Source organism: Anolis carolinensis, chromosome 5 (genome assembly GCF_035594765.1).
Source record: "Anolis carolinensis isolate JA03-04 chromosome 5, rAnoCar3.1.pri, whole genome shotgun sequence".
Taxonomy (NCBI): Eukaryota; Metazoa; Chordata; class Lepidosauria; order Squamata; family Dactyloidae; genus Anolis; species Anolis carolinensis.
Window position 1 is genome coordinate 127,642,528 of NC_085845.1, and position 1,153,433 is coordinate 128,795,960.

At 38.9% G+C, this 1,153,433-nt stretch overlaps 1 protein-coding gene and 6 long non-coding RNA genes across 15 annotated transcripts; 5 read left to right on the top strand and 2 right to left on the bottom strand.

Annotated features, from left to right (window-relative positions):
- Positions 1-20,032: 20,032 nt before the first annotated feature.
- LOC134299438 (uncharacterized) lies at positions 20,033-30,141 on the bottom strand. The gene is made up of 2 exons (XR_010006653.1): positions 29,765-30,141; positions 20,033-20,285 (listed from the first exon to the last, which is right to left on the bottom strand). It is a non-coding gene; the product is annotated as an uncharacterized LOC134299438 (long non-coding RNA).
- Positions 30,142-149,749: 119,608 nt separating this feature from the next.
- On the top strand, positions 149,750-152,179 carry LOC134299201 (uncharacterized). The gene is made up of 2 exons (XR_010006368.1): positions 149,750-149,847; positions 152,051-152,179. It is a non-coding gene; the product is annotated as an uncharacterized LOC134299201 (long non-coding RNA).
- A 48,308-nt stretch (positions 152,180-200,487) lies between these two features.
- On the bottom strand, positions 200,488-203,192 carry LOC134299440 (uncharacterized). The gene is made up of 2 exons (XR_010006655.1): positions 202,743-203,192; positions 200,488-200,974 (listed from the first exon to the last, which is right to left on the bottom strand). It is a non-coding gene; the product is annotated as an uncharacterized LOC134299440 (long non-coding RNA).
- Positions 203,193-203,301: 109 nt separating this feature from the next.
- LOC134299441 (uncharacterized) lies at positions 203,302-211,502 on the top strand. Its single transcript, XR_010006656.1, has 3 exons — positions 203,302-204,171; positions 209,163-209,221; positions 210,820-211,502. It is a non-coding gene; the product is annotated as an uncharacterized LOC134299441 (long non-coding RNA).
- Positions 211,503-366,238: 154,736 nt separating this feature from the next.
- Positions 366,239-871,109, top strand: tafa5 (TAFA chemokine like family member 5). 9 transcript variants are annotated; one of them, XR_506421.3, is made up of 6 exons: positions 366,239-367,202; positions 593,294-593,443; positions 711,853-711,980; positions 772,687-772,733; positions 795,633-795,724; positions 796,708-799,047. XR_506421.3 is itself a non-coding variant. In XM_062982243.1 (5 exons), exons 1-4 carry the CDS (start codon positions 367,091-367,093, stop codon positions 858,982-858,984), a joined length of 459 nt encoding a protein of 152 aa, XP_062838313.1. In that variant the 5' UTR covers positions 366,242-367,090; the 3' UTR covers position 858,985; positions 870,382-871,109. The 9 variants fall into 9 exon arrangements, 6 of the variants coding, with proteins under 6 accessions (XP_062838313.1, XP_008109470.2, XP_062838314.1 ...); XR_010006657.1 differs by lacking the exons at positions 772,687-772,733; positions 795,633-795,724; positions 796,708-799,047 and adding exons at positions 858,916-858,985; positions 863,549-863,779; positions 870,382-871,109 and having other exon boundaries at positions 366,241-367,202; XM_062982243.1 differs by lacking the exons at positions 772,687-772,733; positions 795,633-795,724; positions 796,708-799,047 and adding exons at positions 858,916-858,985; positions 870,382-871,109 and having other exon boundaries at positions 366,242-367,202.
- LOC134299442 (uncharacterized) lies at positions 428,310-433,843 on the top strand. The gene is made up of 2 exons (XR_010006659.1): positions 428,310-433,183; positions 433,266-433,843. It is a non-coding gene; the product is annotated as an uncharacterized LOC134299442 (long non-coding RNA).
- A 112,520-nt stretch (positions 871,110-983,629) lies between the features above and the next one.
- LOC134299443 (uncharacterized) lies at positions 983,630-1,018,081 on the top strand. Its single transcript, XR_010006660.1, has 2 exons — positions 983,630-988,498; positions 1,016,362-1,018,081. It is a non-coding gene; the product is annotated as an uncharacterized LOC134299443 (long non-coding RNA).
- Positions 1,018,082-1,153,433: the final 135,352 nt, after the last annotated feature.

Sequence of the window (1,153,433 nt, forward strand, 5' to 3'; positions counted from 1 at the left end):
AATAAAGAGTTGTTGTTGTTGTCAAATAACCGAGGGTTTGGAGAGCAAGTAAGAACAACTGGTTTAAGCCATCCCCATTCTTTGCATGATCCAAAACTAGGGGTGTGAGACTGGGGGAAAAAATCATGCAATTTTTGGTCCTGTGTTTGCCCACTGTCACGTTTACTGAGAAATTCCTGAAATCAGGAGGGAGTTCTGTTTTTGTGCTGGTAAGATTTGATCCCTTGGTGCCAATGGGGAAACTTTGGAGGCTCATTTCTCCATCATTTTTAGGTCTATCAGCAGGAAACATGCCTCACTGTAGGCCACATTTCCACCTACAAGCCTGCCAAGGTTTAGAAAATTTAACCAATTCAATTATTTTGGGGAATTTTTAAAAGCTTTTACCATAACATTTTTTTAAAAAACGAACAAACACAAAGAGGTGGTTCTGGGAACTTATATCCCAAGTGCTCACCAGAAGAGGGGAGGAGAATGAACATAGTCAACCAGGCTTCTGACTGACTGAGAAAGAAAATGAGAAAACAGAAAGAGAAAAACCTCAATTCTCATCATGCCCTGGGAGGGAGCACAGAAGCTCCTTCAATGCCCGGATCTCGTAAAATGCTACTGGGAAATTGAGTTCCCAGTGGGGTCCTCTATAGAGGAGAGGCCTAGGGAAGCCTCTCTCTCTTTCTGGCCTTATTTATCTCAAACGGGTACTCCATGGAGGGGAGGGGCCTTCAGGAAAAGATGGAGGAGGCTACCGGCAAAGAAAGAAGACGAAGAGTTGCTACTGCCAGGCGCCTGCTCTTGCCTGATTTGTGATGAAATCCACATGCCATGGCTTCCACCTCAGGTAGAGTGCTGCTCGGCCCCATTAGCCCCCATTAACCAAAATATCTAGCTGCTGTAGTCTGTATTAGTTAAGGCTTCGGCTGCCCCCCACCAGGCTCATTTTTGGGGATCTGGCAGCCAGATCCCCAAATTTCCCTGAATTCAGTATTGCCAAACAGAATCGTGCACACCCCTATCCGAAACCCAAGCACAGTATGTAATATCTAGGCTACAATGTATAACAAGAAGAGGAGATAAATAAATATGGATTTCACTTATTTACCAAAAAAATATGTATAGATCAGGGAATAGACAATGTAACAAGATAATTGCAAGCTGTTAAATGTTTTGAAATAAATAATGAATAAAATAAAACAAAACTTTTTTTTAAAAAAAAAAAAACAATAAATAATTCTTCTGAATAAAGATCTGGAATAAAACCAAATAATTTGTGGTCAACATGCATAGAAGATTATAATAAAAGATTCCAAAGCATGTATTTTTGTGGATGGATTGGATTTTTTTTACTTTGATGACAGAATTTGATTTTAGTAAGAAGAAATTACATCATAGGAAAGTGAATGCACTATCTTCTTGGAGCTGATAAGACCGGCTGTAATCATGTGGTGGTATAGGAATCAATTGATTGTTAACTGTCTGATTGTGGGACTGAAGAAAGATGGAACTTTCACCTGATTTTCTATCAAAGTTGCTCATGCAGATTCATCCATTGAGGGACCATGAATTTCCAAATACAATGAAGGTATTGGAAAAGCATATGCCAGAGGATCTGAGACAGGAGACTGCTAGAAGCAAGGCAGAAGGGTTTGGGATTCAATTGGGAAGGAAAGATGTAGAACTAATCTGGAAATGATGGATAGGGGCAAATAAATTAAAGTATGGCTAAATAAATTAAAGTAAATCAAATGGAAGTACCTATAAAACTGACAACAAGGGGGTTTGAGAAGTTCTGGATTATAAAATGGAAATTACATGGCAAAAGTGGAGGAGAAGGGGCCTACTTTGATTAATGGGTAAGGAATGTACACAAATGGAAGAACAAACCCAAGTTGATTTAATGTAAGGATTTGACTCTAAGAGAAGCAGTGTGAGAGAAAGATGAAACAGGAAAATACCCTACATCAGGAAAATTACTTTAAAATAGAAAATTGGAAGAAGATGAAAAAACAAAAAAGATGTAAACAAAGAAATCTGAGAAGATTGTGGTGTGGAGGTCTTGGTTAGGAAAGATGAAGTGGAAACCAAGAGTTAAATTCAAAACAAAATAGAAGCAATAATGTTTATTTGAAATCAGATTGTGTGCTTGGTTATAGACACAAAACAATAAGAATTAGATGCAGATATGATTTTGAAAAAGATTTTATAAAAGAGAGAAAGGATGAAGTTCAAATATATATTTGGGAGTAATAAAATAATTTAAGATATAATGGTCTTAATGATCTCACATAATATGTAAGAGATTTATAATTTTAATTAGTAAAGATTAGTACTATGTAACTATGTCACTAAGTTGCTGTTAGAGTTAAAGATAATAAAATTGAATACTGTTTATGATATAGTATCATGTAATGACTTTTATGTCTGACAGGACTATAGAAAGGTTGATTGATTGCTAGATATGTTAGCCATAGGAAGAAGGGAATTTTTTTTGGTTCTTGTGAAATAATGAAATAGGGGAGGGAAAAAAGATAATTGCTGGATTTTTATGTTCAGAGGCTTGAAATAATTATATACTATTGAAAGGAAGAAAGGGAGTCATTGTTTTCTTCATTTCTTAACCTTTATATGTTGTGTTTAGCTTTTCATGTCCTTTCCCCTTCTTCATTCTTTTCTTTTTTTTCTTGTGTCTTTGTAGAATATAAGTATAGTGGAATAATTTCTTTAAAAATATTGTAAAAAAGTGTTATGACCATTAGGAAACCCCAATGGTAATAATAAAAGACAAGTGAGAAGTTTGTGAAATTTTCTCCTGGTATTCAAATATTGTACACAATTATTATGTGGCTAAAAAACATGTGGGATGTTTTGATAAAACATTGGTTATCTGCTCAGAAAACATTTTTCTTTTGGTTCTGTCTCACAAGAGCAGGAGGCAGACTACATAACAGCCTGCTGTGAAAAATCTACATGACATTTGTAAAAAACATGGCTCAGATCCATTTTGACTTAAATACTATAGTTGATAGAGTTTTCAGAGATATATCTTTGTCATTGAATAAATTTCCACGTGTGCGGCCTGGGAATATGAACAAGACCTTTGGAGAGATGAGAACCACTAATGTCAGACTAATGCCATTCCTCACTTATAAAATAAGTGAGGTTGATAAGAATATTGATGAATGCTTTGATGCTGTAGGACAAGGTTCCATCCTGTCTGAAAAACAAGGAGCACTTTATTGTTTCCAATATTCCCTCTTTGATCAATGTTTTAGAATGTGTGGTAGCCTCTCAGATCCTGGCTGAAATGCATTTCAATTTGCCTTGAGATCTGGTCATGGAATGAAAACAACTTTGGTCACCTCAGTGGAGATTGCAAATTGGGAACTAAACAGCAAAAATGTATTGATTCTGTTAGATTTCTGTGACTTTTGATACGATGACCATGTATTCCAAAGGACACATTTCTGGAATGGGACTTGGAATGGGGCTCATTCCTGGAGAGTTGTTCTCAAAAAGTAGTGCTGTGCATTCCTGTTCCTCAGTGTCTGCTGGTCCATAGTATCTTTCAGTGATCTGTTTTGTTTTGCATGCTGCTTCGGAGTCTCCCATTCCCTCTCCTCCCATTTTATTTAGACCTTTCTGTTCTGTCACGCGCTGGGCCTGTAACTATTGTCTTTTGTATAGGATGTATACTTTATGCCTAGCGGGAAGCCAGGGCACCTCAAAGAGAGGTTCTTGAGGATTTTCCTGTGAGGGATAGTCTTTTGAGTCTTTAATGAAATAACAAAGTCTTTATTGTTGAACAAATAATAAATCTTCAAGGAGTCAAATAACACTTCAAGGTTTCCTTAATAAACTGTTGGCTTTTCAATCTTGTCCCCAGGGGACGGGCAATTGGCTTTGGATAACTGTACTTTCTCTGTAAGAAGAAAACCCCCTTATAACCTCTCCCAGGCTGTCTATCATATGGGCCTAGCTGATGTGGGACCTACTACCGATTCCAAATGCGTCTGGGCATCGAGTAGACCTACCAACCAAGGCTTGCAGATGTTTCAGCTGGGGTTCCGTGGATCTGTGATGCTGTTCTCTCACCGAGATTTCTTTGGAAACTTTAGGGCTGTGAGCTTTTGGGACCTTTCCCCTGGAATTTCTGTTTCTGTTTTCTCGGATGTTCTATATCCCCGGATGTTCTTGAGAAATGAAGCTTTTCTACGGGACGAGCTGGTCTACGTCCTATAACTTAGCTTCCGTAAGTGAGACTGACCTAAAAATGGCTCCTTCCCTCCCAGAGCCCTGAACAAGGGGCGGAACAAAACTTAATGATAATGGACAGGCGGCCTGCCCTATGACGGCAAACATTAGCAGAAAGAAAATAAAGTTGGAGCTTCTGGTACAGCTGTACCAGCACACTTTCATTTAAACGAATCTTAGATTTTTAATTGATTGGACTCATTGGGCTTTTATTTTTATCATGCTTTGCACATGTTTTTAAATATTTCAAAACAGGTTAATAGAATTGCCTATTTGTGTCTGTTTTTTAAATTGTATTATTACATGCTTGAGTTATATTTTATTTCATTATACCTAGTAAGCTGCCTAGACCCCCATTTTGGAATATAAATTAACTAAATAAATCACACTATATACTGAACTTGGCCTGTTCTTTTTGTCACAAAGAAACCTCATGGTCTACAATAGCCTTTTAAAGAACTTAGAGCTAATGCTTCTGTTTTATTATTCCCCTGAGAACAAAAATAAAAAATAAAAAGCCAGTCTCTGCAATCATTATTCTACACATTCTCCAATCTTCCTAACCTCAAAATACCCATAATGATGAATGCACCCTTATCACACTCTGTCATCAAAGAATTGTGCCAGGAGGGGACTCTTATGGAAACAATAAAAATGTACCTGGCTTTCTAATTCTCTACTGCACTCTACCCCAATGAATGGAAAAAGAGAAAGATGAGCACAAGTACCTATAAAAATCAATATAGCCTCCTGAAGTGGAACTTGCTAATCCTACCCGTTCCCTCCCCTTTCTTTGTCACACCACTGTATAATGTAACTATTCCTGCTGTGGCAACAAAAGAGACATAAACCCATTGTAAATATAACCACTTTCACAGCTATCTTGAAATAATCACATCAGAAAATACTAATGACAAATGTGGAAAGACTCCATGGAGAGAATACCCCAAGGTTCTTTTATCTTCTCTGATGCCAAAGGTATAAACCTAATTGGACAGAGCTTTTCACTTATTGGTAGTGATTGCCTTAGGAATTTCAAAGCTAATCACAACGTATACACACAGAAGGAAATAGAGAAACACACACACACAATCTCTGGAAATAAATGTGATGCTCATTCTTTGTGTTGCTACCTAAGGAACATAGAGTGTTAGCCTCTATGAGGTTAAGCTATATTAAGAAGATATTCAATAAAACATGTTGAACAACATTCTTTTAAAAAAAAGTTCATGTGAGGCTATTTCATAATATAATAGTCACCCCCTCTTTTTGGTTTCCAATATTGGTTTCTTGATTTTCCTTGCAGTTGAGAAACTGCAAGTTGCTTCTGATGTGAGCCCCCTATGGCGCAGTGGGTTAAACCCTTGTGCTGGCATGACTGATGACTTGAAGGTTGGGTTGCTGACCTGAAGATTGCTGGTTCGAATCCAACCCAAGGAGATCGTGGATAAGCTCCCTCTATTGGCTCCAACTCCATGCGGGGACATGAGAGAAGCCTCCCACAAGGATGATAAAACATCAAAACATTTGTGTGTCCCCTGGGCAACGTCCTTGCAGATGGCCAATTCTCTCACATCAGAAGCGACTCTTCCAATTGTCCCATGCTTTGAATCATCACACCTTGTGAGCTATGCCAATGTATTGCTGAAGACAAACTATATACTCAAGCTAACATGGAAAGAATCCACTCTCTTCAGCCACTGCTTTTGGACTCAACCCAGTGAAGAGAGCAACAACACCAACTTTCAGATTCAACTCAGTGAAGGGCCATAGTTGCAAGCAGAGCTATCATTGATACAGTAAGTCATGCGATGTGGAAAGCCTGGATTCTTCCTAGACTAGCTAGATTGTATACAGGAGGCAAAGCTCATGGGTAGAATAAGTCATGATTTTTAAAAATACTAACACATTTTTTCTTCATGTAATGGCCCTTCCAAAAAAAAGAATTAAAAATTTGGCTATTAAGAAGTGAAATACGGTACTGTGTGGCACGGGTTTCATTTTCCCCACTAAATAATCTTAGAAAATCATGTACATATACTTTCACAGTATTTCAGAAAACATGATATAATGGTTAGAATGCTTCACTAGGGCATCAGAGGACCAGGGTCTGAATATCTGCTCAGCTACAGAAACTAACTGTATGACTTTGCGTAAATCATACTCTCCCAGCTTGAGAGGAAGGCAAGAAGAAACCTCCTCTGAATAAATTATGTCCCCATACAGAAAGGCTGACTATAAACCAGAGATGACCTGAAGTCCTTAACAATAACAATTAAACTTGCTAGCCTTCTGTAGAGGTGATTACGTCAGCTAAACAATGTTCAGTTTAGTATGCATGCAACTTCAACACGAAAGACTCTGGAGTAATAAAATTTCCAATGTACGTTGGTTCAAAACTGTGGAGAGAAAAATATTAATCACAAAGTAATATTTTATAGTAATATTTGTTGTTATGTGGCTATAAAAGGTTAAGGTTTTCCCCTGCCATAAAGTCCAGTCGTGACCGACTCTGTGGGTTGGTGCTCATCTCCATTTCTAAGCCGAAGAGCCGGTGTTGTCCGTAGACACCTCAAAGGTCATGTGGCTGGCATGACTGCATGTAGCACCGTTACCTTCACGCCGGAGCGGTACCTATTGATCTACTCACATTTGCATGTTTTCAAACTGCTAGGTTGGCAGGAGCTGGGGCTAACAGCGGGCGCTCATTCCGCTCCCTGGATTTGAACCTGGGACCTTTTGGTCCGCAAGTTCAGCAGCTCACCACTTTAATACACTGTGCCACCACTGTGCTATATACGCAGTGAACCTTTACATTTCCCTCCTCAACCACAGTTTAATTCTGGCATGTTTCCCTGCCTCAACTGTTAAAATGATATTAATTATTATTGAATAAAGATGAAATAAACATATTTCCAGAACAATTCTGCATTGCCCAGTAATCTCTATGTTGGTTTTATTCCCCATAGAGTTCTAATCCACCCAATTTCTTTATAACTCTATATCTCAAAATAGTTTGAAGGTTGTGTCACTAAATTTAACAGATTGTAATGAATTAGAGATTTTTAATGACCGTAAAAAGAAGTCACACTAGTAAATTGATCCATTTGTTGTTGTCACCTGACCTTTATAACTGAGACATGAAGGAGTGAAGCTGGGACTTTCTGCCTGTACCCTATCACTGATCTTGCCAAAGAGAATGGAGCCCATGGGGAAAAGGCGATAAGTACAGTAAGAACTACTTATATGGCTGGTCTTTCTCATAAATCTTTATCACCAGTCTAACAGAAATTAAGCTGGTTAAGCTTTTCCCATACCATGAAAAAACTGTACTCACGAACATTCTGTGTAAGCTTTCTATTACAAATTATAGGGCTTTAAAGACAGATAACAATAATCTTGGGTGCTTCGGAACACTTTTTGATGGTAACATTCCATATATGTCTGCTTAGAAGTATGACCCCATTGAGTTCGCTGAAGCTTAGCTTATATCCAGACAATTGATTTTGGGATTGCATTTTAAGATAGTAGTATGTTAGAGTTTATACTTTCATTTGGAATCATCATTTTATTGGCTACAATATACAGAAATGATGTGACATAAGTGAATAATAATAATAATAATAATAATAATAATAATAATAATAATAATAATAATAACAACTTGACAAAATTGAAGGAAAAGCTGATAAGGAGAAGACCTGGCTCTGGCTCACGAATGGGACCCTGAAGAAGGAGACAGAAGGCCTGATCCTTGCAGCCCAGGAGCAAGCCATCAGAACAAATGCAATTAAGGCCAAGATCGAAAAATCAGCTGATGACCCAAAATGCAGACTGTGCAAGGAAACCAACAAAACCATTGATCATATCCTCAGCTGCTGTAAGAAAATTGCACAGACAGACTACAAACAGGCACAACTACGTGGCCCAAATGATTCATTGGAACTTATGCCTCAAGTACCACCTTCCAGCAGCAAAGAACTGGTGGGATCACAAACCTGCAAAAGTATTGGAAAATGAGCACGCAAAGATACTGTGGGACTTCCGAATCCAGACTGACAAAGTTCTTGAACACAACACACCAAACATCACAGTTGTGGAAAAGAAAAAGGTTTGGGTCATTGATGTTGCCATCCCAGGTGGCAGCCGCATTGACGAAAAACAACAGGAAAAACTCAGCCACTATCAGGACCTCAAGATTGAACTTCAAAGACTCTGGCAGAAACCAGTACATTTGGTCCCGGTGGTGATGGGCACACTGGGTACTGTGCCAAAAGATCTCAGCCGGCATTTGGAAAAAATAGACATTGACAAAATTACAATCTGCCAACTGCAAAAGGCCACCCTACTGGGATTTGCGCACATCATCCGAAAATATATCACACAGTCCTAGACACTTGGGAAGTGTTCGACTTGTGATTTTGTGATACAAAATCCAGCATGTCTATCTCGTTTGCTGTGTCATACAATAATAATAATAGCTTTATTTTTATATCCCTCTTCATCTCTCCGGAAGGACTCGGGGCAGCTCACATGGAATTATGCAACTCACTTTGTGGCCAATTATTCCCTGCATACCCATACGACACTGTGGTAGTGACAGATTTATGATGCCACAATGATCGACATTTGTCACATTGGCCCATCCTGCTATTTGAATGCAGCTCTTGAACTGGGTTTTAGGCAAGTAATCTCTCATGCAGGACATTTGGCACCTCTTATTTGGGGAACCATAAAATGGGTCCTAATCAATATCTCCAATTCCCATAGAAATGCCGATAAGCAAGAACACAAGAAAATACAAACTGCTATGAGGACGACAAAAATTCCTATTAGAATCGTTTGTGAGTAGGTAAATGTTTTCTTTAGTCAATGAAATAGAGGCCAATATCATCTATAAAATTTGTCCTTAAACTATAGCATAGGTGGAAAGCCAGCAAAAACAGAATGGCTAGGCCATGCGGTCAGCTGTGGACCAGACAGGATGTTTTATCATGATAGCCTATGGTGATCCAACAAATGCTTTGCTGCATTTGTTGGATTTAAAATTAGTAGGGTTTATATTAGTATGCTGTTTTATGTAAATATATGTTGATTTTATGTAAACGTATGTTGTTTATGCAAATGTATACTGTTTTGTCTCGGCACTATAGTATGCTTTTTGAGAGCCACCCAGAGTCCCTTCAGGGAGATGGTGGTGGGGTAGAAATAAAGTTTATTATTATTTTACTGACACAGAAACACAGAATGACACAGCAAACAAGTTGTATATACTGGCTTTCGTATCACAAAATCACAAATCAAACCATTCCCAAGTGTTAACAACTGTGTGATGTATTTTTGAATCATGCGCACAGATCCAAGTAAGGTGGCCTTTTGCAGTTGACAGATTGTGATTTTGTCAATGTCTTTTGGCATGGCACCCAGTGTGCTGATTACTACTGGGACCACCTGTACTGATTTATGTCAGAGACTTTGCAGTTCCATTTTGAGGTTCTGATAATGATTGAGTTTTTCCTGTTGTTTTTTTTTGTCAATACATTTATTATTGTTAAGGTGGGTGCCACCTTGCCGTGTGGTGGTGGGGGGGGGGGCTTAACTGCTCCAAGGATACTGAGACCTGTGCTTGCAGTAGTGTAACTACCAGCAGGACCAACCAAGTTAGAGAGGTCTCAGCTGAGGATTAAAACTAAGAGCACCTAACCCATTAACACTATGAAGAAACAAACCAAAATGAAGTCTATTCTGGCTTGGTCATGGTGGATGCTTGTTTCTGGACATCCATCGACAAATGGGCTACAGAATCAAAATACAAATTAACAGTCACAGAAGTGGCAGAAATATACAATGCCAGAAAACCACAAAGATCATCATCCTCCTCCTCATCATCATCATCCTCATCCTCATCATCATAATCTCCCAAGACAAAAATGAGTCAACTGAGTGGTCTTCAAGACACTGTGTCTGCCACATAACAATCAACACTGTCAAAACTCCTGGCCTTCCTTACCCTACACCAGCACGGCTGTCAATGTGTACCTCACAAACAGGGCCATAGCATTTTGGAATGTAGCCTCCATATTTTTATTGGTTTTGTTGTTAACTTCTGCTATTATACATTTTATTTAAATTTATTTCTGAACCCTTTCCTTGCCTCCTATTCATTTTATTAGAGACTAAGAATTGTTTTATAATGAATAACATTATGTACTGCCAACTCCCTATGCAGAACAAAGCTAAAACAACTTGGGTGTTCACACTAGACAATTGTAGAACTATGATTTCACTTTAAATGCCACAGTGACCACCTATAGACAGAGGCGGTCCAACATTAAGGCCAATTAAGCCATCACTTGTAGTACAGACCATGTGGGGGTGCTGTCAAGGCAGCAGTGGTGGAAGGCCCAGTCACCCATCTGTGTGGCCGCCCTTCTCTCCCTCACTGTCACCCACCGCCCGACGGTCGATGGTCCTGTGTGTGTGTGCAGGCCTTTCAATAGACCATGGGGTCGATTGGAAGTCCTGCGCATGCGTGCAGGACCATCAACCATCATCCTCAGCCTCCTTCCCCGGAGCCCACCCCTGCCCCCTCCCATTGGCTGAGCCAATGACGCCCCGCCCACTGGAGGCCCCCCATTGGCTGCGTGCCGCTCTCTGACCTTGATTGATGGGTGGCAAGGAGGTGCTTGTGTGGACAGAGAGAAAGAGAGAGAGGGAGGGAGAGAAAGATGGAGGCCTCAGAGAGAAGAGAACGAGAAGCCCTGAGGAAGGGGGGAGGGAGGGAGGGAGGGAGGTTGGGAACATGCCTTCCTTGTTTGTGGGTCTCTCTGCCTTCTCGCATGGGGTCATGAGGAGGAGGAGGAGGAGGCATACCCTGTGTTGGGAGGCAAGGGCAAGGCCCGTCTTTGGCTGGGTGCAGGGTTCTCTGGGGAAGGGAGAACTACAACTCCCAGGTTGACGGGTGGGCGGCAGGTGACAGCGAGGGAGAGCAGAAGGGCAGCTGCGCGGACAGTTGGCTGAGTCTTCGCCGCCAGCGCCGGTATTTATCAACAATTTTTTTGGGGTGGGGCAGCAAAATTCAGGAGGGGCGCCAAAATTCCAGTAATCTACTCCCAAAAATTACCTCAGAACGGCTCTGCCTATAGAACAATGGGATTTGCAGTTTAGGGGGTGCTAGAGCTCTTTGGCAGAGAATGAAAGTACAAATCCAAGGATTGCATAGGATGGAACTATGGCAGTTGTGGTGAAATGAAGTGCTATAATTTTGAAGAATGAAAGGCTTGAGAAGAAGAAAGACTATATCCCGGATGCCTCTCTGACATGCTAGCTTTGTATGCAACTCAGGTTTCTATGTAAAAAGGCAGAAGCCTACCAGAATTTGATTCCAGGTATCTGATGTAATGATAGCGGAAACACTTACAGCTGCACTGAGGTTGAGACTTGATGCCATGGATATCATTGAGGAATGCTTGGAAAAATGTCCCGTATAAACTCTTTACCCTCCAAATCATGTAACTGTCTTTCCTGAGTTTTTCACTCTGCTCACAGGTTTCTTTATAATCCCTCCCTTGCAAATAAGTCCAATTGTGGCTTTTCTTGGTGACTATAGTTCATTGCTAGCCTCTAGGAGCAGTAGTAAGTGTGAAAAGGTATTGGCACAAATCCTCTCTGTGTAAGCTAAAGGGAGAAAACAGCCTGTGGGGTAAGGGGGAAGGGTAACCTATTTATATAACACACACGACATAGATTTTAAAGCACATACACATAAATCAGAATACCCACTCAAATAGTGATGTGTATGCAGAACTGTAAGCAGAACATGTGCCTTAAGGAATCAAACAGAATTCATAGGATTTTGTTCCTGCAGTGATAGAATGTAAAGCACTGTTCAGGCAACCTTTCCAGGCAAGGATGGAGGAAGGTTCATATGTAACTTTGACATTTTGAGAATGGAAAATCTTTGTATGCCAAACACATTCATGGCTCTGCTGTATGTATTGCTGAAATAAAGACATGCAGAAGGATGGGGACCTCTAGAAAAACACAATGCCTTTGCATTAGTCATTGAATTAATGCTATAGTCACAGACTTGATGTTAATGTTGTAACCCAAACAAGGACGAGCAGTCCATTCTTTCTCTTTAGCAGTTTTAGTCCAATTATTTACATGCTTCAGCTTTAACTCCATTGACAGCAATCATGATTCCTTGTGACATTTACATTCACCTGCTGCCATAAGGCAGAATAGCAAATGACCTTTCAAATAGGGAATTAAAAAAAAAACAAATTTGTATATTTACTATAATTAATCATATTTTGCATTAGGAAAGATCGCACAACATGCTTAATGGATAACTATGGCCACTTTTAAGCAGATAATGAAATGAAAATGAATTGTAAATATAACAGCAAAATGTAAGAGTGGCTGCATTGCTCCTTTCCAGGCAGAGAAAACACAGTGCAATAGTTTCTGCCAAACCCTTCAAGAATTTAAAGACAATTAACCTTTCAATCTTTTTTTCTCTAGCTAAAACTTATCCCCAAGCATTCAGCATGGGAGATCAACTTCCAGAACTTTGTTGTCTTCCTCGGGACACTTTGTACTTTTCAATGTTCTTCTTAAACTCTTGTTTAGAACTGGGCATCTTATTTCAGATCAAACCACAATCAAGTGGTACTATTACCTTCCATGATATAGATAGTAACTGGTGCAGCCACAAATTACATTCACTTTGTTTGTTACTGCATTTCACTGTTTGTTCAAGCTTACTTTGTGGTCTATGAAGACCACTGGGTTCTTTTCATATGTATTATTATTATTATTATTATTATTATTATTATTATTATTATTATTATATGACACAGCAAACAAGATAGATATGCTGGATTTCTTATCACAAAATCACAAGTCGAACACTTCCCAAGTGTTTTCCAATCCAATTTTTCCTTGTTGAAATTCATTCTGTTATTTCAGACACAGATCTTCAACCTGTTAAGAATGTCTTACATCCAGTTCTTTCTTCCGAAGTACTAGCTACCATTCTAACTCTGATTTAATTCACGTGCCCTCTAGTCATTCATCTGAGTCATGTATGAAGATGTTGAACAGCTGTAGCTCTCCCATTGCCATTTTCTCCCTCAGGATAAAGCAAATTATTGAATATCTTTAAATTTAGTCTGTACTACTAACCAGCTGCGCCGGGCTATGGTGCAGCTGGTTAGTAGCCAGCTGCAATAAATCACTACTGACCAAGAGGTCATGAAATCAAAGCCCAGGTCAGATTGAGCTCCTGACCATTAATAGCCTAGCTCACTGTTGAACTAAGCAGCTCGAAAGACAGTTGCATCTGTCAAGTAGAAAATTTATGTACTTCTTTATGTGAGAAGGCTATTTTAACTAATTTACAACACCATAAAAAACTTCCAGCAGCATGCGGAAAAGGAATGAGGAAGTACTCCATCAAGGACTCAGTGTCACAAGTGGACGATAAAGTGGCAGCTCCCCCTGTGGCTAGAATCGAGCATACACTCGTGAAGCCGGAATCTGGAAAATGTTAAATTGCCTCTGTGTCTTGTCTATATGTTGTATGTCTAATGGCACCGAATGTTTGCCATGTATATGTGCATTGTGATCCACCATGAGTCCCCTTCGGGGTGAGAAGGGTGGAATATAAATAATACTGTAAATAAATAAATAAAACCCGCTTAAAATGTCTAACTGCAACATTGTCCAGCTGCATTTTGCCATCATGTGTACAAGAAAAATATGGGGATTTGGTCAAAAAGCCTTGCTGCAATCAAGATACATTACATCAACAGCACTCCCCCATACCCATTTCCTAAACTTATAATGCTATTTTAAAACGGGAGATTTGTCTGGCATGACTTTTCCTAAGAAAACTTATAGTAGCTTCTGGTAATTGCAAGATTTTTTTCTAAGTGCTCATGGATAAACTATTAAATTATATGTCTTAGAATCTTTCCTGGAATCACTGAAAGTTTAGTACGTTCGCTGCTGACATTGTTGTTTACCCATTTTTGTTGTCTCATGTGCAGTTTTCAGGGACTTCCCCTGCTCCCAATGAATTTTCAAAGATTATAAGTAGAAGCTCTGAGATCATATATTCAAGTTTAGTTCATTTGTATTCAGTTCAGATATTGTCAGCCTCCAGTCCCCATCTAACTTTCTCAGGCTGCCATCAATGAGAGTAGTAGTTTATTTGGAGAAGTCCCAGCAGATTGGAGGAGGGCGAATGTGGTCCCTATCTTCAAGAAGGGAAAAAAGAACGACCCAATTACCATCCGGTCAGCGTCACGTCGATACCAGGCAAGATTCTGGAAAAGATCATTAAGGAAGTGGTCTGCGAACATTTAGAAACAAATGCGGTCATTGCTAATAGTCAACACGGATTTACCAAAAACAAGTCATGCCAGACTAATCTGATCTCTTTTTTCAATAGAGTTACGAGTTGGGTCGATAAAGGGAATGCTGTGGATGTAGCGTACCTGGATTTCAGTAAGGCCTTCGACAAAGTCCTCCATGACCTTCTGGCAAACAAACTAGTAAAATGTGGGCTAGACAAAACTATGGTTAGGTGGATCTGTAATTGGCTAAGCGAACGAACCCAAAGGGTGCTCACCAATGCGTTGTCTTCATCTTGGAAAGAAGTGACAAGTGGAGTGCCGCAGGGTTCTGTCCTGGGCCCGGTTCTCTTCAACATCTTTATTAACAACTTAGACGAAGGGTTAGAAGGCACGATCATCAAGTTTGCAGATGACACCAAATTGGGAGGGATAGCTAACACTCCAGAAGACAGGAACAGAATTCAAAATGATCTTGACAGACTAGAGAGATGGGACGAAAATAACAAAATGAAGTTCAACAGGGACAAATGCAAGATACTTCACTCCAGCAGAAAAAATGGAATGTAATGATACAGAATGGGGGACACCTGGCTCAACAGCAGTACATGTGAAAAAGACCTTGGAATCCTCGTGGACAACAAGTTAAACTTGAGCCTACAATGTGATGCGGCTGCTAAAAAAGCCAACGGGATTCTGGCCTGCATAAATAGGGGTATAGCATCTAGATCCAGGGAAGTCATGCTACCCCTCTATTCTGCCTTGGTCAGACCACACCTGGAATACTGTGTCCAATTCTGGGCACCTCAATTGAAGGGAGATGTTGACAAGCTGGAAAGCGTCCAGAGGAGGGCAATTAGAATGATCAAAGGTTTGGAGAACAAGCCCTGTGAGGAGCGGCTTAAAGAACTGGGCATGTTTAGCCTGCAGAAGAGAAGGCTGAGAGGAGACATGATAGCCATGTACAAATATGTGAGGGGAAGTCATAGGGAGGAGGGAGCAAGCTTGTTTTCTGCTGCCCTGCAGACTAGGACACGGAACAATGGCTTCAAACTACAGGAAAGGAGATTCCACCTGAACATCAGGAAGAACTTCCTCACTGTGAGGGCTGTTCAGCAGTGGAACTCTCTCCCCCAGACTGTGGTGGAGGCTCCTTCTTTGGAGGCTTTTAAGCAGAGGCTGGATGGCCATCTGTTGGGGGTGCTTTGAATGAGATTTCCTGCTACTTGGCAGGGGGTTGGACTGGATGGCCCATGGGGTCTCTTCCAACACTACTATTCTATGATTCTACTGTATCTGGAGAATAAGTTCCCTGTCCCTTTCCTACAGGTTAGAGCTAAATACTGAAAATTGAGATATAAGGCTTTAGTTAAAACTCAGGTCACTTTTTTTTCCATTTGCTTAAAAGTCGTGATCTCCATATGTGGCTGCCACCCAGGTGGTTGTGACTTTCATCTACTGTTTCCTGTGGCGTTAGAGTACATTTCAAGGAAGCTGCTGGCAAGCTGATGAATGTGCTTATGTGACACCAACGTTGGTGTTTCGTTACGAACATATTTGAAATGTCAGCACAGATTAGCACCAGCGGTTCTCACCACTGAACATTTGCCAAAGTTTGGATCATAGCAGGAGGTCTACCTCCAATGCTCATAGTTCCTAGTCCTAATTCTTCTCATCATGTTTATTCACCTGCCCTTTTAAAGTACTGTATGTGAATAATACAAAAAGTCAGGAGAAAGAGCTGCAGCCTGCAGCTAGCTTGCCTACTTCTTCTGGCCAGACAGGATCCTGAGAGGTAGGGAGAAGCCAGGCAAGAAAGATGCAACAAAGGGTCCTTCCACACAGTCCTATACCCCAGAATATCATGGAAGAAATTCCCACAATATCTGCTTTGAACTGGTTTATCTGAGTCCACACTCTGATAATGTGGGATTTTCTACCTTGATATTCTGGGATATAGGGCTGTGTGGAAGGGCCCAAAGGATAAGACTACTTGGGCCTCTTGCCCAGGTTCCCCATCTCCCGGGCTGTGGCGCAGGAGAACCAAGAGGTCATGAGTTCGAGGCCAGCTCGGAGCCTATGTTTGTCTTGTCTTTGTTCTATGTTAAAGGCATTGAATGTTTGCTTTATATGTGTAATGTGATCCACCCTGAGTCCCCTTCGGGGTGAAAAGGGTGGAATATAAATACTGTAAATAAATAAATAAATAAAAACTCCCAAATCTAGCCATTTGATAGATCTAGCCTGGAAAACATCAACACATGAACAGCTGCCTCACCTGACAGAATTCAGTTAGGAAAGAAGTCTAAATGGAGTTTGTTGTAGTACAAAGAACAAAACCCCAGGCTTTACTCTCATGTGTTTAATTTAAAAGGTGCAACTTGCTATGTTTTAGCATTTCTTTTCTGTTGTCAATTAATAGCATGACATGTTTGGTAATGAGATAACAATTGCTCATTTTTTTCACACTTGAAACACTTTGTGTACTTGGTATAACTTTTGTATCCTATTAAACACGCTGGAAATCATAATGTCAACAGGTTGCATTGTTCTGCCTTTGAACATGAAGAAAAGATTTCATTGGCACTCTTAGGACTGACAATTTTGATCTTCATTTCAGTTATGCTTAGGACAGATTCACGCATGCATGCACATCTCCTGATATGTCGGTCGGCACTGGCTTATCAGTTGATAGCTAGGAGCCAGCTGAATTATATGATTGCATCTATTGAAATGTGTTGTACTTTTAAAAATGAGATTGAGGACCAGAACTAGACAGTGCTACCAGAATGCCTTGTCTCTCTGAACAGGCTGGGAAGCAATAACATACATTGTGGAGGGAGTTTAGCTTTCCATGTCCATACTTTTTTGATTTTAAGATCACCCAGTGGTTTCTATGGATTTGAACCCTGATCTTCAGCATCATAGCTCAATTCTTAAAGCACTACACTGGCTCTCATATGGAGCAACTGCTTTATTGGCTTCTAAACCATTTCTGTACACAATTCTAAGTGCTATTTGTGATGAATAAAACCACAGACAGTTGAGATTCAAAGATATATGAAGTTTGGTATATTCTCATACGAGCCTATCAGTATTTTAAGAACTGCAGAAGGAGCACTTATCTCAGTTCCACAACCAGAAATACACTTTTTAGAGATATGCCAGTATCTCTTTGGTAGCTATTCCTGCATGAGAAATGTCCTTCTTTAGGGCCCTTCCACACAGCCCTTTATCCCAGAATATCAAGGCAGAAAATCCCACATTATCTGAGTGTGGGCTTAGATAACCCAGTTCAAAGCAGATATTGTGGGATTTTCTGCCTTGATATTCTGGAATACAGGGCTGTGTGGAAGGGCCCCTGGAGCATTATGCTAGCTTTCCCTCAATAGGCAGGGACCTTTCATTAAGTCGGACCTTCCAAAATTAACTGGGTTTAAATGCTGCATTTATAAGGTTTTGATATACGCACATGATCGTCATCGTCTCACTCATTCAGCCGTTTTAGACTCTTCGTGACCTCATGAACCAGTCCATGCCAGAGCTCCCTGTTGGCTGTTGCCGCCCCCAGTTCCTTCAAGGACGAGCCAGTCACTTCAAGGATACCGTCCATCCATCTCGCCCTTGGTCGGCCTCTCTTCCTTTTTCCTTCCATTTTCCCCAGCATCATGATCTTCTCCAAGCTTTTTTGTCTTCTCATGATGTGGCCAAAATACTTCAACTTTGCCTCTAATATCCTTCCCTCCAGTGAGCAGCCGGACATTATTTCCTGGAGGATGGACTGGTTGGATCTTCTTGTGGTCCAAGGCACTCTCAGGATTTTCCTCCAGCACCAGAGTTCAAAAGCATCTATCTTCCTTCACTCAGCCTTCCTTATGATCCAGTTCTCGCATCCATAGGTTACTATAGGGAATACCATTGCTTTGACTATGCGGACCTTCGTTGCCAGTGTGATGTCTCTGCTCTTCACTATTTTGTCAAGGTTGGCCATTGCTCTCCTCCCATATTTGAAGTATTTTGATTATTGTTTTACATTAATATTTAATATTATATGTATTATTTACTGTGTTATATTAATTATTTTATTAGGCTATAACCTGTGTTGCATCTCAAACCTTGGAGCAAGGTGAGATCCAAATAACATAGTTCCCCTTGTTGTGACCTGGATTTATGAAGGTACATCCTGAATCATGGAGCCCCCAGTGGCACAGTAAGGCAGGAAGGTAATGGCTTTCTATGCAGTCATGCCGGCCACATGACCTTGGAGGTGTCTATGGACAACACCGGCTCTTTGGCTTAGAAATGGAGATGAGCACCAACCCAAAGAGTTGGACACGACTGGACTTAACGTCATCCTGAATCATGAATGTCAAAATCTAGCAGTGGAGACACTGGAGAAGTCTGTAAACTGTATAAACTTGTACATTTTATAAATTTGGTAGGATCCAAATTAAATCAAGATTTTAAGAATGAAAGCATATGGGTTCTTTTGCATTCCCTTAAAGAAAAAAGAACACCTACTTGTTTGCTATAGTGGCTGCTCTAATGACTGAATGGTATGATATAAATATGTAAGAGCCACCAGTTGCATATTCACCTGTTAATAGCATAACGTTTGGAACAGTCAACCTAGGAATTCAGTGTTGCTCTCCAGCATAATTTCCAAATATATCTGCTTCTTCTTGACATGAAAGACCAGGGGAGAAAAATGCCCTGATCCAGCTTTATATCTCGCATCAGTTCTAGATTATTAAATATGGTTTTCTGTGGGTGAGCAGATGGCAACTAGTGGATGGCATATGTTGTGTATCAGAAACTAGAGCTGATGTGGTCTATCCAATGCTATTTTTTTCTAATCAGCATCCCAAATAACCAAACCAAAACTAAAGTTGACAAAAACCAATTCATAATCCTTTTGGTACTCATGTTGGAGAGTGGTCCCTGGTCAAGTGGTTCCTGCTTTAAAAAGGTTGGGAACCACTGCTCTAGAATCTAGGACATGGAGCAATGGATTCAAATTTCAGGAAAAGAGATTTCATCTAATATTAGGAAGAACTTCCTGGCAGTAGGAGCTGTTTGGCAGTGGAATATGCTGCCTTGGGGTGTGATGGAATCTCCTTCCCTGAAGGTTTTTAAGCATCAGTTCAGGAGTGCTTTGGTTATGTTTTTCTGCATAGCAAGGGGTTGGACTGAACTACTGTTGTGGTTTGGTTTCTTTCAACTCTATGATTCTATGCTCCTTTGGTGTATTTGCATTGAACTGAGATAGATTTGTACCCTTGATTCAAATTGTCTTCCTTCTGATGGATTCAGCCAAGGCTTCTGCTATTAAAACTATGTTTCCACTACTCCACGTTTGGGTTATCTAATATTATTGTGAGCTGTTCAAAGAACAATAAGCCACCTGTAAAAGGATAATCATATATTTTTCACAATCTGACTTTTGTATTTTTGATCATCATGAAAAAACAGTTGAACAAGGAGACAGCCTTCTGAGATTTTATGTAGATCTGGTGAGTAAGAAAGAGGCCATTCCATAGACATCTGTGCAGAAGTTCAGGCCAGCATTGGTCTGGTATGAATGAGATAGCTAGTTTGATCTCACAGCAGCAGCGATGTGTTTCAACTCTTTTGGTGTGCTTCTGCTTTGAAAGGAGCCAGCGTACATTCTGGTAGCTGAAATACCGAAACAAGCAGCATATTTTAAAGAGAAAATCTGAACCCATCCTTGAGCTGTTAAGAAGATTATAGACTATAGTGCTAATAACCTCATACTCTTTGGAATGCGCTCTTCCTGAGCCACTGTTGAAACAGTCTCTTAACATGAGTTAGGAAAATGAGATTTCTGTAGCTTCGTATTGACTGAGGATCAGATCTCTCCAATAGTGTCAATCACTGTGTCCTGGACTCAAGACGGTGCCTCAGACTCAGCCTGCGGTTGAGAGGATTAATGTCTGCTCTTCTGTTTTCTGAAATGTGGAGCAACTGTAAGACTAAATAGTGGGTATTAAAGCATATTTCAAAGCTCTCTGAAATCATATGAGGTGAAATGTGAAAGCAGGAGCAGATGTCAGAAACAAAGAGATGAGCTGAACAGCCAGTTGGCAATTCTTATACAATCATGTATGAAATGATAATGGGACTGAGCCATAGTTAGCCTTATATACCAGTAAAGGGTATTTCATCCCACAAGAGTCATGTTTCATTGCAAAATCATCACAAAACAACAAAATAAAGCATTCTACAATATTGTTATTGTACAACTGTAATCCATGCAATCAAATTTCAACTTATGTGTGTGTATTTTTTACAAACAAAAAGTGTCTAGAACAAAAGTTGTAAAATGTGTTTTGTTACAATAAGTAATACACAAAATGTTAGAGGATAAAAACTGACATACTTTTTTTTAAATCAAGGTCCAGGGATTTGTGCTTAGCCCTTATTTCTTTCATTCCTTTCTCTTAGATTTTTTTTTTCAAACCTGGAATTGAGATCTAAGGGTTTTTGTGATTTTTTTTTTTGGAAGATCTCACACAATTCAAGCTGACTGCTCTTGCTAACTCTGTTGAATTGCCTAAGGCAAGTCCCCTTTCAAAATACTATAGGTGTTCAGACAAAGGTATAAAAACATGGACGCTGACAGAAGGTACTCCTGCGTAAAATGATAAAGTAGGGTCTGACTTCACAAAGGAGGAAAAAGCTGGAAAAGTCAGTTTGTTACAGGCTCAATGTTCCAGGAAGATCTACAAAAGCGTCAGCCATAACAGAAAGTCTGAACAGGAAAGCAAATGACATACCACATCATGTCCTTACTTTACTACATCTGCTGTTGCATCTTGGAGGAAGAGCAGCATGAAAAGCCCATAACAATTTCCAGAGCTAGGGACATGTTTCTTTCAAGATTATCTCTACCTTCTTCTCTATGTAAGAGAAAAAAAGGAAGGAAGGAAGGAAGGAAAGCAGCAAACAGAATCCCATTGGTGACTCAACATAAATAGCATTAAGCAAGCAGCTACATTTTTAGAAGGATGCACACAAGTAGTATCTCAATTGGTAGCACTGTATACATTGTGTAGCAAAAAAGCATGAGATTTTCACCACATGCACAATTGATTACGTTCTACTGTGATGCAGGAGATCCTTGGTTTAACATAATTTCAGTGTAAGTTTGTAGCTTCTCCCTCCCCACCAAATTAGGGTAGGGCAAAAAAGTCGAATCCATCGTATGTCAGATCCAATTCGTTTTTTTGTCACTCTTCAACCGAGTTTCGAAGCGGGTTATCCCGCCGTGTGTATCCCGTGATATTGAACTGGGGTAGCCAATTTTTCTAATGGCATCATATGTTTTTCGGTACTTAAACCAATAAGCCATGCATTTTTAAAGCATCCAAACTTAGTTTGAGGGAGGTGCAGGTTAGCCTGGGCTTGCCTTGCCTCCCTGTGGCCAATCGCAGAAGGGAGGAAGTCTCGTTTTCTGGCTGCGGTTGCTATTTAGGAGAGAAATTTATTTATTATTTATTTATTACATCACTTCTACCCCGCCCTTCTCACCCATCAGGGGACTCAGGGCGGCTTATAATATAAACATACACATTAAAAACAGTTGTCGTCAAATTTAAAACTCCATCAAGATTAAAAATTACAATAAAATTAAAAATATCCATTAAAATATACATAATTAAACATTTAAATATACATTTAAGGCACTTTCCATGTTCATGTGGGGTCTGTCAGTAGGTCATATATTCTTATCTCATTTTTGCTGCTACTCATGCTCAAATGCCTGGTCCCATAACCACGTTTTTGTCCTCTTTCGGAAAGACAGGATGGAGGGAGCCTGCCTGATTTCAATGGGGAGGGCGTTCCATAGGCGGGGAGCCACCACTGAAAAGGCCCTGTCTCTCGTCCCCGCCAGCCGCACCTGTGAGGCTGACGGGACCGCGAGCAGGGCCTCACCTGACGATCTTAAGCTTCGAGGTGGGTCGTAGCGGGAGACACGTTCAGACAGATAAGCTGGGCCGGAACCCTTTAGAGCTTTATAGGCTAAAGCCAGCACCTTGAATTGTGCTCGGTAGCTAATTGGCAGCCAGTGGAGCTGGCGTAACAGAGGAGTAGTACGCTCCCTGAACGCCGCTCCAGTTATTAACCTGGCAGCCTCCCGTTGGACTAATTGAAGCTTCCGAACAGTCTTCAAAGGCAGCCCCACGTAGAGTGCGTTGCAGTAGTCTAAACGGGATGTAACAAGAGCGTGGACCACCGTGGCCAAGTCCGGCTTCCCAAGGTATGGTCGCAGCTGGCGCACAAGTTTTAGTTGTGCAAAGGCTCCCCTAGCCACCGCCAAGACCTGGGGCTCCAGGCTCAACGATGAGTCTAGGATCACCCCCAGACTGCGCACCTGCGCCTTCAGGGGGAGTGTGACCCCATCCAGCACAGGCTGTAACCCAGTACCCTGTTCGGCCTTCCGACTGACCAGGAGGACCTCTGTCTTGTCTGGATTCAATTTCAATTTGTTGGCCCTCATCCAGTCCGACACAGCGGCCAAGCACCGGTTCAGGACCCAGACAGCCTCCTTAGTGACAGGTGGGAAGGAGTGACAGAGCTGGACATCATCTGCGTACAGATGACACCGGACCCCGAAACTCCTGATGATCTCTCCCAGCGACTTCATATAGATGTTAAACAACATGGGAGATAACACAGAGCCCTGCAGGACCCCACAAGTCAACGGTTGTGGGGCCAAGCAGGCATCCCCCAATGACACCATCTGGGACCGACCCTCCAGGAATGAGTGGAGCCACTGCAAAACAGTACCTCCAAGTCCCATTCCCGCGAGGCGTCCCAGAAGGATACCGTGATCGACGGTATCGAAGGCCGCTGAGAGGTCCAGCAGAACCAGCAGGGACACACTCCCCCTGTCCAGTTCCCGGCGAAGATCATCGACTAAGGCGACCAAGGCTGTCTCAGTACCATGCCCCGGCCTAAAGCCAGACTGTGCCGGATCCAGAAAATCAGTGTCAACCAAGAATCCCTGGAGCTGCGAAGCAACCACATGTTCCAAGACCTTGCCCAAATAGGGGAGATTGGAAATAGGCCGAAAGTTTCCGAATTGAGTGGGATCCAATGATGGCTTTTTCAACAGCGGCTTGATCACAGCCGTTTTTAGGCTCGCTGGAAACTTGCCCTCCGTACAGAGGCATTCACCACCACCTTCACCCACTCGGCCAAACCCCCTCTGGCTTCTCTCACCAGCCAGGATGAGCAGGGGTCTAGGATGCATGTGGTCGGTCTTGCCTCTCCAAGGATCTTGTCCACATCCTCGAGCTCAACCAATTGAAATGAATCCAACAAAACTGGACAAGCAGGTGCACTCGTTACATCCTCAGAGACTGCCGTTAATATGGTGTCAAAGTCGGAACGGATCAGAGCGACTTTGTCCGCAAAGAACCGAGCAAATGCTTCACAGCGGGCTGCCGAGTTATCAGGGCTCCCACCTTGATTGGTGGGAGTTAACAACCCTCTGATGACACGGAACAGCGCCGCCGGACGGTTCTGTGCGGACGCAATGTTGGCCGCAAGGTGGACTCTCCTTGCAGCTTTGATTGCCGCAGCATATGCCCTAAGATAGGAGCCTAGCCGTGTTCGGTCTGACTCATTATACCCTGATCGCCACACGCACTCTAGTTCCCTCTCCTTTCGCTTCATCGCTGCCAGCTCCTCAGTAAACCAAGGAGCTGGTTTAGCTCGGTTACTCGAGAGGGGACGCTCCGGAGCGATCGTGTCTATTGCCCTAGTCATCTCTCCATTCCAGAGAGAGACCAGAGCATCAACAGGATCACCTGCCGAGGAGGCGGGAAATTCCCCAAGAGCCGTCAGGAATCCTTCTGGATCCATAAGTCTCCTGGGGCTGACCATTTTAGGTCCACCACCCCTGCAGAGGTAGGGGGGCGCAGTAAGTCTAAACCTGATCAGGTGATGGTCGGTCCATGGCAACGGAGCGATGGTGAGCTCCTCCACACCGCCACCTTCCTCCCATCCCTGACAGAAGATCAAGTCCAGTGTGTGTCCCGCACTGTGGGTGGGGCCTGTTACTAATTGGGACAGCCCCATGGTTGCCATGGCGGCCATGAAGTCCTGAGCTGCACCTGAGAGGTTGGTCTCGGCATGGACATTGAAGTCCCCCAGCACTATGAGCCGCCGGGACTCCAACGCCAGGCCCGAGACCACCTCAGCTAGCTCAGGCAGGGAGACTGTAGTGCAGCGGGGTGGTCGGTACACTAACAGAATCCCTAATCTGTCCCGGTCTCCCACCCTCAGGTGGACACATTCAAACATGGTCGACTGTGGGACGGGGCACCTGGTCAGGGGGATGGAATCCTTATAGACCACCGCAACCCCACCTCCCCTCCCTCCAGATCTCAGCTGGTGCTGTACGGAATAACCCGGTGGGCAGAGCTGGGTGAGATTAACTCCTTCCATCTCGTCCAGCCAGGTCTCCGTAATACATGCCAGGTCTACATGCTTGGATGAAAGATGTTTTCCCGTTCACTGACCTGGCATTAAACAGCACCACCTTTAACCTGGAGGGACCGCCATCCTGGCTACCCAGATTAGCTATGTCAGGAGACCGTTTTGGAACTATTAATGTCCTACCAAAAACCCTAGGCCGAATTAAATGATTTGGTCTCCCTTTTCCCGTATCTCCCCCTCCCAGACACCACCTCTATAGGGGCTCCCCACCCATCAGAACACCCTCCTCCCCTATCACGCTGTCCTTTCCCTTTCTCTTCCCCTGGTCCAAACAATGTTATTTGGTTTACTAGTTTTCTGTTATAGATTGGCATCCTTTCACACCCATTCCCTTCCCCCACCCTGCAGTCCCCATAACCCTCCAGCCTCCCCCACCCCCCTCCAACAATACAAAGTGCAAATGCAGTTGTAAAGTGCAGAGGGTGCATGAGCAGCATAGGTATAGGGGTCTGAGCTGACTAAAGTGCAAGGCAGGCAGTGGGGATTATGATGGTGAACTAATTCAATATGGTGCAATATGGTATTATAAGGTGCCAGGGCAGGACCAATTAGAGATGATAGACTTAGTAAACTAGTCAGGGGGACCAGGCTTCACAGTGCATAATAGTTATTATAACAGCATTTAAAGGTTGTTATAGCAGCAATATATAAATAATGAGTGGACCTCAGTAAGACAGACTCTCAGTTCAATAGCCAATGCTGGGGAAAGCGAGGAGGGCAATAGGCCTGCAGCAGGAGACAGAATGATTTTAAAGTCAGTTCCTCTGCCTTCTTCTTCCTCCGGATGGCTTTGGAGTTTTAAAAGTCTTCCCTCCCTTCTTATGTCCACTCACCAGAGCTGGGAGAAAGGGAGGGGGGCAGTAGGCAAGGAGTCCAGAGGCAGCAACAGGCAGGCTGGCTGGAGATGTTTCTGGCCTCTTCTGCAGCACAACAGCAGGCTTCTCAGCCCTGCCAGGGCCTTGTGGACTCAGGCTTCATAGATGGACCTTCCTAGGAAGTGCTGAGTCACACCCAGATGGAACGGGCCTGGGTCTGCAGTCTACTCACAAGGAGTCCCAGAGGCAGCAACAGGCAGGCTGGCTGGAGATGTTTCTGGCCTCTTCTGCAGCACAACAGCAGGCTTCTCAGCCCTTTCCCCTTTCCCCGTCCTGAAAGAAATCCCCTTTCCCCTTTCCCTGTCCTGGAGTGGTTGCTTAAACTGAGTTGCAAGAGGATGGAGTCTCATTTTCAAAGGGCATTGTTGGCTGGCTGTGGTTGCTATTCAGGAGAGAAATCCCCTTTCCCCTTTTCCCATCTTGGAGTGGTTGCTTTCTATGGGCCTCTTAAACCGGGTTGTAAGAAAACTGGATTGCAAGGGGAGGGAGTCTCATTTGCAAAGGGCATTTGTTTGGCTGGCTGTGGTTGCTATTCAGGAGAGAAATCCCCTTTCCCCTTTCCCCATCTTGGAGTGGTTGCTTTCTATGGGCCTCTTAAACCGGGTTGCAAGAGAACCGGGTTGCAAAAAGAGGGAGTCTCATTTGCAAAGGGCACGCTCGGCAGGATCTCCCTTGCAAACCACTTGCTCTTCCCCTTCGCAGCCTTCCCTCCTGCTTTTGCCAGAAGCTTTAAGTAAGGAAAGGGGGGGAAAGGAGAGGGTATCAATCCCAATCTGGTAGCTGGTAGCTAGAAACATTGTAGAATTGTATATAAACAGACTACACATTCTTTGGAAAAATATCTCGACAGTTATTTTTTCTTCCATGTGTAAGTTTCACGTATATTATGCAATTTCTCACCTTCCATCTCAAAGACACTGAAATGTCAAAGTAGTCCACAATCATACTATATATAGTATCTCCTTTTCTATCCTCTAATTTCATTAATATTTTACTATCCTTCAAATCCCTCAAGTATCTTCACATTTTGTTTCTTTTAATATAAGAATTAAAATATGTTCCCAATCATTTTAAAAGTAGTCTCTTGATTTATCATTTATAAAAGAAGATAGTCTTCAGGAACATCGAAGGGAGCAGCAAGCAAGGTATAGATCAGTAAGGATTACTGAAAGGTGTGCAGCAATCAGACCACTCCCTAAAGACACTTCTGCTATCAGATGTAGGGGAATAGCCTGCTGCTGCCAGCAACTGATCCCTCACCTAGACTTTGTTCCTGATTTGCTCCCAGTTTTGCGTCTTGTCCGTGTAAGTGGATTTGCCTTATTCAGGAAACTCTATAAGTCTATAAGTCTTGCTTTATTTTTATGGACTTGTTCCTGTTGCTTTGATTTTGCTGGAGTAAAGCTTTCTTATTTACCTCAAACTTGGTTTCAAGGCCATTCTTTGGCAAAATAGGACAGGCAGGTCTATATTCTTTCATTTTTGGGCATAAAGTATTTCTGCTGTGTCAATATGACAAAATATCAACTCTTTTGTCGCACAACAGGGCTCCCAAGATCTACTCACTTTGGGAGCTAATCTTTCACCTTTTTTGGTTTTGATATGAGGCAATGTTTTTTTTACATTTTTAAAATGTCTAGAAAATGTATATAAGTAAGTTAATAAAAGGAAATTATCATAGAAGATAACAGTTCTTGTCTAATGCAAAGATGTAACAGCATTATTTTCAAATATTAAATCTTAGCTAACACTATCTTTTCTTCTCACTGAAGTCTTTCCATTAATTAACATAAAGAGAAACAAATTAGAAAATAAAATTTCTTTGGGAATGTCACAAATATCTAAAATATAATTGTTTAATGATTGAATCTACCTGTTAATTTTTCTCAACTGTTTATCCAAATAAGGAAAAAAAACAAAAGCTTTTGTACTTTCTTCTTTAACCCTTTCAGTAATTAGTCTAAGACCTTCAGTATTTTCTGCTAGTAATACTGTGTCATTTGTATATCTTAAAATTGTTGCTGTAACTTCTTTCAATTTTCACACCTTCTTCCTCACAATTTGTCCACTTCAAAAGGAAAAAAGGGGAAAAAAATCACCACGTTTGTTTATCATTACCTTGATAACATTCTGCCCTTGTGGCACTACTAGTAGCAACAATCTGACTGTGGCCACACTGACTATGTGCTTATTTTATAGCACATAGAATAAGTTTTCTGAATTCGCTTCTTGTTCATTCAGAAAAAAAGCCTTGATTAGTACTCTGGGATTTATTCTCAGGATGGGAATTGGGTTCCTGGTTTGAAGTCAAGAGAGATGAACATAAAATATCCTATTCTTAACTGTAAATGTGATGGCCCTACCAGATGGCCTTTGCATTGGAGTGAACTTCACAGAGAAAGAACAAGATTCCGAATTCACCATAAAGCCTATTTATTATGAATTATTCACTCAGCTCTTTTAATAATGTGCTGCCCTAAGCAAAAGAGACATAATGTCAAACTACTCCTTACAACTGCTTTCCCAAATTCAAATGATGTGTGTATACCTAGAAATGCTTACACCAATATTTCTGCAACCACCATGGAAATTTTTTGACAGGGCTTTGCAACCTCTATGCACTTTTGGTGGGCTATTTTGAGGATAGAATACTGCTCTATTTATATTTTGAATGAAACATGACCTTTTAATGATATTGAACCCTTTCAAAATGGGATATATTTCAAGAGCAAAAATGAAAAATTGTGCACATTTTTGTAAAAATCATGATAAATTAATTGTAACTCATGAAGCAGTTTAACAAGAAAATACTAGCAGCTGTCATGTAAAAATAACTTGATATACAGTATAAAATTCCCCTCTTCTACCCAGTTATATGACCTCCAGTCTCTATTATGCCATTTCTCCAGAAATAGTTGGTAACAGTAACAAGTCAACATTTTGAATACTAAAATACCAAACAAAGTGCTGAAAGCATTTTGTGAAAATATTAGTAAGGACAGAAATCATAAAAATGAGGAAATTTGGTTGTCACGCTAAATTTCTCACAGTGCCACTGAACTCTCCCATCATGTTTACTATGTTCAGATTACTCTTGTTTTCAATTTATATGTTACTATTGATCATGTTTTAGACTATATTACTGAATTTTCTCTTTACAAACAATAGTTAAATTTGTTTGATTAAATAGCCGATAAGTTAAAGATGTGTTGCCATCAGTAGTCTAATTCATGTTCTGAGTGTTACACAAAAAAACTCTACATTTGTCAGTATGAAAAGTGTCCATGTGGATAGAAATGAAATGAACATGAACATGATTGTAAATACAGTAGAGTCTCGCTTATCCAACCTTCACTTATCCAACGTTCTGTATTATCCAACGCAGTCTGCCTTTTAGGAGTCAATGTTTTTGTAGTCAATGTTTTCAATACATTGCGATATTTTGGTGCTAAATTTGTAAATACAGTAATTATTACATAACGTTATCATGTATTGCACTGCTTTTTCTGTTGATTTGTTTTAAAACATGATGTTTTGGTGCTTAATTTGTAAAATCGTAACATAATTTATCCTTATTATCCAACATTTTCGCTTATCCAACGTTCTGCCGGCCTGTTTATGTTGGATAAGCGAGACTTTACTGTAAGACCAATCCAAGCCGGAAACTTGGCTTTCTAAAATTGTACATAGACTGGATATTCAAGTAAGTTTGAAGTCCTTCATATAAGAAGATTGCCCTTCTCCCTCACTCACCTCAAAGCCAATAGTGCACCTGAAAGTTTTTTTTTTAGAGATATAGGAATCCTCCCTGAAAGATGGAACATCAGGGAATCCACCATTGGCAGTCTTCATAATGTACTGAAACAGCCAGTCAGTATCCAGAATTTTTTGCTCTAAACCCAAAATTGCTCTGCACTCGGGGGATACTCAAGAGTCTCCACAAGATTTGTAGCCACCAGCCTGATCTGTTGTCCGCATGCAGATTGCGACCACAAACATGCATATCCCTAAACGCAGAGAAAGGGATGGGTTATCTGCATGCAGCTGCTGCCATGCTTTGCCAATCATGGAAGTCATCTTCTGAGGTCAGAATGAGGCACCCACATGATTGGCACAAAAGATGGGGTTACTCTTTCCCTTCTTGCCAATCACACATGTGTCTCATTATGACCTCAACAGATGCGACAAGGGATGGCTAGAGAGCTTCATGACTAGTGAGATGTGGCAGTGGTGACATACAGATAAGATTACAGGCCAGCAAGGGGCACATGGCCCCTGAATCACCAGCTACATGTTGAAAGTGGGATATCTCCAGGGCACAAATGCTTTGGATTAACATACTCCATGTAGATGTACCCAAAAGCAGCCCTGCACAGAGTACACTGTTGAAGTCGAAATGGAAAATCATTTGTGCAATTGATAATAAAAGACAAATGAGTATTGCACCAGTATTATTTATGATTTCTTAGCAGAAATCTACTTTCCATAACTGTTCATGTTAAGTCACCCCTGTGTTTTCTTGTTTGGCATTGATACAATACAGGTATGCACAGAGCAGCAATGTGGTCTATAGATAGATGGATAGATAGATAGATAGATAGATAGGCAGATGATAGATTTGCTAACAGAATCTATAGGCAGAGCCGGTCACTTGGGGCGCAAAACATACGGGGGCGCAGTCGGGACTGCTTTTTCTGTTGATTTGTTGTAAAACATGTTTTGGTGCTTAATTTGTAAAATCTTAATGTAATTTGATGTTTAATAGGCTTTTCCTTAATCCCTCCTTATTATCCAACATTTTCGCTTATCCAATGCTTTTATTTTTCAGTGATTGGTTTGGGGGGGGGGGCAAAATTCTGTTCGCCTACACTTGAAAAATACCTAGGGCCGGCTCTGTCTATAGGCAACCTGCATAAAGGTTTTGTAATAACACAACTCAACATTCAATAACAATGAGAGAATATATAAAAATAAAAATGTAACAGACATTAAAAACATAATGGAGAGTACAAGTTTAAAGCTAAAACAGGTTTAAAAGGCCAAACAAAACCAACAATAAGCGAATAAACAACTATTCCAATCAATGTTATATGAACTGCAAAGTATTTAATTAAATCTCCCTTCAAAGTTACTATATGTGTTTAAACAACCTAATATCCCTCAGGCCAACTTTTCTATGCAAAATGTTCCGAGACAGAGAGTGTGATTTGCCCAAGGTCACACAGTGGGTTTCCATGACCGAGAAGAGAATCAAACCAAGGCCTCCAGAGTTGTAGTCCAACAATGAAAACACTCTCACTCTCTCTGTAAAATATAGCTGTGTTAATATTGCTCTAATTTGTGTGATTTGTTGTTTAAAAATTATCATGTGAAGTGTTTTGACTGTTTTAATTTTGTGGAGGACAGAGATTTAGGCATATTTAGACCAGAGGCACCAAAAATCCACAGGTCTCCAGCTTATCCCTATCCATTCATTTCAACTGAGCTGCTCTAAATATGGAGAAATCTATTGAAACCGTTATAAAGTACAATCCCATCACACAGACCTCCACTCCACCTTCAACTTATTTGCTTCATATACACAAGAATTACTGGTGCCACTGTGTCTTACTTTATTACAATAACAATGCTTTCACTTTGCAGCCTGGAATAGAAAATGTAATTACATTTAATACAAGGTCTTGTTTCTAAATGAAGATATATAGTACTTCGGCTCTGTGTTTTCCCCCGCAGAACATTCCATACTCCTCCCCTGAAATGTCTTTCTGCTTTTCAGTTGTCAATAGACTAACTGCTTTTTTACCTCATAGACTTCAGTGAAAACTTAATTAGAGCAGTAGCTTACCATAGCTAAAACAGATGCCTGCCTTTCGTTCCATAATGTAACTCTTTGTGGATGTACACGCTTTCTTGACAAGTGTTCAAGTGCAGGCACTTGACAGAATTAACATAAAATGCAAAGATCTATATAAATGGGTTATCTCCTTCTCTCCTTCTCTCCTTCTCTCCTACACATCAAGCCTAGTTTTTTTTTCCCTTTCCTCTTCTATAGAGAAATGATTGCTAAAGAGAATTCATATTCTCATTTTTTACTATAAATGAGACTGGGTATGAATCTATCACTACATTTGTGTTGTTAAATTTCTACCTAACAATGATGATGTTGGGAATTCAATGGCCTTCTGAAGTAGTATATAAAATTGTAATTATGAATAGGTGAAAGGGTTATCCCTGTTTCTATAAAAAGTGAGTCGTAGCTCAGCATTGAGGCTACACCATACTTGTCACTCATGAGAAATGATGTCAAATGCTTCTGAACCATTACAACCTTGACTACAGAAAGATGCCTAATAGCATCTATACAACAGGCAATGTAACAATGAGTGTACAGCATTTCTTCTTATGACAATGCATTGCAGTTTTACAGTACTGGAAGCTACCACTTACCTGAATTGTCCGAAAGTGAAATTGGTTGAAACATTGAACAACCTTATTTTTTTTAGCTTGTAAATGCATGACGGACCATTAGAAGGCACCATGTGAACTTATAGGTGGAAAACAGTCCACTGAGTACAAAAAACCCAGCATACTTAGAGAGGAAAGAAAAGTTCATCCCAAATACTATCCACTTGGGCTTAAAGAGCAGGAATTGTCGAAAGGGGCAAAAATAATGCTTTAGGTTATAATGTTGATATATGGAAGCATCAGAAATTTAAAAAAACAAGCTGTCAAAAAGCAAACTGTAAGTGTTCAGCCTTCAGATGCTATTAGATTGCAGCCCACATTAGACCTGGTCAGCATGGGCAATAACATTGGCTTAGTGGTATACTACTCCAACATGTTAAAAACCTGTTGTCACTCCAGAGAATTTGGCAAATACTTACTGAACCCACTGATGAAGGGTTTGATGGGGATGATGGATTTGGTAATGAAGCAGTTTCTATGAGAAGTGTTGGGAATGACACTGATGGGTTTGGGGATGAGCTGGATTGGACAAAAGTAGCAGAAGTGAGAGAAGTGTGCGAGGAGCCTACAAGTAGTGGCACATTCAGAGGGTTTGTTGGGAATTGGAGGGAGGATGATCTGTCTACTGTTGGGGAGATGGAAGTAGAAGCAAGAGAAGGACCTCTTGGAAGGCAAGGCAGTACAACTGGCAGCTGAGCGTGGGGTGTTGTCTGATTCTAGTTTGGAGGAGAATGCTGGAGCGGCTGAGGGCGGGGTGTTGTCTCATTGCAGCTCAGAGGAAGGTTTGTAATATAAGGAGGGTTGGTTGCAATGGGGACTTTGAGACTGGCAAAGTGTATGCTGTGTTGCCTTGCTACGCTGGATCGTGGTTCCTGTGAGTCCTGGAATCCCTGACCTTCGTGGATCTTTTTGGGACTTTGTTACTGTTTTGGCTGGAACCTTGGACCGCTTCTGGACATTGTTTTCGCTCTCTTGCCTTGACCTTGGATTGGACGTTTGACGTTGCTGCTGTATCCTGTTTGCTGTGGATGAACCCTGGCCTGGCTTGACTACGATCTTGCCACACCCTGGAACGTGTTTGCTGAAACAATAGCATGTGTCTTTCCTTTGCCTTGTATTTTGGCTAGTGGGTTGGGATTTTTAGGATTTTGGGACTCTTTTTTTGCCTCCGTTTTGACCAGTTGGTCTGTGTTTTGTTTTGGAATACTATTTTATAGCTGTCAGGCATTTTTTTATTCTTTTGAGCTGTACCTTCAATAAACTGTTGTGACTTTGCACTTGGGACTGATTTCATGGCATCTGTATCTTGACATCACCACCCCCATGGCATACCTAACAAAACTGGAGGTGCCCAAACACTGAAGGACTTTCACCCTGGGAAGATGCCATGCCCTCCCATCAGCTGTATTGGAGGGGAGGTATTGGAAGACCCTCTTCAAGGAGATACTATGCTCATGTGAGTCCAGACTACAGAAACAACTGAACACGTGCTCCTTCAATGCATGTTCTACAGAGAGATATTAGAACTAATTTCATTACTCCATGGCTTCTTAAATACCCAGGGTGCGCCAGAAAATTTTATACTACCCTGCTACTCTCGGACTCTAGAATTACAATAACTTACAGTGTTGCTAGGTTCTGCACTGCAGCACTTAAAATTCAACAGACTATGATTGACCCTGCAGAGCAGCACCCTGACAAGAGAGTGGCTGGAGCAACCTGTTGAAGCTGAGGTGTTGCTGGACTTGCAATGTGCCCCTTCCTCTAGGGCTCCCCTATTGTTTTGACTCCTATCAGACTTCCACCCCCCTCCTCTCGGTACCATAGCTGCTTTGTTAAACATGTCTTTAAACAGCACTGTTTTTTTTTTTTAAAAAAAAAGAAATGTTTTCTAATCTTTTTTATGACTGCCTCCCTAGGGAACTGTATTTCCCCATCCCAGGACATTTGTGCCCCTCTCTGTGCTGGTCATGGACCGTAATAAATCTTGATTGATATATACCATACTATATTTAGAACTATAAATATTACTACCATCCCAGTGCCTCAGACCAGAATATCTATCACTCCTAAATTTTCATAGTTTTTGGAACCCTATTGCAAAGAAATCCTGACTTATATTTTGTTCATGCTGCTATTTCCATGTTGTACTAGCTTTTTTCCCTAAGTACTTTTCAAAAAGCTGCTTTGGAATAACATAATACTGCAAGCACCTGCACTACCTCTTGTTTGTGAGAGGTTCAAGGATGTTCATTCACTGGTGAGAAGATGATTTCGTCTTGTGTTTGAAAAGGACTCATTTAGATGTTAAGAAGCCAAAATGTTTGCCATCCTGTTTGGTTAACTAAACTTAATTGAGCTATGGCCAATTTTCTGTATAAAGCTGAGCATATTTTTTTCCTCTTCTGTCTTCTTGGATCCTCTATTTTGTCCCTGCTGATAATATGGACTCGTGTATTTCTTTATTAGGAGTTCCATGGTAACACATCAAAGTAACTATGCAACCAAGATATTTAGCATCTTATTTTTCTCTGTGGTATGAATTCTTGAATGGTTCTCTGTTTTCTAGTTGTGTTGTTTGCACAAGTAATCCTCTCAACATACCTATACTGTAAATATAATTTCATACTATATGTCTGTGCATTGTTTGAAACTGCATTATACAATCAATGTAGACTCATGTGATGCAGTTCAATGCAGTTAAACTGCATTATATGAGTCTACACTCACCATATAATGTAGTTTCGATCAATGTAGATGGGACTAAGTTATTGCTATGAAATCCTGAAGGTTATTTTAGCTTCATATACCTTGAAACAGACTGCACCTCTTTATTCTCAAGGGTGTCTTATAACACTGTGGGTTCCTAGTGGTTCATTCTAGGTGTAAATGTCTTTACTTATTTTGATCTTGCAATTTTGTGCAGAGGAAAAAAAAAACATTTGCACAATACTGCACAGGAGTTTCATCTGCAGGGGTGAAATGAAGGACAGCTATGTGTGTTTTATCCACACACACAAACATTAACTCTTACACAAGAATATTGCTTTACACACAGGAAATAAATTCAGGAAGATTCCATCTGGTTTTCTGGTTTTGTTTTTGTTTTTTTGCTGAGGAATACACAAATTGTATAGCTCTTAGACAATTTGCATAAACACATAAATTTCTGCATAGAACTGCCACTTGCAGTCTTTCTACAAACTTTTTTCTCCTTTAGAATCTCCGCACTGTTATTTTTGCAAAGGAATGCATATATTTCATTGTAAATATGTGTTTTCTACTCCCAAATATGTTTTTGCATAGGGAAAAATCCTTTTACAGGCAATGTATTTTCTTAACCGTCTTTTAGTGCAAAGAACCTTGCACCTGTTCCTCTGTTCCTCAAGATTTGTTTTGACATTTCATGCTTACTTTTTCTTCTTGTGGCTGTAAATATTAACTAGTATTTTCACATCTCTAGTTGGAGAGAAAGGCTGGTAGTGGCTCAACTTTGCAAGGCTATTGTTAAGACGGGCCAGTAAATGGCTAGCAGTCATAATATAGGTGAACCGTAAAGTTTGGTGAACTTCTTTGTGATGTGGTTGCTGAACATTTTAGATAATCCCTAAATGCAATACAGGCTCCCGTACTCATGGAAATGTCTTTTACTCATGGGATGACTTGACTAGCCCCTTAAAGTTCTCTTTGCATTTCAGTGGAATTTGCACTAGAAAACTTGAAAACAGTGCCCAGGGGATTGATTCATTTGTTCATCCACCCCATTATCCTTTTCTTATGAAGAAACCCTCCCACCATGCTTTCAGCAGTAGGTATCTATCTCCCAACTGAGGTACCATATATATTCGAGTATAAGCCGACCCGAATATAAGCCGAGGCGCCTAATTTTACCACAAAAACTGGGAAAACTTATTGACTTGAGTATAAGATGAGGGTGGGAAATGCAGCAGCTACGGGTCAAATTCAAAAATAAAAATAGATATTAACAAAATTGCATTATTTGAGGCATCAGTAGGTTAAATGCTTTTGAATATTTATATAAAACTGTAATTTAAGATAATAAAAAGACTTTTTAATAAGATAAGATTGCCCAACTCTGAATACCTATATACTCAAGTATAAGCCGACCTGAATAGAAGCCGGCCAGGACCCTCACTCGAGTATAAGCCGAGGGGAGCTTTTTCAGCCCTAAAAAAGGCTGAAAAACTAGGCTTATACTCGAGTATATACAGTATTTTACATAAGCTAATGCATGTGTCACAATTTGACCCAGATAGTCACAGATATTCTTCTCTTCTTCATTCACATAGTCGCTTCCGACTCTTTGTGACCACATGGACCAGTCCACACCAGAGCTCCCTGTCGGCCGTCGCTGCCCCCAGTTCTTTCAAGTTCATGCCAGTCACTGATATTTATTGATATGTTTTTATGTGCCCAAATTGAGGAAAATCAAGATGCATGCAGAGATTGTTCCATATCAATGCACATCTCATATGCCAGTTGTCACACTTCTCATTTCATTGCTCTTATGAATAAATCTGTTGGGCATTTGCACATTTTAATGTGTGTTCTCAATGTAAACAAATCCTGAATCCTGATCTGGACAGATAAAGAAGATGTCTGAATCAGTGCAGAATTCTTTCCAAGTGAACTCTATGTGAACCTGAATAATCCTGAAGACTTGTTAGTAATGTTGAATTAGAAGGATGAAGCAGGGCATACATTCCGCCTCCAAAAAAAGAAGAGAAAACCGTTTTGTTGCTAGTTGCTCAAAGTGAATGTTATTACCAGAATTCGTTAATCACACCGTGTTTGGTGAAAAGGATGTTAGATTAAAATATATCACAAAACTTATCAAGATACTGCTTTTTGAATGGTACAGTGTGTTATACTTATTTTGCACAAGTTGCCATTTGAATACAGATCTAGACACATTTTATTATTTTTGAATGTATATTTTCTGACTGTATATTAGATTGTTTGTGTCAAATAATTAATAAAAAAAGATTTTGCTTTTTGTTGGCTGCTTCTCATCATCACAATGGGGACAGAGACTATTGGGCAAAGGAGCTTAGCCAGTGTCAGCTTTTCAAATGCCCGTAGTATCCTAAGCTAGTTTTGCATCTTTTGTGAAAATGGAGCAAAGCAGACATCCACATTCCCAAGAGAAGTGTAAGAAGATTTGAACTGTGTCCTGAGAGCACTTCTGTCCATATTCTTCCCTGAGAAGGGAAAGAGAGTTAATCCAACTGATCCATTGTCTTGAGGTGACAGCTCATTTACTCTCTCATTACCTTCTAAGGGTCGATACTTCAGAGAGAGGGGCTTTAGAGAAGGAGATACCTTATCCCATAACTCTGAGCCAAATTGGGCCTATGAGATTAACATTCTTTATGTCTGCATTAAATTATGAGTTCCTATTCTAAATGTTTGACTTTCGCTGTCCTGCCAGCTTATCCATGATTGGTTCCAGGCTCATCATTGTGAATTTACTTCATTCATGATCTGGTAAAATGTCAGGCAAGTGTTCTTATCTGATGATGTTGCTGTTATTTTAAAATCTTCCCAAAATAAAATAATAGTTCCTGGAAGTTGTTGTATCCAAGGCAGTCTATCAAAGCAAAATTGGGAATGACAACAGAAAAGTCTGCCTTGCTTCTGTAACAGGTGCATCCAGATGGCAGCATCCTAGTACAGTGCTTGAATGCCAAACTAGAAACAGAAGAACTTGGCAGAGTACATTGTTTCCTGAAGTGCCATGGTATGCATGGGGTCTACATAACCTAAGTTAGTTCTGTGCTCACAGTAACTTGTGCTATGAATGAACCAAGTAAGTCAGATAACTAGCACCTGATACTTGTCATGTGGACTCTGCAAGGGTTTACTGTATTCAGGAAGAACATTTTCCCCTCTTTCAATTCTCTCTTATGAATGTACTTTTCAAATGGCTTTTTATATCTGTACACCAACTCTCATTTGCATTTTCTGGAGCATTGATGTCAATAATGGGCAAATACATATTTTCCAAGTTGCTACTCTTTCTAAATTCTGATCAACATAAACCATCATAGAGGAATTTCATTTCCAATCATATACTGGTACATGGCAATATTTTGTATAGGGAAAGCCTATTATCCAACCCTAAGAACTTCTGAATTTGCAGAAGTAATTTGACACCATATCACATTAAGTTAAAGGTTAATTTAATAATAATAAGAATAAGAATAAGAATAAGAATAAGAATAAGTTTATTTATATCCCACCTCCATCTCCCCCAAAGGGGACACTTCCCAAGTGTCTAGGACTGTGTGATGTATTTTCAGATGATGCGTGCAGATCCCAGTAGGGTGGCCTTTTGCAGTTGGCAGATCGTAATTTTGTCAATGTCTATTGTTTCCAAATGCCAGCTGAGATCTTTTGGCACGGCACCCAGTGTGCCCATCACCACCGGGACCACCTGCACTGGTTTCTGCCAGAGTCTTTGAAGTTCAATCTTGAGGCCCTGATAGCGGCTGAGTTTTTCCTGTTGTTTTTCGTCAATGCGACTGTCACCTGGGATGGCAACATCAATGACCCAAACCTTTTTCTTTTCCACAACTGTGATGTCTGGTGTGTTGTGTTCCAGAACTTTGTCAGTATCTTTGCGTGATAATAATAATTTTATTTATATGCCACCTCCATCTGCCCCAAAGGGGACTCGGGGCGGCTTACAGCAAAATCAAAATACAAGCAATGGTAAAATATAAAACATCAAAGGACAAAAACAAAAACCAATAATAAAATATACACAATAGGTGAAAAAACACAACACAGAATTAAAACATCAAATGAAAAACAATGAGGTTGCAATAGTGGATAAGCAAGGTGCACATTATGAGTAATAAATTCGTAAATAGATAATGTGCATTAGAATCATTTAAGGTCACATTAGGTAGGGAGGATTCCTGAATAATATCAAGCAATCAAGAATCAGGGGAAGAGCGATCAGTGCAAAAGGTCGAGGAGCATAATAATTGTGATTTATCCTCTAACCTATCCTTTAAATTTCAGGTTTTCTCCTATCATCTCTACCTTTGAAGATACAGAACATATGCCATCTTCCAGTCTTCATCTGCTCATCCATAGAAAATCATGATAACCATATCTAAGAAACTAGAGCTGATGTAGTTGTTCCAATATAGTTGTCTGAATCAGGGCCCCATATAACCCCAGAAAAAGGCCTAAAAACCAACAAATCATGATTTTTTTTGGGGGGGGGGGGAGATCGGGCTGTGTTCTCCATGGTTTCAGGCATCCACAGGCAATTGGAAAATATCCCATACAGATCCTATAAAAACATTTTAAAATTTTGTATCCTCAGTTTTATCTTTGTTTGTTTTAACTGTTGTAAGTCACATTGAGTTCTAAAATGAGAAAAAGCTAGGATATTATTATTATTATTATTATTATTATTATTATTATTATTATTATTATTATATATTGTATTATTATAATATATTGTATGTATATATACTTGTAAACTGCCCTGAGTCCCCTTCGGGGTGAGAAGGGTGGGAAATAAATGTCGCTAATAAATAAATATATAATATTACTGCTTCTTTTGCTGCTACTACTATTATTATTTTATACCAGTAACCTGGTTACACTACTTTTGCATTTTTATTATATTTCACACTCACACAACCTGTCATATAAGAGTAAATGTTTATCATGCACCTGAACATACTATACAAATAGCTGCCAAATAAAACATGTGAGATCTAATGTGCCACAAGACTCATTATTGATTTTGTTGCCTTGACTCTCCTTTGGGCAATTTCCATTGTACTGAGTTACTTGAATTACTTAAAGTGCTTCTCATATTCAAAACTTAACAGCTTCATTACATTTACCATATCTTTTCTTAAATTCTACTTTGCTTTCTGGCAATCACAGATTGGGGGCATGGAGGGAAGGGGCGTTATAAAGTATGGACTTGGCTATGCTTGGGGGATTGTGAAAGTAACTGACTGGAAAATAAAGGGTGGTTAAAAATGACTGAGAACAGGATAGCAGAAAACAAAAGAAAAGCAAAAGAGCCAACAAAGCTTGATGAGAGAAAATTATGGCTATTTCCTATTGGATGGAGATGAGAAAATCTGCAGGAGAAGAAGTAATTGCTAGCAAAGTGAACACAAAAAAATTGAAAACATCTCTGGTTCTGATTTTCCTGGTTCAGCCCACTGTTTTTCTCTTTTCTACAAACACCTGGCCACAGTGGGCAGCCAAGGCAGTTCATGAAATTGCCAGCTTTCTTTGTTTTATCATCATCATCTTTGCCATTTGAGAACTCTGACGAATCCTCAAATAGCTCAATCTGTTGTAAAGATAGGGATTTGAGGGGCACGGGCACAGAGAGTTATTAACCATGCGGGAAAGCAATCTCTTACAATTGAGTACATTGCCTGATCCAATGTAGTGATCCAATTACTCAGCCTACAATCCAGTTACCAGTTACTCATGAACAAAACCCATTAAAATCAGGAAGTGTTCTCAAAGCACAACTGATAATAGGATGTGTACTCCTTGGAGGCTAAAACAGATTAAAATGAAAAGGAATAGGTACTCTACAAGCATTTTTACTGGCATCAGTAAAATGTAAGTGTCTGCAAATGCTATTGGTCTTTCTCAGAAGGCTCCAAATTAACTCTGGTGAAATGCAATATTAAAGAAATTATTATGAATATTTCTTCAGTATTGATTACTGAATGGCTCCAGCCAATATCTTACAAGCAAACAGCAAGCAATGTCATTGGTCCCCCCCCCCCCAGTCCCTGCTCCTCAATCTAATGGGACAGATTTTAAGGATTCACAGAATCTGTATTTGTTAAGCTCTTAGATCCAAACCATTATCTTGAACATCAAATGTACAAAGAATCCCTGATGGATAATTATACCACCAAGTTATGCACATATTTAAGATGATACTTTAACAATGATGAAGGCACATTTCAACTTTTGCCTTACACCGCTTGATAAACATGGTATAAATGTGCAACTGAAATTCTATAAAAGAATACACAAAAAAGTATAGACTTCCTACAAAAGAAACAAAACTTCAGTTCCTGAGTATACGAAAGCTATGAAATATTAAAAGAATTGGGGAAGGCAAACTTTTGCAGCATAAGATTTGTGGGCATTTTCTTTCCATATGTTGCTTTTATTTTGGAACTGGGTTTTTTGGAGACCCACTTGTGTTCCCATCATGCCATTCATTGATTTAATCACCTAAGCAACTGATGCAATTAGTTTTTTCAGCCACTAGATGGAACTATATTCAATAGCATTATTTGTATTGCAAATATATTAATATTCTACTTGTCTAAAAAATTCAAAGAAAAATGTGCACTGCTTTTACATTATTACATTTCTACCATATAAATGGCATCGTGCAAGAAAAGTATATCCCAACTAAAGTAAAAGTTGCATGATTGTCATGGAATTTGGCTGTAGGATATTACTGGAATTCTGTCTGGTTTTTTTTATTTCTTAAAAATTCTGTGTTCTACAATACAGAAGTAGTATTCATAACACTGCAAATATAATGAACTCAAGGTCCATTTCTTTCTCCTGAAAACAACAGAAAGGCAAGGCAGTTGAATCTAAATTATAAAGAAAACAATGAAACTCAGCAAGGATACAGATGCAACTAGAGTTTGGCTAAAATGTTCCTTCATTATAGTAACTTAGCTCAAATTAAACAGTTATAGATTCCATTTAGAAATTATAAAGAAATTTTGAGCTTTCTTCTGCTTTGTGCACAAAGGATGCAGAATCCCCTGCAGCTACTGTGAAAGAAGACTACCACAACACCTTTAACCTGTTGAAATTGAGGAGGAGAGGAAGATCAGAAAGCTGGCCAAATTCTGGAAGATTGACTAAAGCGGTGCAGAAATTTGGGTCTCAGTACCTAGTCCTCCATTCTTTTGAATGCCAGTCCTTCAGATGATGAGATGGACATGGTCAAGATGGAAGAATGTGTCTGATCCATTCAGATGGACGATTTTAGTTTGGGGAGCTCCAGACTGGTCCCAGGGAGCTATGGAATCAAGAGGTTCCAAATCCAGTGCATAGCGGAAAACAAGAAAGTTGGGACAGCTATACTGGAAGAAGAAATTGCCAAGTTTGAGGATTACATTCAGAGATGTGACATAATTGCTTGCAGAAAGATCTAACAGCAAAACTGTACATTTTCTAATTTGCAAAGTTAGAATTAGAAGGCGCATGTGTGTGTGTGTATATGTATGTATATGTATATTTATATGTAAATATATAAATATACATATTCATATACATACACACACTGTATTTCACTGTGTAATAGCCACACTGCCAGCCATAGCTGCACAGGGGGCAGGCACACTGATAAGTTGCACCCTTCATTCATTGACCCAGATAGGAGCATGGGTGAGTACATAAAGAGTGCGACTATTATATGAGGAATAGCAAAATATCAATTTTGCCACCCCATAAATGGAGGTGCGACTATTATGTGGTAGCGACTATTATACGAGGAAATATGGTATATATTTATTTCAAGAAACATTCTTGAAAATTGGCTGTTTTCTGGTTTTCTGCCCCCCTCTCTTTATTGAAAGCCAAGAAAACTTAAATGATTCAAACACGTAGCTGAGTTAGTCCAGTTTAATATACAAGGGATCTTGTAGTACCTTTGAGAAAATAACCTGAATCGTGTAAACTTCGGGATAGCTACTCTACAAAACATTAGCAAGGTAGTGATGATAGTAGTACTTGAACCTGGACAGTATATCCAAACTGTCAAGACATAAATCATCCTGATGGTATTATCTTCAAGCAACCAATGCAGTTCCCATCCTAGTTACTTCTTGGAGTCTTCCTTCTTGAAAGTGTAGATTACATTACAAAGCACCACAATGTCTATGCAAAAGAGTGTACACTTCCAAATCCAGAGGTTGTGATATACTTAGCAAAGACAGGCCTTCCATTTTTGTAGATAGCTATAAGGACAAACGTGGGGCATGTCACAGCTTAACTATTGGCCTGCAGCTCCCTGCATGGCAGTGTTGTTGACACCAGCTGTCCCCTCTCTGTTGTACTTCTGCCAAAAAGCAAAGAGCTTTTTATTGAGATGGGTCTTTGGCATCTAGCTGGGTTTTAATTGATAGGGACTGCTGTTATTAATCTATTTTTAATTGTGCTTTTAACTTGCTTTTCTTTTTAAAACTGTTTTGCTTATTATTTGAATTTATATTGTTATCAGGTGCCTTGTCACAGTTTTTTTTTTTTGGCAGAAAAGGCAGGATATAAATATATTAAATACATGAATAACATACATTTCATGAAAAGAGGAGAAACCACATCAAGTTAGGAATTTCATAGCCTAGGTAGGTCAAAGGAAACTTGTTATGCCAATTCTTTCTCCCATATGCTTACTTCCTCTTAGTTTTAAGTTCATGTTGTTCCCTTAAAAGTGCTAACTATCCTACATGTTGCTCCTATCAATATATAGTTTCCTGAATGTTAATATCTACACATGTAGCCTTGTCCGCCTTTGAAATTTGTTCTACTAGGACATGATTACTTGGAACAAGGCATTTTCAGTAGTGAGCAAAATACTCCTTTGGAGATTATCCATAGGGCTGTGGCTAGCACAGCAGGTTAAACTGCCAGCTACTGAAAATCTTGTTGACTGGAAGATCGACCGTTCAACGTAACAGGGTGAGCTCTTGCTATCAGCCCTAGCTTCTGCTCACCTAGCAAACAGCAATATAAGTAGACAAATAGGTACCGCTTCAGTGGGGAGGTAAAAGGTGCCCCTGAAAAACATGCCGATAATTTGATCAGGAAGATATTCATGGAAATCAGCCTCCTTGGCGTGGAAGATGGAACAATACCACCTCTCCATGGCCAAATCGAGCACAGCCTCCAGACGCCGGAGATGAAAAAACACGGGAAGCTTGCCTATTTATTGTCTGTCTTTGTTATTGTGATGGCACTGAATATTTGCCTTATATGTATTCTGTAATCCGCTCTGAGTCCCTTTGGGGAACTAGAGCAGAATATAGATGATGATGATGATGATGATGATGATGATGATGATGATGATGATGATGATGATGATGATATAATCCTAATCTTGTTCTGTTTTTCACATCTATAAATTGTAAAAATAAATCTGTTAGGCATCATCACTTTGAAACAAATAGTATGAATTTAATATTATTAGGTGGGATGATATTGAGCAAAATTCATCAAAAATCTGTTTCTTGATTTTGTAGGATATGTGAGATTAATCCTCATAATTCTTCTAGTGTTTCTTTCTACATGTTCTTTTAAATACTGTGGGTGACCATTCCAATAGCTGAAGTATCTTCCATGACACTTAGCTCAAATCCATTCTTTGACTTCTGACAGGGTCAACCTGAAGCTTTTTCCCAAGCTTTATAGAATTTATTTATATATTTTGCACTGCTTGACCTATCAAAAGAATGATTATTTTGCATTCTAGAATTCCTGTGGATGAGCTTTCTCCACAAGAAACTTGTGTGTGAATTCACTCTTCTCAGTGCTGCTGACAATCCAGAATTTTTACAAGTGCCATTATGTTTGCATAGATCGCCTAAAGCATTTTGGATTGTACTACAAGGTTCTTTCCTTCTCAGTATTTAGGCTAACAATTATACAGAATAATACATATTTTAGTCTGTGGCAGAAACAAACACATTCAAATTGGTATCTTGGCAACCCAATGGCTATATATAAAATTAAACCCTTAAAAATAAAATGTTATAGTCCCAATTAAAAATAACAAATTGAGGTTGTATCAAACATTAGAACTGTTTGAATATGCTTGCATGTCAGTAGTCAAAAGTTTTTATTTTTTTTATTTTTGTATGAGTATATGTATTCTGCAAAGAAATAATCTTTTACAGTTCAGCACATAAGAATCCGCTTCTATTCCCATCCATTCTTTTTAGATTTTAGTGAATTTATGTTGGAAAGATGTTCCCCCTTTAAATGTGAAAAACATCACACTGATGATCGGCAAGTATAAGAACAATAATGTTGTTCACATCAAGATAGAAGTGCAACCTGTTCGTCACATCCGAGAAAAGCTTATAACAATATTGTATACCAAAACTTTTGTTACCAAAATTACAAAATGTGATGATCATAAGGGACCTGAGAGTGAACAGGAAACTAGTGTTGGATGGGAACATGAAGTAGTTAGCCATTAAAGCAATATTCCTGCTTAACCATCTTCGATCCATGTGAGAACTGAACTGAAGACATAGGCCCTAACTACGCTGCTATATAATGCCATTTGAAACCACATTATATGGTCAGAGTAGACTCATTTAACTGATTAGAATGAGATTTTAATGTTTCTGTATTTATAGTTTATTTATGTTTCAGCATTGAATGTTTGTCGTATATATGTTGTGTTTCGTCCTGAGTCCCCTTCAGAGTGAGAAGGGTGGAATATAAATGCTATAAAAAAATAAATACATACATACATACATACATACATACATATAGACACAGTCAGTAAGCTACAAACAAGCTTTGGATAGCATAGGGAATTGTTACAACCCGTGGTGTTTGTTACACTGTGCCCCTGTTCAGAAGATTTCACCTCATTTTCTGTCCCTGCGACAATTGGATTTTTTAAAAATTGGCTTATTGTGGAAACAAGGATTGGTGAGAGAGCTTCAGTAGAGATACCTTTTCCCCATGATAACCTTTCAGACATGTATTTCCCTTCCAAGCAGTATACAGTGTTCCCTCACTACTTCATGGTCCACTTTTTGCAAATTTGCTGTTTCGTGGATTTTCATCAAATTCTAAAAGCATATTATAAATCATAAAAAATTGCAATTTAAAGCCTAAGGAATGGAGGAAGGAGAAGCTGAAGGGAGAGAAAAGGAGCCCAAGCAGCAACGAGAGGAGGAGGAGGAGATTTATCAACACACCATTGGTTGATAAAGACTTAAAATAGTGTGTAACTACTAAAATCTATATATAAAAAAGGGAAATGAAATTTCGGCCTAGGACAAAACAACAAAACTACACATCTCAGAAAAACTAAACTTGGCAGCACAACTCCTCACCCATGCCTCTACGTTCATACAACAAAAAGCTCCAGCTACTCCATAAAATGGCCAGGCTTTGAGACTGCAAGGCTATTCACTGCTATTCCACCTGGCCAACAAAGGATTCCCATAAGCCGCAGCAACGCGTGGCCGGGCAAAGCTAATAATGTATAAATATATAGCATCCCTACTTCGCGGATTTTCACTTATTGCAGGTGGTCCTGGAACCTAATCTCCATGATAAGTGAGGGAACACTGCATTTCTCCCACTTCCCATTGTGTCACCCCCATTCGTAACTGTAAGTCAGATGTTTGTAACTCGGGGACTGCCTGTAAAGTGGTTCAATGCAGTTGAACTTCATTATATGAATCTACATTGGGCATATAATGCAGTTTCAAACTGCATTACATGGCATCGTAAATGGGGCCATAGATTGTGAATCCCATGGTATCCAACAAGTCTTGCTTCATGACTATTTATTACAATGGGAGGCAGTGTGTAAGTTTTTATACATTTTACTGATCAACACATCTATCTCCCTTCCAGATTTTAAGTTATTCTTGTTCCATTGAGAAGGAAACTCCTATCTGAGAATCTGTTGTGAGGAAGTTTATCTTGATTGTTGGGAAAAATTGCAATATAAAATCAATCAATCAATCAATTATATCAGGGCGGGTAAGCATGTCATTGAGTAACATTATCACATTTTTGTCTGTTTATTGAGGATGCCCAGCTTTCATGAAGCCAGATGTTCTAGTCAATATTTTTGAGGTAGATTCTTATGAAAACGTATTTGCCAACCAACGTCAGTCTTCTCCCCATGGTTTAGCCTTTTAAAGAGAGAAGAATATTTTCAACAATACTTCCAAGATCTAACCTTTGTTGCTTTCTGAAAAGCTTTCACTGCCCTCTTATTTCAAACAATGCCTCCAGCTTATTTGGAGGGAAGGTATAAAGGATTTATAAAGCACAGCAGTTATGTATTTGTGCCTCTGGAGAGCTGGAAAATGTAGTCCATTATTTGCCATGATGTCCATTATACTGTGATTCTGGGAATCATTTCTTCGGAAACCTGTTGAAAGAAAGAGCAGCTTGGGTGCTGGTAGACATTGTTTGTGACCTGTTAGCAGATCACACTAAACCCATTACACTCACTGTTGCCACCTTTGCAGTAGCAGTCAAAAGGTCCACTGCAAATTTCTAAAGATAGCACCACTAGGCTATAAAGAAAATCAGTTGTCTTGGTTGCCATGGTCTCTCTGTTGTCCAGACTGATATATCACCAGTATAAACTTTGGGCCTCATTGTTTCATTTTCTATTTCATATGATTTCTTGGCTACATACTGCATTTCTGGTTGCCAGTGATTTGTTTTAGCAATTATATATAATTTGCATAGTGCCTTATAATCGACATTGTGAAATAGATAAAACATAACCTGAAATATAGATGTTTATAGGGAGAGTGTCTACTGGCATAAAGGCTAGCTTACTGTAATATGACATTCATCTGAGAGAGGCTAGGATGGAAATTTAATTCATTGATTGTTTATCTGTCTGTGAGCTGATCATGGTAAAAAGACGGTTGCTGTGTTTTTGCAATATCAAGAAAGATTGTATCTGTCAAGAAAAAAATATAAAATATAAAATACATTTATATTTTATAATAAAATTATTATATTTATTATTATTATTTCTTACCTACCTCTTCTACCCACTATATTTGCATTATGTAAATGCAATAGTGGTGTGAAAAAATGTAGGTTCTTTAGATGATTCAACCTCCAACTCCCATTGGTCCCACAATATGAGCAATTATACAGAATATGGGAACTACAAGAGCCAGTACAATATGAAATCCAGTGTGATGTAATAATTTGAGTGTTAGACTAGAATGCCAGGATAGCAAGGTTTAAAACTCTGCATGCCCATAGAAACTATAGTAACTAGGGGTGCGCAATCAACAAAAAAATGTTTCAATGCTCATTACTAAATTAGGGGTGGCGGAGATTCATTTCTAAAGTGTTTTAAAAATATTTTAAGGGGTCCGTGTCGTAACTATTATGAAGTAACTAAATTCTTGTTATTATTTCGTTAGGCAATTGTGCAAGTGGGGAAGCTTCTGGAGATCCTTTATCTCTAATTTTTAGAGCTATCAGGGTGATACTTGCTACAATTGTAGAACACATTTACTATGGTTACCCCCCCCCCCCCCAAGTTGCGAAGCATATTACTCATCCACTGATTTTTTGGGACTTTTTAAAAGCTTTTACAAACAACATTTTGAAAACACTACAAGAGGTATCTCTTTTAATTTCTGTACAATGACACAACATAACCAGGGCATTATTCCCAAGTTTCAGAAAAATTCTCACATCTACTGAGTTTTGGAAAAAAATTAAATGTTTTTCCAAAAAAGAAAAGTTTTTAAATCCATAAAAGCTATCCCATTGAATTTCTCTATGATGTACTTTCATTTCTATGGCTGGCTAGAGTGAGGTCAGGTGGAGTGGTTGGCTGGTGGCCAAAAAGGGTAATCACAAGAGTGTAAAATTCAGGTAAACACAGAATGGTTTTGGGAAACTACTACATTTACATTACAATTCTTTATTGATTAGTCACTTTTGACCAAATCAAAACATGTAAAACATACAATATGTACACACTTACACATACATACAATAAAACCATGTAAAGATACAAAACATCCCGACCTGCGGCCTAATAACCCGCTCCTAGACAAATACAGAGTAAAAAGGTTAAAATTAGTAATTTCCTAAGGTAAGGTTTGAACGAGGACAGGGGTAAGTAAAACAAGTGTCTTGTCCATAGTAAATTTTAAGTTTAGATTTTGTTAATGGCAATAATGTATCAGCTCTCAGCTTCCATCTTCTCACAAATGGCCAGCGCTTTTTGCATAAAAAGGGCCAGTTTTAAAATAGAGTTTTTATCTGAACCCTGTAGAAGGATATGCAATTTCTCCTTATTCTCTAAGTGAGTATGATTCTCCAGCAGAGGATCTAAATAGAGAGATCGAATCCTGGTGTAGTAGGGGCATTTTAAGAAAAAATGTTCTGAGTCCTCCACTTCTGCATCTACCTCACGACACCCACAGGTTCTCTTCGTATAGGGGATATTCTGATGTCTACCTAGCTTAGACTTAATGTTGAGCTGCTCGAATCTAGCCCGGGTAAAAAGTTTTCTAATATATAATGGAAGAGTCAAGAAGAGATAGGCTTCCATGCCCACGTTGCATTTAAATTTGGCCAGGTATGGAGTGGCTCTAGCTTGCGCTATGATCATAAGATCATTTTGTGCAGCAATGTCGAGGGCTCTTTGGTATACAATTGAGCACACTTTAGCCCCAAAATTTATTAGATTGCGTGGGGCAAAACCTATCTTACTGACCGTGTGACCGAGTCTGCTTAGCCATGATGACCACTCTTTGTAGTTTTCTTGTTCTAATAGGCATATGGCTGGGAGTCTATGTGGTTGCATTTGTCTTATTTTGTACCACCAACTGATCTTCCTCTTCAGGATTACTGTGGAAATTGGGGGTACTCCCATCTCTGCTCTCACTGCAGCTGACAGGGATGATCTCTCCACACCTACCCTGTTTCCCCTAAAATAAGACATCCCCAGAAAATAAGACCTAGTAGAGGTTTTGCTGAATTGCTAAAAATAAGGCCTCCCCCGAAAGTAAGACCTAGCAAAGTTTTTGTGTGGAAGCATGCCCGCCAAACAGAACACCAGAGCATGCAGGATTGGTAAATGTACACACCATAGAGTGTTGTACATGGAAATAATGGTAGTAACAAGAAATTCTTGATAGGATTCACAGTTTGTCTGGTTGTGCTGGTTTGTGATGACAACCACTGTACAGTATATAATAAATGTTCATTTTTTTGTTCAACAATAAATGTGAATTCTTCTTCATGGAAAAATAAGACATCCCCTGAAAATAAAACCTAGAGCATCTTTGGGGTCAAAAATTAATATAAGACACTGTCTTATTTTTGGGGAAACACGGTAAGCCAATTTTCAAGTGGCGAAGTTGGAATCTTTCTACCAATGCCAGATCTTGATCCCCCCATATTTCAGCTCCATACAAAGCAATGGGGAACACCTTGGCCTTGAGAACCTTCAAAAAGGGACATAAAGATCCCGGGTAATTATGATTACATAATTTATGAATTGCCTGCGTGGCAAAACTACTAGTTTTGGGACTGTTTCCACAGTCACTCCAGAAGATTCAATATCAGATTAAATCAGAGAAGAGTTTCCTACCCACATAATGTTTTTGCAAAAATTAAAAATTTCTCACAGCAGTCTTTCCTTAGCAAAATCAATAAATCAATAATAAATTAAATTATAGAAGTAAAATAAAATAAATATAGAAGACTCCCAGCAGTCTGGATTCTTCCTAATAGCAGTCAGTCACTCAATACTCCTAGCCTCTTTCAATGTAGTCTACTGCATGCCTAGCCTTAGCCTAGCCTGCTGCTCTGCTGTTTTGTGCTCTCTCCCTCTCTCTCTCCTCCCAGTTTGCAATGGAGGAAGCCTCATGGCATTTCTTAATTTAAAGGGGAATGGCTGTGGCTCTGCCTCGTCCCCGCTCCCAACCCTGATAGGCTGAGAGATATAACAAGTTTGGCTTTGCCTCCCAGTACAGTTTGCTTCCTCTGGAAATAAAAACTGCATCACTGAGAGAGTTACAACACATATGCAACTTACAAAAAAAAGTACTGAGTGAGAGTATGGATTCTTAAGTTTTTGTGTGGGCAGCGCCCGCGTTTCTTAATATGGCATCCAATGTATGAATCTTACAAAATAGATCCAACATACAATGCTGATACAACTTTCTGCATAGCCCTAAGAGTCACCCTCAACAAGTTAGTCTTTCCACTTAAGAGAAAGGCAATGGCAAACCTCCTCTCAATAAAGCTTGTTCAAAAAACTATAATAGGGTGGCAATAAATCAAAGTCCACCTTCAGATGGAAACAGCAATCCAAAATACCTGAATGGTGAGAGATTGTCCCTCCAGTGTCCTCACTGAAATAGCCAGTGTTAATTTGTTGCTATACCTAGGGTGCATCTACACTGCAGAATTAATGCAGTTTGACATCACTTCAACTACCATAGCCAGTGCTATAGACTCATGAGAGTTTTAGATTTACAAGGTCTACTCTGTAGCCTTTTCTGTGATAGTCAAAATATCAGTGAATGTGAGAAAGGCAGAATAACTTTACTCTGTCTTCTGATTGATAGCAGTAGGAGCTGTCCATCTGGAGGCATGACATGTCTTTATATATCATTTTATAATGGGATGACTTTTTATCAGAACCAAGTCAAAATAATTAATGGTGATAAATGGTCAAGAATAAGGTTATTCTCTATTATCTACATATTGCAAATTCTGGCATATGTTGGAATTAGAAATCCAGATAAATGGAACCTACATTATGCATCTATTAATGGGAATTCTATTAATGGGAATGGTATGTATGGCAGGGTTCAGCTTCCAAATGGAAAGGTATGAAGCCAGATTTCTAACGGGAGCCGGCTATAGGGAGCACACAATGCCCCTATTAAAGCAGCTCCACTGGCTGCCGATAAACTGCCGGGCCCAATTCAAGGTGCAGGTTTTGACCTATAAAGCCCTACACGGCTCAGGCCCTACCTATTTCCGTGATCGCATCTCCTCCTATGAGCCAGTGCGGACCTTGAGTTCTTCCGGGGAGGCTCTTCTCACACTCCCACCACCGTCTCAAGTGCAGCTGGTGGGGACAAGGGAACGAGCCTTCTCGGCAATGGCCCCCCGGCTCTGGAATGCATTGCAAAAAGAGATCAGGCAATCCCCTACATTATCCAATTTCCGTAAGGAACTGAAGACCTGGTGGTGTCGGCAGGTTTTTGAGTAATTATATTGGACTACCGCCGATTTCTGAGCCTGAATATATTGCACAAGATTTCCCTAGCCTAAAATGATACATTTTAATATATTGGGTTTATGGTTCCCATCCCCTTGATCTGGTCATGTAAGTGTGATTTATTGTTATAATTGTATTATTTTACTTTGTTTAATAATGTGTATTATGTTGTTATGTAATGTTTGTGTTGGTTTTATGATTGGAAACCGCCCTGAGTCCCATCCGGGAGATAGGGCGGTATATAAATAAAGTTTTTATTATTATTATTATTATTATTATTATTATTATTATTATTATTATTATTATTATTTTCATTATTTTCCTGTTCAGTAAGATAACCATGCTTTCCTTAGAAGCAGCCTCAAACATTAGGTGTGACCAATGAAGATAACAGTCATCACAAATTTTACTCTGGCATAAGGATATCACTCTTTGCTAATTTTCCTCTCAAAATAAGCAATGATAAATTTTTAGCAAACTTCTTGATACAAGGAAGTCTTCAGAGACTGCACAATTTTCAGTGATTACTTTCAGTTCAGAACTTATTCTGTGCAAAATTTAAATGTGTTTTTGTTGCGAAAACAGCATTTTTTATTCAGGAACTCTTTTTTGTCCAGAAAATGATGTGTTCTCTGTAAAACAATCATGTGAGTATGTAAAATAATTCCCTCATTATGTATTTATTTGTTTACCTCATTTATATCCCACCTTTCTCACCCTGAAGGGGACTCAAGGCAGCCTTACAGATAGGCAACAATTCAATGCCATTTAAAACAACAGTCAATTAAAATAAGCAATTACGTTAAAAAAAATGGAGTTAAAACAGATTAGTAGCCACATTTAAAAACCACAGCATCCATACATTCTGTGCAAAAAAAGAGCATTTTCTGCACCAAAAATAAATTTTTGAATTTTGTATGTAATTTTGTCCTGAACCCCAAGTATTCTTATCAGTCCAGGGTTTTTTTTGGTTTGTTTTTGAATATGTTTAAATAGGCGTCTTATCCCTTTTCTGGCATAAAGGGGTGAAATTGCAGAAGTGTGTGTGTGTATTCACTTTGGGATTTTATGTCCAAAATTAATTAATTAAAAAAACAACATTTTGATATAAAAAGTCCTAAGTTATGAAAACAATATACCATCATTTAATATAATGCATCAATGCAGAATGATACCCTGTCCTCCCAACACCCAAACCACTGCATTTTTATATTTATATAACATCTTCTGTATACTACTTTCATGCAGCAGGCCTTTCTTGTTTGTCGAATTCCATCACCTTAGAAGTCCAGTGGGCACTAATGTTGCTGTGTTTGAAGCTACATAGAAAAAAAAGAGTTGTTTACCTAAATCCTCCTAATTGATTTCATCCAAATCTGTACCTGTACATGATTTTAAACTATTTTAATTTTTTGTCTGATTTTAAACAATCTTGCTTTAACTTCTCAAATTGTTTAATGCATGATTTGTTTAAATTTCCTCTTTTAAAATATTTCAAACTGTTGTTGATTTTATTGTATACAGCCCTAAGATCCTTAGGTATAGAGAAGGATCAAAATACTGTATGGAGGAGGAATGGAATGAAGAGGACAAGGGTATTATGGTTCCATAATAACGGATGTACAAGTGATATATACTCTGCATATCTCCCTAATGCATGTTTTCCCATGTTTTAGGCCTGAATTGAATAGGCCCATTTAAATCATTAAATCAGGTTTTCACTGACATTAAGTCCAGTCATGTCTGACTCTGGGGGTTGGTGCTCATCTCCATTTCTAAGCCGAAGAGCCGGCGTTGTCCATAGACACCTCCAAGGTCATGTGGCCGGCATGACTGCATGGAGCGCCATTACCTTCCCGCTGGAGCGGTACCTATTGATCTACTCACATTGGCATGTTTTCGAACTGCTAGATTGGCAGAAGCTGGAGCTAACAGCGGGCACTCACTCCACTCCCGGGATTTGAATCTGGGATCTTTCGGTCTGCAAGTTCAGCAGCTCAGTGCTTTAACACACTTTAACACACTTCGCCACTAAGCCTCCCTTAAATCAGTTGGATTTACCTATATGTTGGGGCATCACTCAGCAACTGATTTAATGGGGTTGTTCTTGTTATGACTAATCAACAGGATTCCATTTCAAAATTGTCATCATCATCAATGATAACGCAACAATGCAAAGCAGCACCAAAAGCATGAGAATATCATGCATCCACTTGTCAGCATATTTTCATATAGTGCGAAAGAGCTCTGAGTTTCACATCAACAGACATTTTGCTTGTCTTGACAACATGCCTCTCTAGAAGTCATCCATCCATTTCTCCTTCTACTGCTTCTTTGTCTCTCTGTCCATTTCAACATGTCAAGGGCATGTCCACAAGGCTCCAACAACCAAATAGTGTATACATACACCTCATTCATAGACTCACTGTTTTAGTACATTCTCTCATTTCATTTTGACATTGAATATTATGAGAGAGACAAACACACCAACTGTTATCTCTCTCTTTTACTCATATTTTGTGAAATCCCAATTCCATGAACTTTAACCATACTAGTGCTTTCTCCTTACATTTCTTGAGGTTTTCATAATGAGCTGCTCCTGTCCTTGCCATATTGCTGGGTTCCTTTGTTTTCCATCCACTTTAATTCTACAGATGGCTCAATTATCTTGTATTGCAATGTACAATGGCCCAATTTGTATGTTCTGCACCTTCTATTACAAGAGAATTTCTAGTTAACTACTGAAATGCACTGGAGGCTGAATGTAGTATGAATAGTACTGTATTAATTCTAAAATTACTTTGTGTTTATGTGTCATACCCCAGCCACCTTTGGTTTCTGAACCTGATCCAGAAATGAACTTTGACCAGGATGAAGCTTATTCTGACTTTTTACCCAGTCCACAGAGTTCTTTTCAATTACAGCTTCCGGCTATTGATAGCTCGGGTGATTCCTTAATTGGGAGAGAAAGTGAAAATATTACTCCCATGGCTGAACCAGATGTTCTTAGTTCCCTACAGAACATGTCCTTCAACAGAAGGGAGTTTCTGCATCGCCAGAGATCTGAAAAACGAGTAACTGCTTGGCATCTCGAGGGGATAATGGATAGAAGGTTTTCCCTTGAGAACGTTTAGGGAGTTTGGCTTCCCTTGTTTTTGATCAATTTGGGTTCCATAAAAGTGTTTTACACCGTGGACACTTTGCGGTGTCAACATTGCTATTTCCTGAGAAAGGTTCACCGACTCTAGCTCCTGCTTTTTCCAAGCCAAGTTTCCAGATCTTGGCAGCCAAGCCAAGCCGAGCCGTGACTCCCGAGTAGACTCTGAGTAAGTCTACTTCCTTGCCTTGTTCCTGTACCAAGTTTGCCAACAGCTTCATCATGTTCTTGCTTCGATATCAAGAACTTTTTAGTGACTTTGTTATTCAGTCTTGCTTCCTTGTTATTCCCCACTCAAGAACTTTCCAACAGTTTTGAGCATGTTTCAGTTTCTGGACTTTGGACAATAATATTGGACAATTTCCTTCAGTTCTTTGGACTAATTCATACCTTTCCTTAAAGGACTATTATATGCTCAAACTTTCCACCTTTTCATTCCTGAATTTATAATTGTTTTAATAAAGATATTATATGATTATTGGTCTCTGTCTGGTTTCCAGTGCTCACGCTGCCTGGGGGTGCAAGACTATGTATCTTTGACAATCAAATCATATTTCTGTCTGTGTGTTTGCTATCACAACAGGCAAAAATGGCTGTATGGAGTTTCATATCTTCAAAAATTCAAAAATGTTTAGTATAATTTTAATTTACAACTCAGACTATGTGGTACATACAGAACCCATATAGTGGGACAACCTATTAATTTCCTCAGAAGCAACTTGAAAGGTTTGTACCAATTTTGGAAGATAGGTCTCAGGTCATCTGATTCAAAGTCTATTTAACACACATAAAATTCACTTTATCAAGGTCTCCAGCAAAGGGAACAGTATTAGTAAATATATGAAGACTGAGTGACAATTATGGATTGTATGGTGGTGAATGAATTTGGATTTAATGATATAGTAACTGAGTGAAAGGATGAAAGGAAGAAGGTGGCATTGAAATTATATAATGAGAATGAGGTTAGATGGGGACTAACTTTTGTGCAGTGCAGGGCAGAGCAGACTTCTGGAAGAGGGGAGAATCTGGTCTACATAATTTTTTCCTGTGCAAACTATGAGCAGTGTTGTGTCATCATTTATACTAGCAGTAAGAATGATGTGGCTTTTCAGCTCTTGTTGGATGACATGATTCAGCAACCCCAGCCTACATAGACAGTGATGAGGTATCCTGGGAGTTGCAGCCAATAACATCTTGAAGACTACATCTTTCTAAGCCTTGGTGCACAAAAGCAAACAAAATCTCAACTTGACATTGACTTTGGAATGGTGCGAGCAACTGGATTGATGCAAAACAGTGGATGGTATTGTTTTGTTACTTTATATTTAAAAATTTCTTATAATATTTCTTCTACCCACAGAACAGATGTGGCCCTTTTTCTTAATTCTGAACCAGCAAAATAAGGTAGTAGGCACTCATGAAGCTCCATAATGCACAATCTGGATAAAATACTGTGGTTATAGTCTATCTTTGCAACAAGCCATCTGTTATGGATATGTTCTGCCAATTAATAAAGATGAAATGGCTGCAAACGTCTCAAACAGTAAATATTTCATGCTAATCCTTTAGCGTAATTTATCAGGTCTATTTCCTACCTTAAGGTTTCCACACAAACTTCTGTGAGTTGGTTAGTAACAACTGATGAGGCTATTATATGAAATGGTGGCATTAAATGGTCCTGTGAGACAAGAGGCTATACTGACAGTAGTTTTGCTGCTGGTAGGATTTTATATGTCAGACAGACTTTTGCTGAAGGGTCAGAGTAAATGGAGTAAACAGGGCTACCGGTTAGCAGTGGTAGTTGGAGGGGAAGAACCCAACTGGACCACTGGGCAGCAGTGTAAATTGGGAGGAAGGGTGGCACTGATGGAAAATCTCTCAGATCTCTCAGAGACAGTGTCAGTGGCACCAGCAAGCACCTGTTAGAACCGCACAAAAGGAAGCATAGTAAACCATTTTTTAATGTCTTTTTGCATGATAACACTATGATGAAGCAATTCTAAATAAACAAGTGATGGTGCCAGATAATGACACTCCAAAAACAGATGGCGCTCAACAAGCTATTGGGGTACAGCAAAGGACAACTGCAGGTACTGTTGTGGCTAATTATGCAATGGATTAAAAGATGATCAGTTTTCAACATGCTCAGATGTGAAAGGAAAGAACAAAGCTGCACAACACATATTAAAGGAACATGAAATGTGAATAGCAAGAATCAATGGAAGCTAGACAATAAAACTATGTAATAATTGAGATGACTGCTAAAGTGGACAGAAATTGGATATTGTGAGTTAGATCATTGCACAGTGTCCTACAGAAAATCAAGTCTGAACTTCCCTAGAAGAGAAGCTGACTGAACTGGACTGTATTTTGGACACATCATGAAAAGATATTATCCACTAGAAAAGATGATGCTTAGTAAGAATGAACCACATTACAAATGGGTAGACTCAGTCAAGGAAGCCACAACCTTGAGTCTGCAATACGTGGGCAGGGTTGGTGATGATAGGATGATTTGAAAATCTCACATTCATGGGATCACAGGAAGTTGAAGTTGACTTGATGGGTGGAACTGGTACTAACAACAGTAGCAGTTCAACCCATCAAAAGCAGATCTTTCAGTATGTTATGTTGAAAGTAATATTTCAAGGACAGAGCGCTTTTCCAAAGTAATAAAACTATCAATAGAATTTGTGACTTTTTTTAGTGTTGCTTCTGTCATGAAAGTTCAAACTAGGAAGGCAAAGGATAGCCATAATAATTAATTCCTAGGTTGAAGGACAGGCTTACTGACAGTTGAAAAACTCTGTCAGGAATAATATATCAGTGAAATTTTCCAGTTTTTCCCTATATTCAAATGCCTTGAAGTACCGCAGCAGAATTGTTTTATGGAGAAAAAGCTCAGACTATTTATTTATTTATTGCGTAAAATATTTTTATGTGCTAAAAGAATGGGATCGTCTGTTTTCTGCACAATTTGTTTTTGTGCACATACAAACGCCATGATTCTTCTCTGCAGAATAATTCTTTTTTAACCCTTCAGAACATATAGTCAATTATTAAAAATGAAATGGCTTTAAACTTCAGTTTTTAAAAATGTACATACAAACAAGACATATGGTAGAAAGAAAGAAAGAAAGAAAGAAAGAAAGAAAGAAAGAAAGAAAGAAAGAAAGAAAGAAAGAAACTATAACTCTATCCTGAATTTTATTAGGTCCCTTTTATTCTGGTATTTTAAGCAATGATGTTATTTTATATTGCTGCTGCAGTCTCCCCTACCAATGAAGTCGACCGAATTGTACTTGGTGGTTGATTGATTTACTGCTGTATTGACTCTTCTTTTAATGTCTTACTGTGTTTTATTATTTTTTGTATATTGTTCAATGTATTTATGCTGTTGTTTCTGTAAATTGTGCTAGTTGGGCCTTGCCCCGTGTGAGCCGCCCCGAGTCCCCGTGGGGAGATGGTGGTGGGATATAAATAAAGTTTTATTATTATTATTATTATTATTATTATTATTATAAAGGAAGGAAGGAAGGAAGGAAGGAAGGAAGGAAGGAAGGAAGGAAGGAAGGAAGGAAGGAAGGAAGGGTCGGTCTCTATAAACATGCTATGCCTAAAACTTCTGGAAAATAAAATGTGAGTATAAACATGCAGAGATTGTTAAATCCAATAATTTTAAAATGGGTTGAAGGAAATATATACATTTGAAACAGTGTATTAGAATAGCCAGTGGAGCAATTATAGCCAGTTCTTCAGACCAGTGTCAGAATCTCCAAGACATTTAAATTCTTGCCAGCATAAGTCTGGGCAAAAGACAGGAAAAAGTAAATTGCTCACTTTTTATTTTTTGTTTGCTGTTAAATTGTTTTATTCCCGTTGTAAGTGATGAAAGAAATTTTTAGACCAGATTCAGGATGTATATAAATTATGAGTCCAAAACGTTCTTGCAGCATTCTCAGAGATTTCCCAGTAATTGGCATACTTTGATTAAATGCTCTGTTCTTGAAAAGTCAAGATCTGTAAAATATTCTGCAGGAGGACTTTCTAAGAATGTGAATGTTTCACATTGAGACTACTATCTCTGCTCTTATAGGATGAGGTCCAATGTAACATGGATCATAAGACTGCATTGCATTTCTCTGAATTTGGGGCATAGTATGAAGGCATAAAGACAATGAGCAAGTCCGGTTTAATGATTAAGGTGCTGGACTAAGATTTTGGAAAAACAGAATTCAAATTCCCGCTAAGTCATATGGGTAACTAACGAAATGATTAACCTTGGAAAGTTGCATTCTCTCAACCTCAGAGGGAGGCAATGGCAAAACTCTGAATATATTTCAGAATAAAAAACTAAGATGGCACCATAAGCTGGAGTTGACACATATGTATTACATATATACATCTACAAGCTTATGGAATTTGTGTAGGTGTATATAAATGAGGACAGATGAAGGAGGAACTCACTTACTGATGATTCCACTAGCATGGAACTGAATTTAAACAAAGTAAAATATCTGCATCTATATTTAAGACCTTTTAGATGACATTTGCAATATCCAGTATCCTATGACTTCTATTTGCCTTCAAGTGTCTGCTCTAATTCAGGTGAGATATTCAGCGCTTTTTCTGTTTATACACAGTGGTCGTTCTCAGTGCCTGAACACAAAAAATAAAGATTAGGAGGGTTTTTTTAATAAAAAGAAATACACAATTATTTTGTTTACTCGTGTGTAAAATGAGGATAATAATTGTTACCTTACAAGCAGAGACTTAATCAATTAAACCTCAAATTAATATGCTGGGGAATTCAGCAGTGTGTTCATGATAAATTCTCAAATAATTTGGAATTATTCATCACGTATTTTCTATTTCAAGACCTACATTGAGGACATTTATTTCTCATTTATTGTTTTTAAAATTATTGCTTATATGATTCTCTCATTGGTTGCCATGATACTATTAGAACACCTTTAATATATTTATTTATTAATGGTAGAAAATACTTGTCCTTTGCTTTTCTTTCAGAGGGAAAGAATCTGCATTTTGAATGCCAGGAAATTACAGTGATATGTAATACCCATAAAAAAAATCCCATCTGTTGTGCTTACACAATACTACAATACAGTTAAGCTTTAATTGTGCAGTGATTATAAGGCCAATTTCATTAGATCTGCACTAAGTTTGGATATCAAGGCAGATAATGTAGACTATGTTTAAATAGGTTTAGAACAAAGATGTGTTTTTTTGCACAGGACCCAGGACTACATTTCAGTGCTGGATAACAACAACAACAACAACAACAACAGTAGTAGTAATAATAATAATAATACTTTATTTATACCCCGCCACCATCTCCCCGTGGGGACTCGGGGCGGCTCACAATGTTACAAAAGTAACAGCGCAAATACATTAACAATATACAGAGTTTAAAACACATGAAGATGATAAAACAGAAGTTAAAACAAAGGTTTATACAACAGTAATAATATCAAACAACCACCAATGCAATTCAGTCAACCTTTATGGGCTAGCCCTTTATGGGCTACTTCAGACCCTCAAAATTAAACTCAGAAGTGAGAAGGTTAGTTCTGTGTGTGTGTGTCTAGGTAAAAGTTTTCTCCTGACATTAAGTCTAGTCGTGTCCAATTCTGGGGGTTGGTGCTCATCTCCATTTCTAAGCCGAAGAGCTGGCATTTTCCATAGATACCTCCAAGGTCATGTGGCCAGCATGACTGCATGGAGCGCCGTTACCTTCCTGCCAGAGCAGTACCTATTGATCTACTCACATTCGCATGTTTTCAAACTGCTAGGTTGACAGAAGCTGGGGCTAACAGTGGGAGCTCACTCCACTCTCCAGATTTGAACCACCGATCGTTCGGTCAGCAAAGTTCAGCAGCTCAGCAGTTTAACCTGCTGTACCACCAGGGGGCTCTCTCCTCTCTCTCTCTCTCTCTCTCTCTCTCTCATATATATATATATACTCGGGGTTTTAAACTGGATTTTTTGGGCTAAATTGTGATATGAAAGTACACTTTATTTTCAGAAGGAATTGCCTATTTTAAATTATCTCTTTTTCCTCTTTTTTCCTTTGTTTTCTCTGTCTCTGTCTTTCTTTTGTCTTTCCATTTCCCTTTCTTCTCTTTCTTGAAAATAAATAATATGAAAACAAGTTTTTCTTCTTTGGGGTTATTGCTATGGGGTCAGTATTAGTTAGGAAACTGATACAAAACATTGATGAATTGAACTGGTATGCTCCAAAAGGAAACTGAAGTAGACACCCAAAATGTGCCAACTAGGAATGAATTTGAGAGTTGTATGGTTTACTTGTTTCTGCCTTCAAACAAGATATCTGGTTTAGCCTTAAGATTCTAAGTCAACAAAAGAAACTTTCAATTTCATTATGAACAATTATTTTGTAAAGATAGGTAAAGAGAGTTACCATTCAGAATAAATAGACCATTTTGCATTACCTATCAGGCAAGGTTCATATCATGATAATGCAGGCGTAAACCCAAGAGTGCCACAATGCAAGTTTTCTATAAGTGCCAATAAACTAGTCCATAGATTTGACTTGCATTTTTAAAAAATGCTTTAGAAAATTTTAACAGAATCAAAGAGTTGCAGTTTTAGCAACTATCATGTAGTCACAAAGTATAGTGGTGCTTAATGACAATTCAATATGATATAGCAAGAAGAGAGACTAATCATATTCATGTGCAAAAGCAAATACAGAGCACTCTGCGAATAGACATTTATATATAAAATTCATTTTGGAATGTAAATTGCATTATCACTATGTATTACATCTGTAACTCATGGAACAATGCATACTGATAGCAATGAAATGAATATCTAAATGCACATCTTGAAACAGAAAAAGTTATTAAGCCCAATGGTAAATTTAAGAAAAAGGAATCTAATAATCATTCTCTTTCCTACTTTGTAGATTACTTTAGAAATAAAGCTGTGCAAAAGACAATTGAGATAGATGGCAGTAGCTGGTAGAAGTACTGTTTAAAAAATTTCAACGAATTAAACAGCCCATTAAACTCAAAGAAAGTTCTCTATCAAGTATACAGTCTAAGATCGCTGAGCTGGCATAGCACCAAGTAGTATGAGTAACTGAGCTTAGTCTACTAGCCAGTCTCATCTTAGTTCTAATTTTGGTTCCAAGTGGATAGTATGTATATGTGTGTGTATATATATTCAAGTTGTAGCCATATATTCACATCCATTAGGAGTGGTTTGAGCAAAGCAAAGGGTTTCTTGGCTCATTTCATATAGTAAAGCACTGGTCTTCAGCACCGATAAACACACAAAAAGATTACTATGCCTACTTACAAAATTAATAAATATATTTAAGTGCTTATTCGAATTTTCATTCAAACATGGTTTCCTTTTAGCTACTCTGTACAATTCTCATTGATACTTATCACCAATTCAAGACAGTTTCCATACATCCTGCCATTTGTATAAATGTCTCTCCATACATGTTTCCCAACATAAGTCAGACAAAATGGAATCTAATAAAAAAAAAGCTTCTGATAGAAAGTTGTTCTTCTCAGTTGCAACTGGATTCCTTTATGCCAAAACAGACTTACTGTGACTATACAATCATAAGACACACCTGTTTCGGCAGGCTTATGATTTCTGTTATTGATATTTTTAAAATATGCTTTTAGGATGTGTTTAAGATGTATTTAAAGGTATTTTTAAGATGTTTTTAAATTGTTAGATGTTAGCCTGTTCTTGTAAGCCTCCTCGAGCCCTAGGGGTATGGCGGCATATAACTTTGAATAATAAATAAATAAAGCTCATTGCATGAACCCAAATATACAGATTTCTGCTGTCAAATTGTCAATTATTCTGTCTTCAATGTACAAGGGAGGAAGTACAGAATCAAGTAATGTCATTTATAAAAGCCGATAGACTGAATTTATCACATATCTTTAAGTAATACCCCTAAGGTAATTGACTACCTGGAGGCCAATATTAAGAGCTCTACTAGGAATGTGCAATCCATGGAAAAAATGATTCAAAACTCACTTCTAAAGTAGGGGTTGCTGATGCTTCGTTTGTGAAACTGCTTCCCAATTTTGTCCTCAAAATTTTCAGAACTTAACGAATATTTGGAATATTTGTTATGAATTTGTTAATGGCGGATGCGCCTGTGCAGTGGCCAAAAACAGCTCGGGGGGGGGGGCCTTTACAGGACTGTCCCTCCCTCATTTTTGAGTTATCCTCTTCAAACTTGGTAGAATGCTAGAACACATTTAACCCTGCTAGCTCACCAAAATTCAGAACCTTTCCCATATCCACTGATTTTTGGTGAATTTTCTTAACTTATATAAGAAACCATTTTTTAACAATTCCAGAATTCTGTTCCTGTTTTAAAGTCATATTTCCTGTTTCTTTGGGTTGTCTTTACTTTGAAAGTCCCTGTTCTACTTTGGAATCTTTGTTTTTGTGGCCAAAACTCCATGAAATTGGTGGACTCACTGCCGCCGCAATGTGTAATATGCTGCCGCAGGCATCCGATCCGCCCCACCCCCCCCTGCCGGCCACAGTTGGATGGCCCCCACCTCCCCCCGTTTCACGTCGCTGTTGGCTAAAATTCCCCCTCCCTTTCTCGCTACCCCACAAAGTACAGACAGTGGCTTGGCCACGGCCAGAAGACATGAAACAAAATCTGGCCGACAGTGATGGACAGAGCACCGAAACGACTGTCAGTGGTCCCACACTGTGAATGAACGGCATATGTGACACAGCCTTAGAAGTACTGCGTGCTTTTAAAGCAAATATTGGTTCCTCCCAAAAAAAGCAGCAGATAAAATGTAATTTTGCAAATGACAAAGGACAGAAGCAACCTGAAACTGAAGGCCGTGCTGAAGGACCAGCGTCTGGCACATGGTGCAACTCCACCATGTTACTGCCAGAGCCTCCGGTGGCCTGGGGGATAAAAGCCTCGTGACTTGAAGGTTGGGTTGCTGACCATGAGAGAAGCCTCCCACAAGGATGGTAAAAACATTAAAAATAGCCGGGCGGCCCTTGGGCAACGTCCTTGCAGACGGCTAATTCTCTCACTCCAGAAGCAACTCCGATTGCTCCTGATACGGAAAAAAAATGTTACTGCCAGGCAAAAAGCCATTCCCCACCCCCCGCTGGCCACTGTTGGCCAGCCACAGCCCCCGGGAAGAGCCAGGCGAGCATTCAGGTACATAAAGTTCCAGAAAGGAAGCAGGATTTGGGGAAAAGAAATTGCTCCCATTAAGAAAATAATGAAACCGGGGGGGGGGGGGCTCTTCCCATCTTATGCTTGAAACCAGGGGGGGATAAGCAAAAGCATGCCAAAATCCCTGAGCATCATGGGTATCTGCAAAATATTGGATTTCTTCAGCCTTCTTTGTCCACCAGATGTTCTTGAGTTCTCTGGTCCTTCTTTGCATTAGCATAGATCTTTCTCTTAGTAGCACAGTTGTTGTCTCTCTGCTATGTTTGGAAAGTTTTCCTTTTCTTATCAATTAACTGTTGGATCTCTTTGTCATTTTCATCAAACCATAACAACAACAACAACAACAACTTCTTTATTTTTCTATCCCACCTCCATCTCTCCAAAGGGACTCGGGGCAGCTAACATGGGGCCAAGCCCAGAAAGCAAACATAAGCAGCATTAAAACATGAATCAACAATATCAGCAGAGATATAGAACTGATTTAAAAACACAGTAATACAATAAACACAATCATAGAAAAAAAATGGTAAAATGGTATAAAACAGACATCACTAGTGTATAAAATGGGGGTGATCAGGTCAAAGGTCCACAAGTATAAATTCGAAGGCAATTTAGTAAAGTGCCTGGACAAAGTGCCGAAGAAGTCTCTAGGAGAATTTTGGGTAGAATAGAAAGTCAAGTTATTTCCAGTACAGGGGCAGAATAAAGTGCAGACCAATATTCTTTAGAAGGGGTCTGTCATGGGGTTAATTATTTAAAGGCACACTAAAAAAGCCATATTTTAAACTGTTTTCTAAAGGCAGGCAGGGTTGGCACTTGTCTAATCTCCCTAGGGATGGAATTCCAAAGCCCGGGGGCCACCATGGAGAAGGCCCACTCCCTCCTTCCAGTTTTGATATCCCATGCTTTCTTCACAGGCAGTGATGATGGAAGTCTTCAGTTTGTTCCAATGTTCCTCAACATTTTCAGGGTGTTCTATGGGTAGATGGTCCTTGAGTGTTGTTTGGAGAAGAACCTGTTTGGAGGGCTCCTGAAAGCCTTGGGTGTTCATTTTGCGCTTCATCTTTTTTCCTTGGAGTCTGTGTTTGGGGGTGATCTTGATTAGCCTGTGGTCTGTCCAGCGATCATCAGCGCCTGTCATGGCTCTTGTGAGAAGCACAACACGGCGGTCTCTGGCACGTGTAATTACATAGTTCAAGAGGTGCCAATGCTTTTACCGGGGATGCTTCCATGATGTCTTGAGCTTGTTTTTCTGGCAGAAGAGCGTGTTGGTGATGACAAAGTTGTGTTCCGCACATTTGGTGAAAAGGAGGATGCTATTCGAATTGCTGTTTCCAACCCCGTCTTTTCCCATGTTCCCTGGCCACAGGTCGGAGACTTGTCTGATTCTTGCATTAAAATCTCCCTGGAGAATGATTTTGTCCTCCTTAGGTATCTTCGATAAGATGTTGTCCAGCTGACAATAAAAATTTTCCTTGATGTTTTCACCAGCATCTAGTGTTGGTGCATAGACAGTTATGATGGCTGCATATTGGTTTTTGCCAAGGTTAATTTGGAGGGTTGAGAGTCGTTCGTTAATGCCAATGAGTGCTTCGGACAGGGGCTTCAACAGGTCGTTACTGATAGGAAAGTCAACTCCGTGTATTCTTGAGGGGGGAGCTGCGCATGCGTCAATGAGAGTAGACGTGCCTAATTGCTCTCCTAACTATAAAGGCAATTAAAGCCTCAAAAAGCCCATAAAGAGTCATAAATCTCTCCTTAACTGGAGTCCGGATCAAAGGAGAAAAGAGAGAAGGCTGGGAGATCACAATCAAAGGTGACTGAAGCCATAAATCTCAGAATCCAAACAGAAGTCCGGACAACTGTGAGTATGGCGGACAGAAAGGAGAAGAAAGGGGAGGAAGAAAAATTGAACAAAATTATAACTACACTGGAACATCTTAAATTAAACATGGAGATTTTAAGACAGGGAAATGAGCAGACAAAAGAGCAAATCACACAAATTAATAGCAAACTCGGGCTGATAGAGAATAAAGTGGAAGAATGCCAAGAAAAGTTTAAGGAGGCAGCAGCAGAGTTCAGAAGACAAAAAGGTGAATTAATCATTCTGAAAGACATTAATAGAAAACTTCTAGATAAAGTTGCTGACCTCGAGGACAGATCCCGAAGAGCCAATCTGCGTTTGAGAGCAGCAGGAGAGAATCTTCAGATAAAGGAGAATCTGAAGGGAGTTATAACTGAATGGCTTACAACACATGCTCAAGTCCCATCGCAGGAAATTGAGAGAATACATTGGGCTTTCAGAGGAGACAGGAAACCCAAGGATATTTTGATACGGTTCACAAGGGAGGCTGAAAGGGACATTGTTTATCGAAAATTGAGGAAAATGAAGAACCTGACCTTGGCTGGCAGTAAAGTATGGCCACTCCTGGATTTATCTTCAGAGACATTGGGAAAGAGAGCAGAAATGAGGGAAATTACAGGAACTTTGGAAAGGAAAGGACAACGTTATACCTGGGCTTTTCCAGCCACCCTAATTGTATATAAAGCTTCCGACTTGAAAAGGGAGGAAAATGCTTAAACAGTTAAAACTGGATACAGATGGAAAAGAAACAGACGGTCTGGAGGAGGAATCAGATAAGACCAAGGACAAGCCGATTGGACAAGAAGCATCGAGAGAGCTGGAGACTGCAGAGAGAGGCAGACCAACAGAGACAGACTTACTTCAGAGTCTATTTGCAATGGGAGATCCAAAGGACAGGGAAGAAAAGAGAACTTTAAGGAATTTGAAGGACCTGGATTTAGAACAAATTAAATCTATAGAAAAACAATTAAGAGATCTTAAAAAAACAGAAAATTAGAGAGGAGAATAGAAGAATTGAAACGAGATCTTGTACAGAGACTTAAGAATGAACAGCCTAACATTTGTGGAATAATGAAATTTGGACAAATGGGGTTAAAGGGGTAAATGAAGATGCAGGAGGGGAGAGCAGTGGATGGCAACACAGTCACCGGTGGGAGGGAGTCTGGGAATGGAAGAGAACAAAGGGAAAACTCTTTCAGGTCTCCCTCTGATGGGAGGAGGGAGAGGTCTGAATTCTGGGGGGCATGGGGGAGGATGGGAAGACAAGCAGACAGGGGAAAGAAACTACAGGAGGGTAAATGCAAATAATACCTGGTTATGGGTGAAGTAGTAATAATGTCTCATAATGTTAATGATTTATCAACTCCACAAAGAAGGGCAAAAGTTATGAAAATGGTAAAGGATTATAAAGTTGGCATTCTGCTTTTACAAGAATGTCATAAGAGAAAGGACCATACTCCATTATTTAATGATAGGATTTGGGGACAGGTGTATGAATCGAGAGGTTCAAATAGAGCACGGGGTGTGGCAATTTTAATTAAAAATACAATAGACTTCCAAGTGGAAATGGTAAAAAGGGATTCAGATGGGAGATGGGTAATGATTAAAGGGAAAATTGAAAAAACTTAGAATCACTTTAGTGTGTATATATGCCCAAAACAAAAATCAAAAAAAGTATTTAAAAAAGCTATTTGGGGAAATTGATAAGTTTGCACAAGGAGAAGTGTATTGTGCAGGAGATTATAACCTGGAATTGGTAACAACAAGGCAAAATAGTAATAGAAAGTTAAATATAAGGGAATACAACATGAATGATTTATTAGAAGGGGAACCAGAGAATAATAGATGGACATATTATTCGGGAAGACATGACACATATAGCAAAATAGATTATATTCTGGGGAAAAATACAAACCAATCAGTGATTCTAGAGGCAAAAACACTTCCAATACGTTTATCGGATCATGCACCATTAAGAGTAAAAGTAAAATTACAAATAGAAAGAAAAGAAAGAACCTGGAGATATAACACAGTTTTAAACAGTAGAGAGGAAGAATATGAAACAATTAGGAAAGAACTAAGTAAGTATTTCGAGACCAATGCCAATGGACAAGTAACTAAAGATATAATTTGGGATGCAAGTAAGGCAGTGATAAGGGGTCACTGTATAAGTTTAGAGGTAAATCTTAGAAGGAGATGGAGGAATGAATAGGATAAGAGAATAAAAGAAATAGAAACCCTGCAAGACAAACATAAAAGGACTAAGGATAGACAGATTTGGAGAGAGCTAAAGGAGAAAAAAAAACAATTAGAAGCATTTGAGGAAAGGAATATAATAAATAAATATCTATACGTTAAAAGCTATTCCCAAAGTTGGAATATAAAATCAATGAAGAGAATGGCTTACTATTTGAAAAAGAAAAAAGAAAAAACATGGATAAAGAGATTGAAAGACGAAAATGGGAAAGAACAAGAGGAGCAAAGTAAGATTAGGGAGATAATGGCAAAATATTATAAAGATCTATATAAGGAAGAGAGGGTAATGCAAGGGAACTTAAATATCAGAGAAAAAATTGCAGAGGAAGACAGAGAGTTATTAAACCAACCAATAATGCAAGAGGAAACAATAAGGGCAATTAAAGGGTTAAAGGGAGTCAAGTCACCAGGGCCAGATGGATTTCCAGCAGAATATTATAAAGCATTTATGGAAGAGTTGGCACCACACCTAACAGAGTTGTTTAATGAAATATACACTAAGCAAAAAATCCCCCTAACATGGAAAGTATCAGAAATTATAACTATACCCAAAAAGGGGAGAGATTTAACACAACCAGGGTCATACAGACCCATTAGTCTACGCAATCAAGATTATAAAATATTTACAAAAATTTTAGCAAAAAGATTGGAAACAATAATGCCAAAAATAATCAAAGAGGATCAATATGGATTTGTGAAGGGAAGAAAAATTGGGGATCCAATAAAAAATGTAGTAATTGCAATTAATCATGCAAATTCGAATAAGAAAAAAATGGGAATTCTCTAATTGGATGTTTACAAAGCATTTGATAAAGTCATTCACAATTATCTGTTAAGATTATGTCAACAGTTGAATATGGGGGAAAACTTTTGCAAAACACTGCAACAATTGTACAGCAACTGTAAAGCAAAAATAAGGGTGAATAATGCAAGGACAGGAGAGATACCAATTTTAAATGGTACAAAACAAGGTTGTCCATTATCCCCCACTTTATTTGTAATAGCGATAGAAATGCTAGCTGAAAGTATCAGGAATAGCACCAATTGGACAGGGTACAAATGGTTAAATGCAAAAGAGGAAGAGGGAGGCTGGGGGATTCCAATTTTAGAAGTCTATCACGATGCGTTTCAAATCCAAAGATTATTGGAAATACAGTATACTAAAAAAATGGGGAGAAGATAATAAATAATACTAAAGAAAAAGAAATAATATTTAGGGAATGGAGTAGGAGAGAAGAAGCAGAATTTAAGGAACCTTTTAAAGGAACAATAAAAGTGTGGAAAAAAAGAAAGAAGAAGCTAAGTCCAGGCAATGAGAATAAGATGGCAACTATATGGCAAATTAATTACAATAACAACGAAATTATAGGCAGAACATTGAGATCAATTGAAAGTAGAGGGAAAAGGTTAGTGGAGGATTTGTATACAATAGATGGAGACCCTGTAGAACAAAAAGAAATTCAGAATTGGATAGGATCAGGGAATTGGATTCAAAGCTGGGCTATAAGACAGGAAATTTTTAGATCGAGAGAAAAAATTAGAGAACAGGACAGTCCATTTGAGAAGGTGATTAGGAAATGTTTGAGAGAGGAAAAGAAGGTGGCAGGAGATCTGTATGAACAAATTATAACGGTAAAAGAAGAAATAGTAGAGGAAATTTTCCAAACATGGAGAATGGACATGGAAATTGAGAGGGAAGATATACAGAGGGAAATAAGTAATATAGCAAAAGAAAAGTACAGTGTATTAAGGGAAGCAAGAAGGAAAATATTACAAAAATGGTACAGAACTCCTGCACAACTTTCACGGTTTTTACCAGGGATGAAAGATAGGTGTTGGCACGGTTGTGAACAAAGAGGGGTGTTTAATCATATGATATGGGAGTGTGATCGGGTACAAGAATACTGGAGAATGATTGAAGGAGAAATCAATAGAATGCTAAATCTACAAATAGTAATAGATAATAGAAAAGTGCTACATGCAAGGATAACAGAAGTGAAGAATATACAAAAAGAAAAAATGATTGACAAATTAATAGCATGTGCACAAATTGTTTTAGTGAGCGGTTGGAAAGATAAAACAAAATGGACTTTGACGAATTGGTTGATATGTTAAATGTAGAAATCACAAATTGCAGATGGAATAATATAGATAAAATTGAAAATATTGCAATAATCAAGGGGATGTGGGAACCAGTTAAGAACTATTTAGAGAATGTACTAAGATGTGGAGTGGAAAAATTAAGATTGAGATTGATATTTCAAATGTAACTTCTGTAGTTTGTTGTATAAAGTGTATGTACAAGGAGGGGAGGGTGGGAGGGTGGGAGTGGGATAAAATGACAAAACAACAACAATAAAAAAACTCCTTGTATTCTTCGCTTTTCTTCAGGCAGTCCCTTCCAGAAGAAGGTGTAGCCTCCTTTTTCTTCCTTCAGCTGTCCCTCTCCTGTTCTCTGGGTCTGCTGAAGTGCTGCTATGTCGATGTTAAAGCGTCCCAGTTCCCTTGCAATAATAGCAGTCCTGAGTTCAGGGTGTTGTCCAGTGTTGTCCAACAGTGTTCGTACGTTCCATGTTCCAAAGTTTATTTTTCTTTTCTGGCCACAGGGTGGTGACCCCTCTGGATGCGGCAGTCCAGTCAGGGATAAGAGAGGCAGACAATGTTTAGGGCACCTTTTCTAGCCCCTTCTCCATGTGGGGTGAGCAAAGCTGATCCTAAAAAGGGCTGCTTAGCCATGGATACAGCTGCCGGACTTTTCAACTACCTTAGTCCTTGAGGCAGAACGACTGAATCCATATCCACCACCCATGTGCCAGTCTGTGACTAGGGGCTTCCAGATTTTACAGTCCTGCCCCTGTCACCACTCGCAAATCGCCATGGGACTTTTATTGTTTTGTTTTTTTTAATATTTCTTGGAAGATTCCTGTGAATGATTTTTTTTAATGTGTGGAGGTCAATGCAGTGGCATGATTAACATGACGGTGGCTTATTAGTTTGTTGCAGCTTTCTTCTGCCTTCACAGCCGTTGTAACATGTGCAATGTTACCCTTCGTCTTCTTTGCTGTTGAGGTCTTAGGGTCTTCAAATTGTTCTTGGTCTGGATCCTCCCTTGCGTCCCCTCCTGGAAGTGCATGACTCCAGTGGATGTGCCAGCAGGCTCATTGGAACATGCAAGCCTGCTCACCACTACAAGGTGACAATCCTGGAAAGAAGTGAGGAGTGGAGGGCCAGAGGCAGTGTTCCATCCTGAGCCCGGTTCTGTTCAAGATCTTTATTCATGACTTAGATGAAGGGTTAGAAGCCACGATCACTAAGTTTGCAGACAGGACCAAACTAGGGGGCAGAGCCACAACTCCAGAAGAGAGGATCAGAATTCACAATGATCTTAACAGATTAGAGAGATGATTGGCCAAAGTTCAATAGGGACAAATGCAAGAGACTCCACTTAGGCAGAAAAAAGGAAATACAAAGAGACAGAATGGGGGATGATACCTGGCTCAAAGGAGTACATGTGAAAAAGATCTTGGAGTCCTCATGGGAAGGAAGGGGAACATGAGCCAACATTGCCATGCTGTGGCTCAAAAAGTCATTGTGATTTTGGACTGCATCAATAGAAGTCTAGATCTAGGGAAATCATGCTCCTCCTCTATTCTGCCTTGCTCTTTGGATAGAGAACAATAGTAAATGCAATGACAGGATTTTATGTCCTAATTGAAAATATGTTATCTAGGAGATTGTCTAATCAGAAGCAGTGCTGTGGGCCTAGTCTGGTTAGATGGGAAAGAAATGGTAAAGAACCTGCACGGCACAGCACACGGCACGGCACGGCACTCAGCACGGCACGGCACTCGGCACGGCACTCGGCACAGCGCTTGGCACGGTGCTCGGCTCGGCACGGCACCCGGCACGACTCGGCATGGCACTCGGCATGGCACGGCACTTGGCTCGGCACTCGGCTTGGCACAGCCTTTGGCTCGGCACTCGGCTCGGCACGGCACTCGGCTTGGCACAGCACTCGGCTCGGCACGGCACTCGGCTTGGCACAGCACTCGGCTCGGCTCGGCACTCGGCACATGGCACTCTGCTCGAAGCTTGGCCCGATGCTCGACTTGGCACGGCACTGGGCACAGCGCTTGGCATGGGGCTCAGCACGGGGCATGGCACGGTGTGGCGCTTGGCTGCGGCACGGCGCTTGGCTCGGCTCGGCTCTCCAGAAAGAAAGTGAGGAAAGGCTGGTTTGCAGCAAGGAGAGATACATGATGGCTGGGAAACATACATTATAATAAGAAAAGGCAAGATAAGCAGAATGGAGTGATTTCAAGCCAGGTGTTAGCCATCTTGTATCTTTGCATTATATTTGTATTACCTAAGTGGAGTACCATACATTTCTCCCTGTTAAAATTCATTTTATCAGTTTTGGCCCAGTTCTTTAACCTGTTACTTCGTTTTGGATCCTCTAACAGAAAATCTAATTATAATGGAGTTTTTGTCTATGTTTATTAAAGTTGATGTATGGCAAGGGCAGGCAGGAGTGGGCTACATCTGATTGATTGGTCGATACATCACCATGGTTATGTAGTTGTGCAGTAGAAATATATCCAGTTTACAGTGGCTAGCTAGAGAAGGGCAGAGCTAGCTGAGAAGAAAAAGAGGGAACTGTTTGAAAATTATTCAGTATCTAGCCGGGGAGGTAGAGCGAAGAGGATCCATTGTAGTGGTGAAGTAAAAAAGAGACTAATTTCAGTCTAAGTCCTCAGTCAGGTGAAGCTGAGAGACAGAGAGTCCTTTGAGACTAAGTTTTCAGTTCAAATATTGATGGAAAAGTGTGCCTTTAAGATATGTTATCCAGTCAGAAAGGCTGAGGAGAAAAATATATTATAAAGAGAAAAAAGTTGCCTAACAAAATTGAAATAAATCAGACTGTTCTGAAGGTTGCATAATATCAGCCTTATGTATCCAAATTGTGGATGATAATAACAATAACATCCAAGTGGAACTGAAGTAAAGGGCTTTGTAACAAATATGCTTTATGTGCAAAAGAATTCATGAATAAACATTTCTTTGATTCAACTTATATATGGGAGTCTCGTGTCAAGTTACAGGACTGGGGCTACATATCTGAAAGCCAGCTGGAGATTGTATTGATGTAACCTCTGAGGAGAAGTTGGAAGCTACATATTGGCTCCAGGACTGGGTTGCACATCAAAGGGATATATATATATATATAGACATTTAAAAGTGAATCATGTAACAAACACACAAAGAAAGGTGACACTGAGACAGGGATAATGTATTTTTAGGTGAGAACTGCGAGTCACTGAGTTTGTGGAAGTTACTTCTTTCTTCCTTTATCGGCCTCATTGCCTCACACACACATGTATACATATATGTTCATCGGCAGAAGAGTGTGGGATATCAAAATAATAAAGTCCCCCCCACTGCCTGAAAGACCTTCTCGTATACCTCTCTCTCATGCCTCTTGTGTGTATCATGTGCGTATCTCCTCGCATCCTTAAGTTGCAATTGGTGGCAGCTGAGGAATATGAAGTAATAAAATCTAGACCAGTGCTAAAATTTACCTCAGAAAAAGAGTAATGGCACCTCCTAAGACAAGGCAGATGAGTGCCGAAAATGTTACTGAAAAGGGAGATGTACAGACTGGAGATGAGGAAGAAGAACCACAAGAACAGTAAGTTGAAATCTTGAGGTTGAAATTAGAGGTGAAAAGGATGAAAATTGAGAGAAATTCAACTAAACAAAATGGAAGCTGAGTGGGAGAGAGAAAGAGAGCAAAGAGAACATGAAAGAATGATAAAGGAAATGAAAGAAGATAAACAACAAATAGAAAAGACCCATGAAAAATTCCAAATCAAATTGGAGAAGTTGGAATCAATGAATAGAAAGCTAGAAGTGAGGCAGGAAGAGATAGAACAAAAGGAATTAGAATATCACTTAAGAATAAGAAACTTTCAGGAAGATCCAAAAGAGAATTTAAGACAAAAGGTGGCCCAACTGCTAGCAGATTTAACACAATCTATGGAGGATGAGTTGGAGGAAAATATGGACAGAATCTATAGGATAACAACAAACTTTTCAAAAAAAATGTGACAAGGGATGTGATTGTTCAATTTACAAAAAGAAAGACAAGAGATGAAGTACTGAAATATAACAGCAAGAATCTTATTGTCTACAAAGGAAAGAAGATTGCTATTCTTAAGGAATACCCAACAAGCAACCTCCAGAAAAGAAGGAAATATATATTCCTAACAGATAATTTTTGAAAAGGCAGATATGCTTCAGATGGGAGTGAAATGAAGGTTTGATGACGACATACAAACAAGAAAAGTTCAGGATAACATCCGAGGAAAAAGAAAAGGAATTTTACAAAAAAAAAAAATTATGAAAGAAACTGAAAGACCAGAACCTTCCGACCAAGAAAGGGAAAGAAAAAGAGCTAGAACCATCTCACCAGAAAAAAATGACATACCCTCCAGATCCCAACCAATGGATTTAATCAATCTGGATGAAGAGGAAGAAACCCAAGGATAAATTCATGGAGTTAAAATATTATATGAATTTTGTTAATGGGCTAAATTCCCCTGATAAAGGAAAACGAATATTTAATCAAATAAAAAAGAGTAAATTTGATGTTGTGGGTCTCCAGGGAACACAAAGAAATGTTACACATTTAATACAAAAAAGCATCGGAAAAGAATTCTATTTCTCATCAATTGAAAAAAAGAGGGGTAATCCTTTATGTCAACCCCAAATTAGACCCAGAAATGACATTTAAGGATGAAGATGGGAGGATTGTAGGGGTTAAGATAAAAAATGGGAATCAGAACTTATTAATTTGTAATATATATGTTCCAAACAGGCCCAAAAGCACCTTTGTAAAAAAAAAACTAGAGGAAAGGTATTGTCACAAGAATTCCAAGATTTAAATATCATGGGAGATTTCAACAGGGTCTTAGATCTGAATATTGACAAGACTGATAACAAAAAGACAAAAAGGGAAAACTATACATGGAATTTACCAGAAAATTTCTTGAAGGCCCTGCTGGACCTAGATTTAAAAGATGCGTGGAGAACATACCACTTAAAAGAAAAAAGATTACACATTTTATTCAAATAGACACATGACATGGTCAAGAATAGATACGGTCTGGATGTCAACCGTGATAGTACCAAGGTTAGGGAAAATTACAATTCCTCCTAGAAACAACTCAGATCATTGCCCACTTGAATTCAAAATAAACAAATCACAAAAGCTATATAAATGGAGGATGGTAGTAAAGTGCTAACATTTTATTCAGCAAAGTGCTAAGAAAAATAAACTTAAAAACATAGCCATGGCCAAAGTCAAATAAGAAATCAGAATAAGAGATAAAATTAAAGGAAGATCCAAAAATAGGAACGTGAAACAAGAAATAGAAGTACTAGGGAACCAAAAAATGTATTTAGAAATGGAAAAATTGGCAAACCAATTAAGGTTCATAAAACAACAAGACTTCCAAAATGCAAATAAACAGGCAGATGGTTGGCCTGGAAGATCAGGAAGAAAGCAAGTCCAATACATAACAGGAATCACTTCAGAAGGTAAAAGTTATTTAACAGAATAAGAAATAGCAAACCAATTCAATAAATTCTACACCAAGTTATACACTAAAGCCAAAAAAAAGATATATCAATATTTCTCAGCAAACAAAAGTTGCAAAATATAATAGACCAACAAAGAGATTAGTGAACAAGAAATTTAAAAAGCAATTAGGAAACTAGATGGAAATAAGGCCCTAGACCTGGATGGGTTAACAGCAATATACCGTAAAGAGCTCGAGGAAGAAACTGCCGTATTTAAAGAAACTGATGAATGCGATACTAGACAATCAAGACATGCTGGAATTGTGGAGATCCGCCACTATAATTATGTTACAGAAGGAAGGACAAGACCCGTCCAATGTGAGAAATTATAGGCCGATATCGTCACTAAATTCGGATTACAAAATTTTCATGAATGTTTTAGCAGATAGGATGAAAAAAATTCTTAACGAATGGATAAAGGAGGAACAAACAGGTTTTCTATCCAAGAGACAATAAAGAGACATGAGAGAGATCATTAATATAATTGAACATTACAAATTAAATAGTCAAGATGAAATGGCACTCCTGGCACTTGACATGGAAAAGGCTTTTGATAGTCTGAATTGGGACTTCTTAAAATTGCTTTTAAAGAAATAGATATAGGATTTAAATTCATGAATGCGATAAATAAGATCTATGATCAACAAGAGGCAAAAATTAAAATAAATACATTAGAATTTAAAAATGTCAAAATATCCAGGGGAGCAAGACAGGGATGTTCACTTTCACCTCTGATTTTTATTTTTGCATTAGAAATATTATTGAGTAATATAAGAAAAGATCCAAAATTAAATGGGGTGAAAATAAAGAAAATAGCACATAAAATTAGGGCCTTCACAGATGACTTGATCTGTATTATAGAAGAACCATTAAAAACAGTAAGAGATTGGCTCTATAGAATCAAGGAATTTGGGAAGCTCTCCGGGCTCAAGATAAATAAAGACAAAATTATGTTCCTCACAAAAATATGATGAAGAATAGACAGGAAGAACTTACTGAAATAACGGGTATTCAGGAAATGAAGAAAATAAAATATTTAGGAATATTTTTAATGGTAAAAATTGTCACTTGTTGGGACTTCCGGTGAGCCAACGATGGCGGCGGGTTGGACTTGCTGAAGCTCCTCCAGCAAGCCACTGACTTTTAGCAGTTGGGTAGAGCTTTCAGCTCCCCTCTCCCCGGGGATAGAACCGGGGGGGGGGGGGACGCAAGCCTCCGAGTGGTGATCGTGGGTCTGGAGTGCGCTTTGGATGCAAGGTAAACCCCATTGCCCCACCAAGCCGCGGAGGTCCGCGAACCGCAAGTCAGGAAGCGGGCGAAAGCCTCGCATTTACTGCCGACTGGGCTCATTTTAAACTAAAAAGAAAGGAAGATTGCAAGAAAACAATTCTTCGGGATCGTGAGTGCTATACAAAGAAATTCCTACCTGATTGGGATACAAATCTGGTTGAAAAGATTTAATTAGCTTGGAATTTATATTGGACAATCTGAACAATTGGATAAGCCTGAAGATCTAGGACATATACTCTCCTGGATAATAAGATATCTCCAGCAGACTACAAACAAACGGACTGAAATGGACTGAAAAAACAACAACAACAAAAACAAACTTTGGAACTTTGGAACATTTAATTTGATTAATATATAAATCTTATAAGTTGGTCGGGTTGAGATTTGAATCTCCCCTCTCCCAAGGAAAGCAAGGGAGGAATGCAGGTACCCCACTGTGCCAAACTCTTTGATTGTTCAACTCTTGGGAAAGGGTGCGTGAAGTTCGGGTAAGGCCGGGGGGATTCGTGGACCGTGAAGAAACTGAAGCAATTGAATGTAATTGAATGCATATTGAAAATACATACCCACAAGAAGGGAAAATCAGACGACCTTGACGCCATATTGTTGTGTCTATGGTGGGTGCTTCTTGTAAACAAAAGAAGGAAGCACTGAAGATGGCGGGAAATAAGAGGATGTGAGAAGAACGGAAGCAGAAGGTCATATCCAGGCGGCGGAAGAAGAGGACGACTGGGATGGACTTGTGTAAGGAAGGACGGCATGGAGTGAGAAGCGGGAGAAGAGTGAACGTGCGCCCCCAAGTGGGAAGAAGACGGAGAGGACGTAGCAGACATTCATGGAAAGACAGAAATAAAGGCTCATACAGAAGAAGATAACCAGAAGGAATTGCTAAAATTTAACACTAGAGATTATAAACAATAATAATAATATACCCCCATTGTAAAGGACTGATTGAGACTGATTGGGAGAAGAGGAGGAGAAGATTAACTCTAGATAGTGGAGTACAGATAGTATATCTTTAATTTTAACCAACTTAATTTAGAAGATGGCTGGACCTAAATTTAAACAGGATAAGGATCTAAAAGACACAAAAGGAACAATGAGAAGGCCATCCCAAACGGAAGATCTAGTTTTAAAAGATATTTTGAAAGAAATTCAGAAACTTTCAGACAAGCAGGATAAAAATGCAGAAGATCAAAAGAGATTTCAGAGAGAAATGCACCAAGAGATGTTAGAAATGGAGAAGGAAATAAAAGAGGATATAACACATATAAAAAATGAAATCAAAGCAATGCATGAAGAGATTTTAGATTTAAAAAAAGCGAGGGAGAAAATGGAAAAATCACAAATTAAACTTCAAAAAAATGTGGATGAATCTCAAAAGAAGTCTTTGAAATTGGAAAAAACACAAGAATTAATGGAACAAAAAGAAATGGAATTTCAACTCAGATTTAGGAATTTAGAAGAGGAAACTAATGAGAATATAAGACAAAAAATTACACAGATTACGGCAAAAATATTACAAAGACCAGAACAGGAAATGGGGAATGAGTTAGACAGGATATATAGAATACAAACCAACTTTTCAAAACGGAATAAAGTGACCAGAGATGTCATAGTTAATTTTGTGAAAAAGAGAACCAGAGATGAAATATTGATGATTAACAGTAGGAAACCTACCTTCTACAAAGAAAACAAAGTTATTATACTGAAGGAATTCCCCGTTGCAACACTGAATAGAAGAAATTATTTCTTCCTCACGGATGAACTTAAGAAACGCAAAATTAGATTTCGTTGGGAAAAGCTAGAAGGAATCATGGTTACCTTCAAAAATGAGAAGTATTGGCTGACCTCAATAGATAAAGCGAAAGATTTTTATAAAGATCTTATGAAAAGAAATCACGAAGATACTTCAGAGATACCATTACCACAGAGGAAAAAGAAGAGATACCATTCACCACAAATTGGAGATTCAACCACTATGACTAATACAATGGAAGGTATAGCCAAAATGAATTTACTTGATTTGGACTCTGATGAAAAAGGGGAAGAAAGTGAGGAAGAAGAACCTGCAACCTCACTCACAGAACCAAAAAAGACTGATCTAATGGGTGAATTTTTAAGGGAAATAAAATGCTATTCAAACAATGTGAATGGCTGGAATTCTCCAAGTAAAAGAAAAATGATTATGAGACAAATTAGGAAAGGGAAATTTGACATTATATCACTTCAGGAAACACATATTTCTCAGAGACATGGAGCACATCTGGTCAACAAAAGTTTGGGGAATGAATTCTACTCATCAGACATTAAAAAAGAGGGGTGGTTACTTATGTAAATAGTAATATCCCTGCAGAATTGAGATTCAAAGACACAAAAGGGAGGGTTGTTGGAGTGGAAATTATGATAGACAATCAAAAAATATTAATTTGTAATATATACGCTCCAAATGGGCCAAAGATCAAATTTGTAAAATACCTTCGGGAACAAATATTGAATACACAATTCATGGAATTTACCAGAAAATTTCTTGAAGGCCCTGCTGGACCTAGATTTAAAAGATGCATGGAGAACACACCACTTAAAAGAAAAAGATTACACATTTTATTCAAATCGACACGACATGGTCAAGAATAGATATGGTCTGGATCTCAACTGTGATAGTATTCCTTTTTGAACTTATTTGATGAATTCAACAAAAGATGTGTGGAGACTATACAAAGGAAGTGAGAAATATTACACTTTCTACTCAAATAGACATAGATCCTGGTTAAGAATAGACATGATATGGTCTACAAATACAATAGCAACAAAAGTCAATCAAATAGAAATTTTACCAAGGATTAACTCCGACCATTGCCCAATAGAGATGACCCTGAACCACCAGGAAAGATTGAGGTGGAAATTGAACAATAACATATTGAAAGAGAAAACGCATATAAAGAAAAGTAGAGAAATACTATTAGACTACTTTAAATGGAATGACTTGCCAGAGACATCAATCCAAATAATCTGGGATGCAAGTAAAACTGTGATGAGGGGCTATTTTATACAATAAAATGCTCTAAAAATAAAAAAGGAATTCAAAATTGAAGGAAATAATGGACAAAATCATAAAACTGAAGAAGGATTAAAGAGAAACCCCTAAGATGTCAAATTAATACAAAGAAGGGAACTACTACAAAAGCAAAGAAATAATTTGGAAACAGAACAATTGGTAAATAAGTTAAAGTTTATAATACAACATTTTCAAAATGCAAATAGGACTGGCAAACGGCTGTCAAGAAAAATAAGAAAGAAAAACAGATTATATTGTAAAAATGAAAGCTGAAGGTACAGAATATACTACTGACCAACAGATAGCTACCCAGTTTTAAAAGTTCTATTGAAATTTGTACACCAAAGAGCAAATAAACGAGGAAGTAAATCAATATTTACTGGCAACAAAACAGGATGAGTATCAACAGGAAGCCCAGACAAAATTGGACAAACAAACCTTTCAACAAAGGGAAATATGCGAGGAACTTCTAGAAATGAAAAAAGAATTTAGAGAAGAGATGGGATTGTTGAAAAAGGAAATGATGAAGACAAATAAGGAGATTAATAATTTAAAAATGGAAAATATGAAATTAGTCAAACAACAAAATACCCTACAAAAAAAGATGGATGACTTTGAACAAAAAAATGAAAAAATTGAGAAATTAGAAAAACTACAGGAGAAACTTGAACAAAATGAGAGGGAGTTTCAGCTACGTTTCCGAAATGTGCAGGAGGAAGCAAAAGAAGATACTCGCCAGTTGATAACCAAGATGTTAGCTAATCTCTTAAAACGGACAGAAGAAAACATGGACAATGAGATTGACAAAACTTATCGAGCTCAAACTAATTTTTCCAGAAGAAACAAAGTGGCGAGAGATATTATTGTCCATTTTGTAAAAAAAAGGATAAGGGATGAGATCCTAATTCAAAACAGTCGAAACCCAATGTATCACAAGGGCAAAAAAGTAATCGTATTAAAAGAATTCCCTCAGGCAACATGAAACAGAAGAAGGAAGTTCTTTTTCCTGACCGATGAATTGAAACGGTTGAAAATAAGATTCCGTTGGGAGAAAAAAGAAGGTATAATGGTCACATATAAAGAGGAAAAACACTGGTTAACTTCAGAAGATAAGGCTAAAGATTTTTACAAGAGGTACATAAAGGGAAAAAGTGAAATACCCTCAGAAACTACTCCCCCCCTCAGTCAAAAGAAAGAAAGCTAAAAGAGCGAGACACCACTCGGAGGAAAAACAGGAATTTAAAACGGACTCATTCTATAAATTAGTAAACGTGACAGATGAGGGAGAAGAAGAGGGATCTGAAGAAGAAGAAGAAAGAGATGAGAAGGAAGCGGAAGAAGAAGAAGAGGGAATCGTGTTGGAAAAAGAACAGGAATCGGAGGAAGACAAAGCGCGGACGACACCAGATAATCCCCATGAAAATGATGATGAGTAAGAATGTAGTTCTAAACCATTTAAGAATCTATTCTAACAATATAAACGGCTTGAATTCCCCAATTAAAAGAAGAAATTTAATGTCCCAATTGGGAAAAAAGAATTATGACATTGCGGCTTTACAAGAGACCCACATTGCAGCTAAACATAGTATACATTTGGTGAATAGGAAAATTGGAAGAGAATTCATTTCATGTGATTCAACTAAAAAGAGGGGTGTGGTATTATACATCAAGGAAAAAAATTTCACCTACACTCCAATTTAAAGATATGGAGGGCAGATATATAGCAGTAACAATAGTAATTGATCACCAGATTATTCTTGTTTGTAATATATACGCCCCGAATGGTCCTAAAACAAAATTTATAAGAGAATTGAGGAAACACATTTCAGAGGTAAAATTCGATCATCTGATTCTTTTAGGAGATTTTAATGGAATTTTGGACTCTGACTTAGACACTAGTAAGAAAATTAAGAGTAGGAATTACGAAAAAGCGAGACTTATCCCAAATAACTTTATAAAATTGAAAGAGGAATTTGACCTACATGATGCCTGGCGCTATCATAACCAAAATGAACGTGATTATACATTTTATTCGGACAGACACAAAACCTGGGCAAGAATCGACATGATTTGGCTTTCTAATTCACTATGCACCAGAATAGAAGAGATAAAAATACAACCTCGTGACAAATCAGACCATTGTCCTGTTACCATTAGTATAAACAAAAGAAGAAACAGTTACAAATGGAGAATGGATGAAAACTTATTAAAACTGGAGGCAGATATAAATAAGAATAAGAAATTAGTGAAAGAGTTTTTTGAACTGAACAATACACCAGATATAAAAGAACAAATAATGTGGGACGCTTTTAAAGCCGTATTGAGAGGACATTTGATTCAACAAAAAGTGGAGAAAAATAGAAAGAAGTATAAAAAATTAGAAGACATTATGAAAGTAATAGGGGGATTGGAAGACCAACTGAAAAAACACCCGTCAAATACAGAAAAAATAAAGGAGTTAAAACTTTGGAGAAACAAGAAAACAACACTAGAACTAGAGGATATGGCAAAACAATTAAAATATATAAAACAATACAATTTTGAAAATGCGAACAAACCGGGAATCTGGCTTGCAAGAAAACTAAGGAAAAATAAACAGCAACAATACATATCTAAGATAATCAGGGATGGGAAAACATATGTAACGGATGAGGAAATTCTAGGGGTATTTAGAGAATTTTTTGTGGAACTGTACAAAAAAGAGGAGATAAATCCAGATAAAATATCCCAATATTTAGGTGAGTTGCAACTCCCCAAAATAACAGAGCAACAGAGAGAAAGTTTAAATAGAGAGATAACAACAGAAGAAATTAGAAAAGTGTTAAAAACAATGAAACTAAACAAGGCACCGGGACCAGATGGTTTTCCAGTATGCTTTTACAAGATTTTACAGGAGGAGTCTATACCGCATTTACAGGAAATTATGAACAAGGTGTTAGTAGAGGGGGAGATCCCGGACTCTTGGTCCCAAGCAGATATAGTCGCTATCCCAAAAGAAAATGGAACCTTAACCGACCTGAGAAATTTCAGACCAATTTCCCTACTTAATTCAGACTATAAAATTTTTACAACAATACTCGCAAACAGATTTAAAGAATTCTTACAAAACTGGATTGGCCCTGAACAAAAAGGCTTTTTACCAGGTAGAAATGTTAGTGAAAATCTAAGATGTATAGTTGATATTATTGAGTATTATGAGTGCCACCATGAGAAAGAAGTGGCTTTATTAGCCATAGACGCGGAAAAAGCGTTTGATAATTTGAATTGGACTTTTTTTAAATTAGTGCTGAAAGAAGTAGATATAGGATACCAATTTTCGAACGCTATTGAAGCAATTTATAACAAACAGGAGGCGAGCCTATTGATCAATGGACAACAGACAAGGCCCTTTAAGATAGAAAAGGGGACAAGACAAGGGTGCCCTCTGTCACCACTTATTTTCATCTTTGCATTGAATACCCTAATTATCAACATTCGTAAAGACCATGGGTTAAAAGGCACAAAAATAAGAGGCCAAGAGTATAAGATCCGTGCCTTTGCGGACGATATAATTTGTATAATTTAAGAACCAAAATATCAAATAAACAATTGGATTACCAAAATAGAAGAATTTGGAAAATTAGCAGGACTAAAAATAACTAAATTAAAATCAACAATCTTGACTAAGAATATCACTAAGCAAAACCAAGAAAAATTACAAGAGACTACAGGTATAAATGTAACATCGAAACTTAAATACCTGGGCATTACGTTAACAGCAAAGAATTCTCAATTATTAAAGAACAATTACCAAGTAAAATGGAAGGCTATCCAAAAGGACCTGGAACAGTGGAAGTTTATGAACATTTCTTTATTAGGTCGAATAGCAGTCATCAAAATGAATGTTTTGCCAAAACTATTGTATTTATTCCAAAATCTACCAATTATCAGGAATACAAAAATTTTTACTGAATGGAATAGAGACATATCTAAATTTATATGGAAAAACAAAAGACCAAGGATTAGATACACAGTGCTGACAGATGCAAACAACAGAGGGGGTTTTGGAATGCCGAACCTAAAATTATATTATGAAGCGTGCACCCTAAAATGGGTTAAAGATTGGATAAATTTGACAGACGAAAACATCTTGACATTGGAAGGGTTTGACCTCCGTAGGGGCTGGCACGCTTATTTATGGCAAGATAAGAGACTAGTAGAAAAGAATTTCGGCCATCATTTTATTAGGGCCTCACTAATAAAAATATGGGAAAGATACAAAAATCTTTGCTACAGTAAAACACCCCTGTGGGTTTCATCACTGGAAGCGAGTCAAAGATATATTTTAGGTTGGAAAGTCTGGCCAAGATACAAGGATATATTAAAAAAATCTGAAGGTATATACATAATGAAAAATATAGAAGAATTGAGAGTTAAATTTAGGAACTTAACTTGGTTTCAGTATGCCCAACTTAAAGAACAGTTTAAAAAGGATAGTCATAAGGGATTTTGTGAAAAGGAAGAAACATGGGATAGAATACTACAAATTAGAAGGAATGAGATATCGAAGATCTATGACCTTTTATTGGAATGGTCCACAGAAACCGAATCAGTTAAGCAATGTATGATTAACTGGGCAAGGAACATCGGTCGTCCAATAAAATTTGACGAATGGGAACTAATTTGGAATAAGAAATTAAAATATACATATGCTTGGGACTTAAAGGAGAATTGGCTAAAAATTTTTCACAGGTGGTATATGACTCCTAAAAAATTGGCAATGATGTACAAAAATTATGGGAATAGATGTTGGAAATGTAAAACACATGAAGGTTCTTTTTACCATCAATGGTGGTCCTGTGAAAAAGTCCAAAAGTTTTGGAGAACAATTCATGAAGAGTCTCAAAAAATATTGGACAAAAAATTTCTTATAAAGCCGGAATTATACTTATTAGGTATTGTAGACACCTCAATAGGGTGGAGTACAAACGATGACAAACTTTTTACATATATTTCAACAGCGGCCAGAATAACTCTAGCAAAGCAATGGAAGTCTGAACAGATTCCAGAGCTAGAGCAGTGGATGGAGAAGATAGTCGAAATAAAAAATATGGACAAACTAACCTGGCATTTGAAAGAAACCAGAGGAAAACCAATAAAGAAGACAAACTGGGGAAAAGTGGATATGTATTTTCAACAGAGATATACGTAGAAACGAACCGGGACATTGAAAGAAAGTTAATTGAAAGTTAAAAGCATAATGCCGATATAAGAGGAAAGAACGGAAGTTTTGTACTGCAACAGCCCCTCCCTCCCCTCCCCTCTCCCTAACCCTGATTACCCTTTCTTTTTTCTTTTCTTTTTCTCTTCCCTCCCCTCCCACACCATTTATCCTCACTGGAATTCCTCGTTTTTAACTTGTCTTGTATGTTTCACTATTTGCAAATTATTCAATAAAAATTATTAATTAAATATTTGGGAAAATTAAATCTGCAGAAAGTCTCAGAGTCACATAGAGAAAATTTAAATAAAGAGATAACACAAGATGAAATCAAGAAAGCTATCAGAAAATTAAATCAATTAAAAGCACCTGGACCAGATGGATTCACTGCCATATACTACAAAACCTTTGAAATGGAAATAACACCCTTCTTAAAGAAACGTATGAACCAACCAATACAGGAACAAATAATTCCAGAGTCTTGGAAACAGCAAATATTGCAATGATACACAAAGAGGACCCAAGTGAAGGAAAGAAGTATAAACCAATTTCACTTTTAAACATAGATTACAATACTCATGCCAATATACTAGCTGAAAGACTGAAGATTTTCTTTCAAGAGAGAATACAGGAAGAACAAGCAGGGTTTCTTCCAAGACACCATATCAAGGACAATGTTAGAACTATAGTTAATGTAACTGAATATTATGAAAGGCACAATCAAAAGGAATGTGCTTCGATAGCATTAGGTGCTGAAAAGACATTTGATAATGTGAAATGGGATTTTTCTTCTACTTATGCAAGAATTAGATATGGAATACTATTTTACAAAAGCTGTGAAATCAATATACAATTAACAAGAAGCAAGACTTATAATAAATGCTACAGAAACAGGAAACGTTAAAATTGGCAAAGGAACAAGACAAGGATGTCCGTTTTCCCCACTATTATTCATAATGTCTTTGGAAATATTATTGAAGAATATAAGATAAGACAAGGAACCAATTGGTGTCCAGATAAGGAAAGAATCATACAAGATTCGAGCATTTGCAGATGACTTAATGTATACAGTAGAAAACCCAATGGATACTATACAAAAACAGTTAATAAAAATAGAAGATTTTGGGAAAGTTTCGGGATTTAAGATAAATAAAAATAAAACAATAATCTTGACAAAAAATATAACAAAAAGAGACAAAAGGATCTACCAGAGAAAACAGGAATACAAGTTACAAGTAAGATAAAATACTTGGGAATAACTCTTAACAGCTTAAAATGTCCAATTGTTAAAAAACAATTACAATGAACAATGGAAGAAGATAATAAAGGACTTTAAAAATTGGAAAAATTTGCAACTCTCCCTGATGGGAAGAATATCAATTATAAAAAGGAATGTTCTTCCAAAAGTGCTGTTTCAAACAATTTCTATAATAAGAAATAAGGAAACCTTCAGGAAATGGAATATGGTCATAAAGAAATTTATATGGCACGGAAAAAAAGCATAGACTAAAGTTCTTAAATTTAACAGATAAGAAAAGAGGTGGTTTCACTCTTCCAGACTTGAAATTATATCATGATTCATGCGGATTAGTTTGACTTACAGACTAGTGCAATTTGTCAAAGACAAAAGTATTACCTTTGGAAGGTTTCGAATTAAGAAGTGGATGGCATGGATACTTATGGTATGACAAGAGAAAAGTGGAAAAGAATTTTGGAAATCAGCCATCCAATTAGGAGCTTGCTTAATATTATTGCACAGAAAAGTAAGAAAAAATAGCATTTATTAAATTGGATGTATACAAAGCATTTGACACAGTGAATCATAACTTTTTATTTAAAAGGATGGAGAATTTGGGATCGGGACAAAAATTCATAGAGGTTATAAGAGAAATGTATAAAAAAGGAGTAGCAAAATTAAAGTTAATGAAGGATATTCCAGAAAATAGACATTGAAACAGGTGTTAAACAGGGATGTCCTATATCATCAATGTTATTCACAATGGCTATAGAATATTTAGCAGATAGAGTTAAAAACAATGGTAGAATAACAGGATTTAGGACAGGAAAGGAGGAAGTGAAAGTGAATTGTTTGTGGACAATTTTTTAATAATCACAGAAAATCCACTGGATGCCTTGAAAGAACTGGAAATAATATTGGAAGATTATTATAAAATCTCAGGTTTACGGATAAATATGAAAAAATCAGAGCTGTTGTGGTTCAACCTGGGGAAAGGAATTTTAGAAGAGATCCGGAAAAGATATATAGATTGTAAAAAACAAAATTAAATATCTAACTAATAAGCCAACAAGGATCTGGGATTATAACTATAAGAACACATGGAATATAACATGGAACACATGGGATATAGCTACAAATGATTAATTGGAAGGATAAGAACTTAAGTATTTCAATGAGAATTAGATCAATTAAAATGTGTATACTCCCCAAATCATTGTATTTGTTTCGAACTCTACCATTGGAGATTTCACAACAAAAATTCAAAAAATGGGATGAAGAAATAAGGAAGTGGATATTTGGAAGGAAAAAATCAAGAATAAGTAATAAGCTATATAGATCCAATAAAGAAATAGGATGGGAAATACAAAAGTTACAAGAATACTACGAAGCATTCCAGCTGAAAGCATTGTTGGAATTGGTAGAGGAGAAGCAAGAGAAGTGGATAAGAATAGAGAATGAAGTAAATAAAAATAAAGGAGAGTATGAAATATTTATAAAAAATTTAAAAGATGGAATAGAAAAAACAATAGGCCCAAGGAAAATAGCATTAAAAATATGGGGGAAATGGATGCCATACTTATCAAAAGAATCCCCGATAGGTAGTTTAAGAAATAATGAGGACAGGAGTATTATAAAAAAATTGAGACAGATGGGATATAGTAAAATTAAAGATTTATATAATGAAAATAAGGAATTAATGGAATGGAAACAATTGAAAAGATTAGGGGGTGGGATAAATTGGTTAACACAAAGAGGAATTTGGGAAGAAATCAAGAAGGAAGAAAGTAATGAGGGAGAAAATATAATATATAAGATATTAAAAGAGACTTGGTGGTTAAAAAGGATTAAATAAATATATGGAAGAATGAGAGAAGATAAGGAATCTATGTATAGAATAATGGAAAACAAGTGGGAAAAGGAAGGGGGCCTAGGAAAAGAAAAGATAGAAAAGATAGTCAATGGTTTAAATAAAATAAAAATAGACAAATATAAGGAATTAGAACTGAAAATAATTACGAAATGATATAGAACACCAATTCAGCTGGCACACATGATTCAGGGATTAAATCCCAAATGTTGGCATTGTGGGAGAAGGGAGTCATGGTACTCTCATCTATGGTGGGAATGTGAAGAGATAAAAAACATTTGGAACCAAATTCTATCCCAGGTTGAATTACATACTAAAACCAAATTTGATATAAATATGCAAATTCTGTTAATAGGGATATATGGGGACAGAAGTATGAAAGACCAAGAATTAATGATGATAATGTTTAGAGCCGCACACGCAGTAATAGCATGGAAGTGGAAGGATAAAAAGAAATGGACACTTGAAAAATGGTATGAATATATGTGGGATCAAATACAACTGGATATTATGGACATTATAAGAAACAAAAAAACATGGTCAGATAAAAAGAAAATTAAAGAAATATGGACTCCATTTAGCAGATGGCTACAGATTGTTAACCCATATGACGAAAGCTGGAAGAAAAATTGGAAAGAAGGCTCATGTAACAAGAAAATAAGGTTTAAGTTGTCAACAGGGAAGTGGGTGTGGTGGGTGTGTGGAGGAAGAAGGGAATGGTAAAGGAATATGTAACTATGATTATGTATTATAGATACTATATGGGATATATGGGACAAAATACTAAAGACAAATACGAAATTACAAAAATATATTAAATCTTGTTACAATGGTCGACAGAAACTGAGCAAGGTCAAATGGGCCACCAACATTGGACATAATATAAGAATGGAAGAATGGGAAAAATGTTGGAACAAGAAATTAAGCTACACATACTCCTATGAGTTAAAGGAAAATTGGTACAAGATGCTGTACCGGTGGTATATGGAATAAAAAAAAATAGTGAAATGTTATAAAAATGTACAACAGAATTGTTAGAAATGTGAAAATCATATAGGCACGTTCTATCATATGTGGTGGACCTGTAATGAAGCAAATAGTTTTTGGAGGAACATACATGAAAGAATCCAAAAAATACTAAAATTAAAGTTTTCAATGAAACCAGAATGCTTTCTACTAGATATAACAGGTTCCATACAAAAAGGTGGGACCATGACGGAAGTTTTCACCTGTTTCTGTTCAGGACTAACACAGATTGAAACATTCTTCAAATCCAAAAACTTATGTGGAATCTCCACCTTGGCTAAATCTTGACCTGACCATCCAACCTGGGCACAGGTCTCCATGCAGGTGTCCATATTAATCTGCCCTACCTTGCATGAGAAATTTGGTGAAATTCTCAGGAGGCTGAGGCTGCAGAAACGTGGCACAGATAGTGTGGGCACAGCTGCTGTGGGAGGAGTGTTTGATGTCTCCAACGGCGACCGTCTTGGATTCTCCAAGGTGCAGCTGGTACAGATGGTGGTTGACGGGGTGAAACTGCTGATCGAAATGGAGAAATGCCTTGAGAAGGGGCAGTCCATTGACAACCTCATGCCCACTCAGAAATGAAAAGCACTTTAACATCCCAGCACCCCCTTGCTTCTTCCTAACTTATTGGGAGAAGAGAAATCATTTACATACTTTACTACAGCAGCCAGATTAGAATATGAAAAAGAGAAGAAAATCAAAGATATACCCAACAGTTCCTTCCTTGGAAACTTTTAAACAGAGGCTGGATAGGCATCCGTCATGGATACTTTGATTGTGCTTTTCCTGCATGGTAGGGGATTGGACTCGATGGCCCATGTGGTCTCTTCCATCTATTATTCTATGGAGGGGATCTGGGATTCTTAAATAGACCGTAAACTGAACAATACCATGCAGAAGTGAACAAAAAGCCAGTGCTATTCTAGGCTGCATCAAGGCAGGTATAGCGTCGAGATTGAGGGAAGACATGGTCCCATTGTAGTCTCCTTTGGTCAGACCTCGCCTGGAACACTGCATCTGCAATTCAAGGAAGATATTGACAAGTTGGAAGGTGTCCAGAGAAAGGTGATATAACAACAACAACAACTTTATTTTTGTACCTGCCTTCATCTCCACGCAGGGATTGAGGGTTAAAACACAACAAAACAGGATAAAATACATACAGAATAAAACAAGCATCATCAACAAGAAAATTTAAACAGACTAAAACACCATTTTGAGCAATAATGTAGTAATTACAGTAGAGTCTCACTTATCCAACATAAACGGGCCGGCAGAACATTGGATAATAAGGAGGGATTATGGAAAAGCCTATTGAATGTCAAATTACATTATGATTTTACAAATTAAGCACCAAAAACATTATGTTTTACAGAAAAGCAGTGCAAAACACGGTAATGTTAAGTAGTAATTACTGTATTTATGAATTTAGCACCAAAACTTCACAATACATTGAAAACATTGATTACAAAACATTGGCTACTAACAAATTGACTACAAATAAAGATAGAATTGCATAAAATGTACTTACAGTAGCAACATTGTTGCAAATTAAATCCATAAAAAGTTCAATCCTGTTTGCCTAGAAAAACAGCTGTGGATCAGGGCAGGAGACAAACTGTGTTGGATAATCCAGAACGTTGGATAAGTGAATGTTGGATAAGTGAGATTCTACTGTAATTAAAAACCACCATATAAAAGTGAATCAGCAAATTAAAAAAATAAGAGAACTGGGCAAAGGTGCTTCCAAACGAATCAGAAGTCTAGAAGCTAAGCCATCAGTAGACATAGCATAATGAGTTGGCAATGTTTAGCTTGGAGAAAAGGAGGTTGAGAAAAGAAGACACAAGAGCCAGGGTTAAATAAAAAGCAGACCTAGATTTTGCTGTGAAGGGAGGGATGACCTGGAATCAAATGTCAGTGGATACCAAGGGCTTGCTATATTATTGCATGTGTTGGGAGTGCCATTGGATTATGCCCGTATTTGGGAGATTACCATCATGCACATGGAGAGCCAGCACAGATGTTTGAGGATTGGAAGAGGTTCAAACCAGCAGGAAATTCCCCTGTGGGATCTTGGGCACCTCACCCCCTTTCAGCTTTAGCAGAAGACCAGGGCAACAAATGTACTGGGAGTAAATCTGCCCAAGAAAAAGAATTGGATAAATATCTAACAATAGCAACCACAACATTTATCTGAGGACATAGACTACACCAGGCACCATTTTCTAACCTTTAAGTACTTTAACAAACTTCAGGCTCTGCAGTGGAAGTGAGTGCTGACAATCTCAGGATTAGAAGCATTAAACATTCCAACCACAAAGGCTTATCTCTTTATAGTTTCCATAATCCAAAATATACAGTTTCTAAACTATATATATAGCCTCTCCTTCTACTTACAGTATTCTCTTTCACAGTATCTTCAGTTCACACCAAACTCTCTATCATTATGAAGCCCAAAACCATGGTTTCCTGCTTAATTTATATTCCCTTTCACCAATCACCTGCTGCAGCCTATTCTTTATTGCTCACAGGTTCCATTCATTAGCTAATCTGTGATTTACTCAGACTTTAGGTTCTGGCATCATTAGCCAAGGGGAGCAAAAGGCAGAGCTGATGCATCATCTTTCCTCTGACCTCCAAGCCAGTGCAGACCTCCAAACTTGGGCCCTTCCTCCAGGTGTTTTGGACTTCAACTCCCATCATTCCTCACAGCCTCAGGCTCTTTCCTTTTCCCTCTCAGCCACTTAAGTGGATAGGAAAGAAAGGAAGGGCCCTGAGGCTGCGAGGAATGGTGGGAGTTGAAGTCCAAAACACCTGGAGGAAGGGCCCAAGTTTGCCCATGCCTGGTCTAGGTAGTGAGCCTAGTTGCTTCCTTCTTCCATGCCCACTGCCCATTTTTTCTCTCTATGCCCCCTAAAAAGCCTTAAAGGGTTAAAATGATCAATTGAGGCAGGAGTGTCCAGTTCATTCCCATCAATGCCACATCAGCCAATGGTTTGTCAGAGTTTTATATTATTTAGGTCATTTCTTATGTGAAAATGGATAAGTGTTTGTAAGAATCATGTCCTATCCATGTATGACCAGCAGCAATCAAGACACCTGCTAAAGACTGAAGGCTATTAATAGAGACTGAGTAAATCTTGAGTTAGTGAATGTGAAGATGAGGATGCTGGTGACGATGATGGTGTTGCTGTTGGAAAGCTGTTGAAGTGGAGCTGAAGAAAGCTTGAAGATAACATTTTGTTTCGCCGGTTGAAAGCTGCTGATAAAAGCCAAGGACTGTTATATTTGTATATATTTTCATATAAATCTTTCTTTACTAAAAGACAGTTTGTTTTGGGGTTTTCTCCTTGGACGAAGGGTGCAACTTCCGCAGAAGGGGTTGAATGTTTGGAACCCCAGTTTGATAGCTGCGACATGGTTGCCTTCAAAGCGTTGTTTCTTCCATGGATGGAGAATCTGTGGCTATTGAGGGCCAACTATAACACTAGGTAAGAAAATTTGGAAAAAAAATTGTTCCTGGTTTGCAATTGTTATTTCCTGTTTAATTGCATGGTTCTGACTTTGAAAGTACAGTAAAGTCTCACTTATCCAACATAAATGGGCCAGCAGAACGTTGGATAAGCGAAAATGTTGGATAATAAGGAGGGATTAAGGAAAAGCCTATTCAATGTCAAACTATGTTATGATTTTACAAATTAAGCACCAAATCATCATGTTTTACAACAAATCAACAGAAAAAGCAGTTCAATACACAGTAACATTATGTAGCAATTACTGTATTTATGAATATGGCACCAAGATATCACAATGTATTGAAAACATTGACTACAAAAACATTGATTACTAAAAGGCAGACTGCGTTGGATAATCCAGAATGTTGGATAAGCGAACATTGGATAAGCGAGACTCTACTGTAGTTTTACTCCAGAAACTTTGTTTTCGTGCTGCAAACTTATGTTGCCTTGGTTGAGACGCTATGAGGGATTCATTGAAAAGCTATTGCAAAATGAGCTGCAGGATGTCCCTCCCGCAAAGACAGTTTTTGCAACTTTCCCCATGTTTTTATGAAAAAAACAATTAGGAAATGACATTTATCACCCAAGAACAAAAATCAGGTAACATAGTGTAATTTTTATTTACATAGTTGTTGTTGCTTTTTAATTTTCACCCAGTTTGGGTCCCCAGATGTTATTGACCAAGAACTCCCATCCCTTTTGATTATCCGCCATGCAGACTGGGGATGATGGGAATTGTAATTTCATATTTTTCCACCCAAGGAACTTTATATTTTGGGGGACTTGATGTCCACTTCATTTTGTAATATTCATGTTTTTCCACAGGAGGAAGACTTAATATAGTCGAAACCGGTCTGGAAATCCTCAATGTGGAAATTTTCCACAAGGAAGTGAGAGTTCCACACAATAGTATTATTAGAGAATTATCTTTTCATAGACATTTGAGTTTATAAACTTTTACTTACAAGAGAGTAAGGAATTTAATGCCCTTAAGGAGAAGTCGGCTCTAAAGTATTCATGCTTGATAACTCCACCTTATAAGAAAAAAATATGCAGTAAAGCGAATGTTATAAACGTTTAGAGCCAAACAACTACTGCTTCAAATTGTTTGTGTTTGATACCTTCATCCCAGGCAAGAAAGAACATCCAATACAACATGTTATAAACTCTTGACATCCTTTGAAGATCTTTACACAGTTCTCCAGAAGGAAATTATTGTGAGAAGATTCTTTGGTAGAATTCTCTACTGTGTATATAACAGTCCTATGTTCTCTGTATACATGTTCATTGTTGTTGTATATCAAGTTGCAAAAAATTTACCTCTGTGATTGGTTTACTACTGCTTGTAGTGGATTTGTGTCTTTGTGTGATGACTCATGGGCCTTGTAGTCCTGTTCCTAGTACTATTGTGGCAGATGAAGATGAAAACATGGGTTTTTTGCCGGTTCAACAAGAACTGGAGTCTCTTCACCTGCCGGATGTTGATGTTTGCCCTCAAGAATTCAGTAAACCAGGCCTTGGGCAGTACTCCCCTCCGTTTCCCAGGAAGGAATTTTATTCTAAAGACAGGGGAGTCAGAGAAGCTAATCGGAGAAGTCTAAGAATCGCTGCCAAACAAATGGCTGATTAGGTCTGCTTCCCTTGGGAAATTCTAAGGAGTCTTGCATCTGGACAGAGTTGGGTTTCGCTTCTCGTTCTCTAGGGAAAGAGTTCTGTTGGCGGGAAAACGAGACCCAATATAGGTGTTTGGCGTGAGGGATTCTTTGCGGAGTCAATTGATCAGCTTCAGGAGAGAGATCGTGTGTGGACTTCGTAATCCCAGTTCCTTGCTTCCCGGATCAAGCTTCAAGCCTTGCCCTGCCTCGCGGTTTTACCACGGACTCTGCTTCTTGCTTCATGTTTTGCCTTGTCTCCAGTCACGGATCTAGTCAAGAATCAAGTTTATTTCCAGCCTTGTTGTCAAGCTTCATTGGACTCTAAGACTCTGTTATTTCCCCACACTATTGCTTGGCAAAGTGTGTGTTTCGGTCAAGTGGATTAAAACTTTGAACTCTAATATCATTTATTGGACAATACAATTTTGGACTATATTTGACCTCATTTGAAAGGTCTGCTTCTGAACTATATTCTTCACTTGTTTTTATTGATTTTATATATTTCTTTAATAAAGATATTAGATAGAGACTGGCCTCTGTGTACGGTTATTGGTGCCCAGCAGCCAGGGACCTGACACTTTGTGATTTTGGGAATCCATTTTCATTTTAGAATTATTGATTTGCCGTGTCAAAACACTGGGGAAAACTGGTGTGAACAATTAAGACATTATTCTAAGCAGCTCGTAACCCTTGGCTTTAGCAAGGAATACAAACCTGTACATCTCTGCCAATGCTGAACCTTGACACAGGCTGAGACTGGGAAGGCAGGTCAAAGACGACGGTCTTCCTCATTGTTCTCCCAGCGGATCGCAACAACAGATTGAGGAAGAATGTGCTTGGTTTGTATTTCTTTCTTATTCCTTTGTCATATCACCTGCTTCTTTAATACCTTTCTTTCTGGAATCATAACCACTCCCTTGCTCTCTTCTGCACAATATTAACAAGGAAACAGGGTGTCCTCCATCTCACCCCGAATTCCCTTCTCTCATCCTCCAGGGTTCCTCCTCATGGGTCTGAATGGCACCAAAGCACAATGAAGCCTCAAACTCTGTTTCTATGTGCCCACAGCTTCTCTCAGAGGGATATAAAAATCATATTTGTTCTTTACAACCTTAATATGAATGGCATATTTTTCATGGGTATGGTATGGTTCCTCTCGCAGTTGAGTTGCACATATTAAAGGATGGCTCTGCATCAGAGAAGCAATGCAGCTTGACCCCACTTTAACTGCTATTTCTCAGTGCTATGAGGAGCCCCGGTGGTGAAGTGCATTAAAGCACTGAGCTGCAGACCAAAAGGTCCCAGGTTCAAGCCCTGGGAGCAGCGTGAGTGGCCGCTGTTAGCTCCAGCTCCTGCCAACCTAGCAGTTCGAAAAACATGCAAATGTGAGTAGATCAATAGGTACTGCTCTGGCAGGAAGGTAACGGCGCTCCATGCAGTCATGCCGGCCACATGAGCTTGGAGGTGTCTACGGACAACGCCGGCTCTTCGGCTAAGAAATGGAGATGAGCACCACACCCCAGAGTCAGACATGACTGGACTTAACGTCAGGGGAAACCTTCACCTTTACTATGGTGGAGCAATGGGTTAAACCAGGGGTCCCCAAACTAAGGCTCGGGGGCCGGATGCGGCCCTCCAAGGTCATTTACCTGGCCCCCGCCCTCATTTATAATAGAATATTTTTATATCATTTTAAATAATATAATATATTGTATATACATATACAATAATAATATTATCATTTCATACAATATAATACTAATAATACCATATAATAATATTAATTATATGTTATATATTACATATAATATTACAGTATAGTGGTATAGTTCAATATAGTAATATATAATGCTAATATTGTCCTATGCTAATAATATAATATATTGTATGTACATACAGTTGCTCTGGAGTGAGAAGGTGAGAAGGGCAGGATATAAATGTAATAAATAATGTAGTAAATGAATAAATAAATTATTTTAGACTTAGGCTCGCCCAAAGTCTGAAATGACTTGAAGTCACACAACAACAACAATCCTAATTAACTTGACTATCTCATTGGCCAGAAGCAGGCCCACATTTCCCATTGAAATCCTGATAGGTTTATGTTGTTTACTATTGTTTTCATTTTTAAATATTGTATTGTTCTTTTGTTGTTGTTGTTTTGCACTACAAATAAGACATGTACAGTGTGCATCAGAATTTGTTTGTATTTTTTTTTCAAATGATAATCCGGCCCCTCCACAGTCTGAAGGATTGTGGACCGGCCCTCGGCTTAAAAAGTTTGAGGACCCCTGGGTTAAACCCTTGTGCTGGCAGGCCAGGGAGCAGGCGGTGAGCTCCCGTCTGTCAGCTCCAGCTTCCCATGTAGGGACATGAGAGAAGCCTCCCACAGGTTGTTAAAACATCTGGGCGTCCCCTGGGCAACATCCTTCCAGATGGTCAATTCTCTCACACCAGAAGCAACTTGCAGTTTCTCAAATTAAACCTGACACAAAATAGTGCTATGGTGTCATGGGATTTGTAGTTTGGTGAGCCCCCAGCGGTCTTTGGAAGAGAAGGCTGAAGGTTAGATGGAGAAGGTAACTATTGTCTTCCTCTGAGGCTGAGAGAATGTGTCTCACTGAAGGTCACCTGGATCTCTAAAACTGAGTAGGGATTTGTACTCAGGTCTCTTGGAGCATCTAAGCAAGGCCACCAGGCCTCTAAAAGTAATTTGAGGTAATCCACTTCTAGGATTTCCTTGCTCAGATTTTTTCAGAGGGAGTTTGCCTTCAGAGCTTTACTCCCATCTTTACAACTGAAAAACAGGTGGGATGGGAACTATCAGTTTCCCATCCTGTTTCATTGCCCAACCATCAGTAGTCTCTTGTATCCTAAAGGGTTTGGTGCAGAACATGATCCCATGGAAAGCAGTAGTTTTAAACGGTTGCCAGTCTCCTTTTATGAAAGGGACTTTGGGCAGGGCAAGGAATCTCTTGGCTTTTGGATATTGTTATTTCTCCTTTTTTTTTTTTTTTAAAAAAAAGCAATACTGATCTTGTGATGAATGTAAGATGAATGTATTGCCAGCTCTTAAATTTTCAGATGTGAGTGTGATGGGGAGGCAGAACGCAAAATGGGACTGCTGCAAATATAAGAGGGGCGATTCTCTACCTTAAATAGATGGTCACCCGTGCTCCCCCCCCCCCCTCAGTGTGATGAGGTTGTAAAGTTGAATCAACCCTATGGAATTAATGCAGCCTGGCATCACTTTAGTGGCATTGGCTCAATGGCTGAGGGTTAAAGGTAAAGGTTTTCCCCTGACATCAAGTTAAAAAAGGTAAAGGTAAAGGTTTCCCCTGATATTAAGTTCAGTCATGTCTGACTCTGGAGTGTGGTGCTCATCTCCATTTCTAAGCTGAAGAGCCGACGTTGTCCATAGACACCTCCAGGGTCATGTGGCCAGCATGGCCTCATAGAGTGCCATTACCTTCCTGCCAGAGCGGTACCTATTGATCTACTCTCATTTGCATGTTTTCGATCTGCTAGGTTGGCAGAAGCTGGGGTTAACAGTGGGAGCTCACCCCACTCCCCGGATTTGAACCGCCGACCTTTAGGTCAGCAAGTTCAGCAGTTCAGTGGTTTAATCCTCTGTGCCATCGGGGGCCCAGCTCAATGGCTACATACATCTATAGTACAGAATGAATGCAGTCGGATGCCACTTTAACTGCCATGGCTCCATGCAGTGGAATCCTGGAAGTTGTAGCGTTACAAGGCCTCTTGGCTTCTCTATACCAAATAGCAGAACAACAAGTAGAAACAACTAGAAAAAACCCTGCATTTTTGGGTATTGTACCATTATATATCTTTGCTCAGTTATTCGTTTCTAAATTAAATTGTTTCACATATTTTAGTACTGTATAACTCTGTTGTGTATAACAGTTGACTACTTGTTGTTTTGCTATTTGGTATTATAGATATCTGTGTTTCTTGGACACTCCTGCCTTCTCTGCCAGAGAGGAATGGTGCCGCACCTAACTACATCTTCCATGATTCCACGGCGCTGAGCTATGGCTGCCTGTTGGAGATTTAGCAATCTCACATGTCTGTTTTCTGACCCCCAATTTCCATTTGCACGCCCCTCAGACATTGCCCATTGCCTCCATGACCAAGATACATGCTCCGTTTCCCTTTGAAGTAGGTGAGTAAAAATTGTTTCTTTTGTTCTCAGTCAGCATTAGTCTGTATCTGTGCATGATACTCTAACCAGCCACATGGTCGATTTCTCTTTGTCCAATCATGAGAGAGAAAACCCTATTTACTCCTCATTTTGTTGGATTTATTTTTTTTTCTACATGGATTTGATTGACCTAATCAAGTTTTGAACCTGCGTGATGATTTGCACAAATATGTTAAGTAAAGTTCTTTTTAAAATCTTATCATTTTGGCCTCTGATATATGACGAGCGCATATTACATGTTGCTATTTTTTATCAATGGGAGCAAAAGGGGACCTTGGAACCCTTTTAAAGCTTGTGGTTCTCCACTCACTGGACCAAACTTGAGACTCCCCATGACCAACAGAAAGTAGTAGAGGGTTTGTGGGGCAACTGACCTCAGATAGTGGGAGTTATAGTTCACCTCCTATCCAGTGAACCCCGCAATTCCTGCCAACAACAGATCTCGACCAGACTAGGCATAATAATAATGATGATGATACTTTATTTATAACCTGCTCTATCTCCCCGAGGGGACTCAGGGCAGTTTACAAACATTCAAATGCCATAATTTAAACCTACCCTTTCACTCCCTACCATTCCCAGTTAGATAACCCTTACCCTGGGGTATTAGACCCCAAGACTTTCCTGCCCCCATTACTACTGTTTTTATATGTTTAAATATTCTTATTTGGGGGGTAATAAATATAATTTATGAAAAAACCCCAAATCAAACCAATGAATGAAACAACATCAATATAAACTTATAATAACTAACCAAAAGTAAGTAAATGAAAACTAAATAATTAAAAAGCATAATAAAATCTCATCAATGACATTTACATAGTAATAAAATCTGACTGCTAAGGTAAATGTCTTATATGGGACCTGAGTGTATGGGAGAAGATTATGTGGAAAAAGCAGTATGATGGGTTATTTCTTTGCAGGGTGGACAGCAATCTAAGGGAGCTTCTAGACAGCACTAAATCACAGGCTTTAAATGGGCAAAAAAATCAGAGGACTTGAGAACAGGTCCACATACAGACCTGTTAGTCCTAGGATTTCTGACTCCATTCTCCAGATTTGCTGGTTTATTCCCAGATTTAGAAACTCCCAAAATGGCCACAGTGAGATTTTCACCGGAAACCTCTGCAGCTTTTTTAAAGAAGTAACCCTGGGATGCGGATATACAAATATGCAGATATACGGATATGCTGATCTCTGCAAAGGTCCAGTTCTTTGTCCTGGCCAGAAAAACTGTGCCCTCCAGACATTTCATGAAGTATCTGCCACACAAACAAACCTAATGGGGTAGGACCACTTCTGCCCAAGTCAGCACTGCACAATGAAACAGGAACACACACTCTCAAGCCAGGAACAGAACTTTGTCATTATTGACACTTTTTAGAGCCTGGCTGCCTGGCCATCTCTCCAGACAGATTTGGTTGTGTACTTGTAGCATGAAACAATGGGGTGCTGTTCTTCGGTTATACATGGCTGTTCCTATTAGCCTCCTGCATGACCTTGGCTCTCAGTATTTAGATTCCTCTCCAGCACATCTGTGTCCCAACAGCCAGTAGTAAGTTTTTGCCATTTACAAAACTGTACCCATGTTGTCAACATACCCCCAATGAGAAACCAACATGTATAACCTGGCAACATCATCCTGTTGTTCCCTGGCACAAGTACACCATGAAACCTGACTGCACAGATGGCCATACAACAAGGTCTGACTAACTACAGTAATGATGGCATTCTATTCCTGGTTTGAAAGTGTCTGTTCCTGTTTCATTTGTACTACTTAGTGTAAAGTACTTGTTGCACCCCAGGAACTTCATTTTTGTGCTACAAAATTCATTAAACAGGTGAAGGACAAAGTTCCTCTTCCCAGGACAAAGTGTTTGCTTTCTACTTAAGTGTCACCTTCTTTTTAGAAACTGACCAATCAGAAACAAACATCTAAAACCCGGGAACAAACCCAGATAAAAAATCCCATGATTTCCAATTGCAGGGACATACAGACATGCAAGGATCTGGATATTCGGCTCAAAAACCGGGATATTCTCATACCTGGAAATCGTGCGGGTTTTTTTGCCTTTTGTAGCGATTGCTTCCAGGTTTACAGGGAACAGCATCTGGCCACCCTCCTGATTGCTGTGGGAGCTCCTGGGATAAAGGGATTATCTGGACGGGTCCTAAGAGTTGACCACATGCTTCTCTGAAAAATGAGAGAAATATACAGTGTTCCCTCACTACTTTGTGGTTCGCTTTTCGCAGACTCGCTGTTTCTCAGTTTTTAAATAAACAGTAAAATAATAATATAAATAATAAATTAATATTATAAATCCCTCTTTCTACTTCCGTTCTAAAGATAAGCCTAGGGAAGGAAGGAAGGAGAAGCCAAAGGGAGAGAAAAGGAGGCTGAAGCAGCTTTGTTTTCACCTCATAAGGTACCGGTGGCAGTGGGAGTGTGAGAAGGGGACAGAGACGCTACTTGCCAGTGAGATTGTAAACAGCACAACTATAACGACCCTACTTTGTGGATTTTCACTCTTCGCAGGTTGTCCTGGAACGTAACCCCCATGATAAGTGAAGGAACACTGTATTAGTGATGCTCAACTGTTTCTTCTTTTTGACCTATTTGCTTGAAAACCTGTTCGAACTTTACCAAAATTAAGTGGTAAAAACCAATCTTTTGCTTTTACTGGAAATGTTCCAAGCCATAGATGGTTGAATCTGTGGGTACACAGAGCCCAGCATAAAATAATATTTTTAATTAATATATCCAACATCCTTATCCTTTATGTCCTTTTCCTCCCAATAATGAGACACCTGGCAACGAACAGCCTCCTGAAAGCACTATGGATTCTGAGACTTGGATGGAGCGCCAGGGATTGTGGGGTCCCGCTACCCTGCTTTGCAGTGGTCTTCAAGGGCTTTGGCCACAATGGCTACAGCCTTCTCATTCATCAGGGAGGTGTAGAAGCCTTCTTGGATGGCGTAGCAAGCATGAACAGTGATCCATGTGTGATCCATGAAAAAAATTATTCAAAACTCGCTTCTAAAGTAGGGGGCGCTGGCGCTTCATTTCTGAAACTCATTTTTGAGCTACCCTCTTAAAACTTGGTACAGTGGTAGAACACATTTAATACTGATAGCTCACAAAACTTCAGAACATTTCCCATATCCTCTGACTTTTGGTGAATTTTCATAGCTTTTATAATAAACAATTTTTTAATAATTGCAGAAATCTGTTCCTGGTTTGAAAGTCTTATTTCCTGATTTATTGGTTTGTCTTTACTTTCAAAGTCATTGTTCTACTGCAGAAACTCTGTGTTTGTGGCTGAAACTTTGTTAAATTGGTGGACAGTATCCCAGGAAACCATAATGTGCTATTATAATACCATGTCCCTTGCACAAAGACAGAGTTCAGGCAGTGTCATAAAATTTTGCCATGTTTCTATGACAGAACCAATTAGGAAATAACATTTATCACCCAGGAACAGAAATCATAGTACACCATCAAATCACTCCTGACAGATGGCCATCAGCCTCTGAATAAGGAAATCTGTTCCTGGTTTGAAACTGATTCATTAGGTTTTCTGGGGCTGAGAGTGTGTGACTTGCCAGTGGGTTTCCATGGCTGAGTGGGGAATGAAGCCAGAATCATAGTCCTGCTCTCAAACCACTACACTACACCATGCTGTCCCAAAAGGGGGGCAGCTGTTTCTTCCTATGAGGCTGAAAACCTCAGTCTTATTTTTTATGAATACTCCCATGAGGGTGCGGGTGAACCCTCCTAAAACTCCCCCAGTATTCACAGCTGGCCATATTGGGTCTGTGTGCCAAGCTTGGTCCAGATCAATCACTTTTCTTCTTATACCAGATTATATGGCGTGGGGACTCATATAATCCAGTTTAAATCAGATAATCTGGAATCAGATCCTGGGAATTAGGACAGTGTAGATTCACCTGAGGCCTTGTCCCTATATCCCAGGATCTTATCCCAGATTATATGCAGTGGGGACATATTATCTTCCTCATCCTCCTCCTCCCCCTCCTCCTCTTCTTCCTCCTCCTCTTCTTCCTCCTCCTCCTTTCGGAGGAGAAGGTTTGCAAAGCTTTGGAGAACCTTTGTGCAAAAGAGGGAGAGAGAAAGGGAAGCCAAGGGAAACTTCTCCTTTCCCCCCTCCTTATCCTTTCTTCCTTCCTTCCTTTTCTTCTTATCCCAGATTATATGCAGTGGGGACTCATATAATCCAGTTTAAATCAGATAATCTGGAATCAGATCCTGGGATATAAGGCAGTGTAGATCTTCAACACTCTATCCCAGGATCTGATCCCAGATTATCTGCTTTGAACTGGATTATATGTCCACACTGCCAGATAATCTGGGATAAGAAGATAATCCAGGAGTAGATTTCTTCCGATGGGGCTTAGCCTGCTTCTAAACAGGAGGGGAGGGAACAAGCTCAGGAGTGGGGCTTACAAATATAGAGCAAATTTTAAAAGGAAAACTACTAAAACATAGATTTAAAATGCAACCTTTTCCCTTCCCAGAATGATACTATTAATATTATATATATTTTAGCTTTCCCTGCCCATTTCTAATTTTCTTCTCCCCCTGAAGAAAAAACCAGTCACACATCAATGTGGGTGGAGAGTTCTAGTTTGGGGTTTTGCCAGCACAAAACCGGAGTGAAGTGATCTGGATTGTGGATTGGGATTGATCCCCCTCCTTTTCCCACTTTCCTCAGTTAAAGCTTCTGGCAAAAGCAGGAGGGAAGGCTGCAAAGGGGAAGAGCAAGTGGTTTGTAAAGGAGATCTTGCAGAGCAAGCAAACGAGACTCCCTCCTCCTCTTGCAACTCGGTTCTCTTGCAACCCGGTTTAAGAAGCCCATAGAAAGCAACCACTCCCAGGAAGGGGAAAGGGGAAAGGGGATTTTTCTCCTGAATAGCAACCGCAGCCAGCCACCAATGCACTTTGCAAACAGGGAGGCAAGGCAAGCCCAGGTGAACCTGCACCTCCCTCAAACTAAGTTTGGATGCTTAAAAATCCATGGTTCATTGGCTTAAGTAATGAAAAACATACGACTCCATTAGAAAAATTGGCTATTCCAGTTCGATAACGCAAGATACACACGGAGGGATAACCCACTTTGAAAAGCGATTCAAAAGTGACAAATGAATTGGATCCAACATATGAGGGATTTGACTTTTTTGCCCAACTCTAATCTCTACATACACTGCCATTTTAAAATCTGTAATACCTTCCAGCTAGCAAGGACTGTTTCATTTGAGAATAAAGTAATCATATCCTAAGCTCTTGCTAATAGTAGCTGTTGGCCATTCCAATTAATGAGCAATGCACAAGGGCAAGAGAGCAACACAGATTTTCATAATATATCTTGGTTATATTACAGAAAGAAAGAAAAATGTTTGCGACACAATTGCAATCCAGGGGAAACATCTACTTCATTTTGGGGGGTACAAAGGTCCCCCACATAGTTTAGGTTCAGACTATTTGAAAGCCCTTGTACTCCCAACATCAAATATGATCTTGAGAGAAGACTTTTACTCCATCCCTGCACCCCCTAAGAATTGGTCGGTGGAAATGTGAGAGAGAACACTGGTGGAGACTTAATCCAACCCCTTTCTCTTGTCTTTTTGCTGGCATGCAAGGAGCTTCTTGTTTAAAGAGGCCTTCTGCCTTGGCTGACCAAGATGAAGTGATGTGTAACTAAGCATACTGTTTAATGCGCATTGTGTTTTTCAGGTGTTTTAATGGTGTTAAAATTCTGATGTTGTAAAATAGTGTTTTAATTGAATGTACTATTTAATGCTCCCTTTTAACTGTTTTACTTCATACTGTTTTAACTACTCTGTTTTAATCTGTGCTGTAAGCTGCTTTGAATCCCATTTGGGAGAAAAGTGGGATATGAATAAATGAATAAACAAACAAACAAACAAACAAACAAAAACAAGGAAGTACTGCCCACAAATTTGAAAAGTGTTTTCTTCTTTTTCTTACTTGAATTGATACCTTTCATCTTTACTTTTTCATGGTAGTAGCAAACCTCCTTCATCAGAAACTATCACTTTATATCTAAATCCACACTACTTCTACTTCCTTCTATTTTTAAACAATATGTGATGAAATTAAACACTACTCAGATTGTGATTCATATTTTGACTCAATAACAAAAATAATTGATGTTGTAAATTCGCCATAACCCAAATTCCTGTACAGTGTTCCCTTACTTATCACTGGGGTTAGGTTCCAGGACCACCTGCAATAAGTGAAAATCTGCGAAGTAGAGATACTATATTTATTTTAATGTTTATACATTATTTTAGTAGTTATACACTATTTTAAGTCTTTATCAACAAATCCTGTGTTGATAAATCGCCTCCTTTTCCTCCCGTTGCCGCTTGGGCTCCTTTTCTCTCCCTTCAGCTTCTCATTCCTCCCTTCCTTAGGCTGTAAATTGTATTTTTTTATGATTTATAATAGTCTTTTAGAGTTTATTGAAAAAACGCGATACAGCGAATCCGCGAAAAGTGAACCACGAAGTAGTGAGGGAACACTGTATAGTATTACCAGGACTTGTGACAGTTACTTTCTGGATCCCCCCAGTTGGCACAACTATTGGCCATGCTGGCTGGGGAGTTCTGGGACTTATAGTCTTTGAAAAGATATACTGTATTTCAAGCCTTGTAATACAAGGGAAAATGCTAGACAGAGTGTTTTTCACTAAAAAAATAATAATGCCAGAGTCTGATTCAGATTAGAAGATCTATAGGACAGAATTTGCACACACAACATCCAAATGCTTCTTCATAAAGGAAGGAAGGAGGGAGGGAGAGAGAGAAGGAAAGGCAAAAGAACCAAGAGAAAACAAAAAGTATGAAGATTGGGGAAGGGAGGAAACAAACTAACTTTAATATTTCCGCCCTGCATCCACTCCTATTAATATGCCACGAGGTGGATGAAACTACAGTACACTTGGGTGGTAATTGTCTGCCTCTCTGGGCTACACGGATGGTCAAAAAATTGAAAAGACAAACCTTGGAAAGGAAATAATGTGTACTTCTGGTTCAGAAAAAAATGAAATTTTTAAATGTTAAACTGAGCAGTAATCTCTATTTCTGGCTATCTGTTTAAGGGATGATTTTTTTCTATCATCTCACCAGCTCATCCTTTTTTTTCTTTTTTAAGAGTCTGAAGCAATGTTTTCATGTATAATCACTGAAATGATGATATAAATTTGTATAAAAATTGAAAATAAAGCAAGGAATAGATAAGTCAACCTTATCGTAATCAACTATTGGACAATAAGGAAAAGTTATCTGTGCATTTAAAAAAGGGAGGTTAATTGCTGTTTTTGGGAAATTCCAACAGTTGCAATTTTCCTTCCCTCCCTCCCCAAAATAGTATGGTCTGCTGAGTCTGAAGGGATCAAAAGCCAACAAACATCTTTAGGGGCACATATATTATAGCAGGACTAGAGGAATTAGTGTTGAATTCCAGTTCCAATATGTCAAAGCCATCTTGGAAAAAGAAGAAACATGAAGGGAACTCGAGCCTTTAGCCTTTGGATGCTACTACCCTGTTTCCCCAAAAATAAGACATCCCCGAAAAATAAGACCTAGTAGAAGTTTTGTTGAACATAGAGTGCTGTACATGGAAATAATGGTAGTAACAAGAAATTCTTGATAGGATTCACAGTTTGTCTGGTTATGCTGGTTTGTTATGACAACTACTGTACAGTATATAATAAATGTTCATTTTTTTGTTCAACAATAAATGTGAATTCTTCTTCATGGAAAAATAAGACATCCCCTGAAAATAAGACCTAGCACATCTCTGGGAGCAAAACTTAATATAAGACACTGTCTTATTTTCGGGGAAACACAGTAGATGTTGACAAAGTGCATTCTTCAAATTAATATGAAACACTGGTTGTTGTAGTAGTTAGGAGAATGCAGCTTGCAGAAGTGAAATACTCTGCATAGAATTTAAAAGGAGATTTGCAGTGTTTTGCACAAAATCATTGCTACTGCTCCCCCTGTTCCCCCTCTCTTGTTTATGGTATAGCTCAATGGTGTTTATGTATTTTGCAATACCTCCTTTTCTCTCTCTTCTCAGTGGACCTGTGTAAATCTGCTTTCTTCCCAATGTGGTTTCTCCAAATGAATATTTTATGAGAATACATGTGTTGGTAACTAGAGCTAAAGAGCTTACGAAATCTAACAAAGTAGTTTGCATGCGCTGCAAAGGAAACGGTAAACCAAGCAATCTATTATTCTCTTTCAGCTAAATATAAAAGGGATATTATCAGCATCAGCAATTTATTTGAGTGCACAGGCTGAGAATATGTTTTAGAGAGTAACTGCTTTCAAAGAGGTTATGTTATTTTTAATGGAGAGATATACTCTTGGCTTGTTTATGTTTCTTCCTCCACCTCTAAATAGACACAGGAAATTCAAAGAATATTGACAGTGGCAAAAATTGGGAAGAAGGGAGCATTATACAAGAGGATTTACAAAGAAAAGAATGGAGTAAAAGAAACCTAATATTCACCCAGTATGGTAAAATTTATGGAAAAGTTTAGTAACCTGCCGACAACCACCTAGAATTTTGAATGTAACAGATGAGGCAGAAAGCAATTTCAACCCAGAAAAGTTGACTTTTAATAAACGATTTTAAGCTTTTTTACATCAACACTTGGGGACTATTGTAAAGATCTGAAATAACTTTATAACATGATTCAGCCTTTCGAAAATTTAAAGCAAGGGACACAATTTGTATCCTTCTGGATCCTATAATATTATATCCCATTATTACTACAACTGTATAAATATTCTTTATAACCTGAGGCTTTAATATCAATTAGAACTGTATCTGAAGAAGAGGGTATATAACTATAAATGCTAATGGTAAAATAGAAACTACCCTGTTTCCCCAAAAATAAGACAGGGTCTCATATTATTTTTGCTCCCAAAGATGATTTAGAGCTTGTTTTCAGGGGGAGTCTTATTTTTTCAAATTGACTTTTTAAATGAACTATATCTAAGGCTTATTTTTGAAATGGTGCTTATCTTTTGAGCATCCTCAGAAATGCTGAAAAATTATGATAGGTCTTATTTTTGGGGAAACAGGGTAGTTCATTTTAGTAGTGCTGCCACATTCCATTTTCCCCATCCTCTCCCTTTCTCCTTAATAATGCAAACATGTAACTGGTGGTCCTAAACCCTATCTATCTTTCTCGAAACAGGGTTGGTGTTGCATCCCAAGGCAGCGTGAGCACTGGAAACCAAACAGAGCGGGGAAACAACAAGAAAGCAGGAGTGAATAACAAGGTCCAAAGTCACTAGGAAGTCTTGGATATCAAGGCAGGCAGAAGATGAAGCTAAAAGCAATCTGGTTTCAGGAACAAGGCAAGGAAGTGAATTTACTCCGGTTTAAATCGGTAGTCGCGGCTCGGCTTGGCTGCCAGGAACAGGAGATTTGGCTTGGTGAAATCAAGGAACTAGAAACGGTGAGGTGTTCTCAGAAGTCGCTACGTTGACACCATGAATTGTTCACAGTGCAAGACACTTTTATGGAACTTAGATCTAATCACAGTGGAGGGAAACCAACTCCCCAAAGGTTCCCAAGGAAATCTCCTATCCATTATCCCCTCTAGATGCCAAACATCGACTCCTTCGAAGCTCCTCTTTCTCTGATCTCTGGCGATGCAAAAACTCCCTCTGTTAAAGAATACATTCCCTGGGGAACTTGGGACATCTGGTTCTACATCTGGGAGTAATGTTTTCAGTATCTCCCCCAATTAAGGAAGCATCGGAGCTATCCACAGCTGCGGTCTGTAATTGGAAGGAGCTCGGAGAACTGGGCAAAAGGTCAGAGTAAGCTTCATCCTGGTCAAAGTTTATTTCTGAACCAGGTTCAGAACCCAAAGGTGGCTGGGGTATAACAGTCGGGGACACTGCTGGTATCAAAGTCTTTTTTACAGTGTTTGAGAAACTACATACACAATCATTAACATCTTAAATGATTGTTTATGTAGTTAAAACAACCAGACTAACAGATGGTCCCATTACACTTTGTTTTGAAGTGAAAGAGTTTTGCAATCAGTATGGGATGAACCTAGTTTTCTGATCATTGTTAAGGACTTGAGTCAGTCTGGTACTTTCCTTTTCATTACCAGAAGAAAGCATGGAGTGACAACTTGGGCAAAAACCTATGTGGAGAAATGGATCATAAACTTCCTTCCAGGCTGAGCTACAATACATTTCCTTTCTCTCCGCCTGCAGCTATCATTTCTTCTGTAGACCCTTTCAGTCCATTTAGTTATGTCAATTTTCACAAAAAGGCCATAGAAGTATAAATGAGGCAATGGATGTCTAAAAATGGATTGAAATAAAGAGTAATAATCCCCATACACACACATGGAAAGCTTTGGTGTATTACTATTGACTCCTTTTAGGGAAGGGGATTGATTAAAATAAGTAGAAGAGGAGATTTAAAAAGGGCAGTCCTTTGGGGGTCCACAGTAGACCAGTGCATCTTCTACAACTCTTATCAGTTGCTCACCCATATTTTAAACTCATGCTGACCTAGTTTTCTGTGACATTAGGTTTACAAATCAGATTGTGACCTAAGAAGAACTCAGTCATTTCACAAAGCCAGTTTTTCAATCAAAGAACATTCTCTTCACAATTCAAGTCCCAACATAGGACGGAAAAATGTTTAATTACATACTTCATTGCACTTCAGAATAGCAACAGGCCTTTGTTAATCACTATTGCATGCCCTCAAATACCACTGAGATCCACGATTGTCATCTTAAGATGAATTAAATGTGGAAAGAAAGGATTTCAATTCACACAGGGCCTCCAGGGTTTAGGAAAAGCCACTAAAAGAGAGGGTGGGGGAAAATCAAAACAAAAGTAACAAATAGTCTTGTAGAACCATAAGGAAAACAATTTCATCTCACCTCCCAGCACAAACCTCAGGGAAGGTACAAAAATGAAGGGTTATGGTCAGTTGCCAGAGGCACATAGAAATATAAATGATTCAACCAAAGGACCATGCTGTCATGGATAGCAATATATCTGACATTTTTATGCAGACTTTGACTGTATTCAAGATGATACTGACCTGCAAGAGCAGATAATACTTCTTTCTAGCTGTGGTAGGTTAATTTAACATCTGTAGCAGGAGAGAAACCCACAGTTTTGATTAACCCTAAATTGAATAGAATTGAATGTACTGATAACTTCAAATTCAGCAATTTCATGGTGGAGCTTTCCTTTGAAGTCTGGTGACTCAGAAACCTGTAGGTGAACATTTTTTCCAGGACATGCTGCTTCTGACCTCAACTTTCTCCTGCCTGCATGAAACAGCTGAATGAGAACTAATCTCAAAGTTGCAATTTAATTATTCAGGCATGAATAGAAAAAATGGTTTCCGGTCACACTACCGGTGTTACAATAGCAAAACTAGGATGATAAGGTTATCATCACCACCTATTAGTACTGTTGTGAATAGTCATTCAGTTATTTTAATCTTTTCAAGAATTGCCACAGGCAAGCCTTCTTCCTTTTTTTGTTCCTATCTCACTTTCTCTCTTTCTACTCCTTTATTTAATTTGTGTGTCTTCAAGATCTCATGTAGAGAGTGACCTACTTGTCCAATGTAGGCAGCTTCTGATGTCTTTAGATGTCATTGGTGACAAGTGATGGCACAGATCAAATTGGAAAATGAGGAGGTCAAATACAAAGCAGTTCCTATTAAAAATAACAGTTCTTAAAAAGTAGAATCACAGACTGGCTTAGGCTGAGTAAAACCTTGATCCCTCACTTTTAGATAAGCACTTAGGAAAGTGAAGCATATTATCTCAAGTGATTTTTTAAATCAAGGATCACTATCATTGCAAGTAGACAGACAAAACAATAAGATGGGAAGGAAGGAATACCAAAGAAAACATGATATCTGCTTCTCAATCCCCTTTCCATTTTTCTATTGAGCTCCGAATCCATTTGCACCCAGCTATTCCTCTATCTGGTTTGCTACTCCAATGATACTAACATTAGGATAAAGAAAAATCAATTCTTCCTCTCACTCTCTTATCTGATATGCTGCTATGGTTATGAATCAAGTTTCAGGAATGCTAAAATGTGTTTAACAAGCACTTCCAGCTGCTATAGTCATGAAAGTACCAAGGAAAGTGAGTAGGTGGCTAGAGCGGAAAAGAGCATTTGAAGGTATTAGGGTAGGGATTGGACCATGACAAATGCTTAATGTTATTGTACGTAGAACCTGGCCTTGAACAAATAAGGAACTTTTACTTTCAAAATATCAGCCTCCCTTTCCTGCAAACAAGCAAACATATTAATATAAAATGTATTTCACTCTTTGATGGTGAAACTCCCAGGCAATGAATATATTACAGTCATTCAAAAGTTGAAGAATGCAATGCTTTACCTCTAAACAAATGGTTTCCTACATGAAGACCCAAATATTCACAATTTAGGACTTTCCACGTAGAGCAATGCTGGCCCGATCCCTTAAAACTTTAATCTTCTATAGTTTACTAGCAATTTTATTTTAGCAATGCATTTTACCGATTTTGTTCTTATGCCCCTTCAAGTCATTTCCAAATTTGAGGAGCTCCCGGTGGCATAGTGGACTAAAGCCTCGTAACTTGAAGGTTGGGTTGCTGGCCTGAAAGCTGCCAGGTTCGAATCTCACCCGGGGAGAGTGCAGCTTCAGCTCCATGTGGGGACATGAGAGAAGCCTCCCACAAGGATGGTAAACACATCAAAACATCTGGCCGTCCCCTGGGCATCGTCCTTGCAGACGGCCAATTCTCTCACTCCAGAAGCGACTCAAGTTGCTCCTGACACGAAAAAAAATATCCAAATTATGGAAATTTTGATGCTTTTAAGTTGCTTTGAGTCTCCTTTGGGAGAGATAAAGTGGATAATAATAATAATAATAATAATAATAATAATAATAATAATAATAATAATAATAATCTGGCAGAAACCAGTACAGGTGGTCCCGGTGGTGATCGGCATACTGGATGCCGTGTCAAAAGATCTCAGCCGACATTTGGAAACAATAGACATTGACAAAATTATGATCTGCCAACTGCAAAAGGCCACCCTACTGGGATCTGCACACATCATCCGAAAATACATCACACAGTCCTAGACACTTGGGAAGTGTTCGACTTGTGATTTTGTGATACGAAATCCAGCATATCTATCTTGTTTGTTGTGCCATAATAAAATAATAATAATAATAATAATAATAATAATAATAATAATAATAATAATAATAATAATAATAATAGGATTTCCTGGCAAGGTTTGTTCAGATGGCATTTGCCATTGACTTTCTCGGAGGCTGAGATAATATGACTTCACCGATTCACCTTGAAGAAATATTAACTAAGTAGCTTACCATTTCATGGCTGCCTCAAATTCATGTTAAAATTGTTATCACTTTCCAGCATTCCAGTAAGCTTATTTTTAGTGACAATTTGCATTTTTGTTATTGTTGTTGTAATTAGAAAATCAGAAGTGTGCAGCAAGAAAGGTTCAGTAGATTTCAGTTAGACACAAGTGTGTGTCTTCTCTTCCTGGTTGGGTTTAATTCTTCAGTTTGCTTCCCCCTCTCTCCATTCAACTCAATGTAAAATATCTGTCCAGTAGAACTCATCCCCTAAAATAAAGACATATCTATAATTCATTCATCTTGCACTCAGGTCTCATCTATATGGGTCTGTTAAACTGGGATCACCCGGGAGCAGAAATGTCCCTGGCGTGTACAAACACATCATTTTGCACCCATGATGGGAGTAGGTTCGGGATAAATCCATTCCAGCCAGATCAATTATCTTGTAAAGCTGCCAAGTTCGAATCCCACCCAGGGAGAGCGTGGATGAGCTCCCTCTATCAGCTCCAGCTCCATGCAGGGACATGAGAGAAGCCTTCCATAAGGATGGTAAAATATCAAAACATCCGGGCATCCCCTGGGCAACGTCCTTGCAGACGGCCAATTCTGTCACACCAGAAGCAACTCCGGTTGCTCCTGACACACACACAAAAAACTATCTTGTAGTAAACATGCATTTGTTTGTGATCTAGGGATAAATTTGTTCTGGGAATAATGGTCAACTAGAGGTTGTTCCCAGTGGGATTTGAGTAACTTTCTTAAAAGGCAAATGTTCAGGTCATTATTAGCCTAGAAAGCATAACGTGCCAACACATTCCCTTGATTTAATAGATCTACTCTGACTGTAAGCAGTGACTGGGTTTACGGCTTTCAAAAACAGTGTTATAGCAGTAGGTAACAAACAAATCAACTGATCTGTATGAAACAGCAGTTAGAAGTTGTCAATCAGGCAGAAGGAAAAAAGATATTTTGTGAAAGATTAAAGGGTTTAATAACCTAACATAAGATTTTGCATGCATTCATCTCAGTGGGATTTTTAACCCTGACTTTGATGAAACCAGATTTTTACTTCTGGTAAAAAAATAAATCTTTACCATGTTCTGAAAGCTTCTTTGGCTTCGGGCTGTAAAAATATAAATACTATGTCAAATAAATCAAATGTTGCAAAGAAATCATAGTAAAAGAATATCCATATAAAATATGTTAAGTTTACTCTTTGTTGGCCTTGAGCTCATTACTCTTGAGTATGACCAAAAGCTTGTGACATAAACAGTGATATTTAGCAAAAAAGTAAAGTATAATGTATAGGTAACATATGGTATTCACATAATTGGACAGATCCTGAGAAAGAATTATAAAGATCAGTAGAACAGGCATATTGACTGGCTATAGCTCACCCTAACAAGATTTTTCAGTCAAATTCAAAGTAAAAGCTTTGATTAAGATGAATTGATTTGCTTTATGTGGAATAGTCTAGCTAGCTACCATTTCTCCCAGACCAGTTAATTTATATGAAGGGTTTACATCTCCCATTCTCAAATCTTTTTTAAAATATTTTTTATTGAATTTTTGCAATGTTACAGTTGAGGGAGATAGTCTAAGGGAAAACTGTGGGGGAGAGGGGGTTGGGGAGGGAAGGGGGGAATTGATGGAGGTAAGAGAGGTAAAATTCTCGGGAAAGAGAACCCTAACCGGGGGAGGGGGGGTAAGGGGGGGGATATAGACTTCCGATCTTCTAACTTCCGTTCTTCTTCTTAATTATTTCAACGAGTTGTCTCTTCTTGCAGGTATTCTTCTAAAGGTAGCCAGTTCGTTTCTCTCATAGGTCTTCCAGTGGCTTTTTTTTGTCAAGAAAGTCAATCTGTCCATGTTTTTAATGTCCATTAACTTCTCCAGCCACTGCTCTTTAGTGAGTTCTTTCCCGCCTTTCCAATTCCTTGCTAGTACTATTCTAGCTGCTGTAATGGCGTAGGTGAATATTTTCTCTTTGTTTTCTTTTTCAATTTCCAAATTTGGTTCACTATCTTTTTTAAAGTTACATAATCCTAACAAATAATTGTCTGGTTTACAGTCAAATTCCATTTTAAGAATCCTTTTACATTCCTTATGTATTGTCCTCCAATATTTTTTTATTACCATTCTCAAATCTTTTTGCAGGGAGTGTGGGCAGGAAAAAGGAATACATTAACAGTATTGGATATCATTTAAAAAAAAGGATTGCTCACATCCTGTCTCTCTTGTCTTTTGCATGCAAACTGAAACTTCTGGGTTTTTCCTCATTAATCTGTCCTTTTTAGATTGATGGCAAATTTTCAGATATTTGAGAGTTAAAAAACAAAGTCATGCTTAATTAAAAACATTCCTTTTTTCTCCTGCACTTGAAATTTCTAATGAGGTTAGTTATTACTATTACATTTATTTGTACCACACTTTTTTCCCAGGTTGAGACACAAAGTGGATAATAATGTGATTTGTAATCCTGGTGTTATCACAACGAGGGTTGCTACCTACATTAAAAACTACAATTATCTCTAATTCATTTCCTATATTCTGTCTTGTACCATCTTAAAAAGCAGCCATATGCCCCTTTAGCTTAAAGATAAAGTGGGAGAACTATAGTTCCCCTATGAGTTCTTCATCATTGGTTTAGAAAGAATATCTCCATACTTGAAATTCTTGATGAGCTAGAATCTATTGACACATCAAGACACCTCAATAAAAAGACTGTCAACTATTATTAGCTTCTTTTGTTTCCGAAGAACAGGGAAAATCAGAGATTTTTTTGTAAAAAAAAAAAAGAAGACAGAGAAATAAATGGAGGAAAGGAAAAAGAAAAGAGAGAGCAAGAGAGGAAGGAAAAGAAAAGAAATGCCTTTTCACATAACATTTTCTACAAATTAATTTTGCTCCCAAACCTGTTTTTGTTTTTTTAAATATTCATGAAATTTTCACAAAGAAGTCCTGAAATGCAATGAATCCATCCACCCATAAATAAAACATGGACAGCCTCTCACAATCTTTTCTAGTAGGGATCTTTTTTTTCATTTCTGCATGTGACATTGCAGTTAGCAAAGACTGGCAACAGTACCATCTTGTGACATAGTTGTATATAAACACTATGCATGATTGTCCATTTATATGTATGTACTAGAGATAACATGTCCACATGCCACTCAGAGAGAGGCATGAACATGCAATGTTTTTCAGAGAATATATATTATGTATGTGTATATATATATATATATATATATATATATATATATATATACTCAGACTGAATATGTGAACTGTTTCTGGCCGTAAAATTCACATGCATTTCACCCACTACTGAGTACCCATACCCCTGTTCTGTGGGTCTGATAACACATTTTTCTCAACCAGGGATGAAAGTGAGACAACTAGAGATGTAATTCTTCAATACTTTCATTCTCAAAGGAAGCAATGACTAATCATAGTAATTTTACCCTGCAATGTGAAGGTCTCAAAAAGTATTTATTTATTACTTATTTACAGTATTTATATTCCGCCTTTCTAACCCTGAAGGGGATTCAGGGCGGATCACAATGTACACATACAAGGCAAACATTCAATGCCATATGAACATAGAGACAGACACAGAGGCAATTTAACCTTCCAGCTTCCTGAGGATATGCTTGATTCCGGCCACAGGGGGAGCAGCTGCTTCATCATCCACTGTAACTTCCTCATTCCAAATGGCAGCTGGACGATTTTTATGGGGTTGTAAATTAGTTAAATTAGCCTCCCCACATATAAGTGCTACCTAAATTTCCTACTTGATAGATGCAACTATCCTTTGGGTTGCTTAGGTCAATAACGAGCAGGACTATTTTTTATTTTTTTAATGGTCGGGTGCTCACTCCTCCATGGGCTGGCCTCGAACTCATGACCTCTTGGTCATAGTGATTTATTGCAGCTGGCTACTAACCAGCCTGAGCCATAGCTTTTGAATACTGATACTTATTCTGCACACAATTTTCACATAGCATTATTTTGCAAAGTAAACATTTTCTATGAAAAAACCAGCTTTTGCTGGAATGGAATAGTGCTCTCTGTCACAAAAGAGGCTTTGTGGGAGTTCTGCATTGTGTGGGTAGACACCTCTGCCCTCCAATGATAGGAAATTGCCAAAGAAACCAGGATGACTTGCAAAGAGTCTTCCACCAGTATGTGCTATTTTAGGCAATCACTTCATTCTGCCAAATTCTAGTGCCGATCTTGGTTTTCTCATGTTTTTGCAAATTCATAGGCCATGGTTACAGGGGAAAAAGGATTTACCCCTGGGGGGTAAGGGGGGGAAAGGATTTAGCAAGAGGTATTTTGTTCACTAGTCTCTTGTTTAAAGACTCATGATAAATCTTTTTGCTCAGGAATTTATCTCATAGGGATCTTCAAAGAACCTGACTCCTACTGATGCTAACAAAATCCAAGGCCACTACAGGGACAAACTGGGGATAGCTGTCATTCAGAGGCAGTTTCCATTAGCAGATACTGTTCCTTTTTAAGAAGTGATGGTTTCATTATTCTGACATTCTAGCCAGAGAGTCACTAGGTTTGATCAACAATTTCAAGATGACAGTCTCAAGGAATCCAGTGCACAGAATTGGCTGAGAACCAAAATGTAAGTTGTATAATATTTTGCATTATTTGTCTTCATTTTTTATCCTTTATCTAATTCAGTGGCTCTCAACCTGTGGGTCCCCAGGTGTTTTGGCCTACAACTTCCAGAAATTACAGCCATTTATCAGCTGTTAAGATTTCTGGGAGTTGAAGGCCAAAAACATCTGGGAACCCCAGGTTGTGAACCACTGTTCTACAGCATAAATGCATCCCGAGGTTTTCTTTTCCATTGCTGAAATTTGGTGCTCTTGTTTTTAAAGAAGAAATTCCAAGTAGGCAGCAACAGTAATGTGCCCCTTTTTGGCCAAATGACAAAGAGTTCACTTTTCACCACTGTGCATCATATGCCACAGCAAATCCTTTTTTCTTTTTTTTTGGTTTCAGGGTTTTGAAAATTGACTCAAGTAAATATGATAGTTCCTTTTTGGAGTGCATTTCCCAAATTACCACTAATGATTTCCATTGGAGGGCACTGGCAAACGCTTTTGTACAGTTTGGTTTCAATCTCCTACGATCTACCTACTTCTTCCCATATTCACATGGACTCTGAATGAGGCTGCTATAGCAGCACCCAGAAATGTCTAGAATTATAATGTCCCATGAAGACAACAGACTGTGACTAACATATTTCCCAACCTTCCACATTTGAAACAGAATGTGCAAACAAACCATCTATGCATCAAGTTGCAAATAAGTTTGTCATACCTGAGTGATCCCATTGAATATACAAACAAGCTGAGGGAGGTGAGATAAAGAAGGCAGCAACAGCCACAAACAAGTGTATATCACTAAGGGAAAACTTTGAAAAACAAAGGACTAGCAATCTAGTGCTTGGAGGGATTGTGGAATTATTTTATTTTCTAGTCTATAGCACTGAACCCAACTGTTCAAAGTTAATACCCTTTAAAGTAAAGTAAACATCTCCTGTGGTTGAATCGTCGCACTTGTGTTTTTCAACTTGTGCTTTAAATCAAAGTTCAGTTTAATTTTTTTATAGAAAGTATTTAAAGTTATGGTGTTTATAAAGTATGCATGCCACCTTAGAGCCCATACTGGGAAAAAGGTGAGGTATAAATAAATAAATAAATAAATAAATAATGACAACAATCCCAATAACAATTTGTTCAATGCTTTGGGACTGCTTTGAGCATAAATAGGGGAGAAAACAGCATCAAACATCATAAGATCTAAACTGACCTGAAATCTTACAATGTGCAATCTTAAGAGGTACATGTGTGATTTTAAAAATTATTCTAAGCAAATGTTTGCTAGCTACAGGAAATCACAATGAATCATTTTAAAATATGTGCTTTAAAGAATGCTTGAAATGAACAGTACTCTCATATTCTGTTTACCCAAAGCTTTCATAAAGTGCAAATCTCATGTTTTGGCATATTGCAGTCCACCTATGCAGGAAACAAGCTGAATATAACCTAAAATGTTGTTTTCGACCTATTTCTCATAATAGGTTGCTCTATCTCATGCTCTCTCCCTAATAAAGGCAATCATGGTTTTTTGTACAAGGATCATTCAAATCTTCTAGCTGGTCTCAGCAAAAAAAAAGCCAATCGCCACTTCAGTAAGAAACAACTCTTTGAAAACGACAACAGTGGGAATGACTTTCATGTTATGCTGCCATTCTGAGTTGATGCCAAAAAGTCCAGGTGAGTGCTGTTGAATCCGTCGTTCCTACCTGTACAAGAAGTGATACAGCAATGTGCTGCACAGCTGTTGCACGGCATGAGATTGTACGAAGATAGGCTATGAAAGGGATGAGTTGATGATGACTCACCTGCACACCGTCCTAAAGTTAGTTCTGCCACTGGGACGACAGAGACATTGGCACAACTCTACATACAGGTGTTTTTATGACATCCATCATGTCATTGAGAATGACACATACTAGGTAACAGATTCACCTCTTAAGCATAGCCTGTCAGTGGAGATAACATCAAAGCATATCATCCAAGATTTTTTACAATTATATATAGCTATGGAATTATAATGGAAGAGTCATGCTTGCACTATCTACCTCTCATGATAGACAAAATAGCATAAATTCAATCAATGTTTGCTGCATTTTGCTGCCACTGAAATGAATTGGAATCATGACTGCTTTTTTATATGGTAATCAAATGCAACTAGTGGGCAGAATATACTTCCAGAGCAGTGGATCTGATCACACTGATGAGGTCCAGTGTCATGTTAGAATTGGGGCAGCATTGAGGCAATCCCAGCTCCCCGGCTGCCAGTTGATGCTTTCCCATCCCATGTGTATGGGAAAGAGATTAGCCCCCACTCTTCAAGCCTTTTGGGTGAGTTGAAAACATGGTTGTTCAGACAGGCCTTTGATCCCAAGTAATCAATGAACCTGCTATTGTATTGCTCCACATTTTGATTGTTATCTGGCTTATTTGCAGGTTCTACTGCATTTTAGGAATTTTAATAATTTTATACTTTGACAATTTTATTAGTTGGATTTTAGATGTGCTGATGGTTATATTTATGTCATTTTTATACTTGTGTATTGTTGTTTATAAATGGCACTTGGAGTGCTTTTGTGAGCCTTCACCAATGTCCCCCATGACCTTCTGGCAAACTAACTAGTCAAATGTGGGCTAGGCAAAACTATGTTTAGTTGGATCTGTAATTGGTTAAGTGAACAAACCCAAAGGGTGCTCACCAATGTTTCCTCTTCATCGTGGAAAGAAGTGATGAGTGGAGTGCTGCAGGGTTCTGTCCTAGACCTGGTTCTGTTCAACATCTTTATTAATTACTTAGATGAAGGGTTAGAAAGCATGATCATCAAGTTGGCTCAACAGCAGCACATGTGAAGATCTTGGAGTCCTAATGGACAACAAGTTAAACATGAGCCAACAATGTGATGCAGCGGCAAAAAAAGCCAATGGGATTTTGACCTGTACAAATAGGAGTATAGTGTCTAGATCCAGGGAAGTCATGCTGCCCCTCTATTCTGCCTTGGTCAGACCATACCTGGAATACTGTGTCCAGTTCTGGGCATCACAATTGAAGGGAGATGTTGACAAACTTAAAAGTGTCCAGAGGAGGGCTACTAAAATGATTAAGAGTCTGGAGAACAAGCCCTATAAGGAACGGCTTAAAGACTAGGCATGCTTAGCATGCAGAAGAGAAGGTTGAGAAGAGACATGATAGCTATGTATAAATGAGGGGAAGTCATAGGGAGGAGGGAGCAAGCTTGTTCTCTGCTGCCCTGCAGACTAGGACGCGGAACAATGGCTTCCAACTACAGGAAAGGAGATTCCACCTGAACATTAGGAAGAACTTCCTAACTGTCAGAGGTGTTCAGCAGTGAAACTCTGCCCCGGAGTGTGGTGGAGCCTCCTTATTTGGAGGCTTTTAAGCAGAGGCTGGATGGCCATCTGTTGGGGGTGCTTTAAATGTGATTTCCTGCTTCTTGGCAGGGGGTTGGACTGGATGGCCCATGAGGTCTCTTCCAACTCTTTGATTCTATGATTCTAGGAGCTGCCCCGAGTCCCTTCGCAAAGATGGTGGCAGGGTACAATTTTTTTTTTAAATTTTTATTATTATTCTGCTGAAGCCCTGTCATCCCTAATAGAACACGGAGCAGGTTCTGTTTTGGCAGCAGCAGCATCCCACCACGCTGACACCCCAGTTCATCCACGGAGCCCCACCGGAAGTTGCCCTATGTTACATGATGTGTGATGTGTGGCTCCATAGGTGAACTGGGGCAGAAGTATTCTGCTCATTGTGGTGATGCTTTCCACATCACACGTGGGAAGCATCACCCTCCCAGCAAGGACCTATGCTGACTCCATTTAAGCCAGCACAATATGAGCAGGGTCCCATGTTGTTGGGTAAGCATCCAAGGTCACTTCCACCCCAGTTGGAGGTGGGGTCTCTGTCGGAAGTCACACAAGGTTGTGTGATGGCTGGTGTCTGACTCCATCTGAACCATAGGATGGAAATGTCCTAGAATGCTAAAATTATCTCATTTGATGAGGCCCCAAGATACTGCAAAATTCTTTTTCATACTGATATTCCAAACTAATATAGTTGTGACTTTGAATTTGCACACCTTGTGAGGTATGCGAGAAAATATTTTCATCACTTAAAGCAATCATATATTTGTAAGACTTACAGGGTATTTCCAAAAAATAATATATTCACAGAAAATTGTGCAAATTCCAGTGTGAATATATATATATATATATATATATATATATATATATATATATATATATATGGGCCCTGGTGGTGATGCAGTGTGTTAAAGTGCTGAGCTGCTGAACATGCAGAGCAAAATGTCCCAGGTTCAAATCCCAGCAGCGGAATGAGCACCTGCTGTTAGCCCCAGCTCCTGCCAACCTAGCAGTTCGAAAACATGCAAATGTGAGTAGATGAATAGGTACCGCTCTGGCAGGAAGTTAACAGCTCTCCATGCAGTCATGCCAGCCACATGACCTTGGAGATGTCTACGGACAATGCTGGCTCTTCGGCTTAGAAATGGAGATGAGCACCAACCCCCAGAGTCAGTCACGACTGGACTTAACATCAGGGGAAAACCTTTACCTTTACCTATACAAGGAGTGGAATAAAATTGTGAGGAGGGGAAATTCTTAATAGTTTTGTGCATGAAAAAAAGTCTGTGGACACCAAAATGCAAAAAATTCTCATTATCTCATCTATCCATGTAGAGCCTTTGGAAGATTTTGAAATTTTCAAATGAGTAATAGTCAATTTGTAGTATGTTATGTCACATAATGAGATTCAGCATCAAGAAGATGCCCCTAAGAATGTAAACAAACAAACAAATAAATAAATACATTGGAAATTTTGATCTCTAACCCCTCAATTAAACAGGAAAGTCATATCCCCATTCTCTTCCTGAAAAGAGCATGGCTACATTTTGGGAGAAGGGCCGAATTTCTTCATGCTTTCCAAAGATACACTTCTGCCATTTAAAGTCTGACCTCTTTCATTTTTCATCAATCACTGCTGTCCTTTCAAGACTGTCAGTTTTAGCATTGCTGCCATGTCTCTTCAGACTGCCCAGTTCCACTTCAGTGCTATTATTTTTTTTAAACAGCAGAGAGACAGGAGCCTTAGAGGAAGGCAAAACCAAACCTCCCCTGAACAAATCTTGCCAAGAAAAACCACATGATAAGTTCACATTAGGGTTGCCAGAAGGCATAAAAGGCTTGAATGCTCACAATAACAAAAGCAACTTGTTCAATGCAATGCAATACAAGTTCACCTTGGATTAGAAATTGAAAAAAATACATTTTTTCTGCATTCATTAAAAGAAAAAGATGAAGCCATTTTCATCCTGGATATGAAGAACTGAACTCTATTGAAATGAATAACTTGCACATTTCAGTAGATGTTTGTTTCTCATCATTTCAGTAGATGTTTGTTTCTCATCATTTGGTCACCCAGAACTGCAGTTAGACGGGCTTCAAGTTGCTTTTGACCATGTAGCCAGGTAAAAGGAAAAGCACAGTGACAGCCAAGCATGGGGCAGCAGCCTAGGCTTGTCCTTAAATGTAGAGGAAAGTTGTTCTGCTCTTAACTTCAAACATGGTTCAGAGTTCCAAACTAAGTAAGACATAGAAGCATAGTCAACTTTCAAGAAAGCCATACATTGGAATCAGGACTCTAGAAAGTCCAGAGGACATAAATCTGATAAACACTCTTTCACAAACCAAGCTGTCAAGAAGATATTGAAAAGTTAGAATGTATCCAGCAAACAGCTCCTATGAGGAACAGTTGAGGGAGTTGGGTATGTTTAGCTTGGAGAAAAGAAGGCTGAAATGGGACGTGATAGCTATGTTTAAATATTTGAAGGACATCATAAGGAAGAGGGACCAGACCTGTTTTCTGCAGCCCTGTAAAGTAGTACTTGGAGCAGTGGGTTCAAATTACAAGAAAGGAGATTCCAACCGAACATTAGGAAAAACTTCCTGACTTAAGAGCAGTTTGGCAATTGAATATGCTGTTTGGGGGTGTGGTGGAGTCTCCTTCTCTTGAAGTTTTAAAGCAGAGGCTGGATAGGAGCCTCCGGTGGCCTAAGGGATAAAAGCCTCGTGACTTGAAGGTTGGTTTGCTGACCTGAAGGCTGCCAGGTTCGAATCCCACCCAGGGAGAGCGCGGATAAGCTCCCTCTATCAGCTCCAGTTCCATGTGGGAACACGAGAGAAGCCTCCCACAAGGATGGTAAAACATCAAAACATCCAGGCGTCCCCTGGGCAACGTTCTTGCAGACAGCCAATTCTCTCACTCCAGAAGCAACTCCGGTTGCTCCTGACACGAAAAAAAAGAGTCTGGATACCATTCATTGGGAGGGCTTTTGTTGGGTGTGCCTGCATGGCAGGAGGTTGGCCTGGATGACCAATGTAGTCTCTTCCAACTCTATTATTCTATTATTCTAAAACTGAAATTATATATAGCAAGGTAGCTGGTGGCTGCAATTTTCTTTTATGGACATCATGTTCTGGCTATATTAAGATTCCAAGTGGAAATTAAGAAAAATGTCACATAATAATAATAATAATAATAATAATAATAATAATAATAATAATAATAACCTCTGTTTATATATCACCCTATCTCCCCAAGAGGACTCAGGGCGGTTTCCAACATAAGGCAAAACATTCAATTGCCAAAAAGGAAAACCATACAACAAAATTAAACATCATAAAACAAAAACATACAATCTTACTAAAACAACCACAAAAATTTAAAATCCAGTTTGAATTTACTCCATCAGACGGGTTCAAAATACCAATGGCCAGAATTTCAGAACGGACATGGCCAAATATGAAAGCCTAGGCAAAGGCTGGTGCGACAGAGTATCATAGGGTCAGGGAAGTGAATAAAGTGCAGAGCAGGGTTCTAGTTGACAACCTGCTGGAGCCACTAGGTTTTCAGGTCCCTACGGAAGGAGGACAGTGTAGGAGCTTGCCTGATCTCTCTGAGGAGGGCATTCCAAAGTCAGTGGGCCACCACAGAAAAGTCCCTCTCCATCGTCCCCACCAATAGCGCTTATGACAGTGGTGGGAGCAAGAGGAGAGCCTCCTCGGCAGACCTTAGACCCCTCGCCAGTTCATAGGAGGAAATGCGATCACGAAGATAGGCAGGGCTTGAACTGTTTAGGGCTTTGCTGGTCTGTGCTCCTCCTCAGCCTTTACCACCACTTATTGATTGCAACAAATGGTCTAGACCCAGATTCCTGAACCTTTCTTTAGGTCTGTGAGGGTGTATGTGTGTGTCTCCACTACCACCTTTAAAACTGACCTCAAATGATGAACCAAAGGAGGACCTGGTTGGTTAACATGCATCTGCTGTGGTTCCTTCAGTGCCAGTCTGGTTCATCTTCTTGTTCTAATGAATTTTCAAGGGGGGGGGGGGGAGAGATGACAGGCAGGACAGGAAGAGATCCTCAGCTTCATCCATATCTCTGCATTTAGGAGAGGTCCCAATTAGAAGAGCATTTATTTATTTATTTAGGATATTTCTATTCCACCTTTCTTCATGATGCGGACCCAAGATAGTTTACAGTAACAGTATACCAATCAATAAAATCCTTCCATCAGGAATATATAAAAAATAATGCCATAATAAAACGTGAATCAGTAAAACCCATAACACAAATGTATACTCCAAGTTTGAGCCCATCAGAAGTACCTTGCCTCTTTATTTCAAAGTGGGTATGCAGTCTCTATTGTTATGAAACCTTTTTTATAATGTGACCAGTGATATAATATCCATACCAAAAATGCATATACAATATGAAATGTCTAAATAAATATCAAAACTGGTAATGCACCATATAGTGTTTAAGATTGAAAGCCTGGGGATACATTACTTTGTAAAGTTTTTAAAGAATTTGGTTAGATTCCTCTTGGTGACACATTCTGAAATACCTGTAATTATGAGTTATGCCAGTATAAGTACTTTTTAGGGACACTGTGCAAGCCGGTATCCATTTCCTCTTGGTATAATATTTTTTCCTGGTCCAACACAGCAGCTACAGGGTACTTGAGGTCAGCTCCACTATTGGCCTACATGGCCACTGATTTGCTATATGGGATGCTCCCAGGTTCCCTTAGCTGCTCTTACATAGGCAAGGGGGAAAGAGTTTATAAAGCTCTAGATTGCATTAAGGTTATTAGCATATTGATCACATCATAAATTAATCTAGTATTTCTACATTTTAATTTTGTTTTTTAAATGTATCTGTTTAGTTCTATGTGTGGATTTAAGTATGAAATCATCATCAAAACTGGTTTTGCCTGTTTGATCTTTGCTATAATTGGGGATAAATTAGCCTTTTAATGTAAGTGGGTGCATGTGTGATTTATGTATTTTATATAAATATTAACATTGGGAAAGAAGGAAACTTGATAGTGATGCAGTTCTTGGTGTTGGCACTTGGGATTGCTTATAAATTCATTCTCTGCGGCCTTGTTTCAGAGTGGGATTTGCTCAATGCATTCATATGTGCCTTAAGCATTTGACGGTGAAAATATTATCGAGCTTTTTGTATAATCATTCTTAATAGTTGATGTTTAATTATACTTTCCTGACACTGCATGAACTCAGCTTTGGAAATCTTTTTATCCTGAAGATCACACAAAAGAGGCTGCTAGATGCAATGCGTCTTTCAAAAAATCCAACACACTGTTTTATATCTTTTGTAGCTGTCTTCATAGCACTTACCTATCATCATGACTCTCTTTTGTGTTCTGTTACTGCCTATGTTGGAGGTGTGTGTGTGTGTGTGTGGGGGGGGTTAATACAAGGGTTTTATTTTTCTTCATATTTTCCCATAGAAATAACACAATCCTGAAAGGCCTCAAATTACACAAAGACAATGTCGGTAGTCAATTTAAGCAGATTTGGTCTTCACTTTCCAGGTGCAGCAAATAATGTGCTGTTCTTTCTTTTCCCTGATGGATAAGTCATCCTTTAATCACATTTAGCAGGGTGCTGCATTACAAAGACTCCTTTCTCATTGAGAATTTTCATTTATGTAACCTCACATAATGCAGTGCAATGGCACAGACTCCTAATGATCTGGAAGATTAATAGCTGGAGATATAAAGCAATAATAATTAAAGCATGTTCAGCTTCAGAATGATGGGCTTTTAGTCATTCTGCAGTCATTTTGGCCAAATTACCTGCTGGCATTCGGGTGAGGGTGGTGGAGCAATGTCCTCCAAGTTCTGTGGAAGCAAACATTTCATCTTCTACCGAAAACCTGGCTGCCAATTCTTACTGCTTATGAATGAGGACATTTCTAAGAAATGCCTACAATCTATGGAGACCTTTTTTATCAGCAAGGCTCTGACTAATTTTAAACAGACATTTGCAAAATATTTTTTGCATTATGTATGAGGAAGAAATCACACATACAGACATGTAATTACTTAGGGCATGTCTGTAGAGCATCCATTCTCTGCTCCCGGTTTTGTGCGGCAAAGCAACGCTGCAATATTGAAATCAAATATTAAAGTCACACATCAAATATCACTGGGTGCAAAACAAGAATATTAACTATTCGATATCTGCACTGAAATTCATTTCATCTCTGAAGTGAAAATCACATAATTAAGGGATAGCCCAAAGCAGCCTTGCTGGCATCTATAAGGGCACCTGCCTTGGCAATCAGTGAAGATTTGTGAGGAAGAAAATGAAAACATTGTATATTAAGGTAGACTGAATGAAGGTTTTCTACCAATGTTAAAAAAGGTAAAGGCAAAGGTTTCCCCTGACGTTAAGTCCAGTCATGTCTGACTCTGGGGGTTGGTGGTCATCTCCATTTCTAAGCTGAAGAGCCGGCGTTGTCTGTAGACACCTCCAAGGTCATCTGGCCGGCATGACTGCATGGAGCGCCGTTACCTTCCCGCCAGAGCGGTACCTATTGATCTACTCACATTTGCACATTTTCGAACTGCTAGGTTGGCAGAAGCTGGAGCTAACAGCGGTGCTCATTCCGCCCCCAGGATTTGAACTTGGGACCTTTTGGTCTGCAAGTTCAGCAGCTTAGTGCTTTAACTCACTTCGCCACCAGGGCTCCTAACCAATGTTAACCCATATAGAAATTATTGGAAATTTGAAAGTTGGGCAAATGATTTTACTCCATGTGAGTAGGATTTTATGCGCAAAGGGCCATTTTCGGACATGTGTCAATAGTCAAAGATAGTGGGAACGAGGTTAGTACACAATAAGAGTGGGTTATTGTGAGGGGGGAAATTTTGGAATACTTGAATACAAAATGAGATATCTTGGACATAGGATCCAATTCTAAGCACAAAACTCATTTATATTTCACATGCATCTTATATATATATAGCCTGAAGGTACATGATCTTTTTAACACCTTTTGTGCATGAAACAAAGTTTATGTATGTTTTGTCAAAGGCTTTCATGCCCAGAATCACTGGGTTGCTGTGAGTTTTTAGGCTGTATGGCCATTTTCCAGTAGTATTCTCACTCAGGAGCCTCCGGTGGCTCAGTGTGTTAAAGCGCTGATCTGCTGAACTTGCAGACCGAAAGGTCCCAGGTTCAAATCCGGGGAGCGGAGAAGAAACCCCTGTCTGTTTAAGGAAATGTGAATGTTGCAATTAGTAAGTTAAATTAGCATTTGAGTAGCCATGAAGTTTGCAAAGTCAATCAGTGGGGGTATCACTATCTACATAGAGGTAGCCTGGCCTTTGTTGCCTCAATACATTCTCTGTTTGGGAGGTGTTAGCTGGCCCTTGATTGCTTATTGTCTGGAGTTCTCCTGTTTCTGAGTGGTGTTCATTATTTATTGTCTTGATTCTGGTGTTTTTTAATACTGGTAATCCGACTTTGCTCATTTTCATGGTTTCCTCCTTTCAATTGTCCCCGTGCTTGTGGTTTCCACTGACTTCTTTGTGTAGTCTGACATAATGGTTGTCAGAGTGATCCAGAATGTCTGTGTTCTCAAATAATAATCTGTGTCCAGGTTAGCTGATTTCTCTGCTTGAAGTAGTCTGCAGTGCCTTTCATGTTCGTGTCTGATTTGTGAACAAAACGCAGTGCCCAGACATATGTTAAGGGAGAATGCTACTGGAACATGGCCATACAGCCCTAAAAACTCACAGCTTAACATACATAAACTCAAAGTTTATGTACGCTAAAGCAGCAGAAAGCAAAGGTTTTACTATCTCATCCATCATTTGAGGTGAACAGTTTGGTATTTTGGATTTTTTTTTGGATTTCAGAATTCTGGATAAGGGATGCTCAACCTGTAAAGGAGCCCCAGTGGTGAAGTGTGTTAAAGCACTGAGCTGCTGAACTTGCAGACCGAAAGGTCCCAGGTTCAAATCCCGGGAGCGGAGTGAGCGCCCACTGTTAGCTCCAGCTTCTGCCAACCTAGCAGTTCAAAAACATGCCAATGTGAGTAGATCAATAGGTACTGCTCCGGCGGGAAGGTAACGGCGCTCCATGCAGTCATGCCAGCCACATGACCTTGGAGGGGTCTACAGACAACGCTGGCTCTTTGGCTTAGAAATGGAGATGAGCACCAACCCCCAGAGTCAGACATGACTGGACTTAACGTCAGGGGAAACCTTTACCTTTACCTTTACATGTATTAACAAGTTACGGAACATGGTGCATTTCTTATGAGGTCTTTTAAACACAGCTGATACTAACAACATTGAAAACCTATTGGAAATCTGGATATGATACCTTTGGTGTGTAAATTTTGAGTAATATAGGGAAGACCATTTAATCAACCCTTATGTCAGTACCATTGATTCAACGGATTCACACTAGTTGTGACTAATGATTGGATTTTGATCAGTGTAACTTTTATCATTTGTCTCCCACATTGGATGACCACTGAGGATTGGGGCATCACTGTCACCCCCTTTCCTTGTGCTAAAAAAGGTACAGTTCAAGCTCGTGTCACCACCACCACTGCTCCAGATGGATACAGAGCTCTGTGTCAACTCAACATATCTTAGTTTACAATAGTTAATGATTATTGTCTTCTCTAACAACTTTTTCAGATGGTCTGCCAGCTTCCTTAATAATAATACTTCCCTCTGTGTAATCCTTATAATTGAAGATTAAAGAAAACATCACTGATTAGTGGATTATTAATACATCTTCATGAATTTGCATATGACTAACACAGCTCTGGGGAAATGGTATTATTTCTGTCTCTTTCAATGATGCAAACTATGTGTTACAGATGGCACTATTTTAGAAATGGAATTGCTACATCTTTTTAAGTAAAATAGGTTTATCTCAAGTCAAATAGCACCTGCCTCCTTTCGTTTTTGTAAATACAAATGCTGAGCTGAAATTTCTCAAAAGGCATTTGTCTGAGGCATTCCTTTTTTCTTAGTTGTGAATATGGCATTCAGCCATTAACTTGTATTTATTAAGAGCTGTTTCGTGCTACACAGTTATAGTTTAATTATTCCACTTTAACTGCCATGGAATCTTGGGGTTTGTAGTTTGATGAGGCAATAGAGGTACTCTTTCAAAATTCCAAATAACCTGCCATAAACTGACAAGCTCAAAAATTCCAGAGGATGTTGCCATGATAGTTAAAGTGGATTCAGTTGATCTTCCAGTTAATCTTCGTGTCATTCTACTTTGTCAGCAGTTTTTAACATATCACATTTTCTCTCTCCTTCATTCATGTTTCCTCTATGTCTTCATCTTATTTAATTTGGTGCAAAAACTGAGTTTGCAAAAATAGTTGGCACTCAATTAACAGGACAGAAAGGAGAAAAAAGTGGCATTTCTTCCTTTCCAGCAGACTCCAGTAAAAGAAAACGCCAACTCCCTCATTAATAACTTTGATCACATTGAGCACATTCTGTTGGGGGTTTGCCACACATGTCCCTGTTTTTGTTTGTGAAATATTGGAGGAAAATATTGGAGCAGCATGTGAAAGATCTTCCGAGAATCTCAAGAAACAACATCTCTGCAACTTCTTTTAGGGTACCTGGAAAATATGTATGTGCATATGTGTATTATGCCTTTTCAAGGTTATATAACTTTCATATTTAGAATTAAAGCTTTCATCTATAAACTCCCTGTTATCTTTCCTCATGCCTTGTTTGCCTGATCTGCTGGCTACACTTCTCAGGGAAGGCAAAAGCTTTGCAGAAACAAATTATCAGGCTCTCCAGTGACACAGGATGAGTGCAAAGAAGAGAGAGGATCATGGTGATTTACTCAATAGAAACCCCCTAAAACACAGGTACTCTCTTTTAATCAACAGTTTAAGGCATGGAACAGTTGTTAACATTAGCCCTATATAAGTGGAACATGGAAAACTCAAGACCCATTGGTCCTCCCCGCCGCCACCAAAAAAATAATATGGTCATTTAGTGAGCAGTGGAGAGCAGGGAACAGAGTAGGAACATTAAGCTAGATTTGTATAGTCAAATGCACAGCAACATGATCCTCTGGAACCTCATCAATGTAAGATGACAAATGATATTCCAACAACTATCATGTCAGACTACACAGAGAAGCCATTGAAATCCACAAGCATGTGGACAATTTCAACAGAAAGGAGGAAACCATGAAAATGAACAAAATCTGGCTACCAGTATTAAAAAACTCAAAAATCAGAACAGTAGACGGGAAGCAACACTCTGAGGGCAGAGGAGCTCCAGGGATGGCTAATGACGCTGAACAAAGGATGCCCCCCAGGCAGGAGAGGAACCTTTCCAATGCTAATTAAGGTGATTAACTGCAACATTCACACTGGCTTCCAACTGACAAAGAACTCTTCTCACACCCTGGACTTTCCACAGATATATATTAACCTTCCTTGCTTAGTTGCTCCATGCCTCACAACCTCTGAGGATGCCTGCCATAGATGTGGGCGAAATGTCAGGAACATGGCCATACAGCCCAGAATACATACAACAACCCTGTGATCCCGGCCATGAAAGCCTTCAACAACACGATATTCTTGTTGCTGTGCATCTAGCCATAATGTAGCCTAATGTTTTTTTCTACAATTCTTAATTATCCATTAAAAGACTATGTTGGTGAAGCCCAGCATGGAATTGCTGTTTTAAGGAAGTTGTGGAGGGAGCGCTGTGCATTTCATCATTCACAATAACTTTAAAAATGGCACAAGTCAGTGTTATGTTGACATATGTCACAAATGGGATGTGAGATATGATCTCCATACTGCACAGCCTTGAAACTAGTCACAAAAACAACTGACCTATAACAATATTATTAGCCTAATTCATGTGTGTATCTGTGTATGTAGCCATAAAGATATATCATCAGCTAATAAGAACTACCTATTGTTAATAAAAACATCATCTTTATTCAGCTGGAAATTGTGATCTATGATCACACAGACAAGTAGTGTTTACAAAGCAAAGGTATCTGAATCCGAAACTTATTGCTTCACAGATCATCTTGATAATGGGGTTGTTGTGCGTTTTCTGGGCTGTATGGCCATGTTCCAGAAGTAGTCTCTCCTGACGTTTCGCCCACATCTATGGCAGGCATCCTCAGAGGTTGTGAGGTATATGGAGAAACTAAGCAAGGAAGGCTTATCTATCTGTTGAAGTTCCAGGGTGGGGGAAAGAACTTTCATCAATTGGAGGGCAGTGTGAATGTTGTAATTAATCACCTTGATTAGCATTAAATGGCCTTCCAAGCTTCATATCCTGGCCTGGGGGAATCCTTTGCTCAGAGTCATTAGCTGTCCTTGATTGATAATAATATTGATAATAATGAGGACAAATATTAGCCCTCCTCTTTTGTGACTAAGGGAGGTTCTACAAATAATGTAGGCTAGAATCTGCATAAAAATGCTGGTTCCTGCTCATATCGCAGTCCAACATCTTGGCAGTGGGAGGGCAACCTACTACCCAAATATGCCAAAGTTGATTTGGTGCTGCTGGATAGGGGCTGGACTGCCCCACAAACACACACACCATGTCACTGCTGTCTACAGCAGTGACACTGTGGCCTACCTTGCCCTGGGAATTCAATTGTCTTCCTTCCATGTCTTGTGACTTGTGAAAGAGGATGGGAGGAAGGAAAAGTGAAAATTGGGCTTACCCCCTAAATCATATTAACACAGCGTAAAACTGCATTAATCCAGATTAGTCCCTGTTTTGGGGCCACACATAAGCAGATCGAAGCCCACGACAACTCAGTCTGTGTAGATGGGGGTCTAGATTTCACTTCCTCTGACATTATATTGCCCATGGAAAAAGATTGTTATGTTAGCAACCATTTGTGTAAAGAAACTACTTCATAAATCACATGGAAAGGTCCCCAGTGGATTTCCATAACCAACCAGGGACTAGAACCTTGTTCTCCAGAGTTCTAGGGTGCATCCGCACTGTAGAATTAACACAGTTTGAAACCACTTGAAGATTTAGAAAGTCTTTAGCCTTTTCTACCAAAGTGTTCAGGTACGTCACAATTCTAGAGCTCCCATGATTCCACAACATTGCATCATGGCAGTTAAAATAGTTTCAAAGTGCATCAGTTCTACAGTGCAAATGCACCTTTAGTCTAAGGACTTCATCACATTGAAGTCCACAAGCCAGGCGATAGCGGGGGGATTCGCCATGCAGCTTGCCAAATCCGGTGGGCAGCAGGAGAAATCTGCTACCCCGCACCCTCAATCGCCCGCATCGCCACTTACCCATCTCACAAGGGGGGTGTGCCGTCATGCCTGGGGCTATAACTCTTAGCGAAAGAGGCATGGACGTGACATCTTTCCCCAGGGGATTGCTTCTTGCCCTCCTTTAGGGAAACTGGAACTCCTAAGGACCAAAACACTGGAGATAACTCAAAACTGGTTTTATTGTTCACAAAAGGTTATCCCTTTAAGGCAATAAGCTGGAAGTTTCAAAGGGGTAAAGGAAAATATACATTACAGTCTTTGGTTGTCTTAAGTCCAAGGAGCTCTGCAGCTGAGAAGCTTTTCCAGGTCCCTCTTTCTCAATGGCTGTGAATGCCGGAGAAATCCTCAACCTTGGTCCAAATGGCCTATGTTTGAAGACACAGTCTTCCTTTGGTGCCAAAGAACTGATTTGAAGGCGCTTGAGACTCCTCAATGTCATCCAGGTTGGCCCTGAACATGAAGCATAAGTCTCAAGGGTAAGAACCTCAGAATTGATGCTGAGAGGTAACTTAATCAAGGGCTTTTAGAGCCAAGTCTCTCTCTCACGTCCATCTGGTAGAAAGCTTGATGGTGGAATGAAAAAAGGAAACACTGTCCTACTCCAGGAAGAGGTGGAGCCAAACAATTGAGCTGAGGAAGCAATATAACTGGTGCAAACAGCATTGATTGACAGCTATAAATAACCAATCAATCCAACTACATTTATAGGGTAAAGGCAAAATCAGGCATGATACAACAATTCAAATCTTGCAACTTTCAGTTCGACATATAGATGGCACCACTCGCGTCGTCACAGGGGGAAAGCATCATCGCCTGGCTTCCTCCCCCCCCCCCCCCCCCCATGCTCACCCTGTTCTTCTCAATGAGAACACAAGAAGCTTAACGTGTTCTCTTTTCAGTGTCCTAGAATGCTTGCAGATGCTGGAAGCATGGATCTTCACTGGAGGTAGCCCTACATTGTCTGATGGGCTCCGGTAGGCTTTGTGCTTCCAGTATCCTGCAAACATTCTAGGACACTGAAAATTTTCAATTTGATAAGGCTCTAATAGAAATGGAACAATGACAACTGTCGTATAGTTTAGCATATATTATTGTGCGGAGTGAGGACAAGAATCCAGATGTTTGATTTTTAAACACACATACAGGCATCTATATCTATATTTTTCACTATATTTTTACTACCATATTTGTATTATATATCTTAACATTATGTTTTTATCACCCTGCTTTTCATTGATTTCAGCAGTGAATATTTCAGTCAGTTTGATTTCAGCTCATTCATTCATGTCTGAACATCAGTGGAAAGTAGTATTTCATATTCCAAGTCTTTTTCTTTTTCTTGTGCATTGTAAATATTCAATATTTTATTTGACATTTCTGCATGTAAGTATTGATTCCCCCTCTGTGATAAATAGCTTTCTGCTCTAAAATACCATTCTAAAAGGCCAGCTTTCCTTTACATTCTAACCCTCTCTCTTCCTTCATGCTCAAATTGCTGCTTAAAATAAAAATAAAATAAGCTTTTGATCTCACCTAGACCAAAGTGCTCTTGATCACATATTATTTGAAAATGTATAATTTCGCCTTCCAATAATATGTTCTATGTGATAGGTCTTGGACAACTGAATATGAAATTCAGTGAACTGGTAATCTTCAGTAGAATCTCTTTTTTTTTCATTAGTAGTAGTGGTGGTAGTAACACTAGTAGAAGGACTATTTCCTCAAATTCCTAAGTGGCTTCTTCTTTGAAATAAACTAACAATAATATTTTATTGTTCACCAACAATAAAGGAAATATATTTGACTAAGCTATTGTTTCCACAACTGAAGTGAGCCAGTGTGAGCACTGATATGATGCCATTTCCTCTATTTCCATTATCATGTGTGATTTCATTTCCTCTATTATTGTTCAGAGCCAAGTGTCATTGCATAGGTAACCGAAATGGTAACAACTGCAGAGGGAAGTATCAAAAGGTTTGAGAAAATGCTAAAATTTGTACTGTTACACAATAGACAAACAAATAAGCAAATTCCAAAATCTATATTAGTTGGGCAACATGCTCAGAAAAGTACACAATAGACACCTGAATAGCTAAAACTAATGGAACATTGCACAGTGCATTCTTTTTCTGGTAGATTATCTGAAGATACTATTTTATATAATCATTCTTGTTTGTTGCTGCTGAATGTCAAATATCTACTGAAAAGTAGAGAAAGATGAATTAAACATATCACATCTACTGTTTGGTAGACAACTTCAGAACAGATTGGGGAAAATTCAGGTTTCACATTTTAATGAAAAGTGTCTACATGTTTATATGTGTTCACGTACATGCCCTTTTGATCTATAGATTAGAACAGTGATACATGATAGATAGATAAATGGATGTCTTTGTTATGCTCAAGCATAGTGATCTGACTAAGGAAGCAATAAATTCCTTTCATTTCTCAGCTTGTCTTCTTCAGTGAGGTCAGTAAGTTAAGGGCAAGGGTGGAGGAGAAGTCTCTGTTTATTTGGTGCTGATGATATGTTATCTTTTTTCTGATATACAAAAATAGAGAGAAACAGGAGTCATAAAATTCATCTCCTTTGAAACACTTTTTATTCCATTTTGACTCATTGTAATTGATGCATCTTCAGTAGTGCTTTTAATTTGTTTGCTTTCATGCTTCAAATGCCCATTTTATGATTGGGCTAAATCTATTTTACTCCAATTTGAGGAAGGTTCATCAAAATGAGTAGGACTTGTTCATCACTACAAGATTTTAATGGATACATTCTAGGGCTAATAGGGATGTGTAAGTATCCATTTTACCTTAGGAAGTGCAGCTAATTTGGCATTCAGAACAGCCAAAACGAGGAGGACCACCCAAAGCCCTAACCCAAAATGGGTTATAGTTAGCCAAATCTTTCGGCTAATGAAGGCTGAGCAATACTAAAAATGTAATCTAATAATATAAACTATAAGACAGTATTTCCTATATATGCTATTGTCATAGAACATTCAATGTACAAACAAGGATGATAGAGATTCAAAATATACTCAATGCTTCCAAAAACAGTCTCTAAACCAAAATATAATCAATGTGTTACAAACACACTTACATTCATAGAAAGCAGAACTCTTATATTAAGGATTTATGAGTCCAATGACAACCACAGTTCATGTTCCACATGGAGGACTGTATAAATCACTAATTGTAAGTCCAAATCTATATGTCCAAGTTAATGAATCCTTATTTTCAAATCCAATGTTTTAAACAAATCCAAGGTTTGTCACCATCCATGACCGGTTTCGACTGTATAGTCTTCCTCAGGTGGTAGTTTATGATGGTATGGAAAACCTAGAATATTGGTTGATATTGATATATTGTCTTGACTTACTCGAAGAACGTGTTACATTGAAAAATGGACTATTCTAGGAATGTTGCATTTCGGGGAATCCCTTCTCTGTATTGGCTGAGCAATACTAGCAGCACTCGACCTCCTCTCCTCTCCTTTTCCTTCTTTAATTAATGGGTTTTAGCTCCTTTCTCTCCTTTTCCCTTCATTTCTTTAGAAGATGAAGCTGAATGCTTCTCAGTCTTCTTCCTAAAGGCCCTTCCCTGGCAGAGAGCATGATGGAGATTCGATTTCTTTCTCTGTTTCTCAAGTTTCTTTCTCAGCCAATCAGCACTGGTTGTGCCCATTCTCTGATTAGCTGAGAATGGACACAGTCAGCAGTGATCTCTTATTGTCTGAGAATGGGCACAACCAGCAGTGACTACAATTTCCAGAAACCTTTTGTGGCTATGGTAAAAAAAAAAATTAAAACTCCCCCAAATTAGTGGATTGGTGAAACATTCTGAAAGTTGGCAGGTACTTTGCAGTCATACAAGTAGCCTATGAAAGAGAAAAGTCTCCTCCTGATAGGCCTAAAAATGACTGAGAAATAAGCTTCTAAATTCTTCCCATTGTTTCCAATGGGCCAAATCTTTCCAGAATGAAAACGGCACACCCCTCCCTATTTTGGCAATAGCTCAAAAACAGAATGGGAGAGGGGAGGCAGATAAAAACAGATTTGAAAATTGTAAGGTTATGGGGTGTTGTGAACACCCCAAGGGGCTAATGTTGAATTTGGCCAGTTTGAAAACTGTCCAAGGTTCTGTACAACATACGTAGCTATGATGTTGTAGCTGCAGTCTGTCTCCTCATCTATGTTCCTAAATCTGACCATAAAAGTCAGCAAACCATATGAAGTAAAAGAATTATGTATCACCTTTCCTGTGTTATCAGTAGAGGTCCTTGTGTGGGTGGTGAGCATAAAGAAGAACTTTCTCGGAAGAGCTCTGAAGATGGACAGGTTCATATCCACTGACAAGCTGACCCTAAGACACTAAAGCTTAGATCATTTTAATTATTTCTCCTCTTATCCTTCAAAGAGGACACATAGAAATGTTCCTGTCAAAGAGGGGACTTAGATAAGCCTAGACTTCTTCTGCTCAGATGATTTTACCAGAAATTTACTGCCATGGAAAATCAATAGGGCAAAGATGAATTCAGGATGCCTTCTCCATAAGAAAAGGCCCCTGGATTCCTTCCTTATATACCTGAGGCAAAAAAGAGAGCAAAATTATGCATTGTGTCCATTAATCTTTCAGAGATGAGTCAAAGTGTTGGTTAGATTCTTCCAAATAACTTACAACCTCTCTTTTTATTAAGAATTTCTTATAAGGACAAAAACTATACACTCAGTGTGTACTTTCCCCCCAGGGAACTACAGAGTCATTTGCTCCTCTGCAGATAGGCAGGTGGATAAATGCATCACTTTCAAGTCATCTCTTCCATAGAATAGAATCAGTGAACATTTACTTGACTAGATGAAACAGGTACATTATTTTGATAGAAGAGCCGTTAGTTAATGTCACAGATGATGTATGGCACACGAACACTTAGGAGGGAAATAATGATGATAATTTGTCAAAGAAGCTAAGAACTAGAATGGTAGGGAAGTGGAAGAAGAATGATGGAGTATGCAGTTGGAATAATATGATATCATACTGCTGAAAGAAAAGGAGCGACACAACAGGGCAATATACAAGTGCGGCAGAATAATGGTCAAGAAGATACGGATGTCCACTTGATGAAATATGAATTTGTGTAATGATGAGGAAAGAATAAAATTTAGGCCAATTACACTTCTATTGGAAATAAGAGATAGCACTAGATTTTAGGCGAATCAAGGGTACTTTATCAGCTATGCATAGTTATTTATAGGGATTTAATATAGTGGAGATTTAAAATAAAGATCTTGCAGAACTCCTTCTCAACCATGCCACTCCTGGCTATGTTAACAATATCTTGATCCTATCTAGACAATATCTATCCTATCTTTCCACAGACATTATTCTGAGCCAAATACTGCACAGACATACACACCAGGCACAAGACTCAAAAGGAGGCTATAACAAAGTAACCCCAATGATTATCCCTGCTTCATTGTGCCAGCAGGACTGATGACTTGAAGGTTGGGTTGCTGATCTGAAGGTTGCTGGTTTGAATCCAACCCGGGGAGAGCGTGGATGAGCTCCCTCTATCAGCTCCAGTTCCATGTGGGGATATGATACAAGCCTCCTACAAGGATAGTAAAAACATCAAAAAAACAAAACCACCTCTGGGCAACATCCTTGTAGATGGCCAATTCTCTCACATCAGAAGCAACTTGCAATTTCTCAAGTTGCTCCTGACATGAAAAAAAAGTTTGAACCTCAAATATAACGGGAATATCAGAGAAGCTTAATTCATAATAAAGGAAACTTTGAGCATTCTATATTGTTCCCAAATGTAGATGTAGGCCATTAACACTTTCCTACCTACAGGATCATGTGTTTAAAGGCTTCACCCTGTTCAATTTCCCCATAGTTTATTCCAAGAATTAGCATAGGAAAGCAAATCTGAACCCCTGGCCCCATCTGAAACATCTACTTGATCTTGAAGCCATCTGCCAGCAAGACTAGATATGCTCACAGGAGGACCAAAAGGGAAGAGAAGATGGTAGCATTGACCTTTATTTTAATGCTTCATCCTGCAAACTCCACTGCCATGATGGCTGTGCTATGGCATGATTGTTTCCTTTGCCCTCATTTGGAGAACAAAATGGAGCTCTGGACCAGAACTGCCCCAAATATTATATATTACTAGGGCTAAATAATGGTACAAAACAAAAATCACCCATGAAGTTGTATAGATTATTATAGAAGGCAAAGCCTCTTTTAAAAATAAAAAACATTTCTCAAATGAACTATATGGAAAACGAAGGATTTATGGCTGAGATTCACAATCAGCTATTTAGTTTGTTGTCGAAGGCTTTCATGGCCGGGATCACAGGGTTGTTGTATGTTTTCCGGGCTGTATGGCCATGTTCTAGAAGTATTCTCTCCTGACGTTTCGCCCACATCTATGGCAGGCATCCTCAGAGGTTGTGAGGTATGGAGAAACTAAGCAAGGAATGTTTATATATATCTGTGGGAAATCCAGGGTGAGGGAAGAACTCTTGTTAGTTAATTATATTTTCCTTTATATACCCCTTCCCCCATTCTAGATCATTGGGCAACAGTCACTAAGAGTGATGGGAGTCTGTTTTCCTGCTAACCAAAACATTGCAGACTCCTTCTCTCACTAGCGATCCCCAGTGCAACAACCCAAAGCAGAATCAATGTTGCAATTCCTCCTTGCAATGAGATTGCTCTTGCAGTTTGGATGGAAATAGTTTGTTGTGTTCCAGTTAACAGGAGAACTTGCTCCCATGACTCTCAGTTATTGCTGTTCAGGAGATCAAGATTGAGGAGACTTTTATAACTACAGCTTTCCCCCTAAATTTTGAATGTGTATGAATGATTAGTATAGATCAGTAAAGATAAGAATGCTTAATTCTGGGTTATTCATGCATAGTATCTTCAGCTACTGCTAAACTGTGGGTCCGTGAGCTTGGCATGTCATGCAGCCAGGTGAAATGAGGCCCAGACAAGAGTGAAGGCAAGACCAGAGGTATTTAAACTCATTGGCCAAAGAGGATATTAGAAGAGATAGTGCTCAAAGTATTTACATAAAGCATTGGAAAATACAGAGCATGTTTATTTACTTTGACAGCTATTCAGAATCCTCACACCTTCTTACAAGTCCACCACATGTGGAAAAATGATCCTGTTGCTTGTTTACATTTCCAGCAAGTGTTTTTTAATTGTGGCTGCATTTTGGCTAATTTAGTGTCATATAGGATTGATAAAACATTTTGTAGAAATTTTCTAGAAGCTTCTGAACATTTTTATTTTACTTTCCAGAGGTATTCCCATTCATCTAAGCTGATCGAGCAGCCAATGTTTTTGGCCCATTTTACCACACACTCCTTTATATATTTATCTTCTGTGTGTAATTTTAACAGGAGAATGTAGAGCTTAGATAGTTGTTTATTTCTTGATTGAAGTATCTTATCAAGGTCTGTCTTTTCTTCTTCAAATCCTGTATGCACATATTTTTGATATTGTTGGTGTATTTGTGCATATTCAAACCAGTTCATGATTTCAGTTGGAGGTTATCTTGTGTTTTCTTGAGTATTTCCACATATGTTGGCCATCTTTTACTACCCTTTGAATTTCCATTTTGTTTGAAAGCTTCCTGGATCGAGGTCCAATGAATCACTAAACTACACCTCTCCCCTTCCTCACCATGTCCTACTCTTTTCAAAAGTGTTGAGGAGTGGTGAGGAGAAGATAAGCATTTTTGTCAAGACAGTTGCCAAATCTCCAAAGATGAGGAGAGAGAGGATTGAGAAGGAGCCTGGTCTATTTCCAGTTGTTTTAGAGAAGGCATTTGTTACCTTGAACAAAATCCAAATCCCCCAATGGAGTCCACTTTTATACTAGATGCAATCATCTTGCAAAGCAGATATAATAAAGTACAGTAGAGTCCCACTTATCCAACATAAATGGGCCAGCAGAACACTGGATAAGCAAAAATGTTGGATAATAATGAGGGATTAAGGAAAGCCTATGAAACATCAAATTACGTTATGATTTTACAAATTAAGCACCAAAACATCATGTTTTACAACTAATCGAGAGAGAAAGCTGTTCAATACACAGTAACGTTATGTAGTAATTACTGTATTTACGAATTTAGCACCAAAATATCGCAATGTATTGAAAACATTGATTACAAAAACAATGACTACTAAAAGGCAGAGTGCATTGGATAATCCAGAACATTGGATAAGCGGAGGTTGGATAAGCGAGACTCTACTGTAACATGAAATGAGTCACACTGGCTCACAAAATGTTGCTCAATACAAGAAGATCATGAGGGAACTGGTGGGGATTTTGCCCTTTGTGTTGTGTGGCTGATTCAAGACTTATCTTGAACAAAGAATCAAATTTGCTGCCCAACAAATGGTCCATCAAACACACACTACACATACACATCAAATAATTGCTTTCTTGAATGATCCATTCTTTAAATGGCTTATGCATAAAATTGCATTTGCCATGGATACAGAACCAATTCGGTTTAGTGCAGGTGCAACTAATTCAGAATTTAATAATTTAAACGTGGCATGGGTAGCAGCCCTCGCAATTAAGTCTACCTGAGACTCTCACAACTGCAATAGGCAATTATCATTCATAGAAGCCGATCCTAGGAGAATGAGGAGAGAGAGCTGTGTGTGACGTGCCAGTGCAATAATAATGACAATCTACTGTGTTTCACCAGTATTGTAGATAAAAGTAATCATGTAAAACAAAATGGTGGGTGGGCGGGCTTGAAAGTCTGTACTTGTCTGAATTCGTTTCCCCCTGGATTTCCAATTGTTTCAGCACTGTTCTGGGTTCAAAACATAAATCAAAGATTCTGAATGTGTGTGTGTGCCTGCATGCTTATGTGTGAGAAAGCGAGGAACTAATAACACTGTTTGCAGGTAGAACCTGTGACCAAAGGCAGTGCAAAATTTGAAGTTGATTTAATAGAATGCAGTGAAATTTTTGAAAACAGCTGTGTAGGAAAAGCATCTAACATTTTCGCTTCTTCCTTTCATGCTGATGCCCATTGGAATGGAAAAGAAAAACAGCAACCAGTGGCAGGTAGGGAATCTCTAGGGTGTACAAATGGAATCGTGTGGATGGTACTGAAAGCAAGAGTAATTGTGTCTTTCACATTAAAGCATCAAGGTGTCAAATTTGCAAAGGTCAAGTATTTTTTTTCTCTTTTCTCTATTAGATTAGGCGAGTTCTCTATTGGAAATGCAACCAAGTTGGCAAGGTGTTATATTAACAGTATTGTCTTGGGGGATCCCAAGGATGTCATCTCAGTGATCAAAGGGGGGGGATATCTCCAAAACTGGAGATACTGTTCTCCATACAATGATAATCTTACGTTCCCAAGTCAAAATTTCAATACTAGAGATTTGGGATAGGACAAGAATTTAGTTTCTAATATGTTTAGTTCCAGATCCACATGATAAAAAGCCCTTACAACCCTTGATCATTCTCCCCAAAGGGCTTATTATTTTATTATATTATTTATAATCTTCCTTCCTGCCAAGAATAGGTGCTCAAGGCAGCTAGCTAGTAACAGCAGGTTCTTGGATCTATCATTCCTTTAGGGCATTCAAGCTGATCTAAATTCATTCCCCTCTGATTACAAGCTTTTTTAAAAGAAGAGTTTTAATAAAGAAATAAATACACGAAGAAGAGCCCAGCAAAAATAGCATTGGTTATATCATGCACTCCAATTCACAGCACCATGGCTACAGGGTCTGAAAAAATATCTATTTAAATACATATTTAAATTCATACTGTTGCTCTGTGTTTCCTTAAATGAAGGTTGATGTGAAAGAGAATAGGAAGGATTGATATGAGTGAACAGGTGCAAGGGTGATGGAGACAAGAAATAGATTCATTTGACTATTCCTGCATCAAATGTGCCACAGATTGCTGAAAACTGTTTTGTGATTCAAAACAAGACAGTTATTCATAGCAACAGGAAATACTTTAGTGTGCGTCTGACCAAAAGTTTGTTAAAAATACAGGCCAAAAGTACAGTCACAATTATAATAACATAAACTTTATTTTCACTAGGTATGTAAATCTGCATAAATTTCACAAGGTCTTGGAAGGGCAGACCATGTACTTGATTCCATTGAAGTCAATCGTCTTGATAAAAAGCTGGTTTTTGCATCGTTTCAGAAATGCTGCAATGGATAAAATGCAGCTTGCCATAAAAGATGCATGGTTGGAGACATAAATGGTACAGAATCAATGTAAACCTTTTAAACTTTGGCCACAAATGTAAATAATTGTTAAAATATGTGAAACACACTTTAGTCAATAGGGGAGCATTTAATCATGGTGTAGTGGTTTACACATTAGACTTGAAGTGCATCTGCACTGTAGAATTAATGCACTTTGATACTTTTATTGCCATGGCTCACTGCTGTTGAATCTTGGGAGCTGCAGTTTTGACAAGGTCTTTAGCTTTCTCTCCCAAAGAGTGCTGGTGCCTAACCAAACTACAACTCATAGGATTCCTTAGTATTGAGTAATGGCATACAAAGTTGTGTTAAAGGTAAAGGTTTCCCATGACGTTAAGTCCAGTCGTGACCGACTCTGGGGGTTGGTAGTCATCTCCATTTCTAAGCCAAAGACCACCTCCAAGGTCATGTGGCCGGCATGACTGTATGAAGCACCGTTAAGTTGTGTTAAGCTGCATTAATTCTACAGTGTAGATGCAGCCTAGGACTCTGGAGAACAAAGTTCGAATCCCTACTTGGTCATGGAAACCTGCTGGGTTACCTTAAGCAAGTGACATTCTTTCAGCCTGTGAACAAATCTCTCCAAGAAAATCCTGTGATAAGCAAGTAAATCCCACAAGTCAAAAACGACTATTAGGCACACAAAAACAACAATTGAGAAACAGTGGCTAAAAAATTTCAGAAAAACCAGTGTGAACTCTTTTCCATAAGGTCTCAAAACCTGATTTTTTGGTCATATTTATATCCCGTCCTTCTTACCCCGAAGGGGACTCAGAGCGGTATATAGGCGACAATTCAATGCCACACAAATATATTCAGCAAATAAACATATACATTAAAACCAATCGTTAAAACATCTCAAACATTAAAACCAATTATTAAAACCACACAATCCAGTATAGCATTCTTTTCTGCTATTTTATTGTTAGAAAGCAAAAAAATCTTTATGAGGCTGTTTCCTCAGATTTGGATTCTACAGCTTCAAAAGGATTCATTGTAAGTCATCTTGATACTTGATTTCATTTGGTACAGGGGACATCTCAGCACTTGGATTTCCTGTTACACTTTCCTCCAAAGTTTTGGCCAGATCTATGAGGCTCTATACACATCCCATTTGATTTTGCCATCCTGTTGAGAAGGAAGCTTCCAGTAGTGTAACTGGCTGGCTGCTGGGAGTAGCTGGGATATGATGACTGCTGCCCATAAAATGTCTGAGAAGTTTGGCTGCTGTCATATCCTGCTGATGAGCCATAGGCCTGTGGTGTTTACTAAGTGCCATAGACAGAGCTTTGAGTCTGTCCGTGAGAAGAGCTGTAACTACTTTGACCATATCTTGAAGTATCTGCTGATTGTTCATATCTGCCATAGCTCTGCTGCCCATACAGCTGGCTAGTCAGCTGAGAATAACCCTGTGTGGGTGGAGTTGGGTAGGCCCCATAACTCTGTGTTGCTGACTGACCATAATTGTTAGATGCCATTGCTATAAACCCCTTCAAGTCCCCCCCCCTCAATAAAGTGGTCAAAAGCAAACTTCCTTCCCGTCTTCTTGTCTTCGATTAATACAAAACAATGACAAGAAAATGTAAATGTAGTTCAGAGAAACTTAATACAATTAAAAGTCAAAGATTTCCACATTCCTAATTAGAATTAGGGATTTAGGTATAGCATTGGGTTTATTTTATTGGTAACTTACATGTAATATCTTCCTCTTCAAAATGCATAATACAATGACTGTTAAAACTATCAAGTGCCAATTTCAGTAAAGTGTCAAAATATTATTTTTATAGAACTGAGTTGCAAATAGCAAGCTCCAAAGTTACTGACTGACTCCCACTGTAACTCAATAACATTTCCGTGCAAATGAATTAATTATGGAGGCTTCATTTGATTTTACCATTTCCCAGTTGAACCATTTTTTTTTAAATGTATTGCCTGGTGAATCACCATAGGCAAACTAGGAGTGTGATAAGAAACCAAATGCTTTCCTCTCAACCGCACATCCTTTACTATTAAATGAAAATATGCTGCTGAACAAGATTAGGTGTAAATGAGTCACTTTCTTCTGTGGGATATAGGATTGGTATCCCGTGGGTAATAATAGGGTATAAATAAACCAATTGACACTCAGAACTGACAGAAACATATCACTCTTTTGGAAAAGGCAGATGCAAGGTAAAGCAAATGAAGGCTTGTTAAAATTATTGCAGTTCTTGCACTGCATATTTCAATCAGTTCCTCTAATAACAAATCCAGACATTGCGTGCCAATAGGATTGAAGCCAAAGGGGGCAACTAAGTAATAAGAAGATATCAGCATGCATGGTGGAGTCCACAGAGGTGAAGGCTTGCCAGTATTCCAATAAGGTAACATGAAACAACCACTGGTTGATAAAAGGGTATTATTTTCTGGTCGCATACCTCCATTTTTACTCAAATTAAATTCCTTGTGTTGGGGAATGCATTAAATTTACTATTAATTGGACCATCAACAATAGTGAGATGTGAACATATAAAAGAGAAGTAAAATAATCAATATCAGACTGACGTGTAGACTTACACCTTTGTTGGAGACAACAGAGATAATTTTGGAAGCTATGCATACAAGCAAAACACAGTTATTTTAAAGGTTGACATATAATGGCTAGTATCATTGGTCCTTTTAGTTCTTTGTTAATGACCCTGTGGTTTTCCAGGGTTTCAAACAAATGATGTTAAATACAGAAATCATAGTCTTCATGGTGAGGGATTCTAGACATTTTTACACAAGAAAATCTGGAGACTTTGACACTCGGTCAGAGTGTACTAACTGAGCATAAGCCAGCTTCAAACATCCTTATGTTTATGAAACCTATCTGCGATGGAACACAAAGGTGACAGAGACCAGAAAGACTGATTTCCCCATCTCTCTCACACACAAAGAGACATTTTAGTTCCCAGGGAAAATAATTGTCAAAATGTATCTGGACAGGGTTTTATAGAATAATATGTAACGGCAGTTAGATTTTTTCCCCCATCCTGTCAGACTAAGACACAGTTCATCATATTCACAGCTACTAAACCTAGACAAACAAGTCACAAATCCTATGTCCATGAAAAATATAGAAAATTTAAGACTCACTGTCAATCAAATAAACAAGACACTCTAGAATTCTTTCACATTAGAATGATTGAGAACTAACAGCGGGCATTTCCATAGTGATCAAACACAGTTTTATATCTGTTGGTGTAGGAGAGTACTCATGGACAATTACTCATGTAGTCTTATTGTCAGTGATTCAATACACAGAACAATGTCTGCAAAGCTGACTTATCTTGGTATATAGCCAATGGTAGAGCCTGATCACAGATATACATTTTCATTGAGGAACACCAATGTAAGCTGCTAGGGGTATCTTAATTGGATGCCATAAAACTGTAAAGCATCAAGTTGAGCTTTGTATTTAATTATTTAACAATTTTACTGATAAACATTGAATTACAGCGCAAAATAACATTTTCTTCTAACATTGTTTTCAAAATAGCTCTTCCTTTTGTCTTTGTATTTGTTTCAGTTAGTTTTGGATTTCTGCAAACCTGTACATCGCCTTCAATGTGTCTTTCCAAAAGGCAGGGCTGGCCCAAGGTAATTTTCAAGTGTAGGCGAACAGAATTTTGGCACCCCCCCCCCCCCCAAAAAAAAAAACAGTCACTGAGAAATAAAAGGTAGAAGGTAGAGGTTTCTTTAATCCTGATGTTTTTGTTATATTTTTGGAATGTCAGTTCTGTCTCAGGTGATGATGTTTTTCTAATACCTCCTTTAGAAAGTATTCTCTTTATTCTGTGTATGCTCTTACACTTCTTAACTATTCTAACTTGTTAAATTAATAGATTTTTGTTAGGTCAGAATATGCATGACTGAACATCATGATTAAGCAAGAGATAGGAACTCCATAGCTGGACGGAAGACTGGAGCAAATTTCTTAAGCAACTACTTACGTTTTTTTTTAATAATAAAGGCAAATATTTTAAAATTGGGGAGGGAAATACGTATTTATTCATGTTTTATTGCAGCATGTTTGATTTTTTTCTCTATGAGTTAAAGTGTAAAATCATAAACATTTTTTATCTGACCTCATTTCTCAAAGAAAGTGATTATTAATTCATAGTACCCATTTTGCAGTAATGCTTATATTGAAAAAATAATCCTGTACTTTAAGATATGTGAGAAAAGTAGGAATGGATTTTAAAGTCCACAATGAAAGGTATAAATGATTTGCTATTAACAGCATTTCTGACTGCATTTTCAATGTTGAATTAAACATGTGCTTCATGTTCACCCCACTGTTTCTTGATGTACCTATTGAAATAATGCAGATATTTGTGGGCTCATCTACACAGACTACTTGGTTCTGTGTGTAATTAGATTAGACCTACTGTAAGCAATCAATATAAAAATAAAAGGCAGAAGGTAGAGTTGAATAGAATATATGGGGATTAATGCAAGATACTCCACTTAGGCAGAAAAAATGAAGTGCATTATTAGAGGCTGGGATGCCACTTTTGATTGTGGTGATCCTACATGAAAGCAGGAGGAGGTTGGGCTATATGGCCTTTGGGGGTCTCTTCCTACATGTTATTGTTGTTGTTGGCTGGGTTGCCACTTGCTGGGGCTTTTCCTGCATGGGAACAGGAGGGGGTTGGACTACATGGCCTTTTTGGGTCTCTTCCTACTCTAATACCTCCGTAGAGCATGCCTTCTCTTGGTTTCTCTTGAAATCCACAATCATGTGGACAATTTAAACAGAAAGGGGGAAACCATGAAAATGAACAAAATCTGAAAACCAGTATTTGAAAAACTCTAAAATCAGAACAGTAAATAAAGAGTAAGATTCAAAAAGCAGGGGAATTCCAGACAAGAATCAATCAGTAAGTGAGATTTATTTATCTGTAGAATGTCCAAGGTGGGAGAAAGAACTCTTGTCTACTTGAGGTACTGTGAATGTTGCAGTTTGCCACCTTGATTAGCATTTTATGGCCAGCAGTTTCAAGGCCTAGCTGGTAGCTGCCTGGGGGAATCCTTTGTTAACACCTCCCAACAAAGGATTCCCTCAGGCAGCTACCAGACAGGCTTTGAAGCTGCAAGCCCATTCAATGCTAATCAAGGTGGCCAATTGCACCTCAAACAGACAAGAGTTCTTTCCCCCACCCTGGATATTCCACAGATATATAACCTCACTAATTTCCTCACTAGGATTTCTTACCTAGGATTTCTCTTTTGCAGCCAGGCAGCAGAACTAGAAATAGAGGGAAAGGGAAGGGGGAAAGGAGGAGGAGGGAGCACAAGCAGCCTCTGTGGAGCATGCCTTCACTCCCTCGCACCCAGTATGGCAGGCACAAGCACAACACAGGAGAGGAAACAAGAGAAAGAAGGTGAAGAGCCTTGTGATTTTGGGAGTGTGCAAGAGAGAAAGAGAAGAGTGGCACGCGAGGGAGGAGGAGAAGGGCAGCACTTGATTGTTGTGCGAGAGGAAAGGAGAGGCCTTCCTCTCCTCCTCTCCCCAGTGGAGGGTCCTGATCTTTAGATTTGCTCCTTTTAATTTTCCCGCACTGCGAGGCTACAGATAGCTGCTCCTCCTTGGATAGGCAGTGAGAGGGGGGAAGAGCCACACAGCTGCTCTTTAGGTTTCTTTACTGGCGTGGCTCCTTTGCTCTTCCCCTCCCTCCCAGCTTTGCGGGGAGGGGCACCCCAAAAGCCTGCTTCTTCTGCCTTCCCTCCACCTTCTCGGGGCTCCGAAGGCAGCAGGATGAGGGAGAAATGGAAGTGGGGGAAAAGGGGGACCCGTCTTAAGCAGCGACCCCCAGGACGCACTTTCCTACCGTCTTCTCCGCTTTGGTCTTCTCCTCCAGCACTTGCAGGTAGAGCAGAGGATCACTTCGTTCACAAGCGACCCTGGGAGGAGAAGGCAGGGTGTGTGTGTGCATGGGGGGAGGTGCGTGCATGCGGGAGCACCTCAACTGCGCCCCCTAGAGGATGGTGCCACAGGCAACTGCCTGATTTGCCTCGCTGTTGAACCGCCCCTGCCAAAAGGTAATGTATTGATTCATCCCTTAAAATGGTCTTTGGATCAATGAAACAGTACAACCACGTGGACACAAACAGCTAGGATGACAAGAAAGAAGTTCAAACACTGAAAGTCATATTCCTCATGACAGTTGCTTTAAAGACTTGTGTTTTGATGGTTTCCACCATCAATACATGCAGAAACCATATTTGCATTTTGGAAGAAAACGACAATTGAACTAAGAGCACAACAATATTCATTACAGCAAAGTTCCTAAATTACTGTAAAACATATTTGATTGGAAGAACTGGATTGCAATGTCCCACTTGATTGCTGTTTAAAGTATGTTAGTAAAGGGCAGTTCTGTCAATTTTAATTTTCTGCCACATTTACTTATTTTTCCCCGTAATTCTATCCCACTTTGTGAACATGCCTCTGCAAAAATAGTAAGATCTTCTGAGCATTGAATAATGGATAATGAATCGCCATTTACCTTGAAATTGACATATTTTAACCCCCATAAGATAAGTTGTTAGGTAATATGCCATTTTACAGAAGAGACCACATGAAATTTGATTGAGTAGTGGATCCCAATTCCAGTTGAACATCATGTTCTATAGACAACCTAATACTGAATCTCCTGACTGATAGCAGGCTCATAGAGGAGAACGAGACCTGCTATTGTAGTTGTTGTCTACTAGCTTGCTAGAACTAATTACAGTTCCTGAAAGAGCTTTCCTGAAAATATTAAGTTTAGAAGCTGACACCATTTCCAGTTGAGGAAAGCAGTTCCATCCCAAATTTCAGCATTCATTGAAGCTTCGGGCTGCTGGCAGACAGATGGAGACAATTGGGAGGGGGACATTCAAGGTGGCAATGGTCTCACCCTTTCACTTGCTGCTAGGGCACCTGTCTCCTAGTGAAATTTACATACCACTTAGTGCTCGGGCAAATTGCCATCTCAACAGATGGGAGTGAGTATAGGCAGCCAAGAGACCATGTCTGAACATCACACACATTTGTGGAGGGCAGGATTTCCAGCATGGAATGTCAAAAAAGCTGTTTGTTTCTAAGGCTGGTGTTCATGCCGGCAAGGCAGGCTATTGTTTAGACAATTCATCACTCAATTCAATTTCTGTAGAAACCATTTTCTGCCTGATTCTGCATGAGTCTCAAAGCTGCATCCGAATGGACCTGTTGCTTAGTGACAAAATTGTGCATTGTGTGCAATGTAAGCAGTCCCTATTTGTACCATGTATTGATGAACCGTGAGGCTATATATGCACATAACTGTAGGTTTGTACTTTTAGAGTTTTCAGTGTCCAGGATTTGTTCAGCTAGTAAAAAAATGTGTGATAAATCAATCCCAGAAAAACCCCATCACTAGATAGAGTCAGGCAGCCTTCTCAGACAAATGATTTGGGATCTCATGAAAGGGCAGTAAATAGTTCCTCAATTATGTACTTTGTTGTACGTATTTTTAACACTAAAGATGGAAAAGAAATCCTTGGTCAGTGTAGAGCATGGCACTGTATAGGAAGGACAGCTTTTTGATTTTTTGTCCCTTATCAGTCGTCAATGTTGGTCTGTCACTTCCAAGTCCTTGCAGAGCCTGTTACTCCATGGAGCTAAGTTTGACACTCATGCATTTAGGATTAGGACTATCTCCATGGCTTCTGCCATGAGCCTTGGTCCACAATGTATCAAACAGATGGGGTGTTGGAATGCAACTTCCATCAACCTAACCAATGTAGTCAACAGCAAAGTCCATCAATATTGGAAGCCTGCATTTTGGCCAGCTCTTAAAGTACCCTATGTTGTAGTGTATAGAAGAGGTTTTATATCCCTCTTGGTATACTATGAATATGCTTGTAAACTGCCTCCCTGCAGGCCTATCAAGAGACCTTTGTTCCCAGGTTAGTTTTTCCCAAAGAAGTAGGCCACTCTTGAGACAGAATTGCAAATGATATAACATTTTTTAAAAGGAGTGGGGGAAGAAAAAGGAAAGACGCACTGTGCTGATCTAGCTGCGGGTATTTGCTCAGTCTGCTGCTAGCATAAGTGCCAGTGATTACCCACAAGTGACATTTATAGATGTGACTGAATGGATGGGAAACATTACATCCAAAAGTGTGAATGAGGAATGTCAAAGATGACAGCGAGTGAGACATCAAGAAAATCTGCATCTGTGTGGCTTAATCTCCTATACAAAGATACTTCCTTTGACAGCACTTTAGAGGCCCTGGCATCAAGAAAAAACTGAGGAAAAGTCAGACTGTCAAATATGGATGGTTGACTGCCAAAAGGAAAACATCAGCTTAAATATCGCACATAGTGGAAATAAAATGTATCTGCTTCTTTCATTTTTCACCACTTTTTCATATTGTGCTTGCTGGCACCACTGTCCAAAGGTCATGTGAGTAGAGCTTTTGTGACTATTTTAGCCAAGTTGAAAAGCACCTTCCATCTTCAGCAATCTCTGATGCTCCTTGCAAAATAGTAGGCTTTTGCATTGCTATTTGTCTCAATTTTTCTTGCACTCATTGACCCTCACTCACCTTCAGAGAAGTCATTACTTAACAAAATCAGACTGGCTGTGTAGACCATGGCAATATTCTACCATCATTAAAAAAGACATTTCAGAAGTTTATGCAAGAAGATTAATAGGTCACTAGGTCATCTGACCCTTTCATGGATATGTCAAACATGATGCACCTTATCTGAGTGTTTGTTGCATATATAATTCACATGCAAATCTCCTCCATGGAAGGGGGAACCCCTCATCAACCAGGAAGCATGTATATGTTTACCGTGTTTCCCCGAAAATAAGACAGTGTCTTATATTAATTTTGCTCCCAAAGATGCGCTAGGTCTTATTTTCAGGTGATGTCTTATTTTTCCATGAAGAAGAATTAACATTAATTGTTGAACAAAAAAAATGAACATTTATTATATACTAGTTTATTATATACTATACAGTAGTTGTCATCAGAAATCAACATAACCAGACTGTGAATCCTATCAAGAATTTCTTGTTACTACCATTATTTCCATGTACAACAATCTATGGTACGTACATTTACCGATCCTGCAAGCTCTGGCATTCTGTTTGGCAGGCATGCTTCCAAATAAAAACTTTGCTAGGTCTTACTTTTGGGGGAGGCCTTATATTTAGCAATTCAGCAAAACCCCTACTAGGTCTTATTTTCTGGGGATGTCTTATTTTCAGGGAAACAGGGTAGCTACCATATTTATTCAAATGTAATGTACAGTGTTCCCTCACTACTTCACGGTTCACTTTTCGTGGATTCGCTGTTTTGCGGTTTTTCAGTAAACTCTAAAAGACTATTATAAATCATAAAAAATACAATTTACAGCCTAAGGAAGGGAGAAAGGAGAAGCCAAAGGAAGAGAAAAGGAGCCCAAGTGGCAACAGGAAGAGAAGGAGGCAATTTATCAACACACAATTAGTTGATAAAGACTTAAAATAATGTATAACTACTAAAATAATGTATAAATATTAAAATAAATAAAGTGTCCCTACTTCGCGGATTTTCAATTATTGCGGGTGGTCCTGGAACCAAACCCCAGTGATAAGTGAGGGAACACTGTACACCTTTTCTTGGCCAAATTCTGTTGCACACTTAGGGTGCACATTAGATTTGATGGTGCATTAGATTCAATTGCAAACTTGAAAAACACTGCTGATCCTGCTAGTATTTCCCCCTCTAAAGAACCCTTGTTGTGTTGGTGTCTTTCATTCAGTTTACAAATGCTACTCTATGGAAAAGAGGAGGATCCATAATAGTGCTCATCAATTTCACCCTAAATCTGAGGATTCTCTATAAGACCTGTGTTGAATGGCTGAATGGCTCACGGGTATTACATTATTTAATGTTACCTTTGAATACCACTAATTGCTCTAGATTGAGAGACCTTGTCTTAATTAATTAATATTATATTAATATTATAATATATTGTATATACATGTAATATTAATAATAATATTATGATGTAATACAATGTAATAATAATTATAATTCACTATTATAATTGTATATTTATATTACATGCAATATTACTAATAATATTGCAATATAGTCGTATAATATAATATATTGTATGTATATATACTTGTAAACCACCCTGAGTCCCATTCGGGGTGAGAAGGGCGGGATTTAAATGTCACTAATAAATAAATAAATAAATGTCATGAGGTGAAATAGCATAGTGGTAGAGCATCTGCCTGTCCTTCTGTAGATGAGGTGATCGAATTCTGCTGGATCTGCTTTTTTGGGGCCATATCAAAACAGTAAACCCCACGAGGGTGAATGACACAGATAAGAACATAAACAAACAAGTAAAGATAAGAATTTTAAAAAGCAGACTCAACGTGACTTAGTTTCCCCATCTACAAAATGACACTCAGATGCTCTGCCACTATGCTACTTTGCCAGACTATCCAATGGAATAGCATTCAGAGTTAAATATCTCAATATTTAAACAATGTTTTATTGTTTGCGTTTGCTTTTATATTGTTGTTCCTGGCTTGGCCCCATGTAAGCCGCCCTGAGTCCCTTCGGGGAGATGGGGCAGGGTATAAGAATAAAGTTATTATTATTATATTATTATTATAGCCATTATCTAGTCAATGAAAGTATTAAACACAGTTCTAATAATTTATTATAGAGAACACATTCTTAAATTTGGGGCAAAATCAGTGATTTGTAAAGTTTGCACCTTTTGTCGTACTTTTTGGTCCCAAGGTTTTGAAAATTGAGGTGCATATTATTTGATAGTGCATTAGATTCACATAAATATGGTATTATTTGCCTTACAATGCTACCAAACAGGTGGTCAGTAGGTACTAGTGGAAATATGAGGAGAAGAAGAGCTAGCCAATTAATTCAGATTTATCTTTGACATGTGAAAAGAATGGTAAAAAAAACCCTTTAAAGTAATCTTCAGTTGGATTTCATAGATTTGTGGAATTAAGCCAAAACACCAGGAAAAAAATGGCAATGCAAGTGTCATCATTATGCAAAGAAAATTGCAAGAGAGAACAGTGGAACAAAGTTGTCTTTCAGGGAAAATAAATAAAATCATTTAAATTTGCCAGTTTCTACCCAGAAGTTACAACAGTTGTAGTTGTAGTTACTGTTATAAGTCTTCATGGTTACAATATAAAAGATATAACACTCATAGGAATAGGAAGCGAGAAACCAAACTTGTACACCATTTTGTAAAGTGTCAATTCATATAATGATCAGCTGCTATGGAAACAGGCCAGCAAGCATTTTGGAATAATTGCTACCAGATGAGAGAGAGAGAGAGATGGCCTTCTAGCCAAGAGCCATTGGCTTATCAACAAAAAAAAAATGGAATTATGCTATTTTCCCCTTGGTCTCCCAGTGATATGTGCATATCTTGTGTTTCTTGAACTTTTGTGTTGTAACCTGAATCTCAGTTAACCTGAATCAGTGGCCAATCTCCTAATTCTGTTCATACCACCAAGCCTCTTTTTTCTTACAAAATACCAGTTAATTTCTATCTAGATCTCCTGAAATAATTTGTTTTTAAAATAATGAATCCTTATAAACACCTCCCCCTTCTGCTTTTATTGAAAACCATGTACAGTTGGATCTGCTGTGTGGATACCATAACATGCAGATGGTCAAACCCCTGATATGAAAGGATTTTATGTAAACATTGTGATTTCGAGTAAAGATGTATCCCTTCCACACCCTCAAACCCTGAAGGCAACTGCCATATGGGCATGTGATCCCCAGAGCTGTTCTTAGGTAATTTTTGAGAGTAGGCAATCAGGATTTTGGCACCCCCCCCCCCAAACCGTGTGTGTGTGTGTGTGTGTGTGTGTGTGTGTGTGTGTGTGAGCAGCAGGGAGGGGAGGGGTCTGCAAAGTGCCAAGGAACGAGAAAGAAACGAGAAAGAAGGCGTTCCTTGGCACTTTGCAGATCAAAGAAGCAGGCACAAGATGGCGCCACAGGCAAATGCGTAAGTTTACCTGGCGGGTGAACCGCCCCTGGTGATCCCCAGGCTTCTCCCACCCCACCCCAACAACCTGTTTTCTTTTTCTCCCTCTTTCTCTCTCCATCATTCTATCTCCGCAGTTTCTTCAGCCTCAGCTTCCACCATAGATTTGACATGAAACCATTGGGTAGGGCAGGGGAGAGATGAGATGTCCCATGCTGCTTTTATTGAATATTTTTGAACACTGTATTGAAGGTATACCTAAAATACATTCATCCCCTTCATAGCTCGTTTAGACTAACACCAGGAATGAATACACCACCCAATGTTATGAGAAGCAGTACTAGCTGCAAGCAACCCGAAATCATCATAGCTTTTCCCCCCTGTTCTTCATGGAGCCAAAATTTCTGCAACTGTTAATAGAGGACTAAGGAGGAAGAATGCCCATGTCATTCCCACTGTCTTCTGATTGCGGTATCTTACTCATTAAGCTTTTAGCCTAACCCGTCAGCTCTACTCCCATCTGCTGTACTCTTGCATCTGCAACAATTGTACCATTGGCCTGACTGCTTTTCTTCCAGAAGCGATGCAAGTGCTCAGTAAACAAATGTGTAATTTTGTGTTGACTTTAACAAAAGTCCATAACAAATTAATTTTATAAAACAAATTTACAGCTAAGATAAAATGTGTTGAAAAAAAATATTTTCAATGCACTGAAATGCATTCTACCATTCCCTTATTTTATTAATAGATCAATACAGATTCTTTGCTTCACTGGGATGTTGAAAACCCTTTTTGATCATTTAAAGCAGGGGTCCTCAAACTTTTTAAGCCGAGGGCCGGTCCACAATCCTTCAGACTGTTGAGGGGCCGGATTATCATTTGAAAAAAAAATACGAACAAATTCCGATGCACACTGCACATGTCTTATTTGTAGTGCAAAAACAACAACAACAACAACAATAACAACAACGAAAGAACAATACAATATTTAAAAATAAAAACAATTTTAACCAACATACATTTATCAGGATTTCAATGGGAAGTGTGCCCCTGCTTCTGGCCAATGAGATAGTCAAGTTAATTAGGATTGTTGTTGTTGTTGTTGTTGTTGTTGTTGTTGTTGTTGTTGTTGTTATGTGCCTTCAAGACATTTCAGACTTTGGGCAAGCCTAAGTCTAAAATGTATTTATTTATTATTTATTTATTTACTGCATTTATTTACTACATTTGTATCACACCCTTCTCACCCCAAAGGGGACTCAGAGTGGCTTACAAATTATATGTACATATGTTCTGTCACACGCTGGGCCTGTGACTGACTGTCTGTTATATAGGACATACGCTTTACGCCCAGCGGGAAGCCAGGGGCCTAAAGAAGGGTCGTTGAGGAATTTTCCTGAAAAGATGGCCTTGAAGTCTTTAAAGAAATAACAAAGTCTTTACTGACGAACAAATAATAAATCTTCAAGGAGTCTAGTCCCACAGGACAGGCAATAGGCTTTGAATAACGGTGAAAACCCTCTTATAACCCCTCCCAGGCTATCTATTATCTGGGCCTAGCTGGTCTGGGACCCACTGCCAACTCCCAAGTGCATCTGGTTGTCGAGTGGACCTACCAGCTGAGGCTTTCAGATGTCTCTGTGCTGTTGTTCTGTATCCTGGGACGGTCAATATCCCTGGTATACTTTAACCCTGGTGCTCTTTATCCCCGGTGGTCTTGAAATAGGAAGCCTTTTACGGGACGGGCTGGTCTATGTCCTACAGCTGAACTTCCCAAGAGAGACTAACTTAAAAATGGCTCCTTCCCTCCCAGAGCCCTGAACAGGGGGCGGAACCAAACTTAATGGTGATTGACAGGTGGCCTGTCCTATGGCTGCAAACATTTGTGGCAAGAAAGTAAAATAGAAGGTTCTGGTACAGCTGTACCAGCACAACATACAATATATTATATTATTAGCATAGCACAATATTAGCATTATATATTGCTATATTGAACTATACCACTATACTGTAATATTATTAGCAATATTATATGTAATATAGAATATATAATTAATATTATTATATGGTATTATTATTAGTGTTATATTGTATTACATTATAATATTATTATCAATATTATATGTATATACAATATATTATATTATAAAACTGAGGGCGGGGGCCAGGTAAATGACCTCGGAGGGCCGCATCCGGCCCCCAGGCCTTAGTTTGGGGACCCCTGATTTAAAGTATCTCAGGAAACAAATGCTTCCAGATAATACTCTTCCAGTACCAGAACTCACACCCTTTCGCATGAGGATAAACACACATGCACACGCACACACACATACACAGCTTTTGAAAGCATTTGCTTAAATCAGAATTTCAATTTCCTATTTAATGTTCATACTCTCCCTTTCTAGCCTCCTCTATTGCAACCCACAAACCTCTTTAAATTTAATACTACTCCCACAAGCAGCAGGTCGCTGTAAACTATAATTCTGTTTTAGCAGCAACAGAAGAAACAGTTGTTTGGGTTGCCCAGCTGAATATTAGTGAATGTTAGAGAATAGCTACAACTTTCCAGTCCTCAATCATAATTGTATATTTGCTATTGCTGTTTAAGTGTTTAATCTGTTCCGGAGGCACAGCCAGTAAAAGGGGTGGGGGTGGGGTGGGTAATACAAAGGCTGCTTACTTACACAAGCTATTGTGTTACTACACAACATTGATTCATCCAGATTTCTTGAATAGGAGAATGTTGAGTACCTAGTCAATGGTTCAGTGGGGATTAAATAATGAGCAACAACCCATCATGATTCCAAACAATGCTATTATTAAAGCTATTTATAGGGAAACATGGTTATTTTGTGATTGATCACAAAGCTATGAAAATTTCTGTAGTTTTAGCCTAATTCTATTCCAAACATTTTTCCCTCAGCATACAACCCAATTCTAGGCTTGTCTGTTGGCTGAGGACCTTCTTCTCTTGGACAGAAGAACTCCATTTACCTTCTTTCCCTGGGTAGTAAACCTCCACTCAAAGTTTTGGGGTTTAGGAAGATTTGATTCCCCCAGTATTATAACTAACTTCACAACTCCTCCTCTTGGGCTGAATGGCTGTCCTGGAGAAGCTGAGGTGGGGAATTTTACTTCAACCATCCCACCAGTAACATGCGCCTAAATCTGCATCCATCCTATTGAATTCCATTAATCATACTCCCCGGTAAATTAGTTTTTCACTGTAATCATAATTCATTATAAATCTAACACAATAACAAGGAAAAATTGTTTATTTTTATTTTGACCTTTCTGACCGTTGTGCTTTTTCTGATCCAAGGCTCTTTTTTACATTAGTAATCAAATATTGGAGTGGAGGCCATAATCAATGGCTATGGCACATAGCAAACCAGAAGCTGTTGGACTCCAACTGCCATCAATCCTAGCCAATGGTCAATGCCAATATCTGGAGAGCCATTGCTTTACTGCCTTATAGTATATGGTCAGCATGGTATTTCATTAGTTTAAATGTGAGATCTGGTGAATCTCTTTAGCAGACTTTATAATGCACTGTAATGCAGAAGTTAGAACAGAAGACCAGCTTACTCCAGGGCTGGTTCGTAATTTAAACCGTTGAAGCTGCCGCTTGGGGCTCAGCTCTTGCTGGGCGCTCTCGCGGTGGCGGTGGCGACCATTGGGTCACTCGCCGCGGAACAAGGAAGTCCTTGCTATTCACGTGAGATTTCGTGAGATTTCTGCGAGATCTTGCGAAATCTCGCGAGAATAACAAGGACTTCCTGGAGTTCCGCGGCTGGAGAGCGTGCCGCCGCTGCTGGTAAGTTGGGGGGGGGGGTGTAATTTCGGGGGGGGGAGGGGCGCGGCCCTAGGTTTGCTTACATCAGTGATGGCCAACCTATGACATGCGTGTCAGCACTGACACGCCTAGCCATTTTTGATGACACACTGCCGCATGCAGATTGATTGAATGACTAATGTCTTTTGTGGCCAAATTTGGTCCAGTGGTTTTGTTGTTTACTCCATGGGAATTATGCACATTACATATATATATATATATATATATATATATATATATATATATATATATACATACACACACACACACACACACACTCTATCATTATTCTATTATTTTTGTAGTATATTATTATATTATTACTATAATATTATTATTATATTATTCATTATTCATGACTACATTGAAACTACAATAGAGAGAAATCAGCGTGGGAACTGCAAGAGGTACCATAGATTGTTGTACATGGAAATAATGGTAGTAAATAGTTTTTGATTTATTAAATACAGTTATGTATTACAATTATATATTTTGTTATTTAAACTATATATATTGTGAAATTATGGGGGTTTTTTTCTCGAAGTGAAACGCCACCCAAGTCATGCTAGGTTTTTTGGTGAATTTTGACACACCAAGTGCAAAAGGTTGCCCATCATTGGCTTACATAGTGAAAAAACCTAGGGCCACTGCTGGCTTACACCCACATATATTAGCCAAAGTAATAACAAATCAAACTTAGGGTGAATCTACACTAAGGAATTAATGTAGTTTGTCCTCACTTTAACTGTCATGATTCAATATTTTGAAATCATGGGAGTTACAGCTTTACAAAGTCTTTATCCTTCCCAGACAGAGAGTCCTGGTGTTTCACCAAACTATAAATCCCAGGATTCCATAGTATTGAGTTGAGGGTCAAACTGTAATAAGTCTACAATATAGACACACCCTAAGTCTTATTTAAAATAGTATAAAAAGTGTCTTACTAAAAACACTTGCTTGTGCATGATCAAATCCACAGGTTCAGTTGCATAAGATAGGTATAAAAAAAAATCTACATGTTAGATGGAGAAATTGAGCAGGAGATGCTTCTTCAGCACATGCTTAATGGCCAAGGCCTGAGAGAGAAGAGCACCAAGCATATTAAACCCAGAGAAAGCAAAGGATGTCTATACAATTCAGAAATAGAGAACATATGAACAAGCAAACAAGAAGCAAAAGCATAATGTCACTCTTGAAAGTGAGTTGCCAGAACTGACAAGAATATCAATAAAGTTGTTACTATTGCGCACCAAGCCAGTCTTGGGCTGTCATTGCAGTGCATACGGTGTTTCAATGCCTTGAGGAACAGCCAATCAAAGGATGAAGACAAAAACCCATAGAGGTGTTCTTTTCACATGCTGTGACCTTCAGACACCTTTTTGCAAGTAATGAATCTCTTTCATTTACTCTGCTCTCACATTATGAGTGGCACGGCGGTTCATTTTTGAACTTGGCACTGGCATAATTTCAACACAGAGTCTCATTAGTGGGCACCTTATTCATGCAAACATCCCAAGGCAGCGTAAACTTTAAAGGGGATTAGACAGGAGCTCAGCAAAAAAGCAATATTAAAAAGAAGAGCCTTAATCTTACTCTTAAAAACATTTAGTGCCGGAGAATCTCTTGAGCCTGAAGGGTAGCAAGTTCCAAATTCAAGAAGGACAATTGTGCAAATGCAGAATGTCAGTGAATATATGAATATGTTATTGGCCCTAACAAGCTCTATCTTACTAATCAAACTTTCATAAGACACTTTTAAAATGGTTCCATTGGACTTTATTGCATTACGTTGTAGGTCAAGACCTGATGCTTTTTGTCATGTAAACTTCTCAACAAATAGCTTTCTTTTTCTAAATAAAATCAAACCTGGTTTCCGACTGAGTGCAGTGGCTTTCTTCAGTTTAGAACTTTTATTTTGACACTTTATTATTATTTTTTATAATCAAACAGTAGCATTACTCAGAGGGTATGAGGGTATGAACCATACTGGGTGACACCATGTGGGCCTGACACCAAAATGAATGGCTATATTTTTTTTCTGAAGTTTTAGCAGAGATTGATTATCTTTTATTTAAAAAATAATTGCGGTTAGGTAAGACCAGCTTACTTGTACCTTATTAGAATAACTAAAAGAACTCTTGAGAATCTTTGCAATTTGGGACTTATTCTGCACAACCTTTGCACTTTTCTATACAGAAAACCACATTTTCTACAGAGGAAACAACATTCTCTGCATGGAAAACACAATTCTGGATGGATTTTTTTCCATGCATAGGAAATATAGTTTTGTGCCCAAAAGCTACCATGTGCAATGGTTGCACAAAACAAGTCCTAAATTAAAGGGTTTCCTGCAGAGAAAATATTTTCTGCACCTAGCATACTGTCTTCTATACACTCACACACACATGTATATAGCTTTAGCTTCATGGAGTAAATGGAAGAAGGCAGATATTTACTGGAGATATACATGTAATTATACGTATATCTAATTTTACTTCCACAAATGCATAAATTAATTTTGGTTACACAAATACATCCTTATTTAAGATAGATGTGTGCATACACATATTGTTTTGATACTTGCAGTTTTTATTACGTTATATATTTGATTTTTAAAAAAATAAATAAATGAAAAACAAATTATATTCTATTTAGTTCTCAGCACGATATTTAATCAAATTGGGGTTAAGAATGGTGAATATCCCTTTTCTTTGCTTCTCCTTTCTAAAATACAACCAAGAGAGAATAGAAGGAACAAAACAAAAAGTGCAGATACAGTACAATAAGAAAACCTCCTTTCATAGGTCTCACACATTTTATAGAGAGTAATTTACTTAGAAATAGGTCTTGCCGTGAATTTTTACAACCGCAGCTTAGGCAGTGCTTCTGAGGATAAATAGTTAAGAGCTATTTTTCCATAAATTAGTGAGAGAGAAAGCCCATAAAATTTGTCAGCAGGCTTCAGAAGTATGCTATTTTCAAGCAGTACAAATTGTGACTGGCTCAGCACCATATGCTATTTAATTTTCTCTAATGTATGCATGTGCACAAATTGCATTTAGGTAACTGGAAGGCTGTCAGTTTGAAGATAAGTCTGCATACACTCTAACAGGTAGAAGGCAAAAGCTCTTAGAAAGATAGTCTCTCCCCCCTCTCTTTTAATTCATGCACTAGTATAAGTAAACATGTTGGGTGGTGGGTGAAAAAGGGACTGGTTTTGAATAGAAATCAAGGTTTCACACAATTTCCTAAGCTGTACTTAGAAATGCTTGACAAAACAAGGCTAGCCTTACCAAGATTCAGAGTGAATCAACAACCACAGGTGGCAGATGCTGAGCGCTACAGGCAGCAGCTCTATAGCTGATCTTTCTGAGCCCTGCCCATTGCTTTCTCAGGGGTTACATACAAGTGTGTCCTACTGATCATGCTCTGAACATCTTAAATAAGCCTGTTTCACTAAACTGGCCTACTGAGGACTCCATCATATCCCTAGTGCTGAAGCTTCAATTGCCAACCCAGGTGATTTCTTGTAGAATGGACAGAGTTATGACCTATCACAATAGAATGGTCTTCACATTTCTGAAGAATGATAATAAAGAGGCTGCCAGTTTAATTTTTCTGGTAAAGGAATTCCAAAGTATGATGGAAGCCACTGAAAAAGTCTTCTTCTGGGTTTTCACCAGATGTATTCCTGAGAATCATTGCATTGTTGTGTAAGCCGCCCTGAGTCCCCTCGGGGAGAAGGGCAGGGTAGAAATATCGGAAATAAATAAATAATCATGGAACAGAGAGATAGAATATCATCCTTCAAATAACCTGGACCTAAGCCATACAGGTGACACATATCTGTGCTATGATACATCATACCAGAGAGGAGGGTTCATCTAGTTTAATTCCACTATTAAAAAGTGCATTAGACTTGTGGATAGACCTAACTTAGTAACAAAACTCCATAATCAACTCATTATAGTTTCCTTGGCCTTTCCCCACATTCTTAAGGTATAAAAACATGAAAATGAAATAAAAACACAGTAGAGTCTCACTTATCCAACATAAATGGGCCAGCAGAACATTGGATAAGAGAAAATGTTGGATAATAAGGAGGGATTAAGGAAAAGCCTATTAAACATCAAATTAGGTTATGATTTTACAAGTTAAGCACCGAAACATCATGCTATACAACAAATTTGACAGAAAAAGTAGTTCAATACGCAGTAATGCTATGTAGTAATTAAGGTATTTATCAATTTAGCGCCAAAATATCACAATGTATTGAAAACATTGACTACAAAAACACTGACTACTAAAAGGCAGACTGCGTTGGATAATCCAGAACGTTGGATAAGCAAATGCTGGATAAGTGAGACTCTACTGCATTTATAATTTTTTAAGTCTTTCAACTCTTACAGAAAATAGATGGGTTCAAATCCACCCTTCTTCTAGCCAAAATGCAAGAGTTTTGAAAGTGGGGTGGTATTATGATTACTGACCCTATCCTCTGCCTCCCCATATACACAATACTCTTCAGACCCAGGTCACAGTGTTGAGTAGCAAAATCTGAAGATAGGTTCTATTCTTACTTGAATAAGGTAAATTTTTTATCTTGATCAGAGGGGGTTAGGTTAGCATAAGTGGGGACTGGAGGGTTTGGATCTGCACACATAGCCTCACCTTTAATTTTCCCAATTGGATTAGGAAGTGTACATGAATAGACTTTAAATGTCCACCTGGAGTGAGAGTAGGCATTTTTTTAAATAGCTGATTCTACCACCTCATCATCTTCAATTTTCCACCTTAGGAAGAGCTGGCCCCTAATAACAATGTAAAGAAAAACAATGCAATTAAAATCAGAACTGGAATTTGCGATGATCCATCCCTTCATCCTCAAAGTTGGACAACTAAGCCTTTGAAATTGCTAAAGGATGTGACAGTTTGACTCTTACTTTGTACTAACTTTAGTTCCTCATTGAAAGTTGAGCATGTTCTGCCACAGCAGTGAGAGATCTTCCAATATTAGATATGGACCATGAAAACTTAACAAAATAAGGAGTAGCTTAGTGCTCAGTGGTGAGAAGTACTTTGGCCCAGAAGGTCAGCCTGTTGGAGACACCCAAGGGACCAGAGGGGCTCACCTACTGCTGCTGAAACAAGAAATGTAGGAGGGAGGTGATAACATCAGGGGAAAAAAGCCACATCCAGAGTAATGGCAGAGCTAAAATGAGCCAGTGTGATGAGTAGCAGTAATGGAATCATGGATATATAAAAAAACGAAGCAGATGCCACCAAGAAGTCTCCATTGGCTTACAGTCTTCTGGGCACTGCCCTGCCCTGCCCAGTGGAGCATAGTTATAACCCTGATAATAATGATAGTAAAGAATGTCAGATAATGAGGCAGAAAGTCATCAGTTTCAACATGTCACTCTGGAACATTTTCTCCATCTATAATTCTTTCTGACCTCAAGCATCGATAAAACCTGATAGATTGACATTTTTATTGTGAAGTATTAAAACATTTCTTGACATTTTAAAGCTAATAAGCAAAGTATTCCAAGCACTGACCACAATCGCATTATTCAGGAAAATTAACCCACTATGACTGGAGTAAATTATAGCATTTGTTTAATAGGTTAAGTGTTTATATTCTGCAACCTTTTTGATTAATGCTACATTTAACCAGAAGGGAAAGGGAGAAGTTGAAATAGGTATAGTGCTCTTTGGAAAACTGGAATTTTGAATGGAACAATGAATAGAAATCTTGCCTTTATTTCTCATTCTTGATGTTTAAGAAAGAGCAACTATTCTCAGAAGAGATGTCTCAATGTTACAGTATCCAAATAGACTTTTAAATTGAAAATCTTTTTGGTACTCAGTTCATTTCACTGCAAATATACAGTGTCACAGCTGAGGAGTCATAAGGAAATATTGGATATTCAAATAGAACCTTATTTATATAAGGCTAATCCTGCCCTTGCAGCAGAAGTCATGGTAATTCTGGTGCAGAAATCTGCCAGGTTAGCATTTCACACTGGCAACGAAGGTCCGCATAGTGAAAGCAATGGTATTCCCCATAGTAACCTATGGCTGCGAGAGCTGGACCATGAGGAAGGCTGAGCGAAGGAAGATAGATGCTTTTGAACTTTGCTGCTGGAGGAAAATCCTGAGAGTGCCTTGGACCGCAAGAAGATCCAACCAGTTCATCCTCCAAGAAATAATGCCCGGCTGCTCACTGGAGGGAGGGATAGTAGAGGCAAAGCTGAAGTATTTTGGCCACATAATGAGAAGACAGGAAAGCTTGGAGAAGATCAGGATGCTGGGGAAAATGGAAGGAAAAAGGAAGAGAGGCCGACCAAGGGCGAGATGGATGGATGGTATCCTTGAAGTGACTGGGTTCGACCTTGAAGGAGCTGGGGGCAGCGACGGCTGACAGGGAGCTTTGGCGTGAACTGGTCTATGAGGTCACGAAGGGTCGAAAGAGGAGAGGAGAGGCACTCGTGTTATGAATAACTTTTCAATAACTTTAAAGCATAGGTTCTTTTTATTGCAAGTTCAGTCTGAGAGGTATAGCAAAACTTTTATAGAACAAGAATGACATTAGACATACAGACATACAGATTCTATGCATCTATATTGGATTCACAAACAACCTATTACATTGGCTAACAAACAAAGGGGGGGGGTAGAATTTCACTCAGCATTCACACACAACATGCATCCATCTTCATGCACACAAATATTACCATATCCTTTCTCCCTCCTTGGAGAAGCACCTACTTAGGTCAGATCCACCTTCCACTGCTGCCTTCCAACACATAGTTCCAAAATGCCAAAACGCCAAAACCTCAAAACTCCAAAAAGATCATGACTTCAAAATGCACTCCTTCCTCTTTCCCTGAGAAAAGGAGGCCCCAAAAAGTGAACAGAATCCTGCTTTCCCATAGCAGATCTGCCACTCCCAAGTACACCATCTCCATTGAGCATGGCGGGTGAACAGCGTTGCTGTCTGTCACACTTTCTGGACTGTCATAAGGTAACTTATATAGCAATCATTTGCAGATGTTGTCCCAAAGTTGTAAATGAATGATAGACGTCTTCCTTCCTGGAATATCATCAGTTTCCTGGACCAGATGTTGAGTCTCCTTGATTGGTGTTGGCAAACACAAGCAGTTTTGAGTTGACTTCCTTCTTAACAGTTGTAAACATGTCTTTTATCAGTCACAGTTCTTATCACAGTTTGCCGGGCAGGTCAACTATTTCAGATTTCATTAGCAGGTTTTAATTACAATTCCTGAGCAGGTAGTTATTGGTTTGCAGGTTTACTAACTCACTCATTCTTCCATTCATACCACATATAATAAATCCATATTTTGGTCACACTCGTGGCTGCAGGCAGGCGCACAGCACCAGCACACCAAGCAGCTTTCCAAGAGGCATTTTAAGGAGGCACAGAAAGAAGAGATATGACCTGTAGCCCAGCAGAGCAATCCTCCCTGGATTACCTTTAAAATCCCGTTTTCGGTGCCTGCAATCTCATTTCTGCTTGCCAGTTTTACTTCCTTAAGGCTGTTTCTACTCTAGAGGAGAGGTAGGCTTCTCTTTTTATTTGTTGGGTTTACTATTATTAATAATTAATTATTATTTTTAGAAGTTTTTTTTCTGAAGGAGAGGAAATGAAGAAAAAGAAAGTAAAGGGGTTACTCTCCAAGCCCCCGAACGCAGGTGCACACTCCACATCCACTGTCCCTCAGGTCCCTAACTCCCAGTCAGTCACACTAAATAAAAATAATCAGGAAAATAACGGAAAACCAAAAAAATTAAACTATAATGTCAAATAGGGGAGGAGGAGCCAAGATCAGTTCCTGCTTGCTTTTGTGTCGTACCAGGAGGGCCTTTACCGTTACTTGTTCCCAAACTACCAAAGGTACTGAAGGAAATGGATGAAGCAGGGGAAATAAAATCCACGCACAACCCTAATTGGAAGTGCTGTTTTTATGCTATTGTATGTCAATTCAGTTGACTTAATAAATAATTAATGTTTATAAATAATAAATAATTAATGATTCCTCCCAATTCTGATTGTAGAAGAATTGTGTGATGATATGCCAATGTAAGTTTCATTCAGGATTTTATTTACCTGGCTTCCATTGACAATTGTCCACCCCATCTATTCCACCCCACTTGCTAAGATGAAAAGCATAGTCTAAAAAAAGGGCCTCTGGTGGCACAGTGTGTTAAAACGCTGAGCTGCTGAACTTGCGGACCAAAAGGTGCCAGGTTCAAATCCTGGGAGCGGAATGAGCGCCCGCTGTTAGCCCCAGCTCCTGCCAACCTAGCAGTTCGAAAACATGCAAATGTGAGTAGATCAATAGGTACCGCTCCGGCGGGAAGGTAACGGCACTCCATGCAGTCATGCCAGCCACATGACCTTGGAGGTGTCTACGGACAACGCCGGCTCTTCGGCTTAGAAATGGAAATGAGCACCAACCCCCAGAGTCGGTCACGACTGGACTTAATTATTATCAGGGGAAAACCTTTTACCTTTAAAAAAAGGCTCATGTGAGGCTCTCCATATGAACAAGAGCCACATGAAATCAGAATTCTTGCTCATGTGGAGTTTCTTCATGTGATCAAGAAGTTCTGCTCTCCAAACTTGTTGCTTTCTCCATGTGGAACACAATAATGCAGCAGGGGAAACCTAGGCATTGCCTAGGGACCATATAAATAACTATCAACGGCAGACCTTGGCTATCTCTAAAATAAGTCCAACCTGAAGATAGAAGAGCTTTATTGGAAAAATACAGTACATGTTACTACAAACTATTGTTGTCAGAACTATGGGTTGTCCCAAGAATACACAATTTATAGGCCAGACATTCAATCATTTGGTCTATATATATATATATATATCTAATTGTTTTAGGGACACCTTCCTTTTCATAGCTTATCCTTTATTGGTCAGTCAGTCTAAGCATTGCATCACCCCTCTATGTTCTTGGTTCATATGGAAACAGCCTTGGATCTCTCCAGCTAAAATTTAACTCCCTTCTCCTCCAGGTTTCTTTCATTGAAATATCCTGTACTGGTCTCTGGTTGTTAATTTCAGCTGGTTATTATCTAACTCTAATTCCTATTACTCGAGGGTTTTGAGTGCATATTACTTACAATGAATAGTATCAATATGGTATCACAGTGTGGATATAACAGTAAAGGATTATAGCATGAATACATCATAATCCCAAACATGACAGGTCCTAAACATAGGATAATAATAATCCTTAAATAAGGTTACAGAAAAGATTTGATATAGACTATGTGACTTCCCATAGAAATCATGGTAAGTAAATTATGGCTTGGTTAAATATAAGTTTCTTGCCAAAAGCAAATAATGTATTACACAAAACATACATATACTGCCCAGTCTTTGAAAGCATCTGAATGAATATGAGGACACAAAACAGGGCAAATGCAGTTGGTCAGGAGATGGCAGTTTTAGGTAAGTTGGCTCTCCAGAAATAGTTCAAACCCCCTAAAAAAATAGAAAAGTCAGAATAAAACTGGTAGTGTCTAAAAAATTATTTATATAATTTCTTTCACACCTTTTTTCCTAACACAGGATCCAAGCCGATTTACAAATAATTCTCACAAAATGCAACTAAAATCTTTTTATACAAAAGTTGAAAAGGAAGTAACATTATTAAAAACTATATAAAACAATGTAAAACACATTTACAGCATAGTAACAACAAGCTGAGAGATAAATATTTGAAGGAAGGAACTTCTTCTGTCTTATTTCCCTCTAAATTCCAATTAAAATTGCGAGGTTATTTATTTAAAGCCACCACCTATGTTTTAGCATACTTAATTACAAGCTGTTCCATTTGACAAAAATCATCAAGATTATTCAGACTTCTCTTCAGCCCAGTTTTATTCATAGAGAACAATACCATGTCATTAACATAAATATCTTACAGTTACCTGTTCTTGGAAGAGAAGTGGTCTGAACAGTTGATGCCTGTCACTTTCACCAAAAGTTAATTCGTTCTGAGGTGTGGGTTTTGGGCTAAGATTGGCACTCTCCATTGTTTGCTTGCATAAAAAAACACAAGTAGAAACTTCATTTTTAAAACTTGGATGGTTTGAGTAGTTAGAATTGCAGCACCAATGAATAATAATCATAATTAGTTACCCAGGAGGGCGGGGGTATATGATGTACCATTCTTTTCTGTGAAAATGATAATGGGAAAACATATGATCAGGCATTACTGTATGATGACTAGCACCTGTGTATCATCAGCTAAAAGACTTGGAGTTGAACATATTTTCAACACCTTGGATAGCTCTTTTAAAGTCTATAATAAAAGTCTTCTGATGTACTTGTAAATGTCTTCAAGTTGCATGTCAATTTATGGAGATGCTATTAGGGTTTTTAAATGCAAGGTATACACTGAGTTGGAGACCCTGGTGGCACAGCAGATAAAGCGCTGAGCTGCTGAACTTGCTGACTGAAAGGTCAGCAGTTTGAATCCAGGGAGTTGAGTGAGCTCTCACTATTAGCCTCAGGTTCTGCCAACCTAGCAGTTTGAAAACATGCAAATGTGAGTAGATCAAAAGGTACCACTCTGGCGGGAAGTTAATGGTGCTCCATGCAGTCATGCCAGCCACATGTCCTTGGAGGTGTCTACGGGCAATGCCAGCTCTTCGACTTAGAAATGGAGATGAGCACCAACCCCCAGAGTCAGACATGACTAGACTTAATGTCAGGGGAAAACCTTTACCTTTATACTTTGATTTGGTAGTTATAATAAAAGACTGCCAAAAAAGGGTGAGGGGAGAGTTGATCATTCAAGTATACTATCCAAACTTTGACCAAATACATAGAAATTAAAACAAATCCTAAAGTTCCCTGTCCTTCACAATGGCAGCAAATCAATCAGTAGTTGATGGGGCATGATGGATTCAGGGTATGATCTAGCTGCAGTTTTTATCAAGGACAATAAGCATTACCCCCTGACACCCTATATGAGTTTTCTTTATTCTCATCTGCGAGACTTTAACCAGGTTTGCCAAGAACCTTCTCTATCCACACCACACACATATTGGCGTATGTGGTCTGGAACCATCAACTGGGGACAGAGTCACTGTTGCACCAAGTCATATTGGATATTTCCTTCCAAAGTGACCTTAAAAAAGCTTGGTTGGTAGGTTTTCCCTGACATTGTCCAGTCGTGTCCAACTCTGGGGGTTGGTGCTCATCTCCATTTCTAAGCCGAAGAGCCGGCGTTGTCCATAAATACCTCCAAGGTCATATGGCCAACATGACTGCATAGAGCACCGTTACCTTCCTGCCGGAGTGGTACCTATTGATCTACTCACATTTGCATGTTTTCGAACTGCTAGGTTGGCAGAAGCTGAGGCTAACAGTGGGTGCTCACTCCGCTCCCTGGATTCAAACCTGTCACCTTTTGGTCCGCAAGTTCAGCAGCTCAACGCTTTAACATGCTGTGGATATTTCCTTCCACAGTGGCCTTAAAAGGACCTACATCACAATGACTGTATGCTAAAGACAGAACTGCTACCACAAAGAACAGCCTTAATTTCCCCTACAGCCATGCTGATGTTGTTATTTTAAATATCACATGCTTTCCATCATATTCATGAAGAAATTTATAAACATATAAAAAAGTCTTATCAAACAGTGAAATACTGTTCCTGAAAATTCTGCGCTAATGTCTGGGGGCCAAGAGATGCAAAGGTTTCTACATAGGCTAGAAAGAAAGATTTGGGGGTGGATTTTCCCCTTCAAGATGTATCTCTCTTCCTTTAGAGAAAGACTGAACAATCGCATGCACCACGGGATGATAAGATTTTAGCTTTAAACACATATCAAGAAGAAACAAATAAAAAGGCATTTTTAAATAAATGACAACAGTGTCTAGATTAGAACAAAGTAAGCAAAACATGGTTTCCAGTAGCAATGGCATGTGAGAGAATTTTTGCTGAGAAAGAAATGAGAGCAGTCTGTCTTATGACGAAAGGTGATACACATTTGAACATGAATTTTTCTCCCTTTATATACACACACTCATCTTCCCAAACACTATTCTGTATGCAAATGGGAAACATCTACTGGAAATCTCAGGACATTTGGAATACTTAAATGAATGGTGAAATCAATAATGTATGCATCATTTTATTAACATGATTTTTTTTTTACTCTCTGTAGCTCCCAAAATCAATGGAAATAAAGATAAATAGCAGTTTTGAAAGCATATACATTCAAGCATGGTTTAATGACAGAGAGTGTGTTTGTCACCCGGGGATGGGGGATGAATGCTTCTCCAGGAAACATTAAAATTTATCTTGACTGTGTAACTCTCATGCAGAAAGCTCTGTAATATATTGGGGATCCTGCACTTGAATTCATTTCCCACTGGCAATTTGTGCTCTGTTATATTAACGAAGCATTCAAAATACCAAACCTCTGGGGCTTTAAAAGCCCTGGGCAGTTCCCAACAGGCACAGAAGACAAAGCTAGGGGAAAACTGCTCAAGTAGCAAATGTCTGCATACTAAGCATACACACTGGTCAGCCGCGGGGTGAGGAAGTCTTTTGTTTCCAAAACACAATTTTAACATGGCACACCTTTTTTTTTAAAAGGTGTGCCTTAGTTGCCAGCATATGCTAAAAATACTTCTACATAGTTCCCATCTGTTCTGCTGGATTTACCTATAACAGAAATAAAACATTAAAGAAATCTGCAACTTGCTGTTGAAATAGTACACTCAAGAATAAGACAAGTCCTGCCTGAGGCAGAGTAGAATTTGGAGCTCATGCCATGGAAGCAGCTAAGACCACCCATCCAAAGCTAGTCACGTTATTTTGTCACCTGGCAGAAAATCCATCATGCACCTTTCCCCCATCCTTTTTCTCCTCATTGTAAAATAAATCAATTGACTAATTATTCTACATTGGTAAATACCTCTGACTGCATAGATCCATGTCTCCCCACCACTCATCAGCTATCAATCTATGGGATAGGGTTCCTCATTTCATTGTTTACAATGGGGGACAGAGGGACAGGGAGGTGATCACACCATGGAAAAGTAGCTCTTTCCTGATCAAAAACAGGAGTGAGCTCTCAAATATAATATACTGTATATACTTGAGTATAAGATAATAATAATAATAATAATAATAATAATAATAATAATAATAATAATAATAATAATTTTATTTTTATATCCTGCTCCCATCTCCCCAGAGGGGACTCAGGGTGGCTCACATGGGGACACGCCCTGTTTCAACATACAATAAAATACAGCATAATTAAACCAAGGAAAAACAAGTAAAATAGTATAAACATACAAACCAGCATAAAACATCAACATCAAAACATTAGAACATTAGAGTCTGAACATAATATACAAACTGTAAGGTAAAATTCAGCAGACTCTACAAGAGGGAATTAAGGATCTCATTACAGAGTTCAATCAATAAGAGTGGAGTGTGATAAGGTGCAGTAGTTGTGGCAACTAATAACTAAACGGAACTATTTATTTGAATGCACATCGAAATAACTATGTTTTAGGGTCCTTTCGAAAGATGGATAGTGAGGGTGGCAATCTCATCTCCCTGGGAGGGAATTCCAGAGCTGAGGGGCCACCACCGAGAAGGCCCTCTCTCTCTCGTCCCCACAACCGCGCCAGAGATGGGGGTGGGAGCGAGAGGAGGGCCTCCCCAGAAGATCTCAAGGCCCGTGTGGGTTCATAGGGGAGGAGGCAGTCACGGGGACAAGCAGGCCCTGAACCCAAATATAAGCCGGCCAGGACCCTCACTCGAGTATAAGCCAATGGGGGCTTTTTCAGGGAGCCCCCAGATGGCGTAGTGGACTAAGTGACTTGAAGGTTGGGTTGCTGACCTGAAAGCTGCCAGGTTCGAATCCCACCTGGGGAGAGTGTGGATGAGCTCCCTCTATCAGCTCCAGCTCCATGTGGGGACATGAGAGAAGCTTCCCACAAGGATGGTAAAAACATCAAAACATCCGGGCATCCCCTGGGCAATGTCCTTGCAGACGGCCAATTCTCTCACTCCAGAAGCAACTCCGGTTGCTCCTGACACGAAAAAAAGCCCTAAAAAGAGCTGAAAAACTTGGCTTATACTTGAGTATATATGGTATGCACTTTTTCCTTCCTTCTCAGGAGCTATGGGGATTCAGATCTTTATGGTCAAATTGCCTTCCCTCTCCTTCTCTTCTGGAACTGACAGCAGCTGGCCCTTCACAGCTACTAGGAATTTGAAGGTTTTTGATCAAAGTGCAAGGGCAAGTGGAATATTCACACATTGTAATATGCACTTGTATATGTACAAGTCACTAACAGGAAGCCAGCCAATACATTCCATTTTATTATAGTCTAAATCTGTGCCTGAAACAGTTACCACTCTCCACCTTAAAACAGGATTGGAAGCTCTGATCAGGAAATGTATCCTATCATATAAGTAACCTTTTATCTTTAAAAATTTAGGGATAATATCTCATTTCATCCTCATTACATCCTTCTGACAAGCACTGACTTTCCAAATCATCACTTTGGAGATCTGAAACTGAAAATGTTCAGTATACACATGTACGTGTGAGCACACAGACAAACGCACACAAACTTGAAGAGTCAATTTAAAAAGTGAACAAAACAAAGATAGGGTTGTTGTATGTCTTTCGGGCTGTGTGGCCATGTTCCAGAAGTATTCTCTCCTGACGTTTCGCCCACATCTATGGCAGGCATCCTCAGAGGTTGTGAGACATGGAGAAACTAGGCAAGGAAAGTTAATATATATCTGTGGAGAGTCCAGGGTGTGAGAAGAGTTCTTTGTCAGTTGGAAGTCAGCGTGAATGTTGCAGTTAATCACCTTAATTAGCATTGGAAATGTTTGTCTCTTGCCTGGAGGGCATTCTTTGTTCAGAGTCATTAGCTGTCCCTGGAGCTCCTCTGCCCTCAGAGTGTTGCTTCCCATCTACTGTTCTGATTTTTGAGTTTTTTTTAATACTGGTAGCCAGATTTTGTTCATTTTCATGGTTTCCTCCTTTCTGTTGAAGTTGTCCACATGCTTGTGGATTTCAATGGCTTCTCTGTGTAGTCTGACATGATAGTTGTTGGAGTGGTCAAGCATTTCTGTGTTCTCAAATAATATACTGTGTCCAGGTTGGTTCATCAAGTGCTCTGCTATGGCTGATTTCTCTGGCTGAGTTAGTCTGCAAAGATATATTAAACAAAACAAAGATATATTACTGTAATTCTATTTGACCTTTCCACCAGGGCAATGAACATCATTAATAATAAAACATTAAAATGATCACCACAAAAACAAGTTAATAATAAGGCCCAGAGCTGATGACTAATAAAGAGCATCTTAAAATGGTTTCCAGGTTCATTAATATTGGGTAAAGCTAGATGACTAGATGATAGCCCAGGACACCCCCCCTTCACAGGAGGCAGACTTATTTAAGGTTGTTTCCAATGCAGCACCCTTTTTGGGAGATTTCCAGGCTACCGAGAGATCTCAGATATTTTGCAAAGAAACAAGGGAAGTATTTTGCTTTGTTGATCCTACTAACCAGCCCGAGATGTGAAGAGGATCATGACATCAAACTATCCATCCTCTCAGAATAGACAGAATCCAAACAATTGCTATGTAAGAAGCCGATTTACTGCATACCATATGGTTGAAGGACAGTTTCACAGAAGTGTGGGTGATGCATGGTGTCAAAAAACATACAGGGAAAGGCTATTATCTAATTACCTTTTTGCCTCTCAGTCTGCTATTGAGATGTTGAGGTTAGTTATTCAGGTTTCTTGAATAACTATCTTTATTTTTAAACCAGAATCAAACAAGATAGTCCTCCAAATCAAGAGCATCTTCATATAGACTGGGCTACTCCTGTTATTAACCAAATTGAGGAAGGTGGTTCAGACAACAGACTGCCCGGAGTGGTGACTTCCCTTTCATCCACTATCCTGAGAGGGACTTCTGACTTAATATAGTACAGGCACTTTCCAAACAATAGCCCAACAATAGAATTGTTTCTGAAGGATCTTCAGAGAATGGGATCTGGAAAATACTTAGCTCTGTGTTTCACTCTTAGGCTTTGAAGTGAGACAGGCCAGCAACATGGCATTAGGTACAGTTGGCAGGCAGAAGCAGGAGTCCTCGGAAAGGTCTTCCCAGCTTAACTGATGTATCCACAGAGCAATATATGGTTGACAATGTTTCACTAACATATTGGGGTTTTAAGAGGCCCACATGAGTTGTAGTTCCTCACACTCCCAGTCACCACTGTCACCATATTTGGTATTACACCAAGGGTTGCTATGGAAGAAAATACAATTGTGTCTTGTGTTTTTGCACAAAAAAAACATAGCTGCCTAGAGAGGGAAGTCTGAGTCTTTTATAAGAGAATCCCAGATTTTTGTCATGGAGGATGGAATAATAGATGGCACCCCTCCCACATGTAAATGAAAGTGTAAACGTAATTATTTTGGTTCCTGAGTTTTAAAAATATCCCTGAAGTATCTTTTCCTTTCATGTCAGCAAAAATATATTATTTATAAATTTAAAAAATCAGTGATTGGCTGCCCTTTCATGATATCCCATATCCTCTCCCTGGGGAGAGTACTTCCTTTGACTAATTGGAGAGCTAGTGCTATCTGGAACCCTCTCAACAAAACATGACAGAGAAAAAAAAAAAAGAAGAAGAAGAAGAAGAAGAAAGGAGCCAAAGCAGTTTGAGCAAGGAAAGATGAAACCAGAATAGAACAAGGGCCAATGAAATTGTTGTCAAAGGAAGCCTGACTATTGTTTTCCCAAGTGTCTTATCATTCCTGAGCAAGATAGCCACTCAGGGACTGAGATGTGACAGTGGCCTTGGCAATGACCATAGCGTCTTATTATGTCAACTTCTGGCAAGTGTCTGATTAACTCAAAACAGGTAAGATAAAGACACTTCACCAGAACATAAAATGTTCAGGCCAAGGCTTGGAGCCTCTTCATTCTTCAGAGAGATTTAGGTAATAGGATAATGTATGCTAGAATGCTGTTAAAGTTTTATATATATGTTCACAGTATTAAAGAAAAATAAAAAAACACTCAGAATTGAGCTTCTTTTCAAGTTGACTGTTGGATTCTTTTGCAATATTCATGTGTTTAAATTGAATATTACATTTTCTTCATCCCGGATTTTATACTGAGCCATAACAAGTATAATAACCTTAGATAATGTCCTTAATTTAGCCAAGAATGGAATGACCTCACCTGGGTAAATGTTAAACATAAAATGTTTTGTAGTACAGAACAATGTATACCATTTACTAATATTTTCTCTCCAAACTGAAATATCTGAACTTGCTACACTAGCCTCACTTTCTTTAGGGGAAAACTAAGCAAAATTATCAATTTCAATATGGATTTGGAAACATTGCTAGTGGGGGAAGGGAAATGAAAATATAGAGTGGCATATGAAAGAATTGACTTACAGCTTTCAAATGATAAGAAACAGAGGTTTTCTGTGAACAGTAGTTAGCATGCCACATTTTGATGCTGATATGTTGGGGAAGGCTGGGCATTTTGACATTGGCAGGAATAGACAGTGGAACCAAAAAAAGAAATAGTCCTCATAACTGGCAGCTGAAGAGAGAAGAGCATAGGTTTTCCTCATCACATATGTATCATTTTGTCTGAGACTTAAGCTCATTCTTCATTTTATAGCCCAATGGTAGTCTAATAATATAGAAAAGTGACAGTGTGGCCAGATGCTAGTTGAATTCCCATGAAAGAGAAACCAGGATTTGGGGCAAGCAATATGTTGACATTCACACTCCTTTTACTCTTGACCGGCTCATCCTACTAATACAAACAAGGTCACAAACCAGAACTGGTTTTCTTAACATGCCATCTAAACCCAAGATTCGACGTATTGCTCAATTTACAAACCAACATTATCAAGCAAGGCTAAATTTTGGTTATAAATTCCAGAGCTCAGATGTGTAACATGGTAAGTGAGATATTTCTGGCTTGCACACTTGCTCCTCATATTTGTAGGAGAAGCCAGAGTGATTGGTCTACAGCTTGCTGTTCATTCACAATTTACACAGATTGTTCTGTTGAATCCTGTTGAAACTGGACTGAGTAAATATATGTGATTTCAAAGTTGTGTAAGACCATCTGCACTCCTAGTTAATCATACTACATGCCACATTTGGTGTGTAAAATCTAAGCTTTTTTCCATCATGCAGACAGATTCTTCTTTAATATTTTAGTTAATTTAATGCCATGTGGTAGAGTGCCTCAAGGCAATGAATAGAGTTCTCTTTTCCCTTTGATTTAACTTACTTGCACAGTTTGCTTAAAGCCTGTGTGATCACAGGACACTTGTAGCCTCTGAGCATAAGGCCATTGGGGTGGTCTCATCAACATATTGGTTCACGTTCAACTTTATAGAAGTTATGTAAGAAAAAAGAATCATGGAACATCAGAAAAATTTTGTACCTGAAATTTTGCAGACTACAAAGTTCATGCTGATCTTTTCATTGCCTTCATCTCACAACTAGAGAAGCAAAAGGATGGCCTGGAAAACTTGGTGTAGATCTCTTGTTCTATGATGTCAGATTGACACAAGTACATCCTCTGAGCTTTAGTGTGTCTCCAGAAAGGTCCAAAATATGGATACATAGTGCACAGCACACATGCTCAAAGAACAGGTAACTTCCCAACTTGTACAGACATAACAATTGGACTTTCATATAGCCCTTTCTCCACGTGTTCAAATAATATTTGAGGGGGAAGCAAAGCCATGTGTGATCATTCTGGTATCAACATTCTCATACACACATGTCAAATGCAAGGTCTAAGGTCCAAATCCACCCTACCACACCATTTTTTGTGGCCCACGAGGCTTTCAATGCCAGGGCAACACAGTTATATAGTCTTAAAATTACAAAGAGCCCTTTGAAGGCAACCATAGGGCTGATGTGACTCTCGGTGAAAATGAGTTTGACACCTCTGCTGTAGTAGATGCCCCTTCCTTTGATTTGCCACATCCTGCTGTAAACAGGATTCTTTTCTTGAACTCATGGAGGGCATCTATATCATGACTGCTTTAGAAGTCTTGTAAACTAATCATGCTTACAAGATATGGTTAATTTTGCTAGTAATTCAATCCCAATCAAATGGGATTGAATATACAGAAAAATGAGAAACAAAACAATTGCCAATCTTACCTTGGGGATAATACCAAAAATGCCTAATTAGATCATGATTATCAATAAAAACCAGTCACCAAGTTATCCCAAAGGTAATTTAATAAAATGTATTTCTCTGACATCCAACATCTGGTCCCTGGTTGTAACAGTTGCAGATGTCCCAGATGGAATGACAGAAACAGAATTCTCACTCCCCTGGGTCTCAAAAGAGGCATCATGTGGGAAAAAGAAAGCAGTAATTCTGTGTAATTTTGGTATTTATTTATTTACACTTCAAATACATGAAATCCATTTTCTTTGTTCTAATTTTATGATTAACCAATTCCACAATAATATAATACTTGCTAACAGGTTTTTCAAAAACTGGAAGAAATCTAAACCTCAAAAGCTTGTAATTTATTGGTTTTACCTTGGAGATTTTTATTTTCAATTGGTATTACATTTTAGTCCAATGAAGCAGATATCACTGATAAATTGCATATTTTAGTGGAAATAGCAACAATACATGCTCATACTCCTGGGAAAAAATTCTTTTTGTCCTTCCACTATTCACCCCACCCACCAACATATTAATATTGAATTAACAATTATTGCAGTTTGGATAACATAGTCAGTCAAATAAAATTCCAGGGGGGTGTCTTGGAACTAAATCTTCTACACAGGCCCTAAAATCCGAGAGAAACTGGGATAAAAGTTGGGGGGTGGCAGCTAAGATGACGCTTGCCAAAAATGCATGCCAAATCATATTATCAGCTGAAAAACACAGGATCAAATGGAAAAGCTGCATATTCAAATCACTTTATATACCAAGAAAACATGTGACTTCTTTGCTATACACTGGTGTGGATTGCTCCAGAGCATGTCCACATTTTAAAATCCTGAAAGAGCTAATGAGGGCTGTAAATAGATGGAGCCATAGACACAGAAGTAGCTAAATAGAAGAAGAAATGGAAAGCAATTTCAATGAAAACTCTCTGCAACCATTACTTTCTTCACATGTTTATGAAATTAAACAGAGCTTGAATTTATACAGGGGGCACCAGCATAGCAGGTGAGTGACCCCAAAGGGAAGCAAGGGTTAAGAGTGCAAACATAAAGGCAGCATGGGGGTGAGAAGAGATAATGACAAGAAATCTGCTTGTGTGCACGTTTGTATATCTGCATCAGCACGTATGAGGTCCAGTGCACCTTGGAGAATCAATAAAAAAAATTACAAGAAAATTTCCAGAGGATGTCCCATGTCCATTTTGCAAAATCTGATATAACCAAGCCTTACAGGATGACAGGACTAAGAGTTCAGTGTCTGCACTTTCCTTAAGGTACCACAATTTTTGTCCCACTTCTTTGTCCCGGATTAAGAGGCTGTCTGAAAGGAACCTCAGAAGATACCAAGGGCTCACTGCAATTGCACTTCATAACCATCTCCCTAAACCTCCATAAGTTAAAATTTCTCAACATGACATGCTCAAATTCCATTATATACAATGCATAGTAAAATTGTTTGTCTCATATAAAAAGGCAAAATCAGGGCTGCTTTTGGAATTTTTTTTAAAATTATTTTCACTACATCTTCTTGTAGTGATTATATAATCTAGATTGAAACCCATAATTTGCCTTCATATCATCATTCCATTATTTAATAGTTCAGGTTTAACTATCTGGAAAGATTATAATCCAGTTTATCATTATTTCCCTTCTGGAATATAGATTCAATATTTCCTTTTTACTTTTAAAATGAAAGTCTATTATTTCTTTTATTATTAGAAAGACATTTGTTATGAGCCCAAATCATACAGAAAACACTAACTTAGAACAGCTTTTCAAAGTGGTGCTCCATGAGCTAATGCCCATTACTTGTGCATGCCTGGCAAGTTTCCAGAAAAGAAAGAAACAATTATGCATAATGGGCACAAACATGGTGCCAATCATAGTCTGAGAAGTACTGATGTAGGTGAAAGTGAGTGAATCTGGATATATAATAATATTCATATATTGCTCCCCCATCATTATGAGACCCATAATGTTGTCAGATTGAAATCTGGAATGTACTTCTGTTCCTTTAATGGTTGTGTAGAAGAGGGATTTTCAGCAGGTCGCTTTTTGCTATTTAATCAGGTAAGAAGTAACATCTGCTGAAATTCCATCTTCTGCCCAACCATTAGGAGACCGTTCCAGTTTTGATTCTGGCATACCTAGTCTCCTTTTCCTGGAGACTAGTAGTCAGAGTATTATGTGTTGATTCAGATGTGAAAGTATAAAAGGTTTTTAAATAGGGTTAATATACAGTTTCCTGATAGAGACCTGCAGCAGCATTTCTTTTACTTGAAAAGAGGAGCAAGTGACACTCTCTACATTGGGCTAGTAAACTCTCTGTACCTGATCACAATTCATCCTCTATTCAGAGATATTAGTTTCCATCACCTCACATCCCTACAGTTCATATATTGCAGAGAGATAACCAATATTTCATTATCTTTTGAATGAGAGCTAAACCTGCTTTTCCAGGAATCCTTTATTAGCTATATTTCAAACTAATCAGTTCAAGTCTGCATGGACGTCATATTGCAGGCAAGTTTGTGTGATACCCACACCAAGGAACAGTTATCCTTTATTAAGGTTGAAATTTCCTCCAAGGAGTGTCTTGTAGCTACTCCAGGCAGAAATTCTGTCTAGGGAAGCTAGTAGGGTTTGAAGGGTTGCTGACTTGAAAACCAAATTGAGAGGGAAAAATGTTTAATCTAGGAATAGCCGCAACAGCAATCCAGTTCTTCACCAAATAAGATATGTTACTGGTGAGCATGGGCTAGGGAGATAGAAAAAGTGTTGGATTATGATCAATCATCCACTCTAAAACAGTTCAGAAACTATGCCAGTTGAACATCACAAATCCAATATGAATCCATTGGAACTCCATTATAAGCTTTCACTATATAAACTTCCCATGTGGAATAAAAGAGTGCACAGTAGCATAAAATACCATCTGCTGGTTCTGTACTTAGTATGCATAACTTAGAGAGGAATCCATTTGTGGTTGGCCATGATCTACATAGGGCAGTCATGTCCTCAAATGGCTGTCAGAGGACAGTCTCCTGTTCAAAGGTGTCCTGCATTTGAAGGATGGCCATATGGAAATCCAGTTAAAGATACAAAAAAAGAAGGGGGCATTGTGAAACTTGTCACCAACAATCAGCACATACACACTAAATACAGCAGACATTCAGCTTTTCAGAGTCTCATCCATTATGCTGAGGTATAATATATTTCTATTTAAATAACAGTATATATTTATACATCTATATTTATGAATCTACAAAAATTTCATGCAAATCTGCACCTTCTTTGAGTGAGTGGTAATGTACAAGTGCCATACTATACAGCAAACACAATGAGGGTGAGAAGTCCTATTGGTATACTCTTTCCTTTTCTCTTCATATTTCACACTGGATCTAAGTGGCATTCATATTACATAATTATAGTACTTTTCCCTCTTCAGGATGAGGCCTGCCGAGCACTATCAATCAATATGATTGATTGATATTATTAACTCTTGTTTTATTGTCTTACTGTGTTTCATTTTTTTTTTGTATATTGTTCAATGTATTTATGCTGTTGTTTTTGTAAATTGTGTTAGTCGGGCCTTGCCCCATGTGAGCCGCCCCGAGTCCCCACGGGGAGATGGTGGCGGGGTATAAATAAAGTATCATCATCATCATCATCATCATCATCATCATCATCATCATCATCATCATATCATCAGACAAAGCTGGCTTAGCCCCACTCCCAGTCCTCCTGAAGTGGAGGTGAAGAATTGCAAGATGTTTCCTCTGCCACGATAGAGAGGAATCTGTGTTTCGGGTAACTCCGGCAGAGCTAGCCAATTTTTTTTACCGTTTACTCCATATGATGGGGGAAAGGGCAATACAATCATGGGGGAAACGACAGGAATGCAATGTGCCTCTTTGTGCCCCACGTGCCCATCCTTCTGACGGAGACAGGGACAGGAAGGGAGACAGGGCACCAGTGGCTGTATGAAGATGTTATTAGTGTCCCATCACACAGCAAACACCAAGGTTCCATAGGAACCAAGGTTCTTGTCACCATCATGTGATGGAGAAAGGAGGGAAAGCTCACAGGATGCCACGAGGCACCCTGCACACTTGCTGTTTCCCCAGAAACTGTGTTTCCCTTTCCCCCATTATAGGGAGGAAAGGTCAAAAAATTATTATAGAAGATAAGAAAAACAACACAATCTTTTGAAAATCACAAGAATTAAAAAAAAAACACCTTCGTCATTGTCCCCAGCCCAAGTTGTAGTACCCTCCCTTTGCTATCAGAACCATAAAATATTTGCAATAAATACCAAGAATTGGGAAGTCCTGGCCCTCAAATGTTCCAATTGGAGATCAGCTATTACCAACAGTTCTATGGATTTTGTAGAGACATAAATAGAGAGTAAAAGGAAGAAACATGCCAAGAGGAAGACACATCAAACAAACTCTTGTCATGATCGCCTTCCATTTGGAAATGTATGTCCTCAATGTGAAAGACCATGTGGATCCAGAATATGTCGCTACAGTCACTTATGGATCCAAAGCTAAGACTCTACCCTTGGAAGATAATCATACTCAGCCATGAGCAATCATCTATAGATAGACTCTATTCTCTTAGGAAAAGAAGGCTATGATTTTCTTTGTTGGTTTCTTTCTCTGTTCTTTCTTTTGTTCCTCTTTTTATTCTTCTCTCTTTTATTTGTATTCATAGTTTTTCTTCCATGCACTCCCCCTAGCCCATAAACTGACCAACTAGAGGTCTTTATGGTAGCAGTTGTGAAATGATACTCAGAAGACAGCAGCTGTGACCACTGGAAATTAAGACCTGGAAGGTAGCAGTTCACTAAACTGTATTTTAAAAAAAATAGTGACCGACAAAATAGCCTAATGTATATTCAGACAAGAACTCTCACTTTTAGAGAGACTAATACCTTTTCACAAAGGGTCCTCACACAACTCATTCATAATCCACTTGTTGTTCTTTGAACCAATACCTTTGCTGTTTCTTATGGCTTCCCAAACAAAGCACTGTGTAATATACTGTAACTCATTTCATTACCCTCATAAAATAGCCAGTCTCATTTTTTCAGAGAATATGCTCTTTATGATTCCTTGTGAGAAGGGAAAAGAAGGCCATTGTTTTTTCAGTTCCATTGACTCTTCTCCTTGTTACTGTTTTGAAAAACTGAAAATGCCTACTTTCACCTCCCTTTTAGGACACTGTTCTTTTGAGAAGCTTATCCTTGACAAAAGTTGTGAATTTTTGTAAACTTTCATTAAAAATGGACTGAAGAAAATTCTCATCCAGATGTACTGGCCATTATGTAATGGTTGCATTTTCCCCCAACGTGAGAGGACTATACCATACCTGTTTGCCATATATGTGTTAACAATGAGGCCCAGAATGCTGTTGAAGCATTACAATAACATACATCTAATTTGTACTGCAACATCCAAATTTCCCACAAATATTTCAAGGCTGTATTCACCCCAAAATATAGGCGTTTCCATGTCAGGGAGTATGAGGTTAGGGAGTATGAGGAGTCAGCAGTGATGTGTGCAACTACTTTGGTTTAGCTGGAGATGCTGGAAGAATGTCATCTGCAGGGACCTATGGAAGACCACCAAAAGATTTATGGGTATCTCTTTCAGTGCCTCCAGCTGAGAAAAAATAGCTGCACACAGTGCCACAAATACATAATAGTGGGCAGGAACTATAGGGCTTCATAGAGGAATTTTCATCATTCTGCATGCAGAACATTTATGCTCTGTTTTCTTAATGCAGGCTTCTGGCTGATGAAACCGCACAAAGAGAGAAAAAGAGTTGTTAATCCTAATTTAGTACTAAATACATTGTTGAATCCACAGAGAATCAAAACTACATTTGAAATTAGATGTTTAATAGTGATAGCTTACATAAAGATAGACAGCTAAATTTAAATCTGCATTTTGGACTCAGTGGACTTTATCACATTAAGTCCCTGATTAATCATGCATTGTGAGGGACCTGATGGGGCCCAGTGGGGTGTGTGAGGAATCTGTTGCCCCATGCCATGCATTGCCCGCCTTCTCCTTCACCTCATCCTATGGGAGGAAGTGTCCACCACTGAGCTATCTCCTGTTGTTTTCAATGCAACACAAGAAGCCTTCCATGTTACTGCCACTGCCAGGCATGTAGCCGGAGGGGGCGGGGGCTTGAGGGGCTTTGCCCCCCCCCCAAAATTCTGAGGGTGGTCTGCGAGAAGGCCTTACATTTATTATTTAAACTGTTATGTTTATTCATATCATGATCTTATCACCATGCTCAATATATCCCATATGCATGGGGGTATTGGGATAACAATACAAAAGGTTTGCTAGAGTAGACCCTCTCCCACTCAGACTCACCTCCCCCCCCCACCGAACCAAAACCCCAGCCCCTCCCGAAACAAAATCCTGGCTACGGGCCTGGCTACTGCCACCTATGCTGATTTCAAACCCCTCCATGAACAGTCCTGCCGGAAATAGATCATGACTGTGTGATGAGAACTGGTGGGCTCTGTGCCGGAAAGGGGGTGAAATTGGCATAGGGAAGGCAATTTTGCCCTTCTGATTGAGATTGCAGATAGGCATATATTTCCATCTTTCTTTGTCCTATATACATATTTGTTTTTTTAAGTAATGGCAAAACCTCCAACTGTTCAATACCATTAAAAGAAATTCTCCCCCAGCTCTTGTAATAAACACTATATCATTAGTGACATCTCTATTCCAAACTTGCTTGTGCATAACAGTTCTGAAAATCTTCCTGCTTCAGGTCCAGGTTTGAAGATACCATTGGTGAAATAGCAGGTATATGGAAATGCCCTTTCTCCATCTTTTTACTGGTTAAAATATTACATATTATAAAATGAAAATTGGGCATACAGCACATCAGTGATACAAGTAAGTAAGACTGTTTTGTTCATGAAAACAGGCAGGCAGGGGAATTGCTGTTTGTACCCACACAAAAGCTAGAACCTTTTTTTAAATACCTCCCTGGAGCCATATGCCACACAACTGGTGAAAGAATACACAAATCTGTAGAGATAATTGCATTCTCTGTTGCTCTAAAATAATCATTGTAAATTCTAAAGTACTTTCTTTGAGTATAACCCAGAGTAAACAGCTCTAATAAAATGTTTGATCTCAAACTTGAAGGGGCTGTTGTGCGATTCTTTGTTTTATTGTTGTTGTTTTGAAAATGGTCTCTGTCTTTTCAAACAATAAAACAAAGATATGACAGGGTAGAAGGGAAGCCCTCTCTTAAACTACATCACATATAAATCAATTTTCATAGGAATGTTGGTTTTAAGTAGAAACACGTGTGGTTTACTTTTCATGTGATTATAGCTGCTTATGTTTGTATAGAATAATGGGTTTCTTTTTAAAAAAATGGATCCAGTGCTTTTGTCAAAGAATTAGATACCTACTTAAATCTGCAGATCAGCACACAACAAAAAATCCCATCCCCTATCCCCTTCATTACCAACACAGGGCAGCTTTGTAAATTACTGTATTATTCTGAAAGTAGCTCTTCCCTCCAACAAGTCTTGCATACAAGTTTATTATCTACTCCCTTTCACTGTTAACAAGCCTAAACAGCATCCTGAGGCAGAATATGAGCTGCATGTTAATTTGGCATGTCTTGTCAGGGATAACTTACAAACTGCAACAGAAAAAGGGCTGCTCTGATAAATATGAAAGGAGGGGATTAAAAGCTCTATAAGCTGCTGGGTAGTCCTCCAAGACTAAGTGCGAGATGTGGCATGTGTGAAAACCTACCCATCAATTCAACATTTCTGTCTATTTTTTATGTGCACCCAATCGATGACCCAGTCACCTCTTCACTATAAAACCTTCCCTACCTTTAGAAAGAATGATGCAAACATTTGAAGAAGTAGGTGCTAAAATTGAAGGGCAAGAGATGGAAGTGTTGGGAAACAAGAACATGTGTCTTACCTTGAAGTAAAGTGTAAAATGAAAATGATGGAAAAGAATATTCATAACAATTCAATTCAGGGTTGAAAAATGGGTTTCCAAGCAATGAGTAAACTTTTTTGAAAAGAATAGACAAGTAGGAATTGTGTACAATGTTCTGATACGATATGATGTAGTGGTTTGAACGTTAGACCAAGATTCTGGGACTCCCCGCTCAGATATCGGTACCTACTTGTTGACCTTGATTAAATTTTTCTTTCATGTGATCTTGCCAAGAAACCCCTTAGCATACTGAAAACTTGCCAAAACCCTCAAATCCATTAGTATCATCATAAGTTAAAAATGACTTGAAGATACATAACAACAAATTCAGTATTTCATGGGTTGTTGTGCCTTCAGGGTGTTTAAACAGATATATCTACTACTAACTGAAGGTTACCACAGCAGAAAGTTATTTATGATACCAAAACCCACTGGACCATACTCAACTAGCCCAGCATCAGTTGTTGATACAAAAAGGGCTACAAGGTGTTCACCCCTGCTATAAATAATTTAATTTTCTCATGCAAGAGACTCAAATCCTTTCTTGTAGAAGGTAACTCTTTAACCTACAGTGATGTTGATATAACTATGAGCTATAAAAATAAAATAACAAAATAGACAGCTTTAGTTTTAAATAAGACTTTGGGTTCCCTCAGGTTGGCTGGTGGCTTCTATGGCCAAGGCCATATGACCAACACAAAATAGACACACTGTTCTGCTGCTGCAGGAAGTCCCAATTATGTATGGCTGGATTTGCAGTATAATTGCTGCATCCAGCTATTAATCTGCATTCATGGAATATGGGATTTACTTTGGAGCTTTCAAGAAGTTCTGGAATGATACCATAGTTTTGAAAGTGAAGGTGGGTGAGGCTGGATCTTAACCGATCCACTGTCCAAACCACAGACATACCAAGCGCTGCATCACCAGCAGCAATTAACTCTCTCCTAGAAGTTTGCTGGCAATGTTACATTCATACTGGTGTCATTTCAGACACCAAACCATGTGACCAGAAATATGCCAAATATGCAAGTGTCTTGGAGGGAGCTGCTGTCTGTCATGTAGCAGCAATGACCTGGTGTGCCCTCATCCCAACCAGTTGTGTGGGCAGTCAAGGGGCTCTGGGAATAGGGTTGTTGTATGTCTTTCGGGCTGTGTGGCCATGTTCCAGAAGTATTCTCTCCTGACGTTTCGCCCACATCTATGGCAGGCATCCTCAGAGGTTGTGAGGTATGGATGCCTGCCATAGATGTGGGCGAAACGTCAGGAGAGAATACTTCTGGAACATGGCCACACAGCCCGAAAGACTTACAACAACCCTATGATCCCGGCCATGAAAGCTTTCGACAACACACAGCTCTGGGAATGTTCCTGGGCTGCATCGAGGCAGCTCTGGAGCTCTTTACACCAGTTTTATCTGGTAGGTGTAGATGTGACCCATGTCAGTGGAGCTTTGGTCCAGATTTCAAAGTCCCTATACAAAGTGCTGAAGTATATTACCCAAATTGGTTCAGTAAATTGATTGTTCCTTTACAGTTAGGACCAAAATATCAGTCACATTCAACACCACTGCATTATACGGAGTTAAGAAGACACCTTCTCTAAAGTGAAGTTAGTTATGCATTACTGCTAATAAGCTGTAAAAAGTCCAGAGGACCTATGGATATGAACATTTAGAGAAAATGAATTAGCGGCTATATACAATAGACTCTCACTTATCCAAACCTCGCTTATCCAAGTTTCTGGATTATCCAGGTTTTCAATATATCATGATATTTTGGTGCTAAATTTGTAAATACAGTAATTACAACATAACATTACTGTGTACTGAACTGCTTTTTCTGTCAAATTTGTTGTAAAATATGATGTTTTGGTGCTTAATTTGTAAAATCATAACCTAATTTGATGTTTAATAGGTTTTTCCTTAATCCCTCCTTATTATCCAAGATATTCGCTTATCCAAGCTTCTGCTGGCCCGTTTAGCTTGGATAAGTGAACTCTACTGTACCAGTAACATAGCTCCAGCACAGCCCCTCATTTTCATTGAGGCTTATTCTGAGGTACTGGGAACATGTGTTCCTTAAACAACATCAAATGTGTTCTTTAAATATATTTGCAATACAGCTTCCTCAATTCTACCCAGAGGTTTTTGTTCTGTTATTGTGTCTTGCCCAATGAAGGTTAAAAATGACATTTGGGCAACACTTTATGTTAAGGTGTCATTTGCTTCCCCCACTCCACCCCTCATGCCCTGTAGACACATAATGAATTCTTCAGGAGGTGAAATAAAAAATCCTTGAAACTGAAGAGATGCCTGGAAGGGCAGAGGGTGAACAATGAGACGTTGCGTTCTCAATGGGATATAGAAACATTGCCGGATGCAAATTCATTTGCCCTGATTTAAATAAGATATTAGCATATTAGTCTTCTATTAGATCTAACACATAAATCAAATGAGAATGACCCTTTGTTTTACTTAGCTGAAGTGAAGGAAACATATGCCCGTACCACTTCTGCCTCCTTCACCTCTTCTCCAAAAATAGTAGACTTTCATAAAGTAGTCAAATGAAAGAACAATATTTCAGAGCTCTGCTTCCTGGGGCTAGGTTCTGTCAGGTTGGAAAATTAAGCTCATTAGACTGCTTATAAAAACTTTTTTCTGAGAAGATGGTGATGAATGACTATGTCTGAGTAGCTGCAGGTGTCTTGATGGACAACCTGATGCAAATGTAGTACTGTCCCTTGAATTTCTCTTTTTCTCTTCCTTTGACTTAACACGTTGTCACAAAAACTCAAGCTTCTCAGCCTTGAATAGTTGTGGAATACAGATACCAATGATAGCCATGACACTAATCTGAAGACATGGCAGCTACCAACTTACGAAACCCAATCTTTTTCAATTTATAACTATCACATTTGGTAGCAGTTTGGTTTCTGCTTTCCTCATCATGTTCTGTTCTCAAGGCCAATATGTTGTATTGAATATGCTGGAGATGTAAAAACATATTCACAGAGTTTCTTGTCCTTGGTGAAAAAGGATATTTCAACTCATTGCCACACCATGGCCAAAACTGTCAGCCATCATGAGATATTTTAAATCCTTTGGCAGGAACAGAAAATACCATTTTTAATCCTGTATTATTTTCATGCTGAAATCCTACTATTGTGTGTTGTTGGAAGATCCCAATGTCTTACACAAGACAGTTGTAATACAAAATGCTGCATTTTCAGTGCAAAACTCTGTTTTTCTTGGAGTAAAAAAACCCATACATTTTCAGGCAAATGATTTTTTTTAGAAAAACAGTGTCTAAATATTTATAAGAATAAGTGAAACTGCAAAGATTTTCAATCTTCACCCAATATGGATAAAACTTTTAAAATGTTTATTCTTAAATGAAGAGTAACATAAATTAATACTTTCATCTCTAGTACAGTGGCCCTGTGTATCTGCTGGGTTTTTTTTTCCAGAACCCCCTTTGGATACTAAAATATGTAGATGTTCAAGTTCCATTATATACAATAGCTTATTAAAATGTCCCTTATATAAAATGGCAAAATCCAGGTTCAATTCTCAGAATTGTTAAACAATATTTTCAAACCATAAATGATTGCATCTATGGATTTAGACTCCATGTATACTGAGGGCTGGTTGAAACCTTGGCATGGATATAAAATTCTGGCCGCATATACAATTTCAAGCAGACCATGACAGCTGCATTCCTTCTGTGTTATCAGATCATTTTATTTCAGAATGATATTATATGGTTCTTAGAAACATTGAAGCAATTGACTATTTTTGGAAGCACTCTTAATGCTTACAAATGTGGAAGTCTATGCAAATCAGTCAAGAGCAGACTTTTGGATCTTGACTTTCATAATCTGACTCTTGTAGCAAAGACAACTTGTTCCCCTACCACATCATTAATTCCATGCAAACATGAAGTCATTGGCAGCCTATCTCTGCATTTTGATTAAACCTACCCAGAGGAGAGCTTTGGCAACTTCAAGATGTAATGTGTTGCCATCAGTTCTTTTGGACGGGAGATATAAAAAACATGGAATGTTCCAAAAGGGTTAGTTTTTGTGACTTGGTTCTGTTGAAACACTTCACCCTTCTCTGTTTGTATGCCCCAAATATGATAATATATGGTTGAAATACAGAAATTTCATTTTTTCCCACAGTGTTCCCAATGGCAAGGGTGTTATAAAATTCCATATCCTCTGAACAACTCTGATGAATTCTTTTGTGAGACTCTTGCAAATTGTATTCTTGAAATTAGTAACTTTTAGGTATGTTTTCCTTATTTCTGACTTCCTCTTGTTGTATATGCATGTGCTGTGATTTTGCTGTTTATTTATTTTGTGTCAAAAGCATTGCATAATAAAAAGGTTTAAAACTGATAAAATCAAGGGATCACAAGCTAATAGTGCTAAATAGTTCTAGGCCAAAAGCGGGCAACAGTGACTGCATTGTCTGTAGCTGTTGTATGATTGTATGCTGTATACAAATAAAGGCCATGTGTGTATGGCTGATTGTAATTAAAGGATGTTCTTGAGATTTTCCTTTTAAAACCCCTCGAATAAAATGTCATTATAAAGAAAGAATTGAGGGAGTGTAGTCAACAAACACATGCAAAGAGATTTCGAAATTAAATTTAGAAGTCACACGAGCTAAGTTGCATGTTGTCTGTTTAGAGCATACGCTTGGATTTCAACACATATACAGAATTAATTGCAGAAGATACTCTGTGAAGTAAAACCTTCGTGTCCAATGAGAAGTTATTAGCAAGATGACAAGGGAGTTAGAAAAATCTCAGAAATCAGTTAAACAGCAGGGATTACTTTGTTTTGTTCAATAATGTGATGACAGTGATCTAGCTAGAAAATCATAGCAGAAATAAATTTGTTTTGTTCAATAATGTGATATCAGTGGTCTAGCCAGCAAATCAGAAAACATTTAGTGGCTGCAGTGGCCTGTTTAAGACCCTTAAGCCTACATCTCAAATGAGCAAGCCAGTTTAAACTAGGCAAAATCTCTCAAATCTTAGATACATATTAGAAAAGAAAAAGCTGTCAGAAACCTATTCCGATTTCCCAATATAATGTTAATTTCCCATGAAGAGTGCAATGGAGTCTACTATAAGATACACCACTGGAGAAACCAGGATCTTTAAAAAAAAAAGATTAAATTAATGCATATGGGAGTGGCACCATGGTGTGTAAAGCTTCTCCATCAATCTATATGACATGAAGAGTCCTTTGTGTTATATTCTCATGAAAGTCAAAGCAGAGCCTATTGGTACAAGACTCCAGTCTTGAAAGGAAACACAGCTTTACCACATTTTGGTGAAGTGACCTTTCTAGGCAATCATGAAAATATTATAATTGTGCATCTTATATTCAAAAATTTTACATGGAAAGAAGGAAAAATCATGAAAAACTATGTTTGAGTGGAATTTGTTTAAGATGTTTGTTTTGAGCAGAATCATGTTTTGTACCCCACAAAAAAATCCAGCCAAAGGTTTCATTTCAAAATCCACAAACCATCCGCTGACATTTGGAGAGCAATTTCTCTTAACTCCTTTATACATATTTTGAATGCAGGCAATATTTATTTGTCAAAACATTGATTACTCCAGATTTGTCTGGAATAGATAATGATCTGCTTTATATTTGTAGGCAAGCCACTGCAAAATGGAAATGAACATGGGGATACATTTAATGCCGTGAAAAATGTTTCTGCTAAAAAACAAATGACATCTTTAAAAAGAAAATCGGAAAATATTTGAATCTTGACCTACCTGAGAAAGTGTACAGTGGGCTTTGTTGGGTTACACGTTAATAGTGGTTTTAGATAATCTGCATCACTGAACAGAATGAAGCAAGATAGCACAATATGATCCTTTTGGTGAAATTTGAAGTGGGGGTGGGGAAAATGAGATTAATTTTGTAATTCAGTGAAAATATTATATCAAAAGATGTAAGCAGATGGAAGAGCAGAATCCAATAACTACCTGAATGATAATGATGATGATGATGATGATGACGACGATGATGACGACGACGATGATTATGATGATGTCTTGTCTCACAATGCACTTCTGTTGAGTTGCTCTTGGTTTTAACATAAAGACCTTCACAGATTCTGGTGATATATAATTTATGTAAGTCCTTTTAGTGTCCTTATCTTTGTTCACTTGAGTATCTACAAGCAAGCTTTGCTTTCAGCTTAGATTGCTGATTAATTAATTTTGGCTTTCCACGTCTCTAGACTGCAGCCTTGGGTTAGTGGTTTAAAATGATAAATTCACTGCAGATATCATTTGTCAAACTAAGTATTGTATATTTATGAAAAGTTCCAAGGTGTAGTCGACAGTGTCCCCTAAAACCTTTCCTGCTTTTGAAGCCAGTCTTTCTTGCTTGAATCTAAGTGTAAGTGGCCCAGTTGTTTAAGTCAGTCAGTACGAAGAAGCAAAATTCCACCTGTTATTCTGTTGTTTACTTGAATAATTTTTACATTCAGCATTGTAAACATGCATATCTGAATATCAAAAGCAGCAAGATGACACAATTACATAAAATCTAGTGGTATATTAGCAGAAACAACACCACTTGACCCAAAATTCAAATGGCTCTGAACATTTTCATTATCTGTTTGTGTAAACTTTTCAGACAAAGACAAGATCATGTTTTTAATAACAGCTAACCAAATAACATCTCAGATTTGCCCTGAATATGGGACTGATCTATTTCATTTCATGTCTCATTGGCATATTTTTAGTCACATTGAACATCAGATATTTTATTCATCAAAATAATCATTTTTAGCCTGTAGTTTGGGGGTTTGGGGGAGGATATTGCATTTAATTCCTGATTTATCAGATCTTCTGGTATTGTTCCTTCACTAGACAATGTAAGTCTTGTCTGGGATTTTACATATCTGAAGATATCTCTGCACTATTTAGAATACAGTAGAGTCTCACTTATCCAAGACTCGCTTATCCAAGATTCTAGATTATTCAAATGCATTTTTGTAGTCAATGTTTTCAATATATCGTGATATTTTGGTGCTAAATTTGTAAATACAGTAATTACAACATAACATTACTGCGTATTGAACTACTTTTTCTATTATTATTATCATCATTTATGTAGCACCACTAATGTACATGGTTCTTTACAAGTAAAACAACTAAACACAGTGAGCTCTGCCAACGGCATACAGATTGAAATACAGTAGAGTCTCACTTATCCAACATTCGCTTATCCAACGTTCTGGATTATCCAACGCATTTTTATAGTAAATGTTTTCAATATATCATGATATTTTGGTGCTAAATTCGTAAATACAGCCATTACTATGTAGAATTACTGTATATTGAACTACTTTTTCTGTCAAATTTGTTGTATAACATGATGTTTCGGTGCTTAATTTGTAAAATCATAACCTATTTTGATGTTTAATAGGCTTTTCCTTAATCCCTCCTTATTATCCAAGATATTCGCTTATCCAAGGTTCTGCCGGCCCGTTTAGCTTGGATAAGTGAGACTCTACTGTATTACTTTTTCCATAGCAAACTGGGCAAACTGAAAGAAAAGGTATTCCAAGTGACTGAAGCTAGAAATAATTTTCTTGACCAAAAAAAAATATTGGAACACTTTGGAAAATGGTACATGTGTTCAGCTCTTCTATTATTTTTAGTTCTTTATATAGATGTTTTTATAATCTCTAGCAGACATTTCTCTGAATTTCCATTATAACTATCTTGTTTTCCCTTTCCCATTAAACTTCATTTTCTTGCACTTTGTGATGCTCTTTAGGGATGTCAGGAGAAAGAGGTGGGCCTTTGTTTAAGCATAATTCCTTTGCTTGACTACAGAATCCACATGGTTCTTGTTAATCATTTCTAATTTCTCCTCATCAAGTAGTCCAAAAAGAAAACACACCCCATAGCATATAGCTGTAGCCTAAATATTCATATTTATGGTCAGAAGACTCATGTTCACACAAACATAAATGAACACGAATGATACAAATGACAGAGAAGAAAGACTGTGTCTACTACTTGCTTTGAAATACTGTTTGGTTAGTGCATTAGTATTTGGAGGCACAACCAGATGGCATGATCCAACTATACCCCAACCCCATTTATGTGAAGGTGAAATTATAATTCTTATCCCTCCTTTGAGCTGTTGGGGAGGAATAGATTGCATAATGCATTTTTCCCCAAAATCCCATGTCACATCTACCCATTCTTTCAGACTCCATTATTATGTCCCTTTTTCCAGAATCAGCTCTCTGCTTAGAATGCACGCACAAATAGTATCTGAGGCAAAGGTTAGAAAAATTATTTGTGTGACTATAGCTTCTGGCATTCCTCAACCAACACAATCCCCATGATGGCTAGAAGTTTCTTGGAGCTGTAGCCATAAAGGACATTTCAAAGGTCTAAATTCAATTGAGCCATGGCTGGCCTCACCGACACTTCTGAAAATCCATTCCTGACCAGTGCCACCTACTCAGTTCTTCCCACTTCTCTTCTTGTTGCCAGGGGACATCAGCAGCTTAGTTCCTGGCATTCATGTGAAGCTGTATTATTCATTTTACAAGTATGTGGAGCTGAAAATATCCCACATTGCTGTTTTAACTTTACAGGTTTTGGAGTATGCTTCTTTGTTAGTGAACAAAATTGGATTGGTGGGAGGTGACATTTTAAGAGCATATTTTAGTGCACAATTTTTAAATTTCACATAAAGTTTGTATGCAGCCATCTACAGTAGAGTCTCACTTATCCAACATAAACGGGCCGGCAAAATGTTGGATAAGCGAATATGTTGGATAATAAGGAGGGGTTAAGGAAAAGCCTATTAAACATCAAATTAGGTTATGATTTTACAAATTAAGCACCAAAACATCATGTTATACAACAAATTTGTCAGAAAAAGTAGTTCAATACGCAGTAATGCTATGGAGTAATTACTGAATTTACAAATTTAGCACCTAACTATCACGATGTATTGAAAACATTGACTACAAAAATGCGTTGGATAATCCAGAACATTGAATAAATGAGTGTTGGATAAGTGAGAGACTACTGTATTGACTAAATATGGTTGTTTTGCATTTTTGACATGTATATCATTTTCAAATAAGCATATTGATTCAGATATATTTTTCAGGTTGCTGGGGTAAAGTCTATTTAGCTAGTGTTTATTTTGGGATGGGCAAACCCATATCCAAAACACACCTTACAACTGTCGCAGCCACCTTCTATACTGCCATATAATCCAGGTTATCAAAGCAGATAATCCACATTATCTGCTTTGAATTGGATTATATGAGTCTACACTGCCATATAATCCAGTTCAAAGCAAATAATCTGGATTTTAAATGGCAGTGTAAAGGGGTCTCAATTAGTCAGGGATAGACCCAATTAGGTTTAGGTTGCTCTCAGTTAACTCAGGGAAGACAGTAGAAGGAGAAATCTTTCCCGTCACAGTAGGCTTCCGTCAAAGCAAATTGCTACAACTTTTCCCAGCTTTTGTGTTCTTGCTCAGTAATGACTTTTTGCCATCTTGTCCTCACTTTGATGTTGCTGGGTCACATAGTTCCCAGTTATCATCTATGAAATGTTGCAGGGTATGACAATTAAATGAAGTACATTTTTTACACTTTTTTGAATATTTTATTGAAATTTTATATAGGTAAACATCAAAAGAAAGAAAAATGAATTGAGGGGAAAAACAATGGAAAAAATGAAAGGGAAAAAAGGGACAAAAGAAAAAAAGGTAGAATTTGTACTTCCATTCTTCTTCTTTGCTGGGTTTAGTGTTTGTCTTATCATATATAAAAATATAAATGTTTCCTCCCAGTCTCCCCGCCCCCCCTCCGATAGTCCATAGGTGTGTCCTTTTCCATATCTGTTATATCATTAAAGTCTTATTTTCTTTCTCCATATAAGATCTGAATAGTTCCCAATCTGTTATCTTCTTAGGTTTTCCTTGGTGTCTTGTTAGGAGTTGGATCAGTCTGTCCATGCTCATCACTTCAAAAATTTTGTTCTGTCATTCTTCTTTTGTGGGTAGTTCTTGTAGTCTCCACTTTCTGACATATACTATTCTCGCTGTTGTGAATAAGTTATTGAAAAGAATATCTTTGTTTAGTTCCAGCTTTTATGTCTCTGTACTTAAAGTCATTTCCCAAACTAATCATTGAGTAAATTCAGGTTCAAGTCAGAACACAAAAAACCAACTTTCCTGAATGGATAAACATTTTCTCCTATTTCCTTTTTTTTTTTTGGGGGGGGGGGGGTCCAAAGTGGGAGCTCTATTGCCAAAATATTGACAACCATTTTTTAGCTATACAGTTCATCATTCATTAGCTTTATGTCTTCTCAACATCTATGCTTCTGCACAATTCAGTTCTCAAATTACCTCTCCTCTACATTTACATGAAGGAAACATTTTTCATTTTAGTGATACCATCTTATATACGTATAGGTGAACTTCCATGCTCTTTTTACCTTTGTAAAGCTTATTAATTGGTTTGTGGAATTTTAACCTTCTGGGGTTTTATATAGTCCCATTTTAATAAAAATAGTCTTTTAACCTGTTAGCCCCTACCTTTCGCTCATGGATCCTTTTAATTACAATTTCAATATGTTTGACTTAACATGGCCTTAATACTCCAGTGCCTCAAAATCTTACTAACATTTCATGGGCTTATTCATAAGTAGATCTCCTGAGGCAACAGTGTTAAGGCTACTATCAAAGAATGCCTTTTGAAGGGCCAAGGTAAGGGAAGTGTGGTAGATGCTTATTGGTGAATTTTCCTTATATACATGTACATGTTCTTTTTTTATCACAACTCCTATTTGACATATTGATCTGGGGATTTGGGGTATTGTAATTTTCCAAGCTTTTCCAAGTTGTGTATCACATATGGGGTAGTGTCTCCTCAACTGAAATAGCTAGATAGCATCATTTCTCTCTGCTTACTGACTATACACCATTCAATGTGAATTGTGATTATAAGATGATTGTCTGTAGCCTTTGCATGTTTCCCTTACTTCATCAATTTTCAAATACAAGTCCCTATATTCTATATAAAATTTTATTGATCAGTTAATAATTAACCATCTCCTGAGATGGGATTAAAGAATGGGATTTCAGAGTTCAGGCTGAGAAACAGTGCAAGAGCCATAATCCTTGGGAAGTCTTGCTATATATAATGAGAAAGTCAGTGAATTCTTTTTGAAGTGAGATTACTGCAGATCGGTGGTTCTCAACCTGGGGTCCCTCCCAGAAATCCTAACATCTGGTAAACTGGCTCACATTTCTGGGAGTTATAGGCCAAAAACATCTGGGGACCCCAAGTTGAGAACCATTGCTGTAGATGTAGATGTAAATCAGGGGTCCTCAAACTTTTAAAGCAGAGAGCTGTTCCACAATCTTTCAGACTGTTGAGGGGCCAAATTATCATGTGAAAATAAATACGAACAAATTACTATCCACTCTGCACATGTCTTATTTGTAGTGCAAAAAACAACAATAACAACAATGAAAGAACAATACAATATTTAAAAATAAAAACAATTTTAACCAAATGGTTCTGGCCCAATCTACTTGTCTGAACGTATCTTCTCCTACAAACCAGTAAGATCACTAAGATAATCTGGAGAGGCCCTGATCTCGGTCCCACCTGCCTCACAGGTGCGGCTGGTGGGAATGAGGGACAGGGCCTTCTCAGTGGTGACTCCCCGGCTGTGGAACACCCTACCTGGAGATATCTGACAGGCTCCTACCTTGCTGGGATTCAGAAGGGCCGTGAAAACATGGTTATGTGCCCAAGCTTTTGATGAGTAAATGATAAAGTTGACATGGCCTGATTTAAGGATGAAACATGAGGATCTCGGATGAATGGAATTAATTATATATACGTTTTTAAGGTTTTTATAATGTATTTTAACAATGTTATTAATGGATCTGTACATATTGGTTTGTTTTTATGATTGCATTTTGGGCATTACATTTTTCCAATTTTTGGAAGCCGCCCTGAGTCCCCTCGGGTGAGAAGAGCAGGGTATAAATGTTGTAAATAAATAAATAAACATAAACCTATCAGGATTTCAATGGAAAGTGTGGGCCTGCTTCTGGCCAATGAGATAGTCAGGTTAATTAGGATTGTTGTTGTGTACCTTCAAGTAATTTCAGACTTGGGGCAAGCCTAAGTCTAAAACTGAGAGCAGTCTTCCTCATACAGGGATTCAGCATCTGCAATGTAGAATGGACTGATATGATACAAGAAGACTCAATATCAACAGTTGCATCACAATAACTATTGGTCTGCTACCAATGGTTGGATTCTGATGGTTAATAAACACTAGGTCCAACTTGCGTGGTTCACCAAAAGAACCAAGAAATCACTATTTAGGGGTGGGTGCATCAAGGGTGATGTGGAGGTAATGAGACTGTGTCTACCCCACCAAAATAATGAAACTCCGCAGAAGCAAAGAAACAAAACCATTTAGTACAGTTCAGGCCCGTAGCCAGGATTTTGATTCGGGAGGGGGGCAGCTGAGTCTGGACGAGAGAGGATCTACCCTAGCAAAAGTTTTGTATTGTTATCCCAATACCACCATGCATATAGGATATATTGAGTATGGTGATCAGATCATGATATGAATGAACATAACAGTTTAAATAATAAATGTAAGGCTTTCTCGCGGACCACCTTGAGAATTTCAGGGGGAGGGCTGAAGCCCCTCAAGCTTCTGTACATGCCTGGTACAGTTCAACAACTGTCATTTGTAAATTAAATATAGCAAAACAACCATTAGAAGATGAATGAAATGGGTCAGTTTTCCTAAAACAGAAAAGGTGAACAACCAGTTTTCCTTCCCTTATAACCTCCCCCCACTCCAACAGCAAAAACTAAAAGGGCTTTCAGCAGCAACCACAAATATTTATTTTTAAGAGAGATTATTTCAAACCAAGACCAGATTCCAATGTGAAGGGAAATTGTGATGAATAAAGACATTTGTTGCTTGCACCATATGCCTTGCGTAAGTGTTCCAACTCATTACTCATTATTTCCCTGCTGAGAGAGGTCATCTGGAGATTTTGTATGATGTACCACCTGTTTATCCTTGTAAGGTAAACTTTTTAAGGTTGTGTGAATCTGTACTGCATGTATGCCTAAAACAGGTTATATCACTAAGAAGACTAACAGTATAAATATAATTAATATGAGGGTGTTGATGGATTTTAACTGATGAAAGTGTAATATGTACCAAAAAATGTGGATAAGTTTTCATGCATCTGATAAAGTGAGCTGCAGCCCATGAATGCTTGTAGTACTTCAGTACACCTTTGCTTACAGTGCATCTCATGGAAATAAAATAGGCACAAAGGTCATTTGTTTTTTTATTGTTGTTAATTTAAGCTGAAACTATTTTAGGATGATTTCTGGTAGAATTTATTCAGAGGAGGTTTCCCATTGCTTTTTTCTTGAGCTGAAAATACTTGGCTTGCTCAAGGTTATTATTATCATCATTTATTTATGTAGCACCACCAATGTACATGGTTCTTTACAAGTAAAACAACCAAACACAGTGAGCTCTGCCAACGGCATACAGATTGAAATATATGTATACTAGTGTATATGCCCAGCTACTTACTCCCTTCTCCAGCTCTGAGAAGGCCTACCTCATAATGTCTCCAAGGCAACACTTTTGGCACTAATAAGCAGACTTTGTGGCTCTTTCTTTCCTTCTTCGATTGACTCACACACTTGCTCCCTCTCTCTCTTTTCCTTTATTTCCCTCTTCCCTTGCTTTCCCTCATACATCTTCTTCCTCTTTTTTCTTTCCTTTCTCTTTTTTTCTTTTTCTTCTTTTCTCTTCTGTTCTTTTTCTTTGCTTCTTCCCTTCCTTTCCCCCATACTGTCAAGAAGTTATACAGGGAATCCCTGCCAAGGCAGTCACTCATGTTGCCATGGGGAGATGTGAGGTAGGACTTCTCAGAGCTGGAGAAGGGAGAAAGGAAAAAAAAGAATGATTAAAAGAAGGGTAATAAAGGAAATATTATGCCCCCGGTGGCACTGCGGGTTAGACTGCTGAGCTTGCTGATCGAAAGGTCAGCAGTTCGAATCCAGGGAGCGGAGTGAGCTCCCGCTGTTAGCCCCAGCTTCTGCCAACCTAGTAGTTTGAAAACATGCAAATGTGAGTAGATCAATAGGTACCGCTCCAGTGGTAAAGTAACGGTGCTCCATGCAGTCATTCCGGCCACATGACCGTGGAGGTATTTATAGACAACACCGGCTCTTCGGCTTTGAAATGGAGATGAGCACCAACCCCCAGAGTCTAGACTTAATGTCAGGGGAAAACATTTATCTTTGCCTAATAAAGGAATGGAGAGGAAGGCAGAGAGGCAGAAAGAAATAAAAAGGAGGGAAGTAAGGAACAGAAAGGAAAGGGGGAAAGGATGAGGGGAAGGAAAGAGAAAGAAGGGATGAAAGCAGGGTACAGTGGGCTCTCCAACATAGTGTATATGCTGGACTTTATATTATACTCTACTATAATATAAAGCAAATGGATAAATATAGGTAATCAAACTGTACAAGGTCATAAATCAATATTAAACTAAAATTACAAAAGGTTTAGATAACAAGGAATTTTTAATTGAGATTTTGAAATAATGAGGGAAGGAGCAGCCTGTAAAAGTTACCCAGGAAGTTTCTATAGCTGTGCATGGATTCAAACACTGATCAAACCTTGAAATACTAATCCAATCACTCCATCTCAGAAATAAAAGCTGCTAAAATGTAGACAATACAAACTGTGCACAAACATGTTTTAATCAATGGAGTAAATGTGTACAAAATGGGGAAAAAGCATAAACATTCGGGGAAAATGCATATAAAATCTCATAATGCCCATATGGTAAGAAAAGCAAAGTTCTACAGCCTGGTATAAACAGCTGTTACTTCAAATTACATTTTTAACGCTTCAGTCCAATGCACACTTAATGAGAAGTATGTTCCACTGAACTCGATGGGATTCACAATTGAGTAAACATGTGTAGGATTACACATTTAAAGAGGAAAATTGGTTTCAGAGCAAAAGCCTACATTTATTTATATATCAACTGAAATATTTATGTTTTGCCTTTCTGTTCATCTTGTCTCCCAGGAGAATATGAATGCAGTACAAAACAAATATCTACATTGCAATGACTTTACTGTACTTATTTTAAGCTATAACTGTTTGTATTCTTCAAACAAAGTCTATAATGGGCCAGCCTGATATATTCCAAACCATAATAGGTCTGAATCCCATTGGTCTAAAGGGTTTCTGAAGCTGGTTTTGACATCTTGACATTTACCAGTAATTCTGGAATGCTTCAAAGAAAAGAACTTTTTTCATGAGGAGCAGGAAATGTTGGTTTGCCTCCATTGCTGAATGCTTTGTAATGTAATAGAAATCACAAAATTTCCATTCTGGGCTGTGGTGTGCTTCATGCTGCTGTTTTGTTCTCTGTTGTAGAGGATGTGGCAATAACAAGGTGGACAAGAGGAGAGTAACGTTTTGTATCATAGGTCTGCAGCCTTGTAGTTTTCCATTTTTACAGAAAAGCTAAAAAAATCAGATGGTGGAACAATCCAAGCTGCATAATCTGCATACCCTTAGTATAATGGGAAAATGGGGATTCCAACACACACAAAAAGCTCCCACCAGTAGAGGATTTAGGGAAGAAAGGCATTTGTTGATAATGTGAAATCATTATCTACTCACCCTGAATCCAGTGCTGGCAGTCTTTATGATGGTTTTAGTCCTTAACCTTACTACTACTTCTACTTCTACTTCTTCTATTTATACTTTATCTTTCCCAAATGAGACTCAAAGCAGCCCCACGACTTTGCTCCATGATAAGCAAAGTTGGGACACAATCTGGATTTTTCAGTGAACTCCAAAGTATCTGTGGGCTTCACAGTCATCTGAACAGCTGGATAGGGTTTGTTTCCTACTGGTCTATTGTCCATATGGACACAGTGACTATCAACCTTTCACCACTGGCCATCACTACTTCTCATTCTTTGTCATTTGTGTTTCTGCCACTGCTCCTCACTGGTCATAGAGCTTCCTGTTGAGCACCTGGACATTGTGATCACATCAACTGAGGTCAGAATGGTGTATCCATGTGATCAACATGAAGGAGGAGATTACTGACATATGAACACTCCATTATGATTCAGCAATATAACTGTGACAGCCAGACACTCTCAAGGAGCTCAGTGAGGAGCAACAATGGAAACTCAGATGACAAGGAGAGAGCCCAGAGCAGTTGATGCTTCAGATTGCCCCAGATTAAACAGCTGATCTAGATGCGGTCTTAGCTGCCAAGAAAAAATGTTCAGTTATGATATGCTTTGGGCTCTTTCTAAAAATAATTAATTGCTGTTCCTGGTGTGTATTTTTTAAAAGAGCAATGTACTCTTCTATTTGTTTTCCAACCTGTTTCCTACTTGCTGACCAAAAGGTCGGCCATTCAAATCCAGGGAGTGGGGTGAGCTCCCACTGTTAGCTCCAGCTTCTGCCAGCCTAACAGTTCAATAACATGCAAATGTGAGTAGATCAATAGGTACCGCTCCGGTGGGAAGGTAATGGCACGCCATGCAGTCCTGCCAGCCACATGACCTTGGAGGTGTCTGCAAACAATGCCGGCTCTTCAACTTAGAAATGGAGATAAGCACCAACCCCCAGAATTGGACACAACTAGACTTAATGTCAGGAAAAATCCTTTACCTTTAACTAAAGGCCTGCTTGACTGCTTGCTTGCTTTTTCCTCTAGATACTAGAAATCTGGTTCATAGCTCACCACAAAAAAGGATTCATTTTGTCAAGTCTTGCCATTTTCTTTTCAATTAATATTTATACTTTTACTTTTGTTATCAATAAATGCTAGTACAATTTGCATCTATGAGCTTATTAATTCTCTTGTCTACAACAACATTCTTGTTAGCACACTTGGCTATGTTGTAACATGCTAGACTTAGTAAATGAGAAGACATCAAAATGTCATATCATTCTACAGACATACAACATTCTAATCAGAAAAGTAAAACATTGGAATTTTTGTCTCTTCTTTTGAAGGGCAATGTCCAAGGCATTATGAAAAAATGAAATGGTGGCAAACGGTAAGAGTTGCTGTTGTCACAACAAGGTATGCTCCTCTCTACCCATATCTATAAATAAAAAATGACCCAGGTACAAACAGGCATATGTCTGATTAATGATAAAAAAAGCTCGGCGTGCACTAGATTTGTTCTGCAAATAACTTTGTCTCTATATTAATAACTTGTTAATATTAATTTGCTATTTGATTTTACAAATATAAGCAGCTGGACTATTTATGGTTAGGAACCTACCCTGACCCGGGCTGGCTTCAAACCATGACCTCTTGGTCAGTAGTGATTTATTGCAGCTGGCTACTAACCAGCTGCGCCACAGCCCAGTCCCATTTTGTTTGATTTTTGTAACAAAAAGCTAGTCTCCTCCTTTTTCAAGAGTTGGGAGGAATATGCTGGGCTGGACTGTGGTGCAGCTGGTTAGTAGCCATCTGTAATAAATCACTTCTGACTGAGAGATCATGAGTTCAAAGCCAGCTCAGGTTGGATTGAGCTCCCGACTCTTATTAACCTTGCTCGCTGTTGACCTATGCAGCTTGGAAGACAGTTGCATTTGTTGAGTAGAAAATTTAGGTACCGCTTTATATGGGGAGGCTAATTTAACTAATTTAAGACACCATGAAAACCTCCAGCAGAAAGAATGAGGAAGTAGTCCATAAAGGATTTGGTGTCATAAGTGGACAATGAAACGGCAGCTCTCCCTGTGGCCAGAATCAAACATACTGTCCTGAAGCCAGAAGCTGGAAAATGTTAAATTGCCTCTGTCTGTCTATGTGTTGTAGGCTTGTCCGATCGATGGAAAAAATGTTTCAATTCTCGTTTCTAAAGTAGGGGGTGCCGGCGCTTCGATATAGAAATTATTTCTGAATTTTTCACCCAAAATTTTTGGATATTTCCAAAAATTCATAATAATTCTTAATGTTTCTAAAATGGCGGGCACGCATGGGCAATCGCCCCCAAAGAAAGGAAACCGGGGGGACTTTTACAGGGCTCTCCCACCCTCATTTCTTGAGCTATCCTCATCAAATTTGGTACAGTGGGAGATCACATTCAACACTCTTTGCTCAACAAATTGCAGAACGTTTCCTGTCTCCTATGACTTTTGGCGAATTTTCATAACTTTTTATAATACACTATTTTTCAATATTTGAAGAAACCTGTTCCTGGTTTGAAAGTCTTATTTCCTGTTCAATTGGGTTCTTAGCACTGTAAAAGTCCCTCTTCTACTTGTGTAGACTTTGGATTAGAAACGCAGCACACGCCAAGCAATGCCTTGGCAGGAGTGCCACTGTCCTTTGGAAACTATAAATTGTCTTTGAACCTTTTGATCAATGGTGCCACTGGCTGACCTTGTGATTGCAAAAATGAAACTCTGGCCGAGGACTTTGGATTAGAAATGCAGCACACGCCAAGCAATGCCTTGACAGGATTGGCAATGTCCTTTGGAAACTATAAATTGCTGTAGACCCTCTATTGAATCAAATCAATGTCTGACTTTGTGATTGCAGAAATAAAACTCAGCCCAAGGCTTGGGAATAGAAATGGAGCATGAGGGAAGCAATGCCTTAGCAGAAGTGCCCACGTCCTTTGGAAACTATAAATTGCTGTGGGCCCTCTATTGAATCAAATCAATGTCTGACTTTGTGATTGCAGAAATAAAACTCAGCCCAAGGCTTGGGAATAGAAATGGAGCGTGAGGGAAGCAATGCCTTGGCAGGAGTGCCCACGTCCTTTGGAAACTATAAATTGCTGTGGACCCTCTATTGCAGGGGTCCTCAAACTTTTTAAGCCGAGGGCCGGTCCACAATCCTTCAGATTGTTGAGGGGCCGGATTATCATTTGAAAAAAAAATACAAACAAATTCCGATGCACACTGCACATGTCTTATTTGTAGTGCAACAACAACAACAACAACAACAACAACAAGAACTATGAAAGAACAATACATTATTTAAAAATAAAAACAATTTTAACAAACATACATTTATCAGGATTTCAATGGGAAGTGTGGTCCTGCTTCTGGCCAATGAGATAGTCAAGTTAATTAGGGTTGTTGTTGTTGTTGTTGTTGTTGTTGTTGTGGTTGTGTGCCTTCAAGTCATTTCAGACTTTGGGCGAGCCTAAGTCTAAAATGTATGTATTTATTTATTTATTATTTACTTCATTTATTTACTACATTTGTATCACACCCTTCTCACCCCAAAGGGGACTCAGAGTGGCTTACAAATTATATGTACATACAATATATTATATTATTAGCATAGCACAATATTAGCATTATATATTACTATATTGAACTATGCCACTATACTGTAATATTATTAGTAATATTATATGTAATATAGAATATATAATTAATATTATTATATGGTATTAGTGTTATATTGTATTACATTATAATATTATCAATATTATATGTATATACAATATATTATATTATAAAACTGAGGGCGGGGGCCAGGTAAATGACCTTGGAGGGCCGCATCCGGCCCCCGGGCCTTAGTTTGGGGACCCCTGCTCTATTGAATCAAATCAATGTCTGACTTTGTGATTGCAGAAATAAAACTCAGCCCAAGGCTTGGGAATAGAAATGGAGCATGAGGGAAGCAATGCCTTGGCAGGTGCCCCACGTCCTTTGTATTAGTCCTGGAAGGGCACTTTAACTCAGTTCATATCCGAATTTGCAAAGATCCAATTCCTTAATCAGAGGTTTGGCTGCTCCCATTTTGATTCTGGAAATATCACATGCAGTGCCGATACAGATATATTGAAGAAGGCAGCTGTTTTATAAGAATGCAATCAACAATAATTTGGACAAGTCCTACACATTGTATTTCATTAAAAAATGGAGGTGGGAAAAGTAAGGCCTTCTAGATGCTGCTGACAGCATTTACTATCAGACTTAATCAGAATTGACTACAGTGAAGAATGCTGAAATTTGTAACAGAACAAAATCTGGGAAAATTGACAATTCCCATCCATGCTTTCAGATATCCCATACCAGTTTAATCATAGCTTGAGTAAAGAACTATTTCGTGCTAAGTCTAGGATATGAATGTATTGATCTTTAAAATAGAGCCACATATCAACTTGTAAAAGAAGACTGCACACCTGATGCAATCTTGAAGGTTCTTCACTATCACTACAATAAAAAAAACATGATGACAACGGGTGAGAAGACAATAGCTTGGATCTTCTAAATGAACATGTAGGCTGTTCTTAATGCTCTTTATGCCTCAATGCATTTTAGTTATTTTTCAAAATATTATAATGTACATTTAAATTGAATCACTGATTTCCTTCACCACATCCTCATTTAATTGTTTACAATCATTCTTGTTTTCCTTCCCCCGCATTTCTTGGCTGTTGGGCCATCGTGGTGAGAAGTAGAAACCAAAATCCCTGAAATTGCTCCTACAATATTGGTTACTTTTTTACTGAAATGTCCTGAAAGTATTCAATGCCCAAGGCATTATGGAAAAATTAAATTATGACAAGCAAGAACAGTTACAATTCTCAGAAAGAAATATGCCCACCAGCTATGAATAAATGTATGAGTGGATATGAACCTGCTTAATCAATTGTTTACTTGTGAAATTAATTTAGAATCAAAATTTAACTAAATAAAGCCCATTCAATTCATCATTTAAATGTTTTATACATTTTGAAATGAATACACCTCCTTGAAGATTACTTGGTCCAAACTTGGATTCAACTGTTATAGGCCATGACAACTGACAACTATTTCAAATTTATATATGTTGTAGATACAATTGGAATTTCAATTGGTTCTAATCTTCTTCATCCTCATGAAGAGAGTAATTCACTACTTACTTCCTGAATATACAAATCCTATTTGTGTGACCATTGTCCCAATTATTCAATCTGCAAAGACTCATACATTGTGTTTTTTGGTTGGCTTGTTCATTTGTTCAGTTTGTCAGATTCCTTGGCACTATTCAGAAGACAGGTTGACTATATATTCTACTTACAAACTAGCTAACAAATAAAATATTTGTGCAGCTGGGAGTTCATTGTCAGCAAGACATAATCCGTTACTCAGTGGTTGAAGTAGATCTGGTATTGATTGCCCCACTGCCACAGCACATATATTTAACTAGAAGAAGAAAAAGTATTTTTGTTGTATGTTCAAGCAATTTATTTAACATATTTTTTTCTTTTCTTTGGTCCAAAAACAACAAATTAAGCTGTCTACTCCCCATTTGTACTAAACTCCTACATAGTCTAAAATCCCTAGTGATCATAATATCAGTGTCTTATTCGAAGGAGAAAAGTGATCCCAAGATATTATTTGAGAGGAGATACATGAATTCAATTCTAATATCATTCTGAAGCACAAAAAGGGATAATAAAGTATGATAAGCCAGAAGCATAAATCGGGCTTAAGTTCATTCCCTTCAGCAGAAGCATTGCACTCTCTTATACCCCCCCTTTTTTTTTTTACTCCAGAAAATATCACGAATGATGACAGATATTCCTGTACTAAAAAAGAAAAGAGGCAGAGGTAGAATGTAGCCAACATGAGCCACTTGGAAGAAAACATAGAAAGGTGGCTGGTCAATTTCTGTCTTTCAACTCGCTTAAGTCCAAAACTTTGAAACGTTAGTGTGAAAATTAACATAGTAATATTAACATTACTTTAAATATTAATTATTTAATATTAAACATTGAACTGAGTAATATTAATTTATGACATTTAAAGCATGAATTTTTGAACTAAATTTTGAATGTCAAAAATCAATTAAAGTGGGTCTAAATTATGCAAAATTAACCTTAAAAAGAACAAATTTAATTTCATGAAATGCTAACAGATGTTCAAACAGCTAACATGATAACTGTTAAAATTATTGAAATCATTCTTTTAAAAATCAAATATTTAAAATTAAAAAGAACCGTGGGCAATGAGCAACACATTCAACAATTTAGAAATCTATCTTGCTCAATATCAGCTACCCTGACTGCTAGGTACAAACTATTTCCTAACTACATTTTTTGCCTATGTTAGTGCAGAACTAGAAATGGATAGTGGTGACCAACAGAGATCTACTTTTACAATGTATAAAGGTAAGTAAAAAGCTTGCTAAGGTATCCCATGCTTGCCTTTTAATATTTAGTGTTCAAAGCTCCTTTACAAAATTGTCATTATAGCTAGTTTTATGGTACTATATATGATTTTGATTGTAGGAGGAGGAGAATGACTTAATTGGCAAAAAAAAAAAAAAACCAACCCATATATGCCTTTTCCATTTGACAAAATACATGAAATTTCCCACACTTCAACTTGGTCCTTACATCACTTGCAAAAGAATAAGTGAAGGGCCCATGATCCCTCTCTACCAATTTGTCAGGGTGTGAAAGCCCAATACTCATAACAGCTGAACGTGGGAGATAATCTAAATGATAAGAGCCATCTGGCCAGGAGGATGGGTTTTATGGCCTGCTCTGGTTTTTCAAGTCTGGGAAAGGACTACATAACAGATACGTGTGAATATGGAAAGGGGGGAGGTAGGAGGTGGATATACTCGGGGTTTGGTGGGAATATGTTAGCTCTAGCTTCGTTTTCATCTTGTAAAGAAGGTCTTCAATAAAGCGTTTCCACGGAACTGCCTGTGTGAGCCTGCTTTAAGTCCTATAGCTTTCAAGAGCTGACACAATTGCTGCTTTGGCTCCATCATCTAGTTTCCTTTGTTACCTATGTGGGACACACTTGGACACTTGTTCACAACATTAAAAATTGCAACTCCAACAGAGTCATCATATCTCAGGAGTTTCAACTGGACACCACATTTATTTGCATCCAATCGGTTTTCCCAGCTTTGACCTGTGTATCGTTAGCATTAGTAAATTTCAGCTACTACTGTGGAGAAATATGACTTCTTGCTGTTTTTTTCTAACCAGATTTATTGAACAGTAAAATAAAAAGTCACACACAAACACACTTGTTCACTCAAAAGAACAGAGGGCTCTTATTCCTAATGTAACTGCAAGATGTGCCTATGAGTACCCTGTTTTATACTGTTTCCATTTGTGATGGTATGTACTGAAAGGAACATTGCCTACACCTTGATTAAAACCCAAGGAAGACAACACAAGATAACTTCTCCCATTAGGCTTTCTCCCAAGGGCTCTAAACTTGACTGTCTCATGTTCACAATTAAATCTATAGCAAGTGGCTCTTATGCAGTTCTTCTTTCAGCATCAAGATGCATCACATCATAGTTCAATGAGAAGAACACAAAGCAATTAGCAAAGCATGAAGAATGAAAATGGAAATAGCTGAAGTTTTTAAATAGAGAGTAAACTATTCAATAAAAGATACACATTTTCATTATTCTTTTCATAGCTGGTGCTTGACACCATCACTTAAGATTCAAAGGAAACATCTTGCCCTTTCAGAGCTTTAGCATCTCATCGTGATTCACAACTTACAATCACACAAAGTTTCTGCTTACCTCATTCCAGTAAGACATGTGTGCAGACAAGTGTTATTAACACATGAGAGGTCAAAGGGATAAACTCGCAAGAGGCTCTATTTCATTGTCTTTGAAATATACCAGATGGCAGCACTGGGCAATTGTTAATTTGATCAATGTGTTGTTTCCTTTCTACCCAGGAAACCTGAAGTTGATGACCTAAAAACTATGTCTCTGCTTGTTAAACAGGTGTAAAGAATGCCACCAGACTTCTCCCAGACACCATTCTTGCAACCAAATAATATTTGGCCTTTTCCAAACAGGCATAGCTGAACTCTTAAATAAACACCATCTGAGCCACTGAACGAAATATATTGCTGGAATATGTTCAACTCCCAATTCCAGTTGCACTACATGACTGATAACAAGGATGAAAATATTATTAAATATTAAAATTTGATGTAAATTAATTGGCATGAGATTATGCCGGCAGCAGTGCAAGGCCACAGAACACAAGACAGTTGGGAAGCTCCAGGGAAGGAGATGATGCAGGACTGTGAGTTGTATGTGTGAGATCTGGATTCAAACCATCATCCCACAAACCCATGAGGTTTTTAGTGAGGTACTGTTAAAAATACTGTATCTTGTTGCTAAACCAGGGGTTCTCAAATATTTTCAGTTACAGAAGCAAAGGTTTCTCATGGAGCCGCAGTAAATTTTTATATATTATATTATCTATGATGTATCTATATCAGGCATGGGGCAGGCCAGTGGCAGATGGATGGAGTGTTTGTGTGTGAACTAATTTACACAGTTCAAAAAAAGGAAGGAAAATAAGAAAGAACAATTTTAACCAGCTTATCAGTATTTCAATGGAAGACCCCCGGGCCATCCAGTTCACTCACCTTCTGCCATACTGAAAAACCACAATCAAACACCCCAACAGATGGCCACCCAGCTTGTGTACTAATAATAATAATAATAATAATAATAATAATAATTGCAGAAACTCCAGAGGCCATCCAACCCAACCCTTTCTGCCATGCAGGAAAAACACAATCAAAGCCCCCATGAGCAGTGGGAGGGAAATAGGGTTTTACACACAGCAAGCATATTTTGGTTTTCTTACTCTATTACAATAATAGATGACATTGGTAGCACTGAAGTGCTTATACCAATGAAAATAATAAACTTTATAGCCCTTGCATAAGAGTTACGTTGGTCACTGAGGACAAGATACAAAGTCTGCTTGTCCTCTACAGCTGGAAATCAAGTGATTTATTTCCTGTTGTAGCTCCCAAACACTGCATGTTTCAATTTTCATAAATACTTCATATGATTTTCTTGGAAACAGATTCCTTTTCTCATTAAACTCATATTCCTTCAACAACTCCTCACAGCTTTCTCCCTCTTAAAATGTGATTTATCTGTCCAGTGAGTTATGAATTAAAAATGGACCTTTGATAAACTGACCAAATGCTGTTCTCACTTTGATATTGTACCCCTGAAACAGAAAGAGCTGCTGGGAAGAAGGGCATGCCTTCACTTGCTTAAATGTTTGATGACTATGCATATATAATGATTTTACCATTTACAATAAGGAGAAAAACCTACACTTAGTCCACTAAGTCTGCAAATATTTTATAGAAATTTTTTCTTATGACATTAGGAAGAACTTTCTAATGCTAAGGCATACTCGCCACACTTCCCTTCAATGGTACAAGTGTTTATGGCTTCTTTCTAAATGCATTTACCTGGAAGAAAGTCCTATTAAACTCAAACTTACTTCTGAGCAGAGAAATATAGAATTATACTATAAAATTCCCACAATTTTTCTCATTGCATAACAGAATGGAATACAGTTGGTAATTTCTCATCATTCTGGGCATTTTAGAGATCTTCCTGAATTTTCCACAATGCATTTGCCAGAAATTAATTGACACCCTACATAACCACTTTGAAAAAGTCATAGATTTGTTTAACTATATCTCATGCTTTCAAGAATTTGGATTAACAGACAGTAGATATGTACAAGAAAAAATATATCACCAACTGTATAATCATATCTGAAATTGAACATATTGCTGCATATTCAGCACAAAAAGCTGACATATTCTGTAGAGTAGTTGTCAGGTTTTCGAAAGAGCAATATGGGATCAATTTCATAATATACAGGGTTAAAAGTCAGGAAGCAGCAATTAGCAAGTTTTTGTTCTATTAGATACCAAATAAAAGCACGATTTCAGTTGACTTTACCAATATGTTAATTTTCTGTAAAATTAACATATTGTATTGTCGAAGGCTTTCATGGCCGGAATCACAGGGTTATTGAGTGTTTTCCGGACTCCAAGGCCATGTTCCAGAAGTATTTTCTCCTGACGTTTTGTCCACATCTATGGCAGGCATCCTCAGAGGTTCCTTTGTCCACATTCATATATTATATCATGCACATATTTCTGTCTTTATGAAAGGCTTGTACTCAGAAATATAAGCTGGGGGCATCTTACTCAGTTTAGATGAAAATAAATGCTTTCCCTCATAACAATAATCCCTATTGCTAGTTCTCTAAAGGGCAAACATTCCAAGTCTCAAATAAGAGATATCCCTTATATAAAGGAAGACTTGGTAGCTCTACTGTGAAGCAAGATGTGTGAAATCAAAATATCAGTTTGTCTCCAGAGAAACATGTGGAAGGCATTTTTCTGCTTAAGGAAAATGACAAAATAGTGTCCTATTGCTTTACACTACATGGCAGGCAGTTGAAGCAATACTAGTATTTTAGGGTAGACATTGGGCAAAGTGCAACCGATAGGGCATATTGTTGTTCTTTTGTATGTTCTTGATGTTGTTGCTACTTTTGAATGCCTTCATGTTATTTCTAACCGATGGTGACCCTAAGGTAAACTTATAAAGTTTGTACAAAAGGAGGTTGATTTTGCCTTCCTCTGAGGGTTAAAGAGTATGATTTGCCCAGTGTCAGTCAGTGGGATTCCATGGCTGAGTACATAGTCTCACTCAATTTTATTCATCCTCAACACACATGTGTGCACGCACACACACATATAGTATATCTCTTAATTCTCAGGACACTCTAAAATTGATCAAACCACAATGTATGCAGTTTGGCTTTATTTTAGCCCAAGTCAGACCTCTGCCCAAATGCTGACACAGTTGAAGGTTGGCCGGCTTTTGAACAAATGAAAACCAGAAGTGACTCTGGGATTTGTTTAAGCTTTCTTTTCCACTCTAGTGCAGTCTGCTAAGAGGGGAAGGTAAAGGTAAAGGTTTTGCCTGACGTTAAGTCCAGTCATGTCTGACTCTGGGGGTTGGTGCTCATCTCCATTTCTAAGCCGAAGAGCCAGTGTTGTCCATAGACAACTCCAAGGTCATGTGGCCGGCATGATTGTATGGAGCACCGTTACCTTCCTGCCGGAGCGGTACCTATTGATCTACTCACATTTGCATGTTTTTGAACTGCTAGGTTGGCAGAAATTGGAGCTGACAGCGGGCTCTCACACCGCTCCTGGGATTTGAACCTGGGACCTTTCGGTCTGCAAGTTCAGCAGCTCAGTGCTTTAACACACTTCGCCACCGGGGCTCCTTAAAGAGGGGAATAAGTGTGAAAATTGGCACACCTAGCACAATTATCTAGTCCTGTTTTAGGACATTGAACTAAGCTCTTGGGAAGCCAGATACATTGTATGGCACACAAAACTCTATCAACCACATTGTTACTATATTTGAAGAATATTTGAAAAATGGTTAAAATGGGTTGAGTTTTTTTAAACTATAGGGAAACGATCTCAAAGAATAATGAAGTGATGAGAATTTCCACATGACTGTTTTGCACAGACATCAGGGTTTTCTGCAGAGAAGACATATTTCTTGGTGTGAAAGAGAATATTTCAACAAAGAAATATAAAAGCCTACGATGCGAATCAACCATGTGTGAATTTTCTGCAAAATAAATCTACAGTTACTGCTTTTGCTGTGTAAAAATTATTTTCCATACAGAAAAGTTTCTATCCTGCAGAGAAAATGCTGATTTCTGCACAAAATAACCACATGAATTTTTTTTCATAGAATTACCAATAGTTCCAAATAGCCTTCAAAAATTGTGTGGGAAGAAAATTACTTGGAAATAAATGTAGTGAATAATTGCATCGATACTTCACTCTCGTTAATGGCAAAAACTCTTGTCTATACCTACTTAAACCTAGCCCAAAAAAATAAAATAAAATAGGGCAGGAATTTGAGAGGGCTTCAGTAGGACAGAATGAAATGAGCAACATCGTAGAGCAGGCACAAAAATCCCTTGAACAAAACAGCAGGTGTGCTTTTATAATTCGGTGTCCTTTAGTTTAGGAGATAGAAACAACTCCAATATTAAGGGCAAAATTGGAGCCAGAGCTTGGAAAGTAGAAGTTCTAACTGATCATTATTCTTCCCACCTCAAGAGAATGTAGTGGCTTTATTTTGCTGGTGAACACTAGTCAATTTTTCAACATTCTTCAGTGTATTATTAGTGCATGAGTGTATAAAAAGTGAGTGGGAAGGGGCAGGAGAGAAAAAGAGAATACCTGTCATGTTGTTATTCCACATAATAATTAGTAGCCATTTTTATCCTCTTATATACAAATATCTACTTTGAACAAGTCATAGATTTTATTGGACAACCAACTGAGGGCACAAAATGGAACACATTTAACTCTCATATTATTTAAACTACAGTTGTGTGATCATTAGCTTGTACATTTTTTAAATGACAGTGTTTAAGGATTGTTCACAACATAAGACATTGTCATATATCAGCCTTTACTGTAGAGGAAAGCACATGGTTGAAATGCTAGTTATTTAAGGATATATTCTTATATACACTGGTCCCAGAGGCTTGTTTTTATATCTCTAGCTTGTTTCAAAGTCTACCTCTACCACTTTTGGATTTCTTTTAGCATCTCTGACACTCTCATGGGGTTGTTCTAGTACAGTGTTTCTCAACCTATGGGTCCCCAAGTCTTTTGGCCTTCAACTCCCAGATTTCCTAAAAACGGGTAAACTGGTTGGGATTTCTGGGAGCTGTAGGCCAAAACACCTGGGGTTTTTATTAATATTTGACATTTTAATGGTGTTAAATACCATTTCCAAATTATCTTATAATATTATTGGCAAATTTTTCAAATGCCTTTGTTTCCACAATTGCGACCATTCCATTCCTGCTTTGCTTTCACCAGCAGACAAAGACATTTTGTTTGAGCAGGCTTTAAAAACACTAGCAGGGTTTTTGTTATTGGGGATACTCTATTGATCTTTTAAACTTTGGTGTGTTTTCAATTGATTTTAAAATGTTTTATGAATGTGATTGGAATTGTAAGAAAGTCTTTAACATAGCAGAAATGGACAAATTAGCAATTGTAAACAAAGAAAAAAACCAAATACTTTATAAAGGACTCGGAACCATTTCTAAATTTGGTTTAAAAAAGAAAGAAAGAAGGAAAAGGTTTTTTTAGAACGCTTCATACGTAATTTAACCTGTTAGAATCAGTGTAGGGAATTTATAAATAATAAATATCAGGCCAGAAGGAAGAATAGAAAAACAATGTAATAGGAAGGAAAAATGGAATTGTAGATAAATGTCTCCGACCCAAGGGATGGAAAGTCACTAAATTGGGAGGGGTGGGAGGAGGGGAGAGTATAATCAAATACAAATATTGTATAGATGTTAGGAAGTGTTGTATTGGTTCATGCATATATACATGTAAATAGATTTGTTTCACTATTTATGAATATATAAATAAAAAAAAACATTAATCCAAATAGTAATTAGACAAAAGCATAAAAAAGATTTTACTGTAAACTGTCTTTTATTTACTATACCTGGAAGCTTCCTTGCATCACAGAGAAAGGCAGCACTGAAATGAAAGGTGGTGGAGGAGAAAGAGGAACAGGAGTAATAGTTATAGCAGTTTAAGAGGAGGAGGTAAAAACAGAATCTGGAATGTGTCAAGAGCCAGACTACAACAACGATTAAGGATTTGAAAATGAAGTCTTATCGAAAATAAGTTATGGCCCTGAGTATGTTTCGTTGCCCAAGGCAGTAATCAGGCTTCATATAGGTCCAGCTTCAGTCCTTGCATACTTTGATTGGTAGTTTACTTCTGTTTGGAGGGAATGTTCCAAATGATTGCATTGGCTTGGGATCTGGGATTCAGCTAAAACTATGGACATACTTATCCTTATGATTGTAATATTTCACATCAGTCTATGTATGGTGTTAACAAGAAGAAGAGCAAGAGGAAAAGTAACACGATCAGTGTGATTCTGCTCTAACTCAGGATGTTATCACATGAGGTTTCTAAAGCAGGTTCAGCCATCACAAAGCTACCTTGCTTGAGACCGGAGTACACCTGCCTATTCCCTCTTTTTATCACACCAAGACTTATTGAAAGCAGTTTAAGAAAACTCAAACCATGTTTTACTTACCACAGCTGCGGGGATGTAACTCTGCTTAAACCATGCATTCCCCATCTTTGTACGTGTCCCCTTTTTATGTTTTTTCTCGCTGTTATATTGTGCAACAGTTTTCAACCTTGTGAGATCCCCCTTTCCCTTTCTTAGAGTTTTGCAGCTGTACAGGTTTGCATCTGTGCAGTGTAATTGATATAAATATAGTTATAATGTATTTTTTAAAAAACATACAAAGTTAAAAACTTGACATTATATTAGATTTCCTTTGACCAGAAACTGGCCACTTGGAGTGCCTCTGGTGTCACTGTGAGAAGTTCCTCCATTGTTCATATGGCAGGGCTCAGGCTGCATTGTAGTAAGTGGTCTGTGGTTTGCTCTTCTCCACACTTGCATGTCATGGATTCCACTTTGTAGCTCCATTTCTTAATATTATCTCTGCATCTCGTGGTGCCAGATCATAGTCTATTTAGCACTTTCCATGTTGCCCAGTCTTCTGTGTTCCCAGTGGAGAGTTTTTCATCCAGTATCAGCCACTGATTAAGGTTCTGAGTTTTAACCTGCCACTTTTGGACTCTTGCTTGCTAGCTGTGAGTGGCTCTGTAGATCTCGGGAAGCTATTTCTCGATTTAAGGCATTGGCTTGCTTGCTGATATCCAAAAAGAGGATGAGCAAGAGATGTCAATGCCTTGGTTCTTTCATTACAGGCTGCTACTTCCGGAAGGATGTCAAGTGGTGCAATACCGGCTAAGCAGTATAATTTCTCCAGTGGTGTAGGGTGTAGACATCCTGTGATGGTGCAGCATGTCTGATTAAGAGCCACATCCATTGTATTTATACCAAAGTATTATCCCCACAAAAACTTAAAAAATTATTAACAAAAAAGTATTTTGGGATTAAAAAACTATTTTGTGTATTCCACAAGGGATAGGTGTAATTTTGACTTTGAAACCCTTTTGGAGGTGAAAACCATGCATAAGCAGGAAGTTTTGTAAAACTGAGAAATCCATGTCAGTTGCTTGGTGAAGCTACAGAGTTGCACAGTTACTTGATTTTTTTTAAAGGAAGCAATCAGGGGGAAAGTGAAAATTTCTTGCTTTGCAGCCAGAGTTCATCTCTGTCTGTGTACCAGAGTGGCAATTGCAGTACACTGAGAATCAGCAACAGCAGTGGGTATCACAATGGCCACAACATGCCCACAATCTACTTGACTGGCTCCAAACTCACTACAGAAGTGGCATCACATTACTGCATGGCTGAAAATGCTTTGAAAGATTCTCAGAATGTGTGTTCCTTGAACAGCTCTAAAATGTGTTTTGCCCAATTTCAAAAACAACTGCTCCAAAAAGACTTGAAGTTTGGTCTTCAGTGAGTTTATAGCAATGTCATGCAATGTACGTTTCTCACTAGGGAGCCTCCAATACAGCTTATTCTAGCCTGCAGTACTGGGAATGTCTCATAAGAAATCTGGATTTGTTGCAATCTCAATAATAATAATAATAATAAAACTTTATTTATACCCCACCACCATCTCCCCAATGGGGACTCGGGGCGGCTTACATGGGGCCACGCCCAAAACAATACAATGTAAACAGCATATAAAAGAACAGCACAACACAATACAGTAAACAATACAGTAAATAATATCCATTACAAAATAAAACAAGGAGACAATAAAAACAAGGGCAGACCACATGAACTTTAAGTTAAAACTCGGGGTGAGAAAGACATAAAAATAAAAACCACAGTGAACAGAGTCATAAGGGAGTGGGGTATTCTGGAGGATAGATATTAGGGGGAGCAACGGAAAAGAAATATAAAATGGTTACTCTCCAAAAGCGCAGCGAAAGAGCCATGTTTTCAAGTCTTTCTTGAAGGCTGCTAGTATGGGGGCTTGCCTAATCTCCGCGGGCAGAGAATTCCACAATCGGGGGCCACAGCAGAAAAGGCCCTCTCCCTTGTTCCCACAAGGCGGGTCTGGGATATCGGGAGTGGGGACAGGAGAGCTTCCCCTGATGAGCGAAGGGATCGTGTAGGCTTGTGGTAGGAGATACGGTCACGAAGGTAGATGGGTCCCAAACCGTTTAGGGCTTTATATGTGATGGTATACACCTTGAATTGGGACCGGAAAATAAAAGGCAGCCAGTGGAGCTCCTTGAACAGGGGAGTAGATCTCTCCCTATAACTCACCCCCGTAATTAACCTGGCAGCCGAGCGCTGGACCAATTGTAGTTTCCGGGCCGTCTTCAAGGGAAGCCCCACGTAGAGTGCATTACAGTAGTCCAGTCTAGAGGTAACTAAGGCATGCACCACCGTGGTCAAGTCAGACTTCACGAGGTATGGTCGCAGTTGGCACACAAGTTTGAGTTGTGCGAAGGCCCTCCCGGCCACCGCCGACACCTGAGCCTCAAGCGTCAACGATCAATCCAGGAGGACCCCCAAACTGCGGACCTGTGATTTCAGGGGGAGTGCGACCCCGTCCAGCACAGGTTGCCACCCAATACCCCGATCCGACGCGCGACTGACCAGGAGGGCCTCTGTCTTGTCAGGATTGATCCTCAGCTTGTTCCTCCTCATCCAGTCCGCCACAGCGGCCAGGCACTGGTTCAGCATCCGAGGGGCTTCCTTGGAGTCAGATGGGAACGAGTAGTGGATTTGCGTGTCATCTGCGTAGAGATGGCAACACCCTCCAAAACTCCGGATGACCTCTCCCAGCGGTTTCATGTAGATGTTAAATAGCATGGGGGATAGAATAGACCCTTGCGGGACCCCACAGGTCAATGGCCAGGGGTCCGAGCAGGTGTCCCCCAGCTTCACCATCTGGGAACGGCCCTCCAGGAAGGACTGGAGCCACAGCAGAACCGTGCCACCGAGCCCCATCCCAGAGAGCCTCCCCAGAAGGATACCATGGTCGATGGTATCGAAAGCCGCTGAGATGTCCAAGAGAACCAGCAGGGTCACATTCCCCCTGTCCAGTTCCCTGTGGAGGTCATCCACCAAGGCGACCAAAGCCGTCTCGGTGCTGTGCCCAGGCCTGAAGCCAGACTGCGAGCGGTCCAGAAAATCAGTGTCATCGAGGAACTCCTGGAGCTGCGTGGCAACCACCCGCTCCAGAACCTTGCCCAAAAATGGGAGGTTGGAAATTGGTCTGTAGTTGTTACATACAGATGGGTCTAAAGAGGTCTTTTTTAGTAATGGTTTTACTACTGCCTGCTTAAAGCAGGATGGAACTGACCCCTGACCCAAGGAGGCATTTATAATAGCCACAAACCAATCCAACAACCCATCTTTGGCCAGCTTAACCAGCCAAGAAGGACAAGGATCCAGAGCGCAAGTGGTCGCCCTCACAGACCCAAGAATCCCCTCCACGTCATCAGGAAGAACAAGCCGGAAAGAATCCCACAAGATCGGACAGACAGGCAATCTCAAGATCTTATGCTGATGCTTCACACAAAAAATAGCAATATGTGTTTTGAGGTCTCTCTGGAATTGTTTGCATTCATGGTTAAAAGAAATTTGTCATGTATCTTTTTCATGTTCCAAGTTCAACTTACAGTGACTTTTCAAAAACAAAGTTCAACACCCTTAATCTTCCATTATCTCTTGTTTATTTCCCATTCAATTCCATATCTTCATGGCAACATCTCAAACACTGGGATATCACAAACTGCAGTGACTGGAGGCCAAATCAAAATAAACAGGAGTCATTCTTGATGAACTCCTCCAGCAGTATAGAGAGTTGCTAGGTTAGTCATATAATGCAGCTTGCCACAGACTGAATTCCCATGACAATTGTGGGAATATATTCTCCAACCTAAATGACAAATTCTAAAAATAGATATCAGGAACACTACCCACAAAAGATAATTTTCAAAACAAAATAGAGAAATAAATACACAGCCCTGTGGGTTAAAAAAAATAAATATCATTGTTATGTTGTAGTACTTAGAACTGATTCATTAATTAACCCAAAGTAAAACAACAGCAAGGGACAGTATTCTAGCTTCATAAATTGAAAAGATTTGAAGGGGGGGGCAGGGGAGAAAAAAGGAAAGCTAAACCCACAATGAAAAGAAAGGTGGAATTTAATTTGTAATGACTAAATGAAATAAATACATTCACAAAGAGTAACAAATATATCTGCCATTTTCTCCCAAAAGTAAAGATTGTTCTAAAAAGTATCAGAAACAAAAAAGCTTAAATCCAATTGTTAGTTACAGCTACAGTAACAGAAGACTCATTGAACCAAACATAACTTGTTAAGTCAACAGTTATGTAACTTATGTTGATGCAATGTATCTGCTCTAGTTAAGACTAACAATTAGTTTTAGGCTATAATTCCCAGAACAAGACACAAATACATCATTCTCTAGTTTCACTTTCCAGGGATGAATGCTGAATGAAAAATTAAATGGTGAGAATACACATAAAGAGGACAATGTCAGGAATATTCCCACCACACAGAAAATGTATTGAAAGTGGAGGGCAAACTTAGATGATGGCTGAGTGGATGCAGACAGACCTTCTCCCATACGTTTATTGTTGCTGTTATTAACTGCCATCAAGTCAGATTTGACTTATGACAACTAATTCTATTATTCAGCAACTTTATAAATGAAAGTCCTCCAAAGCACTCTATCAACAATCCTGCTCAGCCCTTGCAACTCAGGACTTTACTAAGGACATAATCATCTGACTTACAAATGACTCATAGTTACAAATGGAGGTGAGACAACAGGAAGTGAGAGAAACCTACCTGTTGCAGCCCAACTGCCTACTTGATCATCCTTTTCACCCAGTTACCACACTGATGAACAAGAATAGCAAGTTTATTAAGAAATGTAAAACAGATTCAAAATACATTCATGAGCTAGATTTCTGGAATCTTAAAAAAAAGAATAACCAACTCTTAATAGGAATTCCAAAAATCACTTAAGGCAAAAGCAAGAAACTGTAATCCAAGGGTTGTTGCACTTAAACTAGAATTAAATCCAAAAGCTTGAAAGCATGAACATGACCTTAATTTAAAGGCTTGATACTTGAACTTGACTATAATCCCAAAGGCTTGAAACTTGAAACAAGATTTGTAATCCAAACAGGAGGCAAAGCTTGAAAGCATGAACATGTCCATAATCCAAAGACTTGAAATTTGAATCAAGAGTTGTAATCCAAACAAGGTGCATGGAACTTAAACAGGAGAACAAGATACAGACCCAAGAACAGAACTCGGAGTTCCCATGACCCATGAAAATCCAACATTGATCTTCCCAGCTAACATTGACTCCAATTTCTTAGGAATCCATGACATTATGCTTTATCACACCTGAGTTCCCTTTGTTTATCTTTCAGTCTCCGGGAACACCGGATTTGTCTCTGTTTCATACTATCCTGTGTGATCTGTAAACGCTGGGTTACATATAACCCTCCTGTCTCCTTCACATTCCTTTCAGAGTCAATGTCTGGCTGATTCTCATGAGAATCACTGCCTGTTTCCCTGAAAACACATCTACGCAAAACATACCCATTGTTTTCCCCCACAGAAACATCAGGCTCAACCAGAAAATCCTTGTCCTTATCCTCAGAGGCTTCACAGGCCTCAACACTACCCCTAGGAAGGCAAATTGTCTCCTGAAAAAGTTATAATGGGGAAAGTGTCTCCACTGAAGCTGTATCACCAATCCTTGTTTCCACAACAAACCAACATTTTCAAAATCCAATTAACACAGGAACAGAAAGTGAGGTGAAAATTTTCTGATTAGGGGCACAGACAGCAAAACAAAACAAACACCACAGGGGTGTTAATCCTTCCATATGCCATCCAAAGTGCTCTCTCTCTCTCTCTCTCTCTCATTCATATATATATATATATATATATATATATATATATATATATATATATATGGAATTACACTTTAAAATTTACCTCTTCTGACTTATATACAAATTCAATTTAAGAACAAACCTACAGAATCTATTTTGTTCGTAACTTGGGGACTGCCTATGTACACTTGGGTACATTTGACTATCCTCAGGAAATTATTTTTCATACTGTCAAATTGGAAATCCTGGTTCATACCTCATATAAAACACTGGAAAATTAAAGATGTCCTTTTCATTTTCCTTCTCCACTACAATTTTTCTAGTGAATATGAGAACCCACAATGGCTGTATATACATGCTAGTAAAACATACAGAGTTCAAATGTACATAATTGTGAACAGGCAGTAGTTGCTGTTTGCTAGCATCTGACATTATCACTCTCTCATCCTTTCTCTCAAGTGAGTTGCATTGATCTTTCAGAGGGCACTTCAGCAAGCATATAAATATTGATCTTCAGGAGTGAGTAATTCATGGGCAAGGGTTGTTAGCAACAACTTTCTTGGATGCAAATTGAAGGGAAAGAAACCTCTGTGCTTGTATGCAACCTTTCATATAAGTTGGAACAAGACAAAGCATTGATTCCTATAAAAACAAGTTTGAATTCAGTACACTGGCAAATAATTCAGTAATAGGTGGTGTTCCCTTCTACAGTCATTTTGTATATCCTCTTTATTGTGTCAAGAGACTAGATGTAATTCATAATGAGTTCTGCAACTTTACACTTTGCCTATTCTTCATTGAGTTGCAGTTCTACCAAGGAAGCAAGTGCTATGCGCAAAAGAGACATTGTGAATTTAGGTCAGCAGTGGGTTGAAGGGCTGCATTGCAAATCCTTTCCCCATTATCATATCCCATAGTCCACTGAAAATAATTTGGTGAGATAAATTTTTCATAATCACAATTGGTGCTCACAGACATCTGAAGTGACGTCACTGTGCATTTTTCCACATCTGGGAGAACCTGGCATGCCTGTAGATGCCTTTTTTCATACCAGGGCATGATTGATCTTCCTGTTCCAGTTACTTCCATTTAGAAGAAATATATTTATAATCCAAAGGAAATAGCTCAGGAGACCTGTTGACCATTTGGGAGTATTTTCAATTGTTTTTGCTGTATAGGGAAACTTTTAGGAGGTGCAAAATTAGCCATAGGGCAAATGTAACCTACAGGCCACACTGTGCTCATGCCTGATTAAGATATGCAAGCTAATTTAAGTCATCACATTCTAAACTAGACAGAGAAGTGGGAAGAAATCTGTTACCACTGTTTTGATATATACAGGTCTAGGAGAACTCTGAATGTCAAATTCAAGTGTTGTGAAGACCACATCAATTGAATGTTTATATCTGGGAGTTCCAGCAATCCTGAGAAGGTACAACCTGAGTGGGAAACATGTGTATAGATGTCATTGAAAGAGAGGCCCTGAATAAATATGTGACAGACCTGTATTTAAAAATATACTCTGCCCTATATGAGCTTTCAATTTGTAACTGGGGAAAATTTACTATAACAACTCACACATAACACGAGTTATAACAGCAACAATAACACAACCTAGCAATCTAAAACTCATTTAAACCCCATTGATTTCCCCTCTCCCCCTCCCCCCCCCTTTTTCTCCTCTTTAGTGTCATAAAGCTGTTAAATTCCAAAAGAGACTCTCTGATGCATTGCTGGACATTTCTGGCAACTCATTCAGACCATATGTTGCCAGTACTTTGGTATCTGTAGTTGTATATCAAAGTATGGCTTTTTAAGTATATATGATTCATATGAATATGCTTGTCCTACATAGATGCCTTCGTCTGCATTTTGCACCTACTTCTTTACTTTTATAAAGTGAAATATGTGAAAGAGACAGAGAGAGAGAAAGGAAAGGAAATGACCAAGAACATTCATCCATGCGAGCATTTAATTCCCCACCTGGAGTCTGAAATGATAGTTTAGCAATGGCCTCACCACCTGGAGATTCTGTTCACCGTTTTGAGCTCATAGTTTAATATTATAAAGGGTGGCAGAAAGTCCAGCAAGGAGAACCTGAGACCCAAAGATATATTGCATAGAACTTTCACAACTCCAAAAAATGCGCTGTTGATTTGTATTATGCTTATTCTAAAACAGACATTTAATTTCAGAATAATCTTGGCAAAATATTTATTGCTCAAAAGACTAATTTTCTGACTCAGTTATCTCTTTTTCAGAACATTTAATAGCCATCTGACTTGTTCGGAGAAAGAGAATTAGCTCTCAGGTTTCATTTATCAACCATTTTCTTCAAGAGACCACCTGGGCATGAGGATCTAAACTAGTGGTAGTATTCATATGTGTACGTGTGTGTTTGAATAATGGTTCCTAGAAAATGACATTCATTTGAATCATAGGGCAATACTGTGTGTTCAATAAATGCTTCAAAATTAAACTGATAAATGTAACATTTTATATCATCTCATATTCCAGAGATTTAATTAAAAGTTAAATGTGAGCTTCACAGTATGACTCGAAGTGAAAGAGCAATCGCAAAAATTGGCTTTGTAAGTGAGACTGATGTGTGTCCTGCAGATTTACATTGGCCCTATGAATCTGATCATGGCAGGGGTGGATGTCATGTGAACTGATGCTGAAAGAGACTTTCCTACTTCTTAGAGATATGGTCTCTTTCAGTGTCTCTTTTCTATCCCTCTCTTCATCAGTCAGCAGAATAAATCACATGTAAAATAGAGGGTAATACATTTCAGGCTATTCTAGTTTCAATACCTTACCTGCACAATACATTTCTACCCGATTTAACTCCCTGAATGATAATTAAATGATAATTTACATTTGGAGTGAGATAATCTACATTTGGATGTGACCCCAACTCCTTTTGCAACCCCCAAACCCTCAAAACCTCTAACAGCTAAGAATGGTAAATCATGGCTAAACACATCTCCAAAAGGTTTTCTTTTTCAAAGAAATAAAATTCCACCCTCACCAAAACTCTTGTTAAATGGTATATTTTTCAAGTGGAATTAATGTCTGACTGTAATTTGAGCTTGTTTTGGGCCCAGTGTGGACTCCCATGGTTGCAGAAGAATGAAAATCAGCTTCCAACACAGTTACCAGCACTTGATTTATAAATGCATCACAGTTAAATACTTGACCATGACAAAGAGTGGAACAGCATCCACCAGAGGGGTACAAACACATTTTTTTTTATTTTTGTGGCTTAGGTTGGCATAGGTCATCCTTTACCAAACTGGTGATATTCAGATGCTTTAGACTACAGTGTCCATCATTATTGACCACTGTCAGTGATGACTAAAGAAGCTCAGAATTATAGCCCAGAACACCTAGACAGAACTAAATTTGGGCAAGCTGAATTGGTGGACCTTAAAATAGTAAAAGATAAAGGTAAAGGTTTTCCCTGATGTTAAATCCAGTCTTGACTGACTCTGCGGGTTGGTGCTCATCTCCATTTCTAAACCGAAGAGCCGGTGTTGTCCATAGACACCTCCAAGGTCATGTAGCCAGCATGACTGCATGGAGCACCGTTACCTTCCCGCCAGATCGGTACCTATTGATCTACTCACATTTGCATGTTTTCGAACTGCTAGGTTGGCAGAAGCTGGAGTTAACAGCGTGTGCTCATTCCGCTCCTGGGATTTGAACCTAGGACCTTTTGGTACGCAAGTTCAGCAGCTCAGCACTTTAACACAATGTGCCACCAGGGACCCCTAAAATAGTATAACAAATCAAAAAAGAAGGAAGTAGGTCATATCAGAATAGTGGGGTGCATAGTTAGGTCCGAATATCACCAGAAAGAGACAAAACCATTCAGCCATATTTGCTCACAAGATGGCCCTTCACACTCTCCTTAACTAAAGCTAACTAAAAAGATTATTGTGAAGATGAAATGAAGAGGGAACTGCCATCCTGAGATCCTCAGAGCAAGATTCATATGAAATACAGAATAAATTAATAAGAATGATGTCAGCCAGCCTCTACTCTGGCTGCATATTTTAGCTACTGTGCCTCTGAAAGGCTATAATTTCTGTCAATCCACCCACATGCATCAGTTATACATAACTGTGTTTCTCATGTTTATTTTATTTCCTTTTGATTTATTTTATTTATATTCCACCTTTCTCTCAATGTGGGACTTGCAGGTATGTTATCAAGGGATTTGCCAGTACCTAATTTTGAAGAATGGTAAAACAGATTTGGCGCCTGCATGGGGCAGTGGCTTGAATGTTGGACTAGAACTCCAGGAAATCTCAGTTTGATTCTCTGTTCATTACAGAAAGTCTGTATGAAAGTGGCAAATAGCATGGAGGTAGCCCCAGAATAGGAAACTGCTATTTTCATGACTGTATAGAGGTTTTTTTAAAAAAAAAATAGCAAAATGTTATGGGGTAGGAAAGATGTCCATCTGGCATCTGTAGCCTATCATTGACTCATCTCAGTTCACTTACAATATATACTGGTCCATTGCACTTAACTGCCATGTGTCATCTATAATTCCAGAGCAGTGTTGTCTTGCAAGGAGAAAAGTAACATGTTGGCTATTCAGATCATTTTCCTAGAGCCAGGGCACACATAAAGGTAACATACTTTTCTGGCTTACCACTACTTTTGAGTCGGAAGCCATGCAGGGCAAAGGTGGGAAGCAGTGATAGTAAAGATGAGAACAAAAGTGGAATGCACAGTGTTGCCTAGGAAACTGGCAGGCAGAACGAGCCAAAAAGATGCTGGGAATGGAGGAAGCAGGTAAATGTAAGCCCCTTTTAGAAATTTGCTTATTTCACACACATGTATGGTTGAAACAGGGTCAGGAAAGTGAGTTTAAATGTAAGCCCATTCCCAATGTCTCTGAGCATTTGAAAATAAGCTAAAGCTTCACATTGAGTTAGAGTTAGTTATCTGAGTTAGATCTGAGTTAGAATTAGTTGAGTTAGAAAGTCTGAGGACCCCTCTGTAACCAGGTTTGGCTAAGCAGCTCTCACAAGCAGGAACCCAATCATGTAGTAGTGTTGTGCTTTTGTATGGAATTGCTGTTCGTTTTTGTAGTCTCATTCATTTCATCTCATTTTTGTATTTGTTCCCGCTAACTAAAATAGGGCACCTATATGAACAGAATTTTCGTCTAGCTTACAAATTTTTTGTCTATCTTCTGACATTTGGCTGCAATGGGAGGGCTTCCAAGGCTCCCCTCCCCCTGCTCAGTTTTTGGGCTAGAGGGGTGAATATCACCACACACGAAGAACATTTCGACCCCTTTATCCCACCAACTTTTAAAACGTTTGGGTCTTCACCAGAGTACTATTGATTTTATTGTATGACACAGCAAACCAGATAGACAAGCTAGATTTCATATCACAAAATCACAAGTCGAACACTTCCCAAGTGTCTCTAGGACTGTGTGATGTATTTTCGGATGATGCGTGCAGATCCCAGTAGGGTGGCCTTTTGCAGTTGGCAGATCGTAATTTTGTCAATGTCTATTGTTTCCAAATGCTGGCTGAAATCTTTTGGCACGGCACCCAGTGTGCCCATCACCACCAGGACCACCTGCACTGGTTTCTGGATTTCTTCAAGTTCAACTTCACTGAACACTTTGTTTCTGATTATGAATCTTTGTTGGTCAGCCAGTCGGGGTTCTGTTATCTGTGAGTCAGGGTACACTTGTTTCCACAGTTGATGCATCCTTTTTTGGTAGCCACGCCTTTGAGGTTCAGATTTGTAGTAGCATTTCATAATTGTGCGGTTTTCTGGCATTGTATATTTCTGCCGCTTCTGTGACTGTTCATTTGTATTTTGATTCCGTAGCTCATTTGTCGATGGATGTCCAGAATCAGCATTATTATTATTATTATTATTATTATTATTATTATTATTATTATTATTATTAACAGCCATTGGCACACATCAGCTGTCATGGGGAAGCAGCCCTCTCTCAGACTCAGCTGAGGGTCCCAGAATAACTGTTGTTAGAAATATTAATATTAATATTTTTATTAACACCCATGGGTACACATCAGATTTAATGGGGAAGCACTCCTCTCTCAGACTCAGCTAAGGGTCCAGAATAACTATTGTTATTAATATTAATATTATTAACACCCATGGGTAATGGGAAAGCAGCCCTCTGTCAATACCTGCTTATTGTTATGGGGCCGAAACAATAGGAAAATGAAAGCAAGCACGATGACTGTGCAGCTTTCATTTTCGTGTTGCCTCTTGTTTCCTACGAAAATATTTTCATTCATTTTGTGTAGACAAATGGTCAAAACAAAACAATAGCATGAAGGAAACAAAGGAAATTTTTCACACACATCTCTACCATGTACATCTTAGGTCCATCTACAGTGAGTATTTAATGCAGTTTGAAGCTAGCTTTGAACTGTGGTGGCCAAACAAAAAACTCCCACAACAGTGCATGAAATTAAGCTCTTCATGTGCAGCAACACTTTGTAGTTTGTGTAATCACCATCCAGACTTCAAACTGGATCTGGGATTTCCTATGTAATCATCTGCTCTGTGAAATCACTTTATTCAATACTTGTTTGTAACTGCACTGGTCTCCGTTCACCATGGTCTGTCCAGGTGGTCCAGGTAAATGAAGAAGAGAGAGAAAAAGGGAACCATTAGGCAGGAATCCACATGTCACTCATCATTAAGAAAATCCTTTGCAGCCAGACATGTTTCCAAAAATGCTGGCTGTATAGATGGGGCCGTAGAACGTCAGTCAGTCATTCCTCCCACCTCTCTCTCTTTTCCACCCTTCTGTCCTCTCTGCTACTTTCAGAGAATCAAAACTTTAAAAAATGTCATTTTCCATATACTGTCTGCTTTTTAAAAACAGGTGTTTAGAGGATAGAACAAGCTTATTTTCTGCTGCTCTAGAGACTAGGACCTGAAATAATGTGCTCAAATTGCAACAAACAACTTCCTGGAGAAGTTCAACAGTGGAATAAATGATGTGTTGTCGAAGGCTTTCATGGCTGGACTCACTGGGTTGCTGTGAGTTTTCCAGGTTGTATGGCCATGATCCAGAAGCATTCTCTCCTGACATTTTGCCCACATCTATGGCAAGCATCCTCAGGAGTTGAGAGATCTGTCGGAAACTAGGCAAGTGGGATTTATATATCTGTGGAATGTTCAAAGTGGGAGAAAGAACTCTTGTTAGCTTGAGGAAAGTGTGAATGTTGCAATTGGCTACTTTGATTAGCATTGAATGGCCTTGCAGCTTCAAAGCCTGGCTGCTTCCTGCCTGGGGGAATCCTTTGTTGGGAGGTATTAGCTGACCCTGATTGATTCTTGTCTGAAATTCCACTGCTTTTTGAATGTTGCTCTTTATATACTGTCCCGATTTTAGAGGTTTTTTTTTTAATACTGGTAGCCAGATTTTGTTCATTTTCATAGTTTTCTTCTTTCTGTTGAAATTGTCCACATGCTTGGACAATTTCAATGGCTTCTCTGTGTAATCTGACATGGTAGTTGTGAGAGGGGTTCAGCATTTTTGTATTCTCAAGTAATATGCTGTGTCCAGGTTGGTTCATCAGGCACTCTGTTATGGTTGACCTTCCAGGTTGAATTAGTCTGCAGTGCCTTTCATGTTCCTTGATTCATGTTTGGACCATGCTGCATTTAATGGTCTATATGTAGACTTGTCCACAGCTGCATGGTATATAGTAGACTTCTGCAGAAGTGAGAGAATCCCTTTTGTCCTTTGCTGAATGTAGCATTTTCTTAGTGGGTCTGTAGATAGTTTCTATGTTGTGGTTTTTCATCATTCCCTATGCAGTCAGTGGTTCCCTTGATGAATGGAAAGAAGACTTTCCAACAGATCTCTCAACCTCTGAGGATATCTGCCATAAATGTGGGTGAAACATCAGGAGAGATTGCTTCTGGAACATGGCCCTACAGCCCGGAAGACTCAGAGCAACCCAGTGGAATAAACTCCCTCAGAAAATATTGGACTGTACATCCTTTGAGTTTTTTGAATAGATGTTGGATGGACATTTCTTAGGAGTGTTTAGTCTAGATTCCTGCAGGGCAGGGGACTGGACTAGACAGACCTTAAATTTCCATCCAACTCTATTATACTATGAGTCTATGAAAATTTTGACACTTGTCAAAACATGCACGCTCTCTATATGAGCGAAATGTTTTAGATCAGTGGTTCTAAACCTGTGTCCCCAGACATTTGTGGCCTTCAACTCCCAGAAATCCTAACAGCTGGTAAACTGGCTGGGATTTCTGGGAGTTGTAGGCCAAAAACATCTGGTGACCCCAGGTTGAGAACCACTGTTCTAGATGCTTTGTTGGCCTCCTGTAAGCAGAACATGTCTGTTTATGTAAGCTTTTTAAATCAACAGATCCTCTTAGCACAGTAAAGGGAAAGATTATTTTTGAACAATTACACCTTCTTCCAATAGTTCTTTGTGAGTATTATTAGACTATGTCATGTAGCAATCTGAAGGCAGGTTTTCAAGTGTTCCAGGCAATAGTAATGGGCAGAAAGAACCAGTCAAACCCCTTCAATATATTTCTTAAAGGAGTAACATTCCATGAGCAGAGCACTGATCATGGGAATTTTGAGACACTATTGGATAAATACAACTCCAGCAATAATGCTACAGAATTAGGTTCAAGATTATCTCAAATTGGGTCTAAAGTTGTTCTTTAATTCTAAGAATTCTCAAAGTACTAAAGATTGTTACTCGTACATTGACTTTAACAGCATATCTAAAGATCTGAATCTTCTATAAAGATGGTTTGGTTAAAGATTGTCACAGATATCTATATTCAAATAAAGGATAATATCTGCTTCATTGGCGCTCTTGAACATTGATCTTACAATCAGTGCTAAGCTATGTGCAAACATTATTTGACAGGACACACATCATCTCCCATTCATATTATAATATTATATTCAGAAGATTTAAATGTTTAATGTTATGGAGTGCATTCAAATATGTTCAAAGCAACAAAAAAGCAATAAAAAGCGCCCTCCCCCAAAAATCCCAAAAAATCATGTGTGCAATATATACCATATTAAAATGAGTACTATGAAAAGGCCTCCTGTATTATCAAGCTCAGTATCATTTGCTTTCCAATCTAAATAATAAAATGTTACTGCTGCTATAGAGAAAGAAAAAAACAGGGTGGGTGATAAATTCTTACTAATTTTTAATAGTTTACCATATTTTTGTGGGAAAAAATAATTTAATAATGCTTTCCTGCCAGAACCAGTCATGGCAATGTGAAGAAGAGAATCCTAAAGAACACAATTCCACATCATAACATTACTTTTTTAATATATATAAAAAGAAATGGTTGGTAGCAATCTACCATATTTTAGTGAAGAGTCTATAAATAATAGTTCTGCTTTCCTGTGTTTTCTCTTTCCATTACCAGAATAAAGAAATGAAATGATACTCATGGACATCTTCATCATGTTTTATTGTATTATTCTATTTTGTTGTTTGCTATGGCTTTGTGCTGAAGCGATAAAACTACCTAACAGCTTGGGAGTAAATACTTTTATTTTCCCTTTTATTATAATACCTGTGCAAGGCTAGGAGGTGGAGCATTCCAGATTAAGGCTTAGAGATTCAGACTTCATCTTAAAATGGCTTGAGACCATCTTCTTTCTGTTTCCCTGTGCTGCCACCACTGAGTCCATGGAGGCCATCACATGATGAAAGATCATGGCAGCACAGGGAAATGGAAGGAAGACTCTGTTTTCAGGAAACATGTTCTGCCTGACTCCCAACTGCAGAAGACTCAGAGAAGGCAGGGAAAGGCAGAGAAAGGATGTAGGATGGCTGGCCATCCCAGAAGAAGGAAAAGATGGGAGCAAATGGGGTACTACGGTTTCCTCCGCTTTCCCCCAATTTCACGCAGCTCATGAGATGAGGTCCTTTATCAGCCAAATCAAATGGTTTGATTAATCCAGTGGTAGTAAATAAGGGTGGAGTCAAGAACACATGGCCCTTGGGAAGACTTCAGTGCAGTACAGTGAAGATATGAAGAAACACAAACTTTCATCTTCCATCTTCATCTACTTTTGTAGTGAAGTAAGTGAAGTTTTTATTTCTTTTTCTTTTTGCAGTAGGAAAGCTGGTGGCTAGGATAAAAAGGACAACCCATGTACTGGATACAAAGTTGTATCCAGTCTCTGTGATGGAGGCTCCTTACTGATGATCTAAGGTTAATTGTTTGCATGCTTCTGCATAAGAAGGCAGTTCTCCACATACTATTTTCATAAGTTGGATTCTATTCTGTGAATCCTTATCTGCTGTCTCTAGTGGTACAAATCCAATGTTGGTTTACTATGTTTCCTCCTGTTTGGTGATTTTGGGCCGATAATAAAAGAAGATAAACAATAAGAAGACGAAATAACTCCTAATAAAATATAACCCTATCACTGTCACATGGATGGAATGAAGAGAGGGAGAAATCAATTTCAAGGACAGAACTGGGAATAATATCAGGGAGCTTATATTGTTTTTATTGGGGATAATGTTTAGATTGAACTTATTAAAATCATTATGAGGTTCTGAAAAACAGTGCTAACAGTATTCTGTAAAGCTCTCACACAGACAAAGAAGACTAAATTTAGAGTGCATCCAAGGAAGCTGAAAATGACAAGCCATTGTAAGCCACACTGTGATACCTTTTAGCATGAGCTAAGCTATGTGAAGTATAATTGAAGTTCCTTAGGTTAGAGTCAAATGCATGTAATAATGTGTTTTGGGTGATATGTGGTCAGAACAACAAATGAATTTGCAACTTAACTGACTTTCAAACTCTGTTCCCCCAAACCCTCTCAGTAACCCCTTTTTCATCTTTTATCTCTTGTTATTGGGCAATATAGCAGAAATTCTAATTGCAACATTGTAAGAGTGAGGATAATTGTATGTACAGCTGGTGTATCAGCGCAAAAGTCCTGGTAACCCATGAGAGTTGAGATAAATGCTAGCAGAAAACAGTTTGTTTATGAGATTAATGGTGATGTCTACTCCTTATTCCTTATACAGAAGTCAAGTTAATTGTTGGCTAGCAGGATACTAACCTGTATGTGAAGCAGCAGTCTACACTGGATCCAAGAGAAAATTAAGGCTGAATATTCCCTTTAATCTCAGATGCCTAAGATGAATGTGTTATACTTTGAACATATAATGACAAGACATGACTAATTACAAATTACTCTAAAACTTGATAATGTAGAAGATAATTGAAAAAGAGGAAAACAACACTATAAGTACATAGTCTCAATTAAGAAAGCCACAGTCCTAAGTTTGCAAGACCTGAGCAGTGTTAATGAGAACAGGATGACTTGAAGGTCTGTCATTCACTGGTCTGCTATAAGTTGAAGTCAACTTGACCGCAGTTTAAAATAACAAGAAGAAGCATGGGGATAGTGTCATTCTGGGCCCAAACCCTTCTCCTCCACTCAGCCATCACATAACCCCAACATTCACTTTCAAAACCCATGTTGATTGGAGGACATACCGACATTCCCCTCCTCATGTGTGAACCCACCATTTACATTTTTACCCAGGGTCACCCTTGAGCGTGAAATCAGAGATATACAATGTACAAACCTCTTCAGAAATGCAGTGTTCTCTGCATAAGAAAGAGGCAGCTAGATTCCCAAACAATTGGAAAGTTGCTTTTGTGTTGCTCATGAAGAAGAAATTGTATTCCCTATATCTTTTACTGTCATTGATCCCCTCTCCCCACATGGTAAAGAAGAAGAGTGGTATTAACATGCATTGAAATCCCTCTGTGATAACTTCATAATAACTTTATTTTTGTACCCTGCCTCCATCTCCCTGAAGGGACTCGGGGAGGCTTACCTATGGTGTAAAGTGCCTAAAACAACATATTGTGTAAAGTGCCTAAAACATAAAATAAACACACAGCACAATACAAAATAATGCCAAAAGCATATAAAACAACAATTAAAATTCAGAACAAATTTACTCTAGACCTACTTAAATGACAACAAAAATTATATCTGACACAAAATGTAGATCTGTGACTCTACATCATCACTCTTTATCTCCTGTATGATTTGTAACATCTTTGCCTCACAAAGAAGTCAGTGAAATTTCAAAAACTTGCATGACATATTTTAAGCATTTTGGTTGGCTACTAGAGATATCATTATTTTGTGGATTTCAAAGAACTGCATATTTGTGTTTTATTCTGGAGAATCTAGCCTAACACCCAGTGTTCGTTCCAACTAGAGCAGATATATTGCGTCAACAGAACTTACATAACTATTGACCTAACAAGTTTCCTTTGATTCAATGAGTCTTCTGCTACTGTAGCTGTAACTAACAATTGGATTTAAGCTTTTCTGTTTCTGACACTTTTTAGAACAATCTCCCTCAGGAGAAAATGGTAGCAAACCAGAAACATGATAGATGTGTTACTTTTTATGAAAGTATTCATTTCATTTAGCAGTTACAAATCTCATCTTACTATAACTGGAAATCAAACTGATGGCAGTAACAACCTCAGCTACCACTGAATTTAGCTAATGTAAAAGAATGATAATGTAATTGCAATGCATGTTGTGCATTTTGAAAGAATTTACTAAATAATCAGTAACTTTTTATATTGAAGATGAAAAGATCAGTTTTAAAAATACAAGTTGATGAGAAAGCAAATTTTCCCCTGTTGCTGGATGCTGATGTTTCTCATTTTGCCAAATTGTAGGGTTGGTTCTGGTGAAATCTTTGAATTCTACTCAAATCTTTGTGAGTACTCAGTTTGATTTTTTAAAAAATGAGAGGGATGATTTTGAATCTTTTTCATTATAACTCAGTCATGGGCAAACTTCGGCCCTTCAGGTGTTTTGGACATCAACTTCCAGAAATCCCAGCCAGCTTACTGGCTGTTGGGAATTGTGGGATTTGAAGTCCAAAACACATGGAGGACTGAAGTTTGCCCATGTCTGTTATAACTCCCCATCTTGCCATCATAATTACAAGAGATGAAATAACCCATAAGCAATTGAATTTTTTCACACTGTTTGTACATCAATGGTTTCCATAGTATACTCTAAGTCTAAGCTGTGGAAAAAAATTAAGACTTCTGTGCATTTTTCAAGACATCTTCACATTTTGCTAAGTCTCTCAGGAAGTTATGCTATACAGAAACACTTGCATATTTCTGTGCAGAAAAATTCAGAGTGGTTTTCTTTACTATTGAGGAAACTCTTTTCTGCACAAAACACACTTTCTGTAAAGGAAACACATTTTCTGCTCAAAAATACCTCTTTTTAACTTTGTTTTTACTTTTATAGAATCCCCATGTGTATTTCTACACAAAATAATTCACTGAGGATCTTCACAATGTGCAAATAATCTCATTGCTGGAGTAGTCTACATAGCAGGGTTTACCCAAATATCAGGAAGCTCATTAGTCTCCTGCCAACCTAGCAGTTTGAAAATATGCAAATGTGAGTAGATCAATAGGCGGTGTGCTCAGACTTTCACACCAACAACCTTTTTGTGCTAGATAAATTTTTGAATAAGGTTTCTGTAAAAATTGTCTTGGATACAAAGCCCATTCAGTCAGCTATGAAATGGGACTCTATTCTACATCTACTACAATGATCCTGCGATTGTAGTACAATAGCAAGTTTGTGCAAGTCCTAAATCTCTGATAAACTGTGAGCTCTAGGAGTATTCAGAACTAACAGTTTATCAGAGATTTAGGACTTTATTGCAAAAACTTGCTATTCTACTACAATTGCAGGATCATTGTAGTAGATGTATACCAGGTTGAATACTTTGGATATCACATCATTTTTAAATTGCATAAGTTCAGCAATTCATAGTCTCGAGATCTTATTCCTACACACCTTCATAGCCCTACCTTCCTTCACTATCACTTCTTTAATTTTTTTTATTTTGGAGCACTTTAGCAATTTCAGCTTTGAAAAACCAAAAAGACAAATATAACCATAAAATAGAAAATAAATAGAAAATTGACAGTTCTGGAATAGTGAGGCGGAGAACCTCATTCCCTGAAATCACTCAACTGCTAGTGTACCAAAATAGAAGCAGTTGAGACCAAGGTCGGTGACAGGAACATTGCAGGATTGGAAAAGGAATGGAAAAATCACAGGGAGGAAGTATACCAGAAGTGGGATATGCATGAACTTGTGCAATAGGCACCATCAACAAAAATGATGTTTCAACTGCAATGACTGTTTGTCTATATCATGCCGTAAAGTCCTTAGAATGGTTTCATTTAGAGCTTCACCAAGTACAAAACTAAAAATCACTATTAACATATATTAATTGGTTAAGATCATACAATCTAGAAAAGACTAGCATAGAACAAAGCATGTTGGGCTGCACGGAGCCAATGAGTGGGCAAAGGATATAGCCTTGATACTAGTCATCTATTTGTACACAACAGACACATTGGAATCTGCAAAAAGAGTGGAGAATGACACATTTTGTTGCATAAAGAGCAATGATGGGGCTTAAGGCTGCCTAAAAACTACACTCCTTTCCTATGTCTGATAGCTGCCTATGAACCTACAGACATATTCAGAGGTTTCTTTTGATTATTTTCATTTCTAAAAAAGAGAAAGTTCTCAGGTCTTGAAATGAATTCATTTATTTGGGTACAAAGAACTTGTGCAAAGTTTGGTCAGAGCCGGCCCTAGGTATTTTTCAAGTGTAGGCGAACAGAATTTTGGCACCCCCCCCCAAACTAATCACTGAAAAATAAAAGTGTTGTATAAGCGAAAATGTTGGATAATAAGGAGGGATTAAGGAAAAGCCTAGTAAACATCAAATTACATTAAGATTTTACAAATTAAGCACCAAAACATCATGTTTTACAACAAATCAACAGAAAAAGCAGTTCAATACGTGTTAATGTTATTTAGGAATTACTATATTTGCGAATTTAGCACCAAATATTGAACAGGGATATTGGGCAGTGTAGATAACCCAGATAGCCCCTGGTATTAAAAAAAACCCTCTAAAATCAGGACAATAAATAAAGAACAACACTCTGAAAACAGGAGAAAGCCAGACAGTAAACAATCAGGGACAGCTAACACCTCCCAAAAAAGATTCTCCCAGGCAAGAAGAAGTCAGGCCTTGAAGCCATAGGACCATTAAATGCTAATCAAGGTGATTCATTAGACTTCTTTCTCCCACCCTGGACCTTCTACAGATATATAAACCCCACTTACCTCACATTTTCTGAAGGCCCCAAAGGCAGGCCCGGCGCAGGCACCCGGGCAGCACTGGTTCACCCGGTGAGTGCTGGGCCGCCCGGTGCTCGCCGGAGCGCTGGGCAGAAGGGGAAGGCCTCGCCAGGAAGGCCTCGCCAGGAAGGATTTGGCGGCTTCTCTACTCTGCAAAGCCCTGAACGCCTTCCTGGCGAGAAGGAAGGTGCTTGGGGCTTTGCGGAGCAGAAAAGCGCCACTTCTCTGCTCCCCAAAGTGGCGACCTCGGCTCCTTCCTTGCAGAGGGAAGCACAGCGACAGAGGCAGGCCACAGGAGACAGGAGTTGCCTCGATGGTGCCCCCAACAAGATGGCACCACAGGCAACTGCCTAGTTGGCCTGGTGGTTGAATCGCCTCTGAGTTTGGTATCCCTGTCTCCATAAATACAGCTGCAATTTGAATATGAAAGTTTTTGTTCACCTTAGAAAGAATTTTGAACTGCCTCTGTTTTATGACCTTTATCTATACCTTAGAGATTCTAAAGCAGTGGTTTAGCAGTGGGGTCCCCAGATGTTTTTGGCCTTCAACTCCCAGAAATCCTAACAGCTCATAAAGTGGCTGGAATTTCTGGGAGTTGTAGGCCAAAAACATCTGGGGACCACAGGTTGAGAACCTTAACTGGTCTCATCCTTGAGGTCTTGAGTAAAGCATTACCTTTGTTTAAAATGCAATATAGCACTTCAATATATTTAGCTGTCGCCTTATTGTTAATTCATTCCAAAAAATACTAATTAAAAAGACCCAATTAATAAGACTACAGAAAGCGAATTATACTGAATTAGACAATTGGCCTACTTGCCCATCTATAACCAACACTGCCCATCTATCAATGTTCCATGTACTAGCAGCATGATCGGTAGAAGCTGTTTAGCTTCTAGTAAAAATTATCTCCTTGCTGCATGGGGAGATGTCATGCATTATGTATTTTACTTTCTGCGTAAAGAACATATGTGCAGAGCTACGTTATTGATAGGAGAAGCTCACACTATTAGGTGGAATGGCTGCCCATTAGAAAGATCGAACAGCTCTATTCTCTTGACTCCTTTGGAATGTGTGGGGACTCTGGGAGCAGCTACATTCAGCAGCCTCAGATGGAAAGAAAAATGAAAGTAATCAAAGGATTCCTCTGAATATGTCTGTAGGCTCATAGGCAGCTATCAGACATAGGGGAGGAGTATAGTTTTCTGGCAGGCTTAAGCCCCATCACCACTCTTTATGCAGACTTAGCCTTTAGTCTTCACATTTAACGACAATATCAGACACAGCCAGGTGATGGCTTGTTTTTCTGTGAAACTTTTAGAAATTTTAATGTTTGTCACTTTTTTTCAGCTGGCTAAACAAACCATTGTCATGAACACCTTACACAGCATCAACTTAAAATAATTTGCTTATTTTCAGTTCTGGGAATGCTCTAAAAGAAAAAAGAAAAACAGACTAAATCTGGTACCCAGGTTTTCAAAAACACCCCATTGTTACTACCCAATTAATTTATAATAAAATGGCTTGTCAAAAATATGAGAAGCCTACTGACAATTTGTGTTTTGTGAAAGTAATTCACACCTTTGAATGTTCAGATAATTTGCAAGCAGACTGTTTTTTGGGTGGGGGGGGGGAGGAGAGAAACCCACAGTATGATGCAGACACATTAAACATTAAAGAATGAAATGTAATTAGCCCTAAAGTTAGCTCTCTCTGAAATACAACTGGAATAATTCCCCTTATTTTTTCTGTTTAATGGATAATATGAGTCTAAGTCCACCATGAGACCAGTATTTTGCTTTCCAAATATGAATCTGTACAATGGGAGGCACTTAAGCAGATATAATCTCAGTTGAAGTCCTGTCTCAGCATTATTCGAAATAAGGATGAAATATGTATCGTTGAAGGCTTTCACGGCCAGAATCACTGCAGTGTTGTGTGGTTTCCAGGCTATCTGGCCGTGTTCTACCAACATTTTCTCCTGACATTTTGCCTGCATCTGTGGCTGGTATCTTCAGAGGATCCTTCAGAGGATTTAGATGATCCTCTTAAAATGATGCACGTAAAACATCAGGAGAAAATGCTGCTAGAACATGGCCATACAGCCCGGAAACCACACGACACCTCAAGGATAAAATAATTATTATTGCTAGTGTCAGATACATCCAACCCTGTTTGATCAGATATCAGGTTCAGATATCAGAGGCATTGATCTGTACCCCCCCCTTTCTCTCAGCTCCTCTCCTTCCTCCCAATCTCACCAGCTAGCTGTAGCACAGTTTCTAAAGCTAAGATTACTATGAAGGTAAAATGATAGGAAAAATAAAGTGGTGATATTTTGACATTTTGGTATATTTAATGATTAAATTGATTTTTTTTAAAAAACTACCATGCCAGGATCAGGAAGCAGGATTTTGGGGGATAAAATGTCAATGCTTGGTAGGAGATCTGCCATAGAAATTTCCCTTCCGCCTCGTCAATTCAATTCAATGGGGGAAATCTGACAAAATCCATGCTATGTTTTCTCCAATTGTATAGCAATTGCTGTGCTCAGAATATGATCTCTGCCATCTTCTCTCTCCCCCCTTTCTGTATTTAATCAACAGTAATAATTTCAACAAAATTATTGTGGCTAGAGTGGAAAAATACAAGGTGAGGCAGAGACAAAGTTAAATCATGCAGATCTTGCTTATTTTAATGGTAGCGTCTATGACAGTGCTCATTCTTAAATTTAGATTTCAATTCTAAATGTTGTATTTATTAGTAAGACTAGGAATGGTTACACTGATTTCTCTTTAGATCCTATAAATCTTTTACCTTTAATCTGTTAGACACCTGCTTCCAGTTGAACTGAGATGTACTTAAGTATGCCTAGGGTGTAAGTTCTCCATGTATGTTCAGACAGAATTCCCACTGACTGAAGAAGAAGCAGATAAGCTATTAGCAGAAAACATCTGCTTTTTCTCAATGGATTCTGATTTTTTCATTTGATGAACCTGCTCTATAAAACTGAATTCTCAGAATTTATTTGCTTAAATTCTGATCTTGTTTTCCTCTCCACTCCCCATTTACCTAGAATACTCAGGCCCTATCTACACTGCCATATAACACATGTTGAAACTGCATTGTATGGTCATTGTAAATATATATAATGCTGTTCAATACAGTTCAATTATAGGATTCTACTCTGACCATATAATGCAGTTTCAAACTGCATTATATGGCAGTGTAGCTAGGGCCAAAATTCCAAAGATTAGAAATAGAAACCTCTTATATAATGATGCCACAAAGGTAATCAATGAGTGTTTATTTAAAGGAAATACGCACTAGAAACTCCCTCCGAAAAACAAATAGTATTTCTCCTTAGTTATGTTACAAAAGTCAAAATCTCCATTTAACCAAAGATATTCCAAAAGCACATCACACAGCATGATGTAAGCATTGATTATATTCTACAAATAACTGGAGACTTTGTTGCTCTTGAACAATTTCCACATGGCTTCACTTATATGCGTTTTCATGTTGTTAGGAATCTTGTACTGCTGGCTGACTTTCCAAAAAAGAGTTGCCTGATGCTCTTGGCGTATTAGTCGACAGGTTCCCTTGATGCTTAAGTATGCAGGCAATTTTACCTACACACTTCTTGAGCAGAAATGAAACATGATTTTTAAATGCAGAGAGACAGGCATCAACTGGAGCCTTTAAACATCCCTTCACTATAGGCTTTCAGATAAATGTCAAATTTGCTTTTGCCAATTCAATAAAGATATCCACATATAGATTTGCCTTTATGTGTCCTATTTTTATATAAGTCAGAGATCCATTGTTTAATCCTGCAGTCTGGCTGAATAACGTTGCCACTGTTTACAAACTGGTGGCGGAAAACTAATTTAATTCAGTACACTGGAGGGACTGAGCTCATTTTTGCTCTCTGCTCTGAGATGATTTTGATTATGGCTCCAAATATATCACCTGAATTCGTAATGTGGCTAACGCATTGAATCAGGAACCCAGGAAGGGGAATCAGCATGTCATAGCTATCATGCAATTTATTTCATAATGCGTTCTTCTAATCTGTAAATGAATTATATATTAGAGGGGTTGTGGAAAAGAGAGGGAGAACATGATGAGGATAAAACAGGCAAGAGTTTCAGGCTCTGTAAACAGGAAAGTGGCTGAACCGAATTAATGATGAGGATAAATGCAGTCTGGATCCCTGAATGTGAACTCCAGGGTTCATTAACCAGGGTGCATCTACATTGTAGAATGAATGCAATCTGACACCACTTTGTCTCAATGCTCCAGAATCATGGGAGTTGATGGTGCCTCACCAAACTACAAATTAGGGTTGTGCACAGATCCATTTTTCAACATGGGCTTCGGCTGTTTCAGCACTTTCAGACAGTCATAACAGCATGGGCTCTGACACCATTTCCCCCCGGCTGCAACAAACCACGTGGCTGCTGAAAATGGCTGCTTTCAGTTTCTTTTGGCTACACGTGGAATGTGGAGAAGGAGGCGGCCCTGTGTGCACAGGTTTCCCTTTAAGGCTGTGAGCCCTGTTGCCTGCCTGAACCAGTCAGAAGAAGAAAGCCACCTACATGCTATCTAGCTCCGTGTTCAATCTCAATGCCATTGCTGCTCTTAGGATCTTGCTTTTGAACTCAATTCCAATCTTTTCCTTTGGCAATTTCATTTGGGCTGTGAGAGGGCATTTGGGGGATGTTTATATAAATATTGGGGTGGTTTACTGAAGGGAAAGGAGTCTGACTCCCATGGGGAAAATTTAATTCCTCTCCAGCTCTCATTGGAGGATATAAGTGTTTTAGCACAAGGCTTGAAAGGAAAGCAGCCCAAAGAAATGTTTTAACACTGGGTTTGAGAAGGAAAGCAGCCCATAGAAGTTTTAATACAGGTCTTAGAAGGAAAGCATGGGAATTGGAAGGCATGCTGGAAGCCATTTATCTCATTGAAGGATATAAGTGGTAAGGATAGCAGAAAGGGTGGTTTCTTAAGCCTGTTGCCTTAAACCAGGACTCATTTTAGGATATAAGGGGAAAGGATCCCAGAAAGGGTGGTTTCTTTAGTCCAATGCCCTAAAAATGATGAAAAGGGCAGATCTGTAATTTCCCCATTGCTGCCAATGGGCTAGATATTCCCGGATCTTTCAGTTGCCGAACCAAAAAAATAACTTTTTCCCATTAACCAGTTTTGGGAGGCTCCTGAAAACCTATCTGGATACCTACCAAAATTCAGATCCTGAAAAGGATCACGGTCCAGCTGAATTGTACCACTCTATGTCAAATCCAAATGCTGCATAGCACTGAGCCATGGCACTTAAGGTGGTGTCAAACTACATTCATTATACCAAATAGATGCACCCACAGATGTCCATTAGCAGGTCATTTCCATTTTATGAAGACTAGTGTTAAAACATATCTATAAGAATGGCATTCACGTGACAAAATGTGTGTGGTCCCCATGTATTCCATATGGTTTTATTAGGCAAGGAATAGTCAAAAGTGGTTTTGCCAGTACCATAAGCTTATTAAAAGTGGGAAATCATTCCAGTCACTCCAAATTCTCAAATGGCATATAACAGATGGAGTGATTCCAAGGCAGAGTGATCTTGTTTCCCTTGGGGAGTGACCTTCTTGGGTATATTTTTGATGTGGTGCTTGAGTTTGGAACTTCTATTCCATTGAGCCACCCGAGGTAAATTTTATGGACCTATGTTAAGTATTATATCAGAAATTAAGGCTTACATCTACAGCATGTATTCAGCTTATAATATAACTACAAGGGTGTAAAAAAATAGTCAAACAAACATTTTTTTTAAAAGCACCCAGTTTCCAGTGTTAGAAAACATGAGGAAGAGATAGCTAGGTGTGTGAGAATTTTCACAGTTTAGGAATTACTCTACACTCAGAAAAGGTATGTTTGTTTGCAGAAAACAACACAAAAAAATGTGCAAAATTCCATTAATGGAAATAACATTTCTGCAGAAAGCATGTTTCTTTTTCAGAAAACAGCATTTTTCTGCATAGATAACATTTTTGCATAGAGAAATGTTCTCCACAGAGAACAGTTCTGTCCAAAAGCAAAATCATGTATAAATGTCTTTGAAAACTTCATCATTTTCAACATATTCATTGTGGTGAGCAGAAAAATGGTCACATGATACATTCTTCCTTGAGGTAACTTTTTTTTTATTGAGATTAGCATCCCTAAAATTGAAATGCTTGGATGTTAAGCCATGGAAACTCAGGCTTGCTAACAAATTAATCGGTGCTTTATTTAATATTTAATGTAATGCAATTGAATTGAATTCAAATGAAGATTGTGATATAATTTTGGACATCATCCATCAATTATTTTAGATATCTCATGTGGGGAGTGGGGGGGAGGCTTTGATTTTCTGTGTTTATTTTCTAGAATTGATCGATCTCGATTATTTGTTCATTTACTTGAGTTATACCAATTGACTTTCTGATGGCACGCCCGAGCCTTTGGGAGAACTATAGTGTTTGGCTTTACTTGGGGGCTGTCTGTATACCTTATGTTAAGATCAAGACCCTTAACATACAGAGGCACTTTAGGCAAAATGGAAGTTAACCAAAACAAGTTTACTAAAAACAGGAATAACAAAGGGCTAACTCCACCCAGGATTACTGTAAAATAGCTTAAAACAATACATTACAAATGGAGAATTTGCTGAATGCAGTCATCTTTCTGGAATCCTGGAAAGTCTTTTGCCTCTGATGCAAAGTGATGGATTTGGTCTTCTACTTTGTGAAACTTGGGCTGACCACAAGCTTCTGTTGTTACTGGGACTGATGGCATATGAAGAGTTTATAAGTGCTAAGGATGCCTGTTTGAATTGCTAGGGCCTAAGATTTCCAGACAATATCCAGGCCTCTAAACTCTGTAGCTCTAATGCAGAAAGAAAAGAGGGCCATGCAAGAAAGCTCTGTGTAGGCAAATGGACTGAACCAACTAAGGCTGGCCTCTAGAGGGTTTTTAAAGCTTCACCCAAATGGAGGCATCTACACCATTGGGGAACCTAAACAGAGGGAACTGAAGCAAAGGAGAGGAAAGGCAGAACCAAGATTTCACAGACTTGCCTTTCCTCGGAAAAGAAATCTGTTATCCATTCATTTTCAATGAAACTTGATATGAAATTAATTTTAAAGACTGGAGAGGCAACTTATCATTCAAATTATATATGACCTCAATAACATCAACTCAAATGACATCCAAACAAGTTTGCTTGTTAATATACCTAGATTGCCAGTTTGTCACTTAGCAACCTTTGCTATGAGATGTTTACTATGATAATTAATAAAAAACCTTTTTTGTTTTTCTGCTTCTCTGACCTTATTGACCTTCTAATGTTTTTAATTACAACTACTACAACTCTTATCATCCATGACCACTCATTTCCAGTTGATGGAATTTTGTGGTTCTAGAGATCTAGGGATGGCCAGTTTGGGAAAGTCTATATGACAAGGACAACTCCCTATTCCTTTTTTTAAAGTTAATTGATTCCTTGGAAGTACAAAGTTTTAACACTATTTGTACATAAAATCAGAATACAAAGGAGGTTCTGTTTTTTATAAAGAAAAATACAGCTACAGCCTTAAAGAAATTGTGTCATGCGAAAGATAGGCTATATTTAAACCCTTTCAAGATATGAAATCAGTATTTGACATGTCCTTAAATTGCAGATTCTCTTTCTCTTCTTCTCTTGTAAAAACATGCAGAATGACACTGTGAAACATCATAACATCATTGCTGTCATGTCATTCAAGGATTAGGGAGGGAAACACCAGCTCATTTTCTCATATGTGTGAAAGCATATATGCCATTACCAAGTCTTTGTAGATTTTTCTTTGTTCTTCCCTGACTTTCCTGTCGCTTGTCTCTGTATAATGGCAACATTAGCAGCTAACAAGTTTTTTCCCCCCAATCTGACTAATGCTGTATTTGGCAGTGCTCCCAAAAACCACATTGTCATCTTTCCTCCAAGCCACATGTGAACACCAAAACACAATCCTCCATCTCTTCCCCCCTCCCCTCCCCACACAGCCATCAATGAGATGGGTTGATTGTTTGTTTATGTAAGATGAAAGAGTCAGTAAGTGAGTTTTTCAAATCTGTGAATGGAGATATTTGTCATTTGAACAGCAACTTCTATGCCTGTAGCAAAACACAATTTGAACTGCTTAGGATTTTTTATATAAAAAACCCTAACCAATTTGATTAAATATTCTGCTGAGGATGTGCAGTACCTCAGCAGACGGAAATAATTAAAACAAGATATACTCCTCAGCTCATCCAAAAATACAGGAAAATTTTAGGGTATATTTTTCACATCTGTCATGAGTTTTTATGTTGCTTTTTTCCTTTTAGGACCAGCATGATGTGTTAGACTAGGACAATAGAAGACCAGGGATCCCCGCTTATCCATGGAAATTCACTGGGTCAAATCACACTCTCTCAGCCTTAAAAGAAAGCACTTGCAACCCTCCTCCATAAGTATTTGATAGGTATGCCTTGTGGTTGTCAAAAATCAGTAAGAACTTGAAGGAACACAACAACAAACTTTTAAAAATCATATTCCACGGGAAATGTTGCAGAACTGTCCATTAACACATAGAAAATTTTCTTTTCAGAAACTGCAAAAATATACAAATGCACATGTGTGATGGACATATTTTCTCGATGTTGTTGTGAAATGCCTTCAGGTTGTTTCTGACATGGCAGGAAATGTTCAGAGGGAATTCGCCATCATCTTCCTCTGGGTTTTTGAGATTGTGACTTGTGGAGGGCATGACCAAGAAGAGTTCCAACATTGGTCTCAAGTCTAGTCTAACACTCAAACCACTCCACCACATGATGTACTTGGAAAACTAAGGGTTGCACATATTTGCTTGCTTCATGGGGGTTTCTTCCAAAATTTCTGTTGGGCAGAGTTAGGAAGAGTTGCTCTTTGATTAGTGCAACAAATGTCATATGATGCACTGATATGTTTGACTTAAATACCATCCTACACGGCATTGGCAATACATCTTCCTTCGTCCCCAAGAAAGCAAAATAACTGGAGAAAATATATCTGTTCTTCACAATGTATCCTTTGTGTTCAAATGCTTCATTTTGTGTCATCATTCATCGCAAAGCAGGGGGCTGAGATATGAAGGTGGATCTCAATGACTCTAAAGGTCTTTGCTGGCTTCCAGCTGTTTGCCCACAGACCACACTGTGGGAGCGAAATCCTGGCATCAACAGATGCATTTGTCATGCATCCTTGACTTATTTTGACATGTGGAGCAAAGTTCAGCAATGTAGAACACAAAGGCAACAAAAACAAATGCAGGCAGGATGCGAAAATAAAGTAGTAAATGACTACTGTTACAAAAGGGGAACTTGGGTTTCTTTGGGTTGCTTGATTTAAAATCATTTGGGAAATCTTCCTTAAGTGCAAGAAATGTCACAGCACTTTCAGAAAATACATGAAGGCTTAGGGTGAGATTGTGGGAAGGAAAAGAGATCCATAATACTAGCAGTGGCAACAAATGCTTCTCATAGCAATGAGAAGGAGCCCTTCTACACTGCCATATAATCCAGATTATCAAATCAGATAATACACTTTTTCTGCTTTGAACTGGATTATATGAGTCTAAAAAGGTAAAGGTAAAAGTTTCCCCTGATGTTAAGTCCAGCCATGTCTGACTCTAGGGGTTGGTGCTCATCTCCATTTGTAAGCCGAAGAGCCAGTGTGGTCCGTAGACACCCCCAAGGTCATGTGGCCGGCATGACTGCATTGAGCGCCGTTACCTTCCCGCCGGAGCGGTACCTATTGATCTACTCACATTGGCATGTTTTCAAACTGCTAGGTTGGCAGGAGCTGGAGCTTACAGCGGGCGCTCAAGCCACTCCTGGGATTTGAACCTGGGACCTTTCGGTCTGCAAGTTCAGCAGCTCAGCACTTTAATGCACTTCGCCACCGGGGCTCATTATATGAGTCTACACTGCCATATAATCCAGTTCAAAGCAAATAATCTGGATTTTATATGGCAGTGTAGAGGGCCAAGATTGATCTTTTAAGAAGATCCTAGACCCAATCCCCTGAATGGATTCAGTACCTTGAAGATCTCCTTTAACATTCAAACCCCAAAAGAAACAGATTAGTTGTTATGTGGAGATAGGAGCTACCTGCTGCCACAGATGGCTGATACTTCCTCAGCCCAAATTAGTTCACACAATTGAGTCAGGCTGGATCCACACTGTCATATAATGCAAATTATTGTATCAAAGCAGATAATCTACGTTAACTGCTTTGACTTGGATTCTGCTATATAATCCAGTTCAAATCAGATAATCCGGATTGTATATGGCAGTAGAGAATATAAAGAGGAATCATAGCCCACATTGTAGCACAAATGTTTTTAGTGATGGAATATATGCTTTACATACAAGACATTCTAGCTAGAGTGCTTGGGATTGCCAATTAGAAAAATATCCTGGATAGCATAATAGGAAAGACTTCATATTGCCAAAGACCATGGAGAGTTGCCGTCAGAAGGGTTTTTCTTCTCTCTTTCGATCCACACAGCCCTATATCCCAGGATCTGATCCCAGATTATCTTCTTATTCCAGATTACCTGGCAATGTAAATTTATATAATCCAGTTCAAATCAGATCCTGGGATATTTGGCAGTGTAGATCCAGTCTAAGAGGGATCAAAAATGGAAGTGCAATGCCTGGTTTTACTGGAGATCAGAAGAAGGGCAGAAGGATCAACGAGTGTCTCAAGTTAGTATGTACTGATAGGATTGATCTGGTTATGCTTGGAGGAGAAGTTTAATTCATAAATTGTCCAGCTGGGATTGAATTTGGAATTTCTAACCCCTCAAGGAACTTTTGTAGGAAACAAAATAATACAGCAACAGTTTGCATACCTTGTGGGCAATGTGTTTGTTTATTTGTTTCTTCCATGACATAAAGTTCACAGTGTTTTGAAAAAGTCTCCAGAGTTTGACAAATTGTGCAGCTTTGTGGTAAAACCTCCTTTTCACTATGCATAGAAAACTGCAGCTGTCTAAGCAAAAGAAGAAGCAGCAACTTTGCTTGTTTTTCACTATGTATTTTGGAAAGGAGCAATTTACATGGCAAAGGGTTGAACAATGTGTCTGCAGTTTTTGCCAGTTTAAATGTTGTGCTAACCAAATATTATACAGGAGGGAAAGAACCTTCGGCTGACTGAGGCTGATTTTTTTGCTAGTTGTATGGTGTTTAATTTTTTTTCATGAGGAAACCTCACAATTTTCAGTTTTTGTGCTAAAAGCTGTGAGGTTTCCTGTTCTTGTGGGTGTCTCAAAGCTATGAGATAACACTATTTCATTATTCTCAGCATCTGTCAGGAACAGTGTTCTCAACATCTGCCAGGAAGTAGTTGAATATAGCTCCAACCATAACTTTTTTGCTTTAATCTAAAGTGTGCTTTACTTTCTTGGAAATGTGTACTTTACTTGCTCTTTGCCAAGCAGCAAAATCACAGTAATAGTGTAATTCCATAACCTTGCTATGTTCTTCAAAATATGTAAAAAATACTGTATGAATGCATTCATTCTTTCATCCATTTATTAATTCATATATTTAGATCCCACCTTTCTCAACATCAGATAATAAATAAATCTAGAAAAGGTAAATGGGCAAAATACGCCCTCCCCATTGAAGTCAGGCAGGCTCCCTCCCTCCTATCCTTCCGTAGGAAGGTTAAAACTTGGTTGTGGGGCCAGGCCTTTGAATAAGAATCATCAGCATTAATTACTATTATGTACGCTGGAACTCAATTGACAGACCCAGTCTTTTAAACTTGAACACGCCTATCTGTATTTTATAATGTGTTTTATAAATGTTTTATGTAAGTTAATTTTTGACTGATTTATAATGTATTGTACAGGTTTTATATGTGTGTTTTATTGTAAGCCACCCTGAGTCCCCTGTTGGGTGAGAAGGGCGGGATATACATGTTATAATAAATAAATAAATAATCAAATAGGAGCATGTTAACTTTACCCAACAGTATCATTGCTTTCCACTAGTTATGGGCCCTAAATTGGTCTTATTTGTTTCATCCGTGGTTTTGTTTCATGCTTTTCATTCATTTGGCACGATATGGGAGACCTCTCACCAAATGGAAAAAGCAGGGAAATGAAAGTAAAGTGTGAATGGTAACTGGTTGCCTGATTTTCGTCCCATTGGCAGAAATAGGTGGGCTTCCCATGCTTCCCTTCCCATTCAGTTTTAGGGCTAGAGTGTTTCACCATTTCACTGATCCTCAGGCTCTCTCCAACATTCATTTGAGTTGTTAGGGTTGGTGGGATAAACCCCTGTCTCTGAATCCAGATAGGCAAATTTCAGTCTGTGGCTCATTGAAGCTGTTTTTGCAGCCCTTGGCTCTTCTTCAGGCTTTATTGTCTTTTTTAAATGCATAGCAAGCCCCCCCCCCCATACTTTTCAACACACAGTAACTTGGAAAGAGACTTGACTCTCGGAGCTCAGCTGTAAGCCCTGGTAGTCTCTGGTTCTTTGGGTCTGCAGGCCACATGCACATTTAAAGAGTCCACGACTGCCAGGGCTTGCAGCTGAGCTCTGACTGCCAAGTGCCCAGTAAGAGTCGCTCTGTGCTCCACTTTGTATTGGGTGCTCAGCTGAAAGCCATGGCAGTCACGAGCACTTTGGGCCTGCAGGCCACATACACTCTCTCTTAAAGAGAGTCTCTTTCCAAGTTACTGTGTGTTGAAAAGGGGAGCTATGCTACTTGTTTAAAAAGATAATGGAGCCTGAGGAAGAGTCAAGGGTGCCAAAAACAGCATCAATGAGCCACAGACTGCATTTGACCCATCCGAATTCAGGGACAGGGGTTTATCCCACCAATCCTAAAAACTCAGATGAATGCTGGAGAGAGCCTGAAGATCATTGAAATGGTGAGATCCTCTAGCCCTAAAACCGAGGGGAAAGGGAGTGTGGGAAGCCCTCCCATATTGACCAATGGGACAAAAAATTGGTCATTTGGATGAAAGAACAAAACAGCTCATTCAGAAAGGCCCCAGTCAAAAAGCAGCACTAATTCAGGGCACAACTACATGGGCAACAAAATCCAGGCTTTGTCTGAAGCACCTACAAAAAGAACTCTTTACCTAGACCAAGATTGTAAGGGATTCATAGCTGATCATGGCTGATGACCTGTGCTTGAAGCAAATAGGCAACCAGCTAGAACTTCAAAAAAATCTCTAGCATAAGTGGTATAATTTAAAGTACAACATGTTTTTGTATTATATCTTCAGTGGGAATGCAAAATATAAACAGCAGTACTGGTGCATATTAAAAATCACTTCTAGCATATATTTATATTTTTAAAATCCAATAAAAACAGTAGGACTTTAATTACCCTTTCAGAACTAAGCTACTCCCTTTCATTACAATAGAAATAGCATTTCATAACAAATTATTGCTGAGATAATCCTTGCAAGAAAACTTTTTCAAGATGATTAAAGCACAAATGACTGTAACAAAAATCCTAATCTCCCAGCCCACTCCTCATGACATTATCAAAACATCTCTGTATTTCTCAAATGAGGAAGCTACACTTTTGGATATTTTCAAAAGAATTCTGCCAACATTGTTCCTGTAACAGTTATATACTCAGTTGTTCCAGGGCAAATAAATCCAGACATTCACATTCTTTGATATACACTCTCACAGCCCTTATGTCATATTGTTATTCTTATGTTATCTCTCTGTGTCTCCTATATAAAATTTTGGAAAGTAGCCAAATCACAAAGTTATTGTTACTCACGGGGGACATGAAAAAGGGACAGAGTGGATGCAGTGTGTTTCAATGATCTTTCTCCATGAGCCAATTTCTGTTCTAGTAGACTCGTAACATAAATGACAATAAAATATTATTGCGCTCTTGGAAGAATCTCTTGTCTGCCAGAGTTTGCAATGAAAAATGTGCCCTTGGCTCTAATTACTGACAGGTATTTATTACCTCCACTTCACTGCATTTATTCAGAATGAATTGTTCATGTTAAGGACCAGACTAAACTTTTCCATGGCACTTAATGGGAAAAGCGGGGGGGGGGGGTGTCTCATCTTAATGTCATAGCTATGGGATTTTCAATCAAACACAGTAAGATTACTAGAATCCATTCTATAGCAATATGGTTTCCAGGTTTTTCAAATACATGCACATGACTAAGATAGTTTTTGGATGGGCAGAAATGGTATGTGCCTAAGGAAACCATGATCATATTTACACAGACTCATCCTGTGTTTTCTTGGCTCAAGAGGTCCAGGGACATGGGATGGCAGTCACCATTCCCTCCTGCCCTCTGTGTCACAAAGCATTAACATAAGAAGGGAGGGGAAGGGTGGAGAAGAAGAATCCTCTCCTTTTTTTCTGAGAGCACCCCATTGTCCCAGCCATTGTCAGTGCAGGTGATAGTTGCCAGGAAAGACCTATGTCATACCAGGAGACCGCCACAGTAAGAAAGGCAGGAGGTGTCAAATGCCATCATGTGTTCCAAGGCAACCCAACCCAAGGAAACACAGAATGGCATTGAAGACAATTGTGGGCAGTTCCATTTCAGAACTGGCCCAACTCTTCCAACAGGCCCAAAGTTGGGGGATAGCTCAAAATTAGGCCCAAAATTCAGACAATCCCAACTTTGGCTATGTGAAGGTGGCCTTGCCCCACATTACCCCGGATCAGCTGTGTGCAGTTTTGGGAAACATGGAGCTGATCCAGCCCTCCATCGACCTAGGTGGTCAATGCAGATGTGCCCCATAATTCCAAAATACATTTTCTTGAAGTATTGTCTATAAAATACATTTAATGCCTGGCAATGGCAATGAGCTTTTCAATATTAATAATATTAATATTATCTTTACAGCTTTGGTAAAAAGTACAAGTCCTTTTCTGCAATAGTAAAATATATAGGACACGGTTTTGCAAGCCCTCAATTACATTTCACATTACCAGAACATATTTTAAAAAATGAATATTGGACATAACACTGGAGTATCAGGGAACAAGAGAGAGAGTAATATATCTCACAACTAGAAGAGTTACTATGTGCAGGTAGATGGTGAGCAATAACCAGTCCTACACCACTAATAACAACATACAGGGTCTAGCAGAGAAATAAAACAGACCTAGTCTTCAATATGTTTTAAAGCATGAAAAGTTAAAGGGAGATTGGCAATAGAAGCATGTGGATTAGTATATATACCTACACATTTCAGTCTATTTACAGTGATTTGAACAGGCACAATGATTTCCAAGCACACAATGCACATTAAAAGACTAACTGTTATCCCAGATACTGTGTAAGCTTCTCACTTTGGTACTTCATTGAGATGGGATGGGCAGATAATCAGTAAAGTGTCAATGAAACATTTTACTGATCTTGTGCCCATCCCATCTAGACCAAACACTTCATCTCTCTTTGTCTTAGTTTATATGTAAAACCTATATTTATTTCCAATATTTATTTCCAATATTTCTATCCCGCCCTTCTCACCCGAAGGGACTCAGGGCAGCGTACAATTGGCAACAATTTGATGCCGACACATCATTAAAACAACAACATATAAAAATGTATTACAACCAGTTAAATACTGTATAAAATATAAAACATAAAACATCCCATTTTTGCTTTCTTTGAGACTGAATTTGTCACCGTACCATAGAGCTGATAGAGTAAAAATTGTAGAGGGCTTGTATAGAATTAAGGAGGAAGATAAAAGTTGACAGAATATTCCATTCCAGTTTGGGGGGGGGTAGTCTCAGGGGGACACTGTTGCATTTTCCCCCTTAAGTCAAATTATCAGAAGCAATTCTCAAAGGGTATTACTTTTACTTCAGAAATGATAAGAAATACGTTTTGTGGGCTAAATACATATCATGTTTTGTTATGGATACTCACACTTGTCCTGTTCATTATTTCTGAAACGGAGTTACTGTTGTGTTGTTTTTTTTATTTTAAAAAATATCTTTTTAGGTACCGTGAAGTTATTCCAGGTGGATGAAAGGAGTGGATGCAGCCACCACTTGTGTGCAGCTGCTCTTGATGTCTCTTGACAGAGACACTGATGAGTGGCATGTAATGTCAGTTAAATATGAGAGGCTGCAAAGTCAAAAGGATCCTGCTGAACATGACTCCCATGACACTACAAAAGTACTTAAAAGCTCTGACTTTCCAGGCCACCAAAAAATATTCCTGACTGAGGTTTAAAGTATGAATAAATAGCATGAACCGCAATACTAGCTGAATCCCACCTGGTGAAACTTAGGGTTTCCACTGTAAAGAGGGTCAGTCTCTGTTCTGTATATGAACAAAGCTTTCATTGATGTCTCTAGATGGTTGTAGAGAATTAAAAATATATAACTATGTTTGAAGACCTGATTGGAAAAAATGAAGGTGAACAAACTAGGAGACAGAATTCTGCCAATTATTTGGTCCTTAGCAAAGCTGGGAAATGTTACTTTTTAAGACCACACATCCTGAATTCCTCAGCTAATGTGGGTATTCTGAGAGTTGTGGTCTAAACAATTTAATAGTCTGATTCTAGACCTGACCAGAGTGGCTGGCAACCTTCAGCCATGTGTATGGTGAATCCTCTCTTTATTTTAACATATATTTCCAATACCTGCTCTGGGTTTAACAGGATTTCTTGGAGGACAAACCGCTGGTCCAGGACCTTGAGACCCCTCATTAAGATTGGAGCAGTTGCTGGAAGAGGAGTGGTAATGTTAAGATAATTTTATGTGTATAAAAGCCACCCCTGGCCCTGACCACCCTTCCCAAACAGGAACCATTTAGACTTACTATTAAGTACTCACAATTAAGTAGTCTTAAATAATTCACCCACCAGATCAGGGGTAGGCAATATATGACCCTTAGAAATATTTTCTGACATCCACTAAACTGAAGGGAACAGAGTGATTTTGTTCTCTCTTGGTGCTAGTGAGGCTTTTTTGTGGGGGGGGGGCAGACTTGAGGTCCTTTTAACCAACATAATGAGTGGATCTATACTTATTGATAATCTAGAGCCAATCCAGAATGTCCCGTGATAGATCGGCCTCAGTATGGGACACACAGACACTCCTCCACCTTCTGCAGATGGCCTCCCTAACAGTCCCCATCTGCCGTCCATGTCACAGAAATCTCTGCAGTAACATCAGCTTGGGCTGAGAGGCAAGAAGGGAAAGGTAGGATCACCCCTCCTTGCTCACTTTTCAGAGCACACATCATCTCATCCAACCTCACTGCAGGTGACAGATGACAGGGACTGTAGGTTCTGTGTTGTAGATGGAAACCACCGCAAAACAGAACACAAGGGAATCGTGTGTTTCCAGGCTTTCCTCATATTTTGGCTATCCCACAACTTTCATTAATGTGTGGCAGGGCCTCATTAAGGTGACTTTACCCCATGTTACCCTAGATCACTTTCATGTAGCATTTGGCCACCACATAGATCTTTTGGCGTTACACTGACCTGGTCAAGATAGGGCTGAATCGCCTCCATGGTGACCAAATGGTCAGGACTTGAGGAAACGAATAAATGTTATGGTGTTCTTAGACAATCTTCTAGAATATGAGGATCACTGTTCAAGAACAATCCATAATGCTCTTTCAATATTTGTAATAATTTGAATGGAAGATCTATTCTTTATTAATGTGAAATTCACCACAGAGAAAAATGTTGATCATAGTGATATACCATATTCTGTTTATACACTGTTAGCTAATAGGGGTAAGAGTTCATTTAATTAGACAGCTCATTTTTGACAGGCCTGCAACATAATAATTGTTTTGATAAAGTTAATTATGTCTCACCTTTGATGACCAACTATGGAATAACAAGACCAAAATACAGAATTTTTTATCTATTTCCTTTTCATGTTGATTAAACCTGAAAAAGAACAAAGGGGGAAACAACCTAATGAGGGCTCAACTGAAACCAGGTGTCTACCCTAAACTACACCCTTAGCCCTCATTTGAGAAAAAATCAGAGCCCCAAGGGGAATTAAATAGTTGCCAGTGGGCTGTTCAGTAACTAGGAGGTAGACTCAAGATATTGCCACCTAAGTCCCAAGACTCTTTAAGTAAGAGAAAAAAAAAATCCTGGGCCACCCTCAAGGGTGGACTCCTGCACCACTTTCTATGTCTCAGGATCCGTGAACGCCTTTCCAGAGCTCTTCCCTTCATCTAAAATGGTGCCAAGGCATACACCAAACTGTCAAATTATCCTCCCAGTACTTGTCAAATGATAGCCTACTTACAGACACTAACATTACTCAGTCATCAAACCCCCTCAGATAGGTATGTGATAGACAAAAAAATCACCCACAGGTAAAAGGGAGAACATTCCAGCCTGGACCCAAAATGACCAGTAAAACTCACATTGCACTGAATTAATTCCTAGAGGCATATGAGGGAGAAGCTCAGCCTTAAGTGGCTACTGAATCTTCCCTGTCACATCCTAGCACACTGAAGCAAAGGCAACAACACTTGATTTCATTCCTTGGGGCCCATAAAAATGATATCCTCCCCCACAAGTCCAGGTATATATTGCCAGAGTATGGGTTCTGGAAAAGGAATACAGATTTTTCTCCCTTTTCTGGCCCAAAGGCCACAGATAGAAAGCTTTCTCAATGTCACATCACAGCTCCCTGTAAACCATTCTTTTAAAATGTAAAAATTGTGCAGAATGTTCCTTTCCGGCCTAATTAAAAACTCTTGGTCACTCTTCTTATAATCTCTCATTGCTTTGATTTACAGAAATATTTCCCTCAGAGGTCTTTTAAAAAAAAAGCCAGCATTGAAAAGATCTTAAATTTGGCTCATATACTTCATGCAGGGCAAGAGAGCCTCCCACACCAGGTCAACTGAAGAAAGGATGAAAGAATCGGAAAGCTGATCCTAATGGATGAGAAATCAGTCAAGCTTCAAAGGCTGTGAAACTGGTTACACTTCTTTCCTTCTTCTGGGTGGCATGGAGCCAATATGATAAACTAACAGAAAACCTCTAGGGGGAAAAAATCATCAGTGTATAAGATACTTTCTTATTCTGAATATGAAAGAGGATCCAAAGTATCTGTCAACAGAAAATAGCATCAATTAAGATCACTTGTAATGGATAAGTATGTTTTGTCTGTTCAAATCAGTAGCCTGAGATCTTAGGTCCTCTTATTGGAACCATTTAAAATTCTGTCCTTGTTCATTCTCCACACCACTCTGCAACTACTAAATGAAGGTGGCTTTGATAACATTCTCCATAAAATATTAATGCCCTCATTAAACTTTGTGAAAATGTTTCAGATCCCCCAAAGGGAAAAAAGGGTTAAAAGAGTATCTCAGATCTTCCCAGCAGAAGTGCCATGCTTTCTCACAGCTGAAAGGTCTACAGGGTACAATCCCAAAAAGTTCTAAGGAGCAAAATAAAACATCTTGGGCAATAAATGTAGGCACATCCAGCATCTCAACCTGTTAAGTAGAACTGCTGGGTTATGAAACCTTTGTGTAGCTCAAAAAGCCATGGGTAATGTCAGGTCAATTGTGGCCTCTGATTCAGAAGCCAGAAGGCAGAATGACTATATGCCACACAAGGGAACAGATCTGAACAGTTACTTTGGAGAAAGAAAACAAGGGAAGGGTAGATATAGAGCATAACTATTATAATCCCAAAAGGTTGTTAAAGGTTTTCATTAAGAACATTGCACAAGCTTCTGCTGCACTTTTGGATGACCCAGTTGCAATAATTAGATCTATTAAAACTTTGGAGAAAAAATAATTAAAAACAGAGTTAAATGTAGCCAGTGGAATGTGGTTTTTGAGCATCATTTCAAAGCAGGAGGAAAACATTTATTTCAAAGAAACACCTATGCCTACCCACCTTCTGTAAATCAGCACCACAGCAGTTGCTAATCATTGTCATTAGGAATCCAGCTAGCAACCACTAAGGAAGTTCTTCTCAACTTTCCTTATAAAAGTCTGAAATTACAAAAATAGAAGCAAAATAAAATATGGATTTTCCATTACAAAAAGAACAATTCCTTAATAAAGTATCTCTTACAGAGCAAAGCACTATCTTATATTTCAAGCTGGCATGCCCACTGATTAATTATAACCATATGTAAGAGCTACATGTGGTGCTAACGGAGGGACTCGGAAGAACTTCAGGGAGTTGTTCTCAAATGTACTACAAAATCCCTTTGTGCATGTAGGATCTGTAGAAGAAAATGTTCCATAAAAGTTCAATGAAAGAGTAAGATTTTATGGAACATTTTCTTCTACAGAACATGTAATGGAGTCCATTTCCTCTTCTACATCATTATTGGAAATATAATAGTATGGATTCCTTTGGAATCTGCCCACCGTACCTTTCAAAAGAAATCCTTCTGTACAAGATCATCAAGCAAGTCATTCTACATCCCACTCCCATTTCTTTATTCAGTAGGCACTCAACATTTTCTGGCAACTAAATATACTCAACATTCAGTGAGATGTTGGGGGAGGGATGTTCCCATCACTTAAGGGTTGTTTTTTTCTCTCCTAATGTTTTTTTTTTTTTGGAGTTCTTCTAAGCATATAGATTATTATCTCCTATTTCACTCTGAAATGTTTAGATATGACTAAAAACTCCAGGAGACTAGATTTTAAATTCTTGCTCAGCTATGGGTGACTCTCTCTCAACTTCAATGAATACCTTTTTTTAACAAAGAAGAACTTTTTTAGACTATAGAGAGGAGGAGGACTGGGACTCTTTAACCCATTGAAACACTGGCTAACCCACTTGTATTATATGGCTACTCCGATATATCTTAAATGAACACCGGTGTTAGCCATTTTAATATAATTGTATCTTAATTGCTTTTAGGGTATACATTGTAATGTTTACTAATGTTTTAGTTTTATTACGTCTTATTGGATTGATTCTGTTTTATTTTCATTTCGTTGCTTACTTCATTGGCTGTAAGTTTATTGTTCTTACTGTGTATTATCCTGTATTTTTTATGTGTTTATACTCATTTGAGGCATTGAATGTTTGTCTTTTTCTGTGTGTGTAAACCACCGAATCCCTTCAGGGAGAGAGGGTGGTCTAGAAATAAAGTGTTATTATTATTTATTATTATTATATTACATGGAGAAAAGTACGTAATACCACGCACTAAGAAAAGGCAGTATTATGCAATTCCTTTTGTTGCTCTTTGGTCTCTCAGGGCCCTTCCAGACAGGCCCTATATTTCAGGATCTGATCCCAGGTTTTCTGCTTTAAACTGGATTATATGAGTCCACACTGCCAGATAACCTGGGAAAAACAGAAATCCTGGGATCAGATCCTGTGATAGAGAGCGTGTCTTGAAGGGCCCTCAGCTTACATTGGAGAAAGTTAGAGCCTACCATGCAGATCATATTTTGAAGATTTAATTTGGAATGATGGGTAAAATACATTTTCTTGGAAAACAAAAGAAGATTGGAATAGATTTGTGTACAATATGATTTGTACCACATAGCACTACATCATTTAATTACACTTCGTCATGTTTGACCATTTTTGAAAGTTTGTTTAAAAGTGACAGAGTTTGCAAACTCTTCCCTATTGCTATATTCTGGATGTATTTATCAAAAAAAAATTGAGCTGGGCTGTCACCCAAGGTCAATTCTAACCCATGATATCATGATGCCAGTCTGCTTCCTCCCCAATCCTACAATTTTTTCATTACCTACCTTAGTGTGAGTGTCTCTTTTGCTTCTGTGCCAGCATGCCAGTAGTGAAGTGATGCAATGAGGAAGGATTATGCACCTCTCCCCCTGCCCCTCCACTTCCCAAGCTGTTTTCATTTTATTTTATATTGTATAGTTAGATGTCCTTTTTATTTTTAAAAGATGGAATTGTGAAATTACTCTAAAATTAAAAGTAAAATATTTAAGAGTTTAGGGAGATCGGTTAAAAAGGATATGTGGAGACATGATCACAGGACTAAAATAGGTGAATTGGTGTAGTTGTGCAATTGAAGAGCGGTGTAATATCAAAGGTGCTCAACTCGCTATGTATGTAGAAAACTGCAGTGGAATAGCAGCTTCATGTGACAAAGAATTCACACTCCACAATATAGACGTCTGATCTTATTGGAATTGTCTTGGCTCAATTTATTGTTGTTGTTGTTGTTGTTGTTGTTATGTGTATTTATACCCCACTTTTTATCTTCACAGATCTGTACTGTGATTATTACACAAGTACAATACTTTCCTATACTACCTTGAAATGTAGCACTAGAGCTATGTGCTAAAAAAAGAAAAAGTCTAAGTGCACCACTACAGTGATCATTTAGGTCAATGTGAAGCCAGATCAACTCCATGGCCATCTTAACATGACCTTAATCCCACTGAAATGACCAACTTGTCTCACTATTTCATTTTGGCTAAATACTATGACTATTTTCTTCCTAAACAATCACATTAATTAAAAAAAATAAAATGATGGAATGATATTTTGGAACTGGTTAACATAGAATTAAATTAAAGATTATTTATATAAAAGTTGTGTAAAAGTACCAGACATTTGTCTCATATATGGACTTACTTGGGATCCAAATTATGTGAATCAAGTCTGAATACAAATATGGAATGGCTGTGGGTTTGATTTCCTGTTGACAGAATTTGCTGAAATCAGCAAAAAAAAGTCAACTATTTTCATGAAATGGAGTGCATTGGTAAAATTGTATCCGTTTTGGAGATATCCTGTCTGTGCTTCTCCAAATATAAATTACTAGCAACATATATTATCATGTAATGTGGGTCCATATTCAGTCAACTTCAGAGGAGTCTGATTCAGATATTTCTTAGATCTCTTAGAAATGGCATGACTTAGCCTGGGGTTTATCCAAAACCCATCATATTTTAAAACAAAAAATAGATAAAGAAATCTCAAACATTTTAAAGATATTTTATAGATTAAAAGAACAATCCTACATATACTTGGAACAAAAAGTACATTTACAGTATAAAATTAATGAAGTTTGATACCTTTTTAATTGTCAAGACTCAGTGCTATGAAATTCTGGGATTTGGCAGAGTAGACTAAAAGCCTTCAACCCCCATGATTTCATGGCATTGAGCCATGGCGTTAAAGTGGTGTCAAACTACATTAATTCTATACTGTTGATGCACCCTAAATTCCTTTGATTGGAAATGATGGGATTTACCTCTGAGAAAACAACCATTGGAGCATTAGAAGACATATCCATTAATGTCTGGCAACTGGCTTTTGTTTGTTAGATACTCTGTAATTTGCATCTCACTATATTGTCTTGAAGTGTCCTTTTATATTGCTGAAATATATCCATTTCTCATCCCCGCCGCCCTCCCCCTTTTAGAGGGGGTGGGGATAAAGTACCACTTTATCACTGCATTTATTTATCTGGAAGCAAAACAAAGCAATTTTATTCTTTATTAAAACTAACTTGGCAGAAAAATTTGAGATTAGGAAGAAATTGCAACTACAAGCATCATTTGGGTGGAAAGATAAACAATGCAAGCTGTTTGATGCAATAAGTTCATTAGCTAATTCTGTGAGAAACTGCCTGAACTAAATAAACAAGGTCTCATTTGTCTCTATTGTATTTGAAAAAATCATGACTACCTCAATCTGCTAATTGCTAATCATCCCTCATGCTGTTTTAATAAATTTGTCTTCCAAGTCTATTCTGTCAATATTCAATTAATGGGTCTTGATATAATAACTCTTCCGATTAACATCTGTTCTTCCAAAATGTGAAATCTCAACCATATGCATTTCAGTAATATTTTCCTATACATCCTATACTGAATTAACAACTGTTTTAAAGCATTTATGTTAAACTTACAATAGGTGTTGCATGCACTGATGAATCAATAGGGGGTGAGTGTGAAATAGGGGGTGAGTCTTCTTAAATTTGGCCAAGTATGGCAGGATCTTGCTATGCTACATGTTGCATTTTGATCTGAGCAATTTCAGAAAATAATTTGAAAGGCTTCCATCTAATTATCAACAAGTGGACAAGGCCACCATACAGACAATGTTGTGGCTGAAAATGACACTGCTTCTTATGATGTATCTTCTATTCAATACAATTTGATTTCTCATTCAGATTTTTCTTCTTCTTGTGATTTACTGATCTAAAAAATAATCTGTTTTGTTTCTATCCAGTCTGCAGTGGGCTGCCCCACAATATTTTGTTGGACTGGGTGGGAGAAAGGACTCCAAATGTAAATGGTTCTCTTTGGTATTTGCATATCAAAGGCCATAGTGGACATGGAAATTTGGACTTCTGAGTGAACAACTATTTACCTGGCTGAAACTCAGCCAGGTAAAGAATGAATGCAGGAGGGAGGAGCAAACAGGGCTCTCGCTTCTTTTGCAAGCCCTGGCCGATTCTGGCTGCTCCTCCTTGGTAGGAGAGATAAACCCATGCCTTTTCCTTGAGCTGACAGGAAGGGAAAGCCTCAATGTTTTGATTCTTGAGGTCTTGCAAAAGAAGTGAGAGCGGGTGATTTTTTTGCTCCTCCCTCCTGCATTCATTCTTCAGCTGGCTGAGTTTCAGGACGCGGCAGGAAACTGCAGAGGGTAGGAACTTTCTAAACTCATTAATAGTTCTGAAAAGGGCCTAATTTTGAATGGGGACTATGTTTAAAGGTACTATTGAAGTATAACTTTTAACTGCATATAATAAATATTTTATCCTATACTTCATTAATTTTTAATTCCAAAACGTAACATACTTTCTGGATAGCCCTCGTATTTCACCCTAAAAATTGCCCTTAAGAGATTACTTCTGGTTCTGAACCTTATTAAGTTAGATTTCCTGACTGTTTACCATTCTTTGGATTGGTTCAACTTAAATAAAATCAATCTTGTTTTATAAATCCAATTGTCTTTTCTTGCTCCAAATTCTTGGTTGGTTTCAATCTCCTATTGAAATTCAATCATCATTAATGTGCTGAATGGAACATTAGGATTCAATTCACTGAATACATTTTTTTTGAAGGAATGAGTTCCATTGAGCTCAGAAGACCTTTACATAGATATGCATATGATTCCACAACAATAGAGAATACTCCTTGAATTATTATGATTTTTAATACCATGAATACTGTGGAATACTATGAACATTTCCTTGCATGCTTTTGAGTCCTACCTTTATAGAAAGAGAAGAGTATCAATAAAGCAACACAACAAAATGCAATAGGGATTAACTGAATTATGGCCATAGTGTTCCATGAGATAAATTCAATTTTAGTCCCAACTAAGGCAGAGTAGAATAAACACATTCAAAACAAACTTGACTAACTAGATCCTTTCATCTGAATGTGTCTATTCTACCTGGGGCTAAAATTTTATTTCTTTCAATTATCAGTGCATGGTTCTGTTTGCAAATAAGTGGACCCTTATATGAAAAACATATTTTTCATTAAATATACAGTAACTACCTTTTCTTACCTTTTGGTAAGATAATAAATAAACACAAGTCAGCGGGCTCTTTCCTATACTAAAAATTCTTGGAAATCTGAGTAGGATTTCAACAAGTCCCCCATGACCTTCTGGCAAACAAACTAGTAAAATGTGGGCTAGACAAAACTACAGTTAGATGGATCTGTAATTGGCTAAGCGAACGAACCCAAAGGGTGCTCACCAATGCGTCATCTTCATCATGGAAAGAAGTGACAAGTGGAGTGCCGCAGGGCTCCATCCTGGGCCCAGTTCTGTTCAACATCTTTATTAACGACTTAGACGAAGGGTTAGAAGGCACGATCATCAAGTTTGCAGATGACACCAAACTGGGAGGGATAGCTAACACTCCAGAATTCAAAACGATCTTGACAGACTAGAGAGATGGGTTGAAACTAATAAAATGAAGTTCAACAGTGACAAATGCAAGATACTTCACTTCGGCAGAAAAAATGGAATGCAAAGATACAGAATGGGGGACGCCTGGCTTGACAGCAGTGTGTGCGAAAAAGACCTTGGAGTCCTCGTGGACAACAAGTTAAACATGAGCCAACAATGTGATGCGGCAGCTAAAAAAGCCAACGGGATTCTGGCCTGCATCAATAGGGGTATAGCGTCTAGATCCAGGGAAGTCATGCTCCCCCTCTATTCTGCCTTGGTCAGACCACACCTGGAATACTGTGTCCAATTTTGGGGACCGCAGTTAAAGGGAGATGTTGTCAAGCTGGAAAGCATCCAGAGGAGGGCGACTAAAATGATTAAGGGTCTGGAGAACAAGCCCTATGAGGAGCGGCTTAAAGAGCTGGGCATGTTTAGCCTGCAAAAGAGAAGGCTGAGAGGAGACATGATAGCCATGTACAAATATATGAGGGGAAATCATAGGGAGGAGGGAGCAAGCTTGTTTTCTGCTGCCCTGCAGACTAGGACACGGAACAATGGCTTCAAACTACAAAAAAGGAGATTCCACCTGATCATCAGGAAGAACTTCCTCACTGTGAGAGCTGTTCAGCAGTGGAACTCTCTTCCCCGGGCTGTGGTGGAGGCTCCTTCTTTGGAGGCTTTTAAGCAGAGGCTGGATGGCCATATGTCGGGGGTGCTTTGAATGTGATTTTCCTGCTTCTTAGTGGGGGGGTTGGACTGGATGGCCCATGAGGTCTCTTCCAACTCTACTATTCTATGATTCTATGATTCTAAGTTGTTTCCTACATTGAATTGAACATTTGTGTGTTGTGGTGGAAATGCTGCTTTGGCTATTTTACAGTTGTTTCTGAATTAAAATGAGAATGCAAATGACTTCAGCATATCCATTGCTGTACAGATGTAATATAAACATTCTAATTCAACAGACAAGTAAAAGTAAACTTTATACTATGCAAACTCTTTTAATTGTCATTGGATTTGCTACAATTTACAGTGATAAAACGTTAATTTTAATTAAGTTTCATGGCGTTTCTTTCATTGTCTGTCTTTTAAAGTGCAATTATACAGTATCTAAGACCCTAAGAGTTCATGTGCATATTGACCACATTTGTTCTCCACGATATTTTAAGATCTTTATGATTTTATTCATTACAATGCAAATTGGCTGGCAAGTCAGCAGCTAAAAGCATCAGACATACTTCATTTAAAGCATATAAATGCAATTAATAGCACTTTTATTCAAACAAAAGATAAGTGGAATAAATCTTCAACTCTGAATGGAAAGAAAGCACAATTATTCCTTAGCAGACGAAGGGTTTACCATATCTCTCAATTCCACAGTTCATCATAACCCTCGCTCCACAGTAGTTTCAGAAGAGGTAAAGGGTAAACAATTTATTTGTGCATGTGTGTGTGTATAGTTAAACATTCTGGACTGCAAAGCCCTTATAACAAAAAAAGAGTCTTAAATCAACAGTAGAATGTAAAAAGTGTATGCCAGATTAAGTCTGGGGGTTGGAGTAGATGTCCCATGTGATCTCTTCCAACTCTGTTATTCTATGATTCTATATGTAAACTAAGAAGAAAAGGAAAGAATTTCCACATTACACAGTTATAGTGCTATATTCCACTTTAACTGCCATTGCAACATTCTGGGGTTTGGGGGTCTGTAGTTTAGAGGCCCAAGAAGTCTGGGAATTCTAAATGCTCCTCCCTACACTGCAAATCCAAAGTTTCAGAACAATGTTGCTATGGCAATTAAAGTGGAATATAGCAGGGTGTAGTATGATAGGGACCTTACACCGGCTAAGCATTCCTTATCCAGAATTCCAAAATTGGAAATACTTCAGAATCCAAAATTGTCCTCATGGATGTGTTGTCCGAAATTTTGGGTCCTCCAATAAATTCCAGTAAGGACATGCAAAGATGTCAGCAGGAACAGAAGTTGTTTATTCAGTTATGCCCAAGTGGCTGCCAAGGGACACAGTGTAATCTCAAAAGTGACCTGTCTTACAATCGAAAAGATTTTATAGACATTTTACATACACTGAGAAAATTTTTAAACAGTTATGATTAATGAGGTTTCCAGATCCAAGACCCTATTAATTTAAAGGGCAATTTGTTCCTGGCTGCTGATTAGCTCAGAAGAGGTCTGGTAGGAATTTCAATAAACTATCATTGGTTGAATCTGATGCTGCCTGCTGTCTGGTGTGTCCACCTACTCTGAAGTGGGAGAGTCTGGGAATGAAATGTAGGTTGGGTTTTGGGGAAATTGTTGCTTGATAGGTTTATCTTGGGGAAGAACAAGAAAACCCTGAGACAGTTTCACCGTAAAGTCTCTATAAATCAGAAATGGCATTGAAGACACATAACAACAGGTTACTTATATTCCATCTTTCCCCCGAAGCTTTGAATCAAAGTAATAATAATAATAATAAAACTTTATTTATACCCCGCCACCATCTCCCCAACGGGGACTCGGGGCGGCTTACATGGGGCCATGCCCAGACACCATACAATATAACAAAATAAAACAACATATCATAACACAATATAACAGTGCAAAAATAATCATATACATTACAGCACAAATCAGAGAAAACAGTAAAAAACAGGGCGGGCCACATGGACACTTAATTAAAAACTCGGGAGAGAGAGACATAGGAATAGGGGGAAACAGGGAAATAAAATGGTGGAGCAGTCTAAAGGATAAAAACCAAGGGGAATGGCCAGAGCAATATATTACATTTACTCCCCAAAGGCACATCGGAAAAGCCATGTTTTTAGATCTTTCTTAAAGGCTAACAAGGTGGGGGCTTGCCTAATCTCAGTGGGCAATGAATTCCACAGTCGGGGGGCCACAGCAGAAAAAGCCCTCTCCCTCGTTCCCACAAGACGGGCCTGGGACAGAGGCAGTGGCGAAAGGAAGGCCTCCTCGGATGAACGAAGGGAACGAGCAGGTTTATGGTAGGAGATACGGTCCCTAAGGTAGGTGGGTCCCAAACCGTTTAGGGCTTTATAGATGATGGTCTGCACCTTGAATTGGGACCGGAAAGTGAACGGCAGCCAGTGGAGCTCTTTAAACAGGGGAGTAGATCGTTCCCTGTAGCTCGCCCCTGTTATTAATCTGGCAGCCGAGCGCTGGACCAATTGTAGTTTCCGGGCCGTCTTCAAGGGAAGCCCCACGTAGAGCGCATTACAGTAGTCCAGTCTAGAGGTAACTAAGGCATGCACCACCGTGGTCAAGTCAGACTTCACGAGGTATGGTCGCAGTTGGCGCACAAGTTTGAGTTGTGCGAAAGCCCTCCCGGCCACCGCCGACACCTGAGCCTCAAGCGTCAACGCTGAATCCAGGAGGACCCCCAAACTGCGGACCTGTGATTTCAGGGGGAGTGCAACCCCGTCCAGCACAGGTTGCCACCCAATACCCCGATCAGATGGGCGACTGACCAGGAGGGCCTCTGTCTTGTCAGGATTGATCCTCAGCTTGTTCCTCCTCATCCAGTCCGCCACAGCGGCCAGGCACTGGTTCAGAATCCGAGGGGCTTCCTTGGAGTTAGATGGAAATGAGTAGTGGATTTGCGTGTCATCTGCGTAGAGATGGCAACACCCTCCAAAACTCCGGATGACCTCTCCCAACGGTTTCATGTAGATGTTAAATAGCATGGGGGATAAAATAGACCCTTGCGGGACCCCACAGGTCAATGGCCAGGGGTCCGAGCAGGTGTCCCCCAGCTTCACCATCTGGGAACGACCCTCCAGGAAGGACCGGAGCCACTGCAGAACCGTGCCACCGAGCCCCATCCTGGCGAGCCTCCCCAGAAGGATACCATGGTCAATGGTATCGAAAGCCGCTGAGATGTCCAAGAGAACCAGCAGGGTCACACTCCCCCTGTCCAGCTCCCTGCGGAGGTCATCCACCAAGGCGACCAGAGCCGTCTCGGTACTGTACCCAGGCCTGAAGCCAGACTGCGAGCGGTCCAGAAAATCAGTAGCTTTCACTTCACTCAAGAAACAACTATTGTAAAGTCTTGGCTCTGCCTTTTCCTCTCCTTTGCTTTAGTTCCCTCTGTTTAGATTTTCCCAATAGTGTAGATGCCTCCATTTGTATTAGTTTTTGGGTGGAGTATGAAATCCACCTAGAGGCTAGCCTTATTTGATTTAGACCATCTGCCTGTTCAGAGCTCTATTGCCAGACTCTCCTTTTTTTGCAGTAGGGCTATAGAGACTACAGAGTCCTAGTTTTTGTCTGAAAATCCTAGGCCTAGAAATCCAAAACAGGCATCCTTAGCACTAAACACTGCATTTAGCAGCATTCATCATTCCCAGTGACAAAAGAAGCCTTTGACCAGCTTAGGCTTCACAAAAAAAGAAGATTAAGACAGCCATTGGGCTCCAGCTTCTGAGCCATTGCTTTACACCAGAGACAGAGGGCTTTCAAAGACTCCAGAAAGATGACTGCAATCAGCAAAACCTTCCTTTGTAATGTATTGTTTTAAGCTACCTTTCAATAGCCCCGGGTGGAGTTTACCCTTTATTCATCTTGTTTTCAGTAAACCTATTTTGGTTATCTTTTCACCTTGCCTAAAGTGCCTCTGTATGTTAAGAGTCTTGATCTTAATAGAAGGTATAGAGATAGCCCCCAAGTAAAGCCAGACACTATAGTTTTCCCAAAGGCTTAGGCCATCACAATTGTTTTACCAAAAACGTATGATTTTTTATCTTGTAAGCTGGGAAAGAATGTTTCTGAGAACTTACTTCACTTACATTTATTGCACTGGATGACTTTTTTTCCTACTAATCAATAAATAAACACTGAGAGAAGAGTATGAATACTTATAAGCTATCATCTTGCCTAACCTATAGCTTTTGTCTTTGCTCCCTTTCATGTATTATTTTCAGATGTACAGTCATTGTACTTTAGTTATCATACTACTTTAGCTGTCATAGCTAGGTTACAAAACCTATTGACATGAGTTTTCTCAATGAATTGTGCATATGAGCTCCCTTTCAAAGCAGTTTAAAAAGGCAGCCAGTCTGAAAAATTGGCACAAATCTAAGGAGAGAAATAAGGTGTAAATCAGTGGTGCGCCACTATGTCTTTTATTAATTGACAGATCTCAATGTCTTATTTTCTCTTATAATACAGAATGATTCAAGGATGCCAACATCTTGAAGATATTGTCGGAGAGTTAAAAAAATTACTGGAATTCTCTATACAGTGTACCCTCGCTACTTCATGGTTCACTTTTTGTGGATTCACTATTTTGTAGTTTTTTAATAAATGCTAAAATAATATTATAAATCATAAAAAAATTATGATTTACAGTGGTGATGGTCTCAATTGGGTGCAGGCGGCAGGGCGGAGAAGGAGCCCAAATGGCAGTGGGAGGAGAAGGAGGCGACGCCATGTACCCCTGCCTCTTTCTTCCTTTCTTCTCTTCCTCCCTCCCTCACTCCCTCCCTTCCTCTTTCTAATTCCTTCCTGGGAGGAAGCCTAGTGCCCCTACTTCGTGGATTTTCACTTATTGTGGGTGGTCCTGAAATGTAACCCCCATGATAAGGGAGGGAACACTGTAATCTGTTATTTTATGTAACTATGTAGAAGTGCTAAAATCCCTTCACTGAATTGCAAAGATACATAATAGTCCACTTAGAATAGTCCACTTAGAAAGACATAGAATTCCCAACAGGATTCTAGTGTTGCTTTTAGGACAATAGTTTGAGTACCTCTGCCAGTACGGCTAGTGGTTTTATCTTCTTCTGGAACTTTGATACCAGAAAGCAACTTTCTGAACATGGAATTGAACCCTGGCCTCTACAGTTGTGGTCTAATGATCAAACCACTATGGTATGTTGACTCTCTCCTTTCCTCCAAAATAATAATTGTATCTTAACAGCTGGCTATAATCAAGACCACCAATTTCCCACATTCTTCTTTCTCAAAATATGCTAACACATTTTTTCTCAAGTTTTGTGTCAATGTTGACATGTTGACATGGTTATTTCTGCAAGTTTTATGTGTAGTGTAACTTTTTCTCATGTACATAAATATATTTAATTGTCAGAACCCTGCTACTAGAGCCTGGATGTGGCTCTGAGTTTCAGGGTCACTGACATTGATAAGACACCTGCGGCTCAGGACTTGGAGAAGAAACGGCTGCTGGACTTGGCGGGGAATTTGCGCGGGGTTTTACTGAGCGGGAAGAGACTGTTCAAATGAGGGGGAGGGTATATAAAGGAGGGTTGGCCGGAGTCTCCCATTCTTGGCTTTTCTGATGTTCATGTTTCCTACAGTAAAAGTTTCTGGTGATATCACAGAGAGTCTTGTGTGTTCATTCAGGAGCGGCTGTGGTGAGCTGACACAAAGCCAAGAATAAGGACACCATCCCGCTGTAGCGGTGAGGTGTAACATGCAAGTGGAGGATGAAGAGCTCTTGGGCGCAGGAGGAGGAAGGTCGGAAAGGGCCACTCCCGAGCCGGACGCTGAGTTCCACCAGCTGGCGGCCCTGGCGTCATCCACCGCTTATGCCCAGCCAAATGGGGTAACCCAGAGGCGTGGAGTGGTGCGGGGAGACAGCACCGGAGGAGAGGAAGGTTCACCTTCCCCAGGCCCACAAAGGATGGTGTTTCTGGAGGAGAGGATGTCGGCGATGGAGACCACCCTGGCAGTGATGTCGAGGGCGATGGAGCGCCTGGCGGTTTTGGCGGAGCCGGAGAGAGGAAGGGAACTTCGGGCTAGCTCAATGTGGGACGTGAGCATGGGAAGCAGCCAGGGCTTTGCAGACCTCCCAGCACCGAAGGGAAGGGAAATGCGAAAGGAGCCCGGTGCCCGGCCCAAGATCCAAACAAGCCTGACGCGGGTGGAGGAGAGTGACGACGAAGGGGAAAAGCCTCCGAGAATCCCGGCTACGCTCCCAACTGAGACCCTGGTGCCCCTGGCGAATGCCGGGCGTGGCACAGGGCCAAGAGAAGCAGCAGCGGGGCCCACTGGTCCGCAAGGGGGCTTGCGACGGGCGGAGAATTGGGGATTGCCACCACAGGGACCCCTACCAAGACGAGAGGAACTAAGGATCGAGTTTGGGGGAGAGTCCTCTGAACTGGATTTTTTCCTGACCACGGTGAGGGGCTATATGGAGGACAATGCTCACACTTTTAGAACGGAATCCAGCCGGATACGGGCCATTGGTGCAGTGTTGAAGAGGGGAGCGGCCAGCTGGTACGTTCAGCTGCACGCGCGGCGCGACCCATGTCTGGGGTCACTCCGACGCTTTATGGGGGCCCTGGAGACCCGTTTCCGAGATCCACTGGAACAGATCCGGGCGAGGGAGAAGTTGAAGACCGTCTCCCAGGGGCAGAGATCGGTATCTGAGTATGCGGAGGAGTTCCAATGCCTCGCTGAAAAGGTGCCGGAATGGTCTGCAGTGACAAAGATAGAACTCTTCAAAGAGGGGCTCAGGCGGGAGATCCTCTCCTGGGCGGTGCATCGTGATGAGCCTGACACACTGCGCGGATGGATTCAGCTGGCGGGGCGCGTCGAGACATCGCTGGCCCAGGCGAGGAGGCACCGAGGAGGGCTACAGCAGCGGCCGCAGATGAAAGAGGGGAGCCGGAAGGAGGGATCAACCCCAGCCGGGAGGAGAACGGAGCCGACAGGGAACGTGAGCACCAGCAGGAGGGGCTGCTTCGTGTGCGGCCGTTTGGGCCACAGGGCTGCCGAGTGCTGGCAGAGAAAAGGGGAAGGCGGAGGCCCGCCCAAACCAAGAGCCGTGGCAGGGAAACGCGCCGAGGAAGAACCACCGATGAGGCACCACTCGGGGGGGTTGGTAAGTCAGGACAAAGCCATGATAGTGGTCCCCATTCAGCTTGAAAATGGCAGCAAACAAGCAACCTGCAAAGCATTTGTGGATTGTGGATGTTCCAGGAACATCATCTCCCCTGAATTAGCCGAGGGATTGGGATGCGAAAGAACGAACCTAGAATCCCCAATAGCTTTTTCGCAGTTGGACGGATCCACAGCATCGGGATCATTAGCTAAGTACAGTGCCGAAGATGTAAAGTGTAAGATAGGGAGTTGGGAAGGAAAGGTGTCATTTGTGATATCACAAATAGCCAGCTATAATGTTATACTAGGCATGCCATGGCTGGGGCAGGCCAACCCGCAAATCAACTGGGAGGATAAGAGCATGATCTTCAGGATGAAGTTGGAAGAAGGGAGCCAGGAAGTGGAGAGGGAGCCGGGGAAAAGGGGGGAGGAAGACTCTATCAGGATAGCAGAACTGGCAGATAAATTACCCCCAGAGTATCGGGATTTTGTGGACGTATTTGATGAGAAGGAAGCAGACAGTTTCCCACCGAAGCGGAGAGTTGAAGTGAAGATAGAGCTAGTCCCAGGAGCAGAGCTTCCCAAGGCAAAAATATACCCAATGTCGGCTAGGGAAAAGGAGGAACTGAGAAAATACATTGATAAAAACCTAGCGAGGGGTTTCATAGAGCCTTCAAATTCCCCTTTAGGGGCGCCTGTGTTGTTCAGGCGGAAAAAGGACCAAACGCTGAGGCTCTGCATTGACTACAGGGGCCTGAATGCAATCAGTTCTGTAAATAAATACCCCCTACCCTTGGTGAAGGACTTGATCGCCCAGTTATCGGAGGGACAGATATTCACTAAATTGGACTTAATTGAAGCGTACCATAAATTGCAGATCAAACCAGAGGACAGGTGGAAGACGGCCTTCTCCTGTGCATTCGGATTATTCAATTATCGTGTGCTCCCCTTCGGTTTGTGCGGCGGAGGGGCCGCGTTCATGCAATTAATCAACGAAGTGTTGCATCCATTGTTGTACAAGGGAGTCTTTGTTTTTTTAGATGACATATTGATAATATCTCGGACTAAGGAGCAACACATAGAACTAGTCAGGGGAGTCCTGCAAAAGTTGAGAGAAGCAAAACTGTATGCGAAGCTTGCCAAGTGCGAGTTCAATAAAGACCAGATAGACTTTCTGGGGTATAGGATTTCCTCCCAGGGAGTGGCGATGGACCCTGCGAAGGTAGAAGACGTGAGGGGGTGGGAAGCCCCCAAAACACGGAAGCAGCTGCAATCCTTCCTAGGGTTCGCAAACTTCTATAGAACATTTATCAAGGACTTTGCGCGCCTCACTTTGCCATTAACGGATTTGTTAAAGACTAAAGGCAGGGGAGAAACAGCCAAAGTGAAGGCCCCAGGGGCCAAACTGACCTGGACAATAGAATGCCAGGAAGCTTTCGAAGCCCTTAAAAAGCGTTTTACTGAGGAGCCTGTCCTACAGCACCCTGATATGTCTAAAGCCTTTGTATTACATTGCGATGCGTCAGACCGGGCATATGGGGCAGTTCTGCTACAGAAAGACGAGGGGGGGAACCTGAAGCCATGTGGCTATCTGTCAAAAAAGTTTAGCGATACAGAAAAAAACTGGCCAATTTGGGAGAGAGAAGCCTTAGCTATTCTAAAAGCACTAGAGTGCTGGAGACACTTTCTGGAAGGAAGTGGAACACCGTTTGAGGTGTGGACTGATCATAGAAATTTACAGTATCTAAGATCCCCTCGTAAACTATCGGCGAAGCAAATTAGATGGGCCCAATATTTCAGCCGTTTTGATTTCAGACTCAGATTCTTCCAGGGGAAACATAACATACTCGCTGACGCTCTCTCTCGGATGCCTCAGCACGGGGGAGGAATTCAGGAATCTGAAGGGAGCCTGTTCCTAGATAAGCAGTGGGGCCTGGCAGTACTAACTCGAGCACAAGCGGCCAAAGAAAACAAACGTACTGCCATTTCCACGGGGGGAGGAGAAATATGGGAGGAAGAGTTGAAGCGAGCGTATGGAATGGACAAATGGTTACAAACTAACAAAGAAAAGGGAGAATTGTGTGGGGATTTGGTGTTTGTAAATAAGAAATTGTATATCCCTGAATGTTTAAGACGAGAAATGTTAAGGAAGTACCATGATAACAAAGGTGCGGGTCATCTAGGCCCCACCAGGACTATTAAACTGTTGGCCAAACAATGCTGGTGGCCCGGAATGAGGAAAGACGCCAGGGGGTACGTCACGCAGTGTGAATTATGTGCAGAGGGAAAAACACCACCGGGGAAGCCCCAGGGGCTATTGCAGAAGGTGGTGGAGCCCATGAGGCCATGGGAATGCGTGGCCATGGATTTTGTAGGCGAACTACCCCCCAGCAGAGGCCACAGATACATTTGGACAATATTGGACCTATTCTCAAAACAGGCACACTTTGTGGCCCTGCCAAAACTCCCCTCAGCTGAAAAACTTGCTGATTTGTATGTGAAGCATGTATATCGCCTACATGGGTGTCCCGACAAAATAATTAGCGACCGGGGAGTCCAATTTACTGCAAAATTTTGGGGAAAATTCTTACAGCTGTTAGGAGCAGAAAGGAACCTGAGCTCGGCCTTTCATCCCGCAACCAACGGGGGGGTCGAACGTACCCAACAGACACTGTGCCAATTCTTGAGGATGTACACCAATTATAGACAGGATGATTGGGCGGACCTTCTACCGTTTGCTGAGATGGCTTTTAACGGGGCCGTACATTCGGCCACAGGTCGTGCCCCATTCGAAATAGTATACGGACAGGAGGTGGCACCTTTCCCCAGGCTACCCGAGTGGAAGGAAGGGGAGGGCCAGACCGACGAGGAATGGCCGGCCAAAATCAAGCAAGGGTGGCAAACCGTGGTAGAGGCATTGCGGGAAACACAAAAGAAGTACAAGCTCTTTGCGGATCGTAGGCGCCGAGAGGGGGACAAATTGGGCGAAGGAGATCTGGTTTGGCTGAGCACAAAAAACCTAAAATTGGGATTCCCATCCAAGAAATTGGCTCCACGCTATATAGGACCATTCAGGGTAGCAAAAAGAATAAACGAAGTGACCTATGAGCTGAGGCTACCCAAGGACCTAGGAAAGGTACACCCGGTATTCCATTGCAGCCTGTTAAAAAAGTATAAAGGAACTCTGGACGGCGGAGAACAATAGTTGTGTTTAATCTTTTCCTTCCAGGATGAAGGGGAGGAGGACGCCATGTCAGAACCCTGCTACTAGAGCCTGGATGTGGCTCTGAGTTTCAGGGTCACTGACATTGATAAGACACCTGCGGCTCAGGACTTGGAGAAGAAACGGCTGCTGGACTTGGCGGGGAATTTGCGCGGGGTTTTACTGAGCGGGAAGAGACTGTTCAAATGAGGGGGAGGGTATATAAAGGAGGGTTGGCCGGAGTCTCCCATTCTTGGCTTTTCTGATGTTCATGTTTCCTACAGTAAAAGTTTCTGGTGATATCACAGAGAGTCTTGTGTGTTCATTCAGGAGCGGCTGTGGTGAGCTGACATTTAATCATAGGGTTTCTCCATGATAATTAGACTGAAAGGGCCTAAATATTATAATGTCATGAGATCTTGTCTGATCTTGGAAGCTAAAAGGATTGGCCCTGGTTAGTACTTGGATGGGGGACAACTAACAAATACCAGGTTGTGTAGACTCTATTTCAGAGGAAGTCACTTACAAAACAATATCTATTTCTTGCCTAAGAAGCCCTATCAATTTCATGAGGTTGCCCTAGATTGAGGGCAACTTGAAGGTACATACATACGTATTAATTACAATAATGTCATATTAATTCACATAATGGACTAAGTTTTCATTTGTGTTCCATGATTTCCAATCCCAGATGTATACCCATTTCACCTGGAGACAACTCACAAAGGAAAAATACTGTATAGAAAACACATTCAACAAGATAATTGTCATTTTGTTATGCTGTAGGAAACATATGTTTAAATTTATCAGACAAACTAATTTTGTCTTTGTCTGTCATGAAAAAGGGTACTTCAGATCTATCTTTCAACCTATCCATTCATGCACCCATCCATCATGTAAAGTGCATAAATTGCTGACCATCAAGAGTATGATAACATTATTTTTTTCTATAATTTAAAATCTGTATGGCACACCTAAGGGCAAAAGGAACAATGTGCTGTTGGCAATGTTTTTCCACCATTATTTGATTTTTCTGTGTAGAACGAAATGAGTGCATAACCTCTCATGTTATCTCATTTACATGTTGTAACAAGGGGGAAAGAGAAACCAGTGAGGGAATGTTTGAAGACACTGGCAATCAATAATGAAAAGCTTAATCTTATGAACAGTACATTTTTATTATTTTGTCTCTGCATGAACTTGTTTTTCCATAGTTTTTGACAATAATTGACTGTTCAAGAGCTAAAACCTAAAATGGAAAGAAAGAAGCTAAAAAGTTCTACCATTACCTCAGAACTCAGGGGAACTCAGATTAGTTTAAATTCTGCTTAGTTCAAACTGCTTGCTTTAGAAAAGCAGGATCAAAAGCAAGAGCACCTAAAAGTATCAAATTAGGACCAAGGAGACCTAGATTCGAACTCCTGATAAGCCTTGAACTTTATTGGATGAACTTTGAGCTGCAGAATCTCATTCAATCTAAGTGAACTCAGAATAAAGTGTGGGTAGTTCATTGAGAAGAACCACCTATACCACTCTTAAAATAAGAGCTGGGTTGTAAAAATAAATAATTTTTAAAATTCTGTTTGCATAAGCGTGATTTAAAGATTGCGGGGAAAGGTAATTTGTTGATGGACTTTATGGTCAGAGACCAGGAAGCTTTGTGTAGTGCAAGCCACCAGAACGTATCACATGATGCAGTGGGTTCACAGCAGGGCCGTAGCCAGAAAAAAAGTTCGGGGGGGGGGGGGAGAGAGTTTGAAAATTTCAGGAGGGTTGAACCCCTAGCACCCCCCACCCCCGCTACAAACCTGTCAATATCTGCTTGAGATAGTGCCTGGAGGGACTCTTAATGTTTTGCGTCTCATAGATTTAGCATGGGGATTTGGTTAACCAGTTAAAATTCATGAGTAAACCAGGTTTTTTTTATAACCTGAAAAATTTGGGGGGGGGGGGGGTTGAACCCCTTAAAAAAAAACCCTCACTACAGGCCTGGTTCACAGGCTATTTGAGGTCTGAATGCCTCCTGCCATGCCTCTTTGGATTATTGCAATGCAACCTGTCCTTCCACACTCAATGCTGTGTCAGTTTTCTGGTCATTTTTGGGATCAGATAGGAATTTTCTCCCCTTTACGTATTTGAAGGACTTTGACAATTGGCTCTGGTGGTATCTGCAACAAGGCTGTCATTTGATAGGTAGTGGGAGCAGAATTTAAGACTTTTCTACCTACCTTGGCATTCTGGGCAAACATTAGGGCCTACTATACAAGTAACTAAACACACAAATAATCAGCTGGTTTGATCCAAAATTATTTATTCTAAAATCCTCCAGTTATTAAAAAAATCAACAATGTATCCATTTGATTCCCCTGTGTCAAAGGATAATTTTAAAAATAAAAATAAGAGAACAAATGTGAGTGCCTATGTATATCAGTCATAATATGGGTATCTACAAATAAAATTAATGTTTAAAACTTCCCAGTTGATCAAGAGAACTCCTATGTATGCTGGTGGTAATCTGAAGACTGGATTTCTGCAATGTGCTGTACCTCTGTAACAAATTTGGAAACTCCAATTAATTCAAAATATGGTGACCAGATTGGTTATGAAAAAATCTAGGAGTAAGCATATCACACCAGTACTAAAACATTCCACTGGTTGCCAATTAGATTCTGAGCAAAGTAAAAAGCGTTGGTTGTTATCTGTCAAGCCCTACATGGATTTATCCCAGGTTACCTAGAAGATTGCCTTCTCCCATACAATCCACCCCATACACTTAGATGCCCTGGGAGATGTTTACTTCAATTAGCCAGGACTTAACTGGTAACTGTCACCCAGAAAATGTTTTCATTAGCTGCTCCTAGACTGTGGAAGGACTTGCTGGAAGAGATTCAACAGCTAAATGAGCTGTCTGTATTTAAAACAGAATTAAAGACCTATATCTTCAAATAGGTCTACTCAGTGAATTTTAAACTATTAATTTTAAATGTACATTAATTGGTATGCATGTTTTTTTAATGTATTTTAATAATCTTATGTTTCACATATGTATATTATTATTATGGTTATTGTTATGTTTATTATGTTTATTATTATATTTATTTATATACCATTTTATCTCCCCATACGGAGACCCAAAGCGGCTCACAACTAAAAACATTTCAATACAACTTAAAATATACAAACATCCAAATATTAAAACAGTATTAAACAACATTAGTATTAAAACAATCCAGGTTAAAACCACAAAAGCATATAAAAGCAAATCACAAAATCACAGCAGCCCTTGATGGTCTTAGAAACACTTTCATCTTTAAAAGCCTCCCTGAATAAAAAGGTTTTAGCCTACCAACAGAAGGACAGCAGAGAGGGGGCCATTTTGGCTTCCCTGGGTAGAGTTGAGGGGCAGCCACAGAGAAGGAAGGCCCACTCTCTCATTCCCACCAATCGTGTTTGAGATGGAGGTGAGACTGAGAGAAGGGCCTCTCCTGAAGATCTCAGGGCCCGGGCAGGTTTGTACAAGGAGATGCGGCTGGCTAAATAGCCTGAACCTGAACCATCTAGGGCTTTAAAGGTCATACTCAGCACTTTGAATTGTGCCCAGAAACAGACTGGCAGCCAGTGGAACTGCTGCAACAGGGGTGTTATTCGCTCCCTATAGCCAGTCCCAATGAGTAATCTGGCTGCAGCCCTTTGGATCAGCTGAAGTTTCTGAGCACTTTTCAGAGGCAGCCCCATGTAGAGTGCGTTACAGTAATCAAGATAGGATGTAACTAGGAACGGACACAGTTGGCACACAAGGAATGGACACAGTTGGCGCACAAGCTTTAATGGTGCAAAGGCCCTCCCAGCCATCTCTCACGCCTGGGCCTCCAGATTCAGTGTTGAGTCCTAACCCCCAAACTGCCAACTGTGTCTTCAGGGGAGTGTGACCCCATCCATTACAGGCTGGATTTCTATTCCATGACCTGCTTTACATCTGACCAGGAGCACCTCTATCTTGTAGAGATGTTCAATGTGTTGTCGAAGGTTTTCACGGCCGGGATCACAGGGTTGTTGTATGTATTCATACAACCCCACCTCTATCTTGTTTGGATTAAATTTTAATTTATTTATCCTCATCTAGTTCATTACTGATGACAGACACTGGTTTAGGGTCAGAACATCTTCCTTGGCTTTAGGTGGAAAAAGAGTAGTAGAGTTGGGTGTCATCTGCATATAGGTGGCAAGGAACTCTAAAACTTTGTATGACCTCTCCCAGTGTTTTCATGTATACGTTGAACAGCATGGGGGACAAAATGGAACCCTGAGGAACCCCACAGAACAACGGCTAAAGGTTCAAATAGGAGTCCCCTAGCACCACCTTCTGGTATGGCCCTCCAGGAAGTACTAGAGCCACTGTAAAACAGTACCTTCCAGTCCCATCCTAGCGAGATGACCCAGAAAGATACCATGGTCAATGGTATCAAAAGCCGCTGAGAGATATAGGAGAACCATCAGGAACACACTCCCCCTGTCTAGCTCTACACACTCCCCCATCTAACTCTATTTTAATTATGTGGTGCCACACCTCAAAACACGAGGAACTCTGAGTAACAAATAAAATGTGTTGTTGTTGTTGTTGTTGATTATGAGCAGAGCCGGCCCTAGGTATTTTTCAAGTGTAGGCGAACAGAATTTTGGCGCCCCCCCAAACCAATCACTGAAAAATAAAAGCGTTGGATAAGCGAAAATGTTGGATAATAAGGAAGTATAAAGGAAAAGCCTATAAAACATCAAATTACATTATGATTTTAAAAATTAAGCACCAAAACATCATGTTTTACAACAAATCAATAGAAAAAGCAGTTCAACACATGGTAATGTTATGTAGGAATTACTATATTTGCAAATTTAGCACTAAACATTGAACAGGGATATAGGGCAGTGTGGACTTAGATAACCCAGATAGCCCTCAGTATTAAAAAAACCCTCTAAAATCAGGACAATAAATAAAGAACAACACTCTGAAAACAGAAGAAATCCAGACAGTAAACAATCAGGGACAGCTAACTCCTCCCAAAAAAAGATTCTCCCAGGCAAGAAGAAGCCAGGCCTTGAAGCCACAGGGCCATTAAATGCTAATCAAGGTGATTAATTACAACATTCACACCTGCTTCAAAGAAATGTTCTTTCTCCCACCCTGGACCTTCTACAGATATATAAACCCCACATACCTAGCTTCCAAGTTCCTACAGACCTCACAATCTCTGAAGGCCCCAAAGGTGGGCTTGCGTGGTGCGAAGGTGGGTCTGCGCTGGCCGGAAGGCCCAGCGCGGCCGCTGGAAGGCCCGAAAGAGAAGGAGGTGGAGAGTGGTGCCCTCCTCCCAGGACGATGGTGCCCCCGGGACGATGGCGCCACAGGCAAATGCCTATTTCGCCTTATGGTTGGACCGCTTCTGATTATGAGGTTATTTGCTTTATGTCCAGCTTTCCCTGGTAAGAATAACTCCTGAATTCAGTACCAAGGTTTACTTGACTACTTTGCCTGCTTTCTATCTGTGAGTATATATGCCCAGTGCACATGATCAGATAGATAAGCCAGATCCAAAAATGGAGGTTCAGAACAGGGAAAGATTCACTGTTGGAAAAATACATCAGGAAGCATGATAGATGCTTGGTATATCCTACACAAGTAAGTGTGCTCACAGTGTATGTAGGGGGAGGGAGGGAATGATTTGTCACTTATATTACATTAACATATCCTCTGATCAATGGTAAGTACTATTGAGTGCAATTGCACTTAAGGATAAGGTAAGGTTGTGTAAAATAACTTCATCTTTATAGTCAAATACTATGAACATGCTTAAAGGATAACCCTGCTATGTTCAAGAAATCCCAAGAGTATAGGCATCCTTATTTTAATGACATATTGTTTTCAAGCTAACGCATGAATTAATAAATTAAAGAAGCAGTATTTACTACTGAAGATCTGTGCAATCTTGTAATAAAAAGTAATATATTATCATTCACACAGTGGGAGCTTTAAAAGGGTTACCAAAACTGTTCAGTAGTTAACAGGAAGAAGTTGGCTAGAAGGGCAAGTAATAGACTCTCCTAATAACCATGGAAACAAAAAAGGGAAGTGTTGTGAACCCATTAACTTGCAGACGATAATTGAAAAAGTAGATTCAAATCATTGCATTCAGCTAAAATAACATTTGATGTAATTTCAGGATTACAAGTGTTGCACTCCACCACATTTGTAGAGTCAAAATAGCATTTCTCAAATTAAATGGGACTCACTTTTCTTTCCTTATTCCATTTCTGCTTAACTGGGGCACTTCCCGGGGGAATCAATGTTGTCAACTAAAGGAGAAAAGGGAAAAACGGATGTTGATTCATTGCTTGTCACCAAGGCTTTTCATTCTTTTTTTTCCATATTAGTAGATTTTCCAGCCTTACTAATTCTTATAAATGTACACATACAAGTCTGGAATCAAAAATAAAAGATATTACTTTCTTATCTATTTATTTTAAAAAAATCAGGTGATTTAAGAAAACAAACAACATTGACCTGAATCATGTTGGTAATCAAAAGTAAAATAAATCCAAGAATATTGCTGAATAATGTGTAGGCATATCCCATTGATTCAATGCATTTAATTTCGTTGGGACTACTAATAGGATTTATACCATAATTTTATGTTGTCCTTTTAATCAACATGTTTTTTTTTTTCAAACAGGTTTGGGCTTGAGGGAACTATCCAGGATCAATGTGCCAGAAATGCAAGCTAGTCTAATTTTCAGACATTATTAAAGACCATAAAATTAAAATAAAAAGTTGAAGAATTTACAGAGCCAGCTGGTTGAAGTCGACAACATGAAAAGCTCTCCTTCCTTCATCCTGACAAGCTTGTAATATACCAAATACTGATATACTTACCTCTACCATTTTGATGGGTCATTTCCCACCACACATGAGAGCAGTAATCTGGTTTAAGGAATAAAATATTAAAATATAATACCTTTTTCTTTCAACAACATGTGGTTTCTCTTCACTCCAAACATCTGTCAGCTAAACTGGCCACCTCTGTCGGACACATGTGGAAGCAAATGCTGAAAAAAATTCTGATAAGGAAGGTTTGTAGGTATATGGAAATACCTTAATGAAATTCATAATATTGAATTTCACTGGAATAATTTAATGAATGTTTTGTTGTTGGGAAATGGTACAAAGATAATAAAATGTAGACTGTACAATGCTACTGTTACATAGATTGGGAACTGTTTGACTGGCCGAATCAATGGCCATTTCTCATTCCAGAGAGAAGTGGCCAGTGGGGTGCCACAGGGTTCAGTCCTGGGCCTAGTTCTTTTCAACATCTGTTTTGATGTCTTAGAAGAAAGTTTAGAGGGCATGCTTATTAAGTTTGCTGATTACACCAAATTGAGAGGGATAGCTAATACACTAGAAGGATCAGAATCCAAAATGACCTTAACAGATGAGAGAGCTGGGCCAAAATAAACAAGGTCAATTTCACAAGGGAGAAATGTATGGTAATACAATCTGGCAATAATAATGAAATGCACAGATATAAGATGGGTGACCCCTGGCTTGAAAACAATATGTTTGCAAGGGGTCTAGGAGTCTTTGTAGACTACAAGTTGAGTCTAAAGTGTGATGCAGCACCTTAAAAGGCCAATGTGATTCTAGACTGCAGCAATAGAAGTATAGTATCTACATCAAGAGACCTCATACTACCTCATCAGACAGGGTAATTTTAGTGTCCTAGAATGCTTTCACCCTGTCTGGGGATGAAAGCCGATGGCAGAGATTACACAAGGTTGTGTGACTTCTGGCATAGGCCACACCCCCAGCCAGGGTGAAGGATTGCCGGATGCTTTTCTCAGCAACATGGGAGTCTTCCCATGTTGTGCTGCCTCAAATGGAGCCAGCACGGGGCCATGTGAAAGTGTTGCCAAGAGGGAGCTGTGCATAGGGCAACAGATTTGCCCTGCTGCTCCCCCTTTCCTCCTCAGAAACTTGGCAAAGTCATGCAAAGCCAAGCAAAGCAAAGCCAAGTAAAATAGTGAAGCTTTGATGGTCTCATTTTATTTTGATGTGGTCAGATCTCATCTAGAATACTGTGTCTAGTTTTGTGCACCAAAATTCAAGAAGGATATTGACAAACTCAAACATGTCCAGAGAAGGATGAACAAAATGGTCAAGGGTTTGGAAACCAAACTCTATGAGGAACTGCTAAGGGAGTTGGGTATGTTTGGCTTGGAGAAAAGAAGGCCGAGAGGGAACATGATAGCCATCTTTAAATATTTGAAAGGTTGTCACATTGAGGAGGGGGCAAGCTTGTTTTCTGATGCTCTCAAAACTAGAACATGGAGCAATGATTCACATAGCACCAAAAGAGATTCCACCTAAACATTAAAAAGTACTTAATGGTAAGAGCTGTTTGACAGTGGCCCAAAGCATGTTGGAGTGTCATTCTCTGGAGATTTTTAAGTAGAGGTTGGATGGCCATATGTTAGGAGTGCTTTAACTGTGTGTTCCTGAATGGCATGGAGTGGGACTGGATGGTCCTTGGGGTCTCTTCTAACTTTATGCATACCTGATTCAATGCAGCTCCCCGAGGTTCCTCAAGGCCACATGGTTTAAAATGATATACAGTTGGTCCCTATAACCATATTCACAGATTCTATGACCATAGAGTCATCATTTGCAGATTGAAAATTTTGCCACTCACCACAAAAACATCCAAAAAGCAATCTGTGATTTTATATATCATTTTACTGTACTATTCTATGAAATAGGATTTGAGCATTCATTGATTTTAGTATCTGAGAGAAGTCCTGAAATGAAACCTCAGTGGATACTAGGGTTGTGCGTTTTGTTTGGAATTTCTTTAAATTTGGATCTAATTCAGAAGTTTAGCACTTTTGAAGCAAGTTCTGACCCATCTGCTCACCGCCCCCCCCCCCAATATTAAGAATTTGAATCAAAAGGAGCCTTTGATTCTTAAGTCTCTGATGTCTTCGAATGTAGCTGTGACCAAGCCCTGCTGAGAAATGAAGCCAAACCTGTCGACATGCCTCTCAGCCAATCATGGCTGACAGAGGAGGGAGGGGGAGGGGGAGGCATCATTTCTGTAGTCTTTTTTTAAAAAAATGTTGTTTTAAAAACTTTGAACATTTCCAAAAAATCTGTGAATGTGTGAAATGTTATGAAATTTGATAGGCAAAGAGTGATAAATGTGTTCTACCATTGTAGCAAGTTTCACCCCAATAACTTTAAAAATGAGGGAGATAGCAGCCTCTGAAGTTTCCCCAATTGTAACCATGGAGCCATATGCCTGCATTAAAACTACATTTCCCAGATGCATTAGCATCGGAAGGCAGACACCAATCAAGATAGAGGACAGAGAGGTTTGCCCTTCCCTAGCTCCAGTCACGGAATCTGCAAAGGGGAGGACTGTGACTGATCTATTTTCTTTATTGCAAACAGATGAGGACAAACACAAAATTGAGCATTTTATTTTATGGGGCTCCTGCACTAAACTTTCAGGATTAAGGGATAAACCTTTGTCTTTACACAAGGGACATCATCCTATAAATAGCACATTTTGCTTTGTCCCATCCAATTTAACAAAGTTTCTGCCAAAAAAGAAAGTTTCTGGAGTATAACAATGACTTTCAAAGTAAAGACAACCCAATGAAACAGGAAATAATACTTTCAAACCAGGAACAGATATTTGTTATTATTTAAAAGGGGTTTTTTTTTTGTAAAACTTTGAAAGTTCACCAAAAATCTGTGGATAAGCCAAATGTTCTGAAATTTGGTGAGCTAACAGTGGTAAATGTGCTCTACCACTGTACGAAGTTTCATCAGGATAGCTCAAAAATGAGGGGGAGAGAAGCCTCTCAATTTTCCTCATTAACAGGGGAATGCGCGACCGACATTAACAAGGTACTTATGAAGATTCAGAAGTTTTGTAAAGTTTCAAAATTTTTACCCCCAAAATTCAGAAAGTTCTTTAGAAATGAAACGCCAGCGCCCCCTACTTTTAAACACAGTTTAAAACCTTTTTTTTTGGATCACGCATGCCTAGTGGATATAAAGGGCTCAGTATACAGCTTTAAAATCAATTGTTTTAATAGAAATAATTTAAACTAATTGTATCCTATTAAAAATATACCAATTTGAAGCCCTTTAAAACAGTTGGAATTTGAAGAACAAAGGGAATAAAAGTATACCATTCCTCCTTCAGTAAAAAAGGCCTCCTCTATTCCAATGAGGTATGAGAAAAAAAATCCCGATTAAAGGGTTTGCTTATGGAGAAAGAAGAAAAGAGAGGGCTCAAGCTTGGTCTCCCATGGAGGGAATTCCACAATTTGAGAAAGTCACTGAGAAGGCCTCCTGCAATGTTTGTAATAAAGCGTGCTGCAACCAGTAGCAGAACAGGGGGTAAAAAGCTGTGTCCTGAGTATCCTAAATTATAGATAGGTCCATAGAGCAAGATACAGTCTTTCAGATCATTTCTCTATTTCCACTTACTTACAACTATGTATCACACAGCTTTCTGAGCTTCAGGATTTTGAACCAATCTGATAGCAATGAAGTCTGTATTTCTGAGAGAACGCACTTGTGAGTTTTTAATTAATATAATGCTGTTATAATGCAATTTATAGGGATATTACAATTATAATATTTGTGCATGTCATAATTTATAATAATTTCAACCACTGTTTTCAATTACTGAGTAATTGGCATCTGCTGATTTTTCCATTCACAATTTACTTACTGTACAGAATAATTATCAAGATTTTATGTAGCTAATTAATTTATTATGGCTGTATCCTCCCTTCTGTTTAGAAAGCAAAGATCAGATTTAACCCTCTCTCCTCCCTATCATATGTTTCCACTCAAAATCACATGGGAAGCACTTGCAAGGCAAATGTCTTTTATTTTTTGGGAAGAAAAATTGGGATGAGTTTTTTTCTGAATAAGTAGTAGAAAAGAAAGGGTCAGTTGTCTGTATAGTTCAAAGAAAATGTTTCATAATTTTTACCTGATGAAGATCCTAGCTGTTTCCTTTCCTGTAAAATGTCAAAAGCTGCCTTCAAAATGGGTAGACCCAAGTGCCATTCAGTGCTCTGTGTTTCCATTTTGTGAAAACAAAGATGCAATATCTGCAGGAGTTGGTTTTATTCTTTAAAATGAACCAATGCATTTCTGTTGCTTTCCAAGAGCATTTCGCAAAATCTTAGGAGAGGATGTTTCAACTAATTGTTTTTAATGTTTTTTTTCTGACCTACAGGAAACTGCTTTTTTCATTTGGCTAAGATACATTTACCCAAGTTAAAGTCCTTCCAATTGCTTCTAAATTTGGACAAGAAACTTGTTTTTACACAGGCATTTTCACATGAGTTTCATAAGCCAACTATGAAAAAACAAGTTTCTTGTTGCCCAAATTTAGAATCAATTGTAAGGACATTTTACTTGGGTAAATCTATCTTAAGCAAATGGGAAAAAACAAAGTTTCCCTATTTTGTTTTTTTTTTCTATACATTTTCATATTCTTAGTGAACTTTAACCTTGATTTTTTTTTGTGGCCTCGTCTTTCTTACTCTCCCAATCCCCTTCCTCTTTATTTCTCCATTAGTTCTGCCCCTCCACCATTGTGCAATGAAGACTGGTGACTTACCGTATATACTCAAATATAAGCTGACCTGAATATAAGCCGAGGCATCTAATTTTTCCACAAAAACTGGGAAAACTTATTGACTTGAGTATAAGACGAGGGTGGGAAATGCAGCAGCTATGGGTCAATTTCAAAAATAAAAATAGATATTAATAAAATTGCATTATTTGAGGCATCAGTAGGTTAAATGTTTCTGAATATTTATATAAAAATGTAATTTAAGAAAATTATAATAATAATAATAATAATAATAATAATAATAATAATAATAAAACTTTAATAAGACTGTCCAACTCTGAATACCTATATACTCAAGCATAAGCCAACCTGAATAGAAGCTGACCAGGACCCTCACTTGAGTATAAGCCGAGGGGAGCTTTTTCAGCCCTAAAAAAGGGCTGAAAAACTAGGCTTATATTCGAGTATATACAGTACTTCCATATATTTTCTGCTATTAAAGGAGCTATTCAAAATGCTAAACCCTAGCTATCAGTACATGTTTATCACTTTAGACAGGAAATTTAAAGTGCAAACCTGGTGCAATGACCACCCTTATTTCTATGTCTTTTTGTTTCCTTCTTGACATGCTATGTCTCCAAACTTTATGCCATCTTCTATCTCTTCCCCACTTCCATTTGAAGTTCATTTACTCTCATTTTCTCCTGCCTCACTGTAAGCTACCCTTGTGCAGTTTATTTTCAATCTTTTATTTCACACAAGGTTGGTATTCTAGTTCCTACTGCTGTTGCTTTTTTCTGTGGTAGGTCTTTCATTATTCACATTCTCATACATTTACCTTTTCTCTTTTATGACACTTCTACTTTTTTCCTTTTTTGTTTCCTACCTTTAGTATTTTACTTTTTATTCACATCACACAGTCAATCTGTTCTATCCCATGGATGCAGTTTTTGGAATTATAATTGCTGATCATCATTTCAGTTCTGAATATTCTTGACCTGACAGTTATTATTCCAAAATTAATACAGTTTAGTCATCCCAATTTTCTTTAACATTTAATGAATGGTGCTCAGTTCATGATGCAGTTTGATGCAGAATTGGAAGCCCTCGGGGTCAATGTACATCAACTTAAGTGTATTTTTTTCAGTTCTTTGAAAGTTGGACCTATAACACTGGTAATTTATTTAAGTATTGAAAATGCTTGCCCAATAGCCAAAACTCAACATTTCTGTTCCAGTTTGTGTAAAAGGTAGGATATAAGGTAGGGTGGTGGAAGGTGTATGGTGAAAAGAGCAGTTAGAATAGGCTGGGGAGCACCATGAAATGATGGAGGTGTCAGGGACATGAGGAGCTAGCCAAGGAGACAGTCCATCTAAGCCTAGGGAATGTGGGATGGCAGTCAAGACAGCTATGACTGGGTTCACTTGGGAACTGGCTCAACTGTCTTCACTGCACCTAAGATAGGAGAAAACCCAAATCCTGATTCAATATTGGGATTTCCCCTGACTTAAATTTACCCAGGGCAAAGCCACATAAAGATCACAATACCTGTGAAGCATTTAGTCATCATAAGGCTGATACCAGGCTATATAAATTGAAGTAGGCAGTGTAGATGTGCTCTTTGATTTAGCCATTTTATAGAAGAGATGTGCGACGGGACATTGCTGCTAACTGTGAGAGAAATAAGGTTGAACATTGTGAAAGCCATCCACTGCATGACTATCAACCTCCTCCCAGTAGACTCAAATCAAGGAAAAGCTTCATAAGAACTACCATTCCTCTTAATGTTCCTCCAGCAACAGCAAGATTATCCCTTTGGACAGCTAAACCAGGCACTCCTAACTGTGTGCCCCCCCCCCATGAGGGTCTGCCTCCAGGGGCAAACCAAGAATGGGCAACTTGGAAGTCCCTAAACAGACTCAGAAGCAGAGTGGGCAGATCAAAAAACAACTTGGCAAGATGGCACCACCTGGAGGAATCCTTCACCTTGTGTGACTGTGGAGCAGAACAAACAACTCCACATATGTATGCTTGCCCACAATGTCCTGCCTCATGTACGGAGGAGGAGTTGTTTTAAGCTATGGACAATGCGGTCACTGTTGCCCACTTTTAGTCTAAAACTATTTAGCTGCTTGTGATTCCTTTATTTTATCACTTTTAAACTTATTTATTATGCAATGTTTTTGACACAAAATAAATAAGAGATACCATGTTGCTGTGCTAATGTATATAATAGGACTTGAGTATTCATGGATTGTGGCATGCACAGGGTCCTGGAACTAAGCTACAGTGGACATTAAAGGTTCACATTACTTCTAAACTGTGGTGTGTAACAATAACGTTCTTGTAACCCTCACCAGGACTCTCACAAACCTGTCAATTAATTTGTTATGGTAACAAAAATGTCATTTTTCCTCTTGTAAATAAAGCTTGCAGACAACATACCTTGTTTGAAGGTTTATATTGCTCCAATAAACATTCAGCAACTGTGATCCTCCTTAAAGTGTACACCTATCTGTCCACCTTGTTTACAGAAATAAATCATGGACTTGACCAACAAGGGATTCAACAACAAAATGGATGCAATATGCTGTACAGCATTTCACCACAGTATCATTAGACAGAGTGAGGTTGCTGGCTCAGGATAATTTGACAGACCAGCAAACTGCCCAAAGTTTTGTCTCCACGGAAGGGCAGAGGTAATTATGTGATATACTGCCTCAGCTGTCAAAAATAACATGGCTTCCCACGAGTGTTGCTGTTTCATTTTAGGAAGCAAAAATGTCTTAGGATGATATCTTTGGACTGCCATCTCTTAATCATATTAATAATTTTCCCCATTTTAATCAACTGATTCACTTTCAAAAGGTACTGTAGGGCAACAAGAAATCAGAGAAGATGAGGAATATTTTTACTCCTTTAAAGTGCCATAACATTACATGGTAGATCTCATTTCAAAAAGAATGAGGTTTTGCATATAACACTCTCATGGCTTTTGTTTAAATTAATCATTTGAAAAGAAGGGTTAAAACAATGTATAGAGTGGGGGAAATGAAGTAGTGTTTAAACTGAAGAGGTGTTTAAACTGCTATTTTTTTTTGTTATTGCAACAGGGAGTGTTACAGAAATGGCCGAGCCTATCAAGACAAATTGTGAATTGTGTAACAGACTCATGCCCAGAGGTTGTTATGCTTCTGGAGATGAATCATAGCAAAAGAGAAGAAAGCAGAAACATGGATATTATGGGTTGTATTACTCTTCCCCAAGGCATTCTAAGTCAAGAGAGCTAGCATAATATTTTTCAGCTGCATTCCTATTTCTAAAAAAGGAAAATAATTTGACGACATTGTTTGTGACTAAGAAATAAGATTCTAAATAAGCTACTTTAAAAATTAGGTAATCATAGGTAAAGGTAAAGGTTTTCCCCTGACGTTAAGTCCAGTCATGACTGACTCTGGGGGTTGGTGCTCATCTCCATTTCTAAGCCGAAGAGCTGGCGTTGTCCGTAGACACCTCCAAGGTCATGTGGCTGGCATGACTGCATGGAGCGCCGTTACCTTCCCGCTGGAGAGGTACCTATTTATCTACTCACATTTGCATGTTTTCGAACTGCTAGGTTGGCAGGAGCTGGAGCGAACAGCGGGTGCTCATTCTGCTCCCGGGATTTGAACCTGGGACCTTTTGGTCTGCAAGTTCAGCAGCTCAGCGCTTTAACACACTGCGCCACCACCAGGGGCCCTGGTAATCATAATTAAGGCCAAATGTATTTATTTCATATCAAAAGCATTGCATAAATAAGTATAAAACTGATAAAAATAGAGAGAACGCAAGCAGCTAAATAATTTTTGACCAAAACGGGTAACAGTGACGACATTGTAGCTTTCAATAAGGCCAAATTGAAATAGGAAAACTAAATTTCATTCATAAACTATTTTAGACAAAAGAAGTAAAAAAATGCAACACAGAAAATAAAATGGTTTTCATCTGTGCCTACAACAGATGATATTTAATATCATTTCTTTATGAAAAATATTGTAAAATCAGGTTTTGTGAAAATATCTGACCATGGGTGGTTCTACATGAATAAAATATCTCAGAACTGATCTAGAGTGTTGAACTACAGATTTGTCCTGAGATAGTCCTTACTGCCACTTCCTAATGCCATTGCGGTGGTGGAAAGGAGTCCTGACATCCAGCAACACAAAATGTGTTTCAGGGTTCCTGGACAGCCACCCTTACCAATCCTTGTTCTTGCCATAGCTATAACCACTGGGCAACAAATGTCATCTGAAGTTACATTGATCAGGTGGGCAAAGTGATATGGGAGAGGGGAGAGGAGAGGGATAATTGTCCTCTCCTTCCCCCTTTTTTTTGATCTCCCTTGTGTCTCAGACAGCATCACTCTAATGGATAAGCAAAGCCATCAGCCATTGTGTCCCTGGTGGTTTCCATTACAAGAACAGGAGAGGCATTTTAAAAGTCCCTGGGCCACCTGAACCCAAGGAATATGGGATGGCCATACAAACATTTGCAGCCGGTTCTATATTGGAACTGACACAATTGCTTACATGGGGCCAGAGTCCTGGTTTGCTCCCAAGTTTAGGGGAAACTCCAGAGGAACCCAAAACATTTGTAACATGGTTCAAGGTCGCATATACTCAAATCAACTCTGTTCACCATGGAGCTACCACAGAGCTGATTCACCTCCTCCCTTTGGGGTTAAGTGTCTGTGTAGATGTGCCCCATATAACAGTTTCAATAGATCTTAGAACAGCTATCAAATATTTATACATAAAGTATCAGCACCATTCTGTCTAAAGTAAAAAAAAAAAAAAGTAAAGGTTTTCCCCTGACGTTAAGTGACCGACTCTGGGGGTTGGTGCTCATCTCCATTTCTAAGCCAAAGAGCCGGTGTTGTCCATAGACACCTCCAAGGTCATGTGGCCGGCATGACTGCATGGAGCACCGTTACCTTCCCACCGGAACGGTACCTATTGATCTACTCACATTGGCATGTTTTCGAACTGCTAGGTTGGCAGGAGCTGGGGCTAACAGTGTGTCAGAGCGCGCGGTTTGGATAAACACACATGCAGCGGAAGATCAACGAAGAATCACTGGCACCAATAACGAGGCTGAAGCCTGTTTGGCTATCTACAAAAGGTTTACTAACAAACGGAAAACTCTCAAGATGATATATACAGACAGAGTGCAGAGAGGCAGAGAGCAGAGGGCAGAGGGATAACACAAGGAGCTATTTATAACCACCTCTGCTGTCTGATGCAATACACAGTTAACTCTTTACACACTCGCATAGTGGACAGCAGACAGTGCATGATGCAATCTCCAGCTCACATTGCAACACTATAACTCAATTACATTTAAACAACTCTATATACAATCTTCCCACTTCAACACAGCGGGCGCTCATTCCACTCCCGGGATTTGAACCTGGCACCTTTTGGTCCGCAAGCTCAGCAGCTCATTGCTTTAATGCACTGTGCCACCAAGGCTCTAAAGGGTCTAAAGTAGGACCTCCTAAAAGTTTTTGAGAAGGTATATATTATTTTAGATAGAATAAATCAAAGGGAATGTCTAATTAATGTGGCACATAGTGTAGTGCAATATGTGCTGAGAGGTCACTCTATACAAGAGAATGAAAAATAATCCCAACCTTGAAAAAAATCTTCAAAAGATGAAACAATTAGATGTTGCTTGTTATACTGACTATATATAATGTTTCTGCTATATATGAAACAAGAAAAGAGCAGCTTTTCCTAAGAATAAGGACATTCAGCATGGCAGAGGGAGGAACCTGCTGTCTCTCTGAGAATAACATAAAATAACTCATTTAAATTCTAGGCAACACATCTGAATTAGATCATATTTTGTGTTTGGATAGCTTCATGGGTTTTGATTGAGGCAGGAATATCAATACTAGTCTATTTAGCTAAAACACAACTGTCCATTCTGGTGAGCATTGGGTATATTATACATAATGTATGTATCTCTTTTTCCAAATCTCTATAAATTACATTTAAAAACACTCTTAGCTTTGAAGTGCACTATTTACATTAGCAGTTTATTTTAGTTTTGTTCTTTAAACAGTTGAAGTAGGACCTGGATATTTGCTATAGTTTTGCCTGACCAGTGTGCCCTAGGTGACATTAAAACCATAATCATCACACCATTTCATTGAATTCCACATCAAAAAATATAATACAAGCTCATCTTCTCAGTGGAAATGATTTAAAGCCCTGGGTAGATTTTTTTTACTGTTTTGAACCAGAACAGCTATATACCTTCCTATAAAAGACCTGTGCAAAAAGAGAACTTCATTTTTACTGCAATGCCCTTCTGTCTAGAGGGAGTCCTATTTCTGCTTTATATATTTCCAGAAACTCTGCTGTTTTCTAAATTTATGGACCAAAGAGAATACCACTACCTGAATATATACACACAGATTTATCACCACCTGAGTTTTTTATACCATACTAGACAAAGGAAACACACAGTTTCTACACATTAGCAGTGAAATGTATTGGCGGGAGGGGCAAAAGAACTTCACTATAAATTACCTAACCAGTCTTTCTGATTTATAGGCAATATACAACTGCATCTTTTCCTCCTTTCATGACACTGTGATTGATGTCACCGGCAATACCATACTTGGGTTGCCTATCATGCTCAAACAATAAAGTTATAAGTATAAGGGGTTTTTATTGTTAATTATGTATGCCACAATAATAAAAGGAAAATGCAATCCCGCTGACAACAATGTGTTCAGAATCTAAAGTGCCAGTCGATCCCTAATGAATCAGGATGCAAGAACAGGATCGTGTTTTGCTTGCTTATTTATTTCATTTAGATGCCCTATAGCCACAAGATTTGAAGAGAACTGTGGTGCAGCTATGGCATCAGCGATGTAGTAGTAAACTTTTGAAGTGCCAGATCTTGTCATAATCTCATCAGCTACTGTCCCCAAGAAAGCTCCTCATATATAGGCTGTTGCACAGATCTTTGGTGGAAAACAGGGTGGCTCTACTCAGATTCTTTATCCTAGGCTGAATCATAGTGGTGAATGCCAGATCAGCCCTGGTTTTGACCAGAAACCCTCAGCCACTGTGGAGGTGGGAAGGTGGGTTTTGACCAGAAACCCTCAGCCATGTGCATGGTCTGGTCTGTAAGTGACCATCTTCAGGCCATGAATTTAAAGGAGATCACACTAAAGTATCAATCTACTTTACATCCTGTGGCTGCCTACTGCAGAATTATGGGGTTTGTAGTTTAATGAGGCTGTGGACCTTTCTGGCTGAGCAGTTTAAAGACCCCGCTCTAAAGGGTTGCAACAAATTTGTAGCAGCATGGTGTCAGTCTAGCAAATATACAAAAATGGATAATATATATTAAACAAAATAATCAAATCAACAAATTTATAGCAGCATGGTGTCACTCTAGCAAATATTCAAAAATGGATAATATATATATTAAACAAAATAATCAATTATTTATTATCGGTCAATGAAACTTTTCTCGTGTACAAAGGCTGTCCCATGTCACTTTTTCTCCTTGTCCTCTGTCTAGATAGAAAATGTAGCAGCATCAGCATTTGGAGGGTTGTGTAGTAAGACTGGTGAAACACTGACATTCAGTATTGGGTTGCAGCAGTATTGTCTGCAATAAACACTGCAATATTTATTTATTTATTTGTCTACCACACTTATACCCCACCCTTCTCAACCCCGAAAGGGGATTCAGAGTGGCCTTACAAAGGCAAGAATTTGATACCACATATACATGTACAGTACATATCAATAAATAAACAAATGCATTAAAATCAGAACAATTAAAGCATCAATTAAAATCACACAATCCAAATCATACTCTAGGGCCGTTCCACATCATCATTATGACATTTTTCTAGTCTCTGATTGCACTGCTGTAATTTAAACCTGAAGTGAAGGAAAAATGACTAACCTGACTTGGTTGTTTCATTTCATGTATGCAGATTATTAGTTATGAATTAAAAGTTTATAGAAAATAGTGAACATCTCTTTCTTTTTTTCTCTTCTTCCTCCTCTCCTCCTCTTCATCTCTGCCTTTCTCTTCCTCCTCCCTCCTCCTCCTCTTCTTCTTCCTCCTCTTCTTCCTTGGCTTGTGCCTGGAAGCCTAAGGGAAGATCCCATAAACCCCATCCCTTTCTTCAATACAGGTGTGAATCTTGAGCCAGTCGCAGAGGCAGAAATGAGGAATGAGGTAGGGGACAAGGAACCCTACTCTTTTCAGACACGGAGCCCCACCAGAAGTAGATTGACAGCATGTGATGGGATCTGGTGGGTTCCATACCTGAAGAGAGGTCCAAGCATCAATGGAGGCAGCATCTGTCTGATGAAGTCCCAAGACTGTACTCCTTAATATAAGGGAGAAACAGTAGAATATCATGGGAGCCAGGAGGATCCCAAAAAAAATAGTTGAAATACAGGGGTTCCTGGAATATACAAGAGAGATTGTAACTTTACTGTTATGATGTACTTTGCTAAGCTTTAAATGATTTTTCATCATTTTCCTTTCTATAGGCATCATACATTTCTTCAATTTTTAATATTCTTTGTGTGCATTTATTGGCACATTCTGTATATATATATATATATATATATATATATATATATATATATATAAATAATACAAAGAATGAATATATTTTAATAAAACTTACATGGAGTATAAACCTTAGCACAGGTATTACATTATTTTTCCACATAATCACCATTCAATTCAATACATTTTGTCATCTGTGGGATGAGTTTTTGATGCCTGCGTCATAGAAGTCTCCCACCCGAGTAAGCAGCAGCAGCAACAAAGCTGGAGCTGGGAGTGGGCGGCTAGCATTGTGTGAATGGGGTATATTGATAACTCTTCATGTGAAGTTTCCAAAGGCAACAAGTTGGCCACTGTGTGCACTGAATGTTCTTAATCCCCTTCTTAATGCTACTCTCTCCTCTAACGGATTGTGTACTTCAATCTTCGTAGGCATCAACAACTGATCAGGGAAGGATCATGCAAAAGCAAGGATTCACTATACTTCCTAGAAGGAGAATAGAAGGAAAGCAATGCTAAAACCAACCTGGTGAAACTTGTACTAACATCAGTCAGAAAGACTGCAATTTTTTGGCATCCTTTAATTCACAACTAAGAAGAAAGGTCTTTGAACCCACTTCTTGTATTTTAAAAGAGCTACTTGTCTTTTACAAAAGTGCCACAAAGAGGCTCCTAAAATAGCATGAATAAGAAGCACCAAAATAAGATCATATTATGTACATAACTGGAGCCATCAAATGAATGAAACAAAAAATTGCAAGGTGGATAAATGACTTCCAAACATGAGGAGAAAGAACTTTCAAGAGGGGCTGTAACATGAATTATGAATTCTTCAATTCTTTTTATTTTGGCATTTGTCAGCAACTCATCTCTAAGGATGTTGCTATTTGTAAATAAATATGGACTTGAGGGTACAAATTTCAAAAAACAGAATCCTAATTCAATAAATATAGCATTTTTCTGGCACGGTTTAAATCCCCCTAAAAGCAGTACATGACTATATTCTTCCAGCTAGTGCTTATCAGAAATGATACTGTGAAGTCACCAACAACCATAACCAGAAATTTATTCTTATTTATACTGTTTTTACTTTTCACCAAATATTTCTTTCTGTACTTATCCACATTAGAAATTGCATTCTTAGGTATGCAGATATATTCCCTGTGATGTCCTATAACACTATGTGTGTGCCTCTATTGACTCTACCTTTCAAAACTACTTTCTATATCTTTGAAGACTACTATCTCAGCAGTTTATTAACTGTATTTATGTCAGCTGTAGAAATATTCTAAAGACTATGTGGGATATTTAGTAAGCTAATTAGTTTTTATTCCTGGAGTAGAGATGGTACCATACCATAATTTAATAAACAATTTTTCCTTTTAGATTTTTTGATAAAAAAGAGCACAAAAGTGCCAGGACATTATGTATGGCATATTATGTGAACACACAGGGTTTCTTAATATCTCTATGACAGCAAACTACAAGGTATTGTCAGCATAATATCTGGGAATTAATTTTAAATACAGTAAGCCTGCTGTACGCATGGTAAAGGATCCCCGCAAAATTAAAAAAACTTAGTTTTTTTTAATCCGCCCCCCCCCCCCGCCCCCAGAAATAACATCTCTGCAGAAATCTTTAGGTCTTCAAACATTAGTATGGTCAACTTTCACCAGACGCTGACCACAAAATCACTCTGGAGATCATAAAAATTTATCAAGAGGTCCTGCAGCATGACGATATGGCAATTGTACTGGAAGTCTTGGATTTTCCTAGAGAGCATTTTCATCAAATCTGCAAAAGTCAAATGTTGAGCATCGACTGCAGTTTATTATTTCTAAGCAAAGTTTCCTAGACAGTATCACATTTTGATGACACCGCTCATTCTGGAATAAAAACCCAACCAATTATTAGTTTAATCCATGCTAAATGAACATATCAAGTAGTTCAACAACTACATGGACTGCTGACACATCAAAGTAATTAGTAGTAGACTTCATGGGTAGAGTGTTATATTTGAAATGTCACTTGCAGCTAATTAAAAACTCAAATTCAGAAGGGCTCTAGGGAGAAGCTGTTACTCAGTGGTAAAGCACATGCTTTGAAAGTAAAAGGTCCCTTGCTTCAGCTCTGATTTTCTCATCTTGCCACCACTAGGATTTGCGAAATATATTTTTACTACAACTCCCAGAACCCTGTAACTAGTGTAACATGCAACCCAACTGATTGGGTTATTTGGAAGGTTGTAATCCATAGAGTGTGAACTCGACTCCTACCTTCAACCCAAGATAACAACTTCCATTCACTGTAAAGAGGACTCATTAAAATAGACTTATGATCTGACTTGGAATAAAGCAGCATCCTATGTTTTTCATTCATAATAACCAGTTCTGCTGTATTACCTCTGAAGAGGAGTTGCCTAACAATTGTAAAATAAAAAACACAGTGAAACAGCAAATGGTACCACTTATCTCTTAATGAATATGGTTTACCTAAGGGAAAGTACGTTTTGATTCCTTGTATTGCTTGCAAGGTGGATACAGAAGGTTTTCTATGCCAGATTAAACTGACAAAGAGGGAAGATTTGTTTGTATTCTCCTGATATGTAGAGGCATGTAGGAAGGTGTATATGTTATGTTGAATAATAATGGCAGCAGCTTAATGAGAATCTGAAAAACAAGTCTATGCCAATTTGTTTGTATAAGAGCTTTGCATTACAAATAGCTCCAAATAAATACCCAGTTAGAGTCATGCAATTTATGTATTAGATGAGAGCTGGAAAAACCAACTACCTTGTTCTCAAAGAGATTATACCTCATTACATAAATTCATTTAAGACCCCAAATCACCTTTCTATAAATGATTTATGGTGTCAGCAATCGGGATACTTGGGTGGCATCTTTAACTCATAAGTAAAGTTTGGAAAATTACTTTTAAGAAGAATGAATAAAATGACATGTTGAAACCATTCATAGTAGAGCAGTGGTGGCTTCCAGAAATCCTGAGAGTTGTAGTCCAGAAAAGTCATCTATCTATCTATCTATCTATCTATCTATCTATCTATCTATCTATCTATCTATCTATCTATCTATCTATCTATCTATCTATCCATCCATCCATCCATCCATCCATCCATCCATCTATCTATCTACTATATTTCTACCCCACTCTATCTCACCCTGAAGGGGACTCAGAGCAGCTTACAATTTTGGCAATCATTCGATGCCAGATTGCAATACAAACATACATATACCATATATCAGGCATTAAAATCAAAATAAAACATATAAATACTATTAAAACTATTAAAACATAGCACCTAATCCCACAGTTGTCATCCATGCTGCCTCATTTATGTCAATTCCGTAAAAGTATACTGAATTGTGGTTATGGTTCTCCCCAAATGCCTGGTTCCACAACCAGGTCTTGCCTTTTTTTCTGAAAGTCAGGAGGGAGGAAGCCGATCTAATATTGCTGTTTCAAGTTCCCTTTCTTATATCTAAGTGTGTGTATATGTGTGTGTGTGTGTGTGTATGTATGTATGTGTGTATATATATATATATATATATATATATATATATATATATATATATTCCAAATACAGTAGAGTCTCACTTATCCAACATAAACGGGCCGGCAGAATGTTAGATAAGCGAATATGTTGGATAAAAAGGAGGCATTAAGGAAAAGCCTATTAAACATCAAATTAGGTTATGATTTTACAAATGAAGCACCAAAACATCATGTTAGACAACAAATTTGGCAGAAAAAGTAGCTCAATACGTAGTAATACTATGTAGTAATTACTGTATTTATGAATTTAGCACCAAAATATCACAATATATTGAAAACATTTACTACAAAAATGCGTTGGATAATCCAGAACATTGGATAAGTGAGACTCTACTGTATCTAATACAATATAATATTTATATTTTGTTTATATATGTGAACTGCTCCGAGTCCCCTCAGGGAGATGGAAGCGGGTTATAAATAAAGTTTATTGACACAACGACGTTGTATGACACAGCAAACAAGATAGATATGCTGGATTTCGTTTCACAAAACCACAAGTCGAACACTTCCCAAGTGTCTAGGACTGTGTGATGTATTTTCGGATGATGCGTGCAGATCCCAGCAGGGTGGCCTTTTGCAGTTGGCAGATCTTAATTTTGTCAATGTCTATTGTTTCCAAATGCCGGCTGAGATCTTTTGGCACGGCACCCAGTGTGCCCATCACCACCGGGACCACCTGCACTGGTTTCTGCCGGAGTCTTTGAAGTTCAATCTTGAGGTCCTGATAGCGGCTGAGTTTTTCCTGTTGTTTTTCATCAATGCAACTGTCACCTGGGATGGCGACATCAATTATCCAAACCTTGTTCTTTTCCACAACTGTGATATCTGGTGTGTTGTGTTCCAGAACTTTGTCAGTCTGGATTCGGAAGTCCCACAGTATCTTTGCGTGTTCATTTTCCACGACCTTTGCTGGTTTGTGATCCCACCAGTTCTTTGCTGCTGGCAGGCGGTACTTGAGGCATAAGTTCCAATGGATCATTTGGGCCACGTAGTTGTGCCTCTGTTTGTAGTCTGTCTGTGCAATTTTCTTACAGCAGCTGAGGAGATGATCAATGGTTTCATCAGCTTCCTTGCACAGTCTGCATTTTGGGTCATCAGCTGATTTTTCGATCTTGGCCTTCATTGCATTTGTCCTGATGGCTTGCTCCTGGGCTGCAAGGATCAGGCCTTCTGTCTCCTTCTTCAGGGTCCCATTCGTGAGCCAGAGCCAGGTCTTCTCCTTGTCAGCTTTTCCTTCAATTTTGTCAAGGAACTTTCCATGCAGTGTTTTGTTGTGCCAGCTGTCAGCTCTAGTTTGTAGTGTGGCTTTCTTGTACTGGTTTTTTGTCTGCTGTGCTTTGAGGAGTTTATTATTATTATTATTATTATTATTATTATTATTATTATTATTATAATATTTGGAACATATCTAATTTATGAACATGATAATACAGAGTCAGGTGATTTCCAAGTGGTGTTATGCTCTCTCTCTCTCTTACACATACATACATACATACATACACACACACGCACACACACACACACTACTCTGACCTATATGGCTGAGTATTCAGCTCAGATGATCATCTGATATTAGAATAATATGAGTCCCTCCTTCTCTCTCTCTTTTCTGTCTCAGTTTGGCTGGACACTATCATTAAGCATATGGAGAGAGCAAAAGAATAATGCTATTACCATGGAAACAAAACACCAAAGCATGTTTAAATCTTAAAATACCATATTTTGAGAACTAGGTCCAAATAGCTAATTTACAATTCAGGAGACTTCTAAAGGGTCTAAAGAGAAAGAATACTGCAGAACTTTGTACAGGATTTGAAAAAGTAATTTGGTTCTTTGCTCATTGAGTAAGTGGGAGTTTTCCACCTCATCAAATGTATCAACTTGAAAGCAGTGTTTTGCTTTTCATTGTGTTATTCATTATATTGCCATTAGTGGTGTTGAGAGGGAAAGCAGCTTATCTTCAAAGTCCAGAATTCTGTTCCTGTTACTAGGATCAATCGCCACTGGTCGGCATCCAGTTGGTTAGTTCCAACTAGAGTAGATCTGTTCAACAAATAGTTAAATGGTGAGTCAAAAAAATAACTGAATATTAATCCAATATTGATCCAATAGGGCCCCATCTGCATTGCCATTTAATACAGCTTGAAACTGCATAATATGGCCAGTGTAGACTCATATAATGTAGTTTAATGCATTATATGGAAATATAATTATATGTGCCTAGGTCCTCTCTAGTTAGGAGTGACAAATTTAGGACACGCTCAAAAATGCAAGACCTATGACATTTCACACAGGGTTTTTTGGCCACTTTTTCCATTTGTTGACAGGGCCTGCCGATCACCATCAGACGACATTGGCTTGGACCTGCCCACATTCCTCCCGAAGTGGAGGGGAATTGTCCTTTTCCCCATATGATGGGGAAAAGGGCAATGAGGCAACACGTTGCTGCCCTTTCTCCCAGCTGATGGGTATTGGCGCCCTGACCCATCCCCACCATATGATGGGGGAAGGAGGGACTGCCCCGCTCACCTTCCCTTTTGCCGGCAATTGCAGGCAAAATGACACACCATGTGAAGAGATCCCTGCTCTCCCCCCGTGTTCTTCCTTCCTTCTTTCTCAGCATGGAACTAGGTAGCTTGTGTTCAGTATTATTTTAAAGAAATCTAGCACTTCTGTTCACGAATGCTCATATCATATCTCAGAGCAGTGAAGGGTTCATCCCAAGCCAATGTCTATTGAAACAAGAACAACACACTTTTCCTTAATCAAAGCTGTCATGATTAGTAAAATGATATTCACTGCAGGAAGAAAGTAAGATTTTCCCAATCATTCTACCAGTCAATCAAAAGTCTGTTGTTTTGTTCTCCTTGAACACAAAGTATCTTGTTATAGGTAACTATGCTACTGGGAATCTATTACACTAAGCTCTGAGAAACAGCAGAGCATACATTTACTATACTTTCCACCTCATGTTTCTCTTATAACAGGTATAGAAACTGCAACAACCATAGGTCTTTAGCAATATAAATACCAAAGGTCCAGGAACAAGCAGTTCTTTCAAGTTCTAGAAGTGTTTCACCAGTGGTCCAGACAGTTGCTCACAAACTCACTCTCTAAGCAATCTTCTCAACCTTCTTATTTATTTATTTATTTCGTGTCAAAAGCATTGGTACAGCAAATACATTTCAAATAATGGAAATAAAATAGAAAAGAAAAGAAATCACAAGCAACTAAATAGTTTTGGACCAAAAGCGGGCAACAGCAACCGCATTGTCTGTAGCTTTAAACAACTCCTCCTCCGTACATGAGGCAGGGCATTGTGGGCAAGCATACATATGCTGAGTTGTTTGTTCAGCTCCACAGTCACACAAGGTGGAGGATTCCTCCAGGTAGTGCCACCTTGCCAAGTTGTCTTTTGATCTGCCCACTTCACTTCTGAGTCTGTTCAGGGACTTCCAAGTTGCCCATTCCTGGTTTGCCCCTGGAGGAAGACCCTCTTGGGGGGCCATCCAGTTAGAATTGCCAGGTTTAGCTGCCCAGAGAGACACCCTTGCTGTTGCTGGAGGAACATCAAGAGGAGTGGTGGTTCTCATGAAGCCCTTCCTTGATTTGAGTCTGGTGGGAGGAAGGTGATAGCCATGCAGTGGGTGGCTTTCACAATGTTCAACCTTTTTTCTCTCACCGTTAGCAGCAACTTCCCGTCGCACGTCAGGAGGGGCAATGCCAGCTAACTTGTAGAGTTTATCAACAGGTGTAGGTTTAAGGCATCCCGTGATGATTCTGCATGTTTCATTCAGTGCTATGTCCACCTGCTTTGCATGGGCAGACTTGTGCCAAACAGGACAGGCATACTCTGCAGTTGAGAAAGACAAGGCCAGGGCTGATGTTCTTATTACTTGTGGGTCTGCTCCCCATGCACTGCCAGTCAGTTTCCGCAGGATGTTATTGCGTGCAGCTACTTTGTGCTTGGTGTTCATGCAGTGTTTCCTATATGTTAGTGTTCGGTCTAAGGTGACACCAAGGTATTTAGGATGGAAACAGTGTTCGAGCTCTTGGCCTTCCCAAGTAACTTTCAGTTTCCTGTTGGCTTCGCGGTTACGTAGGTGGAAAGCACACACTTGTGTCTTGGCAGGATTTTCAACCTTCTTATGAAAAGAGATTATTCTCAATGTAATCATGCTTTAACTGTTGAAATCACTTGTTGAATTGATACTAAGATCATAGTCATAAACCAGACAAGAATCTAGTTATTGCATTCTCTTAGACCCAAATATCTAATCAATTGGGTTCAGTTGGGTGTGTGTTGTTTTGGGTTTTTAAAATTTCACTTGGAATTTCAAGCAGTTGTTCAACATTGTTCTTACTTGGAAACACCGGAGGAAAAACTGGGTCCTTATCTGCCATAAAACTAACAGAAGACTTTAGGCTAAGCAATATCACATATTATAGTAAGTTATGAGGCTATATATAAGCAAATGCCAACTATGTAATTATCGTAACAGCAAATAAACAAATGACAACAACAATTTATTTCAAAAACAAAGTGTAAGTAATCCAGTATGTAACAACAGCAGCAGCCTACACGCAGTACAATATAACTCTAACCTAAATTCAACATAGTGTAGTGAATCAACACAGTATAGTGTTAAGAGCTTTGTTTGGACCTTATTTGACATTGACTTATATAATTCCCATATAAATTACATTAATGCCCCAAAGCTACCTCATACATGCTTCAATGTGAGCAAGTAGGACTTGAGAACTTCTGGTTACCCTTCACACACACACACCTCCCACTTCCTTGCTGGCCATGCAACAATATCAGCACTGAGATCTGTACGGGTTCCACTTCTGTAATTATGGTACATCTAGCCTGAGGCAGGTTGCCAAACAATTCTTGGATCTACTCATGTTCAAGTAGAGAATGGCTGTATGAGGCTGTTTTAGGACTTTAAAGTAAGTTAGGGTGGCTTTGGGCACTGTGAAGATAGGATAAAACTCACATTGCCCTCAAAAATCCCTTTCATATGTGTAAGGAACAACACATAAGCATGTCAATGTACCAACTTAAATTTGACCAATGTGTAAAAACTTGTAAAGATATATACAGTCAGGCAACAATTCAATACTAATAAATAGTCCTAAAATAGACATGGAATTCCACAAGGAAAATTATAATCATATGCACATCCCAGAATGAGGCACACTCCCCTAATGCATTATGTTTTAACAGTAGTAGGTATATGTAGATTTTTTTTCATTTACTAGATAAGTGGGAAAGTGCCTACTAGATCCAGTTTTATTGCTCTTATGCTATTATTACTTGTAACTACATCACTTTAGCCAAGCATTATTTTGCTTATCTGAAACACTTCACAGAAGCTTCTGTGTCTTCAACTAAAATCTGATATCACCTATTTAAAAAGCCTCAAATGCCATTGCTGAAGGACCTATCTTATAGGCCTGTTAAATCAATGAAAAAAAATGTTTCAATACTCATTACTAAATTAGGGGCAGCAGTGAATCATTTCTAAAGTGTTTCTAAAATATCGTAAGGGGTCCGTATTGTAACTATAAAAATATAATTAAATTTTTGATACTTTTTTGTTATGTAGTTGTCCAAGCAAGAGAGCTTCCAGGGCTCCTTTCTCCCTTATTTTTAGAGCTATCGGGATGAAACTTGCTACAATGGTAGAACACATTTACCAGTGTTACCTCCCAGTTTCAGAACATTTCACACATCCACTAAAAAGCTAAAGGAGTTATCTCCCTAAATTTCTATTTTTAATTATACAACATAACCAGGGGGTCATTTCCGCAAGTTTCAGAAAGGTTTGCGCATCCACTGATTTTTAAGGTAATTTTAATCAACACAACTTTAACAGTACTATTTCACTGAAAAACCCCATGGGCCATCCAATCCATTCCCTTCTGCGAGGCACGAAAAGCACAGTCAAAGCACCCCCAACAGATTCCTATCCATCCTTTGAAATATTAATATTAATAATAACAAGTTTAATAATAAGTTTATTTGTATCCCGCCTCCATCTCCCCTGAAGGGGACTCAGAGCGGCTCACAGAAATATCAGATACAAGAACAATTACAATATACAATATATCAACAAACAATAACATGAACCAGTAATAGCATTTACACATTAACCAGAAAATTAAAAACACTTATTAAAAACATAGAATTAAAAACAGTGAGGCCATAATAGTAGATCAGCAAAGTGCACTGTAAAAGTTGTGAATTAAAACTTAGATAAAGTGCTACAAGTTCATTTGGGGTCAATTTGGGAAGAGAGGAGCCCTGAGACCAATGTCAAGTACTCAGGAGAAGAGCAACCAATATAAAGACCAAGGAATATAATTATTATTATAATGGGGATATTATGATTATAATGGGTTTAATATTAATTGAAACCTACTAAATGAACTTTGAAGTTACTGCTTCTTAACTTTGTCTACCTCAGAAGGTTGATTCAACTTCCAACAATCTCCTTCAATCTTGAAATCCCTTTAGAGAATGTACATAGGTACAAGCCAGTAAGTAGAATTTTGGGGAATGTAGTTTGGGAAGGCAAGGACCCTGTGGCAGAGAATTCAAAAGGCCCCACCCTAAACTACATTTCCCAAAACTTTTAGGGAGGAGGAGGAAACAGCACAAGGTTGTAAGCTGAATTCTGGGAAATATAGCTTGGGAAGGTGAGGACCCATGTGGCAGAGAATTCAAGAGGCCCTGACCTAAACTACATTTCCCAGAATTCTGCTCACTTCACTTCTCACATTAAAGCCGCAATGTAAGTGTGGTCTCTGCCTGGCTCTCTCTCTCTCTCTCTGGCCTGGCCATGTGCTGGAGGGGCTTCTTCCTTGTTCGGCCATCCAGCCAGGCATTCCTTCTCCCCCTCACTTCCCCCTATGGGGTGGGGCTTCTGCTTCCACTTCAGCTTCGCCATCCTCCTTGGGGCCCTTTGGAGGAATCAAACCCAGCCCCATTTTGGGGGAAATCTGATCCTAGATTATCTTCTTATCCCATATTATATGCCAGAAGACTATGTAACATGGATAAAGCTACTATACAACAAGTATGGTTCTCTGTCCTGCAGGGATTTCACCACCCTTCAACATCACTGTTGGCTTTCATCAGGGATCAGCACTCTCACCATTGCTACTCATACTCTGCATGGACATTGCTACAGCAGATTTGCAAAATATGCATCCCTGGACACTCCTATATGCAGATGACATAGCACTTGGCCACCAAAAATGTGCAGCCCTTCAACAACATCTGTAGACATGGAGTAAGAGACTCAGTGAAGAGGAACTTCAGCTGAACATACCCAAAACATATATCTGGAATGTGGCCTTCAAACTGGAAAAAACAATTCAAATTAATGGACAAGCACTAAAGAAGACAACATAATTGAAATACATAGGGTCATTGGTCAAATAGAAAGCAATATAATACCAGATGTACAGTCACGAATAAATATAGCCTTGTTGAAATGGTGGCAAACTACTGGCATTCTGTGTGACTCAAAAATGTCTGAACAACTGAAGACTAAGATCTATGCTACAGTTGTCCACCCAGTAGCCCTCTATGGGGCAGAGTGCTGGCCATCAAAAAAGAAACATGAACAAGCCCTTAACTCAATGGAAATAAAAATGTTGAGATGTACACTTGGCTTAATACTTCTTGACCATGTGCCAAATTATGACATCCGTCAAAGACTAGAAATAAAAGCGATCAGCAAAAAAATGCAGGAAGCAAGACTATGATGATACAGCCATGTCATGAGAAGAGAACCAACATCAGTAGCACAAATAGCATTACATATGGAGATTACACAACAACAACCATGTGGATGGCCAAAGAAAAGATGGACTGACACCATCAGCTAAGACATGTGTGCTATCAACATGATACCTGAGGATGCCCTAAACAAAGCCCTGTGGAAATGACAGTCACAATGCTAACTCCTCCATTGGGAAAGAAGATGATGATCTTGGATTCCTTTATAAAGACCTTCCTAGGCAATAGTATACAGTGTCAGTTTAGCATAACATGAAACTGGCAGTTTTCTAATTTAAACATCTAAACCATAGTTGTCATTGGGAAAATGATTTTGAGCAAATACACTCGGGAAATGCAACATACAAAGAATCAACATTTTAAATAAGATTATCATTGCATCAGTTACATTCTCTATAGAAGCTATTCAAGTTTTCAATAGAATATCAGGCAAACACTGATGCTTACAGTTCTGCTGTGCAACTCATCAGTCTCTCACTATTGTTCGTGATTTTCTCCTGAGGACATTTAGTGGTTCCACAAGCAAATATGTTATTTAGTAATTTTTTGATCAGTGAATTTCTTCATTCCCTTAGTGAACTCGTTGCTTTGATAGGTACATTTTGGGCAATATTTTTAGCTAAATTAAAAATTATAATTCCATTATAAAATATTTTATTGTGTATGCAGTGTTCAGAAAAGTTTGGATATCCTTAAGGTACTCCACAAATCGAATCCACTGAAGCCACAGAATTTTAGTGAAACCAACCATCTGTTAGAAGGGTTGTAAAAGCAGTCCCTAGGCATGCCATCACTACTGCTAATTCTAAGTACAATGAGGGCTCAGCCTAGTTTCTTCTGAACTTTTGGGAATGTGCTATGTTATAAAAGAAAAGGGGAAACGGAAAAATTGAAACTTTCTAGGTTATGTACATCTGCTACTCTATAGATCTAACTCACTTTGACCTAACTTTTCTTCCATGTAAACTTCCAGTCTAAAGCAATCCGCAGGACAATTAGTCATTAGCCTCCAGTGAATTCAGGGTGGTCAGGGCATTAGCTTAGATTTTTTTAACATCATTTAGTTATCTCCTAAGGCAGACTTTTAAGGTAAAATAATATGATCAAGCTGAATGGGCCTAGAACAACATAATTTCTATGGAGTTTCATCATTAATAAAAAATGAAATATTTTTCTCATTAATCTGGAACAACCCAAACAAGTTTTTTCCAGGGAATAGAAGTACTTTTGGACAAGAAAATAAAGAAACCTGATGAAGAAATGGTTCTATAAAATATGCATCGTGACTTTACAAAAAAAAATCTCTTTTTAATTTCCTTTTTTTACATCTAGATGTGTGATGATTTTATCAACTGTGACTGGATTCACATGGCCAACTATTTCACTTGATAAGTGAAATGGTCAGTTATGAGGTTATGTTATGAAGTTATGTGATAACAAACACTTTGGAGTATACAAGGGGAGGATTCAAATCATGTCCACACCAATTTCTATAATTAATATATATTGCAAGTATGATTTATCTGTCCATAGGGTTAATTCTGAGGCCTTTTCACACTACACAGGTGTAGTGTTATGATCCCTCTTTACTGCTCTTGTTCATTCCTAGGGAATTCTCAGATTTCATGGGCGAGCATCAAGAATCCTTAACCAGACAGTTCTAGTAGTTCACTGAACTGCAAACCCAATGAGTTCTGTAGACTATATTTCAGAGCAAAAAACTGACAAAACCAACTCTAAGTATTCTTTGCCCATGGGATCACCATAATTCAACAGCAACTCAAAGTCTAGTTCACAAAATGTAATGAAATGCCCAGATAAAATTAATGTGTGATAGCCACTACTTTTCAAAGCAAATCTAATTAACATTTGGGGTGGGGTGGGGGGTTGTCTGGTCATGGCATTTTTTCATTAACTTTCCTATAATTCAAGCAATGATGCAAAGACATGACAGCAATCATGATTTGTGTTTTTTTGGGCAGGTTACAGCCCCAGCCCAATTTTGATTTCTTTTTTTCCTATGTAGAGTAGACTTTTTCTGATGTACACAACAAAATAAACCTAAGGAACAATGTTTTTACAGCATTTATTGCTTTTCCACATGAAATGAAGATCTGCTCATAGAGCAATGGTTCTCAACCTGTGGGTCCCCATGTTGTACCTCAGCACTGGCTCACCTTGCTCTTAACACACAGTCCACCATAACAGGCTTGGTTAAAACAGTTTATCGATAAAAGATAGTAAAATCTAAATAAAAAGCAGTAGACTTACCCAGTCTACTTTTACAACCTCTCCATTTTAATCCATGTTTTTATTAGCTCTTGTCATTTGTTTTTACTGGCTAATGTTTAAATTTTTATAATTGTGCATGTTTTTTGTCTATTGTTGTGTTTTATATTGCTATTGTTTTTATTCGGGCTTGGCCCCATGTAAGCCGCCCTGAGTCCCCTTTGGGGAGATAGAGGCAGGGTATAAAAATAAAGTTATTATTATTATTATTATTATTATTATTATTATTATTATTATTATTATTATTAAAGAAAGCAATAATCCAATTGCAAAGACAGTCAGTAGAAAGCAATAATCCAAATGCAAAGGCAGACAATAGAAGGCAATAATCCAAATGCAAGGCAGTCTGTAGAATAAAGTTCAAAGTCTTCAATATAGCTAATCAATCCTGAAAACAAGGCAGCAGGAACTTCAAAACACAATCCAAAATACAAGATCCAGGCAGGAACAAAAGCAAGAATTCTTTTCCATGAGCATAGACAAGACAGGAACTCTGCTTCCAAAACCAACGTTGCTTCATCTGAAATCTTTCCCTGTTTCTCCCTTATTTAACCATGCTTATAGGCCAAGAAAGCATTCCTTTGTCCTTGGGTTCCCACACGCTTACCAGCTATCCTAAGAGAACATCTGGGATGATGAACTTTTAACCTTAACCTTGTATCCCTATCTAAGGAAGACTCCTTTGACTTGCTGCCAGAGACACCTGGGACTTTTTGATGTTCTGAATCCTCTAAAAGATCACCCTTATCACTGGCTTCTGCTTCACTGCTAGTCTGTTTATCACAAACTTCTGCTTCACTGCTAGTCTGCGACCTTTCTAACAATTCACAGCCTTCAACATTTCCCTCATCAACATTTCCATGGTCAGCCTACATAGACCCAAATCCCTCTTCATCATCAGAATGAACCACAACACCCCAGTTGTTTTGGCCTACAACTCCTAGAAATCCCAGCCAGTTTTCCAGCTGTTAGGATTTCTGGGAGTTGAAGGCCAAACATCTGGGGACCCACAGGTTAAGAACCACCGTCATAGAGGTTTCTTTCCATCTGCAGAAATCAGTCACTGAAACATTTTAATGCAACACTTTTAATACATAATAATTGCATTTTTAAAATTTTCTTTGCTGCACATTTGAAGTGCCCTTTCTGAATGTGAAGATTGTAAAATATTATTAAGCACTGGTCTCTCTTTGTTTTTTTTTTTAACAAAAAGTTTCCCTACTCTAACATAGTACTTATTGTCACTCTTTTCTTTTTGCCTCATTTGCTTGTCCTTATCCCTGAGAGGATAATAACAATATCTTAATTGAATTGCCATTATTTGAAGTGAAAAACTGCTCATCATTAATCTTTTAGTGACAGGCATTTTGCAATTAAACTCCAATATAAAATTTCTTATTAAGTAAGATTCTTTTATTACACAAATCACAAGTCAAATTTATCTGTTCTTAGAGGCACTTCATGGTTGTAAATTTATATCTAATTTTATTTGAGTGTTTCAAATGTGTAGGTTTTCTGATTCATACTTGTTTCTAAAATTGCCATGATTAAATTATTTGCTCTTACTAATGAATTAATAACAAAAAAGAAAAGTTGGTAGCTATATTTCTAAATACACCAGTAATAACACCAAGAAGCAACAAGTGATAGACAATTTTCTCCCCAAAATATTTTGATCTTGCCAAGATATGAAATTGTGTAATCTGCACAAAATTACAGAAGTTTATATATGCCTTTTATAGTTGCATTTTTATACAAGGATAGTGGACTCTCCCAAGAGGCTGCTTCATGGGAAGAGTGGCCCATATTGTGAACGTATTGAAACATGAAGCAATCACATCCTGGCTCTGTTTGTTATATTTGTTTGTAATTAGCACAATATCACAGCATTCATCATGACCATTCATCTCTGAAAAGTTATCAAACAATCATTGTTGCCTTGGGGCCCATGTATTTCATCCGAGGGAAGACTGAAGAGGTAGGATAAGGTTGATACCTAGCTTCAGCTCAATCTACATCAAGTTTCTCTTCACTCACATACACACATACCATTGCTTCTTTCAAATTCTATTTATGAAAATAGAATGTAAACCAATTCAAGTTGCCCTTGTTTAACCCGAATCTCATATCGTATCTCATTATTCTATGATTGATCATTAAATGACCTGCCAATCAGGTTGGGTTGCAATAATTCTAGTTACACATTTTTTGCTTAAGTTTTTTGGTTTGCCACAGGGAGTCCAGATAATAGTGAATGGACAGTGACAAACAATAAATTTGTGGGGCATTGCTTTACTTTAAATACCAAAATGAATTTAGAAAACGTAATAAAACACCTTACTGAAATGACATGTGAATCTTTTCAGCCATCCTGGCATGCATTGTATTAATCTAAGAAAGGCTAGGAACCTGAGTCATTGTAGCATACTGAATCAAAGACAGAACTGTACAAGGCAACACTATTCCTATTGTATTAAGTGATTCAGGATTCTAGTCGGAGAGGAGAAAATGAACAATGTAATCTGTGATACATATCACTGTAATATTTTCTTCTTCTTCTAAGGTTATCATAGCTTTCAGCCAGCTTGATTTTTCACATTACAAAAACAAAGGGACAATACAGCCTTTTCTTTTCTTTTCCTCTTTCTCTCATGGATTGGAAGGACAGAGAAAGTAAAAGATCTTGTGAGCCTTTGTTTCTAACAGGTATTTTCATGTGTCAAACATGAATTAATAGGTTCACCAGTCTATTCATTATCTGATAAGACTGCACATGCGGAAATTCCCAAGTTCTCCCATCGACATCTGGAGATAAGTCTGGTTAAGAATCCTTCTTGAAGCACTGGAGAGTCACTGCAGTACTGATGTAGATGAAGCAAAGGTTTAGTATGATATAAAGCAGCTTGCTATGATTCAGTTCAGAATTCCTAGAAAAGAAGATCTCAAGATTTTTCCACTTACATGACCCTCCCATTGGGCAGAGTGAGCCAAATTTCTTATGATACAGGTGATAGGTGTGGCAATTCTGTATTCCAACCCCATATGATTGTTCTTCTTGAACCCTAGATTCTCTAGTAGGACAGAGTTGTCTTCACCTTAGCCTGCAGATCTAGATTTTATTATAGAAGTCAATATTGAAATACAATCCATCTGCTAATTCAGTACATGGAATTGAAAGGAGGCACCATTTTCTTCAACATCTCAGGCTGCAAAATATCATTGGATGGCCCTATTTGTGCATTATAAATATCTTAATGTGAAACTCTATGTGCATACAAAGAAATACAGACACAGAACTAAGCAGTAGCACCGTTAAAATATCAGATGCATTCCATTAACTATATTTCACATAAAATATTGCCACAGATATTTCAGAAAGGTAATCCTCACTTTGTATTAATCCATAATTTATAGCTGAATTACATGAGAAAAAAGTCTTGTGTTAGAATGATTGGATGGAAAAGTAGAGGAGAAGAGACACTGCAAGTTGAAAAAGGATGCAAGAAACATGTAATAACAGTCTTTGTAACTCACCTTGACCAGTGGTATTCTCTGAAGAAATGAGCATGATTTTCAAGGGCTTTTATGATTTATAGTACTGGAAAAGAAGTGGCATAAGAAATCATATCTTATACTGTTATATGTGAGGATGTTATATGTGAGGGTTTTCATAAGAACTAATTCTAGGACACCTGGAGAAAATGGTTTGCAAGATAATTCAGCAGAACAGACTTTTTCTCAAATCCAAAGTAGTCCCGGAAACAGTAGGACTAAAATGCTTTACCAAGTTAGAATTTTATATATTTCATTTATTTCATTTATACACCACTTTTCTCACGCCTATGGGAACTCAAAGTGGTATAACACCATTGTAAATGGCAAAGATTCAATGCCCCACAATCATATAAAATAAAATGTTACAAGTCTAAAATCATTAGATATAACCATAAATAAGCTAATTAAAAACTATATAAATCATCAGACATTTAAACAAATGAAGTTTGAGGAGTGCAATATGCAGTTAGAGCTAGCTCTGGTGGAATGCTCGTATAACAGATTTCTCTTGAGCCTTCCTTCAAGACTGAGTGTTCAAAGAAGCAGTTGGTTCCTTCCTAGATTGAATGTTGTATAACTAGTTTACACATATATGTACACAAAAGTAACTAATGAAGTGGATGTAAAATCCAGAACTATATGTATAATTCTGGACTTTACATCCCTCTTTTTTAGTTTGTGTTTCCTAGCAGGAAAACTCTTAAATCACTCCTCCCAATCTTGTGTCATTCTTCAGATGTGTTGTTACACAACAGCTTCCTCCACTTCTAGAAAGCATCTGGCTAATGAAGATAATCTGAAATGTATCTGCTCTATAGATAGAGGGACAGCTCAAAAAATGCCTGCTACTACTAGTAACATTTCCTGAAGAGATTCCTATAGAAACATTTGGCATTTATGTCAAGCAGAGTGCAGAAAAAATGAATTGGCACAATATATTGGGCCAATAACCTGTAAGAATGTTTAATGTCTATATCAAGCCAAGTCCAGTGTGGCCAGTGCAATAAGAGCTCTTGGTGGAAAAGAGAAAATATTCAGGATGCCCTTTTAAACTTATCAAAGAAAGTAAAACGTACATTTGTTGTTTCAGGAAAACTTAGGGTATGAAAGGAGATGGACAAAAGTAGATAACTTCATTTTAACTAGAAGAACCTTAAAAGCAGGCTCTCATGTATGGATATGAATCATCCTAAAGAAGGAGCCTCAAGTATGCTTCCTTCCAAGACCAAGGGAGACAAAGCACTGACTTTTGGAAGAAGAGGGAAATGACCACTGGAGGCAAGGAGGAAGCGAAAAAAAACCCCTTGAATACAGAGATCAAAGAAAGAGAAAAATGAAACAGAAGGGCAGCCATGCTGCCCACAATTCCTTCTCATGTATCACTGCCAACAAATCACACCAAGAATATTCCCCATTGAAGGAAGAATGGGAAGTGACCCTTGGGAATTCCTCCTCTCTTTCCCACAGCACCAGGCTCACAGGTAGATTTAATGTCACCTGAACAGTGAATACACTCTGACTTTTAGTTCATCAATTAAATCATGGGTGGGCAATTGCAGACAGGGTAAAGTTCAGAGATCATGTCCACACACACACAGCAGTCCACACCAGGGCACTAAAGTCCCCAAGTCCTCTTTTAAAAAATAAATAATATATTTTTTCAAGTGATTTTCTACCAGCCCTCCTCTCCAGCTGCTCAAAACATCTGAAAAATCTAGCGATGTTTCTCCCTCAAGCCCCCACACACCTTGGCAATCTACAGAAGCAGTCTACTGGTCAAATTGAAATATGAAGAGATGGGGGGTGTTCCTTAGGCTTTAAGGAAGGTTTAGGAGATTTACTTTGGCACCCTAAGGATCTCTTGTGACCCACATACAGCATTTTGCCCACCTCTGCTTTAAAGAAACTACTCAGTGGCCATACTGTATCTAGTAGGTAGGATTCAGCACCTCAGATAGCTCCTTTAAACTGAAGCTCAGATTATTTTCATATTCTCCTTACAATAAAGCAATCATAGCATCACTCCTGGTGTACAGCCCAAGACCATCACACAGCACAGGACTCCAGTACAAAGGGGGAGCCTCCCCCATTCTATCTGAAAAAGTGCTTGTGGGTCTTCAGTGGAGATGGAGGGCACTTAAAGAAGCAAATTCTTATTCGGTCAGTCGTTTCCGACTCTTCGTGACCTCATGGACCAGTCTGCGCCAGAGCTCCCTGTCGTCCGTCGCCACCCCCAGTTCCTTCAAGTTCATGCCAGTAACTTCAAGGATACCATCCATCCACCTTGCCCTTGGTCTGCCTCTCTTCCTTTTGCCTTCCATTTTCCCCAGCATCGTGATCTTTTCCAAGCTTTCCTGTCTTCTCATGATGTGGCCAAAATATTTTAACTTTGCCTACAATATCCTTCCCTCCAGTGAGCAGCCGGGCATTATTTCCTGGAGGATGGACTGGTTGGATCTTCTTGCGGTCCAAGGCACTCTCAGGACCCAAATACAGGACCCAATCTAGACTTTTTGTGCTCTGTGGCTTTTTGTAGCTGTTTTTCAAAGAACTTAGTCTTCCTCAACTACCAATAAATAACCCAGAACCTGTTTAAATATAAAGGTCACTGCTTGCCAGTATAAAGAGAGCAGAGAGGGGTCAGCTTAGCTTTCCATGAAAGGGAATGTCCCTCAAGAATGCCCTCTTTTGCATCCTCACTAAATGTGCCTGTGATGGCAATAGGATTGAGAGAAGACCTCCCTGAGAATTTCAAAATTCAAGCAATCTTTTAAGGAAATATTAGAATGTTCAAATAGTTTGGAGCCAAGCTATATAGGGTCTTTATAACCAGCTTTGATGTACTACTTTGGACAAAGCTGATTATGTGCAAAAAGCCCCAAATATATAAAAAGGGGAGCATAGTAAATGACTATTATGGAGAGTGGATGTAATGTTTGCTGAATTGATCCATAACTGATCAATGATAGAAAGATGCTCTGACAGCTAGAGCATCTGTGATGTCTCAGGGACCTTTGGCCTATGACCCCGCAGCCATCATAGATCAAACTGAAGAGGATTTGGGCTTTCTTCCATCTCAGCAAGATTCTGTCCCTTTTCAGATGTCTCCTGTTGACATTTTCGTGCCAGAACCAATTAGAGACGCCCTTGAAACGGAGCCTGTTTCTCCAGAAAGTTTGGTCTTTGATAGAAGGGCTTTTCTCAAAACAGATCGCTCCAAAAGGCAGATTTTAAGGAGAAGCGCGAGATTAGCGGAGAGAGGCGATTGTGGTTAAACCGTTTCCCTTGGGAAGTTTCAGGGAGGCAAGCATCTGGTGCGGTGTTGAAACAGCTCCGTTTCTCTGGGAAGATTTGGGGAGTCAAACACCTGCTTGGGGAGAGCTCTTGAACTTCCATAAAAGTTCTGCACTGAGTTTTCCCTATTGTGGTGTCAATGTGACTATTGAATGAAGAACATCGTCTCTTGTTCCTGAACTTCCAAGTGGCCCTCCGGTGCGCTTACTCATGAGTAGACTGGGAGTTGCGTCCCACTCCTTGCAAAGTTTGGACTGCGTTTCAGATCCACCACGAAATACCTTGCCTAAGCCTTGAATCCTTGTTCTGGACTTTACTTCAAGAATCTTCCTGCGGAACCTTGCTCTTTCCCCACTCAAACTTCCAAAGAGTTTGAGTGTGTTTCAGTTATTTGGATTATAGACTTTGGACTCTAATACTGGACATATAACTTCATTTTATTGGACTAATTTTGATCTTCTCTAAAAGGTCAACTGCTGGACTATATACTCTGCTTATTTTTGTTTAGAACTTTTAATGCTTTAATAAAGATATTAGATTGTTTATTGGCCTCCGTGTTGGTTTCCAGTGTTCAAGCTGCTTAGGGGTGTTACAGCATCATCTTACCTCTGCTCAGTTATGGATGGCTTTGGCATAACATTATATTCATTGTTCTTAAAATAAAGTTCCAGTCTTCATCACATTTATCATTTACTGATTTTATCTGCATTGTCAGATTTCAATTTTAACTGTACATCTTTGAAAATAAGGCCTTTGATTTCAATACCCAATTAGAGAAAAACCTGGGGATGCAATTAGGTAGCAAAAGCCAATCTGTGCTGAACTATTCAGAGGTAAACACATGATGACTGAAAACAGCTAGCATAGGCATATACAGTTACCGAGATAAATCATAAATAAATGACATTTCTTTCCCCCAATTTCTCTTTTCAAATCCATTCTCCAAAATACTGAATTGTTGGAAACTCTGAAATTATGCTCTAGGATTAATACTCAGTTCATGGCCATGTATTTGTTCTCTTTTTTAAGACCAGCTTCTGATTCAAGTGCCTGTTTTTTCTTTGTCAGTATTCTCTCCATCTGTGGCATGTCAACACCCTGCAGCTTCTGAGGCAATCGACTATATAACAGCGGTAGGGCTGTTTGTTAGCACCCTTGGTGTCATACAAAAATTCAAAAGCAAACATTGTGTTTTCGAGGCATGACACCAGGAGCATGAAGTGAACATCCTGTTAAAACAGCAAAGCTGATGAAAAAAGTGACATTCCCACAGAGACGAATCGGCAGGATTCCATTAGAAGCCTGTTCGGTTTTTGGAAATGATGATGTCCCAACTCTTCAAAGCCCTTGAAGTAAAAAACTTGGAGATCATGAATACGATGCTGTTGATTAACCACACTAGTGTCTCTACACCAGGGTAAATGGTAGTGGCAAGTGGAAATAGGTCATAGGCACAATATCCATGGAAGGAAGGAAAGGAATAGAAGAGTATATTGTTCAAAGCCAACAGACATTGTTTGCTTTCTAACACTACTGGTGGGTGAGCCTTAAAAAAAAAACACCAGACTTCAGGCCCATATGCTCAATTCAGAAGTTATCCTTCTCAATATGGTTCTCAAATTTATAATGCCTAATTCAGTATATGAAATTGTCCTGCTCATAACAGTAAGTTGTATTATGAGTACACCACTGTTTTCTCCATAAGTTCTTTTAGAACTTGGCATTTAAAGCACAATTCTGTACCCACATGAGCAACAGATTACAAACTATGGACAGTATACTGTTGAAGCATGCACAGAAGTTCCGTAATGAGAACGTTATTTAATTTCAAGTACTGTGATATTTTCATTACTTTATGTAATGCTGAGAGTATGCCACCAAAGAAAACATGGTTTTACTTCAGCAAATGTATTTTTCTATATGCACTGTCAATTATCTTGATTTTTTTAACCAAACACTTATGTGTTTGTTGTCCCACTTCTGAGGTCCTAGGGTATTAGTTTCAATTTCTGATTGGCTCTCTGCCATGGTTGATACAGTGTATGGGAGTCAAGGAACTCTTCTGTCTCCAGTGGACAGTAAAATGACAATACATTGCATGCATGCACTGAAAGTATACATCACATCAGAAATAAAACCAAAAAAGGCACAAATGTATTCCACAGGTTTGCTGAGAAATGTCACAAATATTGAACCATTGAGGGGAATTCACTGTTGGTCAATTGCATTATGAAACTGGAGAGCATGTAGAATTGCGCAAAGATGCCCTTTTCCATGATCCTTTACAAGAGAGGCTCGTGTAGTTCCATTTAAGAAGAGCCAAAGCCATCTAGATATGTGGGTTTTCTAATGTTTATTTGTTGATGTACATTAATATATCCAAAAAGGAGGTGGCAATGGAGTACATATTTTGTGATTCTGTGCTATGGAATACAGAATTAAGCATCTGGAGAATGTACATATACCCACACATTTTTAAAAAGGTTTCTAGCTATTAAACAATGTAATTAGAGACCTTTCCAAACTTTAAGTTGATTCTTTTTTAACTGCCATGCATCCTTTAGATCAGGGGTCCCTAAACTAAGGCCCGGGGGCCGGATGCGGCCCTCCAAGGTCATTTATCTGGCCCCCGCCCTCAGTATTATAATATATTTTATATCATTTTAATAATATAATATATTGTATATACATATAATATTGATAATAATATTATAATGTTATACAATATAATAGTAATAATAATACCATATAATAATATTAATATAGTTCAGTATAGTGGTATAGTTCAATATAGTAATATATAATGCTAATATTGTGCTATGCTAATAATATATATTGTATGTATATACAGCTGCTCTGAGTCCCCTTCGGGGTGAGAAGGGTGGGATATAAATGTAATAAATAAATGTAGTAAATGAATAAATAAATAATTTTAGACTTAGGCTCGCCCAAAGTCTGAAATGACTTGAAGGCACACAACAACAATCCTAATTAACTTGATTATCTCATTGGCCAGCAGCAGGCCCACACTACTGACAGGTTTATGTTGGTTACAAGTGTTTTCATTTTTAAATATTGTATTGTTCTTTCATTGTTGTTGTTGTTTTGCACTACAAATAAGACATATGCAGTGTGCATAAGAATTTGTTGGTTTTTTCTTCAAATGATAATTTGGCCCCTCCACAGTCTGAAGGATTGTGGACCGGCCCTCTGCTTTAAAAGTTTGAGGACCCCTGCTTTAGATTCTTGGAGATTGTAGCTTATTGAGGCGCTAGAGTTTTCTTACTGAGAATTTCAAGTATCCCTCTTTAAATTAGAGTTCTCAGGTTTCCATAAAATGGATAAAGTTAAAATGATATGAAAATATTGTAATCATACGGGGCGAAAGGGCAAAGTGCTGTAACCGAGTACGATGAACTGTGCAATGAGAATCTCAGAAAAGAGTAGATAACACAATCCAGATTTTTTTCCCCTAGTGGTCAAACAGTACTGCCAATACACACGCACACACACACACACACACACATTCACGGTTAATTTTTGCCTACATGACTGCGAGTGCATAGAATAAGTCAATGATTTGTTTTTATTATAGCATGTTTTTAACTTGTTCTTTTATCTGACTTTTATGGGAACTGTGATTCCCCTTTTCGGGCACCTGTGCCCATTTCTATATATTCTGGTCATAGACCGTAATAAATTGCTGAAGTCAATGAATGAAAAACTGCTTAAATAAATACTATGCACATATTACATCATTCAAGTACTTTTTAAAATACCTTAAAAAACCCAACAGGACTGGCTATAAGCCATAGAATTAAGGGGCTGAAATCAAATTATATATTATACAATGGTTTCTTTTAGAACAGATGAAGGGGAGGTGTAAGAACTACTAGACAGACAGTATTCAAGAAAACATTAAACTGTAATGATTTAGTATAATGACCTCTGCAATAGTTGGTTACATCCCACACACTCTTAAAATCTCATGTATGTTACCATTTCTGACATAAATAGAGCTTTTTAATTCTCACCAGGTTTTGCATCAGAGAATACTAATGGTTACAAATGACTTTAAAACATAATAAAGCTACTAATGGGATAGATGATAGTCATTTTCAGTACTGGTAATTCAAATGTAGCCAATATAATTTTCATGAAAAAAAAATTCATTGAGCCTCTCCTCTGTGAATAACAAATAAGTTCAAGAGTTCCCATCTAGCTCCTAATTTATGGTACCGCTACTGTAGAGAAATGTAGATGGGAGGAAAAGCTGATATTCCCATTTTGTTGTGTGCCGTAGAATACATCCATCAGAAGACTGAATAAATGCATAAAACTGATTGAGTGGGTGAGAAGAGTGGTGAATGCCTCACTACAGCAAAGGCAATTCCCATTGAGGCCATTACTAAAAAAATAAAAAATAAAAAGGCGTCCCTAGGTTCTGAATAATTATGGACATGTCTCTAACTTTATAATCTGGGGCAAGGTTTTGGAATGTGTGGTGGCATCTCAGTCCTGGGTTTCTGGATGAAAGAGATTATCCCAGTTCATTTCGATATAGCTTCAAGATGAGTTAAAAAAACAGGAGAACTTGATGGATGACCTATGTAGGGAACTGGACAAGGGGAGTATATCTCTTGATACAAACCATCATGAGGGGAAGGCTTTTTCTCGGTCCCTCCACTTGGTGAGGACACAAAAGAGATGTGGCTGCTCTCACAGTCTGGAACATTATTTCGCAGAATGCTTGGATGGCCCCCTCCTGCTTTGCTTTTGCTGGTAGGCAAAGATCATGTTGTTCAAGCAGGCTTTTAACATGTAAGTGGATGGGTTTTTCATTTACTTTTTTAAATTTACTATTTTTGGAAGACACCTTGGGTCCTATCCTGGGATAAGGTGCCATATAAATAAAATAAAATAAAATAAAATAAAATAATAAAATATGACAGCACAATTGCAACTCTGCATGTTTGCAAAAATAATTTAACATGAAAGAATTTGGAGTTGGGGTGACAGAGAGGAGACTACAGTCATCTGAATTCCATAAGGGTCAAATAATCCAAGTTATTTTTTTTTTACAATGGAAAATAACTTACATTTTTTTCAGGTTCCATTTCAAAATGTAGGCTCTTTGGCTTCCTCGATCCACAGAATTTAAGTAATGCAAGCAAACAAGCAGCTTAACCAGAGAATCAGCTAAAAAATCAACAATTCTTTTACTTTTTTTTAGAAGCTGAAAGAGTTGTATTAATTCTTTCAATAATGATAGTAATGCTTTATTTCAATTAGTTTTGTAGGTTCTACAGTATTATCTAAAAGACTCTAAAGCAGTGGTTCCCAACCTTTTTTAATCAGGGACCACTTGACCAGGGACCAATTTGACCAGGGACCACTCTCCAACCAAAAGGATTACAAATCAGTTTTTGGTCTACTTTAGATTCAATTTAGTTATTTGTTGGGGTTGATTCAGAAAGGAGTGGAAATAAAATAAAGAGGAAGGAAGTTCGCGGAGTGGATTTTTGTTCTCACGGCCCAGAGGGTTGGGAACCACTGCTCTAAAGTCTTATGTTAGATATTGCTTGGCATAATTCTTTGGTTTCTTTTATTAATTCTTTAAAATGTTCTTGATTATTTCTTTTTATGATCTGTTGTTGTTGTTGTTGTTGTTGTTGTTAACTTTATTTATACCCTGCCTTTCTTCTTGTGGGGACTCAAGACAACTAACAAACCCTCTTTCCTTTTATTTTCATGAGTTACTATATGCCATTAAAATAATATTTCTCATCCTAATGCTGAAATAGATATGCTGTAGGATGAGTGTATATAATGCCCTTTAGATCCATACCTGTTTATATAGGTTTAAGTATGTAAATACAATACTAAGCATAGCTTTATAAAGAATCTTCACACATGTTGCCTTTGTTCATTGAGTGTTATGAATGAATTGGGCATAGTTTATACACCTTGGGCCAGGAATCCATTTTGTTCTGGAAGACTCTGTTGTAAAGCCTATATCATTATCTGGCTAACTAACCTACAAAGATATATTTGCCAATTAAAAATATAATACATAAAAAAGAGTCCAACCCTGGAAGATTCTCATCTAAGCATCAGCTCACTGAAGTCAACATTAACCCAAACTACTCCTAGCATCCTTCAAGTCTTGCTATTGTCTTCAGTATTGGGTGAAACTACCCTGAATAGTTTCCTGGATGTAACATTGAGACAAGGATCTGCCAAATTTTCTACTCTATAGTCAGAATTAATCATTCATTTTATTTATTTTGCCTCCTCCTAATTTGGCCTCTGAGATACACAGCTCTGAGTATGATGTCCTTGATTCCTAATAACTGCTTTGGAATCAAAGCAAAAGGAATACATGATACCATGGTCAATATCTTTGCTAGGATCAAATATACAATGTGCAGGTTTTTTATATCTTAGGAACCCTGCATCAGGCTGGATGGTTTTAAAATATGAAAAGTGTGTGGTGAGCAGAGAACTCTAAAAGAGTTTTTGGTCACTGAAGCCTGAAATTATGATAAATTCCAAGATAGGAATAAGGAGACTTGATGAGGCAAAGAGTCATGGGGCTATAGCATAACTTTTATATTTAAAAAATTGTGATGGAGTCAGTATAATGGTCCTCTAATCTGAATAAAATTGCTATTAAAGGACAAAGACACTATAATCCTTATGTAAACAAAGCTGGAGATTACATTTTGAGTCCAAGACTAGGTAAAAGATTTTACTTATGTTGTTTGAATCCTAACTGAACTGTTTCTCTCAGATGGTAGAAAAAAAATGTCAAGTAGTTGGTCCTGCCACAAATTGTCATTCTACAAAGAAATTTTAAAAATAAAAAATGTTGTGTTCATCTTATTGGATAAAACCGAGTTGAAAATCCACAGAGGAACATGTTTTCATTAGGATTAATTGTCAATTCACAAAATGTGCATTTGATAAAAGTGTTGCTCCACTCTCTTTGAGCTTGGTTAGTGTTTGTTATTTCTTATGACACTTTACTAACAGAGCACCACACACTACTCTGTGTGATACTCTCATTTAGCAGGAGAGATTTCCCTTTATTCTTTCCTATTGAGCTGATTTATTACCCAGAGAGACCTTGCACAACCAGAGGGAATGATTTACCAAGTCTGGTAAACTGCCCATAGAGTCCTTGGATATGGTTGTTTATGAAAAAAAAACACTTTGACTTCTGAGACTAAGCAAGCAACCTGTGACATCGATTTAATTTCTCAGCTCTTTGTGCAGGGAATCAGTCAAGAAATGGCCTTAAGGTTTGGGAAACATTTTTTTAAAGGAGAACATACTAAGTGAAGTTGGAGACTCTGAGGATAAGGTCCATATAATGTTTTCTGTCCAAATCTGTTTTTAACCAAAATTATTATGGCTCCATAGCCGTTAATAGTGACTTTGCCTCCATTTGACTTCCTCATCACACCTGAGATAATTGAATAATACACTTGTCCAGTCATTTGGCTCCACCAGGATGACATACTTCTCAAGCATGCATAAAGCATCATTAATCTCATTATCTAGCAGAGATCCTGTGCGAAGCAGCATTCTAGCCAAATTCCAGTGGTGTTTCAAATTCATTCCAGTAGTCATTCCATAATTTGGGGTGGGGAGCCTTCATGAGGACCACTCTTGCACAACCAACCAGATGGCTTGCTGTATAGCAGGAGTACAGGGGACAATTTGCATAGGGGGTGTTTAATATCACCTTACTGAAGCATAAATAGACTGTAACCAGGGACTACACTAGTGTATATCCCACCAGGATTCTGCTCTGAATTATTTTGTGTATTTGGGATCAAACCTGAGAACCTGGGGATAATTTTTGTCCATGGCATTTTTTGGGATATGTATCATCTGAATCAGGTAAACAGCCAACTCAGCTCCATTTCTTTTCCTTCCGTCTAAATCTCTCAGGCCATGCGTACACAGCTCTACATTTCATAGTTATGTATTCTCCTGAGTCTGTCATTGCCCTAGGACCTCAACACAAATGCTCTTGTATCTAAACTCCTATTCTATCCTGGTTATATTGTCTTCTGTGGTAAATCTTCATATGTAAACCAGAAATGTAACTGTATGTCCAGAGAAAAGTGACCAAGTTGATAAAGGTATGGAAACCAATATGAAGAATGACTTAGAGAGTTGGATATATTATATTTTATGCATAAAGTACTTGTTAACTATGAAGAAAATACTAATTCATATGTGAATTTTGAAATGCTATCGTTATTTTTCATACATGTCACATGTGAACCTTTACATAGTAAGAGCATTTTTGTTACAGAGGCAATACTGTCTTCTGTGCAACAACAGCATGTGCAAGTTTTGCAAAGAATATATCCTCAACTACAGCATTTTCTGGGCATAAAATTGCATTGTTTATCCATAAAGCAATATTTCTGCACAGGGATCCAAATTTATGTGCAAAAATGGGAAAATATCTGAATTTTGCCTAAAATAAAGGCTGACCTTTGATTAAATCAGAATTTGTCTTTTCAGTATTTCTCAACAGTTGAGAAATATTTTTGACAATTTTTCAAATATTTTATAGTCTTTTCATCCCAAATGTACATTTGTATAATGAAATAACTTTTGGATGACCATTTACCATGCTGCCTAGGTCTGTTGAAATTTATATTTAACATCTGGAAAGGCCAGAGATTCTGCAATCCTGATGTAGACAGTAAAACAGGCAAAGAAGAGACAGTGAGGAATTAATCCCTAATCTTTGTACTCCTACATAAAAGTGACAAAACTAAAGGCCTCTAAGTGATTTTCTCTGAAACTATTCATCCAGATGTGATGATATTACACCATCATAGAGTGTAATTCTTACTGAATTACTGAAATTATTTTTTATATTTCTGATTTTCACATAACCATGGATATGAAACTGAGACAAAGAGCAGCCATGAGGTTCTTGACCAAGAAAGAATTTATTCATTAATTAGAGTAATGTGCAAAAATCAGTGAAAAGGTTTAAGGAAGACAAAAACAGGGTTGAAGAAAAACCTCATACTGAAAGGTCATTAGCAACAGTCACAGATTAAAACCGAAATAAGATGACTTGATTCATGCAGACTTGAATATGACTGTCTAAGTCAGAGATTGTTGAGGAACTTCGCTTTGACCACAGCAATGTCAAGCAGATTAGACACAGCTTTGGTTACAGGATAGTGTAAGCCAAGTGGGTTCCTCATCAGTTAATAGCCGATTTGAAAGAAAAGAGATTGTATGTGCATCATTTTAAGCCCATAAGGACACTTTTTAAGGGAATGCTTATACCAGCAATGAAACCTAAGTATACCCGAATGACTCCAAGATCAAGAATCAACCTGTGGAGTAGTAGCATTCTACCTCTGCTAAACCTAAGACATTAAAAAACAAATACTTAGTACAAAGGATGGTGGTGAATGCCTTCTGGGATGACAAGGGGGTTATTTGTCTTAATTTCTTTGAGTGTGGGTGAATAATGAACAGCAACCATTACCTTACATCATTTCAGAAACCTGGAGAAGACATCAATAAGAAAAAAAACCTACATAAATAGTAGGGTTGTCCATATTGTCATAAAAATATCCCTACCGTAATTATTTCGTATTGTTCCCGTTTTTTGACACGAGTATTGAAACGTTTTCCCTGGGCGCAACTGGCAATGTAATACGATCCATCGTTGGCCCATTTTGTAATTGTGTCTTAAAATTTTCGTTAATTTTTGTCCTTCCAAAAAAATTTTTTAAAATATTTTTTTTAAAAAAATTTGTTTTGTTTCTGCAGCCTAACATGAACGGGAGCCTAGCGCAGCCTAACATGGCTCCCGCTCCCTGCCAATCAGAGTCTTCCACGATGGCTAAAAAAGGTGGGGGCTAGCATCCTCACGTCGACGTGTAGAATCGCTATAAAAATCGCCTCCGCACGGAGCCAAGCCATTCTAGGTTGGAATACCGAAGAGAGATTCGCGCGCGCCGTGAAGCAGAGAGGGCAAAGTGGGGGTAGAGGGTTGTTGCCAGTTAGATATTGTGTTGGGGGGAAATTGGCTTGGGGCAGAGTCCTTGCTGTGGATGTTGGGAATTTTTATTTTCCAAAGGAGTCTGCGTCCCTCCCTGTAACCGCTAAACTTTGGGGCTCTTTTTACTTTCTGAGGGAGACGTTTTGCCTTTCCTTTTCAAAGTTTTCTGGAATAAAGCAATCAAGCCATATAAGGCTTTCCAAGCCTGCAATGGAGGGTGCACTGCTTGCGTCCCTGTAACCACAGAGATTTGGGGTTCTTTTTACTTTCTGAGGGAGACGTTTTGCCTTTCCTTTTCAAAGTTTTCTGGAATAAAGCAATCAAGCCATATAAGGCTTTCCAAGACTGCAAAGGAGGGAGCTTGAAAATTATAGTTTTCTAAGCACGTCTGCATCCCTGTAAGCGCTGAGCTTCCCTCACGCTTCGTTTATAATCCCAAGCCCCCGGGCTGAGTGTTATTGCATCAATTACAAAGACACACATTGTTTTCAAACCTTGGAATAAATAGTTTCCAAAGGACGTGGGGCACCCGCCAAGGCATTGCTTCCCTCACGCTCCATTTCTATTCCCAAGCCTTTGGCTGAGTTTTATTTCTGCAGTCACAAAGTCAGACATTGATTTGATTCAATAGAGGGTCCACAGCAATTTATAGTTTCCAAAGGACGTTGCCAATCCTGTCAAGGCATTGCTTGGCGTGTGCTGCATTTCTAATCCAAAGTCCTCAGCCAGAGTTTCATTTTTGCAATCACAAGGTCAGCCAGTGGCACCATTGATCAAAAGGTTCAAAGGCAATATAGTTTCCAAAGGACGTTGCCAATCCTATCAAGGCATTGCTTGCCGTGTGCTGCATTTCTAATCCAAAGTCTACACAAGTAGAAGAGGGACTTTTACAGTGATAAGAACCCAATAAGATAAGAACAGGAAATAAGACTTTCAAACCAGGAACAGGTTTCTTCAAATATTGAAAAATAGTGTATTATAAAAAGTTATGAAAATTCGCCAAAAATAATAGGAGACAGGAAACATTCTGCAATTTGTTGAGCAAAGAGTGTGGAATGTGTTCTCCCACTGTACCAAATTTGATGAGAATAGCTCAAGAAATGAGGGCGGGAGACCCCCAGAAAAGCCCCCCCCCCAGTTTCCTGTTTTTTGGCGATTGCGCATGCGCGTCCACCATTTTAGAAACATTTTAGAAACATTACGAATTTTCGTAAATATCCAAAAATTTTGGGTGAAACATTTAGAAATAATTTCTACATCGAAGAGCCGGCACCCCCTACTTTAGAAACGAGAATTGAAACAATTTTTCCATCGATCGGACAACCCTAATAAATAGTTCAATGCAACCCAGTTACACCACAATGTAGACCCCACACTTCGTTGGTAATATTATAAGTTCTTGAACAGATGAGATGGTCAACAGTCTGATATCCTTGGGAATTCACTTGCTCAGTCAAATGAACAAAACCTTTAGGGACATCACTGCAATGATCTAGGTCACTGGTGTCAAACTTGTTGCCCACCAAGTGTTTTGTACTTCAGCTCTCAGAATTCCTGGCTATTGGGGAAGTGCCTAGGACTTCTGGGAGTTGGAGGCTCAAACATCTGGAGGGCCACAGAAGTTTGACGCCTGTTATCTAGGTGAAGTGGACAGTGCTATCAGACACTGGATCAGGGAATGGTCCAAAGATTTCTTTTACAGAGGGAATTTCATGCATGGCCAAATGCATCACCACCAGTGGAAACTATTTTGAATAACACCATATTATAGGCAAAGAGTTACTTTACACATGTATGTAGTAGTATGTGCCTTATGTTGTTAATAAAGTACTTATGACCTAACAGTCAGTACTTTCAGTACAACACCCATAGTATGAATGCCACAATAACCATTATAATGGCAGCCATAATAAGAAGAATAACAAATTTGATACTGATACTGATTAATATTTACAAAATACATCTGAAGTGTTTTAATAACACAGGAATAGGCAACTTGTAACTCTTCAGATGTTATTGGATTGTAACTTTGATCTGATGCCTGATCAATGTTCCTCGTCCCTGCTGAAAGATAGAGTAGAATTTTAATCTTATTTTGAGAGCAGGGAGTATTGAAATGTTTGCTGCTGCTGTTGTCTAGTTTAGAGTTCAATTTCAGGGTAAAAATTCTCAAAATGTGAATTACTACTTCATTAAAAATATAAAACATTTAAACCCTGAAAACTATATTCAATACACAAATCAGATTCCCAATTTTTGGGGAAAAGACAGTGTAGAAAGCTAATCAATCAATTGATGAATAAATACTATGTTGCCATTGTTGTGTACCTTCAAGTCTTTTCTGGCATCTGGCAACTCTAAGGAGAACCTATCATGGCAAAATTGGCTGAGAACATTTGCCATTGCCTACCTATGAGGCTGAGAGAGTGTGATTTACTCAAGGTCAGTGGATTTCCTTGGCTAAGCTAATATAGGGTTGTTGTATGTTTTCCGGGCTGTATGGCCATGTTCTAGAAGTATTCTCTCCTGACGTTTCACCCACATCTATGGCAGGCATCCTCAGAGGTTGTGAGGTATGGAGAAATTAAGCAAGGAAGGTTTATATACCTGTGGAAAGTCCAAGGTGAGAGAAGAACTCTTGTCATTTGGAGGCCAGTGTGAATGTTGTAGTTAATCACCTTAATTAGCATTGAATAGCTTCATCTCCTGGCTTCTTCCTGCCTGGGGGCATCCTTTGTTCAGAGTTGTTAGCTGCCCCTGATTGATTCATGTCTGGAACTCCTCTGTTTTCAGAATGTTGCTTCTTATTTACTGTTCTGATTTTTGAGTTTTTTTAAATACTGGTAGCCAGATTTTGTTCATTTTCATGGTTTCCTCCTTTCTGTTAAAGTTGTCCACATGCTTGTGGATTTCAATGGCTTCTCTGTGTAGTCTGACATGATAGTTGTTGGAGTGGTTGAGCATTTCTGTGTTCTCAAATAATATACTGTGTCCAGGTTGGTTCATCAAGTGCTCTGCTATAGCTGATTTCTCTGGCTGAGTTAGTCTGCAGTGCCTTTCATGTTCTTTGACTCATGTTTGGGCACTGCATTTGGTGGTCCCTATGTAGACTTGTTCACAGCTGCATGGTATACGGTAGACAAAGTCCATGGACCGCTTCACACGGGGCAAAAAAGTCCCGTTTTGCCACTTTTATTCGTAGCAAGGACTGGGCTTGCCATGCGCCATCACATAATGTAGGGCAGACCCTGTCCACTTTCCTCCCAAAGTGGAATGAAGCCACCAAAAGGTCTTTTCCCTCCATGACGGGGAGGAAAGTGTAGTTTGGGTAGCTCTGGCCCATTTTGCTGTGTGATGGCAGAAAGGTCGGAGGGGAAATGTGCATTGTTGCCTTTTGCCACCCTTTCTGTCATGTGATGGAGAAGATAAAGGGTGGCAAAGCACCATCTCCCATGCCTCCATGTATGAGGGGAGGAGGGAAGATGCACAGAGAGTCAGGAGCTGCCCCGCATGCCTTCCCTTTTGCCAGCAATTGCCGGCACAATGGCACAGTCCAAAAGGGCCATGTGAAGAGGTCCCTAGTCCAACATACAAACTGCATCTACCATGCTTTTATTTAGTTATTTAGTTCAATCCATTTACAAAGGAAAATAAAGCTTTAAAAAGATAACATATAACAGAAACAATACAACCACACACTTGATGACAGTTTTAAAAAACAATTTAGACCTTTAGCAGTCTCCAAACATCTTTGGCCCGGTTTTCAAAACCACATATAAAAACTGTCTACGCTTTATTTTTTGGTAATTTGGGTAGTTCATCCTTTCCTACAACTTGAAATGTGCAGTTTAGGGGTTCTAAAACTGAACAGATTAACTTTCTTTTACTCCCTTAATGAAATTTGTAATAAAACAGCGTATGTGGCAATGATTCAATATCTCCAGTACCCCCGGAACAGCAAGTCTAGAGACAACAGATATTTCTCTGTATCGTGTTTCCAACAACCAACATGGCATCACATTAAATTTTACTAGTGTTGATGCTATTCAATGGCTTCAGAAAGTTAAATTCAGAATATAGTTAGGCTGTTGTAGCATACTGAGGCATATTAAATGATTAGACATTCAGGGCAATGCAGCACTAAATTATCCTGCCTCCCTGTTTCCTGGATGCTTTCTCTCATTAGTAATTTGGCTTCTGAACTTTCCATTAAATTGGAAAGACATAGCATGGCTTACATCTGAGTGATACATTTGTTTCTTCCAATGGTGTACATAATAATTCATCAGGGATAAGTAATCAAAAGGCTTCTAGATCCACTAGATCTTAAGCGCAAGAATGATCTGCTGTTACACTGTGCTTGCAAGATTCTAAATCCCACTTCTACCAAATATCTTGGAAATGCCATTACCTTTCCAATGAATCCAAGTGGTCTATTATATATCATATTGACTTTCCATATGGAATTTGAAACTAAGTATCTTGATTTGGTAAGGCCAGATATCAGCTGGGAAATATTTTCCTCTTTTAGCATAATTAAAATGGAGAACTGCACTTAGACAATGTTTTGCTCTAGCTAGGGAATATTCCTATGGGTAAAATAAATAACATACCATATAAAATACAGCAAATAAAATAGCAGCAGTAGATTAAAAACTTTGTTAAAAGCACAGTAAACTAAAAAGTAATCAAATGCTGAATGAAATAAATATGTCTTTAAAAGTGTACTGTTAACAACAATACAATACTTTAAAAAGAACAGTAAAATTGTTTTATCTGGGGAGAAAAATGATTATTTAAAAATCCAGGGTGGTTATTGGAGATGCAATTTTTCACTAATTTAATTATCTGAATGGAAAAGAACAGTGAAATTATTTTATCTGGGGAGAGGAATGGCAATTTACATTGTGGTGTGTTTAATAGACACGAATTTTTCGCTAATTTAATTATCCAAGAAAGCTTGTATTTGTTATATACCTTAAAGTCATTTCTGACTCATGGTAACTGTAAAGCCAATCGAGTCGCATGATTTTCTTGGCAGGATTTGTTGAGAGGGGCTTACCATTTTCTTTCTCTTAGGCTGCGAGAGCATGACTAGCTCAAGGTGACTCATTGGGTTTCCCTGACTGAGAGGGATTTGAACCCTGGTTTTTACCAAAATTACTACACCATACAGACATTTAAATACTTTCAAACCCTGCAAGAACATTTTTGAAAACTGCACTTTTTTGGGAGACTTTGGATAGATTGAGAATTGCTCTGTGCAAACTTCACAAGTGATCTTTGCTGTTCTGTACACACATACACACAACTCAATTTAGTATTCACCTTGTCAGAGTGACTCAAGATTTGCAAAACCTCTTTTTAATTGTGTTTATGAATATATACCTGAATAATCTTTATGTCTCTTATAGTTAGAAGGAAACAATATTGATTCTTACCAGGACAATCTGTTAACAGGACTTCTTAAACTTTTTCCACTTGAGACTCCTTTCCACCAGAGAAATTTTTACATGACCCCAGATATATAGGTATATAAAACAGGTATAAAAAGTAAACATTTAATGAAAACAAACAAATCAGCATTGGCAAGGCTTGCTAAATATGCTGATATCCCTATTTGTGAAGTACAGCTAAAGCATTTTCTGCAGATTCAATTGTAAAAGCTGCAAGTTATTGCTAACCAACTTGTGTAAATGGGCAGCATTCAGAAACCTTTTACTGTTGCCATATTTTTCGTGGCCCCATTTGGGGTTGGGACTCACTGTTTAAGAATCAGTTATCTATAATATTATTAACTAAGAGATAACTAGAAATTAGTAATTAAAGGCTGCATTCAACTAATCTAACAGTAAACCCCACTCTCAACTAGAATAAATTTTGACATGTACAGGACTATAGTGTAAATAGTGGCTTTCGCAAAAGTTATTCCAAGCTATTCCAGACAAAGAAAAAATTCTGTACATCTAAGTAGACTTCAACAGATCCAGACAGAGAAAATTTTTTGTACATCTAAGTAGACTTCAACAGAAGGGATTTTCTCTGTATAGCTATATGAAATTGTTCATACAGACAAAGACTAAAGGATTTCTACGAATATTAAGCACCATGTGAGATCATAGTTTTGATTCTGCTTCCAGCTGGCTATAGAGGAAAATACCTCAGCAGTTTCAGAGGTTCCTAGTGTGGAAAGGCCAAAGTTCAGTTAGATGTGAGTGGGTTACAAAATTGAATGGAAACATTATCTCAATATTCATACACTTGGCACCGAAAAGGAAGAAATATCCTGCTGTATTTCTTTTAAAGGTTGCTTCATTTGTTTCAGAAAACAGAACCAAATGCCCAAAGGTATCTTATCCAACACGATGAGAACATCTTGCTTGAATGACCTTGTTGATTCCCCTCATGTTCAATATATAGCATGCTAGTGTAAGCGCCACGATCACTGTTTGTCTTTGGAACGCGCAGTGTTTTTTCCTTGCTTAGAACAAATACTGCTAAACATTCTGTGCACCGTTCACATCTTTCTCGGCCTACTGCCACAACATATGCTACAAATAACACCAACACTCATTACAATGTAAAACAAGAACTTCATATTATCCTCCTCACCACAGTCCTTAGTTAGCTATTTTCTCAAAAGGTGTAAACTCTCTTTAAAAAATCTTAAACACAGCCAAGAAAACAAAAGGGATATATATATATATATATATATATATATATATATATATATATATCCCCTTTGTATGTATGTATGTATGTGTGTGTGTGTGTGTGTGTGTGTATACACACACACACACACACACACACAAAAGAACAATAAGTTATAACCAAGGAAGAGTAAATAATGCCTTTTTACTGGGAAAGGGTTTTAGGGCCGCAATTCTATACACAGTTTTCTGTGAATATAGCTTATCAATCTGATTAAATTTGAAAGGTGTGTTTCTGAAAGATGTGCACTTCTCTAAACAAATTATTTATCTCATTTTGTAAAAAAGATATTTATTTTTAAAAGAAAATTTTAAAAAGTGTTCCATTAATTGATTACATCAATATATATATGGTGAGAGAGGGCTGCACCTTTCAAATTCTCAACTACCTGCTGGAATTACCTGTTTTTTCCCCCCAGAAACAAACACAACTAAAAAACATACTATAGGTACGGGAAAATGGCATTTAAATGTAGACTAACATTCCCTGAAAGCCTAAATCTGAGTTTTAGGAAGAGTCCATGCTCATGGACTATAAAATTGCAGTGCCTGGATTAATTCTCACTACAATGTCAGTGAGCATAGACTGTCGTCTCATCTATTCTACATATGGTCATTCAAAATCAGTGGCTCTCAATCTGTGGTCCCCAGATATTTTTGGCCTACAACTCCCAGAAATTCCAGACAGTTTACCAGCTGTTACGATTTCTAAATGATGACATATATAAAGTTACAACTTTCATCCCAGTACAACTTGCACGATCCCTTTCCTTTCTTTTTGTCTACAGTTGGCCATGTTTTTATGATCGATGACACTATAGGTTATTGGGCGCTGTTCTGAGTTCAAATTGTTGTTTTAAACTGTATACTCATGGTTTTGTTTTGTATTGTACTGTGTGTTTATTTTATGTGTTGTTTTAGACACCTTGTGCCATATGTAAGCTATCCCAAGTTCCTTCGGGGAGATGGAGGTGGGGTGCAAAAATAAAGTTATGATGATGATGATGATGATTATGATTATTATTATTCCACATATAATCATTTTCTTGAATAATTAATTAATTAACTTCATTTTTAACCCGCATTTCTCCTGATATAGAAACTCAAGGTGGCTAACAATAGATATTAGAGCTGTGTGGTCAATGAAAAAAAATGTGTCAAAACTCATTACAAAATTAGGGGGTGCCAGCGTTTTGTTTCTAAAGTGTTTTCAAAGTGTCTTTAGTGAAAATTCTGTTGCTAAATTTTGTTACTTTTTTGTTATAGTAATTTTGCAAGTGGGGAAAATTCAGGGGCTCCTTTCTTCCTCATTGTTACAGCTATTGAGGTGAAAGCAGCTACAATGGTAAAACACATTTACCATTATTAGCTCATCAAGTTTCAGAATGTTTCATTTACCCACCAAGATTTGAAAGTTTTTATAAACAAAATTTTATCAAAGATACAAAAGCTATTTCGTTGAATTTTTTATGCAATGACACAAGATAATAGGGGATATTTCCCCCAACTTTCAGAAATATCTATACATCTACTGATTTTACAGAATTTTTAAAATTTTGAACAAAAACATTTTAAAGCCACAACAGTGATCTCATTGAATATCTCTCATATAAAACAATAGAACTTCCATTTCGGGATTTCTTCCCAGCCCAACAGGAAAATTTGCTTACTGAATGTATCAGTCAATCCTCCCCTTTGCAGATTCAGAGGGATTTCTGATGCTGAGCAGAATTCCAAGAAGGGCCTTTTGAATTCTCTGGCATAGGACTCCTCACCTTCCCAAACTACATTTCACAAAATTCTGTGCTTTCTCAGTTTCCTTCCTAGTGAACTCTGCTTTCTCCCTGCTGCTTCCTAATGGTGAGAGGGCATTAATTTAAAGAGGAAAGGCAGCCTTTTAAGCTTGGCTTTGCTCCCTTGTGCTGAAAATGAAACTGACTTTGGGAGGTTTCTGAGATTTACAAAATTCAAACAAAAAGTATTGGATAAGTTTAGATTCTAAAGGTTTTGGTGTGGGCCATGCCTGCACATCAGATATTGTGTCATAAGTATGAAATTAACAACTTTGATATGACTTATGATGACTAACAAGAAATTTCACACTCCTAATAAATATGTAAAGAGTAGGGTCTCTTTCAGTCCCCAGTCTACCTCTCCTTAATGGTTATTTCCTGTCCCCAGCCCCCCAAACCTGCACTATATATTAGGACTTCATCCTATCCCCTAATCCCCATGTTTTCTCTTAGATTAACACTTCCCTACCCTTATTCCCCCCCCCCCCCAGTTTTACCTTAAACCCTATTCCCCCCTTTTCCCTTTAGACACAGTTTGTTGTTAAAAATTCTCAATAAAAATCATTTTTTTAAAAAGAGAGAATTGTATTATTTGTCTTTTGATGTTATGTATTCTGTTTGGAGTGGGTGAACTACAATTGTCAGAATTGTGGCTGAATCCTTCCCAAACCCTGCCAATATTATAAGTTGGCCATTTTGGGTGTGTGTACCAGGTGTGGTGAAGTACTGTCTGGATGGGGGTGAACTACTGCAATTTCTAGATTCCCGGGGCAATTGCCCCGAAATATCTATCAGTATCCACAGCAGGCAATATTCAGTCTGTGTACCAAGTTTGGTCTAGATTCGTCATTGGCTGGGTTCAGTGGTCTTTGGATGGAGGTGAACTACAACTTCCAAAATCATGGCCCCTTCCCACAAATACCTGCAGTATGTTCAGTAGGTCATGAAGCTTCTCTGTATGAAGTGTGGTCCTAGTGCATTGTCGGTGGGGTCAGTGTTTATATGGCTGCAGGTGAACTATAACTCCTTTTCCCCCAAATTTGTCCAATATGTTGTATTGGTTATGGGGGCTCTGTGTGCCAAGTGTGATGCTCATTCATTGCAGGTGAACTATAAATCCCAGTACCTACTACTCCTCAACTTCCAGTCCAGTTCCCCTCCAAACCCACCAGTAGTCAAATCTGGGCATATCGGGTCTGCATGGCAAGTTTGGCCAAGAGCCATCATTATTTGGGTTAATAGCATTCTGGGTGTAGGTGAACTACAACTCCTCTATATTCCCCAGTAGGAGTGACAGTGTTCTGACTTGATGCAGGGTGAACTACAACTTCCACTATGTGGAGGAAATCCCTAAACTCCTCCAGTAAGTTTAGTTGCAGCTCAGTTGTGCTCTGTTTGTTATGCAGAGAGATAGGAAAGGAAAGGGCAGTGGGCGAGGCCATGCAAATTCCACAGCAATGGAGATGCTGGGATGCCTGCCTGTGGTGGAAGAAAAAGCAAAATCTATGATGAAATGGTCCCCAAATGAAAGCATTCCTTGGGTGGTGGGCTGTAGTGTTTGGGAAGGACATTGGCAGGGGCTGGGCTGCATGTTCATGGCACTCGCTGTAACCACAATGTCAGTGGAAAAGAGTGACTTGCTAGATTCTTAACCCTGGGAACTAGCTTGTTTGTGGAGGCCAGACATCCATGCCACATACACACATACGGGTTTTCACTTTTATTATGGATTTAGATTAGATTAGATTAGATAGATTAGATTAAATAGTGCAAATTAAAAAGAATGTGAATGCAACACAATATAAAAAATAAAACAATAATAAAACTCTTTGTGTCATTAAATCTATTACAAATAATAACAACAACAACAACTTTATTTTTGTATCCCGCCTCCATCTCCCCGAAGGGACTCGGGGCAGCTCACATGGGGACAAGCTCAATCAACATATATTAAAACATAAACCAGTAAAATTAACAACATTATAACCACATAAAACAACATAAAACAACATCAACAGCAATTTAAAACCTGAACAGTAATAATTACTGGAAATTCAGAAGGTAGGAGTTTGTTCATAGAATTCTGGGTAGGGCTGATTGTAAGGGCAATCAAATAGGAGTGGAAGGACAGTATCAGTAAAACGTTAAAACCTACAGGACAAGGGACAGTGACAAAGTGCAGTAGCTGATAGTGAGTTATAATTGTGGGCTGAGTATCTAGTGAGACTACTTAATAAAAGGCACACCAGAACATACAAATATTAAAATGCATTGAAACCACACAATAATAACATCCCCAGGAGCCAGTCACTGCATCTACACTGTAGTTTTACCCCACTTTAACCACCATAGATCAATGGAATAATTGGAGTCACAATTTTACAAGATCTTTAGCTTTCTGTGCCAAACTACAACTCCCAGGTTTCAATAGCACTGAGCCATGGCAGTTAAAGCAGTACCAAGATGGATTATTCCTGCGATGTAGATGGAATCCAAGATAATTTTATCCCTCTCTGCTAAATGTGTTAATTAGCCTGTTAAACACAGGAATCTTTTCCTCCTTCATCCATTTTACAGCTGCATCTCTTTATTTTTTCCCTTTAACCTTTCACCAGATTCAGGTAATATTCCGACAAGCCATGGTCCATTTGTGAAAGCTGCATGTTAGTTCAGCACATCCCTGTCACTGCACAAATAAGAGATTTTGTGAAGCCTAGGGGGACTTAATGTTCATGTGACTAATACTTCATGAGACACTAAGCAAATGATAAAATTAAAGGTTAAATAAGTTCTGAAGGAATGTGAGAGAATATGAGAATACAGTTAATTGAAGGACTTACCATGACAGATTCAGCTGCAGTTTTGAGAGCAAGTAAAGTGTAAATGAGTGCAAATTGCACATCAAAGTGTGACCAAAATCCTACTGTTAACAAGAATGAGTAGATAACAACCTGATACGTGTCCATGTGTGATCTGAAAGCACAGCTTACTGTGTCTACCTGTCTTCCTATATTTGAACTAGGATTTGAACAATGTAAGCTTATAAGATGGATCCAAATAGCAATAAATAAGCAGTTTACTTTCTACACACTTAAGAAACTGCCACTGATGATGCCATTCATATGAGCATCAAATATGGGCTAGAGGACATATTTTACTATTTTTAAAGCTGCCATAAAATGAGGAGGTAATTTATATATATTTTTAAGAATGACCAAAATTCCTTCAGGTGGTGTGCCTCCCATTGAAATAAGTGTTTAAAATGGGTGCCTCCCTTACCTTAGCTTCGTTGAAAGGTTGTTGAGGGCAAATGATCCCAGAAAGGGTGGGAGACTTCTTGTCTTTTGATAAGAAAAGATCTGTTAAGAGCCAGATTAAAGAGGCTTCCATCCATTTGATGAGGGGGAAGCTTGGATGGTGCAGACCTCATCTAACAATGTGAAACCCAGGCTGAGGAAAGAAGGGAGAGTGGAGAGAGAAATAGTCAAGTCTCCCTTAAAGCCTGAACCCAATCAGCTTGAGGCTTGAAGGGAGAAATAGCCAAGTCTCCCTTAAAACCTGAATCCAATCAACTTGAAGGCTGAAGAGAGAAAATCATCTCCCTTAAAATTGAACCCAGCCAGCTTGAGGCTTGAAGCAGCTTAGGAAAGAAGTGTGAGTGAAGGAGAAATAGCCGGGTCTCCCTTTTTAAAGCCTGAACCCAGCCAGCTTGCTGGGGCTTAGTCTTCTATCCATGTGCTGAAGGGGATAAGGGGGAAGCCTGGATGGTGCAAGGTGTGAGGCAGGCACCACCAGCAGTGCATTGAAGCAGTTCAAGGAGAAAAGATCCCAGAAAGGATGGTTTCTTAGGACCGATGCCCTAAAAATGACAAAAAGGGGAGCTTCCTAAGTTCCCCATTGCCACCAAATGGGCCAGTTCTTCCAGGATCTTTTGGTTCCCAGATCGAAAAATGGATTTTTTCTGACCAAATTCAGGAGGCTCCTGAAAAATGGATTTGGAGGTCGACCAAAATCCAGGGTCCAAAAACAGAATGGGGCTTAACCGAATTGCACACTCCAAGTGTTTACTACATAACCATGATTGGGAATTACACAGAGAGATGTTTAACTCAAAGCGTGATCCTATCTTGACCTAGGCAAAGGAAAGTTATTGATTCCAGCTGAATTGATCTTAGAGTTTTTTTTAAAAAATGAAAAATATGCCAAATTGTCACTGGTGAAGTTGACACTATCTGAACCTCAGAGGGTCAAAATATTATGGCATCCAAACTGATACTTCACCAATAGCATAGAGGGCTGTGTTTTCCCTTTCACCATGCTTTCATTTTGTCTGAGCATTTCACATTATATGGTGGAGTTTTGCCAGATCATACCAGAAGATTTCTGTCCTTAAGATCCATGATCACTGTGAGTTACAAGGGGCAACTCTATCATCCCATGTTCTGCTTTCATGCAGCGACACCTCCCTCATCACACAGGGGAAGTATCACCAAAGTGGCATGGATCTGTGCTGGCTCCACTGGAGCCAGCAAAACATGGGAAAGTTTCCATGTTGCAAGGGAAGTGTCATACAACGCTTCCATTCCAGCCATGGGTGTGACTACCACTGGAAGTCAGGCATTATCGTGTGATGGGCAGCATGCCCATCTGTCACTGGACTGGTGAGGAAGCATCCTAGGATGCTAAAAACACCCCGTGTGATGAGGTCATAAATATCACTTTCAGTCAATTACCTTCAGAATGCATGATATCAGTAAACACATATATGCTGGTGTGAGCATACAGGTGCTTTTTCTCTTAATTTAAATTTGACAGGCATAACTAAGATGTCAATATAGATTGCAGCAGAATAAAGCAGTGATAAACTTCAGAATAATATGGGCTTTTGATGAACTCTAGGCATCTTTATTCTAGAAAATTGGATTACGCCCCCTCCATCTTTAATTTCCATAATAAGCTCAGGTTGCTAAGTGATGTATATAGTAACACATCACTTAAATATTCTAATGTTCATTGCTCAAAGAAATAAAATGCTACAGTTATTCTTATCTTACATTATCTTAAAATAAACATATCTAGGGTGTTCCCATTAACTTAAAAGGAAGGACAGTCACCTTTATGCATGCATCTTCTCACATGGTGTTAATTTTTTTGAAAGTAATTTTGCACAATTATTTCAAGGTGAAATTGGGAAAGACTTGCAATTTGTATCTATAGTATCGACTTTAGAAAACATCTTTCTTGAATGGTTATTTGGGCTTTTATTTTGTGCCTTCATGTGATTCATTAAAATATGATTTGGATAGTACATTGACAATTATTATTCTTAAAACACTCTTGTTGTGGTGGTGGTGTATCTTCAAATAATTTCTGATTTATGGTGATCCTAAAGTGAACCTATCACAGGGGTTCCTCAGAAATATGTGTTCAGAATGTATTTGACATCCCCTTCCTATGAGAATGAAACAATGTAATTTGCTGAACCCTGGTCTCCAGAGTCATGTCCAGTGCTCACACCACAACTCCACACTTACTCGTGCTTGCTCCCCACTATTTAAAAAACACCCATGTTTGTCTTCCATGCTTTCAGCAAAGATATATTCTGCATATAAAATAGATTTCTAATACAAATAATTGACTAAAATATACATAAGAGCTAGGCAGCAAATATATATAAGAGCTAGGCAGCATAGATGAATGCTCAACACTCACCTACTGTGTTCTTAATCAGTCAACATTCTCAGCCTTCCTTCCTGTTGGGGAAAAGATAAGAAAACAGCATTTCTTAAAATTCACTTTTCCTCATTGCTTTCAAGATTTTATGTTTTAATATTTAACCATAGTTTACCAGGAATCTTTGGACAAGAACTTCTAGCCAACATGCTTCTATATGGACAACCCAAATTACGATGCCTGCTGCGACACTGGAGAAGTTGTAGTAAGATTTTTACATTCTCAGTTTAACCTCTTGTACAACTACAGAGCGATGACTAGAACCGCTCAGTTGTTATTTAATTAATGATAATTTTTATTACACCACAGTTTCTTAAATAAACTACTAGCATATTTTGTAATAGTATTTATTTATTTATAAAAGTAATTGTTAATTTTACAATTGTAGGGATGGTTCTATTCCTATACTGAAACACAAAGGAGTACTTTCTTTGTCCCTCAGGTGCTGACTACACCTAGCATAGGTCTCCATGGCCACCCTCTAGTGGCCTCTTGGGGTCACAACTGGGTCTTTCCCACTCATTTCTAAGTTGTCAATCATGTTGCTGGGTTGTCTCACATGTTCACATTAATTGTACTGTGTTTGTTTTTGGAGAGACTTGTCCCATGGTTTTTTGTTTTGTTTTTTTCAGGTCTTCCACAGTCACCTCACTTGATTAAATATAAATACTGACCTCTTGCATTTGGTTCTGGCCAACTCCATTAGTCCCAGATTTGCCTGGGATTCAATGCCCATTGGTCCCAAATCTGGTTTGTGGCTATCCTAACCAGTCAGATGGCTCAGACTAAAAACCCCATCATCCCTAGGCTACCTAGCAAAGGGTTAAGGATGCTAGGGATTCATTCTGGCAAGTAGGATGAGACTTGATTTTTTTCCTTTTCAATAAAACATCTTCTGCATCCATTTGAACATAAATAAATCATCTTCTTGCATCAATGACTGTGTCTTATTTTGACCACTCTCCAAACTGTTTTGGCAATATGACTCTCATCCAACTGCAGATCAATAAGATCTGATATGACTGTCCATCTTGAACCATTTGGTTGTCAGAAACATCACTAGAACTAAAATTTAAATCTAACAATTAAATAATAGTTTTATTTTAAAAATCAATTTTTACTATAGAGCTAAATACAAATTTAGCTCCAATCAGAAAAGAAATATAACTTTTCATTTATTTCACATGTAACTTTCACTTATTTAGCTTATTTTACAGGTACATTTCACAAGTAAGAATGAATACTTTGAGGAGTCTTCTGGACCAGGTTAATGGGAATTTTTGCACACATTGATGATTCTTTTCTTGTGCTGTTGAGCATACACATGCACACACATATCCATTTTTATGGAAGACTTTAATAATACAGTATTGAATAATCAGCAATCAAGTACTTGACGACCAAATAGAAAAAGTGATGTAGAATCAATTGAACAAAATAGTAGGAGGTGCTCTCTATAGCTTCTCCCAGCATTTTTGTCTAGAAAATGACTTCAGAGCACCTAAGCTTCTTACAAATGATAGAAAATGAGACTTTTCATACTTGAAAATTCAAAATGATATTTGAAGTGTGAACACATTTCCTCTTCTCTGACTTATCAAGGACAGTCATTATATCACATGCCCTGAAAAAAGGGCAAATCTGCTTGAAATGTGTCAACATAACCATATTCAATATCCTAGTACATTTTTGTACTGCTGTAGTTTGCCACTCTTTAAATAATTGGAATCTGGATTCATCTTAGATATGCAAAATAAAGAATGAAGACTGCAAGCACATATTTCTGGATCAGAAGAGCCTATGTAAATCTCCAAAATCAGTCAAGAAGGAAAACACAATTAAAGTTAATCCAGGAAAGAAGAAGGTACAGTAAGCAAGGAAGGAAAAACATTTGGAAGGAGGTGATCAACTTGTTCTTGGTGAAGTTGTCCTACTTCTGAAAGAGGTCATCTTGAATTTTGTGGTGGAGGAGGGCAGAGCCATCAGCTTGAAGTATCTTCAGTTGTTTGAGTTCATTTTCTTGTTGCTTCAAAGTAAATTCCAGGTGGAGCAAATGGCAAAAAAGTTCAGCTATGAAATCATTACTGAACAATATAAAGAGGAAGTTACTTTATTGTTGCTAAAAAGAAGGGAATTTACCACTTTGCTTTCATTGCATTTGTCCTCAGTTCAGTGGTAGCTAGCTACTAGACATGTGCATAATTTTCAGAAGTTTTGTAAGTCGGAAAGAAATATGGAAGTTCGTATATCCAAAGCAAGATCCGACGTGTTTGCATGACCAACACCAAAAACTTTAAAATCGAAACTTACCCAATACATTTTCGTTTTTACTTTGTAAATCTCAGAAAGCTCCCTCCCAAGGTCAGCTTGATCTTCATTTTCATGGCAGGCAAGCAAGCAAAGCAAAAAAAAAAAAGCTCCCATTCCTCTGTAAATTAATGGCCTCTCGCCATTAGGAGCAGGAAAGGAGAGAGCAAAGTTTTCTGGGGAAAGCATAGAACTCTGGTAAATGTAGTTTGGAAAGGGAGGAGCCCTATGTCAGAGAATTCAAAAGGCCCTGCCTTAAACAACATTTCCCAGAATGCATCAGCATCAGAAAGTCCCAATCAGGATAGGGGAGAGAAAGATTTGTCCCTCCGTAACAGCAGCCAGCCAGAGTTCCAACAAATTGTTGAATCTGCAAAGATGTTGCACCCCAAGGCAGCATGAGCACTCAAAAACCAGACAAGGGCCAATATAACACACTATATCTTTATTAAAGCAATTATATATCCAAAGGAAATTAGGTATAGTCTGAGTAAGGAATAGTTCTTTTTAGAAAGTCAATGGTAGTTCCAAATGGGTAAAGGGAAAGGTCCAATATTATAATCCACAATGAGAATTCGATAGTTCTCCAAAGAAATCAAAGGGTCCATGAGTTGAAACAGAGAAACAAGGCTGGCAGAAACAGAGTTCAATCCACTGGAAATACTTCGTAGCAATCAAGGCAGCAAGGTTGTCAAAGTTGAGGCAAACTTGAATTAGGAACAAGGAAACAACTGGAGTAAAGTCAAGGTCTACTCGAGAGTCGTGGCACGGCATGGCCCGACTGGAACTGGATAAACTTGGTTTGGAAACAAACAAGAGCTGGAGGCGGAGAGCCTCTCTCAAGGAAGAGCTACGTTGACACCACAAGAAAATCTACTCAGCGAAACACTTTTAACAGATTCCAAACTGTTCACAATTTAGAGAGTACAAACTCCCAAAACTTTCCCATGGGAACACTAACCATTATCCCATCTATTTGCCAGTGTCTGGCTCCGACGAACCCCTTGTTTTGCACTTCTCTCTCTTGTTACAGAATCTCTACGATTAAAAACCCCGTTCCCAGACGTCTCTGCAACATCTGACTCTATCTGTGAGGGAGGAATAGAAGAATCTTCCCCAATTAGCAAGTCTCCAGAACCAATATCTTCAGGCACCAGCAGCTGCAAAGGCCCCTCCGTGGAGGGTGAAATGTCAGTATAATCCTCAGCATTATCTGTGTCAAAGTGCAAGTCCTGAAACACTGCAGGCCCTGGTGCCATGGCTGGCTGGGATCTAACAAAAGAGGAGGACTGACTGATATTTCTAGTAAGTAAATCTCTGTGCTGGACTCCAAAGAAATCCTTAAATGGATAGCCCTTGGGGGTCCCCTCCAACTCAATAGGGGAAACATATTAATTAGCTTAGAGGCTGGAAGGTCATTTGTCAGTAGAATTTGGATGGTGTGCTTCTGCCTGGAAGAAAGGTGTTGGACTAGATTGCCCTTGGGGAACCCCTCCAACTTAATAGGGGAAGCATATTAATTAGTTTAGAGAATGGATGGCCATCTGTTGGGGGTGCATTGATGGTGTATTTACTATGATTTTTGTCCCTGGTTTATAAATGTTAGTTCCTAATAGGTTCTATCATAGAAACGTGGGGAAGAGTTATTAAACTACAAAAACTTTGTCTTAATGGGAGAGACATTGTGCTACAGCACATTTTGCTTTGTTGAGTCTCCACCAATTTAATGTAGTTTGTGCCACAAAAACAAAGTTTCTGGAGCAAATTTCAATGTAAAGACTACACCATTAAATAGCAAATAACACTTTCAAACTAGGAACATATTTTCTTTATTAATAAAAATATTTCTTATAAAGACTTTACGGATTTCCCAAAAATCCGTGGATAAGTGAAACATCCTGAAGTGTGGTGGTCTAAGAGTGGTAAATGTGTTCTACTATTGTAGCAAGTTTCACCCCAATAGCTTTAAAGATGAGGGAGAAAAGAGCCCCTGAAGTTTATAGTAATTTAATTACGCGCAATTACTATAATCAAATAATAACAAAATTTTCACTAAGTATGCTTTAGAAACACTGTAGAAATGAAGCTCCAGCATCCATTTTGTAATGACTTTTGAAGCATTTTGTTTATCCATTGAACATCCCTACTAGCTACCAAGATATGTGGCCCTTACTTGCATTAGCCCTCCTTCAATCGGTTTCAACACCAATTTAAGGAAATACATAAAACAAAGATGCCAAGCTGTGTGTCAAGGACAGAACGCCACAAGATTCAAAGTAACAGAGTTTATTAGATTACAGAACTCAAAAATGCCCGTAAAACACAAGGGCCAGGCAGTTTTTGCCTTTAGGAGCAAAAAGGGGCAAAAGTAAATGTTCAAAAGATAAACCGGATTAAACCGGAGTTTAATCCGGGTAAAAACAAACTGCTTGCTTCAGCCTGGGTATAAACGAAACGAAAGCCAAGGAACAAAAGATACAAAGAATGCAACTAATTGGCAGCAGATTCCTCTCTGCTGCCAACACTGTGCTTAGAGTAACTTGCGTCGCTCCCCCACACACACAGCAGACAGGATCTCCAACACGAGTAAATCAGCCAAGGATTGTAGCAGTTGAGTAGACCAGTTCCGTTCCGTAGATCAAAGCCAGAAGCAGACGTTTGTAGTTTTTCCAAGTCCAAGAAGGGGGAAAGACAAGCCGTGGTCAGTTCAGTCCGAGTTCTCAAAGCAGGAGATGGCGTCCGTCAAGAAGACGACGGAGGGTCAAGCTAATAAGAGTAAGCACAGGTTTGCACAAACAAATGCCCACACAATCCCTCCCGCCGTCTGACCCTGGATTCCAATCAACTTACGTCACAGCACAGGAAAGCACACAAGTCTTCAGGGAAACGTCCCACACACACACGGATCCCAAGCGTTTGCCCAGATTACCTTGCCCAACGCAATTTGCAATTGCTCTCAAGCCCCATTTTATGCCAGTTACAAATCTTCATCACTGTCAGCTGTCCTCCTTAACCCGGGCGTTTCCTCATCACTTTCCTCGTCAGAGCTGGAACACCTCTGACTACGCCCAACAGCATCTCCAGCTGTGGATCCCGTCCCATCCCTCCAGCTAAACCATGGGTCTAATCCTGAAGGTCCCCATTCATCTTCTGTCCCATCATGGCCAGTGGCACCCACTTCCTCCCTTACCCGAGTCCAATCCATCTCATCCTCCTCTGAGCTAACCAGCCCCTCCTCCATTCTCTCCGTAAACCCTTCGAAAGACTCCTCGTCAGATGGTGCTGCAAATATGTCTCGCAGTCTTTTTCTCTCTCGCTCCTCGAGAGTATCTGACTCTCGAGGAGTCTTACGCCCACGTCTGTCAGTAACAGAGCCATGAGGCTCAATCATAACACTATCCCCTCTCACAAAGGCCTCCTCCCCCGATGGCGGAGAAGTGGCAGTGATACCCTCCGCTATAGCACCACGACGACTAGAGGTATCAAGTTTCAACAGCGAACGATGAAAGACTGGATGGACCTTTAAACTAGACGGTAAACGCAAACGAAACGCAACAGAAGAAATCTTTTTAACGATAGGAAAGGGACCCAAATACCGAGGCGCAAACTTTCCCCCAGCCTGTTTAATATGTTTGGAAGATAACCACACCAAATCCCCTTCTTCCAACTCCTCCCCTGCCTGCCTGTGGCGGTCAGCCTGAGTCTTCTGCGTTGCCTTAGCTTCCAACAGTAAGCGACGGGCAACATCATGCAATGCAGCCATTTCCGAAGAGCGGTACACAGGGTCCGAAGAGACCACATTGGTCGACGGCGCCACACCTCCCCGTGGGTGAAAACCATAAGTTAGCTCAAATGGCGTATGCTGACTAGACGTGTGCACCGCATTGTTGTAAGCAAATTCCGCCACCGGTAACCACTTTACCCAAGCCGTGGGTTGATCTAAACAAAAACAACGCAGATACTGCTCTAAGAGCCCATTAACCCGTTCCGACTGTCCATCCGTTTGCGGATGGAAAGCTGAAGACACGTTTAACTTAGTCCCCAAACACTCATGGAAGTGTTTCCAAAAGCGTGACACAAATTGCGGAGCCCTATCTGAAATAATCACCTCGGGTGCTCCGTGCAAACGATAGATGTGCTTTGTAAATAGTAAGGCCAACGTAGGGGCCGCCGGAATGGTTGAACAAGGAATAAAATGAGCCAGTTTACTAAATAAATCCACCACCACCCAAATACAAGTATAACCCCCAGACTTAGGCAAATCTGAAATAAAATCCATGGAAATGATTTGCCATGGCCTCTCCGGAACAGGTAAAGACGATAACAACCCTCTAGGGCGCCCAACAGGCGTCTTACTCTGCTGACAAACGGCGCAGCTGTCACAAAAGCGCAGAATGTCTTGCCGCATCTTTGGCCACCAGTAGCTCCTGGTGATAAGCTGTACGGTCTTGAACCTGCCAAAGTGCCCAGCCATGGGTTCGTCATGGTGGGCTCTAATCACCTCCAACCTGAGGGTCCCTACTGGTACGTAAACCTGCCCCCTACGCACCAATACCCCGTCTTGATCCTGGAGATGCGGCAGTATGGTACGGTTACCTGCAGAGAGCAGCATCAGTTGCTCCTGAGTCCACACATCATCCTTCTGAGCCTCAAGGATCTGGTCATGTAACCCAAGCTCATTATCTACAACACACAGAGAGGCAGTAGGCAAGATGGTCTGACATACTACCTGCTCATTGGTCTTAAATTCCGGCTTGCGGGATAAAGCATCGGCCCGCAAGTTTGCCTTCCCCTCCACGAACTGCACCTTGAAGTTAAACCTGGAGAAAAACAAAGCCCAGCGGATTTGACGCTGGTTTAACTTCTTTGCTGTTTGCAAGTGCTCTAAGTTCTTGTGATCAGATCTGACCACGATCTGGTGCCGTGCCCCTTCAAGCCAGTGCCGCCACACCTCAAACGCCACCTTAATCGCCAACAACTCCTTCTCCCATATGGTATAGTTCTGCTCGAAGGGTGTTAGTTGCCGCGAGTAAAATCCACAGGGACGCAAGGTCCCTGAGGAATCCTTCTGAGACAATACAGCCCCCAACGCGTAGCTAGAAGCGTCCGCTTCTACCACGAACGGTCTGTCAACATCAGGATGGGTTAGTATGTTGTCCGATTGAAAACTAGACTTTAGTTGTAGAAACGCCTCGTGAGCTTCCCGCCCCCACACAAATGGCTGTTTCTTGCGCAGAAGCTGCGTCAAAGGTACCGTGAGCTTTGCAAAATTCGGAATAAACTCCCGGTAGTAGTTAGCGAAACCCAAGAACCTTTGTACATCCTTCTTAGTCTTCAGCTCCTGCCATGAGTTGACGGCGTCAACCTTATGTGGGTCCATTTTAAGTTCCCTACCTGACACTACATGACCTAGGAACTCCACTTCAGGCACATGAAAGACGCACTTGGAAGCCTTGGCGAAAAGCCCATTAGCCCGCAGTCGGTGCAGAACCTGCTTGACATGTTGACGATGTTCTTTCTCGTCCTTAGAAAAAATCAAGATATCATCCAAATAAATCACTAAAAATTGGTCAATTAGGTCCCTGAACACATCGTTCATGAACCTCTGGAATACCGCAGGAGCATTACAAAGCCCAAAAGGCATGACTCGGAACTCGTGGCATCCGAAACACGTGTTAAATGCCGTCTTCCATTCATCCCCTTCCCGTATACGGATTAAGTTATAGGCCCCCCGCAGGTCAAGCTTGGTAAAGACCTTAGCCCCTTGCACCCTTGATAACAGTTCCGAGATTAAAGGGAGCGGGTACCTATCCCGAATGGTGTATTTGTTTAGGATCCGATAGTCGCAGACCAGCCTAAGTTCCCCAGTCTTTTTGGCTACAAAGAATACTGGTGCCGCAGTTGGAGAACTAGATGGGCGAATAAACCCCTTGGCTAAATTTTCATCTAGAAACTCCCGCAAAGCTTGCCTTTCCGGTACAGTCAAGGCATACAGCCTCCCTGCTGGCAGTTTCGCACCTTCTGCCAACTTGATGGCGCAATCATATGGCCTGTGCGGTGGTAATTTGTCCGCTTCTCTTTTACAAAATACATCAGAGAACTCCCCATACTCAGCAGGCACTCCCTCCATATCAGAATGAGTAACATTTAGAGTGCAACAGTCCTGCCTCTTTAAGATCACTTTACGTGTTGCCCAATCTACTTGTGGGTTTACTACAGCTAGCCAATCCATCCCCAGGATCACATCATATCTAGGCAAGCTCGTAATATCCCACACAAACGTTCCCGTTACTCCCTGCACCTCCCACGTTACTGCTGAGGTTTCATGGTTAACCACCCCAGTCTCCAGCAGTCTCCCATCTGCTCCTTCCACCCACACGTCGCATGCCTTGCGCACTCTAGGAATGCCATGCTTCTTAGCAAACTCAATATCTACATAGGAGACCGTAGCCCCTGAGTCCAGCAGTGCCAAAGTAGAAACAAGTTCCCTTCCCCCAACAGATAATGTAATGGGTACGAAAACATGCTTCCTCCCCTCAGTTGACTGCTTGAGGAGCCCTAGTGCGTTGGACTCACGTCGCACTAGGGCTGACCTTTTCCCGAAAGCTGGGAAGGTTTCACATTACAATTTTTGGCAAAATGCCCAGCATTCCCACAGTACAAACACAAGCCCAGCTGCCTCCTACGGCTCTTTTCCTCTGTAGACAGCTTTTTAAAGACCCCAAGCTCCATGGGCTCTTCCCCCATCACCACAGGTGCCCTGGTTACATGCATGGGTGGCGCACACATTGCTTTTGAGTGTTTACGAGCCTCGAACCTTGCGTCTAAACGCAGCACCTTAGCTACTAAAGCGTCCCAGCTTTCAGCCGGCTCCAAGCGTGCTAATTCATCCTGGAGCATATCACTTAACCCGGCAGTAAATAAAAGCATGAATGCATTTTCCCCCCAATCCAGCTGGTGGCGATACAGGTTAAACTTATTTAAGTAATCCAAAACAGTCCCCTTTCCCTGTTTCAACCGATACAGAGCCCACCCAGCGTTCTCCGTGCGGAGAGGATCCCCAAAAGTATCAGTTAACAACTTTTTGAAATTATTCAAATTGTCCTTGACTGGGTCATTTCCCAAAATTAAATTAGTGGCCCATTGTCCTGCGGGACCGGTCAACAAACTCAAAATAAAGGCCACCTTGCTAGTGTCTGTAGGAAAAGCATGAGCACTGAGCTGAGAAAAATAAAGCTCCACTTGTGCCAAAAAGGTTGGCAACTTGCACCTGGTTCCGTCAAAGCGTTCAGGAGTCAAAACATGTCCTTTCACAGCCTGAGCTGTTTGGCTAACGGTAAAAGCCGTTTGCAATTGGTCTACTTTGGCCCTTAACTCATCCATCGTCTTCCTGACGGGTTTATTGCTGCAATAAACTTTTTATGGGCGTTGGGCAATCTGTCAAGGACAGAACGCCACAAGATTCAAAGTAACAGAGTTTATTAGATTACAGAACTCAAAAATGCCCGTAAAACACAAGGGCCAGGCAGTTTTTGCCTTTAGGAGCAAAAAGGGGCAAAAGTAAATGTTCAAAAGATAAACCGGATTAAACCGGAGTTTAATCCGGGTAAAAAACAAACTGCTTGCTTCAGCCTGGGTATAAACGAAACGAAAGCCAAGGAACAAAAGATACAAAGAATGCAACTAATTGGCAGCAGATTCCTCTCTGCTGCCAACACTGTGCTTAGAGTAACTTGCGTCGCTCCCCCACACACACAGCAGACAGGATCTCCAACACGAGTAAATCAGCCAAGGATTGTAGCAGTTGAGTAGACCAGTTCCGTTCCGTAGATCAAAGCCAGAAGCAGACGTTTGTAGTTTTTCCAAGTCCAAGAAGGGGGGAAGACAAGCCGTGGTCAGTTCAGTCCGAGTTCTCAAAGCAGGAGATGGCGTCCGTCAAGAAGACGACGGAGGGTCAAGCTAATAAGAGTAAGCACAGGTTTGCACAAACAAATGCCCACACAATCCCTCCCGCCGTCTGACCCTGGATTCCAATCAACTTACGTCACAGCACAGGAAAGCACACAAGTCTTCAGGGAAACGTCCCACACACACACGGATCCCAAGCGTTTGCCCAGATTACCTTGCCCAACGCAATTTGCAATTGCTCCCAAGCCCCATTTTATGCCAGTTACAAATCTTCATCACTGTCAGCTGTCCTCCTTAACCCGGGCGTTTCCTCATCACTTTCCTCGTCAGAGCTGGAACACCTCTGACTACGCCCAACAGCATCTCCAGCTGTGGATCCCGTCCCATCCCTCCAGCTAAACCATGGGTCTAATCCTGAAGGTCCCCATTCATCTTCTGTCCCATCATGGCCAGTGGCACCCACTTCCTCCCTTACCCGAGTCCAATCCATCTCATCCTCCTCTGAGCTAACCAGCCCCTCCTCCATTCTCTCCGTAAACCCTTCGAAAGACTCCTCGTCAGATGGTGCTGCAAATATGTCTCGCAGTCTTTTTCTCTCTCGCTCCTCGAGAGTATCTGACTCTCGAGGAGTCTTACGCCCACGTCTGTCAGTAACAGAGCCATGAGGCTCAATCATAACACTGTGACTCCAACATCATCACTCTTCTGCTGTAGATTTTAACAGTGTTACTTGATGAAGCCAATGAGATTTGAAAGTTGGTATGATGTATTTTTTGTCTTTTGGTTGACTCAATAGAAGTATCACTTTGATGTATATTTTGGATTTTATTGATTTGAGTTATTATTAATTCCAAGTATTGGATTGAAAGGATGAGTTAAAATGTTCAACACCAGCAGAAACTCACTTTTTATTGCCTACTAGAACCTTTCAATCAGATTTATTCATGTTCAATCTAAATCCAATCTCTTCAATGATTTGCATATTACTTTGGATAAGATGATATTTATGGTTTCTAAGCAAAGCTGTTCAGTATTAAAATAGCTGAAAAGACTTAAATAGAGCAGATTTTGAAATTGGACCAAAATGTCTTGCATTCAATGCTAGACCTCAGTTTTAGAATAATTGAAGGTTTGTTGTTTCTCAATTTGTTGTTGCTTTTAACCACTTATATAGGATCAAATGTTTACTATTGAAAAGAAGTGAAAAAACAATTGTACTTGTTTCTGTAGGCTTGCAGACTAAGTGATATGACACAAAGAAAAGGGAGATGAGGTAGCAAAAAGAAAACAACAAATGCAGAAAATAATGGTTAAAGTTACATAATTGTTCTTATAGTGACCATCTTGAGTTGAAAAAGATTGTGGAATAGAGGAGACAAACAAAAGCTGTACAGTCAATACATTAGGCCAGAGGTGAGAATCATATCATCTTCTGGATGGAAATGCTATTAGTTACAATGCAACAGCATCTCAAGTGCTTCATAATTCCTATCCCTGACTAAAGCTGCAATTCTATATGCATTTTCATGGGATATAAATTCAGAGACAATGCAAATACCAGATTAATGAGACCCTCAGTCCATAATTCTAACCCAGTCTATGTAGCAGCTTGACTGTGACTCTGGAAACCATGCTTTAAATCCTCACTCTGGAGGCCATGGTTTCAGTTCCTGCTCAGCCATAGAAACCAACTGCTTTCCATTGTGGCAAGCATTATTGTCTATTCCAATGTGTAATGCCTTCTCACAATATGTCCATATTCTCAGTTTATTTCTGTGTGAGTACAGCTTTAATTTGTTTGAATTCCATTTGTTTATCTTTTTAGCGATATCCATAGAAGTCTTCTTCAGTAGCACATTTCAAATGAGTTGATGTTCTTCCTGTCAGTTTTCTTCATTTGTCTTTTTAGCAGCATGCATGGGACTATTCCTCAGCACCACATTTCAAATATGTTTTCCTCCTGTAAACTTTCTTCAAGGTCTAGCTTTCACCCTTATATGTGAAAATCAATATAGAAGATCCTGACTTTGGTATTTCATGATATATCCTTACACTTCAGGGTTTTTTTTTCTGGTTCCTTTATGGATGCCTTTCCAAGGCTTAGTCATTTTCTGTTTTCTTGACTGCAGTTTCTATTTTGATTAGCCCTGGGAAAGTTCTTATATTGATTTTGATGACTCGCTTTGTTGTCTACCAAGAGATCCCATATGTTTCTTGAAGCCTGCAGTCACTTTCTTAACCCTTATTTTATATTGTTTGTTTGCTCCATATAAAATCTTAAATGGTGGGCACTGCCTGGTGAGAATATACCAATCTAGTTTATTGAAAGGGACAGAGGGTTAAAGAGACAGCAGGGGGTGATCACAGTATATCATCAAATAAGTGCAACCGAATTCACTGGGTCTTTCCTGTAAACAATAGCTAGTGAACACTATTGTATCTCTTAAATCTGCATCATCATCATCTGAAAAGGACACTCACAAAGCCTTTTTGGTGGCTCCTTTGCAAGCAATAGTACTTCCTCTGGCCATAGGAGCAAAGGACTGTGACTACAGTGCTGCTTGGAAACAAACCTTTTCCCATCTTCTCGAGACTTTCTCTCCATGGTACAATCACATGTACATTTTCTGGGGATGCACAACTCAGAGACAAAGCATACACCAGGTTCAATGAGTCCCTCAAGAGCAATATAACCACAATATCATACTCTTCCTTGCTCCCCTGCATTGGGAGTGGTGGGTATTCAACATAGTCAAGCAATGTTTTCCTGCTATACTACATTTGCTACTGCCTCTGTGAGTCGTTCATCCTTTCCTTCTTGCAGCACCAAGGATGTGGTGGGTATGTTTTTCATCTACACAACTCAGTGACACATTGTATCTCTTGAAGCCACAGTGTGCTGGAACTAAATGAGTTCAGTTTCCCTTTGTTTGGCTTCCTTGCCCATGGTTTCAGAGTGGTTACTTTTATGTTGGTTTATGGGAGTGGAGTTTGGGGAAGCCCTTCTTGTTTCAGGTCAATCATTTGGTTTGCCCTTTTGTCTGAGGAAAAGGGAACCATTTTGTGCCAGTTGGTTGGCCATGCCCCCTTCTGCCTGAAGTAAAAAGAGCCATTATAGATGGCCATTATAGATGGCCCATTATAGACCACCAGAGAATTCTACAGACAGGACATGCCTTCAATCGGTCCCAGAGTTCCAGGGTTTGACAAGCCATCTCAAGTCAATACTTTTAACCAGTACCTCAACCAGCTTGTCTAACCACTACTTCAACCAGTTACTCTACAATCAGTCTATTTGCAACTAGTTAATACTACCTTTCATCACCCAACAGTTAAACAGCAACTGGTTAATGCTTCAGACATAGGGTGCTCTTGAAGCCCCTATACCAGAGTCTGAAAACAAGGAAAACTGTCAACTTTTCTCCTCAGGAAAACAGTCATCAATTCTCCTCAGAATCATCCATGTCTGGCAGCTTCAGAATCGTTGTTATCTTTCAAGTTTTGTATATGAACTTTGTTGTGGGGAAACCAAGCTAGTGCCTGGGTGGAGTTAAACCCAAGTCCAGTTAATAAATTTTTATCATTTCCCTAAAAGCAACATCGTGGACATTGATTCTGTGGGGTTACTTGTTCTAAAAGAAGGCATCCAGCATCCCCCAAATTGACAGAAAGTTTAAATAATAATAATAATAATAATAATAATAATAATAATAATAATAATAATAAACAAATTAAACACATAAACACCAAAGTTACCATAAGAACAGCTTGGGTGCGACAGCATACACAGTGACCCCCGGAAAGGTAGTGGTCACCCTCACACCCAAAGACAAAGGAAAACAGATGACCGTGGGTTATTTCATGGAAGAACCCTTTTCTTTCCCATGGACAACATTGTAGAAAAGACTGGAGTTCCTTAAACATACAGTGGGGCCTTAGCATTCATTTAATATTTGATTCCAGGATCCTTCATGGTACTAAAATCCATGGATGTGGATGTCCCATTACATACAATGGTGTAAGTGAAATAGCATCTCTTACACAAAATGGCAAAATCAAGTTATGTTTTTTGGAATTTTTAAAAAAACATTTTGAGAGTTGATCAATAGAAAATGTGGACTAATATTATATATGACTATGGCTGCGAATCAACTACCCTGATACAATAAGACTGGCTTACAAAGATGTGTAAACTAGCAGAAATGGACAAACTCACCATGTTGATTAAGGCAAAATTCAAATTTGGGTGTAACAGATATTTGTGTCAATTTTGGTCCAGATCCATAGTAATTTGGGTTCACGGTGCTCTCCAGAGGTAGGTGAACTACATCTACCCTAAATCACTGTTAATTCCTCCCAAATCCCTCCAGTATTTTCTGTTGGTCATGGGGGTTCTGTGTGGGAAGCTTGGCCCAATTCTATTGTTGGTGGGGTTCAAGAGGCTCTTTGATTGTAGGTGAACTATAAATCTCAGAACTACAACTCCCAAATGTCAGGGTCTATTTTCTCCAAACTCCATCAGTGTTCACATATGGGCATATTGAGTATTCGTGCCAAGTTTGGTCCAGATCCATTATTGAGTCCACAGTGCTTTCTAAATGTAGGTGAACTACAACTCCAAAACTCAAGGTCAATGCCCACCAAACCCTTCCAGTATTTGCTGTTGTTCATGTGAGTTCTGTGTGCCAAGTTTGGTTCAGAATGCTTTTTGATTGTAGATGAACTATAATAAATCCCAGCAACTACAACTCCCAATGACAAAAAGCAACCCCCCAACCCCCCCCCCCCCCCAGTATTCAAATTTAGGTGTATGGGTTATTTGTCCCAAATGTTGGTTCTCGCAGAAGCAGAGGAAGCAGGAGGACATTTTTGCTCCCTGTCTTCAGGTAGGATTTGGCTAAGATTTGGCTAAGATTTTAAACTGAGTTTGGGCTTGGCTCCTGTGGTCAAAGTCTAACTGTTGTGTGACTGTTGTGTTGAAAGAGAGCCAGGTACTTAAGTTGATTGACAGCAGGCATTGTCCCCTGTTAATTGAGTTTCTGGGAAAGCTTTATTTGCCAGTGTGAGTTTCTGCCAGAGCCTGATCCCAGAAGGGCAGTTGGTTCTCGCAGAAGCAGAGGAAGCAGGAGGACATTTTTGCTCCCTGTCTTCAGGTAGGATTTGGCTAAGATTTGGCTAAGATTTTAAACTGAGTTTGGGCTTGGCTCCTGTGGTCAAAGTCTAACTGTTGTGTGACTGTTGTGTTGAAAGAGAGCCAGGTACTTAAGTTGATTGACAGCAGGCATTGTCCCCTGTTAATTGAGTTTCTGGGAAAGCTTTATTTGCCAGTGTGAGTTTCTGCCAGAGCCTGATCCCAGAAGGGCAGTTGGTTCTCGCAGAAGCAGAGGAAGCAGGAGGACATTTTTGCTCCCTGTCTTCAGGTAGGATTTGGCTAAGATTTGGCTAAGATTTTAAACTGAGTTTGGGCTTGGCTCCTGTGGTCAAAGTCTAACTGTTGTGTGACTGTTGTGTTGAAAGAGAGCCAGGTACTTAAGTTGATTGACAGCAGGCATTGTCCCCTGTTAATTGAGTTTCTGGGAAAGCTTTATTTGCCAGTGTGAGTTTCTGCCAGAGCCTGATCCCAGAAGGGCAGTTGGTAAAAGGCACCTTTACTAACTATCCTTTGCAGTACATATAGGAAACAAAGCAACATAAACAAATACACAAAGACGTGGTTTGTTGCAGTCTGCACATAAAGTGCGTGCATATTACTTAACTGTACAAAGATCCCACTTGGCCACCACGCTCACCAAGAGATGCAACAAAAGCAAAACATTCCCATCACATGCACCAGCTGTGGCATGTTCCGCTTTTTCACACAAAAACTAGACAACTACATCTGCTCCAAATGCAAACAGATGACTCTGATGGAGCAGAGGATCCAACAGCTCGAGCACCGTATTAAGACCCTTAAGGACATTCAGGCACTCGAGCTCTTCTTGGACACTGCACAACACGCTGCTGTAGATCAGCAGCCTGCATCACACCAACACCACCAAGACCATGATCAGGAACCTTATGGGGAGATCAACTCAAAGGTAGACAACCCTCAGGCTTGGAAGGAGGTCACCCATAGAAGGAGACGCAGGACCAGGCAGCCTCCGCAGAACTCCTCTGCTCAGCTGCATTTACACAACAGATTTGAAATTCTTACATCATTAACATACAATCAGGAAACACATCTTGTGGAGGACCACAGTTTCTTAGATACCACTCAGTGGACCATCCTGGATCAATGCGCAGGGGATAGCCCTGACAGGGACAGTGCATCACCACAGTCACACTTATGTAATCATGCAAATGCTCCATCCCCAATCATAGACCAGGAGCAACAGGAACATCCTTGGGAGAGTAATGGGCTCTCGGATGTATTTCAATGGATTGTCATTGATGAATGCACTGGGGATGTTGAGGAGGAGGACAACACTTTACACCTACATGATTCACTTCAACAGGAACACTCTTCAGGGGACATACACACTGTCTTGCACAAAAGGGACCCTGTCAATCCTCAAAGGAAACAGGTCTTGGTAGTAGGTGACTCCCTCCTTAGAGGAACGGAAGCCATCATTTCCAGACCGGATGGGATGGCTCGAGAAACATGCTGCCTCCCGGGGGCAAAAATACACCATATCACTCAGAGGCTCAGCAGGCTCCTAAAGCCCCATCACCCTCCCCACCTTATGTTGATTCATGTAGGTACCAATGACACCGCTAGGCATACTTTTCAAAAGATCACAAATGATTTTCGAGCTCTGGGAACAAAGCTAAAACTGTATAATGTACATGTGATCTTTTCATCCCTCCTCCCCGTTGTAGGACATGGCTCTACAAGGGCCGGAAAAATAGTACAGGTCAATAACTGGCTCAGAAAATGGTGTCAAGAGGAGCATTTTGGCTTCCTTGACCATGGTCTACTCTTCCAAGAGGATGGACTACTGGCAAGCGATGGGGTGCATCTCACACAAGTAGGAAAACATCTTTTTGCACACAGACTCACAAACCTCATCAGGCGCACTTTAAACTAAATCCACTGGGGGAGGGGAACAACAGCCTGGCGAACACTATATTACCCACGACCACAGGGAACCGCCGTAAGGCTAAACGGAGGGCTGCACAAACACAGCAAGGACCAAGTACAGAGAGCACAATAATCCCAAATAAACAGTTCGAGGGGAGGTCACAGGGGCTTACATGTCTTTACACTAATGCTCAGAGCATGGGAAATAAGCAAGACGAACTCCAACTCCTAGCACAGCACCACACATACGATGTCATAGGCATCACTGAAACCTGGTGGGATGACTCCCATCACTGGAATTTAACCATTGAGGGCTATAACCTCTTTCACAGAAATAGAACAAAGGGGAGAGGAGGGGGAGTAGCTTTATATGTCAAAAACAGTTACGTTGCAGAAGAAATGCAAGACTGTAATCCGGGAAACCAGCTTGAAAGCATCTGGATAAGAATCAAGGGAACCGGGACTCAAAAAGATCTTGTCGTGGGTGTCTACTACAGACCTCCGAGTCAGGATGAAGGACTTGATGAAGCCTTCTGTCAACAGCTGACCAAACAGGCACAAAGAAGAGATATAGTAGTCATGGGCGATTTCAATTATCCCGATATCTGCTGGAAAACAAACTCAGCCAAGAGTACAAAGTCCAACAAATTCCTCACTTGCCTTGCAGATAATTTTATGGTCCAGAAGGTAGAAGAGGCAACAAGGGGATCAGCAACTCTTGATCTAATCTTAACAAATGTGGAAGACCTGATCAATACAGTTGAAGTGGTTGGATCCTTAGGGGCAAGTGACCATGTGCTCCTGCAGTTTGCAATACAAAGGAATGCTGAAACTAAGACAAGTCAAACACGCATTCTGGACTTTAAGAGAGCTGACTTCCAAAAAATGAAGGAATTACTGAGCGGCATTCCATGGACGCCGATATTAAAAAACAAGGGAGTTAAGGATGGATGGGAGTTTTTCAAAAGTGAAATACTCAAGGCGCAAATGCAAACAGTGCCAACAAAGAAGAAAAATAAGACAAGTGCAAAGAAGCCAGAATGGATGTCCAAAGAACTTCTAACTGAGCTAAAGCTCAAAAGTGACATGCACAAGAAGTGGAAAAGGGGAGAAATCACCAAAGAAGAATTCAAACGTATAGCCAACTCCTGTAGGGAAAAGGTTCGCAAGGCTAAAGCGCAAAATGAGCTCAGGCTTGCCAGGGACATAAAAAACAACAAAAAAGGTTTTTTTGCTTATGTTGGTAGAAAAAGGAAGAAAAAGGAGGCGATAGGGCCACTGCAAGGAGTAGATGGGGTGATGGTGACAGGGGATAGGGAAAAGGCAGAACTGCTTAATGCCTTCTTTGCCTCGGTCTTCTCACAAAAAGAAAGCCATCTTCAACCTCAGCAACATGGAATGGACGAAGGATTGGGGGAAATCCAACCCCAAATAGGGAAACAAGTTGTCCAGGAACACTTGGCCACTCTAAACGAATTCAAGTCCCCAGGGCCAGATCAGCTACATCCAAGAGTATTGAAGGAACTAGCGGAAGTTATTTCAGAACCACTGGCAATCATCTTCGAGAGTTCTTGGAGAACAGGAGAAGTCCCAGCAGATTGGAGGAGGGCGAATGTGGTCCCTATCTTCAAGAAGGGAAAAAAGAACGACCCAAACAATTACCGTCCGGTCAGCCTCACATCAATACCAGGCAAGATTCTGGAAAAGATCATTAAGGAAGTGGTCTGCAAACACTTAGAAACAAATGCGGTCATTGCTAATAGTCAACACGGATTTACCAAAAACAAGTCATGCCAGACTAATCTGATCTCTTTTTTCGATAGAGTTACGAGTTGGGTCGATACAGGGAATGCCGTGGATGTAGCATATCTAGATTTCAGTAAGGCCTTCGACAAAGTCCCCCACGACCTTCTGGCAAACAAACTAGTAAAATGTGGGCTAGACAAAACTACGGTTAGGTGGATCTGTAATTGGCTAAGCGAACGAACCCAAAGGGTGCTCACCAATGCGTCGTCTTCATCATGGAAAGAAGTGACAAGTGGAGTGCCGCAGGGCTCCGTCCTGGGCCCGGTTCTGTTCAACATCTTTATTAACGACTTAGACGAAGGGTTAGAAAGCACGATCATCAAGTTTGCAGATGACACCAAACTCGGAGGGATAGCTAACACTCCAGAAGACAGGAGCAGAATTCAAAACGATCTTGACAGACTAGAGAGATGGGCCGAAACTAACAAAATGAAGTTCAACAGGGACAAATGCAAGATACTTCACTTCGGCAGAAAAAATGGAAATCAAAGATACAGAATGGGGGACGCCTGGCTTGACAGCAGTGTGTGCGAAAAAGATCTTGGAGTCCTCGTGGACAACAAGTTAAACATGAGCCTACAATGTGATGCGGCAGCTAAAAAAGCCAATGGGATTTTGGCCTGCATCAATAGGGGAATAACGTCTAGATCCAGGGAAGTCATGCTCCCCCTCTATTCTGCCTTGGTCAGACCACACCTGGAATACTGTGTCCAGTTTTGGGCACCACAGTTGAAGGGAGATGTTGACAAGCTGGAAAGCGTCCAGAGGAGGGCAACTAAAATGATTAAGGGTCTGGAGAACAAGCCCTATGAGGAGCGGCTTAAAGCGCTGGGCATGTTTAGCCTGCAGAAGAGAAGGCTGAGAGGAGACATGATAGCCATGTACAAATATGTGAGGGGAAGTCATAGGGAGGAGGGAGCAAGCTTATTTTCTGCTGCCCTGCAGACTAGGACACGGAACAATGGCTTCAAACTACAGGAAAGGAGATTCCACCTGAACATCAGGAAGAACTTCCTCACTGTGAGGGCTGTTCGGCAGTGGAACTCTCTCCCCCGGGCCGTGGTGGAGGCTCCTTCTTTGGAGGCTTTTAAGCAGAGGCTGGATGGCCATCTGTCGGGGGTGCTTTGAATGCGATTTCCTGCTTCTTAGCGGGGGGTTGGACTAGATGGCCCTTGAGGTCTCTTCCAACTCTACTATTCTATGATTCTATGATTCTATGAATGTGGTCCAGTGAATGAAAAGACACCCTGCATATCAGATATTTACATTATGATTCATAACAGTAGCAAAATGACAGTTATGAAGTAGCAATGCAAATAATGTTATGATTAGAGAGTCAGCACAACATGAGGAACTGTATTAAAGGGTGGTGGCATTAGGAAGGTTGAGAAGAACTGTACTGACCAGATTGTTTAAAATTATGGCAGTGTAGCTCCAGCCTCATTGTGTTGCTTTCCTTTCCTTTCACCCAAAGTGGGTGACTGGGAAAATCTGAGCAGACTTCAAGGATGCTACCATCATGACCCTTTTCAAGAAAGGAGATGGAACAGATTATGGAAACTATCGAAGTATTTCCCTTCTAACTTTCGCTGGGAAAATTCTCGCAAGAATCTGTGCAAACCGTCTTCTCCCTGTTTCAGAAGACACCCTCCCAGAATCCCAGAATGGCTTCCGCCCCTCCAGTGGAACAGTGGACATGATCTTCACTGCACGACAGCTCCAAGAAAAATACAGGGAACAAAATCAACCTCTGTACATGGCATTCATTGACTTTGCAAAGGCATTTGACATAGTGAATTGCAGTGCTCTCTGGACCATCCTCCAAAAAATTGGGTGCCTGGACAAATTTATGAACATCCTCCATGATGACAGTCCTGGACAGCAATGGCTTCCAAAGTGTCCCATTTAAGGTAGAATCAGGTGTCAAACAGGAATGTGTTATTGCCCCAACCTTATTTTCCATCTTCATCACTATGATGCTTCATCTTGTTGATGGGAAGCTTCTCACCGGAGTGGAAATCATCTACTGGACAGATGGCAAGCTATTTAACCTCAGCAGACTGAAAGCCAAAATCAAGGCTACAACAACATCTGTTATAGAACTCCAATATGCTGATGATAACGTAGTCATTCAGAAGAAGATCTACAAGCCATTCTAAACACCTTTGAAGAAGCCTACAAGAAACTCAGCCTCTTACTGAACATCGAGAAAACCAAAGTGCTCTTCCAGCAGGCACCAGCCAATCCCTCTGCAATGCCAGTAGTACAGCTTAATGGTGTAACATTAGAAAATGTTGACTATTTCTGCTACTTTGACATCCACCTCTCCACAAAAGTCAGCATTGACACTGAAATACAACACTGCCTGAGCTCTGCGAGTGCAGCATTTCTCCGAATGAAGCAGAGAGTTTTTGAGGATTGGGGCATCCGTAGGGATACCAAAGTGCTTGTTTATAAAGCTAGTATCCTCCCAACCGTGTTAAATGCCTGTGAAATATGGACGGTCTACAGACATCACACTCAATTCCTGGAATGATTCCACCAGCATTGCCTCTGAAAAATCCTGCATATTTCTTGGGAAGACAGGTGGACAAATGTCAGCATGCTGGAAGGAGCAAATACTGTCAGCATTGAAGCAATGCTTCTTCACCACCAACTCTACTGGACTGGCCACATTGTCTGAAAACCCAATCACAGTCTCCCAAAGCAGTTACTCTACTCCCAACACAAGAATGGAAAATGGAATGTTGGTGGGCAGGAAAAGAGATTTCAAGATGGGCTTAAAGCCAATCTCAAAAACTGTTCTCAGACACTGAGAACTCGGAAGCACTGTCTCTTGAGCAGTCTAGCTGGAGGTCAGCTGTGACCAGCAGTGTAGTGGAATTTGAAGAGGCACAAATGGAGGGCGAAAGGGAGAAAAGTGCCAAGAGGAAGGCACGTCAAGCCAACTCTGACCCTGACTGCCTTCCACCTGGAATCCAATGCCTTCACTGTGGAAGAACATGTGGGTCAAGAATAGGACTCCAAAGTTACCTAGGTACCCACCGCCAAGACATTACTCTTGAAGGACCATGATACTCTGATAACGAGGGATCGCCTAAATAAGTAATATTATTATTACAGTAGAGTCTCACTTATCCAAGTTAAATGGGCTGGCAGAACCTTGAAAACATTGACTACAAAAATGCGTTGGATAATCCAGAACCTTGGATAAGCGAGTGTTGGATAAGTGAGACTCTACTGTATCTGCTCTGTGTAGAGCAGTGGTTCTCAACCTTCTTAGGGCCCTTCCACACAGCCCTATATCCCAGAATATTAAGGCAAAAAACCCCACATTATCTGAGTGTGGACTCTGATAACCCAGTTCAAAGCAGATATTGTGGGGGTTTCTGCCTTGATATTCTGGGATATAGGGCTGTGTGGAAGAGCCCCAAATTCCCTGACCCTTTAATACAGTTCCTCATGTTGTGGTGATCTCCAACCATGAAATTATTTTTGTTGCTACAGTAGAGTCTCACTTATCCAACATTCTGGATTATCCAACACATATTTGTAGTCAATGTTTTCAATACATCGTGATAGTTTGGTGCTAAATTCGTAAATACAGTAATAATTACTACAGTAGAGTCTCACTTATCCAACATAAACGGTCCGGCAGAACGTTGGGTAAGCGAATATCTTGGATAATAAGGAGGGATTAAGGAAAAGCCTATTAAACATCAAATTAGGTTATGATTTTGCAAATTAAGCACCAAAACATCATGTTATACAACAAATTTGACAGAAAAAGTAGTTCAATACACAGTAATGTTATGTTGTAATTACTGTATTTACTAATTTAATAACAGTAGCAAAATTACAGTTATGAAGTAGCAACGAAAATAATGTTATATGGTTGGAGATCACCACAACATGAAGAACTGTATTAAAGGGTCAGGGCATTTGGGGTCCTTCCACACAGCCCTATATCCCAGAATATCAAGGCAGAAAACTTCACAATATCTGCTTTGAACTGGGTTATTAGAGTCCACACTCAGATAATGTGGGGTTTTTTCCCTTAATATTCTGGGATATCTGGAGCCCCGGTGGCGAAGTGCGTTAAAGTGCTGAGTTGCTGAACTTGCGGACCAAAAGGTTCCAGGTTCAAATCCCAGAAGCTCCAGCTCCTGCCAACCTAGCAGTTCAAAAACATGCAAATGTGAGTAAATCAATAGGTACCGCTTCGGCGGGAAGGTAACGGCGCTCCATGCAGTCATGCTGGCCACATGACCTTGGAGGTGTCTACGGACAGCACCAGCTCTTCGGCTTAGAAATGGAGATGAGCACCAACCCCCAGAGTCAGACATGACTAGACTTAATGCCAGGGGAAACCTTTACCTTTACCTTTAACAGTAACAAAATTACAGTTATGAAGCAGCAACAAAAATAATGTTATGGTTGGAGATCACCACAACATGAGGAACTGTATTAAAGGGTCAGGGAATTTGGGGCTCTTCCACACAGCCCTATATCCCAGAATATCAAGGCAGAAACCCCCACAATATCTGCTTTGAACTGGGTTATCAGAGTCCACACTCAGATAATGTGGGGTTTTTTGCCTTAATATTCTGGGATATAGGGCTGTGTGGAAGGGCCCTAAGAAGGTTGAGAACCACCTCTCTACACAGAGCAGATACAGTAGAGTCTCACTTATCCAACACTCGCTTATCCAACGTTCTGAATTATCCAACGCATTTTTGTAGTCAATGTTTTCAATACATCATGGTATTTTGGTGCTAAATTCGTAAATACAGTAATTACTACATAGCATTACTGTGTATTGAACTACTTTTTCTGTCAAATTTCTTGTATAACATGATGTTTTGGTGCTTAATTTGTAAAATCATAAACTAATTTAATGTTTAATAGGCTTTTCCTTAATCTCTCCTTATTATCCAACATATTCGCTTATCCAATGTTCTGCTGGCCCATTTATGTTGGATAAGTGAGACTCTACTGTGGCACAGGCGGGAGAGCAAGCCAGCTGCAATTAACTGCAATGAATCATTCTGACCAGGAGGTCATGAGTTCGAGGCCGCTCGGAGCCAATGTTTGTTTGTCTTTGTTCTATGTTAAAAGGCATTGAATGTTTGCCTATATGTGTAATGTGATCCGCCCTGAGTCCCCTTCGGGGTGAGAAGGGCAGAATATAAATGCTGTAAATAAATAAATAAATAATTACTGTATTTACGAATTTAGCACCAAAATATCACGATGTATTGAAAACATTGACTACAAAAATGTGTTGGATAATCCAGAACGTTGGATAAGTGAGACTCTACTGTAGCAACAAAAATAATTTCATGGTTGGAGATTACCACAACATGTGGAACTGTATTAACGGGTCAGGACATTTGGGGCCCTTCCACACAACCCTTAATCCCAGAATATTAAGGCAAAAAACCCAGAGTCCCACACTCAGATAATGTGGGGGTTTTTGCCTTAATATTCTGGGAAATAGCGTTGTGTGGAAGGGCCCTAGGAAGGTTGAGAACCACTGCTCAGGGCTGGCCCCACGATAGAGGCCACGTGACGCCGCCGCCTCGGGCGCAGGTCCCGGGGAGCACCGTCAGGCTGGGCGGGAGGCGGGGCACCGCTCTGAAGGTGCCCCGCCGCCCGACCAGTGCGCCCTGGCCTTGTGGCTTCCTCTTTCGCCGCCCGGGAAGGGGAGGAGGGATCCTCTCCTCCCCTCCCCTTGCGGCGAAGCCTCCCTCTTTCCAACCCTGGCCGCGCCTCCCACGCTGCGTGGGAGGCGGGTCCAGGGCGAATAGCATGGGAGGCGGGGCCAACCCTGGCCCCGTCTCCCACCCAGTGTGCCCTGGCCCCGCCTCCCATGCAGCGTGGGAGGCGGGGCCAGGGCAAGCTGGGTGGGAGGCAGGGCCAGGGCTCAGGAGGCGGGGCCGGCGGGGGGCGCTTTTCAGCACCCCTGCTTAATATTTAAATTTAGCCTCCTTCTTTCGCCGCCCAGGGAGGGGAGGAGGGGATCCCTCCTCCCCTCCCCGGGTGGCGAAGCCTCCCTCTTTCCAACCCTGGCCGCGCCTCCCACGCTGCGTGGGAGGCGGAGCCAGGGCAAATAGCATGGGAGGCGGGGCCAACCCTGGCCCCGCCTCCAGCGTGCCCTGGCCCCACCTCCCACACAGCATGGGAGGCGGGGCCAGGGCACGCTGGGTGGGAGGCAGGGCCAGGGCGCAGGAGGCGGGGCCAGCGGGGGGCGCTTTTCAGCACCCCTGCTTAATATTTAAATTTAGCCTCCTTCTTTCGCTGCCCGGGGAGGCGGGGCCAGGGCATATAGCATGGGAGGCGGGGCCAACCCTGGCCCCGCCTCCCACCCAGCATGCCCTGGCCCCTCCTCCCACGCAGCGTGGGAGGTGGGGCTAGGGCACGCTGGGTGGGAGGCGGGGCCAGGGTTGGCCTCGCCTCCCATGCTATTTGCCCTGGCTCCGCCTCCCACGCAGCGTGGGAGGCGCGGCCAGGGTTGGAAAGAGGGAGGCTTAAATTTAGCCTCCTTCTTTCGCCGCCCGGGGAGGCGGGGCCAGGGCATATAGCATGGGAGGCGGGGCCAACCCTGGCCCCGCCTCCCACCCAGCATGCCCTGGCCCCTCCTCCCATGCAGCGTGGGAGGTGGGGCCAGGGCACGCTGGGTGGGAGGCGGGGCCAGGGCGCAGGAGGCGGGGCCGGCGGGGGGCGCTTTTCAGCACCCCTGCTTAATATTTAAATTTATCTCCGACTGGCCCTGCCACTGCTCTACACAGAGCAGATAGTTCAGACTTATGGCAGTGTAGCCCCAGTCTCGTTGCTTTGCTTTCCTTTCCTTTCAGAACCGAAGTGGCTGTGATTCAAACGCTGCCTTTAAAACCCTCCCTTCCATGTTTAACTTGCCTCGAGTTTGTCCCCTTCAGGGCCACTCCGGATAGACTGTCAGATGAGCAACTGAGCAGCATCCCTTTGCCAAGCCTTCTTCCCCCAAATGACAAGCGAGGGGGAAGCAATTGGCATCCTGACGTTTGGGAAAGGCGAGGAAATCAGGCGAGTGAAGGAATGAAGTGCCGGAAAGGGTTAACACTGACGAGGCGGCTCAGGCTCCGACGCGCCAGAGAAGGCAAGCGCTGCGCAGAGGAGCAGCACCAGCAGTGGGCTTCTTCCTTCAAGAGCCCCGAAAACGGCGGGAACCCTTTTCGCCCGGCCAGGAAACCCCAGCGGGTTTAAATGACAGGCTTCTCTGTGAGAGGCCTCCAAGTTTGCCTTGGCGACGCAGCGAGGGCTTGTGGAGCCCAAAGTGGGCTCGGCCCTTCCCTTCCCAAGCCTCGGTTGGTCTTTTTTCGGCTCAGCTTCGCGGAGTGAGCTTGGAGTTACAACAGCTAGAATGTCCCCTCAGGAATGTCCCCAACAGGTTGACACCCCTCGGCATCCATCTCTTCTGTTTCTGGCTTTTGAAATGAATCCTAATTTTTGTCAAAGCCAAGTTCTGGATTTGGTTCTTTGAGTTCCCAATGAATCTCTGTCAGAGGACGAAGAGAAGAACGCCAGGCTGCTGTAAAAGGATGCGGCTGAAGATGCCGCCCGCTGGATGCTGAGACCGAGGCAGCCCCGAAGGATGTCTGCCTCTCAGGGGCAGAAGGAGGCTTTTCCCAAGAAGGGCTGGATCTGGGTGCTGAGACTGGCCTGAAACCCCTCCGTCTGCTTGTGTGTGTGTTTATTATTATTGTTATTGATCTTTTTTCCTGCTCTGGGGACTCCGTGCTTTTCAATGGCTCCCTCTCCCAAGAGAAGCAGCGGGAAGGATGCCAGTGCTTTGCCGAGTGCCTCCTCGACTTTCTGGGCAGTTATGATCTTGGTTGGCCTCCTCATCGCTTACTGCAGTAAGTCCCTCCTTTGCCACATGCCAAAGCCATGCTCCTTATCGAAGTTGGTGGGGTTTTGTGTGTGTGTGGGATGGAAGAGGAGGTGGGGGACACTTTGGGCTTGAAGGGCCATGTTGTCCAACGATTCTGACATGTTAGTGCAAAAAGAGCCTTTAGCAAAAGTGCCTCAAGGACTTGGAGAGTCTGGTGTTTCTTCCAGAGAGAAGGCAGAGGAGAATCCAGTTGTTTTTAATGCTTGTTTGTTCAGGTTGTCTAATTTTATCAACTATATACTAGCTTTTACAGTAGAGTCTCACTTATCCAACATAAATGGGCCGGCAGAATGTTGGATAAGCAAATATGTTGGATAATAAGGAGGCATTAAGGAAAAGCCTATTAAACATCAAATTAGGTTATGATTTTACAAATTAAGCACCAAAACATCATGTTAGACAACAAATTTGGCAGAAAAAGTAGTTCAATACGCAGTAATGCTATGTAGTAATTACTGTATTTATGAATTTAGCACCAAAATATCACGATATATTGAAAACATTGACTACAAAAATGCGTTGGATAATCCAGAACGTTGGATAAGCGAGTGTTGGATAAGTGAGACTCTATTGTATCTCTAAGAGCTGACGTGTTTCAGATTATATTTTTGTTTATTATGGAATAACAACACTGAGTCCCCTTCCACACAGCTAAATAAAATCCCACATTTTCTGCTTTGAACTGGGTTATATGCCAGTGCGGACTCAGATAATCCAGTTCAAAGCAGATATTGTGGATAATCTGCCTTGATAGTCTGGGTTATATGGCTGTGTGGAAGGGTCCTGAGATTCAGAAGAACTTCCAGACCATAACAGCTATTCAACAGTGGAACTCACTGCCTCGGAGTCTGGTGGAGGCTCCTTCTTTGGAGGCTGAGCCCCCTTCCACACAGCTGTATATGCTTTGAACTGTGTTATATGGCAGTGTGGACTTAGGGCTCTTCCGCACAGCCATAGAATATCAAGGCAGAAAAGACCACAATATCTACGTTGAACTGAGTTATATGGAGTGTGGATCTAGAACTTTTCTGCACAGCCATATAACCCAGAATATCAAGGCAGAAAAACCCACATCTACTTTGAACTGGGTTATATGGCAGTGTGGACCACATAGCCATATAACTCAGAGATGCAGAAACACCCATAATATCTGTTTTTAACTGGATTATATGGCAGAGTGGACCTAGGGTTCTTCCACACAGCCATATAACCCAGAATACTAAGGCAGAAAAGCCTACAATATCTGCTTTGAACTGGGTTATATGGCAGTGTGGACCTAGCGCCCTTCCACACAGCCGTATAACCCAGAATATCGAGGCAGAAAAGTCCAAAATATCTGCTTTGAACTGAGTTATATGGCACACAGCCATAACCCAGAATATTGAATATTGAGGCAGAAAATCCCACAGTATATGCTTTGAACTTGGTTATCTGAGTCCACATTGCAATATAATCCTGTTCAAAGCAGATAATGTGGGATTTTATTCAGCTGTGTGGAAGGGCCCTGGGACAACATCTGTCTTAGATGCTTTGATTGTGCTTTTCCTGCATGACACGGGGTTGGATTGGATGGCTAATGAGGTCTCTTCTAACCCTATGATTCTAACTTTGTTTGCATATTCGTATGTAATGAGACATCTTGGACCCCTTCCACACAGCTGTATAAAATCCACATTGAACTCAGGACCCTTGCACACATCCATATAACCCAGAATATCAAGGCAGATAATCCACGATATCTGCTTTCAACTGGGTTAAATGAGTCCACACTGCCATATAATCCTGTTCAAAGCAAATAATGTGGGATTTTATACAGCTGTGTGAAAGGTGCTTCAGATAACCCAGTTCAAAGCAGATATTGGGGATTATATGCTTGATATTCTGGGTTATATGCCTGTGTGGAAGGGCCCTTGGAGATGGGACTCGAGTCCAAACACAAAATTTATTTGTGTTTCATGTACATGTAATTTTATACTCAGTGTTTTTAATAATTTTGTGCATGAAGCAAAGTTTATGCACATTGAACCATCAGAAAGGAAATATGTCACTCCCCTAGCCACCCATTTTGCGGGATTTTGGAAGTTCAGATAAAGGATGCTCAACCTGTGCTTTATTTACAGCTTGTATCTGGAAGTGTGTTTTGTTTTATTGGTCTTCAGTTCTCTCTCTACTTTTACTTGTCTTTCTCCAACTCTCAATCCTTCATATAAAGACAAAGGTGCTGATTTCCTTTGAGTGGCAGAACAACTTGATCCTGTGGCAGCTCTGATGCCATGAAGTCAGATGAAATTCCTTAGATGGATTTATAACCTAGCATATGTCAAGTTTATCACCTGGATATAGAGCCACAACAGGAGAAAACACAAATTCTTTTACTACTGTTTCTTCCATGAAAGGACCATTATTAGTGCTTTTAACTCATTTTACCTAATTTGTGTTACACCGTAAATAGGGATGTGGAATGACTGTATTCTGATTATCTGAATGTACTCTGTGGTGTGTTCACCGATATTGGTGCACTTTGAGTGTAGAATTAATTATGTAAAATATTCCATGCTTAAGGTATTAAGGACTATAGTAAATAAACTCCCATTGAACTGGATGGGGCTTTCTTTATTATCCAGCTCATAGTCTAAACTTCTACAGCACTGATCAATTATGGGGTTTTGTTTTACTATCATCAAAACTTACAACATAATAGAATATCAAAATATACACACAATACCATCAATTTCTTGATAATATCCATTTTGACCACAGGGGTATATTTTCTTAAGAAAAATATTCCATTGCTGGGAACAATTATCTCAATAATAAACAGATTCCTCCATATCATTTAAGAGAAGCAATACTCAAGCAAAGCTGTCAGATAAGTAACACAATGCTGGAATAACAAAAAGAACTCAAATCATAAGAAAGCACTTCAAAATTAAAAAAATGAGTGAAGAAAGTACTATTTGCAAAGATTGTGTACTTGTGTATATGTTTTAAATATATTATCCTATATGTTTTCTCTGTTCTGAATATATTATTCTGTTCCTACGATCCTGTTTGTTTTTGGCTTAGACACTGATCAATGCAAGTTTAATATAGATAAATAACTGGATATTTGGTTCATCATGGAGTAATAAAACTCCAAGCTTCAGAAACTCATGTCATTGCTCACTTATTTAGTTTTTACAGTGCAATCCTCTGCATAGATACCTAGAATTTCATTTTGCTCAGTGGGATTTCTTCTCATGTGAAGAAGACTGCCACCTGAGCCCACTTAATAAATAAATAAATAAATTGTAATCTATTTGATATTTTAAATTTGTGTTTGTTGTAAAACTTCCTGAGCACATGTAAATCAGCGGGATACTTCTTCAAGATCAAGAACTGCATGTTCTTGTTCAGCTGCAACCCATGTTTAGGTGATTAAAAATACAAATGCTCTTGTTTTTATCCAACATGCTCATCTGTTCTGCACCCTTTCACTCTCTTACACACTGTATACTATTTCTCATCCAGTACTGTAAAGGAAACTCAAATGAGCTGCAGTGCTTAGTGAATATGTTAATGTGCTTCACAACACTTGGAATTTTTATTCAGTGGTGTCTGTGAAGCAGTTGTCAAAATTCTGAAAGAGCAAATCTATTGTCATATGAATTGAATTGTCTTTATTTAAGAAGGTGTTTTGGCTCAGCTGAATCCCTAGGTCTAAATGTTGAGAATACTCAAAAGCATACATTTTTGTGTGAAACCAATGATGCACTCCGGTGGGACTCTGAAAGTAAGTGGCACCAATTTAGCAAGGCTTCCTTTCTAGTAAGTGAACATAGGATTGGAAACCTGAGTGTTCTTGTGTTCTATAAATATAGACCACAGACTGTTAAGATAAGCTTGCAATACGTTTAAATCACACTGTTTACAAGTCTTGGGTGAATCATATATTAAATGTGGCTGCTAACATGTTTCTTAAAGCCAAGACTTTCATACGCACTGGCAGAATAATACATTCCAGCCACCATAATATACTTCTTAGGGTTAATTATATTCCTTGAATTTGCATTTAGATAGCATGTTGAACATGGAAAAAGAGAATTCTTGTTTTCATGGCATTTGTTTTACTTGACTATCTTTTTCAACTGCACACAAAGCATGCTTTTAAATTAGCAGTTCCTAACTAGAGGTACTTATTTGAAAGCATGTCCTAATCAATGGTGTGTGTGTGTTTTATACCATTTAATTCTGAACAAACACCAGGCGATTCAAAACATTCCATTTTAAGAAAAACCCTATCTTCTGCTGTGCCTTAATAGCTGATTGTACAACTTTGGAATATAAAAGTATAATGTACATGTCACCTAACTATTAGTGTTTGAAGAACTTCCAGTGACTTATCTTTATCTGAGAAGAACAGTAAAAGTGATGGCTAAGGAAAAGGTGTCTTAATATATCTTCCATAAAACCTTATCACTTTTCATTGGATACTACACATCTTCAAAGACAATGCATTTCTTTAAAGAACCAAAACAAAGAATTTGCTGTGAATGCATTTAACTCAAAATGTTTAAGGATTTGCAATTAGTTCATACTTTTCTGTTTTTGATTATTAAGAAATTCCAGTGATTTCCAACTTCTTATATAGTTTTTGTGTGCATCTATAAAAATATACTTGTGTTTTGGTTTTTTTTTTAATGATCACTTGAGTAAAAAACATAGCAGTTAAAATACAACAAAGGAAGATTCTAAATTCAGCTTTATTTAATGGATAAATGAAGGTTTGACAAGGATTGAAGTAACTTCTTAATATAATTGAGACATCATTGATTTTTTAAATATTCTTTTCTCTTTGATTCATTTTTAAAATAAGTTCCTTTTCAGGATGTTAATGTGCTTAGCTGAGAAGATGCAGCCGATAAGGCTCAGTTTATCTCATGAAAGTCTTATTCAAAAAACAATTTAGATTAACACATCCTTAATTAGAAGGATACATTTTCTTTAATTTAGTGAAATTATAGCTGCTATCTGTATCTCCAAGGATTATAATATGATGGCTTTGTTCCCTAAATATTTGGCGTATATTTAGGGACAGTGGCTCCACCCAATGGTTGAAGGAGAAACCGGTACTAGAGCAATTAGTTTAGTTGCTATAGTGATAAAGCTTTATTGGTCCGTTCCAGTAGAAGAAAAAGGACTCTGATTTAAGAATCACCTTACTTAGAGTTAGTAGCAGAAATTAGGAAAAAGCAAGTGTGATAAAATCTTTTAAATATGTGTCATTCTATCTGTTTCAGCTCTAAAGATTACTTTTTCTAGTAGCAAAATAGAGATCTTACAATCTTTATTGCTATTTCTTCAAGAATCAGCACACTAATGGTGTTTCTTCTGCCATAGTAACAATACCACCATTACATTTTATGATAAGTCCTGCAGTATGGTCTGTGTAGAGCTGCATTTGAGGACTGTTTTGAAAATTCATCTGATGCAGAATGCTTGAGTCATACTGTGTGTTGACCATTATAGGAAATATGTCATTCCCATATTACAGCAACTTTACTCGCTACATAGTAATTTTAGGCCACAACTCAAACAGGGTTATTTATTCATTCGATTGAATGATTTCTACTCTTGCATATATCTGAATATCTCAGGTAGGGTTCTTTCAATAAAATGACTTTGAAATCATTTTAAACAATTCAATAACATCAAACTAAAATCTGGAATCTAATTGGCTAAAACCATGTCTCAGTCTCTGAGGACCAACAGCTTGAGTAAGTAACCACAGAGGTTAAGCCAGTGTCATCTATGCTGTAATTTAAGGTCTTTGTTTATTCTAAATCCATGTTTCCTTAAAGAGTTAGTGTGTTATAATGACACTGAAATGAAGACTTTAATGTATTTCTGATTCTAGTCCAGCAATTATTTCAGATACCTCCCAAACCCACTTTTTATATCATATGATTTGCTTTAGAATATATAATTATGTACTGATTTGTATAAGACTTTATACTAAAACCTATATTAATATGCAAAACAGTTTTTATGGTGGTTTTTTTCATGTCAGGAGCAACCTGAGAAACTGCAAGTCACTTCTGGTGTGAGAGAATTGGCCATCGGCAAGGACGTTGCCTAGGGGATACCTGGATATTTAATGTTTTACAATCCTGTGGGAGGCTTCTCTCATGTCCCCGCATGGGGAGCTGGAGCTGACAGAGGAAGCTCACCCGCTCTCCCCAGATTTGAACTGCCGACCTGTGGGTCAACAGTCCTGCCGGCACAAGGGTTTAAGCCATTGCGCCACTGGGGCTCCTGGCTTTATGGTGGTGTTTCAGGTTTTGATCCATTTTGTATGGAGCTTGCTGTTATTTTATCTAAATGAGTGCAGGTGCCATTAATAACTGCACCAGGTGACACCAAAATTATTATATCCTTGGCCCTCAACTGATCCAGGTGACCAGAGGAGGCAGCAATCTGATCTCCTTTTCTCCCAGGCACTGGACCAATCATGCAGCGTTTTTCAAATGAAAGCTAACAGAAGAGATGCCTGCTGCTCAGCCAGCAGTGGGCAGCGAAGGAGAGGTCTGTGCCTTTTTTCTTGCTTGCCCATCATTGGTAGAAGAAGTCACCAGCTGGGCTCTCCAGGATGATGGAGAGGACTAATTTCCCATAACTCAAGACTGTGTGGATTCTCAGTTAGCTCCAGGTTATGGTGAAACCAATTCTAGCGATGCCACTGGCCACAAGGACATGAACTCTGCAAAGCCAAGCAGTGTTAATCCCAAATGATATGTGAGTCAGTGAGCAAAGGAGTCCTTAATAAAAATTCATTTAGGGCAGTGCAGATAAGAAATGATCCTAAATTTACCTCCAGTGTTTTTTCAAACTAATACCTGAAGGTTTTTTTTTTTTTCCGTGTCAGGAGCAACTGGAGTTGCTTCTGGAGTGAGAGAATTGGCCGTCTGCAAGGACGTTACCCAGGGGACGCCTGGATGTTTTGATGTTTTATCATCCTTGTGGGAGGCTTCTCTCATGTCCCCACATGGAGCTGGAGCTGATAGAGGGAGCTCATCCACACTCTCCCCGGGTGGGATTCGAACCTGGCAGCTTTCAGGTCAGCAACCCAACCTTCAAGTCATGAGGTTTTTATCCCCTAGGCCACTGGAGGCTGCTTATCTGAAGGTAAGACGGAGGTTTTTAGAACTAGATGTGTGATTTACCCCTTCAGCTGTGCACTGCTGCTACTAGCAATCTCAGGCATGTATGTTTGAAAGCAAAACTTTGTCCTTTGAAGAGGAACACAGCATTCTGACCACTATAGCCCAATACTTCCTGTTTTGCCCTTACATAGCATGTCAATGGATGCAAAATCAAAATACACCATGGTAAGCAGGGCAACAGAGGCATCCCTCTTGCAGGGGGCAATGATAGAGTAGTTGTATCATGCAGGGCCGTAGCCAGAAAAAAATTTCGAGGGGGGGGGTTGAACCCCTAGCACCCCCCACCCCCACTACAAACCTGTCAATATCTGCTTGAGATAGTGCCTGGAGGGACTCTTAATGTTTTGCGTCTCATAGATATAGCATGGGGATTTGGTTAACCAGTTAAAATTCATGAGTAAACCAGGTTTTTTTATAACCTGAAAAATTTCGGGGGGGGGGGGTTGAACCCCTAAACCCGCCCCTCCTCGCTACAGGCCTGGTATCGTGTCACTATTCCAAGGGTAAGAGAACTGTGAATGTACCAGGTGAGATGCCAGTACTTGAGAGAAACACCATCACCATATCAAGCTCAATTCCTGTATGATTGTGTAACCTGTTTAAGGGTGTGGGTTTAGATCCTGTCTTCACTTACTCCAAAGTATGGGAAGGATAGCAGGTTGATATCAAAAGACTGCTCACTTTGTTTTGAGGAGCTGCTGTGGAAAGGAAGAACATCTAAGGCTGGATCTACACTCTATATAATCCAGTTTCAGAATGCAGACTAACTGCATTGAACTGGATTATATGACAGTGTAGACTCATATAATTCAGTTCAGTGCTCTTTATCTGCATTCTGAAACTGGATTATATGGCAGTGTGAATCCAGTCTAAATCTGGCCGTTTGAATCCACGATTCATCTAGATTAATGCGCCGAGCTGTGGTACAGGCTGATTAGCAGCCAGCTGCAACAAATCACTCTGACCAAGAGGTCATGAGTTCGAGGCCTGCCTGTGCCTGCGTCTCGTCTCTGTTCTATGTTATGGCATTGAATGTTTGCCTTTATGTGTGCAATGTGATCTCCCCTGAGTCCCCTTTGAGGTGAGAAGGACGGAATATAAATACTGTAAATAAATCTATATATATAAAAGAATGATGGCATCAGGGCAGCGGACAAAACAACAAAACTACAGGACCCCCAACCTTAAAATTTGACAACACAACACATCATTCATGGCTCTAGGTTGATACAACAAAAAGAAAAGAAAAAGTCCTAATTACAGGGAGAGGAATAATAGTTTTTATCCAATTGCTGCCAGTTAGAAGGCTAAGCTCCGCCCACTTGGTCTCCTAGCAACCTACTCAGTCCAGGGGACAGGCACAGTTAGGCCTCACTTAGGCCTCTTCCACAGATTATCAGATTTTAACTGAATTATATGGCAGTGTAGACTCAAGACCCTTCCACACAGCTATATAGCCCATTTAGAATCTTATATTATCTGCTTTGAACTGGATTATCTTGACTCCGCACTGCCATATAATCCACTTCAGTGTGCATACTAAACATAAAGACAACCATACAACAGACATTCAATACCACCACTACCTCAACAATTTCTCACCAACACCACCAGAAAATGCCACAGCAACGCGTGGCCGGGCACAGCTAGTAATTAAAATGAAAGAAAGAGTGTAGCCTAGGTACCATATAATTGTAAGAGTCCATAGAAGCACTGCTATGCCACATAAGAGAGACCTTGACAAGCATCCTAGGCACCACCTCTATGACAGTGCTGCACATGGACTTGGCTGAAAGATGCCTTCCTGTGCTCCTCCTCAACATACAGTACCCACCCAGTATTTTTGCACCTAATCCACATATCAATAAAACTCAAACAACACCAGTAAGCTTTTATTGTGCCACCTGGTGGTGATTCCATCATTAGGAAATTACATACTTTGATTGATCTTAAGTGCTGGTTTATTTCTCGCCTTGCTTGTTGTATTCTTATCTGAGGCTTCGAATGTTCTTCACTCCATGACTTTTGAGGCTTCTTTTTGTGTGGCCTAGTCTTCTAGAGCTCATCTACCTTGGGTTTCATCTCCTGATGAAATTATTTATTTATTTTGTGTCAAAAGCATTGCATAAATTAGTATAAAATTGATAAAAATAGAAGGAGCACAAGAGACTAAATATATTTTGACCAAAAACGGGCAACAGCGACCGCATTGTCTGTAGCCTCAAACAATTCTTCTTCTGTACATGAGGCAGGACATTGCGGACAAGCATACAAATGCAGAGTTGTCTGTTCTGCTCTGCAGGCACACAAGGTGGAGGATTCTTTTAGGTAGTGCCATTTGGCCAGGTTGTCTTTTGATCTGCCCACTCTACTTCTGAGTCTGTTCATGTACTTCCAAGTTGCCCATTCATGGTTTGGCCCTAGAGGCAGACCCTCATGGGGGGCCATCCAATTGGGATTGGCTGATTTAGCTGCCCAGAGGGATACTCTTGCTGTTGCTGGGAGAACGTTACGAGGTGTGGTGGTTCTCATGAAGCTTTTTCTTGAGTCTACTAGGGGGTGCCTGACAGCCATGCAGAGGATGGCTTCATTTCCTGATGAAATCAGCAGTAGTGATGCCCAATGTTTCCTTCTACCCACTTTTATGTTTTTCTAGAGGAAAACAGAGAGGAGACCATAGTCTCATGTCCACCCTGAGAGCCAACCAGTATTGCTGATTGGGCCTTAAGTGATTCCCAACTTACTGCATCACCATGCAACATACATAATGACTGTTAGAGATCTCTTTAAAGACAGGTGTTGTTCTGTGATCACACTCGGGTGGAAACAGTTATCCATGTGTTTTCCCCTGCAGTTATTAACAGGGGATTAGAGACCATTTAATCTACTCTCTCATGGGTCTGTTTCCTGGCCAGTCTTTTCAGAATGTATTGCGGAATTCTTTTTAATGGGGACTAATATCTTTTCCACTGTGCAGGTGTGAAAGAAGTGTTATATATTTTAGACCTGCTGTGATTACTTAGTCCGTTGTCTGTCAGTCTTCATAATTGGTTTTATCAAGGCTGTGATCTTATGTTTCATGTTATGAATGTAGTAAATAAACTACTACCTCTGGTGCTACTGTTGTTGTTGCTAATATCAACACTGGAAATCAAATCCAGTCTGTCATATTAAATGCAGTTTTGATTTGGGGATAAAGCTTCCTGCAGAATATTAAAGTGAGATGGGAACTCAGGAATCACTAGCATGACACTACTGACGGTCACTGTGTTATGAACAAAATAGGTTCAATAGGTTTGTTCTGAAGTTGAATTACAGTAGAGTCTCACTTATCCAACATAAATAGGCCGGCAGAACATTGGATAAGCGAATATGTTGGATAATAAGGAGGGATTAAGGAAAAGCCTATTACACATCAAATTAGGTTATGATTTTACAAATTAAGCACCAAAACATCATCTTATACAACAAATTTGACAGAAAAAGTCATTCAATATGCAGTAATGTTATGTTGTAATTACTGTATTTACAAATTTAGCACCAAAATATTACGATGTATTGAAAACATTGACTACAAAAATGTGTTGGATAATCCAGAATGTTGGATAAGCGAGTGTTGGATAAGTTGGGTCGATACAGGGAATGCTGTGGATGTAGCCTACCTAGATTTCAGTAAGGCCTTCGACAAAGTCCCCCACGACCTTCTGGCAAATAAACTAGTAAAATGTGGGCTAGACAAAACTACGGTTAGGTGGATCTGCAATTGGCTAAGCGAATGAACCCAAAGGGTGCTCACCAATGCGTCATCTTCATCATGGAAAGAAGTGACAAGTGGAGTGCCGCAGGGCTCCGTCCTGGGCCCGGTTCTGTTCAACATCTTTATTAACGACTTAGACGAAGGGTTAGAAGGCACGATCATCAAGTTTGCAGACGACACAAAACTGGGAGGGATAGCCAACACTCCAGAAGACAGGAGCAGAATTCAAAACGATCTTGACAGACTAGAGAGATGGGCCGAAACTAACAAAATGAAGTTCAACAGGGACAAATGCAAGATACTTCATTTCGGCGAAAAAATGGAAATCAAAGATACAGAATGGGTGATGCCTGGCTTGACAGCAGTGTGTGCGAAAAAGACCTTGGAGTCCTCGTGGACAACAAGTTAAACATGAGCCAACAATGTGATGCAGCAGCTAAAAAAGCCAACGGGATTCTGGCCTGCATCAATAGGGGAATAGCGTCTAGATCCAGGGAAGTCATGCTCCCCCTCTATTCTGCCTTGGTCAGACCACACCTGGAATACTGCGTCCAATTCTGGGCACCACTGTTGAAGGGAGATGTTGACAAGCTGGAAAGCGTCCAGAGGAGGGCGACTAAAATGATTAAGGGTCTGGAGAACAAGCCCTATGAGGAGCGGCTTAAAGAGCTTGGCATGCTTAGCCTGCAGAAGAGAAGGCTGAGAGGAGACATGATAGCCATGTACAAATACGTGAAGGGAAGTCATAGGGAGGAGGGAGCAAGCTTGTTTTCTGCTGCCCTGCAGACTAGGACACGGAACAATGGCTTCAAACTACAGGAAAGGAGATTCCACCTGAACATCAGGAAGAACTTTCTCACTGTGAGGGCTGTTCGACAGTGGAACTCTCTCCCCCAGGCTGTGGTGGAGGCTCCTTCCTTGGAGGCTTTTAAGCAGAGGCTGGATGGCCATCTGTCGGGGGTGCTTTGAATGCGATTTCCTGCTTCTTGGCAGGGGGTTGGACTGGATGGCCCATGAGGTCTCTTCCAACTCTACTATTCTATGATTCTAAGTGAGACTCTACTGTAATATGTAAGTCACACATATAGCATAGGGAAGGGTAACACCTCTGTAGTGTTTGTTTTGCTGTCTGTGCCACTGTTAAGATTTCATCTAACTTTCTGTCCCTGTGACAACTGAGTTTTGAAAACTTTGGGTAGTCGTGGAAAAAAGGATTGGTGATAAAGCTTCAGTGAAGATACCTTTTCCCCAGAATAACTCTTACAGGAGTGAATTTCTTTTTAGAGAGATAGATTCCCTATCACTTCCTGTTGTCTCCCCTCCCACCTCCTTAGTAACTAGGAGTCATATGTAAATAAGATGTTTGAAACTTGGGGGCTGCTTGTACTTACTTTTAAAGAGCCAAACTAAAAAGCTCACCAGCCTCAAGATTTGAAAGATTTCAGTGTTGGATAATGAAAAAACATGGGGAACGTTCTCAAAGTGGCCTATGTCTATTTTTTTTTCTACCCTATGCCTAAGAAAGGAACCTCAATTCATGTTGCTTCTCCTTTGGAGAAAGGATCATACGGAAATATGTCTATACTGGTTGTACACATTTTCACTTCTATTTTTTAATTAGGATTCATTTGAAATAAACAAGTGCAACCTGCATATTAAGAAGCTCTCTTAATTCAATATACAAGTAGAGAATAATCACAGCTTCTTTTAGTTTTGACAGAGTGCAAAACAGGACCAATATAAAAATGGAAAACAATGATTGAACTTGTAATTGCTGGATAAGAAAAATCTTAGAAAGTTGAGATAAGGGTAGGTTTGATCTTCACTTGACATCAAAATACAATCAACATAAGAAGAGGTGCTATGTCAAAACATAAGAATCCTTTGCTTATGAGAAAAGTATAGTTTTTTATTACAGTGCATTCAAGGTTTTTTTAAGCATCTGAAATGCTGGAGAAGTATGTAGGGCAAAACTATTTGCATTGACATAGCTTTTAGCAAGATATAGAACAAGAACAATTGCTTTGTCCAATAAGCTCTGTTAGAATTACTTCTTTCCTTTGTGGAGTTTGCAGAAAACACTCATGGTGATGCTAGGTCATTCTTCTCCAATGCAAATTACAGTTAAATGCTCTAGACATAAAGATTTGTTGTTATAATCTCTTAACAGAGTTCACACTTCTGACACTCCATGTCCCGGGGAAACTCCAATTACAGTTCCATTGTTTGTATACATTTTTTACTTTTTCCAGAATTCAAATTAATTTTACCCAATCTGTTTCATCATCATGTTTATTATAGATATTTGAATATATTATGATGATCGTTTTATCATATTAGGAAAGCAAAACATAAAATGCCTATATATTTTATGACATCCCAGCTGCTCTTTTAAAGAGAGGGCATACTTCTGATTTTAAAAAAGTACTTTAAAATTAATGACCTCTACAAAATACCACCTGCCACCCTCTGAAACTATCCTGACACTAAAATGTTTCGAAAAAGGGCAGAGCTATTGATTAATTTCAAATCTTACCTTGATTAAGTTGGCTTCTACACTTACTATTAAAACCTAGGAATCTAATATTTAATAGACATGCAAAAATAAAAAAAATGGGTAAACTTGTTCACAGATTCCATGTTTACAGTGTTTGAAAATTTGGAAGTACAATTTTGGCTTGTTCTGTATCAGGATAACATTCTTTGATAAAAGGACTACATAAAAGTGACATGCAGTTTTATGTGCATTTTTTCCATTTTATATATTTCTGCCCACGTTTTTCTTATTATAAACACTGTTTCTATCCATTGTTCAACTGGAGAAATATTTCTCAAAAGCTCTAGACTTTTAAAAAGCTGAAAGTAATTGTATTTGCTCTTCACATAGTTCACATCATGAACCTGCAGCTGCACTGCTTTACATACATTGCAAAAGATGTTGGATACAAGTCAAATTGTCTTTTTATGGTCAATTGATGTTCATGAAAAATGTGATAGGCTGTTTTTAACATGTAGCCCACACTGGACCATTTCAGTTCTACTTCATACATTTCTCTTCTATGCAAATGAAAAGTATAGTTGTAAAAGCTGCGCAGTGAAGAAATCTGGCAAGAAGAAAATCATCGCATTGAAAATGTCATGATGAGGGGAAGTTTGATGATACTATGGACTGAAAAAAATGAACATGAATTGATCTTAGAACAAATCAAGGTTGAATTCTCACTAGAAGCAAAACTGAGGGGTTTGCCATACTTTGTAGAAAGATGGTTAGGAGAGTGCCAGGCTAGTTTCCCTGCAAAGGGAGCTCCAGAGCCTGGAATCAGATGCTGAAAAGGCCCTCTCCATGTTCCCATCACATTTATTTGAAAGTGGGGCAGGACAAAAAGCAGAGCCTCCCCTACAGTTCTCAAAACATGGCAAATAGGAACAATGATTTTCTCCCATTCTCTTCTAGAGGATCTATTATTTCTACAAAAAGGTTTGATCCTAGCCATCTTCACCCAGATAAGAACACCAAATAGAAGATCCTATTTTTTTAAGCTGGCAGTAAAAGGGTATTTGGGGTCTCAAAGTTACTAAACAGACAGACTCCCGAGCAAGACAAAGGACAAGCATTTGTACATTTTTGAATAGAAATTGCAAAGTGTACCTTAATGCATCACAGCAGCATCACTAAATTGATAGCTCAAATTTCTTGGCATGTGCACACTTCTCAGGACACATAGGCCAGTTCCACACAGGGAAGAAATCCATGCTGACACAGGGATTTTTTTTTTTTGGGGGGGGGGGGGCTTCTGTTATCACACCAGGTCACAAAGCCCATGCTTTTGGCAGTGGGTGTCTTAGATGCCCTCCCAGAACCTTCCAGGAGAACATGCAGACACTCTAACCTCCTCCACAAAAACGCTTTTAAAAACCTTTAAAATAAAATAACTTACCCGGCCACCATTAACATGCTGCCGGAGTCCTCCTGGCGAATAGAAATGATGCACCAGGAGAAATTAGGGTGAGGAGCAATTTCCCTCCTCACCCCCCCCCCCCACTTCCCCTGGAGCCTCATTTCAATGCACCAGGAGGACTCCAGCAGCACGTTAATAGCGGCCAGGTAAGTTAATTTATTTTTAAGAAATTGTTTTAAAGGGTTTTTGGTGAGGGGGTTACAGCTCTCTGGATTTTCTGGGCTAATTCAGCCTGGAAAACTTGAAAGTGCTGTGTGGACCAGGACTATCAAGGGGGCGATCCCCACAGGGCCCATATTGGATTAGACTCGGGTCAAAGATGGTGATTTAGACATCTCCGGTAAAACTGCGGGAGCTCCTGTATTATAGACCCTGTTTGGATGGGCCAATATCTATATCCTGAAATGCTCCTTTATTTAATTATTTGTACTTCATGATTAGGACCGGGCTGTGGCACAGGCTGGAAAGCAAGCCAGCTGCAACAAATCAAAAAATCACTCTGACCAAGAGGTCATGAGTTCGAGGCCAGCCCGGTGCCTGCGTCTTGTCTCTGTCTCTGTTCTATGCCATGGCATTGAATGTTTGCTTTTATGTGTGCAATGTGATCTGCCCTGAGTCCCCTTCGGGGTGAGAAGGATGGAATATAAAGGCTGTAAATAAATAAATAAATGATAAACCCATATCTGGAGGGGCTTCTTCTCCAAAATTTAATGCTGTCTTAGAGTAATGTCAATCTTGGAAATATTTGTTTTGTTTTGATACTTCTTGCTTTCTTGCTCTCTTTTTCTTTTTTATTCTGTTTCCATGAAATGACAGCCTCTTCCTGATTCTATTTCCATGAAATGACATACCTATTAGAAACAAATTGTCTTTGTCTTTAACTTTATTGCACAGTCTTTTACATGACTGTACAGTAGGAGTGTGATGAAATCTTGTTGAAGTACTCATTCTCTAGGAGAAGAACTGTCTTGACACACTGACATAACCTGTCAAGAGTTTAAGACCTACAAGATTTTCTTTCTCCAGTGTGAGAAGGAGGCAATGAGCATATTTATTTTTATTGGAGGTTATACATACTCTCTTTGTGCATGTGCCCACACACAGACACATACATAGCAAGCAAAGGAGGACAGGAAGATTGATCAAAAAGATGCAAACTCATCTGCTGCTTCTAATTTTTAATTTTCCTACAAGTCAGCAGTGGTGATTATAGTTTAGCAATTTGCACAAAAAATATTCTTCCATGTGAACAGCTCTTGATGTTAAAGAGAAAGTACCTTCCTGTTTCCAGGCAAGAAGAAAAAACTGCATCCTCCCCAACAAGAGAAATGACATGTATGTAGTATGACCCCCATATCAGTGAAGGATATGTTCCAAAATCTCTCAGTGGATAGCTGAAACCACAGATAATAGTGAACATTATATTTTTACTATACGTGGGTTGGAAGAATACCATATAATTACACTAGAGGATCTACAATCACATAATATTATACAGTGACATTGTTTTGGAGCATGGGTAAGTGAAATGATCTGCATAAAGTCTGTGGACAAAGGGATCATACAATACCTACTGTATCATTTCATTTTACTTTCAGTATGGCCAGAGAAGAAAATATCTTTCTCTGCAATGGCATAACTTTATAGGAAAAACTAGCCATGCCCAGCCACGAGTTGCTGTGGTGATATGGAAAATAAAGTAACGAGAAAGTGCTGGTATTTAATATATGTTATTTTTTTAATACTTGATAAACAATATTTCTTGTTGTTCCTTTGTCAGTGATGATGTAGAAGCTATTCAGTGCTATTCAAGCAGGTCACCAGGCTTTGAAGCTGCAAGGTTATTCAGTGCTATACAAGCTGGCCAAGAAAGGATTCTACTTGGTAGGAAGCAGCCAGGCTTTGTAGCTGCAAGGCTATTCAGTGGTATTCAAGGAATTCCCCTAGGTAGGAAGCAGCCAGGGTTTGATGCTGCAAGATTCTTCAGTGCTACTCAAGTGGGCCAACAAAGGATTCCCCCAGGTAGGAAGTAGCCAGGCTTTGAAGCTGCAAGACTATTCGGTGCTATTCAAGCTGGCTGCCAGCCTTTGAAGCTGCAAGTCTATTCAGTGCTATTCAAGCTGACCAACAAAGGATCCCCCTAGGTAGGAAGCAGCAAAGCTTTGAAGCTGCAATGTTATTCAGTGTTTTTTCTCTCACGTAGGAGGGGGCGGGGCCAGGACAGTCTTTTTCACATATGCACTGTAACATGTTCTTGCTTTTGGGGGGTTTTAAGTCCTTTCTGGGTTCTGGGGGGGGGGGGGGGGTTTGAGTGATAGTCACACATTAGATTGTTAGGTGTATTGTGGCGAAATTTGGAGTGGTTTTGTCCCATGGTATTTTAGTTATGTGCGTCCTGACATTGCATTTTTTATATATATAGATGTAACCATGCATGAAGAACTTGGGTTCAGGATGTCAGTATTGATCTCCATTAGTTACACACCTTAAACGGTTGTGGGAAATATGACAATTGACATACGAGTCCAGCATAATGTATTTGAAACAATTATTTATTGGCAAGAAGGGAAGTTCTTGTAAAATAAGCCTTCAGAATTACCATCCCCCACCCCATCCCTTTTACATTACCCTGAGAGTCACACCAGTCATGCTATGGAGTTTCATGACTCTTGCTAAAACAGTTTCAGGGTGACTGCAGGTAGCACTGCTCTTTCTCTGATTTATCTTCTGAAATAGTCATTATGATGAAGTCATGAACCTAGTGCTTCCTTCTGGAGTCTTGTTGCTTTGAAAAGAATGGCACCCAGAAGCATCTAAGGGTAAAGTTGTTATAAGTAAGCCTGCCCTGTTGCTCATATTTTCTGGTTGGAATGTATCATTTTTTTCCAGCCTGTTAACATGTGTACTTCACTTCAGAACTAGTAGATATTAAATATATTGCTTGGTTTTCAGTTTCTGCTGTAGCACTTCAATTGGATAAATAGCTGACTTATGCCCTAAAGTTGGAAGAATTTGCTTTTTGCTGCCATGTGGTTTGCTGGAACATTTAGGGAATTATAATGCAAAGTGTAACTTTCCTAAGATAAGCTTTCTCTATGTCTATCATTACATAGGACTAGGACATGTTACCATAAGATCAGTTTTTCCCCCCTATATTATTTGTGAACTGACCCAAAATATTATACTATGAGAGAATTCTTTATGCTGTGAATTTCTATTTCATACTGAATAAATATGGCCTTAAGGGATGGTTCACAATGAGTGGCCATCATTTCATGTCTACAGTGATAAATGATGACAAATGCAGCTGTTAATGAGTAGTTCAGAATTTGAGATGGCTCATTCAGTCATGCAAGTTATTATACCACAGTTAACGCTAACCCTCAGGCACCAAGATTTAAAAAAAAAACCTTTGAATTGAGTCAGAACTTGCATTTTCTGACCTCACTAGAATTCTACCATATTGTGGATTAGCACTGTCACCAGGGTTAATAGTAGAATATACATTTCTTGCACTTCCAAAATTCACATATACTTCCAGTTGATATCAATGGACTGAAAACAAAATGCTGTAACATCATGTTTGACTGGAAAACAGCATGGAACACATATGCTAGGAGAGTCCTGGAAATCACAGGACTGTCCCTTGTTACCTACATGTTAACCATATAGCATTCTAAAAGAGCATTAGAATGCATCAGATTCCGTATGATAATAAAATCCCTCCCGCTTTTATATTATTTGGAATAATTTTATTCCATGAACTTCCTGTAGCTGAAAGTGGTCTACATGATTTTTCCCATTCTTACCCTCATTTTTATGCAAAGATTGCTATAAAGTTGGAGAGGCTGTGACCACATGAGCTTTTTGGGAAGACTGGAATATATCAGAATGAGATATATATATATATATATATATATATATATATATATATATATATATATATATATATATATAGAGTTTGTTGAACAGATGGTATGGGTGTAAACCATGTAATGATTGTGAGTCTTAGAGAAAGCTGTCATTCTGAACAGGGTCTAGATGATTTGACATTGATGCATAATACAGGGTGTTTCAAAATGATGGGCCCAATTTCAAAGCAGTATTTTTCATGATGGCAACAAGTTACAATTACACAAAATGTTATAAAGAGTTCAATAAGTTATCATGATATGAAGTTTTATTAATCATTTTATTAATCACTAGCTGTGCCTGGCCACGCGTTGCTGTGGAGAAGTATGGTGGTATGGGAAATAAAGTATTGAGGAACTGGTGGTAGTTAAGGTAAAGGGTAAAGGTTATCCCCTGACATTAAGTTCAGTCGCAGCAATTGGATAAAAACAATTATTCCTCTCCCTCTAATTAGGACTTTATTTTTCTTTTCTTTTTGTTGTATCAACCTAGAGGCGTGGATGATGGGTTGTGTTGTCAATTTTTGAGGTTGTGGGGTGTTTAGTTTTGTTGTTTTGTCGGTCGCCAGGATTCCATCACTCTTTTATATATATAGACTAGCTGTGCCCGGCCACGCGTTGCTGTGGCTTAGTCTGGTGGTGTTGGTCAGTCTACATTAGGTTGTATTTATGCTGTGACCTTCTTTATACTCACATTAGTAGTAGTATTTCAAGTCTGTTACCTTCTTCAATTTTTGTGTTGATTGATAATTGCTTGAGATCCCTGTTGTCTTTGGTTTGTTGTTAGTTGTAATGTCTGATTCTGCTGAGTGCGGTTTATATTTTTATTGTGGTACAATAGTCCTTTTTTTGTTTTGCCTGTGTAGGTGTTTATTATTATTGTTGTTGTTGTGGTCATGAAGGTTGGATAAGTTAGATGCTACTGTATTGTTTTTTGGAGGCCCAGTGTAGCACTGACTGGCCTCTCAGCCTCAGTGCCTGGCTGTTTCTTGCCTGTGATGGTGTTGATTCTTATTGTTGTTGTTGTTGTCATTGTTATTATTGTAATTGTTTTTTTGGAGGCCAAGTGTGAATGTAGGGATTGGGGAGGTGGATGAGTTGTGTTGTCAAATTTGGTATTTGTTATAGTCACAATGCGTTGTTGTGAGTTTTGTGGGTCTGGATTGTGGTTTTGTGGTGTAGTTGTGTTGTTACAACCGGGAGAAAAGGCTTTTGTGTTGTGTTGTCAAGTTTTGTATTTCTGGGGCGTTTAGTTGTGCACCAAGTTTCGTATTTCTGGGGTGTTTAGTTGTGTTGTTATAGTCACGATGCATTGTTGTGAGTTTTGTGGGTCCAGATTGTGGTTTTGTGGTGTGGTTGTGTTGTTACAACCGGGAGGCAAGGCTTTTACGTTGTGTTGTCAAGTTTTATATTTCTGGGGTGTTTAGTTGTGTGCCAAGTTTCGTATTTCTGGGGCGTTTAGTTGTGTTGTTATAGTCACGATGCGTTGTTGTGAGTTTTATGGGTCCGGATTGTGGTTTTGTGGTGTGGTTGTGTTGTTACAACCTGGAGGGAAGGCTTTTGCGTTGTGTTGCCAAGTTTCGTATTTCTGGGGCGTTTAGTTGTGTTGTTATAGTCACAATGCGTTGTTGTGAGTTTTGTGGGTCCTGTGTGGTTTTGTGGTGTGGTTGTGTTGTTACAACTGGGAGGCAAGGTTTTTGCATTGTGTTGCCAAGTTTTGTATTTCTGGGGCGTTTAGTTGTGTTGTTATCGCATGATGCGTTGTTGTGAGTTTTGTGGGTCCGGATTGTGGTTTTGTGGTGTGGTTGAGTTGTTGTAACCGGGAGGCAAGCCTTTTGCATTGTGTTGCCAAATTTCGTATTTCTGAGATGTTTAGTTTTGTTGTTATAGTCACTGCGCAAACAACTTTATCATTTTATATATATAGATTGAGCCAGAAAAAAACCTAAAAAAATAACTTTGCAAATGGAGAATATCTAATTTAGACTTATGTTCTTGGTCACCATTATGTAATATTTATATCCATACTGCACACGCACACACACTCCTGTATTTATTGGTTCAGGGTTTCTTTATTTTTCCCTAAATTCAACAGATTTCTTTGTTAACATTCTACAGGTTTATGTGTTTTTCATCAGTAATAACTTTTGTGTGTGGCCACAGTCTTCAGATTACATTCTTATGTCACTCCTCTACATATCTTATATATAGGGATATTGCAACTGTTTTTAAGGTGGAGCTGGGTTTGGAGGCTCATGGCTGGCAGGCAGATAGCTGTGAATTTTGCATACTGACATGTCCTTCTACAAAATAGTAAAAATACAGAATTCAGTATTCTGGACACCATGCAAACAAATCTGTCAAATTTTGGAACAACATGATCTTGCATTGCCTGGGATAAAGAAGTCCCCAGTGCCAAAACGAAATTGTAAATATCAAATGTAAAAACCTCAGAAACCACATGGTAAGTGGCTGAAACTTCAGGACATTTTTTACATGGGGCATTGTTTACACCTGACAGCATAGGTTGCTTGCATGCTATGGTGCAGTTTTATGGTCTTGTAAAACAAAACAAAACAAAACAAAACAAAACTGACTATTAAGGACTACATTATCCTACTCTGGATCCCATTTACACTGTCATATAATGCAGTTTTAAACTGCATTCTATGGCAGTGTAAATGGGGCTTTCATCTGCACAATTATAGCATTGTAAATCCTATAGAATCCTGGATTTTTCATGTTAGGAAGAGGAATTTAGAATTCTTAGTCAGAGAGTTCTAGTGCCTCATTAAACTTTAAAACCCAGGATTCCACAGGACAAAACAAGGGTGAGTAAAACTGAATCATAATGTAATGTGATGTGTACAATGTCATGTGAAAGGACTGTGATGCTGAATCAGACGAAAGGCACATCTAACCCAGAGAATGGTCAACTATTATCTCTGGGAAACTGATAAGAAGGACAACAATGCAGCTTATTCCAAATTTAATATTTAGTGCCTTTTAGTGAGTTGTAGTCCATATATTGAGCCACAAGCCTTTATGTGTTCAGTAATTTGCAGTAGATGACACTATAAATGTTGAAAGGATAAAAAGACTGTGATTATGTGCGTATTTATATATGTGTATATATATACAGATGTCTCACCCACAGCCAAGCAAAACTTAAGCTGCAAGAGGGGGGCAGTTTGAATGACCCCATGAAGGGGCCAAACTTGGTTGGGGCTGGCTGGTTTGTTGGCCCACACATGTGAGGGGGTGGAGCAACAAGTTGGAGGAGGCTGCTCTGTTTCCCTCTTTCGTTTGCCTTCTGCCAGCGTGACCCACCCTCCTGCCCTATGGACAGTGTGAGTATAGACTAGCTGTGCAAGGGCCAGGTAGGAATCTCCCCTCCTGCCAAGTTTGCATGGGTGGTGGTGGTGGGGGGGGGGGGGGTTCACCTATCCCACACTGTTTCAGATGGGTGTGGAAATTGGCTTTGGGATGGAATCATTTAAATAGGTTTCCTTGAGTCATTAATAAGATTTCAAGGTATGATAAAAGTTAAATAGTCATTGTAGGCACCATGGTACTCCCGCCTTAGGGAGTGAACAGTGGACTCCCACAAGAGTTCCTATAGGTTTCATAAAATGAGAGCTACCCTTGGGACTGGATTGAAGGTTCTTACTCTTTAAAAACCTGAAGTTTGGGAGAGAGCACCCTCAGGATGGCCTTCCAGTTATGATCGGCCGACAGGTACAGCCAAAGAATTTTGGTTGGCCTTCGGGATCTTTGGTGCACACATGTCCTTGGAGGTGATCAGAGAGAGTAACAACTGGTCCAGGGAAAAGGCTCACTAGGTGGTCATTCACCCATGAGTTACATTTTATGTGTTTACAGATTTTTCCTTTACAGGTTATTAAAAGTTCTTTCAATAAATAGATCAAAAAATGGCCCTTTAGATCCATTTTCTTTTATCTGGTCTCTTTATTTCATGGTGGGAGTTCAAATATATATAGACTCCTCTTTTTAATGCATTGAGTCCACTAGCACTACTCTTAAAATTTAGCTATGCTGATTTTGAAGTCTGTAAATAACTTCCCTCTGTAACACATGGGGGATTATATCCACAATCATAGTATTCTCCCCCGCCATTTAGATGTAGGATGTAAAACTAAGCAGTCAAACCATATGGCATTTGGTGTTGAATGTGTATGAATGATACCATATATGAATTAATCATTTCCACCCTCATTTATAATAAGCCAAACACCTAGGGCTGATAATTTAGCTCATTATGTGATCATTCTGGCTTCCATGGAAACTGATGTTCCAGAGTCTAAAAATGCTATGTTTTGATTTTCAGGATACCTTTTTCTTTCCCCCTTTCTTCCCTGGGCTTATGACACATTCAGTATCCATTACTACAGCATGGAGTGGAAGTTTCAATTTAAATTAATAATAATTCAAAAGAGTGTGGGAGGAACAGCTAGATTACTTATTTTTAAAATGTGTGGGGTATATAATGAGTGAAAGCAGGGTTCAGATGTCATGCCAAAAGAGTAAGTCTTCAAGGAACCTTGGGCTCATAGATTCTGTCTCCCTCTTCACCTCTGCTGCCTTTGTTTGCAGAACGATTCCTTCTGGATGAAACAGTAAGCAATGCTTTGCCTCAAGACAGAATATGGAGAGAGTTGCTGTGAAGGAGAAAGGGAGCAAATAAGCCCAAGGCTTCTTTAAAAGCTCATTCTCCAAGCAGTAAGCCTTGGATTGGCATTATGTCTGCATCAGCCTAGAGTGTTTGTTTAGCAAACAAGATTTCTAAAGCAAAATCTGAAAGAAAACAGTAATAATCATTTAGCAAGAAATTGAGATCTTCTACATTCATCATTTGTATGTGTTTATATGACCATTTGGCTTATAGTGACTTCAGTTCATTGTAGAACCTATTATATTTTATGCAGCATTGATGCACAATTCTGAAAACTAATATGATATTGTTGCTATCACATACTAAAATGCCTCTTGAATCACATGAAGGAAAAGGCTTTATTTTTCTATTGAATGCTGCTATTTTATAAGATTTAACACATGGAAAGGAAAATGATTACCCATACAGGGGATAATTGTGAATCTTGGCATAATGATCTGTTAGTCCCTTAAGAATCTGCCATATTGAAATTCCTCCCCCCCCCCCCAAAAAAAAAAATATATATTTAGGAAAAAATTGAGAATTACCCTATATACTTTTACTAAGTATATTAGAAAAAATAACTTTTAAGATAAAGTTCAAACAAGCACCCTTTAAACTCAGTTACAGATAATCAAAGATTTAATTATGAATACATTCAATTTTCCCTGATTTATTATGGGCATACATTGGAATTTGTCAGTGATTTCAGCATGTTGCCTTTCTAAAGATAAAAAAGGAAGAATATAATAGTTTATATAATTTTAGGGAGGCATCTGAAAACTGTTTTTGTTTTGTATTCTTAATACGCATGTGCGATCCATGAAAAAAAACGGTTCAAAACTCACTTTGGAAGTAGGGGGCGCTGGCGCTTCGTTTCTAAAGTCATTTCCAAATTTTGAAAGCAAAAAGTTCAAAGCTTTCTGAAACTTCCGATTCTTTGTATGTACCTCGTTAATGTCAGATGTGCATGCACATGAAGGAAAACATTATCACCAATGGAGAAAATTGAGGGGCTTCTCTATCCTAATGAAATTTTCTACAGTGATAGAACACATTTACCACTGTTAGCTCACCCAATCTAAGAATGTTTGACTTATCTTCAGATTTTTTGAGAATTTTCAAAGTTTTTATTTAAAAACATTTTTAATAATAACAAAACTCTGTTCCTGGTTTGAAAGTGTTATTTCCTGTTTCATTGGGTTGTCTTTACTTTGAAAGTTGTTGTTCTACTTTAGAAACTTTGTTTTTGTGGCCAAAACTTTGTTAAATTGGTGGACAGAGACTCAACAAACCATAATGTGCTATTTTTTATAAGACAAAGTTTTGGCAGTGTAATCAAGTTTTGCCATGTTTTTATGACAGAACCAATTAGGAAATGACATTTATCACCCAGAAACAAAAATCATAGTACACCATCAAATCACTCCTGACAGATGGTCATCAGCCTCTGAATAAGGAAATCTGTTCCTGGTTTGAAAGTGTTATTTCCTATTTCATTGGGTTTTCTGGGGCTGAGAGTGTGTGACTTGCCCAATATCACTCAGTGAGTTTCATGGCTGAGTTGCGAATCAAGCCACAATTGTAGTCCAACTTTCAAACCAGTAAATTACACCATGCTGTCTCAAAACGGGCTCTTATGCCTCATTCCATATCCAGGAGTGAAATGGGCTCGAATGCTCTGATGCTATATCCAGGAGTGAAATGGGGGCTAATGCCCCATTCTATATCCAGGAGTGAAATGGGCTCAAATACCCCAATGCTCCAGGAGTGAAATGAGAGCTAATGCCCCATCCTATATCGAGGAGTGAAATGGGTTCAAATGCCCTGATGCTCCAGAAGTGAAATGGGGACTAATGCCCCATTCTATATCCAGGAGTGAAATGGGCTGTGGCGCCCTCTTCCTCAATCGAGGAAGGCGAAGGAGAATGGGGGAAAACTGATGCTTGATTCAGATTGAGCTGCTTAGGGAGTGAGGAGGAGGATCCGGATTGGGATCTGCGGGGTTTTTTTGCAAAGCTTAGAGAACTTTGTGCAAAAGAGGGAGAGAGAATGGGAAGCCAAGGGAAACTTCTTTGGCTTCCTTCCTCTCCTTTTTCTCCTCCTTTCGTCCTTCCCTCCCTTCCCTCCTTCCTTGACTCCTTGATGGCAGTGGGGCTGAGATCCTTGGAGGCAGGGTGCTGCAAGATCCGGAGCCTTCAGGAGCAAGCAAACACTACTTAAGCCCAGGCTGCAGAGGGAGCTGGACAAGAAGAGAGCCCTCCAAGAGCAGGTAGTTGGCCCCGGGTTGGTTGGAGCAGCAGCAGCAAACAGGGCACCCATTCCTCCCTCTTTTCCTTCCACCCATTCCTCGCTCCATGTTTTGCACACAGGGAGGCACACTCTTCCAAAACACACTCCTTCTCTTCCTCCCCCTTTTTGATGCTATATCCAGGAGTGAAAATGCTCCAGGCTTCTATGGGGCTCTTAAACCCAATGCAGGAGATTGGTTGAAAATGTTTCTCATATATCCGAAGGTATTCTGAAGGTATTCCGAGGATGGGCTCCAACACTTCAAATTGGAAGGTTAATTCGGAAGCGCCAAACCACCTCGAAACCCTGTTTGAATGTATTATGATTAACGAATCTATTACGATTAACAGCAATTCCGATTAATTTTCCCATGCCTAATTCTTAACCTGAGGGTACAATACTTTATCCACACTGCGGGCCTTGCTAGGTACATCTTGAACTGGCTGCCACCTAAAATCTGCATGTTAATCATTTCCTTCTATTGCAATAGAATCAAATAATTTTATTTATCTGAACAACAAACTGGCATTATCTTTCTGCAAGTCTTCCAGACTACCAAAAACTAAGAAATAAAGATTATTTTTTAAAAAAAATACATACACAATAAAAAGCCTTATGGACTAAATGAGGAAGGATTCTGCTATTGCTTTTTTAGTAGCCACTCTTCAACAAAGATTGTCCCTTATCTGTTTCCAGGCACAATTTGAAGCGTTTGTTATGATCTATCAACCTCTATATGACTTAGATCCACAATATCTGAAAGACTGTATGACCCCACATAAGCCTACAAAGGGAAGGGCTTTCTTTTTGCTCCAATACCCTTGGAATCATGTTTGTTGGAGATGTGAGAGAAGACCTTCTGGATGGTTCATTCCAGACTTGAACTCCCTTCTAAGAAATGCTAAGCAGTTGCCTCTTGCTTCTTCTTTCACCCTTTTTAGTCAGTGAAGCTTTGGGCATATGTCTGTCTGCTGAGGATGGAACTGTTCATAGAGGATGGTTTACTTTTAAATTGATTTACTTATAATTTAGCAGTTTCTTCATATTATAATTGTGTTTTAGCAGCATATTTGTTTTATTATAGTTGGTCTTAAAAGTCATTTTTGTGAAACATTATGGGCCTCAGTGTTGGGGGAAAGTCAAAATATGAATCAAATAAATAAGTGATGGATCAGTACTTCACATTTGAACCCTTTTTTGTTGCTTCGGTCCTTCACAAAAGCAGAGGAACTCTAGATGTTAGAACACAGATTGTACATTTCTCAAGTACCATGACTATTGTGATTGTTAATACATCTCTGCCCACTGCAGCTGATTGTATGAAAAGAGTCTAAGCTCTGCACTTGCTCCATAGTCCCCTTCCTCTACACAACTGATGAACCAGGGCTATATTCCAAAATAGCTCCTTTTTCATGAAAGAAAAGTAAGGAATTTTGAATGATTGTGTTGGAAAGCAAGACTCTTGAATATTTATATTAAGACAAAATGGATTATGTTAAAATAGTACAGGCAGTCTCCAAGTTGCAAACAAGACAGGCTCTATAGGTTTGTTCTTAAGTTGAATTTGTATGTAAATTAGAACAGGTACATTTTAAAAGTGTAACTCCCTCCCTCCACCCCCTCTCTCTTTGGATAGCACAGGGATGGGTTAACACACCCTGTGGTGTTTGTTTTGCTGTCTGTGTCTCTGTTCAGAAGATTTCACCTCACTTTCTGTATCTGTGAGAATTTTGAAATGTGTGGCTTGTTTTGGAAACAACAACCAGCAAGAAAGTTTCAGTGGAAACCTCTTTTTCCCATGATAACTCTTCCAGGAATTAATTTCCCTTTGTAGAGGTGGATTTCTCTCACTTCCTGTTGTCTCATCTCCATTCTTAACTATGAGTGGTTTATAAGTTGGGTGTTTGTAACTTGGGGACTACCTGTACATCATAATGTGTACCGTAACCTTTCTTCTTCTTCCTTAACATAAGCCTGTCTCTTCCTATGCCCAGTCTGACCTCTTGATCTCATTTTTGTCTGATTTCCAAGCTTTCTTTTTTTTCATCTTCAGCTTCAATGTTTTGAGAGGTTGACTCAAATATTGTCCAAAAATCATATCTAGCTAAATAACACAATGGTGGTAGCTACTATGTTACTGTGGTTGATAAGTTGATAAGTTTTCCATGTTTCCCTATAGGAGAGAATGGTAGATACTGTACTTCATCTCACCACATAAATGTAATATTATTGCTGACCTTCAGTAATGTTATATTTCACTTCTACCTCTCAATCCTGAAATCTTCTGAAAAACTGAAATTTCCTGTTAAGTCTGTTACCCAAGTAGCATTGAGTGTCATTTGCGAAAATTGTGGTTTAGTAATACCGCTCCCTTCCGGTAGGACTAGCTTTTGGATAAGCACTTCTGATCTTGGAATATGCTTTTTGCAGGCAGGAGTGGGAGACATTTGAGCAGCACATGAACATGCTGTGAAGAAGGGTCCCTTAGGAGCAATAGCTTGTAGTATGCCAAACCTGTCTCTTCAAGAGGAAAAAGAATGGGGCCTGGGGGCGTAGTTTTGGCCCAGAGGTATAAAAGTCTTAACATGAGCTCCAGACCATGCTGTAGCAAGATGTTCACTTGGAGGCAGAGTTGATTTGATTTATGTTGATTTAAATCTTGATGTAGATCACTCCCGTTTCAAATATTTAATTCATAGTTTACTTCATTAGTAAGATTCTATTCAGTCATTTATTCAATATAAGTATGTTATTGTTTATTATAATCTTAATACATATTATGAGATTATTCCAGATAAATGGTTATTTCACAGAAAATTTTTGATGCCCCTGTTTCACAAAGTGCTTTATATTACTGTACTAGCCATTGTATCTCCCCAATGAAAAGAAATCAGTTTTTAATGGTATCAAGAGACCCAAGAGGACAGAGACTTCAGGCTAAATCACTTTGATTTTCAAGACAACTCAAGGTATCTTGACCATTGTAATTCATGAGAGTTGACTGGAATTCTTTAATATAAATTTTTAAGTACAAGTCTCATGTTTCCTTATAAATGACAGGAATGCTGAGGGCAGCCTTAACTGTGAATCGTGCCAGTATTTTCCTTTTCACTTTGCAAGCAAGATGTAGACATGAGGCTCAGCATACATAAGGGAGCCGGCAAGCTCCCTTAGCTGTATTTGCTGAATTTCTGTATCTATTGTAGCTGTTAAAAGCACATCAGCTTTGTGACAAGAAAAATGTGGCATAAAAAAGGGAGTTATAGTGTGCACAAAACCATTGCTCTCTGCTATGACTAATGGTGGTTTGAACTTTGTACTGTCTTTTGACCCTATCTTTTGGGTGCCCTGCGTAAACTGATTATCTTTGCTTAGCTCTTTCATCTTGAAATGTATAGGAGAGACCAGCAGGAAGAATAGGGAGAGGGGAAGAAGAGGAAAGAGGAAAAGAGACTATAGATTAGATATTCAAGGGTTTCTTGTAAAGTTCAATACTTCCTCAATCTGTCATTTACACAAAGTGTCTCTCTCCCATAGATATTAAAAGGACCTTCTACTTCAGGGTTATTTGGTTTTCAAAACTGATTATCAAACCTTATGTTGTAGCCCAGCCTGCTCCTGAGCTGTCAGGGGAGCCTGAAGTTGGGCCTGTTCAGCCTGTGATTGTCCCTGCTCCTGACTCTGTGATTGTTCCTGCACATGACTTGTCAAAGGACTCTGGGTTTGGGCCTGAGGTTCCTATGCAGCTAGAATGGGAGGAAACTGCTGTTCCTGGCCAGCCAGAGTTTGGCTGGAAGGATTCTGGGAACAAGCACACAATGGTTTCAAGCCAACAGTTGGAACTGCATTCCTTGAAGGAGTCAAGGTCGGGCTTTTCTTTGCCAGATGGGCATTCTAGTGAGGATTCTAGTTGTAATAAGACTAATGAGCTTGACAGAAAGAAAGCAAATTTTATTGTATTATTGTTATTGAGAAAGAATAATGAGCAGGCTTCCCATGGGAAAAGGCTTTGAGCTTACTCTTAAGAAGAGCTGCTCCTGTGAAAGATTCAGAAGTGGTAACTTGGCTCATCGAGAGAGAGAGATCCTTGTTTCAAGAACCCTGTTCTATGTTCCTGTGGATTTTCTTGTCAATTCATGCAGCCTTGTGCCTTGAGTCTTGTTCCAGTCTTCATTCCTGATCTTGTGGACTTTGGATTATTCAGTTATTGATCTTGTAAGGTTGCAGTTTGGACTTACTGCTCCAGTTGAGATTCTGCCTTGTGTTCAGCATTGATCTTGTTCCTTGGACTAATTTTGGTGCTTTGATTCCTGCACTCCAGTTTGATCCTGTGCCTTGGCCTAATTTTGATACCTTGTTTGGACTAATTTTGATATCCTGTTTGGACTCTGATCTTCTGTGTGACTTTTATAGACTCTTGCTTCAAGATTCTCAAGTATTTTGTACCTTGTGGACCTAAGCCTTATTTCATTGACTTTGAACTTTGATTCTAAAACAGTTCACTGTTGAAGTATCACTGACAACAGCCAGAGATCTGTTTGCATTGTAAGATGGGTTCCGTGGTACTTAATCTGTGAACCTTTTTTGAAGTGTTTAGAAATAGGAGAGGGGGGAATTGCATGTGGTAATGTCTTTAGAGCCTGAAAACGGTTTTCTCTTGTCTTGTCTGGATGTTGGAGAATCAAAAAATGTCTGCAATTTGGCTTATTGACTTAGTAGGGATTGGGATTATTCTGTGGGCTAAATTTCTTGTTCCATAAAAACTATCAGGTTGTCTGTTGACAAGTGGCTCATGTCTTGTAATGTGTCCAGTTTGAAATCAAGAAATGTTAGGATGGGGGAAGAGCAATTAATTACAAAGGAGATGGGTGAGTACTTGGATGATGGAGTCAGTTTCCTTGAGGTGTGTCATTCTGGAAGAACATTGCTTTCCAGAAGTGATCTCCAGGTTCATCCTGAGGCAACTGAATGAAACAGATTATCTAGATCCATTTCAATCTGGTTTCAGGTCTGGCTAGGGAACAGAAACAGCTTTGGTCACCTTGGTGGATGACGTCCACAGAGAGTTAGAAAAGGGAATTGTGTCCCTATTGGAACTTGACATATCTTGAACATGTCTAGTAGGCTTGTGCAATCTGAGTAGACCACGATCTGTTTTGGTGTTCCAGATTGCAGTGGGGGTCCCGACCTGTTTTCCAGAAGCCTCCTGAATTCAGGAGGACAGAAATCCATTTTTTATTCGAGAAGCTGAAAGATTTGATTTTTATCCAGCCCATTGGTGGCCATGGGGGGAACTTCCCCTCCCCTTCTCTTCATTTTAGGCATTGTCTGTCCTATAGCCTTCATTAAAACCTGGATTAAAAGCTTCAAAGTTAAGATACACTATTCTGCAATCCTTTCCCTTAAAGCTGTTTCTACTATAGAGGAGATAGGAGCTTCAGGGGAACTTGTATGTGATGAAATCCTAAGGGTGCATCTATACTGTAGAATCAATGCAGTTTGACACTACTTGAACTGCCATGGCTCAATGCTATGGAATCTTAGGAGGCACCAGTTTGGTGAGACACCAGCACTCTTTGGCAGAGAAGGCTACAAACCTTGTAAAACTCTGGCTCCCACGATTCCATAGGACTGAGCCATGACAGTTAAAGTGGTGTCTAATTGCATTAATTCTACAGTGTAGATTCACCTTATTTAAACTATTTTCTTCAGCACTGCTCTACACATTTACGACCCAAGTTTAGTTTATTTCACATTTTCTGTTTAGTGCTTTTCTGCATGCCAGAAGTGGGCAATGGGACTGGAAAACTTGGTAGCATCCACTGGAATCCAAGTTAAGACCTGCGAGCTTCTATCCTCACACATTTGATGCTATTCCTTAAGTTTTTAGTTTCTTGCATTGTTTTAAAAACTTATTATGTAACATTTATTATTTCCTCTCTCTCATTAGGAGACCAACAGGTGTTTTTAAAAATAAAATTGTTGTTTGTTGAACAGTTACTTCTCTCATATTCAAATTATTTTTAAGTTTAAAATTGCTATATAATATATTGAAATTGTAAACATGCCCACATTAAATGGGCGACAGTTCAGAGGCAACATCTGCTGAGCAGAAACAGTAATGCAACACAAGCAAAAAGATTATTACATTGACCCCACAGTCAATTGATTTAAAAAAAAGCCTTAGTGAAATATTGTAATGGAAACATTGATTCTTATGGCTTTGCAACATCATTACTATTAACTTTATAGCATTGTACCTACGGAATAATTAAACCAGATGGCGTGTTAATCCCAATTGAAAGCATATAGGCATTTTTACTTTAAGTTGATCAAAATTAAGTAAAACAACATATGGTCTTATACATCCAGATTCCTTTAACTACATATTAACTGTTTTCTTTAATATTCTTCCTGGAGCTGAGTGACACTATGGTGGTTCTTCTAATGCTTCCACCCTGGTAGCATGTTAGTTCACTGCTATCCTTTTGCTATTTAAGGAATCTCTTTGCCAAGTGACTGAAATTCCTTGACATTGTGGGAAAAGGTTTGGAATAGTTGGTTTTTAGTAATATCCTGGCTTTTGAAAGTTGTGGATACATCCACATTCAAAATAATACTTAATTGACTCATAGAGTCTATGATTTGCATAACTGAGCAAATTGTATTTTATGCAACAGATGTTTATAGGAGAATAGCAAATGCCCTGTTTCCTGTTGTTAGTAGTGATTCGTCACTGTTTTTTTTTTAGTGCTATGCCATACTGCATTTCTAATTATACTTCAAGTTGTTCCACATTGGAAGATTGGAAAAGGGAGAATTTAACTTAGTTGTAGACCATATGCTTTCCAAGAAAAGAAGGAGGCTCTTCCCACCTGTTTCTAAATCCATCAAGGCTTTTATTTCTCTGAAAATGGTCTAACACTAAGCACTGAAATTTTACACCAAACTACAGATATCTGACTTTGTAAGGAAGTGACATATCTCACATAATTTATGATGCTTTTACAGTGCTTTTCAGACGCATTTGCCATTGTGACTTTTTCACGTTTTGTTCTAAGTTGGAATTGAAACTGATTTAACTGGCATATTTACAATATCGTAAACGCAATATAATGAATTCTATAAATGTGTAGAATATGTTTACCATGTCACAGAATTTTCAGCTGGCATTCAGTAATTCATATTGAACTTTTTTTTTGGGGGGGGGGTTGTGTGAAATGGCTGCTCCCAAGGTTTTGACAGAAGAAGAGCTATTGAATCTCCAGTCTCCCTTTCTTCACTCCTCACCAAACCTCTGAAGATTTTAAATTTCAATTTTCCTCTCATACAAATCTAAACAAACCTTTCCCTACCACTGTATTAATCTTAAAGTTAAACTTCAGTTCCAAAAATTCAATTAAAATACAATTTCCTTGCTATACAAATCTCAATACAATGAATAAACGAGGACATATTCCCTTTCCATTCTATTACCACTCACAAAGCAAAACTGATTTTCATGTCTAAAGGTGAAAAACTGAAGATTACAGGATATGCCATGATATTAGACGTGAGATCATGCTGGAAGTAGAATATTGGGGATTTCTCACAAAGTTTGCCATGGAGCCAATCCAAAAACCCCTTCAAAACCCTTAAAAATAAAAAGAAAACTTACCAGGAGCCATTAGACGTCTCTTCAACCTGATAGAACATACCAATGTTGAACAAGGAGATGGAGGCCAAATCTCCCCAGGCTCCCCACATCATCTCACACATCGTTGGTATCAGGGCCGTAGCCAGAAAAAAATTTCGGGAGGGGTTTTGAAAATTTCGGGGGGGGGGGTTGAACCCCTAGCACATACCCCTCCCCGCTACAAACCTGTCAATATCTGCTTGAGATAGTGCCTGGAGGGACTCTTAATGTTTTGCATCTCATAGACTTAGCATGGGGATTTGGTTAACCAGTTAAAATTCATGAGTAAACGAGATTTTTTTTATAACTTGAAAAATTTCAGGGGGGGGGGGGTTGAACCCCTAAAACCACCCCCTCGCTACAGGCCTGGCTTGGTATATTACATCAGGCTGAAGAGAGATCTAATGGCTTCCAATAAGTTTTTTATTTTATTTTAAAGGGGTTTTGGGGCATTTTGGAAAGGGGCTGAGCACCATCTTGCATCTTTGGACGCCAGGAGCCCAAAAGGTGCAAGATAGGCCTCCAGTTAGTCCTGGGACTACCCGGGGTCTGTTCCGATCACAAAGCATGGGTCTAATGGACTGTCAAATTAATTCAAGATAAAGCAGGGTTTTCCTGCTTTGTCTTGAATTAATCCTTTTACTGGGATACGTTACTTGGACACTTCAAGTAAAATTGTGAAAGGATAAGGGATATGGACCCTGCCAGGATGGGCCCTGGGAATGCTTTGTAGTTTCAGGGAAATTTAGGGTTAGGACCTCATCAGATGGGTTGGGGAAAAGCGTAGGGAACCATCTTACACTATTCCCTCCCTACTTTCCCCGTCTTCAGGGATAGTTAGACATGCCATGTGTTTACCGTACCCTTCCCCATTTTCCCCCCACTTTCCCCTGCATTCTGTTGCTTTGAGTCAGGTAACACTCGGCTCCTGAAGATGGGCTTCTGGATCTATTTCCTTGTGCTCTGGAAGTGGAGCCCCATGAATTCCCACCAGAAGTGCCCTCACGTCATGTTATGGTCTTCTAAGTGCATGGAAACACAGCCCAAAGCCCATGGGATGAAGTCCTTAGTGTGGACAGCTGGAAGAGCTCTAACCAGTGCATTGTCCACATGGCTTGGTGCCACCATTCCCTTTCCCCTGGACTCCTTAGCATAAGAAAAGGGAGATCATTCTGTTGCTGTGGATGTTGCCATGGGGCTCTGGAGAGTTTCTGTCATCAGCAAAGGTGCCTGTGTTACCAAAGAGAAAGAGGGGATATCCTCTCCTTCCGCTTTTTGGAGGATTTGGCTCTAAACAGTATGTTGGCTAGTGTGTTATGTAAGGAAATTGGAGGCATGTGAGTATGGGCAATGAACAATGGGTTTTCAACATAGGGTTTTTTTTCTTCATGTCAGGAGCAACCAGAGTTGCTTCTGGAGTGAGAGAATTGGCCATCTGCAAGGACGTTGCCCAGGGGACACCCGGAAGTTTTTTGATGTTTTTACCATCCTTGTGGGAGGCTTCTCTCATGTCCCCGCATGGAGCTGGAGCTGGAGCTGAAAAGGGAGCTCATCTGTGCTCTCCCCGGGTGGGATTCGAACCTGGCAGCTTTTCAGGTCAGCAACCCAACCTTCAAGTCATGAGGCCTTTATCCCCTAGGCCACCGGAGGCTCCGTTCAACATAGTGTGGTGCTTAGACATCCATTGTGCATTTACATAACAATATCAAGAAAATTAATTTGTTGTGTTTTTCAGGCTCAGGTTGACGGGGAAGGTAAGGGCCCACGGAGCTGGCTTTCTTAGGAACCACAGAGTCTTTATTCCCTTGGAAGTACAATCTGTATGGTCATTGCTTTTGGAAAAGGTCCATGTGGCCCCTAAGGTCACTTGTAGTTGACTTCTTAGAGAACCATCATCTCAGAGCACTGTGAAATCACTATGTATCCTATGCCTTTCTCATCAAATAAAACTAGGGGAATGTGGAGCTGGCTCTACATAGTTTTGTATATATTTCTGCAGCAAGTGTAAATGGGATGTGTGGTGTATGGCAGGTATGGGCAAACCCAGGATATGGCTCTTTTTTTCAGGCTCTCCTCTCTCACACCATCCTATCTTTCCTTCCTTCTCTTTTTCCTTCTTCCCTCCCTCCCTCCCTCCTTCCTTTCAACCCTTTTGTCCTTCCTTTCTTCGCTCTTCCCTCCCCCTTTTCCTATCTCTCTTTCTCCTTCTTTCCCTTTTGTCTTTCCTTCCTTCCCTCCCTCCCTCCATTCCCTGCCTTTCTTCCTTCTCTTTTTCCTTCCTCCTTTCCTCCTGGGGGATGTTTAGCTGGGAGAAGAGAAGGTAGAGAGGGAATATGAGAACCATGTTTCAAGATTTAACAGGGTGTCCCATTGAGGAGGATGGGGAAAATAGACTTTCTGCTGCTCTAGAGACCAGGGCACAATGTAGCAATGAGTTCAAATGGCAAGGAAAGATATTTCACTGAAAATATTAGGAAGAACTTCTTGGAAAGTGACATAAGTTGCCTCGGAGTGTGGTGGAGTCTCCTTCTCTGGAGGCTTTTCTGCAGAGGCTCTCTATTGGGAGTGCTTTGATTGTGCCTTCCTGCATGTCAGGGGGTTGGACTGGATGACCCTTGGGTTCTCTTCCAACTCTATATCAGGAGTAGGCAATATAGGGTCTAATGGATAGCTTGTTTCTCTTCTACCATCTCATCCTGACCAAGAGCAACCCTTTTGGGATCCAAACATTTCCTGTCTTTCCTTCACTTTCTGCCTCCAAGAGAGAAGATGAAGGGGAGAAAAGGGCTGGAAGGGGACTTGAGGAGAATCCCCTCCCTCCTGGACCATCTACCCTGCTCTGGCCCACCATATGGTCCCCAAGTTAGAAAGTTTGCCCATTCCTGGTCTATGGAATGCATAATCTGTATGATTCTCATGGGAAGGGAGAATAGGAGTGGCTGGGGATAGCCATGTTGCTGGCATGCAGATCTTCATGTGCCTCCTCTGTATAAATGTGGACCTTGTGTTAAATTTCATTCTTCACCCTTGGTATAGATAAGTAACTTTTCTTCCTAAAAGAGGCTTCTTCTGTCTTTCCAAATCAGAAAGTGCTACTATAATTATGGTGCTAATATGAATGACCATACATTACGCATGCAGATTTACCATTCTGCAAGTGGTTTTAGAAACTACTCTGCGGCCAAGGAAGAGATAATTTTCTCATAGAGACAATTTGATGTAAAACTCTAAGGCTTTGGGGATTTAAAATCTCTAAAGGACATTTATGTAATGCTTTATGAAAAACTGTTTTATCTTGACACCAGCACCTCATGAGTAGATGCTGTCAGAATGTGAAAGGTTCATCAAATGAATAGTTATTGAATTTTTGTATAGTGTTTTTTAGATAGCATGTTGGAAGTATAGAATATCATTACTCATCTGTCTGTCTGCCTAAAATAGATCCTTATGCCTACAAATTCAGACATTACTACCTTTGAAGTTAAGGTAAGAAATTTCTACCGAAGTTTTAAAAAGATACCCAATCAGTGCACCCAAAAGCTTGTTTTAAAATGTGGGCAAGGTCAACATTCTGTTCTATTTATTAAATTTTATTTGAGACAAACAATAACAACAACAAAATTTGACAAACAGTAACAACAAAATCAATATGACTGGAGGTGAAAGATAAGTTGAAGAATAAGGGGGGAATAAAAAATTGCTAATGTGATGGCAGACTACATGATAGCTTTTGTTCAGTTATTGAACAAGTTATTGAAGGACAATATAAATGTGCTTAGTGGTATCAGACTGGTAATTTCATCAGACACATATTCAAATTCCAAGTGTATGGGAGCTTATTCCATTTGAAATGTTGATAGACATATCACTTAACATAGCCAGATAGCTAGCTAGCTAGCTAGCTAGCTAGCTAGATAGATAGATAGATAGATAGATAGATAGATAGATAGATGTCAGTAGGGCATAGAAAACAGGCTATGCCTTGATAAGAATAGTACATTGGGCAAGTTCCCTTGCAAAAGTGTCTGTTTTCAAAAGGTGAGAAGACATTAAAATTGTTCATAAATGGCATTTGACTCCAGGGCAGCTTTTATAGATAGACCCCACTCTTTCCCTTCCTTGCTGCAGAGGCTGTAAAATTGGAGGTTCCAGTCAACATTTATGGTGGTTATGTAGTAAGGTATCTAAATTCTGGGATGCAATACTTTCTGAAATAAATAATACTCTGACTAGTCAGCATTTTACAAAAACTTAAGAACTAGCCTTCTCAAGCTTTTATCAAGAAGATCACACTAAGATGTCTTCCCCAAACATTTAATTATTAATTTATTAGTAGATGCCTGTTTGGTCATTCATTTTAGAATGATGTAATATGGATATCTGTGATTAAGTGATATAATAAGGTTTGACAACCAGATCTGATTGAAAAAATTATTAACAAAGTTCAAATAGGTGAAGAAAGCAAAGTACAATGATTTGGAAATGTGTTATTAACTATATGGAGAAAATCGCATTGTAGGTCTCCTAATAACAGTCAAACGCAATCTATCATGGTTGTTCGCAGACTCAGGGGGCAGCCTCCAATATATAGAGAACTCTGCCTTTCATCACATGCCAGGAGAAGACTTCAAATTGACCTGTTCCCAATAGGTCCAAACAGGTCTTGTTCGCGTAAAGGTCCATTTCTCCTCATATTTCAGGCTTCGCCTTGCAGCTGGGGTTGGGATTATTCTTTTATGATGAGTGTTGAAATCATTTCTAGATATTCAAACTGTGTGTTCATAGTTTTTACTTAATGGAAATGACATTTATTATTTGCAGTGCTTGCTATATAAAATATCATCTTGCAACCAGAAAACAAATAAACACTGTGAACTGACCACTGGAGAGCTATCCAGAAATCCTTTTGAAGTTTCCGCAAGGCCTACATAAGGAATTATTGAAGTATAGTTTCCAGTGTTCCTTTGGCTCCCTTTTAGGTTTTTTTTGTATGTGTTCGCGCATATGTCAAAACATAAAAGAGATGTGTTCAAACATAAAATACTACAAATTACCACTGAAAGCATAAAAATTGTTTTTCATAATGCCCTAAGTAACTGCAGGGTACTTTTTAAAATTTGAAAATTAACATTAAATCAAAAGAGACAGGGTAATTTTTACTTCACTATGAGAGACCATCTATATTCTGAATTGATGGAAAGTACACTTTTGCCTGGTGACAAAAGGTAAATTATTTTGAACTAGATTGAATTTAAATTTCATTACATATTTGCTAGAGACAGGAGACTTCAGATTTTTCCCTCACTTTCACTTCTAATAATTCTAATGCTATAATGTATTTATTACACTATGATTTAGAAGAAGCAATGCTGCTTCTATTCAAAAATAAACAGATTTTCTATGTCTGTGAAATAGACTTATATGTAGTGCAAAGCTTTTAACAGCTCCAGAAAGCTCAGAGGTTTCTCATTGCTTATGAAATGATAATGCAAGTGGATTTAACATTTGTATATCTGGAGGCTCAAGCTTATTCAGTTGTACCAAGGAAGCTTAAACTAATATCTAATCTTCTTATGGAATTGTTTCCCTTATAACAACAGGATTGCATATAACAGGCTTGAACAACCAGATGGCTGTTTGGGGAAACTGAATGGAAGATGGGAATTGCACAAGTTATGCAGAATCTAATTACATTCCTCCATGTGTTTATTATTTTAATGTTTGACATGACACAGAATGAATGAATTATGAAAATGCCATTTGTACAGTTGTCCATTTTCATGTTGTGGAAACCTGTCTGCTGCATGTGGAGAGCTATAAGAATGTAAAGAATGATACTTCAGTACTGCGGAATTATGTGATTTGTGTGGAATAATTGTGCAGAAAGGGTTCACTCTATGTAATAAAAAATTAGTAAACATTGATTATTAGTTTATTAAACTAGAATACACAAATTCTTAATTGCATGCTACTTCCTGTGTATCTGCAACCTTCCTTTTTATTCTGTCTGATTGAACCACCTTTTGATTAGCCATATGATTGATGAAACCCAATTGAAGTACTACAAAGTTGACTGATACCGGAATGCTTTTCAACAATTCCCTCCATTTAATCCTGACTGCACAGGTATAGAAGTCTCATGGCATCCTAGCATAATTAACACTTCATAGAATATTACCATTGTTACTGTTGTGTAATGGGTGCCTTGAAGTCATTTCAACTTGTGGTGATTCTATCAGTGGGGGATGTTCTAGGGCTGACTTTGTATCAGTTGCCGAAGGCCACACAATAGGTTTTTATGGTTTAACCTTACTACCTCATCAGAATGGCTACTTGGCCCATCATATGCTGCTTGTTCTCCCCTTTCAAGACGGACCCCATTACATGACGCACATACACTTCTGGCCGGGCTCCATCCAGAAAGGGGAGAGAAAGTAGCATATGCCACCTCTGCGGCAACATGGGAGCCTTCCATGTTGCCTTATCAGCAATGGAGGGTAGAAGTTAGGTGGCAATGCTTCCCCCTGTGGAATGGAAGCAAAGGTAAGTCATGTGATGCAGGGCATGGAGTGATGGGCTCTCCATGTCCCTCCCCCCACTGGGAGCTCATGGATTTTCCACAATGGGTAGCAAATCCATGGGCCTTTTTGATGAGGTCCTAAATCTCCAGAGTTATAGTCCAATATTCAAACTGCTACACCATGCTGGCTTTCATATAATGGCGGGGGATTATTTTGAAATGTTGAATGCTGTTATATTTCTAGCTCTTAAATTGTATAATTCAGCTCACCTAGCCAACAAAGAATTTCCTGCAAGATTCCTGATAATCTTCCCTTAAACAAAATAACAAACAAAACAACAAAAAAGCATTGGAAAAGTAATAAAGCTATTTACTCTTTAGTGATTTTTTAAAAGTTACATACTTTAATTTTACAAAGGTGCTTGGAGGAAGATAGATACATGATGACTGTGGGATTCTGAGGGTTGGAGTGGGAAAAATCAGTAATTTTTTCTTAACTGTTAAGAAGAGAATTATGATATAGATAAAAGTAGCTCACAAAAATACCCAAGAAGAATATAATATCACGATAATAGACGCACCTACATTGACTACTCGGGTTGTGTGCGGCCATCTTAATGCGGTCTTGCCCTGTGTTTATCAAAGTCGAGGATGAGAACTCTGACTATCCCCTGACTGTAAGCCTGTCTGAACAATTGGGCTTCTTCAGGAACTGAACCATCCCCAACTGTTCCCACTGCTATCACTTTTCCCATGTTCAGGAAACACTGTTTCCAATGCCATTCTGTGTTTCCTGGAAGAGGATAAGGGATTGCTCCCATCCCCCTCCCTTCCCAAGGTGACCTGTCACCCTAGAACAAATTGGTATGGTAATATTACACTCCTACATATTGGGTTTCTCTAGACATCTGGTATGCAGTTGTGGGAATGAAGTGCTAGCCTAGACAGGTGTTTTTACCTAATGCAGCATGGCTCATCTTATGTTCTTATGTTTTTGGTATTTATGCATTATATCAGTATACATCAATGCAACATTCTGTGACTTGCTCTGAGATTTTACTTTTCTTTTGACAACAATACCTTAATTGTATAAATATCAGTGAAACAAAAATAAAGAATGCATGTTATTTATTAGGGTTGTGCACAAATTTTGTTTCCTCTGTTTAATTCAGTACCTTTGGTACTTCAGGAGCTCGTAATGATAAGGGTCCTTCCCAACACGAAAGCAAGTGGGATCAGATCTTAGCTCCTCCTCACCTATTCAGCATCACAGTTGAATCTTTTTGATTTTTCTTTATTTTCCTGATTCTTTTTATTTAGTGGGACTGACTAGGAATTGGGGAGGGACCTGAGGGATGGTGGGTGGGGTGTGCACATGTATTTGGGGGCTTGGAGATGTAGAGTCACCCTTTTACCTTCTTTTTCCTTCTTTTCTTCCTCTCCTTCAGAAAATACTTTTAAAAGATAATAATAATTATTAATAATAGTAATCCCAGCCAACAAAAAGAGAAGCCTACTTTCTCCTCTAGAGTAGAAAGTAGAAACAGCTTTGTAGAAGCATTAAACCAAAGCAGAAAGGAGATTGGAGCCTTGCAAGCAAGTGTGAGAATTTATAAGGTAGTCCAGGGAGGACAGCTTGACTGAGTTCCAGGTCATTTCTCTTCCTTTCCTGGGATTCCTTAAAATGCCTTAAAGCTGCTGGTGCTGAGAGAGAAGAAAGTATGTCCACTTGCCTCTCCTCTAGAGTTTAAAAGATTTAGGAAGCAGTAAACCCAGTCTCCTCCTCTACAAACAGAAGGGGATGGAACTAAAAACTTAAGAGTGGTAGCTCTGATGCCTTTTTAATCCATGTCTTAATGAAGGAATGGACTGGAGGAGGGTGTTTTCTTAGCCCCATTGCTGACATCCAGTCTCCCTTGAAGGAAAGAAAGAAAAGGCTCACAGGGAAAAGGGGAGCCCCCTAAGCTCCCTATTGCCACCAATTGGCTGAACAGAGCCAGGTTTTTTTGGGATGCTAAACTAAAACGCCCATTCGGCAGTGTGCCTGTTTTCAGGAGGCACTGGAAAATGGATATGGGGGGCTTTCGGTAATCGGCAAGCATAAACAGATAGCAATTCACCTGAAATGCACAAGCCTATTATTTACATTATTTTTTATTCCCTGGCTCATACTTGTGGGTAAAGAATTTCTGTTCCTTGGCTCATTCATTAGTCAAATTGGAGACTGTGGTCAAGAAATTAGAACAAGTCGAAAACTTAGAAGGCCAACTGTGAAGGAATTGTAAAGAAATATCATTCAATACCAAAGTTAGAATATCCATGCTACAGTATTTGCAGTTTCAATGTATTATTGTGGAAGCTTGGCAGTGAAGAAAAATGACAGGAAGAAAATCATTTGAAATTTGGTGAAGAGGCATGCCTATACCATGGACTGCTTAAAAGACAAATGATCCTAGTACAAATGAAGCTGGAACTCTCCTTAGAAGTCAATATGACTCAACTGAACCTGTTGTGTTTTGGATATGGCACGAGATGGCATGATTCATTGAAAAAATCAGTAACATTCAGCAGTGGAAGGAAGAAGGAAAAGGGAAAGACTGCACTCCAGGTAGATTGATTCAATCAAGAAAGTCATGGCCCTGAGTTTGCAAGACCTGAGCAATGAAGCTAATGATTGCTGCTCTCTTAGCATCTGATTCAAATGGTTACCTCAAGTTGAAGTCCACTTGATTGTAAATAACATCAACAAATTTACCAATTCAGTGGTTGTTTTTTGTGTTGTACTCCCTGTCCTCTTTTGCTTTATAGTGACAAAATATTTCAAGACTGACTTGTTCTGGTAATTCTGATTGTAAAACAATAACCTCTGTTTCATTCCAATACATTTTGAAAGCATTTAAACCCTTAAGGGGATAATTTTATTTGTACCTGGTTCAAAAATACATTGCTAAGCCTGTTTGCAGATCTATTAGTACTCATTAAACTAAGGAATAAAGATAAATTCGGTAAACAACTATTACGCAAAGTGGCAGAACAGCAAATTGCAGCTTTACTATTTATTTCCAAAAGGTAAATGTAACCCGATGTTTATTTACATCTTAAGTTTTTTTTAATAAGGTCATTTTGGAACTAGGAAGGAACAGTGCTATTACAAGAACAGAAAGCTACATTATATTGAATGTTACAGGTCATGCCTTTTGTAGCTCATTGATTACAACCATTGAGATCACAATGGTTCATTCCAAACCATGTGATGTTTAACTGTTTCTTCTGAACTTTTATGTATTATGGTGACAAGAGACAAAATGATGCCCATTTTAAAAAATCCTTGCATGCTTCGGTAGATGATCTGACTGTCCATCAGTGTGTGGAACTAAATTGTCCATGTAGGTCAATAGCTTGAATAGTATCATTTCGAGTGACATGGATTAGAAAGATGGATTCATTCATCTTTGCATGGTGCTCCCAAAGAAGGAATTTCCAATGCTCATGCTCCATAGCCTTACAAAACATGTTAATAATGTATTTGGTTAGAGGATTGCATAAATTGCAGGCTGAAGATGGAAGCAGTGCTTGATAGTTATCGGTGAAAACTTATTATACCAGAAGTACTATAGTTATCTTGTTTTTGTGCATAGTGACAGGTTTATTGGAATACATTTAGGGCTAATTGTTGGTTATTTTGCCAGATGTTTTGGGGCATTTTGATCTCCTTCCTCAGATGCGCAGATAAGTTAATATTAAAACAATAGTTTACTTGGTTGTGAAGGCAGGATCAGAGCTTATGAAAACACAGAAGGATGTGAGTTGCAACCTGGCAATAAACTTTCAAAGGGTTGTGTGAGACAATGCAGATCTGTTGACTGGTAGTAAGCCTGAAGTGCGAGAGCAATAAATTTGCTAATGCAAAATTAGAAAATGGCATGGAAGATTAAAATGTTCTGCCTTGGTTGCATAGTATTGCCATTTCTAATATCAAATTTGTGTCTGTTTATCCAATTGCTACTGCTACTATATCCAGCCTTTTACCTCTTAGAAATATAATTAAGCTGTCAAAATTATAACTAGATTAAAACATAGCTATTAAAAAGAAGACAATTCATAAACAAAACAATGCATTATGAAAGACCTGTTCCCCTTGAACCGTCAGTCTTCAAAGCCCCATTGAAAGAAAATATCTTCAAAATGATAGCAAGGAGGGTATCTGTCGAATCTCTTTAGGGGCACATCTACAGTGACCAATGAGTTGGCGATCCAGCATACTGCATGCTGGATCTGTACTGCCTCATCTGGGCGGCCACCCTACATATCCCCCATCACTCCATGTGTTGTGGTAGTCTTTGGCCATGAAATGGCATCTACCTTTTCTCCATCACTTGCTCTGAAATCAGTCAGAGTGATTGGACATTGTTGGGGGAATCTCCTCTCCTCTCCGCCCAGCTGACATCAGAGCAAGCAAAGAGGAAAATGTAAGTGTCATGGACAGACACAGGGGATGAGGGGGAAAGAAGACTGCCACCCTGTGTCCCTGGGTCTCCTAAGCCCACGGAACAGAGGAAGGAAGTTAGGACAGTTGTGTCCTGTTCTTTTTGGATACCGTATTCACTGTCCACACTGCCCCTAAGTTGGGGTACTTCAAATTCTGGGGCAGAATTCAGAGTATTCCACAATGTTGGGTAATGCCCTGTGTTACTATGGATCAGCCCCATGTGACATCACAGGGCTGGTCCAAATCTACACATCCCTAAGTGGTCCATATATATATTTCATATATGGCTGCTTTAGCATTAGTATTTGTTATAAAACTTTACTGGTTTTATTCGTGAAGTAAGCAATACATATTTTACCAATTTTCTTTCTTTCTTTATTAAGCACTTCAAATGTGTTTGTGCAGATGTTTGTTTCAATTATATACATTTAACCATGCTTGTTTCAAAATATGAATATGAATTTGTTTCCATTTTCTTTCTGAGAACTTTCTTTCATAATCATACAGGTGTGCCAATAATGAAAACAAATGTACTCCTATTTTATTTTATCTTATTTTATTTATATTGTGTGGGGAAGAGGCCAATAATCCTGAGAATCCTGAAATGCTACTTTCACCAGGACTGCTGAATCTATTTTTTAATCTTTAACTGACCATAAACTTTATAAACGTGGTAGTAAATGGACAGCTATCTGAATAAGATGCTGTCTTAATGCACATTAATGGAATTCTGGATTAATTAAAATGCCAGTCTGCTAACAAGCACAATTCACAGTGCTGGCTTTAGCCTATAAAGCCTTAAAAGGTTCTGGCCCAGTTTACCTGTCTGAACATATCTTCCCTTATGAACCATCTCAAAGATTAAGATCATCTGGGGAGGCCCTGCTTTTGGTCTCACCTCCTTCGCTAGTGCAACTGATGGGGATCAGAGACAGGGCCTTCTCAGTGGTGTCTCCTCAGCTGTGGAACTCCCTCCCCAGCGACATTAGATCAGTGCCCTCCCTCCTAACCTTCTGAAGGAAAGTAAACACCTGGCTCTATGATCAGACTTTCAGAGAATAGCACAGTGCAATAATAGATTTGGAATATCTGAAATGACTATGCTACGGCCTTAAACTATGTTTTCTGGATGGTGTGATTTTAATATTGAATGTGATTTTAAATGTGTACTATGTATTAATTTTAATTCAATTTATTTTAAGCTTATGTTTTCTCTGTGTTTTTAAGGCATTAAATAATTGCCATATACAAACCGCCTTGAGTCCCCTTCGGGGTAGAGAAAGGCAGGGTATAAATAGGGTAAATAAATAAATAAACAAACATGGTATTTGTATGTATGATATGTTGTTTTAGAGTTTACATATTACTACTCTGCTAGGTTTTTGTTAATGCATCCATTATTAAATATTCCTGCTGTCTATTTATCTTGTAATATGTATGGCAGCATTAGATAAGCCTATTACAGGACAATGAACTGAAGTGTGGATGTAATAGAAAATGGATTATATGCTTCAGGTTTTTTTTTTATTCAGAGTTATAATTGACCTATAGGTGAGGAGGAACCCACTGAAAATCTACTATGTAAGTATAATGTTCTGTACAAGAGGAAAATCTCCCACTAACTGGCCAATTCTTTTCTACTGCTTATGTTAATATTTAGAGAAGAATATCACTTTTCTAAAAAAGAGCAAACCAAACTGTTATATCAGCGCATTCTTATTCAAATGAAATATGTCTATTTGAATTATGGGATTTTATTCTAAGCAAATATGTCAAACACTACAGTGGAGGAACGCAATTTTTATTGGTCTAGCTGGAGAACACACACAATGAATCAATGATCTTGTGTGGATATTCATTTCCGAATAAAAAGTAAGGATATGGGTGCATCTACAGTGTAGAAGTAATGCAGTTTGATGCCACTGCCATGGGTCCATTCCATAGAATCATGGATTCTAAGGTTTTATAAGATCTTTAACCATTACTGCCAAAGAATGCTGGTGCCTCACCAAACAAAAACTCTAAGGATTCCATAGCATTAAGCCATAGCAGTTACATTAGTTTGAAAGTGCCTTAATTCTACACTGTAGATGCATCCTAAGTGACTCTACTCTTAGATTATCAATGGGATCAGGCCTAAATGTCTTTAAAATGGTTTGTTTTGTCTTGTCAAAATGCCACTTAGGGTCTGAGTCATGGTGAATTCTTATCAGAAGCACCTTTGGGATACAGGTCATGCTCATCCTGGCATATAGATTAACCCGCAAGAAGATGCCTGATAGAAACCTATAAAGGAACCGTCAGTGTCAAGGCAGTCAATTTGTGAAGGAACACTTGCTATCTAAAAGTTTCAAATCCACATGTCATTTTTCTCGTTTTCCATGTTTCACTGTTGAGGTTTTTATCTTTTCATCATAATGGAAATTATTGCCTCCTGACCCGGTAAAGAGGATTCAGCAAAGAAATTCTTAAAATCTGTTCTCTCTGTTAAAACATGTCCTTCACTATTTCCCCTTCCTATGGTATTCTGAAATCCTAACTCACTGAATGCTTTTATAGTGAGTTAGTGTGTCTACAGTCTTTGCAGTGTTGGAATCGGCAACCCTTCCCTATGTTTGTGCTTCTTCTGTTGTAATGGGTTTTGATGAGGTAGTTCTACCCCACTGTTTTTTCACAACACTCTTCAAAGGTATCATACACAACACCAGATGCTTTTGGAATAGTCTTTCCTGTTGGCAGTCAGTCTAGATTAATTCCTGCACTTTGCTTTTCCACTAAAAGCTGGGCTCAGTGCTCTGATTTTTTAGAATGCAGCTAAGCGTGCTACACCATACTGCTATAACAGAGTCAGGCAAACCTGTTGCTCTGCATACAGCCTGTTAAGTCATATTACAGCAGAAAAACAAATTGGAGGAGCACACTGGAAATAACACATGCACAGCAGGTATGTTATCTCCAATAAGTGTTAACAAGAAGTTTACGAAACCTGGACTTCTTTCTTCTTTGCATTTCAGTGCTTTATGCTGACGAGGATCAACCTAGTTGATATTTTTAGCCTGGGATGAGAAAATGAATGCAAATTGGTGGACAACAATATCTGCTTGAGTAATCAAGAAGCATTTTGTTGCTGGAAACAGAAAATTAAAATTAGCCTGCTTAGTGGTATCACAAAAAGACCGTTCATCGGACTAAAATAAGAATTGAGTATATGATGTCCTGGGGAACTGACTCTAGAGCGAACAAACCTTGAAAGACTGACTGTCGGGAGTAGCTCTTAATGCTTTAGAATAAATCCACCTCCTTTGTCAGCAGTTGAGGTTTTACCCGCAATTATTCTCTTCAAAAGGCATGCCACTTGTTTTAACTTGATCTATAAACTGTTCCTTTCAGATCTATTTCTGACTCCAGCAATTCACTCTGACTGCTACACATCATGTTCCTACATAAATATAAGGAAAATAATTTGTTTGCAAAGTCATGCATAATTATAATGGAATGATATTTCTGCCAATAATAATACCATTATTATTATTACCATTATTGTTCTTGCTTTTCTGCAAGCCTATATTTAATAATTGAAAATGCGGCAAGACAGCTCCGACCTTCTTTGTCCTACTGCTAAATTTGTGTGGGTGTTAAACGTATAGGTGTGCTGAACTGCTTGTTACCTTGATGCTTGCTTATGTGAGCTGCCATTTCATCAGCTATGGCTTTCTGTATCGTGCTCAGCGGATTCTGATTATTAGGTTTTGATCCAATGGATAGCAGTGTAATGAGGGCAGTTTAAATTAATCATAACAGTGCTATAAGTATCTGAGAAGAGGATAATTTCAGGTATAGCACAGAGAGCAATTCAAGGTTGCACATATCAAAGCCAACTATTTTGATCATTCCTTCTGTTTGAAATATACATGAAACTACTAGGTGATGTCATCGGGAGATTTGGAGTGAAATGTTAGCAATACATGGATGACAGTTTTATTTCTTTTTGTCATCAATTCAGCTGAATGAGTAGGAATCCTAAAGCAGTGCCACCAAATATAGTGATCATCTTCAAATGGAAATTGCATCAATATTATGCCTATGCATTTTCATCTTCACTGGCTCTTAAAAGTGGAGGAGTCTGCAAGGGCCATCCAGTCAATCCCCTACCGTTCCAGATATACAAGTAAAACACTTCTGAAAGTTGCCCATCCAGCCACAGTTTAAAGACTTCCAAAGAAGTTTTTTGGTGTTTTCTCTTTCTTCATCATTGCTAACTTGTCTATTTCTGCTACTTTAAAGACCTTAAGTATCCACGCTTCTATTGTTGGGAGATCTGCCTTCTTCCAGATCTGTGCGTATAATGTTCTTGCTGCTATTGTTGTATAATGTAATGCTTTATAGTTTAGTGGTTTTGTTTGGCTATTTATATAACCAAAAAGTATATAAAGTATTTATATAATGTAATACTTTATAGTTTAATGGTCTTGTTTAGAAAAAAAAAATGTCAATCTTTTCACGTTGAATCTGGTTTCTCTTATACAATTTTGTATAGAATTTGTGAAAGCTGTTCAGTATTGTGTTGTCGAAGGCTCAGTATTGTTTTGTTATCTGTCATAATTAACTTCAGTTCTCTTCCTTATATCTTCAGTCTTTTGTATCCTCAATTTTGTATTTTCTATACAGTTAAATATTATTAGTTTCCATTTGTTTGGCTACTGTATAGATATGGAACACAATATTGTAGTATTGATAATAGATAACTTGATTTCTCTTACTAGTCAAGTACACTATTTTGTTTATTCAAGTGTGTCCTTGAGATTAAATGTAGCCCAAAACAATGCAGGATTCTCTCTTGGCTAGGCTCTCTGATAGATCTTTTTTTCAAGTAAGATCTTTCCTTTACTGAACTATAAATCCAAAAAACACACTTTGTTTTGTATTGCAAAGTAAAGTTTTCTCTTGGCTCCATATAATTTTGATGATAATAAAAAAGGTTAATTGTACAATGAGAATATTTCAATATTTCTCCAGCATTTATATCCTCTTTATAGCCTTATAATATTGATTATAAAATGGGAGAAGAAACAATCCAAATGTTAAACAACACTGATATTTCTCAGAGAAAGTTATATTTTCAAGCCCCGGTCCAGATCAAAAGTGTACAAAATAAAGAAAAATATATCTTTAGTTCTCCTCCAGTGTCTTATATTCCCATTATAGTTATCTTGCCAGTAGAATTATTATTTGAAACAGGCATGTAGCTGTGGGCGTGATCCACGAGAAGGCCTTACATTTATTATTTAAACTGTATATTTATTCATTTCATGATCTAATCACCATACTCAATATATCCCATATGCATGGGGTTATTGGAATAATGATACAAAAGGTTTGCTAGGGTAGATCCTCTCTCACTCAGACTAAGCCCCCCCCCCCCCCACCACCACCACCACCATCACCACCCCCAAATAAAAATCCTGGCTATGGGCCTGATTTGAAGGAAAGTTTACCATAATTAAACCTCAAAGGAGTCCTTTGTGTCACTCTTGTTTGTTTTCTTCTCTGCAAATCTGGCTTTGAATGAAGCTTTGTTCCCAAGGCATCCACCTTGTTGCAATTCAAATGCAGCTTGGCTTGTTGTTTTCCAGGTTCCCCCTCCGACTGTCCATGTATAAGACTATCCCTTGAATAAGTACCTCACTACTTCGCAGCCAAACTGGAAGTCTCTCAGTTGGAAATGATTTGAAGCTGCTCAAAAATGAAAATGAATATATGGATACTTTTGTCTCAAACACTACATTCATCATTTTAAAAATATATATCCCATAATCCATTGAGAATGGGGGGCTTTAGGGGGAAAGGATGGTAGTGATTTTTTCCTACATTGTCCTGGCCCTCAAATCTCTAAACTAGCCATAACTCAACATGATACCTGTTGTGCGTTGATGTACTCTGTCCAGCCTGTTAAGTGCTGAAGCCCTCAATGTATTCTAGACTTGCAGCCCACCACACGAAGCTCTATTTTTGTTTGCAGGGAGCAAAGCAAAAGCTATGGTGATAGTGCAGAATATCAAACTATCCAAAATGGACTACCTTTTTAATGTCACTTTCACCAATCTACCATTATCAAATATTTCTTTAGCTGCTAGGAATTAAGTGATTTTTCAGTCTTATCATCACCTTTATAGAGAGGTTTATTTCATACCTGCCTTTTCTACTGTCTATTTGGCACGAAGTGAACGTCTACAAATATTGCCTAGGGCTTTTAAAACAGGCTTTTAACATTCATTTTGCTTTTTAAGTGTGTGTAAACTGATAAATTTATTTAACTTCTTCTGTAGTGTTGAAGTTGTAGGTTTTGTGCCATGCTGTTTTAGTGTTTTATTATGGTAATTGCTAGATTTTAATATTTTATGTTGTGGACTACGTAAAAAGCTTACTATCAGGTGGCATATAACTGTTGCGTGGCAGGGAAGACTTCAAAATAGAGAAGAGTGCCTAAATTAAGATACCAATATATATTTACAATTAAACTATCTAAAATCAATTCACGAATGCACTTTTCCCCTTGGTGTCTCTTTATAGCAAGAATAGGCAACTTTCTGTCACCACACCTGTGTAACAGACTACACAGCCTCATATATCAGCTGCAAATGTAATCCAAAAGCAGTTCAAAGCAATTTCCAGTTTCTATGTACTGATTTGGATTTTTAAAGGTTGGTTGATTTTTGGCAAGTAATTCTGACATGCATAGAGACATCCCACCATCCCAGGTGGCATTGTTTTTTTTATGATATGCTGCCCAAGATTTGAATTTTTGGGTTAGAGATTATTTGGATACTACAAATAAGGATGGGTTGTATGCAGCCCATGGACTGCATTTACCGTACTCCTGATTTCACATGTTTTAATAGTCGCAACTTGATTTGTTACCCCAGTTGGAGTGATGGATTTTGACACTTGTGAACATTCTCCCAATAGCCACTTCTTGATTATACCAATTTTCCCCTTTCACATTGCTCTTGAACTAACATCACACTATAATGTACCATCATTTTGAAAAGAGTATGAATAGCAAAATGAGAGCCAACAGTTTGTGAACATGGTGCATAGGTGAAAACCATTTTAGGTCCCCATGTTGAAAAGAAAGTGGGATGTAAATCCAATAAATAAAGACAGATTTGAACACAAGAAACAGTTTGGTGTTCCTATCATCTGATTTACATAATCTTGAGCAAGTATCTAAGGCAGATAAACCATATAGTCATTTTGTGTGGAGTAGAATGCTTACTTGATTACGCAGGCTTTCCATGGGCAGAAAACTGATGTACTTTAGGGTCCTAGCCTTAAGCTCTTTAGATTGTATTGTGATGATTATAACCAAATTGCCATTAAAAAAAGACAAAGCAGCTAAACAAAAAGAGAGAATAGTGCTGACAGGCTGCAAGTAGCTGTCTGAAAAGTAAATAAAAGGTTTTTTAAAATCCCATTAAAACCCCAAATATGTGTGTGAGGCCCCTTCTATGCTGTCATATAATCCAGATTATCAAATCAGATAATCCACATTATCTGCTTTGAACTGGATTATATGAGTCTACTCTGCTGTCTAATCCAGTTGAAAGCAGATAATCTGGATTTTATATGGCAATGTAGAAGGGGCTGATGTCATTTAATTCATTGTTTTTCCCAATTAGTTAAGCCTTTAAAAACAGACAGCCACTGCTAGTTAAAATACTACACAGCACACAGAATTTTGTGCTGATACCTCTAGTTTCTAGCATATTAGTAATGGTTCCTTAATGTGTAAATTAAGAGTTCAGTATATGCAATGCAGAGTTTTTAATTCAGTGAGTTTCTTTCTCTTTTAATGTATAAATTTGAGGGTGTGACAGAAGAAGAAATTGAAATTTAGGGTTTTATAAATGTGTTTCTCATATCTTTTACTTTGAGTCCTTAATAGAATGTTGAAGAAAGCTGTTTTACTTTATACACTCCTTCTGCACACATTGTAGGTATATGACTTTAACTGCCAAAGATAATATACTGTCAAAAATTAATGCCAGTACTTATTTTGCCACGCATTTTGCAAAGAAGTAAAACTGGCTATCAAAACCTGTCATTTTGACATAGTAGGTAGACTTTTAAAAAAATGTTCTCGGTTTTCTTGTCAATAATCTACTTCCTTCAGTTTCAAAGTTCTCATCCACTCTTTGAATGTTAAGCAGAAAGTTGGCATTTGTCTGCAAGCTATTGATGATTACTGCCTATCCAGCTCCATCCTGATGCCTTTATCTGCTTTATAGAAACCTCTCAAGTACTGTTCTGAATAAATTGTATTGGACATGAACTGTCGTGAGCTAATGTGTTTTGGCTGGAGTATATGCTTTGAGATAATCAGTACGGTTGAACTTATAATCAGGTTTTATAGTATTTTGTTGCATCAACAACAAAACAGTTAAGATTTAATGTTGGAGATTAAGGCTCAGTATATGCTATTAAGCCTTTATGCATCATTTTTTTTCCTGCTTCCATCTAGGCTGTATGTGCCTGTCTTTGTGTACGCTCCATTCATTCAGATCATCCATTTAAAATGGATTGCATGGTGATAACTGGTAGCTTCTATGTTAGTCAGATGGTGAGTCCATTCTGGGTTTTAATTCATGCTTTAATTAAAGGTGCTGAATCTTTTTTGAGGCTAGATTTTAACACCTTGGATAGTTCCTTTAAAGTTTAAACTAAACCTCATAGCATATTCACACCCGCACTGAAATGGAAGCCACTTGTAGAGAACAGGAATGACCACTTATCCAAAAACCTAATGGCTTTCACTTTCATTTAAAGAAGAATAATCTTGAAACATTACCACACAGACTATTCTGTGACCATAAAACCACTGGAATACAGCTGCAGGTACCTATCCTGTTTTTAACACCTCCTAGATAAGCAATAGGCTCAGGCTGATTTGTGACACGAGGTTTTGGGTTATAGAAAGGGCATATAAGTGAGGGTTGTTTGTTTGAGAGAAAGGGAGCAAGTGATAAGGAGAACAGGAAATTAATTGTTAATTAAATTTTCAAGGTACTGGAAGGAACAGCTGTAGGAGAGGCAAGAAGAGTGTGGCCAAGACAGATGTTAATTTCAAACTGCTCTGGGCGTTTCAAAGAAGAAAGAGAATAAACAGAATTAAATGCCAAATATAGAGTTTATAAATGTATGTAAAGACTCTGTGTATTGGGAAGGAAATCACCATTGGTGCAGAGTTAATTAAACGAATCTAGCCTAGAACTTGAACACTTTAAGTTTATATAAATGTTTGTTAGGAAAATGCTACTTACTAATTTTGGCCTATTTCAGTTCCAAATGTTGCAAATTTATGTGGGGGTCTGGAAATCCATTTTCATTTCCCACATTAATCAATAATTATGTTGAATTTGATGAGAAAATGTGTATTAATTACTGACTAAAATATATATTTGAAAACACACGTTCTCACAAAAGCATGCCTGTAAGTGTATTTTGGCAAGTTATTTTTAGAGTTTTGTTAGATCTTTGAAACTTCTCTATGTTTTGATCTTCAGATCAGTTTTGCAGTTGGGAAAGCTCATATTAAGCAGGTTATACCCAAACTATACCTTTCCTCAAGCATCTCTAGTTAGGACAGTTGTACACAGAACTATAAACTCCCAAAACATATACTCCCAATGCATGTGCAGTGTTGCATCAAGCCAGAAACAGTGCATTAAAAAATCACTAGAAAGTCCAGAGTAAGACAGACAATGCACTGAAGCCAATGAGAACATATCCCATGCAGGGCTCAAAAAAGGGGCAGGAAAATGTAGAATACTTGGTAGAGATATGCGCATCAGCACTTCTCAAGTGATTGATTAAGGGGGAAAAACACATTTCACAGTGGCTATCTACTGTGGTCTCTGGGTTCAGTCCAACCCTCCATCAGCAAAAACTGTGGTCACCATCTCAGTTCCTGTGGCAATTGTGTAGACTCTGCAGTGGAATCAGTTCCTTTTAATCTGCTTTCTAATTCGGGTTTAGTGTCTGTGTATAACCACTGTCTCAGGAACATTGTACCTATTTACCTTCTCTGATCATTTGATTCATAATTTGTGACCTGAAAAGTGACTGCAAACATTAGAAGGGAGCATCTGCTACTTTATAAATAATCATATATAGATTCAGCTGGTCATGCTTAATGACCAAATCTGTTCCAAATGTACTCGGGGTTATGTCCTGCTGGACACAGTGTGATTTCTTACAGTGCAAATCTTCATGGGATTATTACACTGGGTTCTTTTCCAAAGAAGCTTGTTAAATTTCTTTACATAATGTAAAAAGTAATTACTACAAGATCTGAAGATGTCAATATTGTTTGTGTCTTTTTGGGGATATAAATGTTTTGAACTGTACTCTAACTCAGACAAAGAATAGTGTGGAATTGGGAAATATATTTGAATTAACTAAAAAAATTAAAAAATGAATTTATTTAGTTAGTAATCTATAAGTCCATTAACAACAGAGCACATGTATCTTTCAATACATATTGAAAATATAACACAGATCCTCACAATCATAAAATTGAATATGAAATATAATCACTAAAAGTTCCCTCTTATTCCAGAGGCTTATCAACATGAAAAACAACAACAACAACAACAACAACAACAACAACAACAACAACAACAACGAATCCCTCCTCATATTGACACACAATATTCATGGCAATTTGTATACTCATTCATTCTTTGGCTTTTAAACCTCTTTAAAAAGAATTGCCCTTTACTCTGAGCAAAAATCCAAATGTGTGTTTGTTTTGTTTTCTGGATTTTCCTGAGACCATCTCTAACAGGCAACTTCACATTGGAGCACATGGGGGGGGTTAGTAGTGGCATACAATGGTTGGTGGGAGGTGACAAGGGCTAGCAGGTCATGTAATAATTTCTGCCATCAAATGCTAAAGGGAAAGTATATATTTACAGATCAGTATATTAGTATATCAGTATTAGTGAATACTAGATAACAGGATGATTATCGAGGTGCAAATTCTAGATTTCAAAATTATGAACCCAATTTCAAAGCAGTATATTTCAAAGCAGTATTCACATCACTATCTTGTGAAGGATTGAGATTAGGGGCTTTTTGGGTGCTGGGAGAGGCATCTAGCAATGATCACTTGAACCTCCTATATCCCACCTTTTCAAGTGGAGTTTGTGGTTGCAGAGCTAGAGTGATTTCAAATTAGATCCATCTTTTTGAGATGCCCTGTATCTTCGCATTCATGATGGGAAGAAAAATAAGTTAAGCAGCCACTGTGTGTGACTGGCTACTAATAGTGTGAATAGGAGGATTTTTTCACAATCAAGCCCACAAGATGAATTTGCACAGGGAACATGCATGACCACTTCCAATGAACTGACCAGGAAATGTTTACTGTATATGGCACTAGTGAGGCAAAGACAGGGTCTATGCCAGTGGTTCTCAGCCTGGGGTCCCCAGATGTTTTTGGCCTACAACTCCCAGAAATTCCAGCCAGTTTACCAGCTGTTAGGATTTCTGTGAGTTGAAGGCCAAACCATCTGGGGACCCACAGGTTGAGAACCACTGGTCTATGCAAATCTGGAAAATAGGGGCCAAATAAAGATTTTTTTTCTGGTGTAGACAGGTTCCTGATTGGTATTTTTTGAGCATAACGGAATGTTCTAGTGTAAATAAACTTTTACTATTGTGCAATTTTATGTCCAAATAACTTAGAAAGAGTGCTTAATACAGAACATGAGAATCACTGGAATGTGCCTAAAGTTGCAATGATGCCATATGCTATTGTTTCAGCCTTAGTTAGTCTATTGGGTACAATGTAAATAATTGCTGCAGTAGAATATAAAATGAAACCCTAGATTACTTCACTACAGTAAGCTCCCTATACCTATGCTGATCATTCCTCATTTATGTAAGTTGTTTAATCAGAGAGTGAAGTGGGTAAATTTGTTCAAGCCAGAATGAAAATGCGGTGGGTAAACTCCTGGATTTTCTTTTCCCTGCAGGCACTTATCAATTAATTTGTATAATTTGAAAATTTCCCCTGATAGATGCCACATAATTGGCAACTGATTTTCACCAGGAGGATGGCATCGGCGCTTGCTTGTCAAAGTGTGTTCTCCACTATAGTCGACCCTGACAAAAACATGTTCTCCTTGGCAGTGCTTCCATGGTAATGGGATGGCAATGTTTCCTGCCCTCAGTTTGTAAGCTATGCTACAACTGACACATTGTTAGCTCAGATGCCAGTCATAGAGCACCATCGTTCTTCTGCTTTTCAAATTAGATTTTCCAGGAGGGAGAAGCATGGTGTGATTGGATCATAGTTCTTGGCAGATGACTGAGATCTAAAGCACACAGATGGGCTCCTCATTTCTGTTTAGCCCATGTGCGTGTCCTATCACTGGAAAGGGAACACAAGGAAGCCATGGGAACACATCTGCATACTAATGTGATTGTTTTAAAAAGGTATTTCCCCTGTTTTTCTTTCCTCTCTTTTTCCACGGTGCATCATACTGAATTTCTGAAGACTAGGCTGATATTCTAACATTTAAATTGCTGAACATTACAATGATAGAACATCATAATGGCAGAATAAGAATCAAAACTGCAGGTAGCTGTGTTAGTATGTTTTTTTTTAAAAAAAATATAGAACACCATAAAGATACACTGTCTTTATGACAGTGGTGGGAATCATCCAGTCTTTCAAATGTTGATGGTGTAATTCCAAGCATTAGTCAATATTGGCAACACTGGATAGGACCGCTAGGACATGCAGTTCAGCAGCAACTCTGTGGCTGTGTGATTTCCAATTCTGCATTATGACCAGAACCAAAAGCTTGATGAAGTATTTGAATTTTTATGCTGAAAGTCAAGTCTCAGATGGCTGAAGAGCTCGATGGAAGTTGAATCCATTCACTTTTTTCTTTTGGCGGGAAGACTGGTGACACTATGACACATAACCAGTCTCTGGAGCCTAATTTAGAAGCATGGGGACCGCTGTGCTTGGGAATTTATTGGATGCTGCATTATTTACATTCTTTCATTTTTCTACCAGTTAAAACCACCTATCTGAAGCCAATATAACTGCATTTTCTCTAACACAGAGATAACTTCACAACTTAAATATTTCCACATAGCATTTCTCAGTCAACAGCATGAAACAAAGGCTAGGGTGGTCTCTATTCTGCCACTGTTAACTGTGATGCTGCTCCCCCATCCATCCACCCACACCTTATATTCAGTGTGTTGTGGAGAATTGTGGTCTAATGAAAATTCCAAAGTTTTGTTAGGGTTGCATTTAGAATGATCATTGAGGTTAAAAGTTACCAGATCACTTCTTCACTGTACTATGTTCACCAGAATTATTTACAGTTTACAGTGTTCATGTTCTGACCCTAAAGAAATATTTACAGTACAGGTTTAGTTCTGCAGCAAAATGTGACTTTTGAGGCATGAGAATTAAAAACAAAGAACAAAAATATTGAATTGTAGTTCAAATCTTGTTCATGTGTCTTGAATCAGGATAATGGGTTCTTATCACACTTTCTATGTTCAAAATATTAGTTGTCATTAGCACCAGTTTCTAAATGACTCCTGCTAATGATAGTCAAAATACACACTTTTTAAAAGTATGTTTCCCCCTGATTTCACTTTTTTTTGCCATCCCACAACAGTACTGTAGTATACATTAGGATAATGTTTCATGCATTGATGTGGTGAAATCTGGTGCAAAAAAGTTGTGATTAGTAAATGACTTAGTGATTATAGTACCAAAAGGCACATGCTGCAATGAATGCCTTGTTGCTGGGCAGACTAATGACACAATTTACAGTAGGCCCTCCTAACCTGCAAGCTCCAGAACTCTGGTTTCAATGGCTCATGAATAATTTCCTATACTCAAAATGGCAATGGCATGAATGTGCATACACTTGAATATCTGGGTACACACTGCTACCATTTAATAATATGTTGTGTGATCAGCAGCTATTTTGGAATCCCTAGTGTCCTCAAATTGAACCCCCGTAGATGTGTAGTACCCAGTATATATCTTTCAGAAATTCAGCCAATTGTACATGTGTAATCGTTTTGATCCTGAGAGTGACATATAATACTGGATGATGGGTTGGAGGCCACACACATACAGATATTTGCTTACACATGTATCTAGTTTTATGCAGTCACTCTCCCTGTTCAATCTCAATATATAGGGAAAGACAAATTTGAATCCCACTTTCCTTCCATGCTAAGGTCAAGAGCTAGGACCATAGGAAGAATCATTATCAGAACAACAATATTTTCCCCAAGACCTAGCAGATGACTGACCTACTAAAGTATGGGAAACATTAACAGTACCTTTTTGGGTTTTCAGTGAACTATATAAAGAGTGGCAAAAGGTTGTTGATGGCTCATGGGTTATGAGCTGCTTGTGACAAATAATATTGCAGCACTAGACCTTGTAAAGCACTGGTTATCAACCTGGGGTTCCTAATTGTTTTTGATCTACAACTCCCAGAAATTCCAGCCAGTTTACCAGCTGTTAGGATTTCTGGGGGTAGAAGGTCAAAAACATCTGGGGACATCAGATTGAGAACCACTGTAGTAAAGCGACTTCCCCTGTATATGCTTACTTGGCTACCAAGATCTTTAGTCTTCACAGCCAAGAGAATCTGACAGAATCAGCCTGGCTTCAATTAGATCACACTAAAAAAAAGAAAAAAGAAAAAAAGGGGGGGGGGCAATGTAAGGAGGTTCTTAGTCCATAATATATTGCTTATTTGTTCATGTAGTTATTATCCTTCAAGCCACCAAAGCTTGAGGGGCAATAAATAAAACATTTAAAATATGAAATTAGTAAATGCATTTTAAAACAGACTAAAACATGTGTTTACCACCACAGACAATTAAAACAGCTACATTGTTCAGATACTTTAAAAATTGTAGTAATTAAGCATAAGTTGTTTTGGTTTAGAAGAGTAAATAAAGAACATATATATTGTTTAAATTCTTTGGTTTGCCATTAATCATACAATTTTAATGATACCAATTCTTAGTATTTTCATGGCTTTGGTTTGAAGACTTGATACTTTAAAAAGTACATCTGGCTACAGCAATATCATCCTGCTCATAATGCAGAAATTAGTTTAATGCAGCGTTTCTCAACGTGGGGGTCGGGGCCCCTGGGGGGTCGTGAGAGGGCTTCAGAGGAGTCACCAAAGACCATCAGAAAACACATATTTCTGATGGTCTTAGGTGACACCATTGTCATAGAAGTCTGAATATATCTCCACTTGTCCTTTGGCCCAATTCTATCGTTGATGGGGTTCAAGGGGCTTTTTGATTGTAGGTGAACTGTAGATCCCAGCAACTACAACTCCCAAATGTCAAAGTCTATTTTCCCCAAACTACACCAGTGTTCAAATTTGGGCATATTGAGTATTTCTGCCAAGTTTCGTCCAGATCCATCATTGTTTGAGTTCACAGTGCTCTCTGGATGTAGATGAACTACAACTCCCAGGCTCAAGGTCAATGCCCACCAAAGCCTTCCAGTATTTTCTGTTGGTCATGGGAGTTCTACGTACCAAGTCTGGTTCAATTCCATCATTGGTGGAGTTCAGAATGCTCTTTGATTGTAGGTGAACTATAAATCCCAGCAACTACAACTCCCAAATAGCAAAATTATTCCTCACCAACCCCACTAGTATTCAGATTTGGGTATTTGTGCCAGATTTGGTCCAGTGAATGAAAACACATCCTGCATATCAGATAATTCCATTAAGATTTGTAACTAGCAAAATTACAGTTATGAAATAGTGACGAAAATAATTTTATGGTTAGGGGTCACCACAATATGAACTGTATTAAAGGGTCATGGCATTAGGAAGGTTGAGAGCCACTGATTTAGTGGGAATGTTGTGTTTTCACCTTCCTGCCAAGCTCTGTGCTTATCTCATATGGATGTGATTTTTGCCTATAGTGCTGGTGGATGCTACTCAATTTTGAAAAATATTGAATGCAACTATTACCAAAGAGTATCTGGCTCTATAACAAACTATTTCAAGTCATCAACAAAGCTGATGTGACTTGAGGTAAACACACAATACACTACCTTGCAGGAATATGTACTACACACCTGACTATTCCACTTTTTGCAGTTTTACAACCTTTTTATTTACTTGATACAATAAAAATATTTTGTACCTTTACAATGTTGTGCACAGCCTTGTTTATTTCAAGTGATAACAGTGCCATTTAAGTTAATCTCAAGTACAGAGAGGCACACAATGAAATGTGATAAAGTCAAAAGTTGATGGATTCCTCTGCAAGACTCTGTAGCATTTTTTAAATCTTACACTATTATTTTGTTCATTTGAAACAAAGACTTACTTTCTGTTGACGTTGGTGGTTGTTATTTATCTAGCTTTTTATTTCTGGCTTCCTAATCTTCTCGACATGATTGGCAGCATTAGAACAACAACAACAACAACAACAACAACAACAACAACAACAACAACAATCTTTTACTCCCTCTCTTAGAATATTTTTTCAGTGTCTATGTTATAAGAATGTTAAAGATTAAAAAAAAAACCTTTCATTTATATTATCCAGATAATGAGTAAGTTAAACTCCCAAATGCAGGAAATTAAATGCAGAATCTAATATACGCATTGATTGCCCTGTGCATTTCTGCTTTCTACATGCACATCTGTAACACACCCACACACACACAATCTGTCAAGTTAGCTCGGTACATTTCACATACTGCAGAGAATTATGTCTACCAAGATTCAGAAGGATATTAAGGTTAAAAACTATTTCAAATGCTGCTATGGCTGCAGATCACAATAGAAAGCTTCCTTGGTGTTCAGACCAATAAATAAATTAGAAGAAGGGCTTTAAGCGCTGCATGATAAAATGAACTGAAAGTAGGGCAGAGAAAGAACAACCTTTGTAAGGAGCCTTGCCTGGGGCTAAGAAGAATCAGAAGTTCATTGTGTATTTCAGAGCATGGTGCAACAGTGTTGCAAAGAGTTGGTGACTGAGGTTTTCCAGAGCCTCGGGGTACTAGCATTTTAGCTGTATGTAATGATAGTGAATGCTTCAGATATACTAAATAAATCTTGTTTCTGGAGCTTACATTTTAAAGATGCAGCTCAAGAATAGAAAGGGATACTTCTTGTGATACGTTCTTAGCCAACGGGGTGTGCTATGCCTCATCTCTCTTTTTTGCCTTTCCTTGAGTATTTGTATTATCTGTAGGGTGCCTTTTTGGGTACAATGATAAGTTTCCACTCGCTGTATGTACCCCAGATCTTTATGTACCCTATTTCTATGAGTACATCAATTCAGCCATTTGAAAATAGTTCATTATATTAAAAAGGCACATTTGGAGAACTCCCAATTCAATTCAAATCCTAGATCCAAAGTGAAGAAGGTGTTTTTGCTTGGTTAAAGGCAAAGTTTTTTGAAGGCATGCTGGGGAACATGGTGAAGACCTGCAGTGTTACCAAAATGCCAGTAAAAGAACAGTAAAGGTGGTAAAAGACAGAGATAGGCAAGTAAGCAGACTGCAGTGGCACATAACATAGAATTGCTAGGAAGACTTAGAACACTGGTTCTCAACCTGTGGTCCCCAGAGGTTTTGGCCTTCAACTCCTGGAAATCCTAACAGATAATAAGCTGGCTGGGATTTCTGGGAGTTGTAGGCCAAAACACCTGGGGACCCGCAGGTTGAGAATCACTGACTTAGAACATTTCTAGATAGAACTTATTTTATCAGCTGCTGGTAGGTCAAACCACAGATACCAGTTTCATGGATGTCAGGGCTGTACTCTATTTTCCATCTTTAAACTATTGGGAAATGAGTATAAAAATGATAAATGAATAGTGGGTAGTTTTTTGTGCTGTCATGTTACTGCTAATCAGGTTATAAAATGAAAATCAGTGAACCCAACGTGTAGGTGTATGAATTGATTAGGCATATATACCATTTTGCTTATATGCTGAAGTCTGATACCTGTTCTTCCTTTCTTATTACCAGTTAATCACAAAAAATCCAGACAGCCAAAAGCTTCTTCTCAATTTTGTCTTTAAACAATTTGACTGTCAGACCTGTGGGGAAATTTCAATCAATTTCTTTTTTAAAAGGCTTCCTCTCCAATCAGTCCAGCTGAAGAAAGAAACCAGCTTTAGTGGTTATGAGGACAGAGCAAAAACAACAAAATGGTCTTCTGTAGTTTACTTGCCAGTTTGGAAGCCTCTTGGCCTCATCTTTATGTCTTATCTCTCATATATTTTGTCATTTCAGTTGAATATTTTTTCTTGTAGATTCTTCCCTCCCTCCCTCCTCCTTCTCTTTCTTTGGATTGCCTTCTAAAGAAAAGAATTGCAACTGATTTGATATGAATGTAGCCTCGAGTAACATTCTGTTCTACTGTAGTTATCTGAAACTAGACACATGCACACACGCTACACTCTGAACTGGGACCACAAGTACTTCTATAGGCTTTCTGAAACTTCACACAGTGACTTTGTGTATAATTTTTATACTTTTTCTTCCTTTTAAAAATTAGTGTATTTTGAAAAAAGGGAACTTTTCTTGAAATAATAATGGTATGCCTTTTAAAATGCATGATAGCCAATAGCACTAATTTGTGTTGAGTCCACTATAAGCTGGCAGAGTTCCACATATATTAGTTCTGTTATATTCCTGGAAGAATTTCCCTGCTTAGGGATCTGAAGGTTTTCTTTTTAACTGAGAAAGCTAATCCACCAAAGTTTTAATATAATCTGATTAAACTGTATTTTCAGTAAGATAATTCAATTGACACCTGCAGACACCTACTGAAACCACCCAAATTTAAAAAATGACTCCAGAACAGTAGAATGTCTATTGCTAACCTAATGAATGTGTTTGAGCACTCCATATTATCGTACTGGATAGACTCTGTGGCAAAAAGAAATGTCTTAGGGCGGTTCCGGGCAGCACTTTAATGCAAGTCCAATCGGGTTTTAAAAACCCAATTGGACTAGCATTGAAGTCTGTACACACCCCAGAAAGTGCATGTTTTTCTGGAAGGGGTGGGGTTCCAGATGCCCTGCCGAGCTTTCTAGCAGGGCACCAGGACACAAAAGAAAACCCCTTAAAAAGCCTTAAAAACAGGAAAATAACTTACACGGCAGCCATTTCCCCTTCTCCAGAGCTCTTCTGGCTCACGCCAATGACAAGCCAACAGAAGGGGGGGAGGAAAATTTCTCCTGGCCCCCCCTTCTGCTAGTACATCATTGATACAAGCCAGAAGAGCTCTGAAGAAGGGAAAATGACTACCGTGTCAGTTATTTTCCCGGTTTAAGGCTTTCTAAAGGGTTTTGGGAGAGCAGCCCAAGAAACCCAAGACAGATGTGTAGATGGGCACCAGCAATCCCATCTACATAGCACCAGCAGCTGGAAAGACATTTCTTTCCTGCTAACAAATAATCTCGGCACAAAGCAGTTTTCCTCCTTTGTGCTGAAAGTATTAGTGTTTTTGTGGGCTATCATCTGGACACTCCCCGCAAATATCCAGGATGGCATCGGTTTTGTGCCCTGTTTGGATGGGCCCTAAGTCCTTCAAAGGACTAACAACCTTTACCACCCATGAAGGTCCATTAACTCATAGGAAATCTCATTTGGTAATACCCAACTTCACTCTACTCTCACATAGAGCAGAAATGGATTCTGAAAAGAACAATGAATGCTGAGGTCCACACAAAATTAGGCTGAGGGCAGCAGGTTCTCCATCAGTAATGTGCATTAAAGGTCTGTGTAGAACCTCCCTAAGATGGTAGTGGGAGATATGATACCAAGATTGTAACATTCAACCAGAAGACAACATTGCAAAATCAATTACAGTAAGGTATATTATCCACAGATCATTTGTAATAAAAATGAGGCAGTGATTTTGAGAATAAAAATTGAATTTTTAGGTAGCACCTCAGTGAGAGGGTATCAGCTTCATTGTTCTTTCCTTTGTCAGAATGTGGAGGGACATAATTATGTTTCAGAAATTTCACTTATCTGATGGAAATCATGACTTCTATGTGTTTCCTTTGTACAAATCGCAGCAGTGATAGTCATCAGTTATGTAAACCAGTATTTTTTGCAGATCTTTTATATTTCTCAAAACATTTTGAAAGAATCTTCCATTTTCATATAACCCTTTAGGGTAAGGGCAAAGGTCAGCACTCATAGGCAAACTGTCTGCCTTTATTTTGTCTTTGACCATTTGGTTTGTTTGTTTCTTATGTTTTTCTTTTTTTAGCTTAAGGGAGGTTTCCTCTGACACAGTTTTCAAATGGCTGAATTAGGAAAATGGCACACATGAGGGTTTCTCTCTTTTTTATTATATGTTTGTGTCTGGAGGTGGTATAATAATAGTTGAGAAGGGCAAATATTCTTCTGGGGGGAAAAGATGGAAATAGCGTGAAAGAATTCCTTACTCATATACAACAAATATGTAGAGAGTTTTGTCTTTAGAGACACATGAACAAGGTGGACAGTGTTACAGCTTTGAGTGGGAAACAAGAGGAAGTAATTATATTTATATTGTAAATTATATTATTAACAATTAGTATAATTATGAGCACTTATATTTAATTATAAAGTATTAAATATAATATTTAATTATGGCAGCCAGTATAGTGTGGTGATTTGAGCATTGAACTAGGACTCTGGGGAACCAGAGTTTGAATCTCTGCTAAGACATGGGAACCCACTTGGTGATTTTGGGCAAGTCAAACACACTCAGCCTCAGAGGAATGCAAAGGGAATGCCCCTCTGAACAAATCTTACAAAGAAAGGTGTTGTGACTGCGCCTTCGGGGATTATGGTTGATGGTGATGGGATCCGAAGAGGAAGAAAAAACCCTCGTGATGAGGGTTCACTGGAGGAGTTGCGCAGGAAGCGACTTAGAGAGCTATATGGGGGATCTTCTGAGGAAGATTCAGATGGGGAGTTTGGGGAAATGGATGCTGAGGAACAGGTGGTGGCTGGAGAAGTGGGCACTGAATGGGCACAGCCACCAGAGATGTCTGGGGATTTGGGGCCTATGGATACTACTGAACCTGGGGTTTCTGCAGGAGCTGATCCCACTTGGGATGCTTGGAGAAGGAAGGACGGTTCTTTAAGTGTTCATGGGGCTAAGTGTGGGCAGGATGATTGGGACTCCGATGAATTGCTAGGTACTCCAGATCCACGAGCTCTAGCTGTGTGGAGCTCAGACTCTGAGTAGATTTGGGACACCTGGTGTTTGGGTGTGAGTGTTTGGTCACCCAGGAGGAAGGGGAATAAAATGGGAATGTTTGGCCAATGCACTTTGCGTGTGGCAAGGTGTTGCTAAGGGGCGCCAGTGGGCTCTCTGTGTTTCCGTGAAGACTGGACTTGGACTGTGATTCGGATGTAAGTTATCTGGGACTGCTTTACAGCAGAGGGATGGAACTGTGTGGGTTTCCCTGGACTGCATTCTGATTACTATTTCTAGCTGCTGATACCATCTGGCTTGGCTCTCGCTGTGTCTTATCGTGGACCTGGTTTGGATGACTGCACCCTCTTCGGACTTTGGATTGAATTTGACCTGGCTTCTGTCTACGCTCCCTGACTGACGACTACTCCCGGCTTCTGACTCCTGGAATTTGCTGCTGCCTCTCGACCTGACCTTGGATTCTCCTGACGACGGCTATTCATCATCCCTTTGAAGTTTCGGCTTTATCTGCACCGTGGAAGCAGTTTACTGCTCTTCTAGTTTGTTTGTTTTTAAGCCAGTTTGCTGTTTTTCTTTTTGGAACTGTCCCTTTAACTCCGCAGAGCCGGCTGTCTGTTTTCAGAAACGGTTTGGAGCTAAAAGAAGCTTTTGCACTTTCTGTTATACTCTGCAGCTTTTGGAAGGTTGCAAGCCTTCATTTATTTTGCATGTTATCTTGCAGTCAACTCTATTTGTTTCTTCTAAGCTGAATTGAAGCGTCCTTAGTTTTTATTGAATGCCAGCATGGGAAAATAGCATGGCTTGTTTTTGTGTTATTTTTGGCTTATCTTCAGAATAAACTCTGTTTTGTTTGTTAACTGGCGTCTGACTCTTGACAAAAGGTCCATGATAGGATCAGCTTAAGTTTATAATATATTACATATGATTTGGAGGCACACAACAACATGAACAATATTACATTAAATTTAAGGAATAGTCTGAAAACACGTGATCCTGTTGCTGCAGTGTAGATCTTGATTTGGTTAGTGTATGGATTCCCAAGGACTAGGTAAGTTTGTCTACTCAGATATTAAGACCAACTTTCACACTTCCTTTCAAGTGCCATAATCATTTGAGAAGAAGTGGATGAAGATCAGAGAAAGGTTTAGACATATGGAAAGCAAGTTCTGTGAAGAAAGTTTGATGGATTGGATAGATTTAGCACGGAGAAAAGCAGGCTGAGGGGTGTGTGATAGCACTTTTCAAATACATGAACGACTGTCATGAAGATGAGGTCAGAAGTTTGTTCTTTGATGCTCCAGAGGGCAGAACAAAATGTAATGGTTGTAAGTTACACAAGGGGAGATTTAATTTGAACATCAAAGAAAGAAAAAAAACCCCACTAAGAACAATTGGCAGTGGAAATGGTTATGTCGCCTACCAGAGGTCTTCAAGTAGAGGCTACAGAGCCACATGTATTAACAGGGTTTTTTTAGTGTCAGGAGCAACCGGAGTTGCTTCTGGAGTGAGAGAATTGGCCGTCTGCAAGGACATTGCCCAGGGGATGCCCGGATGTTTTGATGTTTTACCATCCTTGTGGGAGGCTTCTCTCATATCCCCGCATATAGCTGGAGCTGATAAAGGGAGCTCATCCGTGCTCTCCCCGGGTGGGATTCGAACCTGGCAGCTTTCAGGTCAGCAACCCAACCTTCAAGTCACAAGGCTTTTATCCCCTAGGCCACCGGAGGCTCCTTTGTATTAACAGTAAACTTATTGCATTGAGTAGGGGGTTGGAATCAATGACCTATCACATCCTCTTTAATACCAGTTCTGCTGCACCTCCCCTTAAAATATTAGTGTCTTTTGCAATGCGTTTTGAACATTTTTTCTGTCTTGACTGCTAGCAATGCTATTACTATACAGTGGCTGAAGAGTCCCCAGTTTGAACAAGTTTTCCAGCTCTGAATGTTAGAAAAATAGCTGACATAAAAATTTCTGTGCAACGACGCTTGATTTTACTTCTTTGTTAGACACTAAGTAAAGTCTAGTTGACAAGAATTTCAAGACAGGTAGATATAAAAGTGTGAAAAAGACATCCCTATGATGATTCACCTGTCAGAAGGGACTATACAGAAACTGACATTCATGATTAGTAGTTGTCAGCAGTGTTCGAATCAAAGAAACAAATCAGCAATTTCCAACTAAGTCCATAGTAGGATGTCTCTAAAATATACATATCAAAATTGTGTATCAAAATTTTGTACAGAATTACAAGATGATTGCCAAGCAGGCAAAATGTAATTGAATTTCTGTTGTCAGGCATATTAAATCACACCAAGTCTGAAATATCTGCTGCAAATGAAAGTGAAATGCCAACAGACTGATAATGGAAGCCAAAGCTCAAAATCCCAACAGGACAAGGATTCAGGCCAGTTTCCCTCCCCCATAAACTCTGAAGACCCATTGGTCACACCATGGCAGCTAAACACTGCATGTGTGCACTGTATGGGCTGTGTTGCTCACGATCATTTTCCAGCCCTGTTACATTTTCTGGAAGAAGACCACCCAACTGTTTCAGAAATGTACATAAAAGAGGATTGTGGGATCACCTGATGTCCTAGCAGAGTGTACCTTGGCTGTACAATCCAATATTACAATAATATCAGTCTCAATCTTAATTTTTCCACTCCACATCTTAGTACGTTCTCTAAATAGTTCTTAACTGGTTCCCACATCCCCTTGATTATTACAATATTTTAGTTTTATCTATATTATTCCATTTGCAATTTGTGATTTTTCAAATGTAACTTCTGTAGTTTGTTGTATAAAGTGCATGTACAAGGAGGGGAGGGGGGAGAGGGGGAGTGGGATAAAACGACAAAACAACAATAAAAACAAATAAAAAAACAATATTACAATAATGATGGCATAACATTACAGTGAGTTGCATGACTGTGTTGCTTTACTTGCTATACAAACATCTTTGTGAAGGTTTACTCAGCAGTCCCACATGCTTAAGGTAAAGGTAAAGGTTTCTCCTGAAATTAAGTCTAGTCATGTCCGGCTCTGGGGGTTGGTGCTCATCTCTATTTCTAAGCTGAAGAGCCGCCGTTGTCAGTAGATGCCTACAAGTTCATGTGGCCGGCATGACTGCATGGAGTGCCATTACCTTCCTGCCAGAGTGGTACCTATTGATCTACTCACATTTGCATGTTTTCAAACTGTAACTTCTGCTAGGTTGGCAGAAGCTGGAGCTAACGGCAGGAGCTCACCTTGCTACCCAGATTCAAACCACCAACCTTTCGGTCAGCAAGTTCAGCATCTCAGCGCTTTAACCCTGAGTTGCTTGCAGTTGATCAAAACCTTTACACCCCAATGAAGATCTCCCAATTATGATAATTGGGATTGCTTCAGGGAAATATTGCTGGCTGATGTAGGAAGGCATCTTTTGGCATTACTTAAAGTTTTTAAGAATAGGAAGCCAATGCTGGTTTAAAGAGAAATATCCTAGGGCTATCCAGAATGCATTGCCATCTACCTTCCTTTTCTAGCCATGGATGTTTTGGAATTTTCTATCTATATATGGAGCTTCATCTGTGGATTGCCAGGATACTTCCCCAGGAATTAGTATAATTCTTTCCATTGGTTCATACTTTGCTTCTTGCGCTCACTGGTGTCTTGGTTCAGTTTCTCACCATATGGTTTCCTTTTCCTTTGTCAGGTAAGGAGAAGACTAAAATGTTTGCAGTCTCTCTAAAAGTTGTTGATATTTTGTTAAATGCTTGGTATATTGTATGTGAATAGATGTTGTTGGTGGGACAATGTGAGAAGGGAGAGACTTGGATTCCTGTGTGGTCTGAGTAAAAAATAAGCATTTCCCCACTGCAGCAGAGCTGTGAACTTGAACAGTAAGAAAAAAAATCTTGCTTCCAAACAGAGGGAATATGCCACACGTCCCGAGTTTCAACTGGGGTGTTCATTGGAGTGATTTTAAGAGGGTAGAGACAGAGTCTTTGAAAGTCTTTGTGTGACTATTTTACATCTTTTTTTTAAAAAAAGGTGGCATGACATTTCCATCCAGCAGCTCTGAGGAAAAATCAAGAGGCTCATTTAGGGACATGCCATTCCATCTCTGAAGTCAGAGGGCATTGGCGGCATTTCCAACTTCTCTTCACCAGTCATTTCTGACCTATAGGATTTGATCTTGAATTAGAGCCACAGTGACCACATAGTACTAGAAATCTAGGTATATCCAGCTAAATTGTTTGTTTGTGTGTTTTATATGGGAGCAGACAGGAATATTTTCAAAATATGATTTAGGAAGCTTCCTTGAACCCATCCTGAATTTGCAAAGCAAATAATAAGCATTATTCGGCTGATAACTCTCACCCATCTTTTTTCTTTTGCTGCTTTTTTATTATGATATATTGTATATATGCCTCTACTTATTCTTTAACCTGGCTTGATTTTAGTATGTTCTAGTTGAAAGCTTCTCAGTTGTGATCTTATCAGTTATGTCAGAAAGCAACACTTAAAGCCAATCAGTCAAATAGTAGTAATATAGCTTAGCACTAAACATTATATATAATATGAAGTAGACAAAAAACCCACCCACCCCCAACCCTTCCCCCACATGTTCAGCACCAAAGTGGGCATATGTTTACACTCAGCCTGAAAACATTCCTGTTCGGCCACAAAAAGCAACTAGAAATCCCATGTATATTGATGGTGGGTTGGTAGAAAGCAACAATGGTAAACAGGCTTCACAGTCAGGATTATGCCACTAAATAGACCTGCACAGTCCTAATCTGACAAGAATGTTGCAATGCATACTTTATCTTTGGTTTTCTAAAAAATTAGCTTTGGTTTCCATTTTAAAAAATTAGAAATGAACTTGCATCATGATAAAATATCAATTAAAACACAAACCGATTGATATATAAAAGAGAACAGGACATAGGGAGTAAACCAATTTGAAAACTAGTGAAATAATAAGAGGAATTAGCTTTAATGAGTTTGGGAGGTTAAATGTCTGCTTAAAAAGAAGATTCATTGACTTGAACTACCTGACAGGATCAGACGTACTGCACCCCGAATTTAGATGACTCAGCTTACCCCCTCCCTCATAGGTTGCAAGTTCAACAAAACTTATTTGTAGCCTGAGTTGCTTGTTCTCTATCTCTCTGGTGTAGAAAGTGATGCAAGAAATGACAATGTGACATTTTCATGTTGAAGGAAGGTCATCAACAAGTAAATTGCATAGCCAAAGTGTAAAGACAGGAAAGACAGTATCTGACATTCCAGCCAAACAGGACTGAGATTGTGGGATGTGAAGGAGAGCCTTGCTGGAAGATCTAAGTCTTTTGACATTCATACATAAGATGACCTTAGGACTTGTTGGGAGACCAGGGTGTTAAAGAGAGAAGTGTTCTGAAGTCCAGAAAGAAGACCATGGCCTTCTTTTATACTCTTTCTACAACTCTTGACCTGATGAATCAATTCAGTATTCACAGAAATGTGCTGAAGATAAAATGTGAAGTGTAATTACAGCATTGCAATGAAAACAGTTCTGCCTATAAGTGTACAGAAATCATTTTGACACTTCTATCTTCTCTTCTTTATGTGTGCAAGGTGGCTGACTTGATATCATTTGCACAACTAATAAAATTAAAATAAGACAACATAGCTGAAAATTTATTTTAGTTATGAGAGAATTTATTTCAGTTATTCGGAAGTTGTATGAGAGGGGGTGGGACAGGGACTAGCTAGTTAACTGCACTGAATTCTTCTGCCCTCATAACCTGAAAAGCTTTGACTAGTCATTTCTTGGCTTTAGAAAAATATTAAAATATGAGACAGACATTGTTTCAAAGGGTTATGAATGTCCTACTTTGAGATGAATTCAAGTTTCATGGATCATTCAGTTGTACTACCACAAAGAAGATGTAGAATTGTGTCATATCCCTTGCATCAAGATGTTTTGAGAAGGATTCAGAGTTTCTAATGATTTACAAGCCACCTTGCTTGGGGAAAATGTTGACACTCTGTTCTGTATCTTTGTCCCACACAGAAGACATGGCTTTCCCATTATCGTCATAATGCCAAAGGCAGTGCTCTTATTTATCCTTAGTTCCACTATTACCTTGTAGTAACATGCATGAGCCTTTTAAAAATTTTGTACATTTCTTTCAAGGTTTGAAGTTATATGGCGGGAAGGTCTGACCAGCTTTTTAAAGTTTTATATGACTCCAGCAGTTGGCTGAAGAACTATATCTTTGTGCTGAGAATATCAATTGTTCTCAATATCATTGCTGTGGAGTCTTTAGGTATCAATACAGTCACTTTCATGGTGATTTTTTGTATTGCTAAAGCTATACCATATAGAGAATTTTACCAAAGAGATACAAAATGCTTTTCTCTTTGTACGTACATCTTAGTACGAGTTGATCTGAAAAATATAAGGCATGTGAGTGGTTCTGTATTTTAAATATGACCACGCCTAATATGTTTATTTTCACAATTAATCAGTCTTGTGTTTTATAAAATGCTTTACTTAGATGTAAAGTTTCAGGTAATACTTCTCACTTATTTGGAAGAGCAGTATTTAAGGTCTTCAAATTTATAATAAAAATCCCATACACAATATATTACTGTTATTTATTCTCTCCCCGGAGATATATTGTATGTCTTCACTAATAACTAGGGTGTTTTTGTCAAGGTACAGATACCACGAAGTCGGTCCCAAGTACAAAGTAACAATAGTTTAATGAAGATACAGCTCAAAAGAATAAAAAAATGCTTAACAGCAGCAAAATAGTATTCAAAAACAAACACAGACCAACCGGTCAAAAAGGAGGTAAAACAGAGAGTCCCAAAGTCCTAAAAAATCCCAACCCACTAACCAAAATACCCGGCAGAGGTATTCGCTATTGTTTCAGTGAAGTAAAGTCGTAGTCAAGCCAGTCCAGGGGTCATCCACAGCAAACAGGATACAGCAGCAAGTCAAGCCAGTCCAGATGTCATCCATAGCAAACAGGATACAGCAGCAGCGTCAACGTCCAATCCAAAGTCAGGGCACAAGAGCGAACATGATGTCCAGAAGCGATCTGAGGTCCAAACCAAGAACAGTAGCAAATCCCAGGAATTATGACCCAGCATACACTTTGCTAGTCACAGGGTCCCTAATACAACCAGCCCTCTTTTTATTACAAACCCTCTGAGTTGCAATCAGCCAATGCCCCACCCTCAGCTGCTCCTGCATTCTCCTTCAAACTAGAATCAGACAACAGTTGCCAGTTGTGATGCCCGAGCTGCTCTTTGCCTTGCCTGCCAAGCGGCCCTTCTCTTGCTTCTACTTACATCCTCCCAAACAGCAGACAAATAATTTTCCCTCCAAGTTTCATTCCCAACCAATCTTCTGAATGTGCCACTACTTGTAGGCTCCTCACCCACTTCTGCTACTTTTGTCCAATCCATCTCATCCACAACCTCATCAGTGTCACTCCCAGCACTTCTCATAGAAACTGCTTCATTGTCAAACCCATCATCCCCATCAAACCCTTCAAAAGACTCTTCATCCATGGCTTCAGTAAGTCTTTAGGAAAGATCTAAAAACATGGCTCTTCCGATGTGCTTTCGGAGAGTAACTGTTACATGCTTTTGTTACGCCCCCCATTATTTATCCTCTAGACTGTCTGCTATCTTTTCCTTAGTTCCCTGTGGTTTTATTCTTATCCTTTTTCTTATCCTTTTCTCACCCCGAGTTTTAACTGAGTATTAGTGCGGCCTGCCCTGTTATATTGCTCTTTGGATTTTGTGTTGTACTGTATATGATTCTTTATTGTATTGTTGTAATTGTATTATGATATGTTGTTTTTATATTGTGTTATATTGTATTTTCCCGGGCATGGCCCCATGTAAGCCGCCCCGAGTCCCCATTGGGGAGATGGTGGCGGGGTATAAATAAAGTTTTATTATTATTATTATTATTATTATTTGCCGAATCCTCTTCTGCTGTTGCTCTTCTACAGGATCTTGCTCCCGGGTAGACCTTTCTGCCTGCCTACTCTCCAACTCCCTGTTGTTACTACTACTCAGAGACTCATCCACAACAGTTTTTGATTAGGTATGTTGCTTGTGAAAATGTGTTTAGGAAAGAGATTAGATAAAGACTTCTGTAACTGTATGTGAGTGTGGCAATTACTTTTTCATTATAGAGAAGCACATGGAGTTTGCAACTTGTGTTAACAATATTTATCAGATGACCTTTTGTATAAACAAGCAAACTCTGGGGTGTGTTGGCTCTGTTGTATTTGAGATAAACACAAGAAGTTATATCCTACCTCTGCTCATCTTTGGGCCCTTCTACACTGACACTCAAATTCAACTTGAAGCCAGCTTGAGGTCGGAGGCAATGCAAAATGCGTATTCCCAATGTTATAACATAATCCAGTCAGAAACAGCGTGTTAAAAAAACTCACTGGAAATTCCAGATCAAGCCATAAAATCCATTGAAGCTGATCTGTGTATAAACAGTGCAAAGCAGGAAACTGAATGCCAAATGTGGAGCATTTATGTAGGCAGGGCAAATGTTGTGACAGTCAGAGAAATAACCCGGATTCACAGCTTACCATGAACAAACAAACACATCCCCTCAGAAAGAAAACCACAGCATTCCCATGGGAATGCTCAGTTGGTGTCTCCTGCCTTGCTCAGCTCCAGTCAAGTGCTGAAAAGCTGTTCTTTTATCAGCACATCTCTCTGGAAGAGGTAGGGAGGAAAAAATCCTTGGAACTGATCGACCTGCAAACAGGGATTCTTTGTGAACTCTGTCACAGCTTGGAACTGGTTCCCGGGCTGCCATTGTAGGCTGCTCAGTCGTTTAGTCGTCTCTGACTCTTCGTGACCTCATGGACCAGTCCACGCAAGAGCTCCCTGTCAGCCATCACCGCCCCCAGTTCCTTCAATGTCAAGCCAGTCACTTCAAGGATACCGTCCATCCATCTTGCCCTTAGTCGGCCTCTCTTCCTTTTTCCTTCCATTTTCCCCAGCATCGTGATTTTTTCCAAGCTTTCTTGTCTCCTCATGATGTGGCCAAAATACTTCAACTTTACCTCTAATATCCTTCCCTCCAGTGAGCAGCCGGGCATTATTTCCTGGAGGATGTACTGGTTGGATCTTCTTGCGGTCCAAGGCACTCTCAGGATTTTCCTCCAGCACCAGAGTTCAAAAGTGTCTATCTTCCTTCGCTCAGCCTTCCTTATGGTCCAGCTCTCGCATCCATAGGTTACTATGGGGGATACCATTGCTTTGACTATGCAGACCTTCGTTGCCAGTGTGATGTCTCTGCTCTTCACTATTTTGTCAAGGTTGGCCATTGCTCTCCTCCCAAGAAGTAAACGTCTTCTGATTTCCTGGCTGCAGTCTGCATCTGCAGTGATCTTCGTGCCTAGAAACATAAAGTCTGTCACTGCCTCCACGTTTTCTCCCTCTATTTGCCAGTTATCAATAGGTGTAGTTGCCATGATCTTGGTTTTCTTGACGTTTAATTGCAACCCAGCTTTTGCAATTTCTTCTTTCATTTTGGTGATAAGGCTCCTCAGCTCTTCCTCACTTTTGGCCATCAGAGTGGTATCATCTGCATACCTAAGGTTGTTAATGTTTCTTCCAGCAATTTTAACTCCGGCCTTGGATTCCTCAAGCCCCACATGTCGCATGATGTGTTCTGCATACAAGTTGAATGGGGAGGGTGAAAGTATGCAGCCCTGCCACACTCCTTTCCCAATCTTGAACCAGTCTGTTGTTCTGTGATCTGTAGGCACTCCAAAGCAAATCAGATCTTTTTCATCCACAATTTGATTTGGATTAAATGGTTGTGTAGAAGCAGCCTCTGCTTCCCATTTACTCATTATGCTCTTACCACATAGACAGAACACAGCCATATGAAATCAGACAGATGATCATATATATATTGAGAAATTCACCACAGAATTCATAGCAGACTTTCTGATGTGAGATCATTGACTTCTAGTAGTTTGGATAGAATATATTAGTCCAATACTGTGATGTCGCACAGTGATTCAAGGCAAATGTATGAGCCACCACTGGTGAGGGACTTCATCATGCTTGTGCCCAAGGTAACCATAGGCACTTTCCCTATTCTTTCTCAAAGAATGCTAGGTCAGAAAAGGGAAGCTCACATCTCTTTTAGTACCTGGAACTTGTGAACCTCTCTTCAGCAAATCCAAGGAGCTGCAGCCAGAGTGTTAACTGGGACAAGTTACTGAGTGTGTTCAACTCCCTTGCTACAGCATTACTTCTGGCTGTGGTATGTTTTTGGGCACAATTCAAAGTGTTGGTTATAAGATATAGAGCCCGAGAACATTTTGGTCCATGTTATCTGATATACCATGTGGCTCTGTATGAGCATGTGTGCACTGTGAGATCCTCTGAAAAGTCCCTTCCCTCAGCTTGACCACCTTCATATGCATGGTTGGAGTTCTCAGTGGCTGCCCCCAGGCTTGGAACTTATTGTGCAGGAAGGAACTCAAATTTCTCTTCATTATTGTCCTGCTGACAGCAACCAAAGAGATGTTATACTCTTTTACTTGTCCAGTTTTTATATGAATTTATCCAAAGGAATATAAAGAGAAAAAGCAGCATAGAAATAATAATAATAATAATAATAATAATAATAATAATAATAATAATAATAATACTTTTTCATTTTATATATTATTGTGAATAGTTTAATTCTATTTTAAAGATACCATTTGTATTTTTAATTATATTATAATTGCTTTAATTTGAATTTTGAATTTGAATTTTGTGGATAAGATGGGATATAAAGAAGACAATGATGATTACACAAATACTTTAAATACTATAATGTTAAAAATCACCTAGTTTTTGATGCATCTTTCCTTAGAAAATATATCATGTAACATTTTATAAAGTTATGAAATTTTGATAAGAGATGGTAATCTGATAATTTTATATAACAACAAAGTACCTGAACTATAGTGATAGGATTAGTAAGGAATCCTATATAGGATTTGTAGGATTACATATTTATAGGATTATAGGATTTACATTTGGAGTTCTCAAACCACTTGCTGCTGAAAACACTTTGATCCATTTAGTCATAGTTCCATAAAGCTTTTCAGTTCCAGATGTGTTAATAAGTAAAGCCCTGTTCAGTTCTTCTCCAGATGTAGGTCAAACATGTGAAGGGAGAGACTGGGAATGTATTGTTGGTTTATCCCAGAATATCACATGTCTTGCTTGCACCACCCATACAATAGACAATCATTTACAATGATATCCCCAAAGGAGAACCTCCTTAGACCTAGGTCTGTGTGTATAGGCATTGCAGTTTACATCTGTGAGCAGATAGCCCTCTCCGACATGTCTGCCACATGTCAAGGAAACTAAGGGCCCTTCCTGACAGGAAAAATGCAAGAGGAATTGGGATTTTAAATCCTACTTCCTCTTGGGATGGAGGCCACACATGTTGCCTAAACCTGGGGATTTTGCAGAGGGGGGGAGGTGTTCAGATACTCCCCTGTGCTGATCCAAGATCAGCAGGGTTGGGCAATTGGCACAGCCAACCTCGCTCCCCTGCCCTCCATTTCCCCCTGCACTTACTGGGAGAAGACTGGACAAGGCCTACAGACTCTCTGACTCCCTTCCCCCCCTTCTTTGAAAGAGCAGAAGGAGGGCTTTGGATAGGGGAGGGCAGATTTTCCCTCTGAGGCCCTGTCAGATCTTCCAAGGAGGAGGAACAGAGGCAATGGCTGCCGGCCTGCATGGAAGGTTAAGTTGAAGGGGAAATGGAGGGCAGGAGGGAGACCAGACAAGAGAAAGGGAAGTAGAACACATTTTTCTATGCCTGCAGAGATACACAGGCATGAAAAATTGTATGTTTCTCAGGAAGAACTGAATTTAAAGGGCAACTTTTAAACACATGCTTTGTAGCCTTTAACCCGATTCTTCCTGCATTTTAGCTAAGCGTCATTTAGCCACCCTCCCTTTTAACCTAGTTTAACCTGGGTTATAATACATGTGTGGAAGGGTCCAAAGTAAATGGTCATAATATCAGGGCATGTTCCATTTTCATCCCTGTTTTCATGTTTGTTCAGTGAATATTTTTGAATAGGGTAGCTTAAATAATGGCACATACCAATGTTTTGTATGATTTCAGAAGATAAGTTACTTGTTCATTAGTTACTATCAAGTGAAAATGACTATTCAAATGAATTATCATGTGTTAGTTCATTTCCATAAGAGGTTAAAGCAAAGTCAGTTAAATCTTGATATCTTACCTGGCATGCAGAATGGAGAAATCATTGAACCATCATTGTAGTCAAAATTCAGAAGATTTCAGTTTCTGATCAAGCATGTGCCTATGAATGGGGTGCATCTACTAATATGCACTCTACTGATAGAGATTAAACACCACAGGCATGTCGAAGTTAGTGATTGTTGACAAGTGTCCTGCCTTGGCTGATAAAATCTAGCAAGGATTGATTGAATAGATTGGCCTGCTGCCTTGAAGAAAGCTGTGGGCTATTTTATGAGGAGGACCTCCCTAGGTTCTGATCTTTTGCCTCATCACTAATATTTACTTTTTGGGCAAGATGTTGGATAGACATTTTCAGACTCTCTTTGTTTTTGAAGGAAATTAATTACCTACACTAATTTCAGTTTAACTCCAGGCTAGGTTTTTTGATACTATTTTGATACCATTGAACAGGCTTCATGGTATGGGAGCAGGACACACTGTGTCGTAGTTGATCCACTCCTGAACAGGAGAGAATTGAGTCCAGAAACTGGGGGATTTCTGCTCAGCCCAAAGGACATTAATCTGTATGGTGATGTTGTCCTCCATGCTTTTTAACACATGAAACAACTTAGTCTGGTCATTAGAAGATCTGGAGCTAAGCACAATAAGCAGTATTGTTTTGGTGATGACAGTCAAGCTTTACATTTTCTTATCACTGGGGTTAGTTGAGTTGGCACAGGTGATAGACCAGGGCTGAATGTGAGAATAGAGTTTGAAGGCTGTGTGGTCAGTTGTTGCTTCCTTTGAGAAACTCCTTAGCAACCATGTGCAAAATTGCAAAGAAAAATCTCAAACTGAGAAGATTCTCATTGGGGTTCTTCTCATTAGGTATTTTCAGTACTTGAGAAACAACTTTTTTGAATATTTTCAAATATTCTTTTCATCCTTACCACTGTGTCACACCAGTGATGGAGAATATGAGAGAGGCCTTTTAAAGTTGTAATATTACAATTGTGGAATGCTCTCCATTTGGATATTTGATTGGTGCTAATACTGATTTATTTCCAAGTGAAATCATGGCTTTTTAATAAAGCCCTTTGGGCCTAATTTACTTTTAAATGTACATTTATATAGGTTTAAACTGCAGTAGCCCTCTAAGTTTTTTCAACTTGTTGCCTAGTTTAATACGTTTTCATTGTGCTTAAACTACTTTATTGTTTTAATCTCAAATTGTTTAAATTATTTACATTGTTTTATTTGTGTGCTGTCCTGAGATCCCTCGGTAAAGGGAACACACAGTTATTTTAATAAATGAATGACTGCTCCAGAGGGGTAGTTACAAATGTGATTTTATGGAAAGCATTATTGCAGGATCTTTCAGACTTCATCAGATGGGGTTTTTTTTTAACCTTTTAGCATGCTGCTGGGACAGAGCCGAGATGGCGTCCAATGCACGCCATCATATGACACAGAGCTCCTTCCAGCAAGGCTCCATCTCAGCAGCTTACTAAAAGGGACAAAAGAGGATATGGAAAGCCTGGGACAGCATGTGTGGAAGCAGAGACAGCCAAGAAACATCTTGGGGTGGCAGCTCATGACCAACTATGGCAAGGTGATGAAGCTATGTGCTGTCCCACAGTTTACCCCGCTGTCCCCCTGCATCTGGACCTCCATCTGATGAGGTCCTAAATCTCTTCATACTCCAGTGTTTTCATTCTGCATAAAATTCTATACAATTCTGAATCCAATGAATAAATGGTTTATTTGGTTTCTAGAGACTATTAAAGAGATACCACAATCTTAATGGTTGAATGCTCAGATATACCTATAAAATAGATCTAAATGCAAACATATAAATAACTTTCTCAGTTCAGAGAGGAATGTTAAAATACTTAGTAGTGTATATTGTCTTACATTGCTCAGATGGACTATAAATAAAATACGTGTGCCCAAAATTCTTATGTTACACAAGTTATGTATTGACTTGCTGCCTACTTTACATATTGATCTGTTAGAACCTATGAAAGAGCACATTTAAATACATATATACATACTTTTGTAATTTGAGTAATAATGGCCTTCCCTTGTATTTAAGTATTTCATTAGAACGTGAGAAAGGGGAGAAATAATAAGTACAGATGGCCTGCTGTATCCATGAGGGTTCAATTTCAGGGCCCACCAATAAAATTTTAAAAAGTGGACAATCACCTCTCATATTATGAAATGGCAGTGTAAATATGCACACTATGATTCACAGTCAGTGGAAATCATGTATCCAGACTCCTTGGCCCAGATTTTACTCATAAATGTGACATTTAGAAGAGTCACAAGCTTGGTTGATGCAGGGAATGCTGTGAATGTAGCACATTCTGATTTCAGTAAGGCCTTCAATGAAGTCCCCCATGATCTTCTGCAAGCAAACTAGGACGTCATCACACTAGAGCTTGGATCTATTTTAAATCCATTTTAAATCCACTTTAGGGAGGGGGGGTATAACCAGCTCAAACAGACAGGTCCTGGGCCTCACCAAACTACAAACCCCAGAATTCTACAGGAAGCAGAAAATGGATTTAAAGTGGATTCATGCTCTAGTGTGATGAGGCAGCTAGTCAAATGTGGACTAGGGAATGCTACTATTAGGTGGATCTCCCGGCTACTCCCGGCTTCTGACTATTGGTTTGTCTTTCGGAATTTCTGCTGCCTCCTAACCTGACCTTGGATTCTTCTGACGACGGCTATTCATCATCCCTTTGAGGCTTTCGGCTTATCTGCACCGTGGAAGCAGCTTTATTGCTTTTCTAGTTTGTTTATTTTCCAGCAATTAACTCTATTTGTTTTCCAAAGCTGAATTGAAGCGTTATTTAGTTTTTTATTGAATGCCAGCATGGGAAATTAGCGTGACTCGTTTTTGAGTTATTATTGTCCAATCTACTCTTGAAACACTGAAAAGTGAAGTGTTTCAAGGATATTTCCTGTGTTTATGTTATTTTCTGGCTTATCTTCGGAATAAACTCTGTTTTGTATGTTAACTGGCATCTGACTCTTGACATCAGGCTTGATTTACTTTTTAGTAAATGGATTACTAAAAGTAAATTTGTCTAGGGTAAAACTTGACTAGGTGGGATTTATCAAAATCTTATAATAATTGATTATAGATTTGATTGCTTTAAACACTGATCAAACTGATCAGCTAGGCATTATTTCTTCAGATGCTGAAAAGGCCTTTGGTAACATTTTTAAAGTATTGGCAAATTTGGGGTTTCCTAAAATACTTTTGAAATAAATCTATATATATACACACACATAAAAAGGTAAAGGTTTCCCCTGATGTCATGACCAACTCTGGGGGTTGGTGCTCATCTCTGTTTCTAGGCCAAAGAGACGGCGTTGTCCATAGACATCTCCAAGGTCATGTGGCCGGCATGACTGCATGAAGCACCATAACCTTTCCGCTGAAGCAGTACCTATTGATCTACTCACATTTGCATGTTTTCAAACTGCTAGGTTGGAAGAAGCTGGGGCTAACAGCAGGCGCTCATTCCTCTCCCTGGATTCGAAACTGTGACCTTTTGGTCCGCAAGTTCAGCAGCTCAGCGCTTTAACACACTGCGCCACCGGAGGCGCAACCCAAATCTAGACTGTGGCAAATGTTTCAGTTACCATTCAGATCAGGCATGGGTAAATGGAGATGAGCACCAACCACCCAGAGTCAGACACGACTGGACTAAACTTTAGCTTTACCTTTAGATTTGGATTTGCAGCTTTGATTATATCCAAGGTTCCCTTAATATTGGAAATGTTAATTGAGGCCCAACAAGTTTCTAAATCAATTATTTGTATATAAATTTTAAATATATTTTGGATGGTTTACAGCAAGAATGTAATCAAAATTGGAATTACCAGTTCTGTCTAATCAATGGCCATTAGTTCTAATGTCTATAACAAGTATGGCTACAGATCTCCTACTTCTTTTTATGCAGCAGAAATTATTATTTCTCCTATATGGTTGCCACAATATCTATTAAAGAATAGACTTGCTAAACAGGAAATTTTTGGAAATGTAACATTGCTAATTCTTCCTTGACATATATGTTTTGGAGTCATCCCATAGTTGCTAAATTTTGGGAGGAAGTAAACACATGAGTAAATTTGGTTTTGGAAAGTTCCTTAACATTCAGGCACATGAATGTTCTGAATTATTTACCTGTATCAAATCACCCCAGTACAGGTTTGGAAATTTTCATTTTATAGCAAAAAGAATGCATAGCCTCAGCATGATTTTTTTGATTCCTGTAAAATTTGTTCAGGTGGTTTTGGTACCTTTTGGAAACAAACTCCAGACATTCTTCATAAGAAGAAAAGAGAACTAACATATAATCAAAATTATAATTAGGGCTAAAAGACACCATTTATTTTTGTTATTGTTTTAAAAAACATGTGGACAAAAGTGATAAAGTTATTTATCAATTTCTGTATTTTTGTAATTTCTGTATGGCCTTACTAATTAGTGATGTATACTGATTACGTACTAATTTAGTTTGCAGTGCCACTTTGAGTCTCCTTATGGGGAGAAAAAGTGGGGTATAAATAAACATGGTAATGATGATGATGATAATAATAATCACCAGATTTTTTTAATCATGCAGGGATCTGAGATATAGGCTAGGATTTCAGATAAAGAACCATACTCTTGCACTTAACACACAGCTTTCTGTCGTTTTTTAAATATATAATTTTTATTAAGGGTTTCAGAAGTGTTACATGATTAAAATCAGGAAAGGGAAAAATTAGGCATAGAAGTGAGGGGAAAAGGATAGGGGGAATGGGGGAAAATAACAAGTGGGGGTAAAGGGGGAGGAATGAATAGGGTAATAGGTAATGGGTATTTTGGTCTTCCATTCTTCTTCTGGTGTGAAAAATGGTTGTGCCCTTTTATTGTTTATGTTCTGGTCCTTTTTACTTAAGTTAGTACAAATCTTAATTTCCTCTTTATTAACTTAACCATTTGTGCAGTAATTCTCAAAATCTTCCCAATTCATTACTCTTATTGGTTTTCCTCTGTTTGCTTTTAGGAGGAAAGTCAATTTGTCCATGTCGTGTATATTTTCCAGTTTTTCCAGCCAAAGATCTTTCGTTGGTACTTCTTTTAGTTTCCATTTTTTTGCAAATGTTATTTTTGCAACAGTGGTAATATATGTAAATAAAATATCAGTATTTAAATTGAATTCTGTTTCTGTGTCTGTCATTCCTAACAGGTAGTAGATTGGTTTCATGGGAAATTTTTTATTCAATTTTTTTTGTGTTTCTTCATGTATTGTTTTCCAAAATTTCTGAGTTTTATCGCATGTTCACCATATGTGGTAGTATGATCCCTCGTGGGTTTTACATTTCTAACACTTATTGTTGGAATTTTTATACATTTTGCCTAATTTTGGGGGGGTTATATACCACCGGTGGAACATTTTCAACCAGTTTTCTTTTAGATCTGTAGAATAAGTATATTTTGATATTTTTTTTTGTCCAAATCTTTTCCCATTCCATTATTTTGATCGGTCGCCCAATATTTTTGGCCCATTTAACCATACAGTGCTTTATTTCTTCAATTTTCTTCAGTTCTTTCTATCCTTTTCAAATGTCTGAAAATTTGATGAAATTGGATAAAATTGATGATGGATTTCTTACTATCAGTAATAGCTGAATAATTTAAATAACCAAAGTAAATGGATGGCAATTTTGTGAGGACTCTGCATGCTTCATTTGGGCTGGGCTGGCAACTTGCTCAGATTTTTGTAGTTCCTGACCACAATATTGATGTGACATATTGCACTTTATAACTGCACAGCCAGCTTCTGTCCCTCAGCCAATGTATACAAGAGATTTTATTGGTGACATTATATTGCTATTTTGCTTCATCTTCATGATAAGGTTAAGTAACTGGTCCAGTGATGCAGTAACCAAAAAGGCAACATGATTCTAAGTTGCAACAGTAAAATTGCAGGGTCTAGACCAAGGAAAGTAATACAGTAGTACTATTGTATTCTGCTTTGGCCCAACTTCGCCTGGAATAATGTGTTCAGATCTGAGCACTACAATTTTTGAAGGATATTGACAAGCTAGAACCTATCCAGAGGAGGATGACCAAAATAGTCAAAAAACTGGAAACCATACCCTGTGAAGAGCAGCTTGGAGAGCTGGTTATGATTTGCTTTCTTCTGGAGAAATTATTTTCAGGAGAGGAATTTCTATCTCATTGAATGATTCCATGCATTCAGAGATCCACATATTATGTCCAGCATTAATAACTTAAAATATTTCAATAAGTGGCATTGGTATACCAAAAAGCCCATTGCATATATATACATGGCACTTTCCCCTTTTTCTAGAGCAAACAGTAGATTCTCCCACCAAGAGAATTCAAGAGTAGGATGTACAGTTCTCTGACATTTGAGATTCCCACAGGTCTCTTTCTGAAAATTTAGCCATGTCTTCACTTCCCTGGCAAACCAGAGTGCAGCAGCCTTCTCTTTTTGAAACCTGGATGAAAACCCTAATGAACTTTCTTTCACTCCAAAATAAATCCATTTCATTTTTTTTCTTTAATCCATGTACAGCTTCCTTTCAAAATTTACTCTCTGTTCTGTGCTTCCACCTGAACATCAGGAAGAACTTCCTCACTGTGAGGGCTGTTCGGCAGTGGAACTCTCTGCCCCGGACTGTGGTGGAGGCTCCTTCTTTGGAGGCTTTTAAACAGAGGCTGGATGGCCATCTGTCGAGGGTGCTTTGAATGAGATTTCCTGCTTCTTGGCAGGGGGTTGGACTGGATGACCCATGAGGTCTCTTCCAACTCTACTATTCTATGATTCCCCTTCTGATGAAATTGTGGTGGCTCTTGGGATAGAAAGGGAGGAGCTACAAAGAGTACTCGCAGGCACTATTTTATCTAATACTTGATTTAAAACATTTGTGCACATTTGTTTGGAAGATAGAGCATTCCTCCAATATTGTACATATTCATACTGGAAGTGCACAAAGCCCCATTCCATTCAAGGAGTAGAGGGAGGCTAGGTCACAAGTTACTAAAGAAACATTTTCAATACCTTTTTTAAAGTAAGATATGAGGCCATTTAATGTTAAAATCGCATTCCTTTCATATTGAGAGTAAACTTGATTTGCTGATTCAACATGAATTAATGGTGCAGATCTAAATATTTTGCAAGGAAGTCTTTTAACTGAATGCTCCTTCTGCCACATCATAAGCCGCTGCAGTGTTTCTTTTGGGGTCAGAAACAGGATTTCAAGGATTTAGCAATACTGTGTTTTTATCTTGAGATGAAAAGAATGCCATTATTTTCCTAAGATTTTGTTTAAAATCATTGACTGTGTGCAGTTGTATTCTTATTCTTCCTAACTAAACAGCTGCATAAAACTGAACTGCAGGCTTTAAAAGTTGCCTGTGGTTATGTTCCAGTTCTTCCAAAAGGAACAGTTGTAATTCCCCTGATAAAGAAGACTTCTGCTTGCCAGTTTCTAATATTATTTTTTCAAGGAAAGTCATAGATTGTGTTCCAGCAATAGCTGTTTTTAAACTTGAGTTTTTCTTCAAGGGAATGGATTATGTTCACCCATTTCAATTGGTGTTCAAGCCTAATTTTGAAGCAAAACCAGCTTTGGTTACTTGGCAGATGGCCTACACCCAGAAGTAAATATGAGGAATGTTTCCTTGTTTAATCTGATGTTCAACAGCATTTGATTTCACTGATCATGCAGCCTTTCTAGCAGATATGCTTAATGAAGGTTCTGTTTCGCAGTTGCCCCAATCCTATTGGGTAAACTTTCCAAAAAAAAGTGACCACTCAGATGCATAGCCATTGCCTGATATGATTCTTTAAAGATTTAATATCTAGATAAGGGTTTGAGACTAGATTTTATCATATCTTTCTTCGTTCCTTGAACTATTGTTTGGTTATCGTGAAAAACTGAAAATACTCAGAAGTACTTTAAACGAATAGTCACAAAACTGTATGAAACAGCATGAGACTCTGTGTAATCATGAAGAAGTATATATGTGCGTGTGTGTGCGCGTGTGCATATATATGTGTGTGCGTGTGTGTGTGTGTGTGTCTCTCTATATATATATATATAGAGAGAGAGAGAGAGAGGGAGGGGGGAGAGAGAGTTTATATATATCCCACTTTTTCTCTCCATATGGAGACTAAAGGTGGTTTGCAACTAGATGAGCCAACTAGGAATGTGGGGTGGGCTGTACAGCTCTTTTTAAAAAGAGATCCATTCCTGTATAGTGTTTTGAACATTAGACTGACTTTGGATGTTGTTGAGCCACAAGACCCCCTTCCCCTGGATGATCTATAGTTTGCCAAGGGCTCCATAACAAATATATATATATTCTATTAAAATCTTTTTAGAACTTTTGCAAGTTTGAAGCATTGGAGATTGGAAGTGGACCAGCAGCATCTTAACCCACACTCCCACCCCCCACTCCCCCGCCCAACGACTTTATCATTTCTAATCCTTTCATATATTTTGGAAGAATTGGAACATTTTTTTTTACTTTCTGTGTAACTTGTATCTCTTCATATACTGTATCTATTTCTTATATATAAAATGTATAAACCTATTTCTAAAATGTAACAAGATGCAGCCCAGGGACAGTCAACTGTCCATAACCCTCTTGAGATAATCCTTTGAGGACAGGAAGATTGGGCAAATCCCTCTGACTGTTTCCCAGGCCAGATAATTACCAAAACACATTGTTCATGTATATGCAGAGATAGGTGATTTCCCATGTCAGCCCAGATAAACACAGAATCTTTTGTCTAGTTAAATTTTTCACATGAGGTGGACTAATTCCTGATGACGGAAGCAGAAGCTCAGAATATGTACATTTGTTAAACCTCTTTATTGACAGCCCAACCCTTGGTGGTCCAAGATTACCTTTTGTATCAAGAGCCTCACACTGTTGTATTCAGAAGCTCCTATCTTTGCCAATACAGAACTGGACAGTTGAGCTAATCAAAGGCTCATTAACATTTCATTGACATTTTATCTCCAAATTGCACCTTCTCCCGGAGGCGGGGACATCACACCAGTTGATTGGTACTTCACCTGACCAATCCTCAGTCACCTTTTTCCCACCAAAGGGATTTGACTTGGGATAGCATGTAGCCACCATACCCCGGGAAAGTCCAGGGTTTGGATTGGGGGTGGGGACTATAACCTTTGTGGAAGTGGGTTATTTTAACCTGTTTCCACATGGGGTTTAGCCTTGTCTGGAAGAACCCTGAGTGTGGCTGGCTCTTATGTTTCTTTTACCTCTTGTAATTGGATTAACTATAGTATGACCTCCATGTGCAGGAGATATGTTTCTGAACTCACAGTGAAAACAGAAAACTGTGAATAGTAGTGAATCATATGAACTGAATGACTTCCGCAGGACATTTACATAGAAGTGTATTAGAGAAACCTAGAAAATTCCTATGATGACTACTGGTGAAATGTGCCATAGAGTCACCTACAGAGGACATGTCTTGTCACATGTAACTAGGTGGGCACCAACCTGTGGGTATATTATAGACATTGCTCTTGTCCCCTGCCCTGATAACAGAGTCCTTGAAAACTTAGTGATATGCCCAATATTTATATTGGTTAATTGTTAATTGTTAAAAAGCAAATAGAACACAGAGGATTGGGCCTTGAAAAGTCAATTTGCATATATTTTACAGAGCATGAGATTTTGGTGTGCTCGGACATGTAAGTTACGAATGAAAATTCTTGTTTGATTGGGCACTGGCAATTCATTCCAATTTTGCTTTTAAATGACATGTTTTTAGTAAATGCCGATTTCCTGCTGTAACTTTTTGACAAATAAAAGACAAAGCCCTGCAGTAATTTATTTTTGAAGGGGCCTTTAAGCCACTCATATCTGGCCATACCATGCAATTTTTGATCTTCATGACTTATAGACTTAATTATAGGGAACCATTTCTTCCTTTTAGATAGGGTATTTAGCATCATTATAGTGCTTCACAGCCATCAGTTTTTCTTTACAAATATAAGGTGGTAATCTTACGAGCTTGATTTGGAGGAATTCCATTCCTAGTCTTAAGGCTCACATCCTTGAAATAATTTGACTTGAAAGGGAGGTTTACTATCAGAAAACCCACTTTTAGCTGTTATAGAATAAAACCACATGGATGATTATCAAGTACTTCTTTCAGCTAAAGTCCTGTCTTTCAAACAATGCCTTGATAAGCTATGGAATAATAGGTCCAAATTGTCTTTTGAATGAAAGTACAGTACAGCCCCTGTATCTGTGGGAGATATTAACTGAACTTACAATGGAAACAGGAAACCATAATGTACCTATTGAAATGAATTACTTTTGCCACACATTATCTTACAGTCACGCTGGAGGAAGCAGAAATTCCTAAAGATGTATTATTTCTATGAATTTACTAGGTTATCCAGGGTGATTCTCTGACAACTTTTAGCAGAAGCATTCTACAGAATTGTCTGGGAAACATAGAAAATTCCTTGAACATGTATGTTGTGTTGGATGAGAGTAGGTGAACATGCAGATGCCAGTCCTACGGGTGCAAATCTCATACTGTACTATGTGCTGGCTTGAGTCTATTGTGTGAATGTTGTAATATATGGATGAATTACATTGAGGTGTTTGGGAGAAGGTGTTAGTTTCCAGATAAATTGGGGTACAATGTCCGTTAATTCTACCATACAGTCAATGCGTTTGTATGTCTGTAGTCAGAATGACAATAAGGAAAAAGAGAAAGGCAGACTTTTAAAGATGGACTCTGCTAGCTTCTCCCTCTTTTTTGTGGTGCTAAGGGTGTGCTAAGAACAATTCCTTAGTTGGAATCTAGCTCTAATCCTGGCTGAGGATTGAGGTCTTCTGAAGAAAAACCTCCTCTATGTCACACTAGTGTCACCTTAGAGTTCCAATTTGGATTATGATGGAACATGGAACCTTCTTTATTGGCACCTTTGGAGCTTGATTTCATACGAATCTTTAAATGTGCATGATAATAACTGTCTTACATTGTTTTCACTGGTTCCAAAATGTCTTGTTTAAACTCTTTAATTGCTTAATATGCTATTTAGCTTTTTACTGTTTTGCATTTGCTAAAATGGGTTAACTGATTTTACATATGCCACCGTGAGGCCCCATGATATAAGGAAGGTTATATTTGTTGTAATAAGTGAATGAATGAGGAACAAAACATATGGTTAGTTCATCCATCATTGTCCTGTTTGATTCTAGACCATCTATTTTTGTCTATTTTTGAAGCCAGCTGCTTTAATGATTGGACCAGAATATGCAGCCATTGGGTTATAATAGTTGTGTAATGTGATAGGTCTTTTTGTTGAAGCTTTGGTGAGAACAAAGTTCTGTCCACACACATGGTGTACGATACATGCATATGGATTGAAAAGAGCATTTAAAAATGTTTGATTCTGCATTGAAAGAGTAGTTTCTTTATTGACGGGAAAGCCCAATGGTGAAAATCATAAATTCAAATTTCACTGTTCAGCAGTGAAACTCTCTGCCCCTGAGTTTGGTGGAGGCTCCTTCTTTGGAGGCTTTTAGGCAGAAGCTGGATGGCCATCTGTCAGGGGTGCTTTGAATGCGATTTCCTGCTTCTCGGCAGGGGGTTGGACTGGATGGCCCATGTAGTCTCTTCCCACTCTAATTCTCTTATTCTATGATCTGGATGTAGCAGGAATCTTTACTATTGCAACTTCCTCTCCAAAAATGTGACTTATGATAAACCACATGCTCTCTCTTTCTTTCTGCACGTACTTGCAAATTTTAGCATTTTATGTGTGCAGGAACCATTTGTCTGCACCTCCCTTCGAAAGAAGCATACGTGGATCCAATTAATATTCTAGCCATGCTATGATAGGTTTGCCTTATGATAACCATAAGTCAAAAAAGACTTGAAGGCACACAACACTTTCCCCCCAGTCCTGATGAAAAATATATTAATTGCTTGATAATGCAAATCCATTTATGAGAGGTGATGTAGCTCTGAAAAGCTACTCTTCCCCCTACTCTGAATGATCTTCAATTTAGGTCTCCACTCTTGATTGATGTCCATAGATAAATGGCTTGTTATTATTGCATATTCTTTTTTAATCATTAAACTTTCTATACAGCTATGATACAAACCTTTGCATCTTATTCTGTAGGTATTACTGTGCTTCCCCTTGAGTATGCTTCCCGTAGCTAGTACCTTTCAAGTCAGCGAGTTGTCATTTAATGATGATTTAAAGTCAGGTTCCTGGGAGAGATTTTGTGCAGCCAATTTTAGCTAGTTTTAGAAAATGATAAAGTGTTTGAATAACAATTTTGAGAAATTACAAGATTTTATCCTACTTAAAAGGTAGAGAAGAGTAAATGTTTGCAACATACATATATTCTCACTGTTATATTGTATTTGTATATCACACATTTTACTTGCTCTTTAGTTGCTGCTGTTGACTTAATAGCTACACATGTAGTAATTGGCACTTCGCTTTTCCATGACTATGTTCATTGATTTCCTCCTTTTTCCACCCATTAATTTCCTTTTACTTTATGTTGAAGACAAAAAATTCATTAAATATTGAGGAATATATGCATTTTTCTGTTTGGAGGGAAGGGCCTTGCATTGGAAATGCTTTATTTCAGATTGCTAGATACATGTACATTTGGTTATATCTTCGAATTTGCCTATTTTATGTTTTTACATTCGCCTTGTTTAGTTTTACTAACTACACCAGTAGGTTTTTAGGAAAAATGTTTGCCAAATGCAGTCTAGGGATAAGGAGACTATTTCCAGCATATTTGGAACCCTCTCCCAGATTCCCTAGGGGTAAAAAAAATGCATTTTATTTTTTTACAAAATACCCTCTTTTGTGTTCAAATGCTCCTAAATGTCCACCAGGAGCTATGAGGTGAATTTTGGTCACATTTTACTTGCCATCTAAACTAATATAGCCCCAAGAGAGGCCTTTTTGAAACTTCAAAAATGGTAAAAATGCCCCCATGCCCACAGGGACATTTGGAAGCTTATGCTCCTTGTTTTTCCACAGTTGCCCATCTCTAGTTTAATACATTAATATTCTCCCTGTTTTGTGACCTTATGAGTTAGTGGTCTAATGGGTGTCACTGGCAGGTGTCTTGACACTTGGTAATATGATATATCATTCACTTGCTGTATTTATCTTCAGAAATGATCTATCTTTCACTTGCTGGTCTTTTCCTCCATTTTATAATATTTTCATCTATATATTGTTAGATACTTTGAATGTAAATTGCATTGGCAGAAAAGAAGGGTGTAGATCCCCATTTCTTGCACCAAACAGAAGTTGGTAGAGAGATTGTAGGATTACAATTGTTCACTAATTTTGTTATTTGACAGAAGTAACAACTCCTTTTAGTGATTGTCTTTCTGCTGTAAGAAAATTTTAGAAAAGTGGTCAGTGTATGAAAACTATTGCCAGTTCAGGACTTATTCTGCTCACAATTTGCATGTGATATCTTTGCACAGAAAACATGTCATAGAATTTTATATTCAGGAAAAACTAATTCCTGTTCAAAATATGCTGTGAGGATTTATTCCGTGTAGAATTTTTCATGTTTATAATGCAAAAAAACCAGCATTTTCAGTGTATGTAGCAGTAGTTTTGTGCACAGAAACATTACTTTCTGTTCAGAAAATGCTGCTTTCTATGATTTTCTGCAGCAAAAAATGTGAAAAATTTGCATAGAATAATTCCTAAGCAGCAGAGATTCTTGGGAGTCTGGGGTTTCTATTCTATTCATCAGGGTTTCTTGATAGCTATGAAATGGATTTTTGAACAATTCAAACAAAAAAAAGTTCAGTCAGTCTTTCTACTCATACTTCAAAGTACAATAATCACTTTGTGCTTCCAGATGACCATTGACATCAATTGATGCATTTTCAATGTCACTTACAAATCAGTTAACAAAGCTGATACAAAAATGCCGCATTGTCTGACCCCTAATATTTATGTAGTCAGTTGTTCCTGGATACCACTTCTGACTCACATATGACTGTTATAAGTAAGACAGAAAAGACTTTTATCAGCCTAAATATTTTCTCTCTTCTTCCATAACTTAGTTCTGGACATAGAATCGATATCTGACTTAAGTCCATAAAGCCAAAAAAAAAAAGTCTCTTGCAGTGGTCTATAATATTTTCCATCAAGGTGATCAAGAACCAAATAGTGATCAAAAGTTAAATAATTAGATTTAAATGCAGCTTGTGTCACATTAAGAATGTTGTTAAAATTGAAAAAAAAACCCTCAGTCTTGCTGCACAGGGAACAAACATTATAACTTTCTCATTATTGGTAACATACTAATAGATCTATAATTCTCTGGATCAGTGCCTTGACATATGTTATAGATTAGCACCGCAATTGCTTGCTTCCAAGTAGCAGAGATCTTGCAAGAATTATTAATCTAGGTGAAAAGAGAAGCCAATAGTGATGCCCATCAATGTTGATTAGTTTTAATAACTTCAGCAAGAATATAAATTGATACTGGGAGCCTTTCTACTTTTAAGATGAAGAATTAATACTGAAACTTCTGCCACAAGATACCAGATTCTATTCAGGTATAACCGAGAGTATGGCTTCATGAGAATTATCAAGGTCTGGTTCAGAATTTTTAGTATTTGCAGATGGATCTAAAATGATCCTCCCAAACTTCCTTGTGGCTTGAGATTGAAAATATAAAGCTTGTGAGACACATTGCCAAAAAGTTTTTACCTCATTATTGAGTATTACGGCAACAATGACCATGAATAATTAAGTTCATACTGTCACTTTTTACAAGCTAGTATGCACCTTTTGCAGTTGAAAATAAATGGAAGGAAGATGGTTTGACCTTCAGATTAAATCCTAGGGCAGATTCATCTCTTGCCTTACATAGAAGTCATTAGCTGCCACTGCTACTTGCCCCATACACCAGGACATATAAATACTCAGGCAAAATATACTTCCAATGCTCACCTTATACCCCACCGAACAGGACACACAAAGAGCATGCAAAACTGTGGTCTAGGGGCTGTCTATTTTTAAAATGTAATTTTTATTGTATTTTAACTGTACTTCAACTTTTACATTCATGATATAAATGTTTAACTTTTAAATTTTTTATATTCATATATATTTGCCTTGTTTTTTAAAATTCTATTGTATTGTGTCACATCAGTGTTAGCCACCTTGAATCTCTATGGAGGGAAATGTGAGATAAAAATAATGAGGATGATGATGATGATGATGATGATGATGATGATGATGATGATGTGTCCACCACTGCCTCTCAAAGTGATCTTTCCATCTTCAACATTAATATTCCTTTCTTTTTTCCTTTTGGAGGATTAGCATTCCACAAAGTCACATTATAGGCTTCAGCCCATCCATGGCTTTCTATTTCTAAAGTGTATATGAAATATGAATGTATTTCCTGTTTAGATTTAGGTCTCATCCCCAAGAGTATATGCAAATATGTCAACATCCAAAACACTTTTGATCTCAAGTATTTTGTATAAGGGATACTCATCCTGCACTATGTTTCTGAATTATTTTTTATTAATTATAAAACTCATAGTAGGTTTGAGGTGTGCGCAGTGGATGGAGAAAACATTCCTTAGAACTAATGTAAGAGGAGAACATTCCTTAGAACTAATGTAAGAGGAAACTATTGTGATAATGTATTGGCAACAGTTTGCAGCAGTGGTTCTCAACCTGTGGGTCGCCAGATGTTTTGTCCTTCAACTCCCAGAAATCCTAACAGCTGGTAAACTGACTGGGATTTCTGGGAGTTGTAGGCCAGAACACCTGGGGACCTACAGGTCGAGAACCACTGTTTTACAGATGTTAAATTGAGGAGTACAATAACAAACAATTTTAGTTCTAAACAATACAGGACTGGGTTGCTATGTTTCTTAGCACACATATAGAAGCAGTGGAATACAAAATTTCACCAACAGAGTCATTATTTTGCCAACTGTATGCAACAGTGGAGCCCCCTGTGGTGGAGCAGGTTATACCACTGAGCTGCTGAACTTGCTGACCAAAATGTCAGAGGTTTAAATCCAGGGAGCAGGGTGAACTCCCACTGTTAGCCCCAGCTTCTGTCAACCTAGCAGTTCGAAAACATGCAAATGTGAGTAGATTAATAGGTACCACTCCAGCAGGTAGGTAACAGTGCTCCATGCAGTCATGCCAGCCACATGACCTTGGAGGTGTCGACAGACAACACCATCCCTTTGGCTTAGAAAAGGAGATGAGCACCGAACCCCAGAGTTGGACACAACTAGACGTAATGTCAAGGGGAAACCTTTACCTATGCAAATATGTCAAAATCCAAAACACTTCAGGTCCCAAGTATTTTGTATTAGGGATACTCATCCTGTACTATGTTTCTGAATTATTTTTAATTCATGATTTTTATCATTATAAAACTCATAATAGGTGTGAGGTGTGTGCAGTGGATGGAGAAAACATTGCTTAAAACTTTAAAAACTTTTTATCTTGTTTTATGTATTTGTTAAAACCGTGCCTGAATTCATTTGTGTTTTTATACTGCTTGTTGCTTGTTTTTTATTGTCTTGTTTTATATTTTAACTTGTTCACACTTTGTCTTTTGGGCTTGACCCCGTGTTAGTTGCCCCGAGTCCCTTCGGGGAGATGGTGGCGGGATACAAAAATAAAGTATTATTATTACTAATGAAAGAGGAATCTGTGATTATGTGTTGGCAACAGTTTACAGGATGTCAAATTGAGGAATACAATAAGACATAATTTTAGTTCTAAACAATACAGGACTGGGTTGCTATGTCCCTTAGCACACATATAGAAGCAAGGGTATACAAAATTTCACTAACAGAGTCATTATATTGCCAACTGTATGCAACAGTTAAGGAAAAACATGCCATGAAGACTGTAAAACCATTTGTAAAATGGAGATTTGTATATGAAGTTAATGGGAAGACATTTGAAGTGCATTTAACAAGAATGAAAATAGTTATTTTGACTATCATGTAAGTGTGTATGTGTTTTATTGAATAATTCTAACCTCCAAATGCAGAGTTCTATGGAGCTGTTTTAGGATTCGATGTTTTGGTCAGCACAACATGGATTTCTCATTAACAGTTCAGTGTACCCAATTTGTGCCCAATCTAAACATATTGCCTTAGGAAGAACAAGATGCTTACTGATTCTGTTAAAGGGAAGCCATTTAGGTCATCCATTTACTGCCGTTCTAGGAATTGACTGAGACACTCTTTCAGTCTTTTGAATGTGTATAAACAGAGTAGCACAAAACTTAGTGAAGTAAATAGAGAAGTGCCCCCTTTAAGCGGATTGTAATCACTTGATTTTAGCCAGATGTCACCAACAAAAAGAAAACAACACTGGAAAATCTGGAATTATACATCATTACTAGGTGTAGCTCAATCAGACTGTGGTATATGCAGTGGTATACCACCCGTTCTAATAGACATAGGAGGGAAAGTGTTATACTGGTTGGGGAGACTCAGGTTCAAATCTCTGAATAGTCACAGTGCTCAGTAGATGTTCTGAAACTTTTTGGTTTATGTCTGCTCCATAAAAACTCCTGCAGACTGGTAATTTTCCTCATCATATTTTTTGTTGCATCCTGCCACTTTTTACCAGTTCCCCAAGTATTTTCTGCACAGTGTTTTGATAGTTTCTCCCCTTTTAACTCACACTAAAACATTAGTGCTAAATTGCTAGACTCTGCTCTTCAGAAGTCTGTGGGGGATAACCTTGCTCGCTTAGCTTCTCCAAGACATTTCTCCAAACCAGGCACCATAAAGTTCTGGGTATCTACCTCCCCCCAGTTTACATTCTGCATTATATGCACTTTCTCTGGCCCAGTTCATTTTTAGGAGCCTACCCAGATTTTTATCCAAGTATGTCTTACTGTAAATGTGATTTTAATATGTTTTATTGATTTGTTTTTATATTGTTGTGCTCTTTATACTGTCTGTGTTCAACTGGGCCTGTCCCCATGTAAGCTGCCCCGAGTCCCTTCGGGGAGATGAAGGTGGGGTATTATTATTATTATTATTATTATTATTATTAGAGTATATTTCAGTCCTTACACACACACACAGAGAGAGAGATATTCTTGTTTCCTCTATTAGGCTTGTTCCAGAATGCAAGCGGAACCATTCCTAAGCCACAATACCATGGTGATTTTCAGTTTCATGTATCTTATTTAGTCCTATTTTCAGACACATCTTTTGAAGCTTTAGTTAGTTTATTTGTTTTTCATAAACTTTAACCTTATTAGTCCTAGCAAAGTAGGTAGCCATAGATACTGCCATGATTAAGACGATATATCCTCATTGAAATTGTTTTTATTAGTATCTTCGTTATTGCCTTGTAAACATAGATGCTAAAATTAGGCACGATAATGCATTTAACCGTTGAGTAATAAATTCTCTGACTCTGTTACATGCATTTTGTTGTTAAGATGGTGTTATTATTTCAGGATTGAGTTTCCATGTTAATGTTTATTTCATGCCATTTATTCATATGTCTCTGAAACATATGCAAAAATGCTTTACTTCTTCAGAGCAGTGGTTTCAGGCTTTGAATTTTCTTTTTGATCTTTTTGTTTCTTTAGTGCTGCCCTTCAGCTGCTTCTGCTTGTGAGATTAAGCTTGCAAAGGAGTATACTAATGTCAGTGGGACATATTGTCAGATAGATGTACATTATGGCCAGTGTGGCCGAAGTGATGTTGCAACACTGCTAGTTTGACGGGAATTCCAGTATATCATTCCCATGGTGTTGAAGTGATAATATACATTAATATATAGAAAACTTTCCTGCCAACCTAGCAGTTCAAAAACATGCCAATGTGAGTAGATCAATAGGTACCGCTCCGGTGGGAAGGTAACGGCACTCCATGCAGTCATGCCGGCCACATAACCTTGGAGGTGTCTACAGACAACGCCGGCTCTTCGGCTTGGAAATGGAGATGAGCACCAACCCCCAGAGTCAGACATGACTGGACTTAATGTCAGGGGAAACCTTTACCTTTACCTTATATAGAAAACTTATCTGCCACAGAAAACCCGTTTTTTTTGTTGGACTGGGAACTTTGTGTTATTGAGTAGCATACAAATAATTTTAATATTGAAAAAAACATGGAAAAAACATGCCTCTTATTCTTTCAAACAGAAAGCAAACTAGTCCCAACTAGAACAGAACTATTGAATCAATACGATTTATCAAAACACAGGTTTAATATCCCTTATCTGAAATGCTTAGGACCAGATGCATTGCGTATTGTGGTCCCCCCCCCTCCGGATTTTTGAATACTTTCATATATACATAATAAGGTATGTTAACAATTGTACATTTTTATTCTAAACATAAAAATATGTTTTAAATAAACCTTATAAGCATAACCTGACAGTTATTTAATACAAAATATTTGTAATCATTTTGTGCATGAAGCACATTGAACCCTCAGAAAGCAAAAGCGTAGCTATCCAAACGACCCATGTGGACAATTTTGGAGTATTTCGGATTTCAGCATTCTATATAAGGTATACCCAACCTGTACCTGCTATCCATCCAGCAATTGATTCTCTGGTTCTGACCTAGTCAGGATTCATCACTAAATTTAGCATGATTAGGTTATAGGATGATGTTTATTAGATATTCATAAAACTCTTTACCTTTTTCACTTTTAGTAGCTAATATGGGGAACAGGCATACCTTTCTCATATGTGTGCTCATTTTTGCTTGGACTTATCAAATTATGCTATTTTAGCTTATTTCCTATGTACCCTGAGGCATGTTGTTCTTGTTCCCCACTGTCATCCCATAAGGTACTGTTGCATGTGGAGATAGAAGGCTAGGTTTGCATTCTGGTGGAAAGCTTGAAGACAAATTACAAATTTAAATATGTGTCCTTGGTGCAATAGACATATGAGAAATACATTTTAATGTAATATATATCTGTGCTTCTCCCCCCCCCCCCCCCCTTGCAGATTAGTCTGTTGCAGTGGACTATATTGTTATGAAATGCAACAAGTTTGTGAGCACTGCTAATCTTCATCATGTATTTTAAAGAAAAGATTCCTGCTGCCATTTTCTTTTCTTTTGGAAGGGGGATTCTCATTTAGTTAAAGATGTAGATAACAGCATGGTGTTGTTGCTGAAATCAGCTAGCCACTTGAAGGAGTGGTATAGATCTGTGGCCCGGCATTCCATCAATGTTACTTTGACAGCCAGAAGAAATGTAGACCCGATTTGAAGGCAATAACAGAGCTTTAATTTACTTTCAGGCCTGAAAGGTTGTCTGATACAGAGTCCCTGCTCAAAAAGAAATCAGACATAACCATGCAATAGAGTGCAAGACATTTTATCTTTGACAGCTATTTAAAAGACCCACTCCCTCCCCTGATTGGCTCAGAGGAACTGGCCAAGACAGGATCTGAGCTTCATTGACTAGGGACTCCCTGTGATGTCAGAGGTGGATGGAGTTTCCTTCATGGCAGAAAAAAAACGAAGAGATGCTATTAGTCCATTTGAAGCAGGAGCCATTTGGAAGGTCCACTCAGGAGAAAAAGGGCGAGACTTGGCTAATAGTCTGAGACAATATGCAAACAGTCTTGGATGGGATTAGATGAGTCAACAAAAGGAGCCAGTCTTTGATACAATTATATAAATATAGACAGCTGAATGGAAAGCATAGAGAACGATACAAATTCTATTGAGGCATAGCTCATATGTGATATTTCTAAAACACCTGGATGTTTCCCTGGAGCCTGATCCTAATTGCTTCTTAAAGAAGGATCTTTTCCTGTTTGCTTTGCCTCCCTGAGTGGGTTGCCTCCTAGCAGGATACTGGACTAGTTTCCCAGCAATAAAACTCCAACAGTTTCATAAGCATATACATATCACCAGAGCTGGCCCTAGGTATTTTTCAAGTGTAGGCGAACAGAATTTTGGGGCCCCCCCAAACCAATCACTGAAAAATAAAAGCGTTGCATAAGCGAAAATGTTGGATAATAAGGAGGGATTAAGGAAAAGCCTATTAAACATCAAATTACATTAAGATTTTACAAATTAAGCACCAAAACATCATGTTTTACAACAAATCAACAGAAAAAGCAGTCTCGACTGTGCCCCCGTATGTTTTGCACCCGAAGCAACCGCTTAATTCACCTCATTGTTGGACTGGCTCTGCATATCACCATAAGATCTTAGAGTTCTTTGAGGTACACTAGATCATATATATTACTGTTCCAGCCAGTGCATACCAATACATTTGATAGTGTACCACCCTTGTATATCTGTTTCCAGTAAACCATATCCATGAATCCAGACATAGGGAAAAACTCAGAGGGTTGGTTAAATGGTGTTGAAACTCATTGGGTGAGGGGATGAGATTATCTCATTGTCCCAGGAACATCTCTCTTCCATTTTCCCAAGGCTTTAGGTTGGGTAAACAATTGATTACATAAGTTAATCCTTTTAGGAATTTTTGATCTCCAGCTGGTTTCAGAGATAAACCTTTGTGCAAGATCAAGCCATTGAGTCTTCGCATCTACAAAGGTTATACTATATATAATGAAATAATGTTTTAATTCATTATTTTGGGAAGGGGGCAATTTTTGACAACAATGTATGTACATATGTTTGCTGGAAGGGAGAGATTGTAACATTAAATATAATTAATGCAAAATAATAATAATAATAATAATAATAATAATAATAATAATAATAATAATTTTATTTTTATACCCTGCCTCCATCTCCCTGAAGCGACTCGGGACGGTTTACATGGGGCCATGCCCAGATAAAAACAGCAAACAAAATAAAACACATCAACAAATAAATACAGACACAAATATAAAATTTTACACATTGACATAATAAAATTAAAATGGTGACCATAGTAAAACATGAATTAGACATCCGAGTAAAAGTCATAAAAAACGAACTAGGCAAAGTTTGACACCACTTTAATTGCCACAGCTCAATGCTATAGAACAGGGGTCCCCAAACTTTTTAAACAGGGGGCCAGTTCACAATCCTTTGGACTGTTGGAGGGCCGGACTATAGTTGGCCACCGAGCAATAATTAATAATAATAATAATAATAATAATAATAATAATAATAATAATAGCAATAATAATAAAAAAGGGTTGGAAGAGACCCTTTGGGCCATTGAGTCCAATCCCCTTCTGCCTTTGTGCACCAAAAACACAAGCAAAGCACCCCTGACAGATGGCCACCCAGCCTAAATGTTAATAATAATAAATAAATAAATAAATAAATAAATAAATAAATAAGGGTTGGAAGAGACCCTTTGGGCCATTGAGTCCAATCCCCTTCTGCCTTTGTGCACCGAAAACACAAGCAAAGCACCCCTGACAAATGACTACCCAGCCTCAATGTTAATAATAATAATAATAATAATAATAATAATAATAATAATAATAATAATAATAATAATAATAGGGGTTGTAAAAGAAAAAGAGACCCCTTGGGTCATTTAGTCCAATCCCCTTATGCCCTTGTGCCATGGGGGCCAGATAAATGGCTTTGATGGGCCGCATCCGGCCCCCGGGCCTTAGTTTGGGGACCCCTGCTATAGAATATTGGGAGTTGTAGCTTAACCAGTTCTTCAGCATTCTCTGCCAGAGTGATGATACATCAAAAACTACAAATCCCTTGATTGTATAACCTTGAGTCACAGCTGTTAAAATTGTGTTGAATTGTATCAAATCTGCAGTGTAGAAGCACTCATAGTTATAAGCAAAAGTTCCATACTGTAGAAACATCTTGTTGTGACATCTTCTATTCAGTAATGAGAGATGCAGTTTAATTTGAATTTTTGCTCAGATCTGTCACAGTTGTGGCTCATTTTTTTTCAGCACCACGGCAATATACATTGTTGGGATTAAGTTTAGAGTATTTTGGTACTTTGCCACAGTTAAACCATATCAATATTTTTTGGAAATGTGAACCCATGAGTCATCATAAGCCAGAAACAACTTAAAGGCACACAACAAAATTTAAAAAGCTTTGAAAGTTATAAATCCAGGGAACTACATAACAGGGAAGCAGCTTTGTGAAAATGCTAAATCTATTTTGTGAATAAAGCAGGTGAACTGAATCACTTGGATTTGAGAGTGGCCATCTCTCTGTATTTTCAGCATGACCCTGAATGTCACTGGGAAGATTATGCTATGTCTTCTTATTCAGAGTGAATTTTAATTATTCTATGGTTTATGGCTGGAAACAAATGTGCAAATTAAGCTCCACAGAGCTCACTAAAGATATTCTAAGATAGACATGTTGTGCTCCACACATTTCTTGAACTCTGATAATACTTCCCTTTATTGATGCCATATTATTTGTCATGCTATTCAAGTGACCTAGTGAACATTCATCTAGAAATAAACATGCCCTTCTAAGAACTGTTTGTATTACCTTTGGCGAGGCTTTGAGATTGAAAGTTCTTCATAGCAGCCTGTGCTTAAATAGATTTGCTAGTGATTGGGTGAGGTTATGTCTATTTTTAGAAAGCTGTTTGGTGTTTCTTTTCAGAATGATGTAGAATAGCATTTCCCAAATCAATTGGAAATAGATTTCCACAGTTGCACATGTTGGAATGAGAATGGCCACCTGGGTATGTTTTAGTTCAAATGTTTCCAAGGAGAAATTGTTTAGTTCTTTATTTAGGATAGTTGCAGAATAATCCTATAGACATATTATACCAGAAATGAGGAAGACATGCTACTACTCCGTCAGGAGAAGAACCATCATCATTCATGCTTGGCATGGGACTGGAGGTAAAAGCATATCAGGCATACAATGCAAAAGTAATATTAAAATGGCAGCTGCCCTTGCTTTTTAAAAAACAATTCTAATTTAACCATGGTGATGGATTATTATGAGGGTTGCATGAAAAGTAAGACCTCCACCTTCATTACTTGGGTTTGGATGGGAATATTTTAATAAATCAAACGTAGAAATAATCCTTAGAATGTGCTCTTTAACTACCACTATTCACTTTTCCACATAATCACCAGACAATTCGATGAACAAGTTTTCTAAAGCCATCACGGAAGAAGTCGACACTCTGTTTCCACAACCAGCGTCTCACAGTTCTCTCAACATCTTCATCAGAAGCATAATGGTGTCCCTGCAGATATTCTTTCATTATTGGGAACAGATGGAAGTCAGACGGTGCTAAATCTGGACTGTATGGAGTATGTCATACGGTGGTGACATCCAGTCCCTGAAGTTCTGCTGTGGTGGCATGTGAAGTGTGTGGTCTGGCATTGTCATGCTGCAGGAAAACATTTCCTTTTTCCTTTCAGACCCTTGTTAGCCGTCATTTCAAATTATGCAGCATTGAGATGTAATGCTCTGAATTTATTGTTGCTCCACATTCAAGGAAATCAACATGGATAACACCATCAGCATCTCAGAACACTGTTGCCATGATTTTTCCAGGAGTGTGTCTTGAATTTCTTTTTCTTGGGCAAGTCTTTATGTCAATATTCCATAGACTAATGCTTCATCTCTGGGTCGTAATGGTGTACCCACGTTTCGTCTCCTGTCACAATTGAATGGAGAAAGGTGTCACCTTCATTCTCGTAATGCGAGAGGAGTTCCTGGCAAATTTCAGGTCTGTGCGCTTTCATTTCAGGTGTCAGCATCCTGGGTAGCCATCGTGCACAGATCTTCTGATAGCCAAGCAAAGCAATAATGTGACTCACACATTCTTGTGAAATGCTGATTATGTTTGAAATTTCTCTCTGAGTGATAGGACAATTGTCCTGAATCAATCTGTCAAACTTTTGCTTGTGAAACTCGGTGGTTGCTGTCACAGGATGTCCAACTCTTTGTTTGTCATGCAAGTCAGATGTTCCCTCCTCAACATCTTTAAACTTACTCGCCCAATGACACACAGCACTCACATCAACACAATCACCATAAACAGCTTGCATTCTCTGATGAATCTCCTTTGGGGTGACACCTTCTTCTGTCAAGAATTCAATGACTGAATGTTGCTTAAGTTACATTGACCGACCGTCTGCGCAGGGTTCCATACTTTGCACTTTAACAACACAACTGTTCAATGCTAAGGCTTCCCGCCAAATGGAACTGTAGAGGAGAGTCTACTGAACAAGCTAGTACTTGCCACATACCAGTACTGCCATACCAGTACTGGCATTACTTTTCATTCAACCCTCTTACTTTCCGCACATGGAGTGAGCCAATGGCTGTGCAATACATAAACCCTTACCATATCCTCCTTGTATCAATCTGCACCTCACAAAAAAACCCAACATATATCCAGTCATTTATAGCTCTCTGCCCTCTTTGCTAGGGATAAAAGTAACATCACCAGTTTACAGAGCATTTTCAGTGTAAGTTCTGAAAAACAATTGAACTTTGATACATCAGGGATCCCTTCACACTCTACTATAATTCTCCTTTAACTGCTATGATAACATCCTATGGAGTTCTGGGATTGGGAGTTTCGGGAGGGGCATGGAGAATTCTAACCCTGAGCACTCTTCTAATCAAACTCTAGGATCCCACAAGATGCAACCACATAAGTTCAAATGGAATCATAGTGCTGTAATTGCTTAGTGTGACAGGATCCCAGGTATGCCTGCTGTCCTGAGTTCTCCATAAATTAACCGATTGTGTGTAGACAAAAGATATAACCACAGCAGATCAGAAATAAAGGACTGTTCTATTTGCTGATGATGACCTATTGTTTCTTCCAAATCTACAAAAAATTGATACAGTGTCATTTTAATTGACCAACCAATTTGGTCAACCATTTGGCTTTAATTAGTCACATATTTATCTTTATTGCAGAAACAAAGTTCTGGCAGCTACAAGTCTGTTAACTGAGTAGAGCTGAACTTGGTTCAACTGTTCTGAATCTCCTTATAGAAAGAAAAAACAAGGTATAAATAAACATAATAATGACAATGATAACAACAACAACAACAACATAGCTGAAAACTACAGTCCTAGAGTATTTCTTTATTTCATATCAAAAACACTGCATAAATCAGTATAAAGCTGATAAAAATAGAAAGCACACAAGTGGCTAACTATATTTTGACCAAAAACGGGCAACAGCAATTGCATTGACTGTAATCTCGAACAATTCTTCCTATGTACATGAGGCAGGATGCTGCGGACAAGCATACAGATTCGGAGTTGTCTGCTCTGCTCCACAGTCGCACAAGGTGGAGGATTCTTTTAGGAAGTGCCATTTTGCCAGGTTGTCTTTTGATCTGCCCACTCCACTTTTGGAGTTGCCCATTCTTGGATGGCCCCTGGAGGTAGACCTTCTTGTGGGGGGGGGGGGCGCATCCAACTGGGATTTCCTGTCTTAGCTGCCCAGAGGGACATCCTCGCTATTGCTGGAGGAATGTCAAGATGAGTGGTCATCCTCATGAAGCTTTTCCTTGATTTCAGTCTACTGGGAGGAGGCTGATAGCCATGCAGTGGATGGCTTTCACAGTGTTCAGCCTTATTTCTCTCACAGTTAGCAGTAACTTCTTGTTGCACATCGGGGGGGGGGGGGTCCTATATAGACTTGAACAGTACTTATATAACAGCAGCATTCAGATCTGATTACACATAGCTTACTATCAGGGACAATCCTCACATTTTTAGTCTATAAATCAATTTTGTTGAGGAAAATCTATGTAGGTAAAGTTATAACTACTCTGTTTCCCCGAAAATAAGACATCCCCTGAAAATAAGACCTAATAGAGTTTTGCTGAATTGCAAAATATAAGACCTCCCCCAAAAGTAAGACCTAGGAAAGTTTTTGTTTGGAAGCATGCCCACCAAACAGAACACCAGAGCATGCAGGATCAGTAAATGTACGTACCATAGATTGTTGTACATGGAAATAATGGTAGTAACAACAAATTCTTGATAGGATTCATAGTTTGTCTGGTTATGCTGGTTTGTGATGACAGCTACTGTAGAGTATATAATAAATGTTCATTTTTTGTTCAACAATAAATGTGAATTCTTCTTCATGGAAAAATAAGACATCCCCTGAAAATAAGACCTAGCACATCTTTGGGAGCAAACATTAATACAAGACACTGTCATATTTTTGGGGAAACACAGTATACCAATTCCTTCCCTCTCCCTTCAGTGTGGCTTAGGCAGAACATAAGCATGGTATTGCAAGAAAATTTAGTCTTGATGCATTGAGTTTAACCTACTTCATATACATTTTTAATCACTTCAAAAATATCTGCTCCACAATTAGTTTATATGTCAGCTCCCAGAGCACTCTTTTAGGGTGCAGTGGAGGCAGCGGAAGGGAAAGGAGTTGCTGGTTCTGATGAAACAGTGTGATTCAGTGCAAGTTTGCCATCTGATCCTAGTTTTTGACCCTGACTTAGACCATATAGGAACAGATGAAATATAGAATTAACTATCTATATTTGTATTACAAATTTACATTTGTAAATTTTTAACATAAATCAATCATATCAGAACCCCTTTCAATGAATATTAGACATTTTATGAAATGAGACACATTTTGGTATGAAAATTCATCTTTGGACACAAGTAAGACTATGCTAAAATGCCACATATATAAATCAAAGGAAAGAAAGTAATAAATTCTAGCTGAACTAAACAACCAATCAAACATTATTAATAGGTTCAGTTTTCCTTTAATATTAATACCATGTTTCAGATGATGATGATGATGATGATGATGATGATGATGATGATGATGATATCCTATTCTTATGTGAATGTGTTATGGTATACAACATATTTTAGTCTGCTGATTGCCAGGCAAATGTTTCTTATATCTTACCAAGAGAGATAATTCAGTTTCACCAATGTAAAAATTATACTCCCATTACTCCATTTATTTACTCCATTTACTTTTGCACATGTCTAAGCACAATACTGTAGAATCAATTCTACTGCAGTCACTAACATTGCATTTAGTTTCTTAGGTGTTCTAGTGTATCTCAAGATGCCATAAGAAAGCTAAATGCTTTCTTATGGCTACCTCTATCATTAGCTATACTTTCAAATTCAAATTGCCGTTTACTCATATTCCCTGTAGAGTCTCAAGCCCATTTTGTCAGCAAATTGTGGTTCATGAAAAACATTTCCTTCCTAATCAATATTTCCTGTTGAGGGGATATCAAGTAGTCATTCCTAACCTAGCAACCATATTGACAACAGGTCACCTAACAGGCATAATATCATTTTAATCTATTTAGTTCATTACCTAATTAATGGAACACTGAAACAGTTTACACAGGCCTACATTTTTCTTTGGGGCTTTCTTCCTCTTGGATGTCCTCATATTATTCAAAACATATAAAAGTATAAAATATGTATAAACACAGAGTGATGTGTTATGCCACTTCACAGTTCCAGTGCAATCAGTGTCACAACAGTTATTCTATATATTGAATAGGCTATTTTTATAGACATTTTTTAAAGAAGCAATTAAAGCCATTACATTTGTGTGGTTAGTTTCAGGCATCTTGAAATGTTTTGAATCATATTGCCTGCTCTAGTTCCTTGTCCATAAACGTTGATGTTGCAGTTTAATAAGTCCATTTATGCATGAATTGTTCATGTGTGTTTAGTTAAGTGCATGATGGACTCATAATGAAGTACATTTACACTTTTTTCTTTAATATATCTAAGTAACTGGCTAAAACCTGCATACTTATTAGGGTGGGCATCAAATAGAAGAATTGAATGTTCTGATCTTTATTATACAACACTATTTGACTGGTGATGTATATTTCCACACATTTCCATACAGCTCATAAAGAATCTGTACAGCCCTGTTTTCAGTTGTGTAAAAGATCATCCTGATTTCAAAATTGTGATCTAGCTTCATTGGTTGGTGTAGTACATAGAATAAGTTTTTAGAACAGTTTTCTAACATATGGGGAAGCTGAATTGTTCCAAATAATGAACCCTCGTTTAATATTGTCAGTTGCCTAGAAATGCACCTTACCATACCGTATTTATATATTTAAGAAATCTTAATTATTGCAATTTTAAACTTATGATTATGTTCTTTAATGGATGTATTTTTCATTCTCATAATGCAATATTTGTTTCCTCATTTTATATCTGTTCGTTGTAATGTCAGTGCAGTAGGCCTTCCAGATCTGTGGAATTTGCAGAGATATCCGAATTCAACTGACCACGAATTGTTATGCTCCTTATTATTACATGGTGATGATGTGAACATGGACCCACTGAAGCATGCACATTAATATCACTGTTATTTGATAATATAAAGCCTGATCATTTGCACTTTTACATATCTGTGTGGGGAATCACCTGGAGGATACGATAGACTGACTGTATTCAGTTTAGATGACTCTATGAAGATTAAGAACATGTGGAAACCATGGAGCTTTAAAACAACAAGAACAACGGCACAAATACAGTTCTGTTGTCTTTCTTGCAGTGTTCACAACAGTCATTTTCCAAAATCATCTGTAATCCACCTTCATCGTAAACACAGACTGCTCTCCAAAGGGGAAAACAATCAGTAGAGAAATGACTTTTGTAATATGAACAAAACAAAACACACACACAAACGGTCTAGAGAAAAAAAAGAACCCTTTGGGACACTGCTTCTTATCTACAAAGAAAGAAGCTATTTAATATTTTAGGTCAGGCTAATCTTCATTGAATGGGCTATTTTCATTCACACAGCAAAAAATGGCAATATAAACAGAATATTAATGCATTTGAAAGTCAGCTCCATTAAGCAGCATACCAGGAAAGAGAAGAGGCACAGATGATGCAAATATATTAACTGTGTTTGAATATTTTTAGCACAAATTTAATTTGTTTGAAGGCAAAGTTGAGACAAATGGAGCATGTTTTTTTCTCTGTCTGAATTGTATACTTTCTTAGTACATATGTGTACATTCACCCTCTTACCTCTGCATTTTGAGTTTAAATTGTACCTTATATTTGAAAATAAGTAACTAAGGAAGTGTAGGGATGCCTTGCTGAGAAGGTGAAAAGCTTCATGGCAAGGTAAATTGCTGTAATTTCTCATAGTCAGAGGGTCAGGCGCTGAGATACTGATCTCATCCACTTACTCAGATAGGACAATGTTATTGATAAACACCTTGGTACTTATGGTGTCTCCTGAGAATTGATGCCAGTCTTGTATGCTTACATCGACAGAACAACCTCTTCCTTGCTCATCTCTTTACTAACCCTTATACCTCCGGCAATGCTCTTCAATATCCAATTAATCACAGTTTTGCCAATACTATCTAATACTTCAATTTGCTATCTGACATTTTCTTTTGTTTCAGAAAGGCAGACTCAGAGTAAAATAACACAGAGCCAGCCCTCCGGGTCCAGAGATTCTTTACCCTCAGATTTAACTGTTAATAAAAAATCCAAAAAGCAAACTCTGATATTTCCATTTTTATAAGGGATGTCATTTTGCAGTGCTATTATGCAATAATGGAATGAGCACCCACAGATTTAGGGGTTTACAGGGGGTTCTGGCACCAAAATCCAGGTGATATCAAAGAAATAAAAGGAAGCATAACCTGCAAATCTTCATGGTAAATTAAAAACCAACAGGTTATAATTTGACGTGCTTATACAATGAAACAAACAAGTATTCAAGTGGTCATGTCAAAACCTCTCCAGGTTTAAAAACCTTTCCATGTTCCTAACGGTTCTTGCATGAGCAAAAAAGAGATCTTTTAATTATTTTGTCATCGTTGGAGACAGTCATCCTGGATTCCAACACTGATGACAGTAAAGGTGTACTGCCTCTCTTTAGCATGTCATAACTTTTCCTAGAAAAGGGTATCATGGAAGTGGGAATGACTACTTAATAATTGTCCATATTGCAGTAATTCCTAGTAGGTCCCATTTAATTCAAATATGAAATAAGCATGAATTGCTTTTATGAAACCTTCCTTCTCAGTACAGTGTTCCCTCACTACTTCGCGGTTCACTTTTCATGGATTGGCTGTTTCGTGGTTTTTCAATAAACTAAAAGACTATTATAAATCATAAAAATTTAGAATTTATAGCTTAAGGAAGGGAGGAAGGAGAAGCCAAAGGGAGATAAAAGGAGCCCAAGTGGCAATGGGAGGAGAAGGAGGCGATTTATCAACACACAATTGGTTGATAAAGACTTAAAATAGCATATAACGACTAAAATAATGTTTAAATATTAAAATAAATATAGCGTCCCTACTTTGCGGATTTTCATTTATTGTGGGTGGTCCTGGAACCTAACCCCCGCGGTAAGTGAGGGAACACTGTATTGCAGTTCTTGTGTAATATGGCTGTGATGAACTGAAATTGCGCAATGATACTACCTGCCTGCTTCATTTTAAAAGGTTAGGAAAGAAAAAATATACATACTGTTCTGCCCAATAATTTTGTCTCAATCAGAAGGATGATAGAAACAATGACTGTATGAGATATTTAATTCTAAATTATTATTTGTGTAATCTTCCAGATGTTCAGTGGGACATTATATTGTGTTTTAATTTCCTTGTGCATTTTCAAGACTCTTTTTGAGTAAGTAATGTGTGTTACTACTATTCAGCCAATAATAGGCCTTCTGGAATAAATAACTCTCAGTAGATTCTTGTGAGACATTGCCTCAGGTATTTTTTAAAATAGATGACTTACATTGAACCATGACAATCCTCAAATTGTTATGCTATGAATTTAAACTAAAACGGAAAAAAAAACTTGGTCAAAATTTCTCACTGACATGTCACTGTTAGATACAATAAGAAATGCTCATTCTTTTTGATAGTGCAAAAGGATTGATCAGATTTATCTTGTGCACCAAATGCAAATTTTGTATCACAGGAGAATGTAATCAGGGAAATAATTTAATAGAGTTTATTGACGTTTGTTCAACATTTAATGATTAAAGGCTGTGGAGTACGATTAGAATACTTGAAAAGTGTCTAAATTTAGTGATATTGTTGAATTGCAGCAAAATTGATATAGATTGAATTGGTGGATCTTGGCTATAAATTAACAAAAACAAATATTTAGAGCAATGTGTGAAAATCTCATTTTTTTAATCCAATTTTCCCTTGAGAAAAACAAAAACACAGAGAGCACTAAATCTATATTGTAGTTTCTATTTAAACCAGAACTCTGGTAAATTTTAGAAAGAATATGTTTGACAAGATGATGCCCAAAATTCCAGGCTGTATATTTATATTTAGAATTTCATACTTGTATTTTATCATGCAGCATACATTACTTAAAAGATTGCTTTCAGAATGCTTGAAAGATTTTAGTGTGATAGCTGGTAAATGTTTTATTGTAAAAACTGCATTCAGGTTATCTGAAATATTGTTTTCTCCCATATATACCTTCTCAAATATTCAGATCTTTCTCAGGGATCCTGGCTGGTATGCTCATGCCAAATGGAATGAAGTTAATATCTGCTGAAGAAAGACTTTCACACTGACAGTATGTCAGCACTTTTGAACAAACATGTACTTTAAGCTTTTACTGTGTTAGTGTGATAGTTAGAATCATAGAATCATAGAATCATAGAATAGTAGAGTTGGAAGAGACCTCAAGGGCCATCTAGTCCAACCCCCCGCTAAGAAGCAGGAAATCGCATTCAAAGCACCCCCGACAGATGGCCATCCAGCCTCTGCTTAAAAGCCTCCAAAGAAGGAGCCTCCACCACAGTCCGGGGGAGAGAGTTCCACTGCCGAACAGCCCTCACAGTGAGGAAGTTCTTCCTGATGTTCAGGTGGAATCTCCTTTCCTGTAGTTTGAAGCCATTGTTCCGTGTCCTAGTCTGCAGGGCAGCAGAAAATAAGCTTGCTCCCTCCTCCCTATGACTTCCCCTCACATATTTGTACATGGCTATCATGTCTCCTCTCAGCCTTCTCTTCTGCAGGCTAAACATGCCCAGCTCTTTAAGCCTCTCCTCATAGGGCTTGTTCTCCAGACCCTTAATCATTTTAGTCGCCCTCCTCTGGACGCTTTCCAGCTTGTCAGCATCTCCCTTCATCTGCGGTGCCCAAAACTGGACACAGTTGATAGTGTGATAGTTGCTAAGGTGTTTTATTGTGACACTATTACAAGGGACAATTTACACATCATTTAAAACTGTTTTCTCTTTGTTTTATTGTACTCATCTGTTTTTCTTTGTCCCTGTTTAATGTTGTGTTGCGCATTTGTGGTGAGAGTGATTTGTAGACTTCCCAATATAGTAGAAACAACTACATACATTTAAACATATTTTACAACCAGGTTAGACAGTCAGGTTAGATATGGGATTAATTGTGACTGTATAATGCAACAGGCCTTGTTATCAAGTATACTTCAGTGCATATGTGTGGACATATATATTCTCAGTATTCATGCCAGTAAGTGGCCTTTGACAGTGGGATATTAGAAGCAGATTGGATCTTATACTCCACATCTCAAAAAACCTTTGCAACATGGAAATTCATGGCACATACAAGAATCAAAATATGCAGAATGACTGCATTGTTAAGCAGTAATTGTTATGTCTGAGCTCATAAATGACAAACAAGAAATGGCTAACACAACTAACTAGCTAATAAAACATACTTTCCCAGAATGGGCAACAGCTATTGAGCCAAACAAAGAAGCTCACAGTGTTAGCAAAGTTTTAAGGTCTGTGTTACAAGCCCAGTTGAGGTCAGAGGCTGAAAAAAATGTGAGTTTCATAGGTTGCTAACAAGAGAAAGACGGCTGAGAGAAATGTACACTCAAAAATAATGGGCAAGTGGTTAAAATCCTTCTCTAACCTGCACACCAAATAGAGACAAGGAGTCAGGGCCATAGCCAGATTTTTTTTGGGGGGGGGACACGGCTTTCTTTTTAGCGAATCATGAAGAGTAGTTCCATAATGCAAAATAATTTAGAAATCAGACTCCATCGATAAACTTCAGTGGACACTCAAGACAGATAAACTTCAGTGGACACTCATGGGGATTTGGTTAACCAGTTAAAATTCATGAGTGAACCAGGTTTTCTAAAAAACCTGAAAATTTTCAGGGGGGGGGTGTGAACCTCTACCCCCCCCCCCCCCCCCCCCCGACTACAGCCCTGCAAGGAGTACCTTTCCTGAATCTTGCTCGAATTTCCTGGGAGGTGAGAAAGGGAGCTGTAATTCAAAGAAATAATGATGTGAATCAATTTTATCATAAAAGGACCTATCATAAAAGGACCTAAATAGCAACTTTGAGACTGTGAGGAAGAAATGTCTAGCTCTAGCATAAACTTTTATAGACACAAAATGTTGGTAATTCAATCATTGTTGGGGTATTGTAAAAAGAAAGGAGACACTGACAGAGTTATTAGAGGACAAAATGACAAGATTCCCTGGGCCACTTCCAGGACTTAATCAGAAAGATAAAAATGAGAATGTCTTGCTAAATTCTGGATTCTGGGGACTCTGAAAAAACTTCATACAAATACAGACTTATCAGCTTTAGCATTTTAAGTTTTGAAGGGCTTCAGTGACTAACTATACAAATTTCTTCCAGAAAACAGAAAACTTTTGTCAAATATGGAAGTATTTATCAATTTGTCTAAAAAAAAGGCACATACAGGTTATTGAACAAATCAAGCCTGAATTCCCCATAGAAGACAAGATGACTAAACTGTGGGCCCATTTACACAGGCCACTTACGGTGGGGCTAATCTGGAGTGGGACACTTCAGATCAGTGCTGGGGGAGTCCACACAACCAGCTGCCGAACCAGTTCAGCAGCTATTGGGTGTCCTCATGGTGCAGCACTGAGCTGGCTCTGTGGTTAGGATAAGTCTGAACAGAGCATTGGCACTTCACCTCTTTCAGCACCATTGGACAGTCACTCTTATCATCCCCATTGCTTCTTCAGTTCAGCACCAATCACTAGGCACAAAATTGCTGGTGATTTCTTCTGCTCAGCACCAATCACTAGGCACAAAATTGCTGGTGAATGTCACTTAGTAGTGATGGTGGCCAGAACATCAGAATGACATGAGAAAGGAGAGAAGGGAGAAAAGGAATTGCCTGCAAACTTATTCCTACTGTTAGGTTGGCTTCATGCCATGCAGTACAGTGTTAACTGGTTGTGCAGACTCTCCAGGTACTAATTCAAAGTATCCCAATCTGGATCAGCTTTACTGTATGTGGGGCATGTAGGTGGGTCCTTTGTTTAATATGTGAAAAGGTGCTCTTGCTGGGAATTAGGGTCAATAGGTCTGGTGCATCATGTGGATGTCACAAACTCCATTCACTTCCATCCTGACTCATTTGGCCTGTGTAGATGGGCCCTGAGATGGCTGCATCATGACAAGATATGGCCTACTAGAAATGCCAATCATGTTTGGTAAGGTAAAATATAGTCCGAAAAGAGGAAGATGATGTTACAGATGAATAGACACAATTAAAGAAGCCATAGCCATGAGTATTCAAGACCTTAGGGCTGTTGATGTTAGGATGATTTGTAGGTCTCTCATTCATAAGTCAATCTAAACTTGATGTCAGTTAACGACAAATGATAGAAAATGAAAATAGAACAAATAAAACATTTCCATTATAAACTAAGATTAAAAATCTGTGAATCTTAGGTCTATTAATGTACAATGTACTTTCATGAAATGACACAAAGAAGAGTTATAGTATGGAGATTGAAAGAATATTCAGTGATGTAAGAGAAAAACTTATTTTCCCAAGAGCTGACCAGAAGAAATCTGTGCCTCAAGGTCCTACAGGGAACCTCTGCCCTTCCCTGCAGAGATTCATAATTTTCCTGCAACCCCCTTCTGTCGGATCATCCACAGTGTTATAATAGTTTGAATAAAGTGAAGTATTCTGGATTTCCCAGGAATTCCTCCAGAACAGTGTCTCTCAACCTGTGAGTCCCCAGATGTTTTGGTCTTCAACTCCCAGACATCCTAATAGCTGGTCAACTGGCTGGGGTTTCTGGGAGTTGCAGGCTAAAACACCTGGGGACACACAAGTTGAGAACTACTGCTCCGAAAGTTTCCAAGGATGTTACATTGTCATTCTGCATTTTACTATCAGAACATAGATTATTCTTGGCAGGTCTTTGCCTTTTCTCAACCACTACATGACTTTGTCAGAGCTAGATCATCCAGTTGCATCCTGATATCCAGGAAACAATAGTGTAGGAATGTTTTAGCCTTTCTGGGGGTCTTCTACAGTTCTTAGAGAATGATGTTGTCATGTCTCTGTTTATCAGAATATAACTGGACCGCTTTTGCTGCTCCCTTGCCCTCTCCTGGCCACTACACAGCTTTGTCCTAATAATGCAGTCATCTTTTGGGAGCCTGCAATGCCCTCACTGCCCTCTCCTGACCACAATGTGACCATATCAGAGAGCTGGGGTGGCGTTGAAAAATAATGATTCTCTGGGGAGAGAAAGAGAGAGTGACTTTCTTTACACTGTGAAAGTGTCTTCAAAAACTAGGATGTTTTCAATGACATTTGTGCAGTGGATAGAAAATTGAATAATTAGTTAGCCCCCCTTGCAGGAGAAACTAAGAATTATATCCTAAGAGCAGTAAAATGTGTCGAATAGTTCCAACAAAACCCTGCAGTTTGCCATCTTTAAATTCTAAAGCCCTGGCTAATAAAGTTAAAAGCAGCATGGGCTCTGTTTTTCACATTGTGGAATTTACAAGTGTCAAGTAATGTTACTGCATCAACTTTTCTGCATTTAATATGAATGAGGATAGGATCTGTAATAATCTATTTGCTGCTAGTTTGGAATTTAATATAGCATCATATTTCAAACTTCATTTTTAGTTTGGTAGTGAAAACATGTAACAATGGATTTAGCAGTAGGATACTCAATGTTGTCATATTAAAGTGTTGTGATGAAAGAATATATGCTTATGTATATAATATGATTTAGAAATAGAAAACAAATCAGCAGTTCACCTTGCAGCAAGACATTTAACTTTCAAGGGTTGTCACACAGACCCAGGAGCCCAAGACAGAAGCAAATCCTCGCCTTAGATTTTACTATCTTTAAAGTTCAGGAAACCCCTACATAGACTAATACTGAGGAAATTCAATGTTGTTGTAATCGAAAAGCAAAGAAGATTAATGAGGGATCAGACTGTCCCCTTTTTGGCATAATAAATCTGTCTAATAGTAATTGATATTAACAAAAATAAGAAAGAGAAGCTAACTTGGGTTTCTAAGGAAGAATGACTTGGAAGAGTTACTAACTGTGCTCTTACAGAAAGAGCTTAAACACCTCTTGTTACTTAAATTGGAAATAATGCCCTATCCACCCACACCTTATGCTTAATCTCTATAATCAGTGAAAACATATGCATATTGGATCATGACTAGCATAAATAGTGTTTATGTTTGTATGTGTAGATACACACACAAACACATTTCTAACACTGAACATACAACTTAGCCTATCTAAGGAAATTATTTTCTAATGTAAGAGTCAGAGTGGAGAGAAGTCCTCTTGTGTCAATGTAAAGAGAGAAGGCGAGAAAAAGAGTCAGAACAAAGAAAGCTTGGTGGTTGCTTTGTATAGTTATATTGTCATTTAATAAACAGTTTATACCTTTGGAAACCATGGATTTTATCAGTAGAAGGCAACCAAAAGATTTGGGAACAAGATAGAGATCACTGATCTTCATATTGCTATATGACAAGTGCATGCTTAAGAACCTTGAAATGTCTCTTTAAAGTACAGAGGACTGAAATGATCCAAAGATCAGTTGTTAGTAATCGGTCTTATCCAGATTGGACAAAAGGAACTGTAATGTACCATAATGCCTAACCAGGGAAACACTGGATTTTACATAGAAAAAAACTAATTCTGCAAGGCTTGCTCTTGAAGTTTAACATATTACTATTCAAAATTACACATGCATTGAGTTTCTGTGTATTTGAAACTAGTCCTTTGGACTAATGGGCTATTGTAATCATTTTATATTGAAATATGTTTTTGTTCTTCTATAGTTCATATGTTTGGCATTTCATCTCTGTTGTTGTAAATTTCCTCATCGTATTCTTTTACTCAATGTGTTCTGCGTACAAGTTTAATAGGTAGAGTGAAAGTATACAGCCCTGCCATACTCCTTTCCCAATCTTGAACTAGTCTGTTGTTCCATGGTCTGTTCTTACTGTGGCTACTTGGTCTTTATTACAGATTTCTCAGGAGACAGACAAGGTGACTTGGTATCCCCATACCACCAAGAACATGCCACAATTTATTATAGTACACATAGTCGAAGGCTTTAGAATAGTCAATAAAGCAGAAATAGATGTTTTTCTGAAACTCCAGCGGATATTGGCAATTTGGTCTCTCGTTCCTCTGCCTTTTCTAAACCCAGCTTGAACATCTGGCAACTCTTGCTCCATGTATTGCTGGAGTCTGCCTTGCAGGATCTTGAGCATTACCTTACTGGCATGGGAAATAAGTGCCACTGTATGGAAGTTTGAGCATTCTTTCATGTTTCCCTTTTTTTGTATGGGGATATAAATTGATTTTTCCAATCTGATGGCCAATCTTGTGTTTTCCATATTTGATGGCATATGGCATGCATCACCTTGACAACATCATCTTTCAAGATTTTAAACAGCTCAGCTGGGATCCTGTCATCTCCTGCTGCCTTGTTATTAGCAATGCTTCTTAAGGCCCATTCAACTTCCTCAGGATGTCTGGTTCTAATTCACTCACCACACCATCAAAGTTGTCCTCTATATTATTATTTTTCCTATACAGATCTTCTGTATATTCTCACCACCTTTTATTGATCTCTTCAGCTTCTGTTAGGTCATTGCCATCTTTGTTTATGATCATGCCCATTTTTGCCTGAAATTTACCTCAGATGTTTCTGATAGTCTGGAAGATGTCTCTTGACCTTCCTATTCTTATTGTCTTCTACACTGCCCTATAAAATTTAGATCATCTGCTTTGAACTGGATTATATGGCAGCATAGACTCATATAATCTAGTTTGATAATCTGGATTATATGGCAGTGTAGAAGGAGCCCTAATCCTTTTTGTGTATAGCAGGGAAATAAATTCTTTCGTAGTTGACTGGCCATGGCTTATGCAATATATGTTTCAGTGTGGTGCAAGAAACCATTTGTTCTCTTCCTCCTATGTTAGCTAAGATGTTGCGGACACAAGGTGGTCATTGTGCCAGATATACAGAATCTGATGCATTGTATCGGTGGTTTGCTTTCTCCACATGTGACAAAATACATCCTCAATAGATATTTTCTAGTTCCCCCTGTGTTACTTTATGATATTCTTGCTCCAGGATTCTTTTATTTCAAAAGTGTTTGCTATAATCTTTGGCTTTATACATCCACATGAAGTCCAAAATCACAAATACGGGGGTTGCACCATATTATTTTTCTGTCCTAGTTTGTAAAGAATGTATCAAGGCTCCTTCTCATGGGAACACACGTCTTCTGCCAACCTCTTTTATCTGTCTACTGTAATCCATTATAGTAAACACATTATTGTAAAAGTGGAATGCTTTTTAGCTCATAGTCCTGCATTCCAGATTTGATTGCATGATTGTAATCATAACAAGATTTTACTGGGGATAATTTGTAAGTGTAATTTTTCTTTCACTCACCCTCCAGGGCAAATTCGCTTTATCATCTGCCTCCCTGCTATGTCTTTTAGTGTGCAAAGGACAAAACTATATCTCAGCGCCTCAACTGTTGCTCATGCATGGCTTCCTCCAGAGACTCTTGTCTTCTGTTATTGAGATTTTTTAGTGGTGTGAGGGGTGATTAATGACTAATGTTTCTGCACTCTTGCAATTATTACTCAACTCTGCTCTATTTAAAGAGATGTCAGCATGTTAGACAGATATATCTAGATCAACAAGCAAGTGATATTGGAAAATATGTACACTGCAAATTTATTCTTCTTGCAAGTACTATAGATCATAGCCTAGATTTATATATGATTATTAATGAGTTAATATTTTGCTGGAGAAATAATGGAACTTTAAATCACATTAATAAGACCGGGTTGGCATACATGCTTCTAATTTAGTGCAAAAAGAGAGACCCATCCTACTGAGATTGTAGCCGAGTTGAAATACAAATAAACTATTAAATGTTAAGATTCTACACAAGGACAGGCAATGTATTGCAACATGAAAGTCCAGATGGTGCACAGTACACCAAGAGGATAAAGGATAACTGACAATATCCCCTGGTGAGGGGGGGAAATTAGCCAGATGAATCATTTCTGATCATAGAACACAGATTTCCTGTCCAAAAGTGATAACAAAAGAATATAAGCTGATACAATTGTTGAAAAGATTCTTGTGCTCATGAACCAGGTTTATCCTAAATGGATTGAGCAGAAGGAAAGCAGTCCATCTACTGCAATGTCCCAATTATTATAGGAATGCATCATCTAGGGCAGATGGTACTGAAAAAGATTCTTCTGTTTTTTTCTGCTGATGTATCCAAATAAGTCCATTTTCACTATTGACAACAAGGGAAAGGCGAATCAGCTTTGAAATCTCTGGACTAGTGTTGCTGATCGACCCAATTTGGCTCTCTTTGGAGGATATTTGGAATAGGTCTGAACCCAACAATTCAAAGCTGGCTTTGACTCACCCCAACAAAGGAATGCTAATTTTGGGCCTGAGGTTTGCTGTTCTCATCAGCACTTGTTTCAACGTACATGTACCAGGGCATATTGGAGCTGGAGTTGTTCACCATTTTTTTCTTTGTGCCATTTTTAAAAAATGGGGGTAGCTTTGTACATAGCTATTGGTGGTCCATTTATTTATTTAAAACTTGACATGCATGTTTTGTCTACAGTAAAGTTGTACTTATCCATTAAGTATCAGGACAGAAAAAGTAAACCCTATTTTATTCTTGTAGTTATTATGGTGCTATGATATATATTATATGTTGCTTTTGTTGCATTGTTTTTGTCTTGTAAGTCACCCCGAGTCACTTCAGGGAGATGGAGTGAGATAAAAATAAAGGTATTATTATTATTATTATTATTATTATTATTATTATTATTATTATTATTATTATTAAAGTAAATTTAAAATAAGTGGCATTATATTTGTTTCTCTGTTGCTGACATACCGGTAACTGAGAAGCCACTATGAACAGTGAATGATAATAGAGGAGGAAAGTGGCTGTGTACTTCATAAGTGAAGCATTACATGTGGCCATCTAAACCCCACTTCATACGGTTATTAAGTCCCAAATGGCCATTGATGAAGTGGCCTATCTAGGCATGTGCTATTCACTACCTTCAAGTCCTTTTTTCTTTAAAAATAGAAACACACATTTTTCATGTTTCCAATAGGTTCTCCTTACAGGTGTAGTTATGACAACAGAGCTCCACTGTTGTTGTGACTTATGTCTCTTCGAAACCTAAACCAGGTTGACTCCAAAGCAATTAAAGGTGCTGCAGATAAGGATGCTAGGAAATGATGGTGTAGCACTCCCCTGGTCACTGGACACCTTCAGATAAGAGGTTGAGGCAGATTACTTAGCTTTATGCCTCTATGTGCCACTGCCTGGTTCAAAAATGGGATTTTGGTGTCATGTTTGATCATTAAGGACTTGAGATCATGAATCTTATCAGTACTGAATAGGGTGCCAGCCTTGGTGTTTGTTTTGTTCTGTTTTATCCATGGGGCTATTGCTGTTGTTCTTCAAAATGTGTGGAACAATGTAATGATTACTTTGAAAAATGTGTTTGAAAATATGTATCTTTGAATATATGTTAATACAATAGACAAGCTCATTGTACATTATAGTTATAGAAGACATATGCATGTCCGTAGAACCATTCTGGAGGACCTCATGCTACCTAGAGAAGTGTTTGCTCTAGTTCTCCGGTGTGATTCTACAGTCAGCCTTTGCCAGTTGTTCTGTGGAAGTTTCACTGGAGACTGACCACAGAACCGTAGTGGAGGCTTAGGAAGTAACCTTCTCTAGCATTGCAAGGGTCTTCACAGTGCGATTCTGTGGTCTTTAAAGCTGGGCTACTGTAAATAGACTTTGTAAAGAGGAACATCTTTGCTAAGTGAGTATGCCTGTATACCTAAATAGAGATAAATCTATTATTACGAACAGTTTGCTTTAAATAACTGTTTCTATACATGTGTAGCATTTTACTCAATGAAATAGGTTATCTATACTTGTTTTGTAAATACTATTATTGATTTTATTTTATTCCATTTTAACTTGCATTGTAAACTATAGTACATTTCACATTAGGATAAAAACAGGATATGAACTTCCAACTTTTAGTGTGGGATGTGTTTGAAATAAATCAAGACATGGAGGGCAGTATATACCACCTTGATCTTTTTGGAGGGATTGTGTAATTTAAGTATAAGAAATAAATAGAGGATAAATGGTGTCCCCCTAAGTGTTGCTCTTGGTGGATGTAAAAACCTACTTTTTTCTCTGCAGTAATTATATGTTTGTCCTCAATATTGCCTTGCAAAAACTGGAATTTAAGAAAGATTGAAATAATTCTGCAGGAGGAAATGGCTCCTTTCCATTGTTCTTCAGACAGTAGTCTGCTAAAATCTTAATCACATACAGATCGCACAAAAAAGAATCTTGGTCCTGGGAAACATTGTATCGCCATGTGCAACTTGTAAAACTTTAGTAGTGACAGCAAGAAGAGTGGGTGAACATCAACGTTCATTTTGAAAACGGAGTCAAGAGTACATTAAAAAACATCCTTGAGTGGCTCTTGGCACTCTGTATTGTGTGTCTGCATTTTGAAAAGAGAACATAATGACCCCCCTCTCCATTTACTCTATCTTTGCTTAGGTTGTGAAATTGATGGAAAAAATGGGTAGGTAAGTCCCATTAATTTCAATGAAGTAAGCCCTATTGATTTCCGTGACACTTACTGCCAGGTAGAGAGCTTGCAGTGTAAGAAATTATGATAAGGAGATGCAACACCAATAGAGACTCTCCGGGGAGTTGCTGGGATGTCAATAGGTAGTTATGAGAAGCATGTGGTTTGCCCAGGGAGGCTAACAACAGCAGGATGGAGAGGCCACAGTGACATTACAGACTGAAAGGTAATGACAAGGGCAGCTGCAAGGGAAAGAAAGAAGCAAGGAAAGTGTTAAATAAGACACTGAGAGAGGGTGAAGCAGAATGTGCTTTGCCTACTTCCTCTTCCTTCTGTGGCATCTTTTTGTTTCCAGACAGGGCTCCTCATCACCCCGTTTAACCCACATTTCTTCTCCTACAGAGCAAACTCCTTGCTATTTCCTCTGGGGGCTTGGGAACTATCTTTGCCTCTCTCTCAAACAGAAGTTGTTTGTTCTTTTTCTTTCAATCGCTGCAAGTTGAGCATCCCTTCCTTGGAATTAAAAAATCTGAAAGACTCCAATATCCAAAAACATTCATGTAGCTATACTTATTAATAATATTGTATACAATTGTGTGTGTGTGTCCATCTCTCTCTCTCTCTCTCTCTCTCTCTCTCTCTCTCTCTCTCTCTCTCTCTCTCTCATGCCCAAATACCACACATTCAAAGAAGCCTATGAGCAGAAGGGAAGCAGCCAGCCACACAACTCCATCAGTGTTTTCTGTGTTACATCTTAGGCTGGATCTACTATATCCTAGGATCTGACTCCAGATGATTTGCTTGGAACTGGATTTATATGAGTCTACACTGCAAAATAATCTGGAAGAATCAGATAATCTGGGATCAGATCCTGGGATATAGGGCAGTGGAAATCCAGCCTTAGTTATCTTATAGATCTGTAATTGATCTATAACAGAAACCCAAGATTTATAGCACTTTATAATTATATGTTCTCTTCATGCGGGAAGTTTTAGAGTGTTTTTACTTATTTAAATGATAAATTTAACATCCTTCAAGAAAGGACTATGTCACCTATTTTAATTGTAATGGTCTATTCTATATTGTATGTTTCTATGCTGTTGTAAACCACCTTAAGCCCATTGGAGAAAGGCAATATAGAAATTTCCCAAATAAATTAATAAAAAAATGGGGTGCACATTCACTAATGAATAAATAAACAAATGCTAGCAAATGTCATGTTTAGACTTGGGTCCCATCATCATCATATGGACATATGAGCAAAAGGTAACAATCCCACATTTCAGAGAAAGGGATGCTTCATCCATAGAGCCACCATTTGATAGGCATTGTGCTGGATGCTTGAAGTGGAGCTTTGAAAGCAATCTGGAGAAAGGGCAGGGAGGCAGACTTGTAGCCAGAAATTTTTTTTTTTGGGAGGGGTTGAAATCCCACCCCGCAGATGACTTTCAGGTCAGTGTCTCCTGATCAACAAGGCCCTGAAATTACCATCATTGTGCAACGATTCTTCACAGGTAATAGGTTCTGAATCATTGCTCTCTCTTTAAGTCAGTTCTTGTCGGCTACAAAGGACAATCGTTTCCACAACTGGCAGAAGTTTATTTCTGTTTTCTTCTGCTTTCTTATTTCCTTTATCATGATGATGGGTTACATCAAGACATTTTCCACTGTGAATTAGCACAAATTTTCAACCAAGCACAAGTTGTCCTGATGGTACTCTGCTTTATGATGTCTATTGAAGACGTCTATAGACAAAAGGATGAGTAACATCACTGACTTTCATATGGATGAAGCTGACAATGATTTTTTTTTGTAATTTCTTGAAGAGCTATATTTTTACCTCTTACAGTTTTAACTCTTTGATTGTAGGTTCCTTGATGCTTGACTCATTTTTTTAGCCAATGACTTTTATTTTGTTTTAATCATATGTATAAATGTATTATGTTTGCCAATTTTATGGTTGGAAGCCACCCTGGGTCCCTCCGAAGAGAAAGGGTGGCTTAAAAACAAACTTTTAGTAATTATTCATTATTATTATTGCCTATTGAAAACTTCTATTGCATTTTTCCATCTCACAAATGGTGTAGCAACCAATGCACCAAACTGCTGATGGCCATCTTTACCCCCAACTTCTCCTCTAAACACCACACCGTACTTACTGAGTGCACCTTGTACATGAAATGAGTAGGCCAACCAGGGAGATCTGTTGAACCATTTGCGTTGAAATCTTAGATGCCTCTTCTTATCCACAGAAATACATATCCTGGCGATGGAGTCTGTGGATTTTGCACAAATTGAGCTTTCACTTGGTCATCAGAAACAGTGTTGTTCATATTAAGTCTAAAGTCTAACAAGACAAGTGTCTTGTCTTGCTCCTGTTACATTGTTTCTTTGCCAGGGCTTGGATTAGATCAGTGGTTCCCAACCTGTGGTATATGGACCATCAGTGGTCCCCAAGAACTAAAATATGGTCTGCAGCCTCACCAATACTACAGTGTTGCAATGAGAGTGACTGGTCTCACGAAACCCTCTTATAGTGCTGAGGCAATGGGGATGTTGGGAGGGGAGAGGCTGACTACCCACAAAAGGTATGACAACAAGCATCCTGACTGCTGCTTCTCCTCCTCCCTCCCTCCCCCTGAGCGAAGCCATTTCATGTGGCACGTGGAAGTGGGGATGCCTTGGTTTTTAGGCCTGATCCTGGGGCTATTTGGAGTGCTGCTTCAGAAAATTACATTGGATAGACCCCATCAGCTATTAAATATGGTTTTCTGTGGGTGAGCAGATGAAGACTACTGGATGGCATATGTTCTGTATCAGAAACTAGAGATGAGGGCTATTCAATGGGATTTTCTGAATCAGCACCCCAAATAACCAAACCAAATCTAAAGTTGATCAAAAACTGACCAAAATGATGCTGGAGAAAATTGAAGGAAAAAGGAGGAGGGGCCAACTAAGGACAAGGTGGATGGATGTTATCTTTGAAATGACTGGCTTGACCTTGAAGGAGTTGGGGGTGGTGATGGCCGACAGAGAGCTCTGACATGGGCTGTCCATGAAGTCATGAAGACTCAGAAGCGACTGCATGAATAAACAACAAAAAGCCCTTTTGGTACTAATGTTGGAGAGTAGTCCCTGGTCAAAGTGGTCCCTGGTCAAAAAAAGGTTGGAAACCACTGGATTAGATTAACTAGTGGCAGAAACCTCAGTTTCCACCTGCAATCCAGGTCAAATCCCCCATCCTCCAGCCCCATGACTTAGGCGTTGCCTGCCAGCTGCGAGTAGGCCAACTTGATGGCTTCCACTATGTCAGCTATTTCTGCTATTGCAATGTAAATTGGTAGAAAGATAGGTAATGATACTGTGAATAAACTAAATGTGATTGAGATAGGGACTCTAATTTTTGCTTCTCATAGACTTGGCATGGGAATTTGGTTAACCAGTTAAAATTCATGAGTAAACCAGGTTTTTGTTTTACCTGAAAAGTTTTAGGGTGTGTTGTTAAAGGCTTTCATGGTCGGAATCACTGGGTCACTGTGAGTTTTCTGGGCTGTATGGCCATGTTCCAGAAACATTCTCTCCTGATGCTTCACCCACATCTATGGCAGGCATCCTCGGAGTTTGGGAGGTCTGTTGGAAACTAGGCCAGTGGGGTTTACATGTCTGTGGAAGGTCCGGTGTGAGAAAGAACTCTTGTCTGCCTGAGGAAAGTGTGTATGTTGCAATTAATCCCCTTGATTAGCATTGAATAGCCTTGCAGCTTCAAAGCCTGGCTGCTTCCTGCCTGAGGGAATCCTTTCTTGGGAGGTGTTGTTGTTTATTCATTCAGTTGCTTCTGACTCTTTGTGACCTCATGGACCAGCCCATGTCTGAGCTCCCTCTCGGCCGTCACCACCCCCAGCTCCAGGTTATGAATATATTCCTAATAAGTACCTATTGATCTACTCACATTTGCATGTTTTTGAACTGCTAGGTTACTTCTGACCAGTTGTACCTGTTGGTTAACTCCTCAACATAGCCACAGAGTTCACCCCACTTTGAGGTTCTCCCCATGATCTTATAACACCTTAATTTCCTTCATGTTTACAATTTTCACTCAGTGCACTTTGCCCAGTCCATTGTATGATTTTATTGCTGTGTTTTATCATGAGTTTTATAATGACTGTGATTTTATTTTATGCCTTTTAATTTTATTAGTGTGTTTTTGTATTTGATACTACTGTATGCTTGTTTTATATCTGTGAGCCGCCCCAAGTCCCTCTGGGGAGATGGTGGCGGGGTATAAAAATAAAATTATTATTATATTATTATTAGGTTGACAGAAGCTGGGGCTAACAGCGGGCACTCGCTCCGCTTCCTGGATTCAAACCTGCAACCTTTCAGTCTGCAATTTCAGCAGCTCAGTGCTTTTAACACACTGTGCCACTAGAGTGTCAAAATCCAAAACACTCCTGGGGAAATGTTTACCTTTACCTTGGACTGGTTGGATCTTCTTGCAGTCCAAGGCACTCTCAGAATTTTCCTCCAACACCACAGTTCAAAAGTGTCTACCTTCCTTCGCTCAGCCTTCCTTATGGTCCAACTCTCGCATCCATAGGTTATTAAGTGGAACCCCATTGCTTTAACTATGTGAAACTTTGTTGCCAGTGTCATGTCTCTACTGTTCACTATTTTATCGAGGGAGGTGTTAGCTGGCCCTGATTGTTTCCTGGCATCCCCTTGTTTTCAGAGTGTCTTACTGTCTTGATTTTGTAGTGTTTTTTTTTAATACAGTATTTGAAACACAACAAGATGAGTCCACAGCAGACACTCTGCTGGCTGTTGTATTGAATCACACGTCGGACACTTCCCAAGTGTCTAGGACTGTGTGATATATCGGCAAATAATGTGCGCAGATCTCAGTAAGGTGGCCTTCTGCAGCTGGCAGGTGGTAATTTTGTCAGCGCCGATTGTGTTTAAGTGCAGGCCAAGGTCTTTAGGCACTGCACCCAGTGTGCCAATCATCACTGGGACCACCTTGACTGGCTTGTCCCAGAGTCTTTGTAACTCGATCTTTAAATCCTCATACCGTGTGAGCTTTTCCAGTTGTTTCTCCTCAATCCTGCTGTCATTGGGATTGCTACATTGACAATCCATACTTTGTTTTTTAACATGATCATGAGGTCAGGAGTATTGTGTACTGTATTGTATTATTATTATTATTATTGACACAACGACATTGCATGACACAAAAAACAAGATAGATATGCTGGATTTCATATCACAAAATCAGAAGTTGAACACTTCCCAAGTGTTTAGGACTGTGTGATGTATTTTCGGATGATGAGCGCATTTCCCAGTAAGGTGGCCTTTTGCAGTTGGCAGATTGTAATTTTGTCAATGTCTATTTTTCCAAATGCCGGCTGAGATCTTTTGGCACGGCACCCAATGTGCGGATCACCACCGGGACCACCTGTACTGGTTTCTGCCAGAGTCTTTGAAGTTCAATCATGAGGTCCTGATAGCGGCTGAGTTTTTACTGTTGTTTTTCGTCAATGTGACTGTCACCTGGTATGGCGACATCAATGGTCCAAACCTTTTTCTTTTCCACAACTGTGAGGTCTGGTGTGTTGTGTTCCAGAACTTTGTCAGTCTGGATTCTTTGTGTGTTCATTTTCCATTACCTTTGCAGGTTTGTGATCCCACCAGTTCTTTACTGTTGGGAAGTGGTACTTGAGACATAAGTTCCAATGAATCATTTGGGCTACATAGTTGTGCCTCTGTCTGTAGTCAGTCTGTGCGATTTTCTTACAGCAGCTGAGGATATGATCAATGGTTTCGTCAGCTTCCTTGCACAGTCTGCATTTTGGGTTATCAGCTAATTTTTCGATCTTGGCCCTAATTGCATTTGTTCTGATGGCTTGCTCCTGGGCTGCAAGGATCAGGCCTTCTGTCTCCTTCTTCAGGGTCCCATTTGGCAATCCCCTACATTATCCAATTTCCGTAAGGAACTGAAGACCTGGTGGTGTTGGCAGGTTTTTCAGTAATTACATTGGAATACCGCCGTTTTCTGGGCCTGAATATATTGCACAAGATTTCTCTAACTTAAAATGATACATTTTAATATATTGGGTTTATGGTTCCTGTCCCCTTGATCAGGTCATGTGTTATTTATTTCTATAATTGTATTTTTACTTTGCTAAATAATGTGTTATTATGTTTGCTATGTAATGTTTGTGTTGTTTTTATGATTGGAAACTGCCCTGAGTCCCATCCGGGAGATAGGGCGGTATATAAATAAAGTGTTATTATTATTATTATTATTATTATTAGTGAGCCATAGCCAGGTCTTCTCCTTGTCAGCTTTTCCTTCAATTTTGTCAAGGAACTTTCCATGCAATGTTTTGTTGTGCCAGCTGTCAGCTCTAGTTTGTAGTGCGGTTTTCTTGTACTGGTTTTTTTGTCTGCTGTGCTTTTAGGAGTTTCTGATTATATTATTATTATCATCATCATCGAGGGAGGTGTTGTTTTTATGATTGGAAACCGCCCTGAGTCCCATCCGGGAGATAGGGCGGTATATAAATAAAGTGTTATTATTATTATTATTATTATTATTAGTGAGCCATAGCCAGGTCTTCTCCTTGTCAGCTTTTCCTTCAATTTTGTCAAGGAACTTTCCATGCAATGTTTTGTTGTGCCAGCTGTCAGCTCTAGTTTGTAGTGCGGTTTTCTTGTACTGTTTTTTTTTCGTCTGCTGTGCTTTGAGGAGTTTCTGATTATATTATTACAGTAGAGTCTCACTTATCCAAGCCTCGCTTATCCAAGTTTCTGGATTATCCAAGCCATTTTTGTAGTCAATGTTTTCAATATATCGTGATATTTTGGTGCTAAATTCGTAAATACAGTAATTACAACATAGCATTACTGCGTATTGAACTGCTTTTTCTGTCAGATTTGTTGTAAAACATGATGCTTTGGTGCTTATAACCTAATTTGATGTCTAATAGGCTTTTCCTTAATCCCGCCTTATTATCCAAGATATTCGCTTATCCAAGCTTCTGCCGGCCCGTTTAGCTTGGCTAAGTGAGACTCGGAGCCCCCAGATGGCGTAGTGGACTAAGTGACTTGAAGGTTGGGTTGCTGACCTGAAAGCTGCCAGGTTCGAATCCCACCTGGGGAGAGTGTGGATGAGCTCCCTCTATCAGCTCCAGCTCCATGCGGGGACATGAGAGAAGCCTCCCACAAGGATGGTAAAAACATCAAAACATCCGGGCGTCCCCTGGGCAACGTCCTTGCAGACGGCCAATTCTCTCACTCCAGAAGCAACTCCAGTTGCTCCTGACACGAAAAAAAAAAAGTGAGACTCTACTGTATTATCATCATCATCATCATCATTGAGGGAGGTGCTAGCTGGCCCTGATTGTTTCAAGCTTGGAATCCCCCTGTTTTCAGAGTGTCCTTCTTTATTTACTGTCCTGATTGTAGAGTTTTTTTAAAAAATGCCGGTAGCCAGATTTGATTCATTTTCACGCTTTCCTCCTTTCTGTTGAAATTGTTGGACCCATAACCCCTCCCCTCCCCGCCTTGGCTCCCTCCGTAGAAGCACATTGACATTCCAGAGGCATTGAAGGGGAGCTTGGAAAGCAACCTGGAGAAAAAGGCGGGTCCTTTTGCCCTCTGCTGGGTCCCGAAGGGTTTCTTTCAGTGGCTCGCCCAATTCCTCTCAGCTTTCCTTGCCAGCTGGGCTCCTCCATCGGCTGGGGAAAGGGGGGGGGGGAAGGAAAGCTTTCGGTCCTCCTCTTCTTCCTCCTCCTCCTGCTGCTGCTTCCGTCCATCGCGCAGGCTCGCCTCTCGGGCATGCTCTTTGGCGCCCAGGCAGCCCCACTCGGCTGGGCAGCGGGGAAAGTTGCTCCTCGAGGGCAGGCGCGAAGAGAGAAAGCCACCAAGGGAAGGAAGGAAGGAAGGAAGGAAAGAAGGAGGGGAGGGCTCCCGAAAGCCGCGTCCCTTCCCTCCCCCTGCGTTGCGCCTCTCCCTCCTCCTCCTCCTCCTTCCCTCCCTTTCCCCCGTCGGATCCAGCCAGTGCCTCGCTTTCTGCGGTGAGGGAAAGGACAGCCATGGAGGAGGCAGAAGCATCGTCAACCTGTGGGCTGCAGTCGCTCTCCTGACTGAGGAGAGGAGGCAAAGGAGACCCCAGCCTCCTCGCTCCGCCTAAAAAGCGGGGAGAGAAGAGAGTCAAGGGAGGGAATAAGAGAGAGAGAGAGAAAGACAGAGATGCCGATGCCCCGGCGCCGCAGCCAGCTGGCACCTGCCTGGTCCTGGGATGAAAGGATTAATTGAATTGCCTTGAACGGAGGGAGGCGACGAGGAGAAGGCGCGCTCGCCGTCGAAAGGAGCTGATTTCCCTCCTTTTCCCCGAAGCCAAAGGGGCAAAACAAGGAGCCGCGATGGAGTGCCTCCTCCCGCATTGCCTTCCCTGCTGAACCGGAGGAGGGGAAAAAAAGCAGCCCCCTCCTTCCCTCCTCGGATTGCGCCATTCCGCTCCCCCAATTTCACCTCCCTGTCTTCGTCTCCCAAACCCCAGTCTCCCTCAACTCCTGAGGCGAACAGAAAGCTGATTCATGGAGCCCCGAGCCGGCTTCCTCTTCCCCTTCCTCCTCCTTTTGAAGAGCAGGATGCTGCCGCTGGAGACTTCTTCTTCGCCCTGACCTCCTCCTCCTCTTCCTCCTCCTCCCCCTCCCCCCACCCACCCGACGCAAGGGGGAGGGGACCATAAAAAGCCCGCTCCTGCTCCTGGCCCTTTCGGTGCCCCCTGCTTCCCTCCCTGCCTCCCTTTTGCCTCTCTTGTTATTTTGGAAACTGTGGCTACTACTGGCTGGCTCTCCGACCCGGGAAACCTTCATGCCTCGCCGTGGAGACCCATTGTGTGACTTTCTGGCTATTTGCTGAGTTTCTCCCCGAGATGCAGCTCTTGAAAGCTTTATGGGCACTAGCAGGAGCAGCGATCTGCTGTTTTCTTATCTTTGTCATCCACTCCCAATTCCTTAAAGAAGGTAATTATTCTCTCTGCATGCCTGCATGATATACACTGTTTCTCCCCTTCCTTCCTTCTCTTCTTCTCTTTTTGGCATCCTAATTCTATTCTTTCTGCATCTCTTTCTCGCTCCACAGCCTCACCAAAACAGGACTGCTTATTTTATTATTATTATTTCATTTGCTGCCTAAAGTGACAAAAAGAGGGCTTCTGTTTCTCCCCATTGCAGTAAGGTAGATCTGTGATATTGGGGGCCCTTCCACATAGAATATCAAGGCAGGAAATCCCACATTATCTGCTTTGAACTGGGGTATATGGCAGTGTGGACTCAGATACCCCATGGCCCTTCTATACAGCCATATAACCCTGAATATCAAGGCAGGAAGTCCCACATTATCTGCTTTGAACTGGGGTATATGGCAGTGTGGACTCAGATACTCCACGGCCCTTCTACACAGCCATACATCCCAGAGTATCAAGGTAGGAAACCTCACATTATTTGCTTTGAACTGGGGTATATGGCAGTGTGGACTCAGATATCCCACGGCCCTTCCACACAGCCATATAACCCAGAATATCAAGGCAGGAAATCCCACGCTATCTGCTTTGAACTGGGGTATATGGCAGTGTGGGCTCAGATACCCCACGGCCCATCCACACAACCATATAACCCAGAAGATCAAGGCAGAAAACCCCACATTGTCTGCTTTGAACTGGGATATATGGCAGTGTGGACTCAAGATACCCCACGGCCCTTCTACACAGCTATATAACCCAGAAGATCAAGGCAGAAAACCCCACATTGTCTGCTTTGAACTGGGATAAATGGCAGTGTGGACTGAGATATCCCAGGGCCCTTCCACACAGCTGTATAACCCAGAATATCAAGGCAGGAAATCCTACATTATCTACTTTGAACTGGGATATATGGCAGTGTGGACTCAAGATACCCCAGAGCCCTTCTACACAGCCATATAACCCAGAATATCAAGGCAGGAAATCCTACATTATCTGCTTTGAACTGGGATATATGGCAGTGTGGACTCAGATACCCTAGGGCCCTTCCACACAGCTGTATAACCCAGAATATCAAGGCAGAATAACCCACAATATCTGCTTTGAACTGGGTTGTCTGAATCAACATGCCATATATCCCAGCTCAAAGTAGATAATGTGGGATTTTATTCAGCTGTGTGGAAGGGGCCCCAGTTTCAAAGCAGATATTGTGGGGTTTTCTGCCTTGATATTCTGGCTTGTGGGTTGCTGTGAGGTTTTTGGGCTGTATGACCATGTTCCAGAAGCATTCTTTCCTGATGTTTCGCTTCCATCTATGGCAAGCACTCTCAGATTTTGTGAGGTCTGTTGCAAATTGGGGTTATATATATCTGTGGGATGTCCAGGACGGGAGAAAGAATGCTTGTCTGTTTTAGGAAGGTGTGAATGTTGCATTTGGCCACCTTGATGAGCATTAGATAGCCTTTCAGCTTCAAGGTCTGGTTTCTTCCTACCTGGGGGAATCCTTTGTTGGGAGGTGTTAGCTGGCCCTTTATCACATTTCCAGACCCTGCTGTTATGTAGGAACCATGCCCAAGTGCCAGGCACAGTGCAGAGCATTAGTACACCATAAAAATATGTCAGATTTTATCTTCAGTTTTAATAATTGGACTCATTGGCCATCCTCTGGGTTTCTTTGCATTGCTCCCCCCCATCAAAAGCATGTTCCATACATTTTCAATAGATGGCACTAAAGTTCTATGATCAGGGCAAGGAAGTGCTGAGCTGGGGTAGAAAATGCTCCTTCCTCATTCTTTCAATTCCCAAATTGGAAGAGGCCTTTCGGTCTAATTTTTGGATTTCTTCACAAAATGTTCAATTAGATATAGGTTGCGTATCCTCTGCTGCCCTGACAAATGAAGAACACAAGGAACTGTTATTTTCTGTGCTTTGGGAAGAGAAGAACTTGCTCTATGTTTGAATATAAGCTTATCCTTATTTGTATTTTTTGTAATTGAATCTTTTTTTTTTCTCCCTCCATCTTACTGAGGCAACAGCCTTTGGTTTTTATGGAATGAGGATTCCAATTAGCCACATCCTTCCCAAGCTGCTGTCCTTCCTGAAAGTTTAGTTTACTGTTGATAGAAATATATACATATATTTGTGCAGGAATAGAATATGACGAAGCTGTTCTTCAAGAACAAGAAAGTAGCAGAGGTTTGAAAAGTGAGCCCCCCCATTTACAACCAGTACTGTTAAATAATATGGGTTCATATCTTTCCACATAAATCTTTATGAATAGCAGAACTAACATAAGAGGATACACCGCTTTGAATCCCACCCATGGGAAAAAGTAGTGCAGAAATGAATAAATAATAATAATAATAATATAACACCAATAAATGCAGAACTTTTAGTGCACCTTGGGCAAAGTATATCTGACCAATTGGCTACTGCAATGTCTTTGGTTGTGTAATTTCATACATGCCAGGAATTACCTTTTAAAAAATATTGCATTTTTGAAAAATAAGACATAGGAAGAAGATGCATTTTTTAAATTGAAATAGCCATGCAGATTGAATATTTTAATGCCCTCTCCTTTAGGGAAAACACATTTGTGGTTACTGTCTCTGAAGAACTGAATTTTTTTGAGATACATTGTAATAACAATAAAATTCCTTGGCTTTTTATATCAAAGGCTCCTCTTTTAGCCAGGCATATTAACAGAGAAGGAAAAGATCCAAATGTATTCCAGTGTTTATACTTGCATACTTTTTTAAAAGTCCCTTTTAGTAGTACTTTTGAAATTCCCTAATGAGTCAAAGAGACATCCTATTACAAAATACTGCAGGGTGAAACAATTTACAAGGTGACAGATTCAATCAAAACAGTTTCTATGTTTGAGAACTAAAGAGTAATATGTACCTTAACAAATACCATTTATATGTTAGGTTGTGTGTGTGTGTGTGTGTGTGATTATTCTTGCTGTACATTTGTAATGCAAGTGTATTCTAAGCTTCAGAGATATCTTAGCAACCTGGGGTTTAATCTATGTTTTGATAATATTAACATTTTGACTTTTTTTTAGAGGCCATCATTCACAGTCAGAGTAGTGCTGTTTCCTACAGTAACACTACATAATTAAATAAGTTTGGAAATAATTCAATCGTTATTCAGCTTTATGTTTTGTAACACATTTTATTATCTGCTGGGCTGGATCTGTTTCCTTTTTAATGTTTGAGCCCAGTGATGTTCATGTTTCATTTCAGAGCATTCTTTTATAAAGCATATTTATGTTTCATCCAGATTTGCATAGTGGGAATGACATTGTACTTTTCCTTTTGTCCTATACAAAATTGAAGGAATCTCTTCCAAGTTTTGGACAAGCAGTGGGAGGAATCAGGCACCCAATATCTGTAGTTTTTGATAGAATGAACTTAAATCAGTGGCATAAATGTGGCAAATGACTTGCTTCTTTTAAGTTTTGAGGCCTGGTACACTGATAGGATTACTATGGCTCTATTTCTTCCCATTGGAGCAACACATTTCAGTGTGTAGTCGAAGGTGGGATAGATTGATTTCACTCTTGGGCTACATTGTGTAAGCAATAATTTACTGTGCTGAATTAAAACCTAGGTACCTTCTTTTTATCATCTCTTCTGATGCAGATCAATTAAATGATCTCCATAATATCAACCCAGTAATTTACAATTTGTCTGACTTGATCGGGCTTAATTGCCAGAATGGTATATAAGACATGTTTATCAGTTTAAGCAGCACCTGCTTCTTCACTCTTTAAGCAAGGACTTCCCAAGAACATGACTTCAGAAGACTATCTGTTACAAAGCATGCCTCAGCCTCAGCTGTATCTGCGATTTAAGGCCTTGTACTTTGATCCAGATTATATCACACGTGTATGTAGCTGCAGCATAAAAATATTTGTAGGAGAGATCAGAACTTAGGTATGGTTAGAAAATGCAATTAGTAGGACTTGCATTAGAGATAACTTACTCTTCCCATGGATTTCAGCATGATTATTCTAAACAAGACTAAGTACATTTGGACCATACTTAGCATGTGAAATGCTTATGTTTTTGTTACCCCAGACAACAGCTTAGGGCAGGACTTAATTATGGCAAATTTCTAGTAAAGGCATTGGCTGCTTTCTGAAAAGTTTTCTTGGAAAACATGAAGACATGTTGAAGCTTACCTTTGCATTTGGAAACTGCCCATGCAAAATGGTCCAGTTAGAGTTAACTATGTTATTTTTGAGACTATTTTTGACAGAAGGTCAGAATCAGTTCACAGTAATGGTAATACTGCATTACACTACAAGTCGTAAATGGTAAGGAAACAGGCAATGCTTGTTCTGAGATGAGTGGGAAAGAGCTGCTTAACTGGCTGCTTCTTTGAATAGTTTTTTTAGCCCAAGAAGTGAAGAATGGCTGACACAGAGTGCATTTTTCCACACTTCGGCTTTTGTGTGGAAATACAGGTTGTCCTGTGGCTAATCCATTCCCTTATGTCCAATCTGTCTTTCAGTGTTTCAAAAAGATGAATAGAGCTGTGAACCAAGAAAAGGCTATTGTGATATATAATTGCAGTTCCATGCCTGTCTGATCTTCATACAAAGCAGTTTAACATATTCGAGTTGGTTCCTGTCAGTTTGAAGAGGTGTTGAAAATTAAAACATTTAGAAATTGCTGTTATAGAAGATTAAATGTAGACATGGTATATTGATTTGCTGCTCTTCAATTCAAAATGGGCTTATCCCTTATTTTGCCGTTACCTTCAACAGAAAGCAGAGCTGTGTAAATATATTATAAGGGGCCTGAAGGGTATTTCGTCTGATAAAATAGCCCTTAATATCAGCTCCCATTGCAGCCATTCAGAACTGTGATTCCAAAGATGATGAAAGAGCAGAAGATACATCTTGAATAGATGGCTGTGTAAAGATGTTAAGGTAGCTTAATTTGAGATACAGCTATATGGCAATGTACAATGCACAGCACATAAGCACTCGTTTCTTTTCCTTGGCAGATGTTGTGTCATTTTGGATGCCTGCATTTTAATTAGGCTGTTCCATTTGTTTTGCACTCTTTGCTATTCTTTCACAAAAAAGGTGAAAGAGAAGTTTGTTTTTATGCTGGATTAGAAGGATGCCTTGGGTTAGAAGGATGCATCCCATTGTGTAAAAAGTAAATAATAAAAAGGAAACACTTACTGTGTTAAATATAGCATACCCAAATACATAGGAAACTAAAAATTAAAGCTATCTCTCTCACAACTTGCATTTGAAAGAAACATAATGTATATTCTGTCTTATTTTCTCTATGGTTGTATGCTTAGTCATATCAACTATGCAGCCCAGTTCTGCCCTGTCAAAAACATTTCTGGACAGCTTTGCCCTCCTCTTTAATACTTTTGTTTTTCCTTGTGAATTAGCTCCAGATGTTGGTATACTTTGTGAAGCACACTCATTGAAACCCCTGGGACTGGCATTAGTCACAACTAATTTAAGTCCGGTTGATTTCTACTCTAAGCATGATTAAACCTGGATCCAACCTACATGTGCCTTGATCCGCTGTGGCTAATACTCTAAAGTACAGTCAGTTTACAAGTATATCTTAATCTTAGTTTTTATAGCTAAGAATAGCATGGAATGTACAAAAATCTTCTTGAAAATCTCACAAAAATGGCTCAGTCCGAACTCCTGCAATATTTGCATTTCATGAAATAAAGCTGATTTAAATCAGGATGCCAGGATTTGAGGGAAATATTATACAACCAGCAGCTATAAGGTTTACTTCTGTTTTATGACTGGGTACCATGTGGTAAATGACACTATAATTTCCGTTGGATCAGTAGGACCTTCTCTCCAGCAAATGTCTGTCTTTATGAATGATCTCCGAAGGCTACAAGGGTTTTTAATCACAAGTGTAATCACTGATAAAACGGAAATAAATTTCATAATTTCACTAAAGTAGGCTAATGACTAGAGATTAACATCTGTCTATTCCCATGACATAACCAGAAAATTTATTTTAGAGTTAGCATATTTGTGTAACGTCTTTAAAATTCTGCTTCTGTATTATATCATATGAGTCATTGGAACACCCAAACTGATACAAAGGATCTCCCTTTGTATTTGATTTTAGTAAAGGACTTTTATATTATTTTGTTCCCATAGTATATAGAGCACAATATGTGCAAGGTCACTTGTACAGCATAGATATAGTTAAAATGACTTTCTCCCTTGGATAGTTGGGAAGCCGTTTACCTGACAAGCCAGAAACAGGTTGTTTTTGATGCAATATTGCCAATGCCTTACTTCTGATAGCAGCATAAATGGTCTAAACTTTAGACTCTAAACAGGCCAGCACAACCTGGGCTCTATAGGTGTTTGGGACTCCAACTCCCAGAAGTCCTGGCTAGTTTGTGTAATGGTCAAGAATTCTGGGAGCTGAAGTTCAAAACATCTGGAAGGCCACAGTTTGTGCAGGCCTGCACTAAGGCAAAGATGGGTAAGATCCCATGATCTGGGATATCTGATTTTGGAAATCTTTGTGGGCTCCTACCCATAGAAATGAAAGTTGCTGGAACCCCGGATGCTACCAAAACAACCTTGATGATTGCATGTGGTCTATAGATGTTGTCATCTGACTCCTGATGTAAAGAATTGGTTCCACAGCTATTCTAATATGTTTTAGTTGGCCTTTTCTGTGTTTAATGTCTCAGAAGGAAACTGAATTTAGATAGCTTTTGCTTTAGGATCTAGAAAGCAAAAGATTGTACTGTATAGCTATGATGAACAAGTGGTCTTGGGTACATTCTTTGTATGTATGCTTTACTGTTAATTAGGAGCCCTCGGTGGTGCAGTGGATTAAACCCTTGTGTCGGCAGGACTGATGACTTGAAGGTTGGGTTGCTGACGTGAAGGTTGCAGGTTCAAATCCAACCTGGGGAGAGCGTGAATGAGCTCCTTCTGTCAGCTCCAGCTCCATGCGGGGACATGAGAGAAGCCTCCCATAAGGATGTTAAAAACACCAAAACATCTGGGCGTTCCTTGGCAACATCCTTGCAGACAGCCAATTCTCTCACACCAGAAGCAACTTGCAGTTTCTCAAGTTGCTCCTGACACAAAAAAACCTGTTAATTATCCAGAAATATAGAATGTATATACATATAAAATATATCATCATCATCTATATTCCACTTATTCTTTTTGCTCCAAGCTCAAACACTGTTCTCTTTCCATCCATTCTTGACTCAGAGCAAGTCAGTAAGGTAGATTCTGCCAATAGATAGGTCCAAACATTGAGCTTCATGGCTGAGTTTAAATTCAAGCCAGTGTCTCTAGACTGATATTTTTACTAATACAACGTAGAATATGATTTAATTCCCAGGCCAATGCTACTTATACTGGCAGTTCATGGATCAGTGCCAGTCTGCAGCCAGAAACACAGCTTCAGACAATTATTTGTCTTTGTTGTTAACTTTTCGTGATATATCTGAATAGTTGTACTCTTTCTTTTAAAAGCCAGTTAGAATCCTAGCACTGCAGGGATGCTGATGTTTGCCAAATTTCTATCAGCTGTGATGGGAGTGAGGAGGCATAATGTTGGCACTGATGGCTGGCCTTTATTAATAAGTTTTCATGCATATTTTTGTATTTTTATAAAATAATATATTTGTACAATTGATCTTTGGTTTGGTTTGTGACAACAATAAAGCACTTTACAACACTGAGGAATAGAAATGATGGAGTTAAGGAATATGATAAACATGCCAGTAACCTACAAAGTAACAAAGTAACAATTGCATGAGTCTTTTGTAGCAGAAGTATTTAGTTCTAGCTGTTTCAAGGCTTAGCCTGTCCATGTGAAGAAGGCTGCTGTGGTTTTATTTGATAGATTGGGTTGTGGAACTTCCATACTGGGATAAATAATGAGGTGTTTTCATAGACGGGTACATATGTCCTATTTCTGGTATTCAGTGCATTTAAGAGCAGTCCAATTATTCTACCTCTTATTTCAGAAATTCAGGACATGTTGCCTTTTGAAAGGACTGTCAATTGTCCTTTTGCGATTACCTGGTTTGAATGGCCTTTTGGAACAAGCCATTCTGTGCAATATTAAATAGGACAGATGGCCACATGACTCTATGGAAGAAGGAAAAATCCTTTAAAATATTTCTAATTACTCTCATTGCATTTTGTATAGCTATTGTCTTGGATGTATGTGAAAAAACTATGATTATATACCTTTGTCCTTCACTTCTGTGGTCTTAAAAGAGATGGTGGTATAGGAGTTGTGTCATGGTGCAAACTGTGTGACTGTGTGTATCTGCTCTAAGAGAGGAGATGTCATTTTTTCAAAAATTTTTGTATTGTGTCATATGAACTTCCTTTATCGGAGCCTCCGGTGGCCTAGGGGATAAAAGCCTCGTGACTTGAAGGTTGGGTTGCTGACCTGAAAACTGCCAGGTTCGAATCCCACCCGGGGAGAGTGCAGATGAGCTCCCTCTATGCAGGGCAGCTCCAGCTCCATGCGGGGACATGAGAGAAGCCTCCCACAAGGATGGTAAAAACATCAAAACATCCGGGCGTCCCCTGGGCAACGTCCTTGCAGACGGCCAATTCTCTCACTCCAGAAGCAACTCCGGTTGCTCCTGACACGAAAAAAAAACTTCCTGAATTGTCTAGAGAAAATCAGTGTAGCTATGATGTGATATTGTTCCACACTATCATCTGATTATTAGTGCCCCCCCCCCCCCTCCACACATATACTCTGCATATCTTGATGTTCGGCTATACAAATTTCTGAGTCTTGGTGATGTTTGTAGCTTTTTTGTTCAAATATTTTGTGACCAGGTAGATGAGTAGAAAAAACTTCCTTTTGTGAGTACCTGCAAATACTCCCTGTCTGCTCTTGCTTGGCAATTTGGAGTGTTAAATTACTGCATCTACTCCATAGCTAAAAAGACTGATAAGAAGGCTACAGAATACTCAAAAGTACTGCTCTACCATGTCTTTCTGCCTCCTTGTGTGTATTTAGTATAGACAGATATTTCTTTTATTCTCTATTTTCTGTTTGCGTTCTTGCCATTCACATTTCCTAGATGTCTGTAATGGGGAGCTTTTGAAGATTTTTGAAGAGTAGTGGAGAATGTGCTAGCATAAAACAAGTGTTTTTTGCTACTCATAATCCAGTGAGACAACATTTTCACAGAAGGTGTGTGTGCTTTTCTTTTCTTGTCTTGTCATATACTTAGGGGATCAATTTTTTAACCAAACAGTATGCTTTTTCTAAATCTTCTCAGAAAGCATCTCAACATTCTTTCAGGCATAGAAACGATTCCCCAGGCTAAAGTAAAGCTTGAAAAACGTGAAGTTTAAGTCCAGTATGGCATGATTATTCCTGGATTTAGAAAATGCATAGAATAGACAAAATTCATTTATTAAATGTTGTCAACCGTGTAGTTTTGTTCATGGGCATGCTGCAGTTGTTATAGTAACATAGCAACCAACTACAGATCTATGCTGTGGGAATAGGAAACCATAGGCGATAGATAGCACAGCAAGTCTTTTGATGCATTAAATAAAACAAGATACATCAACTCCACCCAGTTTCATTCAGGTAGATGGTACAGTAGCTCTACAGACACTCACCACCATCCTTCTGGCCCAATTGAGCCATTCAGTCCAGGTCATAGTGTGTTATTATATTTCTGTATATGGGTGTCTAACAAAACTACAATATTTCATGAATTTTGTTACTAACCCTGGGTTTCATTTCATTAGCGAGAGGATGCATGAGACTTCTAGCATGCCAGTAATACAAGGTTTACTTTTATAGAGATAGAAGTTTGATGGATGTGAATTATTCAGCCTTTCAAAAGTAAGTAGCTAGCAAAGCCAATGGTAAGGAATATTGGGAAACTCAGGGTCCTACAATTTTCAAACCTATTTTACAATTGTTTCCTATTGGATGTAGTAACATTTACAATGGGAGGATTTCTTCTTGCCCATTTTTCACAGCACTGCCATTGACCTTCTGTGTCAATGAATTCTGTATCCATGGATTCAATAATCCACAGCTTGAAAGTATTTTTTAAAAAATCCAAAAAAAGCAAGCCTTGATTTTGCCATTTTATGTAAAGGTCACAATTTTACAGTGCTATTGTATATAGTGGGACTTGAGTATTCATGGATTTCAGTATTAAGAGGAGGTCCTGGAACCAAACTCCAATTAATACCAAGGCCCACTGTACCTGATTTCTTGTTAGAATAAATGTCTCTTTTCGTTATTTTCCCTCCCTAATGAGAATTAGAAATGTCATTTTGGTCTATCAAATTGGTTTTCTTCCTAATGTTTAGGTGGAATCTGTTTTCCTGTAATTTGAATCCATTGTATCTGGAGCAGAACTTTTACACCTTTCTCCCAATATGGGACTCAAAGCAGAATAACAAAAGTTAAAGCAAAATGCAGTTAAAACAGTAGATAAAACAAAATATACACGAAAATTAAACAATTCTACTGAAAACATTTAAATAGTTACAAAAATCATGATAAAAATACAAAAAAGCCCAACTAAAGGATCTTCAGCAATTGCCAGTTAACTATCTGATTTACCTTTGTCCCTTGCCTCTTTTAATTGTTTTTTAATGACCTGAAAAGATGTGATTCAGTAAAAAAGGAAGTGATGCTTGGTAAGGTAGAAGGCAGTAGAAAAAGAGGAAGACTACATTACAGGTGGATAGATTCAGTCTTGCTTTGAGGAAACGTAACAATAGCACCATCCGATTTAAGTTTATTTTATCTGAAGTTTTGCACCATAGCTCTAGAGAAAGATTAAAAAATTATAATAAAAGAGGATGAGGGAGAAGCAGAAGGATATGAGTTTGAAGACTACAACATATCTGGAGAGATGGTTGAGGAAAGGTGGTAATGGCTTGGATATATACCTGCACAACCAATGTTGCAAGCAAGATGTCCATAAATTTTCCATCTTTCTATTGAAATGAGAAAAATCAGGAAGGTAGAAAAGTGATAAGAAATGCCAAGCAATATTACACGGTGAAAAATCAATCAGTGTAGCCAGATCATCAGCCCGAATGAGTACTATGTTAATTATTAAGAGTTCTGAGTTTTTGGTTTACCTAAATGAAAAGAGGCTGCCATTCCAAGAATACAATGTAGGCTGATGAGATGTCATTTAATTTATGAAAGTCAGTTACTGTTTTAGGCTCTACTCGAAAAGTATTGTCTATTTTTTCAAAACTTCAATTTCTATTATTATATATTGACTTAGTCACAGCTTTTAGCTCTCCCAGCTGTCTTGTGTAGTTCTGTGATTATGGTTGGAAATTTAACATATAGATAAATGTAGCAAACAAAACAAACAGCTTTAATCCAGTATTTATCGACCCCTTGAGATAATTGCTTGACACTTTAAATCACACGTATAAAGATATTATTTGATACATGGAATTTGTAATATGTGTTTGTGTACATACATGTGTAAAATTGATTAAAAATTGGGTATGTATGTATCTGCATGTTCTTAGATGAGAACGTTTAAAATTTGAGTTTACACAGACACATATGTTATTGTCCTATACATTCCTGATCCTAGTGCTATTAAAATTTCCAGAGTGCCATTTGTCAATTATGCTTACATTATGAATTAATATTTTTTTATAAAAAATCAGATTACAAATTATTGATTGACATCCTACTGTGTTTTTAAAAATAGAGTACTTATGTTTGCTTAAAATGTATGTTTTTGCTTATTTGGAAATTACTTATATAACTATAAATTTAATGCTTCCAGACAATTTATTTCTGTTTCAAAATCCAAAAGAATCTTACACAGTAGCTGCAGGCATGATTGCATCAGTTGGCAGAGCCGTGAGGTGAAATGAAAAAGGAACATCTAAAAAGGTTGCCTTTTGAAGAACACTCATGAAACAAAAAAGTCTTCCTTATTGTTGCTACCTAGGTTATCAGTGAAGTGGTGAGAGAAGAAGGCAGGTATTGAAAAAACAGCTAAGATTGGAAAAAGTAAGTTGTACGGGAGTAAAGATCAGCTGTTTAGTGAAGTCTGGTGTTTGTCTTGAAGCTTTATCTAGAATCAACAAAGAACTGGATAGAACTCCAAACAAGATACTTAAACATACAGTAAGTTGGATGTGTAGCCATTCTAGGAATAGATCCAGAGATTCCTGATTGGTATTGCTTTAAATAATATATATATATATATATTTGTGAACAAAGAGATCACAAGTATCTGTACTTCAGATAAAGTTCTTTAGCTTTACTCCGTGTGCTAAAATTGTCATTTTCCTATCAAGGTGAACCATATCACAGTTATGTATGCCTTGGTTATTTTCATTTCAACCTTTCCTAATGTTCTGTGTGTGGGCCTGAAAGTGTTTATGCAAAATGCAACTAGAGTAATGAAAATCTTTGTGATTGTGTTATCAAAATCATGCAAAAGTTATTTGCTCCTCTAGCTGAACATTAGGAAGAACTTCCTCACTGTGAGCTGTTCGGCAGTGGAACTCTCTGCCCCAGAGTGTGGTGGAGGCTTTTACGTAGAGGCTGGATGGCCATCTGTCAGGGGTGCTTTGTATGTGATTTTCCTGCTTCTTGGCAGGGGGTTGGACTGGATGGCCCATGATGTCTCTTCCAACACTTATCATTTTATGATTCTATGATTCTGTTATTCTATCTTGACAATCTCTCAGCCTCATTGGAAGTTTAAAACAAACCCTCTCTGAACAACTCTTGCCAAGAAAGCCCTGTGATAGTTTCACCTGAAGTTTCCATAAACTGCAAACAACTTGATGGCACACACACCAACACAAATCCAGACTTAGCAGGGCTGCTTGTGACCATTCAAAGTGTTAAACAGTTGGAAGGAAACAACAGAAACACATATTCCTTTATGTCCTTCTGCTGCAGAGTAAATTTGGCATTGTGACCTATCCCCGTTGGAGATGGGATTGGTGGGATTGGACTTTCTAAATAACAAAACTACTAGAACCTTCTCAATATGTATTTGGCCTCCTCACTCAAGTTTAAAAGTTTCGTAGTTAGCCATTTTTTAGTGATGAATAAAAGTTAGATTTGTGGCTATGATACTGCTGTAGTGGGAAAGTGAACTCACTGGGTTTGAATATGGTATGTTTAATTATTTTTTAATGATTTCAATAATGTTAATTGTTTTAGTTATCTTTGGTGACTCTGTTGTGGAGCTGAAAGGCTAGATTAAAATGCTTTAATAAATAAGCATTGCTGTCATGATGAAATGCATGAGACAAGATTCTAAGATTTCCATTAGCTTTGAGCACAATGAGATTGTTACTTTAGGACACATTTCATCTTCAGGCACAAGGGAATTCTTTCTCATCGTTTATTAGGAGATGTACAATTGCACAATTAAGATATGAGAAGTACTTTTACTTCCCATTTCCCCCAGTATTGTGCAATGTTAAGGGCTACTTGTTATTCAGTGAACCAGAAATGTGAAGCATGTTGAAAAGGAAAACCTGTTTTATGTTTGCTACAACTACTGTCAAAACTAGCTATTTGGTGGTTTGGCAAATCCAAGATTTTTCCTGGTTTGTTTGTCTTTCAAATTTCTTCATCCTTCAGGGTGAATAAGAGCATCTCAGTTCAGTTATGATAAGGTCCCTACATTTATCTCATATCTCTGTACATTCCAGTGATTCGATGTAGGTGTGGTAGTAGGCACAAGGACAGAATCACCATAATACAGATTGTTCTTTTGTGATGTAGCTTTTCCTATATTATTGCTATTTTTTCTACTTCTGTTCCCTCCTTCCTCGTTTCTATCTCCTTTCTCCCAGTACTCCCTACAGCTCCTAATTTAACAGAAGATTATCTTCCTTTTCTGTTCCATCTCTTTCAGGGTACAAGAGATGCTAGAGCGATCAATTTCCAGAAATAAAATTCCCTGCAAGTCTATTCACATGAAATCCAAACATTGTCACCAGAGTTACATGTAATATGCCTAGATATTCAGGACTGAAGGAAAATCTTGGAGACAGTTTGATGTTCATAACCTATGTAACAATTCTTGCTGATGATGGTGATTCTGTTCCTGCTATTGCTGTTACTGAAATTTATTTCTACCCCACTTTATCCCAGTTCAGGATTCAAAGTATCTAACTAGAAATAAAAAAAAATGTTGAAAATCCACATGATACAAAAGTTAAAACAAGATTAAACAATCAAAAGATTAAACCAGATAAAAATATTTGTCATCAAAGATACACATACCAGACATCAATTAGAAGGATTCAGCATATTATTTTGGTGGGATGGGATTTAAATAGATTCTAAAGATTATAAATTTGAATGGCCACATCGGCACATACTTAAAATATTTATGATGATGCTGGCTGAAATCAAACAAGCAGAAGTCATCTAAACTAGGGGATTCAGAGACTGTTCAGTTTTGGTTTTTAACTTCATTATGCCTTTATTTTCTTGTTTTGGAGGATTTTTATTGACTGAACCTATTTCTATTTAATGAATAATCATAAGGAGTTGGTATGTGCAATGGAGTGGAGATGAGGCTGGCAATTACCAAACAACTTGTGTCTTGCATTGATCATTCCATAGCTGCAGGTAACTTAGAGGTCCCGCCCCAAAAAAACCCCCCACCATAATCTGATTTTTTTTTTGCCATTGTGGACTGTTGTTGAGGAGGATAAGGAAGCAGCATAGAGTTCAAGCAAATTTACTTTCTTGGATTTAATTGGCATCTTGTATTGGGAGAGAAAGCACAGTAGTGACAATCAGTAATTGTGCATTGGCAGCTATATAGTCAAAACATTATGTTTGGGTTATCTGTTTCTGCCTTGAGATGATAACTGTATGTGTGCTGTCAAGTCTCTTGTTGACTTATGGTGACCCATAACTTTCATAGGGTTTTCTTAGATAAAGAATACTCAGAGGTGGTCTTGCCAGTTCCTTACTCTGAAATACAGCCTAAAGCACCTGGTATTTGTTGGCCGTCTCCCATCTAGGTACTAACTAGGGCTGACCCTGCCTGATGTCCTGGATCAGATGGCATCTGGTACCTTTAGGGTATTTAGGCTGCTGGGATGATAATTAATCTTGCTCATAATCGTTTCTCACTGTAAATTTAAGTGGGGAACCATAATTGTGTTGTAGAAATGTTCAGGAGAAAGTGCTATGCTTTTTGTTTTGTGGGAATGACTGTTTCATATCTTACCCTTTTAGTATTGACCTAATCTAACCCTAGCTCTTAATGCATTTTATAATCCATTTAAATCTGTTATGCTTTGTTTCATGGTTTCATTAGGTTTCCGTTGTCTTATTGAGATCTATTATGTGCGAGATGAAAAAGACTTGACCGATTGTACACACGGCATTAATTATACTACCTGACAACTATGTACATTTAATAATTTGAATGTGATGTGTAGAATAATGAAGAAATTACTATTTGGTACAGTTATATTAACAAGTAATTTGAAAAATGAATTTTGCTTCACGAATGGATGAGGTTTGTAAGCTTCTCTAGTACTTACAGAGATGATGAAAGTCAAATTAGAAATGTATCATCTTTCTTAGATTAATTCCAGTACTATTACTTACTAACATTCTGCCTAAGGTGTCTGTTCCATGCTCACATAATGTCCATTAGCTGTAATGGGAGTTGCAGGCATGCATACATTTGTAAGAAGATAGCTAACCCCCTTTGGCAAATTAAGTTATCCAATATTAGATAGGCTCATAAAAGTACATTTTGCTACTTGGAGAGGAACACCTCTTTTTTTCCTATGAAATTTTTAACTTAGAAGACCATGTATTAAAGCTAAACAAAAAAAAACCCATGATGTTTAATTGGATTAAAGGCCAGATTCTATATTATCTTGAAATATATACATATATTTACTAAATTGGTGGCAATAAAAGAGGGGGCAAGGGAGCCAAGGATATGAAAACGGTATTACAATGATGCAGCTGTGAGAAGAATCAGTATTATATTGGCCATTTTAGAAGGATGGATACACATGCCATTTGATGGTCATGGAGTTGTTGTAGCTAATTTGCCTTCAAATCAGTGTCAACTTATAGTAACCCTATCATGGTGTTTTCTGGCAAGATTTATTGAGAAGTAATTTGTCATTGCCTTACTCTAAAACTTAGAAAATACAACTTGTCCAAGAACACTTATTGGATTTCTGTGGTCTCCTTGAGTCCTAGAACAGCATTCAAACCACTGTACTATTTACACAATTAAAGATGCAAAACTTTGAGAAATGTTGAAGCTATTAGAAAAACAGGTTTCATCTCTTGCATTGCCAGGAATCAGTGAGTGAGGAAGCAAGAGAGAAAGAGAAATAGATGTTTGGGTGGTGTTGGTGGTGGGGAGAAATGTTCAATACTTTCTTATCATCTCTAAACCTGTCTTAGTATTTTGACAGTATAACATGTATGATATATCACTTGGCATAAACAAATCATTACTATTTAGCATATTGATAATACAAGAATCCTTTTAGACTATTATGGTAAAACTTCTGTTAGTCTAAAAACCCTCTCCAAAGAAACTTGCATAAAATACCTTGCTCATGTTTCCTCAAAAGTAAGACCCACACTGTTTAAAGGAATTTATTCCCAGATAAATATGACTTACAGTAAAATAGTATGTTGTACTCATCAGAAACAACTAAATTGCAACATGTTTGCAGCCAATGGCCTAGAAATGTCATCCAAGAACTAGTCACAGATATGCTTTGTATTATTATTTGAATTGGTAGGCAGAGATGCATAGTTCCTCTGGCTATTTTTAAATTCATTTGGTGTATTGTGTAACTTGTGTATTGATACTTGGGGCCTCAAGATTCCTCCTTACACCATCAAGACATGTACATAATTCTTTGTGATGACTCCATCAGGTGTTTTCCATCATGTTGTCATACCGTTATAGTATAATTTTGTTTTTGTTTTGTTATGCTCAGAGTTCACCCCATTAACATTTTACATCTGAATAAGGATCATTTGAGCTTCAGAGCCTGAACCTATTGATAAAATAGGTGTGAATTGATTCCTATAGTGAAATAGGCTAAATGTGTCCAAAACCACCAAGATTCTGTTTCAGTTTATTGTAATTTTCTCTATGATTCCTCTCTTCACTTACACTGCAAAAGGTCTGACTTTCCCCTCCTTAAAATATAAGGAAAACTGTCTTCATTGGAATACAGGCTTTTAATTCTAATATTTCATATTTTTTAAAGGTTAGGGATTTGACAAGCAAAGTCAGCAGAATGCTGTGATGGGTATCATTTCAGGGTGCCTTTTCTTTTTATTTCTTCTTCCTCCTCAACCCTCCTTCTTCTTTTTCATCAACAGGTTACCTTTTAAGTTAAGAGAGAGAGATCATGTCGTAAGAAACCGTGATATTAATTTAAAAAGACTTTTCTATTCTGTTTTATTCCCTATTAAGATGCATGCCTAATTTTTCACAGTCACTTCTTAAAATATGCATTATTGTTTTGTTGGGTTAACAATAACACTTCCAGAATGAAAAAAAAACTAAAACAAATCATAAAGAAGAATCCACCATATACAGTAGAGTCTCACTTATCCAACATAAACGGGTCGGCAGAATGTTGGATAAGCGAATATGTTGGATAATAAGAAGGCATTAAGGAAAAACCTATTAAACATCAAATTAGGTTATGATTTTACAAATTAAGCACCAAAACATCATGTTATACAACAAATTTGGCAGAAAAAGTAGTTCAATACGCAGTAATGCTATTTAGTAATTACTGTATTTACAAATTTAGCACCAAAATATCACGATGTATTGAAAACATTGACTACAAAAATGCATTGGATAATCCAGAACATTGGATAAGCGAATGTTGGATAAGTGAGAGACTACTGTAGCTATAATGTGTGTTGAGATTCAGGTGGCCCCATACTGTACAGCTGTGTAATAATACATATAGGTTGTAGAACATTGATACAACAGAACAGCATGCACTATGTCAGTACAGGGGTTGGAAAGAATATTAAAAACATGTGGAAAACATCATTCTCTAGTGCAGGGATTCAAACTCATCTTCATCAAGGCCACATCAGCCTTATGGTTACCTTCAAAGGGCCGTTGAATCCTTGGACGGAGAATCTGTGGACACAGAGAGCCAACGATAACCTTTTTACACCAGTACTCTTTACCTTTTACCTAATTTGGATACCCAGATGTTATTGAACAACAACTCCCATCCCTTTTGATTATCCACCATGTGGACTGGGGATAATGAGAATTGCAACCCAACATCACTTGTGGCTCAGAGGTTGGGGAAAGGTTAAAAGACGTCATACCTGCAAACCTTGTATCTAAATTTAAGCTCCACTATTTTGACTAAACTGCTGCCTTCCAAATGTTGCTGTACAACTCCCATCAGCTCTAATCATAGTGACTACTGAGGTGGAATACAGGAGTTGTAGTCTAGTATCTGGAAGGCCACATGAAATGGCCAGATTTGGCACACAGGTCTTGAGTTTGACACATGTGCTCTAGTATCAGGAAACCCAGATAAAGAAAACCTGAATCGAATCTTTGGTGTTTGAGACTTATTCTGCACAGAATTCATATGTTTTGCTGAGAAGACAACATTTTATATTCAGGGGCAATATTTTATTTTCTGTAAAATGACATTTCTTTTTCTTTTAAAACAGAGGTAATTTTTTGCAACACAAGTCTCAAACTGCTGAAATTGCTTGTTGTTTCCTCCAAGAATGAAATTAAGAAAAGAATTATGTCTCTAGTCAAAACATAATTGCTATTTGTGCTTTCAGTGGAAGAGCAAAGATGTGAGAAAAGCTGTTTGTCTTGAAGTCACTATAATTTAACTATGAAAAAGAAATAAAACGGTTGCACACACTTAAATGAAGAGTATTTCAATTATTCCTGAAATTATTTTCATCTCTTTGCTTCTGTAGTAAAGATGGGAATCATGTGGCTCTCTAATGTTGTTGGATTACCACTCATAGGATTCATTACCATTTTCTTCCAGTAGATGACTTGCATTTCTACAAAACTTGAAAAGGCACACAATTCTGATGGTATACACATGCTTTCTCCTTGACAAAAGGTTTGAAATAATATTTGTGCCAAAAATGGTTTTATGCAAAAAGAAGGGGTTTTTTTGGCAACAACCATAAGGGATTTCCTTTTTTTTTTTTTTTTTTGCAAAATATCAATTTTAAAAAAATGAAAATGCACAGAAACTTTCATAATACCCATTAGATGGAAAGCTTTGGAATTACTTGTTCTTGTATGTGAGGATAATACAAAAGAAGATATATATATATTTAAGAAACCATATTTTCATATTATATTTACTTTTAGCCCAACTGCTAATTCACTTGAACAAGATTAGTATAAATTCATGTCTGTTGTTATTGTTTTTCATATTTCACTTATTCCCTATTACAAATGAGCTTTTAAAGGTTGCTGTATTTTATTGCGCCGGATTCTGCTGCACATTTTGTGTTCATAGCCCCCATTCTGCTAGTGATGTGAGTCTTTTGGCATAAGTGTAGGAACTCCTATTTTGCTTGCCACTGCTGCTGACAAACCTTGTTGGGGGTTACTGCTCCCCATCATTGTACCTAGGCCATGCTCATTATGGAATTCACAAAGCTAACTAACCAGGAATATGTGTGAAGCATAAGTTTTGAAGTTATAAATAATAATTATATATAAAAAACCTAACATTAGATTCTAAAGCTGAATGTGTTATTTTCTGTGCAAAATTCTATGCATAGAAGCTAAGCTTGTGGAGTTTAAATTGGACTTACTGTAAGTTCCATTCCCATGTATAGGATTGCAGCATTAGAGAATGACACAAAGTGTTCTTGTATACTGTGTTTAATCTGTCTATTTCAAACCATTGCGACATGACCTACAGCAGGGCATAGTGTAAACACATGGGATGAAGAACCACTGCAACCTAAGAGTCAAAGTGTACCAAGAAGTGCTCAGAGTTTGCTTCTGTTGTAAAGAACACAGTGGGCAGCCATTCTTGTTCAGACTATATATTTAGAGGTTCAAAAAAGCAATGCCATCATGGTTATGCCTTTCTGATGTTTTCAGGCCTGCAGCAGTATCCATGGGGGACTGCATTCTTTTGTAAAATGAATAAATAGGTATTTCAGTGTTCCTAGAATGCTTGGTTTTGTTTCTGTTTTTTTTTTTCTGAGACAGATTTGAGCTCACAGTGGCCAAGCAGGTTCTCTTTGCCCTAGCTGCAATCCTCAATGCACTTACTTGGAATAAATCACTTTGAGATAAATTATGTCTTCATTATGATAAGAGAGAGGAAGGTTACTGAAATTAACCAAATTGGAATTGTTGCTGGAATGAGATCAAAGTTGAAATGAACATGGTCAGAAATAAATTTGAGGGTGGTGAGCAGGGAGGCATCTTTTTCTACTAATTTGCTTAAACTTAAATTCACCTTGAATCCTATCCGGAGTTGAGAAAGGCAGGATAGAAATGTTGTAAATAAATAAATAAACTTAAAACATTTAAAAAACTTCCCTCTTTTTTGGCTAAAACTTGGGTGTTGTAGTGGCTTCTGTAAAGATACAAAGAATCGTTCAAGCCACTATACCGTGATGGCTCTAATCCCTGGAGAATGCAATTATATTGTAATATACAAAAGCTGTCCTTGTACACAAGAGTATTTATTGGTCAAAGTGAAAAAAATAATACCCAAACACCTGGAGCTAGAAAATACATGTTCATACAAGGTGAAAAATGTCTTTTGAACAGCTGTTGTATCTCTTCTCCCCTGCTCCCTTAATCCAAAAAAATTGTAATCAATTAGGATTATTTGCCTTAAAAGTACTACACATTGGCTATCTCTTGTCTGAAATGCATAGGGCCAGAAGTGTTGTGGATTTTGGAGGTTTTCAAATATTTGCACATATGTACATAATTGAGTATCTTGGAGATGGGGCCCAGGTTTAGACATGGAATTAATTTATTTACATACATCTTATATACATTAGATACATTTCTGTTTCATATACACCTTTTACACACAAAGTTTATGCAACATTGTTAATAATTTTGTTTTGCATGAATCAAAGTTTGTGTACATCAAACCATCAGAAAGCAAAGGTTTCACTATCTGAGTCACCCATGTGGACAGTTTTGAGTTTTGGAGTATTTCAGATTTTGAAATTCCAGATAAGAGATGCTCAGCCTGTGCTTGACAATTGACCACATTGGTCTGTATTTACATATAGAAACAAACCCTTAAATCAATGTAATTCCTGAAGCATTGATTCAATTTAGAGATTAACCTTTGTGTTGATCATACTGAGATCTAAATTATTTGATGTTAACCTAATTCTTATTTAAAGAAAAACTTGGTGGTTTTCATATTTTCAAAAGTATTACATTTTAACCCATCATCTTACATATCCTTTGAGGTTGATATGTGTGATCCTTCTGCGTTCACTATATTGTACAGCGTGTAGGTAAGCTGTTCAACTCATCATGACAAAATGTGAAGACAGTTGCTCATTTAATTTACTTTCAAAGAGGATTAGACAATTCATGAAGGATAGGATTATCAACAACTGCTAATAATGATGCTTCAGTATTACCCACATGATCAGTGGTGACATGATACTTAATATCCGTGATTAGAAGTAATATTGGGAGAAGCCTGTTGCTTATATGTCCAGCTTGGTGCATTTCATGTGCTTCTGGAAAGAGGGATACTAGAAGCGATACTAGAACACATGCAATGATTTTATTCGTCCTTTGGAACATACAAGCATAATATAATGATACGTTTGATATCATTATATGATAAATATATATACCGTAATGATAAATTTCATTCCTTTGAATTGCACAATTTATTTGCATATTTTTTCATCCAGTTTCCAGATTCCTTACATGTACTCACTACTCAGTTATCCCACTTAAGTGTTGTATGAATGTAAAATACTATGTCATAAAGATTTAATTAGAGCAGTGTTCTGGATTAATCCTTTAAGAAATTAACTGTTGGGAGACAGTTAAATTATATATTTCCTTTTATTAAATATACAATATTTTAGAATTTTTCTTTTTATATTGCATGATTTTGCAAAAAAGGGCATGATTTCTGTAACTTAAATGCCAATTTCCATTTTTATACATATAAATTTAGATTAAAATAATGTTGATAATTTTATAATGTCTCATATGTAATATTTTTAATAAGTGCATGCTGTACAACTTCCACAATACTTTGAAAAGACTTTGTGAATTAAGCACATTTAACTAGGGACAGAGCCAGGAACTTTTATGTAATTAATCTTAAGAATTCATTTGCAGTTGAATGCTAAAGTGACTTTAGAACAGAATAGAAACATAGAATTTTATTTCATATTTCATTTCTTACTACAACAAATAATTACACAGAAAAGAGTTGGACAATTTAATCTGAGGGTAGAGAACCTTTTTATTTCCCCTTAAAGACTATTGAGCCATTCTCTTAGAAAAAAATCCAGGGTCACATGGTGTTGAAAATACAACATCAAGGCATCTCTTTCTCTCACCCACTTTTATCTATGTCACTTTTCTTCCTTTTCTATTTTTCATTCTCTCATCCTCTGGGGAAGAAGGGCAGCTCTGGAACATACACCACTTTTCGTCATACTTATCACCCATTGCATGAATTTCTAATGATTTGGAGGCTGTAGTTGACGTAAAATGCAGTAATTCCATAATAGCCTTTAGTTCTGTTCTATGGCATTAATTTCAGATGTGGAAGGGTGTACACAAGGTACTGTGTCTAATATTGTTTCCACCTGTCTGCTTGACATTTTCCTATTTGCTGAAAATCTAAAATGGCTGATTGTGTTTCCAAGAAGTGATAAACAAGTCACTTCCAGGTGTCTGACTTCCAAAAATAGCCTTCTTTAATTCCACTGACTGTGATAACTGTTGGCTGGCTGCAAATATCTTCATCTTGGTCAAGTTGGAGATATGCTCCTGGATAAGCTGATTAAGTCTGACTTCATGATGCCACAAGATAACTTCATGGGTGCCCTTTCTGAGAATTGGGAGGGTTGAAAGTGTAATCATGTTAACTCCCCTGGACTGTACAGTATTTTCTCAGGAATATTGCTCATGGGATCTTTCAGGTTCAGCAATTAGAAGGCATGGTGCATGGTTTTGATTGACTGATTGATTGATTGACTTATTTACTGCATTTATGTCCTGCCCTTCTCACCCTGAAGGAGGCTCAGGGCGGCTCACAACATAAGATACAATTCGATGCCACATATACATACATCAAATAAACCCAACCATATAAATTAAAACCAAATAATTAAAAACATACCAATTTTAAAACAAGTTACTTAAAACCATACAATTGAAAGGCATGGTGCCAAATCTATGAAATTCTCACCCTCAAGAATGTTCAGCTGGCAATGTATTATCTTATCTTTTCATCTGTCCACTCTACATGTAAGATACTAGTAATGCACTGATATCTGTATTACTTTTGTGACCTTTTCCAGAACTTTAACAATGTGATCTGTACATGCAACACAAACATTTGTTCCCTTCTGCTAATGAATTCCTATTGATATTGTTATCCATCTTTATTCTGCCTTGCAATAAGCTTTATGCTAACATATTTTATAACTTTTTATAATTGGGAATAATTAGTAACTTTTATAATCTAGAGACATAATCTGTTAAACTGACCAAGCTCCTTTTTTATGATCTCTGGAAAAACTGAGTCCCCAAAGAAAATCAAAAATCAAAAGGATTTTGGTTTATATGTGCTAGAAATACTAGTTTATATGTGCTAGAAATATTAGTTTATATGTGCTATACATATTTATAGGCTCATTAATATTTTTGCAGGGTATCTAGAGATTATTGACATTTGACCATATGATGTATTGCATATAAATTATTTGTTAAAAATCTGCATATTTAATGTTGCCTAGTGTTTAATGCTAGTGTTTAATGTCTATGAATATCCAGTGCTTGCTATTGGCAAATGAAGCCTACAAAGTCTGATAACAGGAATAAAGTTACATCACTTATTACATGTGCCTTGAATAGTCTCTGAAGTGTTACCTTTTTGATATCCAAAAATGAGATGTTTGACTTCAAAGCAACTTTCCATCTCTTAAAGCTGGCCCTTAACACCATGAATACAACAAAATTGAAGAATTAAGCCAGGGCCGGGGGGGGGGGGGGGCATCTGGAGTAATGGATGAAAATCTGGAGAATACCTTCTGGTTACAGCTGACTATACTGGGTAGATGGGACATTAATCTAATAGAGTATAAGGCAGCTTGCTATGTTCCTTAAGGTAGCTTCTGAGGTGGAAAACAATGTATAGGCAAATAGTCATATGGCATTTAGAATTGCTTCTTTTCTTTACTTAATGTTGCAAATATATCTTTAGAGAACTAGTGTTTCAGGACTTATCTCAAAGAGCAAAACCCAAGATGAACCGGTCCTACTTTTCTGCCCTACTCTTAGTTTATTCTACATCAGAATAGCACAGCTAAAAGGCTGAAGTAGGAATTATCAGGTTCAGATTAAGATCTCTTGCCTGTGGTGAGTCTCTTTTTTCAGCCTTATGCCCATGTTAGTACAGTGACTAAAAACTATGACCAAAGTGTGGAATTGTTAGCCACCTTGAGTCCCCGCAGGGAAAAGGTGGGGTATACATAAAGTAAATAATAATGAGGATAATATTAGTAAGAATAAGAGCATATTCATGGGAAGCACTATTTGACAGTAGAGTGACAATCCACCTTCCAAATATTAAATTCTGGACTCTCAGAGGCCTACTTCAGACCATTTCACTGCACTTTCTTCTAACTCTAATTCTTAGAATTAAATAGAAGCTATAGAGTAAGCAAGTGAAGTTGGCATTCTGGAAAATTATGGAGCCTCTTTCTTTATTAGATTATTGTGTTGAAAAGGGAATAATTTATAAATGGATTTTATTCATGTTGTGTAGTAGTAAAGTACTTTTTCTGAATTCTCTACTGAATAGTCTTTTCTTTATCACATTTGGATGAGCATGTTTATAATCCTAAAACAACAATAATGGTGTACTGGAATCACAATTTTTACTAGCTTCAGGAGCATCTGGTGGCATTTTTAATTTAGAAATTCTGCAATTTACTTCTCTAATTTCTAGTTGCAATAAACATGTTTTTGCCCATGCACTTTGTACAGTGTTTGCTCTTTCTTTTTTTCTGAATGCAGGAAGCTGTATTCTGTATGCAGATAGAAACGGCATGCATACAAAATGTAGGCCAAATAAAATTAACGGATTAGATGTCATGGAAATATTGTGTTTCCCTTTAAAGCCTCTTTAGAGGTTTTGTTAGGAATTTTAAGAGGTAAATTATAATGAACATTGTCAGACTGACAGCCTGCAGGTTCCATCTTTTTCTTTTGGTTAGAGGGAACACACCTGCATATCAAGCTGTGCCCTAATAATAATCAAATATGCATGCTCTGCCACTTACAATAATACTTGGATGAAATACAGCAGCATAGCTGGTGACTGTTGGCTTCTGAAGTTGAAAACTGAACAACTAAGACTTTAATTAGTATTAACAGTGAGTACACATGGCAGTTAGCATCTTGTAAGATGGCAGACTGCTCTGAATACCAAACCCATTTTCAATTCAACTTTCCTTTGTATACAGAACCACTGCCAGCATAAACAGAGATACAGTTTCTTGTAGATCTTTATGAGGATGGTGTAAGTACATTAGTAGATGTATGGGCCTAAGTTCAGTTGTTCATTCCAACAAGATTAAACCCACTGAATCAATGGAATTTACAAAAGTGTTGATTTACCATTCATTTGAATTAGCAATTTGATTTAAGCTTTCGGTATATGGAAATCACTAATACCAATATTATCAACAGTGGGGTATAGTACTTAATGTTTCCTGTCTGAAGTGAGCTATGACAGTCATCAACATTGGCATCACTGTCATCATCTCACCATTTGCTTTATTTGAGACTCCAGGTGACTTACAAAAATTAAAAGAGACAGATAACAATATACCAAATACAAAGTGTAAAATGTCATGAAATTAGCCATAAATTAATCTCAGCAAAAAACACATTTTAAAAAAAATAATAACAAGTGAACACAACAGAGATACAACATGATTCTGCAGGGGTCAGTCCCTTGGAGCAGTTTGTGTTCAAAGGGTGGACAAAATAAATGGCCTTAACCTGCTTGTGGAAGAGTAGCAAGGACTATTCCAGTCTGACCTCTCTTAAAAGGAAGTTCCAAAACCTGTACTTTCCACATGTTCATACCTGTAAGAGTGGTGGGACAGAGATAAGGCCCTCCACAGAGGATCTCAAAACATGGGCAGCCTGATATAGCATAACATCGTCCTTTTGATTTGGATCTGGGCAATGATTTAAACCAGTGGAAGATCAAATTCGGCACTTGTAGTTACTTGGCTTTATCACTTACTATCTTGCTCCTGTATTTGTTGAATTTTCTTGTTCTCCGGAGGTTTTTCCAGCTGTTGTAAAATGTGTTTTGTCTGTTTTAGAAATCACGTCTGTAGGGAGATATGTTTGTTCCTTATACAATATCCTTAGAAAAGGATTGTTACCTGTTCAACATAAGATTCTGGGAATGTGTGAAAATATAGCAGGATGGAGGGCTGTCACTAGTTTTTCTCATAATACTTGAAATCTAGCAGATGTTGGGAATTTTCCAGTTTTATACTTGTTAGCCTGAACCAAGCAATATTCATGGGATAATAATTAATCCTCTTGTATAATTCCAGTGCCCAAATGAGAACTGCATTAAATAACAATCTACTCGGTGATATAAGAAAACTTAGATTTTAGAGCTCATGTTGGCGCAGACTCTACTGATGGGGAAATATGTAATAATGTCCCAAATCCTGCTTGCTTTATAAACCTAGCTACCATGCAGCCTACTTTGGTTTTTAAGGCCAAGATGAAGGGAAAATAGATAATATATACAATATCAGAAAAGGTCCTCCCCATGCCCTATATTATGAAACATCCATGTTACTAGAGGAATCCTTTGTTCTTATTATTAATTGAACAAGTCTCAGATGTTGAGTGGAATTTGTATGATTTGTGTGTATAATAGAATTTTGATGCTTAAACAGCCAAAAACATTTCCTTTCTCTTCTCTGTATGGCTCATTTTCACTAAAGGAGGAGTACCATACCCTTTTTATATTTTGTTGCTGCTATTGTTTGATGATGTTCCATATTTTTATTATATGGATCCTATGTCAAAAGAAAGGCAGGATGTAATAGAAACAAACAATGCTAATGTGTTTTTCAACCATGCTTAAGTTTAACATAAAACATTAAATATCAGACTTCTCTGAAACAGTAGATTAGGTATAGCAAAGTTTACCTTTATGTTAGTAGTGGGTTAGATGTAGCTATACTGTAGAATTAATGCAGTGTAACATCACAATGGCTATGGCTCAATGCTATTGAATCCGGGGAGTTGTAGTTTGGCGAGGCACCAGCATTCTTTGACAGAGAACTCTAAAGACTTTGTAACGACAACTCCTACAATCCCATAGCATTGAACCACGGCAGTTGAAATGGTGTCAAACTGCATTAATTATATAATGTTGGTACATCTTTGTACTTTGTTCCCTTTGAATGTGATACTTACATTAGTCATTAATATCAGAACCAAAATCTGACCAACATGGCCCTAGAGCCAACTTAACTTTTGTGCTGCTTGACATTAAACACATTTTGAAACTTATAGTGGAAATATTAGTAAATAAATAATAGTTCTTTTACTTGTTTGGTTTAATCTGAATTGATAAGGGATTGTTTGTGGTTGTCTCTTACATCTGATTCTGAATGTATGAACTGAAATGGATTTGTAAATTATAAACTATACTAGCTATAATTTAGGGCATATTGATGTTATCTATTGATCTCTCTTCATTACACCAGGTTGTAAAGAAGAAAATAATATCAAAACAGACGAGTTCCTTAAAATAAATGTTTACATTACTGAAACTGAACTAATGTTTTGGTTCCAAAATAATGGTTTATACAAACTGTGCCTTTCTCTATATGTTGGCGAATGAATGGAAAGTCTTCAGTCTAGTCTTGGTCTATAAGTTAAAAGTTTATATAGGATTCTAGTGAATGTTTATGATTATTTGTTTACTTTCCTAATGAAAGAATGAAGAAATCTTGTTAATTTTTTTTGGGGGGGGGGGCAGAGCATAGCACCCTACAAAACGTAATCTTTTAGTAAATGCATGAGCAGAACTCTTGACTTCTTTTGCTTTCCACCTTTACTTCTGTTTCCTATGGAGATGTATTGTGTTATTAATTAGAAGAAGATTATAAACAAGAGGAAGGCAAGGGTTAGTAATTGATTGTGTCCAATTAATTTATTCATTGCAAGTATCTCTTCATTTACTAACACAGGGCATCATAAGGACAAAACTGACATCTCTATGTGATGTCTGCTTTATTGTTTTTATATTAGTTTTGTATGGGATGCATTACAATGAAAGCACACTAAGAAGGAAATGCTGTGTCCTTTGGTTTTACACACTTGGTAGGACAAAAGTACCACAAGAAGAACCAATGTGCGTGAGCTTTAAACATAATGGCAGGGAATGTAAGGTCTGATCTAGAAATACCACCTCGTTTGGCATGTAGACGAAAATGGTAACTTGAGTGCTAAGACTGAATATAAGAACAAATAATAATAATAATACTTTATTTATATCCCATCCCCTCTCCAAACAGGACTCGGGGCAGCTTACAAAGAAAAAAAAAACAGTGCAAAACACAGAAATAAACATGATACTTAAACAATAATATCAAAACCTAACCAAAAAGAAACCACAATACAAAAACCAAAGCAAAATAAAAACATAATATATAATGACAATATCAAATACCTAACAGACTGACATAGCAATAGCACAATAAAAATAATTTTTGCTGGATTTAAACATGCTATTATCTAGAATTAATTACTTTTTACCAATAAGTTAAAAAAAAAGGACCGGTAATGTGCAGGGGCCTTAATAGTTAAATAAATAGAATCAGTTGTCCATTGATTGCATTTTTGGCACTAGAAGTTGGCCCGCTGCTGCTTTCACCACAATCTCTGATTTTGGTGTCTGGGTTTCTTCCTTGGAGTGGAACCTTGGAGCTTTCATGGGAGTTGGGTGAAGCATTGCTTTTGTATTACTAACATTGGGGAAGGGTTCTTTGGTCCTGTATCACAAAGCTGACTACTTTAGCAACAGACTGATATACCAGTTTGCTACTACATTACTGTACCATCAAATCTGAGTTTTTGTTTTTGTATCTCTTCTGGAGTGTTCAGGAGCTTGGTCGCCACTGAAACGAGTGCACCTTCTACACCTTTGCCTTAGCCAGTCTGTCAAGTAAGCTTATCCGGATAGGGCCTGTTACAGACTGAGCTATATTGTTTCTCCTGAAGTATAGTAGCAAGCTTTCTGATATACATAAATCTACAATATCACCAAGAGAAACATTCAGAGTGGTACCAGATACTTTTTGCAACTGTCTATAAACCATTTTAGTTTGTTTTGTCATTAAGTACCAAAGACATTGATTGTGTTCCATCCTGCTTTGGCAAGTGTTTTACCATTTCATAAAAATGTGTCAGTCCTAAATAGTCAGTCTGTTTTTCTGCTTTTGGTTTTCCCTGGTGTTTCATGTACACACTGACTTGCAGATTGTTGGAACAAATACTGTAATTGATGGTCTCTTCTCTAACTGGTTCTGTAACTTCTGAAACACAAAAACTGGAATACCTGATTTTTTCCATCAACATGAGCCAATTCATAACAGCTCATGAATTTAAACAGAAAAAAGTTTAAAAACTATTAATCTTGTCAGTGCAAACCTTTGTGCACAAGAGCACAGACCAGAAAGTTGAGATCTTGATCTAAAGTAGTTTTGAGAATGCCTAATGGTGTTTGATCATTCATTTTGAATTCTGGCATTTGTCCAAAAAAGCTTTTGAAATGTGTCCATATCAGTAGGCAAAGAGAGAGTTTTGTAAAAGGTAAAGATAAAGTTTTCCCCTGACATTAAGTCTAGTCATGTCCAACTCTGGGGGTTGGTGCTCATCTCCATTTCTAAGCCAAATAGTTGGCGTTGTCGATAGACACCTCCAATGTTATGTGGCCGGCATGACTGGATGGAGCACCATTTTTGAACTGTAGTTTGGCAAAAGCTGGGGCAAACAGCAGGAGCTCACCCTGCTCCCCGGATTTGAACTGGTGACTTTTTGATCAGCAAATGCAGCAGTTGAACCCGTTGTGCCACAGGGTAAACTGCTTTTATAAGAAGGGGGTTGGTGCTCATCTCCATTTCTAAGCCAAAGAACCGATGTTGTCCATAGACACCTCCAAGGTCATGTGGCTGGCATGACTGCATGGAGCGCCATTATCTTCCCGCCGGAGCGGTACCTATTGATCTACTCACATTGGCATGTTTTCGAACTGCTAGGTTGGCAGAAGCTGGAGCTAACAGCAGGCGCTCACTCCGCTCCCGGGATTTGAACCTGTGACCTTTCGGTCTGCAAGTTCATCAGCTCAGTGCTTTAACATACTTCGCCATTTACTATTGGGATCATTGACCTCAAACAACAGCCTTATAAAGAACATGTATGTAAAACTCCCTGTTAGAAAACAAGTCTGGATGTAGCATGACCAAGTTGGTCTGTTCTTTGCCAGTTTTGATCTGCTTATTGATATCCACAATTCCAATGCTGCTTAAGGTTTAACTCTGAAATCCAGAGTTGTTTGTCCAAATTTATACCCAGGAATATCAATTGCATTTCCTAGTTTTCACTTTACAAATGACACACTTAAATTTCTGAAAAACACAGTGGGAAATCCTCTGAGCAGAGCACTATAAAGTTCAGTGCATTATCAATAGTAAGAAAGTAAAACCAACAGGCAGACACTAACAAGATCTCTTTGAAGTAAAATCTATCTCCATATTCAAAATATAGCAATTTGCTGGCATCTAGCTTTATGTAAAAGGACCCAGAATTTGATTTTCTGTCACATTTGTGTTGAATAGCATATGTCATGGTTCCTGTATAGTCAAATGAAATACTTTATATTTAACTGATAACAGCTCAAAATAATGGTATCATTCATTGATGCCCCATTCTGAATAAGATAGGCAATATTTCAGTTAACAAGCATCAGAGAAAGAAGGTTTTCTTAAAAACGAAAGTCTTTTGATGCCAGCCATCTTTTCCTGTTTGTCTTCTGTCTAGCTGGATTAATTTTTTAAGCATTAGTGGCATTGGAAGGATATTGGAAGAGGGTTAGATGAACACAGGATTCAGTGTCAGGTTCTAGTAATGTATCAACATTAACCAGTGCAACAAAGGTTGAGCTGGGGCATAATGGGATTTTATTCTAGCCAGTTCTACTGTAATTGTGAGCTAATCCACACTGGTTCGTTATTGTGGAGTAGTAATGCTCCAGACTGGCTTCAGAGGTGACTATACATCTAACCCATGGCAGTGATCGGGTGGAGTCCACACAATTCAGCTGGGTTGGGACTGCTTCAGCTTGGTAGAACCATTATCTTACACTGCAGGGCTGTTTCAGACTTTCACTCAAACTCCAAAGTAATCCCTTAGCACATTGGATAAACCTCTGATATCTTAAAAATATTCTGTATTCTAAAATATTGTTTTTTTTAAAAAAAAAATTGAATCTAAGATATTCTGAAAGGGGAAAAGGGACCATTTAAAAAGAAAAGTTCAATGATCCACACTCTCCCATCTTTTTTGTTCTGGAGGAATGAGGCTGTTCAGGGAGAGGGGGCTTGTTTCATGTCTTTAACAGCATGGACCCCAGTTCTGGAACTTGTTTAGGACATGAACCACCTTGAATTGGTCTTGCTTTCAACCATGCTATACATAACCCACCACCATGGAATGGTCTCAGATAGTATTTATTGAAGACTGGCAGGAAATAGTTTTCCTTGGAAAATAATTCATGACGATGCAGTTTGAAGGCAATCAACAGGAATGTATCACTGCAAGTGATTGTGGTCTGATAGGGAAAGATTGAAAAACTGATTAATTTTTTTAATGAGCAAGAATCTACAGGCTATAAATTAGTTCCCAAAATCTAATTAAACTTTCTTTTATTTGAACAATTTGAATGGAGCAACAAGGGAAACGTTTAGTACTGAAATGGTTTTTACACAAAGGGGGCACAGATATCCTTGGTTTACTAGATTTGAACTGAGGTGAGAAACAGAAGTAATCTCTAGCACAGGGCAAAAAACCTCTATGTGAAAGAGCAGGTTAAGGAACTAGGACAAAGACATATAGTTATAAAGTAAGCACAGTAATTTATGATAATACTCAGAATTCAGAATTAGGATCTGTAGGTTATATGGCAGACATTACTATGAAAAAAGATCTTATTATACCAAAGAAACTTCACTAGATCACAACACAGTAACTAGAGCCACTTTCACTGCATATTGCATTGAGCTAGTCTATATGGAAAATAAAATAATAGTTAACATGATCTAGAACTGTTTAGGATCTCATAAATCAAGACTAGTAACAGGGCTGCCAAAATTCTCATTGAAGTTGCCTCACTGTGAGAAGGAACATTTTTTTCTAGGTTTTGATGTAACAATATTACATCAGTAGTTGGAAGATATACTCTCAATAATCCAACTATGAAGTTACTGAGAAAATAATACAACAACTATACATTGCTCATTATTGTCCCTGCTTTTTTTTTAAGTCATTGAGTTGAGCTAGACTTATGACAACCCTATGAATGAGAAATCGTCAAGTCATGTGTAATCTACTGTAGTATTTCTATTTCCTTGCTACCTTCTACCTAACCAAGCATTATTGTCTCTTCTAGTAAGTCACAACTTTTCACGCAACAATTTCAAAGTACAAAAGTCTCAGTTTTGTCATCTTAATTTTTAGTGGGAATTCAAGCTTGATTTCCTTAAATCTAATTTATTTATCTTTTTGGCAGTCTAGGACATTTGTGAAACTCTTCCACACAGCCATATAATCCATTATATCAAGGCAGATAATCCACAATACCTGCTTTGAACTGGGTTATCTGAGTCCACAGTGCCATATAACCCAGTTCAAAGTAGATAATATGGGATTTTTTGCAGTTGTGTGGAAGAGGCCTCAGTCTCCCTCCAGACACATATCTCATACACAACATAAGTAGTATACAAACAAGATGCAAGATGAAAACAATTGGGCCGAAAAGAGATGTTAGGATCCGTGAAATAGCAGGAAGCATGAATTCAGATAGCACTATTCTTGGATTCTTGCATTTCATAGATTTCAAAATCCATCCCTGTATGTATGTATATATGTATGTATGTATATATACACACAAATACACACACACATTTGAAACATTTAGGTCCCAAGTATTTCAGGTTAGGAATACTCAGTCTGTAACAGTATGTGTCACAAATTTCCCAGGTCTAATGGGAAGTCTATGTTTAGTTCTTTTGATTGAAACTAGGATTTCTGGAGTATTGTAGATGAACCTGAATGAGATGTCTTTGCAAAATCCCTTATGTTTCAAGTAAGTAATAACTTCTGAGCCGTTTCAAAATATCTAAAGAGAGTCAAACTGTACAAGTCTTATCTAGTGATAAGCTTGTGGGATATTGATGTAAACTCTGAAGAGTCTCAAATCCACTATCTTTTGATTGCCCATAAAAATTTAAAAGCTCTTTGAAGACTTAGTTGATCTGGAGGGTTAAAAAGTCTACCATGAGGCTAGTATTTGATTAGTAATGAAATGCTTTTGATGTAATGAATGAAATATTTTTGATGTAACAACTACAATGTGCACTTTCTGCAATGCTGTAGCTTGGGGGATTTGACAAAGCTTAGTATGACAGTTTGAGCCTTCCTAGCTGTATATATAGGCTCATTTCAAATCAAAGCTTCTTTTCCATAGGACATCATCCTTGGAGAAATTTAAAATCAATATGTTTTTATGAAAAATGTGCAAGAGCATGTCAAATTAATTCTTTAATTCAGTTCTTTTGGCCATTTTTGCACTACACTTTGGTTTTTTGTGTGTATTTTCTTTCACAGGTATTCTTAGAAACATTATTCACTTACCAGACAGAGAGTGAGAAAGAAAGATGGAAGAAAAAATTCCAAGATAATGGAAATGTTGAGAAAAATAGAATGCCATTTCAGTCCACGAGTTCCAAACATCTGACTTACAAACAACTCATAGTTAGGAATGGGAGTGAGACAACAGGAAGTGAGAGAAATCTACCTCCAAGAAGGGAAATGCACTCCCGAAAGAGTTATCTTGGGAAAAGGTGTCTGTACTAAAGCTTTACCACAACAAGCCAAATTTTTCAAATTACAATTATCACAAGGACAGAAAGTGAGGAGAAATCTTCTGAAGAGAGACCCAGACAGCAAAACAAACAGCACAGGGAAGGTTAACCTGTTCCGACTTAACAAACAAATTCAGATTAAGAATAAACTTACAGAAGCTATCTTGTTTGTAAGTGTTTATCACTTAGCAGAATTCATTCAGTTGGCAAAATACACAGTTGCCAAGTTCAAATTATGTGACAAAGAATTGAAATTGAAATCCCGACAATATATCTTAAGCCCTGGATTGTTGTTTTAATGTAAATATGTCTGCTCAGTTAGTCATAAGGATGTCAAGATTTCAGCTTTGGCAAATTTGGCTGTTCAGGAATCCTGGGCAAAGGAAGAGACAATAGTTACAGTGTCAATAATAATAATAATAATAATAATAATAATAATAATAATAATAATAATAATAATAATAATTTATTTAAACCCCGCCACCATCTCCCCAATGGGGACTTGGGGTGGCTTACATAGGGCCATGCCCAGAACAATACAATATAACAGAATATAAAAGAACAACACATCATAACACATTGAACAATACAATAGATAATAATATACATTACAACGCAAAATCAGGGGAACAATAAAAACAAGGGCGGGCCACATGAACACTAAGTTAAAACTCGGGGTGAGAAAGAAATAAGAAAAAACCACAAAGAACAGGGTCATAAGATAGTGGTGCAGTCTAGAGGATAGATATTGGAGGGGAGCAACAGAGAAGAAGTATATAGTAGTTACTCTCCAAAAGCAAAACGGAAGAGCCATGTTTTCAGGTCTTTCTTGAAGGCTACTAATGTGGGGGCTTGCCTAATCTCAATGGGCAGTGAATTCCACAATCGGGGGGCCACAGCAGAGAAGGCCCTCTCCCTTGTTCCCACAAGGCGGGCCTGAGATATCGGCAGTGGTGACAGGAGAGCCTCCCCTGACGATCGAAGGGATCGGGCAGGTTTATGATAGGAGATACGGTCACTAAGGTAGGTGGGTCCCAAACCGTTTAGGGCTTTATAGATGATGGTCTGCACCTTGAATTGGGACCGGAAAATAAACAGCAGCCAGTGGAGCTTCTTGAACAAGGGAGTGGATCTTGGTTAGTGACCAGGACTATAAAGTAAAAGTGCTTGCTGCACCTGTATAGCTTCAGACTGAATATAGGAGCTCAAGCAGATGGTATAAAAACTATTTAACACTTTGCATGATATGATGCAATTAATTCAGAGCTGGAAATGTGTAATGTTTTCATTGTTAGATTGCAACTACCAGCAACTCTATAGGCAGTTGTGACAAATATTGGGAGTTGCCATCCCATTATGAGCTGTTCTAAAAGATGCTGAGCTTGGTATCAGTTTGACATGAGGGATACAGTATTCAACTCTGATTGCTGAGGGAAACTCTATTTTTATTATAGTGTGTCACATTCATCACAAAATATACAGATTTCTTACAACTTTATATAGTGAGTCTCTGGTACCCACCAAGGAGTGGTCCCAGTCCCATTTTATACAATGGTATAGTAAAATTGTGTGCCTTACATAACATGGCAAAAATAAGTTTTGCATTTTGGATTTTTTTAATATTGCCAAGCCATTGATGGAGGCATCTGTTGATGCATAATCCATTGCTTTTCTATTTCCTTTGTATACATACCATATTATAATAAATTATGTGGACCACATATTGCATGTTCTGTCTGAATCCATTTCTTAGCCTTTTCTTCTCCAGTCTCTGAAGTAGAGAAACCACATTCATGCTTTTGCTTTCCGTACCACCTCACTTTTCCCCACTATATATCTTACTTTTCCTCTTGTGTTTCTCCACTTTACAAGTCTCCCTGCATATCTCATCCTTATTTTTTAAATTTTTAACCCATAGATTTCTTTTTGGCCTTCTTTGGTTTCTGTAGTGATATAGCCAGGCAATGCATTGCTTATGTTGACTGAATTTTTATTCTGAATCATGTCTTCTGACTCTAAGGAGTCAGCAGAATGTCTGGAGCAGTGTTTCTGAGCACTTACAATGGATAGTCTTTTGTGAGAGTGTTGGTGCAGTCTACTACATGACATGTAGATACACTCCTACACATCAATGTGAAGATAAACCATGATGACGGTCCTCAGTGGAGGCTGATTGGGGAGAGGAAAGATCAGACAAATAAATCATTCAGAAATAGAAAGAGTAGCATTTTTGTGTTGGTATGCTTGAATTTACTGGAGTTCACATTCCATTTATTTTTTGTGTCACACTGAAAGTTCTCTTCAGCACAGTTTAGGAAGGCCTGCTTTAGCTCTGACATAGCATATAATGCAAGACTGGAGAATCTTTTGTTCTACATATATTTTGGACTATAGCTTTCATAATGCCTTACTATTGGTCATGCGTTCTGCGAAATAATCTATCTTCACCCTATTCATAATAGTATAGTACTCTCTCCCAACTCTGGTTCTATAGAAGCCATCAACATGTGGTGAAAGCCTTGCTCCAGAGACAGAAATGTACAGCAATTTGAAATGTATTGGCAGTAAATGGTATTTGAATGCTGACAAAGCTCTGTTTTGTCCTTTGTTTCCTGAAATGGATATGGATTCTTAGTTGGCAGAAAACAAATTGTTCGTAGTCTGGCAAGTATTATTCCCCTGTCACCCCCAGCAGAGTGGAAATTTGGTTTCCTGGCTGAAAGAACTTTTCTATGTCCTCTACAAGAAAGTTAAATGCTAAGATCTGGTTTCCTTGCAAAACATCATTTGCTTTCAGGCTCATACAGAATATCAGGTTTTGTAACGGCTACAGAGGTTTTAGTATCCTTTTTGCTGAAAGTGGAAGTTTTATTTTGAAAGCTGGCAAGGAATCATTGTGTCCTTTAGCTGATAGTGGAGATTAGATTCTCAGTGACTTTGAAAAGTAGACTTTAGTGTTCAAACTTGTTCTCAGTTTAAAAGAGGGCAGTAATGGATGTAAAAGTTACCCACATCACACCAAGTATCTCATATATATATATATATATATATATATATATATATATATATGAGATACTTTGTGCATTATGTGTGAATTTTACTTACTAATTTCATCCACATACTATGTTGCATAATTATTTTTATGTCTGTGGTAGAGATAAGATGATCTGGATTTTTCCTTTTATTAATGTACCTTAGCACTCTTACACATTATGGGTTCTGTTTGTTGGAAAGTATCAGTACAAAGAATTACATTTGAATTTCAGAACAATACACAGATATGAGAATCTGATATCACCAATGATAAATATGCATTCTAATTAGCAAATCACAGTAATGAATTTGCTTTAAATGCAGTTATGCATGATATTAAAATATCACTTAATATTTTAATGCGTCATTACACACACACACACACACACACACACATGTATGTACTGTATATGTTTGTTTTCATAATTCCAAGTTATTTTATCATACTTCCATAAATGGATGACAATATGCCTGAACATAGGGGATTTTATTATCTATAATCAAACTGAAAATTTAAAAATCATAACATCAATAGATCCACATACACTTTTGTTGAAATTATGAAAAGTAATATTTTCATATTTATCTAAGTGTGTAAGTCTATTTTATAGTAGAATATTGTAAATATCAGAACTAGTGTTTATAGTCTTTGAAGTAAATTAGTCATATTGAAATGAAAAGTGACAATATGAATGTTTGTGTTGACTAACACTTGTTCATACATTTTGATTCCCAAATGCTTACTGATTGCAATTTGTTTGCAGTTCTTGCTCAGGTATATTTTCAGATAGTTCCCTACATATACATCAATGTAGTCACATCAGGAAGAGATGTAGAACCTCTTCATAGATAAAAGATTTATACTGGTTTCAGATCATACAGCTTGAGAACTTGAGGAGAGATTTGCTTATATCTGGCTTGTGCTTTTGTGTGTCTGAAATATTATCCCTTTTTAATATTATCTCTATCTATATACATAATCCAAGGCTTAAACTCCATCCTTGTCACTAACCATTTTGTCAAGCTGAGTATCTCTTATCTGAAATGCTTAGGAGCAGACATGTTTTTGGTTTTGTTTTGTTTTTCTTTTCCCGGATTTTGGAATACTGTACCAGCATTTGCATATACAAATGTATATATAATCTTGAAAGGGGACCCAAGTCTAGACATGAAAGTAATTCATGCACATACACTTTATATGGATAGCCTGAATGTAATTTTACATCATTTATTTATTTATTTATTTGGCACAAAACGAAGCGTGTTCATGTTGAACCATCGGAAGGCAAAGGTGGGCAGTTTTTTAAAACATTTTGAAGTATTTTAGGTTTTGAAAATCTAGATGAGGTGTGTTCAATCTGTATCAGTAGTCTGAATTATTCTATTAATATAGAAAGCTACATTCTTCTTGGCAAAATGGCAAAAGGCTCATATTGAATAAAGCTATTCTTTGTTCTAGACAGCATAGAATTTTGATGAATGTGTTTCTGGATGGACATTTCAGTTGACTTGATTTCCTTTTTTCTGTGTTGAGTCTTAATGATAATCAAGCCATAAAAGGGCAGTACCATCCTCTTTTTCTTCCTCACCAGGGATAAACTGTATGTAACTAAAGGACTCATGAATCAAAGATGGTTAAATAAGTTGGCTGTGACTAATTCCTATTAAAACAAAAAAGACATCAGTTGTACCCTTCCATGTTCCTTGGAATAATATTTGGTGATCAGGGGAGCTCTTTCCAGACATCCTTAGAAATGTTCTGAGCATTTTATAATTAGCAGAGTTTCTCTTTGGATGTTCTCATTCTAGTAGATAGAGATGGCAAGTGAGGTTTTAAAAATGAGTTGTGATTCCACCTCAGTTTTCAAGTAAAGCTCAGTGTTAGTGGAAGTCTGGAAGCGGAGGTGATACACTGATTTAATGAGGTAGGTTATTTTACTTTTTCTCTGACCAAAAAATGAAAAGAGAAAGAACAACTGTTGGGTGAGAAGGGCGGACTATAAATATTGTAATAAAATAAACTGCTTTCTTCACCAGTAAAATAATGTGTGTGTGTGTGCCTGTGTATTGAACTGAGAAAGTTTGGCGATGCTCTTTCTTTCCATACCAGTTTACATTCTTAGGTATCTAAGATACTGTACAGCAGGCATGGGCAAACTAAGGCCCGCGGGCTGGATGCAGCCCACGGGCTGTCAGGCACTTCACCCTCCTCTTGGGAGGAGGATGTGCCAGCCCGCTGTAGGGATCCAGGAGCTGAGGCAATGAGGAAAGCAGTCTTTTGCCTTGGCCATGCCAGGAGTCATTTGCAACAGAGAGATGGCTAGTGACGGTAGGACTGTCATGGGACTCTCCTTTGGCAGGCCCGGCCACCTCTCTTCCTGAGAGAAAAGGGGTGAGGAAAGCAGAGCACCACCACTGGAGGGAGACGAGAGTGGAGCCGATGTCGAGGAGGAGGGAGAAAAAAAGCTATACAAAATAAACAGAGGTAACAAGCAACCCTGAATAATCCTGAAAAGAGGAATGAAGGAAATAGATGGATCTCCATCCCTGTTCTAAAATAATTCATTTACTTTTTGTGTCTCTTAATAGACTTCCCCATAGAGAACAGTCTATTAAAAAGAAGGAAGGGGAGAGAAAGGGTTTCTTAGCCTTTTCCATCTGTCTTTCAACCCAGGCCCACTTCTCCTTTTCTTATCTCCTCCACAGTTCAGTTTAGGGAAGATGCTCCCTGAATTCAAAGAGAGAAAGGCTGTGTATGTCTCTGCCCCACTATCGTGCATCTCTTTGGGTCCACATTTGCTTTTGAAAAAGGGAAGAGGATTCTCCCACCCGTGGGCCACAAATCGGGGCTCTTTGCTTAGGATGAAGGGAGGAGCCAGCCCTCAGGGACAAACTCACAAGAGGAGAAAAGGGGGGATGGAGGGATTGAGGGACATGCTGACCAAAGAAAAATAATTTCCCTTGTTGCTCCCTGCATCCCATCAGGCCTCCCTCTGTCCATCATGAAGGAAGGGGCATCCTTCAACTTCTCCCATCATCCTACCCTGTGGAACCAGCAAGAAGGAGGTCAAGAGGCAGGAGGAAGTGGGAGGAAGGGGGGGACGAAAGGAGGGAGGAAGGCTGGGGGCACACTTTTCTCACTGTGAGCCTTGCACTGAGGAAGAAAATGCAGCACTGTGGTTCTGATTAATCGCAAAGGGGCTGCCCTGCCCCCTCCCAATCCCTCCTGCCTCTGGCCACGCCTCACCCAGTACATGCCCACCCTCCCCCTGGCCCAGCCCACCTGGCTTGACCTGCAATGTGGCCCCTAGGCAAAAAAGTTTTCCCATGCCTGTTGTACAGCAATGCAAAAGCTCATATTAAATTTAGAACAATTTCCCTATTTGCCATTTTTATTGGCGGAAGGGGATGCTCTTTTTCAGTAGATTTTTCAATATTGTTTAAAATAATGTGGCCAAATACAATGGTAGTCTAAATCTGAAGTTTAAAAGCAGTAATACCAGAATGGCCTCATCTGTGCATCTGTGTTTGTCTGTAATGGAAGATAAACAAGCAACAATTTTCAAGGCTTGCTGTTATGAAGGGCTAAAAATGGTGCGGCTCATGAAAGCCTCCCACTCCTACTGTTTGTTCCTATTTCTGCTGGAGCCGCCACAAACTCTGCTGCTATTCTTTTCTATTCCCACAAATACTTGAATGTTGTGAATTGGCCAATCACATTTAGCAAACATTATGTATGTAGAAATGCTATTTTAAACCGCATGTTAGACAGCTTCAGAAATAAATTAGAGTACTGCAAGTCGGAAAATAATATTGGGCCTGCATATTTTCTCTTCCACCCTTTATGTGCTTACCTTTTCTCATGTGATCCTAATCTATTTGAAATTCAAACTTCAAACCAATATACATTAGAGCTTTTGAAATGCCATCTTTCCTTAACTATGAACCAGGCTGCTAACCATTGTAGTTGGTTTAGTAAACATGACTTGTTTAAACCAGGGATGAGGCATTGTTGGACAAGTTTTCCTATCTACCCAAGACAGAACACGGTGAAGAATAATGGTAGTTGCAGTCCAACAATGTTGAACAGCCTTGGGTAGAAAATAGCTTTGGGCTAGAATTGCCCAATTCCAAGACCCCAGCACTGCAGTTGAGCATGAGTAGAGAAGAATCCAGTCCTTACTTCTATTTTGCTATAGATCAGTACATTTGAAAGGCTTTATTATGGAGATATGTGTTTTTAAAATTGTTTTATAATTTGTTGACAGAAAATGGGAATGTAAATTAGCAAGGTTACGAGATACTTCCTTTCCATTCCTCCCCCACTCCATACACATTTTACTTTCTAATGTAGATAATAATTCCTGGTCTTTTGTTAATGCATACAGGACTTTTTTTTTACTTAATGGGTTGGATCTTGAAGGGCTTTAATAGAAAGTAATGGATCTTAAGGCCACCTAGTTGTAAATTCATGGCTCCTGGATTACCAGCGAATGCAACATATTATTTTGGTCTTTTTTTCATGTCAGGAGTAACTTGAGAAACTGCAAGTCACTTCTGGTGTGAGAGAATTGGCTGTCTGCAAGGACGTTGCCCAGGGGACACCTGGATGTTTTTTATGTTTTTACCATCCTTGTGAGAGGCTTCTCTCATGTTTCTGCATGGAGCTGGAGCTGATAGAGGGAGCTCATCCGTGCTCTCCCCGGGTTGGATTCGAATCTGGCAGCCTTCAGGTCGGCAACCCAAACCTTCCAAGTCACAAGGCTTTAACCCACTACGCCACCACGGGCTCCATATTGTCTTGGTCAAAATAGAATAATAATAATAATAATAATAATAATAATAATAATAATAATAATAATAATAATTTGACTTTGATTGAAGTCAAAAATCAGAAACTCCTCAAAACACAGCAGACAAAAAACTAGTACAAGAAAACCGCACTACAAACTAGAGCTGACAGCTGGCACAACAAAACACTGCATGGAAAGTTCCTTGACAAAATTAAAGGAAAAGCTGATAAGGAGAAGACCTGGCTCTGGCTCATGAATGGGACCCTGAAGAAGGAGACAGAAGGCCTGATCCTTGCAGCCCAGGAGCAAGCCATCAGAACAAATGCAATTAAGGCCAAGATTGAAAAATCAGCTGATGACCCAAAATACAGACTGTGCAAGGAAACCGATGAAACCATTGATCATATCCTCAGCTGCTGTAAGAAAATCGCACAGACAGACTACAAACAGAGGCACAACTATGTGGCCCAAATGATTCATTGGAGCTTATGCCTCAAGTACCACCTCCCAGCAGCAAAGAACTGGTGGGATCACAAACCTGCAAAAGTATTGGAAAATGAGCACGCAAAGATACTGTGGGACTTCCGAATCCAGACTGACAAAGTTCTGGAACACAACACACCAGACATCACAGTTGTGGAAAAGAACAAGGTTTGGATCATTGATGTTGCCATCCCAGGTGACAGTCGCATTGACGAAAAACAACAGGAAAAACTCAGCCGCTATCAGGACCTCAAGATTGAACTTCAAAGACTCTGGCAGAAACCAGTGCAGGTGGTCCCGGTGATGATGGGCACACTGGGTGCCGTGCCAAAAGATCTCAGCCGGCATTTGGAAACAATAGACATTGACAAAATCACCATCTGCCAACTGCAAAAGGCCACCCTACTGGGATCTGCACACATCATCAGAAAATACATCACACAGTCCTAGACACTTGGGAAGTGTTCGACTTGTGATTTTGCGAGGCAAAATCCAGCATATCTATCTTGTTTGCTGTGCCATACAACGTCGTTGTGTTGATAATAATAATAATAATAATAATAATAATAATAATAGGGAAGTGTACGACATGTGGTCTAATACAACAGCCATCAGAGTGATCTAGTTTGCTGTGTACTAATCTTGTTGTGTATCTAATAATAATAATAATAATAATAATAATAATAATAATAATAATAATAATAATAATAATAATAAATAATTTTATTTTTACCCATCTCTCCTGATGACTCGAGATGGGGTACAACAAATTCAAATAAAAATGAACATAAAATATAATAAATTACTAAATTTCATAGATAAAAAACACATAGATACAAGTGAGCATGAAAAACAAGTGAGTATTAAATTTGTGAGAAACTAGTCAGTTTAACTTAAATAAATATGAATTTACAAAAAAGCCATTTAATTTATGGAAAATTTCTGCTATAGTTTTTAATCCCACTAAACAAAGTATTAGGGGCCACTGGCACAGTGCTGACACAAAGACAATCAGAGATACAAAGAAATACATTTAAACTGAAATCTAATTTTAAACTTTAACTGAATGTACTTTTGAAGTTTCCATCAATATGACAAAATCAGATGTGACTATTTCTGTAGATTACACATTATGAAAAATACTCCTCAAGTGGATACATTATATTGATTGCAAATTAATTGTCACAAATGTGTAGTCCTGCTCATCTTAAATTATATGAAATATATCCTGCTCATCTTTTGCTGACTACCACTGTTACAATGATGTAGTGAGTTTATATGTGTCTAGTTGCAATTAAATACACGACATCCCCCATGGATTTGATAGTTTCAGCTTTACTAACGTTACTAAAAGTATTTCCTTCCACAAGTGTTTATGAGCATCTCTAGGTTCTCTAGTGTGATTCTGTGAAAAGTTTCTGGCCCAAGTATAATTGAAACATGGTTTGCTATTATCCACTATTTAAGGTATCCACATGGACACAGGAATTTTATTATAAGTGTTCAATTTAGATTGTAGAATATACAATATTATGTTTCTTTTCTTATCTAGAAGGTTTTAATTTGAAAGGGGAGAGCCTTACTTTTCTTACAAGTAGAGTTGAATAGACAATTTGTTGTTTTATTTTGCTTTTAGTACATTAAAACAAATACTGATCAATACATTTTCTACTACGAAGTTTGCTGATCCAAAATCAAAATTGATGTTGCCCTTTGGATGAATCTAGATAAAGAACAAAAGGTTATATTTCAATATTGTGTTCAATGCAATGCTAGATTGATGTTGAATTTACAACATAAAAATAGTATAGCAAGAGAGTTCACTTGCATTATTTTTCCCCCACATGTTGTTCAGATCAGATCAAGCAATTGAAGAGCTTGGTTTCTGGTGCTATTTCAAATTACTTTAATCAAGTCACTTGTATATATTTATCTGTTATCAAGATATTGCCACTCTATCAGCAACTGACTGGCCACTGTTTGGCTCAGCATGGCATTTATGTTCATAACAAGGAACCCCATCAGAAGGTGGTCTATAAGCTGGGGGACAGCAGGTGAATCTGTGGGGCAGTGGGGGGGATCCATGGGGCAGCGGGGGAAACCGCCAGGCAGTGCCCTGCATTGCCTCACATTGTCCCCTTACCATCCCACAGCATTTCCCACCTGCCCTCGACTTTGTCCTGTGCTGTCCCCAGCTTCTTGACTGAGAACACAGCTAGTCACCCGAGTTTTCAGGGCAGCCTCTGAACACTCTGCCAAGATGAAGCTAAAATGGAGCCCTGCTGGAAGTAGTCCTACATCATGTGATGTGCTCTGGTGGGCTCCGTCCTAGCTGCGTCTTGGCAGCATCCTAGGATGGGGGAAAAGCCCCATGTGATGAGGTCATAAGTGTTCATGTTTGCATTTGTATTCAGAACCCATGTTTTAAATCTTTTGTTCCACAGCTTTACCAACACACATGATATTTCAAAGTTATATGAAAATAACAAGCTATAGAAAAAGGATATATTAAAAGAACAAGAACAGTTTAAATCAGGGGTCCCCAAACTAAGGCCCGGGGGCCGGATGCGGCCCTCCGAGGTCATTTACCTGGCCCCCGCCCTCAGTTTTATAATATAATATATTGTATATACATATAATATTGATAATAATATTATAATGTAATACAATATAACACTAATAATAATACCATATAATAATATTAATTATATGTTCTATATTACATATAATTTTACTAATAATATTACAGTATAGTGGTATAGTTCAATATAGTAATATATAATGCTAATATTTTGCTATGCTAATAATATAATATATTGTATGTATATATAATTTGTAAGCCACTCTGAGTCCCCTTTGGGGTGAGAAGGATGTGATACAAATGTAGTAAATAAATGCAGTAAATAAATAAATAATAAATAAATAAATTTTAGACTTAGGCTCACCCAAAGTCTGAAATGACTTGAAGGCACACAACAACAACAACAACAACAACAACAACAACAACAACAACAATCCTAATTAACTTGACTATCTCATTGGCCAGAAGCAGGACGACACTTCCCATTGAAATCCTGACCAATGTATGTTGGTTAAAATTGTTTTTATTTTTAAATATTGTATTGTTCTTTCATTGTTCTTCTTGTTGTTGTTGTTGTTTTTGCACTACAAATAAGACATATGCAGAGTGCATTGGAATTTGTATTTTTTTCAAATGATAATCTGGCCCCTCAACAATCTGAAGGATTGGGGACTGGCCCTCGGCTTAAAAAGTTTGGGGACCCCTGGTTTAAATGCTCTCAGGACATACATGCAATGAGAATTTTATTGTGTTTGATAGGAATAATGCAACACCATGTGGGCTTGAATACTGAAGTCAGATAAATAGCAAAGAACACTTGTTCTTCTGAATAAACACTTGTTTATACAGAAGAAAGGCCCTCTGTGTTAAGTAGGTTTTTATTAATAGTAGTAATATATACTTTCAAGTTGCCTGTCAGTTCCATTGATTTCAAAGTGTATTCTTAGGTAAGAAGAACTCAGAAATTCCAAATCATATGCTTTTTTAAACAGTATCTCTTGTATCTACATTGTTGTGGGGGTAAGATATAGCAGGGACATTTTACAGAAATAACAATTGTGGGTCCAGGAATTATATTAAAGTCAAAGGTAAAATATAACCAGTCTATATTTAGCAACATGGATTCTACTGTGAACTTGATATGTTTTGCTATATCTTTTTTTTATCATAGAAAGCTTTTCTCTCCTTTACTAGCACTTTGTAATAAAGCTAAATGTTAGAGTAGACATTACAAAATGCTTTGTAACAGCTGGATAAGTAGCAGATTCCTGTTGACTAAAAATAAAATAGAAATATTTAAAATAATTGAGAATTGCATTAGTGATATGCAGTCTGATGTACAGAATACTGTACATCTTCATATATACACAAGTTAGAGGGAAAGGGTTTTGTTTTTAAACCAAATATGTTGATCATACTTTCTATGTACTTGTAAATTGTACTTCTTCATTGGTTTTTCTATAAACAAGAATAGATGTTAACATATCTTTTGAAAGTCAGTTAGAATTAGGTTGATGATACTTACTGTGACGGCGCGAGTGGCGCCATCTATATGTCAAACTGTAAGTTGCAAGATTTGAATTGTATCATGCCTGATTTTGCCTTTACCCTGTAAATGTAGTTGGATTGGTTATTTATATCTGTCAATCAATGTTGTTGGCTCCAGTTATATTGCTTCCTCAGCTCAATTGTTTGGCTCCACCTCTTCCTGGAGCAGGACAGTGTTTCCTTTTTTATTCCACCAGCAAGCTGTCTATCAGATGGACGTGAGAGAGAGACTTGGCTCTAAAAGCCCTTGATTAAGTTACCTCTCATCATCAATTCTGAGGTTCTTACCCTTGAGACTTATGCTTTATGTTCAGGGCCAACCTGAACGATGTTGTGGAGTCTCAAGCGCCTTCAAATCAGTTCTGTGGCACCAGAGGAAGACTGTGTCTTCAAACATAGGTCATTGGACTGAGGCTGAGGATTGCTCCGGCATTCACAGCCATTGAGAAAGAGGGACCTGGAAAGGCTTCTCAGCTACAGAGCTCCATGGACTTAAAACAACCAGAGACTGTAATTTATATTTTCCTTTACCCCTTTGAAACTTCCAGCTTATTGAGACAACCTTTTGTGAACAGTAAAACCAGTTTTTGAGTTATCTACAGTGCTTTGGTCCTTGGGAGTTCCAGTTTCCCTAAAGGAGGGCAAGAAGCAATCCCCTGGGGAAAGATGTCACATCCATGCCTCTTTCGCTAAGAGCTATAGCCCCAGGCACGACGACATACTTACACTGTTTAACCACCTCTTCCTCAGACATTTGTGCTAAGCTGGGAGCTGTCCTGCTTATTATTTTTTCATAGAAAGCTAAACAAACAATCATTGAAATGATAAAGAAAGTTATTGTAATCTTAAGGGAGATGTGACACATTATATTTCAGATTCATTTTTGCAGGCCTGACCAAGGATAAGTCTCTTCATAACTTTATAAAGATGTCACAACATGGAGATCGGTCTGTAGCTTTTTGGATCATTACAATCTTTGGCTGGTTTCAAAATGGCTATGACACTTGCTTTCGTTCAGATGTTAGGGATCTGACAGGATGCAGTGCAGTTGTTCATCAGCTTCAGCAGCCGACACCTTGCTTTTGGGCCAAAGTTTTTTATTTGTTCCATCCATAGATCATCCATACCAGCTTCTTCGCCATTTTTACATTTATTGAGAGCCAGTTCCAATTCAGCAATGCAAAAGGTTGATGAAGGTTGTTGTTCTCATTATCTGGTTGTCTGGCTTTTGGTTTCTTTCCTAGTTTGGTGGCAAGGTTGGGTTTCCCATTCTTCAGAAGTTGATGCACTATCTGATCTGCCTTTATGTTGGTATGGATATTAGTTTGTGAAGGGTCATTGCTCAGCCATCTTAACAGCCTCCACACTTTCTGACTACTCCTGCCCATACCGACTTCTGTTATCAGTTTTATCCATTGTTCTTTCTTGGCTTCAGAGATGGAGGACAAAATGCTCTACATTGCCTAAAGAGTTTGCTCACTAAATTGGTCTTTATTGTGGGCCCTGTAATAGTCTTCCAACAAGGTAGTTGTATCAGGAATAATGCCCTGAAGATAGTGTGTCCTGCAAGTCTGATCACAAATAGTTACTGAGAGCCTTTACATAGTAAAATTTTGTGTGCCTATTTTATATATAAAGATACTTTTATAATCTTGATTTTGTGTTCAATAAAGAGAAACTGTCTGCAATCTAGGATAATGTTTAGAGTTGGGCTGTACTTCCTTCTCCATGTAAATGGCACCTATGAATTTAGCTTCTGGGACTGATGAAGGCTTTGCTACTAAAAATACAATGCTTTCTTCTTGATATTTTCCTTTACTCCTCAAATGTACAGTTTTGCAGAGAGTAATATATTGGAGATTGTTGTCATTTAGATTTCTTATATGTGCTGTGTTCATATTTTTTTGTACTTTTTCTTCCTGGTTTCCTTTGAGGACCCAAACTGTATTTCTAAATGCTAAAATGAAGTTACTGCAATGCTAAAAATTTGGTTACTGAAGAAAAATAAAGTGCTTGGTAGAATTCTTATTTTGGGGGTGAGTGGGGGAGAGGCAATGGCTTTGTCCCCTTTCATAGCTGCATCTCATAGCAAATGCCACTTTGTAGTTTATACAAAAATGTGTGTACATTTTCAGCTAGAACATTGTGGTTAAGGATACTGAGAAAGGATTGCATAGAGGGGAGTTAATAGAAAAAGTAATAGTCATCATTATTGGATAAGAAAAATCTTGGCATGCAATGCATGATTTATATGGTTTGCTGTGACAGGTGATTTTGGGGGGAAACATTTTGTACTATGCTACTAGATCTATTTGCAGGGTCTAAAATGAGGCTAGGGAGACTAGACTAGAATGACTTAATGATTTATGGTGATGCTGATTTCTGAATTGCTTTCCAATTGCTTGAAAGCTTAATATGGGAGGGAAGGTTAAAATGATTTTATATTCAAATTTGTAAAAGAAAATATATTAAGTTTCTTTTATTGAAGTCATCTTGAATAGCTATGATTGCCAATATAATGACAAAGTGTTTACTATATTATGCCAACAAAGTACTAATCATGTGCTAAAAAGTGACACTGGAGTTTGCAGTTTGCAATATCTAATGGATGTCACATTAATATGCACATTAAGAGAACATAATTGACTGTAAGCCAGATGGACAGTGGTAAAATACTTAATAATGAACCTCTTCGATGCAGTATTTGCTGCCTCAAGGAGAACAATAAAAGCATCCACATTTCCTTTAATGCCCTTCAATAAAACGCTGGCATATTAGCAAGCAAAATGATAGTGTCGCGCAAGGTCTTTAAAGATTTGGAGAAGTGAAATCCGTTCAGCCATAAATTTCAGGCGTGCCAGAGTTTACCAAGAGAGCAGAGGAAAAAAAGTATATCATTGTGTCATGAGTGCTGCACTTTCTCTTGGCAATTAGTACCGCAATTGGCAATGTGGGCGGATAAGAAACTAATTTATCAAGTTAGGAAAATAACAAGTCATTATGAGCTGAACCCAACTCTCTCTGAGATTAAGTTCAGTTCATAATCAGCTTGTCCAGCACAAGCTGTCTCTACAAACCCCTGGCTTTGGAGAGTAAAGAGAGGAATGATGTCCAGGAAGGCTGGCAACTGCAACAAGGGCGTCATTTTTATGTCCAATCTATTAGCACAAAGAAAAATAGAGGAATATACTTTTCCAGCTTATCTTGGCTAAGTGCATAGCATTGTAGACTATTGCCTCCAGTGGTTGTGGATTATCCCTAATGTTCTCAGTGATATGCATTGCCTGGATCATCCATCTTTTAAGGGCTCACTCTCTTGTGCAAGATTGACTTTAAAGAAATGGAAAAGACCTTTGAAAAAGAGTTGAGGGCACCAGATTTATTTTTTCATGCAGAAGATACCTTTTTTGGCAAAATTCCTTAATTAGGAGTCACGTTGATCAGGCAGCTTACTTTTACATAGTGGTTGTGTGTGTGGTTCTACACTGACGATATACTGCTGTTTGACCTGCATTGAACATTATATGGTCAGCGTAGAACCATATAATACAGCTTGAACTGCACTGAACTGTGTTATATGGCCATAAATTCTGGTCAGTTGTAATTTGAAATGAATAAGAAAAATGCTCATTAATGTAATGATGAACAGAAATAGTCTTTAAAATGCAAATGTACTCTATAAAAATGATTGCAAAGGTCATGCCAAATCAAAACCATTAGTAAATGGAAGGAGTATTTAATTAGAACACCAGGGACAACCTTTGGAGGTTAGAAGGCCATATTCTCTCCCCTTAGGGAGATCAGACATGCTCTAATGCCTTCACACTGAAAGATATGTACCAAAAGTGCTCTTCTGACACAATTAGTCCATATGTTGGGCCTAGGAAGTTAGAAGAGACTAGCATATCAATTTCTGTGATGGATCTTTTCCGTGGTGCATGTGTGTGGTTTTATGGATCTCAGATGGCATACGACAATGAAATTTGACCCTAGTTCCCCTAGGACATTGGTGGGCATTTTAATGCAAGGTGTTTTTACAAAAAATTTAGGGCTCTAGAAGACTCTAGGACAGTGGTTCTCAACCTGGAGTCCCCAGATGTTTTTGGTCTTCAACTGCCAGAAATCCTAACAGCTGGTAAACTGGCTGGGAATTCTGGGAGTTGTAGGCCAAAAACATCTGGGGACACCAGGTTGAGAACCACTGCTTTAGGGGCTACAAAAGAGCTATGCAGACAGCATTTTTCTACGCCTGAAATAAAAAAGTGTCATGTTTCATGTTTTTTAAAACCGTAATTCTGACCAAATATTTTCAATTGTCAGAAGCGTCAAGTCTAAATATTAGCAGAGTGTTAATCAACAGTCCAAGGTCAAGTCACTAGTATCATCATTATCAGGATAACACAAAGCCAAATGTCTGTTCCAGGGCCATAAGCTGATTTCCAGAGTGTCCAGAGTATGAGATTGAATCAGAATCCGTAAACCTAGGTCCAAGGTATAGGAACACCAGATAACAAGAGTCTAAGGTCATAGTTTCTAGAACTGACACCACCCCTGAGCTCCTTAAATCCTAAATTCACAGGTGTTTCCTGTTGCTGGCTCTCTTCTCAGGTAATCTCAGGGACTTGAACAGCTGAGACATCTCTCTTTGCAGGTCACTGAAAGCTGGAACAGTTAACTTTTCCTCAAAGGAATTTGCTTGCTCATGTTCTGCAGGCTGAGAAGTAGCTACTTCCATGGGTGCTGCTTCAAAGCTTGGCTGAGGGAGCTGTTGGGCACTGCTGGGCTCTAGCTTGACCACTAAGTCATCCATCAGCATCTCCTCATCCATGCTTTCCAAGCTGTCCATGACATGAATAGTGCCATCTAACATTGCTATGCCATAATTTCAATAGTCCTCTTGACTTCAGATGTGTCATGGCATGAGTGTTGTGGCCATGTTCCCTTCTGTGCATTACATTTTTAACTTAGTATGACTTTCTATCATATATTTAATTTAATGGTTTCATTTTAATTAGTTTTCATTAATTTGTTTAAATCTTCAGTATACAATAAATAGTTACATTGACATGATTTTAAATACATAATATATACAGATAAATATATTAAATATTAATATTTATTAGCATGAAATATTTTGATATTATATTTGTATATTTATCTTATTTTATTTCAATTTATTCATTTTTTTGTGTCAGGAGCGACTTGAGAAACTGCAAGTCGCTTCTGGTGTGAGAGAATTGGCCATCTGCAAGGATGTTGCTCAGGGGATGCCTGGATGTTTTGATGTTTTTACCATCCTGTGGGAGGCTTCTCTCATGTCTCTACATGGAGTTGGAGCTGATAGAGGGAGCTCATCCGCACTGTCCCGGGGTTGGATTTGAATCTGGCAGCCTTCAGGTCAGCAACCCAACCTTCGAGTCACAAGGCTTTAACCCACTACGGCACCGTAGTTTCACACATTATTGTATAACTCTGTATACTGAATTTTTATGAACAAGATTTTTTTTGTACAAGAATTCTTCAGAACACAGAACTAAAGATATATTAGGACAACCACCACCATCTTCCATGCTCGTTAGAGTGGGGTAAAATGTGCTGGATTTTAGATCCTATTTCATGTGTTGTGTTGTGGCTACTGTAAGAGATGCCTCCATCCAAAACAAAACAAAACAAAAATCAAGCAGATGTTCCTTCATTCTTATACCATTAATGTGAGACAAGGAAACCATAGATGAAAAAGCAGCTGGAAAAATAACTCTCTACCAGAGGGGTGTCAAAATGTGAGGAAATGTCTAACATTCAGTTTTACTAGTAGACATGATGTGTATGCTTTTAAGTATTATATATGTGTTTGTTCTAGTCTTCTCATTTTCTAGAGCAGTCATATTTGTGTGGCAGGCCAACTGGGAGAATAACTGAGAATGTCTGCCTTTTTTGACCTTTAGAAGGATCTTTGGCCTCAAAATTACATTTCTTGCTAATTAATGAGGACAGATCCTGTTCAACTGTTAACACAATATCGAGCGCTTTTCTGAGAAATGAAAAGCCGTACTTATGAACTTTCCTCAGTATGCCCTAATATGTTTTGCCTTTCCCTCCTCTGCCCAATGTGTAAAATGTATTATAGATTGTGTGATTCTAAAGTGCATTTCTTACTCTTTAGGACCCTTCCAGACAGGTGCAAAACCCATGATGGGTTCTGGATTAACTTTAGACATCCAAACAACGCCTCAGGTTAACCCAGATTAATCCAGAGCAAACTGGGATTGCCCAATTTACTCCAGATTTTTAAAAACCCTCAAAAGATCCGGACCTTACTGAAAGATCCAGATGTTTTGAAGTGTTGGGCCTGTGAGGATTGATGTTCGGGACTGCCTTCCATGATCTCGAGGGCCATTCCCCATTGCCATTCCAATTCTTCGGGCTCTAAGAGCCCAGGGAGCATGATAAAACCCTCACCCTCCCCTCCCAGCCCCCCCCCCCCATTTCCACTCTAAATGTATTGGAGGGCCCTGACTGCATCCTCAGGACCCTCAAAGCAAGCCTCTGATGCATAAAAATGATGTGTCAGGAGGTTTGGAGAGGGGAGGGGGAAATCTGGTAAGTTTAGAGGGGAAATGGGTGGCTGCGGACTGGCTCTATGCCCTCCTGGAGCAACCTTTGATTGATGCTGGAGGGTATGCAGCCACCCTGGATTTGTGTGGCCTAAATTTCGAAAGGAATCGGGATTTAAAATCCCTGATTTGTCCCTGTCTGGAAGGGCCCTTGCTTGTAATGAACTTCATGGATGTTCACATTATCAGAGGCTGGATATACACTGCTATATAATCCAGATTATTTGCTTTAAACTGAATTATATGGTGCTTTATAATTTGATTCAAAGCAGATAATTTGGATTTTATATGGCAGTGTCCATCCAATCAGAGTCTAGATTTCTCCTATGTCATTCTTGAATTCTTGTCATATGTTGCATTAAAAAGCATTTGAGTTTCTTCATATGTATATTGGGGACAGTGTTTTATGTTGTCTTTCCCTTCCCTTTATTATTTCCTGTCATGTCTAAATTTGTCATTATTTCCATTGTTAATTGAAATGTGCAAACAATGTTGTGGGTGGCAGGAAGAGGTTTCAGCTCAAAATGCTTGTTTTTGCATTCTTCTAATGAAGCTTTGCATTCCTACTACCTTCTTGAGTTTCACCTGATGTTTACCTTCAGGTTACTATTTCCAGTTTTTGCTTTTTTAATGTGCCTTTTTCAGCAATGCACATCCTTTATCACTTGTTTATATTCATTGAAGATTTTATTTTTTGAAGGGGGGGGGGGGGACTTCCATTTTTTTGTTTTACAGTATTATTCCTTTCCAAAACCTTTTACTCCTTTGCAACCAGTACAAATCTATACTGTTGACACATTTTTTTTGGCCTTGCTGAGTCATTGGAGTAAAGCATTTCCTGCCTTGATCATATGATTTTAAGTGTGTGGGGTACATTTGGTTGTTTTTGAGAACATAATTGTGTTGAATATTTGGCTTGAGGAGAGCTAATTTAGTATGTGTGATGATTATAATACTGTATTGGTAATTACTACTAATCATAAAGTTTATTCAATCATATTTTGCCGCAAAAGAAAAAAAAACCCAGCTCCTGTGACTAAGTGTGGTTGATCCCAGTGAGACTGATTAATTCATACTAATTTTAGTTGGTGTGAGGTCACTGCAAGTTAGCATTGGATTATATGCAGTGAGAAGTATCATTTTATCATTGTTGGTTATCTAATATAAATTCTGATGAGTGTATAATTTGCTTACATAATGCAGCCAGGATTGAGCCACTTAATATTGCCTGTAAAATATTTATTGCATTGGTTTGTATAGGATGTTTCCTGGCTCTGTTACTACCTGCAGTGTTACATGTTCATTACATTATTTGGAAACAGTGTTCCCTTACTTATTTCTGGGGTTAGGTTCCAGGACCACCTGCAATAAGTGAAAATCCGCAAAGTAGGGACAGTATATTTATTTTAATATTTATACATTATTTTAATAGTTATCCACTATTTTAAGTCTTTATCAACCAATCGTGTGTTGATAAATCTCCTCCTCCCCCAATGCCATTTGGGCTCCTTTTCTCTCCCTTTGGCTTCTCCTTCTTCCCTTCCTTAGGCTGTAAATAGTATTTTTTAATGATTTATAATAGACTTTTAGAGTTTATTGAAAAACTGCAAAACAGCAAATCCGCAAAAAGTGAACCGTAGTGAGGGAACACTGCATATTAAAATTCAACTTGAATTACAATAGTTGTATTAATGAGCTCGATAAAACACTAAGTGTGTGTGTAAGTCTCCTTTTCTATATTATATGGAAGTACACAAATTAGTCACTGTAGTTAAATCATTGTCAACAGATATAGATATGATCATACTGTTTACCTGCAGTTCAGAAACCATATTCACATCATTTCTTTAGGGTTTTTATAAATTCATTCAAGCCGTACTTTGGGGAACTAATGTGTTTCTTAATGGGCTTTCTTTTTCAGAGCCCCATTCAGTTTTCCATTGACAATGATAGGAAATAATACAGTAGTCTCTCATTTATCCAACATTTGCTTATCCAACGTTCTGGATTATCCAACGCAGTCAGCCTTTTAGTATTCAATGTTTTTGTAGTCAATCTTTTCAATACATTGGTGCTGAATTCGTATGTACAGTAATTACTACATAACATTGCTGTGTATTGAACTGCTTTTTCTGTCAAATTTGTTGTAAAACATGATGTTTTGGTGCCTAATTTGTAAAATCATAATGTAATTTGATGTTTAATAGGTGTTTCCTTAATCCCTCCTTATTATCCAACATATTTGCTTATCCAACGTTCTGCCAGCCTGTTTATGTTGGATAAGTGACACTCTACTGTAATAGTAATGAAAAATGCGTATGGAAAAGTATTTAATCATGTTCAAGCAAGTTGCTACCTAAATATTGACTACATTACAATTTCCAGATTATAATTTCCATTATTGCCTCCCTCCTCCAAATTCCTTGGTATTATATTCTTTCTCCCAGGTTAGGCTGTACCTCTTAAAGGACTACATTTCATGATTGCCTTAATACCTCAGAGGACAGCCTCTGTACCTGTACTGGCCTTCCCCCACCCCAAATATAATTTCTGCTAGAATACGCATTTAGATTTGTCTAATATTCAGCCAAATGAAGGGAAAGTGTCAAGGAATTTTTGGGAAAGGTACATTCCTTAAAAAAAAGATTTTCATAAATTCTAAATCAGAAATAGAAGCCCTTTTGTCAATAACTCACTAAAGAAATGGGACAGGTATTAACTCTTTTTCAGCCTATTCTAGATCTACCCCACAATGACCCTATAATAAATTAATCTGCATGGTATACATTATTAAAATTATAGCAAATACAAATCATTATAGTTTTTTAATAATAGATATTAAATTCTGTATTTAGTTTTTTTGTTGGGAGGGGGAGGGTGCCAGCAATATTTTAGTATTTAAGAAACTTAGTACATGTAGATTCCACCCTCAGTTAGGTCTGTTCATCTAATAGTCATGTTCTATTATTATTTTTAAAAAGATATGTCTGGAAGTAGAATGAATTTTTCCAGCATCTTCCACTTCCACTTTGTCTTAAACTGGGTGCAAAAACCACAGTTTTCATTCAAAGTTCTCAGAAAGAATAATAGGTTTTTAACAAGTTTGCACAGAAAGGCTTGCATGTGTCCTTGGGTTTGCTTTCAGAGGATACCAGAATCCATGGGTGCTCAGGTCCTACCATTTTATTAGTATATATGATGAGATAGTAATATATTTATTTATTTATTTACAGTATTTATACCGCCCTTCTCACCCCGAAGGGGACTCAGGGTGTATCACAATGTACATATATATGGCAAACATTCAATGCCATTAGACAAACAACACACAGATAGACACAGAGGCTATTTAATTTTCCAGCTTCTGGCTTTTGTGAGGGTATGCTCGATTCCAGCCACAGGAGGAGCTGCTGCTTTATCATCCACTGTGACAACGAGTCCTTTTGATGGAGTACTTCCACATCTGGCACGCATTGCTGCTGGATGTTTTATGATGTTGTAAATTAGTTAAATTAGCCTCCCCGCATAAGCGGTCCCTATATTTTCCTACTTGACAGATGCAACTGTCTTTCAGGTTGCTTAGGTAAACAAGGAGCTGGGGCTATTTAACAATCAGGCACTCAATCTGACTCGGGCTTTGAACTCATGACCTCTCGGTCAGTAGTGATTTATTGCAGCAGGCTACTAACCAGCTGCGCCACAGCCTGACCCCCTGGTTCACTTTTTGGATTAAAAATATTTTCAAAACATAAATAGTTGAATCTATGAGTGAAAAAACTGTGAAAGCCAATTGTAATAACAATATAATTCTAATTAAAGCATGAATGTTAAACTTTGTGTACATGTGTGTATATTCAGACATCACAACAAGCCAGAATTCAAGAAAAGTCTGGCTCATCAGAGCTAATATAAAATAATTTATTTTATTTCCACTGATATAGAATATATTTTTCTACTTCCTCCCACCTTAGGTATATTTTGTATTGTTGCAGAGATATCTGCAGTCAGTTTTCTGGCCCGTCTCTCCAATAAAAACAGAAAATAAAGCCAGTCTGCTTTTTAATGCCCAGTTTTTTTTTTGTCCAAGTCAAAGAGGTGGCTTCCTGGTGGGCTCATAGATTGCAATAAACAAGCCATAGACCAAAGGTTAGCGGTTTGGTTATTTTCACTGCAAGTGGGAGTTATCAAGCAGCATGTTGCCATCATAGCGCTCAATCACAGCAAACTAGGATTCCTGTAGCTCTCTTCCTTGTCATGGCATGTCCAGTAGATCTTTGCATGTGTGTTTGCATGTGTGTGTGGGAGGGAGGGAAGGATTCCCTTTCCTAATTCAAAGTCCTGACATCCTCTAAGGCCCTGAATATACATTTAATTAAAAATGAAATAATAATTGAAAGACCCCTCTCAGATGAACCTGCCCTATATCTCTGGAGAAGTTCCTATTATGTGTCCCACTATTCTAGGCATTAAACCCGAAGCAGAAAGACATGAGGGGGGGAAAGGCAGGCACCTCTCCAGGCAGGGCCTGCAGTGCAATCAAGAGAAAAAAGAGGGCTTTTAAAAGGAAGCCCAGAGTCTGATAGCTCAGGGTCATCACTTTTCCTTCCCTGGGAAGTGGGAAGCCTCTTAAAATGCTTTGGAAAGCTATGTGCAGGGCGAGGGTGTGCACGCCTGCAGCACCTATAGTGCCTGTCTCCTCTAGAGTAGAAACAGCTTTAAGGAAGCATTGAATCCAGGTCTCCTCTACAGACAAAAGGGAAGGATTGCAGAAAGAATGGTATCTTAACTCTGATGCTTTTTAAACCCAAGTCTCAATGAAGTATATAAGGATAAACAATGCAATTGCCTAAAATTATGGAAAGGAGAGCTCGGGGAGCCCCCCCCTTCAATTGCTGCCAATTGTCTAGCCGTATTTTTCAGCTGCAGCCCGAAAATGCCATCCGGCTGTGCATCCGTTTTCAGGAGGCACGTGATAATGGATATGGAGGGTCTATTGGTATCCAACCAGCAGAAACAGGTCAAGGTTAAGCCAAAGTGCACAAGCCTAATAGTAGACATAGTGCCTTCTTAGCAGAGGCAAGAATGTTATAAAATTATTAGTGCTTTAGTTGGCAGCATATTTATACATTTGGGCATCTGAATTCTTGGATTCAGTATCCATGGATTCAATCATCCACATTTTGAAAATATTCCAAAAAGTTGATTTTACAATAGGGACACCATTTTATTACCCCATTGCCTATAATGGGACTTGAGCATCCATGGATCCAGGAATCCACTGGGGGTCCAGAAACCAAATCCCAAAAGATACCAAGGACCTGTTGTAACTTAAAATATCATTGATCTCATGTGGCTTCAGTGATAGGCTTTGTAATTTCATTACTATTTATATAACTTTGTTTTGTTGTTGCCTGGTAATGATTCTGCTGGAGCTTAGTTTTTTAAATAGTTGCCTATTGTATTTTTATTCTGTTGATTTATCAGCATATTGAGGGGATGTAATAAACACATCAAACATACCAGAAGATGTCCTTCTACACTAACCAGTAGAAGGAAATGCCTTGAATTCAGCAGTGATAATGTCTGTGTTCAGAGTTGTAATAGGCAATTAAGGAAAATGCACCAAGACCCAGGACAGCCGTAATAGTTTTGTAATTTCTCATGCATGATTGTTTTTTTATTGTTTTTGTGCTTGTTGAAGCTGCAGTAGTGCAATAATGCATGTGCATCTGTATTAACCATAGTTATCACTAATCAAACCACTTGAGCTTGAAATCAGGTCGTAAAACAAAACTTGGTAGCCAGGAACCTAGTTTACATTCATCACAGTTAGCACTATTGAAACACACTGATGTAGCACTTTACCAAATACAGATTGGAGTGTCTGGAGATAACACCTTCCTCCTACAAAGCTGCAAGACTTGATATTCCCCCTTGTATGCTGACAACAGCTTTTAACAACAGAAACTTAAAATGCCACAGGAAGGGGATTGTTTAGAAGCCAGTGAATTTAAAGTATACTTCAACATGTTGTTGTTTGGGATGATATCTGTGTATTGTGAGAAAACAATATGAGGATAATTGCAAAATAGTGTGTTGAATGCAAGTTTTCAACAGCTTTGCTTTTAGAAGATTGGAGCAAAGGTGAAGAAATAATGAAGAGAGGCACAGTACATAAGGCAACATCAGACTCAGTTTTGTACCTGAATATTTACTTTGCTATAAAATTAGTGAAAGTTATTAAATCTTTCTAGCCTGGTGCTGCTGCTTTTATTCTATAATGACATGCACAGGCACATGCAAGCTCTCAAGAAGAGTGCTGAGACGAAGGCACTTGGCACTTGGCAGTGTGCTTTATAGGTCCAAAGAAAAAAGCTCAGCTGCCTGTCAAATTTAGCTTTATCTCCCCCAGCTTTTCATTACACTGCTCATCTCCTTGACAAGACATGAAACCACTACATTTTCTCTAATTGTGCTGTACCTCCAGAGATTAAACAATGTCTGTAGGCTGTTCTAAATCTACATCCCATGTTTCAAAGAGTTAGGTGAGGTCATTTTTTGTCGTCTGCTTTTGCACAGTTAAGGTCTCATCTGCATAGAGGATTTTATGCTTATTTCTATATTCAAAGATATTTTAAAAAACAGTTTTCATGACTTTTTTTAAAAAAAGGCACTACCAGGCCATAGAAATAGCACCTTCTGTCATAATCTCTAATCTCATACCTACTTCTTTGCGTTATAATAATGAAAGAAGGGAACATACATGAAGGTTCACTTTCAGAAGTTTATTTTAAAATGCTTGGAATTGTTCATTGGGTTTCATCGGGAACAATTTCCAAAGATCTAAGGATTATTGGATGAACTTTACAGAGGAAGAGTAGCATCAACCCCTCTTTTTGCATTCAAACATCTGAGCAGAGATTACTCCCTCTAGCCATGGAGAAAAGATATCATTCTTATTCATTTTAAATTATTCAGAATGATTTATATAAAATTACTTGTAACTTGTTAAATGCAATTTTCATATCTTTATATAATGCAATAGTTCTATTCCCATATACAGTGAACTTGATATCTTACCCACACTCCAGAAAAAAAAAATCATTTCCAAACATGTTTGTGGATCTCTCCAATGTCTCCAGTACCTTTCTATGGTATGTTTCTAGCTCAAGTATAGTCAAAATATAGGGTTCATCCATGGTTTCCACAAGGGGTTTGGGAATATATCCCTGGTGGACACATAGCTAATATTGTGCTATTATGCATATGTGAGTGAGTTTCATGGCAATTTATGAATCTTGGGAATGGTGAGAAGGGGAAATTTATGTTTCAAACTATATAAGAGTCATACAAAATATAGAAGTTGATATAAAGATGGTGTCTGAGAATTATCTCGTGGACTTTGTGATATATGAAATAGAATCAGTAAAATGTCATTTGTGACTCAGAAGTTATCTGAGTCTTCATGCTTTCTCAAGACTGCATGACTTTGCTACAACAGATGGACAAAGCAATCTGTGCTCCCAGATATATCTACTTGTAGAAGACTAGGGTGGTGCAGAAGTAAATACTCTCTTCCAAAATCATGGAGTAAGATGAAGACATTGATCATCACAAAAACCTCTTCATTCATGGAGGTACCAAGGCTGAGTCGCCTCTCTCTGGAGCTGGTGAACCTACACCCCTCATCAGTTCCAAGCTAAGGAACAGTAAAGGAAGCACACGTCAGTGATTGGGGAGGGTGGAGTCTTTAAATATGTTATCAGTACAAACTACAGATTTCATTTCTGATCTCACCCATTTCAAGGAATGAAAATGTAGTTAAACTTGGAAGGTAACAGATTGATCATAACTAAAAAGCACATAGCTGGTCATGAGAAAAAGTATAATAGGGAAATAGCAAACGATGAAGAAGTGGAATATGTGTGTACAGCATTTTGAATATCTTCATTTGTAGCTGGAGTGTTAGCTACTTCATTCTATTGTAAAAAAAAACTGTGAAAACCATTCATAAAATGGACGGTGAAGCAACAGCTCTCCCTGTGGCCGGAATCGTGAAGCTGGAAAGATGTTAAAAATGCCTCTGTGTCTGTCTAAAAACTGAATGTTGTTTGTCTGTTGGCATTGAATGTTTGCCATATATGTGTTCATTGTAATCCGCCCTGAGTCCCCTTCGGGGTGAGAAGGGCGGAATATAAATACTGTAAATAAATAAATAAATAAATAAAATCAGTAAAGATCTCTAGGTCAGTAACTGCCTGTGGTAAAGAGTCCTCTTTCACTAGACAATAGCTTTCATTATTCAGTGGTCTTGGTCCTTCTGAGTAAATGGACTCATTATGAAACATTATTGTTTATAGTGTATAGCCAAAATATGTTTGTTATTTTGAGACGTTTAGATTGAGACTTAACAATATTTTTATATAATTGTTCACATTTCAGGTGCATATAAACTAACTTATGCTGAAGTATACAGATAGAAAAGGTATGCCAAATAAGAGACATTATATATGTGTGTGTGTTCTATGGAGATACAGATATGCATATATATTGGATGAGGAGAGAGATGCTGGGTTTGGCAAGACACAGAGTGTCTTTAAGATTTTTCATCCATAGAATTGTCAAGTATGAAACAACACAGTAGCAATTAACAATTAACTGTTTGAGACAGAGTGGAGTAAGCCTCATGTATAGAATGTCTTCAAGTAGTGTTCGACTTATGGCAAACCTGTCATAAATGTTCAAAATGAGTTTGCCTTTGCCCTCGTCTGAGGTTAAGAGAGTGTATTTTGCTGAAGATCACCCAGAGGGTTTCCACCAGAAGATTAGTGTGATAAAAATTATAACCATGGCTGATAAAACAAGAAAAAAACATCAATCTGAAGTTAACATTGTGATAAATGACTAAGCAATAGGCATAAAGAAGTTGTTGATTTCACATAGTTCTCTGATATTTCCTGTAACACATATTTTCATTAATAAACATCTTTCTAATTGAAATGCGTACAATTGTAGAATCATTAAGAACATAAGGACACATACTGCTCTTTGAATGAATTAGAATAGTTCCTAGGCAACATTACCAAAATTCCAGGAATTCTAGAAAATCTTTCTATAAAAAAATCTTCTGGTGCTGTCAGAGCTTGGAACATTAGGTTTGAAAATTAATTATTTAGTGTTAGATGCCAAAACAAAGAATAATTTATTGCTAGCACAGAAAATCAGTTGATTTGCTGAGTTACATTATCTGATTTGTTACTGTAATCATTAGTTTTTGAAACAGGCCATGGGATTGACAGAGGATTGCATGATAATTGTCACCATTGACACCAAGGGCGGTTCCAGGCAAGCAAAAGATCCAAGAGGAAGTGGGATTTTAAATCCCACTTTCTCTTGGTATGGAGGCCATGCATGTTATGGTTGAGCCTTCGGGCTCCGGTAATGAAAGAAGGGGTCGTAAGACTCCTCGAGAGACAGATACTCTTGAGGAGCGTGAAAGGAAACGGCTCCAGGATTTGTTTGCAGAGCCAACAGATGAGGACTCATTTGAGGGTTTTTCTCAGGGTTTGGAGGAAGATATGGCCAGCTCGGAGGAGGATGATATGGAATGGACTCGTGTGAGGGAGGATTTGGGTGTTGGAGAAACAGGCACTGAAAGCATGGGAGGTGATTGGCGGGTTGCAGGATCAGACCCATGGACTGGTTGGAGGGATGGAGCGGGATCCACAGCTGGGGATGCTGTGGGGCATAGTCGAAGGTGCTTAAGCTCTGATGAGGATGATGATGTTGGGGCGTCTGGAATTGGGATGGCAGCTGACAGCGATGATGAGCTTGAACTGTGATAAAATGGGGTTTGGGACCAATGTCTAATTGCGTTGGGCAAGGTAATCTGGACGGACGCTTGGGCTCTTGCTGGGGAATTTCCTGAAGACGGGTGTGTTTCATTACTGGATACGTAAGTTTACCAAGGACGGGGCATTGACGGCGGGAGGAACTGTGTGGGGTTTTTCTGTGTGCAACTTGTGTTTAATCTTGATAGCTTGGACCTCCGTCGTCTTTTTGATGGGCAATATCTACTTTCACTGGATTGACGCTGGACTGACTGACTACGATTCCGGATTAACCCTTCTGCTGGCTATCGGTGTGACCTTTGGACTCCCTGACGACTACGCTTGGCTTTTGATCTTCTGGACCGGATTGGGACCCTGCTGACTGCCGTTACCCTAAACCTGAATCTTGACTACAACCACGCTCTCGTTCGCTGCAGGAAGGAGTAAACAAGCCCGGTTTACTCCCCTGCTGTTCCTGAGTAGCAGAGAGGAATCTGCCGCCAGTCTTTTGTTTACATTCTAACTCCTGTTGATTCTCTTTTGTTTGCATTGTTTGCCAAGCTGAAGTAAGCTCTTTGATTTAATCCGGATTATACTCCTGTTTAACCCGGTTTTTCCCTTTGAACTGTTTAAGCTCAAACTGAGCTGCTTTTTGGTTATTTAGCACACTGAAGTCAAGTGTTTGCCCTGTTCTTTGTTCCTTACGGGCATTTTTAGTTCTGTAACCTCAATAAACTGAGTTTTGATTTACTTGCTGGCGTTCTGTCTATGACAATGCAACTGGCCTAAACCCCGGGGTTTTGCATGGGGGGTGTCCAGATACTCACCCCTGCTGATCCAAGATAATAATAAATAATAACTTTATTTTTATACCATCTCCCAATTGGGACTCGGAGTGGCTTACACATGGGGCAAATGCCCCTAGATACAAATGCAAATATCCATCAAAAACAAAAACATAGACAAGAATAAAAACAATAAAAGTAACAAAATAGTTAAAAATACATTTTCAATAAAACAAGAATATCAAACAGCCACATGCAGCGAAATTACCATAGTGCAATAGGTGTGGTCAGGGTATACAAGGGCAAAGGTATGGGGTAGTGCAAACAGCATAGATAGAGCCGGGCATTGGATGAAGTGAGATAGCAGCATAATCTTCTGGAACATAGGAGCTGGCTATATGTGACAAGGGACTAGGCATTGTCAAAAGCAAGCTGAAACAGGGATAAGCAGCACTGAATGGGCATTAACACTGCCAGCCTCTGCCTCCCCCCCCCCCATTTCCCCTTACACTTACTGGGAGAAAACTCTGACAAGGCCTGAAGCCTTTCTCCCTAACTCCCCTTCCCTTGGAAGAATGGGTAGGGGAAGGGGGATTTCTGCTCCAATGCCCTCTGTTAGAGGAGGAAGAGAGGCAAAGGCTTCAGGCCTACTTCTGTTGAGGGTTTTGGTAAGTTGAGGGGAAAAAGGATCCAGGGAGGGAGTCTAGACCGGGGGGGGGGGGGGCGAAGAGAAGGAAAACACACATTTTTGGGAACACCAGGTCATACACACACATGAAGATGCACTTCTTCTGGCCAGAAACGGGATAAAAGGGGACCTTTTTATTCCAAGATTTCCCTCCTTTGTAGCAATTCCTCCCGTGTTTTTAGGCAACATCGTTTGGCCACCCTCCGGTTTGAACTGGGAGCTCCTGGGATAAAGGTACTGTCTGGACGGGCCCCAAGATAAATGCTATTATTGCCTTCTTTAAAGATGCTCTTTGTTTCTTTAGAGTTGAAGACCAACTCATCTTGGAAATGCCAGGTAAAGAAATACTGTCTTAAGTAGAGAATAAAATTGTCCATAGATGCTAATAAAGGAGGGACAGTGCCAGCCTTCAGTGACATTATGAAAAGGCTCTAGATGCCTGAGCATATTCTGCCAAGCAAATTGTCCATCTCTCCCATATTTCTTTCCTCTTTTCAGGTAGTAGTTCATAACTTCTCTTCATCTCTATTCTCTTATTTCTAAAATCTATGAGGCAACAGTTGTATTGGAACAGTTCAGCTGTTTAGTCCAGAACCATGCGATGAATTTCCTCCAGTCCTAATCCTTTTTAAATTGAGACCCTCCTGTTTTGTTTCCTTTGTTAGAGAGAACCCCCCCCTTAAAGAATTTTGATGATGTAAAAATCACTAATTTGTGAAGGTGATGGCATAACTGCAGCACTAATCAAACAAGAGTTTTGCAACTTTGGATGCGGGGGAAGATAATAAATTAACAGTTTAACTAATTATTTTTTCTCCAAGCATTTTTGGATAATAGCAATATCTTGGTCTTACCAGCCGTAATATCTCTGAGGAATTGACACATTAATATGAGCTAACATGGAAAACATCTAAATACTGTAGTCTCACATATCCAAGACTCGCTTATCCAAGGTTCTAGATTATCCAAGGCATTTTGTAGTCAATGTTTTCAATATATCATGATATTTTGGTGCTAAATTCGTAAATACAGTAATTATAACATAACATTAATGTGTATTGAACTTCTTTTCTGTCAAATTTGTTGTATAACATGATGTTTTGGTGCTTAATTTGTAAAATCATAACCCAATTTGATGTTTAATAGGCTTTTCCTTAATCCCTCCTTATTATCCAAGATATTTGCTTATCCAAGGTTCTGCCGGCCTGTTTAGCTTGGATAAGTGAGACTCTATTGTAAATACAATGAATTTTGGGACTGTCGCAAGTAGCAGTTGGAACTCATGTGTGTGATACTGATGAAATTGTTGGAAGAAAGTAGGAGTAAAATCAATGAAGCTGGGTTTTTTTTAATGCAGTGATGCAATCATGGTGTTCCCAGAAGGCATTTACACTGGCTGTACTAGTTGGAATAATAGAATGGTACCTAGGGCCCTTCCACACAGCCATATAACCCAGAATATCAAGGCAGAAAATTCCACATGATCTGCTTTGAACTGGGTAATTTGAGTCCACACTGCCATATATTCCAGTTCAAGGCAGATAATGTGGGATTTTATTCAGCTGTGTGGAAGGGGCCCTAGGGCAGTGGTTCTCAACTTGTGGGTCCCCAGATGTTTTGGCCTTGAACTCCCAAAAATCCTAACAGCTGGTAAACTGGCTAGGATTTCTTGGAGATGTAGGCCAAAACACCTGGGGACCCACAGGTTGAGAACCACTGTCCTAGAGAGTCACGTGTTCTCTACTCCTAGTATAGTAAAAAAATCCTGCTCTGTAACAGCTGCCAAAAACACAGAGTTGTGCTTCCTCTGTGAATCATGCATGTGGACTGTCCAGGACATAAGTAAATAGATTTATCTATGCAGTGTTATAACATCTAAAACTGGAATATGTCATATATCCTGTTTGGTGGTCAGGACCATAGCCAGAAAAAAAATTCGGGGGTGGGTTTGAAACTTTTTTTGGTGATTCATGAAGAGTAGTTCCATAACACAAAATAATTTAGACGTTGGGCACCATTGATAAACTTCAGTGGACACTCATGGGGATTTGGTTAATCAGTTAAAATTCATGAGTAAACCGGTTTCTTTTAATAATCTGAAAAATTTTGGGGGGGAGGGGGTTGAACCCTTACCCCCCCCCCCCCTTGGCTACAGCCCTGTTGGTGCTTATTCCAGTGAGATTCCTCTTTTGTTTGGGAAGAACAGTAAGATATGGACTGCAGTGAGGAATTGCTGCTGTTAATGTTTTTCAGGAACCTTTCATCAGCTTGTCATTGAAACGTGACTGAATCATTAGGTTTCCCTGACTTGGGACAGTTTTAAAGTCCTTATCCCTGTGATTAATAACTCTAATATGCTATAATGATATAGTGGGTTTCTAAAGCTAAATTAGTTTCTTATTCACAAACTAGAAGGCACTTGGATCTGGTTACTCTTTAATTTATTTCAATAAGCTTTCTGGAGCAGAGAAATGTGAATAGGATCTTGCTCTTTAAAATGTTTTAGGGAATGAAAAATGTAAACAGATGTTTTTAATGCAGACCATTTTGCACTGAAATCATGCCAGATCTTTCATTGTCAAGAATAAGTGGCTATTACCTCGTTCCCTTAGTAAAGACAGGTACTTGATTTGTCACATTTTTTTCATGGCATTTTGAATACTGAATTCAATATGTTCCCAGATTAAAGCTGCTGATGGCAACATGCCCATATGAGTTTGGCAACAGAAGTCTTAATGATACTTACTATTGAAGATTTGTACATTATCTAATTTCCAGATAACAATATGTTATATAAGATCCTAAGAAAATAATCTACCTCTGCTCACAAAATCTTAACTAAGGACCCTTCCAGACACGACTTAGGCCCCTTCTACACTGACTGATAATCCATATTATCTGATTTGAACTGGATTATCTTAGTCTACACTGCCATATAGCCCAGTTAAAAGCAGATAATGTGGGTTTCATACAGCTTTGTAGAAGAGGCTTTAATCCCAGTTCCTCCTGGGATTGAATCCTCACCCCCAACCCAAATCCTCATGGGGTGGCTACATACCCTCCTGGGCCAACCTCTGGTCATTTGGACACCTCAGGTAAAACCGAGATAGGTCTCAGATTAAAGGCTTGTTTTGAAGGGCCCTAAGATGCTTAGAGATGACTCACAGTTATCCTGTGAGAAGTGTAATAGTAAATGTTTAGAAGATATGTTTTTTGGGACAAGCAACACACTAGTGATAGGAATGCTTCATTCTAATTTTGATGCTAAAATGCGACCCTCCCACAGAATCCTAAATTGTACTTGATTATAAAGTGCTACTCTCTCCCATCTTCTCCACTGGTTACTTTGTGTGTATATTACGATTCCATGAATTGAATAGGTTTTTTTTTTTTTTTAAGAAAGCATTTTGCCAGTTCTTTCCTCTGAAATACAGAACTTAGTATTTCTTGGTGGTCTTCCATCCAGGTACTAACCCTGGCTGCCCATACTTAACTTCCAAGATCAGAGGGGATCTGGCACTTTCAGGGTATTTAGACTGCCACACCTAAATATGTGCTGGTGGTGTATCTAGACAAAGTATACAACTATTGCACTCCTATCAGAGGAGACTGAGGGCCCTTCTACATAGGCCCAAAACCTGCTAGAAATTGGCATTTTAAATACTGGTGTCTATTTTATTTATTATTTATTTACAGTATTTATATTCTACCCTTTTCACCCTGAAGGGGACTCGGGGCACATCACAATGCACACATACACAGCAAACATTCGATGCAATTTTTTAGACATACAAGACAAACAGACATACAGATAGAGGTATTTCAGTATCTTCCCATTTTGGTTTCTGGAGGTTATGCTTGATTCCAGCCACAGGGGGGTTCTGTCACTTTATCCATTATGACTATGATGCCAAGCCCTTTTGGTCATAGTATTTCCTCCTTGTTCTTTGTTTGTTGACATTTTTATGGTGTCATAAACTAACTCCCCACATTTTCAAAGTGCCTAATTTCTCTACTCACAGCTCAACTGTTTTCAAACGCCACAGGCTGATCTGAAAACAAACCTGATTTTTGGACCTGTGTGGAAGGGCTCTGATATGTGGATTAAGGATTAGGGGTTACTCCTGTCCTGTGGACTCTACAGCTAGTCCTTCACAGGTGTGGCTGGTGGGAATGAGAGACAGAACTTTCTCAGTGGTGTCGCCTTGGCTGTAGAACTCAATCCCCAGTGATATTAGATAAGCCCCCTCCCTCCTGACCTTCAGAAAGAGTGTAAAAATGTGGCTTTGGGATCAAGCCTTCGGGGAATACTTATAGTGCAATACATGTATTTGGAATTATATGCAATGACTACTGGAATGGCCTGGATTATGATTGCGGATAGCATGGTTTCAATAGTTATTGTAATGTTTTACAATATTTTAATGTATTTCCATTTTGATCTTAATTCATTTTAAATGTTTATTTTAATTGTGTATTCTTTTTAAGGCATTGAATTATTGCCTATTTGTGAGCTTCCTAGAGTCCCCTTCAGGGTTGGGAAAGGTGGAATAATAAATAAATAAATAAATAAAAATGTGTCTCCAGATTGTTTATCATAGAGGAATGTGATCTGTTTCCTGACAAACCATGTAAAATCATCAACCAAACAGACAAAACAAAAATCAAATCTCCTGATTCCTTATCTCGCCTCCACCCCAGTTTGCATGCGGTTCCTGATGCTCCTTTGTTGAAGCCTGAATGTAACATTGTTCTCTACTAGTACTGTCAAATTCCTAGGATATTTTGCCTCAAAGCAACAGAAATCTTACAAAAAAAATAGTCCAGCAGTTTGTACTATGCATATGACAGACATCAGTGTGCAGCCCACTCCCTGGAAATCAATGCACACAGACACCCATAGTATATTAGTTTCCCTATTTTGATTTAGGGCCCATCCAGACAGTACCTTTATCCCAAGATCTCCTGGTTCAAAATGGAGGGTGGCCAAACAACGCCTCCAGTAAAAAAGGATGCATTTGAGATAAAGCAGGACAACCCTGCTTTATTCCAAATTAATTAGATAGCCCTTTAGACCTGCACCTTTGTGAAAGACCCTGTATGGACAGGCCCATGGAGAGTCCTGGGACTTACCTGGTGCCTGTCTATCCACCCATCTCGCACCTTCCGGGCTTCTGGAGCCCAGAGATGTGAGATGGACCCCACTCCTTCCCAAACCCGTCAGAAAAGCCTTAAAAAGAGAAAATAACTTACCCAGCCACCATTAGGCCTTGCAGCACACTTCCTGGAATGTACCAGTTATGTACAAGGAAGCAGGAGGGGAGGGGGAGCAAATCGGTCCTGCCTCCCCTGGCCTCCTTGCAAATAATTGGTAACATTCCAAGAAGTGTGCTGCAAGGCCTATTGCCAGCCTGGTAAGTTATTTTCTTTTTAAGGTTTTTCAGGGGGATTTTCTTTTGTGTCTGGGCACCCTTTTCCCCAGGAAAGCGCAGGTGTTGGGGGGATGTGTAGACCTTAGGCTGGGTGCAATTGTGTTTAAGAAAACCAATTGTGCCCGGGTTAAAGCCCTGTGTGGAACCGCTCTTAGTCTTGATTAATTTATAAAATCGAAAATTTATAAAAAACTTCAGCAAAATTGTACTCAGACATTTCCCTTCTTACATATCTTATCAAGACTGTGGTTTGGGGAATGTTGGGTCACTTCATTATGTCAAAATTAGAAATGCAGTATACAGGCAGCCCCCAAGATACAGATATTTGATATACAAATGACTCATAGTTAAGAAAGGAGATGAGACAACAGGAAGTAAGAGAAATCCACCCCGCGGAAGGAAAATTCACTCCATAAAGTGTTATCATTGGGGGGAAATGTGTCTCCACCGAGGCTTTATCGCCAATCCTTGTTTTCACAATAAGTCAAATTTTCCAAAATCCAATTTTCAGATACAAATTCAACTTCAGAACAAACCTACAGTACTACTGTGACATGGGGACTGCCTGTTCTGCTGAATTTTTCAAAATTACATACATTTTTATGATACGTTTTGTATTATATGATTCTATGATTCTATATGTTTTATAAGATTTTATTTTGACTGGTTTACTTTTAATTGTCCGTTAATTGTCTATTATATTTTGTACTGGTATTGAATGTTTGCCGCCTTGGGAAGATAGAGTGGGTTAAAAAATAAAGTTTTATTATTATTATTATTACAATGTGGAAAGAGTTGTGATTTATCTCTAATAATAATAATAATAATAATAATAATAATAATAATAATAATAATAATAATAACCTCCCCTTTCCCTCCCTCCCACACACAAACCATGTCACGGGTTGTTCTGGAATAAAAATTCAGTTACCATTGCAAATACTAAGAGGTACTGGTTTCAGTTTTCCTTTGAAAGTATAATTGGGGTTTTGAAGACTGTTAACTGTGCAGATCTATGTCTTCTTCCCAGGCCACAGATACTGTGCTGTTTGGTCTTCATCAATCACAGTTCTGATTTTGGAGGGCTCCTGTTGCTGGAACCTCCATAGTAGCTTGATCATCCCTTCTCGGGTTAATGTTGCTTAGGAACTTTTTTTGGGGGGGGGTGGGGGAGGGGAAGTTGCTTAAAAATCCTCAAAAATCCTGTTACAACAACAATAAAATTCATTTTAGTTGGAAATAAAATGCCCATTAACCATAAATATGTAAAATATATTTTAGCTTATCGTTTGTGTCCAAATAACCTTCCAGTATTGCAACATTAAATGAGGCATTACATATGTAGCCCATCTTACAGTACTTTCAGCTTTCATTAGCTCTTTTTCATTAAAGTGACATACTTATTCACTTGTTAATGTAAAATTGTGGAAGAAGTTGCTTCTACAAAGTTTGTTATAAAGTATATGTAGTTATATTTTCATCCAGAATATACCTCTAGTTATTTTGCAAAGTCCTCATTACTTGCAAAATTATTTTCTTTAAATAAAGTGAAGATCAATGTGATTATCTTGTAGATCTCACCACATTGTGAATTAGAATTAATACATTCTTTATATTGAAAGTAAGGGCTTTACGCTCTTATTTCTTGAACTCTTCATGTGTAATGCCTGCTTAAACTAATAAAAGATTAGCTGTTCTGTGGGATATTTGATCATTTTTTGCTCAGCTGTGAACTGTTCTTGAAATAACCTCTTTAGGTGGCTTTTTGGCAGTATATGAAAATACGTCCTTTCATGATCTAGTGACTGCCTTAATATTTTGACACCTTTCTCCTTTTTCCCACCACGTCTCTTAAAATATGTATCTGCTTTCATTGTACTGTCAAAAAGTATTTTTGTTCAATAAGCAGTGTCAGATTGCGTAACAGAAATGGATGTCTAAAGCATCTTGAATTGATTTCAGTGCTGTGGAACTAGAAAGTACTTAAATATGGGTGTTACTACACAATATTTTCAATCTATCTGAACAAGGAAACAAACAAAAAGCATATGTGATATTCTGTATACATATATCTTCTTGGGTGGATTGGAATAATAGTTCAAATTGTAATATACCGAAAACACTAATGTGATTCATTATATATACTTAATTGCTCTAATAGCTTTCTAGCAATAGCTTTCATATGTTGTCATCTTGTATTAACTGAAGTAGAAACTATATTGTAAGGGTGCATAATATAGTCTGCAGTATTTAGTACTTATAATCATTTTTTGTTTTGTTTAGGAATACTTCTTTATTTGTTTATTATTTTGGCAAGAATCTATTTTGCAGTGCTGGCTTTGATTTACTGTCCATTCTTCTTCAAGTTATAGTAGATGAAAACAACATAATTTACCAGAACTGGACCTTTCTTCTGTGCTGTTCTTATGTCAGTCCATCATGCTTTTCCATTCTGCATAATTTATCAATATCTTTTCCATGTTCTTGTTAATTCTATCACAAATCGTTGATAATATTTTGGTGCAGTTTGTCTATGTATTCCTAAAGAGGATATCTCAAGAAGTAATTCATTTCAGTAGAGTTCATCATTATCTCCAGAAGTTATTTATTTCAATAGGGTGCATCATCAATAGGCCAGGCTGTGGCGCAGGCTGGTTAGCAGCCAGCTGCAACAAATCACTCTGACCAAGAGGTGATGAGTTCGAGGCCCGACCGTGCCTGTGTCTCATCTCTGTCTCTGTTCTATGTTATGGCATTGAATGTTTGCCTTTATGTGTGTAATGTGATCCGCCCTGAGTCCCCTTCGAGGTGAAAAGGGCGGAATATAAATGCTGTAAATAAATAAATAAATATCCACAATTTCCTTTTTGATTGGTGGGTTCAGTAAAATATCTTCCATGGAATATTGGGGCCATACTGTATACTCTTCCAATACAGGTGGTATCTAGTTTTAATGCTTCCCCGTCCCCATCATGCTAAGCTGTTACTTTACTAATCTTTTTTGTGAAGAAGTGTTGAATGAACAGGGTTCTTCTGGTTGCACTTTTGATTAGTCAGAGAAATAGATTTACACATTCATTAAAAAAATACTGCAACATGTATATACCAGCATTGAAATAATACACACAAAAGCAGATACTTTTGTTGCTATTTAAAAACAAAGGATTGGCCCTACCAGTCCTAAATCTGTATTTCAAAGCATGCACACTAGTTTGAATGAAAGATTGTTAAGCTTAAGAAATGAGAGACTGTTAAAATTAGAAGGTCATGATTTACATTTTGGATGGCATGCCTATATATGGTATCAAAAACCAATTTTATATCACCATTTTATAAGATGAGCCATACTAAGGATATAGAACAAATACAAAATTAAATTATGTACAAAAGCCCCATTATCAATTTCAATGGAACAAACTTTTTATAAATTAGATAAGAATAAAGGAGAACAATGAATTGCATACAGAGATTTAATAATGTATGAAGGTGATAAATACAGATTTTAAACTCAAGAGGAATTCATAGATTCAGGACTTCACCTACAGTGGTACAAATGTAGGCAACTGAAAGTAAGATGTACACAGCCCAGTAAAAAATATTGGATTTGAAAGAGAACAATATAAATTTGAGAAGGAATTAGGTATTAATGAAGAACAACTTATTGGAAAAATATATAAAGTATTACTGAAGATGGAAATGGAACCAGAACTGATAAAAGATTTCATCATTAAATGGGGGAAAAATGTCAGACACAACATTGAGCTAGATAAATTGAGAAAATGTGGACATGGTTTTAAGAAAATTCTGTGCTATGACCTTAGAGAAAAGTTTTATAAAATGATGAACAGATGGTATCTCACTCCAACAAAACTTGATATATAAGACGGGTGGGAGGAGGGAAGGGTACAGTCAAATACCATTATTGTATATATTTTAGGTAATATTGTATTGGTCATGTATGTACACATGTATATAGATTTGCTTCATTGTTTCTTGTGAATATGTATATTTAAAAATAACTCCAAAACAAAGTTCATAGTTGGGTTAAATATTTACTAAAAATAACCAAAATACCATCAAGTATGCAAACCTTTGACGTCTTTAGAATTTTTTTGATAAGAAGTATAAAAACGAGAGGAGGGGTAGAAACAGAAGAGACACACAATTAAGGAGGGGTAATCTTGGTTCCTGCCTTTTGTTGTGAAAAGGTATCTTTCAAGATCTGTGCAGTTGTGGTGTTTATAAATCAAATGGGTAGAAACTTGGGGACTTTTATGGCAGCTGGTTGAGCACCTGGCTCAACCAGCTGCTATATTGCTCAGTCACTGGATTTGATTTTAGTTACTGTGACAGAAGTATTTGATTTTGCCACTTAAAGAGAGGGGGTGGGAAACTGAACCATAATGTTAAGCAACCTGGCTCTGATTCTAAAACACTTCATCTTTGGGCTGCGGCAATAGCACCAATTAAATGTTCTTGGCAACAAATGTAAGTTGGATAAAGTTACATCTTTACCAAGTCATCTATTTCATAGCAATATATTAACTTCCATGGAATATCTCTGAATTGCATAGAGATGGCCTACATTTGCATGTGTATCAAAAGTGAGGAACCTGTACATCTTCAGATATTCTTGAACACCATCTCTCATGGCTTCCTTGACCATGATCTGCTTTTTCAGGAGGAAGGCCTACTGGCAAGGGATGGGGTGCATCTCACACAATTAGGAAAACACCTTTATAATCACAAATCACAAACCCCATCAGGTGCACTTTAAACTAGGTCAGCTGGGGCGGGCGACAACAGCATTGGAAGCAGTACCCACAACTGCAGGGATTCGCCAAAAGTCTAAATGGAGGGTTGCACAAACACAACCAGGACCAAGTACTGAAAGCACAATAATCCCAAGCTCAGGGGAAGGTCCCAGGGGCTTACATGTCTTTTTTAACCATATGTTTTATATTTTATACTGTATTAATTGTTTTGTAATGGATTTTATATATTGTTATGATTTTAATTATGTGTGGGCATCGAATTGTTGCCATTTGTTTACGCCGCCCTGAGACCCTTCAGGTGAGAAGGGCGGGATATAAATGTTGGAAATAAATAAATAAATTTACACTAATGCACAGAGCATGGGAAATAAACAAGATGAACTCTAACTTAGCACACCACCACACATGATATCATAGGCATCACTGAAACTTGGTGGGATGACTCCCATCACTGGAATGTAGCCATTGAGGACTATAACGTCTTTCACAGAAACAGAACAAAGGGGAAAGGAGGGGGAGTAGCCATATACGTCAAAAACAATTACATTACAGAAGAGATGCAAGAATTCAATCTGGGAAACCAGCTTGAAAGCATCTGGATAAAAATCAAGGGAACCGGGACTCAAAAAGATCTCATCATGGGTGTCTACTACAGACCTCCATGCCAGGATGAAGAACTTGATGAAGCCTTCGGTCAGCAGTTGACCAAACATGCACAAAGAAGAGATAGTCATGGGCTGACTATCCTGATATCTGCTGGAAACCAAACTCGCCCAAAAGTTGGAAGTCCAACAAATACCTCACTTGCCTTGCAGACAATCTTATGGTCCAGAAAGTAGAAGAGGCAACATGGGGATCGGCTACTCTCGATCTCATCCTAACAAACACAGAGGCCCTGATCAACGCAGTTGAAGTGGTTGGAACCTTAGGGGCAAGTGACCATGTGCTCCTGCAGTTTGCGATACAAAGAAAGGCCAAAACTAAGACAAGTCAAATCCACATTCTGGACTTTAGGAGAACTGACTTCCAAAAAAATGAAAGAAATACTGAACAACATTCCATGGATGCCAATACTAAAAGACAAGGGAGTTAAGGATTGATGGGAGATTTTCAAAAGGGAACTAGTCAAGGCACAAATGCAAACAGTGCCAACAAAGAAAAAAAAATAAGACAAGTGCAAAGGAGCCAGAATGGATGTCCAAAGAACTTCTAACTGGGCTAAGACTCAAAAGAGACATGCACAAGAAGTGGAAAAAGGGAGAAATCACCAAAGAAGAATTCAAATGAATAACCAACTCCTGTAGGGAAAAGGTTCGCAAGGCTAAAGTGCAAAAAGAGCTCAGGCTTGCCAGGGACATTAAAAACAACATAAAAGGCTTTTTGCTTATGTTGGTAGGAAAAGGAAGATCAAGGAGGTGATAGGGCCTCTGTGAGGAGAGGATGGGGTAATGCTGACAGGGGATAGGAAAATGCAGAACTACTTAATGGCTTCTTTGCCTCAGTCTTTTCACAAAAAGAAAGCCAGCCTCAAACTCGGAAACATGGAGTGGATGAAGGATTGGGGGATATTCAACCCCAAATAGAGAAAAAAGTTCTCGAATTCTCATGGACATTTGTGTTTGTCTGTAATGGATGATAAACAAGCAACATTTGCTGTTGTCATGTGCCTTCAGATCACTTCTAACTTCCTACAACCCTAAAGGTTGGACTTCTGCAATGTGCTACTACACGCTGGGCTACATTTGTACCAAATACTTAAATTCCAATTAGTTCAAAGCATAGCAGCCAGATTGGTTGTGGGTACATCTAGGAGTGAGTACATCACACCCATACTAAAGTCATTGGTTTTCAATTAGTTTCTGGGAAAAGTACAAAGTGATGGTTTTAACCTTTAAAGCCCTCCATGATTTGGGTCCAGGTTACCTACCGGATAGCCTCCCGTATAATCCATCCCAAACATGGAGGTCCTCTGGGGGGCAGGGGACATCTATTCCATCCAGTTAGAACCAGCTGTTAACCATCACCCAGAAACCCTTTTATCAGCCACCCCTTGGTGGTAGAATGACCTGTTGGAAGTGATCCAACAGCTAAATCAGATTTTAATGCACAACTCTTACCCATGACTCTTACCCATGTTTCTATGGTTAACTGCTGCTGTAAGGTAGAGGCAAGGTAGAGGCTCGACTTAAATACTTCCACTCATTTTTATAGTCTGGATTTGTTTCAGAATTGTAAGTATAGCGTGAAATTAAGGCAAGGACAACCAGCAGATGATAGTGTTAGAATTTTCATTTTCATTATCATGACCGTCAACATTTCACAGATAAGAACTGGGAGACTTGGCCAAGCTACATCAGATGTAGTCATGATGGCAAAGGAAGAAGAGTTGAGCTAGGAGAGGAAGCAATGGTTTGCTTTTGCTTCAACTTACTGGGAAGAGCAAAATTCTTCCCTCTATTAACTCAACATAGAGGATAGAGGGCAGAATCTTGCTCTTTCAAATAACTTTAGGCAAAAGCAATCTGCTTTACACTAAGCTGAGTCCAAAATACTTTGACTTCTGTTTGTGAAACTTGAAATAAGCTGATGAAAAAGGGATGGTGGAGAAGAGTAAAACTGGGTCATTTAAAAAGCAGCTGAAAGAGTAGGGTGACAGGATTAATCAGGACTGTCCCTGCCAAAATAGTATTGTATAGTTCTATCAGCAAATCCAGTAGAGTAACGGTGTGTCAGAGTATATATATTAAGAATGGTAATCTTCTTTCATTATCTCATGGAGGGAAAAAAACAAAAACAGAAGTTCTCTACTCATGGACAAGATTGTAAGAGTTGGGTTGTTGTATGTCTTTCGGGCTGTGTGGCCATGTTCCAGAAGCATTCTCTCCTGACGTTTCGCCCACATCTATGGCAGGCATCCTCAGAGGTTGTGAGGTATGGAGAAAACTAAGCAAAGAGGTTAATATATATCTGTGGAAAGTCTAGGGTGAGAGAGGTCAGTGTGAATGTGTAGTTAATCACTTAAATTAGCATTGAAAAGCTTATCTGCTGTCTTCTTCCTGCCTCTGGGGCATCCTTTGTTTAGAGTCGTTAACTGCCCTTGGTTGATTCATGTCTGGAAACCCTCTGTTTTCAGAGTATTGCTTTTTATTTACTGTTCTGATTTTTGAGTTTTGTAATACTGGTAGCCAGATTTTGTTCATTTTCATGGTTTCTTCCTTTCTGTTGAAGTTGTCCACATGCTTGTGGATTTCAATGGCTTCTCTGTGTAGTCTGACATGATAGTTGTTAGAATGGTCCAGCATTTTTGTGTTCTCAAATAGTATTCTGTGTCCAGGCTGGTTCATCAAATGCTCTGCTATGGCTGATTTCTCTGGTTGAATTAGTCTGCAGAGAAATCAACCAGAGAAATCAGCCATAGCAGAGCATTTGATGAACCAGCCTGGACACAGAATACTATTTGAGAACACAAAAATGCTGGACCATTCTAACAACTATCATGTCAGACTACACAGAGAAGCCATTGAAATCCACAAGCATGTGGACAACTTCAACAGAAAGGAAGAAACCATGAAAATGAACAAAATCTGGCTACCAGTATTACAAAACTCAAAAATCAGAACAGTAAATAAAAAGCAATACTCTGAAAACAGAGGGTTTCCAGACATGAATCAACCAAGGGCAGTTAACGACTCTAAACAAAGGATGCCCCAGAGGCAGGAAGAAGACAGCAGATAAGCTTTTCAATGCTAATTTAAGTGATTAACTACACATTCACACTGACCTCTCTCACCCTAGACTTTCCACAGATATATATTAACCTCTTTGCTTAGTTTTCTCCATACCTCACAACCTCTGAGGATGCCTGCCATAGATGTGGGCGAAACGTCAGGAGAGAATGCTTCTGGAACATGGCCACACAGCCCGAAAGACATACAACAACCCTGTGATCCCGGCCATGAAAGCCTTCGACAACACATTGTAAGAGTTCTTAATTGTTCAGATATTTGTAGCATGTTTGGATTTAAAAAATATATTTTTTCTTTGCAGAACAACTGGGTTGTTTGTTGCTTTTTTTTGCACACAATAGAATTTTCATTTGGAAATTCTATTGTGTGCAATAGAATTTCCTTGCGTATTTTTGTTTTGTCAATTCCTGTTGCAGACGAATGCACTGATCTCTTCTGTGTTGCACGGGGGTGAAAAATCTTACTCTGGTTGACAAGTTCTTTTGACAAGGTGTCTCAGCACATCAAGATACACGTTCTCACTTTCTCGCTGAGGACAAGACATTTTGCCAGCATTTTTTAAAACATCCCTAGTTAATTTGTGCATATAGACATTATTATACCACAGTCCAGTTTGATGAAACATATTATTATGACAAGGAGGTTTGGTTCCATTCTCTCTGTTTACTCATTCCCACTAGATTCTACCGGTTTCACAGTTTTAACACTGAGAAAATTTAGCATGTGTGAAGAAGTGTGAAGAAATGTGAAAGGACCAGATGCATCTGCACAAGATAGATATATCATCCAGGCAGCCTGGTTGTTTTTGTTTTGTTTTTACTAATAGCATATTTGGACTGATGACTAGGCCAGATAGAGAATTAGAAAGGGGCTGAACAGTTCATGAATTTAAATATTGTATATTATCACAAATACTTAACATTAGGATGGCTCTACATTGTGGAATTAATGCACTTTGAGACTTCAACTGCTATGACTCAATGCTGTGAAGTCTTGTGATTTGTAGTTTGCTGAAGCATCAGAACTCTTTGTTAGAGAAGTCTAAAGATCTTCAACTGCCATGAATCTCTCTTCTCCCTCATATCAACTTTTTAAATTTCTTGACCCTTCTCTCTTCTTGTCATTCAGCCTTACTGTCTTCTAACTCTTTTCTTCCTTATTCTCTTCTCTACCTTTACTAGACACTAGAAGAGTTTTCCCCAAATCTGAGTGCCATATTTTATTTCCACAAATTGAGGCCTTTGTATTTGTGTGTGTGTGTGTGTGTGTGTGTGTGTGTGTGTGTGTGTATATATATATATATAAGCTGAGTTTTCAGCCCCTTTCAGGGCTGAAAAAGTGCCCTCCCCAGCTTATACACAAGTGTGGGTCCTGGCCAGCTTATATTCAGGTCAGCTTATACTCAAGTATATGGGTAATCAGAGTTGGACAGTCTTATCTTATTGAAGTCTTATTATTATTACAGTTTTATGTAAAATTTCCAAAACATTTAACCTACTGATGCCTCAATTAATTAATTTTATTGATATCTATTTTTATTTTTGTTTCTGAAATTTACCAGTAGCTGCTGCATTTCCCACCCTCGTCTTATACTCAAGTCAATAAGTTTTCCCAGTTTTTTGTGTAAAATTTGTGTAAAATTAGGTGCCTCGGCTTATACTCGGTTATATACGGTATATATATTCCCATTATATTGATCATTCAATGGATACGAAAGAATTGCCCAACACCTGCTTTGCTAATTTCCCACACAGAAACTTTATTGAAAGGAAAGAAAAGGTTGTATATTTATTTATTTACAGTATTTATATTCCGCCCTTCTCACCCCGAAGGGGACTCAGGGCGGATCACATTACACATATAAGGCAAACCTTCAATGCCTTTAACATAGAACAAAGACAAGACAAACATAGGCTCCGAGCTGGCCTCGAACTCATGACCTCTTGGTCAGAGTGATTTATTGCAGCTGGCTGCAGCTGGCTGGCTGCTCACCAGCCTGCGCCACAGTCCTTGGTTCTTAGCATGTCAAACTTGCTAGAGTGGAAAGAGCCAGCACTTCCTCAAGGGATTAGCCACCTCTAGCCTCTGCCACAATTTTCCTGGCCACACATTCAAAATAGTTTACAGCACTTGGTATTCTTTGTTGGTCATTATCCAAGTACTAACCAGGGCTGACCTTTCTTAATGTCTAAGGCAATGGTTCTCAACCTGTGAGTCCCCAGATGTTTTGGCCTTCAACTCCCAGAAATCCTAACATCTAGTAAATTGGCTGGGGTTTCTTGGAGTTGTAAGCCAAAGTACCTGGGATCCCACAGGTTGAGAACCACTGGTTTAAGGCAAGACAGAATTCTGGTGGCTTGAGGGTATTTAACCTTATTTAGGTTGAAATCCAGTCATATGCTGATTATCTTCTTCTGTATTAAGATTTCTACAGATGCTAGCTGCAAAGTGATGTGGTACTACTGCATTTTATTTAAATACAGTAGAGTCTCACTTATCCAAGCTAAATGGGCCAGCAGAGGCTTGGATAAGCGAATATCTTGGATAATAAGGAGGGATTAAGGAAAAGCCTATTAAACATCAAATTAGGTTATGATTTTACAAATTAAGCGCCAAAACATCATGTTATACAATAAATTTGACATAAAAAGTAGTTCAATATGCAGTAATGTTATGTTTTAATTACTGTATTTACGAATTTAGCACCAAAATATCATGATATATTGAAAATATTGACTACAAAAATGGCTTGGATAATCCAGAAGCTTGGATAAGCGAGGCTTGGATAAGTGAGACTCTACTGTAACATATCCCTTCTGCATTAATCCTGAAATTACCATGCAAGGACCTTTTGCTATTTCTAGTTATTTGTATTTTCTATTGTTTGACACATTCCTTTTACCTTCCTGCTGACAACATAACACATGCTTCAATCTTTTTTTTTTTTTTTAAAAAAAAGCAAAATGCATTCTTGCTTGCTCACCCTCCTATGGAATCTCATCCCTGCGGTGTGTAAGAGTGTTTATCATACAGCTGTGCCAAAAGTAAAGACTGAATGAATGAGATAGAGATTAAAGCCAGTAGTCTGAACCTGTATTCAATCACTGCAGTCGTGCTGTTTGCCTCCTGAATGCTGATGAAGTGTCATGAATGGTCCCATGTACTTTCATTCCAATATATTTCGGGCAGTAGTGATTATTGCTTGTACTCAGCTAAAGCTTGAGATAAATGGAAAAGCCTCGCTTAGCAACAGAAGGACTCATCTTATCTCTCCTAGGGACTGTGTGCTCCAGAAATGTGGTACTTCTTACAGAAGGAAAAGTTACAGAGAAAAGATACCTTAGGCTCTTTGCATTCCACAAAGATCTGAAACAGCCAACAGTAACACGAAACCTAACAGTTCAACAAGCCAAGGATTTGCTTGTATAATACACTTGTTTTCTCTGTTAATGTACCCAAGCCAAATGTTCTTTTATCACACAGTAAATGATAGCTGAGATCTAAAACTACTGTTGTTATATGTTTGTGTTAAGGTCATATATGAAACCCTCATTTTTCTCTGCAACTGAGATATAATAGCATTTTTATCTCAACTAAAAGCCTTTAATATACTACACTTTAAAACAATTTGTCTGTATGCTTGCTTTACAGAACTTAGAAGCAACAAATTACATATAAATGCTATCTATAGCATTCTACTTTTAAGAGTAACAAAGCCTAAAATGGTGGGTATTTTTTGCTTCAGTAATTGGTAATGTCATGACCACCCTGTCTGAAAGTGATTTGTGGTATAGAAAAAATACACCCCAAAAGAGGTAGCTCTATTCAATAATTATACAAATAATAATAATAATAATTATTATTATTATTATTATTATTATTATTATTATTATTATTATTTATATTCTGCTTTTCTCCCACAAAGGGACCCAAAGCAGCTTCCAACATATTAAATACAGTACAAAACAACAGCATTTTAAACACATATATAAACATATAAAACAATCAATATATAGATGTTTTAGTGAGAATCAGATATCTCTCTCCTGGTTTCTGCTTTAGATCTCCATGAGGGGGGAAAGTAAAGAAAACCGTAAGAGCAGCAGAGTATAAGTTCATCAACAATGCATTTTGTATTCCTGATCTATATACATCAAACAGAGCACAGTGATGGCAGAGGTGAAAATCACTATGTAGTCTGGAACCAAACTTTTCCAAGCATGTTTTTTCCAGAATTAAATTGCACTTCAAAAATGACTTCAGTTGTATAATGAAAACAATTTATACTGACCATGAGCATATTTCCATTTATTATTATAATTGTTTTAAAGGTAAAGGTTCAGAATACCAAATTAAAACAGACTTCTTTTCTATTGCTTCTATTTCTGTTATGATCTAACAAGTCAAGAGTGCTTTTTCTTGGCAAGATTGCTAGATGCCTGCAGGTGCCAAAGACTTGGCACTGCTTTATAACAATGTGCACAGTGGAAAATTTCTATATTGGGATCCTGTAAACATTTTTCTCAAGCCCATCAATACCCTGCCCATCATGTGTGCCACTTATAACTACCTCTCAGGTGAGAGGCGGAAACAAACATGTAATCTAGAAGCTGCAGGTGTAGCTGAATTATGAATTGACTATAAGATCATCACAACAGTCAATCCAGTGAAAGGAATATTATATTGTCACTACATTATTTCCATATAGGCCAAAAGTCTCCTTGTGAGCTGTTTGCAGATCATCACAACAGTCACTCCAGTGAAAGGAATATGATATTTTCGCTACGTTATTTTCGTATAGGTCAAAAACCTCCTTGTGATCTGTTTTCAGACTGTCGATCTTAACTTTCTAGCAATTCCAGTGGAATTGCTAGAAAGTTCTGACTGAAGGATGATTATGTCCAAACAGGTCAGGGTAGAAAGGAGCCTTGGTCCATGTTGTGTCATCTGAACATGTGAGATTATGTGTGTGCATGCCCCTTCAAGTTGCCTGTTAACTTGAGGCAACCCCATGGATATCATACATACAGATTTTTTTTGGCAAGCAATATTCAGGGGTGATTTGCCGGTTCCTTCCTCTGAAATATAGTTAAGCACGCAGTATCATTGAAGGGTCCCCTCCAAATATTAATTAGGGCTGATATTGCCCAGCTTCCAAAATTATACAGGATCTGGTGCCTATAGGATTGTTGTTGTTGTTGTTGAACCAAGGAAAATCCTGGTTCTCTTCTCTTTTATATTCCTCCTCCTTCTCTTTCTGTTCTTCTTCCTGGAAAGTATGTGTGTGTATGTGTGGATTGATTCTCACATTATAGGCAATAACAATCCTTCCATCAAGATGTATCAATCAGACTGGATCTACACTACTGTACATCCCAGGATCTGATCCTAGGTTAACTGCTCTGAACTGGATTATATGAGCCTACATTGCTAGGTAATATGGGGTAATCAAATCTGGGAACAGATCTTGGGATATACAGCAGTGTAGATTCAGCCTCAGATGCCTATTCTCATATATATATATACACACACACACACACACACATACATATATACACATATATATTTAGCTGAACACACCTGTGCTTGGGATGCCTTTGATCCTACTTAGTCCTGTGCAGGTATTGGCACAGAATCTTTACATACAATTTGTCAGGCTTCTTCTACACTGCCATATAAAATCCAGATGATCTGCTTTGAACTCAACTATATGGCCCAGGGTTTAGCTGGGTATTTGGAGATGGAAACCTGCACTGAAGTGGGTTATTTAAACTTACTTCGGCACGAATTTTAGTCCTGTGTTGAAGCACCCTATAAGAGATGCATCTATTAGCAAACTAGAAGTGTATGTTCTATTTCCTTACCTTGATGGACTAAAAATTGTTCCATTTTAATATTAATAATAATTCTAATCCAATATTAAGATTGCATTTTATTTTTATTTTTAAAAAATATCTTAGTACTTTAGGCATCACACTCTTTGCTCTTATGTATTGAATACATATTTAGTTTACCCAGTCCTCTTGCATTGTTTGATTAGGTAAAAGGAAATTGCAATACTTCTATTATGTTAAAACTTCTAAGAAATGTGAAAAATCCTGAACAGAATTTGCAGTGTGTACATCTGTGAGCTTTGTAAACACATTACTTTTCTGTTGTAAAATTCTAGGGAGCCTGGAGGCTTGCATTTGCTTTCTGTAATTCCAGGAGTCGTTGGACTCATTTGATTAAAGATAGCTGCATTCAGTTTTTAAATGGAATAGTAATAGGATAAGCTTATCTCATATCAGTTCTGTTGGAGCAAAGTGACATTAATATATGAAATCTGATGACAGAAGTAAACCAATGCTGTCTAGTCCAAAATGGCAAAGGAAGAGATGGAGACTCATACATAAATGAGTTCAAAAATTCTTTATCACTAGCAGTAAACAAGAAACAGCATATGTTAGAATGTAACCAGTTTGGGAAATGGATGTTCATAAGTTCTGGGCACTGAAAACATGATGGCACTGCTATCACTGAATGTAATTCAGCAATCTTTATTTTTGCGAGTTGCTTCCTTATTAACAACAATTAGGGCAGCTGTTGTGGGTTGAACAAAACTCTATACAGGGGTTTAAATCTAACTACTAGTCCCCACTAAGGGTAGATGTACACTATATAATTAATCCAATTTGACACCACATTGACTGCCAGGGATACATTCTATGGGATCATGGGAGTTCTAGGCCCCATCTACACATGCTGTCATGTGGATTATGGGGGGTGGGGGGTAGAAAATGCACAGAAACTGACAGGAGGAAAAGGAGGTTTTAGAGGTACTACACTAGTATGGAGATATGGATGCCTGAGGCAGAAAGAAGAGTGAGGAGGACAGTGATTAAGTGTCAGGAAGCCTCTCCCAAGAAGTTAAGATGACAAAACTGAGATAGCCATGCTTTGGACGCACTAGAAAAGGCAATAATGTTTGTAAACTAGGAGGCGGTAGGCAAACAGGAAAACTGCATTACAGATGGCTAGACTCAATCAAGGACGTCACATCCCTGAGTGCAAGATCTGAACATGGCTGTTGATGAAATAGTTACTTTGGGGTCTTTCATTTGTGGGACCTCCAAAAGTTGAAGTCAAACTGATGGCAGTTAACAACAACAACAACAACAACAACAACAACAACAACAACAAGACAGGAAGAGTCAGAAAAAAACATGGTCATAGGAAAAAAGGATATGGAAGATGAACATGTAGATGAGGGAAGGGCAGGTGAAGAAAGTATAGCAGAGAAGACAAAGAAGCCAGAAAATTAGGAAGGGCAAGTGAACTAACCATCTACTGTGAATATCTTCGCTCCATCACCTGGGTGGAATAAGGACACAGAAGTGCAGGGAGAAGAGTCAAGCTGCAAGGCAGGCACAGAACATGTCAGCCACTGATTGACTTCTGTCTTGGGCTCTAGTTTTCCAGAATTGGCCCGATTATTGTGCACCATCCACCTTGTATGGACTAAGTGGATGGTGCACAAGTGAATTTAGGAGGAGGATGGACAAAAAAAAAGTTTGGATTTGAACCTTTTATCTAGCTAAGGGGATAAAAGAGACAGATGGTAGACCATGCCTAGTTCATGGTGACATGTCTTTACCTCTGATTGTGTGTGTGTATGTATATGACAGAACATGGTTAAAATAAAATCTTTAAGCATAGCAAACATAATCCTCATCAACATTGACCATTTGATGCAATTTCAAACTGGTTTTGAAGAAAGTGCCTTTGAAGATCATTACAAAGGAAATCCTGAAACCAGTTGAATGGTGATTACACAAACCACAGAGCACTGATCCACATTAATGGATTTTGCTCGCTATTTTGGGAGTGTGTTGTCTGTCCATCTTCAGTATAGATGGGGCTGTAGACACATGCCTGGTGTTACATTTGTAAGGACAAACATGGACTGTAATGTAGGAGACATATAACATTCAGGTGCAGAGGTTGTGCAAACCACTGGACCACATCACGGGATTACAAAAAATGGCACAGGGTACATTTTGTTATTGGCTCCTTCAAAGGGGTTATTTCAAAACTGTCTTTTTCCAATTGTGAAAAGCCTATAATACAATTCTTGGCCAGTAATGGTAGGAATCGGAAATGTCTGCTTATTGTTGGTTGGGAAAGACTGGCCTGAAGAATGGCATCCCATCCTATAATTTGGTGAATTAAATTTGTAATTGATCTTCATCACTCCTGTTTCCACTCCATCAATTTGTACATTTTACTCACTCTTCAAATGCTTTGGTTATTATAGGTTAATAAGGAATGATGTGTTTCACTTAGAGGACACTGATCTAGCAGAAGTGCATCCATAAGTGGATATCTGTAAAGATTTTTCAGCTTTTCAAGACAAAAAAAAATTCCGTCTGAAATGCTTGAAAGTCCCTGATCATATGCAAAACATTGTTCTTTCTGCACAACTGAGTAATTCCATCCTTTCTGCCTTCCTACTCCTGATCAAGAAGTATGTTCTAGCAGTGGTTAACTGGTTTTGTATCATAGAAATCCTCAAAGAAATGGATGCCGGATATTACTTTATCTCCGCAACCAAAGCAATTTATTCAGAACAAACAGCGAAAATAATAACAAATGGTCAACTATCGGACAATATAAATATACAAAAAGGAACAAGACAGGGGTGCCCACTTTCCCCGTTGCTGTTCATTATGATGTTGGAAATTCTACTAGAGGCAATTAGAAAAAATAGCGACCTCAAGGGACTTAGGATTAGAAATCACAGTTATAAAATACGGGCTTTTGCGGACGATCTCGTCTGTCTAATTGAGAATCCCTTAGAACAGTTTGACCTTTGGTGGGAAACAATCGGCAACTTTGGAGAAGTGACAGGGTTTAGAATAAATCGAGAAAAAACTAAAATTCTAACGAAGAATATGATACAGAAGAACAAGGAGAATCTGAACAAGAAAACGGGTATTGGAATAGTGAAAAAGATCAAGTACTTAGGGATAGAACTAACAGCAAGTAATGCCCAACTCTTAAAAAACAACTATGAAAAGAGATGGAGGGAGATAAAGGACAAAATGAACAGGTGGAGACCACTTAAACTTTCCCTTCTAGGAAAGATAGCAACAATTAAAATGAAGATTTTGCCCGAGGCCCTCTTTCTGTTCCAGAACATACCGATTCTGAGAAACAAAAAAATCATAAAAAATTGGCAAAAAGATATTAATAGTTTTTTATGGGAAGGTAAAAAAGCCAGAATCGCCTTCAAGTACCTGAAGGACGATACGAGAAGAGGAGGCCTTGGGCTCCCAGATCTATTTTTATACTACGAGGCAGCGAGTTTAAGTTGGGTCAAGGACTGGTCGAACTTGAAAGATAAAAAAATGCTAGATCTAGAAGGATATGATTTAAACAAAGGATGGCACAGCTATCTATGGAGGGAGAAAAGTAAAAAGGAAAAGTGTTTCAAACAGCACTACATAAGAGCAGCGTTGATAGAAACATGGAACAAATATAAAGGTAGATTTTATACTAAGGTTCCGATGTGGCTCTCGCCGATGGAGGCAGAGCATATGAGGGAACTCCCCAAGAGAAAATGGCTATCGTACAGACAGCTACTAAACATAGAAAATCAAGAATACAGGCTGAAAAGCTACGAGGAAATTAAACAATTGGAATCATCCATGTCATGGTTAAACTACTGGCAACTAAAAGAAAGTTTCAGAGAAGATCAGAAAATGGGATTTGAAAAAAAAGACACAGTCTGGGACAGAGTATTAAAATCCGATAAAAAAAATCATAAAATTATTGTACCAACAGTTACTAATCTGGGAAACGGAAGAAGATCAGGTTAAAGAAGTTATGATAAAATGGGCCAAGGAGGTAGGCCACACGATAAATATGTCGGAATGGGAAAGAATATGGAATACAAATATTAAATATACATACGCAGTAGAGTTAAAGGAAAACTGGTACAAAATCTTTTATAGATGGTACCTTACGCCGGCTAAGCTATCTAAAATGAGCAAGGGAAAGGGAGATGGCAAATGTTGGAAATGTGGGAAACACATTGGGGACTTTATGCACATGTGGTGGAATTGTAAGAGAGTGAGAAAGTTTTGGCAAATTATACATAAAGAAATGGAAAAGATAATAGGAAAAAAATTCGACCTGAGACCAGAATATTTCCTACTAGGAATAACGGACTTCCCAATGGACCAGAATATGGAGAAACTTTTTACATATATGATGACGGCAGCCAGGATAACTCTGGCCAAATTATGGAAAACTCAAGAAACACCGTCGAAAGAAGATTGGTTGTTAAAACTTATAGACATTAAGAATATGGATCTACTGACTCAGTATATAAAACAGGACGATGCGTCAAGAAGGGAGACCAATTGGTGTCCAGTGGAAGAATATATGGACAAAGAAAATACCAACTGAGGGGGACTATAATGATCAACCAACTTAGGACCCAAGGGTACCTAAGGGAGCCGCAGAGGTGGGGGGAAAAGAGTATTGCCGTGCAAAAGGTTCGGAAGGCGAATTGGGTGGGTTATGTGTGTCTTGTTCATCAGGTTGTTGTCTTTGTAATTGTCCTTGTTATCGTGCAATGTATGTGTGTTTTCTCTTTTATGCATTTGAAAAACTCATTAAATATTAATAAAAAAAAGAAGTATGTTCTAGCAGTGCTCACATTGGTACTATTGAGAAACAGAAAAGTAAAGTTATTTTACAAAATATAAAAATACCTAGCATGGGCCTTGGAACTATCACTATAATTAGTTTTTTAAAAAAAATAATCTTTGAGATTTTTAGGCATGGAAGTATATGCAAACAATTTGTTTCTTGTATTATGACTATAAAAATGGTTTCTTTGAGAACAGCCTATATATGCATGCACATATACATATACATATGCATACACACACACGTGTGTGTGTGTGTGTGTGTGTGTGTGTGTATCTATATCTATCTACAATATATACACACAGTTTGAAATGAAAACAGAAAGAGACTGAACGGGTCAGGAAATCAACTGCCAGTCACATCACATTAATCACTATAAATTGTAATAGTTGATTTATTCATTTAAAATATTTATAAGCAACCTTTCTGGACAGTGTCGTCTACCGAAGCAAACTACCACCAATATGGTCACAATTATAGAATAATATAAATTTGATTCAGCCTTTTGTTTGGCTGACCGGTAATACAGCATTTTTAAAAATAAAAATAGAACAATGGTACATTTTTTAAAAGTATGGAACTATTTGTAAGCCAGTGAAAGGATTACTAGACTTCCTAGAACCAAGGAAGCAGATTACTAATGACACATTAATAGTCATGATGATTTTCAGGTAAATAATACTTTATGACATGTTCTGAACTTGATTGAAGACAGGAACAACAATGTCTTAAAAACAGTTTCTATGGTGAAAACCAACCTAAGAGATTTCAACAGCGAACCTGGCAGCAGATGCTTGTCTCAAATCTTGAGGAGAATCATATAGCTTGAATGAGTCATTCATATAATCTCATCTCAAACCATTTAGATTTTTAGAGATTAATATTGTCACCTTAAAAAACTTGAATCTCAAAATAAAGAAGTAGTCAATTAATTTACTTGGATGAAATGGAAACTGATTTCCTGCTCTTTTACTTGTCATTAAAACTCATATAACTTTAGAATAGGTTGAAAGCTCCCCCTTTCCCTGTGTTTTGAAGAGCTGTTATATTATGCCAGCATCACATAGGTTTTTTTTTAGCATCCTAGGACACTTCCCCACCAGTTCAGCAATGGTTGGGTATGCTGTCCATCATATGACATCGCTGGACTTCTGGCGGAGGCCCCGCCCAAAACCGGAGTGGAAGTGTCGTACAATGTTTTCCTGACAACATGAGCCAGCACAGATCTGCGTGACTTCGGTGATGCTTCCTCTGTGTGATGAGGGAGCGGTGTGTGGGGTGACAGATTTGCCCCGCTGCCCCTCAGTTCGCTGGTGAAATGGGACGTTTTGCCTGGCTATTGTGATAAGGTGGTTAGTTTTGTACTTAAGTAATAGTGTTCCCTTATTAGAGTTACATATGTGTGTGTGCCATAACAGCAACTGAGTGCATTTCTCAAGTCTTCTGAATAAGTTCATGACCATCATTAGATATGAGATATGAACTCATAATTGATTGGTAGCTCAGTACCTGAGCTACTGCACTACATTAGTTCTTGAAAAGCAACATGTTTTCCATCTCACAGTCCTGCTTATTGATGATGTTTATGTTTAAGACAGTATAACTTGCTGATGCATTGATGAATATAATTCCTCAATGTAGTTGCTGTAGAATTGTCCACATACATCTATGGATCTGTGGATTGAATTCCATCTTCTCTGTGGTGGGATTCAGCAAGATTTCTCTATTTCAGGAGGATCATAAGTAAAGCACTTGCATACAAATGGTTCAAAGCCCCTAGCAATCTGGTTATAGAATAGAGATTCATCCTGGCTCTGCTCTCAAATCCTTTGGAAAACTACTACAAATCTTAATATGGGACCCCCTTTTTATGAATAGTGTGAATCAATACCTTATGAGAGCAAATTCAGATTTCTTTTTCTTTCACATTGCGGAGATTTGGATTATGTTTACATGTTGAAAACCTGGATGAAGGAATTTGCAGGCAATTGAAAGTATTATTGGCAATGTTTACCACTTAGAGTACACTGGGTATTTGCATATTTATAACATGAATACTACCTTCTCAGATTTTAATTGGGGATTCTGTAAAAAGATTCTGAATACTATAGCTACTGGGATTTAGTTCTTTATAGCAGATGGGGTATCTGCAGGTAAAAGTTGTTGGAGAAAGAAAATTAATGAAATGAACCTTTATCATGTTGAGTTATAAAAAGAGCCTCTGTTGCTAGGCATTCAGATGATGGCACATGGGAAGAATTATTGTGTGAGAGTATAAAATAAGGTTGTACGTGGAAGTTAGTCAACCACATTTCTAGATGAATACAGAACATATATAGCACTTGTACAGAGATATCTTAGAACATAAATTGAATCTTCAGTTAGTGTAGGAGCCTGGAAGAAACAATGTTTCATTCTCCTGTGATATTTTCCATTATGAAAGATTGGATTGTACTGGTTTATAATTATTATTTGATGATAATGTCATAGATCTAATGGTTCAGGAGTGTCACACATTTTCAGCGAGGGCTACATCAGCCTTAAGGATGCCTTTAAAGAGCCATTTGTAATTGTAAGACTGCATAAATGTAACTATGGTAGGTTGGCATTGAAAGCTTTGTGGGCCACATAAAATGACATGGCAAGCCAGATTCACACCATGGGCCTTGTGTTTCACACATGTGGGTTAAGTACTTGTGTGATATATGGAATCATCTTTTATGGCACAATTACAATATACTTAGTATTTTGATAAGCATTCTACTGATCAAAAATGATATCCCCATTGGTGAAAGCAATATTAATTGTCTAAAATATATGTTGTTTAGAATAATTCCATACCTTTCAATGAAGTCTGTCATGTTCCTTAAGCTGAGTCTGAATTTTGATCCACCTCTGATAATATTCTACACACACACATTCTGGCTTTTATCCTACTACTAAGTGAACCAAAGACCTCTGATTAGGTTTTTCAGGAAAAAAAAAACATCACCAGTTCATATGTGCCCACCAGGGACTTTATACTTCAAAATGCCACTAACCCCCACTACCCTGGTTTTGAAAAATGTTTTCCCATCAAACTTTGAAGACAGGCTTTCATATTCAAAATAAGAGCAGGGCTGGCTTTCTAGAGGAGGCATAAGTTTCTGTGGGGAAGAATCAGTAAGTGGAGAAAGTTACATCCTAACATAAACGTCTACTGCTATCCCCACACACTTTAAGTTTATGTCACCATAGTACATGCAAGTTTAGGAACATACATTCTCCAAGATAATGTATAGTCCCACTTGTTGTTCTTGCTTTGTCTCTTTCCAATGGAGAGACAGGAATCATATCAAATGAAATTTCTCTTTTAGACGATTCCCCAAAGGCCTTTATTTAGTGGTAGTAGAATCACCAAAGGTTGTTTCTATGTGAACTCTTCAAATCATTTTAACTTCCAGCTTTGGGAATAAATTGATTTGAGCTTGTTAATTCTCTCTGACACTTCAAAATACAACAAATTATAGTTTTTGTGTCAGCTTCAACTTGTTTTCCCATCTTGCTTGTTTTTTTAGGTCTTGAGTTGAACTTAGATACTGAAGAAAACAGCTACAACCTTCTGTTATTTCAATAGGAAGGAGAAAAATACAAGAGGAATAAAAACTAGATAATCAAGAAAGTGTGGCTGTGGTTCTTTTACTAAAATAATTCAGAAAAGAGAGCATATGCCATTTTAATTTATTTCATGAGCATCAGTGTTTTTTTATATTTCGTTAGATTGGCTAAATCTATTGTAGAAGACTAGATTTCTTACATCATGGCTAATACTTGTTTGGAAAGGTAATTTGCCCCACTGTTTCCCACTTTAGCATTCAAATCCATCTTTCCATTCATAATGGATAGATTTTTTTTTAATATATCCTTTTTTCTAGCAAAAGGCCACTTGTCCAGATGCTTGTGATTGTTACATTCAGTTTTGGTTTGATTTCACTCAATGCCCGTTTCCTTGAATTACACCTAGCTCTTTTAACTATTCAAGGAGAAAAAGAACCTGTTTATAAATAAATAAGTGATTGGCAATTAATCATTACAAAAAGCTCCTATCTGTCTACAATGACTTATTTTTACTATGGTCTCTGGCAGCATTTTCATATATTAGGGGCCACCATAAATTAACCTCAGGTTAATAATTTTTCATGTCATGATTCTTTTTTTCCTGCCTAGCTCATCATTTAGATCAGCCACCCTAGGGCTCTACAAAGTACAGTCAGTGCCCTCCCCCCCACCTATAAAGCCTGTGGTTAGGGGAGCTGCGCTGCCCCCTGCATGGCCTACGGGGCCTCCCTGAAGCTCATGTCCTGAGGAGCCGCGTGCACGTGTGGCCTTAGTTATTAATAAAAATGTGTTACAAGACAGTCTCATTTTAAATATAAGTTTCCAACCCAGTAACCAAGTATGTACAACTGCAGAAAGGGCCTGGGAGGGGAAGGGCTGGGGTGGGTAGATTTTCCTTGCTGTGTAGTGAATCTGCCGTCCTTGCAGGCCCCCCAAAATCACTTTTCCAAGGCTTCTGGTTGGAGTCAGGCTGCCAAAGAGAAGCTGGTGGGCTCCCCGAATCTCAGGCACGACCCTTCAGAGGAGTGAGGAAGGCAGCTGACTGATCCTTGAGGCAGAACACAGAGAGGAGGGTTTGGGGCTTAGAGCCCTGAAGATGGCAATGAGAAGGGGGCTCCCCTTCAGGCCTTTGGTGTCTTCTATAGCAGCCTGCAAGTTGGAGGTGGCCTAGGGGCCTTATACTGGGGGAGATGGTTGAGGGCCAGCAGCAGTGGCTGTGGGGTCCCAAAGAGCAGCTGACCAGCCCATCTGTCAAATTTTAAAATGCATTTATCTAAAAGTTTTTTGGGGTTCAATAAGAAACGGTCTTCAAAAAGTGTTCCACAGCTTTGAAAGTTTGTTTGAACAGTCATTTTTATCAAGGCTTAGCTGAAACACCAATAAGAGTATGTGCAAGCTATATCTTAGAATAGATTGCTCTATACTAAAATTTAGAGGTAAAATTAAGAGGTAATTTTCTTTTATTTGTTGAACTATTTATTATATATTTTATATCCTATCTTCTTCTCTGTTATATGACCTAGATTAAGTTAAATATAATTAAATATAATTAACTACTAACGCTTACCACAAAAGGCCAGTATGCTATATTGTCCATTTCAACAAGTGGGAGTGTATACTTGGGCAGATGTTCCATTGGAAGAATGTTTGGCCCTTTCTTCTAGGGTAATCCATTTATAATGCAAGTATTTTAAAAGACAGCGGAGCATAGAGGGCAGTCCATCCTCTCTGAACTTTTGTGAAGATGATGTGTAACCAATTATACACCCAGTATGCTGTTTACTTGTTTATTTGTCATGAAAAACTAGTTCTCATTTTACAGAAGCCCAAGATATTGTAATCAACTGTAATCTCACAAGTAGTGAACTTCAGTGTTACATGAAACTTATGACTACCATTTCTTCCTGAGTTCCAGACTGTTGCTGTTTTTTTTTTAAAAAAAAAATACAAGTATTATCATTCCCCTTTCTGAATAATTTGGTGCAATTATTAAAGCATTGGTTTGAACAAACCAATTATGCTTTCCTTCTTTTGGAGAGGTTTAAATAGAGCATAACTCTTCTTGGGCATTCCAATAACATGAGGTTTATCAATTTTTTCCTCTTTGCATTTAGGGCTATTTATACTAACCAGAGTCTCAACTACATTTAAGCAATGCACATGCTTCATAATCACATTTTGGGAGGAGTGGACAAGCTGACACAATTTGCAAAGTCGGGCACACTTCAGATGCAGTAGGCCTTGAGAGTTGCTTTCTTTGCAGCTGCCTGCCTTTCATTCTCTTTCCCCACAGTTATTGAATTTAAATGTTTCTCTAAACTTTCCCTAAAAGATTTTATGTGGTGTGATTGCATTACCTCATTCATCCAATTTTTTAAAAGAAGAAAGAAAAGAAGGAAACGTGAAAAACATATTTGAGGGTGATATGATACTATCTTAAACAATTTTAATAGAAACTGTTGAATCCAATATCATCATACCTTGCTATGTAATATGAACTGACTTGCAGCGCAATGATTAGATAACTTAATCTTTTGCAATTTATTATTTCTCAACTACATTTCCATTGCAAATAACTGTAATTACTAGCTCCTTTGAGAAGGGAGAAAGCATTTTTATATCCACCTTTTTTGGTCCTCTTGGTTTTCTGCTTCCATATCTCTTTGCGTAATTTGATCACGAAAAATATAGGTTGTTCTTTCAACAAAGTAACTTGTTTCGTGAAGCCATTTATAGAAAATTGCAGTTTTCTGACAGGACGAGTTCTCAACATTTTCACATGCCTGACACAAGGGAGAAAAATGCATGTCACCTCTGTTTTTTTCTTATATCCACCAGCTGACTTTCCATTTCTTGTGGCACTTCTGCTATGACATTGGGTCATGACTCTTTATGGCTGTAACAGATTGCTTGCTGTGCATTCAGTGACGATGGTACCTCTTGCTGGTTCTTTTCCCAGGTCAATTGGCTGCAGGTACATGTGAAATTGTTACATTGGACAGAGATAGCAGTCAACCTCGAAGAACTATAGCTCGACAAACAGCTCGTTGTGCATGTAAAAAAGGACAGATTGCCGGTACAACGAGAGCAAGGCCCGCCTGTGTTGATGGTAAGATTGGAAATATCATTTAACTGAATATCTAATCAAACCCACAAAAAAGTTATCATGTGCTTTATTTGTTCACATTGCAAAAGTGTCTTATCAGAAATGTATATGGGCAGAAGCCAAGTGAGGCTGTTGACACAGGGATTATACTTGATTTTTTTGCAAATGTTATCTGAAGGCGGTATGCTGTGAACAGGCCATTGACTCACATTGTTTTCTGGTGGTAAAGCCTTTATTTTGTGTCAGTTGGATGATGAGGTTTAGAAATGTCAAGCTATTTTTTGATGGATCCATATGGGCAGGTTGGGTATATGTCAGTTCCATACCAATAGACAAGTCATGATATCCAGATGGTATATTGAAATATTGCTCTAGTTTTTCTGTGCCAGAATGAAAAAAAACCCCTTTTAATTAGGTTTATTATAGTGTGGGAAACAGTTGACCTGCATTGCAATACTCGTGTGTTGAGTGGTATGATGTTTCCCAGGAACGTTTCTGCTACTTCCTTTGGGTATCAAGAGTTGAATATTCACAGCCTGCCTGAGTGGAACTGTTGAAATAATACTCTGCATCTTAATTTTAATCATATCCAGTGTGACCACTTTTGCATAAAAGTTAATGTGGTGGGGAAGGAGAAATGGGAATGGTGATATAAGAAGGGAGCAGTTGTATTATGTCTTATAGTTCTGCTGTCCTTTCCCTCATTAAAATTGCCATTCTGTATGATTCACTGCAGATGCAGTGTGTTGCCTGCAGCTTGCAAAAATGCTGATGTAGAGACAGGATGAAAATATTTCACTTTGAAATCATTTTTATGTCCCAAATGAGCTGCTCTGTTCCAATGAGACACCAGTGGTGCAGTCAGCAGTGTAAGCCTGCTGATGAAGACTTACATTCACATTGCAATTAAAAGAAAATAGGACTCTTGTTATAAATAGATGGCATTAAATGGCATGTTTTGATTTAGGCTTTGTGAAGGAAAACAACTGAAAATGGGTTCCACTGTTAAAAAAAGAGAGAGATAATTTCAGATTTCTTTGGAAAAATGACTCATACTTTGAGCCTATTAAAAGGGGAAAATGCTAAAACTTTGCTGCCATTGCAATGGAATTTGACTTCCCTACTGACTATCAAAGGAGACAGCACAAAGGGGATTTCATTGTGGACCTACCATGCTAAATATAAAACATTACATCCATTCTATTTTCGTGTTTTGCCTTGCCTCTTGATGGTACTGTCAAATTTACTCATTCTTTCAATTTGTTTCACCATATTTTTTCCCATGGCATTTTAAGCCTTCCCCCTCAATATTTTCTGTTGAAGGATAACTTACGTCAAAAAGCCCTAATAGGTTTATTAATTTTGAAATGACAGTAGTATTTTTTTTTAAAAAAAGGAACACGTTATCTGATTTATATATAGTGTTAATTTGTGTACTGTAACTGTCTATTCTTTAAGTTGAAAATTAGAAAGGTAAAGAATATTCAACAGTGTTCAAGAAATGGTCAAAAATATGTTTTATTGTGTCAAAAAACCCTGGTGAGTTGAATCCTGGACAGATGAGAATCTTTGCAGTTTATGATTTGTTTTTCACAAAATTCAGGTATTGCATAGAAAACAGCATTTTTTGAATAGAAAAAAAGCATTTTTGCATGTAGAATAATATTTCATCACAGAAATATCAACGCATGAATGAAAAAAGCACTTTTTATTTATTAAATTTATTATGTGCAAAATGTCTCCATGTTTTATCGGGATAGAAAACAACATTTTGTGCTATTGAGATATAAAACAGTAAGTGATGCTAATTAATTTATTTCTGAGGTTGTTTGTTAGGACTTTCACTTTATCTATACTTTTACTTTAAGGCAACACATTTACCTAGATTGTTTACCAGCTTCCAATTTCATGGGTATCAGAATGTCAATGTCATATCTTGCTGTATTTTGAGATATTGGACAATTAAATTGAATGTGGCCACATTTGTTGCCATTTCTCTCAGTTTGGTAGATGGATGTGTTAAGATTAGTGTATGTAAGATTAATGTTTGATCATGGATATTGTACAGCGGGCCCTTGATATATGGTGGTGTTTCATTCCAGGATCCTTTTGTAGATACAAATATTTGTGCATGCTAAAATCCCATTGTATACTACATCCTTTATATAAAATAGTAAAATCAAGGTTTGCTATTATGTTGTTGTTGTTGTTTTTTTAAACCATATATTTAAGCCATGAGCGGTTGAATATATGCGTGTGACATCTGTGGAAACGGAGGATTGATTGTATAATGTGATCGCATGCTGCCCAAATTTCAACTTTGAAAATTATCACTGTATTCAGCAAGTTTCTATGAGGTATTTTCCCATATAAGCAGGTATATGTATAAGATGAAGATGGAGTTTATGGAGATGGCTGTGATACAAAGAGATAATGCAAATTTTGATTCAGTTAGAAACCTACATCTTAATTAACACATGACAATTTTTACAGTGCTTTCCACCATGAAACAAAGCCCCAGATGAGGTTATGTTTCCTCTAGGAATGTTTAAATTTGCTTCCTCCTGGTCGACCCCTATTCTGGCTGATTTGATAGGAATTAACCCTACCCAGTAGTAGCCTAAAAAGGTCATTTCCTTCCATAAAAAGAGGAGATATATGATACTAAAACCTGTAGGTCAGTTAGGTTCCTGAAATAGTGCCCAAAGTCAGTGATAGGTTTCTGTTGAACATGCTTCAAACCTGGGCAGAGGAAAATGACATTATAGCAGAAAAATCTGCAGAATTTTGGTATAGCAGAAGGACAGCTGATGAATGTCTTGTGCTCACTCATTTGATTCACAAAAGTCTGAAATGGTTGATTAAAGGTTAGCCCTTGTGGATTTTACTTCAGAATTTAATTTAACAGAGACAGTTTGGGGGAAAATTGACATGCACCAATATTTTTTCACATTTTTTATGTGACCGTAACATTCTTAGCAAGACAATGTGTTGAAAAGTAGCTGATATGTAATTGGTTAATTGACTGCACTGTTAACCATGGTTTGTATACAAAATACTTATAAATAAAATTCTATAATTTTAAACTGTTATACTTAGATGTTAAGCAATAATCTCCTAAGTGGAAATATTGTTCTGCAGTGGTTTTATTTTTATGCACAGCATTAATTAATATCTTGTTACATTTCCCTATACTGTTTATTTAATTCAGAAAATCAACATTAAAGTTCACATTACTTTTCCTCAATGATTTCCTTCCAGTCTTAGCATATTGGTTCTGAAAATGTGGGTTAAAATTGATTACTAATTGTACACTAATTTACAAGCCTCTTACAGAAAGCTGTTTAGTGGTTTATTCATTTTTTAAAAGTTTCCCCACAAGAAAGACTGCAAAATACAGTGCATGCTAAATATAGAAAATCAGAGTAACACCTAATTACAGTAATGTGCTATGACTGTGATCCATGAAATACTTATGGCTGACACTTGGATTTTAGCCATTTTAATTGTATTGATTTCAATGGGTTTAAATTGTTTTGAATTAAAGCACTAGGGCTTAAATGCTTATGTTCAGTGAGACAAGGATGGCTTTCTTCCAAATGCCCTGCCTTAGTGTATTCATGAGCAGAGCTGAGCTGAGCTGGATAAGTACAGTTCCTGTGAGCATGAGACGTTTTATGGATTGGTGTCCATTAAATTCCTGAAAAGACTCTGAATGTACTGTAGAAGACCTCAGCCTTTAAATGTCATCCTGTTTAATATATAAGACTTCTTAAGATTATAAATACTAAATTTATAGTATGTGTTACTGCTTTCACTGGATATAAATCTAACCTAAATAAAACAAAGATCTGATGGATTTGTTACTGGCATGATGGGATAGTGGGAGGATAAGAAGACAGGTATTTTGTTGCTGAAGCCTTGGGAATGTTCCACTTTCTTGTTCAGATTAAAAGGGTAGATAATTTATTCCACGGCTGAAAAACTAATGAGCTTTCAATAGTAATCATAGCTATCATATAATAGCTAGTTATAAGGGAAGCTAATTAGATAGTGTTAGGTTCTAAACTAGTAGATCTTTTGTTCTTTCATATTCTTACAGAAGGGATGAATATGTTCAAAATCATCACCACTTAGAGGTGAAACAGTAATCAAAGTTTAACTTTTATGCCCTTCATCGGCTCACAGATAATACCATTTTTCCTTTTCACCTAATTTGAATACAACTAGACATAAACTATATGCTGATTTCATAGGTCCCTTTGACATCTGTGTACATAGAAAGATCAGCCATGCATCATAATTACACAAGGATATCTAATAATACCACAGTAATTTGGATGCTAATGCAACTTAGCAACCTGTGACTGGTGAAGATTTGTCTAAGTTGAACTGAGAATGTTACTTGGATACCAGAACTATTTAATGTTTCAAATAAAAGAGGCCCAATTATCCTGGGAACAATAAAAGTCTATAGCCATGAGGTGAAGATAGTGGCACTAGTATGATAAGGCTTTTGGATTTTTAATTGCATTTCAAAGTAGAAGTAGATTGTAATATTGGTCTGACACACTGTGCACCAATATTCTGAAAAGATGGCAGAATTCTTTGGATTTGCAGTAAATTAGGATGTAACTTTTGAGGCTGTCAAGGAGGACATTGAAAATCACAGAAGTGTGGCAATTTGCTGAAATAAAGAGAACCGCTCCAGAAATAAAGAGACCAGACAAATGTTGAGAAATGAAAAGGGCCACTGTATTTAACATATAAAATTTTGTAATGTGGCTTTGGAATTGCTGAGACAGGAGGTTAGCCCTAAATCACATCCAAAGCCTATTTCCCAAAAATATAATGCATTTTTAACCATCAGAGGTTGATCACAGAATTGTGTTAGAGGACCGAAAAATGCCCAAAGGAGTGTTCTCCCTAGGTGTTTCTAGATCCCCCAATGCAATTCTGAGGTCAACTTCCATTTGACATTGACCATGGAATTTTGCTGGAGGATCCCTAAATTTCTAGAGAGATTCTTTTTGGTTATGTATGCACTAATCCATGAATAATCAAATCTGTGAATTCTTAACCTGTAAATTTAAAAGTGGGCACCTTTCTAATTTCTGTATAGTTCAAAATATTTAATCAACCTAGCCTAATTAAAATTATAAGCCAAAAGAAATCTGTGTGGTTGTTGTCTAGCATTTGTAATATCTGCTGAAGCCAATCAGAAGCAGAGTTAGAGCAGAACAACCACCATTACAAATAGTTGGGTGTCATCCCAAATGCTTCTTTTTCTCTTTCTTTTTCTTTCCTCTTTTTATTGAGAACTGTATCACAAAATTCAGAGAGAAACAAGTGTGGAGGGACCTCAAAGAAGAAATCATCATCACATCCATTTGGAAATTAGCCTTAGTGGCTGCTCTTCCTCCATGTTGTTAATCCTAAAGTGTTTTGAACAGGCATCATAATCAGAACAATCTTGTTTGTGGCTACCCAGCATACCATTCTCCAGTGGAAAAAACATGAATATTGGAAATGTATTATAAGTCTTTGAATTTGAAACAGAAGATCAAACAAAAATAACTATTGTTTAGGGGAGCTACTATCGGAAAGATATGTGTTTCTCAGGTCTCTCCATGATCCACTGTATGTTTTCCTATGTCATGAATCCAGCAGATTGAACATAATGTGTGAGGTTCTTATTCTAAAGGGGAGAAAGCTACTGTGCGCTCTATTAAACTTTGTCAAAAATGCTTCAATATTTGCAGCATTCTCCCCCATTGCATTCTCCCATATATTGTCCATTATTTGTTCCAAATCTAGAATGCTTTCTAGAAATAATTTATAGCTTGCATGCATGCATCCCCATTTCCATAATTTCCCTATCACTGGACTTTCCCATCTTTCTTTTTCTTCCAGCAATTCTACTCTTCGTGCTATACCCAATTCCCCATCATGTCCTATTTCTATAGCTTCGTGGGTCACATCTGGTTGTAATCAGAAGTATTGTACAGATAGCAATATTAACAATGTAAAAAGATATCACTAAAGTGTGTGGAATATATATACTTATAGACATGTAGATGTGATGGATGACTCTTAATGAATGGTTGGCTTCCTGCTTCGTTAGAAATTATATTTCATCTGCAGTATCCCCAAAGAATTAGAGATTTGACTGTAAGCACAAATTGCTTCATCTCTCACTTTAATGTGGACTCCTTTGGGGTCTAACCTGGCAACAACATGGCAGCTGAGACTGGGAAATGAAAACTGAGAGTGCTGGGAAATTTTCAGATTTAATTATTTAAATTGGAGCACAGCCAGGATGCAGGGTCTAAGTCCCTCATGCATACAGATGCTGCCATGGGATCTTTAATTACATCAAATGCATGCTTTATTTTACTGGAAAAAATGACACATTCAAAAACATACTTCATCAGAAGAGGATGTTTGTTCAAAGCATGCATAATTTTGCCATTTGTATTCTGTGTGGTTCCCAGGTGTTTTTTTCTCTCTCCTTTGTTGTCACTAGATATTTTCAAAACCTGTTCCTTTATTCTCATGGGGTTTTCTATTGTGGTTCTTTGGGCTCTCTGATCCAAGCTGAAAATCCATACTGAGATTTCCTACTTTTGTGAAGCTGGGATTCTTGTCTCCCAGACCACACTGAAAAGGCATTGCAGTGATACACATTATAAAAATAGGTTTGCAAAACGTATTGACATTTTGTGTACACAGAAGTCTGTTTGCTATTGTTAACTGTGACATGATATGCATTTCATTTTGTGGTCTTCATTGATGCTTGTGAGGCTTGGGAAGAGAAGGTCAAATACATCAGTATATAGCATTCATAAGTTTCCAGATAGGGCTTATCTATAGCTGTATTTTCTTTTATTTAGCTTTTTGTGGGGAGGGGGTGAATAGTTCCATTAGTTGTGTAATTTGAATGCACATCAAAATGATCTCATACCGAGAGTAAAGAAATGCTGCCAAACACAGATTTCATTGTTGATTCTTATGCCCATCTGATGTATGTCAGATCTCTTGTGTGTACTCTCTTTCATTTGTGTGAAAAGTTTGTGCGCCCTACTGCTGAGTTCTGGAATTAAATCAGAAATAAGGAATGCCTGGGATAATTTCCAAGCCCAGTCTCACTGGAATGCCTTTATCCTATCTAACTACACTTTGCAAATCATTGCAAAAATACCCACAGCTCACAGTGTTGTCTGTGGTGGTATTTAGGCTGATAGGTACCAAGTGGTCTCAATGCAGTAACTCTTTAGCAGAGACACTGTAGCAGCTCTCTGTAGAGCTAATTAATAGAAAATAAGGATACCAAAGAGAAGAATGTCAAATTGGAGGAACCCATTACATATAAAGTTGTCAATTGAGTTTTTTTCTTATTCATTGGCTTTTTATGAAAATCATACAGGTTACAATCATAGTACTACTTACATCATAGTACAAACCTTGACATTCTATGAATCAATGTAGGTGACTATTTACAGTTTTTGTAACTTAAGTTACAGGTTTAGTTTGTACTTCCTTTTTCAATATAGGACATTAGTTTCCCCTTGAATCCCTCCACCCCCAACTCCCTCTTCCCACCTGGGTCAGCTTATATCAATTGATTTAATTGTCTAGATTGCCAGACAAATGAAAAATAAAATTTGAATAGTTATTTGAAGCAGAACTGGAATAGTTAATGGTATTGTTTAATTGACAAAATCGAAGGAAATGATAGGTACAGAATTTTGAACCAGGCCATCAAGGTGTCCATTGTATAATTGTTTCTGCCTCTTTCCACACTGTAATGAAAGAATTATTTACCATTATAATAGGCCATGGTGCCAGACTTTTTCTAGGTAAGCCCATGTTGTCAGCACCATCACATCTATCTAAATCCATAATAAAAGCAAAAACCCGTATGTGTGTATGTGTCACAGGTGTCCGCTCACACAGACAGCCTCCAGCCTCCACAAACAGGCTACAGTTCCCAGTGCCAAGAAGCCAACAGGTCATTCTTTTCCACTGACATTGCGGTTACAGCAATGAACATGCAGCCCAACCCCTGCCAATGTCCTTCCCAAAGACTACGGCCCACCACCCAAGGAATGCTTTCATTTGGGGACCATTTCATCCTAGATTTTGCATTTTCTTCCACCACAGGTAGGCATTCCAGGGTTCTCCATTGCTGTGAAATTTGCATGACCCCGTCCACTGCCCTTCCACCACAGGCAGGCATCCCAGGTTTCTCCATTGCTGTGGAATTTGCATGACCCCACCTACTACTCTTCCCTTTCAAATCTCTCTGCATAACAAACAGATCAGAACTGAGCAGGAACTAAACTTACTGGAGGAGTTTGGGGATTGACCGCACATGGTAGAAGTTGTAGTTCACCCTGCATCAAGTCAGAGCACTGTGACTCCTACTGGGGAATTTAGAGGAGTTGTAGTTCACCTACATCCAGAACGCTATGAACCCAAACAATGATGGCTCCGGCCCAAACTTGCCATGCATCCCCAATATACCCAGATTTGAATACTTGTGGGTTTACAAGGGAATTGCCCTGCACATTTGGGAGGAGTAGATACTGGGATTTATAGTTCACCTGCCATGAATGAGCATTTCGAACCCCACCAATCATGGACCAGCACCAAACTTGGCACACAGAGTCCCCATAACCAAAAGAGCATATTAGACAAGTTTTGGGGAAAGGGACTTATAGTTCACCTGCATCCAGAGAAACAATGACCCCCACTGACAATGCACCAAACTTTGCACAGAGAAGCCGCATGACCAATTGAACATACTGCAGGTGTTTGTACCAAGTACCCTTTATTTTCGGAATTGTAGTTCACCTGCATCTAAAGACCACTGAACCCAGCTAATGATGGATCTGGACCAAACTTCGCACACAGACTGAACATTGCCTACTGTACATACTGACACATCTTTCGGGACAATTTCTCCAGGACTCTAGGAATTGTAGTTGTTCATCCCCATCCACAGAGCACTACAGCCAGGTGATGACCACCCAACAACACATCTTGACCACCCTTGCTACACAGGCCTAAAATGGCCAACTTTAAATACTGCCAGGGTTTGGGGAGGATTGACCCACACTTCTGGGAATAACACTTCACCCACTCTAAACAGAATACATAACATTGAAAGACAAATAATACCATTCTCAAATGACCCGGGCACCGCCAGGTCCCTAAGCTAGTATTATATGAAGGAGAGAAAAGGCATGGGACTTTGAAAAGCATTCAGGCTTACAAGCAAAGCATATTGATACGGTCCCTCTCCCAGTGCTCTCAGTGGGAACATAAAATGGGGACCTGGCATTAAAAATAAAGGGTTTTTAGAAAATCATTTTATCATATTTCATTACAAATCAGTAAATGTAAAAGCCATCAGGATCTGGCTGGACACAGTTGGAAATACAATTCTGGATTAGGAGGATGTTTGATCCATTGTACAAAATGTGTGTATATGAGTTTTAAAGGTCATTTTAAGTGTATTTATTGTATTTTAATCTTTTTTTACCACACTGTTACTATTTGTTTATTAAACTTTAAACTTGACTAAGTGTGGGATTGTTAACCGCCTTGAGTTCCCATGGAAATAAAGGCAGAGTACAAATAATACACACCCAGCAGCACAGACACACATAGCTGCATTTAGCAATTCTTTTTTCTTGGCAGTACTCATGAAGGAGATGATCCATATTTTCTTTTTCACATCCAGATGTGTTGTCCAACTACTGTAATATGATAAGATGGAAAATGAACCCCAACACTCAACATTTTCTGAAATCTGTGGCTATAGTAGATCCATTAGAAAAGCTTCCTGTCTTTTCTATAGTCATTGTAGAATTTCATTATACCACTGGGAAAGAATAATAGAATGAGTGGAGATAACTAGCAGCATATAATGACAGTGTCAACAACAGCCTTCCATACTCATGTCAAGAAAAATAAGGCAAAACTGTCTTCAAGAGCCTTTACTACTTTCTGTGAGAGATTCAATAACTATTGAATCCAACTCTTTATGGCTTTCATAAGAGTTCATTATCCCTAGAGCTTATTAACCTTAGTTGCAGTTCTACAATGCAATCTTAATGATTTCTTCTTCATATTGTCTGCAGGCATTGTTGACATTACATGGTCATCTTCACCGATGCCAAAAGGATTCTATTTCTGAAGTAGTTGTATGAACCTATACTGAAAGCAATGTTGTTCAATTTCCACCCTACTAATAATAAATTGAGTAATAGACCCTGGCAAAGTCCCCCCTCCCATTTTTCTCATTAATCTCAGCAACTAAGTTACTGATTCTGTAGAGATAGCTCACCTACGTTCATATTTTTCTCTGTTATATATAACCTCTACTTTTAAATATGTAGATTATTGTAGAATGCTGGGATCCATTTCAGTTCAAAAAGACGGCCACATTCATAGGGTCTCCTAGCAGATTACACTCTATGGACACTGATAGACAGAGTGATCTTGGGATTGGAACCAGTGATTTCCACACCTGAAAAATGAGTTTTTTCTAGCCATTGTTCCATCTTTGTCATAGCTGTCATGAGGAAGGTGAGCTTCTCAGAGTCAGCAACCTCAGCATTCCATTTGCTTTTTACTACATACACAAGTGAAAGAAAGGAAAGACGGGGTAATAAATACTACCAACTATTGTGGAGAACAAGTAGGTATCTGTGTTTCTCTCTTCCCAAGAACATTTATTTCTGTAGGAACATCATTGTACTAGAATTGTATGTGTTTGTGTGGACATGCATGTGCCTAGCTAGTTCTGTGACATCTCGAGCAATTTAGGGCTCAAAGGAACGGTTCCATATATACCATGAGATATACGTGTTACTATTTTATTTAATTTTATTTATTTACTATACTTTTACCCTGCTCTTCTTACCCCGGAGGGGACTCGGCGGCTTGACAATGTGGCAGTAATTCAATGCGTTTAAAACAAAATACAAAGATAGTCATTTAAAATACACATTAAAATACAATAAAAACAGAATTAAAACCATTAACATCACGTGATCCAAGAGCAAAGTCCATTGATCAGTTCCGTGTCTTTCATGTCTATTACTGCACCAGATTTCTGAAGGCTTGGTCAAAGAGCCATGTCTTCACTGCGGAAGATCAGGAGGGAGGGGGCTGATCTAATACTATCCATATATGTTCCAGGTAAATCATGGTATATGTGTGTTACCATCCATTTGTATTGTGGGTTAGGGATTTCGGTATAAATATAATTTTGTAATAAGGCAATAAGATTTCCCTCCTCTTCTCTCTGTGCCATCTCAAGATATCATCTACAGAGATTGGTGCTACTGAAAATATAGATCCTAGAGTGGTGCAGGTCAGGAAGCTATTGACTGTCAGTATGAGGTGAGTTTCCAGCAAAGAAATCAACAGCTTTAGTCAATGGGCTCAAATATGGTGTCAATCTGAAGTTCATGGGAAGAGGGGATGGACCAGATGTTCCCTCAGCAAATACTTTAAGAGGCTAATCTAGTGCATATTTTGAAGATGAGAGGGAGCTATGAAGAGGGGTGATAACTCTCTTGTTGGATTTTGCCCTAAAATTAAAACAACTGATGTAAACTTGCCATCACATAGCAACTGTTATGATCTTTTGCTGGCTGTAGCAGTGGAGTTCTGTGTACAATTGCACTGTGGTAAAGTTCTGTTTTAAGCATTACTACATATACGAGTAGTTCCCTCTTTTGCAGCCTTAGAAAGTTTTTCTTCAGTGCTAGAAGGTTCAAACCCCAGGAGCAGCGGGAGCGGCCGCAGTTAGCTCCAGCTTCTGCCAACCTAGCAGTTCGAAAACATGCCAATGTGAGTAGATCAATAGGTACTGCTCCGTCAGGAAGGTAACGGTGCTCCATGCAGTCATGCCGGCCACATGACCTTGGAGGTGTCTATGGACAACGCCGGCTCTTCGGCTTAGAAATGGAGATGAGCACCAACCCCCAGAGTCAGACATGACTGGACTTAATGTCAGGGGAAACCTTTACCTTTTACTAGAAGAGGGAGAATGGAGAAGACACAGCACATGAAAGCTTTCAGCTACTGTACTGTACACTGCAGAATTATTACTAGCATGTTGTCTATATCCAGTGATATAAATTCTCTCTTTCTTTTCCTGGAATTTGTTTACGTTGAGGACTGCTTCTCAAGGAACACAGGTTGGAACAGTTGTGAATGAGTGACTCCTACACAACAGTGAGAGAAGATTTTGAAAGGGCACCTCTCTTTCCCCCTTTAGTCAAAGGAGGGAGACATGCACATTTAAACACTGTGGCATATCTCTTATAAAGAAACAGCTGAGCCATGCAAACTGCACATTAGCAAGGGCTCTTCTGGCTTTTCATTAGCAATTCTTTAACGATAATAGGGAAGAGAAATGATATGTTGTCAACCAAATGTGGTTCAGCTCTGTGGGCTGGAAATATGCCTGCCCTGCTTCTTAATCATCTGCTTTGGCTTTGGCACAATTCAACATGTTGATGAGTATCTTTAAATTTCGTAATGACTTGAGACCAGAACTAGCTGCTTTGTCTCTCCCTGTGGAGAGAGAAAGGTGGGTATAAATAAACATAACAGCAACAAAAACAACAACAACAATAACCATAATAATAGCTGAGGGACCACATTTTGAACTTCTTCAATGAGATTATCATTGCACATCCTTCACGGATGTGGCAAATATAGTGAATAATATTATCAAACAGGAGCTGTGACTTTTTTGTGGTGGCATCTTGATTATGAAAACTGATGCCCCTCTCTTCACAGGTGAAGTTTTTCTCAACAAAAAGGTGTTTTATTTATGAGTTCTATCTTTGATGCTTATTGCAACACTGTTTTGTAATGCATAGATTTTACTAAGTACAGACAGCCCCCAAGTTACAAACATCCGACTTACAAATGACTCATAGTTAGGAATAGGGAAGAGACAACAGGAAGTGAGAGAAATTGACCCTTTGGAAGGGAAATTCACTCCTGTAAGAGTTGTCATGGGGAAAAGGTGTTTTCACTGAAGCTTTAACACCAATCCTTGTTTTCACAAAAAGCCAGTTTGTTCAAAACCCAGTTATCACAGGGACAGAAAGTGAGGTGACATTTTCTGGAGTTATATTTAAATGTCTAACTGTTCTGTAAAGGTAAAAATAAATGTTTCCCCTTGACATTAAGCCTAGTCATGTCCAACTCTGGCGGTTGGTGCTCATCTGCATTTCTAAGCCGAAGAGCTGCGTTGTTCCTAGATGCCTCCAAGGTCATGTGGCCAGCATGACTGCCAAAGCAGTACCTATTGATCTACTCACATTTGCATGTTTTCGAACTGCTTGGTTGGCAGAAGCTAGGATTTACAATGGGAGCTCACCCTGTCTGCGGATTCAAACCACCGACTTTCCAGTCAGCAAGTTCTGCAGCTTAGCAGTTTAACCCGCTGTGCCACTGTGGCCACAAATTCAACTTAAGAAAAAATCTACAGAACCTATTTTTTTAAATATTTTATTTATGATTTTAACCTGTACATAAAGTAAAAACAGTGAGAAAATAGAAAAAAAGATATATAGAATAACACAGAAAAATATGAAAAAAGGAAAATTATAGTAATTATATATAAAAGAATGTATAAGGTAAAAATGACAAACAAGACAACCTCCCCACCCCCCCCACCCCGAATAGCACTTCCAGCTCCTCTACATTGCTTCTTAAATCTTCCTCTATACATACAATATTTCACAGCAAACAACTATATCAAATCTGAAGTCTAAGGGTTCCTATGATCATAAATCATAAAAGCTCTATATTACTTCTTAGCAAGTGTTGCCTCAATTTATTCCAATTGGTCCACTGTTTTGGAGAGATATTCTGTGATGCTTTTTGTGTCAATAAATCCATGTTTTTTATATCGATCAACTTCAAAATCCATTTTTCCATTGTGGGAATTTCTTGTGTTTTCCATTCTTTAGCAATGCATTTCCTAGCGGCTGTTGTCATGCAAGTAAAAAGTTTCTCTGTGTTGGGATCCATTTGAAAATCAACTATACCTAATAAAAATATTCTGGTTTTTTTGTATTGAATTTAATTTGTAATATTTTCTCCATTTCTCTTTTTAATTCCTGCCAAAACCTTTTTACTTTTCTACATCCCCACCACATATGCCTAAAATCTCCATTGTGTTTCTGACATTTCCAACATTTCCCGTCTCCTTTGCCTTTGCTGAACTTCGCAAGTCTATCCGGTGTGAGGTACCATCTATAGAAGATATTATCAGAACCTATTTTTTTCGTACCTTGGGGGCTACCTGCATGTAGCCCAGGGGTATAGCAATGAGGGGAGGATGGGAAAACATGAGAACAATGTCCCTCATTAAATTTTCCCAAATTTCTAACATTGCAATAATAATAAAAAAGGTCAAATGTTTAGAAGGAGTTTAGGTATCCAAAGGAAAGGGTCAACCAAAGGAACAGAAGCACAGCAAATACAAGAGTTCTAACAGTGAGCAATTTTCACTGATTGACTTCCTGCAATGCTTGAAATATGTGTTTTGCAGAATTCTTATTTGCAGGAGCAATGCTCCCATCCCCCTCCCTGTACCTATTCCACTGGTATCAAATACCCCAAGAAAGGAGTTCCCCTTTCCTTTCTTAAGTGTGAGGTTTAATTTTTTAATGCACAAAAAGATGCAGAACTAGAGCCATGGAGACTGCATGTGTAGTTACTATCAAATGTTTAGCACCCAAGGATTTAGAAACCTTTTTCCGTCAGAATAGGCTAAGTCAGCTGCTGTGGTTGGAGGAGTGGGCATGAATGCAATGACTGTTTTATCATTAGTTATTTTCATAGCTTGCTCAGAATATGAATTTAAAAGCTTATGAGTGGTTGCAAAAGGGCAACTGAAGGCTGAAATTTTTGCTTAAAGACATATAGCAAGTGTTTTAAATCTTGTTTTATATACAAAGACACAGAGCCACCAACAGAACTAAATGATGGATACCTGAGTAGTAATAAGACATTTTGGCATAACGTGTTTCAGAATGTCACAATACTTTTGTCTCAGTTATCTTAAGAAGATTGCTATTACAGTCCACTTCTAAAATTCAGTTGATGCTAAGAAAAATAAATTTCCTTTTCTAAGGCGATCCATTGGATGTGTATCTAAACTGAGATTTCTGCTGGAGGCTTGATGTTCATGGAATATATTCTAATGCCCAGAACTGTGTGTTGTGACTGCGCCTTCGGGGATTATGGTTGATGAGGATGGAATTCGAAGAGGAAGAAAAAACCCTCGTGATGAGGGTTCACTGGAGGAGTTGCGCAGGAAGCGACTTAGAGAGCTATATGGGGGATCTTCTGAGGAAGATTCAGATGGGGAGATGGATGCTGAGGAACAGGTGGTGGCTGGGGAAGCGGGCACTGAATGGGCACAGCCACCGGAGATGTCTGGGGATTTGGGGTCTATGGATACTTCTGAACCTGGGGTTTCTGCAGGAGCTGATCCCAATTGGGATGCTTGGAGAAGGGAGGATGGTTCTTTAAGTGTTCATGGGGCTAAGTGTGGGCAGGATGATTGGGACTCCGACGAATTGCTAGGTACTCCAGATCCACGAGCTCTAGCTGTGTAGAGCTCAGACTCTGAGTAGATTTGGGACACCTGGTGTTTGGGTGTGAGTGTTTGGTCACCCAGGAGGAAGGGGAATAAAATGGGAATGTTTGGCCACTGCACTTTGCGTGTGGCAAGGTGTTGCTGAGGCGCCATTGGGATCTCTGTGTTTCCATGAAGACTGGACTTGGACTATGATTTGAATCTGCTGTTATCACCTAGCTTGGCTCTCGCTGTGTCTTATCGTGGACCTGTTTTGGATGACTGCACCCTCTTCAGAACTTGGATCGGAATTTGACCTTGCTACTGCCTTCGCCCTGTGATTGATGACTACTATCGGCTTTTGACTCCTGGCTTGCTCTTTGGACACCGCTGTTATCTCCTGACCTGACCTTGGAATCCCGGACGACGTCTTTTCACCATCCTTTTGGAGCCTTCGGCTTTATCCACATTGTGGAAGCAGTCTACTGCATTCTAAGTTTGTTTGTTTGTTTCCTGACCAATTTGGTGTTTTCTTTTGGGAACTGTTCCTTTGAAAACTACAGAGCCGGCTGGCAGGGCTTGGACTCAGAAAGTGCAGTTTGCACTAAGTTTGTTTAGCTTTGTTTTTACCTGCTTGTGTTGCTGAATTATATTTTTGTTTGAACTGCTCTTGAAGCACTGATAGTGAAGTGTTTCAAGGTTTTTTCTGTGTTAGCATTACTTTTTGGCTAATCTGCTGAATAAACTCTATTTTTGTTCGCTAATTGGCGTCTGACTCTTGACACTGTACCAGCATTTGCAGGAGCTCTGGTTGTAGGAAGTACTGAAGTATCATATGGTGCCCATTAGGTTTCTTGAAACAGAGATTGATGTCTTTCTTATTTTCTGTGAAGTTCTGTTAATATTAACATAAAAATTGACTTTTTGGATTTCAAAATGCTCTTGCCACAGTTTCCTGTTTCCTCTGTTCATCTGATTTTGCGCCTTCTTTTCTTTTTATATTTCTTTTATGTTGTCCGTACATGCTGTAGTAGAGTATAGCAACATTGTCACAAGCACTTTGAAAAAGTGTTGGAACTGGATAGGGAATGGGCAGTACCATTTCGTGTTTGCCCCAGATCATTATTTTTGCCCCAAGTGAGCAGATTAGGGAACAGTTGCACTGAAATTAGAGCAAATAATTGATCAATAATTGCATACTCTGATGTTGGGATTTCTACAACAGTACTTAAAATAGGTTGTTGCTGATTACAAAACGCATAACAGAAAACAGACCCATTAGAATGGTGACATATCTTATTACGATTAGAGCTACTCTGGCATTCTTGCTTTTCACATTATTTGTCTGCCTTAGGGCCTTTACCATTGAGGTAATGGCCCAAGAAAGCTATTCATTACAAACTCTCTGAAAGATAATTTGGGAACTGTTACATTTTGCTATGATCATCATCAGTTGCTGTATCTGATTAACTGAGACTAAGATGAATTACATTTCATCTTAAGTTGGAATCAAATCAAATGAAACTGAAGACTAGCCAAATGCATTTCAAACAATATTATTTTTAATGAAATTTAATTTCTGCTTTCACTAAAAATGTGACACTTTTTTACAGCAGCTATTACCACTACAGGCAGCCCCCAAGTTAGGAACAAGATAGGTTCTGTTGGCTTGATCTTAAGTTGAATTTGTATATAAGTTGAAATAGCTACATTTTTAAAGTGTAACTCCATACACACACACACACTATTCAAGACACACATTATCCCTCTTGGAATAGCTTAGGGAAGGTTTAGCACCCCTGTGGTGCTTGTTTTGCTTTCTGTGCCACTGTTCGGAAGATTTCACCTCACTTTTTGTCCCTTTCTGTTGTCTCACCATTTGTAAGTCAGATGATTGTAACTCGGGGGCTGCCTGTAATACTTAACCAAGTTGATTTCTGCACCACATACAGTGTTTCTGGATTTAGGAAATGCCTGAGGCTCAAACCATTTTTAATAAGTGGCTATTCCTCAGAATTCATTGTCATAAAGAAGAAGAAAAACAGCTATATTGCCTGAGGTTTTTCCAAGTGTCAATGTTCAGTCATCCATTTTACTCAGTGTTCTCAGCATGCATAATATATTTTATTTCACAATTGTATGAATATGTGTACGCATGCACTCCTTCAATTAAAATGACCAAGTCAAATTTTATGCATACTTGAGGAGAATGGTATCAAGATATCAAGAAAGAAGATGATGAGTGAATGAATATCCAAAGGTCAAACCATGTATAAAAAGGCTATGTGTGATCTCTGTTGAATTTTTCTCTGTCATGATACCCAAACCAGTTTAGATGGAATTAGTCAGTAAGACATTTTACTGTTGATGACAATAGTAAATTTAGCTAACCTTGACCACTGTGAAATATTTTTAGATTAATTTATTTACATATTAATTTGGAGAAGGTGGTTGCAGTGTCTCTCATACATATCTGTTCCAAGTCCAGTTTAATTCTGGTTGGAAATCTGGATTTCCAGATCAATTTCTCGAGTGCTTTAGAGATGGAACAACAATTCTTTTCCCTTGAGGGTGTGGGTCCCATTAAAAAGGTCCTAAAGGTTTGTGGAATCTGATAGATTCTGGAAGAGCCTTGGCCAATTTTTGAATGGTATGAGATACCTGTGTTACTTCGTTGAATACATAGATGACAATGAAGTTATCTTGTTTGCTCAGAAGCTACCTTCAGGCACAACCAGTTCCTCGAGGGTTAGTTGTAGAGTGACTCATAGTTGTAGAGTGACTGTGACAGTGGTGAAGCAGGGATTATAGATATCTTAAACACAAGCAATGATAGACATGCAAAAAGACTAATCCAACATCATGCTTTGAGGAAGCTTATGGAAAAGGAGCACATTCACAGTATCATTTCTCACAGGGTAGTCAAGGGCCTTCTGCTGTCTGTTACATCTGGAGGTATGAAGGTGCAACTGGTGACATGAAAAGCTGAAAAGGCCTGTGAGTTTACAATTGACACATCTGAGTTCAAATTGTTTTTTATATATAGTAGTGGTTTTATTTTGCATTATACTGTGTATTTTATGTGTTGTTTTAGGCACCTTGTGCCATATGTAAGACATCATGAGTCCCTTCGGGGAGATGGAAGTGGGGTACAAGAAATAAAGTTATTAAAGTTATATTATTATTATTATTATTATTATTATTATTATTATTATTATTATTATTATCTGTTACATCTTAGATGTTAAGGCTGAATCAAATCAATCATTCCAGAAGCTCTTGCTGGAGAAGTTTTCAATTGCTTGGACATCTTCAGAATGCCACAAATGTATTGGACCCATGTCTCTTGTCAAGGAGTTTAAGATCACAAATATGTCCTTGCTCATTAGACAACATGTGGCAAAAATAAATAAATAAATAGAATCTCCTTGCCAAAAAATTACACTTATATTATTTTATTTTGACCAGTCATTCAGAGATACAGTCTGAGACTGTGGGGTTTTATGTGCATTTCTGTCAAATATGCAAAATAGAAAAGCGTGGTAGCTTGTTGCTTAGTTACATGGATGAAGGAAAGTGGTAGTATTAAATGGGTTGTTTGTGTCTCAGTGATCAATCATCCTGATCGTTTGTGCTTGCTATGTATGTATGGCATGTTTGCATACTTAGTTGCCAAATTAAAAAAAAATAAAAGCTTTGCCAATCAACATTCTGTCCTAATTGGCCAAAATATGGTGGGGAACTTTTTTTTGTTTTTTTTTTCCATTGGAGGAGGAATTTCTTGTAGTGTTAGAGAATTTGTAATAGGCTACCTTGCTAGGTTGAGAGAGCCTGTCTTTATCGAAACTGAGCCAATAGTGAGGGATTGTTTTTTTTTTCCATAGCCCTAGACAAGTGCTTGTGTTATCAATCTGAATTGTTACAAAATCAAAGGCTGAAAGCTGGAACGAGTATGACTGCGCTTGAAGAAACCTATTTTTTAATATATATGTATGTGTACATTCATATACAGTAGACTTTCAATTAACTGAAATTTGCAACTTGAACTCTCAAACAACTGGCAAAAAGTTGAAGAAACAATACTTTAATTAAAAAGCTGATTTTATAATGTGGTGAAACATTAAAACTTTGTTACATTAAGTTACCTTTGTCTTAATTTTCTTTTAATTACTGTATTTCAGTAGTAGCATCAAGCCAATACAGAGTTGATGATTTAGTACAGGAGCTCTCAAGCAACTAGAAACTTCATTTATTTGGCATCCAGCAATCCCCATGGGTTAATTGAGAGTAGAGTGTAGAGTAATATGTAGAGTGGGATGGTGTCACTAACATCTATGTCTGCAAGAAGACACAATGTTGGTATGCACCTCTGGGCACTCTGAATTCAAAATCATTTCTTTGATTTTATAGAATCATAGAGTTGGAAGGGACCACATGGGCCATCTAGTCCAACCATGCAGGAAAAGCAAAAAGTACGCCTGACAGATGGCCAACCTGCCTCTGTTTAAAAGCTTCCAAAGAAGGAGCCTCCACCACACACTGAGGCAGTAAGTTCCACTGCTCTTCCTAATGTTCAAGTGGAATCTCATTCAGTGTAATTTGAATCAATTGCTTTTAGTCCTAGTTTCAAGGGCAGCAGAAAACAAGCTTGCTCCCTCCTTATGACATCATTTCACATATTTATATATGACTATCATTCTCCTCTCAACCTTCTCTTCTGCAAGCTAAACATACCCATCTCATACAGCATGGTCTCCAGACCTTTGATCATTTTAGTTGCCCTCCTCTGGACACCTTCCAGCTTGTCAATATCTCTTTTAAATTGTGGTGCGTAGAATTGGACACAGTATTCCAGGTGGGGTCTAACCAAAGCATAATAGAGAGGCACCATGACTTCCCTCGACCTAGATACTATGCTCCTTTTGATGCAGCCCAAAATTCTATTGGGTTTTAAAGCTGCTGCATCACACTGTTGGCTCATGTTTAACTTGTTGTCCATGAAGACTCCAAGATCTTTTTCACATGTACTGTTGTCGAGCCAGGGATCACCCATTTCGTATCTTTGCATTAATTTTTTCCACCTAACTGTAGCATCTTACATTTGTCCTTGTTGAGATTCATTTTGTTAGTTTTGGCCCAGCTCTCTAATCTGTTAAGGCCATTTTGAATTCTGATCCTGTCCTCTGGAGTATTAGCTATCCCTCTTAATTTGGTGTCATCTGCAAACTTGGTAAGCATAGACTCCAAACATTCATCCAAGTCATTAATAAAGATGTTGAACAGTACTAGGTCTAGGACCAAACCCTGTGGCACCCCACTAGTCACTTCTTTCCAGAATGAAGATGAACTATTGGTGAGCACCTTTTGGGTTCGGTCGCTTAACCAATTACAAATCCACCTAACAATTGTATTGTCTAGCCCACATTTTACTACCGTGTTTCCCCGAAAATAAGACAGTGCCTTATATTAATTTTTGCTCCCAAAGATGCGCTAGGTCTTATTTTTAGGGGATGTCTTAGTTTTCCATGAAGAAGAATTCACATTTATTGTTGAACAAAAAAATGAACATTTATTATATACTGTACAGTAGTTGTTATCACAAACCAGCATAACCAGACAAACTGTGAATCCTATCAAGAATTTCTTGTTACTACCATTATTTCCATGTACAACACTCTATGGTACGTACATTTACCAATCCTGCATGCTCTGGTGTTCTGTTCAGCAGGCATTCTTACAAACAAAAACTTTGCTAGGTCTTACTTTCAGGGGAGGCCTTATATTTAGCAATTCAGCAAAACCTCTACTTATGTCTTATTTTCTGGGGATGTCTTATTTTAGGGGAAACAGGGTAGTTTGTTTGCAAGAAGATCAGTGTGGAACCTTGTCAAAGGCCTTACTGAAATCAAGATATGTTACACCCACAGCATTTTCTGCATCTACCAAACTTGTAACTCTATCAAAAAAAGATATAAGATTAGTCTGGCATGACTTGTTTCTGAGAAATCCATGTTGACTTTTAGTGATCACGGCATTCCTTTCTAAGTGATTACAGACCTGGTTCTAGCACTGAAACTTGAGTCTTCTAATGAATGACTTAAATAAGAGAAATTATGCAGAATTATAACCACTTGACACTTTGAGTCTTCTCTTTGCTTTCGTACGTTTTTGTGAATGGGATTTGGCAGTGTCTTGCACCACATGCTTTATATCATTTAGAAAATGTTACTGAGGTTCTTTCCACACAGCTGAATAAAATCCCACATTATCTGCTTTGAACTGGAATATATAGCAGTGTGGACTCAGAAAACCCAGTTCAAAGCAGATATTGTGGGGTTTTCTGCCCTGATATTCTGGGCTATTTGGCTGTGTGGAAAGGGCCCTGAGATAATTTTGAGATTTCATGTAAAATATCAGCAATATACAAATGGCAGCTTGATTTATTTCTCATTTTCATCTAATGTGGATAAAGCTTTTAAATGTTTAGGCATTAGAAATATTTGGACGTGGGTGATAAACTGTATAATGGGAGGGGGCATCCAGAGAGGGCAGTGGAATGGTTTGTTGCTTGGTTCAGGGATCATAGCAATCTGTTTTTTTCTTCTTGCTAAAGTGGGTTTTGTATAGTATCAGAGCCAACTTCACATATATTTTTTGTATTGAGAAACTGATGATGTGGTTATAGAATGCATAAATTCAAAAGTATTTTTGTATTACTTAGGTGACTATTTCTATGTGTAGGTTAAGAGTTCTTATTGTTTTTTTTGGGTAATACTGTTGAGGATTTTAGAAGTGCATCACCAAATAATGTATCTTTTCAGTGCTGATGAAAGATACTAGTGTATTAGTACCTGAGTTCGAACAATAGTCAAGCAGTTCTCAGATAATGAATAATCACTATATCCTTTGAAAAATAGAAGTGAACTTCATGTCTGCCAGCTGCCCGCAGTGTCACATTGCTATGATCTAGATGTAAGATGTTTTGATTTGCTGATGATATTGATTATTACTGCAATCCTATGATCAAACTGTAGTGGCTGAAAGACTAAAGTGAAGCAGTTCATCAAGTGGCTATCAATGTTCAGCAGCTAAAGTGACCAAGAGATTTTGATCTAGAAAGTAAAACACCCTATTTATAATCCACTGTGCTTCTGTTTTAGAATACTGTGTGTTATGTGTTTGTTTTCTCTATCCTATACCAGTTCCATATATTGTTGACCTTTAAAAAATGTCCTTGTCAGATGTCTTGAAAAAATCATTAGAAATAAGCTATATTTAATGAAGGAAGTAAATAACTTTGGAGCCGGCAGTAGAAAAGTATTTGAGTTCAGATGAGGAAGAGATTAAGAAATTTCAAAGTGTGTCCATCTAATCTATCATCCAATTTGTTCTATTCTTTAAACAGGAATAGGGGCACTATCTTCATACATGCCTGGAATTGGATTATTAGTTCCAACTAGAGTAGATTCATTAGCTCAGTTGGATTTACCTATGTGTTGTCTCATTCCGCAGTTGCTTCAATAGGTCTACTCTAGTTAAAACTAACAGGATACCAGCCTCAGTCCTTATCCCACAAATGTATCATTTCAGCAAGGACAGTAACATCTCTAGGTGTTCTTTTTAATGCATCTACTATCTCCTGAAAGGCAGCTAATGAAGACTATAAAGTGGTTGTGAGAAATGATCATAGGATGTATTCCCATAACTACATACCCTGTTTCCCCAAAAATAAGACATCCCCAGAAAATAAGACCTAGTAGAGATTTTTCTGAATTGCTAAATATAAGGCCTCCCCCAAAAGTAAGACCTAGCAAAGTTTTTGTTTGGAAGCATGCCCACCAAACAGAACACCAGAGCATGCAGGATCAGTAAATGTAAGTACCATAGATTGTTGGACATGGAAATAATGGTAGGAACAAGAAAGTTTTGATAGGATTCACAGTTTGTCTCGTTATGCTGATTTATGATGACAACTACTGTACAGTATATAATAAATGTGAATTCTTCTTCATGGAAAAATAAGACATCCCCTAAAAATAAGACCTAGCACATCTTTGGGAGCAAAAATTAATATAAGACACTGTCTTATTTTCGGGGAAACATGGTATTACTGCACAAAGGAGGAGCACTGTGATGTGAAGGTATCATTTTTGGCAACAACCCATGTTTACAGGCATAGCTACTTCCAGGTTCATCAAGCTTTACTTCAGTTGGGGTTGGATGAACATGCATTGAGTGTCAGGGTTTTTGAATGATTGCTTTATGAGGGTTACTTTATTTTTCTTCTAGAGGTATTGGATAGGAATTGCTACTGTTCCCAACTCAAAGTCATTGTGCAACTATCTTGTTTTTACCTCTCCCTTTCCCTCCAGCACAGATTTTATTTGTGGGGAAACAGAAAACCTAGTAAATAAAATACCATATTATTTGGGTTTGAAACATTTATTTTTCACACTAGAATCCTTGCCAAGAAGTGCCTTAGGCAGAGGCTACTCTGCTGATAGCCTTTTAAACAAAATGTTCAAAGAAAAATGTTATGCTGTCTACTGTTTGAATAAAGTGGCTATTGAGTTTGAGAACCCACATACCATTTGGCCAATTAAAAATGTAATTTTGTAAATGTATTGACTAATTTAAATCCTGTGTGAGAGAAAAAAGAGAGGAAGGGGGGAGATTGACTGAATTATAGAAACTATGTATAAGGGTGCTTCCAGACAGTGTCAAATCGCGGGATTTCTAAGAGGAACAAAAAAATGAGGGACCTGAGAGAAGGTCCCTACACAAACTGTTAGGTTTCTTCCCCCGCCATCCTCACTGTGTTTTGGCATAAAATGGAGGGCAGACGGGGAACATCCACCAAAAGTTTTTTTTAAGTAAACAATTATGCACTGATCCATATATGTGCATATCCTAATAGAATGAATGCAAGCATATTCACATATGCGCATATACAGATCAGCACATAACAAAGGGAGATTTTTCAAAATATTGTGCCAATTTCTCCCTTCCCCTAATTATTTACTAAAGCTCCGTTTACAGTGTTATAGTGTTTACAGTGTTAATTAAAGGTTTCAGAAAATTGTAATGGCTGTGCATCTATGTGACAGCCCAATCAGCTGATCTGTTGTTTCAAGCTTTTAAAAAGGGACAGATATCGGGGGCGGGGGGGGGAGAGAGAAGGAAATCACATGTTTTCTGGCATGTAGTCACTCAGACATGCAAAAATCCACATCTTTCAGCCAGAAATGGGATAAAGGAGGACCTTTTTATCCCATGGTTTCTCTCCTTTGTAGTGAATCATTGTGGGTTTTCCAGTGATGTCATCTAGCCACCTCCCATTTTGAAATGGGAGTTTTTGTGATTAAGGTACTGTGTGGATGGGGCCTAAGGTACAATGTAAATTTCATGAAGGATATCAATTTTTTTATATGTTCTTAAGTTCATGGTAGGTAAAAGGTGAAGGTTTTCCCCTGACATTAAGTCCAGTCATGTCTGACTCTGGGGGTTGGTGGTCATCTCCATTTCTAAGCCAAAGAGCCGGCGTTGTCCGTAGACACCTCCAAGGTCATGTGGCCAGCATGACTGCATGGAGGGCCGTTACCTTCCCGCCGGAGCGGTACCTATTGATCTACTCACATTGGCATGTTTTCGAACTGCTAGGTTGGCAGAAGCTGGAGCTAACAGCGGCTGCTCATGCTGCTCCCGGGGTTTGAACCTGGGACCTTTCGGTCTGCAACTTCAGCAGCTCAGTGCTTTAACAGTACTTTAACACACTTCACCACCGGGGCTCCTTGGTTCATGGTAGAGCGATCTTTATATTCAATGTGGTTAAAATTAGTGTATTTTTTGTGTGTTTGAGGTGAGTTGTGAAGAGGAAGGAATCTAAGTATTCAAGAAGGACTCTGATTTTCCCATTGGATTGAACACCATGGAGTATCTGGGTATGGATCTTCAGGACAGTTGAATGGGAACTCTCCTTTGAGGAGTATGTTTACATGTATTTTCCTTATCTTTGGATATTACCCCTTCTCCTTTATGACTGATGCTTAATGCATTATATCTAATGAGACCACAAGCTATCCTCACTTTCCTCCCCTTCCCCCCCCCCCCCGTATGATGGGGGAAAGGGTGGTGGGGCAATGCGCATTTCTCCCATCTGATGGGGACAGGGAAAGGAGGCCAATGCACCCTGTCCGATATCCACCATATGATGGGAGGAGGAGGGAAGGCATGTGAGGCACCACAAGCCGCCCCATGCACTTTCCCTTTCATTGGCTAAACGGAATGGCCCAAATGGGCCATGTGAAGAGGTCCTAGGTTTTTGGTTGGGCCCCTAAAATCTCAGGTGTTTAGATAGGTTTGATTTGGCAACTCTAGTGACAGCTCATGCAACAAAATATCAGCAGTAGCCCTTTTTACACAAACCGCTTTGGAAAAGGGCACTAGATTCCACAAAATTCATTTTTACAAGCATAAATCACATTGTGATAAAAATAGTTTAAAAAAACCAAGCAAAGTTTCCCCTAATTCTGGGCTAGCAGTATTTAGAATATTTAGGTGAAAGTATGTCAGGGCAATTGTTTGTTTGAGGTTGCATCAGCACTTTCCAAATAAGACTGAAGACAAAGTAACCCTTTAATTTTCATGCAAGATGCTCACAGGTTCCTTTCAATCAGATGATTGTTCCATCACATTGAAATAATATTCTATAAATATTGATCTGTTTTTTATAGTATTGCCAATTAGGTGTATTGAGAAAGGACTCCAGGGTAGTCAAAATAATGAGAGAATAAGAGATTAAATCAAGTATAAAGAGTCTTACATGGCCCAGTTGAACAGGTCCTGAAGGCACTGCCTATTCTTCATTGCAGTGTGCTATTTTAGTTTAAAGAACTGTAATGCAAACACAGCTAGCGAGACATTTGCAGCCATTAAATCAAATCTGTGCTTCATTTAGCCGTTGCCAGAGGGAACCACATGATCAAAGCTGTATTGTGAAGAGGAGGCAAAATCACATATAAATTACTTATTTTTGACGTCTGCTGAAATTGTATTTTTGTTAACACTACACTGATGGCACTGACCAGAAAGCAGGGATGTTAAAAGATTTGAGGTATTATCCCCCTCCTCCATGTTAAAGTTTTGAAATGCATTTAAGAAGCAGGAGAAAATAATGTCACTGCATTTGGGGACATCAAATCTTGCCTTGATTTGTATAAACAATGTTTAGTATCATTGGCATAATATATCTATGCTGCTTGATTAGAAACAAAGCAAAACAAATATATTTCACATGATTCTGTAATTCATAATATAATTGCTATGAGCGTTTTCTTAACTGTAGAGTTAAAATAGGAATTCTTGTGATTAGGATTTGAAGTAAGTGCTCTAATATCAGGCAGGGAGCTAGAAGTGGCAATTTTCATTTTTTGTTAAGCTGTAAATCAGATAATCTTGTTTTCTTTGTTCCTTTCTGTTTAGGCATCTGGATATAATGAAGTATTTATTATCAGAGCTGTGTTAATAGAGCTTGCCCCTTGAACCAGCTACACTAACCACAACTCTAGTAGCTTTATTTGGATAATTGCTGTAAGAAGGCTAGACCAATTCTATCAACATCTTGTAAATTACATTAACTCTACAATGGTTGTAAAATTATATGAGTGGATTTCTTAATACTGTAATTTGTAATGTGATGAGCTATCAACCAATTTGTGGGTAAGGGCAAATGCCTCTTTTCCCTCTTGAAACCCACCACATTGCATCCTACATTGTTTGTTTCATCACACAAAAGGCAGATTGAGGTATCTATGGGTCCTGGATGATCCCAGGATGAAGCCTGTCCCATCCATGAGATGCTAGGTTGGGTCTCTAAATCATTGTTTTTTGTCATCAGGGTTAACATAAGCACAAACTGTGCCCTTGATTTTTTTATTAACCCACTTGTTGAACTACTTAGGAAAAGAATTCGAGATGGTTACATTCTTAAGCTCTTTGCAAAGAAAGGATGGAGTGAAATAGAAGTATATGAAAATAATACTTGTCCTTGGTGTTTCTTTGTGAGGAAGAATCAGATCATATAAGACATTTTTTCTTCATTTGCTGAATTTTAGGAGAATATCAGACCATGGTATTCTCCACTCCTAAGATGCGTTTATTTTTTCTGCTTCTTCTTCTGTGCCTTTTCTTACAAGAAAAAAAAAATCATTAAGAAGAGAAAGACAGAATAGCTATACTTTGCTATCTCTTTAGTAGTATAAGGACCCTTCCATCTGGAAACCCTCACATCTACCTTTTGAGCAAAGTAGCAGTGCTTTCTGATATTTCAGTGATATAGAATATAAAGAAAACCTACAAGTCTGTTTTCCATTTTTTGTAGACATTCCTCTCCCCGAATCCTTGAATCGTCTTCCCACCCCTTTTTGATTTTACCTACTTGTATCACAGTACTGAATAAAAACAAAAATGCCAAAATCTGTTGGATTGTGAAACAAATGCATTTTTTTCCTTTGGCTCATATTTTAGTCTAATTTACAGATGTGTACAAAATGAGTTCTGCTTGTCTGTGACAGACAATACTGTGCTTTTTAAGTAATCATAAATTATTCAGAAAAACTGGCCACGTCCCAGCCATCCTTTGATAGTTTATAGCTGAATAAAGGACATCTGCTGGATGGAAAATAACCAAAATTATTATAACTAAAGTGTATCAGGTTCAACTATTATTACTACTTTTAACATTAACACAAGATAAAGTGCATAGCTTACCTTAAGGGGGAGGGGGGAGGTGTGATTTATTTCCTCTGACTAGAATAATAAACAGAGCTATACAGCTGCTGCCACGTGAGTGCTTGGATCTAATTTTAAGTTTATTCTTTCATAATAGCTTCCAAGTAAGTACAGATGGCTCAGTTGGGAGCTAATTTTGGATACTATAAAGGGTAAACACTTGATATATTTGAGTTTGGAACACTGGCCTTAAATGATAAAATAAATGTTTATAGATGCTACTTGTTCTCAAACTTCAGCAGGCATCAAGAGCCCTAAGAAGGATGTTATGGTAAAGGTGAACTTGGGAAGGGAATCTTATCAAATAAAATACAGGGGCCTATTTATACTACATACTCATAGCATTTAGATAACATTTAATGACTCCATCTTATGGGATACTGGAATTTGTACTTAGATGAAGTTGTAAGAATTCTCTAGTCGCTCCCATAAAATACAGAATGAGAATTTCCAAGCAAAAAATTTGAAGTGTCTCATGGAGCTACTTATCCAAGTATTCCATAGGATGGAACTGTGGTACCAAGATGAGATAATTAGATAGTATAGATACACTTCATTTCCAAACAAATCCCTTAACAATGAACAAATAACAAGGTAGTCCTCCCACCAGTAGTCACCATTCCTTGCCTTCTTTTTTAGAATGTCTAAAATATTTAAACTAGCTTTTGGGATGACCTAATGGTTATCAATCTTTGATCATCCAGATGTCCCCTAACCAATGTTTTTTGTATTATCTGCAATTTGGTAAGGATTCCGTCCACACTATTATCAAAATCATTGATAAAAATGTTGAAGCGTAATGCCCTAGATGAGAATTATGGTACTTCATGTGAGGCCTCTTTCTAGTTTGAAATGCAGCCATTAATAACTTTTGGAGCACAGAAAGCAGTAACCAATTATGGTCATATCTATTCCACATTTAATCAATTTCCTATTCACAATATTACATTAGACTATCAAATGCAATGCTGAAATTCAGATAAATGACATTAACAGCATTCCCAATGTTTACTAACTGGATATCTGATTTAAAAAGATAGAAGATTAGTTTGCAGGATTCGTTCTTGAACAAATCTTTATTACTACCACTTTTATCCATCTCTTCCAGATGTTTGAAACTGGAGAAGGCAGTCAGTATTAGCCCATCACTTCCTATTTGATGATCTCCCTTTAACCGCAGAGGAATATTTACAGGATTTTGGAATGCGATCCTAAAGCTGCCATTTTTCAAAATGTTCTGTTAAATGAGTAGTTGGGAATTATGTGACCCCTTGGAAATGATAGATCCTAGCAACCCTAGCCAAAGATTGGGAATGTTAGCAATTAAAGTCCACTAGCATCTGGAGGGTGGCATGATTGCCACCCCAGCATCTGCATGGAAATAATCAGGTTTCTTTTGCTTTCTTTTGTATTCAGAAAGGGAGGTTGGAAAATGGTGAAGGAGTTCAATAAATGAGAAGACTTTATAGTTTAAGTACCAGTATTATAACCAGTACAAACTTACTTTTTCCTATATTTATTAATATATTTATGCCTCAACTTACATCAAAAGAACTCTTCATACAGCTATGCTTGGCTACAATATTTTCATAAATCCAAAAAAATTAGGTTTTATAAATAAATCTTTAGAAACGGCCTGTTGGAAATGTAGGAAAGAACAAGGAACATTCTTCCACATGTGGTGGACATGTGAAAAAGCTAAAAAATATTGGAAAGAAATTCATGAGTTGACTCAAAAAATTCTGAATCTGAAATATCAAATAAGACCAGAACACATCCTCCTCGGAATAACAGACATAAAATTTATAGACAATGACGAACTCCTACTCAATTATATGCTGACGGCAGCGAGGATTATATATGCGAAAAATTGGAGACAAGAAGAGGTACCGAACATAGACCAATGGTTAATAAAATTAATGGAAATCAAGAACATGGACAGATTAACTGTCAAGGACAGAACGCCACAAGATAAGATATAACAAAGTTTATTGGAGTTACAGAACCAAAAATGCCCATAAGAGACAAGGGCTAGGCAAACATTGGCCTTAAAAGTAAAAAGACACAAGGAAAACGTTCAAAAGATAAACCGGATTAAACCGGAGTTTAATCCGGGTCAAACCAAAAAGCTTACTTCAGCCTGGGACTAAAACAAACAAAAGCTGGTGAACAAAAGGTTCAAAGGAATACAAAAAACTGGCAGCAGATGCTTCTCTGCTGCCAAAAGCTATGTTTGAGTAACTAAGAGGTTACTCCTCCACACAGCAAGCAATTTCCAGATACAAACGCAGCATTCAAGGGCAGAAGCGGTCAGCGAAGTTCCAATCCGTTCCGAAGGTCGTAAGGCAGGTACAGACGTTTGTAGTTCACCAGGTCCAACGATAATCACAGGAAGGAGAGTCCGAGGCCGTAGTCAGTCAGTCAGTCAGTCCAGAATAAACAGATGGCGTCCGTCAAGAAGACGACGGAGGTCCAAGCTATTAAGATTAAGCACAGGTTGCACAACAAAAGCCCACACAGTTCCTCCCGCCGTCTATGCCCAGTGTCCTTGGTAACTGACGTAGTCAGCAAACGAATCACACCCGTCTTCAGGAATTTCCCACACAGAGCCCAAGTGTTCGTCCAGATTACCTTGCCCAACGCAATTAGCCATTGCTTCCAAACCCCATTTTATGCCAGTTTACAGCTCCTCATCGCTATCAGCTGTTACCCTAATTCCAGGCGTTTCCTCATCACTTTCCTCATCAGAACTGAAACACCTTTGACTACGCCCCACAGCATCCCCAGCTGTGGATCCCGTCCCATCCCTCCAGCTTGTCCACGGGTCTAATCCTGAAGGTCCCCAATCGCCTTCCATACTATCATTGCCAATGGCACCCAAATCCTCCCTCACACGAGTCCATTCCATGTCATCCTCCTCTGAGCTAACCATCTCTTCCTCCATTCTCTCAGTAAAACCCTCAAAGGAATCCTCGTCAGATGGTCCCGCAGCCGCTTCCTTTCTCGCTCCTCGAGAGTATCTGACTCCCGAGGAGTCTTACGACCACGTCTCCCAGTATCGGAGCCATAAGGCTCAACCATAACATTAACATACCTAATAAAGAAACAACAGGGTTTACCAAAGAAATGTACAGACTGGCAACCATTTTTGAACTTTATTAATAAAGAAAAGAAATATATTATAATATAACTCAAAAACATATAGATGGTGACAAGAGCAACAAGAAAGATATGAAATTCAGGGTAGCTAAAACATAATCATGGAATAATAGTAATCTGAGGAGATCCAGGACGGATCGAAGACAATGTGGAGATGGATGGAAGTCAACAACTCTTTGCTTTTAGACTTTTCCACTTTTTTTTTACTTTTTTCCGATTTTTTGATTTCTTGCTTTTTTTCTTATCTACCCTCGAATCTCTCTAAACTATCTACTTTCCTACTTTCCTATCAACCACAATGTTCTCCCACTTTTAATGTATTTATCTTGAAATTAAAAATAAAGTTTAAAAAATGCAAAAAAAAAAACCCATTTTGCTTTAAATTTAAGTTCAGTCAAAGTCTGACAGCTTTTCCCCGAGGCCCAATGAAGTAGTTTTTATAGAATCATAGAATCATAGAGTTGGAAGAGACCTCGTGGACAATCCAGTCCAAACCCCTGCTAAGAAGCAGGAAAATTGTTTTAAGTAATGTTTATATTTTTATCAAGAGTCATTTGTTTATCCCTGATTCTTGTACATAAGAAAAAGAACCGAATAAACCTAATAAACTATTATTATTATTATTATTATTATTATTATTATTATTATTATTATTATTGATAAGCAGCAACTTGGCTATGCGAATTAGCATGCCCAAGTCACAAAAGAGTGAGGAATAATGTTATTCAAAACAATTGATGTATAGAATAGATGTATTTTTTGTGCTAGGTAGCTTGCATGTTGGTGAAGCAGTGGCCTGACCCCAAAGTTTTAGTTTAAACTTTAAATGAATGTTCTAACTTTTTTGAAAGGGGAATAGGGTTGATTCATAAATTTGGCTCAGTTATAAATCAAAATGGCCACAGGTAAAAGATGGAAGAAAACTAGGACTTGGATGAACAGCTATGGAGGAACTTTTTTTATTTTTTTTATTTATTACAATATATATATCCCGCCCTTCTCATCCAATAGGGGACTCAGGTCAGCTTACAATAAAACACATATATAAAAATTATACAGTGCAATATAAATCAGTTAAAAATTATTAACTTACATCAGTATTCATAAAACACATTATAAAATACAGGTAGGCGTGTTCAGTTCAAAAAAAAAACTGGATCTAGATAAATTCTCAAGTGGAAAGATATATAATTTAATACTAGCTATAGAAAGAATCTTTACAATCTTTACATATTTGTAAAATGGTCAAAAACATGTTTTTGAAGTCCTAACCCTGATGAATTTTGCATCGATGAGAATTTTCACCACTTGGAATTTATTCTGTACAAAATTTACACGTTTGCATAGCAAACACAACTTTCTGCTTTTAAAATGTTGTCTGTCCAGAAATATTATTTGCTGTGCAGAAAATGCTGAAATGGAAGAGTTATTAGGAGAAATTTGCATAGAAAATAACACTTTATATGTGGGAAATCATATTTTCCACACAGAAATATTATCTTTTTTGCAGAATTACTCTTTCTTGTGCAAAATATTATTTTTAAAATGTTTTATGCAAAAAAGCCATATGTGAATTTTGTGCAGAATACATTCTAAATTGTGAATTTCCAAATATATTTTGCAGTAGGAATAACATTGCAAAATGAATTTGCTGCTTCTGCTGAGAAGAAATTTTGTGAATAATTACATTTTGATTTGTTTCATATACAGAAGTATATTGTTAATGTTTGTACCATAGGCCACATGGAGAACAACTGAGTAAATTAAAACACTGAACACTGAATAAATAACATATAAAAGCAGAGTACTTAAAAATTCAATACAATTAAAATATTTGAATATAAATAAAAATAATTTGATTACATAAGGATATCTTCAGAGCAATCAGCTTAAATATCATTGACAAATCTTGCCTGAATTTTAATTGCTCTCAGAACAAAAAAAGATAAAATATATGAGTCACCATAGAAAAGTAACAGATAAGAAGATAAAAAATAATTTCTGAAACATATTAAAGTGTAGAATAAGACAGAATGCTGCTGCTCAGTCATTTAGTCGTCTCCGACTCTTCATGACCTCATGGACCAGTCCACGCCAGAATAGATACCCCCAAAATAGTTTTTGGTTCTCCCTATAAAGAAAAAAAGGGAAAATATAACAAAGCAAATCCTCAATATCGAAGGCCCCAAAAATACACAATGTCTAAAGAAGTAGAGCAGGGGTCCCCAAACTTTTTAAGCAGAGGGCCGGTCCACAATCCTTCAGACTGTTGAGGGGCCGAATTATCATTTTAAAAAAAATACAAACAAATTCCTATGCATACTGCACATGTCTTATTTGTAGTACAACAACAACAACAATGAAATAACAATACAATATTTAAAAATGAAAACAATTTTAACCAACATAAACCTATTAGGATTTCAATGGAAAGTGTAACACAATATTAGCATTATATATTACTATATTGAACTATACCACTATACTATTATATGATATGTAATATATAACATATAATTAATATTATTATATGGTATTACTACTAGTATTATATTGTATAACATAAAATTATTATCAATATTATATGTATATACAATATATTATATTATTAAAACTGATATAAAATATTATATTATAAAACTGAGGGCGGGGGCCAGGTAAATGACCTTGGAGGGCCGCATCCGGCCCCCGGGCCTTAGTTTGGGGACCCCTGAAGTAGAGTATCTGATCTCATACAGAATTGTAGGCACGGTTTGAAAGACAAGGGCTGTAAAAGCTTACTTAACTTTTGGAAATGTAAACATTGCCGTAGAAACAATCCTTTGATTGTCAAATGTAGAATGATCCTGGCATTCAAAATTAGAGTTATTTAAATAGCCTGCCCATCCAGGTGAACACCACAATCAAAATGTTCTAATAGAGTGTCTTTTAACATCTGCATTGAATATCAAAATCAGGATCACCATGCACCCATGATCATCCAGATTTCTGATTTCGAAGTCTATTTGTGAAAGCAGCACACTGAGCAACAAAGTCAAATTGACTAAACAGAGATTGTTGTACTTTTGTCGTGAATGTGATGTCCAAGTTATTGAGAGAACATGACTTCTTAGAAAAGATTATAGATTATATTGGTAAATTACAAGGCAATAGGAAAAGAAAAAGACCACATTACAGGCATCTGGACTTAATCTAGGAAGCCAAGACCCTATATTTGCAAGACTTTAGCAGTGCTGTTAAAATTGGGTGTCTTGGAGATTGCCATAACTCAGCTGAATTGATAGCAATTGAAAACAAGAATTCAACATCTCCATTGGTTGTTTGAAAATTGGACTAAAGCGTGGAACAATTCACTCATCCATTGACAAAGAAGCCATCACTGCTATGCCTACTGTTGATTTGCTCAATTGCAGTCATAATACTATCTAATACAAAACAGCATCAAATGTGTGCCTGTGCATGTAAAAAATTACCAAATAATTTGTTTCAATTTCCTTGATGCTCTCTTAATGTGTTAATTTGTTTGAACATGTACAGGCAATTGTTGTATGCCTTTCAGCAAAGATATTATAACAATCAGAAAGCTTACCCAAGTTCTTAATTTCATGATGGTTGGTTTTAGAGTGTCATTTCTTTTCACATGTTTATCCAGGGGAAAAAAGGTTACAACACTGAGCATTACTATGTTTCTTCTCTTGTTAAAGACAAAATACTTGGACATTCTAGATGACTTCTTAAGTTAGTGTATGAGTAACTTGAAAATTCTGGCAAAAATTGCATATCCAGGCTAGGAGCAGCAACAGTCAATCTGATTAATTTTTGAGCTTCATTATGTCAGTATGTATATTGAATATTACCAAAACACTAATAAAGATTGTCCCATTAATATATATCTAGCCATTATCTTCTCACTGCATAAAGTAATGGAAACAGGAGGGTTTTAAAATCAGGGTTCCCCATCCCCAACTTGTCCTGACTCTGACAAAGCTAATCATTTTTTAGTAGGCATTAATGTAATGTTGAAATTGGGTTGAGATTTTGACATTAATTCCTTTATTAGCTCTAAAATTGTATTGGAATAGGGACATTATACACCGCAATGTCATTTCACCTTGGAACCATGATTAACTTGCCTTTCTTGATTTTCAAGGATATGCCGCTGCTGAGGAGGTCTAAATCATTAACTGTAATGGATAAGATTAAAAAGAGATGGAAATGCCCAAATGTGTGTTGATTCATCTCCAGAACATTTAAAAATTACAATGTTTCCAAAGCGGTACGGTTGTAGATTTATCAGCATGTAAAATCCGAGACCAATTGATTCTTAAAATACACTAGTAGATTACGGAATCAAGCATCATTTTCAAACTCAATTAGATATGTTGCTGAAACATGCAGCAAGTCATTTCTCTTAGGGCAGATTTTATCTAGTTCTTCTCAATAGTATTGAGGCTGTTAAATGTTAAATGGTCTTATCGCATTGATAACCTGTCTGTACTGTATCAAAGATGACATACAGTGCAGACTATTCAGCAAATTGCTGGAGTTTTTGCATGAAGCAAAGACATGTATGTACTACTTTTCATTTGCATAGATTCTGGAACAGTTAATCACATCATCATAAAATAACAATAAGATAATATGTATAGAATTTAGGAGTGTCCAGAATGATTTGTGGTTCAGAGAGAGGTAAAGTAAAATGATAAGTTGCAAAAGAGAGAGAGAGAGAGAGAGAGAGAGAGAGAGATCATCACAGAGGAGGCCCCTCTCTGTATTATGACAAAATTCTAATATGTAGGTCAAGGTAATAGACCATCTGCTAAAGATCACGGTGTCCTGGCAGATTGGTTGGGCGGGGGGGGGGGGGTGTCATCTGATCCTATGTTCACAGAGCTGTGTATAAAATGGGCCCTCATTATTTATTGAGGTTTGGTTCTAGAACTCCTACCGGTACCAAAATCCATGGTTGCTTAAGACCCTTTATATCAGTGGTTCTCAACCTTCCTAATGCCATGACCCCTTAATACAGTTTCTCATGTTGTGGTGACCCCCCCCCCCCCACACACACACACACCATAAAATTCTTTCCATTGCAACTTCATAGTTGTCATTTTGCTACTGTTATGAATTGTAATGTAAATATCTGATATGCAGGGTGTATTTCCATTCACTGGACCAAATTTGGCTCAAATACCTGATATGCCCAAATTTGAATGCTGGTGGGGTTGGGGGAGATTGACTTTGTCATTTGGGAGTTGCAGTTGCTGGGATTTATAGTTCACCTACAATCAAAGAGCCTCTTAAACCCCACCAATGATCGAATTGGGCCAAACATGCCACACAGAACCCCCATGACCAACAGAAAATACTGGAGGGATTTGGGAGGAACTGACAGTTATTTAGGGGAGATTTAGTTCACCTACATCTGGAGAGCACTGTGAACACAAACAATGATGGATCTGCACCAAATTTGGCACAAATACCTGATGCACTGAAATTTGAATACTGGTGGGGTTGGGGCTGATTGATTTTGTCATTTGGGAGATGTAGTTGCTGGGATTTATAGTTGAACTACAATCAAAGAGCAATATGTGTTTTCTGATGGTCTTTGGCGACTCCTCTGACATGCTCCTTGCTAGCCCCCCCCCAGGGGTCCTGACCCCCAAGTTGAGAAATGCTGCTTTATATCCATTGACATAGTATAATGCTCAGCTTTTAAACATTTCCTGCTCTGCACTCTTATTACGAAGCAAAATCTTCTGTTGTTTTTGATTTTTCAATCATTTGGGGAAAGGTAGTATTTCTGCTGTTGAAAATTTCCAAAATTTCTTGGGAGCCCTGTTTTTGTGTCAGTTTTGTAGTGAAATGAGGACTGATTGGGACATTTCTTTTCCCATTGCTTCTAGGTCTACTTTTTGTATAGAAGAGGTTATGTGCTCTGTTTCACGCTGAAGCTGTCCTTCCTCCTTGATCTTGGTTGTGATTAGCTTAGATTTCTTTGTCTTCTCCATTACTTTTTGAACGTTTGAGTCCTTTAATAACTGTATTTGTTCAGAAAGCCATTTGTCTAGAATTCTAGGTACCTATCTGTCTCTAAAGTGTTCTTTCTCTCTCACTCCTATTAGCAAAATCACAGTATTCATACAAAACCCTAAGATATGGTTTAGCAATTTTTCTGGGTCTTTGAGGTCTTTTATAGAATCAGATCCTCTCAAAAACCTTAGTTCTCTTGTGAATGAAATAGGCACCAAATGTGGTCAGAACAGCCCAATAGTTATGCTTATATACATTGTTGGCTTTTTATCTATAATAATAAAGGAGTGAATTGACTTGCACTATTCATTCATCACTGTGGAGCCTTGAAGCTCTGTGGAAGCAAATACCCCTTTATTTCCATTTAGGCCATGCTGCAGGATTATTAATTTCCATTACCGGGAATGATATTATTTCTTTCTATTAGGAATTTGTGAATTGAAAACTTGACTCCTAACACCACATGGCTAAAGGCCACATCAGTTTGAAAGGTAGATAAGAATTGTATTTTCACACATACATTCTCTCAACGAAGGACAGGAAATAAGAATCAGAAACCCACTACTTTGTCCCACATGCACAGAAGTTAACATTTAGGTTGGCATAATAACCAGGAATCTACTTTTGGTGAGGAGAACAAAAACGTACATCTCTCATACCCTTCTACTCTGATTTTTTTTTCTATTTAAAGCAGGAAATCACTGTAGATGCAACAGCTTCTTGTCTGACTCTATGGTTTATTGTGAAAGTCCGTGGCTCATTTGTATGTTACTTCTCCTCACATAATTCAGCTTGCATAGTGCTCCACTTTGTCTTTGCATTTTTTAAAACACACACCTCTGGACAGAAGGGGCCAGACAGATGGCTTGAAGGGGCACTTGAATCTCTCTGAGAAAGACCAGTGCTTCTGGCTGGTGTTTGCCCAAATAACCTTCCTCCAGGTAGCTCCTTCCCTTCTCCTTTTGGCCTTCCTGTATCTGGCCTTACACCATTACCCATGTCACAGTGCTCCCCCCACAACTAGTTACTTAGCTCAACTACCAGTTTTCTAATTAGGTCAATAGGTGGTCCATTTATTTCTCCACATCTTGTGTCTGGTCTCTTTATTTCATGGTGGGGATTCAGTGAGAAATCATAGATTATAGAATGAAAACATTTACACTGGGACATCCAACCATAGATAGTATAGCTGTGTATAGCTGCATTTGTATATGTGTGTCTGTGTACACATAGCAGTATTTACCAAAAGAGGGCAGCACATTGCATCTCTTTCTGATTATTATAGAAGTTTTAATTGAATTTGCGTGTGTGTCAACTGAGCAGAATGGATTGAAGATACGCCTTTTGCGCTTAATCTTATATCACATTTCCAGAAGAGTGCAGTTATTTTATCGACACACAGCATTTTGCAACTTTGCGTTTGTTTGAGCACTGATATTTTGACTAATCCATATTAATGAAATTATATTCTGCAAACTGTAACTTAATTATGGTGAAGGAAGGGGTGATGCATTTGCAAAACCATCTTAATGTATTTACCAGGACCTCAGAGATTACAAGCATTGTCTGTAAATTACATGTCATTGTGTTAGTAGTGATTAGCATTTGTTTAAATGATGTAACTGGCAAATAGATGCATTTTTTTTCTATTCTGGAAATTGCAAATGGGCATTTATTACTACATGTCCAGAAAATGCAGAAAATAAATGTTAAGAAAAAAAACCACTATAGTTTCTCATTCCTCTCACATATTTTATTAGTCATGTTTTTAGATCTCTTTCCCTGGTTCAGAATAACATTTGATTGTTTGCCTTCAGGCAGAGAGCGGCTATGCACTATACTTATTTATTTGTTTAGTAGTTATATTCCACCATAGATCAAAAGATCTCGTAGTGGGAAAGGGACAAAATTTTGCATTAGAGAATTTAAAACAATTTAAGAGATACTGAAACAGTTCAAATACTGTAAGAGAGCATAAATGATACCAGGACTTTACAAACTAAGTCAAGCCATGGTTCCTAGGCCTAGAAGCTTTGAGGGATAACTTAGTTCTGACACTGGACCTGCAAAATAAGAGCAGTCCACAGCAAAAGTGTCACAATACAAGATGTCTACAGTTGTGATTCCACAGCAGAGAGTTAGAAAAACATGACTGGGTACATAGATCTAAATTCAATTGCTAGTGCAAATTAGAGAGACATACTAGATTAATTATGGAATGGGAAGTTGAAATTTAGCCATATTTAATTAATTCAGTGGGTTTACTCTTATTGGGATTATCAATTGAATTTAGGCTAGTAGAAGCTGATTCATGGTCCTAACATAGAATTGTCATAAGAGGCAATATCTGAAGCAAGTCCAAAACTTAACAAGGTGTGATCCAATTAAGAGCTAGATAGAGAATATAAAACTCTGGAAACTTGTACAAAGACATTGTTCTGATATTCTGTCTATAGAATTGAATGTTTTTAAACTTGAATCTTCAAATCCCCCCTGCAGGTCATCAAAAGAGTCCTTATTCATAAAAAATAGAGGAGGGTTCAGATTCCCTGACTTAAAATTTTATTACAATGCTTGTGCATTAATCTGGGTAAAGGATTGGATGACCCTAAAAAAAGGAAAAGATATTAACTTTAAAAGGCCATGACTTTAGGGTAGGATGGCATGCATATACCTGGTATGAAAAAACAAAAAAAGAGAAAAGAAATGGGAACCATTTTGTAAGGTCCTCATTGTTGAGAGTATAGGACAAATATGGCTCCATTATTTACAAATCAGAGACCACTACACTCAAGACAAAAAGATAAGATTTAACCACAATGAAGAATTTTGGGATAAAATGCTCCAAACAGAGAAGAAATTGATTACAAAAATTTACAACAAACTGCTGGACTGGGCAATGGAGAAGGAAGGAGTAAAAACATGTATGATTAAATGGGCTGAAAATATATGAAGACCAATCAGTTTAAATGAATGGGAATTAATTTGGAATAAAAAAAAAACTAATATACACCTATTTGACTGATCTTAAAGAAAATTAGTTGACAATGTTTCATTGGTGGTACATGACACCCATAAAACTAAGATGTATAAAAAAGCAGAAAAGAATTGTTGGAAATGTCATGACCAAGATGGAAGTTTCTTCCGTATGTGGTCATCTTGCAGGAAGGCCACTAGCTATTGGATGAGGATTCACGAAGAAATCCAAAACATATTCAAAAGGAAATTCCCCCCCAAAAAACAAAAAACAAAAAAACAGAATAGTATTTATTAGGTTTAACAGACAAAAACCTAATCATGACCCAGAATGAAGACATCCTATTCACCTACATGACCACAGCAGCCAGGACCACTTACGCAAAATACTGGAAATTAGAAGAAATGCCAGAATCCAAACAATGGCGAAATAAACTGATGGAAATTAAGGACATGGACAAACTGACCTTCCTAATAAAAAAGAACGCGGGAAATCCCATAAAACAAACAGATTGGGAACCAGAGAATCACCTTAAAACAAGAAGAAATAAATGATTACTACTAAACATATAAAAGGAGAGGAACAGAAAGACAATAAAAACCCCCAATAGAATGGGAAGGAAGCCAAAAGAACAGAAAAGAACCAAACCACAAAGGACAAGAAGGAAGTTGAACTATAATTTTCCTTTTTTTTCTTTTGATTTACACAAACATACTTCTTTTTCCAACTATTATTCTTCAATTTCACTGCCTTTTTTTCCTTCCCATTTCCTCCAAGATTACCCCTTTCTAAGATACTTTCTCCAGCAATAATGCTTCCTAGAAGTAGGTCATCACTTAATGTTATCCTTGGATTTAGAAGATGGCTATATGTATTTTTTGGGGAGGATTTCCATCTCCCTCACTGCAGGCCCAGGATTTTCTCCAACTTCCCTTCACTCACTCCTTCATGGCAATTAGATTTGAGGGAGCTCCAGATCTTCCATGACTGTTTGAAGAATGGTCTACTAAGGATTTATCAAGAGGCTGCATCAAGGACCAGCAATTTGGTTCAAAGGTCTGCAATGACTATAAAGCAGTGGTTCCCACCCTTTGGGCCTCCAGGTGTTTTGGACTTCAACTCCCAGAAATCTTAGCTAGCTTACCAGCTGTTAGGAACTGTAAGAGCTGAAGTCCAGAACACCTAGAGGCCCAAATGTTGGGAACAACTGCTATAAAGGATGTACCTTATCAAAGATGTAATTAAAACCATCTTAATGATGGGACATGAAATCAAAGGATAGCATTATGATTACAAGGCCACAAAGAAATAAGCAACTTTCTCCATTAAAACCTCTATTCAGTAAATGATTATATAGCCACTAGGGCTATGCAAAAAATCGGACATGGGTCGTAAGTCATAAGTGTTTCGGGTATTAATGACCCAATTTATGAAGCCAAAACCATGCCCCTGCCGAACACAAACAAATCAAAACACCCATTTGTTAAGTTTTTATAAGAAATTCCTTAATTTTCGTAATTAGAAACAAAGCAGATTTTTAGTGTTTCACACACCTCTAATAGCCACTATATCTACCATCATTGTGTTTGTGCTGCCAAACATATTTTGCCATGGGCGAAACTAGAACTGTCTTTGCTTTCATGGATACAAGAAAGGACTACATAGAGGAGTTGTGTTGGTTTGGTTGTATATATATATATATATATTTAAATGATCTTTATTGAGTATTCCACAAAACATACATACATTGTAGGTAAAAGAAAAACAAAAACAAAAAAAACCCAAAAGACAAAACAAAACAGAGAAACAATAACAGTATCGGGGAATCTCCCCCTTCACCCCAGATTTCCTATTAATTCTACTTCTTACTTTTGAAGTTCTCGACCTACAATCACCTCTTGTGAGGTGATAATTGTACTCTGGGCTTTAATATACTATAATGTATCACTGGGTAGAATGGGAGAGATTGGAAAAAAAAAGAGAGAAAGCGAAAAAAAGGGGGAGGGCGGGGGGCAAGGGAGTAAAGAAAGAAAAAAAAGACAAGAAGAGGAAAGCAGGGAATTGGGAAGGGGATTTAAAAAGACCTCCGGTCCATTCCGCAGGAGGCTAATATTTCCTTAGTTCCTTCCTATTATATGATTAGCTCGCTCTCTTTATCACTCTCCTGTTCATCTCCTGTCAAGAGTCAGATGCCAGTTACAAAGCAGAGTTTATTCTGAAGATAAGCCAAAAAATAACATAAACACAGGAAATATCCTTGAAACACTTCACTTATCAGTGTTTCGAGAGTAGATTGGACAATAGTAACTCAAAAACGAGCCACGCTAATTTCCCATGCTGGCATTCAATAAAAAACTAAATAACGCTTCAATTCAGCTTTGGAAAACAAATAGAGTTAATTGCTGGAAAATAAACAAACTAGAAAAGCAGTAAAACTGCTTCCGCGGTGCAGCTAAGCCGAGAGCCTCAAAGGGATGATGAATAGCCGTCGTCAGAAGAATCCAAGGTCAGGTCAGGAGGCAGCAGAAATTCCGAAAGACAAACCAGTAATCAGAAGCTGGGAAAAGTAGTCAGTCAGAGGGCGAAGACAGAAGCCAGGTCAAATACCAATCCAGAGTCCGAAGAGGGTGCAGTCATCCAAACCAGGTCCACGAAAAGGCACAAAGATGGTATCAGCAGATCCGAATCACAGTCCAAATCCAGTCTTCATGAAAGCACAGAGATCCCAATGGCGCCTCAGCAACACCTTGCCACACGCAAAGTGCAGTGGCCAAACATTCCCATTTTATTCCCCTTCCTCCTGGGTGACCAAACACTCACACCCAAACACCAGGTGTCCCAAATCTACTCAGAGTCTGAACTCCACACAGCTAGAGCTCGTGGATCTGGAGTACCTAGCAATTCGTCGGAGTCCCAATCATCCTGGCCACACTTAGCCCCATGAACACCATCCTCCCTTCTCCAAGCATCCCAATTGGGATCAGCTCCTGCAGAAACCCCAGGTTCAGAAGTATCCATAGACCCCAAATCCCCAGACATCTCCGGTGGCTGTGCCCATTCAGTGCCCGCTTCCCCAGCCACCACCTGTTCTTCAGCATCCATCTCCCCATCTGAATCTTCCTCAGAAGATCCCCCATATAGCTCTCTAAGTCGCTTCCTGCGCAACTCCTCCAGTGAACCCTCATCACGAGGGTTTTTTCTTCCTCTTCGAATTCCATCACCATCAACCATAATCCCCGAAGGCGCAGTCACAACATCTCCATTACCATTTTTATCATTGTCGAAGAAGACTATTCGAAGCTAGTCTGCCATTTGTCCTGGAGATAGCTTATAAGTGGAGACCAGTCCGTCTTGTATCTTTTATTCTGCTCTCGCAGCAGGAAAGTCAGAGAGTCCATATCCATGTACTCTCTAAGTTTTATGATCTATTCTTCCACTGTCGGAATGTCTTTGGTGCGCCATTTCTGGGCCATGAGAATCCGCGCAGCTACCGTGATATAAAGTAATATTATGTCCTCATTTCTTCCTAATTCAAAATCGGTGATGTTTAGCAGAGGGCTGAGAGGCCTGCTGTTGTACTGCAGAAGAGGCCAGAAACATCTCCAGCCAGTCTGCCTGTTGCTGCCTCTGGGACTCCTTGTGAGTAGACTGCAGCCCCAGGCCCTTTCCATCTGGGTGTGACTCAGCACTTCCTAGGAAGGACCATCTATAAAGCCTGAGTCCACAAGGCCCTGGCAGGGCTGAGAGGCCTGCTGTTGTGCTGCAGAAGAGGCCAGAAACATCTCCAGCCAGTCTGCCTGTTGCTGCCTCTGGGACTCCTTGTGAGTAGACTGCAGCCCCAGGCCCTTTCCATCTGGGTATGACTCAGCACTTCCTAGGAAGGACCATCTATAAAGCCTGAGTCCACAAGGCCCTGGCAGGGCTGAGAGGCCTGCTGTTGTGCTGCAGAAAAGGCTAGAAACATCTCCAGCCAGTCTGCCTGTTGCTGCCTCTGGGACTCCTTGTGAGTAGACTGCAGCCCCAGGCCCTTTCCATCTGGATGTGACTCAGCACTTCCTAGGAAGGACCATCTATAAAGCCTGAGTCCACAAGGCCCTGGCAGGGCTGAGAGGCCTGCTGTTGTGCTGCAGAAGAGGCCAGAAACATCTCCAGCCAGTCTGCCTGTTGCTGCCTCTGGACTCCTTGCCTACTGCCCCCCTCCCTTTTTCCCAGCGCTGGTGAGTGGACATAAGAAGGGAGGGAAGACTTTTAAAAACTCCAAAGCCATCCGGAGGAAGAAGAAGGCAGAGGAACTGACTTTAAAATCATTCTGTCTCTTGCTGCAGGCCTACTGCCCTCCTCGCTTTCCCCAGCATTGGCTATTGAACTAAGAGTCTGTCTTACTGAGGTCCACTCATTATTTATATATTGCTGCTATAACAATCTTTAAATGCTGTTATAATAACTATTATGCACTGTGAAGCCTGGTCCCCCTGACTAGTTTACTAAGTCTATCATCTCTAATTGGTCCTGCCCTGGCACCTTATAATACCATATTGCACCATATTGAATTAGTTCACCATCATAATCCCCACTGCCTGCCTTGCACTTTAGTCATCTCAGACCCCTATACCTATGCTGCTCATGCACCCTCTGCACTTTACAACTGCATTTGCACTTTGTATTGTTGGAGGGGGGTGGGGGAGGCTGGAGGGTTATGGGGACTGCAGGGTGGGGGAAGGGAATGGGTGTGAAAGGATGCCAATCTATAACAGAAAACTAGTAAACCAAATAACATCGTTTGGACCAGGGGAAGAGAAAGGGAAAGGACAGTGTGATAGGGGAGGAGGGTGTTCTGATGGGTGGGGAGCCCCTATAGAGGTGGTGTCTGGGAGGGGGAGATACGGGAAAGGGAGACCAAATCATTTAATTCGGCCTAGGGTTTTTGGTAGGACATTAATAGTTCCAAAACGGTCTCCTGACATAGCTAATCTGGGTAGCCAGGATGGCGGTCCCTCCAGGTTAAAGGTGGTGCTGTTTAATGCCAGGTCAGTGAACGGAAAAACATCTTTCATCCAAGATCTCATCTTGGATGAGCATGTAGACCTGGCATGTATTACGGAGACCTGGCTGGACGAGATGGGAGGAGTTAATCTCACCCAGCTCTGCCCGCCGGGTTATTCCGTACAGCACCAGCCGAGATCTGGAGGGAGGGGAGGTGGGGTCGCGGTGGTCTATAAGGATTCCATCCCCCTGACCAGGTGCCCTGTCCCTCAGTCGACCATGTTTGAATGTGTCCATCTGAGGGTGGGAGACCGGGACAGATTAGGGATTCTGTTAGTGTACCGACCACCCCGCTGCACTACAGTCTCCCTGCCTGAGCTAGCTGAGGTGGTCTCGGGCCTGGCGTTGGAGTCCCGGCGGCTCATAGTGCTGGGGGACTTCAATGTCCATGCCGAGACCAACCTCTCAGGTGCAGCTCAGGACTTCATGGCCGCCATGGCAACCATGGGGCTGTCCCAATTAGTAACAGGCCCCACCCACAGTGCGGGACACACACTGGACTTGGTCTTCTGTCAGGGATGGGAGGAAGGTGGCGGTGTGGAGGAGCTCACCATCGCTCCGTTGCCATGGACCGACCATCACCTGATCAGGTTTAGACTTACTGCGCCCCCCAACCTCTGCAGGGGTGGTGGACCTAAAATGGTCCGCCCCAGGAGACTTATGGATCCAGAAGGATTCCTGACGACTCTTGGGGAATTTCCCGCCTCCTCGGCAGGTGATCCTGTTGATGCTCTGGTCTCTCTCTGGAATGGAGAGATGACTAGGGCAATAGACACGATTGCTCCGAAGCGTCCCCTCTCGAGTAACCGAGCTAAACCAGCTCCTTGGTTTACTGAGGAACTGGCAGCGATGAAGCGAAAGAAGAGGGAACTAGAGTGCGTGTGGCGATCAGGGTATAACGAGTCAGACCGAACACGGCTAGGCTCCTATCTTAAGGCATATGCCGCGGCAATCAAAGCTGCAAGGAGAGCCCACCTTGCGGCCAACATTGCGTCCGCACAGAACCGTCCGGCGGCGCTGTTCTGTGTCATCAGAGGGTTGTTAACTCCCACCAATCAAGGTGGGAGCCCTGATAACTCGGCAGCCCGCTGTGAAGCATTTGCTCGGTTCTTTGCGGACAAAGTCGCTCTGATCCGTTCCGACTTTGACACCATATTAACGGCAGTCTCTGAGGATGTAACGAGTGCACCTGCTTGTCCAGTTTTGTTGGATTCATTTCAATTGGTTGAGCTCGAGGATGTGGACAAGATCCTGGGAGAGGCGAGACCGACCACATGCATCCTAGACCCCTGCCCATCCTGGCTGGTGAGAGAAGCCAGAGGGGGTTTGGCCGAGTGGGTGAAGGTGGTGGTAAATGCCTCCCTTCGGGAGGGCAAGTTTCCAGCGAGCCTAAAAATGGCTGTGATCAAGCCGCTGTTGAAAAAGCCATCATTGGATCCCACTCAATTCGGAAACTTTCGGCCTATTTCCAATCTCCCCTATTTGGGGAAGGTCTTGGAACATGTGGTTGCTTCGCAGCTCCAGGGTTTCTTGGTTGACACTGATTTTCTGGATCCGGCACAGTCTGGCTTTAGGCCGGGGCATGGTACTGAGACAGCCTTGGTCGCCTTAGTCGATGATCTACGCCGGGAACTGGACAGGGGGAGTGTGTCCCTGCTGGTTCTGCTGGACCTCTCAGCAGCCTTCGATACCGTCGATCACGGTATCCTTCTGGGACGCCTCGCGGGAATGGGACTTGGAGGTACTGTTTTGCAGTGGCTCCACTCATTCCTGGAGGGTCGGTCCCAGATGGTGTCATTGGGGGATGCCTGCTCGGCCCCACAACCGTTGACTTGTGGGGTCCCGCAGGGCTCTGTGTTATCTCCCATGTTGTTTAACATCTACATGAAGCCGCTGGGAGAGATCATCAGGAGTTTCGGGGTGGGGTGTCATCTGTACGCAGATGATGTCCAGCTCTGTCACTCCTTCCCACCTGTCACTAAGGAGGCTGTCCAGGTCCTGAACCGGTGCTTGGCCGCTGTGTCGGACTGGATGAGGGCCAACAAATTGAAATTGAATCCAGACAAGACAGAGGTCCTCCTGGTCAGTCGGAAGGCTGAACAGGGTACTGGGTTACAGCCTGTGCTGGATGGGGTCACACTCCCCCTGAAGGCGCAGGTGCGCAGTCTGGGGGTGATCCTGGACTCATCGTTGAGCCTGGAGCCCCAGGTCTCAGCGGTGGCTAGGGGAGCCTTCGCACAATTAAAACTTGTGCACCAGCTGCGACCGTACCTTGGGAAGCCGGACTTGGCCACGGTGGTACACGCCCTTGTTACATCTCGTTTAGACTATTGCAACGCACTCTACGTGGGGCTGCCTTTGAAGACTGTTCAGAAGCTTCAATTAGTCCAACGGGAGGCTGCCAGGTTAATAACTGGGGCGGCATACAGGGAGCGTACTACTCCTCTGTTACGCCAGCTCCACTGGCTGCCAATTAGCTACCGAGCACAATTCAAGGTGCTGGCTTTAGCCTATAAAGCTCTAAACGGTTCCGGCCCAGCTTATCTGTCCGAACGTGTCTCCCGCTATGACCCACCTCGAAGCTTAAGATTGTCAGATGAGGCCCTGCTCGCGGTCCCGTCAGCCTCACAGGTGCGGCTGGCGGGGACGAGAGACAGGGCCTTTTCAGTGGTGGCTCCCCGCCTATGGAACGCCCTCCCCATTGAAGTCAGGCAGGCTCCCTCCCTCCTGTCTTTCCGAAAGAGGACAAAAACGTGGTTATGGGACCAGGCATTTGAGCATGAGTAGCAGCAAAAAAATGAGATAAGAATATATGACCTACTGACAGACCCCACATGAACATGGAAAGCGCCTTAAATGTATATTTAAATGTATAATTATGTATATTTTAATGGATATTCTTAATTTTATTGTAATTTTTAATCTTGATGGATTTTTAAATTTGATGACAACTGTTTTTAATGTGTATGGTTATACTGTAAGCCGCCCTGAGTCCCCTGATGGGTGAGAAGGGCGGGGTAGAAGTGATGTAATAAATAAATAAATAAATAAATAAATAATATTCTGGTTTAAAGTCATATTTAATTCTTAATATTTTTTTGGGAGTGCTCATGAATTTTTTTCCAGAAACCTTTCACGCTCTTACAGTCCCACCATGCATGAATAAAGGTCCCTTCTTTATCATCACATTTCCAACATTTCTTATTTTGGTTCTTGTAGTATTTTGCCAATCGTGATGGAGTTAAGTACCAACGAAAAAACATTTTATAACAATTTTCCCTCACATTATCGATCTTGAATATTTTAACTTTACTCTCCATAATTTCTCCCAGTCCTCAAGCCTAATAGAATGACCTATATCTTGTGCCCATTTAATCATATTATCTTTCATCTCTTCCCTTTCCGTGTCCCATTCCAGAAGTTTTTGATATAATACCTTAATCACTTTTTTGTCACATCTCATTACCTTATCCCATAAAGTCTCTTGCATCATGAAATCTTTTTTTCTGTCTTCTACATAACATTCCCATATCTGTCTGTATTGAAACCAAGTTATTTTCTCCTCTATTTTTCTAAGTTCCTCTAATGGTTTTATACTCCAAGTGCTGCCCTTTTTTTCCAATAAATGCTTATATGTTAACCAGTTATCTCCTGCTATTTCTTTTATTTGAAATGCCTCCCCTGGAGAAATCCAGCTCGGTGTTCTTTTGTAAAGTCTTTCTCTATATTTACTCCAAACCTTTAGGAGGGTGGCCCTCACATAGTGATTCGTAAAAGATTTTTCTACTTTTGCTTTATTGTACCATAGGTACGCATGCCAACCCCTCCTTATGTTAAAACCCTCAAGATTGAGCACTTTTGTTCTAGCTAGTGTAGCCCAATCCTTCACCCAACCTAGTGCACATGCCTCAAAATATAACTGAAAGTTCGGGAGGGATAGACCTCCTCTTTTATTGGAAAGTGTTTGCAGTTGAAAGCTAATTCTGGCCTTTTTCCCAGCCCATATGAATTTTTATATATCTTTTTTCCACTCCTTAAACCAGTAATTAGTCCTTATAATTGGTATCATTTGAAAGAGAAATAATAATTTAGGTAATACGCTCATTTTGATCAATGAGATTCTACCCAGTAAAGATAAATTTAAAAAATTCAATTTTTCTATTTTTTTTCTCATCTCTCTCCAGGTCATCTCATAATTATTTCTAAGTAGTTGGTTGTATATTTACAAAGCCACAGGACATTTCAAAAGACCAGCACCATTTATGTGGTAAAACCTCCACAAAGAATGGTCATCATGGCTAAGCAGACTCAGCCACACTGTCAGTAAGTTAGGTTTTTCCCCTCTCGAGCTAATAAATTTTGGGGCTAAAGTGTGCTCAATTGTTTAGCAAAGAGCCCTTGACACTGCGGCACAAAATGACCTTATGATCATAGCACAAGCTAGAGCCACTCCATACCTGGCTAAATTTAAATGCAACGTGGGCATGGAAACTTACCTCTTTTTTACACTCCCACTATCTATATATATAAAAGAGTAATGGTGTCCTCCCCTGCCACTAAACAACAAAAGTACAAGCCCCAGAACCTAGAAATTTGGCAGCACAATCCACCATCCTTGCCCCTACGTTCCGACAACAAAAAGAAAAGAAAAATAAAGTCCAAATTAGAGAAAGAGGAATAATTGTATTTAGCCAATTGCTGCCAGTTAAAGACTAAGTCCCGCCCACTTGGTCGCCTAGCAACCTACTCAGGCCTCACTCTCTCTTCCCCACTGCCTATAAAATACAGATTATCTAATTTGCACTGGATTATATGGCATTGCAAACTCAAGGCCCTTCCACACACCTATATAACCCATTTATAATCTTATATTATCTGCTTTGAACTGGATTATCTTGAGTCCACACTACCATGTAATCCACCAGTGTGCATTTTATTCAGCTCTGTAGAAGGAGCCTCATATAATCCAGTTCTAAGCAGATAATATAAGATATACGGTAGAGTCTCACTTATCCAACATAAACACCCTGGCAGAACATTGGATAACTGAATATGTTGGATTATAAGAAGGGATTCAGGAAAAGCCTATTAAACCTCTCATTCCCTCACCACCCTCTCTGCTGCCAAACGGCCATCCATGTCTATGCCAGGCATCCTCAGAGATTAGGAGATCTGTTTGAAAACAGACAAGTAGAATGTTTATTTCTATCTCACCAGTGATATCCAGGATGGGACAACTCTGATCTGTCTGAGGCGACTGTGAATGTTCACCTTGATTGCCATTGAATGCCCTTGCACCTTCAAGGCCTGCCTACTTCCTGCTTCGAAGAGGACTCCTTTGTTGGGAGATGTTAGCTGGCCCTCAGGACATCATGTCTGGAATTCCCTGATTGCTCAATGCTGTTCTTTAGTTAACTCTCCTTATTTCACAGATTTTTTTTTAATACTGGGAGCCACATTTTGTTCATTCCAGGCAGGCTGGAACCACCCAGGCTTTCAAGCTACAAGGCTATTCAGTGCCAATTCCAACATTCACACTTGCCTAAAGGAGACAACTGTTCTTTCTTCCACCTTGGTCTTCCACACAGATATACAAACCCCACTTCCTTTTGTTACAACCTCGGAGGATGCCTGCCATACACGCAGGTGAAACATCAGAAGAGAATACATTTTGAACATGGCCAGGCAGACCATAGAACTCAGAGCAACCCAATACAAAGAGAAACAAAAATAATAAAATAAATACAAAAAACACATAAAAAAACCAAAAAATAATACAATAAAAATAAATAAATAAAAATAATATAATCAAATAATAAAATATAATACAGTAGAGCCTCACTTATCCAACATAAGCGGGCCGGCAGATTGTTGGATAAGCGAATATGTTGGATAATAAGGAGGCATTAAGGAAAAGCCTATTAAACATCAAATTAGGTTATGATTTTACAAATGAAGCACCAAAACATCATGTTAGACAATAAATTTGACAGAAAAAGTAGTTCAATATGCAGTAATGCTATGTAGTAATTACTGTATTTATGAATTTAGCACCAAAATATCATGATATATTGAAAACATTGACTACAAAAATGCGTTGGATAATCCAGAACGTTGGATAAGCGAGTGTTGGATAAGTGAGACTCTACTGTACATATAAATAATAAAATAAAATAATAAAAACACAAATAATAAAAGAATAAAATAAATAAATACAAATCATACAATAAAAAATAATAAAAAACACTAAAAATAATTAAAAACACTAAAACATTAATACAATAAAATACTATAACAGAAAACAACTAAAATAATACAAGAAAATAATAAAATATATTAAATAAAAAGATGAGTTACAATAAAATTAATTAAAAAATACAAATAACATCAAATAAAAATTCCACAACAATTTTTAACCAATACCACCACTACTTTGCCACAGCAACGCGTGGCTGGGTACAGCTAGTATATTAGAAAACTTTTTACCCGAGCTAGATTTGAGCAACTTGACATTAAGTCTAAGCTAGGTAGACGCCAGAATATCCCTTATACAAAGAGAACCTGTGGGTGCCGCGAGGCAGATGCAGAAGTGGAGGACTCAGAACACTTTTTCTTAAAATGCCCCTATTACAACAGGATTCGATCTCTATTTAGAGCCTCTGCTTGAGAACCACACTCATTTAGAGAATAAGGAGAAACTGCACATCCTTCTATGGGGTTCAGATAAAAACTATTTTAAAACTAACCCTTTTTACACAAAAAGTGCTGGCCATCCGCGAGAAGATGGAAGCGGACAGCTGTGATATTAATGCCAATAACAAAATCCAAATTTAAAATTTTACTATGGACAAGCCACTAGTTTTACTTACCCTTGTCCCCACTTAAACCTTACCTTAAGGGAATAATTAATCTTAATTTTAATCTTTTTATTCTGTACTTGCACAACTACCAAGAAGTGGGTTGGTAGGCTAGTAGGCCAGGATGCCTTGTTTTTACATGGTTTTGCTGTTTTACATGATTTTACTGTATGTATGGGTAAGGGTGTACGTTTTGTATGTTTTACATGTTTTGATATGGTCAAAACTGACTAATCAATAAAGAGTTGTTGTTGTTAATGTGGTAAAACCAGATAATGATAATGACAATGATGTGGTGGCAACAGCTAGTCTATTGTTGGACTGGGACTGTAATGCAAGAACATAGCATGATGGATCAATTCTATTAGTTTTCTCTGGTAACAAGAATGGTGTGACTGTTGATGAAGTTAGTTGTCATACACTGCCTGTAAGAACAATTGTGTTTATCTGTTCCTACCAGAGTAGAAAATATATCTGTCATGGATTCCCATGTACATGTTTCAGAACTAGGGATGAGCAAGAAAGAGACATTATTTGAGTTTGCTTTTCAGATTTATCCAAATAACATAAAATGTTAATGTATCATTCAGTTCCAATTATTGGAGGGAAACCATGAACATCAGATTGTTTCCTCTTTACACTTGTTTTAGTTTTTTTTTCTTCTTCAAATTATAACAAGTAAACTCCTCCGTCTAAAATTGTCTATATTTTAGAAGCCCGAAGCCCCGCAAAAGAAGCCATTAAAAGAAAGAAAAACATACCTGGCCGACATTAAGGTACTGCTGGAGTCCTCCTGGCACATAGAAATGACATGCCAGAACATGGGAGGTTGAGGAGGAAAATCGCTCCTAGCCCCCCCAGTCTCCTGACACATCATTTCTACGTGCCAGGAGGACTCTTGCAGTACCTTAAAGATGGCCAGGTCAGTTTTCCTTTCGCTCCTTTTGCCCCCATCCTTGATTGTCCCTGTACTTCCCACAAACCCTACTTAGAGTATTGCACTAGTCACCCTCTGCATATGCTGTATTTGCGGTCAGGTTTTAAAGTAATTGCTGTGTTTTATGCTGTTGTATATTTATTCAGCTTATATTGTTTTAATTCATGTACTGTGTTTTTAACCTTTGTTTTGTTGGGCTCATCCCCGTGTGAGCTGTCCCGAGTTTCTTAAGGGAGATGGTGGCGGGATATAAGAAGTTGTTATTATTATTATTATTATTATTATTATTATTATTATTATTATTATTTGCTTTTTGTAATATAAGATTAACTACTTATATTTCGGCTGGGTATGGTTTTTGCTTGTTTCAAGAAGGATTCAGCATTCCAGTCTTCTTGCCTTTGCTATACTTTCCATGGCGTAGGATATGATACCCAGTGTTTGGAACTTTTAGGTATGTGATGTGCATCAATGTCAGAGTACATTAATACGGGTAAGAAAATTACCAAATACCATCTGGAAATGCCAAGCTTAAAGGTGATGAAGAGCATTTATCAATGTTCTTATCTAAAAGAGTGAAAGATCTAAAAGCCATTGTATGACCTTGAGTCTCCTTGTGGAGAGAAAAAGCAGGGTATAAATAATAAATAATAAATAATCATAATAGATTTTCATGTAATTCTTGGAGGACTCTTTCAGTATATGAAGATGTGCTGGCAACAGGGAGCAACTAGTTTGAATTACCTCCAACAAACAGTTTAGGATGGCTTGCCTAAATTCAGGTGATTGATTGGTGCCACGTCATTCCTGCATTAGCAATGTTCTTTGTATCAATTTAAGCTCTTATATATTATAACATATTCAACTCAGTGAAACATGATTTCATTCATGATATCTGGAAGCAATGAATACACTTGAATTTCCTCCCTCATATTTTATGTTAACTGAAAAACACACACATTTGTAAACACATGAAGGTACACACATATTTAAATGTGTGATAAACATAGATGATATGGATGGTTCCTTGTGTCACAAGGAAACATAAAGTTCATTGATAATACGCACACAGCCTTTATTGGCATGCAACAACAAAATCACAGCACAGGTATATACAACAAGAAGAGGTCACAGATAAAATGAAAACATACTTGAAGGTTACTAATACAGTTTATTTATGGCTGCAAATGATGACTGATAAATGACAAGAAGAACTTACACACACACACACATTTTTATCTAATAAAAGCCAAATTTCTATCTACTTGGTGATGCCATCATTTGGTTGGTGTGTCACAGAATATTATTCTTAAGAATCCCTTAGCAGGCAGATTCTTTCAACTAGAGTGAGAAAAAAAAGGAAAACTATCTTGGTAAAATCTTATGTAAGGACCTCCAGCATTTTTAAAGAAGGCTGGGAAACAGGTAATGTGAAAGGAACCACAGGGCTTTTCCAGACAGGTCCAAAACTCGTGATAGGTAACAGGTTTACTGGAAGTGTCCAAATGATGCTTCCGGTAAACCTGCATTAATCAAAAGTAAACTGGCTTTTCCCAATTTACTTCAAATTAATTAAATACCTCAACAGATCTGGGCTTTACTGAAAGATCCAGATCTGTTGAGGCGCTGGATCTGTGGAGACTGACTTCTGGGACTGCTTCCACAGTCCGGTGTCAGTTCCTACAGCCATCCCACTTCTTTGAGATCCGAAAAGCCCGGATGAGCAGGTTGGCTCCTCCACTCCAATCCCCCATTTCGGCCCTAAAACTTACAGGAGAGGCCTGCTAGTAGTGCAGCCCTCCCTCTACAGCCCTCCTGGCACGGGGAAATGGTGAGTCAGGAAATGGGTGGAAGGAGGGATTTCCCTCCTCCCTCTTCCTGACGCATCAATTTCTCATGCCAGGAGGACTGTAGAGAGAGGCCTGTGCTGCCAGTAAGTTTTGGGGCTGAAATGGTGGGCTGGAGAGGGGCTAGATGGCATCCTGGATCAACCTTTGTTTGACTCACTTCCTCCCAGGTTTTAGTGTAGTGTAGAAGGGCTCTCAATCTGCCTCAGGAGGGAGAGAAACAGTATTCTATCTGAGATAGTTGCTGTAAGTTTTATCAAGGGACAAGGCAAAAAGGAGGCACCGCCACATATATGCAAGATCATTCTTGTTTAATGCTTTGCATACCTGGCATGATATAAGCTATGTAAAACATCTGGTTAAGAAATACCCACAACATATTGCTACACAGGAGTGCTGTGTAGAATACAGTGTCAGCTCACATTCCTACCTCCTGCGATTCCTCTGGTACCAGTCCTAGCATAACCTTAGCTATGACGCTGTCAAGGAAACATGAGGCATGAAGCTTCTCTGTGGAGAATGGTGAATATACTCACTTGAGTGTGACCAACTTAATACAAAAGGTAGCCACTACAGACATTTACAACACTTCTCCTTATGTCACAGTAGACTAGCATAATTATGCAATACTCTAGTCACTATGACATATGCAGTTACTACTTAATGAGGATCAAACATAGCTTAATGGAAGCAGGAGGACAAATTCATGAAGAATATGATAAATATAAATCTGTATAGGCAATGCATTGTCTTATGCATTTGTGTGAAATGACCATTTTTATTTCCATAACCCTCTATGAGGAGCAGCTTGGGGAGCTGGATATTTTTAGCCTGGAGAAGACAAGGTTGAGAGAGGACATGATAGCCATGTTTCAATATTTGAATGGATGTTTCATTGAGGAGGGGCAAGCTTGTTTTCTGCTGCTCTAGAGACTAGGACACAGAGCAATGAATTCAAATTGCTGGAAAGGAGATTTTATCTAAGCATTAGGAAGAATGTCCTCACATTAACAGTTGTTAGGCAGTGGAATATGCTGCCTCAAAGTGTGGTGAAGGGTGCTTCCAGACAGTGCTAAAACACGGGATTAATATGTGTTTAAACAAACCTTGGACCTCAGAGCAGGTCCCCACACAGACCTGCTGATCCTGGGCAGTTTTTCCTTGCCATCCTCACAGCCCTTCTGTGTCTCGGGATAAAACGGAGGGCAGATGGGGGACATCTGCCGGAAGTTTTTCTTAAAAAAATATCACTCAACTATGCGCTGATGCTTATATGCGCACATGCAAATGTCCTAATACAAATATGGAGAGATTTATATGTGCACATTTAAGCATCAATGCAAAACGGTGGGAATTTAAAAAAAATTCCACTGTATTTCCCTTTTTCCCAATTGCTTATTCACAATGGATTTAATATTGTAAAGTTTAAAGTTCATTTTCAGAGACCTCTGATGGGTCTCTGCTTCTCCTCTCTTGAAACCAGCTAGAAATCAGCTGTGTCTCCACTTTTAAAAACTGGCACAGGTGGAAAACAGTCTCCACATGAGGTAAGAGGGAAATCCTGGACTCTACATGACTGCACAGCCACACATTCATGGGAAAATCCACTTTTTTGCCCAGAACCAGGATAAAGGAGCAGTTCTTTTGAATTGTATTGTCCCTTCATTGCTGAGATTGAGCACACATTTAGTACAAACGTCATCTGGCCACCCCGCTTTTTAACCCGTTCTCTCCTGAATTATAGGTACTGTGTGGAAGAGCATGGAGTCTCCTACTCCATCATAAAGGCTGAATGGTCATCTGTCAGGGAAATGGGTGGTGGTTTGATTGTTGTTCCTGCATGGCAAGAGGTTGGCATGCATGGCCATTGTGTTCCCTTCCAAGCATATGATTCTATGATTCAATATTCATGTTCATATCCTTATACATGCCCCATAATTCAATGAAAATGTTTTTCTATATTTTGTTTGACTATGGTGGAAACAATTGAGTTTGAGGACCAAAGTATCATTTGACCAATTAAAAATGTAATACTATAAAAGTATTGGTTAATAGGGCCAGGCTGTGGTGCAGTTGGCTAGTAACCAGCTGCAATAAATCATGAGTTCGAAGCGCGGGTCGGGTTAAACCCCCGACAATTAAATAGCCCGGCTTGCGTTTACCTAAGCAGCCCGAAAGACAGTTGCATCTGTCAACTAGGAAATCTAGGTACACTTTGTTCGGGAGGCTAATTTAACTAATTTACAACACCATAAAATTGCCATCAGCACATAGAAAGGAATGAGGAAGTACAGCACTCGATGTCACTCGTGGATGATATAGCCCCCTGTGGCTATAATGGAGCATACCCTCATGAAGCTGGAAATGTTAAAACATTGGCTCTGTGTGTGTCTATACTGTATGTTGTTTGTCTGATGGCATTGAATGTTTGCTCATTGTAATCCACCCTGAGTCCCCTTTCAGGGTGAGAAGGGCGGGATATAAATACTGTAAATAAACATATAAATAAATAATTTAAACACTCTGTGTGTCTATGTGTAAGTGAGTGAGTGAGAAAAAGAGAGAGAGAATGAGAAGCCCACGATGAGAATACCTTGTGTATTCCATGCAGGATATCAATTTTATTTGTATGTTCTTAAGTTGATTGTAGAGCCACCTTTACAACCAGAAATTAATGTATTTTTGTGTGTGTTTGAGATGAGTTGTGAGAAGGGAGGAATTCAACAATTCAATTAGGACTCTGAAGGTTTTTAAACAGAGACTTAATAGCCAACTTTCAGGGGTGTGTTAATTATACTGCTGCATGGCAGGGGGTTGAAGTGGATGGACCTTGTAGTCTTTTCCAACTCTATGATTCTATGATTCTATAACCATTTTAAGATCCGTATAGATGCCCTTGTCAGTCTTTATGTGTACATCAGTTGCAATGTCAGACCATAGAAGAAAAGGCCCGGATCTTTTGTAATATCAGTTAGTCCATCTTTAGATCAAAACCTTGAAAGATCTACATGTAAGTTATCTATTGGCAATTATTTGTACTATTTCAAAACTGTTTTTAATGTAAGAACTTGTAGAATCAACATTGAATCTTTACATTCTTGTCTTTTTCAAGGCCACAATAAATCTGTGGTTAGTACTGGTCTTGTGTATGTTTCTTTTTATGGGTTATGTTACTTTGATTTTACTACTCTTAAGAGTATAATGATGAAAATATGGGATATGATTGCTGCTCCGTAAATAGTATACATACTTTTAAAACTTATTAAAAGACAAACAATGCAACTTCTTAAAAAGACTAGACAGTGCTGACGCTACAGTAGAGAGTAACTTGCAAATAGCATGAATTATATCTGGATCTCAGCATCATTAATCCCGTTGTTAATTATTGCTATGTCAGTTTCAATTTATAGTAATTATTTGAATGAGAGACCTCAAAGATATCCTGTTATTAATAGCCCTAATTTGTGGCCAAAAACAACAAACACAATAAAAGATTAGCTGTATACACACAAATATTTGCATACAGATCACCATATTAATAATACCAAGTAGACCCTAGTACCCAAAGGCCTTTCTAAGTAATGAGTAAAATTTGTGATGCCACCAAATTTCAGAGTGAAGCAGTTGTGATGGAAAAAACTATTTTTAAATTTATTAGGTGCACTGAAGATATATAGCTTTATGTATAACTGAATACTAAAAATATACTTTTCTCTCTGTGAGTTTTATATCATTGTCTCAGTTTAAAGTTGGAAACATATTTTATGTTTTCATTCCAGACATAGATCATTAATCCTATTCATTAAAAATGAATAACAATCTGTAAAAGATTGCTTTGTTTTCAAAGCAGTGAACAGTATTTTTACACATAGACCTTTTATGTTGAGCATATCAATACTATAATACTGTGTGCCTTTACTTGTAAGTAGGTTTCTTCTCATTTTGGGGATAAAAACGGAATATTAAGGGATATTTAGAAGATAGAGTTACATCAATGCTTATCTGTATATATAGTAAGTTTGTGCTGCTTTTTTCAGGCACAACTCCCATTATCTATGCTTAGCAATGCTTGCTGGGGCTGATGGATGTTATTGACAAACATGTGGAAATCTGAACTTTATCCCCACACAAGGAACCAAAATGAGAGAAGTATTCATGGCAAGGTGTACAACAAAGAGATGAATAAACCTGACTGAGATAAGGAAAACAGTTTGAAGGCACAGAATGAGTTATTTCTTTTGAAAGTATTGAAAGAATAATTAAGAAATTAGGAAGAGTTCCAGAAAAGGATTACAGAAGAAGGCCCAAGCAAACAATGTCTTGAAAGTTGGGCATAAATGAAATAAATCATAAAAGAGTGATAGCTTACAAAAAGGTAACTGAGTGTAAAGAATGAAATCTGAGAGTGGAACTGGAAGAGGGAGCTGTGATATAGCAGAACTCAGCAGCAATTGATCAAGAAACAAGAGGTAAGGTGAGTTGTGACTACGATAAAGCAAAATAAGAGAGGCAGTGATTCTGTGAAAGGACAGAGGAATAATAGAGAAGTGGGAGCAAGGAAACAAGAGGAAAAGGATGAAAAGAACACTTTGGGGAGGTTGGACAAAGATTGTATTGGTGTAATAAGAATTGATGATAATGAATGCTGGTCTGTTTTAGAGAGTCTGAAAAACTCCATTTCAAACTAGTTGACATTACCCCATGGTCCCATGTTTGATGATCTCTGTCATTTGTGTTATGCTAGGGATGCTGTAACTAGTATTATGTGCCCAGAGCCAGAAACCCGTAATTATTGTTACATACAGTGCCAGACCCAGAAAACATCCTCTGAAAGGATAAACCAACTCTTGACTACATTCTGTGTTGGTCACATAGACCTCAGATAAGGATACATTAGATATTGATCATGCACAGTTTGTTGTTATTTGCATAACTCTGAAGATCTACAAAATACTGATGCTTGGAATAAACTTTATATATATTGACCAGTGCTTATAAGTCGGTTGGACTGAAAATTGTGCTGGTGTTTGTTAAATACTTCAACCAAAGTTATTGTTTCTTGTCTGTTTGCCTTCCTGCTCAGTTTCAGGGCTCATTCCAGCTCCATATTCCATTTGAAAAATACAATAGGGCTGATGTTTCATTCCTTCCTGACAACAGCAGTGTAGTCAATTCATAGATAGCACTGTAGTCAAGCAAAATTGTAAAATGAATGTTCAAAGGAGAGACAGGTGATGACAACGCTGCCTGGTGAAAGAGAGAAGCACCAGAACAGATGAATATACAAAGAATAACACAAATGCACTAAAGAAATATTCTGCCTGCATATCTATACTTTAAATTAGATATTACACGCATGAAGACATATTTCTTTTAGTGTTGCATTAAATACAACAAAATAGAGTTCCTCCCTTCATTTTTCTCTCCCATTTTTCTTGCCTGAGGGAAAGAAGAGCGGCCAGAGTCTGCTGGACTTAACCCTCTCCCATGCAACCATTCCCCTTTTCTTATGTGTCATGTCTAATGTAGGTTGCAATCTTGAGGGCAGGGAACTATTAAATATTTGATTTATAAGCTCCTCGAACATTTGAAGGTGGGCATAAGTACTCTGAATGAATAATAAGTAGAAGTATGCATAAAATATATGAGTATTAATTTTTATTTGTTTTTTTTTCTTTATTAACCATTAATATGTTGGAATAATATATTTGCAGTATATATTTTATTGTATTGATTAATGGCTTGCCCTACATTCTAAAATCTCAGGGCAGCCTACAAGTAAGTGAAATAAGCCGCTTAAAACAATTCAAACTTTAGAACAATAAAATAATTAAAACAGAATAAATCACATTGAGCAATCTAATAGGTTTTTAAAATTTAAAACAGTTTAAAACCGTGTTTGTGTGTGTGTGTGTATATATGTGTGTGTGTGTGTGTGTGTGTATATATTGTAATGAATTGCTTTGGCCACAAAGGCTTTAATGAAAAGTTGCATTTTCACTTGGTTCTAGAATGAAGCTAGTATTGGGACCAAGGGGCAACAGGTGCTGAGTAAATGAAGAACAAAGAAGACCATGCAAAACAAAAACTATTAGCATTCCCACTTTTTTGTAGTTTTTTTTAATCGTGTCAGAAGCAAATTGAGACAAGTTGCTTCTGTTGTGAGAGAATAGGCCGTCTACAGAGATGTTGCCCAGGGGACGCCCAGATTTATTACCATCCTGCTGAGAGGCTTCTCTCATGTCTCATGACTTTGTAGCTTGTACTGTTTAACTGATAATTCACAATGTGCATGAACATACATTTTGTATTGTTCTTCAGAAAACATTTAATATTTTGCCAATGTATAGACATTGTCCCATGCCTGTTATTTTCCTTCTTGAAGCAAATGTCAAAGAAAACTTAGATAACATTTTTAACGTGGATTGTATTTTTGTACTGTAGTACAAATAGATTTAAATGTGTATATGAAATGTCACAGTGACCTTTTATATTCTCATTCTTCTTTAGAAAAATCAGCTTATTACCTAATCCTGGGATTTCCTGTCTTTCTTCTTGTGTCCAAGCCTCAGACATTCAAGCACTGTCTCTGCTAGAAATGATATTAGATGCTACACAGTTCTGTCTACTGTATGTTCTGCTAGTGTCGGTATTTTTCTGGAGGAACACTAGAAGAGGAGCTAAATATAGTTTAGATATACATCAATATGAATTCATTGTAAGATGTGGTTTTTAATACTGTGGATGTAGGAGCATAACAACTATAAAATATCAATACAGTAAAATAACATATTAACAAAAGCAGCACAGCAAGGAGGTTTTTATCATTTGTATAGATCTGAGTCCGCATATAGTATAAAACGAGATGTGAATTTGGGCCATACGGTCCCATTCTAGTTATTTTTTCATCATTTTGTCCCATTCCAGATAGGTTTACAATTATATTAAGTATTCCTTCCCATTTTATGCAGAGATCTCTGCATATGTCTCATCGTGGGATGTGATCAAGCATCCTACTGTAGATGTAATCTCTGTTTAAAATGCACATTATTCAGAACTATTATTATTATTATTATTATTATTATTATTATTATTATTGTATGACACAGCAAACAAGATAGATATGCTGGATTTCATTTCACAAAATCACAAGTCAAACACTTCCCAAGTGTCTAGGACTTTGTCATGTATTTTCAGATGATGTGTGCAGATCCCAGTAGGGTGGCCTTTTGCAGTTGGCATCATCATCATCATCATTATTATTATTATTATTATTATTATTATTATTATTATTATTATTGTATGACACAGCAAACAAGATAGACATGCTGGATTTCATATCACAAAATCACAAGTCGAACACTTCCCAAGTGTCTAGGACTGTGTGATGTATTTTCGGATGATACATGCAGATCCCAGTAGGGTGGCCTTTTGTAGTTGACAGATCGTAATTTTGTCAATGTCTATTGTTTCCAAATGCTAGCTGAGATCTTTTGGCACGGCACCCAATGTGCCGATCACCACCGGGACCACCTGCGCTGGTTTCTGCCAGAGTCTTTGAAGTTCAATCTTGAGGTCCTGATAGCGGCTGAGTTTTTCCTGTTATTGTTGTTGTTGTTGTTATTTAATTTAAGCAAACAAGAATTAGGCTTTGCTGCAAGGCTCTCTACAGACCATTCTTAGGACATATATTATATCTTACCTTAGCTGTTTAGAATGGGCAATGCTTGTGAAGAGCCTGAAGTTTGAAGGACCAGACATTTCGCTAACAGTCTCTCATAACTAGAGATAAAAAGGATCAGTATGTTAATGGTCACTAAACTAAAAATTTTGATTCAGTTATGATTATCATGAAAGAGCACTATTGTTTAATAATTGCATTGAGTTTAGATTTGTGTTGCCTTACTACACTAAAAAACTTATGAGAATGCAGGTGGAAAAAAAGTATCCATGTGCCTGTTCCTTTCCTCTGCCTGCTTTGGAGATACTCAATATTTTGGAGAGAAAAACCTGCATGAATGTTTGAAACCCCTATTTCTGTACCATATCAGCAAAAAATATTTTTTCTTTTTGCCCTTATTTATAATGGCATCTACATATCTCCCCCAGATTTTCTTGAGGGCCTACTCCATGGCAATGAGGGCAGTAAATAAATCTCCTGCCGCTACCAATCAATCAATCGATCTGCAATGAACCACTCAGTGGAGCTGTTTAGAATGATCAGAGGGCTATTACACAGTGGCCTTCAGGGGGGAAATGCTGACTCCTCAGCAGCCTGCTGTGAAGAATTTGTACAGCACTTTCCAGATAAAGTTGCTCAGAACCGATCTGACTTAGATGCTGTGTTGATACAGTTCCAGGGGATGTAATTCCTACAGAAGGCAGTTTTGATGCTTATATTTATAAAAGGCCATTCCCCCCCCCCCTCCGGTCCCAAAATAGACAAGTACTGGCCAGTGTCCAACTTTCCATCTCCAGGGGTTTCTCAACAGATTATCTAGATCCATTTCAATCTGATTTTAAGCCTGGTTATGAGATGAAGCTTTGGTCACGTTGGTGGATGACCTACGAAGACCTACAGAGAGAACTGGACAGAGGGAGTGTCCCCATTTAGATTAATGTAACACATTCTACATGGAGCTGTCTCTAAAGAATGTTTGGAAACTTTGGCAGACCCAAAGAGCTATGACCACATTGATAACCGGGACTGGCTACATGGAGCACACAACACCTCTGTTGCAACAGCTCTACTGGTTGCCAATCTGTTTCTGGGCATAATTCAAAGTCCTGGCTATGGCCTATAAAGCCCTATACCTCTCGGGTCCAGACTATTTGGCAGATTCTGTCTCCTGATAGAAACCTACCTGGGTCCTAATATCCACATGAGAGGCCCTTCTCTCAGTCCCATCACCATTGCAAGTGAGGATGTAAGATATTGTATTGGCAGTGGCGGTGGGGGGATTCTGGCTTCTCTGGGCAGAGAAATCTCTGCCCAGAGAAGCCAGAATCCCCCCACCACCGCTGCCGCTGCAGTCCTTCTGGCAGCAAGATAAGACCTTTCTTAGTGGGTATTGTGTGGTATTTTTATGTATTTTGAATTATTTTAATTGTTTTAATGGTTTCAACTGTTAATTTAAATACTTTCAGTCTTTATCGTATTGTAAAGGTCTTATATGTTAGGTTTTAATTCACACATTGTTATGGTTTTTATTGTTAGCCACTTTGAGTTTTCTTCAGCAGAGAAAAATTGATGATGATGATGATGATAGAGCTCAGTAATTTGCAAATGGATCACAACACAAAATTTAAGCCAAGAGCTTCAAATTATCTTCTATGTCAGGGTGGGCTGCCTAAGGATTTGAGCCTCCTTAGTTGGATCCTCTCAAATGAAATTTTATGTCTGAAAAACTGGACAAAATGTCCCCATTAGTGCAGTGGTTTGTATCCATCAATTTCACAGAGACTTGCCCTACACACACTTCTCCATCTCAGCAACATCACGTCTGGCATCCAGAAGTGATGTTGTTTCACTTCCAGTGCACTACTTCTCAATGTAAAGTCTTTTAGCCTTGGAATTGACAATTTAAAGAAAGATTCTTACATCCATTTGCATTTATTAAAATATCTGACAACAAAATTAATAAGCATGCATACACAAATGATTTCTACACAATCTGTATTATTTTAATCTCAATTTGGGCAGTGCAATCATTGCTGGATTGAACTTGTCATTAAGTTTCTTTGTGGGAAGAAAAATCATCCTCTGGGGAAAAAAATGTAGGTATTTGCTCAGTTATTTATCATTTACATGTATATCCCAGCTTTCCTCCAAGGAGGTTATGTGACATACATCATTCTCTTCTTCTTCTTTTATTTTCATGACAATGTTTTGTAGTATGTAAAATGGTGAGAGCTTCTGAAGCGAATTTCATGAATCTGTGGGGACTTAAAGCTGAATTTCTCAATCACCCCATTCTTACATTAAATAAATAATGTTTCAGATAAAATTTGTACTAGGATTTATAAACTTAAATGTCTGTTAAACCAACTCATACTGATAGAACTCTTGACTAAGCAGTTTGAGTTGTGTGGTCTAAATCTTTCAAATCTCTAACACTAAGGGATGTACAGAAAGAAGCAATTTTGCAAAATTCAAGAGAAATTGGCTTTTCTTAAAGAAACAACTGGGTAATGTAATTTATTTTATTCGTTTAATTTTTGTTCTGCAGCACCATAGCTCATTCAATTAATTAACAACCTAATTGATAACTTAATTTCAGAGAAACAGTTATTGTGAAATTCCTAATTAGCTATATTTTTGGTTGGAGAAAAAGATTAATTAATGGGTCCTTGGATAAATTAGGCTTGAACTCTCCCTAGAAGCCAAAATGAAGAAACTAAGGTTATTACACTTTGAATGTATCACAAGACAACATGATTGACTAGAAAAGAGGACAATGCTTGGAAAAGTGGAAAGAGGTAGACAAGAGGGAGATCACCATGTAGTTTGATTGACTCACTGAAGGAAACCACGGTCCAGAGTTTGCAAGGTTTGACTAGAGCTGTAGTTCATTGAGGTTCATGGAGGTTTCTCATTTGTAGATTCACTGTGCATTGAAATCAGTTCAACAGACAATAACAATAAGCAAGAGAGATTCCTCAAATGTAAAATATTCCTGAACACTTCGAATTGCCTCCAACAAAATTTCCCAGTTTCCCAGTGTACAAAAGAAAGTATCTCACAAAGATTTCTAAGACAGTTTTGATCAATTCTTGTTATCCCCAACTCTTATATTGATCACCCTTTCTTTATTCTCTCAATACTCTATTGTCAAACCATTTTGCCTGGTACATTGGATCTCAATGCATAGTACTTAACTAAATGTATAATTTACAAGATTGGCTTTTGAGACGTTCTACTTCCCAATGACTGTTTTACCATTAATGTCTCTGAATATGCTTTTCATTACACCCCTTGAAATAGTAGCATATTTGAAGATAAAAGAAATCACCATTCTTTACCTTACAGGCTGATTTGCCCAAAAATCTCATGGACTGAGAATTAAAAAGAAATAAAAGGAAATATTTTTATGGAATGTGGGAGGCTAGCAGGTCAGCTTTTCACACTGCTGTCTTATAACAACCTAGCCTGCTCACTAAAAATGAAATGGAAGAAAGTGTTAGAAAAGAGATAACTTTTAGTTCAAATTTACTTTGACACCCATGAGAAGATACTCAGTCAAGGCCTGCAGAGTTGATAGAAAGCAGCCTCTTCCAACCCGATAGTTTTAACTAGTTTTAATTAAAAGCCTCAAAAATGAATATTGGGAATGATTAAACATTTATGCCACTATGAGCACAAATTAAAGTTATCATGGGAAAATTTATGCAAGCTGTCAGTAATGTCTTTACAAGAATGTATGCAAAGAGATCTGTAGACTAATTTGGAGTGATTTCAGAATCCATGGCAGATAATTGCAAAAAGTGAAGTCAGTGTCATTGGTCATAATGCTTCCTATTTTCTTTTTAAAAATGTCTTTTGTCCTCTTCCAGCTGAATGGTTATGAAGATTTTATTTCAGGATGTTTTAAAAGTGGTGATCCTTCATTTTTATTTTCGTTTTTCAATTTGTTGCAGTTCATCTCTGACTTTTGGCAACTTTAAGGTCAACCTATCATGTTAAAATGATCAACAAGAGAACTGTCTAGAATTCTTATAATTGTGTATTTTTAAAGTAATTTCCGATCTATGGCGATCCTAAGTCAAGCTTGTCAAACTCATCTTTATCAAGGGCCACATCAGCCTTATGGTTGCTTCAAAAGGGCCGTTGAATCCATGAATAGAGAATCTGTGGATACAGAGGGCCAACTATAATCTTTTCACATAGTCATCAGTACCCTTTAGGTTTTACCCACTTTGGGTCCCCAGATTTTATTCAACAACAATTCCCATCACTTTTGCTTATTCACCACACAGACTGGGGATAATAGGAATTGTAACCCAACAGCACTTGTGGTTCTAAAGGTGCGGAAAGGTTAAAGGATATTTTAAAGTCAGGTATCATGCCCACAAGTCTTTTTTCTAAATTCAAACACCACTATCGTGACTAAACATAAACTGAAGCCTTCTAGATGTTACTGTATTCCAACTCCCATCAGATCTAGTCATGATTCCTAATGCTGAGGAATTCAGGAATTGCAGTCCAGCATCTGAAGGGCCACATAAAATATAATTTTATGATATGGTGGGCCGGATTCAGGCTGTCGGCCTTCATAAGGGGATCATGGGGATTTCTTGGCAACATTTCTTCAGCATAGTTTGCCTTTCCCTTTTTCTGAAGTTGAGAGAGTGTGACCTGGTAGTTTTCATAGCAAAGAAAGGATGTGAACCCTATAGTCCTAATCCAATGCCCAAACCATTTTCCCACACTCTCTGGTTCTCTGTGTTTAAATGGCTGAAGTTGAATAGGAGGAATTGTGCTGAAGAAAGTTATAGGTTTTCTTCCTATCTGTACTGCTTAAAGAGTAACAAACAAATAGGGTAAGAACATGTCATTAATTTTCTAGTAGTAGATATGGATATATGATAGCATAATAATCTGGATATATAGTAGCACAATAATAATAAATCCTAAGCGCACATGGAGAAAGAGAGAGGCGAAGAGAGAGTGGGAGAATTATATAGTTATACAGTCATATAATTAAAGATGTGCGGGGTCGTAACTAATCAGCTTGCAGCTCAATCTAATTAATAATTGCTTTTTAAAATACATTTTTCTTTGTAATTACTATATAAGAATAATTGCAGAGATAACTTGATTAAAGCAAATATCTTCAAGCACAGCAAGCTGTTCCAGGCAAAAAATCCTATTTGAGATAGAACATTTTCATCTCTCTTAGCTTGACTGAAGGAATCTTGTGTTAGTGATCATTCCCAATATGTTCACAGCTTTATAGAAATATATAAGCGTATATAAGTTTTAGCATGTGTCACTGACAATCTTCATATTAGGTTAGCGTGGGATACCAAATAAGACTATACTGACAGTTCAATTGACATTGTGATATTTTACAATTGGTATACTTTCATTTATATTCTACTAGTATATGTACCTGGCATTGCCTGGGTTTGCATTTTACAATGATATGTATTAGTAAAAGTAATTGATAGTTTTGTGATTGTGGGGATGTTTCTATCATCACAGTGAAACATAAAGCAGTACTTTTTTGTCCCTCAGGTAGTGATCCCACCTGGTTGATATAGGTCTCCATGGCAAGCCTCCAATAGCCTCTTGGGGTTTCAGCTGGATCATTCTTACTCATTTCATATTTGTCAATCAAGTTGCCTTACATTCTGTAGTAATTGTACTGTGTTTGCTTTTGGAGTGACTTGAATTATTTGGTGCCCAACTGTATTAATTCTATAATGTAGGTAGACTTTCCGGCTTGCAGCTTTCTGACGTTCTATCTCCATCTTAAATAAGCTGGCTGAAATCTTGCCTTCTTGTAAGGAGACATTAACCACCACCTTCATCCACTCTGCCAAATGCCCTCTGGCTTCCTTTACTAGCCAGAATGGGCAGGGATCTAGGATGCATGTGGTTGCCCTCGCTTCTCCAAGGATCTTGCTCACATCCTTGAGCTGCACCAATGGAAATGAACCCATCAAAACTGGGCAAGTTTTGTTGTTTTATAATAATAATAATAATAATAATAATAATAATAATAACAACAACAACAACTACTACTACTACTACTACAGAGTAGATACAGTCCCTGATGAAATTAAGTCAACGTGAATTTAACACATCATGTTCACCAGTGGGAGTATACTTCAGTTCCTGTATGAGTATTTTCCATTAGTTTCCATCTAGTGGCTGTAAATAATAATAATAATAATAATAATAATAATAATAATAATAATAATAAAACTTTATTTATAACCCGCCACCATCTCCCCAATGGGGACTCGGGGCGGCTTACATGGGGCCATGCCCAGACACGATACAATATAACAAAATAAAACAATATATCATAACACAATATAATAGTACAAAAATAATCATATACATTACAACGCAAATCAGAGCAGACAGGGCGGGCCACATGAACATTTAATTAAAAACTCGGGAGAGAGAGGCATATAAATAAAGAGAACAGGGGTATAAGACGGAACAGTCCAAACAGTCCAAAGGATAAAATCCAAGGGGAGTAATCAAGAGGTATATAACATTTACTCCCCGAAGGCACATCGAAAAAGCCACGTTTTTAGATCTTTCTTAAAAGCCAATAAGGTGGGGGCTTGCCTGATCTCAGAGGGCAATGAATTCCACAGTCGGGGGGCCACAGCAGAAAAGGCCCTCTCTCTCGTTCCCACTAGACGGGCCTGGGATAGAGGCAGTGGCGAAAGAAGGGCCTCCCCGGATGAGCGGAGGGATCGAATAGGTTTATAATAGGAGATACGGTCACGAAGGTAGGTGGGTCCCAAACCGTTTAGGGCCTTATAAATGATGGTATTCACCTTGAATTGGGACCGGAAGGTGAACGGCAGCCAGTGGAGCTCCTTGAACAGGGGAGTAGATCTCTCCCTGTAGCTCGCCCCTGTAATTAATCTGGCCGCCGAGCGCTGAACCAATTGTAGTTTCCGGGCCGTCTTCAAGGGAAGCCCCACGTAGAGCGCATTACAGTAGTCCAGTCTAGAGGTAACTAAGGCATGCACCACCGTGGTCAAGTCAGACTTCACGAGGTATGGTCGCAGTTGGCGCACAAGTTTGAGTTGTGCGAAGGCCCTCCCGGCCACCGCCGACACCTGAGCCTCAAGTGTCAGCGCTGAGTCCAGAAGGACCCCCAAACTGCGGACCTGTGATTTCAGGGGGAGTGCAACCCCGTCCAGGACAGGTTGCCACCCAATACCCCGATCCGACGCGCGACTGACCAGGAGGGCCTCTGTCTTGTCAGGATTGATCCTCAGCTTGTTCCTCCTCATCCAGTCCGCCACAGCGGCCAGGCACTGGTTCAGCATCCGAGGGGCTTCCTTGGATTCAGATGGAAACGAGTAGTGGATTTGTGTGTCATCTGCGTAGAGATGGCAACGCCCTCCAAAACTCCGGATGACCTCTCCCAGCGGTTTCATGTAGATGTTGAATAGCATGGGGGATAGAATAGACCCCTGCGGGACCCCACAGGTCAATGGCCAGGGGTCCGAGCAGGAGTCCCCCAGCTTCACCATCTGGGAACGACCCCCCAGGAAGGACCGGAGCCACTGCAGCACAGTGCCACCAAGCCCCATCCCAGAGAGCCTCCCCAGAAGGATACCATGGTCGATGGTATCGAAAGCCGCTGAGATGTCCAAGAGAACCAGCAGGGTCACACTCCCCCTGTCCAGCTCTCTGCGGAGGTGATCCACCAAGGCGACCAAAGCCGTCTCGGTACTGTGCCCAGGCCTGAAGCCAGACTGCGAGCAGTCCAGAAAATCAGTGTCATCGAGAAACTCCTGGAGGCCATTTAACTCCAAAGGCCATTTAACAGTATACAGTTATAGCACCAAGATGGACCCCATCTACAGTGCCCATTTTAAGGCAGCTTAGAGTTCACTTTGAAGTGTAGTGGCTAGACAAAACACATCCTGAAAGTGCATTGCAGCATGTTTTAAGCCATTTAATCCAAAATATGCAATGGGCAGGCCAAACTAGAGGCATCAGTACATTCTAGTGTGTAAACCATATCACATAGTGAAAGCAACGCCACAGAATTGGTGTGTGGACACCCAAAGCATATCACTGGTGTACACATGCATATTCCTTCTAGCAGAAGTTGCGGGAAAAAAACACCTGCCTTCTAGGGTTGGAACCAGTTTGAGGTCACCCTCTGTGGTGGCGTAATTACTATCTGGTCTTTGAACAAGTTCAATGGAGGTCAGTCTAATAACAGTGAAAACTATCTGCTATTTCATTTCAGAACTGGCTTAATTGGTCAGTAGAGATGTGCCCATGGTTTCATCTTTTTCTGGATTTATAGTTTTGGAAAATAGCATTTATAACCTTTTGGAAAAACGTCTTTAAAATTGTATTAAACATTTTTCAAACAAGTTATACTTTAAAAGGTAGGGAAATACATATTAAATCATAAGTGAATGCTCTAATTTTATAAGTTTGATTTCCTATATTGATGCCTTTTATCCTCTCATCTTCTCTTAGGTTCCTTAAAAACACATTTTAGAGATCATAACTTTTAGAAAAGCATGTCGTTTCAAAGAGCCAAAAAGCCTTTAGACTAGAATCTTCTCTTGTGGTATACAACCAGATATAATTATACTCTACCATAAAACAACTTGTTTTATATCATACACTCAAGAGACAAAAATGAAGTAGACTTTGAAAAAAAAATAACATGTTTGGTTTAATCACAACCTTCATGTGTTCAGTATACACAGGTACAAAACTTATCAGTCCAGATTAAAATATGATAAGTTTGACATAATTCTCTCTGCCATCCGGCCAGGACATCTCTTACAGCAAAACAAGTGTGTGATCTGAAGTCTGAAGTAGCCTGTAGTTGGCTGGTCTGCCTGTAGTTATCATGTGGTCTGCAACCTCTTTTATAACTTCTCAGGAACCATAAAGTAAAGGAGGCTGCATACCAAAACATACATACAAACTGTAAACAACAGAATTATAAATATTACTAGAGAAGGCTTGAAGAAGGTTGGTATTTCCAACAAATAGTTTAAGGAAGAGTATTTGTAATTCGGAGCCCTTGGTGGACAGCGGATTAAACGTCTGAGTTGCTGAACTTGCTGATTGAAAGGTTGGTAGTTCGACCTGTTAGCCCCAGCTTCTGCCAACCTAGCAGTTCGAAAACATGCAAATGTGAGTAGATCAGTAGGTATCACTCCAGCTGAAAAGTAATGGCTCTCCATGCAGTCATGCTGGCCACATGACCATGGAGGTGTCTATGGACAACGCTAGCTCTTTGGCTTAGAAATGAAGATGAGCACCACACCCCAGAATCGGACATGACTAGACTCAATGTCAGGGGAAAACCTTTACCTTTTTATTTATAATTCTCATCCAGAGAGAATTATAAAAACCCCAGGATCCCATAGGATGCTGCCACAGAGTTAAAATTTGAATTACAGTGCTGCAATTTTTATAGTGTGAAATTTACTCTGGACTTAACTCGCTGTTTCATTGGGCATGCATCTGATAGCTGAAGAGGACAGTGTGTATTTTATGCAATTACATTCTTTCATTGTGATTTTCTTTCTTTCTTTTGTTTGCTTATTTTTGTGCTTGCTTTTTAGTGCTAAATAAACCATCTGACAGTTTGACAGTAGCAGTCCAGTAATGATTGACAGATGTGATTACCATCCCCTCTTGAGAGATGCCCTTTGCCAAGATCAGTATTCATCTGGAATCATATGGAAAGTAGAAACTCTAGGTCTGAACTGCACCCTGAAACAATAGAATATATCTTAATGCATTATTATATTTAGGAAACAAAATTATTTTAGTTTATGAATTCATCTTTTTCAAGGATATTATCATTTATAGTCTGTTTTAGCATGAAAACTTTTTAGTTCAGAGTAATCCAACACAGCCATGATTTATCCAGTTAATAGAGAGCAGGAAATCAAAGACTTAATATTGTAGCATAGTGGCTTAAAGTGTAAGCTATAACATTCTTATTTATAATCTCACGCCATATGTGAACTCAGTAGCTGACCTTAAATTGTCAACTTGTCTCACATTAGGCAGATTGTCATGGTTGTCCGTGCATTTTACCCCCTTTGACAGCATTATGCATAGTAAGAATGAGATTAACAAGGAAGCCTGACGTTTCATACAGATTCGCAATAATTTAGAATAGATGCTGTATCCCAGTGTATTAAAAAGACATCAAATACTACATAGCACCAACCAACCTTCCTTGACATCCACCCACCTCAGTCAGCTCAGGATCCATAAAGTGATGATCTGTTCAGTGAAGAAAATGCTGTGGTGGCTGAAGTGCAACTTCGGGATTTGAATTGCTTCAATCAGCTCTGTGTTTAAAAATAAATAAGGACTTAACACAAATGCACCAGAATGTCAGCCTTAGCTGGCACCCTGGTGCCCAACAGCATGAGTGCTATTTTCATGTGTCCTCCACACATGCTATATTTATTTACGAGAGTGATTCGCACTATAGATCTGCAACTATGGTTTTAATGGCCTTTAAGTTTCAATCCCTCTCGTGCAGAAGAAAAAGAATGACACTGTAGATCAGGCATGGGCAAACTTTGGCCCTCCAGGTGCTTTGGACCTGCAGTTAGGAATTGTGGGAGTTGAAGTCCAAAATGCCTGGAGGGCCAAAGTTTGTCCATGCCAGCTGTAGATGTTAAAAGGAATCTTGGATTTCTGTTTTGCCCGGTTCTACAAAATCTAAATTTTATTACAGTAGAGTCTCACTTATCCAACACTCACTTATCCAACGTTCTGGATTATCCAACACATTTTTGTAGTCAATGTTTTCAATACATCATTGTCAGAACCCTGCTACTAGAGCCTGGATGTGGCTCTGAGTTTCAGGGTCACTGACATTGATAAGACACCTGCGTCCCAGGACTCGGAGGAGAAACGGCTGATGGACTTGGCGGGGAATTTGCGCGGGGTTTTACTGAGCGGGAAGAGACTGTTCAAATGAGGGGGAGGGTATATAAAGGAGGGTTGGCCGGAGCCTCCCATTCTTGGCTTTTCTGATGTTCATGTTTCCTACAGTAAAAGTTCCTGGTGATACCACAGAGAGTCTCGTGTGTTCATTCAGGAGCGGCTGTGGTGAGCTGACACTAAGCCAAGAATGGGAGAATACGGACACCATCCCGCTGTAGCGGTGAGGTGTAACATGCAAGTGGAAGATGAAAGAGGGGAGCCGGAAGGAGGGATCAACCCCAGCCGGGAGGAGAACGGAGCCGACAGGGAACGTGAGCACCAGCAGGAGGGGCTGCTTCGTGTGCGGCCGTTTGGGCCACAGGGCTGCCGAGTGCTGGCAGAGAAAAGGGGAAGGCGGAGGCCCGCCCAAACCAAGAGCCGTGGCAGGGAAACGCGCCGAGGAAGAACCACCGATGAGGCACCACTCGGGGGGGTTGGTAAGTCAGGACAAAGCCATGATAGTGGTCCCCATTCAGCTGGAAAGTGGCAGCAAACAAGCAACCTGCAAAGCATTTGTGGATTGTGGATGTTCCAGGAACATCATCTCCCCTGAATTAGCCGAGGGATTGGGATGCGAAAGAACGAACCTAGAATCCCCAATAGCTTTTTCGCAGTTGGACGGATCCACAGCATCGGGATCATTAGCTAAGTACAGTGCCGAAGATGTAAAGTGTAAGATAGGGAGTTGGGAAGGAAAGGTGTCATTTGTGATATCACAAATAGCCAGCTATAATGTTATACTAGGCATGCCATGGCTGGGGCAGGCCAACCCGCAAATCAACTGGGAGGATAAGAGCATGATCTTCAGGATGAAGTTGGAAGGAGGGAGCCAGGAAGTGGAAAGGGAGCCGGGGAAAAGGGGGGAGGAAGACTCTATCAGGATAGCAGAACTGGCAGATAAATTACCCCCAGAGTATCGGGATTTTGTGGACGTATTTGATGAGAAGGAAGCAGACAGTTTCCCACCGAAGCGGAGAGTTGAAGTGAAGATAGAGCTAGTCCCAGGAGCAGAGCTTCCTAAGGCAAAAATATACCCAATGTCGGCTAGGGAAAAGGAGGAACTGAGAAAATACATTGATAAAAACCTAGCGAGGGGTTTCATAGAGCCTTCAAATTCCCCTCTAGGGGCGCCTGTGTTGTTCAGGCGCAAAAAGGACCAAACGCTGAGGCTCTGCATTGACTACAGGGGCCTGAATGCAATCAGTTCTGGAAATAAATACCCCCTACCTTTAGTGAAGGACTTGATCGCCCAGTTATCGGAGGGACAGATATTCACTAAATTGGACTTAATTGAAGCGTACCATAAATTGCAGATTAAACCAGAGGACAGGTGGAAGACGGCCTTCTCCTGTGCATTCGGATTATTCAATTATCGTGTGCTCCCTTTCGGTTTGTGCGGCGGAGGCGCCGCGTTCATGCAATTAATCAACGAAGTGTTGCATCCATTGTTGTACAAGGGAGTCTTTGTTTTTTTAGATGACATATTGTTAGTATCTCGGACTAAGGAGCAACACATAGAACTAGTCAGGGAAGTCCTGCAAAAGTTGAGAGAAGCAAAACTGTATGCGAAGCTTGCCAAGTGCGAGTTCAATAAAGACCAGATAGACTTTCTGGGGTATAGGATTTCCTCCCAGGGAGTGGCGATGGACCCTGCGAAGGTAGAAGACGTGAGGGGGTGGGAAGCCCCCAAAACACGGAAGCAGCTGCAATCCTTCCTAGGGTTCGCAAACTTCTATAGAACATTTATCAAGGACTTTGCGCGCCTCACTTTGCCATTAACGGATTTGTTAAAGACTAAAGGTAGGGGAGAAACAGCCAAAGTGAAGGCCCCAGGGGCCAAACTGACCTGGACAATAGAATGCCAGGAAGCTTTCGAAGCCCTTAAAAAGCGTTTTACTGAGGAGCCTGTCCTACAGCACCCTGATATGTCTAAAGCCTTTGTATTACATTGCGATGCGTCAGACCGGGCATATGGGGCAGTTCTGCTACAGAAAGACGAGGGGGGGAACCTGAAGCCATGTGGCTATCTGTCAAAAAAGTTTAGCGATACAGAAAAAAACTGGCCGATTTGGGAGAGAGAAGCCTTAGCGATTCTAAAAGCACTAGAGTGCTGGAGACACTTCCTGGAAGGAAGTGGAACACCGTTTGAGGTGTGGACTGACCATAGAAATTTACAGTATCTAAGATCCCCTCGTAAACTATCAGCGAAGCAAATTAGATGGGCCCAATATTTCAGCCGTTTTGATTTCAGACTCAGATTCTTCCAGGGGAAACATAATATACTCGCTGACGCTCTCTCTCGGATGCCTCAGCACGGGGGAGGAATTCAGGAATCTGAAGGGAGTATTTTTCTTGATAAGCAATGGGGCCTGGCAGTACTAACTCGAGCACAAGCGGCCAAAGAAAACAAACGTACTGCCATTTCCACGGGGGGAGGAGAAATATGGGAGGAAGAGTTGAAGCGAGCGTATGGAATGGACAAATGGTTACAAACAAACAAAGAAAAGGGAGAATTGTGTGGGGATTTGGTGTTTGTAAATAAGAAATTGTATATTCCTGAATGTTTAAGACGAGAAATGTTAAGGAAGTACCATGATAACAAGGGTGCGGGTCATCTAGGCCCCACCAGGACTATTAAACTGTTGGCCAAACAATGCTGGTGGCCCGGAATGAGGAAAGACGCCAGGGGATACGTCACGCAGTGTGAATTATGTGCAGAGGGAAAAACACCACCGGGGAAGCCCCAGGGGCTATTGCAGAAGGTGGTGGAGCCCATGAGGCCATGGGAATGCGTAGCCATGGATTTTGTAGGCGAACTACCCCCCAGCAGAGGCCACAGATACATTTGGACAATATTGGACCTATTCTCAAAACAGGCACACTTTGTGGCTCTGCCAAAACTCCCTTCAGCTGAAAAACTTGCTGATTTGTATGTGAAGCATGTATATCGCCTACATGGGTGTCCCGACAAGATAATTAGTGACCGGGGAGTCCAATTTACTGCAAAATTTTGGGGAAAATTCTTACAGCTGTTAGGAGCAGAAAGGAACCTGAGCTCGGCCTTTCATCCCGCGACCAACGGGGGGGTCGAACGTACCCAACAGACACTGTGCCAATTCTTAAGGATGTACACCAATTATAGACAGGATGATTGGGCGGACCTTCTTCCGTTTGCTGAGATGGCTTTTAACGGGGCCGTACATTCGGCCACAGGTCGTGCCCCATTCGAAATAGTATACGGACAGGAGGTGGCACCTTTCCCCAGGCTACCCGAGTGGAAGGAAGGGGAGGGCCAGACCGACGAGGAATGGCCGGCCAAAATCAAGCAAGGGTGGCAAACCGTGGTAGAGGCATTGCGGGAAACACAAAAGAAGTACAAGCTCTTTGCGGATCGTAGGCGCCGAGAGGGGGACAAATTGGGCGAAGGAGATCTGGTTTGGCTGAGCACAAAAAACCTGAAATTGGGGTTCCCATCCAAGAAATTGGCTCCACGCTATATAGGGCCATTCAGGGTAGCAAAAAGAATAAACGAAGTGACCTATGAGCTGAGGCTACCAAAGGACCTAGGAAAGGTACACCCGGTATTCCATTGCAGCCTGTTAAAAAAGTATAAAGGAACTCTGGACAGCGGAGAACAATAGTTGTGTTTAATCTTTGCCTTCCAGGACGAAGGGGAGGAGGACGCCATGTCAGAACCCTGCTACTAGAGCCTGGATGTGGCTCTGAGTTTCAGGGTCACTGACATTGATAAGACACCTGCGTCCCAGGACTCGGAGGAGAAACGGCTGATGGACTTGGCGGGGAATTTGCGCGGGGTTTTACTGAGCGGGAAGAGACTGTTCAAATGAGGGGGAGGGTATATAAAGGAGGGTTGGCCGGAGCCTCCCATTCTTGGCTTTTCTGATGTTCATGTTTCCTACAGTAAAAGTTCCTGGTGATACCACAGAGAGTCTCGTGTGTTCATTCAGGAGCGGCTGTGGTGAGCTGACACATCATGATATTTTGGTGCCAAGTTCGTAAATACAGTAATTTCTACATAGCATTACTGCGTATTGAACGACTTTTTCTGTCAAATTTGTTGTTAAAATGATGTTTTGGTACTTAATTTGTAAAATCATAACCTAGTTTGATGTTTAATAGGCTTTTCCTTAATCCCTCTTTATTATCCAACATATTCGCTTATCCAACGATCTGCCGGCCCGTTTATGTTGGATAAGTGAGACTCTACTGTATTTCCAGTTCATCAACTTTATTTCAGTTTCAGGTTTTGTACTTCCACTGAGGCTAATTAGATAAGAAGTACCATGAGTCTACCTGATCAATTCTGGGGGCCTGTTTCTTGAACTAAATCTCTAATATTCTACTATTTTAGTACTAAAAGGCAAACTGTGTTGGATAATACAGAACATTGGATAAGTGAAGGTTGGATAAGCGAGACTCTACTGTAGACAGACCAGGAAGTTGTTCATACTTTTTTTGAGAATTTGGAAATTCCTCTTGGATCTAAGGGACTCAATAATTATTTGTAGTTATTAATCTCAATTTTTTTCAAAACAACAGCACCCATTAGTCAGGTTCCAAAAGAATTAAATGGAATGGATAAACAATAACAAAGCATTTGTTGATTCAATTTTTTCTTTCCCTTACAATTGGTCCTTTCCTGCTAATGCTTATATATGGTTCAGTGTGTTTCAAGTACTAATAATTTTGTATCTTGTTCAATGTAATGAGTAAGAATGGCATGTGTGATCTCTTGTGCCATCTGTACAGAGAGATAAAGGTATTTAAAAGTGTTCAAAGGGCGAAAGGATATAAAATGGACAATAAGGATTGAGGCTATTTTGTTTTTCTTATATCCCTTTGAAATGGGAAATATCCAGCTTGGAATGTGTGTTTGGCAAAGTGATTGTCATTGTAAGGGATTTGTCATTTCCCATGAAATGCATATGGAGAATTACTAGCCCTCGTGTTTAGAGATGATAATGTGGGAGAACAATCTCATTATATCTCATGGGAAAATCCTGTTTTTGGCACATTTTCATGTTGAAAGTCTTCTGGTTGAAGTGAGCTGTTTCCATGTCTGGGCAAGATTTTTGAAGTATGGCATTTGAGTATATGTATGATGAAATTACAATAGGTTGCTTACACTCCATTTGTTAGAAGATAAGTTTAGGATTTTTAAAAATCATTATTCCAGTGGTTCATAAACCTGGATTTTGGGTTAATTTGTATTATCACAAAGCATTGTTTGGATGCCTCATGATATGACGCATCTACACTGCACATTTTAATAGCCAATTCCTTTAATTTTCCAGATGTAGAAACCAGCAGTTGGTTAAATTTAGCTTCCTTGTGATTAGGTGTGTTCCTCATATTTATGTGCATTGTTTTTCTTACTGGGGAAAACTCCAGAGTGAACATAAAATATATGATTGATTTAGCACTTTGTAAAAAGGAGAAAATAAGTAGAAATGAGAAGTAGTTTTCCTAATATTATAAATATATATAGAAGACATTTGGGAGTTAGTATAATGTAGTAGTTTGAGCATTGGAATACAGCTCTGCAAACCGGATTTTAATCTTCATTCAGCCATGGAAAACCTGGGCAAGTCACACACCCTCAGCCTCAAAAAAAGGCAAAAGCAAACCCACTCTAAACAAATATTGCCAAGAAAATTTCATAATTGATTTGCCTTAGAGTTGCCATAAGTAAAAATGACTTCAAGGCACACAGTAGAAATCATCTAGGACCTCATCACTAGAGAGTGATGTCGTGATGAGAAATTGAAGTTTAGTTTATATAAAGTACAAATAATTCTCGTGTAAAACGCTTCAACACCTCCACATTCCTATTTCTGTATCTGTTTTTTAAAATAGAAACACGGAATGCTTAATAGTTTACAGTTATTATTACAATTTGTACCCAATAGTGTATAATTATATTTTCTTATCTCTAAGACAGTCTTTATTTAGCATGTTTACTTTAGAATTAAAATGTTGTAAATCTAATTTTGTCTTCCTTATCTTACTTTGAGCGTCAGACCAAATGTTAGGTACGTAGAACTACATTTGCTTGGTGGCACTTATCCCAGACATATATTGCAAATTTATTCATGGAAGTAGTAGTACTTTTTTAGTTGCATGTACAATCCTATAATTACTTTCTGGGAATTTAACTGGGATATACCCCTGAATGCATATGCCCACTGCTGCACTGTGAAAAACAATCCTATTCAGAGCACAGCAAACATATTCTCATTATCTTGTATATTTTTTCAATATCAGTGGTTAATTCGATTGTTTAAGAGTCCTTAATACTTTCTGAACAATTAATTGATCTTGATTAAAGATGTCCTGAAGTTGGTTTATTATTCTGTTTTGTTCTAATCCTAGGCTTAAAATAACTTGGTTCAAAAACAATTGGAAATGGGTTGCTGTAAGTTTTCCAGGCTGTATGGTCATTTTCCAGAGCATTTTCTCCTGGCGTTTCACCCATATCTATGGCAGGCATCCTCAGAGGTTGTGAGGTATATTGGAAACTAAGCAAGCTATATACACATACATACACACACACACACACACACACACACACCTCCCTTGCTTATATGTGGGCAAAATGTCAGGAGAGAATGCTTCTTGAACATAGCCATACATCCTGGAAAACTCAAAGCAACCCTGTGATTCTGGCCCATGAAAGCCTTTGACAACACAATTGGAAATGTTGATTCATTAACCCAGGACATTTTCAGTAGAGATGGCCTGAGAAAGAACCAAATCATAGTGCAATAATAGGAATGCATTAGCACACATTTTTTCTGAACTGTGAGTTTCTAAACCCAAATGAACACATTCCAGCTAGCCTTTCAAATTACTGAATGGTTACTTTATCTTCTATTGTTATATTTTTTTTGTCACCATAGCTAAGAATAATGGAAGTGAAGACGTTGTTGTGATAGTATTTTTCAAAGCTCATTTTATTTTGCATATTCTTTCTCCGTTACTTTTTCCTAGTCCAGATTGTATTTAAGATATCTATATTTAATACAGTAGCGGTGATTATATTGAAACTATTTTTACATTTGGCTCATCTTAATTATACGAGCACTATGTTTTTGGTTGGCTTGTGATTAGTGAACTGTTACACATTTAAGTTACACAGTACATTTCAATGGGATTGACAACAACATTAATCATAATTCCAATATTTTACATATGGAAACTTTATCCCTTGTTGGGGGAGGGGGGCATGTAAGCAATTATCAGTAAATGCATGAAGTCAGTAACTTGGCTTTTTTTTGTCCCCAAGAAATGAATATTTTATTTTCTAGAAAATACTGTATAACCAAAAATAAACACCTTCCTATGTGTCGTATACAGTTTAGCAACAAATAGTGACATTTTTCTAGCATGTGGAATGAAATATTCCAATGCTAGTAATGCTTCTGGTGTTGTTACTAAGGTCGTGTGCTATGATGGTACATAATGAGGAAATCCAGTTCATCTGAGTATCTGTAAGCAATGCATAATTATTATTCTCATGTATACTGATCAACAATTAAGTCCCATTCAAGTCAGTGTAGCCCAAACTATATTGCTAGAATTGCAACATATGTGTAATGTGTATAAAGTGTTCCTGGAAGGCATACTAGGATGAAGAGACTAAAAAAGAGTATATGAAAATAGTCATTGCTAAAAAGGAATAATGAATGAGGAAATTATTGTTGGCAGCAAGTAAATGGTAGACACAAAATTAAATGAGATAATACATTTTAAGATTCAGGTGAGTCCTTTGCTGAGTTCTTCTAAATGCAAAGGCAAAAGCAGCAATCCTCAAACTTTTGAAGCAGAGGGCTGGTTCACAATCTCAGACTGTTGGAGGACTGGACAATTGTTTGAAAAAAAAAATGAACAAATTCCTATGCAGACTGCACTTATCTTATTTGTGGTGCAAAAACATGAATTAACAATACAATATTTCAAAACAAAAAACAATTAAAAACCAACAAAATCTTACCCAGTCTTTCAATGGGAAGTGTGGACCTGCTTTTGGCTGATGAGATAGTCAAATTAATTAGGATTGTTGTTGTTGTGTGCCTTCAAGTCATTCAGATTTAGGGTGACCCTCAATTGAAAATTTAGGATGGGGAACGGGTAAATGACCTTGGAGGGCTGCGTCTGGCCTTAGTTTTGGGACCCTTGGGCTAAAAAGACTGCTAATGAATATTAATGTAAATATTCCTGCGTAGATAACCACAACTACTATCTTACTCAGCAAGTTGTGTAAGAATTTTTAGAAGGAGACACTGGACGTACAAAGCTCTCTCTGGAAGTGCAAAAACTTATCTGAAATGGATACCACTGTTGCAAGATACCTTTATTATCATAAGCTTCAGTGGCATATACCCAATCAGTATTGCCATTCCTCATACCTCATCACCATTTCCTCCTTCCACTTACAGCAAGCAATGCGGAAAGGAAAAGCCTACATTACTAAAGCCCCCCTCCTCATAATTTCTTTATTGGAGAGCTGCCTTTGATCAAAAAGAGATAATTAAAGAATTAAGCAAGTTTACCACTAATAGACTCCCTGTCGTCTTCCGACCACATTTCCAGCAAACAACCATCTATTTCACATGATTGTCTGTTATACTTATTAGAAAGGCAATTAAGCTGAATCTGTTTATCTGAGGCCTGAAAGGAAAGGGAAGGTAGAAAAAGGTACAGCTGTCACAAAATGAACATGGAGCATTCATTTGTCCTGGTGGCTTCCACTGATTGTGCGCATCAACTTGCAAATGAGCATCATCTTGCATGTGATCTGGTGAGGCTTTTGCCATTCTGGGGTGCTTTTTGCTCAGCAGGTGGCTGGGCTGGGAGAGAGGCTGCTCATGGCTCTGGAAGAGGCTTCATTTTCTCCTTGACAACAGTAAAAGTGATTAGTTCATCTTCTTAGCTAGGGTTTTCTTCTGGAGCTCAGCTTGACTGCAAAAAAGCAATGCCCCCCCCCCTCCTTTTTAATGCTTTCTGAATAAATTATTTGCTTGCCGAAGAGCAGCATATTCTTTTGCTTTGGTTGATAAATATTTATGCTCCAAAACAGCAGAAATCCTTCTTTTGGATACTTGCCCATTTTTACAGTTTGCTGACTTTCAGTCTGATCTTTGTATTTAGAAAACATTGTATATACCTGCATGCTTTTGTGATTCAGTTCCAGATTGCTAATGGCTCTGCAGTTACTGCTGAAAAAGAAGGATAGACTCTAATGCACTGATTTTAAAGAACATACCTGATGCTTTAGAGTAAAGGATTGCATATTAAGATATTAAAAGGGATGATTATGTCTCTAGACCTTTTCTTGTAAATTTGATGAAAGCAAAGTTGGCTCCTACATGATATACAAAACTAACTGTCTTAACTAAATGATTACTACATTATTGTGACAAGGTCTCATCCTGGATTTGCCTCTCAGTTCCTTTATGAATTATATTCAATCACATCTATTGGCGTTAATCTAGAGAAGATCTAACTAGAGAAGATCCATTGCATCCATTAGATTTAGCTAAGTGTCATCTTGTCATTCAATAGTTAATTCAGCTAGGACTATTATAGGAGTAAGGCTATAATATTCTTATTCTTGTAGTTTAGAAATAAATGTGAGAATTCTAATATCCTTTTATCTTGGATGAGAAAATGGAAATAAAATGAAAACATGGCACCTTTTGCAATTGCTTCCTGTAGAAAAACCAAAACAAATGCATTTTAATGTCTTTGTGCTGTAGAAATTGATTATGCCAAAATGTGTCTTACTTCAGTAGGGTTGAAGATTTAGCATAGGAACAGCTAGTGTCACACTGTAATAATAGCAGCTGCTATTCTTGCAAAGTGCTTTCATATATTAATTCTGCTACTAGAAAATTTCATGTCCTGACACTTTTTAAAACTGAAAGAATAAGTAATGCAGTTGGAAATAAAAGTCTGTATCAGGCATTGAAGTGTTATTTTCTTCATTAGTTCACTAAATCAATTATTGTTGCTTGCCATCTGAGTCTTATGATGCAAAGTCTTCCATTTAGTGGGTCATGTTAAAAATGCTTTTAAGTAACACATAGAACCATTATGTGAGCCTCATTGAATTAGTAGAGGGTTCTATGGGGATCCTGATAATACTTTGAAAAAAGGAATGTCTAGCTCCAATGCTTGTCTGTGATGGTAATTTTTTTTAAAGATTTGGAAATGGAGGAAGATGAAAAGAATGCCAAGTAGTTTTAATATTAATGCCTTTAAATTTTTATCTACAAGAACAGTAATACAAACACTAAATAATGGGGCTAATCCTCCATTTTATACTTGTAGAATCACATCCATGTGTCAACTCTGTACTTTGCTCCTATAGGTGTAATATTATGCAGGCTTACCATTCAACAACTAAGCCAACTGGTCTATTGTAATTGGAAGTAACATAGAGATTGGATTATTCCAGTGGTTCTCAAACTGTGGGTCCCCAGATGTTTTGACCTCCAACTCCAAGAAATCCTAATAGCCGGTAAACTGGCTGGGATTTCTGGGAGTTCTAGGCCAAAACATCTGGGGACTCAGAGTTAAATACCAGAATAATGCTGGCAATGGAATATTCTGTATTTCTTCCATAAATTTAGTAAACATGTATCTTAAATCAGAATGTGATGACATATTTAGTAGGGTTCATTTAAGGGGAAAACTGACAGTTATCAAAACAACATGAGCAATGTCTACGGAATAGGTCCTTAGGGCTTCTGAAGCCAACCAGACTAATCCATCATTGCATAAAGAATATTAGATCAAATCATTTAGCTCACATGCCTTAACACACTTAGCAAGCACTATTTCTTCCTCCTTTGATTCCTCTTGTTTGGTTACTTTAAGCTGTAGGAATATCGCCTCTATTGTAATTAGTTTGTGTACTGGCAAAAAGCACTGTTGAAAAGTCATCTGCTATATTTCTTCATTTATATTTAACTGTTATCGGCCTTGAAAACAGTTTCTAATTTTAAACACTGCTGGTTCTTCCTACCTGCTTTTTTCTTCAGAAAAGTTTTATTTTGGTTGGATGCCTATTATATAGCTGCCTGTACTCTTCAACCTTAGAAAAGATCTTGAACATGAAGACTGTTGTCACTTATCTACTAACTCCCGCCTTTCTAATATTGGAAATGGGACATAAAACTAAGGAGCGATCCGTGTGTTTCATACATGAGAAATAATGTTCCACAAAGTCTGACTTTGCTTTCATGCGGTATGCTATTGTTGCACATAACAGTTGTCTGAGATCCTTCATATGCATGTGTTGTACCTATGAAGGGATGAATAGTGCTTCAAATAGTTCCATGATGATCTGCATCATTGTTTTGCCATAGTCCTCACTGTGGCATAGGGGACAAGCAATCTCATTTGTGTACATTGTATAGAACTAATTGATGAGAAAAAACACACACAGTTTGTTTTCGATGCTGTGGGAGTATTTGTACTTACTTGTTTAAAGACACTGTTCAGTCCATCTGGTATTGGGATGCAAAGAATATCTGTAAAATCACCCTCAGTGAGAAAAGATATCTCAACAAATCAAGAAGACATTTTCAACTGCTGCAAGACTTCTTTGCCCCTGTTAAATAGTGGAGAAAAAACATTTCCCAATCAGCAACAGATGGTTACATAAAAGTACAGTATTTTTTCACCATAATTTATTTTATGTAGCAACAATAAAAAATACCTTTCACAAATCAAATGTTGGTCCAAAACAAATATTAACAAAAATGTGCAGAAAGTGAAATACAGTGTTCCCTCACTTATTGCGGGGATTACGTTCCAGGATCAGCCACGATAAGTGAAAATCCACGAAGTAGGGTCACCATATTTATTTTAATATTTATACTTTATTTTAGCGGTTACAATACACTGGCAGAGAAGAAGAATGGAAGCTAAATAACTCTTCTTTATTTTCAACCCTTCCTTCTCCTCTCCTGTTATTTCTCCCTTTCCCCCCTTCCAAAACACACCACAAAAACCCGTGAAACAGTGAAAATACCATGATAAATGGTATACATTAATATTTATTGAAAACCTGCGAAACAGCGAGGCTGCGAAAAGCGAACCGCGAAGTAGCAAGGGAACACTGTAGGTGAACATTTATATCATAAACTGAGCAGTGATCAGTTCTGTTATAAATGTGGAGTAGTGGTTTGCACTTTGGATCAAAGAAACCAGAATCTGAATTCCATTCAGCCATGGAAACCCATTAGTGGACAGTCCAAGAAAATCCCATGATAGGTGCACTTTAGAGGTGCCGTATATCTTCTCAAGAAAAGCCCTAGGGTCTCCATAAATGACTTTATGGCATATAGCATTATAAAAACACTTGTCCTACTTGAATGTTATTGCTAGTTCAGAATTTAAAAGAAACCTAGGTTCAGTTAGTTTCCATTTATATCTCAGAATATTCTTTGTAACACTTCATTTCGCTTTCATTTCTCCTCCACATTCTATACAAAGAGAAGCCATGTCTTCATTTTTAAAGCCCAGGGAAACTTTTTTATGTAGTTCTGTACTGTGTCTAGGAAAGGGTGGGAGGAAGTAATACCTGAATAGTTCACTGAAGTTTCAGAATATCTAGGGGCTTAATCAGTCAGATCTAGGGATTCCACATATACCTTGCTACCAAAAGCTCAGCAGCCTTTCCTTAACTATGCATATCTAGCACTGAATCATTCCAAAAGTGAATAAACTGTTAGTCATTTGAAAATAATGTTTTCAGGGTTTTGTCATCTGTGATAGACAGGAGTCATAAATCAATACTTGAAATACTGAGAAATAGATGAAAAGATGGCAGTTGAAAATGACTTTTAATGGTGTATCATTATTTACTAAGAAACTCATGAAAACAAAGTAGCTCTTACTGAATGTTTGCTAAATAAATGTTATGTATATTATCATCTAACTGTCTGATATTTACAAAGCAGTGAATTCCTATCCCAAGAGGTTTAAAACAGAGTTGGGAGGAGGGAGATGGATAGTAACTAGTCATATATGCCATTATTTCAATTGTATATGTTTAGCATTAGTTACAGTCAGATATTGGGTGTAAGGAGTTATTCTAGAATCATGCCAGAAAATATTACTATAGAGAGATAGCTGTGAAAATGTTTGGGGATAGATTTTTGGCATAAGAAATAGCAAGGAACAATTATTCTTTCAGGAAAGAATGCGCCTTTAAACAAAGAGAATGGTGGGGCTCATTGAGCAAAGATCAGTAGAAGGAGCGTTTCAGAATATAAAAGATAGGTACTGCTGTATAGGTCATGGAGAGATTGGATATTAAGAATGTGGGATTTGTGGGATTTGAGAATGGACAGAAAGCAGTGCCAATTATTTAAGGGAGAGGAACCACATGTGCAGAATATGAAATAGATTTGTATATAAGATTTTGTGTTGTTTACAAAATCCTGACCTAAATACTAAAGGCACCAGATCTCATCTGATCTTGGAAGATGAGAAGGTCAGTCATGGTTAGTAGGCTTGTGCAATTCGGCTGGAGGGCAATCTGTTTTTGGTATTCAAATTTTGTTGGATACCCAGATCCATTTTTCGGGAGCCTCCCGAAAATCAGCTAATGGGAAAATGTGTTTTTGGCTAGGCAACTGAAAGATCCTGGAAGATCTGGCCCATTGGCAGGAATGGGGAACTTACGAGGCACCCCTTTCAATTCTGGGAATCCTTTCCTTTCTTCCTTTCAAGGGATTCTTGAGTTTGAGCAATGGGGTTAAGGAAGCATTCTTCTTGGGACTCTTTCCTATCTTCCTTTCAAAGGAGTCTAGGTTTGAAGAATGGGGTTAAGGAAGCACCCTTCCTGGGACCCTTTCCAATCTTCTTTTCAAGGGAGTCTAGGTTTGAAGAACGGGGTTAAGGAAGCATCCTTCCTGGGACCCTTTCCTATCTTCTTTTCAAGGGAGTCTAGGTTTGAAGAACAGGGTTAAGGAAGCACCCTTCCTGGGACCCTTTCCTATCTTCTTTTCAAGGGAGTCTGGGTTTGAAGAATGGGGTTAAGGAAGCATCCTTCCTGGGTCCTTTCAAGGGAGTCTGGGTTTAAGGAGCAGGGTTAAGGAAGCATGCGCCACAGGCTCGCTAATAGAAGGGAAGAAGCCGTGCCTGGCAGCCATGTGGGCTGTTTTGGGCAAAAAAAGATGTTGGCTGAGCCCTTACCATTATAGCCATCTGAACAAGCTGGATAGACTGAAGGGAACTGACCAATCCGAATCTATGTGCAAGCCTAATGGTTAGTGTTTGGATGGGAGATGGTCAATGTATGCCAGGTGAGATAGGTTACCTTTCAGATGAAGGACCTGGCAAAACCGCCTCTAAGTAGGGGAGCAAAACACATAATGAAAGGTTGAAGAACCTGAGCATGATTAGCTTGGTGAAGAGAATACTAAGAGTTTACAAGATTGCACTTTTTAAATACCTCAAGGGCTCTCACAGGGCCCTTCCGTACAGCCATATAACCCAGAATATCAAAGCAGATAATCCATAATATCTGCTTTGAATTGGTTTATCTGAGTCCACACTACCATATAATCCACTTCAATGTGCATTTTATACAGCTGTGTGGTCACAGCCAGCAGAATGCAGGCCTCTTCTCTACTGCCTTAGTCCTGTTTATCCGAGACCTTTTATGTGACCCCGGGTATATACCGTGTTTCCCCGAAAATAAGACAGTGTCTTATATTAATTTTTGCTCCCAAAAATGCTCTAGGTCTTATTTTCAGGGGATGTCTTATATTTCTATGAAGAAGAATTCACATTTATTGTTGAACAAAAAATGAACATTTATTATATACTGTACAGTAGTTGTCATCACAAACCAACATAACCAGACAAACTGTGAATCCTATCAAGAATTTCTTGTTACTACCATTATTTCCATGTACAACTAGTATGTGTATTTACCAATCCTGCATGCTCTGGTGTTCTGTTTGGCAGGCGCTGGGCATGCTTCGAAACAAAAACTTTGCTAGGTCTTACTTTTGGGGGAGGTCTTATATTTAGCAATTCAGCAAAATTTCTACTAGGTCTTATTTTTTGGGGATGTCTTATTTTCGGGGAAACAGGGTAGCTATATTAAATAATAAACAGATCAAATATTTACTGATAATAAATCATAAATTTATTATAAAACAATTTTTATACCTATAATGTTATCATTTATTAAAGATGAAAGTAAATTTACATACTCGTGGGATGTGTTTGCTTCTTTATTTTAAATAAAGAATTAAATTTTGACTGAATATTTGATACTGCAGGACATAGAGCATCTTTAACATTTTTCATACCATGCTGATATGCTTGGTTTGCAGCCTCAGGTGGCAGCCGGAGCATTTACTGCATGTAGTTGTGGAGCTCCCGGTGGTGCAGCAGATTGAACCTCTGAACTGCTGAACTTGCTGACCAAATATTGGCCGTTCAAATCTGGGGAGCGAAATGAGCTCCTGCTGTTAGCTTCAGCTTTTGCCAACCTAGCAGTTTGAAACATGCAAATGTGAGTAGATCAATAGGTACTGCTCCGGCAGGAAAGTAATAATGCTCCATGCAGTCATGCTGGCCACCATGATCTTGGAGGTGTCTATGCCTTAGAAATGGAGATGAACATCAACCCCAGAGTCAGACACGACTTGACTTAACATCAGGGGAAAACCTTTATCTTTACCTTTACCTTTTAGTTGCCAGCAGAATTATGTAAATGTCTAAAATAGCCACTAGATGGCAATCTTCACATTTTCTTCAAATCTCAGATTCAATTAGGGGACCCTAAATTGGAGTGACAACCCACACTTTCAGAAACTATGCCCTAAAGAAGTGGTTCTCAACCAGGTGTTTTGGACATTGGCTCCTACAATTCGTAACAGCTGGTAAACTGGCTGGGATTTCTGGACATTGAAGTCCAAAAGACCAAAGGTTGAGAACCACTGCCCTAAAACATGGCACCAAGTCTAATGGTTTCAAGAATAGATTCTGTTTTAATATAAGAAGCAACTTCTTTACATTAAGAACAGTTAGGTTCTTTTTCTCTGGACATCTTCAAAACCAGGCTGGCAGCTACCTGCTGAGAAGCTTTACCTGGAGAAACCTGCATTGGAATCAGTGACCCATGAGGCCCTTTCCATCTCTGATTCTGCGACTCTGTTACTAATAACATTCACAGGGCAGCCATAAATTGTCATCCAAGGTGAAGGCTCACACTCACATACAAAATGTCAAATATTAGGATTAAAACTAAAAGAAACACACAGAGACTTCTACACATGTTTTAGTTCAGTTTCCTCAATAAAATAATGTAGAATGTATACATATCTGAAAAGAGTTTGTAGACTAGAGATCCAAAGCACTGTTTTGTGCCTGTCCAATGGGATTATTCATTATTTTTCCTTTGAACAATAAAAATGCCCTTTTTAAGGCATTTCACTATCAAAAGATGTTTTGTTTGAATTTTGATTTAATGTTGTTAGGTTTGAGCCTAACTTAGTCAAACTCTTTGCAAACAATCAAATTGATATTGTCCCAAATAGTGTTTCTGTTGCTTTAATTTCCTCAGTCATAGTCACTAACCTTAATCACTCAGGCTGACAGGAAGGAAATAATATATCTCAAGGGCTTTTCTCAGGTTGAACAAGTTTGTTGAAGGGAAGACAGGATAAAAATGAAGCAAGCAATTCTTAAAGAATATTTTACCTCTTAATTATTAATTATTTATAGGTGCTAGGGAAGGATGGATTCATCTGCCTCTTCAAGTTCTGCTTATTAAGCTGAACACAGACTTTTATTTTCCATGTTATTTTGGACAACCTCCAATATTCTCCTTAACCAGTTACTGAAAGTGTCATTGAGGATTTCCTGGTAGCCATACATTTTACAACCACTTCCCATATTGTAGTATTAATTCTCAATACAAGGGACCATTGGAATCTGCTGGGGTTTGATTTCAGAACCTCCCGTCCTCCAAGAGATATCAAAATATATTGATGCTCAAGTCCATTAAGTACAATGGCATAGTAAAATATTGCCCCTTATATAAAATTACAAACAATTCATATGTGTGCCAGAGAAAGTCTAGGGATGTGTGAAATGGCAGGAAGCTACAGTAGGATATACCTATGTATCAGCATAGCACTAAGCATGCAACAAAATCCAGATTTGCTTTTTGGACTCATTCAATATTTAGTAGTACAGTAGAATCTCGGTTATCGGACATAAATGGGCGGGCAGAATATCAGATAAGCGAAACTGTTGGATAATAGGGAGGGATAGGCCTCCCTTCTCTCAAACACCCTCCCTCCCTTGCTCACTCACCAGGTGGGGTCCTTGTTCTGCCACCACTGAGACCTAGCCCGGTGATGAGTGAGGAAGGGTGGCAAGGGCGGCAGGAGCAGGAGCCTGGCCGCCTCTTCCAGGCTCCTGCTTCTGCCACTGCTGTTGACTTTGCAGCCTGCCCTCGCTCCTCTGCCGAGTCTTGGCGAGGAGGAGGGAGAGGGAAAAAGAAGGCGAGTGAGTGAGTGAGCAAGAGAAGGAGGGAGGGCAGGCTGAAAATGCGACAGCTACAGCAGGAACTGGAAGAGGCAGCCAGGCTCGTGTTTCTAATGCTGCTGTTGCCTTTGTAGCCTGCCCTCCCTTCCTCTCTCACTCATCAGCCTGGTCTTAGTGAGGAGGAGGGAGAGGGGAAAAAAGGACAAGTGAGTGAGTGAGAAAGGGAGAGAGGGCAAGCTGCAAAGGTGACAGCAGCAGCAAAAAGAGGAGCCTGGAAGAGGTGGTCAGGCTCCTGCTTCTACCTCTGCTGTCACCATTACAGTCTGCCACCCTCCCTCACTCACTCACTCACTTGCTCTCTTTTTCCCTTTCTCTCCTCCTTGCTAAGACCCATCAGATAATACGGAGTGTCGGATGAGTGGAAGTTGGATAACCAAGACTCTACTGTAGTTGGTTTAATTCATAGATGAGTATTTGGTTGAATCCATGGATACAGAACCCATAAATACAAAGAAATGACTGTGCAGTTGATCTTTCCATGAGGGCTCTACAGATGAGTGTTTAAAATGGGAATATAAGTTGCACAATTGTAAACTCCCATAGAGACAAGTGACACTTGTTCTTAAGTAAGGATATAGGATGCCTATGTAATAAAGCTTTTTGAGAGACCAGAGCCTGAACTATAGGGAAAGTTATCAAATCACTGTGCGGGCTTGCCCAGGAGCATTTGATTATAGCAAAAGAGGCTCCACTTACAGCTTTTTAGGTACTGAGAAATACTGTATTGGGAAAATACCAAGAGAAAGAATTCATTCCCATTCATTCATGCATCATACATTTCAGACTAAACAAAGGTCAGATATGTCAGATAATAATATACATTTGACTCTCTGTATGAATGGATTCTGCATCAACATATTTAACCATTCACAGCTTGAAAATATGATTAAAAATGCAGATGGAAAACCTTGATTTTGCTGTTTTATGTAAAGGACATAATTTTACAGCACCATTAATTGATCATCCATAAATTTTGGTATTCATGAGGGATCTTGCAACTAGACCCCAGCAGCTACAAAGGACCCCCTCCAATTCCTATCAGCTGAGTTTGTATACTAGTTTTCTGAAAGATACTAAGAGGGCTGTATCACATTACATTGTTATAGCACCATTATTCCACTGCAATAGCTATAGCTGCATCCTATTAAATTCCAGGGTTTCTACCTTATTAAAGCCTAAGAGCTCTCTGGGTGAGAATTCTATATGCCCCCCAATCTACAAACCAGAGCATTTTCTACTATGTTGTTATATACCAGGGTCCCAGGGGTAACCTTCCCCTGCACACTGATGCCATTTCCCCACCTAGGGATTAAAAACCATCAGAAGCAATCCCATGGAAGAAAGAGTAAATGGGACTGGTGCTTTTTAAAGGTTTTCCTGAGATATACTAAGTTCTTGTCTTTTATCACTCAACTCAGAAAAGGGATCCTTCCTTTTTCATATAATAGATAAGGTACAGTACTTATGAAATAGACCTCTGGATAAGTCACCCCATTTGGGGGGGATTGATTTTTTTGGGGCTACCATTTATAGACTTATACATGAGTATATAGTGTAAGTTAAAGTAGAATAATAGTGTATAAAGCATAGTTTGATAAGGCTATGAGAATCTGCATAATACATAATAATGTAATTTTTTTGTTACTATACTGAAATATTCCCCTTTATGTTCTCAAAAAAGTAATATGCGTGTGAGGGGGTACTAAATGGCTATGCCAGATGACCTTTTCAGTAATCAAGAGTGTTGCTTGGGGGTCTTAGTGGAGAGAATTCAGAATATACATCATATTAACCCCTATCATCTGTCTAACCACAGAACTCATTTGAGCATACAGAAGGCATTCAGCTCATGCACTGTTTGTAGGGGCAATTTTGTTCGATCCTATCACAGGCTGCCCACATGCCTGAGAAATTCATTTTGCCATCAAGCAGCGTATGTAAGTCAAGTAGTATTTTCTTGCAAAGATTACTGCAAATGGATATAGATTAAGGTCTACTTTCTGTGAAGAAGAAAATTAATCAAAACAGGATTAAAGCTATACATTGCTTTCATTCTGTAGAGGAGCTTCACTGATTTGTTAAATAATGGATTATTTGATGTACTGTAGGGGGACTAAGATAGGTCACTTTCATCCTTGTCAGCTTCAGATTTCAGAATGTAGAAATGTTGAGGTTTAGTGTCCTGAGCAGCTGAAAAAATATTAGATAAACACAATGCAATTTTTGCTAACCTGTTTCACATTGTGAATATTTTATTTTTAAACTAGCTTGGGTAGCCAGTGTTGCCAACTTTGAAAAAGTCAATTTTAATTGTACAACATTCATAAGGTTGAGGATTAACTACAACTGACATCATGCCAAGTTAACCCTGAGAAACTCCATCATTACATAAAGTTTTTTCTGTTGGGCAAGTTTACTCTAGATATATCATCGGTGGGGTTCAGCCTGCTCTCTGGATGTAGGGTGAACTAAACTCCCACTATGGTGAGTCAGTCTCCTCAAGCCCCTCCAGTAGGTTGAGTTAGTCATGGGGGTTCTGTGTGCCAAGTCTGGTTCAGGTCCATCATCGGTGGAGGTTCACAGTTTCCCTGGTTGTGGGTGAACTACAACTCCCAGAAAGGGAGCCCCCCCCCAAAAAAAAAAATCCTCCAGTAATCAAATTTTCCTACTTTTTGGGAGGGAGTTGGACTGGATGGTTCACGAGGTCTGTTCCAACTCTATGCTTCTATTATTCCATTTTACTTTTTGTTTGCAAACATTTCTGTGGTCTTTCATTTCTCTTTTTGATGGACAGTACTGAAATAAAAAAAATATTCTACTTTGGCAAAAGTAATTGAAGTCCAGCACATAGGCATCAATTACTTTCACATAAACTATGGCTGGTGGTCCTAGTAATGTTATATCTTAAGTCAATTCAATACAATTTTGAATAAGAAGGCTTTTATGTAAGTGCCAATATTAAGTTGCCATGACAACCATACACATTTTCTTGACCAAACTAGGACTAGGTAAAGAAAGATGCAGATCAATGATGTGAAATCCCCATAGTGATTTGGATATACTGGCAAGAAGCATTTGTTAATCCCAAGCAGCAGTAATAACAACACCAATGACAACAACAACAAAACAGCTGTTCTGCCCCTTTCCCAGTTCTCATTGCCACTATTTGCAGGAGGAATTATGAATACCAATCTTTCTGATTTAATTAATTTCAGAACATGAAGGTAGACAGCTAATCAAAACCAGATAATCACCTTTGGGCAATACCGCACCATATTTAAATATCTGATTCCATATTATAATTACAGTGCTAGCAGCACAACCTCAAAGAGCAGAATTTGGGATGCCATGTTATTTAGTTTAATTATTGAATTAGTTATTTAGTTTATGATTATTGTGATTTTACTATGGGGACAGTTACTAATGCTCAGACATAACTATACTAAAATCTTTAATCAACCCACTAATATGTGAGGACTCTTAGGAAATTCAGTAGGGTCTTGCAGCTTTGTATGAAAAGCTCTCTGAGGAGTGGGCTGGCTCTTAATGTTGGAGGAGCATGAAGTGGGGACACTGTTCTGAATACAATTTTGAATACACAAGCAAATGAACAACACAGCAGACACAAAGCAAAAATAACTGTTTGGTAACAAGACTACATTTGAAGAATACGCAGAAAATCACTTTATGCCACATCTACTGGTCAGAAAAACCTCAGGGCTGCTCTAGAGTGCAGTAGTCCGGACCAGCCCCAGGGGCAACTACATAAACTGCCTCTGTCCCATTGCAGCAGCAAGACAGTCCTGCATATCCTGTGGCATTCCAGGTGTTTCAGACTTCAAGTCCCTTTGGACAAGCTGGCTAGGACTTCAGAGTTGGAAGCCCAAACACCTGGTGGACCACAGGCCTGGTCTAGATTGTCCAATGATGCCAACTCTGTTTAGAACAGCTGGACAGCCACCCATACCTTTTACATCCTGTAGCTGTTCTTGTTCCCACATTATGGAGCCTGGGAAAAACAGGATGTTCATATGAACAGCAGGGACAGTTCTGATTCAGAACATAGCCAATTATTCGAGCTACCCTAGAGTATGGGGCTGTTATGGACAATTCCCTGGCTTTTCCAAACAGGAAAAATAACAGTAAGTGACTTTGCTGTGTGCTGGGTGTGAGAAAGTCCTATGTGTTATGTGAGTGCCATGGGGCTGATTCTTGCCCGTCCTGGGTTAAAATGCCCATGTCTTTCTAAAGCGTATATGAATGCATTTTAGTCATGTAGATGAAGAAGTCTATTAATGTCTCCATCTGAAAAGCATACACAAGAATGCATACAGTTTCCCATTTTTTTTAAAAAAAGTAAACCTGTCATGGAAGCAGCACAGCAGGTCTCAGAGGCAGAAAAAAAGATAATCTCCTTAAATGTGCTTGATAAATTTCTTTATCTTTAGTTCATCATAATCACAAAGAATATTGGAAAACAAAAATATAATATAGTTTTCATGATATCATATGATGCCCACACATGCCCTTCAACTATCCCAATTTTTTAGGACAGCCCAAATAAACCCTCTCTCCTGCCTTTTCAGGTGTTTTTTAAAGTCCAAATTTCTTCTCAATGTTTTACCCTTGTCTCTGGGCCTTTCCACACAGCCCTATATCCCAGAATATCAAGGCAGAAAAAGGTAAAGGTTTTCCCCTGAAGTTAAGTCTATTTGTGACCGACTCTGGGGGTTGGTGCTCATCTCAATTTCTAAGCTGAAGAGCCGGCGGTGTCCGTAGACACCTCCAAAGTCATGTGGCCGGCATGACTGCTCCGTTACCTTCCCGCCTGAGCGGTACCTATTGATCTACTCATATTTGCATGTTTTCAAACTGCTAGGTTGGCAGGAGCTGGGGCTAACAGCAGGTGCTCATTCCACTCCCGGGATTTGAACCTGGGACCTTTTGGTCCGCAAATTCAGCAGCTCAGCGCTTTAACACACTGTGCCACCAGGGGCCCCTTATCAAGGCAGAAAATCCCATTATATCTGCTTTGAAATGGATTATCTAAATCCACACTCAGATAATGTGGGATTTTCTGCCTTGATATTCTGGGATATAGGGCTGTATGGAAGGGCCCTCAGATTAAGTTCATTTGCTACAAACTTAATTTGAAATGCCAAAGTAGTTTGTACTCAATTGACTCAGTAGGAAGGAGAAGAAAAGAGAAATTCTTATCTTTCTCTGCAGGCTCAGGCAAAAGCAAACTACTACAGCCTATGCTAGGTTGTGTGTCCTTCATTAAGAACTTCTCTAGAATACCTCAACATTGCTTGGCCACATATGTCATGGTTATAATCTGTGAAACATTGTAGGGTATGTACACATACCATTCTAAATATGAAGGGCCAATGTTTTGGTAGAAAGAAATCTAGTGCTCGCAGAAATTTCGGTTTTTGCATTGGTGGAGTTCTGATACCTACAATCCCTAAGAATGTGGAACCATTATGGATGTTGATAAACTTCTAAGGCCTGTGGTTTGGAAACTTCTTTGTGCTTTAATTACATTGGTCTGAGGCGTTCCTCAGCACTTCACTAAAATGCTGGGAGCTGGAGTGGGACAGGGAGGAAAGCTTCCTACGCACTTTCCATAGGTGGTTTCTCAGCAGTGATTACTGAGAGGAAATGATGCATATTCTGCAGTTGGAATATTCATGCTGTTTTAATGCCTGTACATTTTGTTCTGTCAGCATTCCTTGAGGTAGTGAGATCTGCAAGCAAGGGAAAGAAACTTCTTAAGAGGGGTAGCTTTAATTGATTAAATTTTCTTTTAAAGGACAGTTTTCTTAAAGAGAAAAAAGCATGAGATCATCCCTCCCTTCTCGAAAGGCTGACTTTTGAAGTACTACATTTCATTTGTAAGTGGGGCCAGCAATAAAACAGATTCTTTTTTTTTCACACAGAAGTCAGTGTACTATTGATGTCGCGCATAACACGCATTATGTGAAGTGTTTGTTTCACTTGGCAGGGGAAGAGAGTAGAAAGTTATTGTTATTCTCAAGGATGGATCCATCAAAGCTACATCCATAAATGAGCATGCTTTTCCAGTTTCTATTGAACCACAGAACTATAAAATATTAAAAGTGAAATGCTAAATGTGAGCAATTTGTAAGAGAAATCTAATGCTCACAACAATAATTCACAGATTAAATAATTAGCACTTAATTAGAGCATACCATGGTGCCCCAGTGGCGATGTGTGTTAAAGCACTGAGCTGCTGAACTTGCATACCGAAAGGTCCCAGGTTCAAATCCCGGGAGCGGAGTGAGCGCCCGCTGTTGCTCCAGCTTCTGACAACCTAGCAGTTTGAAAACATGCCAATGTGAGTAGATCAATAGGTACCGCTCCAGCGGGAAGGTAGCGGTGCTCCATGCAGTCATGCCGGCCACATGACCTTGGAGGTGTCTACGGACAATGCCGGCTCTTCGGCTTAGAAATGGAGATGAGCACCAACCCCCAGAATCTGTCACGACCCAGGCTGCAGAGCACCAATAACCATACACAGAGGCCAGAATCTATCTAATATCTTTATTGAAGGAATATATAAAGTTAATAAAAACAAGTGTAGAAAATAGTCCAGAATTAGACCTTTCAGGAAAGGTCAGAATTAGTCCAAAAAGCAATGTCCAATAAGAAATATTAAGGTCCAAAGTTGTAATCCAATAACCGAAACACTCACTTTGCCAAGCAAAGTGAGGGGAGATGACAAGGTCCTTTAGTCCATAAACTTGAGCAAGGCTAGGAAATAACTTGATACTTGAAACAAGGCTTGAACGTGGAACAAGGTAACTAAGAACAAGAACAAGGTCCGTGGAATAACTTGATAAAATCCGTGGAACAAGGCAAGGATTGATCCTGGGAAACAAGGCAAAGTCCGTAGATAAACAAAGGCTGGGAAGCAAGGCGAAGGCTGGATGGCAAGGCAAGGCTTGAGCAGGAGCGAGGCTTGAATCGGAGCGCGCTGTCCAGACACAACTCGCTCCGTAGGCTGACGAATTGACTCCGCGAAGTTACTACGCGGGTAAAACACCTAAATAGAGTCTAACTTTCCCGCCGAAGCAGTTCTCTGGGAATCAGAACCGAAAGCTAAACTCTGAGACCAGATGTGAGACTCCCCAAAGATTCTCACGAGAAGCAGTCTTAATTGGCCACATTCTTAGCTGCAATCCTCGCACTCCTGCGCGAAGCTGATTCCAAACTTCTCTGTTGTTTACAAAACTCCCGGCGCAAGAACACGGGAGAAGTAGGCTCTGGGCTTGTTTGACATACTTCTGGGAGACAACTTTCTTGCAGGTGCAAGGTTCCCAGATCTGCCTGGGAAAGATCTGGCTGAGAGGAATCCAGTTCAGACTGGGAAGGTAAAAAACCCAAGTTTTCATCTTCATCAGGAAGTACAATGTCCTGAGCAGGACTACAAGGCCCATGGGTCATCACACTATCCCCCTCCTCAAGGTCCCTCCCAAACTGGGGCCCTCTCCCCGAGGCGCGAGGTCGCGGTTTGGTGGGATAGGTCTGATGAAAGCGACGGGTTAGATCAGGAGCATGGACTGTGGAGGCGTCTTCCCAAGAGCGTTCCTCAGGGCCAAAACCCACCCAGTCAATGAGATATTGTAGGCGGCGGCGGTGAAAGCGAGAATCCAAAATGTCCTCAACCTCGAACTCCTCCTCCCCATTCATCAAAACAGGAGGGGGGGCCGGTTGGTCTGTATCAGGTCGCACACCATCCGCCGGAAGGAGCAGGGAACGGTGAAACACTGGGTGAATGCGCATTGAACGCGGAAGTTGGAGTTTGAAAGTCACGGGGTTTAATTGCGCCACCACTGGATAGGGGCCAATGAAACGGGCATCTAACTTCCGGCAAGGGCGGTGGGAGGGCAGAAAGCGAGTGGACAGGAAAACCCGATCTCCTACCTTGATTTCGAGGCCCGGCTGGCGATGTTTGTCAGCGTGGCGTTTATAGTCCTCCTTGGCTTGGTCCAGTTGCTGGAGCAAAAGTTGTTGCACCGCTGTGAGTTCCTGCAGCCAATCCTCTGCTGCGGGAACTTCTGAAGTTTCAATGACAGGGGGGAAGAAACGTGGATGGAAGCCGTAGTTTGCAAAGAACGGCGTTTCTTTTGTAGAAGCTTGAACTCCATTGTTGTAGGCAAACTCAGACAGTGGTAACAGAGAAGCCCAATTGTCCTGTTGGTAGTTTACATAACAGCGAAGATACTGCTCCAAAGTGGCATTGGTGCGCTCCGTTTGCCCATCTGTTTGGGGATGATGAGCTGAAGATAAGCGAGAGTCTATGCCCAATAGTTTTTGTAGTGCCTTCCAAAAACGAGAGGTGAATTGAGATCCACGGTCTGTGACTAAACTCTTGGGCAATCCATGTAGTCTGAAAACATGTTGAAGAAATAGATCCGCAGTTTCTTTGGCCGTGGGGAGGCCTTCGCAGGGAATGAAATGGGCTAACTTGGTGAAAAGGTCCACCACCACTAAGATCGTGGTGAATCCACAGGAAGGTGGTAGGTCAGTGATGAAATCCGCGGAAATTATTTCCCATGGGCGAGATGGGGTAGGAAGGGGGTGTAAAAGCCCTGAGGGCTTCTCCCTTCGTATCTTGGAGCGCTGGCATACTGGGCAGGTGTTGACATATTTTTCCACATCCTTGCGGATCTTGGGCCACCAAAAATCCCTTAGGATCAAATGCATAGTTTTAAATAGTCCGAAGTGTCCTGCTGGTTTGCAGTCATGACACAGACGAAGCGCTTTTTCCCTGCCCGGTCCGGGTGGGATATAAACATGATTTCTATAGCAGAGCAGCCCATCTTTAAGCGAAAAGGGAAAATGCAGACCTTGGCGAAGTTGGTCCTGCGCCCAGGCATCTGCTTGCTGACTAGCCCTGATTTCTTGAGCACAGATGGGTCCTGGAGTAGGGGAAGTTGAACCAATGGGAATGGATTTGGTGTTCCCCACCGTGAGCGTGGCAAAGTTCTCGGGTTGTAGCAGTTGGGATTCAAAGGTCTCCTTGCGTCCTGCAGCGTATTCCGGTTTACGTGACAGGGCGTCTGCTTGCTTGGTTTGGGCTGGGGTCACATAATGGATCTGGAAGTTGAAACGTTCAAAGAATAAAGCCCAACGTTGCTGCCTCTGATTTAGTTTGCGGGCAGTTCTTAGATGTTCTAGATTACGATGATCAGTGTGGACTTCAATGGGAAATTTGGCCCCTTCTAGCCAATGTCTCCAAGTTTCAAAGGCTGCCTTTATGGCCAGTAGTTCTTTTTCCCAAATGGTGTAATTCCTCTCTGGTGTGGTTAGTTGACGAGAATAAAAGGCACAGGGATGGAGGTGATCTCCCACCGGTTGTAAGAGTACAGCCCCAATTGCCACATCAGAGGCGTCCGCTTGCACCACAAAAGGGGTTCCAGGATTTGGGTGCTGTAGAATTGGCTGGGAGGTGAATAGTTTCTTTAGTTGCTGGAACCCTTTCTCTGCTTGATCCGTCCAGCGGAAAGGCTGCTTTCCACGGATGCAGCTAGTGATGGGGTCGGACCAGCGGGCAAAATCTGGAATGAACTTGCGGTAATAGTTCGCGAACCCCAAGAAACGCTGCACCTCTTTCTTGTTAGTTGGCGCCCGCCATTCCAATACTGCTGAAACCTTGGCTGGATCCATGGAAAGCCCTAGAGGCGAGATGCGGTAACCAAGGAAATCTACCTCTTGTAGATCAAAGGCGCATTTTTCCAGCTTGGCATAAAGTCCATGATCCCGCAATCGTTGTAACACCATTTTGACGTGGTTCTCATGTTCTGATTGTGATCTAGAAAACACCAAAAAATCGTCCAGGTAGATTATCAAGAACCTGTCTAGATAGTCCTGAAAAATGTCATTGACAAAATGCTGGAACGTTGCGGGGGCTCCGCATAAACCGAAATTCATAACTCGGGACTCGAATAATCCGAATTTGGTCTGGAAGGCGGTCTTCCACTCGTCCCCTTCCCTGATGCGAACTAAGTTGTAAGCCCCCCGAAGATCCAGCTTGGTGTAAACCTTGGCTCCTCGAAGCCGATCCAGTAGATCCGAGATTAAGGGCAGGGGATAGCTGTTCCGCTTGGTGATATTGTTCAATGCTCTGTAGTCCACCACCAAGCGTAGTTCCCCTGACTTCTTCTTCACAAACATCACTGGGGAGGCGGCTGGGGATTGAGAGGGTCTGATGAATCCCTTGCGAAGGTTTGTCTCTAGGAATTCCCTGAGAGCTTCTTGCTCTGGTTCAGTCAGGGAGTAGAGATGCCCTCGCGGGATCGGGGCCCCCTCCACCAAGTCAATGGCACAGTCATAAGGTCTATGTGGGGGTAATTTTTCGGCTTCTTTCTCATTGAATACATCCCAATACTCGGAGTACTTCTTTGGCAAGGTGATGATGGGCTCGGTGTCTGTGGCATGGCATACCTTGGCTACGAGGCAATGGTTTTGGCAGTACGGTGAAGCAAACTGCAGTTCTCTGTTGGACCAGGAGATGTTAGGGTCGTGGAGAGTCAGCCATGGAATTCCCAAAATCACAGGGAAATGGGGAACCTCGGTAACAAAGAAGGAAATCTCTTCCATATGTTCCCTTATCCACATCCTGGTGGGTTCCGACCACTGACTTACGGGGCCCGTCTTGAGGGGGCGGCCGTCTATGGCTTGCACCACACGGGCATTCTTGAAATCATGATATTGTAATCCCAGAGAGTCGGCATACTCTCTATCGATGAAATTGTTGGTAGCTCCAGAGTCTATCATGGCGTGGATCATGACGGGTCCCCTTTTTGCTGACCATAATGTGACCACGAGAAGGAACAGGACCCCGGTTGGCGGCTCTTGGATGGATTTTTTGACCGGGTTGGCGAGCCTCTCTACACCCGGTCGTTGGCTTCCCCCGCCGGCTGTGTGCCAGTCGGCTCAGACGCCTTCGTCTCCGTGGAGGACGCCGCCGCAAGACGGGCGGCAGGCTTCCCTTTGGCTGGGCACTCTCTGGCGAAGTGGCCCCCGTTCCCGCAGTACCAGCAGAGGTTTAAGCGTTGACGACGGGCCTTCTCGGCGGCATCTAGTCTGGGACGCACATTGCCCAACTGCATCGGCACCTCCTCGCCTCCTCTGGGGTATGGGGTTGGCGGTGGGGGTCTCCACACCGGACGTGGCTGAACGCTGGCGGGAGCGGGGGGTTTTGCCCCGGCTCTACTGCCCTGGCCTCGAACCCACTGTTTCCTGTTGGCAATCATGACTTCAGCCCGTAAACATTGATCAATGAGTGCCTCGAGGGTCTGGGGAGGATCCACCTTGGAGATTTCTTCCAGCATTTCAATGTTGAGACCCTCCCGGAATTGTCCCCTGAGGGCTACATCGTTCCAGCCGGTGTTGTGGGCCAGCACTCGGAACTCGGCTATATACTGAGACATAGGTCTGTCTCCTTGGAAAAGGCGACGGAGTTTGTGACCGGCTGCCTCCAAATTGTCCTCGATTCCCCAAGTCTCCTTGAGGTGGTCCAAGAAGTGTTGCGCTGATCTTAGGTGTGGAGAGGCTTGGTCGTACAGTGCCGTCGCCCAGCTGGCCGCTGGCCCGTCTAGAAGACTGTAAACCCATGCCACTTTGATGTCTTCTTGGGGAAACTCGGCAGCACGGGCCTCTAGATAAGCTTGACATTGGCGACGGAAGACATGAACCTTAGAAGCTTCTCCAGTAAACTTGGTTGGCAACGCCATGGCCGGAAGACGAATTCCGCGTTCCTTCAAACCCCTTATTTCTCCATCCTGTGCATTGAGCTTATCACGGATTCGGTCCACCTCATCCTTGTCGATGGTGTAGGTAATCGGCTGGCCGCTCGGCCCAGGTACGACTCCGGTAGACATTCTGGCCGAGGTTAATTGGTGCTTAGGGTGGCGGAGTCAAACTGTCACGACCCAGGCTGCAGAGCACCAATAACCATACACAGAGGCCAGAATCTATCTAATATCTTTATTGAAGGAATATATAAAGTTAATAAAAACAAGTGTAGAAAATAGTCCAGAATTAGACCTTTCAGGAAAGGTCAGAATTAGTCCAAAAAGCAATGTCCAATAAGAAATATTAAGGTCCAAAGTTGTAATCCAATAACCGAAACACTCACTTTGCCAAGCAAAGTGAGGGGAGATGACAAGGTCCTTTAGTCCATAAACTTGAGCAAGGCTAGGAAATAACTTGATACTTGAAACAAGGCTTGAACGTGGAACAAGGTAACTAAGAACAAGAACAAGGTCCGTGGAATAACTTGATAAAATCCGTGGAACAAGGCAAGGATTGATCCTGGGAAACAAGGCAAAGTCCGTAGATAAACAAAGGCTGGGAAGCAAGGCGAAGGCTGGATGGCAAGGCAAGGCTTGAGCAGGAGCGAGGCTTGAATCGGAGCGCGCTGTCCAGACACAACTCGCTCCGTAGGCTGACGAATTGACTCCGCGAAGTTACTACGCGGGTAAAACACCTAAATAGAGTCTAACTTTCCCGCCGAAGCAGTTCTCTGGGAATCAGAACCGAAAGCTAAACTCTGAGACCAGATGTGAGACTCCCCAAAGATTCTCACGAGAAGCAGTCTTAATTGGCCACATTCTTAGCTGCAATCCTCGCACTCCTGCGCGAAGCTGATTCCAAACTTCTCTGTTGTTTACAAAACTCCCGGCGCAAGAACACGGGAGAAGTAGGCTCTGGGCTTGTTTGACATACTTCTGGGAGACAACTTTCTTGCAGGTGCAAGGTTCCCAGATCTGCCTGGGAAAGATCTGGCTGAGAGGAATCCAGTTCAGACTGGGAAGGTAAAAAACCCAAGTTTTCATCTTCATCAGGAAGTACAATGTCCTGAGCAGGACTACAAGGCCCATGGGTCATCACAGAATCAGACATGACTGGACTTAACGTCAGGGGAAACCGTTACCTTTACCATTTATGCCTTTGGTTTAAACTGTTCAAGCTTATCTCATCCACTCAAACATAAGGAATTTATGTAAAGCTTGGCAGGCCAATCATGTACATAGCCCTGCTGTGTTAAAAAAAAAAACCTTTCACCAAAATAAAGTATAACAGACAAATGCCAACTTAGCAGGGTGGCTTGTTTGTCAGGTAGCACCAGCTTTCCACAAGAGATCCATACACTACATCTAGGACACACTTTTCCCAAACAAATCTGAGGTTCAAGAAAGGAGGTGGAGTCCTAGAAATGTGGACATCATGGATCTGACAAACAAAAGCAAAGGGCATCAGGAGCTGAGCAAGAGAGAAGCCTCTGCTTCCCAAAACCTGCACCTTCCTTTTGGTTTGCCGTTGACTCACACTCATGGCATACAGAGTTTCCTCCCTCCCTTCTCCCTGTCCCCTCACTACAGGCCTCTATTTCCAGTTGCAGCAAGCAGGACAAGGAGAACAAGACAGACAATAAGACTCCTGCATGCTCTGGGTCACTACTGTTTCATGATCCTCTCCCTTCAAAATAAACTCAGAGTGAGGGTAGCTCACCTGCAGGGAAACAAAGGTAGTAAAATGAGCTCCGAAAATGTCCTAGCAGCCCAGTACAGTTCAGCCTTGGGACGGTGTGTATGTGAGAGGCGGGTACGCACATATAGCGGTGTGTAGGGGAGGGGGAAGGAACTCTGAAGAAAGCCTTGAAATCCTATGCAGTTCAGGCTTTGAGAAGGTGGGAGAACTGACTCCTGATAAATGATTTGGGAGGCAAAGCAGCATTAGGCGCTGGCTGGGAAGACTGTGTGTGTCTTGCATTGGAGTTTTTCTTCAAGAATCAGAGCTCAAAAAGAGCTGTGCCTTATAATTTATTTATTTATTTATTTACAGTATTTATATTCCACCCTTCTCACCCCAAAGGGGACTCAGGGCGGATCACATTATATACATTCAATGCCCATATACACATACTTACTTACTTACTTACCAAGGTGCTTGTTTACAAAGCCATTGTCCTCCCAACCCTGCTCTATGCCTGCAAAACGTGGACTGTCTACAGACGTCACACCAAACTCCTGGAGCGTTTCCATCAGCGTTGCCTCAGGAAAATCCTGCAAATCTCTTGGGAAGACAGGCGGACAAATGTCAGCGTGCTGGAAGAAGCAAAGACCACCAGCATTGAAGCGATGCTCCTACGCCATCAACTCCGCTGGACTGGCCACGTTGTCCGAATGCCCAATCACCATCTCCCAAAGCAGCTACTCTACTCCGAACTCAAGAATGGGAAACGGAATGTTGGTGGGCAGGAAAAGAGATTTAAAGATGGGCTCAAAGCCAACCTTAAAAACTGTGGCATAGACACTGAGAAATGGGAAGCCCTGGCCCTTGAGCGCTCTAACTGGAGGTCAGCTGTGACCAGCAGTGCTGCGGAGTTCGAAGAGGCTCGAATGGAGGGCTTAAGGGAGAAACGTGCAAGAGGAAGGAGCATTTGTCTGCCTGTCTTCCCAAGAGATTTGCAGGATTTTTCTGAGGCAACACTGATGGAAACACTCCAGGAGTTGAGTGTGACATCTGTAGACCGTCCACGTTTCGCAGGCGTAGAGCAGGGTTGGGAGGACAATGGCTTTGTAAACAAGCACCTTGGTATCTCTACAGATGTCCCGATCATCAAACACTCTGTTTCATTCTGAAAAATGCTGCACTCACAGAGCTCAGGCGGTGTTGTATTTCAATGTCGATGTTGACTTTTGTGGAGAGGTGGCTGCCAAGGTAGCGGAAATGGTCAACGTTTTCTAATGTTACACCATTAGTCTGTATTCCTGGCATTGCAGAGGGATTAGCTGGTACCTGTTGGAAGAGCACTTTGGTTTTCTTGATGTTCAATGAGAGGCCGAGCTTCTTGTATGCTTCTGCAAAGGTGTTTAGAGTGGCTTGTAGGTCTTCTTCTGAGTGCGCACAGACTAGAACCGAGACAGACACAGAGGCAATTTAACCTTCTCCTGAGGAGATGTTCGATTCTGGCCACAGGGGGGAGCAGCTGCTTCATCATCCACTGTGATGGCACTTCCTCATTCCAACATCGTAAATTAGTTAAATTTGCCTCCCCACTTTATAATTGGTACCTTATTTCCTACTTGATAGATGTAAATATCTTTCGGGTTGCTAGGTCAGCAACGAGCAGGGGCTATTTTTTATTTTTTAATTGACAGGTGCTCACCCTGCCACGGGCTCGGCTCCTCATGGTCAGAGTGATTTATTGCAACACCAGCCTATGCCACAGCCCTGACCCTTCCACAGCCCGGCATCCTAGATTCAGTGTAATACATTATTTTTTTGTTCACCTAAGACCTTATCCAATCTGCTGTCCAAAAAAGCTAGCCTTTTCCCAGACAGGTATAGGCTTCACTCTGGTCTATCTGTAAGGAGTATTTCCCCTTAGTGCTGCTTAAATCTCCCCTTGCCTATCCACACTATGTCTTTATCTGCATTGTTCAATGTAGTTAATGTTGTGAATTGTTGTTTGCTTTTTGGCAGGTGCCATAGTGTTGGATCCATTTGGGGAGTGGCAGGGTCTTCATGTCTATCTCTGCCCCCCCCCCCCCAATGCTTTGGTATGAGTGTACCCTCTGCCATTTGAGTAGAACCTTGGAATCATAAGGAGTAAAATTAAAAAAACCTCCCATGAAATATTAATATTTGGGGAGAGGGATACCCCATTAAAAATATTGACTTGGTGGGTGGAATATGTACAGGTTGCATATCTCTTACCTAAGTTGCTTAGGACTAAAACTATTTTTGCCAGGTTTTTAATGCTTGCATATTATACTACTTGTCTAAACACAAAATTCAGTTATGCTTCATATAAATCTCATACACATAACTTGAAGGTAATTAAAAATCATTTTAATAATTCCATGTATGGAACAAAGTTTGTGTACACTGAAATATCAGAAAACAAATGTTTCACTAACTCAGCCATTCGTTTTGACAAAATGATGTGGGAATGGAAAAACAGACATGTTTTCTTATTCACTTGTCACATCTACCAAGAGAGACAGCTTTTTAGCAATGCAAACATTAACACCCTATTTCTTTTCTATAATGTTTTGCAGTACTTCATACTCTATGCCTCTTAACATGAACTTAACTTTTGTAGGAAGAGAGCTCTGCTAAACAATTATTGCTAAGGCAACCCTGAAAAAAATTGATTTGTAACTAATTTTAAACTGCTGCACAAGAATCAAAATACGGAACCAGATAAATAATTAAAATCAGGCAGAACAGAATGAGTGCATATTATAATGTGATTTTATTATGAAAAGATATAGTTCTATTTTTGTTTTTAACATCAAACAAACCAAGTTTTGGCATTTTGGGTTATGCAAAACCAGCAAAGTTATTTAATAAAGACATGCAAATTTGTATTTTTTTGACATTTGTTGCATGAATTCATAAGGTTTCTTGGTAGTTTACATTATTTCATTGTTATAGTTTTCATTTGCTTTTTGTTCTTTAGGGCACAGTATCACTAATAAATCAGCACTGTGTATTTAACATTTAATGGATTAAGACCCCTGTAATTAAAAAATGTGTCAGCCCAGACTTTACCTGTCAATCAGAAATATGCTGTGCATATCTTTGACGTCAGATACATATCTAAAAAGATTTATGATTGACAAGAAAATTTATATATTCTCCTCTGTTTTTATCAGCAACTGATGGTTCTACAGTTGGATGTCATCACCCAAGTATTTTTTAAAAAATGATAGCTTGTCAAGTTATATAGTTCACCATTCACTTTCAGAAACAAAAGGTATGTATGATAGCACTTGTGTGGGATGATAGCAGAGTTGTTTATGTTGGTATAGGTGTGGGATGATGTTCACATTAATTTCTTCTTTTTGATAGACACAGCTCTTGCGTTTCACTCTCACAGCCAATCTAGCCGTAGCAATTTTTCCAGCCTTGCGGCCGATATTAATAGAACTAGCTTGGGTACTCGCCGATGCCTGGATTATTTTACAAGGTTTTTGGATATTAAGTACTATTAGTTTGTTAATTTTACAAAATGCAAAATGATGTGGGTGAACAACAACTCCCAACATTGTGGGTCAGTCACTCCTAAACCCTGCCAGAATTCAAAGTTATCCACGTTGGGTCTATGTGCCAAGCTTTTTCCAGATCCATCGTTGGCTGAGTTCGGTGCTTACTGGATGTAGGTGAACTACAACTCCCAGATTCCAAGGTCAATTTCTCCCCAAACTGGGTTCACAGTGCTCACTTTTATTATATACTAGCTTGTGTACCCCTTGATGCCCAGGTTAGTTAATTTGTAAAGCTATATATTAGAAAAAAGTCAGTCTTTGCTTTTGTTTTTTTATGAATGCATGCATAAGGATGTGGATGATCTACAGTTCCCAAAATCATGGTTCAATCACTCCAAACCCCACCAGTATTCAAAGTTGCTCATGTTGGGCCTGCGTGCCAAGTTTGGTCCAGATCTGTCATCTGCTAGGTTCAGTGTTCTCTGAACTATAACTCCCAGATTCCAAGGTAAATCACCCCCAAACCCCGCCAGTATTCAATATTCCCCATGTTGTGTCTGTGTGCCGTGTTTGGTCCACATCTGTCATTGGGGTTCAGAGGGCTCTTTGGATGCAGGGTGAACTACAACCCACACAGATGGGTCAGTCTTGCCCCCCAAACCCATCCAATATGTCCTGTTGGTCATTAGGGTTTTTTGTGCCAAGTTTGGTCCAGACCCGTCACTGATGGAGTTCAGAGTGCTCTCTGGGTGCATTGTGAACTACAACTTCCACCCGGGTGAGTTAGCCCTCCCAAACTCCTCAAGTATGTTCTGTTGGTCATGAGGGTTCTTTGTGCCAAGTTTGGTCCAGATCCATCATTTGTGGGGTTTGGGTGTTCTTGGATTGTAGGTGAACTATAAATCCCAGCAGCTACAACTCCCTAAAGTCTACCAGTGTCCAAATTTGGCCATATCTGGTATGCATGCCAGGTATGGTTCAGGTCCAACATCATCTGGGTTCACAGTGCTCTCTGGATCATAGCAAGAAAAAGTGAATCTTGCCTTAGAAATGCCCACATTTACAAGGCATCTGAATTTACTTCAGAGAAACCATGTGTGCTGTGTAAACATGAAGATGGATAAAAATATATGTATTTTTACAATGCATATAAAATGCATTATAGTCAGTGGGCAAAATTCACAGATTAGTAAAAACAGGTGCCTTTGAGTCAAGTGTACATAAATCAGTATAAATTTACATACAACAATTAGGAACAGATTTTCAGGACCCTCAGGTGACATTCAGAGAAACACTAAAAAATCAGATTTCTGATTTTTTCCCCATATTTTTTATTTAGAAGCAAGAGAAGGATGAGCACCAGTTAGTTCAACTGTAACTTGCTTCTAACCTCTGCTTGTAAATAAACTTATTGTAAATAAACCTCTTTACTGGTAATGATCACCATCGCCTTTCCTTCCAAATACTAACCAGTGGGGGTGTGCCTCTGGTTCAAAAGAAGTGGGAAGATATGTTCCAATAAGTCAGACTATATATCCACTTCAGACCAGTATTGCGTACTCCAGGTGGGGAAAATGCAACCCTGCATATGTTGATAGAATATACCTTCCATCAACTCTAATTGATGGCTGTATTGGCTAAGGATGTGTGAAGCTCCAAAATTTGGAGAACTACGATTCCTTATACTTTGGCTACTCTGACAGATAGCATCTGTTCCAGTTTATGAACATCTTTCCCATCACTTTCTATCTCATCAATTGAGCTGGAAGTATCAGAAAGTTTCTGCATGTAAATCACACTGTGTCGTGGAGCTATTGTCTCTCCCATGTGTAATGCGAAAATGGGATCTCCATTAAGAGAATTAGAGTTGTATGTTTTTGATACACAATAACATTAAGGATCATTGAGATATAATCTGTATTACAGTAGAGTCTCGCTTATCCAACATAAACAGGCTGGCAAAACGTTGGATAAGTGAAAATGTTTAGTGAAAGAGGGATTAAGGAAAGCCTATTAAATGTCAGATTATGTTATGATTTTACAAATTAAGCACCAAAACCACATGTTTTACAACAAATTGGCACAAAAGCAGTTCAATGCACAGTAACATTATGTAGTAATTACTGTATTTACGAATTTAGCACCAAAACATTGCAATGGTTTGAAAATATTGACTACAAAAACATTGGCTACCAAAAAAAATGGCTACAAATAAAGATAGAATTGCATAAAATGAACTTACAGTAACAACATTGTCAGAAGTTAAATCCATAAAAAGTTCAGTCCTGTGAAGATTTTTTTTAAATCTGTGATCCTTGCCTGCCTAGAGAAACAGCTGTGGATCTGGACGGAAGGCAGACTGCATTGGATAATACAGAACATTGGATAAGCGAGACTCTACTGTATTTTGATATTTGGTAACTGTTCCTCACATCTGTGATTTCTCCACTCTCTTTTCCCTTTGCTCCCATTAGCTCTGGCAGGCTCAGCATAGTGGTGACAAAGTGAAATGTCCTAAAAAACCTGATCTCTGTAGTGGTTTTTGCTGGCATGTCAGAGATCACTTTAAATTTTTACTTTGCTTCCAGTACACTAATTGAATACAGCAGAGCGGAACAGCAGGGGATGGAAACAGAGCACAGTGAGTCCTGACAAAGATTTCTCTCTAGAGGCAAGCATTCAATTAACATCCCTTGTTAGACAGCAAAAACTAAGTACCCTGAAGCTATCTGACTCTTTATTTGTTCTTTCTCCTAAAACTAGGATTTCCACAGTTTGGGAAATACTCACTGAACTGTTTCAATATCTAATGTCAGTCTTTATAGTCTTATTCAGTGTGGTCAGCTGATTTGGATATAAATGTGAAAGCCACTTTGAAGTAAGCCAAAGCAGCAGTAAACTTTAGGAAAACTTACAAATCATGGTTGCTAATCTATTTCAGTGCTTTAACTTATTTTAAAGCTTTAGGGTGAGTAACACTTAAGTGTATCAGTATGTGCATTTCCAAATAGTGTCTTATGTGGATCTCTTGATTACTGCTCAATTTAAGTCTCATAAAAATTTCAAATGTTAAAAACTACAAGTCCATACATTGATTCCATGTTCCATGGAAGGTGGTTCCCTAGTTATGGGCCATTATTAATGTCCTTTTCATTAAAAAACGTGCATGTGGATTTTAAAAAACCTCAGTAAATTATTACTAGTGAAAATTCAGATTGCCATATATATTTCAGTGTAAATTCAAAATTCAGACTTCTGTATGTATTTCACTATAAGTTGACCTAATGTTTAAGTTGAGGGTAAGTTCTACGGCCAATGTTATGGATTTTGATATGACCCATGGATGAGTCAAAGGCTGTTCTGCAGAGATGAGAAAGACAGTGCCACCTCTCAGTGCTATTTCCCCATCCAGGCATTCAATAAAAGACCTTTTCCCCACTCTACTGATGAAATTTAAGGTATTGTATTTACATTATCTTATGTATGAGTCAAGCCAGTTTTGTGGATTTTTTAAAATTAAAACATCTAAACTTATACATGAGTATATACAGTATGTAGGAATATGAAAATGGTTCTCTTCCATCTCAAAGAGAATAGTGACGAGCTACTGTTCATTATTCGTTTAAAACACACATACATTTTCATTTCTCCTGTAATTCATATTCCGTATATAATCATTAGCTATGTTTTTAGACAAACGCTTCTCTACTGTGTTTTATTCTTAGTCTACAATCCTATCTGTGCCTACCTAGAACCAAGCCCTATGGAACTCCTTGGAACTTACTTCCAAGTAAGCATGTACAGTATATGATTGCATGTGGTAGTCATCTCATTCAGGATCACCATGTTTCCATTATTCTTGTCATCTGCAGGATTTTTGACAATCTTGACTCATTCAGAACAAGTTGCAAGGTAAAGCAAGAAGCATGTACACCACCACTTTCCTTCTCTCTATTACTGCAGTAGATGAAAACACCAGGAATACTTTATTAATTGCTATCATGTACACCAGAAACATGTCTTGGTGATTCCCATAAAATGTTATTTGTTCTCAGCTTACAATTTCCATCTCCATTAAAAACTACAAAGCCAGGATATCCATTTCAAAAAACAAATTAAACAAATCTGTCCTATTTTGTTTGGCAGTTATGAACAACAAAGTTCCAATGCACATGTGGACTTCATAGTAGTCCAGGATGCTCTAGAAAACAAGCGTATCATTTTATACAAATGCAGCCACTTTCTTTTATGTGTTTTTTTTCTCCAAAACTGTCCCTCACTAGTTTTTCTCACTACTTGACATTACTTTAACAGGCATGGATCAATGCTATGGAATCATGAGTTGTATCATGATTCCATAGGATTGAGCCATGGCACTTAACGTGATGTCTAACTGCATTCATTCTTCAGTGTAGATGTACTCTTACTGAACTTCTATCACAACGGTACAAAAAACCCCTCTGTTTTGGATTATGTGAAGTTCTTCAAAAATAAGTGGGGGGATAATATATGATGTTTTTTCAAGTAAGTATGGTTCTTTAATTTGTAGAATCAGATATGATGTGATGTGGCATCTAAAAAGCCAATGTGTTTCTAGGCAGCCTCAATAAGAGTATAGTGTCTAGATTGAGGGAACTCATAGTGTCCCTCTACTCTACTTTGGTCAGACCTCATCTGGAATACTGTGTCCAGTTCTGAGCTGCACAATTCAAGAAGAATATTGGCAAGCCAGAACGTGTCCAGACAAGGGTGACCAAAATGATCAAAGCCTTGGAAGCCAAACCCTATGATGAGAGCTTAGGGAGCTGGGCCTGTTTAGCTTGGCGAAAAGGAGGCTGAGAGGGGACATGATGACCATATTTAAATATTTGAAAGAATGTCATGTTCAGGAAGGGGCATGCTTGTTTTCTACTGCTATGGATGTTAGGACACAATGGAGCAATGGATTCAAATTGCAGGAAAAAGATATTATCCTAAAACATTAGAAATAACATCATGACAATAAGAGCAGTTCAGGAGTGGAATATTCTATCTGGAGGTTTAGTAGAGTCTCCTTCCCTGGAGGTTTTTAAGCAGAGGCGGGATGACCATTTGTTGGGACTGCTTTGATTGGGTGTTCCTGCGTGACAGAATGGGGTTGGACTGGATGGTCCTTGTGAACTCTTTCAGCTCTACAGTTCTATGATATGTAAAATGCTCTTCCACTTATGAAATGTATTTTAATTAGTAGGACGATTTTCAGGGCATCAGATGTTTTAGCGTTCTCTTGCATGTGTGTTGCAAGCACAGTTTTTAGTTTTCGGAATATGTTGACTTGAACGTTATTTTGAATTTCTTTGGGAAAACCTTGAAGTTTACAAGAATTCTAACAAAACCTATATGTTTGGCCTCCATCGTTTTTATGCTATGAAAGCAAGAAATGTGATGTCATTCTTCCCTGAGTACCATAATCTATATACCTTCACCATTTCGTTCACATTGAGAATGTCAGAAGGTTGCTAGGCAACTTCTCAATACTTTACCCCTTTCTCAACCAATGAAAAAGGCAAGTAGTCACTAAGCAAAGTAATAGTAGCTTTATTCTGTGATTTTGAACACTGTAAGAAATAGAACTTTGACCTGTTTTCAATCATTCTCTGTGACATGAGCCTTCTCAGAGTTCACTACATATTCTAGTTAAATTTTGCACATTGTCACCCATAAATTTGAATTCATTAGGAAGCCGATGAGTTGAATCCTCGGCATTGATGTGGGTATGACCAGGTTTTATTTGTTCCTGCTGTTCCAAAAAAGTGGGTAAGGTAGGAACAGTTTAGATAAAAGTTGCTTTATTATCCTGCACTACCAGCAGGCGAAAGACTGCAGGTTGGTTTTAAACTTCATTTGTAAAATAATTTTGTGTTGCTTGACATTTTGCACTTCTACAAAACCGAATATTTGCATTTTCAGACTGTGGCATCCTACATGGACATTTTTCATTTATGCTAACAAGAAAAGTTCACCAACCTTTGCTACCAGGAGGGTGATATAACTTGAAAGGTTTACTTATCAAAGATGATCTGAATCACTTCAAAAGAACATGCAGTTATAGTTTAGAATGTAATGTTGTAGTTATACAGAACTAATATTGGCTTGTTGAGGTACATAAATATCTGGATAGCGCTATTATTACTATTATTATTGACACAAAGACATAGTATGACACAGCAAACGAGATACATATGCTGGATTTCATATTACAAAATCACAAGTCGAACACTTCCCAAGTGTTTAGGACTGTGTGATGTATTTTCGGATGATGCGTGCTGATCCCAGTACGGTGGCCTTTTGCAGTTGAAAGATCATGATTTTGTCAATGTTTATTGTTTCCAAATGCCTGCTGAGATCTTTTGGCACAGCACCCAGTGTACCAATTTCCACTGGGACCACCTGTACTGGTTTATGCCAGAGCCTTTGCAGTTCAATCTTGAGGTCCTGATAACAGCTGAGTTTTTCCTGTTGTTTTTCATGCATTTGACTGTCACCTGGTATGGCGAAATCAATAATCCAAACATTTTTCTTTTCTTTTCCACAACCGTGAGGTCTGGTGTGTTGTGTTCCAAAACTTTATCAGTCTGGATTCAAAAGTCCCACAGTATTTTTGCGTGTTCATTTTCCATTACCTTTGCAGGTTTGTGATCCCAGTAGTTCTATTATTATTATAATAATAATTCAAATCCGTTCAAATCCGAGTAGGGTGGCCTTTTGCAGCTGACAGATGGTAATTTTGTAAGCGCCGATTGTTTTCAAGTGCTGGCCAAGGTCTTTAGGCACTGCACCCAGTGTGCTGATTACCACTGGGACCATCTTTACTGGCTTGTGCCAGAGCCTTTGCAGTTCGATCTTTAAATAATAATAATAATAATAATAATAATAATAATAATAATAATAATAATTTCTGTAATAATATTATATTGGGAGAAGCCACATAACAGTAAGGTTTTCTGTTTGTCATTGAGTTTTCAAAAAATACTCCGGATGAGAATTCTTTTGGACATTTCTAACCTTTCACAGAGCTATAGTCAACAGTGGTTAACAAAAAGTGTAAAGTGTGACAATAGTAAACATTTTCTGAATACAACCTAGTGGCTGTTCTAGACATTTACATGAATTTGTTTGCAGTGTTCACAGTGGACTTTGCAGAAGATACTTCAGCTTCAGGTTACTTTGCTATCAGTAAATGTTTGATTTTTTTTCTACCTGTGTTATATACCTATATACCTAGAGTCATGTAAACATTTCTCAGGCAGAAAAGGAAGCAAGTGGAAAAAGTTTAAGAAGCCCTGCTGTAGAGTACATATATGATAGTTTTGTGTAAATAATCTTCTATGCTATCATTAAAGAACACATTGTGATCTATCTACTAGCAAAATTGTTACTGAATTCCAAGTTGTCAGTATATGTAGAAAGAAAAATGTTGCTGCATGTGCTGGCAAAGCAAACATTAAAACTGATAAATTAAAACTGGAGTAGACATTGAAATAGTCGTTTTCGCTCAAACAAAAACAAGGTGGATTAATGTGTGTTGTTGGATATTGTGATGAATTAATGAGCATAGCATAAAGAAAGACAGAACCTAAGCTCTTATCAGTTTTTTCTCACTTTTATTTGCAAGACAGTCACATTTGAGATGAGGCCAACAAGAGGTCTTCCCAGAAGACTAATTGTACTTGTTGATACTGATATTTCATGGCTTTTTTCCCTTTAGAACCCATGGCTGTTCTTTTCAAATGAATGACAATTTATCCTCTGTTTAATCCTTTTATATGTACAGTATTTATAAATCGCTTTTCTGCCCACCAAGAATCCACTCAGGCATGTGTAATTTGAAGCAATGGAATTGCAGGAGAGTACTTTTGAATATCAATACAATAAAATCATAATAGAATAAACATAGAAATAAAATTTTATTTAAAACAAGTCAAAACAACATTGACATCCATCAGAAGCTTACAAAACACTACAGTGCATGAGACAAGGTTGATGTACATTGAACTGTCAGTAAGTGAGGGCTCATTGTCTTAGCCACCCATGTGGACAATGTTGATTTTGGGTGTACTTTCAAATTTAGGATAAGGGATACCCATATCTTAAATGGACAAATTACTTGGAAAATAATTACAATGTAATGTTTTTTTTTTAAAAAAATGTTATACAGCTACAAGGTAATGAACTGTAAAAAACACCTGAACTATACTGAACTTCTTTGATTTTGACTATGTGAGTAGCAGCTAAAAACTTCAGATAAAAATAGGAGAGATGATAGAAATCAGTAGAACCTAGAAAATTACTGTATCTCCATTGATTCCCCATAGTGTACAGTAGATATAATACCCGCATAGAAAGAATCAAAAACAGAATTTAATACCAAGAATTAGGATGATCTGATATTTTCCATAGTCTCGAATAAAACTTTCCTCTTTTAAAAATCATTTTGTGACAGTAAATGTGGCTTAAATTAAACATCCAGTTTTATGGAGTCAAATACAAAAGCAAAATCTATAGACATCCCAGCCCTCCACATTTCTGCTTGGAGAGAAATTCATACCAACTCTAAGGCTAAGGCATTTACTTTCAGCATGATGAAATACTGTGGTAAAATTAAAATATCTAATGTAGGGGCTTTCACTTGTGTTACATTTGATAGCTTGCTGTTTACTATAAAAGGGCTTTGGAAATGGCAAAGGATTGTGTCTTTAGAGCTTCTTCTCTTTGTGATTACAGCCTAAGTACATTGCTTAGGTGAAGATAGGAATATAAATAAAGTTGTTTATGTTTTGTTTATATGACCCCACGTCCATGGGGGTTACGGTCCCAGATTTTGTGTGTATTCACGAGACAATGGATAACAGATGAACCCTATTCAAATAAAGGTTCTCCAACCCAAGAATACCGTAGAATGGCAATATTTTGTCAGACATTGATAAATGTAACCACAATTACTGGTAGGATGGATGCAGCAATCATACTGTACCCCCTCCCACCCAGTGTTCCTAACACAATGCAGTTATATTCACAGTGGTTGTGTTTGCTCATAACATATCAGACATTTCATGTTTTCCTCCTAATTTTGTTGCTGCACTATATACTATATATCAGGAGGAGTTTGGAAGCTTTAACCCTCCATTTTAGGTTAAGTGCAGTTTATTGTGTCATGAAAACTGTGGTGAAATTGTCAATGTGAAATTTGTGTAATGAGAGTGTTTAAATGTAATTTGTGCCATGCTTGTATTGCAGTCAGATTGCATCATCCAGAGTGTGTAATAGTGTGTAAATAGTTAATCACTAATGAGCTATGATGACCTTGGTGTGTGGCTGGAACTAGGGAGGATCCAGACACAAGAGTATGTGCATATCTATTGCATCAGTTCAGTCTATCTTGAGTTCGAGTCGAGTTTGAGATCTGTTGGAGAACAGATCAGTCCTGTGTTTGTTTGTCATCTGCAAGAGTCTGTTTGTGCTGTTTACTGCTTCATTCAGTAAAGTTTTGTATATTGCTTTTACTGACGTCTCGAAGTGTCGCTTCATTCTGCGCTCCATTGCTTTTCATACTACTACTGCTGCGCTACAATACTCTGACAGAATTTTAACCAGGATATGTTGAAACAACTTCAAAACATTCAGCATGATATAACTAAATTTCAGTAGTCAATTTTCAGTAGTCAAGGTGGTCATAGAGAAGAGGGGGGGGGGGATTGGGGATGTGCAATTCATGGAAATACAGCAATTGGGATGCATGAAATGAATCCTGATCTTTCTTCTCTTTTCCCGTCTACAGCACGCATTATTAAAACAAAACAATGGTGTGAAATGCTTCCATGTTTAGAAGGAGAAGGCTGTGATTTGCTAATCAATAGATCAGGCTGGACCTGTACGCAACCAGGTGGGCGAATAAAGACAACTACGGTAAGCTTTTTTTGTTCTTGGTCCACTTTGTGTTCTGAAACTTTTCATAAAGTAAAAATGTGAAAGAAGGGAAAGGTGCTTAGCACTAATGTTAGCCTGCACTGATATCATTTAGATATGTGTATAATTTGATATAATTGTATACATATACTTTTCGATAACATTTATATCTATCCATTCTCATTCATGTCCTTTTTTGTATTTTTTTTTTTTTTTGTAATTTGGATTTATCTTGGATTGATCTTGTTAACAGCTCAGAAACATTAGATGGTCCAGAAAGTGGCTGTAAGACTTCTGCTCAGTGTAACCCTCTGGTGGCTAAGTCGACTTGATGTTTTACATGAGCGCCACTGATTCTTATTCTGGTTTCAGTTAAATGCAAGGTGCCTTTGATCTTTAAATCTCTGGAGCTTTTCTTTCATATACCCATGATATAGTGCTTGAGCTGGCATTTTTTGATGTGAGGTTATCTGTTATCAGAAATGGGTTATTTTCATAGTATTGACATCTGAAAGAAAAACTGTTTCTGTAGAGAGGCTTCTATGCCCAGTGTATCAGTGTTTTGACTTTTAGTGCTCCAGTTCTATCTGGCATTTGTATAAGCTTCTTAGTATCATTTGGCATTGTGCTTTGAGATGAAATCTTTGTTGACAACATGTTTAATTGAATGTTTAAGATTCTGTTTTAAGATGCCATGGATACTTTTATTTTGATCTTTAGCTGCTTTGAACATTGCCTGGGTAGAAAAGTGAAAAGTAAATTGTCTATGTCTGATGAGAGTGAAAAGGAAACAGGAATGTACTGCATTGAATAGTTTAGATCAGAAAAACCAGTTTGATAAGCATTATGGTATCAAAATATGCCTGAAATCATGCTCATGCTATCTTTACACCTCATTTCCCATCTAATCTTGATTGTCACTCAAATGGTAAAACATCCCACGTAGTTTTAAAAATTTAGCATCCTTGTAACAGGGTATGTTTCATTGACAAATTGCCTCCCACATAGAAAATCTATTTGAGATATAATTATTTTGGTTTTAATTTACTAACCTCTATATTCCTGTCCCTTCTGATTCCGTACATACTTTGTTGCCAACCCCAATTTTTAGTGTTTGTACTGCGTGATGAAAAATCAACCTGTAAAACAAGATCCTTGTATTTCGCAGGTATGTGAGGCCTCGGAGGTATCACTACAATTTTAAAGCATTACATGACCATGTACTGAGGTTTAAACTAAATGTGCTGTTATATACATTGTTTGGATTTGCATCATTCTCCTCCTCCATCACTAATAGAAATTTTGTTGGAAATAGTGAGAAGGGAAAGGGTGAATCTCTCTTCATACTTCTAGAGGGAGACTCTGCTGCAGCATTTTCTGAAAATCAGGATCAAACCATTTCATGCTGGTTTTTTTTTTTCAAAAACATGGGAGTTAGATATTGTTAGAAACTAGTAGCACATGTAAAAAAGCATTGCTGTTGTTGCCTGTTGCTACTGTCAGCATCCTTGTAACTATGTTTTCATGACTTTTTTTTTACTGTTTCTCAGCTAAATTTTGTTTCAGAACTACTTTCATGACAACAATAAAAATAACCCCAACCCTGTCCTTGAGCTTATAGTCTTATATACCAGTCTTAGAATGACAAGCTAGGAGAAGAAATTTTCATAGAATGCTGAAGAAAATGTAGTTTGTGCATGAACAGAAACAACAGAGCAGGTGTGGGGAAGGTGTGGTTGCCCCAGAACCCAAATACCTTTCCCAAATATTTTGGAAACATCTAGAAACTATACAGTTTTTTTAATCGATGATCAAAATCCTAATCATCTTCCATCTTTGAGGAAGAGATGTTTCCAATTGCTGCAGGGCAGGCTGATTTTTTTTATAACCATGTTTCTACCTCAGAAAGAATCCTCCCCTGGGTCTAAAGCACCCATATTTACCAAAACATGGTAAAATCCCCCAATGCCTCATAGAGATACATGGAGACATTTTAAATAAGGGTGAGTGGCTGGGTGATTAAAAATCAAATGAACAGCACTTTCCGCAAGTTTGTCCTGGATCCAAGAAGGATACAATTAATCCCAAAAGCTATATGTTTATTAAGGCGATTAACAAACAGAATTTAAAATGTGCATCAAGGGTAAAACAATTCAGCATCTGCCTTCTTCAGTTGCCAAAGGTGAAACTGAACTGCATAATATCTGGCTGTTCAGAATACTACTATACAGCTAATTTCATCTCTGACAACTAAAAAAGGAAGAAGCTAAGATGTTTTACACTTGATATATGTTTAAGTTCTGTTTGTTCACTGGTTCAATAAATACAGTATGGTACTCACGCCTGTCCACAGAGGACGCATTCCCAGAGCTTGCATGGATATGCAGAACTACAGATAATAGCAAATCCAATAGAAATGAAGATATTCTGACCCAAGAATACCATACAGTCATACTGGGGGCCTAGTATATGTGTAGAGAGGACATAACATTTTTCACCACATAATAGTCACACACACACACCCTTTGGGGGGAAGGGCCACGGCTACTATGTAGTGAAACTACCTTGTAGCTGAGGTGTGCATGCCCATATGCCTCAGCAGGTGTATTGGCGTGTGCACTTGCAAGGAGAGCTAGGAAGCCTTGATCAGCTGTCGGCAACTGAGGAAAGCCTCCTAGATTTTGTTCCTTCTTCTACCCACACTCCTGTCTCCCAGAGCTACAAGAGTTGCTCCAAAGGGCAAGTGCAGGGCAGGGGTGAGACTATTATGTAGGGAATTGTTAAATCCACAAATCAGGACTCCAAAAAGGTGTGTGTGACTATTATGCAGTAGCAACTGAACTTTCAATAAACCAAATTGAAACTGCTTCCCATCTCTACCATCATGAGTGTGTGCTATGTCCATGATACATATTCATGAAGAAGGGTAGTCTCATAATCTTCCACTAAAAAAAGAAAAACTTGAGAAGGACTAGAGATATTTTCAGGTGGATTTGAAGACCAACAAGAGGGTGGTAATAAACGTTGGACCCTACACTGTTTTGCTGCTGTATTTAACTCTAAACTCATCCTGAAATGACTGCTTTGGCAATGTGTCTCTCATACTTGTGCGTAAGAGAAGGGGCAATTTCATTTTAATAATATGCAAAGTTGTATCAGTTTCCTATCAACAACTGCTTCTTTTCAATATTTCAAGAATATAAGTTGGCAGTGTGTAAATGTGACGAGGCACCATTCTGTTGGTGTTATAGGGGATATTAATTTTAGTACCAAAATGTGTATGTGTGTGTGTATTGTCAATGATCCATCACTGCTTAATTGTTACTTAATTAATCCATTCTCCAACATGATGCAGTTTTGATGCATGGAACTTAACAGAACATTCATGCTCCAGTTCCCCAGCAGCTAACCTTTTAAACTTCTGTGATTTTTACTGCTAAATTGGCTGAAGTGGGAAATTAAAGAGTATGAAGAAGCTAAAAGAGAGCTCACACTAGATAAAGGGTGTAATTACTCTGACATAGAGCTCAGTGCTTTGCTAGTAAAATTTACTAAGAATCTAGCTTCACCAAGGGACATGCCTTTGTTAATAGAGTTTATTCTCACACAGAGCAACTTAGCATTTCCAGCCATTAATATAAATGACATGCTGGCTGGGTTGGAAGGGTAATTTGTTCCTTACCCTGAGCTTTACTATACTATAGTTTGTTTCTACAGACAGGCATCAGAGTGAAATAGTTCCCCCTGCTACTATTCATATAAATTTCTCTTGTTCTTGCAACACACACACACAATTTATTTCTGGGTTCAGTTATATAAAACATATGGATTTGACTACCTAGCTATGGAGCACTGTAAGTAGCTTCACATGTGTCACAAATCACATTCATTGAATTTTCCCTGATATCAACTCATTGTAAAGGAGTATATCATAATTCTCTTGAAGAAATTATGAATAAAGTACTCTGTATTAGACCAAAACAGAAGATGCTTACTTCAGTCGGGAATGGACCTCAGTCTGAAAACGCAAATAACTATTGATCTGCTTATTTGGTATGTGAGGACAACATGCCATTTTTTTATGTAGACAGCAATCTTAGGTTTAAGCCTACACAGTGGAATCACAGATCTCCACTGGTCGTTAATGTAATGACCTTCAGGGTTTTTTTTAAATATATATATATATATATATAATTTGCATGCAGTTTCTATTGTTCTATTCTAGTTGACAGAATCAGCTGAGATGTCAGATAGCTCACTAAGCTTCTGCCAGTTACAGCAAGCAATACTGAGCTTGATGCACAAGACAGTAACATATTGTGATGTATAGCACCCACTGATTATTTGTGCATTTACTTGAAATTTTATTAATGCAGTTTGACACCACTTTAACTGACCTGACTCAAAGCTATAGAATTGTGGGAAGTTGTAGTATTACAAAGACTTGAGCCTTATCTGCCAGAGTGCTGGTGGTCCCTCACCAAACCAGAAGACTGCTCTGGGTCCCCCTGGGGGAGAAAAGTGGTATAAATAAATAAATAAATAAATAATTCCCATAATTCCATAACATTGAATTATGGCTGTTAATGTGGAGTTAAACTGCATTAATTCCACAATGTAGATGTATACTATATTTCATTACAATGGGGTACTGAATGGGCGAAAAAGAAAAGACTCAAATGATCAACTATTCCAGAAGGAAGTCCATAAGCATCCTGTTGAAGTGTTTCAAACAAGAATGGTGCTTTGTAAGATGGCTAGAGGTCTTTACTTGAGCCTCTTACTAGTCATATATACACATTCATATTTCAGATTCAACCAAACTTTAGAGGGAAAACAATGCTGCTACTTTGTATAATACTATTCCAGTAATCGTAAAAAATGTATTCTCAAGTCAAAGCTTCTTATGCAATGATGCATTAATACTAGGTTTGAAAATAGCCTCTTGCCAGCTTTCATTTGTGAATATAAATTGGCCCTGAGCAAAAAGCTCCTAGCCAACAGCTAGACTTGCAGCTGTTCATCAGTCTTTTAAGCTGCCCTCTTGAGTGATTTGTGTGAAGACTCAAAATGGGCAATTAATTATTAATTAGTTACTAGTTAATGTAGGAAGAAACTGTTTATGCTTGATGAAAAACAGAAACATGGAAAAAGAACAAGCATATATAGTCTAAGGCTTTGTCATTTTTTCAAGTTTCTATATATGGGATTCAATTTGGATTATCATGTGATAAGAAATGGTATTCTGTGCCTGCTCAGATGCAATGCCCTATTATAGTTCACAAGTTTTTGGACTTATAGTGCTAGAGCATTAAGAACAATCTGCCAGATTCAACGTCAATGAAAGTTCTTCAGAGAAAAATGGTGGTGAAAGGAAGAAAAGGGTTAGCTGTAATTGTAGGGGTTTTTTTCTGAGAAACAATCACTGTTGTCAGAAGGTATGAGAAAAAACGTATTGTATGAGCAAAAATGTATAGCTTTGCATTTGGGTATGTATTGTTTTGCATTTGGCTAGGAATAAGTATCTTTTGGCTCGATGACAAGAAAAGAAGATTACAGACCATATATTAGTAATGCGAAAATAAACAGGAACTATTACAGTCCTGAATAGAATTATAAGGGCATGTCAAAGATGATGACACACTCAAAGCGGATCAAGCCCCAAGAGAATGAGGACAAGATTCAAAACACAAATCAAACAATACTGGATGAACTGAAAATTCTAACAAAGGAAATGATGGAAATGAATAAAAATAAGAAGGCTGGACAAAAGGATGGAAATTGGCCAAAGAGAAGTGATGGAGAGACTTTAAAAAAATTCCTCATCCATTTCAGAATTAAAAGACAGACAAGAGGATCAGGAAAAAAAATGGAAGGAAAACAAAAAGAGTTAAAAGAAGAACTACTAAATGCAAAAATTCTACTCCAGAACTTTGAAAGAAAACAAAAAGACTTTTCCCTTCAGGTCATTGGCATCCCGGAGATGACAGATTAAGCAACTAATAATGGAATTAATGGTATATACAAGAGGGAAAATGGATGAAGAAGTAGAAAAGGACGTTGATCAGGAGTTTAGGGTGAAATCAACCTATGCGTCAAAATACAAGCTGCCAAGGGACATAACTATTACCTTTACAAGAGAAAAAATAAGAGATCAAATATATCAAAATCATATAAACATCCTGTACCACTGGAGGACCTCATGGTAACATTAATCAACACTATCAACACTAATCAGAGATGTCCCACCATCAGTTGTACAGAAAGAAAACAATATTATTCCCTAATGGAGAAACTTAAACAATACAACATATGATATATGTGATCATAACCTACTGAAGGGGATATGATCACTGATAAAGAACAGAAGCATTGGATTATGTTAGAAATGTAAGGCCAGGATTTTATGAGAATAATAATCCATGATCTAGAAGCAAATATGGATAAAGATAAGAGGGTTCAATCATCCTCAAAAGGAAAATCCACTGAAATATATTTAGAGCCTTCGATAGTGTGGAATGGCCAACTATTCAAATAATAATGAACAAATTTGGATTAGGAAATAGGTTCAAAAATAAAATGAGCCAGAATGTATTCAGATAATTATAAAAAGATAATAATAAATTATGGAATCACAGGAGAGATAAAAATAACATGAGGCACAAGGCAAGGATGCCCTATTTTGACTATACTATTTGCAATGGTAATGGAATTACTGGCTAATGTAATAAGAAAAGACAAGGAATTAGAAGGCAAAGGAACAAAGTTAGGAGGGGAGCTTATTTGTGGACAACACATTGATAACAATTAAGGAGATAATAAAGAAAATGGAAATAATTAAGAAACATTTAACAGAATTTGAATGGGCAACCAGATTGAAGATAAATTGGAATAAATCAGAAGCAATGTTATTTAATTATACCAAGCAAGAGGAAGAGGAGTTTAAAAAGCAAATGGATATAAAAGATATGAGAATATGCGTAAAAGAAAATACAAAATACCATGGAATAACAATAACCAAAGATCTAAAATCCATAGAAAGGAAAAACCTAGAAGAATTAAGAAAAGACATGGAAGAGAAGTTAAAGGATTATAACAATCTACGATTATCATGGTTTCGTAGAATAGCCTTAGTGAAAATGAAAGTCTTACCCAAAATAAATTTCTTGTTTAGAATGATACCATTAATGATTTCAGAAAAGAAAATAAATAAATGGCAACAAATGATAAACAAATATTGCATTAATGGTAAAAAGAACAGATTAAACAAACAACTTTGGTACAAACCCCAAAAAGAAGGAGGACTGGGCCGTCCGAATATAAAAAAATATTATGAGGCAAACCAATTGCAATATGTAGTAGAGAAAATGATGTGTGGAGAAGATTTGGAATGAATGGAATCAGGGAATAAGACAGTTGAGTGGAGAAATTATAACATATTCTTTAAGGAAATCTCAAAGAAAGAGATAAAACAAATTGGAAATATATAATTTAGAAATATAATGGAAATATGGAGCAAATATAAAGGATAATTAATTAATAAGAATTCAGTTTTAACACCAATAATAATGGAAAAACATTTCCCAAAGGAACTAAAAGGAATACTAGATAAATAATTAGAAAAATGGGAACTAAAAAGGGTAGGAAATTGGATAGAACAAAAAATGGAAAAGGTAAAAATGAGAGAAAAATTGAGAGGAATAAATATTTCTTGGATTCATTGGATTCAATTATAAAAATGGAATGAAAACTGGCGGGCCTGATATAAAACTGGAAAACAAATAACGCAATTTGAGGAATTAATAATAAAAGCCTTAAAAAGAGAAAATAGTGAGCAATTACAGTAAAATCTCAGTAATCCGAGCCCCGGTGAACTGAGGCTCTGGATTATCCGAGGGGCCGCTGGGCTCTCCTCCCCCTCCCAAAGGAGCCCTCACCTCTTGGAAGGAGCCTACAAGCACTGCTGCCTAGCAGCACTCGTGGGCTGCTTCCCAAGGGGCGAGGGTTCAGCCCAGGGAAGCAGGCCATGATCGTTGCTGCTGCAGCAGCGATCGCGGGCCGCTTCCTCCAGCCTCTGCCTCTCTCGAGAAGAAGCTCCTTCGCCCAAGAGGAGGAAGAGGTGGGGCGCTTCCCTCTCCCTCTTCTCTCGCGAGAAGGAGCTCCTTCTTGTGAGAGGAAAGGTAGAGGTAGGAGGAAGTGGGCCGCGATCGCTGCTGCAGCAGCAGCGATCGTGGACTGCTTCACTGGGCCAAGCACCGAGCGGAGGGAGTTTTCTCCCTCCACTTGGCGCTTGGGCCTTTAGAGAAGTGCGAGGTATGTCGCTGTTTAGCGGCACACCTTGCGCTTCCCTCCCTGGGTCCAAGCGCCGGGTGAAGGGAGAAAACTCCCTTAGCCTGGCGCTTGGACCCAGGGAGGGAAGCGTGAGGCATGTCGCTAAGCAGTAGCATGCCTCGCGCTTCCCTGGGTCCAAGCGGCTGACGGAGGGAGTTGTTTTCTCCCTCTGTCAGGAGCTTGGACCCAGGGAGGGAAGCGCGAGGCATGCCGCTAAGCAGCGACATGCCTCGTGCTTCTCTCCCTGGGTCCAATCACCTGACGGAGGGAGAAAACAACTCCCTCCATCAACTGCTTGGACCCAAGGAAGTGCGAGGCATATGACAGATTTTTCATTCTGATGACAAATGCAGCAAGAATTGTGAATGCATAGATATGGAAACTAGAAGAAACACCAGGAATGAATAGTAAATGTAGCCGAAATAGCAAAAGTGGACATTTGGACAAGATGTCTTCAGATAAAAAAAAAACCTTCAGTATTCAAGAAAGACTGAGAGCCCTTCAAATATTTCCTGGAAGAAACAAAAATTCCAACATGGAGATTTTATGTTTAAAATGTTAATGTATTATATTATTTTACACAATGAAGTAGATAATATGGAAACAGCAGAATTCTTCTGTATATGAAAGAAGGATATATAAAAAACTAACAATATATTTACATTTTTAAAAGGCAAAAAAAGAAGTAGGATAAAAACAACAGAACAAAAGTTTACCGTTAAATTATATGTAACATGTTTCTTTCATGTACTTTCTGCATCTGAAGCATGTGCTTAAATTGTGAGAGTGGGCTGAGACATAACTGCAGATGTAGTCTATATGTATATGCAAATACAAGTATTTCAAAATAAAATAAAAATCTGAAATGCAAATACAGTAGAGTCTCACTTATCCAAGCTAAACGGGCCGGCAGAAGCTTGGATAAGCGAATATCTTGGATAATAAGGAGGGATTAAGGAAAAGCCTATTAAACATCAAATTAGGTTATGATTTTACAAATTAAGCACCAAAACATCATGTTATACAACAAATTTGACAGAAAAAGTAGTTCAATACACAGTAATGTTATGTTTTAATTACTGTATTTATGAATTTAGCACCAAAATATCACGATATATTGAAAACATTGACTACAAAAATGGCTTGGATAATCCAGAGGCTTGGATAAGTTAGGCTTGGATAAGTGAGACTCTACTGTATATATATAGTAATAACCTTAGAGTGGTTTAACTGTATTGTCATTGAAGGGATGCAAAAGCTCTGTAATAGTTGAGTTGTAATAGCTTTTCCTCATATGAAGAATACTTCTTGATTTTCCATTTCCTGGATGTGCATTGATGAATGTACGTATTTACAAAATCACAGCATCACAGAGGTGGAAAGGACGTTGGAAATAATCTAATCCAAGTACATTGCAGTACAGCATGCAACAACCATGTGCCTGATAGCTATCCTGCCATCTCAATGAATTCTTTATATAAGGCACTCTGTCCGTTTTTAATCTGATTACACCATATAATGCAGGAACATTTTGTGTGAGTTAGGCCAGGCTTGGATTTGTTTTCTATGGGCTACATCCAGTTGTTTTGTAATTGTTCGGAGAATCATGCTACTGTCCATCTATTTCAGCAGATATCTCAAGCATAGTCAGGCATGAGAAATACAAGGTGTTCCAGTCCAGCAGCATTTGGAGAATTATAACATGCCTATTGTCACAGACAGAACGCCACCAGATAAGATTCAACACAGTTTATTAAAGATACAGAACCAAAAATGCCCGTAAAAGACAAAGGGCTAGGCAAAAACTCGCCTTCAAAATGAAAAGACACTAAAAAACAGTTCAAAAGATAAACCGGATTAAACGGGAGTTTAATCCGGGTTAAACCAAAAATGCTTACTTCAGCCTGGCTCTTAAAACAAACAAAACTGGTAAACTAAGATTCAATGAAACATAAATAACTGGCAGGAGATTACTCTCTGCTACTCAACAGCTGTGGTTGATTAACTAAGTTGTTACTCCTCCGTGCAGCAAGCGAACTCCGGGTCCAAACACATCAATCAGGGCAGAAGCAGTCAGCGGGGTCCCAATCCGGTCCAAGGTCGAAGGCCAGGTACAGAAGTCTTTAGTTCACCAGTTCCACCGATAATCACAGAAGGGATAGTCCAAGGTCGAAGTCAGTCAGTCAGTCCAGCGTCAATCCAGAGTAGGCAATTAATGTCCGTCAAAAAGACGACGGAGGTCCAAGGTATTCAGCAAACGAATCACACCCGTCTTCAGGAAATTCCCAACAAGAGCCCAAGCGTTCATCCAGATTACCTTGCCCAACGCCATTAGCCCTGGATTCTAGACCCCATTTTATGCCAGTTTACAACTCCTCATCGCTGTCAGCTGTTACCCTAATTCCAGGTGCCTCATCATCATCCTCCTCATCAGAGCTAAAACACCTTTGACTACGCCCCACAGCATCCCCAGCTGTGGATCCCGTCCCATCCCTCCAGCTCGTCCACGGGTCTAATCCTGCAACCCCCCAGTCGCCTCCCATACTATCATTGCCGGTGGCACCCAAATCCTCCCTCACACGAGTCCATTCCATATCATCCTCCTCTGAGCTAACCATCTCTTCCTCCATTCCCTCGGTAAAACCCTCAAAGGAGTCTTTGTCAGTTGGTTCTGCAAATAAGTCCTGCAGCCGTTTCCTTTCTCGCTCCTCAAGAGAGTCTGACTCCCGAGGAGTCTTACGACCACGTCTCCCAGTATCGGAGCCATAAGGCTCAACCATAACACTATCCCCTCTCACAAAGGCCTCCTCCTCCAAAGGTGGAGATACAGCAGTGATTTCTTCAGCTACAGTGTTACGGCGCCCAGAAGTATCTAACTTCAACAAAGAACGATGAAAGACAGGGTGAATCTTGAAAGAAGAAGGCAAACGCAGTCTAAATGCCACAGAAGAGATTTTTTTGATAATAGGAAAAGGTCCCAAATACCATGGCGCAAACTTTCCCCCAGCATGTTTAATATATTTAGAGGATAACCAGACCAGATCCCCTTCCTCCAACTCTTCCCCGGCTTGTCTATGGCGGTCGGCTTGAGTTTTCTGCGCTGCCTTAGCTTCTAATAGCAACCGACGAGCAACATCATGTAAGGCAGCCATTTCAGAGGAACGGTACACCGGGTCAGAAGAAACCACATTGGTTGACGGTGCCACCCCTCCCCGCGGATGGAAACCGTAAGTTAATTCAAATGGGGTGTGTTGACTAGACGTATGTACAGCGTTATTATAGGCAAATTCAGCCACCGACAGCCATTTTACCCAAGCACTTGGTTGTTCCAGACAGAAACAACGTAAATATTGCTCCAACAACCCATTGACTCTCTCAGATTGACCATCCGTTTGTGGATGAAAAGCAGAGGAGACATTCAATTTGGTTCCCAAACACTCATGGAAATGCCTCCAAAAACGAGACGCAAATTGAGGAGCTCTGTTGGAAATAATAACCTCAGGAGCCCCATGCAAACGGAAAATATGTTTGGTAAATAGTAAAGCCAATGTAGGAGCCGCTGGAATTGTTGAACATGGTATAAAATGAGCCATTTTAGAAAACAGATCCACCACCACCCAAATACATGTATAACCCCCAGACCTAGGCAAATCAGAAATGAAATCCATGGAAATAATCTGCCACGGTCTATCAGGAACAGGCAAGGAAGATAATAAACCCCTAGGGTGCCCGACCGGCGTCTTACTTTGTTGACAAACTGCGCAGCTATCGCAAAATCGGAGAATGTCCTGTCGCATTTTTGGCCACCAATAGTTTCTGGTAATGAGTTGTACGGTCTTAAACCTGCCAAAATGCCCAGCCATTGGTTCATCATGATGTGCCCTAATAACTTCCAACCTAAGTGCACCTGCCGGTACATAAACCTGTCCATTGCGTACCAATACCCCCTCCTGGTCTTGTAAATGAGGCAGCATAGTTCGATTCCCTACCGACAGTAGTATGAGTTGCTCTTGAGTCCAATTATCCTCTTTCTGAGCCTCTAAGATTTGAGCATGTAACCCAGCCTCGTTTTCCACCACACATAAAGAGGCAGTAGGCAAAATGGTCTGGCACACTGTCTGCTCGCAGGTTTTGAACTCAGGCTTACGAGATAGCGCATCTGCCCGTAAGTTTACCTTCCCTTCCACAAACTGAACTTTAAAATTAAACCTAGAGAAAAACAAAGCCCATCGAATCTGACGTTGTGTGATGACTCATGGGCCATGTAGTCCCGTTCCTAACGCTGTTGTGACAGATGAAGAGGAAAACTTGGGTTTTCCACCATTTCAGCCAGAATTGGAACTTTCCCAGCCTGAATTGGAGCCCTTGCACCTGCAAGAGGTTTGTCTTCCAGAAATCTGCCAAACAAGCCCTGAGTCAGAATCTCCCCCATTTTCTCGCCGTAGTTATTATCAACAACAAAAAGGAGTTCAACAGGCTAATCGCAGAAGCCTGAGAATCGCAGCCAGGCATTCAGCTGATTAAGACTGCTTCCATGAGAAATTCTAGGGAGTCATGCATCTGGACACAGAGATTGACTTTCGGTTCTGGTTCCCCAGAGAAGTGTTCTTTGGTGGGAAAACGAGACCCTATTTAGGTTCCTTGCCCCGAAGGAATCTTGCGGAGTCAATTCGTCAGCAACTGGAGTAGGTTGTGTGTGGACAGCGCTACTCCCGTTTCCAAGCCTTCGTTCCTGTTTCCAAGCCTTCGTTCCCGTTTCCAAGCCTTCGTTCACGTTTCCAGCCTTGTCTTGCTTCACGAACCTTGCCTTGCTTTTCAGGACCTTGCCAAGTATTTACCACGGATCTTGTCCCTGTTCCTCGTACCTTGTTGCTTTGTATCAAGCCTTGTGTTCCAAGAATCAAGTTTACTTCCTAGCTTTACATCAAGTTCCTTGGACTAAGAACCTTGTCATCTCCCCTCACTTTGCCTGGCAAAGTGGGTGTTTCGGTTATTGGATTACAACTTTGGACCTTAATATTTCATATTGGACATTGTTTCTTTGGACTAATTTTGACCTTTCCTGAAAGGTCTACTTCTGAACTATTCCCTACACTTGCTTTTATTAACTTTATATATTTCCTTAATAAAGATATTAGATAGATTCTGGCCTCTGTGTTTGGTTATTGGTGCCCTGCAGCCTGGGTCGTGACACGTTGATTCAATTTCTTGGCAGTTTGTAAATGTTCTAAATTCTTGTGATCAGATCTGACCACAATTTGATGACGTGCGCCCTCTAACCAGTGCCGCCACACCTCAAAAGCCACCTTGATAGCCAGCAATTCTTTTTCCCAAATGGTATAATTTTGTTCAAAAGGTGTTAGTTGTCTAGAATAAAATCCACAGGGACGCAAAGTCCCTGATGAATCCCTCTGAGATAATACAGCCCCCAGCGCATAGCTAGAAGCGTCTGCTTCTACTATGAACGGTCTATCAATGTCTGGATGGATTAGTATATTGTCAGCCTGGAAACTAGACTTCAGTTGTAGAAATGCATCGTGAGCCTCCCGTCCTCACACAAACGGTTGTTTCTTACGCAAAAGTTGCGTTAAAGGTACAGTGAGTTTGGCAAAGTTTGGGATAAACTCTCGGTAATAGTTAGCAAATCCCAAGAATCGCTGTACATCTTTTTTGGATTTGAGTTCTTGCCATGAGTTGACTGCGTCAACTTTATGTGGATCCATTTTTAGTTCCTTTCCCGAAACTACATGTCCCAGGAACTCAACTTCAGGCATGTGAAAAACACATTTGGAAGCCTTAGCAAAAAGCCCATTACCCCGTAGACGGTGTAATACCTGCTTAACATGCTGCTGGTGTTCTCTTTCATCCTTAGAGAAAATTAATATATCGTCCAAATAAACTACTACAAATTGGTCAATTAAATCTCTAAACACATCGTTTATGAATCTTTGGAAGACAGCAGGTGCATTACAAAGTCCGAAAGGCATTACACGGAACTCGTGGCATCCGAAACACGTGTTAAATGCTGTCTTCCATTCGTCACCTTCCCATATTCTAATCAAGTTATACGCCCCCCGTAGGTCAAGTTTGGTAAAAATCTTAGCCCCTTGCACTCTTGACAGTAATTCCGAAATCAAAGTTAGCGGATATCTATCACGAATGGTGTGCTTGTTAAGAATCCGGTAGTCACATACTAATCTGAGTTCTCCTGTCTTTTTAGCTACAAAAAACACAGGTGCAGCAGTTGGAGAACTAGATGGGCGAATAAACCCTTTAGCCAAGTTCTCATCAAGAAATTCCCTCAAGGCTTGTCTTTCTGGTACCGTTAACGCGTACAACCTTCCTGCTGGCAACTTAGCGCCTTCTACTAGTCTAATGGCACAATCGTATGGTCTATGAGGCGGCAATTTATCCGCTTCCTTCTTACAAAACACGTCTTGAAATTCTCTATATTCAGCAGGCACTCCCTCCATGTCAAGCTGAGAATGATTAAGAGCAAAACATTCCTGCCTCTTAAAAGCTATAGTACGCTTCACCCAATCCACTTGAGGATTTACTAAAGTTAACCAATCCATTCCCAGGATTACATTGTATCTTGGTAACTGTGTAATGTCCCAAACAAACTTTCCAGTTACTCCTTGTACCTCCCACGTTATTTCTGAGGTCTCACGATTAACCACCCCAGACTCCAGTAGTTTCCCATCCGCTCCTTCCACCCATATATCGCATGCTTTACGTACGGTAGGAAGCCCATGCTTCCTTGCATACCCAACATCCACATATGAGACCGTAGCCCCTGAGTCCAGCAGTGCCAGAGTAGAAGCAAGTTCTTTTCCCCCAACAGATAAAGAAATGGGTACAAAGACATGTTTCTTCCCCTCAAGTGACTGCTTTAGAAGCCCTAATGCGTTGGACTCACGTCGCACTAGGGCTGGCCTTTTCCTGAAAGCTGAGAAGGCTTAACATTACAATTCCTAGCAAAATGCCCAGCATTCCCGCAATACAAACACAATCCCAATTGTCTCCTACGGTCTTTTTCTGCCATAGACAGTTTTCTAAACACTCCGAGCTCCATAGGTTCCTCCCCTTTCGTCACAGGTGTCCTAGGCGCAGATACAGATGGCGCGTACATTGCCCTAGACTGTTTGCGAGATTCGAACCGGGCGTCCAAACGCAACACCTTAGCTACTAAAGCGTCCCAGCTTTCTGCCGGCTCTAAACGTGCCAATTCATCCTGGAGGTAGTCATTCAAGCCAGCAATAAACAGAAGCATAAACGCATTCTCCCCCCAGTCTAATTGATGCCGATAAGAATTAAACTTGTTTAAATAGTCCAAAACAGACCCCTTGCCCTGTTTTAGCCGATAAAGAGCCCAGCTAGCATTTTCCATACGGAGGGGATTCCCAAAAGTGTCAGATAATAATTTTTTGAAATCATTTAAATTGTCCTTGACTGGGTCATTACCCAAAATCAAATTAGTGGCCCATTGTCCTGCAGGACCGGTCAGTAAACTCAAAATAAATGCCACCTTACTGGTGTCCGTAGGGAAAGCTTGTGCACTAATCTGGGAAAAATAAAGTTCAATTTGCGCCAAAAAAGTAGGCAGTTTGTTTCGAGACCCGTCAAAACGTTCGGGAGTCATTACATGTCCTTTAGCTGGCTGTGCTGCTTGTGCAGCGTAAAATGCAGCCTGCAGCTGGTCAAAACGAGCCTTAAGCTCCTCCATCGTCTTCTTGACGTAATTACCTAACTAGAAAAAAATTTTTTCTGGCGTTGGGCAATCTGTCACAGACAGAACGCCACCAGATAAGATTCAACACAGTTTATTAAAGATACAGAACCAAAAATGCCCGTAAAAGACAAAGGGCTAGGCAAAAACTCGCCTTCAAAATGAAAAGACACTAAAAAACAGTTCAAAAGATAAACCGGATTAAACGGGAGTTTAATCCAGGTTAAACCAAAAATGCTTACTTCAGCCTGGCTCTTAAAACAAACAAAACTGGTAAACTAAGATTCAATGAAACATAAATAACTGGCAGCAGATTACTCTCTGCTACTCAACAGCTGTGGTTGATTAACTAAGTTGTTACTCCTCCGTGCAGCAAGCGAACTCCGGGTCCAAACACATCAATCAGGGCAGAAGCAGTCAGCGGGGTCCCAATCCGGTCCAAGGTCGAAGGCCAGGTACAGATGTCTTTAGTTCACCAGTTCCACCGATAATCACAGAAGGGATAGTCCAAGGTCGAAGTCAGTCAGTCAGTCCAGCGTCAATCCAGAGTAGGCAATTAATGTCCGTCAAAAAGACGACGGAGGTCCAAGGTATTCAGCAAACGAATCACACCCGTCTTCAGGAAATTCCCAACAAGAGCCCAAGCGTTCGTCCAGATTACCTTGCCCAACGCCATTAGCCCTGGATTCTAGACCCCATTTTATGCCAGTTTACAACTCCTCATCGCTGTCAGCTGTTACCCTAATTCCAGGTGCCTCATCATCATCCTCCTCATCAGAGCTAAAACACCTTTGACTACGCCCCACAGCATCCCCAGCTGTGGATCCCATCCCATCCCTCCAGCTCGTCCACGGGTCTAATCCTGCAACCCCCCAGTCGCCTCCCATACTATCATTGCCGGTGGCACCCAAATCCTCCCTCACACGAGTCCATTCCATATCATCCTCCTCTGAGCTAACCATCTCTTCCTCCATTCCCTCGGTAAAACCCTCAAAGGAGTCTTCGTCAGTTGGTTCTGCAAATAAGTCCCGCAGCCGTTTCCTTTCTCGCTCCTCAAGAGAGTCTGACTCCCGAGGAGTCTTACGACCACGTCTCCCAGTATCGGAGCCATAAGGCTCAACCATAACACCTATCCGATAGGATTCACATACATAATGACTTACCATCTTTCCATAAAATAAATAAGACTATCCTGGTTAGATTGCAACAGCCTGAAACCACCTCGTTTGCTCTGCTGGCTTAGGCTGCTGGAAGCAGCTTTTGAAGGACCTCATGATTCCCACTCATTTACCAAAAAAAATCCCATACTCACCACAAATGTACCTCTGGCAATATTCACAACAAAAAACAACTTACAGTGAGTATCTCAGGTTTTTTGTTTGTTTGTTTTGGCTTTAATATGATTTTGCTCTGCATTGGACCAAGTCAGAGATATTCTGGACTTTGCTGGAACTCCAGAGTACCCTTGGGATTTTAGGCAGTCTGGACAGCTGGATCAAGTCTGTTTTAGACTAATCCCCTTTCCAGAAAGTCACCACCACCATCACCTTTTCTAATCCGTGTAAAGGTCACAATCTCCATATCTTTGCCACTCCACTAGCCATGGAGCATCATCTGAGTACCTGTCTATCGCCGTCATGTCAACTGATGCCAGAACAGGGCACCTATGAGAACAGCAAGAATCAACCTCTTCTTGCTGGTTAAGTGGGCACTATGTTCTGACATCAGCAGATGTGACTTCAGTGCTTGGGGGCTAAGGCAAAGATCTGTGGATGGCTTGGAGTGATGACAGTGACACAGATGACTAGGTGACTAGGTGCAAGACCAATGCAATAGGCCCAGGATAAATTTACACTAAATTAAATTGCCCAGTGTAAATGAAACACTATGAAGTGTTATGAGTAATACTTCAAAATATTTTGTATTTTCTCAAATTGTAAGATATTTTAACTGGTATATGGCATTTGTGCCAGGATATTTTATTTGGTAACTCATTGTTTACAGTCAAAAGAAGGTTGAAATATTAAACCATTAACTATGCAGATCTTCATAAAAATGCTTATTGATACAAATAGAAGGGATATATGATTTATGAGAATTGTAAGCAGCAGGTATAAAACATATATGAAAAGGGCTACATTCAGAGACTTATTCCATGAATGATATATTTGGGTCCTAATAATCACACGACTCAAGAAAGTAGTCAGGACTACATATGTCTGGAAATGTAGCTAAGATTGGCATTCATTAAAGGCAATAATACTTTAAAAATTGTCCCGTCTTCTAAAAAGATTCATTTAGGAACATCAATGAAAAATGGCACCATTTGCCATTTTTACTGTATTTCATCTTGAAAAATAGGTATTTTAGAAGGGAATGCACCTAGGGGAGACAATGTAACATTACTCTTCCATTTTCAGAGTTGAATCTTAATTGATGAGATAGATTCATTTGCAATATTAATGTTTTGTATCACAAAAACAGGGAGGAAGCTATCCAAGGTACATAAAACTCTTCTTCCTGTGTTCCTCAGCAATGGTTTTGTGTTAAACATAAAAATTGCCTTGATTTCTCATCCTTCAAGAAATCCAGTTTTTCTTACTTTTGATATCTTTTAAAAATTTTCTTATTATTGTTTATGCAGAATCATTACAATTATTTTAAAGGAGAATGATATATCTTGAAAATCTGGTTGAAAACTGCCATTTTGCTATAATTAGTGATGCTGCCAGAGTTTGTAATTATCTGGTTTGGAATGCAAATATTTCCATTTACTACAGAGTTCAGCTGTACTGAGAATTAGTCATAGTTCTTCCAAAGAAGGAACTATGGTTCCAAAACAAAACAAAAATTTGTGAAATAATGTATGTTGGCATTTGTATTCAGTAGACAGCTAAATGAAAGTCTATGGTCTTTAATATTAATATATTTTTAAAATGTGTCTTGATTGTTGTGAAACTAAGCTATAATGTCAGTTTGCTTTGTAGAACTACAAATGTCTTTAATGTGTATCCTTTATCAAACTAGGTCCCATTTCAAATTCATATCAAACTATGTTTTTAACACTATGAATAGTGGAACCAATGTCAATAAAATTACATAGGTCTGTGTAGGTTAATATTCGTTATAGCAACAGTGCATAGTTTCATTGAGATATATGCTGGGTCTACACACATATAATCCAGTTTCTGAGTCCAGATTATCTGCTTTGAACTGGATTATATGAGTCTACACTACCAGACTCTGAACAAAGGATTCCACCAGGCCAGGACATGAAGCTTGCAAGACCATTTAATTCTAATCAAGGTGATTAATTACAACATTTACGCTGGTTTCCAGCAGACAATAGTTCTTTCCCTCACCCTGGACCTTCCACAGATATATAAACCTTCCTTTCTTATACCTCACAACCTCTGAGGATGCCTGCCATAGATGTGGGTGAAATGTCAGGAGAGAATGCTTCTGGAACATGGCCATACAGCCCGGAAAACACACAACAACCCTGTGATTCTGGCCATGAAAGCCTTCGACAACACATTTTCCTGGTTTATTTTGTATTGATTAAATATCCAATTAGATCGAGGTCCTTATAGAAGATCTGAGTGTAATAAGATGCTGGGTTTATGGGGACTCGGGTGAGTCTCCACAGCCATCTTGCTTCTTCGAGCTTTGAAAAGCACAGATGATCAGGATGACTCCCTAGCACCCAATTTACCTCCTAAAATTTACTGAAAATGATCTCTGGTTGCCACAGAGCTTCTCCTCACATTCTCGTGGCACAAGATAATCATGCCTGAAGAGATTTGGGGGTTGAGGGGGTGGAAGGATTTTCTTAGGCATCATTTTCTCATGTCACAAGGACATGAGGAGAGGCTCTATGGTGACCAGGATCCATTTTGAATAAGTTTTAGTGCTTAAATCGGAGGCGTCCTGGTAGCTTCAGTAGCCAGCCTAGGAGGAAAACCCCAGGGATGTGGGAGGAGATTGGGACTAGAAACTGTGCCAAAGCAGGTTACTTTAATCCATTTTGGCATGGGTTTTGACTACCTGGAAGTGCCTTTACTTGCCAGGGATATCAGAAAGGATATTGAAAATTCTTAGAGAATTTGGTATCCTGCAGTTTAGTGTGGCTTGTAGAGAGAGATGGAAAAAAGGCCACATGGGAAATTAGTCAGACACCTCCTGTGATTTTCAAAGAACACTGGCTCTTCGTAAGGAGATAAGGAATGGTTTTTTGGATTCAATTCCATAGGAATAAGGGGTGACATGAAGAAAAATCAGCGAGACACTGATTTTCAGAAAACATTATTAATATTAAAATCTCTTCTAAACAAGATGTTAATTTCAGAACACAACTTGACACAATCTTTACCAGATAAGAAGTTAGCTTATTTAGATATTAGTGTTAAAAAAAAAAAGACGGATGAGTTTGACTTGTATGTATTGTATGTATTGTATGTATGACTGCTTTCTTATATAACAATAAAGGAACATTTTGCCCCCCTGGCAATTTCTACCTGTAAAATAATTTGCCATGCAATATTGGCCTAATGAGCACTTATCTGACAGCATGAACATGTAAATTGGTCTCAATTAATTCATGTCATAGTAAACATTTTCAACAGATTCAATTTGTCAAATTATGTATACAGTAGGCTCTCAGTATCCGCTGGGGTTTTCCACTTGTGCCCCCCCACCAATGGATACTAGAATCCATGTATGCTCAAGTCCCATTATGTTGAATAGTGTAGTAAAATAGCATCCTTAACATACATTGGTGAACAACGCAAACAAATGCTGGAGGTTTTTTTTTTCTTTTCCTAATATTTTTGAGCCATGGTTGCTTGAATCCATGAATGCAGACCCTATAGATGCAGAAAGCCAACTGTAGTTGCAAGTATTCACAGGAAAAATATATATTTGATTGTATACTGTGAACTGGCAAAATACTGACCTTGTTCCTCAAGACACTTTCAACAATAAATGGTTTCTTCAATCTTTAAATAACCACTATGATACCATAACATTAACCATGTGCAGTAAGAATGAAAATCTATTATGTGTCTTCTCTAGTTTCTGTTTTGTGCCAGCCTCTTTACATGTGGTCTTAGAATAACATAATGCCTTAAGCACCAATGTTACCTCATTTGTGAATGGTTGAAGAATGTTCAAATGCCTTGCTCATTAGTGAGAAAATAATTTCATCTATTTTTAGAAGCAAGGCGTTTGGATTTTAAGATGCTTGCATATCTGGACCTGCCTCATTAGTTGAGCCCCTACAGTGTAACCAACTAAAACTGCAACTAGCTTCTTTGTTGCTTCATACTTGTCTGGGCTGATGCTGTAGTCTCAAGATTTGCTTTGTTGGCAGGCTTATGCTTATGTATACGTTATGTATGAGATCTCAGATCTTTTGATTTCTCGTTTCTGCTTATTATTTGTATTCTTGAATGGTGCACAGTTTGTAAACTCCATTGTACTTCCCTATTTCCTATGTAAGTTTCATGTATTTGTGGTGTTACTGAATACAGTGTTCCCTCACTTATCATGGGAGTTATGTTCCAGGACCACCCACGATAAGTGGAAATCCGTGAAGTAGGGACGCTATTTTAATTTTAATATTTATACATTATTTTATTTCCTCCATTGCTGCTGCTTCTCCTCCTCAGGGCTTCCCCCTTGCTTCGGCCCTTCCATGTGGCTCTGGCTGCCTCTGCCAGGGAAGAAGGAACACCACTCTGTAAGTGAGCGAGGGAGGGTAGGCGGCAGCAGCGGCAGAACCTGGAAGAGGCGGCCAGACTACTCTTCTGCCGCCGCTCCAGCCGACCATGCCGGGAAATGTGGAGGGCTCAAAAGAGGGGGCGGGACTCATGTAGGACTCCGTCCCCTCTTCTGAGTCCTCCACGTTTCCCAGCATGGTCCAGGCAATTTCTGCCACCGCTGGCGCCCTCCCTCACTCCCTTGCTCACTCATGGAGCGGAGTGGTGTTCCTTCTTCCCTGGCAGAGGCAGCCAGAGCCACATGGCAGGGCCGAAGCAAGGGGGCAGCCCTGAGGAGAAAAAGCAGCAGCAATTGTGGAAATAAATAAATAAATTTCCTGAGAAACAGCGCACTGCGAAGTAGCAGGGGAACACTGTATTGTGTTTTGTTCAGCTTGGGACTCATGGAATCAGAGGGTGCAGACTTTGGTGCCTTGTGGTCAAAAGTCTCAAAGATGGCCTGTAAGGTCTAGGTATTGCTTTCTTTGGCTTAATTGTTCAGAAAGGCTGGTGGCAGTTTTGTTTCGCAAGGACTTCTTCTTATGTAATAAAATCAATATTCCTACACATTTAAGAAACAGCTACTGACAGAGCCCATCACATGACACAAACTTATATTGTGGGTTCTAGTATTGCACTATTTCTAAAGTAAGTTTTTTTCCTACATTTCCTAAGTCGATTGGCAATCAACTTCTTTTTTCAATTCCCCATGTAGAGACATGTAAAAATGCCTAATTTACCATGTGATGGGAATTCCCCCTTGCCTGCTTGTAAACATATTGCCATCATCATGGAGGGAGGAGCCAAGATGGGCAGTATTGATTCCTTTCTTTCACCATTACTGTTTTGGAACCAAAGAGGAAGGAACTGTAATTTATATCTCTTTTTAAACAAAAAAATAAATAGACTTACCCTTTGAATTGAGAGCTATCTGTACTTATAAAGAGAAATTGTAATATCCAAAGGAAATGGGGGAATAGACAGTGGGAGGGGAAATACGTTTCCCATGTGATAATTAGAAAAGAAAGCGGAAAGACAAAAACCATGTAATGGGGTAGGGAAATCATCCATTTGGAAATCATTTCAAAATGGGGCCTTGCAAAGCTTAAAAGAAAAATGATCCCAAACGCTTTACTTATCTCGTGGGATGAAGTCCTATGTCTTTTCCGCCTTGTCTAGTACCCTAAACAGTAAGTATACCTGCCATCTTCAACCTCAGCAACATGGAATGGGCGAAGGATTGGGGGAACTCCAACCCCAAATAGGGAAACAAGTTGTCCAGGAACACCTGGCCTCTCTAAACGAATTCAAGTCCCCAGGGCCAGATCAGCTACATCCAAGAGTATTGAAGGAATTAGCGGAAGTTATTTCAGAACCACTAGCAATTATCTTCGAGAGTTCTTGGAGAACGGGAGAAGTCCCAGCAGATTGGAGGAGGGCGAATGTGGTCCCTATCTTCAAGAAGGGAAAAAAGAACGACCCAAACAATTACCGTCCAGTCAGCCTCACATCGATACCAGGCAAGATTCTGGAAAAGATCATCAAGGAAGTGGTCTGCGAACACTTAGAAACAAATGCGGTCATTGCTAATAGTCAACACGGATTTACCAAAAACAAGTCATGCCAGACTAATCTGATCTCTTTTTTCGATAGAGTTACGAGTTGGGTCGATACAGGGAATGCTGTGGATGTAGCCTACCTGGATTTCAGTAAGGCCTTCGACAAAGTCCCCCATGACCTTCTGGAAAATAAACTAGTAAAATGTGGGCTAGACAAAACTACGGTTAGGTGGATCTGCAATTGGCTAAGCGAACGAACCCAAAGGGTGCTCACCAATGCGTCATCTTCATCATGGAAAGAAGTGACAAGTGGAGTGCCGCAGGGCTCCGTCCTGGGCCCGGTTCTGTTCAACATCTTTATTAACGACTTAGACGAAGGGTTAGAAGGCACGATCATCAAGTTTGCAGACGACACAAAACTGGGAGGGATAGCTAACACTCCAGAAGACAGGAGCAGAATTCAAAATGATCTTGACAGACTAGAGAGATGGGCCGAAACTAACAAAATGAAGTTCAACAGGGACAAATGCAAGATACTTCATTTCGGCAGAAAAAATGGAAATCAAAGATACAGAATGGGGGACGCCTGGCTTGACAGCAGTGTGTGCGAAAAAGACCTTGGAGTCCTCGTGGACAACAAGTTAAACATGAGCCAACAATGTGATGCAGCAGCTAAAAAAGCCAACGGGATTCTGGCCTGCATCAATAGGGGAATAGCGTCTAGATCCAGGGAAGTCCTGCTCCCCCTCTATTCTGCCTTGGTCAGACCACAACTGGAATACTGTGTCCAATTTTGGGCACCACAGTTGAAGGGAGATGTTGACAAGCTGGAAAGCGTCCAGAGGAGGGCGACTAAAATGATTAAGGGTCTGGAGAACAAGCCCTATAAGGAGCGGCTTAAAGAGCTGGGCATGTTTAGCATGCAGAAGAGAAGGCTGAGAGGAGACATGATAGCCATGTACAAATACGTGAAGGGAAGTCATAGGGAGGAGGGAGCAAGCTTGTTTTCTGCTGCCCTGCAGACTAGGACACGGAACAATGGCTTCAAACTACAGGAAAGGAGATTCCACCTGAACATCAGGAAGAACTTCCTCACTGTGAGGGCTGTTCGACAGTGGAACTCTCTCCCCCGGGCTGTGGTGGAGGCTCCTTCCTTGGAGGCTTTTAAGCAGAGGCTGGATGGCCATCTGTCGGGGGTGCTTTGAATGCGATTTCCTGCTTCTTGGCAGGGGGTTGGACTGGATGGCCCATGAGGTCTCTTCCAACTCTACTATTCTATGATTCTATGATTCTATGATTTTTAAAAATCGGGTTTATAAATATAGTATTATTCTCTCAACAATTGAATCAGGGTGGTTCACAACAGATTAATTAACAATCGTATTTTTCCTAAAATTTCACAACAAGGTTGATTACAGAAGTACAATCATCATCAATACCATAATCAGAGTTAGCAAAATTGCTTTAAATGAGTTAGTGCTAATAATAGTTCCAAACATTTCATATGATTAAAATAACAACACAATAGTGAATGTACTATCGGCAAGCAAGCATTAATACCAATGTATCATCTGTTATCAGTCCCAGAGTACTGAAAACTAAAGCTTCTTAAAAATCTGAAAAGTATAATTCCTGTTCCTTCTGCCAGAATTGGATTTCCTAAGACAACTCTTACAAGATGAATAGTTTAATGGTTCTAGCCATTAGTCACCAAAGCAAATATGAAAGGAGCAATATAATTTTGTGTCAACACTCGTATTTTTCTTATCTAATTTATTTTTTTCCTCAGAGATGCAAATGAGATAGAGATTGCAAGGTTAGGCAACTCTTGTAATATAGTCAATAAAGTAGAAAATATGAATAATATGGACATGTTTCCAAACCGCCAGTACATTACATTAGCAAAATTGCAGTGCAGATTCTATTATGCAGAAGTCCACAAATAGCCTCATAAATCTATGTCTAGAAAGAAATGCTTATCAGTAACAAGCATCTCCCTGAAACTGAGGTTTGGTTTTTTTTATTTGTTTGGTTGATTTCTTAAATTTAATTTTAATTTAGCAAGTTACCAACAAAATAGATCTTTTTTTTAAAAAAACAGCATTTCCAAATAGAAGATTACTTTAATAGGACAAGGAAATACATAGTAATTACTTTATAATATTTCATTAATAGAAATTATACTGAGTGGCATTTTTTTATTTTCCTACCTTTTACCTTCAGTACTATGTTATTATTTCTTTTCTTTTTGAAACTTCTGTTCTGAATTGTATGTATATAATTCATTAATCTAAGTGGATTCATATATGGGTTCATTTGTGCTTTATCTTTTTCAGTAACAATTTCTATATGCAGATTTGAAGTTCACAGTATTTGGGCAGCAGTAGTACTACCTATCTTTGATGAATAGCTTTCAATATTCTGTTACCTTTTTATCAGAAGCACTTAGTTTTAATCAGAGCATTGAAAATGTCTTTATTAATTTATTATTTTTTATGTTATTCTCTCCCTAATGTGGATGGATTACATAGATTTGATGATTTAAGTAACAGTGATTTGAATTAATATTGACTCTTAATGGATTAATTAGGAAGTTAGGTGGATTCTTCTCTCAGTAAAACAAGAACTCATCAGAAGGATTATGGTGGGCGGCAATATATCATATGGTTGTGTGCTGACTGGCTCATAAGGAAGTAAGAAAATTGTAATAACTTGCCAAGAATGGACAGCAAGAGGAGGTCAGGCATCTAGGGCCCTTGCAGAATGTCAGCCCCTTTAGCCTTGAAATCTCTTCTCCCTAAAGACAGCCTGTTCATGTCTATGGAAGTCTGGAGATTTTCTGATGTCATTAGTGATAGGAGTTATGAATCTTTTCAAAACTCTCCTAATTGTTACTGATTTTTAAAATATTATTTTGGGGTAGGTTGCAATGAACACCTTTAATCATTGCTCACAAAGAAATAAAATGTTTTCATTTGCATCTTCTATTCCCCTTTTGCTCTGTTCTTGCCTTCTCTTCCCCTCTTTTCCTCCATTACCTTGTAGCATTCCATTTATGTCCTTTTTTAAAATTTGTTTATTGGGCTTTTAATCTTATAGAATAAAATAAGGTTACAACGAAAGAGTGAGAACATTTTGGTTGTATAGAAAGTAGGAATACAAAATAAAAGAGAGACTAAAAAAAAGAGAAAAAAGGGAAAAAATAAGAAAAAAGATATATACAAGTATATATTTAAAATGAAGATTCTATCTAACAATAGTGAATTCTAAAAGGAAAAAAAGAAAATAAAAAGAAAAAAGAAAAAAAGATTTAAAAAAAAGGTTTGTTGACTTCCTTCTTACTTTGATGGTCCTATAATTTAAATCTGGTCCATATATTCTTGTTTCAGTTCTGCTTCCCCACTGTCTTCTTCTATTACTTGAGATTGATCCTTTCAACAAATGAGGTCTATCTTCATCTGTTTCAGATAATCTTTTACAAGGTCCCAGTTAGTTTCTCTCTTGGGTAAGCCGTGGTTGGGCGTTAACCAATATGTAAGACGGTCCATATTCATAATCTCTAGCACTTTGTATAACCAATCTTCTTTTTTTTTGGTATTTCTTTTTGTCTCCAGTTCCTGGCATAAACTATTCTAGCTGCAGTAGCCAGGAAATTGAATAGAATCTCCTTATTTTTGTCTTTTTCTACGTCTAGCATCCCTAGTAAGAAATATTCCGGTTCTCTCCGAATTTTCAGTTTGAGTATTTTCTGGATGACTTCATTTATTTCTTTCCAATATTGTTGTGCATTTGGGCAAGACCACCAAGTGTGGAAAAAGGTGCCCGTCAGTTGGCCGCATTTCCAACATTTGTTGGAGACATTTTTGAAATATTTTGAAATTTTATAAGGTGTAATATACCATCTATACTGCATTTTAAACCAGTTTTCTTTCATGTCATATGAATAGGTATATTTAAGTCTTTGGTTCCAGGTCTTTTCCCACTGTTTGAGTTCAATTTGGTGGCCAATATTCTGGGCCCATTTAATCATACAATCTTTTATTTGTTCCTTTTCAGTCGCCCACTCTAGTAATTGTCTATATATTTTAGAAATTAGCTTTTTTCTGTCCTCATAATCTTATCGCAGAAATCTGTTTTCTCTGCAAAGCCTATTTCTTTATCTTTTCTGAATGCTTCTCTTATTTGTCTGTGTTGAAACCATGAGCAATTAGGAAAGTTAGTTTTAATCTCTTGTTCCTCTTTTAGTTCTATCTGACCTTTTTGTTTTGTTAGTAAGTCTTCATAAGTGGGCCATAATTGCCAGCCAAGTTCTCTTCTTTGGAAAGCTTCCAGGGAGGAAATCCACATCGGGGTATACCTGTAAAATCTTAACTTGTATCGGTCCCATATTTTAATGAGACCGGCTCTTACGAAATGATTTGAAAAATTTCTTTCTATCTTTATCTTATTATACCAAATGTAGGCATGCCAGCCTCTTCTTAAATCAAAGCCTTCCAGGGTCAGTGTTTTCCAGTCTTTTAGTGTTGCCCAATCTTTTATCCAAATGAGGCCTGAGGCTTCATAGTATAATCTTAAATCAGGTAAGCCCAAGCCGCCGTTTTCTTTTCATCTATTAAATGTAGCCGTTTTATTCTAGGTTTCTTGCCCTGCCATATATATTTAGATAGGTCTTTGTTCCAATTGTTAAAATTTTTTACATTTCTAATAATTGGTAGGGATTGAAATAAATATAGCATTTTTGGCAATACATTCATTTTAATAGTGGATATTCTACCCAAAAGAGATAATTTCAAGTGTTTCCACTTGTCTAAGTCCTTTCTGATATCCTTCCATGTCTGTTTTTTTTTACCATTTATGTCCTTGAAAGGGTCACACATTTAGAAGTTTGCTAAACTTTGAACAAAAAGGTTATAGCTAGTGAAATATGTTCCCTCTCACCTCAATCTTGAATAATAAAAGGGGTGGTGGGAGAGAATTTGTTAAATTTGGGATTTACTAGCCTTTGCATGCAAAAGCATAGGCTCTATAACTTTTTTTTTAAGAGTTTCAAATAGAAAAAAATTTATTAACATTATAAGGTGAAACCAGTTGTACATGTTTAAAATATCAAACAGCTCTGAAATATATCACCATCTCTTGAAATTAGATGATACAGATTTGCCGCCTGGGAATGGTGGAGAGTTCCAAACTGCAGAACTGGTGCGTTTAAAATAGCTTTAAATATTACAACAGTTGGCAACATTTAATGCCAATAACATAATAATAAAGCAAAAAACAGTACATATAATCAATTAAAACTATAAAAATACATCATTAAAATACATTATAACAATTAAAACATATGTAAATTAGATCCAAACTTTTGCAAACTTTTTTTTCCCACGCTCCTCAATCCAGTCCTCAAATATATCCCTGAAAATGTGTTGTCAAAGCCTTTCATGGCCAGACTCACTGTGCTGCTGTGAGTTTCCCGGGCTGCCTGGCCATGCTCCAGAAGCATTCTCTCCTGACGTTTCACCCACATCTATTGCAGGCATCCTTTTTTACCCCACACTCCTCCAGCTAGTCCTTGAATATATCCCTGAAAATGTGTTGAGGAAGGCTTTTTAAAATAGGCTCTATAACTTGACTTTGCAAATGTACCTTGTTTAAGAATTAGGTAGGAAAAAGAACGGAGTAAATCGGTTGTGTAGAAAAATGTTCTGTCTGTGCTCAGAGGCTTTCAAGGCATTTTTGATTCTCCACCCTCAATACACTGACTATACTCTGAACTGTTTGCATATTAATGGTCTTGCAGTAAAATAGTATCCTCCAACTGAAATACATCACTACCTATTAATCTCTAACAGAGAAATGCAGATCATTGACAAAATTTAATTGAAGAGATTGGAAAATGAGATTCTATGATTTTAGACGGCTTTTCACACCTTGGCAATTTACAGATGTGCTCAATTCCCACCATCCCAAGGTCACTATTATTGTATTATAGACTTTCTAATCCATCTCTGGAAATAAACAAAAAAAATCTAGGCTTGAAGAATATGATGTTAAAACAACAAAGAGAGCACCTTTGAAGGACTAGCAACAAAATGTGCCACTACAGGTAAACAGTAGTGACATTCTATGTGATTCTTTTAAAATCCATCTTCTGTTCTGAAAGTCAAGGCCAAGATCTTGCATTGTCAATATAACTATGATGACATGTCTTTTCAATGTAGTTCTATCTGATGATGCAACTCACCAAAGTTTTACCTTTTCAGACTGACAGTAGTCTGACCAAAGCTTTTTCAGGTCACTGGAGATCAGGTTACTGGGAAATGATGTTTGCAGCAATCCCCCAGTTGCAGATCACATCAAGAATCGACTGCTGGAGAAACTCTTCAAGTTCCTGCCAAATCTGCTTGTTCTAAGGTGCTCTGTGACCAGGAGAGTGCTGGAGACATAATTTCCCAACACTCTGATCTGTGGTGTCTTGGAAACACTTCCACCAGAGTCCTGTTAAGATGAAAAGGTAGATTTTGAAGGTCATGTTCAGTCATTCAGGTTCATAAACCCTGAATCTCAAGCCAGTTGAACTCAAAGTCCAGTTTACGATTTCATAAAGACTGAACAGGATGCCACTGTATAATTTTACGGAGCCAATCAAGAGATTACACTCTTTCAACTATCATATTAATCTCACAATTTATAATATTTAACCTCAATGCATTAATATTTCAAACTAAATGTTTCAAGTTCTAGATTCATCAATGTGGTATTATGATACTTTTATAAAGTTCATTGACATAATTCTGAATCTGATAATATATCAAATGCCAAAACAACAGTTTGTTGATTATTATTTCCATACATGGTAAGTCAAATTCCAAAATAAATACTACAGTAGAGTCTCGATTATCCAACGTTCTGGATAATCCAACGCATTTTTGTAGTCAATGTTTTCAATACATCATGATATTTTGGTGCTAAATTTGTAAATACAGTAATTACTACATAGCATTACTGCGTATTGAACTACTTTTTCTGTCAAATTTGTTGTATAACATGATGTTTTGGTGCTTAATTTGTAAAATCATAACCTAATTTGATGTTTAATAGGCTTTTCCTTAATGCCTCCTTATTATCCAACATATTCACGAATCCAACATTCTGCCGGCCCGTTTATGTTGGATAAGTGAGACTCTACTGTACTTTTATAACATATATAATGTTGCCTAATAAAGCCAGAGCTTTGAAAAATACTTGGGCAACAAATCCCAGAGATGTTGAGAACTTGTCTGTCTGCATTAGGAACTTCTGTGTATCATTCAAAAGTCAGAAATGGATAGGTACGATAAGAGCTCTGAAATAGACTCATTCAATTTTTCCACTCCTTCCCTTTATAACCCTCCCTAGCCTAGAAAAAGTGAATGGAAACTTCAGTGTCCCTTTTATGCCTTTAATCTAAATGAGAGTAACATTGGTGGTATAAATCAGGGCTTCTTGAACTGTGGGTTCCAATCCCAAAAGAGGTCCATTTAGTTTAATATTGGGGTCAGGAAAATCTTGCAACAATAAAAAGGTTTCTGAATGCCTAACACAAATCTGTTAGAAGTGACATGCAGCATTTACAAGAGACTCTACAGAAAATGCTTCAACTGTACTCCAAAAAGGAAAATCATCCTGTTTAGGAAGCCTTGCACATACTGATTTATGTTTTATTTTTATACCTATTTTATATATCTATATACATCTTGGGTGAAAGGGGGTCACAAGTGGAAAACATCCAAGAAGCTCTGCAGAACAGACAGGGTGATAGTCTCTCAATTCAATGTTCTGAATTGAACTGCCCCTTATCAGATATACTTTTCAATCACCTGTGCAGAGGAGAAATAATCAGGAAGGATAGTTTTGTTATTGTGTTTTGATTATGAAAGTTGGTGTCACATTCTTGTCATGCTTCTGACTTGCAAAGAGGAAAGAAAAGCACATGTTAGTAGATGCTGCTTCTGGTTCTTTTTAACTGCCTTCACTTTTGATTTATGCTAACCACATGAATGAAAGACCACCAAGTCCTCCTATTCTCAGGTCAGGTCTTGCTTCCTTGAGTAAGTATATCCATCTGGAATGCATTATTCCTCTTTTCCTATTGCCTTCCACCTTGCCAAGCATTATAGCATTTCATACTGCTGCTGTTGCAGCAGCAGCACTGAGTTAAGTGTATCTCTTTTTCTGTCTGGGATATTATGGAACAGAAAATTTAAAAATACAATACCGTTATAGAATAAAAAACAAAAAGTTCTAAAACCCTGTGTTATTTCACTCATCAAACTGAATTGGAATGGTACATGATGGTACTCTGAGCATCTCACCCAAGATATATCTTAATCATTTAGCAGCTAAGTAGGACATTTAGTAGAAACGTGTGGCAGGCCTGAGTGACATGAATATAATGCTGATGGCTCAGTAGCAAAGAACTGTGACAGGTTGAGTATCTGTTATCTGAAATGGTAGATCCAGATAGCCCTTCCATTTTAGAAGGAACTGAGTTCCGCTCCTGCTAGAGGAAAATGAAGAGGTGCTGTTCATTGATTTTGTTTTCCTATGGTGATGCCATACTGTGCCACTTCCTGCACATTCCGGGGGGTATTCCTACACTCCAGAACAGCTTTTAGGGAAATGTGAAATAAATAAATAAATGTCTCCTTAAGGGGGACACACAGGAAGAAGAGTTGGTGAAATTGTCAATGTTACTCCTTCCAGTAACAGTGAGGGGGCATCTTGGAGCTTTTCAGTCCCTTGGAATTACCTTTTAGAAAGCAATTTGATCTCCTATGCACGCAGCTAAGGCCAGCTTTTAGCTTTTCAATTTCCTATATATCATATTTTCTTCCTTTAAATGCTTTCTATTAGCTTTGTATTAACAAATTGTAATGGTATTCATTGAATTGTAGCTGGATGGAAAGGGGAAGAAAATCCACTGATGTAATTGTTCTGCTGTAGCAGAAAACAAGTTGTTCCATTTTAAAAACAAGAGATGCTTTTTTAACCACTGCAGCTGTTAGCAAATCACTGCAGCTATTCAAATTCCTCATAGTAATGATATCCCCAAATATTTTAATCAGTGTTTATTCTGCCACATTTTATTTTTGTTTGTGTTTGAAAAGATATGAGAGCTAAATGCAAAAATCCCGAAACTCATGATAAAACAGCCAGATGAAATATATATGAACAAATGCAATATATTGGAAAAGGGTAATAAAATTTAAGTTCAAAAATGTTTCACAGAGGTAATGCATTAAAAGAGTTTCACACTGACATAGAAAAAGAGACACAATGTGCCACAAATTTAGGATGGTGCTCAGTTTGAGAGAGGATTTCATTACAGTCTCGATTTACAGAAAACTCATCTAAAATTCTCAGTTCTTTGATTCACCTGTCTTGTCAATAGAAATTCATAGTCATGGAATTGTTACAGAGCCTGTCAACCTTAATACCAATAGATTTGCTCAACAGTAGTAGGGTTTATATGAATGTTGTGACCAAAGGAAATGGAATGCTTCGACTGGTGCCCAATAATATGAAGCAATTGTTTTAGGTTTTCATGGAGAAGGCATTTAACATTTTTTTTCCTACTTAAGTACCTATCACAACATTGAAATGTATTAGCAAAGCAGGTTTATTTTTATTGATCCATTAAAACAGCATATTCTCCAAATTGGAACATATTCCACGTTGTTTTCACATGTTTTGAGAACTATGGATAAACAAACACATATAATAGTCACTCCAAAGAGCAGCCATTTTTGTCTAGTTTCACTTAGGATCTTGAAAACTTAATTATGAAAATTACTAGAAACAGGCTGTATCTGAGTCATTTTGATAGAACTTTCCCCACTGGTCAACACTCATAAATATGAACCTCACAGGTTTTTGTTTTATCTCTAATCCCTCCCTGTCTAATGTAAGTCTGCCTGCTATGATTACAGAATGAAATATCTGGCTATCCCATTCTCTCTCTTTTGACTGCAAATAATAAATATGCAATGTATGTGTCTGAAGGGAGGATGTGATAGTAACTGTCTAAGAATTCATTATCATGCAATCAAATATTAAACTCTAAAATGCTTTCATACACAAATCCTAGGGCAAACCAATCCATTGCTTATATCATTTTTCTTCTTTTACCATAGTTTTTTAATATGATAACAACAGTCGTAATTGTTATCATCATCATAGGCTATCACTCGTGACCAAGTATAATTTTGTTCCAAGGGTAGAGTCTTAGTGGTGCAAGTACTGTAGAGACCTATTCTGGATCTGCATAGTATATCACAATGAAGACATACATTTCCAGATGAAACATGGTCCTGACAAGAGTTTGCTTGATGTGCCTTCTTCTTGGCATGTTTCTCCCTTTTGACCTCTTTTCATGCCTCTTCAAATTTCACAGCACTGTTGGCAACAACTGACCTCTGATTTAGAATGCTCAAGTGCCAGGACTTCACAGTTCTCGATGTTTATTCCACTTTTTTTAAGGTTAGCTTTAAGCCAACCTTTAAATTTCCTTTTCTGTTCACCGTTATTTTGTTTTCTGTTATTGAGCTGAGAGTAAAGTAACTGCTTTGGGAGATGATGATTAGGTATTCAAATAATGAGTCTAGACCAGCAAAGTTGATGGCAGAGACTCATTGCTTCAATGCTGGTGGTCTTTGCTTTTTCCAGAAGACCAATGTTCGTCTGTCTGTCTTGAAGGATTTTCAAAGGCAACACTAATGGAATTGTTCCAGAAGTTGAGAGTGAAATTTGTAGTTGGTCCATGTTTGAAAAACATGCAATAGAGTTGGAAGGATAATAACTTTATAAACAAACATCTTGGTACTTACAAATGCCCCAATCCTCAAACACTTTGCTTCATTTAAAGGATACTGTACTCAAAGAGTGTTGTATTTCGGCATCATTGTTGACTTTTGTGGAGAGGTGGCTGCCTAGGTAGTGGGAATTGTCAACATTTTCTAGTGTTAAAATATTTCTGGCATTGCAAAGGGATTGGTTGGTGCCTGGTGGTAGAGCACATTGGTTTTCTTGAAGTTCAGTGAGAGGCCATGATTTTCCTATGCTTCTGCAAAGGTGTTGAAAGTGACTTGTACGTCATCCTCTGAATGAGCATAGCCTACATTATCCTCAGTATATTGGAGTTGTATAACAGAAGTTGTTGTGGGATTACTTTTGGCTTTCAGCCTGCTGAGGTTAAAGAGCTTGCCATCTGCCCAATAATGTGATTTCCACACTAGGGAAGCTTCCCATCAACAAGGTGTTTAATCATAGCTATGAAGATGGAAAATAAGGCTGGGGCAGTAGTGCATTAAAATAATCAAAAAGAGTAACATTAATATTGTTAAAAAGTAAAAAAAAAAACAATAGCCTTGTACACATTACAATCTACATATGAAAAAGGATAAAAGACTATGCATAAATCCATCTATGCATTGCTATGTTTTGATGGAACATAGTAAATACCATAATGTTCATTGACATAAGAAATAAAAGGCAGCCATATTTCCTGAAATGAACTTTGAGGCTGTCAGTTCCTCTAAAAGAGTCATTTTCTATAAACATGTTGTTTGCTTTTCATGTGCTTTTACATTTTCTGACATTCCTGTAACTGGCAATAAACATGATTTTTGACTCAAAATTGTCAAGAATACTTAATGGAAGGTTTTGATATAGTGGCATAGTTTTTCATGATCCCAATGCCCAGTAGGAAAATGACTTATCCATGGAATAGTACCAGACCCATGAATTCATCAGAATGGATCTTGATAGAGAAACTATCTGTTTTAAGTTAGGGGTCAGGACTTTTCTTAAAGATGCTTTTAAGTTTTGTTAAGTAACAGAAATACTTAAAATAGTTGTAATTTAATATTAAAATATAGTATTTATTATTTGATGTAGTTTACATATTTGTTTTATCCCAAGCCTGTGTCTAGTTATAAGAGGCATAGAAGAAAATAACAAAATGAATGGGATGCAAATATTATGGTGGCAGTGGAATTTGGTTAGAAGGATTGGTAACAGGTCTACAGATTCACTCCTCCAAACCTACATACTGTAGTACTGTTGACAGTACAATAATTATACGAGGGTTGAATGCAAAGTAATGCCTTCACCTTCACAACTCCTCAACGGATGGCAGTACTGGTATGCGGCAGGTACTGGCTTGTTCAGTAGACTCTCCTCTACAGTTCCATTTGGTGGGAAGCCTTAGCATTGAACGGTTGTGTTGTTAAAGTGCAAAGTATGGAACCCTGCGCAGACGGTCGGTCAATGCGACTGAAGCAACATGCAGTCATTGAATTCTTGACAGCAGAAGGTGTCACCCCAAAGGAGATTCATCAGAGAATGCAAGCTGATTATGGTGATTGTGTTGATGTGAGTACTTTTGTCATTGGGTGAATAAGTTTTAAAATGTTGAGGTGGGAACATTTGACTTGCGTGACAAACAGTTGAACGTCCTGTGACAGCAACCAGTGAGTTTCACAAGCAAAAGTTTGACAGATTGATTCAGAATGATTGTCATATCACTCAGAGAGAAATTTCAAGCATAATCAGCATTTCACAAGAACGTGTGGGTCACATTATTGCTTTGCTTGGCTATCGGAGGATCTGTGCACAATGGGTACTGTGAGATGCTGGTTGCGGAAACAGAGTGTCGATTTCTTCCATGATGGCTTCAGAAAACTTGCTCATCATTGGCAGAAATGTATCCAATTGTCTGGTGATTATGTGGAAAAGTGAATAGTGGTAGTTAAAGAGCACATTCTAAGGATTATTTATGTGGTTGATTTATTAAAATATTCCCATCCAAACCCGAGTAACGAATGTGGAGGCATTACTTTTCATTCAATCCTCGTAGCAAACATTACATTATGTTGGCAGTGATGAGTAGTGTTGTGATAGTCATAAGGAGGAAGAAGAAAACCTTGTCATACAAAAAAAATCTATATCTAGTTTGGTTTTTTGGGGGGAGGGTTTCATGTCAGGAGCAACTGAAGTTGCTTCTGGTGTGAGAGAATTGGCCATCTGCAAGGACGTTGCCCAGGGGATGCCCGGATGTTTTGATGTTTTACCAGCCTTGTGGGAGGCTTCTCTCATGTCCCTGCATGCAGCTGGAGCTGATAGAGGGAGCTCATCCGCACTCTCCCCGGGTGGGATTCGAACCTGGCAGCTTTCAGGTCAGCAACCCAACCTTCAAGTCATGAGGCTTTTATCCCCTAGGCCACTGGAGGCTAGAGATAATATATATATATTACAAATCTCTCTTCTCCATTTATTGTAGAATCAAAGAAACATAGAGTTGGCCGATACCACGAGGGCCTTCTAATCTCCCTGCAATGCAGAAATACACAGTCAAAGCACTCCCACAGATGGTCAATCTGTTAGGCCAAATATTTTGCCTTTATCATATACCTGTATCCTACTACTAATACTGAGTTCATAATGCAGTATCCTTCAAGTGCCATTTGTGTGAAGGAGGCCAACACATAAAAAGTGATGTATACCTGCCCATGCAAGTAAATGTATCTCTTTTCTGCTGATGTGCACATCTTATTATGGTTTGATGTCTGTGTTCTGAGAACTTGTCAATTTCAACCCTGGATTTATTGGGCCAATTTACACTATATAATGCTATTTATTATTCCACTTTAGATGCTGTGATTCCATCCCATTAATACCTAGAATTTGCACAGTAGGGAGAGACATCCAGCATTTTCAACCACAGCACTTCTATAGTACCCTAGCAAACTACAAAACCTGGGATCCCATAGGACAGATACTGATTGTAATGAACTCTAAGCAATAAGAGTTTCCTGATTGAGTGACAAAGAATAATCTAACATTGAAGATAGGGCATCTGCTCATTTCTGATAACTCACAGGAAGCAAACAAAGGAGAGAAAAATATGTCACATGTATATTTCATTGCACTTCAGTGAAACTTTGTGAACAGAAATAAAGCATCTTTACTCATTCAGAATTTAAAAGTACATTCAGATTGACTCTAAACATAGATCTGCCTACATATGACAGTCAGAGAGGGGAAATCATAGAACATCCTATTTTTAGCATCACACAATCTGTGTCTTAAATCTAAATTGTTTCTGAATGAATTTGGCACTCCAATTTACACATTTAGGGCTCTTTTCCATGAATCTGGCAGACATTTGCCCGGGGATTGCCTCATCTCTCAGCATTGCAACAGATCAAGTATCATTGTTTAATGTCTCCACATTTTATTGCTTCATAACACCGCATGCAAGGAACTGATCATTTTTCATCTCTTCCCCCTTGTGGTCTATCTGTTGGCAGATACCTTTGCTATACAGAGAGGCCACCTGGAAATAACAGTTGCTTATTGAGTCTCTTAGGGCTCTACTATTATGCCATTTAGGTAGATATTCCCACAGGATTTTTAAATGCCGCCACATGTCCCTCACGGACTTTAGTTTGTAAGGGAAGCACTGAGCCTGTAATCTTATAATGAAGCAGTCTATAAATACTTAGCATTCCATAGAGAATAGTGATGATTTTTGTTCCAAAGGCTGTTTTTCTCTATTCCCTAGTGCTTATTAGCCAAAAGTAATATGCGCTGAAGACAAACAACAGTGTTGTTTCCTCTTTCCCATGTTCCTTGCATGAGGTCTCCAAAATGTTGTTTTCCCTGGAAGATAAATAGTACCACTGTCTTGAAGCAATTATGCATTCATGTGTATAAGTAACAAGAAAATAATAAGCTGTCTGCTAAATAGAAATCTTCAACCATAGCTCTAAATCACAGACTTGTGCATTACCAAAAGGTTTATGCTTCAGATATTCTAGTGTAACATTAAGTTGCCATGACGGCTGCCTTTTGTTACTATTTTCCCTGCATTGTTTTAATTCATTCATTCTGCCTAGGACTGCAGAAAAAGTAGCTACCTAATGATGGTATCTTCCCTACTAAGACAAGCAGGTGAAATAATATATGTATATAGCTGTAGGGTTTTTTTTTCTTATTCCTACCTTGTGAGTCAAGTAGCACTGCCTGTCATTTTGAAGTGCCGAATCCAGGTACAGTGAGGCAAATGCTTGTGCAGTTAATGTGCTTTTCTTGATCTGATCAAGCTATTAGATTTTACCGAGCATAACATGAAGGCCAGATTCTCACTGTATATTACATTAAGAATCTGCAGTTAGTCTGTGGCAATAGACTGTGCCAGTTCTTGAATAAGCTCAAACATTCATTATGATGGTCTTTAACTACCATGCTGATTCAGTAACTAAGACAGCCTATCCTGGATTTACTGGATTTCTGACCGATTGTAGGAAGAAATGAAATCATGAGGCCTGCAAGGCTATAGAACAAAAGAGTAAAGGGGCTCTAGCTGGATTTGGATTCTAAGGGATGGCTCTCTTTTGAAATTAAATATTGATACATTATAACCCCATGCAATTGCATATATCTACTAGAGCTGATACTTTGATCTGATTAAAAACTTTTTTGATTAAGTTATTACGGCCAAATTGTTCCCTAGCACTGCCTAAAGAGCATATTTATTTGGACCTCATTACACTGAGGCCGAGAAATGTCTTCTCCTCGCTTCTCTGCATTGCCAGCATGCTGCCAGCACAGAGTCTCCCAAAGCCCATTATATGATACAGGACTACTTCTGGCAGGGGTCCATGCCAACAGCATGCCATCAGCACAGAGTAATGGAGCCCAGAGGAGTGGAGTGTACACCCAATTCCTCATGAAATAAAGCCAGAGGAGGCTAAGAGAAAGCGGAGGACAGTGGAGAAACATTGTAGGAAGGGATACCATGATCCCCAATGGTAATGAAACACAGCATGAACTAGCCTCACAATTCCCCCCCTCTGGTCATATGGAATAAATAATAAAATGTTGGAAATGACTTTCCCTTCTAACTATTTTTTTAATATCTACTCTGTCTTTTAGGGCAAAACCTCACAGGGGGGTTCTGACTTACAATGAAAATGTTGTATAACCTTTCCCACAAATACATTTAAAAATCAATTCGAAGAGGCACCATAAAAAACAATATCAGGTCAAAAACATGAAGGGGACAAAAATATCAATAAAAACTCTTCTGTTATAAAAAGTCATCACTTAAAGGCTAGGTAATTGAAATATTACGTTTTCAAATGTGATGCCATGAAAATAGAGATGTAAATCCTAATTTGATTTAACTTCCCACATTCACCAGAATGATGAAAATAAACACAGTCAACCCCACAAAAAAAAAATCCAAAGGGCAAACCTTGATTTTGCCATTTTGTATAAAAGACTGTTTTACATCATTGTACATAATAGGATCTAGTGATACTAGGACCCACAGTGTCCTGGAACCAAATCCCAGTGTATACCTGTGACCCATCTCTTCAGCACAGCATAGCAAGACTTTTAAATATGAAATTCAAACAATTATGCCCATTTTTGAGACTTCATTTTTGTTTGTTATTTGCATTTCATATGCACAAAATTTAAAACTATAGTAAATATTTCTTTCTTGTGTGGATTTTTTTTGTACTGGTAGCATGGTATGTGACATCCGTCATCTCATTGATCTCTAGGGTTGATTTGCCTAATTTGGCTGACTAGGAATATATTCTTTTCCTCTCTCAATGGTCAATTGTCTGGGTTGTTTCCTTCCCCTGTGTGAACCAGCCAGTTATGCTTGTTGTGTCTCTCTCGCTGCATCTGCCTCTCCCTCCCTATGTGCGCACTTAGCTGTATAAAGAGAAACTACATTAGTTTTACACTGAGACGTTTACAAAAACTGGAAAATATGATAGGAAGAGTTGGTGCATATTGACTTGCTCCTGTGCTGGAAGCGAGAACTGTCATGGTGCTTGGAGAATTCTTGGCAGGCTGTCTCACTACACTGAGGCAGGCTGTCTCAACCAAAGTCAGTCCAACTGCAAGATTCCTTTTCATATTTCTGCTTGAGAGCCCCTTTGTCTGGTACCATTCTGCCTGTTCACTGTTACAATAAAATGCTTCTGTTAGACTGAATAGATATCAATATGAAATGATGAATTGTCCAACAGATATATTTCTAATACGCAAACTTTTTTGACATGTATCTTTTGATACTATAAAATACTGTTTGGAAGTTCTATGTTGCAATTTTGGTGTTGTCAGTTATATTTTTAATCTTTCTACTTGTGTTGTTGGGAAATTGTTGAATGATAAACAGATTATTATATTTTATTTGTGTTTTATGAAAGAAACAAGGATTTATAACAGAGAAAAACCATTATATCACACTAGCATAATCAAATTTTAGGGCTATTGGAAAGAAACCAGTAGCTATGTACATATTCCAAAGGTTCCACTTTGAGACCAAGTCAATAGTCTGGTTGGATGTCGGAAGACTTTTAAAATGAAACTCTGAGCAAAAGTATCTGTAGTTAACAAATGCAGATCTTCTAATTCTAAGAATTCAAAGGAAAGGAAAGCAAAAAGCAAAATAAAAACACTCCTACACAGCTTCAACTAAGTGGAAATATTCTCAAAAAATTCAAATATTTAGCTCATTCTCTTGTGTTGGAATGCTTTGTTTAGATACATATTTACTCGTGTATAAGCCTTGACATTTTAGTCATAAAATCAACCTCAAAATCCTGAGTCAGTGTAACATTGTGCCTCAACTCTTATTTTTTTTAAAAAAGGAACTATGCCCATCTCTTAAATAGAATGTTGAAAGACAAGCACTTAGTCCATCATGAAAGAAGCACCAACTCCCATGATTCACTCCCGGGCTGACTGGCATGCATGGTGGCATTGGTGCTTTTGCAGAATGAACCTCGACTTATTCATATCAAAATCCACAATTTTGGCCCCCAAAACTGCCTTTAACTTATACATGAGACTGGCTTATCCATGAATATATATAGTAAGTAGTGAAGCCTGGAGCTCCTGGTGGGTTAAACCTCTGAGCTGCTGAGCTTGCTGACCGAAAGGTTGGTGGTTTGAATCTGAGGAGCTGGGTGAGCTCCCACTATTACCCCAAGCTTCTGCCAACTTAGCAGTTTGAAAACATGCAGATGTGAGTAGATCAATAGGTACCGCTCCAGCAGGAAGGTAACAGCGCTCCATGCAGTCAAGCTGGCCACATGCTTGCTTACTTACTTACTTACTTAGGCGATCCCTCGTAGTTCGAGGATGATAATCCTCCATTTCTTGGAAGACGCCTGTGCATGATTTTTTTTTAATGTGTGGAGGTTGGTGCATGGCTGGTCAACACAGTCTTCACAGATTGAGGTCCCAGCAGTGGTGTGATTAACACAACGAGAGTGGCTTCTCAGTCTGTTTCAGCCTTCTTCCGCCTTCACAGCCATTGTAACATGTACCATGTTATCCTCCGCCTGCTCCGCTGTTGAGGTCTTTGGGTCTTCGGATTGTTCTTGGTCTGGATCCTCCCCTGTGGCCACTCCTGGGAGTGTGTGACTCCCGTGGTTGTGCCTGCAGGTTCATTGGAACATGCAAGCCCCCTCACCATGTCAAGGTGACAATCCATCGAGGGGGGCTGGCCACATGACCTTGGAGATGTCTACGAATATCACTGGCTCTTTAGCTTAGAAATGGAGATGAGCACCAACCCCGAGTCGGACACAACTAGACCTAATGTCAGGGAAAAACATTTACCTAGTGAAGCCTGGTTCTATGAAATGATCGTGGGCAGCTATGTATTACTGATCTGGAGTGCTGGCATGTATTCCAAAATCATCCACTTACTTGAAACAGCTGGAGAGGTAAGACTTGGAACAATTTTATTAGACACGCAAAATGCATGTTAGTATAAAGGACAGCGTGATCAAAGCATCTGTATATTTATAAGCTATTTATATAGTTGCATGAATGCAAATTAAGAAATTTATTTTAGTATCAGTTTATTAATCCAAATCATTCACATTATACCACTCAAGAATTCCCAAGAGCAAACTTTAATTAGAATATCATTGAGCTAAAAAAAAAACCCACTGTATATAAAGACTGATTCAAAATCCCAACTCTGCCATGGCCTCATTATGCAATCTCAGCAAAGATGTAAAAATCTATTAGTTTCTTTTCCTTATGATTTTCAGAATCATGCAAGATTCTTGTCCAAGCTTCATTGAGTTCTAAAACTTTTTCTCTCCAGGTGAACATTTGTGTATGTTTTGTGTATGTTTTTTTTTTAAGTGATGTATTTTTAAGTTTTTTTTTTAAGTGATGTAGTGAAAGCCCGCTACTGTAAACATTTTATGAAGATGGCAGTAAACACCACTTGTGGAACTATAGCGTAGATTTGAGTATTATGTACATATGTGGTATAGGAATTATCCCTGCCCTCTCACTCAAAAGGCAATGTCAGGCACAAGAGTTGATAAAATTTAGGAATCTGTAGTGTGGCAGCAATGGGACAGTGAAAAAGATCCCTTAGATTTTCCTTTCCAATCCTCTGACTCCAGAGGAGACAGGAGGCATTGATCTGCACACACACACACACACACACACCCTTTTCCTGGGCTCCGCTCTCACCTCCCAATCTCACACACTAGTCTTAGTGCAATTTTGAAAGCCAAGATTACTGTGAAGGAGAAATGACAGTAAAAATAAAGTGGTGGTATTTTGAAATGTCAGTATTTTAAATGATTAAATTAATTTTTAAAAATTACCACGCCAGGCTCATGAAGCAAACTCTGGGAGAGAAATGTCAATGCTTTATAAGAGTCCGCCCATATAAACGCCCCTTTCTCCACATCACTGAAGTGATTCAGCATGGGCAAATCTGACAGATCCCATCCCACATGTTTTTCCCCATTTTCTCCAGTTGTATAGTGATTCCTGAGCTCAGAATTTTTTTTTTACTATAGACAGAATAAAATTACTGAACCCAAAGCATATTTATTTTTGTTTTAAAACTATTTCTTAAGTTATTGATATTCTTGTTCAAACATTAAAATGTTTACTTTTCACTTATATATTTTTTAATTTATCTGCTGGAAATACACACACACACATACACACACACACACACACACAATTATTCAGGAGCCTTTCATCACCATTGAAAAAGAAGATATGCATTAAGCATACTAATTGTGCAATTCAGCATTTTTATATACACAGGGCAAAAATATACAGTTCACAAAAAACTTAAATGGGATCCCGGCTGCAAATGGAAAGTAAAGTTAGATATATTTTATATTATAAAATTGGGAAGTGGAGGCTCGTACACAACATTTTGGAAGGGACACATCTTGCAAAACTTTATCACTGTGCCCTTGAAAAGATTTGAATTTGAACTGTACTTAAGTTTAACTGTTACATATATAGGTGCATTTCCCTGCAAGAATAAACAACTCAGAAAGTTTTGTTGTATTCTACCAGGTTGCAATACTGAAGGTCAAACTAAAATGTGTCAGTGTATAAAGGAAAGGTAAATGAGTTAAACAGCATTGACTGCCTATCATTATATTACCCTGCCATTGTTGTTCTGATAAGAGTCAGTTGGAATCCATATGTCAGCTCTGTTAGGCAATTGTTTTGTTTATTCAAATATACGAATATGGGACTTTTCTCCACCAGCAAGGCTGGGGGAGGAGAGTGATTTGCCTCCTCCCCTGCTGGAACTGGTTTGAGGGGGTGTGGCTAAGCTAAGGATCAGCCAGCCCCCCTCAGCTTCATTCCTTGTCGGACCTTCAGCCCACCACACCCACCCATATAACAGTATAGCTTAAGTGGTTGCTGTAAGGGGCTGGGTAGGAATTTTCCCCCTCCTATGTTCGAGGGTTTTTTTCCCCCCTATCCTAGACTGTCTTCGGGGGCAAATTGGGATGGTGTGGCAATTAAATAGGCTTCACCAGAAAATTGATAGGGGAATATACAATCTGGTGTACACCTAGGGCACCACCCCCTTTGGGGTGAAGGACATAAGCTAAAACACTCATCTGGTATCCATCTTGAACAGGTGAGGTGAAACTAAATGCCCTTGGAATGTTGAGTTTGGCCTCAACAACTTTGAGGGAGACTTCTCCGACACATCCCCTTAAAGGTTGCTCGGGTTCAGGCTAACCGGGGACCAGGTGTTTTCGCTCTTAGCAGCCGAGGGGTAGGCCGGGTAAGGGATACTAACTCGTCTGAGTTTTTCCACCAGATTCTACACCAGAATAGGAGCCCCGGTGGCGAAGTGCATTAAAGCACTAAGATGGAGACCGAAAGGTCCCAGGTTCAAACCCCGGGAGCGGCGGGAGCGGCCGCTATTAGCTCCAGCTCCTGTCAACCTAGCAGTTTGAAAGCATGCCAATGTGAGTAGATCAATAGGTACCGCTCCGGCAGGAAGGTAACAGCGGTCCATGCAGTCATGCCAGACACATGACCTTGGAGGTGTCTACGGGCAACGCTGGCTCTTCGGCTTAGAAATGGAGATGAGCACCAACCCCCAGAGTCAGACATGACTGGACTCAATGTCAGGGAAACCTTTACCTTTACTACACCAGAATAGAGTTATATGCAGTTTCAGAGTTAAATGGGTAACAATTAATAAAGTTCCTCATATTTAAACCCATTTTATTTGTCTTGTCTCATTATTTTGGAAGTTGGCAGGCAAATATATAGTCAAAAAGACTGAGTGGGGGACCAATTATGGTCGGTCAGTCTGCCCCAGAAGGTTTGTGGATCCTGTTGGATTTCTGGCAGCTCTTGGGGATTTTCCTGTCACCTTGGCAGGCGAGTCTCTCAAAGCTCTGGCTGACCTATGGAATGGGGAAATTGCCTGGGCAGTGGACACAATTGCTCCTGAACATTCTGTCTCACGGAGCAGAGCCAAATGAGCCCATTGGTTTTCCAAGGAGTTAGTGGCAATGAAGCAAGTGAGACAGAGACTAGAGCAACATTTGTGGAGAACAGAGCACAGACTTGAACATATTTGAAAACCTACTCCATGGCAATGGATGCAGCGGAGAAATCATTCCTTGCTGCCACCATTGCATCTGCAAGGAACTGTCCAGCAGAGCTGTTTTGAGTGGTCAGAGGTCTACTACATACAGGCCCTTCAAGGAGACAATTTGCAATTCACTGTGAAGAATTTGCACTGCACTTTGCAGATAAAGTTGCTCAGATCCATTCCAACTTGGTGGCTATTATTGATACAGTTCCAATGGATATAACTCTTGCTCCTGATTGTCCACTTGATGGATACCTTTCAATATGTGCAACCTACGGACATGGACAGGATCCTTGGAGAGGTGAGAGTTACCACATGTTTTCTAGATCCTTGCCCTACCTGGCTGATCAAAAACCCAGAGGGAGACTGGCAGATTGGGTGAAGGTGGTGGTCAATGCCTCCTAGGCATACATGTTCCAACTTGCCTAAAGGAGGCAGTTTTGAGACATATTTAAAAAACCACCCCTGAAGTCCTCTATAATGGACAACTACCGGACAGTATCCAACCTTCGCTTTTTGAGCAATGTCTTGGAGCATATGGTGGCCTCCCAATTCCAGGGATTTCTGGATGAAACAGATTATCTAGATCCATTTCAGTCTGGTTTCAGGCCTGGCAATGGAACAGAGACAGCTTTGGTTACCTTGTTGGATGACCTATGCAAAGAGCTAGACAGAGGGAGTGTGTCCCTGTTGGTTTTCCTGGATGTCTCTGCAGCTTTCAGTACCATTAATCATGGTATCCTTCTGATTTGTGTCACTGGGATGAGACTGGGAGGCACTTTTTACAGTGGCTCTAATTCTTTCTGGAGGGCCATAACCAGAAGGTAGTGCTGTAGGACTCGTGATTGAACCCCTAGCCATTGTTCTTCAGGGATCCATGTTGTCCCCCATGCTGTTCAACATATACATGAAACTGCTGGGAGAGGTCATCTGGAGTTTTGACGTATGGTGCACCTATATGTGGATGACACTCAACTCTACTACTCCTGAGAGAGAGAGAGAGAAAGAGAGAGAGAGAGAGAGAGAGAGAGAGAGAGAGAGAGAGAGAGAGAGAGAGAGAGAGAGAGAGAGCAGGGTAAAAATACAGTAAATAAAATAAATAAAATAATTCCAAGGAAGCTGTCCTGAACCTAAACCTTTTACTGTAATCAGCAATAGACTGGATGAGAGCAAACAAATTGAAACTTAATCCAGGCAAGACAGAAGTACTCCTGGTCAGTCAGAAGGCAGATGAAGGAATAGGGATCCAGCCTATGTTGGATGGGTTACCTTCCCCTGAAGACACAGGTCCACAGTTTGAGGGTCCTTGTGGACTCTGCACTGAACCTGGAGGTTCAGGTATCTGCAGTGGCCAGGCGGTCCTTTGCACAATGAAAACTTTTATTCAGGCAGGCTTTCAAAGAAGAAGGTGTTTAAGATATAATCAGGGGGGTTCTGCGGTTTTATCTTTGAATATGTTTTGAATTATTTTACATGAATTTTAAGTGTTGTTTTGTGTTTAATTCTGTTTTAATTTTTGTATATGTGTATATTTTAAATTCTGTGCTAATGCTTTAATATCAAGCTGCTTTGAGTCCCCTTTGGAGAGATAAAGTGGGATATAAATAAATATTGTAATAGTAGTAGTAGTAGTAGTAGTAGTAGTAGAGCATGAAAGACTTATGCTTGAGAAGAGTGGATTGCATGCCAAAGTGGAGCTTGCCTCTGCCATTTTCTTGCCCAGAAAGTGCCACCAAAGCATAGAGACCTTCATTGCAGGTTTTTTTTTTTTTGTCAGAAAGTTGATTCATATGCAAGTATATATGGAAATTGCATAACATTCTCAATCTCCTTAAGCTGTCTTTCCTAGGTCTGTTTTAAATGCATAAATAGGAAATGACTGAAAGAAATAAAGCCTCAATATAACTGCTTATTATCCACTGGACTTTTATAAGACTTTTGGACAAAGTAATACACATTAAATACTTAGCTCTATAAATAAATATAATCTTCAGCAAAGTGAAATTCTTGTTTGATGCAATAGTCTTTGTACTATCAGTACAAATCCAGTTTACATATGTCAATATGGCATGCTTCTGTGTTTTCCCTCATGGCCATTTCATTGAAGATGCATTACTAGTTGCAAATCCAGTGTTGGCTTTAAGGAGTTAATCTTTTCTCAGATCTGTTTGACAAATGTAAATGTTTCAAAAGCATTTATTTCAAATAAAGGGGAAAAGTTATTATTGAATGAGACCCTTTAAATCAGGGGTTCTTAACTAGAGGTCTGTGGTAACATTTCAGGAGGTCTGTGAGCTTGAATTGAAAATCAACTCACTATCTTTATTTTCTCTGATGCTAACTGAAATCTAGAATTTCCTTCACTTCTGGATGTATATAATACATTTTAGTGGTCTTTATATCATATTACAGTTGCTGCATATCTCAAAAAATTGCTTATACTAATCAATACTTTGAAATTATGGTAGTTGTCAGACTTGACACTAGATCACACATGATCACAGTCCTCCTGTGTACAAACTATGCCAGTGTTGAGTGTCATTAAAGAATTTATCACTACTTTCTAAGAAGTAGTTGATGGGTTATCAAAGGCTTTCATGGCCAGGATCACAAGGTTGTTGTGTGTTTTCCAGGCTGTATGGTCATGTTCCACAAGTATTCTGTCCTGATGTTTCGCCCACGAGTCAAAGAACATGAAAGGCACTGCAGACTAATTCAGCCAGAGAAGTCAGCCATAGCAGAGCACTTGATGAACCAACCTGGACACAGTTTATTATTTGAGAACACAATACTCGACCACTCCAGCAACTATCATGTCAGACTATACAGAGAAGCCATTGAAATCCAAAAGCATGTGGACAATTTCAACAGAAAGGAGGAAACCATGAAATTGAACAAAATCTGGCTACCAGTATTAAAAAACTCAAAAATCAGAACAGTAAATAAGGAACAACACTCTAAAACCAGAGGAGTTCCAGACAGCTGGAGTTAACAACTCTGAACAAAGGATTCCCCCAGGCAGGAAGAAGCCAGGAGATGAAGCTATTCAATGCTAATTAAGGTGATTAATTATAACATTCACACTGACCTCCAACTGACAAGAGTTCTTCTCCCACCGTGGACTTTTCACAGAGTTCTCCCATATAACTCACAACCTCTGAGAATGCCTACCATATATGTGGGCGAAATGTCAGGAGAGAAAACTTCTGGAACATGGCCATACAGCCCGGAAAACACACAACAACCCAGTAGTTGATGGTTTTCTCCTGACTGGCAGAAGTGTCCATGGCACAAAAAAGGTTAAGAACCTTTGCTTTAACGTATGACTATGGTACAGATGTTTAATTATGCCTGCTTTTAATTATGTCTGCTTTACAAGGCTCAGAATGGCTTACATGGATTATGTTGTGATCCCTGTGATTCCACAGGTCCTCACCTACTCCAGTATTAAATTTTCCCAGGTAGTCTCTACATTCACTTACTTTACTTCAAACACTGCAAAGCAGGCTGACATAAGAGGACTAATACCTATAGAGTGAGATGTCAGACTAGGTGCCCCTTCACAAGTTTGGGGAAATCCTTATATTATAGTAAAGGAAGATTTGCATTTCCTTGCTATCAGCAATGCGAATAAGTGTGTCACTGGTTGGGACTGTTGCACATTTATAATTTTGTCAGGTAGCCAAAAGCTGCTATTATCCTATTTCTTTAATCCAAAAATGAAAGAGCATTTTTGAAGTACCACATCAAGTAAAACAGTGATGAGTACTAAGCTGGAAAATATGCTTAAGAAATCATTTTATTATTGCTACAATTTACAGATTATGCCAGAAGAGCTGACATCTGTATTTTACTATGCATCCCTGCACTGCAAGCTTTAGAATTTAAGGTAGTCAGTCTCACAGATCCTGAAGAAAAGAAATCCATTCTGTTTCCTTACATAGTTAGATTACACCTAAGAGACTTTTGATTATAGTTTCTAAAGGTTAATGTCATGCAGCTTGTATTTGCATATCATGGATATGCACAAAATGATCAGACTACTAAGCATCCACATTGACTGGCAGCATATACCTCCATCTCATAAAATACCCCTTCCTAGTCAGCTTGATGTGAGAGCGTTGTCTTTTGAAAACATAACGTCAGTGTCATGTAATGCCTCATTGGGTTTTCTGTGCAGTTCTTCTCTCTGACTTTGTGCTGACAAGTATTTCTCACAGGGAAAAAAAGATTGGTGTGTGCATTTTGTCCCTGACACTTCCAAGCACACATAGGCTGTTTACGTGACATTCGAAAAGTCTTCTTTGTGAGTCAGTGTGCAATCTTTTCAATGCATTGGTATCAAGATTTACTAAAGCTATGTGTTCATTTGCTGCCTTTTTCACGCAATCTTGCTCAGAAGCACATAATGGAAAAAGGAAAACTGTATGTACTTATAGATAGAATGAAGCCCTGGATCTGTAGGGGAGGGACAATTTCTTTATGTGGAACAGCATCCCTATAGCTCTTTTGGCAAGAGACATGCAGTGAGAAGTTACTACAACTTTTCTTGTTCATGAGTTCTAAACCCACAGTGGGAAGAAGAAATTGTTAGCTTTCTCAACCATCTGAACTCTCTTAGTTTTCAGATCTTACGTGAGTTCCCTTTATTGGTAGGTCCACTTGTAGCTGCTGTTAAGGCAAAGTTTTTATATATGTCCCTGCTGATTCGCTAGTAACTACAGTGAATTTTTATTAACCTATATTGTACCAAACCATTGGATTTATCTTATTTTCTACAGATTGCTGGTATGATGTGTTTCCTCTCATCTTACTGTTGACATTTAGATGTTCATAGGAAATTCTTGTTATGTTATATTTTATCTAATGTTTTGTTTTCTAGTCATTAATGCAAAATACTTTTATCCCTTGCCTACTAAGTCAGAAATGTTGACAACACATTCCTGTTAACATAATGATTGTGTTGATGTTATTTTCTACATACACACACAACTAACCTACTAAAGTAATAATTAGCTAGTTCTCCTGAAATATTTGTTCGAATATATGTAAAATCAGTGGTTCCACACTGATTTTAATACTGTTATTGTCGTCTGGTTTTATTTGTTTGTTTGTTTGTTTGTTTGTTTGTTGGGAGGGGAAACTATTTGTACCTGTGAGACTGATCAAAGGAAGGTAAGGTCAAATGCTATGTTGGATATTTGTCCAAGTCAGCACTTATACCCTGCTTATGATCTGCAGAATTGCATGTAGGTTAGAATATGTATGGCAGGTCCTTGATTTTGTCACATTGATTTTGGTCCCTTTACCTAATGCTTGATTGCTACTTCCAGGGCCCTTCATTGTTTTGGGCCTTCAGAAAGCTGAATATGAACCCATTCAATTTGAACTGGGGCCACTTGTACCATTTGTCTATGGTAGATAGTGAGGGAGAAAAGTAGGTGTTACGGTGAACACGTTGGCACGTTTTTGATGAATTAAGTGGGAAGATGATAATCGCTGGATGTTAAATGGCCAACATGAGAACTCAGTGGAATTCTTGTTGCGTGTTTTAAAGTCATTTCGAATTTATCATGACCCTAAGATGAACCTGCCATGGGGATTTCTTGACAAGATTCATGCAGAGAAGGTTTGCCTTTGCCTTCCTCTGAGGCTGAGAGAGTGGGAGTTCCCTAAGGTCATCCAGGAGACTGTCATGGCCAGGCAGAGATTTGAACCCTGGTCTCTAGAGTCATTGTCTTAATGCTCAAACTACTATACCACTCTGGCTCTCATTTGGGATTCCTACTCAGGTAATATTTAAAGATAATTGAGATTCATTGACATAGAAGTTGTTACTGTGATTTGATGAAACAACAGAAAAACTGAGGTATTGAGACCAGATGCAGTTGTTCTCTGGCTAGGAATGCATGGAATGGCTTGTACTGACATATGTTTAACATGGATTAATTATTTGCATTTTCATAACTTAAACATTCAAAGAAAGATTTGGTTTAGACTCAAAGGATATGAGTTGAGAAATGCTCAGCATGACACTCCCTTGGGATGGGAAAGTTGAGTGACTAACCTAGCTTGAGTAATATTGCAGTTGTGAATACATGCCGATCATGATTACAGTGTTCGGCATGAGGAAAATTTTGCATTACCATATATTGCTTAGATGGTGCTTTTGAGACATTACTGAATCAAGCTTGCTTCACATGTGTCAAATTCATGTCATGTCTGTATCCATCACTACTCCATTGTAGGTTAGATTAGCAAATCCGAGGGATTTTTTTTCTTTTTACAATATCCCCATGAGATAGGTTAAGAGGAGCGTCAGTGAATTGTGTAAAACCATCTTGTGTACTTTATAACAAGAAAGGGATCTTCATGCACTATGCTTTCTGCAGTGCTTTATACTGGCCATCTGTTCCACTCACAGAGATAATACCATTGGCATTTCTGCCGTCATGTGTAAAACAAAGTAGTAGTATGTAGGTGTGTTATGTAACAGGTCTGGTTGTAGAATGCCTTAATTATCAATATAATTGTCAGATGGTTCCCCATCTTGCTACTCGCTTGTGTCATTTTGCTGATGTCTACTAGTTACAGAGTGTTGACTGAACTGCTTAACACGTAGTATGGCAGTTGTACCCCCTAAGATATTGATATACAGTAAAAAGTGTTAAAGTAAATCTTGGGGTTTTTTTCTGTAAAGAGGTCATAACAGTCCATTTTGATCTAAGGAGTGGTAGTGTGCTACAGCTTGCTTTCTTACTGAAGGATTGTTTTAGTAGTAAATGTCAAGGGCTTTTCTTGCTTTGGAAATTTAATTTGTATTACTTGTGAAGATACAGAAAGTGAATAGGATGTACTAAGATGACATTAAAATGCACACGCTGTCACTGTGAAGCAGATATAAATAAAGCGTACAAGATTGTGTCTTATTCTCAGAGGAACAACATTGAGTGTCTGACCCTGTGAGGAATTCAAGATGTTACTTTTGACAAAAATGCTGTGTGGTATAAAGACAGAGCTTTTTTTTGTAAATGTAAGAAAAGTAATGTGAATTGAGAGGCACTACAATAGGTGTAGGTTAGCATATTTTGATTTTGATCAGTGCCCCATATCAGTTTTCCTTAACTGTTCCTTTAAAGTTGATATAAAATTAATTTACTGATTTGCAATTCTTGGAAAGGTTAGTATAAAGAACAATGAAGAAGCACAAAGTACATTTTAAAAGAAAACTAGATCAAGCGTCAGTCTTCCCCAGCATGGTTGTGTGGTGATTTCAGATCCTTTTGATTCCATTTTAAAATAACTGAAGCTACTATCCATAGTTTAACTAACCAAGTTTAGCCATAACTATTAATATGGAAAAGGAGCCCCTGGTGGCACAGTGGGTTAAACCGCTGAGCTGCTCAACTCGCTAACCAAAAGGTCGGCGGTTTGAATCCAGGGAGCAGGGTGAGCTCCCACTGTTAGCCCCAGCTCCTGCCAACCTAGCAGTTCGAAAACATGCAAATGTGAGTTGATCAATAGGTACCGCTCCAGCGGGAAGGTAATGGCTCTCAATTTAGTGATACCGACTACATTACTTTGGAGGTGTCTACAAATAATGCTGGCTCTTCAGCTTAGAAATAGAGATGAGCACCAGCCCCCAGAGTTGGACACGAGTAGACTTAATGTCGGGGAAAACCTTTACCTTTTATTAATATGAAAACAAAACAAAACTACTTTTAATCACAGATTGTGAAGGTATCCTGGAGCCTGTTTATACCTGTCAATTTTTCCGGAGCTGCTTCAGATTGGCCTCAGATGCTGTGGAGGTGTTCACATGCTCCATCCACAGTAGCGGTGGGATGGAGTCCACACCATCCAACCAAACTGAAACTGATTCAGACCAACCTTACCTTTCATGTCACAGTTGCCTTTGCTGATGTCAGCAGAAATGAGAGTGACATGCAGCAATGATGGGGCCTGATTGACCCCCTTTTCTCTGTGATGACAAGCTCAAGAAAAAAGGGTTGGTGTCACTGACCTACATGGACAGTTGACCAGTTCACATTACAGCCAATCTGCTGTTCATACTCTGCCTGAAGTATGGAGTTGCTCCAGAGTTTCACTCCAAAGTGTTCCCAACACCACATTTATTTGAGGTTAAACCAGTTTAAATCAGTTTACATCATGTGGGCATTGAGGAGCACCTTCTGGTCCACTTTGGGTTTGTGGACATGTGTAGACAAGCTCTTGGTTTCCCTAAATTTAGCTAAGGATAACCAGAGTTTAGCATTTGGATATACTATTCATCTTAATTTAATCTAAAATACAAATAGAAGCTTTTAGTTTCTTTATGACCTTGCTAGGAAAGAAGGTTTATTGTTACAAGCAAATGCAATCACTAAGTAATAGACCAAAGTTTTCTGAGAACCAAATCTTTTACCTTGAGCCTTGACACCAAATTTGAGTTGACCCGACTTCAAGCTACCCTTGAGTTGTAGTTTCATACTTTTAATATTAATATTTGTGCATATAGTAGGAATTCAATCTATAGTTTAATTCAACAGGATTACATTAGATTTTATATGATACAATCCCTCTTGCATACAAGTAAAACAATATTTAGGTGCTGCCTTTGCAGAATATAGACAAAAACTCTCTTAGATCCTCTGCAGTTTCATAGGGAATTTATTTAGCAAACCAAGCACAGCTCCAGAGCTGTGCTGACATAGGGAACCATGCAGGTGCAGAAACAAAAGAAGATGAATGCACATACACATATACACACAAATATGCAATAATAATGCCCATCATCATTAGAAACAAACACAAATGAAAATGAAAAGCTTGCCAAATGGAAAAAAGCAAATGCATTTTAAAGCATCTGACAAATTATTGCAGGCAGGGAAGAAAATCAAACTATTAAAATGTAATTCGGAATCTAATTAAAATGTACATAGTTGCAGGCAACCAGTACCAAACTGAGTACTTTAACTAAGGAAGGAAGTGAAGATGATTGTTTAGTGTGGCTTTCTTCCTTTGTTCTAAAGTATTAAAAACAATCAAGGCTTTCACTCAGTTATAATAGAGTAATCTGGGATATTGAATCAGATAGCTTGGCACTTGCAAAAAACAACGATTATATGTTTTAATTAATTCATACATTTATAATTTTTCTCTGGAAAACAAAGATCTTACATTCAGTATCATTCATTTAATAGTTTGGACAAAAATGATGATGGTTTTTTTGGCCAATCTTATCTCAGTTCGGCAAAGCCCCCCCCCCCCCCCCAATCCAACCCTTTGATGTCTGTCTCCCTTCGTGGTTGAAGCAGGATGTCACACTAACTAACCCTAATTTATTGTTTTGCTTAAACTGGGGAACAGAACAACTCACATTCTTACATCCTGATTTGAAAACTACTTTCCAAAGGTAATAATCACCATATTTCCAGGTTTGGATGAAATAGGATACCATTGTTAATTAAACAATCATGGCTTATGTAAAGTGATTGAAGTTCTTGCTCATTCATATCTTCACTTGTTAAGCTGAGATAGGATCACTCAAATTAAGCTATTGAGAACTATGTCTAAGATGAAAGAATTTGCATTTGAAATAATATACATTGATATTTTTTACCTGTAGTACCTTATACTTATAATTACATTTACAAGAATATTCATGATGACTTCAAAATACAGTGAGAACTATCTTCGAAGTCATGTTCTTTCAAAGACTGAGAAAGTATTTTGGCATTTTTCCTGGAGTACTGCAAAGGTGGCTGGTGTGTAAAATGTCCCATCAGGAGAAAGACTATGGCTGAATCACCACATTAAAATTCTTAATGATTGCTTTTCCATGGGGTTGTTGTATGTCTTTCGGGCTGTGTGGCCATGTTCCAGAAGCATTCTCTCCTGACGTTTCGCCCACATCTATGGCAGGCATCCTCAGAGGTTGTGAGGTATGCTTTTCCATGGTCAAGAGGACACATGGCAGTAGTGCTCTTATTTATTACTTACTGTTATAACTGCTGGCAGCCACCCAATTTCTGTTAGTCATCAGTAGTCAGTGCTTTTAAGCTGTGATTATATATCCAGTGCTAACTTAACCAAACAATGAGTCTAGCGTAACCAACAACTTGTTTGTATTTTAGCCTAACGTGAATATAGTCATAGAGTATTTTGATCAGGTCTTGAATGGATTTATCACCATATAATTAAATAGTGGAATTGACTGTCATGAGGCATGGTAATAACCATATATTTAAATGGATTTAGAGAGATTTAGAGATAAATTCATAAATTCATGAAAGATAAAGCTATCACTGAGGCCTGACTATCCCAAAACACACTAGATCCCAACTGATCTTAGAGAGCTGAGCAGAATCAACCTTGGCTATTACTAATATGGAATATCAGGTTATCCAGACTACATTTCAGAAAATGGGACTGAGAAAACCACCTTTGAGTTTCCACTGCCTAACAAAAACCTATGAAATTCTTGGAGTCGCCGTACGTCCACAGATGCCTTGACAGTATGTAGATGTTCAAAGCTATCGCTAGATAGTTGTCATGATGTGTTTATTTTCAAGTCAGAAGCAGCATTCTTATCAATTACTGAGAAATAACCAGATTTGATAACTCTTATTTTATTATTTATTTATTTATTTATTTATTTACAGTATTTATATTCCGCCCTTCTCACCCCCAAGGGCACTCAGGGCAGATTACAATGAACACATATATGGCAAACATTCAATGCCAACAGACAAACAACATACATTAGACAAACTCAGAGGCATTTTTAACATTTTTCCAGCTTCACAATTCCGGCCACAGGGGGAGCTGTTGCTTCACTGTCCAGTAGTGGCTGTACTTCCGCATTCCTTTCCTCGTGTTTTGCTGGCAGTTTTTATGGTGTTGTAAATTAGCCTCCCGCATAAAGCGTCCCTAAATTTCCCTAATTGACAGGTGCAACTGTCTTTTGGGGCTGCACAGGTCAACAGCAAGCCGGGGCTATTAATGGTCGGAGGTTTAACCCGACCCGGGCTTCGAACTCATGACCTCTCGGTCAGTAGTGATTTATAGCAGCTGGTTACTAGTCAGCTGCACCACAGCCCGGCCCCTTATTACATTTAAACCAAGTGAGTATTGTGAAATCATCACATACTTGATATACTTTGACAAAGATTTGATTATCAGGGAATATTTTCATGGTGTGCTCCACTTCCATTCAGTTGCACAGAGGTTTTTTATTAAAGCAAAAGATAAATCTAAAGATTGGCATTTTCTTAATTAGAAAGGAAAAAGGAATCAGAATTTTGAGGGGTAAAGGCTTCTAGGCACACAAAAATATGCTTTTCCTGGTAGAAAGACATCTATCTGGCTTTTCAAGTTCTACACTACTAAATACTGCAGTTTGAACTAATAATGCCAAATAATGCAGTATATTATCAACCTGGATTTGTCATCCATTTCTTATAACCTCAAGGAGGGAATGATATATGTCTGCTACTAACTGTTTCCAACATGTGTTTAAAACTATTATTTTGCAGGTGTCTGGGTTGACATTGTTTTTAAATTGTTTTCAAATAATGTCAGTGTAATGAAGTATGAATTTTTGGTTTACAGATGTTGTGTTTGATTGTGTGTTTGTGTTTTGGAAGGATGGGTATTGCAGTTGTTGCATCTCAGCACTCGGAGGCTGGTTGTCGTGGAGGGGTGGGCAGAGCCAGCTGCCGTTTTGTTGAAGAGGTGCGGAGTTTAGGGGAGGTTCAGTCTGTGCTCTGATGAGGCACAGGGAAGATTGATCCTAGGTTGAGGGGATCAAGGAGACTCAATTGTTCATTTTTGAGTCGGTTTAAAATAAGTTTGGTGACTTATTTAATGTAGTCTATGTCCTGGTAAAGAACAGAGAATCTGTGATCGTATATCACAGGGTGACTGCGATTTAAAAGTAGCAGAGGAAGAAGTTCTAACTACTTTAAGTAAAAGAAGTGACACTTTAGAGAGTTTGACTCACCTCATTCTAGTATTGTAACTGTTAATAAAAGTGCCTCTAAGTGAGAAACAACATTGTAACCACTAAGCTCTGTGCCTGAATAAACTTGTTATTGTTCCTCCAACATCTAAGCCTCTGTCGCATATATTATAAACCAAGTTGCGTTACCATCTAAAGTGAATAAGAAGAAGAAAGAAAGAAAAATTAAATGGTCTCCTCTCTGAGTGTTTGGTGGTTGCATCTTCGCAAATTGGTGGCAGCGGTGGGATAAAAAGATTCCCCCTGCCTGAAGAACCTTAGTCATTCTTAGTCCTTTACAGTTACCTTTTTGTTTTTAGCTCAAGATAAGTAAAATTATCCAACATAATAATGGGCCGAAACTAACAAAATGAAGTTCAACAGAGACAAATGCAAGATACTTCACTTAGACAAAAAAAAAAATGAAATGCAAAGAAACAGAATGGGGGATGTCTGGCTTGACAGCAGTATGTGTGAAAAGGGTCTTGGAGTGCTCGTGGACAACAAGTTAAACATGAGCCAACAATGTGATGTGACTTAAAAAGCCAATGGGAGTATAGTGTTTAGATCCAGGGAAGTCATGCTACTCCTCTATTCCGCCTTGGTCAAACTACATCTGGAATACTGTGTCCAATTATGGGTGCCACAATTGAAAGGACATGTTGACAAGCTGGAAGGTGTCCAGAGGAGGGTGACTAAAATGATCAAACATCTGGAGAACAAGCCCTACGAGGACCGGCTGAAAGAGCTGGGTATGTTTAGCCTGCAGAAGAGAAGACTGAAATGATAGCTATGTGTAAATATGTGAGGGGAAGCCATAGGGAGGAGGGAGAAAGCTTGTCTTCTACTGCCTTGGAGACTAGGACGCAGAACAATGGCTTCAAACTACAGAAAAGGAGATTCCACCTGAACATTAGGAAGAACTTCCTCACTGTGAGAGCTGTTTGGCACTGGAACTCTCTGCCCCGGAGTGTGGTGGAGGCTCCTTCTTTGGAGGCTTTTAAGCAGAAGCTGGATGGCCATCTGTCGGGGGCACTTTGAATGCAATTTCCTGCTTCTTGGCAAGGGGTTGGACTGGATGGCCCATGTGGTCTCTTCCAACTCTATGATTCTATGATTCTATGAACACATTCTCACATTTAATAAATATTAATAGTCAATCTTTAGTTTCTTTTTTAAATAAAGGTTGACTGTAAAGACCATGGCTTGCATATGGAGAGGGAATCAAATGAGATCTAGTAATCTAATGTGCTTCAGAATCTGCTATCCTCTTGTCACTCTTCTAAGCAGGCATTTTTGGTAGCAAACCCTGTTGAGTTCACTTGTATGTGCCCTCAGGTACGTGTGTGTATTATTGCAATACTAAACTCATTGGAAAGGATTCAATGCATTCCTTCTTTGCATGCGCCATTAAATGTAGTATACATGCAGAGGTGGTGCTGGACAAATACAAGACCAAAGCTTCTTTGGGCATGCAGAGATCTTTACATGGTTCTTTGCATCTCAGCCAAAATGTTTTCCACCAGTAATTTGTATTCCTTTTTGTAATCCAGTTTTCTCTTTAACCTTATTCTCTTAATATATAAGTTAAAACTGAAGACTATATTCACCCACAGGTTCATCCACAATGGACTTTCTCACTCCAGCGGGAGTGGGAAATCTTCCTAGTTATTATATGGAAGAATGTTTGGTTAATCTCTGCTTGGGGTTATCACAATCCTGAGTTACTGAGAGCTTATCCAGTAATTAAAACATACAGTCGGGCTCAGCTATGGGACTGTGAAACATAGAAGTCACTTGACTCTCTCTATACTCTCACGAAGAAACAAATTACTCCATGTTGTCTCAGTATATAGATAATTGTGAAATGTAAAGTTCAAATTACCTAATGTCAGTCGTAATTACTATGCAGAAGATGTTCAGTTAACATTTATTTTAAAGGCACATCACCAGTATTCAAGTACCAATATTTTAAGAAATAGAAATTACTAATAATTGCATACTAATTGACACGATGTGTCTAAACTGCTTTTTCATATGTCAGTGAACATGCGAGAAACAAGAGAGGACTAGGCAATTAACATTGATATCTTCAGTCACACAATAATTGGCTAAAAGTGTTTTGGTGATGTGTGTCTTCAGTCACAGCAACTTGCCCCTTGATTTTTCAAGATAGTGCATTGGTAGATGGGATGAGAGGCAGCATACATAAGGTTTCTGATCTGGAACTGGTGGAATGGCTGTGTATTATTGAATATTGAGTGAAGATGTCCGATGGTTGACTTGCACGGGGCTGTGCATGGTTGATGTGTAGTAGTGTATTGACCCAAATAAACAAGAAGCAATGCGGTGTCCAACAAATCACTCATGCAGAATAAAAATAGGGACAACATAGGACATGATAAGAACTGTCTCATATTTAAGAAAAGGGGGTTGAGCACAAGTGAAAAGTTTGCATCACTTCCTCCCTGTCCTGTTAATTTTATTAGAGTTAATTTCTCTATTCCCTACTTCATTCCCAATCTTTTGCCTTCCAGAGAACTGTAGGATGAATGTTTCAACTTCCAGAGTTGCACTTTGGCATTTTAAATCTGATCTTTCCACTCTTCTCTCCCCCAGCAGTTGAGGCTATTCTATGTCAATATATGTGCTATTCCTGCCACCTCTAATAAAATTGACCTAAGCATCCCATTTGAAGTGTAAGGAAAGAGAGCGGAGGGGAAGAGGGAACTGTACCTATTATTGTACTGTATGAACAGAAAATAAAATTACAGCCCCAAAATTCCAACTGAATCATTCTTTTTTCTCCCTGAGCATATGTCAATACACAGGACGACAGAGCTGGGAGAGCTAAATAAATAAGTATGACATGAGGTTTTGCACAATAACAGCAGGGGAGAAGGCAGGGCACTTCAATTAATAATGGAGCACCGAGTTCCTGATAGAGCCGTTCTTTAATAATGTTTAAAAGAGCTACAAGGTGCCCTGGGAGAGGCTTTACAGATAACTGCTGTGGGCATTTTGCCCAGCTCTGCCCAAGAGGCACAGCTCCTCCAGCAGAATAAGATCAAAAAGGAAATGGAAATTGCTTTCTTTGACAAGAATGGGTTCGTTTTGAAGCAAGATTTCAACCAGGCTTGACGCTAGGGGAAAGGTGCCCTCCTACCAAAGAATACTGAAATAAAGGACAAGGCAGATTTCTGCCTTGGAATTGTACAGCATTCCTATCAGCCGTGGAGAGAACATGCCTCTTGATGTAATAGTGATTTAGGCTGTCACAATGATTATTTTAAGAGAGATACTAAATAAAAATTAGTTTATTCTTGTGTATACTTTCGATGTTTTTCTTTTTTCCAGCATGGCTATGGTGACAAAAACTACTCTGAATATAATTTCATTTGGAGGTAAGCAACAAAAATAAATAGTAATTTAAAATGTAATTACTTCTGAAAAATGAAATGTCCCATTATGGAAAAAGTGGGATTTGTAACCCGCTCTGCCCAGCCCCCCAAAAGGCAGATGTAAGAGACTCAAATCTTGCAGATAATTAGTGAATAATAGGTATATTCATTAATTCTATGTAGTGATATATTCTTAAGATTGAAGGACATGGAGCCAAGGCATTCAATCAATTGGAAATATGGATTACAATATACAGTTTTAACAAAACCATACACTTAAAACCAAAACAAAAAAACCCTGTTTTTATATGGTTTCACATAGCTTGACATCAAAACTGTTTTCAGACTGACTAATGACCTAGGTTATGCCCTAAATCTCAATCTTATTTTATTTCCATTCATTTGAAAGGACCAAGGCATCTTATAAAACAGACTAAGCGTGCATCGACACTGTATAATTAATGCAGTTTGGCCTTAATTGCCACAGCTTAATGCTACAGAATCACGCACTTGTAGTTGCAGAAGATCTTTAGCCTTCCCTGCCAAATAGAGCCAGTGTCTTATCAAACTATAACTATCATGATTCAGAGAGCCATGGCAGTTAAAATGGTGTTAAACTGCATTAATTCTACAGTTTAGATGCACCCAAAGAGAGCACAATTTCTGCTTGCATCTCCCCAGTTAAGTATCGTATTAACTGGAAGTTCCTTTTGGACCAAACTGCATATATAGGTTCTTGTTATTCCAGTTTGATCAATTGAACAACTGTTTCTATCACCTCACACAATTTCCACTAATAAATAGCTCATAACACTTAAAAAAGATTAGCCCAGCTCAGTTTATAAAATAGTAAATCTTAAGGAAAAGCTGTCTACCTAATCTAAAAAAAATGTGTTAGCAAAACTACATTACTTTAAAAATGAGACTTGGGGGATGGCTCTTAAATATGACAACTTGATCAAACTTCCACATTTACAAACAGTTGCTAAGACATATCCCTGGACAATAAAGATTATTGGAATCCATTTCAGTCTGGTTTCTAGCACATTGTTAAACTACAATAGTTCATCCCTATCTGTGACCTTTGCCAAGACACAGCTAAAGAGATGTACTTCTTATTAGTTTCTGATAGTGTCCTACTGGATTAATAATATAGGATGGATAATATATGTGAAAGCATGTTTGTGTTTCTAATCTTGTTGGGTTGACTTTTGAGGGTAGTGCTGGGACCTGTTTGCTCTGTACAGCAGCACTTATGTTGTGCAACATTGTTCTCTTAGACTCTTAATTTACCATCAGTTTGGAACTGTTAGCTGAGATGTTGAAGGAAATTGAATGATATGCCACTTATATGCTAATAACACCCAACTCTATTTATTTTTTCATGTAATTGAAATGTTGAGTGGATGATCGAAATAAGGCACTGGCTTTACTAATGGATGAAAACAAGTGTAATAGATGAGAATAAATAAAAAATATTTCTCTGTGTGTGCATGTATGTGTGTGAGAGAGAAAAAGATATCTGATCATTTGTTCATCACTAAGATGATTATGTGTTTTAGGCTTCTGTATCTTTAGCTGCTTTGTACCAATAAATATCATCATTGTCATCATCATTGTCATCCTCATCCTCATCATCTTTATGACTGTCCCTCAAAGCTTTGAAGCATAGATTTGTTATTACATTCATCAACTATTTGAATCTTACTTCATATATAAGTGAGATTGAATATTATAGCAGAAGCAGCTGGTCATGACTATGATAGGACGCTGCACATTTGAATTTATGTCAGATTCAAATCATACCCAACATTGTTTTTGTTTTGTGCTAGACTGCAATGGTTTTCAATCTTCCTAATACCATGACCCCTTAATACAGTTCCTCATGTTGTGGTAACCCCCAACCATAAAATTATTTTCATTGCTACTTCATAACTGTAATTTTGCTACTGTTATGAATTGTAATGTACATGTCTGATATGCAGGATGTATTTTCATTCACTGGACCAAATTTGGCACAAATATTCAATACACACATATTTGAATACCTGTGTGGTTGGGGGGGGGGGATTTTGTCATTTGGGAGTTGTAGTTGCTGGGATTTAGAGTTCACCTACAATCAAAGAGCATTCAGAACTCCAGAAACAATGGAACTGGACCAAACTTGGCACACAGAGCTCCCATGACCAACAGGAAATACTGGAAAGGTTTGGGAGGCATTGATCTTGAGTTTGGGAATTGTAGTTGACCTACATCCAGAGAGCACTGTGGACTCAAACATTGATGAATCTGGACCAAACTTGGCACAAATACTCAATGTGCCCAAATTTGAACACTAGTGGAATTTGGGAAAAATAAACCTTGACATTTGGGAGTTGTAGTTGCTGGGATTTATAGTTCACCTACAACCAAAGAGCCCCTTGAACCCCACCAACGATCAAATTGGGCCAAACTTCTCACACAGAACCCGCATGACCAACAGAAAATACTGGTCTTTGATGAGCCCTCTGAACTCCCGTCTTGACCCCCCAGGGTCCGGACTCCCAGGTTGAGAAACGCTGTGCTAGAGGATTGCTCAGAAATACTAGGAATGTTTTTCTTTGGCCCTGGCTTTATTCTGATATAGGACAGGCTAGTTATCTGTCCTGTAGAACTCACCCCACTCTATAAGATTTTCAAAAGACAAAGAACTACAGTGTGAGTAACTGCATTACTTGGTTAAGGGGTTCTTGAGATCATTTGGGAGCAGTGGAGACAAAATCCAGAACCCTTCTAGCAAGTGAGTTGTATTAAAGAAGAAAAACTAAATGGCAATTCAGTGGTTAACAGCAAAAGCAGTCCTAGAAATGAGAGAGAAAGAGATGAGAAGCCAGACAGCTGCCAGCCATGAAGGCTGTACAGTGGATTGCTTTGGCTTCTGGTAGAATTGCCATGGGAATTGAAAAGATTCCGATAGGAATGAGGATTCATAGCATCAGGATAAATCTGAAAAAAAAGGTAAAAAGAGGCTTTTCTCAGCTGAAGCGAGGCTTTGCTAGGTAGTCTACCAGAAGTATGCATGCAGAAAGATGCCTCAAAGCTGGGGTTTTCAACTAAGTCAGGCTACATTTAACACAAGAGCCTAGAATTAAGTATTTAGCATGTGAGACTAAACCAGCAGTTCAAGAAATTTAGGCAGAGGATAAAACCTAGAATGGCATTGTCGAACATCTGTAAGGAGGCTGGTGGCTTATTTTCTAAACACTTGCTGAGCTTTAGGATTCAGAGGTCATTCTACCATCTGATCATGAAGTCTCAGAAATAGGGTGGTCTTAAGTGGAATAATACTGATATAAAATAATTTCTATGATGTCGTTTTAGTTTGGTTTGGGTTTTTTGCTTATCAGCAAATTGAAGTATAGGTTTCAAGATAAATGTAAAGTTTAGGAGTATATGCAGAAACATTCCATAACTGGCACAGTGATGGCATATTAATTGGAGGATTGTGAATAGTAATTATTTTCGAAGTTCAAAAACTAGTGCATATGAACCAAGGATTGTGCTTTGTTCAGAACAGCAGAAATTTTCAGTGGGAAGCATTGTCCTATGACCTCATCAGATGGGGGAAAGAATAGGCGCCATGTTCCACTTCACTGACCTTTAAGGCACAGAGCCTGACAACTCCCATTACACTATGCACAACTACTTCTGGCGGGACTCCATGCTTAAAAAGGCAGCAAATTGGAGCATGCCACCACCAAGGCAACATGGGAAGCTTCCTATGTTCTGCCAGGAACAATGGGGGGAAGCCAGACAGTCAACACTTCCCCCCATGGAATGCTCAAATGAGTGAATTAGGTAATACGGGGTGTGGGACAATGAGTTCCTCATGTGCCCCCTCCCCTGATGTGTACCACTAGAATTCCCATGATTTGTAGTGATTCCAGCAGCCTTTATGATGAGGTCCCTAGGCTGAATCCACACAAGGACTATATCCCAGCTTTAGTCCACAGTATCCTGCCCTGGTTTGACCCTGTTAAGATCACAGGCACATATTTTATTCCAAAGTCAGATCTGACTTTAAAACCACACAGTTCTTATTTTCAAAAGATATATTGCAGCAAAGGCGATCTGGCATGTTCATGTGTTCACTGCCTTAGATTTTAGCTCACATGACTGCAGCATTTGGTTTTCCCCCCCTGTAATACATGCCAGTATATATATTTCCACAGAAATCTATCAACTAATAACTTTTTTTCTTTTTCTGTCAATCTAAACACCGACCTGTACTCCCATTGGATATTTTCCCCATCCCATCCCCTTCCACTAGATGATTGAGTGAGTTCAGGAACTTCCTGTTGAGATGCTTAATTTCCTGACAGACACAGATACACAGATACATGTGGGATGAATGGTGGGTGGTGTTCAAGTCAATGGTGTAAGGGCAGTGGGAACCAGCTTCAAGTAACTCTCTCCTAATCACTTCTCCCTATCCTGTTTTCTTCATCTGGCCTAGAGACCCATGCACACCCTTCTAATCCCCTTCTCATCCCACTACCCAAGTGATGGACTGCATAACTGAAAGGAGCAGTATGCCCAACCTCCCTCCTCCATACCTCCTGCCCAATCCCCTTTTCAGCCTCTCATTTGAATAAGTAACTGATTGATGCTCCATCTACATTGACCATTTAATGCAGCTTCAAGATGAATGCTCCACAGAATGCCAAGTAGAAGAGTAGAATGTTGCAGAATTCAGGAGAAGGGGGCAGCCAAAATGCCCCATGGGTATGCCTGGCTAACGGGGTTAATTGACTCCTGGGAAGAGGTCATTGATCACCCCCACTTCTAATGTCGCTCCCCCCCCCACTTCCTATGTCTCTGGAATGTTGATGCACATCTTTCGTGTGTGGGAATCACCTTCCTAGGCTTGAACCAGTTCCAGACCTGTCAATCTAATCTTTCACACAGCAAAATCAGTTCCTTCCAAATCAGTTACAAACTGACTTAAGGGGTCAGTGCGGATGGGGCAACATGTGAGCTCTTACTTCATCCTTATCTGATTCCCTTCTCAGCTTCCCACTCAAGTGAGTGACTGAGTGTTTGGGGGAGCATTCATGCTACTTCAGGCTGAAACCATTTTCTCACCCACACAAGACTTTTCACAACTTTATTCAGATAAGGGGCTTTTTCATTTTTAATGATAGTAAAGATACAGTGTCAACTCTTATTTAAACAAAGGACCATCCTCTTCTTTGAATAGAGTGGTGAATGACTAGAGCTTAGTCCGGCCTAAGAGAACCTAAAAGAAAGACTGATCTCCTCTACCCTTTTGGTGCTTCTTTGAAGAGGAGCACCAAAAATACTACTGCCGCTGCCATTTTCTTATCTAGGCATTCAAACACCAGAAGTGAAGTTTAGTCTGTCTCCCAGGATGGACTAAGCTCTCATCACATTACTCAGAAAAGGGGGTGGTTCTTTTTTTATTTAAGAATTGTAGCACAACACTTACATTGATGCATTAGTAAGTCAATTTAACTTTTTTTCTAGATTGATTCTTTTGACAAAAAAAAGTCTAGACCAGTAGTTCTCAACCTGTGGGTCCCCAGGTGTTTTAGCCTACAACTCCCAGAAATTCCAGCCAGTTTACCAGTAGTTAGGATTTCTGGGAGTTGAAGGCCAAAACATCTGGGGACCCATAGGTTGAGAACCATTGGTCTAGACGTTTACACAAGTATATACTGTAATTCATTTGTACCAGCCCCCAATCATGTGGATAGTGCTACATATAGGAGAAGCCCTCAGGTTCAAACCTTTGCTCTCCACATGAGGAGATTGATGGGACAAGTTAGTTAATGGGAGTAGATCTCATGTATTCTCCTCTTTAAACATTAATTCAGCCTGTTTATATGAATGTACAGGTCTCCACAGACTCCAGAAAAAAAATGCTTTTTCAGCATTCTGTATTGTGAGGTTAGTCTCTATATGTAACAGAAACTGTTCAGATTATCACTGTACCCTTGAGAAGAACAATAATAAATAGCAGCCAGACTGCATTTGAAACAGCAAAACAGGGCCATTCTCATTTTGCTTCTGGGAATACTAAGGCTGATAACCAGAGTTCAGTTCAGAAAAATATATTCTGTAGCTATGAGGGTACCGAAAATCAGTTATTGTGTCTGGAGGCAGTCATTTCCAAGTTCTGGAGCTTTTTTCTAACATCTAATTTAAACACTAGCACAAGCTCAAATCCTTGTGAGGGATAAAATGAGAGGGTGTATATCCTCAAACAGAACTGTAGTAGACTTTAGGAAATGGCCACTTGAGAGTTAACAGCTGTTGTTTTGCTGCACTATTAAGTATCTGAGTCATTGTAAGGCAGTTCTTAAGACTTCTAGTGAATGAGCAGAATCCTTGAGGATTTAGCACCTTGCTCACAAATCAGTCAGTATGCAGTTTAAAACACTATTCATATAAATATTTATCTCTGCTTCCATACACTCCATGTCAACATTTCTGACTTCAGAAGTTACTGTCAGGTAAAATAGTTTCAGCCTTCAGTAGCAAAAATATATACAGAAAATGACACCACTTCAGGGATGAGTTGCTTTTTTAATAAAGTATTAAAAGTAAAACAAAAATAAAAAAATTCACAGTGCTATAGGTGAAGTGAATTTCTTGAAAGCTATAAATAATTTTTCAAACTAGTGGCAGGTCTACAGAGCTGCATCCAAACTGTTTTAAATTGCACTTTCCTTTCAAGAAATGGATGCAAGTTGATAAATTTGATCATTTTTGAATAATACAAAAAGAAGCCTGGTAGCATAGATTTGATTAACCAGCTCAAATGTTCAGAAGAAAGCTGCACATGAAAAGAAATGGTCTGGACAATTATTCTTATTTTATTGTTAAATAATTTTCTAGACTAGATATCAATAATCCGTTACTTAAAAGTAAGTTGCACTTAATGGTAGCCATTGGCAAACAGCAGTCCTTGAAAAAAAATCAAAGAGAGATTGGATAAAGAAACAGTGGGATTAAAATAGATCCACAAATTCCAGTCCATTAATAATGGGTTGAACAGAGGCAATTGTTTCCTGGAACACTACACATATTATAAAACTAGGTAGCACCCTGATCTCATCAGGACTTTCTTGCCCATTGTATGTCACAGATTGTCCTAGAAGAAAGTAATGGCTCGCAGCCTGCTCCTTTCTAGTAAAATATTCAGAAAATTGTCAAAAAAAACATTTCCTGAATGTTAAAAAGCTCTGATAGTAAGTTGTATCTGATGGCTCTTCTGGTCTCTTCCAACTCTATGATTCTTTTAAAGAATCTTACACTGCCAAGAATTCTGGATTGACAAAAATATTCTACAAAAATATGAACATTGTATTTTCTGTACAGGAAACCAGTACAAAAATGATGTTTGCACAGAAAATATAGTAGCAGACTTTTTCTGCACAAAATTTGCATGAGCTGGTTCTGCGCAGAATATGCCAAATGCAAATTTTAATGCAGAATAAGTCTGATCTGCTAATAGTCTTTGAAAACCGTGCATTTTTTGTAATCATTCTTATGAGAAAAATCTTGCTAAAATTACTAACGGCTTCCTTTGAGAGGAAAATGAATAAAGGATTACATTTCTTCTTTATTCTGTGATGAAGCAGAGTCATAATGCATTTAGTATTATATTCCTAATGTATTTCTATATTTATTGAATTCTCTTAATGAAGCTGACCTGTTTTACACCTAATCCAAGATGCTTGCATATTTAAAAAATCAACATTTGAAAGGTAAATCATGCATGAAAACATCAATTTTGTGAGTTTTTAAAAAAGAAAACCAAGTTATTAATGCCAAGACAGGTTCAAGAATAGATCAATCTATTTTTCAAGATCAGTGCTTGAGATTTTTGTTTTGTACTACTATAAACCTGGATTTAGTTCTGGTAGTAAATGAGAAATCTGTCCTACAGTAATGTTTTATTATTCAAATTAAGACATTCCTGCTGTTTAAACAACTAAAGGTTATGTGGCACCTTTATGATTAAAATGATTTTTAACTGTGTAAACTTCATGAAAGTTTTATGGATTATTTTAGCCCACTTTCTCAATTGTTTTTGTTGCTCTTGTGTGCCTTCAAACAGTTGCTGACTTATGGTGACTCCAAGACAAACCTTATCATGGAGTTTTCTTGGAATGACTTATTGAGAAGGGGTTTGCCTTTGCCTTCCTCTAAGGTTGAGAGAGATTGAGTTGGCCAAGGTCATTCAATGGGTTTCCATGGCCAAGTAGAGATCTGAACTCTGTTTATCAGAGTCCTAGTTCAATAGTCAAGCCACTGAATCATTTGCTTTCTCAAATATATGGCCTATAAGAATTCTGGAATACATATAGTGCAAGGGCATGTTGGCTAGTAGCAACTATCATATTTTCAACACTCTCCATTAAAGAACAGCTGATGATGACACAAATATCCTGTTAAGAGGCAAGATACTTAACAAATACAGCATGACAGGAATACTTGGATATTTTTCTTTATAAAGTAATGAAGAGTACTGTTTCTTCAACCTGCTGCAGAAAAAGAATTTTTACTTTTCCATTGGACTGGCGTGTTCAATTTCTGATTGTAGGGATTCATAGGTGGAACAAATGTTGTATAAATGGATGCTGGTGATTCTAGAGGACACTAATGATACCATTTTGAGTTTTCCATGAATGTTTGAATCATCAGAATCTTGATTTCCCAACCACAGACACCATAGAAGGCATTGACTTTCCCACCCCTTAGTTCTAAGCTGCATTCTAATAGAAGATAATGTAATGCTAAGGGGGAAGGAGATAGCTTTTGGGAGGTGCAGAATATATTGCTTTCATCACCTCTTAAGTCAGGCTGACTGGGAGTTGTCATCCAAAATGTTATTTTCCCAAGCATTTGCCTTCTTCCAAATTCCAAGTGCCTTTTCCCTGATAAATTTTCTTCTCCTTTTTATATGTGTGTCTTGGATACAGCTTGAACAGCATATTTGGGGGGGGGGGGGGGTTGGACTGGCCTGTTCCTATGAAGGATTTGGTGTAAGATATTGTAAATGGTATAGATTTATTTTGTGAGGAGGCCTGGTCATGAAGATGAAGGGAACTTTTACTTATTTGCATACTGGTAAGCAGGGAGTTGTGGTGGTAATTGTATTTATTTACTTTTTTCCCCTTAATCAAGTATTTTTAAAAGACCTAGATCACCCAAAGGCACCAAATTAAATCTTTTCTTGGAAGCTAAGCAAAATCAGCCCAAGTTAGTACTTCAGTGATAAGGCTGAGAAGGAATACAGGGTGCTGTAAGCAATGTTTTACAGAAACTGGCAAAATCACCTCTGAGGAGTCTTTGTTTAAGAAAACCCCACCAAATTCATTAGGGCTTCATATGTTGACAGGTAACTTAAAGGCAGGCATACACACACACATGTATACACACACAGTAGTTGCATTTATAAAAATACATGGCACATATAGAGCACAGTTTCTTATTTTTTGAAGAACTGAGTGTTTAGCTATAGCAGTGCTATTCCCAACACAGGAAAAAATGGCCTCAAGCAAGAATGCTGGATTTGTTGATTCCCCCCACCCCCTGTTAAAATCAGCCAAAAATGTTCTATATGTTAGATTTTATTGCAATGCCAGATCATAACAAAATCCCAGGAGCAGAGTTAGTAGGATTCCGCTTTTCAAGGATTCAGCAGTATTTTTTAATATAAAAAGAAAAATTGCCATTAACAAAACCTTAATAAAGTACATGTTTTAAAAGAGAAGATTTATCTAGCTATTTATCTGTTAACTCTTTTTGGAATGAGTGTTTAAACGCAAGAATGTTGAGAGTGATAAAGCCATCTTTATTTATTCCAACTGTAGTTAAAATACCAAAAGAGCCTGGCATTCTGTTCTCACAACAGCCAACTACATGCCCATGGTCTCCGAAGCAGGATCTGAATACAGCAATGTCCCCAGCAGTTTGTATTCAGAGGCATACTGCCTCCAACACTACAGACAATATATCACTATCCTGACTGGTAGACAGTTAAATTTTTCCATTCTCCTCTCAAGGTTGTCTAATTTGACAGCCACCATTTGACCTTATGGTAGACCATTCCATAGGGATCAGAATCATACAGCCATCTAACATTTTCTATGTTATTGAAAAATAAATCCCAATGTTGGGAGTTAAAAGTATTTTTTTACTTATTATTTCCTACATTTACCTCAAGGGGGACTCAAGACAGCCTAACAACAGGCAACAAATTGATGCCATACACACATATATCAAATAAACAATTACAATTAAAACCAATAATTAAAACATGAATTATTAAAACATCAATTAAAATCACGCCATCCAAAGCATAATCCAGGGCCATTCTATTTGTCAATCACATTGATTTGTCGTGCTATGAATCTTAGCACTCTTAGTCCTATGACATATATTTGAGGTTTGAGCTACAGTTTAACATGGTGGTATTCAGTTTATGAGATAGTCTTGATATTTGACATGCTCTGTAAAATCTTATATTCAGGCACATGTGGAAGCTTATTTATTTTGGTAAACCGTTCTAAATTAATTGAGCCTCAACATTTTTTTCATGTAGTGTATTTTGTTTATGTATTTTTGAGTTATTCCTGTTGCCACGTGCTTCAAGTTAACTCAAACTTATGATAATCCTGTACTAAAATGTATTAGCAAGATTTATTCAGGGTATATTGCTCCCTTCAACTGAGAAAATGTAACTTGGTGGATATTGCAGTGTTAATCACTGAGTATGGATTTCATCCTGATCACTTGAAATCCTATTCCCATACTGAAATACGCATTAAACTGTCAGTATTCTTCATATCTAAATGGTTATGAATATTTACAAACATACTGTATAAAAAGGTAAATATAATATATATTCTGAGCGTTACTTTTTTACAGAAAGAAAAAAGAAAAAGCAGTTTAACATGTTTCAGCAGTTTCATTCAAACTAACAGTATGGACAGTTGAAATGCAATAAGCAGGTCAGATAATATTTGCAGGAGTCAACAAAAACATATTGAACCTTCCAGGCATTACTTAAAAGCTTCTTACAAATACATCCAAGGATGTTTGTAGAAATGTAACCAGCTTCCATGTTTCTTATGATTTCCATTTTAGTGGCCACATTATCAGATATATGCTTTTTTAATGTTCCGGCGGTAGCTGATGAGGCAACTTATACACTTTCATTTTTCCTCTCTGTTTTGCTTTTCATACATACTCAGTAAGGGATTCTGGAGGCATTTACAGTTTATTTTGCTTCTTGTACGCAAGCCCACACAGCAATAGTAGAATTGGTAATCCCCTTCTTCACACTTCACTCATTGCATTCTTTATTGAAGACACACACTTGCAAACTGACCCAGAAAGTCTGTGTTTCTCCAGACTTTCTTTTTACTTCTCTTAGTACAAATGCTGCTAAAAGCCCTTCAAATTAGGCAGAGAACAAGGAAGAAAACTGGGGCCTGGGGGTTAAACACATTTTGTAAAAAGGAACTTCTTTGTCAGAGGTTTTTTTAAGTAAGCATGTTTGTATTTCTGTTTATCAATCCTGAATTTCCCTACATTCAGCTTCTGCTGGAAGACGCTGGGTTTAAATATTTTCCCATTTCCCTACTTGTTTATCTTTCCCCTCTCTAAGCTAAAGAGCTCCAAATGCTTTAACCCTGTTCATAGCGAAGTTGCTTCAGCCTTTGTTCATCTGGTTACACTCATCTAATTTTCAGTATTTTTTATTTAATATAATAGGTATACAGATAACTCCCAGGATGACCATCTGTTGGGGGTGCTTTGAATGCGATTTTCCTGTTTCTTGGCTGGGGGTTGGATTGGATGGCCAACTCGGTCTCTTCCAGTTCTACGAGTCTATGATTCTGTAGACCTGCATAGAATAATTGCCTTTAATAATCATCCTTAGCATGGAGTTTTTCATTTTACTTTAGCCAGAGAGTGGATTCAAATATTCATTGAGTTATATACCACAACCTGAAGAGTCCTTGGTTTTGTTCTTATGGTTGATTACCGTCAAACCTGAATAACTTCTAAATGTTTCTGTTTTAGTCTTTTATTTAGTATTTTGTTGTTACTTCAATTGATTTTTCACTGTATTGCATGCACAGAGAGCTGAAACATAACAATTTTTCAGAAATAAATCACTATCTCATTGACATGGTAAGACACAAGGTGTTGTTCTCTCACAATGTGGGAATAGCAGGTATGCTTTTACCGCTGCACAGGGCAATCAGGGTGTTTCTGAATTTATTTGGAAAACAGGCACGTATTGTCATGTGGACAGAGAGATGGGCTTCCCCTTACTCATGCCATATGGGCTACAATTATTTCTTCAGACTGTAGACCTTTAATTTAATTCACTGCTTGTACGATTCCCTATGGAGTTGCTGCTTGTATAATTTATTATAGACTTGCCCTTTGTTCATAGTCTCGAAAAAGATTTGACTTTCAGTTTGTTAAGAACGTAAATACAATAAGATTGTTTCCATGGGGGATACGTTTCTGTCAGGGACTGCATTTATCTGAAACCACAGCTACAACTCAATCCCATTCATTAGCTGACTTCCAGTCCCAGCATGGGAGAGTATAGAGATTTCTGGAGAGGTATCCTCCCTAGGAATTACAAACTCCAGTTCAACTCTACAGTAACCTATGGGGGTAACTTCTGCCATAGTATTGCCCTAGAGGATGTAGCAAATTCCTGTGGGAACCATTTTTCCTTGGGCACGACTAAGTGAAACTGGATAGGGGTTCTGCAGTTAAAGGGATCTCACTGTAATTTGAATAGTTTTCCACCTTTCTTCCCTTTAAATCATACCTGTTTTGTGAGTGGTACTGTGAACAAGGAACCAAAAACTTTTGCCGCTTTTCGTACTTGGCCAAAATTTCTGAAAATTAATGCCCTAAGAACAGTAGTTGTTTCTCTGATGCCACATGCATCTCTAAAACCTTGTACAAGTAGCTGCATGAAGCTCCAATCCTTTCGACCCTATAGGGAGCTTTTTCTGCCTTACTAGCTTTTAAAGTATTTGAACTGCTTCCAGTACAGGTCTAGGATTCATGGAAAAAGATCCCCATTCAGCTCCAAGCAAGAGAGGCAAATAATGCATTTATCTCTGTTGTGATAGTTTCTGACAGAATTTTGAACACACGGTTTGAAAATTAATGTGATAATGTTAAATATTAGAAATTATTCATCATAATTGAAAATGTTTAATTAGTTGATCTGGCATTATTTAAATTGTGATTGAGAATGTTAGATGGTACAGAGGTTGTTGATTCAAAGGGACACATTTTTCTATTTGCTTTTTTGAAAATGCTCCTTTTAAGGATGCCTTCCTCCAATCTATTTTCTTTTTATGGATTACAAAATAATAATATGATTGTTATTGTTCCCCGGGAATGATGGGGATCCAACAACTGTCAAGTTGGGAAAAAGCTGTCTCTGAACAAAAGATCTCATCTTACAACCTCTTCACTTTGTCACTCACCTTAACTTGTTCTTCCCTCCATCCTCCCAATATGAACACTATATTACAAATCCTTTATTTGTTTGAGGATAATAAAATAGTGCACTTCAGTTGGAACATAGTGACCTACAGCAAGTGCAGAAACAAGCAAATAATGACAAGAATCACTCAATGAAGCAAAGATGAAGAATTGTTAATCAGAAATAAGAACTTGAGCATAGACTGAACATTTTTTCTGCACAAATTACTTCATCCTTCTGCTTTCCCATTCCAAATCAAGAACTATTATCTACAAACATCAATAATACAGTAGGTCCTTGGTATCCACTGAGATTTGGTTCCATGATAACTTGTGGATACCAAAATCCATGGATGCTCAATTCCATTATACAACTATACAATGATATAGTTAAATGGTGTCTTTCATATAAAATGGCAAAATCAAGTTTTGCTTTTTGAATTTAGAAAAATATTTTCAAGCAACAGATGATGGAATTATTGGATGCCAAATCTCTGGATATAGAGGGACCAACTATAAAGTACATATGTTGCATGCAGGAGCTTGAAGTTGCAAACGTAATCTGTGGCTTCATCTATCTAAAAGATAAGCCATCTATTAAGTTCACAATGATCTTTGGATGTGGGTGGACTGCAACTCCTATCATTTCAGGTCCATCCCCCTGAAACCCCAGCAGTATTTTATGGTGGTCATGGGGGATATGTGTGCCAAGTTTGGTCCAGACCCATCATCGGTGGGAGCTACCCGGCTCTCTGGAAGTGGGAGTCATTTTGGAAATCGCCCAAAAACATACCCACCCACATTTCACTTTTATTATATAGATAGATTGGAGATAAGTTACTGGGAAAAATTGCAGTATATCTCTGATTACCCAGAAATATTCCAAACAATTACCTTGGATACAGAACCATGGGAGGACCTCCTGCCACTTCCCACCCCACCCACATTCCATTCATTCCAAAACTATCTTTTTGCTTTGCTTTTCTACACTAGAAGGTGCTATTTCTCTTTCAAATATGCCTTAAAATTGATTCATATGATGCATTTCTGCAGTGCTAATTCTTTTTCTCCCAAGGCATCACGCCTTCCTGTTTTATTTAATTTTAGTGAATTATAATGACCTAATTCAAAGAAATGCATATTTTTAACTTCAATATTAATTCAATATTTTAAGAAATTAGATAAATTCATTAAAAATAATGCTAATAAAAGATAATAATTACCATCCTTCTTGATTAAATAGTTCTAAGCTCTGCATCTTGAGATGGCCACCAAGAAGTGTGATGTCTCTTTGGCAGACCTTTGAGGCCAAGCATGATAGAAGAAGGAGAGGCAGCAACCCTATTTCTGGCTCCAAAGTAGAGCCAGGGCTTTACTAGAGGTACTCACCAAATCCAAATATAGGTATGAACTCTGTACTAATAAACAAAACTCCTATTTAGTGAAGGCTCTAAATTTGAGGACAAGTGTAAGGTTAATATGTTCCTGTTGATCAGTTGCATTGGATTATCAATTCAGAAATAGCACAACATTAAATAATAGATAGTGCTTCTCACTACATTTGACTAATGGCATTGCCACTGCAGCATTCTGGTTTTTCTCTGCACCTCAGGCTAATTTGCTGTTCCAGTTTGTTAGGTTTCATTTGTGTAACTGTTTCATGATCCAATGTCATTGAGATATCTGCCATTAGAACACGCAAGGAACAAAATACAAACTAGAGCCTTAATTTAATTTGGAAGTCATTTTTGACAATTTCAGTGCCTCCTCCTTCCCTTTACTCTTCAGAGTTTTAAAATATGTCAGGATGAACTCTTTAAAAAAAAGCTTTGGAAATAGTAGCATGTTTTCATTCCCCACTGTATTTTATATGCAGCAGTACTGCAACTGTGACTTGATTTTGCAATTAAGACCAAGACCAATTTGACTTCTTTCCAGGAAGTCAAATAACTTTTTTTGGTAAAGTATATACTACTTACAAGCATCCCATGGTTATGGAGCATCTTACCTTCTGATGAAACTTTTTGGCTTAGGCGATCCCTCGTAGGCTGAGGATGATGGTCCTCCAGTTATAGTGTCTTGGGGGTGTGTCCGTAGATGGCTGAAGAGACCTATTCTTGATCTGCATGTTCTCCCACAGTGAGAAGTGATGAAGCTGTAGGATAAGAGAAATGTGGTATGATGAACTTTTACATTTTTTTCTTACAACTGTCTTTAAACAATTCCCCCTTGAGTCCTATTTGACACTATTACTAGGAAGTAGATATTGGATTAAATACCAGGCCTTTTTACAAATGCCTATGATACTCAACAGCAAAACTGTAATATATTCAGAATTAATTCAACAAGGTTATTACATACTCTGCACTATAAATTATAAAATAAATGTTGATAGAACCTAAAGGGAACTAAATAATAAAGATGCTGTGAAACTCCTTCCTCCCAATTTACTTCACAATTGGGCTTAGCAGCCCAAACAACACCCCCCCCCCAATTCCAAAACATGTCCTGTTTCACATCACATTCAAATTTATTATGTCTCAGTGACTTTGGGTACTTGATAAGGTCCATCCTATTTTCCATTGCTGTATTTCATCTGTCTGTCTCCAAATTCCATGCCCATCAGCTTCACTTATATTTTTTCCTGACTTCCACACATCTGTCAAACTATAAACCCGAAGGAGGACAGGAACAGAGAGGCATATAGCCATCTCTCCTAAAGTTAAGCAGTTCTTAAGCAATTGGGGAGATGGGAGAGAGCAAGAACTAGATGCTAATGTGTGTGGAAGATGGAGTCCTTGGGTTCTTCTTGACCATCCTCTGAAATTGTATCTTTTATGAATTTTGCGCTCAAACTTCAACGATACTGAAAATACTGAACAGCTTTGAAATATGAATATAGTTAAGGAGAATATTACCCACCTTTGATCTGAGTTCCCTATATACAAATATCTTGTGAAATGAGTCATTTTATAATATAAGATACCTAGTAAAAGAGGCACTTTAAAGCCACTTACGCATGTTCTAGCAACCCTGTGGAAATTGCTTCAATTAAATCTCTGATTTTAATAAAAAAATGTTTCTAGCAGGTTTGTGGAATAACTGTAATATCCCTTGTGGTGCTATGATCTCCAATGGATATGTGTCTGGTTTTGAAAACAAATTCATTCTTTTTGAAACTCGGTGTTGATTTTTTTCAATCTTCATGAGTAGAATTTTCCCTAATGAAAAGCCACTTCTGTAGGTTAATATTATCTCAGAACTAATATTCAATACATCATAGAAATGACTTTTCAAGACTTTAATATTAAGAAAAGGGGGAAAAAGAAAAGGGGGAGTTCATTTATACAAAAAGCATAAACAAATTAATTCTTTGATTTTAATAAGGCTTTTACACATACACAAATACATTTTACTGCTCACAGAATGCATCTATAATGTGAATAGAACATATGAGTAAAGAATTTATACTTTGCACAAATACAAATGCTGCAGTACCATCTTTATTATGAAATACTATAAGGTCAGGTATTCTTAAGTTGGGATAAACCACTTTGAATGTTCTTGCGAATATCCAACCTTAACTGCAGATCAGTTTCATGTCAATCATACATCACTGTTCATAGGTTCTTTTGACATTTTACTCTCAAGTGCAGGGATTGAGAACATCTGGCCTTCTGAATGCTGTTGGATTGCAGTCCCATAAAACAGAATAGTCAGCGGTAATGGGAGCTGCATTTGAATAACATATTCCTGATCCCTATTGAAATGTCTGTGCATTCTCTGAAGAAACTGTTTCTTTTCCTGAAGCAAATGTTTGACTTTCCATTTCACTTTCTATTATCATGTAATTAGTATCATCATTAAAACCTCTACTGCCAATCATGAAAGCATTTTAATTAATATAGTGATTTTATTAGCTAAAAGCTTCATACAATAATGAAAATAATACATTTAATACAGTGACATCTCACACTACCCCCTACTACTAAACTAACTATTAAAATTAAAGCTAAAAGGGCACCCAAAATACACTGCAAAAAAAAGATTAAAACTTGACTTCCTATTTTCCTCCCAGCATATATAATACTAGATCCTACTTTCTTAACTCATACAACTTCATATTTCTATTTTGTGATCCAAACTACTAATTCTCTAACACCACAGTTAATACCATGTTTCCCTAAAAATAAGACAGTGTCTTATATTAATTTTTGCTTCCAAAGATTCTCTAAGTCTTATTTTCAGGTGATGTCTTATTTTTGCATGAAGAAGAATTCACATTTATTGTTGAACAAAAAAATGAACATTTATTATATACTGTACAATAGTTGTCATCAAAAACCAGCATAACCAGACAAACTGTGAATCCTATCAAGAATTTCTTGTTACTACCATTATTTCCATGTACAATACTCTATGGTAGGTACATTTACTGATCCTGCATGCTCTGGTGTTCTGTTTGTTGGGCATGCTTTGAAACAAAAACTTTGCTAGGTCTTACTTTCGAGGGAGGCCTTATATTTAGCAATTCAGCAAAACCCCTACTAGGTCTTATTTTCTGGGGATGTCTTATTTTAGGGGAAACAGGGTATATTCTCACTTCTTTCTTGCAGAAAGACAATGGTTCCCAGTATTTCATAAAAGCATTCTTGTTTGAATTTCTCCAAATTCAAATGCTTTCATTATCCAATATTTCTGTTTTGGAATTTCCATATTCTTCCATTTCTTTTCATATAACAATCTTGGCACAGTTATGTGTTCTGGCACCCTGTCATGTTGTCATTGTCACAATTTGCATCATTCTGTGTCCCACCCCAGCATATTCAAATGCTTTAACGTGTATTGTATTACTGTTATACTCCATCAATGTCATTGAAATTTTGGTTGTATCCATGAAAACCTTTAAAAATAAATCTGTCTTAAAGGTGCTACTAGATTCCTTCACCCATCCACTGGTTTTTAGATCTTTATTGCAAGTGCTGAATAGTTCTTGGAGACATATTCCTTACAAAACTTTCAGTAAATCAGTGTTAACTAGATCAATATTTCTGATTTATATGTAGAACAGTTTTGATCCATCAACAATTCCTCCAAAGGTTATTTGGTAATGTATGAAGATAAGCCAACTAATCATTGACTAAAATCTTTTTGTGGTAATCCCCTACCCAAATTACTGGGCAGGGTAGTTGTGGAGGTGGGCTTTCCCTCTTCCTGCCATTTTTGCCTGGTCTCCTTGTTCCCAAGAGGCCTCAGGCTTCACTCACTCCTCGGCACGTGCGGGAGTGTTGACCAATCAGGATGAGCCTCCTGGCTCATTCTGAATGGCCAGCAAGGACAAACCTGAAGGAAGACCTCTTCCCTCGGGTTCACAGACTGGATTTAAATCCTGACACAGCAGCTCCTTTGCCTTCACTTGCCTTTGAGCTCTACTAAGTCATATTCAGTGTACTGGGAGCATGGCAGTGCAATAATATAATAATAATAAAACTTTATTTATGCCCTGCCACCATCTCCCCAAAGGGACTTGGGGCGGCTTACAGATAAAAACAACATACATACAATTCACACTATAACAAGATAAAAACAAAATGCAATATAAAACAAATGTATTATAATAGCTGATAATATCAGTCAACCATCAAATACAATTCTGTCATATACATAGGTGGACGAACTGAAACATCTATGCAAGAATACAATGATGAGATAAAATGCATAGATAATAAAATAGGGACCTAATAAATACCAGATAATACAGCATGGGGTTAGCTATCTAATGAGCCCAGAGTGGCATTTAATTGGTTTCAGCTCTTTTCTACATACTGCCAGACCAGCATGCAGACTATATGATGTAGGGATCCATGACCCATGTATGGCTCCCAATCCTGTTTACAGCTGTAACCACTAAATCAAATTGTAGCCTTTTCCCAACTCCTGTGTGGCCTGCATTTTGTTCAAGGGGCTAGGCATGTCACCGTATACACACAACTATAAAACTGAATTAAAATAAATGAAATAGGACAGGCAGAAATAGAATTCAATGAACTAGTCTTTAGTTAATTGCTTTAAAATGGGTGGAATTAATGGAATGTGTGTATCATGCATGGCTGACACAAAAAAAAACTTCTACTTTGGAATTGTGCCTTACTATCCTAACATTTTCCAAATGCATTCATAAAACAACTTCTAATACACAGTTTGTATTTAAGTCTTTGAAAAAAATAGTATTCAGTTGTTCCTGTATGTCAGGGTAGAGCAACTGTAAGAAGTTAAGGGGCTACATTATCCCTCCCAAGATAACCTGGAGGACTCGACTAAAAAACAAATAAACTCCTTTGTGTCCACAATGTCCCAAAACCTTCTAGGACCTGTGAGGCACATTTTCACATTTTTAGTGGAAATTATCTGGAATTCACTTCTTGTTGTCTCTTTTTAGTATTTTTAAAAAAGCCTCCCCTGGCTTAATGGGCGGGGGACAGGAAAGCATGGGGGGAAGGAATGAATTGGTTCTGGTGACTGCACCTTACTCATCTGTGCCACATTGGCTTCCATATTCGGCTTCCATGTTTCAGCATGTGAATGTTTTGTTTCAATCCAGGAATCAACTTGACTTTGTCTTTGAATGATTTTGTCACAATCATACTGCAACATGAATTTGTGGTCTTTAATGCTGCAGAGACATTTAGCAATATATTATCTCAGTGGATTATCCTTGTTATTTGATATAAGAATAATTGTGAGTTTGAGACCACAATGACAATGGATCAACTCAAATAATTGAAATATTATAGTAAGGTAATTGTTGAAAATGGAAATGCCTTAAAATTGCATACTGCTTTCTCCTTGTAGAGTAATTGCTTTAAAAAAAGAGGAATGTAGTGGATATATTGACATTAGTAATTATTTTGATATAAAGAATCCACACACAACTTATCTGCAGTTGGAGATAAACCCTGCTGTAGACATAGTTACCATGTATACTCATATATAATTTGACCACATGTATTAGTTGAGGGCAGCTTTTTGGGACACAATTATGGATTTTGATATGGCCCGTGTATAAGTCGAGGGCCATTCTGTAGTGAGGAGACAAAACTAGTACTTTCTCATGAGGCCAAATGACCCTGGCCTTCCATTTTCCTGCCCAGGCATTTTGCCAGTTTATGCAGAGAAGGTTCAGTATTCACACCTAGTAAGAAAGGAACCATTCCCTTTGAGTAGAGTGGCAAAAGGTGAGAGCGTAATCTATGCCCAGGAGAATCCAAAAGAAGCTCTAACCATCATCATCCCACTATTTCAATCATTCCTTTAAAGGGGAACACCAAAGAGCTGCCACCATTTTCTCATCCAGGTATTCAGAAAGGCAAGATGTGATGCCATGGCTGAGACAGTACAGTGGACCAGTAATTCTTCTAGGCTCTCTCAGAATGATTTGGAGGTTTTCCTTTTGACTAAAAATTTTAGATTTATATATGAATTACATTATATACATTACTCTCCCTCAGAAGTGTTATGTTCATACCTGATTGGTTCTGAATTCAGCATTGCTCCTGGATGACCAGGTGGTTGATGTGGCTAAGAATGCCTTTCTTGAACTTTTATTGGGACAGCAGTTGGGCTTTTTTTGAGAGAGAGAATGGTGTCACATCTTTGGCTTCATCAAGACTATTGTTCTATACTATAAGCAGTCACTCATGGCCAAGTATGATTGTCTTCCAAGGGTAGAGTCTTGGCAATATGTATGTAAGTCACTGTTGAAACCTATTCTGGATACACGTGGTCTTTCACAATGAGGATATAGATTGCCAGATTGAAGGTGGTTGCAACAAGGTATTCCTTGACGCTCCTTACTCTTGGCACATTTCTCCCTTTTGCCCTCTCTTTGTGCCTCTTCAAAATCCATAGCACCGTTCATAACAGGGTTTCCCAGTTCCACTTTTTTTAAGGTTAGCTTTAAGCCCATCTTTGTAAGTTTTTCTACATGTAATTGTCTCTAAAGAATGTTTGGAAGCCACATATTGTGGTTAATATACTCCTCTGTGTGTGATTTTTAGACCATTTTTATCTTCATTGGTTTCTGGTTTCTAGAAGAGTTCTCTTTCCTGTATGAACTCTGACAGTATGTTACAATTATCTTCTGAGAAATACTAAGAATACAAGACAGATTTTTTCCTATGGCACCACATTCTCTCAGATTCTCATTGAAAGAACTTAAAGTAGCCCAATCAATCACATGTTTTTCTTCCATTTCTCTTTCTATTGTATTTGCTTTGATATTAGTATTTTACATCTTTTGTATAGTTTCTATTTTAAACCTTCACCTCTAATTCTCGGCAAACTGTTTCAACTTGTTTATAGTTCATTTCTAATAAGTTTTCAGTTATAGATGGAATCCTATTTAGGATAGAAAGATAGCCTAAAATTCTCTTGTAAAGAAAATAATAATAATTTTGACACAGTACACAACATTTAGGAAAACCTTCAATCTGACACAAAATTTGCTAAGTAATTTCTGAATAAGAGTTCTGGTCTTGGTCATATTTTTAAAGGTAATGATGATAGGAATACATGATTTTTTGTAATGATCAGATAAAAATATCTTGCTTGAATTATGCAAAATTATGAGTTTTTACATGTTAAGCCTATTTGGAGAGAAAGAATTACATGAATGTGGTTCACTTCCATGACACAGACCTAGTACTAACCGTAAAATGACAACTAGAGAAATCAGATGCCAAATAGAGAGAAATGATCCACTGACCTTATTGTACAATAAGACAACTGACCAATTGTACAATAAGACGCCTGACAAATATATTTTTGTGTCTGTCTGTGTGTTGTATTCTATTCTAAAAGAATCAAAACAAATTGAGGATATAGACCATTCTTCCTCAATGTTATTATTTTATTAGTATTATTTTTCTCTATAGAAGAATAGATCAAACAAAAAAGTTTCTTACCCATCTTTTTAGAGCCTTTCTTCAAAATATACAAAGAGGCATGAAATGATGAATACTTGCCTTTGCTATCATAATAAATCATAAGCGGAAATATAAAAATAGCATTTCAGTATTAATGTCAAATTGTATGTACCTGTTAGTGTCAATGTTCGTTCTCCATGGGAACACTGAGCTTGCAGGTGAGAGCCACATAACCTAACTTTGTACCCCACAGTATTACCGTAAAACCTAACAATCATTTGATTGTCAGCTGCAGTTAATTATGATGGTGAGAGATAGGCAAAAATAGCCAGAAGAAGGTAGACCTACAGAGTGGTTGATGCGATTAATGTTTGCTAAATGTACATACATAAAGGAGGGAAATATCACAATAATCAACCCGGTTTTTTGCCTTCAGCCTATCTGAGGCCATGTGGGTTGGAGTCTGACCACTAGTCGGAAAAGAAAAGGCTGTTTGCAAGAGTTCTGGGGTATGTTTTCCTGGAAAAGGTGAGACGCTGAAAGCAGAACTCTGTCAAAGAAACTTTGTCCCTTTATGAGATCATCCATATTCAGAGATGTTGTTAAACTATTGCAACTGTTTATATTTATCACTCAAATGGATGGATTTGCTTTGAAAAAAACCAATATGTAAATTTCATGCTTAGTTTAAACTGAGTGAAATGAATCCTGTCCTGTAGTTAGCTTCCTGGTATTTGGTGTTCCATAATTTTAGTGTATCAATAATAAATATTTTATAGATTGAGGAAAACGAAAATGCTAAAGGAATTATAACTTTAGTATTTTGAATTCATGTTTGCATGACACATCTTCTGCCAAAATATATCCCATGAATTTGATATATTCCATTGACACTTTGCCCCCACTTTGCCCCCAAAGCATGATATATTTTCCATATCATGGCTCTTTGTTGCTGCTTTGTGTATTACTATTATTATCCTGGTCATGGGTATTTTCATTAGTATTATTATCATCATGATGGCTAGGGATCTTTTTTCCAGGCTGCAATTTTGACCCTTATTTAGTAAAGCATCATTTTTTTCTTATTTGATCTTTGTTTACTGTAATCTCTTTTGCTGAAAAAATTTCATGAAATCAATGTTCAGTTATATTGATCACAAATATGTTTAGTGATAGTATCACCAGAGGGCATTTATTAATTTAGTCTACTGAATAATCAGAACTTGACCCAACAACTTAAAAGCAGAAAAACAGATGTACATCCTGAAATATACTATACTGTCTCTAAATATTTCTGCATTACAGAGGGCTGTCTTATGTTATCTGACCAATGTATATAATTTTTATTTTACAAAGAAGCACAAAAAGTAGAAACATGTATGTTTAGTTCCATTAAACACACTGTCTAATATTTGGAGGGCATTATGGCTGTGGGAAGACTAAACAGTTAAAGCTATTCTTTGAAAAAGTAGAAATTAAATGTTGATTCATTTGTTCTTATTGGCTTACAGGTCTCCTGACAAATGCAACAACAGAGACGCCTTGTAGGAGTTTTTAGGCTCTGTATGGGCTACATTTCCTCGTCAAGTTTCACTGCTGTGGATCATCGTCCATTATATGTCATCCGTTCAACTGTCTCTTTCTCTATGTTTCATCAAAGACAGCATACTTCTACGTTATGAGCTAAAGTCTGTTCTACCATACTAAAGAGCACTGGACTAAGGAATCAAGATGTTAGAGAAATGCTCGGGCATTAGCAATACAAAAACAATAAAACACATTCACAGTTAACGTCTCATCTGCGTTGTATGCCACTGCTGAACTTGATCTGTGGTGATGTTTTAATCTGAAGAGTTTACTCCACTCGAGAGAACTCATCCCAATCAGCCTTAGAGAAGACTGTTTTGTCTGTGGGGGGACACTGAGGTGCAGAGGACAATTTCTTCTCACGCCCTAGACTGCCTGAATTGCTTTTATTTTCTTATGTTTCGGTATATACAATAGACCAAAGAGCAAAATTTATTTTAAAGTGGACACAATGTTACTGTTAACAAAGTTATTTGAATTCAGCAGTATGGGAACCACCATGCACGAATTCCGCTCACCCAGTGCTGCAACGTCACTTTCCAGCCAATGTCTTTATGGAACACTGCAGAAAAAGCTGGAACTGCTCTTGGAGGAAAGTACACTAGAGAACACAAGGGAACAAGGAGAGAAAATGACCATCCTTCAGCAAGAAAACAGAACTTTGATTGAAAACAACACAGACTGTCTACATACCACCTTTACTCCTCTGTGCTTAGATTGACTTCTCGTACTAAAATCATTTTGAGTTTAACCAGTTCAACATGCCTCTTCTATGGTTCCATTATTTTATTTTTATTGTTAAAAGTTGGATAATACAGTATTTGCAAAGAGCATGTTTGGTCATCTGTGGCCTATGTCTCATCTGATCCACCATTTAGCACCAGAAAGCAAATCCAAGGGGGGGAAAGTAACACTTGTTTGAAAGAGATCATTAAATGTATTTTGAAAAGCCTAAAGTTATATATTTAACAGTTTTTATATGTTGTATATTTGTAGAAAATCCTATTTAACAATTAACGTGGTAACTCTGACAGTCATGACACAAATGGGCTCAGAGTTGAGTTGTTGTTTTTATTACTTCAGTTGTCTCTGAAGTGACTGGTGTAGTTTGCTTTCTTCCATTGGGACATTCTGGATGTAAAGCATGACCAGAGAGGACTCTGTAGAAAAAGCAAAGAATAATGTTGTTTATATTACATAAATGCATTCAACCATTGCACTGTTGGAAGGCTTTCTCTCTCTCCCTCTCTTTCTCCAACTTTTGTCTTTTTCTTTTTCTTTGAGGGGTGGTAGATTTTTATATACCAGTAAAACAATGTACAATATCTTAATGGTTTACTTTCCACATTGAGTTCTGTTCTTCCTCTCTTTTTCCCTCCTTTTGAATTTGGTATAAAGGTAAGCTTACTCCTTGATAAAGATGTAGGTGGCTTTATGATTTTTTAAAGATCTCATACATTAGAAAGCCCTTTTTTCAATATGATAGGGTAGTGAATGTTAAAGATGAGTTCTATATAAGAAACAAAAAAAGATGTTAGATCAGTAACCTCCAAAGTGGTATCTGCTCCCATCTACAAGTCTGGCTAATAGTGCTATGAGACCAACAAGTGGGCTTTTCTCCTCCCTCCCAAAAGGTATTTGCTAATATTAAACTTTTCCCCAATATCCACTGTAGTATACTACCTAAATACTCCAATTAACTTTTAGTATTATGCTAGTTCTGTGCTACTAAAGAAAAAATATATAGAGATTGTTGAAGCAACCATAGATGAGAGGTATGAAAAGGAAGTTCATTTATTTAAGACCTATCCCAATTTTCTAGATTATTTTAATGCACAGGTTGAGGAAACCATGAATTATGGGTGACAGTGTCTATGAATAAAACATTTGCGCAGGAGGTCTTATTTCATCATAAGGGTTTTGATCAGTGTCCAAGTAGCAATTAATGCCCAGCCGCTTGAAAAGTATTATGAACTGCCAACAGTATAAATGACCAATGTCCGACTTAAGGTGTCATGCAATAAATGATGGTAGATACTTCAACTGTATTATAAGAATTGGAAAGCCAGATCCCTCACTCCACTCACTTTCTCTTTTGTTACAGTTTTATTTTAATTTTTTTTTTGAAGGGAGTGTAGTAGCCTTATTTAGTAAATACTGAACAAAATTAAAATGTTTCAACATTTTTGTTGCTTTACAGTATTCAGTTTTGTGTTGGTTCAGCTAAATTATGAAAAAAATAAAGAAAATCATTTTATAAGCGAGACTTGTTCACTGCTCTTGACGTAAGACAAGGAGGGAGGGAATGGGAAAGCAAAGGTTATGTGAATGTGTATGAATCAAACTTTTATATATACAAAAATTACTGCATGCCCAGTTGTGCTTCTGTACCCACATGACAGAATCATAGCAGTTTAACACCACGTTAACTACTATGGCTCAATGCTATGGAAATCTGATATTTATAGTTTTGTGTGGTATTTATCTCTCTCTGACTGAGAGCTCTGGTGTCACAACAAACGACAAACCCTAAGAATTCATAGGAGGGAACTATGGCAGTTAAGGTGCTGTCAGTCTGCTATCATTCTGCAATGTGGATAGGAAATGTGATGTGCTTAGACTGATGCTATGGCCATCTCCTTTTAATGACTCCCAAAATCCAAGCATATTTGAGCAAATGTGTACTGATGGCTGATTTTGTACAGGACAAAGTGGTAAACTAGTTCAGAGAAGGGCATTCTGTGGCTCTCTAAATGTTGTTTGGCTTTATTTCCCGTCATGTATCACCATTGACTGTCCAAAAACTTCTAGCGGGTCACATATTTCACATCTTGAATATTTGGGTAAAATTCTGATTGGACTTATAAATATGTTTAAGGTATTCACAACTTACCTGTTCCATGGTTTTTGGTGAGTCTTCCCTCAGTAATAGTAAATTTTTTATCTCAGCTGTAAGTAAAATGGCAGGGATCATCAGATGTATCCTGCTACCATAGTTGATAGGGGAACTGTGCCCCACCACTCTGCTATCCTGATGCTACATGTAAATACCCACCAAGTACTGCAAGAGGCATGTGGTTTTCCTGAACAATTTAGGAATATCTAATCAACAGTATTTCAGGAGAAAAAAATCCCACACTTGCTTATGACAAAAAAAGTGTTTTCCTCATGTCCTGTGAAAGACCAGAATGTGACACCAAAAGTTAAATACAGTAAGCAATGTGCTTTCTGCCCTTAGGTTTGTGAAATATGTTTGAACAAATTGAAAGATTGCATTTTTAAGGCCGAAGGAAGTATTGACTTGTAGCATATCTTCATATATAAGTTGCCCTCATGTGTTAGTTGCAGACAGGTTTGGGGGCCAAAATTATGGATTTTTGTATGACCCATGGATAAGTTGTGGGTCATTCTGTAGAGAGAAGAAAGCACTGATGCCTTCTCAGGGAGCCAGCCATCCCTGGCCACTAGTGTCATTTCCCTGCTCAGGCATTCAAAAGGACAGAAGTGGCACCACACCGGAGGTAGTAGAGGGGGTCAGTACAGGAAGTCCCTGAGTTAGAAACTTTCGACTTACAAATGGCTTTCGACTTACAAATAGTTAAGAACAGGGATAAAACAACAGGAAGTGAGAGAAATCTAACGCTAGGAGGGGAAATTAGCTCCTGGAAGAGTTACTATGGAAAAACGGTGTCTCAGCTGACGTGTTATCCCTAATCCTTGTTTCCACAACAAGATGATTTTTTTTTCAAAATCCAATTCTCACAGGGATAGAAAGTGAGGTGGAATCTTCTGAAGAGGGATACAGACAGCAAAACCTCTATGCTTTTCGAAGCAACTATATATATATATGGCTGGAGTTACTCTTCAAAAATGTGCCAGTTCTGACTTACAAGCACATTCAACTTAAGAACAACCTTACAGAACCTATCTTGTTTGTAACTTGGGGACTGCCTGCACTTCTTTCAGATTATCTCAGGACTAAACTCTTCACTTTTGACACTTTCCTCAGCAAAAGGGGTAGTTCCTTTTTATAGGAATTAAGATAGAGTAACTACATTGACTCCGAGATAAGTCAGCCCAGGTTTGGGGGCTGATTTCTAGATTTATATTTGAGTATATAAGGTAATTTTTGTTCTCTGAGAATATAGTTTATCAAATCATAGTTTAGCAAACCCTGCCCTGGAAGTTAGCACTGCATTAGAAAGATCAAACTCTTGGAATCATTTGCTTCCTCATATGAAATGTTGGGTCATGTATGCATATATCTTGAAAATGCAGTTTTCTTCAAACATGTTTATGATTGGGTTGTTTTGTACTTCGTTTATCTTCCCACTGAGCTCAAGCTTACTTTTTACATAATACATCATTGGGTTTTGCTGATTATTTTCCCCTTGAGCTAGAGTGAGCTTTACCTTGATATAGCCAGATCTTCATTGTGCTTGTGGTACTTTATCATCTGTAAGGTAAGAATATTTCCCAAAGGTATGTCTGAGCGAGAGAATACTGTCTTTATTCTGAGATTTGCATTAAATAACATTTATCGTTCCCCCTGAATGTCTGGTATATTCTGGATTCCAAAGAAAATAAAACCCACAATAACCAAGCTTAGAAGCTACCCAATGTGCTCTAATTAGAGATGAATTTCAGCCTAGTTTTATATGACAGCAGCCTCAGGCGAGTTCCAAAAGCACAGCTCTCCTTCCAAATCACCCTTCGAAAATGTACAATTTTGAATGAACAGCCAGAACTTGCTTGGCTGTATAAATTGAAATGTGCCTCCCTGTAGTGTTTAACAGAAAAGAGTTTTTGTTTCCTGTATACATTAAAGGACATATTTTCCATTCAAGAATATATCCCTTTTATACCTCACCTTTACTAATGCCCCATCAAAGACAAAGAGATTTAAAGAAGAAGAAAAACCAAGCAACACAGCTATATGAACTTCTCTCTCTTTTTGGCTACCAAGATAAGTGTCTTAGCCTACAGTGGTGCACTTCAAAATGTTATGTTAAAACAGCAGACATGATATTATAGTTATAATGAAAATACATGCAAGTTAGCCTAGAAATGTAGGAAACACAAGGTTTTTCTGAATACTCTGATTTTTCTGGGTCTAGCACTGTGTTAACCAGTGTTAACGCCCAACCAGATACCCTTGATACAGGACAATTTCTAAGCCAGTTAAATTTCAAAATGTTATGCTAGGTTTTTAATGCTGGCATAAAATGCTAGGCCAGCCTTTTAATGCAATAGCCCTAATATAAAAACCTATGTTCATTTGTGTGTGTATGTGTTAGCCTCCAAGTCTTCTTTTGACTTACTGTAATTCCATGAATTTCATATGTTTTTTTAGACAAAGAATACTCACAGGTGATTTTTTTTTCAGTTATTTAACTCTGACATCTAGCCAAACAAAAAATGTAGGTCAATTTATAAACTTTGTAAATCATCCTCATCTAAACAATCTTTCACTGAACCAGAATTAAAAGAGGGAAAGAAACCGGCATTGCATAATTGTAAGAGCTTGACTCTGTAGCTTGACTAGGCCAGGGTGAAGAATTGTCAGTAGTTTGACAATAAGCACAAAGATATGATTAGAGTGTACCACTTCTACATTCTTCATGATGGTATTTTGAACAGAAAGCTACTCATGTAGTTTCAATTGCACAAACTCAAATTCCAATTTGCCATAAACTTTAAAATATATGAATGAAGGGTTTTGTTTCAAGCAGAAATGTATAATTGTTTCTAATTTTACTACTTACATTTGGTTTTCCAAAGACTTTGGAGAAAGCACAGAGAACATGTGCTGGAAAATAAAATAAGCAATTTTAATCAACTGCAATCCAGGACAACAGACTTTCTATGTCTGCCATGACCATTAGGCTTGTGCAATCCAGGTAAACTGTGATACGTTTTGGTGACCTAGATTTCAGTGTGGTTCCCAATCTATTTTTCAGGAACCTTCCAAATTCAGGAGGACAGAAATCCATTTTCGATTCAGGAAGCCGAAAAATTGTTTCCTATCTGGCCCATTGGTGGCAATGGGGGGGGGGCTTCCCAAAGGCCCCCCTTCCTGTCATTTTATGGTTGCAATGTTGTTTGTCCTTATATCCATTAAGACCTGGATTAAAAGCATCAAAATTACCACTCTTTCTGAAATTCTTTGCCTTTTGTCTGTAGAAGAGACCAGGTTTAATGCTTTGTTAAATCTGTTTCTGTTGTAGAGGAGACAGGAGCTGCAGACATACTTGCTCTCTCTCAGCAGCATGCAGTTTTCCAAGACATTTTAAGGAGGTTTCCCATTTCATGGGGAAAGAAACGAGATTGACATGGAGGTATCCTACTCTGGGCTTCCTTTGAATAGCCCTCTTTCCTCTCTTGGTTTGGAGTCCTGTAGTGGTGTGCTTTTTTTCTTGTGCTTTTCCTTCTAGCTGCTGTCTCCTTCCCCGCATTCCATGTGTAACCGAAAGCAGTTGGTTTTTGACAGCCCGTATTCTGTTGCAGCTTGTAAAAAAATGGCGGTGAAGGCCATGCCATTACAGGCTTCTGAACCAACTGAACAAGCCAAAAGAAAACATCCATAATGAATCTGTGCACAAGCCTAATGACTGCCTTCTGAGCCCACTGCCCTGAAATAATCCTGCCACCTACACATACTTCCTGAGATCATGCCATTTAGAATTATAAAAACTCTAATCTCTACAAGTAGGACCTCTATATTGATCCGGCAAGTTGTCCAGGATGCTGAGATTTGTAGTCCAAAAAGTAACTTTCTCAAGCTTTGCTCTTAAGATAGGAAACAGTTGATTTTTACAAGAGGGTTAGTTACTTCAGTTATTAGACAACTAGCCATCCTTCCTCAAACTGTCTCCCTATCATACCTTTTATTATAAGTGCAATTAGTATTTAGCAACATTCCATCTATTTATTCTCTTCTCTTTCCATTTGTGACACTTTCTGTAAACATTCTGTTTGGATATTCAATTTTGTGTTCAGTAATGAAAGTTGATTGCATGGTTGTTTGGAATATTCTTAAGGAATTCCAATACTAGTCATGCTGGTGTTCCATCTTTACTGACAAATAAGAAAATATTCTTGCCATAAATTGTATTGTTGTTCCAGGCCCATTCAGTCATTACAACTTTTGCAAAGCAGAACATTGTTTTGTTTTGTTTATGCAAAGATAAGCAGTCAACAGATTTTCAAATATTAAGTAGTTGAATAAAAGTCTCATGGGACATAAGTGCCATTTTGCATAGTCCACAATAAATTTTAAAAAAGTTTACTGTATATTCAACAGGGAGACTCATTTAGTCATAGAAATCTCAAAAGTGTACTTCTGTATCTAAGATTAGACATACATCTAAGCATTGTAACACTCTCCAAAGAGACACTCTCGATGACTAAAAGGGTTGAGTGGAAGTTTAAAAGAAAAATGGATTTTCAAGACACATAGGATTGTTTTGGAGTTTCTTTTCTCACTTTGTAGTTTTGTTAATTGGATTAGTTTGCAAATACTATGTATATTTCTTGTAGACTACTACAGCCTTGTGGAGACTGTGAAAAACTCCAGCAAATAACCGGACAAATGAAATGAAATGAAAATTCAAAAGAGGCAGCTTCCCTGGACTACAAAGAACATTTATAATCATCTGAAGTTCATGGCTGAATTTTTTTCTCTCAGGAAAAACATGGTTGAAGCTTCACTGAGGACACACAAATCTGTCAATGTGCTTGTTCAATGTACAAAATCACCCGGCAATGCAAGTAACATGCCAGCCTGCATTTAGAAGTGAACTAGAGTTCAGTTATCTAAATCTAGCAACTACACAATGTTCAGCTTTCATTATGAATGTCTTATACATATCAACCTCAGAATCAGTTGGTTCTCCAGTGTATACTATATAAAGTGCTGAAAACAAAATAAATTGGTTATTAAGCTCACTATTCGGCAAATATGATGTTTGTCTCAGGTTCTGACAATGCAAACAGTTAAGCTGAAGATCAGAGGACATGGCTTATTTTGTCTGTTGTCTGTTTTCCTCCTTGTTGTTGGACCTTTGAAGGAGCAGGTAAGGAGGGTATGTGTGTGTGAGGGGGGATAATTGTGCTTTATCTTGTTTATGTCTCTCCATGCTTGCAATGTCATTTTCACAACTTGTATCTCTTTCAACAATTCTGAGTGCCTTTAGCCTTGAGTTGTTAAAGAAAACAAGTGCACAAAAATTACCCTGATGACATTACAAACTCAAGCGAGCAAGCTGAGGTTGTAAATTTACGCATATTTTAATACAAATTTGCCCAGGCAAAGCATTCATCTGCAATTTAGAAGCTAACATCAATGTACTATGAATTTTACCATTTTTAGCATTCTCACCTTCTCTCTAGATCTCTGTCGTCAACAAGCTAATGTTCAACGAAGTGGCTGAGTTTAACATTCTAGTACTGAATTAACCTTTTTTTCTCTCTCTGAAGAAAGGTTATTTGGTTGAATTAAGTAAAAGCGAACAACAAAAATCCATCCTCTAAATAAGGAACTTTGCCAGCTTTGAACAAGATTGATTGGAATGATTGATTGCTCAGTCTAGATTTTGAAATGCTTACTGACGTACTCCTTCTTTGTTCAGTGTTCTTTCACATTTAATAAACTCTTACAACCTGGCATGCATATCCATACGTTTGCCCTAGAAACAAAGCACACTTCAGTTCTGTAGAATTAAAATCTTGTTTAGTTTTGCAACAATTAGGTATAAACGTGGCCCAAAGAAAGATGTACACAGGCATTAGGTGGACTTATGACTGCTTATGGTACTGAGTTTTCGAGAAGTCATCATAATTATAATAATTATCGCTACTGCTACTAGTCCTATCTTTATTTATATCCTGTCTTCTAAGACTGCGTCTCAATGCAGCTTACACAGTAAAAAAGGTTGTAATAAAAACATACTGTACAGATCCATTATCCAGGCATAGACCAAAAGGGGATGCAAGACAGAGAAGGATAGTTCATTTTAGGGGGAGAGGGGAAAGGAGTAAATCCATTTTCCCCTGTTTTACTTTTATTTCCCCCATACCTGTCGCCATCATGTATGACACGGGAGGGGGGGGGGAGAATAACCAGCAAAAATGGGGAAAATGGTTTTCCTCCTTCAACTCCCCCCCAATAAAATGGACTATCCTTCTCTGTCTAACGCCCTCTTTTGGAACTTTACCAAATATACTAAACATTCTAAAGTTACATAACACATTTTTTTAAAAATACAGCACTTACACTTTGTAAAGGGTTTTGCCTGCCAATAGAAGGTCAGCCAAACTAATCTCCCTAGGAAAGCAGTTCCAAAATGTAGGGGTGGACACTGAGAAGGCAATTTCTTCTGGCACCACCAACCATACCTATAAAGGTGTTAGGACTGAAAGAGATTCCTTTCCAATGAATGGACCCCAAGGGCTAGGAAGGCTCAAACTGATAGATATATTAATAGCCTGTCATACAGTTTTTGTCTGTCTTCTGCCACCATGTGACCATGGAAAAAGTACAACCACCAGTGCAGAATTACAATTGAAGTGAGAAATCCTATGGCAAGGTATATACTCAACAGGTTGACTCAGTATATAGAAACAACCTTTATTCATACCCTTAATTACAATTACATAGTTTGCCCAAAATTCCTGAGTTCAAATGCAATATCGATCTAGAGCTAGATCGGTTCCTGGGTTTTGAGATTCATACAGAACACAATCCATCGTTTCTGGTGCAGTAGTATGTCTATCATTTTTAAGCGACCAGACCAGCAAGAATTAATGTTTTTAATTTCAGTTAGTCACAACAGAAATGCTTTTCCCCTGAAAAAGAGGAATGGTTGGGTATGCTAAATTCTTATATATGTAGAACACTACTGTAGTTCAGCAGTTATATCTCATATAGAATGGAGAAACAGAACTATATGATGGGATTTACATTGACCAGAATCTTTCAAGCCACTTCCTATTGCTAGTGACTATCATAGTGAATTTTTAATTTGTGTGATAGACTATAATTATGTTTTCACTGGAAAGTGGAAATAGATTTAGTCCGCATATGTTCACCAAAAGGAAGCACATCTAGGCTAATTCGCATGTTATATATTGCAGCCAGGGAAGTGCTGCTTCTTCCCAGATTCCCTCTGGAGTGTAATACATGAATATTTAATGCATAAGAATACAAGAGAATATGTAATGTTTTTCCTTCCTGCCCATTCACACTCAGACTTCTTTTGTTCGGAAAATATACTGTGATTACAGCTAAGAGATTGCTTTGAAAGTGAATGTGGAGTCTATGAGGTTTTCATATCAGGTAAAATTTCAGGCCATTGCAGCTTTGACCGAGTCTATATTTCTGGCAATTCTTACAGCACATACTAAATATGGATCTGTTCCTACAGTCCATTCTTGTTGTACCAATTTATCCTTACCATAAGTAGGAAAGTCTTGTTTGTGAGAAGATGCTGCTTTGTCATTGCTTATCTGTGGGGACATGAGAGAAGCCTCCCACAAGGATGGTAAAAACATCAAAACATCCAGGTGTCCCCTGGGCATAGTCCTTGCAGATGGCCAATTCTCTCACACCAGAAGTGACTTGCAGTTTCTCAAGTTGATCCTGACATGAAAAAAATTGCTTAGCTGTCAAGACTGAGACCCTCTCTAAATACAAGGCCTTCTGGAGCAGAAATAGATTGAAAGACCAGGGCCGTGAACACTGTAAATCTGGGACTGTCTGTGTCACCGTCACCATTCCCAGATGGTTATAGACCTCAATGTGAGTCCCTATCACAGGCACTCTATGCTAACATCAGCAGAGGCACCCATTTGACCAGGAGTTCACATGGAGCTCTGTGGACATCTGGGAGTAACAATGATAACAGCATGGACACAATTTATTTCTTTTTCTCAGCACTGATCCAGCTGCCCACACTACTGCGAAGTGGTATGGTTACTTTCATGCGTTTTTTTTTCTACTGCAAGATTAAACCAGATAAACACAGTTTAATCTACTCGATACTCCAGGAAACAATGCCCAGCTGCTCACTGGAGGGAAGGATATTAGAGGCAAAGATGAAGTATTTTGGCCACATCATGAGAAGACAGGAAAGCTTGGAAAAGATCGTGATGCTGGGGAAAATTGAAGGAAAAAAGGAAGAGAGACCGACCAAGGGCAGGATGGATGGATGGTATCCTTGAAGTGACTGGCTTGACCTTGAAGGAGCTGGAGGTGGCAATGGCTGACAGGAAGCTCTGGCATGGGCTGATCCATGATGTCACGAAGAGTTGGAAGCAACCGAATGAATAAATGACAACAACCTACAATAGTGAAGAAAATTGTGAAATAGCCAGGGTGAGTCTGGTTATAATTTCCATACAGCCTAAAGTCTTCCATGTTGATTTCTGAACAGATGGATAGATGTTAAAGTAAAAATATGGGGTCTCCCCACACAGAACTTTATTTTTGGCAGTAGGAAGATTATGTGACTAGGTTCATTAGAGACAAGCCTGATTTCACTAATACCACACTCATCTCCCAATATATATTCTGTGAGATAGCTTGAATATTCATTTGGATTTGAAATGTCAGCTCTTTCTCATTCTCCCTAGATCTTTCCAAAAAGTCTATTTCTGCAGCAAAACAAAGGATGCATGTTCTGACAATTGTTTGATGACCAAAAAAATCCAAATAACCATATCAAAGATAAATCAATAAAAATATCACTAACTTAAAAAAAATTGAAGTTACTGTTTTATTTTTACTTCAGTCAACAGTGGCATGGAAGATCTGTCCAGCTGAAATGTTCAATAGCATGGAGAATTCTAGTAGCAGAATCAATTTGTCCCTTCTGTGGCATCTTTTTCTACATTTTAATTGAGCTTATGTAGGATTGTGTGGAGCACAGCAAATGTTATTTCTGCATATGCATATACTGTTTTGCAACCCAATTTCCCATCTTCTGTATTGCTACACTTTCCATCCTTTTCATGGATACCTTGCTCCACAAACAGCCAGTGGTCTATAATGGCACTCTGGTTGCAAAGTGCTTCAGTCTTGCCTGGAAGAATATATAAAAAGCAACAATACAGCCAAGAAATAGCAAAACGTGATAGCTCCAGCAAATACATATAAATGTGATAGATCCAACATATGCATCAAAAGTAAAAATGTCAAATGGTTGTTAGAAATTATATACAGTCTAATTACATGAGATTTTGTGATAAAAATACAAGGGCCTAGATTTTATCCTAGATATATCTAGGTTAGAGTGACTGAAATGAAGCAGATTTAAGTTTAACAATACATGATTAGTTCTGTTGTAGACACAGCTAAGTCTAGGTGTATTCTAGATGCATCATGAGTATCAGAGCCGGCCCTAGGTATTTTTCAAGTGTAGGCGAACAGAATTTTGGCGCCCCTCCCAAACCAATCACTGAAAAATAAAAGCGTTGGATAAGCAGAAATGTTGGATAATAAGGAGAGATTAAGGAAAAGCCTATTAAACATCAAATTACATTACGATTTTACAAATTAAGCACCAAAACATCATGTTTTACAAGAAATCAACAGGAAAAGCAGTCTCAACTGCGCCCTCGTATGTTTTGCACCCCAAGCGACTGTTTAATTCGCCTCATTGTTGGACCGGCTCTGATGAGTATACTTGAATCTAGTACCAAGAAATTCAGAATAAATATTTTCCCAGTCATAGCCAAGTAAAGACATTATTTGATAGAATAGGATCATTTTCCTAATTCTTATTGCACCTAGAATTAGGAGCATCAAAGAAAGAAACATCATAGAAAGGTGGGTTCCTGCTATTCAAAAAAAAGAGGACAAACATCAACCAAAGTACCCACCAATATTTTTCCTTGTACATGCCAACCCACCCAGATCAGCACAGGTTCCCTCACATGTAACTATACAGCAATCAAAATGTTATACAAGTCCATTTTGCTGATGTATAATGCAACCCATCTCACTGCCTCTCGAGTTGCCAAGGCATGATTCTGATGAAGTTATCACCATCACACTGTATAGCTGTGAAAGCTCCTAATTCATTTCCAATCCAAGAATCAAACATCCAGCTTTTGTGCATCTAGTGCATAGTATCCTCTCATTCCTTCCTTACTAGTAGGAAAGATTTAGTAATTTCAACCTCATGCATCCAATATATGAAAGAGATCCCAGATATTGTCAAGCACAATAATTTTATTTCCTCTGTGTTTATATTGGACAAAATTATATAGCACAAAGTTCTTTCCAAACCCAAACTTCAGTATGATTCTTGGCCCTGTTTTGGTGAGGTGTAAATCTCTGGAATGACTTCTTTTGCTTCTGACACCTGGCATGTAGGGAAGAAGTTAACCCTTGAGAATGACTGTGGGTTTGCTTTCATGTATAGAGTTCTGGGACTTAAGTAGGTATGCTCTGGGTTTATGTAGAAGGTCAGCTGGAGGGCAACACCCGAGAAATGATTGAGAAGGTTGTCAAGTGTTAACATTTGGCATTAGCTGGATGCACATCATGCCCCCCCTCACCCGGCTCCTTTCTAGATTCAACACAATTAGGTTGTAAGTCAAATAAAATTGCCTTTATTTAACCTATATTTCTGTGTCTATTTTTGTTATTCAATAATTAACCATCAAACCACAAATAGAAGCATAAGATAGGAGGACTTTTTACTGAGTAGAAGCCAATCACATCAACTAAACATCCTGTCTACATGAAGAAGGAATAAAGTCTCTTGATCCCACCCTTGCAATCTTCATCAAATTTGGGAATGCTCTCTATACTCCCTACAAAATTTATAGATATTAATCTAAGTTGCCCAGTTTTGTGGGCTGGTCCATGAGGTCACAAAGAGTCAGAAGCGACTGAACGATTAAACAACAAACTGTCTTTTATTCCTTTGGAAACCAATCAAAATACAAAAACTGCTGCATATAGAAGTTCATTTGGATAAGGCTGCAGTTAAAACACTAAATAATGTTTTTTTCCAAGATACATTTTAAATGCCCAAGTTTAGGAAAAATTCAAAAACTCTCATTCTGAATAAGGTTGTGGTTTCAGAGATTTGCTGTTACAGGATTTTAAGTAGAGGCTTAGCTCTGGAAATAATCAGGTCATATAACATATACTGTTGTACTTTAAAGTACTATTGTGCCTATTTCTATTTGTATTTCCAGACATATTGATAAAATAAGAACAGAATAGTGGTTTTATATAGGAAAATAATAATTGGAACACTACAAGGGAAGCAGGAGTGAAGGGATGACCTGAAGATACTAGCTTTAATTGGCACAGATTTTAACTAAATCTGTACTCCTACTGACAAATGGTTTTTATCCCATAAGACTATATAACCTATATAGTAATGAAATAGGTGTATATTTTGGATTAATGTATAACACGACCAAATGGATTTCATTAGTGTATCTGTCATGGATGCTGTTAATGATAGCTAACAGTGGAATAGAAAGTGTTAACATTCTTTGGAAAACTGTGCAGATCAAAATTACATTACACTAGCATTCATGAATTTTAATGTCACTTTTTTCTAATAACAGCTTTTACAAAAAGTCATTTCCCTTTGAAATTCTAACCTCAGAAGAAAAGAAACATTTTGCATCTGTCTTGCCTTGATGTTTTCCACTATTTCTGAATGTGTGTGTCAGTGCTTCATCAAAACAGCCGTGCAAAAGAGAGAGGTTTTACCAGATTCATAGCAAAAGTAGCAAGGCTTACGTTTCCAGAGGTATCCTCCAAATTTAAAAATTAGGGAAAAAATAAGGTAGACCGCAACAGTCTTAATTGGGAAAGACCAGAATAAAGAAAATTGTGTTCTATCGGCATGGAATTGTGATTTTTGTGGAGAGAAAAAATGGAAAGGAAATTAAAGGAAGAGAGAGTGGTTGACTGGCACTGTAATAAAACACTTGGCACTGACACATTTTGTTGCAGGTCCCACTTCATGTGTTGATTGTTTCCATGTTAATAGGCTGAGCATTGAGGACATTTGTTGCTACCTACAATCCAAACGCCTCCAATGACTGTTTATTTCAGAATATGATTTGAGTGTTAATGCTGAATTTATTGCTTTTGAATGACTTGAGAGATGTTGGAGACCCAAAAGACAGTTTAGAAAATTATTTGTGGAAGGTATTAGTTGTATTTATCACCATCATAGGCTATCATACATGGCCAAATATTTATTTATTTATTTATTTATTTATTTATTTATTTATTTACAGTATTTATATTCCGCCCTTCTCACCCTGAAGGGGACTCAGGGCGGATCACATTATGTACATATAGGGCAAACATTCAATGCCCATAAACACATCGAGACAGAGACAACAGACAGACAGACGCAGAGGCAATTTAACCTTCTCCTGAGGGGATGTTCGATTCTGGCCACAGGGGGGAGCAGCTGCTTCATCATCCACTCTGATGGCACTTCCTTACTTCCTCATTCCAACGTTGTAAATTAGTTAAACTTGCCTCCCCACTTTTTATAAGTGGTACCTTATTTCCTACTTGATAGATGCAACTATCTTTCGGGTTGCTAAGTCAGCAGCGAGCAGGGGCTATATTTTATTTTTAATTGACGGGTGCTCACCCCGCCACGGGCTGGCCTCGAACTCATGACCTCATGGTCAGAGTGATTTATTGCAGCAGCTGTTTACCAGCCTGCGCCACAGCCCGGCTCCAAGTGTATGGTTGCCTTCCAAGTGTAAGGTCTTGGCAGTAGGTCCATAGATGACTGTAGAAACCTATTTTTGATCTGCATGATCTTTCACAGTGAGGACATTGGTTTCCAGATGAATTGTTCCCTAATTGCAACAGTTCTACTAGTTGCAGGTCCATTTCCAGGCACAACTGAAAATGCTGGTTTTGACAAAAAATACTCTACATGACTCAAGCTCCAAGTTATTTAAAGGAGTGCATTCTCCATTCCATGCTTTGAGATTTACTAGGAAGGTCCTTCCTCTGTCTACATCCCAACTCCCCTCACATGTACATTTGGTGGGCACATGGGAGATGGTCTACCCAATTACTATTTTGTTGTACGATTGCATTTTTATGGTTTAAGATTTTAAGTGTGGGATTTTTTTGCCAGTTAAATTACTTCTTACTGCAACTAATACATTAGGTGAGATATAAATATAACAGCAACTTTAATCAAAATTACTGGAAATCTTTGCAGAACCTGAAATAGACTTATCCCGATAGCCTCCTGCCAACCTCATATCTCCATCTATCTCTTTCTGTGAGAGCCCCTTGTCTTGACACAAAGTTTGTGGTTCTCCAATATTAATTGGAGGCAATAAATGTGCTAAACCAAACCCACTTTTCTAATTCCTCTGAGAGTTGGTTTTTCCATTGCCATCTATTTTAGTTGTTCTCGGGAAAAAGCAGTGGCTCCAATATTACTAAACATTTTACTAAAAGCAAATAGTAATTTTGCATTTTATATAAGGGACACTAGATTACTAAACAACTGCATTTAAAAGGACTAAGGTGTGACATGCTTTTATTCTATGATATCAAAAGAGGGAGTTGGGTGCAACCTTGGATGTTTTCAGGATAGAAAGAAGTTGCCTAAGTGAGATGTTTCCTCCCATTTCTGTGAGATACAAATCTTTTCCTGTGTCCCTGAGGCTGAACAAAGAGTAGCTGGATACTGTTATGTCTTAAGTGTGCTTAACTTGTATATTGCTGCTGTCATTAATGGCATATTCTTTGGAGTTTAAGCATAGGCTGGGATACAGTATAATTGCTGATGTAGATCATCCATCCATGTTACGACTCACACACACCTTACTAAAATCCTCTGTTTGACCCACAGTTACTGTAAGCTGCGCTAGCATTGTTTACAGTCTAAATCTAATTATGTTGTATTCGGAAATCGATATCTAATATTTATTTTCCCATTGTTTTTTTCTCATCGCTGCCAGCGTGGCAGAAAAAATGCCAATATTTTGAACTCATACCTTTGCTTTGTTGCATTTCCAAAGGCAGAGACAAGGTCAGTTGTGACAGAATATGTGGCAAATCCCCAAGATGTTCTACAATTAATAGGCGGTTATCAGACAGCAGGATCAAAGCCTGCAAGCAAATGTCAATGACTAGCAAATGATAACTGCAGGGTCTCTTTGAGCATAAATGAGACCATTGATTTTATCCAGAGAACTGCCACCTGATTATCTCTAAGGGCTTGACAGTTCATAGACTAAATATTTGTTGAAAGGGCTTTTTGTTTTGTTTTGTCTGATCCTACCCGACAAATTGGCTATCTACAAGCTGACACTTTTCTAAATAATTCTCTATTAATATGAACTTGTAATGAATCAAGAGAAGTTCTCTTGTATTTCATAGAGTAGGAATAAGAAGTGACATCATTTGTTGTATAACTCTTCGTAATAAAGGCAAGATAAGATCCTGCATTGCCCAATGTAACTACAGTGGTTCGACCATCATAGCTAATACTGATGGTGCGACCAGCCTACCTTTCAGCCAGGTAGTGCTCCAACTGAAGACTGTTCAAGATATTATAGATTGAAGTTATGTGATTCACGGTTTGGATTTTCCTTTCCTGACTGCTGTCTCGTACCTTCTGCCTGTCTTTTTTTTTTTTTGTCAGTTTCTCTTCAGTTTCTCTTCCTCTCATCTCTTTCTGTTCCTCTCATTTCAGGGGTTCAGTGTCTCTGGAGTCCTTTGATGCTGTCTTAATATCTGTATTTATATTTCAATCTTGTCTTGATTTTTGGGTTTTGCTGGCTGGCTTGCCTTGGGGGAATCCTGTTCCCTCTTGCCTGGTCCCGATCTGCTTCCCTGTGCTTCACTGCCGGGTGCCTCTGGGGGAGTCTCCTTGAGGGGGATACTCCACTGGGCACCATTGGCCGATAGTGCATGGGTTTTTGCACCCCTTTAACCTCAGTCCGCTTGGGGGGGAGGTTAAAAAAGCCCTCCAGGATCGGTTCTTCAGGTCGCAACTCCTGGAGCTCCAGGTCGCTGCTGCTTGCCACTTTGCCACCAAACCCGGAATAACACAGGAAATCGGAATCAAATTTAAATTAGAACCTGAAATGTATTTACAGTAGAGTCTCACTAATCCAAGCCTTGCTTATCCAAGCTTCTGGATTATCCAAGCCATTTTTGTAGTCAATGTTTTCAATATATCATGATATTTTGGTGCTAAATTTGTAAATACAGTAATTACAACAGAGTATGACTGTGTATTGAACTACTTTTCTGTCAAATTTGTTGAGACTTTACTGTACTAAGCTTTACAAATTCAAAATTAAAAAAAAATGAGGACAGAATATTTTTCTACATAAGCACAGCAGCCAGACTAACAATAGCGAAAGTCTGGAAAGGGAAAAAATTTCCTACTCCCAAGGAATGGTTAATCAGAATCTTGGACATGATACAAATGGATAAGCTAACACAAAAAATAAGAGAGGGTAAAAATAAAACAGACTAGACAAACTTCATAAAATTCTTGATAAAAAGAAGAATGGACTTCATGATAGACTTATCTACAATATAAAACGGTTTAAGCGAAAAGAGACTACGGGAAAATACCAATATGTAATCAACGAAAGAGAAAACTCCGAGGTCAAGATGGGAAGTCAACCATTTTTTTTATTCTTTCTTTCTTTCTTTTCTTTTCTTTTCTTTTCTTTCTTCCCCCCCCCTCCGTTTTTCTCTCTTCACCTATTTTCAGAACCCTTTCACCTCCCTCACTTTCCTATCAATATATTGTTCCATCACTTTCGATGTATTATGTTTCTTCACAAAATAAAAAATAATGACTCAAAAAGATATTATAGATTGAAGTCTTGGAAATGACATTTCCAGTACTTTCCTGGTTGATAGGCACAGTATCAGGAGGGATCATATGGGGGCAACTGCTTTAGTCAATGTACCCCACACCCAGGGGAATGCTGAGATACCATTTCCCAGTGCCTGAATCTGCAAGATCTCAGAAACCTTTCAGTTGGGACACGGCCTGATTGTAAAAGTGGGTTGTTGAACTCACAAATGTGGAATTCAAACATTACAAGATTATGCCAAACAAGATACGTGGCTCACACAACTTTTTTGCTTTGCCCAGCAAGAGCCATTACTATATTTGAAATGCTGCATCGCATATGTTTGTCTTGGGTTTGAAGTTCCTTTCCTCTTCAGGGAGTCTTTGCTTTGCTCATATAACCATAGGAATCAGACCCCCCCTCTTTCTCTATCTATCAAAGCTTGCACAATCTACTATTCTTTGAAGTGTGGCCCATTGAAGATGAGTTGTTACTTTCCTGCTTAATGAGATTTATTTTGAGCTGACCAGAAAAAAAATAAGATCTATTCCTTGTTTAGAACACTCATTTAGTGATTAAGGAGTGTGAACATTTGAAAAGGAACATCCATGCTTGAACAGCTGCTCATCTCTGGAATTTCCTCATTAAACATGATCAATAAATGATCAAGTGCAATACTTCTGCACTTGAGCATCACCCATGTCAGAAACTCGTGAACAGGTATGCATCAAGCTCACAATAGTTGGTTGTTTGTATCACCCTCTTCTTGGACTCTGGAGGACCTACATACTTATTTGATCAAAACCACTCATATTTGGTCTCAATTTTCATTTTTGTTTTTCTCACTGGAATGATCAATAGTGCCTGTGCAGCCTGTCTGGGGCCCCATTTACTATGTTATGGTATTTAGGGTTCTTCAGATAACTGTTCCAGAATAGTTGTTTCTTTCTTCCAAACAGAAATGAGGAGAAGATGACCACTTCTTGTTTGGGGAAAAATCTTTTATGAACTGAAAATAGTTGGAGAATCTAGGATAACAAATTGACCAGTAGCATCATTCACTGCTTTGAGGATATTATTCCGTTTTTGGACGCAGCACCAAAAATTAAATTCCTCTGTTCTCGGACATAAGGTGGTGCATGGAGACCCTCGGAGGAATCTTAGAAATGCTTTGGGTGCTACGTGCAGTCCTTAGGCCATACCTTCCTCACCCCAAGCTGAATACTTATGGAAATGAGATTTTAAGAATATATATATATATATATATATATATATATATATATATATATGACTGCATAGAATTACAATCTGAAGCTATAATAGCAATCTGAACCTGACTAGTGCAGTGATTCTCAACCTGCGGGTCCCCAGGTATTTTAGCCTACAACTCCTAGAAATCCCAGTCAGTTTACCAGCTGTTAGGATTTCTAGGATTTGAAATCCAAAATATCTGGGGACCCACAAGTTGAGAACCATTGGACTAGTGGTAATATGTAAATCTTGTTCCCAGAGCCAGTCCTCAGCATTTTATTATATTATTATATAATATATATAATAATATATAATATATAATATATTATTATATATATAATATATATAATAATATATAATATACCCGCTTCAAGCCACAAATAAAGGTGGGTAAGAAATAATAATAATAATAATCATAATAATAATAATAATAATAATAATAATAATAATAATAATACATTTTAGCACTGCATGTGGAAACTTTCCCCCCAGGAACAGGATGTGTACTGAATCTCCTTCTATCATGCATAATGAGTCCATCTGTCTTCATTTTCATTTAGCTACTATTGGGAGAAGCGGATTTAACGTCAATGCATTGCTCTTGCTGTTACCCATGTCTTATTCCCCTCATAAAAGATGAGCATTTGGAAGAAAATTCTAATTTTTACATTTTTAAAAAATGAAGGTGATGATCAAGAACTGCTGGTTCCAATGAATACTTGGCAGGCAACATTAACAGCAATATTGTTCTTCCTGATTTATAATTATAAAAATGTGTTACTTGTAAAACTGTCATCAGGTGTTCAATCAAAGCTGATTGCGGTATCTTTTGAAATGTATGCACAATGAGCCTTGTTTTATGATACACTTATTTTACAATTTGAGAGAGATCTCATTTTTCACATTCAGCCCACTTAAAGTGTTATCCATCAATATTACAAAAGCAGGGTTCCAAAGTAATACTACTACACCAGAACAGTCAAATGTTGTATGATGAAGATGACAAAGATGGTAATGATGAAGAAGATGGTGAAGATTATCATCATCACATTCTGCTTTTTCTCAGTTATACAGTAGGACTAGTAACACTTTGAATCATCTAATACAAGTTTCTAAGCTCCATTGGATAGTTCTGTACTTGGATATGTGTGATTACAATGCATAGATATCTTTCAAAACATGTTAGATGAGATGGGCTAATAAGTTATCACCAATATAACTTTACAAAATGGAAGGAAAGAGAATGAATGAAATTAGAGACACAGCACAGTGATATAACTTTTTCTCATCACACTTGGAATCTATACACTTCTCAGTTGCTACTTTTGCCATTGCGGTAAAACATGCACATTGTTATAGGATATTCGCACACTTTCATTCCCACCACCACAAAAGACAAAAAATGACTGCTCAAACCACTGCTCCACACTATTTGTCCTTCAGTGTTCCCAGAACTGTTTTTAAGGTAAGGGACTACTGCACTAGTTATTCTCAGTTTTACTACTTGCAGCACCATTCAATATGAAGAGTGTTATCAGCATAATGTGCAAATAGAAGTGCCCTCCATTTGTTCAGTATAGTGTGTGAGTGGTGATATCTTGTCAGATAATTTCAAGGGGAAGCTCAACTCCTCTTTGTCTAGTCTTAGAGAGGAAATTTAGACCTCAGTCTCCCATTCTGGGCTCCATGATTTCCTCATTACCACTTAAAACTTTCAGAATGACATCTCAAAGCTTATACTTTAAGCCCCCTTGGTAAATAGTCCATGAAAGGTAAAAGAAACACACACAGGTGAAAATGAATGGAAAGGATATAAAAAGATATGACTGTATGGGAAATTAATTGGTATATTTCCATGTTAAGGTTGCCATTAACCCATGCTATTGTTACTGATGTGAAATAGTAAAATGGGCCATTTGACTTTATTTTCTTTTGACCTTGTGCTTTTGTGTGCAAGTCTTTGGAAACGTTTGTGCTTGTCAGCAGAGTTGACACTACAATGATACCTTCCTTGACTTAAGAGTTTAATTTGTTCTGTGACTGAGTTCTTAAATGCACATTCACATGGAACAATATTTTAAAAAAGAAAAAAATCAACCATTACATGGCAGAAACACAAAATTGTGGCAAAGAAACACATATGAAGTAACAAAATGTGTGTTGGCCAGTGTAGCAGCAAGGCAAAACCTGCACATTCACATGGAACAATAAAAAAGAAAAATCCACTTTAAAATGGTAGGAGCATGAAGTTGTGGCACAATGATAGAAGCACAAAGTGAAGAGGCAAAAGCATCATTTTCACCATACTGTACTCATTCCAACATCCCTCCCTCTCTTGCTTTCTCTCCTTCTCTCAATTCTTGAAGCCAAACATACCAGGAATAAAAACCACACATGATCAACTAACCCAAAGTTCCTCAAAGTGGGCAAGAGGAAAGCAGATAGCAATCTCCCAACCCAGACAAAAGCACAGAAGCATGAGGCACAGAGGCTGCTCCCTTGAAGCCCTGTACTCTTGTGCTAGCGCTCTCTCTGCCACTAGCTCTTAACTCAAAACACTGCTCTAAAGTGAAACCTGGGATGAGTGTCAACACTTAACTCAAAACACTCTTAAGTTGAGATGCTCTTAAGTAGAGGTTCCACTGTATTTGTTAATTTCTGATAGCTATTTCTTTTTAAAAGGTGTTTAGCTATAATAAAAAGGCAGGACATGGCATCCCACAGAAGCAAACTGGTCAGCAAAACCATGTATGCTTTGAACCATGAAATTGTCTTCAAGGCAAGTAAAGAACTTGTTGGACTTGATATTCTTGGAAGAGTTTGTCTTCCAACAAATAACAGGATAATTTAAATCTCCCATTACTACTTCATCTCACCTTTCTAAATGTGTGGTCATCTAGAAAGGCATCATCCACATCCTCAGTCTGGCTTATTTCTATCCTTGAATAGATTTCTATTTCCAAGATATATTGGAAGAATGTGTTCCCTTCTCCTTTCTCATTTTAAATGTTAAATGACATTTTTGTACTATAAGACTCTTCAGAGTTTAAAAAAGAGATTAGTGAAAATTTGTCCTTCAAACTATAAGATCACCTCAGCAACCCATGACCCAGTTTTTAAAAACCTCTGGAAGAGACTTGTGCAGTTCTAATTTATTTAATTTTTTAGTATATTTATATACTGTCTTTCTCACCCCTGTGGAGGGCGCGGGGGGCTTAAGATGATAAGAATTCACTGCCAATATATATATATATATATATATATATATATATATATATATATATATCTAATAACTGAACATGGACATATAACTATAAATTAAAATAATTAAAACCATTAAATATAGTCATATACAACATTTAAACACTAAGACTAAGCATTAAAATCACCCTAATATAAATATTAAAATCACATGATCCAAAAATCATACACTGTGGCCATTCCAAGAAACTGCTACAAGAAGAAGGACCAGAATTAGATGGTGCAGCTTAATGGCAAAAACTCATGCTTCTTTAGATTGGAAAAGCCCAGCTTTAGGCAACTGTGCTAATGGCATTACTTGTGGACCATGCCTTGTGATGTCATGGAGAAAGGAGAAACCTTTTGTGAAATCATCATGTCCATCCCTTATGACACCACTAGGCACCTCATCACATGCAATAGCGAGAGAATTGGCCACAGATCATGACGAATACAAAGGGGGGCATGGGGAACCCATTGCTCCACACTCCACATCATTCGGGTCTCCCTTCACCTTATTCCATGTGTGGAAGCATCACTGCCTAGCTCCCCCCTCCCATTGTTTTCAATGCAACACAGGAAGCCTCCCATGCTGTTGATGCTACTTCCTGAGATAATTGCACCCCTCTTGCGGGATGGAGCCCCACCGGAAGTAGATCATGTGATGGGATCTGGTGGGTTCCATGCCTGAGGAAAGATGCAAGCCTTGTAGAATGGCCAATTTTGCCCATCTGATGATGTGGTAGTACTGTCCCATCACACAACTGGAACCAGTGATAATCCTGTATTGACATAGACCATGCATGAGATTTACGCCCTAGTTTTCTAAAAGTGTGCAGTACATTCCATTATCTCATTGAACACTGGAAGTCCAGTTCACTTATGGTGACCCCAGGATTTTCACAAGGTTTTAAAGGAAAGGAATATGCAAAAGCAGTTTTCCCAGGTGTTTTCTCTGAGATGTAGCTTACTTCCGTATATGTTTGGGACATACGTTGCAACCAATTTCCATTCATTTCAATGTGCCACTCCAGACTGGCAATTCTAAACCAAAGTGACTTGCTCCCACAAACCAGAATGAAAGACAACATATAATAATAATAATAATAATAATAATAATAATAATAATAATAATAATAATTTATTTATATACCGCCCTATCTCCCGGATGGGACTCAGGGCGGTTTCCAATAATAAAAACCACACATACATTACATAACAACATAATCACATATTATTAAGCAAGGTAAAACAATACAATTATATAGCGATAAATAACACTTACACAACCTGATCAAGGGGACGAGAACCATAAACCCGATATATTAAAATGTATCATTGTAGGCTAGATAAATCTTGTGCAATATATTCAGGCCCAGAGATCAGCGGTATTCCAATGTAATTACTCAAAAACCTGTCGACACCACCAGGTCTTCAGTTCCTTACGGAAATTGGATAATGTAGGGGATTGCCTGATCTCTTTTGGCAGTGCATTCCAGAGCCGGGGGGCCACTGCCGAGAAGGCTTGTTCCCTCATCCCCACCAGCCACACTTGAGACGGTGGTGGGAATGAGAGGAGAGCCTCCCCGGATGATATCAAGGTCCGCACTGTCTCATAGGAGGAGATGCGATCACGGAGATAGACAGGGCCCGAGCCATGAAAACATGAAAATATTACATTTAAACTAGCACAATAGACCTCTTTCTGGGTTTTTCCTGATCATTTTTAGAAATCATTAGTAGTGACTTTGTCACCTTTTAACATTTTTTACCTCCTTACACATCCACCAAACATGGAAGAAGGTTTCTTTCTACACTTAATATCTCCAACATTCCCCCTGTTGGGTTTTGTCAATTTAAGCAAGTAATTCAGGAATTATGTAACTTCTGTAGAACATTTTATACATGTTTTCTTTAATGGACCCTGCTATTGAAAATTTAAATCCTTTTATCCATAGATATTCCCAATTTTCCAAATATATATTTTTCCCCAGGTCTCTAGCCCAGGAAATCATTACTGTTTTTATTCGATTATCTTCCAGGTTATACTCTAAAATATATTTCTATAATCTGGAGATCAATCCTTCATTTTCTTTCTCCAAAATATTCTCCAACTCTTTTTTTGAAGAACCCAATTATAAAATCTCTCCTAAATATATCATATAATTGATGATACCTAAGCCAGTTATTTAGCTTTAGCTTTTCCCTCCCTTTTAATTTCTGTGGTCCTTTAGATAGTTTATTGTTTAAAAATGCTTGCCAATGTTATAATCAGCTTGTATATACATTTTGCTTAAATTTATGCACAATCTTGCACTTGTCAGAAGACAAGATAATATAAAATATCTCTAATTTTAAAATCATTGTGTGGAAACTCCATTTTGGTCATATAGATCAGAACTTTCCAAACTGTGTGTCATGACACGCTAATGTGTTATGACACGTTAGTTTGTCACAAGAATGTAATGAGAAACATCTGAGTCCACATGACATAAGTAATAAATCATATATTTTAAATATATAAATTAAATATTTTAATGAGATATGTTGTGCCCATACCTTTTGTTATTACAATTTATGCATGTATCTGTATCTCTTATAAGGGGTTGGTTTAACCTTTGATTTGCTAGTAAAACAGAATTACTGTGACATGAAATGATGCATGCTAAAAGGTGTGTTATCAACATGAAATGTTTAAAAAGATCTGGTCTAGTTCAAAATGTGATGATTAGATTTCTCCTTGGTGCTACTAGTCAAATTGTATCACTCCTGTTCCAAGCCAGTTTCCATTAGGCTTTCAGATTTGTTTCTGAGCATTTAGTTCATGGCTTTAGGATCTTATCACATTGGGAAATACTCTGTTTTTGAGACTCTTTGAGAATGATTCCAAAAGAATCCTAGATGTGAAGTTTGCCCCAGTCCATAAGTAATTCATCAGAATCTGTCTGCAAAATGTTGCAGTTTTTACTTGTGATCAGAAAATATGCACCCTGTCCTAAAAAAACAGGATGCATACTGATTAAAACAAAGTATTTTCTAATGTGTTAAGGTCCTTAGAGTTAATTTTCTCCCATGATATCAGAGATTTGGCAGGAAAGCATGAGAGACAGAGTCCTGTCTATATGTTGTTGAAGGCTTTCATGGCTGGGATCACAGGATTGTTGTATGTTTTCCGGGCTGTATGGCTGTACCTCTAGAACATGGCCATACAGCCCAGAAAACATACAACAACCCAGTCCTGTCTATAGTTTGCTAAAGCACTGGAATACTTTTTTCTTCTTCTTCATTCACTCAGTTGCTTCCGACTCTTCGTGACCTCATGGACCACTCCACACTAGAGTTCCCTGTTGGCCGTCGCCGCCCCCAGCTCCTTCAAGGTCAAGCCAGTCACTTCAAGGATACCATCCATCCATCTCATCCTTGGTCGGCCTCTCTTCCTTTTTCCTTCCTTTTTCCTTCCTTTTTCCCCAGCATTGTGATCTTTTCCAAGCTTTCCTGTCTTCTCATGATGGGGCCAAAATACTTCATCTTTTCCTCTAATATCCTTCCCCCAATGAGCAGCCGGGCATTATTTCCTGGAGGATGGGCTGGTTGGATCTTCTTGCGGTCCAAGGCACTCTCAGGATTTTCCTCCAGCACCAAAGTTCAAAACCACCTATCTTTCTTTGCTCAGCCTTCCTTATGGTACAGCTCTCACATCCATAGGTTACTATGGGGAATAACATTGCTTTAACTATGTGGACCTTAGTTGCCAGTGTATTGTCTCTGGAATACTATTCCCCCTGAAATCTCTCAGGTTTTCTGTCTGTTCCGTTTTCATTAGAGATTGAAGACAGTTGTGTTTTGATGTATTTCTAATTTATAATATTCTAGTTCTTCTGTTTCAAATGTTTAATATACTCGTATTTCATCGGGTGAATCTATTATACACATCTACACTGTGGAATTAAAAAGGTTTGACTACTCTTTAATTGGGAAGGCACCAGCACTCTTTGGCAGAGCAGGCTACAGACCATGTAAAGTCCTATGATTCTATAGCATTGAGCCACAGTTTCATACTGCATTATTTCTACAGTGTAGATGCACTCATTATATTACTTATACATCTTAGATTTTCTCCTTTAATTCTGCTCATGTCAAATGGTTCAACAAGCAGTTCCCAAGTTACAAACAAGATAGGTTTTGTAGGTTTGTTTTTAGAATCATAGAATCATAGAATCATAGAATCATAGAATAGTAGAGTTGGAAGAGACCACATGGGCCATCTAGTCCAACCCCCTGCTAAGAAGCAGGAAATCGCATTCAAAGCACCCCCGACAGATGGCCATCCAGCCTCTGCTTAAAAGCCTCCAAGGAAGGAGCCTCTACCACGGCCCCGGGGAGAGAGTTCCACTGTCGAACAGCTCTCACAGTGAGGAAGTTCTTCCTGATGTTCAAGTGGAATCTCCTTTCCTGTAGTTTGAAGCCATTGTTCCGTGTCCTAGTCTGCAGGGCAGCAGAAAACAAGCTTGCTCCCTCTTCCCTATGACTTCCCTTCACGTATTTGTACATGGCTATCATGTCTCCTCTCAGCCTTCTCTTCTGCAGGCTAAACATGCCCAGCTCTTTAAGCCGCTCCTCATAGGGCTTGTTCTCCAGACCCTTAATCATTTTAGTCGCCCTCCTCTGGACGCTTTCCAGCTTGTCAACATCTCCCTTCAACTGTGGTGCCCAAAATTGGACACAGTATTCCAGGTGTGGTCTGACCAAGGCAGAATAGAGGGGGAGCATAACTTCCCTGGATCTAGACGCTATTCCCCTATTGATGCAGGCCAGAATCCCATTGGCTTTTTTAGCAGCCGCATCACATTGTTGGCTCATGTTTAACTTGTTGTCCACGAGGACTCCAAGATCTTTTTCGCACACACTGCTGTCAAGCCAGGCATCCCCCATTCTGTATCTTTGATTTCCATTTTTTCTGCCGAAGTGAAGTATCTTGCATTTGTCCCTGTTGAACTTCATTTTGTTAGTTTTGGCCCATCTCTCTAGTCTGTCAAGATCGTTTTGAATTCTGCTCCTGTCTTCTGGAGTGTTAGCTATCCCTCCCAGTTTTGTGTCGTCTGCAAACTTGATGATCGTGCCTTCTAACCCTTCGTCTAAGTCGTTAATAAAGATGTTGAACAGAACCGGGCCCAGGACGGAGCCCTGCGGCACTCCACTTGTCACTTCTTTCCATGATGAAGACGACGCATTGGTGAGCACCCTTTGGGTTCGTTCGCTTAGCCAATTACAGATCCACCTAACCGTAGTTTTGTCTAGCCCACATTTTACTAGTTTGTTTGCCAGAAGGTCGTGGGGGACTTTGTCGAAGGCCTTACTGAAATCCAGGTACGCTACATCCACAGCATTCCCTGTATCGACCCAACTCGTAACTCTATCGAAAAAAGAGATCAGATTAGTCTGGCATGACTTGTTTTTGGTAAATCCGTGTTGACTATTAGCAATGACCGCATTTGTTTCTAAGTGTTCGCAGACCACTTCCTTAATGATCTTTTCCAGAATTTTGCCTGGTATTGATGTGAGGCTGACCGGACGGTAATTGTTTGGGTCGTTCTTTTTTCCCTTCTTGAAGATAGGGACCACATTCGCCCTCCTCCAATCTGCTGGGACTTCTCCCGTTCTCCAAGAACTCTCGAAGATAATTGCCAGTGGTTCTGAAATAACTTCCGCTAGTTCCTTCAGTACTCTTGGGTGTAGCTGATCTGGCCCTGGGGACTTGAATTTGTTTAGAGAGGCCAAGTGTTCCTGGACAACTTGTTTCCCTATTTGGGGTTGGATTTCCCCCAATCCTTCGTCCATTCCGTGTTGCTGAGGTTGAAGATGGCTTTCTTTTTCTGAGAAGACCGAGGCAAAGAAGGCATTAAGTAGTTCTGCCTTTTCCCTGTCCCCTGTCGCCATCACCCCATCTTCTCCTTGCAATGGCCCTATCGCCTCCTTTTTCTTCCTTTTTCTACCAACGTAAGCAAAAAAGCCTTTTTTGTTGTTTTTTATGTCCCTGGCAAGCCTGAGCTCATTTTGCGCTTTAGCCTTGCGAACCTTTTCCCTACAGGTGTTGGCTATACGTTTGAATTCTTCTTTGGTGATTTCTCCCCTTTTCCACTTCTTGTGCATGTCACTTTTGAGCTTTAGCTCAGTTAGAAGTTCTTTGGACATCCATTCTGGCTTCTTTGCACTTGTCTTATTTTTCTTCTTTGTTGGCACTGTTTGCATTTGCGCCTTGAGTATTTCACTTTTGAAAAACTCCCATCCATCCTTAACTCCCTTGTTTTTTAATATCGGCGTCCATGGAATGCCACTCAGTAATTCCTTCATTTTTTGGAAGTCAGCTCTCTTAAAGTCCAGAATGCGTGTTTGACTTGTCTTAGTTTCAGCATTCCTTTGTATTGCAAACTGCAGGAGCACATGGTCACTTGCCCCTAAGGATCCAACCACTTCAACTGTATTGATCAGGTCTTCCACATTTGTTAAGATTAGATCAAGAGTTGCTGATCCCCTTGTTGCCTCTTCTACCTTCTGGACTATAAAATTATCTGCAAGGCAAGTGAGGAATTTGTTGGACTTTGTACTCTTGGCTGAGTTTGTTTTCCAGCAGATATCGGGATAATTGAAATCGCCCATGACTACTATATCTCTTCTTTGTGCCTGTTTGGTCAGCTGTTGACAGAAGGCTTCATCAAGTCCTTCATCCTGACTCGGAGATCTGTAGTAGACACCCACGACAAGATCTTTTTGAGTCCCGGTTCCCTTGATTCTTATCCAGATGCTTTCAAGCTGGTTTCCCGGATTACAGTCATGCATTTCTTCTGCAACGTAACTGTTTTTGACATATAAAGCTACTCCCCCTCCTCTCCCCTTTGCTCTATTTCTGTGAAAGAGGTTATAGCCCTCAATGGTTAAATTCCAGTGATGGGAGTCATCCCACCAGGTTTCAGTGATGCCTATGACATCGTATGTGTGGTGCTGTGCTAGGAGTTGGAGTTCGTCTTGCTTATTTCCCATGCTCTGAGCATTAGTGTAAAGACATGTAAGCCCCTGTGACCTCCCCTCGAACTGTTTATTTGGGATTATTGTGCTCTCTGTACTTGGTCCTTGCTGTGTTTGTGCAGCCCTCCGTTTAGCCTTTCAACTTTTAAGCTGAGTTTGTATATAAGTCTGAGCAGGTACATTTTAAAGTGTAACTCTAGCCATACATATCAAGCTTTGGATAGCATAGGGAAAGGTTAACACCCTTGTAGAGGTTGTTTTGCTCTCTGTGCCCCTGCTCAGAAGATTTTACCTCACTTTCTGTCCCTGTGAGAATTGGATTTTTAAAAATTTGACTTGTGGAAACAAGAATTGGTGAGAAAGTTTCAGTGGAGACACCTTTTCCCCATGATAACTCTTTCAGGAGTGAATTTCTCTTCCAAGGGTCAATTTTCTCCCACTTCCTGTTGTCTCACTTCTGTTCTTAACAATGAGTCATTTGTAAGTCGGGTATTTGTAACTTGGGAACTGCCTTCAGTCTTTCATTTGTATTTTTATGGTTATGATGTACTGCCTTTATCCTCACATTATACATTATATAAACATATAAGCAATTTATTGGATAAAGTATTGATACAAGTGTGTGAGCTTGTGAAACAATGTGGTGAATAAGGTGAGCTGGTCAATTATTTTAATACAGCCTGAATCTGCCCGAGGCTGCCTGAAATCAACAACTTCAGGTGGTTAGAACAATTTCTTAAAATCATCTATAGCTATCTGAACAAGTATGAACTAAAATTTGGAGTGGTTGCTCTTATATTTAATATTTACACAAGGGATGTTCAAGGCATTCCATGTTATAGAGAATGCCAATAACCAAATATGTGAATGATATACATGGGGGCAGGGGAGGAGGAGAAGGAAATTGAAAAACCTACATCTGGATTTACACCACTATGTAGTGTAGTTCAGTCTCCATTATATGGCAATGTAGATCCATCCTAAATATCCTGAACTCCAGGTTCATATTAATTCACCTTTCTCTTTGAAAAGAATCATAGAACTTATTCTCAGAACCAAATGTTGGTGTTATGGTGTGTTTTAAATAATAGTCAGATTACTATTGTGAATAGATAAACGAAGACATCTTATTGTATAAATCAGTGTTTGGGAATTCAATTTAGAAAGAAAGAAGGCATCAAGTATTTGATAGGAAGCAAGCAAGAGCCAGATCTACCAAATATAAAATCCTGATAAATTGCAGGTGCCAGTTAGCTTCCAGGTTGCAAGAACAAATTTAGGTTTTACTAGACATTGCTAAATGTGAACAGTCTTATTTTATGCCAGGGTAAAATAAATTGCTACAGTCTTTTCTCAGATCCATTTCTGTGTGTAATTAACTTGTTGACAGACCATATCCCTGCACAAAGGGAGAGGTTCTATTTAATTACATTAAGTAGCTAGGTTTGAAAAGGCAGCTAGAAAATGAGATTGGGGGACACTGGAATTATTTCAGATATGGAAATATAAACTAATGCCTTCTCTCCCAATTACTTTTTGGCCCTTCTGCTACCAATCAGGGCACAAAGACATGCTGGAACACAACAAAGGCTTATCTAATCCAGCATTCTGTAAGCACATCAGGCAACCAGTTGCTTAAGTGTGATATATAACTATGCTCAGTAATAGCCATGGGTGGTCCTAATCTCATTAATTTATCAAATTTGCTTTTAAATCTGCCCATGCTAGTAGCCATCACTACATTTTGAGGCAATGAATTACAAATGTGTGTGCTATATGAAGAAGTCCATCCCTTTATCTATCCTACATGTCCCATTGTTCAATTTTACTGAATGACTGTAGCTCAGAATATTGAGAAGAAGAATCTGTTTTACTTTAGATGTACCACCTACCTAATCCAGAACCTGTTCAGACTGAAATGGTAGCCAGACACACTGGTCTGTATCCTCTGTGGAACCACATTAGTATCCAGCCAGGCTGAGACTGCATTAGTAGAGTAACCACTTGCTGATAATGTGGATATGGCAGTTTGGGCAGGGGGGTGTCAACAATATGTAACGGAGAGGATTTTTCAAATTTGTCAGAATTGCCAAGGCTTTTATTTCTACTGCCACCAATATGTAGAGGATTCAAACTATTTTCCTCTATCAGTGCTGCCACCAATACTGTATTCAGGAGCCTCTTCTAGGTTAGAATATTGAGAGAGACACAGGTGACACTTTATGTGAGCAGAAACAAGAAATGGTTGTTTATTTGTAGTTTGAACAGTAATTATGCATGATGGTTTCATTAACATTGAACAGTAAAGATGCTTAACGGTTTCATTAAAGGCTTATAATTTTCTCTTCAAAGGATGTTCATATAACTTGGTTTCTGTGTAAATATGTTCATTCACCAAGGAAACACAAAGAGGACAATTTACTTTTAAATCCACTTTTCCTGGGATTTAAATAGCAACTCTCTAGGCTATAGAGTTCACAAATATAGTTCTCAGCCCTTCCTTTCCTGAAGACCTTAACTATATTTCCTCAAAGAGGTTTCCCTTTTAAAAGACAGTTCCCAACTGACTGAATTTCAAACCCTAACTCCTAACTGCCTGAATTCCAAACTTCTACTGAAAAAGAATTCCCTGGCTCCCTGGCCCCAACTGTCACTTTGGCTCTGCCCATGTCTGGTTGCTAAGCAACTTCTCATTTGCATTCAGCCAATCAGCCTGCACCTAATGTAATGGCTGCTTGACTGCTCCTCCCCCTTGCTCTGCTGAGCTTCTGCAAGTAAGGCCTGCAAAATGGCCACACCATCAGCCCTGCTTACATAATGGCTACACAACAGTCCTGCAAGGTGGGTCACTTACCAACCTTGTAAGGTAGGCAAGATCCATTACATGCCCTACCATTCTGATCTCAGCATAAGTGATCATAGTGGCCCGGCACTTACAGTGTACTCTGTAACCGCCAGAGGACCAGTAGCAGCAGCAGCACTTGGATGACTCATCTGCTTTGTCTGCACTGATCAGTGATGACAGTGGTGGCAGCTGTGTCCATGTGGACAGTGGATTATGTTGAAATGAATCCAATGCAGATGACCTACAATATTCTAGAACTTCCTGCCAATTCCAGAGTATCCCTCAACTTTGCTTAAAGTGTAACTCAGGCAGATTAAAGGCAGAAAACTTGGCATACTTACCAGAAATCCCCTTGCATCATAAGGACTGCCAGTGTTGGATTCAAGGTGAGTATGGGTTTTAAAAAAACTAGTATAGACAAGCCCTTTCTCCATATCATGCACAGTTGTTGTTTTTTTACATTTCTATCATGTCTTCTTTTTTCTACCCTTTTTCTAAGCCAGCCAGCCTAAATTTACAATCTTTCTGCATAAAGCACTTTTTCCACCCTTCTGTTCCTAAATTGTCCCATGAACAATGGCTCTAAATCCTTTTAAACTCAACATTAATGTTTAGATATGATGGCCAGAACAGTACTCTGAGTTCCAGATAGCATGATATTGTGCTTCTGTGACAAGAGGTATTTTCAGTTCCATTTCTTGTTATAGCCAAAGTGGGATTTGTGTGCTTAGTAAACTGGCCACTTCACATTTCCTCCCAAAGTCAGAACTATTTATGAATGAGTGAATAACCCCACCTCCCAATCAGTTAATTACTTGTAAAGTATATGAGGCATGAAAAACACTGATCATGAATAAAAAGAATTGGTTAGTTGTGTTTCTGTGTTATATTTTGGGTAGCTGTAGAACAGAGAAAGGATTATGGCTGGCTTCAGCACAGCAAACAACTTGTTCAATGAGAAATAATAATAACAGCAATAGCATTGTTTTTATTTTATTTATATCTCACCTTTTCCCAGACTGTGACTCAAGGTGGATATCAATGTTAAAGCAGCTGCACCTTCAAATAATTTCTGACTTATGGCAACCTGTGTGGTTTTGAATCCCGTCTTCAGAGTCCTAGTCCAGCATCCAAACAACTGCACCATGCTTGTTCTCTAGATACAGATATAAAAATACATATCTTGCAATAGTTTAAAAAACTAACCATAGAATTAAAAGAATAATAGGAAGAGAATCTGCTCATTTGAAATGTGACTCTTGAAGAGACTTCTATGGATCATGAACTACCAAACCCCTCTGGAACAAATAGATCTAAGAGTAAATGTTGTCGAACACAAGACCCCCCTCCTCCCAAGATTTATAGTTTATCAAAGGACATCAAGCCAGAATGAGATAAAGCAGCCTCTTCTTTGTTGCATGAAGTTTTCTGAGCCCCACAGTGAACCAGCAGCAGCTAATATTTTCCAAGAAGTTCATTTTCCGTACTTTTATATTATTTGACACAGTTCTTTAATCTGCACTGTTGTATCTTTTTGCTCCAAAAATATCCTTTTAAATAAATTCTGTGTCTTTCTTTATCCTTGGCTATACCTTGCTGATTTTAAAAGAACAAAGCCAAACCCCATATGAACTGCACAACCAATGTGCCACAATTCCGGAACTTTTATACAGATATACTATATTATATTGGGCTCTATCCTTGAATGTAATAGGGGCAGATGACACGAACTGTTTCTCCACCTCTGCCCAGCCAGGGCAGGGTGACTCCAAAAGCAATTATCACTTGACAATACACTTTCCTGAAGGACTTATGATTTCATCTGGATCTCCCCTCTAGAGATTCAGGCCATCAAACTCTCAGGACAAAGGTGCAAAAAGAGAACTCTATTTGCCTGATGGTCCCAAATAGACATCTCAGGACCTTCCCAATGTCTGTCCAGTCTGAAAGCAGATGGCTAAGATCAACACTCATTGTTCACAGGAAAACTGGACGTAATCCTATAATCTGTTCTCTCTGAGTCCCTTCTGTGAGCATAATCCTGCCAAATATGGATTGGGCTTCCTGTGGACCCCTCTCCGCCCAGGGCCAGTTGATTGGCAGCCCCAGGACTACCCAGCCCAGCTAGGAGGGGAACTCCAGCCACGTCATCAAGCCTTGTTTCAGTTGCAGTCTGAGCTGACCAGTCCCTGCTCTCAGCCAATCAGAGACTTGGGTAAGAAAATTTGAGCTCAGAAAATGTTAATGAATGATATTTCTACTGTATAAGAATTGTTGCATGTCCCATAATCCCTATGCTTGTACATTTTCGGCACCTATTGCTGTACATATATCCCTTATGATGGCTGAATAAAGCTTCTGTCATTTGCCTTCTACTGGTGAGTCTGATCTTCCAGGAACATTGGGTTAGTTGGTTTTGCCAAGCACAGACACTCAGAATCAGTTTCCACTGTCTATAGAACTGGTAACCACAGTCTATAGGATTCAAATTCTGACTTCACAAATCAAGGCTGAACATTTGAGGAGCTATTGCAACAAGGAAGTTGAGTGATTCTTGCAGCCATCCCTGGTTAACAATCTGACTGTGTTCTTAAGATCACTGTTGCAACAAGGGAATATTGTACTCTCTGTAACCAGCACCCATTAGTAATCTGGCTGCAGCTCATTGGCCCAATTGATGTTTCTGAATATGTTTAAAAGACAGCCCCACACTGATAATGAAGCAATCCATAAGAGATATAACCAAGGCATAAGTCATCATGGCCAAATCTAATGGGCTATGGGCATGGCGGGCCTGTTGTTTCAGCAACCGTTAATTAATAATAACATCTTCTGTTCCTATACATGCATTGGCTTCTCTCATGTGTCAAATATTTCTATGTAAAGAATTTTAGAAATATAGCTCCTGGCATGAAAATTAATTAATATAAATTATTTATGTACAATAAATTGTATGTACATATATGTACCCCCATGCAAAGGATCGTTACCTTGACGTGGTGCTGGAACTTGAGTGCCTCGATGATGCCATGAGCTATACCATGCAGGGCCACCCAAGACTGGGAGGTCATGGCAGAGAGAACCCTATTCAACTTGTAAGCAGAACACATCATGCGACGTGTGGGGCTTGACGATTCCAAGGCCGGAGTTAAAATTTCTGGAAGAAACATTAACAACCTTAGGTATGCAGATGATACCACTCTGATGGCTGAAAGTGAGGAAGAGCTGAGGAGCCTTATCGCCAGGGTGAAAGAAGAAAGTGCAAAACCTGGGTTGCAGTTAAACGTCAATAAAACCAAGATCATGGCAACTACACCTATTGATAACTGGCAAATAGAAGTAGAAAACATGGAGGCAGTGACAGACTTTATATTTCTAGGAGCAAAGATCACTGCAGATGCAGACTGCAGCCAGGAAATCAGAAGATGTTTACTTCTTGGGAGGAGAGCAATGGCCAATCTTGATAAAATAGTGAAGAGCAGAGACATCACACTGGTAACGAAGGTCCACATAGTCAAAGCAATGGTATTCCCCATAGTAACTTATGGCTGCGAGAGCTGGACCATAAGGAAGGCTGAACGGAGGAAGATAGACACTTTTGAACTTTGGTGTTGGAGGAAAATCCTGAGAGTGCCTTGGACCGCAAGAAGATCCAACCAGTCCATCATCCAGGAAATAATGCCTGGCTGCTCACTGGAGGGAAGGATATTAGAGGCAAAGTTGAAGTATTTTGGCCACATCATGAGAAGACAGGAAAGCTTGGAAAAGATCACGATGCTGGGGAAAATGCAAGGAAAAGGGAAGAGAGGGCGAGATGGATGGACGGTATCCTTGAAGTGACTGACTTGACCTTGAAGGAACTGGGGGTGGTGACGGCCAACAGGAAGCTCTGGTGTGGACTGGTCCATGAGGTCACGAAGAGTTGGAAACGACTATGCAACTGAGCAGCAGCAACATATATGTACAGATATGCATTCATTCCACATGCTGCCCTGGTTCTACTTATACATCACAATTGTTTTATTTGATAGAAATGTCTTATAGCATTATTGGGGGCCATATGCAATCTTTGACACCTCTTGATTTAAACTCAGATTTTATGTCTTTCCCCCTGTTACCTAAATGTGACTTTAAAAATGATTCAGTTTTTAGTTAATTTTTATTTTAATTTATTTTTAATGTGATAATAACATGGAAAATGTTTAGGAGATAGGAGCAAAAAAAAAAAAAAAAAAAAAGGAGGCAAGAAAAAAACAAGGTAAGCCCTGAATTCCATGTTTCTGTATTGCTCCTCATGGCTTTTCTCTCTCCTGTATGGGAATACTTGCATATTTTTGTTCATTTTTGTGGCCCAAACATATGCATTTTAAAGCATTTTCCCTTTGATTAGGATCTGTTTGTGGACTTTTTGTTTTTCAAAAGTATGCATCTTCAGTCACTTGTATTTTTCAAATGAAGCTGTTGGCTAATGTGAATATTTCCTAAGCAAACTTTATTACAAATGGAGTTGGCAGGTGAAAAAAGGGCACATCTCCCATCTCTCTAATGGTTGAGCAGAAGAGAGAATTTTGATAGGTTCTGCTTGCATGACTAGTCTTCAAAACAAATCCCCATGCTGTATCACTTCAAGTCTGGAAGTATGAATTGGGTAGTTCCATACATTTCCATACACAAAGGCTAGTTTGCACCCCTAAAGGAAGAAGAGGTCGAGAGAGGAAAGGGGGGAAAGTGGCTCAGTTCTAAAAATAACCTTTTTTTAGAATTGAAGAGAGAATTAGACTCGCACTAAGTGGCTGCATTTAGTTCCTATTCAAAAGCTCTACATGGAAGAAGATAGTCTCTGCAGAGGTGTAGCAACTTGTTCATCGAAATCCTTGCAATTGAGCTAATTTCTGTTGATGCAGTCAATTGGCCAGATTCGAACAAGAAAGATCAAAGGTCCAAGAAGGAGGTTGGACTGGATGGCCCTTATGGTCTCTTCCAGCTCTATGATTTTATGATTCTATTTTATATTTTAGGACTGCCCCAAATTCTATAATATGCCTATTTCTCGGAGTGATCCCTCTTTGAATTTAGTGGGTAAAATAGCTTACACTGTATATCTTTCCTAGTATAGAGGCAACCTAATGCCCTTTCCAAAATAATCATGAAATTATCTGTTGTATGCCAGTACATAGAGAAGTAAATTATTAATAGCTGAGAGGAAGAAATATTTTAGTTTTCTTCCAAAGGCCAACAAGATCTAAATTAATTGTCCTGTTATTCACCAAACTTGTTCTATGGATCTCAAAAATTAAACAAGCACACAAACAATAGGATAACTGGGTGTGCTGTATCCCCTTTTCATATGTGTTGAATGTGTTTTTAAAACTGTCGCTAACTTGTGTTTTGATTGTTTTAACTTTTGTATTAATAATTTTAGGTGCACTGTGCCAAGATAAATGTATTAATAATTCATTAAGACTGAAGTTCTACATGTGCCACTTAGTTGCTTAGCTACCTTAGTTATATAGCTAAATAGCATCTAACCTCTCCACTCCATCCTTACTTAGTAGAGAGCAGCCACTGCAAGAAATTGGGATCTATTAGCTTGTTGATTGTGCTTTCATTTCGTACAATGAAAAATTCTTGGTGGAACAATCAGAAGCAGGATCTCCCAATCCAGATTTACCAGGCATCAGCCAATGTAAGCAATGGAGATCTGCTCTCCTGCTGACTGGAACTTAGAAGACTGATATTTCCATCCTTTCCAATGAGAATTCAATCAGAATCAGGATCCTTATTGAAATTCTCCTCCTCTCAATGGAGATAATTCATGGGGATTGTGTGATCTGCTGTGCTTGTCAACAAGATAACAGACTCTTGCTGCTTGCAGTTATTGATGCCTGGTAAGTGAAAATGTGGAGTTTTACATTCTGCACTATTGGATTTGTAGAACTTCTGAAAATGAATGACTTACAAATAAACTTGGTTATGCATTCGGTATAGTGATCATGAATTTCAGACAAACTCTGTGCCTTTCATGCATGCAAGTAGCCTAGTGCAGCCATCCCTCCTCTCCTCAACAACTTTATTATTGAATAGTGATAAACATTGAAAGATTCTGGAGCTGTTGTGTTATACTTTCAGATGACCAAAGGAGAAGTGTAAATGAGCAGCAAGGTCTTGCAGTTCAGTGCAATTTATCACCTAGGAAGGGGTTTGGTCAAACCACATTAATTATACAACAGCTTTATATCTAAAAAAAGAAGAATGCCCTGGAATGCTTAAATCAAAATCATTTAGAAGCAACTTGATAGATATTAAACACCTCTGAGAAGGAAAAATGCTGCAGGCAGTTTTGTTAATAAGTCTGGTTTGGTTAATTATTGCCTAAAGCAGTTCTGAACTAATTATTTACTCCCCAAGGGGGACTCCACGTTTTCTGCATAAAAGTGCCAGAGATTGATTTTCCTTAATTGACAGCATACAGTACTAGACAGACCACATGGAGCTGAAGGTTAAACCATTTATAGAAAGCAATAGCCAGGCCCCTACAGAGTACCAGGCAATGCATCAACAGGAATGGGAGACCCGAGCCCCAACTGCGGCACTTTGGGGGAAGAGGCTTATTTGTCTCTGTCATCTGGCCTTTACGGTTCATTTAACATCTTAAATAGCCTGCATAAATTAACTAGTTTTCATAGTTCTGCATCTTCCCTGCACCAAAGAGTTGTTTTTCTATTCAGCAGAGGACTTGGGGAAGTTTAATAACTTTTTGGGTGTATAAATAAAATGCTTTCTGCTTAAATGTTGGGACTTCATGTATTCTTGAAAGATGTTTTTTGAAAAGTATCCCTTTTTAATCAAACTGGCAAAACAACTCACAAAATTAAGGTATACCAGTGAACAATACAACCTGACGAAGATTTTTTTCTTTCTTTTTTATTTTATTTTAGGAATGTTCTTTTATTAAATAAAATAAAGCATAATAAATTATAATATGCAGGCAGTGAGTCAGAGCATTTCTACAAATATATAGACTAGGATGTCTTAATGAAAATACCAGTGTTGAGTTCATCCTGTTCTAATTATACTATCTATTGTTCCAGAGGTCATCAATTAAACAGTCTAGCTCCCTGCTTTTCCAGTATAGCACTCCAGTAAGATATCCCAGAGATCTCCATGCTTGTTCAGATATTCCCAGGAATATAACAATTTCTCCATAAATATACTCAGTTAGTTTTCTGTTTTGCACAAGGTCCAGAATCCCTTGAAATACACCTGAATTATCTGCTTATTTCCACTGTTTCACAACCTGTTCACAAGCCACCAGCAATTGTGAACTGTAGTTCTTTTTTTTTCTTCATCATGACTTTTTTTTACAGAAGGAAGTTAAGATTAAATTAAAATTTATAATAGTCAAATTTGAAACCCCCACGTTGAAATAGTATTTCCTTCTAAAAACCTTTTGAAGGGCTCCCAGTCTTTCCTAAACTCGGAAGGGTCTTTTTACTGGAGATACCTGACGTGGATTTTGAGAAGTGAATATGGAAGTTCCCAGTCCAGTTATTCTATCCATAGTTAAGTAGTCAGACTGAGTGTGAAATTCAGGCAACTGTGATAAAAAAATTAACTTCCAGATCTCTCGAAACAGCCAACTCTTCCAAAATCTTCACATGGGCCCCACAGATTTCTGGTTCTTACAATGTGGCATGAGGTGGTTTGATATACCTGTGTATGGAAATATGCTCATTCAAATGCAAAAAGAACTTCTTTCTTAATAGATTTTTATTAAAGGTTTATATTTACAAAAAGTAAAAAGTATAAGGTTATTAGGGGAGGGGAGGGATAAGGAACGTTGGGTATTGGGTGTTTCCTAGGTATCTACCAGCTAAAGTGGAAACTACAGGAAGTGTTTAAGGAGAGAAATAGGGTAGATAAGCATGGGGTTTTTTTAAGAGTTTGACTTCCTATCTTCTCTGTTGTGGTTACTTCTTTCTTGGTTTTCTTAAATTCTAGTCTCGGTGTGTTTTTTCCTTTTCTTGTCTCTCCTAAGGGGGCATTGTTTTATTATAAGTCTTCTTATATGTCAACTATCAATTTGATATTTTCTTGGATCATATAGTCATCAGATCCATACAGGCATAGAAGAGAACAAAGAAAAACTTGTCCATTATCTAACAACAGCAACGAGAATGAACTACGCACGTCATTGGAGAACAAAGAAAATACCAATAAAAAAACAATTGATTTTGAAAATAATGGACATAATGAATATGGATACTCTAACACAGATGATGAAAAATAATGAATGTAAAAAAAGTAAAATGACGGACTGGTCATTAATTAAAGCAAAGAGAACTTCTAATGAGAAGGATTAGGATAAATTGTTACATATATTACTTATAATTACAGTATTTTAAAAAAAAACATAGAATCTGATCTGATGGAACAGCAACATTCAATCTCATTAAGGTCAAATGTTAATGAACAAATTATTCCATATCAGATTTAAGGTTTCATACACATACACATGCAACATTGTTAGGAAAGTCCAAGGATAAGACCAGTGGTTCTCAGCCTGGGGTTCCCAGATGTTTTTGGCTTACAACTCCCAGAAATCCCAGCCAGTTTACCAACTTCAACAACACACAGTTTACCAACTGTTAGGATTTCTGTGAGTTGAAGGCCAAAAACATTTGGGGACCCCAGATTGAGAACCACTGGATTAGACCTTATTGAAGCTACTGTCTCATCCAGCAAATTGTGGAGTATCAGAATGTCAAGAAGCCCTTTATCTTGTTGTGAACCATTCCTACAAAACTGATTGCTCACTGTCCTTAATCCCATGTACACCTACTTTTCCTGCTACTGATCTTTGCTTTTTATAAAGCATTTTGGATGGCTTCTTAGGTCTGCTAGCTCTTTTTCTATTCCTTGTCCTCGTCTTTCTTTTCAATCCATTGCTCTCTCATTCCAGCATACAAACTTCCTTGGCCTGCTTTCCTTGAACCGTCTAAATTAAATGAGCAGTTGTGCACTTTACTTTTCTACCTACTGTTTGTGTGATGTGAACCTAGATCACATATAGTAGATTAGAAATGCTTTGTTTGGTGTGTTTCTGTATAGCACAGAAACACAACAATCTCCTCTGTGTTTCCAACTTTCATTTTCTTTTTCATCCTTAGAAGGTCGACAATTTGGCATATTATTAACATAATAGAAAAACTATATGTTGAAAAAAAAGAGGCATGAATGCTTGAATGAAGTGTTTTGTGAGAAAATGAATTTAGATAATGCCTGTCCTTAATTTGATCTTTTTGTGTCTTTATTTAATCTATGGAGCGCCAACCACCATAACTGCTAGCCTACACCCCCATGTTACAGCCAGTTTTTAGGAGATCTATTTTGTCAAATGATTTTTATTGTGAGTTTTTCTCAACAGACAAACAAACAAATAAACAAGTATACATTAACCATACGACAGTTGACAGTACCACAATAACTGTGTGAGAAGCAATGGGGAAGGGTGCGGAGGGGGAGGGACAAGGGGGGTGGTGGGTGAGTGTTTCTGATCAAAAGAACGAATGGAACATTAGTGAAAGCTACCGACTGGACCAATTTCGAGGACTATCTAAGGAATAAAATACAAATAAGTAAAGACTGATTAAAAGATTTAAGAAGAATGATAAATGGAAGTTAACTCATGCACTCACCCAGTTTTTAGGAGATCTAAAACCAAGTGTTACTCAATCTTTTTTCCCTCAGCTTGGGTCCTCAATAATAACTCTTGCCATTTGTACTATATTCTGATATTGCTTGGCCATCCATGTCCCAGTTTTGATCTGTGAAATGTTGGAGCGTATGCAGTTTGAGTCTGAACTTTAGAAAAACTATGCAAAGTGAATAAGCACTTTGGATAGCTCCATAAAATCCAGACTAAAATCTAGCACAGTTGTTCTGAACCTGTGGGTCCCCAGATGGCCTTCAACTCCCAGAAATCCTAAGACCTGGTAAACTGTCTGGGATTTCTGGGAGTTGTAGGCCAAAACATTTAGGGACCCACAGGTTGAGAACCACTGATCTAACACATTTTTCTTGACTCTCTGGGACAGCAGCTATCCTATACTACTCTCAAGCAAATACTACCAGATTCCCCCATATTGCAGCATCCTGACATTAATGGCAAGTACTGTTTACATGCTTCCCTCTCTTCATACACAATAAAATCATTTTTGCCATTGTGTCTTTCCACTTTCTTCCAAGCTCCTCAATATTCTTCTTTAAGCTTAATTGAATGTTATTGCCCTTATGAAAATACATGAAATCAATCAATCAATTAGTCAATTATTCAGTCAGTCAGTCATTCAATCAACAAGAATTTCTCTGTCCGAGGAAGGCATGAATCTAGAAAAAAACGACACTAAAAGCTGAATACTTTTATCAATAGGCACAGGAGTCAAGGAAATTTGCTACACTACTCTTTGAAGACTAAATTAAAAACAATAAAATGGCTGTTCAGAAAGCTCTTACACATTTACTGGCTTTGGGGGATTTGCTCTGCTTTAAGGAGGCCATTGGTGTCATGACAAAGACCTCTGAGCTTCTGATTTACTTTCTAAACAGTATAAATTTCCTTTTAAGCTGCTGCAATTCAATGAAAGTTCAAGGTTTGGGGAACTATTCAAGCCTGTTGATTGCCTTTCTCTTTCAATGAGGTGTCCACAGTATTCATAACAATACCCGGATTAAGAATTCGATACGGTCTATTAATAAGTGGCCATATAATTGCAAAAGGATTATTCACACAACAAAGGATTATTCATATAGCTCTGCAGTGAAGGAGTTTAATATGTTTCTCAACTAATAATAAAAAACACACCTTTCAAGAAGTTTTTCAGAGAAACTGACCCATGAAACTTCTTTATTGAGTTGTATCTTTTCAAAAGAAAAGAATGCATCTTCTTAGACAAACACAAGGCAGTGTTATAGTGCACAGTCAGATTGACAAAAGCTGTCAACTGAATTCTGTTTATCAGTGGTTTTTGAAAGTCAAGAAACTTTTCAGTGGTGTAGTGTGTGTGGATACACTATACAATTATCACACTATGATTCCTATAATATCCTATTGAACCATAGTGTCTCATCCAGCCATAAGTCCCAGAATTTCATGTGATATTGCTATAGCAGTTAGTGTCATGCTTTAGATTCATGGCACTATAACTACTCTCTATATTAAAATATATGGCTAAACATTTTAGGCAAAAAAAATCAACCCAAAAAAAAAACTGGGTCAACTTTTCCACGGTTCATTGTAAGTAGGCAACCATCCTCTTCTCTGAGTAGAATGGTGAAAAGCTAGAGCTTAGACTATCCCATAAGAACCTAAAAGAAATACCAGTCCCCTCTAGTTTCTCTATCATGGTGCCACTTCTGGCCTTTTTAATGCCCAAGTGAGGAAATGGTGGCAGCGGTCGGGGCAGTTGGACTAAGTTGCCATTGGTATTTTCCCTTCTCCATGGAATGATCAATAGCTTATCCACAGGTCAAGTCCATAATTTTGTCCCCCAAAACTGCCCTCAACTTATAAATAAAGTCAATTTATACATATATAGGATATATAGTGAACGGTCCAATATGTCCATATGTTCTCTGTGTATGTGCATTTGTGTGTGGGAGAAAGGGAGAATGAGAGGGAATGGCCTATCATTTGGTTAAAGACAGAGGAAATAGTTAAATGAATCCAAGCCTATTAATTGATTAAATCTGTATAAATTTGCATATTTGGTATGATTTATTTATTTATTTATTTATTTATTTTATTTACGGTATTTCTACCCCGCCCTTCTCCCCTGGGGGACTCAGGGCGGCTTACAAACTGGCAACACAGTGCCATCACATCAACAATACAATACAAAAGGTATTAAAAACTAAAAACATTTAAAACATCATAAAAACCAATATACAATAATAAAACATTACCATGCACAGAGCTAAAGTCCTTTCATCCACTAGACCTTGTTAATCCAGAATCTTAAAAATTGATCGTGCCAAGCTCGAAAGTTCATTCATTGAACGCTTGAGCACATAGCCATGTCTTTAGTTTTTTTCTGAACCCTAGAAGGGAAGAAGCCTGCCGGATGTCACTGGGGAGGGAGTTCCACATCAACAGAATCACCAGCCGAAGTGGCGGGAAACTCCCCAAGAGCCGTCAGGAATCCATCAGGATCCATAAGCCTTCTGGGGTGGACCTTTTTAATAGGTCCTCCACCCCTGCGGAGGTTAGGAGGCTAATCAGGTGGTGGTTGATCCATGGCAACGGAGCGATGGTGAGCTCCTCCACACCACCATCTTCCTCCCATCCCTGACAGAAAACCAAGTCCAGTGTGTGTCCCGCTCTGTGAGTGGGGCTAGATACCACTGATGATGATGCAGCCTCATCCATGTTCAAACACAGAGAGTCAATATCCAAGTCAAAGGTCATACACAAAGAGTTCTTAAATCAAAGCTTAAATCCACAATCTGAATGCCAGTAGTCAGTGTCTAAATTTGAAGGTCAAACAAGCCAGTAAGAAACAATATAACTAATTGCAAAATCCTAAGTATTTAAGTCCAAGTCCAGTCCAGGGTTCACAAAGCTAGTCACACAATGAGTTCATGACAACACCATCCAGCAAAATGTTGCCTCCAGCAACAAGACTGCGAACTCGAGAGTCTTTTATGCTAAGGCCATGCTTATGGATAGTCTGTTTCTTAGCTAACCTGGCAGACCTGCATAATTGAGCTTGCAATCTGTGAAACTGCACATGAGAAGGAGCAGTTAACTCTTCAGCGGCATGCCCTGAAGTGCTGGCTTCTGCTTGCTCCTCATGCTGTGATGCTGTGGCTACTGCTAAGACTTCTTCTGCAGCTACTAAACTGCTACTGTTCAGGCTGCTAAAGCTGTTGTTCTGCTGCTCCAAACACTTGTCCTTGCTGTCACAGCTGACCAGGACAATATAGTTCAAAAGGATGTTTAGATGGTGTATACATGCATCCCAGTTGGCATTGTCTTTGCAAAGAAGCATTTCTGCCTTCTTTTTCATATAGCAGGGAACATCCTATAAACTAGTATTTGTCTTCTGCAGATTTTATATTTATTTATTTATTATTCAATAAAACATATCTGGTAGATTGGGTGAATCTTTGCAGGTGATCAAAATGGTTCAATTTGCTTAGCAAACTAAATATTTCAGTCCTAATGTGAAAAAGAAACCAGTAAAAAAAATGCAAATGACGTCTAGAACACATCTTTTGTAAGATGTCAGCTGGATTGATGAAAACAGTTTGCCCAAAAAGGCTGATGGTGCTGCATAGTTTCCTGACAGCTCATGAGGAGTTTTTGGTTGGCCTGGCAGGCAACTCTGTCAAAATTCCTAGTAACCTCTGGAATCAGGAAATGCCCAAGACAATGGACACAATTGCTGCTGGCTCTATCGTTTACCAGTGAGTTCCTGGTAATGAAAGAAGACAGTAACAATGGTAGAAATAAAAATTTAAAAAACCCTCACAATAATCCCAATCAAGCATGACTCACAAGAAGACCATGACAGTACTGGCAAAAAAAGAAAAGCATATTTCTATGCCAGTACTTTATCTACAGGCATCTAGAAAATTGGTTTTAAGTGATCTATTATGATCTGGTCCACTGAAACAAGAATGGAAACTAATTGACAGCTCTCTGTGAACAATTTATACAACACTTTGCAACTCACATAATTTGTTCATCTTCTTATCTGAATGCTGTTGTTAACACAATGTCAGTGTATGTGAAGGGATATAATATATGTATGCTTTCCACTCAATTACCAGCTCCAAAGCCCCCAGAAGAAGAAAGATACCAAGAGTAATAAAGATACCAAGAGTAGTAACTGGCAAAGCCCATAGTCTGAATCACTGCCCACACTGTCCATCCTATCATATAACTCCCAGAAGACCATCAAAGGCTGTTGTGATTTTGTGATGTGATTTATATGCTTTTATGGTTTTAACTTGGATTGTTTTAATATTAATGTTGTTTAATTCTGTTTTAATATTTGTATTTTTAAGTTGTTTTGGAATGCTTTTAGTTTTTAGTTTGAGTCTCCAAATGGAGAGAAAAAGCAAGATAATAATAATAATAATTACAGGAAAAACTCAGCCACTATCAGGATCTCAAGACTGAACTTCAAAGACTCTGGCAGAAACCAGTACAGGTGGTCCCGGTGGTGATCGGCACATTGGGTGTCGTGTCAAAAAGATCTCAGCCGGCATTTGGAAACAATAGACATTGACAAAATTATGATCTGCAAACTGCAAAAGGCCACCCTACTGGGATCTGCACGCATCATCCGAAAATACATCACACAATCCTAGACACTTGGGAAGTGTTTGACTTGTGATTTTGTGATACGAAATCCAGCATATCTATCTTGTTTGCTGTTTCATAATAAAATGATAATAATAATAATAATAATAATAATAATAATAATAATAATAATAATAATAATAATAATAAAACACAGTGGCCATTCAAGTATGTCTTCTGGGAGTAGACCTTACAGAGTGGTAGTGATTCTAAATCTATAGGGCTGGGGATAAATTATTTTTGCCTCTGAAACCTGCCCATCTGTTTTCTGTCAAATTAGTCTAAATTTCCTTGTTGGGTTGGCTGTTGGGAAACATTATTTTTCTCATGCATTAGAAAAGCTACAAATATTCCCATCTCTTATGCAGATTTGCATATGGAGCCCGTCAGGAGTCTTGACGGCATCGGTTTCAACTAGATTTGCCACTGGGCATGCTGGGAAGGAGAAAGCAAACAAGTTTGTTTCCCATTTTGAAAGTGTATCAATCCATCTATGAATATGTCTTCAGGTGGAAAACTGTGAATTTATGATTAGCAAAGATATGAACCTAGGTAAGTAATTATGGAAACAACTATTCCCAAAACATCTGAGCCTCCTGCACATGGTATATAAGTCCCTGTAAACCAGCTTTGTTAGCAGATCCATGTAAACTAGCTCTGTTAGCAGATCTTTGGAAGTGCTTGCTAATTAAACTTGAGCTGTATAATTAATGCCCTTTAAAATAATTAGAATATATGCACTGAATGTTATATTTATAGTTCATTATGCTACATAATTTGAGTGCACTTTTGTCCTTTTCCACTACAGTAAATCAGTCTAAGTTATATGATGCATTTTGCAACCTAACCAAACCTCACACCAAACACTACTTATGCTGATTTGTTTACACATTTATAAACTTAAATTCCTTCTGGATATGAAAAGGAGAAGATTTACAAATGTCTGCATGTAAATATAAGAATATATATTACCTCAATGCATGAGCCCATCTCTGCTGAATATTAATAGGAGTCCCAGATAGGCTGGAGTTGTGGGAGACTATATCTAATAAATATGAACACGCTCTTTATTAAAAGTGGGAAACAGTTCTTGGCTCAGCATTTATTGCATTTGTTTTTCATTATGATAGTGTATGCGTAGGCATACTGTCCTCAAATATTGTCCTTTCTTTTCCTAAATTCTATTTGTACCCAATATTATTTCATTTTTAAAAGAATTTTTCTGAGAGCCAAAAGATTTATCACTGACTCTGGTGCCTCACATAATCAAATCACTGTTCTTGGTAGGAGGCAAGGTTCTTTCTCTAGTGATGTCTTTGTCTTGTTCACAAGCTCTGTCCTGGAGGCAACCTGTCTGGTCTGATCTTTTTGTTCTAAGATGCTAGAATGAGAAAGAGGAGAAGGGGGGGGAAACTTTTCTTCTGTCTGCTTTCATATTTTCAATAAAAAGGGAGAAAGGAAAAAATAGCACATATTTTGAATATCTTGCTTGAATCCATATAATCACAGATAATAAAAGAGGGGTGCACTTTCATATTCGGCAACACTTCACAGATGAAAACTGGGGCAGAATGAGTGCTCACATACCTCCTCGCTCTTGACACCGTCCTTCCAGCTCCTTATCTAAGTAACCTTGTTAAACCACGACATTCAAAAAGCAAGCAGCCTTGTTTTTCATTTAATTTGCAAATGATAGTGGTAGGAAGGGATGAGTCGGCGAGGTGCAAAACAGTGAGTACTTGCTCTAACACACTGTAGGCCTATAAGGGGGTGACTCCTCAAATGTCCTCACCATCAGTACTACTTCCACCCCCCCCCCAACCTTCTGTCTCTTTCCACTTTCTTTTTCTTGCTTTCATTTTTTGTTAGGAAGTGTTTGAAGAGAAATCCCTTTGCATCTATAGAGAAGGTAATGCTAAGATGGCTTGGGAAATGAACAAGCTGTATTGAAGGGAATTAGCACTAGAGCTACTGAGGGATCATTGCTTGCCCAACCCCTTTCTTCTGTGATCAGGGGAAAGTCAAGGTGTATCACCAAAGAGAAAGGAAAGGAATCTCCCTTCTTCCTAGTGGGCCGGGCTGTGGTGCAGGCTGGTGAGCAGCCTGCTGCAATAAATCACTCTGACCATGAGGTCATGGGTTCGAGGCCAGCCCGTGGTGGGGTGAGCACCCGTCAATTAAAAAAAATAGCCCCTGCTCGTTGCTGACCTAGCAACCCGAAAGATAGTTGCATCTATCAAGTAGGAAATAAGGTACCACTTATAAAGTAGGGAGGCAAATTTAATTAATTTATGATGTTGGAATGAGAAAGTGTTGTCACAGTGGATGATGAAGCAGCTGCTTCCCCCTGTGGCCAGAAAGATAGTTGCATCTATCAAGTAGGAAATAAGGTACCACTTATAAAGTGGGGAAGCAAATTTAACTAATTTATGATGTTGGAATGAGAAAGTGTTGTCACAGTGGATGATGAAGCAGCTGCTTCCCCCTGTAGCCAGAATCGAACATCCCCTCAGGAGAAGGTTAAATTGCCTCTGCGTCTGTCTCTGTCTTGGTTCTATGTGTATATTCGCATTGAATGTTTGCCCTATATGTATATAATGCGATCTGCCCTGAGTCCCCTTCGGGGTGAGAAGGGCAGAATATAAATACTGTAAATAAATAAATAGTTGTGTGAGTGCCCTTGCTGGTATCAGAAGAGGGTACCCGCAGTAGCCAGGATGTCAGGACACAGACGTCTCTTAAAGGGCCACACACAATGAGTAAAGATAACAAATGTTTATTAAATGATATTCTGAACCTAGGAACATTTAACTTCATTGTTCCTGGTAAAAGTAAATGTCTTTGCTTCAAGAAAAGGCAAAAAATGCGGGAACAGAAAATAATCCGGATTATCCTGTCTGATAATCCAGCTCAACTCCAGCCAAAAGTTCACTGAAACTATAGTCACACCAAACTACAGCACAGAAAGCCAGAAGAGGGCCAAATGCACACCCGTAGCGTGAGCAGGCAACACCGTTGTCCAAAAGCCAAGCTGAATCCAGAAACCAAAGGACAGCCAACCGGGAGTAGCGAAGTCATCGTTGAAAGCCAAGCCGAATTCAGGAACCAAAAGGAGAGCCAACCAGGAGTAGCGATGCCGTCGCCAGGAGCCGAAGGGGAAGTCAGAAAATGCCAAGCCAGGAACCAGCGAAGCCGTCGTCAAGAGCCAAACCAAATCCAGGAACAGAAAGCTGTACAGCCAGGACCCAAGCTCAACAGGAGAATAGGCAGCGACAACCCAATATCCAAAATGACACCTTGCCTTCTGCAAGGAGTCTGTACTTCCAACTCCACTTTTAACTTACAAATCGTTATCTGATGATGATGAGGCCTCCGCCCTGTCATCATTATCCACAGCTGATCTTGATCTCATACGTGAACCTCGCCCATCATCCCTCCAGTCCCTTCATCTTTGTTCAAGACTTAGATCTCCCCATGTCCCTGGTGTATCAGTAGCTTGCCAATCTCCTGATGCATTCCCAGGAACTGGCTCTGCACACACATTTACTTGAGTCCAATCTACAGCACTTTCCATTTCACTCCCAGACCCATCATTTCCAGAAAAAAACGCAAATGTTTCATCTTCCATGAGAGCAGTGAGTAGATCTTCTTCCTTTCTCTTTCCTCATCTGACTCTTGCTCCCGAGTTGACCTTTTAGTTCCTCTACTCTCTGTTAACCCAACTTCTTCCAGCACTGACTCCTCATCGCTAGAGAACCCTTCAAATGTTTCATCCTCAGAAGGAGCCGCTTTGCTTGCTGTTCCTCATCAAACACCTGCTCACCATTAGCCCTTTTCCTCCTGCTAGCAGTTCTACTACTAGTAGTAGTATTGCCCCCTGGCCCAACTACAACACAAGACCTTGCATGAAGTTCTATAGATAGCTGGGAATAGCGGTGGTGACATAGAGGGTGAGGTGACAGTTCAGTGGGGCTAATTCAGTCTCAGCCAGACTGGACCATGTGAACTCGAACCTGCCACTGCAGTGGGTTTAGCATATTGTATGTGGCACCAGACTGTTCTCGGATTTATTGGTAAGTGTAGACTCATTTACAGTGTTATATTAATAGCCCTCAGATACATAATTATAATAACATCTTTTAAAACCAGTAATGTATTTCTTGTCTGAAGACATGCCTACCTAAAGAATACTGACAAGAATTTTGCTGTAGTTCCTGCTTCTTTGTGCCTTTCCTGGAAAAGTCTATACATTCTGTGATCCCTCCTTCACACTATAATTGTATTAATATTATTTTGCTCTAAGAAGTGAAGATCTTTGAAAATCTAGTCAATAATGTTGCTATTCAGATAGAAATGAATGTGATGTAGTCTTCTTTTTCAATGTCAACCTTGGAATAACAAAATGCAAGTTAACGGGATAGCACCTCACATTATGATTTGCCTTAGTCATTCAGTGCTGATTGTGTGAAATTTCAGTATATGTGATGCTGGAATGAGTCATGATTGGGCTCATCACTACACTTTCTAGGCTTTTTGTAGATAATACTTTTGTGCAGGGTGATGCTATCAGTGCATCATTTTGTTTCAGTCAAAAGAATCCATTTGAATACAGAGGAATCTCTCATAAACATCTGCATTACCTTGTAGATAGTTATGTATATGGCATCTTGTAGTAATAGTATGCAAATACTCAGTACAAAAGAAACTGGACAGATAAACATGATATATGCAGTGGTTATTAATTTCCCATTCATATTATCATGCTATTATACTGTACGATAAATTCTTTAAAAGTAATAAGGACCTTTTTATTTTCTGTATGGGTTTCTTAATTTATACAATCATCTCCTTTTCACCTTCCACTGTGGCTTGCTCTCTCTCTCTCTCTCTCTCATTACTTTCTTTCTTTATCTTCCTGCTCGGACGCTCTGTAGTTGTCCACAGCACTCTTCTCTAGCTGGATCAGTCTAAGATTATTTTGAAAAAGGACCTGTCATAGCTGAGCCATGAACCTGTCTTGAATGCAGTCTGAAACATGAAATAATCATAAAAATGAGACACACTCACAACATAGCTTGTTGGTTTACTACAGTATGTCACCGGGGAACTGAAGACAACAATAACATCATCCAAATAAGACAAAGGCTTCTTTTCTTGCATTTGACTAAAGAAACTTGTCATGCAAAATCCACACATTCAATAAATACATGAACACATTTCTGAAACACGAATATTTGTAACATTCATGAAGGGCGATTAAAAAACTGAGATACAGAATGATTTGTGTTTATCACATATTTCAGGAAAAGAAGACTTGGAGCACATTATATTGTTGTTATTCCACTTTTACTGCCTTCATTCCATTTTATGGTATCCTGAGAAATAATATTGCTTCAACTGTGTGGTGTGAATGAACCCCAGATTATTGACAGATTTAGGGCCAAAATGTATATGATATGGGAAATTCACGATGGATCTGGAAATTTTATTTTTAAAAGGAAGGCATGGAAGATGCAGTGAATAGCAACAGTGCTAATTAAGTTGGGCATTTATCCTTTCCCTAGAATTCTGATCAGTTGAGTTTGTTCCTGTGCTATAGTAGCTAAAGGCTTTTTTTGGATGGAGGTACAATAGAACATGGCTCTCTGGGGTCTGGAACAGGACACGAGAAACACCAGAAGCTTGGAAAGTTGTCTTCCTGAGTTATAAATGATAAAATTATATGTATTGACAGACTGGCACGCACATGTACCATTCTAATGACAAATAAATCCAATAATAGATTCATTAGAAGATAATAAATTCTTAGTTATCACCCACAGCTGGGAAAACGGCTTCCTACAGGGAACATTGGGCCAAGACTGAGCTTAACCAATAATAATAATAATAATAATAATAATAATAATAATAATAATAATAATAACAACAACAACAACAACAACAACAACAACAACACTTTATTTATACCCTGTCTCCATCTCCCCAGAGGGACTCGGGGCAGCTTACAAGGGTTGAACCCAGATAAAAACAGTAACAATATAAAACACATCAAATGTACAAAGCCATGTGCAATTATAAAAACAGACATTTACATATACAGGTAAAATAGCAAACTTAATAACATAATTAAAACACAAGTTAAAAATAGACTAAATAAAGTGCACCGTTTAAATTTCAAATCTGAGGTAGGTGACAAAGTGCTACAGATTAGTGGGAGGACAACTTGGGAAGGGAATAAACCCTGTGGCTATATCGAATTAAAGTGCATTCAATGAGGAAATGGTCACAGGAAACAAGAATTATTATGAAGGTGGGCAGACCTTATCCAAAGGCCTGTGTGAAGAGCCAGGTTTTCATCACAGCCCCCATCAGCCAGATATGAAAATACATGCTAAAATGACTTGTAGGAGACATTCTAAACAACAAAAAGAGATCCTAGTGAATAAAGACTGACCTGAAAGAAAGACCCTTTTCATGAGTAGGACTTCATTCAGGTTGTCTCTCATCACCTGTGGTTAGTTCTGCTTATGGGATTTCATAAATCTCAGGGTGCACCTACACTTTAGAATAAAATGCAGTTTGACACCACTTTAGCTGGCATGACTCAATGCTATGGGGTCATTGAAATTCTAGTTTTACAAAGGTCTTTACCTGCTCTTTCAAATTGTGTTAGTGTCTTACAAAACTAAAACTTCAAGGATTCCATAGTACTAAGCCATGGCAGTTAACATGGTCTCAAACTGTATTGTTAATGCACCCGTTGTCTCATCCAAGGAGTTACTGCATCCTCTCTCCTCTGCAAGAGTCTACCGGATACCATGCAGCTGTGGACAAGTATACATAGGGACCACCAAACGCAGTGCCCAAACAAGAGTCAAAGAACATGAAAGGCACTGCAGACTAACTCAACCAGAGAAATCAGCCATAGCAGAACACTTGATGAACCAGCCTGGACACAGAATATTATTTGAGAACACAGAAATGCTGGACCATTCCAACATCTATCATGTCAGACTACACAGAGAAGCCATTGAAATCCACAAGCATGTGGACAACTTCAACAAAAAGGAAGAAACCATGAAAATGAACAAAATCTGGCTACCAGTATTAAAAAACTCTAAAATCAAAACAGTAGATGGGAACCAACACTCTGAGGGCAGAGGACAGTTAATGACTGAACAAAGGATGCCCCCAGGCAAGAGACAAAACCTTTCCAATGCTAATTATGGTGATTAACTGAAACATTAATGCTGGCTTCCCAGTGACAAAGGACTCTTGCCACACCCTGGACTCTACACAGATATATATACTTTCCTTTCCTTACTTAGTTTATCCATACCTCACAACCTCTGAGGATGCCTGCCATAGATGTGGGCGAAATGTCAGGAGAGAATACTTCTGGAACATGGCCACACAGCCCGAAAGACATACAACAACCCAGTTACTGAATTGTTTGCGTACCTAATTTTGCTCCTGTTGCAGACTGCATCACACCCTTGTACTATATCCTTGAAGGGTGTTCAGATCTTACTTAGCCTTACTACTTGTTCCTTTGCTCAGTTCTGCTTGTTTAAACCAGATTCACTATGTCTTGAGCCTCATCTAAATTTACCAGCCAATCCATGGCCAATCTGGAGCAGAAATGCTAAGAATGGGCCTTAGAAACAGCCACATACACTTTCCTGAAATTTTAGAGTCTGGCACCTATTTTAGATGGCCATAGTGTGAGATCCTAGTGATCCTAGGCACCACATGAGCAGGAAGAAGGAGCAGTCAATATTCCCTTCCTCTTCTTGGTTGTTCAGGTGCTTCTGACATCAGAAAGGGCTGTAATATCAGAAGCAGCTTTCTGTTAGTGACAACAATAGCAACACAGACCTGATCTGATGGCGACAGTGTCCCATATAGGCAATGGACTGGTCCAAATCATGCCTGATACTTATGTCCACACATGGTTTAGTTTTGCTCTTTTGTGAAATGCAATTGCTCATACAAACTTGGATTCCATGCAATTGTGTGTGGGAGGGCATGATCCAAGCCTATCCATGTGATAAATGCAGCAATTAAAAAGATTATGACCTATAATTCAGCATTGTAAATGGTATTTATCATCTCTGAGGAAGCAGTGAGAGTCTCAGTTTTGTGTCTGAATCCTTGCATGCACTTGAGCTGGAGCATACACATTTATTTAGTTTAAATGCAAGTCATTTCCAAAGAATCCATAAATGCAGAGATCAGCTGCAAATGATCTGAGATTACCCAACCAGTTCAGAGAATCATTAAACCAAAGAGGTTAAGTGAAGCAAGTTAATATGCCATCGTAGTAGTATTGCCGCTGTCATTGTCATCCCATGGGAATCTTCAAATGCATGTGATAATTTTTGTGCCAGAATGAACTAGGAATCTTGTCAGACTTGTGGCATGTAAAAATATAAGATGAAAGGAAATGTCCTTTGTCTTCAAGTGAGGTACTAAAAAGATTATAGAAATATAACTAAATAATAATCATCATAATCATTATTAATGGTAATATTATCAGCATGTGTAAAGCAATCAGATATTAAATGTGAGTAACCCCAGGTAATGAATTCTGTTTTCCAGCATACACTGTATTACTGAGAGGAAATCACACACATAGGTTGGGGTGATCCATTCAACACTCTTCTTTATTTGTCTAAATAGAGCGACGGGTTCTTCCATAACCAGGTCATCCAGGTCAAATAAGTTACAATGCTACTCTTGTATTTTGTCAGAGATAATCCCCCCTTTTGAACTTGGCAATGGTTTTCAGAATAGCTATACGGGCACCCAACTATTGTGTTAGTCACTTTGCTTAAGTTAAAAGATCAAAACTGAAAAAAAAATTCTAAGCCCCAAATCACATAAAGAGAGATCCTAGATTCAAGGTAATTCCTTGTGAGGCATTTCTGTCAAAGCTTGCTGCATCCTTCTTTCAGAAACTTGTGATGAATCTTCTCTCCAGGCTGGCTCTTCCATTTCAAACTTTTGGATTCCTTCCACCCACTTGACATTTTTACCCTCATGATCTCTCCCTGGATCAGGTACAGGCAGTCCACAATTGATGAACAAGATAGGTTCTGTAGGTTTGTTCTTAAACTGAATTTGTATATAAGTGGAAACAGGCATATTTTTGAAGTGTAACTCCACATACACACACATACTTTAGATAGCATAGGGGAGGGTTAACACCCTTGTGGTTTTTGTTTTGCTGTGTGTGTCCCTGTTCAGAAGATTTCACCTCATTTTCTGTCCCTGTGATAATTGGATTTTGAAAAATATGGCTTGTTTTGAGAACAAGGTTTGGTGATAAAGATCTGGTGGAGACACCTTTTCTTCATGATGACTCTTTCAGGAGTGAATTTCCACTTCTAAGGGTAGATTTCCCTCAATTCTAATTGTCTCGCCCCCGCTCTTACCTATGAGCCATTTGTAAGTTGGATGTTTGTAACTTGGGGACTACCTGTACTTTGGACTTAAGGTGATCCCTATATGGACCAGTGGATGCGTTATTCAGTAGGTTCACTCTGAAACCTGTGACTGGATTCTCTTGTCAAAACTATCTGTAAAACAAATAAATATGAAGAATAAAATAGTAGAAACAAGAGTAAGCAAGTGACCTGAGCAAAAGTAGAATATAAATCCAATAAAATATATAAATACATGCATCATGCACAAATCGTAGAGTTTATTAAAACCTTGTTAGGATATTAATTGGTAGGTTAACACATATTATTTCTCCCTTCATCTGTGTGTATGAACACACACATATATTTTAGATTGCACATCTTTAGCAGGAACCACTATTTTTAGTTATTTTACTGAAATGAGACACATACATTTGATCGTGCAATATAGTAGTAGTGGTGGTGGTGGTAGTAGTAGTAACCTTTGAAGTATTTACGCAACTTCAATTTTCTGTTCTTTTTTTGTCTGTCAGTTCAAACTCTTTTACAGTTTTCCCTATTCCTATAGTACCTTTCCTCTATCGCTTGTAGCGCCTGTTGAGCCAATCAGAACAGAAGAAAGCCGTGACGTATTTTTCAGCCAAACTGTTTTTCTGTTGTGGCTGGCTTCTGAGAGAGACAGATTAATGATCTAAATTCTCAGTGCCACTCGCAGCTCTGCATGGCTTGGCTTGCTTTTTGAATCAAATAGTAATAAGTAAGCAGTTTACTTTCTGCCCACTTAAGAAACTGCCCTTGCTGATGCCCTTCAGATGAGGCAAGTTTCAAATGTGGGGTAGAGCTAAAGCCGCCATAAAATGAGGAGATAATTTATATATTTTTTAAAATAATGGCTAATGCTCCTTCAGGTGGTGTGGCTCCCATGGAAATAAGTGTTTACAAAGGGTGCCTCCCTTAACTCAGCTTTATTTAAAGGGTGTTGAGGGCAAACGATTCCAGAAAGGATGGTTTCTTAATGTGTTGTCGAAGGCTTTCATGGCCGGGATCACAGGGTTGTTGTATGTCTTTCGGGTTGTGTGGCCATGTTCCAGAAGTATTCTCTCCTGTCGTTTCGCCCACATCTATGGCAGGCATCCTCAGAGGTTTCTTAAGTCTGATACCTTTAACCCAGGTCTCATGGAAGGATATAAGGAGAAAGGATCCCAGGAATGATGGGTTTTTTTAAGTCTCATGATTTTAACCTAGATCTTATTGAAGGATATAAGGAAAAAGGATCCCAGAAAGGGTGGTTTCTTAAGATTAAAGCCCTAAAAATGATGGAAAGGGGAGCCTCATAAGTTCCCCATTGCCGCCAATGGGATGGATCTTTCTGGCTCTTTTGGTTGCCAGATCGAAAAACAGATATTTTTTTTCTGACCAAATTTGGGATACTCCCAAAAAACAGATCTGGGGGTTCACTGACATCTAGATACTGAAAACAGAATGGGGTTAAACCAAATTGCACACCCCTAGGAGCCATGGCTTGAATTAGACCATTGCAAACATACATTTTTGTGTACAGAATAAAAACATACAGGTTGACTGGGATAATGCACTGGCTGGATACCCCTTAGATAGTATTACTCTTTTTTTCTTTTCTTTGAATAGCAGTTTGTAGCCTTTAACCTTGACAGTGTCTTTTCGTCTTTCTTCTTGTGAACAGTAATAAACGGCTGAGGTTGAGCTTTCTAGATATGTATCATAGCTACATGATCACACTCAAAGAAATGGTGCAAAATATGTCTGTTAGTAAGAAAGATTATTTTGCAAAGATATGATGTGCAGGTACTTTGTGGATCAAAACCCTAGCATCTTAGCAAAACAGTGATATTTAGATTGCAATTTGCCACAGAATTGCAAGTTTGAAATAAGTTATCAAAAGGAGGCATGTCAAAAGAAGCATCTATTTGCAGACCACATGAGAAGAGTGCAGAACATTAAATTTTAAAAATAGAAATGAAAATTTATCATCTATTACTTGTACTAAAATAATCCTGGGAATGAGACAGGAAAACTGGCTGCACTCTCATGGAAATAGCTCTTTGCCCTCGATATTCTGAAAGTGTTGAGGAACAAAGTAAGTGAACATGGGGAAGGTGAGGATACGTTTTCTATACAACACCTCGGAATAAATGTCTGAACCTTGATAAATTAATTTAAAAAATTGCTTTAGAAAAAAAAAACTTCTTGGCAGTTCTTGTATTTCCACCATCTTATTCCTGGACACTTGGTGACTGGAGCATAGGACATTAAATCTTCTCTAACCATCATAGGAGAAGTTGTAGGAAAACCTGATTTTTTTTCCACAAGGCCTTTAGGCAGCTATGCATAACGTGTTCTTCTCCAGGGCTCTCCAGCTATTCAGATAGTTAAGAAGGGGTGAAGACATCCTGCTGTCCAGTAAGTGGAAAAAAGGGCGTAAGAGAAGTAAAGGATGAATGAACATTGGAATGGAAAAAGAGAGAAAAGAGGAGAAAGGGATTAGAGAGGAGGGGAAGAGAAATCAAGGAAAGGGAGCACTAGGGTGCACCCTTTCAAAGTGGAACCTTCTGCTAGTAACATCATGAAAGAGAATCAGAAGCAGAAGATTAAAAACACAAAAAGCCCCCGTGATCTTGCCTAAAACTGCTGGGACACAGCAAGTGAATGGTTTTTGGAACAGAAACGTCCAGATGGTAAAAATATAATAGGGAATGTGAAGCTCTAGTGGCTTATCTCGTAGTTTATAAACTAGGCCAGTTTTACTCTTTCTCAAAATCAAACTAATCTTCCCACTTGGTGAACTTTCATTGTACAGAAGCAATCATGTTATATGTGTGTGTGTGTGTGACTCGTGGCACTAAAATTTTATTTGCAAACTGAACTGCATTTATTTTTAAGTAAATTCCACAGAAATCAACAGCATTTATATCCCACTAAATGTCTTTAGGAATGAGGTGCCAGCCTTGGCTTAGGTCTTATATCAGTCAAGATTTACTTTTTATTATTCCTTTAACTGACTTTAAAGTGGGGATTTGGGAGCCAAGGGGAGGTTTAAGTATTCAGTAGTTTAAGTAACTACACAAGTAGATTACTTTGTCTCCCCTCCCCACATCCCTCGTTTCTTTAACGTGGTCTTTTCTTTTCTCCTCTTTAGCCAACCAGCATTTGATAGTGATTTTTACTCAGAGTTTCCAAAAACCTCACTCAAACCAATAATCATGTGTTGATAGGTGAAATTAGTTTCAGAATTCTAATGAAGCTCAGCATCTGGGAGACAGACAGCTCATCTGAAGATTAAATGAGAAAAATTGCCACTTTTGCTGGTTCCTTTAGAAACTCATTTACATTCTGTCAGCTTCCATTAGGAATGGGAACTGCAAATATTGAAGGAAATATACATGAATTCAGCAGCTAGCCAGCCAATCAGAATTAGTTCCTCTTTGCTTACAATGCTGCTAAAAGAAGTAATGTAGTTATGCCTCTGAAAATATTGGGTATTAATTTCTTTGTCTGAAATAGTCATGAACTTTATACTTAGTAAAGTATTATGGAAAAGTGAATTTGCTGTCACTTCATATCTGGAGAAATGGTTAACATATTTAGGATAACACGCACAAGCACATTCTTAACTTCAGATAATAGCTTGCCTCCTATTAGTGTTAGTCACCTCTCAGGGTTGTAAAACTTATCCTATCCAATAGTCAGGCCCGGTATCTGTATCACTTGATTAATTTGTGTTTCCGTTTTGTTCCATCCATTCAGATGGCACAAAACGGTACACCCCTTTCCCATACGGAAACAAACAATGAAACGAAAAGAAAAGTAAGAACAGAAACTGTTTGGTCACTTATTTTTGAGACCACTGAGCCCTGTCTGTCAGGCCAATCAATGTGAAGGAAAAGAACACCATCCGCCTTGCCTACTGCCTGCCTTGCCTTGCCAACCACTACTCTGCAGACTGAGGGGAAAGCATCACATGTGATATCTTAAGCCCTGCCTTTACACTCACTTCTCTTCTGGAGATGGAGTTAAACTTCTTGGAAGTAGTGGAATCTTAAGCCCTGCCTTTAAACTCACTCCTCTTCTGCAGATCGAGAGTTAAACTTCTCAGAATTAGTGGAATTTTAAGTAACTCTGAAGCTTTTAATCCAGGTCATAATGTAGGATATAAGTACAAATCATGCCATGTTTTTAAGATTTTATTTATAGAAAAAAAAAATCCCTAAAAATCGGAGGACGGCCCAAACATTATAAAACTTGACGGGCAAAGAGTGGTAGATGTTTCCTACATGTGTGACAGTTTTCACCCCTCTAGACCTAAAACTGAGGGGAAGGGGAGCCTGGGAATGATGCCTAAGTTGGCCAATGGTCCAATTATTTTTTTGTTTTTTCAGATCCAGAATGAAAAAGGTCATTCAGAAAGGCACCCGTTTTCGGGAGAGGCACTTGAAAATAAAAATGGGCCTTACGAATAAAACAAACCAAAACGGATAGCAAATCTATACAAATGCTTGACTAGTAATGCAGATATCAAAAATAAGTACACTGTGTAATATGAAAGCTGTATCTTCAATAGCATAGCTTACAGAGACCTTGAATCAGTCTAGGCATCTCCTTATAACAAATATACTTCTATAGCAAGATATTACACACCCTCTCCTAGCATGTCTATATACCAGCATTCCTTTAGGTATTGAATTACAAACTTCATCAAGAAAAAATATTGTGCTATACACTGGAGTTTGGATTATCAGCAATTGCCTAGCAGCAGGACTGGGCCAGTTTATTGTGAGCAAAATCTGGTGCTTTGCTGCTCTCAAGGCTTTCATTTTATACTGGATTTCATTTAATCAGTCATTTGGAAAAAATATACACTCACCTTTGTTCTCTCAAACAATCAAAAGAGGAGTCTAAGGTAAAGTGGGCATCATTACTATTCTACTGTTTCAGTCAGTGTATCTTTTCAGGTTTATTTTCTCTACTGACCTAATGGTGTTTCCTTTTCTTGAGTACAGGTGTGATGGTGTTTTGCTGGCATAAAGCCAGTAATCTTATATTATTGGACTTGTTATTATTATAAGCCAGGTATTACCTCAATCTTATCTTTGTTCATACTTAGGCTGGCTCCCTGCCCAGAGCTAACATTCTGCTCCACAATATATCTCTGCAACTCCAAGAGCTTAAATGAGGTAAACAAAAATCTAACATGCAGCACAGCCTATCACGCTGTCATTCGTGTTTTCCTGGATAGTAAATGTCACAGATAACTTCCTCTATGGGCTACAAGAATCTTACTTGAACTACAAAATGTTGCTGGGTTTGAAGTATTTGTCTTCATTTTCACGTTTGGTTGTTCACTTTGTCTCCTTGGGTTTTTCTGTTTAGCTCCTCAAACTGCAGTAGAGATGGTGCCAGTATCAGCAGGCTCCTTTGTTCCCAGGATAAGGGGGGAGCAGTTAGGGAGCACATGGCAACTCCCAGCAGTCGTTTGCAGTTGTGAGCTGGCCAGGGGTGGTTCAAGCTATACGTGAACTACGCAACTGTGGAAGGCGCAATCCTCTAGGGGGCGCAGTTGAGGCACCTCCAAGAGCACGATTAGCCTGCCTCCAAGCTGACCTCTTGCCTCCGCTTCTCTTTCTGCCAGGCTTCCTCGTCCTCCCACCACCCACCAAAGCTGGGAGGGGAAATAGTAAAGGAGCACCCAACAGAAGTGCCTGTGGCTCCCTTGCTCTTCCACCAGCCCTCCAAAGCCGAGAAAGGGAGGAGAGCAAAGGAGCACCCATCCCTGCACTTCGAGGCCCCACAGCTGCTTCTGTTGTTTTCCCACGCCGCAGCCTTGGGGCTGGGTGCTCCTTTGCTCTCCCCCCCTTCCCAGCTTTGGAGGGGCAGTGGGAGGCTCCCACCACCCCTCCAAAGCCGGGAGGGGAAAGAGTGAAGGAGTACCCAACAGAAGTGCCTGCAGCTCCCTCGACCTCCCACTGCCCCTCCAAGGCCAGGAGGGGGGAAGAGCGAAGGAACACCCATCCCCGTGCCATGAGGCAGCTGCTTCAATTGTTTTCCCAGACTGCGAGTTCCACTGTTCTGTAACCACGTGAAGTGGCTGAGAGAGAAACAAGGGGTAACCGGTCGCGGGGAGGCTGAGCGGCTGTAGCAGTGGCAGCAAGCTGAGGCTCAGTTGGTCGTAGAGGTGAGTTGATGGTGGTAGGGACAGCGGTGGCCTGGCAGGGAGGCACTCCCTTGAGGCGGTGAAGGGAGGCCGAGAGTAGGAGCCAGGAGAGGAGCACAGGCTGCCATGCCATCAGTGAGCCTCCCACCAAAGGACAACGTGCTCTTCAAGCATATCCTGGTGAGTGGAGACTTTCTCACCTCCAAAACAGAACCTCAAGGGGTCATTTGAAAGAGACAAGGGTTCTGCTACTACCTGGTGAAGATCTCTCCTGTGCCCATCTCCTGGATGGGTGCTCCTTCACTCTTTTCCCTCCTGGCTTTGGAGGGGCAGTGGGAGGGCGACTGAGCCCGGCAGAGAGAGAAGTGGAGGCAAGCAGGCCAGGAGGCAGGGGAAAGAGCGTAGGAGGAGCACTTGGTTTAGGGAGGGGACACCAAAAATACTGCTTGCTTACACTTCAAAATTACCTAGGGCCTAAGAGATAATGCCCACATTAATTGAGGAAGACCAGTATGGATTTATTTTAAAAAGAACGATTGCTGACCCAATCAGAAACATTCTTAATGTAATTGACCACACAACAAGAGAGAAAGCAAAATTACTCCTAATAAAACTTGATGTTTACAAAGCATTTGATACAATAAATCATAATTATTTAATCAAATTATGTGAGGAGTGTAATATGGGGGAAAAGATGCGTGGAATAATTACAGAATTATATAAAGAAAACCAAGCGGAGGTTATAATAAATGGATCTAATTCAAGAACCATTAAAATCAAAAGTGGAACCAAACAAGGTTGCCCTCTCTCTCCACTACTCTTTGCCTTAGCGATAGAACTTTTAGCCAATCTAATTAGGTCAGACAAAAATATAATAGGATATAAATTGGATACAGAAGAAATAAAAATTAATTTATACGCGGATGACGCAGTAGTCCTAATAGGTGGAATAAAGGAATCTGTAAAGGCAGTAACAAAAATAATTAAAAAATTTGAAAAGATTTCAGGTCTCGCCATCAATATTGAAAAATCAGAAATTTTACATAAAAACCTAAATTGGAAGGAGCTGAAAGAAGTTCAATCTATCCTAGGGGTGAAATTGGAGGGAAAGAAGTTAAAATATCTAGGTATTTACATCCCAAAAAACCTAAATAATATAATTCAGACAAATTATAACCAATTATGGAAAAAAGTAAGTAAACAAATTAACAAATGGAAAAAATGGAACTGGGACATTAAAAGCATACAAAATGATGATACTACCTAAATTCTTGCATCTATTCCAAACTCTTCCATTTATAACCCCCCCTAAAATAATTAAAAAATGGGATAATTCAATAAAAACATGGATAATTGGCTCTAGCAAAAATAGAATTTCAAATTTAGTATTCTTCAGTCGACAGGAAAATGGAGGCTGGGGAGCACCTTGCCTCCAAAACTATTTCGAAGCTTGCCAATTGGCCAGGCTACTCGAACTGGACATTGGCGAGCCCAAAAGGTGGGCTAGATTAGAGAAATTAACAAATGGATGGGAATATGGATCATGTTTAATGGAGAAAATAGGAAAAAGAGAATTAAAAAACTTAAAAGGAGGTCCTCTGACCTCAACAATGACATGCTGGGAAAAATGGCAAGATAAACTTACAATAAATAAAATAGATATGTTCCCAATAGGTTCCATAGAGAATAGAAATCCCCAGTTATACCGGAACATGTTAAAGAAATTGAAACAACATGGCATAACAAAGATCCAGGACATATTAAAACCTGATGGAACAGTAATGCAATGGGAGGAGCTAAAAGATAAATGAGGTCACGGAAATTGGTTATTATGGAGAGGGTTATCTAAAAAGTTAACAGAATGGAAGAGCAAGGAAATCCCAGAGACAGATCTTGATAAAATAATAAAATGGAAAGCAGATAAAGATAAAGGAACCATGGGATACATTTATAAAATAATCACAGGAAAACTATACAATATAAAAAATACCTTGATAGAAATCTGGAAGGAGGAACTAAGTTGTAATGAGAGAGAAATAGAAAATTGGATAAATTCAATTAATAAAATAAAACATTTAAAGATAAAGGAAATGCAACGTAAAATTCACACAAAATGGTATAGAACACCTGTTCAACTAGCCCATATAACCAGAACTTCCCCAAAACAATGTTAGCACAACTGTGGGAAAACCGGAACATACACCCACATGTGGTGGGATTGCGAAAAAATACAAAAGTTCCACAAAACAATTAAGAAAGAAATGGAGGAGCTATTAGGAATAAAAATAGATTGGAACAAGAGACAATTTTTCCTCCAGAAAATTGAAGGTGAAGGGGGAACTAAAAAATGGGAACAATTAATAAATTATATGTTAGATGCAATTAAAGCCACAGTCGCCTTAGGCTGGAAGGACCAAAAGAAATGGGATATTAAAACATGGTATAAATATTTAGCAGACTATCTCCTCCAAGACTACATTAGCGAAAGGAAAAGTTACTATAGAAAAGGCCAAATCAGAAAGACATGGGAGGCAAAATGGAAAGACTTAATTTACAGAACAAAGGGGAAAGACAAATATAAGGAATTAAACAAGATTATCCTCATGATCGAACAATTGTAATAAATATAGAAAATTTGTAAACTGTTCCTGTGGAGGGGAGGGAGGGGAGGGAGGGGAGGGAGGGGAGGGAGGGGAGGGAGGGGAGGGAGGGAGAAAAATGAGGAAAAATGTAAACATGTGTTACTGATGAAAAATGTTCTGAACACTTGTATAATTTGTATATATAGCACTATTTACAATTTTTAAAAAAAGTAAAAAAAAATTACCTAGGGCCGGCCCTGGAGCTGGCCTTCCCCAGATGGTCTGGTGGAAATTTTGGGCCTGTGGATTGGGCAAATAGCCTGCCAATGATGACAGAGTATAAATAGCAGTAGCTAAAAAAACACATGCTGCCAAAGTATGCTGCAATGCAAATTAAGGCCAGTAAAGCACCTTAAGCAAAGTTGGGAGGAAATCTGAGTTATACCCCTTCATGCACTTCAGCAAGCCCCAAATCTAAACCATATTGCATGGTGAATGCAATAGTGCCCATACTGGAGTGCTTTGTAAAATTCAGAACACAGAGTGGGGGTGAGCTGCCAAAAACACCCCAAATGCATAGCTGGGCCTCTCAACCAGAAATCGGGGGAAATCTGCATTCTCTGGCAACTCTTAAGCTATGGATAATGTCAATTCTGGAAACAGTTTGAGGTCATCTTCTATGGTTAATGTAATCACCTTCCTGGCCACAAAACTGTGCCAGATATGTCAATCTAACCATCTGCATAACAAAAACTATTTCTCCCAAACTGTTTCAAAATCAACCTAAGTGATCAGTGCAGATAAGCTCCTATACAGCAACTTAAAATGTTTTTCCAAATGTAGCAATACTGGAACTTCCTGAGAAAGTTAGTGTTCTTTGTGAGAGAAAGAAGCAGTCAGCTTTGCACAGGACAAGGATAGCCTGGATCTTAAGGAAAATTCCTTTGCTATTGCTAGTAGAATTGAAATTGTATTAACTGTGTCTTATTGCTCTTTGTTCTTAGTCCCCATGTGGCCAAGAAGAGGAATGGCCCCTGCCTATATTGAGATCTTTCCACACAATCTCAACAGACAGCAAAAGTACCATCTGAGATGAAATGTAGACCTGAGACTCTTAACATCATCGCTTTTCTTCTCCTCTAAAGTTTTATTCAACAGTTTTATCTGATGAATAAACCAGTGACATTTTAAAAACTTACATGATGTCTTTTCTGCTTTTTGGTTGGCCAATACAGGTATAATTTGTTTAGTGGATCTTGGGTTTTGGTATATCTTAACTTATGAGTGACGTTGTTGTTGTTGTTGTTGTTGTTGTTGTTGTTGTTGTTGTTGTTGTTAATAGTCACAGTGTTCACCCCACCCCACGTTGCTCTCCCATTGACTGTAGCACTTAATCAACTACCTCGTGTTACAATAATCACTCGTTGCACTTTGCCCAATTCATTTTACCCCCTCTACTTGGGTGCCAAACCCATGTTTTTACTATGATTATCATTTTATGCTTTTACTATGTTCAAAGTGTTAAATTTTAATGCCTGTGTTTGTATTTCATGATGTTATTTTATTTTGGTTTGCTGTTTTATCTGGGCTTGGCCCCATGTAAGCCACCCCGAGTCCCTTCGGGGAGATGGAGGCGGGGTATAAAAATAGATTATTATTATTATTATTATTATTATTATTATTGACACAACAACGTTGTATGACACAGCAAACAAGATAGATATGCTGGATTTCGTTTCACAAAATCACAAGTCGAACACTTCCCAAGTGTCTAGGACTGTGTGATGTATTTTCGGATGATGCGTGCAGATCCCAGTAGGGTGGCCTTTTGCAGTTGGCAGATCGTAATTTTGTCAATGTCTATTGTTTTCAAATGCCGGCTGAGATCTTTTGGCACGGCACCCAGAGTGCCCATCACCACCGGGACCACCTGCACTGGTTTCTGCCAGAGTCTTTGAAGTTCAATCTTGAGGTCCTGATAGTGGCTGAGTTTTTCCTGTTGTTTTTCATCAATGCGACTGTCACCTGGGATGGCAACATCAATGATCCAAACCTTGTTCTTTTCTACAACTGTGATGTCTGGTGTGTTGTGTTCCAGAACTTTGTCAGTCTGGATTCGGAAGTCCCACAGTATCTTTGCGTGTTCATTTTCCACAACCTTTGCAGGTTTGTGATCCCACCAGTTCTTTACTGCAGGGAGGTGGTACTTGAGGCATAAGTTCCAATGAATCATTTGGGCCACAGAGTTGTGCCTCTGTTTGTAGTCTGTCTGTGCAATTTTCTTACAGCAGCTGAGGATATGACCAATGGTTTCGTCGGTTTCCTTGCACAGTCTGCATTTTGGGTCATCAGCTGATTTTTCGATCTTGGCCTTGATTGCATTTGTTTTGATGGCTTGCTCCTGGGCTGCAAGGATCAGGCCTTCTGTCTCCTTCTTCAGGGTCCCATTCGTGAGCCAGAGCCAGGTCTTCTCCTTGTCAGCTTTTCCTTCAATTTTGTCAAGGAACTTTCCATGCAGTCTTTTGTTGTGCCAGCTGTCAGCTCTAGTTTGTAGTGCGGTTTTCTTGTACTGATTTTTTGTCTGCTGTGCTTTGAGGAGTTTCTGATTTTTGACTTCAATCAAAGCAGGTTCTTCACTTTGCTTTACATATTCTGCCAGGGCATGTTCTTCTTCTTTGACTGCTTGTTTTACTTGCAAGAATCCTCTGCCCCCTGATCTTCTAGGCAGATAGAGCCGGTCAACATCACTGCGAGGGTGCAGGGAATGATGAATGGTCATGAGTTTTCTTGTTTTTCTGTCCAAATTGTCCAGTTCCATCTGTGTCCAGTTTATGATGTCAGCAGTATATTTTATGACAGGTATGGCCCAGGTGTTTATGGCCTTGATGGTGTTGCCTCCATTGAGCTTGCTTTTGAGAATTTTTCTGACCCTTTGTGTGTATTCTTTGCTGACCACAGTTTTCACATGTTCATGCTTGATGTTGTTCAGCTGTAATATGCCCAGATATTTATAGGCCTCTGGCTGGTGACACTTTATTGTTTGGCCATTGGGCATATTGATGCCCTGACTTTCAATGATTTTTCCCTTCTTCAATGCCACTGTCGAACATTTGTCCAAACCAAACTCCATGTTGATATCAGTGCTAAAAATTCGGACAGTGTTGGTCAGAGACTGGATTTCAGTTTCCGTTTTCCCATATAGCTTCAGGTCATCCATGTACATCAGATGCGAAATTTTGTGAGAATTCTTAGATGTTTGATAGCCGAGATTTGTTTTTTGTAAGATTGTTGACAGAGGGATCATGGCAATAATGAAAAGCAGAGGGGACAATGAATCTCCCTGGAAAATTGACAAGTCCATAGCTTTCATTTCCAACAAACAGTTCAGTTTTCCAGTGCTCCATCATGTTTTCAATGAAGGTGCCAACGTTTTTACTAATCCCGATGGCATCCAGGCACTTGATGATCCAGCTGTGTGGGAGTGAGTAAAAGGCCTTTTTGTAGTCAATCCACGTCATGTGAAGATTAGCTTTTCGGCTCTTACAGTTCTCCAGAATCATTTTGTCAATCAATAACTGGTCTTTTGTGCCCCTGCTTTTCCGTTTGTTGCCTTTCTGTTCATCTGGCAAGATGTTTTTTTCTTCAAGATAGTCTTGAATTCTGTCAGCTATGATGCCAGTCAGTAGTTTAAACATAGTGGGCAGACACGTTATTGGCCTGTAGTTTCCTGGTGCTGCTCCTTTTGCTGGATCCTTTTGTATCAGGTATGTTCTTCCAGTTGTTAGCCATTCACTGATACTTCCTTTCTGCAGCATCTCATTGAATTGTTGGGCCATTTTTCTATGTAAACTAATCAGATGTTTGAGCCAAAATCCATGAAGTTGATCACTACCAGGCGATGTCCAGTTCTTGACTTTTTGCACTCGTTTGCTGATCATTTCAGTTGTTATTTCCATCTGTTCCATTTTGTTCTGTGAGAATTTTCCTTCGAACTCCTTTATCCACCCAGCGTTTTTGTTGTAGTTTTTATTATTTTCCCAAAGTTCTTTCCAGAACTTCGTTGTTGCAGTTTTCTCTGGCTTTATGGTTACTGTGTCTGTTGTTTGGTTCAGACTCTGGTAGAACCGTCTTTGGTCTGATTGAAACAGTTGATTTTGTCTGTACTGGATGATTCTGGCTTCATATCTTTCAATTTTTCTGGCTGTTGCTGTAATTTGTTCTTTCACGATTTCCAAAGCTTCTTCAATTTTTCTGGTGTTCAGCCAGTACTTTCTGATCAGGTATTGCTTGATTTTGTCATACTTCAGTTTCTTCTCTTTCATATTTTTCAGGTTACTTGCATCTGATCTAAGCTTTTTGATTTTCATCTCTAGCCTGACCTTCCACTTTGGTTTTCCAGTCGATTTTCTTTGGGGCTGCCTTGGTTGTAGGAGCCCAAGCTCTTCTGTTACTATCACTGCTGTACTGTAGGCATACTGGTTTGTTTGTTCAATTGATGTTATTTGGACAGTGGAGAGTGCTGCATTCACGTCTTTCATGAGAGGCGCCAGGTGTCTCTTGGGCACTGTTTTTAGAGTTGGGAGCCGCTTTCTTATGGCATTTGCTGCAGCATGAGCCATGATCTTATCCTTGAGCTCTTGTTGTCTTGCTGTCAAGGTTCCTGGTGGTTCAGCAGATGTTTCAAGTGCTGATTTTTCAAATTCTTGCAAAAGCTCCACACTTTCTTCTGGTTCAATCTGTTCCCCCATTCCAAGTGTTGCTGGAGTCTCTGCTGCTGTCTGTGCTGTGGTCTGATGGTAATTTACTTTGCAAATTTTTTGGATTTCTTCGAGTTCAACTTCACTGAACACTTTGTTTCTGATTATGAATCTTCGTTGGTCAGCCAGTCGGGGTTCTGTTATCTGTGAGTCAGGGTACTCTTGTTTCCACAGTTGATGCATCCTTTTTTGGTAGCCACGCCTTTGAGGTTCAGATTTGTAGTAGCATTTCATAATTGTGCGGTTTTCTGGCATTGTATATTTCTGCCGCTTCTGTGACTGTTCATTTGGGTTTTGATGATTCCGTAGCCCACTTGTCGATGGATGTCCAGAATCAGCAGCATCCACTGCGGTCCTTTTGATCCTGGGCGACGACCGAGCCAGTATAGACTTTGTTTGGGTTTGATTCTCCATAATGCTAATGGGTTAGGTGCTCTTGGTTCTGCTCCTCAGCTGAGACCTCTCTGGCTTGGTTGGACCTGCCGGTAGTTACACTACCGCCAGCACAGCCCTCAGTCATCATTGGAGCAGTTAACCCCCCCCCCCCCACCACGTCAAGGTGGCACCTGCGGGGGGGGGGATTATTATTATTATTATTATTATTATTATTATTATTATTATTATTATGTTAACATCCTGTTGATGAACAAAAATAGTTTATAACTATGCAACATCAACTCATTTTTTGGCTGTTGAGGAGGTTGGAATTCAATACGAACTGCAGTGACAAAAACCCCTGACTAGATTGTTCACTAGTATTTTCTAAATACAGTTCAGTGGAAAACAGAGAAGGCACTGGATAAACAATTGCATCATCTGCAAGGACCCTTAGAAAACTACCAGAGATCCCTATGTATATATGTTGCTCTAGCTCCTATTGTAAGAAAATAGCTGGACACTGGAAAATTCAGGTTTGAAGATATGCCCTAGGCCTGGAGGCCCAGGTACCCAGGAGTGCATTTGTATTAGTAAAGCTAAGGCACCAACTGTGCCCATTTATAGAAAAATCAGATGTGGCAATGGTGAGGCATGCCTTGGTTACACTTCGTTTGGATTACTGTAATACACACTAACTGCCTCATCACACTAGAGCATGAATCCACTTTAAATCCAATTTCTGCCCTTCAGAATTCTGGGGTTTGTAGTTTGGTGAGGCCTAGGACCTGTCTGTCTGAGCTGTTTAAAGCCCCCTCCCTAAAGTAGATTTAAAGTGGACCCAAGCTCTAGTATGATGAAGTCATAGGTGAGGGCCAGAAACCTAATTTAGTCTACAGAGCTGTAGCAAGATTGGTTCTGGCTACAGGCAGCACACAATTATTGCTGCAACAATTCCACTGGCTGTCGGTCCATTTCTGGGCACAATTTAAAGTGTTAATGATGACATGAGAAACCCTATTTAAAGTTCAATAGCTTCCATTATGTAGTCTTTAGAGTGCTGAAATCTCCCATAGAGGCCCTTTTTTCTATATCACCACCTTCTTAGATCATTTGGTGGGGAGCAGGATTGGTGTTTGCTCCCTGACTTTAGAACTCACCCCATTGGAAAATCAGGATGTCCTGGCTTTTCTCCCACCAGCAAGTTTAAAAAAATGCTGCCAGATTTTGAGAAACTGAATAGAACAGACTGTCAATGTAGTGTTTCTCAGGTTTGCATAAGTTGTTTAATGCATTTTAACATTTTGAACTATATACATTGTTTCATAGTTTTTAAAATAGCTTTTATATTAATATTTTATTCAAGCTAATTGTTAAATTGTATTGTGTTTATATATGTTATCAGCCAGCTTGAGTCTCATTATTGGGAGGAAGGCAGGACATAAGTCAACAACAACAACAACAACAACAACAACAACAACAACAACAACAACTCACTCAACCAGAGAAATCAGCCATAGCAGAGCACTTGATGAACCACCCTGGACACAGTATATTATTTGAGAACACAGAAATGCTTGACCACTCCAACAACTATTATGTCAGACTACACAGAGAAGCCACTGAAATCCACAAGCATGTGGACAACTTCAACAGAAAAGAGGAAACCATGAAAATGAACAAAATCTGGCTACCAGTATTAAAAAAACTCAAAAATCAGAACAGTAGATGGGAAGCAACACTCTGAGGGCAGAGGAGCCCCAAGGACGGCTAATGACTCTGAACAAAGGATGCCACCCAGGCAAGAGACAAACCTTTCCAATGCTAATTAGGGTGATTAACTGCAACATTAACGCTGGCTTCCAACTGACAAAGGACTCTTGTCACACCTGGACTCTCCACAGATATATATTTACCTTCCTTGCCTAGTTTATCCATGTCTCACAACCTCTGAAGATTTCTGCCATAGATGTGGGTGAAACGTCAGGAGAGAATACTTCTGGAACATGGCCACACAGCCCGAAAAACATACAACCCAGTCAGTGATCTCCTCCATAGATCAGAAAATGGCTGGATTTGGTAGGCTGCCACTGGAAAAACATGGGTTGAGAGTATCATAGCTATATCTTTAGATCATATCTTCTCGTGCAGAATCTCAGCCATACTTTTTTTTTGACTTAATATTTAAGAAATAAAAAGCAACAAATGCCTTTGCTGTCAAGTACATTGGCTTGGGTGTCAAAAGAACTGAATAATAGGAGAAAGGCCAGAGGATTTCCCATCTCCTGCTCCCACTGTCACCATCTGTTGCTTCATAAACTATTTTAAAGAGTTGGAGAGCCATGCTTAATTAAAATATTTTTTATTGAAGGGTTTACAATTGTGTTACAAAGTTAAAAGTAAGGAATATGGATCAGGAAAGGATCCATAAGAAGAGGGGAGAAGAGGGGAGTGTTAGGGGGTGGGATGAGGAAAGGAAAAAAAAGGGGGATAGGGAAAACTGTGAGGGTTGAAGGTTGGGAAGGGGGGGAAATGAAAAATTTTTTTTTTTAGTCTTCCATTTTTTCCCCCTATGGCAAAACCAGATTTATAAAAATTATGGATGTGTCCTGGTCCATTTTTCCTTACGTCTTGTTATTTTTGATGTATTCCTCCACTTTATTCCAATTTGTCCTTCTAATAGGTTTCCCTCTATTTTCTTTCAGGAGGAAGGTTAATTTGTCCATGCTTAAAGAAGGTGATGTGGTATATTAGGAGCGGATAGACTTGCCTGAAATTTGACAAAGTGCCAAGTTGGGAGAAAGTCACAGATGGCTGCATGGTGGAAGATGGGACAGGAAACTTTGCTTTCCAAACATAAGTGAATTTATCATAAATAGATATGTTTGCGTGTATATAAAAAACCTGTTCCCTTGAAATTTGCAATGAATCTTGCTTCATGAATAAAATTGAATTGCACTTTAAATATCAAAATTAAAAATAGTCAGAGAAATGTGGGTCATTACATACATAGTTTTTATTCACCATGTTTGTGTGGTGATCCCAAAAATGAGATGAGAGTTGGGTTTATTCATTTAATGCTGGGATTTTGAAAGAATTGTCATCATAATCCTTGTGAGGTGGGGCTAACAGAAGCATCTCAATCTTCCCTTTGGTTTTGAAAGGAAGAAGGCATTTGCATTGATAAGCATGATAAATTTGCATGGATGGCATGCTTCACTCTTCTCTGGACCACAAGCTTGATAAGGTCTTCTTCATAAATTCCCAGATAGGTCAGTGACCTATATAAAAACTCTGTACAGTAAGCATTTTTGTACTCTATGATATGCATTGCATATTATAAATATTATCTGCACACAGCAAATGATCAGTTAATGAATAGTTGACTGAAGGAAATATATGTTGAAAAATGAATAAAGGTTTTACAAGGCAATTAAGTTGAGCATTATGTTTGTATTTTTCCCATGATATTTGCATTACAAAGAGACTGAGCAATTGGGAAAATGCTATAAAGACAGATTTGTGATTGCTCAAACTCAACAGATTTTGTCACTGAATTTTTTTTCAGCTGTTCCTACCATGCTGATGAATATGTTGTCTGGAATATAGGCAGGAGGTTGCAACACATTGTGACAAATAAACATTTATAAATACATTATCCATCTATGCAAAACAGGAGAAGAATAGAAAGATAAATTGACGATTTGTGCTCTGCACAAGAAAACCATGTTAGCCTTCTGCAGCACAAATGCAACAAAATCCCTGTTCAAACAATACTTCAAGACCATGTTGACATACTTGCATTTCATACGCTTACTTATTGTGTGTGAGAGAGAGCGGGGGGGGGGGGGGGAAGAGGTGAGGGAAGAGCTCCATTTTGTAAATTGGAAACATGAAGTGTGAAGTGTATTGAGTAAAATGATGGAATTATTAACTTTGTTTCTAAAATAGTAGGGCCTCAGGAAACCAAAGGATAATACAACAAACTCTGTTTTTTATTTATCCAGCATCAAGCTGGCCAGGGAGTACTTTCATTATGCTTTATGGCCCAAACTAGATTCTGGGATAGGTGGCCCATGATCATGGCAATGACAGTGGCCATAAATACAATTTTTGATGAGGCTAAGGAAGTATGCAATGAGTCATAGCAAAACCATTGGTAATTTTCCTCCTGACTTCAAAATTTCAAGGAGTTCAGTTTCCAGAATTCCCCAGACCACATGACGATTGCAATGGATTCTACAGGTTGTAGTCCAAAGCATAGTCGCAAGCTCTGGATATTCTCTATACATTCTGGATAGAAAATTGCCAGCGGTCAGGGCCAATCTCATTCTCTCATATTGCTCCGATGTTCCAAGACAGGGATGATCATGAGATGACAGGTTTAAAGGCCAAGTTGCAAAGAGTTAGTAGGATATAAACATTAGCAAAGTAATTTGCCCAACTAAGCAGTAGGTGCAGTAAGTACACAGTGTGTACCTACTGCACCTACTGCTCTCTTTTTCAAAAATATGTATGTTTGAGGGAGGCAATTTAGATAGGCTCCTAAGTAAGGGAGGAGTTGGTTCTTTTTTGGCATCGTCTCAAAGAGGATCAGGACCCACACTTGGGGAAAGCCTTCTTTGCTTCAGTGGAGGTATTTTGTACAATTTGTAGGCATAAATGTAGCTATCCCCATGCAAAGGATCATTACCTTGACGCGTTGCTGGGGCTTGAGTGCCTCGATGATGCCATGAGCTATACCATGCAGGGCCACCCAAGACGGGAAGGTCATGGCAGAGAGGTCAGACTAAATATGATCCCTGGGGAAGGTAATGCCAACCCACTCCAGTATTCTTGCCATGAAAACTAAATGGAACCGTACAACCAGAGAAATGTCAGTATACCATCGGAAGATAGGACTCCCAGGTCAGAAGATGGTCAAAATGCTACTGGGGAGGAACAGAGGACTAGTCCAACTAGCCCCAGATATAATGACGCAGTTAGCTTAAAGCTGAAAGGAAGGCTAACAGCCGACGGTGCTGGAGGTGAATGATAAATCTGATCTTCTAAAGATCAACACACTATGGGAACCTGGAATGTAAGATCTATGAGCCAGGGCAAACTGGACGTGGTTATTGGTGAGGAAAATACACAGACCAATTAGATATGATCTCACAAATATTCCTAGTAAATATGCAGTGGAGGTGAAGAATAGATTTTAGGGCCTAGATTTAATAAATAGAGTCCCAGAAGAACTATGGACAGAAGTCCACAACATGGTTCAGGACGTTCCAAAGAAAAAGAAAACCAAGAAGGCAAGATGGTTGTCTGCTGAGACACTGGAAGTAGCCCAAGAAAGAAGGCAAAAGCAAACAGTGATAGGGGGAGATATGCCCAACTAAACGCACAATTCCAGAGGTTAACCAGAAGAGACAAGGATGCCCCCAGGGAGGAAGCAACCAAGCTTTGAATCTGCAAGGCCATTAAATCCTAATCAAGCTGGCCAATTGCAACATTCACACTAGCCTCAAACAGACAAGAGCTCTTTCTCACACCCTAGACTTTCCACAGATATATAAACCCCACTTACCTAGCTTCTAAGTTCCAACAGACCTCACAACCTCTTCACGGTGCAAAGGTGGGCCCAGCTGGGCTAGAAGGTGGGCCCAGGTAGGCCCAGGCAGGCCCAGGTGGCCCGGAAGGCCCAGGCCGACAAGAAGGCCCAGGCAGGCGCAGGTTGAGGAAGGCCCGAAGGAGAAGGAGGCAGGGGGTGGAGCCATCCTCCCAGTGGCCTCAACTGTGTCCCCGGGATGATGGTGCCAGAGGCAAGTGCCTAAATTGCCTCACGGTTGGACCACCCCTGAGTTAAAGCAATGGTATTCCCCATAATAACCTATGGATGCAAGAGCTGGACCATAAGGAAGGCTGAGCGAAGGAAGATAGATGCTTTTGAACTTTAGTGCTGGAGGAAAATCCTGAGAGTGCCTTGGACCGCAAGAAGATCCAACCAGTCCATCCTCCAGAAAATAATGCCCAATGGCTGCTCACTGGAGGGAAGGATATTAGAGGCAAAGATGAAGTATTTTGGCCACATCATGAGAAGACAGGAAAGTTTGGAAAGGATCATTATGCTGGGGAAAATACAAGGAAAAAGGAAGAGAGACCGACCAAGGGCAAGAGGGATGGATGGTATCCTTGAAGTGACTGCCTTGACCTTGAAGGAGCTGGGGGTGGCGACGGCCGACAGGGAGCTCTGGCGTGGACTGGTCCATGAGGTCACAAAGAGTCGGAGATGACTGTATGATTGAAGAACGAAAGATATCTATCTAAATTGGAACCATAATAGAAAAAAGTTAACTATCCTCATATCCACATTAAGATTACAATCAGATGTTTCTTTCTTACTTTAAAGTAAGGGTAGGTAAACCCGCCCTTACTTTGAAGTAAGTAAAAAAGCACTGCATAGTGCTGTCCTACATATCAAAGGGAACTACTTTGACTCAGAATGGTATCTGTTGTTCCTGTTTATTTTATGGCCACTGATGTCTATTTTCACAGATTTCACTAAAAGCATTGAAACCTGTCTCACATCTTGGAAAAGGGAGGGATGAAATTCAAAATAAATAAGTGTTCATTGAGTACACATTCTCAGCCTATTATCTGTTTGGACCGAGAAAACGAAGTCTCGTACGGAATGATAAACAGAATTAGTATGGTTGGCAAGAAACATCATTGCCTCTCCTCTGTTGTACTCACTGGGATTATAGACATCCTAGCATTGTACCATTCTGTCTTTAATTAGATTCTCAGTGGGTTTTCTAAGAACTGAGATATGGCTCGCAGCTCTATAATTAGGAATTCTGAGTTGAGGTTTTAACTGAAAAATACTGATAAAAGACTTCTGATAAGAAAGGAAAGAATTGGAAAAGGCTAGACATGGTTACTTGGTGTATATTGAGTTTCCCCAGATTGGCTTTTGTGTGTGTGTGGTAGAATATGGGTTAAGGGAAAATACTCTGCCATCTACAAAGGCAGAGAACTCTGCCTTATGGAACTCCCTCCCTGGTGCGATTAGACCCACCCCTCCCTCCTGTCCTTCAGAAAGATGGTAAAAACTTGGCTGTGGGACCAAGTCTTTGGGACAGTGCTATAAGGCAACAATAGGAAACTTCACCCTGCTGACCGGATTCGGTATGGCTGATCTGATATGGTTTTTAAACAAGTGATTTCAAAGTGGAGATCATTGTTTTTAGTGTTTATGTATATTTATAGTTTATTTTATGTTCCAGCATTGAATGTTTGCCATATATATGTTGTGCTCTGCCCTGAGTCCCCTTCGGGGTGAGAAGGGTGGAAATATAAATGTTTTAAATAAATAAATAATAAGATAGGGGCTCTGTGGATTGCTAGTTTTGAGTACAAGAATTGCTTAAGTGACTTACTATTTATGGGGTTCACAACTTGGAAAACCCACACGGACTCCATGGCTTCAAATTCTCAGAAGCAGCTTTAACGGCTTTGCCAGTTCAGCCTTTCCTGAAGATTAACAACCTGGCCACCATCGTATACACACTAGTAATTCCCAATAATATTACAAGAATATACTCTACATAAGTCTTTTCTTGAAGATGACTTCAATGCTGCAGATACTACAAAAATTGGCAGGTTTTTTTTATCAGAACCTCATAAAACTGGTTTGAAAATAATGTCACTGGTAGCCAATATGCTACCTCCCTGAATTCAGGTCACTGGTAATAACATTTAAAGAAACATTTGAAGAAATAATTTCCTCTATAAATTTATTCGGAATGATTTAAATCCTCTGATGGGCCCTTCCTTATTTCCTACCAATATGAGCAATACATTAGCCTAAATCCAATTGTTATTCACACCTGGAGGAGCGTCATTGAATTAAAATGATTGACTGATTCAATGAATCTATTCTAGTTGGGACAAACCAACGAGATTCAAACTATTGTATGAGGACACAGGAAGGGCTTTCTGTGTTGTGGCATCCTAATTGTGCAAAACCCTTTTCTTACAAGTCCCTTTGGAACTGACTTTGGTTTCATTTCAGCACTAAATCAAAACATGGCATTTTATTAACATCTTTGATTAGCAATGATTTTATCCAGTTTATACATGCACATGGTTTCATAGGTTTTGATACATTTATTACTATGAAGTACGACAGAAAAGTCTGGCAAAACTGTGCATGAACTGACAAAGCTGCTATCTCTGCCTTCACTTGGCAGTCAGGTTAATCCTTGGCATGAACTCAGTACAAATGTGAACTTGCTGAAGTTGCCACACAATTGTTGAAAACATCTGATGTGAAGTTGTGTTTGTGAGGTGCATTATGAAAAGGAATGGCAGAAATTAGAGCAATGTTGTGTCATCAAATTTTGTGTAAAGTTTAGGGATTCCACTACTGTGATGTATAAACCATTATAACAGGACTTATGGATAACATTCTCTATCCAGAACATAAATATTCAGATAGCACAAGGCATTTTAGAAGTCCAAGAAAAAATGGAAGACAAACCTTGAGTGGACACCTTCCTCAAAAATAGATGACAATGTAGAATGAGTGAGTGCTCTTCTGATGTCAGATCATCAATTGTTGTTGAGAATGATAAGTAATGAGTTAAATTTAAATCAGTTTACCATCCATCAGATTTTAACACATGGTTTAGGCATGAGAAAAGTGTGTGCCAAGGTGGTTCCAAAAAACCCTCACAACTGAACAGAAAACTAATCAGAGGGATGTTTGTGTTGATCTTTTGAACCATCTTGAGAGGGAGCCAAAATTCTTCACTTGTGTGATCACAGGTGATGAATCATGGATTTGCGAGTACGATTTGGGAACCAAATGCCAAAGTTAGGAGTGGCATATTGCAAATTCTCTTCATCCCCAAAACAATTAGACTGAGCAAATCAAAAATCAGATTGATACTTATGTGTGTTTTGACAGTCAGGGGATTGTCCACAAGGAATTTGTGCCTCCAAAACAAAGTGTCAATCAAACCTTTTATCGGGAAGTCCTTGAAAGACTCAGGAAGAGGGTGGCACATGTTCGACCAGGCATTGCATGCACTTGGATGCTGTACCACGACAACATCTCATGTCACACAGTAGTCTTCATCAATGAATTTTTGTCAGAAAAAAAAAAGCATTCCTGTGGTTTCCCAGACCACCTATTCACCAGATCACAGTCCCTGTGACTTTTTTATTCCCCCAGCTCAAAAACCACCTGAGAGGCTACCATTTTGGTATTTTGGATAATATCCAGAAGAGCATAATTGATGAGCTGAAACACATTCCAGGAGAAGCCTTCTAGCACTGCTACGAACAATGGAAACAACACCTCTGTCACTGTGTAGCTGCCCAGGGGAATTACTTGGAGAGGACAATCATGATGTGGACACAGAACAAAATTCATGGTTAAAAGAAAACCAGCCTCATTACTCTTCTACCTATTGTGTATTATAGTATTTTAGATAATAAAGAAGTCTTTGACTGTTTTCATTTTTTTTTTTAAAAAATCTACACTGATATTTTATGCCATTCCGAAATCTTTGGATATACTACCAAGATATAAATATTTTAATTAAACAGCATCAGCAGCCGCCAAATAAACAGTCTTCAGTCCAAATCACACAGAGAGTGTGACTTCCAAAGTATTCCTTGTTGTGCAAATTCAGATTACAAGAAATTAGAAGTACAACCCTATAGTCTCTAAAATAATTCGCAATACTACCTCTGAGACATGGGCCCTTTTGCCTCAAACCCCACATTAATGTGAGACGGTGTATATATAAAGATCTGTCGGTTTCATTTTCCTTTCACAACCTCCATCTTTCTATACTGCTTCACACTATCAATATTATTCATTGATCAATTTCCTTTCCCCACTCTTCTCGCTTCCTTTTCTAAAGTAGTATGTAGTAGATATTCACATTTTGGTGGTTTGTATTACTTTTATTTGAATCTTGGATGTTGTATTTAGCCTCCCTTAGTTTACTTTTGCACAAAATGGCAAGGTCCGAAATGGATTTGTTAAGAGTGAAACCAAGACTATTGACAGTTGTGTATGTATCAACTTAAATCTCTCCACCTTCTCTAAAAAATGTTTAGTTTGCAACTTTTTACAGTTGTTGAAGAATAGATTTGGGGTTCATTCCACCTCACTTGCTTTGATTCTCTTCCTGGTGCATTGTAATAGGTCATAATGTAATCTGATCATACAGCCATTAGAAGGTGTGTTTAAGTATGGTTCATTTAGTCCCTCGGTCATTTAGTTCATTCATCTAGTTTGTCTGATCATTTGGGGATTGTATTAGGTAAATGGCCACTTGGAAAATAAGAGCAGGTTATATTCAAGTTCAGGGTCAGTTCACGTGAACAATTGTGATTAATTATCAAGTGACAGCATATTAAAAGTGATACTGGGAGATGTAACTAAGGAAATGTAGAGCTACTTCATACTTTATTTTTTGTACTAAGGAATGTACTGATGAATAAGACAATAACCAATATATAACCAATTTCTCTATGAATGACATGCACACACTATTGATTTCAGCTCCAAGATACATATCTGTCTAGGGTGCATCTTCTCTGTAGAATTAACCCCCATCCTTCCATTGCATTGAGTCATGGGAGTTGAAGTGGTGTCAAACTTCATTAATACTAAAGTGTAGATGCACCCTTGGTTGTCAAAGGTTTCCATGTAAGAAATAATATATATTTGTGCTCATAATGGTGTTTGATACAGGAATATCATTTCATGGTTGCATACATCCTTCTTTTGTAGAAGATCCAAGTTTCACATTACAAATCTATGTATGACTAATTCTAGCTCTAAGTCAATTTTATTGGATTAGTATTATTTCCCATTCCATGGATAATAGGTAGTGGAGTTTGGAAAATGTTTTTGCATGGGAATCTGGATATGTCATAACAGTAAAAATTACATTTCTGGGCCAGATAGTAAAATTCTGGTTTGGCATGTTATTCTAGAGATGGATTATTTTAAAGTAAAATAATATAGAGATAATATTTTACCGATGACAACTCCTTTTGAGCAGTTTTCCAAAAGTTAGAAGTCAAAAACTCTTCCACCTTGAGAAGAATTCTGAGGGACCTGCCAAGGGTTTGCAGCCATCCAATGCCTGCAGATTTATTATTTGACCCATAGGCATCAAAATATTAATATATGATTCACTTCACTTTTGACCTGAATTAATATATATGATTCGCTTCGTCGTCCACTGTCACCTTCTTGCTACATTTGCTAAAGCAGCATTTCTTTCACATTACCAAAATGTAATGTGAAAGGCAGCTGGAATTTGAATCAGGATCCAGCTGTCTGGCAAATATTGCTAATCCATCAGAATCTACATCCCAAATTCTTTAATAAAATAGATATTTTATGAAACTTGACAACATTAGGAGAGATTTTTTTGCATCACAATTGTAGATTAAAGCCCTCACAGGGATTCACTAATGACAGTCAGATTCAATAGAAAAAAGATTTCATCTAATATTAGTGTCTGGCAAGTCAATTTGCAAGGTTATTTTTGCAGATTAAATTAGCTACATTGGGAGGTCACCCTCTTGCTTCTAAATCAAGAAAGACAGACAGATATAATAGCATACCGCTATAGCACTGCTATTATCCAATCATTTGCTATAATGAAATTACACCCCCTCCCTCTGCAAAGATGATAGGATAAAGAAAATCTGTAGTATAATGAAGTGTAAGATGATCAAAGACCAACTGAATATCACAAACACCATGCTGTACGGATGGTAGTATTATCCTTTGTGAACGACAAGAAAGCAAGTTAAATGTGGATTCAACAAAAAGGTATATTTAAAAAGTCACTGATATTATGTTACTCAGATAATTCAGTAAAATGCAAGTAATTTATATGAAAAAGTTCTAGAATTCTCAGAGGTCAAATCCACAATCTACCTTATGCTTTCACATTTAGAAAGTGTCAAAATGTATGTTATACCTTCAGAAAAATATTTGTAAATTATTTTTATTTGATTAAGTTACCTACTAGAATGGAAATATTTATCCATCTAATAAGATCAAATAAGAGATATTCCCCAAACAGATTTAATTCTTTGCTGCTTTTCTTATTGAAGGAAGCAATGAATAATTTTTGCCATTTTCTTTTATTGTGAGTCCCCCTATATTGACTATTTAATGAAACTTGATGGTAGCTTCAAAGTTTAGCAACTATATAATACACGTTGCAAAAAGAGCACTGAAACATGCTTTAAGTTCTTTAAACCAAGATAAACAAAGTCAGGGGACACTCGTCTCAAGGTATAATTGGATTCATAGAATTTGAATCATATGCTGACATCCAAAGCGCTCCACTAATGTGCACATGCAATTCTGGCTGGGAGAATTTAAAAATGCATTCTCTGTGGCTGTCAAGTGGCAGATACTGCAGATCCTGGAACCAGATCGAGGCTAACCTCTGCAGTGTGTTTAATCAACATCTTGGCTTCAGACTGGTTCCAGGATTACCAATCTATTCATCTGCATACTGAAACCATGTTCTTTTATGCCAGGTTGAAATTGACCTAAGTGATCAGTGCAGATGGGCCCTATCAGAATGATCTTGGAAATGGCAATTTTCAAATATATTCTCATTGTAAAAGAAAATTACTTATTGTTCCTTTGCACATTTTTCATAAAGCATTTGCAGGTGAGAAGTTATTCTGTACAGAAATATTATTTTCCATGCAGAAAATATTGTTTTCTGCCCAAAACAATCATGTGCAAACTTTCTTCACCAAACAGAGTTTTCATAGTGAGAAAATACATTTCACAGATGAAGATCTATTCCATGCCAAACTATATGCCATACAGAACGTGATGTTTCCTGGGCAGAAAATATTTTCTGCACAAAAATACCAATTCTGAATATTTGGTACAGTAAATCCTGAAATTCAAAGATTCTTGTAACTCCAGGATTCCTGGCACTCAAAGGAAAGATTTTTTAACCATTTGTGAATATTTTTAAAATTGCCATCTCTGACAATTAAAGCATTCTCTGCAGAGGAAATGCAAGAAAAGATAGTTCCTATGCAGAAAATGCTGCTTTCCATATATTGTGTAGCATATGTCCAGAATTCTGAAAATTCCGCTCAGTCAAAGATTCTTCTCATGAAGTTTTTTTTTATCATTTGTGAAACATATTTTTTTACTACAGATGTTTGCAGTATTTGTTTCATCTGTTTCATTCATCTATTCATTTAGTATTGTCCATTCAGATGCACAAAACAAAAGATGCCATTTTTGGACAAAACATAAAGCGACACAAAAGACACAGCTGCAAGGTCACAGTGCTTGCTTTAGTTTTCATTTAGTTTTGGGCTGCATAACAATAAGCAGGTACTGACAGAGGGCTGCTTTCCCATTACAGCTCATGTGTACCAATGGGTGTTAATAAAAATATTAATGTTAATAACAATAGTTACTCTGGGACACTAAACTGAGTCTGAGAGAGGTCTGCTTCCCCATGCCAGCTGATGCGAGCCATTGGGTGTTAATAATAATATTAACATTGCCCTCCAACCCCCCGAAATAACGAGACAAGACAAGTAAACTTGGGTTTAAAACTGGGCAACTTTATTGATAGTTACCTATTTAACTTTAATTTGGAACTAGGGCCAAAAATTCCTTAGCCATCTATGAATTTGGTAAGGCATAAGCCAATATCAGTGGTCATACCCGACCATCCATTAAGACTGAATTTAGGGCGAAACACCAGGTCCCCAGCATATCAAAACCTAGATGACCTGAAGGGGAATGTGGTGGAGAGTTTTGCCTCCGAAACAAATGAGGTCAAAGTCTCATAATCGTTCACCCTCACCGGGGCTGTACAAACCCTAAGCGAGGATTCACGCCTCTGGCCAACACCAAAACAGAGGTGCCTTGTGGTGCACACCAAAATAAGAGATTCCCCTAAGCATTCCGCTGACCACCTATTTAAATGACCTCACCTCCCAATTTACCACTCAACACAGTATAGGGTAGGGGAAAACCCTCCCAGAACATAGGAGGGAAAAAATTCCTACCTGGCCCATCTGAGCGACCACACTTCTGCTATACTGTTAGCGGCGGGCGGGTGGATCAAAGCTCAGAAAGTGAGTGATCCAAGAGGCGGGCAGCTTCCTAGAAGCCCCGCCCCCTACTAGAACTCTCTCCTTCTGTGGGAGGGAGCAAAGCCACTTCCCTCCCCCAGCTGCGCGGGGGGGGGGAGTTTATTAATAACAATAGTACTCTGGGGAAGACCCAAACGTTTTAAAAGTTGGTGAGCTAAAAGGGGTCAAAATTCCCTCAGTGTGTCGCGATTTTCACCCCTCTAGCCCAAAAACCGAGCTGGGGGGGGAGGAGCCTCAGAAGCCCTCCCATTGCTGGCAATGGTTCGAAAATTTGTATTTTTTCGTAAGCAAGATGAAAATTCTATTTGTATAGGTGCCCCATTTTCGAAAACGGGGACAAATACGAAACTGATATAAAACGAATGAAGCTAAACAAAATGAACAGCGATTCCATACAAATGCACACCACTGATTTTTATTGATTTCTGAAAGTTTTAAAATATTCTTTCCATCCTTAGGCCAAAGTTCATATTCTACAATATATATATTGATGGTGCTTCAAAAATAAAAATAATAATAAACAGCTGCAACAGTACTAATTACTCCTCTTCTCAGGGTAGAACTTTGGATTTGATGAGAGAATGGTTTTAAACTTGGAAAAATCTGCTAAAGTATTGGCTCCTTTAAAGGACTGATAAAGCAATTACAAAACTTTACTTGCCATTGCTTTCCTGCAACTTCTTCTTTTTCTTTGGATATGTCAGTGAAGGAAACATTGCACACTGTGAACATATTACAAAATAGCCTAATTTCCAAAGCATTGGCTAGATAATTAGAAGTTTGTAAAGTCTCGGTTTCATTGAAATAGTTATACCAAGAACGACTGGAATGGAGAAAACTAACTACTGTTAGGCAGATAAAATGAGGTTATGGCCAATGCAGTGTTTTATAAATAAGACAATCAGATTATACATTAGTGAGTGTAATTACAAAAAATAAATGCTCAGAGATAGAAATCAAGGTGACAATTATGTATGAATCCCAGAATAAGAGACCAGAGGTTAATTTGAGGTTTACTAAACACAAAATTTTGATGTACTAAATGATTGTAATTTTGCTGTTGTTTTCTTGATATTCAGATTTCTAGTGCCTTCATTTAGATGATGATCAGGGTTTTAATGCAATGTATTGTAACTTTATTGTTTTGAAAACATGCCCACAAGTAGCCAAAATTAATAACAACTAGTTTGCCAATTCATATCCTTTACACTTTAGACATAGTTCCAGGCTCTCTAGAATCATGTTTTTAGTAGAGGACAAACATTCATTTTGAGAGCTCTGTGCTGAGATCTCTCCCTCCTTTTCATGAAAACTGGCTCTTGAAGTTTCATTTTGTCTCTTAAATGTAGTTTTTGGGAGCCCATCCCAAAACAGGAACATTATTCAGGGCCTGGAAGGGATTTTGATCACCCAACTGTCATTTCCATATAAAACCAGTGCAAGCTGTCTTGTAGCCCAAGATAAATGTGATGTTTTATTAATGTAATACATTAGATGTCCAAGGTATGAAAGTGAATGTGGCTTTTGATTCCTAGAGTGTGACCATCTTTGTTGGAGATTAAGGATAAAGCTAACCATTTGGTTGCAAGCTTTTGTTGAAAAGCCCCATCTATTCCCAAATCTTGTTGAACAGGGTTTTTTTTATAGCACTTTGTGTTCTTGACCATGAGGTTCAAAACATTCTGCCCCAAAAAAGCTTTGTCAGTCATGATGGTAATAAGCACAGTATGATCGCCTGTCTTGAAAGGACAATCATCATATATTCTGTCCAAGATTTGTAATTTTATGAAGCAGACTTGCTGATAACATCACTGTTTTATGTCTCCAGTGTCTTGTTTTTCTTCCCCTTCACAGTGTGTTTTGGAGGCTGGCTTTTTTCCTTTCACTAGCACAGTTCTTCTCTGAGCACATCACCTTGGAGCCATGAACAACCATTGACATCTGCACACTGTGATTAGTGGACTTGCAGAATGTCGGGTTTTCTGCAGGCTCGAGAGCTCATTTAAAATGGTTGTAAGTGAGGGCTGAGGCTGTCTGCAAAAAAGCACCAATTTGTCTGATAACGGCAACAAAATATTAGGAAGAAAAGATAGATAAGCCAATGATGAAACAATAATGAGAAGGCAAGGCAAGCCTTTAAAAAGCACTTAGAATTCACAGCCTTCACTCATCTCTGTTCGGGTTTTACACTTTTCACTTTTCTCTTTAGAAGGCAATTTCCCCCTTACTGCTTCCAGCTAATTTTTATGTTGCTGTTTATATTGGTTATGTGCCTCCCATTTGCCTTCCTTTCTCCTTTCATTTCAATTTCTTTGTTCGTTAAGCTATCATCCTTTTTAAGTGTAATTATCTGCATTCTCAGTCCTTTCAGTGAGTCTGTATCTTGTTTGTCTCTTAATAGACTGTTTTACTCACGTTTCTAATGCATTATGTTTCCCTTTGCCTAAACGGATTGGTTGAATGGTGCTCAATAAAAAGACCAACTACATCAGCTGAATTCTTGTATCATTTTCATATCAAACCATATTTGCTCAAAGTATAGTCATTATCATTGTTAATGCCATTTGTCCCTGGGCTCAGTATAGGTTCTATAATGATAGTCATAGTATATTAAAGATCGGGGAACATCTTTGTCTGTGATCACTTGGCTGTTTTACTTCTGAAGATGAACCCTGTTAGCTATGTCACTGTCAATTTTTTTAAAAAAAATAATGGAATTTTCTTCTACTTAGGGAAAAGTAGATAAGAAGTAGGTAATAACTAAAAAATTGAATTATTATTTATTATTATTACAAGATCTTGTCAGGACAAACATCTTGCATAAAGAAGTATTGATCATTGTAGGAAACATACTACCCCTCTTAAAGTAGCACCAGGGCCGGTCCAACAATGAGGCGAATTAAGCAGTCGCAAAACACACGGGACCGCTGTCGAGACTGCTTTTTCTGTTGATTTCTTGTAAAACATGATGTTTTGGTGCTTAATTTGTAAAATCTTAATGTAATTTGATGTTTAATATGCTTTTCCTTAATCCCTCCTTATTATCCAACATTTTTGCTTATCCAATGCTTTTATTTTTCAGTGATTGGTTTGGGGGGGGGGGTGCCAAAATTCTGCTTGTGTACACTTGAAAAATACCTAGGGCTGGCTCTGAGCAGCACCATTGGCTTCCAAAGCCCTATACGGCTCAGGTCCTGCCTATTTACGTAACCACATCTCTCCCTATGAACCTGACCAAATGTTAAGATCAGCAGGCCCTCGTCTCGATCCCACTTCCTTCACTAGCGAGGTTGATGGGGACAAGGGAGAGGGCCTTCTTGATAGTGGCCCCCCATCTCTGGAATGCTCTCCCTAAGGAAATAAGACAAGTATCCACCTTGTTAACTTTCAGAAAGGAACTAAAAATTTGGATTTTTAAGCAAGCCTTTGACAATGGCTAGACTGTATTGGAAACCATCAGACAAGATTTAGAATGATCACAGCATCGTTCATTATAACAACTGAATAGCTTGATAACAGGAATGGCTGGTTAAACTGTGGTTAAATGGTGATATATATTTATTGTTTTTACAGGACAAATAGCTTTTAAATTGTTCTGTCTTTGTAAACTTTATCTTTTAGGTTGTTTTTACAGGACAAATTGCTTTTAAATTGGGTTGTTGTGAGTTTTCTGGGATGTATGGCAACGTTCTAGAACCATTCTCTCCTGACATTTTGCCCACATCTATGGCAGGCATCCTCAGAGATTGTGAGGTATATTGGAAAAATTAAGCAAGGAAGGTTTATATATCTGTGGGAGATCCAGGGTGAGAGAAAGAACTCTTGGTTGTTGGAGGCCACTGTAATTAATCATCTTGATTAGCATTAATGGCCCTGCCAGCTTCATGTCCTGGCTTCTTCTTGCCTGAGGAAATCTTTTGTTCGGGAGTGTTAGCTGCCCCTGATTGATTCATGTCTGGAATTCCTCTGTTTTCAAATTGTTATTCCTTATTTACTATTCTGATTTTACAGTTTTTTTTAATACTAGTAGCCAGATTTTGTTTATTTTCTGTTGGAATTGTCCACATGCTTGTGGATTTCAATGGTTTCTCTGTGTAGTCTGTTATGGTGGTTGTGAGAGTGGTCCAGCATTTCTGTGTTCTCAAGTAATATACTGTGTCCAGGTTGGTTTGTTAACTGCTCTGCTATGGCTGACTTCTCTGGTTGAGTTGCTCTGCAGTGCCTTTCATGTTCCTTGATTCATGTTTAGGCGATGCTGCATTTGGTGGTCCCTATGCAGACTTTTCCACAGTTGCATAGTATAGAGTAGATTTTTAAATTGTTATTTATTAATACTTATGGTATTTCAAATTGCACTAAATGATAATTTGTTATTGTTGTTTCTCAAATCCCACCCAGGGACTGCGCGGATGAGCTCCCTCTATCAGCTCCAGCTCCATGCGGGGACATGAGGGAAGCCCCCCACAAGGATGGTAAAAACATCAAAACATCCCAGCGTTCCCTGGGCAATATCCTTGCAGACAGCCAATTCTCTCACTCCAGAAGCAACTCCGGTTGCTCCTGACATGAAAAAAATTGTTATTGTTATTATTATTGAAAGGTACTGTCAGATCACACCTGTGCCCTCTCCCTGAGATTTCATGGTACCACTAACTTGCTGATATTATGTGCAGAGATTTTCAACAGAAAGCTTACACATAAGTGTTCAAGTGTAGAAAGCCCAAGTTTAGAGGAATTTAGAATGTGTGAAAAATTTCAGCAACAAGGTATAGTCACATAAAACAAGGACCAGCCCAAGATACTTCCTCTGTTTGGGGCAAAGGAAGAAATGGTGTCCTATCATACAGAAACTAGCTAGATTTGTAACTGAATCTTAGTTCTATTGGCAAATGAAGTGGTTCAGCAGGAGTCTTGGACTTTATCACATGAAGCCACTATCAAATGGCAGTCATGTGATAGCTGAATGAGGCAACATGTCAGGATTAGCACACCTCCTGGCATTTCTGTTATTGTTTCAATTTGCCATTTCATGGTCCCATGACTGTACTTCAGCTTAACTCCATAATGTCAACCTACGGCAGTTCAGCTGTCTGTAATAGATTTTAAGAACAACTTCAGATAGGGTTAGTAAAATAAAGATAATACTTCAAATGGAAGAATTACTGATTTTGGAATAGTGAGGGGGAGTGAGGGAGGCAGGGAGAGTGACCCCTATTGTCACTTCAGTGCCTGCATGCCAGAGCCGGTCCAACAATGAGGCAAAATAAGCGGTCGCTTGGGGCGCAAAACATACGAGGGCACAGTCGAGACTGCTTTGTCTGTTGATTTGTTGTTAAACATGACGTTTTGGTGCTTAATTTGTAAAATCTTAATGTAATTTGATATTTAATAGGCTTTTCCTTAATCCCTCGTTATTATCCAACATTTTCGCTTATCCAACGCTTTTATTTTTCAGTGATTGGTTTGGGGGGGGCATCAAAATTCTGTTTGCCTACACTTGAAAAACACCTAGGGCCGGCTCTGCTGCATGCTTGCACAGAAGTGGAATGGGTTTATCACACCAAGTAAGTGATGGGAATGTGGTACAGTCTGTGGCTATTTTCCCATCAATAGTAGGGGGTGGGTTTATCATGGGACCAGAGACTGAATGGTTGCAAGCAGGCATTTTGAACTGCATTCCTCTCCGCCGTCAAGGCCAGTTCACCAGGTGTCAGATGGACATTTTAGTTTAGAAAAGGATAATGAGTTTGACAGGAGAGGAGGGATAAATCACCGAAGGAGGGAACGAGAATGTTTACGAAGAAGTGAACGACTCCTTTTGATGCACTCTAATGAGTAGTTTTCTTATGAAGGCAAGACCTTGAATTTTCCTTAAATGCCTGGTTCTTCTCGGCTATAGTAGAGGTGGCAACAGTGCAATTGAAGAGACAAACTTTTCTCAGTGCTCCTGTATATTCTTGCAGCCGTGGATTTTGCTTCAAGTTCCAGCCTTGTTTCGAGTTTGAATTCAGTTGAATGTTCTAGTAACTTTGCCGTTTGGATTTCTATTACCTTGGATTACTTTGGAGTTTGATCCTGCATTCTAGTCTTGTTTCCTGTGGTTCCAGTTTGTCTCATACCTTGGAATTGAATCTTGTTTGGACTATTCTTGATGCCTTTCGTGGGACTGAGTTTGATATCTGGTTTGGACTATGTTTTTGAGTGACTGTCTTCGACTCTTGCTTTAAGACATTTAAGGGCATTGTTCTTGTGGATTGAAACCCATTTTATTGACTCTGAACTTTACTTGGTTGTGCTTACTTATAACCTTCAAGCTTGTTTGCTTATATTCTGGGGCTCCAGTGTGGTTTTAAGGTGCATACGCAGCCTAGAGGTGCAACAAGGAGTATGCTTTTGTATTTGTTATATGAGACAGAGGCCTCACTCTGTATAATAATAGGACCATTCCAGTGCATAACCCATGGAAGTGTCATTTGACCTTGGAAGCATGGCTCTGCAGTCCTGTTCAGCATGTGATTCATCTTCTCATAAGACATGTAGTAATGCAGCAGTTTGGTGGCAATGGTATGCAGTACTGTATATAACCACACTTCTGGATGGGCAGCCTAATCTCACTATATCATTGAGAGACAAGTAATTGTATCATATTCTTGTATGTTTTATAAATGAATCAAAACAAGATGGACAAAAAAGATACTCCATTGATTGTCTATGACCTTTCAGTAGATTCTAATGAATACTGATCTGCTTTGTTTCATTTTGAAGGTGCATCCAAAGTGGGTGGGCATGTTCAGCCAACCTAAAGATTTTTTGAGTCTGTTACAGGCAAAGTTTCAAAACAAAGCAAAAGGACATGGGCTGAAAAGATTTAAAGGGCAGGAGGAGGGAAGGAAGTTCACAATCTGAAAGCTGAAATAACCCACTTAAAAAGAGAAGTGAACTTTTAAATCAAAGAATAGTGAAGAACAAAAGTGGCTGTAAAGACAGAACAGAAGATCTATTTCAATATTTATGTGAATTATGGGAGGTATCATGGAGAAGGGCAATGATGGACAATCTGGGAGCCTCCAGTGGCCTAGGGGGTGACTTGAAGGTTGGGTTGCTGACCTGAGGACTGCCAGATTCGAATCCCACCCAGGAAGAGCGCTGATGAGCTCCCTCTATCAGCTCCAGCTCCATGCGGGGACATGAGAGAAGCCTCCCACAAGGATGGTAAAACATCAAAAACATCCGGGCATCCCCTGGGCAACATCCTTGCAGACAGCCAATTCTCTCACTCCAGAAGCAACTCAGGTTGCTCCTGACATGAAAAAAAGGACAATCTATCCCATTTCCCTCCTAGTTCACTTGCATCAAAATATAAAATTCAATTTTATAGCACCTCTCTTGTGAGTTTTGAAAGCTTCTGAATTCTTCTCCATCTGAGATCAAGGTACAAATTGGAGAAGAAATTGTGGCTTCCTCTTGACCCAGCTGCCCCACTGCCTGTTCCCTGAATTTCTCTTCACCAGCTTGCATATGTCCCAAAACAATAGGGATAAGGCAGGCACATGATATTTGCTTCCTTGATATATGGATGAAGATAGTGGGTGCCCCTGTCATTCCATGGGCAAACCTGATTGGACAATTCTTGAATTTTACTTCAAATCTTGTAACAGTATTAAGCCCACTGAACTTGAGGAGAGGAGAACAACATGAGGTTACAAGACAGGGTACATTGTGCTCCTAATTCAATCCTTGTCCTTCTGCATGTTCTCATCTAGATACTTTCAGTCTGACTAACAATTGGGACAGTTTTGATAAAGTGACCATTATGGGAGCATGAGCAGCACATGTGTGGAAAGGAAAGATTTTTTTGTTTCCTCTCTTCGAGTAACCAGCATATCAAAGAAAATGAAAAAAAAAACCTCAAAATAATAGAGGGAACCCCATTTTCAGTTTTTGATGTTACTGCTTGAGCTACTGCATATATCACCATTTAGGATAAGGGTAGTCAGGAATGTTTCAAGATTTGGGTGCTTCTGTAAGAAAGGCCGGGCTTAGCACAGCAGGTTAAACTGCTAAAAGCCACAGGAAATTCTGCTGATCAAAATGTTAGCAGTTTAAGCACAGGTCGGGGTGAGCACCAGCCATGAGCCCCAGCTCCCTGCCCACCTAGCAGATTGAAAACAAAAATGTGAGTAGATAAATAGGTACTGCATTAACAGGGAGGTAATAAAAGGTGCCCTTAAGGAACTGATCAGGAGGACAAGACTACAAAAGCTACTCAGTATGGAAGATGGAGTGACAGCACAACCACCCCCCCCACCACCACCACCACTATGGCCAGAGTCGTGCACAACCTCTAGATGGCTGGAAATGGAAAAGATGGGTAAAGCCTTTACCTCTGTCTATGTATTGTCTGTACTTGTTAATTGTATAACAGCATTGAATGTTTGCCACATATGTGTTCTGTAATCTGCCCTGAGTCCCCTCAGGGAGATAGAGTGGAATATAAAGTATATTATATTAAAGTATATTTTAGAGATTATTTCAATGAAATAATTAGACTTTATCCTTACCTAAATTTTATTTCTGGGGAACACTTTTTTATTTTATTTACATCTGTCTGATTGTTTTTATTGGATTTCTATCACATTTTCCTCCCAAGAAAAAATCCAGAGTAGTTCAAAAGAGTACTGAATAAAACTAGGGTTTGACCCCACAGATTCTATAACCACAGTTCGACTTATCCACCCATCAAAAATTCCTTCCCTGGAAGTGTTTGGGGACCTCTCTAGGTCCTGCAGTGAATTCTACAGCAAGCTCCTGACCTGTGTATAGTCACAAGATTTGGTCTTCTATTATCCACAGTTTCAGGTTGTGTGTGTTGAAATGTCCTTCATGAATACGTGCTTAATACTGTACAACTGAAAAAAAATCACAATGTAACTTCATATAAGAAAATGGAATCAAATGAAACACATAGTTTAAAGCAATTAAGAAAACATTTTAAAAGGATCCTGCTAAAAATATCAACAATGCTAATAAGTTAATAACAAATGATCCAGTTTGCCCAAGGAAGTCATTGGACAGCATTCCCATCTCTAATGGAGCATAATAATTAAATGTGTGGATTTGGTTGCCTAAGAAATTCTCAGATAAAAGCCTTAGAACAAATGACATTAAATTACTTTACCAATGACAAAAATTCTGAAAGCAGACTCACTGGACACTAATTCATTGAATTCTTCACCCGCACAAGTCATGAATCTTAAGATATGTACAGACAGATATCAAAGGCTACTTATCATCGAACCAGCCTAACCATTTTATCAAAGCAGTGCTCAAGCTGAGTCCCCAAAGTTGGTGGAATTTAAATTCTGACTCATTATTTATGTGTCAAAAAGACACAGGAATCTTCCAAGTTAGCAAAGAAGAGGAAATTCTAGGTTTTATTTTATTTTCTTCCATCATCATAGTAGCCTTATCATGGAAGTCTCCCTTCTTCTCTGCAGTGGTAGGCTGCAAGGCTATTCAATGCTAATCAAGGTGGCCAATTGCAACATTCACACTTGCCTCGAACAGACAAAAGTTCTTTCTCTCACCCTGGACATTCCACAGATATATAAACCCCACTTCCCTAGTTTCCAACAGACCTCACAATCTCTGAAGATGCCTGCCATAGATGTGGGCAAAACATTAGGAGAGAATGCTTTTGGAGCATAGACATACAGCCCAGAAAACTCACAGAAACCCTGTGATTCCAGCCATGAAAGCCTTCGACAACACTGGTGGTTTGAATGTACAGTGCTATAAATTGAAGTCTTCAGTCTCTTTTTTGAAAGTCCACATGACACTTTAATCCTTATGAACTTTGGAGTTAATTCTATTCCAGGCCTCTGTTTCCACTCATTCCTTTAAATCACATTTTCAGATGCACTTATTTTAGCTTCCAGCCTCCAATCCTTATTTTAAATCACTTCAAGTTTTGCATCGATCTTATTTGAGCTCACCATTTCCATTGCTCACTTAGAACTACATCAGGTTTTTCAATTGGTTTTATTTTCTCTTTCTGCTTCAATTTCTGGGCATAAATCACATTGGTTTTACATCAACTTTTCAATCATTTTTATCTCAAAGGCCTATTTTTACTCCTCACTTTAAATCATATCAGCTTTCTCATCCTTATAATTTATGTAACTGTAAACCATATCCTATTCTTCTAAAATGTCCTTATGGATATAAATTGTTGGTTTGTTTTAAAAAAATACCTGTGCCCAGAGTTGTTCTGATCCTGAACACTTGTCATCTTTGATACAATTACTTTAATATATCTTCCATATAATTGTTCAATATAGCTTGAATAATGTCTTTACTAAGCCCCATTTGATCATTAAGTTTATTCATGCAATGCAAATTGTCTGTGAGTGAACAGGAACAAGCATTCCAGTACCACCATTTCTGGTGCTCCAAGAACAGCCCTGGGTTCTTCCAATGCATGCTAGAGCTGTGTGCTCTCAAATTCCTATCACATGCTTCTCATACATGCTAACTCCACCCCAGTCCATTCTCAACACTGGTACAATCTGGCCCGACATGCTATACAGTTTCTATTGCTGGATCAGTGGCCCTCTCTGCACTCAAAGGCAAACATTTGCAACTAACTTAAGATGCATCTACATGATAGAATGAATGCAGTTTACCATCACTTTAGCTGCCACCATTCAATGCTATGGAATAAAAGGATTTGTAGTTTGGTGAGACAAGGAAGACTAAAGCACTTATAAAACTATATCTGCCATTATTCAATAGCATGGAGGCATGGGAGTTAAAGTTGTATCAAACTGTATTGATTCTAAAATATAGATGCACCCCAGGGCTCATCTACACCTATACTAAAATCTTGGGTCAATCCAGAGTAGCAATATTCTGTACCAGGGGTCCACAAACTAAAACCTGTGGGCCAGATGCGGCCCTCCAAGGTCATTTACCTGACCCCTGTCCTAAACTTTAGACTTAGGGTTGACCTAAGTCTGAAATGACTTGAAGGCACACAATAACAATAATCCTAATTTTGGACTATTTCATCATAGTCTGACCCCCCAACAGTATGAGAGACCATGAACCAGCCCTCCATTTAAAACGTTTGAGGACCCCTACTCTGGACAGACCTCAGAAGTGGTTAAACTTTGTAGGCAGTGGAGTAGAGTTCAGACTGTCTAGCATGGTCAAAGCCAATTCAGCCCTACTAGATTTCAGATGTTCATTTCACCACTGCTGGATGAATACAGAGCTCCAGGAGAACTCCTGACTGTTACTGGGTACCATCAGCATAGCACCAAATGACCAGGGAGAAAGAGGGGAATAGGCCCACAAAACCTTCAGAGAAGAACCTTCAGATAATATCCTGAAGATGATCCAGTTGGTTTAATTGAAGAATACTGTTGAGTCTGCAGAACTACACTGGTATGTTTACATAGGCACTTACTGAAAGAGCTAAGGTGAATCAGTCTGGTCCTACAGGCAGGCAAAAGGAAGTCTATTCCTGTATCCATAGAACAATGAAGATCCTTCAAATGTTCTCCTATCTTTTATCAAGTTGAACTGGTAATGGTGATGATGATGATTATGGTAAGGATTATGATATTGGTGGTAAGGAAGTTTACTACAACGCAGACCCAAAGCCAGGATTTTGTTTCGGGAGGGGCTGGGACTTTGGTTCGGGGGGGGGGGGGGGGGCTAAGTCTGAGCGGGAGAGAGTCTACCCTAGCAAAACTTTTGTATCATTATCCCAATACCCCCATGCATATGGGATCTATTGATCATGATGATCACATCATAATATGAATAAACATAACAGTTTAAATAATAAATGTAAGGCCTTCTCACGGACCACCCTGAGAATTTCAGGGGGGGGGGGGGGCTGAAGCCTACATGCCTGCTACAACGTGCTGTAAAATGAAATGAAAATATGGCCAATAAAATAATTAATGGGAATAAGTCATTAAAATAGAATTTAAAATATTTCAGTTGGAAACAATTTTTGATTTGTATAAAACTGCCACAATAAATAACTTATACAAGTTATTAAAAGTGCTGCAGTTGAAACAGCTGAAAATATTTTTCTTTTTATAGAAGAGCTTAGAAAACCTTATTTGATTGGATTACAACTATTGTGTGTTTTTAAGAAACCATGCTTACGAAATTGTTAAAAATTGTTAGGCTAGGAAAAGTTTGTTTGCATTTCTTTTCAGTGAAGAGTTCAGAGAGCAGAGTTTTGCAATTAGAGAAATATTTTCTCATTTATTAGACTTTCTCTATTTACTTTGAACTATATGTTCTGAGTAAGTATGGTTGATGCTTAATGTATCATGCTTAATGATATCACAGGCCCTACCCCTGATGTAACTGAACACACACACACACACACAAACAAACATTTCTAGAAATACATTTATGTTGCACTGAGGGTAACCCCTGAGGAATATACATATGTATCTTTGAACCGACAAGTGGAGATAAGAGTGCTGTGTGCATTATTTTCCCCTTAAAGGCAAGCTGTGGATCATTAGATCTCATGAGAAATTGAAAAGGAAACAGATTGTTACTGTTTCCTAAGTACAGCAAATTAAATGTTCAGCAGTTTTAAGTTTAAAGAGCCGTATAGTTAGTGACACCGCTTTCTCGTGGTAGCACTCCTACTTGTTAGGCAATTTCTGGAACTTAATGGGAGAGTGCTGTATTGCTTTGTGTGAATGGCTTGTGATGTGCCACAACGTTAAAATCTCTCTCTCTCTCTCTCTCTCTCTCTCTCTCTCTCTCTCTCTCTCTCTCTCACACACACACACACACACACACACTATCACACATGCACACACACACACACACATTTGATAGAAAACAGTAAATAGGTCACATCTAGAAATGAATGTATTCCTCTATTTCATAGTGTAATACATCATCAACATCTACTAGATAAATCATTTGTAAAGGGATGCAGAGCTACTGTGCTGCAATGTAAAGTGACCCTAGACCCCCTTGGTTATCCACATGGCCACTTGAGTCACATTGGGGTTACCTCTGCCATTGCTGCAACTAAGCAACTCCCTCCCAGAAGCTTGCTTAATCTTAACAAATGTGGAAGACCTGATCAATACAGTTGAAGTGGTTGGATCCTTAGGGGCAAGTGACCATGTGCTCCTGCAGTTTGCAATACAAAGGAATGCTGAAACTAAGACAAGTCAAACACGCATTCTGGACTTTAAGAGAGCTGACTTCCAAAAAATGAAGGAATTACTGAGCGGCATTCCATGGACGCCGATATTAAAAAACAAGGGAGTTAAGGATGGATGGGAGTTTTTCAAAAGTGAAATACTCAAGGCGCAAATGCAAACAGTGCCAACAAAGAAGAAAAATAAGACAAGTGCAAAGAAGCCAGAATGGATGTCCAAAGAACTTCTAACTGAGCTAAAGCTCAAAAGTGACATGCACAAGAAGTGGAAAAGGGGAGAAATCACCAAAGAAGAATTCAAACGTATAGCCAACACCTGTAGGGAAAAGGTTCGCAAGGCTAAAGCGCAAAATGAGCTCAGGCTTGCCAGGGACATAAAAAACAACAAAAAAGGCTTTTTTGCTTACGTTGGTAGAAAAAGGAAGAAAAAGGAGGCGATAGGGCCATTGCAAGGAGAAGATGGGGTGATGGCGACAGGGGACAGGGAAAAGGCAGAACTACTTAATGCCTTCTTTGCCTCGGTCTTCTCAGAAAAAGAAAGCCATCTTCAACCTCAGCAACACGGAATGGACGAAGGATTGGGGGAAATCCAACCCCAAATAGGGAAACAAGTTGTCCAGGAACACTTGGCCTCTCTAAACGAATTCAAGTCCCCAGGGCCAGATCAGCTACACCCAAGAGTACTGAAGGAACTAGCGGAAGTTGTTTCAGAACCACTGGCAATTATCTTCGAGAGTTCTTGGAGAACGGGAGAAGTCCCAGCAGATTGGAGGAGGGCGAATGTGGTCCCTATCTTCAAGAAGGGAAAAAAGAACGACCCAAACAATTACCGTCCGGTCAGCCTCACATCAATACCAGGCAAAATTCTGGAAAAGATCATTAAGGAAGTGGTCTGCGAACACTTAGAAACAAATGCGGTCATTGCTAATAGTCAACACGGATTTACCAAAAACAAGTCATGCCAGACTAATCTGATCTCTTTTTTCGATAGAGTTACGAGTTGGGTCGATACAGGGAATGCTGTGGATGTAGCGTACCTAGATTTCAGTAAGGCCTTCGACAAAGTCCCCCACGACCTTCTGGCAAACAAACTAGTAAAATGTGGGCTAGACAAAACTACGGTTAGGTGGATCTGTAATTGGCTAAGCGAACGGACCCAAAGGGTGCTCACCAATGCGTCGTCTTCATCATGGAAAGAAGTGACAAGTGGAGTGCCGCAGGGCTCCGTCCTGGGCCCGGTTCTGTTCAACATCTTTATTAACGACTTAGACGAAGGGTTAGAAGGCACGATCATCAAGTTTGCAGACGACACAAAACTGGGAGGGATAGCTAACACTCCAGAAGACAGGAGCAGAATTCAAAACGATCTTGACAGACTAGAGAGATGGGCCAAAACTAACAAAATGAAGTTCAACAGGGACAAATGCAAGATACTTCACTTCGGCAGAAAAAATGGAAATCAAAGATACAGAATGGGGGACGCCTGGCTTGACAGCAGTGTGTGCGAAAAAGACCTTGGAGTCCTCGTGGACAACAAGTTAAACATGAGCCAACAATGTGATGCGGCTGCTAAAAATGCCAATGGGATTCTGGCCTGCATCAATAGGGGAATAGCGTCTAGATCCAGGGAAGTTATGCTCCCCCTCTATTCTGCCTTGGTCAGACCACACCTGGAATACTGTGTCCAATTTTGGGCACCACAGTTGAAGGGAGCTGTTGACAAGCTGGAAAGCGTCCAGAGGAGGGCGACTAAAATGATTAAGGGTCTGGAGAACAAGCCCTATGAGGAGCGGCTTAAAGAGCTGGGCATGTTTAGCCTGCAGAAGAGAAGGCTGAGAGGAGACATGATAGCCATGTACAAATATGTGAAGGGAAGTCATAGGGAAGAGGGAGCAAGCTTGTTTTCTGCTGCCCTGCAGACTAGGACACGGAACAATGGCTTCAAACTACAGGAAAGGAGATTCCACCTGAACATCAGGAAGAACTTCCTCACTGTGAGAGCTGTTCGACAGTGGAACTCTCTCCCCGGGGCTGTGGTGGAGGCTCCTTCCTTGGAGGCTTTTAAGCAGAGGCTGGATGGCCATCTGTCGGGGGTGCTTTGAATGCGATTTCCTGCTTCTTAGCAGGGGGTTGGACTAGATGGCCCATGTGGTCTCTTCCAACTCTACTATTCTATGATTCTATGATTCTATGATTCTATGCTGGTGATGACACATTTTTGATCACATGGCTTTCACAATCTACTCGTCCGAACGTATCTCCTCCTATGAGCCAGGAAGATCCCTAAGGTCATCTGGTGAGGCCCTGCTCTCTGTCCCGCCTGCTTCACAGGCGTGGCTGGTGGGAACGAGGGACAAGGTCTTTTCGGTGGTGGCTCCCCAGCTGTGAAACACCCTCCCCAAAGATATATGGCAAGCCCCAACCCTTTTGAGTTTTAGAAAAGCCTTAAAAACATGTCTATGTGCTCAGGCTTTTAACGAATAAACGACAAAGAGGACCCAGACTGATGTATGGATAAAGCATAAGGATATTGGATGAATGGATCTTAACCATATGTTTTATATTTTATACTGTATTAAACTGTTTGTAATAGATTTTATATGCTGTTTGTTTTTAATGATGTGTTGGCATCGAATTGTTGCCAATTCGATGAGTCCCTGAGGGTGAGAAGGGCGGGATAGAAATGTTGGAAATAAATAATAAATAAAAATGGCTTTGCCATGATGGTGTGACAACACCAGAAATGTATTATCACCAGCAAAACTTTGGAGACAGTTGCTTGCTGGTGATGATGATGGAGTGCTGGGTCCATTTGCAGTGTGGACAGTGGATCCACACTGCAGCCTGATCCAGCTGCCCACAATTCTGAAACTGTGGACCTACTATGAAATGTCTCATTCTGGTGATCCACATTATAGGTTGGATGCAGCAGTTCTGCAAATCCAACCATGGATCGCGTGGACTCCCTGGAGGAGCTGAGAATTGAGTACACTTTGTAGACCTGACTTTAAAGAGTATCCAGTATCTCTTCTTCCTCCTCCTGAAAAATAGGCCATAGTTCAGTTACCCACCATGTTTTCTGTAATGTGGGATCAGAAAAATTATTTACCTTGCTCCATTGTCAGACTGCATTAATTCTATGCACCTGGGTGAATGTTTTAGGAGAACAAAGACAAACTACTTAGAAAACTATAAGTTAGTCCTGGCAAGTGGGCCATGCAAGATACAAAATCCATATAAATACAGATTACTGTGTATATAGTATAAAGAAAAGGAAATGCATATTGTGTATTAAACAGCAATAACTAAATAAAATAAAAGGAACCAGAATATGAATTATTAATGTCTATTAATGAGCGAAATGGGTGACAATTAATGCGATATGGCCAACCTTTTCACAAAAGCAGCAAATCTATACCATTTGTGGTCTAGCACATAGTTGTTACAATTATTATAGTTATCACAGTTAACACAGTTACCCTTTTCAAATGTGTGCATGCACCGCCAGCTGAAGTAATGTTCATTTTTTAGCATAACATAACATAACATAACACACATTGACTTATACATGAATCAAGATGGTATAACCAGTGTTCATAAATCATTAAAAGCATCATGTAGCTTTGAACAATCATAGTATTGTGAGGGTTTTTCCCCCAATTTTTGACATCATGCATATGTATTATAAATAATACATCTGGATTGTATATTTTCCTCAAACCTTGTGTCATACATTTACACTGTTCTATGTAGGAATACTACATTCACCACTAACACAGAGCTGACATGTTAAAGGGATACAATCAGAGACTTTTATTTGGGGGGGGGGATTTATTTACAAGAAAAAAGTATCTTGTTTAATAGTCAGTTATTTGAAAATATCTGTTTGAGTGACATTTATACTAATGTGCAGGATTTCATATATTGTATTTATTTACCTACTAAATTCTTCTATCACACATCTATTAAAATGTGCCAGTATGGTCCCAAAGTAGACAGATTTTTATTGAAATATGTTCATGTAAATGAGCAGAATAAATTGTTGAATATAATTTGCCCACTTAAATTGTATAAAGAACTTACTTTTTCAAGTAAAATAAAATAAAAACAGATTGAAAAGGAGGCATAAAATTGAAAACAGAGCAAAAGAACAACATTTTGAATGTTATATGCATTGATTACTGACATCAAATTTAAAATATTGGTTAGACTGTGCTTAGAATAGTTAATTCTTGTGGTTTGTTAATGTGATGTCAATGTTAATTCTTAATGTTAGACAGCATTGTGTATTGATTAGAGCATTGGACTATCACTCTGGCGAGCAGAGCAGAGTTTGACTGCCCTCTCGACCATGAAATCCAATGAGTGATCTTGAGCAAGTCCTACCCTCTCAGTCTCTCCAAAATGTCACTGAAGATCTGGAAACATGATATCAGCCTTTTTTTTACAGCTGCAGAATTGTAACTGGATAATATCAGGACACATAAATGGCCATGACAGCATGAGCTGGCACTTGCAAGCAGCCTTCTATGGGGAAAGGGACATAATGGATACAAATTATGTGGAATTCCAAAATCTGAAATACTTTAAGATTGTCCACAGGGATGGCTGAGATAGTGACATCTTTGTTTTCTGATGTTTCAAATGCACACAACTATTGTTTCATACACATAATTTGTATAACATTACCCTTGGTCTATGAATATAAGTTGTACAGTGTTCCCTCACTTATCATGGGAGTTACGTTCCAGGACCACCCTCAATAGGTGAAAACCCACGAAGTAGGGACACTATATTTATTTTCATATTTATACATTATTTTAGTAGTTATACACTATTTTAAGTCTTTATCAACCAATCATGTGTTGATAAATCGCCCCCTTTTCTTCCTGTTGTCACTTGGGCTCCTTTTCTCTCCCTTTGGCATCTCCTTCCTCCCTTTCTTAGGCTGTAAATTGTATTTTTTATGATTTATAATAGTCTTTTAGAGTTTATTGAAAAACCGCAAAACAGTGAATCCACGAAAAGCGAACCGCGAAGTAATGAGGGAACACTGTATAAGAAACAGAAATAAATTTAATGTTCAGTTTTAATGTTCAGTCCAAGGTATCTCATTATGTATAGGCAAGTATTCCAAAATCCAAAAACACCTGAAATATGAAATACTTCATATAAGGGATACTCAACTATACCTTCTTCATGAATATCCAGAAAAGGAGATAGACCAGGGTAACAAGGTTATGCAAACACACGTCACCAACAGGATTCTGAACAATATTTAAGGTAAAGTAGGTAAAGGTTTTCCCCTGACGTTAAGTCCAGTCGTGACCGACTCTGGGGGTTGGTGCTCATTTCCATTTCTAAGCTGAAGAGCCGGCGTTTTCTGTAGACACCTCGAAGGTCATGTGGCCGGCATGACTGCATGGAGCTCCGTTAACTTCCTGCCGGAGCGGTACCTATTTATCTACTCACATTTGCATGTTTTCGAACTCCTAGGTTGGCAGGAGCTGGGGCTACCAGCGGGTGCTCATTCTGCTCCTGGGATTTGAAACTGGGACCTTTTGGTCTGCAAGTTCAGCAGCTCAGTGCTTTAACACACTGCATCACCACCAGGAACAATATTTAATATAGCCACAATTACTTTGTTAAACAAAATCCACATGCTTTTGAAGCTAGATTATGTCCTTTAAAATCCAAATTGTAACATTGCCTATATTTACTAGCTATTAAGAATGTAAACAAGTGTTTTGCATTCTTAATAACTTAATAGGGTGTTGCACAATTTTGTGGTATCTCACATATTTCACAAAATGGTGTGCACCTCCCTTCTCCTGTGCCTTTAATATTGTCACTCCAAGCTCTTGACTAAACATGAAGCTACTGATGAATCTTAAGCATTTAGAAATTAATGCAATATCACTGCAGATAGTTTCGATGTCATAGAAGAATGTAAGCTTTTCAATACCAATTCAAACAATTAGCATAAAGTGTATTATGGCATAACGAGCAGCACATTTCAGGAGGCTCATTAATCCTGCATGTATTGTAACACAACAGGCTTCTGTTTCATTGTTTAAATGGACTCTGATATAATGTTGCTTTGTATAATGCATGGGACAATTTTCGATAATTGTTAAGCAATTATGACAAAAGAGAATCTGATTCGGTTCCTTGTTCCTTTCAATGGAGTTGTTCTGTATTCCCACTGAAAGTAGTGTGACCAATGAAAATTTGCAAATACAGTTGTCTCTAATTATTTTTTTGTATTCTTTTTCTTACACAATCCAAAAGAGAATCCTGAAGATGCTGTATTTAAAGGACTGTAAATTTGGACTAGAGTGGCAAGTAATTGCAGTTGCTAAATCTGATTGCAAATAATGTAATATCATCAATTTCCCTTGTTTTTTTCTTATGTAGCCTTGAGGGATGTCAAAGGCAACCTCCTGAACTGAACAAATTCTGCTAAGAATTTGCCTTAGGGTCACCGTAAGTCAGAAATAACTTGAAGGCACATAACAACGAAGCACATTTTTCACTATTGTAAGATCATAGGACCTAGTGAATCTAAACACAGACATGAAAATAAACATGGATAAGAGTGTAGAGCAATCAGACATGTCTTGATTTTGTTCAGATTCTCTGAATCTAACCTGCATTTTCATTCTATCCTTGCATAGCATTGGGTTGTGAGACTTTGAACCTCATCAGACAGAGCTTGGGAAGCATCCTAGAATGCTTCCCCATCAGTCCGGTGATGTGGGCCATCCCGTGATATTGATGGATTTCTGGCGGAGGTCCCACCCACAACTGGAGTGGAAGCATCATATGATACTTCTTTCCCAACACAGGAGCCTTCCCGTGTTGTGTTGGCTCCAATGCAACCAGCATGAATCCTCGCTGCTTGGGAGGTGCTTCCCATTTGTGATAGGAAAAGCAACATAATGAGGGAGCAGCATGCAGTCTGATGGATTCACCCCACTGCCCATCTGTTTCTTCGGTGAATCCATCACCCCTTGTACCTCAGCTGACATGAAAACACAACTTTCATCAAGAAATACATCAGAATTTCTTTCCATCCCTAAAACCAATCCAGACTTCATCTACCCACCTTTTTAACAAAAAGCAAAATGAAGCCAGTTGAATAGATAAGTAAGGCAACTGAACTATAGGAAACAAGTACCTCTTACTGATGGCAGGCAGATCTTTTATTTAAACAGGCATTTGGCTCATAACTTGTCATGGCAGAAGGAGATTTTAATGGGGTGTGCTGTGCTTTTATCTGTCTTATTACGTTTTAGATGTGTTTTCAGCTGTTTTACCTCTGGGCTTTCAAAGAAAATTGCCATTTAATTATTTTAAATCTTTGTATACATCATTTTTATCTGTAGATTGTTCTGACGTGTTGTAACTTGAACTCTGCCCTGGGAGAAAGGTGAGATATAAATACAACGCAGTACAACACAATAAATAAAAACAAAAACAAATTTACCATAGGGTCAAGGGATGTATGTGAAATTGCAGCCACCATAGAGCAATCATGGCTGTGAAGTTCAAATAAACCCTGTGAACATGTAAACAACATTACTAATCTTGTATCAAATGTATATAGTTCCCAGTTTAGGTATAACTTCAATACTGGGGTAGTTTGCAACTACTCGGCACAAGAGTAGTTGCAATCTCTCTGTTGCAATTGTTGGAAATCTCTCAGGAGCATATTTTTCAGCACTAGAAAGGGGGGCAAGGAGAAGAACAAGGATCCCCAAATGTTGTACACAAAAGGTTGCAAATGGATTAATGAGTTATAAAGTTTCACTAACCATTTTGAGCCAGAAAGAAATCAAAAAACTAACTCTGCAAATGGAGAATATCTCAATAGACTTTATGTTACCTGATTGCCATTTTCCAAATCACTGAGACTAGGGATTATCTAGCAGCAATCCTTTGAAACTCAATGCCCCAAAGAGTTTCAAAGGATAAGGGTTTGAGTCATGGGTGACTTGCGGTTGCAGAGATTTAGCTATTTCAAATTGGTCCATCATTTGGAAATACTCTGTACACTTTTTGCTGCAATGCAAGTGATATTTGTGAGTCTCCTTGTGGAGAGAAAAAGTGAGGTATTATTATTATTATTATTATTATTATTATTATTATTATTATTATTAATTTTATTACAATTGGTAAAACTGAAATATTTGCTCAGAAATTTAGATTTAAGGATTAATGAATATTTTGACATGGTATCACCCACTGGATTCAGTGAAGATGCCATATTCAGCATCAGAACAATGTGCACCCATTCTGAAAAGCCTATTTAGGAAGAGGTTCTTCCATTGATGTAAAAGTGGTAATGCATTGATTTAATTGTTGAGAATATCAACTCTCATTCAGTTGGTATTGGTATTCTCTAATGAAGATCAGCCATTGGTTTCAAGTCTATACTTTTTCTACAGTTTGACACAATCTGTGTGAGTTGGAAGGTAGCCTACCCTGCATCATTCTGATCCAAATAATAGTTGTGATTAGGTATTCTCAGCCTGCTCGCCGAAGTGAATGCAAAATTCCCATATTCATGCTTTTAAGGAATGCACAGTTTGCCTTGATTACAGCAGTTCCATGTGTGCTGACCTTTCTGATGATGGTACATATGTCCTTTTCACTGGATCTGGGATATGATAATCAGACTCATGACACAGCCAGCAATTTATTGATCACGTTGTCTCTGGAATGCTTTTGTTCAATTGGCTCAGCTCTCAGTTCACATGCTGATTTTTGAATTGGTTATTTCACACCAAACACAGTTTTTTAATGAGCTGACAGCATCACAATTGTTCATACCCAAGCAATAAAGCCACAACACAATTTAGAATTAGGATATTGGTTTCTGAGTACTTCAATATGATACATTTCTTAGCACAATTTAGGGCTATACATACCAGTTCTGCTTCTCTTACCTGTTCTATCCTTTATATTCCTTTTACAGACAGTTAAGTCAATGTATAAGGAGGCTGCTTGTGTCTCCCTTAATTTTAGCCCTTTTTGGAGCAAAAATTTCTTGTCTCCTGATTGACTGAGAAAGGATGTGAGAAACACACACAGAAAAAAAAACCTCAACCCACATCATGCGGGGGTATGGAGCACAAGGCTCCATCAATGCTTGCATAGTACAAAGTGCTTCTGGGAAAGCAAGTTCCCATTTGCCTTAAGTGGGCATGGGGGGGGGGCTTTGGGAAGGGATGGGGAGACTGCTGGGGAAGAAAATAAAGGAGAGCAGCAGCTTTCCTGATTAGGACCTGCCTATCTTCATGACTGCAGCTTCACCTATGAACTGATGCAATCCCTAAGATTGGCCGGGGAGGCCCTCCTCTCACTCTGATCTCCGTCACAGGCACAGTTGGTGGGGACGAGGGAGAGGTCCTTCTTGGTGGTGGCCCCCCAGCTCTGGAACTCTCTCCCTAGGGAGATTAGACTAGCGCCCACCTTATCCATCTTTTGGAAAGAGCTAAAACTCCAGATGTTTCAAAGTGTTTTTAATTAGCAGTCACCCAGTTTAGTCTGGCCTGTTCAAGTCCTAAGTCTAGCACTCACACTTCGATAGAGACATAGGGTTCTATCTCATACTGCCCCCCACCCAAGTTTTCTTATATGGCTCTTGTACTTTATCTAATAGCTCTATCCACAACATTGAATTGCACTAGTCCTATTAATGCCCCTCAGAATTTTTTTATCCAGACCAGTGTTGGCTTGATAGAATCATAGAATCATAGAATAGTAGAGTTGGAAGAGACCACATGGGCCATCCAGTCCAACCCCCTGCTAAGAAGCAGGAAATCGCATTCAAAGCACCCCCGACAGATGGCCATCCAGCCTCTGCTTAAAAGCCTCCAAAGAAGGAGCCTCCACCATGGCCCCGGGGAGAGAGTTCCACTGTCGAACAGCTCTCACAGTGAGGAAGTTCTTCCTGATGTTCAGGTGGAATCTCCTTTCCTGTAGTTTGAAGCCATTGTTCCGTGTCCTAGTCTGCAGGACAGCAGAAAACAAGCTTGCTCCCTCCTCCCTATGACTTCCCTTCACGTATTTGTACATGGCTATCATGTCTCCTCTCAGCCTTCTCTTCTGCAGGCTAAACATGCCCAGCTCTTTAAGCCGCTCCTCATAGGGCTTGTTCTCCAGACCCTTCTGATGCTTTTACTATGTTAATTGTGTATTGTCTATCTGTTATTATGATGTTGTTTTATGAATTTTATGCTTTATTTTAATTGTGTTGGTTGGGCTTGTGCACATGTGAGTCACCCTGAGTCCCTTCGCGGAGATGGAGGCGGGATACAAAAATAAAGTTATTATTATTATTGTATGACACAGCAAACAAGATAGATATGCTGGATTTCGTTTCACAAAATCACAAGTCAAACACTTCCCAAGTGTCTAGGACTGTGTGACATTCTGGACATCCAGAATCAGCAGCATCCACCACAGCCCTTTTTATCCTGGGCGACGACTGAGGCAGAATAGACTTCGTTTTGGTTTGATTCTCCATAATGCTAATGGGGTTAGGTGCTCTTAGTTCTACTCCTCAGCTGAGACCTCTCTGGCTTGGTTGGACCTGCTGGTAGTTACACTACCGCCAGCACAGCTCTCAGTCATCATTGGAGTAGTTAATCCCCCCCCCCACCATGGCGAGGTGGCACCTGGGGGGGGGGGTGCAGATTTTCTGGATTTCTTCTAGTTCAACTTCACTGAACACTTTGTTTCTGATTATGAATCTTCATTGGTCAGCCAGTCGGGGTTCTGTTATCTGTGAGTCAGGGTACTCAGTGGGCTCCGGAATCAAAATACAAATGAACAGTCACAGAAGCGGCAGAAATATACAATGCCAGAAAACCACAAAGTTGTTGTTGTTGTTGTTGTTGTTGTTGTTGTTGTTATTATTATTATTATTATTATTATTATTATTATTATTATTATTATTATTATTATTAGCGAGGCTGCTCTGCTCACATGCCACTGCATCTGCCTCAAGTAGGCTGGCGCTCACTCAGCCCCATTGCTTTCTATTAACCCTCATTAGCAGAAAAGATCTGAGTTCTGTGATCTGTTCTGGCTAAGGCTTTGGCTGCCCCCTGCCTGGCCCATGTTCATGGATTTGGCAGCCAAATCCTCCAAACCATCAGGAGCCTGTTTTCAAAAACAGAAATGTACACAGAAATGTATCTTCCATACTTTATTTCTTCATACATCAGTTTCAACAGGAAAAATCAGGTTTTAATTGGATATTAACCTTTAAAATCTTCTGCATTAAAGTACATATAAAGTACCATATATACACCAACACATACTATTGACCCTTACCCTATACAGATCTCTAACAGTATGAATGGCTTATAGAGGAGTTGTAGAGATGGCAGAAAAGTACTCTCAAGTTATTAATGTTCGAATGCATGCAGTGGTCAGAGATTTTTGTTTGAGGAGTGAACACACCAATGGCTTTAAGAAAGAAACAGCTTTATTGTAGGAACTCCAATCTAAGATATTACCTCATGATGCTGATATAACCTAACTACATCTTAGAAGGATGAGAGAGAACTTATGGGAAGAAAAGAAAATCAAGAAACATCCCTGAGAATATCACTTCACATCACAGTCAGGTCAGGATAGGTATACATCAGGAGGACACTCCAGGTCACTCAAACTATTTGACCCTATTACTACTGCCTACTGTGAAGCATTTTTCACTCTTCAGTACTAAGCAATGTAGTATTTCTATGAAATAAAACACTCCATTTTTCTTGCACTGCTTTATGGTTGTGCACAAGATGGCCAGGCTTTTTGAAAAACAAAGGAAAAAATACTTCATGGTTATAAAAATGATAAATACCCAAGTCCTCACAAAGACCCCTTGAGGTGCAAATAAAAGTAACTTTACAACTTTCTAGAGTGAATTACTCATGCCAGAAGCAGAGGGCCCTTCCACACTGGCACAAAATGAGGGATGAACTGGCATTAAAAATGCCAGTTTGATGCCACATGTTGTTCACAAACGGCTGCTATACCCCATATCAATGACACGTGGGCATGGGCACAGTTTTCGTGTCCTCCTTGCACTTCCCCTCAAATGAATAAAAAGCCTTCTTACCATTACAGGAGGTTGCCATGGAGTTTAGGAACGGGAAGTCGTCATCCCCCCCCCCCCAGGAAAGCTTTATCAGGTCACCTTGTAGTGATGCCCCACTTCATTACATTCCTTGTGCTTTGTAGCAATGAAAAGGAAGCAGCAAAAAGTTTGAACTTTTAAGCAAGAAGCCACGTCCAAGTTCTCTCTCACCACAACTTGCCTTCGATTGATAGCAAATAGCAAACATTCCTCTCTATCTAGTGTTTTTGTCCTGTTCCTTTGGCTGATATGATCCAGGAAAAGAACAATCTTCTGCAATGGCACGGAGGCTTTTTCTTCATTTTAGGGGGGAGGGAGTACAGGGAGGAGGCACTTCCTTGGGCTACCTCAACCTGGGAGTGTGGAGTGGCTTTGGGAATGAAATTTCATATCTTGCATGATGATCTAAAATGGCATTCCCCAAAGCCCCCAAACTGGGAAAGTATTTTTTAACCTGGGGTCAATATAGATTAAATAGGTAAAGGTAAAGGTTTCCCCTGACGTTAAATCCAGTCATGTCCGACTCTGGGGTGTTGGTGCTCATCTCCATTTCTAAGCCGAAGAGCTGGTGTGGTCCGTAGATACCTCCAAGGTCATGTGGCCGGCATGACTGCATGGAGCGCTGTTACCTTCCCGCCGGAGCGGTACCTAATGATCTACTCACATTGGCATGTTTTCGAACTGCTAGGTTGGCAGGAGCTGGGGCTAACAACGGGCGCTTATTCCGCTCCAGAGATTTGAACCTGGGACCTTTCGGTCTGCAAGTTCAGCAGCTCAGCGCTTTAACACACTGTGCCACCACCAGGGGCCATAGATTAAATAGCTTACCTTAAAAAAATGCACTAGTCTGGGTATGTTGTTTGGATATCCTAGGCTAATATGTTTCCTACACTGCATTATCTGGTAGTAAAAATGTAGCCAGAGGTGTGTGGTGAGAGAATTTTTGGCATTACCAAAAGCATCATATTGGATTGGAATTAAAGATGTCTTTCTGTAGTAACATTCCCCACCCTAAATATGCCACCTGAGAAAGCTACTTCACTCTGCTTAGCGGTAAAGGTCATCCTGGATTGTACACACTGGGGGTAACAAGTCTGGCAGAACCTTTTGTTCAGAAGTCCGTCCAGCATCTTAAATCCCACTGTCTAGAAGCATTGTTTCTGAAGCTGCTGTTGAAACTAAATGACCTCACAATTGGTTTGGAACCATTTTTTTTCTACACCAATGGTATATTTGGAGTAGGCAACAATTTTTCACTAACACCCTCCCAAGTGAAGTCAGGCAGGCTCCCTCCCTCCTATCTTTCCGTAGAAAAGTTAAGACCTGGTTGTGGGACCAGGCCTTCAAACAATAACAGCAGCACAAAATACTACTATGTTTTCTAGAACTCGATGACAGACCCAGTTTTTTAGACTCGAAACGCACCAATTATATATTTATGTGTATTTTTATGAATATTTAATGTATTTAATTTTAATTGATTTGAAATGTACTGTATTATTTTTTTATATATATGCTTTTATAGTAAGCCACCCTGAGTCCCCTATTGGGTGAGAAAGGCGGGATACAAATACTGTAATAAATAAATAAATAAATAATTTACCTTTCAAAGGAATTGGCAAGCAACTTTAGCAATTGCCTTCACCCTGAGAGGAATTATTTGGAATACATGTATGTTATGTGCCATTTTTAATGACTATTTGCAATTTGAGTCTCAATTTCTGAGCAAATTTTTAAATGGTAGTTTTTGAACAAAAATGTTTCCTGTGCAGAAAATTGTGTTTTCTGTGAAAAAAAACTGCAAGCCAAGTTTGTGCAGAATAAGTCCCAGCTCCAAAAATTCTCATCAGTTCAGAATTCTCCTCATCAGAATTTCTGAACACTGTTGGTTTGTTTTTTGCTAAGCACTTTCCAAATATACACATTTTAGTGTTAAAGTTTACAAATTTATCCATGAACTTCTGTATGTTTTTTCCTCAAAACTGCATGACAAAACATTCTAAATTCCAAGGGCAAAATGTGCTTCATATTTTTGTATAGGACATTGTAAATCCAACCTATTTCCTTTTCATTTCTTGAGTACACAAACAATAAATTTTCTCATCCCTTCTTGCCTACATCTACTTCTGGCTGAGAAGATTTTCTTCTCAAATATACTCTTGTCCTTGTTACTTTTACTCTTTAAGAACTGTAACACTAATCCCACAGTGATCACTTTTAATTAATGCCTTGTTGCCACAGTATGGGTTGTGTTTGCTTGTGAATCTTGTAGTTACTGTTCTTGTTGTCTCCTGTGCTATTACAATTATTAAACCCATGACTTGAATTCATAATAGCTCACTTCATGCATGTGCAAACATATGCATATAAATGGTTTTATATTTCGGTAAATCATCACTGAGAAATGCTGCATTATTATAATGCTGTAAATGGGTCCAAAACATAATGAGTCTGATTCATCATGACAGTTTATCTCTGCTGTTCAGTGTAGGTGAACAGGATGGATCATGACTGTATTGCTGTTGCCAGTTCTACTGGCAATGAATAACCATGGAGTTCTAGGATCCAAGCTCCTGCTTGTTGTGAGCAGCACCTCTATTAATATAAACAAATGGAGTTTGCACAGGACAACTACTCCTTCTTGCTGGTGGTCACACAGCACCAAAATTTGACATCAGTAAAGGCACTCATGGTCATGAGCATGAATGGAGCTCAGTGGCCAGCTAGGAGTGAAGGTGGTGGAGACAAGAAGAATGTGGTATTGGGCAGTCGGGACATTGGTTTTGGGTCATCTGAACAAGACTCCAGTTTCAGCATGAATGTGCTGAAATCAAAGATGCTCTGAGAGCAGTTTCCAACTAAGCTAACCTGCTTGGTGTAGATGTGTGTAAAACACAACCATCTTTTTTTAAAATACCTATAGTGATACAGATTGCATCAGCAGTGTAAGCAACAGTGGAGTAGAAGGGATAAGAAATATGACTGTGAATGAATAGGGATAATAGAGGAAGTGAAGACAATCACTGTCATGACAGAAAGCTGCTTTGCTATCTCACATCCAACAGGCCAGTTTGCTTTTGTGATAGATATAGTTTTCTTTGCCTTTCCCACCCACTATGGATACTTTATATTAGCATAATATATGGATATGTCTTCATAAGTGTAAAGAATGCTATGAACATCTAAAGTTCTTTCAGGCAGGTGGGAATCTTTTAGTCCCATCTCTGCCACCAAATTGTAAGGATTTAATAATGCTGCCACCACTTTGTAAAAATACAGCCACCAAAAACTCAGGGAGGAGACCTTTTACTTTTTTTCTTCCTTCTTCCTATTCCCTTTAGATGGTAATGTAACTTGGTTTATAATATATATGACAGAGGCTTCGATGTTGGAAAAACAAGAACAAGTTTATTCAGGCACAAAGCTTAGTGGTTACAATATAGTTTCTGCTTGGAGGTATTTTTATTAACAATACTTATTGTAACTAAATCTTATTCTAGCATTTAGTTACAATGCTAGAATAAGATGATTCAAACACTCTAGAGTGTCACTTATTTTACTTAAAGTAGTTAGAACTTCTTTATCTGCTACTTTTAAAACCATAGTCACCCCTGTGATATGCAATCACAGATCCTCTGTTCCTTACTAGGACACAGACTACATTAAATAAGTCACCAAACTTATTTTAATCCAACTCAAAATGACCAATTGAGTCTCCCTTGATCCCCTCAACCTAGGATCAAGACTTCTATGTACCTCCTCAGGGCACAGACTGACTGTCTTTTTTTAAACTCTGCACTCCTTCAGCAAAAGGGCAGTTGACTCTGCCTACTTCTCCATGGCAACCAGCCTCTGACTCCTGAGATGCAGCAACTGTAATACTTACCCCTTTTAAAAACACAAACACACAATTAAACATAACATCTATAAACCAAAAATTCGCACTTCATTACAATAAGGCATAACATTTTGTCCAAGCATTTTTAAACAGAAAATCCTTTACTTTGAAAACTTAACAATTGCCGAAAGATGACAAAAATATGCACGCTCACACGCACACACACACACACACCCTAAAAGAGGATGTTACATTGGAAAGAATACTCCCTTTTAAAAATCACTTTGGTTCCTTTGACCCTTAAGAGGTCTCCAAACAATTCTATGGCTTTAAAAAAGGGAAGCTGGAAGGTTTAAAGGATATTTATATTTCAAATCCCTCCATTTACTTCATTTCTTCTTCAGGTGTACAAAAGCAGCAGGCAGCTTCTGAGATCTACAATTTACAACTGTTGTTGCTGAAGGACTCCAAGGCAATCATGTAATATGACAAGATGACATGCCCTCCTCTTTATCTTCAGACAGTTTCTGTTAGATGAAAAAAGATGTCATGAAGTTTTGCTCAACATTAATGCTACCCAACTGCAGTAAGGTTTGCTTAAGGGACTAACTTCACTTTAGATGCAAATGTATGTGATAGATTATCAACCTCTCTGAAAAGAACAGAAGAGAGGGAAATACTTTAGTCCTTTCCGACTGGCCATTTTCCACTCCAAGTTCAAACCTGGCAATTTCTGTGTTTCCATTTGGAATTCTCATTTGCCCCTGAAAAATGTTATGTTCGTGTGATCACTGGCTCATTTCTGCGTGCAAATTCGTTTTTTTATGCATGGTGTGTTTCCTTCTGTTAAAGTAAATGAGAACGTCGGTGTCTCCAAAGTTAGTTTGCTGTAGGTAAACTAGCCATTCTTTGTTTTTAATGGGGAGGAAAAAAGATTTCTTGGTCAGAGTTGACATCCCCTTCATTTTGTTTGAAAGGTTAACATGTCTGCTAGCCTACCAGAGAATTCTTTCCCCCTCCCCCATATTTTATTTCTAATTTTCATTTGCTCATTTCATATTTGAATTAAGATGGAGCCATGTTAGGACAAGCTACATTTCTGAAGCAAGTCACAATAACTCTTTGGGGAAATTGCTCTTCTAAAACATCATGTTTGCTTAGGTCCTATGAGGTTAGATCAGTCATGTTGTGTGTCATATCATATCAGAAATGCCAAGGAAATAAAGTATGAAAGTTGCCCAAAATGACACATTACAATACAGCAGAGTGTAAACCAATACATCAGAATGTGGCAGCCCTTAAATCAATCTATCTCCTTTTTAATGTTTGTAATCTGTTAGAAGGCCAATATATTTAAGTTATTTCTTCTTTTTTTCTTTCTGGAAAGATTTTTTTCATAAGGTTTTTAAAAAGTTTTCTGAATCTATTTGACTATCTTTCTTTTGATATTTTTATACTTTTTTTCTCAGCACACAAGTGGCACTGAGATCTGCAAATAAATGCAAATTTATGCAGTGACAGCAGTATTAAATGCAACAGAAGCTAACAGATTCTGAGGAATGAGCAGAAGGTCATTGACTGGACTAAAGTTATGCTATGGCCCTGGTTTGAATTTTCTCATATCAGGTGTTTTTCACCATCTCTATCTCTATCTCTAGCTGGCTAGCTTTGAAGAGCACAGAGAAGGGTTAACACCTCTGTGGTGTTTGTTTTTCTGTCTGTACCCCTATTCAGAAGATTTCACCTCATTTCTTGTCCCTGTGATAACTGGCTTTTGAAAAATTTGGCTTGTTGTGGAAACAAGAATTGGTGATAAAGCTTCAGTGAGACACATTTTCCCCATGATAACTCTTTTCAGAAATTAATTTCCCTTCAGAGGTGTAGATTTCTATCACTTCCTGTTGTTTCACTTTTATTCCTAACTATGATTCATTTGTAAGTTGGATGTTTTTTTAAACTTTGAAACTACCTATGGTCCAAAGTACAAATATGTAAAATTTAAAACTAAAGTTAGGGTTGCCCATGCTATTTTTTTTTCATGTCAGGGGTGACTTGAGAAACTGCAAGTTGCTTCTGGTGTGAAAGAATTGGCCGTCTGCAAGGACGTTGCCCAGGAGACGACCAGATGTTTTTGATGTTTTTACCATCCTTGTGGGAGGCTCTCTCATTTTCCTGCATGGAGCTGGAGCTGATAGAGGGAGCTCATCCGCGCTCTCCCCGGGTGGGATTCAAACCTGGCAGCCTTCAGGTCAGCAACCCAACCTTCAAGTTGCAGGTTTTAACCCACTACTCCACCGGGGGCCCATGCTATTATACTTCCCATTTCTAGATATGCTTGTGAACTTTGGACAGGAAAGAAAGAGGATAGGAAGAGAATCAACCCATTTGAGATGTGGTTTTAGAGAAGAGTTCTGTGGATATAGTGTACTGCTACGAATTTATTTATTTATTTCTTATCAAAAGCATTCCATAAATAAGTATAAAACTGATAAAAATAGAAGGAGCACATGCAGCTAAATATTTTTGTGGCCAAAAGTGGACAACAGCAACTGTATTGTCTGTAGCTTTAAACAATTCTTCCTCTGTACATGAAGCAGGACAGATGCCGAGTTGTTTGTTCTGCTTCACAGTTGCACAAAGTGGAGGATTATTTTAGCTTTGCCATTTTGCCAGCTTGTCTTTTGATCTACTTCTGAGTCTGTTCAGGGACTTCCAAGTTGCCCGTTCTTGGTTTGTCCCTGGATGCAGACCCTCGTGGGGGCCATCCAATTGGAATTTCCTGGTTTAACTGCCCAGAGGACTACTCTGGGAGAAAGTTAAGTGGTGGTTCTCATGAAGCTTTTCCTTGATTTGAGTCTACTGGGAGAAGTCTGATAGCCATGCAGTGGATGGCTTTCACAGTGTCCAACCTTATTTCTCTCACAGTTAGTAGTAACTCCCCATTGCATATCGGGGGTGGGGGATGCCAGCTAGCTTGTAGAGTTTATCAACAGGTGCAGGTTTGAGACATCCTGTGATTATTCTGCATGTTTCGTTCAATGCTATGTTCACCTGCTTTGCACGGGCAGACTTGTGCCACACTGGGCAGGCATACTCGGCAGTTGAGTAGGACAAGGCCAGGGCTGATGTTCTTATTAATTTTGAGTCTGCACCCCATGTACTGTCAGTAAGTTTCTGCAGGATGTTATTGCGTGCAGCTACTTGTGCTTGGTGTTCATGCAGTGTTTCCTAGATGTGAGTGTTTGATCTAAGGTGACATCAAGATATTTAAGATGGAAACAGTGTTCAAGGTCTTTGCCATCTCAGGTAACTTCCAATTTCCTGTTGGACTCATGATTATGTAGGTGGAAAGCATGCTTTTGTGTCTTGGCAGCATTAGACTTCAGGAGGTTATCTTTCTAGTAGCTGCTACAAATACATTGGCCCTAAAGCAAATCAAGACGGAACTCTTCTTAGAAATGGAGACGACTAAACCAAAACTGTTGTACTTTAGTGATATCATGAGAAAACATGCCTCATTATAAAATTTCTGCATACATACGGAAGATGGAAGTCTCTCATTCTCTTTGTTCTTCAACCAATACAGATATTAGTGTGAAAAATAGTCAAAGTTGTTTTGAAATCTAGGTCTTCAAATCAGTTTTTCATATACCAAGTTTAGTAAATTACTTTCCTGTTGGACCTTTGTTTTCTGTATCTCCCTCCACCAAAATGGGGAACGTTCCGCACAAAATAGAAACATCAAAATTGTTATAAAAGGAACAACACTAGGTGACCATGATTGTGTCATAGGATTTGCAGTCATTTTGCTTTTTGTCCTTGTAAAAAACCATATCGGAGATTTGGGATCCAACCAACTAATCCACTTAATACAGATTTAATTATCTCAGTGCTCTGTTTTAGAAATCTCCATGAACTACTTATGCCAAACTGATACCTTCTCATTGCCCAGCATACTATACCACCTGCACAAAATTTAATCAAGAAGATAATTAATGTGAAACATGGTAAGAAGAATTACATTGCCTATATGGTAGCAATTTTCTCCGTTCACAGCTAATAATGTAATGTAAATGAATGACATTTTACATATTAAATTTACAGTTTCATTATGTTTCTAATGGAAATATGTGGAAGAAAAGTTTTAAATACATCTGCATTATTTCAAATGAGAAATCAGCCTGCCTCAAGCACTACTGCTCTTATATAGAAATTCATGAATATATTCACTCTATTTTACAACTGTTTAATGTATGAGCTCACATGTATAATGTCCATTCATAAATGCATAATATTGAGAGCCAGCAATCTGAGTGTTGGACTATAACTCTGGAAAAAAGGGTATGAATCCTCACTCAGCCATGAGAATGCACTGAGTGACTTTGGTCAAGTCACACTGTTTCTCTGCCCCAGAAAAAGGCAAAAGTAAATTCCATCTGTACAAATATTGATGGGAAAACTGTATGATAGTTTCACCTTAGGGTTGCTGTAAGTCAGAAAATAATCTGAAGGCACACAAGAACAACAGCAACAACAACAATATGCTCAGTTCCCCCAGAAAGAATGAATTAATGTCCATCCAGGGATTAAATCCAATAACCACTTCCTAAAAGAACAGGCATATTGAATCAATGTGAACTTGATTAATCAAGTCGTATTTAAATTGTATTGGTTTAATAGGTTTGCTGTAGCTGAAATAACAATTTAGGCCCCAAAAACCACACCCAAGGTTCTTTGGGATATAAAAGAATGAGTATGTTTCTCTAATTTATTTTCATTTGTAACTATAATTCATAATATTGATTCACCCCTGTGCTGAGCACCCTTTTGATTGAGAGTTGGTATTCATCGGACAAAGTATACATCTACACTGTAGAATTAATGGAGTTTGACATCACTTTAATTGCCTTGACTCAATATTATAGAATCATGGGTTTTGTAGTTTTATAAGGCCTATAAGCCTTCTCTGCCAAAAAATGCTGGTGTCTCACCAAACTGAAGCTTCCATGATTTGAGCCCTGGCAGTTGAAGTGGTGTCAAACTGCATTCATTTTGCATTATAGATTTACCTTAAGACTCCTTCCACAAATCTGTATAAAATCCACATTGAACTGAATTATATGGCAGTGAGAACTAATCCAGTTCAGAACATATATTGTAGTATCTGCCTTGATATCCTGGATTATATAGCTGTGTGGAAGGGCCCTGAGATAACTCAATGATTAGACTGTCTTGCGAATTGGAATTACTGTCTATGTTTTAAGTTATTTTAACTTTTGTTAGGTGTTATTGTATTGTGAATTTATTGTGTTACTGTTTTTATTGATGTAACACTGTTTTGGGCTTGTCCCAGTGTAAGCCGCTCCAAGTCCTTCGGGAGATGGAGCAGGGTATAAATAAAGTTGTTATTATTATTATTTTATTATGACAAAGCAAACAAGATAGATATGCTGGATTTCGTATCACAAAATCACAAGTTGAACACTTCCCAAGTGTCTCGGAATGTGTGATGTATTTTCAGATAATGCGTGCAGATCCCAGAAGGGTGGCCTTTCGCAGTTGGCAGATCATGATTTTGTCAATGTCTATTGTTTCCAAATGCCGGCTGAGATCCTTTGGCATGGCACCCAATATGCCGATCACCACCGGGACCACCTACACTGGTTTCTGCCAGAGACTTTGAAGTTCAATCTTGAGGTCCTGATAGCGGCTGAGTTTTTCTTGTTGTTTTTCGTCTATGCGACTGTCACCTGGGATGGCGACATCAATGATCCAAACCTTTTTCTTTTCCACAACTATGATGTCTGGTGTGTTGTGTTCCAGAACTTTGTCAGTCTGTATTCAGAAGTCCCACAGTATCTTTGCGTGCTCATTTTCCAATACTTTTGCAGGTTTGTGATCCCACCAGTTCTTTGCTGCTGGCAGGTGGTATTTGAGGCTTAAGTTCCAATGAATCATTTGGGCCACATAGTTGTGCCTCTGCTTGTAGTCTGTCTGTGTGATTTTCCTACAGCAGCTGAGGATATGATCAATGGTTTCCTTGCACAGTCTGCATTTTGGGCCATCAGCTGATTTTTCGATCTTGGCCTTAATTGCATTTGTTCTGATGGCTTGCTCCTGGGCTGCAAGGATCAGGCCTTCTGTCTCCTTCTTCAGTGTCCCATTTGTGAGCCATAGCCAGGTCTTCTCCTTATCAGCTTTTCCTTCAATTTTGTCAAGGAACTTTCCATGCAATGTTTCCATGCAATTATTATTATTATTATTATTATTATTATTATTATTATTATTATTATTATTATTATTGCTCCTGGTCATTTCTCTTTTCTCGTGCTTGTGGAATAAAGCTGACACTTAGAAAAGCTCTTTAAACTCCTACCAAAGTTCCCATGCTGTTTCAAGTAAAATTGTAAGATGTATCCAAGGAACATTCTCCTTTCATTTCCTATCACTGATTAGAAGTAACTATGGGAGTCCTTTGTGTGCTATCAGATTGAAATTGTTACCCACAGTAACATTGTCAGGATCAAATCTGGAGATCGAACAATGTGAGATTAGATTTGGTCAGTAATTGGAGCGGCAAGTCTTCCAACCACTGGTCAAATGCACCATTGTGCTACTCACCACCTTACTTTTGGAAACACATGGAGAGCCAACAGGGACCAGTTAGCTGAGATCCTTTTTCTGTGGAGATGTAAACACAGCAAAAGTAGAAATATGAAATGGAAAGAAGGGAGTAGTTGATGTTGGAAGGGACCACAGTTCTCAGACTACACATGATATAATCCTGCCCACCAGAATGGTCATAGGGATGTGGCGCAGGTGGGAGAGCAAGCCAGCTGCAATTAACTGCAATGAATCACTCTGACCAGGAGGTCATGAGTTCAAGGCCCCTCAGAGCCTATGTTTGTTTGTCTTTGTTCTATATTAAAAGGCATTGAATGTTTGCCTATATGTGTAATGTGATCCGCCCTGAGTCCCCTTCGGGGTGAGAAGGGCGGAATATAAATGCTGTAAATAAATAAATAAAATAAATAAAATGATAGTCAAATGGTGTATTTGGCTCTTGATGTCAATTGTATAGCTCAGTAGGCTATTGGAACACAATTATGATTTTAAGCAGTTCATGCAGTGGACATAGACAAAATATTCACCTTTAATTTTAGCAAATACTATACAATAGGACACAACACTATTCATTTTTTTTTGTGTCAGGAGCAACTGGAGAGTGAGAGAATTGGCCGTCTGCAAGGACATTGCCCAGGGGACGCCCAGATGTTTTGATGTTTTGATGTATTCAATTAGCAAACATAATTATTGTAGCAATATGTTTCTATTTCCATTTTCTTCAACTGCTGAAAGTAAAAGTGCATTGTATGCAAGATAGTAGATAAAAATGCAAGGGATGGAGAGAAGTATATGCACAATGTTTTTATATATTATCTTCAAGGTTGAAGCCATGTGACGTTAAGGTTTTCCACCTGCAAATCTCTGAATTTTCCCCCTCTGGCAAAGGTACTTAAAATAGATGGCACTTCATTTCCAACTGTTGACGTATCAGCCAAGTTGCAGTGCTCAGAAATAAAATGTCTAGCCAACCCAGCTTCATTTTCCTAGTCAAGACTGCAGACTTGCGATTCCTGAAACACGTGCAAAAGTCAGTGGTTGTTCTCCCTATATGATTCAGTGTGAAAGCCAGAAATTTATCATATTGTAGAAAGTATTTCTGATCAGTGGGGGGTTGGTGAAAATGGATAGAGGCCTGTGATGTCCCTGTGCATTTTAATATCTGTGGCAGAAAATACAAATAGTCATAAATTATATAAGAAACTATTTTACAGGAGGCTGCGCTTGAACAGTACCCCAATTTTGTGCTTGAGGGAGACTTTCTCATGCTCTACTTAATGTCCTACTTATTTTTAATGGGCCTCCTGCGTGAACCCTACTTTTTTCTGCATTGAGCCCTGCTTTTATATGTTTTATGCATTTGGATGAATAATCAGTTATACATTCTTTTGGCCCATTTAAAAAGGGAAAATTATATATATATATTGATCAAAATTGCCCACTTAGGTATGTCACAAAGTGAGTTTGCTTTAACTAGGTGTGTATCAGAACAGAATGTCTTCACATTGATAGCAATTTGATCCTATAGAATTATGGGATTTGTAGTTTTCTGAAATGTGCAATACAGACAGTTCCTGAGTTACAAACATCTGACATTAAAATGACTCATAGTTAAGAACGAGGGTGAAACAACAGGAAGTGAGAGAAAACTACCCTCGGCAAGGAAATTCACTCTCAAAAGAGTTATCATAGGGAAAAGATGTGTCAACTGAAGCTTTATCGTCAATCCTTGTTCCCACAACAAGCCAGATATTTCAAAATCCAATTCTCATAGGGACAGAAGGTGTGGTGAAATCTTCTGAACAGGAGCAGAGACAGCAAAACAAACACCACAGGGGTGTTAAACCTTCCCTATGGTATCCAAAACTAAAAACTATATATTTTTGACTGGAGTTACACTTTAAAAATGTGGTTGTTCCAATTTACAAACAAACTCAGCCTAAGAACAAACCTACAAAACCTATCTTGTTCATAACATGGGGACTGCCTGTATTCAGAGGAATTTAGATTTTTTTTTTGTTAGAGAACTCCAGTGCTATACTTTAAAGGTATGGACTAGAGTGCTATAGCTATACATTCTAGGATTCTGTAGGAAAAAGTCATAGCAATTAAACTGTGGTCAAGCTCTTATATGTGTTGTACAGATACCCTCCCACTCCACCTGGATTCCAGACACTTCATGTTTTCAAAACATACTTCAGCAAGGCAAGCTCTTGCACTTTCAATTGCTGTCACTAGGAGTCAGGAGTAAGCTTATCATTATATTAGCAGGAGAGAGTCATCCTCCATTTTTAGATGGTTTCAACTAGGTAGAAACAAAATTCTTGAGTTTAGCAAGAAATGATATTATCCAAAACATGTCTGTCATCTCTTCCGCCTTCAGAAAACATGAAATCCAATTAATATTATTACTCAGAAGTAGCACAGATACACAGTGCTGCAATCTGCAGAGGCCTCAAGGAGTCTTCTGGAGGTTTTTGCAGATGGTATCCTTACAGATTGTCCAGCTACAGGAAAATAGCTGGATGTGTCTATGCTTATCACTCCACACTCTAACAAAAAGGCATGTCCATGTTGGAAGGGAATGAATAATTTAAAAGGTGGTTGGGAGGTGGGGTGGAGATGCTGGTAATTGCTCAGTTGGTAAAAAAAAAATTCTGACATCCCCAATGACTGAGTCTACACCAGGGGTTCCCAAACTTTTTAAACAGGGGGCCAATTCACGATCCTTCAGACCGTTGGAGGGCCGGACTATAGTTGGCCACTGAGCAATAATAATAATAATTAATAATAATAATAATAATAACAACAACAACAACAACAACAACAACAATAACAATAATAATAATAAAAAGAGAGTTGGAAGAGACCCTTTGGGCCATTGAGTCCAACCTCCTTCTTCCTTTGTGCACTAAAAGCACAAGCAAAGCACCCCTGACAGATGGCCACCCAGCCTCAATGTTAATACTAATAATACTAATACTACTACTACTACTACTACTAATAATAATAATAGAGAGGGTTGGAAGAGACCCCTTGGGCCATTTAGTCCAATCCCCTTCTGCCTTTGTGCACCAAAAGCACAAGCAAAGGACACCTGACAGATGGCCACCCAGCCTCAATGCTAATAATTAATAATAATAATAATAATAATAATAATAATAATAATAATAATAATAATGGTTGTAAGAGAAGAAGAGACCCCTTGGGTCATTTATCCCAACCCCCTTCTGCCCTTGTGCCGTGGGGGCCAGATTAATGGCTTCGATGGGCCGCATCCGGCCCCCGGGCCTTAGTTTGGGGACCCCTGGTCTACACTGTAGAATTAATTCAGTTTGTTCCTACTTTAGCTGTCATGGCTCAATGCTATAGAAATACTGGAGTTGCAATTCGACAAAAGCTTTTACCTTCTCTGACAAAGAGTGCTGGTGTCTCACCAAACTATGAATTCTAGGATTCCATAGCATTTAGCTAGGACCATTAAAATAGGGTCAAGCTTCACTAATTCTACAGTCTGAATGCCCACTAGAGAGCCATACACTTGGAGAGGGACTGTTGGAAAAGTGATGGCTAGGAGTAATATGGAGCACTATGGCTACCACTTTGGCAACAAATAAATCACACGTAAAAGAGCTGTCTCATGGGATTGAACCAGGTTTGGTCATGCCTCTGTTCTGTCTCTGCATCTGGAGATGGGCGGTGTCAGCCCTGAAGTTGGTCTGGGATATTGCAATTCCAAACCAGCCTTGTATTAAATGGCTTATGTAGATGGGCTCCCTGTGAAGATTTTCTTTCTGCCCATCTAATATTCTTATACCTAGGGTATTCGAACCCTTACTGATAATCTAAAATCAGCACTGTCTTGTTCTTGATCATATGGCTTGTCTAACAAATGACTGTGTGGATTGGGCCTGGGGATTGTGTGATGCGGTCCCCAGGCCCAATCCACACAGGGCCCACACCTGGTTAGACCTGGATCTTACCTAACAAACCCTGCTTTGTTCGGAACTAATTCAGTTTTACTGGAGGTGCCATCTGGTAAAGCCAAGATAGATTCTGGTTTTTCGCCCTGTCTGGATGGGTCCTTAAAGATAAACAGAAGATCCAGTTCCACAAGGAATTATTGGAGACCAGGGAGATGCATTCAGATGGATCTGAAGGAATTAAAAAGTTAGAGATCTTAGTTTGCCGTTATTTTGATTATAACCACAAAGGGAGAGAACTATCAAATTAGCAATTTGTCAACCACTCTGGGAGCCTTTGTAGCTAAAGGGTGGGTTTAAATACCCTGATGAAATAAATAAATAAATAAATATAGGTTGAGTATTCTGTTTCCAAAAAACTTGGGACCAGAAATGTTTGGATTTCAGAGATGCATATATTTGATTTTGGACTGTCTGTATTTGCATTTGCATAAATAATAAAATACCTTTCAGGTGAGATCCAAGTCCAAACAAGATATTCATTGATGTTTCCTGTATACCTAATACTCATAGCCTAAAGGTAAATTTATTCAATATTTTTAAATAATTTTGTGACTGAGACAAGGTTTGTGTACACTGAACCATCGGAAAGGTAGTATCTCAACCACCCATGTGGACAATATTGGAATTCTGTATAAGGGATGTTCAACCTGTATAAATAAATAAATACATATTTTGCCGTGCCCAATCAAGACAGATTAAAAGAAGGCAAGTGAAATCACCTTTCCTTAATGCTCAGAATTCTACATTAACAACCTCACTTTCTCTCATCCTCTTTATTATTTTGCCGCTTCCTCCTTACTAAGGGTTATTCACTGCATGAGAGACACATTTATTTATTTCTGGAAGAAAACTAAACTAACCAAAACCTACTGTACTTCCCACTAGTGTAAGCTAGCCCTCTTATAGTTTGGGATATTCTTGATCACTATCCCTTGTAGAAACCAAGAATAGTGAACAGTGAGTGGGTGAGAATTCCTTTTACTTAATTTATTGAGAAGAAATTTCCTAATTGCACAAGGCCATCCATATATTCAGTAGAAATAACTTGAGGTTAAAAATGTGGAATCTTGGGAGGAAAAAAATGTCAGGTTCAGGGAGGCAGATGGTTGTGAGTGCTAAGTTCTTTCCAAAGCTGAATTCGTCTTGTCATTTTTCCCCTGACAGGTTTCAGATTTTTACTAGTTACATAGTACTGAGCTAAGACATGGTGCTATTTGTTATGGGAATAAGTTGGTCTAATTGAGAATTCTCTCTCTCTCTCTCTCTCTCTCTCTCTCTCTCTATATATATATATATATATATATATACACACACACACACACACACACACACACACACACACCTATACCTATACCTATACCTATACCTATATCTCTATCTATCTATCTATCTATCTATCTATATACTAACTGTATTTTGATAGGAATGTGTTTACAAGGAAACTTTCTTGGAAGGACCATGACTCAAATGTGAGAGAAAGCTAACATCATAAATCTGTCACCCCATCTCTATTGCCATCTTGTGTCTACATCTTTCCAAACAATGAAAGGTTGCTTCTTTGGCATAGTTTTTTTAAAAAACCTAATTCTATACTTAATAGCTAAACACGTGAACACAAAAATTGAAATGTCACAGTCTGCCTTGGGGCTTTCTATCTCCCTTCTAGCTTCAAGAAGCAATCTATTTTCCTAGTTATGCTTTATCTGACACCTAACCTCAAGAGACTTTTTTGTAAGTAAAATCGAGACAGAACACTGTTGTGATGGTGATCTTCTACACCTCCCTCACTTTATAAATGTCTTTTATTTCCCATTAAACTAGTCATCACACATGGGGAAAGATTCATCACTCGCCTGTCTTCCATGCCTGGCTGTTGTCCTCCTTTGCTATCCCAAGGTTTTTTCTCCTCATGCTTCATGAGCTGCTGCTTCTCTCTGACATGCACAAATATGGAAAAGACTAATCACTAGCCAGGAAGTGTTCATCATGTCATTGATTCATGGTGTCTCCTGTTTAGGTACTTCCTTGACTAAGCATTAAATAGATGATTTCCTCTTTAATGGAGTTCTTTTCTTCCAGTATTCCTTCCCCGTGATCAAAGTGGTAGCTCTGAAGGGCATCTAATGTACATCCTATCTACACAATGCTATTGCTTCATAAATTATACTAACTGTCTCCACAAGAGATACTTATTTAACAAAACCTGTGCTTCACCTTCATTGCAATGTAAACCTCAAAAGAACAATCTTTAAAAGGGGGTGGTTGTGAATACTTCTCAAATGGGTGCATTGTTCTGTGCTATTTTAAAAACATATGCATTTCTGATGAACAAACTAGTTTTGTTTTGTAAATTACAGGCAATCCCTGCCTTAAAAACATCCAGTTTACAAATGACTCATAGGATGGTCCCACGCAGCAAAAAAAGTCAGGTTCAACCTGGGTTTTAAAAACCTGAGTTGGAGCACATCATCCCTAAAAGTCTGCACTTTCCACGGTGGGTGTAGAGATGTCCTTCTGGTACCTTCCAGGCAAGCACTGAGACACCCAAACCACCCCCACAAGGACTTAAAAAATAAAACTACTTACCCGGCTGCCATTAAATTGTTGCTGTAACTCTCCTAAGTGCCAAGAGAAGGGGGGGCAGGAGTGATTTCCCTTCCCTCATCTCCTGGAACATAATTTCTACATGCCAGGAGAGAGCCGGCAGCAGGGAAATGCCGGCCGAGTAAGTTATTTTATTTTCGAAGCCTTTTTTGGTGGGTTTTAGGAGGGAGTAAGAGCCCTCTCAGGTATTCAGTTTGGAAAATGTGAGAGGGCTGTGCAGACTGTCCCCTCAGAGGTCCAGAACTTCAGAGAGTCCAGACAACAGCCATAGGAAGACCCAGATCTAATCCACTAGAAAATTACTTGGGGACAAAGCCAGGCTTTGTTTTTATGTGGGGTGGGCACTCGTGCATTTTACGTGCTATCTGGATGCACCCATAGTTACAAACAAGGGTGAGAGAGCAGGACATGAGAGAAAGCTACCCCTAGGAAGGAAAATTCACTCCTGGAAGAGTTTTCATGGAGAAAAGGTGGCTCAACAGAAGCTTTATCAGCAAGCCAATTTTTTTTCAAAATCCAATTATCACAGAAACAGAAAGTGCAATGAAATCTTCTGAACAGAGACACAGACAGTGAAACAAACTCTGTAGGGATGTTTACCTTCCCTATGCTATCCAAAGCTAAACATATTTTAAGGGGTTGGAGTTACATTTAGACAATGTACCTGTTCCAACTTACATATAAATTCAACTTAAAAATTTGTATAAATATGTGAGGGGAAGGCACAGGGAAGAGGAAGCAAGCTTGTTTTCAGCTGACTAGGATGCAGAAGAATGGATACAGGAAAGGAGAATTCACCTGAACATTAGAAAGAACTTCCTAACTGTGAGAGCTGTTCAGCAGTGAAACTCTCTGTCTCGGAATGGAGGCTTTGGAGGCTTTGAAACAGAGGCTGGATAGCCATCTGTCCGGGATGTTTTGAATGTGATTTTCCTGCTTCTTGGCAGGAGGTTGGACTGGATGGCCCATGAGGTCTCTTCCAACTCTATGATTCTATGATTTTAAGAACAAACCTACATAATTTATTTTGTGCATAACTTGGGGACCGTGTGCATATTGCAAGTTTTGAAATAGATTGAAGTTATAAATCCTAGCTTGAGTTCTCCTTTGGAAGTCGTGAAATTGGTAAATAGACATGAAGATGAGATACTCAATAAATGTATTACCCAACCCTAATCAGAGGTAATCGTACAGATAACAAGGGAAACTAATGGGAAGGGATGAAAGTTGTAAAATCATCAACTAGCTAGCCTCTTATTGCATCTACATCTTTCTTTCACCTCACTTGTTTCACTTGTTATGTGGGGATTACACCATATTAAGGTTGAATGATAGCTATCTATCTGTTTTTGTAACCTGCTTTAAAACATGGGATCTTGTGGAGGTAAATAAATAAAACTTAGGGCAATGTACAGACTATATAGAAGTAAAACAACAATATGATGTACAGGCTATGTGGGTCACCTAACAAGTAATGCTGCAAGCACTCAAATGTAATGTTTTCCTGACTATTTTTTTTTTCCGAAGGAAGCGATGATGTTGATGTCTGCTATCTCACTATAGATATCTTCATTATAAGTAGCAGTATTGTCAAAGTTGGGTTGCTTTGATGGTACAGAAGATACCATGTTAAGAGCTCTGGCAACATAAGTGCAAGAAATGGAGAATGGTACAATGACAACCTGCAGAAGAGAGTCTATGAAGACAACTGCTATTAGCCACTGGTTGTGATGGATTATATATTTGGAATAGAAAAACTAAATTTTCTTTGGATTGTGAAATTTTTTTTTGCATTCTACAATCCACTATACACTTCCCAAACTTATTGCTAGACCAAAGCTGACTTGCTTCAATAATTTACATACTTCTTAGGCTTTATGGATGATTCAGAGAAATCAAGTACACAATAAATAACATGTGATTTTAAAAATACAAATGATTAAAATGCAATTAAAATGCACAAAAGCCCTTTGTTGGGTAAAATATTTAACTAAATGCATCTATTAGAAAATACTTGTTTTAAAAAATTGCACACAAATTACATTGCGAGAGGGAAAAAATAAAAGTCCTGAAGGCTTAACCAAAACAAGGTCTGGAAAAATGCAGGTGGGATTCAGAGAAAAAAAATTAAGTGAAGCTTGATAGGTTTGCACACTCCAATTCAAAATGTGTATGTAATATATTCTCGTAACACACACCACAAAACATAAAATTGCCCATAGAAATAGGAAGGGAATGATTTTTAAAACAAATATATGCCGTGCTTTCATATATTTTCTCAACAACATTTCATCTTTAAATTGCATCAAAGAGAAATAACATTTTGTGCTTTTGATGACAACTAGGCAAATGCTATTTTTAAGAGCCTCAAACTGTTTTTTGTCCACTTTAACTCCCTAACACCTGCACCTATCTTTCTTAAACTCAGAGCTTCACCCTCCTGAAAGGACAACTAAGCCTGACAATTTTATTTCATCCAGTCCTGCCAAGAACTGAAAGAATTATACTCCTCCTGAAAGAGAAAAACCCTCAACATTTAAAAAGGCCTGCCATGGAGTCCCCTGTGCCTATTTGTCTGAGATTTAACAGACTTCATCCACTGAAAGAAGCTACTACTGCTGCATGGCTACAAATCTTATTGTTCTGTCAAAAGGTTAAAAAATAAGTTATAGTGATCCTCTGCTTGATACCCAAAGTTAAGTAGGGCTTTGCCAAAGCCAGCAAAAGCAAAAAATTCTACCTGTTGTGCATATTTCTAAAGGTGCATATTAATACTGTTTCATTTTCTACATGACATTCATTGTCACACTGATACTCTGAGCCTGACAAAAATATTGTATTGTTACCAAAATGAATTTTGTATTGTAACAATAATAATAATAATAATAATAATAATAATAATAATAATAATAAAAAAGATACTGTGGGACTTCCGAATCCAGACTGACAAAGTTCTGGAACACAACACACCAGAAATCAAAGTTGTGGAAAAGAAAAAGGTTTGGATCATTGATGTTGCCATTCCAGGTGACAGTCGCATTGACGAAAAACAACAGGAAAAACTCAGCCGCTATCAGGACCTCAAGATTGAACTTCAAAGCCTATGGCAGAAACCAGTGCAGGTGGTCCCGGTGGTGATCGGCACATTGGGTTCCATGCCAAAAGATCTCAGCTGGCATTTGGAAACAATAGACATTGACAAAATCATGATCTGCCAACTGCAAAAGGCCACCCTACTGGGATCTGCACGCATCATCCGAAAATACATCACACAGTCCTAGACACTTGGGAAGTGTTCGACTAGTGATTTTGTGATACGAAATTCAGCATATCTATCTTGTTTGCCGTGTCATAATAAAATAATAATAATAATATCCAACAACTTTTCCAAGCTCTTCTGCACTCCAAATAAAAGCCTACCCCAGATTCTGTGGGGTTTTTAACATGCCATGGGAAGACAAACAGACAAACATCTGTGTGCTGGAAGAAGCAAAGATCACCAGCATTAAAGTGATGATCCTCTGCCATCAACTCTACTTGACCGGCCACATTGTCTGAATGCCGGATCACCATCTCCCAAAGCAGTTATTCTACTCCCAAATGAGGAATGGAAAAGGAAAGGTTGATGGACAGAAAAAGAGATTTAAAGATGGGCTTAAAGCCAACCTTAGACACTGAGAACTGGGAAGCACTGGTCCTTGAGCACTCTAACTGGAGGTCAGCTGTGACCAATAGTGCTGTAGAATTCAAAGAGATACGAATAGAGGGTTGAAAAGGAGAAATATGTCAAGAGAAAGGTGTGTCAAGCCAACCCTGGCTGGGACCGCCTTCCACCTGGAAACCTATAACCTCACTGCATTAAAACATGCGGGTCAAGAATAGGCCTCCACAGTCACCTACAGACCCACCACCAAGATCCTATGCTTGGAAGGCCATCCTGCTCGGACATGAGTGACCGCTGATGATGATGATACTCCCAAACCACTGTCCAGTCAAACTGAACCCAGTTCATCCCAGCTGGATAGTCACCCTTACCTTTTCTGCTGTTGTCACCATGACAGTGGCCATGAAGAGCTTCTGGCCCAGCACCATTTTTAAGGCCATACAGGTGCCTTTGCTGACATCAACAAAGGTGTCCAATTGTGGCCAAAAACTCTCAGAAGTTCTATGGCTACTGCCACAGTAACAAACAATACAAGCTCTGGTACCTCACAACCTCTGAGGATGCCTGCCATAGATGTGGGCGAAATGTCAGGAAAGAATACTTCTGGAACATGGCCATACAACCTGGAAAACATGCAACAACCCTGTGATCCTGGCCATGAAAGCCTTTGACAATACAAGCCCTTTCCCCTGCATCACAGAGTGCAGAGAAAATTGAATGTGTGAACAGCTGGACCAAATCAAATTAGAACCGGTCAAGCTATCACATTAATCCTGAAGTATTTCCTGAATTCTGCTAATGTGTTGGACAAGGGCGCCGGATCCCAATTTCATCCTCGTTCAGTCATTTTCGACTCTTCATGACCTTATGGACCAGTCCACGCCAGAGCTCCCTGTCGGCCGTTGCCGCCCCCAGTTCCTTCAAGGTCGAGCCAGTCACTTCAAAGATACCGTCCATCCATTTTGCCCTTGGTCGTCCTCTCTTCCTTTTTCCTTCCATTTTCCCCAGCATCATAATCTTCTCCAAGCTTTCCTGTCTTCTCATGATGTGACCAAAATACTTCAACTTTGCCTCTAATATCCTTCCCTCTAGTGAGCAGTCAGGCATTATTTCCTAATGTGTTAGGGACTGGAATTTTCTGAACATTGTGTGGATGTCCAAAAGCAATGTCTGACCTAATTCAGGATTTGTAGCCCATGTAGATATGCCCTTAGTCTTTTACTTTGTGTAAAATATTTATATATATTTGAATAATAGAGTACAGAAGGTCTTAAGTAGGTGAGTAAGGCTTTGAGCCTTACTGTCTCTTGAAGGTTTATAATTTCATTTTTGAGGTTAGTCACTCTACTGCTGAGGGGCTCAACTCAACTAATTTATACCATCATTGCCTGCCATGTCCACTTTATTGCTCATATTTAGTTTGATACTACCTGAATGATACACAGTCTGTTTCCATGGCTGTATTCCCAGCTTGGTTGAATCTGTTAAGAGGTTGAGCTCTTCCAGCATTATCTTTGAGAGACCTGGTTTACCATATGTTGCAAGAGTGGGGCTTTGTGGGAGACAGCACACAACATATTACTCAGCTGTAACCAACAGTGCCGTGGAGTTCAAAGAGGCACAAATGGGGGGCGAAAGGGAGAAATGTGTGGGGACCGCCTTCCATTTGGAAATCAGTCTCATTGTGAAATAACATGTGAATCAAGAATAGGTCTCTACTGTAGACCCACCACAAAGACTCTACAATTAGAAGGCAATTATATTTGGCCACAACTGATAACCTATGAAGACAACATGTTACCCTATTTATTGAAGGAAAATTCTATATTGTAAATCTCATTGCTTTGGCACTGCTCTTTCTGTTGTCTTATATGCATCCTATTTTTAGAGTCTCCTAGTGGAGCTTTAGATGGCAAAGAACACCTGCCATGAAGCAACCAGGATGCATTGCTAATCAAATACTCTCTGTATAATAAACAACATTAGCTTTTCATGAGACAAGTTAATTATTTTTCAGAGATAATGCATCTTTTTATATAAGCAATATTAAGAAGGAATTATATGAGAACCAAAGGGATTAATCACAAAATAGGATAATCAAACAAGATCAATACTGATAAATTACAGCTAAATTGCACATTCTAGGCTGCACATTTTTAGAAAAGCTTGGAAAAGCACATCTATAATAAATTACATTATTTTAATCACTTGGTAAATAATTGCTAACTTTGTATGGAATTTATAGTGTCATTGAAGGTACATTTCTCTAAAAGTGCTCATTAAAACTGTACTTGGGCAGTGTTATGAAGACATTTTGTTTCAGATGGTATCTTTTTAGAGAATTAATATCTCATTATTTCCTTTATAGATCAATTTTTAAAAAGTACTTTCATAATTTTAAGTGATCATTTACTGCTTACTCTTTTGTTCTGGAAGATTCACATGCAAAATGAATTACGGCATAATAAGAATCATGGATGTGAGAAAAATTCCTCACCAAGCTGAAGCACATCTGGTAGATTTCTAACCCAAATCAGCAGATATAGTTTGAAAATATCACCAAGTGGGATATTTTGAGATTTACTATTATTTCCATACATACACATTTTGTCAGCATAAAGTGATATGAATTACCTGCTCAAACATTACAAGGTCTTGGAACATGTGGTTGCCTCGCAGCTCCAGGGATTCTTGGTTGACACTGATTTTCTGGATCTGGCACAGTGTGGCTTCAGCCTGGGGCATGGTACCGAGACAGCCTTGGTCGCCTTAGTCTATGATCTTCGCCGGGAACTGGACAGGGAGAGTGTGTCCCTGCTGGTTCTGTTGGATCTCTCAGCGGCCTTCGATACCGTCGATCACGGTATCCTTCTGGGACGCCTCACGGGGATGGCGCTTGGAGATACTGTTTTGCAGTGGCTCCACTCATTCCTGGAGGGTCGTTCCCAGATGGTGTCATTGGGGGATGCCTGCTCGGCCCCACAACCATTGACTCTTGGGGTCCTGCAGGGCTCTGTATTGTCTCCCATGTTGTTTAACATCTACATGAAGCCACTGGGAGAGATCATCAGGAGTTTCCAGGTCCAGTGTCATCTGTACGCAGATGATGTCCAGCTCTGTCATTCCTTTCCACCTGTCACTAAGGAGGCTGTTCAGGTCCTGAACCGGTGCTTGGCTGCTGTGTCGGACTGGATGAGGGCCAATAAATTGAAATTGAATCCAGACAAGACAGAGGTCCTCCTGGTCAGTCAGAAGGCCGATCAGGGTACTGGGTTACAGCCTGTGCTGGATGAGGTCACACTCCCCCTGAAGGCACAGGTGCGCAGTCTGGGGGTGATCCTAGACTCATCGTTGAGCCTGGAGTCCCAGGTCTCAGCGGTGGCACAGTTAAAACTCGTGCGCCAGCTATGACCGTACCTTGGGAAGCTGGACTTGGCCACGGTGGTCCACACTCTCGTTACATCCTGTTTAGACTACTGCAACGCACTCTACGTGGGGCTGCCTTTGAAGACTCTTCGGAAACTTCAATTAGTCCAACGGGAGGCTGCCAGGTTAATAACTGGAGCTGCGTACAGGGAGTGTACCACTCTTCTGTTATGCCAGCTCCACTGGCTGCTGATTAGCTATCGAGCACAATTCAAGGTGCTGGCTTTAGCCTATAAGGCTCTAAACGGTTCCAGCACAGCTTATCTGTCCGAACGTGTCTTCCGCTATGACCCATCTCGAAGCTTAAGATCATCAGATGAGGCCCTGCTCACGGTCCCGTCAGCCTCACAGGTGCGGCTGGTGGGGACGAGAGGCAGGGCTTTTTCAGTAGTGGCTCCCCACCTATGGAACGCCCTCTCCAGTGAAGTCAGGTAGGCTCCCTCCCTCCTATCCTTCCGTAGGAAGGTTAAAACTTGGTTGTGGGGCCGAATAAGAATCAGCAGCACCAATTATTATTATGTACTCCAGAACTCAATTGACAGACCCAGTCTTTTGAACTTGAACATGTCCATTTGTATTTTAGAATGTTTTTATGAATGTTGATGTAAGTTAATAATTTTTAATTTGATTTATAGTGTATTGTATAATTTTTATGTGTGTTTATTGTAAGCTGCCCTGAGTCCCCTCTCGGGTGAGAAGGGCGGGATATAAATGTTGTAATAAATAAATAAATAAATAAAATACCCTATTATTATTTTAATTTTACTCTAAAATCAAATAGATTGATTATCTTACGTAAAAATGGCTTGAATATATATCTTTCTCATATTCCTTGTTTCTAATGAAAAGTGTCAGAAAGCCCTAGCTTTTTTCATATCATAGAATCATATAATCATAGAGTTGGAAGAGACCTTATGGGCCATTCAGTCCCTGCCAAGAAGCAGAGAAATCACATCCAAAGCACCCTCAGCAGATGGCCAACCAGCCTCTGTTTAAAAGCCTCCAAAGAAGGAGCCTCTACCACACTCCGGGGCAGAGAGTTCCACTGCTGAACAGCTCTCACAGTTAGAAGGTTCTTCCTAATGTTCAAGTGAAAACTCCTTTCCTGTAGTTTAAAGCCATTGTTCTACACCCTAGTCTCCAGGGCAGCAGAAAACAAGCTTACTCCCTCATCCCTGTGACTTCCCCTCACATATTTATGCATAGCTGTCATGTCTCCTCCCAGCTTTCTCTTCTGCAGGCTGAACATGACCAGCTCCTTAAGTCACTTCTCATAGGGCTTGTTCTCCAGACCTTTGATTACTTTAGCCACCCTTCTCTGAACACATTCCAGCTTGTCAGCATCTCCCTTCAATTGCAGTGCCCAGAATTGGACAGATTATTCCAGGTGTGGTCTGACCAAGGCAGACTAGATGGGTAGCATGACTTCCCTGTATCTAGACACTATACTCCTATTGATGCAGGCCAAAATTCCATTGGCCTTTTTAGCCGATGCATGACATTTTTGGCTCATGTTTAACTCATTGTCCACAAGGACTTCAAGATCTTTTTCATACGTACTGCTGTCAAGCCAGGTGTCCCCCATTCCCCAATAATAGTAATTATTGTATTAATGCGCATGCCGAATTACTGTAACGAAATAGTAACAAAGCTCCGTTAGTCTCTTGTAGTAATGAGTTTTTACTAAGTAAACTTTAGAAACATTTTAGAAATGAAGCTCCACCCCCCAGTACATTTTTTTTAACTGATCGCATATGCCTATAGTACTCTGAGGATGAGGTAGAGCATGAATTATACCAACAAAAGTATCTTTAAAGGCATAGTGGAAGAAGGTATCATGTATCTTCTTATGTTAACACCTTTACACTGGACAAGAAAGGGAAATTGGGGGCTTCCCAAGTATAGTTTCATCTTCTAACCTCTGACTGACTATTCAAGTGACCCCTGAAACCATTCAACAATCACTGATGATTTAGAAAGAAACCCTTCTGGAAGGCAGGCTCCTTCTCCTTACCTGAGCAAACAAGGGCAAGTGGATGGTTCCTTTTTTTAATGTCTAAGGATAGTCTAAGGTCAGGCAGATAGAAATTATACTAGGAAGTTTGAAACACTAGTGCAAGGAATCTTCCAAACGTACATCTTCTTTTTCAAATATCCTTTGAAGGCAAAGGAGGCTAGCAGGCATATGTATCTAGCCTGAGATGCTCAGACCATGAACTGATGTATGATAGAAATGAGAAACAATTTTTTATTTGAGGGATTGAATTTCAACTTTGTAAAAGTCATAGGGAATCAATTTCAGGAATGTGTGTATATCTGAGGCCATGGTGTGGGGCCAAAGCAAAATGCGTCAGGGCCAGATATAAATCTTAGCATGCAAACCCTGGGCAATTTACAGAAGAGAGCCCCTCTTGTGCTATGCATAACTGCTCCTTCCATGCTGAGTCTGACATGGCAATCAAATAGAATCTATCAGATTGAAGTGTCAGCCACAGCATGGAACTAGATGTTACAGCAGACCGGGGACTACTCTGCTGAAAACAGCAGCACTATTTCTAACATATGATATGACATTAGTATTATATTTTAGGTTTCCCTGCCCCAGTCCATTTCTTTGGATGCCACCTGTGGGGCAGAAAACGCACACTGTGCTACTGCAATGCCTCCTTTGATGGGAGAAATGCTGCCCATTTTTATCAGTTGATTCATAGAATTCATCATACCCAATGGCTCAAATATATGAACTAAAATAGCATGAAAATTGAAGTCAACTGGATACTTAACTTAAGGTCATTTAACTTAACTCAGTTATAATGTCAGCAGGAATGGTGAGGAGTTAAAACAAAGACAGCTTTGCAGTTAGGTACCTCAAGGCTAGTTTTGAAAATTATAGCTCCACAGTGAACGCATATAGAAACCCAGTTAAGTATTATTGTTTGAGAATATCAACAAGTTGTTGCTTCAGATTTCAAACATGTGTGAAGAAGACTGTTGACACTAATTTGGTATTCCAGTTGCTGAAAGATGTGAGCGGTTCCGGCCAGTGTACAAAGAAAGCAGACATTTTCCCTTTGGCTTCCAAACAACATTTTGGAGTCCCCAATGATAATTGGCTCCAATGGCAAAGAAAGAGATTATTTCAGTCTAAAAACAACCCAAGATTTTGAATTTGTATCATACAATAATTTATTGTTTTTGAGAGAAGGATGGCAGCCAGCCATTGGGTCTGCCACGGAGCCAAAAGCAAATGAAATGCTTGATTGTGGAAGAAGTGCTAACTATTCACCTTGAATAAACAACTTGCTCTCACTTATCTGAAATGAAGTGTACTTTCAGCAAGGGTCAAGGTCTTTGTAAGGACCATAAATTGACCTAAGCCACTGATAACCCCATTCATACTTTATACTGTTGACAATCTCTGTGTCTGCTTGAGATTTATTCAGCACACTGGAAGCATTCTGAGCAGCCCCGGCATAACTGAGCTAACTGCTTTCAAATGTCAGTAAGCAAACTCAGCTCATTCACAAATGACAAGCGTTGGACACTGTGGTCTGCTCTGTTAAGCCCCAGATAGGCTTTTTGGCAACATCTGTCAAAGATCCGTCAACAACAAGTCTCTGCTCATGCATTCCAAGAATCATCTTTGAAATGAACCCTCATATGGCTTCCCAACACACATTTATATTCTTTCCAGATAATATTGACTCCATTTGTTTTGCTGCTAATCTCCGCTGACATTTCTATGTAGTGCTAAATGTGGATAAACTTGGTCTATAACTTCAAATCATTGACAATGATCATTTCAGCAAAGGAGAATATAAGCAGCAATGACCCAACTTGATTATTTTCTCCCCATTGAGAGGTGCTTCAGTGGCTTGACAAGACACAAAAGTACTCATTATGTGTAAGAAAGGCAGAGCTTTTAGAATTGCCATACTTCTGAAGGCATTTTTGAAAATATCACAGACACTATAAAAGAACGAAGGAAACAGCATACAGCATAAAGTCCATGGATTATTTTATTCCAGTTTGAAAGCAGAGAAGGAGAATGATATGTCATGTGATTTGCAATTAAACCCTATTTGGAAGATCTGCAGCACTTGTACTCCACTTTCAATATTTTGAATAGATATGCTTTTCTGCTCAATGTGTCTGCCCGAAAGCTATCCTCCAAATGTGCTTCCTAATCTTGAGATGTCATTTGTTTTCTTGACATTTTGGACTTTTAATAATAAAAAGAAAGAATGCTAAATATGAGTGAAGATGGTTGTGTCATGCTCAAATCTGTTATATGGTGCAGAAAAATATAGCAAGGGGATGGGCAGAACCACAAAGAATCCAATGCTACCTTGACATAAACTTTCATTGTTGGAGATAGCAACCTTCTCAAGCCTCCTCTATTTAATGTTTTGCCTGTTATATAATGTGTCAATTTATTTCCTGAATTGTATGTCTTCTTTGATTTACAGTTTTCTTAGCTCTATGTACTTGAAGCAGTGGGAAGCAGACCATGTGACTAGTACAGTGACTGTTTATAATGGTTTTTTTTTAAAGGTTGACAGTTGATGCTTGAGTCTGTTTGGGTACAGAAGCCAGTGTTAGAAGTCAGTTGAGGCTTGAGTTCCTTGGAAGTAGTCTGTTATGAAAGAGAGCTGTACAGAGCAATATAGTTTTGAAGAGACTGTTAAAGACTATAAATTAAAGATACAAACTGAAACATTTTAAAGTTTAACCTGACAATAAATTTGCCTGTATATTTAAATATATGAAGTTATTAGTAAAACAAACACATTTTTAAAAAGTCTACTTGAATCTTTGTCTGCTGAGAGCATCAAATAGAAACAAGATATTTATGTGCCCAGTGATCTTATATTACCAAATAAACTAAAGGAACACCTCTGAAACTCTGCTACCCAATAGGTTATGATCCAAACAGGTCATAATCCAATAGCCCAATATTCATAAACTATATTTCACCTTCTCATATGTATATATAATGCTCTGTAGTGTATATAGAATAGACTGGGTTGTGAAACCCATGGCTTCAGCAGGAATGACTTTTGTAATATCCAGCAAAGTAGTTTTGCCTCTTTATTTTGCTTGTGTATATAAATTTGAAAATTGGGAGGACCTTTCTATAAATTATTCTGGGCAGCAATTGTCAGGGCAATTCCTCCCAGCACTTTCTTCAATGAGGCGTAGTTGTCTTGCCCAGCATGCAATCCCAGATTTACTCCGCTCATTATTGCCATTTATTGTTTACCCTTCATTGGGCTCCTATCTTTAAAAGCAAAGCATTCCTATTTAAGAAGGCAAATTGATTTTGCTTATTTGGTTGAGAGCAAATATTCACTGGTAATAGGTTTTTTGTTGTTGGTATTATTCTAATTTCTAATCAGAACAAAATCTTATGTAAGCCTTTTAAAATAAAACCCACTGCAAATTGGTTTATAGGCAGCTATCCATGTACTCAAGTATGCAGAAATTAGTCAGAAGATGAAACAGAGTGACCATGCCCAAAGGGTTTTATATTTATATGTTATTTATTTCATTTACTTTAACTAATGACAGTTATACATAGCAAACAACCACATATGGGATAGAAGAGGGTTTGTCATTCATTCTTGTATTCCGCCCTGAGTCCCCTCGGGTAGAGAGGGCATCCTATTTCTCAAAAAAAATGCCTTATTCTCTTATCTATGGATTCAATACCCCTGGTTTCACTTACCCATGTTCCAAAAAGTACCCTCTCCCATGAATTTGGGGGCCTCTCTAGGTCCTCCAATGTGATTCCATGTATGCTTTCTGTATGGGTAATGTCAAAATATAAGTTTGACTATTATTCATGGGTTCAGCTTTCCACCAAAGATACTGGGATGTATCCCCGTATATACAGGGGTTGTAGTATACAGCACATACACATCCCATGAAAGACTCTGCTCTCCTTGAGGAATTAAATTCCTCTTTGTACAAAGATGCATTTACATACTGACAAAAGGAGAGCAGAGAGACTTTCCATTCCAGCCTAGCCTTCTGTGGAAAAGAATGCCACATCCTGAGATCAGCCAAGAAGAATCTATCTTGTATTTTCACCAGACATGCCTGTGCTGGTGGTGAGACTGAGACAAAGTCAGGAATATGTACTATATGAGTAAAAACATTACCATCCTGTACAGATTATGGTTAGAAGAAGCTTGATGAGGGTATAAGAATTGCGATAAAATCAAACTAGGCACAGATTTTCACATCCCTAATCCACATTTCCATGCATTGTTATTGTTGTTACTCTTTTTGTCATTGCTATTTATGTTCATTTATATCCTGCCTTTCTCATGACGGTGGAATTCAAGATGGATAACATATTTATAATAATAAAAACCATGAATAAAAGTATAAATATAAGATTTAAGAAACAATTAAACAATGTATAAATTAAAACATTGAAATATTAAACATTGAAAGATTAAAGTGAATTATAAGATTATATAGACTCAGGCTGTCTCTTGAGTTAGGGAAAGTTAAGACAGCTGAACCAGTTCCTAAGCAAAAACTTCAAGGTCCAGCAAAGACTGCTGGACCTCCAAGGGTCAGGAGAGTAATTGTGTCATGGCTGGGGACAGCTGTGACATGTGGATGAGGGTGGCAAGTAGGGAATCTGCCCAGCAGTTCCAAACTATGTGTGCCTGCTACCATCAAGGTGGTTCAGGAATTTTCGATTGGGCCCGTTTTATGGGTTATTGTAGAACAGTGGTTCTCAACCTGGTGTCCCCAGATGTTTTTGGCCTACAACTCCCAGAAATCCCAGCCAGTTTACCAGCTGTTAGGATTTCTGGGAGTTGAAGGCCAAAAACTTCTGGGGACCCCAGGTTGAGAACCACTGGTGTAGAAGGGCCCTTATTATTTTGTAAAATGTACACATCTTCATATTATCGTGTAAACTTTAGAAAAGATGGGCAGAATTTTCCTTATTTTGTAGCATGTAAGTATGAAAGTCTCTCATTATTTAAAAACCAAAACTTTCTTTTGAAAAGTTTTCATTTTGAACGGTTAAGCAGCAGCAATGAAAGAGGACCGTTACAGGGGTATATAAGATAAATGATGCAATACGTCTTAATGGTGGCATTGTAAAAAGAAGAAATATGCTCACCTCTGCTCCATACCACTATAATAAATCACTTAGTTTTTACAGCCAAATCTTCCACCATTTTATACATACTTATATAAAAATTATTATTTTTAAAGGAGATCCTTTGAGTTGCTTTCCCTTCATATTCCCTATTTCCCTGATCCAATAGCCCTACACACTAAAATAGATGCTTCTGTTAGGAAGAATAATGGGGCATGCGCTGAATCCTTTGTAATAATCCCCGCTTCAGAAACAGCATCTGACCTTGTCAGCCTGCACAAGGCCTCAATTCAGATGTTACAGGCTGAGAGAGCTTATTACCAGAGCAATCCATTGGCAAGGACATCTGTTTTCAAATGCTCTCTAGTAAAGGGACACTGCTGCCCTCACTTTGAGAAACACACTCAGACATAAGTGCAAGTGAATGGCTTGCACATTTTAGTTACATTTTTCAATGTATGGAAATGTATTTTTATTAGATTTTCAATTTCTGATAGTTTCAATTAATACTGTCAACCACCTCCAACACACAATGAAGTGAGATATGGACATTTGAACAGACCAATAGCAAAATGAATATTTGTATATGCTGAAAAGTCACCATAGAATTGGAAAGTTAGTTCAAATGAATAGAAACTGTCACCTCTTTTCTCCCTCCATTGTTCCTATAACATTGACAGACCACAATACTGTTATGCTAGTAGAAGCCCAACTACAAAATATCTTTATAGAGTCTAGAGCAGAGTTTTTCAAATGGTTTGTTGGCTACAGTGTGGAAGTGTGTCACATGAACATAATGAGAAACCTCTGAGTCTATGTGAAATAAACAACAAATTATATATTTTAAAAAATACAAATGGAAGGTTTTCTTGAGTTATGTTGTGTCCCCATATATTTTATTATTATAAGTTATTTGTGTATCCATATCTCTTATAAGGGGCCAGGCTAACTCCTGGTTGCTAGTAAACTGAATTACTGTGTCTCAAAATGATATATCTCAAAATTGTGTCACCAACATGAAAATGTTTGGAAAGCTGTGGTCTAACATTTGTAGTTATGTATTTCTTTTCTTTCTTGAATTCAGCCCATAACTGGAAGCTTCACCTTTTTTTTCTTGGTACTGTCTTTCCCGCCCCCTGCCCCCCACCCCCCAAGGTTAATAAATTCTTCCTGCTTCAGTTTCCTATCACCTTTTTTTCTCAAGCTACTCTATCTTTCTCAGTCTAGTCTTCAGTTCTTCAGCTTTATTTCCATTCAGCTTACTGTATCTTAGCTTTCTTGAATTTAAGGATGTCTTCACCACCTTCACTTCTGTTGTGAAAGATAAATACAATTAAACAATAACTTTCATGTCCTTCACAGACTATGAACTCAAAAACATTAGCTCTTTGATCAATTGAATGTTCCATTCAGTAAGTCAGACCATTGGTGTCTGGGGGTTCACAGTGAGAAGCACAAGATAATAAAGGTGAAATTTTGACAAGTAACTACTTGAATTTATGAATATTTTTATGAAAAGCATTTTGTCTTAGGGCATTTAATTCAGGTAGATTTCCTACTGTTTTTTTCTATAAGAATCTGTTGCTTTCCTGAGGCAGTGGTTCCTTTTTCTTGGCTGGTAGACAGGGGTGTACTATTATTGAAAATATAATAGGTTGAGTGATTGATGTTTATACTCCTGGCTCCATTGGCCTGGCTGGTTAGAGATCTGAGTAGCATGGTTAGTTATGGCCCCTACTCCTGACTGCACTGCACTGCTTTATTTAATTTAAAAAACCTGATATCCACATTTTTACTGGCTCATGATCACAATTTAGGGAAAGAAAGAATATTTAAAACTATTTAAAATGTTTTAAAAACATGCTTTATTTTCAAATTTTGTAAAACCATGATAAAAACAACCCAGGACTGATGATAATTTTTGCACTTTGAGATTCATTCTTCGCAAAATTCCACATGGTTGGAGAAAACATTTTCTGTGCAATGGATAGCATTTTCTTCATGGAAATAATATTTCAGTGCAGAAATATTAATACATGCACATAAAAAAAATCTGCACTGAACCCCCTCCCCTCAATTTCTGGATTTGTTCTATGTAAAATTAGTGTGTGGTTGATTTTCTGTGCAGAAAGCAGCTGGAGGATATAATTCCCAGAATATTCAGCTTCTTCCCAGCTTCTTTTTGTAGTATGCTTGGTACTTATCGGTAAAAGTGAAAAAATGTATGGCATGAGTTTCAGTCAAAATAAGGGCATTACTTTTTATTACACATTTTATTCATCTGTGATATGAAAGCCCTTCTCCTGGCTTCTCCCTGTGAAGAAGTTACATACAGTGGTGATTTTTCCAATGAAATCATGGAAGTTAGCTTGTCTGTGATCTGGTTTTGCAGCATCACATCAGCCTGCCCAGGCCACAGGAAATTGACACACAATGACATTTTTAAAAGAGTGAAAGTAATTCTTCCTGCCTTCCTGGTATTGTAATAGTCTATCCACAGTGGGATCCCTGCATGATCCCTGTCTGGAAGAGAAAACAAACACATCAATATTGATTCAGAAAAGATTCAGATATAAAGCCTACTCCTAATTGATTTAGAGCTAAGGTGGTTCATTAGCTATAAATGTGTAAAAGTGTCTTTTTTCGAAATGTGACCAAGACCTTGTTTTGTTTGGAAGAGTCTGCTTTCCTGTTGTTTGGCTCATTCTGCTGATTGGGGTCCCATCGTATTTTCCTGAGAGAATGACTGAAGAATGAAAAAAAAGAAATGCAGGAAAATAACAGAGAAAATGAGGGCAAAGACTGGAAGTTGTGGAAGTCATACACAAGGTGCAAAGGGCTTTGGAAATATTTGATCTCATTAAGACAGAGAAACAATAAGGAAACTGCCTTATTGCTTTATTGGTTCATTATTCCAATATTGTCAAAAATGCCAGACTTCTTAGTCAGGGTTTCTGCTACTCTCAATGGAAATGATAGCGACTGGAGCTTAGGCTGAAAGTTCCTGCATATAAAGCATGTGATCAATTGCACACTTTTACTCTTTTTGCCAAAAAAATGCAAACCTTCCAGACACACCATACAGCATATAATTGCTTTAAAGGATTGCACAAATATAAAGTGTAGTTTATAAACTGTATATTATATTACAATGTTTTAAAAAATCTGTAAAAAAAGAAATGAGTTGAAATTGTCTGAATTAATTAAAAGAATGAAGGGTGGAAAATGAAAATAGTTTCAGTTCTCTTTCCCATATTCTCTATTCCCATACAGAAAATTATGTTTAAGGATATTGTCTGTTCTATATTTGAGTCCAGCAGTCATCTGAATGGCTATTAGATTTAGTTGTTTCCTCCTAATTTGTTGTTATTTTATAAGACCTGTGCATTATAAGTGATGCTACATTTTGAATCATATCTACCCTATGTCACCCAAAATAAGACCTAACCTAAAAGCAAGACCTATCATGATTTTTCAGCATTTCTGAGGATGCTCAAAATATAAGCCCTATTTCAAAAATAAGCCCTAGATATAGTTCATTTAAAAAGTCAACTTGGAAATATAAGACTTCCCCTGAAAACAAGCTCTAAAGCATCTTTTGGAGCAAAAATTAATATAAGACCCTGTCTTATTCTGAGGGAAACAGGGTATGTAGAGAGAAACAAAAATATTTTGGAAGTACCACTATTCTTTTCCTCTACGTCCAGACTCGTCATCCTTCTTATGTGTATTTCACCTTTTCAAGACATTGTTCATTCATACCCTTCATATTGTAAAATGAGTCAAATTCATGACTCATTCGATTTTAAAACTCAGTTCTGAGTTTTAAAACTCAGTTCTATAAAGATCACTGGTACACAGTGACACTTTGTGCAGACGGAGCAATAACTGGTGATCTCTGTCCTCTCTGAACAGGAGGAACAAGACACATACAATTCTGATTGGATCATTAATTCATCAGTGCTCTGCATTAATTCAGACACTCTTAACTGATCTTATCATGTCCTGAAATTGCTTTTATATCCCTTGTCTTGTAACAAGGGATATAACTAAAAGCTAAAGTGTAGAACTAAAAGCTCATATGCAAATATATTTGTCATGTTGAACTAGGGAAGAGGTTCTACTGACAGCAGCCACTTCTTTTCAAGAAAAGATGTATAACAGAGGTTGGACCCTGCCATATCAGCATGCTGAAGCGATTTAAGGATAGATTTCAATCTAAATTATAAAAAGCTATCTAAAATATTGATTCATATTCCCCAAGGAAAGTAACACCACAGATAAAGCTCCTGTATAGTTTGGACTAAAAGTGTATTGATTCTACCACAGATATGTAATTTATTGTGGCACCGGAGATCTTTCACAAAACTACAAATTTCAGAATTTCATAGCATTAAGCCAAGACCAGGGCCGTAGCCAGAAAAAAATTCGGGGGGATTTTTGAATATTGTGGGGGGGGGGGTTGAACCCCTACCCCCCCCCCCTCGGCTACAGGCCTGTCAATATCTGCTTGAGATAGTGCCTGGAGGGACTCTTAATTTTTTGCATCTCATAGACGTAGCATGGGGATTTGGTTAACCAGTTAAAATTCATGAGTAAACCAGTTTTTTTCTTAACCTGAAAAATTTTGGCTACAGGCCTGGCCATGACAGTTAAGGTGGTGTCAAGCTGTTATAATTCTGTAATGTGCATACAGGCTGTATTATCCAATGTACAGACACATAGACTGAATTCCTTTGTATACTGAAACAGACTAACACAACTATATTTTTGAATTACAGTATCATTAATCTGTAATAAGGATGGATTAAACTGTTTTTCCTTTCTCACTCAGCTTCCTCACTTTCTTTCCATCAAGTTCAGTAGTGAACCAAGCTAAATATTCTTTCATCTGCAATAGTCCAATTCAGTAAACATAGCACGTGCCAGGTTCTAGGCAACTACTAAACATAAAGAGAATGTCAGGGGAAAGAACAGAGATTTTGAGAGAGAGCACACACATGAGAGTCAATGTAAGAAAACTTCATAGAGAATAATAGATTCTGGGACTTGTTTGAGGAGTTCCAATTTCCTTGCAATTATATTCAAAGAGACTTTCATGGTATCTTCTAATGTTCCTAAGTACTGAAAAAAGAAAGCCCATGTTTTCCTTAGATGACTCAGAAGGACACACACAAACACACATCACAAAAAACAAAATCAACCTGAAAACCTTAATGGTACTAGCAGTATCCAAAATCATCTATAGAAGTTAGTTCAGTTGTACCCCAGTTAGGTTAGACCACTGATTCTTAAACTGTGGGTCCCAACTCCAAATGGGGTCCCCTTAGCTCAATGTTGGGGTTCTGAAAAATTGTATTAAGTAAACACAGCTGTCTATTCTAAACAATGTAATGAACTGTATAACACAATAGTGGTTCAACACATAAGTAGTGCACAATATGTATATTGGAGCATCATATACATATAACATTCACAGAAACAATACTCAGTCCTGAGGTATATAACTCAAAAGTATCTAACTCAGTATTATAAATCAAACAAAATCAAACAAAATGAACCACAAAATCCACAGCAGCATATTGATACTGCAAACATAATTAAGAATACCTGATGCAGAGCCATCAATAAAGAAATAATAAAGCTTTTGCCGCTTACCAGAAGAAGGGTTACCGAAACTGGGATAAAACCCGGGAACCAGTTGTAAACGGCATGTAAACTGCGTGTAAACAGCGTGAATGGATATGTTACCAGCTACTCAGGAGCTACATCAACTTTGACTCTGTCTACTTGGCTTTACTATTGTTCCAAAACCTGTGGAGTCCTGAGGAATCCTTCCAGAACTGCAGAGACTCTGAATCGGTTTGCCTTTAAGCCAATCCAATCCTTTTAAGACTGCAGAGAATTATATCATTTTGTTTGATTTTGTTTGATTTATAATACTGAGTTAGATACTTTTGAGTTATATACCTCAGGACTGAGTATTGTTTTTGTGAATGTTATATGTATATGATGCTCCAATATACATATTGTGTACTACTTATGTGTTGAACCACTATTGTGTTATACAGTTCATTACATTGTTCTGAAAAATTGGACAACAATAAAACATTTCTGAACATCATTTAGTGGCTGTTTTAGACATTTACATGAATCTGTTGTGCAGTGTTTACAGTGGAGTCTGCAGAATATGCTTCAGCTGTACTCGAAAAAGGAAAATCACACTATTTAGCAACTCTTACAAATGCTGATTTGTTATCAATAAATGTTTTATTTTTATACTGTATACCTATATTTTCAGGATCACATAAAAATTTCTCAGGCCAAAAGGGGTTGCAAGTGGAAAAATTTAAGAAGCCCTGGGTCAGAGGGTGGCAACTATGTGCTATGTAGAAGATATATAATTTTGGGAAAATGTGTCATTGATTGAATCTGGTGAAAAAATATATACTTGGACTTGCCAGGCAAATGGTGCTCCAGTAGAAGGTTTGCATTTGATGGCCTCCAGGGACCTCTGTGAATCTTTGCTGGCCACCCTACTAACTTCTGTACAAGTGTGAATTTTGGCTGTTTCCTTTGAGGCCAGGTTTGAATTTTCAGGAGCTTTTTTCCCTTCCCCATTTATCTGGGGGACTTTGAAGATTGTACATAGGAAATCACTGGCTAGAATGTATCTATGGTTGTTTTAGTGAAAGAAAAGCCTCTTTAGATCCTGGGATCTGGGAGTGGAGCCCTTCTACACAGGCCTTAAAATCAGAGATAAACCAGGATAAAGGGGGGGGGGGTTGCTAGATGAGTTTGCTGAAAATGCACGCTGAATTGCATCACCAACTGCAAAACATGGGTTAATAAAAGCCGCACTGAAAATCCTAGATCAGTCAAAATATGCATATTTGTATCACTGTATATCCCTGTACTCACCAAAAAGCATGGAACTTGGTTGAGATACACTGGGGTGGACTACTCCAATGCATGTGCACATTTTAAGATCCAAAACAGGTGTAAAAAGATGGAGCCAAGGAGACATGGATGGCTAAATGGAAGCACAAATGGAAAGCATTTCCCATGAGGACTTTGCAACCATTCCTTTGTTATCATACTCATGAAATTAAATAGAACTTGAATTTACCAACATGGCAGGCAAGCGACCCCAAAGGGAAGTGAGGTTTAAGAGGACAAATGTAAAGGCAGGAGGAGGGTGAGGAGAGATAATGACAAGACATCTGTTTGTGTGTACATTCATATATCAGCATCAGCACTTGTGAGGTCCAGCTCATCTTGGAGAGTCAATTAAAAAAATTAAAAGAAGATTTCTGGTGGATTTCCTGCATCCATTTTGCAGATTTCTAAAACCCACTTCAAACAAACCTTTCAGGACACCAGGTGACTATTTGCCAGATCCGACACCTTTGTATTTGGACTTGCTTTCAGGTACCACAATTTTTTGCCCCACATTATGAGGCTGTCTGGAAGGACCCCAAGTCTACCCCTGAGGCTGAGGTTTTGCTCTCACTTATAAAATCCTGGGTGGAAATGCTCTGGGTTTACCTTTCAGTAAGTAGCCAGCTGGGGAGCAATGTAATGGTTACGTCAAGTCTTGTTATTCCATAGTTGGTCATCAAATGCCATATTATCCCATTTACCCATATAATGTAATTAGGTAGAAAAGCTGTGTTCAGTGTCCAATTAATGGTTACATTCATTCAGCCACTACTTCATTTACAACAACCTATTAAAAATAGAGGGGGCAGAGGGAAATGTCTACATTTATTTTTTGAAGACAAACAGTGCCTTGCAGTAAACTAATAAGGCATATCTTACAAAAAGATGTTTTAACCACCTTTTCCCCTCAGGCAAATGACTTTAGTGCTTGATTCTACACTAATACTGCAAATCTGCACACATATCCTTGAGTAAATGCGTTCTGAATAAACACTGATTGCAGAATGATAAACATAAGATTGCAGTGGAAAAAGCAGATATGAAGATATTGGGGCAAAGCATAACACTATGCAACTAAATCTAAAATAAAATCTATTTCTGACTTGAAAGTGTTATTTCCTGTTTAATTATGTGGTATGTGCTTTGAAAATAGTTGTTATACTCCAGAAACTTCATTTTTGTGACTGAGGATATTACTATTAATTCCCTCAGTCTTGAATACTTGGTTTGTAATTCTCCTTAATAAAAAATATGCCATTTTAACCTTTCAATGTGCATACCACAAAAAAAGTTTTTGTAGTTTAATAAACTTTCCCCCTGTTTTTATGATAGAACCAATTAGGAAAAAATCATGTTACATAGTGTAATCTATAGGCTACTGTTTGTTCAAATTTTTCTCAAATGAAGTTAGTGCAGAATGTTTGAAGGAGACAGCTGTTTTAAATTCTTTGAGTCAAGCTGTGCTATATTTTTATTTAGGGTCTCAATTATTATTATTATTATTGCTTATTTGTGTTTCTTTTAAGGAAAAATGCTTTTCTTAATGGCTCTGAGTTACAGCAAAAGCAGGTGAGCAGAATCAAACCAAGTTCAATAAAAAAGCAATTTAAGTACTTTCTATCATATGGTGCCACACATTTCTGTTGTACAAAAGAAAATAAATTAAAGAAATGCTTTCTGCGGGATAATTTTAAGGGTGATAAGGGCAAGCTAGGTAATCTTTTGTGGAGTCACTCGTTTCCCTGGGTTCTCACTCTTCTCTGTCCTTGCCAAGGCTCTGAATATATAGAATCAGTACTTAATGTATTTTAGAAGACATCTTGCAGAGCTTGTGTGAATTATGCATTGGTTTCATTCCCATGACTCAGGTTGGCTAAAATCAGTATATTCTGGTATATTTATAGAGTATTCATGGTGAGTAAATCTTAATAGAAACCATTTCCTCTTCTAAATTTGGATGCTAAATATGAATCCATGCTGGACATGCCTAGATATCTGATAAAATGTGCTGGAAGAAATTCAGGTTAAGAAGTATATCTTTGCTTTAAAACGACTAAAATGTGCCATTTTTACACAAGTGGGGCAAGGCCTGAGTTCTATCTTTATTGCCACAATTATGACGAAATATGGGATTCAGGGTTCATAAAAGCGTTACTAAAATAGGATACTAATGTTTGTAAGAAATATGTTAGATATTGCTTGTCTTGCGGATTTTTTTGTTTCTGCCAATTGTACAGGGAATAACTAAATGTTGAGATAGTATTACTAACACAGCCAATTGGTTCTATTATGAGTGATAAAGATGTTGAGTGTGTGCTCTCAAATGTGCTTCCTTGCCACGACTTCATGTTTCTTCCATTTTTAAGTTGATCCTTTTTAATTGTTCTATGTGAATGTGCATTTATACATTTTTTTTATTTATAAACTACATTATAATATCAAAAATATGTAACATTTTTTTTGGAGGGTAGGGGTGCCAGGGGCCCAGAATGGATTGTTCACTTTGAGATAAGAGCAAATTTCTGGTAAATTCACATTGAGATAAGAGCAATTTGAGTTAAGGACTCAATCATACAACAAATTAAACTCTTAACTCAAAGTATCACTGTATGTGCTTTCTTATGAGTAAGGATGAATTAGTTATTTCTGAGTACATAGGATTTTACTGTTAGCAATTTTGCTTCTGTTAGGTACAATTGGTACATGGTGTTACTTTTGTCTAGTTCCCCTTAGTCAACATTTCTTTTGATTTCCTCTCTCCAAAATTTGTGCCTAAAGTTGGGTCCCTAATAGAAATTGAAATGGAGGAAATCAACTTCATCTTTTTATTTTTCATAGTTTTCCAATTATTCAATTGGGATTTGAAACTTGGTCCTCAAAGTTGCAATCTAATGCTCAAACTATTACACTATGCTGAGTCATAATATTCAAATACATATTTAGCTCCCCGTATCCACAGATCCTGCATCCACAGAGTCAACCATCTACGGCTTGGAACTATTTTTTTAAATCCTAAAATAACTTTGATTTTGCCATTTTATATTATAATATTGTATAATATAATAATATAAGAGCTGAGGAGCCTTATCACCAAGGCTGCTCACTGGAGGGAAGGATATTAGAGGCAAAGTTGAAGTATTTTGGCCACATCATGAGGAGACAGGAAAGCTTGGAAAAGATCATGATGCTGGGAAAAATGGAAGGAAAAAGGAAGAGAGGCCGACCAAGGGCAAGATGGATGGACGGTATCCTTGAAGTGACTGGCTTGACCTTGAAGGAACTGGGGGCGGTGACGGCCGACAGGGAGCTCTGGCGTGGACTGGTCCATGAGGTCATGAAGAGTCGGAGATGACTAAATGACTCAGCAGCATTGTATATAATGGGAACTGAGCCTTCATGGATTTTGTTATTCACAAGGGGTCCTGGGACCAAACCCTAGTGAATACCAAGGGGCTACTGTGTGTATATAAGTCTGTAGGATGCAAGAGTTATATCAGATTTAGACTATGATTCCTATTAAAACAATACCTTAATACATTATCTGTCAAGAGTCAGACGCCAATTAGCGAACAAAAATAGAGTTTATTCAGCAGATAAGCCAAAAAGTAATGTTAACACAGAAAAAACCTTGAAACACTTCACTATCAGTGCTTCAAGAGCAGTTCAAACAAAAATATAATTCAGCAACACAAGCAGGTAAAAACAAAGCTAAATAAACTTAGTGCAAACTGCACTTTCTGAGTCCAAGCCCTGCCAGCCAGCTCTGTAGTTTTCAAAGGAACAGTTCCCAAAAGAAAACACCAAATTGGTCAGGAAACAAACAAACAAACTAAGAATGCAGTAGACTGCTTCCACAATGTGGATAAAGCCGAAGGCTCCAAAAGGATGGAGAAAAGATGTCGTCCGGGATTCCAAGGTCAGGTCAGGAGATAACAGCGGTGTCCAAAGAGCAAGCCAGGAGTCAAAAGCCGATAGTAGTCATCAATCACAGGGCGAAGGCAGTAGCAAGGTCAAATTCCGATCCAAGGTCTGAAGAGGGTGCAGTCATCCAAAACAGGTCCACGATAAGACACAGCGAGAGCCAAGCTAGGTGATAACAGCAGATTCAAATCATAGTCCAAGTCCAGTCTTCATGGAAACACAGAGATCCCAATGGCGCCTCAGCAACACCTTGCCACACGCAAAGTGCAGTGGCCAAACATTCCCATTTTATTCCCCTTCCTCCTGGGTGACCAAACACTCACACCCAAACACCAGGTGTCCCAAATCTACTCAGAGTCTGAGCTCCACACAGCTAGAGCTCGTGGATCTGGAGTACCTAGCAATTTGTCAGAGTCCCAATCATCCTGCCCACACTTAGCCCCATGAACACTTAAAGAACCATCCTCCCTTCTCCAAGCATCCCAATTGGGATCAGCTCCTGCAGAAACCCCAGGTTCAGAAGTATCCATAGACCCCAAATCCCCAGACATCTCCGGTGGCTGTGCCCATTCAGTGCCCGCTTCCCCAGCCACCACCTGTTCCTCAGCATCCATCTCCCCATCTGAATCTTCCTCAGAAGATCCCCCATATAGCTCTCTAAGTCGCTTCCTGCGCAACTCCTCCAGTGAACCCTCATCATGAGGGTTTTTTCTTCCTCTTCAAATTCCATCCCCATCAACCATAATCCCGAAGGCGCAGTCACAACATTATCTTAAAACAATTGAAAACACCTAAAACACTTCATACACACCCCATACCCATAACTTATCTCTCTCTCTCTCTCTCTCTCTCTCTCTCTCTCTCTCTCTCTCTCTCTGTGTGTGTGTGTGTGTGTGTGTGTGTATATATATATATATATATATATATATATATATATATATATATATGTTGTCAGAAGTTCATAATTTTAAATAGGTTCCATTCCTCAAATGTTCCATGTTTGTGCTGTTCTGAATGTCATTCCTTTCACTAAAATGACTAAAAATGCCAAAATGTGACACATATCAGAACACAACGTTGCGAAGGGTCATGGTATGGCGGTGCATGAGGAACTGACGCTGATCACTCCAGCCTTAAACTTCATTGAATGGAAGTCTACAAAATGCCATCTCTTTAAGATTGGCAAACTGGAGCTTCTGACAAGCTGGTGTCATCCGGAAGCAAAGAGGGCTTAATTATCATCCTGCTAATCCCAGAAGGAGACATCATTTAATTTCATTAGTCGGGTATAATTTGGTGCACTTCATAGCAGCGGCTCAGCTCTGTCTCATAATCTGCTGACTCTACAAAGTGCAGTGTGCGACATACATTTAACCTCTTTTTCTGACAACAACAAAAAAAAGGTAAAAGGGAATGAAAAATGGGTTGAGGTGACGAAGTCTAATAAGGAATATGCTGTCAATTTCTTTGAGATACTCCCTTTCAAAGGCATGTAAGTGTTTCAAGTCAATGCTCTGCCCTTTTCAGAACAACCTGCAAAAAGAATTGACAGCAGCAATGCCATGTAAAATAACACACACACAGGGGACAGTGTAATGGGAAAATGTGTAAAATGTGAAGAAAAAAAGCATGTGTTATAGGTCTATATATGATGCTGTTCCAAGGCACCCCACAGTTGTATTTGACTGCAATTATAATTAATCTAGTAAAGGTAAAGGTAAAGGTTTCCTCTGACGTTAAGTCCAGTCGCATCCAACTCTGGGGGTTGGTGCTCATCTCCATTTCTAAGCCGAAGAGCTGGCGTTGTCCGTGGACACCTCCAAGGTCATGTGGCCGGCATGACTGCATGGAACACCGTTACCTTCCCACCAGAGTGGTACCTATTGATCTACTCACATTTGCATGTTTTCGAACTGCTAGGTTGGCAGAAGCTGGAGCTAACAGCAGGCACTCAATCCGCTCCCTGGATTTGAACCTGGGATCTTTTGGTCTGCAAGTTCAGTAGCTCAGCGCTTTAACACACTGAGCCACCGGAGGTTTAAAAGAGGCTCAATTAATCTAGGGTGACTCTATATTGTATAGTTAATGCAGTTTGACACTACTAACTGCGGTGGCTCAATGCTATGGAAGCATGGGAGTTGTAATTTGGTCAAGCACTAGCACTCTTTGACAGAGAAGAATAAAGGCCTTGTAAAACTACAACTCCCATTATTCCACAGCATTGAGCCATGGCAGTTAAAGGGGTGTCAGACTGCAACCCATAGTCAAAACTGTGGCAATTTTGAAGAACGCTGTGTGGTAGGAACTTGACAAATATAGCTGAAAGTATGGTGTAGTGGTCTGATCATTGCTTTATACTGAAAACCAGGGTTCAAATCCCAGTCTAGTTGTGGAAACCAACTGGGTTCCTTAGGCAAGTTATACTCTCTCAGCATCACAGAAAGGTAATGCAAACCCCTCTGAACAAATCTTGCCAAGGAAACCAGCTTAGTATCATTATAGGTTTGAAATCGCTTGAGGGAACACTGTAATAATCTGCTTTTCAAGGAAAACGAATCCTTAAAGTATCCTGAAGATATTGTCTTTATTTCTTTCCATTTTCTTACCTCCACCTATTATGAAGGACAAATTATTATTTACTGCATTGTGGATTTTCACTGATTCTCACATTCCATAGGCACTAAAGGAGATGTTATAATGTGCCATATGAACAGGTACTATCTAGTTTCACACTAGGGCATAATATACACATGGTACTTAGGAAGCTGTCCTATATGAGTCAAATCTGTCCCATACTGTGTCTAGTTCCAAAAAAATCAATGCACTCCCATCTAGCTCAATATGGGCTGTAGACAAATAATTCATGCTGGAATTGGAATCAGAAATGCTTGTTCTGGCCTTCATGGCAGCCCAACAGGGGTGCCCGGAGCTGTTTCAGTGGTGGGAGGACACCCCTACTGACCAGCCATGCTTCCTAAAGTTGAGCAAGTTGAACTTCATGACCGTCAGAGCTGTTAGAACTCTCTGTCTTGGATTGTGGTCGAAGCTCCTTCCTTGGAAAATTTTAAACATAGTTCAGATGGCCAACTGTCAGGGGTACTTTGTGCTTTTCCTGCATAGCAGGGGGTTGGACTAGATGGCCCATGTGGTCTCTTCCAACTCTATGATTCTAGCAACATGGAAATTCAACCAGTAAGCTTTTCATTAAATGTGTAGAATTAGCCAGTACCTGAGTAGGAAACGAGAATTCGTTTTACTGATTTGTCTTTGAGGAGGCTCTTTTTAAGCTTTACTGCACATCAGACATTGAGCAACTGGCTAATAGGCTTCACTGTGTTCTCATCAAACTGGCAAATAATACTGGTCAGGAGATGAACGAAATGCAACCTGGTTTGGTATACACTCAGGACCATCTGGACAATAATGAAACATACATTCCAAGTGTCTCAGGAACAGTTTTGTCTAATCATCTGTCATTCCACTTGAAATGTCCTGGTTTCTCTCTTCTTCCCACTTTCTCCTTTGTAGTTAGCTTGCTTCAATTGCTGTAAACTGAGTTCAAAATGTAAAAGTAGTTTACACTTAATTAACTTAATGGGTGGGAGAGATGGATGCAGATGTTTGGCCTTCCCAGTAGAAAGCAAACTGCGACAGCTTTTCCTAACTTGCATGTTCTTCCTTGTTGACAACGTTGTTTCCATTTTGACCACATTCTGCTTTTGCTTGGCTACAGCTATTGTGGTTTTCCCATGTGAAATATTGGAGGGTATTGAATTGGGTGAGCTAACTTTGTGTGCTGAAGACAACAGGCTTTTGTATACTAGATTATGATGAAGGTGCATCCTACAGGTTGTGTAGAAGGTTTGAAAGAATCATTTGTCCTTTCACTAACATTTGAAGCCAGGTTTGCATCACTTGATTTCAAAAATCATTCTCACCTATTTCAGTATGCCCACAAGCAATATTTAATTTTACCTTTTTGAACAGGTTTGTTAGCATTCAATAAAGCTGCATTTCTTTAAAAAGTCTGCTTTACATCTTCATTCTTGTGGGTGTCAGGTCCAAAATATTGTTTAAATGGGAATCTCTTTATTATTTTATTTTGAAAAAGTAAAAGGAAAGATCTCTGGCCAAAGTTTCTGTCATTCTTAATTGATTTGTGTACACGCATAGTGGAAAACATAAAAAATCTGGCAACAACATTTCATTCACGCATGCATGGATCTTCTGTGTGATGCTGTTGCTCCCATTAGAATGGTGATGCAAAAAAAGGAATTTCTACATCATCTGCTTAGAAAATGGTTCCATTAGCTGAACAAGTGAAACATGAAGCAAAATTTTCCCAATAACACTGGAGACTTCTCTTAGCAATATTATGTTAAAGAAAACACCAAGGTAGGACAATTCCTTCTGATTATACATGACAATGTGCTTGAAAGTGCATTTCTAAGGGGAACAAATAGGTGCATGTTTATTTTCAACGCTGTCATAGAGACAAAAAATCCTTTTACTTAACAGCAGGGTTTGTAATCCCAAAGGCTTTCCCTACAGCTAAAATTACTACTTGATTGCTTTTTGATAGCACAGTGCATAAAAAACTGATTACATATGTAAGATCTCCTTTTTTTTGCACATCTCAAGCAAAAAAGTATTTGGATAAAAGGGGAGCTGGAAATTAATCCCGGGCATCGCAGTAGATTCTCCTTCAAATGTCCATCACTGAAGACTAAATACTTTCAATTCCACCATTTCCCCTTTATATTCATGTACCCACAGATGCACTTTTGTTATAAATAGGAATTTTTTTCTCTATCTGTTCTGCCATGGCAGGCAGGTGGTTACGTTCCATAGTGCCTGCTTGCTAATTCTGTGAATGTTTATACTGCAAAGCTGTGCTTTGATGGCTGTTTCTCCCTGCATAAGATTTAAATGGTAGGCAATTGTCTCACTTCATGATTGAGCAAGCAACACTGTAAATATGTATGCTGTGCCTCTACAAGTCTGCATACTGAGCCCAACAGGCAACCTTGTTGCAAAGCAGCAAGGAGAACCAAATGATGCTGGGAAATGTTTTCTCTTCTCCCATCCCTTCGATCGTACAATTCTACCCCTTTCGTTCACTTAACAACATAGCCTCACTCCCTGGGCCAAAAATCTTACAGTCCCTGGGGAGAAAATAAATAAATAAAATTCTGATGAAGCGACCAGAAGCAGGATGGTAAATTATTCCAATCCACCGAAGTCCTGTTCATTTCAAATGGCTCTAAAAGATGAATAATGGAGCCCAAGACCTAGACATTCCCTCTTTGTTCCCCATGGAGGCTGCTATCCAATAAAGGTAAATGGCTCTCTCAGAGTATAAAAAGGGGGAAAGAAGTTGTCAAGTGCTCTTGTAAAAATTTTGTTTATAAGGCTGCGTTCAGATTTCAGCCATCACTCTGGGGCAAAAGAAAGACCTGCTGAGGCGATTATCATTTAAAGTATTTGAGGGAGCTGCCTGTTGGTTTCCTTGTGCCAGAGATATTTTTCATTTACCAAGGACATATTGAGGACTCAATTTATAAGAAGAATAGAGATGAGGGAAAACATTTATGGGATCGGATACTCTCTTGCTGTTACTAAATAGCAGCCCCATTAATATCTCTTTGCTGGTATTCAGCTCAGGGGTTGTTTGCTCTATGATATATTACAGGGTATTTTAAAAATTGAAATTACCTGTGGAAAGCTGAATGCAACACATGTTTGACTTTCCACACAACATTTCATTTGGGATATGAATGGGGATTCTTACATACATCTCTGTCTCATTGCTTTTCTCTACAGAAAATTGGAACACATCCTGTATTTCTTTCAAGTAAACATAGCTACTTACTTCTTCACCTTTTGGTCGGATAGATTTCAAAAACAAAGAAAAATAGGAAGGGACATTGGGCATTAAGACTTCAGTCTTATTTCCGAATGTAAATATATAGAACTAGAATATTTACTGATTTCTTCCATGTTGATATCAATCTTTTAATGATTTGATTAAAACAAAAATCTGAGTGATAACATTTATATTCCTTCTCCTCCTCCCTTCTTAACCTTCCCCTTCCCCAAAAATGGGGCTCAGGGCATCTTACAAATTAGAAAATATACAATAGAGTTCAAGTATTAGCATTAAAACTGATTTAAATAATTGACTATAATGAAATTGAATAGCTTTATTGTCACTGCACTATTGCACCACAAAATTAAATGCTTTCCTATACACACTCCACAAAACAATACACCCATCCCTCCACACCTCATCTACTACCACACAGTTCCACACCTTATCTACTACCATATCAATGTGAAACCACGGAGTTCAATATAGTTACAGTTCTAATATAAACCTATCTCTCAGTCTGTGTATTCTTGCTTTTGTCATCCTGTACCATCTGCCAGAGTTGGCAATCATTCAAAAAAAAAAAAAAGCTAGGCGAGTTGGATCCCCAAGAATGCTCTGAGCTTTCTTAAGGCTGTAGGACTTACGTTCTTCTAAAAAAGGTAGAGGTCAACCAATAACTCTCTGTGCAGTAGTGGTGACCCTTTGGAGTGCCTTCCTATCTGCCACTATGCCAGGCACAGGCAAACTTTTTTGCCTTGGGGCTGCATTGTGGGCCTGGCCAGGAGGGCTGGGCTGGGAGAGCAGGAGGGTGGCCAAACACATGCTGGATGGGATGGGCCCAGGAGAGGGAGGGCCTGGGAGAGGGCAGGGTTAGTAGGGAGTGGGGCAGAGGCCAGGTCATCCTCAAGTTGTCCTCTTGGCATAAGAACAGGGCTGCTTTCCCTATCCTTATGACGGGAGGAAAACGAGGCATGTGATGACTGCCCCAGTCCTCCCCAATACCTCTCCCTCAATCCTTGGGGTGTCCTCTCAGCATTATGCCAGAAGGAGGGCAAGACAGGCGATGTCTGAGAGCACTCCAGTGGGTCCTCAACCACTGCATGTCCTCCTCCCCCATCCTTTCTGCATAAAGCCACCATGTCCTTATGCCAAGATGACAGGGAAAATGAGGAGGGCCTGAGGTAAGTGTCCAGGGGGGCCACATCCGGCCTCTGGGCCTTAGTTTGTCCATGTAGTATGTAGTTACCTGCACTATGTAGTTACCAAAGCATGTGCAGATGCAGTAAGTTAGGACACTCTCTATAGCACAGCGGTAGAAAGTCACCAGCTGTTTTTCATTCCGTTTTTGGTTTCTTAGAAGCCTCAGGTAGTACAATCTCTGCTGGGCCCTCTTCACCAACACTGCTGTATGAATGCCCCAGATCAGATCCTCCTTAACAGTGTCATCAAGGAACTAAAACAGTTCCTTTTTGATATACAGTCAAAATTAAATACATTTTTAAAAGTGTGACAAAAATGACAAAGCACTCTGTCAAAACCTTCAATTTTCAAAAACATTTCAGAATCGAAAAGTCTTTGACTAGAAAGGGAGCCTATGGGTAGCCACGGAGAATGCTTATGCCCCTATCAATTGTGTTCTTGACAGTGGTGGGACTGTGGGAAGGGCCTGTCTTAAGGATCTTAGGGCATGCAGACTCATATGGGGATATATGTTCTGTCAGAAATGAAGCTAAGCCCTATCGGGCTTTCAATGTCATATTAAACACTTTGACTTGCACATAGAAGTAGACTGGAAGCCAGTGGAGCTGCTTATGCAACAAGAAAGCTGTGTCGTCTCTGTCGCCATTCCCAGTTAATAAACAAGTTACAACTTTTTGTATTAACTGAAGTTTTTGAGCATGACACCTCACACAAGGTTACATTAATCCAAATGGGGTAGTCCTAAGGCATGTGTCACATCTCAAAGAACATGTTTTCACACTAGTTTTAAATGTAAACCAGTGTATCTAAGTTGCATCCTAGAACAGCAGCCCAAATGAATACCATAGTTTATAATATTGAAATCTGTCAAGAGATCCAACAGAATGAACATGAACACGTTTGCTATGCCCAGTAGCTGGTGATGCTAGTCATTTACCAAGGTTACAAAAGCAATCTCTGCTCTGTAACCTTACAACCACACCCCTTCAGCATATTGGAACCCTGTCTTACTGTAAGGAGGTGTTTAGTACTCTTTTTCCAAAATATTCCAGTGACTGACTACTTCTCCTTCTTTCACAGTTGTTGTTTATTCGTTCAGTCACTTCTGACTCTTCGTGACCTCATGAAACAGCCCACGCCAGAGCTTCCTGTAGGCCATCACCGCCCCCAGTTCCTTCAAGGTCAAGCCAGTCACTTCTAGGATACCATCCATCCATCTTGCCCTTGGTTGGCCTCTCTTCCTTTTTCCTTTCATTTTCCCCAGCATCATGATCCTTTCCAAGCTTTCCTGTCTTCTCATGATGTGGCCAAAGTATAATATCTTTCATTTGGGATATAATATAATATCCTTCCCTCCAGTGAGCAGCTGGGCATTATTTCCTGGAGGTTGGACTGATTGGATCTTCTTGAGGTCCGAGGCACTCTAGGATCTTCCTCCAACACCACAGTTCAAAAGCATCTATCTTCCTTCGCTCAGCCTTCCTTATGGTCCAACTCTCTCATCCATAGGTTACTATGGGGAATATCATTGCTTTAACTATGCAGACCTTCATTGCCAGTGTGATGTCTCTGCTCTTCACTATTTTTACTGTTTATTGTGTGTAAACAGCTTTCACAGTAATGCAGTAAAAATGCAGAAATCCAAAACTGATATTCGAAACTAAAGGGCATGGTTCACAACTGTATTACCTGATGACACATCTAATTTTGTTTCCATCAAAAAAACACAACATGTTGAGTGACCCAGTGATCAAGCATATGGATTTGAACAGCACAGCCGACAGTCACTTTAAACTCTAGCACAGATTGCACTGTAAAAGCGTTATGCAATGATTTCAAATTGTGCAATGAATGTTTAAAAGGCAAACACAGCGCAAGAGATGTTGTTTGGAAAAGAGGGGCACCAATCAACAATCCTTTATTTTAGTCCATGGCCTACCTAAGTGCAAAATAATGAATGGATTATCTCTCCTGGAGGAGAGTTCAAGATAGTGAGTCCTTGAAGGATAAGAGGATCTGCCTGCATACTGCCAATTATCCAAGATGTTTGGAGATAAAAAGAAAAGAGGAATACTTCAGTGAAGAATAGTAATTCAAGTTTCAGATCAGATTTGAGCAAATGAGAAAAATTACCATGGTTCTATGAAATGTATATTTTCTATACATGTCCAAGTCCCTATGCTATAATTGGCCTACCAATATATTAATTATATATTGGCTAAAATGAATGAGGACCACATCAACCACATACCCTGAAATGGGTGAGACAGAGATCCAGAGCCGGCCCTAGGTATTTTTCAAGTGTAGGCAAACAGAATTTTGGCACCCCTCCCCCCCCCCCCCCACCAATCACTGAAAAATAAAAGCGTTGGATAAGCAAAAATATTGGATAATAAGGAGGGATTAAGGAAAAGCCTATTAAACATCAAATTACATTAGGATTTTACAAATTAAGCACCAAAACATCATGTTTTACAATAAATCAACAGAAAAAGCAGTCTCGACTGCGCCCCCGTATGTTTTGCGCCTGAAGCGACTGCTTAATTCGCCTCATTGTTGGACCGGCCCTGATTAGTATCTACCTCAGCACAGGGCAAAACTGCTTAATGCTCATTTACTCTACATTAAGTTAAGCCAGGAATGCTACAAAGCTTCAGGGTATGTATGTACAGCTGGATCAGTTCCAATTCAGAATCTGCCCTGCTATTCACATGAGCCAGCATTGTCATGCTGCTTTTGCCATGTTCCACAGGGTGGGGAAAATGGGATGGCACTTAGCTTTATTTTTTTGTCACTGTGATGGTGGCCATGGAGCTCTTGGGAGCTCCAGGCCATCAGCTTTTGCTGATGTTAGTAAATGTCCTGGGTGGCCAGGAGGTCTCCAGAGCTCTGTGGCCACCACTACAGCAATAAAAAGATGGCTGTCTCATAAGATGGATCAGCTTTGGTCTGACTGGACAGTGCTGACTGTGTGTAAACATCATGGCAAATTCTGGGGTTGGTTCAAAGGAGCAATACTTCAGACCTGCTCCAGGTTTTGTGGCTTGTGTTGATGGGCCTCCGCTATCAAGCTTTATTTCTCTGTATTTTCCATTTGTCCTCGAGGACTTCGTGCGTTTCCAGAAACAAAAACAAGTTTGGAAAAATGAGTTTTTTAAAAAATGTTAAATAGTATCATGGTTCCTTGAAGATATTTAAAATGTGAAGCAGCTCTCCTCCAAAATTCCTCCAGAATTCCAAAAGAAATATTTCTTCAGAGGGTAGTCGAAGAATTATGGGCTCCAAAAACTGTTTTAGGAGGTTCATGAAGCCGTAAAGCTGCACTTATAACATAGGAGGGAAGATGAAGTAATGGTCAGATAGAGAATGATATGCCTTTATCCTCCAGCTCTACTACACATTGGCCAGCATCCATTTGGTGACATACAATATACCATGGTATATATCTTCCCTCCTTGTCCCTTTTCCCCTTCTCCTCCTCGTCATTGCAGGGATTGCCACTATCTTGCTTCCTCTGCAGTGATCAAAACTCTCTATGACAGTGTTTGGCCACTAAATCCTTCTCCCAGTTATTAAGTGTCTTGTAGCGGGTGGAAAGACTGGAGCAGCATCTGGCTAATTTCCTCATAATCAGACACAGAATGTGCGCATCATTTGATGAAACCTCCAGAGGACCATGGTGAATCTCAGCAACTGATGTCATTGGTCTGTTTGGCTATGATGACATGGACAGATGTTTCTCTAGCCTCCCCCTCTCCCCCCCCCCCCCAAACCAATACCAACTACTGAATGGCCAATGTGGGACATAGGCAGCTAAATGGTGAGTCCAATAGTGAATGGAATTGAGAGGAGAGATATCAGTTTGAAATGTTGCACTATTCTCTCCAATAAACAATCTCAGCAATAGACTGATAACTCTTTAGTTTTTTGTACCTTTATCATTTCCCCAGTAGTAAATACAGCATAAACAGTAGTACATTATGCAATATGGTGTGAACCATCTGCTTCATCTCCTAATGCAAATGTCTTTGTTTTATATTGGACTTCTATAAGAAAACTAACAATTCATTAAATGATTTCATACTACCTTCCATGCTAGAAATGGAAAAAGCAATGATGTTTCAGATGATTTTAGTAAAATTTCATCTTGATGAAATACATATCATGGCAATGCATTTTACTTTATTGCAGATAGCTTTAAATATATAGATATATTTTGTCTGTTTCCATATAATAGTCATTCTGGCATGAGTCTGAAAAACTGGTTTATTACATAGGTTTATCTCTGCATTTTCTTGAATGTAGTGCATACATATTTAATGCTAATGTATCCTCTGTAGAAATATCTCAAGTATATAAAGACTGTAAAGTGGTGTGAGTGTGTTAAAGATGGGTCTCTTGGGTGTGCTTGAGCGAAGTCCAAGGGAAAAATGTTTTTATCTCTTCAGCCTTTTTTCACTTTAATTATTTGAATTCAAAATACCACACACACAAAGTCTTATATATCTTTTAAATGACCCATGCATAGATTCAATTGTAATAAATGTGATTTGTATCTTGTTGCAAGCAACAGCAGCTGTAACAAATAATTGGAGAGAAAATGAAATGTTAGATCATACAGAAATGCTTTCACACGTCTTGTAGGTAACACTCTAAAAATATTAAGGCTGTCTAAGTCAATAGCAGTGCATGGTGTCAGAAGGGAATATGTCTCAAGTGTATGCATACATGCAGTATAAGAAAGCAATGATGGCCCTAGATTTATAAGAAGAAACTGGGCAAAGTGCTATAATTTTCCCCATCCTGATTATACTCACTTGCATGTCTTGATGAGTCACATACATTTTCACTCTCCATTGAACATGACAGTCAGGCCAGTCCCACCATAGACTGCCTCAAGTGGCAGGGCAACAGAAATGGCCAACTCTATTGCCCACCGCTAAGGGCTACACCATTGCTAATTCACATCTAGAATTCATTTTTCTATTGATGCTAAAACTCACCTTTTCTCCTATCCATTCCATCATTATCACCACTATAAATCTCAACACTTACACAATTTGAGCATCCAATTTCTAAAGAAACATGAGCCTCACAAAGTAAATGGCAATATTTCAATATTTGCACAGAGCCAACACTTGGCCTTAAGATTTACTGGTGTCTCTTTGTAGGAAAGATACTTAGGGCAAATAAATGAATGAGATCTTGTGGGGAGTTGTTGCGGGTGGTGAAGCAAGGTGTTGTCCACAGCAAGAGGAGAGGAGAGAGGTGGCAACAAGAAAAATGGGATGACATCTGCCGCTATTCTTCTCTTGTCTCAAATGGCAGAAGATGAGGTGTTGTCTTTTCCTTGCTGTTGTCAAAGCTCACATACTATGGAGCTGAGAAGAACCCTCACTAGTTGCAAGGAGATATGTCCTGTCTATCACTTCCTATAAGTAGATGAATTGACATGCGTGTATTTTTTCTTAAAACACCCAGTTACAAAACAATTGCACAAAACCTATAGGGGATCTATACAAACCTGACTCCCACTTCTTTCCAAGCTTCAGGACTTTTAAAAAAAAACAACAACAGTGTAAGCCACCTTAAGAGATCATAGTTTAAAATTCCAAAAGTGATTAAAATAACCCAAAATTTAAAACCAGTTTAAAATTTAAACCATAAAAACCCTCACATAGCATACTGTAAAAGGCAAATTCACCTAAACAATACAAGATTCTTTCAAAACAGAAAAGTCATCCCCTCTTTATGGAAGGAGAATAGTAAAAAGGCCCATCTAATATCTCTAGGAAGAAAGCTCCAGAGCCTGGGAGCAGCCACTGAGTAGACTGTCTCCTGTTTTTCCACTGAAGGTGATGGAGCAGAGAGAAGGGCCACCATAGAAGATACTGAACCATGGTCAGATTCACAAGAAAGAAGTCTGACCTTCAAATAAGGTGGTCAACAACTGATCGTGTATGTACTATAAGGTTGCATGAGGGGACTTACCTTTTCAAATTTGAACCAGAGGAGAAGTTAAGCTATAGTTTCATATCACAAGAAGTTTGATGAGATCCAGATGTGCCTTAATTTTCCAGATTCTATATACTTCAATAGTTTAGGTCTCAATAGTTCAGCTAGTATGCAAATTCTATTTCTCAAAACAACCAAAAGAGAGAGAAAATCTCTAGTTTTGTGCTGTATTCTTGTACAGTCAAGTGCTATATTTTATAACCTGTTAAGAAACTACCAATAGATGGACAATAATATTTTATGCCACATAGTGTAAGATCTCAAGATCACCTTTCAGATGTAGCTTTTTGTGCCATGGAGTCCTTGAGTCTGTTTTGTTCAAAAAGTGACAAGAAGCACACTGTGTCACAACAGTAAGATCATTGAAGCAGGTTTACAGTAATGAATTTGTCAGAGAAAGTCAAAGGCAAAAGCCACCTCCGGCATCATAAAATGTTCACAATGGCTAATGAAACATATCCTTGGGCTGTGAGAATTTGGCATCACAGTTGGTTCTGAGGGAGATGAGACAGCAGGAGGCTGTTCCAAGAGAATAGCAATGTCTCCTATTTACATAGGACATTTGAAATGGAACACCAAGAATTTGATAAATTACCATTCATGAAATTTCACATCAAGTATTCATGAATATTAGGAGAACTTTAAGGAAGTGAGTCCCATTCTACCCTATCTGAAATTAGAAATAACAAAGATATTTTTGTCTCATAATCACCAGCTTAGAAAATATGCTGACAATTGTAGGTTTGATGAGCGCATACTCTGAGAATATTCAAGAACCTTGAGAAGTTTGCAAATCAACTGACTGAAGAGTTCATGATTATTAGCATAAAATAATATAAAACCTTACATTATCTCACTAGAAATTAGGTTTCCAATCAATATCTCAATATCCTAATGGCACTTGATGGAAATACTACTTAAAGAAATATTTCAAAATAATAAAACACACAATTGGCCTTATTCACTCAATAAATTCACACATTCCAATGCTGGGGATGGACTATCATGGCTCTTTAGATGTTGCTGGGTTCTAATTTGCATCACAGCACCAACTTGTATAGCCAATGGTGGAAGAATATGGGAAGTGAGCCATAGGGTTCCATCACATCGAGGTCCTCAAGCCAGGGCATCAATGAGACAGTGGGGCAAATCTGGTGGGCAATGGGGGAAGCCATCATCTCACAACCTACATTCACCGCATCCCCCCTCTTCCCCATCCCACAGGGGAAAGTGTTGCTGCCCAGCTTCCCCCTGTACTGTCCCTATTCTCTGCAATGAGAACACAGGAAGCCTCCCATGTTCTCAAGGCTACATCCTAGGATGTTTCCAGGAGGGAGCCCTGCCGGAAGTAGCCCTGCATCATATGATGGGTTCTGGTGGACTCCAACCTGGAAACGGAGCTGGACCCCAATGTGATGAGGTCCTAAATCTGTTTGTTCCAAACAGGATGGATCCAACAAATTGTGATTGATTCCATATGTCTACTGACTTATAGATATTAATGCAAAGCAGCTCATAATGCATTGCTAATGAGAAGATTTTTCTCTATGGGCAGAAAAGCCTCTCCCTTGTTCCCCCTACTAGTATGAAGTAGTTTCAATATCACCCTTGATGGATTGTCACCTTGATGTGGTGAGGGGGCTTGCGTGTTCCAATGAACCTGAGGGCACAACCACTGGAGGGCACTCCCAGGAGTGGCCACAGGGGAGATCCAGACCAAGAACAATCTGAAGACCCAATGACCTCAATGGCGGAGCAGGTGGAGGATAACATGATACATGTTACAACAGCTGTGAAGGCGGAAGAAGGCTGCAATAGACTGAGAAGCCACTGTCTTTGTGTAATCACACCACTGTTGGGACCTCACTCTGAAGACTGTGTGTTGACCGGCTGTGCACCGACCTCCACACATTAAAAAAAATCATGCACAGGTGTCTTCCAAGGAATGGAGGACCATCATCCTTGAACTACGAGGGATCGCCTAAGAAGAAGAAGTAGTTTCAATATGTGTGTGTTCTGTGAGAACAAAATATATTGAAACTATGCACCCAAGAGATAGCAATGTTATGGATGACAAATTTAGAGAGTCACAGAACAAGTCTACAGTGGCCGGTAAATCTGGTACCAGTCTGAAGCAGAAATACTCTGGGCTGGTCCTGGAGGCAACCGTGCACAGTCTCCATAACTTGCTGCAGTGGTAAGTTGAAGTTCCCATGATGCTGTTAGGTCAAGGCTGTGTGAGCTTTACTTGTACTATCATCTTGTACTCCATGTTGCGTTCACCACTCCAAGCTGCCCATCTGAACCCCTGACTATTGCTGCCACCCATTCTGACATCAGCAGAGACATTTGTACAATCAAAAAGAAGTAGGGGAAATGTAGGATATTTTATGCTGGTAATTAAGGCTACCAAGATTGGTAGCTTCCATATTGAGGCATTGAAAAAAGAGAGCATGGAAAACAAAGTAGAATGTAACTGAATCGACAAATTTGAAATAAACTAAGTTTATGGTAAAAATAAAAAAAGAAGTAGGGGATCCCTCTCCTCAACCTCTTCATAGTTGCATTTCCATTGATGTTAGAACATCCATGATTACCAGGAACTTGCATAAAACTCTTTGGATGGCTGGGAGCAATGACAGAATTGATAAAGGCATGATCTGTCCCCTGATGAGCACAAGGAACGGATGATGGTGCTGATGCCCAATGTGGACAATGGACCAGTACGTATCAGACTTATTCCACACTGCCTTGAAACTGTGGGACATTTTCAAACAAACTTTGCAGCATCCTTTGATAGCTTTAGAGGGCATGCTTATCAAATTTGCAGATGACACTAAATTAGCAGGGATAGCTAATTCTCCAGAGGACAGAATCAGAATTCTAGAGACCTTAACAGATTAGAGGGCTGGGCCAAAACTAACAAGATGAATTTCAACAGGGACAAATGTAAGATACTGCACTTAGGCAGAAACAATGAAATTCAAAGATAGAAAATGTGTGATGCCTGGCTTGACAAAAGTACATGTGAGAAAGATTTTGGAGTCTTCGTGAACAGTAAATTGAACATGAGCCAACAGTGTGATGCAGCAGCTAAAAATGCCAATGGGATTTTGAGTTGCATAAAAAGGAGTATAGTGTCTAGATCGAGGGAAGTCATGGTGCCTGCTTTGATTAGACCTCACATGGATTACTGTGTCCAATTCTGTCACCACAGTTCAAAAGAGATATTAACAAGCTGGAAGGTGTCCAGAGGAAGGTGACTAAAATGATCAAAGGTCTGGAGACCATGCCCTATGAGGATTATCTTAAAGAACTGGGAATGTTTAGGCTGCAGAAGAGAAAACTGAGAGGAGACATGATAGCTATGTATAAATACTGTATGTGAAAGGGTGTCATAAGGAAGAGGGAGAAGGTTTGTTTTCTGCTTCCCTTGAAACTAGGACTAGGAGCAATGGGTTCAAATTACAGAAAAGGAGATTCCACCTGACCATTAGCGAGAACTTCTTGATTTTACAAGCTGTTCAACAATAGAACTCTCTGCCTTAGAGTGTGGTGGAAGCTCCTTCCTTGGAAACATTTAAACAGAGGCTGGATGGCCATCTGTCAGAGATATCTTGATTGTGTTTTTCCTGCATGTCAGAGGCTGGACTAGACGTCCCATGTGGTCTCTTCCAACTCTATTATTCTATGATTCTACCTGAAGCAGGGCAAAGCTGGTTTACCCGATATAACCTGCTATGCTTACTAGAAGTGGAGAAATATCATTAAGATAGCCAGGAGCCAACTCAGGGTAAATCCAGGTTTTCCTGTCCACAGGGAGAGTGAGATGTTTGCTAAACGCATCTTGGGATGTTCGTATGACACTGTAAATATTTCTTTACTTGCAAAGGTTTAAATTGCCCCATGCTTAAACTGTATCAGATCCTTCCACAATATAGGAAATCCTTACTTTATAAAAGTAGTGTTGGAAGAGAGGATTTTGTTATGTCTACATTTTAAACAAATATGTATACAAATGTGTGTTTAGGTATACAGGGAATATAATATGCATGTTGTAGGGAAATATTGTAAAATGTATCACGGACTGATTTGGAAGCGAGAAGGAACAGATTTAAGAATGATTGCTGTGAAGCTTATATGGTCTTCAGATACACTGATCTTTCAGTTCCCATTATGAGACATGTAATGGGCTATTGGTAGCAAATAATAAGAAAAAATATTTAATAGATTGCATTGTGATGTTCTGATATATAGTGTACCTGTCAAGGTACAGATATCACAAAGTCAGTCCCAAGTACAAAGTAACAATAGTTTAATGAAGATACAGCTTAAAAGAATAAAAAAATGCTTAACAGCAGCAAAATAGTATTCAAAAACAAACACAGACCAACTGGTCAAAAAGGAGGTAAAACAGAGTCCCAAAGTCCTAAAAAATCCCTACCCACTAACAGAGGCGGTTCAACCACCAGGCCAACTAGGCAGTTACCTGTGACGCCATCTTGTTGGAGGCGCCATTGAGGCAACTCCTTTCTCCTGCGGTCTGCCTCCGCAAGGTATTGAACTGCTTTTTCTATTGATTTGTTGTAAAACATGATGTTTTAGTGCTTAATTTGTAAAATATTAATGTAATTTGATGTTTAATAGGCTTTTCCTTAATCCCTCCTTATTATCAAACATTTTCATTTATACAACGCTTTTATTTTTCAGTGATTGGTTTGGGGGGGGGGGGGGGGGGGAAGGTGCCAAAATTATGTTCGCCTACACTTGAAAAATACCTAGGGCAGGCTCTGCCCACTAACCAAAATACCCGGCAGAGGAGAAACACTCACTATTGTTTCAGAGAACAGGTTCCAAGATGAAGTAAAGTCATAGTCAAGCCGGTCCAGGGGTCATACACAGCAAACAGCATACAGCAGCAGCATCAAACATCCAATCCAAAGTCAGGGCACAAGAGCGAACACAATGTCCAAAAGCAATCCAAGGTCCAAACCAAGAACAGTAGCAAATCCCAAAGAATCCACAAAGTTCAGGAATCATGACCCAGCATAACATGCAACCCAACATACACTTTGCCAGTTGCAAGGTCCCTATTGCAACCAACCCTCCTTTTATTACAAACCTTCCTCTGAGTTGCAATCAGCCAATGCCCCACCCTCAGCTGCTTCTGCATTCTCCTCCAAACTAGAATCAGACAACACCCCACGCTCAGCTGCCAGTTGTGCTGCCCGAGCTGCTCCTTGCCTTGCCTGACAAGCTGCTCTTCTCTTGCTTCTACTTACATCCTCCCAAACAGCAGACAAATCATCTTCCCTCCAAGTTTCATTCCCATCAGATCTTCTGAATGTGCTACTACTTGTAGGTTCCTCACCCACTTCTGCTACTTTTGTCCAATCCATCTCATCCACAGCCACATCAGTGTCATAGAATCATAGAATAGTAGAGTTGGAAGAGACCTCATGGGCCATCCAGTCCAACCCCCTGCCAAGAAGCAGGAAATCGCATTCAAAGCACCCCCGACAGATGGCCATCCAACCTCTGCTTAAAAGCCTCCAAAGAAGGAGCCTCCACCACAGTCCGGGGCAGAGAGTTCCACTGCCGAACAGCTCTCACAGTGAGGAAGTTCTTCCTGATGTTCAGGTGGAATCTCCTTTCCTGTAGTTTGAAGCCATTGTTCTGTGTCCTAGTATGCAGGGCAGCAGAAAACAAGCTTGCTCCCTCCTCCCTATGACTTCCCCTCACATATTTGTACATGGCTATCATGTCTCCTCTTAGCCTTCTTTTCTGCAGGCTAAACATGCCCAGTTCTTTAAGCCTCTCCTCATAGGGCTTGTTCTCCAGACCTTTGATCATTTTAGTTGCCCTCCTCTGGACGCATTCCAGCTTGTCAACATCTCCCTTCAACTGTGGTGCCCAGAATTAGACACAGTATTCCAGGTGTGGTCTGACCAAGGCAGAATAGAGAGGGAGCATGACTTCCCTGGATCTAGACGCTATACCCCTATTGATGCAGGCCAAAAATTGGCTTTCTTAGCAGCCACATCACATTGCTGGCTCATGTTTAACTTGTTGTCCACAAGGACTCCAAGATCTTTTTCACATGTACTGCTGTCTAGCCAGGCGTCCCCCATTCCGTATCTTTGCATTCCATTTTTTCTGCCGAAGTGAAGTATCTTGCATTTGTCCCTGTTGAATTTCATTTTGTTAGTTTCGGCCCATCTCTCTAGTCTGTCAAGATCATTTTGAATTCTGTTCCTGTCTTCTGGAGTGTTAGCTATCCCTCCCAGTTTGGTGTCGTCTGCCAACTTGATGATCGTGCCTTCTAACCCTCCCAGCACTCTTCATAGAAACTGCTTCATTGTCAAACCCATCATCCCCCATCAAACACTTCAAAAGACTCTTCATCAGTGGGTTCAGTAAGTATTTGCCGAATCTCCTTCTGCTGTTGCTCTTCTATAGGATCTTATTCCCGAGTAGACCTTTCTGCCTGCCTACTCTCCAACTCCCTGTTGTTACTACTACTCAGAGACTCATCCACAACAGTACCCCTCATAGAGATTTGTTGTAGAGCAGCTTGTAAATTCTTAACACAAACCAGCAAACTCTCAAAGTTCACAATCCTTGGCTTAGTTTGTGTGTTAAATTCTCTTTCTCACTTTGCTCCAGAATGGTTTGAAAACAATCTGTAGCTGCTTATTATCTTCCAAGAGTGAGCATTAAGACATTTGCAAGCAACAAAATTACAGGAGGATGAAAGGGGTGACAACATTTTTTGTCATGAAAATGAATAAAAGCAAACTCCAGGCAATTGTAACAGGACTCCAGTAATAACCATCACAGGAAAAGAGAGGCTATGTATTAATAAAAATCTCTTCTCTTCCATTTGAAATACCATCTACTCTGCATTTGTAACAATAATAATGGGTCTTTCCTCCACTTTAGAGTGTACACAGTGCATTTACAAAAGCAATCCTGGGGCTTTATGAGGGTGTCCTGCTGCTCCATTACTGCGATATTAAACTCAATGGGTCTGTTTTGAAGATGCATGGTTTTAGCCTGGCAGATGAAGAAGGGTGTTTTTGATTCTCATTCTCTCTCTCTCTCCCTCACTCTCATACACACATACACACACACACTGATCATATGCATTTAAGAAGTGTCAAGTAGAGGAAATAATTTTTAAATGTTGATATTCCTGTCTGTGACATTCACAGACAAGAAAATCAACATTTAAAAATTATTTCAGTACTAGCTTGGGTATCCAGCGATGCCTGGGTTATTTGAAAAGGGCCTTGTTTATTTTTGGATGTTAGGTAATATCAGTATGTTTATATGTTACACTATTTTTTAGGAAAAAAAACTCAGTCTTTACTTTTGTTTTGTATGATTGTTCCCATTAGGAAATGCATAAGGATGTGGGTGAACTACAATCCTGGGTCAACCTTCCCAAATCTCCCGCAGTATTCACAGTTGTCCATGTTGGGTCTGTGTGCCAAGTTTGGTCCAGATATGATGTTGGCTAGGTTCAGTGTTTTCTGAATATGGGTGAACTATAACTCCCGGAAGCAAATTCAATCACCCCTAAACCCTGCCAGTATGCAAAGTAGGTCATGTCGAGTCTTTGTGGCAAATTTGGTCCAGATCTGTCATCGACTGGGTTAAGTGTTCTATGGACAAGGGTGAATTACAACTCACCAATTACCAGGGCAATCTTCCTGAAACACCTGACAGGATTCACAGTTGGCCATCTTGAGTCTGTTTGGCTTGGTTCAGATCCATCATCTGCTGGATTCAGTATTCTCTGAATGTGTGTGAATTATAACTTTCTGTTTCCAAGGTCAATCACTCACAAAGCCTGCCAGTATTTATAGTTGGCCATGTTGGGTCTATGTGCCAAATTTGGTCCAGATCTCCATACCTCACAACCTCTGAGGATGCCTACCATAGATGTGGGTGAAACGTCAGGAGAGAATACTTCTGGAACATGGCCATACAGCCCGGAAAACATACAACAACCTTGGTCCAGATCTATCACTTGCTCAGTTTGGTTTTCTCTGAATACGGGTGAACTATAACTCTCTGATGCCAAAGTCAATCACCCCAAGCTGGCAACGTTTGGTCTGTGTGCCATGTTTGTTCCAGATCCATCATTGGTGGGGTTCAGAGGGATCATGGAATACAAGTGAACTATAATTTTCAGAGATAGAAGTCAGTCAAGTCCACCAGTATTCCCAGTTGGCCATGTTGAATTTGTGTGCCAAGTTTGGTCCAGATCCGTCATCAGATGGGTTCAGTGTTCTCTGAATACAGGTGAACTATATATAACTTCTGGACGTCACCTCCAAAACCCGCCAGTATGCAAATTTGATCATGTTGGGTCTGTGTGCCAAGCTAGTCCCAGGTCCATTGTTGGTGGAGTTCAGAGTGCTTTTAGATTACAGGTGAACTATACATCCCAGTCCCTACAATTTCTATACATTATGGTGAATTCTCCACAAACCTCTTTAGTATGTTCAGTTGCTTATCAATTCCTCTGTTTGCTATGTGACATAGGAAAGGGTAGGAAAGGGTTAAGGCAGTGGCAATGGACTGGGTCATGCAAATGGAGAGAGAAAGGAACACTGGGATGTGCTTTCTGTAACCTGCATTGTCCTGGGAAGGAGTGACTTGGTGGCTCCACAGAACTGGGAACTATAGCCAGAGTCTGTCTGTGTGAGCGGACACCCATGCCACATACACACATACAGATTTTCACTTTTTATGTGTATAAATTTTTGATTACCCCCAGTATTGTTGTTTCCTCAGATTGATAGATACTCTATTTCACTCTGTCAAAAGGATCATGTGATTACACACATACACACACAAAACATCATACTTCTATAGGAAGTCTTCTATTGCTACAACACGCAGGGAAAGCACAATCAAAGTATCTCTGAGAGATGGCCATCCAACCTCTGTTTAAATGTTTCCAAGGAAGGAGCTTTCACCACAAGAGTTCAACTGTTGAACAGCTCAAACGGCCAATGGGTTCTCTCTGCCAGGCCCCTCCGGGCCCTGCCAGATTCACTACGATGCTTGGGGAATCCCCCCTCCTATGTGATAAGGTCCTTAGTCTTGGTCTTAAATAAATACTGAGGCACAGTGATCTTGTGAATAATGAAGCATGTTGATACTAAGTATTAGGCTTGCTCAAATAATTCGTTTTTCCCGTTAACCGTTATTAATTCGTTATTTTCGTTTGTTTTGAAGCAATTTTGAAGCATTGGTTGTCCACACGTCTGGATATTGTGGTTTCGAATCGCGAGAGGCCGTTTTTCGTTATGTCGTCGTTTTTTTCGTTAGGAAAAAAAGCTTTTGCAAAAAAAAAAAAGCCACCCGAAAGGTGGCTACTCTCTGCGGGCCTCCAGGTGCCCCCCACGGACCCATACACTTTGCCGCCTTCCCCGGCAGCCGGAAAGGCCGCGGAGGCTCCAGGCGGCCGCTGCACATCCAGGCCTCAATTTCCGCCCTTCCCCAACAGCCGACATACATACACATGCATACACACACACACATCTCCATATCCATGTACACCCGCCCTCCTCCGCTACCTCCTCGCCCCTTCCCGGGAGGGCATCTCTTTCCTGGGACGGCGTCCTATGTGAGGCCAGTGCTTGGCGCCTGGCTAGGCCTCGCCTCCCTTCTCAGGCAGCAGGCCCAGCCAAACCCTTCCTCCACCTTTCCCTCCTGCAAAGGGCAGCCGCTCGGAAGCCCAAGGCAGCAGGATGGCGACAGAGGAAAACCACCCTCTGTGGCTGTGCTCCGACCTCAGCCAGCAAAACATTCTGGACTCCAACTCCCAGAAACGCTTGCAAGCTTCTTCAATGGCTATGAATTCTGGGAGTTGAAGACCCAAGCGGTTTCCAGCAATGCCAATGGATGGCGTTCGGGACTCCAACTCCCAGAAACCCTCGTGGATGGTTCAAAGACCAGGGATTCTGGGAGATGAAGTCCACGGTACCGGTTGAAAAGGCCATTGGCCAGGCGCCAAGGGAAAAAGGACGGCAAAAACAAAGTCACCCTCCTTTTCTATATGACTGGCCTTCATGGTCTCTCAATTAGCAATAATAATAATAATCTGTGGAAGGTCCAGGGTGGGAGAAAGAACTCTTGTCTGTGGGAGGCAAGTGTGAATGTTGCAATTGGTCACCTTGATTAGCATTGAATAGCCTTGCAGCTTCAAAGCCTGGCTGCTTCCTACCTGGGGGAATCCTTTGTTGGGAGGTATTAGCTGGCCCTGATTGTTTCCTGTCTGGAATTCCCATTTTCTGGGTGTTGTTCTTTTACTGTCCTGATTTTAGCTTTTCTGTAGCTAAAAATGCATATAAAATTGATTCTATAGGGAGGATAAATGATTGGATTTCAACTCCTACAGCTTAGCTTTCTCTGCCAATAATGGTACCATATCAAACTAAACCTCCCAAGATTCTGTAGCAGTGAGCCATCTTGGATATTGTAAGGGATTATTATTATTATTATTATTATTATTATTATTATTATTATTATTATTATTAGACCTTGCTCCCAGGAAGGTGCCTTCGCTGTGGCTCCCAACTTATCTATCTACCTTTCCACATATTCTCCACATTGTGTGTATGTGTATGTATATTATATATACATGAGCCCCGATGGCGAAGTGTGTTAAAGCACTGAGCTGCTGAACTTGCAGACTGAAAGGTCCCAGGTTCAAATCCCGGGAGCAGAGTGAGTGCCCGCTGTTAGCTCCAGCTTCTGCCAACCTAGCAGCTTGAAAACATGCCAATGTGAGTAGATCAATAGGTACCACTCTGGCGGGAAGGTAATGGCACTCCATGTAGTCATGCCGGCCACATGACCTTGGAGGTGTCTATGGACAACACTGGCTCTTGGGCTTAGAAATGGAGATGAGCACCAACCCCCAGAGTCAGACATGACTGAACTTAACGTCAAGGGATACCTTTACCTTTACCTATACACACACACACACACACACACACACACATTATGCAGGGACTATATACACAGTATATATCACACACACACCAATTTAACAAAGTTTCAGCCACAAAAACAAAGTTTCTGAAGTAGAACAATGACTTTCACAGTAAAGACAACCCAATTTAACAGGAAATAAGACTTTCAAACCAGGAACAGATTTCTGCCATTATTAAAAAATGGTTTATTATAAAAGCTATGAAAATTCGCCAAAAATCAGAGGATAAGGGAAACGTTCCAAATTTTGGTGAGCTATCAGTGTTAAATGTGTTCTACCACTGTACCAAGTTGGAAGAAGATCACTCAAAAAATGAGGGTGGGAGAGTCCTGTAAAGTCCTCTCCCTCTGTGCTGTTTTTGGGAATTGCGCATGCGCGTCCGCCATTAACGAATTAATTTAGAAAATAACGAATTTTCGTTAATTTCGAATTTTTTGGGGGGCCAAATTCGGAAATACCATCAGAAACGAAAAGCTGCCCCCCTCTAGTTTTGAAACGAGTTTAGAATCAAATTTTTCGTGGATCGATCAAGCCTACTAAGTATGTGTTGTGTGTCATTTTTAAATTATAGTGACTCTTAAACCTAGCATGAGATTTTCATTGCAAGATCTGTTCGGTGGAGATTACCATTGTCTTCTTCTGAAGATGAGAGCATCACATGCCCAACATCACATAGTTTGTTCCTATCAGATGACCCTGTATACAACTCTTTGCCAGTCTACTATTTTCCCTGCTATTGACAAGTAAATCTGTTAAAAGCTCTTGATTATGCCTTGGTTCCATAACTTGTGTGGTGTGATGAAACCCGAGTCACTTCTGTGCTAGCATGCCAGGATTGTCTTGCTCTTCCACTGTCCTGATCTTCCACTTGCAATAATTGATAGAATCATAGAATCATAGAGTTGGAAGAGACCTCACGGGCCATCCAGTCCAACCCCCTGCAAGAAGCAGGAAAATCTCATTCAAAGCACCCCCGACAGGTGGCCATCCAGCCTTTGCTTAAAAGCCTCCAAAGAAGGAATCTCCATAGAGTGAAAGGATTTTTAAAAGAAAAATTATTTACCTTCACTAGAATTATCTCGTACCTTAAAAAAAAAAAAGAATAACTGGCTTTTGAGAGGCCAGAGTTATGTCTATAACAGAAAGTATGGGACCACAAAGTAGCAAATTGTCACAGTGGCATTCTTATGGATGTCTGGAATAGTGAGGCTGATTATCCTGGCAAGTTGCCATTATGCCTGATCATGCAGATGCCATGGGATAGTAGGTTCATGTGATATGGTTCAACCTCTCTTAACTGGAAATCAAAAAACCTCCAGAAAACTGTTTTTGTTTTGTTTGTTATTTTGCCACCAGCCATCAACTTCCACCTCTGAGGAAGTGGTTGCAGTGCTCCTGCTCACTCATCTCTCAGATGGAATAAGAGACTAGAAAGAGACTGATCTGTAAAATGGCAGAAAGTGTGAATTTATGCAAGGTAAGTTTAATCACCCCCCTTTTCCTTGGTCCCTTCTCACTATTCTTCTTTGGTGGGGGCTGGCAAGGTGAGTGGTAGGTGGTGGGTGACAAATAAGTGGAATGGAGGTTACCTTTCTATTCTTATTCTTTGCCTTTTCATTCTTCCCTGTCCTTTCCTTCTCCCCCCTTTTTCTGTGAGGGGTGGGAGGGGTGTTTTCCTGAGGTGGGGGTTCCTTTGTTTTTCTTCCTCATGGTTAATTGGGGAGGAGGGAGAGTTACTGGGTTAAGGGCTCTTTCCAGTTCTCTTTCCTCTTTATAATTCTTGCTCAGGCTGCCCCACGTCATCTCAGATCCTTCCTTCCCCCCTTCTATGTGATGCTGGAAAATGTGAGGCTGAATACATATGCGTGTGCGCACAAACACACACACACAAATATACAGGCATTCCAAAATCCAAAAAAGAATCTAAAGCACCACTGATCTCAAGCATTTTGGATAAGGGATACTTGTAATAGAAATCCATTAAACTGTGTGAGTAGGGACCTTGTCACACATGCCACTGGAATCCGCCAGTACCACTTGTTGCACCCCTAGACTGCAGAGACAACTTATGACCAGACTATAAGAAAAGCAAGTTGTTTATTGAAGAATATATGTAAGCAATAGCAAATCAAATTTCAAAGTCAATGAAACAAGGTTTTAGTCCACCAGCTACAAGAGTATTGAAGCAAGGGTCCATGAAAATCAAGCACAAAAATAAAATTCAACAAGGTATCAGTATTAGTTTAAGTAACAGGAACAAAACTGGAACAAAGAACAGGATCTTTGACTAGAACAAGGGATCCAAACTGCAAAACCTTCAGGAAAAATGACTGGATAATCCAAAATTCCCCAAGAGAAAGAACAAGAACTAGAACAGAACTCAAGATACAAGGCTACATGAACTTGGCATGAAAGTCCACAGGAACATGAAACAAGATTCCGTGAAGCATGAAACATGAGTTTGTGAACAGGAACAACACTCTCGATGAACAAAGTTACCACCTCTGAAAATCTCTCTCAGAAGTGGTTCCTCTTAAAGCTGAAATCAAGGACTCTTTCAGTGGGCAGTTTGCTCAAAACCTTTTCTCATTAGCAACTGTCTGGTCCTTCTCAGACCCTCCCTTTCTTGTCTCTGCTGACATATTGCTTTCTTTCTGTCAACCTCATTACTCTTATCACAACTGGAATGCCCATCTGCCAAGGGAAAGTTCGACCTTGATTCTCCTAAGGAATGCGGTTCAAGCTGCCTGCTTGAAACCATGGTATGCTTGCTCCCAGAATTCTCAAGAACAAGCTCTGGCTGTCCAGAAACAGCAGCTTCATCCAACTCTGGCTGCATGGGAATCCTAGGCCCCAACCCAGATTCATCTGACAGGTCAGGTGCAGGCACAATCACAGGCTGAACAGGCCCAACCTCAGGCTCACCTGACAGCTCAGGTGTAGGCTGGGATACAACACCGCTGTGGATCACAGAAATTTTGGCAGTGCCTGCCCAGGGGGCATGGGGACCTATTGCCCCATGACCCGTAGCATCCTGGCTTCCCCCTACCTCATCACATGAGGGGAAGCCTGTTTAAGCCGGCATGACCCATCTTTCCCAATGAAAAGATGGGGAGTCTCCTATTGTCCACAGCTAGCAATTTTTTGTTGGCAGCAGGGGTTTTTTTCCGGTTAGGCCAAAGAGCCACTCCAGAAATACTTTTCTGGAGTGTAGTGAAAGCTGGTGGGCTTTGTGGCTGAAGGACAAAAAGACAACCCCCCCCTCTCCCACACACACACATACACCTCCTCTGTCGAATTTTGGACTGTGTGAAGAGGTCTTAGGATTGCCATTGATTGCTTCCATGTTCTACTACCATTCCAGGTATTTCATAAAGACAAGGTCTATGCCCTAGGAAATATTTCATTTGTTGTACAGAAATAACAAGCTTGGAAATGTCACAGCAAAGATATTCTTGATGTATCTACTATTTCTATGAAGACCAGGACTGATGGCAGAAGATGAAGCACAGAAAAAAGTCTGAGAGACAGTCAACCATCCAATACAGCAGTCTTATTATTTAAAATATACAATGACTAGTATATTTCCTGTTAGTGATACTAATGGATGTGGGAGTCAGAAGACATGGAAGAATATATAGCTAACTATTTTTTACAGATACTGAAAGCATAGTGTCATTCAGAATTGCACTTAGAATTGTAGACTACTCATGTCACCAGCTGACAGTCAACATCAGGGGTCTAGAGATGAAAAAGCACTGACATGGATTTGTCTGTGTTAGGACACTTGATTCATTCTTCATCTATTAATTGGAACTGATCAGAGGAACTGAATCGGAGAAGACAAGAACAAGAAGAATGAGTCATTGTTCTTTCAACTACATCAGCTATCTGCTTCAGTACTCTTGATGCTCGACAGTAAAACTGATGCTTACATGCTAAACTTCTCTGCCAATCTCAAATGCCCCATTCCATTCTCTTTAATGGTTATGCATGGAAATGAGGAAGAATATGTAGGCTTTTAGTAAAAAGGCAAAGATTATTTGCCTGGGGAATTTTCTTCCACAGACTGAGGTTGCTAAAATGGATAATAATAATAATAATAATAATAATAATAATAATAATAATAATAATAAGAAGAAGAAGAAGAAGAAGAAGAAGAAGAAGAACAACAACAACAACAACAACAACTTCTTTATTCTTATTTTCCGCCCCATCTCCCCAAAGGGACTCGGGACGGCTTACATGGGGACCAAGCCTAGTAAAATGCATCATCATAAAATACTTTTACATAATTAAGGCATAATCCCATAAAAACATTTAAAACAGCATAAAACATAAACACAACAACTGATACCAGTAGCTGAGCCCAGTAGATATAGCCAGAGTTAAGGGCGGGCCAGGGATGGCTTTAACAAAAATATTAGACAAATTCATGAAGGAGATTGTCTCTGATAGTACACATAATAGGTAGCCATTTTGAACAGTATTCATTAATATGCTTGTCAGTAGTCATAAGGTGCATCTACACTGTAGAATTACTGCAATTTGACATCACTTTAAATGTCATGGTTCAATAATGAGAACTGAAGGTTTACAAGGCCTTTAGCCATCTCTGCTAAAGAAAAGAAAAACCGTGTTCCCCACTTGAGTTTTGATTAAAACCCCAATAGTGAAGCAGGGAAGGTGGTGTTGGTAGCATTCCACAGGGCAATTTTGACCAGCTTTCCCTGTGTGAACCCAAAGCTCTTAACATCCATATGCTTTACAAAATCCTGCAGGCTCCAGATGAAAGTTCAGCTGGATTCTGCAAGGAGACCCCTCTTGACCCTGGAGTGCTTGAGGACCAGAACGTTTAATTTTGTCGGTGGTGGGCAATCAACTGCAGACATCAGGAGGAAACTGTAGAAACTGAGGAGGGGGGAGAGATGCCTGTCTCTCGGTTCACAGTTATTACCTTTAAAGTTTTAACTAAAGGGAAGGGGGAAAATGGAAGAGATGGAGCAAAAGCTACGAGCCTCCATTTTGACTTCTGTCCTTCACGGATCAAGGCTAAATTTAACCACAACATTGGGTCTTGTTATTTCATGGCTGGTTATCACATTGACAAATTTCCCCCGCGTAGGACACTTCAGCCTCTTTTTAAGCATGGAGAGGCACTGAGTTTATCCAGTTGTCATGCATAGCCCTCTGTGGTTGAAAAGATGGAGAAGTGTCCTGAAAGGAGGGAACTCCAGCTATCCAACCTTATCACATTGACAAATTTCTCCCTCATAGGACACTTCAGACTCTTTTCAAGCATGGAGAGGCACAGAGTTTATCACATGTTCCAGGGTTGAAAAGAGGTTGAAATATCCTGAAAGGAAGAAACTCTGAACATGGGCCAGCCATTGTGTTCAGAGTTCCTATCTCTTATCACACTTTACTCCCATCTTTACAACTGAAAAACAGATGGGAAACCATCTGTTTCATTGCCCAATCGTCCGCTGTCTTTGGTATCCTATGGGGTTTGGTGCAGAACAACAGGATGCCATGGAAAACAATGGTTTTAACCTGGATCTCTCTCTCTTGAATCCTATGGGGTTTGATGCAGAACCATAGAATCCCATGGAAATAAATGATTTTAACCTGGAGCACTGTCTCTCATATCTTATGGGGTTTGGTGCAGATCAATAGGATTTTGTGGAAAGCAATGGTTTTAACCAGGAACACAGTCTCTTGAATCCTATGTGGTTTGGCATAGAACCATAGGATTTCATGGAAAGAAGTGGTTTTAAACTGGTGTCAGTCTTCTTTAATGTAAAGGGCTTTGGGCAAGGCAAGGCAAGGGATCTCTTGGCTTTCGGATACTGTAGTTTCTCTTGATTAAAAAAAGTAATACTGCCCTTGTGATTAATGTAACATGAATGTATTGCCAGCTTTTAAGTATCCATGTGTGAATGTGATAGGGAGACAGGACTCCAAAGGGGGCAATTCTCTCCCTTAAAGGGACAGTTACCCATGGTTTCCCCTTCCAAAGGGATGAGGTGGAAAGTAGATCTGCATTACCTAGCACCAGAACTGGATTATAGTATGCTATTGTTGTTGTTCTTATTATCAATAATATAAGTATAAATAAGTATTATCATGTTTACTTATACACCGCTTTCTCTTTCTACAAAGAATACTCAAAGGGACTTACAATAAAACCCATGCAATGCAACCCTAAAAATATACAAACATGAAAATAGAATTAAATATTAATGGTATTAATAGTTAAAATCCTTAAAAACTTGATGAAAAACATATTCAAAGTTAAAACTACAGCACCCCCTGACTGGATCTTAAAAACTTCCTTCTTTAAAACCTGTCTGAATAAAAAGGTTTTAGTTTGCCCATGGATCTCAAGTGGCTTTTAGCACATATTTACAATCTTATGAAATTGAGTATTATGCTGTTATTCTTGCAGACATGAAATGAAAATTTTTAAAATATTTACTACTACTCAAAATATTCTGTAGTGTATCTTTGCAATCTAGCTTCACAATGGTTGGTTTTAATACACTGCGTAAAATAACATTCTTTGCATAGTTAGAGAGAGCTGTTAAAGATATTCATTAGTTTTCATGACAAAATCCCAAACACAACAAAACCAAAGACTTATGATTCTCTGGTTTGATCCTTTTGAATAGCAAAATAGTCTAAATATTGCTTTTTCTCTCAAAAGCTCCAGGTGAATAAATGAAGTGGTTGGGTAACCATTAATAATATAAAATAGATTTTAGGACTGAAGTATTATTTTAAAAATCCTTTGGAGATGTTAAAGGTAAACTGTGACTAAGACATTTTAAAGAACAAGTTTAAAAGGTTTTGTCATTTCCCCCATTGATTTTTTTTTCCTCCACTGCAAACCACAAACACTTACTAGGTCTCCCATTTCAATGCTTTTGACTGGAAGAAGATCATATAGACAGCATGCTGACCTGGAGTAGGTCACAGAGATAAAATAAATATCTGCATAAGAAAACTCAGTAATCACTTTGCTTGTACTGTGTGTTGTTTAGTGAGTTCTTAAGAACCTTTGAACTTTTGCATGCTGAGCTGTTGACTGGATTTTCTCCTTTAAATTGCAACATTCTTTTCAAATTCTAATCAACACAAGCTGTGAGTATCTGAATTTAGCTAAACATAATTAAAAGAATAAAGCTGCTGATTTTGCCTTATTTTAAACCAGATAGTTTTCATTAATTATAAAGATGTAGAGTCAGCCTCCACATTTGCTGTGATTAAGAGAGCAAGACCTCCCAAAAAGCAGAAAATAATGCGAATTTTCAAAATGTTACTTTTAAAAACATCTATCTAGGAATCTAGGAATCTAGATCAGTAAGAACAGATCACGGAACAACAGACTGGTTCAAGATTGGGGAAAGGAGTGCGGCAGGGCTGCATACTTTCACCCTCCCTATTCAACTTGAACACATCATGCGACATGCGGGGCTTGAGGAATCCAAGGCCGGAGTTAAAATTGATGGAAGAAACATTAACAACCTTAGGTATGCAGATGATACCACTCTGATGGCCGAAAGCGAGGAGGAGCTGAGGAGCCTTTTCACCAAGGTGAAAGAAGAAAGTGCAAAAGCTGGGTTGCAATTAAACGTCAAGAAAACCAAGATCATGGCAACTACACCTATTGATAACTGGCAAATAGAGGGAGAAAACATGGCAGACTTTATATTTCTAGGCACGAAGATCATTGCAGATGCAGACTGCAGCCAGGAAATCAGAAGACGTTTACTTCTTGGGAGGAGAGCAATGCCCAACCTTGACAAAATAGTGAAGAGCAGAGACATCACACTGGCAACGAAGGTTTGCATAGTCAAAGCAATGGTATTCCCCATAGTAACTTATGGATGCGAGAGCTGGACCATAAGGAAGATAGACGCTTTTGAACTCTGGTGCTGGAGGAAAATCCTGAGAGTGCCTTGGACCACAAGAAGATCCAACCAGTCCATCCTCCAGGAAATAATGCCCGGATGCTCACTGGAGGTAAGGATATTAGAGGCAAAGCTGAAGTATTTTGGCCACATCATGAGGAGACAGGAAAGCTTGGAAAAGATCACAATGCTGGGGAAAATGGAAGGAAAAAGGAAGAGAGGCCAACCAAGGGCAAAATGGATGGACGGTATCCTTGAAGTGACTGGGTTGACCTTGAAGGAACTGGGGGCAGTGATGGCCGACAGGGAGCTCTGGAGTGGACTGGTCCATGAGGTCACGAAGAGTCGGAGACGACTGAACGACTGAGCAGCAGCAGCAGGAATCTCTAGGTTCTTTCTCATGACCCTGTGGACAATCTCCAGCAAAGGTTGACCATTGCAGGCTCTTCCAGACAGACCCAAACACGGGACCCATATTTGGTTTACCTGAGGCATCCAAATGATGCCTTATGTAAACCCAAATTCATTCAGAGTAAACTGGGTTTCCCCAAGTTACTGTGAATTAATTAGACATCAGGAAAGATACAGACCTTAATGTAAGGTCTAGATTTTCCGGGTTTGGGCCCTATTGGGATTGACTTCTGGTTACATGATCCTGGGGTCAATCCTCACACTGATTCCGGCTCTTCAGTTTCCTAGAGCCCACCTACGCTCACCTCCCAGCCCCTAGTGTCAAACTGCATGGATTCTACAGTGTATATGCACCCTTGAGATTGCGACAGAGAGCATTATAATAAAATCCAGAAATAATCAGATCTGCAAAACTCAAACCTGTGAATGTAGAGAGGGCTGATGGTTTTATTTTTCTCCCATGTGTGCATCCTCTTAACTTCTTTAATATGTCTTATATCCTGATGGTTTTTCAAATCCTTTGTTAAACTTTTAATGTTGCCTTAAACTGGATGCTTCTTTATACTATTAAATAAAAAATAATGGGCATTTTTGCATGCAAAAATGCATTTTATGAAGCTAGTACTTTAATTTTAAACCAGCATCAACTTCATAAGTCAATAAAAATGAGTGAAGCTGTGCTGATGAAATAAAAATGTGTTTACTTCCTTCCTAAATCTAAGAAAAAATAGTTATAGGCAATGTCCCCAAGGGGAGAGAACCCAGACAGAAACAAGGCCCTCCTATGATCAGTGATTCAGGTAGAAGGGACAAGCATCCCTTGATATTCTCAGCAGATGTGAGAAACATTTTCATAGATAAGCAGAATAAATTACATATCAAATGTAGGATGTTTCCCAGGTTGGGATTTCATTTCTATGTATGCAACTTATTTGCCTGTATTCATTAAAATCCCACTTAAACTGGTAATGAATATATTCTCCGACATGTTGTAGCATCTTCTGGGATAAATTAGTCAATCCATCTTTTCAGCCAAGGAAACATCCTTTTAATTTGTGTTGCTGTCATTTTATTTCACATCCGTAACAAACACATACAAATGAATAATTTAAATGTGTGCTTAATCCATTCTTTGTATTTGTGCTAGGAAATGTCTTGTTTCATTCTTTGATTTATCCATATTTTTATTTGATCTGCTTGAGCATTAGAAGAAAAATCCATTCTAATAAAAAAGCCCACACATTTTAACTTCACATCACCACACTGCTTACTGCTTTGGGATAATTTGTGTAACATTAATGATCTATTTCCTTGCACGTATTATGTTTCCCTTGTGTAACATCTGTGGATAATCTTGCCATTTCAAGCTATGTTAAAATGTACTATGGGAAATATCAGTAGTATTTCACAAAACTGATGCATAGAAATTTAGGAATAAATACCCATAGATGCAGCAAGACTTTCAATTTGTTCAGAATAGTTTGTCATTAAGATCCAGCTCATATATACTATTTATGACTTGAAATAAAGATGAAACCTTTTCTTACCTAGAACACTGCATTACAGGTTGTGTATCCCTTATCTGAATCGCTTCGGACCAGAAGTATTTTGGATTTCAGATTTTGGAATATTTGCATATACCAACGAGTTACCTGGAGATGCTGCTGCCCAGTCGCATAGTCGTTTCCGACTCTTCGTGACCTCATGGGCCAGTCCACGCCAGAGCTCCCTGTTGGCCATCACTGCCCCCATTTCCTTCAAGGTCAACCCAGTCACTTCAAGGATACCGTCCATCCATCTCGCCCTTGGTCGGCCTCTCTTCCTTTTTCCTTCCATTTTCCCTAGCATCATGATCTTTTCCAAGCTTTCCTGTCTTCCCATGATGTGGCCAAAATATTTCAACTTTGCCTCTAATATCCTTCCCTCCAGTGAGCAGCCGGGCATTATTTCCCGGATGATGGACTGGTTGGATCTTCTTGCGGTCCCAGGATTTTCCTCCAGCACCAGAGTTCAAAAGCGTCTATCTTCCTTCGGTCAACCTTCCTTATGGTCCAGCTCTCGCAACCATAGGTTACTATGGGGAATATCATTGCTTTGACTATGCGGACCTTCGTTGCCAGTGTGATGTCTCTGCTCTTCACTATTTTATCAAAGTTGGCCATTGCTCTCCTCCCAAGAAGTAAACGTCTTCTGATTTCCTGGCTGCAGTCTGCATCTGCAGTGATCTTCGCGCCTAGAAATATAAAGTCTGTCACTGCCTCCACATTTTCTCCCTCTATTTGCCAGTTATCAATAGGTGTGCTTGCCATGATCTTGGTTTTCTTGACATTTAACTGCAACCCAGCTTTTGCACTTTCTTCTTTCACCTTGGTGATAAGGCTCCTCAGCTCCTCCTCACTTTCGGCCATCAGAGTGGTATCATCTGCATACCTAAGGTTGTTAATGTTTTTTCTAGCAATTTTAATTCTGGCCTTGGAATCGTCAAGCCTCGCACGTTGCATGATATGTTCTGCGTACAAGTTGAATAGGTAGAGTGAAAGTATGCAGCCCTGTCGTACTCCTTTCCCAATCTTGAACCAGTCTGTTGTTCCGTGGTCTGTTCTTACTATGGTTACTTGGTCTTTATACAGATTTCTCAGGAGACAGACAAGGTGACTTGGTATCCCCATACCACCAAGAACATGCCACAGTTTATTATGATCCATACAGTTGAAGGTTTTAGAATAGTCAATAAAGCAGAAGTAGATGTTTTTCTGAAACTCCTCGGCTTCCTCCATTATCCAGTGGGTATTGGCAATTTGGTCTCTCATTCTTCTGCCTTTTCTGAACCCAGCTTGGACACCTGGAGATGAGACCCAATCAAAATCCAAAATCTATTTATGTTTCATGTAGCCTGAAGGTATTTTTTTAAACAATATTTTAAATTATTTTGTGCCATCAGAAAGCAAAGGTGCTTCTAATTCAGTTACCCATGTAGACAATTTTGAATTCTGGGGCATTTTGGCTTCCCAAATAAGTGTACTTAACCAGTACAAACTTCTTAGATATAGTCTTCAGACTACAGACCCAACTTTCAAGTGCCAAAGTCTGAAATCCACAACCACATCACAGCAGGACTCTCTAGAGCTTAACCTTCCTCTTTTAGGGATTGAAGACAAGTCTATACTGGCTGGTAAATCCATAGCCAGACCAGAGCAGAAATGATCTAGATTGGCTGAACCTGCTGCACTGCCAAGTTAGTGTCCATATGGTTCAGTTGGGCCAAGACTGCATGGGCCTTGCTGGATCATCAACTAACCCTTCGTGTCTCTGTCACTATGGTATTTCCCCTCTTTATTCCTGTTCATGTTAGCACTTCTGTTGATGTCAGAATGGGGTGCTCACTATGACCAGGATTGTGCATGGAGATCTGATATTGACTGGAAGTTATAATGATGATGAAACAGGCACAATTTATCCTCTTTTCAATGTACTGATGAGCACAGGGCAAGGATGAAGGTGTTCATGTCCTGTCTGGAGAGCAGACCTGTCTGAGTCTGACCCAATACAACTGTTCACACATCTGCGAAGATCTGGGCTATTTTGGAGTTGCTTTCTAGCAAGTATTTACTGACTTGTTGGTTTAATTTCTGATACTGGAAGCAATAGAATGTTGTGGGGACAGCTAGAAGTCAATTCAAGGTGAGTCTGAGTTTTTTTGCCATGTATTTCTTGCTCGTACTGTACATTTGTTAAAGAGAGAAATATTCTAAGACTCATTTTGTGAGTAAATGCATTGCTTTGAAAGGTACATAGTCTTTTAGTAGGTTTGCGTCCTTTATATTCTATGCACAATCTCTGCAGAGCCAAATTTTATATTACTAGAAATGCTTTCATAATTACACTAACCATGTGGGAACCGAAATTGTTTATTAGAGAACAGACCTCGTCAAAAAATAGCTATTGCCACTTATTGTATTCTAAATAACAATTAAACATTCTCTTTGCTTTTGGGTTAGAAAGGTTAACAATCTCTAGAGATAAATTGCTCCAAGCAAAGTAGAGGTATGTGTTGTTACTACTAAAGAACATGTCAAATGTTATAGCTTCTGTGAGCCATAGCTCCTTCAATTTTAGATGAGATAAAGGTACACAATCAGCAGCCCTATTAGAACTCTCATGTTCTTTTTGTCAATCCACTGCACCCATTTTGGTAGACCTCACCGGGAAATTAAATAATCCTGACTGACAACTGACACATTAATTGCCTTTGAGGGAGCACACCTTTAAAAAAGTAGTAATTTAAAGTCTTCTGCTTTGGAGAAAGAACCAATTTACAGCATCATCAGTCAGGGTTTTGACATGTAACTTTGCACTTGCCATTTTGTTAATAAAGAATCACACTCAAATCCTGAGAGAGAGTTTCCCTGAAGAGAAACTTAGATGTCTTTGTGAAATTAAGATGACTTTGATAGGGACATGTAATGAATGTTTAAATGAGTTATTAACCTTTCATGCCTTCAGTGGATATTACTGTGAGACAATTCATCATTGTATTGTCATAAACTGCAAAAAAGGTGAATATTGTCAAAAAATCATTTTGTGAAAAACCTTTATTTCTATCTCATCTTGAGTATAGAACCAATATACTTGCATAGAGAAATGAAATAATCCTGCAAGCTAAAGCAAGAAAAAATATTTCTATGTATATAATGGGAAGTGGATTAAAAACAAGTGGTTCAATGAGTTAAAGAGAAAGAGCATATCAATATTTTTAGGTTATTAATAATTAGGCTTATGCACTGATCACAGGATTTAGTGAGAATCTTAATCTGACATTTCAGATAACAGATTGCTTCCATTTGGACCATTTCAGAAACTATCTTCATAGATGTCACTAGAAAGTGTGAATAGTGCATATCACACCAGGTGACACCATCAGAGGAGGGTGACATTAAAATAACTGCAGCGGGAAAAAGGCCAAATAGAACGACACAATGAATTTCTACACTGGGTGAAATCAAAGCTACTGATGTCACTGACTGTTCTATTTATCTCATATCCCAAGCCTAATCTGAAATTTTGAAATCTGAAAAAAAAAATGGTTTCCACTATCACTAGAAATCAAAACATTGTTGAAACCTCCTGCCCATTTATCACAACTGGAAATATATGGCAGTCACAGTTACCCTTTCAGAGATTATACCTGCTCATTCATTACAAATTTTTGTACAGTGCATTACTTTTAGGGAAATTCATTAGAGATGAATTTGTATGTTACAGACAGAATGGGGGAAGGGCTGTGTTACTTATCTGGTTAATTGGTTCTGGATATTCCATAAGACATGCTGTGGAACTATCCAAATTTCCTCAACAAAGTGTAGATAAGGAATAGACGGCATACAAGAAGCCAATATTTAATCAAATAAGAGTTGGCAAAGAAGAGATAATGGAAATAAACTCCAAACAACACTCCTAAGGGAAAGAAAAGATTTGTTTAAAAGCCATACATTGATCAAGCTGCCTCACTTCAAAAAGAAATATTTTACAGTACTTGATTTAGGCTGTTTTTAAAAGAACTTGGCAGTTAGCCTCATTAAACTCAATGTGATTTACCTCTTCATGAACATGTATAGCATAGCATTGTTAGAACAGAATGAAAATTATTGCAAATGTACATATGTTAGTGTTGCATTGAAGGAAATATAAGTGTTGGCCTTGAATTAAGGGCAGATTTTCTAGCTTTAAAGCTTTGTGACCATACAATGAACCTTGTTGACCTGGAAAATGGACCTCAAGATTCCTATAGTTCTCCCTTTGAAAGAAAGCAAACCACTCACTGCTTTTCCACTTCCCAAATACAACATAATCCCCATAGGGTACTCAATATGTAATGCTGCTTTCATGTATGTCAACTATTCCTTCTGAATATGGAAAAGAATTAATGGAAACATTTTTTTTTCTGGAATGAATGCTCATCATGGTTGCTAAAATTAGTCTTTGTGCCCAAGGAAATCTTAAAGATGACACAAAAATAATTTCTAGCAACTGTAACTATCATCCTGTACTGTTTCAGATATGTAACTCTGTCCAATATCTGCTTCTTATCCTCAGAATCCACATAATGTTTGTAAGAACCAAGGCTGATGGATCAATATAGTATGCTCATAAAATACTATATTCTGACTACTTGTTTTCTTGATCTATTTTTATATATTGCATCAACTGTTCACTCTTGTATATGTGTGCAGGTTTCAAGATCACAACTACTACAAAATGAATGCATCTGTTCAGAGCCAGCCCTAGGTATTTTTCAAGTGTAGGCAAACAGAATTTTGGCACCTCCCCCCCAAACCAATCACTGAAAAATAAAAGTGTTGGATAAGTGAAAATGTTGGATAATAAGGGATTAAGGAAAAGCCTATTAAACATCAAATTACATTAAGATTTTACAAATTACAAGAAATCAACAGAAAAAGCAGTCTCGACTGCGCCCCCGTATGTTTTGCGCCCGAAGCGACTGCTTAATTCGCCTCATTGTTGGACTGGCTCTGCATGTGTTAATCTTACACATAATATACAAGATTAATCTTTCTTTCATTTTGTTGTTACTTCACCTCTGTAATTCTATTGGAGTAAAAGAGAGCTAAGAACCAATCAGCACAGCCATAGGGCTTGCATACACTTGTAAAAACTCCTGGAATCACTTAAATGGAAGATTGGCTGTCTTCATAATGTACAATGACTTCTGGTGAGTATCCCATTTTTTAAATTAAAACTCAATTTGTCACATTTTGCGCAAAATTCAAGGATATTCTGGAGTTTTCTGGAAACTCTAGAGTATCCTGTGGCTTTGGGACAGTCTAGCCAGCTATACTGGGTCTGATTTGGCCCAATTTGTGGTCCAGATTGGACACTGGCACCATTATCCTTTCCCTGCATTTATCAGAATCTGATGCCATCACTCCCAGTCAGCCATGGAGTTCTGTGAAAGCTCCTGACCATTGCAGAAGCCTCTGCTGACATCTGAATGGGATACCAACACAACTAGAATGGAGGAGGAATTCCCCTTCTCGCTGGTCATGTCACCTCTGCCAATGTAAAAATTGTGAACCCACATGAACAGGAAGTACAAAAGCAGATCAGTCCTGCTCCTTCATGCTGGTTGCATGTCTGTGGTTTTCCACAGACATGCCAGAACTCCAGATGGAGTTTTGTGAGAAGTTAGGAGAAACGGTGGCAGTGACACCGATGAGGTGAAATATGGGCCACTCCAGCAGAGCAGATGTACTTTTCATCCATTTGAACAATGACCTTAGATTTGATACAAACACATCAGATCTGGGGCTGCTCTAGGGCATATTTGCACCAGGTTAAACTGGCTAGTATTAATGATCAGAGTTAGAAATATCAAAATTGAAAGTTAATTTGATAATATTAGGTGTTAGAAAATGGAAAATGAATTGACTATCATGAACACTAATGTTTGAAATTGTTTAATTAAGTTGTCATTAATTAGCTCATCATTCAAAACATGTGTTTGATGCCAGCCATGGGACTTATAGATAATTGCATGAAGGTTGTCATGGTTAACCTTGGTAGAGAACACTTTATTACTGTTTTATATTAAACATCCTTTTATGCTTTTAAAGTAGCATTCGTCCAACCTTGAATTTGAGGCTAACTAGGCCATAACTGAATCGTTATCTAAAAATGGTGGGACTCCAACACATCTGGGCATTGTAAGGCTGGGAAATGCTGTCCTAATGCTTGGGATCTCATTGTGCAACTTCTTAAAAGAAATTTGTCACTCATCTATAGCTATTTTCTTTCTGCCTTTCCAACTTGTATGACTCATTCATTTTTCAAATGTCTCCTTTGTAAGAGGTTAATATAAGAGTGATGTATTTCAGTTTGGATTCACTACAAGTACAACAGCAAATGGATAGTTACAAAGATTGTTCAGTAAATGAAAAGTGGAGAATTCTTATTGTTAAATTCTCCAAATTATCTGAATATGCAGGACACAGTTTTCTGCTCAACTAAATTATTTCATTATTTATCTTGCTCCCAGCCAAGTAGCAAGTTTTGCAAAGTTCAGTAGCAGAGTATATATTTTTATTCCAGAGTCAGGGACCTCAATTACTATCTGCAGCATTTGCAGCTTTAACAAGACATGGAAGAAAGCCTGTATAGACGTTTGGTGTTGGATTAGAACACTGGGGGTCTCTTTATATTGGTCCTATACACCACATTGAATAAGATGTTGCTCACTGGACATCCAGACATCATTGAGGGAATTCAGGTCTGTGTGGTAGGACAAAATCAGTTAACCCAGGCTCCTTCTACACTGCCATATAAAATCCAGATTATGTGCTTTGAACTGGGTTATATGGCAGTGTAACTCATATAATCTAGTTCAAAGCAAATAATGCAGAATTGATTTAGAATCATAGAATCATAGAATAGTAGAGTTGGAAGAGACCTCATGGGCCATCCAGTCCAACCACCTGCCAAGAAGCAGAAATCGCATTCAATTTCTGCTTTGATGATCTGGATTATATGGTAGTGTGGTAGGGGCCCTAGTTTTATTGCATGGTAGGAGAAGTCAGTGAATGCTCTGGAATTTCAGTGAAATTCTGGAGCAGACCTGAACTTCAGGGGTTTGAGAAACAAAGAGGACTGAAAGTAGGCTGAGGGAACACATCCAGACATGATTAAAAAGACCAGAAAATCACTTTTTTTTTCTTTCTGATTTTATTTTAGAAATCCATATAAGGTTTTGTTTATCTCAGAATATTTATTGTCTGCTTCTGATACAAAGAATTTGTATATCATCTTTATATGAACCAAGTATAAAACTGGATTAAAATAAAAGACCAGGTCTATTCAGTCTGGACATACTTTAAGACTACAATCCTGTCATCCCTTGAAGAATGTTCCATAAATTAAAAAAATGCATGGGGTCTTTTGTTGTGATGGGGGTATTATTCCCGCCTTTCCAGATATTTTTGTACCATTGGCAATTAAATAATAATAATAATAATAATAGCTGATAAGGAGAAGACCTGGTTATGGCTCACGAATGGGACCCTGAAGAAGGAGACAGAAGGCCTGATCCTTGCAGCCCAGGAGCAAGCCATCAGAACAAATGCAATTAAGGCCAAGATCAAAAAATCAGCTGATGACCCAAAATGCAGACTGTGCAAGGAAACCGATGAAACCATTGATCATATCCTCAACTGCTGTAAGAAAATCGCACAGACAGACTACAAACAGAGGCACAACTATGTGGCCCAAATGATTCATTTGAACTTATGCCTCAAGTCCCACCTCCCAGAAGTAAAGAACTGGTGGGATCACAAACCTGCAAAAATATTGGAAAATGAGCACGCAAAGATACTGTGGGACTTCCGAATCCAGACTGACAAAGTTCTTGAACACAACACACCAGACATCACAGTTGTGGAAAAGAAAAAGGTTTGGATCATTGATGTTGCCATCCCAGGTGACAGTCGCATTGACGAAAAACAACAGGAAAAACTCAGCCGCAATCAGGACCTCAAGATTGAACTGCAAAGACTCTGGCAGAAACCAGTGCAGGTGGTCCCGTGGTGATCAGCACATTGGGTGCCATGCCAAAAGATCTCAGCCGGCATTTGGAAACAGTAGACATTGACAAAATTACGATCTGCCAACTGCAAAAGGCCACCCTGCTGGGATCTGCACGCATCATCCGAAAATACATCACACAGTCCTAGACACTTGGGAAGTGTTCGACTTGTGATTTTGTGAAACGAAATCCAGCATATCTATCTTGTTTGCTGTGTCATACAATAATAATAATAATAATAATAATAATAATTATTATTATTATTATTATTATTATTATTATTATTATTATTTTTCTATCCCACCACCATCTCCCCGAAGGAACTCAGGGCAGCTAGCATGGGGCCAAGCCCAAAGGATAGGAAGAGGTGAAAAAAGGAGAGACATATTGTGAATCTACTGAGGCAAACTGGTGAAATGTTTGGATGATGCAAAGTTTTTCCATTCACCTAACATTCCTCTGGAAAAGTATCACCTAATGTTTACCTCCCATTTCAATGAATGTGAGGAAAATAATTTATTTATTTTCCTCTGGTGTCGATACGAGAAGGCCCTCCATTGTGCATGGGGCAGGGTACAGACCGCATTGTAAGTGGTCTGTGGTTTGCTCTTCCCCACACTTGCATGTTGTGGACTCCACTTTGTAGTCCCATTTCTGAAGATTGGCTCTGCACCTTGTGGTGCCAGAGCAGTCTGTTGAGTGCCTCCCATGTCGCACAGTCTTCTGTGTGCCCAGAGGGGAGTTTTTCATCCGGTCTCAACCATGGTTTGAGATTCGAGGTTTGAGGAAAATAATGAAAGTAAATAAAATAAAATTATATCTGAATGGGTGTGGAGAGAACAAGAAAAAAAATGCCATGTCTCTCTCCATTTGTCCTTGAAGCTTTGGCAGGACTGTGGATGTTTGCTCCACACACATACACACATAGATGCACATATGCGATCATTGCTTTAAGAACTATAACAATTGTAAATAGCACCTAGGGAAGAGTATATTTGGAGGGGGAATAATATATGTTAAAACAGATCTTTAGAACTGACATAGAGAAATCAACGGGATTACAAATTGAACATTTTACAGTTGCAAAACACTTTCAAAAGAAAAGATGTTACATTATTCTACACAGTTGGAAGTGAGGGCTGAACAAAGGTGCAAGGCAATTATCCACTACAGGGAGTGTGTGTCCGTTTGACACAATCCTGTGACAATTACATGAAGAATGTTGCCCTTTGCTGAAATGTGTTTGCTCTTGTTATTTGTCATTTTCGCCATCATGTCAGCGTTTTCAAATTTAAAAGTTAAATCATAGCAAATTGTCACAGTGGTTGTTCAGGCAGTGTTAGAACTACATTTATGTGATTGTTTTAGTAAATGGCTCATTGGAAAAATATTTTCTGCTCAGTTGAAAGTTTTGCTGCAGGGGCAACAGCATATGAATCTGAAATACAAATTCAAGCTATTCGTGTGTAAAGATTGACCTTTCCCTGATATATACTTAACCAAAATAATATTCTTGGAGTTACCTCCAAAAAGAAAGTTGACTCTGCTAAGAAACATTTAAGTGGGGTTTTTTTTTTGTCTTCCAATCCACACCATTGCTACAGATCTTGAAATTTCTCCTCCTCCCCCACAGATTTTATTTTTGGTCAAAAGGACAAAAAGTGGTAAACAACCATTTATATAACATTAACTCAAATGTCTAATTAACATTTTTTTAGACATTTTCTGTTATTTGTTGCTTAAAATAGTTTGTAACATCATTGACATGCAATCACAAAATACTAGCAACAAATTAATTCTTTTCCTTGTTCTATGCGAGCAACAGAGTTTTAAATAATCCCTAAATACAGTAGAGTCTCACTTATCCAAGCTAAATGGGCCGGCCAAAGCTTGGATAAGCAAATATCTTGGATAATAAGGAGGGATTAAGGAAAGCCTATTAAACATCAAATTAGGTTATGATTTTACAAATTAAGCACCAAAACATCATGTTTTACAACAAATTTGACAGAAAAAAGCAGTTTATTACACAGTAATGTTATATTGTAATTACTGTGTTTACAAATTTAGCACCAAAATATCACAATATATTGAAAACATTGACTACAAAAATGGCTTGGATAATCCAGAAACTTGGATAAGCGAGGCTTGGATAAGTGAGACTCTACTGTATTTCAAAATAAGGTTCGGTAAATCGCAGCCATTTTTAATTCACTGGATAAGGCAGCACAAGTAATGGATCAACCAGATGCATATATGATAGAAGGATAAAGACAAACCAAAATACAAACAAGTGGCTGAGTTTTGACCCTCCCCACCCTTTCTCATTCCTGTCTCTTATAGCTCAGAGCTACCATTTCTATTCATTTAATATTTGTTAAACACCAGTTTAACAAGTGAGAAAAATGCACTGAATGTAGGATTCAAATTCAGCATGCATCCCTAAATTAACAAGATAGAGTTGGACAAAACAGATGTTTTCAGTGTTTTCATATATGCAGTTCTGCACTTTCAGCATTATTGTTGCTGTGTGGCTTTCAGTGTTTTCTGATTTATGGAAACCATAAAATGAAACTGTCATGTGATTTCCTTGCCAAACTTTATTTAGAGGGGAATTGCCATTGCCTTCCTTTAATGCTATGAGTGTATGACTTGTCCAATACCACCCAGTGCATTTCCATGATCAAGAGGGGATTTGCACCCTCGTTTCTCAGAATCCTAATTCTGAACTTAGGTCACCAGACCACTGCTGCCTTTTAGAAAAGTACACATTTAAAAAAATATGAAAGAGAAATAGACTATGCATGGGCAGCTTGTGATTGTAATGTGGAATTACCCTGTATTAAGTTGTAAATAAGGTGTACGTTAGATGTTTCCCTGCTTTGATCACAATCTGCCAGTAACTCCATGATAGAAAAGATGAGTGTCTTTCTATCAGGATTGCCCTTCATTTTCTACATATTTAGTCTAACTGACTCCTAACACTAAGAATATGATTTGGGTTTTGATCATATTATGGTATACCGTGATAAATATTTGCGACAGATAGAATGTGAACTGCTGAAACTGAGCAGAAGTATAGAATATAGGACCCAATGCTTGCATTATTATGCACAATATAGCATTTCATGACCATCATGAAAAGCATGGATCTGCTTCAACGTGCTCTCTGAGCAACAAATTCCATTTGTACTGAGTTAAAACAGTGAACCGAGAACAAAGAGATATTTATGTGCATCTTCCATCATGGACAGATCCTGGTAAGGATTCTCATCTTTAATGAGAAAGGGTGTCTTGATAGCCTGATACATCACACTAAAAATAAATAAACAATACAGTGAATCCTTCCCCCGTAATTTTTGGTTTGAGGAAGGACAAATCTACACAAAAAAACTGGCTTTGGGGAAAAAACTTTGAGTATAAAACTGTACATTGGGTACAAAAACACTGTTGTATGCAAACAAGTTAATGTGAAAAAAGCATGAGGGTTATTTTTGCACAATTTTTATTCAAAAGAGAAATAAAGGAAGAAATGTGAAGTGCATCAACAGCAAAAACAGCCTCTCAACAAATACACAATCATTGTTGAATTGTGAATCTTATATAGTGATGAGAATACTTTTGAGATTATTTGTTCCTACATGCAACATGGAAATTAGCAACACTCTAGGTTTTTTTTTTTGTGAGCTTTAGCTAACTTCTGCTAGTGCAGAAAACCAGGTAGTACACTGTCAGATGCTGAAAAATTTCAATTATTTCTCATTAGTTCATAGGATTCTTCTACTGGCATGGTGGAGATAGAAAATGACAGTCTCTGGAATTGACAAATATTCCATATATTTGATATAATTATTTCAATATAACTTTCAGTTCTCAGCCTTGAGTCTCTAGTCCTCAGATTTACAGGGAGTAATTTCAGGATGAAAGTGCTGTCTTAAAAATGTGTTTTCCCATGCAATTTGGATGCTTTTGCTGAGATTGGCAAAGGTGCTGAGCAATGCCCAGAGGCTATCCAGAGTTCCGTGGCCACAAATAATTTCAAATGTTGCAGAGTGCAGAACAAACAGGATGGCGGCATCTGCCCATGTGAAGAGTGGAGGTGTTTCCAAATCATAACCAGCCACACCCATCCCACAATTTTTCTTACATGAGGTAAAAGTGGGTCAGCTGGTTTTAGTAAAGGTAAAGGTTTTCCCCTGATGTTAAGTCCAGTCGTGACCGACTCTGGGGGTTGGTGCTCATCTCCATTTCTAAGCCAAAGAGCCGGCGTTGTCCATAAACACCTCCAAGGTCATGTGGCCGGCATGACTGCATGGAGCACCGTTACCTTCCCACAGGAGTGGTACCTATTGATCTACTCACATTTGCATGTTTTCGAGCTGCTAGGTTGGCAGGAGCTGGGGCTAAGAGCGGGCGCGAATTCCGCTCCCGGGATTTGAACCTGGGACCTTTTGGTCCATAAGTTCAGCAGTTCAGCGCTTTAACACAGTGTGCCATCAGGGGGCCCTGCTGGTTTTACCTTATGTTAAAAGCCAGAAGTCTCTGGATTTCCAGGAATTACTTCTGGCCTACTTTGGAGTGAGTGGCCAATGCAGACAAGCCTTTATTCACAGTTTGTTTATCTGCTGTTAGGTTGTGCTTTAAATAACACATTCAGCAAACAAACCACAGTTTCTTCTCAATAGGGAAAGTGTTTCTACTATCTGTACCATCTGTACTAGTGAAAAGACAAAAGTCTGTTCAATAAATAATGTGCTGAAAATTCTATTTTAAATACATTCATAATCTTGAATCTCAATCGTATGTTAACTGTCTACAGCAAAAAAAATTAACAAAGAAAGACAAGAAGTGCTTGAACTAAATGGCATGACTTTTAAACCTCTGGTGGCTCAGTGTGTTAAAGCACTGAGCTGCTGAACTTGTGTTTGACTGGTATATACGGGACATCAGGTCATTTCAGTTTATTTTGAAGAAAATACCAACATTTATTATTTTTTTAAGGATTGAGAGAACTTGAGATTTAATAGAATGTATGTGTGATAGAATGGAGCCTCCAGTGGCTCAGTGCATTAAAGCGCTGAGCTGCTGAACTTGCAGACCGAAAGATCCCAGGTCCAAACCCGGGGAGCGGAGTGAGTGCCCGCTGTTAGCTCCAGATTCTGCCAACCTAGCAGTTCGAAAACATGCCAGTGTGAGTAGATCAATAGGTACCGCTCTGACGGGAAGGAAACATTGTTACATGTAGTCTTGCTGGCCACATGATCTTGGAGGTGTCTATGGACAACGCCGGCTCTTCGGCTTAGAAATGGAGATGAGCACCAACCCCCAGAGTCAGACACGACTGGACTTAACCTCAGGGGAAACATTTACCTTTTTACCTTTAATGCCCCAGCTTACTTCTATTTTGCTATCAGAGATTTACAAGTCATTCTGGTTATATGGCAAGCTATGTGACAAGACTGTTATGTTTATAGCCTCAGGATTGAAGCTAACATAAGGTTGTACCCCAGGGCATAGCTATAAAGTAGTTGGAAGTCTGTGGCTTTTTTGTCTTATTTCATGGAAGAAGAAGAAAACGCTCCCTTTAAAGACATTGATCATTATGAAAGCTTATCCAACATCAAAACAAAATGAATGTTCAGTGAGGTGAATGATGTGTGTGTTGGAGACTTTTTTTGGCCTTGGTCAAATGTAGCAATTCCAAGGTGAATGTTTAAACCATATAATATTAGCCCTCAAGCAAATGCTACTTAATTGGATTGTGAATCACCTTACTCAATAATAACCCACCAACATAAAGTGTATAATGACCTCTAATAGTATGTGCAATACCATCCTACAGACCTGGATACAAATAAAATCAGGCTTTACATAACAGTCCAAAATACTGTATCCAGTATACTAAAGGTTGCTTCTGAAAACCCAGTTTCAGAACTGGAAAATTAATTAAAAGGTTAAACAAAGACTTTAGCAAAGTGGGCCAATTTTTCCCCCTTTTGCTTTGGCATGTTTCCCTTTTTAATCTGATCAATTAAGCTACTGAATAGTATATTGATCATCTATGTTTACCTATGTTGCAGCAAGGTTAAAACAATGCCAGCCACAGGACAAAGTGACAATACTTATTGACTCACAGCAGCTACTTTGAGATTTTGAAAAGTTCTAAGCTGGATGGATTTACTTGGACAAAGTCTGCTTTGTGTCTTAAATTAGGACTCTGGACAGAGAGAGATATGAGACATGGTCAAAAATCAGAATAGAATTAAGATCAATTACACAGCATGTCAAACAGCAGCAGCAACATTTCTTCATTATCTTTGGACCTTTGCTTTTTAAACCAATTCATCTAAAACAAGGTATAAAGAAAGATGGCATCAAATATAAACTTAACTGGGAATAAACCACATTGAAAATTATGGAATGTATTTCTGAGTAATACTGAAAAAGAGATTAGGTTAATTTTTTTTTGTTTTCAGTCTACCTGGTGACACAGTGTGTTAAAGCGCTGAGCTGCTGAATTTGCGGACCAAAAGGTCCCAGGTTCAAATCCCGGGAGTGGAATGAGCACCCACTATTAGCTCCAGCTTCTGCCAACCTAGCAGTTCGAAAACATGCAAATGTGAGTAGATCAATAGGCACCGCTCCGGCGGGAAGGTAACGGTGCTTCATGCAGTCATGCTGGCCACATGACCTTGGAGGTGTCTACGGACAATGCCAGCTCCTTGGCTTAAAATGGAGATGAGCACCAACCCCCAGAGCAGGTCACGACTGGACTTAACGTCAGGGGAAACCTTTATCTTTAAATCAGTTTAGGGCAGATGCTAACATTGAAACCATAGCATTGTTTGTGAAAGAGACCCCTCTTTGTTAAAAAGGACAAATAATAACCGCTAATTTGCTGGATATGTAGTGGTTGCCTGGAAAAGGGCTTGTGGCAATTTGAATCAGACAAGAGCCAGTTCTGAGTTAAGATTTGAAATCTGGAGGTTCAGTCTGAAGATGATTAAGGGCTTGTCTATACAAGCTCCAAATCCCGGAATCACCACAAATGATTCCGTAGAGTATTGTTGGCTGCCTTCATGATGCAGAGTGGTTTCTAGTGTATATCACAAGGTTTTATGGTGCAAGCCAACTTTGCTCTTTTTTGATAAAGTCAGGAGATACTTCTGAGTTTGATAGAAAATCCTGAGAATCCCGGAGCTTTGAGGCAATCTGGACACTGGGATTGTGTCTGACTTGGACTGATCTTCTGTCCAGATTGAAGACTGGTACCATCACCCTTTTCCTGTCCATGTCACCACTGCCAATGTCTAGATAATTGTGGAGCTCCGGCCCAGCTTCTGGCCATCATGGGCACCTCTACTGATGTCCAGTGGAGCGAGCACACTTCTGCTCCAGTTGGGCAATGTTTTCCCCATGTGATGGTGGAACCATCGCCGCATGCACCTGCCATTTTCCTATGCTTGCAGACAAAATGTCATGGTGGGGGGGCATGTGATAAGGTCCTAAGAGCCAAAGAAAACTGGCAAGCAGGGGATAGATAAGAAAGCACAGGGTTACTTAAACTTTTACATTCGGGAAGCCTTTTGCTCCAAGAAATGTTTATGTGACTCTGGATATAGGTAAAGGTAAAGGTTTCCCCTGACGTTAAGTCCAGTCGTGTCCAACTCTGGTGGTTGGTGCTCAGATGCTGGAGCTAATAGCAGGTGCTCATTCTGCTCCCCGGATTTGAACCTGGGACCTTTCGGTCTGCAACTTCAGCAGCTCAGCGCTTTAACAGACTGAGCCATTGGAGGCGCCGACTCTGGGTATATGGTTGTTTAAAAATCAAACATTTACTGATTTTAAAAAATAGCTTTTGGAAGACTAATTAAACAGATGAATTGTGAATACATCTAAAGCATCTTCTGCAGTATCCACTCATAGGCAATCTCTTGTGACTGAGAATGATTGTCTTCCAGAGGTTGAGTCTTGACGGTGCAGCTGTAAATGACTGTGAACATCTATTCTGGATCTGCATGGTCTTTCACAATGAGGACATAGATTTCCAGATGAAAGGCAGTCATGAAAAGGATTTGTTTGATGAGCCTTCCTCGTGGCATATTTATTCCTTTTGCCCTTTTCAAAATTCGCAGCACGAATTATACCAAAAAAATTGGTATAAACCCCAAGAACTGGGAAGCCTTGGCCCTAGAGTGTTCTAACTGGAGGTCAGATGTTCATAACACTCTAGGGCCAAGGCTTCCCAGTTCTTGGGGTTTATACCGATTTTTTTAAGGTTAGCTTTAAGCCCATATTTTAATTTTCTTCTTTTTTTGTCAACTGACATTCCATTTTCCATTTTTGAGTTGAAAACAAAGTAACTGCTTTGGTAGATAGTGATCAGACATTTGGACAATGTGGCCAGTTCAGTGAAGTTGATGGTGGAGAATCATTGATTCAGTGTTGCTGGTCTTTGCTTCTTTCAGAACAGTGACATTTGTCCACTTTTGAAGGCAACACCTGCACAACAGATTTGTGTAAATGTCTAAAACAGCCACTCAGTGACATTCAGAAAATGTTTACTGTTGCCGATTTTTTTGTGAAACCCACATTGAGCTGTGGGACCCCATTTGTGATCAGATCCCCCAGATTAAAAAGCAATGGGCAAGTAGAGTGGGGAGGCAAGTAATGGTGGAATATTATGGCAAAAAAGATTTAAAAAGTGGAAGGGAATGCTACAAACAATTATTAAGCCCCTGACTTGACATGTTCAGGATACCACTTACTGGTTTCTACTTTTTTTGCAGATCTTCAGAAACCCAAATAAACTTTTCAGTGGACCTATCTTTTATTCCATTAGTTTTAGAGAATAATCTTTTTGCATCAGAAGGTATCAAAACCAACTAACAGAACTTAAATGGACCCAGAGCTTTATCTAAACCCAATACATAATTCTTCAAATGCCATTGTTCAAAATTGTAAGTTATCTGAGCTAAAGTACATTTCTACACATGCTGAGCATCTGCATAGGACTTTATTCCCAACTAAATTTTGTTGAATATAATCATTTTATACTATTGCAATATTTTGAAGTGCTTCACCAACTTTATATATCATTTTAAATAGCTGTGTGTAAGGTACAGGTACCAATTATCATGGAGAGATAAAAAGAACAGCCTGTACTTACTAAATATCTATGCTACTATTTCATTGCCTCTGCTCAGACTATTCTCTCCTCTTCTGTTTTAGAGAGAAACTCAATTAATATCAGAAAAGGAAAAAGAAATGATGATGATAGCAATCCGACTATTGTGATTTATTTTAGAATATAGAGGGATACACCTGTAGGTCCTGACACTCAATCTGAAGACTGGTGAAAAAGAAAGTTAAAACACTTTAACCTGTTATTCATGTGTAACTGATATATAAATAAGAAAGGCTAACACATGTTAGTGCTATTTAAGCTATCAGTGCAGTGCAAGCTATGTAAATTGTTTCTAGCAAATAGGTCATATAAATTAGGAATGAGTAAGAATTTCACTATGCAGCCCCTGGTGGTGCAGCGTATTAAAGCACTGAGCTGCTGAATTTGCAGACCAAAAGGTCGCTGGTTCGAATCCCGGGAGCAGAATGAGCGCCTGCAGTTAGCTCCAGCATCTGCCAACTTAGAAATTCAAAAACGTGCAAATGTGAGTAGATCAATAGGTACCGCCCTGGTGGGAAGGTAACAGTGCTCCACACAGTCATGCTGGCCACATGATCTTGGAGGTGTCTACGGACAATGCTGGCTCTTCGGCTTAGAAATGGAGATGAGCACCAACCCCCAGAGTCGGACATGACTAGACCTAACGTCAGGGGAAACCTTTATATTTACCTACCTTTAGAATTTCATTTCAATTTGTTTTTAGCAGATTTTACTAAATATTTGTAAATGAATTTCTATTTAGAAAGGGAAGACATTTGAGTGCTTAACTCTTACAAGCTTGAGGTTGCTCCACCATGTATGTGTGTTTGAAACATGTAAATCCTGAATCAAGCCCCCCTTTTCCCCAAGAAACTCCTCATCTATCACACTTGTATGACAGTGCATACTAGAAATAGCTGTTCATTTGTGTTTGACAGATATAAACGGGACATCAGGTCATTTCAGTTTATTTTGAAGAAAATACCAACATGTATTATTTTTTTAAGGATTGAAAGAACTTGAGATTTAATAGAATGTATGTGTGATAGAATGGAGCCTCCGGTGGCTCAGTGCATTAAAGCGCTGAGCTGCTGAACTTGCAGACCGAAAGATCCCAGGTTCAAACCCGGGGAGCGGAGTGAGCGCCCGCTGTTAGCTCCAGCTCCTGCCAACCTAGCAGTTCAAAAACATGCAAATGTGAGTAGATCAATAGGTACTGCTCCAGCGGGAAGGTAACGGCGTTCCATGCAGTCATGCCGGCCCCATGACCTTGGAGGTATCTATGGACAACGCCGGCTCTTTGGCTTAGCAATTGAGATGAGCACCAACCCCCAGAGTCGGACAAGACTGGACTTAACGTCAGGGGAAACCTTTACCTTTACTTATGTGTGATAGAAGGTGAACATAGATATTTCTAATATGAATTACTCACTATCGTCACAAGCTGGCAGGTATGGTAAGGCATTCAAAATATTCTTGATTTTTTTTACATGTTCATTGGTGACTGTCCTTACCTATTGCAATCCAAGGACAAAGGTTGTTGTGTAAAAGGGTAGTGAATGCCTTCTTCCACAATGCCCCCGAAAGTACATAAGCTGTGTATGTCACCTACAGTGTAGGATATTGGAATTTTTTTTACAGCTAGTAGCAAAAAAAAAAAAAGCTCTGGAAAAATACCACATCCTGATTATGGTTTTAACCACAATTGTTTCAAACTCCTGTCCATCCATAGTAAAGGTAAAGGTTTCCCCTGACGTTAAGTCCAGTCATGTCTGACTCTGGGGGTTGGTGCTCATCTCTGCATGGCTGCATGGAGCGCCGTTACTTTCCCACCGGAGTGGTACCTATTGATCTACTCACATTGGCATGTTTTCGAACTGCTAGGTTGGCAGGAGCTGGAGCTAACAGCGGGTGCTCAAGCCGCTCCCAGGATTTGAACCTGAGACCTTTTGGTCTGTAAGTTCAGCAGCTCAGCGCTTTAATGCACTTCACCACTGGGGCTCTTTCCGTACATAAGAAAAATAGCCAACTAGGCACCTTAGAAACATCTATAGCTGCTCAATATAATTGTTCTTCTAGGAAGAACAGAAGGATTTATAAAAATTTTAAGAGAAGCTCTAAAAACAGTTAAAATTTTTAGTGATACATTAAATATATTGGTAAATGGACAAAATATTCAAGTACTCCCATCCTTGTGAGTCAACGGGGAGACTTAAAAGAAGTTATAGATTCTCAAACTAGCCTCTAGAGTTTCATTTCATGTCAAGAGACAGCATTTTCTTACTATTGCACTTAACATGTTCACAAGCGTACTTGCAACATTTGATTTAACATACTTGTCAACTAAAAGGTTTTAGAGTCTCTGCTGCAATTCCAGATGTCTACTTTATTCATTAAATGCCCAAACTAACTCACAGTTTTCCCCTGAGAATATGAAACCAGACTTTCTTTAATATTTTATTCTAAAGAGGGAATTAGGCAGCATATTCTTCTTTGTTTCTTAATTGAGGCACCTCTCTGTTCATGCGACCTGGAATGTCTTTGGTAGAAGCAATCATGCCAGAATTAAATGAAAAGTGTCTGCAAGGAATGCTGTGTTGCTCGCAATGGGATGAAGCAACTCTAGGATAACTATCTGAACTTGGAATGAAAGCATTGAAGGAGATGAGAGTGGGAGAGTGGTGGACCACAAACCAGTGGTATTACATGATTGATATTCCAGGAACCACAGCTGCTTCCACCCCCCTGCTTCACTTTACATCTGACATATTTTACTTTTTGTGTTGACTTAATAAAATGTAAATTGCTATTATGGGGTGCATTTACACTGTAGAAAGAATGCAGTTTGACTCCTTTTTAACTACTGCAGCTCTTTGCCAAGGAATCCTTGATATTATAGAATGGTGAGGCTAAATTCTTGAAAAACTAAAACTCCCATGATTCCATAGCATTGAGCCAGCACAGTAAAAGTGGTATCTAACAATAATTCTATAGTGTAAGGACTTCATCATGTGGAGGTCCAGAAGCCTGGGCATAGAGTGGGACTATGAGGGATGGTGTGGGAAAGCATCCAGCTTTGTCCCCTTACTGTGGTTGGTTGTGGGATGCCATCCTGTTACATTTTCCCACTGTCCCTGCTTTTTCAATGATGGATGGAGCACAACAGAGCCCTGCCAGAAGTATCCCTGAGTCATATGACGGGATCTGGCAGATTCAGTCCTGGCTGCATGCTGGCAACATGCTGAGACGGGGAAAAAACCCTGTTTGATGAGGTGATAAATACATGTGCAAAGAAACCAGTTGCCTAAGATGTGGAGTACACCAATTAGTATCATGTATCATGTCTTTGTTGGCAAACATGAAATAATTTAGCTAAGTCATTATAAAAAGGTAAAGGTTTCCCCTGACGTTAAGTCCAGTCATGACTGACTCTGGGGGTTGGTGCTCATCTCCATTTCTAAGCCGAAGAGCCGGCGTTGTCCGTAGACACCTCCAAGGTCATGTGGCCGGCATGACTGCATGGAGCGCTGTTACCTTCCCGCTGGAGCATACCTATTGATCTACTCACATTTGCATGTTTTTGAACTGCTACGTTAGCAGCCACTCACGCTGCTCCCGGGGTTTGAACCTGGGACCTTTCGGTATGCAAATTCAGCAGCTCAGCGCTTTAACGCACTTCGCCACCGGGGCTCCTTTGACTCATTATAGTTAGGTTTTATTCACTACTAGCTTGGGGACCCGGCAGTGTCCATTTTATTAAAAGAAGGCATTGTTTGTTTTGGGATGCTGGGTAGTATCACTTAATTTTGGTCTAGATCTGTCGTTGGCTTTGTAATGATATTTTGATTAAAGACAATGACTTCAAGACAAGAAACTCCTTATAATATAAATGTTATCCTGGTCTCAACATCTCACAAAACCACAACTTCAAAAAGAGAAATGTAGTGATTATTTATCACTGAAATGAATTTAGAGTTTGGCTTAAATTAGGTAAAGGTAAAAGATTCCCTTGACGTTAAGTCCAGTCAATGTCTGACTCTGGGGGTTGGTGCTCATCTCCATTTCTAAACTGAAGAGCCGGCATTGTCCGTAGACACCTCCAAGGTCATGTGGCCAGCATGACTGTGTGGAGCACCGTTACCTTCCCGCCGGAGCGGTACCTATTGATCTACTCACATTGGCATGTTTTCGAACTACTAGGTTGGCAGGAGCTGGAGCTTACAGCAGCCGCTCATGCCGCTCCTGGGGTTTAAACCTGGGACCTTTTGGCCTGAATTAGGAAGAAGAAAAAGAGGAGGAGTAGGAGAGCCCCTCAAAAGGAATGAAATTTGAATGTTCTAACCAATTTAAAATGTGAAAAGATATATAATATGAGGAAAAGAAGAAGTCAAAAATATATGACTTATTAAGCAAGCACATGTCTAGCATAAGTTCAAGCATTATGAACGTTCTGTTCATTGCTCAAGTATTTTGGACACTGCTCAGTTTTTTGATACTATGGAATTATAATGTAGTTCTCTACCTATTCCATGATCAGTAAAAGAAAATGGATGCAAATTAAGAAAATATATGTAAATCATCTTGAGTTTTAGGGTTTAATACAGCTCATAAAAATTGGGAACAGAAGGCAGCACAAATTGCATATAGCTCTGTAGGGTGATCTTGTAGATCAGAGCTTTTAAAGGATCTATATACTATGGCTGTACACAGAAGGATGCATTCACAAAATTTGCATTTTATTGCAAGCCCTTCAGGGAAAAGACAACACCATAGTTAATATTTATTAGGCCTTTACTTTGTTTTATAGCAACATATTGCATGACCTTTTTCACCAGTGCCAATGACATTTTACAAGCCATTTAGTTCATGCATCTTTAGAAGACATAATAAAGTTGGGCATACTCAGCTAAAACAAATGGGAAATAGTGTTTATGGTGAAAATATAATCACCAAAATGTGTGTGTGATTGGATGTACAATCTATTGGCAAGGCTATACACTCAAAATCCTGGTTCAGATTTTCAGCATGTATAAGAAACTAAAAACCTCTTCATAGGTAAAGGTAAAGGTTTCCCCTGACATTAAGTCCAGTCGTGTTCGACTCTGGGGGTTGGTGCTCATCTCCATTTCTAAGCCGAAGAGCCAGCATTGTCCATAGACACCTCCAAGGTCGTGTGGCCAGCATGACTGCATGGAGCGCCGTTACCTTCCCGCTGGAGCAGTACCTATTGATCTACTCACATTTGCATGTTTTCAAACTGCTAGGTTGGCAGGAGCTGGGGCTAACAGCGGGCGCTCATTCTGCTTCCGGGATTTGAACCTGGGATCTTTTGGTCTGTAAATTCAGCAGCTCAGTGCTTTAACACACTGAGCCACCAGGGGCCCCAAACCTCTTCATATGGGGCTAAAATGGGTGGCATGCGCTGGTTTAGCCCAGGTCACCCACAGAACCTGCTGGTTCCCATCAAATGATGCCTATGTGGCTCCATGGGCGAATGAGTGAAGAGCCGACACATGCCGCTATCATGGCAAAACAGGAGATTTCCCATGTTGCCATTGGTATCCATGGGGGGAAACCACACACTCCATGCATGCTCCACACGCCTCCCATGAGATCACCCTCAGTTGGCGATGCAGAGTGTGGGGCGCCAGGTTCCCCATGCCCCCCAGTGAAGCAGAGTAACTCTGGCATCCATGTGACAAGGTAGTAAGAGGAACCATACTGGATCACATTCCGGGGTGGCTCCATTGGTGAACTGAAAACAAGCCCCTCATCAAAAATAAATGATGAAATGATGAAAAAAACCGGCTTCTTCATGCTTCACTCTGTGTAATGTGGTGGGGGGAAGCCGGGAAAATGCTATGTATGGGGCGACAGGCCCACACGTCTCCTGGGTGGGCACGACCGAAATCATTGCAATCCCCAGCGATCCATGTAACAAGGTGGCAAGTCAGTGAATGTGCACACATGCCACCTCTCATCACGTCCCTTTCTTACCTCGAACAAATGAATGCTTACTCTACAAACGCAGAGGGCTGGCTGTATTTGAGTCAATCAAACTGTACTTTAGTACTTCTTGTATATGAATGTGCTTTAGGTTTAGAAACGAAAGAAGGCTGTGATTCTGGGCAAAGAGAACGGGTTTGCACAAAATGTATATTGTGTAAAGAAGCCGGTCACAATCAAAATATTTATAATTACATTATTTTATCACATCCCTCAGAGTGTAAAACATGTTTTCTGTGGTTAGGGTAAAAATAGTGATTTTAGATTGATCGCATAATACCACTTTGCACTGAGCAGTAATTTATGAGTATGAATGTCTCAAATACTTTCCATGGCAAGTTTCCATTTTTTTGTAATAATAAGACAATGTTTTTTATACCTGCCTTAAGCATTCTAAAACCATACATTAGAGTAAAATATATAAAAGATTCAAGTACTGTAATACATTTTAATGACAGTGGCCCCCAAGTGTAAGACACTGCAAGATAGCTCTCTTATATGTGCACTTTTCTTCTGGGATATTATGTTACCAGTGAACATGGTAATAAAATTTTTGCAGAATTCAGTACAGCTTACCTACATTTTACTTATTAGAGGAATAGATACAAAAATGAATAACACTTTTGTTACAGAACTTAAGCAATACCTCGGTGTAATCTAGACTTGGAATTCAAAAAAATGGCCCATTAACAATTTGAATCTTTTGCACTGGAAAAGTTTAGGTGCCATTTATTATTAGCCCTACATGAATGGAAAATTAATTCTAAATGCTTAATCAGGTCTACATCTCTTAAGGATTTTGTTAGAAATGGCAACTAGAATGCTTGAAATACTCAGCTGCTTTCTCTTATAATGGTTAATACAATTTATTTTTCCTATAAGAAAAGGCCTGAGAATTTGAAAACATTCTTATGGATAATCCCGTATCCCATAATAGGCATCAAATTGAGATGGAATAAAGGTCTGAGAACAAATTGTATTTGTGAAGACTAATGACCAAATTCTATGCACTGATGCACTGGCAAAGAAATGTGAGGGATTTGGTGCGAGACTGTGACATTGACATATTACTGTTCTTGTGGATTTCTACCAACATGCAGTAGAAGACATAAATATCATCAAGACACACATCTCTATGGTGCTTTATAACCAGGTGTTGAAGTGCTGAGTATAATAGTGCTCTCCTCCCCCTCCTCTATCATTGTCCTTTCTGGGATAAGTGTCTTCTGTTGCTTGTACTTTATCTTCACCACAATTTTCATAACTGGTTAAGATCTGACTGCCAACTTGTGATAACAATTAGACTTACACACTACTGTAGTCCAGACCAAAGGTGCTGCAGCTACCATAGTGTGATGGTAGAGAATTATATGGATGCAATGTTAAACAATCCCCATAATTGATTTTAAATTTTGTTTTGTTATATCAACCCCATGAGCTCCTGGCTTCCAAACACAACACATCTTTTAGAACATCCCCAGATGTTTTTGGCCTACAACTCCCAGAAATCCCAGGCAGTTTACCAGCTGTTAGGATTTTTGGGAGTTGAAGGTGAAAAATATCTGGGGACCCCAGGTTGAGATCCACTTTTGAGATACAATATTATTAAAAGGAAAAGAAGAATTTCCCTCTTAAAGAAAAATGTTTTCAATTCTTAAATTCAGGATACCTGTAACAATACTGTTACATTTTGTCATTTTGTGAAAGACAACTGAAATCTCAACAGATGGCTTAAATTTATCAGTGAGTGAGGATGGCATCTGTATATTGATGCAAGCTGGCATAATGCTTCTGAATATACTAAACAAGATCAATTTGGCAACAGTTTAATCCTTAAATGATAAAGATTTATTCCTATTTTACACTGGCTGATCTCTAATTAGAACTATTTGTGCATTAATGATGGATAATCAAAAAGCAAAAAGCCTTCCAAAAACTCCATCATTAGGATGCCTTTCTGAAACATAGCAAAATCCCCCAGGAATTGAAAACACAATCGGCCTGAATTAAAGATGTCTGTCTTTGAAACTGAAGAGAAAAGAAGATACATGGTAAAATGTGGAAATTGTGGCAAATACAAAATGATTTATTAGTGGGAGTGGTGAGTAGATCAAAAATGAAGGAAACTGACCCCTCAAGAGAAGACTGGAACTGGCTCACTCTGAATAAAGTCTTGAACACAATACCCCGATAGCTAATAGCCCAATCCTGAAAGAGCTAATACTTCTCTAGAGAAAAGGGAATGAGCCATGATTCTAAAGCTCAATATTCAATCCACTTCTTATGCTGCGGACAATAACTGGCACCAACAAGCTGAAATCAATTAAATCATGACTTCTGATGGAAATTTGCCAATCAATGGGAGCAATTTAGGAAAATATTCTGTGATGTTGCAGAAAACCAGGGATAGTGGGATCTTGTGGACATTGTCACTCTACATATTGCACAGCCATTGTATTTCTGGATTGGTGAATTAACTCCACTCTGCTGCTATTCCATTCCCCCCCCCCCCAATTTATATTTTTTTACTTTTTAAAATTGCAAAGTCTGGGGACCATGGTGGAATTATGGACAGCTGATGGCTTCATTAGGAAGGTGTGAATCAATGCCATGCCTATTGCAAAATACCATGCTATTATGCTATTTTCCACTTTCGTGCAATGAGTTACTTAGTTAAATATAGGCTTTCTGAAATTGTGTTTGATGTAAGTTGGAATCTGGAGCAAACTATCCATTTGGATCCATGTAGATGACTGGTTTCAATACAGAACTGGCTGCAACTGTTTACATGGCCATTCCATGTTCCATGAGCTACCCATTCCCTGGACTGACATGGGATGGCATTGTTCCCTCCTGCTATTTTTCACATGGCAGCCACTGGACATGACATGACTCACACCAGTCCCTCATCACCTGCAGTGATGCTGGCTGAGGCAATGAGTCAACTGGAGAAGGAAGTGGGAGAGGAGGGTGTAATGAAGTATGAATTTTTGGTTTACAGATGTTATGTTTAATTGTGTGTTTGTGTTTAAAAAGGGTAAGTATTACAGTTATTGCATCTCAGCACTCAGAGGCTGGTTGCCATGGAGAAGTAGGCAGAGCCAACTGCCATTTTGTTGAAGAAGTGCAGAGTTTGTGCTCTGATGAGGCACAGGAAAGATTGATCCTAGGTTGAGGGGATCAAGGAGACTCAATTGTTCATTTTTGAGTTGGTTTAAAATAAGTTTGGTGACTTATTTAATGTAGTCTGTGTCCTGGTAAGGAACAGAGAATCTGTGATCATATATCACAGGGTGACTGTGGTTTAAAAGTAGCAGAGGAAGAAGTTCTAACTACTTTAAGTAAAAGAAGTGACACTTTAGGGAGTTTGACTCACCTCATTCTAGTATTGTAACTGTTAATAAAAGTGCCTCTAAGTGAGAAACAACATTGTAACCACTAAGCTCTGTGCCTGAATAAACTTATTATTGTTCCTCCAACATCTAAGCCTCTGTCGCATATATTATAAACCAAGCTGCTTTACCATCTAAAGTGAATAAGAAGAAGAAAGAAAAAAAATAATCGGTCTCCTCTCAGAGTCTGTGGTGGTTGCATCTTCGCAGGGGGAAAAGTTCCTCTTCTTCCCCGTTGCTCATCATTCTGGCACCCTAGGTAACATTGCTCCAGGTGATAAGTAACCAGCACAACATATGTTGTGCCCACTGGCTGCCATGAGGAGGAGAACAGGATGATATTAAAAGTGTCCATATAGTGCCACTGTACCACTGGAAAGCCAGGATCTCTCCTACCTCCACAATGGCTTGGGGGGGGGGTGACCTAAATCATCCTAGGGTCAATCTGGCCTTCACCAGAGTAGCACTGGGATAAATAGTCAGTTTAGAACTGCCCATAAAAGAAGTCAGTCTCTCAAATTTCAACTGAGCACTCATCTTCAAGTAGATGGTCACTGAGGATACCCCTTCCTCAGCTACTAAATGGCTTTGAAGGTCACACTTCTATACTAAAGATGGTGCATTCTGAAGGGTGCATGATACGAGGATGAATACTTCCTTCCACAATGTCCATTCTTTTATACTTACTGAATTCTTCTTCTTCAACACCAGTTATTTCACCAATAGTACTCTAGCATATACCATCTCCTGGAGTGAACTATAGTCCTTTTGACAGTATAACAGCAGAGTAGGACAAGATTTGTCATGCATTAACTACAGCAGAACTGCAATAGCAGCCCACCATTGCAGGGCTAAGTTTATTGCATTGTTCATCCCTTTGTTACCTCCTCTCTGTGCTTGGATAGTCCTTGTGCTGTGAAGACCAAATGATTGGTTCTCTTTTGATATTTTGTGGCATTAAAATACAAAGGCCGTAGTAAGATTTACAGAGTAATTTCTGAAGGGCATCACAGTGTGCTACTTTACTAAACTTCACAATGTTGTCATTTTCTAAACTTATGTCTGCAATAACTGCTAAGGCAGAGTTCATACTACACACGTAAAGCCAATTCCTTCCATATTAGCCTTCTAAGCATTTGTGAATGTCAGTAGAGGCTCTGCAATGTGTCCCAAAACCACGTTTGGCATGAGTGGTGAATGCACAAAACAGAAGGGGTTTTTCTTTTCTTTTGTGGCACAAGGGTTAAGGAGTCAAGCTGGCTTCTGACTATTTGCAGGGTAGGAAGAACTGTAACATTTTGTTTGGTTTTCTGCTCTTAAAACCTAACTTGGCATTTGGTATTTTTTGATTCTCTGTGTTTCTAAATCTGGTGTTTTTTTTAACAGTTTGGTTCCAATGTTTTTTGTTTTTGTTTTTGTTTTTTAATCTGTTTTAATCTATCATTCCCCACTTCAGGGCATTCTAGCAGTCTATGAGATGATAAAACCAATGTATAAACAAACAATCCAGGCCAACATATTTATAAGATTGGCATTCCAACTAAATTACATTGCATTTCTATTCAGTAAGGGCATGGGAATATAATGTGGATTTCCTAGTGTTTTATTTACTCCTGCGCTGCTCTTTTTCAGTGTTGCTGACTTCTTTGCATGTCATAACCTGCCCCAGGCATGTTATGAATAACAAATTATACTGCTACCTAAATATAACAGATAACCCTTTATATTACTGCCAAGGCATGCTAGAAAGTGTTACATATCTATAGATTTTCATCCCAGTGTCACCAAACTTATCTTTGAAACACTGTTATGAACAATGCTTTGTTTTTTGTGCAAGTTTATGTCAGAGACCATCATGTAAAACAGATCAAGTTGGACTCTTTATTCCACTGTATTCTTGTTCCTGTTTGGGTTTCCAGCCTATACAGTAATGTTCCAAATGATTTTCCTAGCAGTAATTGGCAAAGACTCTTCAGCTATTAACTGAGCTGCCTGCTGTGGAGCTATGGATTGTTTTTAAACATTCTAATTCATCAAAGTGAATGTAAAAGCAACAAATTCAAAAGGTTTCTTGTTCCTCACAAGAGAGGCCTCCCTAGAAATTGCCAACCTCAGTAAGAGTTTTTGCCTCTAGCTGAAAAATGAACACTTTTTTTAAAAGCCCCACAAATTTCAACAATTTGTGCAAAAAGGTTTCTAGCATTTTACCTTTATGGAGCAAAGCAAGCACACAGTGCAAACACAAAAAGACTGATTGGTTTTTTTTAAAAAAAAATGGTACAAATAACCCATTCAATATTTACAAATATGAAAAGCCTGTGCAACATGGCATAAATGACTACAATTTCATTTGACGGCACAATAATGCAATTTGGGATGAAGAAAATATTTTTGTGAACTCAAGAATTTTTTACTCAAATGTCAGAAAATATTTCAGCAACTTCAAGGCAAGGAGAACATTTATTCTGTTTTGCTTATTCTTGTCCTAGAATGAGACAAATCAGGATTTGTATCCCTAAACCAAAGAAAACCTTTCTTCACTACAAAAAATGAAAGGCTATCCACATTTTGCACAAAAGTACCTCAGGTGACATTCTCTTCTTACCCAGTCACGCATTTACATACAGCAGCTGGGTTGGAAATCTATTTCTACGCTACCACCTATGATACTGGCACTGTAATGTGATAAATTTATTCTCCTTGAGCATCCCTTGCATAATTTACCAACACTTTGCACACAACTGAAAGATAGACAAACATTCAGTAAGCAGACAAATACATTCAAGAATTTTCTCACAATATGACTGCAATTCAACACCAATACAGTGTAAATATCTGTTTGTGAAGATATACTACACATGTCCCATGCAAAACAGCAACATTGTGCCACATATGCAAATGGATAGGTGCTGTGGTGCAGTCCACAATACATGATTTATAATTGTAATGAAAAATATACAATGTACAATGTGAAATCACAACACACAATACATAACATGCAACTGCAACACACAAAGAAAAGGAACAGAAAAAGATTCTATTTGCTACTCCATTTACTCTGCAATTAGAGAATATTCAGTAGACCACAAGTTGAACATGAGTCAACAGTATGATGTGGCAGCTAAAAAAGTCAAGGCAATTCTAAGCTGCATCAATAGGAGTATAGTGTCTACATCAAGGGAAGAAATAGTACCCCTTGACTCTGCTTTGGTCAGACCTCACCTGGAATACTGTGTCCAGAGCAAGTCAACCAAAATGATCAAAGGTCTGAAAACCAAGCCCTATGAGGAATGGCTGAGGGAGTTGGGTATATTTAGCTTAGAGAAAAGAAGGGTGAGATGGGACATGATAGTCATGTTTAAATATTTGAAAGGATATCATATTGAGGAGGGAGCAAGCTTGTTTTCTGCTGCTCTAGATACTAGGACATGAAGCAATGAATTAAAACCACATGAAAATAGATCCCACCTAAGCATTAGGAAGAACTTCTTGATGGTGAGACCTGTTCACTGCCTCAGAGTGCAGTGGAGTCTCTTTCTCTGGAGGTTTCTAAGTAGACTCTCTATGATTCTATTCCATGGTGTAATAGAATCATATGGCTTTTTGATCTCACCTTCATGGCACGTGTAACAATTGGATACTTCCCTAATTGGATATCAGCCATGGTGTTTTTGTACACAAAGTCTCCTTCTCTTGTTTTTTTTTTAAACCAGAGTAGTACTGTTACTATGTTGAGCTGGTGATTGTTGTATCTACAGTTGGCTCCAGGAGTTTGTTGGCAAGACGCCTTCCCATTGACTTTTTTGACAAGTATCTTTGCCTGCCTTAGCTTCCTGTGCAGTATGCATATTATATTTGTAGATGTCAAGATGAATGAGGCTGGTGTCTCTCCCGCTTGATACCCTATCAATGGTCACTATTTGGAGACCACACATAAATAGGAAATAACAGCCAAAAGAAATTGTAGTGGGGCTGAGAGATGGCAAGAGGCACCTCTGTTGAGCTATGGACAGTTGTGTCTTGTTATACTGCCCAAATAGGCAATGAGAAGACACATAGAATATCCTCATGCTTCTTCTTTAATGGGAGAATGTCAGGTTTTTTAGCACTTAGTTAGATACTAATAGTGGCTTATTTTACCGGACTACTGAGTAGAGATAATCAGGTGCAGGAATGTTCAACGCAAAAAAAGAAAGGTCAAGAGAAAGGATAAAAATGAAGTGCTATAGCAATTAACCCCCAAATGTGTATAGAGGTGATATTTTTAACACAGGAATTTGTTAAGGAGAAGATTGAGGGGTGGTTATATCAATTTAACATGGTGGGTTAGGTCTCAGCCCAAATTGCTATAGAAGATTAATGCTTGGAATTTCCCCAGCACCTGAGAAATATCAAGGTTTAATTAACAAGTCATGCAACGTTGTGTAGAGCTTTTGAATATTTATAATGACATTATCATTTTTGGAAGAGACCAAGACGTGCATGACAAGAAACTGGGAAATGTTTCAAATGTTTTCAAGACAGACAATTAATGCTGAATGAAGAGAAAGAAGAAAAGCCTTGAGATAACAGACTTCAGAAATTCCACTGAATGGAGTAGCCAAAAAGGTTTATAATGCTTCCCCCCCCCAGGAGGGGCAGGGGGATGACACTATGCTGTATTTTGTCAAGGCATTTTCTGTCATTTATCAGAGAACATAATACATTGCATAGAAATCATGTATGAGCTTGCTGTGGTATTTGTGGCTTTTTGAGATGCTATACAACCATCATCATGGCCTCATCCATAGAAAGCTGGACAAATCTCTCACTTTCCATTCCAAAAGGGTACTTTTTATCTAAAAGCTTGTTGGCTCATGGTATTGTTGTATACAATCATTTTGTGCAGTCCCTACGCTTTATAGAGTATGGGTTGAACGGCAATACCCATCAGCTCTAGCCATCATGGTCAATAATGAGGGATATTGGGAATTTAAATAATATGATATAATAGATCACAGGGTTCTTTCTCAGCAACTTCCCAAAGACCACATGTTGTTGTTGTTGTTGTTGTTGTTGTTGTTATATTTATTTATACTCCAATTTATCTCCCCAAAGGAAAATGTTGCTGAAGTCTAGTTTTTAAAGGTTCTCTTACAAAAAGACCTTTTAGGGAAGAAAATTTGGGGTAGTTGAATGAGTTGAATGTGCCATTTTGAAATATTATATGTGTAGAAACCCATTGAATCTGAGATTCTCTTCCTTTAATATGACTTCATGTAGTGTGTTCCAGTAGGAATGCTGCAAAAATATGAAAAATGAGAGAAAAATGGGAGATGTTAGCATGCTCAAGAAACCCCCAAGTTTCTTCTCAAAAAGGAATTTTTATATAAAAAGAGACCTTTAAATGCTAGGACCCCAAAGAGGACTATGCATACTGAATAGTCATTAATGGTGCTTTCAAATGTCAGTTAGAAACAGAAAAATAGAAAAGAAATATGCAGTGTGATCCCATATAACAAAATAATACTCAGAATTATCCATTCTTAGTTTACAAACAGATTTTCTGTTAATTAGAAAACTATTTCAGGAAGAATGATAGATCAGTAAGAACGGGGTAATTTTCTCCTGCATCCCATTTTTTTCTGGAAACACAACTTTTGTGCAAAAAAATCCCTCTACTTTTCTGTGCAAGAAACAGGTTTTCTGTACAGCAAATGCTGTTTCTGTAGAATAATTGCGACACAGAATTTTGGGACATTCCTCTGATTTCAGATCCCAATTTCCACAATCAGGAGTGGGAAAATAATTTTATTGCAACTGAAATTCTCAGTAAAGTATCCACTTGCTCTTGTTACAGGACACAGCACACTTTGCCTCAAATAATGTGCACATTCGCAAGTCATGCTGTACATCCTGGAGAAATGAAATGCATATGATAATTTCTTTTAAAGTATTTTAAAATACACACAGTGAATGGGAAAATACAGGCAAAATGTGCAAAAACAAATATGGAACCAAATGTATTAGTGAAAATACAGCACTTTGTGTTCCATATTATGAGAAAGGCAGAATGTGAATGAAAGAAGAGAGAGAGAGAGTTTAATTTGTATGAAAGAGGAGATGAAATAAAATAGTTTGCAATACTGTAGGGACCAAGGATGAAATGGGAATGCAGATAAGGATCAATGAACTGCAACAAAATAGGAACAGTGTTTTTCACATTCCAAATTGTGGTCTGCTTTCACTGTAAAATGGCTTTCAGGAGCTGACAGTCTCTTCAAGTTGAACTGCTTCTGAACCTTCTTTGATAAAGCTACTTGTGTCACTCCTGGCAAGTCTTTCATTCTTTGATTCACCACGTCTTCTTTATTTCAACTCTGAGCATCTTCAGTTAATACTTTCCCTGTACTTCTTTCCTCAGCAGCAATTTCTCACTTTCTTTGTTTTACTTCCAGAAGGACCACCTTGAGCTCAAACCTCATTTATCTCTCTCCCAACAGAGAGCTGATGGAGATGATCATGAGAAACTTGATTGAAGGAAAAACTTGAGAAAAATGTGGGCAAAACAATGACAGCCAGTTATAACAAGGTTCCACTTGCTGAAAAGTGGCTTCCCCTTATTGAATAGGTTAATGTCCATTGGCAAAAAGTTCTTACCTCTCACAGCATCAGAACTTAAGGGGGGAAATCTGTCTAAGTATGGTAAGGCTTGTTCTAAACGATTTTAATTAATATATTGATTGATAAGTTGTCGTTGTTGATATTCTTTTTTTCCAAAAGAACCCTCTTTATTCCACTAAGCTGCTTGATTTTTGAGTGCTTTTCAGTGAGGACATTCAGATGATAGAGGTCTCATGAAAGGCATATCACCTAGTCTATTGCACAACAGTAACAAAAACCAACAAAAATTGTGACAGTAGTTGTTCAGTGTCTTTTTTCTTAAAGTTTGTGTCACTAAAACTGTGAACAATTCACATCCTATCCCTAGCATCTCTGACTTCCATCTCTAACAGCTATCCACATGCATTTCCCCATCTCTCCCTCCCAACCTTCTTCTTCACAATTTTTCATTTCTTCTTACAAAACAAGATACTACTTTTTCCTCAACTGGCTTCTCTATATTGTCACTCTTTATAATTCCACCTATCATTTTATCATACTTTCCCGCTGTCAAAACATTCTTCAGTTCATTCTTGTGTTTCAGTATTTTTGGAGTTGAGTATCCCATATGGAGATAACAGCCTGTAAGTTGGAATCCTGTAACATGACTGACCTCCTGTTAGAAAATGAAGATTAACTCTTGACATATTGTTACAGGTCCCATTTTTAAGAGGTTTCCTGAAATCAAAAATTTCAAGAAAAAAATCGCAAAGAGATATTAAACATTTCAATGGCCTTTCCTTAAGATTGTATCAAATTTCATTTGTCTTTAATAGAGTACAATTTTAAAAAGTAAATTAAGATGCTTTGTATTTTTATATAATGGATTTAAATATGAATTTTAATGTTGTTTATGTACTGAACTGTTTGTGTCTCCCTGTATTGTATGTATCAATATAAAGAGGTCTCAATTTAGAAATGTTTAGCATTATTCAATATTTTATTTTATTCAATAATTTATTACTTAGTAATGCCATTTCATAGCATTATTTATATTGAAAGAAAATGATAGTGAGCTTCACAATTGGTTCTTTTCCACAGGCAAACATGTTGCCTTTAATTATATAGCAATATTTTCTTCTTGGTATGAACTTTTTTCTTTTTACAAAACAAAAACAATTGTCTCCCTGTACTATAAAATCTGAAACAATTCACAAAGTGCAATTAAGCTGTCAGATGTACTTCCTTATGGTATAAGAAACAATATTGGATGCAGGGATATAGCTGTTATCCCAAGATTTTGCATTATGTTTTGTAAATTAGGGTTGGACTAAATTGAATGTACTGTATTCTTTGCCATGTATTCAACAGCTGCTCTTAATACCCATTAAATTCAGTGTACATAGGCTCATATTATTTTATGTAAAAAACCTATAAAATATTTATAAGGCGATGATGCAACTGTACAATTAATTACATTTGTGACTCTCTGCTCCATTGAAAATATTTATTGCACCATGAGAAGATATGTAAATTGGTAAAACAGAGGAGGAAAAATAAAGCAATTTTAATGTGCATACAGATTATGCTTACATCAATACCTAACATTATTTTTATCTAATTAAAGCATATTGTTGAAACTTAATTGGAAAAGTCTTAAGTTTATTACTTTGTGAGACATAAATCCCTTACATCATGCCACAAAGAAGAGGATTTGCAATTATTGGACTAAAAATCCAGTGTTTTCTTAAATTGTTTGCTTCTTGAAAAAGTCTACTGACTGAATTCATTAAAGCAGGCAGAGTTTAGCTAGCCAAGGGATTTCTATCATTTCTTCTAAAGCACAAAAACAAATTATTTTTCTCTAATATATGACTTTGCTCTTGTGTTCTGTGTCTTTAGTCAGCAAGGAAGAAAAGTGGGTTAAAAAGGGTGTTGATGGCTCAAATATCTATCAATCTGTTAGAAAGGGAAAACTGTTAGCCGTAAGAAAATGTATTGTTTTGAAATACATAGTTGTCTATATCCAGCATTGGTTCTTTAGGTATAAATCACCTTGAAACATTTCAGTGTTATAGGAAAAGATGAGCTAAATTGAATAAACAATATATCCCATATTATTTCTCAATGTTACAGTGCACTGAAAAGCAGTTCACACAATCACTTGCTCATTTTTCTATAGCAACTAGATGTGCAAAAGAGCTGGGGGATTCTTTAACAGCTGAAATGTCAGTATGCATTTCTTTCCTCATTCCTTCAATAGTAATGACAACTTTGTAGATTTCATCTTCTACACTAGTATTCTCTGCATAAACCTAAAGCTTATTAAGTATGTGAGTGTATGTGAGACAGTGGCCAGAATAGATTGGATAAAGTCCTTGTTCTCTCACAAAGTTGGATAAATTTTCCACCTCAAGCATTGCTTGGATGACTTCTGAAAAACTATGGAAAAGCTGGTCTTGAAGACCATAGTGAAGTGAGATAATGTTGTCCACATTCTCTTTGTCTGAGGACATTGCCACACCAGACTTTTTTTTTTTTTTGCAATCACATTCTTTAAACAAACAGGAGTATATCATTATTGGAATGACCAACAACAATTCAAGTACTCACAACCTCTGAGGATGCCTGCCATAGATGTGGGCGAAACGTCAGGAGAGAATGCTTCTGGAACATGGCCACACAGCCCGAAAGACATACAACAACCCTGTGATCCCGGCCATGAAAGCCTTCGACAACACATTGAACATCTCTACGGGGAGAAATTGTTCCAAGACACACGGAGATTGGAAAAACTAAGGACCAGGAAAGCACATCTGCTGTGCTCCCTGACCTTCCTTCTACGCTGCAGAGACACAGATACCATCCCACAATTTCTTGCAGCCAAAAGGACCTTCAAAACACCACAGGCTCATCGCATTTACAACCGCCTGGAATGCAACCTCTTGAGAGAGAGAATCCACACCATCCGTAAAGAACTCGCAAACACAGACAAAGAACTGCTGCACCTCCACATCAACATCAGCCAAAAGATGAATACCCAGGACTGGGATAAAATAGACAGCCTTACCTACAAGAAAATGGAGAAAGACATGGTTCTCCACACCAAGAGACAAAAACAAAAATTTGACAAATGCCGTAAGCAACAGCCAAAGCCAGAACTGGATAAATCACGGACCATTATCAACCTGACAGACAGACAACTCACTGAAGACCAAGTATCCATTCTAGAAAAAGGAGGAAATTTTGCAGTCACCACTACCAGGATCCCAGTAGAAAACATCATTGCCAATGTTGAATCAGCAATTTACCAGCTCCCTGAGGAAGAAGCAGAGGAAGTAAGAATGGAAACAGCAAGGATCCTGAGAAATGCAAAACTCCCCCCCAGCAACATAACGAGAAAAGAAAGACAGGCCATCAAAGATCTCAACTCAGATCCTGAAATCATCATTCTTCCAGCTGACAAGGGGAATGCCACAGTAATCATGGAAACAAAACAATACAAGGAAAAAATCAGACAACTTCTAGATCCCACAATTTACAAGAAACTGAAACAAGACCCCACTAACAAAATCACCAGAAAAACGAACACTCTAATCAAGAACTCCTCCATTAACTTTGACATACGCCAACAGCTGTGCAAATCAGAAGCCCTCCCACCCAGGCTTTACGGACTCCCCAAAATCCACAAGGACTCCATCCCACTCAGACCCATTGTAAGTGCCATTGGATCGCCGACTTACAACCTGGCAAAATTTCTGGCTACACAGCTACAAACCCACATTGGGCTCACTGCACATTATATCAAGGACTCTACACACTTTATAGAAAAGATCAGCAACCTCAATCTAAGCACCAAGGACATCCTGATCAGCTTTGATGTGGTGTCCCTTTTTACCAAAGTCCCAGTAGCTGACACCCTCACACTAATCAAACAAAACTTCCCAGAAGACATCACAGCCCTGTTTCACCATTGCCTCACCACTAGCTACTTTCAGTGGGACACTGGATTCTATGAACAGAAGGATGGAGTGGCCATGGGGAGCCCTCTCAGCCCAGTAGTAGCAAATTTCTATATGGAATACTTCGAAAAACAGGCCCTAGAAACAGCACCAAAAAAGCCAACTGTTTGGTTCAGATACGTAGATGACACCTTCACAATTTGGAGCCATGGAGAGGAAGAACTCAGCAAGTTCCTGGACCATCTTAACAGCATCCACCCAAACATCCAATTCACCATGGAAAAAGAAAAGGAAGGAAAACTGCCATTTCTAGATGTTCTGGTCATCCGCAAACCCAATCAACAATTGGGCCACACAGTTTACAGAAAACCTACAGACACAGATAGATACCTTCATAAAAACTCCAACCATCACCCAAGTCAAAAAAGGAGCACAATCAAAGCCCTGACAGACCGTGCACAAAGAATCTGTGAACCTCACCTCCTCCAAGGTGAACTCAACCACCTAAACTGGGCTCTACAGGCCAATGGATACTCCACCACAGACATCAGAAGAGCTGCAAGGGCAAGAACAAGCCATGAGAGTCAAGACAAAGATCCACCCAGAGGAAAGGTGTTCTTACCATACATCAAGGGAACTACTGACCGCATAGGGAAGCTGATGAAGAAGCACAACCTACAAACTATCTACAGACCCACGAAGAAAATCCAACAAATGCTACGGTCAGCGAAGGACAAGAGGGATCCTCTCTCTTCTGCAGGAGTCTACCGGATACCATGCAGCTGTGGACAAGTCTACATAGGGACCACCAAACGCAGCGCCCAAACAAGAGTCAAAGAACATGAAAGGCACTGCAGACTAATTCAACCAGAGAAATCAGCCATAGCAGAGCATTTGATGAACCAGCCTGGACACAGGATACTATTTGAGAACACAAAAATGCTGGACCATTCCAACAACTATCATGTCAGACTACACAGAGAAGCCATTGAAATCCACAAGCATGTGGACAACTTTAACAGAAAGGAAGAAACCATGAAAATGAACAAAATCTGGCTACCAGTATTACAAAACTCCAAAATCAAAACAGTAGATGGGAACCAACACAATGAAGGCTTGACTGAACAAAGGATGCCCCCAGGCAAGGGACAAAACATCTCCAATGCTAATTAGGGTGATTAACTGAAACATTAATGCTGGCTCCCAGTGACAAAGGACTCTTGCCACACCTTGGACACAGATATATATTCTTTCCTTTCCTTACTTAGTTTATCCATACCTCACAACCTCTGAGGATGCCTGCCATAGATGTGGGCGAAACGTCAGGAGAGAATGCTTCTGGAACATGGCCACACAGCCCGAAAGACATACAACAACTCAATTCAAGTACTATGCAACAACCAGAAAGATACAAAATTGTACAGAAAGCTCCATCTAAAGGCACTTTTACCCTGTTGTAATCTTATCTACATTGACTAATTAGAGTGATATGTAGTTGGATCAGCTTATGGGTGGCCACAAAATCCTTGCAAGGTGATCCAGATTAATGTGGAGAAAGCTGGGTTGTTGCATGTATTCTGGCTGTATGGCCATGTTCCAGAAGTATTCTCTCCTGACGTTTCACCCACATCTATGGCAGGCATCCTCAGAGGTTGTGAGGCATGGAGAAACTAGGCAAGGTTTCTCCATGCCTCATAACCTCTGAGGATGCCTGCCATGGATGTGGGCGAAACGTCAGGAGAGAATACTTCTGGAACATGGCCATACAGCCCGGAATACATACAACAACCATGTGATCCCGGCCATGAAAGCCTTCCACAACACTTGGAGAAAGCTGCTTATTTTAACCCTGTGTTAAAATAACTGAGGTGAACGCCTGAATCATGCACCAAGGTTCCAGCTTTCACTTGAATTCTGACTGTACAGACATTGGCAGCCAATTCCTATGTGGAAGCAGCTGTCGTTGTCCCATGCATCCTGGACTCTAGCAACCTGGGGATATGGGATGGCTGTATCTTCCTTCCCCATCACTGCCAACTACAGTAGTGACAGGACAAACTAGCTCATGATCAGCAGTCCCTCTTCCTCCATCCATGCCATGTGAATGGTAAAGGAACCCAGGAGAAGTAAGAGAACTCCTCCAAGGATCTTTTGCCAGTCACGTGGCACATAAAGAGGAAGAAGAATAGCACATCATGAACCAGCGTCACTGTGATTGGGCAGTAGGGGTACACTCTTGCTGCTCAGGCAGTTCATAATGTTCTTGTCGAGCTTCAGGTTCTGGTAAACATTATGTGGCTGTGTAGATCTGCCCTATATCATTTAGACAGAACCCAGAGAGACTGACAAATGTGGAGCTGGTGGCCCTCCAGCTGACAAGTTGCTTGTTCTTGAGAATGGGAACAACACTAGGTAGATAGCTGCAATGATGAGATGCTGATACACGTGATGTGTGCATGATCTTTGAAATGATATTTCTTTCTTTCTATTTATCTCATGTCTCTTTCTAGATATGGAGTTTTAGCCCACTGTGTTTCTCCTACATTTTCAAATCTAAATGCATGATATATTACTAATAGCCTTGTGGTAACTCCAACTATCCTGTGTTCTCCAAAACCAGGAGGAAGTTGATTTAATTAAAAGAGAAACATTTACAATAGATACAGGATTAATTCATTATATTTTAATCCACACATAGAATCATAGAATCATAGAATCATAGAGTTGGAAGAGACCTCATGGGCCATCCAGTCCAACCCCCTGCAAGAAGCAGGAAAATCTCATTCAAAGCACCCCTGAGAGATGGCCTCTGCTTAAAAGCCTCCAAGGAAGGAGCCTCCACCACAGTCCGGGGCAGAGAGTTCCACTGCCGAACAGCTCTCACAGTGAGGAAGTTCTTCCTGATGTTCAGGTGGAATATCCTTTCCTGTAATTTGAAGCCATTGTTCCACGTCCTAGTCTCCAGAGCAGCAGAAAACAAGCTTGCTCCCTCCTCCCTATGACTTCCCCTCAGATATTTGTATATGGCTATCATGTCACCTTTCAGCCTTCTCTTCTGCAAGCTAAACATACCCAGCTCTTTAAACCGCTCCTCATAGGGCTTGTTCTCTAGACCTTTGATCATTTTAGTCGCCCTCCTCTGGACGCTTTCCAGCTTGTCAACATCTCCCTTCATCTGTGGTGCCCAGAATTGGACACAGTATTCCAGGTGTGGCCTGACCAAGGCAGAATAGAGGGGTAGCATGACTTCCCTGGATCTAGATGCTATACCCCTATTTACGCAGGCCAGAATCCCATTGGCTTTTTTCGCCACCACATCACATTGTTGGCTCATGTTTAACTTGCTGTCCACAAGGACTCCAATATCTTTTTCAAACGTACTGTTGTCGAGCCAGGCATCGTCCCCTATTCTGTATCTTTGCATTTCATTTTTTCTGCCGAAGTGAAGTATCTTGCATTTGTCTCTGTTGATCTTCATTTTGTTAGTTTTGGCCCATCTCTCTAATCTGTTAAGATCGTTTTGGATTCTGCTCCTATCTTCATGATTGTTAGCTATCCCTCCCAATTTGGTGTCATCTGCAAACTTGCTGATCGTGCCTTCTAACCCTTCGTCTAAGTCATTAATAAAGATATTGAACAGAACTGGGCCCAGGATGGAAAACTGCGGCACTCCACTCGTGACTTTTTTCTAAGATGAAGAAGATCCACCTAACTGTAGTTTTGCCTAGCCCACATTTGACTAACTTGTTTGCCAGAAGGTCATGGGGAACCTTGTCAAAGGCCTTACTGAAATCCAGGTACGCTACATCCACGGCATTCCCTGCATCTACCCAGCTTGTAACTTTATCAAAAAAAAAGAGATCAGATTCGTCTGGCATGATTTGTTTTTGGTAAATCCGTGTTGACTATTAGCAAAGACCACATTTGTTTCTAAGTGTTTGCAGACCACTTCCTTAATTTTCTTTTCCAGAATCTTGCCTGGTATTGACGTGAGGCTAACTGGACAGTAATTGTTTCGCCCTTCTCCAATCTGTTGGGACTTCTCCCATTCTCCAAGAACTCTCAAAAATGATTGCTAGTTATTTAGCATTTTATAGTGATGGCACTTGGAAGCTGATCAGGAAAAAAAATCAGTTGACCTGAAGCAGTTTTTCTCACTATTGGCTCCTGAGTCTATTATCAGCTCTACCTTCTAACAAACCAAATGTTCTTTCTGACAATTTTGCTAGCTTAAATCTTGCATTCACTTTTTAAAAATATGGAGAAAGAAACTCCACTGTAACTTTTCTGTATTTAGGACAGAAATGAAATTAGTATTCTGTGTTTAAAGTTTCTCCCATCATATGTTCAGAATACCAAACAGAGTATGAAAGGTAGCAAGATGATGTTTAACTACAATTGCTTTTACATGACAATTTGTATTTTATAAAATGGAATTTTAATGTTGCTCCCTCATGTGGTCAGTAGTGTCTCTCCAATGTTCAGTGGAGAGGCGATCACAGGGAACAATGATTATGAATTCCAGGATTGAACCACTAGTAGACCATGGATTAACTACCTTAGATTCATGATTTCATGCATAGAGCTTCCCCCTATTTTTCCAACAATTCTCACTTTGTACCTTGGGGACTGGTGATGAGTTCTGTTATGGCATCACTTTGATTTAGACTGTTTTCACTTGTTTCAGTGGAGCCATTTATGTTTTTTATGTTTCCTTTTCTGTAAGAGGCGATCATACTGAACATTCCAATCAGAAGAGAAAACCCTGACACTGCACAGCTTTGACAACGTAAATATCAAAATAGATGAGATTTGAAAACCTTATGTCAGAGTCTCTGCTGAAATGTTCCATTTTAACACCAGTGTAATACTATTGATTTGAATTAAATTACACATGCACAAGAGCACACTGCTGGAGCAATCCCCCTGAGTTTAATTATCTCTTGAAAAATCTATGTTGGATGTTCCTTTTGAACAGGAGTCACTATCACACCCTTCAGAAGGCAATGAAACAATGATTCATTCTTGAAATAAGAAGCACCATAATTAGTAATAAATAAAATGTGCTCTTAAAAAGGTGCCTTCCTGAATTATAAGGTGGAATTTATCCCCCCCCCCCGCCATGCTCTGCAAAAGTCACTGAACAGAAGAGGGAAGGAAGTAGGGAAAAGAAAGATGTTTAGGCTTTCTATGAAATAAATTAACATAAGATTTAAATGTCTTGTAGATGACTGACATTGTGATGAATGTTCAGGAAGAATTGGATGTGATTTGTATGACAGATAATACTTGAAGTTCCCTGAGTCAGAATTTAATTATATATTTAACTTTTAAATATTAGTTATATGGGGGAAGGGGAGAGGCCCTAGGCATCATATTTTGATGAGATAGATAGGTTTTCTTGAGTAGATGGAAAATATGACATATTCCCAAGTAAAACAGAGACTTAATGGCAAACATGATGTTTTGTAGCACATCTGTAGTTCATAGTAATAGTAGTTGTTTAATGAATAGCAGTTTGGGGAAGGGGGGAGCAACAGTTTTGAATAGAAAAGGTAGCTGAACCCACTAACTCTTTCAATTGTCGATCCCAAAATTTTGCAATAAGTGTTCAACCACTACACTGTGTGTAAAAGACAGAAGTGATGGATGTGGGTGCTGTGTGTGCATGTGTATCTGTGAAATGTTAATGGACTATCATGTCAAGGCTTGGGCCACAAGTCAACGGCATGGGTCCAAGTTAACTTTGTAATGTCTAAGACCCTCTACCTCTAGCTTTCAGTACCCATGGTGCTTTCTCAGAACTATCCCTTGAGGAAAATCCTCCATCTTTGTTTTAAGACTAAAAGCTCAGATTGTGTTAATACAAAAGAAATTTCCACTGCTAAAGCTCTGGCTAGGAACGAAACAAATATTTTCTGAAAACCCTGACAACAAAAATCCTAGACTTCTAAGAAACTTATTTTTCACAGAATCCACATTTGTTTTTTTGGGAGGGAGATTTCACAGAAGTACTTTTTTCTGCAAAGAAAGAATGTTTTCTGTATGTGATTTTTTGGGGGCAAAAATATTATTTTCTGTTCAGAAAATGATGCTTCCTATGTAGAAAAGGCTGTTTTTTAAACCCCAAATATGTAATTTTCTACAGATTTATGTATATACTCATGTATAGATCTGGAAATTTATGTCTAAAATTGACCCCCCCCCAAAAAAAAACCCAAAACAAAACAAAACTAGGTTAAATAATCTATGGGTGAATGTAAGTACTACACCTTAACTCTAATTGGAAAAATAACTGGCCTTCTCTGAGAAGACTGGTGAAAGATGAGACTGATCTGCCTCTACTATCTCCACTGTTTCTGGATTCTTTGGATGTTAGATTAAAAAAAAACAATGGTGGCAGCTGGGATAATTGGTCCCCTGAGGTGGCACTGACATTTCTTCCTCTCTGTGGAATTATCCTTGATTTATCTCTCTGGGTCATATAAAATTTATAACTTTGGCCCCCAAACCTGTGCTCGACTTATATATGAGGTTGACTGGTACATGGGTATATATGGTAAGTCTCCAAGTTTCTGCTCCAAAACCAAACAAAAAAAAACCAAACCAAAAAAATGACAATTACCTCACAGGTGAATATTGCACAAAGCTGAAAGTCTGAATTTTAAGAGTGTGAAAACAATAGCTAAAATGATTGATTTCTTTGAGAATTAAATTAACAAAGAAATAAATGCCTTATCTGAAGAGAAGAATGATAGCTTTCTTTGTCAGTGCAGATGACATAATTATCATCAATGGAAACCAGGAGAAGACTCATGGTGGCATGAAATAAACTTGAAAATATGAATCTGATTGCTTGTTAGGAATGCAGAGGTGCAAAAGTTGGGCTGATCTAATTCTAGGATTCCTATTTCATATAATTATACACTTATTTCAGAACTAAATTGGAGCAACAGAAATTCCTGAATGAGTGGGAAAATATCAGGCTTCTAAAGTAAACATTGGCCCTCCAGCACCAGTTTTTGTGCTTCTAGTTAAATTTTGGGAATACACAGAGGCTATTGTATCATAGCATATCAACTAATATTCGTTTGTACTTCATGTACAATTGTTCTGGAAATAATCAGTTACCTGCCTATTCCATTATTCTAATTTTCAAAGATAATTTAATATGCCAGATGTATTATGTCCATTTGAAATAACTGCATTATGTGAGAAAGGATTTGTTATCACTAACAGGCAATAATGAACATACATAAGAGGTTGTTGCCCTGCTGGAAATTGCTTGTTATTAATCAATGCATGAGCCTTCATATAAAGAAGATTTCTTTTTTAAAGAAGCCCAAAACTAGTTAAAAACAGCACGAGCTTCCCAAAGTGAAATGTTTGTATCATTTTGGATTTTCTGAACAACATTAATCTTAGTGACAGACCTAATTACTACTTTATGCTCTCATTGTGGAGCAGTTAAAAGTTTCACATCATTGCCATTGATATCAGTGGATATGAATATAGTTTTATGGTTTAGAAGAAATTTGGAGCCAGCAACAAATGTGCAAGTGTATTAGCATTTGGATTTTTTTGTGTAGAATGAATGACAAATTGTTTATCAGAAAATGTGGAAATAAGCACACTTTCAAATATTATGTGAAGAGCAACAATGTGTAAATGAGTCCTTTAGCTCTACTCTTACCCTTCTCCACCCCATATATCACTTTGCCCCCAAGAGCCCATAATGTGTTGTGAAGTCTTTGCACTTAGGTCATTTCTCTACTAATGGACTACTGAGTATCCAGGGTTCTAAACTGTATAAGATGTTCATAAGTAGAGAAACATCTTACTTCAGAAATATGTATTATCAAACAGGTGGAAAAGTAAGAAGACTTAGGGTAGAAATTTTGGTTTTTTAAACATTGTACATAAGAAAAAATGAAAATGGTTTCTATTTACTGTATGGGAGTATGAGACATTTTGCATCCCTATGGTTCTTCCCTATAGTTTTGCATCCCTATAGTTCTTCCCTATAGTTCTTTTTGGACTATAGTGGCCATTAACCCTCACAATCATATATGTTGCCTATGGTTGATGAAGATTGCCATCCAATAGTTTCCAGGGGATTGTTCTGCCTTGTGTTTTTCTGCTATTCGATTATAGCATCCTATATAAAACCAATGAATTTTTGGAAAAAACATGCCCTAACCACAAAATTATGTCAAAGTACAGGTAGGCATATAAAGTTTTAAGTGCAAATCTCAGATCAGCCATAGGAAACCAGTGGGTGACCTTTGCCAGCTTACAGCCTTTTGCCTTAGAGGAAGACAATGATAAACTTCTTCTGAATCGATTTTTTAAAAAAATAATAATATCCTATACAGGCAGTCCCCGAGTTACAAACATACGACTTACAAACAACTCATAGTTAAGAATGGGGGTGAGACAACAGGAAGTGAGCGAAATCTATCCTTAAGAAGGGAAATTCACCCCTTAAATAGTTATCATGGAGAAATGGGGTCTCCGCTGAAGTTTTCTCACCAAATCCTTGTTTCCACAACAAGCCAAATTCTTCAAAATCTAATTTTTATAGGAACAGAAAGTGAAATTGTGAAATCTTCTGAACAGGGACACAGGCAGCAAAACAAACACCATAAGGTTGCTCACCTTTCTCATACACACACACACACAATGTGTGGATATATATATATATATATATATATATATATATATATATATATATATGGTGTGGAATTTTTCATTAGTCGTCATAAGTCATATCAAATTAGTTAAATTCGTATTTATGACATAATATCTGATGCGTGGGCATGGCCTGTACCAAAAACTTACCCAATACTTTTTCATTTTCATTTTGTAAATCTCAGAAGCCTCCCAAAGTCAGTTTCATTTTCAGTGCAAGGAAACAAAGCAAAGCCCAAAAGACTGCCTTTCCTCTTTAAATTAATGGCCTCTTACCATTAGGAGAGGGAAAACAGGGAATGGAGTTTGCTAGGAAAATGACTGAGAAAGCACAGAACTCTGGGGAATGTAGTTTGGGAAGGTGAGGAGCCCTATGCCAGAGAATTAAAAAGGTTCTGCCCTAAACTACATTTCCCAGAATTCTGCTTGCATCAGAAAGCATGCTAGTTAAGGTCCTCATCAAATCAACTGTGGGAAGTGGGCAAAAATTATCTTCCTAGCACAGCAAATTGTAGCATTACATCCTAACTTGTTTTATTTCATTTATAGACTTCCCATCACATGTATATATTCACCAGCCATTCCCCCATTGTTTCATGCATTCGAAATCATCAAGCAGGCAAGCTCCGTCCCCACCCACTCCTGGAACTACAAAACCTTATGGTACTTAAAAAGAGGAGTTTTTTCATCTTAATTTTGAAAAAATAATGTGGAGTATTTTGGCATTGTGAAAGCAAAATATACAGCAGAGGAAGAACATTCAGCTCAGAATAACGATATCTTTCAATTGTACAACAGCTGTCAGTGACATTTTTTAAAAGAGGCTCGAGGCTCAAAATGAATAACTTGGGATAAGAATTGCAACATCAAGAATTGCTCACCAGAAGACCGCCCATAAGAATGCCCATTGCTCCACATCACTGAAACGAAATGGCACAGGCTAATTTGACAGATCCCATCTCACAGGTTGTGGAGTGATTTCTCCTATTTTCAAGTATTACAGGGCCTCAGAAAATGATTTCTCCCAGTTTCTTCTTCTCCCTTCATTCACAACAATTCAGAGTCATTTTGAGGACAAAACACGATGGATGACACCTGGAAGTCAACAAACATCATGTGATGGGCTCCTTGGCACTTTGTTCTCAAAATGGATTAAAAGTGTGTAGAAATGGGTACCTTTCTGAGTCTAGTGGGGTCCAAAAATTAGTTGAGCTATTTGTTTAATTTTTAGAATATTTATAAGCCACCTTTTGGAAAAATGCTCTGAAGGTGGCATGTACCCTTAACACTTCTAGACATTATAAAACAGTAAGGAAAATGAAAAACAGTTATTAGCAGGTTAAAAAAAGCTATATAATTGCACATTTTGCCAACTATATCTTATAGCACCTACAATATAGATACTACTTGCAATATAGAAGAGATTGTAGCCATATATCCCTGAAAGTATAATATACATATAATCCTCATAAGGAGTTAAAGGCATATGCAATGCCATGGTTATAGTTGCAAGTGTTAAATAGAGCCTTTTTGCTAAATAGGCTGGTAACTGTTCATTTGTCATGGAATAAATGAGAAGGGTTTTATTCCACTTCTAGGGCGCCTTTTTTCATGAACAGATGATGCTGTTCAAAGACTGCAACCAAGTAATTATTTTATTGTAACAGGCTTATTAGTGTATTGATTTATATAGGATTGGGCTTCATTGTCACTATACATCATTTGTAGAGTATTATTGCGCTGAAGAATGAAAAGATGATTACAAACAACCATTGGCATCTGATTAAAATGTCACCATTTGCAATGGAATAGTTAAGGGTCTGCCAGTTTTTACATTTTCAATTCTCCTGCTTCAGTAGTTGCTTCTAACTTGGCTATTAAAAATGATCCCAGAGCTCTCCCATCACTTGTTTTCAGATGCCAATTCAAGGACTTTGTTTCTTCCAATGTGAAGCTGTATATGCAAAAAATACTCGCCTCCCTTAGAAATTGATGCAAATAGTGTTGTTATTTTTGCTAAAATTACTCCTTTAATGTCAAAAGTAACTCAGTGCCATTTTTTTAAAATTACATACTACCCAGAGACTTTCAAATAAGCAATATTTGGTTGATTTTGTGAAAATGTGAGATGGCATTCCATTGGTGAATTATGACAGTATAGTCACATTTCTGCAGTTGCATGTTGTTTTTAGGATCATCAGGTGGTCTCAGATCCACCCTCAAACCATCTAGTAAGCTGTGCAGTCGCCCCATGTACCCACCCAGCACAACCATTTCCAAGTTGTTGGAGAATGGGGAAGTGAACAGGGAGATGTCCATCTATTTTCTTGAAAGCAGGCACTTTGGAAAGATATCATCTGCAGAGAGCTCTTATGGATCCCCAGAAGTCTACAGATGCTCATGAAAATGTGTCCAGTTTACAGGAAAATAACTGGAAACATCTTCACTAATCCACCTGATCTCAAAAAAGATTGAAATGGCTATGCTGAAGACACATGACTAAGCTGCTTGGAAGGTGGAGGGAGAGAGTAAGTCATACCTACAGAAATATGCTGCTCAGTCGTTTAGTCGTCTCTGACTCTTTGTGACCTCATGGACCAGTCCACGCCAGAGCTCCCTGTCGGCCGTCACCGCCCCCAGTTCCTTCAAGGTCAACCCAGTCACTTCAAGGATACTGTCCATCCATCTTGCCCTTGGTCGGCCTCTCTTCCTTTTTCCTTCCATTTTCCCCAGCATCGTGATCTTTTCCAAGCTTTCCTGTCTCCTCATGATGTGGCCAAAATACTTCAGCTTTGCCTCTAATATCCTTCCCTCCAGTGAGCAGCCGGGCATTATTTCCTGAAGGATGGACTGGTTGGATCTTCTTGCGGTCCAAGGCACTCTCAGGATTTTCCTCCAGCACCAAAGTCCAAAAGAAACTATCTTCCTTCGCTCAGCCTTCCTTATGGCCCAGCTCTCGCATCCATAGGTTACTATGGGGAATACCATTGCTTTGACTATGCGGACCTTCGTTGCCAGTGTGATGTCTCTGCTTTTCACTATTTTGTCAAGGTTGGCCATTGCTCTCCTCCCAAGAAGTAAATGTCTTCTGATTTCTTGGCTGCAGTCTGCATCTGCAGTGATCTTCGTGCCTAGAAATAGAAAGTCTGTCACTGCCTCCACGTTTTCTCCCTCTATTTGCCAGTTATCAATAGATGTAGTTGCCATGATCTTGGTTTTCTTGACGTTTAACTGCAACCCAGCTTTTGCACTTTGTTCTTTCTCCTTGGTGATAAGGCTCCTCAGCTCCTCCTCGCTTTCAGCCATCAGAGTGGTATCATCTGCATTGTGTTATATGTCAGTTCCCAATGCAAGGATCCTGGCCATTGTTTGTCAGGATCATTTTGGTACTAATAATTTTAATACTAATCAGTCTCTACAAACTGTTTCTTCAATGAAAGGCTGCTATCTTAGGTACAGAGCAATGTAGCCAGTTACAGTCAGAATTCATTTTAACTCCCAAGAACCAATTTCATTTTCAATATTGTAATGGTTTCAGCATTGAACTAGGACTTTGGAGAAAAGGGTGTCAAACTGCATTACTTCTACAGTGTAGATGTACCCTAAGAGGGCATGATTTGAATTTCTATGGTCAAATGGGGATCTGAACCATTTTAACTGCCATGACTCACTGCTTTGAGGTCATGGGAACTGTAGTTTTACTATGTCTTAAGCCTTCTCTGCCATAAGGTGCTGGTGCTTCACCAAACTATAAATCTCATGATTCCATAACATTGAGCCATGGCAGTTAAAGTGGTAAATACATTGTATTAATTCTACAGAAGAAGGCAAAGGCTGAGTCTACATGTTTCCATTTTGCATCTAATGCAGCAGTTTCCAGACTTTGGGACTTCAATTCTTAGAAGTCCTAGCCAGCTTGGCCTAGAATAGGAATTCTGGGAACTGAAATCTCAAACAAAGATTGGCAATCACTGATATAATGGAATCAAAAGAGTAATGTCTTCAAGCAGAAAAAGGAGGAACAATACTTTCACTTCACTGTACCACATCTCTAACTTACTCAGAGAGTTAAATATAATAAAATGTTGTAGTTGTCTTAACTATGGATTCTTCTACATTGACAATTTAGATTGGTTCAGAACTGGTTCGACAGAAACTGGTGTCACTGTGAGGGTAGTTAGATTTCCCTTTCCATAACAGGCTTGAGCCCAGGATGGTGATTAAATAAATTGCAGAATGTAGTCTCACACTGCTTCCAGAATCCTCAGTATTCATGGCATTTTTTGTCAGCCACCTCATTCCGATTCTTACAACATTCATCAGCACATTGGATATCTACAATGCATGTCACATTCTGTTAATCTAATTTTGTTGTGTGGCATGATTTACGTTGTGCATCCTGGGGCTTGTTTTGAGCTTTTCTCCAATTTTGTTCAATGCGCTTTAAACACCTTAACATATGCTGCAGCAAACTATGACCGCATGCATTGTGTAGCTGCCACAGTTTGAAGCTAACTATAAACTGCATTATGTGGTCAATGTAGATGAGCCCTAAATCTGCCTGAGTTCTCTCTGTCAAATTTACAAATTTTGCTAAACAGAGTCAGATGGTTTTATGACTCATTAAACTGGTGTCTGAACTGAATAGTCTATTCAATGCATGCTGACTGAATAGACTATAAATAAATAAATAGCTATTTTAACCTGATTTTTCCTATTATTAGGTAATGGGGGTTGGTGTGAATCCACTTCAAAACTATTACGATTTTAATTGTTGTTTGCAACATATATCATTTCAATTTTGAAAGTCCAGAATGCTAACCAATGTTGTTTAGTTTACTTACTGATATTTCAGTTCTATGTTGATATGTCACATCATTGCCCAAATTCCCTTTATACAGATACTGTAACCTTGTTCGAACATATCAGATTCAGGTAAAAGAAACATGTAATCACACTACCCTTGCCTATTCCTTGGCACTTCTTTCTCTCACTTGTGGAAAGTGACCTTCTGAGGAGGAGAATCCCTTCTGTCCTTGTAGACTATCCTGATATGACTTGTCGTACCGATGTTTGTAGTACACGTTTTCAAAACGCATACAAGACCCACAAACATGGAAGTTTCTCCGGAAAGATATATTCAATTCCCCTTAGAGCCCCCATAGCTGCTATCTGCGTATTTCTGCAAAGAAATATAATCTAACTAATTTCTCCCCTAAATGAAGTGGATGGAAAAAGAAGTATAAGACTGAGAAACATTATGATAGGCCTGAATTCTAATGTCAATTTCAACAGGCTGCTAAATCACTGTAATTTATGCATATTTTTACTCATCATTTTACAAGTGATTTAATCAGTCTACTCCAGTTCGGATTTACCAATAGAATTTGACCCTTAATTCTCCAGGAAGCTTTCCAGTTGAGCTAGATAATGGAGAAAGAAACATAAAGAACTCTAGTTGTGACTGATTTGGTTTTTGTCTGTAAAAAAAGTATTACCTACCATCAAAATTATTAATTGAATATAATCTCTGTTTTTGGCAGATTTTGATGCAATATAATCAACAATGTTTGTTTATTCTTTTCATGAATGCAATGTCATGGATGCCAGGCTGATGACAATATTATTCCATGACAGTATTATTAAGTTTTGAAATAAAGTTTAATATACAAGTAATACAAATGATGAATACACACATATGGTACAAGATGATTACTCAGTGGGGAAACTCACTGATTATAATCCTTGATAGGCTGTAAATTCTTTAGTGTATCAACCAAAATTATATAGCTCAAGAGGATAACTATAATGTAAAAGAAGTCTAAATATTTCACTAGAGTTTGATTAGAAATGCAATTGAATCCTGGGATTTGTAGTTTGGTGAGGCACAAGCATTCTTTGTCAGAGAAGCTAAATTCCTTATAAGGCCACAATTCCCATGATTCGATAGCATTAAGTCATTGAAGCTAGAGTAGTGTCAAATTGCATTTATTCTTCAGTATAGATGCAACCTGAATCTGCATTATATAGTCATTGCAAACCTCACTCCTGTTTTTCCGAGGTTCCTTAGCCAGTCAGATGGCATGAAACCAGTAAAAGGAGACTGCTACAATGTGGGGAAAATCAGGGGTGCATTGGGCAGGAAGGGAAGGCCATCTCATTTCCCTGGGCTACCTGAACCCAGGGAATGCATGATGACTTTGGGGACATGATTCTGGATTCTGCATCAGGATTCAAGATGGCTATCCCCACTGTGCCAACAAATGGGAGATTCAAATACTGAAGCAGGATTCAGATCCAGAGTGCAGCCACATTTGGGGACCTCATCAGAAAGCTCTGGAAAAGTGTTCCACTTTGCAGGGCTTTTGCAAGGAAAAAGGAGACAGCAGGATGAATCTGTTACCCCATGCTCAGCTCCATCTCGGTGACACTTTCCTCATCAATAGGGAAAGCATCGCCACTGTGGGGAGGCCCTGTGCTGGCTCCAGCGATGCTTTCACCCAAGTTGGGGCATGACCTATGCCAGATGTCACACAACGTTGTGTGATGTCTGGTGTCAGTTTCCTAGGATGCCAAAATCACCCCATGTGATGAGGCTGTAGGGGGCTTACCCCGGGTTAAATCAAATTAGCCTGCATACATTGTGTGGATGCATACAAGCTAATGAGACTCCACACTGCATTATCTGGCATTGTAGATGTACCCCAAGTCTGCTCTAGAATTAGAATTACTTGTCTGGATCTACACTGCCAAATAATGCAGTGGAGATCCATATAATACAGTTAAATACAGTTCAAATTGTATTATATGGGTCTACACTGACCATGATACATGGTTGGCACAACATTATTTGGCAGTGTAGCTCTTGTTCCTACTAATTTATACCTGCCAAATATTCCCCAGCCAGTCCAATGATCTCTGGAAGTAGCCACACACAGAGATGATAGAGTACAATCGAGCAAGTCCAACTAGACCAAAACCATTTCAGCCTTGTTTGACTATCACCTTCACCACTGCCAGAGAGTGACAGAGCTCTGAAAGAGTTTCTGCCTATCATGGGTGCCCTGTGATGACATCAACAAATCAGAAAACAGGAGATGTGTGATCCTTGTTATTTCTCTCTGATCACACAACCACCTTTGCTTACATCAGTAAATGTGTTGAGCGATGGCTAGGAGCTCTCTCAAGCTGAGTGGCCATTCCCATAGTGATGGGCTGGTAGTTCACAATAGAGCCAGTCATGCAATGTATATTCTGGTTCTGGAGTGTCCACCAAATTTAGAAGCATTTCCTGACTTTCCATAATCTGGGTCTAAACCAGTTCAAACTGGTTTACCCCATGTTAATAGCCCCCAGATGGCGTAGTGGACTAAGTGACTTGAAGGTTGGTTTGCTGACCTGAAAGCTGCCAGGTTCGAATCCCACCTGGGGAGAGTGTGGATGAGCTCCCTCTATCAGCTCCAGCTCCATGCGGGGACATGAGAGAAGCCTCCCACAAGGATGGTAAAAACATCAAAACATCCGGGCATCTCCTGGGCAACGTCCTTGCAGACAGCCAATTCTCTCACTCCAGAAGCAACTCCGGTTGCTCCTGACATGAAAAAAAACCCATGTTAATGATTGGAAATCTCTGGACATCCAAGAACAACTTCTGTTCCTCTTTGTGTTTTAGGGTTAGTGTACACAAATCCCAGATCTTGATGAATTAATGCTCTTGTCATCATTCAAATTGATCAGGCTGAAAGGAACTAAATCACAACCATTTTGAAGGGTCACAATATCTTCACTTATTCAATAAAGGACTATTATCTTCTGAGGTGGTTCCATTCATACAATACATGTATTCCATGCACAATTATAGAAATGAAGGACAGAAGCTGTCCAATATTCTATTTAAATGAATATTCACTGCTCACTATTCAAAGGATAACAACCAGAGTAGTTTGTCACTGCTATTTCAAAAAGCAAGCTGCTTTTGTTCAAGTGCTCTTTGGTCCTGCCTGACATTCAGAATGTAGACATCAGTGATATATGCAAAGTCTCTATTTGCTAGATTGCCTCATGCCATTTGGGCCCACTTAGTATCTGAGAAAGGTTAATTAATATTTCCAGTACTGGTCTTACTACAGGAATAAATCTGGCATTTGTTTTCTGACTATGAAACATCACTTAACAGGTGCCACTGTAAATATTTTACAGATGTTCTGAGGAGAGAAGGCTTTTTTCTTGGAAAAAGTTATGATTAGCATAAAAAATTCTTCCAATCTACCCTTCTAGGACAATGCTTATACATGATTCTTACTGTCAGAAGATAAAAACCAGAGAGTTGCAATGCAAACTCATTAAAGGGGATGAATTATCATCATCATCATCATCATCATCATCATCATCATCATCATCATCATCATATTTATTTATGCAGGCTTTATCTCCCCTGAAGGGGACTCAAAGCTACTTAATAAAAGCATCAGCACAACAATTTCAAATATTCAAATATGCAAACATTAAAATAGGATTAAATATAAACAGTATTTAGAAATTCCCAGTTAAAAACCATTAAAACAAATTCAAAGTTAAAAACCAGATGAACTTGATAAGAGGAAAGCTGAGGCAGTAGACTAGTTCTCAACCTGTGGATCCCCAGATGTTTTGGCCTTCAACTCCCAGAAATACTAACAGCTGGTAAACTGACTGGGATTTCTTGGGGTTGTAGGCCAAAACACCCAGGGACTCACAGGTTGAGAACCACTGCAGTAGATTCTCCCAGTCCTCCTCCTCAGCTAATTTGGGTGAGACACCTGTCCCCTGAGTGCACCTCTACTTGAGTTTTTCCCATGGTAGCTTCTTAGGAAAGCTGCAGAGAGGATTCCAATCCTAAACCACAAGCCTTCAATGGGGCTACAATTCCCACACAGTTCCATGGCCATTCCCATTATTCTCTTACTTGGTTGCTCAAACACACAATTAGGGTTCCTGTTCTTGGCCTTTACCAAAACATGGTGCCTTAGGTGCACACACAGATGTAAACTCCATCCCAGTTTCCGACAGGACAGCCTATTTATGGTTACACCCAAGCCAATTACCTATCTTTAAACAGTGTAGGGTAGGTGAATTACCCTTCCCCCATAAATTGGGGAAGGAATCGTATTCAGCCCCGTACTGACCTCTAGGTACACTGTTTTTAGAGTGGGCCAGTTTTCCAGACAGAATATGGGTCTATGTGTAATAATATAAATATGCCAGCCCCACATCCTCCGAAGTAGTCCCAGCTGAGACTACTTACTAGTAGGCTTCCTTCACTGGGGGCCAGCAAATAGTCCCCCCCCCCTCAAGCTGGTAGAGAGAGGAAACCTAATTGTCATGTCTTATCCTGAGTTGTCCTCCTTTTCTGAGGGCCAAAGTGACAATTCCCAAGAGGAATCAATGTAGAAAGTGGAGAAATTCAGTTGTCAGCCTTTTCTATAGGCATCTTGCCTTAGTGAATCAAGGGAGACCAGAATATTAGAGAATTCAGTGAAGATGTAGATCTACTTGTGGATAGCAAGCATCTGAGCCAAAACAATTTGCAATATGTGAAGACCACTATCTTTTGCAATGCATAAGTCAAAGAGACACTTTCTCGGTTGTATCTGAGTTTAGCTCAGAAAACCTGATGTGAAAAAATCCTATACCGTGTTCCCTCACTACTTTGCAGTTCACTTTTTGCGGATTCGCTGTTTTGCGGTTTTTCAATAAACTCTAAAAGACTATTATAAATCATAAAAAATTACAATTTACAGCCTAAGGAAGGGAGGAAGGAGAAGCCGAAGGGAGAGAAAAGGAGCCCAAGTGGCACAGGAGGAGAAGGAGGTGATTTATCAATACACTATTGGTTGATAAAGACTTAAAATAGTGTATAACTACTAAAATAATGTATAACTATTAAAATAAATATAGTGTCCCTACTTTGCGGATTTTCACTTATTGTGGGTGGTCCTGGAACCTAACCCCAGTGATAAGTGAGAGAACACTGTACTCTATATGCAGCTTTTTCTGCACATAGCTCTCTTCTCCAGTAAAGATGAATATTGATGGGATTCAAGAGGATCAGCAGAAGATCTGATGTGATCCCCTATCATTGGTGTTCTGAGACAGTGACCTGAATAATATGGATTGCACCCCACTTGCTGGCTGGCTCTTTTGTTCTGATGTGGCTATATACACAGACACACATCTCCTTTTGAGTTGTTATTTGTTGAATGTGATCACTTGCCTCTAGTTGAGTTTGGGATCTTTGCCTTATAGATGTTGTACTGAATTGAATTAAATATATCAAAACATGCATGACATAACATCTTAACTCACAATGTAATCTAATCAAGTATCAAAAGACTTCTCTTATCCTTTTTTCTGGAGCATATTTTATGGGAGAGTAGACTTGGCTACATAGAACTCCTACCATTTCATGCCAGTAGATAGAACACTTTAGTTTTATGGTTGTACTAAGCAAAAGAGTGATAACCTTTATTTCACTTTATAAAAAGTTTCTTTTTGTTCAGGCAGAGATTTATGAAAATGACCCATCAGCAATGAAAATGTAGTTTCAGACATGGATAGATTGAATTTTAAAAGCCAGCTAAACACAACCTAAAAATATTTATGCAGAGGCAAATCCCAGCAAATGTAAAGTTACTGAACCTTTAGTAAGAATGTAATTAGAATAAATCCCTACATATTTCTTACCCAGTTGACCACTTCCTTTGTTATCTAGCTTTGTGTACTGGTATTCTCTGTGGTGAATGAGGCAAGACAAAATGAAATAAAACAAGACTGCATTGTTCTTCCAATATACAGTCTGGATCCACTTTTTCTTAACATAACTATTGATTTTTGCTTGGTCTAGTTAGAATTGCTTTTAGGCTAGGCCTGATTCTCGGTTTAGATAATATCTTGAAAATAACTCGTTAGTGTACATCCACTATTGTCTCATGGTCTTATGTCTTACCAACTTCCCAAACTTGCAGAGGTTTTTCAAGAACTTATCAGTAAACTTTTGTGTAATTCAGAGGTATAATCAGCTTGCCTCCCTCTTCCCTCACTTTGATTTATAATTTATGCTTTTTCCACAAAGAATAGCACAAAATTTGACAAGATCTAACAAATAAAACAGATTAAAACCACACTCAATAACATATCAACATATGGCATCTGACCTAGGATTGCAGATATTACCGTATTTAATCTAATACTCCATTTTTTGGTTAAAAATTGGGGTGCACATTAGATTCGTGTAGCATGGTAATTTTAGTGCTGGGCCAAAGCAAAGGGGGAAGCTACTTTAGGAGTACTTGGAGCTCCTATTTGAGGAACGTCATCTCTAATTTAATTACCATGGCTCAATTCTATGCAATGCTGAGATTTTTAGTTTGATGAGGCATCAGCATTCTTTGACCTCCCCCATGATTCCAAACTACAGCCCCTATGACCCCATAGCATTGAGCCAGGGCAGTTAAAGTGGATTCATTCTATAGCATAGATGCACCCAAGGTTTTCTTTTCAATTGCTGAAAGTTTTGGTGTTCTAACACTTTTGTTTTTAAAGAAGGAATTATAAGCATGCAGCCACTGTAATGCACACTTTTTTTGGCCAAAATACAGAGTGCACTTTTTGTTGCTGCATATTACATTCAGTAGCAAATACTTTTTTTGGTTTCATGATTTTGAAAATTGAAGTGTGCATTCGATTCTGTGGTGCATTAGACTCGAGTAGCTGTAATCATTATGAATGGGGTTATCCCCATTTCCCAAAGAACCAATGTGCAATGTAGAAGTATTTCTGAATTTTCAGCACTGAATGTTGGAACTCCCTCCCCCCCAAAAAATAAAGAAACTTCTTTTGCGCGAATGCACTTTAGAGTATGGAGAGGAGGAGGACTAGGACACTTTAATCCATTGAAAGGCTGTCTAACTCACTTGTATTTTATCCTTGCTACGATACATCTTAAATGAACATCGGTGTTAGCCATTTTAAAGCCATTTTAATGTAACTATATCTTAATTGCTTTTAGGGTATATGTTGTAATGTTTAACTCATGTTTTAGTTTACTATGTCATTTGTTTTTGTTTATTTTGATCTCAATGCTTATTATTTGTTGTATGTTTACTGTTGTTACTGTGCATTATCTTGTATTATTTTGATGTGTTTGTAATCATTTGAGGCACTGAATGTTTGCCCTTTTGTTTTGTGTCTTTAAACCTCCATGAGAGGGGAGAGAGGGCAGTCTAGAAATAAAGTTTTATTATTTATTATATTATTATTATAATGTCCAGGTAGTAACTGCATCCAGGAATTCATTTGTCCACCTTTAGCCAATGTACCAGTTGCAGTCTCTTATATAGATTTGGCCACAGTGACACTGGCACCCTTTTAAACAATTTCCTGTCTTGATTACTACTTTTTTCGCAGTACTTTCTGTTTAGACTACAGAGACCTGTCTTTGAAGAGACTTTAGAAACCTCAGGTGTTGCCAGTTGCTTCAACCAAGTGGTAACCTGGTATTTGCCACATGCACTAAGTCCTATCAATTTTATGGAAGAAGTTCTCATGGCTAAATTGTTTCTAGGGCCAGTTCAGGTTGATCTGATTCATTCCTATAAAACCCACAATAACTTGGAACCTGGATATCTGTACATAACCATTGCCATTTCAAACTGTACTTTTCTTTGCCCACTATGTATATCTACTGACACAAGGTTGAAAGTTTATTTGTGGCAGATTTTTGATTCTGAAACTCCCTGATTAGAGGAATTACATTAGTTCCTTCCTGAGATGGTGGCAATTTGATGAACAAATGGGATTTTTTATTTTGTTGTTCTCATTATTTAGTAAGTACTAGCTGTGCCCGGCCACATGTTGCTGTGGCGTTGTCTGGTGGTGTTGGTGAGAAATTGTTAAGGTAGTGGTGGTATTGAATGTCTGTTGTATGGTTGTCTTTATGTTTAGTATGCATTTGGTTGTTTGTGTACTGTGAAAGTGGTGAGGGTAGAGGGGGTCTATGTCCCTGTGTAGTATTGTATAGTATTTATACGTTGTCCATGTGTTATGAATGCTTGGATTGTGTCCTGCTGCATAGTAGAAAGGGTTGGGCTGGATGGCCCTTAGGGGTCTCTCCAAACTCTTGTGCCTGTCCCCTGGGCTGAGTAGGTTGCTAGGAAACCAAGTGGGCGGAACTTAGCCTTGTAACTGGCAGCAATTGGATAAAAACAATTATTCCTCTCCCTCTAATTAGAACTTTATTTTTCTTTTCTTTTTGATGTATCAACCTAGAGCCATGGATGATGGGTTGTGTTGTCAAATTTCAAGGTTGAGGGGCCTGTAGTTTTGTTGTTTTGTCCGCTGCCCTGATGCCATCACTCTTTTATATATAAAGATTAATGAGGAACTGATTATATGTAGTACTTTAATGTGCTATTGCTTTGAACTTTATATGTTAGACTACCTTAAGGGCTTATTGACAGTACAAATAAATAAATAAATGTGGTGAATTGTATCATGCAGGTACAAAATTAACTGAATACAGTAGATGATATTTATAGAAAAATAGCATTGTCTGTAAGAGAATTTAAGGAGGACATCAAGTGAAGATCAATAATAGCTTTGTAAAAATTACAACATAAGTTTAAAATAAAAATGACTTCCATTCAAGCATTCATATATTGCTGAGAGTAATGAAGATAGAAATCTCCCTGCTCACCACTTCCAACCATCTGTCACTCATCAGAACTCTATTATTTTTTTTTAAAAAAAAGGTAGGAGATATCATTTCTGAATGAAGGCATCTCTTTCACAACTAATAATTTAATTCACATTTCAAATGGTTTACTCAGGGGGAGTATAATCTCTTAATATGCCTCATATTTCAATCCACCTACACCTCAAAATTTCTATATTTGCTTTCATTGTACTCACTCTTAGTCAATACCGTAGCTAATTCTTATGGAAAGAAACTACTCAGGTAATGAAATCTGTGAGTCTGAGAGATGAATTTTGATACAGAGAAGGGAACATCTTTTCCTGAAAAGGAAGATATGATGATTGATAGCTCTTGCTGCAGGAAGAGATAAATTGTTTGGCATCTTTCATTGCTATTTTTTGTTTCAGAAGCTAAGATGCTCCCATGACAGAGGAAAGAGACTGGAGGTCAACACCCTCTATCTTGATTGGGTTTAATAAATTATAAGCTTTTATCCTTGTTGACACATGCTCCAAGACTTTACAAGTTGGGATCCATAAATCTCATGGGATTTTCAAAGCTAAACTATACACATTTTCCAGATTAGATTTTGTCTGAAAGTAAATCCTTGATAGACCTCTGGCTGGTTTAGAAGATGACAACAACATTCTGATTGGTAATAATTAAATTGTTTTTACTCTTGGAATTGGAGAAATGTATAGGGGGAGGCAGAAATAGAATTCTTAGAGTTAACGCCAAACTAGATTACTGCAATGCATTCTATGTGGGGCTGCCCTTGAAGATCGCCTGGAAACTCCAACTAGTACAATGGTCAGCAGCCAGGTTGTTAACAGAAGTCTATTATAGAGAGCGGACAACACTGCTATTGAAACAGTTCCCTTGGCTGCTGATAAGTTTCTAGTCCCAATTCAAGGTGCTGGTTATCACCTTTAAAGCCCTAAACAGTTCTGGTTCAGCTTATCTTTGTGATCGCATTTCCTACTACAAACCTGCACGATTCCTGAGATCTACTGGGGAGGCCCTCCTCTTGTTCTCACCGCCTTCCCAAACATGGTTGGCGGGGATAAGGGAGAGGGTCTTCTCAGCAGTAGCTTCCCGGCTATTCTGGTCCATCTTATTAGAGGTTGCAAGATATTTCACGTATATAAATGTTATTGCCTTGCCTCCAATTTTGAATAGCACCTGGCTATTGGTCCTCTATTGTGAGTATGCTTTTTTGTATTATATATGCTTCATAATTGTATATGTTTAATGTGTTTTAAATGTATCTATGTTGTTATATTTTATTGTGTATTACAGGGCTTGGTTCCCATGTGAACTACCCTGAGTCCCTTCAGGAAGATGGAGTGGGATACAAGAATAAAGTTCTTCTTCTTTGTAAATGTAAATGGACTGTGAACTTATAGTACTAAAAGCAAAATCTGGGGCTGAAATATACCCAGAATGTTCTTTCCGTCTGCATTTCTCTAGCAAATTTGCCTGAGGGCCCTTCCACATAGTCACAAAATGCAGCTGGAACCACCATGAATGATCTGGATCTTCCTGGGTGACTTGAGTCTTTTTTGAACTCAGCGTCAAACCAGAGCAATTGAATTACTAAGTCAAAATTAGCCTGCGTTCATCATGTGGATGCACCAGTCTAATGTGATTTCTACACTGCATGAAATAATAATGTACTAGATGGGGACCAAGACACTATTTTCGGCTTGACTACATTTCTCAGAGCCAAACCACACACAATGTTAAGCTTCATGTTTCCCTCCTATACTCTAGTATAACCTCCATGCCACCTCTTTTGTACCAACAGATATGAATAGAGGAAGTTTAACTGTTTCCCCATCTGTTTTTAAAAAGGTATCTTAAAATTCCCCATCTGTGAGGGGCTTCAATAAGGACGTAAATCTTTGCTGATGCCAGCAGCTATATTTTCCCCACCCAGCACATAGTGGTGGGTGGAGAAGGGTAGGAGGCCTTATAAATGGACTCTACCTGTGCTAATCCCAATCGGTTTCTAATCATACATGACTATACTGGGCACCTCTGGATAATGTTCTTCCCTGAGAATTTCCAGGTGCCACAAATATTGTCAAAAATGCTTCGACCAAATGAAGTGCAAAACAAGACCAAAGGACATTCAAAGTCCAAAGCTTCCAGGAGAGACAAACAAGTGTGGATAGAAGTGTCAAGGTACAAAAAACAGCATTGAGAACCTCATATAGTCCAAGGGTGATACAGTTTTGGATGCCGCAAACAGTTCCATGAATTGCTAGTGGGTTTCTTGCATCAATGAAAGGATTTAGCTGGATGCTAATCACATTTAGATAATATATATGAAGTTTATTTCTTACATTGTAAAGGTTGTAACTAGTTTGCACACAATTGGTATCAAAGGGTGGGAAAAGAACATTTGGAACTAATACTTACAAAGCAAATATATTTGCTTTCTTGAGGATCTCAGAGTATTTTGTCATCATAAAGAATCACTGTTTCTATTTATCAGTATAGTCATTTGTGCTATCTAGCTAGTAAAATCCACTTCACCCTTAGGGAAAAACTTCTCTATTTAGCTATCATATAGCTAAGTAAAATGAGTGAAAAGAGCACTTTATTATATAGCAGAATTACAGAGCTCAGCTTCTGGAATTTAGCTCAAAGTGATTTTGGTTTAAGAATATGCTAAATTGATCTATTTTGGTGCCACCAATCTATTTGTCTCTGTCTGCATGTGTTCTACGATTGTTTTAATTAATTCACGCTCTAGTTTTGATTCTTCCATTGGGCTTCTGGCTGATTTCATTAACTGGCTGATTGGCCCAACTGTCATTTTGGGCTGATGCGATAAATATTGATTGTCATATGACTTAAAAAACAGTGGCCTGAAGTTGCTTTGCTGACTGGAAGGCAGTCACAATTGCTCATTTGCTTGGAAATTCTTTTTTCTCTGCATAACAATACCACTTCAGTTCCTTACTTCCTCTGGTATCTTTCTTTTACAAATTCAAATGCGAGGTTGATATTATAATATGATGTATCTTCACATTACCGTGATACAATCTAAATTATACTTTCCTCTTCCAAAGCAATTTTGAGTCCTACCACTCAAATTGGTCCAAACCATATAGACAATGATTGGAAATAATGGTAGCTGCAGTTCACAAGCATTTGGAAGACCACAGTTATCCATATATAACCTGACCTCGAGCTGGATTTAAGTTGAAGTATAGTGCCTGTGTAGATGGGGTCCTAGTTTGGAGCCTGTGCTACATGTTGTGTATCCCAATATCATCTAGCCTTGTTAATGAAAGGATTAGTAGTTTTCTGTTGGCCATTTTCAGTAAGGTTTGAAACTGAATGGGGAGGAGGGAGACAAAAAGCCCAGTAAAATGGATTCAGAGAGCCAGATTTTTTTCAGTTCTGTCTGGAGAGGAAAAATTTAAGTTTGCAATTTACTGGAGGCAGGTGATCTGTTGTGTCTTTTTCTCTGCTTGCAGAAGCAGCCTCTATCAATTTTTCTTGAAAGTTCCCTCCTCCTCCAAAGAAGGCCCTGGGAACTCACTTTCCCAGCAGCACTTGCATAGGATGGCCATTGAAAGTTTTCTCTTGGAGCATGATGGGAGCGGAAGTTTCTCCCTCTCTCTGTTTCTCAGCCAAGAAAAAGCCTGGTGGTGTCCATGGTCTGATTGATTGAGAATGAGCAAAACCGGTGACTACAATTCCCAGAACCATCTCTTGCGGTTTGTCTTATTTTAAAAAGTTATGTTTAAAACTTAAAATAATTCTAAAAAATTAGTAGCTTGGTGAATTCTTTTGAAACTTGGTAGACCTGCAGTTGTCAATGGGGTCTAAAACTGAGGTAGGTTTCATTTAGATAGGACTTAAAATGACTGAGGATTATGCCTTCAAATGTATTGTCGAAGGCTTTCATGGCCAGAATCAAAGTGTTGTTATGTGTTTTCTGGGCTGTATGGCCATGTTCCAGAAGCATTCTCTCCTGATGTTTTCCCCACATCTATGGCAGGCATTCTCAGAGGTTGTGAGGTACATAAACATATAAATGTAATTCTGACTGAATTGCACACTTCTAATATCATCTTTGTTGTCTAGTTAATATCTTCAGGAGGTTCCTGCTAGGAAGACATGAATGGCTTGCACCAGTTTACATAGACAATGTTAACAAGATCACAATATGCTTTTCTAGGAGTAGAAAACAAAGAAAAATCAAGAGATGCATTTTGTATTTGGTGACAATACAACTTGACATAGTTTATCTACTCTGGTTACTTATACTTGCAGCCAATCATGAGAAGTAATGTCCAATAATCTTCTATATATAAATGAATCATAATTTAAAAATCTAAACATTGTCCACATACACTGTTTCAGACTGTGTATATATTCATAGAAACTATATATACTAATTTCTAGAATGGATGGAAAGTATTTGTGCATACACACACATATATATAACACACACAGATCATAAACAAGTGCAATACATAAGGTACTGTTGATTCTTTCCTGCCATCCATTTGTAACTATAGCAAATAAGAATATCATCAATGATATTTCCAAGAAATCTCCAGTTTAGGATTACACATTTTAAATTGGAGATATTTTGGAAATATCCCTGATATCATTTATTGAATGTTAATGGAGGCATTTTTGTGAACGACCTTCTTTCTTAAACCAACAGCACTTTTGCCAGTTTTGCCATCTGAAATGATAACACCCAAGGACAAGCTAATCTTGCTGTTTCCCATTTAGTTAAAATTGTACAGTTGCATAATGTCAATCAAGTCTTTTCATCACAAAATTGCTACAACCTTGTCACTCTTTGCCAATAGCTGCTTCTTCCCATTTATCATTTAAATTGCCATGTGCCAATTTTTTCTCCAATTTGTCTGTGGGATGTGACCCTTATAGAACAGAACTGTCATAGTTAATTTCAGAGAAAGTCCAGTCAGTACAAGCCAAAATCAGTAGCCTTTCAAGTCTTGGAACAATTTACATGGAATAAATAAATATATAACAACAATATGCATGCCAGCATAAAATGATACAGCATTATGTCGAGATGTCTTAAACACCTGTAATATTTGTTTCAAAAAGAACAAACAAGACACAATTAGAACATACAGATGGGGAAAATTGTCTTTCTGTAATTACCCTTTTGCCATGGTTCTTGAAGCATGAGCTCTTACATTTTTTATTGGTATTATAACCTTTGTTAGTAGAATGTATCCATTTGCTATCATTTCTATTGCATAGTAGAACATTCAGCACAAGTCTTATGTGGCACAATCAATGTATAACTTCACAATCAAACCTCTGATGTAGAATTTTAGCCAATGAACTACTGTGACCTGGCTTTCTATGCTAAGACTAGACATAGTTTCTCAACTTGGGGGTCAGGACCCCTGGGGGGTGATGAGGGGTTGTTAGAGAGGTCACCAAAGACCATCAGAAAACACATATTTCTGATAGTCGTAGGAACCCCTTTTGCAGATAACACTGAAGATCTCTTCACCTATCCTTCTCTTCATTTTTGGAAACAGATGGTGAATCCTCCCACCAAAAGCTCTCCTCCTGTGATTGGCCAGCCTCTCAATTTGCCTCTCAGCCAAGGGGAGGGCTGTTTCTGAAACTCCAAGCAGGAAGGGAAGAGTAGGCATGCTCAGTGCATGGCAGCATGATGCACATGCGCAAGCAAGGGAGAGTGTGTGGGGCTGGAGGAAGGCTACCTTGTGTCCTTTCAAGGCAGGGGGGAACTGAGAGTGGCCAAGCAGCATCAGGAAGAGGAGCTGCAGAAGAAGCAGCTTAGATAATTTGTAATGCTATTTATTAGAAAAAGTCAAATCTTTCCTTTTGTTTTTTATTTATGCTCCCATTAGAAAATGCATAAGGATGTGGGTGAACTACAACTCCCATAATCATGGGTCAATTCTCCTCGAATCCCACCAGTATTCACAGTTGGTCATATTGGGTACTTGTGCCAAGTTTGGTCCAGATTCATCATTTGGGTGCACATTGCTTTGTCAATGTGGGTGAACTATAACTCCCAACCTCTGAGGTCAGTCCCCTTGAGTTCAAGTTCAATTTATTATGGTCAGTGACCAGTTCGAGAGAAGAGGAACATAGTTTCATACAAGCATAACAGAGAAAAAGGTTAAGAGATTTAAAAATTTTAAATGTGTATCATTGCTAGGACATTAAGATAATTAACTTAAGAAGCTAAACTAAAAGCCAAATACGGGATTGTATTAAAACCCAGCACAATTTATGGAATTAAAGGGAAGGGAATCTGAAGGCAGGGAATAGGGGTGCTCATGTAGCATGCAGAAGGGAAGTCCCATTAAACAGAGGAGGGAGCAACATCCCCATCAGTATTTAAAGTTTGGCATGTTGTGGCAAGTTTACTAGTTCCATCACCAGTTTGGTACAGAATGCTCTCTGAGTGTTGGTGATCTACAACTTCCAGAATTCAAAAACAGCCCCCCAACCCCATCAGTATTCAATGCTGGCCATTGTTGTGGTTCAGTCTGATGATGATGGAAGGGGATTTGGGGAACAACAGTTTGTTCCAGGAAATGTGGAGCCACAGTTTGTCCCAGGGAATGTTGTTGACTCAGACAGGCAGCCGGATTCGGGAGCTGAGGATGGCTTGGGAAAACAGAAGGAATGGAATGTGGAAAGTTCTCAGTTGAGCAAAGATAAGGATGACCTTCTACAGGAGTCTGAGAATTGTCAACAGGGCTCAGATGGTAGTGAGGGGGATGAATGCTTGTTAGACAGGGATTCCAGATTAAAGTTGAGATCAGGCCTCAGTCACAGTGTGAGACTTGCAGACAGACGAGGAAAAACAATAGTGCACAGGAATGTATTTATGTCTTGAAAGAAGGGTTAAAAGAGATGTAATTTGGGAAAGATTTCAGTCAGAGCAACCTCACTTTTGGAGAATCAACTCTTGCCTTGTTTTCAGTTCAAGCCTCATCTCATGCCTAGAATCGATGTTTGGATTACTTTTGAAGCTCATGTATTCATGTTACTTTGGATTTACTGTGCTATTTTTGGGATTTTGGACTAATATCTACGAAATCATTGAACTGTGTTTAAGGATTGCACTTGCAATTGGTTTTTACTTATTTTTCTGCTTTTAATAAGTTTTGTTATCTTTCTTCAATAAACTGAAAAGACTCAATCCTGCTGTGGTGGAGTTTGTGTGTTGGAGCAAGGTGAACCAGTACTAAGGTGCGACAGCCATGTAAGTAGTGGGCCAAGTTTGGGGTAGATCCATTGTGGGCTGAGTTCAGAGTACTTTTTGATTGTAGGTTAACTATACATCTCAGCAACTACAACTCCCAAATGACAAAATCAACCCCCCCCCCCAAAAAAAAATCCCACCAGTATTCAAGGTTCGGCTTATCAGATATTTGTGCCAAATTTGGTCCACATCCATAGTTGTTTGGGTTCACAATGCTCTCCAGATGTGGTTGAACTACATCTCCACTAAATCACTGTCAGTTCCTCCAAAGTCTTTCCAGCATTTTCTGCTGGTCATGGGGTTTCTGTGTGGGAAGTTTGGCCCAATTCTATCATTGGTAGTGTTCAAGGGGCACTTTGATTGTAGGTGAACTTTAAATCCCAGCAAATACAACTTGCAAATGCCAAGGTCTATTTTCCCGAAACCCCACCAGTGTTCACATTTGGGCATATTGAGTATTCTTGCCAAGTTTGTTCCAGATCCATCATTCTTTGAGTCCACAGTGCTCTCTGAATGTAGGTGAACTACAACTCCAAAACACAAGATCAATGCTCACCAAATGCTTCTAGTATTTTGTGTTGGTTGTGGGATGTCAGTGTGCCCAGTTTGGTTCTTCCCAGCCCAACACAGATATTTACTTACTAAAAGTATCAGTCAGTCCTCTTTTTTACAGATTCAACAATTTATTGGAACTCCGGCTAGCTGCTGCTACAGAAGGACAAATTTCTCCCTTATCCTGAATTTTGATGCTGAGTAGAATTCTGGGAAATGTTTAGTGCAGGGCCTTTTGAATTCTCTGGCATAGGGCTCCTCGCTATTTGAAACTACATTTCCCAGAATTCTGTACTTTCTCAGCCTCTTTCCCAGTGAACTCTGCTTTATCTCTGCTGCTTCCCTCTCCTAATTTAAAGAGGAAAGGCAGCCTTGACTTTGACTTTGCTTTGCTTCCTTTCACTGAAAATGAAACTGACTTTGGGAGGCTTCTGAGGCTTACAAAATTCAAACAAAAAAAGTATTGGATAAGTTTTGATTCTGAAGTTTTGATGCGGGCCATGCCCATGTGTGAGATATCGCATCATAAGTCTAAATTTATGAATTTGATCCGACTTACAATGACTAGCAAAAATTTTGCACAACCCTATTAGTTATATATTGCTCTGTTTCCCCTCCAGCATGAAATCAACAGCATGGCAATACAAATTACACTGGCAGAGAATGAATGTGAGAAGAATGTATCTGATAACTAAAATAAGTCAAAGGACTTGAATGACAGCATTAAACATTATTTAGAGTTTGGTAAGAAATTATTCAATTAATCAATCCATTTTGACATCAATTCTAGTGCTAATAGAAAAATTACAAGTGTAACTGAGCACTATACCACTATCTGATGCAGAGGAGATAACTTAGTCTATACATATTTTCACAGAATCCATTGGAACGTCTAGATAAATAGGTATAGGATTAGGGTTTGATTCTACTATAACCATTTTTGTAGTGGTCAAATGACAGCTGAAAAACTGCCTTTTCCTATATGAAAAGGCACTATTTTTTACTTTCAGGAAAGGTTTGTTCCATTATTCCAGGAGTTTAAGCTGTTGAGTACATGATTCAGGTCTTTCTTTGTAACAGCATGCCTATATGCATCAGCATCTTTCCATGGGAAATTTGCCTGACATAGAATCATAGAATCATAGAATAGTAGAGTTGGAAGAGACCACATGGGCCATCCAGTCCAACCCCCTGCTAAGAAGCAGGAAATCGCATTCAAAGCACCCCCGACATCATTCCTATTTTGCATCTAGTGGACAGCAAGTCTGGTATTGGGCATATAGATCTGATTTTAAAAAATGTTTTAATTTTCCTTTAAAGGGTATTGGATTGTTTTTTTAAAAAGAAACTATTTTATTATACCCCACAATAGTTGTCTCAGTGTGCACGAAGCAATTAAAATGCATGATTGATGAGGTCGATGCCAAAAACAACAATAGTGATGATGAGATAATGATAGTGTGTGATCTCTCACTTTTGTCCTGAAGCTTTTCAACTGCTCTGAAAATGCAGAGAGAGGGATGACTGTATTGATTTTTGTCCACCCAAAAACAAAAGCAAAACCTTATGTTTAGAACACATGCCGGCATAAAGTCATATCTGATTTAAATGGATTTTACAATAACAGCAACTTTATTTGTCAGATGAAATAGCAGCATATACAATTCACAAATATCAGAACAATACAGGCAAATTAAATGTGTACATACTGGATGAAGAAAATTTTCCCATAAGCATATGTTCGGTTCTGTTCAAAAGAGAGACGCTCAGTAAATATTACTAACATTCTGACATACAATGTTAATATTTTCCACACATCATTCTACATGGGATGAAATGGATTTTTCGGATGATTGTATAAATCTGGCCTCATTTGATTTTGCCTGTAATCAACTAATATCCTGCTTAGGACCAACCAATATTTTCTTCCGATCAGCAGATGTATGCATTTATTTTCATGAACCAGCAAGCTGTGAGATCGACATGTACATAGCATGAAAATATGACAATCATGTACATAAGGCATAAAGCACACATATGGATTTCTACATATTCATACATATTTGCTCAATAAATCAAGGGTGTTTTTTTCCCTTATACTACATTGGAAATTTTCTCACCTCACTCTTCTCCAACACTTGAAGAGATGCACAATATGAAATGACTGATAGATGACTCTGGATTTTGCTTTGGATTGGTGGGTGTTGCTGATTTGTGTATGAGTTCAATCAAATTGCTGGGATCTTTGCTGACCATCTATCCAGCTGCATCAGAGAGAATACTCTTCCATTTCAAAGACTGTTTTCAGGACACTGCTCATTTGGCACAGAAAAGGCTGTGTGAATAGTTTGTATGCATGCACATCTTTTAAAAAACCTTTCCTATTTTTCTTACTCCCAGTTGAATTTCACGTTTCTCCTATTCTTCTCCCATGTCCCATTCCCTATATCCCATTAAGTCTTTGAAAATTAAGCTTCTCTTCCTAAAATTTTCTCTCACCTTTCTGCATCTCTCTCTGTCAGAAGTATCCACCAGTCCCTCCTCTCCTCCCTTCTCCCTCTTGTAAAGCCCAAGATGCTTACAGATACATATCAAAAGGACACAATACATGTTTACCTGAATATAGGTAATGGACAATGGCATATATTCTTTATGAAATGAGTTGTATTGTGCAAAAGTAAGTTCTTTCCATCCACTTTTCCCTGTACTACATGTGGACTGTGAACTGGTTCTAATTTGTCCATACTAATCTCAAAGTGCAGGGTTGCTATAGAGTTTTGCTGAAACTCCAGAGGATTCCCCAACTTCTCTAGTGTCTAATGTGTTGTGCATTGGAAGTCCCTGGATGCTGTGGTTTCTGGCTAGTGCAGATATGCCCTACATATCGACTTACCATCCATCAAAAGATTGGTCTTGTCTAGATTCCAGTCAGGTGATTTCTCATTTATAGGGTTAACATTAGTTGAAGCTGACTTGATAACACATAATAATACAAAAATGCAATACATGTTATATTTTTATTATAAAGTGCTTAATGTTTGGTTCTGAACAGGATATATATAGCTGGTGCTTTACAAGAGAAAACTGCATGTATCCATGTTGCTCAACTGTCTAAAAAGATCAACTTTATATATTGAACAAATAAATAACAGACTAACTATCCCGAAGATTTGTTTGAAAAGTAAAAATGTAGCTGACAAAATACATCATGTTATTATGAATTTTTTTTGGTAGAATTATGTCTAATTCTGACTTTTTCCTGTTTGGTTTTTCCTCAGTTTTTGCTCCATATTGTAACATTAGTGAAGGGCAAAATCATCATTTGTTGGAAGGATGTAACTTGTTCAACAAATAAGGCATTAGGTGCTTCTGTGCATGTGTACACATGTCTCTGTGTGTGTGTATGTGAGAGAGAACTTTTTGTTTACTGGAATGAAACAATTCCTTATTCATAAGGCACCTTGCTCAATCAAAATTTAAACAGTTATCATTGCCAATCTTAAGATATTTGCTGTCTGTTTAATTACTTGATTTTGTTTGATTTTATTCACACATAAATTGGCTTTGCAAATGTTATTCTGAGACCATCATCAGATTTGGATAATCAGGGATAGAATATAGAATAGTCAAGTTGAATACTGCTCCATAGGCCATTGAATTCAATCCACCACTCAGTACAGGAAATTTGGCTAGAGCATTCCCAGAAAGTAGTTGTCTAGCCCCTTTTTGAGGGTATCCATCATTCCCCCTTACTGTCTTAGCTTGATTGTAGCTCTTATTGTCATGAAGTTCCTTCAAATGTGCAATCAAAATTTGCCCTCCTGTAATTTAAAACCATAATGTCTGGTCATACTGTCGGGAACAGCAGAGAACCCCCTCTCTGTGAAAACCTTTTAGATATTTAAAGAGTAAAATAATGCCACCTGTTGTAACTCAGCTGTCACGGCCTGTTCTTCAGCAGGAGTTAGAGTTTGATTCAGAGTCTGACTCGGATTTTGGACCCATCCGGGACTTGGATCAAAGCCCAATGCCTTTGCAGGTGCCTGATCCAGAGAATCCACTAATTGACAAGCATTCTGATCCTCAGACAAGGTTGGTTTTACCAGATGTTGTTGACACAGGGGAGGATACTGCTTTTAATTGGAGGGAATCTTTTGCAAAGGGAGGGGGTGAGACTAAGTTGAAGGTTGGCTCTCAGGTGCATCAATGACTACTTTCCAGTGTGAAGTTCTGCACGTCCCAACTCTCATTGACTTGTAGCCTTGATAACTCCTTAAAGGTACCTCACTCCCTGCTCTGGTTGCGGTGTCAACTTTGCCATCCATGGAAGAAGAATCTATGTTCCAGTACCTTGCTCCTTGCCTTGCTCCCGTGCTTTGTTTCATGACTTCCAAGCTGAGTTCATGCCTTGTGACTCTTGAATATACCTTGCCTTGTTAACCTTGGTTCTATGATTCCTAAGTGGTTGCTTTCCATGTGGATTACAGTTTGTGGATTTCCAGTGTCTTGTTCCTGTTCCTTGCAATTTCTGGCTGATCCTGTTTAGATGGCGTTCACAGAGTAACTCTGGCTTCTTGGTGGAACTAACGAGTTCCGTTTGTGGATTACAATATTCAAAGACTTTATTGGACTTTCTTTTGAACAGTTAAGGACAATACATTATGGACTATTCTCTCTATTGACTTTTAATGCTATTTGTTTGCAATTATATATCCTTCAATAAACCGCTTTGCTTATGATCCTGGCTCCAGTGTGGTTTTCAAGGTGCCCTCACAACCTTGGGATGTAACACCACCTCTCTTTTTCAGGGTCTACTGGACACTTGGACATGGGATCCAACCTGATCCAGCTCTTCATATTAAAAAAACCCCCAAAAAACAAACAAACAAACAAACCAGAAACACTTTGTGGAAATTCCAGAGTAAGTCCAATTTTCCTTTATGCCAGTTTAATAGATGGAAATCCTTCTTCCAGTCCTTCAACTCTCCACAGCAGCTGAAAGGTGAGTCCACTTTATTGGCCTATGAAGATGTTGCCTTTAAAATAGAACTACAGGTCTACAGGTTACTGTGATGTCCACCTTGGCTCAAAATAATTTTGAATGGTACTCCATTTGTAATCTTGGTTTTTCTGTTTCAAAATTTCCCAAACTAGGATGGTGACTGAATGCAAAATGGAAGGATGAGAAAAAATATTTTGCATACCAAAAAAGAAAGGGAAATGACTAGTGATATGGAAATTAGATACATAAGAGATGTCCTATATTCTTTACATTTAGATTATATGCATCCAGGAACATGTATTGGATTGAGAAAGAAAAGGATGACATTGAGTCAGGCTCACTTCAAAGGACCAGTCTGAACGCAGATCAAAGATAGCTGCTCTCAAATCCAATCTTTATTGAAGAATACATGACTTTGGAAAAGTCGGGAATGACCTAATGTTTACATACAATCATTTTTATCACCTCTGTCGTAACGTCACACCACACATAAATATCATCACCAAATCCCACCCCCTGTATCACATTACTATTATTCCCACACGTTCTACCAATTATAATTGTTTATACTTTCAACCCCAATTTCCCAGGCTCTTCTATCTTCTTCTGCCAGGTGCTCCATGAGACATCCGGAATTATTTATGTTATGACTCCAAGTCCAGGGCTTGGAAATTCAGCCCTGGGACTTGGTTCCATGACATGGCGCCCCCTTTTTCTCCATCCTCCTCTTCGGTGCTGCTTTCATCACAATTCTGAAATAAATCAAACAATAACTCTATGTGTCCATTTTGTCCAAAGTACCCATATACTTTTTCAGTAAACTGCGATGGAATACTGGGTGTATTTTCCCTAAACTTTTTGGCAAGGCCAATTGGAAAGTCACTTCGTTTATAACACCCTGTATTCTGAATGGTCCAATATATTTGGGGCCCAGCTTTCTCGAAGGTAGTCCCAACTTGATGTTTTGTGTACTTAACCATACTAAATCTCCTTTCTCCAATTTTTCGCCTTCCACCCTTTTTCTGTCTGCGAATGTTTTATACTTTTTGTGTGCTTCCTTTAAGGATGCAGTCACTTGACTCCAACATTCTAGCATTTGAGTTTTCCATTTCCCTGCCCCTGTTTCTTCATTCTCTGTCCATCTTGGCAATTGGGGCAGAGGCTGTATTTCATACCCGTAAACAACTTCAAAGGGGGTTTTATTTGTTGCGGAGTGTATAGCCGAATTAAAAGCTAGTTCTGCGAAGGCTAGCCATTTAGACCAGTCATTCTGTCTCATGTTTGAGTACATGCGGAGGAACTGTCCAAGCGTCTGTTGAGTACGTTCTACTGCCCCGTTTGTCATGGGGTGAAAAGCAGAACTTAGGCTCCTTTCTGCTCCTAGCATTTCCAAGAATTTTTCCCAGAATTTTGCTGTGAACTGAACCCCTCTGTCACTGACCACTCTACTGGGACATCCATAAAGTTTATAAATATGGTTTATGTACAATTCAGCCAGCTTCTCTGCCGACGGTAGTTTCGTCAGTGCTATAAAGTGGGCCTGTTTAGAAAACAGGTCTAATACTGTCCAAATATAACGATGTCCCTTGCTAACCGGCAGTTCCCCCACAAAGTCCATAGCCACACATTCCCAAGGCCTGGTAGGTTCTGCTACTGTTTGTAATAATCCCATTGGCTTCCCTCCTCTCGATTTATTTCTGGCACAATCATCACATTGGATAACATGATTCTTTATGTCCTTCCTCATCCCAGGCCACCAACAATGTTTTGCTATCGCCTTTGTTGTTTTTGTAATCCCTGTATGACCAGCGCTCTGGTTATTGTGAAAACGATGCAAAATCTTAATCCTTAATATTGCCGGGATATACAGTTTCTTGTTCACAAACCAAAATCCCCCCTTCTGCTCCCCCTTTTCTGCGTTGGATGCAATCCACTGATCTCCCTCGTATGACTGTCTCAGTTCTTTTCCCCAACTATTTTCCTCGTCAAATTTAATCATAGCAGTGTTCTCTCTTTGGGTCTGCGCTCTTGTACTGACAGCTAAACCCCATTGTTTATCGGAAAATAATGTTCCTTCTTTTGTAGTGGTTATGCCCTCGTGTTGAGGCATGCGTGAAAGAGCATCTGCCAAGACATTCTGTTTCCCTTGGAAAAACTTTAATTGGAAATCGAACCTGCTAAAGTATTGTGCCCATCTAATTTGTTTAGGGGACAATTTTCGAGGAGATTTTAAATACTGGAGGTTCTTATGGTCAGACCAAATCTCAAATGGGATTCCACTCCCTTCGAGGAAGTGTCGCCAGCATTCTAAGGCTTTTAATATGGCTAATGCTTCTTTTTCCCATATGGGCCAACATTTTTCAGTTTCACTGAACTTCCGAGACAAATATCCACAAGGTTTTAAATTCCCATTTTGATCTTTTTGCAATAGTACTGCCCCGTATGCACAGTCTGAAGCATCGCAATGAATTATGAAAGGGCTCCGGATATCGGGGTGTTTTAGGACAGGTTCTTCTGTGAAGCGTCCTTTTAGGGTTTCAAATGCCTTTTGGCATTCTGGTGTCCAACTCAGTTTGGCGCCAGGAGCTTTCACTTTTGCTGTCTCCCCTTTCCCTTTTGTTTTTAAAAGTTCAGTAAGGGGAGCGGTTATTTGCGCAAAGCCTTTTATGAACGATCTATAAAAATTTGCAAATCCCAGAAATGATTGCAATTGTCTCCTTGTTTGAGGCACTCCCCATTCTTTTACGTCTGATACTTTAGACGGGTCCATAGCTAACCCTTCTGGAGATATCCGGTACCCTAGAAAGTCAATTTGAGTTTTATTGAATTCACATTTGGACAGTTTTGCATACAGCTTTGCTTCCCTTAGTCTTTGCAAAACTTCCCGGACCAATTCCACGTGCTTTTCCTTATCCTCGCTCACGATCAAGATGTCATCCAGAAATATGAATACTCCTCGGTACAACAATGGGTGCAGTATTTCATTTATAAGCTGCATAAAGCAACTGCCGCCATTTTTTAACCCAAATGGCAAAATTTTATATTCAAAATGGCCGAATGCGCAGGAAAATGCAGTTTTCCAAGTATCCTCGGGTTTGATTCTTAATTTATGATATGCTTCAATTAAATCCAGTTTAGTAAATATGCTCCCTTTCTTCAATACGGTAATTAAATCCTTTACTAAGGGCATAGGGTATTTATTGTCCTTAGTAATTGCATGTAAATTTCGATAGTCAATGCACAATCTTAGAGAGTTGTCTTTCTTTCTCCTAAATAACACTGGGGCTCCGAGAGGAGAGTTGGATGGCTTAATGAAGCCTCGCGCCAGGTTCTTATCAATATATTTCCTCAATTCCTCCTTCTCCTGAACAGACATGGGATACACTTTTGGTTTTGGTAAGTTTGCTCCTGGGGTTATTTCAATTTCTACTTCTATATTCCTCTTGGGAGGTAATTTACTTGCCTCTTTCTGATTGAAAACATCCACAAAGTCTCTGTATTCAGGTGGCAATAGCTGTGGGTCTATTTCCCCTGTTTCATCTCCCTCGTCCTCCTCTGCTGCTATTTTGCTTATCTCCCATTGTGTTTGTTGCTCTTTAAATGCCAGGCTCTTTCCTCTCCAATCTACTTCAGGATTTGCCTGTTCGAGCCATGGGATCCCTAGTATGACATTGTATGTGGCAATAGGGGCTATCACAAAGGATATTCTTCCTTCCCATTTGCCTATTTTACATGGGACCCCCCGTATTTCCTTCGTAGATACCTCTCCAGCAGCAACTGATCCATCTAGCTGCGAAAATGCAATCGGGGAGTCAAGCAGCGTCTGCCAGCATTTTAGCGCTCCTGCTAATTCCGGAGTTATAATGTTCCTAGAACAACCGCAATCCACGAATGCCCTGCAGGTGGCCCGATTCTCTAACCCCGATAGGCAGATTGGCACTACCAGCATGCGTTTGTCTTGACTCACCAGCCTCTCTGGAGATTCTGGGGCTCGCACCTCCTCCTCCGCTCGTCTCCCGGCTGCTGGCTTGGGCTTTGGGGGTTTTGGCGGCTCCCCCTTCCGGGCCCAACATTCTGCTGCTCGATGGCCCGTCTTCCCACATACAAAGCATCCCGGCTTGGGTCTGTTGTCGTCTCCTTTGAAGGGGATCCCCGGCCTCCCTCCGGGCCTTTCCTGCTTCCTCGTTTCTCCTCGACCCCTCGCCACCGGTCTTTGCTGGCCGCCACCGCCGCCGCCACTCCGGAATCGCTTTACTTGGGCCAGGGTGGATTCGACGCGCCCTGCCAGTTGTATCCAGCCCTGAAGTGTCTCTGGATCGTCTCTGTGCGCCGCCCAACTAAAAACCTCGGGGCGTAGTCCCTCTTTGAATATCTCCACTTTGGTCACTTCAGACCACTCTGGTACCCTTTCTGCGAGATGGAGGAATTCCTCTGCGTACTCGGGCACCGTTTTGTCCCTCTGCTTTATTCCTTTAAGCTGGTCTCGAGCCCTCAATTGCTCTAGCCGGTCTCTGAACCGGTTTTCCAGTGCGGCGAGGAAGCGGGGCACTGACCTCAAGCACGGGTCGCGTCTGGCATGTAGTTGCACATACCAGGTGGCCGCTCCTCTCTTTAGTGTGTTGCCGATGGCCCGCACCATGCTTCCTTCGGAGGGGAATGTGTGTGCATTGTCCTCCATGTATCCCCTGATGCCAATGAGGAAAAAGTCCAGTTCAGATGATTCCCCTCCGTATTCCAGTTTGAGCTCTTCCCTCCTCTGCATCCATTCTGCGGCCCGTTGCTGCTGTCTGGGAGGTATGGGGAAGGGTTGCATCGGGTTCCCTTGGACGGCCCCTTTGAACACGCCGCGCCCCATCCCGGCGGTCGTTCCCCGCGGCTCCCGAAACTCTGCCGCTGCTGTCGACCCTTCTCCCCATCCGAATGCGGGCCTCGCCGTAGCCCCCGCACTTCGCCTTCCTTCGTCGTACGGCACATCCTCCTCCTCTTCCTGGATCTCCGGCTCCTCTCTGCCTTCCTCTGCTAATCCACTGGACCCGATTCCTGGTCCCAGTGGTCTTTCCACCCCGACGCCCATTCGGGGGGTTGGGAGTCATGTTGGAGTTGGCGGCCTCAGAGTTCCCAGAGCTTGCTGGCGCTCCACCTCGCGCGCCATTCTGTCCCGGAACTCCAGTTCCTGCCAGTATTCCTCATCCCCCTCGCCCCTCGCCGCCACGGGGCTCTGCGTTGAGGCGCGCTGGCCCCTCTGGCTCCAAGCCTCTTCTTTACTTGGCTCTCTCTCGGCGCCATATCGGGTGGGCTCCTTCTGGAGATTCTCTTCCAATAGTGGCACCAATCTCCCCACGGTTTCCGACAGCCGGGATAAATTAGTTTCCAGGATGGATAACTGCAGGGCCACGGTCTCCGGCATGCTTCCTCCAGATCCCCAACTGGTTTCTGCAGCCGCCGAGACACCTCTTCCTCCTCCGGGAATCCTCTGGGTCACGCCGTTCGGTCTGGGGTACCCCGTAGAGGAAGCTATGGCTTGCAGCGTTTCTTCCCCCAACGGCCGGGCCCCTGGCAAAGGCCTCTCTGCTCCATTTAGGCTTTGATCGCCTTCTCCACTCATTATCACTTCACTGCAAATCCGCAGGAGGGTGAGAATGGGGATTCCCGACTTAAATGTCAGGCTCACTTCAAAGGACCAGTCTGAACGCAGATCAAAGATAGCTGCTCTCAAATCCAATCTTTATTGAAGAATACATGACTTTGGAAAAGTCGGGAATGACCTAATGTTTACATACAATCATTTTTATCACCTCTGTCGTAACGTCACACCACACGTAAATATCATCACCAAATCCCACCCCCTGTATCACATTACTATTATTCCCACACGTTCTACCAATTATAATTGTTTATACTTTCAACCCCAATTTCCCAGGCTCTTCTATCTTCTTCTGCCAGGTGCTCCATGAGACATCCGGAATTATTTATGTTATGACTCCAAGTCCAGGGCTTGGAAATTCAGCCCTGGGACTTGGTTCCATGACAGGAATTCATGTACTGCTGCTGTCACTTATACGTTGTAGTATATTAGTGACTATAACATCACTTTCTTAGTGCAAGCTCATCTGCTTGTCATTTCAGAGGTACCGTGTGGACTTTAGCCTTGTTCAAATAATTCTTCAATGCCAAGTTTAATTTTTAAATGCTGAGACTTTCATTTAAATATGTACATATATATACTTTTAGAGGGCAAATAGCTTATTATTTATTAATGTTTATACTATTGTGTCATTTTAATTGTATGAAGTCATATTTGTTTATCGTTGTTCAATGCTTATTGATTATATTATTCTATGTATCTGTTGGTTGTTGTAAGCTGCCCCAAGTCCCTTCGGGAAGAGGGGGCAGGGTACAAATAAAGCTTATCATAAAATCTCTTATTTTTACATTTACCTTTTACACAGCACTCTTTCAATTACCAGATTTATGTTGTTGTTATCTCATAAACAGTCCGGGATATGTAGAAAATAAGGATAACACTACATTTAAGGAATATTAAGAAAATGAAACTATTTATAAAGGGCATGAAATTCAGCAGTGCTGTCAGAATCTGTCATCAACATATCCAATAAAATCTTAAGTAAAACAAGCAAGTTCAATCCCTCCTGCCAAAAGAACTGTGTCCCATTTCACTAAAGTAAGCCCTCTCTGAAGAGAATAGGTTGGCATTGATGGACTCCAATGGGAGACCCATCTACTCCATCTTAGCTGAAAGGCCAGTGACCATGAGAAGTGACTTGTGATGAGGGAAAAGCATGAGACAGCTGACAGAAACAGCAAACATAAAAAATAACAACCATATTCTTGAGAAAAACATAAGAATTCTAGAATGCAACAACTGATTAAAAGGTAGCTGCTTTTGCACCACCAGGACTGGTGGAGTTTGAGAGTTCTAACTGAAATTTGAACAAAATGAAATTCTTCTTCAATTTCAAGATAAGGGTTACTCAGAAGCCAGTTTTGTGTTACACATCTAAGAAAAAGGTTCAGGGTGGAGAACAGCTTACACGCTTTTGTTGAGACAACCTCCATGACTACAGTCTTCATATATGCATACATCCTAATTGTGGGATCTTACTTTCTTTCCTTCTTTTTCATCTTAAATGTATACCCCCGCTTTCTGTTCTATAATGCTCAAGTTAGATAATAATAGTAAACCCAAAATAAAACCATATTTAAAATATAAACTCAACTAAACCTTTAAAAAAAATAAAACAATCAAAACACATTAAAAGAAAGAAATAATAGTAGCCAGAAAGATTTTTCCCTGACATTAAGTTTGGTTGTGTCCAACTCTGTGGGTTGATGCTCATCTCCATTTCTAAGCTAAAGAGCTGGGGTTTTCCATAGACATCTCCAATCTGATATGACTGCATGGAGTGCCGTTACCATCCTGCTGGAGCGGTGCATATTGATCTACTCATATTTGGGTGTTTTTTAACTGCTAGGTTGGCAGAAGCTGGGGCTAACAGTGGGAGCTCACCCTACTCCCTGGATTCAAACTATGGACCTTTCGGTCTGCACATTCAGCAGCTCAGTGGTTTAACCCGAGGTGCCACCAGGGTGTTCTACTTGTCTGAATAAATGTATCTTTTAAAGCTGATGAATGAACAATGGGGAAGGACCCAGGAAAGCATGGAGTCCAAATTTCCTCACCAAATATGTGTGTGATGCTGGTGTAACTGAGATAAGGGCATCTTTTTTCAGAAAGAATAAAAATGTATTTGTTTTTTCCTTCAGGTTAGGTAAATAAAACAAGTACAAATTGGTTAGTGAGCACTTTCTGGCAATTTGGAAATTGAGTGAACCCAATGAGAGGCAATCCTGACAAGGTGCCATTTGTATTATGCCGGCATGTTTCTTTTAGTAAAAAAGACATGGAAACAGTTCATGAGGGCATCTTTTGAATATCTAAAAATGCAGACAGGCACATATGGAAGAATATGAGCTATCCAATTTGTTGGGCTTTCATTACAGAAGACTATATATGTTGCAATTGATGGGAAATACAACTGTCCTGGACCTCTATAGCAGATTAATGAAATTCACAATGTATAAGCTGACCAACTTCAGCTCTCATCAAATTCTGGCTTTCCCCATTTCAACACACTTTAAAGTCATTTTAAAGTCACATGGAGCTTATCCAATGACATGAGAGTACTTCCTTTGGTTGCCCTTGGGATTCCATCTTTAAAATGTCTTTAAAGTGTGTAGAAGCTGAGGTTTTGGGGATCAAGGAGCAATTGACTCCAGAGCTCCTCATTTATGTAGTAATGGCTAAAGGCGCTTATTTTAAGATGTAATGGGAACTGTAAGATTTCTATATTGTTTTACTGATGTGAAAGTGTGGTCATTTTTGTGGGTGGCTTTGAAATATGCCTTTATGCTTCTTTTGTTGCCATAGATAATCTTGCAAGCAACTTTAATGGTAATTTTTTGTATTCAATTTTTTCAAGAAATGAGCAATTATCACTATATATAGATATATCACTGTAACTATATATTTCCTTTTTGTAGACCTGGGTTTTCTCAATTTGGACATAACGTATTACCCCCCCCCCTTTTTTTTTTAATGGAAATGCTAGGGGTATTCTTAAAATTCCTTGAAGGAGTAACAAGTATTTCATAGGACTTTAATTTTGATTCTAGATTTCTGCAATTGTGAGATTTCTTTTTATTATTATTAAAAAGAAAAGCAAATCAAATGGTATGAGTGGAGAGTACACTTCCTCGTGTGTTGGTCCCGTAAATGAAGGAATTATCTAGAAATGGATGGAGTCTATCACATGTAATGGGGGTGAATAAATTATCTGTTTTTCTTAATAACTGAAAGGCACAAAACACTATGATAAGATGATTCCCTCTGCTTTCTGCCTCAAATGAGATGAGGTCCTTCGAGTACTGCACCATCAGCCTAGTTACTTACAGGGGCTAACAGAAAAATAATAGGCTTAATCATCATTATAAAACATATTAAATCACTTTCCTTATAAAACATGTACATAATCAAGTCCATGGTTCCATGGAGGAAAGAGAAAAAGAAAATGATTGCAAGTTAGAGTGATGGAGAAAGAGAGTAGGTACAAATAGCAAACAGTAAATCACCATTTTGAACTGCAACAGTCTGTATCCATTGAAGTGTTTAAAACAAGGAAGTATCCTTGCCAATTTGCCCTCATTCTAGAGCAGTTGAAGTTACCTAACATTTGCGTAAGCCAGCCTCACAAAGAATTCATTAGAGCACTTCAACTGGGATATGTCATGTCATCATAAATAGATACAAAATCTCCAGGAACAATGCTGAATGGGACTATGCATGCTACTGGATGCCAGTTTTTAGAAGAAGGATACTCTAATATGCCCATTTTAAAAGCTGATTGTTCTCCTTTTGGAAAGGAGACTGAAAGGTAAGCGTTAAAAAAGCCAAATAATAGAGAACAATGAATCTCATAAGTCCACTTTCCTCTTAAAATTTGAAAGAGCTCTGTGTATTTTATGAAGATAATAATGAAAATCAGCAATATATACAAAAGCAATAACCCTTAGTTGCTAGCATTTTTCAGATACTTTTACCATAAGGTCCTTATCCAATTCCACAATGCTGTAGATTAAACAATTCCAATTATTTTTTAGATAGCTGTACAATATTGATTACCACATAGACTCTGTACATGCAATACTGATTGAAAAAGATAAAGGCTGATTAGATCTGAGAAATATTTATCTTACCACTTATTGCTTTGGTTCGTCTAATTAAATGACATGAAGTTGGATCTGCATGTGGAAGTATATCAATAAACTATACAAACTGGACATTTATAGCAAGTCTTTTTCCATTCACAGCTGTGTAATTAACCAACTTTTCAAAAATACTTTAATATATCTACCTTTTGATCCAAACAGCATGAAGAGAGACAATTTAAGTTTGAATAGCTAATGCTACTCTAGATTCACTTTTGTTCTGTGAAACTTTTTGAATTACTGTTATTTCAGATCCAGATCTTTGGACTGCTCATACTCTTCACCAGATATTAGAAGATCATAACTCTCTTTCATCTCCACCCTGTTTTTTTAAAGTATTGTTTTGGACTTTGTAATGGAACGGGCCTATTTTGCCCAGTCAGTGTGTAGGAAAATTTCTAGGTTTTGGGAGAAAAGGCCCGATCCAAGCTAAATGAGGAGGGAACAGCCCACTCCTAATATCTGGGTAACCTTTTTATTCTAGATCAAATAAACTTCATAAATCTATTTATGCTTCACCATAAGAATTCAGTGTGTCTTTCTGTGCATCAATATAGGAAAGGGGCCGGTCTGCATAACTGCCATCACTCTTTAAGTCAGAGTTTCCCTTTATTTTTTAGTGGCTCTGTGAGCTGACTCCGGTGGTCGGTGGGCCAGTAGGATGGGGAAGAGTGAATGGTGTGGTCATAGACCAATACAAATAGTTTGGTGGCAGCGAAGTTATATTGTGCTATAACCAGTGGTCGGCAGTTCGGATCGACCGTTGTAGACTCCAACTCATATTCTGTGCTTCAGGGACACATTTGAGCCATACTATGCCTTGCATCCTCTGCAATCTCTTTATGGTGATAAATATGAAATAATAGTAGAAAATCTGAGACATTTTGGAATTTATAGAATGACACTTTGAGAAGCAAGCAGCACCATATTTCTGAATTTTGAAAAAGCATTTAATAAATTGAATTTAGAATTTTGAAAACAATAGTTTTGGTGATATTCTCCCCTATAAAATAGCTCATATTTTGAAATCTGCTGCAGAGACTCTTCTCTCCGTTATACCACCCACAGCAATACATCTTGTGATAACATGAGATAAAACCTTCTTAGTGCCTACTCCCAGGGTCTGGTTCTCCCTTCCCTGTGCTGGATATTGTCAATTGTTGTGCTAGCAAATGTGTATTTTAATTATACAGTATATATATTTTAAATGGGCATTTTAAAATGTTTAATTGCTTAATTCCAATCTGGAAAATATGGACATTGTATCAGATTTAGTGGACATGTAGAAAAGTTTTTTTTAAAAAAATACATAACTTTTAAATACATAACTTTATACAGAAGATTATGAAAGTTAGTAATTGTAATTGAAAGTTAGTAAAACTTGAACCTTTCCCCTTGGGATTCCCCTTGGGAAAAATTGGAAAGGAAGTATGGAAGACTGCTATGATATATGACTACAACAGCAAGATATATACATGCAAAAGATGGAAGATTGCTGTAACATCTAAAAAAATAGGAGAGATTATTGAAATAAAATGGACACATTATAATAGATAAAATGGACACATGATAAGAGAACAATAATTAAAATCACTTTTTACGAGGACTGGGAGTCTCTACTTGCCTTTTTACCTTTTTGCAGAAAAAAGGAATGATAAAATTCCTTTAGATTTTGATAATAGGCTTGGCTTACCAGAATGTATATTTTAAAAAAAAAAACTAGAGAAATGGGTTCTTATAGATATAGAGTTTTGACCACTGGAAGGAGAGATGAAAATCATGACCTCTTCCAGGTTTTCATTCTTTCCAGTTAACATTTTTTTTATATAAGTATGTCTATACACTTGTAGCGTAAGGGCACATCCTATGAAATCTTTGCGGTTTTGGTTTGGGAGGGTACTAGAATGGCTCTCTGGCTGAGAATTCGAACTACCCTTCCTTAAACTGTCAATCTTAGGTTTCCATAGTTATAGTAGTATCATAGTGCTATAATCATATAGTATGAAAGGGTCCATAATCAGAAGCTCTGATTTCTGGTGGAATGGAGCTCTGTAATCATTTTCAGGTAAAGATGGTGAGAGCTCTTTTTCAGATGTTTTTCACCAACATAGAGAGGCTGGGTGTTGAGTAGTAAGGTCTACGGTTCACGTACAAAAATAAATCTTCTACTCATGTATAAATATGCTTGAATAGAGCTTTATAAAATTGTCATACTTTTTCTTTTGTTTGAAGAAGAGGAACATTCAGTGCTAAAGCATCCTTGACATTAATAGCACAAAATATACTGTAATTTTTTTATCATAAATAGAATCAGCAGCAATTCTGAGGAGGTTAAGAATAATAATGTTCTGAAATGGAAGTGTAAAGTTCTTAAAAATCCACTTCTTGTGAACCCTAAAAGGGGTATTATGAATAGAACCACATCCTTTTCTAGAGAGTAGCAATATTTCCGAGCACTTCATCCACCCACCCTGTTCCAGAAAATGGAATTCAAAGTACAGCTACAAACAATTTCATCTTCATTTGTTCATTTCACACATTTGACTTTTGTTTTCTCTGGTATATAGATGTCATCATATGCCATATCCAACAGTCTGTCACCCTCATGGAGTCTATCACAGTGCTCATTCATAGCTTTACAGCAAATGCTAGGATTTCGGTTCTGTTTAGAAATGTCTTTGCAAATAACATCCATGCTCATTGAACCAGACATGTAAACATTTGTAAAGTATGTTCAGTCATTGTTCTAGACACATCAACATTTGTAAATTGTATTCACATTTATTCTTTCATGGACATATTTTCTTGCATAGATGTATTTTCATATGAACTCACCCATCTGCTTTAAAGGATAACATATGGTGGTCTTTAGAGTTGCAGATAAGGTCAAATTCTCCAATTCTCCCATTCATCAGTATGGCTTTATAATTACCACTATTCTCTTCCTTTCCTTTACTTTTTTTTGCCTCTAGAGAAGTTTCTGACAAGTTGGATTAATAAATTTGAAAGGGAATAACTCACTTTCTCCTTCTTTCAAGGATTCACAAGAGCCTATTTGACTATATCAGAATAACCAGCCCTCTGTGGTGTTTTTCAGGGCTATTAATCAATGCCGTAATGAGGGATGCTGAGGATTTACTTAATATTTCACCCTCACCCATTGCATTTCAAGGACATAGTCTGGATATGAGATCTTTTACCTTCTCCTTTAAAGAAGAAGAATCCTTCCATTAGAAAGCTTATACTAAGATTATAATAGAAATGGGTGCTCTATGAAAATAGGTTCACTTATTATTTTAAATCCTATTCACCACAGATTCACAAATGCATTACTTAAAAGGTACTAAACAGAAAAGGTACACAGATTGTTTTTGCTCTGTTTTGTCAAAGTTTGAATGGAAAAGGATAGCCTAGCAAGGTCATATATAGCTTGAATGCACCTTGTAATTTCCCATTACAAGAGATTTTCTAAATGAACTGGAAGAAGAAAGGCAATGTGAGAGATGTGAAAAAATGTGGGAATTAGTAGAGGAATAAAATTGGCAAAGTAAAAGCTGAAAAATAGCCAGCCCCATCCCTACACATAGAGTTTAGCTGAGAAAGAAAACAAACTTGGTCTGCTTCATAAATGTAGGTAGATGTGTCAAATGGCTTCATGGGATCTAATGGGAAGGAGAAGAGAGATGGAAAATATGTTTGCAGGTAAGAGTGATGCACTAAGAGAGTGGATGGGCTAGAACAAATAATTGCTATGTCTACACAGGGCCAATAAAATGGACTCATTTTGCAACTGCTGTGACTCGTTCATATGATGTATGGCCAGTTTCACAGTAAAAGTACTGCTTTCAGTCATTAATCTGGCACAAGGAGGACCACAATTTACTCTGTAGCTTCCTGGGAACCCCAGAGTGGTCCTTTAGTTTTTGAGCTGTATTATAGGTATGGCCCAATCCGGTGACCATACCACAAAAAGACCCACCACTGTATCACCAGGTAAAACAGTAAAGTCTTACTGGTGACATTTCCTTTGGTGATCACATAATTGTGTGCCCTTTTGTCACCTTACCAAAAGGGACATCACCAGTAAAGCTCTGCAAGAAAGCTGCTTTTGTCTGGCAAAACAGTGGTGGTAGCCCAATGTGCTGTCAGTGAATCCACCCATCTGGACTTGAAAAGAACTTTGGATTGCTGCCATGCTATGTCTGGAACAACTACAGAGCAGTCTACTCCAGAGTATCTCAACAAGGATTTCAGCATACATGATGCTTGCAGGCTAGCAAGTAGTGAGCACAAGTGAGTGATCAGAGACCACCCATCCCATTTTCTTATGCAGATAGAATAAAATGGGTTTGTGTATATTCACTATTTTTCTATGTTTGTATTTACGAAATGCCTATATGTACTGTCCAATTTCAGCCGAGCCACACCTCTGCTGAAAAACCTCCAGAGAAGGAGACCCTGTCAGACTCTGAGGCAGTACCCTCTTTCCCCAAAAATAAGACATTCCCTGAAAATAAGACCTAGTAGCAGTTTTGCTGAATTGCTATATATAAGGCCTCTCCTGAAAGTAAGACCTAGCAAAGTTTTTGTTTGGAAGCATGCCTGCCAAACAGTACACCAGAGCGTGCCGTATCGGGAAATGTAGCTACCGTAGATTGATGTACATGGAAATAATAGTAGTAACAAGAAATTCTTGATAGGATTTCACAGTTTATCTGATTATGCTTGTTTGTGATGACAACTACTGTACAGTATATAATAAATGTTCATTTTTTGGTTCAACAATAAATGTGAATTCTTCAGGGAAAAATAAGACATACCCTGAAAATAAGACCTAGCACATCTTCGGGAGCAAATATTAATATAAGACACTGTCTTATTTTTGGGTAAACACAGTATATACCACAGTCTGAAACAACTGGAATGCATACACCAACAATTCTAATTAACTTGACTCCCTCATCAGGCAAAAGCCAGCCCACACTTCCGACTTATTGGAGTGTTTACATTGGTTGAAATATATATATATATATATATATATATATATATATATATATATATATATGGAGAGAGAGAGAGAGAGAGAGAAAGAGAGAGAGAGAGAGTATTTTCTTTCATGGAGGTTTTTTGGACTACAAAAAAGACATGTGCAGTGTCCATAGGAATGTGTTCATGATTATTTTCAAACTATAGTCTGGCCCCCAATAGGCTGAGAGACCATGAACCGGCCTTCAGCTTTAAATGTTTGGACACCCCTACCCTATTGGTTGCTTCTGACTTCATGCTGCCAAAAGGCATTTGAAAAAAATCTCTGGTTTTTGACAGTTTTATTTTTAATATCATTTCAAACAGTAGGAACTTTGTTTTAATGTATAAAAATGCTCACAGAGCCTCTACACAAAACATCTTCTCAGCATTTGTTGAACAGGCTCAGATCTCAACTATACTCTGCCATGTGTTACTCAGGTTCTGGCTTACTAGGGTGCACCAAATAGTCCATGATTCAGAACCTCTGCAGAGAAATCTATATCTGTAACTACCTGCAAAGGGAAATCATTGTAATAATAGACCCTTTGCTTCCCATTGTTCGTTTTCTGTTTTCAGAGGCCAAAAGTTAGTCACAAAACTTCAGTGCTAACCAAGCAAATATTTCAGGGAGCTCACAACAAGTGTGGGCAGTGGGGATTGCAGCTTTTTTTGTGTGAAATATATTGTTCCAGTTCAAAAAGAGGTGAAAAGAACTGACCTTATAAGAACAGATTAAAATCTTTCCTTGACATCTAACTAAAAAGGATAGGTTCAAAAGACCTAATGCAAGAACTAGTTTCACGCGGAGTTTTTAGTATTGGGTTTGAATGTGGGTTCAGTCTCCTTTCTCATGATACCTCCTGCTTTTCCTTAGACTACAGAAATATTCCACAGAAATTACTCCCAAATATGTTGTCGAAGGCTTTCATGGCCGGGATCACAGGGTTGTTGTATGTCTTTCGGGCTGTGTGGCCATGTTCCAGAAGCATTCTCTCCTGACGTTTCGCCCACATCTATGGCAGGCATCCTCAGAGGTTGTGAGGTATGGAGAAAACTAAGCAAAGAGGTTAATATATATCTGTGGAAAGTCTAGGGTAACAGTACAAAAGTCTAGGGTCTAGTCCAGTAAAAGTCTAGGGAACAGTAAATAAAAAGCAATACTCTGAAAACAGAGGATTTCCAGACATGAATCAACCAAGGGCAGTTAACAACTCTAAACAAAGGATGCCCCAGAGGCAGGAAGAAGACAGCAGATAAGCTTTTCAATGCTAATTTAAGTGATTAACTACACAACATTCATACTGACCTCTCTCACCCTAGACTTTCCACAGATATATATTAACCTCTTTGCTTAGTTTTCTCCATACCTCACAACCTCTGAGGATGCCTGCCATAGATGTGGGCGAAACGTCAGGAGAGAATGCTTCTGGAACATGGCCACACAGCCCGAAAGACATACAACAACCCTACTCCCAAATAAATAATAAATAAGATTTCAATCTAAATTGCTTTGAATTGGTCATGATGGGGTCCCAGGATCTGTAGAAGTGAAATGATTTTTTTCAAACATCACAGGTGGTCATATATTTATACTTATGTTTACACATTCATACATTATTCTTTTCATAAGAGTGTCAGCTTTATCACAACCATTGGGTAGAATGAAGACACATACAAGCGGGTGAGCAAGTGACTGGGTGGGCAGGCAAGTGGAAGGGGTGGGTGAGAAAGCGGGCAAGGGGGAGGAGTTGACAAGCAATTGTGGGGTGGGAAAGCGAGAAGGAGGTTAGCGTAGGGTGGGCGAGTGAGCAAGCAAAAAACCACTTAAATCTGCTCATAGAACATGCTAACATTTTAGAACAAAGATGAGATGACTGATTATTCCAAAAAGTGCATTTAAATCAGTATTTATACTGATACAGCAAAATAAGATACCTTTTACTGGATCAGTATAAATACATCATATCATGAAGCATCCTTATCCCTCAAATGCCACAGAAAACAGAAGAGAAAGAGGGAGAGACCACATTTAAAATGAAAACCACAAGGGTTAAACAGATATTGGCACAAACATAACTCCGTGGTTTTTTTTAAACCCTCTGCATTTTTAAATATATATATATATATATACTAAAAGTACTTTGCCAGAGGCATGTTCTTTTCCTTGAAAACAAATGTAAAAAACATAGACAATATTAAATAATATGGTAACAAACAAAATGAAGATAATGTTTACAACAAATATGGATGACAAATGAATGTGTGTGTGTGTGTGTGTGTATAAAGAGAGAGAGAGAGAGAGAATAGCACAACTCACAATCAATAAGAAAACATACAAAACCTATTTATTTGTGTTTCTCTTGAAAATATACACCTGCAACTCTGAAATGGGAAAAATGAGTTGGGCTTTGTGAGGAGGGAAACATTTGGGCTGAAGTAGTAATGGGAAAGAAAAGGGCTAAACAAAGCATTCACTTCCATTAAATGTATTTCTTCTCAAAAGAACCCACTTGCAAAATAGCATTTTCTTAGAAAAGCAGCCAGTACATATTGTTAACATGTCTATGCATGCCAAACATCTACTGTGTTTTCAGATTGCTTTCATCAATAGTAGTCCTCCTCCTGTCACTCCATTCCAGATTGTGGTTGTAGAGAGGCAGTAGAACACTTAGATTGCTTCTTTGGTATAAAAGAATTCTTCTTCTCGTTCACTACCCTATTTTTCAAATAAGCACTATTTATACCATTCCTAGATCTTCATTTCTGAAGTGTTTTAGCTCAGACATTTCTAGAATGCAGAAAGAAGCAAGGCAATTAATGAGGTCTCTTATATCAAAATGTACAGATTTCAGTGTTATCTTCATTGTTTCAACTCACATTTTTCAGGTCCGTAGTGATTGTGTTAATAACACACATATCTTTATTAAATTGAAGTGAGAGCAATATTATTACTAGCCCTTCAGTGTTAAAGTACAGTACTACAATAATCATGTGTGCACAGTAATTTATGCTATTCTAGCCACCCGACTGTGGCCTGTTCAGATTCCCACCCATGTAAGTGATTATAGGAATGTGTGTGTGTGTGTGTATGTGTGTGTGTGTGTGTATACACACACACACACATATACACTGCATTTTATATGTCTCAATAGGAAAATGATTATCCTATTAAGTGAAATAGCTGATATTTAAATGCAGATAGACATAGGTGCACTGATACCGATATGTATGCACATAAAGCATATGTTAGAAAGATGAAGACAGTCTAGCAAAATGGAAATAAATTACATTTCATCATGGGATTGAACAAGGGATCATTATCCATCCAAAGTTCAGCTGCCTAGCTCAACAGCAAAGCCATCTGGAACTGCTGGTACACATAAAATAACCCAGATTTCCAGAAAAGTGAATTGCAAAAGATTGATCTTTTAAACTCAAATTGAAGCCCTCATGAGTGAAAAAATAGAGTCAAATTACCAAAAAATGTTATTTGTTTTGCTAGCAGCAAATAACAGTTGAGTACAATTTTTTCACCTGCATAGACAACCACAACTGCTTCAGGAGCAATAGGTGTGCAACAAAGGTTTGGGAAGCATGCAGCAAAAATCTTGTTCACTTCAAAATTGTGTCCCATTGTGTTCAATGAGTTGTTTGGTAAAGGAAAAGTGTGTGTATAGTCTTAAGAATAAGTGAGACCAGTTAGACTGGCTTTATTTGCCAAGGATAAGAATGAGCCATTATCCAAAGGGTTGATTGTTTACAACAGAAGCCTCTATCTGGGATATAGGAAGCTAAAAGTGGCTTCATAGTTATGCTCTAGAAATATATTGAAGAACTTTGGACATCTTTCCATGCTTCTCTCTCCCTCAGAGGGCCCTTCTGCACTGACTATTTGCTGTAGCTTTGAACCAGTTTGATTAGATTGACAGTTCTGCAAGTGGCTTGAGGCCAGGTAGGTGATAACGTTAACCACTTAACTTGGCATCAAATCACTCTATGCAGGCCCGTAGCCAGGATTTTGATTCGGGAGGGGCTGGGATTTTGGTTCGGGGGGGAGGGGCTGAGTCTGGTTGAGAGAGGATCTACCCTAGCAAACCTTTCGTATCATTATCCCAATACCCCCAAGCATATGGGATATATTGAGCATGGTGATCAGATCATGATATGAATAAACATAACAGTTTAAATAATAAATGTAAGGCCTTCTCGTGGACCACCCTGATAATTTCTGCTACCTAGATATGCCCTTGGGATATTTTTCAACAGCCCTCTCCCCCATTCATTCCAAATTCGATTGAGTGTATCAGGCTGATTTCATCCTGCAATCTGGGATATATTGGATCTGCTTCAGTGCATTAAAGGGCTCATACTTTTGTGCAGCTTTTTAATGCACTATAACCCCAGTAAATGAACACTGCATCATGCACTGGCCATGTGCATTTTGTTGCCACTGCAGTTTCAAGACGTCTTCAAGGTACATTAAGTGGTCAGTGTAGATGGGGCCACAAAAACATATGACTTAAAGAACAAGCATATCTAGGTCTCCCTATTTCTACCTCTACTGGAGAAAATGTAGGCATATTGGTACGATGCCTTTGAGACAAGGGAACATATATTGAATTTAACCTCTTAGTTTGCTACAGATGGTCAGAGATCTTTCCCTCACCATGCTTATTGACAGAGTGCCAAGGTTTTTGAAAACATACTGCTGCCTCAGTATTAAATTCTGGCCATTTTGTTCACAAAACAGTTATGCCTTCAGAATGTCTCTGATGTTATAACAGCAGGGAAAATCATAGTGATAAATGAGGAAATGGTATATATATAGAAGGTGAGGGAGAATGCAAAATGACTCATGCAGTAAATTCACATGACAAAAAACTTTTATATATTCTTTTCAGTTTGAGACTCTAAGCAACTCTGGGTGGTATAATCTGTTAAAAATATGAAATACAGCTTGTAGGGTGCCTTAAACAACCTAAAGAGCAGGGGTTGTCAAACTTTTTAAGTGAAGGGCCAGTTCACAGTCCCTCAAACTGTTGGGGGGCCACACTATGATGAAATAGTCCAAAATTAGGATTGTTGTTGTTGTTGTTGTGTGCCTTCACGTTGTTTTAGACTTAGGTCAACCCTAAGTCTGAAGTTTAGGACAGGGGCCAGGAAAATGACCTTGAAGGGCCACCTCTGGCCTATGGGCCTTAGTTTAGGGCTGCTGAAGAGGAAACTATAATAGGGCTTTCTAGGCAGAATTTGTTTAGAGAGGGTTGGCCTTCTCTTCCTCTGTGGCTGAGAAAATGTAACTTTCCCAAGGTCATTCAGTAGGATTCTGAAGCTGGACTGGAATTCATATCCTTTTCCTGCAATGTCCTAGTTCAACACTCAAAGTAGTATACTATGCAATGGATGTAACTATTGTATGTAAATTTTTACAAATAATCTGGACTAAAGTCAATTAATTTTTTTGTGGAAATATATGACAACAGATAACTTCTTCTTTCTCTTTCCTCTCAAGCAAATGACTAAAGCGAGTCTAGTTGGCTTTTGCTTGTTACATCTATGCTTTTAAGTATGACTTCCTATCAAGCTAAGCGAAAACATGTGAAAAATAGACATTTAGGGATATGAGCAAAATCCAACTTCAGCCTAATGTCCAACAGGTTTATTTCAGTACGCATTTCTGAGATCAGATAAAAATAGTACCCTCATTCGATTTTTCAATTCTCAAATAAACTTAATAAAATAGGGTGCACAGAACCATGCTGGCTGAATTTTTTTCATTAATATAACATTTTCCTATTTTTTGTACAATATTTATTTCTGTGCAGAAATTGCTGTTTACTATGCAAATCAACCATATGCAATTTTTCATTGAATATCTCCCCTGTTGCAACCTTTTCTACATAAACAAAAGTATTTTCTATGAGGAAATTAATATTGATATTTTGAAACATCATTTCCCATACATTATATACATTATGTGTAATGCAAATAGACTGCCATTAACTACCATGAACTGAGTATATCCATTCTGCATCAGACAAAAATGACTAACCATTTACATAGAGGAATGTCAGTGTGCATAAGAAATATCATCATGCTCATAGCCTGGAAAATATATCTTTTTTGGATCACATGATCCAGACTCCACTATCATGCCTGGATACTAGGAGCTGAAGTCCAAAAAGTAATTTTTCAAGCTATGATCATGCTGATATCAGGCATACTAGTAATTTGATCATACATAATTTTCAGATAAGTTTGTTCAGATACGTTTTTACACAATGAAATGTTACAATATGTAATATAATATTCCATGTAATTCAATGCAAACTACTACATCTGGAAGTAATCCTGATCCAGACTGATTACCCTGGATTCAATTTCTGATTAGAGCCTGAAAAAATGCCCTTTTTGCCCTTTTTAAACTTTTGTACAGGTTAGCCCTTTGAAACACACACACCTGGGAGTTCATTCAATATTACGTCATTTGTTCAAAGCTCAATTGAAGTGGGAACATAGAAGAATGAAACATATAATGTTTCATCTCTAATATAATACTATGTTCTTCAGCTGACATTTTATTCATACTACATTGCAAACAAGCATGTTTTATTATAAAAAAAATACCTTGGATTGAGCACAAATGGTATCTTTTATCCATTGAGCTTCAAAAGTGAATAATTTCATAGTTGATACCCTGAAAATCCTTTTTCCTAAGACTATGTAAAATACATAGTACAGTATAATATAATTTATTAATTTATTTACTATATTTCTATCCCACCTTTTTCCACCCTGGAGGGGACTCAAGACGAAATAGCAATTGAAGGAAAAAGCAGAATATTTACAGAATATGTAAGAAAATCACCTATCCAAATCATCACATGGATAACATACTACAAAATGATTAATCATCTAACTGATAACACACTACAAAATGATTAGAATTCAACCATGAAATCCTAGTATCTTAATCGAAGGCCAGCATTGGTGTTTTTTTTCCAGATAAGAACAAATGGGACAAATTAAAAGAAAAGGTGTTAGAACTGTTCTTACCCTTTCTTTCCTAAATTGGAGAGATTTCAGGAATGTTTCTGGCTAAAGAAATGAAGATGCAGGATAAGACATATTTACAATTAGACAAGACTAGTCTGTAGCCTAAGCAGAGATAAGAGGCACATACCTGTGGCTCAAACTGTTATTGCTTTTAAAGGAAGAAGTGTGCAGATGTTATTTCATCTCTCTATTTTTCCTTTCAAAATATTTTACCCCTTTGCTAGTTTTCTTATTATTTGATTTATATAATTTATATCCCACTTTTTTCCAACATGTGGCTCACAATAAAAGTTAAAACTGGAGTCTCAAACAGCCATGGAGTACAACCGGAAAGCCATACTTTTTCTGCACCTTAGGGAGGATAACATCATCATCCATGGGGAATACCAAGAACAAATGTTGGTTCACCTTTGAAATTTGAAGGTTTCTTTAAAGAAATAAAATAAAATAAAGGCCAACTATAGAGTTCATTTAGCAGTAATTCCTTGGACCTAAATGCTATTAATTTAATATTCCTGAAATTCATAGAGATTACCTCAATCTGCTTTGTAAGGGATGGTTTTTAATATGGTATAAATAATAGCCATCGGCTGACAATGATTTTCATAATAAAGGAAAATAAGAACCCCCTAAACTTTTACCCCTACGCCAAACCAAATCCCTTCTCCTTGCATTCCTCCCACCTATAATAATAATAATAATAATAATAATAATAATAATAATAATAATAATAATAAGTTTATTTGTATCCCGCCTCCATCTCCCCGAAGGGGACTCGGGGCGGCTTACAGCAAAATCAAAATACAAACAATGATAAAATATAAAACATCAGGACAAAAACAAAACCAATAAAAATATACACAATAAGTTAAAAAACACAACGCAGAATCCCTATATTCCTAACTTCTCCTCCTTTTATGTTTTTCTTTTTAAAATATTATTGGAAAAATATCTTAATAAAAATTAGAAGAAAAGAAAAGAAAATTGTACAAAGATGTGAACCAAAAGGACAAATGCAAAATTTATCTAGGAACAGAGAACCCAAGGGACACAAAGACAAAGATGATGACTATTCAAAAACCCAATATAAAAGATAAGCAATGGCTACAGAATGGAAATATATAAGTAAATAATCTTAAACTGAATACTAAATGGAAATATATATTTTAAAAAAATCAGTTGCTGAACATTTATCAAATTTTAATGGAGAAAATGAAGATTCTACCAGAATGTCAGAATGGCAATCAGGGGGAAGACAATGAAAAGAATATTGCAATGAAATAAATAATACATCATCATCATCATCCCCACCTTCCTCATAGAATAAGGATTCAATGCAGTTTACAGTTTGAAAGAGCAATATTAATTAAAATATACACAAACAAAACATTAAAATAGAATTCAACTAGTTACAATACTAAAACACTTCAAATCTCTAATTGAAAAAATGAAATGAAATGATAAAGATTAAAAAGCTATTTTAAAAGTAAGGTTTAAAACAACGCAGTGTCCTTCAGCTTATTCTCAAAACTTTCTGTATTAAAAGTCTATAGAAATAAAAAGAGTTATGACTAAGGGTGTGCATGATATCATTTTGATGTACTATATCCGGAGGATCTGGGCGATCTGTCAGCTGGATCCCCAGAAACAGGCTGGAGGGGCAGCTGGAGGTCTGTATCTTACTGCCATTTGAGAAGAGTTGCCAGGCGTGTGTGGATTTTTCCTCCCTAGCCCCCTCAGCCTTTCCAGAGCCAATCAGAAAAAGAAAGCACATCACTTTTTTTTTTTTTTTGCCAAGCTGGTTTATATATACCAGGGTGAACGCTTCCATTTTTCTGTGTCATCTTGGCATTTGAGAGAGAGAGAGAGAGAGATCGTGCTAACTAGTTCATTTTGTGTGTTCTGTCTCAATGCCATCACTGCTTCCTAGTGCTTATAGAAAATTCCAACTTTTTTCTTCTGCATTAAATTTTCTTAGTTAATATCTTTCTTATCGTCCTTCTATTTTACTGGTAATTTTCTAGGGAGGAGTTGGTAGTGTATATTGGGGGAGTGCTGTGAGTTTAAAAAGGGCTTTTTTGTGTGTTTGTTTAAATATTTTAGTGGTGGGATTTGCTTTAAGTTGACTGAGTGTGGAATAGGTTTCAGGAATAGCCTGACTCCCTTGAGTCCTCATCGGGAGAATTTCAACAGCCCTTCATTCTGGCTTCTGTATTCTGTCTTGCACCAGAAGCCTAAGTTCTTTTCCTTTTCTAATTCACATTTTTGACTCTCACTGCCATATAAAATCCAGATTATCTGCTTTGATAATCTGAATTGTATGGCATTGTAGATCCTGCCTCAGTCTCTGCTATACCCTCTCCAGCCCTACCTTCTTGTTTGTACGTGACTCCTACACCAGTCCAGGATCCTTCCTGCTTTATGTGTAGAAACTTTAAAAATTTCCTAAAAATTAGTTGATGATCCAAATGTTCTGAAACTTGGGGGCTTGCCATCATAAATGTGGCCTCTAAGTGGATCTGCATCAGTCAGGACATGACCAAGTTTTGGAGGAGAGGAGGGGGCTTACCGTTCAAAAGCTTCATCACATCCTGACTGATGAGGATCCAAGAAATGCAGACTGCAATGATGGTAAGGAGGATTTTCCATCAATTTGAGGGGGGGGGGAACAGGATGCAGGAAGGGTAGGAAGTCACTACCCATGCCCAGAGCTACAAAACTAGTTTCAGTATAGCTGGGCTGTGTGGCCTATTTCTTGCCATGGAGGCATATTAGGGAAGCCTAATGTAGCCTCTATGTGGCTCAACATTGGCTTTTTATGCCAGTTCCAGTTATATTATATGGCTGTGTGGAGGGGCTCTATATTTTAAGGGGAAGTGTAACCCATCTAACACGGTTTTAATCCATTATCTGATCTACCTTATGACTGACCAGCACCTCTGTCTTGTTTCAATTAAGTTTTCATTTGTTCACCTTCATCCATTTCATTACTGCTAACCAAGCTTAGTTAAAACCAAAGTAGACGTGGATTGGGATGGGGAAGAAAAAAAGAGTTGGGTGTCATCTGCATATTGATTGCATTACACCCCAAAACTCTGGACAATCTGCCAACATTTTATGCATATATTAAACATAGTAAACAAAATAGAATCTTGAGGGTTTGGGGGTCAAATAGGAATCTCCCAGCATCACCTTCTGAGTTTGCCCCCTCCAAGAAGGAACAAAACCTTCCATTCTGTTCCTTCTGTAAAACATTGTCTTCAAGAACCAACCCAGCAAAGTATCCTAGAAACTCCTGAGAGATCCAGTAGAACCAACAGGGTCACACTTCTGTCCAGATCCCTACATAGATCATCGACCAAAGAATACCAAAGCTGTCTCTGTTCCATAAACAGGCTTGAAACCAAATTGAAATTTATCTAGATAATCAATTTCATTCAGGAAACCTTGAAGCTGAGAGGTCAACTCATGCTTTGCTTCCATGCCCAAGAATGGTATGTTAGATAATAAATTGTAACGGTAATTTAACATCTAATGCAAAAGGCAATGCTAGTGGGTACAAAAAATTGTAATCATAAACACAACTTAAAGAACTAAAATGTTTCATACTTGTAAAAAAAAAGAATGAGATCAGGAGCATGCAGTCAAGAACATAACAGGAACTACCAAAGAAATCACAGTATTCCCTCCTTTCAGAAAAACAAAACAAAAAAGAAAAGAAAAAGAAGACTAACGGCCATATTCCAGAACTGTGTAAAATGTGGATTAAAAACAACAAAAAAGATACTAGAACACATTTTCAAAAATAGCAGGTTGTGTGGCAGAAGGACAAAAAAACTACCCAGAAGAAACAGAGCTTAGTTTCACTTAATAAAGAAGGTCTTTGAGACATGCTAAAAACATTCACCAGCTGAGAATATGAACACAGATGGCATAAAGAGGAGTTCAGTGAAGGACACGGTGCAGATAAAAGCAAACAGAAAGTGGAGCAGAAGATTCAGTTGGAGTAAACAGAGCAAAGTTAAACATTATAGCAGCTTTTACTAAAGGAAGATGCAGAAAAAAAGATGATAAAATGAAACAGTTAACCAGGAAGACACTGAAATAAAATTGAGGGCATGTACACCCCTAATGAAAGGTGTTTTTCATACTGCACAATTATAATACAGGCTGGGCATTCCTTATATGGAATTCCAAAATCTGTACTTTAAAAAAAAAATAAAACTTAATTCCAATATACTTCTGTTCTCAAGCATTTTGGATATGGGACATTCAACCTGTACTCTGATACCACGTTAATCTCCATGATTGCCTCTCGTAGAATCTTGAAATTTGTAGTTTGATGAGGCACTGGGCTGTTTACCAGATAATTTAAATAGCTCAGAAAACAACACATTCCAAGATTCTGTACAATATAGCCATGGAACTTAAAGTGATATCAAAGTATTATAATATTGTGTAGTGTGAAAGAGATAATAAACACCAGTATTTGTCAAAGAAGAGAAAAGACAATACCAGATATGCAGTGAAGAGGATGACTGAATAAAACCAGAAACATATAGTTCCAATGAATCCTGAATATTCACTCCGTTCCCCAAATGCCCTCCTTCGCATTATTTCAGCAGTGGAGTGGGAGAAAGGAATGGGATAGTGAAATGGGGCAATGGAACATAGGAAGGGAGGGAGATCTCTTTTCTCTGATCTTTGCTCAGAATTATAGAGGTATGCCAGGCAAGAGAGTGTGTAGGCAGACATTTTATTTGTCTTTGTTCCACTGTCATTGTCTTAGCAAAGCAGGTAATTGGATAGAATGGAATTTGAAAATCATGGTATTGGTGGAAGGAAATGCTGCCAGAATCATAAGGCTTGACTCTGATCCTATCTCTCTCTCTCTCTATCTATCTATCTATCTATCTATCTATCTATCTATCTATCATCTATAATAAAAGTGAGTGTTTGTATGTATGAATGTGGCAACTTTCTGATTGGCTGTCACTTTCACAGACAACTGTGACCGCCAAGAATGACAGACCTGGATCAAACTTGACACACTTAACCCCCATGATGCACTTTACATCCTGGTGCTGTTTGGGGGAGGATGAACCATGGATGATGGGATTTGCAGTACTTTTAATAGCTTTGGCTCCCACACACCACTGCGCAGCCCACCAGTGATGGAACTGGACCAAACTACACAGAACCCGCACAAACCCCTTTCCATCCTTGTACAGTTTGGGGGAGGATGGGCCATGGATGATGGGATTTGCAGTACCTACACTCACTTCCTGATACCACTACAACTGCCACGTATGACAGAACTAAACCAAACTTGGCACACATATCCCAAATGACACACTTTACACACAGCAGCACTTTGAGGGAGGATGGACTAAGGATTATGGGTTCTGTAGCACCTTCATCCAATTCACATCCCACAGACCAATGTGATGCCCATGAATGACAAAACTGTACCAAACTTGACACACAGGTGCTATGTGGTCCACTTTACATCCTGGTGCAGATGGGGGAGAAGGAACCATGGATGATGGGATTTGCAGTATCGTTGCCCGATTCACCTCCCACAGACCACTGTTACTCTATCAAATGACACATCATAACCAAACTTGCCACACATGCCCCCCATGACCCACTTTAGTCCTCTTGCAGTTTGTGGGACAATGGACCAAGGATGATAGGATTTACATAGAATCATAGAATCATAGAATAGTAGAGTTGGAAGAGACCTCATGGGCCACCTAGTCCAACTCCCTGCTAAGAAGCAGGAAATCGCATTCAAAGCAAAGCACCTTCACTCACTTCCTGAGACCACAACAACCCACACCAATGACTGATAAATACCAAACTTGGCACACATACTCCCTTTCAAACACTTGAGGGATCAGAATTCTTATTTGTAGGGAAACGGCTCCCATTTTACTCCATCAGTAGTCACACGCCACAGTTTCTACATATATTCAAAAATGAATGCTGTCTGTGTGCTTTTTAAATAAATAAATACCCTAATGTATTAATTTTACAGATTAATTATACAGATATTTGAGTTACAGTACAATCCTACATGCATTCAGAAGGACACCCCAGTGATTCCTTCTATGACAGCCAACATTAATCTCTGTGTTTCCAGATGTAAACAATAGAAGGAATTGTATACCAAATATGATAAATACATTATTTCTCAAAGATCAGCTAAAATCATACCAAATTCCTGCTGCGTTGCATGCTCTCCAGAGTGTTTCCATTAGAGTGCCTGCAGAATGCAGTTTATCTTTGTCAATATTAATATCCCTTTAACAATATGGAATAGGACAATTAAGCTTACTGCCTCTCTGCTATGAATGTCAGTTTTGAAACTAACATGAAATATTTAAATTAAAACTAGAAATAGAATTGTCTTCTTGGGTTTTCTGTACGCTTTTATTCTCTGGCACAAAATTATTCAAATTTAAGTACTCTTCATGACAGCGTAATCCCTCAAATAACCTTATGTGACTAGGTAAGTGACATGTAAAAACAAGATAACATCATTTTACTCTTTAGATCCAAATCTGTCCAGGAATGGAGTAATAAAACCATCGCTATTAAAATACAAATGGTGAAACAAGAACTATCTTAAGACTAATGTCCCCAATGCCCACTAGATAACCAAATCCCCAAATAATTTCCATATTTTACCTAGCTGAACATGCACATGCTAAGAGGTCAAATTAGATGTGCCTTTTCTTTAATATCACCGTTCAAGATGTCATAAGATGCTAAAATGTAATGAAGACATGTACTGTGAGTGATGGTTTTTTCCCCTTACCTGCATGGTCTGTAATAGTTTTGAGGGAACTCCTTTTTCATAATTTTCCCAGAAGGGAAACGGGTTTAATTGATCAGGGCAGACTGGGATATTCTGTAGAGGAATAAGGAGAGATATGGCAAGTTGGGTTGATTCAGATTAGCCTTCCAGGGTCATGCCCTGCTCAGAAGAGTAAGTAAAAGTGCCATCAGTGCCATCAGATCCTATAATTCAGGATATGATCCCAGATTATCTGCTTATCCCAGATTATCTGGCAGTGGAGACTCATATAATCCAGTTCAAAACAGACAATCTGTGATCAGATTCTGGGATATATGACACTGTAGGATATAGGGGCCTATGTGATGACCTTGTGAGATATTTTTGCACCATTGTCTAATGAGCAGAATCCCTTTTATGCAAACAGTAGATCACTTTGAAAATATTATTTTTATTCTGCTTGCCTTCTGTTTTAGTGTGAGATTACAATTCAGTGTAATAGATTATTAGAAAAAAACAAAACCCAAGCTATTTCAGTGTATATTGTTTTTTGTCTCCAAAGTAATCAGAAAAGTCTATAACTCAGCCTACAACAACTCAATAGCCTTTTTTTTTTCCTTTGTAGGGGGTAATGACTTTCAACTTGAAGAAAATTTGCTCAGTGAACTTTGGTCACTAACAAAGAAAATCTAAAGTGCATCCATGAAAAGAATCAATGACAGCTGATATTGCCAGTCATAGTACATAGTTTAGGGTCAGGCGGTCATCTAGTCACGCAATAGTGTCAGATGACAGTTGGTATGTTTTGGCAACCTACTGTGCTTTTGCAGTTATTGGTGTTCATGAAGTTTCTTGTCAAGGCTGTTCTTGTAACATTCCATGCTCCTCAGTGAACAGGCAGCCTGGTATTTATAGTTAATTCTGAACAAGAATGGCCTCCCCTCCTCTTGAATTCTATCAAAGAGCAGTTTCCTCAAACTATATGCACTCATAGTAAAACAAGCATACTATTATTACTTTTGCATTTTTGTGAGTAAATAATTTGTTCCTCTTCCCCATAGGATATGAACACAAACCATCAATCTGGATTTCAAAAAGGATTATTAAATTATTTTATATGCCTGCCTGAGAAGTGAGATTTCCTAGTAGGATCTTCAGTTGTATTCCACCAGTAGAAGCAATAGTCTAGGTGACCAGGATGTCTTTTCTCCTCTTTGTATTAACTGGGTCCCCTTTCACTTGGGTGACAGTTGATACTGATGTTGGTTTCATTCCAGTGCTAACTTATTAAATATTTCGGGGTTTTATGATTTCACTATGATTTCTATACATATGGGTTTTAGATCTTTGTGTCAATTGCAATAGTTCAGCTTTTAAATTCTTCAGTTTATTAATAAGTCTTTTGAATATTTAAATTTAGTTTATTGTTTGATCTTTAAAATTTTAGGTTCCTTAAAACAATTTTCTTGTCAGTTTCCAAAATAAAATGATATACGGTGGGTTACAAATAATTTAAACCAATATGTGATGAGAAAATTATTTTGGAAATTGCAGGCTTCATAAAATCATAGAATCACAAAATCATATAGTTGGAATAAACCATAAGGGTGATCCAGTCCAACCCCTTGTCATGCAATCAAAGTATGGTTATCCATTTAGTACTGGTTAAAGTTGGAAACATTATGCCATATCCTGTCATATCTCTGCAACATTCTCCAAATGGTTACAGCAAGAGAACATTTCTAAGATTCAGGGAGACTGCTATGGGGTTGGATAGCCCTTGATCTGCTCTACTGTTAGGTCCCCGAGGTTATATCTCTTCTATGAGGCCTGGCAGAGGATATGAATAAGGATATCCTCATGTAGTCACATCTTTATTATTATTATTTTATTATGACACAGCAAACAAGATAGATATGCTGGATTTCATATCACAAAATCACAAGTCGAACACTTCCCAAGTGTCTAGGACTGTGTGTTGTATTTTCGGATGATGCGCGCAGATCCCAGCAGGGTGGCCTTATCGTAATTTTGTCAATGTCTATTGTTTCCAAATGCCGGCTGAGATCTTTTGGCATATTATTATTATTATTATTATTATTATTATTATTATTATTATTTATTACATTTATTTATACCATGCTTTTTCTCTCTACAACAATACTCAAAGCAGCTTGATTCTCAAATTTGTTCAGGAATGAATCCTAATTTATATATCCCTTCCTCAGAGGAATTAACAAGCCAATTAATTAAGGAAGCATCCATACAGCCAAATTAATAATTCTAAATAATGAATCAATTTCCTTCCTCAAATTGCAGAATGGAATGGGCTGGGGTATGTGGAAGGTTGATTTCTGGCAAGTTCTGGTACATTGCTCAAAAATCCTGTTTAGCCCCAAATATAGAGACTGTCTAAAAATTGAAAGTGAATGGAGAGCAGGCGCAAAAGGACTAGATGAAGAAGGTTGTTCTAAAGCACCCATCACCCAATGCTCAGAATCTGCTATTAGTTCACCTCTACCAAGACAGAAAAAAATAATTTGATTGCCTTCATTCTTCCTTATTGGGAAGAAGGATGGCAGAAAGGTACTCCCGCTAAGCATGGTGTAGAAATGTCATTATGCAAGAAGTTCAAGATCCCTCTAATAATGCTAAATATCTTCCTGCACGTTCACTGACTAAGTGCCTCCAATGAAATAGCTATAATTCCATATAAGCATGAATATAGAATCACAGTGAATATGATGTCTTAGAGATGGAGTCTGTGATGCTATCTTGTCATTGACAAGTCTTTTCTCAGTATTTAGAATTGCCACAGGAAGGCTGGTCACTTAAGTGATGAATGAAATCTATCCTTGAAAAAGTGCTTTCTTTCAATTTGTATAAAAGTATTTTATACTTGTATTTTGTGGAAGAAACCATCAGTGAACCACAACATCTTAGATATCACATTCCATTGCATACCAGTTGCCATCTCATAATAGTTGCATCCCTATTTTTTGGGTCCCAGATCTGGTATTTTCAAATTTCTTGCATAATAATCACACCCTTGATTTACTGGTAGACAACCTCCCTGCTGCCTATCTACTCACTTGTCCACACACCTGCCTGCTCAAAGACCCACTTGCCCATTTTAGTCACTCACCCATTCACTCACCCATTTGCTCTCCCAAAGACTCACCAACCCACTTTACCCACTCCCTCACCCATCCAGATATCCAGCCATCCACCTAAAGACCCACTTGCTTATGCATGCACTCACTCACTCATCCACTCACTCTCTCCTAGAAAGGATGGGCAATGGATGTATGGGCATCTGAATGACTGGCGGATTGACTGAGTGCGTGAGTACATGCATACGTGGTGAATGGATCGGGCAAGTGGGTGGGTAAGTGGCAAGTTGATGGATGGATTGATGGATGGATGGATGGATGGATGGATGGATGGATGGGCGAGTGATTGAGTGTTGCATTCTTCCTAAAACAGGGCTGACAAGCAGTCAAACTGGGCAGGGCAGTCAAACTGGGCAGGGCAGAAAGATACATCAAGGGAATTATGGAGTGTTTACATCATGGAGGTTGCAATATTATTATATTGTACTAATAATATAATAATATTAATTATATATATTATATATTAAATGTAATATTACTAATAATATTACCATATAATGATATAGTACAATATAGTAATTTAATGCTTATATTGTGCTATGCTAATAATATATTGTATGTACATTTGATTTGTAAGCCACTCTGAGTCCCCTCTGGGGTGAGAAGAGCGGGATATAAATGTAGTAAATAAATAAATAAATAAATAATTCCTGTGCAGAACTGCTGGCCATGAATAGGGCCAGCAGTTACTCAGGAGGGTTCAAGCTGAGGGCCATTGCTTTTGCTGAGGAGCATGGGAACAGAGCTACAGGAAGGAAGTTTTCTTTCAATAAGAAGTTTATGCATGACTGAAGGAAAGTGAAAGACAAATTTATAGTGATTTATAGTGTATTGTACAGTTTTATATGTGTGTTTTATTGTAAGCCGCCCTGAGTCCCCTGTTGGGTGAGAAGGGCAGGATATAAATATTGTAATAAATAAATAAATAAATTAGAGAAATCAATGCTTACTTGATGGGCATTTACAGGTCCCTAAACAAGTAAGTTTCCCGAAACTAACAAGGAAGTTTTTGTGTATGTGAGGGAGATGTGTGACCATAGCTGCACTGTCTCCTATGAAATGTTGCCGATGAAAGCATAAAAGATAGCTCACAAGCACAACATTTGCCCAATTCAATTTAAGGCAAGTTGTAGTCAGGTTATAAGTTTCATGCAATGACACAACCTGTCTGTGCAAAGGAGAACCACACTATGCCATAAGCTGCCATCTGATTACACCAAAAAGGTGGGAAGCTTTCATCACTTTGTCTTGTGAATGCGCAAGGAAATGCCATACTCTCTATCTCAAATTGGAAGTGCTAATCAGACTGCTGTTCTTTGATATGCCTAGCAACAGCATTATTGTTCTATCCAGTGTCACTATGAGACCCAGTGATCACGACAAATTATGGTAACCATAATGCTGGCCTTTATGGCTGATGGAAGGAAGTTACCACCTTACATCATTTTCAAAAGGAAAATGATGCCTAAGGGGGTATAATTTCCCTGTGGGGTTTATGAATGGATGCAGGCAAAGGGTTGGATGGATTTATGGTGGATTGAGTTAAAACTGTGTGGGACAGAAGACCAGGTGCACTGTTGTTTTCGACAGTTTCTGAAGTCACATTGTTAAGGAAGTGAGGCAACTTCTCTGTGAAAATAAGACACAAGCAGTAGTGATTCCTGGTGGCTTAACCTCTCTCTACAGCCACTAAATGTGCCAGCAAACAAGCCCTTTAAAGACCACTTGCATCATTTATATAATGAGTGGATGTTCACCGGCTGGAAATTTGGAGCACCTGATGTGCCCATGGTTTTTTATGAGTTGGGATCTTATCACAAAGGATATTGTTGTGAAAAGCTTTAAAAACACCTGGCATTTCTAATGCAGTAAATGGATCAGAAGATGAATTGTGGGAAAGTCATGGGGAGGAAAAAACATCTGCTATGAGAAGTACTGAGGAGAATGCATCAGATAATGACAGCAATAATACCGGCATGGAGTCTTCTGACAAGGAAAATTATAATGTTTAACTATGTAAATTTGTTTTCTGGACAGTCTTGTATTTGTTCTCAAGTTGTTTTCAATATCATTTTATTAAAAAAAAATAATCTTTCAGAACCAAAAAGAAGGTTTCTCTCTCTCACGTAATAGCTGCACCCTCCCTTTTTAAGGGATAAAAATGTGACTGTTATGCAATAAAATGCATTTTATCACATTTTGCAGTTTCCAATTTCCCTTTTTTAAAGTAAGGTCTTTGAGGAAGAGGTGGCAACACAAGTCCACATATGCTTGTGAGTAACACCTATTGAACATAGTTATGGGACCACAACAGCTTTGTTCACTCTGGTGAATAGGCTATACCAGGAAATGAACAGTGAGAATATATCACTGTTGGTTTTGTTGAAGCTCCCAGTAATATTTAATACCACCAATCATTCTTCTGTTTGATGAATATGAGATATGGGAGAAATGTGTTGCATGTCTTAAACACCTTTAGGTTAGATTACTGGTATGTGCTCTATGTGTAGCTAGCTACTCATGAAAACATTTGAAAGCTACAGCTAGTACAAAATGTCATAGCTAAACGATTGACAATGTTCATTTTAGATCCTATATATCACCAGTTATGCAAGCTTTCAGTTTGCTTCTGAAGTCAATTTAAGACACTGGTTTTGACTTACAAAGCCCTAAACAGCTTGGGATCAGAATATCTGAATCCCATCTACCCCTATATGCAGGCCTTTAGCGAGGGGGCGGTTTTAGGGGTTCAACCCCCCCCCCCCCCCGAAATTGTTCAGGTTATAAAAAAAAAACCTGGTTTACTCATGAATTTTAACTGGTTAACCAAATCCCCATGCTAAGTCTATGAGACGCAAAACATTAAGAGTCCCTCCCAGGCACTATTTCAAGCAGATATTGACAGGTTTGTAGCGGGGAGAGGTGTGTGCTAGGGGTTCAACCCCCCCCCCCCCCCCCGAAATTTTCAAAACCCCTTCCGAATTTTTTTTTCTGGCTACGGCCCTGCCTATATGAGTCTGCCCCAAATTTGAGGTCCTTAGCGCAGATCCTGTTAGATGTTTCATTATCCCAATGCTTAGGAATTCTGGGAGCTAATATCAAAAATATGTGAAGAATGAAAACTACTGCTTTAGTCTGTTTCCAGGTGTGTTTTAAAAAAGTATTCTATACATCCATTTGATGTTTTCATTGTTTTTATTCACTGTACATCACCTTGGGGATTCTGGTAGCTGAGAAACAATACATTTCCCAACTTAAGGAAGCAACATCCTGGGGTTTTCATGGCAAGATTTGTTTAAATGGAGTTTGAATTTATCTTTCTCTGAGGAAGAGAGACTTCTCCAAGGTCTTCCAATGGGTTTGCACGGCTGTACAAGGATTCAGACCCTGGTCTTCAGAGTCATAATCCAACACTCAAACCACAACACCATGCCAGTATAGTGCATATAAGCTTTAAGTCAACTAGTCAACCAATCATCACTGTTTAGGAGAGGGATCTTATGAACCCTTTCCTATGGGTATGCCCCATTAAATTCAGTTAGATATACTTCTGAGTAGATACGTTCAGGTTTTTCTGTGAATGTCAGACTCTCCAAGATTCAGACCAGGACAAATTACCTTGCTGAAACTGTTGAACCAGTATAATGAGCCAATTTGGAGCATTGAAATTGTGGTAGTAGAACCAAGGAAAGTGTTATTATGCCAAATGAAATAGTGTAGCACTGCTCTGAACTGAATGTAGATGCGTAACAGCATGAAACTGAGTTGAAATAAGTCACCGATGCAGAATTTATGATAACTATTGCAGCCATCACACAGACATCTATGATGAAGCATACCAACACATTCTTATAATGGAGCAGCAACTAGAAAATAGGATGGCAGGATGAGCTTCTCTCATTTGATACTATTCCACCACCTCAAGATAGACCTCAGTGTGAAAAAAGAAATCCATCCAAAATCCAAAATTATCTAATTTGAGTTTTTTCATAACCAGTTAAAGATAAGATTATTGGACAACTACTATGATTGATAAGGTCAATTCTTCTAGGCTAAGAATAAATAATATTTAGCATACCAGTTATTAGCAAATAATAAGTAGATGTTTTCTCCCAGAAATTTTGAGCAGTTGACATACTGCATGAGAGATCTAGAAGTCATCAATAACATGATGAAAACTGTCATTCATGGGCTCTTTCACACTACACAATCACTGCATGGTGATTCAAGTTTAACTGCTGTGGCTGCATCATATAGAATTCTGAGATCTACAGTTCATGGAAAAACAGTTAGCATTTCCAAGCAGAAAGCTCTCTAGTACGTCATCAAATTACAAATTTCAGAATCTCATAGAATGCAGGTGAAAGTTAAAGTAGAGTCACCATACTGTGATTGTGTAGTGTGAAAGAGCCCCAGGTTTATGAGCAAAGAAAGACTGGGAGACAAAAAGTGCTGCTCTATAGAAAGTGAAGCTGCTTTACAGTGAAATGCTGAAAAACACCTTTACAATTTATTTTGGTTGTATTTCCATTAGTATTTACTAGTGTCATGCATTTGTGTGGAATTGCTACCCAATTCTGTTTGTCCCATTCGTATGGCCCTGTTTCAGTTTCCGGCTGCAGTTTCCGAAAACAGGTGCCTATACAAATGAGCTTTTTCACCCAAGATCCAAAGAAACAAAGATATTTGGACCTTGGATGGCAAAGCACCAGGGCCTGCCAGGGCCTTTAGGCCCTGCCAGCTAGAGCCTACATCCAAGCGGACTCAAGACTCGACTGTAGGCCCTGTGGGCCGGGCCTATGAGCATTGAGTGCTCAGCTGTAGGCCCTGGGCCTACAAGCATTGACTGCTCAACACTCATAGGCCTGGCTCACAGGGCCTACAATTGAGTGCCGAGCTCTCGATGCTCATAGGCCTAGCAAGAAGGGCCTACAGCCGAGCATTGAGCACCAGGCTCACTCGAATGTAGGTCTTGGCTGGCAGGACCTACAAGCATCGAGTGCTCAGCTGTAGACCCAGCAAGCTGGGCCTACAAGCATTGAGCGCTAAACTGTAGGTCCTGCCTGCCAGGCCTATGAGCATTGAGTTCTTGGCTGTAGGCCCTGTGAGCTGGGCCTACAAGCATTGAACGCTCAGCTGTAGGCCCTGCAAGCTAGACCTATGAGCATTGAGCACTTGACTGTAGACCCTGCCAGCCGGGGCTTACAGCTGGCACACCAAAAATTAGCCAACCAAATGGCTACTGTTCCCCCCTTTTTTCGTTTCACTGCTCTTTCCATTCCAGAGGGCATTGTACTATTCCGTGCCATCTGAATGGATGTTACAGTACAAATATATGAAAGAAACAGATGAAACGGTATCCGGGCCCAACTCTAGTATTCACTTCATCTGCAAATTACATTATTATTTAATGAAGGAATCTTGATGTATTTTGGTATACACGTAGGTTTTTTTTTTTCAGAAGTGCATTTTGTACATCTTCATAAATATAAAGCAACTCACAAAATAACAGTATGAAAATAGAGGGAAATATCCATCCACCATCAACAAAGGAGATGTTGAAGTCTTACAGTCTTGTAATGAAGTCTTCCTCAAGGCTGAATTCCAAAAAGATTAAAACCACATGAATGATCATATCAATTTGATAAGGCAAATTATTTTTCTGCTAAACCTCAACCTTTGCTTGCTCCTCCCCACCATAACTTTTAATGCAAAGGGCAGCCTACATCCTATCATCTCAACAGCACGCGGATGCACAATTTTCTGGCTGGGATGATATTCTGTTGAAAAAAATGTATGTCTTCATTAAACTTCATTAAAAATTACATAGAACAAAACATTATGGATCTTGTCCATGTTCTCTGATAAAATGAGGAAATCTTTTTGAAATTGTAATTGACATTTAAAAAACACTAACAAATATGGGCTATAGCCTTTAATAATTGCCTACTATTCAAGGAACCAGTTGAAAAAATAGCAAAGCTGAATTACAAATATGCATATATTTCTATTAGAATTTTTAAATATAATGTATTTTCCCACACTTTGGATAAGTTTTATTTGTTGTTGAAAATCACTGCTGAAAATAAAAAAAAAACTATTTACTTTTACCGTAGAGACTTCCTTGTATTGGTTTCACTGGCATTTATATTCTTAAATTCCCATTGTGCCATCATTATGAACCAGCTTTCATTGCTTCCACTGGTATCTGCCTCTAGTCAAATCTGAATGACCATGCAGACTACATGATCCCTATTTCCCTGGGATCACTTTATGAAGATATGTTTCAGGAAATGGCATGGAGGCAGGACGGGCGCCCTGGAGCTCTCAGAACGCCACCACCCAAGCGGCTGGGTAGAGCCTGAAGGCTCCCTCTGTCAGACAGAATCTTTCAGCCTGATAGACAGCCAATCCCAAGGGACCTGCCGATGGTCCAAGAGACCCTTGCCCCTCAAGGGTAGGGATCCACAGACCCGGCAAAGCAGAGGTACCCACGGGTTAGCGGACCGCTTGGAGTGCGATTCGGATTTAATCCGTCTGACTGCCTACTCTTCCACTTTCCACTTTTAAGAAGAAGAAGACACTTTGCACGAGTGAGTACTTCAAACAACTGAATCTCCTTTACTGGTTTAATACCCCTCTGCGATTCGGAAAATTTAATGTGCTGAAAGCTTACACAAGATTGGAAGGAGGAAAAAAAATAGACATAAAAGCGGACGGGGTTTGAGGTCTTTAAAATAATATCTATAAAAAAGACCAGCGCTTTTCAAATGTTATATGATTAAAAGAGAACGAACGGTGCCTTTTGAAGGGGAGGGTGAAGGTGAAGAGGAAGGAAAAGGAGAAGAAGGGTCAGAGCCAACATTTTGAAATTCCATGGGACAGCTATTTAAAATTCTTACTGACCTTGGCCCTGGATTTGTTGTGTCTACCTTCCCCCTTCTTTAAACAAAGCAGAAAGGCAAACTGCGCAGGTCCGGGGGGGGGGGGGCAAATAACGCGGGCAAATGGACAGGAAACAGGAAGAGGAAAGACCCAAAGAACCATAGAGACAGGAAGATATGAGATAGAGGGACAACGACAGAAGCCCATAGACTATTGTTCTATAGTCTACATGAGAAAAGAGACGGAGAGCTCACAGAACTCATAGAGCAATCTGTACCAGTGACGCGAAACAGCAGTGTAATAACAAGACTGCTAAATTAAATTGAGAAGGAACTACGGCGGCGCGGAGAGAAGACGACGGACGGCACAGTACACCAGTCCTAGTATTGAAGAACCCAACGAAACGGACGGGGCGGCAAGGATCGGCGAGCAGGGACAACGGAGAGACAACGGAGAGGGAGAGGAAGAGACCACGAGAACCGACAGTAAACAAGAGTGGGGGACTGAGGGAACGAAGGAGAGAGAATAGAGATTAGGAGGCAGGTGACTAATAGGGCCCATTGACAGAAAACAGTAGACAGTTGACTGTGATTAAGGGATAGACAGATTATAGCTACCAGGACACCCCAAAAGGGAGAGGCGGCAAAATAAATAAATAAATAAATAAATAAAATAAAATAAATATAAAATAAAATATATATAAAATAAAATAAACTAAATAACGATATAAAATTAAATAAAATAAAATAGAGAACATCTGAAAATATATATGTTATACTAAAAATCTATATTTGGTGATCAGAAATAATTTTTCAATCTATCAAAGAGAATAAATTTATCTAGGCCATTAACTCACAACTAATCAATTGTGTTTAATTAATTAAAGACTCTATCCATATTAAATAAATTAAGTGGGTAAATAAATTTTACATAAACGAAGCACCAATGGATCACTAACACATCATATACCAGATACTGTACATCCCTGATACCCCTGACAATTGAATATTTATAATCAACTTTCAATTAACTATTAAATTTCCAAAAAGTACTTAGGGGAAACAAATATCAGTTCTGCCTGGAGGGCAAATCAAATTTAATTTTATTTTGAGAATTTTATTTGTTTATACATTCTACTATTAAGAATCAAATCAAAGCTAATTTCATTTTGAGAACTCTATCTGTTTATACAGTCTATTATTAAGAATGGCTACCCCCAAGGTAAAAGAAGACCCTAAGATGCTACAACGAAGACAATCTCTGCCAGAAAATCTGGGCCTAAAAGATATTATGAGGGAATTAATGAAACTGTCAGAAAGTCAAAATACGTTTCAGGAACAAATGCTGAACATGAGAAAGGAAATCACGGATGAATTTAGTAATATTAAAAAAAATTTGATCAAGTACAACAAGAGATAAAAGAGATGAAACAAGAAAACAAAAAAAATTGAGCAAACTCAAGAAGAAATGCAAAGGAAGATGAATAAACTAGAAATATTAAATACAAAACTGGAAGCAAGACAGGAAAGAATAGAACAAAGAGAAGCAGAGTTCCAGCTGAGATTTAGAAACATCCAAGAAGAAGCTAAGGAGAACTTAAAAGAGATCATAACTAAAATTACGGCTGAGATGACGCAGCGTACTGAAGAAGAGATGGCGGACAATATTGAGAAGGTATATAGAATTACGACAAACTACTCTAGAAAACACAAGGTGGCAAGGGACATTGTTGTCCATTTTGCAAGAAGAAACTTAAGAGAAGAAATACTGAGGAGCAATAGTGCCAATCCACAGCATTATAAAGGTTGCAAAATATCTATTCTCAAGGAACACCCAGCTTCCACCTTGATGAAAAGAAGAAAATACAACTTCTTGGCTGACGAGCTAAGAAAAAGAGATATTCGATTCCGGTGGGAGAAGATTGAAGGCCTGATGGTCTCATTTAGGGAACAGAAGATATGGATTACATCAGAGGAAAAGGCCAAATCTTTTTATGATAGGCTGATGAAAGATCAAGATGTCGGGCTGTCACCGGAAGAGGAAGAAGAGAGAAAAAAGAAGCGAGCTAGATTTCTCTCACCAACGTCCACAAATAAGAATGCACCTCAACCGGACTTGGGAACAAATCATAGTAAATAAAATATATAATAAAAATTTGTTATGCAAATTAAGTGTTGGAGTAACAATGTTAATGGACTGAACTCTCCAAATAAGAGGAGAAAATTATTTAATCAAATTAAAAGAGGGAAATATGATATCGTAGCACTTCAGGAAACGCATATTTGTCAAAAACACGTCTCAAATTTAACTCAAAAAAATATTGGGAAAGAATTCTATTCCGCAGCTAATGAAAAAAAGAGAGGAGTGGTAATTTATACTAATCCGAGATTGGATTCCAAATTGGCCTTTAAGGATCAAGAGGGTCAAATGATAGCGATTTGTATAAACCAGAATAACCAGATTACGCTCTTTTGTAACATTTACGCTCCGAATGGCGCCAAAACATCTTTTGTGAGGGAGTTAAGAGAGAAAATACTGAGCCAACAGTTTGACAATTTGATAATTGTTGGAGACTTTAATGGGGTCTTGGACCCACAGCTGGACAAATCTGGTACTCAGAAAAATAGATTAGGAAATAAAATGAGTCAACTCCCGAAACAATTTGTGAATTTAATGGAAGAATATGATCTAACCGATATTTGGAGAATAACACATAAAAAAGAAAAAGACTTTACCTTTTTTTCAGATAGACATCAATCGTGGTCAAGGATTGATATGCAATGCACACTTTACATGTTGCAGCTGCAACATGCAATGCATAAAATGAAACATGACACACAATTACAAATCACAACACACACTGATGCAAACACAAGATTCAGAGGAATATGCTGTTTGTATAACTCTACATCTGCCACTATAACAACATCTTTCTGTTGGTCAATGCCAGCTTTTTTGCTCTGCATGAGTAGCATGAGCTCTGCATTTGTATGCCCCTGACTGGATGACAGCTGATATAATGCATTCATGATTCTTTGAATTCACTCCTATCCCCAAAATTGGGAAAGTATAATGCAGTAATAAGACAAAGTAGAAGATCAAAGTAAGTATCTTTTGTCAATGGGGCTGGGTGTGGTGGGTCTGTTTATTTGATTACATGGTAAGGTTTTAGATTTTGCAGAGTGCATTTTCTTTCTTTCTTTCTTTCTTTCTTTTTTGGTCCTGAATTATGAGTTTCACTTGTTATCATGAAATCAGAGGTGACTTGCTTCTTTTGACAGGGAAAGAATTGTTTGGATTATGAATATCAGCTGTGTGCTGACAAGTGAAAGACACTGCCAGGCTTCAATGACTGTCTAAAATAAAACAGGATTGACCTTGGGAAAAATAGATACCAAAATAGAAAGTTCAATACATCCCTTTTCACATGACAGTTAAAAATTCAATAAATCCTCCTACTGACAGACACCTGTATGTCATCTTACTGCATCAGTATTGTTCGAGTCCTTTCCAACACAGACATATGTCTTTGAATCGTGTTTCTGTATGACAAGGTACATCATTACAAATGCTATTGCTCTCTCTCTCTCTTTCTCTCTCTCTCTCTCTCTCTCTCTCTCTCTTTCTCTCTCTCTCTTTCTTTCTTTTATTTCTGCCACTCTAGAGGTTTGCAGATACTGCTGTAATTCCAGTGTATTTATGCCTTTCCCTATGTGGGCTTTGCCTATTTAGGATAGTAGCTATGTGAAACTGTTACGAATATTAGCCTAGATGTTCCTTGGATGGCCAATTACCCAGAACAGTTAGCAAATGTTTTTGCAGTAGACAATAAATAGTTTAGAAGCATGGGTATAATAACTGAGCAAGGTCCCGCATCTCATCCCAACTTATGACATAAGGTATATGAAACTGTTGGGAGACATTCTTCAGAACTTTGGGATTCTGTGCCACAATTATGCTGATGAAACCCAACTTTTCTCCTTTCCAACAAATTTCAAGGAGGCTGTTCCAGTTTTAAATTTGTTGCTGGTATCTGTAATTGATTGTGAGGATGAATAACTTGAATGTGGGGGGTGAAGCGGTGATCCTAGTCAACTGAAAGCTAGTTCAAGGCATAGAGGTTAAACCTGTGCTGTATAGGATTAGATTTCCACTAAAAACACAGCCTCAAAATTTGGCTTTACTTGATCCTACAGGTTCAAGCTTCCGTGGAATTCAGAAGTGCTTTTGAACACTTAAAGTTGGTGACACATGACTTACATCCATCCATTTAGAGTTCTGTAATACATTCTATGTAGTACTCCCTTTAAAAAGTTTTTAGAAACTTCATTTATGCAAAGAACTGTAGCTACATTGTTATCTGGAACTGATTATAGGTACCATAAGAAAAACTCTTGCTGCTACAGCTCTACTTGGCCTCCAGCCTATTTCTGGGCCCAATACGAAGTATTGTTTTTAACCCATAAGTCCTAAGTTGAGGCTATCTGACAAGTTAAAAAGTAGCATTTTCAAATTCTACCTTTTAGAGAACATATTACAGAATAATAGCTATTGACAGTATGTCTAGTCTCCTTTGTTTTTATATTGTTTTAAAGAAGCTTTGTTGTAACAGTTGCTCAAAAGCGAGACATTTCTTGGTCACAGATCTCTGTTCACCTGGCAGTGTGCATTAGAAGCCTGGCACCTGATCTTAGCTTTCTAACTTACTACATATGTAACCTGCTGCACCCAAACAGCAGACCGCAAATAAAACAAGTGACTAGATCATTCCAGTACTTCAATTGAGAGGTGAGGAGGAGATTCAAAGAAGTATGTAATATTATGACTGGAGATCAGAAAGAAAAAGGGAAGATGACAAAACAATATTTGAAAAACAACCTTTTTGTGTGTGTATGTGTACAAGCTTGGACAATTCTTTAAAAGGTAGTAGTTTTAATGGATTGGTGGGATTTCAAGAATGAAGGAAGTCAATAATAATAATAATAATAATAATAATAATAATAATAATAATAATAATAATAACAACAACAACAACAATAATAATAATCACACAGTCCTAGACACTTGGGAAGTGTTCGACTTGTGATTTTGTGAAATGAAATCCAGCATATCTATCTTGTTTGCTGTGTCATACAATAAAATAATAATAATAATAAACCCAGGATGGGTCCTATATCTTATATCTCATTATCTCAGTAACTTCTGTTGAGGTAGTGGTCCAATATGCTGTACTTTGTGCCCTTATTTATTCATGCCAATGTAAATTGTAATGTTTTACCCTGGATTCTGATTGATCAGTTCATTTTCTGCTACAAGAAAGCAGAAATTTGATTACAAAGCATTTTCAAGCATGTTGAATCTTCCATGCAAAAACAGAGACTCTTCCAAATAAAGAATTTTTAGCCTCTCTGCTCTACCCCGACACCATGAAATAATATCCTTATGTTCTGTAATCATTTTGTAATAACCAGATTTCACTCTTATTTATATTTACATTTGCACTATCTTTTTGTGTAATCAAAAGCCACATATGGGCAATTGCATTTTGCTCAATAGCAAATAATAGCAAATAATACATAATATAGAGATGAAGTTGAAGAAGTTGAACTCACAAGGATGAGGAGGCTAGACTGCAAGATAGAAGCTAATGCTGTCTTCTTCCCATGCAGGATTTATAATGGAAATCATCAGCAGAAAGCAGTGTGTTCTTTGCTTCAGGCTGCCTCAGGAACATGCTCTTTGCTTTTGGAGGTTTGGAAAGATTTTTTGTGTTATTTTGACACTTCCCTGAGATTCATCCTCTCTTCTTCTACACAGTCATTGCATAATATTTTGTTCATTTGGTGGTGCAATGGTTTAAGCATCAGACTGTGACTCTGGAGACCAGGGTTCAAATCCCTGACCAGCCAAGAAACCCATGGCTTGCTGCTGAGTGAGTTATATGACTGTGTCACACGGCCACCAGAATTGCCATGTGTCATGGTGAATCCAGTGACCCTCATCAGAGGATGTGGGGAATCCGTTGCCCCACACCCCACATCGCCCAGCTCATAAGGAAGCTGATCCCACTGGGGAAGTGTCAACCACGCAGTTTCCCACCATTGCTTCCAAAACAACATGCCACTGCAGTAGCATGTGTTAACTCCATTCTAGATCATCCATGGAGCCCCTCCAGAAGTTTCTGTGCATTGTTTGATGATGAGCTGGTGGGCACCATGGATGACCTAGGGCCTAACCCGTGTATGCCATTGGGAAAAGCCCCATCTGATGAGGTAGACACTCTTAGCGTCAGGGAAAGGCAAAGGCAAAGACTCCTTGATCAAATCTTGCTACGAAAATCTTGTGATGGAGTTGTCATAATCTGGACATGATTTAAAAGCACATGTCATCAACAACGAAATGTATCGACACCTACACTGTTGTAATTATTATCATAACTGAAACCAGACAGGGAGAAAATATAGCCTAAATTTTTGAAAGGAAGAGATAATAAGAAAGTCTATGTAAACTATTTCACAGGTTTGGTAGCTTGCAGAAGATTCTACACCCAATACTGATTACTTTTCTACTCCATGACAGAATTATATAGTGCTTGAAAACTTTTCTGCTTTGTGCTTTATGACATACAATTTTTTCCCCTCATCTGGAATAGGCTATCTAGTTTTCACACTGAAATAATTCTGTGGGCTACTGACTTGAAACATTACAAATATCTGTGTTTCCCTCTCACTGCAGTCATAGATTTGAAGATGCAAGAAGACATTATAACAAAATATATCTATTTAGCATAAGGCATACAGTACACCAGTTGGTATGACTCATGCCAGGGTCAAATCAAGGCCTTTAAGGATACCTTCTGAGAGACAAGTGCTAGAAGCAAGCTGACAAAGGCTTAAATTGTTTTTTGAGATGGATGTTGGTTTCTGGCCCACATCACTCACCCATATGTTTATTCTGATATCCATTCTGTCCCCTGTCAAATCAAGCTGTCATTTACCAAGTCCTGTGAAATGTGAACATGACATTTGTAGAAGTATTTTGTGTCTGCTTTCTCTGCAAATTGACATTTTCAAAGGTATCTTAATTTTTAAGTGCAAATATTGGTAGGTAAGTAAGGATGAAATCTAATTGATACTCCAACTAGACTAGAACAGCTGAGCGTGGTTCTACACAGGTGCACAATGCAGCTCTAAACTGGTATGAAAAATATTAGTTTTAGGCTCCATTTTAGCCAAAAAAGAGTACTGTTAATCACCTCTAAGGCAGGATACCTGTCTCTCAGACCAGCCTTGGAGGAGCAAGCCCCCTCCACTTCTCACAAGCTGCCAGGATCATTCACATGGCATCAACCAGGAAGCAAAATGCTCACAGATCAAGATAAGTGCCATATTTTGTGTTTAGGAGGCTAAATTGGGGTGCTGAGGAGCAAGAAGAGGAGCTTCCTCACATCCCCAGGTTGGCCATGCCCAGGGGTTACGTGAATACTGTGGAGACACATTTCTGCATCCCGCATAGGAATCTTGGGAATGGTTCTCCCCACTGCCCAAACCCAAGAGAATCCTGAAGCAGGATTTTGATTTTCCCCTGTGGTTTTTTAAAATATGGGATGCTATTTAATTAACCAATTTATCCCTTGTTAACTTGCATCAGCCTATATGTGTTGTGTGTAAATCCCCCATATTCAGTGAGTCTACTATAGCTGGGACTAGCAATTGGATTAGATTTAAAATCCCATGTGCATATTAGTACAGGAAGTATAGTTGAGGTCAGCTCATATTGTTATTCATAAAGATTAAATTCTTAGGTATCCTATTGCTCAGTTGTTGTGTTGATGCATAAGAAACTGTGATAAGTATATAATAAAGTAACTGGGCTTGAAGGCTGTGTTTGCAACGCAGAGAAGTTATTTTAAATATAATAGGTGGATTATTTTGTGTGGTGATGTTTAGTGACATGAAATAACATAAGTGGATTTACAAAAAGATGTGAGAAGTATATCAGAATTTCTTTAGGCCCTGTTTATGTTTCTTATATAAGTGCTGCAGGTAATCCTTCTGTGTAAGTAATGATAGCCATGTACAAATATGTGAGGGGAAGTCATAGGGAGGAGGGAGCAAGCTTGTTTTCTGCTGCCCTGCAGACTAGGACGCGGAACAATGGCTTCAAACGACAGGAAAGGAGATTCCACCTGAACATCAGGAAGAACTTCATCACTGTGAGGGCTGTTTGGCAGTGGAACTCTCTCCCCCAGACTGTGGTGGAGGCTCCTTCTTTGGAAGCTTTTAAGCAGAGGCTGGATGGCCATCTGTTGGGGGTGCTTTGAATGTGATTTCCTGCTTCTTGGCAGGGGGTTGGACTGGATGGCCCATGAGGTCTCTTCCAACTCTACTATTCTATGATTCTATGATTTATTTTGATGTGGCCATTTGATTTGTATATAGTGAGGTTATGAAGAGTTGTTACTGTTGATGTTTAGAGACAACTTGATACGTAAAAATCACTAGTAATGCATGTACGCACACAAATTCTGTTATAACAGCTGCACATAAGTGAAGCATGCAGGCTCTTGATATAGGGTGGCTAGTGGCTTGGATAAATTAATAATGCAGTCATTTCAGACTGTAAAAGGCACAGAATGAGTCCACATCAGTCTTTCTGGCAGTAAAGGATAAAGATAATGTGCGGAAACAAGGGTAGATGGGCCCAATTCCTTACTGTGTCAGAATTCAGAAAAACCACATTCTAATAATATATTACCAGGTAACAGAACACATTAAAAGAAGTGGTATGATGGGGGTGGGAATACAGAATTAGGAACGATAAGTCACAGTAGACTGCCCAATTATGCACATTATACAGAGCTATTATCAAACCCACCACCATGCCTTGCTGGGCTTTTTAAATCTTTCAGCAAAAAACTCCTATTTATGGAAGGAACAAATTTAATGACTTCCACCCTTCACTTCTCACACCAGACAACTTTTCAATGAATTGTGCAATTACTAGGGGGGGAAAAATTAATCTGAAAAAAAATCCACCTCTTGAGGTCAGCGAGCAGAAAATCAGCATGAAGTATCTGTTATAGCTTAGCAGAAATCCTATACAGATAATTATATTATATGAGGACCTTGATGTCCAAGTGGATTACATTTAGCATGTTTTACCACTTCTTTGAAATGGCTCTGCTGACCCCCTAGTGGAAGATGTCACTCATAATAAAAACTCCATAGGTTGCACATTCCAGAGAACTCTGTAGAAGGTGGCTTTCGCAGTTTGGAGTTGCAAGTCAACCTGGGAAGTGCTAGTCAACTTTAAAGGAATTATAGTTACTTCCATCCCAGTATGGACTTCCAGCATACTGAATTTTATAATGGTTTCTAAGAACCTTTCTGCTTTTACAACTCTCATCTTTACTTTATCAGCGATAGCTTTTAGGAAAAATAAAAGATGAAACAGCCAGCCATCTGTATTCCCAAAATATTGCTTATGTGTGGCTTTAAAATGTCACTTCCCATTCAGGAAGCTATTATTAAGCAAGCTAAATCATAAAGTGAAAGGTGGCACAATGGAGCATGATATCTACTGAAAGATGAAGGAAGGCAACACAAGAATTTTAAAGCTCGTTTGGGAGTCTTGATCATTCAAAAATATCAGAAATATTATTTATATCAGGTGCCATGTATTAGTAGGGAATCTCTAAAAACAGGTAGGATCTGATCATTTAATTTGAATGTAGAGGCATATTTCTCATACTCTTCTGTGGCTATTGATGAAAAATAAAGGCCTCAATTTTTATGAAGGTTCTGCAGCTATTTTAAATTATTAATTGGTTGCCAATTCTTTTCCGGTCCAAATTCAAGGTGCAGGTTCTTACCTACAAAGCCCTAAACAGTTCGGGACCCGCCTACTCTCACGACTGTGTTTCCCCCTATGAACCTATATGATCTCTTCGATCATCCAGGGAGGCCCTTCTCTTACTTCCACCTCCATCACAAGCTCAGCTTGTCGGGATGAGGGAGAGGGCCTTCTCTGTAGTGGCAACCCCAGATTTGGAACTCCCTTCCTAGGGAGATTAGGCAAGCACCCACCCCGTCATCTCTTAAAAAGGAGTTAAAATCTTGGCTCTTCCAGTGCACTTTTGAATAATCTAGCCCCCATGATCAATACTCTACATAAACGAATTTCACTACATTTTGCACTTCATCCTACTGTCTCCTGGAAGCAACTTGAAGCCCTACCTTACTCCAATTCTCTTTCAGAATGTTGAGCACTTTGTCTTTCTATGCTCCCAAATTGCACTATAATACATATTTTTGCACTTTTGCCTAGACCACCCTCCCATTTTATTCTATTTCTTATAAATGGTGGTCCTTTTATCTCATCGTTCCATGTTTTAAAATGGTTTTTATTGTTATTTACTGTATCATTTGGTTTTAATGTGGTTTATCCAGTTGAAGATGCTGTTTTTATAAGTATTTTACTCTGTGTATTATTTGTTCTTGGGTTTAGCCCTATGATAACCTTCCTGAGTCCCTATGGGGAGATGGAGGTGGGATAGAAAAATAAAGTTGTTGTTGTTGTTGTTGTTGTTGTTGTTGTTATTTTATTGTATGACACAGCAAACAAGATAGACATGCTGGATTTCATATCACAAAATCACAAGTTGAACACTTCCCAAGTGTTTAGGACTGTGTGATGTATTTTCGGATGATGTGCGCAGATCCCAGTAGGGTGGCCTTTTGCAGTTGGCAGATCGTAATTTTGTCAATGCCTATTGTTTCCAAATGCCGGCTGAGATCTTTTGGCATGGCACCCAATGTGCCAATCACTACCGGGACCACCTGCACTGGTTTCTGCCAGAGTCTTTGAAGTTCAATCCTGAGGTCCTGGTAGCGGCTAAGTTTTTCCTGTTGTTTTTCGTCAATGCGACTGTCACCTGGGATGGCAACATCAATGATCCAAACCTTTTTCTTTTCCACAACTGTGATGTCTGGTGTGTTGTGTTCCAGAACTTTGTCAGTCTGGATTCGGAAGTCCCACAGTATATTTATTATTATTATTATTATTATTATTATTATTATTATTATTATTATTAAATGAGCTCATTTGATTTTGAAGCAATTGATAAAGGAATTATTATGAAATAACTCAAGAATGCAAATATTGAATCAACCTGAAGATCAGATAAAGAATTTGGCTGAACCAGAGCAGGAAATAGGATGTCAACCGGAGCAATTATACCTGTATTTAAATGTATTGGTTGATTATTCACAATGCCAAATTTTTCCACATGCTTGTATCATGTATGTAATGGAAGTAAGACATCACAAATTTTGGGCAACAATATTCTACCCAACCTTTCTCCTTTTGCAGGTTGACACATGGCCATAGCTGGACCTGCATCAAATTGCTCTCCACTCATTTTCAGGTCAACACACCTTGAATAGGTGAGGTCAAATAAAGTGTCCCTTATTTCATTTTCTGTGTCTGGTCTTGTTATTCCATGATTAGTTATAAAAATGGGACACATTTTAGAAAACAACATCAGAGCGTGTTCCCACTCGAGATGGGAAATGTTATAAATAAGAAAGAACACAAAAGCTAGGCCAGGATGCAGCAGTTTGTTTTCCCCTGAGCCTACTGGGAAGGGTGATATTTTGTCTTGCCCACTTCCTCTCCCTACTAAATCAATTGAATGCACACTATTTTGGTAATCTGAACCCAATTTACTGAGTAAGCTGAGACCAAAGTGGAAAAGTTGAAGGAGAAAAAACCGCTCAAAGAAACCAGAATGATAGAGGATTCATCAATATTGTCCCTGCAAAATTGGTACAATGGGGGGGGGGGGGGTGAGTGGGTAAACCCATTGCTGTTCTCCCTCAAATAGTAGAGCATTTTGGCTCTATTTCTTATCATGAGCTAGATCAAACAACTTCAATTTAAAATCCACCTTATGGAACATGCATACAGAATAATAATAAATAATAATAATAATAATAATCATCATCATCATCATCATCATGAGGAGAAGCAGGTAAAACATAAAAATATTATTATTACTACTACTACTATTTTCAGGAGGTTTGGCGGAAAATGTTAGCATCACTTGTCCACTCGCCTGAGTGAGTGCATTCCAGGCAATCCATCCTTTCACCATTAACTTTTAATATTTTAATCCTGAAATGTTACATCATAATTTGTCTGATTGTAAAAGTCTTCTGAAAAGGCTGGAGGAAAAGATGGAGGCTTGATCAAAAAGATAAGAAAAACATTTCTTTACCCAATGAGTCGACATATACAAAACTCACCTTTGACATTTTGTTTGTCTTAAACATCTGTGGCTTCAACTAGAATTTTCTCAGATGTTTACCCTGAAGAGGAAGCTTCAGATTCACTTTGTATCTAATTTTAGAGATATTTCCTACTGAGATATTTCATTTGACTTGCTGGGTTTTCTGTTTTGGCTTTCTTTTCAGCAGAAATTCTTTAGGTGTTATGCTGAATAGAAACCACCCCATTCACTTCACACTTCACTTTAGGGAAAAATTTCTGGCGACTTCGGTATATATTTAAATTTCACTTTCAAGCTTGCATTTTGTGCTCCAAGTAATTTCCATCTTAAATGCAACATGCTCTAACAATATTCAGTTTTGAATTCATGATTAAAATATACTTATGTAAGCTTTCCCTGCATACTCAAATCTGTCATCTACTTTATGGTCTGTGTATTGTGTGTCCTATGTTTTATTCGTGTAGCTCTGGATCTATGTGATTAATAAATATTTATAAATAGATATTAGTGCAGTTCAGTTTTGTCTATAGCAATTGGATAAGTCAGAAGCTGAATCTTTTACTCATTTTATATTATTTAATTATGTTTGTTTAGCACTTCAATTAAGACATGTAAAAGATAGGTAGGTAGGTAGGTTGGTAGATAGGTATAGGATAGACGAAGATAGCCTCACATTGTAGATTATATTGAAAGTGACTTAAAAGACTCCCTAGTGCTGAATCCAAGAAACCGAAACACACACTATTGCCAAGCAATAGTGTGGGGAAGCATCCAGGGTCTTTCAGGGTCCAAGGTAAAAAACCACAACAAGGTCAAGAATAAAACTTAATTCTTGAAGCAAGATCCGTGGCTAGGAACAAGGCAAGGCAAATCTTGAATACTTGGATAGGCAAGGCAAGGAGACTGGGTTTGCGGACTTTGCGAAGTCCACACTAGGCTGGAAACACGAAATCACTCCTGGAGCTGCTCTGTTGACTCCGCACGGAACCTACCGTGCCAGGCACCTATATCTGGGCCTCGTTTTCCTGCCAAGCAGGTGTCCAGCGTTCTCTTTCCCTAGAGAACAGGAAACGAAACCCAGCTTTCTCCAGATGTGAGACTCCCTAGATTTTCCCAGGGGAAACATGGCTAATCAGTGTCTTGTTTAGCTGCAATTCTCAAGCTCCTGCGAATCTGTTCCTTCACTCTCCTGTCTGCAGCATAGGACTTTCTCCTAGCAAAAGGGGGTGAGAACTGCTCAAGGTCTGTTTTAATGGGTTCTTGGGCAAAAACATCAACATCAGGCATCTGGAAAGATTCCGGCTCTTGCTGAGCTGGCGAAAACCCCATGTTTTCGTCTTCATTAGTCACAATGGCAATGGGAGCAGGACTACAAGGCCCATGAGGCATCACAGTTTACAAGACATCAACCCTGCAAACTGAATATTCCTTGCAGATTTCTTGGGGCAAGGAGGCAACCCCCCCCCCAAAAAAAATCATGGTATGTATTTTCTAAGTCTAACCAAATTGTTTTGGCTCTAAGGGCAGAAATCTCGTTTCTTTCTATCTTCCCCCACCCATTTTTAAAGGATCATTAATATTTCTTGATTTTTTTAATGATGGTTGGCTACTTTTCTGTGTCTAATTTCATGTCAAGGAGAACTGACTAGGAATCATTTGCCCCCCTGGACCAATGTCTAAGGATATCAAAGGAAGGAAGGAAGGAAGGAGAATGCTCACGGATTTTGAGGTAATGTATGACTCACACCTGAAGAACAGTCTGTCTTCTCAATTGTGCCAAAATGCTAGTGTCGCCATTGTTTTGTTCCAGAATTATTTTAATTAATTTTTCAGTGGACAATGAGAATTTGATGTATTTCACCTTTTCAAAACTGTTCTAACAGCATCTTCTACATAATAAATTGTGATTATGAATTCATTCAATATTAATCTTATTCATATCCTTACCTTAGTTCTCTAGCTCTGTTTTTCATTTGATTTTGCAAAAGGCAGAATGCACACAGCTTCAAAAGTAAAAGTGAATGACGCTGGAAATTGAAAGTGGGAGAAATATGTTTAGACACAATAGACAACACTATATCACTTGACTATCCATTGAGATGTGGAATATTCATAAACCTTCTTTTCTCAATGGGAAAGTACATCTTGTGTTGTTGAAGGCTTTCATGGCTGGGATCACAGGGTTGTTGTACGTTTTCCAGGCTGTATGGCCATGTTCTAGAAGTATTCTCTCCTGATGTTTCGCCCACATCTATGGCAGGCATCCTCAGAGGTTGTGAGGTATGGAGAAACTAAGCAAGGAAGGTTTATATATATCTGTGGAAAATCCACGGTGAGAGAAGAACTCTTTGTCAGTTGGAGGCCAGTGTGAATGTTGTAGTTAATCACCTCAATTAGCATTGAATAGCTTCATCTCCTGGCTTCCTGCCTGGGGGCATCCTTTGTTCAGAGTCGTTAGCTGCCCTTAGTTCCCATGTCTGGAACTCCTCTGTTTTCAGAGTGTTGCTTCTTATTTACTGTTCTGATTTTTGTGTTTTTTAATACTGGTAGCCAACCTACAAACTATCTACAGACCCACAAAGAAAATCCAACAAATGCTATGGTCAGCAAAGGACAAGAGGGATTCTCTCTCCTCTGCAGGAGTCTACCGTATACCATGCAGCTGTGGACAAGTCTACATAGGGACCACCAAATGTAGCGCCCAAACACGAGTCAAAGAACATGAAAGGCACTGCAGACTAATTCAACCAGAGAAACCAGCCATAGCAGAGCACTTGATGAACCAACATGGAGACAGTATATTGTTTGAGAACACAGAAATGCTTGACCACTCCAACAACTATCATGTCAGACTACACAGAAAAGCCATTGAAATTCACAAGCATAACTATAAAATATACGGCTATACTAAGGTGAGGAGTAGATAGAAGCACTTAAAACCGGATGAAACCTCAGGAAAACAAATATAGAGATTGAAGGAATAAACCAGAAGATCATACGGAGGATTAAAAAATTATTACAATAATAATAAAATAAATCAAATAAATAAATAAATAATGGCTTATAGATTGAGAAGTGAGAAAGACCTAAAAGAACCAAAAATCATGCAGAAAAGGGCATCATTTTCGGAGGAGTCTTAGGTCAAAGAGATGACAGAGATGATTCTTAAAGAACTTTACAGAATGCAAGAGAAGCAGGACGCCTACCAAAAATTGGCTCAGGAGCAAATGGCTGAATTTAAGAAAGAAATCAAAAGCGAATTGAAAGGAATGAAACAAGAAATAGGGAACCTGAACCAGGAAATGAAAGAACTAAAAAATGATAAAGCAGAACTCAGAAATTTACATGAAAAACTACAGAGAGAAGTTCAAATACTAGAACAAAAATCCAATAAAATATAAGCAAAACAAGAACTGATGGAGACAAAAGAGCTCGAATATCAACTGAGACTACGAAACATATGGGAAGAACCAAGAGAAAACATAAGGGCAGTGGTGACAGAAATCTTGGCGAATCTCCTTCAAAGTTCAAAAAAAGACATTGAAGAAAGAATAGACCGGGTACATAGAATCAATACTAACTATGCTAAAAGGAATAAGACAGCAAGAGATGTAATAGTAAACTTCACAAAGAAAATCTATAGAGACGAAATACTGAGACTGAACAATGAAAATTCCATTACATTCAAGGAGAAAAGAGTTATAATATTGAAAGAACTTCCATCAGATACAATAAACAAGAGAAGGAAATACCTTTTTTTGGTAGACGAACTGAAAAGGTACAACATAAGGTTCAGATGGGAGAAAACAGAAGGACTAATGGTGACATACAGAGGTGAGAAATACTGGATAACATCGGAAGGGAAGGCACAAAACTTCTATAAAAAAATCAAGAAGGAGATGGAAGAAGAAGAAGAGATAGATTATACTGACAGAATGACGGTAAAAAAAGCCCGGACGGAAGAAACCAAAAACACTTCAACGATTTGGAACAGCAGATAGAGAAAAACAACTAGGAGATGATCAACTAATAGGAGGAGACAGAACGGAGGAGGAAGGAGAGGTAGAGGAAGAGGTGGAAGAGGGGGAAGAGAGTTCGATAAACCCCTCAGAAGATGACGGAGGGGACCCCAAAGACAGAGAACAAGAATAGACATGAGTAGAAATCTAAAATTATATAGTCATAATGTTAACGGTTTAAATGCACCCCAGAAACGTAATAAAATATTCAAGAGATTCAAAAAATTGGAATATGACATAATTTCTTTACAAGAAGCCCATATTAAACAAGAACATGCTAAATTGCTAGCATACCAAAAATTAGGACAAGAATTTTACTCGTTAGACATACAGAAAAAAAGAGGAGTAGTTACATACATTAACCCCAAAATCCCAGCTGAATTAAGTTTCAAGGACAACGAGGGAAGAATTTTAGGAGTAATGATAAAGTTGGATAACTTAAAAATACTGTTATGTAATATCTATGCGCCTAACGAAATAAAATCAAAATATGTGAAAAAACTAAAAGAATCCATAGCAGAAAAAGAATTTGACGGAATCATTCTAATGGGAGATTTTAATGGAGTATTGAATAATGAAATAGATAAAAACCCAGGTAAAGAGAAAAGAAAGGGAAAAAACAAAGAAACACTATCTAAAGGATTCAAGAAACTAAAAGATGAATATAACTTGGTAGACATATGGAGGCTGCAACATGAAAAAGACAGGGACTTCACCTTCTTCTCAGCTAGACACAAAAGCTGGTCCCGAATTGATATGTTTTGGATCTCAAGCTCATTAACATCCAAAGTCACAAAAACAAAGATTCTCCCCATGATAGATTCAGACCACAGCCCAATTGAGTTAATCTTAAACCAAAAAAGAGGAAAATGGAAATGGAGATTAGATGAAAATTTACTAAAAAGGAAAGAAGATATAGAAAAAAACAGGAAACTAATAGATGAATTCTTTCTAATCAACAACAACCAAGAAACTTCACCAATAATAGTATGGGAAGCTAGCAAAGCAACGATGAGAGGATACTTCGTACAACAAAGTATTCAAAAAAAGAGGAAAAATCAGGAACAATTAAAACAAGCAACTGAAGAAATAATTGAAACAGAAAACAAATTTAAAAAGAACCCCAAAAACAATAAACTCATCCAAGAATTGGCAATAAGACAAAAGAATAGAGAATATCTGGAACTAGAACAAAGAGCAAAACAACTAAAGTATATAAAACAGGACCATTTTGAAAACGCAAATAAACCAGGGCGCTGGTTATCAAGGAAATTGAGGAAAAAAAGGGAATCAGCCTATATAAACAGAATAAAAATCGGAGAGAAATATTTTCACTCAGGGAAAGATATAACAGACCAGTTTTTCAAATTCTATAGTAAACTATACGAGAAAGATGAAATAAAAGAAGAGAATATTACAAAGTATTTGGGAAAATTAAAATTAGAAAGAATAACAACAGAGGAAAGGGAATCTTTAAATAAGGAAATCTCAATACAAGAAATAAAAGAAGCAATTAGAAAAATAGACTGTTCAAAAGCACCAGGGTCTGATGGACTAACTGCAATATACTATAAGACATTTGAAAATGAATTAGCACCACATCTCCAAAATGTAATGAATATAATAAGAAATCAAAAGAAAAGGCCAGAAACATGGAAAGAAGCATCAATTGTGGTAATACACAAAGAAAATACTGACCCAGAAGAAATTAAGAACTACAGACCCATCTCCCTACTAAATGTAGATTACAAAAATTTTTCAAACATCTTAGCTGAGAGACTAAAACAATTCCTAACAAAATGGATAAAGGAAGACCAAGTGGGATTCCTTCCAAATAGACACATTAAAGAGAATGTTCGTATAGTCCTCGATCTCATTGAATATTATGAAATAAATAACCAGAAAGAAGTGCTTTTTCTAGCGATAGACGCTGAAAAAGCTTTTGATAGGGTGAATTGGAATTTTTTTAAACTTTTAACACAAGAATTGAACATAGGTTATTATTTTCAAAATTTATTAGACACAATATATCAAGACCAAACAGCAAAAATCATAATAAACAACTCAGAAACAGATCCAATTAAAATACAGAGAGGGACAAGACAAGGTTGCCCCTTGTCACCATTAATATTTATAATGATACTAGAGATATTACTAAATAAAATTAGAGAAGACAAAGAACTACAGGGGGCGGAAATACAAGGGACACAGTACAAGGTAAGAGCTTATGCGGACGACCTAATTTGCTTTATAGAAGACCCGGTGAACAAAGGAGAGAAATGGATGGAGACTATCAAGGAATACGGTGACTTAGCAGGATTTAAAATGAACATAAGTAAAACCAAAGCTATAGCAAAAAACATCCAAAAGAAAAAACAAGACAGAATAATAGAACAATTCGGGATCCAGATAACCTCAAAAATTAAATACTTAGGGATAAATATCACATCAAAAAATATTCAACTACTAAAAAATAACTACGAGAAAACATGGGACAAAATAAAAAAAGATCTAGAGACATGGAAAAACTTAAAGATCTCGCTATGGGGCAGAATGGCAACGGTCAAAATGAACATACTCCCAAAAATGCTATTTCTGTTTCAATGCCTCCCAATCCTAAGGAACCAAAAAAACTTTACAAATTGGAACAAAGATATACGCAAATTTATTTGGAATGGGAAGAAACCTCGAATTAAAATGAAAAATCTAACAGATGACAAAAGCCGGGGGGGGGGGGGGGGATTTGCGCTACCCAACTTGAAATTATACTATGAAGCAAGCAATTTAATCTGGATTAGGGATTGGATACAACTAAAAAATAAGAGGATACTAAAACTAGAAGGATTCGATTTGCGCACAGGATGGCACTCATACCTGTGGTATGACAAAATTAAAATTGAAAAAAACTTTTGTAACCACCTGATTAGATCGGCTTTAATAAAAACATGGGATAAATACAAAACTAGAATGTATAGGAAAACACCAAGGTGGCTATCTCCCTTGGAGGCTGCACAGAGAAGACTACTAGGATGGCCAAAATATGAAGAATTAATCGAAAAAAAGGGATCGGAGAACATATTAAAAACACAACAAGAAACCAAAAAAATATACCCAAACATGTCCTGGTTACAATATGGACAGGTAAAGGAATATTTTAAAAAAGACAAAGTATTGGGATTTATGGAAAAAAACAATAGATGGGACAGAATCTTAGAAACGAATAGAAAAACAATCTCAAAAATATATAAAGTACTACTTGAATGGGACACAGAGACAGAAACAGTCAAAGGATGTATGACCAAATGGGCAAAAAACATACGGAGAGCAATACAGATGGAGGAATGGGAGGCATTCTGGAACAGAAAATTAAAACTCACATACTCTTATGACTTAAAAGAAAATTGGATGAAGATGCTATATAGATGGCATATAACACCAAAAAAATTAGGCCTGATAAACAAAAATATGAATACAAAATGTTGGAAGTGCGGGGAGAAAGAGGGCACATATTTCCACACTTGGTGGAAATGTAGGAAAGCCAAAGAATTTTGGTCAACAATACATAAACGCCTACAAAAAATTTTGGGAAAAAGATTTAATAAATTACCCGAAATATACCTGTTAGGAATCTCAAAGTTCCCCCCGGGCTCAAATGAAGAAAAAATAGTAACATACTTAACAACAGCAGCCAGAATAACTTATGGAAGATATTGGAGACAAAAAGAAATACCCAGCGAAGAGGAATGGTTAATTAAAGTTTCAGAGATAAAAAATTCGGATAGACTAACCTTCTTAATGACCAAACAGCGGGGAAACCCAAGAAAAGACACAAACTGGCAACAACTAGAGAAGTACATAAACAGTAAGGAGAAAAACAAAAATAAAAATAGATAAAAGATAACTATATCTAATAAAACACTAACAAGACAGACTCTTATAAGCATAAACAAATATAGACATATATACATACACAAAGATTGAGAAGCCGATAGGCGGATGTAGACGATCAGACACAAATATACTCATTTATAAAGAAGTAAGAAGCGAATGAAGACTATGAGAGAAGAATGAAGAAGCAACAAAGGAAAAATACCCTACCGGCTAAAGCCAGGAAGCCCAGACACCTTTTTACCTCTCTCTCTTTCTTTTTTAATATTTTAATGCTTTTTTTTGTTTTTTTGTTTTTTCCCTTCCCCTTCTCTTTTTACTCCTTCCCTCTCCTTTTTCTTTTCCCCACCCTCTCCTTTTCTGCAACCCTTTTTTTCTTTTCCTTTTTTTTCTTTTCCTTTTGTTTAGAATCATATTTTATTGAAAATGTATGAAAATTCTCAATAAAGATTTAAAAAAAATCACAAGCATGTGGACAACTTCAACAGAAAGGAGGAAACCATGAAAATGAACAAAATCTGGCCACCAGTATTAAAAAAACTCAAAAATCAGAACAGTAAATAAGAAGCAACACTCTGAAAACAGAGGAGTTCCAGACATGGGAACTAAGGGCAGCTAACAACTCTGAACAAAGGATGCCCCCAGGCAGGAAGCCAGGAGATGAAGCTATTCAATGCTAATTGAGGTGATTAACTACAACATTCACACAGGCCTCCAACTGACAAAGAGTTCTTCTCTCACCCTGGACTTTCCATAGATATATATAAACCTTCCTTGCTTAGTTTCTCCATACCTCACAACCTCTGAGGATGCCTGCCATAGATGTGGGCAAAACGTCAGAAGAGAATACTTCTAGAACATGGCCATACATCCCAGAAAACATACAACAACCCAAAGTACATCTTGATACGTTGTGGTGCTGTATTCAAAAAAATGTCATTTACTTTGAATTTATTCACTTTTATATCATGGTGAACAGATAACCACTTTTTGGGGAGAGGGGAAGAAACAAAGTAAAAAAGAGATTGCATAAAAGCAATGTTATTTATTTATTTATTTTTACAAAAATGTATTTCTCAAAAAAAATTGCTGAAAGCATTGTTGTTCAATAAAAATTTCATATGAAGTGGCAAAATGCCAATAAAATAAAACAAAATTTACTAATGCTCAATATTCTTTTATTCTGTTCCAATAGAATATTCTAAAAAGTTTTGTCCCCATGTGTGACAGCAAAATATTGATATTTACAATAATAGGGAAACATTAATATGAATATTAATAAATTTCCCTATTAATATACACATACGTAGTCAATTGTGAAGGAGAAAACAATTTTGATATATTGATGATTTTTTAAAGAGAAAATTCAATTCTCCTTTTACCTTCCAATGAGATCAGCAGAAAAACATAATTAATCACAGTCTGTACAATAGATGGATGCATTTGTTCAGAGCTTACATCAAGAAAGGCACTAGACCCTGACAATTTAGGGGCAAAGGTTAATAAACATATGATTAGGCTGTCTTTCTGATGTGCCAACACTTCATTTTGGAAAAAAATAACCATCTGAGCCATTAAACACAACCATTTAAAAGTAATTGTTAAAATGATGCCAACAATATGATCTTAATCCTTAAAGAGTTTAAAATGCAGTGTCATTTTAAAGTACTGTTAGTATTAAAGTGGGATTGAGACCTGGTGGTAGATTTTTTTTTTTTTTGGTTAAGCCTGGTTTAACTCTGATGAAAGTAATTGTATGCAGGAAAGCACATGGCATACAATCCTTTCTAATTAAAATCCATTTAGCTCCAGGAATCACCTTTGCATTTGGTGTTCAGATGCCAAAGGTGTTTGATGCCATTAGTAAGGCTAATTAGTTAAGAACCAGCTGGATCCAGTTCAGCAGCTTTCACATAGAAAGCCTGTTTGTGGCATTGATGTTGTTTCCCAGGCTTGGATTAACTGTAAATTGCATTCATTATTATGCTTCCAGAATAATAATAAATAATGCATGTGAACTTTTTGTGAATTAAAACTGAGTTAGTTGTGATATACATGTATTCTCATAAAGTTGTCATTTGGAAGAGTTAGTGTATGAGTACATGTATTGACATTTGCGTTTATACTTATTTAATTGTATATATACATTTGCAAGTATGTTTACAAGTATGCATATATGCCTATTAAATTTTGTGAGTCTGTATACACATCTATTTCTCTCTCTCTCTCTCTCTCTCTCTCACACACACACACACACACACAAACATATTGTTTTCTATCTATTTGTAGCATTACTGAAGTAAGAAAGCTAAACTTCAAATTCAATGGTTGCAATTTCATTATGTTGTTTAAAATCTTGAAAGATGATGCTGTCAAGGTGATGCATGCCATATGCCAACAAATATGGAAAACACAAGAATCGTCATCAGATTGGAAAAATTCAATTTATAGCCCCATACCAAAAAAGGGAAACGCTAAAGAATGCTCAAACTTCTGTACAGTGGCACTTATTTCCCATGCCAGTAAGATAATGCTCAAGATCTTGCAAGGCAAACTCCAGCAATACATGAAGCGAGAGTTGCCAGATGTCCAAGCTGGGTTTAGAAAAGGCAGAGGAATGAGAGACCAAATTGCCAATATCTGCTGGATAATGGAGGAAGCCAGGGAGTTTCAGAAAAATATCTATTTCTGCTTTATTGACTATTCTAAAGCCTTCGACTGTGTGTACTATAATAAATTGTGGCATGTTCTTGGTGGTATGGGAATACCAAGTCACCTTGTCTGTCTCCTGAGAAATCTGTATAAAGACCAAGTAGCCACAGTAAGAACAGACCATGGAGCAACAGACTGGTTCAAGATTGGGAAAGGAGTATACTAAAGGGTGTATACTTTCACCCTACCTATTCAACTTGTATGCAGAACACATCATGCGATGTGTGGGGCTTGACAAATCCAAGGCTGGAGTTAAAATTGCTGGAAGAAACATTAACAACCTTAGATATGCAGATGATACCACTCTGATGGCTGAAAGTGAGGAGGAGCTGAGGAGCCTCATCACCAAAGTGAAAGAAGAAAGTGCAAAAGCTGGGCTGCAGTTAAACATCAAGAAAACCAAGATTATGGCAAATAGAGGGAGAAAATGTGGAGGCAGTGACAAACTTTATATTTCTAGGTGCGAAGATACCTGCAAATGCAGACTGCAGCCAGGAAATCAGAAGACGTCTACTTCTTGGGGGGAGAGCAATGGCCAATCTGGCAATGAAGGTCCGCATAGTTAAAGCAATGGTATTCTCCATAGTAACCTATGGATGTGACAGCTGGACCATAAGGAAGGCTGAGCGAAAGAAGATAGTTGCTTTTGAACTTTGGTGCTGGAGGAAAATCCTGAGAGTGCCTTGGGCCACAAGAAGATCTAACCAGTCCATCCTCCAGGAAATAATGCCCGCCTGCTCACTGGAGGGAAGGATATTAGAGGCAAAGATGAAGCATTCTGGCCACATCATGAGAAGACAGTAAAGCTTGGAAAAGATCATGATGCTGGGGAAAATGGAAGGAAAAAGGAAGAGAGGCTGACCAAGGGTGAAATAGATGGATGGTATCCTTGAAGTGACTGGCTTGACCTTGAAGGAACTGGGGGCAGCCATGGCCAACAGAGAGCTCTAGCGTGGACTGGTCCATGAGGTCACGAAGAGTCAGAAATGATTGTGTGATTGAAGAAGAAGAATAATTTCATTATGGGCTTTATTAAAATATAATTTCCACTGCTAAGCAAAAAAAAAGGTTATTTGAAGGCTGCCTTAGAAATTAGTAGGGGTTTGTGACTTGGTAAAAAAGTGCAATTTTTGCTCCCATTTTTGGCTCTCCCCCCAATTCTGTTTCACAGAAAATTCCTGAAATTGGGAGGCGGTACCATTTTTGATCCAGTAAGATTCCATCCATTGGTGCCAATGGGGAAACTTTAGATGCTAATTTCTGTCATTTTTAGGCCTATCTGGATGAATCTAGCCTCAGTTGTAGGACACATGTAGTCCTGCAAGCCTGCCAAGTTTCAGAACGTTTCACCAATCCACTGATTTTTAGAATTTTAAAAAGGTTTTTACCATAACTTTTTTTAAAAAACAAAAAATAAAACAACAAGACAAGATGGGGTTCTTGGAATTGAAGTCCCAACCAGCACATGCCCTAGAAGGAAGGGGAATAGATACAGTCAACCAGGACTCTGGCTGAGAAAGAAATGTGAAAAACACACAGAGAAAAACTGAACTCCCATCATGCCCTGGGAGAGAGTCCAGAGGTTCCTTCAATGCCCATGCTACACAAAGGGCTGTTAGGAAAGTGAGTTCCTGGTGGGCCCCTGTCTGGAAGAGAGCCCTAGGAAAGACTTTCCCACATTTTCCTTTCTTTATCTCTCTCTCTTTCTGTCCTTATGTGCCTCAAGCAGGCACTCTGTGAAGGGGGGGGGGTCAGGAAGGGATGGTGGAGACTGCCAGGGAAGAAAGAAGAGGAGGAGCTGCCAGATGCCCCCTCTTGCCTGATTTGCAAGGCTGCTCACATGCCTCTGCCTCAGGTAGAGTGCTGCTCAACCTTATTGCCCCCATTAGCTAAAAGATCTGACTGTCATGATCCGTTTCCAGCTGAGCCTTCAGCTGGGTTCTGCCCTGTCCATTTTTGGCAATCCAGCTGCCAGATTGCTGAATTTTCCTGAATCCTGAATCACCAAACGGAGTCATGCACACCCCTGGAAATTAGTCTTGTTGAAGCACTTCTCATTTTCAGATGGAAAGGTTTCTCAGATTTGCCCTTTCTCTTCATAACATGCACTCCAACATTCACAGATGAAATTGAGGGCTCATGTGATGGAGCAACATCAAAGTGTGGTCAAAAGGAACCATACAGGCAACAACAAAGCAACATTATTAATGGGCAGAACACAAACAACAAATATTTTAAGTATTTATGTCAAGGTACAGATACCACGAAGTCAGTCCCAAGTACAAAGTAACAATAGTTTAATGAAGATACAGCTCAAAAGAATCAAAAATGTTTAACAGCAGCAAAACAAACACAGACCAACCGATCAAAAAGGAGGTAAAACAGAGAGTCCCAAAGTCCTAAAAATTCCCAGCCCACTAACCAAAATACCCAGCAGAGGAGAAACCCTAGCTATCGTTTCAGAGAACACATTCCAAGATGAAGTAAAATTGTAGTCAAGTCGGTCCAGGAGTCATCCACAGCAAACAGGATACAGCAGCAGCAGCGTCAAACGTCCAATCCAAAGTCAGGGGACAAGAACGAACATGATGTCCAGAAGCGATCCGAGGTCCAAACCAAGAACAGTAGCAAATCCCAAAAAATCCACAAAGTACAGGAATCACAGGGCTCACAGGAATCATGACCCAGCATAACATGCAACCCAGCATACACTTTGCCAGTCGCAAGGTCCCTATTGCAACCAACCCGCCTTTTATTACAAACCTTCCTCTGAGTTGCAATCAGCCAACGTCCCACCCTCAGCTGCTCCTGCATTCTCCTCCAAACTAGAATCAGACAACACCCCATGCTCAGCTGCCAGTTGTGCTGCCCGAGCTACTCTTTGCCTTGCCTGCCAAGCGGCCCTTCTCTTGCTTCTACTTACATCCTCCCAAACAAATCATCTTCCCTCCAAGTTTCATTCCCAACAGATCTTCTGAATGTGCCACTACTTTTAGGCTCCTCACCCACTTCTGCTACTTTTGTCCAATCCATCTCATCCACAACCTCATGAGTGTCACTCCCAGCACTTCTCATAGAAACTGCTTCATTGTCAAACCCATCATCCTCACCAAACCCTTCAAAAGATTTATCAGTGGGTTCAGTAAGTATTTGCCAAATCTCCTTCTGCTGTTGCTCTTCTATAGGATCTTGTTCCCGAGTAAACCTTTCTGCCTGCCTACTCTCCAACTCCCTGTTGTTACTACTACTCAGAGACTCATCCACAACAATTTAAGTATTTATAATACTCTCTTCACATGTACGTGTGCGAGAGAGGGATGGGTTGGGGGCTTTTATATGTATGTTATGATCAACAATACATAATACATAACATAATCAAAATGTCAGGCCCTGCTCAAAATAAGTTTTCTCTCCAATTAAGAGAATTGAATAGAATGGAATAGCTTTATTGTCATTATGCTATTGCAAAATAAAATTAAATGCCTTTCCCAGCACACATCACAAAAACAATACACCCATCCCTCCACACTTCAACCACCACCACACAGCCCCCAGTGCCACATCAATGTGATGTCATGGAGTTCAACATAGCCACAGCTCTGGAATAAAAGCTATCTTTCAGCTTGTTTGTCCATTGTGCCCTGTTCATACTCATCAGTCACATTTCACCAATGTTGGCCAATGTGTGGGTTGAGTGGTGATGGTATGACATAAACTGTAAATAAACATTATGCTAATTTTAGATACTGATTCAGAAAACCTTATATTGCATTAATTTTTCTTTCATAGTGCAGTTAAATATTTGTCCCTATTAAACAGAAGGAAGACAATAAACTGATATCATATGATGGGAACTAGAAAATGTCTGTAGTTGCAGGAGCTGATATCCTTAAAATATCAAGAGAGACAGCAAAGATTATTTTTAAATTGTTCTAGAGAAAAGAGACTTATATATGAACAAGTAAGCAAAACTGAATTTTGAATAAGATACGTATTATACAAATAAGTTTCTTTTGAGATAAAGTCTGATGGTTTTTGAATATGTCCATTTTTGGAATCTCAGCCATGTACAGAAAACAAATCTGAAAGCATCTGAGTAAATAAGCAATTTGGGATTATACTACACAAGCTGGGCTTTCTCACAAAATTGGTAATCATCAGTCTCAATCTATTGAGGAATGTTTTGTTTACTTCAATTTTGGATGAATCATAAATCCCAAACTGTCCCAATTAGGAGAGATGCCAATTTGTCCAAATCGAAGCACATATCTTCCAAGTCTTCCTCTGAAACTGAAACTCCCTCTAAATCTTGAAGAGTAATCAGCAGGGAGACAAAGACATTGAACCTAGAAAAATTGCATATTTCCCCCCAGACCCCTGTATAAGAAGGACATAAGGATGGGGAGAGAAAAAGGGTACAGTGTTAGGACTGAAGCTTTAATTGCCATCTGAATGATCCGTGACACAATAAACCATTGAAATAATCCTGTTCTTTCTTGTTTCTCGTTAGTTTGGATATTATTAAATGTTTAATGTGGCCCATCTTTTTGCACATACTCCTTTATCTGAAGTAGATAGAAGTGGAAAAAATTGGTTTAATCCAGTGTCAATGCATACAATATACATGATGGCATTGGTGTAGCTGGAGGATTACCAGTTGAGAAATTATCATCTCATCGCTTTGCATAATACAACTAACAAGACAGTACAACTCAAATATCAGCAAATGACATGTTCCTGGACTTTACCTAGATATGCAAAATCATGGATAATGAGGAACCTTATTATTTTTAGCAGGACAAACAATGGAGCTACGAAAAAGAGGGTGTAGTTTTTACAGGATGCCCTAAGTGAATAAATGAAGTAATGCAGCCATGAGTAAGCAAAGCCACATATATTGATAATGTGAATATGGGGGGATTGGGGTGGGGTTGTGCAGTAATTTCATTTCCAAAACAATGTTGAGAAGATCCCTGGTGCCTATTCAAACAGAATTACAAGAAATGACAAGAAATGAATGATGTATCTTGTGAAACTTTTCAACATTTCTGATTCAGGTACAGCCAATCAATCAAAACTTTATTATGGTCCAAAGATCCAATTTGCTCAGTGGTAAAAGGTGCACAATTACAAACAGGTTAATAAATGGATAAAACCAATTAATCTCAGGTACAGAAAACATGACTGTGAGTTACTAAGGTCTCATGTTGAACACCAACATGGATAGATAATTTCCCCACTAAGAGGGAAGAACTAATAGCTGATAAGAACTAGGAGTAGCATTCCCTTCAAGTTGTATTTCATACAAAGTTAGAGAAAATGTTGTGAATGAGCCTTCTGGGGTCAACGATACTACTGATAGTAGCAGGAAGAGAATAAAGGCTCCTCGGGAGCAAGACTCATTTGAGGAGTTACAGAGAAAGAGGCTTAGAGAGATATTTGAGGAATCGACAGATGAGGAGTCATTTGAGGGTTTTGAAGGGGAGGATGGGCTTGAAATGGACGTTGGAGATGTGGTACGGGCAGAAGAGGGTGGCATGGAATGGACAAGTGCTCCAGAGGGTTGTGATGGGGAGACTGGGCTCACTGGTAATGGGGATGCTGAGGAAACATGGGGTCCTTCAGGATCAGATCCAAGGTGGTCTAATTGGAGGAGTGGGGATAGTTCCACAGCTGCGGGTAGGTCTGGGTGTCTGCAGGACTGTTCCAGCTCGGATGAGGAATGGGTGCAACCTGTGGGAAGGGCAGTGCTGGCTCGAGTTCTGAAGACAAGTTGTAAATAAATTGAGGGCATTTGGCTATTGGGCCCTTGCGTGTGGCAAGGTGGTTGTTGGGCGCCATTGGGTTTCGTGTTCGTGTTCCTGAAGACTGGCTTGGGATTGTGCAACCTACATAAGTTTATTCTGGGTTACTTCTGCGATGGGGGCTGGAACTGTGTGGGTTTTCCTTAGACTGCATTGTGATTACTGTCTGCATTAGTTCACCTCTGTCGTTTTGGCTACTTGTGTCAACCCATTGACGAGGACTTTGCTGTGACGACTTCTCATCTTGGACCTTGGACTGGACATCGTTTTGGCATTTCTCTTCGCTCCCTATTCCGGCTTGGCTTTGTTCTCAACCCTGTAACTACTCTCCGTTACCGACAGTTGGCTTCATTCCTGACCCTGAAGTAACACTCTGCTCCCAATTCCAGTTTGGCTCCTGGTTCTGCAGTTACGCTCCGTTACCGACCGCTGGCTTCGTTCCTGACTCTGCAATTACTCTTCGCTCCCAACTCCAGTTTGGCTCCTGGTTCTGCAGTTACGCTCCGTTACCAACCGCTGGCTTCGTTCCTGACTCTGCAATTACTCTTTGCTCCCAATTCCGGTTTGACTCCTGGTTCTGCAATTACGCTCCGTTACTGACCACTGGCTTGGTTTCTGACCCTGCAGTAACTCTTTGCCCTTCGTTACTTTGTTTCCGACACCAGTTTGTTTGCGCTGCCTCCGGCGGCAATGTTTGGCCCAGTTTGGGACATTGTTTGTTTTGAGTCTCAAAACTCTATTTGTAGCCCAGTTGGGATTCTGTTTATTTTGGACTCTTGGGAATTCGGCCCGTAGTTTGTTTTGCCTTCTTCAAATTATCCGACAATTTTGAGCTGAATCTGAGCAGTTTTGTTTTAATCTGGATTATATCTCTGGATAATCCGGATTATACTCCGGTTTGGTTTTTTGGAGTTTTTTCAGTTCAAATGTCTTTCTCACACTGAAGTTTAAGTGTTGCAAGTTCCTGTGTTTGTTTTATGAGCTTTTTTGAGTTGTTTATACAATAAACTGTATTTCCATCCATTGGCTGGCGTCTGACCTTGACAGAAAAAGCATAGATGTTCCTCTTTAGGAGAAACACTGTAATTAGGAATTATTAGGGTAAATCAAAATATTTTGGTATAACTTTTTAATTTTTGCATATGACCATAGCAAAAGTGGTGGTGGTGATGGGTAGAAACAAGAAGGGTATGGCATTGTAGCTTTCTCTCCTTCTGAATGAGTAATGTATGAACGAGCTGTAATTAGAAACAACTCTAAGAAGCTCTAATGCAGTTGATCATTAGTAAGCAAACAGTAACAAAACCAAAGCCGGGCCAATAAATCATCATAATGTAGATCACAAGTTTAATCAAATTTCCAACAATAAAACATTGTGGAGTGGCAAAATAATTTGATCTTACGTAGAGTACGTTTATAGAAGATGGCTTGAAAAATAGAAATGAATATTGGAAGATGGCGCGTAAATCATTTAAATGAGAAGTATTTAAAATATTCTAGAGTGGATAAGTGCAATGCCAAAGTTAATGTCATCTGAGTATCAAGTTAATGGAAATAAACATACTCCAAAATTAATAGTCAGGCTCAGTTTTCAGAGCTATCACTTCAAGAAGAAAACTATGAATTGCAGCGCCCTGCAGAGAATATATAGAAATGCTTTTAAAAAGACAAAAAAGGATATTAAAAATTCAGAGAGATGAAACCAATAGCCAGGAAGAATGAAGAAAAATTGTAAAACAGATAAAAGGGATATTAGAATGGAAGGAGAAAATTGAAATAGATATTTGTATCAAGAGATACTAACCACATTTCTAAAAGGTTTTCAACACTGCAGAAGTAAGAGATCAGTGAAGGATGAAGCTGAAAGTTTTCAAGATGGAATAAGTAATGGAATTTAGAAAAAAGAAAAGGAAAAGAGCTAAACCATTCAATTAACTTTTTTTCTATATGCTGCACACTATTTATGAGGGAACAATGAAATCATGTCATCCAGCATTAGCTGGGTGCATGGGGTCTTGAAGGTTTTCCAAATCTATGAAGAAGAAATATTGTATTTGGACAATCGACTCAGCACAAAGTCCTGCAGATGAAAGATAAATTATTTCAGGATGCAAAGACTAAACCCAACTTATAACAACATCTCATTTTCCAGTGGGAATATTGCAGGTTTGTTATAAGCTGAAGTGTAAAGAAGGTAGGCCAATTTCTAGGCCAATAACAAGTTAAATATAGCCAATGAATGGCATCTCCCTGTGTCTGATGCGATGCAGTTATTTAAAAATCTGCTGTAGCCATCACAGCATTCAATCAGTATCCACAAAATCAATAATTAAATAATATTGGCTCCCAAACATGCCTGATCCACTGATTCTGGGATTTTTTTAAATGAACAACACTTAAAAAAACCTGCAAGAGCTATCTCCTTGAATTTTTATTTTCAATGATACAACACAACCAGGGCATCATTCTCCCCAAGTTTCAGACAGATTTGCACATCCACTGATTTTTAGGAATTTGGTTATATTTTCTGCCTTTTGTTCAAGATAATTCTACCTTTTTCTTTTGTGTATCTAATTCCTCCAAGTAGTTGCCATTGTCCAAACTCTTATAACTGCTGACTTTGTTCAGTAAGTTTTGTTATTCTCTTCTCTAGATATAATGAGTTTATTGTTTCCCAGTGAACATAGTCAGGATTTATACACCTCTTTGAGGATGGGAATTGTTAATGAGAAAATGCTCCTTTAGATAGATTCCATTGAGATGATTACTTGGAGCTTTATGCCACAAAAACCAACAAGTTGAATTGATGTCCTGTTTCCAGATGGACAGATTCTTGTAGCAAGACTTGATAGCCCAAGGTCATTAACTTATAGCAAGTAGATCTGCCAGTGAGATAGATAAGGTGAAGAGGAAGAACCAAATCTAAACACCACTCCAGGGATTGAAACAAGTGAATTCAAAGCAGCATCCAAGATGCTTAGTCAAACACAGCCCAAAAATAGGCACTGGAAATTGAATTACACGATATGAACTGATGAAGATTCCAAGAATGACTAATAAGATCTATTATAGTTTGTTTTCAGCAGTTTTACTGGGAAGAACCAAAGTTTCTTAGTTGAGAACAAGGGTAGTGGTGATGGGGAATTCCTTAAATGGCCGTGCTACTTTTTATCATTTTTAAAAACTTGATATGATTTAGATGGTTTTAATCCAACAAAAGGTTCAATGCCATTTCAAACAAATTTGTGTATGTTTTTACCCACCTGTGTTTTTACTGTTCTTTATAAATCTTGTAAACTGGCATGAATCCCAGCCTGGGAGGGTAGGGTCAAGAAGGACATAAATGAAGTAATAAAGTACAGTACAGTACAATGCATCGTTGGTATCAAATTGACAGACAGCATGGCAAAATTGCAGTGTAATATCAAATTGATTTTCCGTTGACAGACAGTATAGTAAAACATTGGCTGAGGTCCAATGCTGAGGAGACAAAGTGTAACTTTACACTCATGAAGCTAATGTGGCAGTTGTGCAAAACTATCTTGTTAATGAATTGTGATGTTTTATAACCAACTGCACAATGTGCACTGACATGTAATGCATAAACATGGTACACACGTGAAATCCACTTCTGCAGATTTGAATTGAATACAGAAGTTTTGTATCCTAACAGCTGGTAAACTGGCTGGGATTTCTGGGAGTTGTAGGCCAAGCACATCTGGGGACCCCAGGTTGAGAACCACTGTGTTAAGTCAAATGCTTATCTTAGTCCTCATTTGATCCCAAACCAGTTTAAATACAAGAATATATATGTGTGTATGTTAAAGTTGGCTGTAAACATATGGTGACCCGATAGATTTCATAGGGATTTCTCAGGCAAGAAATATTCAGATGTTGCTTTGATACCATATTTCATTTTAAAGCCATGTGTTCCCATTTAACTCAAAGACTTAAATATCATAGATCAGTGGTTCCCAACCTTTGGACCTCCAGGTGTTTTGGACTTCAACTCCCAGAAATACCAGCCAGCTGTTAAGAACTGTGGGATCTGAAGTCCAAAAACACCTAGAGGCCCAAAGGTTGGGAACTACTGTCATAGAATCACAAATTAAAAGTCATTTTAAAAATCAATTTGCCACCTCTGAGCTGAATTCTGATTTAACCTCTTCAAAATATATGTAATTTATTAATCAGCAAATTTGTTGTATATCCTCCAAGGCAAGCAGTTGCAGTGACTGTCAAATCATAGCTGTCAGCTGCAGATACAATTACATTATATATTGAATATACTTAAAGCTCCACTGGGCAGCACTGCATAACAGATTAATTTTTCACAGAAATCAGCATTCATTTCTGGATTGTATATGTATTTTTTCCAATCACATTATCTGAGCAGACAACCAATTTTACCTCAATCAAAAATAATTTGAAGTGGAATACACAGAATATCTTGCACGGGTTTTAATATGTCAACTGGAATGTGACAAGTTTGTTCAGTAACATTTTAGCCAATGAGAGACTGAATAGTACAACTAATGATCTTCATCCCAAATAAGTTTTTATTACTTCAAGAAAACATTTGGAATATTTGCCATTGTGTTTATTTTGTTGAAAACTACCCCGAGTGCCTTCAAGGAGATTGGACAGTCTATAAATAAAGTAGTATTGTTCTTATTGTTATTATTTTTATTGACACAAAGACATAGCATGACACAGCAAATGAGATATATAAACTGAATTTTGTATCAGAAAATCACAAGCCGAATACTTCCCAAGTCTTTAGGACTGTGTGATGTATTTTTGGATCATGCGTGTAGATCCCAGTGAGGTGGCCTTTTGCATTTGACAGATCGTAATTTTGTCAATGTTTATTGTTTCCAAATGCCGACTGAGATCTTTTGGCACAGTACTCAATGTAGCAATTACCACCAGGACCACCTGTACTGGTTTGTGCCAGAGCCTTTGCAGTTCGATTTTGAGGTCCTGATAACGACTGAGTTTTTCATAGTTGTTTTTCATCAATTTGACTGTCAATAATCCAAACTTTTTTTCTTTTTCATAGCTATGAAGTCTGGTGTGTGTTCCAAGATTTTGTCAGCCTGGATTCAAAAGTCCCACAGTATTTTTGCATGATGATGATGATGATTTCTGGATTTCAGTCTCCACCCCCTCACATAACCCTGGGTTTTCCTTCAGTGTGTATCTAGATGCAATCTCATGTCCATCCGGGGTGGCATCTAGCCACCCAGCCACCCAAAGCTCCATCCCTCTCTTGCTCCTTATGTGTCATTTTCCAGCGTCAGGAGAACTGCATTGCCAGCAGACCCCTTTGGTAAGAATTGGGGGAGAAATGGGGATCTGGGAGAAGGGGTAGGTGCCCTCGGGTGCCCTCCCACTCCTTCAGACTCCGTAAGCCCAAGGAACTTGAATGACTGTGGGGACTGTTCCCCAGGATTGCAGAACATGGTCCCAGGAGTAATTCACCACAGGCTCAGCATCTCAATATATCCGGATCTGACCTTCCAGTAAGGTCCAGATCTGTTGAGGTGTTTTATTAATTCAAAGTAAACTGGGAGGTCCATTTTACTTTGGATTCATCTGGGTTTACCTGAGGTGTCGTTTGGACACCTGAGGCAAACCAGTTACCTCTCACGGGTTTTGGGCCTGTATATACAAGGATCCTTTGTAATCACCCACAAAGTGATTACCACAATCACCCACATCATAAGACCTCAGATTATCAGCTCCTCGCCAAATTTTGGCATCACTCTGTGAAATTTTGTTTTTACACTGTGGTAGATTTAAAAAATCTTGAACTTGCCATGTTGATATGGATTACACCTCCATTTTTTAAAGTTGTTTGGAATGTACAGCATGGCTGCTTATTCTTCAGAATTTGTCACTATATTTTTGAATATTGTTCTATATTTTTTATCAAAGGCATTTTTGTTTGAAATCTTGGTAGGAGAATGCCTAGATGCTGTCTAATACACAGTGATGGTTCCTAATGATTTTTACAAATATTATTTTGAAAACATAAATGTTCCATTAGCTTAACTAAATCAGGCACATGTAGTTCCTTTTGGGAACACAATCTGAGCAGGGCTCAGTGGTTGCCGTTCAGTAATTTAGTAAACTGTGTAAATGTGCTAAATGGTTCAATGAACATTCAGTAGCTATAACTTTGGCACTTGCTTTCCACAAACAGTATAACATGTTCTTACATTGGTTGCCTTATCTTCTAAAGGCACTTGCACACATATACAGGAGAGAATGTGCGGGAGGGAGACACACACACACACAGAAAACTTTTGAAGAATGAAACGATTACTAGTTTTTCTTGAACACCAAATTATCACTATATCCTTGAGACTTCTGGGCAAACTAGGAGTTCAATAATGAACACAAGGAGGTCAATAAGTCTTTAGGCCCATGTAATTTAGTCCAGGTTGTTCTCTGTAAAACTAAATGAAAAAGTCAGTCAGCATCAACCATCTAAGAATAGCTACTAGGGCTGCAGTAGAGCCCACTGTGGACTTTGGACTCTCAAATGAGAAATCCAGATCTATGGGACAAATGTTGGATAAGTATGGTGTATGTTACAGATTTTATATTGAGAAGGAGGGAATGAAGGAAGTAAAGGCAGTAGAAAGGTATTGGAAAAGATCTAGTTTACCAAATGTTACAGATATTCTATTTTCCATGTTGGGAGAAAAGAAGGAAGGTAGCTATTGAGAATTACAATCCAGGAAAATGACATCAGTGGGTTCTTTAAATCTTCATTCAGTGATTTTCAGGGTGGTTCCACACAGAGAAAAAGTCTGTGCCAACCTGTGCTGACTCGGGTCAGGGTGGACTGTAATCCACACACCAGCCCCAAAAAGCCTGTGCTTTCTGCAGTGGGTGTCTAGATGTCCTCCTGGTACCTTCCAGGAGAACACCGAGACACCCGAACCACCCTCCAGAAAGGGCTTTAAAAATAAAACTGCTGCCGAATCTCTTCTGGCATGTAGAAATGACATGGCAGGAGAAGGAGGGCAGGAGCAATTTTCTTCCTTCCCACTTTGGATGCCCCATGTGAAAATGAGGGAGCTCTTGCTTTTCAGGGGCTGTCTGGATGCACCCTCAGTCAGTCCAGTTCATAATTTCATCACTTACTTCTGCCATTCCATGCCTACCACTTGAGGATAAAATGAACTGAAGTAATAGGATAAATCAGTACTTTTTATCAATAGAACATTCTATAATTCCTGTAGGGACAATTTCTGGACTTTTTGAAAATGATGCCTGACATTTAGAAGTTAGGACAGAACTTTTGGATGGGAGATAATTGTATTTTATTAAGGTGCCTAAGTGAGCTCTCTTTCCCTTTCTCTCAAAGTCTGCATATTCTAGATATTGTTTTTTTAATTTTTCCCAATTATTACTGTACATTCTACAACTACTAAACTTGCTCAGTCAAACTGTGAGGATGAGAGGTCTTTCATTTAAGATTATCTAAAGTGTGTTTATATTAAAGTAACTTTATATTAGAAAGAACTGTATGGATTGAGTGTATCCCTTATTTGAAATACTTAAGACCAAAAGTGTTTTGGAAGGCGTTTGGCGGTTTGGGGAGCAGAGAAGCGCCACTTCTCTGCTCCCCAAAGTGGCAACCTCACCAGGAAGGCCTTGCCAGGAAGGTGTTCAGGGCTTTGGGGAGCAGAGAAGTGGTGTTTCTCTGCCGAACACCTTCCTGGTGTGAACGAATGCGTTCTCCGCCTTTGCCTCACCAGGAAGGTGTTCGGGGCTTTGGGGAGCAGAGAAGTGGCGCTTCTCTGCTCCCCAAACTGCCAAATGCTTTCCTGGCGAGAACTAAGGCATTCACCACTTTCTGCTCCCCAAACCGGTGAATGCCTTCCTGGTGAGGCCTTCCCCTTCTGCCCAGTGCTCCAGCGAGCACCGGGTGGTCCAGCACTCACCGGGCGGCCCAGCGCTCGCAAGAGTGCTGGGCCTCCCAGTGCCCACGCCGGGTCTCTCGGTGCCCGCGCCGGGCCTCCCGGTGCCTGCGCTGGGCCTCCCGGTGTCCGCGTTGGGCATCCCGGTGCCTGCGCTGGGCCCGCCTTTGGGGCCTTCAGAGATTGTGAGGTAAGCGGGTTTATATATCTGTAGAAGGTCCAGGGTGGGAGAAAGAACTCTAATTAATCACCTTGATTAACATTTAATGGCCCTGTTGCTTCAAGGCCTGGCTTCTTCTTCTCTGGGAGAATCTTTTTTTGGGAGGTGTTAGCTGTCCCTGATAGTTTACTGTCTGGATTTCTCCTGTTTTCAGAGTGTTGTTCTTTATTTATTGTCCTGATTTTAGAGTTTTTTTAAAAAAATACCAGGGGCTATCTGGGTTATCTAAATCCACACTGCCCTATATCCCTGTTCAATGTTTGGTGCTAAATTCGCAAATATAGTAATTCCTACATAACATTACCATGTATTGAACTGCTTTTTCTGTTGATTTGGTTCCTTAGAGGACAGAAACAGCAAAACTTTGCAATGACCCTCCTTTTTAGTAGGCTGTGTTTACTGAATGGCAATATGCTACAGATAGGCTGTTGGTATGTGTTAATATGAGTTCCTTTTGGATCATGTCCATTGTATTGTAATTGGATCCCAGTTCATGAGAACAAAACTTTCAAAAATGATTTGTTCACACAGGACATCAATGTTCTTCCCATGTTACCCAATTATAAAATCATGGTGCCATTTTATGAAGCAATTAAACTGTGAACCTAATAAAAATACATGTGAAATAGACTCAAATTAAGGAGGTTTTCAGAATGAACTGTTGAAAGCTGAGTTTGTGTTTTAGTTTCTGCTTTTGTTTCTCTGGAAGCTATAGTTTTTAAAATGTTGGCCAGGAGATCACTGCAAAAACTTACTGAGAACTGTAAAGAAGTAGCTATCTGAAACAGGGTTTGGATTATGGGTATATTCAGTTTGACACCACTTTAACTGCCACAGTTCAACACTATGGAAACACAGGAGCTGTATTTTTACAAGGTCTTTAGCCTTCTCTGCCAAAGATTGCTGGTGCCTCACCAAAGTACAAGTCCTATGATTCCATAGCATTGAGTGGTGCCAAATTGCATTAATTCTACACTGCAAATGTCTACTATGCCATCAGATCTGTGTGAGGTCAAAGAAGGACAAAGTAAAACTTATCTCTTTGTGAGCAATGGGCATTTAATGTATAAATGTTAATACTTTAGTGCTGCATATAAAATTGCCAAGTGCAAAATTTTAAAGGTCCAGATATGTTTCTTTTATAAACTGTTCTGAAACCGAGGACATCCATAATGATCTATGAAGCTGTCATGTCCTAGGAAAGGAGGCATTCTTTCAAACTAAGGGACATCTGTCACCTTCAGCCTACTTTTGCAGCTTGGCATAATCACAGAAGCACATATAAGCATTCGTCCTTTTAATTAGTTCTGCATGCAGCTCCTTTCTCATCTCACTTACTTTTGAGACTAGTGGGAACTCATGGCTTAATTTTAGTTGTGAGATAAGATGATTTGTCTACTTTTAGAAGCACAGAGCATTTTTTTTCAGTAGCCATCTGGTGAGGTGGCTGCCCCTTTGCTCACTCTGGGAGGCTGCTTGCTTAACCTGAGTGAAGAAAGCCACCTGCACTGAATCATTGACTAATTGAGCATGTCTTGCCTTCTTTTCTTCTTTAGCTGCTAATCAGTTTCACAGAACAAATTGATCCAGGTGCCATTTGGTTAGCCTGCAGAAAACTACCTGACTGTGGGGCAGTTCTACACAGACACTATAATCCAGTTTGGAAGTGGTTTAAAACTGAACTGGATTTACTGTGTAGCACCGAAACAAATACCCCAGGAACCAGTTTGATGCTGGGATAGTGACCAAGGTATCTGCTGATTTAGGATCGTAACTGAATCTAGGAATTTGTTATACACCAGCCAGCCATGGCTTCAGAGCCTGATCAGGAGCTGAACTCTGACACAGATGAGGCTTATTATGACTTTTCACCCAGTTCAAAAAGAACCTTTGCAGCTCCAGGTGCCTGGTGAAATCAGCCAGGAAGAGCAGTTAATTGGAAGGGAGTCTTCCTTGTTTAGGCCAGATGTCCTTAGCTCGCCTAAGAACGAGGATTTTAATCAGAGAGAATTTTTGAATTGTGAGAGAAGTGTGAAACAAAACCTTCGCAGAAGCCAACGTCTGGTGTCCCAAGGGGATAATGCTTAGGGTTCCCATGGGAACTTTTTGGGAGTATTGCTCTTCCTACTTGGGATTTGGTTTAGGATCTTTAAAAGTGTTTTGCACTGTGGATTCTTTGCGGTGTCAACGTTGCTTTATTGGAGAAAGGTATCTCCGTAATTTACGAGGTATCGCCTGAGGATAGAACTCTGTTTTCTGTCAGCCTTGTTTCCTTGTTGCAATTCATGGACTTTGATTGCTTGGGAGAGCTAACAAGCTCTCATTGTGGATTATAATATCGGACCTTTCCTTCTGCTCATCTGGGATCACAATTGACTTTTCAGAAATAACTATTTCCTTCTCAATCTGTCACAGACAGAATGCCACCAAATAAGGTTCAACACAGTTTATTAAAGTTACAGAACCAAAAAATGCCCGTAAGAAACAAAGGGCTAGGCAAACACTTGCCTTCGATGTGAAAAGATACAAAAATACTTTGCTGGAACTAAAAACGGTTCAAAAGATAAACCGGATTAAACAGGAGTTTAATCCGGGTTAAATCAAAAATGCTTACTTCAGCCTGGCACTTTAAACAAACAAAAGTTGATAAACAAAGATTCAATGAAACACAATAACTGGCAGCAGATTCCTCTCTGCTACTCAAAAGCTACGATTGAGTAACTAAGTTGTTACTCCTCCGTGCAACGAGCGAACTCCGGGTCCAAACGCATCAATCAGGGTAGCAGCGGTCAGCAGGGTCCCAATCCGGTCCAAGGTCGAAAGCCAGGTACAGATGTCTTTAGTTCACCAGTTCCACCGATAGCCACAGAAGGGATAGTCCGAGGTCGAAGTCAGTCAGTCAGTCCAGCGTCAATCCAGAGTAGGCAATTAATGTCCGTCAAAAAGACGACGGAGGTCCAAGCTATCAAGATTAAACACAGGTTGCACAACAAAAGCCCACACAGTTCCTCCCGCCGTCTATGCCCAGTGTCCTTGGTAACTTACGTATTCAGCAAACGAATCACACCCGTCTTCAGGAATTTCCCCAACAAGAGCCCAAGCGTTCGTCCAGATTACCTTGCCCAACGCAATTAGCCATTGATTCTAAACCCCATTTTATGCCAGTTCATAACTCCTCATCACTATCAGCTGCTATCCTAATTCCAGGTGCCTCATCATCATCATCCTCATCAGAGCTAAAACACCTTTGACTACGCCCCACAGCATCCCCAGCTGTGGATCCCGTTCCATCCCTCCAGCCCGTCCACGGGTCCGATCCTGCAACCCGCCAGTCGCCTCCCATGCTATCATTGCCGGTGACACCCAAATCCTCCCTCACACGAGTCCATTCCATGTCATCCTCCTCTGAGCTAACCATCTCTTCCTCCATTCTCTCGGTAAAACCCTCAAAGGAGTCTTCGTCTGTTGGTTCTGTAAATAAGTCTCGGAGCCGTTTCCTTTCGCGCTCCTCAAGAGAGTCTGACTCTCGAGGAGTCTTACGACCTCGTCTCCCAGTATCGGAGCCATAAGGCTCAACCATAACACAAACTCTATAACTATTTTCATCTGGATTTATATTTGCTTTAATAAAGATATTAGATGCTCACACTGCCTTGGGGTATAACAGAATTGCAGTTGCTGCAGCTAAAAAGTCACAGAAAAATACAAGGGTTTTTAAACCAATCTGCTGAGATGTGCTGATGCGCATATTTCTACCCATTTTGGGATCAACACTGGACCATGGCAGGACACACAGTCCAGCATTGATTCCAAATGAACACAAAAGGGCGGAAAGTGGGAATCCCCATGTGAATAATGTGGCCTCCTATCCTGGAGGAGCAATGGTTTACCTTCCAGTCAGCCGTGTTTGTAAGTTTTTAATGTCCTGACAATTAATCCCTATTTTCCAGTCCTGGTTTCTAGCCCTGCATAATCTGATCAGCTGCAGTGCATTATCTGGCTTATTCCACAGTTTCTGGTGAGTTTTTAAAATATGCTTTTTCTGGCTTGCGGTGTGCCACAGCATTCATTGGTGGTGTGCATTTTTGACACCCCACTCTCAAGCTGGTTTTGAATTCCGTTATAGTGTCTGTGTAGAACCACCTTGAGTTCCCATCTGCATTATATGGTCCATGTAAAACTACAATGTAGTTTAACTGCAGTGAACTGTGTTATATGAGTCTACACTGACCATATTATACAGTTTCAAATCCCACTATATGGCAATGTGGATGGGGTCAAAGAGACAGTAACAGTAAAAGTTTTTTTCTCTAAGAATGTCCACACAGAATTGCAAATGGTACCTCTGCCCATTTTAGAGTTGGAACAGCTATCATTTAGGAGCAACAGAACCAAACAAGTCATTTGGTTCACTGAGGCAGAAAAGCAAAAGAGCCAAGCAGTATAGTACTCAAAACCAACCATCTTTCGTTTTATTGTACACACACACACACACACGTATATCATAAAGCCCTACAATATAATAATAATAACAAAATTAGTCACAAACAAATGGTGGTGCTTTCATGACCCCTTAGAACTGCAGGTTGAGGTGTCTTTCTCTGCCTAATGGTTTGGCGTCTAACATGATGAATGACATTAATTCATTCTAACACATTTCTCACACATTTAAATAGGATTCTCTTTCAGGGCGCAATAAATGTGCCTACTGTGATTACTCTGAAATTTGTTTTATACTCAATATAGAAACTTCTGAGTTCTTAAAAAATAAGCTATCATTGATTTTTATTTCTGCACTGTTTCTTCAATGCATTCAAGCACAATATACATGGTAAAACACCACACTAAAATATGATTTAATCATATCTACAATATAAAATACTGTATGTTATTGGATTTCATCTGTGTTCCTGGTCATTGACAAAAATGAAGATAGATTCCAACTGATATATTGAAAAGAAAAAATGGAAATTACACTATGAAGATACAAGAAGAGATAAATTTAATAGACAATAACATCTCATGATTCCAACACATGTAATTAAGAGAATATTATAATAAAGACAAAAAAGTGGGTTTGTGGAAAAAGGTGTTCTGGAATAGAATAATGTAGACACAAAACAAATTAATTATGAAACTATATAAGAAGTTGTTAGAATGGTCAACAGAAAAATAATCTATCAAGGAATGATTGTCAGGAGAGTTTTCATGGTGCCCTTCTGCCTGGAAGAAGGGAGTTGGATTAGATGACCTTGGGGAGGGCGGGGGCTCTAACTCTTGGATTCTATAAAATGTAGAATTGGTTAATATTGGTTTCTCTTGGTTAATATATGAAAGATATTCAGTGAAATTTCATTGACTTTTGAATTTTTTTTTATCAAACGCACATGCCTATTAGATCATGTGTTTGTGTCAGAATGAAAAGAAAATACTAGAGGCAGATGGTCCTGACTGCAGTTTTCAAATCAAGCTGTTAAGACCGTAACCTTATATTTTAAGTATAGGGAAACTCTTTCAACCTGAAGGCAAAAATCCTAGGACAGGAGACAAAGTAATAGAACTGAAAATCCTTCAATGTAGTTTAGATTTCAGCCTTCACTGACAGTCATTTAATCTTCAGAGAGGCATTTGAACATGGAGAAAATACACACAAAAGCAGGAAAAGAACTGGATTTTATAGAAAAATTGTTGATTTGCAAGTGATGATGTCAAAAGTTTAGGACTGAGAAATAAATTCCCAGAAAAGAAATGTAAGGAAGGTAATGGCTTCCCAGGTAAAGGTGTGATGAATATACTTTAGGTAGGTCTTAATTAAAATATTAGAAAAAGCTATCAGCCTCTGGGTTCCTAGGGGATAAAAGCCTTGTGACTTAAGGTTGGTTTGCTGACCTGAAGGCTGTCAGGTTCAAATCCCACCCGGGGAGAGCGTGGATGAGCTCCCTCTATCAGCTCCAGCTCCATGCGGGGTCATGAGAGAAGCCTCCCACAAGGATGGTAAAACATCAAAACATCCGGGTGTCCTCTCGGCAATGTCCTTGCAGACGGCCAATTCTCTCACTCCAGAAGCAACTCAGGTTGCTCCTGACACGAAAAAAGTTGCTTAATCCTATTATGTAGGTTCGGAGTCAGCATATTGAATAGCTGCTTTGGTTTAGAATAAATCCCAATGTTAATTCTTTATATTCTGATATGGAAGCCATCAGCCAAGATCCCCAAAAAGGTATAGATGTTAAATAATTATGGCCATAATCTTCAGACAGGAGTAATGACTATTACTACATATAGTATACTGAACCTGCCACTTGTGGCACATATTTCTTTCCATGGAACAGGGCTTTTTAACATCTCTTGTATTACTGACTCAAAGTCTGGCTTGTAGCAGATTCTTTTTTCTTCTTTCTGCACTGCTGTGTCTCTGGGTACTGCTTTCACAAAAGGCTATATATCAGTGCTATTAACCTGACCTGTTTAAGATAGCCAAGATTCCCTGAACATATTGGAAAGTCAGCAGGAAACCTGGGACAGAAGGCAGGTACCTTAAGGCAAGTCTCTTTACCAGTGACAATGGGACCAGCACTGTCAAAATAATTAATTACAGGTGCTGCCCATCACTTCTAGACTTTATGTTTTTTTTTTGCTTTTTTACTGGCAATGCCACCTAGTGAAGGGGAGCTCCACATTTCCTTTTCATGTATATCAATTGTAGTGCTAACTATGGCTCCAACTGCCTGATTTTTTTGTGAACAATGAAGAGAGTTTGGAAAGATTCTTTCCTATAATATTTCTAAATTAGATTCCAATCTATGGGAGTGTTAATGGTCGCATTCATTCATCTATTATGCATACTTAAAATCACTTTATTGTATCTTAAATGTAACTAGACACTTATTCTGAGTGACTTCAAAGAAAAAAAATGTTTACCACACAGGAGCACAAGGCACAACACAAAGACTGCACTGGATCCTATTCTCCTTCAACATTATTTCCTAATAATTATGATAGAATTACAGTGTTGCTTGAAAACTGGTTAGGTTGTCTCTGGCTAAATTACAGCTATGACATACTGTGATAACTGGGGGGGGGGGAAGGGCAGATTCAAAATAGCCAACTATTTCTTACTGTTAATTCCAAGATCTGGAAAATAAAATGTAGCTCAATGTCATGACATTTGTGAAAATGTGCATTACTTTTTTTTTTATTTCTACAGATATTTTCAGTGGAAAATAACATTGTCTTAGGACATTTCTACTTTACTCCAGTACTTTCTTGTATAAACCATCTTAAGTTCCAATTTGGATGGAAGGTGGAGTCTAAATAAAGTGACCCACATGTCTTCAAAATAATCACACCAGCTTGCACAAACAATATTACATATGGACTTGTGGATATAATCAGCGATCCCTTAAGATATTTCCCCATGTTTTCTCAGTTCAAAAAACTGAAATCTGGTCATTTCTAATAAACATGATAATAAACTAGGGCATCTTTTGCTTCAGACATATTGTGTCTGGGGATCATGGGCTATGTAGCTTAAATATCTGTGGAGTTTCTGCATTTTCAATAAATTGAGGATGGTTTCATGGAACCATTTGAAGAGGAAATATTTCCTGTGTAATTATTCCTCCCATTATTTCTAATTACAGTAGAGTCTCACTTATCCAACACTAACTTATCCAACATTCTGGATTATCCAACGCATTTTTGTAGTCAATGTTTCCAATACATCGTGATATTTTGGTGCTAAATTCGTAAATACAGTAATTACTACATAGCATTACTGCATATTGAACTACTTTTTCTATCAAATTTGTTGTATAACATGATGTTTTGGTGCTTAATTTGTAAAATCATAACCTAATTTGATGTTTAATAGGCTTTTCCTTAATGCCTCCTTATTATCCAACATATTCGCTCATCCAACATTCTACCGGCCCGTTTATGTTGGATAAGTGAGACTCTACTGTATTTTCTTGCCAGTTTTTCCTTTTTTTAAAATATCCCAGTCTGGCTTTCTGAAATTTCCTCTCTATGGGTCCTTCTATACATGGCTCAAACTCGGAACTAGCACACACACACACAGGTTGCTCAAGGGAAGCAGAATGGGAAAACAATTACAGCCCCATTTTCTGTCAAACTTGATAATATTAAAGAGGGCTTGAATTAACAATTGGGTGAAGAAATTATTATTATTATTTAAAAAATCAGTCTGTTATGTATTGGACCTCATATGCGCACATGCAAATCTGCCTACATTTATATTAAGATATTTGCATATGCGCATATGAGGTCTAGTGCATAACAGAGTGATTTATTTTTGAAAAAAAACTTCCACCGAATGTTCCCCATCCACTCTCCATCTTGATCTGCTATAGAAGAAGGCTGTGAGGATGGCGGGGGACCAGTTCCTCGGACTGACAGGTCTGTATGTGGACTTTATGTCAGGTCCTGGGATTTTTTGCCTCAGTTATAAAACGTGGGTTTTGGTGCTGTCTCGAAGCACCTAAATCCCTTGATGGAAGCCCTTAGTCACCATCATTAGGTATTTTCCCAATTTTTATAACTTCATCTTCCTATTCAGAAAATTTGAAATGCCTCTTTTAAGATGAAAGGAAAGAACATCAAATAATATCTACTGGTATTTTGGCTCCCAGTTTTTTTGTCTTTATATTTTCCCCTTTCACTGATAGGCAGAATGGAAATGTGTTGAACAAGGAAAATTAGCTACCAGGACAAAATAGTCACAGGAGGTTATGTGAATGGACATTCTCATCAAACAATACATGCATCTTGTTTAATGAAGCCCTTATGGAAAAGGATGTGAAAATCTAAGTCTTGATTTCATTGCCTTTAAAAAAAAATCCTACTAACCTTAAAAGAAAAACCTCAGGTTGCAATGTGTTGTTTTAACTCCTACATGGGAATCTGTTTAGTACGCAGATTTCCTAAGGTGCACACTCTTACAATTTCATGAACTGACTAAAGTGTGTTTACAAGCATTTTTCAAAGAAAACATTTTCAGTTGTATACCCTTATTTGCATGTAATTTGACAAGCAAAAAAGAAAGAGGAAAAGGAGCTGACATTCACACTTTCTTCCCAGTGTTAGGAAGCTGAAAACAAACACATGCACTTAGGATAACAATCTCACAAATAACGACTCAGCTACTTAATTTAAAAAAATCAGTTCAAGCAAACTGATTTCCCCAAGGAAAACATCTGCACCCTTATGATAGAATTTTAAATGTTAGTAGGGGCTGTAGGTACATTCAAACCATCTCCTGTAATGTAGGAAAACACAAAAGGTGCTCATCCATTCTCCGTTTTAAAAAGTAAAGAAGCTTCTAATATGTAAATGGAATCTCTTTTCTTGTAATTTGAATCTATCCATTTATCTTCTAGTCTCTGGAGAAGAAGAAAACAAGTTTGCTTCATCTTCTACATGTTATCCCTTCAGATAGTTAAATATAGCTGTCCCCTCTCAGTCTTCTCACCAAGCTAAAATATCCATCTCCCTAAATCATTCCCCATAAGGTTTGACTTTGAGACCTTTGATCATCTTGGTCACCTTTCTCTGGACATATTATCAATTGAGCACATAGCTTGTTTATACTTTCCTTACTCTTTTGGAATATCTTCAGATCTGTAATTGGAACACTATAGGTTAGACAACTTGTCTATTTTGTTAAAAGGGAATAATTAGCTACCTTTCACAATTTACATCAAAGGGAATGAATGAGCTAAGGACTGCAATGCAATTTCCATGTTAAAATTATATTGCTGCTACAGCAGTTCCTTTCAACACCAGATCTTGCAGAGGATTGAACTGGATGGCCCTTGTTGTCTCTTCAAACTTTATGAATCTATGAAACTTTGGTGGTGTTTGCCTATCAGCAAAATGGGGGCATTCACAGCCAAGATGTATGCCTGAGTAAATGGTGTGATGATAATGGAGTATTTTGTTTCCCTCTTGAAGGAACTGAAAAATAGAAAGAAAACAAAGCACAGTATTTATTACCTATTTAGGATTATTCTTTCTAATGTGCTTCAGGAAATAATCAAAACTAGGTAATAGTTTAAATACAGTGGCCTATGTTTCAATTCAAGGTCTTGTGTGTGGTCTCATTAGTTCATGAGTTGGTCAGCAGTTTGTATTACTATTAGTAAGATAATTTCCTCACATTTAAAAAATCCCCTCCCCCTATCTTACTTGTAATCCAGATAGAGAAAGTCTAAATAGTTCAAGTCACCATGATTCAATCCAATTCTTGAACCTCATCTCGTCCCAGCAGTTATTTCTCTGAAATGGTATCTTGAGCTCCAGTTGGAATCCTAGCCTAGAAAAGACATTTCAGATGAAGGGCATTTGTGTGGAACCTTTTTTGCTGGGCCTCCTGAACTCTTATTGGAGGTCATCTCAGACCATTAGCCTTGAATGCCTGAGGAGCCTGGAATCTGATCCTTAACCACAGCTAATAAGTTCACTGGTGAGCTTTAAGGGATGAGGACTAATACTAATAGCAAGGGCCTGGAATTCTGATCCTTAACCACAGCTAATAAGTTCATTGGTGAGATGTAAGGGATGAGGACTAATAGTAATAGCAAGGGCCTAGGGCAGGGTTGAGGTCTATACAGGATAAGGGGTCTAGTCAGAGCCAGAAGTGGTTATACAATGACAGATGACTAAAAGCAGAAGACCTGCTCAGAGCCTAATAGGCACAAGATGAATTACCAGGGACTATTGCCCCTGTGATGTCTCAATTCATGGACCTAATAAAGTCCAGGTCACCATGCTTGTCTAACATTCACACACAAATTCTGGCGCTTAAGGTTAACTGAGGCCCAGCCACATAATAGCAAAGAGACACTGACCTAGAAGCTAAATCCTAATATACATGGGGGGAGGAGCTAAACAGCCCAAGCCAGGATCGGTAGTAGACATTACACCTCCAAGATGTGACCACACATGGGGCAAATTAGAGACTTATTAGATGGTGAAGTCTAGGGATGATGATGAGAGAGGTGGGCACAAGGCCAATTATAAGACTAGCAAAGGGTGAATCCTAGGAAAGTGGCTAGCCAAAAATATGGCAAATAAGGGGTCTTTAGAAAAATGAAATATAGGGACACGGATAGAGACAGAATTTAGCAGCTAGCTTTTAGAGATGTGCAAATAAATAGGAAGTGTTCATTACTCAAATGTAAATCATATGTTTTATACTTATGGCACGTATTCTGACGTGCACATGCTGTGCGTGCCAAACATTAAGGAATTGAACCTTTTCATTGCTTTGATTCTTACATTTCAATTCTTTAGTAAGTTGCTGTAATGCAGTTGAAATTCACACAACTTTGGTAAAGCCAAGAGAACATAAAGCTTAAAACCCTATTCTTTTACTTTGGAGTTTTGCCCTATCGCCACATAAGGAAAATGCTGTGGCCATGACTAAACTTAATAGACATTGAGAACACAATCATGTTAAATGTATGCAGTTTTGGAAAGCGAGGCCCCCAATGGCAGGTAATCCAAAAGGCCCTGCCATAAACTACATTTCCCAGAATATAATGCTACTCAGGAGGGCTGAAGGATCTAAATGATAGCTGGCTTCAGAACTCCCTGTTTAGAGTTAGTGCAATGATAAAAATACATAAAATTATTGAATCTGCAAAGAGGACTAAAGTAAGCAAGCATTAAGGAACTTTAGCAAAGACAAGAGAACATAAAATGCTTTCAAGTTCATTTAGTATAAATCTGTGCTAAGGTGAAGTTGTGTGGTTGTATGTCATAAAGACAGATGAGCATTCAAAGGGATTGCTGTTGCTTTTGGGGGATAAATTGTTTTGGTCTAAACTTTTAAAAATCCCCAAAAATCTGTAGATGTGTGAATGTTTCTGAAACTTCTGGGGATTGATGCCCTAGTAATCTTGTGCATTGTATAGAAAATTCAAGTAGATAGCTCTTTAACTTTGAAAATTTGCCAAAAATCTGTGGATAAGCAAAACGTTATGAAACTTGATGGGCAAGAGTGGTAAATGTGTTCTACTATTGTAGCAAGTTTCACCCCAATTGCTTTAAAAACGAGGGAGATAAAATCTCCTGAAGCTTCCCCAATAGTCATAATTATTGCATTAATATGCATGTGAAATTATTGTAATGAAATAATAGCAAAATTTTGTTAGTCTCATTAGAGTTCCAAAATTTTCACCACCCAAACTTTAGAAACCTAGTTTAAGTACTTTAGAACCATTTTTAATGGATCACACATGTTACTAGTTAGATATGCAGCAAAATCAAGTCATACTAGAAGGGGTAAAGCTTAGGGATGGGGACAGGGATGACAGAATGTAAGGATGGGTCTACAAAAAAAATGAAGGAGCCTAATCTTCTTCCCATAAGCAGTTCCCAAACTACATACTTGCTGGCTAAAGCTGTCACACCTGATAAGCCTAGGTTAGGAGAGGTGCCCTATATCAAACAAGAGATGTGTCTTGCCATGAAAATAATAAAAACCTTTACTAAAACAAGCAGCTGGTAGTTGCAATGTTGTCTTCCTCTTCCGCCTACAGACCAGCTGGTGCCAACTGTATCCTACCTGGCAAAACCCCAAAAGATTAACACAAATTAATTGACTAAATAAACAGACCCAATTAACTGAATAACAATCAAAAACAACAAAATGGAAATAAAATGGTGAGCACACTTGCACTATAGCAGAATAAACCTAGTCTGTCCTAAGATCGGGCCCAATCACCATAATATGAATATATTACCTGGTCAGCAAAATCTGGACTCCTCTTCTTAATCAGTTTCATCTTAACATCTTTGACAAAATCACCAAAAAAGGACGAGCAGAGAATAGCATGAGCTTATATTAATTCTTGCTCCACCACTGCTGCTGCCGCCCTCCTTCTTGTTATAAATGCACCATGTCATGATGTGTTATTGTGGTGGCTTCCTTTCATAGGAGGACAAGAAATAGATCTTGACCTCCCTGATGCTGTGCAATGACTGGGAGGGCACTGAAACATCCAAAACAATCCCTAACATCTTCTGCAGCTGGGGGTCATGGTCTTTTTATGCAACTTTTATTCTTCCCTCAAACACATAATCTCTGGTTATTTCAGGGAGGGGAGGGAGATGATTAAGGATTGGAGGAGAAGTGTTTCAAAATTACCCCCCGCACACACACACACATACCATGTAATTTTTTAGCTGGAGAGAAGCATTTATCACAACAGTTTAGGGTATAACTAGTGGATATAAAATCTCAGGAAATGTACAGTGAGGCATATTTGCTACTTAAATTATCCAAGGGACAGAGAAGTAAATATATCGCCTGATCCTGGTTGATACTTTTTAGATTCAGCTCTAAACAGAACAGCATCTTAGAATTGCACTGCAATGTTAGGTTGCTTTAGTTCAGAGGTAAGTGAATTACACTGTAGTGCTGCATGGCTTTAGTTCAAAGCCAATCCATCTAGTTTTGGAGTTCATTAGTCTCCTGATCTTTGGTTATGGGAGAGAATTTTTCCATTTTTGTTATATGCCCTGTGCATGTGATTAGTTGCAGCAGCGGCAATAATCATAAACATAAACATAAACAATAATAGCTGCTTCTGGCTGTGTATATGTATGCCCAAACACATTCACAAATGTGGCTTAGTGTCTGTCACAGTCTGCATTATAAAATCATCCATTGCTATAATGTGTAGCTCTTTGCTCTTTTTTCAGCGACATAAAGAGGAATGAAAAATGGACTATCTGGCGGTTTATATGAGAACACTTTCAAAATGGGCAATATGCATGGAACGTCACCAAAGCTATTTTTATTGTCAGAGTATGCTCTGGAAAATGAGATACCATCACATCATTTCCTCAGCTCCTTCAACTGCCTGTTTCTTCCCATATCCCCTGGGCAATCCTTGAATAATCCACCCCTTCCTCAAATGGAACAGGAGACTAAAAAAAAGTACAATACACATGATTAACTCTGGCAGAAGTGGAGACATGCATGACTGGTTGCTGGCAGCTTCTCTGAAAATGCAGCACACATTTCTGCAGCACATTGACTTTTGTGTGGTGATAAATGATATTCCCTCTTGATTTATTATCCATTTTCCTACTAATGTGTTAACATGGAAGCATTCAAAAAAATTAATTACATTTTGGCAGGCCATCAAACATAGCAAGTATAGCTTCAGTGGGCTTTTGGATGCTTGTGAGAAGACAAAAAGGGCAATCTTTGAAGACTCCTCCCTCCTGGAATATTGCATGACTAAATTGGTTGCATTTAGTTTAATTTTGCTTTTCTTTTTAAAAGCTACACATTTTCAATAAACCAATCAATCAATTTTATTTCCCCTCAAGCATGCACATACTTCAAATACATAGGCCACAATGATGATGATGATTATGATGATTAATAATAATAATAATAATAATAATAATAATAATAATAATAATAACTTTATTTCTAGTCCGCCCTATCTCCCTGAAGAGATTCAGGGCAGATTTCAACAAATAACGGCATACATTCAATGCCCTCAAAAAATAGATAAATATTGGTATAAAATCCAAACAAGACCCCACATATGAATACAGCGTTAAAAACCTAACATCAAATTAAACCTAATATCAGTGAATTGAGTATAACATCAATAACCTAAACTAATATAGTCAGACAGAATTGACAAGAACTATATAGTGACTTAAAATCTAAATAAAAGTTCACAGTAATTTACAAAAACCAACTGAAGTTCAACAGAGTTGTGTGGGTTGGATTATGTGGCCTGCAGTGGTAAGTGGGCTGACATAGACTAACAGCATAGTTCAAAATCAGGATCTGGAAGTGGCCTCTCATTAATTAATCTTCCTCCTCTCCATATGCTAATGAGCAGAAGTAAGTCTCTAGTCATTTTTTGAAATGAGGTCCAATTTCTAGTCTCAATTAGAACTGTTCTATTTACATGTGTGTTGATTCAATACGTCTACTCTAGTTGAGAACAACAATTTAGTCATGTACAATATCCAGCAATTTATTCCATTTTTTTCTGTGTTCACCAAAACTTCATCCTACAAAATAAATTAGTTTTTAAATTCTGTCCTAGATTATCATTCTTGTCAATATTTCTAGGACATATACTTTGTCCTTCCTTATAACAGCTCACATATTTCAACAGGTATAAAGGGAGGGAAAGCCACCATTTGGTAGACAGCCATCAGCATCCCAACACAGCAACTATTCCAAGAACTGAATTTTAATTGTGTATTAAACTCCCTCCTTCCTGCATAAGCACTCTTTTCTGTGATTTATACCATTGTTTTGGCAACAACAAGGCATGGGCAAATAAAAATATGCATGGGCAAATAAAAAATGATGAGGTAAGACTCAAAGGAATGGGGAAAATGATATTGTAATTTATTAATTTATGTAAAGGGAGATCTGCAATTCTAACATGTTCTGACTAATGGTTCTGGAACTGGCTGGCAACTCAGCTTAATAAGAATTCACATATCAGGCTAGAGTATCCAATTCAATTTTTGAAAGGAGTGTCCAAAGTATTAAAGTTAAGTACAGTAGAGTCTCACTTATCCAAGCTAAACGGGCCGGCAGAAGCTTGGACAAGCGAATATCTTGGATAATAAGGAGGGATTAAGGAAAAGCCTATTAAACATCAAATTAGGTTATGATTTTACAAATTAAGCACCAAAACATCATATTATACAACAAATTTGACAGAAAAAGTAGTTCAATACGCAGTAATGTTATGTTGTAATTACTGTATTTACGAATTTAGCACCAAAATATCACGATATATTGAAAACATTGACTATAAAAATGGCTTGGATAATCCAGAGGCTTGGATAAGCGAGGCTTGGATAAGTGAGACTCTACTGTACTTGTAAATTTATTTCAAATTTAATCCAAATCTGAAATATATTTCACCCCATTGTCAGTGGAATTATGAAGTTCAAAAGACCCACACCAGCACCCAAGTAGATAACAGTTTTTCTCTATCTTCTGAGGCCCCGTCTACACTGCAATATAATCAAGTTTCTGATCCCAGATTATCCGATTTGAACTGGATTATAGACTCATTTAATAGAGTTGAAATCAGATAATCTGGGATCAGATCCTGGAATATAGGGTAGTGTAGATCCAGCCTTAGAGGTCAAAAAAGCATGTGAGGGATAGTCAGGTCATAAATAATCTGCAAAGTCTCCTGGTCTCTATCCACAAAGGCCATTAAAGGCGTACCACCCCCTGGCAGCATTTTGTCATGCTATCTGGGTATGTATTTCATTAAGAGTGATCCATAGCCTTTTTATCATCTACGTAATCAAAGGATTTGCCATTATCGATTACGCACTGGCTCTTTCTCTCCCTTTATATCTCCATTATCCTGTGTATGTTTGAAATATGATCCCTAATTCCTCTTCCTTTCCTGTATCTAGCTTGGACATCAGCATTTCTTGTTCTACATATGGTAAAAAGGTTTTGTTATAGAATTTTGAGGATCATTTTACTTGTGTGGGAAGTCAATGTAATAGTCCTGTGGTTACTGTAATCTCTGGTGTTACCTTTCTTGGATTTGGAATGCTTATTGAGCAATGTTTAAATGTATGAACCACTGAGAAAATTGACTTATCCTTTATTTCCCAAACCAGTTCAGGAACCAGCAAGCAATATTCTTTGATCTTCACGTTTTTCTTAATTTTGCAATGTGATTTTCCAATCAAAATATGCATGGAGAAAATGCCTTCATTAGGAAAAACTATGTATGAAAATGCATACATTTACATACTTGCATAGTACAAAAATGCCTCTTGCTTTAGCAAATTCTTTAGATACATAGGCAGTTAGATAGATATAGACAGATAGATGGAGAGAGAGAGACAGGCATTCAGACACATAGACAACTTTTCTTTTAAAAAGATTAAAATTAAGGAACAATGAGTACACTACAACAATGCATATTTAGAACTAATTTGTGTGACTTCAGTGTTGGATTATGGTGCTAGCACTGCCATTTTCACTTTTTTGTGTAAGGCAAATTTCTCTAATTTGTAAAAGATATAGATTTGTCTCTTCAGTGAGTGCTACTTATTGGGGCATGGGAGATCAAGGTTCAGTCTTTGAATCTTGATTTAGGATGGATCTGCACTGCCATACTGGAGCCCCTGGTGGTGCAGTGGATTAAACTGCTATGCTGCTGAACTTGCTGATCGGAAGTTCGGTGGTTCAAATCCAGGGAGCAGAGTGAGCTCCCACTGTTGGCCTCAGCTTCTGACAACCTAGCAGTTCGAAACATGCAAATGTGAGTAGATGAATATGTACCGCTATGGCGAGAATTTAACAGCACTCCATGCAGTCATACTGGCCACATGACCTTGGAGGTGTCTACAGACAACGCCAGCTCTTTGGCTTAGAAATGGAGATGAACACCAATCCCCAGAGTTGGACACGACTAGACTTAATGTCAGAGGAAACCCTTTAACTTTACCTTACACCACCATATAATCCAGATTATCAAAGCAGATAATCAACATTACCTGCATTAAACTGGATTATATTACACTGTCATATAATCTAGTTCAAAACCAAAAGCCAAGGATGTCCTCCTGCCCCTAAACTGGTGCCTGTCATCAATGATGGACATGATGAGGGTTAATAATTAGAAGGTAAATCTAGATAAAATAGAGGTACTCCTGCTCAGTTGGAAGGCCAATTAGGGTGTGGCATTACAGCCTGTGCTGAACAGGGTCACACTTCCCCCTAAGACACAGGTTTGCAGTCTGGGGGTGATCCTGGACTCATCGCTGACCCTGGAACCCCAGGTGTCGGTGGTGGCCAGAAGCGCCTTTGCATAACTAAAACCTTTGCACCAGCTGCGCCCATACCTTGAGATGTCAGATCTTGCCATGGCAGCGCATGCCTTGGTTACTTCCTGTCTGGACTATTGTGATGATCTCTACATGGGGATGCCTTTGGAGATAGTTCAGAAGCTGCAACTAGTTCAGAGATCAGTGGCCAGGCTGCTAACCAGAGTGCCATACCATGAGAGGACAACTCCCATGTTGCGGCAGCTTTATTGGTTGTCAATCTGCTTCTGGGCTAAATTCAAAGTGCTGGTAATTACCTATAAAGCGTTAAATGGTTCGGGCCCAGACTATTTACATAACCACATTTCCATATACAATCTGACTTGTGAATTGCGATCTGCGGAGAAAGCCCTGTTCTCAGTCCTGCCCCCCTTCTCAAGCACGGGAATGAGAGATGGGGCCTTCTCCGTGATTGTCTCCTGCCTCTGGAACTCCCTCCCAAAAGAACTAAAAATTGCCCCCTCTCTCCTCATCTTCAAAAAGTTGCTAAAACCTATCTATCCACTCTGGCGTATGGAGAGGGGGAAAACTAATTCGTCTAGATTTATAGCCTCACCCAGATATTTTAAACCTTGTATATATACTGGGATTGATTTCAGCCTGTTGGTTATTGCAAACTACTTCACTTTTTCCAAAAGGTTTTAGTTACTAGTTTAAGATGTTTTTATCTAGTTATAAATTTATATTAAGTATTTATGTTTGTATGGGTCATTTAAGTTTTTATCTTCTGTTATTTTGTTTGTTGTTAAGTTTAAATTTGGGTTGCTTTTATATTGTTTGATGTGGTGGGTTTTGATGTATTTTGTTTGTATGTTTCTGCATTTTGGCATTGAATGTTTGCCATATATGTTGGGAACTGTCCTGACTCCCTTCGGGGAGATAGAGCAGTCTATAAATAAAGATTTATTTATTTATTTATTTATTCAAAGCAGATAATCTGGATTTCATCTGACAGTGTAGATGGGACTGTAGACTGAACAATCAACATTAATCTCTTAGCTGGCCTTGAAAGTAAACTGAATTCAGATGCACTGCGCTCAATGGGACATATTCCCACATACAAATACACAGATTTGTGGCCTTAAAGAGACATGAATAATGTGACTGGCTTAATACAGTATTATACATTTTCATGTTGTATCCAAATAACAGATATTTCACTAATCAGAAAACACTTCAACATTTTGGTATACAATATTTGACCAAAAAAGGTGACAGGGATGAAATAAGAATTTAATTTGAAATAAATATTTTTTGTTCCAGAGCTCTGAATCTGAAGAGAAAAATAAGCATAGATTTAAAATGTAGATAGCAACTGGAGTTTCATCCAAAAAGATTTAAAATGTGATCTCAGAACACAGAGAATATGCAAGAAGACTTCCACAGTTTCATATTTTTAGTTTACAGTTTGATGGGGAGATTTAAGGACTTTATCTTGACCCAATACTGTACTCATATTATGTGTTTTATGACAGCATTACAAAACAATATATAGATGTTGTCTCTGCTTACACCAGGTAGCTGTGATATGCATGCAATAAAGATATAAAAGATAGGTAGTGTATCTGTATATCAATTTTTAGACAGATTTCTCCACCATAGATATGATAGCTGAGGACAGTAGAATTCATCCCTCGAAAAATCTAAAGGGCACCAGGTTTCAGAAAAGCTTTCTAGAGTTACTGCCATACAGTATTTACTCAAGTATAATGCTTCATCAAATGTAATGTGAACTTCAATTTTGAAGATGCACATTACAAAAATATGATTTGCCCTTGATTGTAATGCATTCAACAGTGCAGCATATCAGAAAGGCAGGCAATATGAATAAGGTCATTTGGGAAGTTGCACCCCTCCACCAGGCTGCGGTTGGTGAACTTGCCAGCCTTGCAAGATTCCCAACTGAGGGGGAAGTTTTGAAGGCCTTGTGAATGAGACCAGTTGGGAATCCCATAGGTTTGAACCTGGGGGTGGGTGGGTGAGAGACCCCAAAAGTCACCCGGGAGGCAGAATCAGTGGCTGAGTGGCAGGAATGACTTGGGTCACCAACTGGGCACTCCTCCTCCTCCTTCGAGTGCCACGGAGCTCTAACACTGTTGCCGCCACCATAACTGGGAACATTCTCTATCTATCTATCTATCTATCTATCTATCTATCTATCTATCATCTATCTATCGTCTATCGTCTATCCTCTCTCTCTCTCTCTCTCTCTCTCTCTCTCTCTCTCTCTCTCTCTCTCTCTCATCTATCTATCTATCTATCTATCTATCTATCTATCTATCTATCTATCTATCTATCTATCTCTATCTCTCTCTCTCTCTCTTCCTGACTTCCAGGGTTCCAAATTCCAAATTTTCACATAAGTGGGTTTATGTGTGCAACTCTAACGCACCATCAAATCTAATGTGCATCTCAATTTTGGCAATGTAATTTAGCCAAAAAATATGAGCCTTAGATGGTTAAATATGGTACTTTCTCTGTAAGAATCCATACAATTAATAACATGTTTTGCTATTTAGTTTCCAAGTAAATATAGTTTCTCTTGAAGTTTTAATTTATAGAGCACCTAGAAACATTTCAGGATTTATGGACCAATCTGTTTCTCAACTGATAGCTGTCAATAGTATATGTGAATTGTCTTTATAAAATGTAGCCTTGGAAGTGACATAAAAGTTTGTATAATTTCATAGATGTATTTTTCACATTACAGCCATCAACAGTATGTCTGAATTTACTTTAATCCAATGAAGCCTTGAAAGAGGGTGTCTTTACCAGAAATGGCAAAAGTGACGTTTCTGATTGCAAATCCCAAAATCTTCCAATAAACCAAAAGGTAACTTTCCTAAGGTCTGCAGAAGTCTTCGGGAGAGGCTTTGCTGTTCTCAACTGTGACATATTGTAAGTGTTGCTTTGAAACAAGTTTTGAGATTGATTTAAAGTTTAAATCCTATTTGTGAGCGGGCTCAAAGACTTCCTCAATTCCAGAACAGTTTGAAACCCTCTGGAATAAAACCATATTTCTTGGCCATAATTATATTTAGAAAATGAATGTTTCTCTTCTGCTCTGAAGGAATGTCCAGATGCAATTTTAAAACTTCAGGGCTTTTGTATGTAGGTGGACATAATTTGATCCATCAGTAATAAAATGATAGAGTTCTACATGATATTTTTTAAGTGAAACTTTACAATAACGTGACTGTATCTTTTCTTTTTCCTCTTCTACATCTCAAAGAGATTTTTCATTGTATTTTTCACAGCCTGTAAGTGGGCTGCTAGAGATGTCATTGATTGTTGAGGACTTGACTGTTGTGACACTGAACATTTTGAACCATAAAAACAAGAAGATATAAGAAGAACACTCAAGGCCTGGAGATGATAAATTCCACTCACTTTTGTTTTGTAGCATCCTTGAGATCAGAAGGAGATGAACCTTGCTGCATCTCACTAACTGCATATGCAAACAGAAGCCGATCAATTAATGAATGCGGTCTGCTTCCCACAGCTGTGAAACAGCGATTACAAAAGAGGTTCAAACTGCAGCATCGACTGAAGAAGGACCACCTTGCCAACTTGACAGGGTCACAAGAACACCAAGGAAGTCATTTATTATTGCTATTCATTAAACAAAGGTTATAGTCATCTTTCTAATTACTTTCCTTACTTAGGATGGCAAAGTTTTCCCAGATTGCTTGTCACATTTCCTGACCTCTGTTTTAAATCGATACATATTTGCATTTTTGGGTGTTCATTACATTGAAAGATGACACTGTTTGTGAATAAAATGCCTCTCTTTTCTAATGGCAGGAAAGAAGCAAAGATTTACTGATGGCAGAGGTGCATTTTCTGTTTCCTCCCATTGTTCCAACACACCATTCACCTGCTTGCACAACAAAAAAGGATAAATGTATGAGGCTTGTACACCAGTCACAAGACCAAATGAAGCTAGGTGGAAATTCCACTTCATTTTATTACAATACACAGTGTTCCCTCCACTATGGATAACATTATTTAGTTGTAACATAGCTTTACCACATAAGAAAAACAATCATTTTCCAGAATTAACTGGCATGGGAGACATAACAGGCAATTCTAGAAATGGGAAAACCTGTTATTTTCCTTTCATTTTTCTGTCTATTATTATTATTATTATTATTATTATTATTATTATTATTATTATTATTATTTCATTGTATGACACAGCAAACAAGATAGATATGCTGGATTTCGTATCACAAATCACAAGTC

Coding starts and splice junctions, on each gene's coding strand:
- tafa5 (XM_008111263.3), top strand. CDS start 367,091: ATGGCTCCCTCTCCCAAGAGAAGCAGCGGGAAGGATGCCAGTGCTTTG. Junction 367,203..593,293: donor CCTCCTCATCGCTTACTGCA/GTAAGTCCCTCC, acceptor TTCTTTTCCCAG/GTCAATTGGCTGCAGGTACA. Junction 593,444..711,852: donor AAGGCCCGCCTGTGTTGATG/GTAAGATTGGAA, acceptor TCCCGTCTACAG/CACGCATTATTAAAACAAAA.